Source organism: Tenrec ecaudatus, chromosome 1 (assembly GCF_050624435.1).
Source record: "Tenrec ecaudatus isolate mTenEca1 chromosome 1, mTenEca1.hap1, whole genome shotgun sequence".
NCBI lineage: Eukaryota > Metazoa > Chordata > Mammalia > Afrosoricida > Tenrecidae > Tenrec > Tenrec ecaudatus.
The window spans coordinates 32,079,526-33,232,958 of record NC_134530.1 but is presented as its reverse complement, the minus strand read 5'-3'; the positions used below and the strand labels follow the sequence as shown (position 1 = coordinate 33,232,958).

The following is a 1,153,433-nucleotide window of genomic DNA, read 5'->3' as shown; positions in this document are numbered from 1 at the left end:
CGGGCTCATCATCCAGGTGCTGGAGCAGACAATGGTCCACTGCTCCCCGTAAGGTTTTCAGTGGCTAGTTCCTCCAAACCAGACCCCTTACTCCTTCTTCCCAGTCTGGACGCCCCACCGAAAGGTGTTCACCATTGGTGACCCTGCGGACGTTTGAATCACTGGGGACATAGGTTCCCGCATCACAGCAACACGCAAGCCACCATTAGGACAAACTGACAGACAAGTGGTGGCTATAGGCCAAGGAAACCTTATGGAACCGTTGTTGCCAAAAGTCCGAAGCTACCTCCAGAGCACCTAACAACACAAAGGGCAGATTGTTGTCAGAGCGACTCTTTCTTTTTCTCATATGCAAAAGGTCTCACATTAGGGTAGCATTTATGGCTGAGGAAACCAGAGAGAGGCTGGAGTGGAGCAGCGTGGCTTTAATTGAGGACACCACCTGGTTCTCCTGCCTGCTCCATTTAGGATGGGCCCAGCCAGGAGTGGGCTAGCCTTTCATTGTTTGTATCTGTTTCGGTAGCAAAGTACACACACTAGAGGTTTTAACAACAGTGGATCATCTTGCAGTGCTGGAAATGTGGATTCAGCCAGGACAGATAAACCCCCTCAGGACCAATCGTGAGAACAGCCATACCAGGAGGGGAAGGGGAAAGTGGGGGGAGAAAAGAGGAACCAATCACAATGCTCAACATATAACATCAGCACCACCACTACCCCCTGCCCAAGGGGATGGACAACAGAAAAGTGGGTGAAGGGAGACAGTGGTCACTGAAGACATGGGGAAAAATTATAAATTATCAAGGGATCATGGCGGGGGGTGAGGGGGAATGAGCTGATACCAAGAGCTCAAGTAGAAAGAAAATCTTTTGAAAATGATGATGGCAACATATGTACAAATGTGCTCGACACTATAGAAGAATGTATGGACTGTGATAAGAGCGGTAAGAGCTCCCAATAAAATGATTTTTTAAATGTGGATTCAGGGTGTCTGAGCTCATAATGTGGAAGCCACTGTGAAGACAGTGGTGCTCAGTGCTGCTCCTGGCTTCTGGAGGACCAGGCAATCCTAGATGAGCAGTGGCCATTTCCATGGCCACCTTCTCCTGGTTGTATCTGCCTCGGACTGTCTCCCCTCCTTTCAAAAGCACCCACGCAGCTTGAGCAGGACCCACCCTGCAGGCCCTCATGTTGGCAGATAACGTCTTCAAAGACCCGTCTTCCAACAAGGTCTCATGAACATGTTGGAGATTGGACTTTAGCTATCTTTTTTGGGGGGGAGGGCAGAGGTTGGGGTAGCACATTCAACCCATGACACAACTAGGGGGGAAGGGCTGCCAATGTGGTTGAGCCCCTGTGGGCATGGGGAGAGAAGTTGGCTTCATCTGTTATCTGATCTACTTCTGTCTTTCTCAAAACACCTCAACAATGGCCGCCCCTTCTGCCATTTTAGCATGAAGAGTCATTCTGGGTCAGCCCAAGTCAGGCATGTTGCCTCCCTCACAATCTCAGGAGGACCGCAGGGTCTGAGCAGTTGTTGCAAAATAAAAGGCTTAACAAAATTTAAGCATACCCCAAACTTGAATTCCGAGAATCCACGCAATTGGGCAATGCAGTCGAGGCGCTGTTCTACCTCTTCTAGAAAGGAGCACTCCACGGATAAGGCCCGGAATGAGCTCACCTGTGCTGAGTTCCAGTGCGGTGCTTGGATAATGTTCCTTCGCAGGAAGCTCCCAGGCACTTGAAGAAATCCGAATTACAAATAGAACGCTAATGAGAGCTGCCATTAGAACCAACTCCAAATAAACACAGCTTCTTCGGAGGCGAGGCTGGAAGTGTAAACGGAGACCTCATTACAGCACTTGCTAATTGTACTGCTTAGCAATTGGGAGATGAACCCTGGCATGTTATTTTTAAAGCGTGTGTAACTGGTACGGTGAACAAGTGGAACTCTACTGGGTGCGATAAACAACTTCATCCCCACCCCACTGCTGGTTCCAACCTTCCTGCCTCCACCCCACGCCCCAGTAATCTGGAGCCACTGCGTGGCTTTCCTGCCCTCTCTCACCAGCCACTTCAAGTCAGGACTGAAAATGTCATAGTGTCATAGTCAAAACTCCCGTGTTGCCGCCTCAGCCGTCCACCAGCCCCTGTCGGGGAGCAGGAGGGGATCCCCCTGCTGCTTGTCCACCAGTGCGTTCTGCACAGCCGCTTGCAGCGTCTGCTCCTGCAGGATGGCCGCACGACCGGGCCTGGCGCCTGCTCTCCGGGGCTTGGCAGGCGTGTCAAGCTGCGCCTCTCCCAGGGGCCCCGGAATGGTGCCCGCGGTTGAGCACTCAGCTGCTCACAACACGTTGGAAATCCAGAGCCACCGACCGACCGACACTGCCTGGAAGACCAGCCAGTGGAGCCCCAGGACGCGCAGTTCTGCCCTGGCACACACGGGGGCGCCGTGGAGTCGACGGCCACGCTTCCGCTCGCTTCTCTCGGTGGAGGACCCCCGTGAGAACCCCGTTTTCCACCCTGAACCCCTGGAGAGCTCGTCCTCCTCGGAGTGGAAACCAGGACTCTCCCGGATATGCACTGACTTGGGGTTAGGCTGCCAGGGCGAAAGCACTGGAAAGCGCCCTGCGCTAGATTTCCCAGGCGGGGCGGGGCGGGGGGCGTGTGACCCCCAGGCCTCCGAGGTCCTGGACTGTCACGAGCGGCGCGATCAATATTTACTTAACGCTCTTTGACATTTTCAAATGCTCGCTTCATTCACTGCAAACACACATCCAACAATCTTAAAATTACCCTAACTGAATACGACGAGGGTAACACGTCATTAATTGAGTGTCATCGTCCCAATAAGCATGGCCTTCGTCGGTGTGCTCACCGGGGTAGAGCTGGAGAGAGCAGGAGTGGATGTCTCCCGAGTTCCTAACTCTCTGAATTCTCAGTCTCTTTACCGGGGTTTATTTAGGCAGTTCACCTGGCCGTTTGGCATCATTCTGGGTCTTTTCAGGGCCCCCCCCAGACTTTCTCCTCGTCCACTTGTGTACTTGTTTACTGTGACTCAGCATTTCTCCAGGGCTTGTAGGACTTTCTTGTTCTTTCAAGATGGAGTTGCTTGTGTTCATCGTTCATCGCTGTCTTGCAAAGTAGTTCTTCATTGCTCTCATCACTGGACCCGAGTCAGGCTCCTGTTCTCAGAACCCGAAGACCCTCTCGGGCAACTCAAGGGCAAGGGGAAGCAGCTCCGCAGCTCCACCAGGGGACGACCCTCACAGGCACACCATCTTCCTCCGCAGACGTTCTTCCTCTGGGGCCATTGGGACTTTTATCCTTACTCAAAGTCATCCTGGAATCCTTGTGTGGGGAAACTGCTGTGGATCCATCTGTGCCTCTCCCGTGCTGTCCATGCCTCACCTTGGACCTGAGGGCAAAGTAGCCGTCTAACCCATTCCGGTCGATTCACGGCCACCCCCAAGCAGGGCAGCACTCTGCTTCCTGGAGTCTCAAAGGCTAATGTTCTTTTTCAGAAGCACATCACCAAACCTTGCTCCCGAGGTGCCTCTAGTTGAACTTGAACTGCCAGCCTTTCAGCGAGCAGCTGTGTGTGCGTTCATCGTGCCTTAATGAACCACCCAGAAGGCCCAGCATGGGAGACGGCAGCCGTTAGAGACGTCGGTTTTCAACTCCATAGGACACACCATTGGCTTTCCTGATGACTGAAACGTGAAGTGCAAAGCAAGGATTTCATTGCGTTCTTTCATTTTTCTTTTTGAGAATCAAAGCATGTTGCTTACTATAAAACCTAATCGATGAAAAATTGTCAGCAGAACTTCAGGGACCCAGGTGAATCACCGAGTGGTTACAAAGGGCCACTGTTAAGAGCTCTGGTAGCCAGCGAAGATCTTTATGGCACCCAGGCACTCCCACGACTGGGCGGTGCCCTCCCGTGGCTGAACTTGGCCTCCTGCCCGCCGTCCTCTTCCCAGGTACTTCACCTTAACAGGTCAGGTCTGTGCCCTCCTCAGTCTCTCTGTCAAGGAGCCAGGCCTCTATGCAGGCCCTTTCAGCACCCACTCATTGCCTTTGTGCGTGAGCCTTGTGCTTTATACCCTGGTCCTAGTGCCGGGTTGGCCAGCAGCATGAATCAGGTGAAGGTCTAAGGATGAGGTGGGAGAGCCTCAGAGATCGGGGGTTGATTCTTCCAAGAGTTTACACTGCTCCTTAGAAACACTCTTTTTCATTGAACGATGTGGTTCGGTGCCGTCTAGCCCGTTCTGGCTCAGAGTGACCCTATGGACAACAGAACCAAGCATCCTCACAATTGTTCTTATGTCTAAGCCCACCGACGCAGCCACTGTGTCAGTCCATGGTCGAGGGCCTTCCTCTTTTTCACTGCCCCGCTACTGTCTCAAGCATGACATCCTCTCCTGACAACACATCCAGAGTCCGTGAGACGACGTCTCGGCGGCCTTGCCTCTAAGGGGCCATCTGGCCGGACTGTTCTAAGACAGATTGGTGGGCCTTTTTGGCAGTCCATGGTACTTTCAATATTCTCCTCCAGCTCCACAGGTCAAATGCACCCATTCTGCTTCTCACTGCCATCGAGTCAATGCCAATTCACAGCGAACCGCTGTGGGTTTCCACGACTGTAACTGTTTACGGGGTAGGGCCCTGTCTTTCCCCTGAGGGGCACCTGGTGGTTCCGAACTGCCGAACAGGCGAATTGCACAGGCCAACGAGTGACCACTATGCCATCAGCGCTCCTTTACCAATCCCCTGCGGTCTTCCTTATTCCGTGTCAAATTTCACATGCATACGAGGCAATTAAAAACGCCGTGTGTTGGGACAGGTGAACCTTAGTCTTCAAAGTAACCGCCTTGCTTTTCAAGACTCTAAAGCGATCTTGTGCGCAGATTTACCCAACATTAGTTCTTTGATCTCTTGACTGCTGCTTCCATGAGCATCGATCGTGGATCCAAACAAGACAAAACCCTTGACCATCAACTTTTTCTCCTTTTATCGAGATGCTACCTATTGATCCAGTTGTGAGGATTTGGGTCTTCTTGACATCGACCCCTAGTCCACACTGAAGTCTGCATCCTTGCTCTTCATCATTAAGTGCTCCAAGGCTTCACTTTTATCAAGCAAGCTGTGTCATCTGCATATTATAGGTTATCAATACGCCTTCCCCCAATCCTGATGCTGCATTCTTCTTCCTATAATTCAGCTTCTCTGGTGATTTGTTCAGCATGGATCTTAAACAAGTATGGATGCGACCCTGACGCTCACCTTTCCTGATTTTAAACCAGGCAGCATTCCCTTGTTCGGTTTGCACAACTGTCTAGAGCAGTGATTCTCAACCTGCGGGTCGCAACCCCTTTGGGGGTCGCACAGCCCTATCACAGGGGTTGCCCAAATCATAACAGTAGCAGAATGACAGTGATGAAGTAGCAATGAAAATAATGTTATGGTCGGGGGTCACCACCACACCAGGCACTGTATAAAAGGGTCGCAGCATTAGGAAGGTGGAGAACCACTGGTCTGAAGGTTCTGCATGAGCACAATCAAGTGTTCTAGGATTCCCATTCTTCTCAGAGCTATCCACAGTTTGTTATGATCCACACGGTCTCATGTCTTTGATTTCTGATATAGCCACACAACAAATCGATCTGCTGTTCACTTTCTCATTCTCCCGTGACATGAAATGTAGTCCCTGGTGGCCAGCGCGGTAATGGATGCAGCCTGTAAACCAGAGCGCAGGAAGCAGCGTGCGCGTCAGTGGACCCGCAGTGCTCCCACGTAGAATGCCCACCTTCCGCTTCCGAGACTGGTTTCCACTCCTGGCCAGTCTGCCTCGCCAGCAGCTACCACCTGTCTGTCAGGAGAGATCTGCATGTCACTGCTGTGGTGTTGACAGGTTTCAGAGAAGCTTCCAGATTAAGATGGAGTAGGAAGAAAGACCTAGTGATCTCTTTCTGAGAAATCAGCTCCTGAAAACCCTTTAGGACACAAAAGTTCTGATCTGTAACCTAGCATGGCGGGGTGGGGTGGGGTGGGGGATATTGCAGGACTCACTAGGTGATGTTCCATTTGCTGTGCAGGGGTCACGGTTACTGCGGCTAACAGTAACATATTTAAATGAAAGGGGCACCTGAATTCCTCCGGAAGAGTCCAGGTTTCCTAATCTACACAATAAGAAGATTGACTCTTCCCTCCAGGCTACTCACTATCCAGTTTTACTTCTTTTGTTGACCGGGGACACTTGGCTTTAGTCAGAGTGTACGTGTCACCCACTGCCTTTGCTAGCTTCCCTTGCAGCTAACTAGGTCCACCCAAGGAAATCCTGGCAAACGAGGCGTTGGCAAGATGTGCCCAGGTAGAATTTATAAGACTAGAACCCCACAGCTGCCGTGTGCTTTTTTTATTTGCTCCACTCCCTCCCCCTCCGTCCCCTCCCTCCCTGCCCAGCCCCCACTCCCTTGCTTCTTGCCTGGAATGAGGATGTGGTGGCCAGAACTCCAGCAGCTCTGGTCGTGGTTCCAATGGAAACTGCATGCTGGGAAGGGAAATGAGAAAGCGGGGAGGAGCCCCGATCTGAGGACACGTGGAGGTGGAGCCACCCTCGCAGCCCAGGGCTGCAGACCACTGGGGTCTTTTGATGTGAGAGAGAAACCTCAGTGTGTCTGGCTCTTCATTTCAGGCTTCAGTCATTTACACAGATCTGATCTCTGAACATCTGTTATGAGGATCATTTACACACTGATCTTTTTTTAAATTTTAACCTCATTGGGAAAGAACATGCTGACATTTCTTGCCTTCCTAAATCAAGAATAACAGAAGAGCTAGATAAACTATTTTATATATATATATATATATATATACATACATACATACATATATACGTATATATATATCTCCAGTTAGAGTTGTACTTGCAGATGATGAATAATTTGATTAATCAAAACGTGTCTCAACTATTGCGTTACAAGGGTGAGTCAAAAAGTATTGCTACTGGGTTTCTAGTTCATATATGTACGGATTTATTACAAGCGAAGCACGTCGGAGCATGTCTCTATGACCAGGGGATGCATGCAGACAAGTTCTCTCCAATATATGTTTGTCTGAGTTGCATTCCCAGTCCACAAACAAACCCCCCACCCCGCCATGGGGCTGATGCTGACTCATCACGACCCTACAGGACCACGTAGAGCCGCCCCCGTAGGTTTCAGAAACTGTAATTCACTAGGGGAGTAGAAAGCAAGGCCATTAGGGTATCTTAAATAAGAAGTCCAATCAAAACCTCGGGATCCTCTAGGTCAGTTAAATTCGAGTCAGAAAAATCCGCTCCGAAGGCTATAGCAACTGTTGCAGGGGGTGGGGTGGGGGGCTTGAGGGGTATTCTGTAGGAGTAATCTTGAATGGTTTTCTCAAAGGATGTAAAATTATCCCGGGAGCTTATTATTACAATGTTCCTAAGAACATTGAAAACCAAATGGGCAAGGAAAAGGCCAGGGAATTTTCCCCACCCTGACCGTACCTGCTCATTCACCCTACAGCCCTGACCTTCCCCTTTCAGACTTTGTGTTCCCCAGCTGCAAGATCATTCCAAAAGGAAGACAAGTGGAGTCCCTCAAGAATGCCTAACGTGCCGTTGGGACTTGGTGTAGATCTAAGCGTGAAGAACTCTTCAGGGACGCGTTAGAGATGGAAACAGCACGTATAGACCTGGGTGTTGTCAAGAAACAAGAGCTTCACAGTTTGATGTGTTTGTTTAATGAGGGTTTCAATGATCTTGTAGCAGTATTTTTTTTAACCCGTGTATGCTAAAAAAAATCATTGTGGCTTCTCTGCGTTGCAGCTTTAACTGTTTTTCCTGGTTAAATCTGGCAGCCCGGAATGAAGATTCTTTTCCAGCTGCTCATGACCATGCTACGTGGAGTGGAGTACTGGAGACCTATAGGGGCATGTGAGCCTGGGCTGCCATTTTCAAATTCTTACCCTCCTCTCGGTAATGGCTCTGTCTCTTCCTTAGCCCGGACAATTGGCTCCTTATTCTTGAGCTGCTGGGAGTGGGCCTGCTGGTTGTAAGCCCTCTCTTCTTACAGCGTGCCCCCAGCCACCATGGTCAGAACCCGTGCCCAGGAGCCAGGCAGCCTGGATCCAGCTCCAATGTTTTGCTCTGTGACCTAGGGAAAACTGTCTGATGGATCTGACCTTGAACCCTGCCTGCAGAACAGTGGGTACGCAGAGTTCCCTCGTGGGGTTGTGTGAAGATTCAATTGGTTGAATGTGTGGAGCGTTCTGGGGTGGCCCTGGCCTTTCGTGTACTCAGTGAATGGGACCAATTACCATGTGGTGGGTTCAGTCACCGGAAACACATGCTGGAGAAACCGGGATCTGAGGCGAGACCGGCTATGAGTAAAGCGTGAACAGCGGGGATGCTGAGGTGACTCAGAGGAGCTGGGAGGAAAGGGCAGAGGGCATCCTGCCATCATCTGGGAAGTGGGGTGTGTGTGTGGGGGGGGGGGGCGCTGAGTGGAACCATCCACGTCAAAGCAGACGGTTGTGGAAATATCACAGTGGAGTGAGAGCAGTCACCCGTCCAGATAAGTAGATGGATGGATGGACAGGTTCCTAGATAGACAGATAGCAAACTAAACCAAACCTATTGCCCTCATGCCAGTTCTAACTCACAGTGATTCTAGAGGACCGAGTTGAGCAGACCGGTGGGTTTGAACTGCAGACCTTGCGGTTAGCAATGGAGTGCTCAAACGCTGCAGCCTCAGGCTCCTTAGACAGCTAGAGAGGCCACTGCTGTTGAGTCGATGCCAGCTCCTGGCCACCCCTGCTGCCCTGTCCTGCAGCATCCTCAGATTTACCATCATGTTTGGGCCCAGCACTGCAGTCATTGTGTCACTGCATCTCACGGAGGGTCTCCCATGCCCTCGCTGGTTCCCTACGTCACCAAACAGATGTCCTCCTCCAGCAATTGATCCCTCTGGATCACACGTCCAAATCCAGCAAACTGGACAGGGCTCTGCTGTGGTCCACATCGTTTTCTCATGGCTATGTTTGGGAAGTAGGTTGCCAGGCCTTCCTTCCTAGTCTGTCTTAGTCTCAAAGTGCCGCCAATACCTGTCCACCATGGTAACCCTGTTGGTATTGGAAATAGGGGGGCACAGCTTCCAGCGTCACTGCATGCAGGTCACCACACCCTGGCTGACTTACAGATGAGCAGTGATTCAGCCCTCGGTCCAACAGGTGAGATCAACACCTGGGCCTGCTGGGTACAGTGGTGAGCCCAGTTGAGAAGCTCCTCCCAGTGCTCCAATTTTAGCAAGAGGAAACAGAACTACAGCAGCAGGAAATGCCAGGATCCAGGATTGTCTGAGGAAGAAAAAGGAGGAAAAGATGAGGGACCCCCTGGAGAGAAGATTGTCCACGGAGGCCTCTCCCAGGACAAAGCAGGAGAAGGGAAAGGGAGTTCGTGAGGAGCATTGATTTCTGATTGGGGTCGCTGTGTACACAGACACAACAAAGCATTTGGCACATCCGTATTTGATGCTTCTCGTGTTCAACCATCATCCTTATCCGCCTGTAGAGTTGGCTGTAATTCTTAACAGAGGCTCACTGTCTCCTCTTTCCCCCACCCTCCTGCCTCTGGTAACTACTAGCAAGCTTTGACATCCAGGTGTCTGCCTATTCTAGATGCTCCGTGTCAGTGAGATCCTGCCATCGCTGACCTGAGGTCTTCCGGGCTCATCGCTGTGGTGTGAATCAGGACTGCATGTCGTCTGAGGCTGAGTAATAGTCCATTGTAGTGATGTACCGTGTTTCATCCTGTGCATTCCTCTGGCTCTTCTTCAGACTATTCAGAACAGTGCTGCGGTGAACACTGGCATACAAGCATCTGTTTGAGTCTCTGCTTTCAACTCTTCAGGGCATTAGCTTAGGAGCAGAATTGCAGGATCGTGACCTAATTCTATGTTTAACTTGTTTTTTAAAGAACCGTTTCCATTTTATTTCCCTTCAGGCTTGTTTTGCTTCAGCCGCTAAACTTTTCATAGGCTTTGGAGGAGGTCGTGGGGCAGCACCTGCAGGTCTAAATCAGGGTGCAGACGTTCAGTCCTGCCAGGCATCACATGACCTGTTCCTGACCACCTGGCTGTGAATGACAGCCCTCGCACAACCATGGAGCTTGGGAAGCACATGTGCGTCAAAGACATTCGCTTCGGAAATGTCTCTGATGGCTGCGGCCTTCGCCATGTTTCTTATGGCGGACTTCTTCATGGCCTTGCCTTTGGGCACGCAGCCGACACAGTCCGTGCAGCGAAGAGGCTGCGCATGGCAGAGGCCTTCCTCGGCACGCCCACCGCGTGCCTTTTCTTTGTCATCTCGGACAGGGGATGTGAGAGAAGGCGATGTTTGACTTGGTGAGGTCCCATAGGAGCTTTGCCGTTTGACACCCGCACTGGCGGCAGTACGAGAGCTCCGCTTGTTTGACGCCCCAAGAGCGGCACCTGAAAGGCTCGAGGAATCTGCTCTCAGCCAGAAAGGAGAAGGTAGTCAAGGCCAAGGCCAGGGTGGGGAGACCCCGTATTTCCAATACCCACCAGGTTACACATGGTGGATGGGCAGGGGTTGGATCCCGGAGCCTCGGGCCTTTGGTGAGGTGTCTATGGTTCATGTACCACTGCCGAACATGATCTGCTCAAGTCAGCCCTTCCCCGCAGGCAGAGTGTCAGGAGAAGGCAGGGGTGTCTCCCACCAGCTGTGACTGAGGGCCACCTGTACTCACTCAGAGGGATGATTAGAAGTCCCCAAGGGCGGTTGCTGTAGGCTAACCTGGCACTGACAAGGAATGAATTCCACTGGGCACTACTGCAAACGCTCTCTGATGGGGAAGGCAGAGAATGACAAGTATTAATGGAGTACTTCCTGTGTGAGGACTCTGGGTGGTAGAGACCGCTAACCCTCTCACTGGTGAAGGTTGAAGTTCACCAAGGGCCCTCAGCAGAAAGGCCTGGCAATCCGGCCACTGGAAACCCCGGGGCATGCACGCGTGGGGTCTCCATGAGCAGGGGTCAACACGGCGGCATCTAGTTTTACTGTGCTGGGAGCTGGGGGCGCAGGGGCGCAGAAAGCAGTCAACTTTCTTCTGTGTCACGAAGCTTCACCCCTGGTGCCTGGAGAGAGGGGGCAAACCAGTAAGGATGCTCCGTCAGGTGCTGCTGACGTGCTGAAGGACGAGGACTGGCCGCGGAGGCTTGCTGGGTACTGATCTAAGGAGCATGGTCAAGGAAGAGCTCTCTAACAAGGGGCGTTTGAACCCAGAGCAGGAGCTGTGGCCTCCTTGGGCAGAGGGAACGGTGCTCACGAGCTAAGGCAGTAAGCACTTCAGAAGGGCTCCTTGCCCTACAAGTCTCTTTCGTTCCGCTGCAAAGGCCTGTGGGTAATGTACCTTTCTTGTGGCAAACACAGCCGTCTGTGGGCAGTCTCCTCTAAGCCAGTTAACCTGTGGCATCCAAGCAAAGGCACATTCACGTCCACGGCGGGCAAGCCAAGCCTTAGCTTCATTCAGGGTCCACCGCTCTAAGCACAGTAGGTGCGCGCTGAACACTTGGTGATTGAAGAAGCAAGAACGCCTGCGGCAGGAGGATGGGAAGTGGCCTCTGATTCTCCAGCACTCCGTATGCCACTGCCAGCTTGGAAGGGACGAGGCGGCCATGTGGTCATGGAGGGCGAAGAAGCAGAATCGGGGAAGAGGGGTCCTGTGTTGGGAGGAGGTTCTTTCTAACAATGGCCTGCAGGGTCACTCTGCTTGATCATCCCCCATACCTCCCTCAGGGTTACTTAGAGTAGAACAGACTCGGCCAGGGGTGGTCATCGACGCCAACAGGGGTGGTCATCGATGCCAACAATGTGAGAAATCCAAGGTGGGGTTGTCTTTATCTTCTGCCTCATGGAGGCAGAAGCCGCCTGCTCGGGCCCCTCCCTGGTTTGTGGCTTTTTGTTGGTGGCGGAAAGGCCAAGTGTGTTGAGGTCATCCCAGAGGCTTTACGCATCCGGAAAGAAAAGCCACTTGGATGCAGTCAACTCTCTCCAGATGTTTGGCTGTCCAAAGGCCGGGGCTTTTCCTGCTTTAAGATACGGGGACTCAGCGCAGCCTGGCAGTCATGATCTCATGCACACCAGACTCTGCCCCAGCAGCGCCACGCTCCATCATCCTTAACGTGAGCTCAGCCTTGTCCTAAAGGGCCTGGGATCCCAAAATCAACTCTACAGGCCCTATTTCACAACAACTTCCAGACAAAACACCGGCCGTGGAAAATGCTGCTTTGTTCCTGACAAGGACAGGTGCGGCTTGACCCACAAGAAGGCCGCTGAAGAAGGCCACTCGGCTATCCAGAACTGCCTTCTACACTTTATCTGCCACATGCTCGTGACGATGTAGGGCATCTACCTAGAAGAAGAGCAAGTGCAAGGGGTTCTTCTTCAAGGTTGAAGTTGTAAGGAGCCAGGGTGACACAGTGGACTCCACATTGAGCTGCCAGCCACCAGATGGTTTGAACACACCAGCTGCTCCCCCGGAGAAAGACGAGGCCATGTCCTCCTGGAGAGATTTAAAGTCTCAGAAACCCACCGGGGCGCGTCTCCTCTGTCCTGTACCGTCTCTGTGAGTCAGAATCAACTCAACGCCATTGAAAATTTGATCGGCTAAGAGGCACTAGTTCGGAGGGTAGAATCCTCAGTTTTAATGCACATGGGAGCAGTGGTCAAGAGATCTAACAACACACCATAGTGGGGAAATCTGCTGCACGATCTCTTTTAAAGTGTTGAAAAGCAAGGATTTCACTTTGAGGTCTAAGATGCACCTGATCCAAGCCATGGTATTTTCAACTGCCTCATGTGCAGGTGAAACTTGGATATTGAATCAGGTAGACCAAAGAAGAATGGATGCACTTGACAGTACCACAGACTGCCAAAAGAACAAAGAAGTCTGTCTTGGAAGAAGTACAGCCAGAATGCTCCTTAGATGCAAGGATGGTGAGCCTTGGTCTCATGCACCTTGGGCATGTTGTCCGGAGAGACCAGTCCCTGGAAAAGGACACCATCCTTGGTGAAACAGAAGAGCAGTAAAAATGAGGAAGGCTCTCAAGGAGATGGACCGACACAGTGGCTGCAACAAAAGGCTAAAGCACAGGAACGGTTGTGAGGATGGCGCAGGACCAGGCAGGGTTTTGTCCTGTTGTGCAGAGGGTCGCTATGGGTTGGAACTGACTTGTGTCCACAACCACCACCACCAACATGCAGGAGACCCAGGTTTGCCTCCTGGTCGGTGCACCTCATGTACAACCACCATCCATCCGTCAGTAGAGGCTTACTTGTTGTTAAGCTGCTGGACTAGTTTCAGCAGAGCTTCCAGACTAGGTGAACGAACCTGGCAGTGTGCTTCTGAAATCACATGCGGCCAAGGAAAAACCCTATGGATTACAGCGATCTGCTCCACAGCCAATCACGGGGCTGGTACAGGACCAGGGCATTGCATGCCATTGTATGTGAGTCGAGAGCAACTCACTGTTAATTAATGACTACAAGCGAACAGGGTCTTTTACATGGGAGAGCCACCAGGATAGGTGTGTGTGTTGGAGGGGAGTGGGAGAGGGGGCAGGCTAAAATCACTTGTATCAGAACATGCCCTTAAAGGAGGCAAAAGGATCACCAGATTAGTAAAAAACAAAACAAAACATGAGAGATTAGCGAGAACATGGACAGACCACAATATAGTGGTTGTCACTCTCAGGCGGCATCACGCTGATTCAGACTCACAGCGACCCCATGTAGAACAGAATCAACCTCCACCAACCTGGGCACGTCCTCACCAGACACCCAGACACACGCCTTGCCTTTGAGTTCACCTCAACTCATGGCAACCAAAGGGCAGGGCTCGAACGCCCATCCTCCTGAGTCCTCTCAACAGCCGGTACACGTGAGCCCACGGTGTCACGCTCTCTCACCAAGGGCCTTCTTTTTCAGTGACTCTCTACAAGTACGACGTCCTTTCCCAGGGACCGCTCCTTCCTGATAAACAGCCACGAGATTACAATCTCGCCACTTTTTCTTCTAAGGAATGTTCGGGCGACACTTCTTCCGAGACTGGCAGTCCCTGGCCTATTCGGCAGGTTTTGCCCATCCCATCAGTTAAATGCACTCATTTTGCTTCGGCCTTCCTTATTCACTGTCCGGCTTGCTTATGTCTCTGTGACGATTGAAAGTCCCCTGGCCTGGGGCAGGCACACCTGAATCCTCGTGGTGACTTCGTTGCTTGGCACTGAGTTCAAATGGCCACCGTGGTTCCTAAACATCTTCTTCTTTGCTGCTTTAAAAACAAACGTTTCCCCCAATAAAAGTATCGTAGATAGATAGGCAAACAAATAAATAAATACTGCTTGTTTTGTGCTCATGCTTGACCTGGTGGGCACTTTGTTCATTCTCAAGGACCGCACTGAGGATGCAGCCATCCTGCTCTTCCCTTCTTAGGATGGCGCTGTGCGCTGATCTGCACACATTCACTTTCCTGAGCCTCTCCTGTGTGCAGCAGAGGCCATCCTTGGTAGAGATGGCAAAGTTTGATGGCCCGCATTAGATCAGCCCAAAGCACATGCCTGAAAATGCCCAGTGAAATCGCCGTAAAAACAGCAAGTCGGAGATGTGGGTTGGGTCGAAACCAACAGCATCAAGTAAACAGCTTGGAGGCTGCAGCTACCACTCAGGAGTCACACTGAGGTGACTTCCACGTGGCTGTCATCTCGGAGGCCACGCCACCAGTGTTTCAAATGTCAGCAGCCACTCCCCCTCCCCCGAAGGTGGACAGGTTTCAGCAGGTTTCTTCCTGATTAAGGAAGAGTAAAAAGATCTAGAGATGCAGGTCCCCAACCCCGTTAATGGAAACCCTATGGATCTTGACAGTACCTTGTCTAATCCAGGAGACGCTTGAGTTGGAAGGCACTCACAGTACACAGCGGCCACTAGAATGGACCACAATTGTGCCCACTACACAGGACGGGCAGGTTTCATTCTGTGGGACCCGGCTCACCTTGAGTTGGAGCTGACTCAATGGTAACTAATCACTGCAACATGGGACCCTGGCGCCAAATGGTTTAAATCTTGCCAATGTGGGATTTGAACCTTTGTGCCTTTGTTTCTTTGGGCGCGATCAGAAGAATATCTACCTCATTGGGATAAGAGTTAAATGGATCACCACAAGTAGAGCACTTTGAACTATCCAGTGACATGTGGGTAGTCGTTCTGTCGAGGCAGCCCATGTCTGGGGATACCCAAAGGGGCCCAGGTCACCTACAGATTGGGGTGGTGTCAGTGGCCATCGCGTTGGGCTAATGATGGCTCTCATCTGAACACAACCCACAATGCAGCGGGCCGCAGGAAGGCCTCCCAAAGATATGGCCACCCAGAAGCTATGCGTGTGACCTCAGCTGGAAAAAGAAAGCAGTCTTGGTAGATGAAGTTAAGGATCTTGAGATGAGATCATTCTAGATTAGGGTGGACTCTGAACACACAAAAAAGATTTCTGTCTAGGAGGGAGGTAGCGGCATAGGAAGGAGAGGGAACTAGGAGCCAGATGTTGTTTAGGAGGCATTAGCTTCTGTTAAGGGTGCTGGCACAATTTAGAAATGGATCGTGGCGGCGGCTGTACACAGAATGGGCATAAGTAACATCAATGAAGTGCACGTGTGACCATGTTGACACGGCAAATACATGTCTGATTGCATGTTTGCTGTGGTTGGCTTCTGTGGAGCCCACCCTCACTGATGGAGCCCACCCTCACACAATGAAAGGAAACCGGAGCTACACCAGCCTCATCAGCAGCTGCAGATCCACATGGTCTCCATTGGCCAGTTTTCAGAAGTAGCTCACCAGGCCTCTTTTCCAAGTTTGTCTCAGTCTGGAAGCTCCCCTGAAACCTGATAAGGAGGCCTTCACTGACAGATAAGGGTGGTGGTTGAGTATGAGCTACTCAAGGCTCAGGAAAGGAGCCTGGGTCCCCTGCATCTCCAAAAGCAAACTCACTGCCATCAAGTCGGTTCCGACTCATAGCAATCGTGTAGATCAGGTCAGAACTGGCCCTGCTGGTTTCTGAGACTGTAACTCTTTACAGGAGTAGAAAGCCTTGTCTTTCTCCCGAGGAGCGGCTGGGGGTTTTGAACTGCTGACCCTTTGGTCAGCAGCCCATCATGTAATGCGATGCCACCAGGGCTCCCCTGCATGGAAGGGGAGAATTCTGAAACTGAACTACCACTGCCCCAGAATGAATGCCACTGTGAACATTGCTTGTGGACATGTGGAAGATGTTCAAATGGCCCAAACCCCAAACCTGTGACGGTTGAGTACAGTGTGACTCACAGTGACCCCATCTACACATTATGAGCCCTACATGACCACTCTTTTTAAAAATAATGCATGCTGCTAGAAAAGTGTGAGTCAGAGGGCGTCGAGACTGGAGAGATAGGAGCGATGGGTCTAGGAGCCCTGGAATGCCCACGTTGCTGACGTCCCCTGAAGCTGCGAGGGAGGCGCTCAGTGGACGCCCCTGCCCTCCATGCCGCAGAGGCTCTAGAAGGAACGGCTGACATCTTCATTGCGGACTTTCAGCCTCCCAGCTATTTGAGTACGCATGTCTGGCTGTCGTTCCGGGCCAGCCTGTCTGTGCTGCTTTGTTGGGACAGCCTGAGACAGGAATGGAACAAGGCCTGGTGGCATGCAAATTAGGACCCCAACTGGTAGGTGAAAGGTCAGCTATTTGGTCCCACCCAGGGGGTCCTCTAAAGCCTTCCTCTCCAGGCTAGAAACCCCTAAGGGGCAGCGCAGCTTTGTCACATGGGCTTGCTGGGAGCCGAAATCGCCTGGACCAAAGGACACCTAACACAAAGAAAGCAGGAGACTGATGCAGATGGCATTCTGGACTCAAGAGCTCAGTGGGCAGACAGACATCTTCACGTGGGATTCTCAGCATCAAGGGTGGTCCTACCTCTGACTGTCAAAGAACTGTCACGATTTGACCTAAGTCTGTGTATCACTCATGAAGGGGAAACTGAGCCACAGATGGTCTGGGGCAGTAGCTCTCAACCTTCCTAATGCCTTGACCCTTAATACAGTTCCTCATGTGGTGGTGATCCCCCCAACCATAAAATTATTTTCGTTGCTCCTTCATAACTGTCCTTTTGCTACTGTTATGAATCTTAATGTAAATATCTGGTATGCAGGATATATTTTCATTGTTACAAATTGAACATAATTAAAGCACGGTGATTAATCACAAAACAATTTATCATTATAAATTGTGAAATATTTATTTCTAATTAAAAAGAAATGAAATTTTGTCTAGAAGCATGTGTAGCATGGGTAACAGTCTTCATGCCCGGTACTCGGATGTGGGTGTATCTGCATGTGGGCAGACCCGCATGGAGACAGAGAGAGGAGTGGAGTCTTGGTTCCCGAGACCAACAGAACTTTGTGTTTTCCATGGTCTTAGGCGACCCCTGTGAAAGGGTTGTTTGACCCCCAAAGGGGTCTCGACCTACAGGTTGAGAACCCTGGTCTAGAGCCTGTGAGAAAGTGGCTCATCTGAGGAGCATAAAGGGAAAGAGGACTCGAAGGGGCTAAAAAGCCAGATCCCAGTTTGTTGTTGCTAGAGGCTGCTGAGTTGGCTGGGAGCTAGCGGGACAGATGGAATGCTGCCCAGCCATGCCTCATCTCTGCAGTCTTGCTGGTGTCTGAGCCCCTGGCTCTCCTGGCCGGCTACTTTTACTCACTATGATGTCCTACACCCAAACCATCCAGCTGCTGTCAATTCCATCTCATGGACACCACATGTGTGCAGAGGAGAGCCGCCCCATCCAGGAGTTCGAGGCTGTAACCCACCTCAGAGGCATATTGCCAGACTTTCTTCTGCAGCCTCTGGGTGAATCCTCACTGCGAACCAGTTGGTTAGTAGTCAGGAGCTTAACCACTAGCTCACCCTGGGACTCCTCAGTTCCTAAATTAGAAGCTCTCTGATCTGTAGACTCAACTCAGCGAGGGGGGTGGGGGGCTGTGGTGATTGTTGTTAGGTCCCATTGAGTCAGTGCTGACCCTTAGTGACCCTCTGCCCAGCAGAACCAAACACTGTCCGCCCCTGCACCACCGCACAATGATTCCTATGCTTGAGCGCCCGCGGCAGCCACGGTGTCAATCAAGGGCCTTCCTTTATTGTACTGTCCCTCTACTGTACCAAGCATGATGTCCTTCTCTGGGGACTGGTCTCTCCTGACAACATGTCCAAAGTCCGTGAGATAAAGTCCCACCACCCTTGCCTCTAAGGAGCTCTCTGGCCGTCCTTCTTCCAAGACAGATTGGTTTCTTTTGGCAGTCCTTGGCCCCTTCAAGAGTCTTTGCCAGCTCCTTAACGGTGGGTTTCTACACAGACTGAGAGAGAAGGCTTGGCTGCCCGCATCCTGCCTGGGACATGGTCACGCTGCTGCAGTGCACCATCGCCAGGCCCGGTGTCCTGCCTGCTGCCCTTGTCCCCACTCGACAGCACAGGCTTCTAGGGACAGAGCCAGCACGGGCACGACCGTCGTCGTCGTAGGCATGCTTCTCTATTGCAGCCTGGCTCCAGCCGGAGAGACCACAGAAGGTGAGTTTGGGGTAAGTTCTAATACAGGGCTAGGGGAGCCCGGTGGCATAGTGGTGGGGTGTTGGGCTGCTAACTTCAAGGTCAGCCATTTGAAAACATCAGCTGCTTCTGGTGTGTGGGGGGGCCTTCTACTCCCATAAAGAGTCACAGCCTCACAAACCCTGTGGGTGGTTCTACCCTGACCTAGAGGGGTGCTATGACTTGGCATTGTGGGTGGCAAGGGGTTTGGTTTGGAATCCCGGACTTGCTGGGGAGGCCCCGCCACTCCTTGACTCTCAGGGTTCTGCCTGTGAACTGAAAAGATCAGGCTTCCTGCTCTCTGGCTTCCCTTCAAGCCGGGGTACTCCACGCATCTGTCGTGTAAGGAGATTGTAATGAGGGGTGCAGCACAGAAGAGCATGCCTGAAACTCCATCACAGCGGAGTCCTGGCTCTGTGTCCCCAGAAGCGCATGCTGCCTCTTGGTTCAAGGGCAGCAGGCAGGGCGCTGGACCGTGTTGGCCGCGGTGTGTTCTGCAGCAGCGTGGTTGTGTCCCAGGCAGGGTATGGCAGTTGAGCCTTCCCTCTCAGTCGGTTTAGAAACCAGTCACACACACACACACACACACACACACACACACACACACACACACACACACATCTTACTTCCCTAGTGAAATGTGCATGGAATTGATGGGACTGGCCCTTTGAGCCACTGAGTTAGAGGAGAGAGTCTTAGGGGAACCTCTCACCCAGCTCCCCAGCTCCTTTATTGTCCTTGCCTTGACTTTCAGTTTGAAATAGAAGTAAAACCCGGCTGCAGCTACCTCTCCCCTCCCCTTCCGCCGCCTCTGGGTTTACCTGTTCTGCATCATCCCTTGTGAATTATATCAGAATGCGCTATTTTAGCCACGCCCGCATTTAAAGCACGTCTCTCTCCTTGAAAGCCCTGTCTGAATCTGAAAAGAGATTAACTTGGGGTGGGGGCGCGGAGCCAAAACTTTAAGAATCACAGACACATCTGGACAGGAATTTACACCTGGTGGTCATCTCATTTTTCACATTGTGCACACATTTAAAGGTGGGATTTGACTTAACGGAAACAAAAATTAGAGGTGCCCCCACCCCAATTGTTGAGAATTGGCCGTCAGATCGGAAGCCTACTTCCTCGGCTGCTGCTGTTTCTCAGGTCACCCCGGGGTTTACCTCTGCCCTTTCCCCTCAAAGTGATGGCGTTAACGCGTCCAAAGCAGAGTCAATGGCTCCGCTGCTGCTGCTGAGTCTCAAAGTTCGGAACAAGTTCTCCCTCCTCCAAAGGGTGGTCCCCGAAAGGAAGACATTGGTTCTGCAGACTGTCTGTCCGCCTCTTTTTTTCCTCCCTAAGAACCCCGTCTTCAGGTGCACCAGTCTGGGCGGTCTGGCGCGGAGGCGCGGGGAGGGCGGGCGGAGGCTCTTTGGGCGTCTTGCAGTGTCAGGGGTTTGGATCAAAGCGGGGGGAGGGGGGAGGAGGCGCCCTCCCGCCCGCCGCCTGCAGCGTGGACTCCCGGCAGCTTCTCGGAGCAGGGACCCGGCTGACACTTCTTCTTCTGGGACCGGCCGCGCCAGCCGCAGCCTTCAACTTGGCCGCTCCGCAGCCGGAGCGCAGCGGGCGCCGAGCGAGCGGAGGAGCGAGGTAACTTCCAGGGCGCGGGGCGCGGGTTCCCGGGGACTCGGGGGGCTGCTGGGCGTCCTCTGGCGAGAGCCGCCAGGGAGAGGCACTTTCCTCGGGGCTCTCGAACGACTCCCCGTGGCCGAAGCGGAGCCTTCTCTGCGTCCCCGCGGGCACTTTGCCGGAACTCCCGGGCTGGCCAACTCCCCGGCGTCCCTCTCCCGCAGGCTTCCCGCAGAGCCAGGTAGGGAACGCGCCGGCAGACGCCGGCGGGCGTCAATCTCCAAAAGAGAAAACGCAAATGCCTTCGGAACGCGTTCCTCTCCTCGAATGGTGTCGGGGCTTCTCTTCCGAGTCAGTTTCATAGATGCCCCTTGGGTGGTCGGGAGGCTACAAGGACTTGAAGTTTGGGCAGGGATTTTTCCTGTGTGTGTGTGCGGGGGGGAGGGGGTTATGATTTTTTAAATTCTACTCCATTGCGGTCCTGCTGCAGTCCCCCGCACCCGGGTTCGGCTACAGAGAGACATTCGCAGAGCGCCGGCCTCTCCTCTTTACCCTTGCCTGCGCCTGGAGCCTGAACAACCCCCCCCCGCGCCCCCCCCCCGGTCCGCCCCACCTCCTCCAAGCCCCCTGTGCCCAGCTCCTCGCCCACCCCTCTCTGTCAAGGACCCTGGGAGCCGAGCAGCGGTGGCCGTGGCAGCCGGGGTTTGGAGGAGAATGTGGACGCTGCGGCTTTAAGAATGCCGTACTGCGAAATCTTTCTCCTTCAAGTGACTGCAGACCTGCCTGCAGCGGCGGGCGGGCTGCGGGAGCCGGCGGCGCCGGGCTCGGAGCCCAGGAGGAGGAGGAAGAGGAGGAGGAGGAAGGAGCAGGGGATGCCCACGTTGCACAATCCCAGGGGTACCATCCTGGGGAACGCTCAACCCCCAGGCAACCCCAAGAGCACCCAGAGTACCTTCACTTTGGGTTGGGTGCTGGCGGGGGGGGGGGCGGCGGCGGGGGTGAGGGGTTGGAGTGGGGGTGGGGGTCGACAAGTGAGTTCAGGTACCAGGGAGTCCCTGACGGACTCTTGAAGGCCTTGGAGTGTGTGGCTCCATGCCGGCATCCCGGGCGGGTGCCGGGCCCTGTGGACCTGGGCTGGCAAGTGGCCTGCTGATTTCTATTGTGCTTGCTCCCCACCCGACTTGAACCTGGGACACAAAGCTACAGTCTCCTCTGTCTTATCCATTGGAGGTGGAAGTTTCAGTCTTTAGGGTTTACTGAGATGCGCTTTGGAGGGAAATTTGAAACGGAGTGCTTTATGCCCACCAGGGCAGTGGCTGCAGCCTTTAAGGACCCCTGTCTTGGGGGTAGTGGGTGCTGAGCCAGGGACCAGAGGGACGCCAGGCAGTGAGATAGGCTCCTAGGGGGTCCCTGTGATGGGGGTCCACACAATGAGCAGGAGGGTGCCCCTGGGGCAGTGGTGCTTTCTGGGAACATGCACAGCAGTGGATGGGGCCCAATCTCTGGTCTCTGGGATCCAGATTCCTCTGGACCCAGCAAAGGACTCTCCACAACCAGCTGCTGCCCCACAGGTGCTGCCAGAGGAATTCCAGGCTGGCAGTGCCTGTGCGGCATCCCTGGGTCTGCACTGGGGGAGTGGGGTGGGGAACGGGGGTGTCCTTCAGTGCCTAGGTGGTCCCAGCCATTGGCCATTCTTCCCAAAGCAAAACATACAGGAGGGTGTCATTATGCAGAAAAACATTAGATCTTACAATAGACCAGCTCAAAGGATGTGCGGTGAACCTCTCAGACATAAATCATCCGGGCAAGCCCCGAGACAGCCGCAGGGCAGTGACAGCCCAGGCTCCCAGGACGGTGTGACCTCTGTGAGCTCCCGCACTGGGTTCTGGGGCAACCAGGAATGAAGTTTGGGGGCTCGTCCTCCCGTAAACCCTGCCTGTGCTCTGGCAGGGGCACCTGAGGGGCTCATACCGAGGGGCTCATACCAAGGGCGTAGCCACAGCTGGGCACTCACAGGTCCCCTAGGGTCGCCATGAGTCTGCATTGATTCAATGGCAATGGGTTTCCTTGGGGGGAGGGCGGAGGCTCATAACCAATATTTTATAGCGTCTCAGACCACATCATTATTTGGGAAAAGTGTTTGTGTTAAACCTCAGTGTCCCCAGATGGAAGTCACAGCCCCCTGCCCAGTGAAAGGAATCTTTGCCCATGCCTAAGAAACCCTGGAGGCAAAGTAGGTTCCATGTTGGGCTGCTAACTGGGAGGTCAGCAGTTCAAAAGCCACCAGCCACTCTATGGGGGAAAGATGAGGCTCTGCTCTGGTAAAGGTACACCATCTTGGAAACCCACAGGGGCGATTCTACTCTGTCCTACAGACTCAGTGGCCGTGAGTTTTTCTGTCTGCTCACTCCCTTCACCATCCTGGCATCCTCCCTCATCAGTCTAACCATTTTTGAGACATCCCCCATCTATCTAAAATCACCTTTGGCCACTGTCCTTAAACCCATGGGATGTGCTCGCAGAAGCCCCTTCAACTGTAACTCTGCAGATGAACAGCCTGGCATGGGAATGGTGGCAAGCCCAGTACACCTGCAGGGAAGGGGGTGGGGTGTCAGTGGACTCCTGAGGTCAGCACTCTCTGTCACTGGGGATGGACCCTGTGTCAGGCAGAGAATGTCCCGCCCTCCGGAAGCAGCTAGAAGCCTCTGTGTGTGAACCTTGGGGTGGCAGTATCAGGAAGTAGGCGAAGGGAGCTGGGCGGCCCCCACCAACTTCTCTTCTGCTAACAGTGCCCCTGTGCTGTGGGACTAGCCGAGAAATACCCTTCCTCTCAGCACTGGCTGCCAAGCAGATGTCACTGCTGGCCCCTGCCATCTGTCCATGTGCATGAGTCTCTGGTTACCCATGCTGGGCAGTTGAGACAGGGATGCCACCAGTGTGGTCTGGGGGGAGCAGGTGACCTCGCTGGAGCTGTGGATGGAGTCATACCTTCTGCCGCAGGAGAGGGAGAAAGGCCATGTCACAGGGCTGTCCGATCCCCTCGGCCTCCTCAGGGTGAGAGGCCACCCAAATGGCCACATCCAGGGGCTGGGGGAAAGGAGGTGACAGGGAGACTCTCAGGAATGGATGGGGACAGGTGTTAAGTCCCTGGATATGTTCACCTACCAGAAAGCAGACAGGGGCGTCAACTGCTGTGGGGCTGGTCAAGGAAGAGCTGACCCAGGATAGTGAGGGGCCAATATTAGGGGCAAAAGACCCAGTGCAGTTGGTGACTGTCACCCCTGTGACCCCCCACTGCAAGCCTGCAGCAGTGGGGGTGGGGGAAGGATGAATAAAGGACCCCTATGCCTGCCCATGTGCCAGCTCCCCACAGCTGTGAGCTTGACAGGCCACTAACGTCTTTCTAGAGGGTTCTATGGGCCTGGGCTGGGCTTTAAGCACAGTCTTTGTCTTCCCACACCCCAGGATGCATCACAGTGCCCGCACCACCCAGGGGGACAATGAGGTGAGAGCTCATCCCCAAGATCAGTGAGGGGAGTGTGGAGGAAAGGGGTCTGAGGGCTGTGGACAGGGCTCCCCAGGCCAGCTCCCAATGCACCAGTGCTGACTCAGGAGCCTGCTCCCGCTCTGTCCTCTCCTACCTCCAGTGTCCTGCCCCAGCACAGGCCAGCCAAGCCAGTCTCCTTGCGCAGGGCCTGTTGGAACCCAGGCTGCTGCATGCCCTTCGCCCCGCCCCCACTGCTGCTGGCCAAGTCAGCAGTGCCAGAGCTGCTGGCTGCAGCAACAGCAGCAGCAAGCAATGCAGAGGCCCTGCACCACTGCTCTGGGCGGGCAGCAGCGCTGCCGCTGCTCCATCTCCAAGCCACCTCCTGGCGGCTGCGCGCAGAGCACTGTCTCTGATTGGTGCAGTGAGTGCGCCTGGCTTGATTTATGCCACCTTCTCCTGGCTCCGGCACTTCCCCAGAGTTGGGGACTGTGGGCAGAGGCAGCTGGCTCCGGGGGAAGGATGGCAGCTAGGGGATCCTGCCTCGGGGCTATCGGACATCCTCCGATGGCTGCACCCCTTTCACAGGTGCTTTGGGCTTGGGCACCCACCAAGGGCAGAAGGCTGTTGGGAAACTCCATGGAAGAAGACCTGCCTAGCCTCGGAGGGATGAGAAGAATTGAGGCTTTGCAATGAGCCGGGAAGCGGTAGGCACTGCCTCCTGTCTCCTGCTGTGCTCCAGACTCAAGTTTGGAATTCAAGGCTGCCTTTCCAGTTGTGGGGTAAGAAAGGGATCCCCAACCCAGCCAGCCTCTAGGGTGAGGGCGAGGGACCCTGCTCTGGCATTCTACTTGAATTCTCCCACTGGTGATTTCTGGATTGTTTATGGGGCAAAAGGAGGCATGAAGGCAGGGGGAAGGTTTGCTCTGGGTGTCTTGAGTTGGTCATGGGAAGATTGGCCTTAGACCAAATGGGCACCTGGGCAGAGAGGAGAGTCCAGCTTCCCCTGCAGAGGTGAGCTGAGCCAGAAACATGAGTGGGTTTCAGCAGCTGCTGCCCCTCTGGGCAGTTGCCTCCCGTTTCTGCTTTCTGTATCCAGGGGCTTTCGGGGGCTAAGGCACCCCACCCACCCATTCCCTGGGGGCTGTGCTGGGCTTGGGTGGCAGGAGCAGAGGGCCTGGGGAGAGAGTAGGCAGCCCCAATGGGTCCAGACAGCACTTTCTGCCCAGAATAGCAGCCTGGGTCAGGTTTTTGTTTATGCACGGAGATGCTGCCTGACTGGTCCCCAAAGACCATTTTTGGCACACACACACACACACACACACACACACACAAAACCCTGTCTCACAGCAAGATGGGAAGATGCTGCCCTGCTCCGCTGAGGAGCCTGACCTCCTTGGATGCTTGGGACAAGCAGTGAAACAGTTGGGAGACTGAGGACAGCCACCATAGTCCCTGAACTTCCACACACGGTGCTCCTGGGCCCCTAGCTTCTTTCGCTTGGCCCTGGGGTTCATCTGGGTGTCTCCACCTGGCGCCTGCCCTTGGAATCCTGCATTGCGCTGGGATGGGGGTGGGGCCTAGATGGGGGAGGGGAGGATATGGCCAGGCCATGGAGACCCGCAGACCCCTCTTGGTGCTGACATCATCAGTCTGGGGTCCTGCTCAAGGCCTGTGGCTGACCCAGAATGACCTCAGAATCCTGTTACTCAGCCTAGGGCAGGCGCAGCACTGCGGCTGCCAGCCTCCCTGCAAAGGACGCAGGACGAGGCAGCTCTCCAGAGGAACTCCTGCACCCTCCAGGCAGAGCCAACTAGCCAGTTGACCCATGCGCACAATTCCTCCCCTCTGCGCACAGAGACGTAAGGAAGAGGCAGGAGCCATGGGTTTTCTACTGGTGGTGAGATATTAGGGTGCAGGTCTCCCAAAGACGGAGGAGCAGAGAGGCAGGTAGGGACTGACATCAATGGCTGTGGTTCCTGCACCAGACTCTGGCCCACCCCCCACCCCGGGGGGGCCTCACCCCACCGCCCATCCCACTCTTGCCCAGTGCGCCGTCAGAACTTTCCACTCTTCTTCTCTGCAGATCCACGTGAAGGCGCAGAACCCGTCTTTGCCTTTACGCATTCACTGGCACCCTGGCAGCAGAGGCAATGGAAGCCTGGCAGACACTCCAGTCAAAGCCAGCTGACGCTTTGGAACCACCTGGTCTGAGCCCCCCACCATCTCAGTGAGGCCCCAAGAGTCCAACATACCGACCCAAGGACACCACCGACTGGCTGGGACTCCTCAGGGAATGTTCCTGCTTGGCATGTGGGGCAAGAATTAGATAATCGGTTCTGGACCCATCAGGCGCGGTTCCCGTCTCTGGAGGAAGGTAAGGAAATTGGGGACCTGGGGCCCTAAGAACTGTGGGCAAAATGTATTGCTTCTGCAGCCCTGAACCTGAACCTCGCTGCGCCTGTGGTGCTCAGCACTCACTGTGTGAGCGAGCGGGCAGGGGAGCAAACCCTGGGCTTCTCTTGGGAATTGGCCTTCTCAATGGGGAAGTCAGGGTACCAGCAGCCAGCCTGGCCGCTCCCTGTCTGTGCTGCAATTCGGACTTCTTCCAGCAGAGGTCTCCAGAGGGCGCCGGTAAGGATCCGGAGCTGCTGCTGCCCTGGCCCTGAGCAGCTAGGGGGTCCACCCCCCACCTCCCCACCCCCACCCCCGTGAGGCAGCAAAGTTTTCAGGGGTTTTGTTTCCCCTAATAAAAACAGAAGGTTTGCTTAGAAAGTCCCCTGGGCTCCTATTCACAATCTGTGTCATCCCCGGGGCCACCCACTCTCGTTTCCGCTTTACCAAGACTTAGATGAATACAGTACTGGTGGTGTGCACTATGGGGTTTCCCTGCTTGTATATCTCGTCTGGGACAGTGACAGTGATCCCAGGGAGGGGCAGCCAGCCTTGAGTGGGGCAGTAGGCGACAGGAACGTCTTGGTCCCACTGCTAGGTGCTTGTCTCTCTTGGGGAATGTTCCAGAAGGAAAGTTGCCAGAGTCCACATGAATCTAAGACCAGGGATGGTGCTCCTAGGCACCAGCCTCTCCCCTGATGACCTGCTTTTGTCCTGGGTGGGAGGGACGAAGATCCCGTAGATCTTGAGCATGGCTGTTTTATGCCCAGAGAGTCCCCTCTTTCCCAACGACAGTCCCACTGCGGTAGTGCGGTGAGTCAGCCCCATCCGAATATCCTTCAAACGAACATGCTGGGTGTGAGTGACCTTCACTCCTCCTCGGCGGTGAGCCGCTGCATCATCTAAAAGGCACTGGGTTTTCCGGTGTCATGAGACTGCCCCGCTGCCCCACAGTCAAAGATGTCTGTACAGAAACCTCCGGCTCTCCAGTGGAGGGCAAGCAGAAGACTTGGCTGTTGCAGGCGCTGACGTGGGGCCAGCCTCCCGCTCGCTCCGGGGAGTCCTGACAGAGCTGCAGAACCAGAAGCTTGCAGCCCCCTTGCTCAGATTGAAGCTGACTTGTGTTTCCCTGGGTGGTGCAAGCAGTTCATGCAGTCCCTTGTGCGAGGTTGAGGTTCACACTTAGCCAGAGGAGCCTGGGGAAAGCCGTGTGCAGGTCTACTTCTAGGGGGTGAGGTGGGGGGACTACCGAACACACCGTGGAATCCAGTGCTGCTTTGACGGACATGAGCTTGATGCGAGTCAGATGGACACAACAGCAACGGTTGACTTGAAGGAGGTGGAGAGAAGTCAAGAGAGTTGCCCGGGGCTGTCTCCCGAGGGAGAGACAGGCAAAATACACCCTAGCTCTCTTGTGTAAAATGATTCTAGCTATTGCAGTATTCCTGATAGAAGCTTCTCCATGATTCAGTTCAGCGGACAGGTCTTCCTTGAGCAGTCAACTGGCATTGGAATGGCGCCATGGGAGTAGATAACCAGATAGGCCCTGGTCTCTGCCCATAGGGAAGCCAGGCAGTAGAGTGGGAAAGCTCCCAGTCGCAGCGGGCCCCTTCTCAGGGATAGACTTGGCAGTTCAGCTTCTCCATTTCCTCCTTCCTTCTTGCCCCAAGCCCTGGGGGAGAAAGGAAACAGCCATCGCATCGGTGCGCTTGGTCATTCAAGTAAGAAGTCCTGTGAAGGCACCTTTCCATCCTGGGCGCGGCTTTCTGCTCCAGCACTTGCACCAAAGGCCTGGCTGGCTTTCCTGGGGCATCTCAGCAGGCTCTGTCCACTGGCAGTGGGGCATTTGGCCTGAGATTTGTGTTCAAGAAAGCGTCTTCAGGAAAGAGCACAAGTCAATGGTATCTGTGTTTTATCTGTCCAATTGAACTCACTACTCTGGTGGCAGAGTGGGTTCCACGCTGAGCTGCTAACCTCAAGGTCAGCAGTTTGAAACCACCAGCCGCTCCTCAGGAGAAAGATGAGGCTTTCTCTCGAAAACCCACAGGGACAGTTCTCCTCTGTCCCGAGGGGTCACTGTGAGTTATGTGTTTAAATCACTGTTTTAAAATTGTAAATGTTTAGAATGCACTTTCAAAATATCTGTTTGACATTTCCTCCTTTGGTAAAGCCCAGGCTCTCTACTATATGACAGGGGCCCGGGTGTCCCATGTCCTCGTTGCCCTTTGTGGCTTGCAGGCTACCTTGCCCTGAGTCTGCCCAGCATCAGGCATCTGGGAATGAACCAGGAACAAGGGGCTTCAAAGAGTCCTTGTGGGGATGCTAAGATGGGGCTAAAGGAAGTCCTAGTGGTGCAGTGGTCAAGCACTTGGCTGTTCCCCGAAAAGTCAGCAGTTCAAACCCCACAGCTGCTCCATAGGAGAAGGACAGCTGGGGTGGTCTGTGTCCTTGAACATTACAGTCTTGGAAACCCTGTGGGGCCTTTCGACCCTGTCCTATAGGGTCGCTCTGAGTCAGAATGGATTTGATAGCTGCAGGGTTGGGGGCTGGCCCTTTGGTAAAACTGTAGATCAGGCCAAGCTTATCTTTGAGGTTCCCTCACTGCCTACACCCCACTCGCCTCCCAGGCCTCTCCCTACATTCAAAGGTGGCCCAGGTCACCAACGGGCCGCTGCTCAGCACCTCCACTCCGCCTGGTGGCCTGAGTCATGCCCCTGCCCGAAGAGACCTGCCTTGCTCCCCTGCTTCAACGATCAGCACCGGGTGGAGAATGCCAGCACCCGCCCGCCAATCCTGGGAGTCCTGGGTGGTGTAGACGGTTAAGCACTTGGCTGCTTATGGAAAGGTGGGCGCTTTGAATCCTCCTGGAGGCATCTCAGAAGAAAGGCCTGGCAATCAACTGCCCCAAAGCCAGCCCTTGACAGCCCCCCAGAGCAGTTTTTTCCTGTTGACAGGCATAGGATCTGAGTCGACAGCAACTGGCTTACTTTCTCTGGTTTCATTCAAAGGAAGGGGGTCCTGAGAGCAAAATCACTCTTTGAAGGGATGGTGGAGGAGCGGGGGTCCTTGGTTTGAACCCACCTCTGATCACCCCCGCAAACTGCCTCCGTGTACACCTAGGCCTGGGATCAATTGGGCTCTCATAACTGCCTGGCTTCTTCGCTTCCTTAGGTCCCTGGTGGCTGACCGTGACTGCTTTCCCAAGACAGGGTCCTTCAAGGCACGCGGGCGGAATGCAGCCAGCGAAGAGGCCCGGAGTCCTGTAAGTGTCCTTCATCTCCTCCAGCCAGCAGCCCTTCTGAGGGCTGAGCTAAGCGTTCTTCCTATTTATAGACAGGCCTGGCTGATGCTCTCAGTCACAGCAAATAGGACAGTGAGAGCGGGATGCCGGCCCAGTACCTGCCAAAGGGTGTGCGGGCTCAGACGGAGTGGGCGGGCGTGGCTGGCAGAGAGGAAGGGGTTCGCTGGCATCACCAACAGGAGTCATCTCTAGACATATCCCCTGGAGTCTGGGCAGTCAGATGTTCAGCTCCCGGGGGCCTTCCTCCTGACTCACTCTTCGTCAGCCCTGACTGTCCTTTAGAGTCAGTTTCTCTTGGGTGAGTGGCCCATTCCACCAAGCACTGTGTTTCTTTTGCTTCAGCTCAATTTAACATGGGCTGGACCTGTGCTGAGGAGCCCTGGTGGCACAGTGGTTAAGTACTCGGCTGCTAATCACAGGGCCAGTGGTTCGAGCCCACTCGCTGCTCTGCAAAAAGCTGTGGGCGTCTGCTTCCATACGGCTTTGCAGCCTCAGAGATCTGATGGGGCGGCTCTACTCTGTCGTACGGGCTCACTGTGAGGCGGAATGACTTGACACTCGGCACGTTAGAACATCTCAGAAATAAAGCGACCGTGGCAAGTAGGAAGGGATAGTTAACGTTGTCCTTCTGCAGTGCCTGGGTGTGGCAGCAGTGGCCCTCAGTGATACGTCCAGCTCCATTACTCCCACCACCCCGGGTGTTTCGGAGGTGGAGGGGCCAGGACAGACGCTCAGTTCACTGTTAAATGGTGGTGATGGAGGGGGTGCTGACTAATGGCAGGGAACTGGTTTGGCCTCTGAGGGCCAACTTCTATTGGATTCCTTCCGTGAACCCAAGAGCCAAGGTGAATAGGGCCCATGAAGGGGGGAGCAGGCCTGTTAAACCTGAGGGCGTTCTGGGGCCATCCTCAGTCCCCCTACTTTCGTTCCACCGCCACTGGGGCTCGGCAGGCTTCCACGTTCATCTTCTCTTCTCGGTCCACTTACCTTCTGGCTCCTGGTCTCCCTACACCGCCTGCCCTTTCTCCACCCGCTAAGGCACCACCTGCGCTCAATGTCGGATGACCCTTCACTGTGGTCTAACGCAGGCCCGTAAGTCCCCTCCTCTTCCTCCTGACCCACACAGCTGGCTGCAGCACCACTGGTAGCAGCTGGGCTCCCTCGGTGTTTGTTGAGTCAAATGGGCCCAGCCCTTTGTGCACTAGGGCCACGTGACAGATCCCTGACAGTTCTAGAGACTGGCTGCTGCGGCCAATTGGAAGTAGCTGTAGGCAGGTGCAAGCACCTAGAGCGAGGTGTTGACTCTGAGCTAGTGAGATGGGATGGGATGGATTGTGTAGTAAACGTCAGAGAGAGAATCATTTCCTTAGAAGATACCCTTGACCTGGTAGGCACTGAGAACACCACACGAAGCCTGAATTCACTGTGGCTTTATGATGTGGACAAAGGATTTACCGAGCACTGACTAGCTCTGGGAGACATGGCTCTGCAGTAGGAGCCTTTCACGGGGAGGGATAAGATGCCCAGACTTGAGGTTGGGTAGCCTACGTTGGTTTATTCATTTCAATGTATATTTATTGAGCGTTTACTCTATACTGGACCCTATGTTAGATGCTGAGCTATAACTGTGAACAAAATAAAGTCCTTACCCATATGGAGCTTACCTTGGAAGTACACATGTAACTCTATAAAAGATATCTAGAATATAGTAAGGCGGAAGGGGGCAAGCCTGGGAAGGTCGGTCTGTGTTCTCAGTGAGAAATCAGTGCGAAATCAGTGAGGTGTATGCACAGATATATAGAAAGAGCTTCGTGTTGAGGAAATGGCTCAGGGAATCATAGGGGCTGGCAAGTCTGAAATCTGTAGGTCAGCTGGCGGGCTGGAACCTGTAGGTTTACAGCCAAGACCTGGAGGTCAGGCAATGAGTTAAGTACAAGAGCTTTGCCAGAATAGCCTCATATTCTGGAGGCAGGCCACCCCCTCCCACCCCCAAGGAAACACTCTTATCAGCTGATTGATCACTTCAAGAGAGATGATTACATTCTGTCACAACCACCGATACTCACCGTACACCCAGGGGGACACAACACTTATTGTTACACAGTAATATTGGATCTGAGACCTGTAGGAAGGGGGAAAGCCATGAGGGCCCGTGGAGAAGAACAGACGGAAGAGCAAGTGCAAATGCCCTGTGGTAGGAGCATGCCTGGTCTGTCCCAGGGTCACCAGGAGGGTTATATGGCTGGAAGGAAGGAAGGGAGAGACTAGGAAGGACTGAAGTCAGAGAGTTCATCGGGGGCCAGTTCCTGGTGAGCGTTTGGGGAGTCCTTGGTAGGCTTTGAGCAAGGAAGCAACGTGATCTGACTTCATTTGAAGTGGATCACTCGTGGCTGGCGTGACGAGAATGGACTCTGGGACACAAAGGGTGAGTGAAACCAGCCAGAAAGGTCCGACGGTAACACGGGCCCCAGACGATGGTGACTTTGACCCAAGCGGAACGACGAAGAGGATGGGGAAAGCAGACAGACCAGGGTTGGGACTCTGGGTGAATTCCGAGATGGAACCATCAGCTCTGCGGATGACTTGGACCTAGAATTAGCCAAACTGCAAGGTGAAGAGCACAGCATCCCAGACCCTCAGGTCTGCCCGAGACTTCTAAATCCAGCTACAGTCACAGGAAAGTATCTGCACAAGACCCCACCCCCCTCCCACAAGCTGCAAAGGCAGGAGCGGAGTGACGAAGGTCAAGAGCAGAGGGAGCTAGTTGGAGGCCAGTGACTGTGGAACCTTTTAAGAGCCACTGGAGAGTTTTTCCTGATGATCAAGGACAAAGGCCAGACCTCTCTTTACCGAAATCGCGGCCATTAGTCAATGCTGCCTCATAGCGACCCTATAGGATAAGCAAGAACTGCCCTTGTGAGTTTCTGAGGCTGTAACTCTTTACAAGAGTGGAAAACCTCAACTTTCTCCCTCAGAGTGGCCGGCGAGTTGACTGTTGACCTTGTGATTGGCAGCCCAAATGAGTAACCACTGCACCACCAGACCTCTGTTTGGGTAAAGCAAATTCTTCATCTCACAGATTAGATGGGCAGGGGAGAGAGGAGTCAAGGTTAACTGCGATTTTACTGGCTCAAGCTCTGGATGGAGAGTCACTATTTATGGAAGACTTCAGAGAAGCAGTTGTAGGTAGGGAGGGTGCAGTCGGGACTTCAGTTTCGGCCGTAGTACATTTAAGATTCCACGTCTACGTCTATGAGGCTTTAAACTGGCAGTTGGCTAATGGAGCCTGGAGTTACAGATATCCATTTGGGCCTCATCAGTATGCAAATATTAATTAAAGCATGAGGCTGGGTGAGATCATTCGGGAAGGTGGTTAAGTAGAGCAGGGATCCAAGGACCAAGTCATGGGGCTTCCGATCCAAAGAGGTTGGGGTGTAGAAGAGGAGCCAGCAAGAGAAGACCAAGCAGGTGTGAGTAATGAAGTCACTGAGCACTGGAAGAGCCTGGTGTCCTGGAATCCGTATTAAGAGAGAGAATGTCAACGATCAGGTGGTTTCAGCTGTGTCCAATGATGTTGCTGATCAAGCAAAAGGAGGTACTTGGGCTTGACCACTACGTTGAGCAGCATGGAGGTCATTGGTGTCCTTGACAAGGCATCATAGAACAAAATCAAGCTGTGAGGGTGCTCTCTGGCCCCGGTGAGCAAGAGGGGTGAGGGTCTCCTGGACACAGGCTCATGAGTGGGCACCGGCCAGGCAGCCTTCAGGTCTTGCTCAGGCAGTGCCATCCCCCAGGTTCTGCTAGAAGTCTCAGCAGATGCCACGCCAGCAGCATGAGCCATAGGCCCTGTTCCTTGTCTCGCGTCATTTCAGAGAGCTAGCCCCCAGACTGCCAAGTGACCAGATCTAGCTCTGGCCTCTCGGGCTGTTAGATGCCCAGGGTCAGGCTGTCCTCACAAGTGACCCATTTGACCTGGGTCAGGCACCCTCCTGTTTCCCAAAGCCTGCCCTTGTGTGCACATCCGGATGCCTTAGGTTCATTTTGAGGCCACTGCGTTATAATCTAAGCACATTAGCTGTGTTTAGATGGAAAGACTTTCGGCCTTCGAATGTCCTATTTCAAGGACATTCCATTTGTTCGGGGATCTCAGACCCCCACAGTAGGTTGTCATGAAAAGTCCTATCAAACCTTGATACACGCCACACAATGAGCCGTCTCACCAACAGTTGGAGAAGGCGTCGTAGGTGCGGAGAGATTCGAGTACATTCAGAGACGCTCAGAGGCCTGGAGCTCTCCTTCAGAAAGACCGGCCATTGAAAACCCAATGGCACACAGTCTTCCTGTGACGCACACGCTCTCGCTCTGAGCTGGAGTTGAGGCAGCAACATCCGGGCTTTTAAAAGTAACATCGATTCTATTGTTCTTGTTAAGTGCCATTCAGTTGGTGCCAGTTCATACAACCTGACAGGCAATGGAATGAAGCCTTGCCTGGAATCAGGCTGTCCTCATGAACGCTCCAGGCCTTTGTGGCCACCACTCTCCATCCATCTCATCGAGGGCCCTCCTCTTTGTTGCTGCCCCTCCACTTGACCAAGCATGATGTCCTTCTCTGAGGTCTGCTCCCTCCTCACAACCTGTCTGAAGTGCATGACATTAAGTCTTGCATCCTCGCTTCGAAGGAGCGCTCCAGCTATACTTCTTCCAAGACGTGTTCATGCTTCTTGCAGTCCTTGGGCTATTTAATATTTTCACCAATGCTATTATGCAAATGCATCAGTTTTTCTTCAGGGTTCTTTCTGTAGTGTCCCACTTTCATCTACTTATGAGGGAGTTGGAATACATGTATTAGATATCTATCTATAAATCATCTATGTAGCTGTCGATCCATCCATTCATCTAATCTCCTAAGTAAATATTGGTTTCTGTCCTCAATTAGGGTTTCCTGGTGGCATCGTGGTCAATATGTTGATTTGCTAACTGCAAGGTCAGTAGTTTGAAACCACCGCTCCAGGAAAGATGAGACTTTCTACTCCTTTAAAGAGTTACCATGTCAGAGACCCACAGAGGCAGTTCTACCCTGTCCTCCAGGGTCACTCTGAGTTGGAATTGACTACCTGGCAGTGAACTTTGGTTTGGCCCTCAATTAGGAAAAAGGTTGATCTTATGCCTAAGGATTTAGAATCTGTGAAATAATCAGGACCTTAAAATTATAACTCACTGCCATTGAATCAAATTTAACTGATAGGGACCCTATGGAACATAGAGGAAGAACTGCCCCTGTTGGTTTTCAAGGCTGTAAATCTCATATGAAATGTCTGGTGGGTTTGAACGGCTGACCTTGCGGTGAGCAGCACAGCACATAGCCCAGAACAACACCAGGCTCCTCCTTAAAACAACAGTCAACATGCCCAGGCAGCACAACAATGAGCAAGCACAGGCTCCTCCTTAAAACAACAGTCAAAATGCCCAGGCAGCACAACAATGAGCAAGCACTTTGAAGCGATTCTGCCCCTTGACTTCTTACGCTTACTCATGAGTCACATGACTGCAGGGCAGCTAACATCAAGAAGCAATTTCTTCATGGCCCAGCAAGTCATCTTGGGCTTCCTTTTCCAGAGATGGAGCATTGAATACAGGGCTCGCTAGCTCACTCACTCACTCACTCACTCACTCACTCACTCACTCACTCACTCTCTCATCACACCATACACACACTCCCTCACCATTGCCACACTGCACACACACACACTTGCCCACCTATCATCATGCATACACATATCTACCAGTTCACCACCATTATCAAAACACACGTGACTCCCGCTCATCTACCCAGCATTCACCGCCATTACCTGTCGTGGTTATCTAGTACTGGATAACAGAAGTTCCAGAAGTGCACCACTCTGACAAACAGACATTTAGTTTAAACGGCTGGAAGTCCAAGTTCAGGGCGGCAGCTCGAGGGGAAGATTTTTTTCTGTGTTGGTTTTAGGGGAAGGGCCTTGTCTCCTTTCAGCATCTGTCACTCCAGTGGTCCTTGGAGATCTACATGTGTCTTGACATCTGTCTTCCCCTGGGTCTAGGACAGAGGTTCTCAACCTTCCTAATGCTGCAACCCTTTAATAGAGTTCCTCATGTGGTGGTGACCCCCCAACCATAAAATTGCTGCTACTTCATCACTGTAATTTTGCTACTGTTATGAATCAGGTGATCCCTTGAAAGGGCCGTTTGCCCCCCAAAGGGGTCGTGACCCACAGGTTGAGAACCACTGGTCTAGGAAGTTCTCAGCACAGGGGCCCAAGATCCATAAGACTCACTCGGCCCCAGCTCTTCTTTCTCTGTGGTACTGACATCCCTCTCTACTCCTTCCCTCTCCTTTTGTCCCTTGCAAGATAAAAGGTGACCAGGCCACACACTGGGGGTGCTCCTCTCGCATTGAATCAGGCCTTTGACCTGAGTAAGGATGTTGCATCTCACTCTAATCCTCACCACTGCTGATCACATCGGGTCCCATCATGCGGGACCATTGCATGATTTCACTGTTATCAAATTATGTCATTATATGTCTGTTAAACCACTGAGAGTCATGACCCAGTTAAGTTGGCACATGGAGGAAAGTCCCTTTTACAAAGTTCCCCTTCGTCTGAAGGACCCGGGGCCTGTGGGCCTATCTTTGATGCATGACAGACCATCTGCCTCTTGACCTCAGCCAAGAACAGGTGCGTCCTTCGGAAACCGGGTCCTCTTAACACCCACATCCAAGATTACACCTTCTAAATTAGGGATGTTCACGTGTCTCCATTTATGGGGAATAACAAAGCAGGGACCTGGTTGGGCCTGTCTTGCATTCCTTGGCCAGTAAGGAAATGCGGTGGGTCCTTTTATTAAAAGGGTGATAGGACTCACGTACCGTAAATGCCACTGTTTGAAAGTGTAGAATTCAGTAGTGTCTTGTATATCCTCACGGTTATGGTGACACACAACTGTCACCACTGTTGAATTCCAGAACATTCCATCATCAATGATCCATTTTGAGTGAGATGGATCCATAGACAGACTGGAGGTTGGGATTGCTTGGATCCCAGGATGGGTTTTCAATGGACTTGAAGCTAGATGTTTCCCAAGTCCTTTATAAAATTGATTTTTGTCATCTGATGGGAAAAGATTATCTTCGAACAGGGAGGTGGACTAGGCAGTTACCAAAGGGCTCTCTGACCCTCTCTGGTTAAATTCGAGACCCAGCAGGCTTCCTAGGCAGGCTTTGCACCAATGGGTGTGGGTGTTGGTGCGGGTACGGGACACCAGGGAGCCTAGTTTAAGCCTGTCCACGCTGCCTCCTTTATCCTTGGCTGCCTTTTCCCTTCGTGGGAGGTTTCTGCTAGATGGCTAACACACCCAAAAGCTGGTGATTGGAACACATGCAGAAGTGACTCAGAAGAAAGGCCTGGTAATTTACTTCCCAAAAGATAGTCATTGAAAACTGCACGGAGCACAGTTAGCTCTACTGGGATGCACGTGGGATCTCCAGGAGTTGGAGACACTGGGTACTTCAGAGTCTCTGTTGTCTCTGAGCGCTGGCCGCTTTCTCGGAAGAGCTAGAGCTGAGCTCAGTGCCTACAGGGAGAAAGAACACCTTCCCCATGCCAGCCAGGACAAGGAAGAAGCAAGGCAGGATGTTTCCCATGGAGAGGTCTTCTTAAAACTGCCTGGATTGCCCCTAGACCGAAAACCAAATAAAAAATAAAGAGTCCTGGCTTTGTTGGCCTCTCTAGAGAGAAGAGTGAATTAGGAATCAGTTCATTTCAATTCTCTAGTCTGCAGACTCTGGTGTCTCCAGGGTGGAAAAATTCAACCACACGCTGCCTAAATCCAGGGCATTTCGAGGGTTCCAGCCAGATGGAGCACCCAGGCAGGAATTCCTACATCTCTGTACTCTGGAGGAGAGAAGGCAGCTTCCTCTGAGCCTAGTACCTCCTGGAGACTCCTAGAGACTGTAGGTGAGCAGTGAATGCCGAAGAATGCGGGTCCTGGCTCTACCTCTTGCAGTCCTGACAGCAGCCCAATACACTCATCCCCTCACGCCACCGCCTGTGCCGAATCTGTACACTGAGCCTGGTCTTGGCCACGCAGAGGCTGCAGGGGAGAGCAGTGTGCTGAGTGGAGGCTAGGTGGCAGGGGCTAAAGGAGGGAGGGCTTGGGGCCCATTCTCTACTCCATGGTGGTGGCCAAGCTTTACCCTGCTCACCCTCAGTGTTCTCCCCTGTAAACAGCGTGCTGTTGTTAGCTGCTGCCGAGTCCGCTTCCACTCGCGGGCATGCAGAAGAGGGTGCGTTCCATTGGGCTTTCAGGAGTGCCAGGCCTTTCTTCCGACAAAGGGGGTTGTAGTTGTCTCTTCTTGGGATGGTTGAGAAGACTGAAGGAAGTTACCTGCGGGAGGGTGTAGGATAATGCCTGGTACGTTGTAAGTTTGCGATGCTTGCTATTCTTGTTTATTTGGTTTTGTTGTTGTTCTAGCTGATTCTGATTACCCCCTAAAGTCACACAGCACTAGGGCGCACAGGATTAGAATCTACAGTTGTTGCCTGGCCTCCAAAGCAGGTCTTCCTATTGACAGATGCTGCCTCCCAGGCAGTCAGCTTCATCACAGCCTCCTGAACCTTTGAGGATGGGGAAGGCCTTTTTTTTTCTAAATCATTTTATTGGGGCTCGTATAACTCTTATCCAAATCCATACATCCATCCATTGTGTCAGCACATTTTTACATGTGTTGCCCTCATCATTCTCAAAACATTTGCTTTCTACTTCAGCCCTTGGTATCAGTTGCTCATTTTCCCCCTCTCTCTCCACTCTTTTCTCCCTCATGAACCCTTGATAATTTATAATTATTATTTTGTCACATCTTACACTGTCCGACTTCTCCCTTCGCCCACATTTCTGTTGTCCATCTCCCAGGGAGGAGGTTATATGTAGATCCTTATAATCGGTTCCCCCCTTTTAAGCCTACCCTCCCTCTACCCTCCCAGTATCACCACTCAGCACTGGTCCTGAAGGGATCATCTGTCCTGGATTCCCTGTGTTTCCATTTCCTATCTGTACCAGTGTACATCCTCTGGTCTAGCCATATTTATAAGGTAGAATTGGGATCATGATAGTGGGATGGGGTGGGGTGGGAAGCATTTAAGAACTAGAGGAAAGTTGTATATTTCATTGGTGCTATCCTGCACCGACTGGCTCGTCTCCTCTCCACGCCCCTTCTGTAAGGGGTTGTCCAGTTGCCTACAGGTGGGCCTTGGGTTCCCAATCTGCACTCCCCCTCATTCACAATGATATGATTTTTTGTTCTTTGATGCCTGATACTTGAACCCTTCAACACCTCGTGATCACAAAGGCTGGTGTGCTTCTTCCATGTGGGATTTGTTGCTTCTGAGCTAGATGGTCGCTTGTTTCCCTTCAAGCCTTTAGGACCCCAGATGCTATATCTTTTGATAGCTGGGTACCATCAGCTTTCTTCACCACATTTGCTTATGTACCCGTTTTGTCTTCAGCAATCGTGTCGGGAAGGTGAACATCATGGAATGCCAGTTTAATAGAACAAAGTATTCTTACATTGAGGGCGTACTTAAGTGGAGGCCCAATGTCCATCTGCTACGTTAATACTAAACCTATAAATAGATGCACATAGATCTATTTCTGCATCCTCATATATAAATATGTTTACATATGTACATGCCTGTATTTAGACCTCTATAAATGCCTGTTGCCTCCTAGCTCTTTCCTCTATTTCCTTTGACTTTCCTCTTGTCCACCATCATGCTCAGCCTGGGGAAGGCCTTCTTCACTGTATGGTTTCCCAGGGCAGGCCAGGTTCAGGGAGGAATCACCCCTCCCTTGCAGAGGAAGGAGTTTGTAGTACTTGGGATGGGCAGTGCCTTGGTGGGCAAAGGTAGGCCTGTCTGCTGCCCTCCACAGGCCCAAGGATTGCTCACCTGCCAGCCGAACCCCTCCTTCTCCAGCACTGTTCTAGAATCCCAGAAGTGGGACACACAGGCTCCACTCAGACTTGTCCCACTGAGCTTAGCTTCTCCTGTCAAAAGAGGGCAGCTCCTACTCCATCTCCACTTGCTGCCCCTGGTGTACCCAAGGGTGGTTACACACCTGTCTTCTTCAGTCAGGGGGACACATCAGGGAGTGATGTCTCCTAAAGCCAAGGAGACCTTTGCCCTCCAGGTGTCTCCAGGTTTGTCCCTGTGGGGGATTCGCTTCAACCTGGAACCATGCACCCTGTGGGCAGCTCTGGGCAGGGCTGCTGGAAACCAACAACCACCAGGGCTGTGAATGCGCATGTGTGTGAGTCTGTGGGGAGGTCTGCTCTGACTGATCTCTGCCCTGCAAGAAGAGCCAGGAAGTGGGGTTGGGGAAGAGGAAGGGTCTTTTTGGTTGATGGGCATGGCCAGCCACAGGGCAGCTAGCCCCTGAAGGCTCCTGGGATCCAACTGGGTCCTACAGGCTGAGGATATAGGTGGTTGTGGGAGGGTGGCTGGATAGCGCCTTTTCCTCAGCGGTGGGGGGAGGGGTAAAGGGTCTTCAGGACCACCTGCACGTGTCTACTCGCCCTAGGGCAGCTGGACAGGGTGAGGAATGGGGTCCTGAGGCCCAGCCTGCGTAGCAGGGAGTCGAACCCCGCTGAGCGGAGCTATGTCCTTGGAAGCGCCCGCTGGTCAAGCAGGCCCCGGCGGCGTCCCGGGAACTCAGTGCCTGGGCAGCGCTCCCGTCTTCGGGGACTCAGTGAAGGGGGCGGGGCGGGGCGGGGCGGGAGCGAATGGACGCCGGTTCCGGGTTCTGGAAGACCTTTCCCGAGTGCTGCAGCCTGGGGCTACGCGGTAGCTGGTGTGGGTCCCCGCACGTCTACGTCCCGCAACCGGGCCGAGGGGTACGTGACCCCTCCTCTGAGGGAGGCCCTGGGGCCCGGCCGCCGCGAGCCCGTGGTCCCGTCCGCGCTTTCCTCCAGGACCCCCGTGCCCGCCGCAGAGGGGCGCTCCGGAGCCCCCGGAAGGGTGGTGATGTTCGTGGGGGGCGGGGGCGAGGGGCTCTCCCAGACTCGGCCCGGCTCTGTCGCTGGGAAGACTCTGAGCCGAGCGAGCAGGGCTGGAAGGCCGGGCTCGCGGCTCCGGCCCGGGCTGACCGGTCCCCGGCGGCTGCGCGCCTTCCCCGCCGCGCGCCCCGCGCGCCCCCTCGGGCCACCGGCGCCGCCAAGCCAAAGCCCGACGTGCGCGCGGCCCGAGCCCAGCGCCCGCCGGCCCCGCCCTGGCCTTCCCCACCTGGCCGTCCCCACCTGGTCGCTTTCTCTTCCAGGTGGCCTGGGGTCGCCGTGTCGCCGCCGGAGCCCGGGGCGAGCCCGGCGCCGGGAGCAGCCGCCTGGGGAGGCGCGTGCGTCCCCGCCCGGGCCCCGCGGGGCGCGCAGGACCGAGGCTCGGCGGGGCGGCGGGCTCTGCCCGGGCTTGCCTGGGCTTGTTCCGGCCGGGCCGCTTCCCTCGTCGTCCAGGCCGACGGGGGCATTTCCAAATTTCTCTGTAGCCCTGGGGCCGGAGAGGACAGGACACCGGCGCGCCCTCGCCCCATCCAAGAGGGAGCTCAGGTAAACGTTTGTCTTCCCCCCTCTGTCCGAAAGTTCGTTAAGGAAGGAGGCAGGAACAAAACCAACGACTTTAGTGATAATAATTAATACTAATAATGAAAACTGTTGAACGGTGTAGCCTGGGAGCCCTAAGGGGGGAAGAATGTCCCCCCCAATGCTCGTTGCTTTCAGCATCTCTGGAGAGAATGGGTTCCTTTTGGGGGCTTTGCCCAGCTGGTTCCTTCTTTCTCCCTCAGCCTCTGGAGGCCACTGGTCTGGGAGTGGGAGCGTGTTGCCAGGGACCAGTACGTCCACCTTCCCTCCGGGGTGCCCATCTGGGAGTGGGGTCCTCGATTCCCGCTTCCAGGGTTGTGGGGAGATTCAGGAGGTAAAGTACTTAGATTCTGCAGTAGGGCTCTGTAAAGCGTGGGGCCTTCTGCCAACTTGTGTTTTAAAGATTGGGAAGAGAGAAAGGTTTTTAAAAGCCTTCCTGCCTCTGTAGGCCCCTTCCCCAGCACTGTGCAGCCTCGGGCTGTGGTCAGAACGGGGTGGAACCGAAAAGGGGGTACTTGGGGCTCAGAGTCCTAGCTGGAACGGCATGTGTGGGTCCCTCCCTCACTCAGGTGTGGTGGAATGTGGTGTCAGCTCGGAGCAGCTGCCGCTGCAGGGCCAGTGGGGCACAGAGGGCGAGGGGGTGCCATGGCCCCATGCCTTCCCCTGGTGCCTCCACCCCAATAAATTCCCTTTCTCTCACTGCCCTGGAGTCATCGCTGACTCATAGCAGCCGCCTGTGAGTTTCCAAGACTGTAACTGTGGGAGTAGAAAGCCCCGTCTTTCTCCCAAAAAGCTGGTGGTGGTTTTGAACTGCCAGTCATGTGGATCATAGCCCAAAGCATAACCACTACACCACCAGGTCTCCTAAATACCCTTTAGCAGATGCCACACTCAGTTTTCACTGCTGTCAAGTGGATGCCAACTCATAGTGATCCCATAGAACAGGGTAGAACAGCCCCTGTGGGTTTCTGAGACTGTCACTTGCTCTCTCACCTTTAATGTAAAGAGAACATTGATCAAGTCTGTCAATAGATGAAGGCAACACAAAGACACAGACAGATCCTCCAGATGAGGGAGGCCACCACCAATAGGAGGTTCATGATTGAGACTCGCGATAAATCGGGTACGGGGAGGGGCAAAGGATACTGTCACAAAAGCCTGATTGGTGGCAGATCAGTACTTCTCAGTTAGAGGAAGGACAACAGAAGGAGGAAGCAGCCTGTGATCTGTACATTGTAGATTCAAGGGCTTTAACAAGCTTGGTCTGGGACCTTCTGAGCCAGTGAAGGTGGAACTGATAGGGCATGACTCATGACTATGCAACCCCTTATACGACCCTAGTATGTAACTGTCATCCAGGGCACACTTGGGCAAGCCCCCAAGAGCCAGACTGCCCCTCCCTGGGCTGGCCAAGGGGTGAAGGCATTCTGCCTGCGGGCAAGAGTCTGTTCATCAGATTCTCTCTTACAGAAAGCATTCAGTGGAAGCCCAGTCGGTGTGGGGACTCTGCAGATGGATTTGGAGATGTCACTGCCATCCAAAGCTTTATGCAAACCAGGGTGCTGGAGATTTAAGCTGTAATACAGTCCCCCCAATCATAAATTATTATTATTCTGAATTATTTGATAGCACAGACTAGTGTGCTTCTGTGTGTGTGAACCAACCCAACACAGCACTTAGAAGGCTGCTTGTTTAAAGATCAGTCTTTAAGACCCCAGACACCACCTGGGCATCATCTGATTTCTTCACCACCCTTTGCTGTGCGCCCGTGTCTTCAGCGATCACTTCCTGAGGGTTCGTGTGGAGCAGGGCCAATCACAAGAACAAATTTGTTTTTTGATTAGGACTCTGATTAAGTGAGAGCTCAAAAGCCATTCACAGGGAAGGTCTATGTGTTTCTATGGTCTACATTATCAGCCTCCTGAGAAGAAATAACAAATAACTGCCAGGGCTCCTTTGATAATTCTAAGATTAATATCATTAATGTAGCCAATGGTATAGCATTGCAAATACTAGTTTAAAAAATAAGCGGGTCTATACACACATATATATAAGTGCATATATATACATAGAGATGAAAACCTTTTAGATAAAAAATACATGGATGGTATACAGCTTAAAGTTTAAGTGACAGAATACTAGGGAAACCTTAGGGGCTAACTATGGGAGAAGAACGCCTCATCTTCCTCCCAGGCAGAATAGCCCACTGGACGTAGGTGGGTCCCAATTCTGCTTCGACGTCCCCAGCCCAGTCCTGAGAGATCTTTGGGGCACATGGCCTCTCTCCCCTCAAGCTTCTGCTTCCTCCTGCCTGACACAAGTGCTGGCAGGCATCGTCTAGAGCAGCGGTTCTCAACCTGTGGGTCTCGACCCCTTTGAGGATCAAATGACCCTTTCACAGTGGTTGGCCGACTCATCATTGTAGCAAAATGACAGTGATGAGGTAGCAGCGAAAATAGTGCTATGGTTGGGGAGTTATCACCACATGAGGAACTGCATGAAAGGGCCGTGGCATTAGGAAGGTTGAGAACCGCTGCTCTAGCTGGTGGACTGAGGCAGAGGAGAGGGCTTGCACTTGGGGACATACCTTCTGAAGAATGACCCAGGAGCTGCTGGGTGCAGCATCCACAGGTACCCTGGGGCACACTGGCTTCTACCACTATGTGAGTAAGTGGCAGATCTGCGCTTTTCAATCCTGGCACATAGCCAGCTCTGCCCTGCCAATCCAACGCCGTTCCCCCCCCCCCCCCGCCCCACACCCTTGTATCTCCTGGTTAACCACCTTGGAAGCTATAAAGGCTCTGTGTTTACTCCCCATCCTGGGCCTTTGACCCCCATTGCAAATCACTAATGCTAACTTCCTGTAAGCAAGCCTCCAGTCCTCCTCATCCCAGCTGACCAGGCAGCCCCATCCCTTGACCCTCGTGAGACTGCACGTGCTACCTGAGGGCTACTGCACCTTTTATCTGGCCCCGCTTTGTAAGTAGCCCCTGGTACAGGAGGCACAGCAGGACGAAAGGATGGGTAAGATGCAGCCCCAGTTTGTAAGAGGTTCACCCTCTGGTCGGAGGAGATCAGACACAACCACATACGAAAATCACCAGGGAGGACTCATGCCTGCATTCATTCAGCATGTATTTATTTATTGAGTCTTTGCTGTGTGCTAATACTCTTCCAGCATTGGGTAGACAGCAGCTAGCCAACTAGACAAAAATTCTTATTGCTGTAGGGTACTTCTGGAGAGGGAGACAGGCAGTACCCAAGACAATGGTGGGGAATGCTATGAAAGGGCAGGGGAGGAAGAGTCCCAGTTTGTGTGTGTGGGGTGTGTGTGTGTGTGTGTGTGTGTGTGTGTGTGCGCTAAGTCACTGAGGAGAACCCTGAATGACAATGAGGAGAGAGATTTTCAGGCAGAAGCTTAAATGCAAAGACCCTGTGTTGGTGCATTTGAGAGATTGCCAGATAGCCACTGAGAACGAAGAGCTGAAAGTAGTCCTCTTGGAGAATGGGAGGAGGAATGGACACAGGAAGCGACAGAATAGTCCCTGGCATGTGGCAGGCCTTTGATGTTGGTTGGTTGGTTGGCTGGTTGGTTGGTTGGTTGGTTGGCTGGTTGGCTGGTTGGATAGAGGGAAGGAAGGGAAAGTGCATGGACAGATGTGTGGGTGGCTGGATGACATGTTGCACACTGGGCAGCACTGGGTGGTTAAAACCCAAGTGGGAAATGTCATAGGCTTGTAAACTCTGGATTTCTTGGGGTTCATAGGGCTGGGGAGAGGCCAAAAGCCCAAGATAGTTTTGTGGAAGCTGAAGGGACTCCTTCTGAGCCTGGGAAAACCGCCAAGATTCGGAGGCAGTTGAAGGAAAGGGGAACGTAAGTTGAAGGGAAATGGCATTAGCAATACGAGGCGTCACCAAGCATCAGATGAGGCGTCTCCTGCGAGCAGAGCAGGACCGGTGAAGGCTCCTTCCCGTGCGGGGGAGTACAATGTATGCGGTGTACACCCCTCAAGGAGGAGAGGGAGAGGTGGGCAGTGAGGGAGGCTGCCCACGGACTTGCCCTCATGCCCTGGCCTCCCCACGTCAGGTCTAGGGAGACGCCTCTGAGTCAGAGCGCACCAAGCCGCTAAGGCTGAGCCCCCCGGGAAAGCCATCAGCCTGGTCTCTGGGACACAGAGCCTGGGCAGGATGACGTCTCCATTTTTGGATAAATCAAACAAACCATTTTTATTGAGATATAATTCATGTACCATCCAGTTCACCCACGTAAAGTATACAATCCAGGGTGTTTGGGTATGGTCACAGAGTTGCAACCCCATTACCATTTACGGACCATCTTCGTGACCCCAATAGGACACCCCAGGCCCATTAGCAGTTCGTCTTCATTGCCCCCCACCCACCGTCCCCAGCAACCTGTAATGTACTTTCTGTCTCTCTGGATTTGTTTGGGACAGCTCACAGAGGTGGAATCATATAAGGCATGGGCCTTCATGACTGGCTTCTTTCCCCTTAGCAGTATGTTTTCAAGGTTCATCTATGTGATAGCAGGACATCCTTCCTATTTGTGGCCGTATAGTAGTCCATGGTGCGGCTGTTCCAGCCTGTTTGAGCTGTTTATTGGGTTTGGGAGTTGTTTCCACTTTGAGCTAGGGTGAGTAGTGCCGCCACAGAAATGGGTGTCCGAGTTTTCGGCGTGGACACGTTTTCATATCTATGAGCATAGACTTTCTTTAAAAAAATTTTTTTTGAGCTTAGAAAATGTATACATTGCATAGGAATTTGACATAAAAATCAGAAATTGGAAAATATCCTTCTGATCTTTGTGTTGAAAATAGAGCATCATTAAAAACACAAACAAGAAAACCCAACTTTTCTTTTTGATTGTTTCTGTTTTTATCATAAAAAAACAACTTTTCATTGCAAATTGGGGGAAACGTTAGAGAGGAAGTCAGTTTTCCATTCAACAAGTATATACATTTTGCTTCACTTAATTGTTGCAATCCCAAGAGCACAGCCTTACTCATCTACTTCCTGTGTTCTCCATGTCCCTTTCTTCTCCCCTAACCTTTCCTGCTATTGGAATTTTATCCTTGAGCAAATGCTGCCCTTTTGAACTTGAGTGGTTGGTTGTCCTAAGAAGGGCCAGATTTCCTAGTGCTTCCACCGACCTGCACACAGGTGAGGAGATGAGCTCAGTTCAAGGCCAAAAGGGTCATTAAAAACCAGAGTCCTGGCGATTCTGCCAGTCTCCATCAGACCAGAACGTCCAGACTTTTTTTTTTTTTTAATGATTCTAAGCTTTGCTCTGTGTTTTTATCCCACTTTAGCCAGAACCGTCTATTGTGATCTTGTCCCGAGCCATCCGTAGTGGTATCTGGGCACCATCTAGTTCTTCTGGTTTCAGAGTGGTAGAGGCTGACGTGTATATGGTCCATTTGTCCTGTAGACGAATTGTTTCTATCCATCTTAACTCTTCTTTGTGCTTTCTTACGGAGTGATTGGATGCTGCAGGCAAGTAATGTGGCAGATGACGTTTGAGATGAATCTTTTAATTTTCTGGTCTGGCAGCAGAAGCTCCGGGTGGGTAAATCTAACTGGATGCCGTCTTCTTCCTCCTTCGGGCATAGACTTTCCATGGGCCGATTGCACTGGAAGTGGTAAATTCTACAGTAACTTTAACCTTTGGAGGATCTGCCCCATTTTACATTCCTACCAGCAGTGTAGGCGGGACCTACTCCCCCAAACCCTCAGCACTATTTGTTGTAAACTGTCTTTCTGATTAAGGATCCCTAGTGGTACAGTGGTTATGCATCAGGCTGCTAACAGAAAGATCAGCTGTTTGAAACCACCATCTGCTCCAAGGGAGAAAGACGGGGCTTTATTGGTCCGCGAAGAGTTACCGTTTCGGAAACTCACAGGGGCAGTTCTACCCTGCCCTATAGGGTCCCTATGAGCCCGCGTGGTCTCAGTGGCAATGGGCGTGGATTGGGCCTGTCTTCTGAAGATGGCCATCCCTGGGGGTGTGGTACTCCCAGTGTGGTACTCACTGAGGTCTTGGTTTGCGTTTCCCTCGTGACGAATGGTCCCGAGTCTCTTTTCTTGAGCGCCTTGGCTGTTGGTATGTCTCCAAGACCCTTGTGAGATGGGTCTGAATTTGTGACAGCGGAAAAGCCAGGTGCAGGAGACCGGCACGTTCCTACTGAAGTCATGATGGTGCCGGCTGCCCAGGGTGGAGTGGCCGGTAAGCCAGATATGTCGACCTTGTGGCGAAGGACATTTGAGACCTTTCACCACAGATGAGTAAGTAAGCATATGTAACCCTGTGCTTACCTTGCTTTCTGGGTACTCTGGCCCTGCCAGGGATTGCGAATTTGAAAAAGGACCTGGCTTCTGTAGGAAGCTGGACTTGGGAGCGAGGCAGATGCCAGTCAGGCCTGAAAGCAGAATCTTCGATGTGGCAGAGACATGTGGTACTGTCCACTACAGATTAATAAGTAAGCACAAGCAAGCCCATGCCTATTGTGATGCGGCAGCACTGGGGTGAGGCTGGGGCTTCCGCGGCTCGTTACCCGGCATGGCCTTCTGATCCCCGTGTTACTTGTCCTCTGAGGCCACTCAATGAGCTCACGACAGAACCCATGAAGCACCTGAAACAGGAACAGGTACGAACTCTGTTGGCGCCAACCCCCTTCCATGATGACGTGCTCGCAGCGCTGGGTGACTGATGGAACCACTGCCCGCAGTCCTGCCTCTGCGATCGCCACCAGGAAGATGGGGGTCCTCCGAATGACCTGCCCAAACCCCAAAGGCCTCGTCTCCAGCCCCAAGAGATAGAGAAGGTATTCTTATTCAACTTTGCAGAAACAGAGCTGCTCAGGGACCGGAAGTGACTTTATGGCACCTGAGGTACCCCAACCCCCTCACCCCCATCACGTGGACCAGGTGAGGGTGAGACCCTGCTGGTGGAGCAGACAGCAGCACTGGCTTTTAGCAGGGAGGTCACAGAGCGCAAGCTCAGAGAAGGGCGAATTCAGGGTTGGCCCTTACCCTTTGGCCTTGGGCATGCCCGCCTCTTGCCCCTTGTCCCACTCCAAGCCTGCAGGATGGACCCTGGTAGCCCACAGCCTCCCACTTGGGCATCTACTGAAGACTGCCCTCTCCTCCGACAGCGATTTAGTCCCCAAATACTAACTTAGTCCCTTGTTGGTGTGGGTGGGAGCCCCTGTGGCGTGTGGGCCCAGCTCTCTGCAGCCTCACGAGCAGCAGATGGAAACACTGCCTCATCTGGACCATCCCCCGAGATGGCTGCAGTTGGGCCTTGGTGAGCCATAGGGTCTTCATGGGCTGATTTTGGGAAAGAGATCATCAGGCCTTTCTTCCTGGTCTTTTTTTTTTCTTCCTGGTCTTTTAGCCTGCAAGCCCCACTGAAATCTTTTCAACAGTGTAACAGCCTGCAAGTCTCAGCTGACAGCCAGGGCTGGGGTGGCTGTGCTTGAGGGGCCTGGGCTAGGAATCCATCCGGTGTCTTGCCCAGAAGGGCAGAAGCCCACCGCTCCCTATCCCCCCACACGAGTGAGTGAATGAAAGACCTGAGCCCAGTGTTGCAGCCACTGTGCCAGTCCATCTCCTGGAGGGCTTCGCCTTTTTCACTGCCCTCTGTCTTAGCGAGGACAAAGTGCTTTCCTAGGGCTGCCCCTCCTGACAGCATGTCCAAAGTATATGCAATGAGCTCTCACTGCTGAGCCACGTCCTGGCTGAGCTCCCTCTGTTCCCTTAGCCCCACACAGACGGCAACATTCCACACTGCGTATCAAGCCGACCAACCACCAAAGGCCGGCAGGCAAACACTTCCACCTGTCTCCCCCGCTCCTGCCCCAAAGAATCACACCTTCTTCCAAATGCTTCCAGAAATGCGTGCTTTGGCTGTGTACACACAGTGCTAATTATGTTAGCTTATGTGAATTGTTTCCATTTAAGCCTAATTACTGTACCGGAGGCTGACACTTAGGCGCATCCTGAAACATGTGTCAGATGAACTTTCTTCGAAGTTGGGTCGAAGGCTGTGGGGCAAGACAAGAAAGAGCCCTGGGCCAGATGACCTCATTTCCTCCGCGGTAATGGGCACAAATTCAACGTCTCTCCACGTATTTTTTTCTCTGGGACTAACTCATGCCAGCTCTGCCTGGGAGCATCGTGGATTACACGTTCAAACCCACCAGCAGCTCCGAGAAACACGAGGCGTTCTGTTGCCGCAAAGGTTTACAACCTTGACACCCCCAGGGGCGGTTCTGTCAGCCCGATGGGGTTGCTGTGGGTCGGAGTAAAGTGGCGGTGAGTTTGGGGTTTGGCTTGGTTTTAGTTCTGGTGCTCCCCACACTCGAAGGAACACCCAAGGCAGATCATTCTCCGAAGTCCACTCGTGTTTGACTCTGGACAGTCCCTGGTACCGGAGAGGGCAGGGGAGACCACCCCTCTCCCTCAGGGGCCTCATGGTCCGTCAGACAGCAGAGATCAAGGGAAGGCTGGTGCTGAGGCTCTGGGCAGTTGTCATCGAGTGGGGTCCTTGTCTGGAAGTGCTGCTGAAACCTCACCACCACAGGCGACCCCAAAATACGGGTGGCATGGCTTCTAGTGTCCCAAGACACCACCGTGTGACCAACTGACAGGCGTGTGGTGGGCGGGATGTAGAAACAGCGATGGCTGTGCTCTTGTACGTGCTGAGGAGTGTGCTAAGCCCTCTCCAAACATGACCTGATTTCATGCTTACATTAGCGTCATGAGGCACCTGCTCGCCTCCCTCCCTGTTTCCACACACAGAAACCGAGGCTCCGAGGCGCATGTACGCACGCCAGGGTGCTCGGCACACGGGTGTCGATGGCAGCACCTGGGCTTGAGGGTGCGCCTGCTATCAAGTCTCAGACTGGGCTCAGGCACACCCACAACGGGGAGGAGGGAGCAGGCCTGGGAGGCGTTTCATTCTGTTGCACATAGACAGGGTCGTCCGGCGATATATCTCTATCTGTCTGTCTGTCTGTCTGTCTGTCTATGGCACAGAGACACTGTCTGCAGTGTGGCTCCGAGTCCCCATGGAGGACCCTCTGCTGCCATCGAGGAGGGGTGTAACCTGTACTGTGAGGAACTTGGGAGTTGAAAGTAGCATGGCGGCACTTTGAGAACTGTATACCTTTTTTTTTTAAAACATTTTATTGGGGGCACTTACAGCTCTTGTAATAATCCGTACATCAATTGTATCAAGAACATTTATACCTATGTTGCCATCATTATTTTCTAGACATTTTAAAAATCACTTTATTGGGGGCTCGTACAGCATTCATCACAATCCATCCATTGTGTCAAGCACATTTGTACACATGTTGCCATCATCATTCTCAAAACATTTTCTTTCTACTTGTGCCCTTGATATCAGCTCCTCATTTCCCTCCCTCCCCCACGAGCACGGTACACATCTGTGCATATCCAGGGCCCTGTATCATCATCGTTATCATATTAGGTTTTCATTGCTACATAACAAATGAGCACAAACTTAATGTCTTAAAGCAACACCCTTTTTTGTTTTTGCTTTGAATCTCTCAGTGTCTCTGAGCCAGGGCTGTGGGCATAGTCTTTTGCAAGGCTGCTGGGGCTGGGGTCTCATCAGGAGGCTCAAAGGGGGGCAGCTCTGTTTCTAGGCCACTCAGTGTTTGTAGGACTGAAATCTTTGGCTCTTTGCTTGCTGTTGGCTGCTCTCAGATTCTAGTGGCCCCCTCCCCGGGCCTCTGTCAATGAGGGACAGCCTAATTCAAAGCCACCAGGGGAGACTAGCTCCAGTCCTCTGTAGCAGTGCAGTGTCTTGTGTAGGGTAATGTCCTCAGGGAGTGACAGCCCATTGTCCTTGGTGTTTCCTACTGGTTAGAAGTTAGTCACAGGTCCCACCCACACATAGAGGGTCAGGCTCACATACAGCTGAACTTCTGGAGGTGGGGACCACGGAGAGTCACCTCAGTCTATCCACCACAGATTGCTACTTATGGATCTTTTTGCCTTTATAGATTCTTGTCAGGTCCACAACTTACAATGTAGAGAAGGAGAGTGGGGTTTCTGACATTTTTTCCTGACCGCCTCCCCCCCCCCCCCCCGCCTGGGAGGCTCTGCCCATGGGGGGATTGATGCAGCCACGGTTGTGGCTGTAATGATCTCCGGAATTTTCCAGAAGGGAAGTGGAGTCCCAGCGTCTCGAGGCTCAGTCAGCAGAGAGGGGAGAGCGAGCTCTGCCCAGCGAAGCATGTGGGCATTTGATCAGAACTTGAGAAACACGCTTGGTTGTTGATCACCGTTTGTCCCTGCATCCAGCACACTCGGGTGAGCTCCCTCTGGTTGTGCGCCACACTAAAGGGGCACCGTGGTCAGTGAGGATGGCAGGTAATACCCAGCAGTGTGGTCTGTGCCCAGGGCAGGGTGGACAGAGAGAAGGGTGCATCCCCCTGCCTGGGACGGCATGGGGAGCCTCACTCCGTGTGTGTGTGTGTGTGTGTGTGTGTGTGTGTGTGTGCGCGCGCGCACTGTGGCATCACTGCAGGGGCCAGCAGGCAAAGGGCACAGCACATCCGTGTCCAGAGGCAGTGGAGAGAGCAGGTATGCAGAGGTACCCTAAGGCCTTTGGGGACCTTGAGCTGAGTCCCCCGCCCCGCTAGGAAAGGAGCCCGGAGGAGATTGCTCCCCCAGACATCGTTTACCTTTTGGGTTCCAGATTCACCTGTGGGAGAGGAGTCTCTTCCCTGCAAACCGTTTCCTGGGGACACTGGAGAGCTTTAGACAGTCAGCGAAGCGTCACGGAAGGACCAGAACCCCGACACTGCATCATTGTGGGGTGGGAATCTTTCTGGACGGTAGCAGATACTCCCCTTGTCTTTGAACACAACAGGCGCATCATTTCTCCTTTGCCTGTGGGCTGGACAGCCACTTGAACCGCCTTTGCTACCTGGTGAGGAGAGCACGCGGCCCGGCACCACCGCACGTGTTAAGTGGCGGTGAGTGATCTGTATCGTACCCCCCCTTCTTCCCTTGCTCTTGACCTCCAACCTGTTGCTGAAGCTGATCTTATCAAATACCTCTGTGAGCTGCTTCTTCTAAATGACTGGGACCAAACGCTCCCCATCCTGAAGTCGGGTGACCATTGTGTATCAAGGGTGAGCTGGGGTCTGGACTCCAAGGGCAGGATTGTCCTGTCCCAGCATCAGAATCAGGGCGTGATGAGCCCTGGCGGCAGAGTGGATTATTCCCTGGGATGCTAAACACAAGGCCAGCAGTTTGAAACCACCAGGTCCTTCTCAGAAGAAAGACGAGGCTTCCTACTCCTTAAAGAGTGACAGTCCCAGAAACCCATAGGGACAGTCCTGCCCTGTCCTGGAGGGTTGTTGGGAGTCGGCAGTGCCTCCTAAGCAGGGAGTTTGGTTTGTTTGAGTCTTGAAAAGAGTCCCTGGAGGGTTCACATGGGTTCTGAGTTCACTGTTATCCCAAAGGGTGCCACTTGGAGGGGTCCTGGTGGCCTGGTGACGATGCATGAGCCTGCTAGCCCCTGGGTCAGCAGGCCCGAGCCACCTGGTTGGGGAGGGGTGGCATGGCGGGTCATGGAGGAATGACCAGGTTGTCTATAGACAGCGGTTCTCAACCTGGGGGTGAGCCCCCATTGGGGGGTCAAACGACCCTTTCACAGGGGTCGTCTAAGACCATGGGAAACCACATAAATATTTCACAATGTATAATTACATATTGTTTTGTGATTAATCACTATATTTTAATTATGTTCAATTTGTAACAATGAAAATGCATCCTACATATCAGACGATTCATCACAGTAGCAAAATGACAGTGATGAAGTAGCAACGAAAATAATGTTATGGTTGGAGGTCACCGCCAAATGAGGAACTGTATGAAAGGGCCACGGCCTGAGGACGGTTGGGAACCCCTGTAAAGAGTTACAGTCTCGGAAGCCCACAGGGTCAGGTGTACCCTGTCTTACAGGGTTTTGCTGTGAGTTGGAATTGACTCTCAAGGGCAGTGAGTTTTGTCTGGGGCTTCCCATCCAACCTTTCCAGTAGCTTCCCATGGGTGATTATTTAGAAGAATACAGCTTGGCCGAGGCGCTCCGCAGCCCAGAGAAGAGCCCAACGGAAAGCAGACTTAACTTCGCCAATCCAAATAAGGGCACGCTTCTGTCTCCCGGCCGTGTTGTTGGGTGCCATCCCGTAGGGATGCGATGCACATCCTCACAACTGTCCCTGTGTCTGAGCCCATTGTTGCGGCCACGGTGTCCGTCCAGCTCCTCGAGGGCCTGCCTCTCCTTCCCTGCCTCTCTTCTCTACCAAGCATGGTGTCCTTCTCCAGGGGCTGGTCTCACCTGACAGTATGTCCAACATAGGCAAGATGAAATCTCGCCATCCTTGCCTCTAAGGCGTGCTCTGTCCTTAAGCTTCTTCCAACACAGACCAGTTTGTCTTTTTAGCAGTCTGTTGTACTTTCAATGTTCTTCACCAACACCACAATCCAAAGGCCGAGCTTTTTCTTTGGTCTTCCTTACTCAGTGGCAACTTTCACATGCCTTTGAGGCAGTGGAAACTAACACGGCTTGGTCAGCCATGCCTTAATCCTCATAGTAGCTTCCTTGTTTTGCAACATGAAGCAATCTTGTGCAGCAGATTGACCTAAGGCAGGCGTGTCAAATTGGCGGGACACAGGCCGCATGCGGCCCCCGAGTTAAATTTTTGTGGCCCACAATGCTCTGAAATAAAATGAAAATAGAAAACATTTGTTAGGAAGAAAATAGTGCTTAGGGGAGATGGAGGCAATACCGTACACACAATTCCCTCATTACATTTTATTTCAGAGCATCATGGGCCACTAAAAATTACCTCGGGGGCCGCATGCGGCCCGTGACCCACCAGTTTGACACCCCTGACCTCAGGCAACAGGTCTTTGGAGATCTCTTGGCTGCTGCTTCCATGAGCGTCGACTGTGGATCCCTTTAGACAACATCCTCGGAAACTTCAACTTTTTCTCCATTTCTCATGATGTCACCTCTTGGTCCCATCATGGGGGTTTGCGCTTTCTCTACATTAAGATGTGGTCCTCGATCTTCATCAGCAAGGGCTGCAAGCCCTCCTCGCTTTCAGCAAGCAAGGTGGTGTCATCTGTACATCGCAGATCGCTAACAAGCCTTCCTCCGATCCTGGTGCTTCATTCTTCACCCAGCCCAGCTTCTCTGAGGATTTGCTCAGCATAGAGATTGAACAAGAACGGGGAGAGCCTACGACCCTGACACACACCCTTCCTGATTTTGAACCATGCAGTGTGCCCTTGCTCTGGCCACACGGCTGCCTCCTGATCCGTGGACGAGTTCTACAATAGCACAGTGAAGGGCTCTGGAATGCCCGTTCTTCTCAGTGTTGGCCACAGTTGGTGATGATCTACACGGTCGAATGCCTTGGCACAGTCAGCGAAGTACAATAAACATCTTTCTGGTCGTCTGTGCTTTAAGCCAAGAGCCATCCATCGGACACAAGCAATAATAGACTGGTGTTTTTGAAGGCCGTTTGAAGGTGCTGCCAGTCCAGAGAGTCCCTGTACCCTCCCTCCTTCCTGTGGGCTGGTGCCCCTGTGAGGCACATTGCATTCCTGGGGCTCATTTGTTACAGAGCCTGAACGGACATGGATACGTTATTATGAACTAAAGTCTGGCTGTTTATATCCGGGGTCACGCTTTGGTGTACAGTTCTGTCCGGTTTGGACAAATGCACCTGTCCTCCATTAGGGTACCATACAGTGTCATTCTACTTCCTCCTCTAACATACCCTGAGGCCCACCTACTGCCTCGACCCCATGCCCCCAGCCCCCCAACCACTATCTTTTCAGGAGCTCCGTAACTTTGCCCTTCCCCGAAGGACATCCAGTTGGAGTCACACAGTCTCCTCCCTTTTTAACCCCCCTAGGCTTCCAAAGGCATCCAGGGTCAGCCCCTTGCATGGGGTTTGGTGAATCGCTGGCGTCTCCCACGCAAGCCTTCTTTGCTGCTGAAAAGCCTTGTCGACAAGAACTTGGCTGCAGTGATGACCCAGGGGTGCGTCTGGCCTGACGGCTGCCCTTGGTGAGACCCGGCTCTGGCTTGGTGAGTAGGCTGGTTTTTCTCATTTTCTGGGGCTTGCTCGGGACAGGAGCCCCCTCTCCACCCTGTGTCCTCTCTCTGGTCTTCTTTGCGTCTCCCTTGGGGCCAGTTCCTGGGGTCTAAGGACAGAGCTTGACAGTCCATTGCGGCCACTAAGACTGTGCTTTTCCTGTGGGTGTGGAAACCACCCGTTTCTACCCCAGTGCTTTCTGCTTTCTCTTTTAAAGAATATTCTTTTGAAGGCATGAAGGCAGTAATAATGGGGGTGTAAAGTTAAACAGGTCAGATGAGCTGATGGGCTGGGTCCATTTCTGTCCTCTCATCTCCACAGGCCGGCCTGTTGGCCCTGGGTGTGTATGCTCAGGCCACACAGCTCCCTGTGGTTTCTGTTGACAGAGGGGGGCAGGCGGGCGGGCGGGCGGGACTCCAGGCAGTACTGGCGCTCTTCCACATCTGGCTTCTGGCTCAGCAGGGTGCCAGTCAGGGGCCAGACCCTCTATTTGGGACTTTGGGGAGTGATCAGGACTAGCTTCTCCCTAGGGCCCCCAGACAGACGGCCATCTCTGGTCTGCTCTGGAGACTAGAGGGAGGAGGGGTGTCTAGCTGATGTGACTGTTACTCAGGTCCCCTAGGCTCTCAGCATGCATTAGGGGGGTCCTGGACTGGCATCTCTTGGACTGAGGTCTCCATGGACCCTGAGCCTGGGGGGTCAGGAGGCTGCTTTCTGGGGCGCAGCTCTGTTGATGGGAGTATGTGCATGTGCCTGGCTTCCTCACTCTGCAACATGCCGGTCACACATGGGCTCTGGAATGCTCCCCTCTTTCCTGATACTTCCCAGGAAGCCTTCAGAGACAGAGCAGTAAGGGGGTGCATTTCAAGATTGCAGAGCCTGGTTTGGGGGTGGACGGCAAGTGGGGCCCAGCAGCCCAGGGGACTGGCCCTGCACATCTGCAAAGAGCTGGCATTTCCTCCCAAGATGTTGAGCCCCTGACAGGCTGGCCATGCTACTGAAAGGGGTCAGCACTGAGGGGCATGGCCAGGACGTACTTGCCTGGGATTTCCAAGGAAGAGGGGACCTGTTTTTCATTGTATCTGAGCAGGTTTGGCTGCATAATTATTTGAGTGGGGGGTAATTTAATAGCACTGCAGGTCATTTAATAGCTACCCTGGCCTTACTCCCTAGAGGCCAGCAGCAGACCATCCCTCCCTGACTGGTAACCACCAGAAATGCCTCCAGACCTTGCCAGCTGTCCCCTAGGGTACAACACTGCCCGACTGCGACTGCCACCCTAGAGGGCTCTGCGGAGGGGGGGGTGCTGCGCCTCTTCAGCAGCATCATTTGCATCGCCCCCTGCACAGGCATCTTCGTTCCCCTTCCAGAAGTTGACCTCATCAGCCTCGCTTGTTGGTTGGGTCGACTCGCCCAGCTATAGCCACAGCCAAACTTCCTTCTTTGGGGGATCCCGGACGACCTGTCATCTGACTCAAAAACGTAAAATTGAAAAGTGTCTTTCTCGCTCAACTTCCGTGTTAGCTGCCTGAGCTGAGCGGGGAGCACTGGGCAGTTGGGGCGTCTGCGTTTGGTGGGTCTCAGCCCAGTGACTGGGGGGTGAGCTGGGGACCAGGGTGCCAGCTGTTGCTGGGAGGCGTTCTGTGAGGTGGCAGACCCAGGGCATGGCTGTTGGGCGCTTGGAGGAGTGCTTAGGATGGCCCTGTCACGCCCTGGCCTGTGCCGCAGGCCCCTGGAGTCAGGCCCAGCCGGCTTGCTGATCCCTCTGGGGACATCAGAGTCACACTGGCTGGGGTAGAGGCACAACGACAGTGCTTCTTCTTTGGGGAACCCCGTGGGGCTGTAACCAGGAGCCCAGGAGGGGGAGGGTGGCCACATCTGGATTCACGCCTGGTTTTTCCCCAGCCCCTCCTCTGACCCACTGTCTCCTCAGGAAGGTGACCCCGGTTTCCCAGCTGCCCATTGGCGTCCAGTCGCCTCTGTCCCCCTGGCTCTCAGAGGAAACACTGCCGGCCTGTGCCATCTTCACAGCTCCAGTCTGATCCGGGCCACTGTTGCTGCCATTGTGTGGGCGGTGTGCCCTGGCGCAGGGACCCTCAGCACCGAGACCCACAGCATTGCCACCGGCTGGCTTGTAGAAATAGCTGTCAGGCCCTCAGTAGGTTTTCTTGTTGGACTTTCCACTTCAGCACAGGCCCTGCCCTGGGAGAGCCACATCGAGATGCCTGGTCCAGTGTGTACCCAGGTCTCCTCTGCGGCCTTGTGCAGATGAGTTGGCAGTGGGGCAGAGCAGAAACACCCAAGCAGGTGGCTTTAGCAAACAAATAGATTCTCTCCCAGTGCAGGGGCTAGAAGTTCACGTTCAGGGCACCGGCCTCGGGGGAGGCTTGCTCTCTGAGTCAGCGCTGAAGGAAGGACTTTGTCTGAACTTCTGCTCCTGGGAGAGCACCTAGTGACTTGGCATGTCTCTTCCCCCAGTTCTGCTTCTTCACGTGGCTGTTGAATCCCTCTTCCGTCTCCAAAGAGATTGACTGAGAACACACCCCACACTAACACTGATCGTGCCTTAGCAGCAAGGATGGGGAGACCTTGTCTCGCGTACTCCGGTGCATCTTGTCAGGAGAGCCCAGGCCCTGGAAAAGGGCACTTGGCAAAGCAGAGGGGCAGCAGACAAGAAGTAGGCCCTCGGTGAGACGGGTGGACACAGTGGCTGCCACATGGACTCAAACAGAATGACAATGGTGAGGCTGCTGCGGGACCGGCAGTGTCCCCTGCTGTTGTGCAGAGGGCCACCGAGTGAACGGCACCTGCTGGTCACTCGTATGGCCAAAACCCCATTCCCTGATAACCACGGGTCTGAAATCCAATCCAAACCCACTGCCATCCGGGGTCTGTCGGTCAGAGTTGAGGTGCTCTTAGGCTTTGACTGTAAATTTTTAGGGGAACTGGAGCCTCATCTTCATCTCCAGGAGTAGCTGGTGGGTTTGAACCACTGACCTTAAGGTTTAGCAACCCAACATTTAGGGCTCCTTTTCACAGGTTTGGGCTTGGAACTTATGATACCTATATTGGGGGGGGCACCATTCAAGCTGTCAGAGGTGGCTAAAGGTCCTTAGTTCTGGAGGATGGGAAAGGAGCTGGCGAGGCTGTCAGAGCCCAGCTGGGGCTCCCAAGTGGGCCCACCAGCCCCCAGTACCCAGTATGTGCCTAGGTTCAAGCCTCCTCTGCTGAAACCAGGTTGCATCCCCAGGACTCAGGGACCCTGGATGAAGGACTGGGGGTCTAGAGGGGCAGCTGGTGGGCTGTGTGCCCAGAGCAGAGTTTGGGAGATGCCCAAGCAGCAGCTTGCTGGGCCGCCCCCTGCCTGGGGCTGGGCAGTGCTTGCTCAGAGCTTTCCAGATTCCTGCACCCCTGGGAGCTGTCTGCCAGCTGGAGCAGAGCTGCCCCCCACATTGGCACTGGGGCAAGGGCAGCCTGAAATCTGACCCTGTGACCACGAGGCTGTGCCTCGCCCTGTCCAGACTCCCCTACAGCCCCAGCCCCCCACCATCCCATGTGTGGGCTGGGGCTTTTCCTCTCTCTCCTTCCGGTCTTTCTCTTCCCTTTTGTTCTTGCCCTTCACCCCGCTTCAGGCTTTGAGTCTGAGTGACTCAGAGAAGTTCCCGTGCCTGAGTGCCTGACCAGCTGCAGGGTGGAGCACGCGGGAGCAGAGTGGGGGAAGGGACCATGTGCAGGTAAGTGCATACCACGGATGGAGGGAGGGGCCAGGTGCTGGCCTAGGGGTGGTAGGAGCCCCACTGGTCAGACAGGGTTCTGGAATGCCCATTCTTCTCAAGGCCCTCCACAGTTTATTACGGTCAAATGCCTTTGCATAATCAATGGAACACAAGTAAACTTCTTTCTGATCCTGTGCTTTGAGCCAAGATCCCCCTGACATCAGCCATGAGACCCCTTGCTCACGTCCTCTTCTGAATCCGGCCTGAACCGCTGGCAGCTCCCTGTGAGTGTGCCTTGCTACAATGTAGTTGTTAGGTGATTGTCAGCAGCGTTTTACTTGCATGTGATACCCATGATATCGTTCCATGTCTGAGCGATCTGTTGGCTCAGCTGTCTTTGGAGTGAGCATGAGTCAGTTGGCCAAGTAGCTAAAAATCAAAGTGCTTAGATTATGAGCTGTATCTGTTCAAACTGCTTAGATTATGAGCTATATCTGTTAGCGTTCCTTCGGCTGCGTCAGTGGAAATTCGACTCAAAATGACTTCACTGGTCGAGACCGTTACTTTGTGGCAGGTTAAATTCATTGGCTGTGGGGTCTCGGGTGTTAGATTCTGTCTGTTTTCCTGCTCAGTGGTGGCGGAGGGGGGACAGCATGTCTCAGCACCACCAGCAACCCGCCTGCCCATCTGGCTCTGGCTGAGGTTCTCCTCAGTTTTAATTTTATTTCTTCTTGTTGAGAATATGCACAAGAGGAACGCAGACCAGTGTCACAATTCCTTCATGTAAAGTTCAGTGACGTGGACGACTTTCTTCAGGTTGGACAACCATCCTTACCCTCCTTGGCCAAATGGCTCCTCCCCAGTTTTCATAAACGTGCTGGCCGCCTGCTTCCTGTCTAGTCCCCCTGTTCCTGTCGTCCATTGAGATCCTATCTGGATAGTGCTTTCAGAGAGCAGTGCCCAAGGCAGGCATTCTCTACTCATTAAGCTAAATTGTAGTTTGATTCTTTTAAAAAATTAATTTATTAAAAGATCATTTTACTGGGAACTCTTACAACTCTTGTCACAATCCATACATCGATTGCATCAGGCGTGTGTGTACATATGCTGCCTTCATTCTTTTCTAGACATTTACTTTCTATTGAACCCTTGGTATCAGCTCCTCTTTTTTCCCCTTCCCCCCACCCTCATACTCCCTAATAGATTATTAGCATATAGATTATTAGATTATAGAATGATAACTATTATTATTTTCATATCTTACACTGACTACTGTCTCCCTTTCCCCATGTTTTCTGTTGTTCTTCCCCCTGGAGAGGGGAGTATGGTGATGTGTCGATCACTGTGATCGCCTCCCCCTTTCTCCCTTTCTCTCCCCGCTTTCTCCCTACCCTTCTGGTATTGCCATTCCCACTCCTGTTCCTAGATTCTGTGTATTGTGAACTTCCATCTCTTATCTGTACCTGGGTCCATGTTCTGGTCTAGTCTGAATTGAGAAGCAGCACTGGGGTCATGGTAGTGGGGGGTGAGGAAGCCTCAAGGAACCAGAGGAATATTGTGTTTCATTGATGCTTCACTGCACCCTGGTGACTCATCCCTTCCCTGTGGCCCCTCTGTGGGGGAATTGTTCCATTGTCTACAGATGGGCTTTGGATCTCTGCTTCACCCCCACTCATTCTCAAAAATATGTTTTTGTTTGTTATGTATCTTCTGATGCCCATTACCCGGTCCGATGACTCCTGATCGTACCTGCAGTGTGCTTCTTCCATGTGGGCTTGTTGCTTCGCTGCTGATTGGCCGCTTGTTTAAGCTCAAGCTTTTAAGACCCCAGATGCTTCCGGGGATATCTTTAGTTTAAGTTTTAAAAAATAATCTCAGGGTGGTACTTTGGGGGGTTTAATCAGCCTCCGGGGCTCCAGGAAGTCTAGATTCCGTGAGCATTTGAAATTCCATTCTTCATTTTCCCCTTGCTGCTGATTGGGGTGGAGCGGAGGGTGGCTCTCTTCAGGAGCTAAGAAACCTTTCCCAGTACTTGCCAGTGGCTTCGCCCCTTGTCTCTTGACCAACCCCAAAGCTCTGCTGGGTTCGAATCACCGACCCATGGGTTAGTTAGCATCTGCACACTTTGACGGCTGCCATGATGCATCACCCTAGCAGGCCAAGAGCTCAGCATTATGTCAGGGCCCTTGCTCTGTGATCTGCTATAAGGGCAGTTTCCTTGGCAAGGGGATCTGCCTCTAATAAATACACATTGCGCCCTGGCACAGCCAAGATCCCTGGTGGGCCAGCTGGGCACGGAGTTGCCAATAGCAAGTTTCGAACCCACTAGCCAGTCCACCGCTGAAGATGGAGCCAGTCTCCCTCGGTAAAGATTCGGCCCCAGCTCACATCGACCCTGTAGGGCAGAGTTGAATTGCCCCTGTGTTTGCCCAGGACTGTAACTCTTTCAGGGAGTAGAAAGCCTCATCTGTCTCCCAAAGAACAGCTGGTGCCTTTGAACTGCCGACCTTATGATTAGGAGCTCACCCATAATCCACTGTGCCTCCAGGGCTCCTCTCCGTAAAGATTTACAGGCCTGGATACCCCAGGGGGTGGGGGGTGGTGATTCTACTCTGTTGCTGCTGAGTCAGATGCTTTGGTTTAGTTTGGTTTTTTTTTTTGCAAGCTCATCCTGCATCTGACTCCTCTTCCTCTGATGTCTGATTCTTGGGATATGAGCCAGCAGCCTGCCGACTGAGGGGTCTTCAGCCACTAGACCCACGTGAGTCACAAAAAGCCTCCAACCTGATGCCTGACCCAGAACTGGGACTTGACATCCTCTCCAACTCCATGAGCTATTTCCTTGAAACAATTCTGTGTGTGCAAGTGGACTTCAAACAGTTCGTGTGAGAATGGGATTTTCCCATGAACTTTATGAAGGCCACTTGTGCATCCTTATCTGTACGCATATACCCTTCACTCGTAAGTACACAGAGAAGCAGCCTGAAGCAGCACTTCACCACTACTCCTCAATTTTCCTTCACCTTGTGTGGAAATTCAGTGGGGATAATTGTCGAAACTCAAAACATCACAGCCCATTTTTCTTGGCCCGTTCCCAAGGCAACCACTCTCCAGACAGGCTTCTCTCCACACCAGCTCCTACCTGGACGGACTCATCGGGAGGTGTCCCAGTCAGCCTCAGCGCACGGTGACCCCACGCACAGGGAACCGGCCCGTCTGGTCCTGAGGCCTTCTGCGATGGGTTGTGGTCAGGCACTTGTGGCCCATAGTTTTCAGTGGCTGGTTTCCAGAAGGAGATCACCAGGCCTTCCTTCCAAGGCACCTCTGAGTGGATTTGCACCACCAACGTCTTGGTTACCAGCCAAGTGGGCTAACCAGCTGCACCTGCCCAGGGGCTTTCACAGTGGACTAGTTACCATGTGGGTGAACCCTGGGGCATGCTGCTAGGTGAAAGAGCGGTCACCCAAGGTCTCAGTATTGCATGAGTCCATTCATGTCGAGTGTCCAGAATGGGCAGGCCCCTGGAGACAGAGAGCAGGGTGGGGGCTGCCAGGAGCTGGGAGTGACTGTGTCACAGGGCTGGGTTTCCACCTGGGGTGGGAGGAAGCGTTCTGGAACTAGAGAAAGGAGATAGTTGCACAGTATTGTGGACAACGTATGTATATGGTAAATATTACATGCATTTAACCATAACAATAATTGAAATTTTTCTTAGAAAGATTCAGTTGCTGGATCCTAATGCCTCCCCCCTCCCTGGTGCCTGGGATGGGGTGGACCATTCATGCAGTGATGCGGTTTGAAATGCTGAGGTTTTCTCCGAGGGCTGGTTTCTTCTCCTGCTCCACCAGCACTGAGCCAGCACTGTCCGAGCTCCTTGCTGGTCTCAGCATTCAACCCCAGCCCCTTCCCCCCCCCCCCTCCCCGGTTCCCTTTCTTCCAGCCAGTCCTGGTCCTGAGAAGAGGCGCGTGTCCCCTCCTCGGCAGCGGCGGGCCAGCTGTGAGTGTTTCTTTGGCAGTGTCTTAGCTGGTTGTTGTGATCAATGGTGAAGGAAGCAATCAGCAAGTACACTGCCCTAGAAGTGCTGCACGTTGGGGGCCCAGAGCGGACACGCGAGGGCGGGACACCAGGATGTGGACATGCCGCGGCGCAGGGACACTGGTGGTAAGTGTGGCGTGGGGAGGGGAGGCCCAGGGGCTGGGTGGGAGGCTGTGGCTAGGAGGCGATCCAGAGTCTTTCCTGTATGTGCTGCGTGCCGGCACTGGCGGCCACTGTGCTTGTGAGGACCCTAGGAGAGTCCTTGCCTATTCGGGAGATTCCTGGTCAGTGCATCTCACGCCTAGGCCCCCAACCCAGGGCCAGGGCAGGCTTGTGTGTGGCTATGACATTGAATAGGTTTCCGCGGAGCTTCCAAACACAGATGGGCTCAGAAGAAAAGCCTGGGGATCTATGTCTATCAGCTCCTGAAAACGCCAGGGATCAGAAGAGTCCAACGTGCAGGCAGCCGTGGGCGGTCCAGGAGGGTCATTGCCAGGAGGCAAGAGCTGGCTCCTCAGCAGGACCACCACCACCACGCACACTGTGTGAGGGTCTGAGTGAGCCAGCGTCTGTGAGAAGAAGACAGTACAGACCGAAAAAGGAACTTTCCAGACTCTGCTTGGTGGGGAAGAGAGCCGGGGTTTGAGCCCAAACAACTCACCACCATCCTCTATCCTTGGAGCTGAGTCTGAGTTGATAACACACACACACACACACACACACACACACACACACACACACACACACACCCTCCCTCCCTCCCTCCTTCCCTCCCTCCCTCCTCTCAGTCTCTTGGGGAGGCTGATACCCAGTGTAACCGTTCGGGTTGGGGAAGGTGCCTGTGTGGATCCTGGGAGATGGACCCAGCCCCGGGGGGTAAGTTTGCCTTTCAGCTCCAGCCCGACTGGACATTGAGGGCGCTGAGAAGTGGGTGCCGTTTCTGCTCCGCTGGCCACTAAGGAAAAGGGTGCTCCAAGGGGACTCAGCTGAAAAGACAGTCACATTCTCGGGGTCCCACCACTTCGCCTCCAGGTGCCAACTTTTGGGTCCACTGAACGTGAGGTCACCTGGGTTGCCATGGTAACAGGAACTGGGGCCACGTTCCCAGAGGTCGGCTGTGAGGACCAACCGTGGTGGCTGATCCAGGTCTTGGGCCGAAAGGCACGGCTGGAGCCTCCAGGAGGCCTGGGGCGGCCGCTGGTGGGCCCTGGGCTTCAGCACGCCGTGAGGCCTGCCTCTATCCTCCTCAGCCGGCTCCGTGGGCTCCCTGAGTGCGGCGGGGGCCACTCTAGGTCATGCTCCCACGGCCTCTTCTCATCGTCCTCCAGGGTAGCACTTCAGAACCTGCTCTCAGCCTCAGCATGGAGGCAAGGCCAGCCATTTCCTCCTATGATCCTGGTGACCACGGCCGTGCCGCTGACAGTCCTGGTCAAGACGAGTGCCAGGCGTCCATGTGGCACCGCAGCTGACGGGACCCCTCCAATGCCCTGGACAAAGGGCAAGCCTAGCCCGTGCCGTCCTCCCCTTGTTACACCCTCCCCTGCTCATGCTCCCCGGCCTGGACCCTCCAGGGCTTTGGTCCATCTTGTCACCGTCCTCCCTAGCCTTGTCCATCCAGTCATCCTCGGTAGCAGAGGGCCCTGGGCGAGGCATCCCGGCTGGGCGCTGTCCTGGTTTCCTGGGGCTGCTCTAACGAAGAACCGCGAAGCAAACGCTCCCTGCCGACTCAGACCAACCCTGTAGGTCGGAATAGAACTGCTCCCGCGAGGCTCAGTGACTCTACCTCTTTGGGGGAGTCCAACGCTCTGTCTTCTCTCCCGCAGAGTGGCTGGTATTTTCGAACTGCCGACCCTGCAGTTAGTGACCCAATGGGAAAGTTACAGAGCCCACCCTCCTTCTGAAGGCTCCGGGGAAGAATCTGGACTCTGTTGTACGGCTGGCTCTCCCTCGTTTCTGGTGATGCCCAGAAATCCTTTCTGTCCTTGGGTTCATCCCATACAATGTCCCCCTCTGTCATCACAGGACTGTTTCCCTCTGTCTGTTGGTCTCTGTGTCGCCATTCTTTTTAGTGGGACGCCAGTCATGTAGGGTCAAGCTCTCCTGCCCCCCCCCCACCCCCAGCGTGACCTCGTGCTGATGGCCTCTTCTGAGGCCCTGTTTCCGAACAAGGCCACGGGCACAGGTAGGTGAGACCTGCAGCTTATCTCTTGGCACACCACAAGTCAGCCCACAGCAGGAGTCTAAGCTGGGCCTTGGTGTGCCCCAGCCGGGGGGGTCCCCCAATGTGTCATTGTTTGATTCCAACTCGTCACGACCCCATGGGACATGGTCGAACTTTCAGGGCCATAGTCTCTACAGAATCAGACAGCCACATCTTTCTTCTGCGGAGCAGCTGGTGGGCTCAAACTGTCGACCTTGTGGTGAACGGCCCGTTGCTTAACCACTGGCCACCAGGATGCCTTTCCCGCGACCCGAAGCAGTTGGGCTCACTGCAGCGCACGAAGCCCAGGCCTTGTGGCTGTTCTGGTTTTCCTTCATAGCTGGAGCTCAGATGGCCTCTGTCAGAGAGGGTCCCTCTGCAGCCCGTGCCCACTCGGCGTGGGCTGGAGTGTGGCTGGTGCAATGCCTGGAATGCCACCCGCGCCACAGACCGACATGTGGGGCCTCTTGGGAGTGTTGACCAGCGCAGCCTTCAGGGCTGCTGGAGAGCCAAAGTCTTCACATTCTTCGCAGTGTTAGACCCAAGTCAAGAATTTCTTCCTCCCCACCCCGCCACGGTTGGTACAGGCGGCTGAGCCTGTCCATTAAAGGGGCCACACTGCCTTCCGGGGGTATCCCTCACCAGCAGCCTCCTCTGGGTCCTAGCTGAACTTGCAGCCATGCCAACCTATAAACAAAAGACGCTCTCGCTGGTGCTGCTTGCCCCGGGGTGGCTCCCAGGTCGTGAAGCAGGAAATGGGCAGCCTTCTTTGCTTCTGCTCAGCTTTTTGGTAAAGCCGATGCCATGCGTTGATCTCACGATGCTCTCAGACTGGAGCGCAGGTAGGGCAATGCCACAAGGGAAGAAGTAGAGTCCGATATGCGTTTGCCATGGTAACGTGCCCGGCTGCGGGTAGAAAGGGCGGTGAGTGGTTTGGACCCATCTAGATCTGGTCCCGTGAAGACTGTTGTGTGTCATCAGGTTGATTCCAGCTCACTGTGACCCCCACGGGACAGCCTGGAACTGCCCCATGGGGCAGTTCGATCCTGTCACATGGGCTGGTGTGGGCCCCTAATCGACTCCCCAACACCTAACAAAAAACCTTCCAACGAGTCTGAGAAGGGGGAGCTTAGTTGACTTTTGGGGTTGTTTTTTTTTAGAATGGATTAGGACAGAGTGGCTGTCTCCCGGCCCCCGAGACCCCCACAGCCCCCCTCCCCCACACACATGGTCCATGAGTTCAGAGGCTCAAGTAATTTGAGGATATTCAGATCCACAGCAGAGTCCACTTCTGCTCTTACAAATGCCATAATTTAGAGACATGGATCGAGCACTTGCTGGTCGACTTTAACATTAGAGGCAGGTGGGGTTTGATGGAAATGCCTGACCCTTGTGATGAGGTAGGAGGAGGCGCAGAAGTGCCCGCCTGAGTGCTCGCTCGCAGGCAAGGCCAAGTGGGCAGTGGGCACTGACGGAACCGGCTTTATTGAACTATACACACAGAAAATGTTGAAATGGTGCATGCTTTGCTACAGAGGTATTTACCCTGTGACAAAGAGTGTGTATATCTATATACACACGAGTAAGTAAAAAATTTTGCCACAAAGCCCCCAAACCCTTTATTGAATAAAAGTGCCCAACTTTGAAGCTGTTGTTTCTCAACACATCCTGCATGTAGGTCATTTCGATTACTGCACGATGGTAACTAACGCTGACAACTGTGAGGATGCTCTGTACGGTCTGCTGCTCTCCTGTCAATCTAACATATCTCCAAATAAAGTGTATTCAAAAGAAAACTTTTCTGTATCTATCTATGCATATTTGTACTTTTTATGGCTCTTTCTATTTGAACACATCTACGGGCCTAATGGAGCTCTGGTGTCGTAGTGGTTACGTGTTGGGCTCCTAACCACAAAGTTCAAAGTCACCAGCCTCTCCTAGCCTAGTCCCATAAAGAGACGCCCGGGGCAGTTCTACCCTGTCCCGTGGGGTCACTGTGAGTCTGTGTGGGCTCAATAGCAGTGAGTGCGGTGTTTGAGGAGGAACTAACCGCCCCCCCCCCCACTGTGGTATGAAAGAACAGCCGGGTGATCTACTTCAGGAAGATCCCAGCCACTGAAAACTCGAAGGGGCTGTCTGCTCTGACATCGTGGGGCCACCATGAGAGGGGATCAACTAAAGCAGTGAGTTCAGGTGTTTGCTTTGACTGGGCCTTCTTGATTTCGGGGGGATGGGGGCACAGCCCCTAAGTTTCAAGGAGGATTCTGGAGTGTGAGACAGCTGCTTAGGTGTGCCAGGGCAAGGGGGCATTACCCAAAGCTGAGGAGCAGGTCTGCCATGCCTAATGGGCAGAAGAATGGGCCTGCTGGGACCCAGGCGTGGGGTCATTGGGATGGACTAGGAGAATGAGCCCACCCCGACTGCTTGCCATCCTGTGGAGGCTGAAACCAAGGGGGTCTCCGCCTAGAACCCACAGAGCATGCCTCCCACCTCGACTGAGCGGGGATCATTGCCAGAGGGTGTTGAGGCTCCCCAATTTAGGAGTGCCTACACCGCCCGGCTGGGTTTGGGACTGGCTTGGTGCTGGTTACTCCTTTCCCTCCCACCTCTGGTGCCTGTCCAGCCACTGTGCTGTGAACCTCGGTAACGTGGAGTCTGAGTTTCACAGGTGCAGAGATGAGCAAACATTCGGTCCCAGTGTGGAAATCTGAACCCTACCCCATACTGGATTTAGTGGATTCGGGAGATGAGATTTTGACCTGGGAGTTGATGTAAGACTTGGTTGGGGATGATGTGATGGACTGAATGCATGATGTTTATGGCGGGACATGAACTTGCCGGGGAGCCAAAGGCTTGCTCTTAATGGATTGAATTGTGTCCCTCCCCAAATAAAAAGAGATTTTAAAAGCGTGAGAGATGCTGAGCTTGGGAGAGAGATGCCAAGCCACATGAAGACCATCCAGGAGCAGAAACTCAACGAGCCAGGGACCTCCCTCTGAATCCCCAGAACAAGCCTCCCTCTAGAGCAGAGCTTCCCAAAGTGGGCAATACCACCTCCAGGGGGCAGAGGGCGCGAGAGTGATTGGGAGGAAGGGGAGGGGCAGCAAAAAGCAGATGCCTACACTTTATCCCGGGTCATGGGCTCCAGCCCAAAGCTTTTCCCTGTGGTGTATGGGGGTGGGGAGGGTGCGCAGTGGCACCGAGTAATTTTTTTTTTTCTGAAAAGAGCATGGTATGAGACCTACACAGAGCCAAAGCTCTGAATTCAGACTTCTAGGCTGTGAGAATAAATCCATGTCTGCTAAAGCCACACGTTGGCGGCGTTTGTCATGGCGCCTAACAAATAGCCAAAGTGGTCACTTGGAGGAGCCCTCTTTGTCCGCCCTGCTGGAGGTCACTGACCGCTGAGCAATAGTCTAGAGAGGAGAGGAAGCCATTCCCACGGTAAGCTGCCCCCTCGTAATGCTCTGGAAGCCTCCAGATGTGCCCATGAGAGGCCCTCCTGGTGAAGCAGGAGTCCCTGGGGGCGGGGGGCAAATGGCTGACACACTGGACAGGGAACCAAACAGTGAGAGGCTCAGGCCCCGACAGAGGTGCCTCAGCAGAAAGACCTGGAGATCGACTTCTGAAAAGGCAGCTATTGAAAGCCCAAATGGAGCACAGTCTTGCCCTTGACCCATGCGGAGTGACCACGAGTCAGGTCAGCTCCAGGGAAACAGGACCCTGTGCCTGGGGACGCCTCTGGTGCTATCCTGTCAGCAAGCTGCAAAGCACAAGGAGTCTGTTATTCCACATCCGATCTGAGACACAGTGTGGGATCGGGATTCAAATGACCACCTCCCAGGAGGGCCTGACCTAGAGCAGGCTTATGGAGAAGAGATGACACACCCCAAGAGAGGGTCAGGGGTGAGTGACGCTTCATGGGATGGAATCCTCCCACCACTTGAGCCCAGAACCGCAGCTTGGGGCCCACCTACGGGGAGCCCAGGGCCCTGTGCATGGGTGGTCCCTCGGAATTCAGAAAGGGTTTTATTCCGTTTTATGAACAGTGTCAATTTGGAGATATTTTTCTGAACCGCCCCCAAATCAAGTCTTGACACCTTAAACGATGATGCCCTGTCCGGTCTGGAAAGCAGAGGAATTCTCTTAGGAATTGTTTGGCCTGCTCTCACGGGCAGGAAGAGGCCAAGTTGCAGCCGGAGCTGCCTGCAGAATGCAGCTGTGGGTGGCATGAAGCTGGCACGAAGCCGAGTTACTTCACAGGGCCTTTCCGATGGACACAGGAAGAGTGAGTGCGCCGAGAACGGAGTCAGCTGTGCCCTGACCCCTGTGGGGCCTGAGCAAGAGGAAATGAGTGTGAGTAGACAGGTCTGGGCAAGCTGCGGAGGCTGCCCCAGCTGGCCAGGGCGCGGGCCAGGGGCCTGAGAACTGGGAGGGCCCAGAGCAGACGTGAGCTCACTCACACCGAGACTGCCCAGGGCCAGGTATACCAGCAGTTCCAAGCGGCTAGACGGGCATTGGAAATGCCTGGATGTTTGGGTTGTTGTTTGTTTGTTTCAAATGGTGCCATGCAGGTGTTGGTAGCCAGGTACATTTTGAGAGATGCAAAACATGCTTCTCTGGTACAGTTTCTACCCAGATGTACCGTGACACTCATTACATTCTTCTGTGTAGCCACGGTCTCGGTATTTCTGCTCTAGGTGTTTCACCTCGTTGATTTAGACACGCCGCCCCCAGAGCTGCTCATTTGTGCCGTAGAGTTACACTGGCCCTTTGGTCTCACTCAGGTAACTTTTTGAAAAAGGGAGTACTTAGCGAAGGGGGACATCTTCACTTTTTGAGCTAAACTTTTCATTCATTATTATTTCTTCTTTTTCTTTCTTTTCTTTTTTTCTTTCTCCTCCTCCTCCTCCTCCTCCTCCTCCTCCTCCTCCTCCTCCTCCTCCTCCTCCTCCTCCTCCTCCTCCTCCTCCTCCTCCTCCTCCTCCTCCTCCTCCTCCTCCTCCTCCTCCTCCTCCTCCTCCTCCTCCTCCTCCTCCTCCTCCTCCTCCTCCTCCTCCTCCTCCTCCTCCTCTTCAACAAGATGACATCAGAGGATAGTGTCAGCCCGTTTGAAGAGTAGCCCAGGGAAGAAGCTTAACTCTGCGATTCGGATCGCCTAGAACAGAAATGAGAAAGCCACACAACGTGGAGAAGGGGAACACTGTCGCTGGCCAGATGTCCAGAAACTGGGATGGGAGCCTGTTTTGCTGCCTAGCTTTTCATCAGAAACACACGCACACCCTACGCTGGTGACTCCATGAAGTCTGAGTACTTGTAACCGCGTTTTCAATGTTCCACAATCAAAAATTTTTATTTTAAAATCGCCCGGGGAGAGTCTGTTGCCCAGCCCTGGTGAAGACAATCGGAACTAAACCAGCTGCTGTGGAATTAACGGAAGCGTGAAAATTCTGCAGCAGCCCCTGCCGCCGCCTCTGATGTGAAGAAACAGCGCCGTCTAGTGGTGGGCACGCAGCACTAGTGCCTTGCACAAACCAGGGGTCACGGACTGGAATCTGGGACCAGGGCATCTTGTGTCTTGGGTGGTCCCTTTGAGGAAAGCAAGCAAGCTCTTGGAATGAGCTCTTAGTCTCAGTTATGCCAAGGATCCTTCTGCCAGCCTAGCGAAGCCCACGTACCCTCAGGTTAAAACACACAATAAAGTACATGGCATTACAAAGTCAGGGATTACCCTATAAGGCTGTATGGTTACCAATGACACTTTAAAGGACCATACCTGCTACAGCACGATGCACATGCTTCTCTTTAGCATACAAAATGGGCCTAAAGGGACATCACTGGAAGTTGTCAGTGTCCGGGCTATGTGGTGCAATCTGCCCATCAGCAGGCCCCGCTCTTACTGGGCTCGGCCTTACTGCTCTGCCGCATGCACTGCGCGTCTCTCAGTGCACAGCCGTGTGTCGTGTACTTGCAAATACGACGGTTTCGTAGCACCTGCATCAGTCAAGTCTATCGGGAGCCATCTTCCCAAGAGACTCTGCCACACCTGTGCCACATTTTGGTCATTTTCATAACGCTCCAAACTTTTCCATAGACCGCAGCATACAGTCAATACAACGTGTGTGGGCACTCCCACGGCCATCGAGTCAACTGACTCAAAGCGACTCCACATAGGCTTTCCACCACTTCCACATCTTTCCAGGAGCAGGCAGCCTCCTCGGCCTCCTAGGGAGTCGCTGGGGGGTTTGAACCACCGACCTTGCCCTTGGCAGCCCAACGCCTACCCCACAGCTCCATCGGGGCTCCAGGAAACAAACCCAAATGCATGTGACTCATTCATTCTCTGGCCATGGTCTCGAGCCCCGAGGTAGACCTGGGCCTGAGGTTTCTGTTGGGGGCAGCATCACAGGTACTGCTCACGACAACTCCCAGGGCTTGTGGGCCTCAGTCTGGAGCAGAGTGCTCCATTCCCGAAAGAAGGGAGACAGGACAATCTCCCTCCATCCCTCCATCCCTCCCGCGTGCTCCAGCCCCAGTCCTCATCCCGCGGTCCACACATCCTGGCTGAGAACTTCCTTGCGGCAGACACCAGGAGTGATACAGACCAGGTCTCCCCGCGTCAAGCGTGCGCTCTACCAAGAAGCAGATAGGTCAGGGTGGACCATTCCACCCTCCCGTGGCCTCCCCCGCGTGGCACAAGTGGTTCCCACCATCGGCTTCTAGCTGGGCGCTTGGAGGTTTGAGTCCACCTGGTGCCTGGCGATCAGCTTTTGAGAATGCAGCTAGGAACAACTGTACGGAGCCCAGTTCTCCTCTGACAGACATCGGGTCACCTTGAGTGCGTGCGAGCCAACTTGGCAACTGGTTTGGCAACATTTGTTCACTCCCTGAAGGCGTCTTTCCGGTTTCCCTGCTGTGCCATGCCCTGGCACCCTCTGAAAACTCTCCTCTTAACTTCCCTCGGAGCCTCAGCAGTCTCCTGGCACTAAACACCCCCTTTTTTTTTGCTGATAACAACCAAATCCATCTCTACCTAGGACCTCTCCTGAACCTCGCCGCCCCCCCCCCACCCCCCCCCCCCCACACACACAGTCACTTGCTTCTTTGGCTACTGGCAATGTTGACAGCTCCAGAGACTGACCGTACTGAGTTCTCCTACTAAACCAGCCCCTCCAACCGGCTTCCTCCTCTCAGGGCAGAGCAATTCCACCAGTCCTTCTACTGCAAGGAGTCTACTGTCTTCCTTCCCACCCCCTTTCTCCCCTCCATCTGAAGGTAAGTCCTGCTGGGCAGAGTGGTCCGCGTTCTCATCGCACAGAATCAATCTCCGAAACTCGCAGGCGGTTCTGCCCTGTGGGTCGGCAGCCTCACACTGGCCGTGAGTTGGTTTGGCTTGGGGTTTGCTTTGGTTATTATTCCACTTTTGGAGGGAGTTCTTGGCTGCGCTAGTGGCCAGGATTAAGTCTCCACCTTAGTAGAAGACGTGACTTAGGTCGCCGCCTTCGTGTTCCCTTGGGAGTGATGGTGTGGGGAAAGAGACAAACCACACCTTCGTGGTGCGTTTGTGCGTAAGAGCCATCTCAGAAGCAGGACAGGGAGCTAGCCCAGCACCATCTGAAGGGGAGCCTGTTTGAGATCCCTGTCTGAACTGGCAGGGGCTGCGTCACGGAGACCGTGGGACGGTGCAAAGGAGCCAGGCTGAGACCAGAGGCAAGGCTCGGAGACCAGGAGACCCGACAGAGGAGCTGCGAGGAGACCAGGAGACTGAGGCAGAGCAGCTGGCTGGCTTCCCGGCTCACGGAGTCAGAGACCCAGACTCCACGTGGCTCAGAGGCTGGGGAGTGGAGAGAGACGTGGCTGCTGGCTGCGGAGAGGCGCTGCTGTGGACTAATGACTCGATCTGTAATGTGATCCTGGCTTGTGGTAACCTGTTAGCGTCTCTACTAAAGCCCCTTAATCATAAGTATTGTCTGTGAGTGCCACGTGGTCATCGCAGCACATTCTCACACACAGCAGAGAGGTAGCGCTGTGCTGTGGGAGGAGCGGGTAGTGCAGAATAAAGGGGAAAGGACGGAGGTGGGGACATGTCTGACTTCTGTCCCCTGGCAGGAGGGAAGTCAGAAGAAATCAGAGTGGGCCCCCTCCACACCATTTTCACACGCCCTTCACAACCTATCATCTCTGCCTCCAAAACGTGCTCCTTCTCCGCGTTGGACTCCCAGCTTTAAACCTTGCACCCACCAACTCCCACCCTGCCTCTGCTCCAACCTCTGATGGCTCTCCTCCCAGCACAAGGCAAAGCCTCACCTTGACCCCCAACCTTGTGTGAGCTCCACCTTGCCTTTAGAACAGTGGTTCTCAACCTGTGGGTCGTGACCCCTTTGGGGGGTCAAATGACCCTTTCACAGGGGTAACCATCAGAAAACATAACTGGAACAAAATGATAGTGATGAAGTAGCAATGAAAATAACATTATGGTTGGGGGTCACCACCACATGAGGGACTGTATTAAAGGGCGGCGGCATCAGGAAGGTTGAGAACCACTGCTTCAGAAGCCTTTCCCTGCACGCTGAAGGTTGCTGCTGGCACCTCACGATTCCAATCTAGAAAGGGGCAAACACCCGATTTCAAGGCCCATGACTACAATACACTCCGTACATTCCATTGGCTAGATCATGGTCACATGACCATGCTTGGGTACAAGAAATGCTGGGAAATGTAGTTTCTAGCTGTGTGGCTGTGTCTCCAAACTCAAAAAACCTCAATGCCACAGAGCCCATGCTGACTCAGTGGCCTTACAGGACAGGGTAGCAGTTTCAAGACTAACTCTACAGGAATAGAAAGCCTCATCCTTTCGCAAGGAGTGGCTGCTGGTTTTGAACTGCAGACTTTGCAGTTAGCAGCCCAGCTCATGCCACCAGAGCCACGCCTGGATGATGAGGTGTTATCTCCTTCTTAAGGAGCCCTCCTGGAACAAGACGTAAGCGCTTCGTGGCTAATGAAAGGTCGGGGATTTGAACCCACCAAGGCCCTCTGGGGGAAAAAGGCCAGACCATCTGCTTCTGCACCGGTCACAGAAAACTGGTGGGGTCTCCCCACCCTGTCACTTGAGGCACTGTGAGTCAGGGACGACTTGTCGGTGCCTGACCACACGCAGCCTCCATCTCAGAGTCGCTGGATGGGGCAAACAGAGAGGCCCTCCCCCCAGAAGCCCCTCCCAAGACAGGCCCGTCAGCCAGCGCCTGCAAAGTCATACAGCCTTGTAAACCCGTGGTGTGCAGTTAATTCTGCACAGTAGGGCCACCGTGAGCCCGGATCAACTTGAAGGTGACTGAGGTAGTTTATTGTGCCACCCTGGCTGATAAACACACGTGGAATTAATTGAAGGGTGGAGGGTTAAATGGCTCCATGAGCCTCACCTTTCTAGTTCTCCGGTCTCTTGCTTTCTGATGGTCAGACCAGGTGCAGCTACCTTAGCCAGTTCCCTGCTTTAGCTGGCAAGGCTTACTTCCTGCAAGACATCCCCGAGGCGAAGCCACATGGACCTACCCCGATGCAGCCCTGGGTGCTGGAGCAGCTGTGTGGAGACCCCTGCCAGTGCTGAGACGCTTACACATTCACTGACGCGATTTTCCTCCTGCAGTCGGCATCATTGTGTCTGTTTTGTGAGGACTTTGTGGATTGGTGTCGGACATAAGGATTAATGGGTTAATGTTGGATGTGTGGGCTTGGGCAGCACTGGATTGGGATGTTTTCTTGATGTGCACTTACCCTTTAAATAAAACTCTCTCTTATACATGAGTTTCTGTGGGGTTTTTTCTCTAAAGTACTGAGATTAATACAGTGACAAACCACACCTTCCAACTGAGAGTTGAGGAAATTTAGCCTCACAGCTTAAGTAACTTGCTAAAGATCATGCAATGGACAGATGGCAACATTCAAACTTTCACCCCAGTGCATCCAAGTCCAGGGTTCTGCCTATCGGCCCAGCAGCCCCTAGCTCACAACACAATTATGCTGTTATCTGTCTTCATTTTCTGGGTGGGGCACAGGGCCTTCAGAAGGGCTCATTCACAGTTCATTGCCATTGGGTTAGTATCAACTCATATCTACCCTACAGGACAGAGTGAACCTGGCCCCGAGGGTTTCCAAGGCTGTAAATCTTTATGTGAGCAGAGCGCCTCGACCTTCTCCCGGGGAGTGGTTGGTGGTTTCAAACGGCTGACCTTGCCATTAGCAACCCAAGTCACAACCCATACCAATACCACCAGGGCTCCGTTAGAAGGGCTGAGTGGTCCCTTTTCAGTACTGCTGCCCATTACACCACACAGACTTGGTGGCTTGAAGCAACATCAAGAGAAGACGAGGCTTTCTACTCCCATAAAAATTCACCATCTCAGAAACCCAGAGGGGGAGTTCTTCTCTGTCCTATAGGGTTGCTGCGAATGGGCATCAACTCGCTGGCAGTGAGTTTGGGGTTGGGTTCTGCAGAGCAGATGTCTGTCCTCTTGCTCCTGGGGTTGGTGGATGGCGCTCTCAGCTGAGGTCCCCGGGGAAGAGTGCTTGCAGACGCACTTGGCTTGTTGGCAGAGCTCCCGTCCCTCCTCTGGTAGAACTCAGGCTCCCGCTTGCTGGTTGTTGGCAGTGGCCCTTTCCATCTCCTGGAGGAGTCTCCTATGTAGTTCCTTCTCAAAGACCGCACCCACTGGGTCATCAAACCTCGCTTGCAACAAAGCTCACGTGGAAGAAGCACACCAGCCTGTGCGATCACGAGGTGACAAGGGGATCAGGGATAAGGCATCATCCAAAAAAAAAAAAATCTTACCATAGTGAATGAAGGGAGAAGTGCAGAGTGGAGACCCAAAGCCCATTTGTCGGCCACTGGAGATCCCCTCATAGAGGGGTCTAGGGGAGGAGATGAGTCAGTCAGGGTGCGATGTAGCACCGATGAAGAATACAGCTTTCCTCCAGTTCCTAAATGCTTCCTCCCCACCCCCCCCCAACTACCATGATCCGAATTCTACCTTGCAAATCTGGATAGAGCAGAAGTTGTACACTGGTGCAGATAGGAGCTGGAGGCACGGGGAATCCAGGGTGGATGATACCTTCAGGACCAGGGGTGTGAGGGGCGATACTGGGAGGGTAGAGGGTGAGTGGGTTGGAAAGAGGGAACCGATTACAAGGATCTATATGTGACCTCCTCCCTGGGGGACAGACAACAGAAAAGGGGGTGAAGGGAGATGCCGGATAGGGCAAGATATGACAAAATAATAATTTATAAATTATCAAGGGCTCATGAGCGGGGAGGGAGGGGAAAAAAGACTTGATGCAAAGGGCTTAAGTGGAGAGCAAATGCTTTGAAAATGATTAGGGCAAAGAATGTACAGATGTGCTTTATACAATTGATGTATTTATATGTATGGATTGTGATAAGAGTTGTATGAGTCCCTAGTAAAATGTTAAACAAAAGCAAAAACTCCCTCGCTTGTGCTTCTTCTGTGCATTTTAAGGCAGCCCTAGGTGCAGAGCAAGGTCCTGAGCTGAGAGACACAGGGGACCGTGTCCTTTCCCTCCCTGCCCATGGAAGGACCGAGACCGCTGGGCTCTGTGGTGCATGGCCACTGCACTTGGCTGGGCAGGGCCAAGTCTACTCAACATGGGGACAGGGGAGCAGGGGCAGAGCAAGCAGAAACTACAGCCTATAGTTTGGGGTGGAGATGTAGAACGCTCAAGGTGAAGGGGCAAATTTAAACAGAGTGCCATTATGAGGGGGTACCCCCGCCAAAAAAAATAGGAATTGTACTGGGTGGAGTGGAGCTTTCGTCCCGATAGGCAAGCATCGAGCAACTGGCTCTGAGTTAGTGCGCCCAGTGGTTCTCTCTGGTCACAGTGAATTTTTCATAAAAGCAATCTTACTCAAACCTCATTAAAAATACTATTATTAGTGGAGGGTGAGTGGGTTGGAAAGGGGGAACTGATTACAAGGATCCACATGTGACCTCTTCCCTGGGAGAGGGACAGCAGAGAAGGGGGGAAGGGAGACTCCGGATAGGGCAAGATATGACAAAACAACGATGTATAAATTACCAAGGGCATATGAGGGAGGGGGGAATGGGGAGGGAGGGGGGGAAAAAAAAGAGGACCTGATGCAAGGGGCTTAAGTGGAGAGCAAATGCCTTGAGAATGATTGGGGCAGGGAATGTATGGATGTGCTTTATACAATTGATGTATGTATATGTATGGATTGTGGTAAGAGTTGTATGAGTCCCTAATAAAATGTAAAAGAAGAAAAGAGAAAAAAATGATTAGGGCAAAGACTGTACAGATGTGCTTTATACAATTGATGTATGTATATATATGAACTGTGAAAAGAATTGTATGAGCCCCAATAAATTGTTAAAATTAAAAAACAAAACAAAACAAAAAAAGAATTTCAGAAGAAGAGTAAATAGAAAACCTCTTACTACCTGACCTCAAAGCCTACTTCATAGCCATGGTAGTTAAAACAATCTGGTACCTGTGCAATGATAGACCCAAGGGATAGAATAGAAAACCCAGAAATAACTTCATCCACTTAAAGATAACTTATCTTTAACAAAGGACAAAAAAAAAAAAACCACCAAAGAGGAAAGAGATAAGTCTCTTCGACATATAGTGCTTGTACTATTGGATTTGCAGAAGAATAAAACAGGACCTACCAAGACAGAGTAAAGACCTAAATGTAAATCCTAAAGCTATAAAAATCATCAGCGAGAGCATAAGGACAAACTTAAAGGCCCCATTGCTGTACATAGTTCCTACCACACATAACAAAGGAAGCACATGCAGTAGAAAAGAAGAAAATAGTTGACAGACCTACTAAAAATAAGGCACTTGGTCCAGATAAGAGCTCATGACACACAGAATCCTGGACTAGTGAAACCAGGAGGGTAAGGAGAAGGTGGTGGTGGGGGGAGAGGCAGGGGGAACTGATCACAATGATCAATGCATATCCCCACCTTCCTACCCCCACAAGTGGGATGAACAACAGAAACGTGGATGGAGGGAGACAGCAGTCTGTGTAAGACATGAAAACTATAATAATTTATAAGTTACCAAGGAGTCACGAAGGGAAGAGGGAGGGGAAAAAGAGGAGCTGATACCAAGGGTTCAAATAAAAAGTAAATGTTTAGAAAATGATGATGGCAATATATGTACCAATATGCTTGAAACAAATGATATATGGATTGTTATAAGAGCTATAAGAGTCCCCAATAAAATGATTTAAAAAGACAAAAAAAATACTATTATTAGGGACTCAAACCTCATTTTTTTTTAGGTTGGCCAGTTTAAGAGAACAGCGTGCAGCTTTGAAATTTTGTTTCCTGCTTGGAAAAATGCCAGAGAAGCCTTTGCGATGTTGCCCGCACCTCACAAGGACAGCGCTAGGGGAAACTCAAGTGCAGAAATGGTTTCTCATTTCAAAAAAAGGTGAAATGAGAGGAGCTGATACCAAAGGCTCAATAGAAAGTAAATGTCCAGAAAAGAATGATGGCAACATATGTACAAATATGCTTGATACAACTGATGTATGGATGGTTATAAGAGTTGCAAGAACCCCCAATAAAATGATCTTTTAATAAAAATTTGTTTTAAAAGGTGAAATATCATTAATGACAAACCTCATTCTGGACATCTGTCAACTTCCCAAACAGACAAAAATGTCAACTCATAGTATATTTGGAGTTCATTCCACATTCCACCAGGTCAGACTGTTAATCAAGTTTTTGATTTAGAGGTTCTGAAAAGATTAAAAGTGTGTGACCCAAAAAAAGGACTTGATTTGTGGCAGACAGGGACTGATTTTGCTACCCAACGATGCACCTGCCCATCCAGCCATCTCAGTGTGCCAGTTTTGGGCAAAACACCATGTCTCTCCTGTCCCACCCACCTTACTCATCTGACCTCACTCCATGTAACTTCTTTTTGCTTCTGAAAATGAAGAGGGGCATGAAAGGACACCGATTTGACGATATGGAAAAGGTGAAGAAAACAACGAGGGAGATGCTGTCAGCATCCAAACAGATGAGTTTGAAAAATGTTTCCAAGAATGGAATCGCAGATTTGACGAATGTATTAAGCGTCATGGAGAGTACTTTGAAGGTGATGTTTGTTTTGTAAAAAAAAAAAAAAAAAATACATAGCTTTGAAAAAGTTCTGGTTTTTTGGGGGGCGGGGGGTACCCTCTCGTGTATTCATTTCCTGGGCTGCTCTAGGAGTAGCGCGCCTCGGATGGCTCAGAACAACCGCATTACAGCCTCACCGTTCAGGCGGCACCCAGGGGTTCATCGGGGTGCCCCCTCCTGAAGTCTCAGGGGAGGTCCTTCCTTGGCCCTTTCCCATCCCCCAGTGGTCCCTGCGCTAATGCATGAATGGATGCCTCGCTTCAGCCTCTCTCTGTGCTCACGCGCTGTCCTCTTTGTGCCTGGCGGCGCCTCTGTCCTTTTTCCCTCTTCTTGCAAGGACCCCAGTCAGCTTCACTTGGTTACAGCGTCCAAGACCCAATGTCTCAACAAAGTCACATTTGCGTGTAGAAGAGGGGACATAGGGCTTCAACCTATCTTTTGGGGGAAGATAAAATTCAACCCCGAACACAGAGGTGAATCTGGAAGACAGCATGTATGCAGGCAGTTAGTTTTACCTGGCTGAAGGATCTCCCACAGCTGGCCATAGAAACTGCTCAGGGACACCCCCATCCCCACCCTGCCAAGTGTCGCCCAGGGCACACACGGCACCTGCTATACTTTAGACTCATTTCTGACAATATATGCGGGTGGTGACGGTGCCCCTTTAAGAGGAAGGCCTGGGACCCAGCAATGTGGTGCCCAGCATTTCCTGCCCATCATCAGGATGGCCACACGGTGACAAGCACAGACCTGGGGCTTGCTCAACTTCCCTTGGGGGGTCTGGGGGTGGAGGAGTCTGGGGGGGGTTGTCCACGTGGGCTGGGTTCCTCTTGACTTGGAAGCTGGGGTGAGGGTGGGGTGGGTGGAGCCAGAAGAGCCCTGTATTATGACTTGGGCAGGACCCAATACAGGACCTAGGCCATCCTCATGTTCAAACAGGGAACCGGGAAGATGGCGAGCCCAGGTTCCTGCCCTTAACCTGGGGAACGTTTGTTCACCATTCTGAAAATCCCATGGCTTGTTAAGGTAGGTCAGAGCTGAAATCAGAGTCCAGGCTTCGCCAGGGCAGAGACGCCGCATGTCAGCCGTTCGTGGGTGGCTTAGAAGGCATCTCGTGTCAGCCTTCCCAGGGGTTAGTGGAGGCTGGGAGCACCGCGAGACTGGCCTGCTCCCGGCCGCTGCCCCAAGCAAGGACACCTTTCTGGGTCTGGGCCTCTGACTCGACGGCCAGATGATGGGCTGCAGGGGGGCCCAGGATGTGTCTGCACACTGGGCACGGAGCAGCAGGCAGCTGCCAGCGGGCTTGGCACAGCTGCAAGGGAGACTGCATTGGCTCAGAAGAGGAATCCGCATGTGTGTTCCTTACCAGGCGTTCCCCCACCCCCGGCCAAGGAAGGAGGGTAGGCTGGGCCAGCTAGAGGGCTGGAAATAAAAAATGAGCTCATAGGGGAACACATTTGATCTGGGGTGGGGCCCACTGGTGGCAGCTGCGAGCCCGGAGTTTCACTTGGCCAGCCTCCTCAGACGACCAGCAGCCACTGGGGTAGGAGACGGCAGCGCCCAGGAACCCTGCTGCGATGCCTGGAGCGGAGAGTCCCTGACTCCCTTTGGTGGGAGTCACTCTGAGCCAGTTTCATGTCACCCAGCAACTTGCCTCCTGGGCGCATCGGAGCTACATCCGAGGAGCTCACACCATAGGATTCGGTTGTCGCTAGGTGCTACTGAGTCGATTCTGCCTCACGGCCACCCAGAAGGAAACACCCCCGGTCCCGCACCATCCTCGCAATGCCCAGTGTGGCAGTCACTGCGTCCGTGCATCTCCTTGAGAACCTTCCTCTTTTTTTGCTGCCCCTCAATTTTACCAACCAGGATGTCCTCCTCCAGGGACGGCTCTCTCCCTGTAATATGCCCCAAGTATTAGCTATCATCAATTGCTTACCAACAAATAAAACCGTCTACTATCAGGTCCACTCTGACCTGCAGCGCCTTCTTGTGCGTCAGCGTGGAACTGGGCATCACAGGGTTTGCCGTGGTTGATTTTTCAGAAGTTGATCACCAGGCCTTTCTTCCGTGGTGCCGCTGGGAGGACTCCAACCTCTATCCCTTCAGTTGGCAGCTAAGTGATAAGCTAGGTGCACCAATAGCCAGGGAACTGCTTAAATCTAAGTCACTTGAGGCTGTAGCTGTGCGTGTTTCTCCCGGGTGTGTCGTGTTTGGTCCCCCCTCCCCCTTTAGTTGTGGGAAATATGAAGGTGCTTTGAATGCTGCTTTCTAGGGCAAAGGAAATCCAGCGATCGCTTGGTCTCAACTCCCTGTAGAGCAGCCACCTGCTCACCTGGGGAGGTAGACAAAACACTTTTATCTCAATAAGGCAGGAGAGAGAGCGTGCATCAGACTTGATCCAATCACAAAGTAGGCTACCAGAGGATCTAGCCCCGCACCCTTCCTCTGCAAATACCCCCGAGGATTTACTGATGGGCCATCTGGGTGGCCAGTCCAATCCAGGCTCACACCGGCACAGGCAAACACCCAGGATGAGCCACAAAAGCCAAGCTTAGGACTCTTCACACCAGGAAGAAGCTGCGAGGTTTCACTGACAGACTTCTCAGCCACAGTCCTTTTATGGGCTGAAGTTCTTGCAGGTCAGGGGGCTTTTGAAGGCGCAGAAGTAGCCATCGGAAGGATATCAGTTCTTTGTCCCTCTGCAGAGCAAACTCCGTGAATATATTTGCTCACGGTGCTGAGAACTGTTTGCAGTAACTTCTGTTCTGATTAAAATCATGAGACTTGATGGCTGCACCACATTGTCAGTATAAAGAATGCCACTGACGGGTGCATTTACAAAGGGGTAAAGTGACCAAGTTGATGTTATAGATATTTTTTACTACCCATTGAGTCCATTCCAACTCCAAGCGACTTTCTAGGATGGAAAGAACCATCCCATGGGGTTACCAAAGCTACAACTTGATGGAAGCAGGTGGCCACATCTTTTTCCTACAAAGCAGAGGGTGGGTTCCTATTGGCAACCCTTTGGTAAGCAACTAAACCACCAGGCTACCTGGGCTTATATATTACCCCTTGAAAAGTAATACATGCTCATTCCAGTATTGTTTGTAATAGCCAAAATCTTCAAACAACCCCACTGCCTCAAAACAGTAAGACGGATACATGGGCCAGTGACATGTGCATCATTTTAACAAGGGAATACTACATAGCAGTGAAAACACATGAACTACAGGAACATGCCTGAACATGGCTGAATCTTGCAAAACTAATGTTGGGCACCAAATAGAAGACGTGACAGCAAACATAAAACATGACACCAGTACACAGACCTCAATAACAGGCCAGCCAGACCTCTTTGGTTTAGGGGTGCATATATGGGCTGAAATGAGAAGCAGGAAAATTGCTAGAGGAAAGAAAGGGATTTAGGAGAAACTTTTGGTGGGTTGTCAGTGTTGTATTTCTTGCTCAGATATGGGTGTTTGCTTTATAATTCTACATTAAAGTGTACATTTTCGTGTACACTCTTTTCAGTATGCATATTTCCTTACATGGTGTTTTTTTAAAGGTGGATACACAAAGAGCTTTTGTAAATCAAATCTAATGTAGGCTGAAAAGTACAAAGCATCATTGAAAGACAGCTGAACAATGAAAAAAGAAGACTGAAAAAGAGGGAGACATATTTGAGTTATGATGTTGGGGAAGAATATTGAACATACTGTGGGTTGTCAGCCAGAATGCCACTGTTCGTAGCGATTAAATGAAATGGAATGAGACCTTCTGAAATAAACCCCCACTTGTATGGTCAGCTGACTTTTATTAAGAATGCCGAGATATCTGCCCTGAACAGTTAACGTGTTGTCAGTAGACACCACCCCCCACCCCCATGATGCGTGACCTGATCTAGTTTTTTGGTTTGTATTGCTTGGTTGGGTTTTTGTTCTTTCATAGTAGAGTGTATCTCAGAGGGGTTATATCAATGGAGGTCACGCTCTTGAAATTGTGTTGTATGGCTTTCTGATTTTTGGTATATGAAACCCAGGGATGGTGAGCCTAGAGGAACAGCAAGTAGAATAAGGTTAAGTGGTGGTGGTGGGGTGAAAGAGAGACAACGTCAAAGAGTTCATGTGAAAAAAGAATGGTTGGAAACTGATTGTGGTCGCAATTATACAATTCTACTTGACATAATTGAAATGTGGAATGATGTTATACAAGAGGGCACCCCCACCCAACACCCCCCGCCCCCCAAAACAGAAAAAAAAAATCACTGGGCGGAGCTTCCCTAGCACAAATTTTTCCCGCTAGGCTAGCATCAAGCAACTGGCTCTGAGACAGTGCACCCAGTGGCATCGCCTGGGAAGGTCCTCTCTACTCACAGTGAATTTTTTTGGTAAAAGCAGTTTCGCTTGCACCTAATTTTTTTGTGATGGCTGATAAAAGGGAACAACATGCAGCTGTGAAGTGTTGTTTCCTGCTTGGGAAAAATGCTGCAGAAACTGTTGTGATGTTGAACACAGCTTACAAGGAACACACTATGGGGGAAAAAACTCAAGTGTACGAGTGGCTATTTCATTTCAAAAAAGGTGAAATGTTGATTGATGACAAACCTCATTCTGGATGTCTGTCAACTTCATGAACAAGGAAAATGTTGACTCCTAGTACATTCAGAGTTCATTCCACCAGGTCAGACTGTTAATCAACCTTTCAATTTAGAGGTTTAAAGATTGCGTAACAGTGTATGACAAAATGGCCTGATTCGTGGCAGATGGGAGACTGGTTTTACCATCACGATAATGCACCTGCTAGGTGCCAGTTTTAGGCAAAAACAAGCATGGCTCTCTTGCTCCTCTCACCTTACTCACCTGACTTCATTGCGTGGGACTTCTTTTTGTCGATCTGGATGCAGAGGGACATGAAAGGACAGAGATCTGACGATATGGAAAAGGTGAAGAAAAAAATGAGGGAGGTGCTGTCAGTCATCCAAACAGATGAGTTTGAAAAATGTTTCCAAAAATGGAATTGCAGATTTGACAAATATATAAAATGTCATGGAAAGTACTTTGAAGGTGAAAAGGTTGTTTTGTAAAAAAAAATGTAAACATGTAGCTTTGAAAAAAATCCATTTTGGGGGGCACCCCCTCACATGTATTAAATCCCAATTAATTTTTTTAAAGAATGCCACGATAATTCAATGAGGAAAAGAACAGTCTTTTAAACAAATGGTGTTGGGACAACTGGGTTGTGGGAAACAGAAAGATTTCTCCCAAGTCTCCTCCCCCAAATATTTGTTAGACTTAGAACACTGCTTGCAGCGAATGGTAAATGATTGTCAAGTTACCTCCCTGAAGGCAGTCAGTTGCCAGACGACTGTCAGGGCCCACCACAGGTAGGACCCACTCCCTGCTGTTGAGGACAATGGGCTACTTCTCCCTAAAGGCTTGCTGCCATTAGTCTGGTCCCTGTGGGTGGGTTTACACCCTACTGATAATGGCTTCTTTTTTTTTAGTTTGCCTTTTTTTATTAATAAATCTTTTTATTGGGGCTCATACAACTCTTATCACAATCCATACATACATCAATTGAGCAAAGCACACTTATACATTCCTTGCACTCATTCTCAAAATTCACCTTCCACTTGGGTTCCTGGAATCAGCTCGGTTTCCCTTTTTTTCCCCTCCCCCTCTCTCCCCGATAATGGTTCCTATAGTGAGCCAGAGAACAGGTTCAGTGACATCCAAAGTTAGACTGCCATCCTGAATCTAGGGTCTGCCCATCCTGTCACATGTGCAATCCCTCTTCTTCCTATTATGTGACACCCCTAGATCATCCCCCTCCCATTACTGTATTACCTATAGCACAACCCTTTCTTGTGACGTATGTCTTCACCTGTAACTAGGGGACTTGCACATCCCCAGAGAATATAAAAGCCTTGGTTAACAATAAATCTCTCTCTCTTTTCCTCTCTCTCTCTTTCTCTCTCTCTCTCCCTGTGGAACACCAAGCAGGACTGAGTTGAACATGCTACCATGAAATGTATCTTCATTATTTCAATCTCTCTTCTATCTCTCATGCTCTCTATGACTTTACTATAATCTTTACTTATTGTCGCTGTACAATTGCGCCTACCAGACCCACAATGATGTGTTAGGGCGGGTACCCTGACACTGGATAGTCACATGCCAAAGAAGTCAGACCTCTAACTCACACTGCATAGAAAATAAACTGAAAATGGATAAAAAAACAAACCTCGGTATGAGTGCTAAAAATCATAAACACTATTTGAAACACCTACTCTCCACTCTCAAAACCAAGCTCGTGTCACTGAGTCCATTCTGGCTTACAGCAATGCTACAGGGCAGAGTAGACCTCACCTTTGGGTTTCCATGATTTTAAATCTTCTCAGAAGCAGAAACCTCATCTTTCTCAAATGGAACAAGGGGTGAATTCGAACCGAAGACCTTGTAATTGTCAGCTCAAGAACAACGGAACCTTCACACACTTCCGCAGCTCCTGTGGAAACGGGTAGTGGCTAACAACAGTCAAATCTAGAGTGACCAGATGAGCCAGCAACCCACTCCCAGGTATAGTTCAAAAACACTGGAAGTAAGTAAATGTTCAAAACAGGATTATTCATAACAGCCCCCCAAAGTGAAAGTGACCCAAATCTCCATCAACTGGTGACGAGCCCTTGGTTACTCAGTGGTCCATGTTCAGCTATTAACCCAAAAAGGTCCATGGTCCAAACCTACCAGCTGCTTGGCGGGACAAAAAAGTGGCAGTCTGCTTTCAGAGATAATGGTCTTAGAAACGTTATCGACCCAGTTCTATTCTGTCCTACAGGGCTACGAGGAGTCCGCTCCACAGCAGTGGCCTTTTTGGTTGGTGAATAACTATGTGCAATGTGGCCTAGACATCCCACGGGGTGTTGCTCAACCCTGCAAAGGAACAAACCACTGGTGCTTGCTACAGATACGCAAAGTACAAGAAGCTAGTCACAAAGGACCAGGTAGTTTATCATTTCATTGCTCAACAATGTGCAGAGTAAAGAATCAGAGGCAGAAAATAGATGGGCGGTCCCAGGGGGTGGGGGAAAGGTGGACTGAGGAGTGGCTGCCCCCCCCCCAATGGCTACAGGATTTTCTTTCTTTCTTTTTTTTGCAGTAATGAACCTGTCCTAAGGAGGCCTGTGGTCTGCACGGTTGACAGCTCAAACTCACCAACAGCTCCAAGGGAAAAAGACTTTCTATTCCCATAAACAGTTACAGTCTTGGAAACCCGTGTGTGTGTGTGTGTGTGTGTGTGTGTGTGTGTGTACACGGATGCAGTGCGGTGTTCTGGAACACGTTCTAGAATTAGTGACGATGTTTGCACACCTTGCAAATATACTCAAACCCACTAAATTGTAGCATCCGTTACAACAGTTTGATGGCAGGCAACTTCCACTCGTGGCTCAACACAAAATACAAAACAACGATGAGCTGTGAATTGATAACTAGTAAGTGTTTAATTCCCCAAACAGGATCTAATAATAAGTAGGTCTACGCGGGTGTGATGGCTCATTGTGGGGGTTTGCAATCAATGAGATGAAACAAACTGTGTCTCAGTGGCTGAGTGGAAAACTGACCTGCTCTGGAAACTTTCACCCGGATTCACAATAAAAAGTTTATTCTTAAAAAGAAAGAAACAGAAGTCCCCGTTCCTGAAGCCGGAGCTGCAGCGCCCTGGTTGAAGGCGTGAGAATGGGCCTCTAGAGGAGCCTTGGGTATGGACGGAAGTGAGATCCCTGCTGCTACCCATGCGACACACAGACGCTGACTTGGGCAGTCCGTTGGGGACGCGAGCGGGGGCGTGGAGGACGTTGGGACACAGAGACCTGGAGTGAAACCGAAGGGCCAGGAAGGGATCGGGTGCGGGTCGAGGATGGGCGGCGCCGCGAAGATCACGGGCGGGGCACCTCCTCTGAGGCCAGGGTCACGAAGTGGGGTGCGCGGGACCCGGGGTGGGGTTCCAGAGCAGGGCGTAGGGGGACGAGGGGCACGGAGGACGCAGAGGCGGGCCCTGGGGACGCAGAGGTGGGGCGTGAGGCGCGAGGGCGGGGTGAGGGCGGGACGCAGGCGGGGCTTGGGGACGCGGGCGGGGCAGGCGCGGGGACGCGAGCCGCGGGCGCCGGGGTGCCCAGACGGCGGGCGACGGTGGCGGTGACGGCCCCTCCAGCGACTCGGTCCTCCGTGCTCTCGGCGCCGCGGGCCCTGCGGGCTGGGCGCTCCCCGGCCCGGGCATGCCGCCGCCGGTGCCGCCCACGGTGCTGGTGCCGTCGGAGCGGGCCGTGGTGCTGCTGTCCTGCGCGCTCTCCGCGCTCGGCTCCGGCCTGCTGGTGGCCACGCACGCCCTGTGGCCCGACCTGCGCAGCCCGGCGCGGCGCCTCTTGCTCTTCCTGTCGCTGGCGGACCTGCTCTCGGCCGCCTCCTACTTCTACGGGGTGCTGCAGGACTTTTCGGGGCCCTCGTGGGACTGCGTGCTGCAGGGCGCGCTCTCCACCTTCGCCAACACCAGCTCCTTCTTCTGGACCGTGGCCATCGCCCTCTACCTGTACTTCAGCATCGTGCGCGGCGCGCACGGGCCTCGCGCCGGCCGCCTACTCTGGGCTTTTCACCTGGTCAGGTGGGTGGCGCCGGTGCTGCGTGTCCGCGGGTCCCCCACTCCTGGGAGGGGGACCCCACGTCTTTCCTGGACCAGAGATGGCCCAGCCGAGGTTGGGCGCCGGGTGGCAATCCCTGCGCCGTGGCTGGAGGGCGCAGTGACGGGCTTAGCCCCAGGGTCTCCCCAGCCCCAAGTTTCCTGGAGTGAGGTGCCGGACCCCCCAACTCAGGCCAAGGCTGGGCCTAGCCCAGCCAGAGGAGTTGGCAGGGACACTTGGGGCCCGTCCAGCCTGGTTTCACCGCACTCTGGCTACCTCTGCCGCTCGATGGTCCCCAGGTTGGAAAATGAGTAGGTGGCTGCCCCAGGACGCCGAGTCAGGCTGCTCCCTGCCACAGCGTGCGCACGCCGAGAGCTGCAAGAGCAGCGCCTACGTTGTGAAATGCCCACGTGGCTCTCCCCGGGTTGGTCCTGTCTAGACTAAAGGCCGTGGGGTCTCTCTAGTCCTGTTGTCGGTGATTCTGGAGTCCGTCACTCTGAGGCTGACGTGAGTCGCTGAGGGCTGCGAACTGCCTGGCGCCTCGCCAAGCTTTCAAGAAAAACTGGGCCCCTGCCCTGCCCTCGGGGGTAGGTAAGGCACCTCATTGGAGAGAAAAAGATACTACATTTCCTGCAAAGCTTCCGGGTGATGATTGTACATTATTAATGTAATTGATATTCTTAAATTATACATGTGAAATTGGCAAACATTATATATATATATATACACAATTTTCCAAAAAGCCAAGGATGCCAAGTTCTAAGATGCCCAAACTCCGTGGTGTCTGGGCTAAGCTTCGGGCAGGACTCCCAGCACTGGCTTCCCCCACTGAGAGCTCCGGTTGCTGCCCACACCAGAGGTTGCTACTGTTAAGAACTTGAATACTTTCCAAAGGACTTAGGACAGTCAGCACTTTGGTAGAGACAGGTCGCCTGGTTGTCCCAACAATGGGGTCACAAGCTCACAGAGTCATCTGACCTCCAGTTCTCGGAGCTGTTGCGTGGAGACCAGCTGTTCCCCGGGGCACCAGGCGCCACGGCAGTGTTGTGGCTTCAATGCTGCTGGGTCCACAGGAAGGCTAACTCTCCCCTCCTCGCTGCGGCCCACCCTACCAGCTGCCCTCGGAGACCCGCCCTTGGGGAAGCTGGGGCTGGGGGTCCACCTGTGTGCACATGCACTCCAGTCTTGACCTTTTTGGCCAAGCATGTCTTTGCTCATTCCCCTTTTTAAAACTCTGGGACACAATGAGCTGTGTCGATGGCCGAGAGCCTGGTGCAGCCGCTTCCTACCAAAGACAAGAAGCAAACCCGGGCTGGGAGCCCCGTTCACTCCGCCTCAGGGACTCTGGGGATATTCTAGGTTGTGTTTAGGAGAGGCTTCCTCCCGGGACATTCTGGGCCTCTTCCTGGCCACGAAAAAGAATTAGCCATCTTGTCTATTGTATGTGACCCATCCAACTGCTTTGCAAAAAGGAAACGACCCCTGTCCCAGCTGGAATGAAGGACAGTTCGCTCCTGAGGGGTCTCTCTCAGCGCGTACTGCTCAGACCTGGCGGTGGTTGTGCTGTATTCGGTGCCATCTGCCATCGAGTCGAGTTTTGATTCACAGTGAGCCCCTCTGACAGAACAGCACTGCACCCCCAAGTTTCCTGGGTCGGTGGGGCTTTCTCTTGTGGGCCCACTAGGTTTGAGCGACGGCTGAGCGCGTACCCCAGACTTTGCTAGACAAAGGGAATTGCGTAGAACCTGTCAATCACGTGCGTTGATTGAGCTCATTTGGAGTTGATCATCCGGCTCACGATGACTGTGTGTGTGTTGTGTTGTGTTGGAACTGCCACCCCATAGGATTTCCAGGGCGGTGACCTGCCGGCAACAGGCTACCAGCATGTCTGGGGTGTTTTTTTAATTAGTTCCTCCAGCGGTTAGCCATTTACACCACCCTCCCAAATGAATCTCAAAATCCTTGCAAAGCGCTCTCCGAAGCTTTCCTGGGAGGGTTCGCGTATTGTTGCTAACGTATTGGGCTGTTGGTGTGGGGAGCTGAGTCTTCAAACACAATGACTTGATCTCTCTGTGCTCTCTTCTTTAAACCTGCCAGGATTGGAAAGCTTCTCAACACAGGATGAATGCAAGATCGATAGCTCTCTTCCAGGGCTTTTCAGAATTGACAGAAGTACTCCTCAAATATTCCTGGTAAATGAGCAAAGGGCACAGGCAGACGAGAGTCGAAGCTCCCGCTAAGTATACACAGGGAGGGGGCTTCAAAAAGTCCATGGAAAAACGGGCTTTTGCAGAGCCCCCTCATATATGGACAAACATATGAGACCCTTGCCTACTGAGTCTGTTGTAACTCATAGCAACCCCGTAAGGTTGGCTTTCCAAGCCCATGGGGTTTGCAAGGCTGTAATCTTGACGGAAGTGCGCTGCCCCCTCTGTCTCCCTTGGGGCAGCTGGTAGCTTCAAACACCTTTCGGTTAGCAGCAGCGTGCTTCATCTCTATGCGGCCAGGCTCCTTGGGGAAAAGCTTAGTCCCATTTTAAGAATTCTAAGCTATAGCAACAAAGTATCGTTTCCCCACTAAATCAGAAGGAAAGCAAATTAGGCAGAATACAAACATGAAAAATGCTAGTGAAACGGGAATGTTCTTTTGTTATTATGGACGACGGAATAAGCCTTCTGGAAAGTATTTGGCTTGATCCAGTCATCCTATTTCTGGGGATCATGTCTAAGGAGATCATCCAAACTGTGTCCAAAGCTGCGTGGACAGAGAGACATTGGTGCTGGCTTCCTTAGACTCTTGAGCGTTTGGGAACAGCCGAATGCCCAGCCACAGGGAAACAGCGAGTGAAATATAAATATCCCACTGCCTAGAGATCTTAGGAACTTACAGGGGGCTTCCAAAAGTTCATGGAGGAATTTTCTTTCCATTTTCCACTCGCTTCATGAAGCCCCTTTGGCTTATATATTGATTGTGAATATAAGTCATATACATTTTTTAATGCCACAGTAGGTTAGGTGACAAAAAGCCATCTATAAAACGGGTTACAGCGGTGGTGCGACAGATGGATTTGATACAGCTTTTTCAGTGTGGTCAGAAGTTCGAAACCACCACGGCTTCTTGGAAGACAGACAGACGGGGCTTTCTGTTCCCCTACAGTGACAGGCTCTAAAAGTCGCCGGGGCAGTTCTCCCCTAGCCTGTAGAGTTGCAGGCAAACTTGGTCTTGAAACTTCCAGCAAATGACAAGCTGGGATTATGAACATGAGGTGCTTATGGCCCATAAAGGGGATTGGATGGCTTGCTAATCATGTGATTAAGTGCATGTAACTCCCAAGGAGTGGGATCGTACAGATAAGGTTTATGGCACTCTAATGAGGGGGTTGGTCAGTTTGGCCAGCCTGCTAGGCTTAGGTGACCAATCCAAGAGCAGGAGGTGGGGAAGCAAGAAATCACCACCACCAAGATGAGGTGAGTCTGGGTCCCTGCACAAGAGACAGGGAGCTGTCACACCAGAGACAGTGACAGGCAGCAACAGGAAGAAAGAACGGTGGAGAAAGCAGAACCAGACAGGCACACGAGGGTGCAGTGGCTTCCTGGACCATGGAAACGAAGAAGCTGAGCTGCTGGTGGAACGGGGTGCCTCTGGGCACTTCCCTGTGGCACTCAACGACTTTGTAGCACTCGCCCAGGCAAAGCAGAACTTGGTCCAGTCCAAGAGGCCTGAGGGGCCAAGGGCCAAGAGGCTGAGCGCTAGGAAGAGGCCTGCCTGTGGACGGGTTAAGGTGACGGCTCCACTGTAGTGACTACATTTCCTTTTGCACTGAGTGGACGCCTTGTGGTGAGATAGTTGAGACTGGATCCGTGCCCTGTGGTTAGGGGCTGTCCTGTAGACCTGGGCTCCTAGGGACCCCAGGTGACAGAGCAGAACCACCCAGAAGGGGTTTCTTGTCTGTAATCTTTGTGTAAACAGCTCCTCGTCACACTTCTTCTCCCAGGGGGTTTTGGCACAAACTGATTTTGCCAGTGTGCTTTGTTGTTGTTGTTGTTGCTTAGCTTGAATTGCCTTTTGAGATTGTGCTGTAGTAGTTACCCATTGAGCTGCTCACTGTGAGGTCAGCAGTTTGAAACCATTGGCCACTTGGTGGGCAAGAGGGGGCTTTTTACTCCCATAAAAAGTTGCAGTCTTGGAAACTCACAGGGGCATTTCTGTCCTGCCCTACAGGGTCCCTCGCGTCAGCTTGATGGCAGTGGGGAGAAGGTTGTGTGGAGGCACCCTGGTGACACAGTGGTTGAGTCACCTGCTTTGTCCCCAAAGGTCAGGTCTTGGAACCTGCTCACCACTCTGAGAAAAAGATATGTCAGTCTGCAGCTCCCAATCACAGCCTTGAAAGTCTTATGGACGGTCTTAGCGGATCACTGTACATCAGAATGAACTGGACAGCAACAGGCTTGGCTTAGGAAAGTTGTGTGAAAATATTCCAGTTCAAGGGAAAACACTATCAGCTCGTCCTCACTTATCATTGATCTCGTCATCCAAGAGATCCAAGTGCACTCAGGACAGTAGTGAAGGCAGCTTCCATCTGCATGTAAACGATGTATGCCTGGAAATGATGTACGCTAAGGTGTGTGGTGTAAGCGGGGAGGATGCTGGCTGGAATGGTTAAGGTTGTGTGCCAATTTTGCTGGGCCATGGTTCTCCATGGGCTAGCAGTTATGGAATGATGTCTGTGGTCTGATGTGGTCATTTTCACATACTGAGTGTTGCATGATGGCCCGTTCTTTGGAACCCACCCCTGTGATCAGTGAGGAGAGGGGGTACTACGGAAGTCCTGTTGTCCCACAAGATTGCTAGAGATAGCGTAACGTTGCTCTGCATGGCGCCCTGGTAGCACAAGCAGTAAGCACTCCCTGCTGAGACGTTGGTGAGTGGAAGAAAGACTTGTTGACCTGCTTCCATAAAGATTATTGTTGTTGTCGTTGCTAGGTGATATCGAGTTGGTTCACACTCAGCGACCCTACGTACAACAGAGGGAAACACTGCCCGGTCCTGGGCCATCCTCACCTTTGGTCCTGTGCTGGATCCCATTGTTACAGCCACTTTTTGTTGAGGGCCTTCATCTGTCCCTTCGCTTTACCTAGCATGATGTCCTTCTCCTGACAACGTGTCTAAAAGATACAGGACAAAGTCTCACCATCCTTGTCTCGAAGGAACATTCTGGCCCTACTTCTCCCAAGACAGATCTGCTTGTCCTTTTAGCAGTCCATCTTCTTGTCTGGCGCCCAATTCAAACACATCGATTCTTCTCGGGCCTTCCTTTTTCAGTGTCCAACTGTCACATGCACATGAGGCCATTGAGAATACCATAGCTTTGGGCCGGGTGCACTGTAGCCCTTAATGTAATCTTACGTCTTGCCTTTGAATACTCTAAAAGAGGTCTTGCTCAGCAGGCTTACCTAATGCCAATGTGTCTTTTGATCTGATCCCTTGACGCTGCTTCCATGAGCGTCGACTGTGGATCCAAGACAGACAAAATTCTAGACAACTTCACCATATTCATTGATCATGATGGTGCAGTTGTGAGGGTTCGGGGCTTCTTGACATTGAGTTGCAATCCACACTGAAGGCTGGGATCCTTGATCATCAGCAGCAAGTGCTTCAGGTCCTCCTCACTGCGGAATACCAACGGAAAGGTTTTCAACAGGCTGATGAAGCGCAGAAGCACTTACTGGTCTATGACTGGACATTTGAAAGACAGCTGCTTGGCCACCTGCCTGGAAGAGATCCATAAAGATTACAGCCAGGAAACCCCTGTCTGCTCTGTCCCAGGTGGTTGCTATGAATGGACATCAGCTCATTAGCTCCTAACACAATCAATACACACACACACACACACACACACCCCATGGCAGCGAGTTCTTGTTATTGTTCTCACCGTTTACATTCACTGGAAATACAGTTTAGCCATCTATTTGTAATTCCCACCCAAGAAGGTCTTGAGAGAAGGCCTGGACCGTGGGCAGGGTAATATTCTTCCAGATAAGATAAGCAGAAACCACGTGAAGCCACACCCACCTCTTGGAAAGGTGTCCTGGCCCAGTGGCCCGCATGAAGGGCTTGCATGACCTCCAGCAGGCATGGCCTGTGCCCCTCGCCAATATGTCAACCCGCCCCCCAGGATTCTCTTGGGGCTTCTGGAGGAAGGAGGAGATAGTGCAAATGCTGTAGCCATACCCATGCCAGACAGGGGGGGGCGGGGGCGGGAGGGGGGAGTTCCCAGGCAGAGAAAAGGGGAAGCGTGACCTCTGAAAGGGAAGGTTCTCTAAGCCAAGACCAAAGTGGCCCTGGGGCCGGCCACAAGACCACGAGGCAAAGCTGGGCCATCCTGACATCGGGGGCAGCACCCATGGTTGTCAGTGCCCTCCTTGCTCTCAGCAGCCAGCGAGTCAGCCTGGACCCGTGGTGAGCACATGGACTCCGAAGGAAATGCTGCCTGGTCCTCTGTCCTGGGGACCCGATGTGGCTCAGCCTCGGTGAGCCATCGAGTTTTCAGCAGCTGTTTCCTGGAAGTAGATCTCCAGGCCCTTTCCTCCCCCGTCTAGTTCTGCCTGTTCATCATCCAGCCACACTCCAGCCTCCACCGGCAGCTGTGCAGGAGGCATGCTCTTTATTGGGGGCTGTACCCCATCTTTTGCTACTGGCCAGACCCTGCTCCAAGGGCAAACTTAGACACTGCCAGTCCCAGCTGGCGGAAAGCGCCAGGCCACAGGAACAGGTGCCAGGTGTGAGCGTGTCTTCCAAAGGTCCTTGGGACCCCTCTCTTCTGCAGCTGAGGCCGAGCTCTACGCCCAGGGCCGGCCTGACTTTCTCCCCTATAGCCCATCCCTTTGCCAGCCATGCTTGACAATGTGCAGCCAGTGTTCCCGAGGACCGCCCGGGCTGTGCTGTGCCTGGTGATCGCTTACAGATTGCAGCTGGACCCTTCTGCTCCCTGAAGGGTTTGCTCAATCTCCGCATTGTTGCCTGAGCCTATTGTGTTGTGTTTGGAGCTGTTAACATTCCAGACTCTGAATAGCCCACAGCCTGGATGACTGCACTAAGAGGGGCTCCCTGTGTTTTGCTGCCCAGCAGGTGCCAACCCCAAAGGATCTGGAGTCAGGGCAAGGGAAAAGTACAGGAAGCCAGGGCTGGCACAAATGGCCAGTCGCCCCATGCCTCCAGTCCCTTCCCGTCTCTGTCTACGCAGGTAATGTCTGGTGGCAGAGCGATTTGAGAATCCATCGACAGCTGTATAGCAAATCTCTCTAGTCTGCGTGTCATGTGCAGTGATCCTCACAGTAAAGTTGGCAAGGTTCGGGGACACCGGATGGAAGATCCCTGGCTGGGCAGAGCTGCAGGCTCCCAGGGTGCATCTCGGTGGGCCATGCTGGGTAAACCGGGGTGGCGGGGGAGCACTGTCCTGGGGCCAGGTCAGCGGACAGGTGCCGAGTGGCTGAGGCCTGCAGCAGCTGTGCTCACTGACTGAACCCCGTGCGTGACTTCTAGTTTCAGTTCTAGGGAGAACAGCAAGCCCCAGGATCAGAGTTCCGAGAAGCGTGGGCTCCAGACCGAGCTGAAGGCTCTTGGTCAGCTCCCCATCCCCAAAGCTTACCAATGCTCCGCTCCAGTCTGTCACACTGCAGGGGCCAGGAGGCCTCTGGGAGCACCTCCCCCATTATTTGCGAGAAGCCCCCACCAAGAGGCCTGGGCATCTCTGGGCAGATAAACATCCAGCTGGGCCCAAGGCAGCTCCAGGAGATACGAGGGGACCCTCCTCCCGGGCTGTGATGTCCCCACTCGCCATCAAGGCAGCCCCTCGTGGCTTCCCCCTGGTCTCTGAGTCACAGGCTTGGCGAGGAGGAACCTCCTGCCTCACCTGCTTTAGCCCCTGCTCCTGCCCCCTGCCCACCCCTCTCAGAGTCCCCTTGCTGGCAGTCCTGAGGATTTAAAAATCAAGCAGGGCTCCTCCAAGGCCCTACCCACACCACCAAACCCACAGCCATTGCGTCCGTCCCAACTCACCGAGACATTATGGGACAGAGGAGAACTGCCCCCTAGGGTCGCTGAGGCTGTAAATCTTTACAAGCGTAGACTGCCTCATCTTTCTCCCAAGAAGCAGTTGGTAGATTTGAATCGCCAACCTTGCTGTTAGCAGCCCAGTCCTAATGCACTCTGCCATCAGGGCTCCTTCCAAGGCCCCCTAGGTGGCAGGGCAAATGATTTACACTCGATTACTAACGGCTAACCCAACAAGGGTTGGTGGTTCAAATGTCCGCCCCTGCCCCCAACAATTCTGTGGGGCAGTTGTGCGCTGGACCAAGTGGAGTGAGAATCACAATGAGTAAGAGTCGTCTCAGTGGGGCTCCTCCGCCCTTGCTTCCAGCCACCCTCCTCTAGAGTGGGCCCTTGAAGACGGCTCCCCAGGCGACCCCCCTGGGGCCATTTGCCAGCCTCAGGGGGAGCGTGCTTTCCACGGCGTCCAGCGGGAGGTAGGCAGGCCTGTGGATGGTTCTGAACTGCCCACACCTGGGCACTGTGGCCCACTCAGATCGCATTAGCGTCTACGGCAGTGGTTCTCAACCTTCCTCATGCCGCGGCCCTTTCATACAGTTCCTCATGTGGTGATGACCCCCACCATAAAATTATTTTCGTTGCTACTTCCTAACTGTCATTTTGTTATGGATCAGGCCGCCCCTGTGAAAGGGTCATTCTGCTCCCAAAGGGGTCGTGACCCACAGGTTGAGAACCGCTGGTCTAGGGCATCATCAACTAAATACCTTTTCCCAAGAGCTTTCTCTTCTTTGGTCTCATTTTAGTTTTCATTTGGTGAGTTGTTCTTGGGATGGGGAGGGAACCCTGTGAGGTGGCCTAGGGCAGAAAGCCCAAGTGTCCATCTGTTTCTGGAAGCAGGAATTGTGTCATGTGTGTCTTTGTGGAGGACTGTTTAACACAGTCACACCATTAGCCCCCAGGAGAGTCCCTGGTTGGTGCAAATGGCTACATGCTCGGCTAGTAACCGAAGTGTTGGCAGTTCAGATCCACCCAGAAGAAAGATTTGGCCCAGGGTGCAGTATAGCACTGACGAAACACACATCATTCCTGTAGTTCCCGAATGCTTCCTCCCCTGCCACTACCACGACACAGTTCTCCCTTACAAATCCGGCTAGACCGGAGTAAACACATTGGCACAGGTAAGAGCTCTCGACACGCGGAATCCAGGAAGGTTAAACCCCTCAGGTATAGTAGTGGGAGTAGGGGTATCATGAGGTTAGGGAGAAAGGGGGGTAAGAAAGGGGGAACCCATCACAAGGTTGGATATATAGCCCACCTCCCAGGGACATGAGTAGCAGAAAAGTGGGTGAAGGGAGACAATGGACAGTGTAAGACACGAAATGGCAACAGCAATATGTAATTGATCAAGGAATCACAAGGGAGGAAGGGGATAAAAGAGGAGCTGATTACACAAGGGCTCAAGTAGAAAGAAAATGTTTTGGAAATGATGATGGTAACATATGTACAAATGTGCTTGTTACAATTGATGTATAGAATGTTATAAGAGCTGTAAGAGCCCCCAATAAAATTATTTATTAAGGTTTTTCTTAAAGAAAGAAATTGTTTTGGAATGATGATGGCAAAGTTTGCTTAATGCAAATGAATGATGGATTGTCATAAGATTGTAAGAGCCCCCCAATAAAATGATTAATAAAGAGGAAACAGACAGGGTTGGCTTCCTAAAGGTCACAGCCATGAAGACCCTGTGGAGCCCCATCGGCTCTGTCACACAGGGCGCCATGAGTTGGACTTGTCCCCACAGCTCGGGCTCCTTTTGTTTTCCAGCGTGTTTGGCTCCTGGGCAGTGTCCCCATGCCCCGCTACCGCCCGTCCGCTGTAAGAGGGGGCACGTATGTCGCAGAACAAAGTTACCGTGGGACTTCCAGATTAAGAGGAGGGGACAGGCCAGGTGATGAATTTCTGAGAACTAGCCAATGAAAGCTCTACGGATCATAACTCTGTCTAGAACTGGTCACCACGGTGACGCAGGACTGGGCCCACTTTGTTCCGCAGCACACAGGATTGTGCCGCGTCAGGGACTGACTTTATGGCAGTTAACAGCCACCACCCCTTGGGGCGTGGCCTGGCCAGAGATCAGGTTCTGTTTATTCGCCCGCGCCTCCCCCCATACTGCCTTTCTCTCCAGTCTGCAGCTTCAGAACGGGACACTTTTACTCCTTATCCTGGTCTTTCCCTGGGGGTGGAAGCTGGAACTAACTTGCAAGACTGGATTGTTAAAGGTACAGGCATTTTGTGAGGTGGCTATTAATCACAGTCATTAAAATTAAATTTAGATGATTTCTTTATCCATTGATGTCACATTGGTTCTAACTCATAGTGATCTTCTAGGATGGAGAACTGTCCTGTCCTGTGGGATTTCCAAGGCTGTGAAGTTTATGGAAGCAGATGGCCATGTCTTCCTCCTATGGAGCAGCTGATACAGCCTTGTCACATCATAAGCATTTTACTGTTATCTAGCCACTTGCAGTTACTTATATCTCCTAAATCTATATGGTGGAAATACTATCTCTTCCCAGCTGTGTATGGGCTTGAAACCAGCTATGGTGGGGGTGCTTACACCATGGAAATTGGCAGGCACTACCAATCAGGGCTTGATAGACTGCTTTATAGACCAGGGGTCAGCAAACGTTTCCTATAAAGGCCCAGATAGTAAATAGTTTCAGCTTTGACGCTATACCACCTGTCACAGCCGCTGAGTTCCTCTGTTGTAGCTCAAAAGCAACTATGTGGTCGTTCTAGCTGCTTTTGAGTTCCACGGGAGAGCGGCTCCGTGGGCTTTTCTTGGCTGTAAACTCAACGGAAGCAATCACCAGGCAACCTTTTCCCTCAAGCCACCAACCTCTTGGAAAGTAGCCAGTCACAATCCACTTGCACCACCTCAAGCCCAACTGCCATTGAGTCAGTGGTCTCATAGCGACCCTATAACAGAGTAGAACTGCCCCTTTAGGTTTGTGAGGCTGTTCATGAGGGCAGAAAGCCTCATCTTTCTCCCACAGAGTGGCTGATAGTTTCAAACTGCTGACCTCAGCCTGCCTTCAAAGCCATAAGGTAACCCAAACCTGTTGCTATTGAATAGAGTCATGTACCCTTCTCCCACCAAGGGGCTAGTGGGTTCAACGGCTGACCTCCCAGCTGAGTGCTTAACCACTGTGCCATGAGGGCTCCTAACTAACCGGTAAATGAACGAATGTGCCTATGTTCCGGTAACACTTTTATACACACACACACACACACACACACCTTGGGCCAGATTTGGCCTGAGGGCCATAGTTTGCCAGACTTCTTGGTCTAGACTACCGGTCAGAAAACTATTGGGATAGAAGAGCCAATCCTGTCCCTCAGAACAATCTAAAAATTACCGGCGAGGCATCAATATATTTTTACAAACAAATGAAATCACTATTATCTGAATAATAGCTTTTAACATTTTTTCAATTTGACTTCAGAGCCACACATAGGCACTAAAAAAGCCAGTTTCCTGACCCTTAAGAAAGTGAGGATAATGAGATCAAAATACAGATTTGTTGAAAAGCAGTCTCGTAAACCAGAGGAAAGAACTAGGAGGCAAAGGGCATCTATACAGACCTAAATGCAGGCATGTACATATGTAAATCTATTTATAGATGATGATGGGGAAATAGATCTATGCACATATATTTGTAGGTTTAGTAGTTAGGTAGCAGATAGACATTGGGCCTCAAGTACTCCCTCAACACAAGAACACTTTGTTCTATTAACCTGGCATTCTATGATGCTTACCTTCCCGACACGATCACTGAACACAAAGCAGGTGCATAAGCAAATGTGGTGAAGAAAGCTGATGGTGCCCGGCTACCAAAAGATATAGAGTCTGGGGTCTTAAAGGCTTGAAGGTAAACAAGCGGCCATCTAGCTTAGAAGCAACAAAGCCCACATGGACGAAGCACACCAGCCTGTGTGATCACAAGGTGTTGATGGGATCAGGTATCAAAGAACAAAAAAATCATATCATTGTGAATGAGGGGGAGTACACAGAGTGGGGACCCAAAGCCCATCTGTAGGCAACTGGACATCTCCTTACAGAAGAGTCATGGGGAAGAGACGAGCTAGTCAGAGTGCAGTGTAGCAATGATAAAACATACAACTTTCCTCTAGTTCTTAAATGCCCCCCCCCCACTATCATGATTCCAATTCCACCTTACAAATCTGGCTAGACCAGAGGATGTACACTGATACAGATAGGAACTGGAAACACAGGGAATCCAGGGCAGATGAACCCCTCAGGATCCATGGTGAGAGTGGTGATACCGGGGGGGGGTTGAGGGAAAGTGGGGTAGAAAGGGGGAATCAATTACAAGGATCTACATATAACCCCCCTCCCTGGGGGATAGACAATAGAAAAGTGGGTGAAGGGAGACATCAGTCAGTGTAAGACATGAAAAAGTAATAATAATTTATAAATGTTCAAGGGTTGGTGAGGGAGGGAGGGGGGGAAATGAGGAGCTGATACCAAGGGCTCAAGTAGAAAGAAAATGTTTTGAAAATGATGATGGCAACAAATGTACAAATGTGCTTGACACCATGGATGGATGGATGGATGGATGGATGGATGGATGGATGGATGGATGGATGGTGTTGAGTTGTACAAGCCCCCAATAAAAATGATTTAAAAAGAAAGAAAGAAAAGCAGTCCTGTAAAGTCACATCTGTGAATTTAAGGAAGGATTTTGCCAGTGGTGGGCAGGATACTGGGTGAAAAGGCTTTGAGTGGGAGGAGGTGAGAGAGCAGCTCGCACAGAGGGCAGAGAACATTGGAGGAATGTTCTTCCAGTCTGAACACTAGTAGCAGTTCCAGGACAGAAGTTGCCCTTGCCACTGATGACCCAGGGAGGCTCCTACAGACATCCAGCCCGCTGCTCTCACTTATCTCCCTTTCAGCTTTCCTGCTCAAGTACACAAAAATAGCAACCAACAATCGTTTGTAGACTCAGGTCCAAGTGCTTATGTCAGCCCTAGTTTGACTTTGGATACCAAAGATGGGTGAAAGCCAAGGGAGCAGCCAATGAGAATCAGACGGCTACATGGAATTTACAGTAGGAGGATTGTATGGCTTCATATTATTGGTAAATTGTGGGCTATATATCCTTTCTATCAATAAAATATGAGAGAAACTTCTTTCGTATGTATCTGTGCACATATGCACTGACACCCAGACCTGCGTACACACATATGCTTTCAGGAAAGCCCATAGTGAACGCATACATTACTGTTTGTATTTGTAAACCTTGCGTCTGGGCCATCTTGCTTCTCAGGATTATTAGGTCAGGCCTCCCACTCCATTCCCATCAGCTTTCCGGTACTAGCTCTTCTCAGCCCCTCCCACCTGGCCTCCAGCCCAACCTGGCTGCTATCTGGACTCAAGTTCATACACCAACTCCCGCTGCGCAAGCCCACAGGTTTTTGGTCTTTCTCTCCCCCCCCCCCCCCCAATCTCCTGTAAGGTGCTCACTCCACAAGATAATCTGACAACTTTGTCTCTTTTTTCCCCTCAATTGGTGGTGAAAATATTGCGTAATGAAACCTTCACGGACTCAGCACTCCCCACAGGAAAACTCAGTGACACTGAGAACATTCTACGTGTTGTCACTGTCCTTTTCCAAATCATTCCACCCTGTTCACAGGCCCTCATAGCCTCTGTCGTAGTTACCCAGGGCTCTTTACCAGAAATACCACACCAAACAGCAGTGCATTCCTCCAGTCAAGAAGCTAGACGTCTGCAGTCAGTGGGCTTGCTCCAGGGGAGCTCTGGAGGAAATCTTTGTTCTCCTCTATCTTCAGTGGCTTGCCATATACCTATCCCCATCTCTGCTTTTATATCTCATAAAAGATCGATTTAAGACACAGTCTACACTAATCAGCCTCATTAACATAACAAAGAACCCCATCCCCAAATGGAGTCATAACCACCAGATATGAAGGGCAAGATTTAAAACATATACATGTTTTGGTGGCAGTGGTGTGGAGAACACAATTCAGTCCATCATACTCCCTAAGCAAAAACTCTCACATCTCTGGTACCTAGCACTTTTTTACCTCTGTTTTACCTCTCTGGGTTCTAATATCCATTGCAAGGGCTACACAGAACCCATGGACAACATTCATAGTTAAGGGATGAATTAAGGAAATTAATAAGTTATAATGCTAGTGAGAAATGCCCAGGGTTGAGTTGTTTATCAGGACATGTTATGAAGCTCTGTCAAGTCCACTAATAAATGTCCAAAGGGGCATACCACCCTAACTGGAAGCCTCAACCCAAAGGCTCTGCGGGTAAACAAACCAAACTCCCTAAATTAAGTGCCCAGAGGCACTCCACTCCAATAAGTCTCAATCTGAATGCACTCAGCTCCACCTCTGCCGACCCCGTGGTTGGGTGCACAGCAGAGTGTGGTGACCCGTAGATTGTCATTGGGTGGCTTTCAGGAGTAAATGGCCAGGCCTTTCTTCCCAGTTCATTTCCATTTAGAGGCTCCCACAGAACCCTGTGCAGCCTCAGAGCAACACACAAGCCTCCACTGACAGTGGGCTGCTGTCTGTCCATCAGATGCGTTGGCTGGGATTGAAACCTGGGCCTTCCACATGGAAGGCTAAGAGCACTCTATCCAGGAATCATTCCCATTGTGGGAAGGAGTCACTGGGTGGGGCAAGCAGTTAATATACTCAGCGGCTAACTGAAAGGTGGGAGGCTTGAGTCCACCCAGAGGTGCCTCAGAAGAAAGGCCTGGTGATGCTCTTCTCAAAGATCAGCCATGAAGATCCTTGTGGAGCCCAGTTCTACTCAATGCACATTCGGTCTCGGTGAGTCAGAGCAGACTCGACAGCAACTGACCCTGGGTGAGAAGGGCGGTAAGAACCATTGAGACCAGTCCTGGGCTCAACCTCGGGCCTAATCCCAACTGTGGGGGCATTGGGGCAGGAGCACCAGAGGTTGAGCGCAGCACTGCCCTTGGAGGAAGCCTGAAAGCCCTGCCCTGAGCTTCATGCTCTCTTTTGGTCTCTTCCAGCATCCCTATAGCATGAAGGGTCCTATGGATGAGGGTGGGGGATAATTCCCATATGATCTCCCTTCTAGTTCTTTCCTCAGGTTCCTGGGACCCCAGAGCCCCCCTTCCCCCCCCCCACCATGTACATCCTTCGATCCAGGGCTGGCAGGAGGTGGGGAGAGGGAGGGCTTGTGGGGAGCTGGCTCTCTATAGGATGTGGAGTGGGCTATACACAGCCCCTGCAGTTTGGGCTGTAGCCAGCTGTTCTCATGTAACAGGGGCCGGAAATAGCCTCCTGGGGGCTGAGAGGTGGGAGACCAGGCCTCCTCAGTGCAGAGCTGAGCTGGGATCAGGTGACATGGGTCTCGTGAGGTGTCCTCTCCTGCGGCCTGTGTCGTGGGTGGAGGACACTGCCCCTTGTTAACTTTCCAGGGAGGTTGTCCGACCTGGACTTTGGAGGGCTTGGCTCAGCCTCTCGGAAGAGCATCCCTGGTCATTTCTGCCATGGCTGCTGTTGGCAAGGTCTCTGTATGGCAGAAAGGCTGCTGGCTTCACCATGGAAGAGAGGCCTGGTGGTCCCCTTCCATAGAGAGCCCAGGACTGAAACCCTGCCAAACACAGCGCTACTCTGACACGAGGCCACCGTGAGCCGGAATCCACTGGTGAAGAGTTTGGTTTGGGCTGTTAGTTTTCCCGGAAGCCTCGGCCTGGCCTCAGTGCCCGCTTTCCTGTTATTCTTCAGCTGGGGTGTCCCTCTGGCCATCACCGTGGCAGCTGTCTTGCTAAAGAAGATTGGCTACGATGCCTCAGATGTGTCTGTGGGCTGGTGCTGGATCGACCTGGAGGCTGAGGACCGTGCGCTGTGGATGCTGCTGACTGGGAAGCTGTGGGAGATACTGGCTTACATCACTCTCCCCGTGATCTACATCCTCATCAGGAAGCACATTAGCAGGGCGGTAGGTGTGCCCCTGAGGTGGTTATGCATTGAGCTCCTAACCACAAGGTCAGCAGTTCAAAACCACTGACTGCTCTGCAGGAGAACGGGCTTTCTACTGTTGTAGAGTTCCAGTCTCGGAAATGCACAGGGGCAGTTCTACCCTGTCCTGTCGAGTCGGGTTTTGGGGGGGGGTGTACCCTGAGGAACCTACAGAGGTGCTGGCTGGCCGGCCAACCTGAAGGCTGGTTGTGTCTCTGAGGCCAGGGCTTGGAACAGGCCATAGTGACCACACACTTCATCACCTGAGCTGCCTCACTTGTTAATGACGTAGCTCTTTCCAGAGCTGGGTCTTGTTCCCCCTTTGTGGTTGGGAAACAAATCTGCAGGGATTATGGGCCCTCTGGCTCAGGCACCAGCAGCTCCAGGGAGTGAGCTGCCCTCAGAACCTGTGGGCTGAACCACAGCCCTCTGCTGCCCCCTGTTGGACAGGTAGGGAGTGCTTTAAACTTGAGAGGAATTTAGATGAAAGGCGAGAGAGAATGTTTCCAACTTAAGAATCAACCTCATAGGATGCCCCTGGGAAGGGAGGGCTGTGGACTGTCATTATCAGTAAACAACCCACCTAATTAGCCTCAGTCCCTAAAACTACGCAATCCTGGCGCCTTAGGTGGTCCCAACTGCTACTGAGCGGTGAATTGGAAGACTGGAGGTTTGAGTCCACCCAGAGGCACCTCAGAAGAAAGGCCTGGTGGTGTACTTTTGAGAAATCAGCCCGTGAGAGCCCTGCAGAGCACTGTTCTGCTTTGACACCATGGGGTCACCTCGGGCGGCAATCAACTTGATAGCAACTGGTTTTTAATCAAAGGTAGACTTTTCAGGCGCCCGGAAATTCAGAAGTCCGTAGGTCGGGCTGCCAGATAGTACAGCAAAGAAGAGCTTTCCTCTGAAAAACTCATTCCGGTGGTTTCTTGGCCTAACTACTAGCTCTGCAAGTGTCACCTGGCTGCCTTCTAGTGACAAGCCAACTCCTACCAACCAAGGCCTTGATTAATCTGCCAGGCCATTCAGCGAAGACACTTGTACTGAGCAGTGTGTGCACGATGTGGGAGAGATGAGGCATTCTACTCCCGTGAAGAGTTACAGCCTTGGAAACCCACAGGGACAAGGTCGACCTTGCCCTAGACTGCAGCGGCTCTCAACCTTCCTGATGCTACGCCCCTGTCATACAGTTCCTCGTGTGGTGGGGACCCTCAACCATAACATTATGTTCGTTGCTACTTTATCACTGTCATTCTGCTACTGTGATGAATCGGGCAACCCCTGTGAAAGGGTCGTTCAATCCTCAAAGGGGTCGTGACCCACAGGTTGAGACCCGCTGCCCTAGAGGATTGCCAGGAGTAGACCTGGCGCAGTGGCAGTACGTTAGGTTTGGCATGCACACAAAGGTGCAGAGTGAATTTATGTTGGGCTTAGTCCCGCCCTCTTAGAGAGAGGCAGCAGTAGTGAGTGAGCAGGGCATCACAGGTGCAGGTGGCTGCTGTGTTCGGCTTGTTCAGTTGCTGGGGGGCTGATGAGCACCTGTCTGTGTGTCTGTTGTCATCTGAGTTTGCAGAGGCTGTGCTTGCAGGTGGGCATGTCTTCCTATAGGGGGTGCTCTTGGCTCTGCAACCTCCCTGAGCTCAGAGCATGTCCCCTCTGGCAGCTCTCTTTGATGTCGGGACACCTATTTTCCTCCCAGGGCTCCTAACTCTGGTGACCAGTCAAGCTAGGCTCTGGGTCTCTGCCAGCCCTGCAGCCAGACTTAGGGATTGATCTGAAACCCCTTTTGTCTCCATGAAAGTTTGTCCTGATGGCCTGGGCCAGAGTGCCCAGTCCGCTGTTGCACTGGCCCTGGGAGCTCTGTCTCCTGTGTCCTTCCAGGGGGTCTTCTTTTTCACTCCAAGAGGCGAGAAGCCAGGGCTTCGAGGCTGTGCCTCTGAGGCTGACCCCTGCAAGTGAGAGTGACCCCGTTACACAATGCTTAAGCACTCGCTACTAATCAGAGGTTGGCGATGGGAGGCCACCAGCTGCTGGCACTTAGGGCTGTAGGCGTCCCTAAAAAGGACCACCTGGGAAACCTTACGGGGCAGTTCTACTTGCCAACACAGGGTCCCTGTGGGTCAGCCTGGACGAGCAGCACCTACCGACCACCATAGGGGGCAAGAGGGGTGAGTGCATGCGGTTCCTGCCCCTTCCCTCCCTGGACAGCTACACACAGATGAGCTGGGAGCACACGGACTTTTCCCTAAAGAGCAGCCCAGCCGATCCTAGCTGGGCAGCCCTGTCCGCAGCCCGGGAGGGAACCACGGAAGACAGGCAGCAGTTGTCTGGGTTGCCGCTAAATGCCCCGGAGGAGAAGGGGACGGCATGTCACTGAAGCCCTGGGCTCAGGGATGCCTGGGTGTCTGCTTCATTGGCAGAGAAAGCGTGCACTAACCAGGACCTCAGTGTGGACCAGGCTCAGAAACACGTCTTTATTATGACTCGTTTCATCTGTTGGTGAAGTTACAGGGGGAGGCCAGGGCTGATGGGTCCTTGTTTTGGACTAGAATTCTCCTTGTAGCCATATGCACGCATGTGCACGTGCACCTTTGCCAGGGGAGAGTGGCGTGGCGGTAATCCAGGAGAGTCACTCAAAACCTCACAGCCATGGAGCAGAGTCTGACTGACATCGAGCCTATAGGACAGGGAGGGTGGCCCCGTAGGCTCTGAGACTCTTTTTGGAGCAGACAGAGCGCCTCGGCTGTCTCCCTCCGTCAAGGTTGGTCTGCAATGTGAACAGACCAACACAGGCACAGGCCTTCGCAATTGAAGCCGGGCAGCAGGGGGGGGTGGGGTGGGAGGGAAGGTGGGGCAGTGAGCTGTGCACGGGAATGTGGCCAAGCATCGCAGGTACACAGAACTGTCCGTGCAAAAACCTAGAGGTTGACGGGGCCGTGCCTGGCCTGTTTGTGGGGGTCTCAGAGCAGATGTCTAGAATAAAGACAAGGCGAGAGGTAGGAATGAGCTCAGAGCTAGAGTGGGGTGGCGCTGCCGGGGTACTGTAAGGAGTGAATGTGGACAAGGGGGTGCCTCTGATGGGGCCTCTGGGGAGGAATGGTGTGACAGGACTGGGTTAGTGGTCCCGTGCTGCTTTGGGGCTGAGAACAGGTGTGCGGAGAGAAGCCAAGCCCAATGGCAATGTGGGTGGGCTTAGGTGTGTTGAGTTGGGAATCACCCGTGTGCAGATGGGAAAGGCCTGGGTGTACCCACGAGGGTCTGGGCCTCCCCCTTGCGGGCATGTCAAGGGCCAGAGACGATTCGGGGGCCACCGCTGGTCTGCTAAGGTGGGCCTGTGTCCCCGCACAGCATGCGGCTCTCTCCGAGTACCGGCCCATCCTCTCGGACGCCCACCGGCAGCAACACTACACCTCCGTGGCCGACCGGAAGCTGGTCCTCATCCCGCTTATCTTCATCTGCCTGCGTGTCTGGAGCACCGTGCGCTTTGTGCTGACGCTCTGCGGCTCCCCGGCCGTGCACACGCCCGTGCTCGTGGTCCTGCACGTAGGTACCCCGTTGCCCGGCTGCTTGATCCCACTGTGCGGGTGGCTGCGGTGCTGCCAGGCCTCTGCCCCAGGTGGACTGCAGGCCTGTCCATCCCCTGCTGCGTGCCCTGAGGGAGAGAGGTGGGGAGATTCCCGGGGTTCACACAGCCTGGTTCTGAGCTCGCACCAGTGATCTAGTATTAGCCTTTGGTGAGAGGTCGACACTGGGGCTAAGGCCTGTCCAGAGCTCCAGTGGTCTCAGTCTTCACAGGCCGCCCTGGGTGGGAGTAAAGTTCTGGGCAGTGGTGCTTCCTGGTCCCGCGGTCTGGGGTTCAGGCCTCTGCTTCCTCCTTCCAGGGGATCGGAAACACGTTCCAGGGGGGAGCTAACTGCATCATGTTTGTCCTCTGCACCCACACGGTCCGGACGAGGCTCCTTGCTCTCTGCTGCTGCTGCTGCTCCCTGCCCCACACCGAGAGCCCGGCTGCCCCTCCCAGGAGGCCCACAGCCTCCAAGGCAGGAGCCACTGAGGAATCCCCGCGGCCACCACTGGAACTGCCAAGCACCTGAGCGGCTGTCCTGCCCAGTTCTGGACTGAACTGTGTGGCTGGTGCCCCTACAGGCCCTGTCCCAGGGAGTTGGTGTGGGTATCTGCCCTGCAAGCTCCTGACTCAGGGAGCAGCTGCAAACTAGCTTCTTCTACCTCCTAGGCCTCTGGTGGCCGTGTCCCCTCACAATGTGCCCTGGCACATGTGGGGGGTCCGTCTGCTTGAGAGTTAACAGTGATATTCAGGGAGACCAGTTACTGCCACAGTGCCTCGTGCCCAGTGACTGTCAGCTTTGTGCTGCCTACCAGCACTGTTTACAATGCGGGGACTGCAGCTGGGTGCCCTTCCTGCCTGACTCAGTAAACTTAATAAAGATTCAGAGCCCAGAGGTGCCCCTGGCACTGTGGAGCAGAATCCTGGTTTGTCAGTGACCCTGGAGCCTGGTGGGCAGAAAAGAGCCTGTAACCAGGCAGAGGGGTCCCTGAGGTTTCTTGATGACCACATCCCATGCCCACTGCTCTCTCGGCCTGGGCCAACCCTGGATGTAGATTGTGTTTACATTTCAAGCACAGGTCAGAATTCAGACGCCTGCCTCTACCAAGCAGCTACTTGAAATACAGGTTTCCACCTTTCTAGGGAAGGGGTCCTGAGAGGCACCACAAGCCCCAACCACATTGTTGCTACATCTTGTTTGCAATACTCCTGCCTTTAGGCGAGCCTGGTGGCAGTCAGGTGAGCCAACTGCAAGACTAGTTCAAGCATACTAGCTACTCCCTGGAGAGACACGAGGCTGCCTGCTCCCATAAAGATTTACATTAAAAGCCTCTAGGGATGCTGAGTCAGAATTGACTGGATGCGACGGGATGGATGGGGGTCTACTCGTAAGTAGATGATGGGGGCAGGGGCACAGTGGGTGAGTGGTGCTTGGGAGGCACTCTGCCTTATTCACTTGCTACCTGAGGTTTTGTAGGAAAGGCACCAGAGTGAACATCCCAATACAAATGCCTCCCCCAAGGGGAAGGTTTCACTCAGCTCCTTGGAGGGTGGACATGGATCCTGGGGTGAGTATTTATCTGGAGATTAAAAGATTTAAATAAGCTTCTCTGCAGTCATTGATTCTTCCACCAACACTTTCTGTTAACTGCAGAAAACACTGTGTCTGCTGACTGCCAAGCCTTGAGTCACAGCAGCCACTGGCCACCCCAGTGCTTCCACGCCAGGGGTATTTTGAGAGGTGTCACCATCAGTGGAAGGGGCAGGACACTGCTGCACCTTCTGGATGTCTTTCACTCAGTTCTGTCCCATCTCTGCACAACAGAAAAGCTGTTCTGAACCTAGCACAATTTTCCTGAATCCAAACCAAAACCACCCTGTGGTGTCAGTTCCTGTTTCACTCTGAGAAGCAAAATCTCTGTCAGGAAGGGAATCTGAAAGCAATAGGCACCCTGAGAATACGTCCAAAAGGGTGGGGTTTGGGTTTCTTGTAAGAACATGCTTTCAACAAAAAAAATCTTATCATTGGGTGCACACTTCCATGATATGATCGCCGAGGACTAATGGGTGCATAGGCAAATGTGGCAAAGAAAGCTGATGGTGCCCAGCTATCAAAAGAGATAGTGTCTGGGGTCTTAAAGGATTGAAGGTGAACAAGCGGCCATCTAGCTCAGAAGCAACAAAGCCCACATGGAAGAAGCACACCAGCCTGTGTGATCACGAGGTGTCAAAGGGATCAGGGATAAGGCATCATCAGAAAAAAAAAAACTTACCATAGTGAATGAAGGGGGAAGTGCAGAGTGGAGACCCAAGGCCCATTTGTTGGCCACTGGAGATCCCCTCACAGAGGGGTCTAGGGGAGGAGATGAGTCAGTCAGGGTGCGATGTAGCACCGATGAAGAATACAGCTTTCCTCCAGTTCCTAAATGCTTCCTCCCCCCCAACTACCATGATCTGAATTCTACCTTGCAGGACTGGATGGGGCAGAGGTTGTACACTGGTGCATATGGGAGCTGGAGGCACAGGGAATACAGGGCGGATGATACCTTCAGGACCAGGGGTGTGAGGGACGATACTGGAAGGGTAGAGGGTGAGTGAGTTGGAAAGAGGGAACCGATTACAAGGATCTACACATGACCTCCTCCCTGGGGGACAGACAACAGAAAAGGAGATGAAGGGAGATGCTGGACAGGGCATGACAAAATAATTTATAAATTATCAAGAGCTCATGAGGGAAGGGGGGAGCGGGGAGGAAGAGGGAAAAAAGAGGACTTGATGCAAAGGGCTTAAATGGAGAGCAAATGCTTTGAAAATGATTAGGGAAAAGAATGTACAGATGTGCTTTATATAATTGATGTATGTATGGATTGTGATAAGAGTTGCATGAGTCCCTAATAAAATGTTAAAAAAAATAGACGTAAGCCTATCATCAATCCCATCACTTAACTGATATACAGCACAGCCAATCAGATGCAATTTTAGGTGTCAAACGCATGCACAAACAACTGCGCTAAGTGTAGCAAAACTGACAAGCTAAGGTATCACCAATTTTTAGACCTTGGTTTTTTTCTCTTAAACATAAGAAATGGTATTAAAAGGGTATTAAAATGAGTCAGGCATGGGAGATACATAATGTACAAAAATGTATCCCTGTCCTATGGAATGGGAGATTCTGACCCTACAAGCGGACGTTCAGCTGAAGCCCAGAGTGGCATGAACAGTTCTGGAAGTTACTCGCAAAGGAAAGTACCCAAACATGAGAAAATGTGCTACCTCTTTGACTGCATTAATCGGCTCTACTTATTGATGTGAGTCATCCTTTTCCCACATAAAGATCATTAATCCAAGTCCCGTTCCACCACAACTGATGATCATTTGGAAGTGAGCTTGAGGCTGGCTGTCAGAGCTACTGTCCGGACTATGCATCCCTGGCTCATTCCATTCAGTGCAAGTCATCAGAGTAAACTCAAGTCATGACAAAAAATGTACATAGTTAATTGTTGTGTAATATAAACTCGTGGTTATGCAAGGTACATAAACATACATTGTACATATAAAGAATTCTCAATGCATTTATGAAAAAGTGTAATAAATAAAATATGTTTTGCATTAAAAAAAAAGAACATGCTTTCAATGAAAATCAGTAAGTGGAGAGCCAGCGTGCTGTTGAGCAGATTCCAACTCAGCCGACCTGTGTGTGACTCAACCTCAGGGTCTCTCTGGCTGTGATCCCTAAGGAGGCATCCCGCCAGGACTTTCTTCCATGGAGCCACATTACGGGGTGGGGTGGGTGGAGTTTGAGCTGCCAACCTTAAATTTAGACGCTGATTTTAAACGGCTTACTCCAACCCAAACTCATTGCCATCAGGTCGATTCCAACACATAAGAACCCAAAGGCCAGGGTAAGGCTGCCTGTGAGTCACAAGACTTAATTCTTTGAGAGGAATAGAAAGCTTCATCTTTTTCCCGAGGAGGGGCTGGTGGTTTTGAACCGCTGACCATGCGGTTAGTAGCCCAATTCATAACCACTGCACCACCAGGGCTCCTGATCTTATACCACCGAGCCCCTAAGAAGTCAGAGATTCAAGCTGCCCTAGGGAATATGAGGATCCCAGGTGGTGCAATGGGTTGTGTTAGGCTGCTACCCACAGGATTAAGCTTTCAAAGCCACCAGGAATATTCTTGGATTGTCAGAATGATTAAGACCTGGAAATAAGGAGTGTCAGTACGAACACGCTGTGTGCCTGTGTTTGGCAGAAGAGCCACTGCAGATGTTATTACTGGGTTGGGCTGTGTGCGCAACCACCATAGGCTTGGTCCCTCAGAATGAGCCATCCTCCCATGAATACTCTGCTTTTTATACCACTGAGAAAGCGGTACTTCTGAGGCTTGGTTGTGGGAAATAGATTTCTCCCAAGTCGTCTCCCCCAAATATATGGTAGACTTAGGTAAACACTTCTTGCAACTAATGGTAAATGATAGTCAAATTAACTCCGTGAAGGCAGTCAGTTGCCAGACAACTGTCTGGGCCCACCACAGGTGGGGTCCACTCACAACTGTTAAAAACAATGGGCTACTTCTCCCTAAAGGCTTACAGTCATCAGTTTGGTTCCTGTAGGTGGGGTTTACACCGTACTGATAATGGTTTCTATAGTGAGCCAGAGAACAGGTTAAACTGGCTCAGTGATATCCACAATTAAGCTGCATCCCTGAATCTAGGACCTGCCCATCTTGTTACATGTGTACCCCCATTACCTCCCCTTCTATTATATGGATACCCCTAGATCACCTCCTCCCATTACTGTATTAACTATAGCACAACCCTTTCCTGTGATGTATGTCTTCACCTGTAATTAGGGGGCTTGCATGTCCCAGAGAATATAAAAGCCTTGGTTAGCAATACAAATCATCCTCTCTCCCCCCACATGGACCACCAAGTGAGGCTGAGGTGAGCATGCTACCATGAGATGTGTCTTACTCCATTATTTCAATCTCTCTTCTATCTCTCATGCTCTCTATGACTTTACTATAATCTTTACTTTAGTTGCACCCACCGGACCTGTGATGACGTGTTAGGGGCTGGTTTCCCTCACACTTGGTTTTGGGTTGCAAGTACCTGTGCAGTCTCCTCGTAAGTAAATCAGGGATTCATGATAGCAACAGGGAGAATAAATGATATGGAACAGGAAACTTGTCCACTACAACAAAAATATAAGGTCTAATCCAGATTCTGTTTAAAAAAATTGGTTTTCTTGAGGAAGGATAAAAGGTTAAAAAAATCATTTTTACTTTCCCATACACTTTGGAATTAAAAATAGAATTTCTACAATGAGAACACATAGCTTTATGCTTAGGGGGGGGATGAAATATAGTAGATAAAAACACCCATGTATTCATGAGACTACCTAATGAAAAGAATTCTTATATAAATGAACCAAAATACAAATACTATTTCTATAGATTCATGCCCTAGAATTTAAAGGGTATTAAGTGCCATTTGTGACATTGATTCTAGTACAAAATGCAAACCTGACATTTATACACATGGGAATAAAGCAGTGGTAAATCACACATGTAGTGTTTTAAATGTTTTCCCTTTGTATGAATTTCCCTGTGAACTCATGCTTGTGCACACACAAGATTTTCTCACATATGTTTACAGTCACAGGATCTCACCAATGTTTCTCATGGTGTTCCTACAATGAGAAACACTGAAGCTTTCCAACACCTTTTACATTAGAAGTGTCAGTCCACATTTTAATCTCTCACATGAGGTTTAAGAATGGTAAAAGATGTGCTGATGCTTATAAGAAGTCTTCCATTTACATGACGCTCCAGTGAGACTTTTCACAAATTCTCAAGATTAACCGAGAAAGCTTTTCATTGAAATGTCTTTGGAAATTGTGTTAGTCTGGGGTTCACTAGAGAAAAAAAAATTCATGGGAGACTCAAATGTATAGGAAAAAAACGTTATATCAAAGAGCAATTGTATATTACGGAAACATCCCAGCCCAGTCCAGATCAAGTCCTTAAGTCTGATATTAACCCATATGTCCTATACCAGTCTGTAAATTCCTCCAGACTCATGGAACACATGCAATGGCACTGAATGCAGGAAGATCACAGGCTAGTGGGTGAAAAGTCTTATGGATCCAGTGGAGATGGAAGCATCTTACCACTGGCGGGCTTCTCCACATGGCTCTTCCAGCTCCAGGACTCTGGCTCCATCAGCTTAGCTCCATGTATCTTGTCATCAGGAAGGTCAAGTAGAGTATGGGTCAGGCCTCCAGTGAGCGATTTATCTCCATAGTACCTCCAAATGAGGTCATGAAGCTGTGACCTGATTGACAGGCTAAACTCCACCTCTTCACTCTTAATAATCTGAAGTTGACACCAGATTATGTAACTACCACAGAAGTATAGGGAGAAAAATAACCCCCCACATTCTTTATATTAACATGAGGTTTCTGCTATATGTATGCTCTTGGGTTTATAAAAAAGATGAATGAAACCCATTCAAAAGACCGCTTTGATGTATACTGTTACTCTCCAGTGTACCTACTCATATATGTTCCAAACGATGAGGAACATCTGAAAAATTTCCCTATATCCCTTATATTCATAAGGACTCCACTATGGGGCTTGAGCAGAGGCATTGCGGGGTGACTTGTGTGTTGCATAAGCCGCTCCGGGAGGTGGTTTTTGGCTTGCCTGCTCTGGGTTGGTGGTCTTCCTACTAGGATTTCATAGAGCTGAGCCTCCGGCTCCCGAGGGCCTCGGAAGGCATTGACAGGCCAACGATATGAGTTTCAGGAAAGCCACCAGCCCCTGCTCAGCCAACAGGTGGAAGCAGATGAGAACCAGGGCCCAAGAAGGAAGGTGGGTGCCAAGGGGCTAGCACCGCACCTAATGATTGATGACTTTGAGATTGGGCATCCGCTGGGCAAGGGGAAATTTGGCAATGTGTACCTGGCTCGGCTCAGGAAGAATGGCTTCATCATGGCCCTCGAGGTCCTCTTTAAGTCACAGATAGAGAAGGAAGGGCTGGAGCATCAGCTGCGCTGGGAAATTGAAATCCAGGCCCATCTACAATATCCCAATATCCTGCGCCTCTACAACTATTTCCATGATGATTGGTGGGTGTACATGATTCTGGAATACTCCCCAAGGGGCGAGCTCTGTAAGGAGCTGAAACAGATGCAGATTCGATGAACAGCGCACAGCCACGGAGAAAGACAGTGCGTGGGACTCTGGACTACTTGCCCCCAGAGATATCAAGGGGTGCACCTGACGAGAGAGTGGATCTGTGGTGCATCAGGATGCTGTGCTATGCGCTGCTGGGCAGTCCTCCTTTTGAGAGCCCCACCCCCGCCAAGATCTATGAGTGCATCCTCAAGGTGGACATGCGTTTCCCCACCTCCATGCCTGCTGGGGCCCAGGACCTAATCTCCAAGCTGCTCAAATATCATCCTTTGGAGCGAATGACCCTGGCCCAGATTCTGACGCACCCTTGGGTCCAGGCCCACTCCCAGAGGGTGTTGCCTCCCACCACTCATGGTTTCCTGAGCCCGGTCAACCCTGTTTCTTCGTTTGAAAGGCTACCTGGCTCTGCTACCTCACCTGTCTTTTGTGTTTTATGCTGTAAGATACTAATTAATAAAAGTGGACTCATTTTGCACCAGGAAAAAAAAAGGAGTCCACTATGAATTGGTATGTTTACAGGAGAATAATAAATATTTCCAGATTATTTGCATTCATAAGTTCTCTCTACACTGAGTTCTGAAAGGAGAGCAAGTAGAGCCACACGATCCTTATGTTTATCAGGTGCCTAAACATCCTAAGTACTGTGTGTAGAGAGTTTTGAAGACTGATGAAAGTCTTTCCCAAATTGCCTATTCTCACTAGGCCTTTCTACAATGTGAATTGTTAAATGGTGAGATGTACCATCTGATTAAATGGTTTCCCACATTTTTGACATTCATAAGATTCTCTCTACTGTGAATTCTTTTTCTAGTTAGGGAGGTTTAAGAAGTGACGAAAGGCTGGTCCATATGGTTTACATTTAGGCCTGCTCTCTACTGTGCTTTATTTTTCTCCCTAGAGTTTATCTTGTTGTTGAGAATATATACAGCAAAACATACATCAATTCAACAGTGTTTGGATTTATAATACATTGGTATGGATTACATTTTGTCAGTGTGCAACCACGCCCACTCTCATTTCTGAAGTTTACTCACTCATTAACATGAACTCACTGCCCTCTACATTGACTGGATGGCAATGAGTTTAGAGTGGGGGTGCAGGGAGATTGCATTGTTTTGTTTTTGGAAGGTTTCAGGAAAATTTTTAGTTTAAGGTATAAAGACTATCTCAGGGCCATAGTTTCATGGCTTCATCTTTCCTACATGGTTCTATGTTTATAGTCATAAAGATTGAGAGTGTGAGGCCATGAGAATTTGAAGTTTTATTCTACCTTTTGATCAGGATTTTCCCTTTTGAAAGCAGTATTCTTCGATGGAATCTCATGAAAATGTTCAGCAGTGGTACCCAGGCACTATGCAGTCCTTGTGTTCTCATAACAAGGATGCAATTGTTCTTAGAGAAAATTAGGTACATATTACACATCATCTGTATTTCCTTATTTCTGACCCTACTTCCTCTGTTGCTCCAGGTGACTAGATCAATTGTCATGCCTTGGAGGGCTGCTTGCAAGTGTTTCAAAACACAATGAATTCAAAGATTGAGCAGAAATATTAAACACATTATTAGACCACTTAACTTCGATGGCTGGTGAAGCTACAACCCTAACACTACAAACCAAGGAATTGATTTCATCAAGTATTTGGTTGTATATAAACAGTCTCAGGTATTCTTTTTTGTTTTATTCCTCCTAAATCCACTGTGAATCCTCCTATGTGTGCTAAGAGGAATAAGAAAAGCGTTTCCCACATTCTCTGAATTCATACGGCTTCTCTCCAGTATGAATTCTTAAATGTTTAGTGAGGGATGTGGAGCAAGTAAATGTTCTCCCCCATTCTTTACACTGATAAGGCTTCTTTCCAGTGTGAGTCCTAATATGTTTGGTGAGGTTTGAAGATCGAGTAAAGGCTTTCCCACATTCCTTACATTCATAAGGCCTCTCTCCACTATGAGTTCTTATATGTACAGTGAGTGATGCAGAACAGTTAAAGACATTCCCACATTCCTTACATTCAAATGGCATCTCTCCACTGTGGATTCTTTTATGTTTATTGAAGGATGAGGAGTGACTGAAGGATTTCCCACATTCCTTACATTCGTAAGGTTTCTCTCCTATGTGAATTCTTAAATGTGTAGCGAGGTGTGAATACTGATGAAAGACTCTCACATTGTTGACATGCATATGACCTCTTTCTACTGTGACATCTTATATGTTTCTTGAGTCTTGGGGAATGACTTGATTTAGCAAATTCTATATGTTTCAAAGGTGTCTCTACATAGTAATTTCTTATGTGCTCAGTGAGGTATGCAGCACAACTAAAGACTTTCAAACATTCTTTACATTCATAAGACCGCTTTCCACTTTGAGGTTTCTGATGTAAACTGATGGATGAAGGGTCAGTTTTCCTTTTTTATACTTGTACTTATGAGTGCTTATATGTCTCCTAAACGACGATGAATTAGAGAAATCTTCACCACATTCATAGAGTTTTTCTGCAGTGAGTTTTGTCATAGGATTTTCAGCAGTTGAGATACAAATGAAACTTTTCCCACATTCCTTGCGTTTGCAGGGCTTCTCTCCAGTAAGAGTTCTCACATAACTGCTTTAGAAGTAGGGACAATTACAGGCTTCTCCACAGTTCTTAGCATGATAGGCACTGTATCCAGTATGAGATCTGAATTGACGCTTATGTGATGAAGGATCGATGGTGGCTTTTCCATACACACAGCATTCAGAAAGATTCAATTCAGGAATAGTTTTGAGCCTGATATGAGCTGAATTCTGGCGGAAGGTTTCCCCTAACTGACTGCCTTCGTTATTTTCACAAGAGTTCTTGCCAATAGGCCTCCTGTTAAAAAAAAAGGGGGGGGGAACATGCTGTTTAGAATACATTTGCTACCATCTCGCCATTACAAACACAATGAAAATGTCTACTTATTTAGCTCTGAGTTGTACCATACTTTACGGGAGAAATTATGTAGTAGAGATGCTACCCTTACTGACAATATTTCTGAAATATGAGCCTGATAATTGTGCACAATGAGTGCAATGTTTTAAATATCGCCTCTGATTCATATTTCTGAAACTATATTGTAAAAATCATCTAAGCTCCCAATTCTAGACATAGTTCAAAATCTCTATATCTACCTACATACCTACCTACCTACCTACCTATCTATCTATACACAGTGACACCTGTGAGAGGTGTTACTTGGGAGGACGACCTAGTGTTTCTGTCTTGCAAGTTTTCTACCTTTGACATAATGAAGTCTTATATTCATTAGGCTACTCCAGTGGTTCTCAACCTGTGGGTCGCGACACGCTTGGGGAGCAAATGACCCTTTCACAGGGGTCACCGATTCATAACAGTAGCAAAATTACAGTTATGAAGTAACAACAAAATAATTTTATGGTTGGGGGGGTCACCACAACATGAGGAACTGTATGAAAGGGTTGCACTCACCTCAAATGTCTCCTCTGGGTTTTACATTGATCTTCAATGCCATGCAATTCACAGATTTCTCCTAATGTAGAAAACCAGGTATTTTTCTTCATGATTTCCAATGTGATATGTTCACAAGATATTCTGTTTTCTTCATTAAGGTTTTGAGAAAGTGACCCAATGAAATAAATTGAGATTACTTATGTGGGAGGGGGGCAAGGAGGAAATTTTTAGGAAATAGATAACTGACCCAAAAATCATTTAAGGTATCCGGGTATCTAGCCATGGTCAAAAAACAAACTACTATCAAACACATCCAAGAAGATATGTAACATGAAAAATGTACAATGGAAATGTGAGTGGAAAAAGAGGTGTATCTTCATCAGATCTGGTGTTAAGAAGATTAAAGAAAATCATAAAAGGAAGCACAAATGTTTGATGTTCATGCACCTGAACCCAAAAGAAACCTATTCTGATTTGTTTTAGCCTAATTCCTTCTACACAAGGCTGATTCTCCAGAATTTTCCCTTTCCTGCTTTGGGGGCACTGTCAGGGAAGCATTGGACTGCTAACCCAAGGTCAACAGTTCAAAACCACCAGTTGCTCTGCAGGAGAAAGATAAGGCTGACTGCCATAAAAATTTGAAGCCCAATATGGCCTGTTATGAATCAGATTTAACTCTATAGCAGTGGGTTTTTTAAATTGTTCTGCATACATTGACCCTGAATGAGTCCTATCATGACTCTTCTCAGATCTTTCTCTTGTTTATCTGGGAGCAAATGTGTGTAGCTGATAAGGTGCTCTATGAGAAAGTCATATTATGGGAAAAGACAATAAAGCACGAGAAACATTTCATTTACACCAAGTCAATACTTTACTCCTCAATAGGTGTTTATTTGCAGTAAAATAATCATGTCAATTTTTTTTATAAACATAGTAAAAACTAAGTATAATTTCCCTAACCACAAACTTTCTTTCTGTGCCTAAGTGTTCCACATAAAACACCTAAAAGTGCATCAAGGATTTTAAGCACAAGAGAAAGAAAAAGTCATTATAATATAGTTTTATATTTATGGAGAAGACAGAACATGTAAGCTACACACAGCAAATCACCATGCTCGCTATATTTAATGATGTGTTTTCATTCCTCAGCCAAATGCTGGCACAGATTAATGACTAGTATCTATTTGTGCACTATAGGAGTAAATAGATGGTGCCATTCCTACCTATGAAGGTCAGGTTTCTGAAGGTTTCCATCATCACATCTCTGTAGAGTTTCCTCTGAGCAAGATCCAGCAAAGCCCACTGTTCCTGAGTAAACTCCACAGCTATATCCTCAATAGCAATGGTGTCCTAAAAACAGCCACAGCATTTGAATCAATAAGGTAACATGTACTACAATGTGTATGGTACATGACAGGGAAAAACTAGATAAATCAGACTTCAAGAAAATTCAAAATTTTGGTCTGAAAAAATTATTAGACTAGAAAGATGAACCACTACATAGAAGAAAATCATTGCAAAACATGAGTCTAGGGACTTCTAGGAGGATGGCAACTGAGTAACACATACCGAGGAACTCCGCAGAAATCAGCACAAGAGAGTTACTAAGAGGGAAATTCTACATTGTTGGATCGCAGGAGGCGCATCATAAAGATAAGTAGACACAGATGTACTAGGTTTTGAGAGGCTGGGGGCTTTTGGATTACAGTAGAGTCAGCTAGGGTTTGACTTTAGTGACACCACTGTCTTTGCTGGAGCCGGGATCTTTTGGAGCCAGCACAGGGGCTATATCTCAACACAGCCACAGCTTGCTGTGGCCTCAGGGCAGGGATTAAACCACTCCAGCCCCACACTAAGGGACCAAGGCTCAGCTATATTGTTACCTTTGTTTCCTTCTCTCTATCCCCACAGCCTCAGTAGGCTTAGTTTTTTTTCCTTTTTCTCTTCCCTTTTCTCTCACATGCCACTGCTGAATTCCAGACCACTCCCCTTAGCCTAGGGCATTTACACCTGCCCTCCACCAAGCTGGGAGTGCTCCACCCTCTGCAGAATAACTGAGGCTGGGGAAAGTCCACCCCCCACTAGGGGATATCCCGCCCAACTTCTTCCCAGGGAAATTCCACCCACCCAACCTCTGCTGTGCTTAACATTTGGCTGGGGAAAATCACTCCCACCTTCTTTGGGGGAAATTCTGCCTGCATGGATGGGGGAGCTCCTGTCTGTCCTCTGTGGTCCCATATGACTAAGGGAACTTCCTCCCACCTGCCGTAGTACTTCACACAGCCTAAGGCAGCTAGGCCAACATTCACCAACATTCCACGCTGCTGAGGGAACTTCTGCCCACCATTCTCAGTGCTCTACACCAAATCAGGCAACCCAGCAGCCTTCTGTGGCACTCCCATTTCAGTGGGCACCCCTGTACACCCTCTGTGGCATCCTAAGCTGCTGTGAGCCACACCATCACGGCTTCTGTGAGAGCACCCAGTACAGCACCATCCTTGTGGGTCTACAACAACCCAACCAGCATTCCCTGAGATGACCATCCAACTTGTCCTTCAAATAACAGAATACTGGTTGACTAGGGAAAGAGTGAAGCAATGGGAGGATAAAGTAGTAGGCTAATTCCATAGTGAAATTACTCGCAGGCAGTTTGAAGAAGCATTCCTATGAGTCTCCCAAAGAGAGCCAGTGCTCTGCGACTCCCTGAAAAATGGCACCTAACTCCTCTAAAACAAAGCAACACAAAGAGCAATCAGCCCCAATGACCTAAATGGGGGGAAAAAAACAACAGGAGAAAAAAAGGCAATGGCAGAAGATGGTCCTGAACCTAATGATGTGCATAGAAGAAGCAGACATTGATCTGCCATGGAAAGAAATTTTCAGAATGCTGCTTGGAGTCATACAGAATATAAAGGAAACAATACATAAAAATGATGAAATGATAGAAGAAATAAGAGGAATACAAGACCCTAGGGACAAGATAACTAAAACCAGTAGCAGACTCACGGACTTCGCCAATTGGCTGGAGAAGACAGAGAACTATACCAAGCAGACTTTAACAAATGTGAACTAAAATCTAATAAGATCATCAGAGAAGCTGAAGAAAACCTAAGAGCTATGTCTGACACTATGAGGAGGAACAACATCAGAATAATTGGATTACCAGAGGAAGACACAACAAAGAAGTCATCTGCAACAATAGTGAAAATTCTTGGAGGAAAATTTTCCCAGCTTAATGAATGAAAACCAGACAACCATTCAGGAGGCTGAAAGAACACCAGTTAGACAGAATCCCAAGAAGAAGTCACCATGGCACATAATAATTAAATTATCCAACTTTGAGGAAAAGGAGAAAATTATGAGAGCAGCTAGGGAAAAACAAGTAATCACATATAAAGGTTCACGAATAAGAATATAAAGGTTCACGAATAAGAATATGCTCAGATCTATCAGTGGACACTATGAAGAAGAGGAGAGAGTGGAGTAACATATTCCAAAAATTGAAGGGAAGTATCACAACAAACCCAAGAATACTCTACCCAGCTAAATGATAGATGGAGGATTAAGAGTCTTCCCAGACAAGGAAAAACTCAAAGAATACATTAGAAGAAATCGAACCCTACAAAAGATCCTTGCCGACCCAATATGGACAGAAGAACAGCACTCACCAAGCATAAAACAGAGACTGCCACATAGAACAACCTCACCCAGAGGGCAACAAAGAGAAAACAGACCCCAAGGTAGCATTGGCTTAAGGGTGGAAAGAAGTCAAGAATGAAACACACACACACACACACACACACACACACACACACACACACACACACACAGAGAGAGAGAGAGAGAGAGAGAGAGAGAGAGAGAGAGAGAGAGAGAGAGAGAGAGAGAGGGATAAGAAAGGGAGGTAGGAAAACACCCAACACAAAAAGTATAAGATGACATCACAGAGCTCACAGATGAAGATAATAACCCTGAATATCAATGGACTGAACTCAGGCATTAAAAGACTGAGGGTAGCATACTTGCTTAGAAAACACAACCCATCAATCTGCTATCTACAGGATATATATCTGCTATCTCAAGGCTACAGACAAAAATAGGCTGAGAATAAAAGGCTGGAGAAAAGCATATCAAGCAAACAGCAATTCAAAAAAAGCAGAGATTGCCATCCTAATCTCAGATAACATTGAGTTCAAAGTGTAAACCATAAAAAGAGATAAGGAGGGACACTATATAATGCTCAAGGGAACTATAGACAAATAACCAATAAGCATTTTAAACATATATACCCTGAACGAGAGACCTGCTGAATACATCAACCAAATGCTCCAAAAGATGAAAAACAATCACAGCAATTATAGTAGGTGACTTGAATACACCACTCTCTGAGAAAGATAGATCACAGGGAAAGAAACTACAAGGAGACTAGAGAGCTAAACACCACAATTAGACAATTTGACCTGATAGATATTTACAGAACTTTTCATCCAAATACAAAAAAACTCACATTCCTTTCAAGGCCACATGGCACATGTTTGAAGATAGACCACATACTGGGGCATAAAGTGAATCTACATAAATTTAAGCACATATATATCATACAGACCTCTCTGACCACTGTGTCATAAGGCTGGAAATCAATAAAATGAAGATAAAAAAACAAGAGCAAACAACTGGAGGATGAATAACTCTCTATTGCAAAAGAAGTGTGTACTGGCCCAGATCAGCGATGAAATTAGGAAATTTCTAGAAACCAATGAGAATGAGAACATGACGTACCAAAACTTATGGGACACAGCAAAGGCATTTATCAGAGGAAGTTTCATAGCAATACATGCACACATGAAAAAGGAAGAAAGACATGATTGATATGCTGGCACAAAATTTACAGCAACTAGAGCAGAGTCAAGAGGACAATCCTACTAACAGCAAAAGAAAAGATGTAATAAAAATCAGGGCTGAGATTCAGGAAAGGGAAACTAAGAAAACTATGGAAAAATTAATGCTGCTGGGTGCGAGGTAGTACCGATGAAGAACACAGCTTCCTCCCCCCAACTACCATGATCCAAATTCTACCTTGCAGGGCTGGATAGGACAGAGGCTGTACACTGATACATATGAGGGCTGGAGGTACAGGGAATCCAGGGTGGATGATACCTTCAGGACCAAGGGTGTGAGGGACGATGCTGGGAGAGTGGAGGGTGAGTGGGTTGGAAAGGGGGAACTGATTACAAGGATCCACATGTGACCTCTTCCCTGGGAGAGGGACAGCAGAGAAGGGGGGAAGGGAGACTCCGGATAGGGCAAGATATGACAAAATAACGAGGTATAAATTACCAAGGGCACATGAGGGAGGGGGGAAAGGGGAGGGAGGGGAAAAAAAAAAGAGGACCTGATGCAAGGGGTTTAAGTGGAGAGCAAATGCCTTGAGAATGATTGGGGCAGGGAATGTATGGATGTGCTTTATACAATTGATGTATGTATATGTATGGATGGTGATAAGAGTTGTATGAGTCCCTAATAAAATGTAAAAAAAGAAAAGAGGAGAAAAAAATGATTAGGGCAAAGACTGTACAGATGTGCTTTATACAATTGATGTATGTACATGTATGAACTGTGATAATTGTATGAGCCCCTAATAAATTGTTAAAATTAAAAAAAAAAAGAAAAAACATTAATGCTGCTAAAAGTTGGTTCTTTGAAAGGATAAACAGAATCGACAGACTGCTAGCACACCTAACCAAAGAAAGGAGGGAACAAATTTCAATAGTAAGGATGAACGAAACAGGGGACATTGCAACGGACCTTAATGAAATCAAAAGGATAATTACACAGTACTACAAAGAACTATGCTCCAGTGAATTTGACAACTTGGAAGACATGGACAAATTTTTAGAAAAACAGTCCCTTCCTAGACTATCCCCAATGGACGTCACGAATCTCAACAGACCCATAGCAATAGAAGAAATAGACAAAGTTATCAAAGGATTACCAACAAAAAAATCCCCACAACAAGATAGTTTCACAGGAGAATTCTACCAAGCATTCAGTGAAGAACTGACACCAATCCTATACAAACTCTTCCAGAACATAGAAAAAGACAGCAAACTCCTTCTATGAAGCTAGTATAACTCTGATATGGAAAGCCAGGCAGAGATCCCACAAGAATCGAGAACTACAGACCAATATCCTTAAGGAACATTAATGCAAAAATCCTTAACAAAATACTGGCCAATAGAATACAAAAGTAATTTACCATGATCAAGTGAGATTCATACCAGGGATGCAGGGATGGTACAACATACGAAAGACCATTGGTATCATTCATCACATTGACATGAAACCTTATAAGAACCACATGATAATATCAATAGATGCAGAAACAGCATTCGACAACATCCAACACCAATTCCTGTTTGAGACACTCAAGAAGATAGGAATGGAAGGAAAATTCCTCAAGATAACACAAGCTATATATGAGAAACCAACAGCCAACATGGTAGTCAATGGAGAAAAAAATAACAATCCCACTGAAAAAGGGGACCAGACAATATCATGCTGGAGGTTTTAGCTAACAGCATAAGGCAAAGAGGAGACATCAAAGGTACTCGCCTGGGGAAGGAAGATGTGAAACTATCATTATGACAGATGATATGATTTTATATATGTAAAATCCCAAAAGCTCCACAAGGGGAGTACTGGAAGCAATAGAGGAGTATGATAGAGTGGCAGGATACAAGATCAACAAACAGAAGTCTATCACACTGCTGTACACATCAGCTAAGACCACAGAAGAGATTAAAAATGTGGCACCCTTCACAATAGCCAAGGAAAAATTAAAATATCTAGGGATATATTTGGCTAAAAGAACAAAAGATTTATATGAGGAAAATTACAGAACACTATTACAAGAAACCAAGAGTGACCTCAACAAATGGAAGAATATCCCATGATTGTGGATTGGAAGACTCAATATAATAAATATTCCAGCTCTGCAAAAGGCACTATATAAATTTAATGAAATCCCAATAAAATTATCCTCACTTTTCTTCAATGAAATGGAAAAACTGATTACCAAAATCATATGGAAAGGGAAGAAGCCCCGAATTAGCAGAGAACTCAAGAAGGACAAAGTGGGAGGGCTTGCTTTACCTGACTTTAGCACATATTATATAGCCACAGTGGTCAACAGTGCATAGTTTTGGTATAATGACAGATACTCAGACCAATGGAAAAGAACTGAAAACCCAGAAATAAAATTATCAGCATACAGACAACTGATCTTTGATAAGGGACAAAAAATATATGCAATGGAAAGCAGATGCCCTCTTCAACAAATGGTGCTGGAAAAAATTGAAATCTGCCTGTCAAAAAATAAAGCAAGACCCTTATCTCACTCCATGCACAAGAATAATCTCAAGGTGGATCACATACATCAAGATAAAACCCCAAACTATTAGGGCCATCAATGAGGGAATTGGGATCAACCTGAGAACTTTGGCACAGGGAATGCATAGGCTATCAGAAATAGGGAAGGACACAAACACAGAGGAGTCACAAATTGACAAATGAGATATACTGATGATAAAACACCTGTGTACATGGAAAGAATTCACCAAGAGGGTAAGAAGAGAGTCCATGGACTGGGAAAATATCTTTAGCAATGACACATCAGACAAAGGCCTTACTACTAAAATCTACAACACTCTGCTAGCTTCCAAAAAGAAAGAAACTAATTGCCCAATGAGGAGGTGGACAAAGGACCTGAACAGAAGTTTCACGGGGGTAGAAATCCAAATGGCCAATAAACATATGAGGAAATGTTCCCAATCATTAGCCATAAGAGAAATGCAAATTAAAACAACAATGAGATACCCAATTCAAAAAATCAGAAAGCAATAAGTGTTGGAGGGGCTGTGGTGAGATAGGAACTCTCATCCACTGCTAGTGGACCTGCAGGTATGTACAGCCACTATGGAAATTGATTTGGCAATATCTAAAACAATGGAAATTGAGTTACCATATGACCCAGCAATCCCCCTACTGGGCATATACCCAGAAGAGGAAAGAAACAAACCACAGACAGACATCAGTGCACCAATGCTTATTGTGGCACAGTTCACAAACGCAAAGAGTTGGAAACAACCCAAATTTCCATCAACAAATGAATGGATTAAAAAACTGTGGTATGTACATACAATGGAGTACTATGCATCAAGCACATTGCTGTAAGGGAAGAACTGGAGGAAATCATGCTAAGCAAAGCAAGCCAAGCACAAAAGGACAAGTACATGAGTTCACTGAGGTAAGCTTTAAAAAAAATGCAAAAAGGGTATAGGGAAAAAGCTACTGTACACAAACACTCCTTAGGGGAGATTCAGTTAGTATGGCAGGGGCCAGACAAAATCCAGGGATACATATAGTATCCAACTAAAAAGGAGGGGGGGGAAGAAAAGAAAAAAAGAGAAAAAGAAATGGGTAGCGAGGGAACAGGGCACTAACTCACCCAAGGGGAGAGTATTGTTTATATCTCCAAAGGGAAATAGGGACCAGACTCCAACCCAGTGCTCCAAGATGTGAATGTAACATACCAGCATGAAACAGGGAACTAGTAGAGAGATCTGAGCGGCCAGCCCCACCCCAACTACATGGACAGCCACCCCGCCCGCAGAAGAATTTACTTCAGAGGACAGCACTGAAGCTACAATTCAGGGAGAGGGACATGTCTGATCAGAGCAAACGGGAGCAAATGAAGGGGAAGGAAGAGAAAGTGGAGTACATCCTGGTCCAACAAGCCTTGAGGATGATATCCCTGCTCAGAGCAGCCAATGCACAGAGAGGACCATATGGCCAGCCCCACTATGAGACATGACATCCCTCACTGACCATAGCCCTAGAGGGGACAACACTGGAGACACAGTGTGGGAACTGTACCTGATCTGATCCCACCACACCGAGACAAAACACTAAGGGCGTGCAACAGAACAGCAAGGGGAGCAGAGGAAGGAAGTCCCGAGGGAGTACCAAAAATAGACTTTGGGGCCAGGGCTCAACTGGAAAACACTCGAAAAGGTCAACAAATAGACCTTGAACTATTTACAGGCTGGTTTTTTTGTCATTGTCTTTGTTGTTGTTGTTTTGTTTTCTTTTGTTGTTCTGTTTTTCTGTCTTGTTTTTGTGCATATTATTATCTCTGTAGGTCTATCTAGATTAGATAGGCTGGATGAACAATCTGGAGGAGAAAACAATGTGACCCACAGTTCCATGGGGACATGGGAGAGGGGGAGGAGGGGGGAAAGGAAGTGGTGTTAACACTCCCAGGGACAAGGGAACAACAAGTGATCCAAAATCGGTGGCGAGGAGGGTGTAAGAGGCCTGGTAGGGCTTGATCAAGGGCAATGTAACCAAGAGGAATTACTGAAACCCAAATGAAGGCTTAGCATGATAGTGGGACAAGAGGAAAGTAAAAGGAAATAGAGGAAAGAAGTAGGAAGCAAAGGGCATTTATAGAGGTCTAAATACAGGCCTGTACATGTGTAAATGTATTTATATATGAGGATGGGGAAATATATCCATGTGCATATATTTATAAGTTTAGTACTAAGGTAGCAGATTGACATTGGGCTTCCACTCAAGTATTCCCTCAATGTAAGAACAATTTGTTCTATTAAACTGGCATTCCATGATGCTCACCTTCTTGACACAATCACTGAAGTGGGTGCATAAGCAAATATGAAAAAAGCTGATGGTGCCTGGCTATCAAAAGATATAGCACCTGGGGTCTTAAAGGCTTGAAGGTAAACAAGCGTCCATCTAGCTCACATGGAAGAAGCACACCAGCCTGTGTGATCACGAGGTGTCGAAGGGATCAGGCATCAAAGAACAAAAAAATCATATCATTGTGAATGAGGGGGAGTGTGGAGTAGAGACCCAAAGCCCATCTGTAAGCAACTAGACATCCCCTTATGGAAGGTTCTCAGGGAGGAGACAAGTCAGTCAGGGTGCAGGGTAGCAATGAGGAAACATACAACTTTTCTCTAGTTCTTATATGCTTCCTCTCCCCCCAACTATCATGATCCCAATTCTACCTTACAAACATGGCTAGACCAGAGAACGTACACTGGTACAGATAGGAATTGGAAACATACGGAATCCAGGACAGATGAACTCTTCAGGACCAGTGGTAAGAGTGGCAATACCAGGAGGGTGAGGGAAGGTGGAGTAGAAAGGGGGAACTGATCACAAGGATCTACATATAACCCCCTCCCTGGGGGACGGACAACAGAAAAATGAGTGAAGGGAGACATTGTAATGACAAAATAATAATAATTTATAAATTATCAAGGGTTCATAAGAGAGAGGAGGGCAGGGAGGGAGGAGAAAATGAGGAGCCAATACCAAGTGCTCAAGTAGAAAGAAAATGTTTTGAGAATGATAAGGGTAATAAATGTATTTGACACAATGGATTATGTATGGATTGTGCTAAGAGTCATACAATCTCCCAATAAAATGATTTTAAAAAACACATGTGTCTGATAAAGAACTGTATTCTAAATACATAAAGAACTTTTTTAGCTCAAAAATAAGAAAACAAAAACCCAATTGCAAAATGGGAATAAAATAGATGTGTGCATGACAAATAAGTATATGGAAATATCCTCAACATTATGTGTCATTAATAAATTGTAAAATAAAACATCAAAAATAAAATACTACCTCTTTATTAGGTACTGGTATCTTACAAAATGTTCAACAATATACAAGGAGACTATACACCTAGACCTAAGTAAAAGGAATACACCGGGATGAAATTGACTACATCTAGGGGAGGAGATTACAAAAAAATTCAATACCATCAGCCAAAATAAGACCAGGGGCTGACTGCAGTAGACTAGCAATTGCTCATATGTGAGAAAACAAAAACAAGCCCATGTGAGTCAATATACCCCTGAGTATATCCCACCACAATTAGAGACCATCTCAAGAATATATTTGATGCTAATAGTCAAAGACCTGACAAATTGAAGGAATAATACCAAAAACATCATATGGAAAAGAACATCATATATAAAAAACATAAATGGTCATTAAGAAGACAAGAAAAAATGAACCAAAAAGAATATCAGAAGAGACTCTGAAACAAGCACACAGGAGCAAACGAAGAGGGAAGGAGAGAGTGGAGCACATCCTGGCCCACCACGCCCTGAGCTTGGTGCTCAGAGCAGCCAATGCACAGAGAGGACCATAGGGCCGTCCCCACCACGAGACACAATACCCCTCTCTGACCCATAGCACTTCGAGGAACAACATTGGAAGAACATTGTGAGAACTGTGCCCAATCTGACCCCACCACACCGGGGCAAAACATGAAAGGCGAGCAACAGAGCAGCAAAGAGAGCAAAGCAGTGATGTCCACCAGGAATAAAAAAAATAGACTTTGGGGCCAGGGCGTGGCACCCAATCAGCCTCTACTGGAAAACACTCCTAGAGTCAATAAGCAGACCTGGAACTATTTATAGGCTTTTCTCTTTTTTTGTCGGTGGTTTTTGTTGCTTTGTTTTGCTCTGTCTGTATCTAGATAATATAGGAGGGATAAACCATCTGGAGGAGAAAACAACGGGACCATTGGTTCCAGGTAACACAGGTGAGGGGAAGGCAGGGGAAAGGAAGTGGGTATTAACAAACCCAGGGACAAGTGATCTAAAATCAAAGGTGAGGAGGGCACAGGATGCCTGGTAGGGCTTGATCAAGGGCAATGTAACCAAAAGGAATTACTGAAACTTGAATGAAGGCCGAACATGATAGTGGGAGAAGAGGAAAGTAAAAGGAAATAGAGGAAAGAACTAGGAGACAAAGGACACTTATAGAGGTCTAAATTCAGGCACGTACATGTGTAAATATATTTATATATAAGGATAGGGAAATAGATCAATGAGTATATGTGTGTGTGTGTGTGTTAAGTATTAAGATAGCTGAGGGACATTGGGTCTCTGCTCAAGTATTCCCTCAACACAAGAACAATTGTCCTAATAGCCTGGCATTCCGTGATGCTCACCTTCTCGACACAATCCCTGAAGACTAATGGGTACATAAGAAAATGTGGTGAAGAAAGTCAATGGTGCCTGGCTATCAAATCTGGGATCTTAAAGGCTTGAGATAAACAAGCAGCCATCTAGCTGAGAAGCAACAAAGTCCACATGGAAGAAGCATACCAGCCAGTGTGACCATGAGGTGTCGATGGGATCAGGTAGGTATCAGGCATCTAAGACCCAGAACAAAAAATCTTATCAATGTGAATGAGGGGAGTGGGGAGGGAAAGGAGTGCAGATTGGAGACCTAAAGCCCATCTTTAGACAATTGGACATCCTCTTACAGAAGGGTGACAAGGAAAAAATGAGCCAGTTAAGATGTAGTATAGCACCGATGAAACATACAACTTTCCTCTAGTTCTTTAATGCTTCCTTCCCCCGACTACCATGACCCCAATACTACATTAGAAATCCGGTTAGATCAGAGCATGTACACTGATACAGATAAGAGATGGAAACACAGGGAATCCAGGACAGATAAAACCCTCAAGACCAATAATGAGAGTAGCAATACCAAGAGGGGAAGGGGAAGGTTGAGGGGTGGAGGGGGAACCAATCAAGATGACCTATATATAAAACTCCTCCCAGGGGGAAAGACAGCAGAAATATGGGTGAAGGGAGATATCGGTCATTTTAAGACATGAAAAAATAATAATAATATATAAGTGATCAAGGGCTCATTTGGAAGGGAGGGTGGGGGAGGGACGGAAAAATGAGCTGATACCCAGGGATCAAATAAAAAATGTTTTGAAAATAATGATAACATATGTACAAATGTGCTTGACACAATGGATGGATTGTGATAAGAGCTGTACGAATCCCCAATAAAATGATTTAAAAAGAGAGAGAGAGACATTCTGAAACTTGCTCTGGAACACAAAGAAGTTAAAGAGAATAGAAAAAAAGTATGAAAGAGATATGCAGAGAAGAAGACACAGTAAAGCATTATAATGAAATATTCAGAGCTAGAAAACAAAACCGGAAGAACACACACACACACACACACACACACAGCCTATCTCAACCTAAAAGAACTGAAGAAATCATTCAAAAGTCAAGGTGCAATATCGAGGGATCCTCAGGACCAATGACTGAATGATTTGGGGAGCAACAGAAGATAGGACTGCACAAGTTGTTACACCAAAACACAAAAACAACAAAACCGGACAGCATTCAACATTTCAAGAAGCAGCGTAAGATCAAGAACCAATGGGACTGAAGGCATTACTGAAAAACAAGGCTCCTAGAACTGATGGGAGAGCAACGGAAATGTTTCAAGAGACGGGTGCCGCGCTAGTCTGTGTAAAGCACCTGGCCATGGGCTGGAAGAGATCATTATCTGTGCCATTACAATAAAAGGTGGCCCAACAGAATGTAGAAAGGGCAGGACAGTACCATGAATATTGTGCGCAAGCACAATTTTGCTGAAGATAACGGAAAACTACTTGTAGCAGTACAATGACAAGGAGCTGCCAGAAACTCCAGGTAAATTCAGAAGAAAATGTGGGAGGGATATTACTGTTGAGGTCAGATGGATGGTGATTAAAAGCAAACAGTACTTGCATGTTATTGACTACACAAAGGCATTTGATTGTATGGAGGCATACACAGTATAGATGACATAAAAATTAATTATTAATTAATTAAAAATATAGATAACATTCAGGAGATTGGGAGTTCCAGGACAATGAATTATGCTCATGAGAAGTCTAAACACAGACCAAGAGAGTTAGTCGTTCAAATGGAACAGGGGGATACTGCTCAGTTTAAATCGGGAAAGGGGCGTGTCCGGGAGGCGTCCTCTCACACTTACTCAATCGTATGCTGAGCAAATCATCTGGAAGCTGGACTATGTGACAAAGAATGTATGCCACCAAGTATGCAAATGATGCACCTTTGCTGCTGAAGCCAACACTCACAGATCTGTGTGCTGAAGCCACGTCCGCACTGATGAATATCGAGGACTAATGCCTACGGTATGGATTACAAATCAGTGTAACTCGCTGCCAGAGAGTCGATTCGGACTCATAGGGACCCTCTATAGGTGTAAAGAAAACATAAACACAACAGAACCTATAGATAACAGCTTGAGAATCAGATTACAGGGTCATCTTTATTCCAGTTACATGAGGTCACTGCAAAGGAATGCACAGCAAAAGCAGTGGGGGGGGGGGGATAAATAGTTCTAGAAAAAGATACAATAAGCACCATAAGGCAGAGACAGAAAGCACCCAACTAAACTGAACCAAACTCAATGCCACAGTCAATCCTGACTCCTGGTGACCCTATAGGAAAGCCTGGAGCTGCCCCTGTGGGTTTCTGAGACCAGAACTCTTTACAGAAGAGCCCTAGTGGTGCAGTGGTTATGCACTGGGCTGATAACCACAAGGTCAGCAGTTTGAACCCACCAGCCATTCATTCGGTGAGCAAAAGACTTGGCTTTCTACTCCTGTAAAGAATTACAGAAAGCATGCTCTCTTTAATATAAAGGGAACAACAACAACAAAAAAAACCCCAAAGCCACAAAACCTCCATCAGTGTGGAATCAATTCTGACACACAGGGAGCCTACAGAATGGGCTATAACTGCCCCTTAGGGGTTCTAAGTTTGTAAATCTTAACAGGAATGGACAGTCTCATCTCGTTCCCATGAAGCAGCTGGTGAGTTTGAACCTTGTCAAGGTTAGCAGTTCACTGTTTAGTTCACAGCACTGCCAGGGATCTATACCGGTACGGTTCAAAAAATGTAAAGTAGCGAAAACACTGACCACCTCAGTGGGAGTCTTTCAGAACCCTCAAGATTTTAGTGAGAGTCACAGTACCGTCACACCAGTTGAAACAAGCATAGTTCTGCAGTTGGGAAGTTTTATATTCACTATATTGAAAAATTCCCACCAGGCTTGAAAAACCATATTACAGATGAAGGACCCACTAACAGTAGAGCAGGGCCTCAGGATGCCTTCCATAACTCACAGGGAAGAACTCCAGAGCCCCCAGCACGCAGCTGGTCCCCAAGCCGTTCATCTTTAACCTCGTCCCCACGTGGCCGGTCACAGCACTCTGGAGTGCTCACCATTTCCTTGCTTCAGCTTCTGGCAAGCTAACTGAATGTCCTCTGTAAGCCCAGGAAGCCCTGCAGCAAGAGGGATGAGAGTGCAAATGGAGCCACTGGGCAGTTGAGAGGAGGAACAGTATCCGGTCCTTGAAATTCTGTTTGTCATTTACACACGCACAGGATGGGGGCCTTAGCTGCCAGCTGCCTACTGGATTCGTCCTCCCTGAGACACACCTGGGAGGATGGGAATAGAACATGTTGGATCAAGAGGCAGTTCTTGCCCGTCCGCTCTTTCCCTGGGCAGGGAGGGCTTCCCCCAGGCTAAAGGGCATGCTCCTCTCAGGAGCATCTGCATGGAAGGCTGTATGGGCTCCCACCTTGCAGTAGAGGTAAACCCTGGGCACAACATTGACATTCAAGGTTTAGCAATAGGGGACATTTACTAGGAAATAACACTCAGCCCCCCAAAAAACGCATAGCAGGGCATGCTCCCAGCCCCTTGAACAGAGCACAGGAAATAGCCTTCTGATGCATAGGAAATGCTACCAGTCCTCAGTCTGATGCCGGCTCCTCCCAACACCAATCAAGTATATGGCTCTCCTCTACCAGTAGGGGGACTCCTCGCTAGATTTAACTAATCAGGAGGCCGTCCAGCTTTTACCAGCTAGAGAACCTACTGCCTTTGGAGCAGGAATTCCGGGTCCATTGCCTGAAGGCACAATCGGGCTTTTGTTAGGGAAATCAAATTGGAATGCTTTCAGTTTGCCAACTATCACAGATGTCATTAATCAGGAGTATGAAGAAGAAATTAAGGCGATGGTTAGATCCAGTGTGCCCTGGACCATAAAAAAGGGAGACAGCTTAGGGCAACTGTTGCTACTCCCATAAATAAAAATGATGCCATTGAGGAAAAAGCAGCAGGAGAGGCAGGCCTATCCAGGAGTCATGGGATATTCTGGAGTGAGATTCGAGACACACAGGAGCATCCATTTATGGAGCTGACAATTGAGGGAAAGAAATTCTCAGGACTCCTAGATTCAGGGGCTAATCTCTCTGTCATGAGCTATCAACAGTGGCCCAAAGCGTGGCAGCTGGCCTCTCCAGATTTTATCTTGGGCGGAATAAGAGAGGTAGGTCAGGAGAATGTATGGCAGAGCAGGAAAATCTTGCAGTTCACAGGCCCTGAGGGACAATCCGGACTCATAAAACTTGTGGTAACTCTTACCCCATTAGTCTATGGGGAAGAGATCTATTATAGCAATGGGGGTATAGGTCAGTCAGTAGAACATGAGACTCTTAATTGCAGCCGAGGGTTTGTGCCCCACATGGGGCATGATTTGTTGGGGGCTGGCTCCCCCCACCCAACCTCCTAGAACACACACCTATATAGGGATCTGCAATGATTGGTTATTAATATGGGGGAAGTCACAAGCCTACATCTATAACACATATTTTGGTGCCTTGTGGATTTAAATACTCATTTTTTTAAAGGAGATGATGCTACTGGCATTAGACTTATGACTTCTCAAACAGAATATTAAATTTGGAGCGCTCATTACTTGACCTTTGGCAGGGAGTTTGGTTTTCTGTGAAAGTTTATAAATTGTGCTGTCTGACGTTTTAGTATTGATATAGTCTTCCAACATTTTGTTCTATAGAAAATGAGTAAGTATCCCTTTACGGCTCTTACATTCAATAGATTTGATATACATATAACACAGCCCACTGCCAGCAAGTAGCTGCTGACTCACAGTGACCCTATAGGACAGGGTAGAAACTGCCCTGGTGAATTCACCAAACTGTAATTCTCTACAGAGTAGAAAGCACTATCTTTTTCCCTCGCAAAGGCCAGTGGCTTTGAACTGCTGGCTTTATAGTTAGCAGGCTAATGCATAACCACAGTGCCGCCAGGCCTCCTGATACACACATGCCACCCTCACTGTCACGTCTGGTTTAAAAAGGAACGTTCGCGAATCCCGTCACAGATGCTACTCATTACTCGACAGAGTCCCTCTCACCACAACGTTTTATAGTCAAAGTGATGTACAATAGACCGTGCTATCGTCCTGCCTTCCACATTTAAGTAATACTTCGTACAACCACCATTACAAAGGATGTAACACTGTAGTGTGGTAGATTCTCTGATTTGTTTCAGTATTTTGGTTACTTTTCATGTGTCAAGCCTAGAAATACATGTGGAAAATGTAGCCAAGTCTGAGAACATGACAAAACCTGGTCTTATGGGAGATAACATACATCGTAAGCGATAAAAAGCCGTTTTCTCTTTAAGTTTCTGTGTAGTGAACCCTAAGAACAGCCTATATTGCAGACACGAAGATTGCAGCAGGTGATGACCACCACCACCACCTCCACCTCCCCCAGGCCTGCGTGCAAAGAAAGCCTTTCAGGAGACACTTTGATGGACTCCTGGACACTACTTGGATGTCTCTTGGGCTAGAACTACATAGTCACCCACGTGTGTTGTCTCATGTGTGAACTGCACACTTGACTAATAAATGTGCTTGAACTATTTTCATGTTGAATCACAGTCCTCAGTACACAACTTGCTTGTCTGCCCTCATTCTTAATATTTCCTGTTCAGACGCTGGAAATGCGACCGGGCTTTGCTACAAGAAACCAACTTATGAAGTATGATGTTCGGTTCCTAGAAACTGTGGTTCAATCACCAGAGTGTAATCCTGCACAAATCTTGTCTCAGGCAATGTTTAAGATCCCAGAGCAGAAGTGCTCAATACATGAATTGCAATCTACTAGTCGATTGTAAATGTAGTGTGGGAAGATAGCATGGCATTTAAAAAAAGAGGTATGCCTATCATCAATCAGTTGCAAGCTTAGGTGTCAAACGCATGCGCAAACAACTGCGCTAAGTGCAGCAAAACCGTCAAGCTAAGTTATCACCAATTTTTAGACCTTGGTTGTTTTTTTCTCTTCAACGTAAGAAAGGGTTTAAAAATGAGTGGGGAGCTGGACCAAGCAAGAAGACAAAAATGTATCACTTTCATACGGAATGGGAGATTCTGACCCTACAAGCCGACATTCAGCTGAAGCCCAGAGTGGCATGAACAGTTCTGGAAGTTACTCCCAGAGGGAAAGTACCCAAACATGAGAAGATGTGCTGCCTCCTTGACTGTATTATTCGGCTCTACTTATTCATGTGAGTCAGCCTTTTCCCACATAAAGACCATTAAGTCCAAGTACCGTTCCACCACAACTGATGATCATTTGGAAGTGAGCTTGAGGCTGGCTGTCAGAGCTACTGTCCAGACTAGGCATCCCTGGCTCATTCCATTCAGTGCAAGTCCTCAGAGTAAACTCAGGTAATGACAAAAAATGTAGTTAATTGTGTTGTGGTGTGCAATATGGACTCATGCGGTTATGCACAGCACATAAACATACATTGTACATATAAAGAATTCTCAGTGCATTTCTGAATAAATGTAATAAATAAAAATATTTTGCCTTTTTGTCGTTGGGAGACCATTTGACTTGATCATTTTATAAGTAGCGCGCATGCTGAAAAAGTGTGAGCACCCTGCCCCAGAGAGCCACACTGGCCATGGGAGTCCTACGCTTGGGTCAATGCCTGCAGTAAGCTTGGTCAGCCACACCACAGTTCGCCTTGCCTCTCACCCAATCGTGACCACAATGTCCGCCTTGCAGCCTAAAAAAGTCCTTCGCAGCGTGGCTTTTCCTGGGTCTTTTTCCTTCTGAGGTGGGGGTAAGGATGGTCCTGAGTAGAGGGCCCTGGTGGCGCGGTGGGATCGGCCGTTCAAACACCCCGGCCACTCCCAGGGGAAAAGGTGCCAAGGGCTGTAGCCTGGGAAACCACTCAATGGCAGTGGTGGGTGGGGGCTTCAAGGAAGCCTATCACTCGTGTTTTCCAAGATGCCAAGTGGAGGCGACTCGTGCTTGGCGATTTACCCGGTTTTACCTGGTAAGGGAAAGACACGAGTCCAGCCCGTCTACTCTGCCGTCGGGTCGGGAACTCGGCCGCGCAGAAGGGAGCCGCGGCGGCGGCGGGAGGGCAGACAGGCCAGGACCGAGCACTGGGCCGGGGACCGGCCGACAAACCTCGGCACCGCCCCTTCCTCAGGTACTGCGGCGGCGGGGGCGGGACCGGGAGACGCACTTCCGCTTCCGGGTTCCGGGCACTCCGGCGGAAGGGGCGGGGCCGGAGCGTCGCGCGTGGGAGGCGGCCGCGCGAGTCCACGGCTTCTGTGTGGCTTCGGACTGTATTTATTTTTTTAAAAAAACATTTTATTAGGGGCTCATACAATTCTTATCACAATCCATACATATACTTACATCAATTGTATAAGGCACATCCGTACATTCTTTGCTTCTTCGGGGGTTTCAGAGACGCTGCTGCCGTCATCCACAGAGGCAGGTGTCAAGGTTTCCGAGCAGACTGCGGTTTGTTAGAGGCCCCGGCCCACTCATCGCTGCGAGACAGGCCCTCGGGAGAGGGGGACGCAAAGGCACACAGTAACAGAACTACAGCAACCCCATCTTTCCCCAAGCGAGCCCTGGAAGTGAGCCGGCTAAACTCCGAGGAGGGGCACGTCGCGGGGCGCCATCTCGGGCACCCTGGAACCCGCGGCTTAGTCCCCGGGCCGCCCACTTTCCAGGAAGCTAGAGACCCGACGCGGCCCCTGCGTCCCGCTTTAGAGGTGAAGGCAAGGCAACTGGTGTTCTCACATTGTCTTCCTTCACCTTGTTCCGGACGTCCGATCATGTGATTGGGCGAATTGGTGAACTTCGAAAAGCAATTCTAGGAAAACAAGTCTTGCCTAATTGCTACATGCTTATAAGTTTGGCAAGTGAAAGCCTATCACTTGTTAGAGCAAATAAATATCGCAAAACAAAATATTTCAAGTAATGCCGTGAGCAGCGTGATCAATAACGCTCTTAGACATTTTCGAATGCTCGGTTTATTTACTGCAAACACACATCAAACAAGCTAATAATCTTAAAAAATAACTCAAACTATTAAGTGTAAGAATATCGGGGCAAGTATAAAGGCAGCATCGTAGTCCCAATAAGCATTGGCTTCATCGGTGTACTCACCCCGGGTAGAGTTGGACAGGGCAGGAGTTTATGTCTCCTTGGTTCCTAGCTCTCTGAATTCTCAGTCTCTCTACCCGGGTTTAAATAGGCAGTTTGGCTGGCTCTTTGCCATCATCCACGTCTTATCAGGATCCCCCAAACTTTTGAGGGTGGCTCTCCTGACTGTTGGTTCTTGGCAATGGTCCAATTTTGGGTTAGGCCTGAGTGTTGCTTTATTTCTTCTTGAGAATGGAGTTTCTTAATGTTGCTTTTTGTAATGTGGCTCAATGTCTTACAAGGAAGTTCTATAATGCTCTCATCAAATAAGCAAATAAAAAAAACAACTTGCCACCACACATTCATACTCCTAGCAATGTCCCCAACAGAGAAAAAGTCTAAAGAAAACCCCAGACTCGTTGCACTGAGAGGAAGCTTGTAGGACAGAGTAGAACTGCCGCTTTGGGTTCTGAGGAGTTAGAGCACCCAGTTTGTAGAAGGCTGGGTAACTGTGGGCCCCTGTCGGGTCAATGGGTTATGTGGGCGCAAGATCAGCAGTTCAAAACTACCAGCTGCTCCTCAAGAAAAAGATGTTTTTTTTATTTTAATTAACTACTTGTATTGGGGGTTCCTACAGCTCTTATCGCAATCCATTCATTCATCAATGTGTCAAGCACATTTGTAGAGATGTTGCCTGCATCAGTAGCATTGCCTGAGGTAGATGCCTTACAAGATATTGCTGAGAGCACCCAGGAAACACCTTCACCACCCATTATTTCCGCTAGACCTGTCACTAAAATTGTCTCAGAAAGCTCTTAAAGGTGAGGTTGAGATGATTATCCAAGAAGAAGCACGTTATACTCATAAAGACCTGCTCAAATTTTCAAATACGTAGAAGCCTGGGGAATATCCCTGGAAATGGTTACTAAGGGTGTGGGATACTGGTAAACAAAATGTAACATTAGACCAGTCTGAGTTTCTAGATATGGGACCCCTAAGCACAGACTCTTCTTTCAATATCTCTGCGAGACAGGCTAAAAAGGATCTAATTCTTTATTTGGTTGGTTGGTTCAATGAAGCATGGACTGCCAGATGGACTAGACTGGACCAACTTGAAGTACCTGACCTACCTTGGTACACTGTAGAGGAAGGTATCCAAATGCTTAGAGAAATTGGTATGTTGGAATGGATCTATCAAGATATTCCCAAAGACCCAAAAAGGAGGTGTCCTGAGGACATACCCTTTACCACAACCATAAGGAACAAGTTTGTGAAGTGGGCCCCAGCATCTCTTAAGACTCCTATAATTGCTATTTTGTGTGCACCAGGATTAACAGTGGGCACTGCCCTAAGCGAACTCTGACATTTGCCCACAATGGGGCTGATTGGTCCCCGTAGTAGAGGGCAGGTGTCAGCACTGAATCAACAGAGAGACAGTGGGTGTGATTATGATAGACAACAAGGTTTCCATGGTAATCAAAGCAACCTGTTTCGTGTGGAATTATGGCATTGGCTACTTAGCCACGGTGTCCCTAGGAATGAAATAGGTGGGGAACCTACTAAATATTTACGTGATCTGTACAGGTGAAAGAATGGTAGATCAGGTGAACAGCAGAATAGACAGTCACGATTGCTCAATCAATTCCCAGACCTGAGCCAGTTTACAGACCCACAATCTTTGAATGAGGGGGAGGCCGGGTCCCTTGTAAGGAGGATCCTGCTATATCACTGAAGGTTTATATTGTTAGTCTTTCTTCTAGCCTTCCCCAAAGGGACCTGCGGCCTTTCACAAGAGTGACTGTTCATTGGAAGAAAGGAAATAATCAAACTTTTCAGGGATTACTGGACACTGGCTCAGAACTGACACTAATTCCAGGAGACCCAAAGTGTTTCGAAGGCCCACCAGTCAGAGTGGGGGCTTATGGAGGTCAAGTTATCAATGGAGTTTTAGCTCAAGTACGCCTCACTGTGGGTCCAGTGGGCCCCCGGACCCATCCTGTGGTTATTTCCCCAGTTCCAGAATGCATCATTGGAATAGACATACTTAGTAACTGGCAGAACCCCCATTTTGGATCCCTGAAATGTGGAATAAGGGCTATCATGGTAGGAAAGGCCAAGTGGACACCATTAGAATTGCCATTACCTAGGAAAATAGTAAACCAAAAGCAGTACCGCATTCCTGGAGGGATTGCAGAGATCAGTACCGCCAAGAAAGACTTGAAAGATGCAGGGGTGGTGATTTCTACTACATCCCCACTTAACTCACCTATTTGGCCTGTAAAGAAGACAGATGGATCCTGGAGAATGACAGTGGATTATCGTAAACTTAACCAGGTGGTGACTCCAATTGCAGCTGCTGTCCCAGATGTGATTATATTGCTTGAGCAAATTAATACTTCTCCTGGAACTTGGTATGCAGCTATTGATCTGGCTAATGCCTTCTTCTCCATACCAGTCTCAAAGGACCACCAGAAGCAGTTTGCCTTCACCTGGCAGGGGCAACAATATACTTTCACAACTCTCCCCCAGGGGTATACATCAACTCTTCTGCCCTGTGCCATAATTTAGTCCAAAGGGACCTTGACCACCTGTCTATTCCACAAAATGTCACACTGGTCCATTATATTGATGACATTATGCTGATTGGATCCACTAAGGAGGATGTATCAAAGACTCTAGATTCATTGGTACAATATCTGCGTACAAAGGGTTGGGAAATTAACCCAACAAATATTCAGGTACCCTCAACATCAGTAAAATTTCTAGGGGTCCAGTGGTGTGTGGCATGTAAAAATATTTGACTAAAAAGGCACAACGCCTCATGGGCCTCTTTGGATTTTGGAGGCAACATATCCCTTACTTGAGTGTTCTACTCCGACCTATTTATCAATTGATATGAAAAGCCTCCATTTTTGAGTGGAGAACAAGAAAATTCTCTTCAACAGGTTCAGGCTGCCGTGCAAGTGGCTTTCCCACTAGGACCATATGATCCAGCTGACCCAATGGTGCTAGAGGTGTCAGTTGTAGATAAATATGCAGTGTGGAATCTTTGGCAGACCCCTATTGGTGAATCACAGCGTAGACCATTGGGATTTTGGAGTAAAGTCTTGCCATCCTCTGCAAACAACTACTCCCCCTTTGAAAAACAGCTGTTGGCCTGTTACTGGGCCTTGGTGGAGACTGAACGCCTCACCATGGGCCACCAAGTTACCATGAGGCCTGAATTACCTATTATGAACTTGGTATTGTCTGACCCACGTAATCATAAAGATGGACGTGCGCAGCAACACTCCCTTGTTAAATGGAAGTGGTATATACGAGATCGGGCCAAAGCAGGACCTGAAGGGATAAGTCAGCTGCATGAAGAAGTGGCCCAAATGCCCATAGTCTCCACTTCTGTCATATTACCTCCTTTCTCCCAGTCTGCACCTATGACCGCCTGGGGAGTTCCTTACCATACTTTAACTGAGGACCAAAAGAGTCATGCTTGGTTTACGGATGGCTCTGCACGATATGCAGGTGCCACTCGTAAGTGGACAGCAGCAGCACTACAGCCCCTTTCTGGGATCTCCCTAAAGGACAGTGGTGAAGGGAAATCTTCCCAATGGGCAGAACTTCGAGCAGTGTACCTGGCCGTTCAGTTTGCATATAAGGAAAAATGGCCAGATGTGAGATTATATACTGATTCATGGGCTGTGGCTAATGGCTTGGCTGGATGGTCAGGGAATTGGAAGGACCATGATTGGAAAATTGGTGACAAAGAGGTGTGGGGAAGAGGTATGTGGATAGACCTCTCTGAATGGGTCAAGAAAGTAAAGGTAATTGTATCTCACATGAACGCTCACCAAAGGATTCCCTCTGAAGAGGAGGACTTTAATAATCAAGTGGATAAGATGACACGCGCTGTGGAGACATCCTCCTCTTTCCTCTGCCACTCCTGTTATCGCCCAATGGGCACATGAACAAGGTGGACATGGTGGCAGGGATGGAGGTCATGCATGGGTGCAGCAACATGGACTTCCACTCACCAAGGCTGACTTGGCCACTGCCACTGCTGAGTGCCCCATTTGCCAGCCGCAGAAACCAACATTAAGTCCAAGATATGTGACCATTCCTCAGGGAGATCAACCAGCAATTTGGTGACAGGTTGATTACATAGGACCACTTCCATCATGAAGGGGACAGCATTTTGTTCATACTGGAATAGACACCTACTCTGGATATGGATTTGCCTTCCCTGCACGTGAGGCTTCTGCCGAAACTACTATTCGTGGACTTACAGAATACCTCATCTGCCGGCATGGCATCCCACATAGCATTGCTTCAGATCAAGGGACTCACTTCACAGCAAATGCAGTGTGGCAGTGGGCCCATGCCCATGGAATCCACTGGTCATATCATGTTCCTCATCATCCTGAAGCTGCCGGCTTGATAGAACAATGGAATGGGCTCCTAAAGACACAATTACGGCGCCAACTAGGTGGCAACCACTTGCGGGGCTGGGGCAATGTTCTCCAGGAAGCTGTATACACTCTAAACCAGCGGCCAATATATGCTGCTGTGTCTCCAATAGCCAGAATTCATGGGTCCAGGAACCAAGGGGTGGAAGCTGGAGTGGCACCACTCACTATTACTCCTAGTGATCCCCTTGCAGCATTTTTGCTTTCTGTCCCAGCAATCCTGTGTTCCTAAGGCCTGGAGGTCCTGGTCCCAAAGGAAGGAACTCTCACACCTGGAAACACAGCACGGATTCCACCGAACTGGCAGCTGAGAATGCCCCCTGGCCACTTTGGGCTTCTCATGCCTTTGGATCAATAGGTCAGGAAGGGTGTCACTGTACTAAGTCGTGTGATTGATCTTAATTACCAAGGAGAATTTGGACTGGTACTACATAATGGAGGTAAAGAATATGTCTGTAATCCAGGAGATCCCATAGGCCGACTCTTAGTGTTACCATGCCCTGTGATTAAAGTAAATGGTAAGTTACAGCAACCTAATCCTGACAGGACTTATAATGTCCCAGACCCCTCAGGAATGAAGGTCTGGGTCACCCCACCAGGCCAAAAACCACAGCCAGCTGAGGTGCTTGCTGAGGGCAAAGGTAATACAGAATGGGTAGTAGAAGAAGGTAGTTCTACCTATCAATTACGACCACATGATCAATTGCAAAAGCAAGTTTTGTAATTGTCAGTGTATTTTCTTTGTATGTGATTATTGCATATATTTCCTTTGTTCAAGTATGATATATCAGATATAATTTGACTCAGTGTGTTTTCATTATATGTATGATAGTTGATTGGTGATAAGTATAAGTGTGATTTCCTCAATGTCTGGAAATTATATAAGTATATATGGCTAAAGTATTGTGTACATGTGCCAGGTTGGCAAGGGGTGGATTGCGATAGTTTATTGTGCCAGCCTGGCCGATAAATACAAGTGGAATTAATTGAAGGGCGGAGAGCTAAATGGCTCGGTGTCTCGCCTTTCTTGTCGCTCGCTCTTTAATCATCGGACCAGTGTGCAGCTGCCTTGCTTGTTCTGTGCCTCAATTTAAAGGATACACTACCTGTGGAACGCCTAGCCTGTGGACTGTGTCACTGTAAGTTGAGGTCCCTTTAAGCCCACACGATTGGAATATACATCTCTGGAGCTGGGGACTGACAGTTGGTGACAGTTGGTGACCTGCCTTGCTGTTTGCTGCCTGGGTATATGCAGCCCAGCTCTCTCTACAGAGGAGGAACTGGTGGCCCTCAGGACTGCTAGTGTCTCACTGCTTTATAATTTTTACTATTCATTTCTTGTATTATATATCTACCTATCTGTATATAATTTAACGATTCATTTCTTGTGTTATATATCTATCTTTATAAATATATATACATATAATTACTAGCAATCTGGTTTTGTCTCTCCAGAGAACCCTGTCTAACACATTGCCATCTTCATTTTCAAAGCATTTTCTTTCTACTTGAGCCCTTGATATCAGCTCCTCCTTTTTTTGCTAACTCCCCCACCCTCCCTCCCTCATGAACTCTTGATAAATTATAAATTATTATTTTCATATCTTATATCACCTGCTGTCTCCCTTCACCCAGTTTTTTGTTTGTCCTCCTGGGAGGGGCTTCTGTGTCCATCCTTGTGGTCTGTTCCCCCTTTCTCCCAAGATGGAGATTTTTACTCCTGTAAAGAGTTACATCCTCTAAAACTCACAGAGGCAGTTCTATCCACCCTACAGGGTCTCTGTGAGTCAGAATTGACTGGGCAGCAGTGAGTTTGAGCTCTTATGAATAGCTGGGAAAGCCCAACACCCTTATGCCGAGGCCCCGAATGCATTAAACTTCCTCTGAAGGAGCCTTGGTGTGTTAGGTCTTTCAGAGACAAGAGACAGAGTGAGACCTTTTAGTCGTAGATTTATTGAGGGAGGTGAAGTTTGTAGGGAACAGGAAATCAAAGGAAATGAAATCAAAGGAAATGTTTAGAACAGCCAGACAAAGAAAGGTTAGCGCTGTCCCTGTGTCTAAAGCCTGTGTCTAAAGCCACGAGAGCCACATTACATAAAGGATGAGAAAATTAGGTCTAATACGGACCCACCACCAAACTACAATAGCTTGGCAAGGCAAGAGTTAAGCGTCTGTGGTGCCACACCCATGGCAGTTGAAGGGTTCTGCTGCCACACCAGCCCTTGACCGCACCCGCTTCTGCTACAGAAACCAGCCAAGAAAAGGCATGGCAGGAAAAGTCTAAGCAAGCGAGAGGGAAAGCCAGCGTTTCAGGTAGTGAGCTGGGGTGAGAGGCAAGAGGTGCAGGAGAGCCAACTAAGAATAGCCCGAACAGTCAGTGTGCAGTAAGAGAACAAAGGATCATTTCTGTCTCGAGCATGCAAAAAGCCCAAGTCCTGAGACATGACATGATGCTGAACTCACACGGTTACTCATCAAAGGGATCACACGTTTTATAATCAGGATGTATTCTAACTTAAAATTTGGCATCCACAGTCTCACATCAGGCCATACATCATCAGTGGCTGACCTTAGAGGTGAGAGCTCAGAGAGGCGTGTCGAAGAGGCTCTGAAGCTCATCTGCCGGGAATAGGGCTTTTCTGCATTAAGGTAAACCACTTTGCTTAGTCACTCACACATTGCATCGATGGTCCTGTCTGGTAGTTTTGATAAGTTTCTGCCAGTGGGCATCTGGAGTTGGTTTACTTGTACGAATAGCACCACTCTGCTCTCCTAACCTTGTACTTGTTTTCACTGCTCTTGCTCATCTTCAAAACAAAGTTTAAAGCCAAAATAGCTACAAGTTTAGAGTGAAATAAAATGGAGCTTGTCTTGCTCATGTCAATTTGGCGTATTTTAAGTCTTTGGGACGTCTGGAACTCTTTTAGACAGGAGGGTTCCCAAGCATCTTTCCGGTTGGTATAGATAACTCCAATGGGCCGGGCACCAGCTTTGGCAGGCTGGGGTCACTTAATCTGGCAGGAAGATGGGCAGAGTAAGCTTTGTAAACAGAAGAAATGTCTGCTGCTGTCCTTGGTAATGCTGCCACCAGACCCTAGATGGTGGCATAGTGGTTATGTGTTGGGCTGAGATTCACAAGGTCAGCGGTTTAAAAACACCAGCGGTTCCTGGGGAGAAAGACAGAGCTTCCTACTCCTGTACAGTTGCAGTCTCTGAAACTCACAAGGGCAGTTCTATCCTGTCCTGTAGCGTTGCTATGGGTTGGCATCTACTGCTCAAGGCAGTGAGGTTTTGATTGACCAGTGTGCTAGTCCGGGTAGACTACAGAAACAAATCTATAGAAACACATAGGTGGATCAGAGAGAGTTTTATATAAAGGGTAATTGTACATTCAGAAAGCATCCCAACCCAGTCCAGTCTAAGCCCATAAGTCCAATATTAGCCCATATCCCTAATACCAATCTATAAATTCCTCTTCAGACTCACGAAACACAGGCAATGACGCTGAATGCAGGACGATCAAAGGCCCATAGGTAGAAAGTCTTTGGATCCAGTGGCGTTGTAAGCATCTCACTGCTGGAAGGGGTCTCTACGTAGTTTCTCCAGCTTCAGAGGTGTGGTTGCATCAGGGTAGGCCCCTGTGGCTTCTCCAGCTCAGGGCACTAAAGTAGTTCCATGTGTCTTGTCATCTGCAATGTCTCAAGGGAGTGAGCAGAGAGTCCTAGAAGTCTCACGAGAAGGCCATACCCACACAAGGCCTCATTGGTTATATCTTGATTGACAGACCAGACTCCACCCCTTCACTCATAATCCTCTGAAATTGACACCAGATTATGTAACTACCATACCAGGGTTGCGAACAGTCTTGCCTTCAGAATGCATTGGAAAGTGGATTCCCTCCACCCCTTTGACCAGCCTAGGGAAGGGCAGCCTCCTCGGGGGCTTGCCTAGGTGTCTCCTTAATGGAGATCACCGTACTGAGGTCACACAGTCATGAGCCATGCCTTTCCCAAAGCTGACTGTGGTAAAAAAGACTAGAAGTCAGAGTTGAAGTAAGGCATGTATTAAAGAATAGAGACCTGCAGGAAAGACCTACAGGGAAGATGCCGTAGGCATCTCCATGATTTATTTCTCTAGTACCCCACTCCCAAGGTACCATAATGTGTTAGGCTGGGCTGAATAGAGAGCAAATCCAGTGACACTCGTATGTGTATAAGGAAGAGTTTTATATAAAAGCATTGTATATTGAGAACACATCCCAGCCCAGTCCAGATCAAGTTCATAAATCCAGTATTAGCCCATATGTCCGATACCAATCTATAAATTCCTCTTCAGATTCACAGAACACATGCAATGAAACTGAATGCAGGAAGATCACAGGCCAGTGGGTGAAAAGTCTTGTGGATCCAGTGGCAGTGGAAGCATCTCAGTGCTGGCATGGGTCTCCATGTGGCTCCTCTAGTTCCAGGGCTCTAGTGTAACTCCATGTGTCTGGTCATCAGGAATACCAAGCAGAAAGTAGGTGTGTATCTGGCCTCCAGTGAGCTATTTATCTCCGTGGCACCTCCAAATGAGGTCCTCAAGCTGCAACCTGATTGACAGGCTAGACCCCACCCCTTTGCAAGTTGACATCAGATTATGTAACTGCCATAATGTCCCAGTCATGGTCGGTTCCTGCACCTGTCACTGTGACATATTGATCTGCTGTCAATCATGCTTTTGTGACTGTTTTTTTAACCCTCCCATATCCTTTTAAAATGTCAATGGCAACCCCTTTGATGTCATTATGACCTCATGCTAATGGTTTTCCATATTGGGATAATATGTCTTTGTCTTTGACCTGTTTAAGACTTAATGAATTATCTCCTTAACTTAGATTTGATATTTGGGGTTTCCTTGTATCCTAAAATCAGTGGCATAGTTGGCCAAATTCCAAAGCTGTCTTTCCTGGAGGGGTGTCTACGGTGTTTCTTTCTTTCGTTGGTTATGTTTTTGATATTATATCCAAAAAAATCTTCTGTCGAATCCAAGTTCATGAAGATTTTCTCCTCTAAGATTTGTCCATGTTTTTCAGCTATCTTCAGTTTATCATTTTTGAAAACACAATTTGCTAGTTTAGTTTTTAATCATGGCTGTGTTTAACAACCTGCTCACAAAAATCTCAGAAATTTTCACCACTGACTGTTGAGTCCAAGCAAGCTGCCTCTTACACACTACCAGACATTCGTCCTGGCCTTCTTTGTCCCTTTCTGGGATCAAAGACAGTTGTTCTCCCAGAGTAAGCTGTCCCTCGGTGGTTCCAGCAGGTTGGAAGTTCGAGTCCACCAGAAGCTACTTGGAAGAAGAGGTCTAGCAACGATTTCTAAAAATCCAGCTGCTGACCACCTTAAGCAGCACAGTTCTCTTCTGAGCCACATGGGGCGGTCATGAGTCAGAAATCAACTCAATGGCAACTTTAATCCAGTGTAATACGTAATCAAGCCACCTAGGTTCCCAAGGAGACTTTTTTTTAAAAATCATTTTATTAGGGGCACATACAACTCTTATCACAATCCATACATACATCAATTTCGAAAAGCACATTTGTACATTCATTGCCCTCATCATTCTCAAAACATTTGCTCTCCACTTAAGCCCCTGGCATCAGCTCCTCGTTTTCCCCCTCCCTCTCCGCTCCCTCTCCCTCATAAACACTTGATAATTTATAAATTACTATTTTGTCATATCTTACATTGTCCGACATCTCCTTTAACCCACTTTTCTGTTGTCCATCCCCCAGGGAGGAGGTTATATGTAGATCCTTATAATCGGTTCCCCCTCTCTACCCCACCCTCCATCCACCCTCCTGGCATCACCACCCTCACCACTGGTCCTGAAGGGATCATCCTCCCTGGATTCCCTGTGTTTCCAGTTCCTATCTATACCAGTGCACATCCCCTGGGAGACTTCTGACCCTTGCCTTCATGCTTCTTGCTCGTGATCCCCCAGTCCCACACCCTTCCCATGCACATGGCTCATGCACTCTCTGATAACTGAGGTCAAACTCTGTTCTGGGTAAGAAGAAATATGGGTACCTTAGGTACCGTGTCATGTCATTAAAGTGTGCATGCCAGGCATGTAAGGGTGTGATCAGCAGCCTCCTTGCCTTGGGAGCAACTGATAAAATCTTGAACTCAAGTGATCACAGAACAGAGAATTGGTTCATGATCCAAGAAAAGTAATTTAGATCAGGCACGCTTTTCCCCCTCCTCCTCCTGCCTGTCCACCCCGTGGAACTGGGTTCTGATAACTAGGTGGCATGCCTGGGTGGGGTGTGCCGGCCTCAGAGAGCACAGCATGTTCAGGAAGCTACCCTCTGGAGGCAGTGGACATTGGAGGTCCTATGTCAACCAAGTGGATTGCCACCCACCAGTTCTCCCATCCCACCCACCCACCCACTTCTTCAGGAACATAGCCCATGCAAAAGAAGACCGTGATTAGATCCACTTGGAGAACATAGTAAACCAGACCTTTGCCGGCTAATCAATCCCGGCTCAAGGTAACCCATGTGTCACAAGGAGAACTTCCACGGGGTTTTCTGGGCGCTCATCTCACAGAAGCAAATCCTCAGGTCTTTCTCCCATGGGGTCACTGGATGGGTTTGAACCACTGACCCTTAGATTAGTTGGTGATGGTGGGTGCCATGGAGTGGATTCCAACTCACAGTGACCCCATGTGAGAGGGCAACTGCCCCAGAGGATTTTCTTGGCCATATCTCTCTGGAAGCCAATGACCAGATCTTCCTTCTGCAGAGCTTCTGGGTGGCTTGAAGGCACTGACCTTTCTCTTAGTAGCCAAGTGCCACCCTGTGGGAAACAAAGATTTCTTCCAAGTTGTCTCCCCCAAATATATGTCTAATTAGCTGCTTGCTACACATGGTAAATGACTACACTTGGAGGCCAACAGAAGTAAGTCAGGGGTTATTCTCCCTAAGGGTTATTAGCCATTCAGAGCAAGCAGACACCACTGTTTATCCTACAAGTAGGGGCCACTCCCTTCTAATAAGGAGAGTAGTTAACTGTTTTCCTGAAGGAGAGCCCAGGGAGGTCAAGCCCACCCAAGGGTGACCAAGGTTAGGGTGCCATCATGAATCTAGGGTCCGCCCTTCGTGTCACATGTATGCATCTAGTTCCACCCCTTCCTATCATGTGTACACCCCTAGCTCATCCCCTTCCTTTTACGCCTATGCCCACTGTGTATCCCCTCCTATTGCTTGTATTGCCTACTGTACAGCCCCTTCCTGTGACATGTGTGGTTACCTGTAATCACGCCCCCTAAAGAAATATAAGCCTTGGTTATCAATAAATGTCTCTCTCTGGCTCTCCTGTCCTCGGCTCACACTGTGCATGGACCTGGCTGGTAAGATCATGGTCATCCAGGAGGTGAGCATGCTACTATGAAATGTGTCTGACTCCTTTATTTTACTCTCTCTCATTCTCTATGACTTTATTATAATCTTTATATATATCAACTGTACAGTTGTGCCTACAGAACCTGCGATTAGTGGGGTGGGGTGCTGTCTTCCCCCCACACCACCCGGGTTCTTCCTTTATGTGAGTAGTCAAGACCCAGTCCCTTGTGTCACCCAGGGACCGTAGGTCTACCCGGAGTCCTGTTAATGACTCTTTCCTTATCTAAACCTGGGGTGGCCCTGTGCCTTCACTTCCTGCCACTCCCTCCAATCAAGCAACCTCTCTTTTAAAGCATACCCTCCTGTGTGCCTTACGAGGCATTTATGCTACAACACCATACATGTGCTCTCAAAGAACCCCGCCTTGGTCAGGTTGGTAACAAAAACAGGAGGATTTCAGGGAAATATAAGGCTAGGCCAGGACACGGGGGTCCTGTGCAGCTTTGTAATCAGAATGCAGGCGAGAGCATGTAGTCTTATTAAAATAGTCTCCATGGGGTTGTGCACCCGGTGTCTCCATACCACAGGGATTCCTGAGCTCTCCCTTGTGCAAGAGCCCTTAGGCTTGTCACTCCCATTGGAGAATGGTTTCATCAACATTTAGAATCTGACTTAGGCTATAGTCATCATGCAATTTATTATACTTATTGTTATATACTTGTATGCATCGGGTTAAACAAAAGACATGATCGCCATTAGGGTTCTAGTTTGAACATGTCGGGTTTATTCCAAACCACATGTGTTGAAACGTGTCTTTGTGATCAGGGTGTGACTGCAGAAAGCACTTGGTTTTTTCGGGTTCGGGTGCCTTCGAACACAAGGGCCCATCAAACCCGTGGCTTCTGAGGGGTCAGCTGGGCTCAGAGGGTTCTAACCGCTGTCTTTTAAGATCCCAAAGGGATCCTCTTGATCGATGATATCAAAAGACACAGGATGATCACATTTCCATATTTAAAAAAACTCGAGGACATTGAAAACTGCATCGTGAGACAGGAAAAGGGACAGGAAAGTTGGGCCAAGGAGTCTCTTTCCATCAGGGCCACGCACCCCCTCATCCTTCAGAGGTAGCCAGGGTCGTCCTATAAGAATCTCACGGGAAAGCGTACCACATCTACCGTGCGGCCCTCATAGTCTCCTTTCACGCTTCTTTCTGCGCCCCAGACATGGAAAGGGAGCATGAGCTGAGTCCCTTGAGGTTGCCAAAGCTGTCGTTCTGATGTGATATAGACCCAAGTGCGCAGGACTCTTTAGAGAAGGCTTAGAGAGACGGGGAGGCCGCCTTCAGAAATGTGTAGGCCTAGATGGAGGTTATAAAGAGAACCAATTGCTTCACCTTTTGACATTTTTGTTTAGTTAAGGTTTCAATTGAAAAAAAAATTCTTTTTTCCTTGTTCTCATATACAGGTGTAGGGTCTTGGGTGGCGCAGAAAGTTAAGTGCTAGGGTACTAACCAGAAGGTTGCAAGTTGGACTCCCTGCCAGGCTATTTTGGAAGAGAGGCAGGCAATTTGCTTCCAACGGACCATGAAAACCCAATGGAGCACCGTTCCATCCAGTTGATTCCAATTCATGGTGACTCCGTGAGATTCTGGTGACACTGTGGACTGGGCATTTGGCTGCTAACCCCAAGGTGGATGGTCAGATACACCAGCAACTCCCTGGGGAAAGATGATGGCGTCTGCTCTCACAGAGAGTCAGCTAAGAGAATCGATTTAGGGCAATGGGCTTGGGTTTTGTTTGGGCCCTTTTATATCCTCCTAATTGGGCCAATAAACAACCTGATGTAAATGGAGAAAATAGTAACGTTGTCAAGAATTTCATTTTGCTGAGATCCACAATCAACATCCACGGAAGCAGCAGTTAAGAAATCAAAGCTACTGCACACAACCTCTTTTAAAGCATTAAGAAGCACAATGTCACTTAAGGACAAAGGTGGCCCAGGCGAGGATGCTTTCAATGGCCTCGTGTGCATGTAGAAGCTGTGCAAGGAAGAAGGAGGACCAAAGGGGAACTGGTGCATTTCAACTACGGTATTGTTGAAGCAAATGGAATAACTACCCGAATTATTCATTAATAAATGTGTCTTGGAAGAAAGACAGTCAGGATGCTTCTTAGGACATCATGCTTGGGGATCGCTTCTCGGCCTTTTGGCTAAGATCAAGTGTAGGACATCATGCTTGGTAGCATAAAGAGTCACTGAAAAAGAGGAAGACTTTCAAAGAGATGGATCGACACAGTGGCTGCAACAATGGGGCTCACACATAAGGACAGCGAGGCTGGTACAAGACTGGGCAGTGTTCCGTTCCGTTGCACACAGGGTCGCTATGAGCCCAAACCTCCTTGAACAGCACCCCAACAGCAAAGCCCCCTGGTGGTGCAGTGAGGAAAACACAGAAAAGCTGCTGGTTTAGCCCCAACTTTTTGGGAGAAAGACGCTTTGTGGGAGAAAGATGTGGCAGCATGCTTCTGGAAAGACGAGCGCCTTGGAACCCACGGGCAGTTCTACTCCCATCTGTAGGGTTGCTATGAGTCAGAATTAACTTGATGGTATATCATTGAGTCAATAGATAGAGAATGTCTGTGAAAACCAAACCTGTCAAAGAAGCAACAATCAAACACTTTCCACTAACTGAGAACCATAGAAAAGTTGCCAGACTGCACCCTGTCAAAGACAGAGAACTTGTGAGACTCAGAAAAACAAAGCAGGTTCTGCTGGGTCCTGGATCTGACAGGTTTCATTATCTATCTATCTATCTATCTATCTATCTATCTATCTATCTATGGTAGTTACATAATTTCCTGTCAACATAATATATAAAAGTACAGAGGTGGAGTCCAACTGCCAATCAGGTCACAGCCTGATGGTGACTCCTTGTGGGGATGTCCTTCTCATAAAGAGGGTCCTGGTAACCTTCCCTCTCTCTCTATGCCTTGACAAGCCATGCTGAGAGCTGCCAGAGCCTCTACCATTGGATCCACAAGACTTTGCACCCACCAGCCTGTGATCTTCCTGCATTGTGCATCATTGCATATGAACGTATGAGCCTGAAGAGGGATTTATGGACTTGAGTTGAACTGGGCTGGGATGGTTTACTGATACACAATTACTTCTTACTATAAAGCTCTTTCTCATACACATATGAGTGTCACTGGATTTGTTTCTCTGTTTAACCTGGCCTAACCCATTATAGTCCCAGGAGTGGGGCACTAGAGAAACAAATCATGCAGATGGAGAGTGGATGCTTGTCTGACCTCTGCCTTGTGGTAGTTTTTCTTCTTTGGCTAGCCAGAGGTCAGTCAGGTCACACTATTTACTCAATTGTTTTCTGGAGAGGACATGGGAAGTTAAAGTTTTGATTCCTTTCTTTGGTTGTTGTCTTTGGTTATTCCTCTCTGAAATGACCCAAGTGAATGTGCTAAATGCAAATTTTGAGCTCAGAGGGAGAAACCTCCCTTTAAACATCTCTGAGGTTATGCTGCTTAGTCAAAATGTCTGACTGAAGACCTGACCCTGGTTCCTTATAGCCAGAGGTCTAGGGCCATTTTGCATATGAATGAGATAGCTTAGCTAAGAAAGGATTGAATTTGATGGTTTTAGGATTGAGTTTAGGATCTGGCTCTACTAGGTTTATACTGATTTCTTCTACCTTTGTTACTGATATAACATGTGATAGAAAAGATTATTGGCAAGTATGAAAAAAGAGTTTATAAGCCCTCCTTCAATTGGATTTTTAAATGGATATGCAAAGTAGGCTCTGAAGAGATAAGCCCCACCCAGTGCCTTGAATGCTCAGTACATTTGCATTAGCAAAGACCTGCCGAGGGAGCTGTTGGCAGACTGAAGGAAAAAAGGAGCAATTTTGGCTCCAGCCAGCCATTTCACAGCATTACCATGAGGCTCCACTGTGGCCTGCTTTGCCACCTTGTGCTACTTACTGGCCTCTGCTACACCTCCCCACTTCATCTTCCTTCATCTGCTTCCTTGGCCTTGTGCTAGTGGAGTGCCTTGGAAGGGCCTTCAGTATATTAACTTATGAATATAGATATTCCTCAGGGTCTTGATTTTACTTCTCTAGAGATTCCTGCCTAACACACTATCTATCTATCTATCTATCTATCTATCTATCTATCTATCTATCTATCTAAAAACCCACTGCAGTTGAGTCAATCCCTACTCATAGCAAACCGATAGGACAGAGTAGATCTGCGCACAAAGGATTTCAGAGCTTGTGCATCCCATGGAGCTTCTGGTGGATTTGAACCATAGACCTGTTGGTTAGTAGTCCAATGCTTAACCCACTGTACCACGAGGATTGCAAAAGAATAAATAAATCCATGTTAGAAGAAACAAACCAGAATGTTCCTTAGAAGAAAGGATGTGCGACTTTGGCTGGCTTGGTCATCAGAAACAGGAGATTGTTTTTGATACAATAAAAGATCCTTAAGAACAAGAGATGGATTGACACAATAGTCACACAATGGACTTAAACCATACCAACGTGAGTATGGAGATAGTGGGCGCTCTACTGGATGATGCTTTACTCTGTTCTACATATGAGGGGGTACGAAAAGAAACTGTTTTTTTTCCCAAAAAAAGCTATGTATGTATATATATATATATATTTATATATATCTATTACAAAATAACTTTATAACCCTTGAAGTATTCTCCATTACACTTAATACAGGGGTCCTCAAACTATAGCCCGCGAGCCACATGCGACCCACTGAAGACATTTATCCAGCCCACTGAGTGTTTTTGCCGCTGCTGCCTCTCCTGCTTAGCAGCCGACTGGTCCAGTGTGCATAGGAATTTGTTCATAGGTTTTTTAAACTATAGTCTGGCCCTCCAATGATCTGAGGGACAGTGAACTGCCCCTGTTTAAAAAGTTTGAGAACCCCTGACTTAATACATTGGTAAAATCTGCAATTCCCTTCTTGGAAACATTGTTCAACCACATCTGTTTGGGTGCCTGACAGCACCCTCGTTTTTGTCTTCACCTCTTCTATGTCATCAAATGGCAGTCTTTTCATGTCCCTCTGCATTTGTGGAAACAAAAAGAAGTCACATGGAGTGAGGTCAGGTGAGTAAGGTGTGTCGAGCAAGAGAGGCATACTGTTTTTTTTGCCAAAATCTGGCGAACTAAGAAGACTAAAGCAAGCAGGTACATTATCATAGTGGCAAAACCAGTTGCCCATCTGCCATGAATCAGGCCTTTTTTGGTTGCACATTGTTACACAATCTTTGCGGAACCTCTAAATCAGCGGTTCTCAACCTGTGGGTCACAACCCCTTTGGGGAGTCAAAAGGACTCTTTCACAAGAGTTGCCCGATTCATAACACTAGCAAAATTACAGTCATGAAGTAGCAACAAAAATAATTTTATTGTTGGGGGGGTCACCACAATATGAGAAACTGTATTAAAGGGTCGTGCATTAGGAAGGTTGAGAACCACTGCTCTAAATAGAAAGTTTGATTAATAGTCTGACCTGGTGGAATGAACTCCAAATGAACCACACATTGCCATTTACATCCATTCAGGAAGTTGCAAATGAGGTTCCAGAATGAGGTTTGTCATCAATCAACATTTCACCTTTTTGAAATGAGAAAACCACTCCTACACTTGAGTTTTTCTATAGCACTGTCCTTGTAAGCTATGTTCAGCCTCACAACAGTTTCTGTGGCATTTTTCCTGAGCAGGAAACAAAATTTCACAGCTGCACATTGTCCTCTTAAATCAGCCATCACAATAAATAAGGTTTGAGAGAAGCTGCTTTTACAGAAAACACTCACTGTGACCAGAGAGAACCTTCCCAGGCGATGCCACTGGGTGCACTAACTCTGAGTGAGCTGCTCCATGCTCGCCTAGTGGGGAAAATGTGTATTACGAAAGCTCTGCTGGGTGGAGGTACCCCTATTCTATGGAATCACCATGAGTCAGAACGGACTTGACAGCAGCTACCAACAATACGCATATATCTAAATGTCTTTGCAGCTTCTTCAATTGTCCTTGAAGTGCCACCAGTCCATAGAGTGGAAATCAAAGTGCTTCCTGAACCCTCTGAACCGGCCCCATAGCTCGTCTGCTGGATTTTTTGCTTTTTGTCTTTGAAGTCTTTATATGTTGCCAAGACATGCTCTTTGTGGGAGTGCTTGCCCTGACCACCGTAAACCATTATATTAACATGCTGTTAAGCATGGCTCATGAACAAACATGGCCTCTGTGTCACACTGATAGAATTCCCTTATTCAGCAACTGCATCTGAGCAGATTCACGTTACAGAAGCATGTTCTGAGACTGAACACTGTCTGCTTTGCCCAGAATAGAATATTTGCTAGAATATCTTCCTGTTTTCTGACCCAAGCAGCTTTGGGGCATGTGTTCAGTGGCTATAGCAGTGAGAATTAAGCAAGTGCCACAAAACAAGATTGCTGTTGTTGTTAGGTTCTGACTCATAAGTGACTCTATGTTCAACAGAAAAATTCTGCTCCATGCTGTGTCAACCTCACAATTGTTAAGCTTGGACGCATTGGTGCAGCCGCTGTGTCAGCCCATGTCCTTGAGGACGTAGGAAGAATTTAAGATGAGCTTGAGCTGGGAACAATGTGGCCCATGCATATAAAACCATGGAGACAGGTGCATGATGCTCTGACATTTTTATAGAGTTTAGACAAAGAACTGGGGGTGGCGGGTGGGGTTCTGCAAGATTCAGATTCGTTTCTAGGCAATCAGGAACGTTAGTTAGGGACAGGCTTTCTAGAAACGGGGCTTGCAGGTAGTGTGGGTGGATAACAGCTGTGGGGTTGCATGGTGGATTATGGGTTCATAGGGAGCCCTGGTGGTACAGTGGGTTAAACGTGGAGCTGTGACCCTCAAGATCAGCAGTTTGAAACCACCAGCTACTCCTCAGGAGAAGGATGAGGCCTCCTATTCCCATAAAGAGGTATAGTTTCAGAGATGCACAGGGGGCAGTTCTAGACTGTCTGAGAGAGGAGCTATGAGTCTTGCTTTGTGTTGAGAATTGCAAACCTTGCTCTTTTCACAGGACTATAAGATTGTAGCAAGACACACACAAGGAGCCCTTTTCCTGGGAGCATGTTCTTAAAATAGCTTTCTTAATTGCGTCTTTTCCTAGGGGTCCAGTATAAAAAAGATTTATTGATAGATAATACTGTGGGCCAAGACCCCTCCGGCCGAGGCTGTCGTGTTCAGCATCTGCTTGACCACAAAGGAAAGCCCCGTGAGAGCAGGCTGTGGCACGCTGCCTGGGCCTGACCACAGAGGGAACTGTTTCCTGAGGAGGCCGTGGCTGTGTCAGCATCGGAGAGAAAGGCAGGTGTTAAAAAAGGCAGCCTGAACATTCCACGTGGATTCCAGACTCATGCCAAGATGTAAGTTCATCTGAGGCACTTTGGACAGGTGAGGAGTTCCTGAGAAGGACGTCATCCTCGATAGAATGACAGGTCACTGAAGAAGCAGAAGTGATGGCTGGACTCCGTGGCTGCAGCAGGGGCTCAGTACTCACCATGGTGAGGACGGCGCAGTACACTTTTCTGAAAACATGTTCTTAAAGCAGTTTTCCTTCTACTGTACTGAGGTAGCACTGACTCCAGCGCAGCACCCAGTCTCCTCTGTCCAGCGGCTCTCGTCACCCTCACTGAGCGCCGTATTCTTTGAAGGAGAGGGCCAAGGATCGATGTGTTTGAAGTGCGGTGCTGTCAGATATATGGAAAGTGCCATGGGCTGCCCAAAGAACAAGCATCTGTCTTGGAAGAAGTGCAGCCAGAATGCTGTAGTGAGAGCCAAAGATGGCGAGACTGCACCTCACGTCCTTGGGACGCTATCAGCAGAGACCATTCCCTGGAGAAGGACATCATGCTTGGTGAAGCAGAGGGGCAGGGAAAGCGAGGGACGCCCTCGGCAAGCTGGACGGACCCAATCTCTGCGGTAATGGGCTCAGACAAGGACAATGTGAGGACAGCACAAGGCTGGATGGTGTTTAGTCCTGTTGTCCATCGGGTCACTCTTGGTTGGAACTGACTCGACAAAATCTAACAACAACCAACCACCAGCTGCTCTTGAGTGGCTTGCAAAGCACAGCGTCCCCTATGTGCAGCAGAAGGAAATACCTCCCAGTGCTGCCCCATCCTCGCTATTACTGTGAGGATCGAACCCAATGTCGCAACCACTGTGGTGACACATCTCTTCAAGGGCCTTCCTCTTTTCTGCTGCCCCTCTACTTTACCAAACATGTCGTCCTTTTTCCAGGACCTTGTCTCTCTTGATAACATGTCCAACGCATGTGAGACAAAGTCTCAGCATCTCCTTCTGTCGTCTTCCGGCGATACTTCCAAGACACATCTGTTGGTTCTTTTGGCAGTCCATGGTACTTTCAACAGTCTTCTCCAGCATCATAATTCAACCCCATCGAGTCTTCTTTGGTCTTCCCTACTCAGTGTCCAACTTTCATATGCATGTGAGTTGACTGAAGATACCGAGGCTTGGGTCAGGCACATGTTAGTCCTTAACGTAACACCGTTGCTCTCCAGCACTTTAAAGACAGCAAGGTTAATGCAAGATGTCATTTGATCTCTTAACTGCTGCTTCCAAGAACATTGACTGTGGAGCCAAGCAAGATAAAATCCTTGACAACTTCCATCTTTTCTCTTTTGATCATGAAGTTTCCTAATAGTCCAGTTGTAAGGATTTTGGTTCCTTACATGGAATTATAATCCATACTGAAGGCTACAGTCCTTGAACTTCACCAGCAAGTGCTTCCAGCCTTCTTCTTCACTTTCAGTAAATAAGATTGTGTCATCTGCATATGTTATTGCTGTTGGCAGCTGGTGAGTAGGTTCCGACCCATAGCAACCCTATGAAGTGCTGCCCGGTCCTGTGCCACATCGTTCCTATGCTTGAGCCCATTGTAGCAGCCACCGTGCCAACCCACCGCGCAGAGGCCCGCCTCGATTTCACTGCCCCTCCACACCTGCAGATGGAAGGTTATTAATGAGCCTCTTCCAACCCTGTGCTGCTTCCTGCTTCATACAGTCCAGCTGCTCGGAAGATTTGCTCAGTGTGCAGATTGAATGAGGGCGGTGAGAGGATGCGACTCTGATGCCTACCTGTCCTGATGGTAAGCCATGCACTTTGTTCTATTCAAAGGAGTGCTTGCTGACCTCTGTGCAGGGTCTTCGTGAGCCCAGGAAGCTCTGGAACCCCCATTCATCTCAGGGTCATCCGTCGGTGGTTATGAGCCACACAGTCAGATGCCCCTGCCGAATAGCAGAGATTGGGAGTCTGGGAAATTCACAGGGGACAGTCCTACCCAGTCCCATATGGTCGCGATGAGCCGGAACCCACTCGATGGTAGTGAGTTCTTGGGGTTCTTACTAGCCCAGAGACAGTGCAGCTCTGAGAGTGGGGCCAGGACCCACCCCAACAGCTGAGCCTGAGCAGGAGACTGCAGAAGGCAGGTATCAACTGGTTTCGAGGGATAATGGCGGAGGCTGAGAAAACCACAAAGAAAGACCAAGCGAAGTTGATCTTACTTCATTTGGCCTGAGGGAAGGGGCCACGGGGTTCTTCCCTCCAGGGATGGCCCTGCCCCAACCCTTTTCAAGCCCCAACCCATTCGCCAACTCCCAGGCTAGCTCTGAGCTCCCAGGTCCCTGGTGCCCAAAGGACGCTGGTCAGCCTAATGGGCCAGTCCCCAGTCTTGGGACCCAGAGCCAACCCTCCTTGGCCTGCCCAGAGCTTCAAGCGCTCAGAGCCCACAAGCCCTGGGGTTCCTCTTAATGGTGGGCTGCAACCCCAGACTAGAAGGGTGTGTGGGGTGTGGGCTCTTCCGGCCAGAAAGGCAGGCCCCGAGCAAGGACAGCGCCTACCCAGGGCCAAAGGACTGACCTGGACGGCCAAGTCCAAGCCACACCAGTCCTTCGATCAGGGTGGACATCACGGTGGCCTCCAACCTCACTCTGCCCGCACCCCCACACCCCGCTTCCGCAATCGCTCTAGCGCTTTTCCCAGCTCGCTGCAGGCCTGAGGCACCCGCCTAGGGAGCGTTAGTGTGGCCAAGGCTATGATCCCGTGATGCTCTGCGACCAGCAGGAAACTGGTACTCAGACCCACCTCCCCAAGGAAGACCCCTCAGAGCCTGTGTGCTGGGCCCACAGCCCTGCCCACTAAGTGGGGAAGTCGGGGCAATGGTGGGGGTGGGGGACCCCAAAGACATGAAGAAAGGGGAGTGGAGATGCTGGGCCAAGCAAAGGGTCCCCCAATTCTGTGAGCTGGGCCTCACTGTGATGTGCCATATGCAAACTTGACTTTGAATTTCAGCGCAGTGCATAACCACTAGTCCATCCCAGCTTGACAAACTTGACTTTGTTTGTTTGGGTTGTACACCTCTGCCTTTTTTTTTTTTGTAACCCCTTTCAGTTGATTTTTTCCCCCACTCCCTCAGATTTTAAAATACTTTGTCTTGAGGGAAAATTTCAAAACTCTTTGAACTAACTGAAAACCTTTGGTCTTGCTCAACCTTGGAAATCACAATATGCATTAGGGCTGCAACACAGACGAAGAAAGTGAAATTGTTGTAAAGGAAGTAATAGGATCTGCTCCCCTGAGACACACACACACACACAGAGTCACTGCCCCAGCCTCCCTCACGTAGCAGCCTGGCTCGTCATTCCTGAGTGAACTGTTGACATTTGGAACAATTCTTTCCCACTAACTGCTTAAAGGTGGTTGAGGGGAGAAAGGACTATCGTGTAACTGGATGTGTGCCACGGGAAATAAAATAGGGAATAGGTCCTATAAAGATGAACCCTTGCCAGGCTGAGGGGACTTTGCTCGGGATTTTGGCCACTGGCTCCAGCCTGCCCAAGGGCAGCTGCACACGCTGGGAGCACGGGGTCCCGCAATGGCCCAGCTGGGCGATGGAAAGAGCTAGAGCAGCATTTGTCAGTCACGTGCCCTGCCCTCCAATAAAGGGTATTAACTGCCCTCCGAATGGTGACCAATATCTCCAAGGCAGGAAGGAAATCACGGAAGATTCCCAGAAGTCTTGTCATTTTCCTTGAATTGATTTGCTTTCATGTGGGCAAGTATAAATCGTTTGTACTAGGCCCAAACGCCAGCTCTGTGGGGGTCTCGTCCAGCGAGACCCTCAAAGCAGCCAAGTTTCTGCTACGTGGCTGAGGCCAGGGCCTTAATGGTCATCGGCTCCCAACACAGCTCCTCCCAGAAGGACGCGGGTGCTGGCTGTGTGGCAGGGACTGTTTCTGCGAAGCCTTTAGTGAGCCTCTGTGTAGTGGGGGGCGGGTGACAGCTGATGCTTTCCCTGTGTTTGTGGCAGAAAGAATTCTCCTAATCACTCGCCGCCAGCATGACCAACAGAAGCTTTGGTCGTGAAGAAATAGCCCAGACCGGAGGCTCAGGCCTTGGCTAAACCCCAGACAGTTCACTTAGAAGAAGAAGTGGAAGGGAGATGAACCTTTGCGCTCCGGAAAGGGTTATTCTGACAGAGAGTGGCTATAAAAATGCGATTGGCTATCCCCTGGCAGGGCCAAAGTGCAGCCAGAGTAGAATGTCTTCTCTCTTGGTCTGGTGCATTTAGTATTTGGGCCCAGAGGAGGTGACTGGCACGCTGTACTTCCTGAGGAAAGATGGAGTCTCAGGAGAAGTCCAAAAAAGAAGGGGTAAGTCCACCGAAAAGAGGAACAAACCGAGCCACTCTGGCTGCCAAGGCCTGTTGAGCCTTCCTGGGGTGTCCCTGGGGGCAGGGGTGGGGGACATGGTCACTGGCTTGGCTGTGGGAACTCGGTGCTAGTCAGGATGATTTTTGAGGGTCTGATCTCCAGAATCCACCCAGTAACGCAAGGGGTTCGGGAGTCCGGTGACACAGTGGTGACACGCTAAGCTGTGGGTTTGAGTCCCCTCACGGCTCCATGGGAGACTTCGAGATATGCCCGGGGCAAAAATTATAGCCTAGAAAGCCCTCGGGCCGCTCCAAGGTGTGCTGTGGGTCACCACGATTCAACAAGCAGCGGCGTGCACCATCAGCGAGGAACTGGCTTGGGTCTGATGCTCTTTGGGAATCACTGTCCTGGACACGTGTCCTTTAAAGGCACTTGTGATGGAACTGGATTGAGGTCAGAACTCGAGGCGGCGGCGGCATTCTGAAACCAAGTGTGCCGGTCACCCATTCTTGTACCCGGTGCGATGGTTGTCATCTTGGCTACAGAACAGGGCAAATGCTACCATTTTAGTGAACCTCGTCAGCCACAGGCTGCATGGGGAAAAAAAAAATAAGACCCAGAAAGAGGTTTCCGGTTGCAGGGGCCTCAGGACTTGCACTTTGTCCAAACCCGTAACAGAGGTTTCCTATGAGGCTTTCGTTTCTAAGACATTAGACATGTGGGTTTGTTGGTCGCTTGAACATGTGCTTGCCCTTCTGTGCCTCTGTGTCCTCACTAACGTTATGAGAACAGCAAGCCCATATGTACAGAGATTTTTTGTGAGTGGGCACCCTCTCACCTTCCTGCGCGCCCTCCCCCCACCCCCACTCGCCATATAATTGTGGCTATACCTTTTAAATTGGGGGAAATACATAAGGAAGGAAAGCTACTCTGAAATGATTAAGCCCTTTGAAGTCCCGGGAAGGTCAAAAAGTTCACTCGTAACGACTAAGAAAGGCCTGGCAATGTCTGTCCATGGAGATGACAGCCGAAGAAACCTTCGGGGACTGAAGTGTTGGGTGGGTGAGAAGGGGACCCGCCTTCCTCCAGCTTAACAGCCCCGCACCTCCCTCTCCCCCCCCCCCCCCCGCCCGTCCCAGCCTGGCTCTCGAGCTATGGTTGCAGTGGGCACAGAAATGTCCCTGAAAACCAGCATCACCGTTTGAAAGGGAGTGATTAAAACAGGCGCATGTAAAAGGAGACAGTGGAGAAGGTGCTCTGCCCACGGAAGACGGCTCCCCTTCCCGGGCAGCCCACATGCTGTTCCTCTGGAAGACCGAGTGGGCGCTGGCTGGACTCGGCGAGACACATCCCAACGAAACAGCCAGCAGCAGCACCACGGTCAGGTGTTTGTCGGAATCCGGGCAATCATTAAGTGAAGTGGAGACGGGAGGGCTGCCCAGGGGGGTGGCGAGGGCAGCAGCGAGCGTGCCCAGGCTTGCCAAAGCTTCGGGTCAGACAGGGAGGGCACCAGGCAGTGGGCACAGCTAGTCTGTTGGGTGAGGGGGTGGTGGTAGGCAGTAGGAGGGCCCAGCTCTGGGTTCCTCAGTGGCTGCCTGGCCTGGGACAGGTCCCTTGGGCTCCCTCGCCTCTAGTTTCCTCATCTGTAAGAGGAAAAGCCAGGGTCTGATCACTGTGCTTTGAGGACTTTCTACCAGCAAAATGGCTCTTTGTCAAAAAAGAAAAGAACACAGATTTTCTTTACCTTTTGTTATTGTTTTTTTAAATGCCAAAGTGTTCGGTTTCTCGGATGGTTTGCCTTTGTTCTTGCTTCTTGACGCTGAAAGAATTCACGCCGCAGAAGCACTTTTATAAATCCATGAACCTTTTCTGCGGGACACGGAGACTTCGGGGACTAGCCTCAGATAGTTAGTACACACTGTCTGGCAAGCGTGGGAGACGGTGCAAGAGTTTACCCTGAAGATGGCCCTTCAGGGGAGCACGAGCCACCACCTGGGGAAATGGGCATTAAGACGAGTCCACAGAACCAAGTGAGGAGTCCCAGCACAAAAAAAAAAGAGCGAGCACTACCCCTGAGAGGGCGTTCATGGGCACCGCAGCGCATGGGAGAGATCTTCTCTCCAACCTGCAAAGAGAGGGACGGGAGCGAGGGGAGTCCTGCGCTGTTAATCCCGTCCTCTCCCCGCTCGGGGAAGGGCGTGGGTGGGGGAATTATTGGCCCATCTTCGTGGCTGAGTTCAGGAGCATGTGTGATGTCATGTTGCTGGGGCCTAGCGTTGGGCCCAGGCTGAGCTTCTCCTGAGCCTAGATGACCGTAGTCTGAGCACTCCCAGCTTTGGATTGTCCCCGGAGGTGTCTAACGGTGCCTGATTTCTTTCCAACCCCTTTGTGGTGGCATGGTCAGCTAAGTTGTGTTTAATGTCAGCATTCAGTGGAGGCAACCCCTTTGTCCCTAATCTGTCTGCCTTTCAAAAGTACGTTGGAAAGTGAAAAAAATGTTTCAATCATTTTATTGGGTGCTCATACAACACTTCTCACAATCCATTGCATCCATCCATGTGTCCAGCACATTTGTACATTTGTTTCCATCATCATGCTCAAAACATTTGCTTTCTACTTGAGCTGTTGGTATCAGCTCCTCATTTGGACAAGAGGAAAGTAAAAGGAAATCGAGGAAAGAACTAGGATGTAAAGGGCATTTATAGAGGTCTAAATACAGATATGTACATATGTAAATATACTTATTTATGATGATGGGGAAATAGATCTATGTGCATATATTTATAGGTTCAGTATTAAGGTAGCAGATGGGCCTCCACTCTGGTACTCCCTCAATGCAAGAACACTTTATTCTATTAAACCGGCATTCCATGATGCTCACCTTCTCAACCTGATTGCTAAAGACAAAGCAGGTGCATAAGCAAATGTGGTGAAGAAAGCTGATGGTGCCCAGCTATCAAAAGATATAGCGTCTGGGGTCTTAAAGGCCTGAAGGTAAACAAGCGGCCAGCTAGCTGAGAAGTGAAACATTCTGTGCCGTGGCTTCGCCCCACACTAGTCCTTTGAAGGAGCCCCTCTCCTGTGCCCCGTGGGTCCTCATTGCTGTTAGTAACAAGAAAACCCCAAGGTGAAGTCCACCACATGCTAACTGCAGAGCTAAGCATTTACATACGAAAGCCCACTCCTTCCTCCCAGTCAAGAGGAAGGTAAACGCACTCTCCTCATTCTACAGGTGAAGGTGGCAAGACCCAGAGATGGTCAGCAAGTTGCCTGAGGCCACAAAGTGTGCAGTGTGAGAGCCAGGGTCTGATCCCAGAGCACATGACCACAGCCACGAGACAAAGACGGGTTATCCCCTGCATGGCACAGCAAACTCTGGGAACCTTCCTTTACCTCGCCCCGCTCCTCTCACCATGTAAGCCTCACATTAGTGTGTGAGACAGAGCTCAGTGACTTATTTCAAGGATTAATTACGTAGAAGAGTTGCCTCGGGGGTGCAGTGGTAGATTGTTGCCTTCTTTGCCAAAGACTCAGGTTCGATTCCTGGCCAATGCACCTTAAGGATAGCCACCATGCATCTGTCTGTGAAGGCTTGGTGTGGGGCTATGATGCTGAATAGGCTTCAGTACAGCATCTGGACTGAGGAATAGGAAGAAAGGGCTGGCAATCTACTTCTGAAAATTGTCCGGAGAAAACCACGTGAGTCATAGCAGTCTGGTGCCTTGTCACGTGGGGTCCTTAAAGCACTTCTGTGGCAGCTGACAATTTTTAACTTCTCCAGGGATGTTTGCCTGCCCGCTGGAGACGAATGCAGAGAAGTCTGACCCTGAAAGAAACAGTCCCCCTACTGGTGAAAATGGGAATGGAGAAACAGATCCCCCCCACCCCCACCCCACCACTGTATGGGTAGCAGACTGTATTAAAGCTTTGTGTCAGAGAGAGGATGTTTACAGCCAAGAAAGCAGATCATTTACACTTGATTTCATCCTAATTATGCTTAAAAGTCTCTTGCGTTTTCTGCTTCGTGATTTCCCCGCTGGCCACCTTTTCCCGAGGAGTCCAGCCTTCCACCATGGCACCCAGTCTTTCTCCTCGCCCATCGTCTCAGCAGCTCCTCTCTCTTCCCCAGCCCTCATGTTCTCCGGCAGAAGAACTTTCCCCCGATAGTTCCTTGGTTTGATAAAACAGTAACACAACGTGTCCAGATGTTTCCAGAGGCAGATGTTAGTATTTTCTTCTCCCATCACACATGCCCCAAACCCCAAACACACTGCCGCTGAGTTGATGTTGACTCACAGCGACCCTGTCAAACAGGACAGAACTGCCCCTGTGGGTTTCCAAGACTGTGACTCTTTACAAGAGTAGAAAGTCCTGTCTTTCTCCTGTGGAGCAGCCAGTGGTTTTGAACTGCTGACCTTGCAGTTAGCAGCCCAGCATACAGCCCACTTTGCCACCAGGGCTCCCTCAAATGTGCAATGCCACATTACAAAGAAGAAAAGATGGCATGGCTTTAAGGCAAAAGCAGGTGTTCTTCAGAACTGCTGGGACTGCGAGGAGACAGATGAGTCTAAGCATCAAGAATCCCAGAGCAGACATCCCCAGCCTGGAAAGACGGATTCGTCAGGGAGATGGTTTGGGCAGGCTTCATGGCAGCGTCCTGAAGTACACCCCTGTCAGAAGGCCACGGCTCCGGGTGGTTCTTATCTGGCCGAAGTCTCAAGATGCCTGAGGCATTGTGAAAACTAAGGAGTCGATTTATTGGTTTCTCCAAAATGCCTACTCCAGAGTCCTGGCTCCCCTAGCCTCTAAGGCAGTGGTTCTCAACCTTCCTAATTTCATGCCCCTTTAGTACAGTTCCTCATGTGGCAGTGACCCCTCAACCATAAAATTATTTTCGTTGCTACTTCATCACTGTAGTGTTGCTACCGTTATGAATCATCATGTAAATATCTGATAAGCAGGATGTATTTTTATTTTTACAAATTGAGCACAGTTAAACATAATTAATACATAGTGATAAATCGCAAAACAATCTGTAATTACATATTGTGAACTATGCATGTGTTTTCCAAAGGGGTTGTCACCCACAGGTCGAGAAGTGCTGCTCTAAGGAGAGACTGCCTTGCTCATTTGCCAAGAGCCGCTGGGACCTCTTTGTCACAAGTGGGCATGAGACCTGGTATCCCTTTGACCCCTCTCTCTTCCTCACCTCACGACTTTTTGTTTGGTTTCCTGCAAAGTGAAAAACACAGCCAAGAAAGAAAGATAGAAAGCCTGAGCCTTGTCTCCCTCTTACGTGCACTTTTTATATAATGAGTTTGTGGGGATATAATTCCCCTACCCATTGGAAGGGCACACTCAGTGGTCCTGCACACAGCTGTGCCGCCCTGGCTGCGATCGCTGTTGGAACATTCATTGTCCTTCAAAAAACCTTCTCTCCGCTAACAGCCACTCCCCACTGCGTCCCCTCCCCTCCCCCAGCCCTGGGCCAAAAGGAACCTACTTTCTGTCTCTAGGAGTTCTCATGTCCTGGATGTTTTATATAAGTGATAGCAAATATAATGTACATAAATGCCATCTTTAAAACATGTGGCCTTTCTGACGGCCTTCTTCCACTTCTTATGTTGTCAAGGTCCGTCCATGTTGTAACATGCATCGGTACGTCATCCATGTCTATAGCCTAAAGAGTCGCCGTCTCGGAGACCCCCGGGGGCAAGTCTACCCTGTCCTGTAGGAGTGCTGTGAGCCAGAATGGGCTCCGTGGCGGGGCTGATGGTGGATGCAAGCAAGCTAACGCCAAACGCATTGCCATTGAGTTGGTCTGACTCCTGGTGACCCTACGGGACAGAGCAGAACTGCTCCCTACAGTGTCCAAAGCCGTCACCCAGGCAGACACCACAGCTTTCCCCAGTGGAACTGCGTCCAGTTGGCAGACACGCACTGAACCGCTGCCCCTCAAGGCTTATAGAGCTAGTCCGCATCTGACTTAGTTCATGAGGTGATGGGCATTTGGGGTGTTTCCACTTTGGGGCGATTATGAACATGGCTGTTCTGAGCATTTGTGTCCAAGTTTTTGTGCGGACCTGTATTTTATTTATTTATATTTCTCTGGAATGAAGAGTGGAATTGTGGGTCATATGGTAATTCTAGAGAGCTTTGGTGGCACCATGGAAGAGAAATGGCCTGGCCACCTGCTCCCATAAAAATGACAGCCCGGGGAACCCTCTGGGAAGTTCTACTCTGCTGTGCAGTGGCTCCCAGAAATAAGAATACAGTTAGTCCACTGGGCAGCCAGCCGTTTAAACCCACCAGCTACTTGAAGGGAGAAAGAAAGGGGCTTTCTGCTCCCGTAGGTTGACAGCCTCAGAAACCCTAAGTGGGGTCACTACGGGTCGGGATTGACCCAATGGGCAGTGGATGGGGTTTGTTTTTGGCATATTTAACCTGCTAGGAACTGCCAGACTATATTATATTCCCACCAGCAATGTATAATGTACCAATTTATCTCTAATCCTACTAATGCTTAATAGCCAAAGCTCACTGCCATTGAGTCAATGCTGACTCATAGCAAGCCCATGCAGGTTTCTGAGATTTTGACTACTTATGGGAGTAGAAAGTGCAGTTTTTCTCTCATGAAAGTGCTGATGGTTTCGAACTGCCAACCATGCGGATCACAGCCTGATTCGGAACCACTATACTAGCAGGACTCTTTAATCGTTCTCTTTTTTATTTGAGCCACCCTAGTGGATGAGAGAGGAGCCTTCGTGAGTATGCATGGGGCTGCGATCTGCGAGGTAGGCAGTTCAAAACTACCAGCAGCTTGTTGGGAGAAATGGGGGACTTTCTACTCCCACAGACCATTAAACAGTCTTGGAAACTCCTGGGGTTAGTTCCAGCCTGTTTTGTAGGGTCCCTCTCTTCAGCACTGACTCGATGGCAGTGAGTTTGGTTTGGGTTTGAGGGATCGAGAAAGGCGCCTGGTGGGGTTGTGAGCTAGCTACATCCAGCTGTTGGATAAAACTGCCTAAAGCCTTTTTTTTTCCTGAGTCAGAATTGACCTGATGACAAAGAGTTTAGGAGCCCTGGTGGCATTGTGCTTACCCGCTGGGCTGCTAACTACAAGATCAGCAGTTTGAAACCACCAGCCGCTCCGTGGGCGAAAGATGAGGCTCTTCACTCGTGTAAACAGTTACCATCTCAGACCCCCTGGGCAACTAGTTCTACTCTGTCCTATAGGGTCGCCGTGACTCAGAGTGGACTCTCTGACAGCGAGTTTGGTTTGGGGGAGAGTGGGGGAGAACGGTGCCCTGGTGATGCTGTGGATAAGCCCTCAAGTGCTCCCCCAAAGATCAGCAGTTTGAACCCACCAGCTGCACGGTGGAAGAAAGATGTGGCAGCCTTAGAAACCCAACAAGACTGCTCCACTCAGTCCTGGATGGCCACCGGGTCAGAACCTACTCGAGTGGCTGGTTTGGCTTTTGTCTAGTTGGTGGGTAGTTCATGGTGGCTCTAGTTTGCATTTTCCTGATGGGGTACCAACTCCATGGATTTTACTCCGAAGTAGTCCTTAGAGCCGGCACTTCTCATTCAAGCCCCTGCCCTCTCTCCACGCCCCTCTGCGGTCGGTCACCTTCTCCTTGGGCCCCTCACATCGGTGGAACTGGACTGTTAGTGTTTGTGGGCTCTGTGTTTCGAGGCTCCCCGACCTGGGGTCTCGCTGGTCATTTTGCTGCGGCCTACTTGAAGAGACCATGACAGCCATCAGGGGCTGCTGTTCCCTGCCTGAGCAAACCCCCATGCCCTGTTCTGGGGGTACCAGTCTCCCCTCAAGCTGTGCTGTGCTCTTTGAGTTGTCATGGGTCAGATTGCCACCCCTGACCCAAGGGACTTCACACCTGCAGGCCTTGACAGAACTGCCCACGTGGAAAGGGGTGGCACTGGTCAGCCTACAGCCAGCTCTCTCACTGGGACAAGGTCGTGAAGGGGAGACAGTCTGGTCAAAATTGTCTTTCAAAGCAGCAAAACCAAGCAATAGACTAGCTCCGTAGGCGGGATCCTGATATTGTTCACGACCCTAGACCCACTGTACCTAGAACAGTGCTTGCTCACAGGAGGTGCTCAGTAGGTTGAAGGAATGCCTCTCTCGGACCCTGCAGATGGGAGGTGAGCTCAGCCTGCCAGGCTCCACATCTCCCGGGTGGTGGCAGGGCGTGCACAGGTGTGCGTGTGGGGCTGTACATGAGCGTGGGCGTGTACACGGCCTGCCTTTAGAGAACACCGGGCAGCTCTGGAATGCCCCCTGCCCACCTCTGCCCCGCTTCATGCCTCTCCTCGCTGTCCACCCTCACTGCCCCCACCCCCTTCCTGCCTCTCCTCACTGCCATGCCAGCGCCAGGGCAGGGTTCTGCTGTTCAGTTAGACTGCCTCCCCAGAAGCCCATCTCTCACCAGAATCCTCCTGCTGAGTTAACTACTTGTCACGGGGGGGGGGGGGGGGGAGGGGGGAAGGGGGGAAGAGCAGAGGTGGGGGGAGGGGAATAAAAGATTGCAGGGAACAGGAAGACTCAGGGCAATCAGCCCGCTCTGGAAGGGGACTCCTTGCTCATGCTTGCCCTGAGGTGTTAAATCTGCCCTCTCCAGGCACCTGTTTTTCACCTTCCTTGACTTGCCTCCTCCCTCCACTCTTTCTCAGAGTCAGTCTTGGTGCAGCAGGGACCAGAAGAGACAAGAAGCCCCCCGCCCCTGCTTCCCACTGGAGCCTCCCAGAAGGGCCAAGTATGGGCGGGAGAGCATCTCATGTGCAAGGGGGACATTCCATCAGAGAAAAAGGAAGTCTTCCGAGGAGAACGTGGGGGGCAGTGTCCTGCACTCACCCCTGCAGATTGGCCTCCACAGTCACCATTTAACACCCCAGGGGGATACTTTCAACTTGGATCTCAGCGGTCACCCTACCCAAGGACTACTCGCCTCTGGCTTTCGAGAGGAAACAGAAGATCAACATGAGCACTGTCGATGCGCTGTCTCTCTGTTTCTCTTCTATCTCCCCTTCTGGGCGTCACTAAAGAATTTCCTCTTGTCACTAAAGATTGCCTTAAATGAGTGCCGAGCCTCCTCCTGAATTTAAGGGGGGGCGGGATATAGCCACAGAGTGCTTGCAGTTCAGAGCCCACAGCAATCTACATTAAACAGAGGTCGAATGTGTGTTTCTACCCTTGGCTTTCTGCTGGCTACTGGGGCTGAAGGAACTTCATTGGTGGGCCTAAATAATGCCATTTTTCTCATGCCCTGGTGAGTTCATGTGTGACTAAGCACTGGAATTCTTGGCCCATGTACCGCCGTGGCAGGAACACACACGTGGTTCACACTTTAGAGGGAGCAGGGGGACAGTGACTTTTCAGGGTCTTTCAGACCCAGAAATCCTCAACCGGGAGCATCCCTGGCCCAGTCCAGGGACCTTTGGCAATGTCTAAAGGCAGGCGTCCTGGTGGTTATTGCTTATGCCTTGGACTGCTAACCACAGGTCAGCAGTTTGAAATCACCAGCTGCTCCCCGGGAGATAGATGAGGCTTTCTACTTTCATGAAAAGTTAAGTGTCTCAGAAACCTCCAGGGGCAGGTCTACGCTGTGCTATGGGGTCACTGGGAGTCAGAGCAGACTCGAAGGCAGTGAGCTTGGTTTGCGTTCAAGACGGTCTGGAGCAGCTGACTGCTGCCTGGGAGGTGGGAGGCTCGAGCCCACCCAGAGGTACCTGGGAAGGAAGGCCTGGGGATCTACAGCGGGAAAACCACCCATCGCAAACCCTGTGGAGGCAGCAAGGATCAGAGTGGACTTGGCAGCACCTGGTTGGTCAGAGACACCTGGGCTTGTCATGCATCGGGTGGGTGTAAGGGGCAAAGCGGTCTTTGGAAAAGGGCTTCATGCTTGGTGACACGAAAAGGAGGAAGCCCCTCAGCGAGACGGTCTGACGAGGCGGTGACGACCACGGTGGGCTCAAAGAGAACAACCCTTGGGAGGGTTTGCGCCAGGACCAGGCCTGCTTCCTTCTGTTGCACACGGGATTGCTGTGCTGGAAGGGACCCGATGGCTCCTAACCTCAGCAGCACGGGTAGAGGCCAGGCATGCCAGAAGCATCCTGCTATAGGCAGGGCCAGCAACCCCCACAACCAAGAATTAACCTAACTTAAATGTCCCCGTGTTGCGAAGTCCTGTTCTAGCCCCGGACAGATGAAAGGGCATGCGTCAAGGTTGAAGCAGTTCAAAGGTGGCACTTTCGGCTTTGTGTCTTTCTATAAGATGTGGGGCCTTTGGAGTAAAGCGGGAGACCTCTTGGACGCCGGGGGCTGCTCCCTGACTCAGTCATGTCTCTCGGCAGTCGCTGACGCTGGTGCTGGCCCTGGCCACGCTGATCGCAGCCTTTGGGTCCTCCTTCCAGTACGGATACAATGTGGCCGTGATCAACTCCCCTTCTGAGGTAGGTCTCTGCAGTGGACGAGACACCACTCCCGAAGGATGCCATCTGCGTGAGACTGTATGCACAGTGCAGCGGGTCCCCCAGTGAAGAGAGAGGACGCACGGGGCAGCCCCAGGGAAAATTGGTACATTGGATCGAACCAGACCCCCGACCCCCAGCTTCTCGGGAAGAACGCACATGAGCCAGGCCCAGCTAGAGGCTCAAGAGGGAGTTCAGATTTCTGTGACCTTGCAGACTGAGCACCGTGACTCAGGGCTTCTGGGTGGTTGGCATGTCCGAGACCTTGCACGCTTCCCCAGGAGAGCCTCGGACGGAGTCGTCGCAGGGATCACATGGATATCCATGTGCCCAGGTTATTCCCTGGGTGTGACCTAACAGCACCCCTTGTTCTTTCTTTAATCCGGGCCAGGTCATATGGGTGTTTTGTTTTGTTTTGCCTGGCAGATCATGCAGCAGTTTTACAATGTCACCTACACGGAACGAACTGGTGAATACATGAGCGATTTCTCCCTGACTCTGCTGTGGGCGGTCTCTGTGTCCATGTTCCCATTCGGAGGCTTTATTGGATCTCTCCTGGTCGGTCCCTTGGTGTCTAGATTTGGCAGGTAAGGAAAGGGGGATTTCTGACTCCCAGAAACTCATAGATGACCTCAGGCCTGAAACAGACCTCTTTAGCGTGTTGAAGAGCAAGGATGCTATTCTGAGGACTAAAGTGTGCCCGACCCAAGCCCTGGTATTCTTTGTTGTACCCTATGCATGGAAAAGTTGGACATTGAGTAAGGAAGACCTTAGAAAAATAGATGAACTTGAATTATGGGACTGTAGAAGAATATTGGAAGTGCCACGGACTGCTAAGATCAAGCAATCTGTGTTGGGAGAAGTACAGTCAGAGGGCTCCTCCCAGGCAAGATGGCAAGACTTCATCTTACACACTTTGGACTTGTTGTCCGGAAAGACCAGCCCTTACCTGTTTGGTAAAGTGGAGGGGCAGCAAAAGAGGAAGGTCCTCAGTGAAATGGATTGGCACAGTGGCTGCCGCCATGGGCTCAGTGTGAGGATGATGAGGGACCATATTGTGTTTGGTTCTGTTGTGCCCTGGGTGGCTATGGGTCAGAGCCGACCCACAAGAACCGAACGGAACAATTGTGGGACATAGGAATGGGTGTGAGGACGGCACAGGACAGTGCAGGGTTTCTTTCCTTTGTGCATCGGGTTGCTATGAGTCAGACCTGATTCAGGGGCACCTAATAACAACAAAACAGATGTCCCCATTGTCAGACTAGGGCGTCCGCTGCTGTGGGAACTGTGATTTTCCGAAGGGACCAGAAGAAGAAAGTCAAAGTGGTTTGGAGCTCAGCCATGGTCTTCGGGTTCAAGGTGGGGTAGGTAGGGATCTCCGGGCTCTTGATTCAGTGTGTAATGAGCAGAGTTCACCCACAAAGGTCCAAGCGTCTCCCTCGCTATGTCTTTCCTGGTTGGTATTTTCCTTAACATCATCAAGAGCAGTGTCTCCCTCAATTCTCCTGCCTTTAGCAGGATCCGACACCAAAACATGGCCAAGAGATCAGTCACAATCCAGGTCACAGCATCACAGTGTTTGCATCCTGAACTCGCCCAAGCACCTCTGCTTTTACTTTAAAACAAGCTGCCGTTGAATTGGTTTGGCACGCACGATGACTGCACGCGTCTGAGTAAATGCATGCCGTAGGGGTGACTGTGGCTGATTGCTCACAAAGTAGTTGCTAGGGCTTTCTTTTTTTTTTTTTAATCATTTTATTGGGGGCTCATATAACTCATCACAATCCACACATCCGTTGATTGTACTCAGAACTCCCGCCCTCGGTGTTAGCAAATGTCCGTGCATCCAGGAACCTTCCAGAGCAAACTCACTGCTATCCAGTCAGCTCTGACTCTCCGTGACACTACAGGACGTAGAGAACTGCCCTTGTAGGTGTCTGAGACCGTAACTCTTTTCTGTTTTATTCGCACTTCAGCCACGTATCCTACAACTCAGTACTTCAGTCATCTCCGGAAGAGTTTTACAGCCTTTTCCAGAATTGATGTCAGAACATTTGCCTCTTCCCTGCACTCATTGTTATTCACGTAACCTTTTCAATTTTGGCAAAAATATACATAGCAGAACATTCTCCGACAACTTGTACATGTACAACTCAGTGCCACTGATTATATTCCTTGCGTTGTACACTGTTGCTGCCAGCCCTCTGCAAATTGTTCCAACACCATTAAAATGAACCCCCTAAGCGAGGGTCAAGTTCAGTTTCTTTGTTTTCATTTTTCAATAGTTTTCATCATATATTATTCACATATCATACACTTTCATAGTTAAATCACTTTTTAAAATAGTTGCCGCCCCTCACTGCCCCATAGCTCTACAGAGGACAACACCAGAGACACAGTGTGGAAATTGCACCCGATCTGATCCCGCCACACCGAGGCAAAACACTAAGGGGGTGCAACAGAATAGCAAGGGAACAGAGCAGCGAGGTCCCCAGGGAATGCTGAAGGTGGACTTTGGGGCCAGGGTGTGATGCCCCAACATACTGGACTGGAAAACACTCCTAAAGACCAACAAACAATCCTTGAACTAACTACAAAAAAATAAAATAGCTGCATACACATCATCACAATTGCTTCCTCCCCAGTAACTGTTTATGGGAGTAAAAAAACCTCATCTTCCCTCCCTCCCCTGAGAGTAGTTGGTGGTTTAGAAGCACTGGTTTTGTTGTTTTCAGCCCAGCACATACCCTATGACACCACCAAGGCTCCTTCTTTTACCTTAGGAAGAGGGAAAATGCAAAGTTTAGCTCAATTTTCATGAAACAACGGTAAAGCTTTGAAATGACCTGGGTGGGTGTGAGGCCTTGTCATCCAAGATCCACAGAAGCAGGAGGACTGTGACCCCAAGTATGAAAATATTAGATACTCTGATTCCAAATCAAATTTCCTGGTAAACTTGGAAAGGAGAGTCCATTGGCATTAGAGAGCAGCCCAGCTATGCATAGTACTTTGGCATCATCACATCTAGCCCCTTCTCTTCCCAAATGAGCCCCGGAGGCTGAGTGATGGAAAGTCATCAGTCTACTTAGCTCAGGTGTCAAGACCGGTACCCAGACTTTGGGAACTTCCCCAGTATTAAATTTTTTTTAAAAATCTAGAATAGAAATCCACAACCTCTGTCTGGTTTGGGATCCAAGAGCCCAAGATTATTGTTGAGCTCACAATTCCAAAAGGGCTTCTCCAAAATAATTGAAGCAAAGATGCAAATGGAAATCTGTACCCGGCACAGTAGTCAAAAAGTGGAAACCGCCGAAAGGCTCATCTCCAAAGGAATGGACCAAGGAAGTGTGGGGTGTCCCTACAATACAATTTCAGCATCAGGAGAAAGGTATCCCTGGTCTATGTCACAACATGAATGCACCTGGACAATACTATACTGAGCGAAATAAGTGAGACACAAAAGCACAGATATTGTGATCTCACACATATAAAATAGTTCAAGTGTGCACACCACCAAAGTTTATTCGTGGTTACCAGGGACGGCCACCACTTTGCCATACTTTGGTGGCTTTGCTGTGATGTTGGAAGCTATGCCAGAGGTATTTTGAATATCGCCAGGCTCACTCACAATGAGCAGGTTCAGTGGAGCTTCCAGACGAAGAATAGACTGGGAAGGAGTAAATTATCCCCTTGTGCGGGATTAACCACTGAAAACCCTATGAATCGCAGCAGTATGTTATCTGATACTGCACAGAGGCGAGCCCCTGGGGCTGGAAGGCGCTCGGATACAACTGTGGAATAGCTGCCTCCTCACGGTAGAGCTGACCTTAATGACGCGGCTAGACCAAAGGACCTTCATTGCTGACGGCGCACAACCCCAAATCAGAAGAAGCACCTTCAAACTCCATTAAGAGCTGGACCGTGGAGTGTGCAGATTATGAATCTAGGAAAATGAGAATTTGTTTTAAAAAATGACATGGAAGGCATAAACATGGATCTCTTGGGCATTTGTAAGCTGAAATGGACTTTTATTGGCCATTTTGAATTGCCAGGAATTACAGATTCAAAAGAAATTGCGTGGTATTCGTCATCAAAAAGAACCTCTCAAGGTCTATCGTGAAGTGCAATGCTGTGTGTAACAGGAGATCCACACACCTACAAAGAAGACTAGTCAATACACCACTATAAGAATTTACACGCCAACCGCTAAAGGCGGGGATGAAGGAGGTGATGAAGTCTACCAATGTCTTCAGTCTGAGATTGTTCAAACATGCAGTTAAGATGTGTTGATAATTATTGGTGATTGGAATGGAAATTTGGCATAAAAAAAAGGGTAACAGTAATTGAAAGCTATGACTATAGTGATAAGAAATTGAGCTGGAGATGGCATGATAGAATTTTTGCAATACCAAGGACTTATTAGTTGAAGACAACATTTTCAATATCATAAACAGCACATATACACGTGGGCCTTATCATATGGAATACGCAGGAACCAAATTAACTATATCTATGGGAAGAGAGAATGGAGAAGCTCAATATCATCTGTCAAAAGAAGCCAACTCATATGTAAGTTCAAGTTGAAGCTGCATAAAATTAAAACAATCCATGAGTATACCCCACCTGAATTTAGAGACCCGCTCACGAATATATTTGACTCATTGAACATGACCAAAAACAAAATGAGTTGTGAGATGACACCAAGAATGTTACACATGGAGAAAGCAAGAGATCATTAAAAGGACAGGAAATAAAAGAAGAAACTAACATGTTACGTCAGAAGAGTCCCTAAAACTTGCTCTAGAAAATGATAAGCTAAAGCAGGTAGAAGAAACAATAAAGTCAAAGAGCTGAAGAGAACACTTGAAGGGAAATTCTGGAATCAAAAGTAAAGAAGTGTATGAAGTGGGCAGACTTGGAATAAAAAGCCAAACGGCAAGAACACACTCAGCATTCCCAACGCTAAAAGAGCCGAAGAAAACAGGTGAAGCTTTGCCTTGCAGTGTTGAAGGATTCTATGGGCTGAAGACTGACTGACGCAGGAAGCGCCCGAGGAAGAGAGAGTCACTGGACCGAAAACAACTGGTCAATATGCAACCATTTCCTTTCAAGAGGTAGCATACGATCAGAGCTGATGGCATCGAAGGAAGGCGTATAAGCTGCACAGGAAGTGGTCACGAGTCTATGCCGAGAAAGGTGGCCGAGTAGGGTAGCCAAGACGCGACCTGCCATTGGAGCAGCTTTTCCCCACTACCACCAGTTGATTCCAACTCAGAGCGCCCCTTACAGCGTTTACCCAGGGGTGTCAGTCCTTCCTAGCAGCAGTCTCGGGCTCCCCGGTAGGCCTGGAGGTTGGCAGTCCACCATTGAACCGACAGTTGGGGTGCCAACTACCGGAAGAGTGCCATTATTTGTGCCCATTTCAAAGAAAGTGGCCCAGCGCCACGCAGAACAACCTCGTTAACATCACAGACAAGGGAGAGTTTAATCTTGTTAAATAACAGCACTCCATCGACGGAGCTGCCAGAAATGCAAGCTGGGTTCAGAAGATGTGAAATGAGGGCTAGCATTGCTGGACTTGGCTCTGGGCTGGAAGCAGGACGTTGATTTCTCCTTTATACCTAGCGTGTTGGGCAAATCTGCTGAACAAAGCCTTTAAAATATTAAAAAGCCAAGACTAAGGAGCCCCTGACCCAAGCCATGGTATTTTCGTTCACATTTTGTTTTGTGCTGCGGCCCCGCGCTGGCCCTGACTCACAGAGAGCGGGTGAACAGCCCGCCTTCTCCGCAGGGTTCCCGAGGCTGTGGTTTGGATGGAGCACATCACAGGGTCTTTTCTCCTGGGGAGTAGCTGAGCTTCAAACCTCTGACCTCACGGTCTAAGTGCGATGGTTAGTCATGGAACTTAACCACTGTACCACCGGGACTTCTTTTTTATCAGACAATTAGTAGGTAGGAAATATTATTTACTTCTTTTGCTGTTCCTTTTAAAATAATTCTCTATTCCCCTCCCCCGTGTGTGTGTGTTGAAAATATCCATAACAAGACACACGCCATCTCAATTTCTGCATGTTGAAATCAGGGAGATTGTGATACTTTACACCTGGTGCAGCCATTCTCACGGGCCTGGTCCAAATGGTTTCATCCTCATGAACAGAACCTCCGTGCTGCCCAAACAAAATGCCCTCTTCCCCTCCCTCCCTCCCTCCCTCCCTCCCTCCCTCACTCACTCACTCACTGCCTTCAGGTCCATTCTGACGCACAGAGACCCTCTGGGGGAGGATAGATCTGCCCCCCTGTGCATTTCTGAGACTGTGACTGTTTATGGGAATAGAAAGCCCAGTCTTTCTCTTGAGGAGCAGCCGGTAGCTTCGAACTGCTGACCATGAGAATCGCAGCCCAATGTGTAACCACTACACCCCTAGGACTCCTTTCCCATCTCTAGTAAGCACTAATAATCTTGTTTCTATATACGTGCTTCCTTGGTAGAAGTTAGAGTGTGCACTATTTTTTCCATTTGGGCCTGGCTTATTTCCGTCGGCATGATGGATCCATGCATCAGGACCTCCCCTCTGTCTCTGGCCGAGTAGTGGCCAGTGGTGTGGACAGCCCATTTTGCTTATCCATTCGTCTAATCAGTTGGGTCACCTTTGGTGCTGACGGGTGCCGTTGAGTTGATTGTGATTCTAGTGACCCAATGTAACGGAGCAGAACTGTCCCACAGCATTTCCTAGGCTGGAATCTTCACGGGAGCACAGGGCTTGGTCTTTGCGTTATCAGCTAAGTGCTCAGCCATCGCCCCCAGGGCTCCTGTGTAAGGTTGGTGGTGCTGTTATTGGGTGCTGTCGAATTAGGGCCATCTCATAGAGAGCTTGCACAACAGAACCAACGCTGCCCAGTCCTGGCCATCCTCACAATGGTTCTTCGTCTTGAGCCCTTTCTTGTAGCCCCTGTGTCAGTGCATCATGTCGAGGGTCTTCCTCTGTTTCACTGCCCCTCTACTTTACCGGGCGTGATGTCCTCTTCCAGGCCTGGGAGCTCCCGGCACGTCCAAAGTACACGAGCTAAAATCTTGCCATTCTTGCTTCTAAGGAGCATCCTGGCTGTACTTTTTCCAAGAGAGATCTGTCTGTCCTTTGGGTAGTCCGTGGTGTCCCGTCACTTTCAGCACCGTAATTCAAGCACATCGATCTTTCTTCAGTCTTCCTTAGTCAGCGTCCCAACTTTCACACGCATACGCGGCGATGGAAACACTCATGGCTTGAGTGAGGCTCACCTTTGTCCTCAAAGTGACAGCCTTGCTGTTCAGCACTGTCGAGAGGTCTTGCGCAGCCCATTCACCCAGGGCATGGTGCTGTTTGCTCTCGTGACGGCTGCTCCCATGAGCATTGACGGTGGAGCCAAGCAAGACAAAATCCTTGACAACGTCGATCTTCTCTGTTCATCATGATGTTACCAATTGTCCAGTTGTGAGGAGTTTGGGTTTGTGTTTTTTTTTTTACATTGAGTTGTAGTCCATACTGAAGGCTGCAATCTTTATATCGTGAAACACATTGCAAGATTTTAAAATACACTATTGAATTTAACTTGTTTGTATTTCACTTATGCTTTCTGCACCTAACTGATAAGTGGGCGCCATAGTGAGCTAAGTGTTGGGCCACTAACTGCAAGGTGGGCCCACAGGGGGACGATGAGGCAGTCTTTGCAGTTTGCAAAGCGCCCAGGAGCAGGGCTGCTCTGTTTCATAGGGTCACTGTGAGTTGCAATCAACTCAAGGACATTGGGTCTGGTTGAGAATCGAGCTGAGCCTATAACTTGCTTTCCTTGCAATGATGCCCTGGTCCAATCAGGATTTCAAAATTATACTAAAACCATCAGCTAGTTTATGACTTCCATAACTGTTTCCTATATTTATAACGACACCCCTTTTCCTCCATTCTCACCACGACACCCTCTGAACTTGGGTTCGTTCCATTTGCTGCAGCGCAGGGAACAGGCACACACAAGGCAGTGTCTTTGAGTTATGTAGACCTTCAGTCATGGAGGGTTGACATCACACCAGCCAAACACTCGGCTGTGACTCGGGGAGCCTGCACAGAGCAGGCGGTCGGTGAGTGTTGGTTGAATCAGTGAACAGATCCTTTAGCCACGCCTCCTGGTGCTGTGTCCTCTGCAGAAAAGGGACCCTGCTGTTCAACAACATCTTTTCCATCGTGCCCGCGATCCTCATGGTCTGCAGCAAAGTCGCCCGGTCGTTTGAGATGATCATTTTGTCCAGGCTTCTGGTGGGAATATGTGCAGGTAACAAATGGCTCACTCTTCTGCTAATCTGTTGTTGGGGGTGATCAGGAGGCAGGGGAACAGGCTCCTGGGGATCTGAGTGGATCTGGGGGTACCTGCAGCCACGCTGTTCCTTTGTCTTGGGGAGAAGTTGATGCTCGTGTCTGAGTGTTATTCTTGTGCGCACACAGCACTGCTGTGGTCCCCTGTGTGCTGCCGCAAGGGTTCAGCAGGGTTCTTGCTTTCCAGACACCTGTCTTTTGATGTTTTCTAAACTACAGGCCGTGGCCAGTTAGTGGGCGGGAAAATCTGTTTAGTGGGCAGCATTCTGATTCTTCAAAAGAGGAAATAGAGCAGACATCATCCTATGTGGCAAGGGTAAGTATGGCCTTTTAAAACTTGATTTTCAGTTACTTGCCAAAGTAGACACGCGTGAATCAGGACGCCATGTAAAGTTGATCTCTGTATGTTTTTCCCCACTGGGACTTACGCTTAAACAAAGAGTGAGAAATGACGTAATGTACGAATTCCTTTGCCAGAACGGTCAAGGGTAGCAACCTTTCACTTTTCTGGTGGCGGAGGTGGAGGTGGTGGTTGCTGTCACGTTGGCGGCCTCCTGGTCACCCACATACAACAGAAGAAAGTATTGCCCCGTCCTGTGTCATCATCACAATTTTTGGTATGCTCAGATCCTCCATTGGTAGGGTTGCTGTATATTTTGAGTGCCTTCCAACCTAACAGGTTTATCTTCCAGAACCCCAGCGGCTCATTTTCAGGAGCAAATCTAAGCCCTTCTTCCTATTGCCTTAGTCTGGAAGCTCTGCTGAAATCATGGGTTAGCCTGTTAGTATTTGAAATACCGGTGGCACATTAGCCTAACAGGCACTTCAAAGTCTGCGAGTGATTTCTCACCGATACTATTTCACATCCTCCTTCACACCTACCAGCTGAGAGAAGGGAAGAACTCACCTGTGCTCTCTCACCCAATAAACCAGAGACCCCCCTGCCCCAGAACCCCAAACTCACTGACACTGAGTTGATTCCAACTTGGGTTTGCTAAGAGGGCCTGTTGCCTCCAGGTCAGGTCACAGTAGAGACAGGTGCTGCGATCGCTGTGCTGTGTCCTTTGTCCCCTGTCCTCAGGTGGCATCCTTTTGCCAGGAGTTGCTCTCAGGGAGAGGAGAGCCAGGCCAAGTTTAGGAGGTGCTCGCTCTCAGGGCTGTGTAAGTGGAGGTTGGGCCTGGTTGGGGAGGCCTCTGGGCTGTTTCCTCCCTAGCTCTGGCCCTGGGCTTGCCACGTGACTCTGGTGTTCTTTTGAAGACGGGGGAATGGTGCGGCCTGAGGTTAGCACTCGCAGCCAGAGCTGACTGACCAGAGCAGTAGTCATTGATAGATGCCATCGAGTCGCTGCAACCCACAGTGACCCCATAGTGCACCACAGAGCGAAACACTGCCCGGTCTGGTCCCTCCTCACCTTTGTCTCCATGCTTGAGCTCATTGATGCAGCCACCCCAGGTCTGCGGAGTAGAAGCGCCTCCATCGGGTTTTCAAGGCCGGGGCCTCCTAGAAGCAGATTGCCAGGCCTTACCTCCACATGCCTCCAACTGTGAGCCGTTTGGTTCACCATCAGTGCTGCCCCCTTGGCACCGCTCAGGGAATCCTACACTCTGGAAATCTCCACTGCTTGCTAAGGAAAGAGTGGCAGTAAAAAGGATGAATCCCACCCGCCTCAGCGCTGCTCTGGGAAGAGCCCCGTCCTGCAGATCCCCTGACAGGTGCTCCAAGAACACGGCGCTGGTGTAGCCCACTCACAGTTAAATCTCTCCTGTGCCTGCTGGCAGTCAGCGGACTGTCACCGAGCTCCGTGTCAATTAGAAACTCGCTGCAAGGCACTCTGAGTAACCCTAACCCCACAGTTCACTCCAGCCGGGCAGTAACACCCACTCTGATCAAGATAAAGACCACCCGGGCTTCCTGGGGCACAACTGGTTCGGGCTCAGCTCCTAAGGGAAAGGTTGATGGATTGAACCTCCCCAGCAGAGCTGCAGAAGAAAGGTCTGGTGATCTGCTTACATAAAGATGGCATTCTGGGGTAGATCTCAAGAGGCTCATAGTTTGCTGATTTGTTCATTGTTAAGTTCTTGGCAAAGGCAAGAACACTGAGCACTTTAATGGCTGGGAGGAATTCCAACCTCAAAAGCTACTTAGCTCAGCTCCGGCACTGTCCTGGCCTCTCCCCTCCCTTCTCCTCCCCTCTCCTCCCCTCCCCTCCCCAGTTTTACTGAGACCTAACTCACCATATCTCCAGGGGTTCGGTCAGTTAGGGTGTGGTCCTTAGAGGCCATATAGCCAACCTTGTGATCGGTTCCCCCTTTCTCCCCCTCCCCCCCCTGTCCCCCTACCCTCCTGATATTGATACACCTGAGGTTTTTGGTTTTTTTGTTCTAGTTTTTATTCTTTTCTGTTAGCTTTTCTTTTTTTTTTTCCTTTTTAATCAGTTTATTGCAGGCTCTTACAGCTCTTATCACAATCCAGCCACACACCCATTGTGTCAAGCACATTTGTACATAGGTTGCCATCATTTTCAAAACATTTTGTTTCTACTTGAGTCCTTGGTATCAGCTCCTCAATTTTTTCCTCCCTCCCTTATGAACCCCTTGATAATTTACAAATTGTTATTTTTTTTCATGTCTTATACTGATCACTGTCTCTTCACTCACTTTTCTGTTGTCTGTCCCCCTGGGAGGGGGTTGTGTTAGTCCTGGTAGACTAGAGAAACAAATCCATAGAAACACATATATGTATAGAAGAGAGTTTGATATAAAGAGTAATTGTACATTAAGAAAGCATCCCCACCCAGTCCAATCCAAGCCCATAAGTCCAATATTAGCCCATCTGTCCGATACCAATCTATAAAGTCCTCTTCAGACTCACAAAACACATGCAATGACTCTGAATGCAGGACGATCACAGGCCAGTGGGTGGAAAGTCTTTGAATCCAGTGGTGTTGTAAGCATCTCAGCGCTGGCAGGGGTCTAATGTGGCTCCTCCAGTTCCCAAGGTTGCACCAGGGAAGGTCTATGTGGCTTCTCCTCAGGGATGTCTTGCATGAAGTGAGCAGAAAGAGAGTGTCTCCCACCCCCAAGGAGGAAATACTGGAATTCCCAGAATCCTTAGAGGGAGGCCATGCCCACACAGAAGCCTCATTGGCTATGACTTGATTGACAGAGTAGACTCCACCTCTTTACTCTTATTCCTCTTAAGTCCCAAATTGACACCAGATTATGTAACTACCACAGGGGTTATATATAGCTCATTGTGATTGGTTCCCCTTTTCTCCCTGCACCTTCCCTTTCCCCTCCTGGTATTGCTACTTTCGTTATTGGTGCTAAGGGGTTTATCTGTCCTGGATTCCCCATGTTGTGAGCTCTTATCTGTACATCCTCTGGTCTAGCCGGATTTGTAGAGTAGAATTGGGATCATGATAGTGGGGGAGGGGGGAGTTCCTGAGGGTTTTATCTGTCCTGAATTCCATGTGTCAAGAGGTATTATCTGAACCAATATGGGTACTCCAGTCTAGCCGGATTTGTAAGGCAGAACTGGGTCATGACAGTGTGTGTGTGTGGGGGGGGGTGGTAGGATGTGTGTTTTAACGGTGCTATATTACACCCTGGTTGAATTATCCCTTCCTTGTAACCCTTCTGGGGGGGGGGGTGTCCAATTGTCTACAGATGAGTTTTGGGTCTCCATTTCGACTCCCCTCTTTTGCATTGATATAATCATTTGTTTTTGCATCTTTTGATACGTGATACCTGATCCCATCAAACCTCATGATCAACAGAAGCTGGTGTGCTTCTTCCATGTGGGGTTATTGGCTTCCCTGCTAGATGGCTGCTTGCTTAACTTCAAGCTTTTAAGACCCCATATCCTATATCTTTTGATAATAAGGCACCATCCACTTTCTTCACCATATTAGCTTACACACCCCTTTTGTCTTTAGTGATAGTGTTGGGAAGGGGAGCATCAACGAGTGCCAGGTTATTAGAACAAAGTGTTCTTGTGTTCAGGGAGGCCTTGAGTAGAAGCCCAAAGTTCATCTGCTATCTTGATACTTAACATATCAATATATGTACTTTGGCCTCTATACCTTTCATTATAAATGAATATATTTACATATATGCATGCCTGTAGCTATGCCTCTATAAGTAGCTTCTGCTTCCTGCATCTTTCCTCTATTTCCCTCCACCTTCCTCCTGTCCCACTATCATGCTCACCCTCCATTCAGCTCTCAGTAAGTCCTCTCGGATACATTGCACTTGATCAAGCCCCACCAGGCATTATATGCCCTCCTCGCCATTCATTTTAGATTTCTTGTTGTTCTCTTATCCATGAGTTTGTTGGCTCCCCACTCCCCTGCCCCGCCCCCTCCAGCCCCCACCCTCACCCACACCGCCCCCCGGACCACTGGTCTGTTTTTTTTCCCTCAGTATTGTTTGTCTTGTCTATCTTCTATAGATAGACATAGAGCAGTGGTTCTCAACCTTCTTAATGCCATGACCCTTTAATACAGTCCCTCATGTTGTGGTGACCCCCCAACCATACAATTATTTTTGTTGCTACTTCATTGCTGTAATTTTGCTACTGTTATAAATTGGGTGACCCCTGTGAAAGGGTAGTTGTATCCCAAAGGGGTCATGACCCACAGGTTGAGAACCGCTGACGTAGATCTAAAGATACTTGAGTTCTGTCTGATGAACCGTGTGAGGATTTTCCAATCGGGTCTGATCTGAAAAGCCCTGTGCCCGGAGTCAGAAGTCTAATTGCAGGACTCCTCAGGGACTTGGGGACTTTACGCCCCTTACTGCCCTGTTGCCCTCCCTTCACATTCTGCCCCACAGTGTGTGGGGCAGACAAGGCACACTTCCGCCCAGTGTCTCCGGTGCTGTCCCCCATAGTGCTATGGGTCGTGAAAGTCTTTTGAAGGCAGAATAGGGATTGCTTCCACTCACTGTGAACCCAAAGACTGGTAGTTCCGACTCACCAACAGCGGAATGAGAGAAAGGCATGGCACTTTGTTTCCATAAAGATTACAGCCTTGGAAGGCTTTGGGGGCCAACTTGGGGCTTTCCATGGATGTAGATTGCCAGGCCTTTCTTCCAAAGTGCCTCTGGGTGGACTTGAACCCCACCCATTGCCATTGAGTTCATTCTCCCCCTAGATTCCCAGTGCTCTAAATCTTTATAGGAGCAGAAAAAATCTTCTTTCTCCCAAAGAGCCACCATTGCAGCGGAACTGCTGACTCACGACACCACTAGGGCCCCTTTTCCAAACCAGAAACCAAACCCACTGCCACTGAGCTAATTCTGACTCAGAGTGGCCCTAGAGGACAAACTGAAACTGCCCCCGTGGGATTCCAAGACTGGAAATCTTCACTGGAGTAGAAACCCTCCACTTTCTCCCGCACAATAGCTGGCGGTTTCGAACTGCTGACCTTGAAGTTAGCAGCCAAACTCAGAACCCACTACACCATCAGGGCTCCCCTCCATAGGTATGTTGTTGTTGTTGTTGTTAGGTGCCAGTGAGTCACTTCTGAACCATAGTGGCCCTATGCACAGCAGAACAAAACACGATGTTCTTCTCTGGGGACTGGTCTCTCCTGGCAATGTGTGCAAAGTAAGACAGACGAAGTCTCCCCATGCTTGTCTCTAAGGAGCTCTTTGGCTGCTTCTGTATGCTGACTCCCCTACCTGTGAACAGACAGCCACTGCTTGACTGTCCACAGGTACAGAAGCCAGCATAGCAATTCATATGGGGCGAGGGACACAATTCAATCCACAGCAGAGCCCCTCATCTTTCTGAACTTGGCATTGACTAAGAGTCGAATCTTCCTCTGAGCTCTCTTGGGGGTTTCTGGCCTCTTACTGAGCCTTTGGGGGAATTAAATGGGGTATCAGGTATGCAAACACTTGGAGACCTGTACATTTTTGTTCCACTTAATTTTAAGGGATGGGAAACCTTGCGTGTTTAACTATGGGGTTCCAGATGTACTAGATGTATAATGAGGGCAGCTTGGTGGTGCAGTAAGTGAAGTTCTCGGCTGCTAACAGAAAGGTCAGTGGTTTGAAGCCACCTGCAGCTCAGTGGGAGCCAGTGCTGGCCTCCTGCTCCCCTGGATGGCAGCCTAGGGAACACTGTGGACAGTCCTCCAGTTTGGCAGGAGTTGCTCTGAGTCAGACTGAGTCAGTAGTGCACATGTACAGTGAGACGCGTCCGGGCTGGCACGCAGCAGGACTGCCTTGCTTTTCTAGGTCTCCCATATTTTCCATCTTTGGACCAACCAACCAACCAAACTCACTGCCCTCGAGGTCATGGGGACTCATAGCGACCTTCGAGGACAGGGTAGACCAGCCCCTGTGGGTTTCTGTGACTCTAACTCTTTACAGTAGTAAAAAGTCCCCCGTCCCTCCCTCCGAGGGGGCTGGTGGTTTCAAACTGCTGACCTTGCAGGGAGGTGCCCAACACTACACCTCCAGGGCTCCTTGATGTGATCATACCACCTTTCTGCCACGGGTTTGCAGTGGAAGCTAATGGAGTGTTGCTTCCCTGACGGGATTTTACATTACACAGGTTCCTGCTTCTATGGGTTTTACGGTATTATATAAATCCCAGAAAGGCAGAGAATCCATGATATGTATATTTGCATGTTTTGTGTCTTGGGAGAACTATCTACAGCTTGTGTGTACATGTGTGCACAAGCACCTGTGTCTGGGGGCATCATCCAATAGATGCTCTTCTCAGCAGGCAAAGCTGCAGGAAGGATCCTTGGCTTTTATTCGCAGAGCCTCCCCAAGGAGCAAGCATGAGACTGGGCTTCTTTGGGCAGCAGTTAGGAGGGACGCCTGGGTTCCCCTGGGGACACCAGTCAAGAAGCAAGGGTGCCTGCTCGTGAACTTCTGTGGCCTGTTCCTCCCCCCTCCTCAAATTTAAAGAACTAAGAGCTGCTTAGTTGCCTGCTTCCTCTTGTGTCGTTTTGGGAAAGTTCTGGACCAAATTTGGTGATGCTAAATTAGGAGACACATTATTGTTCTGATAGATTCATCGTCCCTGATCATGCTTCTGTTTGAACCCCCTCGCAGGTCTGTCTTCCAATGTGGTCCCTATGTACTTAGGGGAACTGGCCCCCAAGAACCTGAGGGGGGCCCTCGGGGTGGTGCCCCAGGTCTTCATCACTGTGGGCATCCTCGTGGCACAGATCTTCGGGCTCCGAAGTCTCCTCGCAACTGAAGAAGGTGAGTTCGGGGGCTCGGGGCCCCCAGTCCTCCCTCGGACCCCCTCAGTCCCAGAGCCATGGGCCTGGCCTTTCTACAGCTGGTCTTACAACAAAGGATAACTTATGTGGTGTTTGTGGTGGGGCACTGGCTCGTGCTCTCAGTCCCTCCTGTGGAGACTGGCCAGTGGCTCTGAGTGAGCAGGAGGTGTCATGGCCTGCCATCTGAGGGGTCAGCTTCTCTCGGCCTGCTGGGTGGCAGTGGGTACCAGGGCCTGTGGCTCAGGAGTGATGGGCACTGGTGGGCCAGGCTCTGCGCTCTGAGCCACTGGGCTCTGTTCCTCAGAGCCTCGCAGAGTCGCTGCTGCCAAGGCGGTGACAACAGGGAAGCCCAGTGTCAGGGGTTTGTCCCGACAGGAGAGGCCGTGCACTGTAGGGCCGGATCCCACCAGGAACCCGACGCTGGAGCCTACAGGACCCCGCTGAGATCCCAGAGCCTGGCCGGGGTGGGTGCGCCGGGACTGTGGCCGTGCTCATTTTCATGTTCCCTTTCCTTTATCTCAGGTGTGGGGTCTCTAACGGGGAAATGCCTTTCTGAAGGGCACCGGTCCAAATAGAGAAAGCGTTGTCTCAGGGAAGGGTCTTTGAGGAGGTCAAGCCGCCCCCCAAAGTATGTAAAGGCATTAGTCCCGGGACCTCAGACATTATCCTTAAGATCCAGGTGACAGTGGGGGTCGCTGAGTCTCTGAGAGAAACAACCCGAAGGCTTTGATGAGTCAACCGAGACTATGCGGCTCATTCTCTACCCTGTCGCTCCTGGTGACTTTTAGGACAAGGCAAGGTACAGCAGCAGTCAGTCAGAACCAATACCACATGTCCTCTCCGCAAGAGCTGAGTGATTTGGAGGCGACGGTGGGCGGCAGGGGCCAGGAAGGGCCCTCCGGGCGCAGAGCCAGGCCTCAGGCGAGGACGCCCTCTTCCGCAGGCTGGCCATACCTCCTGGGGCTGACCGGGCTCCCCGCCGCCCTGCAGCTTGCCATCCTGCCGTTCTTCCCCGAGAGCCCCCGGTACCTGCTGGTTCAGAAGAAGGATGAGGAGGCCGCCAGGAAGGGTAACCACTGGGGGCCTGCGAGTGACAGGGCGGGGCGGGCGAGGTCCCTCAGCTCCGTGTCCTCACATGCTCCCCCCTCCCCCACCTGTACCCCATTCCCACCCCCGCCCAGCTCTGCAGAGCCTCCGGGGCTGGCCCAACGTGAGCCAGGAGATGGAGGAGATCCGGCAGGAGGACGAGGCGGAGCGCGCCGCCGGCACCATGTCTGTGCTGAAGCTCTTCCGCATGCGCTCCCTGCGGTGGCAGCTCATCACCATCGTCATCCTCATGGGCGGTCAGCAGCTGTCGGGCGTCAACGCGGTACGGGAGGGGCCAGAGGCCCAGCGTCGCGAACACTCAAGGCAATACTCGATCAGACATTTGATAATGCCTGACGCCCTCTCTTCAAACAGGGGAACCACCCAGCCACGTTTCCTTTCAATAAATGTAGTATTCATCTATCTAAGCATACGCTAGTGTCCTCAAATGCACTTCAAAGACACAGGACGGCCACATCACGGGGGCTCCCACTCTGCCAAGCGGGGGCCTGCGTCGGAGGAGGGCTGAGCTCTGTGGCCTTTGGGGGGGCGACTTTTACATCATTTATTGACGTCACTGTGAGCATCATCATGATTTGGCCAGTTTCCTTTCTCAAGTAAGCAAGTTAGTGGTGAACAAATTAAGTGGAAAATTTCGTGATCCAGCCAGTTTCCTTTCTAAGGTAAACAGGTTGTTATAAATAACATGGTTCAGCACGGTTCCTTTCTATCATACACAAATAATAGTAAACAGCAAGTGCTCTAGTCACCCAGGGAGGCCAGGCTGCAGGGACACAAATCTCAGGCAGAGGCAGGTGGTCAAGTCCACTGGAGTCCCCCCCCCCCTATCAACCAGCCCTCCTGTGGCCAGCCCCTCATCCATTGCACAACCCATTCCAGATCTACTACTATGCAGACCAGATCTACTCCAAGGCCGGAGTGAAGGCCACTGATGTCCAGTATGTGACGGCAGGCACAGGGGCTGTCAACGTGGTGATGACCGTCTGCGCAGTGAGTGTCCCTAGCTCTCTCCTGGCTGCTGCTGACAGAGGGCTGTTGGGGGGCGGGGGGTGGGGCTGCCCACTGAGGAGTGAGGAGTCTGGCCTCTGAGAGATGGAGGCGGACCCTCAGTCCTTCCTCTCCAGCCTCTGAATGCTATTCAGGGTCTAGCCTGTCTCATGGGGCAGGAGCCCCCACCGCCCAGGGGGAGGTCCCTCCTCCCACCCCGTGAAAAGCCCTCTCAGCTTCCCACCCTCCAGGCTGCCAGGCTGTCCAGGGCACATGATACCTGCAGCAAGTTCTGAGTGTGACAGAAGCGTTGAGGCCCTCCAGAGCAGTGGGCCACCGCAGACTGGCTCCATGCCTGGGTGACCCATGGCTGGAGCACCGTGGCCATCTTTGGAAAGCACTCTCCCGAAATTGTCCAGACACCTGGCACCAGCCATGGACGGGGTTCCTGATTCAGGAGTGTCCAATCAGAAGGCCCTAAGGGATGGAGCCCAGTGACAGCACCCAGGCTTTCCTCTTGGCCATGTATGGGCACATTCTTGTGCACATGAGCATGTGTGCACACACATAGTGTACATTATATGTAGACACACACACGTACACACACAAGTGGCCAGGGGGGCAAGAGCACAGCCCATACACAGCTGTCCCTTCAGAGGCTTGGAGGGAGGAGGGAAGGCAATTCTGAGAAGCCACTGCTCTGGGCAGGTGTGCTGCTGACCCTTCTGGCCAGGGCGCAGGTCCCTGGGCCTCCCTCCATACCGCCTCCCTTCTCATGCAGGTGTTCGTGGTGGAGCTGCTGGGCAGGAGACTTCTGATCCTCCTCGGCTTCTCCATCTGCTTCACGGCCTGCGTCGTGCTGACCATCGCCCTCGTGCTGCAGGTGAGAAAGGGGGAGAACCCGTGTCAGGAGGTGGGGGGAGTGAGAGTAGCAGGCATTCCTGGGAAGGGGAATACCCCACTCTCATCCTGGGCCCCAACTGGCATGAGGACCAAAGACCCAAATGCATTTGTTTCAATGAGTGCCATCATCAGTCTGACCATGTGCCCCTGCCCAATAGCCCACCGCCCACTTCCAGCTGATGGTGGTTCATTTAGATGGAAGGGGTGGGGGTGGGGGGGTCGGTAAGGGGGCTGTCTCTCCCGGCTGGCCAAAGAGGCCATCCCTCTGACCACTCCAGTTTGACCACTGGGCCCAAGATACTGACGCCCCCTGCCCAGGCTGTCCTGGTTTGCCACATGTGACCCGACTGTTTCCTCCTGCAGGAGACAGTATCCTGGATGCCTTACCTCAGCATCGTCTGTGTCATTGCCTATGTCATAGGGCATGCCATCGGGCCCAGTACGTACCCAGAGCTGGTCTCACCATGCCAGTTCCTCTTTCCTGGGCCCCCTACCAACTCCAGCTAGAGCTCCTTCAAGGAAGTAGACCTGGGATCTCTTCTCCACCCCCTCCTCCTATTTCATCAAGTCTCTGGTTAGCGAGTTTGTGACATCATAGACTGGAACAAATGGCTGCCTGGTCCTGTGTCAGCCCCCAGTTAGTTTCAGATCAGACTGCAGTGAACCACAGGGTCGTCACTGGCTGATTTGGGGAAATAGACCACGCCTTTCTTAAGGCTGGGTGGAGCAGAGGCAAAATGAAACTGTACAGGAACTGGCTTGGGGAGATGAAAGCTTGCTTCCTACGGAACTAGTTTGGTGAGACTATAGGGAGTCGAAGGAGCACTGGTGGCATAGTGGTTAGGCTGTGATCCACAAGGTTGGTAGTTCAAACCCACCAGCCTCTCTGACAGGGAAAGGCAGGGCTTACTACTCCAGTAAGCAGTTACAGTCTTGGAAACCCACACAGGGGCAGTTCTACCCTGTCCTATAGGGTCACTATGAGTCAGGATTAACTTGATGGCAGCGAGTTTTGTACAGGGAGTGCTAGGGACATCACACCTGGGTGGCATCGTGGTTATAGGTGGGGCTGCGATCCGCACGGTCAACAGTTCAAAACCACCAGCAGCTCCTAGGGAGAAAGACTGGGCCTTCTACTTCCATAAACAGTTAGAGTCTCTGAAACCCACAGGGGTTGCCATGAGTCAGCACTGACTCGATGGCGCGGAGTTTGCTGTTGGAGGGACGTCCCAAGGCTGTCAGAAACCCTGGTCCTGTGCATTCTCGCCCTGCTTCTCTGCTAGCCCTGGCAGCCCTACTCTGGATAAGAGCCCCTGGGGGCTGAGAACACCTTTCAGGAGCAGAAGCTCACAGGTCTCTACCCCGCAGGCCCTCAGGGAAGAACGCTTTCCCTCAATTTCCCCCCAGGTCCCATTCCTGCTCTGCTCATCACGGAGGTGTTCCTGCAGTCCTCTCGGCCGGCCGCCTTCATGGTTGGGGGCAGCGTGCACTGGCTCTCCAACTTCACCGTGGGCTTGATCTTCCCCTTCATTCAGGTACACAGGGGTTCCCGACATGTCAAACCCTCAAGCAGTCCTAGAACCATTTGCCATCAGCTCTGATTCCGACTCACGGTCACCCAGCGAGGGTCACAGGGATGTGTGGTCCATCTGGTCTTCAGTCACTGATTTTTCCAGAGTGTATCATCTGGGATCTCTCCCAAAGCACTTCTGGGTGACCTTGAACCTCTACCCTCGTGGTTAGCAGGTGAATGCATGAGTCATTTGGCCACTGGGAGTCCCAAGCCACACAGGGTGACCCTATTCGTCAGGGCTCGCCCCTTTAGCCACAGGGCTGGCAACTGCATGCCTCTCACCTGCTCTCTCCCCACAGGCTGGCCTCGGGGCTTACAGCTTCATCATTTTTGCAGTGATATGTCTTCTCACCACCATTTACACCTTCTTTATTGTCCCTGAGACGAAGGCCAAGACATTTATGGAGATCAATCAGATTTTCTCCAAGATGAACAAGATATCAGAGGTGCACCCTGAAAAGGAGGAACTGAAGGATCTCCCACCTTCCGCTTTGGAGCAGTAACTTGGGGGGAGGAGGGGGCAGCACCTGGGTCTGCAGGACTCCCCTCCTCCACTTTTCTGTCCAGGAATAGGACAAGGGACGTGTGGAATGCGGGCCTCATCCAGGCGGGGTGCCCAAGGACTTCTGTGCTGGCCTTCGGCCGCCCATCTCTCTACAGACCGTTCAGTTGCCAACCTTGCGTTACAAAGGACAGCTAGCTGCCCCTCCACTCTGCCGCGGCAGTCATTTTGTGACTCCTTTTAACGCCAATTATCATCAAAATAATTGATGGAGTAAAGAGATGGAAGGAATCGACTTTTACCAAAGAAACCTGCTCTTCTCCAGTTCCCTGGATCTTCCAGAACCCCGGTCATTCGTTCAACATTCTTTCACAAAGCCTTCTCCATGCGGGGCGGGGGTGGGGGGAACTTGCCTGGGAAAGTGTGAGATGTCTACAAAGATATCTAGAAAACTGAAGATACCGAGTCCCTATGGAGACACTAAGTCAGAGATGATTTGTCCTAAATTCTATTGATAGAGGAATTTTATTTTGGAATTGCTTCAATAAAACACATCGGATCACCTTGAAATGTGCTTCTTTTCCTATGAGCAGATGAAAAGCTGGAGTTTCCATCTCGCTTCTCCTTCAAGTCATTTGACTGCATGGGGAGGGCAGCTCCTTGAGCAGGGTGCTGTTGATTTTGTTTATTCTGAATCCACAGTGCCTAGACCAGTGCCTCGTATGGAGGAGGCACTCAGACATTATTTGCTGGGGAAGGAAGGAAGGAAGGAAGGAAGGAAGGAAGGAAGGAAGGAAGGAAGGAAGGAAGGAAGGAAGGAAGGGAAAGGTGGTATCCAAGTTCAGAGCTTCATAGTGTAAGACCAGGGAAGCCTCTGCGTGTCTTCAGGTGTGCAGAAAAAACCAAGGAGTTCTAAATGTGAGATGGGGTGAGGGAGGAGAGAGTGTCCCCACCACCTGACAGCAGAGCTAGAGATGGGGATAAAGGCGGAATTGTGTGGAGAAGGTGGGCGCTTATAAAAATATGGAGAAGCCTTGAGGTATGGAAAGGGAAAGTGCAGACAGCCTGCTGCCTGGCTCTGGCAGAATGGGAAGACTTTCCCTGAGAAGTCAGAGATGAGCAGGACAGCAGTGGGAGTTGGAAATCTCTTGGTGAAGATAGAATGTGGATTCAATAGCCATGGAGTCCCACAGCTCACAGAAGTGAGGGACGAGACGAGGTCAATAGGGTAAAGTCGTGGTTGAACCATCCTTGATGGGCAGCAGGGAGTGACAATGTGCAAGGGGGCACAGAGCAGCCCAAAATGAAAACGCTGAATACTAGAGAGTGGCAAGGTTGAAATGTCTGAGGTCAAGGGCAGTTATCCATTCATTTAACATTCATTGCAACCCCTCTATTATGGAGTGGAGAAATGAGAGGCTTAGTCATAAGTCCACAGGTCTGCCCCCTGGGTTCAAAGGTTGGTTTTGCCTCTTAATTGTGCAATTTGGGCAACTTGCTTGACTTTCTTGTGCCTTGATTTCCTCTTACATTCAACAAAACTAATAAATGCCTCATAAAAGTGATAATTAAATGAATGAATATTATAGCTTTCGAATCCGATTCTGACATGTATTATGTACTCTTAGCTATTAGTAGTGCTTGGGAATGAACAATGAATGACCTTGAAGACCAGTAAACCCACAAGTGAGAGACTACTGTGCATGTCTCCTGGGATTGAAGGAGACAAGCAAATGGCTGGTGGGTGGTGAGAATGAGGTATCTCGTTGGGGGGAGAGGGAACCTATCACCAAAAGGAGGAGTCTGGATAAGCCAGAATGTCACATGGCAAAAGTGAATTGAAATTACAGATGGAATTATAGTCACCAGGAAACTGATCTTGAGGTGAAAATGGTCCTAGATTATGTGGGAGGGTCCAATGGAATCAGAAGGAAAGGAGGTGGCATTGACCAACCCAGGGACAAGGGAACAACAAGTGATCCAAAATCAGTGACATGGAAAGTGTAAAAGGCCTGGTAGGGATTGATCAAGGGCAACATAACCAAGAGAAATTACTGAAACCCAAATGAAGGCTGAGCATGATAGTGGGATGAGAAGAAAGTAAAAGGAAATAGAGGAAAGAACTAGGAGGCATAGGGCATTTATAGAGGTCTAAATACAGGCATGTACATATGTAAATATACTTACATATCACAATGGAGAAATAGATCTGTGTGCATATATTTATAGGTTTAGTGTTAAGGTAGCAGATGGACATTGGGCCTCCACTCAAGTACTCCCTCAATGCAAGAACACTTTGTTCTATTAAATTGGTATTCCATAGCTCTTTCTCGGCTTCATCTTCACCATATCCGGAGCAGGCGCTACCTATCAGCCGCCATTATGCAGCTCTTCGTTCGAGCCCAGGAGGTACACACACTCGAGGTGACCAGGCAGGAGACTGTCGATCTGATCAAGGCCCATGTAGCGTCGCTGGAGGGCATCTCCCCCGAAGACCAGGTGGTGCTTCTGGTAGGCTCGCCTCTGGAGGATGGGGCGACCCTGAACCAGCTTGGGCTGGAGGCCCCGGCTACTCTAGAAGGAACTGGCCGCGTGCTTGGAGGCAAAGTTCACGGTTCCCTGACTCGTGCTGGGAAAGTGAGAGACCAGCCTCCCAAGGTGGCTAAACAGGAGAAGAAGAAGAAGACGGGCCGGGCCAAGTGGTGGATGCAGTACAACTGGCATTTTGTCAATGTTGTGCCCACTTTGGGCAAGAAGAAGGGACTGAATGCCAACTCCTAAAGCCTTTGAAACCCTGGCTTGCTCTCATAATAAAGCCATGTCGTCCCAGGCAAAAATAAATAAATAAATTGTTATTCCATCTCACCTTCCAGATATGATCACTGAAGACAAAGCGAATGCATAAGCAAATGTGGTGAAGTAAGATGATGGAGCCTGGCTATCAAAAGATATAGTGTCTGGGGTCTTAAAGGTTTGAGGTAAACAAGTGGCCATCTAGCTCAGAAGCAACAAAACCCACACTGAAGAAGCACACCAGCCTGTGTGACCACGAGGTCTCGAAGGGATCAGGTATCAGGCATCAAAGAACAAAAATATCATATCATTGTGAATGAGAGGGAGTGCAGATTGGGGACCCAATGCCCATTTGTAGGCAACTGGACATCCCCTTACAGAAGGGTTGCGGGGAGGAGACAAGCCAGTCAGGGTGCAGTGTAGCAATGAGGAAACATACAACTTTCCTCTAGTTCTTAAATGCTTTATTGCCCTCCCCTCCCCCCCAACTACCAAGATCCCAATTCTACCTTACAAATCCGGCTAGACCAGAGGATGTACAGTGGTACAGATAGGAACTGGAAACACAGGGAATCTAGGACAGATGGTCCCTTCAGGACCAGTGGTGCGAGTGGCGATACCAGAAGAGTGGGGTAGAGAGGGGAAACTGATTATAAGGACCTATACATTACCTCCTCCCTGGGGGGACAGACAACAGAAAAGTGGGTGAAGGGAGACGTTGGACAGTGTAAGACATGACAAAATAATAATAAATTATCAAGAGTGCATAAGGGAGGGGGAACGTGGAAGGAGGGGGAAAATGAGGAACTGATACCAAGGGCTTAAGTGGAGAGCAAATGTTTTGAGAATGATGAGGGCAACAACTGTACAAATGTGCTTGACACAATTGATGTATGGATGGATTGTGATAAGAGTTGCATGAGCCCCCCCCAAAAATGATTTTTTTTTAAATACCCTGACTTGGGTCAGGTGCACTTTAGTCCTCAAAGTAACAGACATGGGGTGGACCACACAACTAGACCTATGCATATCCATGCTCACCACGGCACTCTTCACAATAGCAAACAGGTGGAAGCAATCTCAATGCGTATCAGTGGAAGAATGGATAAGTAAACATTGGTCCATACATGCAGTGCTGACAAGTAAAAAGGAATCTGTGAGCCCAGCCCCCTACCATTGAGTCCATTCTGACTCATGGCCACCCTGTGCTGAGCGAAATGAGTTCACCTCAGGGGGACAGACATGTATGCGACCACTGTTGTGACAAGTAGAGAAATGTTTTCATGAGAAAAAAACAAACGGATGGCTTCCAAGGGTAGAAGGGGAAGGGCCCTGGGTAAGTCACTGGACCCAGAGTAGCTGTGTTAACTTGGGGTAAAGCGGAGGCAATGCACAAGAGGGGGAGCAGAAAACAACAATCGCACTGGTGGCGTGGGAAGACACTGGGAGGAGTGCAGGGATGAACGGCAACAGAACACGCCGTGTCCATCTGTCTGCAGAGGGTCTCCATCATTTTTCACGAACCCTCTGCTTTATAAACCATGACCTCCTTTCCTAGCGACTGACCTTCCCTGATGGCAGTTTGTAATGGTTGTGGTAGCTACATCATCTGGTGTCAATTTGGGACTTGAGAGGATTAAGAGTGAAGGGGTGGAGTCTAGTCTGTCAATCAGGTTATAGCCAATGAGGCCTCTGTGTGGGCCTGACCTTCTCCTGAGAATTCTGGGAATTCCTGTATTTCCTCCTTGGAGGCGGAAGAGACTCTCTATGCTCAGTCCCTTCACGCCATTTCTGAGAAGAAGCCGCATGAAGCTAGCCTGAGGCAGTGAAGAGGTTAGCTGAAGAAACCGCATGGAGACAACTGCCAGCTCTGAGATGTTCCCAATGCCACTGGATCCTCAAGATGTCCAACCCACTGGCCTGTGATCTACCTGCATTCAGTGTCATTGCATGTGTTTCCTGAGTCTGAAGAGGACTTTATAGATTGGTATTGGACATTTGGGCTAATATCGGACTTATGGACTTGATCTGGACTGGGCTAGGATGCTTTCTCAATATTCACTTGCTCTTGTATATAAAGCTCTTTCTTATACACATTGATTGTCTATGAATTTGTTTTACTAGTCAACCCAGACTAACACAATGGTTAATGTTGTATATCAACTTAACTAAGCTGAGATTCTCAATGACTTGGCAGGCACAGGGTTGGGTGATGTGATATGATGTGGTGATGTGATGTGATCAGCCAATCAGTTGAGAGTTTGCTTGGGACTGCCATGACAAAGCTCCTCTCTCTTTGTCCTGTCCTCTGTTCATCACTTCACCTCTGGTTTGTGGGAGAGTAAGCCTGCAGAGGCCACTAGCCACCCACCTAACCTGCAGGTTTTGGATTCTCCAGCTCCTGAAGCCCATGAGCCAGCAAAAGTCTCCAGCCTGCTACCTGATCCTCATATCTGGGAATCTGCAGTATGACCATCTTGCTAGGCTTCAAATTAATCATCCCAGAAACAGAAAGGGAACCACACAAACACGAAACAAAGAGCCAGGTGTGTTTCTGAGGTCCATGTGCTGAGAGACCCCCTTGCCTTAGGAGACTGAGAGAGAGAAAGGGTTATTCTAGAGCTCGTGGGGTGCAGGAGAGCAGAGCCAGGTAGCCAGCAGGAGCCTGGCTGGAGATGATGGCCTGCCATATGTACAACACTGTTAAGAGACATAGGGCCTCAAAATCTCTTATCCTTAGGTGTCCCTTCATGCGATGTGCGATGGTCCACGTATTGTTGCAGCTAGGTACTGGAGTCCGTTCCACCTTATAGTGTCCCTGTGTACAATAGAACACCTCTTCCTGTACCTGAGCCCCTCGTCCACAGACAACTATCGGTTTTCCCCAGGTGCCATAATGGAGTGTTCTTTGGTCAGTGTTCTGAGTTGGATTGTGTGCTGCACGAAGAGAGTTGAAATTCTCACCTCCACTCACCTGAGAAGGTAACAGTCGGGGTCTTGGCAGATGCCATTAGCTAACACAGGGGTCATAGGAGTCCCAGTACTGGTCGGGCAGTGGGTTCCTCGTTGGCCTGCTGACCATTGGGAGCTTTCGGCTTCTCTAAGAGTTACCGCCTCAAAAACCCACAGGCCGTTCTGCTCTCTTCCGGCCCCCAGGAGTTGGAACTGACTCAGTGGCAGTGAGAGAACACAGGCTGACGTAGAGTGAGCACTGAACGGTCATTATAAAAATGGGAATGCGAGACCCGGAGAGACAGGTGTAGATGGAAGGATCTCAAATGAGCACGGAGGAGGAGCCCGGAGGGATGCACCGCTAAGCCAAGGCACACTTGAGACCACCAGAAGCAAAGAAAAGTTCTTCTCGGGGGTTTACAAATGGAACAGGTCCTACAAACACCTTCATTTCAAACTAGTGCCCTCAAGAGCTGGGAAAAAAATAATTTCTGCTTTTTTTAAGCCAACGTACCACCGGTCTGCCAGTTTGTCATACTGTGGTGGTTTGTGTTGCTGTGGTTTGTGTCACTGTGAGGCTGGAAGCTGTGTCACTGGCATTTCAAATGCCAGCAGGGTCACCCAAAGTGGACAGGTTTCAGCAGAGCTTCCAGACTAAGAACAGACTATGAAGAAGGACTAGGCTGTCCACTATTGAGGAATTCGCCACTGAAAACCTTAATGGAAGAGTCAAAACATTGTCAGACTCTGAACACCTCATGACAAGAAGCAGAACATTGGCAGAGACCGAGCCAGGAGGTGACTGAGAAAGAGCTGCCTTCTCAGAGAAGAGTCGACCACCATGACACGGATGCAGTGAAGCCTGCAGGAGTGGGCCTGCCCTAAGCCATGGCACTTTCAATCACATCATATGCGTGTGAAAGTTGGGCACTGAATCAGGTAAACCAAAGAAGAACCGATGCATCTGAATTATGGTGCTGGTAACAAATATTGAAACTTTTGGACTGCCAAAAGAGCAAATAAATCTGTCTTGGAAAAAGTACCGTGCTGCTTAGAGGCAAGGATGGCAAGACTTCATCTCATGGACTCTGGACATGTTGGCAGGATAAACCAGTCTCTGGAGGAGAGCATCATGCTTGGAAAAGTAGAGGGGCAAAAAAGAGAACTCTCGCCAAGATGGACTGACACAGTGGCTGCAAGAATGGGCTCAAACCATGAGCACAATTGTGAGGATGGCACCGGACCGGGCAGTGTTTTGTTGTTGGGCACAGGGTCTCTGTGAGCTGGAACTAACTCGGGCACCTAACAGCAGTGCTGTAAGCCACCCACTTTATGGTTTCAATTTGCTACTGCAGCCTGGACACAGAGTGTATAACCTGAGGCGCCCTGGTGGCATAGTGGTTACAAGTTGAGCTGCTAACCACACAGCCAGCAGTTCAAAACCACCAGCTGCTCATGAGAGAAAGACAAGATTTTGGTACTCCCATAAAGAGTTACAGTCTCAGAAACTCAAGAAACAGGGGCAATGCTACCCTGTCTTGTAAGGTCACCATGTGTCGGAATCAACTTGTTGGCGATGAGTTTGGTTTGCGGTTTCCACATTTCTCCATAATTTTCACAGTTACTCTTTAAAGGGGCAGTCCAGTATTCCGAACAATCTGTCATAATTTATTTGGTCACTTCCCTGCTTTTTGTTTTACTAGTAATAGTAAGTCTGAACTGAATATCAGTATTTGATTGTTGTAGCTTCCTGTTTATTACTGCTATTGCAATTTGAAATAATAAAGTTACATTTCTCTTCCAATCTTTACTCTGTGCAGAGCCTATGGGGTACTGTCTCCTCATCTGGCCCAACAATATGAGACTGTGAGACAGAGCGACAGGCAGGCTGGTTTCCTGGCCCAAGGAGGCAAAGGCCAAGAGACCATGCGACTCAGAGAGACCCCATTGGACAGAGTAGAACTCCGCTTGTAGATTTAGAGACTGTAACTCTTTATGGAAGTAGACAGCCTTGCCTTTTTCCCAGTGGGCCGTGTAATCCCTGAGAAGTCATGCCGACCAGCTAACATCACACGCCTCACCAAAGAGAAGCAGCTCCAGCCACCCCATTAGGGGTAAGTTAGTTCATGGCTGACCAAATCTGTACTTGGTATACACGCCAAGGAAGCAAAGAATCAATCATGAGCAGATTTATGCACACCCATGGTAATGGAAGTAGTGCCCACAAAAACAAAACAACCAAAATACCCATTGCTGGGTCTACTCGTAGGTCTTTAAAGACACGCTATACTGTTTTCCATGGTCACTGTGCAATTCTGCAATCCCAGCAGCAGTGTGTGAGTAGTCCAATCGCTCCACAGCCTCTCCAGCATCTGTTACTTTCTGGTTTTGTTTTTGTTTAATGCTGCTCTCGGTGCTGGTGTGAAGTGGTAGTTCATCATTATCTTAATTAGCAGGTCCCTTATAGTGAACAATCATGAGCATTTATTTCCTCAAGTCATTAGTGTCTGCCTAGATGCAATCTTTGGTGAATTGTCTATTCATGTCTTCTGCCCATTTTAAATGGGATTATTTCTGTTTTTCTTATTGAAGTAATATAGTTTTTCAAGATTAGCCCTTTATCCAATACTTCATTGCCAATTCCCACCCCCGCCCCCAATATGTGGGTTCTCTTTTTACTTCTTTGTTGAAGTCTTTTGATGTACATCAATGTTATACTTTTAGGAAGGCCCAGTCCTCTGTGTTGTCTTCTGTAGTGGGTGTTTTTCATGATGTTTGGTAGTATGCCTTGCATTAGGCCTAGTTTGTCCCTATTTTTTTATTGATGATCTTTTTGGCTATAGGGTTTATATATTTAAGTCTTTAATCCATCTTGAGTTCATTTTTTATATGATGTGAGGTGTGGGTCCTGTTTCATTATTTTGCAAGTAGAGGTCAAATTTTTCCAGCACCATTTGTTGAAAATACTCTATTTAAGCATTTTGGTCCTTTATCAAAACTCAGGGGTCTGTAAGTGCTCAGTTTTATTTCTGGGTTCTCTTCTGTGATCCACTATTGTTTTATGAATACCGAGCTGTTTTGATTGTCCTGGCTCTGAAATAAGCTTTGAGAGCATGGAGTGAGAAGCCTCCTATTTTGCTTATGTTTTTTAGTAGTGTTTGGCTTATCCTGGATTCCTTTCACAGACATATCAATTTTGTGATGAGTTTTTCCATTTCTTTCATAAATTTCACTGAGATTTGGATTAGAATTGCATTGTATTTATAGATTGATGTAGGTGATACTGATATTTTCACCATATGAAATTTTCCTATCCATGAGCATAGAACAGTCTTCCATTGACAGAAGGCTGTAAATCTATCTCACTTTTCTCTCTTGAAGCAGGTGGCTCAAAGTGCTGACCTTTTGGTTAGCAGCCCAACCCCCAACCTACTTGTGCTCCCAGGGTTCCTTCCATACAGATAATCATCAAGAAAACCGGTGTAAAAAGTTCTCTGTAACATACGGGTTGCTATAAGTTGAAATTGACCCAAGGGCAACAAGTTTGGTGCAACTGGGGAACTTCAGTTTGGGGATAGATGAACTCCAAGCTGTGCATTTGTCACCAGTAAAACACCGCTGCTTATCTTATCAACCCATCCAAGGAAAATGTGCTCCTGGAGAAAGTCTCCCTGGTTCAGAGGCCACAGGGCAATAAATTCAGGCAGCCCAGAAGAGAGCAAACCGGTTCTGCCATGGTCAGCGCCCACTGAGCAGGACTGAGGTGCCACCTGGGAACTGGCGTCCTACCTGAACAAGGATGGAGAACAAAGAGACGGGGCCTCCACAGCCTGCCTCGCCCAAGGAGGGGGTGAGTGCCAGCACATAGTCACGGCCACGGTTGCTGTCCCATCCGATGGGAGAGCTCCGTGGAAAGAGCAGTGGGCTCCTGGAGGAGCGGGGCAGGAGGGGAGTGTCCACTCCACCCCCTCACAGCTAGAACACAGGTGGGAGGGGAGGGTCCTATGAAGGGCTTGGAGGTGGGGGACCCTGGAGAAAGTCTGCTCTCCTACCTCACTCCACCCCCACCCGTGGGAGAGAATGCCTCTGAAAGTGCCCAAAGCCTGCCCTTCTCGGTGTGGTAACCGGGTCTGCCACATAGTGCTGTAGGCAGTCAGACAGTTGCTGAACTCCTGGCAGCCGAGGGTACTTGAGGGGGATGTGGGGCCTGGGTGAGGGTGTTGGTGGGAGTGTAGGGATAGGTTGAGGGCCTGGGTGAGGGGGCTGGTGAAGGTGTGGGTGAGGATATGATGAGGATGGGGGTGGGGATTAAGTCTAGTTGGAGGTCTAGGCATGAGGGGCTGGGGGAGGGTCATGATGAATCTGATGAAATGAGGGTGAGGGTGTGGGTTGGAATGATGCTACAGTAGGGTTGGTGGGATGAGGAGGGAGATGGTCGTGGCAGGATGTGGGTGGGGCTCTGAGTGGGGTTGACGGGGAAGGAAGGGACAAGAGTTTGGTATCCGATGGGACAAAGGTGGGGTGAGGGTGTAGTGGGGGTTAGGATATGGCTGGGACATGATAAGGTATGGAGAGGGGAGGGTCTGGGTGGGCAGGGCCGAAGGTGGGGCAAGGGTGTGGTGGGGGCTAGAAGGGTAGTGGACCTGAGGGTACAGGTTATCATCAGCAAGCCGAGAGGTGGGGCAGAAAGAGGTGGGCCAGTGGCTCTGGACCCACTCACCAATGGCCCCTGTGGTCAGGGAGCTCCTGGACGGCTTTGATAGGTGTCCCAGGGGGCCTGTTGTGAGGGCAAAGCGAGCTGTGTGTGTCAGGACCACTGTCTGTTGTTCTCTCGAACATTCTTTCCCCACACCCTCCCCACAGCCACCTTCTTCTAATCACGCAGACTGCAGCTCAAAGGGCACCTCCTCAGAGAGGCCAACCCGGCCTCCCCGCTGCAAAGGCCTCAGAAGGCCTCTCCTCCCCCATGGGCTGCCATTCCATTACCGGGTGACGGTCTCCACAGTACCGTCACTGTCACGGCAGGGATGGCTGTTGGTGGTGCTTGGCTTCCCTGTCTGCAATGTCAGGGAGCTCAATGGAACTCACGGCCACGGAGGCCAGCCACGGAGGCTCTCCGACGCCCAGCCACCCTGTGGGTTTCCGAGATTCTAACTCTTTATGGAATTATAAAGCCCCAGATTTCCTCCCTCTGAGCAGCTGGTGGTTTGAACTGCTGACCTTGCGGTTGGTAGCGCAATGCATTAGCCTCTCTGCCACCAGGGCTCCTCGAGCTCAGTGAGGACAGTGCTCTCCTGGGCCTCATCCTGTGGGCCCGACACATAGACTAACAAACTTATTTGGCCTACCTCCCACTTTTCAGGGGGAAAAAATACTGAGCACTTCCCCCCACTCTCGACAATTAAAAACTTTTGTGCTCTAGCGCGTCGTCCTGGAGAAAGTGCAGGTGTTGGCTTTTGCAGCCCCCCTGGATCATTCCAGGGCCCCCTGGGATCGGTATCACCCACAGGGGGGGGGTCTAGGGAAACACTTCTCTCACTCAAGGCTGGGAACACAGTCGTCCATCTCCAAAGAAGGAAGAAACACACCTGCAGAGACACAGGAAACACTGCCACCCACCCACCCAGCCCCCTTAGATCTGGAGGACTCCCAGCCTTGGGGCATCTTCTCTGCCCCGCCACCTCCTCCGCCCTCCCTGGGCATGGCCTGGGTTCCTCTTCTCCCTGTTTACAGTCTGAGCGGGAGACCCAGCCTCGGCTTCATCCTGGGATTCTGGAGCTGGGTTTGGCCAGGGTCATCCGCGCAGAGTTCCTGAACACGGCCTTCGACTCCGCAGAGACTCCAGGCCACGCTGGTGCTGGCCACACTGAGCGCAGCCTTTGGCTCGGCCTTCCAGTACGGCTACAACATCGCCGTGGTCAACACGCCACACAAGGTGGGCACAAGGTGGGCTGACGGGCAGCTGCCGGCCTTCTTCTGGAGGCTTCTATTTCCCACGCTCAGCCCCTCTGGTCAATCCTCTTCTGGAGACTGGAGGGGGGGGGGTAACTGGACATGTTCCCGCAGAAAATGCCATCCTCTTCAAGCACAATCGGATGCCAGTGGATCGGGGTTCACTGCCCAGGCACTCTGGCCCTCTCAGGCCTGCGGCTCCTCCCTGGAATGTTCAATGGTAGAGGGCAAAGAGAAGGGGACCGGTGGGCCTTGAACCCCGGGACACGTAGCTCAGTCATTGAGGTGGGAGAGCAGGGAAGCCAAGGAAACCACAAGATGGGCCCCGCCGATACAAGAATCAAGGGGCTCCAAGGAGTTCCTGGACATTTCTCATTATGTTTTAATCCCATTTTCCCACAAGCTTGTTGGAACCCCCTCCTGCCTAAGGTTCACTCAGCAACAGCAAATAACAAGGGCTAGAAGCTGGAGCAAGCCGAGGGGGCCGTTCACATTTTGTGGGGAAGAGCCGTGCTCATGTGGTGATTGTAAGAATGGGGTGGTGAGAAAAGGGTCCATGGTGCAGGACAGAGAGGGACAATTACAGGCAGGATGCCCCTGAAAGGGCCGAAGGGGATGGGACTCGATGTTTGGTGGCTGGGAGGGGAGGCAGGTACAATTGCTATTCATTTGCTTATGTGGATTCTACTGTGTTTTTTAAAAATCAATGTCATTCAACAGGTGAGTAAACTGAGGCACAAAAAAGACATGATGCACTTCATATGACTAGTGTGCAGCGGATCTGAATTGATGGCACAACTCCACCCAACCCTTAGATCCAGCCACTCAGGAGGTGAGGTGTGAGGAAGCAAGCATGCGAAAGGCAGACCATGTGTGTCAGTCTGGGTGGACTAGACCATGTGTGTCAGTCTGGGTGGACTAGACCATGTGTGTCAGTCTGGGTGGACTAGACCATGTGTGTTAGTCTGGGTGGACTAGACCATGTGTGTTAGTCTGGGTAGACTAGAGAAACAAATCCAAGGACACACATGTGTATAAGAAAGAGATTTAGATACAAGAGCAATTGAACATTGAGAAAGTATCCCAGTCCAGTCCAGTCCAAGTCCATAAGTCCGATACTAGCTCATATGTCCGATAGCTATCTAGAAAGTCCTCTTCAGACTCACGAAACACATGCAATGACGCTGAATGTAGAAGATCACAGGCCAGTGGGTAGAAAGTCCTTGGATTCAGTGGCATTGGAAAGATCTCAGAGCTGGCAGGGGTCTCTGCATCAGGGTAGGTCCACGTGTCTTGTCAGCTGCTGTGTCTCCCAGGGTGTGTGCAGAGCCTCCCGCTTCCAAGGAGGAAGTACCAGATTTCCCAGAATTCTCAGGAGAAGGCCATGCAGACTAGACTCCACCCCTTCACTCATAAGTTTCTCAAATTAACAGTTATATGACTACTACATCATGCATCAGAAAGGCTTGTCCGTGGAAGAAAGGAGTGCTGGGTATGAAAGAGAAAATGAATTGCCAGGGGACATTGAATCTGAAATGTTCTTTTTTCCCCTTTAAATTAAAAAAAAAGTTTTTTTTAAAGATGAGTGAGGGTCTTGCACATGATTACAAGCTAAGGAGAAACCCAGAAAAGAAAGAGAGGGAGAAGGATTTAGATTTACATATAATTCTACTTCTGTGGTTAAGTCACAGTAAGTCTATAGGAAATTATCCATCTGAACTACCAAAGCGACATGATACTGTATGTGTTTGTTTTATGAAGAAGAAGAAAAGTCACATATAATAAATGACCATCCAGTCTTTTCTCACGTTGGAACACATTCATGGAATTGATTCATATGAAGCAGGCTGCAGGGCAGCTCAGGACTACAATTGCTCTATCAACCTAGAATCCGTCTAGGTTCAAAACTGGAATCAGCAGCCTGGGGAGAAGTCCCATTTCCCCTTTTTCCTTCATGTGTTCAGACTGTACCGGCTGCTGGGTGGCAGTGGGATGCCCGGAGTCCATTCTTTGCCAGAGAAAAACTGATGAAGCACTCTTAGCTGGTCTTCCTGTGCTTCTAGAAATTGTTCAGCTCTGTTGCCTCTGGTCTATTTACGAAAACACACAAACACACCAAGTGTGGCTACAGGTGAAATTGAGCTTTGCATCTACTGGGAAAGACCATGTGCTCTGTAAAACCCATCCCCAGAGCACAGCAAGGCAGAGCGTAATTCTTACAGGGGGCTTCAGAAAAGCTGGTGGGGGAAGATGATTCAAAATCATGGAATTGTCCACAGATGTCTTGAAGTGCCTCTAAGACGGTGGTTCTCAACCTGTGGGTCACGACCCCTTTGGGGATCGAACGACCCTTTCACAGGGGTCCCCCGATTCATAACAGTAGCAAAATGACAGTGATAAAGTAGCAACGAAAATAATTTTATGGTTGGGGGTCACCACCACATGAACTGTATTAAAGGGTCAAGCCATTAGGAAGGTTGAGAACCACTGCTCTAAGACCTTTCAAATTCCTTAGAAGAGATTAGACTATGGCAATAGAAATTGCTAGAATTCAGAGTAGGAACGTGTCAATATAACGATAAGATGATGTTTAACCAGAAAAGGAAAAGCAAGCCCATTGCCCTCAAGGAGAAGAGGGGGAAAGTCAGTGTCCTTCGTGTACACGAAAACCGAACTCGCTGCCATCAAGTCAATTCTTGCTCAAGGCAACGCGATAGGACAGCGTAGAGTTGCCCCTGTGAGTTCCTGAGACTGTAACTCTGTACAGGAGCAGAAAGCCTCCTCTTTCCCTCAAGGAGAGGCTGGTGGTTTGGAGCTGCCGACCTCGAGATTAGCAGCCCAGCTTGGCATCCCTGCACCAGCAGGGCTCCTTTAGAACACCTGATTCAGCGAGTTGTTATAGGAGGCATATAGTGATTGCTCGCGGTGTAGATCCATGTGTATATAATTGTTGCCATCGATGGAAATTCTTTTCTTCAGCAAGCAACGGGCCATCACATTATCATATCAAATACCCACTCATTCTCTCGGAATAGACGTCTGTCAAGGACACGAAGACTTGTGGAGACTGTATACATTGCCCAAAGTCACACAATTAGAAAGAATATACTTTATGGATTGCCTCTGGCAAGGTAAGAGCCCTGGTGTCTTTGTGGTTATGCATTGGGCTGCTAGCCTCAAGTCCGTCAGTTCGAAACCACAAGCCATTCCTTAGGAGAAAGATGAGACTTTCTACACCCCAAGAGTTACGGTCTCTGGAAAACCGCCAGGCCCAGTTCTACTCTGTCCTATAGGATTGCCTTGAGTAAGAACTGACCCAGCGGCAGTGAGTTGTGTGTTTTCTGGCAAGGTAAGGCTCTAGAAAAGGTATTTGTACAGCCAGGAAAGGGTTTTGTGCAAGCTGGTTGCTTATCTCAAGCACAGGGCAGGTGTTCACTTGGATGACAGCAGAGTAACTGCAGTTTGCTGGTGTGGGATGGAGGGGCAGGTATTGGCAGACTGGCCCTGGGAACAATGAGAACATTTTGGTCTTTGTTTCTCATGACAACACCCCCCCCCCCCAGTGCTCTTTGATGAGGACAAGGCAATGTTTTCCAGGTCCTGAAGGCATTTTACAATGAAACCTACTTCGAACGGTACGGGGCGTCCATGGATGAGAATGTCATGCTGCTCCTGTGGGCTTGCACCGTGTCCATGTTTCCCCTGGGCGGCCTGCTGGGCTCGCTGGTTGTCGGCTTGCTGGTCGATAAGTGTGGGAGGTAAGCCAGCAGGAGGCGTGCTGCTCCTAAACAATTCAGATTTATAAACCACACTGTCTCCGGGTGACCGGCACACTCGGTCTACAGCCTGGTCCTCTCACCTTCGGGTTGTACCCTTTTGGCCTCCAAGCGAGTGCCTGCCTGCTTCTTTCCCTGGTCAGTTGCATGAGGGCGGTGGTGGGTCTGTCGTAGAACCCTCACCTCCCCTGTAGGAGACCTGGGTTCAATTCCTGGCCTAGACACCTCCTGGGTAGCCACCCGTGTCCACCAGTGGCGGCTTGTGTGCTGCTGTGTTGGCTGTGATGCCTTCCAGATTTAAACAGACAAGGAAGAAAGGCCTGGCAATCTGCTTTGGAAAATCAGCCGATGAAAACCTTACAGAGCCCAACAGTCTGACCCCACTGTGCTCGGGGTCCTCGGGAGTCAGGGACACTAAAGGCAGCTGGTAATAACAGGAGTCAGGTGCGTGACCATGGCGTTCTCTCCCACCATCGAAATGGCACAGCCCCTGAGAGCAAGGTTCTTGCCAGTGCTCAGCATAGGGTCTTATAAGCACTTCTAGCAGGTGTTCAAGAACTGCTTGTTGATCTGGACAGACTCGAGGTCATGTGTGCCTGACTCCAGGCTGTGACAGCAGCAGCCTCTCCCCGGGTGGTCTCGTCAGAGTTTTGTCATCCTGAAGTCTGGGGATCAGGTGACGTCACTCCACGTGCCAGTGCTCCGTGTCTTGTTTGGAAAGGCAGAGCAGTCCTTGCATTCTGCTCAGTCTCCATGGGTCCACCGCCCTTCCGCTTCAGCCCGGGGCCTCCAAAGCTGAGACTCCACAGATGTGAATAATGCTCAGGTCAAGGTTCCCGGGAAGGACGTGTGTGTGCGTCCAGGTAGCAGGGCTCAGCCTGGGATTTCCTGAGTGCAGGCCCCAGTCCTGTAAAATCACTCACTGGCCTTGCCAGTGTTAAGCCAGGCCATCTGTAGGAGGGAGTGGAAAACTCTCCAAGGAAAACCAACTTCTAGAGAACCTTAGTACCTTCGTCTTCAAGCACAAAAGAAGCGGTTGCAGGTGAAGATGCTCTGATTGTGAAAGCAAACACTGAAGTCCAAAGACTAATCACTTACGTTGCCATCCGGTGTGCACTGCGCACTTGAGTGAAGAACACATTCCATCTATTGGAATGATTTCATCATTCACGCTTTTAATCATCTGGACTGTGCTTCTCTCAGTGGATCATTTGAGACACCAGAAGGTTCTAGAAAAGCGTTGCCATTCACTTTCCTGCTGGAACTGTACAGAGGTGCCGCCGAGACGGGTCTCATACCGCCCTTCATTTCACTCAGGCCCAGGAGGCAGAGTGGAGCCAGTTCTGTCCATGAAAGCTGATTGGCTAAGCTTCCTTGAGGCTCACTGGGTTCTTGGACATCAGGGAGGCTGGGGTCTGGTGTGATCCCTGCTGCCAACTCCTTCGGGGGTTCAGCAGCCCCAGGAAGTGCAAAAGGACCCACGGAAGCCCAGCTGCTTCTCTTCACCCTGTTAAGGCCACACAGCAGGAGCAGTTTCTGTCTACAGACCCCTCCGACCCAGCTCCTGGCATGGCTGACTCAGTGCACCTGTATCAGCCCAGCCCACGCGGCACTCACGGGTCTCCGTAGGTGGGGATATGCCAAGGTATGGCACAGTGAACCAGGCTGCTGACAGCTTCACCACCTCCAACCTGGAGGGGCCGAGGGAGAAGCCACTCCCAGCTCCCAGGGGCTGAGAGAGCACTGGGAAGGCCGGCCAGCCACCACCACCCAAGTCCTGACCCCTGCTGATCTTCTTTGGCAAAAACCCAAAAGGGGAGGAGAACGGCAAAGGAGCCACTGGGGCAGAGAGGGCTCCTCCAGCTTGGAGATATTTTTCAGACACCCACACCCTCACCTTCATTTCCACCTGGGAAGGAACCTTAGAAACTTTCACCCAATGTAGGAATCCCTCTCCGACATTCCTGGCTCCGGTCTTCTAGTCCAGCCTCTGCTTGAATGCCACCAAGAACAGGAAGCTCTCTACTTCCTGTTGTTACTGGAACAAGCATCCAGTGGAAGGTCCTTTCCCTGCTCAGGAAGAATAACAAAGCAGGGAGCTTACCGCTCAAGCAAAAAGGTGTATTAGAGAGAAAGAAGCGCCTCCAAGTCACTTCAGCACGGCCCCGACCCGTGGGCAGCCTGTACGGACAGCAGAAGGACACACTGCCATCCTCACAATCGCTCTGAGGTTCCAACCCTTCGCTGCACCCACTGCGTTCGTCCATCCCATGGGAGAGCTTGCTCCTTTTCACTGCCCCTCCGCTTTCCCAAGCATGATGTCCTTCTGTGCCTCCTGACGACATGTCCAAAGTGTGTGTGACCAAGTCTCGCCAGCCTTGCTGCTAAGCAAGGAGCATTCTGGCCTTCCTTCTTCTGAGACAGCTGTGTTTGTTCTCTTGACACTTTCAATCTTCTACCAGCATCCTAACTCGAATCATGCCAGGGGAGATGCGGAAAAAGGTTTATTGGCTAGAAAAGCCTCTTTAAAGGGGAGACCTGGAGGGTGTCTCCCAGAACAAGAAAGATTTTTAAGAGAGTTTAGATGCAAAGGACATTGTATTTACTCATGAAAGGAGGTGAAGAATTCTGGGCATTGAGCTCACGTGGGTGGGGCTATGGTAGAGGAGTGTGGGACCTCCTCCGGAAGGGCTTCTGGGTGGGGTTTCATCACTTATTATGTGATGGTGCCCATGCTCAGCACAGCTGGTGCCTCACGTTTGAGTCCTACCTATTCCCAGGTAGTCTTTGCTCCGGGGCTCCACGTGAGGTCACCGGTGTCTGGTCTAGTCCTGCTCTTGTGTTCAGTATGAGCTGGCCCAGCTCTGACTGCTGCAGATCAGGGAGTGGAGCGAACACACATTATTCTCAGAGGAAAAAAGAAACATCCTTTTTTAAAATCATTTTATTGGGGGTTCGTGCAACTTTTATCACAATCCACACATACATCCATTGTGTCAAGCACATTTGTAATTTGTTGCCATCATCATTCTGAAAACATTTTCTTTCTACTTGAGCCCTTGGTATCAGTTCTTCATTTTCCCCCCTTCCTCCCTCATGAGCCATTGATAATTTATAAATTATTATTATTTTGTCATGTCTTACACTGACCGATGTCTCCCTTCACCCATTTTTCTGTTGTCCGTTCCCTGGGGAGGGGGTTATATGTGGATTATTGTGATCAGTTCCCTCTTTCCCGCCCCCACCGTCCCCCTTCACCTCCTATTATAGCTCCTCTCATTATTGGTCCTGAGGGGTTTATCTGTCCTGGATTCCAGTGTACATCCTCTGGTCTAGCCAGATTTGTAAGGTAGAATTGGGATCATGATAGTGGGGGGAAGGAAGCATTAAAGAACTAAAAGAAAGTTGTATGTTTCATCAGTGTTGTACTACACCCTGACTGGCTCGTCTCCTTCCTGCCACACTTCTGTAGAGGGATGTCCAGTTGCCTAGAGATGGGCTTTGGCTCTCCACTCTGCACTCCCCCTCATTCACATGATATGATTTTTTTGTTCTTTGATGCCTGATACCTGATTCCTTCGACACCTCATGGTCACACAGGCTGGTGTGCTTCTTCCATGGAGGCTTTGTTGCTTCTGAGCTAGATGGCCACTTGTTTATCTTCAAGCCTTTAAGACCCCAGACACGCTATCTTTTAATAGCCAGGCACCATTAGCTTTCTTCACCACATTTGCTTATGCACCCACTTTGTCTTCAGTGATTGTGTCAGGAAGGTGAGCATCATGGAATGCCAGGTTAATAGAAAAAAGTGTTCTTGTATTGAGGGAGTACTTGAGTGATGGCCCAATGTCTGCCTGCTACCTTAGTACTAAACTTATAAATGGATGCACATAGATTTTCCCCGTCCTCATATCTAAATATATTTACATGTGAACATGCCTTTATTTGGACCTCTATAAATGCCCTTTGCCTCCTAGTCTTTTCCTCTATTTCCTTTTACTTTCCTCTTGTCCCACTATCATGCTCATCCTTCATTTGAGTTTCAGTCATTCCTCTCAGTTACATTACCGTTGATCAAGCCCTACCAGGCCTCCTACACCCCCCTCGCCATTGATTTTGGGTCGTTTGTTGTTCCCTTGTCCCTGGGTTTGTTAATACTCACTTCCTTTCTGCCGCCTCTCCCTTTTTCGGGGGGAGGGGAAGAAATTGGAAACAGCTATTTTAATATGCCACAAGTCTACCCATTTGTTAGCTGGGTGCCGCTGTGATGGAGCCCATAGGTGTGGGCCTGAGGAAATTCCTCAAAGTCATTCGAACCTGCAATGTAGGTACGGAAGAACCCAGCCTATTCCCTAACCTGTCTTCACTCTTTGCTTTGATGGTTTGAATGCTAGTCCCCATCTCCACCTCCCAAAGCGTCTGGAACTCCTGCCCATTGGTCTTTACTTTCCCATTCCTCCAACCCATCGCCCCTTTCCCAGGCACCCTCTTGTTGTTGTGATTGTTGCTGTTGTTAGGTGCCATCTGGTCGGTTCTGATCCAGAGTGTGACCCTCTGCACAACAGTACAAAACCCTGCCTGGTCCTGCATCATCCTCACAATCGTTCCTGTGCTTTAGCCCTTTGTTGCAGCCTCTGCATCAATCCACCTCCTATGGCCTTCCTCTTGTTCTCACCTCTACTCTACCGAGCACGAGGTCCTTCTCCAGGGACTGGTCTCTCCTGACAACCTGTCTAAAGTACGTGAGAGAGGAAGTCTCGCCGCCATCCTCGCGTCTCAGGAGCACTCTCGTTGTTCTTCTTCCAAGACAGAAGGGTTGTCATGGTACTTTCACTGTTCTTCTTCAGCCCCACAATTCAAATGCATCTTTGTTTTTCTTTATTCAGTGTCTAACGTTCACATTCGTACAAGGCGATGGAGAACGCCAGGGCTGGGTCGGGCACACCCTGGTCCTCAAAGGAGCATCTACACTTTTCAATACTCTGAAGAGGTCTTGTGGGAGCCCTGATAGTATAGTGGTTACTCACTGGGCTGAGGTCCACGTGGTCAGCAGTTTGAAACCACCAGCAGCTCCTCAGAAGAAAAACTGGGCTTTCTACTCACATACATAGTTACAGGCTCAGAAACCCAGAGATCCCTGTGAGTCAGCAGTGACTCGATGGCAGTGAGTTTGGTCTGAGCTAAAGAGGTCTGTGCAGCAGACTTGCCTCAGACAACTTGTCTTTGGATCCCTTGACCGCTGCTTCATGAGCTCTGATTGTGGATCCAAACAAGCCAAAATCCTTGACAACGTCCACCTTGCCTCCATTTTTCATGATGTTACCTATCGGTCCAGGTGTGAGAAACTTGATCTTGTTTACATCGCGGGCGCCATCCACACTGAGGGCTGCGATCCTTGATCGTCATCAGCCAGTGCTTCAATTCCTCCTCACTCGCAGCGACCAAGGCCGGGGCACCTGCGTATCACAGGTGTTAATCGGCCTGCCTCCAGTCCTGGTGCCCGGTTCTGCTTCATATAAGTCCCCCTCAATGGCCGGCCTGGAGACTATGGGGTGCTGTCAGAGGCGCTCCTGCCACCTCCGCCCCCTGCCCTGGGGACTCTGCTGCTGTTGCAGAAAGGGGACCCTCCTGATTAACAACGTATTCGCCATCGTCCCTGCCATCCTCATGGGAGTCAGCAAAGTGGCCAAGGCTTGGGAGCTGATCATCTTTTCCAGAGTGGTGCTGGGCATCTGTGCAGGTACCTGGGAGCAAGCGGGGGGTTGGGGGCGGGGGTGGGGGTGGGGGGGCAGCTGGTGCCAGGCTGTGCTCACGTTCAGCTTGGCTAGGCATCTAGATGGACACCCTGCGCCCATTGGCCGTGGCTGAAACCCGGACTGGCAGGAGGTGGGATCAGTCTTCTCACTCCCTGTGTCTGAACTCAGATCTGAACTCAGGTGTGCCCTTCCTTTTACTTAAAACGAACGGTCAGTTAGCAATCTTCAGAACCGCCCTTCAGGCCCTTAGGACCTTGACCTTAGACAGCCTAGGGAGGAAGCTGGTCTAGCTCACTAGAGGATGAGAGGGGACACGACCTGAGGTAGCCAGTGACGTTGAGGCCTTCCCACGCAGCCACCCCTTCAGCTGACTAAGGCTGTGAGCTCAAAGGAAGTCTCAGGGCTAAAGCCTCTCGGCAAATTCACTCAGGAAGGATCGAACCCAAAGCACATCACTGCCATCGAGGCCAGTCCAGCTCACGGCCACCCTACTGGGCAGGGTAGAACGGCCCCATGCGTTCCCAAGACTGTGACTCTTTGCGGGAGTAGAAAACCCCCATCTTGGAGTGACTGGTGGTTTCAAACGGCCGACCTCACAGCTGGCAGCCCAGCTCCTAACTACGTCACCAGGCCTCCCTCGGGAAGGAGAGTGCTGTCATTATGGGTTTGTGCCGGCAAGTGGATCCATGCTCCACGGGCTACCGCCTTTACAGAAGCAGACAGCCAGGTGGCTTCTCCTGCTGTGGGTGCTTCTGGGTGCCTTTGACCCCACCCCACCCCCCAACCCTTTGGTGACCAGATGAGGGAAAACCATTCATGACCTCCAGGGACTAGAAGAAATGGTATTGCTCGCCGAACTACTTTCACGGTCTCGCAGTGGTGCCAATGGTTTGCACTTGCCCACTAACCACAAGGCTGACTATCTGAGCCTACTGGGCAGGGCTGAGGAAGAAAGGCCTGGTGATCTTCTGTAAAGATCACAACCACAACACTCCTGTGTTCTACTCTGTAAGCCTTGGGGTTGCCATGAGTTGGAATCGACTTCCTGGAAACAAGTTTGGGGGCTTTGTTAGTTTCAGTCCACGAAAATCATAAAAATGCCCCTTTACCTCAGTTAAATGATTAGTTTAAAGGCTGACAAGGTTTCTGCTAAGAAGGGGATAGCCTGCTCCTTTTATAGCTCAGAAGCGATTAGGTTTAGGACCCGTCCTATGGGAGCACAAGTCCTTAAGACTGCCAGTGAGGACTAACCCCACTAAGAAGCTCAGGGATTCTGAAAGGAATTTGAATTAAATTTCAGGCTCTGGGGTCACAGGAAGTGGGGGCTGCTCTTTCCTTTTCTGATACTGTTTTGCTTAAACTAGGCATCTCCTACAGTGCCCTTCCCATGTACCTGGGAGAGCTGGCTCCCAAGAACCTGAGGGGCACCTTGGGGACAATGACCGAAGTCTTTGTCATCGTTGGAGTCTTCCTAGCACAGATCTTCAGCCTGCAGGCCATCCTGGGGAATCCCACAGGTGACTAGCCAGCAGGAACAGAGGCCGGGGGTGGGGGGAAGTTCAGAGGTCAAGGAACTACGCCAGAATCACAGGCCTGTGAGAAGGTAGGCCCTCCTCCAGCTATGCCAGATGCAGCAGATGCGTCAGACCAGATGAGGGCTAAGAGTCGGCCTTGGGACCAGACATGTGGATGTGGTGCACCCTGGGAAGAAAGGCCTGCTGAAAATGCAGCCACTGAACACCTTGTGGAGTCCCTGGGGGGCACACACAGTTGAGCCCTAGCTGAGAAGTTAGTGGTTCAAACCCACCCAGAGGCTCCATGGAAGACCAAACCCAAACCAAACTCACTCAGCGTGTCTGAGACTAACCATTGATGGGAGTAGAGAACCCAGTCTTTCGCCCACAGAGCTGCTGGGGTTTCACAATGCCCACCATGAGGAATGCCACCCAGCGTGCACCCACGACACCCCCAGAGACTTGTCCCTTTCCTTTTGGAAGCCCCAGGAGCACTTCCATGTGCGGCAGTACACGTGGGGACGCCAGGAGTGGGAAGCGACTCAACAGCAACTAACAACACACATAAACACATGGATGCATATGTACAGATACATACCATGTACATATATGTGTGCATTTGTGTGTATGCAGACATGAAGGAGCCCTGGTGGTGGAGGGGCTTACATGTTGCACTGGTAGTGAGTACATAAACACGAGTGTGTGTGTGGGGGGGGGGTGTGCGCGCACGCGCGCACACAGGGGGCGAGGGACTTCACTAAGTTCATGGGGAAATTCCGTTATGTTTTGTTTCCGTCTTTCCATAAACTTTTTGAAGGCCCCTGAGCCCTGGTGGCACAGTGATTCAGTGCAAGGTCAATGATGCAAACCTACCAGTCATGCCAGGAACTGCAGCTGTCTGCATCTGGAGAGATTTGCAGTCTCAAAAACCCAAAGCAACAGCTCTGTTCTGTCGTAGAGGGTGTGTTAGGCGGGGTTGGCGACAGAAAATCCAGAAAGAGCTTTAGATCAGGAAGTCATTGTGCATCAATCAAACACCCCAGCCCAGTCCAACTCAAGTCCGTAGGTCTGATACTAGTCCCTAAGTCCCTCTTCATACTCGCACAGGCACATGCAATGTATGAACACAGGCTGGTGGCTGCAGAGTGGCGTGGATCCGATGCCAATGGCCGCAGCACGGCTTGTGCAGGTCTCAGCGTGGCTGCTCGTGGTATAGAGAGGGGCCCACCTCCAGCAAGCCATTACCAAAGGCAGTCATCAAGTTGCGACCTGATTAATGGGCTAAACTCCACCCAGCTCTTCTTACAGGTCCCTTGGTCCCTTCCAGGCTGGCCTGTGCTCTTGGCCATCACAGGGATCCCCGCGCTGCTGCAACTCCTGTCCCTGCCCCTCTTTCCCGAGAGCCCCCGCTACACCCTGATTCAGAGGAAGGATGAGGAGACAGCGCGACAAGGTATTTCCAATGCAGGCTGCTCTGCCGAGACCCCTGTGCCATCCATCTCCCTCCTGAGCCTCCCATCCTGCTTAGTGTGGGCGGGGGCGGGGGTATAGGGCCATGGAGGGTAGAAGGGTGGGTGTGGGGAAGGGTATGAGGGGGTGCTCTGCAGCCCGGGGTTGGGGTCTGGCTGGAGCTCAGCCAAGAGTTAGAGTCGAGATCAGAGTTGGTGGGCATGCTGAGAGCCAAGGGATTGGTCAGGGTGGGCACAGTGCCACTGGGGACATGGGCCCCAGCCGGGCCCTGGTTAGGATCAGGAGAGCCCTTAGCACTGGGATGTTGTCTAGCTGTGGCCAGAGTGAGGAGGCAGCAGACACAAGAGGGTGTGTCGAACCTGCTTGGGGAGTCTGGGCCCCAGGGGGACACGCTCTGCTCTCCCACAGCTCTGAGGGCCCTGCGAGGCAGGACCAACGTGGACGATGAGATAGAGGAGATGCGTCTGGAGGCCCAGGCCGAGCAGGCCGAGGGCCAGCTGTCCGTGCTCCACCTCTTTACCTTCCGGCCTCTGCGGTGGCAGCTCGTCTCCATCATTGTGCTCATGGCCGGACAGCAGCTCTCCGGGATCAATGCGGTATGTGGGCCCCGGGGTGGCCACTGAGCCCAGAGCAGCAGGCCATTGTGGGCGAGGAGGAGCATAGTCCTCGCTGCCCAGCTGCTTTGCCCTGAGCCACTAGGGAAGTAGTTCTCAACCTGTGGGTCGCGACCCCTTTGGGGGTCGAATGACCCTTTCACAGGGGTTGCCCGATTCATACCAGTAGCAAAATGACAGTGATGAAGTAGCAACCCCCAAAAAATGTTATGGTTCGGGGGTCATCACCACATGAGGAAGCATCACGGCATTAGGAAGGTTGAGAACCAGAAGGTGGTTTTGATTTAATTAAATGTGAGAAACTATTTTGAACTATTATGGATAGCATCTAAGGAGCACTGGTTTCAGGGTTAAGCATGCAGTTGCCAACAGAGAAGCTGGTGGTTTGAATCCACCCCGCAGCAACTCTGTGGGAGGGAGAGCGGGCTCTCTGCTCTTGCTGAGCCTAGAAAACTCCGCAGGGCAGTTTGCTTTGTCACATGGGGCTACCAGGGGTTGAAATCGCCTCAATGCCACCTAACAACGACAGCACCAAGAGTAGTCGTGATCAGGTTGTTTTTAGCTGCCGTAGAATCAACACCTAATTTATAGTGACCCTGTGCACCGCCGAACCACATCCTGCCCAAGGCTCCACCATCAGACAGTTATGACCCACTGGCTGATGGGTCTTCAGAGAGAGAGATGGCCAGGCCTTTCTTCCTTGTCCGTGCATCTGGAAACTGCTGAAACCTGATCAGCAGCACAGCAACTGATGGATGCCTTGGGAGGCACGTGTGTGTGCATGAACTTCATCGACTAGGAATCTAACCCAGGTCTCTAGCATGGAACACAAGAAGTCTGTCCCTGGGTCATCTTGGCCAGCCTCTCGCCTTATTTCGGTGTGCGAAGTTCAGTTCTGCATCCAGAACAGGATCGAGGAGGAGTGGAGGTCGCGAGGATTCTAAAGAGGGGTCTGTGATGGGTGGTCACCCTTCACGGCCCAACTCTCTTTCAAATGAATGAACTTGTGAATGGTGTGATAGATGAGTCAGGTCAATAAAAATGCTAAAGATATAACAATAAAGGTTGGTGGTTGGAACTTCCCCAGCAGCTCTGCAGAAGATAGGCCAGGAGCACTGCTTCCATAAAGATGGTTGGCGGCTGTAGAACGGTGTCCGACTCATAGCCGCCCCTATGGGACAGAGTCGAATTGCCCTGTGGATTTTCCGGAGTGTAATGTCGATGGACATGGAGAGCCAGGTCTTTCTCTCTGAACCATGACTCAACTCACTACCATCAAGTCCAAGCTGGCTCCCAGCGACGCCCTGTGGGTTTCTAAGACTGAAACTGTTTACCTGAGGAGACAGTCCGGGTTTTCTCCCTCAGAGCTGCTGGTGGTTTCGAACTGAGGACCATGCAGATCGCAGCCCAACTCATAACCTCTACACCACCCTCGGGAGCAATCCTACCATTTAACACATGGGGTTGCCGGGGGCAAGGGAACAGAGGTGGTCTAGTTCAGCTCCCCATTGCATAGAAACAGACACTGAGGCTCAGCAGGGGAAGAGGCCAGACCCGGCCCCAGGTCTCCTGCCCCCAGATCAGGGCCTTGTCCCTAAAACCTACCTCCTCCTCCTCCTCCTCCTCCTCCCTCCTGAGCAAGGGCCTCCCACCTGCTTCCAGGGCTGCTTCCGGTTGGTTCCCTGGGTCTCTCCTCACAGCCTCTGGGCTTCCATTCCAGATCAACTACTACGCAGACACGATCTATGCCTCGGCAGGCGTGCAGGCTGGACACTCCCAGTATGTCACGGTGGGGGCCGGCGTGGTCAACATAGTGATGACAGTCATTTCAGTGAGTGACTGGGGGACCCTGAGTGCTCACGGGAGCCCCCACAGAGCCGCGTTTAGATGGGGCCCTGCGGTGGCCTGAGAGACAGGCACCCTGGGCTGTGCACCCCCTTCCTGGCTGTGAGACCTCGAGCAGGTCACGCCAGCACCTTCCCATCCCGCTGCGTCCTTTGTGGAATGGTGGCGACGACTGCAGTCCCGGGATTCTGGTGCGGCCATTCTCTTTGGTTGGCGTGACAGTTATTTCAGACACTGAGTTGCTTATGCCATGGTGCCCTGGCTGCGTGAATGAGGCAAACGGATGGGGGTGCCCTCAGATGCCTGTGCCCACGAAGGGCCTTCCTTTAGGGCTTCCCCAGCTCCATCACTCCTTTAATTCCTGCCTCCTGGGTTCCCTGGGAGGGTAAGCTTCTAAGCTTGCTTTCCTTACTCCTTCTTTGTAAGAGCTGGCCTATGCTCTAGTTGAGGGCCCGAGGGTTGAGGATTCAGCGCGCGGGGCAGTAAGGGGTGGGGAATTCTAAAGCAGCAGTGAAGGATGGAGGGAAGGCAGAAAGGGCAAGTCCAGACCCAGTTCTAAGATCCCTCCTCTGGCTGGATGCCTGACCTCTCCCCACCCCTCACCCCTTTCCCCTCTGGGCTGGGGCCAGTCTAGCTCATCATAAGCCCTCCACTCCTAGCTTTCTGTTAAACTAGAACCCTTCCCCCACCCCCTAGCTGCAAAACTCAAGTCAGAAGGACAGAGGGAGCCTGACTCTCCCTGAGGAGGAAGTGAAGCTTCAACCTCCCTTGGGCCTCAACCACGAGGACTTCCCAAAATCAAACCTGGAATTTTCTCACAAGCTTTCTGAATCCCTTGCTCTGAGTGGCCCTCATTGCTAGGCACCTCCTTTGGGGTTGCTGGAGAGCTGGGGGTGGTCAGGTGAGAGCCCCTGCAGAGGGGGCTGGGGGCTGGAGCCAGATGGGTAGAGACGTAGAAGTAAAGGCAGGAGGCCCGGTGGCATGTTTTGCCAGGACCTACCTGCTGGGCAAGAGATGGGAAGTGCCTGCCTGGGAGAGCCCTGGGGAAGGGATGGCGAGGCGGGCGGGGCGGGAGAGGGGGGAGTGGAGGCCTGGGGAGGAAGATTTCTAAGAAGATTGGGACAGAGATGGGCAGATGGTGCGTCTGAACGCATGCCCATCAACTTTGGGTCCAAGCTATTGGAAGCAGGCTTCCCAAAGGGATGCTTGAGAAGCGGCGGGAGAAGGGAGGGGCCCCAGAACGGTGGGGCCAGTGCTAACCCCTGCTTCCCGCCACTGCAGGCCCTGACCGTGGAGCTGCTGGGACGGCGCTGTCTCCTGCTGGCCGGCTACGGTGTCTGCGGCTCCGCCTGCCTCGGGCTGACGCTGGTGCTGCTCTTCCAGGTCAGAACCACCCCGGGGCCCCTGGGGAACTGGTGGGGAGGTGGGGGGGGCCTCATCGTCACCAGCGCCCTAGATCCCGTGGCTGGTCCCCAACCTGTTGGCCCCCTGCCTCTTTACACACGAGGGAGATTCCAAAAAGCTTGTGGAAATTGTGCGGGATCTATTTGTTCATTCTGCCTTTGTGGGAGCCCCTTGTACCCCAGTGTTCAGTATGGCGCAAGGGCCCCTTTACTAGCCCTTGTGCCCTGAAGCTCAGAGATGACTGACCTGCCTGCTCACAGCACTTTGTCGGTGAATAAATAGGATGCCCTGACGGTAGGGGGGGGGGGCGATGTTAAGCCTTGACTGCAACTCAAACGTTGGTCGTTCAGACCCACCCAGTGGCTCTGCGGGAGAAAAGGCCTGGTGATCTGTGCTGGTAAAAACCCAATTCAGACCCACTGTCGCGCAGCCATTCCAGCTCACGAAAACCCTTTAAACGGCCTGCCTCACCTTAACCCCAAGAAGCACGGGTGGATTTGAACCATCCACCTTTGGGTGAGCGGCTCCCCCATTTAACCCACTGCACCACTAAGCCTCCTTTTGGAAAAAACTGCCATCAGGAAAACCCTGGGGGATAGCTCTTCTCTGTCACACGGGGTCACTATGAGTCCAAATGAGCTCTGTGCCCCCTCCCCCCACCACAACAACATAAGGTCAAGGAGAACAAAGAAAACAATTACAATAAGATATGCATTTTAATAGGGAAGTGTTTGGGTGCTGCCACACTAGAAACCCCTGTGTCTAACCAGTAGGTGTGGGTTTACCAGAAATCGAACCATTTGAGAGATGCAAGCACATTGTGACGGGGTGCAGGGGGCGCTGGGGGTAGACTAGGACCGTGTGCTGCCCAATAGATGAAAACTCACGGCGACCCTCCCCCCACCCCCTGTGCCCCAGGGTAGAGCTGCCACGCAGGGTCTCCTAGACAATAAATCTTTCCTCTCTTTAAACTTCGTACTGTGAAGGTGAGCAGAGTGAAGCCACAAGTCGTACACATTTTTTGTCTCAGCTCATTCGTTGCCATCTCCTTAGGTACCATCGCTGATTCCACAGGCTCCCAGCGCTTCCCGTCTCCCTCCCTCTTCCTTCCCTAACCCTCTGAGTGCTGTCTTGGGTAAATGCCACCCTTCCGGTCTTAAATGGCTGATTACGCTACCACAGGGTGAGCTCCGTTCCAGACTGGAAGTGTGACTGGGGCCATAGTCCCAGGAGTCCCACCTGGTTTTATCATCGGCCTGGGCTCCTTTTGTTCCACATTTTCCCCAGCTCTGTCTAGGACCTTCCAGTGGGATCCTATTCAGAGCAGTCGGTGTAGGAGCGGCTAGGCATCATCTAGTTCTCCTGGTCTCGGATCTATGGAGATGGAAGCTTGCCTGCTTCCTTAGTTCATCGGACTAATTCTTTCCATCTGCCTCGTGATTTACATCACTCTCTTTCCTCCGCATCCGGCAGAGACCAGTGGCTCACCTTCAGTGGCTGCTTATGAGCTTTTAAGACCCCAGTCGAGGCTGTATCTTCACCCTAGCAGACTGCCAGCTCTTTTGTCTCATGGAGCTTCTGGGCAAGTTCAAACCACCAACCTTTCCATTAGCAACCAGGCATTAACCATTGTGCTGCCACGCGGTTGGCCACGTAGCTGTATGTGACCGGAGGAAGCAGAAAATGCCTTTCACTGAAGCAGCTTCCCCAGTCAAGTGAAGAGGGTTGGGATGAAGGAAGTGAGGGGAGAATGGAATATTCTCACAAAGGAGCTTGGTCTGGTTGATAAGCATGTTGTACATCACTCCCTAGGTTATAACTTGAGCAGGACTCTTACCTTGAAATCCTGCCTGCCACTTGTCCGGGTGTCAGTCTCTACGATGAACACCATCTTGGAGACTAGAGCAGGATGACTTGGAAGAATGTTGTCAGAATGAGATTAAAACCAGGTCCCTTGAGGCACAATGGTTAGCCATTGAGCGGCCAGCTGGAAGGTTGGTGGTTGCAACCCCACCCCCTCCGTGGGTCAGGATGTCAGAAAAGTCCACGGGGTGGGAGATGGAGGAGCCTCTCTGGGAAGAACTCAAAAGACCTGCAATCTTCTCTGGTCAAGACTGTGTTCGCTGCTGTCCGGGGCCTCCAGTCCTGAGTCATCGTGACCCTATGAGACACTGACTTGTCCTGGGCCAGCCTCACAACCGTTCCTGTTGTGGCCTATTATCACAACAGCTGTGTCCTCCCTTTGTCAGGGACCTCCCACGTCACCAAGCAAGATGTCCTTCTCCAGGGGCCCAGCCCTCTTGATTACGTGTCCGAAGTATGTAAGACGAAGGCTCACTCCCTTCACTCTCAAGGGACACTCCAGTTGGTTGGTTGGTTTTTTTCAAGCCAGACCTCTTTGTTCTTCTGACAGTCCTGGTCTAGTTAATATTCTAGGTCAAAGGCACCAGATTAAAACTACAACGGCTTGGGTCTGATCCACCTTAGTCCTCAGAGTGGCACCTTGGCGTCCTTACATTTAGAGAGCTTTCCCTCCATCCGAGATGCCATCTGTTGCATTGACTGCTGCTTCCAGGGGTGTTCATTGTAGATACAAGTAAAATGAAATCCTCGGCCACCTCAATATTGCCTGTACGTATCATGATGGTGATAAGTGGCCCAATTGTGAGTACTTTTGTTTTCTTCACATCAAGTGGGATTCATATTGAAGGCTGCAGACTTCGATGGTCAGTAGTAAGTGACTCCAGGCTTCTTCGCTTTCAGCCAGGAGGGTTGGGTCATCCGCATATTACAAGGTGTGGATGAGCTTGCCTCCAACCCTGCGCTGTATTCTTCTTCATACAATGCCGCTTCGTGGGTGGTTTGCTCAGCATACAGACGGAGTAAGTATGGTGAAAGGATGCAGCCCTGCTGCACACGTTTCTTAATCCTAAGCCATGCAGTATCCCCTTGTCCAGATGCAGTGATGTTAGTATAGGAACAGGTTCTGCACGATCGCAATGAAGTATTCTGAAATCCCCGTTCTTCGAAATCCTATCCACCATGTGTCTTGATACATACAGTCAATAAAACAGCCTCAGTCCACTTCAGAGGCCTAGGATGAGGTGAGGGGGAAATACGGTGTCCTCATCCTTGACAACATCAATGTTTGGTTGTGGTTGTCATTTATCTAAATGTTGATTATTGGTCTGGCTGTAAGGCTTTTTGTTGTACGGCACGGAGTTCTAATCTAGTCTGAAAGCTGCTGGCTTTGATCTTCAACAGGGCTTCAAGTTCCCTGCCCTTTCCGCAGGCACGGCTGTGTCATCTGCAGATTGCAGTGTGTCAGTAAGCCTTCCTCCAGTCCTGATGCCATGACCTTCATCCAACAGATTGAATCAGTACGTCGAGAAGATCCAGCCCTGCTGCATATCTTTCCTCACTTTACACCACGCAGGATCTTTTGTTCTTTTCCAACAACTGCCTCTAGGTACGCAAGCACAATGAAGGGGTCTGGAATTCCCCTTCTTCTCAATGTTATCCGTAGTTAGTTATGATCCAAATGGTCAAATGCCTTGGCACCACCGTTAAACCATAAGTCAACATATTTCTGGTATTCTCTACTTTCAGCCAAAATCCTTGTGAAATCAGCATCTGATATCCATGGCACTCCCCATCAATGTACTGCTACAGCCATTGTTGGAAAGGTTGCGTGCATGTGATGTTAATGATATTGTTTGGGCATTTGCGCATCTCATTCAGCCAGCTGACCAGCTCACTGCCTTTCACATTGCTTAGCGTAGACTGGTGAGTGCTTCCAGGGTGGCATCCGTGTCCCTTGCTATGACCTCTACTCCTGGAGCCTTAGTTCCCTGCTGGGCCTTCCACCCAGTTTGTACTTTTCCTTCAATATCAGTTCTTGACCACCTCCTGAAATAATTGCTCATCAACCAATTATTTTTGATACAGTGATTACCCCTTCCAGCTTCTTGCGATGATTCCTACATCACTCGATATTTTGTCCACTGAATTTTTCAATATAGAAACTTGTTTTCCCTTTGGCTTTTCCCGCTTTGTTCCAGGCTCTGTGGGTTTTCTAACTCCGGGTCGTTGCACATTCCGTGAGAGCGCGTTGTGCTCTTGAGCTGCCTTTTGAAATTTTCTAGTCAGCTCTTCCTTCCTCCTGTCTTCCATTTGCTTTCGATCTTCTATATCCAAGAGTAAGTTTCAGAGTCTCTCCTGACATCCACTTTGGCGTTTTCTTTCTTTTTTGTCTTTTTCATGACCTTTTGCTCTCCTTGTGATGAATGTTCTCGATATGGTCCCACAGCTCATCACTCTTTAGTGTTCAGTGCTTCCCATCTGTTCTTGAGATGGTCTAAATTCACGTAAGGCCATAGTTTGGATTACGAGGCTTGTTTAAAATTTTTTCAACTCTAACCTGAATTTGCATTTTATGGTCTGCATTTCACAGTCAGATCCTGCCTTTGTTTTTGCCTGCTGCTATTAAGTCTCTCCATCATCTCTTCCCATGGATGCAATCAATTTGATGCCTATGTGTTCTGCCTGGCAAAGTCCATGTGTACAGTCGCCATTTAGATTGTAAAATGGTATTTGCAGTGAAGCCGTTGGTCTTGCAAAATGAATGTGCTTTCCAGCATCATTTCTATCACCAAGGCCGTGTATTCAAACTACTGACTTCTCCTCTTTGCTTCCAGCTTTTGACTCTTCTGTTCAGTCCTTTGACTTCACCCTTGGATCCTTTTGCTCCAGCTTCTCTGCCCTCGGCAGCAAGTCTCGGAGCCTCTTCTGAGAGTCGTTTTGGCCGGGTCTTTCTTTCTTGTCACTTGAATGATTCTTTGGCTTCTTCAAGGTTGATGTCCTTGACGTCATCCCACAACTCATCTGATCTTTGGTCATTCGATTTCAGTGTATCAAATCTGTCCTTGAGAGGGTCTCTGAATTCAGGTGGGATGTACTAGAGGTTCTATTTTACTCCTCGTTGTTGTGGGGTACCATCAAGTCGGTTCTGACCCATAGCCACCCTCAGGACAACAGCAAGAAGCACCCTACCAGGTTCTGCGCCAGCCTCTTGAGCCCGTCGTTGCAGCCACGGTGTCAGTCCACCTCCTTGGGGGGCCTTCCTCTCTTTCTCTGCCCTCCACTTTACCAAGCATAAGGTCCTTCTCCAGGGACTAGTTTCTCCTGACAACACGTTCAAAGTATGCAAGATAAAGTCTCGCCATCCTTGCCTCAAAGAAGCCCTCTGGTTGTACTTCTTCCAATAGAGATCAGCTTATCCCTTCAGCAGTCCATGATACGGTCAGAATTCTTCAAGGGCACCACAGTTCAAATGCATCCATTCTTCTTCGGTCTTCCTTATTCAATGTCCAACTTTCACGTGCATAGGCGGCGACTGAAAATCCCCTGGCTTGGGTCAGGAGCACCTTAGTCCTCAAAGTAACATCCGTGCTTTTCAATCCTCTAAAGAGGTCTGTACAGAAGCTATCCCTAAGGCAACCCATCTTTTGATCTCTTGACTGCTGCTTCCATGAGTATTGATTTGTGTCTCATGGTTTCTCCATATAGGTCATTTGACTTCTGTGATTTTCATATAGCGCTATTTATGTGGCTGGAAAAAAAAAGTCTTTCCGATGAAGAAGTTGTTGGTCTCACAAAGTTCTATCAGGCATCATTTCTATCACCAAGGTCATATTTTCCAACTGGTAATCCTTTTTTCTTTGTTAATTATCCATGCATATGCATGTTTGATCAATTCCAGATGTATAAAACTCTCCCTGCCATTGAGCCAATTCCCACTCAGAGTGACCCTATAGGACAGAGTGGAACTGCCCCTGTGGGTTTCTCAGACTAACATTTTTACTGAAGTAGGAAGCCTCATCTTTCTCCCATGGAGCAGCTTGGTGGTTTTGAACTGCTGGCCTTGTGATCAGCAGTTCAACATATAATCACTGTGCCACCAGATCTCCTAATCCGATGCCTAAGTAGGCACAAATATTTGATTACCTCATCTTTTATAGGACTGGGTGGTACATAAATCTGAATGTCAGTCATGTTAGCTGGGTTTGTTTGTAGGCATAGGGATATGACCCTGGCAGTGACAGCGTTGTACTTCAGGATAGGTCTTAACATGTTCCTTTTCATCAGGAATGTAGCAGCATCTCTCTAAGACTGGTCATTCCGGCATAGTAGACCATATGACTGTCCGGTGCAAGATGACCAGTATAGCTCGATCGTTATGCATTCTCTCTCATTTTACACACCTTTCTCCTTTCCTAGATCGTCCTCATAAATATTGCAGCCTGGAAAACCCATGGGACAGTTCCACTCTGTCACATGATGTCGCTATACGTTGAAAATGAACTGGTTGGCAGCTAGCTAGATTAAAACACAACCAATAAACACCACCACCACCATCCCCAAAAATACATATTTTACACTGTGATTTCCTCAACATACAGAACTGTTACTGGCAGGCCAGATAACTTTGGTCAGGTACCAGGAGCCCTTCCATTGAGGGCTCCCCACATGTCAACAAGGTGGCCTGGGTCACCCCAACTTTCAGCGACTGCACGTCTTCTCTCCCTGAACCTGAAATGGCCATGGCCTGAAATGCTCATGTGGCCCTGGCCGCATGCCGGGTGCTGTTCTCAGTACTGCGCCGGCCTCGACGCAAATAATCCTGAAGACAACCCATGTGAAGAGGACCGTCATCCTCGACCTTGCTTCCCACACACAGAACCGACCCACAGAGAGGCTACTCAACCCCCAAAGGCTAAGCAGAGAATAGGGGGCGGACCTGGGTGGGACCATGTAATCCGGCCCCATGGGCAGACGACGTGCCACACTTCCCTGGTGTCTGACACTTGTCTCCTCTGTCCCCGCTCCAGCTCACTTAGACACTTAGCCCCAACTGTTGCCCTGGCGTTTTGCCAGCCACTCTCTTTGGCGCCCCGATGTTTACCAGTTCTCCTGGCGTGTGGTTCCTACAAAGGTTTTCCAGAGAGTGGTATAGGGAGTTCAGACCTGAACTCCATCCCCAGCTGAGTGTGTGGTTAGGAGGCCACCCCTGCTCCGGGGCAGGCTGGATAGTCTCTCAGGATCTGTCCAGGGTTCTCTGGGAAGGGTCTCCATGGTCACATAAGATAGAAACAATGCACCCAGAGGGGCACCGGAAAGATGTGTGAGAGAGTGGACGCCAGGGACACCGAGCTGCAACTCGCACTTTCCCACCAACCATCAAAGACCGTCTTTCAATCGCCCTTCTCGTCTGCTCTTGCCCGCTGAGCCCGGGGGGCCATGGACATAGTCCAGCACCGGCTGGGAAACCTAGGTGGGGCTCCTTCAGCACGTGGCAGGAAGGTGGACCTGTAGGTGGGCTCCTGGCCTCCACTCTCCAGGCCCAGAGCAAGCCCCTCCTGCAGCCCCAGACAGCCCTGCCTGTCCTCACAGAGCACAGTCCCTGAGCTGTCTTACCTCGGAGTCATCTGTGTCTTCACCTACATCGCGGGACATTCCATTGGGCCCAGTAAGTACCTGTCACCCTCCCCCATCCAACCAGCCCCAAGAAAGTGAGGCTCAGGCTAGTGCCCAGTGAACTTCTTCGGAGCCAGGCGCCACAAGTGCCTAGACTCGGACGTGGGGCCCCAGAAGACGGGGATGCCCGGGTTCATCTGGAAACCCTCGACTTGCTTGGTTTGCCCGCTGAGCCTTGGGTCCCCCTCGCCCACAGCACATTCCCGTGTGGCTTCATTCCGGGTGCACACAGCTTGGGGCCCACCTCGGAGCAGCACCCCGACTCCAGGCCAGGTCCCCTGCCCCGCTGCAGCCAGCTGAGAAGCAGCTGTTGTGGGGGCCGTGCCAACAGAGTTGCCTTCAGCTCGTGGACCCCATGTGAATGGCCGCGCAGGGCTTTGGAGGCTTTCACGTGCACAGGAGCCGCAGGGTGTGTTTGCACCTCTGACCTTTGGATTAACAGCTAAGTGCTTGACCTTGGCACCACCACGCCTCCTGGCTTTGACTCCTACTGCTCTCCTGCCAACATTCCCTGCCAAACCTCAGTGTTTAAAAGAGCTGCTCACCCACTAGGAGAAAGGCACCGGCCCAGGGGAGGGCATCGGTGAACAGCTGCTGTGTCCGTAGCTGTGCTCCGCCAAGGAGCAGAGCACCACAGTCCTGTCAGAGGCTGGTGGAGAAACAGAAAGCTTCCCTGGCTCGCCCCAGATGGCAGTAGTGGCAGGAGGGCCTGTGGGGGAGTGGGCTGGAAGGCAGGTAAAGGCTTGCGTTCGACCCCTGCCTGACGGTAGGGCTGTTTGGGACAAACCACTGCCCGCCTCCAGGCCCCGAGCTCATCCTGGGGAAGGTGGGTGATCTGGTGCCGGATGGGGCGGCAGGGACACAGGATCCAGGTCCTACTGTTAGTACACAGCGGCTGTTCCGTCACAGAGAAGGAGACAGCAAGTACCCCTCATGGTTGTCCCCTCGCCGCGGAGATGTTCCTGCAAATAGTTTACCTTCCAGCACACCCAGACTCCTGAGGGCACGTTCCTGGGGGGCTCTGCAGTCCCCCCCCTTCTCCATCCATCCGGCCATGCCCTTGCAGTAGGCTGTGCCAGCTCCAAACAGCAGCAAAGACTGAGACCGGCTGACTGGGACTCACAGTGAGCCCAGCGTTGGAAGAGTAAGATGGCCCTAGTCGCCAGGTCTTGCCAAACTCATTTCCAGCTCCCAACCGACCCGGTGCAGGGTAGAGCTGCGCCTGTGAGTTTTGGAGTAGAAAGTGCTGTCTCCCAGATTGTGGTTTTGAACTGCTGACCTTGTGGACTGCAGCCCAGTGCGTAGCCACAGCGCCACCAGAGGGCCTATGTCACCCTGAAGGGAATGAAAATAGATTCTTGGGGAGGTGGGATCATAGAAAGCCACAGAGAAAGCATACAGTGCACAAGCAGATACACTTAGATCCGTGGCATGAACATCCTATTGCAGGGGGTGACGACCCACGGGGGGCGTGTATGCAGATATTTTAGACAAGGCGAAATGGTTGAAGAAATCTTTGACTTAGTGGTTCTCAGCCTTCCTCGCCATGTAGTTCCTATAATGCAGTTCCTCATGTTGTGGGGACCCCCAACCATAAAATTATTTTCGTTACTATGCCATCACTGTAATTTGGCTACTGTTGTGAATCAGGTGACCCTGTGAAAGGGTCGTTTGCCAAACCCCCTGGGGTCGCGACCCACAGGTTGAGAACCACTGATTAGACCCAAGGGTATGTGGCTAGGAGATGTGTACTGTTCTTTAAATCTTCCACGCGAGGGCAGCATTGCCCTAGCACAAGCACTTTAAGACGCTCTGCCTCCCTCCAAGGTCGCCCTAAAGATCTGGAGGGGCGTGCACTCCCACAGAACAGGCCTTGGTGAAACGTGTGGCTCCTGGAATGAAGGGAACCAGATGCCCCTGCGTGTCACAGCAGAACGGCTCTCTGCAGTGCCACAGAAGGGGCTTGCTGGGCAATTCTTTGGCGATGCCCCTGGTGCACTGGGACCTCCTGCAGGTCAGCCTTTTCACCCAGGAGGCTCTGAGAGCTGGGGGAGAAGGGCCGCCCATTCATGCCATGGACCTAGCTACTTCTCAGCCACCTTTGTGGCAGGGAGAAGCCCTGGTGGAGTAGTGGTTACGTGTTGGGCTACTAGCCACACGGTCAGCGGTTCAAAGCCACTGTTTTCTAATCCCACGAAGAGTTGGTCTCTGAAATTCACAGGGACAGTTCTACTCTGCTGGTCCCAGCAGGGCTGACCACACAGATCAGGGTCTGGCCTTGGTGACCCGTGGCAGGGTTTTGTGCCCACCGCCATGCTCAGCTCTGGGTGTGCCCAGGAGAGGTGGGAGGGAAGAGCACGCAGACCGTCTGGAATAATAGACAGTCGCGCATAAGGGTCTAGATATGTTCAGTGAAACAGGACGCTTATGCAATCTGTGAAGTCGCCAACTCAGCCCAGTCCTGGCATTGCCACCCGCCTACCCGCATGGCCTAAGACCCCAGAAGCAAGCTGCTGTCCTGGGACTTGGCACCCTCTGCAGGCGCGAGGAGGGGGCAGTGCACTGGGGGAGGGGACCACAGAATGGGCGGGCAGTGGCGACCCAGGCTTCCAGTTCACAAGCCCTGAGCCAGCCCACACCCTGCCAGCAACCACAACTGCCCTAGTGAAAGGCCACTGGGCTGCGGAGTGAGTCTGTGAGGAGGAAGATCAGGGACCTCAAGGGGTGCTGCAGGGGGTGCGATGTGTCCATAGGGGAGGGGAGTCGCGGGGGAGGGTCTTTAAAATCATAGAGAGAACTTCATCCCAATTTCCCATCAAAACCCCAAACCAAACTCACCACCAACAAATTGATTCCTACCCACAGCAGATGTAGAGCTATCTGTCTCCAGTGGATCTCCAAGGCTGCAAATCTTTACAGTAGCGGAAAGCCGCATCTTTTTCTACCTTGGAGAGGCTGGTGGTTTCGAACTGTCAACCTTGTGGTTAGCAGCCCAACTCCTAACCCACTACGCCACTAGGATGCCTCCCACTCAATACAAATTAAAACAAAGCTGATGGAAGCAGGATGTGTGGGTGAGTGTGGTCGAATATTGCCTGAACAGACATTATTCAGTGCTCACTGTACTTAAGGTGTGTATGTGTGTGTGTATGCTCGCACGGACCATTAGCAAACGATACTCCCCCGATCCCGTCTCTGACCACTCATGCTTCGGGTTCTGTCCCAGGCCCTGTCCCCTCCGTGGTGAGGACCGAGATCTTCCTGCAGTCCTCCCGGCCGGCCGCGTTCATGGTGGATGGCGCCGTGCACTGGCTCACCAACTTCATCATCGGTTTCGTGTTTCCCTCCATCCAGGTGAGGGGGACGTGTCCGCTGCCCCACCGGCAAGGCAGAAGGGGCTCTGGGCAAGGAACAGTATCCCACCCCGTCTTCCACTAAGAGTGGCGACTAGAGCCACTGAAACACAGCCACAGCTCCAGAAAACACTTGTGATGGCCATGCCCGGCTACTCATGAAATAGGCTTGTGTCCCAGTCTCACCGGGAGTTCAGACACTCTTGCCAGCTGTAAGGGGACCGAGGAGAGCCTGTCAGTGCAGAGCCAAAAACAGAAACCAGATTGATTCGAGGAATTTTTCATTTATTCCTGAAAGCTCCAACAGAAGTCGGGTTTCTACCTCTGAACCGGTCCAGAGTTCGGTGCCAAACCAGCAAGTTATAGACTTTAAACTACGTAGCAAGGAACAGGCTTTGCCACGGCTGTGGGGGGTGATTAACAGGTTTTACAACGATCAGAGGACATAAGGGAGCGAGGTTCACGGCAAACAGTTACATTTCCCCAAGCTCATCGCTTGGTATCTTTCTTGCTCCGGGGTCTGTCAGACTGGCACTCCCTAAGGTGTCCTTGATTATCTAAATGGCCTGCGTCCACTTCATAAAGCACCCTTGAATAATTTTCCAAAGCCCTGGTGGTGTAGTGTGGTTAAATGTTCAGCTTCAATCCATAAGGTTGGCAGCTCGACTCCACTAACTGCTCCATGAGAGAAAGCCAGGGCTTTCTACTCCAGTAGTTACAGTCTTGGAAATTCACAAGGATCGTTCTACCCTGTTCTATAGGATCTCTCTGAGTCACCATTGACTCAGTGGAAGGGAGTTTTTTGAGTTGACTAGTTAACAGATTTTCAACAGGTCCAGGCTTTAAATAATTAACAGGTTCAAAGGGATTTTTTACTTTAGGGAAGGGGGCTGTGATATCCTGGGTCCCTTCTAACAAACTAGGGTCCATTTCCAGTAACAGCAGGCTAACCCTCCCACCGTGCTCCATCAACACAGTGACTGCGCAGGGCTGGTGGCCACCAACTGAGTGCTCTCTACATGCGAAGAGCTCAGGGCATAAGAGGTCCCTGGTGTCTAAAGGTGGCTGCTGCGGAGTCAGTTTCGCTCGCTGTTGAGCCCAGTCTGACTCACTGGCCCTGTCACACGAGTACCACTGCCCGCAGAGGGGTCCCTAGACTCTAATCTTCATGGGGCCAGATCACAACGTCTTGTCTCCCATTGGGTTGCTGGTTTGAACCCACCACCTAAGGACCACTGTGCCACCCAGAGGTGTGTCCCAGCTATGGCCCATGCCAGGGCACCATTGAGCAGTTTCTATTCACAGCCAGCTGAGAGAGATCATTCGCCAAGTTCAAATGGATGCCATGGCTTTCAAGCTGGCATTGGGGCAGGTGTTTGGCACTGCCCCTGGCCTGGCCTTCCCCTCTCGCCCTGCTTTCTCTCTCGGCCCAGGCACTCATTGGCCCCTACAGTTTCCTCATCTTTGCCGGAATCTGCCTCCTCACCGCGGTGTACGTCTACCTGGTTATTCCTGAGACCAAGGGCAAAACGTTTGTGGAAATCAACCAGATTTTTGCCAAGAGAAACAGGGTGGAGATGACGGAGAAGAAAGAAGAGAGAACGGAAGTTGCGCCTCACGGACCCCCAACACCTGCCAGAGAGACTGCCTTTTAATGAGCCTGAGTCTGTGCGCCCACCACAGGCTCCCCTTCAGGGGACACCCTCCACCCCCCCAACCCGGGCTATGCTTCTTCGGTTCTCTGTCACCACAGGGAGGCCACTAGCGCTGCAGTTTGGGGGCCCTCCGAGACAATAGAAGGCTTTGGAAAGGTTAGTCCCTGAGTTCGTTTGTTGAAAAGTGGGTCATTTCCATGGTGAACCACTGGGAGGGTTGGCCTAGCAACCGGCAAGTAGATAGATTGTTTTCAACTCTCTGACTCGACATGAGCACCCAACCTTGAATGCTGTACGAATATACTGTTTTAAAGTAAAATGTTTCAAGTTCCGTGTTTGGCGTGCAGCCTGACTACTGACCACAGCAACTCAAGCCCGTGGCTCTGAACCCTTCCCTTTCTACTCTGTGGCTGCAAACAACCCCGTCGGTGCTGGTCACAGGGGCAGTGGGCCGAGAGGTTAAGGCCTCCAGTTTGAGCAAAGCAATCCCAAGCCCATCCCTTCCCGGGAGCCAGTCCGTTGGTGTTTCCCCAGGAGGTAAGGAGGGCGTTCTATCACCTGTCGATACAGCCTTGGGCTGGTTCTCTCTCACCTAAGCTTTTGGAAGGCCCCTGACGTATCCTGGATTTCCTGCCGCCACCCACTGTCCAGAACTTTGGGATCTCCTCTCCCCCAAACTGCCCACACCCTGCTTGGCCTTCCAAACTCTGATGAAATGTGCCATTGTCACGGTCTCGGCTCTACCCAGACTCAAGGGTCCGGACGATGCTCAGCACAGTGCCTGTAAGCACTTGTAGCAGGTGCTCAAGAACTGCTTGTTGATCCGGATAGACTTCAAGGTCACGTGCTCCTGACTCCAGGCTGTGACAGCAGCAGCCTCTCCCCGGGTGGTCTCGTCAGAGTTTTGTCGTCCTGAAGTCTGGGGATCAGGTGACCTCACTCCACATGCCAGTGCTCCGTGTCTTGTTTGGAAAGGCAGACCAGTCTCTGCACTCTGCTGGGTCTCCATGGGTCCACTGCCCTTCCCACTTCAGCCCGGGGCCTCCAAAGCTGAGACTCCACAGATAGGAGCAATGCTCAGGTCAAGGTTCCCGGGAAGGACGTGTGTGTGCGTCCAGGTCGCAGGGCTCAGCCCGGGATTTCCTGCTTGCAGGCCCCAGTCCTGTAAATTCACTCACTGGCCTTGCCAGTGCCAAGCTAGGCTATTTTTAGGAGGGAGTGGAAAACTCTCTAAAGAAATTCCTTCCATTTTTGTGCACAAAAGAAACAGTTGCCACCTGGAGTTTAATTATTTATGAAATCCAGACCCACAGAACCCCTTCTTCTAGAGCAGGAGTTCTCAATCTTCCTAATGCCCCGCGGGACCCTTTCATACAGTTGCTCATATTGTGGTGACCCTCCAACCTCCATTGCTGCTTCATCACTGTCACTTGGCTACTGTTCTGAATCGGGCGACCCCTGTGAAAGGGTCGGTCAACCCCCAAAGGGGTCGCAACCCACAGGTTGAGAACCACTGTTCTAGAGACGAAATGACCACATAACTGGCATTCAAGACATCCGTGCACTCTACTGGAAGAAGAATATGTTCACTGTGTTTTAAGTATTCTGTAATTCAGGTCGTTTAATGTCAGGGTAGCCAGCCCCTAACAAACCATCACAGGTCCAGCAGGTGCAATGGTACAGCTATGATACAGAAAGATTACAGTAAAGCCATAGAGAATAAGGGAGATAGGAGAGAAAAAATGAAGGAGTCAGACACATTTCACAGTAGCATGCTCACCTCAACCCCGCTTGATGGTCCACGTGGAGATCCAGAGACCAGAGAGGAGCAGGAGGGAGATGGCGAGGGAGCAGGGAATGAGGACAGGAGGAGAGGGGACAGGGCTCAAGAGAGGACCAGAGGAGAGGGGACGGGAGGGAGAGAGGATGGGAGGAGAAGAGACAGGACTGGAGAGGAGACAGGGCTCAAGAGAAGGGGACCATAGGAGAGCGTGTCTTTATTGTTTGGGGCTCTTTGTAGGTAGCTACAAGTCATGCATATTCAGGAGTCACATACCTCACAAGGTGGATGGTAATCCCAGTAAAGTCTCTGAGCTCACAGGTGAGGAAACCCAATACCTGCAGTGGGGAAAGACCTGAGGGGGATGGGTGCCTCTGCAGGAGGAGATAATCAGGAATGTCTGCCTCTACAGGGAGACAGAATCAACCATGAGCTCACTTTAAGGCAGCACAGCTGTTGGGGGAGAATCTGCGGGAATGACATTTGTTAGTTTCCCACAATTTAACCATTCAGGCTGTGCTGCTCTCAGGAATAGCGAGAGATGGAATGTTCTGGAAGCCCTGACTCAGCCTCCGCCCCTGCCTCAGTCCCACAGTCACAGGACTTCTAGGGTGGAGGAACCTCAGAGACCAGTCTTGTTCTCTGTTTTGCAGGTGATGAGCCTGGGGCCCAGGAGGGGCAGTGGAGGCAGCCTTGTCTGAGAGGATCTGACAGTCTGGCCTTCCCTGAGGTTCCCAGGGAATCTGGGGTCAGGACGGCTGGCAGCTGTGCCTACAGCCTGGTGGCAGGGCCCCAGGGCTGGCTCTATTAGGCAACTCACTCAGGGGTGGACACTGAACATCCAGGCAGAAGACATGTGCAGGGTGGGTCCAGGAGCATATGCCCCGGGCAGGCACTCCCTGCCTTCTTGAAAGCAGCTTACTGCCCACACAGTAAGCCAGACTCTACTGTCAGTTTATTGCCTGGAGAGGAGAGGTTATATTGGAGCCCGCTCAGGAGATGTGGCTCTGAGGGTCCCCTGCTTCCTCCCACCATCTTCTGGCGTCAGAGCCCATCCCCCCTGGGTGGGTGACAGGATTTGTTTTTTCCATGCCCTCCTCTCCTCTTCAGAAGATCCTGGGTTTCAACATTGGAAAGGACCTCAGCCATCTTCCCAGTCTGTTCTTAGTAGGAATTCCGCCTCCAACATTCTTCACACTGTTAACAAGCTTCTGTTTTTTTGTTTTGTTTTGTTTTTGTCATCCAAGTGGGGTTTCTTTTTTGTTTGTTTGTTTAGTCATTTTATTGGGGGCTCTTACAACTCTTATCATAATCCATCCATCCATCCATTGTGTCAAGCACATTTGTACATTTGTTGCCCTAATCATTCTCAAAACATTTGCTTTCTGCTTGAGTCCTTGGTATCAGCTCCTCATTTTTTCCCCTCACTCCCCACAAACCTGTTTTTGAACACTTCCACGGACAGGAAGCTCATTACCTCTCAAGAGTATGGACTGTGGGGCCAGGCTGCCTGGGTTCAAATCCAGGACCTGTCCTTTGGACAGGTTACTTAACTGCATGGTTTCATTTTCCACATCTGAACGATGGAACTAACACTAGGGTCTACCTTGTCAGGTGCTTGAGAGTATCAAATGTACCTTATCCAAATGTATCAACAACCCATGTCCTTCAAGTGTGACCCTAGCAGTGTATTCTCCCTAAGCCACTGGTCATCAACATTGGACCCACAGGAGCTCTGTGTGTACCAGAGAAGAATGACTGGCTTTTCAGAAGCAGATCACCAAGTCTCCAACCTCTTTTCAAGGTCTCAAGCCTCCAGGCATACTAATCACTCGCACCTCCAAGGGACAGGCCCACATTTTAGAGAAGTCTTTAATTCCAATTATCCTTGATTGCTGAGTTATGAAAGAATCCTGATGCCGCTGGGCCCCACCACCAGGGACACCTTCCTGAAACAAAGGCCAGAAAGAAGAGAGGAGAGAGTGCTAAGGCCAGGGAAGTGACTGCCATTCATTATGATGTGGTTTGAAAATGGTGTCTCCTGGGTTTTGCAGGTAGGTGAGCCAGTAGCATGTTGCTAAACCCTGTTGGATCTGGGTTTCTGTGTCTGCAAACAATCTTGAATAAAACAGTTCCTTAAAGAACAAAGCAAGTCAGAGCAACATTGCACTAGTAGATTAGGGATTTAGACCCATACCCCAATGCAGAGAAGTAACTGGACCACAGGACTGTCATCAGGAACCTCTGCCTCTTTTACCTGGAGACCAGCACTAGAGTGTGTCTGGATACCGCTACAGAACATTCTGCCCAGGGACAAAAAATAAAGTGGATCCTGGTAGAAAAGAACAACAATATGAAACAAAACTTCAAATTCCATTTTTTTTAAAAATTTTTTCCAAATGCTTAAAGAATTCAGACTGGACCTATGGGAACCAGAAGAAGCCTTGAGGCTATTGCCTGGAATTATGCTTCAAACCTTGAACTCAAAAGTATGCTCCAAAGTCACCTTAAAATTAAGAGTTTAACTCCCAAAGGAAAGCTTATCACGCTTGAGATTTGTGCTTTTAAAAAAATTCTATAATGACAAATGGATGATGCTATTTGAGTGAAATGAAGAGCAATTTTTTTAAGCAGAGGAAGAAACAGCTGGCTCTTAAAAAATAAGATAAAACCTTCGTGGAGGGACAAATGTAGACACTGGCAGATCTGTTAGGAGGTCACACTCATGATCATGTAAGAAAGACTGCGACGTGAGTGGTGCTGAGCGTACATGGATGGACACTTGATACCATCAAGGCAGACCCAACAAAAGTGCCTGTTGCCTGGGGTGTCAGAGAAAAACATGGCAAAGATGAGTCTAGGTTTTTACCCATAAAAACTGAAAAGGCGGAGTGCCATCAACATAGATGTGGAAACAGTCCGGGTGGGAGCAGATTTTATGGGAAAGGAGGTCACATGGGCTTGCCAACATTAAAATGAGGCATAGACAACCTAATCGGGTGCATACAGAAAAAAGAAAAGTGTGTAATGGGGAAATAATTGTTTCTACAACTGCTGGTCCTAGAGCAATTGGATTTCTATATGCAAAAGAATGAACTTGGATCTCCACATTATATCCTAGACAAAGACTAATGCCAATTAGATCAACAGCCTAAATATAAAAGCCAGAGTCATAAAATCACTGCTTATACCAATTGTGAATGGAAGCATCCCAAATATCCTAAGAAAATGGAGTTGTTAAACTATTGCAACTTATTTTATTCAGAGAACACTATAGATCAATTAGGAACCTGGTGGCATAGTGGTTATGCATTGGGTTGCTAACCACAAGGTCAGCAGTTTGAAACCACCAGCCAATCTGCAGGAAGAAAATGAGGCTTTTTACTCCCATCAAGAATTACAGCCTGAGGAGTCAAAGGGCATTCATGGAGGTCTAGACAAAGACATGTACATGCAAATATATATAGGAGGATGGGGAAATAGATCTATGTGTCTATATTTATAGGTCAAGTATTAAGGTGGTGGAAGGACCTTGGGCCTCTACTCAAACACTCCCTCAATGCATAAATACCTTCTTTTATTAAATTGGAACTCTATGATGCTCACTCTCCCGACACAACGGCTGGAGCCAAAGTGGGTGAACAAGTAAATGTGGTGAAGAAAGCTGATGGTGCCCGGCTATCAAAAGAGATAGTGACTGGGGTCTTAAAGGCTTGAAGATAAACAAGCGGCCATCTAGCTCAGAAGCAACAAAGTCCACATGGAAGAACACACCAGCCTGTGTGATCGAGTGGTCCCAAAGGGATCAGTTACCAGGCATCAAAGAACAAAAAATCATATCATTGACTGCACACCTCCATGATAGGATCGCTGAAGACAAATGGGTGCATAAGCAAATGTGGTGAAGAAAGCTGATGGTGCCCGGCTATCAAAAGAGATAGTGTCTGGGGTCTTAAAGGCTTGAAGGTGAACAAGCAGCCATCTAGCTCAGAAGCAAAAAAGCCCACATGGAAGAAGCACACCGGCCAGTGCAATCACGAGGTGCCAAGGGACCAGCTATAAGGCATCATGCAAAAAAAAAAAAACCAACGATATAAGTGTGTGTATGTATGTGTATATATGTGTATATGTATATGTATATATATATACCATATTAAATGAAGGGGGAAGTGCAGAGTGGAGACCCAAGGCCCAAGTGTCGGCCAATGGAGATCCCCTCATAGAGGCGTTTAGGAGAGGAGATGGGTTAATTAGGGTGCGAGGTAGTACCGATGAAGAACACAGCTTTCCCCCAGATCCTGGATGCTTCTCCCCCCAACTACCATGATCCGAATTCTACCTTGCAGGGCTGGATAGGACAGAGGCTGTACACTGGTACATATGAGGGCTGGAGGTACAGGGAATCCAGGGTGGATGATACCTTCAGGACCAAGGGTGTGAGGGACGATGCTGGGAGAGTGGAGGGTGAGTGGGTTGGAAAGGGGGAACTGATTACAAGGATCCACATGTGACCTCTTCCCTGGGAGAGGGACAGCAGAGAAGGGGGGAAGGGAGACTCCGGATAGGGCAAGATATGACAAAATAACGAGGTATAAATTACCAAGGGCACATGAGGGAGGGGGGAAAGGGGAGGGAGGGGGGAAAAAAAGAGGACCTGATGCAAGGGGCTTAAGTGGAGAGCAAATGCCTTGAGAATGATTGGGGCAGGGAATGTGCAGATGTGCTTTATACAATTGATGTATGTATATGTATGGATGGTGATAAGAGTTGTATGAGTCCCTAATAAAATGTAAAAAAAGAAAAGAGGAGAAAAAAATGATTAGGGCATAGACTGTACAGATGTGCTTTATACAATTGATGTATGTATATGTATGAACTGTGATAAGAATTGTATGAGCCCCTAATAAATTGTTAAAAAAAATGAAGATAGTAAAAACACAGGAAGAAAATGGGAGGAATGTGTTACATTGTGGGGATTGAAATCATTTTCATGAAGCAAAGCATGTATGAACTGTTGAGTGGAAAGCACATTTGCTCTGTAAACTTTCACTCAACTACAATAAACAAGTTTAAGTGGGAAAAAAAAAAAGAATTACAGCCTGAGGAACCCACAGGGGTTCCTTGCTTTGAATCAGAATTGATTCAGGGGCAGTGAAGGTGTGCGTGAGAGAGATCGATGAATAACCTACCTTCAGTGAGGGTGAGCATAGAGCGGGGCCATCCATGTCAGAATAACGCATTGTTCTCAGTGACTAGAATTCAGTGGGAACCCCATATCTGTCCTTATATCTATGATTTATGTGTCTCTGATTCACTTTAGAGACATCATTATAATTTTATGATACGAGAACATGATAAAAAATCTCCCTGGGGAAGAACAACAGAAAACACAGGGGAAGGGAGACAGCAGTTGGTGCGAGATGTGAAAATAATAATTTATAATCTACCAAGAGGTTATGGGGGGGAGGAAGGGAAAAAAAGGAGGAGTTGATACCAAGAGTTCCGTAGAAAGTAAATGTCTAGAAAAGAATGAAGACAACATATGTACAAACATGCCTGATGCAATTGATGTGTGGATTGTAACAAGAGTTGTAAGAGTCCCCAATAAAATGATCTTTTAAAAATATTTTTTTAAATCTCCCTGGGGCATAAAGTAATTTCATGGATAGTGACATTAATTTAGCCAGTGGTATAGAATTTACACTGTTCAGAAAGGACCAGGTAGTGTTTCCTTCTGCTGTGCGTAAGGTCTCTATGGGTCAGAATTGACTCAGTGGCACCTAATAATAACAACCTTCACACGTCTCAGGGTGTGCAGGTCCAACCATATCAGGAGGTGTTTCATGGCCTCATGGTTGCTTTGTAAGATCATAATATTCCATTGTGAGCTATTCCAGCCTTTTGCTTTATGGAACATATTGCAATCCATGGGGAGCATGTGTCTGTTCGTGTTCTGACTCCTTTGGGGTGTATTCCCAGTGTGGTATTGCTGAGTCACATGGTATTTCTGCTCCCAGTTGTGTTCGGAAGCACCATATTGTTTTCCACAATGGTTGTGCATGTTTACAAGTCCACCACTATCTATAAATAGAGTTCCAATCTCTGTACCATCTCCAGAATTTTTTTAAATTTGAACTATTGTTGTAGGTATAAGGTGGTATCATTGTTTTAATTTGCACCTCACAGATGGCTAGTAATCTTGGGCATTTCCTCATGTTGATTAGCCATTCGAGTGTCATTCCTGGTGAATTGTCTATTCATATACTTTTCCCACTTTTATAAATTTATTTTGTATGGTTTCTTTTTTAAATTTTACTCATTTTATTAGGGCCTCATACAACTCTTATCACAATCCATACATACATCAATTGTGTAAAGTACATCTGTACATTCATTGCCCTCATCATTCTCAAAACATTTGCTCTCCCCTTAAGCCCCTGGTATCAGCTCCTCATTTTTTACCCTTCCTCCCCGCCCCCCGATCCCTCATGGACCCTTGGATCATGTGTTCTATTTCTTATTGAGGTGTGGCAGAATACTATAGATTATAGTAATTCGTCCCTTGTCCATTGGGTCATTGCTGAAGTTTTCCCCAGTAGGCAAGATCTCATTTTGCCCTCTTTATGAGGTATTTTGATGTCTATAGTGTTTTATTTTAATAGATCCCAGTGATCTATTTTGTCTTCCACTGTGTGTGCTTCCTTTATCATATTTGGTAGTCCGTGTATGTCCTCAAATAGGGCCCTTAAATTTGTCCCAATTTTCTTACTGCTGATCTTTAGAGCTCTGCTGTTTCAATTCAGGTTTCTAATCCAGTTTCGGTTTGTTTTTGTGCATGGGACAAGTTATGGATCCTGTTTCATTTTTCTACTGATGGAGATCCAATTTTTCCAGCACCATGTATTGAAGAGGGTGTCCCTTTCCCATTTAATGTTTTTTGGTCCTTTGTTGAAAACCAGTTGCCTATCAGTGGATGCTTTTATTTCTGAGTTTTCTGCCTTGTTCCATTAGCCTATGTCTCTATCACTGCCAGTACCCGGATGTTTGACTACTGTGACTGTGCAGTAGTTTGAGGTCGGGCAGCGCAAGACCTCTTACTTAGCGCTTCTTTTTGAGGTCTTATTTGATTATCTTGAGCCTCTTTCTGCTCCATATGAAGTTGGTAGTTTTGCCATTTCTTTAAAGAATGAACTTGAGGTTTTAATCAGAATTGCATTGTATTTGTACATTGCTTTAAGTAGTATTGACATGGTCACAATATTAAGTCTTCCTTTCCATGAACAGGTCTCTTCTGATTTCTTGTAATAATGTTCTATAATAGAAGGGTCACAAGGAAGGGAAGAATCAACCAGGGCGCTATATAGCACCAATGAAACACACAATATTCCTCTGGTTCTCATCCCCAACTATCTTGACCCCAGTCCTGCCTTTCACTTCAGGCTAGACCGAAGTGTGTACATTGGTACAGATAAGAGCTCACAACATATGGAATCCAGATCAGATAACCCCTCAGAAACAGAAATGTGAGTAAATACCAGGTGGGTAGAGGGAAGGTAGAGGGAGGAAGGGAGGAGTGGGAACTGGTCATAATGATCAATGTATAACTCCCCCATACTACCACCAGGGGGTTGAGCAATAGAAATGTGGGTGAACCATGATCCGAATTCTACCTTGCAGGACTGGATAGGGCAGAGGTTGTACACTGGTGCATATGGGGGCTGAAGGCACAGGGAATCCAGGGTGGATGATACCTTCAGGACCAAGGGTGTGAGGGACGATGCTGGGAGAGTGGAGGGTGAGTGGGTTGGAAAGGGGGAACTGATTACAAGGATCCACATGTGACCTCCTCCCTGGGAGATGGACAGCAGAGAAGGGGGGGAAGGGAGACTCCGGATAGGGCAAGATATGACAAAATAACAATGTATAAATTACCAAGGGCACATAAGGGAGGGGGGAGCGGGGAGGGAGGGGGAAAAAGAGAACCTGATGCAAAGGACTTAAGTGGAGAGCAAATGCTTTGAGAGTGATTGGGGCAGGGAATGTGCAGATGTGCTTTATACAATTGATGTATGTATATGTATGGATTATGATAAGAGTTGTAAGAACCCCTAATAAAATGTTTTTTAAAAAAAAGAAAGAAAAGAAATGTGGGTGAAGGGAGACAGTGGTCGGTGTAAGATATGAAAACAATAATCATTTATCATTTATCGAGGGGTCATGAGTGTGGGTGGAGGGAGGAGAGGGACGGAAAAAGAGAAGCTAATAACAAAGACTCAAATAGAAAGTAAATGTTTAGAAAATGATAATGGCAACAGATGTATGGAATGTTCTAAGAGCTGTAGGAGTCCCCAATAAAATGATATTTTTAAAAATGAATGATAATGTTGTGCAGTTTTCTTTGTACAGGTCTCTTGTTTGTTCGGTTAGATGTATTCCTAAGTAGTTCGTCTTTTGTGTGGCTGTTGTAAAGGGTATTAATTTCTTGATGTCCTTTTTGGAGCCATCTTTGCTCATAGCTAGGAATCTAATTGAGCTGCTTCTCAATCTTGCATCCTGCTACTGGACCGCATCCCTCAGTTGTTTCCTACAGTCTTCTTGTGGAGTCTTTGGGTTTCTCTTTCTATAAAATCACATATGCAAACACTAAGATCTTCTCTTAATCCGTTTTTGTTGTCTAATGATTCTGGCTAAGATAATAAGATATTGAATAAGAGTGGTGGTGAGGGACACCCTCATCCAGTGCCCATTTCAGGGGAAATGTTTACAGTATTTCCCCATTAAGTGTGATATTGCCACTGGATTTTTGTATTTGGCTTTTATTATGTTGAGGGTTTTCCCTTCTATTCCTTTTGTTTGTTTGTTTGTTTCTTTCTTTCTTTTTTGTTTTGGTTTGGGGTTTTTTGTTTTGTTTTTTAAACATTTTATTAGGGGCTCATAGAACTCTTATCACAATCCATACATACATCTATTGTATAAAGCACATCCGTACATTCTTTGCCCTAATCATTTTTGAAGCATTTGCTCTCCACTTAAACCCTTGGCATCAGGTCCTCTTTTTTCCCCTCCCTCCCCGCTCTCCCCTCCTTCCTGAGCCCTTGATAATTTATAAATCATTATTTTGTCATATCTTTCCCTGTCCAATTTTTCCCTTCACCTCCTTTTCTGGTGACCATCCCCCAGGGAGGAGGTCACTCGTAGATCCTTGTAATCGGTTCCCTCTTTCCAACTCCCTCTCCCTCTATCCTTCCAGTATTGCCACTCACACCCCTGGTCCTGAAGGGATCATCCGCCCTGGATTCCCTATGCCTCCAGCTCCTATCTGCACCAGTGTACAACCTCTGCTCTATCCAGACTTGCAAGGTAGAATTCGGATCATGGTAGTTGGCGGGTTGGGGTGGGGGGAGGAAGCATTTAGGAACTGGACGAAAGCTGTATTCTTCATCGGTGCTACATCACACCCTGACTGACTCATCTCCTCCCCTAGACCCCTCTGCAAGGGGATCTCCTGCGGCTGACAAATGGGCTTTGGGTCTCCACTCTGCACTCCCCGCTTCATTAACTCTGGTAAGATTTTTTGTTGTTCTGATGATGCCTTATACCTGATCCCTTTGATACCTCGTGATCGCACAGGCTGGTGTGCTTTCTTCCATGTGGGCTTTGTTGCTTCTGAGCTAGATGGCCGCTTGTTTACCTTCAAGCATTTAAGACCCCAGATGCTATATCTTTTGATAGCTGGACACCATCAGCTTTCTTCACCACATTTGCTTGTTCACCCACTTTGTCTTCAGTGGTTGTGTCAGGATGGTGAGCATCATAGAATGACAATTTAATAGAAGAAAATATTCTTGGATTTAGGGAGTACTTGAGTGGAGGCCCAATGTCCTTCCACCACCTTAATACTAAACCTAAAAATGTAGGCACATAGATCTATTTCCCCAACCTCATATATGTATTTGCATGTACATGTCTTTGTCTAGACCTCTACAAATGCCCTTGGCCTCCCAGCTCTTTCCTCTATTTCCCTTGACTTTCCTCCTGACCCACTATCATGCTCCATCTCCACCTGGGTTTCAGCTATACCTCTTAGTTACATTACCCTTGATCATGCCCTACCATGCCTGCCACCCCCACCTCACCACCAATTTGGATCACTTGTTGTTCCCTTGTCCCTGGGCTTGTTAACACCATTCCCTTTTCCCCCACCTCCCCCTATCCCATGTCCCCCTGGAACTCTCAGTCCTGTTGTTTTTCTCCACATAGTTCATCCAGCCTATCTTATTTAGACAGACCTGCAGAAATAATAATATGCACAAAAACAAGACAGAGCAAAACCAAGCAACAATATACAACAAAACAACAACCACTGACAAAGAACAAAACAAAACACAACAAGAAAGAAAAGCTTGCAGTTAGTTCAAGCATCGTTTGTTGGCCTTTAGGAGTGTTTTCCAGTCCAGTCTGTTGGGGCACCACGCCCTGGCCCCAAAGTCCACTTTCAGCATTCCCTAGGGACCGACCTTGCCGCTCCATTCCCTTGCTGTTCCGCTGCACTCACCCAGTGCTTTGCCTGAGTGTGGCAGGATCAGATCGGGCGCAATTCCCACACTGTGTCTCCAGTGCTGTCCCCTGCAGGGCCATGGGTCAGTGAGGGACCTCATGTCTCATATTGGGGCTGGCCATGTGGTCTTCTCTGTGGACTGGCTGCTCTAATGGGGTCATCAGCCTCAGGGCCTGGTGGGCCAGGATGTGCTCCACTCCCTCCTACTCTCCCTCCATCTGCTCCCGTGTGCTCAGATCAGACATGTCCCTCTCCCGGAGCTGCAGATTCAATGCTGTCCTTTGAAATAAATTCTTCAGGGGGGAGGCACAGGCATCCACTTAGTATTAGGTACTGGAGCCAGCCTCCCAGACCTCTCCGCTGGTCCCCTACTCCACGCCGGAATTTTGCATTCACACCTTGCAGCACTGGGTTGAAGTCTGGTCCCCCTTTCCCTGTGGAGATATAATAATACCCTCCCCTTGGGTGGGTTAGCGCCCCATGCCCCCATTCCCCTTTTCTTCCTTATATTCCTCCTTTTTTTTTTACCTTTCCCCACCTCCTCCCCAGTTGTCTACCATGTGTATCTCTGCATTTGATCTGGTCTCTACCATACTACACGGTCCTCACCCCAAGAATGTTTGTATACAGTGGCTTTTTACCCTATGCCTCTTTTACATTTTTTTTAATACTTACCTCAGCGGGCTCATGTTGTACTTGTCCTTTTGTGCCTGACTTACTTCACTTAGCATGATTTCCTCCAGTTCTTCCCATGCTGCTATGTGTTTCATACATTCATCACTGCATTTTAATGATGCATAGTACTTCATTGTATGTATATACCACAGTTTTTTAATCCAATCGTCAATTGATAGAAATTTGAGTTGCTTCCAACTCCTTGCAATTGTGAACTGTGCAATTGTGAACTGTGCTGCAATGAACATTGGAGCACAGATGTCTGGTCTTGGTTTGTTTCTTGCCTCTTCTGGGTATATGCCCAGTAGGGGGATTGCTGGGTCATATGGTAACTCTATTTCCATCTGTTTTAGATATCGCCAGATCGATTTCCATAGTGGTTGTACATACTTACAGGTCCACCAGCAGTGGATGAGAGTTCCTGTCTCCCCATAGCCCCTCCAACACTTGTTGCTTTCTGATTTTTTGAATTGGGCTACCTTTGAGGGTGTTGACTGGTACCTCATTGTTGTTTTAATTTGCGTTTCTCTTATGGCTAAAGATTGGGAACATTTTCTCATATATTTGTTGGCCATTCGGATTTCTGCCCCTCTGAAACTTCTGTTCAAGTCCTTTGCCCACCTCTCAAGTGGGCAGTTAGTTTTTTTCTTTTTGGAAGCTAGCAGAGTATTGTAGATTTTAGTAATAAGGCCTTTGTCTGATGTGTCATAACTAAAGATGTTTTCCCAGGCCATGGACTCTCTTATTACTCTCTTGGTGAATTTTTTTATGTGCACAGGTGTTTTATCTTCAGTATATCCCATTTGTCAATTTGTGTCTCCTCTGTGTTTGTGTCCTTTCCTATTTCTGATAGCCTATGTATTCCTTGTGCCAAAGTTCTCAGGTTGGTCCCATTTCCCTCATTGATGGTCCTAATAGTTTGGGGTTTATCTTCAAGGTCTGTGATCCACCTTGAGTTTATTCTTGTGCATGGAGTGAGATAAGGGTCTTGATTCATTTTTCTCCAGGTAAATATCCATTTTTTCCAGCACCACTTGTTAAAGAGGGCATCTGCTTCCCATTTGATATTTTTGGGGCCCTTATCAAAGATCAGTTGTCTATATGCTGATGATCTTATTTCTGGGTTTTCAGTTCTTTTCCATTGGTCTGAGTATCTGTCATTGTACCAATACCATGCAGTTTTGACCACTGTGGCTGTATAGTATGCGCTAAAGTCAGGTAAAACAAGCCCTCCCACAGTGCCCTTCTTCTTGAGGAGTTCTCTGCTAATTCTGGGCTTCTTCCCTCTCCATATGAAGTTGGTAATCAGATTTGCCAAATCTTTGAACAAAGATGATGGTACTTGTATCAGGATAGCATTAAACTTATATAGTGCCTTGGGCAGAACTGACATCTTAACTATATTGAGTCTTCCAATCCACGAGCATGGGATATTCTTCCATTTGTTGAGGTTGCTCTTGGTTTCTTGTAATAGTGTTCTATAGTTTTTCCCATAGAGATCTTTTGGTTTTTTAGTCAGGTATATCCCTAGATATTTCAATTTGTATTTGGCTATTGTGAAGGGTGCCGCCTTTTTTTATCTCTTCTTCTGTGGTCTTATCCAATGTGTATAACAGTCTGATGGACTTCTGTTTGTTGATCTTGTATCCTGCCACTCTGCCAAACTTCTCTATTGCTTCCAGTTCTCCCCTTGTGGAGCTTTTGGGATTTTCCATATATAAAATCATATCATCTGCAAATAACTATAGTTTCACCTCTTCCTTCCCCAGACGAATACCTTTGATGTCTCTTCTTTGCCTAATGCTGTTAGCTAAAACATCCAACACGATATTAAATAAGAGTGGGGGGCCGCCGTCCCGCCTCCGGTGTGCAGTCCCTTTCAATACTCTGTGCAACCAAGAGATCCAAATGCGCTCTCTCCAGATTATTCCTGGAAGACTGATTTCTCAGCTGTATTGCCGACTGCAGTCACCAGCTTCTGCGCGAGCCAAATTCTGCCCAGCCATGGCTCATCCAAGTTCAAATATGGCCGATTTCCGGAAGATTTTTGCAAAAGCAAAGCACATAGTCATCCTGAGGAGGGCTGGTGTGAGCGCAGAGAGCGGAGTCCCCATGTTCAGAGGGGCTGAGGCTACTGGAGAAAATGGCAAACTCAGGACCTGGCTACTCCTCAGGCCTTTGCCCGAAACCCATCCCGGGTGTGGGAGTTCTACCACTACCGGCACGAGGTCATGCAGAGCAAGGACCCAAACCCGGGCACCTGGCCATTGCCCAGTGGGAGGCCTGCCTGCACAGCAGGGCCGGAGGGTGAAGGTCATCACCCAGAACATCGACAAGCTGCACAGCAAGGCCGGCACCAAGAACCTTCTGGAAATCCACGGTAGTTTATTTAAAACTTAGTGCACCTCTTGTGGAAACGTGGCCGAGAATTATAACAGTCCAATTTGTCCATCTTTATTGGGAAAAGGTGCAGTAGAACCTGAAACGGAAGATGCCAGGATCCCGGTTGAAAAACTTCCCCGGTTTCACTTCCATGGACCCTGCGGAACTACGCTTCCAGAAGCCCTTGCCCCTCATGAAGCGGAAACACTTTCTTAATTGTCTTGGGGAGGGAAGAACAGACCATGCATCTATCTTCTGGGACACAAATGGAGGCAAAACAATCTTGTGAATGGTGAAAATATTAGAAGATCTCAAAATATCCTGTGATTCCACTGCTGGAGCCCAGCCTGTGGACAAGTGATAGAGGCTGAGAAGCAACAAGAGCAAAATGTGTAGGAGTCAGAGATGGGTAAAGTTAGAGCTTGTTTTATTTGCTTTGAACTCAAATAAGGGATACTCTGAAGCTGGGTTGGTTACTGGGGGTGGGGAGAATGTAATTAGACTTTCTTTTAAAAAAAACACTTCATCTGAATGATATAGTTGCCCTTTGGGGTGTTTGCTATTTGGGCAAAGAAAGTATGTATAGAAGGTAAATATTGCTATTCTTCAATCTGACTTTTGCACAAGGTTTGGGGGGAAATTAAATACCATTTGGTGCAGTTAAAAAAATAGTGGGGACAAGGGGCATCCTTGTCTGGTCCCTTTTCTCAGTGGGATAGTGTTAGTCTTTTCTCCATTGACTGCCACATTGACTGTTGGTTTTTTCATATATATCTTGTATTATCTTGAGGAACTTTCCTTCCATTCCTATCTTCTCAAGTGTCTTAAACAGGAATTGATGTTGGATGTTGTCGAATGCTTTTTCTGCATCTATCAACATTATCATGTGGTTCTTATAGTTTTTTGTGTCAATGTGACAAATAATACTAATGGTCTTTCGTATGTGGAACCATCCCTGCATCCCTGGTATGAATCCCACTTGGTCATGGTGAATTATTTGTTTTATATACTTTTGTATTCTGTTGGCTAGTATTTTGTTAAGGATTTTTGCATCAATGTTCATTAGGGATATTTGTCTGTAGTTCTCGATTCTTGTGGGATCCTTGGCCGGTTTTGGTATCAGAGTTACACTAGCTTCATAGAAGGAGTTCGGGAGCTTGCCATCTTTCTCTATGCTCTGGAAGAGTTTGTGTAGGATTGGTGTCAGTTCTTCCCTAAATGCTTGGTAGAATTCTCCAGTGAAGCCATCTGGTCCAGGGGATTTTTTTGTTGTTGGTAATCCCTTGATAACTTTTTCTGTTTCTTCTATTGCTATGGGTCTGTTGAGATTCTTGATGTCCACCGAGGATAGTCTAGGGCGGGATTGTTTTTCCAAGAATTTGTCCATGCCTTCCAAATTGTTGAATTCATTGGAGCACAGTCCTTCATAGTACTGTGTAACTATCCTTTTGATTTCATTAGGGTCTGTTGTAATGACCCCTCTTTCATCCCTTCTTCTTGCTATTGAAATTTGTTCCCTCCTTTCTTTGGTTAGGTTTGCCAGTGGTCATTAATTCTGTTTATCCTTTCAAAGAACCAACTTTTAGCAGTATTAATTTTTTCCATAGTTTTCTTATTTTCCCTCTCCTGGATCTCAGCCCTGATTTTTATAATTTCTTTTCTTTTGCTATTAGTAGGATTGTCCTGCTGACTCTGCTCTGGTTGTTGTAGATTTTGTGCCAGCGTATCAAGCATGAGTCTCTCTTCCTTTCTCAGGTGTGCATGTATTGCTATGAAACTCCCTCTGATAACTGCCTTTGCTGTGTCCCATAAGTTTTGGTACGTCGTGTGCTCATTTTAATTGGTTTCTAGAAATTTCCTCATTTCATCTCTGATCTGTGCCAGTATGCACTCCTTTTACAGTGGAGAGTTATTCATCCTCCAATTGTTTGCTTTTGTTTCCCTTTTGTTGATTTCCAGCCTTATGGCACAGTGGTCAGAGAGAGAGGTCTGTATTATTTCAATGTGCTTAAATTTATGTAGATTTGCCTTATGCCCCAGCATGTGGTCTATCTTTGAACATGTGCCATATGGACTCAAAAAGAATGTGAAATTTTTTGTATTTGGATGAAAAGCTCTGTAAATATCTACCAGGTCAAATTGTCTAATTGTGGTATTTAGCTCTCTAGCCTCCTTGTTGAGTTTCTTTCCCTGTGATCTATCTTTCTCAGAGAGTGTTGTGTTGAAGTCACCCACTATAATTGTGGAGTCTGTGATTTCTTTTTTAATCTTTTGGAATGTTTGGTTGATGTATTCAGCTGGTCTCTCATTTGGGGAATATATGTTTACAATGCTTACTGGTTCTTCACCTACCTTTCCCTTGAGCATTATATAGTGTCCCTCCTTATCTCTTTTTATGGTTTGCACTTTGAGGTCTGTTTTATCCGACATTAGGATCGCAACCCCTGCTTTTTTTGTATTGCTGTTTCCTTGGTAGGACCTTTTACAGCCTTTGATTCTCAGCCTATTTTTGTCTGTAGCCTTGAAATGTGTCTCCTGTAGGCAGCAGATTGATGGGTTGTGTTTTCTAAGCCAGTCTGCTAGTCTCAGTCTTTTAATGCCTGAGTTCAGTCCATTGATATTCAGGGTTATTATCGCCATCTGCAGACTCTGTGATGTCATCTTATACCTTTTGTGTTGGGAGTTTTCCTACTTTCCTTTCTCATTAGTGTGTTGTGCATGTATGTGTGTATCATTCTTGACTTCTTTCCATCCTTAAGCCAATGCTATCTTGGTGTCTGTTTTCTCTTTGTTGCCCTCTGGGTGAGGTTGTTCTATGTGTTGGTCTCTTATTTGTGCTTGGTGAGTGTTGTTCTCCTTCCCATACTGGGACAGCAAGGGTCTTTTGTAAGGCTGGGTTTCTTCTAACGTATTCTTTGAGTTTTTCCTTGTCTAGGGAGACTCTTACTTCTCCATCTATCTTGATTGATAACTTGGCTGGGTAGAGTATTCTTGGATTTGCGTTGTTTTCCTTCAATTTTTGGAATATGTTACTCCACTCTCTCCTCTTCTTCATAGTTTCTGCTGATAGGTCTGAGCATATTCATATGTGGGAAACTTTATATGTGATTGCTTGTTTTTCCCTAGATGCTCTCATGATTTTTTCCTTTTCCTCAAAGTCTGATAGTTTAACTATTATGTGCTTTGGTGACTTCTTTGGGGTTCAGTCTTGCTGACATTATTTCAGCCTCCTAAATGGTTGCCTGGTTTTCATTCATTAAACTGGGGAAGCTTTCCTCCAAGAATTTTCTCACTATTGTTGCAGATGACTTCTTTGCTATGTCTTCCTCCAGTAAGTCAGTGATTCTAATGCTGTTCTGCTTCATAGCATCAGACATAGCTCTTAGGTTTTCTTCAGCTTCTCTGATGATTTTATTAGATTTTTGTTCACGTTTGTTAAAGTCTGCTTGGCTGTCCTCCAATTCACTGATGCAGTTCTCTGATTCCTCCAATCGATTCTCAAGGCCCGTGATTCTGCTACTGGTTTTTGTTATCTCCTCCCTAAGCTCCTGTATTTCCCTTTGGTGTATGGCCTTTATCTCCTCTATCATTTCATCCTTTTTCTTTATCTTTCCCCTCATATCCTGTATGACTCCAAGCAGCATTCTGAACATTTCTTTCTGTGGCAGCTCAATGTCTGCTTCTTCTATGTATGTTGTTATGTTCGGGACATCTTCTGCCATTGCCTTTTGTTTCTCCTGTTTTTTTCGTTGAGGTCATTGGGGCTGATGGCTGTTTGTGTTGCGTTGTTTTAGAGGGACCAGGTGCCATTTTCCAGGGAGTTGAAGAGCACTGGCTCTCTCTGGGAAATTTATAGGAATGCTTCTTCGAACTGCCTACAGCTGATTTTACTATGGGATTAACCTACCTCTTTATCCTCCTGTGGCTTCCCTATCAGAGGAGTGCCCCAGAAGGCTGGTGGGTTGCCTGCTTTGGTGTTGCAGAGATTAGGCAAAGGTACCTGCAACAGCTTGGAATGTTGATGAGTGTTGGCTGAGCTGCTTTAGGCCCCCAGGTACACAGGCAGGAATTCCCTGGTGAGAAGTTGGGCAGAGTATCCCCTAGAGAGAAAGCAGGCCTTTCCCTAGCCACGGGCTAGCTACACAGGGTGGAGCTCACGTAGCTGGGTGTGGTACAGGCGTAAATGCCCTAGGGCAAAGGGAGTGTTCTGGAGGTCAGCAGTGGAGTAGGAGAGAACAGGAAGGAGACAAAGAGGAGGAGAAAAATTTTAAAGTAAGACCATTTAGACTGTGCAGGAATATAGGGAAGCAAGGGAAGTAAAAGCAACTATGTAGCTGAGTCCCACTCCCTGCCCGTGGAGCTGCAAGGGTTTAGACCCTGCCAAAGGCAGGCAGCGGGGTAAGCCGCAGCTGAGCTGCGAGAAAGCCGCTGATACCGTGCTGGGGCCAAGGTCAAGCCCCAGCCGGCTTCCACTGAGGTAAGCCAAAAGTCCCCAGCCCCTCAAAACCCCATGGGTCTGTACCTACTTATTATCTTTATGATGCTCTTCCTGCATTCCAGCAGTGTTGAATTTCCCTCTAAGCAACTCTCCTGGGCTGGATTCTGTGGGTTCCCTCTGTTATGTGTCACTCCGTTGCCATCTTCCCCAGATCTATTCCTGTTTTAGTGAGTGTTTTTTATTAGTGTTGGATATTGTCAAATGCTTTTTATGCATCTGTTGATATGATTGTGTGGTTTTAATTTTTTGTCTTGTTTATGTGGTGCATTCTATTGATTGTTTTGGAAGGGTGAACTATCCCTGCATCCCTGGTATGAATCCCATTTGATCACAAGGAAGTATTTTTCTGATATGTAGTTGGATTCATTTGGACAGAGTTTTGTTGAGAAATTTTGCATCTATGTTCATGAGGGCTATTGGCCTGTGGTTTGTTGGGACTCTTGGAAACACCTGAGGTTCTGTCACATCAGTTCCAACTCAGAGCGATCTATGTACCGCAGAACCAACACCGCCGGTCCTGCATCATCCTAACAATTGTTCTTATGTTTGAGCCTGTTGTTATACTCTCCGTTTATCAAGGTATTTGTTTTGTCACTGCTGTAGTTCCTTTGTCAACACAAGGTAGACTGGATTAGTAGTACCCAAATCAGCTGTAATAAACTTGGATAAAAGGCAGATCTTGAGAATGATTGGGGCAGTGAATGTGCAGATGTGCTTTATACAATTGATGTATGTATATGTGTGGATTGTGATAAGAGTTGTATGAGCACCTAATAAAATGTAAAAAAAGAAAAGAGGAGGGGGAAAAAGAAAATGATTAGGACAAAGAATGTACAGATGTGCTTTATACAATTGATGTATGTATATGTATGGATTGTGATAAGAGTTGTATGAACCCCTAATAAAATGTTTCCCAAAAAAGGCAGATCTTCTTTGGGGCTTCCATTTAATTCTAGCCCCCATCTAAGAACAATTAGTTCACAGAACATGGCCCTGAGTGATGCTGGTCCTCATGAAGAGATCACTGAAGATATGGGTGCTAGAGCAAAATGTGGTGAAGAAACCAAATTGTGCCTGGCTACCAGAAAGAATGGCATCTCGGGTCTTAAAGGCTTGTTTTCAAACAAGCAGCCAGTTTAGTGAGGCATCAACTAAGTCCACATGAAAGAAGCACACCTCCCTGTGTGCTCCAAGGATCATAGATAATAGAATCCAAATCTGAGTAAGGGAATGATACCAGAGCTGAAACTGTGAGCACTTTGTTTGCAGAAGGCTGTGCATGACAAAGAAAGCCCCAAGTCAAAAAAAAAAAAAGAAAAGAAAGCCCCAAGTCCTTTGTAGCAACCACACGTGGATTGAGTCTCCAGTGACTCCTCTCTGGACATAGTAGATGATGTGGTTAGCCTTGTCCCGCAGCACGCACGATGACGTCCATTGTGGTAGATAGTTAGGTTAAAATTCAATATCTCATCATTTGATCTCCCTTTTGACCTATTTAAATGTTGTTTCAGGTTTTTTTTGTTTTTTAAAGTGAAGGGTAAATACACATAGACTAAATTCTGACCATAGATCAAGGATTTGAATAGCCTTGCTATCATGCAGAGTGAATTGAAAGTGTATTGTTGCAGATGTAATTAGGTCAAAATGTATCACCTTATTGATTTTTTGCTTGTTTTCACCTTATCGTTTGATCTCCCTTATGACCCATTTAAAATGTGTTCTCAGTTTTAATACCTTTAACTTTCCTTTTGATTGAGGTTTTTCTATTTTACTTGGTTATTGTTGTTAGCTTTTGTTGGTGGTGGTGTTGGTGGTTTTTTTATATGTTCTTCTGTACATGAAATCTGGGATCAGTAAATCTACAGAGATAGTAACTCAATGAATGGTTTCTTGGGTGTGGCAGAGGAAGCTGGGGGGAACTGGGGAGCTTAGAACAATGATTTCAAGAAAGAAGAAAATGCTCTAAGATGGATCATAATGATGATGGTGCAGCTCTTCTTGATATGATTGGACGATTGAATCATATGATATGTGGATTATGTGCCAGTAAAACTTTTTTTTAAAGCTCAATCCTGGATCAGTGAGCACATGATCAGAGCACAGGACTTGGGGGTCAAGTTCCCACTTAGCCCCCAACACTTCCCATTGTGAATTGAAATGTCTTCTCAAAAAGATAAGTTCAAGTCCTAACGCCTGTGCCTGTGCCCTTGTTTGGAAATAAGGTCTTTCTTCGAAGGTGCTATCAGTGAATGAGATCTCTCAAAATAGGGGCAAAGACCCCTGGTAGCATGCTGACTCGGCCTATCGCTACTAGTGAGGGTCTGTTAATGGTTAAGCACGTGGCTGCTCGCAAGAGTCTGACAGTTTCCAACTGCCGCACAGGGCTTTCTAGGCTGACATCTTTATGGGAAGACCAGGTCTTTGTTCCTCAGAGTATTTGGTGGGTGTCAACTGTCAACCATGTTGGGTCCTGGGATGCCCAGGACAGTCCTGGACCCTTGCACACCCCAGATGTCAGCAGGATGCTTCACATACCCCAGATGTCAGCAGGGCCCAAGTCCTGAACTCAGGTCTAAAAAGGAAAATCCGCATGGCCACTGACTAGCAGTCCATTCAGCTGTGAGTGGGAATGGATTGTGTGGGAGGAAGAGGCCCAGTTGGGAAGGAAGGGTTGAAAAGCTGGACATGCAGACAAGAGTGACCATTATTCCAAACAGCCCCTAATACATCATCACAGGTCCGGTAGGCTCAATTATACAGTGATAATAAGTAAAGATTATAGTAAAGTCATAGAGAGCATAAGAGATAGAGAGAGATTGAAATAATGGAGTCAGACACATTTCATGAGAGCATACTCACCTCAGCCTCACTTGGTGGTCCACATGGAGAGAGAAAGCGAGGTTGTTAACCAAGGCTTATATATTCTCTGAGGATGTGCAAGCCCCCCAATTACAGGTCAAGACATATGTCACAGGAAGGGGTTGCACTACAGGTAATACAGTATTGGGTGGGGGACAACCTAGGGGTACACACGCTGTAGGAAGAGGAGGAATTAAAGGTACATATGTGACAAGATGGGTGGACCCTAGATTCATGATGGTGGCCTAACCTTGATTGCTTTAGAGCTGGAGACTTTATTGAGCCTAAGCTTTCAGGGGAAGCGATCCACTGTCCCTAACAGCAGGGAGTGAGCCCAGCCTATTGAGAGAGGAACAGTGGTGTCTGCTTACTCTGGATGGCTGGAGTCTTCAGGGAGATAACTCGACAATCCTTTACCATTAGTTGCAAGCAGTGTTCTTAGTCTTTATATATTTGGGGGAGACGACTTGGCAGAAATCTTTCTGTTTCCCACACCTCCCCTCTCACTGAGGAAGAACTTCCATCCAGGGAACTTTATTGTTGGCCCCTGATATGTTCGTAACTTACTATGAAACTTTTTGGGGTTCTTTTTAACTCAGTTTACTGAACTGAAAGGTGGGAGCGAGTAAACTAGAAGGCCTTCTTGGGCCCTGACTCCTCCATTCTCAGTATCGCCCAAGTCCTGACCAGCCTCATCTTTGCGTGAGGAGCTGCCCTAGGTCAATACCTCCTGGTGGTTCAGGCTGGTTGCAGGGTATATGGGGCATCCAGCCCAGCAATCCATGGGTAGGTGTGGTGAGATTCCTTGGGTGGGGAAATACCACGGTCCTTGGCTTCGCTCAAGAAAGAAATTCATACCAAAGCCTGGTTTGTAATCCAAGTGGGGTTTTTTTTATAAAAGAAAGGAGTCTCAGGTTTTATAGTCACAAACCTGGGCACCCTCATGTGGCACCCCTGAGGCCAGAGAGATGAAAAGAGATCGCAGCACCGCAGAGTGAAAGGTATGTATAGTGGGTGGAGGTGGAGGTGGAGGTGGGGGGCAGTGGTCTCCAAGTTCCAGTTGTTAGGGCCTTCCCCTGGGAGGCGTGGTTGATGGCACTGGTTGAACACATTGGCTGCATTAAGCCCACCTGGCCTATATTGGGCCAATCCAGGTGTACCGCCCACCTAGGTGTACCACCCCTTCCTGGCTTGAGGCCTGAGTTGGCGCATGCCCGGTGAACACCCTGAGGCCTTGTTCTGCTACCTAACAATTTCTGCCGACCCCAAGGATGCTCTTTGGTGGCAGTCTCGCCTTTCTACATGGCACAGCTGCTGTGGTGCCCTTCTTCAGCCCTTGCCCCCAGTCCACGAATGGGCCCACATCACAATACATCATGGACCCAGCAGCAGGGTGTCATTTGGGAGAGCCAGTCACATCAACTTCTGTGGTGAAACAAAAGGTTCCCTGGTGATGAAATGGGTTAAGCACTAGGTTGCTAACTGAAAGGCCAGCAAATTGAACCCATCAGACATTCTGCTGGGGGGCGGGGGTGGGAGTGGGGATGAGGCACTCTGCTTCCAAAAGATGTATAACTTTAGAAACCCTGTGGGATTGCTGTGAGTTGGAATCGACAACAGCAGGGGTTGTGGATGAGGGGACATAGAAGGTGGCCTGCTAGCCTTTAGGGTCGATGTGGGTTGAGAAACATAGCAAGAACGAGAAGAGGACTGTCCGTGCAGGACACAGCTTTTGCAAAGGCCCTGAGACCAGAACGTACAAGGGGACTTCAAAAAGTTTGTGGAAAAGTGGAATGGAAAGATTGTGGAATTTTTCCAGGGATCATTTGAATCCCACTCACTTTTGGTTTGTTTGCAGAACACTAGAGCTAGAGCTCAGAGATAGAGAGTGACACCAGATGATGTGCAGGAAGCAGCCAGGAGCCAAATCAGGAGCATGATTGGGGCCTTGGGATTTATTAAAAATGTAATAGGGAGCCATTAGAATTTTTTTAGTATAAAAATGCGATCAAGTCTGTCTCCTAAAGGGAATAAAGAATAATAAAAGGAATACGAAGCGATGAATACCCATGTATCTACCACCCCACCTTAAGTAACAAATCGTGACAGACACTTCCAAGACCCTTGGTGCCTCCCTCCCAGTGCTGAGCACCTGTCCTGACAGGAGTGTGACAAACACTTACTGAATGAGTGAGAAGGAAGGCTTCTGAAGTTTAAAGAACTGGGAATTTGAATAAGAAAGACATGGATTCAAATCCTGACTTTGATACCTTGGGCAACTCACAGAACATTCTCCAAATGTAAAATGATAGTACCTGAAGTCCTCTCATTTCAGGGGGATGAAGTCCTCTAACTTCAGGAAAAGTCAAGGAAGGAATATATGAAGCAGTACAAAGGACTGGAAAAGAGAATATTTGAAATGACAAATTTCCAAAATTAATTTATTCCATCTAAAGTCTAAAGGAAGGGTCAAGCTGGTTTTTAATTGAGGCAGATTAAAATGAATCATTTAGTAGAAGGACAATTAAGTTTCCTTTCCGATCGGTTCCATCGATGTTGTCTAACTCAAGTCTCTTCGCATATATTTGAAGCATCTCACTTCCTTTTAGCGATGACATTGTCCAGTGTTTCAATCGGAAGTTCAACAGGTGGCTGGGAGAGAGATTATCCAGACTGCAGGATTTCTTGGAAACCAGGCAAGGGGGGCAGGGCACGCCTCACTTCCTGGACTAGCATATATTTCAGGCTGATTAATCTTTGCTCTTTCTCTTAAGGTGCTTCTTTTTGTGAAATTTTTCCCGGTGATTAGGTTCAATAGAGAAATGCTCTCGTCCATGGTTGGCCATGGCATCTAGAATATATCCGTAGAGAGAAGCGTTAGGAGTAACAAACGGCCCAACTTAGAAGAGAATAGAATGCAGGGCAGCAGCTCCCACTCCCCATCCCCATATTTAAAGACAGTGTTTCTGGTTCCTTAGAATGCCTTCCACGTTCTCTTGCCATTAACTCTACGCAGTGTCACTGTGTCTGAATGTGAGCTTGTCGGCTTCCAGGACGCAAGGGGTACCATTCTGAAGATGGTTCTTAAGAGACCATGGTTCCTCATGGGATGGTCAACGGCCCTCATCCTAGGTGCTCTCTCGTAAGTCAATGGAAGAGGTTTGCATTGCTGCTGTCTGATCCTTATAACTGGCTTGGTTTATCAGGTAATTACTCGTTAACAGACTGCATTAACCTCTCTGGGATGGAATATGCAATATCATAGGGTCACACGCTGGACTGACTGGAGCCAGTCACTGCTGAAACGAAATATCGACCTGGGTGGACTTGGAGCAAAATGATGCCCAGTTCTCTATGCTGTTAGCAGCAAAGAGAGGGCATAACTCAGAGTCCTTAGTTGTCACAGCTAGAGGACGGGAAGAAGTCCTCTTCCTATCTGTCAAGAGTAATCTTAAACAGTGAACATCAGGATACAAGGATACAATGAATATACATACAAGTGGGAACCTGGAGCGTCTTGTTTAGTAGGTAAGTGTCTTCAATATGTGAGCTCCTTTCTAAGGGCTAATTGGAGGACCCCCTGTTAGAAAGATCATTTGAGATGTGGCATATGGTATGTGGTTTATTGGTCCTCATTGCAAGGATAGTGTACAATTATAATTAGAGGAACAGGTGATCATAGCAAAACTTAGAACAAGGAGACACACCAGTCAGTATAAGTTCTCTTTTGCTTCTGGCAATTGGACTTGTGTAAGACAAGGTGACACTTTAGAGAAGAGGATTGTTGGTATTAATATTTGATATAACATGGTATGGAAAAATTTTTTACCTACACCTGGTGGTCTTTTCCCCTCTATTAGTCTTCTTTGGGGAAAACAAACTGAAATTAGGGGAAATGATAACTGAACCAGGAAGGAGAGACATGGGTCTTTGGGGAAGGTATGTTTTAAACTTTTGAAATATATATATATTAAGTGGTCAATATTGATTGGAGATGGATTCTATTTATTAGAGGATGTAAACAGCAATACCCCAGTTGTTGAACTCAATTTCTTTCAAAATCATGCCCGAACACTAAAAAGTTTGAAAACAACGTATTTCTCCCATAAGAAATCCTGGGAACCACATAATTGGGCCTGAGGCCCCCAAGTTACACTATAAGTTATTTTTTTTCAGAACTTTTCCACAAAGGTTGTGGAAATACCACCTAAAACCTCCAAACACAATAAACACGGTACATTAAATATAAAAACACAACATAGTAAATAAATACATTAAATATCAAAACAGTACACATCCAGTTCAGTCAGAGATTTATCGCCTTCATCTTTATTTGTACTCACAAATGCCTGGTCTCTCGTTGAATTTTTCAAACCAGCCCCGGCTGGCTTTGAACACAGAGGGGGCGGGGGCGATGCTCAGTGCAGGTTCGCGCAACATTTTTCATTCAAGCATTTAGCTTTCTCACCTATCACTACCTCAGATGCGCTATTGCCATCGAGTGGTTTCTGATTTATCCAAGTTAACCGTCACTTTTCAACCTCTTCCATGGTTTGGGTTCTTCGTTCCACAGTTAACAATACTCCTTTCACTACATTAGACATTTTAATCCCGTCCCCCCACCAAAAAATGTGGATAAGGTCGATTCAGCCATGTTTTATTCAGTCGCCAAATCAGACAAGCGGCACCTGATTCAAATTTCCCAAACCCTGTGCAAGCAGTCCTTTTTGAGCCTCTTGGTGCTTACTACTGCCAGAGGACACTGATCCACGCCTAAAAGAGGAGACGCAAGAAATGCAGAAGGTTCCTAAGGCATGATCTCACTCACCGTGGTTGTAAGAAAAAGACTTGAAGCTCGCTTGTACCACTCTGCCGTTCAAGGGCTGGCTCGCGCGGTAATTGTTCTGGAGGGTCTTGTTCTGGTCATTAAGCAAGGAGGTCTCTAACAGCAAAATCTGCAGGGGGAGAGGCACTTGGTAATTAAAAAGTTAGCAAACCCCAACATAGTAGCCGTGCATGCGTCTCAGGCGCAGAGGTGGTATTCCACACCCACCCCTGCATTCATTCTTCCAAGTCTTTATAAGAAATATCTTTTAATTTTTTCCCTGTGAGTATTTGGTTCAATACTAGAAAGGAGAAAAAGAAGTGAAGAGAACTATAATTGGTAAGCTTGATTTTTGTTGTGAAAATGTCTGTATTCTGTCGACGTTCTTGATGTATTTTTCCAGCAAATGTGGTTCTAGGCTAGGTAGTCATTTCTGTCAGCCCTTTGAAAAAAAAGAAAATGATGATGGAAATGTATGTACAAATATGCTCGAAACAATTGATGTATGACATGTTATGAGCTGTAAGAGCCCCCAATAAAATGATTTTTTTAATTAAAAAAAAAGAAAACATGAATCCACTGCTTTCTGAATGTTATCATTGCTGTATTAAATCGGCTCTTGGTCTAACTGTACTTCTTTTGTGGTAATCTGTCTTTTCTCTCTGGTTGATATTTAAATTTTCTCTTTGTCTTTGATGTTTGGTGATTTTATTTATTTAGGTGTGGATTTCTTTTCATTTATCCTTGCTCACGGGCTTCCTGAATGTATGGCTTGGTGTCTTTCAATTCATCTGAGAAATTCTCAGGTCTTCAGGCTTTGACACCAGGGTGTCAAGACTTACAAGTCTATGAAACCAAACCATAATTTCCTAACATTCAGCAAATATCTTCAAGCAAGAACTGGCTTAAGTGCTCAGCTTGTTTCTATGGGTTCCCACTTTCATGCGGGTTTTGAAGAATATTCTTGAATAATTTATAAGTTTACTGAGACATTTTCCAAAGATATCCTAAAAACGATGGTACAAAATAACATTTAACCAGAAACCTTAGTCTGCCATACTAGCTATGCTGTTCTTAATTTCAACTCTCAGCTCCGTTTCCATGCAAGAGCCATATAGGGAAATAGGTTGTTGTTGCTATTATCACACATTTGGTGTTGACTTCCAGTTATTTTGCATTATAGTGAGAATGTGACTAATAGGATTTCTTTTCTTTTTTTTAGGATTTCTATGTTTTGAGAATTTATTGCAATTTTCTGATATAATAGCAGTTGGCTAAATTTTTACCCATTGCATGGCTATTTATATAGATAGATATGTGCTTTGGGGTATGAAATTTTTGATGTGTTTATGAAATCAAATTTGTTATTTGTGTTGTTCAAATCATTTACATTCTTAGTTATTTTTACTGTTTCCTTATTTGACAAATTTCTTAGTATGTAAATATACCTGATTATTCTAACTTCTTGGTAGAAAACTTTTTTTCTGAAGTTTATTTTATGACATCCTTGATATCTGTATATTTACATTTGTTAGATATTTTATATATATATACTTTCATTCATTGTTATTTTATCTTATGATTGTCCTTTTTCTTTATGATTGTCTTTCAAAAAATAAAATAAACACTGCTCAAAATTTTTCTATCAGTGTAAAAAATGAGATGTTGCCTGGTACCTCAGTGAGAAATCAGTCAATAATTGTGTGTGTGTGTGTGTGTGTGTGTGTGTGTGACAGACAGAGAGAACCTGATTTGAGATTCTTTATCTTTTTGTATTAAAACAATTTGCTACTTTCAAGGAAACTGACAACATTTTCTTGTGTGGGTATCTTTGTGTAGGGGTCTTTTCTACATCTTTCTGGAATCAGAAAATGAAAACTTTAGACACAGGGAACAAATATTTGTTTCCAAAGAACATTACCCAGAAGAGAAGTGACACCTTTGCCTTGAAACCTCAGTCACATTTGTCCCTTTACATTCTGTGCCAGCAAACAAGGTGAGGGATACAACTCCTCTCCTCAAAGGACCACATGGCAAAGAACCGAATGTGACATTATCCTGCTTCCATCAAGCCATTTAAGAAGCAAAATATATACCCCGTGAGGACAGGGATTTGGGCACATTAAGGGTCTAGAATGATACCTGGAAACAACAGCTTGGAATACATACTTTCCTTCACCGTGTAGTTCTTTGACTTCATGACTTAGATCAGGGTCCCGTCGTGCAGCTTGCGTCTGCTCTTAAGTTGCAAGGATTCCTCAATGCCTGTTTTCCCATCTATGCCTATGACTAATAAGACCATCCCATGGTAATACAGGCAAGGCACAAGTATCTCTTTGGTGGACAGATGTTGGAGGAGCCCTGGGTGTGGATGCCACGTGAGATTTCAGGGAGCATCTTATTAAGCAGATGGTTCCAAGGAGAGACTTTGGCAAACCAATACCACAAGTTACCTGTTTCTTAGAGAGTTTGATAGGCTCTGCCAGCAGAAACCAGAGGACATTCTCAGTACAAGGAGGAGTGGTGAGTGAGCCATGGTAGGTGTAGTAGTCTTGGAGATTTCTGGGCAGCATGTGCTTAATATCAAAACCACTCAGAGTTGTGTTTTGTCCTGACCAAAGGAGGGAAGGAAAAGGAATATTAGAAGTCACTGCTGCCTCTCCTCCAGGAAGCTCAGTTCAGATTTCACCATGTGTGAATCTCTGGATTGAATCAGTACAGCCAAACAATTGATCATTGGGAGACATTTCCCTAGGCGGCTGCTGCCCAGAAGGGATTCAGAGCAAAGATTTTGGAGACAGGCCTGTTCAGACTCTTCCCCCTGGTTGAATGGCAGTGACGAGGCTTATCTGGTCTGTAGAATGGTGAGACTGAATAGGATTGCTGGGAGGGCCAAAGGGAATAATATTCACAATTGTTATTCTCATGCCAAAGTGGCTGGCATGAAAGACAGGGAAGCAGTCATAAATATAACTGTCACCATCGTCATCCTTGTAAAAGACAAAGATCTCTTATGATCAATGAAATAAATGGATTACGGAGCTTCAGGGTGGGTGCCAGAAATTCTCAGTTTGAGGTGATTTAGAAGTGGGTGATTAGAGAGAGTCAGCTCCAAGCCAGTCCTTCCTGCCCTGTCCCCCGAGGTTGGCCACCAGAGGGCGATCGGGAGAAGGTACTTTCACAGGGTGTAGGAAGAGGGCCTGGTGCAGGGTTTCCAAAGCCCAGGCATTCCCTGTAGACGAAGAGCTCTATTCCTGCAGATGGTGTTTACTCCTGACATCACAAGAGCTCAAAGCAACATGACATTGAGTTGGATTTTGCTTCATCTTCTTTGAGCACATTTGCACTTCTCAATGGCAAAGAAGGTGTTGTTTTATATAGAGAGACATCTATAGACTTCTGTAACCAAGTCTCTGAACGCTACGAGTAGGCAAGATTTCGCAACTGTATTGTTATTAGAAGGATTTTAAACCATGGGATTGTATGAGGTGGCCAAGCAAGGGCAGAACTGTGCCAGCAGGCAACAAACAGCTGGGGTGGGGTGGGGGAAAGACCTAGAAACCAGAGTTAGGGGTGTGTGGCCAGGATGAAAGCTGAGGTGTGTGATGTGATGGAGGTTGTTGTGAGTGGCCAACAGGGCAACCTCACAGGCTCAATGGATTAGGGCCAGAGCAGGGTGGCATAGGGTGAGGAAGCACACATCCTTTCCAGAGGAGAAGAATGTGGTGAATGCTGGGGGTTTTGGTGGGGGTTAAGAGATAGTTCTATTGATAATTTGAGATTGGAGAATTTGACTGTTGTGCTTAGGGGTGGATGACAGAATAAAATTTTAAAATGAGTGATACAGGAGACAGTGGGGATCAGAGGCGGAGGAAAGGCTTGGAGACTAAGAGACTAGTCCTGCCCTGTGTTCGCATGGAAGGAAGGGGTGGTGGTTGACAAGACCAGACATTTTTCATCCACTGTGATAGAAGAGGAAAGAGGCTGCTAACTGAAAGCTTGGAGGTGGGAGTCTACCCAGTGGTGCCTTCGGAGTAAAGGCCTGGTGATCTACTTCTGGAAAAATCAGCCATTGAAAACCCTGCTCTGAAAACACATTGGGTTGCCATGAGTTAGAGGCAACTGGATGGCAATTTGGGTTGAGAACAGAGCTCTAGCCATTCAGAAGTTCCAATCATGGGCATCTATAGGTAGAGTTTATAAACAAGAGGCCTTGTGCAGAGATGGGTGATTCCCCTGGCAGGTCATCAGCTTTACGTTTCTCCTCCCCCGCCCCAACCTTAACCCTATCCCTCCCAGCCCTCCTACCCATTCTTCTCCTCTCTTGCAGCCATCTGGACGTCCCTTACCTGGATACTTTATGTTCTTCAAGTGGGAGAAGAACTCAGTGTAATGAAGGTTTTCATCATCGTCATGAGACTGGAAGAAAAATACAGAGCAGTTCACATACATGGGGAGAGACCCCGGGCTCAGCCCAGAAGCTTTGTCTTCTCACCGGTTGGGGAGAGCCTGGAAAGTAAGGGGGAGGCAGCACATGTGTCAGTTGTGTTGCAAGGTGACCAGCTAGTTACGATTTGGCTCCTAAGTCTCTTTAAGAGAGGCATTAACCAAAAATTCTAGGGAAAGAAGTTTATCGGTGACTGGTGATGTCCTCAACTGCCATTGGGTTGATTCCAACTTACAGTGACATTCTATGGAATTTCAGAGGCTGTACATGTCTATGGGAACAGCTGCCTCATCTTTCTCCAATGGAACGGCTGATGGGTGTAAACTGCTGATCTGGAGGTTAAAGATACGACTGTCCTGTAAAGATTTACAGTCTCAAAACCCAAAAGGGATAGTTCTACTCTATTCTAGAGGGCCAGTATGGGTCAGAATTGACAGTGTTTGGGGTTTGGGTGATGCTCTCTAAGAATGGTCAAAAGTCACTGCTAATATATATGTATATATATTTTTTTTAATCCAAGTGAGTTTTTAATGAAAGAACAGAAAAGTCTCAGGTTTTACAGTCTCAAAAGACTACATGCTATTTCTGGAAAGCATGCCAAGCCGTGCAGAAACCACACTGGTGTTCAAAACTGGGCACCAAAAAAACATGTGGAAAAGCACACCCACACGTGCAGAACTGGGGATTCCCCAGGTCCAAGAGGTCAAGAGAGCAAGATCCCAAGCGCACATGTGCCCACCCCCTGACCCCAGTAGGTCCCAAGGGCCCTGAGGGCACACTCCTGGGCAGCCTGGGCACCCCAGCTTTCTGACCTGCTGCAGGACCAGAGCTAAAGAAATAAAGAGAAATTGGCTTTCCCAGAAGCCAGCTTTTAACACATCTGGCTGGGGAGGCGTGGTTGAAGGTCCTGGTGACCCCATTAGCTGAGTTAGGTAAAAAGTTCTTTTTTAATCTCCAACTTGTTTGAGATCGTGTCAGTCACAGTCAGGTTCATTGTGATGAAGGAAGCTGAATTTCATGAGCTCTCTTGCAACTTTTGTATGGGGAAAAGACAGATAGTCAAGGCAAATCTGCCCTAGTGCCACCAACTGCCATATTGTTCTTTAATTTCTTTTGCTTGAATATGTATTTTTTAGAAATACTTTTGGTGAAAAGGTGTATTTTCCATGTTTTTTTAGTCAGTGGTATTGATCTCAGGTTCTAGTTATTTTTCCACTGTGCATTCTTGCTGCTTTCTGGGTCATTTTGCTGTGTGTTTTCTGTTTTACAACCTTTCTGTTGTCGTATTTCTGCCTCCTTTTTTAGTCTTACCATTTGGTCTTAAATTATTTTCTCAATGGTACCCTTGTGATTATAATATAAAGCTTGTGTTTAACTTAATCTACATCAGTTAGATACTAGTAAAATATGGTAACTTTATTATGGCTCAATTTTTGTCTTCCCATTCTTCCATTTTTGTTATATACTACACTACACTTACATGTTTTAATAGTTCAACAATGTATTATTTGTTTTAAGAAATCATGTTTAAGAAAAAGAAAAATATTAGATTTAAAAATATATATTTACCCACATATTTATGATTTCCAACACTTTTCATTTCATTCTGTAGACTTAAGTTACTGTCTGGTGTAATTTCCTTTCAGCCAGGACTTCTTTCAGTATTTCTTATAAAACAGATCTGCTAGCAATCTTTATCTGGTTTTTAAAATCTGGAAATATTTTTAGTTTGCTTTCATCTTTGTTTTGAAGGACAGTTTCGCTGAGTATAGAATTCTTGGTTGACAGGTATTTTCTCCAGCAATTTGCATATGTTAGTCCATTGCTTTCTGATGACTAGCTTCTGGTGGGAAGCCATTAATTAACATTTAAGATCGCACTTTGTCTTTGGATTTCTTAAAATGCACTGATTCTTCTGCCCTCACAAATCTGCTTTTTTTATCATCTAGGTACTTTTTATTGCTTTATTATACTTTTCAACTCTAAAATTCTCATCTGGCTCATTTTTATGGTTTGTTTCTCTAGTAAGATTCCATATATCCTTGTTAAGATTCTATGACTGTCATCATAGTGGTGACCTATGGTAAGCCATCATCGCGACCTCATGGTGAGCCAGATGTTGTGCTGAAACCCCTCAAGCCTACAATACCTCCACTCTTGGCTGAGGAATCTGTGTGTGGAATGAAAAACCCATTCAAAGTTCAGACAGTTCTCAAGTCACCCTCTAGATTTACTTTTCACCAGCCTTGTAAACATTACAAGGTTCTCTCATTTCCAGGATCTCTCCATGAAATTTCTGTCTGATCTGCCACTCACTCCAGCTGGGTTCACAGTCTCTGATGAGTAGAACTACAAGTTTTCTCTGCTCTTTTTCTGCCTTTTATAAGTTTGTTTGTTGGAGATTTTTTTAACTGACAATACCTTGGGGTTATTGTCAACTTCTACCCAAATTCAATCATCCTTTTCTGGAAATGAAGCTGCTAGTCTTGTGATCCGCCCTGACCTGATAAAACGACCTTACTGACCAAGCTAGGGATAGGGATAGGTACAGCCTCAGGCAAGAAGGTCATAGCCTCCCGATGCTCTTGCTCAAAACTTGAGCCATTTTTTCCACAAAGTAAAACTGCTCAATTGGTTGTTTGCCTTTGGTCAATTTCCTGAGTGCTAGAATGGTTTTTTTTTTTTTTTACAATTTTAGTAGCTTGAAGCTTATTTGGGGAGGATTGGACTCACCAATGAGTTCTTACTAACATGGATAGAAATCCCTTTGCCATATTTTCTTAGAAATGCAGACATGGTGTTGTCTGATCAAACTATGGGTCTTCCCCCTTGCCCTTCCGACGAGGTATATCCAGTCAATCCTTCTGTAATTCCAACTCTTTTTAAGTCTGCTTCTCCTGAGATTGATAACCAAGGACCCAGAGACTGTGAACAATGCCCAGTCTTCCATCAGGTCAGGATGGCCAAGAACTGTGCATGCAGGGAAGAATGATGAGGATTAGGAAGGAAGACCTTTAGTCAAAAAGCCATGTTTGTACATCAACTGATAACTCCAAATGCACACACACACACACACACACATATTCAGCCTACCTCCACGAAGAAAACTGTAAGTACAGCCAACCCATTGGGGTGCTCTTTGGCTACATCGTAGCTCTTGTATGTAGAGTTATAGTGAACAACATGAGCCTAGGGGATGGGGTCAAGAAAGAATGCATAAATAATAGTTAATATAGACTTCATGAAAGGAGAGAGAGGAAAGCACTATTCTAACACCCCAGACTGCCCCACACAAACAACTTCCTCCATCTCCCTTCATCTGGCCTATCAACTGCATCCATCGAGACCAAGCAATTCCCAAATAATGGAACACGCCTGAGTGGGATCTTAGGAAGATGGTAACCTCTCTTAAAATAAGCAGTCCCTTAATGACCACAACCTCTGGCAACTTTATCCTGAGATCCTTGTCCCCTAACACACCCCTGCTCCAGGAGGCCACTGCAGACTCACAGTCCTCCTAAGGCAGAATTCAAGCAAGAGAGGGTACCCAGAAAATCCAACACATGGAAATCCAGCTGAAACCACAGAGATGGCCCCACCCTGTGGCTGTGAGAAGCTACCATGTGAATTCCATTGGAGATGAGGAGTCCTGCCTTTACTCCCCCACACAGAACATCCATCAACCAATAGTTGTTGAATAAATGAAATCTAAACATGATCTCAGGTTGACTTGTCTATTATTACAAAACACTTTTTGGAATGTTTTAATAAGGGAAATGATTTGGGAGTCTGAAAGAGAAAAGAAGTAGTTGGGGTCCCCATGTTACCTCAATCACAAATCTTTCCTTATCGATGGTATGCTCAGAGCCTCTCATCTCCGAGGACCCACCGCCCCAGTGGAAGTGCATCTGTTGAGCCACGTACACTGTACCATCAGCTGTTGTCATGAGCATGGTCTGGGGCAGGGAAATCTGCACTGGAAAGAGGGAGTGGGAATTATGTAGGGTGAGAATGGGGTAGAGTTGTGTTACCTCCCACCTGTATGATCTCAGGACAAGTCAGTACTATAGCCTGGTTAAAAATGCCATGAGCAGGGTACCAATGGGATGGAGGCAACTGGCACTCAGCATAAGGTGAAATCAGTGCAAGGAGTGATCATTGAACTAGGTATGAATTGGTATACCTGGGTATACACCTTCCTGCCCATGATCAGAAAGTCAGTGGCAGGACCATGGAATGACAAGTCCTATCCTGTTGGCCTTGAAAAATAAGGTCAATGGGTATGGCATTCAGAACTCTACTCTCTACCCCTAGCCAGTTTTGGAATTTGTGCAAAGTGTAGGAATAAGGAAATTATCCCAGGAAGATGGGAAGACTTCCCACAGTCTTCAGTCAGGGCAGAGCTGGGTCGAGAAATGTGTGTCTCAACACAGTCCAGGATTTTCCCCACTTCTTTATTTGTCTTCCAAAGAAGAAACTGAACTGTAAAGCAAGGCAGGGGGGACACTCAGACTCTTGGTTTTGGATTGATCCACAATTACTGTGATTAGTAATAGGTGGATCACAACAATAAGCTCTCGCTATCAGGGAAAAATGGATCATTCTCCCAGCTTGACATCTGCAGGGTCTTGCAAGTAGCAATATTGAGCTTGTCAGTTTATCTTTGCTATCAGTCCTCAAATATCAACTTGCTGAATTCCCTTAAGGATTCTCAAACTTACTTGAACACTGCTCCCCCCCGTCATGGATAATCAACTTAGACAATATCTCCTCAGACCAGATAAACCATGTGGTCTGAGCTTTTTTTTTTTTTTATGTTCAAGATACAGGCAACCAAGTGTTAGGTCACAAAAGTCAAAGAAAGACTGGGGACTAGCACAGATTGGTAGACTTGGGAAATGGGACAATGAAACACAATGTGCAATCCTAGACTCAATCCAGAAAAGAGCCGTAAGTGGGGAACGTGATGAAATACAAATGCTCTGTGGACTAGTCAATAGTCTTGTATCTGTGTTAACCTGAGTTTAATATTAATTAAACAGTGGCTATAAAATATTGTTATTAGAGGATATCCTGATATGGGAACCCTGTACTATGTTTTCAACCTGTCTCTAAGTCAAAAACTATTCTAAAATGAACATTTTTATTTTATTTGTTTTTAAGGGCCCTCTGGCCTCCCTTGTAACTTTCAAATATCAAAATCTGTTCAGAGCCCTCTGGCCCTCATAGTGGGTGATTTGGAGATTTATCCTCTTATGTGCAGGATTTTTTTCCTTTCAAATGTAATGGACATTTTCTAAGCATCTACTCTATGACAGGCTCTGGGCCAGGGATTATGAGACAAAGGATGGGAGTGTCCCCACTCTTAAGGAGCTTGTCCCTGCTCGTGTCCCTTTAAGGAAAGGCAGGTAGTATATGTTCAGAGAAAAATGTTCCCCAACTACCATTACAATCTAAAATTTTATTAAAAGAATCTTGATCAAAAGAAGGAGAATGAAGAACAAAATTTCAAATTCTCATGAATCCAGACTTTCTGGAGCCATTGAGGTTGGAGGAGCACCTAAAACTTTTGCCTTTTAAAAATCATCTTTAAACCAAAAATAGCCTCTGAAGTCTGGCTGGATGTTCCTACCCACCCACTGCCATCAAGTTAATTCTGACTCAAGGGACCGGATGGGACAGAAGAGAACTGCTCTTTAGGGTTTACAAGACTGTCAGTCTTTACGGGGACAGACAACCTCAGCTCTCTCCAGCAGAGTCGCTGGTGGATTTAAACAACCGACTTGGTGGTTGGCTGCCCAACTCGTAACCAGCTGCAATGCCAGGGCACCTAATCAAGCAATAATTGTGCTTCATTAGTAAAGACTCTGCCTTGAGGAGCGTGGTGGTTAAAAGGTGGGCTGTGATCTGCAAGATTGAAGTTCAAAACCACCAGCTGCTCCTTGGGAGAAAATGGAAGCTGTCTACTCCCATAAAAAGGTACCGTCTCAGAAACCCACAGGGACCGTCCTGTCCTTTTAGGGTCATTATGAGTCAGAGTGGACTGGATGGCAGTGTGTTTTTGTGGTTTGGGCTGCCTTGAGCATTGTGGTGTTTTCAGAACTATCTATATGGATGCAAACAGACAACAGCAACTTGAAAAGTTACATAGGAGTCTTAGGGGACAGGGAGTTCATGCTGATGGGTCAGGGAGAAAGATGAGAACAGTTGCCCAACTTGAAGAGTGTCGTCCATGCTTGTACATGTAGAAATGTTTGAGTTATTGTCTGTCCTGTTATGTATATTTTCATCAATGATACTGAGCCATAGGGACCCAGGGTGCCTTTCAGTTTTATGGGGCCTATGAAAATGTATTCTGGGATTTTATTTTTAAGGGGGGGACCCACAGCTCCTGTCAGCCCTCCTGTGTGAGGCCTGGGGCTCCTGGCAGGACATGGCAGCTCTCCCAGGCTGCTCCTGGTGACCATCACCTCCCACCCCTCTGACCATCGGTATTTGCCAGCAGGGGGCTCTCAGACCCGGGAGCCTCTTGCCCAGTCCTTACCTGTGTGGCCGTTGTTGATCATAGAGAACTTCAGGCCCTGGGCCTCGTAGCCCACCAGGTTCAGCTTCTTCAACGTGGGGTCGTACTCCACCAGATGCTTCTGCAAGTTGATAGGTGACTGTCTCTTCCCACCACAGGTTGGGTACTGCTCCGCCCACTGTTCCTGGTCCAGCACCCCCCCTGAGACAGGAGAGAGTCAAGCAGGGCACAGGTGGGTGGGCTGCCCAGCTAAGACCTTCCTAAAGACAGCGGTGCACCCACTGGCCACCTCCAGAACTTGGCTTAGTGCACAAACCAACCAACAAACACAAACTCACTGCCACTGAGTCAGTGTCAACTCTTGTGACTAGTGACCCAGTCAGGCCAGGGTAGAGCTGGGTCCATGAGCTTCTGAGACTGGGACTCCCTATGGGAGTAGAAAGCCAGAGACTAACTGCTTATGGGAATAGAAAGCCCCGCCTTTATCCCTCAGAAGGGCAGGTGCTTTCAAACTGCAGACCCTGTAGACCACACCCTAACATATAACCGCTCGGTCACCAGGGGCCCAAACCATAGAAGTCTTTAATGCAGTTTTGTTCGCCCTTGGCCTGATTTTCCGTTGAAGGCCATGCTGGGCTGCCGTTCCACCACTTTGCTTTCAGTCTTTCCCTCATTTGCACACAATGCTTTTCCTTCCAGCAGCAGCACGGGCGCGTCCACCCAGGCTGCAGGGCCGCCCTCGCTGGCCTGTTTTCTTGCCCACAGCCCTTGAAGGAGTTCCCAGCCGAGCAATGACCACCTGGATTGACAGCTGCACCTATGGACGGAGAGCATCGAAGCCACGGCCACAATCTGAGCAACTCTGCAGGACAGACTCGACTTGCCACTTGGTGTTTCTGTACGGGAGCAGACAGCCCCGTCGTTCTCCTGAGGGACCGGTGGTGGGGTCCCACTGATGGCTTTCTGTTAGCAGGCCAAGAGCTCACGACACCTCCAGAACTCCTCGAGGGCGACTAAAAGCCAAACTCCCCGACTCAGACCTACCCTTTAGAACAAGGTAGAACTGCCCCTACTGAGTTCCTCAGATTGTCATTTTTCATAGGAGTGGAAAGCCCCATCTTTCTTCCTCAGAGAAGCTGGTGGTTTTGAACTGCTGACCTTTCAGTTCGTAGCCCAACCATAACCACTATGCCACCGAGGCTCCGTGGAGGCAACTAGAGAGTCCTGGGGCGCAACAGGTATGCACTTGGCTGCTAACCCAAAGGCCAGTGGTTCAAGACCACAGACCCACAGGCCATTTCTCAGGAGAAAGACAGTCTTGGGAACTATGGGTTTGGGGTTAAGGAAGCATTCATTTTGAGTGACAAACTAGTACAGATGTTTTTGAATTTCAAAAGGGCAGTTTCTCTACCCCTCCCCCCCAGAAGAATTCACTTCAGAGGACAGCACTGAAGCTGCCGCTAGGGGAGAGGGACCTGTCTGATCAGAGCACATGGGAGCAAATGAATGGGGAGAAAGAGAGAGTGTAGCACATCCTGGCCCACCTGGAGGATGATATCCCCGCTCTGAACAGCCAATGCACAGAGTGGACCATGTGGCTGATCCCACTATGAGACATGATGTCCCTTGCTGACCCTTGGCCCTACGGAGTACAACACTGGAGACTCAGTGTCAGGATTGGCCCCATCTGACTCCGCAACACCGAGGCAAAACACTAAAGGCGTGCAGCAGAGCGACAGGGAGAGCAGAGCAGGGAGCGCTTGAGGGAGTGTAAAGGATAGACTCGGGGGGCCAGAGCGTGGCACCCCATTGGACTTGACTGGAGGACACACCTAGAGATCAAAAATCTGACCTTGATCTGTTTACAGGGTTTTCTTTCTTTTTGAAATTTTAGAAAAAATTTGTTTCTTTTTTAAAAAAATTAATTTATTCTTCTCTGGGTCGTTGGTTTTCTTTTTTTGTTGTCATCATTGTGTTCTCTTTTGTCACTTTGTCTTGCTATGCCTTGTTTTTGGGGTGCATAGTATTATCTCTGCAGATCTATCTAGATAAGATAGGCTGGATGAACAGTCTGGAGGAGAAAACAATGGGGGACATGGGAGAGGGAGAGGAGAGGGTAAGGAGGTGCTGTTGACCAACCCAGGGACAAGAGAGCAACAAGTGATCCAAAATTAGTGGCAAAGAGGGTGTGAGAGGCCTGGTCATGACAATGTAACTGAGAGAAATTACTGAAACCCAAATGAAGGCTGAGCATGATAGTGGGACAAGAGGAAAGTAAAAGGAAATAGAGGAAAGAACTAGGAGGCAAAGGGCATTTATAGAGGTCTAAATACAGGCATGTACATATTTAAATATGTTTATATAGGATGGTGGGGAAATAGATTTTTTTAATTTAATTTTATTTTATTTTTTTAACAATTTATTGGGGCTCATACAATTCTTATCACAGTTCATACATATACATACAACAGTTGTATAAAGCACATCTGTACAGTCTTTGCCCTAATCATTTTTTTCTCCTCTTTTCTTTTTTTACATTTTATTAGGGACTCATACAACTCTTATCAAAATCCATACAGATACATACATCAATTGTATAAAGCACATCCATACATTCCCTGCCCCAATCATTCTCAAAGCATTTGCTCTCCACTTAAGCCCCTTGCATCAGGTCCTCTTTTTTTTTTTTTCCCTCCCTCCCCTTTCCCCCCTCCCTCATGTGCCCTTGGTAATTTATACATCGTTATTTTGTCAGATCTTGCCCTATCCGGAGTCTCCCTTCCCCCCCTTCTCTGCTGTCCCTCTCCCAGGGAAGAGGTCACATGTGGATCCTTGTAATCAGTTCCCCTTTCCAACCCACTCACCCTCCACCCTCCCAGCATCGTCCCTCACACCCTTGGCCCTGAAGGTATCATCCACCCTGGACTTCCTGTACCTCCAGCCCTCATATGTACCAGTGTACAGCCTCTGCCCTATCCAGCCCTGCAAGGTAGAATTCGGATCATGGTAGTTGGGAGGAGGAAGCATCCAGGATCTGGGGGAAAGCTGTGTTCTTCATCGGTACTACCTCGCACCCTAATTAACCCATCTCCTCTCCTAAACCCCTCTATGAGGGGATCTCCATTGGCCGACAGTGGGGAAATAGATTTACTTGCATATATTTATAAGTTTAGTATTAAGGCAGCAGATGGACATTGTATCTCCACTCAAGTACTTACTCAATGCAAGAACACTTTGTCCTATTAAATTGGCATTCCATGATGCACACCTTCCCAACACGATCACTAAGACAAATGTGTGCATAAGCAAATGTGATGAAGAAAGCTGATATAGTGTCTGAGGTCTTAAAGGCTTGAAGGTAAACAAGCAGCCATCTAGCTCAGAAGCATCAAAGCTCACATGGAAGAAGCACACCAGCCTGTCTGACCACGAGGTGTAGAAGGGACCAGGTATCAGACATCAAATAACAAAAATCCTCTCAGCGGTGCCCACCTTCCCAATATAATCACTAAAGACAAATGTGTGCATAAGCAAATGTGGTGAAGAAAGCTGATAGTGCCCAGCTATCAAAAGATATAGTGTCTGGGATCTTAAAGGCTTGAAGATAAACAAGCAGTCATCTAACTCCGAAGCAATGAAGCCCACATGGAAGAAGCACACCAGCCTGTGTGATCACGAGGTGTCAAAGGGATCAGGTATCAGACATCAAAGAACAAAAAATCATATCATTTTAAATGAGGGTAGTGCAGAGTGGAGACCCAAAGTCCATCTCTAGGCAACTGGACACCCCCTTACAGAAGGGTCTCAGGGAGGAGACGAGCCAGTCAGGTTGCAGGGTAGCAATGATGAAACATACAACTTTCCTCTAGTTCTTAAATGCTTCCTCCCCACCACTATCATGATCCCAATTCTACCTTACAAATCTGGCTATACCAGAGGATATACACCGGTACAGATAGGAACTGGAAACACAGGGAATCTAGGACAGATGACCCCTGCAGGACCAGTGGTAAGAATGGAGATACCTGGAGCGGGGAGGGAAGGTGGGGTAGAAAGAGGGAACCGATTAAAAGAATCTACATATAACCTCCTCCCTGGAGGATGGACAACAGAAAAGTGGGTGACGAGAGACATCGGACAGTGAAAGATATGACAAAATAATAATAATTTATAAATTATCAAGGGTTCAAGAAGGAAGGGGGAGTGGAGAGGGAGGGGGGAAATGAGGAGCTGATTTTAAGGGCTCAAGTAGAAAGCAAATATTCTGAAAGTGGTGAGAGCAACAAATGTACAAATGTGCTTGACACGATGGTTGTATGGATCGTGATAAGAATTGCACAAGCCCCCAATAAAATGATTTTTTTTTAAAGGCAGTTTCTCTCTTTATAGAGGATGAGTCACCACAGCTGACTGGGCCTCCAAACTGTGGGTCCTGGCACCCTCGGGAGCAGCCGTGCGGTGAGTGCCTCGTCTGTTTTAAGGAAGGGGTTTATGGCTGGGCCCGCCATTGCTTTCTGGTTTTGTAGCCAAGAAAAACGGTTATGATTTCGATGCTGGTCTCTTCACTTAAAGAACGGATTTTAAACAAAACAAACGACAGTTACAGTCAAGTCAGATCTGATTCCTGGCAACTGCCTCAGGCTTTAGACGGATCCTCTTTCTGAAGCGGATCTCCGAAGAGCCCACCTTCCCTTCCAGGCACTTCTCAGACTCCCAACCTCTGTGATGGCAGTCAGGGGGGCTAGCCCTATCATATCCCACCAAAGACTGCCGTCGCTCATGTAGACCAGGGCTCTGTAAACTGTGGCTCCAGAGCCCGAGGCTGCTCTCAGTACATACATGCGGCTCTGAAGTAAAAGCGGGAAATGCTCCGAAATCTGATTCAGATCATGGTGATTTCACTTGTTTGTAAAGTCTATTTATGGCTCTCTCGAATGACTTTTAAATTCTTGTGAGGGACAGGGTTGACCCTTCTGTCTCAAAAGTTTGCTGACCCCTGGTCTAGACCAATGTTTAAACAATTCTTTACCCAGAGGCACGTTACCAGAACCAAGGCAAGCCCTGTCTCAGTTACTTCTGGGCCCATAACAGAACTACCGTCTGCGTATGCTCTCACAGTTGAGGAGTCTGGAAGTGTGGGTTCAAGGCGCTGGTTCTAGGGAGAGACCTTGTCTCTCCATCAGCTCTGGAGGAAGAGCCTGTCTCTTAGCTTCTGCTTCCTGGCTCCCTGGGGTTTTGCCAGGTGTCCTGGCATCTACCTTCCAGTCTCCACTCCCTAGCTTGCTTGTTTCCTCTCTTTTGATTAAAAATTCATGCTGGCGGAGCTGCAGGTTAGATGTTGGGCTACTTACCATAGGTTAGGCAGTTCAAACTCATCAGCTGATTTGAGGGAAAGAAATGAGGCTGTCTGCTTCCATACAGATTTAGACTTAGAAACCCAGGATCAGTCACTATGAATCAGAATCAACTTGACAATTTGGTTTGGTGGTTTGGGAGGGTTTTGTGTGCGTGTGCGTGTGCGTGTTGGTCTGCTTCATAGCTTGCTTGTTTAATCTCTTTTAATTAACTCAAAATATACCCTACCCTAATCCTGCCTCATTGACACAACAAGCCCACTCCCCAAAGGGCAAGACAGCCCACCTCCCAAAGGGCTAATAACCCCGGGCGTAGAGGGAAGATTTACAACACAGATTTGGCAGGGAACACAAATGAATCTCTAACAACCATACATCAAATGGCCTTGGCCCATGCCCCTACCAATACTGAGATGTCTCAAAAATAATTCCTGAAGGTACTTGTGGTCGTTTCCAGAAAGTTCTCTGGGGCTGGTAGTGGCTTCCCAGGAGACACAGTCTCAGAGGCTAGGCTGAGGCTGGAAAGGACAAGACTTCTCACTGTTGTAATCCTCTCTCTCCCTTAAACTCTGAGGCACCCCCAGTCCAAGGGGAGCCAGGTGAAGGGGAAAGTCCCGGGGTCTTTGTGTCAGCAAGCGGCTGTGTGGGGCCCTTCTGCTTGCACTGAGTGATTGATCAGGGGGCGCAATCCTACCCTCTGAAGCTGGACTGTCCACCCCTAGCATCATGTCCATTGGCTTCACACCTGCGCTAACGCTTGGCCGAGTGTCTGTGTCAAAGGCAGGTTCTGTCCGAAGCAAGCTCAGAAATCCTGTATTGGCCTCTCGCCTCTGTCAGTGGTCAAAATTCTCCTCTCAAGCTCCCATCCCAAGTGTATCCCCAGTCCAGGAAAAAAAAAAGAGGCAGGAACTCTCTGGGTGCCTCCGGAGAGCCTCGCTCTTCTTGGGTCACCTGTGGTCTGGAACCCATGCTAAAAGCCAGTGGTTTCCATATCACTTTTGGAAATGGAGTTTCAGAAAGCATGCAAGTTCAGTGATCTGCAGGGTCATTTCCAACAAGAGAGGGCAGTGGCTGGCGACCTAAAGGAAGGGCACTGCCCAGAAGGAAGGCTCTCCGCAACCTGCAGCCCCTCTGAGAGACGAGAAGGCCTCCTTTTCCCCTTGCATGGGCCAGTCACAAGGGGTGAGGAGGTTCCTGAAACAGCCACTACTGGGGCTGCAGAAGGGCCTCGAGCAAATCTTCCGCAAGGAAGGAAGGGACTACAGATGCAGGAAGATGCTTTTCTCGTCTCCTTCCTGGAGCCCCAGGCTGGCTTATCCTCCATGTCTTCCAGGACCCGAGAAGGTCTCTGAACCTCCGATGCACAGCAGAGGGAGCCAACATCGGGAGCACGGACAAAGACCACGCTCTCCTTCCTGCCCGGAGAAGGAGCATATCGCCCTTCCTTTGGAGGGCAGGGGCGGACGCTTACCTGCGTAGGACCACTGCGACCCATGCTGGGCGGAGACGCTGAGGAACAGGGACAGCAGGATTGCCAGTGCCCTCATGGTCTTGGGAGCTGGAATCAGAACCAATGCCAGGGAGACTCTTCTTTTAAAAGCTCAGAAACTAAATAACAAATGACAAAGCCCAGTTGGCTGAGCCACCCTTTACTGCGCCCACTAAAACAATAACATCCTCCTGACAAGGCCCTCTGACGTGATTCCATTGGCCAGGTGGCCCACACACTCATCAGGCCTCCTCCTGAGTCATGGCCAGGGCCAATTAGCGTTGGTTTGGTTATTAAAGGTCTTCCCTTAGGAAAACTCACTTACAAGACCACATAGTGCCGCCTTTGTGGCCCCGGGTCCATGGGAGAGGGGAAATGCCAAAGGCAGAGAGAAGCAGGTGGCCAGCCCTCCCCACCAGTGGTATATCCAGCCCCTCACTGCTGGCAAACAGAACCTTGGGAGCTAGTGAGGGGCACCTCCGGGGCACTGACAGTCCTGGTTCCCTTGGGATGTCCTGCTTGTCTCGGGCACCAACCACCCCTGCAGATGCCTGCTGACATCAGATGTCACAGCGGGTTACTTTCATTGCTAATGGCCATCCAGTCAGCTCTATCATGGCGCCCGTGTGTACAGACAGAACTTTGCCCCACAGGGTTTTCAAGGCTGTGATCGTTTACGAGGATGGCCGGTATTATCTTCCAGGTGGCCCAAGGTGGGTTTGAACCACCAGTCTTTTAGATGAGACTTTAACTTCCGTGACAGCCAGGGACTTTGAACAACAACCGGACACCTGGGGACGTGGCTGGCGCTGCACATTCTCGCCTGGCATAGAGGGTCTCATCTGGACGTGCTTCTCCTCTGGTGATTGACCTTGAGCCCCCGCATACGACCCAGGAGCCACAACCCAGCACACGCCTTTGGGCCAACCCAGCAAGTGTGGGAGTCCATGCTTCCTCCTGGAATGTCAGTTCTGACAGTAGCATTGCCCTCGGGCACACCCAAGCCAATGAAACCCAGCTCATCAATGGGTTGCCTAATCCCCGTGCAGCCACTTGGGTAAACAGTCCTTGACGTTAACTGAGGGGGGAACGTCGGGGTTTATGCTAGTTGACAGGTCAGTGTTTCCCCGACCTTCAGAGAGAGAGAAGCAGGCAAAGGGCAGGAGAGTTCCTGCAGGGCCCCTGCCACCCAGGCCGGACACAAAGACACATCTTGTTCCGGCAAACCCAGCTAATCCTCTCCCTGCTCCCGTGAGCACGCTTTCCCCGGAGTCGAGGGGACATGGGAAAGGCAAGAAGGCACCGCAGGAAGAGTTCCAACAAGGACATGGAAGGTGGACACAGGAGCTCTTGGATAGTTTCCAAAGACTCCCTGTTGTCATGTTACTACGGGGCACTTGGGTGGGACAGCAAAGATCCCACTAAAAAACGCAGAACCACAATGTCCAGCAGCTGAAAAAAATCTCCAAAAAAGCAAAGTGCCCTTTTGAGTTCGGGCCCAGCTCTGCCATCTACGAGCTGTCTGACCTCAACCTCTCTGTGCCTCGGTTTCCCCATCCTTAGGAAGGGTTAGTGATCGTGCCTTCCTCTTGGGTTTCAGCAGTAAGCCTGTGTGGAGTACTGAGGGAAGTGCTTACAAATGACACGTGTCCACCATCGTGATCTCCTCGGTCCTTCACCCTCTGGGGAAGAGAAGAGCCCGGCCAGGGTCATCCAGAGAGTTCGTGGGGAGACACAGGAGCACAGGCAAGGACTCCTGGACGCCAGATCCAGGGGAGCCGCCTCTGGTCACCACTGCCATTTCGCATTCAAGGTGGGGTTTATTTATTCAAAATCTATGAGCGAAGACATGGAACATCCACAGGAGTTATGCTTAGGAACCTGTGGTTCCAGCCGGAGGGCGGCCAGCAAGGGAGAATGAGCCGAGAGAAAGACCAATAGCCTTGCAGGTGGCTGGGCCTCGGGGTTCTTTAGGCTTTTGGGAACCATCTTTGGCATTGCAGCCGTCTCTAGGTCAACGGAGGGAGCAATCAGCAGGAAGAGGCCGGTGTTCCTCTTCCCTATTATTCTAGTAGGCTTGTCCTGACCTACCAGCAGGGCTTAGCTGTGAAACCCTCACACACACACACACACACACGCACACACACACACATGTACACATGACACTGAGAACATTCTGGAAATAGAAAAGAGTACAGTGTCACTATCAAGAAGAATGATCACTTTTGAAAGCCTTGAAGAGCCAGAAGTGATCAGAATAAATCCTTCACAAACAAATGAATTCACTGAACCACAAAGCACAAGATGGTGGGGCTGGGTCGTGATGTTCACCGTCTCAGTAATGCACGAGATTTTGAGATAGACTGGATTTTATTTGAAGCATTAAGAAAATACTTGCTACATGATTGTTAAATGAAACACATAACCCAGCATAAACTCATGGAAGTGCTCTAAGAATCTTTCAAATTGCCTAGAGGTGTGTGTGTGGTATCTAAGTGGAAAATTAACAAATTATATTGTTTTGAATTCCTGAGGGGAAGAAATCAAGGAATCTTAATCACCAACTCGAAAATCTTTCCATTTTTTTTCTTTTTCATAACAACCAGAAGGTTTAATTCTTTTTTGTGTGAATATTTTCAATTCCAACACAAATAATTCCCATTGATTCCTTTATCCAACTTCTCTAATTGCTCACATTTGTCCATGTTTACATTTCCTCATGTGTGCATACAAAGACTTTTTAATAACTTATTTGTGTTGTTGAAATATAGACAGCAGAACTGTGCAACCATAACACATGCACGCGCGCACACACTGATGACGTCCCTCAGGTTAGGCAACCATCTCACGACCCTCCTTTCTAAAGTATTTCTCCTCCGCATGCATAAACTTGCTCCTCTTTATGCTTCCTGTGTAACCTTTCAATTTGATATGTCCACACAGATAGTTCTTTCAAAGATCACAATTTCTCTAGGCAGACAGCCTAACTAAGCTCAGCTATTCCTTGGTTTCTCGGGGGAAAGACGGAGCTTTCTATACCCATAAAGAATTACAGTCTGGGAAACCCAGAGGGGCCGTTCTACCCCGTCCTATCGGGTTGCTATGAGTCAGCATCAACTCAGTGGCAGTGAGAGAGATAAGAGTGTGAGATCACTTGGTTTAAGGAGCCCTGATGGCATAGGGGGTTAAACATCGGGCTGCTAAATGCAAAGTCAGCAGTTCAAAACCACCAGTCACTTCACAGGAGAAAGATGAGGCCTTCTGGTCCTCTGCAGCCAATGGAGGCAGTTCTGCCCTGTCCCATAGAGTCACTTGGAGTCCAAATCAACTGCATGGCAATGAGTCTGGTTTGGGCATGATTTGACCTAGGCATCCCTGGTGGCACAGTGGCACAGTGGCGAAGTACTCAACTGTGCGGCAAACTCCACAAGTTTCACAGCCTTGGAAACCCGATGGGACACTCCTACTCTGTTCTACAGGGTCAGTACAAGTTGGAATCATTTCTATGCCGATGGCTATTATTTGCTTTATAGAAGACTTTAGAGGATATTGAGATGTGTGGCTTAAAGATTCTCATAGGGCAATTATAGGGGCTGAGGGTGGGGCCTCATCCAGCCTCGGTGGCTCCAAGAAGTCTAGATTGCAGAATATGAAATTCTGCATGAATCTTTGCACATTTTCAGGAACTCGAATGCTTTCTCCAGCCTTGCCTGCCTGTGCCCACAGCCCTGCAGGAAGCGGCACCTTGGAGATGGACTAATGCATGCCCTTTAAGCCCTCTGAGAACCTCAGATGTCAATCCAGCGAGAAAACATGAGCAGCAAAGCCCATCTGGGTTGTTGGGAAAGCTGAATTGGGAAACACAGAAAGCAATACTCAGCAACAGCCAGAACTGATGCTGAAAAGTGACACGGCCACAGATACGGTCCCACCCCATCCTGACAAGGTTTGCACTCCGTATAAATGTCAAACACATGATTACTGGCGAAGACACTTGTTATTCTACTTACCTGATTGTTTTTCCAATATTAGTCGTTTTGAGGTGCCCGTGAAGCTTCTGTCTGATTTCAAAGTTGTTCTCGCTTCATAAAATGTTCAGTCTGAACATGCCAAAAGAGAATGGGCCTGCTCTAACAGAGGGCTGCTCTATTTATTTTCCTTTTTAATTTGAACACTCACATAGCATACAGATCAATGGTTTAATATATTAAAAAGAGTGCTGTAATTATCACCATCATCACTTCGAGATCAGTTTCTCCTTTCTGGCACTCATTAGTATTAGTCCCCCATCTCCTCCTAACCTCCCGGCCATGCTCCCAAGGAACTATTCATTCAATTACTGTCTCTGTAGATTTACCTACTCCGGATTTCATATAAAGAAAAACATGCCACAACAAAGAGAGCAACAATAATGAAATACATCAGAGAAAAACCTCAATAGAAAAGAGGGCAGAAAAATAGAAACCAGAGCAAGTTTAAGATAAGTCAAAGGGAGGACAAATAATAAGGTGTTGAATTGGAGCCTAACTGTATCTGCATTGGTCCACTCTCCAATGTGACAGCAAGTCACATCCTTGATCAATGCTGAGGGGATTCACCAGAGGCTTAATAGCCATGGGGACAACAGAGGCTCCTCTTACTTTATGTTCCTTATTGTGATTATAGGAGCCCTAGCAGCTCAGTGGTTACTCCTTAGGCTCCTAACCATCAGGTCAGCAGTTCAAAACCACCAGCCGCTCACAGGAGAAAGATGGGATCCTACTCCTGTAAGAACTTACAGTCTGAGACCCACAGGGGCAGTTCTTCCCTGTCCTGTAGAGTCGCCATGGGTCAGAGTCAACTCCAAGGCAGTGAGTCTGGTTTTGGTTTCAACGTGATTAAAGAGCTGGGGAAGACCTCTTTTGGCAAGCATCTGATTTTACCCTTGCATTTAAACTTGACATCTGCGAGCAGAATGCAGCAGTCAGTTAAAATCAGACATGACAAATGTACTTTAGTAGCCTGTTTCACCATAGCAATAAAACGACCGAGCACGATGACTTGATTTAATCAAATCACATTTTCAAAGTTGCTTTTGAGCCACAGATTTGGACCCTTGTCTTCGGGCTTCCCTTAGTAGTGGATGTGTCATACAGCTGATGTGGTGGTTGGTTATACATTCCAAAAGAGAGCATGGAGACTCGCCGAGGTGGACTTCACTGACTTGGTGCCAGGGGTTGCAAACATGCATGCTTCGCTCGCAAACGAAAAGTCAATAACACAGTATGGTATTACCTAAAAATAATAGTACTAGTAATAATTGCACTTTACAGTCCTGAGTCTAATTTTAGCGACCCCTCTGCAAACCAAATCCAGTGATCCATGCAGCTGGCTAATGCGGAGAAGAGGTGGCACAAGTGAGAGAGCGCCAAGCACACGAGTTGCTGTGGAGGAACTCGCCCCCGGCAACCCCACTTGTGTCTGAGTAGATCTGTCCTCCCTAGGGTTTTCCAACGGATGATGCTTCGGATGTGAGTCACCAGGCCTTTCTTCTGAGCCACCTCTGGGTGAACTTGCACCTCCGACCTTTCGGTTAGCAGCTGAGAGCTTACCATTTGCACCCCCAGTGGTTCCAGAAGAAGTCGATAGATGGGTCAGATTAGACAAGCTCTTGGAGAGCTGGGGTCATGTGCCAATGAGAGCATGCTCTTAGAGAGAGCGGTCCCTCCCTGCTTCTCTGTGCCATCCCCCTCACCCCCCGCCCCCCGTGATAGAACAGACACCCAATCAGCCAAGTTAACCTGGTCACTTGTGTTACCTCATTTCTAACTATATTTTCTGACCCTAAAGGTCCCCATTAACCTTGAACATGACTTTCCTCCTTCTTGTATTGGGAGGGGTGTGGTGTTTCTCTTTTCTCGTTAAGCCCGGAACTTCCTTCTGCTTCCATTCAACCCCATCTCCTGCTCCTCAGCATTGTTTTCTATTCTAAACCTCTTTTCTTCCAGGACTGACAGCTCGAGTGGCCTGAGTTGAGTTGCCAAGTACGCCGTTTCCACCACCACATGATGTCAAAGGGAGAAAGAAGCTTTTGTTCTTGCTTGGTGCCGTCCCAACACCATGCGGGAGATGCAGAGACAGAGACAGCAGAGAGGGAAGGGAGGCATGGCCAGGACAGGTGGGCAGAGAGGGACCACCAGCCTAGGTGAGCAGGGAGGCATCAGACCATGTGGGCCGAGAGACATGGTTAGTTCTGATGAACAGGGAGGGACCATCAGCCCAGGTGGTCCAATACTCAGGTTGCCCAGGACTGGAACAGAAGAAGAATGAAAATAGAGACTCAGGAGTGTGCCCATCTTGACTGTAGATGATACAGACAGGCCTTTGTTCTGTTTTAGTTCAGTTCCAAATGCTGGCTCTCTGGAGTCCTGGAGAAGAGAGTGTTCTAAATGGTTCGAGGCTCAACTCTGCATTTTGAAAGGTCATCATTGTGTATCAATATCTAGCCAATGTCCACCCCGTGTGATGGCGCAGACCTGCCCCCGTGGGGTGCTCTGGGCTGTGACCTTTCTGGGGACAGATTGCTAGGTCTTTCGCCAGCAGAGCCCTGGAGGGCTCCAGCCACCAGCCTCGTGACTAGCAGCCGACAGCTTGCTTAGCCACTACACCATGGGGACTCCTCATCCTCGGGATTGAAACTTCCAAAATGTATCACACTTTTGTCTGCTTTCTTAAATAAATTAAGATCACTATAATTAAACCTTTCTAATGACTGAGGCCCACTCGTAGGAATATCAATTTTTATTCTGCATTGCAATTCAGTGGTGCCCACTGGACCTACGACTGTATCCGACATGAACTGACCCCTGGTTTCAGTTGCCCTGGTGGCATAGTGGTTACAAGTTGAGTTCTTAACCATAAGGTCAGCAGTTCAAAACCACCAGCCCCTCCACAGGAGAAAGATGGAACTTTCTACTCCCAGAAAGAGTTATAATCTACCCTGTCCTGTAGGGTTGCCATAAACTGGTATTATCTCAGTGACAGTGCGTGTTTAGGTCGTCGGAGTTCTTCTGCCAGATATTGAGTAAAGAAAGCCAGAGAAGTTACTCACCTGTTAAAAATAATGTGCATCCCTGTTCATGGAGGATATTCAAATCCTATTTATACAGCCAGGACAAGCGCGAGCTGAAGATAAGTCACTACTGGGGCTGCAGCACGGCCCACAGAAGCCTGTGGGCTGAGCACCGTCAGTTGGTGGACCAGGAGGTCTGGGGAAGGGCTGCACAGTAGGGGCAGCGTGAGGTGTCCATGGATAGGTATTGGGTTTTAATTAACAGGCTTTATTATTATATGAATGCATCAATAAAATTAAATATATCGGCAAAAGTTGGCATAGATCCCAGAGCACCCGTCTCCAGGCCTTCCTTACCCCAGACAATCCACCACTGAAAGGGTTCACTGAAAACCCTCGCCATTGGGAAGTCTTGGAGCAAGTTCTCCCGACACCCGAGGGGGAGCCACGACTCAGACCAAGTCAAAGTAAAAGCAAAATCGGAACCAGATCTTCTTTACACTGAGTTGTAATCCATCCTGAAGGGTGAAATTGTTCATTCATAATGAAAGGGATAAAGGCCAACATACATATATTTGTATGTTAAGTATGAAGATAGCAGACAAGCTAAAACTCTTTTCAGTCTGCCATCGACATCAGAGTCCCTTTTTCGGGAAACTCACCTCCGAGCGGCAGCTGGAGTTGGGTGCCCCGTTTTTGCACCTCTTGCTGACTGTTCATGCTGCCTCTTGGAGCAGGCCAGTGTCTTGCTTATATTGCTTCAAGGTACTCTGCCCCCAGTTTATTTCTGTAAGGCAGGTTTGTGTGTCTTTCAACTCCACCCTGACCTAGTCGATAAGCAATTCCAAATCTGTGTGGAGTCCTAGCCTTCCCCCATCATTCCCAATAGACTGGTTATGCAAGTAGAACCTTTCGTCGTTTCGTTGTCATGTTGCTGGGTGCCATCGAGTGGAATCTGACTCGTGGCAACTCTCTAAGACAGACGCCCCAGTCCTTACAGCCTGGCCTGTAACCTTCACGCGAGTAGATCACCAGGTCTTTTCCTCCATGAAGCGGCTAGCGGGTTTTGAACGAGCCACCTTTCATTTAGCAGCCAAGCACGTAACTACTGTACGACCAGGGTTCCCTCTTAGCTTTTCGGGGCTTCTGCAACAATACTACCACAAGTAGGTGGGATTTTTTTTTGTGTTTATTTTTAAACGTTTTCTTGAGAATTGGGAAAGGTTTAGAGAGCAGATCAGATGTGTTACATCTGATCATTCGTACACATTCTTGTCATCTCATCCCCTCACTGTGCCTTCACTCACCCCTCTTCCTCCCTCTTTTCTGTTCCCATTCCTGCTTTCCTGGCCCTTCTGAACATTGTCCTTGGTACAGGTGAGTGGTTTTAAAGAACAGAAAGACATTTCTCACAGTTTGAAGTCCCCATTTAGGGTACTGGCTCTAGGGAAAAACTGTCTCTCTGCCACCTCTATTGGAAGATCTCTTTCCATTTCTGCAGACCCAAAGTCCTTGATGGTTTAATGATTGTCATGTGACATCTTCCTTCCTCCTGATATCTAATCAACTCTTTGCTTATCTTAAAAGTAATCCCATTTAAGATGTGCATGACCCGGATATGGCCTCATTAAATGAACAAAGAAAGCCTTATTCCCAAATGGGATTAGATCCACAGGTACAAACCAGACAATCTACCTCACTGCCATCGAGTCGATTCCAACTCATAGTGACCCTGTAAGGCAGGATGAAGCTGCCCTGTGTGTTTCCAAGACTGTACGTCCTTATGAGGGAAGAAAGCCTTGTCTTTCTCCCCACCACAGGTACAGGGGTTAGGAATTCCAACACATATTTTGGGAGGATACAACTCAATCCATAATGTTCCTGGATCAGAGTCCTGTTGCTGCTACAACAAACCACCTCAAACTTCAAAACCCCAAACCAAACTCACTGCCATTGAGCTGACTCACAGCCACCCTCTAGGACAGAGTAGAACTGCCCCTATGGGTTTCTCCCATAAAGATACCATAACTCTTTATGGGAGTAGAAAGCCATAGAGGGACTGATGGTCTTGAACTATTGACCTTATAATTAGCAGCCCAAGGTGTAATCACTGTGCCACCACAAACTTAGAACTTTAAAAAATACCAATATTCTCTTGTAGTTCTGGCAGTCAGAACTCTGACATTTGTTTCACTGGGCTATAAGTCTTTCTGGGGGCTCTACAGAGAGTCTGTTGCCCCACATTTGTCAGCTTCTAGTGGACCCCTGCCTTCCTTGGCTCATGACATTTTCCTGGAATCAATCCATAGCCTGCTGACATTGTCACATCTATTTTCTCCTTTGCCCTTCTTGTTTCTCTCTTATTAGGACCTGTGTTTATATTTGATTAGTTTTATTTCGATCCTGGTTACATTTAGGGCCTACCCAGATGGCCCAAGATAATCTCCCCTGTCAAAAGCTTCACTTAATCACGTCTGCAAAGCCCCTTGCCATAGAAGGAAACATTACAAAGTCTGGGGATGGCCATGCCATCCTTTGAAGCTGTCCTTCAGCCCACCGCAAGGGCATAGGAAACCACCTCACTAAGCCAGGATGTGATCCAAGTTGGCTGAGACTTGAGAGAACAGTCACAAGCCAACAGTGTTGACAAACACACCGGGAATGAGGGTGAGGATGGAGAAACGAGGTGAGCAACAATGGGCACATGGGCACCTGGGTGCGTACACCATTGCCAGGCACTTCGCTAAGCTCTTATGGGTCACAATGGTATGGCCAGGGTTGGCTGAGGAGACTGGAACAATCATCTTGAACCCTAAGGAGAGGGGTCAAAGGTCCAGTGGGTTTGTCTGCTAGGTACAGGCATAACCAAAGCTCTTGCAATGTGACCTTCACAGAGAGGCAGATGGGTCAATCAGTCTAGCATGCTGTGGAGCCACTGCATCAGAAATACAAAACACTCTACTTTGTGTCCCACATACACTTCTGCAATGGTGACCTAGAAGTGAAAAGGAGTAGATGACAGATGTGACAGAGAAACTTTATTTTTTTACAATTGTTTCACTTGCGCAAAAGCAAACTAGCTTCTTTTAGACCACACCCCTAACCAAGGAAAACTAGAAATGTTGGACATACAAAATATTTCTGAGCCTCTTTGAAGGTATAAGAACTGAGGCCATGATAGAGAAAAAAAGATTATACCAGGGGCTACCCCAAAAAAACAGGATATATTTTCAAAACTATGTATTTAAATTTTTTTTAGAAAACAACCTTATCACCCTCAAGGTACTCTCTATTACACTTAATACATCTGACAAATCTGCGATTCCACTCTTGAAAACATTTTTCAAACTCATCTGTTTGGATGGCTGTTTCACCTTCCTCGTTTTTTCTTCAGCTCTTCAAAGTCATCACATCACTGTCTTTTCACTTCCTTCTTCATTCACAGAAACAAAAAGAAGTCTCATGGGGCAAGGTCAGGTGAGTAAGGAGCATGGGGGAAAAGAGGCATGCTGGTTTTTGCCAAAAACTGGCGCACTGAGATGGCTGCGTGAGAAGGTGCATTGTCGTCAGAGCAAAACCAGTCCCCCATCTGCCACAAATAAGGCCTTTTTTGTCACACACTGTTATGTAATCTTTTCAGAATCTCTAAATCGAAAGCTTGATTAACTGTCTGAGCTGGTGGAACGAATACCAACTGCACTACAAGTTGACATTTTCATTCATTCGGGAAGTTGATAGACATCCAGTACAAGCTTTACATCAACTGACATTTCATCTATTTTGAAATGAGAAAACCACTCATACACGTGAGTTTTCCCCAGAGGGCTGTCCTTGTAAGCAGTGGTCAACATCACAACAGTTTCTGTGGCATTTTTCCTGAGCAGGAAACAAAATTTCACAGCAGCACACAGTTCTCTTAAATCTGCCATCACAAAATATGAGGTTTGAGTGAAACTGCTTTTACAAAATAATTCACTGTAACCAGAGAGAACCTTCCCAGGCAATGCCACTGGGTGCACTAACTCAGAGCAAATTGCTGGATGCTCGCAGAGTGGGGAAAATGCATATTACGAATGCTCCACCCAGCGGAACTTTTTTCCCATTTGGGGGGTGGGAGGAACCCCCACATATATCATAGAGGTTGGGCTTGTCTCAGGAATGCAAGGCTGGTTTAATACTTAAAAATCAACATAAAAAATGGAAAAGGAAAGAATTTCAACTTGTGCAGAAAACTCCATTGACAGATTTCACCATCCAAGAAAGAAAACAAAAATCTACCTATGATTTTAAAAAAAAATTCCTAGGAAACAAGGAGAAAAGGGGGAATTTTGTTCATCTTATTAGTCTGATAAAGATAGCTACAGCAAATATCATACTAAATGGTGAAATATTGAAATGTCCACTTGAGATTAACAAGATACTAGGCTGCCTGCTACCACAGATTGTATTAACATTTTCCAGGAAGTCTTGCAATAAAATGGGGAGAGGTTTAGAGATGCAAAAGGACTGAAACCATCTTATTCATAGGTGACATCATTGATTTTTGGAAATCCAAAAAGATTGATAAATAAGGTATTATAATTAAAATTGAGTAGCCACAGTTGATAGATACAAGGTAATCTACAATAATAATTCTATTTCTAGAACAATCGCATTTAAAATAAAATTTAATAAATTTACTTTTAAGGTATTATTGCAAAGAACTCTATACTATCTTTGTAACTTTTCTGTAATTTAGAACTAAAAGTCTATTTAAAATATGTATAGATACCACTTTACAAAGCTAGATGACAAGATCAAAAGAATAGCTCTAATCAAAGGTGATTGAGGGAGCTAAAGACTTCAATAAATGAAATTGGCAAGATATTCTTGCACAAGATGTTGAGATGTTGAAACTCCTAGGAATAAATGCCTCTACTTCGCCATTGGTCCTACTTCCCAAGAGCTAGGCCACGCCTGAGGTTAATGAGTGGGAGTCCATCAGGCATCAAGAGGCCTCATTGTCAAACAAGAGTCAGATCCTAGCAACCTTGCTCAAAGTCATCCAGTGCCTCCCCTCCCACACAGAGCAAGCTTGACTCTTGGACCTGGCCTTGAGCACGACACCATCTGCTCCAATTATTCCCCACCAACGCTGCACCTTCATCTCCCTGGGGCCTGCTGGTGCTGACCTCCTGCTAGTCCTTAAACTAACCGTTCTCAACCTGGGGGTCAAATAACCCTTTCACAGGGGTCACCTGATTCATCACAGCAGCAAAATGACAGTGATGAAGTAGCAATGAAAATAATGTTATGGCTGGGGAGTCCCCACCACATGAGGCACCGTATGAAAGGGTCAAGCGTTAGGAAGGTCGAGAACTAGCTCCCTCCACTCTAGGCCTTTATACCTACCCTTCCTCTCACTTGGCATGTCTTCCCTCCCATATGCACATAGCTCTCCCTCCTCCCATACGCCTTTGAGGGAAGTTTTCTCGGACCACTCATCTCGAGCAGCCGCCTATCACTCTTGGCCCTGCCTAGTTCTTCCTGAGCTGTAGACTTGGGTGCGCTCAAAGTAAAAGCATTTCCTCTCTTGACTCCTGACTATTCAAATCAGTGTTTCCCACAGTGGGCTGTACTGCTCCTTCGGGGCCACTGGAATGGTCCAGGTGAGATGCAAAAGTAATACACGTTATCATAGATTGTGGGCTATAGTACAAATGTTTTTAACTGCCAGGGGGCTGCTGAGTGGTTTTTCCCCCCTTTTTTCCTGAAAAGGAAGTGGCAGGCAAAGTGGCTGCTGCTTTACACCTCCTAGTGTTCAATCTCCCTCAGAAATAAACACACCGCGTGTGAAGGTCCTATTTCAATCGTGGACATTTTCTCCTTTTTTATCCCCTTACCTTCATTGTTTCCATAGACCCAGAGTTTTACAGTCCCGCCTATATAACTAACAATAGCCGTCTTTAAAAACAATCAAGTGCAGATAAATTGCTAAAGGCTTTATTCAGATGTCAGCTCAAGTTCCTCTGCTTCTGGTGGTAGAGACAGTGTCATGAATATATATGTGGGCTTTAGACTCCCAGCTACAAGTCTCTAAGCTGTTAGGGCCTCTTATCTACTTTGAGGAATAGCAAATTGCTACATTGCTTCCATGGGTCATTGCAGTGTTAGTTTATAACTATTGCCATTTTCCTTTTGATTCTCAAGAGATTAAAAAAATAAATTTAAAGGTCAGCTACAAATTTTAAAAATTTGTTATCATTAAAAAAAATGGAAACCCTTTGACCCCTCAAGAGCTCAGTCTACTCTCTCCATAATGTATACATAACCTCCCCTTTCATTAAAAAAAATTTAGCAATGTTATTTTCACAAACAATTCCCATAGCCAAGAAGAATATTCAACAGTATTGACTTACACATTCGGGCTTCTCTGAGCCAACCCATTTTGGGAAGGGAAGCAACAGTATTTTTATCAATGAAAAAAGTAGTGATCTCAAAACAGTAAGGCTGATAATTCCATCATCATACTGAATTCTGAAGTGTGGTCAACTATATTCTGTTAACAAGAAAGTTGTTCTCTGGGGAAAAAAAACACCATCTGTCGGGCAGCTTGTCACTTTATAGTGACTCGCATGTGGCTGTGATGCTGGAAGGTGTGCTGGTTGTCACCCCTGGTGGACAGGTCTCAGCAAAGCTTCCAGACTAAGACAGACTCGGAAGAAAAGTCGTTGGCTTCCAGAACTTGCTGCTGCTGTTGTTGTTGTTGTTGTTAGGTGCTGTATTAGACAGGGTTCTCTAGAGAGACAAACCAGATTGCTAGTAATTATATATAAATATATTTATAAAGATAAATATATAATTCAAGAAATGAACCGTTAAATTATATACAGATAGATAATACAAGAAATTAACAGTTAAATTATAAAGCAGTGAGACACTAGCAGTCCTTTAAGGCTTGAGAGCCGCCAGTTGCCAGTCCCCTTCTGTAGAGAGAGCTGGGCTATATATACCCAGGCAGCAAACAGCAAGGCAGGTCCCCAACTGTCATCAACTGTCGGTCCCCAGCTCCAGAGATGAACATTCCAATCGTGTGGGCTTGAAGGGACCTCACCTTACAGTGACACAGTCCACAGGCTAGGCATCCCACAGGTAGTGTACCCCTTTAAACTGAGGCACAGAACAAGCAAGGTGAGGCTCACCGAGCCATTTATCCCTCTGCCCTTCAGTTAATCCTACTTGTGTTTATCGGCCAGGCTGGCACAATAAACTATAGCAATTCATCCCTTGCCAACCTGGCACCTGTACATAATTCTTTACCCATACATACTTATATAATTTCCAGGTACTAATGAAATCACACTTATACTTATTATCAATCATCTATCACACATGTAAATGAAAACACACTGAGTCAAATTATATCTGATATAACATACTTGAACAAAGGAAATATATGCAGTAATCACATACAAAGAAAATACATTGACAATTACAAGCCTCGCTTTTGCAATTGATCACGTGGTCGTAATTGATAGGTAGAACTACCTTCTACTGCTACCCATTCTGTATTACCTTTGCCCTCAGCAAGCACCTCAGCTGGCTGTGGTTTTTGGCCTGACGGGGTGACCCAGACCTTCATTCCTGAGGGGTCTGGGTCATTATAAGTCCTGTCAGGATTGGGTTGCTGCAACTTACCATTTACTTTAATCACAGGGCATGGTAACACTAAGAGTCGGCCTATGGGATCTCCTGGATTCCAGACATATTCTTCTTTACCTCCATTATGTAGTACCAGTCCAATTTCTCCTTGGTAATCAGGATCAATCACACCACTTAGTACAGTGACACTCTTCCTGACCTGTTGATCCAAAGGCATGAGAAGTCCAAAGTGCCCAGGGGGCATTCTCAGCTGCCAGTTCAGTGGAATCATGCTGTGTTTCCAGGTGGGAGAGTTCCTTTCTTCGGGACCAGGACCTCCAGGCCTGAGGAACACAGAGTTGCTGGGACAGGAAGCAAAAATGCTGCAAGGGGATCACTAGGAGTAATAGTGAGTGGTGCCACTCCAGCTTCCACCCCTTGGTTCCTGGACCCATGAATTCTGGCTATTGGAGACACAGCAGCATATATTGGCCACTGGTTTAGAGCGTATACAGCTTCCTGGAGAACATTGCCCCAGCCCCGCAAGTGGTTGCCACCTAGTTGGCACCGTAATTGTGTCTTCAGGAGCCCATTCCATCATTCTATCAAGCTGGCAGCTTCAGGATGATGAGCAACATGATACGACCAGTGGATTCCATGGGAATGGGCCCATCGCCGCACTGTATTTGCTGTGAAGTGAGTTCCTTGATCTGAAGCAATGCTATGTGGGATGCCATGCCGGTGGATGAGGCATTCTGTAAGTGCACGAATAGTAGTTTTGGCAGAAGCCTCACGTGCAGGGAAGGCAAATCCATATCCAGAGTAGGTGTCTATTCCAGTAAGAACAAAACGCTGTCCCCTCCATGATGGAACTGGTCCTATGTAGTCAACCTGCCACCAAGTTGCTGGTTGATCTCCCCGAGGAATTGTCCCATATCTTGGACTTAATGTTGGTTTCTGTTGCTGGCAAATGGGACACTCAGCAGTGGCAGTGGCCAAGTCAGCCTTGGTGAGTGGAAGTCCATGTTGCTGTGCCCATGCATAACCTCCATCCCTGCTGCCATGTCCACTTTGTTCATGTGCCAATTGGGCGGTAACAGGAGTGGCAGAGGAATCAATTCTGACTCCCAGTGACCTTACACGCAACAGAGTGAAACACTGCCCGGTCCTTCATCGTGCTCACAGTGGTCCCTGTGCTTGAGCCCACTGTTTCCGCCAATGTGTCAGTCCATGTCTTTGAGTAAATTTAGCAATTGAAACACAGCCATTGAACACCTTATTGTTCATAACAAACCACTGTCTGATGTACTTCTTTTGGCAACATCACCAGAAGAGCCCCTCTCTAGAGAAGAACATTGTGCTTGGTGAAATCGAGGACTAACGAGACTCCATGAGATGGATTTATCATCGTAGCCCCAGTGATGGACTGCAAGCTGCCAATCAGCATGGAAATGACTGTGAAGACTGGGAAACACTTCTGTTCTCCACAGATGGCCATGAGCTGGAATATGGTCAATAGCAGTGAGTTGATCTATTCATCTCATCTACTTATGTGGTTCTTTGGCGCCGTCAAGTTGGTCCTGATTCATCATGACAGTAGACACACTGGCAAATCCTGCATGATTTTCCCAATCGTATGGACCTGTGTTTGAGCGCATCGTTACAGCCCCTGTGTCAGTCTAGACTCTTGAAGCTCTTCTTTTTCACGGACCCTCTATCTACCATGATGTCCTTCTCCAGGATCTGGTCTGCGGAGTAACACGTCCAAAGTCCATGAGACAAGGTCTCTTCATCATCATTCCCAAGAAGCTGTCGACTATACTGCTTCCAACACTGATTTGTTCATTCACTCTGTGACACAGCCAGTATTCTTCACTGACAGTGTCACCCAAAGAAATCACCTATTTGGTCTTCCTGATTCCCTGAGCGCATTCCCATGCATATAAGGCAACCGAAAGTGCCCTGGCTTGGGTCAGGCAGACGTGAATCTTCAGTAGGACACCGTCCTTTTCACACTTGGACGAGATCTTTTGCAGCAAATTTGCTGCAGGCAATACATCATTTGGCTTCCTGACCGCTGCTTCCCTGGTGGTTGATCACAGGTGCAAGCAAAGTGAAATCCTGGACAGCTTCCATTTTTCCCCTGCTTGTTGTGATGTTGTCTTTTGGTCCGCTTGTGAGATTTTTTGTTTTGTTTGTGTTCAGATGTAGTCCACCCTGAAGAGCATAATCTTTAAAAAATAGTTTTATTGGCATATACTTCACATATAATACAATTCAATCATTCAATCACATGAAGCAGAGCTGTACAATCATCACCATAATCAATTTTCAAACATTTTTTTCTTTCTTATACTCACTGTTGTTACATCTCTTCTTAACCTTCCCCGTCATTCCCCTAGGTGTTTATTGATCTACCCTGGATTTCAGATACAGAAAAGCATGCAAAGAAATAATGACAAAGCAAAACAGAGAAAAACCTCAATCAAAAGAAAGCAGAAGATATCTCAAACTGAAACAATTTTTAAATGGGACCAAAGGGAGATCAACTGATAAGGTGTTCAATTTTAACCTAACTGCATCTGCCAACATTGACCTGACCATGATCTCTGTCCAATGGCCAGGCCATTCACATCCTTGGTCTGTGGTCAGAGGGAATTTGCCAGAGGGTTATTCCATGTGCGGACCCTGCAAATGGATCTTGGCCTTCCATTTTCAGCCATAGCTTTGTGCAAACCAAGTACTCGGAAATTAAGCTCCAATACCATTCCCTCCTTTAGGTTTTGACTTTATTATTTATAATTCTGGGGTCACGCAGGCTGGTGTGCTTCTTCTGAATGGACACCACACTTCGATGACTGCTTGTTTTACACTACCCCTTGGGACCCCAGATTCTAGTCTTGCTGATAGCCAGGCACCATCTGAATCCTTCACCACAGTTTGCTATAACACTCATATCTTGAGTGATCTCTTCATGAGGGTGACTATTAAGTAGGGTTATGTCATAAGAGCTAATTGTTCTTAGAATAGGGAATGATTAAGTGTGAGCCCAAAATCCATTCATATATCTATGATATATATGATCATATATATGATTTACATTAGAGACATAACTATCATTTTATAATAGAGAATCCTACAAATCATCCCCATGTGGCATAGGCAAGTCTATTGATAGTGTCATTAATGTAGAAAATGCTGTAGACTTTAAAACACTGGTGAGAAAAGGAAATTATACATGCGTAGGCCAGCTTTTCCGACTGCAACACATGAGTTGTTGGCATGTACAGATTAAAAGCTTAAGTGACTGGACATTATGTGAACATGGAGGGGGGGTTGCAGATAGGGCAAACTTTAAATAAACATCATTAGAACCATGCCTGCCAAACTAGCCTTTATCATTTAAACAGTAAGGAGGGTATGAAAATAGTAAATATATGGTAGCCCCAGGTCACCATTCACTGGGCACCCTCAAAGCGGGAGATCCAAACCAAAAATCCAACTACCACCAATTCTATTACCTTGGGATCGTGGTCATCATAGGCGTTTCAAACTTAAGTCCAAGAGAGGATATCAGTTTCTTAAATCTGCTACAGGTGAGTTTAAGGTAAGCCCAGTTCGCTTAGTGGACTTTCCAAATTGCATCCCTTTGGTGTGGCCTATGAAAAATGTTGTGCACCTCAAAATTCCAGAGTCTAAATTCCCAGTTGTCTATAGTACTTGGTCCTGGGTCACCAAGGGCTGGATAGAGATTATGTCAAAAGTGTCCAATTAGGAACATAATACTGGGCATATTCTTCCCCTTGAAGTCTATATAAATACTGCTTAGAATTTGTTTGTTTTTTACCAATGACAGGTTGCCTCACACAGTTTACCCTCCAACGGAAGTTTAATTTCCTTCTCTGAGACAGAAAGGCCGCCCTCACCACCTTTAACTTGAATCTCCAGTGAGGTTCACTAATCAGTCTGGCAGGTATGTCTGCTGATTTGGTTGGCCTTAGAGCAATGCTGTATGGCAGCAGGTGACTGGTCTTCTCCCTCTCCCCATCTTGGGAAATGGACCCCAGCTGGGGTGAGACCTCCTCTGTCGATGCATAAATAAATGGAGTGATGCACATGATTCCTGGGCACTAGGCAGCGCCACTACCTCATTGCTTCAGAGGCCTCATTGATTGGAAGATTACATGACTTGAGAGCACAGGCCTGTCCTTGCCTTGGTGTCTATCCTTGTAGTAATGGACTTGTGTTCGCCTGGGTTGACTAGTTAAATGAATTCAGAGACACCCATATGTGTGTGAGAAAAAAGGCTTTATATCAAAGAGTAATTGTGTATTAAGCAAACATTCCAGGTCAGCCCAAATCAAATCCATAAGTCCGACATTAGCCCACATGTCTGATATCTGTCTATAAATTCCTCTTCAGACTCAAGCAACGCATGCAATTACACCAAATGCAGGAAGACCACAGGCCAGTGGATGGAAAGTTTTGTGGATCTAGTGGTGGTGGAAGCATCTCAGCACTAGCATGGGTCTCTACATGACTCCTCCAGCTCCAGGGCTCTGGTTACATCTGTGTAGTTCCATGTGTCTTATCTACAGGAAGACAAAGCAGAGAGTGTGTGTGTCCTGCCTCCAGGAAGGAAGACAGGAGTTCCCAGAATCCTCAGGAGAAGGCCATCTCCACACAGAGGTCTCATTGCCTATGACCTGATTGACAGGCTAGACTCCACCCCTTCGCAAGTTGTCAGGGGATTATGTAACTGCCACAAGACTCAGACAATATTTGTTCTTTTGTGATTGGTTAACTTCACTCAGCATAATAGTTTCCAGGTTCATTCAAGTCATAAGGTGGTTTATGGTTTCATCCCTGTTTTTTTTGTTTTTTTTTAATTTTAACAATTTATTAGGGGCTCATACAATTCTTATCACAGTTCATACATATACATACATCAATTGTATAAAGCACATCTGTACAGTCTTTGCCCTAATCATTTTTTCTCCTCTTTTCTTTTTTTACATTTTATTAGGGACTCATACAACTCTTATCACCATCCATACATATACATACATCAATTGTATAAAGCACATCCATACATTCCCTGCCCCAATCATTCTCAAGGCATTTGCTCTCCACTTAAGCCCCTTGCATCAGGTCCTCTTTTTTTTTCCCCTCCCTCCCCTTTCCCCCCTCCTTCATGTGCCCTTGGTAATTTATACATCGTTATTTTGTCATATCTTGCCCTATCCGGAGTCTCCCAGGGAAGAGGTCACATGTGGATCCTTGTAATCAGTTCCCCCTTTCCAACCCACTCACCCTCCACTCTCCCAGCATCGTCCCTCACACCCTTGGTCCTGAAGGTATCATCCACCCTGGATTCCCTGTACCTCCAGCCCTCATATGTACCAGTGTACAGCCTCTGTCCTATCCAGCCCTGCAAGGTAGAATTCGGATCATGGTAGTTGGGGGGAGGAAGCATCCAGGATCTGGGGGAAAGCTGTGTTCTTCATCGATACTAACTCACACCCTAATTAACCCATCTCCTCTCCTAGACCCCTCTATGAGGGGTCATCCCTGTTTTTTGTGGTTTTTTTTCATCCCTGTTTTTTAGGGATGTATAGTATTCTGTTGTGTGTATCTACCAGAGTTTCTTTATCCATTCTTCTACTGATGAGCATTTGGGCTGTTTCCAGCTTCTTGGTATTGTGAACTGTGCTGCAATGAACATGGGAGAGCATACATCTGCTTGTGTTCTCTCTCTGATTTCTTTGGGGCATATGCCCTCAGAGGTATTGGGTCATATGGTATTTCTGTTGCCAGTTGTTTTGGGTAGCACCATATTACTTTCCACAATGGGGCACATGCTTTCAATTCCACTAGCAATGGATAAGTGTTTCAATCTCTGTGAACCTTCTCCAGCATTTGTTGTTCTGTTGTTGTTGTTGTTGTTGTTGTTTTTAATTGAGCTGTTGTGGGTTTTGATTTGCACCTCCCAAATGGCTAGTGTTCATGACTATTTCTTCATGTGCTTGTTAGCCGAGTGTCATCCCTCGTAAACTGTCTATTCATGTCCTTTGCCCACCTTTTAATTAGATTATTTGTTGTTTCTTATTGAGGTGTGGCAGAATTCTATAGAGGTTAGTCATTAGTCCCTTGTTCATTGTGTCATTGCTAAAGATTTTTTCATACTCCATGGACTCTCACCTTACTCTTTTGATGAAATGTTTTGATATCCACAAGTGTTTTTAATAGTTTCAATTTTGGATAGATCCTAGTCACCTAGTCTGTCTTCCGTTGTGTATGCTTCTTTTATTATATGTGGTTGTATGTGTATGCCTTTCAGCAGGGCCCTTAAGTTTGTCCAACTTTCTCACTGATGATCTTTATCACTCGGGGGTTTATATGTAGGCCTCCAAACCATCTTGAGTTTGCTTTTGTGCGTGGTGTAAGTTATGGACCTTGTTTCGTTCTTCTGCAGTTGGAGATCCGGCTTTTCCAGCACCATCTGGTAAAGAGGATGTCTCTTTCCTATTTAATATTTTTCAGTCCTTTGTTGAAAAATGAGTTGCCTGTGGGTGAGTGCTTTTATTTCTGTTTTTTCTCGAAGATTGTGGTCTTTGACCTTTATCAGTAAATTCTTAAAATCCTTCTGGTTTTCAGTAAGCAAAGTTGGGTCATATATCTATAACATCATATATCTATTAAAGATTGTTTCTAAACCTTCTTCCAATCCACATGCTTTATTCTTCTTTGGATAGTCCAGTTTCATAGATTATTTGCTTAATACACAGCTCGAATAAGTGTGGTGGAGAAACGCAAACCCGATGCACATTTTTCCTGCTTTGAAACCACACAGTATCCCCTGGCTCTGTTCCCAATGGTCTACATACACATAGGCATAATTAAGTGTCTGAAACTCCTGTTCTTGGCCATGTTTTACACAACTTGTTGTGATACACACAATTCAATGTCTTTTTTTTTATGAAACTGTTTTATTGACACTTCATCTACCTACAATTCATGCAATTCCATAGTTCAGTCATATCAAGAAGAGATGCACAATCATCACTGCAATAGATTTTAGAACATTTTCTTCTTCCTTGTACTCATTGTTATTTGTGTAATTTTTTTTTTCAATTTGGGCAAAAAACACACACAACAAAACATTCTCCAATTCAACAACTTCTATATGTATAATTCAGTGCCATTGATTTTACTTTTTGCATTGTACAACCATTCTTGATGGCCCTCTCGAAATTGTTCCACCGCCATTAACATGAACTCCATGCCCCCTGAGCAAAAACACGTTCTCCTTCACTCCTGGTAACCGCAGGTCAAGAACATTACATTACTAGAACACCTCAAGCATATTAACTGTTTTCTTGGTATTATAGCTGCTATTTTTATGAAAAGGACACAAGATTGTGAAGCAGCACCACCCACAGAGATTGGTTTGACATCACTTCAAATTTGGTTCCTTATCATTTATAATTTGGTCACAAATTCCCTTTTTGTGCCCCCACCCCAGATGTAAGTGCTATTTCTCCTGTGAGGAAGAAGTTTCCACTTGCCAATGTGGAAAGACAATTGCCAGGATCTTCACGGGCAGGTCAGTCCAGACACCAGACCTGTTGTTGGGGTGGGGCGGGTCAATGTCTATTGTTAATAAACCACAGATAAACATCTTTCTGGTATTATCTACTTACAGCAAGACTCAGCTGATGCAGATGTCCTATTTTAAATCCAGCTTGAACTCATGGCAGGGTTTTTTGTTTGGTTGGTTTTTTTGCTGCAGTTTTTAAGTAATCCAAGAGGAATTACCAAGAGCCAAATGGAGGGTCAGGATGATAGCGGGACATGAGGAAGGTGAAAGGAAATAGAGGAAAGGAGTAGGAGGCAAAAGCTATTTTTAGAACTATAGATAAAGGTATGTTTATATGTATTTTATAATGAAAGGGATAGAGGCCAATGTACATACATTTATGTTAAGTATTAAGATTGCAGACAGACTTTAGGCCTCTACTCAAGGCCTCCTTAAACACAAGAACAAAGCACTCTTTGACACCTTCCCAAAACAATCACTGAAGATAAAATGGGTGCATAAGTAAATGTGGTGAAGAAAGCTGATGGTGCCCAGCTATCAAAAGACATAGTGTCTGGGGTCTTAAAGGTCTGAAGTTAAACAAGCAGCCGTCTGGCAGAGAAGCAACAAAGACCACATGGAAAAAACACACCAGCCTGCATGATCATGAGGTGTTGACGGTATCAGGTATCAGGTAGTAAAAGATCCAAAACAAACAATTATATTAATGTGAATGAGGAGGGTTGGAGTGGAGACCCAAAGCCCATCTGTAGACAATTGGACATCCCCCACAGAAGGGTTACAAGGAAGGGATGATTCAGTCAGGGTGTGGTATAACATCAATGAAACACACATCATTCCTCTAGTTCCTGAATGCTTCCTCCCCGCACTATAATGACCCAGTTCTACCTTACAAATCTGGCTGGACTGGAGTATACACATTGGTATAGATAAGAGCTTTTGACACATGGAATTCAGGAGGGATAAAGCCCTCAGGAACAGTAGTGGGAGTAGTAATATCATGAGGGTAGGGAATAGGAGGAGGGAAGGGGGAGAAAGGGAGAACCTAGCACAAGGTTGGATATATAGCCTACACCCCAAGGGGATGAATTATGGGATATAAAAAGGCATTTGCCCAGGTTGTCTCCCCAAATATATGTCAGACCTAGGACACTGCTTGCAACACATGGTAAATGATTGTAGCACACTTGGAAGCAAGCTGCTTAGAAGTTATCTCCCTGAAGGCATCAGTCATCCAGAGCAATCAGATAATTGTCTGTCGTTCACTCCCTGCTGATAAGGAGAGGGGATTGCTTTCCTAAGGAGAGCTCAGAGTAAGTCAAACCAGCTCAAGGACAACTGAGGTTAGGCTGCCATCTTGAATCTAGGATCCGCCCATCTTGTCACATGTGTACTCCATTCCCTCCTCTTCCTATTGCATGTACACCCCTAGATTGTCCACCTCACATTACTGTATTGCCTATGGTACAACTCCTTCCTGTGACGTATGTGGTTACCTGGAATCAGGGGGGCTTGTACACCCCTAAGTATATATAAGCCTTGGTCAGAAATATATTCTCTCTCTCTTCCTCTTATCTCCCACCTCCACATGGACCACCAAAACGGGCTGAGGTGAGCATGCTACCATAAAATGTGTCTGACTCCTTTATTTTTTCTTTTCTCTTGTCTCCTGCCTTCCCTATTCTCTATGACTTTACTATAATCTTTATATATTATCACCATACAATTGCATCTATGGACCCCCCATGATTGTCAGAGGCTGGTTATACTGACAATGAATAGTAGAAATGTGGGTAAAGGGAGACAACGGACAGTGTAAGAGACAAAATAACAACAATAATATATAATTGATCAAGGGTCATGGGGAATGGGGTGGGTAGCATCTGAAACCAAGGGCTCACGTAGAAAGAACATGTTTAGAAATGTTGGTGGCAGCATATGTACAAGTGTGCTTCATAGAAAAAAAAAACAAGTGTGCTTCATACAATTGAATGATGGATTGTTGTAAGATTTGTAAGAGCCCCCAATAAAATGAGTAATAAAATAAAATAACAAAAAAATCAGTTTTTAAATTATCTTCAGCAAAATGTTACTTGTAGATGATGTTAATGACATGGATTGATGAGTTCTGCTTTCTGTTGTATCATCTCTCTTTGGCGTGGACAAGAACGTGGATCTTTCTAGAGTGTTTGCCAGACAGCTTTCCTCAAATTTCATAGCATAAATGAGTCATCACCCCCAGTGCTGCGTTCATTTGTTGAAGCATTTCAGTTGGTATCATTCAATTCCCGGAGCCTGTTTTTCACTCATGCCTTCAGTGCCCTTGGACTTCCTCCTTCAATACCATTGATTCTTATCATATGCTACTTCCTGAAATTATTAAATGTCGACCATTTCTTTTTGGTACAAGGATCTTGTGCACCCCTTTCATCTGTTTTTGATACCTCCTGAAATGTCCAATATTTTACCCATCACTCACTCACTCACTGAGTCAACTCCAACTCATGTAATCCTATAGGACAAAAGAAAATTGCTCCCATGAGTTTCTGAGACGATAACTCTTTACAGCAACAGAAAGCCTTATCTCTCTCCCAAGGAGTGGTGGGTGGTTTTGAACTGCTGACATTGAAGTTAGCAGCCCAATGCATAACCCAGTACACCACCATGGCACCTATAAAGTCCTTCAATATTGCACTTTGAGACGTGGATTCTTTTCTTCAGTTCTTTCAGTTTGAGAAATGTCGAATATGTTCTTTCTTTTGATTTGCTAATTCAAGGTCTTTGCACATTTCATTATAGGACTTTACTATGGCTTCTCAAGCTGCCCTTTGCCATCTTCTGTTTAGCTCTTTGACTTCATTGTTTCTTCCGGTCACTTTGGTGTCTCTATGTCCTGCAGCAAGTCTCAGAGACTCTCTGACCTCCATTTGGTCTTTTCTTTCTTTCTTGTATGTTGATGAACTTCTGCTTTCTTTGCATATAATCTCTTTAAGGTAATTCTTGTCTGCTCTTTGGCATTCCTTTCAATGTGTCAGATTTATTCTTGAGGTGATCGTCTCTAAATTCAGGTCGGAGTACTCATGTTTGTATTTTGACTTTAACTTCTTTAATTTTATTCAGCTTCCACTTGAACTTGCATGTGGGCAACTGATGTTCTGCTCTGCCATCAGCCTCTGGTCTTGTTCTGAATTATGAGACTGAGCTCCCTCATTGTCTCTTTCTATTGATATAGTACATTCAAATCCTGTGCATTCTATCTGGTGAGGCCCATGTGTACAGTCACCATTTGTGTTATTGAAAAACGTATTTGCAAAGAATAGGTCATTGGTCTTGCAAAATTCTGTCATGTGATCATTGGTATCATTTCCATGACCAAAATCATAGTTTCAATTGGCATCATTTTAATTACCATATTTTCTAATTTTTTAAATTATTGTTTCTTCCATTACCATCATGGGCATTGTTTCAATTGCCATATTTTCTTACTGCTCCCCCTTCTCCTTTGTTAATGAGTTTCATGTTACAATAGCCAGCAATTATCCGTGCTGCATTTCTGCATGTTTGACCAGTTTCCAAATGTAGAAGTTGGTAAAAATAGTCACCTCTGGCAATAGTGGTCCACGCATACATTTGCAGTGAATTGAAAAGACAAAAAAAGTCATGGAGAAATAAGACAGCGAGAGCTTATTTTGTTTGTATTGTGGGGGAAATATTCCAAGCAAAGTATGCACCAATTTAGCAATTTTTATATGTGCGATTCGGTAGCATTGCCTATATGCATCCTGTTGTATAACCATCACCACTATTCTTTTCCAATTATTCTAACACCATTAATATAACCTCGGTGCGCTCTGGGCAAAAACGCCATTTGCTCATCCTTTCCTCCCTGGTACCCACTGAGAATCTGGTATCTATCTGTCTGTATGCTTGTTTCTTAAAAGTGAGGTCATCTCGTGTTTTTCTTCTTACTCTGATTTTCATTTTCCAGATTTCTAGATCCCTGTACTCTCTGAGGATACAGGATGCCAGGTCACTCACCTTTCTTGGCCAAGAGCACTACCTTCCGATCACTGTTGCTCCATTGAAATGATCTGGACAGCACCAAGAAGTCGGTGTTGTGTGATTGCTAAGCTTCACTTGCCTGCATTGTTGCTTCTCCACGTCAGGCTTGCACAAGCAAAACCACTGCTGAGCTGCTAGTTCCTTGCCTCCTGCCCTCTGCACAGGCAGAAGGAGAACCATTGCCAGACTAAATGAGCTACTTTCCTCCAAGTGGCTCCCTTTGGGTTTTGGTTTTTCTCAGCTGAAACATATATTGTGCGCTCATGACATCCAGTGGCCAGAAAAAGCACTGTGCAGATTTCTTGTTGCTTTAGTTTCACACCAGCTCTTACAAGGTGTAATCAGAGAGCTGGTCGGTAGAGGGCAGAGGGGTGGGAAAGCAAGGGAGTCACAGGAGAGAAGAATGAATGACCTTGGTGAATTCCCGTGACAATGTCAAGAGTCATGCATGCTGACCTAAAGACATGCAATTAATAGATGAAGAAAAGGAGAAAAAAACTCCCTGCCATGGAGTCGTTTCTGACCCTATAGCACAGGGTAGAACATCTGTGGATTTCCAAGACTGTAAGTAACTCTCCATGGGAAGAGAAAGCCTCCTCTTTCTCCTTTGGAGCCACTAGTGGTTTCAAATGGCCGACCTTTGGTTAGCAGCTCAATTCATAGCCACAGGGCTCCCTGGTGGATGAGAAGATGCCCATTAAAAAAAAAAAAAGGTGCTTGGGCATTTCGAAAATTCATTTATCAGGCCATTGAATACTGTTTAAGAGAAAATGAAAAAATTTACATGAGCTCTGATTCATGGCAATTCCATGTCTGACAAACTGCTCCCCGGGGTTTTCAAGGGCTGATTTTTTAAAGAACAGATTGCTGGGCCTTTTTTCCAAGACACTTCTGGGTGGACTCAAGCTGCCACCCTTTGGGTTCAGAACCAGGTACATAGTTTGCACCCAGGAACTCTGATAGGTTTTTAAACTCCTTGAACTTGATAATGTTTATTTTTATATAGGCCAGAAATAAATTTTCGCAAGTGAACAGCTGATTGTCCCCCTGGCCCCCCAAGCAATTTCCACCATTTGTTTGCACCTGACTTGCTAGCCCAGGGTCCATGGGAATGAATGCAAAGAATGGGATCAGAGCACCCACTGGGGGGGGAGAAGCATTTGCCCAGGGATTTCCGATTGACTTGTTTAGCCTGCAATGTCCACTCAGCAAACTGGAATCCCTGTGCTAGGCTGCTGCGGCGAGCGCTGTCATAACATTTTACTTGAACATGCCCTGCAGACCGAGAATGAATTTGGACTGCCGGTATGAGTTCATTAAGCTGAAAAGAACGCTCCAAACAGCGGTTTCTCTGGTGCATTTTTATTCCAATCTTCCAGGTCACTACTCTGGAGTACTTTCATCAGAGGGAGAAAACCGTGAGGGGTGGATTTGTGGTGGGGCTCTTCTGCCCTAAAATGCCCTTGGTTTGACATTGGTGAGAAATTGCTTGGCATGAATGGATGTTTCTGAAAACTGGAGCTGACGACTTTAAACCCCCATTACAAGTATGTGAACCATTGTGGAGGAAAAGCTTGCGAAAGAGGAGCGTTCTGTTTCCGGTCATCTTACACAGAAGTTGCCGAATGTGGTTGCGAACATTCTGTGTTGGACTGAGTTTGGGCTCACGAGGCCCCAAGAGCTAAGAGGTGGGACCCAGTGCTACTGTTGTTAGGCGCCATCAGATCACTTCCGACCCATAGGCACCCTGTGCCACCAAACGAGAACCCTGCCCAGTCCCATGCCAGGCTCACAATTGTCCTTGTAGTTCAGCTCATTGCTGCAGCCACTGTATCACCCCTATCACCTCAAAGGCCTTCCTCGTCTTTGCCTCCTCTCCACTTTACCAAACTTGACATCCTTCTCCAGAGACTGTTCTCTCCTGACAAGTCCAAGTGTAGGAAACATCTGGCTGATCAAGGTGTTTACTAATGGGTGACTATTTAGTCCCCTGAGTCTCTGTGTCTCTGCAGACAAAAGCATTGCAAAATGACTGTTATTTGTGACTTTGCTGCTAAAAACATTGAGGGATAACTCAGTTATTTATGATCTCTTTGAGGCTCTCTTAAACCTTGCATATCCGTGTGATTGTCCTTAACCTAGTACTTTTGTTATTCTAAAGTTAAGAAACTGTGACTAGTTAAGTAACATTTGCATAGATAAGAGTTTGGGAATGTTTAAGTTCTTTGATGTTTGTTTTTGTGACCAATTCCCTTATGTAAGAAAAATATAAAATCCAAGCTTCAAATATACTTGGGACTTCAGTCCATGAGATTGGAGTCCTCCCGATCCCATGCTTTGTACATAGCTCTTTCTTTTCCTTTCATCCGCACGTCTCAGTTCGAACCCAGCTTGATGCGGGAGAGCTGGTCTAATCCCCCCCCCCCCCATCCAAGGGACGGGAAAGGAAGTCTTGTCCTCCTAGTTGAGCTGCAAATTGAGGTTTTGCTCTGATGTGTTTTGTTATTGTTTCGGGGTTTTCTTTTAATTTCTATGAAATCCAGGATAGCTAAACCTCTAGAGAGTAACTGGATTAATATTTTTCTCAGGGTTATGGCAGGGGAGGCTGGGGGGGATAAGGAGCTAATGTAATGAATACAAGAAAGAAGAGAATTTCTAAAACGTTAGCGATGGTTGCACAACCCTTTGAAGATGTTGAAGCCACTGAACTGTCTGAAATGCGAATTATATGTCAAGAAAACTTTAAAGAGACTGCCAGAAAGAAATGATGAGTGGGGTGTCAAGTTAACTGATAAGGGATGCAAAATTTTAAAAGAGGCATCTGATCTAACATTGAATATGGCTGAATTCTTCAAAGCACAGAATTAACCTTTCACATAAATTCAAACATGTTGCTTGGAAACCAACCCTAATATTCAGGTTTTTTAGTTAGACCAAGACTGCCTATCGGTAGCCAGACTGCATGAAATTCAGAATGAGATCACCAAGAGCAGATGTGCCTTATAGAGGTCATCGCATCATCATCACACCTTTGTTCGGAGATAATCATGAGACCCCTCCAAAATGAAAAATAGTTCTAATTTGGGTCTTTTAGCCAATCAGCATGTCCAGTAGTGTCAATGTGACCAATCATGTTAAAGGTTACACTTTACTTTGCCCTTCCTTTGATTGATCTTAATCACTGCACCTGTCAGAATATCATGCTGGGGTTCCCCCTCTGGCACCCTCATTGACTCTGGGTTACAACCCTCAGGGGGGTTTGTGAGCCTCAGATCCGAGGGTTTCATCTTCCCCCAATCAAATGACATCCTTCATCTTCCCCCAATCAAATGACATCCTTCATCTTCCTCCAATCAAATGACATCCTTCATCTTCCTCCAATCAAATGACATCCTTCATCTTCCCCCAATCAAATGACATCCTTCATCTTCCTCCAATCAAATGACATCCTTCATCTTCCTCCAATCAAATGACATCCTTCATCTTCCCCCAATCAAATGACATCCTTCATCTTCCCCCAATCAAATGACATCCTTCATCTTCCTCCAATCAAATGACATCCGGCCTCCAGAACTCTCGTTCTTCTCTTTTTTCTGCACAGCACACTTGTGACAGCAGCAATACTGTGTGTCAGAGGAAGCAAGCTACAGAACAGTTAGCCCATTTCACTTTTTTAAAAAACATTTTATTGGGAGCTCTTACCGATCTTATAACAATCCATAATCCAACTAGATCAAGCATAATTGTACAATTGCTACCACCATCATTTTCAAAACATTTTCTTTCTTCTTGATCTCTTTGATAGCAGCTCCCCTTTATCCCCTCCCTCCCCCACCCAACCCCCAAGGAATGCCAAAGGTGGACTTGGGGGACAGGACGTAGCACCCTAGCAGACTTGACTGTAAAACACTCATAAAGGTCAATGGACAGACCTGGAACCACTTGAGGGCTTTTCAGTTTTTGCTGTTTGTTTTTCTTTTTCTCTTTATTTATTTTTTCTTTTGTTGTGTTAGCTGCTGGTTTTTTTTGTCTTCCTTTTTTGTTATGTTTTGCTCTGCTTTGTTTTTGCACGTATTATTGTCTATGCAAACAAACCCAGAGACAAGGGAAGAATAAGTGATCTAAAATTGATGGCAAGAAGAGCATAGGATGCTTGTGGGGAGCTCGATCAAGGGCAATGTAGCCGAGAGAAATTAACAAAACCCAAATAAAGACCGAACATGATGGTGGGGTGGGAGGAAAGTAAAAGGAAATAGAGGAAAGAACTGGGAGGTATAGGACAGTTATAGAGGTCTAAATACAGGCATGTATATGTGTAAATACATTTATATACAATGACAGGGGAATAGAGCTATGTACATATATTTATTTATAAATTATTACAGTAGTAGATGGACATTGGGCCTCTATTCAAGTACTCCTTCAATGCAAGAACAATTTGTTCTACTAACACAGCACTCTATGATGCTTACCTTCCCTGACCCGATCACAGAAGACAAAGCGGGTGCATAAGCAAATGTGGTGAAGAAAGCGGATGGTGCCTGGCTGTCAAAAGATATAGTGTCTGGGGTCTTAAAGGCTAAGAAACAACAAAGTCCACATGGAAGAAGCACGCCAGCCTGTATGATCATGAGGTGTTGATAGGATCAGGTATCAGACATCAAAGACCCAAAACAAAACAAATCAAAAGCATATCAATGGGAATGAGGGGGAGAGCAGAGTGGAGACACAAAGCCCATCAGTGGTCAACTGGACACCCCCCTGTCAGAACGGCCACAAGGAAGAGAAGAGCCAGTCAGGGTACAGTTTTAGCAACAATGAAACATACAACCTTCCTCTAGTTCTTTAATGTTTCCTATCTCCCCCCACTACCATGACCCCAATTCTATCTTACCAATCTGACTAGACCAGAATATGTACACTGGTACAAATAAGAGCTTGAAACTCAGGGAATCCAGGACCAATAAGGGGAGCAGTGATACTAGGAGGATAAGGGTAGCAGGAAGGGGGAACCGATCACAATGATCGACATATGGCCCCCATCCCAGGGGGAGGGACAGCAGAATTCTGTCAGATCTGCATTCAGGGCAGCATCAAATCTGAGGGAAGCTGTGATGGAGGACACAATCTGGCCAGTCAGGCAGTTAAAGGTGGGCACTCAAAATCGAAGTTTCTGCAGCAATGTCATTGATGCCTCATTGTCCACCATGAAGGCACAATCTGAGTGCTCCAGCATAGGGTGGGTGGTGAGGATGGAGTTGTGGGTCTCAACTACAGCTGTGGACACCTGGTGGGTGGGGATAGATAGATAGATAGATAGATAGATAGATAGATAGATAGATAGATAGATAGAGATATACATTTGCCATATCTTATATCATACAATGTATTGGTTCCCCTCAAGTAGGACTATACAGTCTTCATTACTATTGGTCCCCCCCCACCCCATACCCTCAGGCATCATTACTCCCATTACGATTTCTGAAGGGTTTCTCTATCTTGGATTTCATGCATCAAACAACCTTAATTATACAAGTGAACATGCACAGGTCTCACAAGATTAATGAGATGAAACTAAGACCATAATAGTAGGAGGAGGAAATGTTAAAGAACTAGAGGACATTTGTGTTTCATCAGTGCTATACTGCACCCTGGATATATTATCTGTAGCCCATGTCACTTTTTATTTATTTATTTTTCCATGTCACTTTTAAAAGAATAATGTATCCATCGTTATACAAGGACCCACACCAGTCTGTTAGTTTTGCCGAGTGAAATAGGGAGGACTGTGGCAGGAGTTTGTTTCTATTCTGTTTGAATTTTGATAAACAAGCATACAGTACTTCTGATTTTCTTTTTTTACTTCTGAATTTTTAAACTGCAAGCAATAAGAAAACTTCAATTGTTTATTTTAGGCTCTATTTTTCCTTAAAACAAAAAAAAACCACTAAGGGTCTCTAAAAATATATAAACTCAATATTTCCTATTGAATAATTATTTCCCAAGCATCACATAACATCCTGTGTCTATGTACCATGCCTACCAGCTTGTCCTCGTGTGTACCAGACTAGGCCTGGTCCACCAGAGTTTGGTTGCTGATTTTTCCAGTGTCGATCACCATGCTTTTCTTCTGCAGCACCGCTGGGACCACTCAGACCTCCCACCTCTCAGTGGGCAGCCGTGGGCACATACTGTTTGTACCACCCATGGGCTCTGCTCCCCTTCCATCCCCTTACCAGGTCCTGTTTCATCAGTCTCTGTCGATTAACCTCTAGCCTGATGAAACTTTCTACTCCCATCAGGAGTTTGTCTCAGAAGCTCACAGGGTCAGTTCTCCCCTGTCCTCTGGAGTCGCTGTGAGTTGGCATCGACTCAAGGGCAGTGGGCTTGGGGCTGTTGGACAACCGATACCTTTTCGGGTCTGTCTCCTGCACCAGCACGTGAGCCCTCGCAGGCTGGACACTGTCCTGCTCCCTGTTCTAGCCCCAGCTCTCGAAAAAGCCCGTCATAGAATGGGCACCCAGTATATATTTGTTGATTGGATGGATAATCTTCGACCATCGGGGGAATGGCAAAGTAACTTGAGACTAGGTCTCCAGAGTTATTTTCAAACACAAATCAGAACTCAGTGGTGGCGTGTCATTGAACATCATGAGCTGTTTTAGACCAACGCTGCTGCACAGGTAGCTTTTCTGAACAGCTGACACACAAAACAACAACCAGAAGGGGGCACACAAGATGCCTTTTCCCCATGTGAGAGAATACCAACTTCAGAAAGGGCGTGTAACCCTCTGGAAACAGTGGAAACTACCATCGGGGCAAGTGGAAATGGACAGCTTATTTCCTTTTGTTTGTCCTTTCCTGGCGCGTTCAGTGTCTGCCCAAGACATGGCTCCAAGCTAAACTGGCAGCAGATGGGTTCCGCCTGCTAGGAGAGTGCCCTTCCCCTGCCTCCCTCCCAAATTTCTTTCTTCAGAGAGTAAAATCCCCAAATCAAAGGGGCTTTCGGTCAAGGGAGAGTCCTCGGCGCAGCAAACAAATGGACCGTTCAACTCCTACTGTAAAGGTGAAGCTGAGGTGGAGAGGTCTGGGAGGCTGGCCCCAGCACCATATATTAAGTGGAATCCTGCCCCTCCCCCGAAAAGAATTTGTTCCAAAGGACGACATTGACTCTGCAGCTCTGGGAGATGGACATATTTGATCAGAGCACACGGGAGCAGATGAAGGGGCAGGAGGAGAGAGTGGAGCACAGCCTGGCCCACCAGGCCGTGATGATGATGTTCCTGAGTAGAGCAGCCAGTCCACAGAGAGAACAACATGGCTGGCCCCACTATGAGACATGATGCCCCTCAGTGACTAAGGGCGATACAGGGGACAGCACCGGAGACACAGTGTGGGAATTGCACCTGACCTGATCCCACCACACCGAGGCAAAGCACTGGGGGAGTGCAGCGGAACAGCAAGGGAATGGAGTGGCAAGGTCCCCAGGGAATGCTGAAAGTGGACTTTGGGGCCAGGGCGTGGTGCCCCAACAGACTGGACTGGAAAACGCTCCTAAGGGCCAGCAAATGATCCCTGAACTAACTACAAAAAAAAAAAAAGGTGAAGCTGAGGTACAGGGAGACAGACAGATATAACTGACAGGACAAGGGAGGGCAGAAACAGAAATGGTTTTATTAGGGGGAGCTCCTGGAAGAAGTTCCCATGGCCTAGGCAAACAGATCAGGGAAGTCTTGCTCAGCAGCTGGGGGTGTGGGATTTTAAAGGGGTGGTGAGGAATGTATGGCAAGTATGACAATTAGCATATGGGGTCCAAAAACTCCGAGAATTGCTTGTCCACTCCTTCGAACCCAGAACACCTGGTGTCACTGGTTATCTTCTCTGGAGGTTAACTCCCAGAGAATTGCTTGTCCACTCCTTGTGACTTTCTTCAAACCCAGGACATCTGGTTTCACTGGTTATCTATTGGGCGGTTATCTTATCTGGCGCTGTCTGCTGCTGACTTTTGGGATGTGCAGGGAAGCACATCCCAAAGCAAGGCCCTGTGACCTGCTTCAGCTTAGTCCAAACACCTACCTGAAAGGTAGCAGGTTCACGTCCCTCCAGGTGTACCTCAGAAGAAAGGCTGGGTGTGGAGGAAACCAGCCCAAACTAATCTCAGCTTCAGTCGGTGCAATTTTATGGTTAATATATAATATATTAAAATATATAATGCAATAAAATAATATATAAGATATATAATAATATATAAAAGATATATATAATCGTAAAGTCATAGAGAGATAGGAGAGTAAAATGAAGGAGTCAGACACATTTCATAGTAGCATGCTCACCTCCTGGACGGCCATGATCTCAACAGCCAGAGCCAATCATTGCGAGGGCAGAGAGAGCAGGAGAAAGAGAAACTTATTTCTACCCAAGGTTTATATACCTTTCGGGGCATGCAAGCCCACTGATTACAGATAAAGACGTAAGTCACAGGAAGGGGAGGGATTGGGGATACACATGTGACAAGATGGGCAGATCCTACATTCATAATGGCGGCCTGACCTTGATTGCCCTTAAGCTGGAGATTTGATTTAGTCTAAGCTTTCAGGGAAGCAATCCGCTGTCCCTAACAGCAGGGAGTGAGCCTGGTCTAAGGTGGGAGAAACAATAGCATCTGATTGCTCTGGGTGGCTGAATGCCTACAGTGAGAATATCTCTAAGCTTCTGACATCCCACCTTGAGCTGGCAAACAGCCTCTTAGGTTAGGCATATATTTGGGGGAGACAAAGCTGGGGAAAGGTCTGTTTATATCCTACAGTTGGGGAATCTACTTCTGAAAAGATCAGCCATTGAACATCCAAAGGTGGTGGGGGTGGGGGTGGGGTGGGGTGGGGTGGGGTGGGGATGGGGGTGGGTGGGGCACTATGAGTTGGAATGAACAGCCAGTGATTGCAGGTAAAGGAGGTGGAGGGGTAGGGACTTCTGGAAAACAAGATGAACAGGAATCTGACCCTTCAACCTTGACAGACCCTATAACAACTATCCAACGCAGGAGAGGCACTATCTAGGGCAGGTCTTGGCAAGGAAGGGCTGGGGCCCACGTGAGAGGGCCTGGAACGCCCTGGGTCCCTGGGCCCATCCACAAGGACAGAGAGGACAGGCGAAAGGTGGAGCCGTTCCTTTCTGTGAGCTATGTGAAGCGTTCCTGAGCGTAAACCGCAGAGTCTGTGGAAGCGTCTCGGAGTCTCGAGCATGGCCTCGGAGAGGCTTCTGCCCCTTTTGCGTTGTGCGGAGATTGGGAAAATAAGAGGCGTTCTGGCCATGCTCGCAGTCGTGGGTAATCTGCACTGACTCGGGGAGGATGGGGAGCAGAGGTAGAACTGCAACTGCTCCCAGATGCACAAACTTGAAAGATGAGTGAAACCTTCTTCACACGATGCTTGCAATCCCGGTCCGGGCCAGGATGTGTGCAGATGAGCCGTGTCTGACTTAGAGTCACTGCTGTATGTCACCGCTTCCCTCAACGGCTCCTACAGACAAGTCCTTTTATTTCCTGTCCTTCAGCGAAAACGTCATCTAGCCAGCTGTTGGCCATCTACTGTCAGCGTGTCCTCCAATGAAGCTCTTCACTGTCATTTTAACAGAGTACACATACTTGGATAAATTTTAGGTCAGAAAATCCAAATACAGCAGCTTCCTACAGAATTTAGAGAAAAACTTGATCTTTTTCTTTACCTGAGGATCACTGATGAGCAAAGATCAAATTCCTCGGGGTGAGCCCTGGAGCAATGGTTCTTCATCTTTTGGGGGCCCCAGACTCCCTCAGGAAATACACACAACAAGGCATGGGTGGGAGTTTCTTTGGATCCCTCAAAGTTCCTTTGTGGGGCCCGGGGCCAGATTAAGAAAGGGTATTTTGTTGGCAGTAGGACATCGCGTATCCATTCTTCCAAAAACAGGAACAATGAAACCCATAGCACAGGGCCGCTGGCACACACTCCACTCCTCCCGGGAGAGCTGGTGCCTGCAGCCTTGGCCAGAGGAGCAAGAACGTCTGTCTTGAATGAGCCCCGGGATGTCATTAGGGTAGGACCCAGGGAGAGCCCTGGGCACTGACCCAGGAAGCCACTCTCTTGCCAGGACTCAGTGCAGAAGCACCACATCGATGAAGCTGGGAGGGTGCCAATTGGGGAGATGTTAATGGGAAGATAACAAATGCACTTTTCTTTGATGAATGCCTGGATCCCACACTTTATTTGTGTTACATAAAATAAGAGGCAGGAGCCTGGCATGTTAATGTTCAGTCTATTGGGATTTTGTTTGTTGTTTGTTTGTGTGTGTTATGTGTGTCTGTGTTAGATTGTTTTATTAATCCCCAAGATTTCAGAAACAACCTTAAACCACTTTGGTTAAAACCCAGATGAATTAGAAGTAAAGTAATTGTATTTGCTTTAGGTATACATGGAATCCCTGGGTGGGTGGTGTAGACAGTTAAGCTGCTAGGTCACATGGCTGCTGGCCAAAAGATCGGAGGTTCAAGTCCATCCGGAAGTGCCTAAGAAGAAAGGCCTGGGCACCTGCTTCCAAAAAATCGATGGTTGAAAACCCTCTGGAGCAGTCCTGACACACCTAGGGTCACTCCATGGTTAACTGGTGAACTGGACCACGAAGGCCTTTTGATAGAGAGGGACCACCACAGCCTTCAGACACAGACAGCCAGGCCCCCAGCAACAGGCCCCAGCCTCTCCAGAACAGCTCCCAGCAACTGCGTCCTGAAAGGTTGATCCTCTGTGTATCTCTTAGCAGAGCCTCCATGGGGCCTCCCTCTCTAGTATTTGTCCTGCTCCTCCCTGCACCACGGTCCTGGGCCCTCCCCAGCGTGCTCTCCCCTGCAGGCCAGTGTGGGCTTGGACTCAGACCTGGCCACCCATCTCCTAAAGCAGCCTTCACATTGGAAGTTATTCTTCTATTCATGCTGCCTCCCCACCAGTTGCCACAGCATCCTGGGCCCGGGTTAGGGTTAGGGTTAGGGTTAGGGTTAGGGTTAGGGTTAGGGTTAGGGTTAGGGTTAGGGTTAGGGTTAGGGTTAGGGTTAGGGTTAGGGTTAGGGTTAGGATTAGGTGAGGCAAGTGAGGGGCCCACCTGGGGTATGAGATGGGAGGGAGCATCACAATATTCAGAGTCAACAGGAAGCATACTTCACTTCATTGTTTACTGCAAAGTCAAAATCAATGCCAACCCCACCCCACCCCACCCCCAACCCTCAGGGAGACAAACAACAGAAATGTGGGTGAAGGGGAGAGAGCAATTGGTGGAAGATATGAAAAATGATAATAATTTATCAAGCATTCATGAGGATGGGAGGGCAGGGCAAGGAGGGGGGAAAGTGGAGCTGATACTAAGGGCTCAAATAGAAAGTAAATGTTTAGAAAACAATGATGGCAACCTATGTACAAATATGCTTGATACAATTGATGTGTGGATTGTTATAAAAGCTGTCAGAGCGCCCCAATAAAATCATCTTTAAAAAAATCAATGCCGTGCTTGCTTCGGCAGCACATATACTAAAATTGGAACGATACAGAGAAGATTAGATGGCCCCTGCGCAAGGATGACACACAAATTCGTGAAGCATTCCATATTTTTTAAAAAATCAATGCCAAAAATCATGGTGAGGAAATATGAAAATATCAACTAGGAGCACTCAGACTATTAGAGGCTGAGACAGAAGGGGAATGTGCGCCAAACAAACGGCTTCCTGTAGTTTCCATGGTTCGTTCATTAAAGTGCCTTAGAAAGTACTGCAAGTGTGGGCATAGCAAAACTCACCTGATTTAGGTTGGAATATTTCATTTCCCTAGAGCATAAGCTCACACAGCCAGAAAGAGAAATGAAGCCTTGTTACACATAACAACAGGGATAAAGCTGAAAACTACCGCTCAGTCAAACGATGGCAAATACTGCGTGATCCCAAGTATCACCTGAAAGCTCTAGATTAGGCAAATGTATATAGATTTACATAAGGTTACTGGGTGGAAATGAGACTGTTTGCTGCTATAAAAATTCACAGTCTAGAATATCCTCGGGAGCAATTCTACTCTGTCCTGTAGGGTCACTGTGATAAGTAAGGTGTCTATCAGGATCCTCAGAGATTGCCAGTGAAGATCTAGTGCCCCTCAAGGTGAGCTCTCCTTAAGGGGTGTCCTGCTTCCAATATAAGCTGATACTGTATCAAAGCTATTTTGGTTTTTAATGGGTCTAGATCCATCATCTGTCTTGTCATCTGACCTCTGGTTCTTTGGAATGTATTGAGGAGCGTGCATGTCACTTTGAGAACTAAGGTGCATCTGATCGAAGCCATGGTATTGCCAATAGCCTCGTATCCTTGCAAAAGTTGGACGATGATAAGGGAGCCCAGAGAAGAAGTAATGATGGTGCCGGTGAAGAATACTGACAGGACCGTGGGCTGCCAGAGGATAAACAAATCTGTCTTGGGAAAAGCCCAGCCAGAATGCCCCTCAGAAGCAAGAATAACGAGACTTGGTCTCCTGTCCTTGGAATATATTATCAGAAGAGACTTTTTTTTGGAAAAGGACATAATGCTCGATATAGCATACTGAAGCCCACTGGGAAGGTGTCCCAGTCCTTTGCCCTTGAGATTCTTGATTGGAATGTCCTCCCTTCCCAGTGACTGGCCTCCTCAAGTTTCTATTCACATGTGACCTCTGACACAGCACGTGTATGTTCCCGGTCTGGTTTGATTTCAATTGGCCTCCTCTGGAGGAAGCTCATAGAGGTTTGAGTCCACCCAGAAATACTTTGGAAAAAAGGCCTGGCAATCTATTTCCGAAATAATTCAACCACCTGAAGCCCAATGGAGCACAACTCTAAGCTAGCACCCACGAGGTTGCCATGAGTCACAATCAATTTGGTGGCGATTGACTTATTGGTCTTCCTCCTCCGACTCTGTTAGAATGTTGGTTTCCTTACGGTGAGGCTTGATTTATCTTCCTGGCTTTGACCCCAGTGTCTGCCACAAAGTAGGGGTTCAAAAACAATGATTGCATCGACCGATTTAAACCACTTCCTGCCATATGTGAACGCTGTCATTCCTCTTGTAATATCGTGGAGTCAGATTCAGATGTACAGTCAGCTGGTCAAAATGAATTTGTTTGGGGGCTCTTTCAAATGGTGAGCACAAGACTCACACAGGTTCCTCCCTGTAGAGGCTTCTGGGAGAGGGTCACAAGGTGGTAGAGAGGACAGGGATCCAAGCAGCGGGCCTCTGAAGGGCTAAAATGCCACCACAACTCTGGCTACGGCAGCTCGGTGCCAACATCAACTTGGCTGGGCCATCACCTAGTTCTTACATCACCACCCAACCAGCTGACTCTGCTGTTCGCCACCTCATGGACTTTGTTTTCTCCTGAATTGCCCACGTTTCTTAGCGGCTATGTCAGCAGCCCTGGTGGCAAAGCCAGTTGGTTACACATAAGGCTGCTAACTGCAAGGACAAAGGTTCAAGCACACCAGCTGCTGCGTGAGAGAAAGAGGAGGACTGGCTCCTCTGAAGGTTCACGGCCACACTGTCCCATGGGGTCACTCTGAGTCAGAATCAATGCGATGGCAGTGTGTTTGGGTTTTTGTCTTTAAGCTGCTCTATGTCTCTATAATATTTTTTTCCATCATGGGCTCATTCTCTAGGTCAAGTTCAACTCAGCTAATAGTTCAGTTCAACTCAACTGAAAGGGTGGTGCTTCCAACCCACTCAAGTGCGCAGAGGGAGAAAAGCAAGGTAGTGCCATCATGGACCCAGACTTTTCAAGGGAGAGGCCAATAACTACAGTCTAGCATCAGGATGTGACTCTCCCGGGCAGAGCTCAGGCCAGGTCACCTTTCATGGTGATAGAATCAGCTATATTCACATGGAGAAGACCTATTTAGTCCGAGAAAGCTTTCCAAAGGAGCTGTGGAGGTGGCAGGCACCCAGAAGTCCTTCAAAAGGCTTTTTGTTGGGCTCTTGCTAGGGCAGCTTCCAGTGCAGTCAGGCATGCCCAGTGCAGCTGTCCCGCCAGCTCGAAAGGCCTGTGGAATCTTAGCAGCATGCCATCACCTCTTTCAGGATGGGGCTGGCCACCTGCCCATCCCCAGGCCCAGGCAGCCAGTTACAAATCTATCCAACCACTGTCCCCTCCATCACCATTGCTTTTGCAGCTCTGATCACGGCTGTGTTGAAATCCAGGTCCCCTTCGACATCTTCCTGACCTCCAGGAAACAGAAGCAAACCAACAAAAGGCAAGATCACTTGGGGAGTTGCAGTGAAGGAGACCCAGGGGCCTCGCTTCAAGGACGCTGTAAGCTGCTTAGGGACAATCAGGGAGTTTATCTGGAAAATGTCCTGGCCAGGGTGAGATGGAGTGTAACTGGAATTTGGTGCTACAGTGTATCTGTTCTCTGCCTTCCTACTGTCGACTTGTTCTAGAGATGATACTGTATCCAGGGGAGATGAAGGCCTGGTGACCAATGCACCTCAAATCCTGCCGTTGTTGCTCTGAGCAGCCAGTGGATTTTGAGTCATTGTGACGCTATCTCTATGGGGCAAATTAGAACTGCCCCATAAAGTTTCCCCCAAAACTTAATGTGAGTCAGAATCTACTCCACAGTATCTATCAAGGAACAACTGTCGTCATGGGAGCAGATTGTCAGGGTTTGTTTATTTGTTTGCTTGTTTGTTTGCTTGCTTTCCCATTTTACGGGTAAGTTTGAACTGCCTACCTTTTGGTTAAGCAATTAGCACTTAACTGTTGCTCTAAACCAGCGCTTCTCAACCTGTGGGTCGAGACCCCTTTGGGGATCGAACTACCATTTCACAGGGGTCAATCGATTCTTAACAGTAGCAAAATGGCAGTGATGAAGTAGCAATGAAAATAATTTTATGGTTGGGGGTCATCACACATGAGGAACTATGAAAGGGTCGCAGCATGTGGAAGGTGAGAACCACTGCTCTAACCGAATTCTATTGATGCCTATATTCGTAGTGTAGCTGTGGGAAGTAAGGAAAGGCTCCTTGGACTTGGACTAAGGTTAGTGTGTAGTCTCTTATTCAAATCCAGGAAAGAATCAAACCTCCTTTTGGAAGAGCAGATTTGGGGAGCAGGCTGGAGAGTTTGACTGGGAAGCCAGGCTTCCTGGGTTTTTTACTTACTAGCTGGGGACTCTGGTACATCAGTAGAATTCTCTGGGCTTCAGTTTCCTTATTTGAAAAGCAGAGATGATCTATTTGAGCCTCGCTGACAAAAGAAATTAACCACACATGTAAGCAACATGGTGCCTGACATGAAATAAGGGAGACATGGATCATGTAATCTATTTCCGGTAGATGGCAGGACTCTCTTCCCATATTCGGTCCCTGTGAAGTCTTGGTGCAACCCTGCCTCCCAGGGACTCACAAGGAGTTACCATATATACTAGAGTGTAAGCCAACCCGAATATCAGCTAAGGCACCTAATTTTACCACAAAAACTACATTACCACTATGCTGAAACATACGGGCACAAAGCAGGAAACCAGTAGAGAAGTCTGACAGGCCAGCCCCAATCCCAACTACATGGACAGCCACCCCTCCCCACAGAAGAACTTAATATGACTATTTAAAACCCATACTGTGTTCTCCCACCTGTCTCCCCAAATTGTATGTTGGATCCTAGGGTAACCTTACCCCAGGTCTACTTCCTACATGTGACTTTATCAGTTCTGAAAGCACAAGAGGGGCTTTTGACAGCGTTGGCCTAAAAGACCTGAAAGCATCACACCTCTGATGGGAAGAGCATGTATGTTGTTTTTGTTTTAAGGACTTAGAAAAGATGGATGATGGCGAATCAGAGGGGATTTAATGTGCAGAACAGATGTCAAGGGAAGAGCTGAGCTTGATTCTCCCCCAAACTCGGTCAGGACGCATGCTGTCCTGGTGGAAGTACAGAGAGATACAACACTTCGAAACAGTGGTTCTCGACCTTCCTAATGCCGCGACCCTTTCATGCAGTTCCTCATGTTATGGTGACCCCCAACCATAAATTATTTTCATTGTTACTTCATAACTGTCATTTTGCTACTCTTATGAACCGTAATGTAAATATCTGATAAGCAGGATGTATTTTCATTGTTAGAAATTGAACATAATTAAAGCATAGTGATTAATCACAAAACAACATGTAATTATATATTGAAAGGGTCCTTCGACCCCCAAAGGGGTCTAGACCCACAGGTTGAGAACCACTGCTTTAGAAGATAAAGGTGAAGATTCGGAGCTCTATGACTCAGTACTTCCATGTCTAGGTAGGGACCCTAGAGAACCACTTCAATCTGCACTCAGGAGACATTTGCAAACAAGTTCATAGCACCCTTATTCAGGTTAGAAAGGGGGGGGGGGTGCAGGGCCCACACTGGCAGCAACCCATATGCACCTAGGTAGGAGAAAGTGCGATATTCACACAACTGACCCCTGTGCAATCCTGACAAGGAACCACTGGCGTCTCTGCACCTACAGGGACCAACACAGCTAGATCCCACGAGCAGCAGGCTGAGAAAATAACTGTAGCAAAAGACTACACACAGTCTGATGCCACTTACATAAAGCTCAATCACAGAGTTGAAAGCCCTAAAGAAAAGCAAGGGAAGAATAAGTACACAATGTAGGGTCACAGTTACCCCTGGGACCTAAATAAGATGGCTGATGTTCCCTCTCTTAAGCTGGCATTTCCCACCAATGGAATCAGTAAGCCAAGTGGGTCGTTGTTGTTGGGTGCAGAGAACTGCTCTACAGGGTCTTCAAGGTCAACCTTTGGGAACCAGGTCACCAGCCTGTCTTCCAGGGCATCTCTGGATGGATTCACACCTGCAACCTTTCAGCATCTCTACTAATCATTAACATTTGAACGACAATGTCCAGTCAAAGTGCTGGCTCTGATCGCTGTGCTGTGGCCTCCACAAATCTTGCAACAGCATCTGTCTGAGATCATGTTGTTCCGCATTTGGCTCTCTGCTAAACTCCCTGGCTCTGGCCAGCAAGTGGTTACAAGAGCCTCATCTATCTTAATCTCTAACGATACTGGTGTAAAATAAAGGGGACTCTTTGGAGCCCTTTCAGAGCCACCTTAAGCACTGCTCTGAACTTTAGACCACTAATTGTCTGCTTTCCTGGGAGTACTTACGAGGCTTGAGAGATGCTGGCTGTGGTGTAGCTGCTGAGTCATGGGGCTCAGATATTGGTTTGGAGCAGTCAGAAATGGAAGTGGTGAAATCACTAACTCGGCTTGCAAAATTCATATATATGTTAGTGAAAAATATTTTTATAATCTCATTGCATTTTTGAATTTAATATTAAGATTTTTGTTTCTTTGTCAATGTTTTGTGTTTTTTTTAAATACTGTGAACTTAATAGGCCACCACCTTTCCAATGCTTTGGAAACCTAAAGTAAGAAAGAAAGAAGCTAGGAAGTAGTTGGTTGTAGAACTGACCAGCCCCAGGGCCTCATTCAAATTCAAATGAAGATTTGCATATCTGTATGCAAGGCAATATGGGAAATATAAAGATGTATGACATTCTTAAAGTTCTCACACTCGGAAACAGAGAAAATATAAAAAATGGAACAGGAAGTGATCATCTCAGCCCTCCCCTCAGGTGGGGAACCTGTTACAGGGCTGCCATGGGAGATGAGACTGTCTGCCCCTGGAAAGATTTAGTCTTAGAAACCTTCTATAAGGTCACTGTAAAACTTCCCTATGAGTCTCAAAAGAGCCCTGGTGGCAACGTGGGTTAGGCATTGGGCTGCTACTGTCAGTGGTTCAAATCTTCCAGCCACTCCCCAGGAGAATGAGGCAATCTGCTCCTATAAGATTTACAGTCTCAGAAACACTAAAGAGCATTCAACTCTAAGAGTGGAAGTCCCCTCGGTGACACTGGGTTAATCAGTTCTTTCTAGATCACAAAACCAAGGCCGCGCCACCCACTACTTGTTTACCATTTGCTGGATCACGAGGGATGTCTCCTGTTTTGAACTCTGGGATACATCCCCTTCCCAATCACTATATTCATAGTTCACAGGAACCCATTGCGTCCCTGAGGTGAGCGGGGAAGAGTCTGCAGTTGAAGATGAAGTAATGGCAAGATTCAAGGAGTTATGGTGGTGTGTTTGTTTTTATTGGTTAAGCCTTTGGCAAATCGGTGGTGCAAATCCACTAGCTGTTCCAAGAGAAAAGAGGAGGCAGTCTGCTTCCTTAAGGATTTACAGATTCAGAAACCCTAAGAGACCGTTCTAGCTGTACTTGAGGTTCCCTGCGAATCTGAATGGCTCAATGACAGTGCTTTCTAATTTAAAAAAAAATCATTTTATTTGGGGCTCGTACAATTCTTAATCACAATCGACAGTGCTTTCTAATTTTATTCTTTTAGCTGAAGAATGAATACTTGGACATGTGCCTAGCACGGAGGAAGAATGCCGATTTAGCGGATTGTTGGCTGTAATTTAAGGATGAGGGTTTCTGTAGGACCCTCAATGTCAGGCCAATGCAAAAAGGTCAGAGAGGCAGGGTCACCTTGGCGCTGGGCAAGCGGGCACCTTGTCCCGTTGGGCGCTGGCGGGCGCAGAGCGCAGGCGCGCGCACGTGGGCTCCGGCACGCAGCGCTGCGGCCTGCGCCGCGGCCCGTTCCCTGAGCCGGGGTCCTGCTGGGTGCGCGGCCGCTCAACGCCTCGACGCCGACGAGCCTCCCGGGCGCCCCGTTTTGAGGCCGCGGAGGCCTAGCGGCCAGGCCGGAAAGGGGTGAGCCACGAAGGTCGTCCCCAAGGTCGTGGCCGGACGTGCGGCGCGGAGCCGCGCCGAGTGCGTGCGGGACTCGTCGTACGTGCCGGAGCCCCGAGCCCTCATGCCCGCCGCGCACCCCGCCCCTCCGGGGCCCGCCTCCCCAGACTCCAGCTCCCCCCCGGGGTCCCCGCGGGGGCGCGACTCGCCGGAACCCGGGAGCGCCGCTGGGGGCTCAGGTCGCCGGGGGTCCCGCGCCCTCAAGTCACCCCGCCCCCCAGCATTTCGGTCTCTGTGGTGGCTGCAGTCCCGCCCCCTCCCGAGGGGAGGGTTTGAGTGACGGCGCGTTGAGCCAATGACGAGCCGGGAGGCGGGTGGTGGGCGGGGCCTCCCGGGGCTGGGCAGGAAACCGGGAGAGGTAGTGCGGAGAGCTTCTCGGGCAGTCGCAGCATCCGCCCTCTGCTGACCCAACACCCGTCTCGGTGTCTGCAGCCTCCTCCACTTCCTTCCTGGGCAACGAGAACCTGCGGCCAGGTAAAGACTCCTACCTAGGCAACCGAGGCTTCCCCCGGCCAAACTTGTCGGGCGCCCTCCGCGCGGAGACCGCGTGCCCGAAGGCTTGGGCGGACTCCCGCGCGAGGGTCTGGGCGCGCTGGGCAGGTGGGGCTCCGCCCGCTCCCTAAGCGCTCGGAGCCCACGCCCTGCCCTGTTAGGTGCCCGAAGCCTAGAGGCGCGGCCCCGGCGCCGGAAGCACCTGTAGAAGCCCTGATTTCTTTGGTGGGGGGGGGGGTGCTGATCAACACGTGATTACGGGTCCAAGGGCCACAAATCTACTCCAGGGTCAGGAGTGAAACATGCAAGCCAGTCATGCCAGCTGCCGCCGGGGGCGGAACGTGCCCCTCCATCAGTAGCCGGGGACGAAACGGTTTGGGAGGAGGGATACAGACTTAGCCCTTGGGGGAAATTAAAGCCAGGCCGTTCCTAAAATGGAGGACGGGACTGGGGAAGGGGTGGGGGGAGGGCGGAAGATGGCCAGGAAGCTGCAGTCCCCCTCTCCCCCCACCCGTACCCCCTGCGCCCCACTGGTGGCTCAGAGCCTGCAGCTCGGCGTGGGGCCAGCCTTCGCCGCTCGGGAATAAGCTGCGGCTTACAGAACTTTTTAAAGGTGTCTTTTAACATTTTCCTTGAACATCATGAAATGACTAACCTCGTTAAAATTCGGTTTTGTGTGCTGAAATACTTTATTAAAGACCCAGGATGAAAGAAAAAAAAAGACCCAGGATGATTGTGTTTTTATACCATGTGCTTAAAATCTGCGGGTGCCAACACACATCAAATCCCAAATTTTGACTTAAGGTGTGTGTGCCTTTTCCTGTATGTAAATGAATCCTCAAAGTCCACTAAAATCGTACTCAAAAAGTGGGCTTCAAGAAATCTGCATTTTCCGAGAGTGAAGTATAGAAGCTAGATACTGTTTTACTGCCCGATAAATAAGTAAATAAAAACGCCATTGTTAACATAGAAGCGACTTCGGTGTCTAATTTGAAGCATAAGGGGGAAATGATACCATTTGCTGCTTGAGGACATTCCAGAGATGCTGGAGGGAAGCCCAGCTAGATAATAGTTTCTGAATACTAATTCATTTCGTCTCCACTGCAGGTCTTTCATTTGTTGAGTTTCTTCCTTAGAGAGCTGGGATGGCCATAAGAAAGGGCTTTAACTTTCTGAGCACATGGGTTGGCTCTGTAATTCCAGTTCCCTTTGGCTGTGTCATTTCCTGTGGGCCTCCCACCTTCTTAAATTTGGTTTAAAGAAAGCCCCTTACCTTGGGGAATCCTGGTGTTCAAAGATGACACTTCTAAGGACTGATAACATTTCAGAACTGGTTTTTTTTTTTGTTTTCAAAAAGATGAGATGCTCGGTGTCATTAGTAATGTGCCCTCTCTCTAAAAACCCAGAAAACAGGGGGGGGGGGGACAAAGAGCAGCCAAGGGCTCTCACCATCCTGAGGCTCAAACACAGCGCCTCTGGCTGTGGGGGTCAGTAAACCATTCTTAGGTGGCTGCAAACATTTCGCTTTAATCAAGTTTTAATTCACTCTGCCACTTAAGTCAGGTTTTCCTTATCTGCCCCCACTTTTTTTTCTTTTTTAATGAGGAGGCCATCCTAGGTGTTTTTTCCTTGGGAGCAGCGTCTCCCTTTTCCATTGTTTTTTGCTCTCTCCGCTCTGAACATCCATGCTTATCCTCCTTACTGACCATCGACAGTAATCAGTTTCAAACTCGACCTCAGCCGTCTTGCACCCACCACCACGTTCATCTTCCAGGTGGGTTTGGTTGCTCATTGGGGTGCACATCTAGCTTTCTTGACTGCAGGATGAGACCTGAACTTCTGGGGTCCGGCCCTTCGTTTCCACTGCAGCGGCCTTCCAACCCTGGAACCTTGTGATAACCACTCCTGAATGAATGATTAATGGGTGCACTCTGGTTTATGGGAACTCATCCGTGTGTCTCCCCTACAGAAATCCGTCATGTCTATCCTCAAGGTTCACGCCAGAGAGATCTTCGACTCCCGTGGAAATCCCACCGTTGAGGTCGATCTTTACACCGCCAAAGGTATGGGCCCTGGTTTCTCTCGTTCCTTCCCTTTGCTCCATTACCAGAGTGCTCTTCAAATAAAGGAGCCGTAAGCCACCACATCTGGTGTGGTTGCTTTCCTTTCTGGTCTGCCCATGTGGTGCACAGAGTCTTGACTCTTGGCTGGCATGTTGGTTCCTGAGGTAGGGAGGTCAGGTAGGGTCTTGTCTCTTAAAAAGCTCCGTTACTAGTTTGTAACTCCGCCCACTGTGATCAAACATCAGTGAGGCGACAGGAGAATCTTTTCCCCTTGAGTGCAAGTTAATACATAGTACTCAAATCATCCCTTCTAGAAATCACTCTTAACCCAAGGATGAAAATAAGTTTTTATTTTTGAGCCTAGGGAGAACATTGGGGCTCCTACCTTGACTGGGCTGTAAATCCCCCTCAAGGAGTCCTGTTAGAACAGTGTGTGAATGTTCAGCTGCTAACCAAAAAAGTGGGCAGTTCTTGTCTAGGGCCCCTGGGATTGGAATGGACTCAACAACCGTAGGTTCATGTGTGTTCTATCTCAGTTCATAAGGAGGGCCTCCCGCCATGTGAGAAGAGAACAGAATGGAAACTTTTACTTTCAGAAGATGGAGCCCTTCAGCAGACAGCCCCGAGGCCGCCTCAGCAGGATCTGGTGTATAACTGGATGTGGTGGAGGGAGGTTGCGAAGGAGCTTTGGGCAGACTCACCCAGTGGTGCTGAGCTCACTGTGGTCTGCCAGTCAGGCTGAGTCACTGTGAGTCACACGCCTGCCAGCCCTCCCCACCCATCCTACAGAACAGGGAGGGGTTCTGAGGCTGGATCCATTGGCACTAGAAGACTACCTGGGGACACTCACCAGGCCACACACATGCTGTGAGGCTCCTTAGGAGTCCCTGCCCTGTGACTGGTGCTGTGGGTCCTCCAAGGGGCTGAGAATGTTCCTTGGCTGGTGAGAGTGCCTTGCTTAGTCAGGGGCGAGATTCCTCTGTGAAATAAAAGGACTTTAAACAAGCAAACAGAAAAGGCCTAGGTCATTGGAAGATTGGAAAGAGCCGCCTACTTAACCATGAAATTGAATAAATGTATATATATTTCCCTTTGAAACACTGTGAAGTTAGAATATTTTAACAGTTTTGGTAAATGATACTCTGTCGCTCATTTCAACAAACAACTTGGAGGGTGGATTTGTCAAGAGCCTTTCATCACTGGCTTTAGGCCTGGTGAGTGCATGGGCAGTGGGAGCAGGTCCCAAGAAATGTGTGTCCTTGTCATGGACTAGCACACAAGGGATGCAGGCAACATCTGATTCAGTTCCCTGGTTGGTTTTTGCGGGGCCTCGCCCTCATTTGCCTGAACATCCCTCCAACTCTTTTTCTTGTACCTTCTTTAGTCCTTTTCTGATGCTTCTGTTTTGTTTTTCTTTTAAACTTTGTGAATAAGGCGAAAGTTTAGGTCATCAGTTTGCATTCACAGTTTGCTTCAACTCCTGCGTTGAGTTGTCCTTACTTAGCCCGCTCCCTCCGTTTCCATCCTCCTCCCCCTAACCCTCTGAGCTTGGGTGAATGCTGCACTTTTGAGTTGAAGAAAACAAACTTAGTGCCATCCAGTCCATTCTGCCTCCTTAGAGATCCTGTAGGCAAGGGTAGAACGCCCCTGTGGTTTCCAAGACTTCACTGCTCTGCAGGAGAAAATGTTGCCTTTCCCTGAGGAGCCGCGTGATGGCTTCAAACGACTGACCTTGTAGGTAGCAGCCCACTCTTAACCCACTCCGCCACCAGGCTCCTCTTGAGCTTTCACACGTGATGGGAGTGCCGCTCCAGACCTGAAGGATGACTGAGGGCCCTCTGTCCCATCCAAGCAGTAAGCCTGCTCTCTTGTATGATTGTCTACTCACCAATTTTCACATGGCTCAAATGAGGCAATTCCTTACCCCGAAGAGTAATTGCAGGCGATTACCCACACTTCCTGTTCCCGTCCCCTCAACAGGTCTGCTTCCTGTAACCTCCTCTCTGCAATACTCCACTCCCTTCTCCAAGGTTTGCCAGTTTATGGTCCTTAGTGGAGCTGTAGCCAGATGGCTGCTTTATACCTGTTAGATGGCACGATTCAGGGCTTAATGGGGTCTTCATGCAATCAGACCTGACACGTCTTTACACACACTTGATTCACCCTGATTTTGAAGTTCCTGTCGTGCAGGGAGCCCCCAGAATAGCAATTCCCACTGTCCAGACTGAAACCGATGAGGAGTGGCTGTGAGCTCCGGAGCCAGCACTTTGGACAATCAAATCCTGGCAGCAGCTGGCCACACGTGGTCACTGTTGTATGAAGTGTTGTTTGCATTTTATTGTGAACTGGGTGATGATGTACAAAGTAGGTCCGTTTTCCATTCAGCAGTTCACACATACCTTGATTCACACCACTGATGACAATCCCCACCATGTAACGTCGCTCGCTTACCCCGCTGCCTCGCTGTGTTTTCCGCTTTCCATTTCCCCTGACCCTCCTGAAACTGAGTGATACACATTGGATTTTGAGGATTTGGTATGAAAAATAGACTGTCAAATAGTGTTTGAAATGATGGTTTGGATATATTTTATTAGTCAATACAAGGAATTCATTTTAACAAAGCTACTAGGACATCTTACGTGAAAGCCCCACAAGATTCTCACAGTGCACTTCTGTGTCATTAAGTCGTGGTCTGCAGCGCCAGGACTGGGCTCTGGGACCTCCCCATTCGGGGCCTGCGGTCACTGGTTTGAGCAGCCTGCTTGGAATCATTTCTGTTAAATTCAGGAAACATGTCTGCTTTGCAGTGGGGTCCGTGTTGTAGAGTCAGAGCAGTGTGGTATGTGGGAAGAAGAGGCCGCTTGGTAGGAGGACGTGACCTTGTTTCCTGCGGGTAGGTGCCATGTGTGAGTGGGAGGGAGCTTGGCGAGGTGCTCTGACTTTCTTCATCCAGACTGTTCCTTCTCTCCCCCTCGCAGGGCTCTTCAGAGCGGCCGTGCCCAGTGGGGCCTCGACTGGGATCTATGAGGCCCTGGAGCTCCGGGACAATGACAAGACCCGGTATCTGGGCAAAGGTAAGAACTGGAGGCCGGCTGCTGTGCTGCTTCCACACCTCCATGCCCTTCCTCTTCGGGCCTTTGCAGACAGCCTGTGGCCTGTGCTGGCTCCTGGTGCCGCGGGCTGTCTAGCATCTCCATCCTCATGGGGCCAGGGCCCTCGGGGTGAGAAGACAGCCTGTTTGAAACTAAGGGAATGCTTCCCCTTCTCTCCAGGGGGCTTGGGAGCTTTCCAGGCCCTCTTCAAGGGTCCATCCTGGAAAGGGAGGTGTGGTAACCCACTGTTAAAACTGGTGGGTTACACAGGTCAACTCTGTTAACTGGGTCTGTTGACTGGCAACTTTGTGGCAAAGCCAGCCACTGGCTTTTAACTTTCACCATCCTGTAGGTGGAACCTGTGTGGGTACAGGCTAAAGCATGCATGCTCACCAAGGACAAAGACCTTGGCAGTGACAGCATTTTGTAGCCCCCCCAAGAGGTCCCAGTGTTGGTGGTAAAACGTTTCACGATGAGGTGGCAATCTAAAGAGCTCACCCTGAGGAAGGCTGTAAAAGGAGGCCTTCTGTATAGACTAGAGACAGAGACCACGATCCCATCTGTTACCATTGCTTGTTCCCTTCAGGAGTCTTTGTCTAAGTCACAGGGACTTGTGCCTTGATGGTAATAAGTGCTCGTAAATAAATACTTACCAAGAGGTGAACTCACGGTCCCTGAACTATTCTCACCTGCCTTCCTGTTTTCTCTCCCTCTCACTCAGATTCCTTCATACCCTGTTCTCTTCTGAGCTTTTCTTTTTTTCCTTCTCTTGTCAATCTACTGGTCAGGTGTCTCCAGACCCGTTAAGTATATTAATGAGTTCCTGGCACCCGCCTTGTGCACCCAGGTAATCAGGGGCATCCTCGCTGTCTGGCTCCGCAGCTGGTGTGTCCAGTGCATGGTCTTGCAAACTAACTACCTGCAGACGGTCTGAGGTGATTGCTCTGTGATTGGTTCTAACCCATTGGGGTCCTAGGTCAGAGCCCTCAGACTGGGCCAGATAGCCCTCTGATCCTGAGGGGGGTGGAAAATGGGGTCTTTTAGGAGGGGCCATTGAAAATCTGGTGGCTTCTGAATATCTGGGTTAACATCTTCAATGGCCCGTTCCAGCAATGTTGCTCAAGCCTGGTTTTTTAATTAATGTCAGTAATTTGATGTGGTTGTTCCTTCTAGGTGTCTCAAAGGCTGTTGAGCACATCAATAAAACAATTGCGCCTGCCCTGGTTAGCAAGGTAGGAGCCCTACCTCCCGATCAGTAATACCCATTCATGTCCTTCGAGCATTTCCCAGGGCAGTGGGCTTCCTGTTTATTGACGAGCTTACTCTGAGAGCTAAAGCAGCCAGTGGAATTCCCTGTCTGGCCGTTTCTCACCTGCCACGGCTTGTGCGCCCATGTCTAATGTGCATGGTATTGGGAATTGGGCCCTGACATGACCCTCGGCTTCCGTGACTTTGAAGAAATGATCCTGAAGTTTCTAGAGTACTTTTGTCAGGAGCCGGGGACCCATGACAGGGGTTTCATTCTTGATGAACTGGAGAGTTCTATTTGGAGCCCTGGTGGGGGTGTCGGGGATGTTAGCTGAATTGCTAACTGCAAAGTCAGCTGTTCAACCCCACCAGGGAAAAGATGGGGTTCCCTCCTCATGAAGGTCCCAAAGACCCTCCTTATGTAGGGTTGCTATGAGTCAGAACTGACTCAACGGCAGACTTTATAAAGTTATTTACCCTGTTTTACTAAGAGTTGGGTTGTTTGGGTTTGGGTTTTATTTTATTTTTTTAACACATTTAGCGTTTTACTTGGAACTCAGTGTAGTAGACAGAGGTGGGAAGGATACTCTGCACCCTGACACAAATCTCATCAAGTTTGTGTGTCCTGTCCCCCTCTGTAACTCCTGCGAGGGAATGATGTGAAAGACTTTGTCTGGAGGAGTTCTCTCAAGTTCAAACACAGCCAAGCCTGGTTCCTCCTTGGAGGATTCAGTCCTCCTGTAACCACAGGCAAATGGGTCCTCGTTAAGCGGCTCCCTCCCTGCTGATTTCTCTGAGCCTGGTCTTGGTGGCACTCTAATTGATCCCTGCCCACCTCATCCCCAGGCTAATTCCTCACTACTGCTCTGGGCTGTGCTCTTCATCACAGCCTCCTGGGCACCTGCACACAGCCAAGCAGGGGAGGCTCTCAGCAGACAGAAGGCCCTCTGGGGGGCTTTTTCCCTGGGGGGGGGGTGCATGCAGTTAGACTGCTCGGACGCCATCTGCTGGTGTGTCTTTTCCAGCAATGCCTTATCAAGAGAGCAAAGCACTCCACATCATCATCCCTCTCACAATTTGCAGAGGGGATGGGTATATATTTTCATATTTTAGTTTAAGAGTTAATTATATGGTTCCTCTGTGACACATTTCTCTTTTTGAGACTTCAAAGAATATCAGATTTATTAGTTTTACTGAAAATACTCCTTTTGATCAGTCCTCAAACATTTTGCTTAAGCGCTAATGGGGCTGCTAGTGGCCGTGTGGCATCAGCAAGTAACATGCTCATGCACGGCAAACTAAACGCACGAGGAGGTGTGTGGTTTGTACATAAAGTGCAATGCCTGTGTAATGAGAGTAAAAACAACAGTACCTGATAGTAGTGCCGTATGTAGCATGTGCTAGAGAGTTTTGCTTTGTTTAAAATGTAGCTTTGGGTTCTCAGGTGACTAACCTTCATGACACAAGGCTCTTGTCAAAGTTGTACTTGTGTATGTCATTGCCCCCACCCCCGTTAGGTGATGCCTTACACCCTTGAAGTAGGCAAAAGGCAGTTTCCCGCCTGCTGATTTCTCATTTGGGGCTTTTGTTGTGAATAACGTGACCCTGGGTCGCTCCCCCTGAAAGCTCACCCTCTCACCTTTTGTAGAAGCTGAACGTTACGGAACAGGAAAAGATCGACAAGCTGATGATTGAGATGGATGGAACTGAGAATAAATGTGAGTGACCCAAGAGGATTTTGGCCAAGGAAGAGTGTAGAATCTCTAGGATCTTAAAAAAAAATCTTTTAGGAAGAGAGCTGGGCAGTCCATATCTCCCACTTCTGTGACTCACCCCAGCAAATGGGGTTTTTAAATATCAGGAGCATTAACAGGTTACTCGGGAGCCGTTTGCCCTTAATTACCAACCATTTTGTAGAGTTTACAATCATTCTGTGAACCACCAAGGGCGGGGGTGGGGCATCCCATCGGGCCTGCTTAATTGCATATCTAATGTGGCTGCTTTAAGCTCTGCGGAATAGGGGTGCAGAGGGGTCGGGATGCCCTCTGAGGTGGATGAGTGAGTACTGTCAGTCATTGATCCTGTTCTCTTACAGCAAAATTTGGTGCAAATGCCATTCTGGGCGTGTCCCTCGCTGTGTGCAAGGCCGGAGCTGTTGAGAAGGGAGTCCCCCTATACCGTCACATTGCTGACTTGGCCGGCAATTCCGAAGTTATCCTGCCCGTTCCTGTGAGTTGCTTGTTTGAACTTTGCAGGTGGGGACTAGGGTGTTGGCAGGGTCCCCAACATGCCTCCCACATCCAGACCCATCTTTTGCGGTGATGGTTGAGAGCAAACACAATCACAGTGCTTCCAACACTGGGTGACCCTGGTGGCAGCAGGATTGCTGTATCCAGAAGCCATGGGGGCCTTTTTTGGCCACAGCAGGCCCATCTCAGGCTCACCTTGGAACCTTGTCATTGGACCAAAGGGGCTCCTATTCTTTGGAGGTCCTGTGGGCTGAATGCCAAACTCCTTTCTCCCTCCCAGGCTTTCAATGTGATCAACGGCGGCTCCCACGCCGGCAACAAGCTGGCCATGCAGGAGTTCATGATCCTCCCCGTCGGAGCAGCCAACTTCAAGGAGGCCATGCGCATCGGGGCCGAGGTGTACCACAACCTGAAGAACGTCATCAAGGAGAAGTACGGCAAGGATGCCACCAATGTTGGCGATGAAGGCGGGTTTGCCCCCAACATCTTGGAGAACAAAGAAGGTATGGGTCCGGGTGGGCCTTTGGGGGCGATGGTCTTTCCAGCCTCTATTGAAGTTAGGCTAGCAGGGTTGTAGCGTGGGCATCTGGAGCTGCTGCTTCACTTTGTCCAAGGAATTTCTTGCCCCTGGAAGGAGTAAAGCTTGTTCTGTCTGCTTGCAGTTGGTGGCTGCAGCCCGTAAAGCTGCAGTCAGGCTCACGCAGACATGTGCTGTTTTTGCCCTCTGCTTTGACTCCTTTGAGAGAAAGTGCAATGGAAGGACCGCCATTTGTGTTGTAGGGGGAGAGTGCGTGCTCAGCTGGATTTGTATTGTATCAAAGGACAGTCTCCATTCCTTGACGGGTTTACATGCGTGAAGTGCTGGAGCTGAGCTGCATGTGGCTGGTGGTGGTAATAGTACTTTGACGTGATTTCACCCAGCCACTTAGGATCTTTGAGGGACAGAGGTCCAGTGTCTAGCGCCGCCTGATCAGAGCCACACTGCCACGTAAGGTGAGCCCGAGGCTGTCACCAGAGATCAGAGCTGTGCGCCTGGGGCTCCCGCCACGGGCTTGCTCTGCGCTTCTGACCTCAGCTATTTAAGGCGTGATCTTCGGGACAGCTGATCTCAGCTGGTCACTAGAACTGTCTCTTGGCCAACAACTTCATCCTGAATGCTAAATTTAGGAGCATTTGTCACTAAGGATTTCCAAGATACTGAATTCTCCACCTAGTGGTACATTGAGGACTGACCAATGGTTCCTTGCCCCAAAGCATAAAAGGTATTCAAAATCAATGACATGAAGTCAATTCCGACTCATAACTTTTTACAGGAATTGAAAACCTCGTCTCTCCCCCCCCCCCCTCCCGAGTAGTTGATGGTTTCAAACTGCTGGCCTGGCTCCTCTAGAGAGCAGGGGCAAGCATCTTACGTGAGCGACTCTCTGACTGCAACTACCATCTCTTTCCAGCCCTGGAGCTGCTGAAGAACGCTATTGGGAAAGCTGGTTACACCGACAAGGTGGTGATCGGCATGGATGTTGCTGCCTCCGAGTTCTTCAGGTCTGGGAAATACGACCTAGATTTTAAGTCTCCTGATGACCCCAGCAGGTACATCTCACCTGACCAACTGGCAGACCTGTACAAGTCCTTCATCACGAACTACCCAGGTAAGTGCTCCAGCCCACTGACTCAAGGCCCCATAGCTGAAGCTAGTGGCGAAGCGGGGGTGGGAGGAGGGAGCCTAGGGTGCTGGTGCACATAGGGCCTACTGAGATGCAGCCAAGGATTCAGGCGGGTGCTCTTTGAGTGCCAGCAGGGCCATCACTTGTGAAATACTTGAGAGCAGGTGCACTCTGCGCGCCAGTGGACGGTGAGGGAACTGAACTTGAACAGTCAGCTGAAGGTATTATGTAATGTGCACAGAGGAGCAAATTGAGGCCAGAGACGTTTTAATAATTTGCAAAGAGCACTCAGCAAATGCCAGGCAAGGTTACAGGCAGCAAGAGTGATCTCAGAGCCCCCCTGCGTTTAACCCCTGTGGCAGGAAGTTGCTCAAGATTGACCACCCCGCAAGACAAGCTCAGTCTAGTCTAGTAAGTTTGTAGCTCTTCTTAACTCTGGCAATAGTCTGAAACCACTATGGAGATGTACAAAGTTAGAGTACCACAGTTGTGGGTGAGTCATGGGAGCAGGTTGGCACAATGAAGGTTTCCAGGAGATGTGTAAGGAGGCCAGGTGGGTAGCACATCAGAAAGGAAACCAGGGCAGAGATGTGGGGTGGGTCCTTCCCTCATGGAGGGCCACACTGATGAGACTGCCTCCTTTGCTCAGTGGTGTCTATCGAAGACCCCTTCGACCAGGATGACTGGGACGCTTGGGCAAAGTTCACTGCCAGTTCAGGGATCCAGGTGGTAGGGGACGATCTCACAGTGACCAACCCGAAGCGAATCGCCAAGGCCGTGGACGAGAAGTCGTGCAACTGCCTCCTGCTCAAAGTGAACCAGATCGGCTCCGTGACCGAGTCTCTGCAGGCGTGAGTACCCGCGCCCTCTCAAGAGCAGCGTCACGAGGAACGACAGGGCTTCCCGGGTTGGAGGCCTTCCCATTTAAGCTTCATGTGGCTTTTAAATAAAGTGCCACACACTAAGGTGACACAGTATCCAGCTTCCTAGCCCTGGCTCTTCATGCTTGGGAAGAAATAGGTGTCTACTTTCATTCACCTGGAGCCTTTTAACCACTGTGCGGCGTAGTGGGGGGGGTGTCAGGAGGCTGAACCTCGTTACTCAGGGCTGGATGCTCAAGGGTCTTCCTTGTATCGTTTGGCCCTCTCCCAAGTAGTCCTCTGCTCCTCTCCTGCAAAGACTGGGAGTGGACAGCTCAGCCCTCCCTCATGTCCCGCCAGGCTCAGACTGACCCTCAAGGCTGATGAATCATGGCACCAGGGGCCTTCCTCGGGCATCTGTATTACCAGCCTGGTTTTGGCACGCTTGCTGAAAGAGGCTGTTTGTTGTCTCTGGGCAGTAGAGCCAATGCCCCCTGGGCTTTTCTTCTGGCGTCTAGGTGCAAGCTGGCCCAGTCCAACGGGTGGGGCGTCATGGTGTCTCATCGTTCTGGAGAGACCGAGGATACTTTCATTGCTGACCTGGTGGTGGGACTCTGCACTGGGCAGGTAAGAACTACGTGTCCCGCATTGTCTCTGATTGCCACTTGCTGGGAATACTCCGAACCTTCAAGGTGGACACCACAAATCCCCTACCCTCTGCCCTCCTTTAAAAAAAACAACTGTATGGTCCTGGTGAAGGTTTACAACGCAGGCTTGACGTTGAACAATTCATACACATTCTGTTTTCTCTCTGCAATCCCCTCAGTGCAACAGTGCTCAGCCTTCCTCCGCTCCCGGCCCGCCTCAGCCTTGTTCCTTCGACCCAGATGGTTACATCTGCTAAGCTGGGCACACATCCTTACTGTCGTTGCCGCCCTCTCAGCCTCTATTGGGCTGAAAATTGATTCTTTGGGGTAGTGAGTTGTGTTCCAGACCCAAAAGGTGACCAAGAGCCACAGTGTGGCGGACTCCATCGGCCTGCACCCTCCCTACACGTGTGGTCTTTCTCGTGATTGGGAGCTGTGTTCCACACTCTAATCTAGGACCTTCTGATGGGATCCCTTGCTGGCGACTGGCCCAGTAGTCCTCTAGGGAATCGTTTCCATGTGCCTTTGACTTCTTTCCTCCGGCAAGGAAAGCCCACGAGTTTCCCCTGAGGTGGCTATGCAGAAGCACTTAACTCATTCACTGTCCTGCAAAGTAGGATGGGGGCGATGTAGTGGGCGACATGCCAGTTAACTGTCCCCTGAGACTCTAGCTCAGTGACTCCCTTCTTCAAGGTGTTGGGTTGGACACCCATGACCGTCCCATAACTTTGACACACAACACCACCACCACCCCTTCTTTTCCACCACGGCCACTTCTCCCTGCCCCAGAACACCCATGAAGGTTGACGCTCCAACCAGAAGCAGCTGTGACCCTGTGGTTTCCTTGCAGATCAAGACTGGTGCGCCTTGCCGATCTGAGCGCCTGGCCAAGTACAACCAGATCCTCAGGTAAAGAAGTGTCCTCGGTAACCTCTGGCTGTGACTCAGCAGGGTCCCACCCTGAGGGTGACACTGCCTTCCCCACATGGGCTCCTGATTTTGCGAAGCAGTCACAGGCGGGTGCTGCAGAGTGCAGGGAGCCCAAGCTGGGCACAGAACCTTTGCCACCCGCAGGCCCTGGCAACACCACAAGTCCTCTGGGGCCCTGAACGCAAAGCCAGCGCCTTCTCTGTACAGTGCTGCCATCCAGTGGCGCACAACAGCAGAGGGGTCTCTTCTGGACAATTTAAACTAAACCTTTTAGAACTTGGAAGAGCTCTTAGTGGTGATCCAGTTTGTGTCCTGGCTTATTACAGATGAAAAAATAAAGGCTCAGAAATTAACACTTGCCCAAGAGCAAACAGCTGGGTCCTCGTGTGCCCTGACTCCCCCTTCCTGTCTGGGAACACCCTAATGCACAGTCATGGCCCGCGGGAAACCTGCTGTGGCCCAGACTAGTACTGCCCCATCGTTTCCAAGGCCTCGTAGACCTGTGCGGAAGTCTGCTGCCTTCTCTCCCACATGGGGACTCGGGGTTCAAACCCCACTGACCTATCCACTGCACTGCCAAGGCTCTAATGTCCACATCAGCCCTTTATCCTGGGATTTTCGAGCATGAAGGAATCTCCTCTAGTGTACCTGTCACCTGACTGCCATCTCCTCTGCTATTGCTGTTGGCTTAAATTGTCTGGTGTCGGGATCCCAGCAAGGGCCTCCACAGTCCATCTTGAATAAGGTCCTGCTCCTTTCTGCCTCAGCCATGTATTTGATTTGCCCCCTGGAAATACTGAGGGATATGGGGTTGCTAGGAGACAGATGGTAGCTTGCAGGGTGGTTTGGAGCATCAGGGAGCTGAAGGCTCTTCTGTCCCTAGTGTCCTAGAAACGAGGGCAGCATGGATCGGGTGCTTTGGGGGGGGGGCGGTCCCTGGAGGCCTTCGGGTTGCTAAGCCTTTGACCTGATTGAGAGGTGGGAACACTTACTGCGCTGAGGTGTAATCTTTTTCTCCCCTTTTCTCCCTGCTTTCGCTTCCCAAGAATTGAAGAGGAGCTGGGCAGCAAGGCCAAGTTTGCTGGCCAGAAGTTCAGAAATCCCCTCGCCAAATAAGCTGGGCAGGCAGACTCTGGTAGCCCCTCCCTGAGCTTGTAGGCGTTCTCTCCGCTTCACTAGAGCTGCCCTGCAGCCAAGCCAGAGCAGCTGACACCTGTTGGAACCCCAGCTTTGTGACCCTGTGACTCAACTCCTTGCCCTTGAGAGCTTCCCACCAAGTGTCCCAGTGTCATCCCGAGGTGTCAACAGGCAACATCCCCAGTGGTTTTGTTTGCAAAATAAACATCAGTGACCCCTAGGAGTGGTTGGTCTCGTATATCTGTGTGCAGCCAGTGATGACCTGGGTTCATCAATGTCCATTTAGTGCTCACAGCATCGTAACTGCATGTGTTGTGACGGGGAGGTGGGCAGAAAGGTAGCTTGAGGACACTCACAGAGGCTGGAGCAGAACGAGTTCTGACCTAGAAGACCGAGCCTAGCTCAGATTCTGGCATCTTCCCTGGACAAAAATAAAAAATGTGCTATTCCAGATAGTTTCCTAGCCAGGTCTCCAGGTTTGGGGGCCTGAAATTCAGTCTGTTCCTAGAGGAAGCAGGCATCTAAAGGCCCTTGGGACCCTGTTGAACTAAACTTTAGATGCTACTTTCCACTGGTCAGCAGACCGAAACGGGGGAAAGATGAGCATTTCCATTTGCACAGTCTTGGCAGCCCACAGGGCCTACTCTACACTACTGTCAGGAAGAGTCAGAGTGGAAGAGTCGGAATCCACTCGATGGCCATGAGCACAGATGACTCCTGGTGGCAGAGTGACTTGTAGACTCGCTCAGAGCTGCATGAGACAAGCATTACTTCAAGGATTTGTGGAGCGGATTGATAGTGTTGGTCTAACCGCCTAGCAGACAGCATGGTTCTAGTGATGCAGTACATTTCTTTAAAAGAGTGGTTCCCTGCCACTGATATTTTTCTTCCCCTAAGTCTTAAAAGCCAGGATCTGTGGTGGTATAGAGTAGGCTGCAGTCTGTAAGGTCAGCAGTTCAAGGCCATCAGCTGCTGCTCAGAGCAAGGGTCTTTTGTAAACAGCCTTGGAAAAGGGTCACGAATCACCTTTGAATGTACACCTATGTGTACACATAGTTGGGACTATGAGGCCCTCTTGTGGAAATATGTTCATTGCTTTATTTCTGTATCAAGATCCACAGAAGCAAAAGGAAACACCTGTTGACACTGTTGGTGACCTAGACCAGTAGAGCCGCCCCACTGGCCATAAACCTTGACAGAAGCCAACAGAGCAGCTGGGAGGGACCGCTCAGCTTTGCTAACAGCCCCCTAGGCACTTTCCCTAAGGATTGATACTGCCAGCAGCCATAGCAGGAGGGGAAGGGAAACCAATCACAAGGATCCACATAAGACCTCCTCCCAGGGGGGGTGGACAACAGGAAAGTGGGTGAAGGGAGACTGCTCAGTGTAAGACATGAAAAAATGATATATAAATTATCCAGGGTTCGTGAGGAAGGGGGAAAATGAGCCGATACCAAGAGCTCAAGTAGAAATGTTTTGGAAATGATAGCAAATGTACAGATGTGCTTGACCTGATGACTGGCTGAATCCATTTTGATATGAGTCCCCAGGAAAATGTTTAAACAGGTTTGTTATAAGGAAGAAGCCTGTGGTTGTAGGGGCTGGTGAAGTAAGTGTAGTCTGCAGAGCAGCCGGTCAGGAAGGAGGGAGGGTGGACTTCCTGTCTCCAGCATTTTGTTTTTAGATAAAAGTTTACAGTGAGCTAGTTTCCCACATAACAGTTTAGCTACAAATTGTTCATGACGATTACATCAGCCCTGCTTTCAAGGTGTTTCAACTGATTGAACCAGGCCCACTTAGATTATCCAGGAAAAAACTCCAAAGGCAACTGAGTGGCTTTAATTACACCTACTGAATACCTTCATGGTAACCTAGATCACTATTTGATCCCATAACGAGGTTGTAAGTCAACATGTCACAAAGGCACCTTGGCCGCCTCTTGTCAGTCTGATGCCCATACACATCTGAAGCCATACTTCCCTCCACATACAGACAAAACAGCCCTGCCTCCACCAGCTGCGCTTGCCAACACTGCTGGGTAGACCAGTGGGCCATTTCCTGGGACCCTTTTGCCAGAGATGGATTTGTAGCGAAACAAGGAGGGTTGATGGCGCTATGGGATAAGGGCTGCACAGCTAAATGCAAGGTCAGTGGTTTGAACCCACCAGCTTCTCAAAGTGTTTTTAGAGATCAGCTTTGTTAGCACCAAAAAAACCCTCACTACCTCAAGTCAATGTCAACTCAGTGACCCAACAGGACAGTGAGTCTCCAAGACTATAATTCCTTATTGGAGTAGAAAGCCCCATATTTCTCCAGAAGAGCAGCTGGTGGCCTTGAACTGCTAAGCTTTGGCATTGCATTCCAATGCATTACCACTACACCACCAGGGGTCTTCACATGCTAGTCCAGTTAGTTCCACACTGGCTGAACGTAAACTGAGAACTTGTGGAAAGTATTCAACATTTCTATGCTTGCAACCATGGGCATAGAAAACGAGCCCTATTTTTAGAAAGAATCTCCATTGTTCTGAGATAGAAATGTTTTCAAATACTCTTTCTCAAGGCTGAATCATGTGGCCCCTACCCATTCACATACACCGCAATAGCCCTCCACTAAGGAGCCATGTGAAAGGAGCTACCATAGTAGATGAATCATTTCTGTGTCTGACTACTTCACTATGCCTGAAGGCTAGCTGTGGGTAAGAGCAATCCTGCTCTAAAGCCGTGGTTCTCAGCCTCCCTAATGTCGTGAACCTTTAATACGGCTCCTCGTGGTGGTGACCCCCAACCATAGAATTCTTTTTCATTGCCACTTCATAACTATAATTTTGCTACTGTTATGAATCAGGCGAGCCCTGAGAAATGGTCATTTGACTCTCAAAGGGGTTGCAAGCCACAGGTTGAGAACCTCTGTTCTTAAGCCAACCCTCCATAAAATGTAGCAAACTGTTTTGACACCTCTTGGTGATACTGATCCGAAATTACTACCACAGGGGAGGGCTCAGGGGGCTTCCAGGTCAACTAGCACTAGGTCAAGAGGATGACTCACCTCGTTGCTTGTTTATTATTTTATTTGCTTATGAATAAGGTGACCAGATTTTAACATTGATAAAGCGGGACACCACTGACCTGGGGTGGGGGGGTGGAGTTCTTGATTAAAAATTTGGTCTATATGGAGCAACAAAAATTTTCATAGAATGCAAAAATAGTATTGTAATATATTTTTTAATTTCAACAGGAACAATTTACAAATATAATACATTAAAATATAGTATTTTATTCTTTGACATATTTCTCATTTGAGTGAGTTTGTTTTAGTAGATTGCTGTCGTTTAAAAGGTCATGGAATTTTTCACAAGGATTTATTAAATTATATTTCACACATAAAATGGCTTTCAAAGTCTCAACACCTAATTGTGATTTTTCTGATGGCCACACTTTATTTACTGTAGGAAAAACACGTTCAGTCGCAGCGTTAGTTCCTGGTAAGGACAGCGCGTATTCCACAATTTTTAGTGCGTTATTGTATGGAACATGGTTTGTTTCAAAATGATGAAATATTTCTAACCATTTGTTCTATTGTGATACCCAAGATTTAACCTTTTCCTTATCAATATATTTTTAATAATGATACTTCATTAAAAAGATCATTCTCAGAAATATTACTATATGGGAAATTTTGAGTAATATGATCAAATGATGTTTGCACATCATTCCAATTCAGTTCTTGTTTTAATGTAACCCAGTGAAGATGTTCAATATCATTGTAGTGTACCGTCCACTCTTCTAAATAATCTATACAGTTACTATAGAACTTTTTAATGTGATTCATGATATCTGCATGATTTATTGTACCTTGTTCTTCTAGCTGGCTTATCCTATTACGGATAGTTAACGGAAGAAAATTATTTTCTAACCACTCTTGACACTGAAATTTTAAATTATTAACTTCATTTGCTACTTCGATTACTGAAATTTTGTCACCTTCAATAAGTTTTATAGCATTTTGAAAAAGAGCTGCTTGATTGTGTACAAACTCTAGCCAAATTTTTGAAGAGTTTTTTTTCAAAAAACTCTTCTAAAATTCTAGGACATTTATCCTGTGATAGAAAGTAGGATTTCAAAGGATCGTATATTTTCAAAATTCTTTCGACAGCTGGCAAAAGAGCTAACCAGCGCGTTTTACTGTATCCAAGTATTTTCTGATATTCGACTTGCACAGTTTCACAAAATTCTTTAAGCATTTCAACGCGCACAGTGTATAGAAATAAGAATATATTTTAATAATATTTTCCACATCTATGGGCAACAAATCAGCAGCTGTTTGAATGGCGTTATGTATTATGTATATTCCCTTCCCGTTCTCTCGTCTTTCCCTAGCTTGTCATGCATTCTTTCCAAAAATCAGGACAAATTGTTAAAATTAGGGACTGTCCCGCCAAAAGCGGGGCGTCTGGTCACCTTACTTATGTCACCCACTGATTTTGTAATGTGTTAGCGGTATGATGTGCACCTTATGAAAGATCTGTAAGCCCCATTATAAACACCCATTGGAAAATACATTCTCCAAGTCCTGACGTGGGATGAGGAGCCCTGTGGCCCTCTGTCTGTCTGTCTTTAATATGTTTCCACAATCGCAAAGTCTCTCCTTTGCGATTCAAGTGTTTGGGGCCCCCTCACCCCAATACTGGCTTTGTATGATTTTTATATATTCTCTTTATTTTTAATTTCCTATTAGCAGTGCTTTCTTGTAGAGTATGGGTCTCCTCTGTGGTTTTCCACCTTCCAAATTTCTGGACCTTTGGCCAGAGGACCAACATCACATGGCCACATTAGCCTCACTGGGAAGCCTTTTAGAACCCTTTGCCCGGGCCTCGCTCCAGACCAGTGAAGTCGTACTCTTGGGGTGCAACCGGCGCAGCAAAAGGTCCGCAGCCCTCGGATGACTCTGCAGCCGGGCTTGAGAACCACTGGTGGGAAAGAAACAGATTGGAGGCTCATCAATGGCCACGCGGGGGCTGGAACGCAGCTTTTCAAGGAGACAATGGGAAGCAGCCAGGTTGCGCGGGAAAAGACCCAGTCCCTGGTAATTGTCTTTTTAATGAATGCACAGGACTGCACCACGTCGCTGCCGGGGACAGGGGTGTTATGAGCCTGCTGCTGGCTAGGAATTCCCATGCTGGGCCCCCCAGGCTAGTGGATGCAGCCAAGTCAGCTCGCCTCAAAGCAGTGGGATTCCAACACTGCTTGCCACGCCCCCACCCCTTCCGAGCCTCGCTTCCCAGCCTGCGGACAGGCGCTGAAGGCAAGGCGTTGAATTCTGCTCCTTCCACTTACCCAGGGTGCTTCAATCTCCCCATCTCTACTTCGGGTTAATGATATGCTGGTACCCCCCTTGGGTTACACAGAATGAGTACTACAAATGATCCCATCAACAGGGACGCTGAACAATTCAAATTACACTGAACAGCTCAGAGGCTGGCCTAGGGACTGAGCTAGTAAGAGGCTGGTCTGGACAGAGAAAAAGGGGAGGGCGGTCTGGAGGGGTGGTGGCGCACTTGTGAGCATGCACGTGGATTCAGCAGGTCCCTCTGTTTCCCTGAGGCCCCGGGACCTCTCCACATTCCCACTGCTGCCCTTTACTGTGGTATCAAACGTTTGGAGGTGTCCTTGAAATTCAATAGCAGGCATCCATGTCAAGTACACAGCTTGATATGTTTTCGTAAAGGAATAAATAAATATAAAACCAAAGGGCCCTGGTAGCGTAGTGGTTATGCATTGGGCTGGGATCCAGAAGGTGAGCAGTTCAAAACCATCAGCTGTTCCTTGGGAGAAAAGCAGGCCTTTTTATTTCCATAAAGAGCTACAGTCTGTCCCAGGAACCCACAGGGGCAGTGCTACCCTGCCCTGTATATTGCTGCTATAAGTCAGCATCGACTGGATGGCAGTGAGTTATAGAAAACCAGATTCCCTAATGTCTTTGGCCTACCACCCCTTTTACAGAAAACAAGTTACTCAGCGTCTCCCTGGCAATTAGACTCTTCCATATCATGGCCCGTAATTCAGGAAAAGTGCAGGTGTTTGCTTTTTCAGGCCCCTTTGGTTGTTCCAGCTTGCCCCCAGGGGGCAGTATGGCCCACTTTTAAAAACACTCAAAACAAATGTATCCATATCCCTGTGTAGCCAACTCCGCAGTCATTCCCTATGCCCATTCCCAGCCAATCCCTGCCCCACCCCTGGCCTAGACAACCTACAGGGTTGTTATTTTGGGGGTTTGGCGGGAAGGGGGCTCCCATTTGTTTGTTTTCATTCTAATTAGTTACCAGCATCAGAACAACAAATTTCATGTAAAAATTCCAGGATCTGGGTGGGACAAATAGTTACCCTGCTTGGCTGTTAACCAATGTTGGAGGTTCGTGTTCACTCAGAGGCGCCTTGGAAGTAAGGCCTGGCAATTTCCTTCTAAGAGTCAGCCACTGAAGCACCGTTCTCCTCTGACACACAGGGCCCTTAGATCAGAATCACCCTGACAGCAGCTGGTTGTAATGGACTGGGAAATAGCACTCATGGGCCTGCCTTCCCGGAAGGTAGCAGTTGGCCACTCCGGACAAAGGCTGCTCCGCTCCACAATCCCACCTGCCTGCGTCACCCACTTTTGTGCATGCCTGGCCCTCCAAAGCGTGCTCTCTTCCTCTGCAAAACTCCTCCCAGCCCAAGGATCCCATAGGAGTCCAGGCCCTCCAGTGCGATTCCGACATCCACTACAGGTCTCCCACATGCCCTACAGCAGCAAGGCCTCCCCTGGTGCAAACTGGAACTCCCCTGCCCCTTAGGCCCAGGCCCTGGACAGCACCACTGGCCCTCTCCTCCGGGAGGCTGGTCTGGCCAGGGCACCTGGCTCCACCCTGCCGGTCTGGCTGCACCATGGCAGGGCTTTGTAATCAGGGCTGCTGCCCACTGGGACCAAGAATGAGAGCAGACTCATTTGCATACGTGACCTAAGACAGTAATTAAACCGAGGCGCCTCAGGGGTGAGAAGTAAGCACATTAATTCAGGAGCAATTAAAAAACCCTCCAGTGCCACCCGTCACGCCAGCACCACTTCTGAGATGGGTCCTGTCGCCATCAGGGTTCCCTCTTGACCATCGCCATGGCTGTGTGATTTTGAGGAACATTTCCCCAGGGACCGTCAGGACATTCCAGGGAGCTGCTGTGCAAAGAGGAGGTCCCAGTCCTCCTTACCAACTCGCTCTCCCTCGCTGAAGTAGGCATTCTTTATTTTTATGGACATGTGTTTATTTGGAAGTAGGCATTACAACCATCCCTGTCGGGCCTCTAGAGAAAGGAAGAGAGTAGTGGCTAAGCAACAGAACAGTGGACATTTCAACTCATGCCTCAGCCCCATGGAAGAAAGGCCTGGTGATCTACTCCTGTGACCATGACAAGCTTCAAAACCCAACGGGGCAGTGCTACTCTGTCAAACGGGGTCACTGAGTCACTGCTTGTGGCATTAACTCATGCTCCTTGTTGTCAGGTGCTGTCGAACTGGTTCCCACTTAGAGCGACCTGATGTAAGACAGGAGGAGACATGGCCTTGAGGATGGACTCCAATTGTTCTTATGTCTGAGCCCATCGTTGAAGCCACTGTGTCCGTCCATCTCGAGGTCCCTGCTAGGAAGTCCTTAGGAGAAAATTTCCTTTTTACCTGTCCTACAGAGTCAGGGCAGATTGTCTTTGTTAACCAGTTCCTGCATATTCGGGTGCTGGGGCCCCCAATGTTTTGAGAAATACTTTCAAGAAAGGGATGCTGCTATTTATTTGAAATGCTATGCTCTTGAATGAGCATGCTGTGTGTGCACGCGCGCACACACACACACACACACCCTAACCACACACGCACATACTGCAGTCCTTGCTCCTCCTGACACTCTAGCCCGCTACCCTATTTTTAATCAAAGCACATCACATTGTGTCAATTATCATCTACCTGCTGCTCATTAGTCTACCTTCACAGAATTCAAGCCCCAGGAGAACAGAGATTTCTTTAGTTTAATATATGGTGTCCTTTGCCAGGTCTTTGATCGACTTTGAATTAATTTCTATATAAGGTGTGAGGTAGGGATCTAATTTCACTCTTGCATGCATATATCCAGTTTTATCAGCACCGTTTGTTAAAAAGATTCTCTTTTTCATTGATGTTTAACAATTGGCACCAGATTGCCTTAATATCTGTTGAAAAATTACTGAATGAGCCCAGACTGTGGCCATGCCCAGCACGCACCCACCCCAGCTATGCTTTGTCCTTATGGTGCGGTCAGGGCCATCAAAATTATTGCTTACCTGAGCTGAAGCCCCAGCTAGGTTTGGGTGGAAAAGCCCCAAGTCAGCTTTGAACGTCCCATCAATCTGCTAATGTGGGCCCAGGATTCATCCTCAGAACGTACCATGCCGGAAGGCTATGGGCTAAAAAAGATACCACTCGTCCCATCGTTCCTCGTCTAGCCTGAGTGTAGCTTCTGCCCCCATTGAGTGACAGTGTCCCTCATCTTCCATTCTAGAGTCAAAGTCTGGGCCAGGGCAACAGGCAGGCAAGAGGGGCCCTGGGGAATGTCCAAGGGCTCATTCTCACTAGCCCTGTCCGTGCTTACGGCACCATTTCATGTGTCTTTGCTTTGAATCAGTTGGGTGTTCTCTCACCCACCATCAGCTTGTCACATGGCAGTGGCTTTCGTGTTACTAGGATGCTGGTCACTGTGCTAGCCCACTGATGTTTAAAATACCAGCACTCATGGTGGATACGTGTCAGCAGAGTTTCCAGAGTAAGAGTCTAAGAAGAAAGGCCTGAAGTATCATTATTTATTAAAATTAAGCAATGAAGACACATGGGTCAAGAGAGAACACTGTCCAGCTTTCTTGCTTTGGATTGTCAACAAGAGGGGTCAGTCGTTGCCAGAGACATCGTGAAATGACTTGACATAATTGCCCAGTGCTGGACTCACACGTGCTGGAGATTGTGAGGATGACACAGGTCAGGACAACATTTTGTTGTGCACACAATCACCGTAAGTCCCCACTGACTCAAGGAAAGTACCTAACTAATTGGGCAATAGGTAAACTAAGTCTGGGGACCTAGGCGTCGGCATTTGCGCAGAAGCGTGCCTCTAGCAGCAGGGGGCGCTGTGGGCGTCACCCAGAACCCTTGGCCATGGCCTTAGAGGGCCTCATCCAGACTGCTGGCCTGGCCTGGTTGGCTTTGCCTGCTGACTGGCCTCTCAGTTCTCTCCAGCCCCAGGAACAGCTGGTTGGCAGGGCTTGGCCTCAAGCTGCCTGTGCCCTGTCACTTAGAGGGGCCATGAAGGGGACTGTCATTGGATAAAGGGAAATCCCTGAACAGGAGTCCTTCCTTGTCAACACCTCTTCCTGCTGTCACTGCTGACACTGCAGCAAGATGCAAAGAGGACTTGGGGGGGCGGTCAGGGTGGGGGGAAAGGCTGCCTCCTGCAGGCAGGGGACAAAGGAGGACTACCACCCTGACCCACTGGCTGTAGATCTCTTAGGAAGCACCTCTGTCCATCAATCCGGCTGAGAGCAAGGAACAAAGGGTAAAAGAAGGCCACTGAGTGGAAGGCGCCCTCCCCATCCCTCCATCTTTTCCGGTCTGACCCTAAGACCAAGCTCTGGGGTCTTAAAGCCGGAGGTCTCGTCTGGCCTCCCCGGCTTGGAAACAGAGCAGCTGGCAGGTGCTGAGCCGGCCTGCCCTCCAGCACAGCTGTGTTGGCGGTGTGCTTATGGCTGGGCCAACAGAGGGCTCAGATTTGGGTTTCCTCGGACCAGGCAGGCAGGCAATCGGAAAACAAGCAGGGAGTGCACAAAGGCCCATGCATCAGCAGGCTCTGCAGAATCACCGGCCCAGAGGTTGTGGTGGTGAGACCAGAGCCCCTAGCTGGCCAGAGTAGTTTGCGCTCAACTGCTAACATTAAGGCTGGCTGTTCGAGCCCACCTAGCATCTCCATCGAAGAAAGGCCTGACGATATGTTTCTGTACAGATCCCCATCAGGAAACCCCAAATTCACTGCCACTGAGTCGATGGGCACCAATTCACAGCGACCCTGTACAACAGGGTAAAGCTGCCCCTCCCTGTGCGCTTCCAAGACTGTAACTGTTCACAGGGGTGGCTGTAACCTCAAACTCCTGACCTTGCTCTTAGTAGCCCAACTTTGGGTCTTGTTTTTTAGGTGTGCCACATCATGGAGTCCCTGGATGGTACAAAATGTTAAGGGGCTTGGCTACTAGCCAAAAGACTGGCGGTTCAAATCCCCTCTGACGGGCCTTGGACAAAAGGTCTGGCAATCACCCGAGGAATCAACCATGAAACCTGCATGGGGCAGTTTTACTCCAAGGCAGAGGCCGGCCATGGCAGCTGGTTTTACTGGTCATTACACTGAGACTTCAGTTCTCAGGTTCTCACAGACTCCCTGTGCCAGCTCCGGCCTGACCCAAGTGACAGGCCTGGCTCCAGAAGTGCTCCATGGTCAGGTTTCTGGGCTTGTTGGCCAGGTCTGCCCCAGTGCTACTCTGGATTCTTGTCCCCATCAGAGCCCCCTGATCTTTGTGCCCAGCTGTCTGGGGAAGGATGGCAGAGAAGAGGGCAAGGAGGGAAACAGGATCTTTCTCTTGATTATTCTGTTTCTGCCGTTTCCCAGCTTTTGGGGCTGTTTGGCCTCATCTTCTCTGCCAGCAGCAAATCAACCCTGTTGGCCCCCAGGGAAAAGAGGCCAAAGGGCTTGCAGGAAGAAGCTGTGATGCTCAAAGGCCCTTGTCACCTCTCGTCTTTGCTGTGTGCTGTCGAGCAGATTCCAACTAGTAGATTCGACCCCGTGTGGCAGAGCAAAAACGCTCCCCTGGGCTTCCCGGGCAACGGTCTTTGCGTGGGCAGATCTCCAGGCCTTTGGCGTGGCTGGTAGACTTGAACCATTGATGGTTTGTTTAGCAGCCAAGCACTCCATCAGTGTGCCCCATGGCCCCTGAGGATCTTATCGGCTCTAGAAAGATCAGTACCGCAGCAATAGAGACAAAGACCGAAGAGCAAAGGCTTGGCTGACACTTCTCTGGTTTCAGGAAGATTTGTATTGGGGCTCTTAGTTTGGAAAGAGGATCCTTTCATCAAGAGTGGATCACACCCAACATGATCGCTGAAGACAACATGTGTGCATAAGCAAATGTGGTGAAGAGAGCAGATGGTGACCAGCTATCAAAAGATATAGTGTCTGGGGTCTTTAAAGGCAAGCAGCCATCTAGCAGGGAAGCAGCAAAGCCCATATGGAAGAAGCACACTAGCCTGTGGGATCATGAGGTGTCAACAGGATCATGTATCAGGTATCAAAAGATGCAAAACAAACAACTATATTGATGTGATTGAGGGGGCTTGGAGTGGAGACCCAAAGCCCATCTGTAGACAATTAGATATCCCCCCAGAGAATGGTTATAAGGAAGGGATGATTCATCCAAGATGTAGTATAGCACCAATGAATCACACATCATTCCTCTGGTTCAGGGCTTCTCAACCTGTGGGCTGCAGCCCCTTTGGGGGTTGAATGACCCTTTCACAGGGGTCACCTATGACCATCAAAGAAACCCATAAATATTTCACAATATATAATTACGTATTGTTTTGTGATTAATCACTATGCTTTAATTATGTTTACTTCCGTTCAATTTGTAACTGAAAATATATCCTGCATATCAGGTATTTATTATGACTCATAACAGTAGCAAAATTACAGTTATGAAGTAGCAGTGAAAATAATTTTATGGTTGGGGGTCACTCCAACATGAGGAACTGTATTAAAGGGTCACAGGTTGAGGTTAGGAAAGTTGAGAACCACTTCTTTAGTACTTGAGTGCTCCCCTCCCCGCCACTACCATGACCCAGTTCTATCTTACAAACCTGGCTAGACCAGAGAACATACATTGGTACAGATAAGAGGTCCCAACACATGGAATTCAGGACAGATAAACCCCTCAGGAACAGTAGTGAGAGTAGCGATATCATGAGGGAATGGTTGGGGAGGATGAAGGGGAGAAAGAGGGAGCCCATCACAAGGTTGGATGTTTAGCCTCCCCCATGAAGGGGACAAATAGCAGCAGAAATGTGGGTGAAGGGAGACAACAGACAGTGTAAGATACAAAATAATAACAACAATATATAATTGATCAAGGACTCACAAGGGTGGGAGTGTTGAGGAGGAAGGGGGATAAAGAGGAGCTTATACCAAGGGCTCAAGTAGAATCTGTTTTAGAAATGATGATGGCAACATATGCACAAATATGCTTGATACAATTGATGGATGGAATGTTCTGCGAGCTGTAAGAGCCCCCAGTAAAATGACTTTTACAAAGAGAGTGCATCACGTTGACAGACAGACAACTGGCGTCTCCACACTCGAGTCAGCTGATCAAGTGACTCTGCAGTAGGAAGTGATGGTATCGAAATTGACCACGGTCTGAGGTGGTGTTTGAGTCACCAACATTGCGCCTTTGCCTGGCTGGGCACGCTTTCCCCTCACGCTTTCCTGCAAAGCAACCATGTGTGAAGTGCACTGGCTTGCCAGATCCTGGGGCTGCAGCGGGGCTCCCTAAGGTTGCTGGCATCTGAGACTTGGGAACTCCCTCAGGAGCTCTCTGGCGAGTCGCTGCTTTTGAGCAGCCATCTAAGATGCAACGATCGGTGTTCTCACCCGAAGCAGAGAAGACTGAAGAAAATCAGACTCCAGGGAACCAGGAGTCCAACGGGCCAATGGGCCACACGAACCTTAACCTCCACGACTCTTGGACCATATCATATCCCTATCATAATCAGAGCCTAGACTCGTGTTTCTCAACCTGTGGGTCATGACCCCTGTGGAAATCAAATGACCCTTTCACAGGGGTCGCCCGATTCATCACAGGAGCAAAATGACAGTGATGAAGTAGCAACAAAAATAATTTTATGGTTGGGGGCGGGGGGTCACCACAACATGAGAGACTGTGTGAACGGGTCGCGGCACGAGGAAGGTGGAGAACTGCTGGTCTAAACAAACGAGGATGGTGCCCAGCGACCAGTACTGATCTCTGATCAGGATCACAGTAGAAGGTGCTGAGCAGACTGGGAGAAAGACAGAGAAAAAAGTCAGAATCATAGAAAAGATTAGGCATACTGATCTGGTAAAGATTGAGGGAACCATGAAGACCATGGCCCGTAGACCACCTTCAAACGGAATGACACCCACACCCACAGACTCCACTCTCAGCCAAACATAGACAGACTTCCAAACAATAGCCCCTGTGAGAAACCAGCCACCACTGGAGGACAAAAGAGCAACATCTGCCCCCAAACAAAGCCCAGAAGACAGGAGGGGGCAGGAAAGGTGGATGGAAACCAGGGACCCCACCAGGGCAGAAGGACAAAGAGTGATGTTACAGCGAAAGGCTTACAAGCAAAGTCATGGGACAAAGTGCGTATAAATGGTTCAAGGGAAAAGGAATTTGCCCTGTCAGTTTTCACCAGAACCACAATACAACGTTCACACACACACAGTCCCTCAGAACGGACATGCAGGCCGGAGGTGAAGGAGGACAGGAGGGAGAGCAGTCAGTGAGGGGCGGTCCTCAGACAGACAGACAGTGCGGGGACCTCTGGCTATACCTCTTGCCATCAATGTCAGTCAGCAGCTGCGTTCTTCAAATCAACAGGACTGCCCGTAATTCATACAGAGACAGGCACGGGAAACCCCTACTTAACTTTGGTACAGGATTTCTTGTCTGTTTAAACATCTTTGATGACCTGACCCACGCCCCATATACCTCGCATGTGTGTGAAAGCCGGAAACGAGTACAGTGGCCCTAAGAAGGATCAATGACCTTGAACCATGATGTGGGCACAGAATGGGGGCCCTCCCACAAGCTGCCAGAAGACAGAACAGATCTGTCTGGGAGAATGCTCTTGGAAGGCTCCTCTCTCTACTTTGGGCATGTCACCAGGAAGGAGTCCCCCTGGGGAAAGACACCCTGCTTGGTAGAGTAGAGGGCCAGGGAAAGAGGGAGACCCCCAGCAGAGTGCACTGACCAGTGGCTGCCGCAGTGGCACCAGGTGCTCCCTATGGTGAGGATGACAAGGGTGGCGGGGGGGGGGGGGGGCGGGGCGGGGGGGGGCGGATTCTGGTAAACAAGTACATCAGGACACTAGAGTAGGAGCTGACTCTGTGGTACCTAACAGCAGGAGGGGCCATCCAGGGAAGAACAATAGAGATGTTTCTGCATGCACACAAAAGCATGTCCTTGGTTGTTAAGAGAAAGGAAGTTGTGATCCTTTGAACCAAACAAACAAAATCCCCTCTAGCTTTGACTGACTTCTGCCCCATGGTGGCCCCACTTGTACCACAGTAGAAATGTGCTCCGTGGGGTCTCTGTGGGTTTAGAAAGTACGTGGCCAGGTCTACACCATACATAAACCTGGAAGGTATTAGGCTGAGTGAGACCAGTAAGTCCCAGAAGGGCAGATCTAGTGTGATGGTCCCTATCTAAAACAGGTAGCACTTCACTTTCATGGAGGATTGGTTGAAGGAATTCTATGTGGCAGAGAGGGAAGGACAAGAGAACTGGACATGGTAGGGTAGTAATAAGTAGACAGAAAAGGGAAAGGGGGGCTGAGGATTAAACCAGGTGTTCTAACACTTGGAGGTTAGAAGACAGAGAAGGTAGCAGTCATCGAATTTTCCCTAAGCATAAAACATTAGTTATATTGAACTTTGGAGATGTTGGGTGGTAAAACCCAGTAAGCACGAAATGAGTTGTTCTGAAAGGCTCGTGATTCACACTCACTCCAAGGCACCGCAGAAGACAGGACTGGTGATCTTCCACAAGCTCATTACCTTGAAAGCCTTTTTTTTAAAAATCATTTTACTGGGGGCTCCTACAACACTTATCACAATCCATCTATCCATCAATTGTGTCAAGCACATTTGTTTGTTTCTTGCCATTATCATTCTGAAAACATTTGCTTTCTACTTGAACTCTTTGTATCAGCTTATCATTTTTTCTTCTCCCTCCCTGCCCTCCTCCCTCACGAACCCTTGATAATTTATAAATTATTATTATTTTGTCATATCTTACACTGTCCTACGTCCTTCACCCACTTTTCTGTTGTCCATCCCCCAGGGAGGGGGTTATATGCAGATCCTTGTCATTGGTTCCCCCTTTCTACCCCACCTTCCCTCAACCCTCCTGGTATTGCCACTCTCACCACTGGTCCTGAGGAGTTCATCTGTTCTGGATTCCCTATGTTTCCAGTTCCTATCTGTACCAGTGTACATGCTCTGGTCTAGCCAGATTTGTAAGGTAGATTTGGGACCATAATAGTGGGGGGGGGTTAAGGAGAAGTCCAATTGTCTACAGATGGACTTTGAGTCCCCACTCCACACTCCCCCTCAATCACTGATATGATTTCTTTGTTCTTTGATGCTTGACACCTGATCCCATTGACACTTTGTGATCACACAGGCTGGTGTGCTTCTTCCAAGGGGGCTTTGTTGCTTCTGAGCTAGGTGGCCGCTTGTTTATCATCAAGTCTTTAAGACCCCAGACGCTCTATCTTTTGATAGCCGGGCACCATCAGGTTTCTTCATCACATTTGCTTATAACCCAGCTTTGTCTTCATTGATTGTGTTGGGAAGGTGAGCATCATAGAATGCCAGGTTAATAGAACAAACTGTTCTTGCATTGAGGGAGTACTTGAGTGATGGCCCAATGTCTGCCTGCTACCTTAGTACTAAACTTATAAAAAGATGCACATAGATCTATTTACCCATCATATATAAATATATTTACTATGTACATGCATTTATTTAGACCTCTATAAATGCCCTTTACCTCCTAGTTCTTTCCTCTATTTCCTTTTCCTTTCCTCTTGTCCCACTATCATGCGCAGCCTTCATTTGGGTTTCAGTAATTCCTCTCAGTTACATTGCCCTTGATCAAGCCCTAGCAGGCCTCTTACACCCTCCTTGCCACCGATTTTGGATCACTTGTTGTTCCCTTGTCCCTGGGAGTGTTAACACCACTTCCTTTCCCCACCTCCCTGTCTCCCATGTCTCCCCCAGAACAGTCAGTCCTGTTGCTTTCTCCTCCAGATTGTTTATCCTGCCTATCTTATCTAGATAGATCTGAGAGGTAATAATATGCACAAAAACAAGACAGAGCAAAACAAAGTAACAAAAGAAAACAAAGAACAATAAACATAAAAACAATGACACACAAAAAAGAAAAGCCTGTAGTTAGTTCAAGGACTGTTTGTTGACCTTTAGGAGTGTTTTCTGCTTGAGTCTGATGGGGTGCCACACCTTGGCCCCAAAGTCTATTTTTGGTATTCCCTGAGGACTCCCTTGCTCTGCTCCCCTTGCTGTTCTGTTGCACGCCCTTAGTGTTTTGTTTCCGTGTGGTGGTGTCATATTGGGCACAATTCCCACATTATCTCCAGTGTTGTCCCCTGTAGGGCTATGGGGTCCCTGAGGGATGTCAGGTCTTTTAGTGGGGCCGGCCATATTATACTCTCTGTGCATTGGCTGCTCTGAGCAGGGATATCATCCTCAAGGCTTGATGGGCCAGGATGTGCTCCACTCTCTCCTCCTCCCCCTTCATTTGTTCTCATGTGCTCTGATCAGACATGTCCCTCTCCATGAGCTGTAGCTTCAGTGCTGTCCTCTGAAGTAAATTTTTCTGTGGGGAGGGGAGGCTATCCACGTAGTTGAGATTGGGACTGGCCCGTCAGCCCTTCCAACTGTTTCTCTGCTTCACCTCCCATCCCTCCCTATTCTGCCTCCCTCATGAACTCTTGATAACTTATAAATTATTATTATTTTTTTGTCTTACACTGACCAATGTCTCCCTTCGCCCACTTTTCTATTATCCGTCCCCCTGGAAGGACGTTATATGTAGATCATTGTGATCAGTTCCCTTTCTCCCCACCACTTTCCCTTACCCTCTTAGTATCACTACTGAGGGGTTTATTTGTCCTGGATTCCCTGTGTTACCAGCTCTTATCTGTACCCGGGTACATGATCTGGTCTAGCTGGATTTGTAAGATAGAATTGGGATCATGATAGTGGGGGGAGGAAGCATTAAAGAACTAGAGGAAAGTTGTATGTTTCAATGGTGCTATACCAACAGCAACTATTAACAATATTTAACTCCCTAAGTAAATGAAAATTTCTATTCCGTGCCATGAGATTGTGAAGCCTTGGTGGCAGTGAGACCCCAGAGGACCCCAGTGTGTCACAGTAGTCAGCTATTTTCTATGGAAAGACTCATCCTGTCCTGATCCAACTCCTGGCTAGGTAATTATTGATTGAGCATTCTGCCAAGCATCTGTGTCCTTGTTAGCAAAACATTGTTGTGGAATTTGAGGTGATCCATTCAATTCTGTTCTCAGACACTGAGTGTTTCTTACTTACCAATCAGAAAGGAATGCTATGTGAATAGTGAAATGCAAAGAATGATGGGTCCTTCCAAGCTGCTTGCTAAACCCAAAATGATACTCTACTCCCCAAGGCAGGAGGTGGGGCTTGATTTCATATAAAGGGAATCAAAATGAATGTGGTGTCTTAATGTGTGTGATAGCTTTGACAGTTTTATCACTTTTTAGGAAATTGGCTTTGATGTTAAGATGTGAATGCATAAAGGAATAACCTTATTCCTTTGGATGAGCTTTAAAAATTTCCCTGTGCCCTTGTCTCAGGGACAGCTTGACAGAGGGTCTATTGGCCAGAATCTCAATGTCATAGCTAACAATATTCCTAGTACACACCCTAATGAGGGAACTGTTCCATAATCAGATGCCCTTTAATTTTTTGAATGATTGATTTCATTTATATTATCCATTCAACATTGTGTTTCTAGTTATTTTTATTAGGAACATAAAATAGTTTACTGTGAAAAAATATTTTTAAAGTTTTTTTTTCCCCATTTTTTCAGATGAAGATGCTTATCAATTAATGGCAGGGAGATATCACTTAGATGACTGAGTCATCTAAGTTTTACATGGAAGTTTCTGAGTTGTACATGGAAGTTTCTGAGTTTTAAATGGAAGGCAAAATGAGTTAAAAATCAGTTCACTAAGATCCCTGGAGGGCACAAATGGTTTGCTCACAGCAGATCACCCAAAGATTGATGGTTGAAACCTTCCCCATGTCCCTGGAAGAGAAGTCTAGGGATCTGCTCTCACACAGGTTACAGCGAAGTCCGCCCAATGAAGCTCATCTATTCGCTGAAGGATTCAGGGTCTTCTCAGTCACAAACCAGCAATAACAACCAAAAATCAGTTGACCATATTACAAGTGCTCATCATTGTATTTGGAGGCTGTGATAATTATTTGGTGTTAGGAAAGGATATCTAGTTAAAGCAGTGAATATTTACCATGTAAAAATCTCTATACCTTCCATCAGGTCATTGCAGACAAATGGTGGTGACAAAAAGATAGTTGTGAATGGTTCGTAAGTTAGCCAAAATTAGAATCAACCACATTCTCCCATTAAGACTTTAACCTTTCAGATAATCAAAGTTAAATAATGAACTGTAGAATGGGGATGAACATAATATATAGGTGTTTAATGATCGTAATATACGGTCTTAATAGTCTTGGCACCCATCAGGAAACCTGTAACTCCTAGTGGCTGTTTTGGACTCAGATCAACATTACTTAATTAAACTGTGATATTTTACTTGATAGAAACCAAGAATGGAGTTATTTTGCTCCTTGGGGTATAAACAGAATACTTAAGTGGTACTCTGGGACACATGCAATTAAATCCCACCCACCCAGGGGCAAAGATCTTCTTTGGCCAGAAGCAAGTTTCAGCATTTGTGAACTTGAAGGTGAGCAGATACATCACTTGGAAGATGAATTTTCTTTTCTGAAACGGCTTTTCACTGAGCAACGAAATACACAAAAACAAGTGAAGAGTTATTGCAAACATCGGCTCAGTTGAAGTTATTGCTGTGCTGTTTTCACGCTGCCCAGTTTGGGGTTTAGATGAGAAATCAATCTATTAATTTTCTCTACTCAGAGTCCTTCAAAATTAATGTGATTTGGAAAGTGCAGCTGAGAAATGAACATAAACATGCAGAGACAGACTGAAGTGCTTGATTTTCAGGAAATTGAACTTTAGCTAGTTGGTGGAATAGAAAGACCAGCTTCCCTTTTTCTTAAACTTAATTTAAAAAAATGTATTATTTATTTCCAATCAGACAAAAATGTCCTTTAATTTACTGGTGCTGAATTTGGTCCATCAAGATTCACCCAATATATGTCTGAGTATTAACATATTTAGAATTTTAAGTGTTATTGTTACAGTTATTGTTATGTGCAGTTGAGTTGATTTCAACTCATAGGGATAGAGCTGCCCCATCGGAATTTCTAGGCGTCTTTTAAAAAAAATCATTTTATTGGGAGTTCTTACAGATATTATAACAATCCATAATTCAATCAGCCCAAGCACAAGTATACAATTACTTCCACCATGATTTTCAAAACATTATCTTTCTTCTTGAACTCTTTGATATCAGCCCCTCCTTATCCCTCCCCTCCCCTCCCCCAAGGAACCATTATTATTTTATTATTATTTTGCTATATCTTATCCCATCCAATGTATCCGTTCACCTACAATTCTGTTATTTGTCCCTCCAAGCAATAATACAGTCATTTTTGCCATCAGTTCCCCCTCTCCCTCCCTCCATCCCATTCTCTTCCCCTACCCTCAGGGAATCCTTGGGACCATTACATTTCTGAGGGGGTTGTCTATCTTGGTAGGCTGCAGTCTTTATGGTAGCAGATTGGCGCTTTTTCCTCCCACAGAGTAACCTTGTAGTTAGCAGTCAAGTGCTTAACCATTGTGCCACCAGGTCCTTAATGTCATGTTAAAGGGTTTGTATTGATTGGAACATTTGGTCTTTCTAGCTAAAGTAAAAAGTATAAAAGAACAAATAAATGCTATGTGACTTGGTATCCTCTCCCTGACCTTTGGACCCTGAATAATTCTGTTATTTGAGGACTCCCATAGCCAAAGGCCATTCTCGCGTGACCATAATGAGTTGATGGCTACATGCCCACCTGTCTTCATGTCATCAGGCTGTGGAACCAAAGATTCAAGTTGAAGGTGGCCTCTTCAACTCTTCCATGAACGGAAAGAGCCCTACGGAAAGGCTCATTCAATGGGCAGGAACTCCCAATTGCAAAATCCTCACCCCATGGAGAAAGCTCTTCTGTTGGCTACCTGCCAGTGACTTTCCCCTTACAGCACGGGTGCAGAACCTTCCTCTGAGTTATGGACTCACTTTGAAAGCCTGATTAGAGAGCGAGAGACCCTCCTCACCCCCCCCAAAAAAGTGTGACCAATAATTGAGCCTGCATTCCCAACTGGGCGTGCACACAGCACGCTTAAGTTCTCTTCATATAATTTCAGACCACGTGTGGGAGCCCTAGGAGTCCATAAAATTAAAATAATAGTCCTCATTTTAGAAGTTGAGGAAAAGGCATTATTCCTTTCTCTTAAAATACGGACCACACTTTTCACAACAATGCTTGGCACGAGCAGCAACTCTCTCTTGGAAGCAGTACAGCCAGAGTTGCTCTTAGAAGTGAAGAGATTGCTCAAGCCCTCCTTCAATACAAGAACATTGTGTTCTAACAACCTGACATTCTGTGATGCTCACTCTCCTGGCACAATCACTGAAGACAAAATGGGTGCACAAGCAAATGTGGTGAAGAAAGCTGATGGTGCCTGGCTATCAAAAGATACAGCAACTAGGGTCTTAAAGGCTTGAAGATAAACAAGTGGCCATCTAGCGGAGAAACAACAAAGCTCACATGGAGGAAGCACACCATATGGGCTTGTTGCTTCTCTGCTAGATAGGAACAGGTAAAGGGCATCAGAAGACCCCAAACAAACAAACAAACAAACAAAAGCATATTATTGAGAACAAGGGGGGCCACAGCAGAGACCCAAAACCCATCTGTAGACAATGGGACATCCCCTCACAGAAGGTCACAAGGAAGGGATGAGTTAAACGGGGTGAAGTATAACATCAATGAAACATAATATTCCTCTGGTTCCTTGAGGCTTCTTTATCCCCCACTATCATGACCCCAGTCTTACCTTTCACTTTGGTCTAGACCAGAGCGTGTACAGATGAGAGCACTGGTACAGCACTGGTGCTCACAAAACATGGAATCCAGGTCAGGCAAACCCCTCAGGAACAGAAATGGGAGTAGTAAAAGCAGGAGGGTAGGGGAAGGTGGGGAGAGAAGGGAAGGAAGAGGAAACTGATCACAACGATCAACACATAACCACAGACACACACACACACACACAGACACACACACAGACACACACACACACAGACACACACACACAGACACAGACACACAGACACACACACACACACAGACACACAGACACACAGACACACACACACACACACACAGACACACACACACACAGACACACACACACAGACACACACACACAGACACACACATAACCACACAGACACACAGACACACACACAGACACACACACACAGACACACAGACACACACACAGACACACAGACACACAGACACACACACAGATAACCACACACACACAGACACAGACACACACACACACAGACACACACACACACAGACACACACACAGACACACACACACACAGACACACACATAAGCACACACAGACACACACAGACACACAGACACACAGACACACAGACACACACAGACACACACAGACACATAACCACACAGACACACACACACACACACACAGACACACACACAGACACACACACACATAACCACACAGACACACAGACACACACACAGACACACACACAGACACACACAGACACACACACACAGACACACACACACAGACACACAGGCACACACACACAGACACACACACACAGACACACACACACACAGACACACAGACACACACACACAGACACACACACACACAGACACACACACACACAGACACACACAGTGGGAGGAACAGTAGAAGCATGGGGGAAGGGACACAGCAGTGGGTTAAGATAAGAAAATAATAATAATTTGAGAGGGGGATGTGGGGAGGGAGGGAAAAAAATGAGGAGCTCATGCCAGGGGTTTAGGTGGAGAGCAAATGTTTTGCGAATGATGAGGGCAATGAATGTACAAATGTGCTTTACACAATTGATGTATGAATGGATTGTGGTAAGAGTTGTATGACCCCCAAATAAAATGATATATAAAAAAGAAAATAATAATAATTTATAATTTATCAAGGGTCAGGAGGGTGGAAGTGGCGATGGAGGGAAAAGAAAGGAGCTGACACCATGAGTTCAAATAGAAAGTAAATGTTTAGAAAATAATGATGGCAACATTTGTAAAATATGCTTGATACAACTGATGTATGGATTGTTATAATATCTGTAAGAGTCCCTAATAAAATGACCTTAAAAAAAAAAGAGGAAGACTTGAAGGGACAATGGGACTTTTCCATGCATACTTGGAATGTGCTACCAGAAGGGACCAGTCTCTGGAGAAGGACATCTTGCTTGGCCAAGTAGAGGGTCAGGAGACAAGACGCTCCTTAAGGTGACCGACACAAAGGCTGCAGCAATGGGCTAGGGCAGCGATGGCTGGGAGGACGGCGTCAAACGAGGCGGTGTTTGCTGTGCTACGCAATGCGCTGCTGTGCTACGCAATGCGGTGGCGTGAGTTACAATTTACTGGACAACGCCGAACGGCAGCAATGCAGAAAGAAATGTAAGGAAAGCGCTTGATGGTTGATGGTGTAACAAACTCTAGAGCCAATAGCCAGTCTCAAGTAACTAGCTGGTTCACATTAGTTACTTGATTGTAAAACCAGTTCCCATACATAAAGTCTGTTCTGAGTCGACACAACCCCAAGTGTGTCAGATTAGAACTATGCTACGTGTGCTTGGCTCCAGCCCTCCGGTAAGTATTCACCCTGTGCCTTTTTGACTCCAGGAAAGCTCACAACAGGGCCAGGAAGCTGGCAAGCTACTTGGGCCATATAGCCCCACCGAGCCTCAGGGTTCCCATCTGCAGGAAAACAGAGATTTGAATTAGCAGTTGTCAAAGTGCGGGTTCAGGAGCCTTGTTTTCAGCAGGTCAAAATCTCTGAGGTCAAAATAATGCTAAGTGCCTTCGTTTCCTAATGCACCTATAACAGAAATGCCTCAAGTAGGTAGTTTTAAAGAACAGCAATGTATTTTCTCACCATTTAGGAAGTTAGAAGTATGAATTCAGGGCCGTGGCTCTAGGGCAGCGGTTCTCAACCTGAGGGTTGCGACCCCTTTGGAGGGCAAAGGACACTTTCACAGAGGTTGCCGATTCATAACAGTAGGAAAATTATAGTTATGAAGTAGCAAGGAAAATAATTTTATGGTTGGGGGTCACCACAACAGGAGGAACTGTATTAAAGGGTCTCAGCATGAGGAAGGTTGAGAACCATTGCTCTAGGGGAAGGCACTCTCTGTGTCTGCTCAGGGGACAACGTCTCTTTTAAGTTCTGTTCTTTGGTTCCTGGAGACCTCCAGATGGCATCTATCTTTCCCCAAGTGTGCTTGCTTGCTTCTGTGGCCCATCTGCTCTTTTCTATCTCCAAAGCAATTATGTTTAAGGCACACACTACAGGGGTACAGCCTCCTTAACTGAATAGAGAAAACCTTATTCCCAAATGGAATTACTTCCATACATACAGGGTTAGGATTCAACAGACTTGAGGGTGGGGAGACAGGACACAAATCAGTGCATAACAATGAGGTTTTATTTGCTCTCATGGCTGTCATCATCTCATGAGTGTAAAATGGAATTTACCAGAAGCTACATAACCCAGGAGGGCACATTGCCCTGACAGCTCATGGGATGTGTGTACTTGCATATTTCTGTGTTTCCAAGATGCCTACTAAGATAAGTATCAGAATATGTGTCAGTCTGGGTAGACTAAAGAAGCAAATCCACAGAAACTCATGTGAATATAAGAGAGAGTTTTATATAAAGGGTAAGTGTACATTAAGAAATCATCCCAAGCCAGGGCTGCCCAAGCCCATAAGTCCAACATTAGCCCATCTGTCCAACACCACGCTACAAAGTCCTCCTCCAGCTCACAAAACACACACGCAATGATGCCGACTGCAGGAGGAAAGCCGAATCAGTGAGCGTGTAAGCATCTCATTGCTGGCAGGGGTCTCCACACGGCTGCTCCAGCACCCAGGGCTGCATCGGGGTAGGTCCATGTGGCTTCTCCTCAGGGATGTCTTCCAGGAAGTGAGCCTTGCCAGCTGAAGCAGGGAACTGGCTAAGGCAGCTGCACCCTGGTCCGACCATCAGAGATCAAGAGACAAGAGAACTGGAAAGGCGAGGCTCACCGAGCCATTTATCTCTCCACCCTTCAATTACCCCCCACATGTGTTTATTTGCCAGGTTGGCACAATAAACCATACCAATCTCAGAAGATAGCACCCATCCAAACCGAAGCTTTTTGTGCCATCAGCACTATTGGGGAAGGGAAAGTTATCCTGAAATAAACAAGTTTGACCAGATGACTTCATTTGGGTTCTACCCAACCGAAACATTCCAAGATTTTAAAGGAGCTCTGATGGCACTTCACTGTCAGGGAAGCATTGGACTGCTAACCACAGGTCAGTGGTTCAAACCCACCTAGAGAGAAAGTCACGGCTATCTGCTCTCCTGGAAATTACTGAGTCAGAAAGGACTCAGTCGCAGTAGGTGGGCAAGATAAGTTTTAACGAGTTTCAAATTCTTCGCTTTTGTTTATTTTGAATTTTTGTCCCCTTTCTATTTATTTGTATGTTGACCCCATCCTGTGGGTTTTGAACAGGACTTGACCAAATGGAAGAAAGTGTTATTTACACGAATAATCTAGGTCTTCCCAGAATCAATCTTCTCTCCTTCGGGGATATGCCTTTGAGTGACAAGAAGCCGAAGTATTATGCCTCTCTGAACAAGTGCTGTCTTATATTTTGTTTAGTTAACAGAGTGCCATTTTATTGATTTTCCCATATTTATACAGTATTTGCAGATATTTATATTTATGTCACCAGAGGCTCAATTATATTGAACAGACCATGGACTGCCAGAAGGATGAAAAATCAGTCTTAGTTGAAAGGCAAACCGAATGCTTCTTAGAAGCCCGAATGATGAGGCTTTCTCTCGCCTACTTTGGATACGTCACCAGGAAAGACCTTTTTTCTTCATTCCTTTTTAAAACTTTTTATTGTGAATTGTGTGAAGGTTTACAGAGACCACTTGTCCACTGAACAATTCATACACATCTTCTTTCATCCCATTGACTGCAATCTCCACTTCTTTCCTGTGTTTCTGTTTCCAGCCCTCCTTCCCCCTAACCCTCTGAACTCTGTCCTTGAAAAAATCCTGCTCTTTTGATCTCAAATGGTTGATTATTCACAGGAATGTGTAGCTCCCTGGTGTTATTGTTTCCTTGTAGACCTGTTTGTAGTTTGGCTGAAAACTGAACCATGAGATTGAGCTCATTTCCAGACTTGAAGGATGACTAAGGGCCAAAGTCTCAGATCCCGATGGTCTCCATTCGATCAATAAGCCTCGTCTCTTCTATGATTTTGAGGTATGCTTTACATACCCCCCCCTCTACCACCACCACCCCCACACACACTCTGTCCACCCCAGACATTCTAATGGAATCCTTCTCACAGCTGTTGGTAGTGGGAGCCAGGCCCCATGTAGTCCTTCTGGTCTCAGAGTCTTGTAGACATTTGTTTGTGTGGTTCATTAGTCCATTGAACTAATGTTGTCATGTGTCTTCAATTTGAAAGACCGATGTCTTAAAGAGGACATTGTGTTTGATAAAATAGAGGGTCAGTAAGATGGAGTGACACACACACAATAGGCAGCCACAAGATTGTGCTGATATACCAAGATTGTGAAGATGGTACAGGATCAGGCTATGCTGTACTTACGGTTGCCATGAGTCAGAGCTAACTCAATGACAACTCATCTAGAAGGATTTTTTTTTTTAATGTGCTGTAAGGTCACACTGTAGGATTGTAACAAGTTGGAATTGACTTTATGGTGGTGGGTTTGGGGTTGGGTATATCCTCTGTACTTAGATCATCCTCTGCTGGTCTAAACTACTGATCCCAAGGCCTTTCCACGGAGATTGAAGGCACATACAAAGGTTCTGCACTCTGAGAAGGAGTACATTTCAAAGAGCTATTTCTTAAACTGAGTCTTAAATCCTATTCAGCTTTGAGAATATGAGCTTCTATGCAAAAAAAGGGAACATTTGTTTACTTGGTCACTGGTCATTTCTCGAATCCTGCTGAGCTTATCTTAACTGGTGAAAATGTCCTTGTAAATTGAGTGTCAGGGATTTGTCTAAAGACATGAGAAGAAAAAGAAAGTTTTCTTTGTAATATTTTAAGAATCCTATTTCTAGTATTTGCTTTCTTGAATTTTTTTTAACTCATCACTAACAAGTATAGAATATACAAATAGACTTTTTTGGGGAAAGTATTCTTTTTTTTCATGTTTGCTGCAGACAGAAAACAACAGCAACCAAAGTGGGAAACAAACAAACAAACAACTATAGCTAAGATATTTGCCCCAAATTCCTGCCTCTCACCCCAGAAGTAACTACTCTGAAATCAGTGTGGCATTTCTATTTATTTATTTATTTTCTAGGTTCAACCTACTGCCAATAAATGATGTCTTGTTTTCAGTGAAAACTGTACCATGAGTAACACAGGAGAATGCTTGACTGGCAGTAGGTTCAAGGCCAGAGGTCATTTGAAACCAGCGTGCACGTGTGTACAAAAACAACTTACGTAGACCTTGATGACTTGATTGAACACTTTCTTATTGCACACAAAACGTTCTGTGTAGTTGATTTCAGCTTTGTGCACACCAATTTCAGTGAGTTTGGGTTTTCTCTCTGCTCAAGGACTGCTTAATTGCTGCTATTACTGTAGCTTGTTGTCTTTCAGGATCAAGGTGGGTGCGTTCATGTAAAATGTCATTTTTAATTCCTTCTCCAGAAATTCATTCCTGGATTCTTTGCATAATTATACCTACCATAGAATCAACATCCTAAAGTCACCAAAATAAACCCTCCGACTCCAACATCACAAGATCATCTAAGTCTACCTCCCCCCTGACCGAGCTCACCAGGCTCCATCTCTGCACCTCCTTCCCTGTCGGCTACACCGAAGGGCTGATGTGACTGTTTTTAGTGAATATTTTTAGATATTTTACTATCTATAGGTGTATCCAAATCATAGCGACCTTATAGGAGAGAGTCGAACTGCCCCCTGTGGGTTTTCAAGTCTCTAACTCTTTATAGGAGGAGAAAGCCTCATCTTTCTTCCACGGAGCAGCTGCTGATTTCCAACTGCTGCTCTTGTGGTTAGTAGACCAATTCTTAATCCACTGTGCCACGGTGCTCTGCTGTGGGTTGGAATCGACTTGATGGCAGTGAGTCTGGTTTTCATTTCAGAGATGTGTCCATAAACCACACATGGCATTATTCAGCATGTTTTAGAGGTGGCACACATGGTAGCATCCTTTTCAAAACTTCCTTTCCTTAACTACATTTTGTAGGTTTAAAAAAATACCGATGCATAGAGATTAAACTAATTCATTTGAAAGGTTTTAGAGTACTGTTCCTGATCCATTGTACTGCTGCTGGGTCCTCCAGTTCTTTCCAGTGTTTACCAGTTATCTGCATACATATGTGTCTCCCCAGGCATCTGTGGGAAATCTCTTGAGAAAGTACTAAGAAGTGGAATTGCCGAACTGTAACTGTTCATGCTTATCTTAGACTTGACTACTGAATGTCAAGTTGCTCTCCAGAGAGACAATACCGATGTACACTCCCCTGAGCAGTGCAGGAACCACGGTGGCACAGTCGGTATGCATCAGCCTACTAAAGCCCCCAGCCCCTCATCAGGAGAACGACGGGGCTTTCTCCGGCCTGGAACAGTTACAGTCTCAGAAACGCACAGGGGCCACTCTACCGTGTCCGAAAGGGTCTCTGTGAGATGACATCCCCTCAATAGCAGTGTGGTAGTTACATAATCTGGTGTCAATTTGAGAATTGAGAGTATAGGGGTGGAGTCTAGGCTGTCAATTGGATCAGAGTCAATGAGGCCTCTGTGTGGACATGGCCTTCCCCTGAGAATTCTGGGAACTCCTATTTTTCCTTATTGGAGGCAGGAGACACATTCTCTCTCTGCACACTCCCTGGGAGACATTGCAGCTGACAACACACATGGAACTGCCTAGTGCCCTGAGCCAGAGAAGCCATGTGGAGACCCCTGCCAGCGCTGAGATGTTCACAACACCACTGAACCCAAAGACTTTCTACCCACTGGCTTGTGATTGTCCTGCATCCAGCGTCATTGCATATGTTTCATGAGCCTGAAGAGGACTTCATAGATTGGTGTCAGACATATGGGCTAATATTGGACTTATGAGCTTGGACCGGACTGGGTTGGGCTGCTTTCTGAATGTACAATTACCCTTTATATCAAACTCTCTCTTCTACACTTCGGAGTTTCTATGGATTTTTTTTCTCTAGTCTACCCAGACTGACACAAGCAGCGAGGGCTTTGTTTGTTTGCTTAGTGGGTCAAGGCAGACTGTGATCCTGCTGTGCAGAGTGTAGAAAGGGAAGACATTCGGGGGTGAGGGGCGGTGACTTTAAACACATCACAGAGCAATTTTTATCAGTGCCAAGGCAAGGGAGGTGATGCTGTAATTTTCATGCAGTGTCAAAACATGTTAAGTAAAAGATTAACAAGCTTGACTTGTATTTTTGAGCTGAAATCACGGTGAAGCTCTCTGAAAGAAGGTGTCAGATATTTGGATGGTGGAGAAATGTCAGTGCTTGCCGGGGGCAAGGTGTCCCCTGGAAGAAGCTAAGGTGTGAAGTGTGGTCAAGAGAAGGCTGAAGGTGGAAGAACCCCGCCCCCACTTTGTGTCTATTTGAATGGAATGACTCAACAGAGCAGAAATTAGCTCTAGTTGACTGAGCGGAGAATTGTCAAGGATATCATGAACGATAAGAGGCGTGGGGTCTAGTGCACACTCAGAGCTGGGCTTTTGATAGAAGCAGAAATTATTCACTGAGATCAGCAGGTGGGAAACCTGCTTTGAGAAGGGGGTCCTTAGAAATGGTTGGCTAGATATGTGTGTGGGGGTAGGGGGATCTCCATGGGATTTTTCTGATTTCATCCCTCTTCTCAGTAAACTCCCAAAACATCCATCATCTGAGAGGGAGGGTGGGGAGGAGGGGTTGGTGATCTGAGAAGGGAGGAGAGAATGTGAAATATGAGGGGCTTCCGAAAATTGAGAGTAGGGAATGAAAAGATAATAAACTAAAAAAGAAATTGTTCAGTGTACAACTAGGGCTATGTAATAAAATCATTGTTTCATTGGCGAAAAAAAAGAAAAGAAAAGATAGTAAAGTTACCATGAACAGTTTGAAGTCCCCCTCACGATGGCTGGACAATTGGGTCGGGAGGGGAAAGCATTAACCTGAGTAAGTGGTGTGTGATCGCGAAGCAGTACTTGGGGGTTGTGGTCCTGAGTTCAGAGTGGAACTTGTCAGGGTGATTCCAGGTTCATAGCAGGCAGCGAGGTGGGTCTACCACCAGGTGCGTGGTTTTGCCGAGAGAGTATTAGGATGTGTGTGTGTGTGTGTGTGTGTGTGTGAGAGAGAGAGAGAGAAAGAGAGAGAGAGAGAGAGAGAGAGAGAGAGAGAGAGAGAGAGAGAGAGAGAGAGAGAGAGAGAGACTTGCTGTAACATATACAGAAGGAGAGACTACAATGATTGACTGTGGGCTGGAAGCAGGGAAGGAAGGGAGAGAACATCAAATCATTGCTTAACTGGGTGTTAGCATGGACTCAGATGTGTCTAAAGAAGACAAGAATCTGACCCTAAGTGAATTCTTTACACACACAGAGATAGGAACAGTGGCGTATATATGAGGGAAGTTCCCATTATGTAATTTCACTTTCCCACAAACTTTTCGAAGCCCGTTTGCACATGTAGAAAATGTTCAATTGGTGTAAAGTTTGCTGTGTAGACAAACAATTATTTTAGATGCAGTGAAAGAAGTTGATGTGGGGTATTTAGTGACTTATGTAAGTAGTTTGTTGTTGTTCTGTTGTCTTAATTCAAGTCATTGAATATGTTATGAAGAATAGACTTCATAACATATAGAGATCAGCATCTCAGAGTCACAAAGAACAAGTGTACCTGAAGTTTAGAGCTGAGACAGTTCTTAGAAAAGGGGCAGGATCAATGCATTGGAAGCCCTTGGTGTCAAAGTATTGTTGGAATTGGGATACAGGAGGAGTGATTTTTTTAAGAGTTTAAAAAAACATGTAACATTAAAACCATGTTGAGGTTAAGTTTTTGGAAATATAAGGTTTAGAGTAAAGACAGAGGCTAACATCCTTGGAGGAAAGACATTCAAGGAGCTGCAAAGCTAGGTTGTTAGAAGGATCATTTGTGTATATGAAAATTACCAAGAATTATGACTGCTAGGCTCAGTCTCTTTGTACTTAACAAACATACTGATTCTTGTTCTATGGGTCTCTTCTTTATAGATTTTTCAGCTTTCTATGTATATTTGGATCAGCAACCATTTCATAGTTATGGGAATTACAACAATTTTTCCTCAATCTGTGTTTTTCACTTATTATGACATAACTCATCATAAGAAGTCTTCTACGGTTTTTTTAGTCAAATGTGTCTTTGGACAACTTGTGTGGAGTCTTGTTCAACAACTATTCATATATTTTACTCTAAAGTCTTTTGAGTTTTGTATTTCTTATTTGAGTCTTTAATCCATACTCTGCTTCCTATATGGAGTCCTGGTGGTGTAGTGGGGAAGCACTGGGCTGCAATCTACATGGTCAGCAGTTCAAAACCAGCAGCGACTCTGTGGTTAATTCCAAGTAAAATGTGTTTAAATATGCCTCTGACATCAGTGGATGGTCACCGATACATTCTCTTACTACTATACCTGTCAGTCTCTTTACAGTGCCTTTTAAAAAAAGAGGATACGTTTTGTGCCACAGAAGAATATGATTTTAAGGTCAGAGTTAATATCAAAATTTTAACAGAATTCAACCTGGACATCTTCCCAAATCATGGGAGCTATGCAACAAGATTATAGGAATACTATTATTGTTTGTTTGTTTTTTAACCCAAAATGGGTTTATGGATTAATCCAAAATGGGTTTATAATGGCTTCCCACTCATCTCGACTCAGGGTCTTCTAGTGCTGCTTCCGTCTGAAGGAGCATCCCTCTGTAAGCCTTGTTTTTCCTCCTGTAGGCTGAGAGAGGGCAGGAGAGCAGCCAACACACAAAAGTACTGTTTGTGCATGGCTGAAGACTGGTGATTTTATAGCAGCCTGGGCATTTGACATCCATGAAGTAGGAATTGGGGCTCTGCACCAGGCGCTTCTTCCTGTGTTTTCTCTTCTCCTCTTCTGGAGAGAGGGGAAGGAGATCCTTTGCGAGAGGCATGATCCCTGGGGAGGTCGTCACCACTGAAAACGGAATACTATTATTGTTAGACACCATCTAGTCAGTTGCAACCCATAGTGACATTATACACAACAGCAAAAAACCCTGCCCGGTCCTGCGCCAGCCTCACAATTGTTTCCATGCGTGAGCCCACCGTTGCAGCCACGGTGTTAAGCCATCTCCTGAGGGCCTGTTTTTTTCCGCATCCTATTTATCAAATGTGACAGGAATACTACCCCACTGTGCTAGTTACATAATCTGGTGTCAATTTGGGACTTGAGAGCATTAATTGTGAAGGGGTGGGATCTAGTCTGTCAATCAGATCATAGCCAATGAGGCCTCTGTGTGGACATGGCCCTCTCCTGAGAATTCTGGGAATTCCTGGGTTTCCTCCTTGGAGGCAGGCGAGACTCTCTCTGTCTCTCTCTCTGCTCACTCCCTGAGAGATGCTCTACTGACAACCACCCTGGGAGCTTGAGAAGCCACCCACATGGACCCACCCTGATGAAACCAGAGCTCTGAAGCCAGAGAAGGCACATAGAGACCCCTGCCAGCACTGAGATGCTCACAATGCCACTGGATCCACAAGACTTCCCACCCACTGGCCTGTGATCCTCCTGCATTCGGCATCATTGCATGTATTTCATGGGTCTGAAAAGGACTTTATAGATGAGCCAAGAGAGAGAAGACCCTCAGCCTGTATGCTGAAAGTCCAGAAATAGGTGGAAGAAGATTGTAAAATTCCCATTGCTGTGAGGGTAGTTGAAGCTGGAATCTCACGTGGTTCAGCACTTTCAATTTTAAGCAATCACCTTGGTCTCAGCAAACTTTCCACAGGATGGGTGCCAAAAAATGTTTTGGAAAAAATCTAAGCACTACCTCAAAGAGCTGGTCTTTCACCGTCTTTTCAGCAAGATCAAAGCCAATGAAGATGATTTTATGGAATGAATTGTAACTGGAGAAGAATCTTGGATTTACCAATGTGATCCAGAGAGCAAGGTCCAATAAAAACAATGGCTTGTGAGATCAACTCTAAACACATTGGCCAAAATCAAGGCTCTGGGAATTGATGGAATACCAATTGAAATATTTCATTAAGTTGATGAAGCACTGGGAGCACACATTCATCTATGCCGGGAAATTTGGAAGACAGCTGCTTGACCAACTGACTGGAAGAGATCCATATTTATGTTCATTCCAAAAAAAAAGGCCCAACAGAAAATGTTTAAACTTTAGAACAAAGAGAGCAGTATCACATGCAAGTAAAATTTTGCTGAAGATCACTCAACAAAGATTGCAGCAGTACATTTACAGGGAACTGCCAGAAGTTCAGGCTGGATTCAGAAGAGGATGTAGGACAAGGGATATCACTGTTGATGTCAGATGGATCTTTGCTGAAAGTAGAGAATACCAGAAAGACGTTTACGTGTGTTTTATTGGTGATGCAAAGGCATTCGACTGTGTGGACCATAATCAATTATGGATAGCCTGGAAAGAATGGGAAGTCCACACGGCATTGTGCTCATGAGGAACTTGTATATGGATTAAGAGGCAGTTATGCAAACAGAACAAGGGAATATTACATGGTTTAAAATCAAGAAAAGTATGTATCAAGGTTTCCATGCTTGTTCAATCTGTATGCTGAGCGAATCATCAGAGAAACTGGATTATGTGAAGAAGAATGTGGCAGTAGGATTGGTAGAAGGCTTATCAACATCCTGAGATGACCGATGCAGACAACACAATCATGTTTGCTGAAAGGATGGAGAACTTGATGCTGGTGAAGATCAAGGACTGCAGCCTTCAATAGGGGTTACAACTCAATGTCAAGAAGAACCAAATCCTCACAATTGGATCGATAGGTAACTTCATGAAAACCAGAAAACCAGGTGTCTTGCTTGGATCCACAATCAATGCTCATGGAAGCAGCAAGCAAGAGATCAAAAGACTGGTTGCATTAGGTAAATCTGCTGTACAAGAACCATTTAAGAGTATTGAACAGCAAGGATGTTACTTTGAGGACTAAGGTGTGCCTAGCCCAAGCCATGGTGTTTTCCAAAGCGTCCTATGGATGTGAAAGTTGGGACTTTGAATAAGGAAGACCGAAAGAGAGTTGACGGATTTGAATTATGGTGCTGGAGAAGAATATTGAAAGTACCATGGACTGCTAAAAAGACAAACCAACCTGTCTTGTAAGAAGTACAGCTAGAGTGATCCTTAGAGGCAAGGATGGTCAGACTTCATTTTACATACGTTGGACAAGTTCTCAGGAGAGACCAGTCCCTGGAGAAGGACACCATGCTTGGTAACGTGGATGGGCAGTGACAAAGAGGAAGGCGCTCGGCGAGAAGGATGGGCACTGTGACGAAAACAAGGGGCTCAAGCACACAGGCACCTGCGAGGCTGGAGCAGGACTGCACAGTGTGTGTGTTTATCATCATATGGGATAGAACGGACTGGATGGCACCTCACCACAACCGCTACCCCCATCTCAACTAACCCAAAACCAAACCCACCCCCGTCCAGCTGATTCCGACTTCCAGTGATCCCATGGGGCAAGGTGGATCTGTCCCTGTGGGTTTCTGAGGCTGTAAATTTTTGTGGAAGTAGAAAGCCTCATCTGTGGAGTAGCTGGTAGTCTCCCCCTGCCGCTCTTGGGGTTAGCAACCCACCAGGGCTCTTTCCTGCCTCACTAGTTAATTGCTACTCCTCCCCCCGCCCCCCAACTCTTAGACTAAGACTAGGGCCACATATGTTTAGTTTAGAAAAGGTTTCAGTATAAAGTAAATATTCATCATCATTTTTCTTGGTGTCTTATCTTTCTTCTCCTTATATGTAGAGAGGACTTGCTAATTTTGAAGGACTCTTTCAAAGATTATTTGGGAGGCTTTATTTTTGGTGAGGGAGATTGTGTTTCAGGGATTATTTTTGTGGAATTCCTACTGACAAAAAGAAATTGATGTAAGTGTAATTTTTTAATATAAGAAAGAACAAATATTTTTAAGTGTGTTGAATTAGTAAACCAACTATGCTGCATCCATAGAACAAAATATTACTCTGTGGTTAAAAAGAAATGAATTATCAAGTTATGAAAAACATGGAGGAATTCCAAATGCCTATTTGTAGTAAAAAGAAGTCAGTCCCACAAAGCTACATCTACCTGAGTTCAGCTATAAGATATTTTCAGAAAGGTAAAATTGCATATGCCATGGAAAGATCAGTAGTTGGCAAGGGCTGGAGAGAGTCAGGGAAGAGTCGGTGGAAAACTAGTCAGTCTTAAGGCTGTGAAACTATTCTAGGTTATAGAACTAAACTATGAGATCCTGTGATGGTGGACACCTGGCATGAAGCATTCGCCCAAATCCACAGGACTGGACAAGAGTGAGCCTACCTGTAAACAACCTACTTTAGTAACTAATATGTGTCCAGTCCTCATTAATGTGAGACGTTAACAACAGGAGAAGCATGCCCTACTCTTTTTATTATAGTCAAACTACTGAATTGTATAATATGTGAATTATCTGACAACAAAACTGTTAAAAAAAACAAAACTGTTAAAAAAACAAACTTAAAAAACTTAAAAAGCAACAGGAGAAGCTATGGTAGGGGAAGGGATGTGTATCTATAAGAATTGTATTCTTTCTCCATGATTTTCCCCCCTGTAAATCTAAAGCTGTTCTTAAAAAGCTTATTCATTTTTTCCAAAGTAAAGCATATTTTAAAATAGCATTTTGAAAAATCTGTTTGCTAAGGTTCACTTTTATTCCCAGCATCTGTTGATGTATGAAGATGACCATATGAAGATCCATTTGTACCCCAGTGCCCACGGCAACACTGTTCATACTAGCTAAAAGCCGGGTCGAAACACTAAGGGCGTGCACCAGAGCAGCAAGGGAAGGCGAGTGCATGCGGGTGCTGGAGGTGTGAGCAAGCAGAAACTCTAATGTATACACAAGTATTGTGCGCCAGGTGAGCAGTTCAGTTGGTGGAAAGACGCAGAGACCTGGAGGTTCTAGACTCTTCTCCTCCTGAGATCAGGTTGTTCAGCTTTGCCTGGGTTTCTGTAGAATAGCAGCTTCCTTTTAAATCTCCTGCTATTTAAGGTGTTGAGTGAATCTCTGTTCTTTACAACATAAAGATCGGAATGAAAAATGTGATAGTAGCAGAATTTATTCTGGGAGTTTGAGTATGTGGAGGGGGCATTTGAGGTTGAGAAGAGAAGAAAATGAATAATTTGAAGTGAAACAATGGATAATTTAAAATGAAGGTGACTTAAGGGTTGCAATTGGAGCCATGGTGTTGAAGTAGTTACAAATTAGGCTGCTAGCCATGAGGTCCACAGTTCAAAACCACTAGTCGCTCCTTGGAAAGAAGATGAGGCTTTCTATTCCAGTCTTGGAAATTCTGCACTACCCTGTCCTGTAGGGTCACTATGAGTCGGAATCAACTAGATGGCAGTGAGTATTAAGGGCTAAAGGGGAGCTTCTGGGCGGTGCAAATGATTAATGGGCTCAGCTGCCAACTTTTAGTTGGTGGTTCTAATCTAGCAGGAGGTACCTCAAAAGAAAGACCTGGTGATCTCCTTCTGATCAACCATCCATCAACAAACCTGTGGAGCACAGTTCTACTCTGACACCTGTGGGGTTGCCGTGCCCTGTGTGTCAGAACTGACTTCACAGCCAACCGTGGTTGTCAGCAGACTGAGTGAGAGGGAGGGACTCATTAAGGCACATGCCTCAGGCATGTTCATCTCAGAGACGTTAACTTGGCTAGTGGAGAATCTCGCGTTTTCTTCTGGGTTAGTGTCACCTGTCTGCTGTTTGTAAAGATGCTTTGGATTACATGAATGAATTTTGGTGGGAAACAGCACCACCATAATCAATAGTATGACATTTTCAACCCCCCAGGTAAAATTTTAGAATCTCAAATCTATGTTCTTTGGTGAAGAGACTCTCCTTTTGAAGCCCCTCTGCAAGCAATGCGCATTTTGTTTGTTCGCTGTCTAGACAAAACAGGGTTTGGGGAAAAATTTAAGTCCCATTATTATGCTCTCAGTATCCCTAGGATACACCACCTTGCCTCCAAGGTAAACCTAAGTCATTTACCAACAGATGCAGAGGAAATGCTTATCTTGAAGTGCAGCTTTCTCCAGGGTGGAACTTGCTAGCTCTCTGGCTTTGCTCAGTGAACGTTGGACAGCTGTTTATAACAGGAACTGTGGAATAGCAAGTCTGTCTTGGGGAAATGGCAGGGCGACAGGGGGAGGAGGACTGCTAATTATCACGCTTGGAACTGGGCCAGGACCAGGGAAGTCAGCACCTCCTCCCCGTGATTCTTTCACAAGGCCCTCAGAGGCTGCAATAACCACAAGTGGTCAGGAGTCAGATGTTGGCTTTAGATCTCATCCAAAAGGCATCCAGTGCCCTCAGACACCAAACATGCTGTGACATGAGCTAGGTGTGACTCCAGGGGAAGACCATTCACCCGCCCGGATCAAGGATATTGGCTTGGGTAGGATTTCCTTGGCAAGCAGACCCTCCTACTGGGGGTGGAATAAAACTCAGAGAGCCTGGACTTAATCACAAGCCTTACCCAAGGCCCGCAATTAGTCAGGCCCAAACAAAGAAAGCGGGTTTCTGATTTGGTGCTTTGGGGAAAGCGGGTTCACCTTTGGATGAACCTGCAAACGCATATTTTGTGCCCTCTGCAAGAAGCCCAAGAATCATCCATTTTTCCGTTCCAAGCACAGGAACTTCCGGGGGAAACCTGGGATCCTGACCCAAGGGAAGAAGCTGGAGAGGGAGCATTTCTGATTTACAACCAATTGTGAAGCGAATAACTACTGGGAGTAAATGCGGGACCTGGGAAAACTTTCCGTGGGAACATTGCTCAGCCTGGAAAAGTGCAATGGAAGGGAGGTGGCGCTCATTACGGGGCTGCATGTGCAGTACATAGCTTGGAAGCCAATTTCAAAGAAACTGCACAGAAGCAAGCTTCAGGCTGTTACAGGCTTGCTAGAGTACCCTAGGTCTGCTTCAGGCATTTTAGGAGAAAATAATTTACTTGTTTTAAAGCCTGAGTACTTCTAGAGCAGCAGTTCTCAACCTGGGGGTCGCGACCCCTTTGGGGGGTGGGACAACCATTTCACAGGGGTCGCCCGATTCATAACAGTAGCAAAATGACAGTGACGAAGTAGCAACAAAAATAATGTTATGGTTGGGCGGGCTCCCAACAACATGAGGAGCTGTATTTTATGGGTTGTGGCATTAGGGAGGTTGAGAACCACTGTTGTAGAGCGTTCTAAAGGCTAGTTAGTTACCCGCCACATGTTCAAAGAACTTAGTTGTTGCCCCCCCCCCCGATTATAAAAATTATACATGCTTGATATGAAAAGAAAAAAACCTAACAGGAATGTGAATGAAGTCAAAAGTCAATGTTGTGTTCCCTGGCCACTCTCCATTCTACAGGTGGACTTGGCAGACAGTTTGATGTATATATTACTAGACATTTAAAACGTATATATAAATTTGTGAGCTTTTAAATATAAATATACTTTACATAATTGTTGTGTGATGCGCTTCTCTCATTTAACTCTGAGTCACAGCTATCATTCCAGGTCAGGACTGAGTTCTTCCATGGTATATTAGCACCATAATTTATATGAATGTTCTTTATTGGTGAACTGTAGGTTCCTATAGGCTTCTCTATTCTAAATAATGCTGCAGACCATTTTAAGCATCTTTATGCACTTGTGGGAGAACAGTTGTAGAATTGGCTATCTAGAAGCAGGCTGCTGGGTCAAAGGGGATGGCTGCTTGACATTTGAACAGTATGGCTAAACGCATTCTAAAAAATGATCTGATTACACGCCTACAGAGTACAAAAATTCCTCTTTCACCACATCTTTCTCAATACTGGATATTACAAAGTAAAAAACTTAATTTCCTAATCAGAGTGTGGTTGGAATGGGGGGTGCCAGCCCCCCACCACTAATCGGGTTCAGTAAGCATAATTGTACGGTTGATCTATATAAAGATTATATTAAAGTCATAGAGAGCATGAGAGATGGAAGAGAGATTGAATTAATAGAGTCAAACACAATTCATGGTAGCATGCTCACCACAGGCCCGCTTGGTGGTCATCGTGCTGCAAGAGCAGGAGAGAGCCTCAACTTTATTGTTAACCAAGGGGTATATCTCCTTTGGGGGGCATGGTTACAGGTACCCACATGTCACAGGAAGGGGCAGTACAATAGGCACACACATCTTAGGAAGGGGATGTATGATAGGCATAAGCGTGACAGGAAGGGGATGAACTAGGGGTGTGCCCATAGGAATGGGAGGGTCTAGTGGTATACATGTGACAAGATGGTTGGACTCTAGATTCATGATGGCGGACTAACCTTGGTCACCTTTGGGTGGGTTTGACCTCTCTGGGGTCTCCTACAAGGAAACAACTACTATCCTTATCAGAAAGGAGTGGGCCCTGCTTGTTGTGGGATAAACAGTGGTGACTGCTGGCTCTGGATGGCTGATAACCCTTAGGGAGAATAACTCTGACTTACTTCTGATGACTTCCAAGTGTACAGTCAGTCATTTGCAAGCAGCTAAGTTTGGCACATATTTTGGAGAGACAACTTGGGAGAAATCCTTCTGTTTCCCACAAGAGAGACGATTCTAATATGTATTTATTTCATTATGTTTGTGTAAGTCTGGGTTGACCAGAAAAACAAATTCATTGACATTCATATGTGTATAAGAAAGAGTTTTATATAAAAGAGCAATTGTATATTGAGAAAACATACCAGCCCAGTCCAGATCAAATCCTTAAGTCTGATATTAGCCCATATGTCTGATACCAACTCTAAATTCCTCTTTAGAATTCATGCAGCACATGAAATGATGCCGAATTCAGGAAGGTCACAGGCCAGTGGGTAGAAGGTCTTGTAGATCCAGTGGCAGTGGAAGCATCTCAATGCTGGTGCAGGTCTCCATGTGTCTCCAACTCTCTGAGTCTCTCAACAGCAGAAAGGGAAGGCAGATAGCATGTGTGTCCTGCCTCCAGGGAGGAAGACAGGAGTTCCTAGAATCCTCAGGAGAAGGCCATGCCCACACAGAGGCCTCATTGGCTGTGACCTGATTGACAGGCTAGACTCCACCCCTTCGCTCAACTTAACAGGAGATTATATAACTGCCACAATGTTCTTGTGAACTTTCTCCAACACAAATTTAGTCCATTTCTTATTTTTAAAATTTAATTTTAATTAAAAATGACTTTATTGGGTTTCTTACAGCTCTTACAACATTCCACACATCAATTGTATCAAACATACTTGTACATATGTTGCCATCATTTTCTAAACAATTACTTTCTATTTGAGCCCTTGGTATCAGCTCCTCTTTTTTCCCTCTTCACCCCCTCCCACCCTCGTGACCCCTTGATGTTATAAATTATTATTGCTTTCATATCTTACACTGACTGCTGTCTCCCTTCACCCATGATTCTGTTGTTCATCCTCCTGGGGGTGGGTTGGGTTTATGTGAGCTTCCTTGCAATGGATTTCCCCTTTCTCTCCTCCTCCCTCTCTTCCTCCTATCCTCCTGGTATCCCTACTCCCACTTCTGTTCCTGAGGGATTTATCTGACCTGGATTCCATGTGTCGTGATCTCTTATCCGAGTTCATTTCTTATTGATTCTTCTGTTTACAAATCTGCAAGTGCTCTTTGTATTAAATAAGTTAATCCTTTATCACAGGTGTTAAAAATATCCCCTCTACTAGTTTGCCTGTTTCTTGCATTGTTCTGGTGTTTTCATAACATAGAGATGTAAAATCTTTATGCTGTGAAATTTATTATTTCCTTTAATGGCTTATGGGTCTCCTATCATGCTTAGAAAGAGCTTCTTCATCCTATAATTTTAGAAAGCTTTAGTACTGTTAATTTTTATGGTTCTGTTTTTACATCATTCAATATCTGACGTATCTACAGATGATGTTGTTGTTCCTAGGTGCCATGCAGGTGGTTCTGACTCATAGCAATCCTATGTCCAATGTCTGGTCCTGCGTCATCCTCACAGTTACACCTGTGCTTGGACCCATTGTTGCAACCACGGTGGAATCCATCTCCTTGAAGATCTTCCGCTTTTTCGCTGCTCCTCTACTTTATCAAGCATGACGTTCTTCTCTAGAGACTGGTCTTTCTTGACAACATGTCCAAAGCACTTGAGATAGAGTACTTGTCTCTAAGGAGCAGCATTCTGGCCATACTTTTTCCAAGACAGATCTGTTTGTCCTTCTAGCAGTCAGTGGTTCTTTCCACATTCTTCTCCAGCACCACAATTCAAGCGCATCGATTCATCTTTGGTTTTCCTTATTCAATACCCAACTTTCTCATGCCTATGAGGCCATTGAACATACCATGGTTTGGGTCAGGTGCACCTCAGCCCTCAAAGTAGCATTCTTGCTTTGCAACACTCTGAACAGTCCTGTGCAGATTTATCCAAAGTAGTGTGTCCTCTCATCTCTTGACTGCTGCTTCCATGAGCATTGATTGTGGAGGCAAGCGAGACAAAATCCCGGACAAGTTCAGCATTTTCTCCATTGATCATGATGTGACTTATTGGTCCCGTTGTGAGGATTTTGGTCTTCTTTACATTGAGTTGTAATCCATACTGGAAAAAAAAAGTGCCGCAGGTTGTTAATAAACCTTCTTCCAATCTTTTTCTTTCTCTCTCTCTTTTTTGCTTTCTTCCAATCTTGATGCCACACTCTTCTTCATATAATCCAGCTTCTTTGATGATTTGCTCAACATACAGATTGAATAAGTATGGTGAGAGAATGCAACTTTTTTTCCCGGAATCCAACTGGAATTTTATTTGACACAGAACATGATATGGTAGCATGAACATGACAAACTGAAAAGACAAGGCAGCGAAGACATGGTTCTATCTAATTATAATTAAGTAACAGGAGGGCAAGGCAGTAAATGAATAACCAAACATTGAAGCTTGATAGAAGAATTCATCTTTTCTAATGCCCATACTTTTGGACTTCCCACTCTGTTGTCCAATGTGGACACACCTGCTGTGTTTTGAGCCAGCAGAGATGCAGTGTAAATGAAAAGCCTGGTTACAGACGCCCCAGGCAATGGTACACGCTTCCGACGTGGCAGATGCCTGGTTAGCTTGACCTTCTATGCAGAGATCCATGATGTGGCCCCTGCAGATGGCACAGTTATCAACCACAAGCTCCCAAGCCCAGAGGGCAACTGTATCCCACTTTTTCACTTCAAAGCGCTTCTTGCCCGCGCCGCTGTTGGTGCCGCTCGCTCGGGGCATTCACATCCATCGCTGCCGCCATTGTTGAAACACAGCAAGAGAATGCAACCTCAATGCACCTTCCTTAAGGCAGCGTTCCCTTGTTCTGTTCACACAACCTCCCATTCATCCACGACCAAGTTCTGCATGAGCACAATGAAGTGTTTTGGATTTCTCATTCTTCTCAAAGCCATCCATAGATTGTTATGATCCACACAGTCAAATCCCTGGGCATAGGCAATAAAATACATATAAACATCTTTCTGGTATTTTCTGTTTTGAGCCAAGATCCATCTGACATCAGCAATACCTTGTCTCATGGTCTCTTCTGTTTTCAGCCTGAATCTCTGTCAGCTCCATGTCAATGAACTGATGTAATCATTGTTGGATTATAAACCCAAACTCACTGATATGGAGTAATTTCTGACTCACAGCAACCCGATAGGATAGGGTAGCCCCACCCTTGTCGGTTTCTGTATCTCTTTTTTGGGAGTAGAAAGCCTCCTTTTTCTCCCTCGGAGCAGCTGGTGGTTTTGAACTGCTAACTTGGAGGTTAGAGTAAACCACTACGCTATGATGGCTACAAGGTCAATTATAGAGGAGAACAATAAAGTACACACCAGTCAATTTAAAACCCAATCTACAAAAAACATTTTAAAATTAAATTTATCCGTATGTAATTTTTAACTTACTTGCCTAAGCATAGCTGGGATTCAGGTTTTGTTAGTTTGCTTTGCTTTCTTTTTTTTTCCTTTTTCTCATGTAGCTATCTGGTCGTTTTAGAATGACTTATTCTATAACACTCTTTCGCCCTGCTTATTTTAAATAATGTTAGACCCCTGTTGTTAACTTTGTAACCTACAAAAAGATACTTTTTGTATCTTTTGTATTTTTTTTAGTTATTTTATTTTTAAACAATTTATTAGGGGCTCATACAACTCTTATCATAGCTTTTGTACTTTTTTAACCTGCATAAACATACTTAAATAACTAATAAAAATCTCAGAAGTCTCATCTGATTCAATAGCCAAAGTATTCCTTATTTTCTAAAACTTGAAGAAAAGAGAATAAGGAAACCCTTTTAAATTTCATAGGGAAAAAATAAGCCCACTAGATACTTAACTCTTTAACCTTAAGGAAACAATTTAACTTTCCTAAACTCCAGTTTACTCACCTTTCAAAAGGAGATAGTAAGACACTTTGTGGGCTGTCCTGTGTGAGGCCCACATGGGCCAAGGAATGTTAGTGGGCTTAGCATCATGCTTGGGATATAAGAAGCTTTTACTCAATGGTTTCATAACTATTTTATGATCATTGTTATTACATTGTCAATTTCTCAGATCCTTGGAATCCTACAATGATTCTGTGGTGGGACCATATTCTTACCTGGGTTATTAAGATGAACTAAATCAAGTTTGCTAAGTTTGTGGCCCAGATAACATGTTATATCTATAATATGAAATTTCTGGGCTTTTAAGCTTCTTCATCTTGAGACCTTATCTCATTCCTGTTGAAAAGTAGTGCAATATCCATAGGCACTTCCTAGGGATGGAGTCTACTTATTCACCACAACAGTGTGGAGCCTTGCATGGGAATAGCACTTCTACAAATGTAGTTTTGATGGAAACTGAAGCCATCTGATTAATGTATTTGACTCTTTTTTCCCCCAAACAGATGTCAAGTAGTTCCATTCATACCAAGGATGTTGGAAGCAGCTTATTGAATTTATGTTTTCAAATTCAGCTCTCACATTATTAGATATACAGAACCATTTAACTCGTTTCCTCATTTCATAGCTGAAGGAATTATAGAAGACTTTTATTTCTTTTTTTTTTTGTAGAAGGCTTTTCTTGGTGAAAGTTACTCAGAAAGCTAATGACAGGACTCTTTTGGATCATAGTCCAATAATATCTGCTAATATAAATTATTCTTAAAAGAGTACGTTATGTGGAAAATATAATCTGAAATGAGAATTGAGAGAGAAAACTCACTTTACTTGAAACATGAGTGAATTATTTTGACCTGTATCACTTATTCTAATATCCACAGCTCTTAGCTTCTCCAGGAAGAGTGCATAGTGTAAGAATCATGACACCAATAAGCATTTACAGTATATTAACGAACCAACAATAGGTTGATGGTTCACCCTGATCAACCTGGATTCATGCCAGTTTCTGTGTAGGAAAAATCAATGTACACAATATGCATTTCAAAAATGGCTAATCATAACTAAAATTTCCAAGCCCTTAAATTGTATTACATAGACTATGAGGATTTTTGTATTTTTTTTCCTTAGAGGATTTTTGTATTTTATGGGCCCCTTGGGTATGCAATTATTAGCCTTTTTGAGAGTGGCATATAATAATACATTCTCCAACGGAAGATTCACCTCCCCTCCCCCGACTCCCCAGATTTTTTTATAATACACGGCATGTAGCTGGAGCTCTAGCTTTCTAAATAACCCTTCTGAATCTGAAGTGATGGTACCTTAAGGAGACTGTTCAGGCTTTCCAACTTCATTTTCCCCCTTCCTCAAATAAATTTTAATATAAATATCATTTTATTCTTCCTCAAATACATTGCTTAATCAATTTTGCGTTCCTATTTCTCACCATCTTTTGTCATATACATATTTCCTTAATTTTAACAAACTTTATTGGGATTGCCCAACACAACCTACGCCATCTCAACCATTCCTACATTCTATGTTGTGTGTGCCATTCATTAGTCAGTTCGTGCTATAAAGAGGCTCATGAGGATTTCCAAGAAATCTTTAAGCGAAACGTTCAAAATCATTCTATGTTTACACACCCCCATCCCACCCCTGCCCCACGAGCCTCCTGGGTTAGGAATCCGAGTCTGAAGCGACTGAAAAGGCGAATTGTGATCCAGGCAAACACGACGAGAGCAACTGGACTCCGCACAATCCTGCCCCTGCGGAGCCCCCAGCCCCGCCCCGCCCCGCCGGCCGCTCCGGATTCAGCTGCCGGGCCGGGTCCCTGTGCGTGCGTGCGTGCGTGCGTGCGTGCGTGTCGGGGGCGGGGGTGCAGGGAAAGCGACGTCGGTCCGGGTCGCGACCTGAGGCGGGTTTGAAGGAGCGGATGGGCACGCACAAAGACACATCCCTCCGCGGGGAACCCAGCTTGTGCTCCTAGAGCCCGGGGCCACAGCCACGGGGACACTTCGCCTTCCCCCAACCACCGCCTAGGCTCATTTTATTAAAAAGAGAAAGGGGGGAAAAAAACCCCAAAAAACCACCTCTTCTCTCAGCCCGCCTACCGCCCCTCATTGGCCCGGCCCCCTCGCAGGTCACGCCGAGCTGAGCCAATGAGGAGGCGCGATACTGCGAGGTGGGCCGGACCCGAGCGCAGAGTGGGCGGTGGGTCGGTGCAGCAGCCCCGCCGCGGCTCCGCCACCATCGCGGAGGCGCCGCTGCTCCCACAGACGCTCGCGAGTCGCCCCCCGCGCTCTTTCACTCCTCTTCCTCCCGCACTCTCTCAGACGCTCCTCTCGCCCGGGTTTCTGTACCCGTCTCCTCCTACCCCTTTCTCTCTCCCCCTTTCGCCTCCCACATTGTCTGCCTCATTTTCTCCCCTCGTTGAGGGTGGGGGGTGGTGGGAATCACCATCATCCTCAGGGAGACCCCTCGCCCTCAGGAAAAAAAAAAAGCAACAACAACAAAAAACCAGACATGAGCCTGGGCGCTTGTTTCTGAAGGCTTTGCCCGACGGAGGAGGAGAGAGGGTAGTTTAAAATCGCATTAAAGGTCACGGCAGGGAAGCTCCCCCACCCCCCACAGCCCTGCTCCTCCCGTCCCAGCGGGCCGCCCTCCTCGGCCCTGAGCCCGGCCGCCCGCAGCCCTGCCAGCGGCCCTCCCGCCCCGTGCCCTCCACTTCCGAGGAGCTGGGCCACAAACACCCCTATATTGATGGTGTAGCGCATTAGGGGAAGGTAAGTCTCTCACTTGCCTGCGCCGTGTTGGGAGGTATTTTTTGCCTCCCCAACCTGGTTTTGGGGCGTTGGGTGGGGGGAGAGGGTCGGTGGTGAAACCCCTCTTCCAATGGGATCTGGAAAGAAAAAGGCTGGAAAGAAGCAGCCCAGGTCGAGTGAGGCCAGGGCAGGTTAGACGGGTGTGTTAGGAAAGGGAAGAAAGGATCTGGGATATCTTTGGTCCTGCCCGGAGCAGGTCACTGCCCTACTTGCCTTCTGACCCCTGTTGTTTTCTTTGCTGCCTATTCATGCTCTGGATGTGCTTGCTTGAGGTTCAACTGTTTTATGGGACTAAATTACTGACTGAACTGGGGGAGGAAGGAAAGTCAAGGATTGCAACTGCAAATATCTTGGAATGTTTCTGGATTTCAGGGTTCTTTTGGGGAGGATTTTTAAAGTCTTAATTTTTACACGAGGGGAAGATTACCTCCTGGCATTCTATTTCCAGTTCTCTGTCCTGTTAGATTAGAAAATAGTGAAACCCCGGATCAATAGAATTCTTACAATTATTTCTTAATTCACCTTTCTGGAGGAGAGTGACTTTTTTTTTTTAAGTTTATGGTTATGGAAAGAAGATGAGAGGTGTGTGTGGTGGTGAGGGGCAGAGTTTTGCAGGTTCCTTCTAAAGTGGTTGTCTAAGAAGTTGCTGAAAGGAAAACAAAATGATTCATTGTTGAATTGTCATTTCCCTCTGTCTCCTTTCCAAGATGTACTTCTAATTTTTTTCTGGATTCCAGACTTCAAACATTGATTTACGCTATATGTGTCCTTGAGAGAGTCAGGGTCTAAATGTTTCAGTATGTCTTGCTATTTTAAGGTACCTTTAGAAAGTAGTTTTGTATGATTCCTGAAATAGCTTTCACTAAAGCAGTTTTTTTTTGAAACACAAAAAGGTAACTAGTCAAAAGGAAACTTTATGAATCACAAAATAGACATTTTAATGTAACAAATTAGTGCATCTTATCTTTGGACTTGAAACAGTTTTAATTATTGTTTTCCATTTAAAGAGAAACCTTTTTGTCTGAAGTACACTGATAATTCTTTTCTGAGGCTTTTGGGGGAGGGGAAAGAGGATAGATTTGTACAATAATACAATCATCTTTGGGTAGCTGTCTCCTTTCATGTATTTGGCTTGTTGAGTTAATTTCACTGTAAATTACCAGCCAGTTTTGATTTTGATGGCGTAGGGTGGGTTGAACGCTGGTTTCCACCTCTCCCTGTTGTTGAGGTCGAAGGGAAAAGAGGCAGACACACACACACACACACACACACACACACACACAATACCAGGCTGAGGGCTCATTGTTCTTCCATACACACATTCATTCTTCCCCATATTTGGGACTAGGTTTGCACAGAAAAACACATCTCTTTTTGGGAGAGAGGAAAGAAGATGGGGGAAGGGAAGGTGCTTTTCTTTTTCAGCTTGCTATCACCCATCTCTTGTCTGGTCTTTTTTGCAACCTTGCAAGAGGCAGAAGATTACATCGGAAACTATAGGACACTCAAAAACATGTTCAGAGTCTCCTCTTCCCCACCTCTCGTTCTTCCCTCTGCAGCCCTGGTGTCTGCTGCTCTTGTGTTTTGTGTCTGTAAAGATAAAACCCCACATTGTATGTTGTGTGGCCTGACACTCAGCTTTCCTTTTGCTCATTGACCCTTACTTGGTTGGGCACAGTGATTTGTTCACTTGGCTCCTATTGTCAAACATGTGACCGGGGTTTTCTTTTCTAGGTAGAAATAGATTATCTCAGTTATCTTGGAGTTCAAGACTATAAAGATCATTTATATTTCAGGTTATTATTTGGCAAAATGATATGTATGTGTGTTTTCTCAGTTCTTCGTGGTTTGATGATTTGATGGTGAGGTATTTTGGTTATTGAGCTGTCAATGTCCTTTTTGTTTGTTTTATAAATAAAGAGTTAGAAGAAAAGCTTTGGTTTTCTGTTTTGGGGGCTTGTATGTAGAGGTGTCTTTGAAAACTGGACAGGGAATGGGCTGAGAGTACCCACATGGGTTAGCCCTTCACCCTGGGCCCAGGGTGGAGGCTTGGGGCGTGGGGGATAGGATGGGTTATGGAATAGCACCTTCTACTGGTTAATTGCTGTGAAGGATGGGGGAAGGGCTTAACGGCTGAGGCTTAATGATTTTCTTTTGAAGGCAGTGGTAGTGCCTTTTTGCAAATGCCACTTTCCCTAGCTGCTAACACAGATGCCCTTTGACAGTTACGGTTGCATCAGGGCTTTATTGCATTATTGACTGTGCCTGACATTAATTTGTTCTATTATCAGAAGCATTTATACATTGTGACTTCCCAGGTCTCCTTTGAATTAATACTCTTTCCATCTTACAAGAGAAATATAATTTGTTTTCAAAACCAAACCAAACCAAAGTAAGGGGTTCATTTGCATTCTGGCTTTGAGAAGTCTTTTTTTTTTTTTTTAAGTGTTTGCTAGGCTAGTAATAAAACCTAGACATCTATCCGATGGAAAAGAAAATGCTGGCTCTGGATAGTGTTTTTCATAGGGGTTGAATACCCAGCCTAAGAATTGTGGGTATGGTGGTGTTTCAGTAATTTTGCAAATGTGATGGTATTGTTTTCATTAGTTGTAAAAACCTAAAATTAAGCTTGATAGAATGTCTCATTCTACAGACTTACAACCCCCCCACCCCCACTCCCAAATGACTATCAGAAGGAAGTATGTATGATGCAGACCAGCAGTTCTCAACCTGTGGGTTGTGATTCTTTTGGGGGTCGAACAACACTCTCACAGGGGTCGCCCGATTTATAACAGTAGCAAAATTACAGTTATGAAGTAGCAACGAAAATAATTTTATGGTTGGGGAGTCACCACAACATGAGGAACCTGTATTAAAGGGTTATGACATTAGGAAGGTTGAGAACCACTGATAGAAGAGGGCCAAATTCATACCCAGAGGCTTCAAAACTAGGGCAGTTTCAGAGACAATCACTGGACAATTGCCTCCGAGGATTTTTATGATCACATATCCTGACCCATCTCAATTGTTTTTATGAAATGATCTATCAGAGAGGAATTGGAGTGCTAAGAGGGACTCAGGATGTATGATAAACATCTGTTCCAGACTGGCTACTGCTCCTAGAAGTGTGGCTTCTGACTCATTTCCCCAACTTAAAATGTAATCTCTGAAGTTGAGTATTTTTCACAATGAGATGTGAACAATTAAAGTAGGAATAGAGTCAGGTAATTTCAGTCCAGTATATTATCTGCCAGTGTTTTGTTGAAAGGAAACTGGGGTTACAGAACCTATTCACAATAAAAAGGTATCCAAATCAAGAAATAAAATACACCTATTAACTTTTTCAACTTTGATTTATTAGCCAACGTTTTAAAGCAGTAATCACTGTCAGGTTCTGCAGTAATTGTGCATAATCGTGAACAGATATTTTACAGAATTGTGCCAGGTTCTGTAACACACACACACACACACACACACACACGATTTATGCCCTCCTAAAAGGTTATGTAGTGGAGGCCTGGTGGTATAGTGGTTATGCTTTTGAGTTGTGATCCACAAGGTCTGAAGTTCAGACCCATCAGCCACCTTTGTATGCCGCTTGTAAACAGTTCCAGTCTCAGAAACTCACAGGGGCAGTTCTACTCTGTTCTATAGGGTCCACATTGATTCAGTGGCTATGAGTTTGGTTTTTTTAAGAAAAGGTTATGTATGTTGAATATTATTATAGATTTAGTAAGCATCCATTACTTTTAAAGTTAGTTTAAAACCTTTAACATCCAGTTCAAATCTCAGTAATAAAAAACAAAACATTTAAGTAATAAAATAAATTGTATATACCAAGTTCTTTTGGGAAAAGCATGCTTTCCTACTAACTGCTTTTGGCAGCTTCTTTTGCAGATAATTTAAAGGTTAAGATAGAAAATTCAGCTATTTAAGTGAGTGTAATCTAGTGTGAACTTCATTATACACACCCACTTGGAAAAATATACTATTGTCTTACATAATCAATATCTGCTGCTATTCTACTCTAGTTGATCAGAGACTGTTAACAGCCAGCAATTCAGCTTGAGTTGTATTTAAATATTGTTAATTCTATGTATACATAATTATTCCAAAGATACACCTTGTCTTATTTAAATGTGAATTTGTGGGTGAGCTTGTTGGCTTATGTTTGGTTTTTTTTTTTTAAAGCTCTTTCTTTTTTGTTTTATTTTCATTTTATTTATTTATTTTTAAACATTTTATTAGGGACTCATACAACTCTTATCACAATCCATACATACATCAATTGTGTAAAGCACATCTGTACATTCTTTGCCCTCATCGTTTGGTTTGTTTTTTAATAGTTCTAGGATTTTATTTTATTTTTTTAATGTATGAGAAATGAACATTTAAATAGGTGTTAGATAATTGTTAAGATTGTTAGCCTTTTATTTTTTCCAGACTTAGCTTTTTTATAAACACCTGACCACAAATAAGCCATGCCAAATAAAAAATATATTTATTAACTGGAGTTTGAATTTGAATTGTGATATATAAATAATTTGGTGTGCCAAATAGTGTAAGGTAAGCTAGGTCACTAGCCCAGATACCCACTGCCTTTGAGTCAATTTCTACTCATAGGAATCATATAGGATAGAGTAGTACGGCCTCTGGTTTTCCAAGATTTTAAGTCTATATGGGAGCAGACAGCTTCATCTTTCTCCTGGTGTAGTGACTGGTGAGTTAGCAGTGGGTGACCTTGTGGTTAGCAGTCAAATGCTTAGCCCAGGCAGATAGTACTGCTAACATAATATTTATGTTTTGAAAATAACTTGTTTTTGCCAGTATAACATAGTTTCCCATTTACAATTTAAGTGTGATTCCCCACCCCCTCATATGATTACATTACAATGATGTAATTGATCTCTAATTCATAGACCACTTGGCATTTAAGGAATGTTCATAGCTTATTTGCCTTGGGCTTTTTCATCAGAAGCTGAAATCATGCCCTAATTTTAAACTAGTTATACATGTGATTTCTTAGGGTTTAGTTAGCCCTATTTGTGAGTCATTAATGTAATCTAGCTGTGAACTTTATTATACATAGTGGGTTATGCTCTGTGCCATGGGAAAAAGATAAAGGTTTTCTACTTCCATAGATTTACAGTTTAGCAAACCAACAGGGGCAGTCCTACTCTCTCCTATAGGGTCACTGTGTTAGTCTGGGTAGACTAGAGAAACAAATTCATAGACACTCAGGTGTAAAGAGACTTTTATATAAAAGGGTAATTGTACATTAAGAAAACAACCCAGCCAGTCCCAAGTCCATAAGTCCAATGTTAGCCCATATGTCCGATACCAACCTATAAAGTTCTCTTCAGACTCACGAAACACATGCAATGAGGCTGAATGTACAAAGATCACAAGTTAGTGGGTTGGAAGACTTATAGATCCAGAGACATTGTAAGCTTCTCAGCGCTGGCAGGGGTCTCCACCAGGTCCAGGGTTCTGGCTGCATCAGGGTCAGTCCATTGGGCTTCTCCACAGGGATGGCTCGCAGGGAGTGAGTCCTGAGTTGTCAGTAGAGGGTCTCAAAGGGAGTCAATTGAGAGAGAGAGAGAAGTGTCTCATCTTCAAGGAGGAAAATACAGCAGTTCCCAGAATTCTCAGGAGAAGGCCAGGCCCACACAGAGGTCTTATTGACTATCTCCGGATTGACAGACTAGACTCCACCCCTACACTCTTAATCCTCAAATTGACACCAGATTATGTAACTACCACAGTCACTATAATTTGGAATTAACAGATGCCAATGAGTTTGAGTGAGTTATCTTCCAAGTAATTTTCCAGTGGAACAGAAATTTAAACCTTAGTGTCAAACCTCCCAAACAGTAGAAAAATACCAGGCCCATCCTGGCCCCAGGGAACTAGAATATTGTTAGAAGTAGATTATTCTATTGCTTCCTCACAAATAGGGCTTTGTGGAACATACACTATTACCAAGCCTGCTCATGGCTATCCAGGCTGTGTATAGAAAAAGGATACCACATCTAACAGGGAAAGTTTACATTGTGGACCTAGACCAGGGGTCCTCAAACTTTTTAAACAGGGGGCCAGTTCATTGTCCCTCAGACCCATTGGAGGGCCGGACTATAGTTTAAAAAAAAACTATGAACAAATTCCTATGTACACTGTGCACATATCTTATTTTGAAGTAAAAAAACAAATGGGGCAAAAACACCCAGCGGGCCAGATAAATGTCCCCGGCGGGCCGCATGTGGCCCACGGGCCGGGCCGCAGTTTGAGGATGCCTGACTAGACTAACCCGCAAGTGAGCTTACAAAAAAGCTTGGCCATGCAATATCTCTCTGCAGCATCTTGGAGCAGCAGGGGAGACCACCTTCTTACAAAACTCCTTTCTAGCATACACGGTCATGCAGATGTACTGCCTCAAGTTCTTAGAGGTCTGATGCTGACACGTAAATTCTTTGGGGTTAGTGAGGTGGGGTGGCAGTGACACTTTACGTGTATTGAGTGATCAGTGTCATGGGATAGTGTGAGCAGGTGGGAATGTGTGCATGTGTTTACATGTGGAAACCCAGATACGGGGCTCTTGAAAACACTCCTGCCTCTGGCAGAATCCAGTCACACTGGGTGATAAGATCCACAGTTCAGAGAAGCTTCTTGATTTTTACTGGGATGCATAGACTGGAGTCACTGATACACAAAGAACTGTGATTTATGAAAACTCCATTCAGGTGAATTTCATCTGGATGCTCTTTGTTAAACTCAGAGCTAGCGTTCTATATGTGCGGCTCACTGAATATGACCCAAAGAGGTGTCAGTCTAATATCCTACACTCCCTGTTGGCTCACCACGTAAGGTAGTTCAGGATGAACAATAATTACATAATTTTTCTTAAACAGAAGGGTGTGACTTTCCCTCACAAAGGTGCTGAACCCTCTAGAAGTGCTGGCCCATCTAATCCTCCACAGGGAGCTCAGCTGTTCGAGGTCCAGTTTCTTTGTTTTATTACTATATTTCTCCCACTTCTATTAAAACCTTTGCATCTTTATTAACTGAGAATAAGTGAGAGAATGAACATATCTGTAGTTAGTAATCTTCACTGTTGGGTAAGGCTTTGGAGTTAGGTCCTCTCATAAACTACAAATCATCCTTCCAGATGAGCTAACCCTTGACTAGATGTCACCTCTTCAAGCCGGTTTGGTGGCGGTCACAGAGAGCTGAGGGCATGGGAGGCACTCTGAACCTTGGCATTTGGGAAGGGAGTTATTTTTTTTCTGTTATGTCCTAGCATGTTTTTGCCTCTCATTTTCTCTGACATCTCTTGGTATGATTGTTGTTGCTTTTCCTAACTTATTCTAACAATTTATTTGCATAAAGAAACCATAGAGATCAGAGTCAGTTATGAATCCTGTTTAGTTGAGATCATTTTTTGCATTTTTCTTTTTCTACTTCTCTGTCTGCCTATCTGCCTACCCAAGTCAATGTTTCCCAAACTATATTCATAGCATACTTATGCAATGCAAGTATTTATTATATACTGCAAGTGTTCTGAGGTTAGATAAATTTATAATGTATATTAGTGTCTTAAGGGCTCAGAAATACCCTGTAATATAGGAACTCACTTCACCCACTCATACCTAGACCTTTCTACCTATGTCTTGCTCATGGGATAATAATGTTCTGTAAACCACAGTTTGATAAACACAATCCTTTCTTACCAATGGTTTGAATTTTTAAATACTGGTGAAGTAAGTTCCTAGTGTTATTACCATAGTGCTGTGTGCCAAACTGCCAAAATAACTGCTTTGCCTGCCTGGTACATATGTCATTCTTTATCTTTGATTGTGGCCTCAATTAGCCTCCCTTCCAGCTCTCAATTAAATCACTGTACCTCTGCCCTTTTTCAAGCACTGGCAACAATCTTTCAGCAAATAAACATTAAGCTAAACTTTAGTTATGTAAAGATGGACAGTTTTCTAGAAGGCTAAGTTCTATAATGACTGTCACCCAAAACTACTACCATCGAGTCAATTCCAAGACATAGTGTGACCGTGGGGCAAAGTAGAACTGCTTCCTGTGCTGTAGAATGCCTCATCTTTTCCCCATCGGGTCCCTGTTGGGTTTGAATTGCTGATCTTTTGGTTAGCAGTCCAGTGTATAATCTTCTATGCCACCAGTCTCCATATCAGTATGGTGGGAACTATTAAAAGATAAAGGTAGGTAAGTATTTTAGAGACATAAAATACCATAATGGCTATTTTAGATGTTTACAAAATTTAGTCACTTAATACAGCAAACATAATCCTGTAAGTGTTTAGGAGTGGCTTAACTGGGTGATTTTGGTTCAGGGTCTCTCGAGGTTGTAATGAAGCTAGGGCTGTAGTACCCTAAAGGCTTAACTGGGGTTGGAGGATTTGCTTCTTAAGATGGCTCACTCACAAGACTGTGTGCAAAAAGCCATGCTTGCTATTGAATGAAGGCCTCCGGTTCCTCCCACATGGAGCTTTCCATAGAGTTAGTTGAGTGGCCTAAAGACTTGGCGTTTTGTTTCCCATACTGAGTGATAAGAGGAGGTAAAGCTAGGAGGAAGCCTCAATGTTCTTTGTGACTTAGTCTCAGAAGTCACACCCCATCACCAAATCAAGTCACTAAGCCCAACTCATTCTCAAGGGGAAGAGGCGTATTTAGAAAAAAAAAAAATTGTGGACTCACCACAGAGGTTCCAAGGACAGACACATAGCAATTATGGGAAAAACAAACCAACCCTTGCTTCTTGCTTAGTTATCTTGCTTTTCATTGGTACTTAGAGGAAAATACAGGAGCTCTGGTGATGTAGGCGTAGTGGTTACCAGTCCACAGGGACAGCAATTTGAAGCCACCAGCTACTCTGAGGGAGAAAGATCAGGCTTTCTACTCCTGGATGGACAACCAAAAAATGGATGAAGGGAGACATCTGATAGTGTAAGACACATACTTCCATTAAAGTCATTTCTCTGTAGGAAACAGAATACCTGGGACCATCAAGGAAGAAGAGTCACAGTGGAACATGTTTGAAATCCTCTCTGTAGCCGAGGCCAAGACCAAAGACACTAGAGACTGCAGCTGGAGACCATAAAAAACAAACAAAAACCACAGCAACAATACTCACTGCCATTGAATTGATTCTGACTCCTAGGAGGGATAGAACTGCCCTGGTGGGTACCGAGACGAAATCTTTACAGGAGTAAATAGCCTCATTTCTGCAGAGTGGCCGGCGGGTTTGTAATGTTAACATTGTAGGTGGTTAGTGATGCCAACAGAGTTTACGCTTACAGAGCAAAGGAGCTAGAGTAAATGAGCCACGCTGAGACAGAGTGGAGGGGCAATGCTTCTAAAGACCATGAGACACCGAGGTAGAGTGTCAAGCATACACAGTGGCCCCTGAGGCAGAATCCAAGGAACTATGTGGTTGAGAGGCTGAGGACCACAAAATTTGGCTGCTGGTTTAGGAGAGGTGCTGCTTTAACCAGTGACTTTATCCTTACTGCTTACTAATCCTGAATTGTGGTATCCTTTTACCTTCCCTAATAAACCAAACTCAGTAGAGTGATGGAATGTCATGGGAGGAATGGTTGGTGTCTGGATAGGTAAAAGAAGGGTGAAGAGTTGTCTGACCTCTGCCTCTAGGCAATAGGCCATGGGCTGGTGAGGAGTTGGATTTTTTTTCTCCCCTGTGAAGCCAGAGGAGGTCATATCTGGCCTCCAGTTGTTTATTTAGTTGACCTCATTCCATAGTTTCCTTTAACTTCTGTTAGCTTTCAACTGCCAGATTGACAAACATCCCTGATGTCCTTTCTCAATACAGACCCATGTCAGCTTCTGCTGTGGAGCCATTGCTGCTTGTCTGTCTTTCAGGCATTAAGCATCAAAATATCTCAAACTAGATTTGTTCACTCTTAAGTCATTTGCTTCTGAAAATCATCCATTTGAAATCCAATGGATCAGAACCTTGCAGCTTTTCTTTGCATTGTGCATTGGATCACCATGAGTTGGAGGCAGATTTGACAGCAGTTACCACCCACCACCACCACCATTACTCTATTGTAGCAAGGTACTTATGAGCTCTCTAGACTTGGTCCCAGCCTGTTGATTTATTATTGACTCCCTAACTTTAGGTAAGTCATTGACTTTTCTGTGTCTTGGTTTTCTCTTTATAAAATGAGAATAATAGTAGTAGTAACCTCATAGGCTTATAAGGACCAGAGTAATGAATGTGTATAAAGTGCTTCAATGTATCTATTCAATAAACATTAGCCTTTATTATTATTACTGATTTTTATCATCATTTTCTAGACATCTATCCTTCCATGTTTTCCTGTCTGTGAGTCAGATTCAACTTGATAGCAACTAACAACAACAATTGTAACAACTCTAAAAATTTGCTTTTCTTTAAATATGAAACATGCTGCATAAGAGCGCATGATGTCAAGTGAATGACATGCAGTAGGAGTCAGCAAACTTTTAAGATGGAAAAGCCAATTCTGTCCCCTGACAACAATTTAATTCTGGAGCCAGATATATGTTTTTTACAAACATGCAATCATCACTGTCTGAATAATATCCTTACATTTTTTTCAATTTTATTTCAAAGCCATATGTATGTACCCCAAAGAGCTGCATATGGCTTAATAGCTGTAGTTCACCGACCCCTGACATACTATATAGAGAAATGGTAAGGTTTGAGATTTTAATAAATGTTCAGTATAGCAGCATGGTTTAGCTGATGTTATTTGTTATGATCTGAAAGAGACTTACATAAGTAGAACATTAATTGACTGTTGGCTAAATACCATTGCAGAGCTGTCTACTCAACTGGCTTGGAGCATATTCTTTAAACTCAAGGCTTAGATTAGGAATCTTTTTTCCTTTTAAATATATCTTTCAGGCTGGTTGCTTTAAAAAATCCACTTAATAGGTTTTTTTTAGTATGTATGTGTGTGTGAAAGAAACAAGGACAAGATAGAAAACCCTAATACAGAGGTGCGACAGTTTTAATATGTATAGTATAACCAGAGTCCAAACCCATAATGTTAGTAATACCTTCTTTAAGGGAGTTCAGGAGGGCAGAAAATGAAAGAGAGTAGTGTCTTGTTGGTTCAGCTGTGCCTCTAGTAAGCTCGGTATACTGGCCTGTGACTAGTAACAAAAGCAGTCTGTATTCTGACTTTTTTCTCCAGGATAGTACCTAGGGCTTGGGAGGACTGGGACATCTCTTTTTATGTTCAAATTGAGGATAAGGCTATCCTTTAAGAATACAATTAAGAAAAAATGACGTGCTGAATTAAGATTTGCCATTTGGAAAAGCCACCTACCATTAGTGATGGCTACTATGGCTTTTGATAATATGCTATTTCTAATTTTGGTAACGAGTGTAATCTTTGGAGAGTATGATTCTCTGATTCTCTTAGCAGAGCAAAGCTGAAGCCAAATAATACTAGACCCAATCTGAAGCAAGAATGTGAAAACAAAAAAAAGGGATGATTAATTTTGGAACCTAGAGAAGGGGTATCTGAAGTGTTGCACCTAGCATCTGCAGCAGCGGATATATTGGCTGGCTTGAAAACACCGGGCGTTGGTGGGGTGGGCTGTGTGCATGTCGTTTCAGTGTGCCTTGGGCACACTGAGGAATGTAGTAGTTATTTTTTTTACATGCAATTATTTTATTAGAGACAAATAATTTGATTCAACTTCTTTTATAGGTGTTTTTTAACCTTTATCATATATACTACATTTTTTTACCTTTATCATGTTTACTACTTCCATTTTAGTCAAGTAATGAATGACTAATATTGTCATGTGATATTGTTGAGGTAGATTCTAATGAAGATTTGTCCCAAGACATGCTCAAGCAGTTTTTGTCAAATTCTTAAAAATAATTTTTTAATAAATATCTTATTGGGGGCTCTTATAGCCCTTATAACAATCCATACATTGATTGTATCAAGTACCGTATATACTCGTGTATAGCCGAGTTTTTCAGGACAAAAAATGTGCTGAAAAACTGGGGTTCGGCTTATACACAGGTCAGTGGCATGAATGGATGTCACCTGGTCAAGCCTGACTAACAAAAGGAGGAAATCTCATGAAGCCTGACATAGAGTTAATAGCAAAGTGGGTTCGAGATGCATGGGAAGATATTCCAGAAGACATGGTGCGACGTGCCTTCCAGAAATGTAGTATTAGTAATGCTATGGATGGCAGTGAAGACTGCACTTTGTATGAAAATGACAGCAGAGATGGTGATGACAGCGATCTCAGTGAGGACAGCGTCTCTGATGACCTCACACCAGCTGAATGAAGCTCTGCATTGGGATATGATGACGAGGAATCCAGTTTTGAAGGATTTTAACTCTACATTTTAGCTTGGTTGCTGATTGAGCTCAGGGAATAGTACTCTTTAAAAAAAATTAAAAAACTTTATTGAACGTCAGTATTTTGAAATACAGACTATCTTTGTGAAACTAAAATATGAAATATGTAAATAGCAAAACACTAGGTGACCCACTGGTTAAGCTCTTGACTGCTAGCTGTAAGGTTAGTGGTTTGAACCACGTAGCAGCTCTGCAGGAGGGAGACTGCTACAGAAGGCAGTTTGTTTCTGTGAGCTACAGCCAAGAAAACCCTGGGAAACTCTTGTGTCACATAGTGTTACTTTGAATTGAAAATCATCTTGGTGACTCCTCACAACTAAACTTAAACTGAGGTAAAATAAATTAATCATGCAAATTTTTTTGAGAAAGGTATATTTGAAATATAATTAAAATTTTTGAATGTCAGGGATTTTTGTTATTGTGGTAATTAGAGATGTTGTCTATAGCAGTTCCTTGAAGTTTGTTGAAAAATGACCAGTTTTCCAATAATTATGTTTTGTGTTTATTAGATTATACTTATTAATGGTATATTTTAATTTTCTGTATCCTTTAAATTTTTTATTACTTGGTCTTTTTTTCCCCAATCATTTTATTGGGGGCTCGTACAACTCTTATCACAATCTATATATACATCCATGTATCAAGCACATTTGTACATTTGTTGTATCATCATTCTCAAAACATTTGCTTTCTACTTGAGCCCTTGGTTTCAGCTCATTTAAAAAAATCATTTTATTAGGGGCTCATACAATTCCTATCAAAATTCATACATACATCAGTTGTGTAAAGCACATTTGTATATTCGTTGCCCACATCATTTTCAAAACTTTTGCTCTCCACACAAGCCCCTGGCATCAGGTCCTCATTAATTCCCCTCCCTCTCCACTCCCCCCTCCCTCATGAACCCTTGATAATTTATAAATCATTATTTTGTCATAACTTGCTCTGTTCCATGTCTCCCTTCCACCACTTTACTGTTGTATGTCCCCCAGGGAGGAGGTCACATGTAGATCCTTGAAATAGGTTCCCCCTTTCCCACCCACCCTCCCTATTCCCTCCCAGTATCGCCACTCACACCACTGGTCCTGAGGTGATCATCCGCCCTGGCTTCCCTGTGTTTCCAGTTCCCATCTGTACCAGTGTACATCCTGTGGTCTAGTCAGACTTGCAAGGTAGGATTTGGATCATGACAGTGGGGGAGGGGGGAAGCATTTAGTAACTAGAGGAAAGTTGTATTTTTCATCGTGCTACATCGCACCCTGTCTCTTCTCCTCCCCAAGACTCTTATGTAAGGGCATGTCCAGTGGCCTACAAATGGGCTTTGGGTCTCCATTCCGCATTTCCTGCTCATTCACTATGGTGAGATTTTTTGTTCCGATGATGCCTGATACCTGATCCCTTGACACCTTGTGATCGCACAGGTTGGTGTGCTTCTTCCATGTGGGCTTTGTTGCTTCTGAGCTAGATGGCCACTTGTTTACCTTCAAACCTTTAAGACCCCAGACGCTATATCTTTTGATAGTCGGGCACCATCAGCTTTCTTCACCACATTTGCTTATGCACCCATTTGTCTTCAGCGATCATATCATGGAAATGAGCTTGTATTGTAATGTTTTTTTGTTCTTTGGTGCCTAATAACTGATCCCTTCAGCACCTCGTGGGTCACATAGGCTGGTGTGCTTCTTCCATGTTGGCCTATTGCTTCTGAGCCAGATGACCGCTAATTTACCTTCAAACCTTTTAAGACCGCAGGCGCCATCAGCTTTCTTCATCACATTTAGTTGTTCACCTACTTTGTCTTCAGCAGTTGTGATGGGAAGGTGAGCATCATAGAATGCCAATGTAATAGAAGAAAATGTTCTTGCATTGAGAGAGTACTTAAGTGGCGGTACAATGTCCCTCTGCTACCTTAATACTAACCTTATAAATATAAACACATAGATCTATTTCCCCATCGTCTTGTATAAATATATTTTCATATGTACATGTCTTTATCTAGACCTTTATAAATGCCCTCTGTCTCCCAGCTCTTTCCTCTGTTTCCTTTGTCTTCCCTCCTGTCCCACTATCCTGCTCAGTCCCCACCAGGGTTTCAGCAATTCCTCTTAGTTACATTACCCTTGATCATGCCCAACCGGGCCTCCCACACCCTCCTCCCCACAGATTTGGATCACTTATTGTTCTCTACTCCCTGGGTTTATTGACACCACTACATTTCCCCCAACCTCCCCATCTTCCATGTCCCCACAGAACTATTGGTCTCGTTGTTTTCTCCTGCAATTGTTCATCCAGCCTATTTTATTTAGACAGACCTGCGGAGATAATAACATGCACAAAAAACAAGACAGAGCACAACCAAGCAACAATGTACAACAAGACAACAACAAACCAATGAGAAAAGCAAAACAAAACAAAGCAAAACACAACAAGAAAGAAAAGCTTGCAGTTAGTTCCAGAATTGTTTGTTGGCCTTTAGGAGTGATTTCCAGTCCAGTCTGTTGGGGCACCACGCCCTGGCCCCAAAATCCACCTTCAGCATTCCCTGGTGACCTCAGCACTCCATCCCATTGCTGTTCTGTTGCACCCCATAATGTTTTGCCTCTGTGTGGCGGGATCCGATTGGGTGCAATTTTCTTACTGTGTCTCTGGTGTTGTCGCCTGTAGGGCTATGGATCAGTGAGGGCTGTTATGTCTCATAGTGGGTCCGGCCATGTGGTCCTCTCTGTCGACTGGCTGTTCTAATTGGGAACATCGACTTCCTGGCCTGGTGGGCCATGATGTGCTCCACTCTCTCCTCCTCCCCCCTTCATCTGCTCCCGTGTGCTCCGATCAGATATGTCCCTCTCCCGGAGCTGTAGATTCAGTGCCGTCCATTGAAATACATTCTTCTTAGGGGAGTGGCAGATGTCCCCTTAGTAGTTGGGGTTGAGGCCGGCCACCCCCCCGACCTCTCCACTGGTTCCCTACTCCACGCTGGCATGTTGCATTCACATCTTGGAGCATCAGGTTGAAGTCTGGTCCCTCTCTCCCTGAGGAGACACAAACAATACCTCCTCCTTGGGTGCTCTGTGCCCCCGCTACCCTTTTCTTTATTATTATTATTTTTTTCCTTTCCCCACCTCCTTTTTAGTTGTCTACCATGTATATCCCTGTATTTGGTCTGGTCCCTGCCATATTACCTGGTTCTCACCTCAGGAATATTTGTATACTGTAGTTTTTTCCCTATGCCCCTTTTGCCTTTTTTTTTTTTTTAACTTACCTCAGCAGCCTTTCAAGTCTTTCTATATTTAAACCAATGCTATCTTTAGGTCTATTTTCTCTTTTTTGCCCTCTGGGTGAGGTGGTTCTATGTGGTGGTCTCTTATTTATGCTTGGTGAGCGTTGTTCTTCTGCCCATATTGAGTCGGCAAGGATCTTTCGTAGGGCTGGGTTTCTTCTAATGTATTTTTTGAGTTTTTCCTTGTCTGGGAAGACTTACTTTTCCATCTATTTGGATAGATAATTTGGCTGGGTTGAGTATTCTTGGGTTTGCATTGTTTTCCTTCACTTTTTGGAATATGTTACTCCACTCTCTCCTCGTCTTCATAGTTTCTGCTGATAGGTGTGAGCATTTTCTTATGTGAGCATCTTTATATGTGATTGCTTGGTTTTCCCTAGATGCTCTCATGAGTTTTTCCCTTTCCTCAAAGTTGGATAATTCAACTATTATGTACTTTGGTGACTTCTTCTTGGGATCCTGTCTAGCTGGGGTTCTTTCAGCCTCCTGAATGGTTGCCTGGTTTTCATTTACTAAGCTGGGGAAGCTTTCCTCCAAGAATTCTCTCACTATTGTTGCAGATGACTTCTTTGTTGTGTCTTCCTCTGGTAAGCCAATAATTCTAATGTCGTTCCATTTCATAGCATCAGACATAGTTTTCTTCAGCTTCTCTGATGCTCTTATTAGATTTTTGTTCTCGTTTGCTAAAGTCTGCTTGGCTGTCCTCCAATTCACTTATGCATTTCTCTTATTCCTCCAGTCGCTTCTCCAGGTCCATGAATGTGCTACTGGTTTTTGTTATCTCCTCCCTAAGCTCCTGCATTTCTCTTTGATTTATGGCTTTTAGCTCTTATATCATTTCATCTTTTTTCTGTATTGTTTCCCTCATATCCTCTGTCTCCAACTAGCACTCTGAAATTTTCTTTCTGTGGTAGCTCAATGTCTGCTTCTTCTACGCATGTGATTATGTTCAGGACATCTTCTGGGATTGCCTTTTGTTCCTCCCATTTTTTCGTTGAGGTTGTTGGGGCTGAAGGCTGTTTGTGTTGCGTTGTTTTAGATGAGCCAGGTGCCATTTTCCAGGGAGTCGAAAAGCACTGGCTCTCTCTGGTAGACTTGTAGGAGTGCTTCTTCGAATTGCCCATAGCTTATTTCACTATGGAATTAACCTACCACTCTATCCTCCTGTGGCTTCCCTCTCAGAGGTTCCTGCCGCAGCGTTGAGGAGTGTTGGTGGAGCTGCCTTATGTGCCCAGGCACACAGGCAGGAATTCCCCAGTAAGAAGTTGAGCAGAGTTTTCACTAGTGGGGGTCAGCAGGGCTTTTCCCAGCCTCACTAGCTATACAGGGTGGAGCTCACCTAGCTGGGTGTGGCACAGGCCTAAATGAATGCTCTAGGCTAAGGGGAGTGATCTGGAGGTTAGCAGTAGTGTGTGAGAGACCAAGAAAGAGGCAAAGGGGAGAAAAAAAATTTAAAAAGCAAGTCTAATGAGCCTGTGGGGGGTGGGATATCTAGTGAAGAGGTAGAAACAAAGCAACAATGTAGCTGAGTCCCAATCCCTGCCAGTGGAGCTGCAAGGGTTTAGTCCCTGCTCCGAGGTGAGGCGGCAGTGGCAAGCTGTGGCTGTGTTGAGAAAAGGCCCTTGCGCAGCCCTCCAAGACCTAGGGGTGGACAGAGAAGAGATGCAAAGGTATAGTCCCAGTCCAGAGGTGGGTGGTGGCAAACTGTGGCTGAGTTGCGACCAAGCCACCCTATGGGCTCCAGATGGTCTAAAGCTTACACTTGCTACAGTGGGTCTTTGTTATGCTAAAAGCCGCCAGGTCCTGTAGCTGAGTTCTGGCATTCCTTAGCTAGGTTTCTTCTTATGCTGATTTATGTTAAGGGCTTCTGCCCTGGAGCTGAGCAACCTTACCTGAGTTTGCGTTTTAAACCAATAATATATATTTCACCCTTTTTATTTTGTATGCTTGTGATTGTTCCGATTTGGGGGCTGTCAGGCTGACCCCCAGAGGGGGAGGTCCAGCTTATTAAGGGGGTTGTTTTGTCCTCGGCCAATTGGAACTAAATTTGCTCCCTGGACTCTCGACTTTCCGCCTAGTTTCTCCCACACCACGATCTTCCTAAGGTAATAATATATATATTTATATTTATATTTTTTCTTTTACTCTAAATTATGGCTACCCGCCACCACTCCCCTGGCCGTGAGCTCAAGGTAGCCAACAGCACAGAGAGCTCCGGAGTGGGGTTCCCCTCGTGTCCGGGATCCTGTCCCCTCTAGGTCGCCTGCCTCCAGAAATCGCTACTGCAGGCTAGGGCACAGCTGGCGCCTGCGGGGTCGCCAAAGCTAGAGCGCTTTAAAGCATTCTTGGTTTGCTTTGTGAGTGGAAATCCCAAACAAAAAGGGGTTCAGGAGAAATCCTGGTACCCTAGTTCTAATTTCAGGACTCTAACTCCCCGTTTCGTTCGCCTTACCTCCCAATTTTCTGGTCTGGCAGCAGGAGCTCTGGATGGATGAGTCCTATCTGGTCGCCATTTTCTACGACCTCTGAATAGTACTCTTAAGGTATCATTGTTGAACCTATTTTCCACTTACTGTGCTGGTTTACTAATGTTAAATGAATTGTTGTCCTTTTATTTATGTTTTTTATTTAAAATAAATATTTAAATACATTAACCCACTGATGTCTCAATTTTTAGTAATTTTATTTTCATTTGTTTTGATTATTGAAACTCACCAATAGCTTCTGCATTTTCCACCCTAGACTTATACTCTAATCAATTGGTTTTTCTGGTTTCCCAGGTAATAATTAGGTACTTCGGCTTATACTCAGGTCAGCTTATATTCAGGTATATATGGTACATTTGTATATATGCCATCATCATTTCCAAAACATTTTCTTTCTATTTTTTTAAATTAAAAATTATTTTTCAAAACATTTTCTTTTAACTCGAGCCCTGGTATCAGCTCCTCTTTTTGCCTTGTCCTCCCCTCCCCTCCCATCCCTGTGAACCTTGATAATTTATAAATTATTTTCATTTTCATATTAAACAGTCTGGTGTCTCCCTTCAGCCATGTTTCCGTTGTTTGTCCTCTTAACGTGGGGTGGGGTGGGGGGTTGTTGTACGTCCATTGTGATTGGTTCCCCATTTCTCTGCCTTTGTCCCTCACATTCCTCCTACCCTCATAAGTATCACTACTCTTACTATTGGTCCTGAGGGGTTTTTCTGTCCTGGATTCTGTGTGTCCAGAAGTCTTATCTGTACCCGTGTACATGCTCTGGCTTAGCCCTCAGTGAAACGCAGGATTGGGGTCATGATAGTGGAGGGTGAGGAAGCCTCAAGGATCCAGAGGAATATTGTGTGTTTCATCCGTGCTATACTTCACCCTGGTTAATTCATCCCTTCCTTGCAACCCTTCTGGGAGGGGATGTCCCATTGTCTCCAGATGGGTTTTGGGTTTTAGTTCTCTGCTCCAACCTTCCTCTTAACAATATGTTTGTTTGTTAATTTTGGGTCTTTTGATGCTTGTTCCAGGATCCTATCAACACCTCATGATCGCACAGGCTGGTGTGCTTCTTCCATGTTGTTGCTTCTCTGCTAGATGGCCACTTGTTTATCTTCAGTTGTGCATACTTAACAGCAGGAAAGGAAACAGACAAAAGTTAGGTTAATCCTCATCCTGTGATGCCATTTACTAAAAGCTGCACACATCACTTCTGCTTTGTAACTAAATTACAGTACCATAAATAGATGCAAGAGAAACCAGAAAATGATGTCTTTCCTGGAGATGGCTAAGTTACACTTAGTCAAAAACCAGACATTCTATTCCTTGGAAGAAAGGAAGGATCAGTATTGCATGACATCTAACACTCTGTGCCACACATTGAGTGGGTAATATAATATTGCACATTTGGTAGTTTACCCTTCAATATTATTTATAAAGTTGCCCTATTACAGTGACCATGGTGGGGTGGCAGTGGTTGTTTAGAATTCTAGTCATCTGTGCTAGAGATGGCTTCAGTTCTTGGTCAGTATGCCATCTATCAGCCAGGAGAGGCTTTTGTGTTGCTTTCATGCTGTTCCGGTTTCTGCAGAGTTTCCAAACTAAGATGGACCAGCAAGAAAGACCTGGCAATGTACTCCCAAAAATGAGCCATTGAAAATCCTGTGTACCCCATAGTTTGATTCCCCCAACTGATTATGGGAATGGGGCCCCTTAGGGCAGTTATTTTATTCCTTTGTGTATGACCTCACCGTGATGAGTCAGTCACTGACAACTAACAATGACAACAGTGAATTCAGTGTATCCAGTATAGGATTTTTACTAACATTTGTCTGGATTTAGTGATGTACTAGATTTTTATTGCTAGATATATTTCCTAACATTGCTACATAAGTTCCTAGATACATTGGTAGATAAATTTATAAGATAGTCTAATAGCTTTCTGATGTAAACAATCTGATCATTAATAGCATAATTTGTCTTGTATATATTTCTTATTTTCTTTTAAAAATATATATTTTTTCATGTGATTCATTATTGTAGGAATTAACTACTGAAATCTCCTAAGTTTATACCCTCTTAGGGGAACACATTTTTACCATATGTAAACTAGAAAAATGTTTATCTTATTGTTATTAATGATAATGAGAATTGCTTTAACACTTTATTAACATTAATATTCCTTGAAAAATCGAATTTGGTTAACCATCTATTTAATATTTTGTTTTTAACTAGCTTATCACTTTCATTTGCATACCTTAGTGAAAGATTTTTAGTCTTCATGGAATTCTTAGCAGTTTTGACACTGTAAAGAATTATAATAACTTGGACTACAGGTATGCTAAAGGGTTCTGGTGGCACAATGGTGTAGTGTTTAGCTGTGGACCGAAAGGTTGGTGGTTTGAATGCACCAGTGCTCTACAGGAGAAAAGGCTTGCTCAACTGTTCTCCCTTAAAAGATTAAAGGCCGGGAAACCTTATAGAGCAGTTCTCTGTGCTATAGAGTCATTAATGTGTCAGAATCAACTCACTGGCACAATAACAACATAAGTATGCTTGAAAGAACCTGTCATTTTTCTAATAATGAATGAGTCTCCTCACAGCTCAGATAGACTTTAGTTTTACAAGTCATAAAGCTAACTCAATGTTACTGAGTCATTACTGGCTCCCAGTAACCCTTGTGGGTTTCTGAGACTGTAACTGCTCTGGGAGTAGAAAGCCCAGTCTTTCTCCCGAGGAGCTGCTGGTGGTTTCAAACTGCTGACCAGCAGATTGCAGCCCAACTCGTAACCATATACCACCAGGGCTCCTTTGGAAGTCATGTTGTTAGGTGCCATTGAGTCGTCAAGTCATAGAACAGTTTATCTTCCCATGTACTGATTGTCATATTTTGTTTACCCTAGTATACAAATACATTGTGTGTTAACTATATAATTGTCTTTAGGAAATTTCCTTTAACATTTTATTATTTTAATTTAAATTTTTAAAAATTATTTAATTGGCTCATACAACTCCCATCACAATCCATACATACATCCATTGTGTCAAGCATATTTGTACATTTGTTGCCCTCATCATTCTCAAAGCATTTGCTCTCCACTTAAGCCCTTGGTATCAGCTCCTTATTTCCCCACCTCCCTCCCCACTACCCCCTCCCTCATGGACCCTGATAACGTATAAATTATTATTATTTTGTAGGATATTTACTTTTAAACACCATTTATAAATATTTCTGTGAGAAACCTCAAGTTATAAATCATTATAAAGTCTTAGTGCCCAAGGACAGTAATAGGAAATTGGTCTTGGTGATTACCTTTAAGGAGGCATGGTAGGGGTTAAAGAAGCAAAGGCACAGTATGATACTGGGGAGGGGACAGAATGAGAGGATCCTTAGGGTTAACTGTCTTACATACTGTTTGTCATCTGTAATTAGGTACCTTAGTGAGAGAAAAAATGCTAGCCTCGTTTTCACTTTTAGTCTTAAACTCCTTCCCTGTCTCATTACATACTTCTTTTTAAAATCATTTAATTGGCGGCTCGTACAGCTCTTACCACAATCTATACATACATCCATTGTATCAAGTACAGATTACATATTTTTTGTAATAAATGTAGTATAAGAAATGACCATGGCAGAGATTGTGCCCTTGATGAATTTTGACATGTTCTGTCTGCATCTGAGTAGTTAAGTGCCTGGAGATGATGGTACTGTGCTTTAAGAAAGAGAATTATCACTGGCTGGAGGCATTAGAGATTTCATAATGGAGGTGGTGTTTAGCCAGGGTTTGAAGGATTGGCAGGATCGGACATGTGATAAGTAGCTAAGAGGATTTCAGGCAGGAAATTGCAGAGATCAAAGGCACATAGGATCGGAAGCATGGGAAATAGTGAGCTCATTGGTTGCTTCTATGATGAGGTATATTAAATTGTGTTTCAATTCCCTCCCTCATCCCCCATTTAATTACTTAAAAATACTCTTTATCATATACAGGCCAGCATAGTTCTTTTCACCTCAGGTAATTTTACATTTCGAACCTTTCCTGGGAGCCCTTTTAACCATATTGTGTGAATAGTTTGGAGAAGAGTCATTCTCAAAAGAGGAATAGGCTGATTTGTTGTGGAAACATGAAGTGCCGGAAAGGAAGGTTGGGGGCACAACAAGGGAAGATTTTATACAAAGGCAAGATTTTATTTGACAGAGAGAGAAGGGATCCCTGTCTTTAATTTCTATATTAAATGGGCCTAAAAAATGTCAAAGACATGATTGTGTACTTGATGAATTTTTTTTTCAGTAATGGGAACGATAAGGTATGTATACATCTGAGAAGGTAGAAAAAGTGTTAAGGGCCTCGAGAGATGAAAATACAATGGTTTAAGCAAGAACTCGGGGGACGAACTACAAACGTGGGTGAAGGGAGACAGCAGATGGTGCAAGATATGAAAATAATAATTATAATTTATCAAGTATTCACAAGGGGAGGAGAATGGGGGAGGGAGGGAAAAAGTAGGAGCTCATACCGAGGGCTCAAGTAGAATGAGAATGTTTTGAAAATGTTGATGGCAACATATGTACAAATATGTTTGATAAAATTGATAATATGGATTGTCATGAGAGCTGTAAGAGCCCCCAATAAAATGATTTATAAAAAAAGAAAGAACTGAAAGCCTCATTTTAAAATTAAATATAAATTGTAATTATTAAATTAATATATACTCACTGTAATCACATTCATACAGCTAAAAAAGATAAGGGCCCCTACGCCCCCATTATTCTTCCAGATTTTTGTATATATGTAAATATGTATGCGCACACTATACTTACTGTTCTGAATTTTCCTTTTTCATTTAATATAGGTCAGTACCTATGATTATACTGGTTGTTTTTTAATTTAATTTAATTTAATTTTTTATTTTAACAATTTATTGGGGCTCATACAATTCTTTTCACAGTTCATACATATACATACATCAATTGTATAAAGCACATCTGTACAGTCTTTGCCCTAATCATTTTTTTCTCTTTTCTTCTTTTACATTTTATTAGGGACTCATACAACTCTTACCACAATCCATACATATACATACATCAATTGTATAAAGCACATCCATACATTCCCTGCCCCAATCATTCTCATGGTTGTTGTTTTTTTTAAAGAACTGCATGGTGGGACATTATGTGGATATAGCTGAGTACTTTTACTTCCTATTGATGGATACATGAATCTGTTTTGAATAAAATATATTTTCATTCTTGACTACTTTCATACACTTATACCTGTCACGTAAATTCTTAGAAATAGAATTGCTTACTCACTAGGTATATGTGTTTCATTATGAAAGCTATGAACTGCGCCCTTAAGTTTTACCAGTGTACACCAAGCATGTCCTGGGGTGATTTCTTTACCTTCTCGCCAACCCTACATCTTATGAAATGTCCTATCTTTGTTAATCAGGTGAAAAAGTGTACGGTATCTTAGTTGACATTTCTTTGACCCTGAGTGAAATAGAGGCTTTTTCATAATTTTAAAATACAAATTTGTGGTCTCTATGTAATGGAGCTAGGTGGTTTCCTTCATATTCCTTCCTGTGAAATACCTATTTTTCATTTTAAAATAATATATATTTTTAATAACTGCTAGGGTCACTTTGAGTAGAAATTTACTTGGTGGCATCAAACAACAGCAACAATATCAAATTTAGATAAAATGTACCATACAATTTACCATCTTAATCAGGATGGATTTAAAATTGCATGATATAATGGATTTTAGTAATTAATTTTAAAATTGCATGCCAACCATTGCTTTTTAAATTTGTTGCAAATGAACAGTGAAGCTGAACTTGAGGACTTGTCTTTCTTTTAAAATTCATGAGCATATTTGGCTGAAAATATAAAATGGGACAGTGTAGTTTTTCCTGATATTTTTCTAGTCTATAGTCCTCTTTACTTGAGAGTTGCAATCAGGTCTGAAATGGAATTATACATGACAACTGATTTGGAATCCCAGTGCTTTGGTACCGGATGGGGGAGTGATTTAAAAAAAAATAACTTGTAGTTGAAACTGATTTTCAGCTACTAAGGGTGATACACAATTTTCTTTTTCTAAAATGTTTTCTGAAATGAAATCTGAAGTGAAAAAAGGTTTCTGAGGTAAAAAGCTCTGTTAAATATAGCAAGTGTTTAGAATTAGAAGTCTTTTTGGTGGGTGATTGACTTTTTCACTACTATTGCTATTTATTTTTCATGTCAGATATTTTTAAATAGATACTAAAGTGTGTGTTTAAAGGAGTGTATTAGAATAAGATGAATAAATTCCTTCACTTTCAAAACAGTAGAGATCTGGCTGATGTATGTTTCTGTTGTGATTCACACAGATACAGGGCTTCTAAAATTCATGGAAAAGTGGAATTAAAAGATAATGGGTTTTTCCCTACAAACCTTTTGAAGAAGCCCTCTTGTATTTTAGTATGGGGAAACCATACTGGTGATTTTTAATGTAATATACTGTCTATCCTGTGGCATTGGCTCTCAGCTAATAGGTGCTCAGGTAGCTATTGTCAGTGAGCTGCCCAAGGACAGTTTACAGAAAAGGAACTCTTATTACTGGCTAAGTTTGGGTTCTGTGTTTCACTTGGGAAAAGATACTGACAGAGCCCCATAGTAGGTGGCCTTCTGTTGATTTTGGTAGAACCAAGTATATTGTTTCCTTTCCTTTTGATTTAGTAAAGTATATTACTTTATTACATAATAATTATGTAGTTTTTCTATTTTCTTTAAACTATCCTGAAAATTGTGGTTACCTCCAGTGGCAGTGATGGTCGGTTTTTGTTTATCTTCCATTATTTCTCTATCTTTATGCCTTTTGTTTGGAAAATTGTTTTTTGTTGGTTTGATTTTAGCCCTTTAAATGTCTCCTGTTTTTCACTTTGACAGCCCCTCCTCTTGTTTTTTAGTTTATTGTTTTAAAAATGTCTTAAGGATTTTTTAGTGTCCTTTAATGAGCCATGATGGTGTGGTGGGTTTTGAGTTGGGCTGCTAACTGCATGGTCAGTACTTTGAAACCACAAGGTGCTCCTCAGGAGAAAGATGAGTTTTCACTCCTGTAAAGAGTTACAGTTTGGGAAATCCCAAGGCAGGCAGGGCAGTTCTATCCGGTCCTGTACGGTCACTATTGAGTTAGAATTGACTCAGTGGCAGTGAGCTTGGGTTGGTGGTTGTGTGCTTTTGCTGTTGGCTGCTAACTGAAAGATTGGCAGTTTGAACCCTCCACCTCGGGGGAGGGGGAGGGAAGGAGGATAGTGGGGATGGTGTTGTGGTCTGTTTCAGTAAAGATTATACCTTTAGAAGCCTTGTGAGGCAGTTTACCTGGAATTGACTTGAGAGGTTTAATGCTTTTTTCATCTTCTATTTGTAATTTTGAATCAAGTGTTTTTCCCCCTTGATCTTTCAGTTATTATTATTATTATTATTATTATTATTATTATTATTTTTGTCTCCATTGGGAGGTTGAAGATGACTGACAGACATGGATCACTGGCATGATTACTTAGGACAGTGGTTCTCAACCTTCCTCATGTTGTGGTGACCCCCAACCACAAAATTATTTTTGTTGCTACTTCATCGTTGTAATTTTGCTACTGTTATGAATTTGGCGACCCCTGTGAAAGGGTTATTCAAGCCCCCAAAGGGGTCACGACCCACAGGTTGAGAACTGCTGACTTAGGACAAGATCGGCTAGGATGTAGAGTGGCTCACATGTGGCATTTAGCTTAACTAGTTTGTGGTTGTTTCCTTTTTCACTCCAAGAATGTTTACTGACTTAGTAGCATTGTCCTAGCTATAATAAGATAAGATTTTTGTGTAATGTGCAGTCCAGTTAAGGTGAGACAAAACCACAGTGACCTATTGGGGGAACAAATTTAAAACTCTCATATTGTGCTGAGATGTAATGTTGATCAAGGAGAATAACTTTTAAATATATATGCTCTATGTAACTCGTTTATTTTTTGCGTTGATGAAAATGTCCTGAATTATGCCTGTATGCATTTTAATAGGCTTGATTTTCCTCCTCATCAGCATAAGACCTGAATTCTGGTTTCACCTCTACCAGGGGTTTAAAGTATGACTAAGTGACTAGTGTTCTTTTCTTTTTCCTTCCTTCCTTCCTTCCTTCCTTCCTTCCTTCCTTCCTTCCTTCCTTCCTTCCTTCTTAAATGCATTATTTTATAATATGTATTTCTTATTTTATAAGTAACCTTGTGGGAAATAAAAAAATGTAAAATAAGAAGAAGCAAATAGCAAGTTTACAATCCTACTGAAATATAACAACTATGCAAATTATTTTTAGGAGTTTATTCATATTCCTTTTGTTAATCATTGATGACCTCCTTTTCTTTGGCTAAATTTCTGATATAGGATACTGCTCCACGGTTTGTACCCAAGTGCATTTTAAAAGCATTTTGAGACACGTTGACAAATTGCTTTCCAAAAGAGATAGTACAAACTCTTAGATTTCCTCCTGCAGGTCATGGGAATACATACCTCAGCTCACCAAAATTACTTAGAAAACCTTTTAATTGTCGTTGCTCTTCAGTTGACTCCAACTCACAGTGATCTGTGGGCAGAACTAAATGTTGCACAGTCCTGAAGTATTTTCACAATTGTTGGTGTGCTTGATTTTGGGTACCTACCAACGGGGGTGGGGTGGGGTGGCAGCTTATCCTTCAGCACTATATTGTGATCCATAGACCATTCATTGAATCTTTCAGGAGTAGCTCCCCTGGCCTTTTTTCCTAGTAGCTTTCTTATCTGTTACATGAAAACAGTAATAAATAAACTATAGAATCTAGAGTCTAGATGAATGCATAAGAATAGATATGGGGATCTTTGAAATTATGAACTTGAAGATAAATAAGCGGCCATCTAGCTGAGAAGCAACAAAGCCCACATGGAAGAAGCACACCAACCTGTGTGACCACAAGTGTTGAAGGGATCAGGTATCGGGCCTCATCAGAACAAAAAAAAATCATATCATTGTAAATGAGGGTGAGTGCAGAGTGGAGACCCAAAGCCCATCTGTAGGTCACTAGACACCCCTTTAAGAAGGGTCTCGGGGAGAAGAGCCAGTCAGGGTACAGGGTAGCAACGATGAAGCATACAACTTTCCTCTGGTTCTTAAATGCTTCCTCCCCACCACTATGATGATCCTAATTCTTCCTTACAAATCTGGCTTGACCAGAGGATGTACACTGGTACAGATAGGAACTGGAAACACAGGGAATCCAGGACGGATGATGCCATCAGGGCCAGTGGTGAGAGTGGCAATACCGGGAGGGTGGAGGGAAGGAGAGGTAGAAAGGTGGAACCAATTACAAGAATCTATATATAACTTCCTCCCTGGGGGATGGACAATAGAAAATTGGGTGAAGGGAGACATCGGACCGTGTGAGATATGACATAATTTATAAATTATCAAGGGTTCATTACGGAGGGGGACGGGGAGGGAGGTGGAAAAATGAGCTGATATGAAGTGTTCAAGTTGAAAGCAAATGTTTTGCGAACGATGATAACAAATGTACAAATGTGCTTGACACAATGGATGTATGTATGGATTGTGATGAGAGTTTATGAGTCCCTAATAAAATGAATTACAAAAAAATAAAATATGAACTCATGCTAAAATTTGAACTATTTTGGTTATCTTATTTCTGTGCAGAAAGGCAAGGCTTTTGCCGTCCTTAATATAGCAATATTTATCATCTGTAATGTTGTCTAGGAAAAAAATCCATCATTTTCTTGATATGTTTCCTATTCCAGCACTGCATCTAGAAATATTTATGCTTACCATTTTAATGTAGGTGCTTGCAGTTTTCAGAGAACTAAATTGTTAAATTCTGATGTGTTTTCTTTTTAAGACTTTTATTTTATTTCAAGAGACATCACAAAAGCACTTTATGAACGTGATAATGCATTGGCATTTTCTTCTCTTTTAACAATTTTGGCAATTGTTCATTCCCAGAAATCTGTGAAAATACAGTTTGTAGAAAAATACTATGGGAATGATATCGATGGGTTGTTGTTAGAATTAAGGCTAGGAGCAGGTAGCAGTTTGTCATGTGCCTTCAATTATAGGCCCAGGGACCTTTAGGATAAAATATTGAGAGAACTAAAGTTAGCTTGTAGTCTCTGAAATGATTGAAGATATTCCCCAACCCCACTCCCAATAGTTTATTTCATTCTCATCATTTAGGAAGGAAACTGAAGATTTAAACATTTATTTCTTGAAATCAAAGATTAATTTGTGATGAAAAACAGTTAATAATGGATCCTTTTTTGGTTAAAGAACACTTCCTATGAGATACTAATATTGTGGGAAACTAACACTGAGGATAATATGACCAGGACTATATTCTTAATTTATAACAGAGGGAATCTGGAAAGCTAAATTAGAGATAAAGTCCAAGCACATTATCATGCTTTAATTGTCATTCCCACAGATTCTCTCCTAACAACTATGCTGCCTTAAAGTGAGCACATGGTTGATTTTGTCTCCCTGAAGCAGACATTCTTTGATTGTCTCCTCCCGCTGAGGCACCCATCCCTCCTCTTGCCTTCCCCCAATGCAGGTATTGTTTCCTCACCTGTGAGCTCAGGGACTTTACTGTGATTACCATCATCTTGTGACATATGTGACTCCTGAATATGCATGTCTAATGGATACCTATAAAAGCGCCCAAACAGTAAAGACTCTCCTCCTACTCTCTTTGTGGTCTGGGTGACTGTTGAGATCATGGCCGTCTAGGAGGTGAGCATACTAACATGAAATGTGTCTGACTCCTTTATTTTACTCTTTCTTATCTCCTATTCTCTGTGAGTTTACTATAATCTTTATATATTAGCACCGTACAGTTGTGCCTATGGACCCCGATATTGTCAGAGGCTGGTTACTCTGACACTAATATAATTTGTTTTCTCGTCTTTGGTTTGAATATTGGTAGTTCCTCCTCTTAAGAACAAAATTCTACAAGAAATGGCTATATATTAATGCCTCCCTAGAGAATACAGGTGATATGACACATTTCTTGTATATCCAAAGTTCATTCTGCTTGAGACTTAGCCTTCTTGCAATTTTCTAATATGCCGATTGTCAGCCTTGTTGATGTGGGGTTGCCTTTGAAATCCAAAGCATCTTTTGAGGATATTAAAGTACTGCAGAGGATGGAAATGTTAGGTTGCAAACTGCTTGCTGAGTACGACATGCTGTTGATATGCTTACTATAGTGATTTATGATCCTTGGAAATCTAGTCTTTGATGCAGCTGTCATCAAGATGGGCCTCAGCTCTGCCTATGCATCTCTCCAAAATGATTAATTTTAAGTCCCCAATAGAAAAGTAAACTCCTGCTTCTTTGATGCTCCTCCCTCTTCCTGCCCTTCACACCTTCTTTAAACCTTCTTAAAATTGGAGGGGAAATACTTGTTATAAGCCACCACTAAAAGGCATCTAACATTTGGGGGAAGTGTTAGAGAATTAAATGTGGCTAAAGCACCAAGGATAGAGAAATTCGGTTTAATTTGAGCTCATCTGTGACACCTGTTTAATTTGGAAAACTAATGACATCAAGTTGATGTAGCTCATTTTTGAGGTTCCATTTCATTTTAGATACAATCACATTTGTCTTCTTTTAGGAGGCCAATTTCTCGGAGTAACTATATGTACCTCCTATTCTAGTACTGTGCCATGTCTCATGCTCATAGTGAAAAAGGAAATAAGATAATTGGATGTGACCCAGGACAGAAGATCTGTTTGTGTTGAAAATTGTGGTTTCAGTAAATATGATAAGGGGGTCCTGTAGGAGTAATGAGTGACTGTGAAATTAGTCAAATAGTTAAAATTATATTACAGAGATTTGGTAAACAGGTCATACTTTTGTCTGCCTGGCTTCTGTTCTGAATTCCTGAATTGCTATTTGTTTTTATTTGTATAGAAAATTTTATATATTTCTGTAGTCTTTCAGTTGTAAAGATATTAGTGAAGAGTGCACCTTCTATTTTGTCTTCCTTCATGAAATATTTTTCTGTTGATGATAATTTCTGGGAAAGGATTTAAAATTTTAATGTTATTAAATAGTTTCTGATAATTTTCATATTGTATGTTTTACTTGATTTTTTTTGATAATTATAGGCTTGAAAGTATTAACTTTTTAACCTTATCTGATGGCTCCTATGAGTGTCCACGAGTGGTGTTCTTAATTTTCAAAAAGGGAGGGAAAATCATATTCTTAATGGGTTTATATAATTTATGAAAAACAAAACTCAATTCTGTTTTTCTAAAAGGCTAGACAAGATGATTAACAAGTGAAACGTGTACCTGTTGTTATAGAAATGATCTAGCTAAGGTCATAGCTTCTAGATTTCTTTCATTTCAATTTTTCCTCCCTTCGGGCCATTGGCTGCTAATAAACATGCGCGTGATTCATTGGGTTTATTTAGCAATAATTTATTTGTGTGTCTTGCAGGGCACAATGGTAAGTATTGGGCATACAAAGATGAGTAAGACAGCATCCTTGTCCTCACGCTGTAGGGGTAGGGCAGCAAGGAGACAGACGTGAAGGAAACTCACTATAATATGAAAAGAACAATCATAAAAGTAGAAGCATCATGATCTGATAGCCTAGAGCCAGAGGGGAGTGCACTCCCCAGACACAGATGAGGCATGCCCCCACCCTCCTTTCCTTTTGGCTTTCTGCTTACAGGTGACTCCTCCTGTGATACTCTACTTACCCTGCACTTAGATTTCCTGCTGGTTTCCATCCTCCATGTGGGAGCCACACAGAACTCACAGATGGTTATGTGATTATGTGTTTATTAGGGACGTTAGGTAGAAGAAAAATGAGGCTTCTACTCTGTCAAAAGGCTTTCTGTGAGTCAGAATCGACTCGATGACAGTGAGTTTAGTTTGGTTTTGAGTAAGGTAACCAGATTTTAACATTGGTAAAGCGGGACACTATTGACTGGGTTGGGGGTGGGGTGGGGAGGGGGGGGAAGGTTTCCTCGAGTAAAAATTTGGTCTGTATGGAGCCACAAAAATTTTCATAGACCAGAAACATAGTATTGTAATATATTATGTATAGTATTTTATTCTTTGGCATATTTCTCATTTGAGTCAATTTTTTTAGTAGATTGCTGTTGTTGTTTAAAAGGTCATGAAAAATTTCACAAGAATTTGCTAAATTATATTTCACACATAAAATGGCTTTCAAAGTCTCAACACTTAATTGTGATTTTTCTGATGTCCACACTTTATTTACCGTAGGAAAAACGCGTTCAGTCGCAGCGTTAGTTCCTGGTAAGGACAGTATGTATTCCACAATTTTTAGTGTATTATTGTATGGAACATGGTTTGTTTCAAAATGATGAAATATTTCTAACCATTTGTTCTATTGTGATATTTGTGATACCCAAGATTTAACCTTTTCCTTATCAATATATTTTTTAATAATGATCATTAAAAAGATCATTTTCAGAAATATTACTATATGGGAAATTTTGAGTAATATGATCAAATGATGTTTGCACATCATTCCAATTCAGTTCTTGTTTTAATGTAACCCAATGAAGATGTTCAATATCATTGTAGTGTACCGTCCACTCTTCTAAATAATCTATACAGTTACTATAGAACTTTTTAATGTGATTCATGATATCTGCATGATTTATTGTACCTTGTTCTTCTAGCTGGCTTATCCTATTACGGATAGTTAACGGAAGAAAATTATTTTCTAACCGCTCTTGACACTGAAATTTTAAATTATTAACTTCATTTGCTACCGAAATTTACCGAAATTGTCACCTTCAATAAGTTTTATAGCATTTTGAAAAAGAGCTGCTTGATTGTGTACAAACTCTAGTCAAAGTTTTGAAGATTCTTTTTCAAAAAACTCTTCTAAAATTCTAGGACATTTATCCTGTGATAGAAAGTAGGATTTCAAAGGATCGTATATTTTCAAAATTCTTTCGACAGCTGGCAAAAGAGCCAACCGGTGCGTTTTACTGTATCCACGTATTTTCTGATATTTGACTTGCGCAGTTTCACAAAATTCTTTAAGCATTTCACTGCGTACAGTGTATCTATAGAAATAAGAATATATTTTAATAACAATATTTTCCACATCTATGGGCAACAAATCAACAGCTGTTTGAATGGCGTTATGTATTATGTGCACTGCACAACCAACACCCACAATGTTTGGTTAAGGTTTTTGTTTAATTTATAAAAAATATTATTTGTACCTCTTCTTGTTTTTCCTCCAAAATTTGCATTCGTGTTTTCTGCACGATATGTAATCATTTTATGTTTAAATTGTTTTTTCAAAATATTAATTATGGAACTGAAAAATATTTCAGAAGTTTCCTCGGGCACAGAAACAAAATCTAAAATTCTAATTTTTATTCCAGTTTCCAAATCAATAACTCTAATGATGGTTGGAAATAACTTTATATCCTTATGAGTAGATGTGTCAGAATATATAGATATAAAATTAATTTTTTTCTAGATTTTTGTTTAATTCTGAAAATGCATATGGGTAAAGCACATTATACACAATTGCCTCTGATTTTGTTCTAGCACAGGCAAATTTTTGGTTGAATAACTTTTTGACAACTTGTGATGTACAGTCCACAGATCTGAAGGAATGATTGTGATTAATAGCATGGAAAGACATAAGTCCTTCTGCTAATGCTAATTTCTTTTCGTCTTCAAAAGTTGTTTTCCGAAAAAATTCCTGTACTTTGGAGGAATTTGTTTCTGTGTTTCTAAGTGCTTTGAAATATCATTCTTCTTGCCGTGCGAAATAGAAAATTCACCATTACTTTTCTCACATTTTACCATGTAATCGCTTTTTTTAATAAAATGAAATTCACTTCTTAGATCATCGTTGAATTTGCATCCTCTTTTCTTACTCATTATATTAAAAATCTAAAAAAATTAAAATTATATAATAAATTATTATATACATACTCATTAAAAACAGCAAGTAGGTACATAATTACATGAACATATTTTATTGTTCGTTTATAAATTAAGTTAATTTGATTCTTAAAAAGTAACCATATTAAAAAATTATTTTAATTTTAATCCTATATTTCTTTCTAAATAATAACAATACTAACTTGTATTATTTTTTTCTCTGGATTTGCCGTAACGTAAGTCATAAGTGTCACTTTCAAGGCAGGTGCTAGACTTTTTGCTGCCACTATAAAATATAAATAATATGAGTACTCTCTGCTAAATTCAAGAAAATTTATGTATTTATGAAATAAATAAATCACTTACCTAAATTATCTGAGTAGCTGATTTGTTGACATCACTTGTTTAACTAGCACTAGCATACAGTACCATGTGTATTTTCTGAGAGACAGTTACAAAATGATTTCATTGTTGCCAGTGCCAAAAAATGCCATTGTTCATTAAGTCCAAACAATGGTGGTGGAATTCTAACAACTGATCAACAATGGGAACTTTGATAAGCAGTTCTTGATAATCAGTTCTCAACAATTATTTGTTATTAAAGTTTAACATTATAAAATTAACAAAAATAATATAAAACTCATATCCTGGCGAAATAGCCACATGGCAGCCGAAAGCCATGTATTCCCTTCCCATTCTACTGCCGTTCCCTAGCTTTTCGTGCATTCTTTCCAAAAATCGGGACTTTAAAAAAACGCCGCGGGACAAATTGTTAAAAATTGGGACTGTCCCGCCAAAAGTGGGAAGGACATCTGGTCACCTTAATTTTGAGGGAAGTTAGCAGGTTAAAATGCTATCAGGCAACTTCTGTTGTGTCCACAGGCAGACCTCTCTCCAGTTCTCAGCCTCATGCTGTACCTGTGCCTTACTTGGGAAATGTTATAAAGCTGGTTTAGGCTGTCAATACATGTCCAAAAGGCACAAACCATGCTGCTGTAAATGCTCGCCTCAGTCTGAGGACATTCAGCTCCCAATTAAGTGCCCATAGGCATCTTACTTCGTAAGCCATCTTCCTCCTCCGAAGCTGGGAAGTTCTTGCTCTGTGGGCTGGGAAGTTCACAGCTCTGACTCCAGGTGCTGTTGCTGCTGCTGATTCTCTGCCACTCATCTGATGTAAACAGTCTCATTGATCAAGCGTCTCGGTGGTCAGAGATCATGGAGTACAGAGGAGGACCCGATCCATTTCTGACTGCTCTTTTGCTGGTAGCAAGGTTCCCTGCTTCCCACTTCTCAGGTTGCTCATTGTATAACTTAGCATTATGGCAATCACAGTTTACTTGGTTAACAATCACTCACACCTGAATCATAGCATTCAATTATTATCTTCCTTCTCCTAACACACACCCATTGGAAAAATGAAAGTTGTTTGGTGGGAGTAGCAAAGACTGTGGCTAGAAGAGCCAGCTTAAATAAGTCAGATGCATTGCACATGTGGTTAAAAAGCAGCCTTGGTGGTGCTGTTAGTTAAGTAAGTGTTGGGTATTTCAAAGCACAAGATAGGCAGTTCAAAACCATCAGCTGTCCCTCAGAAAGACACAGCCTTAGAAAACCTGCGTAGGGTCAATGTGAGCTGAAATCGACTTGACGACAGTGGATTGGTGGGATGACAACATCACTCTTAACAAAAGCCCTTCTTTTTCTATTCCCAAATTGACTGAAGCCTACTTCAGGAGGCACATTTATGGTGGCTGTGTGTCCCGAGTGTATTACGATTGGAGAAAATAAACAGGGTTCTCAGTGTCACTAATAGCTTGTAGGAAGTAGTAAATCTCTTGGAAGAGCATAGACAACTTTACCCTGTAGTCTACGGAAGCTGAATTACCTTTTTATATATTTTGTTGGCTTTTAAGAACATTCTGTTGGATCTTAAATAGAAATAATTTTGTCATTTTCCTGGTGTCCTTTCTTTCAAAGTAAAGGGAATCCTACCCCAGAAAGACTTGGTTTGCCCTTGATAGTGTGGGGATTTTCAGTTCATTCACTCGTGCCAACCTTCTTTCTTTTACTCCCGCCTCCGAAGTAAAGCCCAGCCTGGTTTCTTCTTGAAAAATGGATTTGTGTAAGAAAAATTAAGGTATGTCTGTATATAGGATTTGAAAAATCCTTTAAAATTAAATTGATTTTCATTTCAACAACACAGGATCACCTTAGGACTTTATTAATTGAACTCTAAGCTATTAGCCTTTCCTATTACTTCCATATATCTGTTCTGGCATTAAATCTATTCATTCACCAGATTTATTTGATATTTATTTGTCAATATAGAAGTGCTGAGGAGACTTGCAATATGTTTGTGTTTTCCTTCATTAGGAATAAAGCTTATCCTTTTTATCCCCTGTTTATTCAATCATTTATTTATCCTTTGGCTATTTTCCTAAAGGGATAATGATGCATAAAACTGGTTCCCATTTTGGTGCTTAAACCTATTGTTCCAGAGAGGAACAGGTGACACCCAGTACTGCCAGGTTTAACCTTCTAGCCAGAATTTGTTAGCAACCATTAGTTACTGAGTGTGTGTTCTTGAGGTAAAATATTCATGGTAAATGGGATATAAGAGAAACAAAAATTTCTACTTTTGGCTTTGCAACCTAGGAGGCAAGTCATGTAAGAATACACATTAAAAGGTGTAGAAGAAAAAAGGAATGTAACCAGTACTTAATTGCTTAGCATAAAAATGCAGTTGGAATTCATGTTAACTACAGGTTTTTGAGTTAAATTTAATTCAGGATTCATAGAGAAAGTAAAAATGGGCCCTTGAAAGGTTCTTTTTGGACTAGGAGACTAGGAGAGCAGGTCAGGACAGTCCACACAGGAGCCAACCTAAGTCAGAACAAATACCGTGTCTACACAAGTAAAGAGAGCCCAGTTGGAATTAAAGATTTTGTGGGGAGAGCTCACCACACCAACAGGGCTCTTAGAGACCAATGAATAGAAGCTGGGAATGTTAAGTTCAAGTATGCCAGCACTTGAACGACATGAGGGTGGATGGGGGTGTTGGGATTGTTTAGGTAAAAAAGTAGTCAGAGGCTGTGGAGCTTAGGTTTGCTTGAGTACTTCTAGCCCCAGATTGGTATTGTGGCTATAGGTAGTATTGGTAGTATGCTGGTTAGTCCTAGTAAAAAAGGATGTGTGTGTGTGTGCGCGTGTGTGTCTGTGTGTGTGTGTTACATTAAATGTATTCTCTGGTCAAGACAGCAGAGTAGACCAAAGGAAAGAGACAAATGGGCTTTTAAAAGTCTAAGTAAATGGTGGGAAAGTCTTCTGTTTGTTTTTATATAGTGTCCTATTGTATATAAGAATATTTTCCCCAAAACTCTACCATCCAAATAAAGAAGTTATTTTAGATTTTAAAAATCAATATTTTACTTTGTTATTCTTGTTTTTGTTTGTATTTTAACTGGATTTGTGGTTCCTTGGGGGTATGGCAGGGGAGGTTAGGTGAAAACGGGGAGCTAATAATAATGAGTACAAGAATGAAGAAAATGCTAAAACTGATTATGGTGATGATAGTACAACTCTTCTTGGTGTGCTTGAACTATTGAATTGTATGATATGTGAATTATATTTTTCAGTAACGTTGGGAAAAATGTCATAAATCATACTTTATGTATGACTCCTTTTCATACCTTTTCTTTCCTCTCACCCCAAACATCCTTGTCTATCTCTTCTCTTGCTTCTTTATCCTTCCCCTCCTGCTTTGTTTATTCTTTAGGTCTCCATTTAGGCAAGCATTTCCTTGGTTAGGGCCACAAACCCAGCTGTGCTTTCACAAGGCACCTGTACTTCCCTGTGACATTTCTTTTTCCTCCCCCTGCCCCCCCTGCCCCCCGTGACATTTCTTATTGCTGCATTGTAATTACGTGTTCACTGGTCTGTGGCTTCTACTCCATGAACTCAAAGAGCACAGGGGCAAGTTCTATTTGCTATTGATTCTTCACTGCCAGGGTATATCGGCAGCATGCTCTGTGGTCAGTAAATACTAGTATTTGTTCATTGTCAATGTTTGTTTATATTTTCTGTTATTATTAAGTATAGGATTTTAAACTTATTTCCTAAGCACTTTTCTACTTCTATGCACTTATTACGTGTGTGTGTGTGTATTCCTTAATTCCCTATTATTGGGGGTTTAGGTTATTCCCACTATGTGTTCTATCGATTATGTCTAATATTACTACCATAAATATTCTGGTACATTCATCAGTAATTTTTAGTACCTTAAAATTACAAAGAAGTCATAAAACAAAGCACATGTTTATATTTCCAAAAGGTGTTTTTGTGTGTTTATGTTTAACGTGTGATTTCATAATGAGTGACCTGTAATAGCATTTGTTTTTGCCCATGTCTCATTTGACTGAGAAAATATATATCTATTTTCATTTAGATTGATTTGATTAGTGTATTGGACTGAAGAAGGAGAAACTGTTGTAAGTAGTATATTCAGGGAAGACTTCTTTGATGAAATTGATAATTTGAGCAAGGCCTTGAACAGGTTAAGGACCTAGCCATGTAGAGATCTAAGAGCAGTCCAAACAAAGGGTATACCAAGTGTGAAAAGTCCAGTGGTGGTGGGGGGGAGCATGCTGACGTGGTTCAGGAACACTGGAACAGCTTGGGGGCTATGGTGGGAAGGAAGCCAGGTCTACAAGAGATTCAGAGTCTCATGGTAGGCTTTTAGTCTACGTATAATAAATGGCATTGGTTGGTTTTGATCAGGGATGTGACAAGATCTGATCCCCCCCCCCCCCTTTAAATCCATTGGCTGCAATGTAAAAGTTAAACTTGACAGAGTGGAAGTAGAGAGAGAGTCTGGTTAGGAGGCTAGGTAATCTAGGTGAGAGATGCTGGAGGCTTGAATTAGGTTAGTGGTGTTGTAGGTAAGAAATGATCAGGTTTACGTTAAGACTCAGTGAAATGGCATCTCCTGAAAGACCAGTATTTACCATTAGTTAAAAAGCAACTTTTGGCAAACACTGCATGGGTATGAATTAGTTGGGTTAAAGATGTCTGTCTCTTCAAAGTATTTGGTAGGTTCCTCATCCTTGAAGGCATATACTGTATATACTCATGTATAAGCAGAATTCTCCAGCACATTTTTAATGCAGTTTTTGCAGTAAAATTAGGTGCCTCGACTGATATTCAGGTAGGCTTTATACTCGAGTATGTAGGTAGTTGAGGTGTGGGGAAAGGGACCTGGGAGGTAAGGGCAGAGCTTGTTCAGATTGTTGATAGAATGAAAAATTGCATAGCAGAAGTACAAATCCTCATCATAATAAACATTTAATAGAAGAGCTACGTCTGAAGCATGTATTCTTGGATAAATAATATGCTAAATTCTGGTGTTTAGTGTGATTGTGTTCAAGTAGACCTGTTTAGTATTAACTGTGAAGTATGTTGCAGCAATAATAAGGAATGCAGTGTGTGCCATTTTCTGTTATCAAAATCCATTAACATGTTTTACTGTGCTTGAATGCCTTTTGTTGTTCATACTAAAGCTGTAGATGTAAATGGCATCTATTTTACAAGTTTCTCAAGGACTTATACACAGTTTTGTTGTATTTTGAGTGAACATCTGTTTATTTCATAGTAATAAAAGATACTAGACGAGTTATGTTTTACATGGGTTTGACCGTCATTTTGGATAGGATTTTAGCTAGGTATTGAGCGCTTCATACTGATGGCCACTTTTTATGCTTTAGCAGTATCGAGCCATTAGTCTCACACAGCCCTCCATGTAGGTGCCCTGTGAAAAGTAGGTGAAAGTGTTTTTCAAGTCACTTAAATTGAAGTTGAGAGTGTTTTGCAAAATTGCTTACGGGAATATGAAATTTAAACTTAAGGGAATCTGCTATTTGAATATTGTCATGTACTTGCTGGCCTTTTGCTTTGCAGTTTTTTTGTGCTTTGCATTTTTAAGGGATGGCATCTTTTAAGATAGAATTGTAGAATCATTTTAAAAAATGGGTGGGGGTAGAATCATTTTCTTTGACTACTTAAAGATTTAGAAACTCAACTAATTTTGGACAGTAGATCCTTCTGTTAATTTGAAAATGTGCACTCTCTTACTAGGAAGAAGACTTGCATACATTCATTCAATGAATTTATTCAGCACATATTTATAGAATAGCTCTGACAGCTACAGTTATATGATGCCTGTATGTGCATGTACAAAAATAGGAAAACAAAAACAATAATCCCTTCACTGTAGAACTTATATTCTATTGGAATCAGCATGCTGCAAGCAAATTTCTGCTTCCAGCAGCAGAAATTTATTATTTCAGTTTTGGAAGCCAGAAGTCCAAATCATTAAAGGAGTATAGGGAAATCGAAAAGGTCCCCAAACTACTAAACCTTGGGGATATTACAAAGATCACTATGCAACAAAAACTGAGATGAGATCAGTGGAAATTTAGGGGAAAAACCAAGAGACATTCTAGAAATCAAGTGAGAAAAAAAATGTATCAAGCAGGAGAGGGGGATGAACTGTGTCAAATCTGCTAAATCCAGTCAGATTAGGACTGAGAATTGATCATTGGTTTTAGTAATGTGTAGGTCAGAGGTTATCTGCAGTAAATTAGTTTCAGTGGAGTCATTAGGTCAAAGGCCGTGTTTTAAGAGAAAATGAAAAGAATTTGATAAAGTGAGTACAGCACCATATTTGAGAATGTTAGCTGTAAAGAATTAGAATATAGGCCTATCATCTGTGTAAACTTAGTGGCGACTGGAGACATAGCAGTATAAAAGTATCATATTTTATATGATTTAATGGGATTAATGGGGCACCCCTTTGTTCCTCCATGAACCTGAATTTAAAAGCTCCTGGCCGATTTCTAATAAAAATGGAGAAAATATAGAACAGCATTTCCATGGACTCCTGAATTTTTGGAGGTATAGGGCTGAATGAATCCCTGAACTATTGCTCTGATATACTATCTTTAAACCTTAAGTGAAAAATAATCCCTGAGGTCTTCTTAAAACCAAATAGTAGTTCTTAAAACCAAATAGTAGTTTAGCTAAGCTAATAAAGAATGTCTGCCTTGAGCATTGTGTTCTTTCAAGATCATTCTCTCAACCCAAACTGGACTCACTGCCATTGAGTTAATTTCAATTCATAGTGACCCTATAGGACAAAGCATTACTGGTCCCTTGGGCTTCCAAGCCTGTAAATCTCTATTGGGACAGAAAACTTCATTTTTCTTCCCTGTGAGTTCAAACTGTTAACATTGTGGCTAGCAGACCAAATGGGATCAAATTGACAAGAGCAGTTGGAAAAATGGAAGGAGTAAGTTTATATTAATGGGGGCAAACTATTTAGAAAAGGAGAGTGAGATTTGTTGTATAACTTGTAGATTATAATTCATTTGGTATAAGTGTTGGTGTATATAGTGTCAACGTCTTAATTATCTAACAGAAATATCAGAAATGGATGACTTTAGTGAAAAGAAATTTATTTTCAAAGATTAGGATGCTAGAGGTCTGAAGCCCCTGAAAGCCTTCTAGAAGGCTTTCTTTCCTCTACTTCAGTGGTTCTCAACCTTGCTAATGCTGCGGCCCTTTAATACAGTTCATGTTGTGGTGAACCCCCCCCCCCCCCAACCATAACATTTTATTCGTTGCTACTTCATAACTAATTTTGCTACTGTTACGAATTGGGTGACCCCTGTGAAAGGGTTAACCTCCAAAGGGGTCGCGACCCACAGGTTGAGAACCACTGCTCTACTTGCTCTAGGGAGAAGTTCTTATCACCTCTTACTGGGTCTAGTTTTCTAGCGTTTGAGTCCTTGGATCTAATCTCTCTCCCTCTTTTTTCTGCTTCCTTCTCTTTTTCATCTCTTGTAAGTTAAAAGGTGACGCAGGCCTCACCAGAGGGAAAGGGGCCCTTTCATCAGATCAGACCTGTGATTTGATTAAGGATGAATCACAGAGTAAAGGTGTTGTGTGGTTCCAATTCCTGGTGATCTCATTTATGTACAGCAGAAGGAAACACTGCCCAGTCCTGCACCGCCCTTGTGGTGGTTCTTAACGCTTTAGCCCTTGGTAGCCCATCCTCATTCTTCTACAGTTGATTGTCTGTTCACATCACAGATCACATCATAGGGGAATGATTACATCGTTATAAAACTGGCATATCATTACATAATTTCCAAACCCCTGTGAATCATGACCCAGCCAGGTTAGTACACATTTAGTGGGGAAGGGGACAGTTCAGTCCATGATACTCAACAACAAAATAAAAAATAAAACAAAAAATTATAAACTTGATTTGTAATTTATCATTAAAATCATGGGGCAGTAACCTCACTTCTTCCCTTAAGATTTCTCTTTTATATTAAGAGGCTGCATGGTCTGGTAATTAGACCACAGGAACGAGAATTCCTAAGTGCCTTCTCTTTTCCTTTTAAGCAGTAAACTTGGTACAAATCACCTGCTTTATATTTTAAAATTTTATTTTACACTTGGTATTACTGAGGCACTGCTCTACATTAATTTAATCTTTATCCTCATTTTATAGTGGTGAGGAAATGGAGAAATAGCTTAAGTAGCTTGTCCAAAGTCATCTACCCAGTAAGTGTCTCAGCCATCTTTTGAACCCAAGCCCTCTGACTTCCATCTGTGTTCTTAGCCACAGCACTATATCCTCTCTCATGATTGCTTAGTTTTGGGTATTAATAGACATGTGAGTGTGGTGGAGAAAGTAGAGTGGCAGAAAGTATTAGAAGACAAAATGATATTTTTGAGAGGTCTCTGAGGTTTTCATTTGAAATGTTCCTTGATGTATAAATTACCAGGGGCACATGAGGGAGGGGGGAAAGGGGAGGGAGGGGAAAAAAAAAAGGACCTGATGCAGGGGGCTTAAGTGGAGAGCAAATGCTTTCAGAATGATTGTGGCAGGGAATGTATGGATGTGCTTTATACAATTGATGTATGTATATGTATGGATTGTGATAAGAGTTGTATGAGCCCCTAATAAAATGTAAAAAAAGAAAAGATAAAAAAAGAAATGTTCCTTGAAAGGAATGGGTTTGTCCATTTGTCCAGGTGATGTGATAGGTAATGAATATAGTACTTTTTAATTCTGAGGACTTGTGATAGCTACTTTTCCCCAGGAGGGGCTAGCATACTATTCTGTTTGTATGGGTTGTGGGCTGGCACACAGATCTACATTTTCTATTTCCAGCAGGTGAAACTGCTCCCTCTCTACCTGTTCTTTATTTTCTTGTTCCTTTGACACTTAGAGCTTGATATTTCGGTGTACTCTAGATGGCGTTGTTCTCTGGTCAGATGAGCTAAATACTGGCTGTGTTTATTGCACAGTGGTTCAAGTATGCCTTTGGGGCTTTAGAGTTAAAATGGATGATTCTGAGTCAGTGTGGCTTCAAGAGCATATCACTGAGGATTGATTGCCTCATCTGACTGGATCACACAGATTTCATTTGATTTGATAACAGTAGGCATGACCCACTTACCCTTCATGTGGTCAGTTGCTTGTTTTCCCAAGTAACTCAGGCATGTTCTTTACCCTGTAATTTCTACTTGAATATGGCCACATCTTTTCCTTTGTTCCGTTATTACATTATTTGGTGTCAACTTCTGCCCCCTTAAAATACTGGAGGTCTGTGATGGAATTTTTTTTCTTTTCATATTATTGCTCTGAAAGCTTCCTAGTTCTACACACACACACACACACACACACACACACACAATTCATTTATTTGAACAGTTTTGTTTTGATGAACTTTTGAATAGTTTTAGTCTTTAAAAATTACCAGTAGTACTGCAATTAATCTTATATATCAGTTGTTAAGAGCTATTAAAATAACTAATTAAAAATAACATATTGAGGAGACTGAATATATTGAATCTCTAGGAGACAGAGCTTTCTTGATACAGTTCTCTCCACCAACTCATCCTACCAGTCGAATAGCTTTAAATATTCTTTTGAACATGCTACGCCTCTGGTAGAGAACCTGCAATGACTTCTTGCTTAGCCTCTCCTGCCAACATTCACTTTTTAAAATTTTAGTGCATTAAAAATTCTATACATTAAGAACAACTTTTTAGAAATGAACAATTTAGAAGCATTGATTATATTCAGCTTCATATACAATTACCTCTACTGTTTGTTTCTAAATTATTCAACCACAATTACAACCACAAATCAACCACAATTAACAAAAACTCACTCTCCCCAAACATAGACTTCCCCATTCCCCCTCTTTCCCATCCCTGATAACTTAATAAACTTTGGTCATACTATACATTTACCTATGTATATTGTAACTCAATACTGGTTCTTTCATAGTTGACTTTTTTATTCAGCATAATGTTTTCAAGATTCTTACGTGTTGTACTTATAGAATGCATCAGGACTTTGTCTCTCATTGGCTGAATAATATACTCCTGTATGGATGCACATTTTGTTAACTGTTCGCCTGTTGATGGGCATTTAGTGTTTCCCCTCATCTTTTGACTATTGTGAACAGTACTGTGGTGAATATTGATGTACAGGCTTCTGTTTGCATTTCTGCTTTCCGTTCTTTTGTATATATACCAGCAATTGGAATTATTTATTTGAACTTTGGTAACTGGTCTTATTTTCCTTTCTTTTTTTTTTGTGCACCTGGTTGGGGTTCTCTTTCTAGGATTCTCATCTTGACTTGCAGCCTTGTGGCTTCAGCCACCTGACTATAGTCTTCTCTTTTCTGTTAAAATTTTACCACATTGTCAAGATTCAACTTGCTCAACCGTAGGCAATAAATTCTTCTGTAATTTATTTTGTTGTTGTTGGTGGTAGTGGGGGTATTGTGTTAATTTTTTCTGGGAACTGCTACCCTTAAGCATGATGGAACTATATATTCTTATTGGTGGATAAAGAGCATTGAGCAACATAGAGCCACACTGTCTCTGACCTAGGTATTGTTTCTCCTTTATATTTCATAGCCAGATTATTTTTATCTGCAATTTTTCGTGACATCTTCATATATAAGACCTGCAAGCAGGACCTATGAGGAATTCTTTGTGTTATTCAGACTTTGCTTTAGGAAATAATGATACAGGAGATTAGCATTTGATAGAAAGGCAAAGGCTTAGATAACATCACGCAACATTTCTGTATTTTAAAAAATTTTTCAGTTTGATTTCAGATTTTGCAACAACCCTGTGCAATAGGTAGGAGAAGAAGCAGTCCACATGAGGAAACTGGGAGTTCAGGTAGTCGTCATGTACTCCACTGCACAAATCAGAGTCAGAGAGGATTAGAACTGAACTCTCTCCCCTCCTCTCTGTTACGTTGAACTCTTTTGGCCTTGGTGGAACACAAGGTTCCATTAGTTTTCAAAATACCAATTGAAATGTCACAATCTGATGCAGCACTGTAGATGCTCACTCATCTATGCCAAGAAATTTGGAAGAAAGCTTCTTGGAAAAGATTTATATTTGTGCCCATTTCAAAGAAAGGGGACAACAATTTGAAATTATCAAACGAGATAATTTCGATTATAAGCAAGGAAAATTTTTTTTCATAACCCCCTCCCCATGAACTCTTTAAAGCCACCTCATAATTGAAAAAAAAAAAAAAAGGCCACAGCCGTGTATTCATAGAGAACTGCCAGAAATTCAGGCTGGATTCAGAAGAGGATTTAGGATGAAGAATATCACTGCTGATAGCAGATGGATTTTGGCTGAAAGCAAAGAATACCAGAAAGATGTTTGACTGCTTTATTGACTATGCAAAGGTATTTTTGTGGATCAATACTTATACATAGTCCAAGACAGTAATTAGAACAGAATAAGTTACTGCATAGTTTAAAATCAGGAAAGGTGTATACCAGGGTTTGTGTCCCATCATATTTAATTTAATTTGTGTGCTTAGCAAATAATCTGAGAAGCTAGACTATAAAGAAGAAAGTAGCACAGGCTTGAAGCAAGAGCCTTTAACCTGTGGTTTGCAGGTGACACAAACTTGATTGATGAAAGCGAAAGAATTTGATTCACTTACTGATCAAAGACTACTATTCCTCTATGGGGTTCACACCTCAGCATAAAAACAAATACGTAAGTCCTTATCACTGACCAGCAGTCAGCAACATCACATAAACAGAGATACAATTGAAGTTGTCAAGGATTTAATTTTACTTGGATTCACAAGTTGTTATGGAAGCAGTAACCAGGGAATCAAACCATGTATTAATACACTTGGACAAATCTGCTTGCACATCTCTTTAAAGTGTTAAAAACATGTTACTTTGAAGACATGTGTGCTTAACCAAGCCATGCTTTTTGTCTCATGTGCATGCCAGGGAATAAGGAAGAGTAAAGAATTGATTCCTTAAAAAAACAACAAAAAAAGAATTGATTCCTTTGAATCATGGTGTTGGCAATGAATATTTAATATATCAAGGATTGCCAAAACAAACAACTCTGTGTTTGTAGTAGTACAGCCAGAATACTCTTTAGAAGGGAGGATGGCAAGCCTTTATCTTACATATTCCAGACATGTTATCAGGAGGGGCCAATCTCTGGAGAAGGGCATCATGTTTAGTCAGGATGAAGAAAGAGATCTTCACCAAGATGTATTGACACAGTAGCTACAGCAGTGAGTGTAGCTACAGTTGTGAGGGTGGTGCAGGACTGGGCAGTGTCTTTTTTTCTTTTAACTAAAACTAAAAAATACGTTTTTGCCATGTATTTTTCGCATCATGTAATTGTTCAGTCATAGGAAGAAGAGTTGTGCAGTCATCATCACAATCCATTTCAGAACATTTTCTTCTACTCATTAGCTCTCCATATCCCCCAACATCGCCTGCTATATTCCTAGGCAATTATTAATCCAGGTACTGCCTATAGCTATACCTATCCTGGATTTCATATACAGAAAATGATACAAAACAACAGGAGTTAAGCAAACAAACAATAACAACAAGAAACAGACAATCAAAAAGCACCTAACAATTATAAGACAAAAGAGAAGAACTTCAATTAAAGAAACCAGAAAATATTAAAAACTGAAACAACTATAAAATAGATCAAAAGAGTAATCAAATGATAAGGTGTGTTATATTTTAACCTAACTACATCTTCCATAATAGACAATGTTCTGTCTGATACCAAAAGCTGTTCATAGCCTTGGAATATAGCCTTAAGATTTTTTTAATTGACCTAGGTGATGGTTTACATGGCAGACCATCTGTTTTACCCTTAACATTTACACATTTTTGTTTCAGCTCATCCTTAGCAGTCCTTTCAGTGTTTCAACACTTACCTCACTTCCTTCCTGTGTTTCCTGTTCATCCTTCTTTATTTCCTATCCCTCTATACTTTGCCTTTGGGTAAATACTGCTCTTTTGATCTTCAGTGTTTAACTATTCTAACATGGGCGTGAGTTCAGTTCCAGACTTGAAGGGTGACTAAGAGCCATAGTCTTGAGGTTCCATCTTTTTTATGATTTTCAGTTTTGTTCCATATATTTCTCCCACTCTATCCAGGATCTTCTAATATGATACTTTTCAGAGCAGTTGGTATTACTAGACAGACACCATCTAGCTCTGATGTCAGAGTTGTGAAGACTGATGTTTGCATGATCCATTGTTGTCCTTTGCCTTTCTGTTTTCATCACTCTTCTTTCCTCGATGGGGACAAACCTGTGATTGTATCATAGATGGCTACTTGAGAGTTTTTAAGACCCCAGTCTCTACTCACCAAAGTAGGATGTAGACTCTGTATTTTAGAGCATTGTCTTTGGAAATATTGTTAGGCCCATTGACCTTAGTATCTCTTGAGAGCTAATTGCTTTTTTTCACTATACAGCTAGAATGTATAAATAAGCTTTGTGATTTCAGACTGAATTTAATTGATAAGATCTATATCACAGTTTCAGGTTATAAAATTGACTAGTAATTTCTAAACATTTTCTCATATACAGTCAGTCCTCTTACCTTCCTGCTTTTGTTTTTAGATTCACTGGGACATGCGAACATTTTAAATAAAATTAGATGACTTGGTTGGATGGCATTAGATTTTAACATTGGTAAAGCTCATATCCTGGTGAAATAGCCACATGGCAGCCAAAAACTGTATACCTTAACTTGTCATGCATTCTTTAAAAAAATTGGGACGTTTTTTTAAAACGCTGGGAGACACGGGACAAATTGTTCAAAAGTGGGACGTCTGGACACCTTACATTAGATGTGATCCAGTCTGCTCTGAGCCAAGTGTGAACTTTACTCAAAGTGGAACTCTCTTATCAAGCACATTTGTACGTTTGTTGTCATCATCATTCTCAAAACATTTTCTTTCTACTTGAGCCCTTAATATCAGCTCCTCATTTTCCCCTCCCTACCTACCCCTCCTCTCTCATGATCCTTGGTAATTTATAAATTATCATTATTTTTTCATGTCTTACACTGACCAATGTCTCCCTTCACCAACCTTTCTGTTGTCCGTCCCCCAGACAGGGGGTTATATTTAGATCATTGTGTTTCCCCATGAGAAATGACATTTTATAACTGAATATAGTAGTTTTATTCAGATAACAGTTTATCTGTTCAGATAACAGTTTGTGTAGAATGAAGTCAATGAGGATGATTTGAATTCCCAGTAATACATACTTTGTGTGAAATTTTTCATAGTGGCTCATGCTTGAGGTATGAGCTATTTCCTACTGTTAGTGTGATGAATATAAGAGAGGCATTGAACATTTAAAAAATTTCTTAACTCTGCCACATGTTGTTTGTTGTCCGTTTTGACCCATAGACCTCATGTGTTACACAGAAATGCTTGTATGACATTTTAGGCTGTAATCTTTTTTTTTCCTCCAAGAGTTTGAGTGATAATAATTCACATATCGTATAATTGAACAGTTCAGTCACATCCAGAAGACTTGTGCAATAATCACCACAATCAGTTTTAGATAATTTCCTTTGTTCTTGCACTCATCATAATTAGCTCCTTATTTCCCCCAGCTTCCCTGCCATACACACAAGGGTATGATTGATGTTTTTTAACATAGAATGACAATGATGTCTCTAAGGTAAACCATAGGCATATATACATCATTGATGCATGAATGGACTTGGGGTTTGAACTTGATTTTAGCACCAACATAAAAACTATTAGTTTTTATGACATGGCCACGCTTGATGTTTACCCTCATGAAGAGATCACTAAAGATATAGGTGCTGTAGCAAAGTGTGGTGAAGAATTGTATTTTCACGTGCCTTATATGCATGTGAAAATTGGATACTGAATAAGGAAGTCTGAAGAAGAATTGATCTATTTGAATAATGAAGCGACCATGGACTGCCAAAAGAATTAGCAGATATGCTTGGAAGAAGGACAGCCAGAATGTTTCTTAGAGTCAAGGATGGTCAGACTTCGTACATATTCGGACATGCTATCAAGAGACACTATCTCTGGAGAAGGACATCATGTTTGGGAAAGTAGAGTCCAGCTGTCAGAAAGAATAGCATCTGGGGTCTTCAAGGCATTAACTTAAGTCCACAGGAAAGAAGTACACCATTCTGTAGGATCTAAGGATTGTAAGTAATATAATCCAAATTTAAAGGAGGGAATGATAATCAGAGCTTAAATTGTGAACAGACTTGCTTTACTGAAGGCTATGGATGACAGTGGAAGCCCAAAATCCATTTGTAGGGTCCAGACATACATTAAGCATCTGACGAATTCCTTCTGATCATAGTTGAAGTATGGAATAGCCCTGTTATCATTCAGAGAACATTGTAAGGTTGATTATGGCAAAATAATTAGGTTAAAATGTAATATACTATCATTTGCTTTCCCTTTTGACCATTAAAAAAAAATGAAGGGGAAATACGTGTGGATTAAGCCCCTAATAAACCCCTCTGACCATGAACCAGGGATGTGAATAGGCTGTAATCTAATGGAAGCAGATTATCCGGCCTTTTTTTCCCTTTGAAACTGTTGGATCCGTTGAGTTCAGACTGTTTGTGTCACTTCCTCTGCCACATTGCTGTTAGGTACCATCAAGTGGGTTCCAACTCATAGCAATCCTACGTATAACAAGACGAAACACCACCCTGTCCAGGGCCATCTTCCCGTTTGTGTTTTGAGTTCATTGTTGTAGCCACTGTGTCATCCATCTTGTTGAGAGCCTTCCTTATTTTTGCTGCCTCTATACCAAGCTTGATGTTCTTCTCCAGGGATTGTTGTCTCTTGTGAACATGTCCAAAATATGTAAGATGAAGTATGGCCATCCTTGCCTCTAAGGAGGATTCTGGCTATACTTCTTCCAAGACATAATTGTCTGTCCTTTTGACAGACTATGGTAGTTTCATCTTTCAAATAGATTGAGTCTTCTTAATCACTGTCCAACTTTCACATGCATATGAGGTAATTGCAGATACCATGGCTTGGGTTAGAAATACCTTTGTTCTCAAAGTAACTGGGCTTTTCAACACTTTAAAGAGACCTTGTGCAGAAGATTTATCCAGTACAATGCTCTGCCACATAGTAACTTTATATTAAATAAGAGGTTACTTAATTTCTCTGAACCTTAGTTTGCTCATTTATAAAATAGAGATTATAGTATCTACTATATAAGATTGTTGTGATAGAGTTAATATATAAAGATAACCGATAGAGAGGTAAAACATTAGATCTACCATGTGTATTTCACATTAGGGATAAATATGGGAAAGAAGAGAAAAGATGAGAGGAGATAAGAGGGGATTGACCACATGATTGAATTCTTCTCTGGTGGGGTTATTCAAAATATTTTGAGGAAAGGAAGAGATGAGGACTGGATCATTCAAGAGTTAAAATATGTGCTAGTGAATGAACAATTGGATGATTATCATCACCTTGGGAGAATGAGATAAAGCATAATTCTCTTATAGATGTTTTTAAACCATCAAAGTAAAGTAGTTTGGTATAGATTTTAAATAATTGATGAAAATGAAGGGGGAAATAGGAGATTTTGTCGAGTCATTATTGTTGTGCCAGAGTCACTGGAAGTGAAATCTGAAAACAGTGAAGAGAAGACAAGGGGGCAATGGGAAATGTGACTGGGGGGTTCAGAATTTCTGAGGGTTGTGCTTGGGGAATAGAATAATGTAAATAAATGACTGAAGAGATGTGGAACACACTGTAGCTGTGCAATTAGGTAGATTTGAAGATTAAAGGTAGGGTCATTGGAAAAGAGTTAACCCAACGCCTGCTGGCCTTTCCATGGCTGTTCATTTGTTGCTATCGCCCTGGCTTATAGCAGGACCTGGATGAGAAGGAAAACAATGAATAGGTGTCAGACGTCAGTGAATCAGGGCAGGAACCATCCAAAGATAACGATGTAACGCTGGGCATTTCTTTGCCTAATTTCCCTTTGCTTATTCAGTGCTTGGCTACCAACCAAAAGGATGGTACTTTGAATCCATTAACTCCTCTGAGGGAGAAAGACAGGGCTTTCCATTCTTGTAAAGATTTAGTTTCAGAAAACCCACAGGGAAGTTCTACTTTGTCTAACTATGAATCAGAATCAGCTTGATGATAGGGAGTTTTGAGTTTTAATTTCCATTTCTATCTTATTGTCTATGATATCATTAGTATTACAGTCTATACTTTTAAAAAACTTGTTTTGAACATTTTTTCCTTAATGTATAAAGTCGTAGTAATGTTTATTGTGAAAAAAAATCAGAAAATGGAGTTAAAAAAGAAGAAACGAAAAAGCATCCATAGATAACTAGTACATACTTTCATTTTCCTATCTGATAATTTAGGCTTTATTCTACATAAGCCATTACAGGTAAGTCAATTTCAACTCCGTGACAGAGTAGAACTGCCTCATCAGGTTTCCATGATGGTACTTTACTGAAGCAGACTGTCGCGTCTTCTCCAGGAGAGCAGTGGGTGAGTTTGAACCCCCACCAACCTTTTGGTTACCATCTGAGCTCTTTTTCTACATAGGCTACATTTCAACAATGGTATCACATTAGATATATGTTTGCAATTATTTCATGGTCTGTAAAAATGAGAGAATTTCCATGTGTCTGTCAATGTCAATAAATATGCTTTCAGATCTAGGAAGCAAAGCTATGGATTGAGGTATAAACATAGGTGTGCACATATGTAAATATATTAATTCATAAAAATAGAGGCATTGGCCTATGTACATATATTTATATGGCAATACACTGAGGTAGTGGACAGACTTGGGGACTCTTCTCATGCCTTCTCTCAATGCAAGAACACTTTGTTCTAACAAACTGCCATTCTGTGATGCTCACCCACACGACACAATCACTGAAGACAAAATGGGTATATAAGCAAATGTGGTGAAGAAAGTGAATGGTTTCCTCCAGGCTGTCAAATGATATAGCGTCTGGGGTCTTGATGAAGTTAAGCAAGTGGCCATGTAGTAGAGAAAAAACAGCCCCATGGAAGAAACACACCAGCCTGTGTAATCATGAGGTGTCTTTGAGACCGGTAACGCGCATCAGAAGACCCATAACTACAAACAAAAAATCATATTGTCGGACAAGTGACCCAAAGCCCATCTGTAGACAATGGAATAGCCCCTCACAGAGTAGTCACAAGAAAGGGATGAGTCAACCAGGACACAGTAAACACACAATATTCCTCTAGTTCCTTGAGACTTCCTCACTATCATGACCCCAGTGCTGCCTCTCACTTTGGACTAGACCAGAGCAGGTATACAGGTACAGATAAGAGCTCACAACACATGGACTCCAAGGACAGGAATGGAAGATCCCAGAAAGGTAGAGGGAACCAATTGCAATGATCGATACATAGCCACACTCCCCAACCCCCTCCAGGGGAATGAATAACAGAAACCATGGGGTTCGGTGTCAGATGTGAAATAATAATTTACAAAATAATAATTTATGAATTATGAAGGGTACATGAGGGAGGGGGGAAGTGGGGAGGGAGGGGGCAAAATGAGGAGCTGATATTAAGAGCTCAAGTAGAAGGCAAATGTTTTGAGAATGATGAGGGCAACACATGTAAAAATGTGTTGACACAATGGATGGCTCTATGGATTGTGATAAGAATTATATGAGCCCCTAATAAAATGATTAAAAAAACGAGAAAACAATAATTTATCATTTATCAAGGGCTTATGAAGGTGGGGGAGGGAGGGAAAACAGGAGCTGATACCAGGGACTCAATAGAAAGTACTGTATATACTCGTGTATAAGCACTTGTTTTTCAGCACTTTATGCAGTTTTTGTGGTAAAATTTGGTGCCTCTGCTGATATTCTGGTTGACTTATACTCGAGTATATACGGTACATGTCTAGAAAATGATGGCAACATACGTACAAATATGCTTGATACAGCTGATGTATGGATTGTTAGAGTTGTAAGAGTCCCAAATAAATTGATCTCTTAACAAAAATAAATATGCCTTCAGGGTTCTTAAAATTATTGAATGATTTTCTTTTATCATAATTTGCTAACTTCCTAAAGAGTTGTGATTATTATTGAACATTAAAAAAATCTGCTTTCCTCTTATAATTATATATTGCATATTTAATATGGTGTATTGATAATGATCACATAGTATATTGCTGCATGGATTCACTGAAAAATCAGCTACTGTTGTGTTTGTAGTTGTAGTGAAGAGATTTTATTTTTAATTGAATTGTGCAATATGTTAATTAGATGTCCATAAAACTGTAAAAACAATCATCCAAAATATCATGGTTTGGGTTAAGCACATCTTAGTCCTTAAAAATAATTTTTTAAACCATTTTTTGTTTGACAGAGTTAATTTAATGGCTTATTTAATGGCCACACAAATAATATTTGATAAGCGATGGTAAGTCAGTGAGTAATTCTAAGTGAGCAAATACTTTGATATCTATAAACCTAAATAAGAAGAATGTTTTGACACAGACATTAGGGAAGATTTTAATGTTTTGCTTTATGTTTAAAACAGGCTTGCTGTAAAATGGTGCATTATTTCACATTAATAACAATTACATAGAAACATATTGAATGAAATATTAAAATATGAAGCTATTGTTTCTTGGTATATCCTCCATGTAATTCTATACACTTCTGAAGGTAGTTTTTCCATCTAACTCTTCCCCCAAGAATTCTATGTTCTTCAATTTGCATCATGTCAAAATGACAGTTTTGACATCCTTTGGGGACTCGTGTCATGTTCCTTTCAAATGTTCTTGGAGTTTGGGGAACAGAATGATGTCTGAAGAGGCAAGATAAGGGCTGTAGGGTGGATGGGGTAAGGTTTCCCAGTAAAATTCTGTTAGGCCAGCCTTTGCTGTATTGTCCTGATAGAAAACAGTTAAATCCTGGGTACAACCTATGTTACCAATGGAGTTTTCAGTGTTCTGAAACATACAGATATAGAAGATATATTGCCTAGAAATATATACTGAACAAAATATATATAGATTATCTATAGGTCATCCTGTATTCGATGAGAAAATCTTTCAAACTTTATGAGCTGACCTCTCTGCCTGGAATTTAACTGCCCCAACAGATGCCCTCAGAAATCACCATTTTGAGAATATTCTTTTTTTAAAGCACTTTAATGAGGTAAGGACAACTATTCTGTGAGAATTTGTCAGCCACTGACCTCAAGAGACTTGCTCAACACACATTTTGTGTGAAATAAACTTGTAGATGTATGAACCCATACATTAATATATATATGAATACTTTTTGACTTATCCTTGTGTAATAGTGTGGGGGAAGCCAGCCCCTCACAACTATATCACAGGTCCGATAAGCGCAATTGTACCGTTATATAAAGATTATAGTAAAGTCACAGAGAATAAGTGAGACGAGAAGGTAAAATGAAAGAGTCAGACACATTTCATAGTAGCATGCTCACCTCATGGATGGCCATGATCTCAACAGCAAGGTCCGTGCACAGCTTGGACAGAGAGGGCAGGAGAAGTTCTCTCTCTATTTCTGGCCAAGGTATCATTACAGGTAACTACACACGTCACAGGAAGGGGCTGTGCAATAGGCATAAGCGTGACAGGAAGGGGATGAGCTAGGGGTAAACATGTGATAAGATGGGCAGACCCTAGACCCAATATGGCAGCCTAATCTTGGTCACCCTTGAGTGGGCTTGACCTTTCTGGGCTCTCCTTCAGGGAAACAATCTATCCTTATCAGAAGGTACTTAGGGTGGGACAGACTATACAGTCTGATTGCTCTAGATGCACTAACCCTTATGGAGAATAACCTTTGATCTGCTTTCATTGACTTCCAAATGTATAGTCATTTACCATATGTAGTAATCAATGTCTTAGGTTTGGCCTATATTTGGGGGAGTCAACTTGGAGAGAAATGTCACATAATAGGAACTTTGTAAATTTTCCTTTCTGAGGGGCAGAGGAGGACTAGGGAGAGGGATGCAGAAGTTGACCATGTCATACAACATCTTTGCCCCACTTCTTGGATGAAAATGCTTGGATACTTAAGAATTTGGAATTTATTTTGCCATGTTTTTAGCAAGACATTTTTTACTTGCCTTTCTTCAGTGAAAAAGAATAATCACTGGCTTTTTCCTTAAGTAAGCATTAAAAGCCACATTGTGCATTTTAGTGTTAGATGAGAATCATGACAATTGACACATAAATTGCCTTGCATTTTTCCTGCATGATTCCCTAGAATGTATGTTTTTTGCAGAATGCTTTAATTGAAAATATTTACCAAGAAAATTTTGCAGTATGAACACATTAAAATAACTAATTTGTCACCCCCTAAAATAAATCTCAGTGCCTACAGCATTCCAAAACTTAGCTGATTCTGAAAGCTGATTCTAAAGATAGGATTGGACTTGAAAGACCATTTACTGGCTTTTTTCACATGACGTCTTTAAAGCACTTTTCTGAGTGAATATTTTCATTTGTTAACTTGCTTATTATTTACATATGACCTTCATGACTTACAGAAAATAAAAACTTGACTCTTTTTTCCAGAGAATAACTTGCCAGATACGCATGAGTAACACATAGATGCAAATAGGGTTCGCTGAGGATGTTTTATGTTGCATTGTAATCTGACAGCTTTTTCTTAAATAGTATTTTCTTGAAACTGGCAAGGTGACAATCTCAACTCCACCATTTTGATCATCTTATACTTGTACCTTCAGTTGTGAGAATTTGTCATCTTTACATTGTGTTGTGATCCATATTGAAGGCTGCAGTTCTTGATCTTCATCAGCAAGTGCTTCAAGTCCTCCTCACTTTCAGCCAGCAAGGTGTGTTATCTGCCTGTCATAGGTTGTTAATAATCCTTCCTCCAATCCTGATGTCACATTCTTCTTCATATAATCCAACTTCCCTGATTGTTTACTCCGTATACAGATTGATACAAGCTTCATGAACACCTTTTTTGGTTTTAAATCATGCATCATTCCCTTCTTCTGTTCACAAAACTGCATATGTATGGATTGTGATAAGAATTGTAAGAGCCCCCCAATAAAATGATTAAAAAAATCAAATCTCTTGAGTGATAAAAATTTTGAATCAGAAAATTGTTTTATTATACATTTTAGAAATTATGCTGTGCTTATAAGTTTTTCTATTGACAGTATTCTTCCCCCCCTTCTCAGTTAATGTGAATTACAAAAAAATGGCAAATTGTTTTCAGTAATTGCTTTCTTTGGATGAGACTAGTTATGAAAGACATACCATCTGGATATGATATAATGTAATTTTGTCTTATTGCTGTAGCATTTCAAAGAATGACTATATCTTAGACATCCCTGTTTACGCAGATGTTTAACTTGTAAATCTTTAAATGGAGATTTTAAATAGTGGTGACGTTTTTGGAATTTAAATTTAAAAAGATTTTTTGAGGGTTAGTTTAGTCAGGAAATTTGATAATACTTTTTATTTATTTGATTATAAAAGTTACAGGCTATATGTTATGTTCACTTATTCAGTGGAAACAGGTCGTAATATATTTATTGAAAACAAAGAAATGCTCTTCTTTCTCTTGGAAATATTATGGACTTTTGTCTGTGGGTTTGTCGTACCAGACCCATAAAGGTTTTATGGAGCTCCACTTTGTTTTGGCAGAACTCCAAGTTTCCTTTATAAAATTTTATTTGGCATGATCTTTAGGAGAATACATTAAAATACTATATCAAGAATAAAATATATGAAGTGCTAATAAGTTGTTAGATGCCATCATGTGTTTCTGCCTCATAGCAATCATGTACACAACAGAAGGAAACAGCTTGTCTCTGCCGTCCTCAGTATTGTTGGGTTTGAGCCTATCATGTGAGTCATATATAGAAATAGGTTATTTTTTAAATATCTTATTAGGGACTCATACAACTCTTATCACAATCCATACATATACATACATCAATTGTACAAAGCACATCCGTACATTCTTTGCCCTTACTATTTTTGAAGCATTTGCTTTGCACTGAAGCCCTTTGCATCAAGTCCTCTTTTTCTCCCTCCCTCCCCGGTCCCCCCTCCCTCATGAGCCCTTGATAATTATTTTGCCATATCTTGCCCTATCCGGCTTCTCCCTTCACCCCCTTTTCTGTTGTCAGTCCCCCAGGGAGGAGGTCACATGTAGATCCTTGTAATCGGTTCCCCCTTTCCAACCCACTCACTCTCTACCCTCCCGGTATCGCCCTTCACACTCCTGGTCCTGAAGTTATCATCCACCCTGGATTCCCTGTGCCTCCAGCTCCTGAAATAGGTTATTTTTAGTAATGTATATTCATTAAGAAATATTTGTTACCTAGTATACTTTTCAATAAATATAAAACAGTTGAAGCTCCAACCTTCGTGGAGTTTACAGAGGTAACAGCTATTTGTTTTTTGTCCGGACTTTTTTCTGGTTAGATTTATTACAAAATTGGGATTGTAGAAGAAGGCTTCTAAAAGTTTGTATAAAAATTTTACTGTCTTAAATTTTCCTCTAAGATTTTGATGCCCTCCTGTATTATTATCTAAGAAGCCCATGTGGTAATGTTGGTAAGTGTTACATTGCCAACTCAAACCCACCAACTGCTCCGACTGAGATGAAGCTGTCTGCTCTTGTAAAGAATCTTGGAAACTGTGAAAGGTTTATGTGAGTTGGGATTGACTCAAATGCAGTGGGTTATATATGTAGCATTTTACATCTTTTCATAAACAAATTTATATTAAAGAATTTCTCACAATAATATTGTTTTTAAAGATTTCATTTAGGAGAGGTTATTTTTTTAATCATTTTATTGGGGTCTCGTACAACTCTTATCACAATCCATATATCCATCGATTATATCAAGCACATTTGCCATCATCATTCTCAAAACATTTGCTTTCTACTTGAGCCCTTGGTATCAGCTCCTCATTTTTTCCCTCCCTCCCCCACTCCCCCATCCCCTTGAACCCTTGATAAATTTATAAATTATTATTTTGTCAGGTCTTACAACATCTGATGTCTGACTTCACCCATTTCTCCATTGTCTGCCCCCCAGGGAGGAAGTTATATGTAGATCCTTGTAATCTGTTCCCCCTTTCTCCCTTACCTTTCCTCTACCCTTCCGGTATTGCCACTCTCACCACTGCTCCTGAGGGGTTCATCTGTCCTGGATTCCCTGTGTTTCCAGTTCCCATCTGCACCAGTGTACATCCTCTGGTCCAGCCGGATTTGTAAGGTAGAATTAGCATCATGATAGTGTGGGGGGAGGAAGCATTCAAGAACTAGAGGAAATTGTATGTTTCATCATTGATATACTGCACCCTGACTGGCTCATCTCCTCCCCACAGCCCTTCTGCAAGGGGATGTCCAGTTTCCCACACATGGGCCGTGGGTCCCCACTTTGCACTCCCACTCATTCACAAAGCTATGATTTTTTTTTTTTGTCTTCGACGCCTTGTGATCTCACAGGCTACTGGTGTGCTTCTTGCTGTGTGGGCTTTGTTGTTTCTCATTTAGATGCTCCGTTGCTTATCTTCCAGCCTACAGGACCCCAGATTCTATCTTTTGACAGCCAGGCACAATCAGGTTTCTTTACCATTTTTGCTTATGCACCCGCTTTGTCCTCCGTGATCGAGTCAGGATAGGCTGGTGTGCTTCTTCTATGTGGGTTTTGCTGTTTCTCAGCTAGATGGCCACTTGTTTATCTTCAGGCCTTTAAAACCTCAGATGCGATATCATTTGGTAGCCGGGCACCATTAGCTTTCTTCCCCACATTTGCTTGTGCACCTGTTGTCTTCAGCGATTGTGCCAGGAAGGTGAACATATCAGACTGCCGAATTGTTAGAACAAAGTGTTCTTGTGTTGAGGGAGTACTTGAGTAGGGACCTGCTGTCCATCTGTTTCCTTAATAATAAGCCTGTAAATGTATGTACATAGATCTATTTCCCCCTTGTCGTATATAAATATATTTACATCTGTATATGCCTGTATTTAGATCTTTGCCTCCTAGTTCTTTGTACTTTCCTCTTGTCCCACTATCATCGTCAGCCTTTATTAGGGTTTCAGAAATTCCTCTCAGTTACATTGCCCTTGATCTAGCCCTGCCAGACCTCCTACACCCTCCTTGCCAGTGATTTTGGATCACTTGTTGTTCCCTTATTCCTGGGTTTGTTAACACCACTTCCTTTCCTCCACCTCCTCCTCTCCCATGTCCCCCCCCCCCACTGTCATCCCATTGTTCTCTCTTCCGGCTTGTTTATTCCGCCTATCCCTTCCATGTAAACATGCAGCAACAACAATATGTTCCATCACAAGACTGAGTACAATGAAGCAACAATAGAAAGTGGAACAATAGCTACAACTACAACAACACACAGAAAACCTCTAAATAGTTCAGGGTGTATTTGTTGTCCTTCACAAGTGTGTCGAGGTCGAGTCTGATGGGGTGCCATGCCCTGGCCCCACATCTATCCCTGAGGACTTCACTGCTCTGCTCCCCCTGCTGCTCTGCTGCATGCCCCCAGAGGCTGGCTTCCATGTAGCGGGCTCAGGGCGGGCACAATTCCTGCCTTGTCTCTCCAGTGTCCCCAATGGTGCTTTGGGTCAATGAGGAATGCTGTATCCTGTGGTGAGGCCGGCCCTGTGGTTGTCTCTGTGCCTTGCTGCTCTGAGCAGAAACATTGTCTAGGAGAGGTTTTTTTTTTGTTGTTGTTGTTGCTATTATCCCCTTAATTATAAAAGTACCCTATCCCAATTTTATAGTTTTCATGATAGAGAAATTAATAATTAGGCAAATAAAACTCCTGGTCTTCTCTTTGCTGCATCTGAAGGAGGGCACAGTCATTGTGAATGGCCATAGAGAAACCCTGCGGAGGACCTTCAACCACATCAACATAGTACTCCTTCCTTGGAAAGAAAAAGAAGAGGCTTCGAGTTGGCTAATGGTGGGGAAATAGAAAGGAGTGCGTACAGAACATTATCAAGGGTGTGACTCTGGGCTTCCTATACAAGACGAAGTCTGTGTCTGCCCACTTCTTTATCCATGTGGCTATTCAGGAGAACGGGTAATTGAAATTTGTAACTTCTTGGGTGAAAAATACATCTGGAGGGTTCGCATGAGGACGGTTGTTGTTCCCTTTCTGACACCCAGAAAGATGAATTAATTTTTGAAGGAAACAAAATTGAGCTTGTATAAAATACAGCTGCTTTAATTCAGCAAGCCACAGCAGTTAAAAACAAGGATATCCGAAAGTTTTTGGATGGTATCTATGTATCTGAAAAAGGAACAGTTCAGCAGGCTGATGAGTGAGATTGAAGAAGTGTCCAGCTACAGTCAAGATGACTTCTTTGGACTTAATCTGTGATGCTTTGATCCAGTGAAGTAATGAAAAAAAATATTCTGGCTTCTTAAATTATAACTTAATAGCACATATATATTTTCTATAAATAGCATATATACTATAAACCATTCTGTTTTTGTTAACCATATTTCCCCTGTATTTTTCTATATCAGTCATATAGTCATTCTAGTTAATGATTTCATGCTATTCCATAGTAAGGTATATTAGTGTTGTAATTTATCCTATTTCCTATTGATAAGTGCTTAGGTTTTGTCCAGAGTTTGAACAGTGACGTAGTTAATACCCTTGTCAATATTATTACATAAGGCAAAAAATAAATAAAATAAAATAAAATACAAAAAAATATTATTACATAAAGCTGTGAATATATTTGTGGGTAATTTCTTAAAAGTGGAATTACTGAGTCAAAAGTTTTCAATTTTAATGGGAAAGGCTGTATTGATTTATATTTCTACCACCAAATGCACTAGCTTTAGTTTTTAAATTGTATAAAAGTACTGCTTTTATTGAATGCTCACACTGTGCTGGTACTGTTTTCCATCGCTGTAATCTTCAGTTTCTTCGTGAAGTATAATTACTGTTACTTCCATGATGTTTTCCATCGCTGTAATCTTCAGTTTCTTCGTGAAATATAAATACTGTTACTTCCTTGAAGAGTCAACTGAGGAACACAGCTTTTATGTTCTTGGGCTACATGGAAGTTGAGAAAAACTCATACTAGGTGACATTTCCTCTTCCATGTGGGTTTGACCTAAACATTTGATGCCAATGCAATGTTGAAACTGTAGTTTTACATAACCAAGGATGGGTAACCTTAATACCCATTCCAGTCCCTTACTATATGAGGATAAGTAACATAGTATTACTAATAGGGTTCTAATTCATACACACACAGGTTTATTGTAAACGAAATAAGTATGTTTAACATGTCTCTGTGATCAGTAGATAGTTGTACTTGCCTTAGTTGCAGTAGAGTGCCTTTAAAGTAGGAGATCGGTCCAATAAAAACAATAGTTTCTGAGGGTATATGCTGGGCCAGTTAAGTTCTGAGTATATGGGTCAGCTCACAAAGTTATGACTGTTCTTAAGAATTCAAAGGGGTGGGGAATGATGGGAGAGGCTCATTGTGATAGATTTTCTTGAAGGACATTGGACAATTAAAAGGACTTTTTAAAGTGAAAGGCCCTCCACAAGATGGATTGACAGAGTGTCTGCAACACAAAGGCTTCAATATCAGAACAATTGTGAGACTGCTGCTGGGCTGGTCAGCGTTTTATTCTGTTGTACATAGGGTGGCTCTGACTTGGAATTGACTTGAACACAAAATAATTATTAAAAAGTTTTAAGAAAACAGAAAACGGTATTTATGAGGAAAATCCAGGAAAGTTTAACTGAGGATTTTTTGCCCCTCCATCTAGACAATGCACCATCTTGATGGGCAGTTAAGGGTTGGCCTACCGGAGTTTAGTGAGAACCGTTACCTTATCCATCATAAAGCCAGGTTTGTGCTCTGGACTTCTTTTTGTTCCTTAAACTCAGAGCACATTTCCAAGGAACATCATTTGAGTCCTTTGAGGAAGTTAGAATTGCCATTTTGTTGTGATGGAAACTGAAGATGTAGAATTCTCGGGGGAAGTATTAGAGAGATAGATACTTTGTCTTCAGAAATGTGTAGCCCTAGATGGGGAGGGAGCATATGCTGAGAAACAATAGCTTTTCATGTGGATATGTTTTACTTAATAAACGTTACCTAGACAGATCTCCTGCATAATTTCTCTTTAACAAAGGTGTGAGAAAAAACTTGGAACACTGAATCCATGAAGAAAAAATAAAATCAAAGTGAGTTGAACACTAACAACATGGGACACTGCATTAGGGAGGATTGAATAACCATTTGTAGTTCTTCATGGATCCCTGGTATATGGAGGGGTTTTGGGCCCAAAATTTCATACTTGGCAGCAACTGCAAAACCATGCTCAGCACAGGTGGAACTTGTGCCTTGTGCCTGGCTAAACCTAATTGAGACTATTTTTTAAACATGCAGAGCCATGGGTCCACACATTGATGGGATATGTGACCCTGGGGCCCACAGTGCCTCCTTAGGGTTGTTTTTAACTGGCAGAGCTGCAGAGCATACTCATTGTGGGCGTCAAGGCCCTCCAACCTGGCTGGACCCGCTTAAGGCTGTGTATGAAGTCAGAAGAGCAGTGATGCAGAAGCACTAATGGGCTCCATGGCATGGGCGTTTCTCAACCATCAAAGTGGTGAGGTGCACTTGTGCTGGTACAGGTCACCACTCCCACTCTCACACGTTAGAGGGTGCACTCCTATAGGACCAGGGCCGGGCCTTGATCAGCTCATACTGGTGACTGAAAAAGGGAAGCTGCTGGCTCTGGCTTGAATCTTCTTTTTCAAATTAATTTTACCTCTATTGATTTTTTTCTTTTTGTGTTGATTTGCCTGGTTTTTTTTGCTGTTAATTTATTTTAAAAAAAACTTTCATTACTTTACACAACTGAAACAAATGACCCCATTCCCACCTAAAACACACACACACACACACACACACACACAAACTACCACAATGTCTCAGAGACCACAGGCAATCACAGCTCATACAAAGAAACAAAATAGAATGGTATAAATAAGTGACCAATATACAGTATCAAAATACTTTACTGAGGAAGATAAGTCATTGGAATTATTAGAAAATTAATAAATTCAGGAGAATTTTGAGTGAGTGGAAAAAATGATCAGCAGTACTATGGAAAATACAAAAAATTGTAAGAACTCAGGAAAGCACTACAAGAGCAATCTGTCAAAATAGATGAAAAAAATGAGTCATACAAAAGTAGCAAATAGAAATCCAGATGATCCTCTGAGATATGACAACTAGGTAATACCTAAAGAACAAAGCAATAGAACTGAAGCTGTAGGGGACAGATTAATGAACTTGAAGACATGCCTCTCAATACCAAAACTATGAGAGAGATCTATAAAAATACAAATAAACAAAAGAAAGACTTATGTGCGAAATTATTAAAAGGAATAACATGCACGATGAGGAAGATAACAGAATACGAAGAAATGTTGAAATGCAGAGAAAGGAGATTGTTCCAAAGCTGCTAGACAAAGGCTTCCCAAACACAATGGAGAGGAGAAAATATCCATACAAGAAGCCAAAAGAATCCCAAACAGGATAGACTCCCAAAAGAAAATAAAGGTTTACCTGATTCTGTAGCAGTACTTTTAAAATTAATTAATGCTCTTGCTCTTGCTTTTGCTCTCATTAAAAACAAACAAAACCAAACTTCTGTTTCAGGTACTACCCCTTAGAAATGCCTTAGTCTTTAAAATAAACCTGTGAGGGTGAGAATTTCTCCCCATTACAGATGAAGACACTGTACTTACTGATACACCAACTTTTGTACTATGCTATAAAAAATCAGTCTCATAGTGATTCTCTAAGAGACAGTAGCATATATGGAAGATTTATTTAAAATACTCACGGGACATTTAATCTTTATGAGAGCAGATAGCTTCATTGTTCTCCTACAGAGCAAGCAACCTTATGGTTGGCAGCACAGTGCATAACTCGCTGTATCACCAGGGCACCATTTTTGTATAATAGAACACAAGATTTTTGGAGGTAGTTGTTTTACACTTTGTTTAAAAAAATCTTTGATATATTTTATACTTCAAAAAATAATATATTTTACAATCTTTAAAATGACCTTTTTCATTAATAGGGCTTTAAAGATATCTAACCTAGAATGAGAGGCTACAGAGTTGTTTTTGGTCAAGGGCCAGATAGTACTTATATAAGGCTTTATAGTTGCAGTTACTTTACTTTGCTGTTGTAGTCCCAAGACAGCCCTGGGCAATATATAAAAAAAGTGAGTGTGACTGGGTTCCAAGTAAACTTTATTTATAAGAACCAAAGTGCTCATCTGAATAAAACCAAACCAAACCAAATAAAACAAACAACAAATCCCTGCTGTCATTGAGTCAGTTGAGACTTGTAGTGATTCTATGTAAGGTTTCCAAGACTGAATCTTTACAGGAGTAGGTAACTGCATCATGTCTCCATGTAGTAGCTGATATGTTTGAACTGCCGACGTTGCAGTGAGCAGTCCAGTGCTAAACCAACAGCACCCCCAGGGTTAGTTTTGGAACTTGGTTTTGAAATAGGCTCCTTTGTCCACCATACTTTTTCTTTTATTAAGAGTTTGAATTCATTTAAGGCTCTTCATGGGCAAGAGTCATTGTTATAATGCATTCATAAATGAGCAGGTAGGTAGATTTGCTATTTATTCTGTTTATTTAATAAACTTGAAACTATAGAGCATATTAGTTATTTTATACATTAAAATTTTTTGGTAGAAAATTCTGTGCTGTTGTATATAGTATCCATTAACATGTGACTGTTTAAATTTAATTAAAAATAGAATCAAATTTAAAATTAAGTTCCTCAATTCCACTAGCCATGTTTCAAATGGCCATATTTGACTGATGATGGCTAGTGTATTTGAAAAAAGATGCCAAAGTAAGTCAGAACATATTTCTACAAAATCAAGACCTTTGCTAAACACATATATCAAATGGGAAACTATTGTTTCTGGACTGTTCTTTCATCTAGGCTTATACATTTTGCTAACCCTTCACTGAACAATGCTGTGCTCTTCAACTTACTCTATGTCAAAGACGCAGCTTTGGCATCCTCAAGGAACTCAAAAATTATTCCTTTTAAATGTGCTTAGAAGCTTGGGAACTAAAAGGAAGTCAGAAGAGGCAAGATCAGGGCTGGGGGTAGATGGGTAAGTTTTCCCAATGAAATTCTGGTAGGACAGTCTTTGCTACCCTTGAAAAATGAGCCAGGTACATTGCTGTGATAAGAATGTTTTAAATTTTCTTAAAATTATTTTCAGAAGGAGTCCCTATGATAATCTCATCTGTGAGAAAATCTTATCAAAATCACTCCTTGGGAATCTTGTAAAACAGTCACTGTAACCTTATGGGGAGACTTCTCTGCCTTGAATTTTGCTGACCCAGAGGATTCTTTGAGAAGCCACTCTTTTGATTGGTCCTTTTTGGGTTTTTTTTTTTTTTTGTGTGGGATGTGTGGGGGTGATGGCTTCCTAACAAAACTAAGACAAATGCTTTATTGAGAGGACTTGTCTGTAGCCCCCCATTGATTGCAAAGACATATTTAACAGATTTTGTTTGGAGTAAATTTGGTGATGTATGAACTCTCAGCAACAATTTTGGCTTACCCACTCTTAAACTATTTCTCTCATTACCAAAAGTTTTACTAGACAGCACTGCAGTCCTGGTTTAGGTATTAGCAGAATAAAAAAACATGGGAATGATAAAGTGTAAGGTAACTGATATTTTTAATTTCTGGAAGAGATACTTTATATATTTTTGATACTTTATATTTTTTATGGGAAATTTTTATTTTGCCAAGGTCAGGACTAGAAAGCAGAAATATTCCTCTTTAAATACATTATGTAAGTGGATTTTCTTATTTCTATTTTCCCATTTCTATCTTTAAGTTTAGGGCCACTTTGTGTCATCATTGGCTTGAAAACAGAGAGCAGTAGTATGTACTCCCTTAAAAGAAAAGCTGGATTTTTTTTCAAAGCCATGTATTTGTTTTACAAAACAACCTTACCACCTCCATTTCACCATATACATTTACTTGTTTATTTTCCTTTATCGAATCCTTTGAAACAAGATGGAGGTTGTGGTTGAAGCAGTGCTGTTATTATGTTTGGAACCTCTTTTGCAATCCTAGTGCTCATTATTTTAAAATAATGAGCTATTTTAAAAACAAGTTCACCAAATTCAACGAAAAATTAACTACCGGTTCTGCCGAACCAGAGCGAACTGACTGAATCTCACCACAGGTTCTTCTGTGGTGTAGCATGCACTGATGTTTCATCCCTATTTTATTTATTCTGTTTATTTTATCTCTTTTTTCATGTTTTCTGTTCTTTATTCCTTCTTATTGCTGAATAATACTCTTGTGTGTGTATACCACATTTTATTTATTCAATAGTTAATGGACATTTGGGATTTTTGCATGTTTTAGCTATTTATACATAATGCTACTTTAAGAATTTGTGTACAGAGTTTTTGTGTAGATGTTTTTAGTTATAATGAGGAATATAATTGGGAGTAAATTTGTTGGTAAATATGATAACTATGTGTAATCGTTTAGGAAATTACCAAGCTATTTTTAAAATGGCCAAACAACTTTATAATACTACTAAATGTATGACAGCTCCAACTTCTCCACATTCTCACCTACAATGATTACTTATGACTATAGTTATCGTGGTGGGTGTGAAGTTTTTTTGTGGTTTTGATTTGTATTTCCTTGATACCCAGTGTTGCTGAGTATCTTTTCTTGTGCTTATTGGCTCTTATGTTTTTGGAAAAATTTTTATCTTTACAAAAACTGAAAAACAAATCTGATTGCATTAGTTCCCTAGATAAAACTCTCCAGTACTCCCTTATCTTGTAATATTTCCCCCTTCTTTGCCTGATCAACTCCTATACATAGAACTTCTGGGCTTCAGATTTTGATCTAATTTTCTTCAAGAAGTCTTTTCCTGGAAACTGTTCTTTTTAGCCAGCACGTTGTAATTGTTTATCTAGACCAGTGGTTCTCAACCTTCCTAATGCTGTGACCTTTTAATAGAGTTCCTCATGTTGTGGTGAGCCCCAAACCATAAAATTAATTTTGTTTCTACTTCATGACTGTAATTTTGCTACTGCTATGAATCAGGTGACCCCTGTGAAAGGGTTGCTCGACCCCAAAGGGATCATGATCTAAAGGTGGAGAACTGCTGATCTAGATGTCTTTTCCCAACCAAGCAGCAGTGATGATGCCTGTTAGATAGTTGGTTGAGTGACTGAATAAATGGATTAGTGTAGCATTCTTTTTTTTCCTACATGAAGGTGTTTTTTTAATTTAAAAAATCTGCCCTATTATTTTTATTGGATTTAAGGCAGTAGATTTTGTACAATCTTTGTGACTACATTGCTGTCTTTTTACAGAGTGCCCCTCCAGGAGCCATTGATGGCAAAGGTCTTATAACACTTACGCATTTTCCACAGTGTGTTGCTTCTGCCTCTGAGCCAGTCCTGAATGCATACAGTTCAGACACACTTGTTTGAGGATGGTCTTTCACATGGAACAAGCAGAGATAACGAAAATCCTTTAAAAAAAATAAATAAAAGGCAAAATCCTAGACCAAGAATAGAAGCCACAGTGTTAGCAAACCAACTAGGATTTGTGGGTTGCAGATAGTGACAGAGACCTATTTGACCTTGGGTTATCATTTTTTATTAGCGTAAGTATACTGCCATCTAATAACCCAGTTTTTCCTTTCCTTCTTGAACTATTGCGAGATAGACATTGTTAATACCGCTGAAAAATCTGATTGTGCGGATAGATTTTTTTCAAGACTCACTCAAAACTCACTGCCATTGAGTTGATTCTAACTCCTAGGGATTCTATAGGGCAGGGCAGAACTTCCCATGTGGGCTTCCAAGACTAGCTCTTCACTGGAGTAGACAACTTCACCTTTTCTCCCCCAGAGCAGCTGGTGGTTTTGAGCTGCTGACCTTGCTGTTAGAAGCCCAACTCATAACCTCTATACTACCAGAGCTCCTCTGAACTGAAATGTGGAATACAACCCCATGATCAGAGTTGTACAAAGCAAAACAGAATCTGGCTTTATTTTTATGGTCATGCCTTTCCTGAGTAAATATAATTTTCCATCAGGATAATCAGAACTAGTTTTCTGTTTTCTTTTTTGTCCTCCAAACCTACTGTAGTTAGTAGATAAGAAATTTTATAGAATATTTCCTTTAACTTATTAGGACCTGCTTCCTGCCTCTTCCATGCCTAGATTTTTGCTGACTGCAGGCTGTGGTAATAAATTTCATTTTTGCCCTTGCCCAAGTTCACAACTATACTGTGGAGGGCAACATTTCTCTTTCCCATAACCCCCACCTACCCAAGTTTTTAACATTCCTTATTCTTCATTTATGTGGCTTGATTTCTCCATGTTTCTAGGACAACCTAGCCATAAAACTGGTGGTGTAGTGGTTACTTACTGGGCTGGGATTTCAAGGTCAGCAGTTAAAACCATCAACCACTCCCTGGTAAAGAAAGACGGGGTTTTCTACCCTTGGAAAGAGTTACCGTCTTGGAGACATGCAGGGGCAGTTCTATCTTGTCCTATAGGAGTGGTTCTCAACCTGTGGGTTGCGACCCCTTTGGGGGGGTGGTGCAAGGTGTCGAACAAACCTTTCACATGGGTCGCTTGAGTCATAACAGCAAATTACAGTTATGAAGTAGCAACAAAAATAATTTTATGGTTGGGGGGTCACCACCACATGAGGAACTGTATTAAAGGGTCACGGCATTAGGAAGGTTGAGAACCACTGATCTAGAGTGATTGAGATAGTTAGGGTTTATTGTGCTAACCCGGGTGATAAACACATGTGGGATTAATTGTAGAGTGGAGAGATAAATGGCTTGGTGAGCCTTGCCTTTCTTGTTCTTGGGTCGACTGGGTGAAGCTGCCTTAGCTAGTTCCCTGCTTCAGCTCGCAAGACTCACTTCCTGCATGACATCCCTGAGGAGAATCCACATGGACCTACCCTGAAGCTGCCCCGGGTAATGGAGCAGCCTTGTGGAGACACCTCCTCTTCCCCAGTGCTGAGATGATTACCCTTTTACTGACATGGGCTCACCCCCCACACCACCCGCAGTCAGTGTCATTGAGTGCGTTTTGTGAGAGGAGGACTTTGTAGATTGGTGTCGGACATGTGGGCTAATGTTGGACTTATGGGCTTTAGACAGTACATGTGGGATAATGTTGGACTTAATGGGTTTGAACAATACTGGGTTAGGATGCTTTCTTAATGTATACTTACCCTTCATATAAAACTCTCTTATATACATATGTGTTTCTGTGGATTTGTTTCCCTAGTTTATCCAGACTAACACAGTGATGCTACTCTTTTCTAAGTCTTCAAATAAAATAAATACCTTTCCTGACATTTATTGGAACTACATAAGAAATTGTAAAAGCTGATTCCCTAGAAATTATTTTTATTTAATTTTGTTTGATGTTTTGTTAATAGGTATATGTTCTATTGATTAAAAACAAAACAAGCAAAGAACAACAAAAAGCTTTTATTTCACCCAGAAAGTTGATTTAGAGTTTTTCATTCTTCTGTTCAAATATTTGAGTACCTACCTTTGCACTGTATTCTTGCCAGAATCTGTAGGAGACAACTAAGAAGCTTATCCCCTGGGAGGGAAATGGTGTATGCATCTGTGAAGTAGGAGGATGAAACTGGTAAGGGCCAAGTGAGGTACTACTGAAATGCTATACTGAATTTCAAGGGAGAAAGCAGAGACCTTTCTGGAATGATGGTGGGGTGAAGACATTAGAAAACATTGGATCCTGGAGATGTTGAATTAGGCTTTTAAAGATTTGAGGAATTACATATTATAGGTAATAGACTTTTGAAGGTTTGTTTCTAGTAAAGGAGGTCATGCTTTGTGTTGTGCATTTAGCATGACACAACTTTGCTTGCTGAAAGTGAAGATAATTTGAAGTGTACGGTGCTGATGGAGAGCAAAACCAGAAAATCTTTACAGCTAGACCAGTAATACTTTCTTGATAAATGGGAAAAGTATTAAAGTTTCAGGGTTTAATTTTACTTGGATCGATAGTCAACACCATGGAAGCAACAATTCAGAAAACAAGTGATGTATTGCATTGGGGAGATCGACTGTAAAAGACTACTTTAAAATCTTAAAAAGCAGTTGTGTAACTTTAGCTAATAACTTTAGCATTATTAGTTGTTTAGCCTGTATGTGAATTACATACTGGTGAAGATTACTGAATATATTGTGTACTGACAAGAACAAGCACATCTGTTTTGGAGGAACTGCAGGCAGAGCGCTCTTGTAGCAAGGTTGATGAGACTTAGGTACTAATCCTTCGTGAAGGATGTCACTGATCACCTTTACCGAGCATGATGTTCCTTTCCACGGACTAGTCTTCTCCTGATAACATGACTGGAGTGTGTGAGAGTATCTCTCATCTTTTAATTTCTAATAAGCATTCTGGCTGTACTAATTCCAAGACAGATGTGTTTGTTCTTTTGACAGTTCATGGCACTTTCAGTATTATTTGCTAGCACCATAATTCAAATGTATCTATTTTTCTTTGGTCTTCTATATTATTCTATGTGCAACTTTCACATGTATGTCAGGCAGTTGAAAATACCATGGTCAGATGCACCTTAGTCCTCAAAGTGACCTTTGTCTATACAACACTTTAAAGCAGTCTCGCACAGCAGACCTCTTAACTGTTGTTTCCATGAGCACTGATTGTGGGTCTAGGCAATATAAAATAATTGAAAACGTCAATCTTCTGTTCATCGTGATGTGTTTCTTGTTGATCCATTTTTAAGGATTTTGGTCTTAATCCACATTGAAGGCTGTAGTCTTTGATCTTTATCAGCAAGTGCTTTAAGTCTCATTTTCAGCAAGCAAGCATGTGGCAGATAGTTAATAAGCCTTCCTCCAATTCTAATGCCACCTTCTTCAGTTAAGTCAGCTCTTTGGATTATTTGCTTAGCATACATACTGAATGTGTATGGTGATAAGATACAAACCTGACACACATCTTTTCTCCCTTGTTTTGTTTGAACAACTTTCTCTCGATACGTGTGCAGTTTCTGAATGAGCCCAGTGAAGTGTTCTGCAGTTCTCATTCATCTCAGTGCTCTCCATAGTTGACTATAATTCACATAACTTAATGCCTTTGCATTATCAGTAAAACAAGTGAATATTTTTCTAGTAGAGCCACTATCTATCTGACACCAGCAATGATATCCCTAATTCCCTGTCCTCTTCTAAATCTAGCCTGAATTTCTGGCCGTTCCCATTAGCTTCGATAATTATCTTCAGCAACATTTTATTTGATATTAATGAAATTGTTAGGTAATTTCCACATTCTGCGAGATCACCTTTCTTTGGACTTGGTACAAATATGAGTGAATCTCTTCCATTCAGTTGGCCAAGTAGCTGTCTTTCAAATTTCTTGGCTTAAATGAGTGAGTGATTGCTTCCAGTGCATCAGTGTATTGAAACACTTCAGTTGGTGTTCTGACAAATCTGGAAGCCTTTTTGGCTAATGACTAAGTGCAGTTTGCACTTCTTCAGTACCATCAGTTCTTGATCATGTGCCACCTCTTGAACTAGTTGAATGTTGATTAGTACTTTGATAGAGTGCCTCTGTGTATTTCTTCTGGCTTCTTTTCAAGCTTTTTCCATTATTCAGTGTTTTGCCCTTAGAATCTTTTAGTGCAACTTGAGGCGCGAACTTTTTCTTCAGTTCTTTCAGATTGTGATACACTTTCTTTTTGTTTCTCTAACTCCAGGTTTTTGCACATTTCAATACTTTGTCTTAACAAGCTGCCCTGTGAAATTTTCTGTTCAACTTTTACTTTTTCATTTCTTCCACTTTTTCAGCTGCTCTATGATTAAGAGCAAGTCTCAGAGTTTCTTTTGACTTGTACTTTGATATTTTCTTTTTTTATGTCCTTTTAATTATCTTTTGTTTTCTTCATGTATTATGTTCTTGATGTCATCCCCACAGCTTGTCAGATCTTATGTCATTGGTGTTCAATGACACAAATCTTTACTTTTAGTATTTTATTTTTCTTTGAAGTGAAAATAAAATCACATTATGCATTTAAAAAAATTACCCTTTTTAATGGGTACAGTGACATTTAGTACATTCATAGTGTTTGACATCTGTCACTGCTACTGCATTGTATAATTCCCTTAACATCAAAAGAAAACCCATCAAGCCATTTGTATCCCTTCTGCCCGCAGCCTCTGCTCACCACCATTGCTTTCTTGTCTCTATGGATTTTTCTAATCTGGACATTTTATATGAATGGAATCATTTAATATGAGACCTTTGGGGGAACTGTTGAGTGAATAAGATCTGCTCAAGGTCGTATTTTGACTCTCATGGACTTGTTCTAATTTTGTTAAGCTTCAACTTGAACATAGATATGAGCAGTTGGTGGTCTGTCTGTTCCACAGTGAGTCCCTGGCCTCTTTTGGCTGATGATATTGGGCTTCCCTAATAAACCCCTTAATTATGAGTATTGTCTGTGAGTTCTATATGGCCATTCCTAGGGCATGGATCTAGCATAGATGTAGAGTGCCGTGGGAGTAATAGTTGTTGTCAGAGAAGATAAAGAAGTAAGAAGGGTAGAGACATGTCTGTCTTCTGCCTTGGGGTAGTAGAGAAAAGAGGGGAGGTCAGACATGGTCCTTTCAGTGATTTGTTAATCTTAAGTTAGATGACTTAATGGAAGTGAGTGAGATTTATGTTCTTTGAAAATCCATCTTAATATCTTTATAGTCAGTATCTTGAAGTGAGAGAATAACTCCATTTTGCATCATTAGGCACTTACTGAATATTCTTATGATAGGGAAGTTTAGTGTCTTTGGTGAAAAGGCTTAAAATATGATTTTGTGGGGGGTTGAACTAATATTATAGAATGCAATAAAAAACTTCAAGTCTAATTTTGAAAAATATTAGTGAAGTATATTGTATCAATTCTCTAACTACCTACTATGTGCAGTTGAGAAAACCTTGAATCCACAAACTAACAAGAGTGAACTTACCCTGTTTTTTTATATATATATATATTCCTTTGTTAAAATTGTGGGGAAATCTGTAAACTCTTGGTTCCTTTTGTCAAGCTTCATATTTAGTAATAGATTAATGATGCAGAAGAGACATGGGTAGAGAATGAGAGTTGTTAGTGATATATCTTCAGTGTTCACTTAAGAAAAATGGATTATTTAGTGAAGAAAATATTGAATTATAAATTGCTAACTACAAGAAGTTGATACAAAACAGTAGATATTAGAAATAAAATTTATTTAACAAGAAAATCTATAATTGTGACATTTACCAGACTTCGAGATTTTGTGTTTATTTGGTTGTGTGTTTATCAGCAGAAAAGCATGAAGAAAAATAAGTGACTTTTTTTTAATAAGTGGGATGTTGCTTCTGTCAAAGCCATGTTCTTATGGGCCACTTGGGCGCAGTCAAAGTCATATCCATTTGTATGCACATATTACTATGTCAGCAGGTCCACCTAGACAAGATAGGCTGGACAAATAATGAGAGAAGAAAACAACAGGACCAACGGTCCTGGAGGGACATGAGAGCGTGGGAGGTAGGGGAAGGGAGGAGGTGTCGCCCAACACAGGGACAAGGGAACAGTGAGTGGTTCAAAACCAGAGGAGGGAGGGGAGGGGAGGACTGGAAGGGAGTGACCAAGAGCAAGGTAACTGAGAGGAACTACTGAATCCAGAATGAAGGCTAAACATGGTAATGGGTCGGGAGGAAAGCGAAAGGAAATAGAGGAAAGGAGTAGGAGGCAAAGTGCATACAGAGAAGCCTAAATACAGACATGTACATATGTAAATATATTTATGATTATGGGGGCAATAGAGTTATATGCATATATTTATAGGTTCAATAGTAGGGTAACAGATGGACATTGGGCCTCCTCATGCATAATCCCCCAATACAATAGCACCTCGCCCTGCTAAACAGCCATTGCAGGATACCCATCTTCCCGACATGATCACTGAAGACAGCCGTGTGTGTAAGCAAATGTGGTGAAGAAAGCTGATGGTGCCCGGCTATCAAAAAAAGATATAGCGTCTGGGGTCTTAAAGGCTTGAAGGCAAATAAGCGGCCATCTAGCTCAGAAGCAACAAAGCCCACAGAGAAGAAGCACACGGCCTAAGCAATACAAGGTGTTGAACGGACCATGTAGCAGATACAAAGGAACAAAAACGATTATTGTGTGATCACCTTCCTCACATAATTGCTGAAGACGAAAGTGTGCATAAGCTGATGGTGAAGAAGGCTGATGGTGAAGAAGGCTGATGGTGCCCGGCTACTGAGAGATTATAGCGTCTGGGAACTTAAAGGCTTGAAAGCAAACAAGCGGCCATCTAGCCCAGAAGCAACCGAGCCCACACGGAAGCAGCACACCAACATAGGTGACCATGAAGGACAGAGGAGACCAGGTCTCCAACAACAAAGGTGGGGTGGTGGTGAGAATCACATCACCGTGAAAGGGGGAGTGCATGATGGGGACCCAATGCTCACCTGTAGACAGCTGGACACCCTTTCCAGAGGGGTAGTGAGGAGGAGATGGGCCACTCACGGTTCAGTGTAGCAACAATGAAACTCAAAACCTTCCTCTAGTTCCTGAACGCTTCCTCCCCTCCCAATCATCATGACCCCAATCCTACCTTGCCTTGCGGACCTGGTTATACCAGAGGATGTACAGCGGTGCAGTGGGGATCTGGAGTCACAGGGAATCTAGGACAGATGAACCCCTCAACACCAGCGGTGGGAGTGGCGACACCAGGAGGGAAGGGCATGTAGAAAGGGAGAACCGATCTTGGAGATCTATGTGTAACCTCCTCTCTGGGAGATGGTCAAGGGGGAGGCGGGTGAGGGGAGACGCCGGGGAGTGTAAGATAAGATATAATAATTATTTATAAACTATCAAGGGACCAGGGGTGGGATTGGGGAGGGAGAGGGATGGGGGGAAAAAAGGGAAACTGAGCTGATTCCAGGAACCCAAGTGGAAGGTGAATTATGAGAGTGACGAGTGCAACGAATGTATAAGGGTGCTTTGCTCAATTGATGTATGTACAGATTGTGATAAGAGCCTTATGAGCCCCAATAAAAAGATTAAAAAAAAAGACTAAATAAAAAAAAAGTGGCTTTCTAATGAAGGAATGCTTTTCAAAGTTTCATACCTGATAAAATGAAACAGATTTTTTTCAGTGCCAAATTACTTCCCTGTTTCTCTCCTTAAAAAAAAAAAGCATTTTATTGGGGGCTCATATAACTCTTACCACAATCCATATATACATCAGTTGTGTAAAGCACATTTGTACATTCGTTGCCCTCATCATTCTCCAAACATTTGCTCTTCACTTAACTCTGGCATCAGCTCCTAATTTTTTTCCACCTCCCTCCCCTTTCCCCCTCCCGCATGAACCCTTGATAACTTATAGATTTTTATTATTATGCCATATCTTACACTGTCTGACTTCTCCCTTCACCTACTTTTCTGTTGTCTGACCCCCAGGGAGGAGGTTATATGTAGATGCTTGTAATCAGTTCCCCCTTTCCAACCCCACCCTCCTTCTTACCCTCCTTGTATCACCACTCTCACTGGTCCTGAAGGGATTATCCATCCTGCATTCCCTGTGTTTCCAGTTCCTATCTGTACCAGTGTATGTCCTCTGGTCTAGCCATCTTTGTAAGGTAGAATTTGGGATCATGATTGTGTGTGTGTGTGTGTGTGTGTGTGTGTGTGTGTGTGTGTGTGTGTAGGACGCATTTAGGAACTAGAGGAAAGTTGTATGTTTCATCATTGCTATACTGTACCCTGACTGACTTATCTCCTCCCTGCGACCCTTTTGTAAGGGGATGTCCAGTTGCCTACAGATGGGCTTTAAGTCTCCAATCTGCGTTCCCCCTTATTGTCAATCATTCGATTTTTTTGTTCTTTGATGCCTGATATCTGATCCCTTCAACACCTCGTGATCACATAGGTTGGTGTGCTTCTTCCATGTGGACTCTGTTGTTTCTGAGCTAGATGGCCGCTTGTTTACCTTCAAGTCTTTAAGATCCTGGACGCTATATCTTTTTTTAGCCGGCCACTATCAGCTTTCTTCACCACATTTGCTTATGCACCGCTTTGTCTTCAGTGCTCATGTCGAGAAGGTGAGCATCATGGAAAGGCAGTTTAATGGAACAAAGTATTCTTGCATTGAGAGAATACATCTGTTTTTCTTTTAATGTTTAAAGCAATCTTGATTTTTAAAGATAACTTTCAAAAAGATGTACTAGCACAGCAAAGGAAATGAATATTTTAGAAAGAATATTACCAGTATTAAAACAGACAGAATTATGAGTTACTACATAAATTTTAATAACTTAAAAAAAAACGAATCTACAGTCAGAATGAGAAAAATTAACAGAATATGGTTCTTATTTTGATATGGAGTCATATCCTCCCTTCAGATGCAGAATCAGGATTTGGATTGTTTTTGTTTGAGTGTGGGTGAAGTTAATTTTCTATAGCATTAGAGAAAGACAAGGCTTTCTATTCCCTGAAAGAGTTACAGCCTCGGAAACCCACAGGGATGGTTCTTCTCTATCCTACAGGGTCGATATGACTCAAAATTGACTTGATTGCAGTGAACTTGGTTTTTGGTTTATTCACTGTCAGTCGAAGCAATTTAATTAAAATGCAATAATTTGAATATGCTAGTCTAATAATTATTTCATTTACAAATGGTTTGCCTTTTTATTTGACAAATGTTATAGATGAGCTAATCCTGTTTTATTAGATAGTTGCATGTGGACTTAACACTTTTTCCTGTCTGTGGCTTTTGTAAAATTATTAATTTAGCTTTCTTTGAGTTTTCTGCCATTATAATAATAATTTTGTTCTAGTCTTCTGCAATGTATTAGGCGTTTTGAATTTAAGAAACATGTTATGGATCTATTCTTAGAGTGTAATAGTTTGCTGATTTTTGCTGATGTGTATGCCTAGTTTTTTGGTCATTTTTAGGTTGTCAGTAAAACCATCTGGTTTTTTTTGCATGCCTGTGTCACTTCCACGTATCCCTTCCACGTAATCTTGTCTTTTATACTGCCTCTCTCCTCCCATGAGTTCATGAAACACAAATTATAGGGCACCTTCCTCTGTGTGTCTCTTCTGAAACTCTTTAGAGGGCACATCTGATCTTTAAAAGTACACTCCACCGCTTTTATATAAAGAAGGTAAATTTTATAGAACACTCCAAAGTGAAAAATACAGATTTTTTTAGCTTTAAGATAAAAAAGGGTATCAATAGCGGGTTTGTGGGTGATGGCAGATTTAATTTATCATGATAACTATCAGCAGAGCACCAGCTGTTTTGACTGTATTTAGCCTCCTGTTAAATTCAGCCTGGCTAGTGCCCTCCAATGTCCATCTGGACTTCTGCCAAAGGTAGTGCTGAAGACAGCCACCTTTCATGTCTGTTGTTACTGCTAGCTGCAATTTCCCTCTTGCCAGGATATTTAGACTTTGGAATTACTTATGAAAAGTGAGCCTTTGTGTTGAATTGAAATTTGCATTCTGTAAATCTTCTGTACTGAAGGAAGAGATTTACATTTCCTTTTCACTACAATAGGTAGTCAGTTTTTATTTTTGTTTACCTAAAAACTGGTGGAAATAAATCACATAAGATTAGTTCGGGGAGTATTGAGGCCTAAAGCTTGGTGGAAAGTAGACCTTTATACAAGCGTCAGTTTAACACATATGCATCCCTTAAAATTTTTTTCTATACCTGCTAGTAATCGTGGGTAGGCAGATGGAAACCATAGAATTTAGTGGCTTTGTCATATAAACAACGTATGAGATCTGAAAATCCCAGTATTTAGTTTTATTTATACCTCAAGACAAGTAATAAGATCTCTCAAACCTTCATAAGCATTTAAGTGTATACCTTGACTTTGCCTTGATTCCTGCTTTATCAGCACAATCAGAGAACACATGCATTCTTTCCCGAGTGAGGGTGAAACCTACATCCTAAGTGCTCTTAGCATGAGGATCATTAAGATGGCAGACCTTGTAGAGCAAACCAGTCCCTCCTGTACGTGTGCTTACTCTTTCCTATAAGATCATTTCAACATCTCTAAAATTAGACTTGTAAAAATCAGAACAAATATCCTGAAATTGTTATAATATGTTGCTTTTAAAGCTTTAAATGTCCTCTCTTTAAAATGATATTCCTTTCATATGCTAGCTTTCACCAGGCTGTGTAGAACTGCCTGATTTGACTTTGTAATGTAACTGTAATGAATCTTCTGGGAAGTCAAACGATTGAACACGCGCACGCTGACTCCATAGTAAAAATTTCAGTCAAGACTGTCGATGTTGCTGATTAAACAACAACAACAAAAAGGGATGGGAGTGGAGAGAAAAAGGAAAAACTCCCTAACACACATTGAGATGTAAAAGCAAATATATCCTCTCAGGAATTTCAACTTTTTCTAGACATCATGATGTGCAGTAATACCTTGATTAAATGTATTCAGTAACATGTTAATAAAAACACCAAATTTGGTGTAGAGCTTTGTAAAGCTGGAATTAGGGCATATGATTACATTTATTTTTGACACTTTTTTCTGAAAAGGCTCCTGGAAAAACCTGGCCCATTTGCACAAGCAGACAAATGACACTGCATTGTGCTTGAGTACCCAGCAGAGTTAAATATTTGTTAGCCAATAAATGCTGCACCTACATACAGCAGAGTACAGCAGAGTACCAATGTTTAATAGTGGTATTTCAAACATGTCTCTCATTTGTATTTGGATTTTTATTTCAAAGCTGGAGAATCAAGAGGAAGAGTTTTTCTTAATGTACTATTGTAACTAATTCATATCAGGTAATTTTAGCAGTTGTAGCAATCTGTGTTTGGCTTATCCACGTGTAAGAAATTGAACATTGGAGTTTAATAATTAAGGATTTATTAGTTAAAACTGAGTGTTATAATGAGCCAGATGCTGCTGCATCACAACAGACATTTTCATTAGCATTTTTAAATTGAAGAGAATTGAATTTAAATTTGGAGTGCCTTGATTTTGATGAGTTAACATTCCAAAAATTTTTAAATCTATCAAATTACAAGGTAAATTTCCTTTAATTTCAAGTCACAAGGACCCGCAATGAAATATCTGGAAAGCTCTGACTTTTAAACAGATAATGATTTCCTTGTGTTGGAATACTATATAAAATAATAGTATTTAAAATACTTGCTAAAGGATCTGATTGCAAAATGTGGAATGTGAAAAATCTTACTTTTGACTGAAAAATATGTAAATCTCAACAGCTTAGAGAGATAGTGTTGAATGGAAATGGGAAAGTATATTTTTATTTATTATCTTTTATCTCTGGGAAGCAGTTTTAATAATAGCGTGAGTGGTTTGATGGAGCATCCAAGGAAACTCCCAGGAGAGGAAGATTATACTAGAGAGACCTCTCTATGAATCATTTACATTAACCTCTTGCTGAAGCACAGCTTGCATTTTTAATGAAGGATGATTGCATTTCATAAACAGACCTTTAAAAATTAAAATAATATTGATCCTCATTTAAGCCTATTACGTCAACATACTATACAGCTCTTTCTAATGGCTCTGGACAGATTATTATTTTTGACATGCTTTTTAGTTTAATAAATTCTAGTCAAAAGTTTATTTAAGTAGAACTTTGATTAAAATATATTTGGAAAATCTTTTCTTTGGAAAGTATTATTTGTGAAAGCAAACACTGTATCATGACTTGGTTTGAAGCTTGGGACTTCATTTTTTGTTTTCCCAACACAAACGCACTCTGGTTAGTTTCATATTTTTTTCATTTGACTCTTTCAGTTTCCTACAAAGGAAACAAGCTTATTACTTGAAATATTGAATAGTAAAGGGGACTGGCTAGCTGTCCAAAAATCTTGATTCATTTATAGTTTTGTGAATGAAGGCAAGTCATATTCAGTATCCAGTGCCATCTTATTTTTAAAAATATATCCTTCAATGAGATAAAATATGCATTATTTGAAAATTTTCCAAATTGTCACTTTATAGTTGTTTATCATCATGATAGATTCTTCTTTGTACTTGCATTATTTCCTTCAAGAATCATGGGTATCATATAGTTTTGGGCTTCTATATCTCAGAATGGGATGATGATATTAATAGTATTGCTTTGTCTTCTTTTTAATGAAAACATTTTTTCAGCTAAAGATTTTGTTTAAGAATATAAAACTGCAAAGGAGGTGCATCTGTTAAGTGGAAAGCTTAAAATTTCCGAATGGAATAAAATCTCAGCATCATGTGACATTCTCTTAGAAGAGCACCACTACCCATCCCCCATCCCACCCCTCTTTGAAAGACAGCACAATGCAGGGCATGGCAGCTCAGACTCAGAAGGCAGTTAACCTGGGTTCAAATTTTGACTGCCTATTAGCTTGTGACACATGGGCAAGGTACTTGACCACTGTATCTCATAGTTATCTCTAAAATGAGGAAAAATAACTCTTTAAAGATTTATTATGAAGAAATCGCTTATTTAAGTTTTAGAAGTTTTTGTATTTTCTTTTTTAAAATGCTTTTGCAATCTTTAATGAAAACAGTTGTGTTTTAGTTGTGGAGTGCTTCTATATAGTACAATCAAGTGGCGATTTGTATAAGAAAATACAGCTGTAAAGGAAGTGCTTCTTGGAGGTAGCATGGAGTTAATACTGGGCCCCTCTGTTTTAGTAGTTGCTGTGATGAGTTGGCATCAACTCGATGAGTGAGAGCTGTTTTATTTCGTTAAAAGGGAATAAGCATAGTATTTTGGCTTTTCAGAATAAAAACAAAACAAAAATCACATGCTTATTCTACATCTCCTTTCACCTGATATCCTAGGAGGAGATCTGCAGAGCACAGCTAGCCAGGCTTGCATGTGTTTGACTTTGGGATAGGTTAAGACCCTGTCAGAAACACGACATCTGCTTACCTCCACACTCCTCTTTAAATGATCACATCAGAGAGGTTTTCAAGTAGGTGCCGAGTCATGAAAACATGCTTCGGAATATCACCTTTATATTATATTATAGTTTGCTTTTGTATTTGGAGATAAAAAACTCCTCCCCCACTTTCTTGTTCCTAATTCTACCTTACAAACCTGCTTAGAACAGAGGTTGCACAGCGGTGCGGATAGGAACTGGAAACACAGGGAATCCAGGACAGGGAACCCCTCAATACCAGTGGTGAGAGTGGCGATCCCAGGCGGGAGGAGGGAAGTGGGGGGTGGTAATAAGGGGGAACCAATTTCAAGGATCTACATATAACCTCCTCCCTGGGGGGATGGACAACAGAAAAGTGGGTGTAGGGAGATATCAGACAGTGTAAGATGTGATAAAATAATAATTTATAAATTATCAAGGGTTCATGAGGGAGGAGGGAGCAGGGAGGGAGGGGGAAAAATAGGAGAATGAGGAGTTGATTCCAGAAGCCCAAGCAGAAAGCGAGTGTTTTGAGAATGATGAGGGCAACGAATGTGTAAGTGTGCTTTACACAATTGATGTATGTGTGGATTGTGATGAGTTGGTTTTTTTAAATCGTTTTATTAGGGGCTCATACAACTCTTATCACATACATCAGTTGTGTAAAGCACATCTGTACATTCATTGTCCTCATCATTCTCAAAACATTAGCTCTCCACTTAAGCCCCTGGCATCAGTTCCACAGTTTTTCCTCTCCCTCCCCACTTACCCCTTCCTCATGAATCTTTGATAATTTATAAATTATTATTTTCTCATATCTTGCTCTGTCTGACGTCTCGCTTCACCTACTTTTCTGTTGTCCCCCAGGGAGGAGGGATTCCCTGTGCCTCCAGCTCCTATCTGCACCTTTGTACATCCTCTGGTCTAGTCAGACTTGCAAAGTAGAATTGGGATCATGATAGTGGGGGGAGGCGGAAGCATTTAGGAACTAGAGGAAAGTTGTATTTTTCGTTGTTGCTACATCGCACCTTGACTGGCTTGTCTCCACCCCGAGACCCCTCTGCAAGGGGATCGCCAGTGACCAACAAATGGGCTTTGGGTCTCCGCTCTGCACTCCCACCTCATTCACTGTAGTAAGATGAGAGTTGTATGAGCCCCCAATAAAATGATTTAAAAAAAACCAAAAACAAAAAAAACTCCAGCATTTTATAATAAAAAAGAAACAGCATCACACTTGATGCAACCAGGGTATGTTTGCTTGATTTTCTCTGAAGTGTTGGGCTTTTAGTTTGTGGTGACACTGGTTTGTGGCTGCAGTGCTTTGGAAGACCCTCTTGCCCTGTAAAGCTACTAACATGCTACTTGCCAAGCCTGCCAGGGGCATGTGGTTTCCATGTAGAATCCTAGGTAAGACAATTACTTGTTCTTAATGTTTTTCCTTTTCACAGTGGCTGCAGGAGAGGGTGCTATAGAAAATCAAAGAATACATAACTTTCCAGTTAATACTATATTATTTTATTAATATCCCCCCCTGCATCTATTTGGTAACCTTTTGTCTTAAAAGTATCACAGAAGAGTGTCATCTTTGGAAAAGTACAGTCCTTAAACATAATTAGGAAAGGGACAAAATTTGGTTTTGGGAGCTCCCAACCCCCCTTGATACCATCTTTCTACCTCCTTCACAAGTCCTAAGACTCCTTTTTGGTACCAGTAGTTTATTGCCTTCAGCTCATGCCGCCTTTCAGGTGCTCCTCCATCCCCTTCACCTACTCCTGTGTCTGGATTGAGCCTTCTGATACTCCGTGTCTGTGCTGCCAGTCATTGCACTGAAGTTATTCTCCCTCTCCCCCCCAAAAATGCAATTTGATTTGGGGCCCTCATCCCATTTTAAATGGTTAGTTTTCCAATTCTTAACTATGATCTTTCTACCTTTTCCTACTATATATGACCACAGTATTTTTAGTGTTACAAACCTTTTCACACACAATTTTCAGCCAGAGCCAGAAGACCTTAATACAGCATTTGTATCATATATGATGTGTATGCTAGGAATGGAAATACACATACATGCATATATTAATCAGAAGCATTTAAATGCATTTTTGAAAAATACTGATTAAATTATTATTCCTTTTTATCCTTTCCCCCAGAAGAAAAAGTCCTTAGAGGGGGAGAACCTTGTTGGTTATTGGCATGATTTTTTTTGAAGCATTTTTTTCTTTTTGTCTCACCACGTACAGCTTTTGACAGTTACAGAGGATGTCCACAGAATCCAGTAGTCCCAGGGAATTCCCTGGGATGTCTGACTTTGATGGATTCTGGTTGCTGCCGTTGTTATACCAATCTGCTTTTAGAGCGAGCTGTGCATGAAGCTGGGAGGATTCTGTACTCACCACTGTGTCTTCAGCTTCAAACATATCTCTACTCTTTCCCATGGCAGTTTATTAAAGGGAAAACTTGCTACAATTACTGTCTATTTGGTACCTACATAGCTTCAGGTATCAACATAGAGGAAAATATTATCCTATTTTTCTGCCTAACGGTATTTACTTAGAGCACCTTAAGACTTGATATCTGAGGTGTCATGACTTTAATAGGAGACTAATGGAACTCAGAAGCCCCGGTGTTGCAGTGATTAAAGCACGTGTAAGATTTTTTCAGCTTGCATATCCTATGGGTTGGAATTGATAGCTTTGTGTGGATTTGGCATGGTTTGGTTTGTATTTAGATATGTTCTAGATGCTGTTTTGTGTGTTTTGCTTCAATTATCTCATTTGGATCTTCCCACAACCAGATTACTTGGTTATATTTAGCCCACTGAGGCACAGGGAAGGGAAACATTTTACTAGAAAAGGGCTAAACCAAGATCTGGATGTAGGCAGTTTGACTCCAGAGTCTTTAAGCTTTTAACTGCAACTTTAGTAGGCAAGGGATTGCTGAAAGAGCCTGGACTCTCCTGCTCAGTTAAAAAAAAGAAAGTGCTGATACTTAGAAGAATACAAGGTTTCTGACACCAAATATTGTCACAAGTGTTCAGGAAGGAGAGACAGATAGAGACAGTTGCTGTTGTTCACAGTGAATCATACCTCCCCCCCATTCCTCTATCAACGATGCCAGTGGGGTGTAGCAAGGTGGGGATGGGAGACCCTGGGGGCTTGCTTACCCTCACTAAGTCTCTTGGTATCATTTAGCAAACCATCATGATGACTACTGACTGTATATATGTGCCAGGCCTCGCTCTAACTTGTAGCAGTATACAGGCAGGGATCTGTCAGATATTCAGGCCAGTTTCAAAAGATTGTGTGGAACAAAAGCTCATTGCTGATGTCAAATGTATTTGGGCTAAAAGCAGAGAAGAAAGTGTCTATGATCTTTTAAAAAAATTATCATTTTACTGGGGACTCTTACATCTCTTATTACAATCCATACATTGATTGCATCAGACATGTTTGTACATACGTTGCTTTCATTCATTTCTAGACATTTACTTTTTTTCCTGCAAGTTAGTTTCATCCATTTGTCCCTGCCATGACCTTTTTAACCCTGCATAGCTTTTCTTTAATGGTTATGTGCTAGACGGCTAACTGCAAGGTCATCACTTCAAAACCACCCACTTGAGAGACTGTGCTTTCTATTCCTCTGAAGAGTTCCTGTATCAGAAACTCACAGGGGCACTCTGCCCTGCCCTATAGACTTGCTATGAGTTGGCATCAACTTCATGGCAGTGAGGGTGTGTGTGTGTGTGTGTGTGTGTATGTTTACCATCTAGGAGACCTACAGCAAACAGTTACGAGGTGTCTCCTAACTAAAGAATAGCAGTTCAAGTCTGTTTAGAGGAGACTTAACGGCTAGGTGATTTGCTGCTGTAAGGTGGCCAGCACAACAGCCAGATGCTGTGCGGTCATACTCTGCACATAGGGCATTGTCAAGCGTCGGACTAACATAATAGCAGTTGTTTTTACTTTTATCACCTAACAAAAGTGTTTGAAGTCAAGTCTAGATGAAACACTGCGCCATCTTCACTTGAGTTCATTGTTGCTGCCCTTCTACCAAGGATGATGTCCTTTTCCAGGGACTGTTTTCTCCTGAGAACATGTCCAAAGTATGTGAAACAGCCTTGCCATGCTCACTTCTAACGCGTATTCTGGCCATACTTCTTTCAAGACAGACATCTGTGTACTTCTGGGAGTTCAGGATACTTTCAGTATTCTTGGCAAAGAGTTGTTTCTGACTCATCGTGATCCTATAGGACAGAGTAGAGCTGCTAAATCTCTGTGAGAGTAGATAACCTCATCTTTCTCTCATGAAGTAGCTGTTGAGCTTGAATCACTTACCTTGTGGTTAGCAGTCCAGACCTTAACTAAGCCACTGAGCCATTTGACTATCTAATGATTCTTAATCTCTTGATGAAAAATAATTATTGAATGGAATGATCATTAATGATCATCAGTTACTTTCATGCAAGTTCAAGATGAAGCTGAAGAAAACTAAGACAAGTCAAAATAAGACCTTAAGTATATTTTACTAATATGTAAAGACCATATCAAGTCTAACTTTGGCATGTTGAGCATTACTGCCCTTCCCATGTGCAACCATTTCAAAAGGTGGGTAGCATGTGATCAAGGACCATGATACTGAAGGAAGAAGCTAAGCTGCATGGGAGGTATTAGAAAAAAAAAAAAAAACAAGGCTCCAGTAATTTGACAGTATAACAATTGAAATACTTCAACAAATGGATGCAATACTACACTTATGTATGCCAAGAAATTTGAGAGATAGCTACTTGGCCAACTGATTGGAAAAAATTCACATTTGTGCTCACTCCAGTAAAAGATAATCCAGTGTGCAGAACTTACTAAACAGATTCATTAGTACCATATGCAAGTAAAATTTTGCTGAAAAGAGTTAAAAACTGATTGCATAACTATATTCTGAGACCTGTCAGAAATTCAAACTGAATTCAGAAGAGAGGGATATTATTTGGATCTTGTCTGAATGTAGAGAATGCTAGAAAGTTACTTATTTATGTATTATTGACTATGCAAAGACATTTAATATTGTAAAGAATGGCGATTTTGGAACATTTCATTGTACTCAATAGGAATCTGTACATAGACCAAGAGGCAATCATTGAAACATAGCAAGGGAATAAGACATGGTTTAAAATCAGGAAAGGTACATGTCTAGGCTGTGTCTTTCATCATTCTTATTAAATTTGTATACCAATCAAATAATCTCAGAGGATGGTTTGTCTATATGAAAGAGAATGTGGCTCCAGGATTAGAAGAAGACTCAGTAACAACCTGTGATATACCTTGCTTCCTGAAAGCTAAGAGAAGAAGTAATATATTGATGAAGATAAAAAAACTACAACCTTCACTATGGACCCCACCTCAATAGAGTAAACAAAATCTTCACAACTGGATCAATAAGCAAAGTTATGACAAATGGAGAAAAGATTGAGGTTGTCAAGGATTTCACTTTCTTTGGATCCATGCTCAGTCCCCTTGGAAGCAGCAGTCAAGAAATGAAAGACATCTGCTACCTGAATGTGTATTATTGCATTGGACAAATTTTCTTTAGAAGACTTCTGTAAAATGATTTTTTTGGTAAAATGATTTTTAAAAGAACTCAAAAGATGTTATTTTGAAGACTGAAGTTTGCCTGACCAAACCATGTTTTTTTTTAAATTGCTTCATATGCATGAGAAAGTTTTACAATGAAAAGGAACTTCGAGATTAATTGATAGCTTTGAATTATTGTTGATTTTAAAAATTGAATATAACATGGCTAGAAAATAATTAAAAAACAGTCTTAGAAATACAGCCACAATGCTCCTTAAAATTGAGGCTAGTGAGACTTTGTCTCATGTATTTTGAATGTATTATCAGGAGGGAATAGTTCTTGAAGGATATCATGCTTGGTAAAGTAGAGGGTCAGTAGAAAGAAAGAAAAAAAAACCTCAAGGGAATGAATTGACACATTGACTACAGCCATGCATTCAAACATAGGAAAGATTGTGCGGCTGATACATGTCTGGAGTTTGTTCTGGTGTACACACATTGCTATTAGAACCAACAGTTAATAATAAAAACCAGCACCATCTAGTCAGAGTGATTGGCAGTGGTAGCTGGGCACCATTTCTTATGGTCTCAGGTTGGAGGAGACTGGTTCATGTGATACATAAATACTTTGGGCTAATTGCATCTTTGAGCTTTTGTTTCCTCTTGTTTTCTCATGGTTTAGGTGACCATCTAAGAAGGGACGTGTAGTTGCTCCTTAGTTGTTGGCCCCATGCTACTCACCTGACTGGGATGTAAAACATCTTTGTGAATGGTGTTTTGTCAGTTTACCTTGATATCCTCCAGGTCCATGGTTGCGCATCTGTGTGTCTAGTGGTCTGAGTAGTTGCATGATTTCCCCATGTTGCTGTTAGGTGCCATGCAATCAGCCCTGACCTGTAGTGACCCTGTGCACAACTGAATGAAACGCTGCACGGTCCTGTGCCGCCCTCATAGTCTTCCCTGTGCCTGAGCTCATTGGTGTCCGTCTTTTCTCGCCACCCCTCTGACTTTACCAAACATGATGTTATGCTCCCGGGATTAGTCTCTCCTGACAATTTGTCCGAAGTATGTGAAACAAAGTCTTGCTATCCTTGCTCTAAGGAGCACCTTGGCCTTAATTCTTCAAAGACAGCTGGGTTTGTCCTTTTAGAATTCCATGGTACTTTCAATATTCCTCTCCAGCATCACAGTTAAATGATCTGTGGTATTCCTATTCACCTTTCACCATGCATATGATGCAATAGAGAACACCAGGGCTTGGGTCAGGCGCACCTTAGTCCTCAAAGTAGCATCCTTAATCTTCAGTACTCTAAAGAGGTCTGTGCAGCAGATTCACCTAATGCAATACAATATGTCTTTTGCTTTCTTGACTGATGCTTCCATGAGCTTTGGTAGTGGATCCAAGCAAGACAAAATTCTTGACAATTTCTAACTTTTCCCTATTTATCATGATGTTAACCTAGTTATCTTCCTTACATTGACTTATAATCTATATTGAAGGCTATAATCCTTGATATCTATCAGCAATTCCTCCTCACTTTCAGCAAGCAAGGTTGTGTCATCTGCATACCACAGATTGTTAATCAGCTTTCCTCCAAGCTGATGTAGCACTCTTATTCATATAATCCAGCTTCTCTGACGATTTGCTCAGCAGACAGATTGACAATTATGATGAGAGGATACAACCCTGACTCACACCTTTCCTGATTTTAAACCATGCAGCATTCCCTTGTTCTGTTTACGGAACTGTTTCTTGATACATGTACAGTTCTGAATGAGTACAATGAAGTATCCTAGAATTCCCATTCTTCAGAAGGTTATCTACAGTTTATTATGGTCCACATCGTTGAATGACTTCATATCGTCCATGTAACACAAGTAAATATCTTCTGGTATTTGCTGCTTTGAGCCAAGATCCATCTGGCTTCAGCAATGATATTCCTTCTTCTACATCCTCTTCTGAATTCAGCCTGAGCTTCTCTGGCAGTTCCCCTTTCAATGTATTTCTGCAACCGTTGATGGATAATCTTAAGTAAAATTTTACTTGTGTGATATCAATGATAATCGCCCTATAGTTTGAAGATTCTGATCGGTCACCTCTCTTTGGAATGGGTACAGATAAGGATCTCTTCCAGTCAGTTAGCCAAGTAGCTGTCTTCCAAATATTCTGGCATAGACTAGGGAGTGACTATGTCCCATATATGTTCTCAATTTATATAAATGAGTATATGTGTAGCACTTGGAAATATATATGTAGAATTGTTCACCATATTTATATTTGAGGACTTCATAAATTAGAATTTTCAGTTGTACTCTTGTATAGTTTCCCATACCAGCTGATACATATTTATCAGCCTACTAAAAATTCGTGTTATTCCGGCTGTTTTAGGATTGTATATGCTATTTACAAAACTTTCCTTTTGTTTTTGCATATATTTCAATATTTCCCGTTGTCTTGGTCACATTGTGCTGATTCCCCATATTGTGCATTGTCTTTCCCTTCACCAAAGAGTATTGATTTTAGATCTTCTTTTATAATATACCTAACCAGTGACATTCATTTCTTAGCACTGTTTTTGCTGCATTTCACAAGTTTTATTAAGTTGTATTTTCGTTTTTATTTCGCTCAAGGTATTTTTGAACATCATAATTTTTTGATCAATGTGTTATTTAGAAATATTGTTCACAAGCACTTTGTTAATGATTGCTGCCTTCATTTCATTGTGGTGTGTGATGGGCACACTCTGTATAGTTTCTGTCTCTTACATTTGTGACAGGGTCGTCATGGAAGAATGTGTACTATCTTAGTGAATGGTCCATGTGAGCTTGAGCATAATGTGAATTCTGCTCTTTTGGGATGAATTATTTTGTAAATGTCAATTATATTCAGTTGATTGATAGTGCTGTTCAGGTCAACTGTATCCTTACTGATTTTCTGCCTGCTACACCTGTCAGTTACTGACAGAGGAGTATTGAAGTCTCTAACTGTAATAGTGGATTTGTCTATTTCCTTGGGGTTGTATCATTTTTTTGCTTCTTGTATTTTGACTTTTGTTATTACAAACAACAATGAAAGGATTGTTATGTTTCTTTTGAGAATTGACCCCATTAGCATTTTTATAATGACTCTTTATCCTGATAATTTCCCTTATTCTGAAATTAATTGCTATTCCAGACTTCTTTTGATTAATGTTAGCAGAGAATATTTTTGCTATTCTTTTAGTGTCTTTATATCAGCAACATATTTAGACCTTGCTTTAAATTTTTTTAATCTAGTCTAATTTCAGTGTATTTTAATTGACATATTTAGCTAATTAATATTTACATAATTATATGTTGGACCCATACCTATATTGGGTGTAACTGTTTCTCTTTATTGTATTTGTTCTTTAAAAAATATTTCATTTTCTGCCTTTGGATTTAGTTGAGCAGTTTATATGGTGTTATTTTCTCTCTTCAACATAGTATCAATTATAATTCTTAAAAGTTTAAGTGGTTGACTTAGAATATGCAGTACACATTTACAGCTAATCTAAAACCACTATCAATAATGCTGTTCTGCTTTATGAGTAGCATCTTGAATAGTGTATATGAATAGTGTACCGTAAAGTATTTTCTGTTCATCTCTCCCATGTCTTGTAACACTTCATCTATATATATATGTCATAACTACCCCGTACATTATTGCTATGATTACTTTGCAAAAACAGTTGTCATTCAATAGGAATAAGAGACATTAAAATTTTATTTTAATTAATAATATTTTTTCTTTTGCACTTATAGAGATCTGACTTTTTGAGGTATATAATTTTTCTTCTCTGATGAAAAGCTTCTTTTAGTGCCAATTTCCTCAGGTTTTGTGTTTCTGAGAAAATGTTGATTTCTTTTCAGTTTTTGAAGGATATCTTAACAGGACACAAATTTCTAGATTGGCTTCCCCTTAATCCCCGTTTAATAGAAATATTTGACTCCATTCTCTTCTGTTTTTGATGAGAAATTTGTAACTCTTTCTTCTCTATACGTAGGGTTTCTCTCCTGCCTTTGACTTTTTCTCCCCAGGAATATTACTGTTATACTGGTTAAACTATTTGGCAGGTAACCAAAAGGTGATCATTTGAGCCTATCAGTCAGTCTCTGGGAGAAAGATGTGGCAGCCTACTTTTATAAAACATTGACAGTCTTAGAAATAATATGTGGCCGCTCTATACTGTCCTATAGAGTTGAGCCTGCATTGACATGACATGGTGGGCTTTTTGTGTTTCGACTTCTTCCAAGATTTTCTGTTTGTCATTGATTTTCTGCAGTTTGAAAAATGTATGTATAGATGTCACTACTTGTTTGTCAGTTTGTAATACTGTGGTGGTTTGTGTATTGCTGTGATGCTGAAAGCACTGTCCTATTGTTTCAAATACTAGGAAAATCACCCTAAGTAAACAGGTTTCAGCAAAGCTTCAAGATTAAGAACAAAGAAGAAACTGGCTGTTCACCTCAGAGGAATTGGCCACTGAATAAATACTGTGTGGATAGTTTTGTTAATTACTGAACGCCTGAAAAGCAGTCGCCTTTTCTGCAGATCAGGCAAGGTTGGCAAAGAATTTTTTTCCTTAAAAGACAGATCTTTATTATAGAGAATGCTCTGAGCTAATTCAATATGGTTACTTTCCCCCTCTCCTGTTTAATTGGAGGGATTTTTTTTTCTGATATTCACATGAGAATCTGGTGGGATTTTTGGAGATAAAACCCATAAAAGTGTTTGGTCGTCCATCTGTATCTTCTCCCACCCCCCAGGACTCCAGTTTTTAATTCCCAACATGGTCCATACCTGATCTCCCGACAGTTTGTGAATATTACCATTTACGTGTACCTATGTACATCTTATTAGTTACTGGTCCAGCTGCTGCTGCTTCAGATTAGTTGGTCTTAGTTGTGAGCCCTTGAGTTGTTTTTCCACTCCATATTTGGTGGTGGTGATATTGGCTTGCCCTGTTCCTTCAATTCTCTGAGCAACCCAAGAAGAGTCATTAGTTTTTTTTCCCCTCCCCCAGATTCCCCCCGCCTAGCTTTATATTTCTTGTGATGTTGGGAGTGACAACTTGAAAGATCTTTATGTAGCAGAGCTAGGTTGAAGTTGAGCAACTTGGCAAATTTTTTTTGTTTGTTTGCTTGTTTTTTAGCTTCTTTTATTTTTTTATTAATTTAAAAAATATTTTATTAGGGGCTCATACAACTCTTATCACAATCCATACATATACATACATCAATTGTATAAAGCACATCCGTACATTCTTTGCCCTAATCATTTTCAAAGCATTTGCTCTCCACTTAAGCGGCAATCTTTGTTATAATACATCACTGCAGGTGATTTGATGCACCTAAAGATACCTAACCCAACTAACACGACCCCATTTTACAGATGAGAACTCTAAAGTCTAACGAGGGCAAGTGACTTTTTAAGATAACATACTGATATTTAAAACCTAAACTAGAATCAGGGTGTGAGTACATTTTCTTCAAATTGTTTGTTCCACTTCCATGGAAGTACTAAAGCAGGGATTAATTGTATTTCACATTTCAAATTGTAGAAAGTATCTTTACTTTGATAGTTTACTGATTTAAATCCTTAGTTTTTACTACAAATTTATACTGAAACTGCTTATATTTAATAATAGGCTTATGGATATTTCTTATATACCTATCTTTATGGACATGTACAAATTGTTACTTGTACAAAACTATGCATTTTCTTCAAAAACCAACAAAGCAACAACTTATTTTTAAAACAGCATAAGTATACACTATTCACTTATAAGTGAAACTGTGATACTATGCATTTATATAAAATGTATAATATTTAGCATTATACAAAATTTGAGATATTAGGTTTGATGTAAGGGTCCCTTGCATCAGTCATTGTGACAATCTCAGTTGCATTGTTTATCTTTACATTTGATGTTACTTTCTAAGAGCTTTTTGACGATGTTTATATTTATGACTGAATTAATGCTTTCATGAATGAAATGAACTTTCTAGGATTAATACTCTGTTAATGTTTGTGTCAAATTGACATATATCTATAGAGATAGTAATACCACAAAGAAAATTTTGAGGATAGAAGGCTTAGAAGAAAATTAATTTGGATATATATTTACCTCATTAAATGGATAAAATTCAGCATTAATGTAGGAGATAAATATAAACCATTTCTGTAATTTTCTTCGAGGAAATAGAAATTCGTCAAAATGACATGTTCTGGAAACCTAGTGTTTACAGAGCTCACTGTTGTGGCTAATTTGGAAGATATCCTCAGGCATGAGTGCTTTTAATGTTAACATCACTATGGGTTTAATAGTATGTTATGTAGACAATTTTAGTTTCTCCTTTTATTTCTTAGAGAATTTAGAAAAGTGCCTAAAGTAAAACTTTAGTGTTTTTCATTCTTTTAGAACTCCTAGCATGGATCATAATGTAGTAGCAATCAGCCCTGCCTTTCATTTCTTCTTTCCCACGAGTTCCTATTACTTCATTTCTTTAATTTTTGATATAGAGCCTGAATAGCAGCTCTCTTCCTCTTTACTCTTTTGAAATAATCCCCTCATCCAGTTTGCACATGTGACATAGCTCTAAATTTCTTTCTGGAAAAGCCTGGGAATGGTTGTTAAGGAGCAGAGGTTGACAAACTTTTGGTAAAGGACCAAAACCAACAAAAGCCCCCAAAAGTCACTGCGACCAAATCGATTCCGACCATGACAACCCTATGCCCTCCTGTAGGCTTCCAAGGTTATAACTATTTATGAGACTAGAAAGCCTGTAGTCTTTCACCCATGGAGGGGCTGGTGGTTTCACATTGCTGGCCTTACAGTTAGCCCTCCAACACGACTCACTATGGTATCAGGACTCCTGGTAAACGACCAGATTGAAAATAATTTAGATATTTTTGGCCATATGGTCTGTATTCAACTACCAAACTTTGCTGTTGTAATGGAAGTCAAGCAACAGTAGACCAAATGTACATGACTAGCTGTAACCCAGCGTCACTGAGTCGATTCTGACGGATAGCACTTTCCTATCGGGTTTCTGACGCTGCAAATCCTTTTGGGAGCAGTTAGCCTCATCTTTCTACTGCAGAATAGAGGGTGTGTTTGAACTGTTGATCTTATGATTCGCTGTCCAGAAGGGTTCCTTATAATGAAAAGTTATGATTGTTTAAGGGGGTACCCCCCCAAAAATAACCCAGCATTTTTACAAAGCTATGTCTTTAGATTTTTTTTAACAAAACAACCGTCAAAGTACTCTGTGTTTCACTTTATACATTTATCAAATCTGTGGTTCCACTTTTGTAAACAGTTTTCAAATTCACCTGTTTGGATGGCTGATAGCACCTCCCTAATTTTTTTTAACCTCTTCTGAATCATCAGTATCTGTCCTTTCATGTCCCTCTTCATTTGCAGAAACAAAATGAAGTCTCACAGAGTGAGGTCAGGTGAGTCAGGTGTTGTTTTTTGCCAAAAACTGGCACACTGAGATAGATGGCTGTGGGAGCAGGTGCTTTGTCATTGTGGCAAAACCAGCCTCCCTTTTCTGTCACATATCAGGCTTTTTTGTCACATTGTTATGCAATCTTTTCAGAATCTCTAAATAGAAAGCTTGATTAATATTCAGACCTGGTGGAAAGAACTCCAAAGGCACTCCGAGTAGACATTGTCATCCGTTTGGAAAGTTGACGGGCATCCAGAATGAGGTTTATCATCATTTTACACTTCACATTTTTTGAAATGAGAAAACCACTCGTACACTTGCATTTTTCCTATAGCGCTGTCCTTGTAAGCTGTGTTGAGTATCACAACAGTTTCTGTGGCATATTTCCCGAACAGGATAGAAAATTTCACAGCTACACATTGTTCTCGTAAATCAGTCATCACAAAACACGATGTTTGAGCAAAACTGCTTTTTTGAAAAAATTCACTGTAACCAGAGAAAACCTTCCCATGAGATGCCACTGGGAGCACTAACTTAGAACGAGTTGCTTGATGCTCTCCTCGAAGCTCCTCTCCACCAATGTAGTCTGTTTTTTTGGTTCCCCCTGGATATTCTAATAAAAGTTTAGTTATAAAACTAGGGACTGGCCCTTAGCCTGTGGGCCTTCCTTTACTAGTTCCTATCTAGAGCATGTGGAAATCCTACTTACTTGAATGCACCAAAGGACGCTACTACTATTATTTACTGGACTGGAGTTCCAAGATTGCTATCATTAGGTTATTTTCAAAAGTACTGATAGATGTGTGGACATAACATCCTAGTTGATATTTTAAAAAAATTAATGAAGTATGTTGAAAAAATGTTTTCCTTTTTAAATTTTTTTCCCAATTTGCAATAATCGTGCTTCTGGTAAACCTCATTGGCTATGATATCACCACTGCGTAAAACTTTTTTTTTTTCCCTTTTCTAAAGAAGATTCAAGTTGGGATAATTACTCAGTCACATGTGAATCTAGATTAAAACAAACAAGAGGAAAACGCCCAATAATTTACTATAGGAACTGAAGCCAGCTATACTACTGGTACTGCACAGTGAAGCTTGTCTTTTATATTCTGTACCGTTACCATTTTTAAAAAACCCCATCAAATTATAGTGCATTGTAAGTGTTAACAGAGTTTTGGGGTTAGAGGGATACAAATTTATTTCGAGTCGTTGATAAGTTTCTAACTGTATGGTTATTAAAAAATGGATATTGGTGGTTTGTACTTTGCAGCCCACACAGGTCTTGTTGCTGGGGCATCTCATTTGGTTACTTCAGTTAGGGTCCTGGTTGCCTTGCAAGACAATAGGTTTCGTCAGAGACATGCTCAAAGCTGAGAAAACAGATTACAAGCTTTACATTTAGTTCCCGGGGGTGTCCCTAGTGTTGTGTATGTGTTCATATGTATGAATTTGGGTATTTGCTAGACTGAACTTGTGGTTACATGGGCTAATTAATATATGTTGCAAGTAATTTTTGTTTTAATTTTTGTACTACACATTGAGCTATTTTAAAACTTAATTTTAAAAATGCAAATTAGATTATTCTGTTTTGGATACTTTACTGGCCTTTAATAATGGTGAGTAATTGAAATATAGGTTTTAATATCAACAGCTAATAATTTGTTCGAAAAAAACTGTCATTCCACAATTTAGAAATCTGAAAGATTTGTTAGTTAGAAGGACCTATGATTAAAACTTAATTTTTTTTGTAGTTAAAAGATTATCAGATGGCAACTCTTAGTACAATGTAACTCAGCATGTTTATGTTTCTTTTGGCATTAGGTTTTGCTGTGCTAAAAATAAATCCAGGTTTTCTGAACTTTATCCGAAGCTGTGAACTCACGATTTGGTAGAAATTTGAGTGTGAAAAGTAGTTCTCTGGTTTTGTTTGGAAAGACTTTTGGTAGTGGATTATTGTTACTTAGTTTTGGAGATGTCCTTGCTGAGTTTAAAACATACTGTCTTAAAAAGTAGAATTCTCTTATTGATCCTACAAAATTGACTTGCATTTGTTTTTTAGGCATTTGTGGAACATTAAACAAATTAATGGCATAGCTGTGTTTTTAAAAATCTTTTTGGTAGGAATTTAATGTATTCTCAATTAGAGAATTCAAACAGATGGGAATAATTTGGGTTATCTTGACATATTTTAAAACATCTCTTTTAAGTAGAAAGGTTGAAACCAGAGGCATGATTTGTGAATGTCTGTCAATGTTGAGCTTTTCAAAACTTGTCAAATGTTCCTGTTCAGCAAAACCCGAAGCATATTATACCAATCCCCTTTCCCTATAATTTTTTAACTTAAATGTGTTGGTGGTGGAGGGTGGGGAGGAATCTAATCTGTACATTTTTTACTCATTTGAACATGAGTCATCAAATGTGGTTTGGAATTGGTGCCTTTAAATTTTTTCCTTTTAAAGCAGAAAGTAAGCTACTGACTTCCCCCCCAAGAAATACGATAGAAGGTCCCAGATAGAATAGGAGAAAAACGAAGAACAAAATTCAAATTCTGAAACAACTTGACAGAGAGGCTGTATTAGTTTGGGTTATCTAGAGAAACAAAACTAGTGACACTCATATGCATAAGACAGAACTTTATATCAATAAGTAATTTTTTATATCAAGAAAGCATCCCAGCACATTCCAGTTCAAGTCCATGGGTGTAATGTTACTCCCTGGAACCCTCTACATACCCATGTAGCTGCAGGCCCATGATACAGAAAAGTGAAGTGGGCTGCAGGGGAATCAACAGCTGGTAGGTAGAGTTGAGTGGACCCAAGGTCATTGGGAACAGAGTAGGGCAGTGACAGCTTGGAGTATGGCTCCTAAGATCAGCAGCCCACATGGGGCCCATCCCTGGAGGCAAACAGTTCCAGCAAGCAGGAAGGTGAAGGGGCAAGAGAGTGGAGAGATGTTCTCACTGTCTCTGTTATAAAATGGCCACACCTGTTTGGATTCCATTGTACACTTTCACGCAGGTGCAGTTGGATTTAAAATCTAACTTCCATGTAGAGGCTATCAACCTGTTACTCTTTGATCTTGGAACTGAAGGGATTTCTGAAGGTCACCTGTCAATCAAGTAATAGCTTGGCATATAAAACAAATACTATAACCTATGAGTAATGTACTCTATTAAACAATCAATTCTGAGCACTCAAATGATCAACATTTCCCCCCCAAAAAAACACACTTTTAAGCTGGGTTCTCATGGAAGTTGATGACCAAGAAGCAGAATGACTAATCTGGTACAGCAAGGGAGCCACAGGCTGGCTGATCCAGAGGTCTGAAGTTGGCTGAATGAAACCACCCTCTGTAGTCTAGACTGCTGAAGGCTCCTGGGATTTGCAGGCAACTTAACAGATTTAGAAAGCAGCCACAGATCCAGTTTTTTTGGGGGAAAGTAAAGGACCAATGATTTGATTCCGCCACCCCACCCCACCCCAACCCCCACACCTTTTCCCAGGAATGTCTGCTTGAAGTAATCCCTAACTATCATACACACCATTATGGGGATTCTCTTTTTTGGTGTATGTTACCATCTGTTTGTAGAAAACAACTAAAGTGAATGAGGCATATCTTTCTGTTTGTTTGTTTTTTTTTTCTATTTATATGTTGCCCCATACTCCTAGGAATTCCTAACTCAATCTGGATAAAATAGTCATTTTCACCTAGGCATAACTATTTCTTCTTTGGAAATAAACAGATAGAAAGAAAAAAAATTAAACACATTTTTCCAGAATTGCTCCAACTGAAAGGCGTTTAGAATACAGGAATGAATTGTATGTATGTATGTAATGAATAAATGTAATGGAAGAAATTAATACCCAATCTTAAAGATTGGTATACATTTACTCCATATATCATATAACATTTGATATATTTTCTCATACTTTTGAAAAATTAGCTGTCTGGAAGACCTCAATCTCAATCCTTAGCAAATTTTAGTGTTATTATTTTTCCTCTATTTTAAGGATTAGATTATGTGTTTTAAATACTAACCTTATGTCTGTAGTTATAATATCATTTGGGGACCAAATGGTCCATGTTAGGTAATGAAGCAGGATTACTGACAAGGACAACAACAAACCCTCCCCCCCCAAAAAAAACCCCAAACCCAAACTGACTCCTATCCAGTCATATCTCCCCCAGCGACCTGCTGTGCATTTATGAAAACTGTGACTGTTTAAGGAAATAGAAAGCCAAGTCTTTCTCCCAGCGAGTGGCTGGCTGGTGGTGTAGAACTTCCCACCATATGGATCGCAGTCTAATGGGTAACCTGACTACACCACCAGGGTTCCTGCAGTAGGATAAGTGCAGGGTGTATTTTGAACAGATCTTTGTTGAAGTAGAAAAGATATTAACTGTAAATACAGTGAACACTGCTTCTGGATTTAAGAGCAGTTCTTCTCAAATTGAGTGACAGCGCAGCCTGCAGGGAGTTGAAACAATTCACCGAGGTACAAAGGCAGATACCTACAGTTTATCCTAGATTATAAACTGTATTTCAAAAGATTTTAAATTGCGGGATGGGGGGGGGGAGTAATAACTTTTCTTTAAAAGGGGGCCAGTAGACCAGTTAAGTTTGGGAATCTATGGTTTAGGAAGCTTTTATCCCATCTCTAGTTCTTGCTGCCATCCGGCAGGGGGACTTGTATGACTGAATCTGGAGAAATGGCCTTGTCCAATTAATTGTACCAAATACAATTTACCTTAAAATATTGAACACAGAAAATAATTTGGTCCTGAAAGGATTTAGACAAGTGAGCCGAGCAAAGATGGCGATCACTTGGGAACAGAAGTTCAGACAAGACAAAGACCTTCCTGGAGAGAAAGGTTCCCCTAGAGCTGGTGCCCTGAATTCCACCCTCTAGCTTCCTAAACTGTGAGAGGACTTGTTGACTTTTCTGTTCCTAATCATTGGTGACAGTAGTACCTTTTGTTTTAGAAAACAATTTTTTCTTGAGTTTTGATTATAAAAAATGGATTGTCTTTCTTATAAAGTCTTGTTTTATATGGGTACTGCTATAGTTTATTGTGCCAGCCTGGCTGATAAACACAAGTAGGATTAACTGAAGGGCAGAGGGATAAATGGCTTGCTTGTTCTGTGCCTCAGTTTAAAGGAGTACACTACCTGTGGGATGCCTAGCCTGTGGACTGTGTCACTGTAAGGTGAGGTCCCTTCAAGCCTACATGATTGGAATGTTCATCTCTGGAGCTGGGGACCGACAGTTGATGACAGTTGGGGACCTGCCTTGCTGTTTGCTGCCTGGATATATAGCCCAGCTCTCTCTACAGAAGGGGACTGGCAACTGGCGGCTCTCAAGCCTTAAAGGACTGCTAGTGTCTCACTGCTTTATAATTTAACTGTCAATTTCTTGTATTATCTATCTGTATATAATTTAACGGTTCATTTCTTGAATTATATATCTATCTTTATAAACATATTTATATATAATTACTAGCAATCTGGTTTGCCTCTCTAGAGAACCCTGTCCAATACAGGTACATACTTTAGACACTACTTCAGAGGATCGCATACATGGCAGTTCAGAGCTCAGAAGTGATGAAACAGGAACCAGTTGATCAACACTTGCAGGAGTTTACTTTGTAATGCCACATTTGCCTGTTAGAACACATTTTTTTTAAGTCATTATACCCCATGGTCCTGTTGCTGTCCATTTCTCCTTATAGCATGTTTTGTAACTAACTTGGAGTAAGTAGCTAGAACAGAGGTCAGAAAGCTTTGGTAGTAAGGCCAGCTTAAATTTTAGGCCACACAGTCCCAAGTAAATACGTTTTTAGGCCACACAGTTTCTGTCCCAACTATTCAGCGCTGCAGTAAGTAGCCAGAGGCACTGTGCAAATAAATGAAGATGGATATTTCTAATAAAACTATAATTAAGGGCCCTGAATGTGTCATGAAATAATCTTTTGATTTTTCTTAAAACCACTCATTAACAATATACAATAACATTCTTTGCTTGTGGGTAGTACAAAGACAGGCAGTGGGCAGGGTTTGGCCTATGGGTCATATTTTGCCACTCCTGAGCTAGAAAACTCAAGAGTTACAGAAAGGGACTACTTAGTGGCCATTTTTTATTTATGCAAATAACTACTTAGGGTTTTTGTTGTTAGTATTAAGTACAAATACACTCCTATTTCTAAATCTGATAGGCAGTGTAAATGATATGAATTTTAATAGCAACTTGAGGGTCTAGGGATAGACTAGACTAGCTTTGGCAGATGGAAGTTTAAAATGATTTTTCATGGTCAGATATTAAATGTGGAAAATTGCCACGATCTGTGGAAGAAAATCTTCGATTAACAATTTGGTGAAAGGCAGAACTGTACAGATATGTTTGCTATAAAGGCTTCATTTAAGGGCAAGAGCTGCCTTCAAGGCTAGTTCAGTTTATGACTTCTATTTTGGTGTATTCTGTCCCCACCTGGTGATTTGTGTAATGTAATGATGGTAATTCAGAGTTAGAGAGCCAGTTGTCTCTAATTTTGATCCTTTCTTAGCCACACAGCTTTTCATCTGCAGTATTGACAGAGTCAAACTGTCTTTGGGCAGGTAGGGATTACTTTCCTCCTTCTCCTTAAAGCTAGAAATATAGTCTATTTGTTTGCTTCTGTTGGCATTCAATGGTACAGCGGTTCTCAACCTTCCTCATGCCTCGACCCTTTAACACAGTTCCTCATGTTGTGGTGACCCCCAACCATAACATTATTTTCGTGGCTACTTCATAACTATCATTTTGCTACTGGGTCATGACCCACAGGTTGAGAACATCTGGAATAGTGCTTGGATATTATATATTGCTGAAAAGACATTTTTGATAGCTGAGAGGAAGATGGATGGGGGCTGGGTGAACAAAGCTAGAGGCCAGAGTCCAGATGACCAGCTGAGACATTGGACTGTGAGCTAACGAGGTGATAGCAGTGGTATTAAAGTAGGCAAGAGAGGTGCTTAACATGAAGAATCATTAATTCTTACTAATTGGATGTAAGAAGGAGAGAGGAATGATGACAAGATTTTTTCTTTTTGCTTGAATGAATGGTGGTGTTAATACTTGATGCTAAAAATACATGAGGGGAGAAAGTACACAGGTACATGTAGGCTATTCAGAGAAGGGTATAGGCAACAGGTAGTTGGATAATTAGGGTACTTCAAAAAGTTAGTGGGAAAATTCTGTTATTTTTTTATCCTATTTTTTGCCACAGACTTTTTGAAATGTCTCTTGAGGCTCAGGAGGAAGGATGCGATTTGGTAATTTTCAGAACACTTGGAGGGTGAAATTGCTCAGAGTGAGTGAATGGCCTGTCCATAAAGTGGCCACTCATATTTAAAAGTGGTGGGCACAAGAGGGCAGTTGTGTAACAGAAGAATTTGCTCATCGGAGACAAGCATTAAGATAGCTGAGAACTGCTAAAACTGGAAGATGTAAATCAGAGGCGTCTCTGTCTTCACGTTCAGTGGATTTTGAAACAGTGGCCAGCATATTTAGTGCTAAGCGTCTGGCCTTGTGCCAAGATTTTACCCTCCCTAGCTCATTTGACCTTCATTACAACTCTAATTGCGGTATTGTTATTATTCACACATAGAGAAACTGAGGCTTGCAAAAATTAAGCAATTTACCTCAGATTTTGAATCCCAAAAGACTTGACTCTGGAGTTCAAACTCTTGTCTGCTCTCTCAGGAAGCCTCCTGTTCCAGAAGATTTTCTGGGTAGGTGTGAGGAATGAAGGAAATAGAGGGGTGAGAATGATTGAAATGAAAATGGAATAGTTCATCTTTGACAGGAGTGATAGTTGTTGGGGGGGTGGGGAATTGGGACAGCTCAATGAAATGGAATTCTCTGGGAATTTGGGCAGGTAAGAAGATTGCTGTCAAAAGGGAACATATGAACCAAGTGTTTCTTTTACTGAGATAATTGATTCTTGAAGCCCACAGTTAGACTTCTGAGAACTTAAAAAAAAACTTTGCCAGCACCCTCCCCGTTTCCAAGAGCAAACAAAAATGTAGTGAAATATTAATGGAAATGTTTTTAGTTGCTGTTGTGTTGCTTCCGACTTGTGACCTGCACAACTTCTGCATCAGTCCCATAAATGCTGGCTCATTTGAGTCCATCATATGCTAGAAGTACTGCTGACTCTGTCCACCTTCAGTGAGCACACTGGTGTTTGAAATACTGGTGGCATGGTTTCTAGTATCATAGCAACAGGAAAGCCATGATAGTAGGACAAACTGTCGGGTCATGGTGAATGGAAATCTCATTAGTAAACTTGAAGAGTGAGCACAGGATTTGTCCTTGTAGGAACACTGTATGTTTCTTTGTTCAGGTCCTCAGTAAAGTTTTGAGTTTGAGTTTTATATATGTGAGTCACATGTTTCCTCACTTGGTTTAGTCTAAGGGATACGAGCATGTTGTTACGAGCATGTTGTTAACATTGTGAATCATTTCCCTCATAATTTTTAACAAGTTATTGCTAATATGTAGGAAAACTTATTTTTATCTATTTTTGTTAGTCAATTTGTATTTCTACAGATAAGAGTCCTCTTATTTTTTTTAACCTTTTGTTTCTTTTTCCTATCTTATCACAATTAAACTAAAAACAAAACAAAACAACAGACCAAACACAAGTTCATCAGGTTGATTCCAACTTGTAGTAACCCTGTGTAGAACATGGTACACCTGTCTCTGAGGGTTTCCGAAGTTGTAAATTTTTACAGGAGTAGAAAGCCTAGCAGTTTCTGATTGCTAACCTGGAGGCTAGCAGCCCAACTGGTAACCACTAGAGTTTCTCTACGATTAATTAGAACTACCAAAATAATATTAAATAAAAGTGGCTTGTGGGTGGGGAGGGAGGGAGAAAATGAGCTGATGCCAGGGCCTTACGTGGAGAGCAAATGTTTTGAGAATGATGAGGTTAACGAATGTACAAATGTGCTTTATACAACTGATGTGTGTATTGTGATAAGAGTTGTATGAACCGCCAATGATTAAAAATAATGAAAACTAAAAAAATCGAAAACTTTTGTGTACCAAAGAACATTATTAAGAAGGCAAAAAGGCATAGTACAGGATGGGAGAATGTATTTGCAAATTATATATCTGATGAGGTGCCATTATCCAAAATTATATTTAAAAAGTCCACAATGAAAAGGTAATTCAATTTAAAAATTGTGCAAAGGACTTTAAGAGACATTTCCCCAAAGAATTTAAATGTGATGGGTCTTGAAAAAGTTTGTGGTAGAATAGAATCAAAAGATAATTCCATTTTCCCACAAACATTTGAAACCTTTGTACACATGCCCAATAAGCATATGAAAAGATGTCCAGCATCATTAGATTTCATCATTGTTAGGTGCCTTCCAGTAGGTTTCAACTCACTGTCACCCTGTGTAAAACAGAGGGAAACATTGTCCAGTCCTGCTTCATCTCACAGTTGTTACATTTAAGATCATTGTTGCAGCCACTGCTGCAATCGCATCTTATTGAGGCCTTCCACATTTTCACTGTCATTCTACTTTACCAAGCATTACGTTCTTTTCCAGGGCCTGATCTCTGCTGATCACATGTTCAAGGTACATGAAACCAAATCTGGCCATCCTCACTTCAAAAGAGCATTCTTGATGGCTATACTTCTTCCAAGGCAGAATTTGTTTGTGCTTTAAGGAGATCAGTACCTTCAGTATTCTTTTCCAATACCATAGTTGAGATCTCAATTCTTCTCTGGTCAGAGTGTGTACAGGTTTCTATCTTTCTTTTTATTTTCTTTTATAAAAATAGTATTTTGGAAAATAGGTTGCTTAGTTCATGAGAATATTTGAGAAAACAAAGCTCTACCATCTTTTGAAGATAAATATGCAAATAGCTAGCATGTTTTACTAGTTTCTCAGCTATTGATGTTTTGACTGTAAGAATGATGTGGATTTGGAAAGAAGCAGAAAGAGGGTAGAAATTTCCCTTTATTACTCAATTATGATAAAAACACATAGTAAATATTAGGTAAATTTTTAGCATAACTGGGTGCATATTATAGGACATAATTTTGACATTCATAGAGCAAATTGATCTTTTCTTTTTTTAAGTTTTTAAAAAAATGTATCAAGCACATTGTATATATGTTGCCATCATAACTTTTAAAACATTTTCTTTCTATTTGAACCCTTGGTATCAGCTCCTTTTTTTTACCCCTCCCTTCCCCACCCTCCTGCCCTCATGAACCCTTGATAATTTATGAATTATTTTTATTTTCATATTTCGCACCTTCTGCTGTCGCCCTTCATCCTGGGGGGTGGGGGAGGTTGTACATTGGAAATTACGATTAGTTCCCCTTCTCCTCCCACCTTACCCTACCCTACCCTACCCTCATAGTATCACTACTCTCATAATTGGTCCTGAGGGGTTTAACTGCCTTGGATTCTGTGTGTTGTGGGGTCTTATCTGTACCAGTATACTAGCTCTGGTCGAGCCAGATTTATAAAATAGAATTGGGGTCATGATGGTGTGGGGGAGGGAGAGGAGGGAGGAAGCATTAAAGAATTAGAGGAATATTGTGTGTTTTGTCTGCCCTATACTGCACCCTTCCTGGTTTGTCCCTTCTTTGTGACCCTTCTGTGAGGGATGTCCAATTGTTTACAGATGTGCTTTGGCTCACCATTCCTACTCCCCTCTTTCACATTGAAATGGTTGTTTGTCTGGGGGGCCTGCCCCAATCCCAACTACTAAGTGGACACCTGCCCCTCCCCCCAGAAGAATTTATTTCAAAGGACTGCATTGAATCTGCAGCTCCAGGAGAGGGACATATCTGATCTGAGCACAGGGGAGCAGATGAAGGGGGAGGAGGAGAGAGTGGAGCACATACTGGCCTACCAGGCCGTGAGGATGATGTTTCCAATTAGAGCAGCCAGTCCACAGAGAGGACCACAAGGCCAGCCCCACTATGAGACATGATGCCCCTTACTGACCCATAGCCAGTGAAGCCAGGGGACAACACTGGAAGCACACTGTGGGAATTGCACCCGATTTGATCCTGCCACACCGAGGCAAAACACTAAGGGGGTGCAACAGAACAGCAAGGGAATGGCGTGGCAAGGTCCCCAGGGGATGCTGAAGATGGACTTTGGGGCCAGGGCGTGATGCCCCAACAGAATGGACTGGAAAACACTCCTAAAGGCCAACAAACAATCTTTGAACTAACTACAAGCTTTTCTTTCTTGTGTTTTGTTTTGATTTTTTTGTCATTGGTTTGTTGTTGTTGTTTTGTTGTACATTGTTGCTTGGTTTTGTTCTGTCTTGTTTTTGTGCATGTTATTATCTCCGCAGGTCTAGCTAAATAAGATAGGCTGGATGAGCAATCTGGAGGAGAAAACAATGGGACCAACAGTTCCGGAGGGACATGGGAGAGGGGCAGGTGGGGAGAAAGGTAGTGGTGTTAACAAACCCAGGGACAAGGGAAGAACTAGTGATCCAAATTGGTGGTGAGGAGGGTGTGGAAGGCCTGGTAGGGTATGATCAAGGGTAATGTAACCAAGAGGAATTGCTGAAACCCTGGTGGGGACTGAGCATGATAATGGGACAAAAGGAAAATCAAGGGAAATAGAGGAAAGAACTGGGAGGTAAAGGGCATTTATAGAGGTCTAGATAAAGACGTGTACATATGCAAATATATTTATATATTAGGATGGGGAAATAGATCTATGTGCATATATTTATAGGTTTAGTATTAAGGTATCCGAAGGACATTGGGCCTCCACTCAAGTACTCCCTCAATGCAATTTGAGAAATTTCTTCTATTAAATTGGCATTCGATGATGATGATGCTCACCTTCCCGATGTGATCGCTGAAGACAAATGGGTGCATAAGCAAATGTGGTGAAGAAAGCTGATGGTGTCCCGCTGTCAATAGAGATAGCGTCTTGGGTCTTAAAGGCTTGAAAGTAAACAAGCGGCCATCTAGCTCAGAAGCAACAAAACCCTCATGGAAGAAGCACACCAGCCTATGCGATCACGAGGTGTTGAAGGGATCAGGTATCAGGCATCATCAGAACAAAAAATCTTATCGTAGTGAATGTGGGGGGGGGGAGTGCAGAGTGGAGACCCAAAGCCCATTTGTAGGCCACTGGACATCCCCTTACAAAAGGGTCTCAGGGAGGAGACGAGCCAGTCAGGGTGCCATGTAGCAATGATAAAAAATACAACTTTCTTTTAGTTCCTAAATGCTTCCCCCCTCCCACCCCATCCCCACTATCATGATCCCAATTCTACCTTGCAAGTCTGGCTAGACCAGAGGATATACACTGGTACAGATAGGAACTGGAAACACAGGGAATCCAGGGTGGATGATCTCTTCAGTACCAGTGGTGTGAGTGGCGATACTGGGAGGGTAGAGCGAGGGTGGGTTGGAAAGAGGGAACCCATTACAAGGATCTACATGTGACCTCCTCCCTGGGGGACGGACAACAGAAAAGTGGGTAAAGTGAGATGTCGGACAGGGCAGGATCTGACAAAATAATAATTTGTAAATTATCAGGGGTTCATGAGGGAGGGGGGAGTGGGGAGGGAGGGGAAAAATGAGGACCTGATGCCAGGCGCTTAAGTGGAGAACAAATGTTTTGAGAATGATGAGGGCAGTGAATGTACAAATGTGCTTTACACAATTGATGTATGTATGGATTATGGTAGAGTTGTATGAGCCCCTAATGAAAGAATTTTAAAAAATGGTTATTTTGGGTCTTCTGATGCCTAATACCTGATCCCATCTACATCTTGTGAGCACATGGGTTTGTGTGCTTCTTTATATAGGCTTTGTTGCTTCCTTGCTAGATGGCCGCTTTTTTAGCTTCAAACTTTTAAGACCCCATACTCTAGATCTAGTAATAGCCAGGTACCATCAACTTTCTTCACCACATTTGCTTATGTACCCATTTTGTCTTCAGCAATCATGGTGGGAAGGTGAACATCACAGAATGCCAAGGTTTTAGAACAAAGTGATCTTGCACTGAGGGAGGATGTGAATAGAGGTCCAATTTCTGTTTGCTACCTTAATACTTAACCTATAAATATGTATACATAGACCTATATCCCTAGTGTTATATATTAATATGTTTACATATGTACATGCCTATGTTTATACCTCTATAAATGTCTTTTGCCTCCTAATTCTTTTCTCTATTTACTTTTACTTTCTTTTTGATCCTCTGTCAAGAACACATGGATCGTAATTGTAATTTTTTCCTTTTGCGTGGCAGTCTTGTATTTAAAAACCAGAGATGATGTTGTATTTAATTATTTATAAATTATTAAAGTTAAAAAATAAATTAAAATTTCAAGGTTTCTGTTGGTTATAAAAGTCCTTGGTTATAAGATAATTGACTGATCTTTAAACCCAGTGGGAAGTGGCATTTAAATATATATATATTCCATTGACTAATTATACAGTAGATCAGAGCCTTATTATCTATAATTCAAACATGATAGTAAAAAACTTATTCTTAATTAATCAACTTCTATTTTTTTCCCAGAGCTGTCTCTTCATTATATTAGGTCATGCTAGATACTCTAAACGTAAGACCACACATCTCATTTATTATCTGTCATGATTTTGGTGGCTCAGGACTTAAGTAGTAGCTTCACTGGTTCTTTCTCGCTTAAGGTTTCTCTTGAGGCTACTTTCACATGTTAGACAAAGATGGAAATAGATGATTTTGGACATTTTAAAAACAAATTATTAATTTGGAATTAATACATAAATCACATTATTCCATAGTTCAGTCATGTCAAGCAGAAATTGTACAATTGCTACCAGTCAGTTTCCAAACTATCTTTTTCTTCTTGGACTCCTTGCCATTGTCTCCTTTTAGTTCCCCCCACTCTTCCCCTTCAAAACCCTTATTCTACTTGCTGTCTCTATAGGCTCACGAATCCTGGGTTTCTTATGCCAGAACACAGAAAAACATAAAACACAACTTCAAGAGGGTGACCTCCAGTGACATAACACCTCTGAGACACACCCTAATCTAAACAAACCAGAAACACAGGAGATGTTGAAAACCAAAGCAGGTCCAGCATGCATCAGAGGGGGGAATCAATTCACAAGATTTTAACTATTCAAGTTAGATGTATGCCATTTCTGTTCTATATATACTCAGCGTCTCCAATGATCTCGGTTTGGTAAGTACTACCCTCTCATCCCTCAATTTTGCATAGAGGTAATTTACTGGTGGCTTATTTCTTATGTAGTTCCCACAAATGAATATTGGCCTCCCACTGTCATCCATTGCTCCCTACAATCCAGATTCTTACAATTTAGGCTCTGATACGAATTCCTCCTTTGATTTCAGATTACCATATTTATTTGAGTATAAGCTCACCCTAATATCAGTCTAGGCACCCAATTTTCCCACAAAAACTGCGTTAAAAATGTGCTGGAAAACTCAGCTTATACTCGAGTCTATATGGTATATGGTGTGCTTCTTCCATGTGGACTTAGTTGACTTTTCACTTTGATGACTGTGGTTTTGTCTTTTAGCAAAGTAGGAGGTGATAAAATATAGCAGAGAGAAAAAAGTGAGGTTGATGGTTAAATATGAAATGGTATCAGAAAAAACTTTGAGTAAACAGTGAGAAAATGATACATATTCAGTTGGAGATGACTAAAAAGGATCACGTTGGATTAAATGACTTTGGAATTAAACCAGTTGACCTACTTTCTTGACTTTATTTAGGAAATACTGCAGCTTGGGGGGATATGAATGGAGAAAAGAGTGTTTTTAATTTTATTTGTATAGGGTTTCTGTTATTGTTAATTGCCATCCATTTGATTCTTTTTCATGCTGACCTTTTGGAAGCAAATCTCCAGACCTTTCTTCTGAGGTGTCTCCTGTTGAGTTCTGACTGCCACCTTTCTGCTACTGGTAGTCGACCAATTAATTAATGGTGGCACCCAGGACTCTGGCATTGAGATTTGTGTTGTTGTTTGGTGCCCTTGAGTTGGTTTTTACTTTGATAGATACCTTGGAGAATTGTTCCCAGGAAGATAACTATAGAAGGACCAGGAAGGTAGACAGTTGATTGTACTGGTGAAAGCATTTTTGTAAATGACTGACCTTTGCTGGGTATGGATTTAGCTGAGGTTAGTAGACTCCACGCCGTTGGAGAAGACCTGGTGGTTCAGCGATTAAATGCTCAGCTGCTAACTCAAATGTAACTACCTGAATTCACCAGCCTTTCTCCATAGGAAGCTGATGGTGATGGTCCACTTTTGTAAAGATTTACAACCTTGAGAACTCTACAGGGTTCATTCTGGGCTGTCCTATTATAAGGTTTCTTTTCTTTGGTTTTGAGGCAATTAGGATTGATGGGATGGGAGTCTAGAAAAAAGAGTTACAGAAAGGCTAATGTGTTATTGCTTAGTAGGAGTAAATGGGAAAATGCTCAGAGAAAGGGATGGACATTAAAAAAGTCATTGAGACTTAGAATGTGTTGGTCTCAGGCGGTATTCCTGCTGGCTGCACACAGTTGATCAATATCTGTAGCATGTTCTTCCTCTTACCCTTGAGTTAATGTTCTAGACTCTAGGAAGCTACTAGGTAATTACCTTCTGCTTCCTTTTTGTCCTTACTGGATTTGACACAGTATTTTGCTTCATTTTTCTCAGTGGTTTCATTTTTATGTCAGGTAATATTTAATGTCCAGATTTTCTATTTTTATTCTTCCTAGATTTTTTGATTGCCTCAGGAGGTATTTTCTTTCCAAAGCTGACCCTGATTACAAGTGGCTAAGCGTAGAAAGTGGACCAGTAGTAGTATTTAGCAAGAGATAGCTGTACAATTTTAAAGTAAAAGCGAATATTGTAAAGAACCTCTCCCCGGCCCTTGAAAATATCCTGAAGACCCATTTAAATTCTTTACAACATTTTCATCTTCAGCTTTTAAATCTGATTTTGTCTCCAGTGACAGCATATATTTCCAATGAAAAATTATAGAAAACAACATTGTTGAAACATTTAAAAATGTCTTCTGTAATTTTTTACTTGAAATACAAGTTAGACTCTTAGTGGATTTAGTAAATTTGTGATTTAGGCAGGAATTGCAAATAATTTATAAAATTATTTCTGATTGGAAATGTGAATTTTAAATAACAAAACCACAATGAACTTTGAGAACTTTTAGCTTACCTACTGAAGTTGTAAGCTAGGAAGAACCTATGTTTTAAAAGTTATGTCTACTTAATTTCCAGTTCTGACTTACCCCATGTTTAATTATTATCTTGGGAGAAAGATGAGACTCTGGTCCTGTAATGATGTACAGCCTGGGATATGCCAGTGAACAGTGCATTCAAATCCTCTTGATTGCAGTGAGTGAGTTTGACAGTCAAAAGTAATCTTATTTAAGAAAATCTGATTCTCTCTTCCTTTGTTTGCTTACCCACATTAAAATGGAAAGATAACGCAAATTGATAGGAGCATTAGCATGTCCTAGTGATACTGCCTTGTAAAAAGAAAATGTGTCAGAGGGAGTGAGTTCCTTGTAAATAACTAATGATCTTCCTTCCCATTGGTGAAGGTTGAGTAATCAAGATGTTTGAATCTGACTGATACATTAAAAAATCACTTTTCTTGGCCAGGGTATATGCTGCATGATAGAACCACCAACTTCCCCTTGCAAGTCCTGAGTCCCTTTAGTGCTGGAAAGCCGTACACTTGCTTACCCTAGGGGGAGAGCTAGAAGGAAAGTCAGTTCTTGAATTCACCATGCAGCCTTTCATCTCCAGGCCTTTGCACATACCTATCCTCTCTGCCTAGAATACAGTTTGGCTAATTTCGTCTGTCTTTCATGTCTCAGTTAATTGTCTCTAGGGCTTTTAGACTAGGCAATGTTGCCTGACTAGTTTGGTAGTTGCCCTGCATTATGCTGCTCACACATGACTGTGATTACTTCTTTAATTAGGAAGGTAGTGTGGCATGGTGCAGTGGTGTGCAACCATGGTGCACATTAGAATCACCTGGGGGAGCTTTTTAATTACCAAGAGACCCTGTCCTCAATCCCTAGGCAGTATTATTTTTGAAAAGCTTACCAGAGATGCTCTGTGTAGCCATGATTGAGCCCCACTGGTAGGCAAGATAGGATGGGAACTTGAGTTAGATCTTAGTTTAAGTTCTGGCTTTATCTGTGTACTTACTCTACAAATATTTGCAGAAGTACTGTGTGCCAGTCTCTGCACTTTGATTTGGAAAAGAAGGCAGATGGCCCGCGCTAGCATGCCTCATCCCTCTAACACTGTATTGCTTTCTACGACCTCATTGTAACCTCATTCACTTACTATATACACCCTTGTGATCTCTGCTCATTTGATAAGTACCACCAGCACTTGTATTTTAATATATATAATTTTTAATTTTCAGCTTTTGCATTTAAATATCATTTATTTTGAAATGAAAGTTTGTATCACCAGTAAAATTTAAAAGCCATTGCCAATATAAATATAGATGTTTACTATAAAAATACAATAGAAATTAAGCTGTAGACTTTAAAAATAGACTTTTGCAAAATGCATTTATAAATGTAAATTATTCAATTAAAAAATAGATCTGTTGGTGATCATTTAGTAATAGTTCACGCCCATGTCACGGATGTTGTTGTTAGGTGCCATCTAGTCTAAGGTGACCAGATTTTAACATTGGTAAAGCAGGACACCAGCAGGACACCATTGATAAAACTCATTTCCTGGTGAAATAGCCACATGGCAGCTGAAAACCGTATACCCTAGCTTGCCGTGTAGTCTTTACAAAAACTGGGACTTTTTAAAAATGCCGCAGGATGTGGGGCAAATTGTTAAAAATGGGGACTCTCCCGCCAGAAGTGGTCACCTTAATCTAGTTGGTTTCAGTCCATAGTGATCCTGTGTACAACAGAACTTTGTGTAGGGCCTCTGATACAGACGTTTACATTTATAAGATGATTTAGGGGTTTTTTTGTTGTTTTTTTTAATGCTTAAGTTTTAAATTTTGTTGTTAGCTACCATTCAGAGCCCCATTTCACATGTTTCAATGCCTGTGACATTGCTTAATATACTTATGTGACAATAAGTATCAGAAAAGGACAACATATTTGCTAGATTGTAATTCTGTTAGAGACTAGCAGTCCTTCCCGCAGAAAGAGAGCCACATGTGAGGTAGGAAGCCAAGTGGCCAAATCCCCTTGGCCCATTCATCCACACTTTCATTCTCACCTGGAGAAGAGGTTTTTAAGAAACTCCTTCCTGGTTCAACTCCTTCCGTAGCCTAGGATCTTCTATGAAGGCGTAGGAGGGACTTCAGAAAGCAAACTCCTGCTCTGTTTCTAGCTGTTTCCCATCCAAGTTAGACTGCACAGAGCAGTGGCTTTCACAGTGGTGTGCCGCCACTTTTAGAAACATGGTGAGCAACATCATCCGTTGAGGTGAAAGAAATATGAGGACTTCTGCTTCTAACCTTAGTATGTTCTGCTTATATTTTATGCACAGATTGAACATATCAGGGGTGCTCACACTTTTTCAGCATGTGAGCTACTTATAAAATGATCAAGTCAAATGATCTACCAACTACACCAAGGCAAAACATATATTTATTTTTATTCATTACATTTATTCATAAATGCAGATAATTCTTTATATGTACAATGTATGTTTATGCACCTTGCATAACCGCACGAGTCCATATTGCACAACACAACACAATTAAGTACATGTTTTTGTCTCTGAGGACTTGCACTGAATGGAATGAGCCAGGGATGCCTAGTCTGGACAGTAGCTCTGACAGCCAGCCTCAAGCTCACTTCCAAATAATCATCAGTTGTGGTGGAACGGTACTTGGACTTAATGGTCTTTATGTGGGAAAAGGCTGACTCACATGAATAAGTAGAGCCGAATAATACAGTCAAGGAGGCAGCACATCTTCTCATGTTTGGGTACTTTCCCTCTGGGAGTAACTTGCAGAACTGTTCATGCCACTCTGGGCTTCAGCTGAATGTCGGCTTGTAGGGTCAGAATCTCCCATTCCGTATTGTATGAAAGTGATATGTTTTTGTCTTCTTGCTTGGTCCAGCTCCCCACTCATTTTAACACCCTTTCTTACATTGAAGAGAAAAAAAAACCAAGGTCTAAAAATTGGTGATAACAGCTTGTCAGTTTTGCGGCACTTAGCGCAATTGTTGCCTCATGCTTGTGACACCTAAAATTGCATCTGATTGGCTGTGTTATATATCAGGGATTGGTGATAGACTTACGTCACGCAATCTACCCACACTACATTTGCTATCGACTAGTAGATCACGATCGACGTATTGAGCACCTCTGGTTTATGTATTTTGAGGTTTGTGGATCTTGAAAAGGAGCCCTGGCAATGCAATGTGCTGGGCTGTTAACAGTAAAGTCAGCAGTTGGAGACTACCAGCCACCCCACTGGAGAAAGACTAGGCTTTCTTGGAGTCGGAATCGACTTGATGGCACCTGGAAGTTTATAGGATACATAGTTAAGACGCAGATGTCTCTGACTTCATCCCCTATTACTACTCCTCCACTCCCCAGTTCTATGCCAACTCATCTTTCTTTCAAAAAGACAAGTTAATTCCCACCTTGGAACCTTTGTTTGTCCCTGTGGTTCCCTGTGTTTAAATGCTCCTAAGAGATTGTGCTCTTGTGAGACTTCCTGACCTCTTGAAAAAAATATACTCCTCAATCATTTCTTAATTTGTTCTGTTTTGACCACCTAATTCACAACTGCTGTTGATGCCTTGCCCAGTTGGTAGACACTGTTAATCTTCATCTTGCTTTTTAACCCATTCTCTTTAGCAAATGCCACCTTGGGGCATATTGTATATGAACTTATTTTATCTGTTGATTATTGCTTCTTTCGTTCTGCTTAATGTAAGCTACACATGGCCAAGAATCTTCTACTTTGTTCATAGTTATATTCCAAATTCTGAAAGCAGTGCCTGTCTAATGCATTCACTTTGCGTGAGTAACATATGTGGCTCATAGTAGGTTCAGTATACCTTTTTAATGATGTAAGAAAATTTGAGAAAGTGATAGAAACATGCTCAGTGCCTTGAAGCAGTTCTTTTTAGCAGTGGAGATCAATTTGTAAGAAAATAGTTTTAAATTATATATATGGCAGGTAGTTTTCTGGGGTGGTATTAAGCATGGTAAACATTTAAGTTATTCTAAGTGTTTTGAAAAAATGTGACAGCTTTTAATCTGTTTAGGGTAGGTAGGCCTACTTTTACTTTTCCAAGGAAAATAGAATGAGGAAAATTATTTTTAATGTAGTGCTCTGGATGATTGAAACCCTGACTTTAATGGACATAGCTTTCCTTAATTTGAAGTGAAGCAATGGGAAAATCTCTCAATTACTTCTTTGACTGTGTCTCTCCTTTTTTCTTGTTGCCATGAGTACACCTTGGGCCTTTGGGGATATTTAATAATATCTTATGGATATAAAAAGAAATTAGATCATTTTATCAAATTCTGTGGCCAGACTGCTTAGACAGGAGCATTCTTACTGTGGGGCCACTTTGTGGCTCCCCTATACTCTCTCCTTGGTCAGGACAAGTGGTGAAGCAGGGGAGGAGGTGTGAAGAAATTTGCTGCTGAGAGACTGGCATTAGGAATTGGCTCCCACTAGAGATGCTGTGCCTACAGGACCCAGGCAAGCATCTGCCACACTTCTGCCCCTTTGATGTAAATAATGCATCAGGAGTTGTAGCAATAATGAGAAGCAGAATACCGATTTTTGTGGCATCCTCCTCCACTCCTCCCAAGTATAGTGATGTGCTATGGAAACACATAATGAATCACTAACACCACTGAGGAGATGATGGGGCTCCTGGCTGCTTATTGTAATCAGGTGCTTACAGTGAATCTATGACACAGTCCATGATCACAATACTAATCATACCTAACAGGCATTACTTGAATTATTTCATCTTCATGATAACCCTTAGGTAGTACATAACTATCACTAATCAATTTTTACAGATGAGCATATGGAGGCTTGCCTGAGGTTGCAGAATTAGCAAATTGTAGAAGTTAAAGCTAACCCTAGCTAAGTGACACAAGAGACAGAGCAACTCTTCTCTGTTGGAAAAATCCATCAAAGCTTGGGTTGAAATGGTGCTGCCATTGACCAGATCAGGGACGCATCACTCACCCTTTAAAAATCACCTGGAAAATACCTAGGACAAAACTTCACTGTTGGTGAATGATTAAAAGCTTTATTCTCAGAATTAAAGCAAAACAAAACAAAAAAACTTCAATTGACTAATGAATGACTTGTTTTGGGTCATCTCACTGGTCTGCAGTGTGTGTCATTTTCTTTTACCCATGGAAAGTAAGACGTGACTGCCTTTGCCTGTCTAGTATGCATGATTGTCTTAATTTTGTCACCCTTCATTGTGGAAGTGGGCTCACTGCCTCAACTGGCCAGGTATTAAATACAGCAGGGGTGAGAGGTCTAGATTCTCATCCAACTTTCTTTTTAAAGAAATTGTGTAAAGTTCTAGAAATCACACAGGTTTAGGATTTATGATTTTAGGGATTGATAGAAAAGACTCAATCTTTTCTAAGATAAAATATCTCTTTTGTGTGTCATTCTTGTTACTCTCACATTCTCTCAGAGCAAAGAACTGGAAGATAGAACAGTGATACTATTGATAAAACAGTTGTTTCTTACTTGAAATTGCATGCACTTATGACTTTGTGTGTTAACTACTCTTAACAAGTGTGTTTACTATTGAAACTGGAAACACAGGCTTTGATTATAGTTTAGCCAGCTTTTCTTGTTCTCTGATTTAGCAAATGGATTATTTTTACTTTAAATTTTTGCTGCAAGCCCTTTCCCATTACTTAACTATTGACCCTTCAAACACAACCTATTGGTACACGTGAACATTCTCATGGATGCAAAACACACAATGTGGTTGGCACAATGGTGGTTGCTGTGTGAATGATTGGACTCTCTTGATTGCTTTTATGGGAATCAATCAATGAGATCCATTCTGGTTACCTTTCAGTCTTCTAATGGAACTAGGGAATGTGTGTCTATCTCCTTTGAAAGTTTATCTTAACTGCTCTTGGTGATTACTGTAAAATTATCCATCAGAAACCTAACAGATTACAAATGAAATAGATGTCTCAGTATTTGCTTTGCTGTTGCCTAGTGATGCTTTCCTTTCAGTCATTGAATACCTTCAAAGCTTAACCTTTAAGCGTATATCCACATCTTGATTGACCACTTGGCACACATTTAGTTCTAACAAATCACAAGCAAATTTTGTTTCAAGAGAAACAGCTTGCCAAACTTTAAGTCTGCAGAGAATTATTAATGAACTTGTGAAGTGTACATGAGCACTTTTTATTGACAAAACAGTGGCATTAAAATTCTGCAGTATTCTTAGTCAAACACAAGGCATTGTGTTTGAGATACGGAGAAATACCACTGTTACTATAGTGATGTTTTTCCTCTAACTAATATTTGAAATCATCCTAGATTTTTAAATTTTCACCTATTTTTCTTTTAATAATTATCTTGAGCTGATGATGGCATATAACTATGAATAAACATGGGTAAAGTGGTAAATTTTATTTTAAAAAATACATGTTAAGTTCTTTGAAACTAGATGATATATTTCTACTTTTGCATGAAACTTTTGTTTTCATAGCAGTCATCTTTTACTAGAAGTTACTTTGTTTAGTAATATGTTAGTCAGGCATACTAGGGGACTTCAAGAAGTTCATGGAGAAATCCATCTTATTTATTTAATCGTTTTATTGGACACTCTTAAACAGCTCTTATAACATTCCATACATCAGTTGTATCAAGCATGTTTGTACGTATGTTGCCATCATCATTTTCTAAGCATTTACTTTCTATTTGAGCCCTTGGTATCAGCTCCCCCAACCCCGGTGAAAATCCATCTTTTAAATTGAATTTTTCCATGACCCTTTGGAAGCCACCTTGTTTGTACTAAAATTGTAGTGATTGAGTTTGGTTGATATATAACTTATTTTCTGATTTCTTGTACTTGTTTCTGTCAAGCCTCTCCTCCCTCCTTCCCCTTTTCCTTTGGGTAGAGATCATTTTAACTGTAGAGTAGCTATACATCAGGAGTTTGCCACTAAGTAGAGCCCTGGTGGTACAGTTCTTATGAGTTGGGTTGCTAACCATGAGGTTAGCAGTTGGAAACCACCAGTCATTTCCGTGTGGAAAGACAAGGCTTTCTAATCCTGTAAAGAAGAGTTGCTGGCTCTTAAACCCACACTTCTGCCCTGCCCTATAGGGTCACCAGGAGTCAAAATTGACTCCATGGCAGTGAGTTTGGGTTTCTGTTAGTTTGTTTTTGCCAGCAGGTAGCAAAATGTACTACATCCTGTCTTGTGAAGCAACAGAAATTTCAGTTCTGGTACCTGCAGCCTAAATGATTGATTTTTTTTATAAGACTAGATTTTATGAAATTTAATAACTCCGTACTGAACGACTAAAGCATACAATATAATGCTAATGGTATGTGTCACAGAATTTTACAAAATGAAGTAAGAAGTCTCAGCAACTTTTTATTCTCTATTTAGGTAATATATGTGCGTGAATTAAAATTAAATAAAGTTGCAAGGTTTACTTTTGTAATTTGTCTCAATATTGCCAAAGAATATACTAGTGCTTTTATATTTTATCTTAGACATTATTTGCTGACGTTGCACAATGAGAGGTGATGATTTAGGTGTTTGTGTGTATGTGTGTGTGTGTGTGTGTGTGTGTGTGTGTGTCACTGGGTTTCTCTTCCTCCATCTTCTCAAATGCAGTTTCATTCAGTGTTGAATGTTTGTGTTATTATGACAACTTAAGAGAATCAGGGAAAAAAGAGAACTTCAATGAGGTGGATTGACAAAATAGCTGCATCAATGAGCTCAAACAGTTCTAAGGATGGTGAGGGACTAGGTAGTGTTTGATTGTGTTGTACATTAGGCTTATTGCTTTGAGTCAGAGGAACTTAACACCACCAATATATCTTCATGATTAAATTACTTATATGCTATTATTTAATCTCCTGTCTTAGAAAACTTTTTTATTTCTTATTTTCTTACCTGGAGTTAACAATTCTCTCATTTTTTTGGTGATGTTTGTATAGTTTTTAATGTTTCTGTCTCTAAATCAGCCTGGAATTTTCCAATAAAACAACGTAACTCCTCCCATTTTAGTGGAAAATATAAAGTAATCTGTGCATTACTCCTGGTGGTATCCCTTCTATAATCTCTGATCCCTAGTTAATGACTAGTCTTGTATCCCTGTTTCCCCTCATTTTCTCTTGTGTTAGAGATAATTTTTCTTGGGTTCTTGTTAGCTTTCTTATTTGTGGGGTAATTCTTGTGAAATGGTTCCATGGTAGATGTATTGAGTCTCTGTATGTCTGAAAATGTCTTTATTTTACAGTTATATATGTTACTTGATTTATAGTTTGTATGGGTATAGAATTTTAGGTTGGAAATAAATATTCCCTCCAAAAATGGAAGGCACTGCTCTATTGTCTTTCAACATTAATAGAAAATTACTTCAGTTTACTTCCATTCTTTTTAAAATTAAAAAAAATTATTTTATTAGGGGCTCATACAACACTTATCACAATCCATACATATACGTACATCAGTTGTATAAAGCACATCCGTACATTCTTTGCCCTAATCAAATTTGAAGCATTTGCTCTCCACTTAAGCCCGTTGCATCAGGTCCTCTTTTGTCCCTCCCTCCCCGCTCGCCCCTCCCTCATGAGCCCTTGATAATTTATAAATTATTATTTTGTCATATCTTGCCCTCTCCGGCGTCTCCCTTCACCCCCTTCTCTGTTGTCCGTCCCCCAGGGAGGAGGTCACATGTAGATCCTTGTAATCAGTTCCCCCTTCCCAACCCACTCACCCTCTACTCTCCCAGTATCGCTCCTCACACCCCTGGTCCTGAAGTTATCATCCACTCTGGATTCCCTGTACCTCCAGCTCCTATATGTACCAGTGTACAACCTCTGCTCGATCCAGACTTGCAAGGTAGAATGTGGATCATGGTCGTGGGGGGTGGGTGGGTGGGGGGGGGGGAAGCATCCAGGTACTGGAGGAAAGCTGTATTCTTCATCGGTGCTACGTTTGCACCCTGACTGACTCATCGCCTCCTCTTGACCCCTCTGTGAGGGGATCTCCAGTGGCTGACAAATGGGCTTTGGGTCTCCACTCTGCATTTCCCTCTTCATTCACTATGGTAAGGTTTTATTTTATTTTTTTTTGATGATGCCTTATACCTGATCCCTTTGACACCTCGTGATCACACAGGCTGGTATGCTTCTTCCATGTGGGCTTTGTTGCTTCTGAGCTAGATGGCCGCTTGTTCATCTTCATGCCTTTAAAACCCCAGACACTATCTCTTTTGATAGCCGGGCACCATCAGCTTTCTTCGCTACATTTGCTTATGCACCCGTTTGTCCTCGGCGATCGTATCATGGAGGTGTGCAGCCAATGGTATGATTTTTTGTTCTTTGATGCCTGCCTGATAACTGATCCCTTCGGAACAATGTGATCACACAGGCTGGGGTGTTCATCCATGTGGGCTTTGTTGTTTCTGAGCTAGATGGCCTCTTGTTTATCGTATGTACATATCAATATTTATACCAATATGTAAAACATTTTTACTTCTGTGTTATTTACTCTTTTTCATTTTACTGTCCTCCCGCCCCACTATAATGTTTACCCATTGCTCACGTCTTAGTAATTCCTCTCGGTTCCCTTTCAGTTGATTAAACATGACTAGGAATGGTACACCCACCTCACCATCAAATTTAGAACCCTGACTATTCACCTGTTCTGTCATTTATTGGCCTTATCACTGTCATTATCACTCTGCCTCCCCTCCCAAGCACCACCGGAAGCCAGAAGCTTTAGTCTGTTGCTGTCTAGGTCAGTGGTTCTCAACCTTCCTAATGCCAAGATCCTTTAAGACAGTTCCAAATGTTGTGGTGATCCCAGACCTTCAAATTACTTTTGTTGCTACTTCATAACTGTAATTTTGCTACTGTTATGAATCATAATGTAAATATCTGATAGGATGTATTTTCATTGTTACAAATTGAACATAATGAAAGCATAGTGATTAACACAAACAATATGTAATTATATAGTGTGAAATATTTATTTTTAATGACAAATGACATTTTCTCTTCAAGCATGGTGTAGCATGGGTAACAGTTTTAATATAACAACAGTAAAATACATTGCTACAATTTTCAACAGTATGCGTACAAGGCCAACGTCAGTGAGAAGGTTGAGATAATTTCTTTCTCATCAGCTCAGAAATTCTCAGGGCAGTCTTTGCAAGAGCACAACGAAGATCATCTTCCACAACAAGCCTACTTCTGTATTTAGACTTGATAACCAACAAGCTGGAAAACAAATGTATGTTGTTGGAAATGGAAGAAGAAGGCGCAACACAGTCTCAGACAGAACAGGATATGACTGCAAACACTTGATCCAGAATTCCATAACTGGCATTGTAGAGAAATCAGTTCTCGCTGCATCGGTGTTAATAAGTTCAATGAACTTCTGTGCTGTCTTAGGAACATCTTCAACTTTGACTGTGAATGGGCTTCTGGCAAGTGCAAATGGGGTGTCAGGTAGATTTGGAAAGTATGATGAAATTTCATCTGCAAGCACGTGCAAGTGTTCTTGCACACACAAATTATCATAATCCTTTTGTCTGGTTCGATGTCATGTTCCTCAAGGATAGCAGATAAGGTAGGCAACATATAAATTTTATTTTCATCTTTTTTTTTTTTTTGCCAAAGCTGAAGTTTCATTTGGAATAATAGGATCTTTTCAGATAAATCAAGGCATGTTGCATTTAGTCATTGCAGTGATAAATTTAACTCAATGCTGACAAAGATGTCAACCAAGTAAGCTATTTTCTGAAGTTCACTTTTATTACTGAAAATTGCTTAGAACTGTGGTCTTGCTTTCTGACTAAAAAACGTTTTGAGTTCATCATGAAGCTCAAAAATACATTTTGAAACTTTTCCTCTCGACAGCCATCTCACTTCAGTGTGAAATAGCAGAGCATTATTCATCGCATCCAAGTCATTGCACAGTTGTGAAAACTGTCGACTGTTTAAAGTGCTCAACTTTACAAAATCGACAGTACTTATGACGCTTTTTATTACTTCTTGTTGTTCTCGTGGCAGCGTCTTTGTTGCTAATATTTGTCGATGAATCATGCAGTGAGTTCTGATGACTTTTGGTGACTCATTCAGTACCAAATGTTGAAATGCAGATCAACATCCTAGCATAGCTCTGGAGCACCATCTGTGCAAACACCACAAACCTTTTTCCAAAAGATCTTATGCTCTTTCAGAAAAGAACCAACGGTTTCAAATACATCATGTGCAGTGGTTGTCATTTCAAGAGGTTTGCAAAAGAGAAATTCATCTTTCAAGTTGCCAACATTAAAATACCTCACGTAAACCAGTAACTAAATAGTTTACAATGTCTGTAGATTCATCAAGCTGGATGCTAAATACTGGAAGTAGAGCAGATTTACTTTCCTGGATTACCTGATCAAGAATATTAGCATACATGTTATCTATTCTTCTGAGGATAGTGTCATTAGATAAGGAAATTGCATGTCCTTAGATAAGGAAATTTGTCTCAGATCATAACTCGAACAATGTCTTTGGCTGCTGGCAACAGTAAATCCTCAGCAATGGTGTGAGGTTTCATAGCTCTGGCCATTCTGAGTGCCATCAAATATGAAGCTTCAACGGCTGCTACATTTTTTTCCTGGTACTTGCCACCAGTGTCAAATCTTGCTTTCTTGAGTCCATCAGCTTTGCTTCTAAAATAGTTGGTATCCTTGACAGCAAAGCTTGATGCTTGCTAGGCAAAATGACGGTTTAGTTTGTTTGACATCACAGATTCGGCTGATAGAAATTCTCACTATATTTTCTTAACTTCTTCTCTACATGATCCTTTGTTATGGGATGTATTGCTAACGAAAATAATATATAACAGTAGCTTTAATAATACAAAAGATGATACATAGCATAGTTCAGTCAATACAGTTCATTAAAGTTTCCCATGATTTACCATTCTTGTTACTATCACAAGGGGGCAGTATTCACAAAAACCACAACTGAATACAAAAAGATCAGTCAGCATCCAGATTAAGTTTCCATGGTACAGATATTTTTTTTGGCAGTAGTTGATGTATTTACTGTATAGGATTTTACATTTACTCAGTAATTATAATTCATGAAGTGTTATTTTACCTCTAATACTTTAGCTTTCAACACAGTACCTGCTTTTAACAGAATAGCTGCTTTCAATACCACAGCTGCTCTCACACATGTGTGAATGGTCCACCTAAGTATATTATGGCGCTGAACCTGTCACATAAACCTGTATTTGTACGGAGTGTGGGGTGTATGTGATGAGGTTGGCGCAATGATGCCATTACGCCAAGTACTCGTATGTGGGTGTATCTGCTTGTGGGCGGACTGCCTGGAGACCGATAGAAGAGCCGTGTCTCGGTTCCTAAGACCATTGGAAATACATGTTTTCTGATGGTCTTAGGCAACCCTGTGAAAATAAGACATCCCCCTAAAATTAGACCTAGTTACAGTTTTGCCTCTCGCTGAAATATAAGGCATTCCCCTCGAAAATAAGGTCCCCGAAGCTACCGTAACTTTGGACCCTGGACCGTAGTGGCAGGCGCCACTGAGCAGCTCACTGTTGGCCGCAGCGCAGCCGTAGCAGACAGGAAGTGCGAGGTCTCTCTTAATAAAACAATAAACAACGTGTACTGTATTCTTCATGGAAAAATAAAACATACCCTGAAAATAACCTAGCACATCTTTGGGAGCAAAAATTAATATGACACTATTTTATTTTCAGGGAAACAGGGCAGTTCCTAGTCTAACTGTAGATGAGTATACCTCTGTTAAACAGAGACCAGGCCCTGCTATAGCCCATTAGTTCAGTCCCTTTTCTTTCAGGGATCCATATCCCAGGACCTGTTTACCTAATAGCACTTACAGCCTTTTAGTCCTCAGCATTCCTGTCTGAGGGGCGTGCCTTCTACAAAACCCTATTGCTCTTCCTAGAGTCAAAGATGGAGATGTCTAGTGCCCCAGCCCCGACCCCATTACACCTTTAGACTTTCATGTGACCTCCTTTTGAATATCCCCGCCAGTTCAGATGTCTATACTTGTCCTCTGTGACGCTGTCATCTAGGGAGGGGATGACATGTCTCAAGCTGAGGCCTGCCCTGCAGTCTTTTATAGCTGCTCTGAGAAGGAATTAAGGTTTTCATAACATAACATTTAATTCTATTTAAAATAGAATTATATTTAAAATAGAATCCATAATGATAAAGCCTTTTTTGTTGTTGTTGCATATATAAACAAAAGATAGTTAAAATATTATAGTAATTGGATTGTATTTTTTCAAAGAAAATATATTTGGTGTGGGATATAATATGAATCTTTTACACAGAAGCAGATTTTAAAAATTTAATATCTTTAAAAGTAGACATCAACCATTTTGTTGGATAAAAATATTGTTAGCTAATCTGCATTGACTTAGTCTTTAGCAAAATTTTGCCTTCATGATAATCTTTCTATTTGATTATATTGATTAGTATATAATGATTTGAAATGAGTTCATTGAAAACAAAATGGCAGTTATCAATTTTTAGATGGTAAGTTGCAGAATTAACTTTCATAATTTATCATAAAAGATAAACTTGCCCCATTGTCTCCTATATAATGTTGAAAGATATCTTGGAAAATTGATAAGTTCCCATCTTATTGCAAGTCTTTATTTTAGTACAATTTGCTTTTCTTGTTGTTTGGACACCTCTTTTGACCTCTTCCTTAGGGACATTAATCCTTGGCTGGAAAAATGAAACTCCAGTCTGTCATAGCACCTAACTGCAAAATGCAACCATAAACCCCTGGTCCTTTAAAGCAAACATTTATCAACCTTATAGCACACACTTCCTGTTTTTAAAGCTTTTCTGACCTTCATGGGAAAAAGACCAATATAGCTATAGTCATTACATCCTGTGGTTATTGTCATGCAAGAGAAAATCTATTATATTTCACTAAAGCCCTTGTGATTAATATGCCCCCAAAATGTAAATAGCACTGGATTCATGTGTGATCTTGGCTGGTTCTATTATTTTTCAATACAAGATAATAGAACCAGGTCAACTTTTAGCTTGTCTCTGTTTGCTCAGTGTCTGCTACAATTGGAATGTAGGAAAATCTCACATGAAAGGAGCTGCCCTACTCTGGAGAGATTGTAAAGGAAGCATTTGGCAGTCATTTCCTTTCACTTGTGAGAATGAACATGCTTTACATTATAATCATTTAAACATGCCAGACCTTGCTGACAGGGCTCTCATATTTTTCATTGTGTAGCTAGCTTGCTCTGAAGATTGGAGGGGTGATCAGTGTTTAGATTTTATTGTTAGAATTAATCAAGTAATGTAAACATTAGAAGTTAGCTTGAGTCTTCCTTTGTACGAAGTTGTATTTCCTGAAGTCCAAATATTTGCTTTGTTTCCTCTGTTAAAATTAAACTCCACAATGGATGTTTAGCATTTGTCTTCATTACAGTCTCTCTTACCTCTGACTTCTCCTTACCAAAGAGAAACAACCCTGAATTGTTTAGGTTGAACATTCCAGAAACCGTACCTTTGATTTTTGTTTTAGCCATTGTATCCCATGTTTGAGTATATATTTTGTACCAGTGTCCTAAAATAACAGCATTTTATTCTTGATAGCTGATTGGTTTGGGGACTAGAAATGATGAGATGAGTAATGCTACCTGTGATGTAGAACCTAGCAGTACTTATTGTTCATAAACTTGCTACTAATTTAATTTTTCAAGGCATTTAAATGGATACTTTTCCTGAAACAGATGGGTATAATTATTTTGAGGAGTTTAGTTTGCTGGAGACATATATGGAAAAATTCCAGCATCTTTTAATTCCAGTTTTCCACATACTTTTGAAGCCTAAGCTCTCTTGTATTATCAGTGGGAACATATCAGAATATAAAATAAAGGACAAAAACCAGTATTTTGGGTTTGTATGCATTATTTTATTTTATCTGGCTGGCTAATATTTTGAATTCTTGCTAAAGTGTTATATGGGTTTGAGTTGGGCTACTGGTTTCCCCCACCAATTTGTCATAAACACTCAACTCAGAGTACATATGGGACCTCATTCTCTGTATTGAAAAAGTTTATATTTAGCATTAGCCAGCTGGGCTCAGTTTAGATGATTCCAATTTTGTTGGCAACATCTAAAGCATCGTAGTCAGGAGCCAGTCAAACAATATGCCTTCTTACCATCAGTCCTGATCAAGGTGTTGACCTTGGCTACATCAATGTCATAGAGTTTCTTCACATCCTGTTTGATCTGGTGCTTGGTGGCTTTGACATCCACAATCAACACAAGTGTGTTGTTATCTTCAATCTTCATGGCAGATTCTGTGGTCAAGGAGAACTTGATGATGGCATACTGGTCCAGTTTATTTCTCCTGGGGGCTCTCTTCCAAACGTATTTGGGCTTAGTCTTAGGATCTTGGGCCGCAGGAACGTGGGTGAGTTTGGATCTTTTGGGGGGAGGCTGTGGACGCCTTTTAGCACAGCCTTCTTGGCTTTTAAAGCCTTTGCTTTGGCTTCTGTTTTGGGAGGAGGACAGTAGTTTACTTCTTTGCTTTTGGTGCCATCTTCATAAAAAGGGGGACCTTATTCTAAATACCCCTTCAAGATGATGAGTCTTTGCTTCATAAAATTGTCTTTATTTCTTACCAATAACTCTTTAAAAAAAAATCCCCCCCCCCCCCCAGTAACTCTTTACCAAATGACAAGTCAAGTCTTTTTTAGCTGTGTTTTTGCTCTGTCCAAGTATTATTTCATTGTAACTTTTCTAGCTTTATCAATCAGTACTATCTGAGATCGTGAATAAATTTTGGTAAGATAATGTCTTGAAAAATGTTTAGAGGTCTCTTTCTATTTCTCTTAAGTTGCTCCAAGGGTTCTTTCACACCCTTACACCCACACCTACTTCCAAAAACAAAAACCTGAGTTCTGACTGGCTTACTTTATGAGAGGAGTTGGTTGTGTACATGGGCCCTTAAGAGCTTCTGTTGTTTTTTCTTGTAAAAGTATAGTTGATGCTGCAAGTTGTGTTTTTCCCCTGAGGTCTATTTTAATAATATTGATAATTTTGTACTTCATGAAAATAATACTTTGAATATTTATTAGCTGTTTATTATTCTTAAATATATGTTTAAGACTGTTTCAAAGTATAAACGACAAAAGAAAACTATAATTAATATCTAGCCTTAATGTAACCTTTATCTTTTTGGTGTGTGCTGCTTATCATTTTACTAAGGATTAGCCTGTTTTGATTGTTAGACTCAGGAGAAAGACAAAGCTTCCTATACTCCATAAAGAATTATAGTCTCGGAAACTCATAGGGGCAATTCTGCCCTGCCCTAAGGTCGCTATGAGTCAGCATCAACTCTTTGCAAGTGAGTTTAGTTTGGTTTGGAGTCCTGTAGCTTGAAAGTAAATCTTTCTCACTCATGAGAAGATAGCAGAGTCTAACAATGACTATGATTACCTGTGTCAAGAAGGGTTTTATCAAGGGGAATAGAAAATGTCGAGAAATGTAGGAGATCCTGACAGATGCATGATCCAAAACCAAACAAAAAGCTGAGCATCAGAGTATGGGAACAGGACCAATTACTGGTAAGAATGCTCAGTCCAACTTTTTGTAGCATATTTTGACTGTATCTCTGACTAAAAAGTTTGTTTTCTGAGCTAGAAATTCCTACCCACCTCTCATTTATCAATTTGTCAAGCTGTGATGGACAGGTTTCTGTGGAGTTTCTATACTAAGAAAGAATAGAGAGAAATACCTAGTGCTCTACTTCTTTATAAAATATTGGCCACTGTGAATCTTATGAATACCAGCAGAACATTTTCATGGAAGAAATACCAACAAAATGCTTTTTAGAATCAAAGATGGAAAGACTATGTCTCTTGTACTTTGACCATTATTGTCTTGTGGGACCAGTCACTGGAGAAAGAATATCATGCTTGGTAAAGCAGAGAGGATCAGTGAAGGTGGATGACCCACAAATAGGTGAATTGACACAGTGGCTGCAGCAACAGACCAAGCATAATAACAGTTGTGAGGAGCCATAGGACTAGGACAGCGCTTTGTTCTAGTGCAGTGGTTCTCAACCTTCCTCAGGCCGAGTTCCTCATGTTGTGGTGACTTCCCAACCACCAAATCTTTTTTTGTTGCTACTTCATAACTGTAATTTTGCTGCTGTTATGAATCATAATGTAAATACCTGGTATGCAGGATATATTTTCATTGTCATAAATTGAACATAGTGATGAATCACTAAACCTATATGTAATTTATATAGTGAAATATTTATTTTTAATGACAAATGAAATTTTGTCTTGAAGCATGGTGTAGCATGGGTAACAGTCTCCACGCTGGGTGTACTCGTATGTGGGCATATCTGCATGTGGGTGGACCCACCTGGAGATGGATAGAGGAGTGTTGTCTCGGTTCCTAAGACCAACAGAAATAAGTGTTTTCTGATGGTCTTAGGCAACCCCTGTGAAAGGGTCATTAAGACCCCCCCTAGGTGTCAGGATCCACAGGTTGGGAATCGCTGTTCTGGTATCTACAGGGCCACTGTGAGTCAGAACCAGTTCAATGGCACCTAAAACAACCACCACAACCAGAGATTCCTCCACTGTGTAGAAATACATATTATAGAACATATAATAGCACTTCCTTTTTGTGAAATAAAAATTTAAAAAAATGTGCCCTTAGACAAATGGATATATATATATTCTTTTGTGTGTATTTGTAAAAAGGCATTCTAGAAGAATCTGGAGAAATAAAGGGAGATTTAAGATTTTATATTTGTTGTTCAGCACTTTTACCTGCAAATTCACACTTGTGAGTAGATCATTAAATGTTAACCCAGTGGACAATGATATAATAAATGAAAATAAGGTAGTAAGGAAAATTATTCTTAAAATTCATGTTAGTAAATACTTGATCTTTGTTTGCACTTGAAGTTTGATTCTTACCTGTTGGAATCTTTTGGAGGATGTACGTTACTTTAATCATGATAAAAGTTCAACCCATTCACTGTTAAGTTTATCGATTCTGATTGTATGGGCAGAGTAGAACGATTTCACTGGTTTTCTGGGGTTGTAATCCTAATGGACGCCGACTGCCTCATCTTTCTTCAACCTTTCAGTTAGCAGCTGTGTGCTTACCTCACTGCACCACTAGTGTTCCTTAAAAAACAAAACAAAAGGTGTTTAAAAAAACAAGAGCATATATTTTTCTTTTTTAATTAGAAAATTCTAGAATTTTGGTTGTGAAGTACCATTTTTGTGGGTTTGGAAAAGGAACAGAAGCTTATACGTACAACTCCACATTTTCTGTAGTAGTACAAACCAGACTTCCCCACCCTAACATCTTAGGCAAACATAGCTAACTAGTAGTAACATCAACCCCTTGATTCACTCATTCAGTTGCTTAATTGACTATTATTCTTTTGGCATGTTGACCTTGGGTGTCCGATCTAAGTTATTTGAGTTGAATGATTGAATTTTGATGGTCTACACTTGGTAGTTATAATTTTTGTGAATCTCACAAGTTATTGGATGAATATTACTATTTAAACTTTCATGTATAAATGCAGTCCTGTCTACTTTGGTGATCTTGGGGAGTAGTCCTATCCTGCCAACTTTAGAAGATGTGGCAGGACATCTTGAGGTCTTCCTTGTCAAGGTGAGTCTTCTTGATGTGACAGGACAGAGTGGTGAAGAGAGGAAATGCTGTGTACTTAGTTGAAGTTGAGAGTCTGGAATAATGTGGGTCCTGTTCAACTAGTGTTAAGGTTATAAACTCCTCCTTTCCCCTGGGTACTGTTCCTGGCTGTAGCTCTAATGCTACCTTAACTAGACTGTCTGTTTAGTTATAACTGCTAGGGTAAAGTCAGATGTCAGCTCATGTGGTTGCATGTTTAGGCCTGTAGAATATAGAGTGCTCTGCTCCTAATCACATCTGTTGTCTCCTCTCATTATCTGTTAATGGTACTCAATTTGACAGGGCTGTTTTGATAAATGAAGGGTGCTATGAAACCAGGAGCTGGAATGTATATGGAATGGAGCATAGAACAAAAGGAAGCAGTACCACAGACAGGCAAGACTAGGGAAAGATCATGTTAGGGACTAATGTGGGAATGCTTATGATAAGAATACAGATTTTTAAAAATTGTAATTGACAAATTCACAAATAGGTCTTGAAAGAAACTTCTCTTTGAGGGGGATTGAGAAAGGTACTGGTTTGAATGATTTGCTACCACTGATGGGGAGTGTCCTCAGGTCAGAAGAGCTCTTCTTCAGGCTTCCATGTCAGGTAAACAGGTCATTTGCTTAGAGAAGAAAAATGAAAAATCAAAAGCTCAATATATAAGAGAAATGAAGATAAGCTCTCCCCCAGCTCCTCAGTTTGAATTTGGTTGTACTTTTGCATTTAGAAGGGGCCCTGGTGAGTTAGTGGAGTATGCAGTGGTTGAATTTTTATCTGTACCATCAGCAGTTCAAAGATACCAGCTGCTCCTCTGGAGAAAGATGTGCTTTCTGTTCCTGTAAAAGGTACAGTCTGCTTCAGCCTTGGAAACCCACAAGGGCAGTTCTCCCTGCCCTCTCTAGTTGCTCTGAGTTGGAATTGATTCAATGGCAGGAAGAGAGTTTGCATTTAGAGAAATGATTCACCAGAGGATCTTGTTAAACCGTTGGTTTTGATTTACTATCTCTGGGGTGGGGGACTTTCAGCAGGGTCTTGAGCCAGAGGAACTGGTTTGAAGATTTGGAATAATTTAAGGTCTCTTTATGTCACTAGGGTTAAAAAAAAAGTACTATTTTCGAATTGGACCCTTGTAAAGGTTCCTGTTTTCATGAATTACCCCAGACACAATCATTTACATCTTGTTATAGAGATTAAAAAATAACTTCCCTTTTCTAGGCTTCTTAATAGTTAATGAACATATGCTACTTAATTACATGCATGATATTGAGGGAGACTTATTTGTGCCTAGAATGTGAACATGGTATCCAAAGATGAGAAAAACCAAGTTGTTGCCCTAATTCACAATGAGCAAATCTTTCTAATGGAAATCACTGACTGAGGGGACTATGGTCATTAATTAGAACATCATACCCTTGAGTTACAAACTGAGATAAATGCTTTTAAGGAAAGGAACAACCTTCTATGAAGACTTTACAAAGGAACTTGACCTAGAATGGGAGGCTTTTTAGAAGGTATTTTACCAGCTGGCTTGATTCTTTGTATATGTATTGTTAGATTACTCCTACTCTAGTGGGAATAAGCCGTGTAAAAGGTCCATATTAGGAATCCTGGATGCATAGGAGAATTGAAAGACTGGCGGAACTGGAAGATGGTGAGGGCTGTGGTGTGTGTTGTGTGTATGTTGATTAGCAGAGGATGTAACAAAAGAAACAATGTATATGTGTCATAAAGGAATTATATTAAAAAAGTGCTGTCAATGCATTTAGAGCCCTTGAGAGTCTAGGTGCAGCATGAATTCAAAACCAAGCTGTTCCGCTTTCCTTATCTGCCCTCTGCAACTCAGTGCATGCAGTCACTTTTTAAATGGTCTGGGAGTGGGGAAGATCCCCTCTGGCTCTGCCAGATGCATGCAGTATCTGGTTAGAAAATGGAAAGTGTCCAAGCACAGGAGTCATTTTTGTAACTAAGTTTTAAAATGGATTTAATCTCTGACATACTTGGAATGATCTCAGAGCCAGGTGATTACGGAACAGATTTCCAAATAGCAGCTCCCCTCAGGTTGGTTTCATCGAAAGATGACATTTAGTAGAGCTTGTGGGGAGAGCTATGTTGATTATTATAGAATACCTCAAATTTGTATTGATCAGATTGCCTTGTAGGCCAGCAAAAGCACTGTGCTCCATCAGCTCCAGCTCTCAGTGCCTCATGTGCTGTGCTAGTAGTTTTAAATAGATGTTTCCATCTCTTGTAGAATAACACGCTTTCTTTTCCAAGAGACCAGCAGCTTCATCTTTAAGAGCAGTTTGTATTTTATTTAGATTATCTATGTCAGTAAGGCAAGGCCCTCAGGTTCCATTCTGGGTTTGGATCCCTTGTTGAGGGACTGTGAACAGTCACTTAACTGTCAAATCTTAGAAGTCGATTGATAAAAAGGGCACCTGGTAATTCAACCTTTTGGGACCTTGAAAGTTCTGATGAATATTTATAAAGCTGTTTGAGAGTTCCATGAAACTTCTGTAGAAAATAAGAGCTGTAATAGTAAAGATACCTGAAGTCATTAAGTTTTGAGATGATAATTTTCTATTTTGGGTTGACACTGGATGAGGTTATGACAATGTTTTCATATTCTTTAGGAGCATTTAAAAAACTCCTATGAAGTATCTTATTTACTAGTACAAATTTATCTAGCTGTTACCACTAGGAAATGCCTGGCATAAATATAGTTTAAACTAATCTTTTTTTTTTTTTTAAACTAATCTTGAGACATTTTAGTAAATTGATATTTTTTGACCAGACATCATTGGGAGTGGGAAAGAAGCTAATTTGAAATTAACAGTAGGTAATTTTGTTTAGATTAACGAGGAGTCTGTATGTTACTTAGAATTTGGTAGTGGGTGTATTACATGTTTATTTAAAGCCACATGGTAAATAATGTGCATTTATTTTGCTTCCTTATTAGATGAATTTCAATCAAGCCAAATTTAAGCTTTGCCAGATCTAACAGATGGATTTTTATTTTCTTGTAGAAAGGGATTGGAGAGTAAGATTTTTAAACAATTGACTTTTATAGAGTGTTCTTAAACAGTAAATAAAATTGGGGTCAGAAATATTGCTTGACACCAAACAAAGTTGCTTTCTCCTGTGTGTCACTGAAACAAATGTTCAGCGTGTGTTAACTGTTTTTCATCTGCATTTGTTAGACATCAGAGGTGGTTGGCGTTAATATTCCTGGCAGCAGCAGAGGCAGCTCTAGGATGTGTGAACTGCTGATCACTCTTGGGGATGCGCTGCTTCTTTAATATCTTGCTTGCAGATGCATTTTCTAGCTGACCAGGCTATTAAGAGCTGCCATCAATCACGCAGCCACCCCTTGTAGGCTGTTGGAATCAGAGGAGACTAGCCTAGCAAGGAAGGAGATAAAACTGAAGCTGGTATTGTGTGCTCTCGCGCGCACGCGGCCGAAGGGACGCGCACGGAGCGGGCCGGGTTCCAGCCCGGGTTTTGCCGGCTGCCTTCTCGGAGAGGCTGCTCATTCTCTCTCGGCGTCTGGGTCATAGGCGTGTGGCACTGTCGGCCCGGCCTCCCGGGCTGAAGGAGCGAGAGAGCCGAGTGCGGAGGCCACGGGCAGCTAGTGCGGCCCGGAGCAACCGCACTCGCTGGCACGGGGCGGCTCCGCACAGCCACCACCTCCGGGCGTCACCAAGCATTGAGATGCGCCCGAGCAGTCTTGGCCTGCGGCCGCCCGGGCCTCCTTTTGTTTAGCAAGTGATTTCACGCCCTGAGCTCCGCCCGCTCACCCTCAGGCGCAGCCCCGCCCCTGCCTGCGGACCCGAGTTTGCAGAGGGGTGCCCAACGAGTCGGGCGACCTGGTTCTTGAAGAGGAGGACAAGTCTCGCGGGGGCAGCTCTTGAATCCCACTGGCTGCAGGCAAGTGGCCGGGGACCTTGGCCGGCGGCCTCGTGCTGCGAGTGGGTCGCGGGCCAAGAAGTTAGGCAAGTGTGGGCACAGGGCCTTGGGGACTGGGGGTGGGGAGCCGGGGGAGGTAGCTGAACCTAGGAAGATAAACTTAGGTAGTATTAAGAATGATGACTGATGGCTTTCCAGGAATAAGGACTATGGAGTCTGTGCTCTGTGTCCCATTGCATTTTTGCTGGACATAATATAATGGCTAAAGCTCTGGAAATTAATATACCGAAAAGGAAACACCTTTGGGATAGAGGAAACACTATTTTTATGAAAGTTAAGTTATTGAAGATGAGCAGTGCCTACACGATGGTCACTATTTCTTCAGGAAATTCATTGTTTACGGTGTAGTACATTTAAATGTTAAAATATAATGCATTTGATACCGCTTCTCAGCCTTTGGCTAAGATCAAGTGTAAAAATATAATACATTTTATAGGCTTGGTTTGAAGGTAACTTGGAGCTACATAAATTGATGAATATAATTTTAATTTGCTTGTTGGACAAAAATACTCTTGTTTGTTTTTTTGTCTCTTTGGTCAAAGAATCCATAGCTTTGAAAAGCATTGTTTCAAGTTTAAATTTCTGTGTATGAGAGAGTGGCTTCCCCACACCCCTTTTCTTGTTTCCTTAAATCTTGTTCTCTTGAAGCACTGGGAGACCTGCTTGTCCACTTTCTGTTTGATGAGGAAGAAACTCTTGTAATGGGTTACTTTGTTTGACTCCCTCAGCTTGTAAGCTTCTCCTGCGCACGTGTGCCGCCTTGCTCCTTGGGGGCATTGTTTGGCTGAAGGTGTCCTATCAGCCATATGGAAATGAGAGAGAGAGAGAGAGAGAGAGAGAGAGAGAGAAACTCAGCAGTTAACTGATTAGAACAGTCCCTTTGAAATTGTGTGTGTGCACTGTAAATAGAATAAAAGTTGAAGAAATGGCAGAGTCTTTAAAAACTGTTACGGAAAAAGCCACTTTGTTTCAAAATTGACTTATGTATTGAGTTCTGCGGGGTTTTTTTTTTCCATTTAAAAAAACTAGAACTATAACTTTAAAGTAGACATGATTTAAAACTTCACAGACGGGAACAATATCCTACGTCAGCCCGTTGATGTGTGGGCAATTATTTCCAGAGGCACAACTGGCTCTGCATCTTTATGCCTGGGTTAGATGTAGCCTCTGAGAGGCAGTTTGCCCTTCTGACTGTTCACATTGCCTAGTAGAGTCACAGGAGGCCAACGTTGCTGAACTGTGTGAGAGCTGCAGTTAAGAGCTTGTGTCTGTTTTTATTTCCAACACTGTAATTTAGTAGTGTTTAAACTATTTTAGCAAAGATCTCTGGGGCCAGTGAAAAGGTGCTGTTGGGTCTAGAGCACTTGAATGCTTATTGTACTCTGGTAGCTCCTGGTGCTAGGCAAACTGAACTGAAAATGTTACTCGATGTAGGTGTATGATAGAATGGACTAAGATTACACTTTTTCTTTCGTGAGGGCTAGTGAGAAGGATGGATGCATCAGTGAGTACTGTTCAGTAATAATCTATTTAAGGACAGCCTGCAATTCACTTACTCAGAAGGTTTCCAGAAAAAGGCAGTTTAGCCTTTTGTCATGTTTTGTGGTTTTACATTTGTGAATTGAGGCAACAGCTGACGTAATGTAGCTGTACCACTTCCTTTGTGTGTGCATGTGTTTTTATAGCTTATAGGATATATTCCAGTCTGTGTGGTTGTGTTTATTTCTGAAATGCTTCAATGTCTGTTTTTAAACCCAGATACCCATGCTAGGTTTGGGGAGGGAAGAGCGTGTGACGATGAACAGTTAGCTTGTCTGTAAGGTCAGGGAATTGCTTGTAGACTAGCTTTCCATTTTAATTAGTGCAACTGTGTACAGCTGTTAGGTCCGAATGCATTGGCTGCTCCTGCAGGCGTGTTTTATCTTAAACTGGAGGTTTTATGGACTTGACTCTGTTCTACTTAATCCTTCTCTCACCACCACCATGCTTGCTTTTAAGCAAATAATAGAACAAGATAAGCTTTGTTTACTCATGTAATTGTTTACTTGTGCTGAGATATATTTTTGGTCTTGAGGAAATTGGTAAACCATATAATGTATTGATAGGTATTAACAGGAAATTGGTAAACCATATACTGTATTAATAAGTATTACATTTAAAAAGGAAAACGAGCTGATTCCAGGAACCCAAGTGGAAGGCGAATTTTGAGAATGACGAAGGCAACGAATGTATAACGGTGCTTTACTCAATTGATGTATGTATGGATTGTGATAAGAGTTGTATGAGCTCCAATACAATGATTTATTAAAAAAGTAAGTATTGCATGTACTATGCTTTTCTTAGGTCGTGTGCTTTTTGCTGGCTATTTTGTAGATTGACTAGCCAAAGGAATCAACTGTTTTAAAACGACAGGAGAAGCCAATGTGTCCTTAACCACAACAACAAGAAGAAAACATGGGCCCCTGGTTCATGTTCTAGGGTTATTGGTTAAATTAAACAGCAGTGTTAGTGGAGATAACAAGGCCTGCTGGCATGCTGGGGCAAATACCCAACAAGCTAGGTGAGCACAGGTTTCATAAGTAAGTACAAGTAAACTGGTGTTCCCGGGTAATAATCAGAGAATGTTGCTGGGATAAGTATCCCTCTTGCCTCTGTTAATTACGCTGACGCTGACGTACTGTACCAAATGGGCTGAGCAAGTCATTGCCCAGCAGTTTTGCCTAAAGCTGCTGGATGGATAGTAGGATTAAAATGTCTTTATTCAGGTCTCTGTGTGACTAACTTTAAAGTTTAAAACGTGGCGATTGAGGCGATCTGAACCTTTGGATAAAGTTGAGCAGATAATCTGAACTGTAAACTTGGTTGCAAGGTTGATGGCATGTTTTCTCAATGGTTTGATCTCCTTACAGTTGGCTTTTGTGCGGAGGAAATACTACTGTCCAGAACTATTATCACCACCAACACAGGTTTCTAAGCTTGTCTACCACATTTTTTAAAAAGAGTAAAAAACATTTTTTTTGAGCAAATTGTTTGAAATCTGCTTACACATAAAGCTAGTGTGGGGGTCGGCATTGGTGGGCATGGTATAGGGATCTTGGGTATAGGGAAAGACATTGGCCCAACTTGGGGGTGGTGTGTGGGTGGGTATTATGACTAGGCGGCCTGGTAACAGTGATTATACTTTGAGCTGCTAATTACAAGGTCAGCAGTGCAAAACCACCAGCTAGTCTAAAGAGAAAGGTGAGGCTTTCTATTTTCATGAAGAGTTACGGTCTCAGAATCCCAAATTATATAAGGTGGCTGAGTCGGAATGGACTAGATGGGCTATTGTTTCTAGTTGCTACTGAATCAGCCCCCAACTCATGGCTACTCCTGTGTATAAAGAATGAAACATTGCTCAGTCGTATACCATCCTACATCAGTCCTGCTGAGGGAACTGATCTGTCAATATTCTGTCAATTGTAATCTGTAGGATTTTTACTGGTAGATTACAATCTGTCAATTGTAATCTATAGGGTTTTTACTGCGCTCTTTGACAAATATATAATGTTATGCACCCCCTTATTACTATGTAATTCAAAATAGTTTGCTGAAAAACACCTGTGCTTCTCCTTTTCTTGCCCCTCCCACTCCAGGTCATGAATGTGTGAATTTTTAACTCATAGGAGAGATGCATTCTTCTTAAAACAATTTCAAGAGAGAGAGTGCACCATTTTCTAGAATGTGATAATTTCCAAGTAACTAATCTTGGTGATGTTTCCTCTAACTAAAAGAAATGAAAGCATCTGACTGGCAGCAGAGATGGCTGAATCCATGGAAAGACAGCATGATAGCATAGATCCATATATTTTAAATCCAGACTGTATCTTCAGATTTTAATGGCAATCAAGATCTTAAACATGCCTTCAAACAGATTTAATTCATGATAATAGTTGATAATAACAAAGGTAGTAATGAGAAGCAGTAATACACTAATGCTGACATTTAATTAGTAGGAAAAGCCAATGTACTCTTGCCCATTTTTTAATGTTATAATGTGCTGTGCTGGTTTAATCAATTTATTCATTATAGGATGGTAGTTTATTAATAGATAACTGCCTGAGTTCTAATCTTAGTTCCACCATGTAATCACTTTGAGACTAGTTTTCCGATATTGTTTTATGGCAGTAGAAAGCCATCTCTTTCTTCCAAGGAACAGTTGGTAGATAGAACTGCTGGTCTTGTGGTTAGCAACGCAACGTGCAACCCAATATGCTACCAGAGCTCTTCTGACAATATCTTCGGGCACAGCTTCATATGTATGGTTCCAGAAAGTTTGGCTTTGAGGAAAACTTGAATATTTCTTCTACTTTTCCCTCCTTTTGATCACAACTCTTCTGTATGTAGAATGATGCCCTGTTTTTAACTATGATATCTGACTACCTCTCATCCTTATAAAGTGCCAACCTTTTTAAAAAAAATTTTTTTTTTTATTTTAACAATTTATTAGGGGCTCATACAATTCTTATCACAGTTCATACATATACATACATCAATTGTATAAAGCACATCTGTACAGTCCCTGCCCTAATCATTTTTTTCTCCTCTTTTTTTACATTTTATTAGGGACCCATACAACTCTTATCACCATCCATACATATACATACATCAATTGTATAAAGCCCATACATTCCCTGCCCCAATCATTCTCAAGGCATTTGCTCTCCACTTAAGCCCCTTGCATCAGGTCCTCTTTTTTTTCCCCCTCCCTCCCCTTTCCCCCCTCCCTCATGTGCCCTTGGTAATTTATACCTCATTATTTTGTCATATCTTGCCCTATCTGGAGTCTCCCTTCCCCACTTCTCTGCTGTCCCTCTCCCAGGGAAGAGGTCACATGTGGATCCTTGTAATCAGTTCCCCCTTTCCAACCCACTCACCCTCCACTCTCCCAGCATCGCCCCTCACACCCTTGGTCCTGAAGGTATCATCCACCCTGGATTCCCTGTACCTCCAGCCCTCATATGTCCCAGTGTACAGCCTCTGCCCTATCCAGTCCTGCAAGGTAGAATTCGGATCATGGTAGTTGGGGGGAGGAAGCATCCAGGATCTGGGGGAAAGCTGTGTTCTTCATTGGTACTACCTCGCACCCTAATTAACCCATCTCCTCTCCTAAACCCCTCTATGAGGGGATCTCCATTGGCCGACACTTGGGCCTTGGGTCTCCACTCTGCACTTCCCCCTTCATTTAATATGGTATATATATACATATACACATATATACACACACTTACATCGTTGTTGTTTTTTTTTGCATGATGCCTTATACCTGGTCCCTTGGGCACCTCGTGATCGCACTGGCCGGTGTGCTTCTTCCATGTGGGCTTTTTTGCTTCTGAGCTAGATGGCTGCTTGTTCACCTTCAAGCCTTTAAGACCCCAGACACTATCTCTTTTGATAGCCGGGCACCATCAGCTTTCTTCACCACATTTGCTTATGCACCCATTTGTCTTCAGCGATCCTATCATGGAGGTGTGCAGTCAATGATATGATTTTTTGTTCTTTGATGCCTGGTGACTGATCCCTTTGGGACCACTCGATCACACAGGCTGGTGTGTTCTTCCATGTGGGCTTTGTTGCTTCTGAGCTAGATGGCCGCTTGTTTTTCTTCAAGCCTTTAAGACCCCAGTCACTATCTCTTTTGATAGCCGGGCACCATCAGCTTTCTTCACCACATTTACTTGTTCACCCACTTTGGCTCCAGCCGTTGTGTCGGGAGAGTGAGCATCATAGAGTTCCAATTTAATAAAAGAAGGTATTCATGCATTGAGGGAGTGTTTGAGTAGAGGCCCAAGGTCCTTCCGCCACCTTAATACTTGACCTATAAATATAGACACATAGATCTATTTCCCCATCTTCCTATATATATTTGCATGTACATGTCTTTGTCTAGACCTCCATGAATGCCCTTTGACTCCTAGCTCTTTCCTCCATCTCCCTTGACTTTCCTCCTGCCCTACTACCATGCTTCATTGCCACCTGGGCTAGAGTATACCTCTTCTCTAAGCAACCTTACCCTTGATCATTTCCCACCATGCCTGCCACTCCCCCTTCTCTACCATTTGGGGTCCCATATTTTTCCCTTGTCCCTGGGTTTGTTAACACCGCTTCCTTACCCCCCCCCCCCCCCAAGTCCCCACGGAACTGTCGGTCCCGTTGTTTTTCCTCCAGATAGTTCATCCAGCCTGTCCTATTCGTGCCAACCTTTTTAAAAGATTTATTTATACTACTTCTAACTCTGTGGCTAACACCATTTTCCAATGTTTATTCTTTCAAGGTATGATCACTATGTGAAATAGATGGCACTAATGTTGAGGTACACATAATACTTAGAAAAGAAAAACCAGTACTCTAACTAATCCATGTAATCTAAAGGTAATTGTTTTGCTCAGTGATCCTTAGATGCTGAAGAGAGTTTCTGAGTATAGTTACATCTTTTCTCCTTTTTTCTGCTAGTGATCTGTACTGTACATTTCTCTCTCAAGCCTTCAAGTCACTGCTGACTCATAGTGATCCCATATGGGTTTCTGAGACTGTAATTGTTCACTGGAGTAGAAAGCCAGGTTTTTTCACCTATAGAGCTGCTCGTGGTTTTGAACTGCCAATCATGTGGATCACAGCCCAACTCGTATCACCAGGGCTTCTATAGGTTTCTAATGTGGAATTTTACAACCTTATGTTGCTTCTATTTAAAGTTTTGTTAATGCGGTAAGGTAATTAGGTAAAAAAAGATTTCTTGAAGATGGTTGAAGTCTTAGGAAAGAACAAATGCTTTTTTTCTTTAAAACATTTAAAACATTCAAATACAGAGTAGACTATTCTTTTAAAGTTTTCACTTTTTTAAAGCTTATGTTAGTTTTGAAATGTTTATAGCTTATAGCAAGAGAACTTGAGTTAAGAATCTGTTAACATTTAAGGATTATGGATTCAGAACAATTATTAAGACCAAGTAATTCCAGACCAATTCTTTTTGATAGAGATATAAAAAGAAATGTTAGCTGAAGGGAACACTTAGATATTGTTATTTGTTCTTTATTAGAACATCACCAAATATGGCATTCTATGAAATATTTCCTCATGAAAATGGCCTAATCATTCAACAAATACTTGACATTGTGTTTTGAGCTGGGCCTGGGGATATGGAAATAAACACGGCAGATGTTGTGTCAATGTGTATGGATAAGAGATACACTTGTGTATGAGAGAAGGCATTGAAGGTAGAAGCTTGGCTTTTGAGAAAGAGGTCTGAAAGGCAATGCAGTATAAAATGGATTAAGAGAGAAGAGAGTTTCAAAGAGTGGGATTTTTTCCCCCTCAATATGTATGAGACCAAGCATCCCTGGGCTGCTACAATTAACTAGCAGACAGGGATAGATAAGAAACAACTTTACTTTGAGCAGGGGGAACGACAAAATAGCACTTAACAGCTATACTGTAGTCTAAATCCTGCTGAGCGGGATGTTATAGAATCACATATCCTAGATTTGGGATTACAGAGAGAAAACCAAGAAAACGCTCAAACATTGTTTAGGTTAGTGGGAGTCAATGAAACTTCTGAGCACTCTCCAGTGTTGTAGAAACTAGTCCGAAGGTACTTATGAATATTTTGGTAAATTTGTCAACGAGAGAAGGAATAGCAGAAAAACTCCACAAATTTGTAGAGTTATTGGGAATGATATTCTGCCAGCAGGATTTAGTGTTAATTAATCTGATGTGTGTTTATGATTCTGGGATTATATTGAGGTAATGGATGTGAATCCTTTTTGAAGTAGAAAACATTTACACTTAAGGATACTAATCAAAAGGTAATGTGATTTTAAAAAGAGTCTAGATAGGTAAATGAAGGAAATTCTTTATAAAATGCAAGTATTTCTGTCACTAAAGATGGAGAAAAATATCATGGTTCCAAAAGTGAACGATTAGACCTTTTTCATGTCTTGTTTTCACAAAATGAATTAGTTTTTATAGTTGTGGCTTTAAAAAGGGTCAGTTTATATGTGACTATCGAGCTTCAAAGGATTGACAGAGTGAATATACTGTGCATTTGAAAATTGCTTAAATCAAAAGCCTCCAGATGGTGTGTGCTGCTGCGTGCACAGCTGTATTTACCACTAGCTCACCAGAGTATCTACTAATAATTTAAAAATAGCTGGTTAGAAACAGTGGTGTCTTCAGATTAATGCTGGTTTTGAACCTTAGCAGCGGTAACAGTTTTACTTGTATGCCTTTTTGTAAAATGCCAGTTGAAATTACTTCCCTTTGGCTGCATTGCCAGTGTTTCTTAGTTGGCCCAAGGTGTAGTTTACACAACCAGTCAGAAGGTTTACATACAGAAACAGATAGCTAGGTTTATAAGTTTAGTAGTATCTCATAGCAGTAAAATGATTTAGTGTTTAAGTCACTAAACTTTTATTATTTAAAATTATTATGGCTACCATGTTAAAAAAATTTTAAAGGTAAATCTTGTATAATTTTTTAACCTTACCCAAACAATAAAACCAAAAATCCCTTCAAGAACTAATTGAGTAAGCGGGAATAATGAGTTGATACCAAGGGTTCAAGTAGAAAAAAATGTTTTGAAAATGATTATGACAACTTATGTACAAATGTGCTTGACACAATGGATAGGTGTATTGATTGTGATAAGAGTTGTGAGAGATCTTTTAAATTTTGTATGTTAGTGGCTTGTTTGTTAGCTTGTCGTTGTTGCTCCTGTCGTCGCCATGTTCTCATGTGCCACTTTGGTGCCATCAAAGCCCTTCCCAGTTTTATGCACATATTAAATATCTGCAGGTCCTCAATGTGAGAAGAACATTGCAGGACAAACAATGTGAGGAGAAAATAACACATGAGAGTGTGGGAGGTAGGAGAAGGGAAGAGATGTTGGCCAACCCAGGGACAAGGAAACGAGTGGTTCAAAACCAGTGGCAGGGAGGAGATGGGAGGACTGGTAGGGAGTGACCAAGGACAAGGTAACTGAGAGGAATTACTGAAACCAGAATGAAGCCTGAACATGGTAGTGGGACAGGAGGAAAGTGTAAGGAAATAGAGGAAAGGAGTAGGAGGCAAAGGGCATATATGGAAGCCTAAATACAGACATGTATATACGTAAATATATTTGTGATTAGGGGGGAAATAGACCTATATGCATATATTTATAAGTTTAGTAGTAGGGTAGCAGGTGGACACCGGGCCTCCTCGTATGCATTCCCTTAATACAAGAGTACCTTGTTCAGCTAAATGGTCATTTCATGATACCCACCTTCCTGACATGATCGCTGAAGACAGACGTGTGCATAAGCAAACGTGGCGAGGAAAACTGATGGTGCCCAGCTATCAAAAGATATAGCATCTGGGATCTTAAAGGCTTTAAGGCAAACAAGCGGCCATCTAGCTCAGAAGCAACAAAGCCCACAGAGATGAAGCACACAAGCCTGTGTGAACACGAGGTGTTGAAGGGATCAGGTAGCAGACACCAAAGGACAAAACCATCATTATGTGATCACCTTCCCCACATAAACGCTGAAGACGAATGTGTGCATAAGTAAGTGTGACGAAGAAGGCTGATGGTGCCCGGCTATCGGAAGATATAGTGTCTGGGGTCTTAAAGGCTTGAAAGTAAACAAGCGGCCATCTGGCCCAGAAGCAACAAAGCCCACATGGAAGCAGCACACCAACCTGTGTGATCATGAAGGGCCAAGGGCTCCAGGTTTCAAGCACCAAAGGCTGGGGGGCGGAGGGGGGAATCATCATCGGGAATGAGGGGAGCGTGTGATGGGGACCCAATGCCCATCTGTAGACAACTGGACATTCCTTGCAGAGGGGTAGTGGGGAGTGTAGCAACAATGAAACTCACAACCTTCTTCTAGTTCTAAATGCTTCCTTCCCCAACTATCATGGTACCAAGTCTACCTTGCAAACCTGGTTAGACCACAGGCTGTACAGCAGTACAGACGGGAACTGGAAACACAGGGAATCCAGGACAGATGAACCCCACAGGACCAGTGGTGAGAGTGGTGATACCAGGAGGGAACAGGGAGTAGGGGTAGAAAGGGGGAACCGATCACAAGGATCTACATATAACCTCCTGTCTGGGGATAGGCAGCAGAAAAGTGGGTGAAGGGAGATGCCTGGCAGTGTAAGATAAGATAAAATAATAATTTATAAATTATTAAGGGTATATGAGGGAGGGGGGAGTGGGGAAAGAGGGGGAAGGGAAAAAGGAAAATGAGCTGATTGCAGGAACCTAAGAGGAAAGGAAATTTTGAGAATGACGAGGGCAACGAATGTATAAGTGTGCTTTACACAATTGATTTATGTATGGATTGTGATAAGAGTTGTATGAGCCCCAATAACATGATTTAAAAAAGTTGTAAGAGCCCCCAATAAAATTATTTTTAAAAAAGCAAACCAAAATTGTATGAGCCCCCAATAAAATTATTTTTTAATAAAAACCCTAATTACATTCACTAGTATAAATGCTTTGTTTCTATTGGAGAGCTTTAATTAAAAGTTTTTTTGAAAGACTCAAATTATTAAACCTATTTAAATTTGTTTTGTTACATATATGACTTTATATTTGCTTAGTGAAATGAGCACATTGTTTAAATAAAGAGTAATTGGAACGTATCCACATGTTTAAATGTGAGAGAGATGTGTTCTCTTTAATTGATTAAAATGCTTTAGACATAATGTTTACAACAATTTTCTTTTGGTTTTAGTCACTTCATACTACTCTCCCTCTCCCTCTTACATTTTTTAATTTGGAAAAATCTTGTGTATCTTTGGCCACCTATCTAGGCAGACTCTTTTCTTTCATATACTGTACTCTTTCCACAGAATGTGATTGAAAAGTCAGGGGCAGTGTTCAGTAATGTTCATCTTCCCCAAGATACACTGAATAATAATAATAATAATAAATACTATATGTTCATGGGAGGAACAGTAGCAAATAATACTCTTCAAAAAATAATAAAACTCTTCAGCATATTTTGGCTGAGCAGTTTGAGTTTTTAATCTTTGAGTGGATGGGAAAACAAAGAGTGCTGAAATGTGGAAGTGAGTGAAACTACTGTGGAAAATGGTCTGGCACTTATTCAAAAGGCTGGGCGAATTATCAAACACCGTATGATACTTCCGTCCCACTCCTAGGTCTGTACCCAAGGGATAGGAGCAGTGTCAACGCTATTTATTGCTGCATTATTTACAGTAGCAAAAAGATGGAAGCAGCTTAAATGCTCATCAAAAAGAATTTTTAAAAGCTGAAAACTTTAGCAAAGTAGTCTGGCTTTGTGGGAGAGCCTTTTTGTGTTTTTTTCTTTAATTTTTGCAAACAGGTTTATGTTGATTGCATAAATATTTTATTGGATAAATATATTTTATATCAGCATTTCTGTTTTAGAAATAAATGCTTATTTCTTGTCGGCTATGTTGCAATTTTCATTTTCCCTTACTCTTTTTCATAGCCTGAGAAATGAAGACCACACGTTTGCATGTTATGTATACTCCACCCATTTTAAGTGGGCATACTTCTGGTACATTAATACTAGCTTATGCTTCATGTGAAATGTGGTGGTATTAATTTTTAGCAGGTAGATGTTGCAATAAACAGCACAAGGACCGTATCTGACCCCTGCTGGCTTCCCCATTGCCACAAGGAAGAGTTCACACATGCCTGCATGCTCCTTTTTTTAAGCCTGTTTTGACACCTACCATTCCTCCTGTGGTACTCTCCTTTTATGCTGGGTTTGATAATTTGTTGCAATGGGCACTTGGTAAGGGGGTTCACGTTTAAGAGGGTTTATAAGAGATATGCCGATGATACAACCTTGCTTTCAGAATGTGAGGAAGACCTGAGACACTTGTTGATGAAGATCAAGGATTGCAACCTTCACTGTGAATTACAGCGTAATATAAAGAAAATCAAATTCCTCACAACTGGACCAGATGGTAACGTGATAAATAGAAAAAAGATCGAGTTACCAAGGATTTTATTTTGCTTGGATCTACAGTTAATACTTAATGGAAGCAGTAGTCAAGAGATCAAAGGACACACTGCACTGGGTAAATATGATGCACAAGCATGCTGAAAAACAAGGATGTCAGTTTGAGGCCTGACCCAATCCATGGAATTTTCAGTAGCCTCATATACATGTGAAAGTTGGACATTGAATACAGAAGACCAAAGAAGAATTGATGCCTTTCGAATAATGGTGCTGGCCCAGAATATCGAAAGTAGCATGAACTGCCTAAAGAACCAGCAAATCTGTGGTAGTTACATAGTCTATTGTCAACTTGAGACTTAAGAGTGAAGGGGTGGAGTTTAGCCTGTCAGTCAGCTCGCAGCTTGATGACCTCATTTGGAGGCACTAGGGCGATAAGTAGCTCACTGGGGACGGAACACAAAAACACTCTCTGGGAGACGTTCCTGTTGACATGACACATGGAGCTACCCTGATGGAGCCAGAAGCCTGGCGCTGGAGAAGACACATGGAGACCCACGCCAGTGCTGAGATGAGTTGCTTCCATTGCCAGTGGAGCCACAAGACTTTCCACCCATTGGCCTGTGATCTTCCTGCATTCAGCGTCATTGCATGTGTTTGAAGAGGAATATATAGACTTGTATCAGACATATGGGCTAATATCGGACTAATGGACTTGATCTGAACTGGATGGGATCTTTGTTCAGTTATATGGATTGGGATGGTATATTTTCTTAATGTATAATTACTCTTTATATAAATTTCTGTTATTTTTAAGCATTTTATTTGGGGCTCGTACAACTCTTATCACAATCCATACATGCATCCATTGTGTCAAGCAAGCACACTTGTACAGTTGTTACCATTATCATCTCAAAACATATGCTTTCTGCTTGAACCCTTTGTATCAGCTCCTCAAAGCTCTTTCTTATACAAAAATGTCTCTGAATTTGTTTCTCTAGTCAAACCCAGACTAACCCAAAATCTGTCTTTGAAAAAGTACAGTCAGAAGACTCCCAGAGGCAAAGATAGTGAAACTTTGCTTCACATACTATGGGCATTTTATTACAGGAGACCAGTCCCTGGGAATGGATATCATGCTTGCTAGAAAGTAGATGAAGAAGAGGATGACCTTTAATCTGATTGATTCGAAGGCTGCAGCAGTGGGCTCAAAAGAAGAGAGCAATTAGAGCAGTGGTTCTCAACCTTCCTAATGCTGCGACCCTTTCATACAGTTCCTTGTGGTGGTGACCCCCCCACACACCATAAATTTATTTTCGTTGCTAGTTCATCACTGTAATTTTGCTAGTTATGAATTGGGAAACCCTTGTGAAAGGGTTGTTTGACCCTGGAAAGGGGTCGCGACCCACAGGTTGAGAACCGCTGAATTAGAGGCTGGAGCAGAACTGAGAGATGTATCATTCAGTTGTACATGGGCTCGCTATGAGTGGGAACTTACTAGCTAACAACAAGAAAGATGCGCCCAAGGAAACAAAAAATGTGGCCTTGGTCCCACCTTAATCCGTAGCGCAGAACTTCCAAAATAGAATAATAGCCACAGTCACAGAGTCCAGAATTATAATATATAACTTAAGGAATTATGGTGAGTAGGACTGTTTTAATTTGACTGCATTTCAGATGCAAATGATATTTCCCCCTCAGTTTTCCTGTTTATTTTACAAATATGTGAGGGATGGAAATACTTTGAATTTGTAGAAATGTACTAATATCTACTAAGATCCTTATTTGCCTTATAGTTGTACTTATTTACTGAACAGCCATTCAGAATTTAGTAACATTTAATCCTGCCTTTGGAGTTTATTCCAGCCCACTGCCATCAATTTGATTTTGATTCATGGCGACCCTGTTAGGCAGTTTAGAATTGACCTTTTGTGTTTCAAAGACATTAAATCTTTCTGTGAGCAGACAGCCTCTGAGCAGCAGGTAGGTTCAGATTTCTGACCTTGTGGTTAGTAGTTTGAGTTTATAGTATCGAATGATAATTACAATAGCAAATATTCGAGTGCATATAAGACCAGGTTAGAACTCCTTTCATCTGCACTTATTTAGATCATTTAGATCATAGTACTAGTTACTGGTCATGAAAAATTGAGGAAACATTGAAGTTATCAAGGGTCTCAAATTAAGTTAGTTCTACAATCAACCTCAGGAATTCAAATGACATTACACTGGGAAAATATGCTACAAGGTGTCTATCTCTTTAAAGTGTTAGGAAGCAAAAGTGTCACTTTAAAGACTAAGGTGCCAAAAAAAAAAAAAAGAGTAAGGTGCCCCTGACTCAACTCAGTTGGCTTTATGCGCATGTGAAAACTGGCCAGTGAATAAGGAACACTGAATAATATTTATTGCCTTTGAATTAATAGTGTTGGGGAAGACTATTAAAGTGTATTAATATATACCATGGCTCAAGTAGAAAGCAAATGTTTTGGGAATGATGAGGGCAATAAATGTACAAATGTGCTTGACACAATGGATATATGTATGGATTGTAATGAGTTGTCCCAGCACCAAATTGTTTTGCATAAGGTTGGTATGAGTTGCAACCAACTGGAACAGCACTGAGCAATATTTACTTAATATTAGAGTTTACCATCGGCTTAAGTGTTGCTCAGTATCTATACAAAGCCTTAATCATGCAGGTTATGATGGTTATATGGTTTCTTATTTTCTCTGCCAGAAGTTCTTAACTTTATTAGAGATTTGTTTGCATATTGATGCAAACTGTGGTACAGTACATTTCTTGATAGGGCTCTTCTAATCCCACCCGTTGTAATGCCCACCAAATTACTGAGTCTGTGCAAATGAGGTCTGTGGCTCCCCAAGGGGTTTATTTGACTTGCTAATTAATGTAGATAAGATACGTGGCACCCAAATAGGATAAGGACTAAACAAATATTGATCATTGGAATTCAAACCTAGTGATAGGGTCAGTTTTCCCTTTCTGCTAGGTTTAAATGAGCCATCTTAGAAGCTGAAAGGGACCAGGGACATCTCACTGCTATCAAGAAATAAGAGCAAGAAGCAGAGGTTGTCATTTGTATCGGGATCCCTGTGCTAAACCGCCCCAATCCTGGAGACTGGTGTAACACCAAGATGTGGTAGAGAAGGGGTGGCAGCAAAAATAGTAGCATTAAGAGAAAGACAATAATAGGCCTCACTCTCAAGTGAGAAAGTTGAATGCTGTTGTGGAGTAGACAGACAATCTATCCGAGTGTGGTACCTTCTGGGCATTTGTCTGTGAAGTTAGGTTTACTAACCTACAGAGCTAGGGCTGAGCACCTTTGGCTAATGCTTACTTAAGGCAAAGTGGGGTGTCTTTGGGCACTTACCAGCATAGCTAAAAGAACTTTGTAACATTTGTCTCTACAAGAAAAGGGCCAGGGAGCCATTTGACTGAGGCTGAGAGACTGAGAACCACAAAGAGATGTGCCTGTGGGCATGACTGAGAAACTGCTCTCCTGACTGAAGAACTGTGTCCTTAGCTTTTCCAATCCTGACTTATAACCTGTTGTTAATTTTCTTTTCTTTTTTTAAAAATCATTTTATTAGGGACTCATACAACTCCTATTACATCATCCATCCATCCATTGTGTTAAGCCCATTTGTACATTCGTTGCCCTCATCATTCTCAAAACATTTACTCTCCACCCAAGTCCCTGGTATCAGGTCCTCATTTTTTCCCCTTGCCTCCTCACTCCCCCTTCCCTCATGAACCCTTAATAATTTATAAATTATTATTTTGTCACATTTTGTTCTGTCCCACGTCTCCCTTCCCCCACTTTTCTGTTGTATGTCCCCCAGGGAGGAGGTCACATGTAGATCCTTGAAATAGGGTCCCCCTTTCCAACCTATCCTCCCTATCCCTTCCCAGTATCACCACTCAGACCACTGGTCCTGAAGGGATCATCTTCCCTGGCTTCCCTGTGTTTCCAGTTCCCATTGGTACCAGTGTACCATCCTCTGGTCTAGTCAGACTTGCAAGGTAGGATTCAGATCATGACAGTGGGAGGGGAAGGGAGGAGAGGAGGAAGCATTTAGGAATTAGAGGAAAGTTGTATTTTTCATTGTTGCTACATCGCACCCTGACTGTCTTGTCCCCTTCTCTAAGGGGATGTCCAGTGGCCTACAAATGGGCTTTGGGTCTCTACTCTGCACTCTTCCGCTCATTCACTATGGTGAGATTTTTTGTTCTGATGATGCCTGATACCTGATCCCTTGACACCTTGTGATCGCACAGGTTGGTGTGCTTCTTCCATGTGGGCTTTGTTGCTTCTGAGCTAGATGGCCGCTTGTTTACCTTCAAACCTTTAAGACCCCAGACGCTATATCTTTTGATAGTCTGGCACCATCGGCTTTCTTCACCACATTTGCTTATGCACCCATTTGTCTTCAGCGATCATATCATGGAGATGAGCATGTATTGTAGTGATTTTTTGTTCTTTGGTGCCTAATAACTGATCCCTTCAGCACCTTGTGGGTCACATAGGCTGGTGTGCTTCTTCCTTGTTGGCCTATTGCTTCTGAGCCAGATGACCGCTAATTTACCTTCAAACCTTTTAAGACCGCAGGCGCCATCAGCTTTCTTCACCACATTTAGTTGTTCACCCACTTTGTCTTCAGCAGTTGGGTTGGGAAGGTGAGCATCATAGAATGCCAATGTAATAGAAAAAAGTGTTCTTGCATTGAGTGGAGGTACAATGTCCTTCTGCTACCTTAATACTAACATATATATATATATATATATATATATATATATATATATATATATATATATATATATAGCTATTTCCCCATCCTTGTGTATAAATATATTTGCATATGTACATGTCTTTATCTAGACCTCTGTAAATGCCCTTTGTCTCCCAGCTCTTTCCTCTATTTCCTTTGACTTCCCTCCTGTCCCACTATCCTGCTCAGTCCCCCACCAGGGTTTCAGCAATTCCTCTTAGTTACATTACCCTTGATCATGCCCAACTGGGCCTCCCACACCCTCCTCCCCACAGATTTGGATCACTTATTGTTCTCTACTCCCTGGGTTTATTGACACCACTACATTTCCCCCAACCTCCCCATCTTCCATGTCCCCACAGAACTATTGGTCCTGTTGTTTTCTCCTGCAATTGTTCATCCAGCCTATTTTATTAAGACAGACCTGCGGAGATAATAACATGCACAAAAACAAGACAGAGCACAACCAAGCAAAAATATACAACAAAACAACAAACCAATGACAAAAGTAAAACAAAACACAACAAGAAAGAAAAGGCTTGTAGTTAGTTCAAGGATTGTTTGTTGGCCTCTAGGAGTGTTTTCCAGTCAAGTCTATTGGGGCACCACGCCCTGGCCCCAAAGTCCACCATCAGCATTCCCTGGTGACCTCGCCGCTCCATTTCCTTGCTGTTTTGTTGCACCCCCCCCATAATGTTTTGCCTCGGTGTGGCGGGATCCGATTGGGTGGGTGCAATTCCCTCACTGTGTCTCTGTTGTTGTCGCCTGTATGGTTATGGGTCAGTGAGGGTCGTCATGTCTCAATAGTGGGGCCGTCCATGTGGTCGTCTCTGTCGACTGGCTGTTCTAATTGGGAACATCGACCTCCTGACCTGGTGGGCCATGATGTGCTCCACTCTCTCCTCCCCCTTCATCTGCTCCCGTGTGCTCCGATTAGATAGGTCCCTCTCCTGGAGCTGTAGATTCAGTGCCGTCCATTGAAATGAATTCTTCTGAGGGGAGGGGCAGATGTCCCCTTAGTAGTTGGGGTTGGGGTGGCCCCCAGAGCTCTCCACTCGTTCCCTATTCCATGCTTGCATGTAGCATTCACATCTTGGAGCATCAGGTTGAAGTCTGGTCTCTTTCCCTGAGGAGACACAAACAATACCCTCCCCTTGGGTGATTTAGTTTCCTGTGCCCCTGCTACCCTTTTCTTTATTATTATTTTTTTCCTTTCCCCACCTCCTTTTTAGTTGTCTACCATGTGTATCCCTGTATTTGGTCTGGTCCCTGCCATATTACCTGGTCCTCATCCCAGGAATATTTGTATACCGTAGCTTTTTCCCTATGCCCCATTTGCCTTTTTTAAAAAAAGCTTATCTCAGCAGCCTTTCAAGTCTTTCTATATTTAAATCAATGCTATCTTTAGGTCTGTTTTCTCTTTTTTGCCCTCTTGGTGAGATTGTTCTATGTGGTGGTCTCTTATTTATGCTTTGTGAGCATTGTTCTTTTGCCCATACTGGCTCAATTTTTTTCAGTAAGCCCTATAATCGTGAATATTGTCCATGAGTTATAAGTGGCCATTGAACCAAATTATTGAACCCACAAAGAATACCAGGAAGAGATTTATGGTTGGTATTAGAATTGGTAAAGAAGGTTGCAAGGTGTTGAACTCATCCTCAGGAATTGACCTTGGCTGATGTTGAGTTTGATTCTACACTCCACTTTTGAAGTCAAGAGGAGGTCAGATACTATCCTGCACTGTTTTTACACAAACTATAGTCCTTCCTAGGGCAGTTTGTCAGCATTTGGGCACATATCTATCTGACACCAGCATGTACACTCCTGAATCCAGCTCAAATGTCTGACAAGATTATGGTCTCCCAAAGAAGCCTGTTCTTAGACCTCTCATTGACTACATGCCATAATAAACCTACATTACATTTATATTTGTCTTTCTTTCTTTTGGCAGATTTTACTTGAATTATGTCCCTTTGAGGCTATTGACCTGTATGGAGGCTTATAGAATGCAGTGTTAGGTATACTGAATGGCCTTTGAAAGTGTTTTCTGAGGAATCTGTTAGGCATGCCTTTATGAGGACCCAGAGGAGACACTTTCTTTAAGTCTTAGTATCAGAACTGACCTGCCCTGAAGCATGTGGTTTGTGTTAATATAAAGACTTAGAATCCTTTAATGGAGAAAGTTTCCTTTATAAAATGTTTGCTGTCTCTAATCAAAGGTGCAAAACAAACAAAGATGTCATTTTTATGTACCAAATCACTTGTGGATTCATTTCATTCAAACCATCTTCTTAATCCTCATAATGTTCTGTGTCCTGTGGAGAAGCAAGACAATATGGTAAAGTTAGAGAACAGGCTCTGATGCCAGTTTATCTCTGGGCCCCAAGGAAACTTCTCCCCTGTGCACTCAGGTCGTCTTCTGTAAATCCATTTCAGGAGCTCTTCAAGGGTAAAGCAGCAGTGCCAGTCATAGGGACATGGGGACATGCTTAGTAAATCTTAGTTGTTATTATCTCACTTACCTCATCTGTTTCTAGTTTATTTTCTTTTATAAGGTATGTTGTAATAAGGTACCATAGGACATCACCTGTCAGTTTTTATTTTTTTAATAGTTTGTTTTCTACTTGGAGATAGTCATTACAGGGAGAGAATGTAAAAGAATAGTTTATATATGTAGTCTAGAGGTGGGTGATAGCTTATCAGAGTACTCTACCTTATTCACAATAAAAAAATTCTTTTTTTAAAAAAAGCTTATCCGAGAGACTGAGCTTTTTAGAGTTAAGTGGTGATCATGCTTCTGTTTTCAGAGGCCTTACTCCTACCTATCAAACAGCCTCTTTCCTCACTTTTGGTCCTCACAGCAACCTTATTGTGGACGTACAGTAGATGATAACATCTTAGGTTATAAAATAAAGTGATGCTAGAGAAGATAATCCACTTGTCTATTTTTCAGTGCTTCCATTTTAGAAGTGCTCTGGTGGTGCAGTACTAAAGTGATTGGATATTAACTAGAATGTGGTTGGTTTGAACTCACTAGCCGAAAGATGTGGAAGGCTTCTTTCATAAAGATTTACAGCCTTGGAAACTATGATGTTGTTGTTATATGCCATCAAGTCTATTCTGATTCATTGAAATGCTGTGCACAACCAAAGAAAACTCTGCCCAATCCTGCACCTTGCTGACAGTTGTTGCTATTCTTGAGCCCTCTGTGGGGCCGTTGTACTCTGCCCTACAGGGTCATGGACCAGGTGGCCCTGGGTTTTCTTTAATGGGTTAAGCGATGTTTTCTATCTTTTACATCAATTTACTTGAAGGCCTTGATTTTATGAGTTCAGTCTTCAGACTCCTTGTTTAGATGTATGTAACCTTTCTTTTTTAGTTTTTATTCTATTATCGCTTTCAAGGTAGAAATATTTTCCACTTCTTTACATTTTAGCCTAGGTGTTGAAACTTCAGTGTAAGGAAATCATTGGCTTTAGCTTTCCAGCCTCAATGGGAAAAAAAGCAGAGCTTATGAATTCCTTGGGTTGCTGATTAGATTAGAAATACAAAATTTCAGTGATGGATGGCAACTCTAAGGCATATATTACCTGAATTTTAGTACTTGTGACATTTTATCTTTTTATTATGATCCCAAGTATTGGCTTGCCATTCAGTTGTGCTGCTTAACATCTGTGATAAAATAGGAGTTATATATAACTATCTGCAGCCAAAAGATTGCCTCTCATTTTTAATTAGGTTGACTTTAGTATGTCTTCATCAAAGAGATGAAAGAGAATGTTGCCAAGGTATAAATTTTAGCTTTCCTCCCACAAACTGCCTTTCTTTTTGAAAGACATCCAGATCCATTATACAGTGTATAATTTGTCAAAGCACATGGTATCTGCCCTATTTCACATTGGGATTTTAATCAGGAAATTAATAAAAACTTAGATTTTATAACGTGATAATAAAAACTATTCCTTTGAGACACAGAGTGGAGAATACATATATATTTAAAACATTATCAAGATATAATTTATATGCCCACAAATCCATCCATTTAAAGTGTGCAAATCAATGGCTTTTAGTATATTTAAAGTTGTGCAACCATCACAATATAATTAGAATAGATTTTTATATGGCAGGTCTTACTGATTGAGTACTCCTAAAGCTGATGGAGCCCGGCTATCAAAAGAGATAGCACCTGAGGTCTTCAAGGCTTGAAGATAAACAAGTGGCCATCTAACTCAGAAGCAACAAAGCCCACATGGAAGAACACACCAGACTGTGTGATCACGAGGTTCCAAAGAGATCAGTTATCAGGCATCAAAGAACAAAAATCCTATCGTTGGGTGCACACCTCCATGATATGATCACTGAGGACAAACGGGTGCATAAGCAAATGTGGGGAAGGAGCTGATGGTGCCCAACTATTAAAAGATACAGCATCTGGGGTCTTAAAGGCTTGAAGGTAAAGAAGCGACCATCTAGCTCAGAAGCAAAAAAGTCCACATGGAAGAAGCACGCCAGCCTGTGCAATCACGAGGTGTGGAAGGGATAAGGTATCAGGCATCATCAGAACAAAAAAATCTTACCGTAGTGAATGAAGGGGGAAGTGCAGAATGGAGACCCAAAGCCCATGTGTCGGCCACTGGAGATCCCCTTGCAGAGGGGTCTTGGGGAGATGAGTCAGTCAAGGTGTGATATAACACTGATGAAAAATACATCTTTCCTCTAGTTCCTAAATACTTCCCCTCCCCCTCCTTCCCTCTACTATCATGATCCAAATTCTACCTTGCAAGTCTCACTAGACCAGAGGAGGTACACTGGTACAGATAGGAATTGGAAACATAGGGAATCCAGAGCGGATGATCCCTTCAGGACCAGTGATATGAGTGGTGATACTGGGAGGGTGGGCTGGAAAGGGGGAACCGACTATATAGGATGCTGACTTTCTTCCATTTTAAAACAAATACAAAATCATGGGGGTGTGTGTGTCTGTGTGTGTGTGTGTGTGTGTGTGTGTGTGTGTGTGGTGTGTGTGGTGTGTGTGTGTGTGTTTTTTTCCCCCTGCCAGTTTCTGGTCAGTTTTTCTGCAACCTTTTGCAGCAGAACTTCTCAGTAAGTTTTTATTGTTCTTACGAGCTCCTTCCCTTCTTCTCTTGTTTGCAGTCTATCCCATCATAGCGCTTTGCTGCTGTCACTTCAGGGAACCTGCTCTTGGAAGACTATTAAGGGCCTGTGCACTGGTTGCGCCTTCTACCTTGAATATGTTTCCCCAGATAACTTTTGTGACCTACAGCTTCATTTTCAAGTTCCTCTCATGCTTACGTTGACCTTCAGTCCCTGCTTTGATTCCCCTTCCTTTGCTTTTTTCTTTAGTGTAATTATCTCACATAACAACATGCATTTTTTATTGCTTATTGTCTTATACCTTCCATTAGGATGTAATCTCCTGAAGGGCAAAGTGTTATAACGATTTCACAAACATTTGTTTAGCATGGAGAAAGCCCTGTCACATAATTTAACAAACAAAACTCTTTGTTGACCCTACTAATTTCCTAGTATTCATAGCTTTAACATTTAAGTGAATATTACTAAAATTTTTCGCTCATGTCCTGATCAATCCAACTGTCATCTTCATATCTTCTCTTGGATATCTTATAAGCATCTAAAAATGAACATATCTAAAACAGAATTTCTGATCATTTCCTTAATCACAGACACTTGTGAGAATTTTGTTTTTAACTTCCTCAGTTGCTCAAATTATACTTGGCAGCCTTTCCTTTCCTTTATAAATTATACAACCTGGAATATCATAGAAACAAGATTAGATTGTTCAAATTAGTTTCATTTAAAACTTTAAATACCATATATACTCGAGTATAAGCCTACCTGAATATCTGCTGAGGCACCTAATTTTACCCCAAAAACTGCATTAAAAATGTGCTGAAAACCCATCTTATAATTGAGTATGTATGGTAGTACCTTACCATTGAAAAATGGCAGTGTCCCTTATTTGGGTCATTTGGATAACTTTTTTAATGAATTCCTTAGGGCCATTAGTTATTGCTTCATTTGTTGATTATTGGGAATATAGTTTTAGCTTTCAAAGTTGAAAAATCATTTTTTTTATTGAAACATTGGTTGAAAAAATCTTACTAGCCATGCACTTGGGAAATACAAAATACTTCTAAATACTTTGTTAATCATCTTCAGTAAACGATATTGCTAAGGAGCCCTGGTGGTGCAGTGACTAAGTTCTTTTTTTGTTTTGTTTTAAATAAATTATTTGGGGGCTGTTAACAAGTCTTATAACAATCCATCATTCAATCGTATTAAGCACACTTGTACATATATTGCCATCCACATTTCTCAAACATTTTTCTTTCTATACTTGAGCCCTTGGTAGCAGCTCCTCTTTTCCCCTCCTCCCTCTGCCACCCAGTGGCTAAGGTCTTCTAGCTCACCAAAAAGTGGGGGATTCTAGTTCATCAGTTGCTCCGTGGCAGTTGGCTTCTGTATAGATTTACAGCCTTCTGAACTCTAGGGAGAAGTTCTACTCTGTCATCTAGTGTCCTCTGACCTGGCCACCCAGCTTCATAAGGGTTGAGGTAGATTTAGATTGAGCTTAAGCTGGCAATTATCTACCAGTAAATGTTTAGATTTACCGTACTTCATTTGAAACTCATTCAACGAATAGTGTGCCCTGGTACATGAATGTGTATTGATTACTTTGAAGGAGAATTCTCACTCAGGCACTGAAGGTATACTTGTTCAGTTGAAATACTAGTACTGATTTGGCTGTGAAATGACATAGTGATGATTCAGTTGAAACTACTGGATTCTCCTCAGAACTTTTTACTCCTGTAGAAAGTCCAGTGGGATTTCTACTTCCATAAAGAGTTACAGTTTCAGAAACCTGGGGGCAGTTTTATCATGTCCTACAGGGTCCCTATGAGTTGGCATCAATGTGATAGCAATGAGTTTGGTTTCTTAGGGAGTTTGTTTAAGGAACCCTGGTGGCATCAGCTGTTTGTAACCAACAACTGCCCTGTGTGAGAAAGCTGAGGCAGTAAAGAGTGCCTCAACTTCCATAAAGACGTTCTACTTCCATAAAGAGTGCAGGGGCAGTAAATTATTTAATGTGGCTTTTCTAGCCAAAGGATTAATAAATCCCATCAAAAGACATGTTCTGTGCATGGGTCTTAATTAAGAAGGAGGTGAAAGATACCAGTAGGATTCATCTGTGAATAATTGTGTACAGGATTTAAAGAACCTTTGTACCTGCATGTGGTGGGGTGGGAAGTAATCACTTAGCTTTTGAGAGCCAAGAAAATGGAATTCAGCATGTTTCAACCATGTACTTTTTAAAGTTAAAATGTTTAATTTGATTTTACATAATGTTTTCCAGGAGATGCTTAATTTGGTTTACTGAGGGTTGAGTTTTTAAAATAAGGGGCCCTGGAAGGATGTGCATAGTCTGCCTTAAACAAGAAAACAAACCCAAAAAAGAATATAGCATTTAGTACCAAGAAACAAAGACGCTAGAGCGTTGGTTAGTGGTAGAGTGAGGATTACTATTTGAAATTAATGTTCTCTTTATAAATAAGTAATTTTCAGGTTCATAATAAATGAATATGATTTAACAAAAATAGTTTATTTGTTGTTAATATCAATTCATCTGGCTTGTGATAAATCTGAAACTATAGGAAAAAATTAGCTTGCTTTTTTAAATGTTTGTAGACGACCTGGTTTGTTATGTAGGGCTTTTTCCATCTCCTTTTCATGTTCTAATTCCTCCTCATCTAAGATTTGTTTTAGGGTGCAAGAGGGACTCTAATTTCAAAATGTAATTTGAGAACATATATTAAGTCTTAAGAGACAGCACAAAGAAAGAAACAGACACATCATCTGGACTAGGGAGGCCATCAGCATGAGGTCAAATGGCACCTGAGGATTTAGCCAGGAAGCTAGATAAATAGGGTGTGGAACAAAAGGAACTGTCATAAATTCATGATGGGTGGCAGATTAATACATCATAGTTACAGGTGGGAGGGGGGACTGACTACAGTACCCTGGAAGAGGACCATGATGGGCACATTATGTTAGATAGAAAGTCTTACAAAATTGGTCCAGGACCCTCCAACTAAAGTATTCAGGGCTGATAGGGCATGAGTAATGCCTGTGACCCCTGTACTTTCCCTACTAAGGGGACCTCCATCAATGATACACCCAGGCAAGCCCCCTAATAGAGACTGTCCCCCTCTGGACCTTGGACTGGCTGGAGAGGAGTGAAGGTACCATATATACTCACTTATAAGCCGACCTGAATATCAACCAAGGCACCTAATTTTACCATAAAAGCTGCATTAAAAATGTGCTCAAATGTTTTGAGAATGATGATGGCAACAAATGTGCTTGACACAATGGATGGAAGCATGGTGATAAGAGTTGTACGAGCCCCCAATAAAAGGATTTAAGAAAAGAAAGAAAAAACACCCCAACCCCTAAAACAGCAACCAAAAAATGTGCTTAATGTGCTGAAAAACTCAGCTTACACAAGAGTATATATGGTAATTACTTTCCAAGACACTCTACCTGAGTGCAAGACTATCTCCATCAGTGGTTTTGAACCTTCCTAATGCCGCAATCCTTTAATACAGTCTGTGTTGTGGTGACCACCCCCAACCATACAATTATTTTCGTTGTTATCTCAAAACTGTAATTTTGCTACTGTTATGAATCAGGTGACCCCTTGAAAGGGTCATTTGACACCCCCCCCAAAGGGGTCGAAACCCACAGGTTGAGAACCACGGATCTACATCCTTTGTTAAGCGATCAGAAGTAATTCATTGGAGGCTTGATCTATTTGGGGAGCCTACAGGTGGACTTTGAGCTGTCATTGCCATCCATACCCTTTTGCAAACAAAGGCACTCAGAATTTAAGCTCTAATACAAATGAAAATATTATGTATTGTTATACGGTGCTCAGGTTACCAATACCTTTTAGCTTCTGTAACACTTGATTTGAAAAAAAAAGATGGACGCTTTATCTATCTATCTATCTATCTATCTATCTATCTATCTATCTATCTATTTATTTATTTTTTATCAGTTTATTGGGGCTCATACAATTCTTATCACAGTTCATACATATACATACATCAATTGTATAACGCACATCTGTACAGTATTTGCCCTAATCATTTTTTTCTCTTTTCTTTTTTTACATTTTATTAGGGATTCATACAACTCTTATCACCATCCATACATATACATACATCAGTTGTATAAAGCACATCCATACTTTCCCTGCCCCAATCATTCTCAAGGCATTTGCTCTCCACTTAAGCCCCTTGCATCAGGTCCTTTTTTTTTTCCCCTCTCTCCCCTTTTCCCCCTCCCTCATGTGCCCTTGGTAATTTGTACATCGTTATTTTGTCATATCTTGCCCTATCCGGAGTCTCCCTTCCCCCCTTCTCTGCTGTCCCTCTCCCAGGGAAGAGGTCACATGTGGATCCTTGTAATCAGTTCCCCCTTTCCAACCCACTCACCCACCACTCTCCCATCATCGTCCCTCACACCCTTGGTCCTGAAGGTATCATCCACCCTGGATTCCCTGTACCTCCAGCCCTCATATGTAGCAGTGTACAGCCTCTGTCCTATCCAGCCCTGCAAGGTAGAATTCGGATCATGGTAGTTGGGGGGAGGAAGCATCCAGGATCTGGGGGAAAGCTGTGTCTCATCGGTACTACCTCGCACCCTAATTAACCCATCTCCTCTCCTAAACGCCTCTATGAGGGGATCTCCATTGGCCGACACTTGGGCTTTGGGTCTCCACTCTGCACTTCCCCCTTCATTTAATATGGTATATATACACATATATACATATACATATATACATATACACATACATACACACACTTATATCTTTTTTTTTTTTTTTTTTTGCATGATGCCTTATACCTGGTCCCTTGGCACCTCGTGATCGCACTGGCCGGTGTGCTTCTTCCATGTGGGCTTTATTGCTTCTGAGCTAGATGGCCGCTTGTTCACCTTCAAGCCTTTAAGACCGCAGACACTATCTCTTTTGATAGCCGGGCACCATCAGCTTTCTTCACCACATTTGCTTATGCACCCATTTGTCTTCAGCGATCCTATCATGGAGGTGTGCAGTCAATGATAGGATTTTTTGTTTTTTGATGCCTGGTAGATGGACGCTTTATTATGGTGATTTTCAGAGTGGTAGAAATTGTAGACTAAAGTTTATCAGAAACTAATAAGCTAGATTGTTCTCCATTAGTTAACATCTGAAGATGATTACTGAGAAAAAAACAGGGACCAATATAGTCTTTAATTGGAAACAGTACATAAATTGAAAACGTGTGGGGAAAAAAAGAAAGCGTGTGGATTAAGTGGAACTCAGGCTAATTCTAAATATCTGAACTATAAGAGATTCTTTTGTGACATTTAGCCAATTTATGAGATAGCATGTGATCAAGAACTAATGGTATTGGGGGAGGGTGGGAAAACAGAAGAGCTGATACCAAGGGCTTAATAGAAAGTATATGTCAAAAAAAGTATATGTCTAGTAAATAATGGTGGCAACATATATACAAATATGCTCAATACTACTGTGTTAGTCTGGTTACATTAGAGAAACAAATCCACAGAAACTCATATGTCTAAGAGAGCATTTGATATAAAGGGTAAGTGCACATCAAGAAAACTTCCCAATCCAGTGCTACCAAAACCCACAAGTCCCAACATTAGCCCCTATGTCTGACACCAATCCACAAAGTCCTCCTCCATTTCACAAAACACACCCAATGATGACTACTGCAGGAGGAAAGCTGAGTCAGTGAGTGTGTAAGTATCTCAGCACTGGCAGGGGTCGCCAGGACTGCTTCAGCAACCAGGACTGCATCAGGGTCTTTCCATATGGTTTCTCCTCCGGGATGTCTTGCAGGAAGTGAGCCTTGCCAGCTGAAGCAGCGAACTGGCTAAGGCAGCTGCACCATGGTGTGACCATCACAACGCAAGAGACTGGAGAACTGGAAAGGCGAGGTTCACTGAGCCATTTATCTCTCTGCCCTTCAATAACCCCACATGTTTATCTGCCAGGTTGGCACAATAAACTAACTATATCAACAACTAATGTATGGATTGCTATAAGAACTGTAAGAACCCCAATAAAATGATCTTTTATTAAAAAAAAACAACTAACAACCCAAAACTTAATTGTATTGAAGAAAGAAGTCCAAGCTGCTCTGAAGGCATTGGCAAAAACAAGGCTCCAGAAATTGATGTTTGTGAGACCAATTGAAATGTTTCAACAAACTGAAGCAAGGTTAGAGAAGATCATGAAACTATGCCAAGAGATTTAGAAGACTGGAGGTCTGGATGGTATGTTTTTTGGGGGGTGGGAGGAGGGCAGGCAGGGGCAGAGGATGGTCAGGCTGAGTGGAGTGAGTATTGATAAGTGTATCTTGTGTTATATACACAATAATCTCAGTCCTTTTGATTTCTTTTTTTTTTTTTTTTGAAAATTCTACCTCTAACCCTAAATCTAAAACCATGATTAATTGTCAGGGGAAGCCAGCCCCTAACACATCATTATGGGTCCGGTAGCGATAATAAGTAAAGAGCATATTTAAGTTATAGAGAGCAAGAGAGATAGAAGTATTGAAATAAATGGAGTCAGATACTTTTCATGGTAGCATGCTCACCTCTGACCCACTTGATGGTCCACATGGAGGGCCAGAGAGAGAGATTGAATGCTAGCCCAGGCCCCTTTTATATTTTCTGGGGACGTGGAAGCCCCCTAATTACAGGTGAGGACACACATCACTGGAAGGGGCTATCCTATAGGTAATACAGTAATGAGAAGGGGTGGTCTAGGGACATACATACAATAGGAAGAGGGATTGGGGGTATACATGTGACAAGATGGGCGGACCCTAGATTCCAGATGGCGGCCTAACCTTGGTCATTCTTGGGCAGGTTCGACCCTTTCTGGAGTCTCCTACAAGGAAACAGACAACTATTATCCTTATCAGAAGGGAGTGGGCCCTATTTGTTGTGGGATAAACAGTGGTGACTACTTGCTCTAGATGGCTGATAGCTCTCATGGGGAATAACCCCTGATCTACTTCTGATGACCTCCAAGTGTAGTCATTTCCAAGCACCTGTCTGGCATGTATTTGGGGAGACAGCTTGGGAGAAGTCCTTCTGTATCCCACACTTAATCCTAACCCTTACGCTAACTGTAACCCTAACTTTACATCTAACCATAGTCTAACACCAATTCTAAAACCCACCCTAACTCTCAACCTAACACTATCACTAACCCTAAGTCTAACAACAAACCTAACACTAACCTGAACTTAACCCTAAGTCTAACAACAACTCTAATCCTAACACTAGTCCTCATGCTAACCCTAAATCCACCACCAACCCTCTCCCTAAACGTAATCCTAAATCTAACCCTAGCCCTAAATCTAATACCAACCCTAGCCCTAATATAAAACTAACACTAACAAAGTCTAATCCTAAACTTAACCCTAATTGTAAATCTAGTCCTAACCCTTACCTTTTTTTAAAATCATTTGATTAGGGGCTCATACAACTTTTACCACAATCCATACACACATCAATTGTGTCAAACACATTTGTACATATGTTGCCATCATCATTCTCATTCTGAAAACACCTGCTTTGAGCCCTTGGTATCTATCAACTCCTCAGTTTTTTTCCCCTCCCTCCCTGTTCCTCCGTCCCCGCTGAACCCTTGATAATTTATAAATTATTATTATTTTGTAATATCTTACACCATCTGACGTCTCCCTCACCCACTTCTCCGCTGTCCTTCCCCCAGGGAGGAGGTTATATGTAGACCTTGTAATTTGTTCTCCCTTTTTTCTCTCACCTTTCCCTCCACCCTCCAGATACCACCACTCTCACCACTGGTCCTGAGGGGTTGGTTCATCTGTCCTTTTGATTTCTTAATTCAAGATTCTTATTTTTTCAAACCCATAGTTGGAAAATGTTGATTTTTTTAAGTTAGATTTATTTTTGCTATAAATCTGATACTTAGTGATAGCTTTGTAAGCTAGGTTTCATCATTAAATCCAGAATGCGAACTAAGGTGGAGCTTTGCCCAAGAGGTTTTTAAATGAGAAATTTTACCTTCTTTTATGACATTGGATTCCATGATACTGGTTTTCTTAGGAAAATCAGCCTACAATTAAAATGAAGTTTTAATATCCTAGTATGTTATCTGGTAGGTTGATTCCTTTCAAAGGCATTTGATCAAGACAGTATTTTATAAAATGAAAACTTTACTTTGAACCATGAAAAAAAAAGTGGTACCATTACTAGAATCCTTTGATGTTTTCAAGTCAAAGGTAGCAAAATGAGGTTAGCTTTTCTCATGTCAAATACAAGAGTGCTTTAAAAATTGTGGAAAAATTATATTATCTATTAATTACCTTTACTCACAAACCTTTTAAAAAAATTTCATCGCCACTTCATCCATGTTCATACACTTCAATAGTCCATTCATTTCAAGGAAAGTTGTATAATCATTACCACAATCAACTTTAGAACATTCTTCTTATACTCATTATTAGTGCAATAATTATTATTTTTAATTGTGGCAAAATATATACAACAAAACATTCTCCAGTTAAACAACTTCTTCATGTATAATTCACTGCCACTGATTGTGCTCTTTCCATGAACCCTTTGAAGTCTCCTTATATAATTTTTAGCCTAGTTTTAATGGAGGCCCTGTGGAGTATAACTTTTAGTTTGCATCATCCCAGTGAATTTGTTGTGGGCAGGACTTCAGGAGTCGGAATGGAACATGACTGGGCCATTTTCATTTTGCTAGATAATGAGTTTACAAGACTGGTCCTGAGCCTTCTGAACTCAATGTTAGGGTATGTATGACTCATGACTGCACAAACTTAGTATCCCAATTTCCATCAAAGACATACCCAAACATGTCCCTAAAGGGTAGGGTAGGCAGCCCCTCCCTGGGCTGGCTGAGGGAGTGGTAGTAATCCACTTTCTAATGCATTCTGCCTAAGGACAAAGTTGTCTTGCTGGTTGAATGGTCAGAAATAATTCAGTTGAGGTAGGGTTTTCAATGTAAACCTTAGCTACCAGTAAACTTGGTGCTAGGAATTTAAACTCTAATACAGTTGGTAATTGCGTGTGTATGTGCTTCAAAATTTATTTAAAGTCAGGTAGTTTGTTTATAGCTTCTGCTACAAATGAATGTCTTGTTTTTATATGTTTATTGATATTCTGTCAACAAACATGACCATTAATTGTTGGTGGATGATTTTCCTGTGAGACAATGGTCTAGAATGGATAGTTTCTGCAGTTTCTTTGTGGAAGAGGTGTGGAAAGGCCACCCCTGTTGTTGGTTATGGAGTAAATTGTAGTTGTCTTCCCTCCCCCAAATATGTATTGTAAATCTTGATCCTTATTCCTGTGAGCACAATCTCAACGGGGATAGTTTTATTTGTTACGTTAATGGGGTCTTATAAGTGTTGGGTGTATTTTGAGCCAATCATTTGAGATATAAAAAAGCAGATTAGGCGTAGAAGAAATCGACACTTTTGAGAATGTTAAAGAGGCCATCCAGTCTACAAGTGCAGGAAGTACTAGGAGTGAGAGTGCATGCGTGGTAGACAGCCTGTGAGGACGTCTAGCCTCCTAAATGATGAGAAGAGATTTCTGTTCGTTTAAGTCACCCACCAAGAAATAAAGACACTGTTCTGGAGTGGAGTCCAGCAGTTTGATTTTTTTATTTTAGAAACCTTGTTGGTGTTGTCCAGTGAGCTTTGGAACATGAAGTGGGAGGAAGATCTGGCCAGCTGAACAGAGTCTGGTTGTATGACTTTAGAAAGTTCAAAAATTTTGCTATTGATAGCACAATTTAAATTGAAATATGAAGAATTTATTGTATCTTTCTATAAATCCTTAGAAGGATGTAAGATATAATTTAGTTGCAGCTGTTAGTCATGAAAACTCTGAGGAATACAGAGCCTTACTTTGTTCTAGGGAGCCTACAGTGTAAGGAAAAGACCAAGTCTTCATTTTACCCCTGAATAAACAATCTTAATTTCATAGTGACAAAACTACAGTATGGGGAAGAGCCTGAGGGTGAGGGAGCCAGAAATCTTTGACACTTAGCCAAAACAGATTCAAGATAAAAGGACCTTGTGATGATCCAAATAGCTTTAAGCCTCATTTGTTGCTTTTTGTTGCTGCTACTTGCTTTCCATTGGCTCAGACTCATAGTTAGCCTGTGTTCAGCAGAACATGTTGGCTGGTCTTGTGTCATCTTCAGGATGGTTTGTATGCTTGAATTAATTATTGTGGTCACTGTGTCTTTTGAGTGCTCTCCAACTTTATATTGGACTATTCTATGTGATGTATAGAGTTTTCATTGGCTAATTTCCCAAAGTAGATCTCCAGACACTCTTTACTTGTTAGTCTGTTGTAGTCTATTGCCATTGCTGAAGCTTGCCCATCCTGCGTGATCCTGATGATAATTGAAATATTAGTGACTTTCCAGCATCATAGTAATGTCTAAGTTACCGTAGTACTAAGAACTGACAGACCAGTACCAGAAGTCTTTGGTAATGTTAAAATGAAACTATACAAAATTACTTTGGGGTTTGCATTGTTATTGTACTTAACTGACAACTTCTGAAATCTGAAGTGTAAATTGAATTTTTCTTTGTTCAAATCTTTAAGGTATAAAAGAATCAGCAAGTTTCTCTTTCCATTCCTATCCTACTTATTTGAATCAGCCATTAAAAAGTCTAAGTAAAGATTACACTGGTTTGTTTTTACTAGGATCTAAGAATGTCAGTAGTGAGGTTATGAGTACTTTGAAATGACAATAACAAAAAGACCCCAGATTCACTGCCCTGGAGTTGATTCCAACTCCTAGCAATCCTACAGGAGTAAGTAGAAGTGCACCTGTGGGTTTCTGAAATGGCAACTCTTTATGAGAGTTGAAAGCCTTATCTTTCTTCCATGGAGCTGCTGTTGATTTTGAACTGCCAATCTTGGTGTTAGCAGCCCAACTTGTGTCCACTAAACTATCAGTTCCTGTGGCCCATATTAATAGGAAACTTTTTTTGCATGTCCTTTTATGTCCCTATCTCTCTTTTCTAATCATTTTATTGGGGGCTCATACAGCTCTTATCACTAGCCATACATACATTGTGTCAAGCACATTTGTACATTTGTGGTCATCCTCATTCTCAAAACATTTGCTTTCCACCTGAGCACCTAGTATCAGCTCATTTTTCCCCCTCCCTCATGAACCTTTGATAACTATCATCATTTTCAAAACATTTTCTTAATACTTGAGCTTTTTGTATCATCTCATTTTTTCTATCCCTCCAGAACTCTTGATAATTTATAAATTATTATTTTTCATGTCTTACACTGATTGATGTCTCTCTTCACCCACTTTTCTGTTGTCTGCCCCACACGGAGTGGGTTAGATGTAGATCCTTGTGATCAGTTCCCCCTGTCTCCCCCCACCCTTAGCCTCCTAGTATTTCTACTCTCATTATTTGGTCCTGAGGGCTTTATCTGTCCTGGATTCCCTGTGTTTCCAGCTCTTATCTTGAGATAATGATGGTGCAGGGGAGGAAGCATTAAACAACTAGAGGAAAGTTGTATATTTCATCGGTGCTATACTGCACCCTGACTGGCTCGCCTCTTCTTTGTGATCCTTTTGTAAGGGGATGTCCACTTGTCTAAGATGGACTTTGGGTCTTCATTCTGACCTCCCCTTCATTCACTTTGATACGATTTTTTATTCTGGGTCTTTGTTGCCTGATATCTGATCCCATTGGCACTTCATGATCAAACAGGCAGATGTGCTTCTTCCATGTGGACTTTGTTGCTTCTCAGCTAGATGGCCGCTTGTTTATCCTCAAACCTTAAAGACCCCAGACACTATATCTTTTGATAGCCAGGCACCATCAGCTTTCTTCACTGTATTTTCATAAGACCCATTTTGTCTTCAGTGATCTTGTCAGGAAGATGAACATCATGGAATGCCACATTATTAGAACAGTGATCTTGTGTTGAGGGAGTACTTAAGTAGAGGCCCAATGTCCGTCTGCTACCTTGATACTTAACATGTAAATATATGTACACAGATCGATTTCCTATTGTTATATAGAAATATATTTATATATGTGCATGTCTGTATTTAGACGTTTATAAATGTCATTTGCCTCCTAGTTCTTTTCTGAATTTCTTTTTTCTTCTCTAAAATTTATTATCTATCTATCTATCTATCTATCTATCTATCTATCTATCTATCTATCTATCTATCTATCTATCTATCTATTTCCCCTTTTCTGTATTTCCATTCCTCTTAGTTACATTGTCCTTGATCAAACTCTGCCAGACATCCAACGCCTGCCTTGCCATCTATTTAGATCACATGTTGTTCCCTTGTCCTTGGGTTTGTTAACACTCACTGCCCCCACTGGTCCCATTGTTTACTCCTCCAGATTGAAAAGCGTATAAATAGTTCCAGGTCTGTTTGTTGACCTTTAGGAGTGTTTTCCAGTCCAGTCTGATGGGGTGCCACACCTGGCCTCAAAGTCATTTTTGGTATTCCCCGGGGATTTCATTGTTCCCATTGCTGCTCTGTTGTATGCCCTTAGCGTTTCACCTGGTGTGGTAGGGTCAGATCAGGCACAATTCCTGCACTGTGTCTCAGTGTTGTCTTGCAAAGCGATATGGCTCAGTGAGGGATGTCTTGTCTCATGGTGAGGCTAGTCCTATTCTGTGCATTGGTTGCTCTGAGCAACAATATCGTCCCGGGGGCTTGGTGGGCCAGGGTGTGTTCTACTGTCTCTTCACTCTTCCTTTGCCTGTGTGTGCTCTGATCAGACTCCCTCTTCTCCCTGAGCTTTAGCTTCAGTGCTGTCTTCTGAAGTGAATTCTTCTGGGGGGAAGGGAGAGGTCCAAGTAGTTGGGATTGGGGCCAGCCCTGCAGACCTCTCTTGGTTCCCTGCTTCATGCCAGTATGTTGCATTCATGTCTTGGTTAACTGGGTTGAAGTCTGGTGCCTCTCTCCCTCTCCTGTGGACATATAAACAACACCCTCCCTTTGAGGGGATTAGTGCCCTGTCTCCCTGCTACTCATGTCTTTTTTCCCTTTCTTTTCCCCTCCGTTTTAGTTGACTGCCATATGTCTCCCTGGGTTGGGGCTTGCCTCTTTTTCTTGGGCTAGCATGTTGTCAGTTGGTAATTCCTGGTCGGTTCTGTGTATGATCAGCTAAAGTACACCCTTTGACTTCTATATTAGTAACAGTTTACACCCCAATAGAAAACTAAAGTAGCTTATTTCTTTAGTTTCCTTTTATTCTAGGACCTATGCATAAGGTGACCAGATGTCCCGCTTTTGAACAATTTTTCCTGTGTCCCGCGGTGTTTTGGCTGCCATGTGGCTATTTCGCCAGGATATGAGTTTTATCAATGGTGTCCCGCTTTACCGATGTTAAAATCTGGCCATCTTACCTATGCAGCGATATGTATTTTGTAATATTTTTATATGAGATTTATATTTCTTATTTTCATACCACAAGATCTTAAACACCCCCCCCCCCCCATTCCCCATTTCCTTCTGGAAATATTTTTGTTTATACCTTTGCAATGAAGCCAGAATTTCATAGGGAGAGTTTGCTTTATAGAACACTGTTACTTGCTTTATAGAACTACTTTTGCTTGCTTTCTCAGATTTGGATACTCTTCTGATGTAAAAGAATAGTTGCTCATATTTGGTTTTCTCATGGCTGAGGGAGGCCACTGGTAAGAAATGTAATGTGCATACACTCAAGATTGTTTTGTTTCTGTGTTGTGCCCCTCTCCCTTCTCCCCAGTTCTTGTAATGGAACAATAACTAGAATAGGAAGTCAGAATAGTAATTACTAAATAAGTTTATCTGGTCTTACCCAATTACCCCCAGGTATGTATGAAAGGGGTTATGGGAGTGATGTAACAACTCCAGATCATCTAGTCCCTGCCTATGTACCCCTGTGATGACACCCCATTAATAGCACATAGAAAAGCAGGCTGTGCCCAGTATTGTCATAGAACCAGCACTGTGTTTAATGCCAATGTTGTGGTATTACAGGGAAAAAATGGTTTCAAGTTTGAATGGGAATTAATTTATTGTTTTTTTGAAGGGGGAATTTAAAAAATAATATATCTGCCAAAGCTGTGAGTTTTCCCACCAGTTTGCCTCTTTTCCTGTGTGTGAGTACACTATGATAATCAGCACAAGTGGCAGATAAAACTGGTGAAGTGCTTTGGGAATGCTTTGAGATGTTTCAATCATTCTTGAGATATAAATGATTGAAAACGTGCCTCTAAAAGCTCTAGCTTTGCAGAAAAACAGAATTCTGCCTGTCATCTTGTGTTATAAATACAGAGGTAGCTTATGAACTTTACAGAAAGTGGAGTTTTGTTTTTATTATGAAGAAAAATGTGCAGCCTCCTACATACCTACGCAGTAATCGCATGGATTGGAACAATCCTGCCTGTCATTGCATAGAGCGTGCCTGCCTGAGACTCTGGCCCTGATTTTAGAGTGATGGCATAATACACTGAAGGAGCCAGAGACGGTCTGTGCGGAAAGGGAATTTACAGAGGAGAAGAATGCCGACAGTGTAAAATAATGGAGTATGTGATTTTAAATCTTGGCAGGTGGGACTATGTTGGAGGAAAATGCTTTCTTGTGCTTTTTTCTTCAGGTCAATTTGGGTAAATTGTTGAAAGAATGGAAGAGTAAAGCCTTATATTGCTATGGGACTCTCTCACACGGTCAGTTCTAAGAATTGTAATCTGTTATCTGTGAGAATGAAGTACAAAGTCCCTGGGTTTATAAATATGCATATTTTTGTGCTTGAAGCTTTTGGAATTGATTAAAAGGGAGTAGCTTATTGATGGCAGGAGAAAAATGGAATTTTAACATTTTTATTTACCGAATATACTCAAGTATAAGCTGGGTTTTTCAGTACATTTTTAATGCAGTTTTTGTGGTAAAATTAGGTGCTTCAGCTGATATTCGGGTTGGCTTATATTCGAGTATATACAGTACATGCATGTAGCTTTAGATCAACAATGTGAAGATGGAACTGCTCTTTGATCTCCACTGGCCAATAGTAGTCACATTTTGCTTTTGAACATTTGAAATAAGGCTAATGTGACTGAGGAATTGGATTAAAATAATTTGTAAAAATAATTTTATTGGTACTTTCTCCACATAGCACACAATTCAATAGTTCAATTATACCAAGTAGCGCTTTGCAGTCATTACCACAATTAATTTTATAACATTTCTTCTTCCTTTTACTAATTTTTATTAGTGTAATTATTATTACCATTTTTAATTGTGGCAAAAATAGACACAATGAAATATTCCCCAATTCAACAATTTCTACATGTATAATTCAGTGCCATTGAGTATCCACTTCATGCTGTGCTTCCAAATTATTCCATTGACATAAATTCAATGCTCTCCCCTAAGCAAAACTCATCCTCCTTCTCCCATGGTAACCATTGTTTAACTTGGGTACCTACCCTTTTTTTCTCCCCCTTAAGTAGTTTTCTTAATATAAAATTAACGTAACCATTCACTTCCATAGTTAAGTCACCTTTAAAAAGAATTGTCTATCCGTCATCACAACCCTTGGTCTTCCCCCATTCATTGCTTTCTCCCCAGCACTCCTCAACCTCACCTCCCCATGAACCATTCCATCATTCATTGTCTCTATCCAGTCCTTGTGTGTTTCATAAACCCAGAAACCTAACAGAAACAATTAACAAAAACAAAATGAAACAATATGGTAACATAAACATAAAAATAAAGATCAAGAAAGAAAAGATTACCGGCAATATTACAAAAGCCAGAGAAGATTTTAATATTTAACTTTGATAAATTTAAATAGCCACATGATTAATGACTACCATATTGGCTACCATAATCAAATTAAATGTCTGATGCTTATAAACCATAATATACCTATAAGTTGAAAAATACCTGATGACATTTTCTCATACAGATTTATTTAAAGTTGTACAACACAATTACTTTTTCCCCCCATGTATTTTTTTCCACGATTACTTTTATTGCCCTTTAAAAGAGAAAACTGGAATGAAAAATGAAATATAAATACAGTATTAGTATGTGAGATGGAGAGTTATGATTTAATTAAAAACCCCAAAGTTAAGCCTGTTTTAAGGTATTTAAGAAATCATTAGTGAGAACCTTATCATTCTACTTTAAAAATCTGTGTTTGATTATAAATGAGGAATGTTTATTAGTGGACAATGAAAGATGAAGCCTAATAGATTATGTTCATTCTTCAAATGTTTGATTGTTCTCAAAGGTAAACATGGCACATTTCCTGTGTCGGGTTCTAAACTAAAGCTATGAGATTGTGTTTATTTAGTTTATTAATGTTTCATGATGGCCCCAACTCCCCAGTGGGTTATGGACCCTTTAGAGTGGTATGAAGACTCAAGAAGCACTTCCCATAGAACTGACTACTCTTCTTATTAATCAGTAAAAATTAAAGAACTTTTCCTAGGATCAGCAGGCTTAAAAAGCATTCTTTTTTTGCAGTGTTTATATAGTACTTTTGTCCTCTGGGGGAGGGGGGTAGTGGCGGCAGTGAGGTGTCTCTAAGAAGTGTAGTACATGGTCTGTTTGTTATTGGGGTTAACTAATACTAATTGAGTATCTTGGACTTCTTAGGCATTGTACAAATTCGAGTATTTAACTTAATCTTCACAGTCAGTCCATGGAGTACATCATAATAGTATCTTCATTTTATGGATGAAGAAACTAAATCTTAGGGAAATTGACCTGTCCAAGTTTGTAACATTAGCAAGGAGAAGGGTATATTTCTTTTTCTTTTTTAAATCATTTTTTTGGGGCTCATACAGCTCTTATCACAATCCATACATACATACATCAATTGATTAAAGCACCCTTATACATTCATTGCCCTCATTATTCTCAAAATTCGCCTTCTGCTTGGGTTCCTGGAATCAGCTTGTTTGTCTTTTTTCCCCTCCCTCTCTCTCCCCGCTCCCCTCTCCCTCATGAACCCTTAATAATTTATAAATTATTATTTTATCATATCTTAGAAGGGTATATTTCTTTAACCTTTGGAGGGTGTGGAGAGACAATATATAAAATATGAGTTAGTAAATAATAAAAACTCAAAAGAATAATGTGTTCTGTAGTAATAATATGTGTTAAAATAAGAAAAAAATGAAAAACTATAGTAGCAATGGTAATTAAAGAGAGGCAAGAATGAGTCGGCTTGAGGTTTCAGAAGCAATTTCTCAGTGAATGTGTACTTAAGTGATAGGCACTTATTCAGCAATTGTTTATTGAGCTAGCAGTAAAGGCTGAACAAGTCCGTATGCTCAAGTGTAGGGGAAACAGTTGGGAGACTTGTACTGGAGAATTCTGAGGAAATAAGGTTGTGTAGGGAGAACCGAAGGAGTAGTTTCTTGAATGAGAAAATTGGCTCTGAGAAGATTTTTTCCTTGCAAATTCTTGAATGAAATACCCAAACCTATACAAATGTTCTTGACACAATGATGTATGTATAGATTGTGATAAGAGTTGTACAAGGCCCCAATAAAATTATTTTTTTAAAAGGTCATGGAATTTTCCCCATCAACTTCTAGAAACCTCCTCGTACATGAGAAAATTCCTGGTGTGAGATATTCATAATCTCACAGGCTCCACGAGCAAAAAGTTCAAGTTAGTTCAAGAGCCACTGATGGTCAGAAGCCTCTGAATAACTATCTACAGCCACTCTAGGGCCATGAGTTTGCTTTGGGGGGGAATATGTCTGAGATAAATAATAATAAAAAAAATCCATTAAAAAAAACCCCCGAAACCTAAACAAGCCCACTGCCCTTGAGTTTTCTCTGATTCACAGTGACTCTGTAGGACAGAGTGGAACTGCTCCAGAGTTTCCAAGACTAAATCTGTCCAAGAAGAGATGACCTTGATTTTTCTGGCAGGGTGGCTGGAGTCTTTGAATCATTTGCCAATGGTTAATAGCCCAACTTAACCCATTGTGCCACCATCAAACTCACTACCGTTTAGCTGATTCTGACTCATAACAAACCTTAAATAGGGTTTCTGGGAGAGTAAATCTTTATAGGAGGCAGACAGCCTTACTTTATGTCAAGGAGCAGCTATTGTTTTGAACCAACACCTGGTTTTGAACCAGGGCTCCTTCTGTATGAGAATGCTCAAAGCCAGACTCCCTGTCATTGAGTTAGTGCTGACTGATAGCCATCCTGTAGGACAGGGTCGAATTGCTCCTGTGAGTTAAGAAACTCTACCTTTTGATGGGAACAGAAAGCCCCACCTTGTAGCCAGTATGTCACCAGGGCTCCTAGATAGGTAGAATTTGTGTTTCTTGAGAGAGTAAGAAATTAGTTCTAGGGTAAGTGGAGACCTGAAAATGGAAGGGGGAAGTTCAGTATGCTCCCTTGCTTCTTGTCATTCAAGGTAGTGATTGGTAATAGCCACGTTCTTGCCATTTTCTCCACCTATGTGGTGCTCATCCACTTGATTGAGTGGAAGGCTCTGGTGCCCACAGGAAAGTTCTTTTCCTTGTGCATGGCACAAGTACTCTCCTAAGGAAGAGTAAGATGTGACATTAATCATTTATAAGTTTTGAATGTGAGAGGATTTTCACTTGCAAATATGTTGTGGGTATTTGATGCTGGTGAGAGAAACTTGAACAGTTTTCACACCACAGACTTTTTAGACCCTGTAATGTGACAGTAAAGAAGCATCTTTATAAGTAAGGTGTCTTGCACTTTATAGACTTTTTATTGATGTGTGCTTGTTGAGTTTGGACTGCCTATCCTAGGGCCTTCGGATAGTCTTTGTGCCACTGGCTTTGTTCTACTATGTCTGATGGCATAGTGTCTGTCTTTAAATCTCTCAGTGCCATCTAGTTGATTAGGACAGGTTAGAACTGTCACTACAGAATTTTGAGGATGTGAATCTTCATGAGACCAGAAAGCCTTCTCTCTTTCCTTCCAGTGGCTGGTGGTTTGGAATTGTTGACCTTTCGTTAGCAGCCTAGTTCATAACTCACAACACCACTAGAGCTTCATATTTTCCCTCATACTTTAGCTTTGTACTTTTAACTCATCTAATATTCTAATATTTTGCATTTGAATTGTGCTGGAGAAGAATATTGCAAGTATAATGAACTGCTAAACGGACAAACCGATCTGTATAGGAAGACCAGAGTGCTCCTTAGAGGCAAAGATGTCAAGTTTGTCTTACATACTTCGGACATATTGTCAGGAGAAAGCAGTCTCTGAAGAAAGGATATCATGTTTGGTAAAGTGGAGGGGCAGCAAAAATGAGGAAGGCCCTCTCTAAGCTGTACTGACATAGTAGGTATGTCAGCGGGTTCGGGCATAGGAACAATTGTGAGTGTGGTGCAGGATGCGCAGTGTGTCCTTTTGCTGTGCAAAGGGTTCCTGTGGGTCAGAGCCAACTTGATGGCACCCAATAACTATTTTTTTCCGGAGTCATTCATTCCAGAGAAATTATGTATCATGTGGTGATGGTTTCCAAACCCTGACTTTATCTTGGTCTTTCTCCGGAGACCTTGCTACCTAGTAGATACTGTGATGGTCCTACAATAGGCAGCTCAGACCTGACACTTGGCATGTTCAGAGTCTTCTTTATTCACCACCCACCCAAGCTTCTGCTTTCCATCTCTTATGCAGGGCTCTGGACTATTTTTTTCTGGTTGAGTGATGTCCAATGCAATCAATTCACAATGGACACATTTTTAAAATTGGGGTAAAGATTGGTAACCAGATCAGTAAAAATTATGGGTTGACGCTCTGAAAAAGGTCCAGTAGAGGTATAGTGATCCTTTTCAGGACCTTGGTGCTGGAGATTAAACTCTTGGCAGAAGTGTGGAGAGTAATGCACATTAAAAGCTACAGGGTTGGCCTCCATTTTTGAGTTGTTGCAAATTCTACTTGTCAAAAGTATGGTCGCTATGCAATGTACATGCTGCCCTTGGTTTCTTAGAGGGATATCAAGTTTCTAGATGACTGAATCTGGAAGAATCTCTTTGAAGTCTGGTTCTCAGTTTAGTTCACTTATTCCTAATTGTCAAAACTAGAAATAAAAATTCTGATTTCCTTTTAGTTCTGTCTTTGATCTCCATCTGATTGAGATATAATAAAATGCACCCCCTTTGCTGTCAAGGTGATTCTGACTCTCCTGTTTTTAAGCTACAGACAGAAGAACTGAACTCCAGGGTTTTTTCTTGCTTCTGAGTTTTATGGAAAGAGGTTGCTGATCATTTCTTCTACAGCACAAAATGGGTGGTCTTGAACCATGAATTGTTGTGTTACTTGAGCACAAACTGTCCCACTTTGGGACCTAGTTGATCCAAGCTTAAATTTTGTAGGAAGCTTAATTTCATTACTACCAAATATGAATCCTAGTGTTTTTGATCCTGGTAGATTTGGCTTTGTGTTGTCAATGTGCTTGTGGGACCTTTTGGGATGCTTAAACATTTCTACTATTGAGAGCTTCTTGAGGCTTTTAAAAATGCTTCTTGGAGTTTTAAAAAATGGTGACCAAAGAGCACCTTTTTAAAAAAATTAAACCTTTTTATTGGGGCTCACACAGCACACCACAATTCATCTAACCATCTATCCATTGTGTCTAGTGCATTTGTACATATGGTGCCATCATCATTTTCAAAACAGTTTGTTTCTACTTGAGCCCTTGGTATCAGCTCCTCACTTTTCCCCCCTCCTCCTTGCCTCCCTCATGAACCCTTGATAATTTATAAATTATGATTATCTTTTCATGTCTTGCACTGACCGATGGCTTCCTTCACCCACTTTTCTGTTGTCCATTACCCTGGGAGGAGGGAGGGGGTTATATGTAGATCATTGTGATTGGTTCCCCCTACCCCTTCCCCTCCTGGTATGGCTTCTCTCATTATTGGTCCTCGGGGTTTACCTGGCCTGGATTCCCTGTGTTTCCAGCTCAAAAAACTAGTTTTAAAAACAAAATCCTCAAATTCTGTTAATGTTCTAAAAATGCTTCCCACTTGTTTCATGTCATTTGTTTGAAAGATATAAAAAGTATCAGACCTATAGGGAAGAATAACACATACTGGTATATCCAACCGTTTTCAAAATACTGTAAATTCACAGTTGCTGAAAATGGCACACATGTCTCTAGATAGTTAGTCAATTTGCAAGTTGCAAAGTAAATCTGGGAGGAGAGTAAAGAAAGGAATCTATGTATTTCCCCAAGTCCCTTGTATTTGATCAAATTAACTTCAATCAGAAGTGGCAGTTTTCCATTGAAAGCTTTTGAGAAGAAATTTCCCTGCTTGCTGAAGTGAAAAAAAGGATTTCTTTTGAAAATGCTGTTCTAACCCTCTGCTGTATTTACATTTCAGCTCTCTAGGTTGTATTTGTCAGTTGCCTTGGGAATTTATGTTCTGTGTTGAATATTTCCATGCTTACATTTTCCTGAGTAATCTTAAAGGCCACTAGAGACCAGAGCTCTTCGTATACATTTACGTTGTATAATAAATTGAGCTTCTGATGGTTTTCTTGCTATGGGGTATGGAATGAGTATTTACTTGTAGATTTAACTTTTCCTTCACAATAAAATTGAGGAAGTTAGGGGAACCTAACTTGACTTTGAAAAGTTGGGGTACATACCTTACTTAATATGGCAACTGTTCTTCTGCCTTTTTATCTTGCACTGTGAGATGAAAGCTTAGAATGAAATAACTATGGTCAGGCCTGTCAGCTCATGACCAATACAGGTCTAGCTAGAAGATGGACTTGCAGAAGAGATGTATAGGCCAGTCTCCTGTTCCCCTGCACAGTTAGCAGTTATTATTTTAGGTGTGATCCTGTTTATTGGTTTCATATTTAGAGACTTGGTCGGATAAATAAATAAATGTATGAAGGAATGAATGAAAGCAAGCTTGTTTGGGAAAGCTCTGAAAACTCTGCAATATTGCTCTGGGGGAAAATTCTCCATTTTCTTCTGATGATAATGATCAGATCTGTATATCAAAAAAGTATTTTTTAACCTAGTCATACTTACATTATTAGTAAATCTGTAGCTGTCAGGGGTCCTCAAACATTTTAAACAAGGGGCCAGTTCACTGTCCCTCAGACCCGTTGGAGGGCCACAGTATAGTTAAAAAAAAAACTATGAACAAATTCCTATGCACATTGCACATATCTTATTTTGAAGTAAAAAACAAAACGGGGCGAAGACACCCAGCAGGCTGGATAAATGTCCTAGGCAGACCACATGTGGCCCGCGGGCCGTAGTTTGAGGACCCCTGGTCTAGATTATCTACAGAAAAATAGGCATCTTTGCATTTATTAACGGAAGTTTGCATTTTTAAATTTTGCTGTTATAAGTTTAACATGGGTAATCTTTCACATAAGAATACAGTATTTTTCCATTCATTCTTTGAACAAATATAATGCTTAGTGGTACTTGTCTTTCAGGGCCATTTGTTTCACAAATTCATGTAGTAGTGACTTTCTTTCCAAGATCTCCATGGGCACTGGCTTTAGAGAGAACTGTTGCTGTTAGTTCAGTTCCATCTTAAGACTTGTTTTTTGTTTGAAAACTAAACATACAGTGGGTTGACATTAGGACCGGAAGCCCCTACCTCCAAGGCTGAAGAGGAACTAAAGAGGGACTTGTGAGAGGTCTTTCGGTGGGATGTGTATGTGGCATGATACCGGCTTGTGCTGTCCTGTACTTCCTTTTATGATTTCCTTTTTTTCCAGTTGTAGCCCTTTTCTCATTTTCAGTTTCCAAAATGGAAAGTGCTTGCTTCACTTCACAGATTGCCATTGGTGCTTTTCAGCTTCTTGCTGTATGTGGTATATATCACTGATCACTCTGGGTTATCTTAGTATATCGGTACTTCGCCTGGAAAGACCTTCATTACTGGTGATGACAGTGACTACATCAGAATCTTTATTTAGAAATCATAACTTTACTGGGCAGCAACCTCCATTCTACAGCTTTTCTGACTGCTTTTTAATATAATTAGCTTTTAAATAGAGGCTCTGTGGTAGTTACCTAATCTGATGTCAGTTTAAGGATTAAGAGTGTAGGGGTGGAGTCTGGTCTGTCAATCTGGAGATAGCCAAGAGACTTCTGTGGGCATGGCCTTCTCCTGAGAATTCTGGGAAATCTGGTACTTCCTCCTTGGAGGCAGAAGACACCTCTCTCTCTGCTATGCCCTGGGAGACATTTCAGAAGACAAGCCACATGGATGCAACCAGACCTCAGAAGCCTGAGAAGCCACAGAGAGACCCCTGCCAGCACTGAGATGTTTCCAATAACACTGCATCCAAAGACTTTCTGCCCACTGGCATGTGATATTCTACATTGGGCGTTATTGCATGGGTTTCGTGAGTCTGAAGAGGAGTTTCTAGATTGATAATGGAAATATGGGCTAATATTGGACTTATGGACTTGATCTGGACTGGGCTGGCATATTTTCTCAATGTCCAATTGCTCTTGTATACAAACCTCTCCCTTACATACATATGTGTGTTTATGAATTTGTTTCTCTAGCCTACCCAGACTAACACAGGCTCCATTGTGCCAACAAATACTGAGAATGGTCTATAGTCAATTATAGAATAGTGCTTGTACTACCAAGATTATCTGAAGTTGCTGGAAACATCTTTATTAATACTAACTAGAATTTGTTAATTTGATGTCTTTAAATGATTTACGATTTTTTAAATAATTTTTTTAAATTTAGCAGCTTCCCCCCTTTTAGATAAATGTAATCTTCCTGTGGTAATGCACATAGCTTTTTGAATGCAGCAAACCATTTCTAATCACTTCTTTTAAAATAATAAAGTGTATTGATTTGGCTGCTGCTCTAGTGGATATCATATTTATTTATTAATTAAACTATCACCACTGAGCCTTTTAAATCTTAACCTCTTGAGTTGAATTTTTGAATGCATACATGTAGTAACACTTAAAAATCTCAGTCTAGTTAATTCAGACACTCAACAATGTTAGATAAGAAAGCTATTAAAAAATTAGTGCGTGACCTTTAATACTGATGTCAGGCCATGGGGGGTGGGAGACAGCAGCCAGTGTAAGTTATGAAAATAATCATTTATAATTTGTCAAGGGGTCACAAAGGCGGGGAGGGCAAAAAAGATAAGCTGATATCAAGCGTTCAATAGAAAGTAAATCTAGGATATAATGATGGCAACATATGTACAAATATACTTGATAAAATGGACGTGTGGGGTATAAGAGCTGTAAGAACGCCCAGTAAAATGAGTTTTCAATTAAAATAAAACAATGTGTCAGGTGAAAAAGTTTCACCACCCTACTTCCCACACTCCCACATTCCAGAACCCTGTATTTGGACAGCCTGTTTATACTCCTGGTAGACAGCAGGGGGATGTATTCACATCCTGTGTCTCCTAAAGCAGAAATCAGCCAGGACCGTAGTAGTTTGGATTTTCTTTGATGTACGTTTGATGATAGCGTTATTAAGATGGAATTTATCCACAGGCATCTTTTACGTATGTAAAGGGCTTGTCTATGAATAAAGCAGTGTGTTGCTTTCATCTGAGGATTATTAGAACATGGTCTTGTTATAAAGTTTTCTCACCATCCTGTTGTTGCAACTTTACTGGCAGTTTGACCTACTTGGCTTGTCCATAATATCATGGTGTTTCTGGTATTCTTTTGCAGCCTTGACTATTTCATCCACAGGAATTTGTTGTGAAATAATGTATTCTCATATTTAAAGAGACTTGATGTTCACAATGGTTGCAGCTGCTCTGCCAAAGAAAAGACCTGGTGGTCTGCTCCTGTAAAGGTCACAGACTAGAAAGCCCTGTAGGGGGCAGCCTTACCCTGTCTCATACAAGGTCAACAACAGTCTCATATTTATCACTCGTGCCTGTGTGCCGAGGACTCCTAGATTTACATATCGAGGCTGGAGCTTTCTGACTTCTGGATCCATACACAGTCATTCATATATCTTGGCTTAGATATCTACTAGACATCTCAAATCCAGTATACCCCAAACAGAACCCCACATTGCTTTTCCTTCCTTCCCCATATCAGTAAATGACAACTCTTCTCCTATTTGTTTAGCCCCAAACCTTGATTCTATTTCCTACCCTACATCCAATCTGCCAACAAATTCTGATGGCTCTACTTTCAAAATATAGTCTGAATTTATAATCAAAATATAATCTGAATTTATTAGCACCTTCATTATCATAATATTATGTGGAATTGATAGTTGCCTAATTGACTAACTAGTAACTGCTTATATTGTAACCCTCCAGCAGACAGAGGAGTCTGAAAATTTGACTTAGATCTCATGCCACTATACAAAACTTTTGAAATAGCTTTTCTTTTACAGGACTAGCAGCTAACCAGTTACTTCTCGGCCATCACCTTCTACTTTGCCCTCTTGGCTTCTGCTTTAGGCCTTTGAAATTTGTTTTTCTGTTGGGTTACTATGAGCTGGAATCAACTTGATGACAGTGAGCTTTATTTTTGTTTTTCCGTTTCTTCTGTGCCTGGAACACTTTTGCTCCATGATAAGTAGATGGCTTGCTCTCTTCCTTTAGAACTTTGCCCACATGACCCATTATATTCAGTGCTCACCTTAATAAAACTCCCATCCCCTTTACCTAAGTTTAGCATAGCACTAACACTGATCCATTATGTTTGTTGTCTGCCTCTCCCCGACCTAGTAACTGTAGTAAACATTGCTGTGGCCCAAAGAAAGTTCTTCCTAGCATTGCATGAAATGAAAAGTCACACTGTTTTTGCAGTTTTAAAAGCAGCTCTTTCTCAAATGCAGAGGTAGCGCTCATTTTTGTGAATTTTATATTCAGAGTCATCTTCTATGTGGCTGTATAATAAATCTGCGCTCTTTCTTATTAGGGTATAATGTTCTTGCCTTTTTTCTTTCTAAATAGTTTTATTGAGACATACTTCATTTGTCATGCAATTCTTTCATGTAAAATGTGTAATTTAATGACTTTCCATGTATATACAGATTTGTGTAACCATTACCATATGAGAACATTTTATAAATTTAGAAAGAAACCCTGAATCCCTTTGCTGCTCCCTCAATTCCCTGTACCTCCTAGCCAGAGGCAAAGAATGATCTACTTTTATCTATGGGTTTGCCTGTTTTGAATATTTACTGTAAGTGAAGTCACATAACATGTCTTTTGTGACTGGCTCCCCTAAACTAGCCTGTGATCCAGATTCATTGGTGTTATCTCTTTACTTCATTTTTTAAAATTGCTAAATAAAATACCATTTTATGTATTTGGTTATTTATTTTTTAAATTTACCTCTTCTATTCATGGTTCACTCTCTGCAGTCTCTGTTTTGGAAAAATGGGTTATGAAAATTCCCTCTTAGAGATCAGAACATGGTTTCACAGACCATTGGTTTCCCTTGTCCTTATAGCCAGCGGGTTTTCTGTTATCTGGGTGACAGCAGAGTCACTTGGCCCACGAGAAGAGTTGGTCACCATTGAGCACAATTACTCTTCACTAATCCTCAGAGTTTACAGGATAATACTTCTGCCTTCCTAATTCAGCTTCACACATCGGCATACTGACTGTGCAGGGCTGTGCTTTGAATCAGTCAGGTTACTTCAGAGGACAAAGAGCGTGGTATATAGATCTTGTAATGCTGCTAACTTTATGCATTCCTTATTAGTCAAGTGCTGTTTTGCATAAACCAGCACAAATGCCCGACTCTTTGAAATATGTGCAATAATGTTCTCAACTGGGGGCGATTTTGCTTTCCCAGGGAACATTGGCAATGGAGATATTTTTCGTTGTCTGGATTGGGAGAGTCAGTTGTGCTGCTGGAATTGGAATCTGCATGGGTAGACCCAGGTATGCTGCTAAATAATCTGCAGCACACAGGGATAATCTGTACCAAACTGTCAACGAGGCCACAACGGAGAAGCCCTGGCATAGAGTGAATTGTGACTGCCTTAACCTATGAAGTCGGAGAGACCACTTCAGTCCGTGAGTGGGAATCCTGTGTGTAATTTGCAAAAGACTTCACAGGGATTGTTGGCATGTTTGGATTTGCATGCTTTTTAAAGAAGGGAGGAGTTTTATCAGAAACCTTCTAGAGCACCTTATCTTTGACAATTCTTTGGCCCTGCTTAAAATTTAATAAAGCTTAGTATATATTGTTTGTGACTTAAGTTGAAATGGGTTATTAATTGCTCTACTGGATACTTTCTTATATCCTCTGCTGTGATTTTTTGTTTTGTCTTGGGAAGAGAATTGAGATCTTTTATTTGTCAGTCCACCAATCTTAGTTCTTTCCATTTTTTCCTGAAAAACACTGTAGGAAATAATGAACTGTTGCTCTAAGCATAGGAGCCCTGCTGGTGTAGTGTTTAAGGGGTGAACAAGGTCAGCAGCTTGAAAACTCTAGCTGCTCCTCAGGAGAAAGAGGAAGCTTTCTATCCACGGAAACAGTTACAGCCTGAGAAGCCTACGAGAGCATTCTCCTCTGTCCATTAGGATCACTGTGAATCAGAATTGACTTGGTGGCAGTGAGTAAGTTTCCAACCTGCCTCTAGTAAGGGGGATTCATTCCAGTTTTCTATCTAGTTTGACACCATGGAGGCCACTTTCTGAACCTTAATAGTGTATCCTATTGCCATTAATTAGATTCCTTCAAGAAACCCACACGAGGAGAATGAGCACCTGTAGAACCTAATCACAGTTAGAAGCAAGTCATTTGCTTATATAGTTGAGTTTGGTCAGGTGGAAGAAATGCAGGACTCATTAAATTTTACAAGAAGTACTGCTTTTAATTCCACATCATTTTCAGATGTAAAATAGTCTTACTTTTGCATGAATTTGTACCAACTGTTGACTCCATATTTCAATGTCACCTCACAGGTTCTTTTTTGTTGTTGTTACTGATGTTTTCTTTCTTTTTTAAAGATCATTTTATTGAGGGCTTATACAACTTTGATCATAATCCATCCATTGTGTTAAGCACATTTGTACATTTTTTGCCCTCATCATTCTCAAAACATTTTCTTTCTATTTGAGCCCTTGGTATCAGCTCCTCATTTCCCCCCTCCCTCTCTGTTCCTCCCCCCTCCCTCATGAACCCTTGATAATTCATAAGTTGTTATGAATTACACTGTCTGATGTCTCTCTTCACCCACTTTTCTGTTGTCTGTCCTACAGGGAGGAGGTTATATCCAGATCCTTGTAATCGGTTTCCCCTTTCTACTCCACCCTCCCAAGTATCTCCACTCTCACCACTGATCCTGAAGGGATCATCTGTCCTGGATTCCCTGTGTTTCCAGTTCCTATCTGTACCAGTGTACATCCTCTGGTCTAGCTGGATTTGTAAGGTAGAATTGGGTCATGATAGTCCGGGGGAGGGGGGCTGAGCAAGCATTTCAGAACTAGAGGAAAGTTGTATGTTTCATCCTTGCTCCACTGCATTCTGACTGGCTTGTCTCCTCCTTGTGACCCATCTGTAAGAGAATGTCCAGTTACCTGCAGATGGGCTTTGGATCCCCAATCTGCATTCCCCCTCATTCACAATGATATGATTTTTTTTGTTCATTGATATCTGAAACCTGTTGACCCCTCGTAATCATACAGTCTGGTGTGCTTCTTTCATGTGGGCTTTGTTGCTTCTGAACTAGATGACTGCTTGTTTACCTTCAAGCCTTTAAGATGCTGTATCTCTTGATAGCCGGGCACCATCAGCTTTCTTCACCACATTTGCTTATTCACCCATTTGTCTTATTGGGAAGGTGAGTGATCTTATTGGGAAGGTGAGCACACAATGATTATGATTTTTTTGTTTTTTGATGCTTGGTATCTGATCACACCTTGTGATCACACAGGCTGGTGTGCTTCTTCCATGTGGACTTTGTTGCTTCTGAGCTAGATGGCTGCTTATTTACCTTAAAGCCTTTAAGAACCCAGACACTGTATCTTTTTATAACCGGGTACCATCAGCTTTCTTCACCACATTTGCTTATGCACACATTTGCCTTCAGCGATCGAATCGGGTAGGTGAGCATTATGGAATGCCAGTTTAATAAAAAAAAGTGTTCTTGCATTGAGGGAGTCCTTGAGTGGAGGCCCAAGGTCCATCTGCTGCTACCTTAATAATAAACCTATAAATATATGTATATAGATCTATATCCCTATCACTATATATAAGTATATTTACATGTGTACATGCCTGTATTTAGACTTCTCTAAATGCCCTTTGCCTCCTAGTTCTTTTCTCTATTTCCTTTTACTTTCTTCTTGTCATACTATCATGCTCAGCCTTCATTTGGATTTCAGAACTTCCTCTCGGTTACATTGCCCTTGATCAATCCCTATCAGGCCTCTTACACCTTCCTTGCCACTGATTTAGGATCATTTGTTGTTACCTTGTCCCTGGGTTGGTTAACACCACTTCCTTTTCCCCATCTCCATGCTCATCCCCCCACCCCCTGCCGGAACCACGGGACCTCATAGGTTCTTCAGCAGTTCTCTGGCATATTTTGAGCTAATAACTGTAGCATGCTGATTTTATAAAAATGCTTTCTTTCTTAGCCATTCAGTATGTGTGTTACAGTAACATTTTCCTTCCCAGAGAAAAAGTCCTTATATTTTCTTTCCAGTCATGTTGATATGAAAGGAAACAGGAAAATAAAATTGAAAGCTGTTTGCCAAGCTATAAGTAATGGGTCTCACTTGGTTGTGTAGTTAATGAGGAGTTGGGCTGGAACCACCAGGTCAGCAGTTTGTAACCACCCCAGCTGCTACATGGAAGAAAGTTAAGGCTTTCTGCACTCACAAAGATTGACAGCCTCAGAAACCCCAAGGGGCAGTTCTGCTCTGGCCTAGAGGTTCTCTATGACAGGGTGGTGGAGCTGGCTGCAGGTGCTGCCATTGGAGGTCCAGCCAGCAGAGCTGGAGTTTCCTGAGGTCTTCCATGCTTGGGCCATCTGTTGTGTTCCTACAGTTCAGAATGCTTAAAACATTTGTTGAGACCCTAGAATTGCAGAAATTGCAAAGGCAGAAGTACTTGAACTACATGAGGTGTGTGGTTTCTTATTTAGGCTTCCAGAGAGAAGAATTTGAAAATGAGCTTGTTTGAATGGCACTAGTAACTTTTGCTGGCAAATCTTTCCTACTACCAGACAAGATGTTTCTAAAATGGCATTTTAATCTCCAGTACCTACAACAGTCCCCTGTAGCTTAGTGTGTTATTGATTAGATAACTTTGCTTTTAAGGCAGGGTTGTGTAATTTTAGCTACTTGGTACCTTGGTGGTGGGTGCAGTGGTTAAGTGCTCAGTTAGTTGAAATGCAGGCTTTTCGAACTCACCAATTGCTCTGAGGGAGAATCATGTAGCAGCCTACTTCTGTAAAGATTATCACCTTGGATAATAACATTTTAGGACAGTTTTCCTGTATTTTGAATTAGAATTGGCTCAATTGCCATAAGTTGCTTTTCCTTCTCTTTATTTTGATTTAATTTTAGACAGAATAGTGCTATGGTTAAGAATGTTGACTCTGGGCCATTGAGGATGTATAGTATAGCACCAATGAAACATACAACTTTCCTCTAGTTTATTTAATGCTCTTCCACCCCACCCCACCCCATACTATCATGACTCCCAGTTCTACCTTACAAATCCGGCTAGACTAGAGAATGTACACTGGTACAGGATAAGAGCTGGAAACACAGGGACTCCAGGACAGATAAACCCCTCAGGACAAATATTGAGAGTAGCCGTACAAGGAGGGTAAGGGAAAGGTAGGGTAGAAAGGGGGAACTGATCACAATGATCTCTTATCTTGAACCCCCTTCCAGGGCGATGGACAAAAGAAAAGTGGGTGAAGAGATACATTCATTGGTCAGTGGTAAGACATGAAAAAAACATTAGGAATTATCAAGGGTTCATGAGGGAGGGAGGGAAGGAGGGAGGGAAAAAAATGAAGAGCTGATACGAAGGGTTTAAGTAGAAAGAAAATGTTTGGAAATTGATGATGGCATCAAATGTGCTGACACAGTAGATGGATGTACAGATTGTGGTAAGAGTAGTATGAGCCCCCAATCAAATGAATTAAAAAAGAAAAAGATTGTTGGCTCTGGAGTCTCTGTCGGATGTTAATCCTAAGTCTAAAACTTAGTTATGAGACCTTGGTTAACTTGTTTAGCTTGTCTGTGCTTAATTTTGCATGAAGTAAAATGTACCTAACCAAAAGTACCTATTGAATACGATTATATTTGGTGTGACTATATGAGTTGCTTGTATTTTTTTACATATTTATTGTGCCTTCTTTCATTCTCAGATGGGCTAGTACAATTAATTATGAGTGGCCCTTGATGGAGTCAGATGGCATGCATCATTAAGCTGTATCAAATGCTCAGTGCACATTCAGCGCTTAGTCACTGCTAGCTGCTGTGGTACCGCATGCTCTAATACTATGTACTCAGTCCCTCTGCTTTTCCCTCGCAACTGCCAACAAGGCAGACCAGGTAGTTGAATATTCTCTTGAATGAGGTTTTTCCTTCTCTTTTTCTTTTATCCTTTTCATAGTTTAAGAGCATGTGTAAGTACCACTTCAGTTATTTATTCATAAAATATTTTATGCCCTAAATAAAAGTCTCATCGTATTGTCCTTTTGATGGACTCGGTTTATATGTGAGGAGGGATGAAAGGAAAACTGAAAACCCGCTTTATGTGTCACTAAATTTGGATCTGGTAATACCACAAAAGGCCCAATGAGCAGTGTCCCAATGGAGCTTCTAGCTTGTATGTGGTGACAGATGACAATCAAATCGCACAAAGATAAAATTACAGTTGTGGAAAGTACTGTGAAGGGGATTTGACTTGTACAAGAGAGGCTGATGACCTGTGACCTGATTACAGAGTAGGAGATACTTAGGCAAAGGATAGAGAAACTCATCTTAGAACTGAGGGAGGAGCCTGAGCAAAGGGCTCTTGGTGAGAGGTATTGTTCTGGATGTTCAGGGAACTGACGGGAAGGCTGGTGTGGTTGGGCTTAGAGTGCAGGAAAGTAGTGTGAGATAAGCTGAGACTAAAAAAAAGGTTAAAACTTTGTAGATCTTTTTAAGGATCTAGATTTTATCTAGCAAAAATGGGAACTCATTGAAGTATTTGAAAATAGAGATTGACATGATCATACTTGTTTTTCGAAAGAATTATCCTAGCTTCTATGTATAAAAGGAACTGTGGAGGTTCAAAAGAGTACACTTGAAGAAGCCAATTAAGAAGACTTGATATGGTGCAGAATTCATACTAGTATCTCGAACTAATGGAGGCATGAAATTTCACAGAATTCTCACTTTCCATCAAAGAGATTCTGGGTTAATTCCAACCACTGCTTTTCATGTGTAACTACCACCTGCCTGTTACTGGAGACATGCAGGTTTTTATGATGCTGGAGAGTTCTGAGGAGCTTCCAGAGTAAGATGGACAATGAAGACCCTTTGGGGCCAGTGGTGGTCTGCAGCCAATCATGGGGATGGCACAGGCCTGGACAGCATTCTAGTCCTTAGTGCTTGGGCTTGCTATGCCTTGTGCCCAAATAAAAGACAAGTAATAATAACAAGAAATTTGAAGTATGATTGTGATATTAGACATGTTAGAAATAGGTACATTTGAGAGCAATGTATAAGATAATAACAGGATTATAGGATATGAGGATATATTACAGGATGTCGCATAAAGCTGCTGCCTAGGTGTCTGATGTTAACAGGCTTGGAGATAGGTTCTAGTCACCCAGTGAGACCATCTAGATGACGAGCTGGTTTGGGCCCCAGCATGTACTTGGTTTGAATATTTGAGGTGCCTTGAAGACATCCATGAGGAGACCTCAGGTAGGGAGTTGTTCATGCATCTGAAGCTGAAGGAGAGTCTCATTAGGTACATTTGTGCATGGATCACCTATGTACATGATGGTACCTGAGGATTAAAAGGCATGGATGAGATTGACTAGGGAGAAAGTGGAGGATAAGAGGACGCCAGGAAGCACCTGAGGAAATCCTACTCTGGTTGGCGCAGAAAAGATTAGAGAGCAGTTAGAGAGGCTCAATAGTGCCTAATGCCAAGAAAGCCAAAGAAAAAGAACTTCCCAGAAGGAAGGTCTCAGATGGGGCTGAATGGTCAAATGAGCGAGAAGATTCTCTAGTAGAGGTAATGCGGAGAATTGGCTCTAGTGGGATTGTTTCAGTGAATATGATAGACAAGGCCCTTTTCATGGACTTTTCAGATAGGGGAGAATTGACACAAGGTAACATTTGATCCTATAGAAAGATTGATGAAAACCACAGGCAGGGTGGACACAATGAGAGGGCAGATTTCTAGTTGGTTGGGGAGGGCTTCCATGATTGAGAGCATAAACGCTTGAGACACTAAAGGTGTGAAGTTAGGAAGACATTGGGGAAGAAAAAGAATTTGAAGCAGATAGGCTCCGGGGTCTGAAGGAGTACCTTGGTGGCTGGACCACAGTGGAAGAACAGAGGTGGGAGCAGTTATAGGGGAGATGAAGCTAGAGAAGTGAAGGGGCATAAGAGTCTTTGGGACCTTTGAACATGAATGATGGGCATTGAACTGTATACTTTAAATAGACAATTTGTATGCATTGTGAATTTTATCTTAATAAAGCTGTGAACAGAGGAAAGGAGAAGTAGTGGTGTGTCTGATATATTGGCTGACTGCACTGGAAGAAGGATGAGAAGGAAGGCAAAAGCAAATAAAAATTTGCAGTCAGAGAGACCAGTTAGGAGGCAGTTGTATTAATCTGCGTGAGAGATGATGATGACTTGAAATAGGCAAGGTTACATTTCAGTTTGAGCAATGGCTGAATTACACAGGCATTAAGCGTATGTTTGGTAGGCTATAAGAGCTCAAAGTACATGGTATGTGGTTGGACATTTATAAAAATGTTCTTACTGTGATTGTATAAGAAGAGTTAATTGAATTTCATGGCCTGCATTTGATGTGTGAGTCCTGTCTTACAAAGACATTGGTTTTAGACTGAGAAGAGAACTCCAGGATTGAGAACTCAAGTGGCAGTGACCTTCCATTGGCAAGTTTTACATGATCTAAGAGGAGATATTTTTAAGTTTATTTGCAGTAACTTCTGCACCATTTAATTTTATTTGTACAATAAATAGATCCAAGCCCATTCCACAATACCTAATAAGTTTGCTTGTTTCTCACTGTCTCCCTCTTTTTCTTTTTGCTAATATGTTTCTTGAGTGATTGCTATTCTTTATTGTGGTCAAGTTGTCTCTGACTCAGTGTCAACCCCTTTCTCAACAGAATGAAATGCTGCCAAACCCTATTCTGTACCATCTCCGTGATCTTCGGTATGCACAAGTCCATAGTTCTAGCCACTGTGTATTTTGAATGCCTTCTAAACTAGGCAGCTCCTCGTCTTGCACTGTGTTGGATAGTATTGTTTTCGTTTATGGGGTTTTTCATTGGAAAATTTTAAGAAGTGGATCACCAAGACCTTTTTCCTACTCTTAGTCCAGAAACGGTGCTAAAATCTGTTCAAAACGAATGATCCTGCTGACATTTGAGATTCCAGTGGCGTTAGATAGCATTATGGAGACATACGAACTACCAAGGTAAGACAAACTGCCAGGTGTCTTGAGGAGTAGGAATCGTATTTTTGCTACCCTTCAACCTCACATAGGAATGCTGGTGGTGCAGTGGTGCTGTACTTGGTCTCTAACTGAAAGGTTGGTGGTTTAGAGGAAGGATGTGGCAATTAGCATCCTTGAAAGACTTACAATCTTGGAAACCCTATGTGGCTATTCTACTCTGACTTATAAGGTTGCTATGATTAAGAATTGGCTTGACAAGTTTGTCTTTTATTCACACGTCTCACAAGCTTGCGAAGTTTTGTCCCCATTTTATAGAGATAAAACTCTGACTCAGAGAAGTAGAGTGGTTTGCATGAAGAGGTGCCAGTTGTGGCACAGCCAGGAACCTAGATTTTGGCATTATCAATCCAATATCCTTAATGGGGATGGGGAGTGGGTTTCTTTTCTTTTATTAAAATACTTCTACTGGAGGATCTTTCTGATCACAATCCATACATTCATCCAGTGTGTCAAGCACATTTGCACATATGCCACCATCATCATTTTCAAAACATTCTCATCCCACTTGAGCCCCTTATATTTGCTCTTTATTTCTTCCCCCTCCCTCCCATACCCATCTTCCCTAGGAACTCTTGATAATTTATAGATTATTTTTTCCATATCTTATATTGTCTTGCATCGCCCCTCACCCACTTTTCTGTTATTCGTCCCCCAGGGGGGGAGTTCTAGATTGAGCCCTGTGATTGGTTTCCCCTTCCCCCCCCCCCACCCTCACCTAATCCTCCTGGTATCTCTACTCTCTTTGTTGGCCCTGAGGGGTTTATCTATCCTGCGTGCCCGGTGTTTCGGACTCTCATACGGAGCAGTGTGCATGTTCTGGTCTAACAGATCTGTAAGGTAGAATTGAGGTCATGATAGTGGGTGGGTGAAGGAAGCACCAAAGAGCTAGAGGAAAGTTGTGTGTTTTCATTGGTGCTGTGCTGCACCCTGACTGGCTCATCTCTTCCCTGTGACCCCTCTGTGAGGAGATGTCCAATTGTCTAGAGATGGGCATTGGGTCTTTACTTCATGCCGCGCCCCCAATTCACCTTAGGTATGGCTTTATTCTGGGTCTTAGATGCCTGATACCTCATCTCATTGACACCTCATGATTACACAGGCTGGTGTGCTTCTTCCATTTGGGCTTTGTTGCTTCTGAGCTAGATGGCTGCTTGTTTATCTTCAAGTCTTTAAGACACCAGACACTATATCTTTAGATAGCTGGACACCATCAGCTTTCTTCACTGCATTTACTTATGCACCCATTTTGTCTTTAGGGATCATGAGGGAAATTGAGCATCACAGAATGCTGGATTGTTAGAACAAAGTGTTCTTGTGTTAGGGGAGTGCTTGAGTAGAGGCCCAATGTCCATCTGTAACCTGAATTCTTAACATAGAGATGTGAGTACATTGTTCAGTTCCCCTCTCATTCTATGTATTTACATATGTAAATGCCTGTATTTAGGCCTCTATAAATGTCCTTTGCTTCCTGGTTCTTTCCTCTATTTCCTTTTTATTTCCATCTTGTCCCACCATCGTGTTCAGCCTTCATTTGGGTTTAGTAATTCCTCGCTGCTGCATTGCCCTTGATGGAGCCCCACTAGGCATCCTAAGACCTTCCTTTCATTGATTTTAGTTCACTCATTGTTCCTTTGTCTCTGGGTTGGTTCACCCTCTCTTCCTTTTCTCCCACCCCACCTTCTCCCATTACCCCCCCCCAACCATTTGTCCCATTCTTTTCATCTCTGAATTATTTATCCTGCCTATCTTATCTAGCTAGATATGCAAATACATGATTAAGTACAAAGACCAGGTAAAGCCAAATAAAACAACAAAGGAGGCCAACACCAACAAAACAATAACAACAGCACAAAATAACAATAAAAAGAAAACCACTCACAAAACTGGAAAAGCCTATAAATAGCTCAAGGTCTGTTTGTTGGCCTTTACCAGTGTTTTGCAGTCAAGTCTGATGAGGTGCCACACTCTCTCCCAAGTGTACTTTCAGTCTGCTTCTCCTGCTGCATGCCCTCAGTGCCTCCCCGCAGCGTGATGGGGCCAGACCACGCACTATTCCCATACTGTGTCTCCAGTGTTGTCCCCTGCAGCGTCGCGTCGTGGTTCAGTGCAGAATGCGGTGTCCTGTGGTGGGGCAGGCCCTACAGTCCTCCACGTGAGTTGTCTGCTCCAAGCAGGAACATTGTCCTTGGGGTTTAGTGGGCCAGGATGCCCTTTCCATCCCTTTGCATTTCTCCTGTGTGCTCTAATCAGGTGCACCCCTCTTCCCAAACTGTTGTTCCAGTGCTGTCCTTTGAAGTGCATTCTTCTGAAGGGGTTAGGGGGTGTCCACATATTTGAGATTGGGGCCAGCCCCGCAGACCTCTCTATTGGTTATATTGTATTCATGTCTTGGCCCATCTGGTTGAAGCTGGTCTCTCTCTCCCTCTCCTGTGGAGATATAAACAATACCCTCCTCTTGGGTGGATTAGTGCTCCCCCTACCCGTGTTTGTTTGTTTCTTTCTTTCTCTCTCTCTTCTTTCTTTCTCTCTCTCTTCCTTCCTTCCTTTCCTTCCTTCCTTCCTTCCTTCCTTCCTTCCTTCCTTCCTTCCTTCCTTCCTTCCTTCCTTCCTTCCTTCCTTCCTTCCTTCCCCCCTCTTTAGTTGGCTACCACATGTATCCCTGGATTGGGTTTGGCCCCTGCCATAGTTGCTGGACCTCACCCCAGGGATGTATGTATATAGTAACTTTTCCCTTATGCCCATTTTTAGAAGCTTATCTCAGTGGACTCATGTTATATTTGTCCTTTTGTGCTTGACTTACAGCACTTATGATTCTCTCCAGTTCTTTCCATGCGGCAATGCGTTTCATGCATTCATTGCTGCTTTTTAGGGATGTGCAGTACTATATTCTATGTACGTACCAGTTTTTTGATCCAGATCCATTCGTCTATTGATGGAAATTTGGCTTGTTTCCAACTCCTTGCAATTGTGAACTGTCCACGATGAACATTGGAGCACAGATGTCTGACTGGTTTTTTTCTTGCCTCTTCTAGGTATATGGCCAGTAGGGGGGGTTGCTGGGTCATATAATAGCTCAGTCTCCATGTGTTTTAGATATCTCCAAATTTTATTTTCACAATGACTACAGATCCACCAGCAGTGGACAAGTGTTCATATCTCCCCACAGCCCCTCCAACACTTGTTACTTTCTGATTTTTTGAATCGGGCTATCTTTGAGGGTGTTAGGTGGTATCTCATGGTGGTTTTAATTTGCATTTCTCTTGTGGCTAATGATAGGGAACATTTTCTTGTATGTTTATTGGCCATTCGTATTTCTGTCCCTGTGAAACTTCTGTTCAGGTCCTTTGCTCACTTCCTTAGTGGGCCTTTATTTTTTTCTTATTGTAAGCTTGCAAAGTATCATAGATTTTAGTAATGAGGCCTGTGTCTGATGTGTCATTGCTAAAGATGTTTACCAGCCTGTGGGCTCTCTTATTACTCTCTTGGTGAATTCTTTCTATGTACTCAGGTGATTTATCTTCAGTATATCCCACTTGTCAATTTGTGACTCCTCTGTATTTGTATCCTTCCCTATTTCCGAGTGGTTTTCTTATAAAAGGTTTGGACCCAAAAGGATGACCAAAGTTTTTGTCCTTTATCTGAATTGATTCTAATAAGTAGTACGAGGTGTCAGTAGGTGATTTGTGGCTTGAAAAGGCAAATGATGTTTGTATAGAGATTGAAGTAAATTGAAGTTTGATAGCTCTGTATCATTAACTCTGTTGAAGGTGTTTTATCCTGATTAGATTAAAACTAAATGACCAAATTTCTTGCGCTCTCGCTCTCTCTCCTGTGTGTGTGTGTTTCTTTGCTGGTGACTTACTCCTCTTATTGATTAATTAAGGTAAAATGTTGAAATACAATTTGATAATCAGGAATATTTTTTTCACCATGCCTTAGTAATGCTTTCCTCTGTGGGTTTTACATTGTACTTAAAAAAATATTCTCATCTGGTCAAATGACTAAAAATAAAATAAAAACTAAATTTTTAATCTGCAGCTTGGACCTCTTCTTTTGACCTCCCTTTTCAGATAAACCGAAAGAAAGTTTTTTTATTTTAAAAATAATTTTATTGGGTGCTTGTACAACTCTTATCACAATCCATACATCCATCCATTGTGTCAAGCACATTTGTACATTTGTTGCCATCATCATTTTCAAAACATTTACTTTGTATTTGAGTCCTTGATATTGGCTCCTAATTTTTCCCTCCCTTTCCCCTCCCCTCTTCATGGCCTGTTGATAAATTATTATAATTTGTAATAATGCCTCTCATCCTCCATGGTTTCTGTTGTTTGTCCTCCTCGGGGTATGGGTGTGTGTGGTTATGTGTCAATCATTGCAATCGGTTCCACCTTCCTCCCCTCCAGCTCCCACTCTTCCTTGGCTTATTGCCTAAGGCTTCTTCCCAAGGTCTTCTTACTGCAATGCCAGTACCCCTGCAGCTTTGTTATTGCTACTTGGATCCCTGTTCTGCCTGAAGTTTCACTCCACTCTCCCATTACCTGTGCAAAAAACAAAGCCTTTATGTTGCCTTACAAGGCCCAGCAGAACCCAGTCCTTCTCCTCCCTTTTCACCTCTGATCACCCTCCTTCCTCCTGCTGCCCCAGCTCTATTGAGTGTGCCAGGTTGCTCATGCCCCTGGACATTACATTTGTTTTTCCCACTGCTGGGTCGGTCACCTGTCAGCTTCCTGGTGGCTTCTTTTGTAACACTGGTACTCAGGATGAACACCACTGCAGTGCGCCCTTCTTTGATCATTCTGTTTAAATTCACAATTCTTCCACATACCTGTCCTATTGGATATACCATTTGAAATATTTTGAAATACCATATGCCTTATCTTTTTATTTATTGTCTTCGTTTTTAGAACATAAGCTCAATGAGGACAGAGTTTGACTGCTATTTTCCCAGTGCCAAGAGCAATGCCTATTGCGTAGTAGACACTAAGGAAACTTTTGTTCTGGAATAGATGAAGGCTGTTAGGAATTTGAGATGTAGTCTAGCTTTTATAGTCCAATTCATTTTTCTTCCTTTTGTTATTGTTCAAGTATCTTCTGTGTTTCCTGCTTCATTGAGTTGTGCAGGGATTAGCTGGAGTATTTTCAGTATTTTGGCTTTTCAATTGGGGAAAAATGTCTTTTGTTAGTGGAGGTGGAGGAGGGGTAAGGTACAGAGGGAGGACAAGGGTGAGTGTGCTTTTAAAAATCTGTAAGTGTGGACCCAGAACAAAAACATACCAATGTTAAGGGGTGGGGGTTGGGGAGTGGAGTGGAGACCCAAAGTCCATCTGTAGACATTTGGACATCCTCTTACTTAAGTGTCACAAGGAAGAGATGAGCCAGTCTTTAATGCTTCTCTTCCCCCTCCCCATTATGACCTCAATTCTACCTTATAAATCTGACTAGACCAGAACATGTACACTGCTACAGATAAAAGCCTACAACACAGGGAATCCAGGATAGGTAAACCCCTCAGGACTAACAATGAGAATAGAGATACCAGGAGGATAAGGGGAAGGTGGGAAGAGAAAGGGGGAATTGATCACAAGGATCGACATATAACCCCCTCCCAGAGGGACAAACAACAGAAAAGTGGGTTAAGGGTGACAGAGGGCGATGTAAGATATGAAAATAATCTATAATTTATCAAGGGTTCATGAGGGAGGACTGGGGTGGGAGAGGGGGGAAATGAAGAGCTCATATCAATGAAGTAGAAAGAAAATGCTTTAAAGTGATGATGGCTGCATATGTACAAATGTGCTTGACATAATGGATGGATAGCTGGATTGTGATGAGATGTAAGAGCCCCCAATAAAAATATTTAATTAAAAAATCTACCTATGTGAATTGTCAGCATAGATAGATAATGTGTAGGAAAACATCAAGAGCTTTTCAAGGACTGCTGTAGAGTCCCAGTCCCAGCCTTTACTAATTGGCTGTGTAGGCTTGGGCAGATTATCTGTTCGTAGCTTCAGTTATATATTCTGAAAAGTGGGATAACCATATCCGTGTGGCTTACTTTTCAGACCTGTAAAGAGAAGGAATTGAACTAGATAAAGGCAGGGGATTGCTTTATAAACCCTTTGTTGCTGTAAAGATGTTCCTGCATTGTCTACTTTAGTGTTCATCTCTAGGAAATTTCATTGACAATTTCCCATCTCCGCACTATCTGGTTCCTTTCTAGGACTCTTTTCCTCAAATACCATATTATTAGTGTATGTTGGTCACTGGCTAATGAGGCTTAGAAAAATAATGGTTTGTACACAGGGGAAAAATAAAAATATCCTTATGGAACTATATTTTAGAGCCAAATGTAAGTAGTAAATGGATTTAGTTTTGCATTGGATTACCAGTGTTCTTAATTATCTGGAACTTGGTCATATCTAACACTCAATTTTATTTTATAGATGTTGTATTGTCTTGTTTCTTGAATTTTTCTTACTTGCTCACTCTTGGTAGAAGCAACTCTTTATTTCTTTGTAGTATTGAATATATAATTTGGACATGGTAGTTTTTTCCTCGTTGGATACTAAATAATACTTTTACCTAATTTTCTGGAGCAGGTATTTGTCAGTCATCTTTTTTTTTTTTAAGTTCCTTGTTCTTTTCAGACTCCCATTAGACTCACTCCCAATTGTTTTCAGTATCAGGGGAGGCATGTTTTTAACAGCTTTATGATTTGATTCCCCCCTACCTTACCCCCACCTTCTTGTATGATTGGCTTGTTCAGGGTCCAAATTTAAGCCTAGTGCAGTTGCTAACAATTATGGTCTGTGGGGACTTAGGAGATTATGACTTAATTTCTGTTTAGCAGATGGTTCATCTAAACTAAACTTTTATAAGCACTAGAATAATTTTTCCTTTTCTTGAAATGTTTAGAAAGTTGAAATCCTATCTGAAAAAATTTTTTTGAAGAAAATGATCCAGGTTTGTGCTACATACTTTGCTTATATATCTTTAGTGCTATTGCTTCTTTGTTAACATAAAAAAAATCCCCCCCAAAATGCCCAAGAATGTTTGAAATGCATGTGGAAAGGTTTGTTCCTGGTATCAGATTTGACCTAATTGCTTTTGGGGAGGGAGTGTAATTTCTCTGCCTTTTGCCATGACCAATATCTGAGGCATAAAATTGATAAACTGATTATTGTTTGCTTTCTTAAATAAAGAGATTCAATTCGTTTATTTATGTTCTTTTCTATCTAGCACTAATAACCTGAGAAATTAATCAGTTGCTTCCTAATTTTGCATCAGAACACTGAGAACAGGGACCATGGGCATAGCTTCATTGTGTCAGTTCCTAAGAGAAAGTGTTTATTGTAGATTGTGAGATGATTGAAGTTGAGATTAGGTTTTTCTAAGTTATTTCCTGTAGTCTATGAGAAAAGTTTTAGAACTAAAATACAAGTAATTAAGGGATTTATTTAACACAAATGTAAGTGTCAGAAATAAATGAGAAAATAAGATAAAAATTAATTAATTTTTTTATTCTCTCCTAACTAGCACTTTTGAAACGTTGGGGTTGTTGGAGTGGTTGGATTTTTCCTGGGATTGAGTGAGAAATTCAGAAGACTGAAGCCCAGGCTTACTGTCTACCTTTCACGGAGGCCTAGCCGTGAGAGGACAGAAGAAGGCACGTGGCGAATCATGACTGCTGACAAAGACAAAGATAAAGACAAAGAGAAGGACCGAGACCGAGATCGGGACCGAGAGAGAGAAAAAAGAGACAAAGCCAGAGAAAATGAGAATTCAAGACCACGGAGGAGCTGTACCTTGGAAGGGGGAGCAAAAAATTATGCTGAAAGTGACCATAGTGAAGATGAAGACAATGACAACAATAGTGCCACCACAGAGGAGTCTACAAAAAAGAACAAAAAGAAACCGCCAAAAAAAAAATCTCGTTATGAAAGAACAGACACTGGCGAGATAACCTCCTACATCACAGAGGATGACGTTGTCTACAAACCAGGAGGTAAGGAACATTGCACTGGCTGTGGTGGAGAAAGGCGAACAGCATTTAGGTCAAATAAATATTGAGGAGAGAGACTTGAAACCCAGAAAATAAGTGATAATTTGGGATTGGCAAACATGAGATAGTAAATACTTGACTGATGTCCGTTTAATTGGGTTTACCAGTTTCTTCTGGTATATGTGTTACCTTGCTCTTCTTTCTTGGGTTTGTGCATTCATACTTCTTTCCCCATGCTACTTGTTCTCTTACCATCAGCCCAGTGCTTTTCATTTTTTCCATCTTCACTCTTACTGTTCCATCAGAAATTAGTGTAATAACCATGAAAACTGCATATATGGTAGTGACAAGTAAACCTAGAGATTTATGGAAACAGGAAAATTTACATTGCCTACAATATTGACCAGAATCTAGAGAGGCATTTTCATTGCTTCAGACCAAGGTTAATTGTTCCGGCTAACTTTCTTTTCCAAGTACTGAGCATCAGGCTGTCTAATCAAGGTAATACATGAGACTAGGTAATCTAATTGCTTTTCCAGAAAATAGACTGTTGTATAAATTTTATAATATTGGTCAAAGACAGACAAGCTCAGATGAGATGCAAGGAAACAAGTTATTAAAAACTGGTCAGATCACAGCAAAACCTTTTTATAAAATTCAGTGTATTAAGATACTCTTTATATAAAAGCCAGTAAAAGTAAGATAATCTTGTTTGAATTACTTATATTGCTAAGGAGTGACATGAATTTCTTATAAAATATAATTAGCAGATTAAAAGTCACCCTATTTGATGTTTTTCCAGGGAAGGGAGATTAAAGAACCTTCATTATGTCATATCATTAACTTGGCACAGCCATTTCACTCAGAAAAACTCTATCTGAATTATATATATCTATAATGTTCGACACTGCTCCCAGCCCCCCATAGGAGTGGAGTTTGAACTTGAAAAAATAAGCAGCATGAAAGTTTAGAAGAAACTTCTCTATTCATACCTGCAGTGTCTTAGTTGATGATTACTGTAAAGATATTTATGTGATGTAAAACACTCACAGTTGAGGTTCTTTAGAAGTTAGACCACTGCTGTAGAAATATAATGGTGTGTAGACTACAGTACCATTAGTACCTATCTTTGATTGATATTTTGATATTGGGTCAGAAAGAAAGGTCTTTTTAAAAAAATCATTTTGGGGGAGGGTTCTTACAAATCTTATAACAATACATCATTCCATTGTATTCAGCACACTTGTACATATGTTGCCACCAACATTTCCAAAGCATTTTTTCTACATGAGCCCTTGATATTAGCTCGCCTTTCCCCCCTCCTTCCCTCACCCTCATGAATCCTTGATCATTTATATATTATTATTTCATATTTTTCACTGTTTGTTGTCTCCCTTCACTCACAGTTGTGTTACTCGTCTGCCTCAGGAAAGGGGCAGAGGCTGGCTATATCACCAACCTTGTAATCTTGGTACTCCCTTTCTTTGCCTTTCACACCCTCCCCCTACCTTCATGGTATTGCTATGCCCACTACTATTCTTGAGGGGTTTATCTGTCCTGGATTCCATGTGTAGAGAGCTCTTATCTGAACCAATATGTGTCCTCTGGTCTAGCTGGATTTGTAAGGTAGAACTGAATCATGATGGTGGTGGTGGTGGTGGGGTGACTTTCAGGAACTAGAGGAATGTTGTGTGTTTCTTCAGGAGAATAGGCCTATTTTGACAGCACCTAACAGTTACATTTAGTTGTGGATCATAAGAAAGAAACAACGTACCAAGCTTTGAGGACGATATTCCTGCTCAGAGAAGCTAGTCCACAGAGAAGACCACATGGCTGGCCCCACTGAGACACAATACCCCTCACTGACCCATAGCCCTACAGGGGACAACCCTGGGGACACAGTGTGGGAATTCTGCCCGATGTGACCCTACCACACCGAGGCAAAACACTAAGGGGGTGCAACAGAACAGCAAGGGGAAAAGAGCAACGAAGTCCCCTGGGAATATAAAAAATAGACTTTGGTGCCAGGGCTTGGCGCCCCAACAGACTTGACTGGAAAGCACTCCTAAAGGCCAACAAACAATCCATGTACTACAAGCTTTTCTTTCTTGTTGTGTTTTGCTTTGGGTTTTGTCATGGGCTACTTGTAGTTTAGTTTTATTTTGTTGTTAGGTTTTGCTCTGTCTTATTTTTGTACATGTTATTATCTCCACAGGTTTGGCTAAATAAGATAGGCTGGATGAACAATCTAGAGGAGGAAACAACGGGACCCACAGTTCTGGGAGGATGTGGGAGAGCGGGGAGATGAGGGGAAAGATAGTGGTGTTAACAATCCTAGGTACAAGGGAACAACAAGTGATCCAAATTGGTGGTGAGGATGGTGTAGGTGGCCTGGTGGGGCGTCATCAAGGGTAATGTAACCAAGAGGAATTACTGAAACCCTAATGAAGGCTGAACATGATAGTGGGATAAGAGGAAAGTCACAGGAAATAGAAGAAAGAGCTAAGAGGCAAAGGCCATTTGTAGAGGTCTAAAGAAAGGCATGTACATATGTAAACATGTTTATATATGAGGATGGCGAACTAGATCTATGTGTATCTATTTATAGGTTTAGTATTAAGGTAGCAGGTGGACTTTGGGCCTCCACTCAAGTACTCCCTCAATGCATGAATACTTTTCTTAATTAAATTGGCATTCTATGATGCTCACCTTCCCAACACAACTGCTGAAGACAAAGCAGGTGAATAAGCAAATGTGGTGAAGAAAGCTGATGGTGCCCAGCTATCAAAAGATACAGTGTCTGGAGTCTTAAGCCTTAAAGGTAAACAAGCAGCCATCTCGCTCAGAAGCAACAAAGCCCACATGGAAGAAGCACACCAGACTGCATGATCACAAGGTGCCAAAGGAATCAGGTATCAGGCATCAAAGAACAAAAATCATATCATTGTGTGCTCACCTCCCTGATATGATCGCTAAAGACAAATGGATGCATAAGCTAATGTGAGATAGAAAGCTGATGGTGCCCAGCTATTAAAAGATACAGCATCTGGGGTCTGAAAGGCTTGAAGGTAAACAAGCGGCATCTAGCTCAGATGCAATAAAGCCCACATGGAAGAAGCACACCAGCCTGTGCGATCACGAGGTGTCGAAGGGATCAGGCATCATTAGAACAAAAAAATCATCATTGTGAATAAGGTGGTGTGGGGAGTGGAGATCCAAAGCCCCTCTAGGTAATTGCACATCCACTTACAGAAGGATCATGGGGAGAGACAAACCAGTCAGGGTGCCATGTAGCAACGATGAAAAATACAACTTTTCTCCTGTTCCTAAATGCTTCCTCCCTTCCCCCCACTATCATGATCCCAATTCTACCTTACAAATCTGGCTAGATCAGAGGATGTACACTGGTACCGGTAGAAACTAGAAACACAGGGACTCCAGGACGGATGATCCCTGGTATGGGTGGCTATACCGGGAGGGTGGGTTGGAAAGGGGGAACCGATTACAAGGATCTGCATATGGCCTCTTCCCTGAGAGACAGACAACAGAAAAGTGGGTGAAGGGAGACGTTGGACAGTGCAAGATAAGAGAAAGCAATAATTTGTAAATTATCAAGGGTTCATGAGGGAGTGGTGAGCGGGGAGGGAGCTGATGGGAGGGACTTAAGTGGAGAGCAAATGTTTTGAGAATGATTAGGGCAATGAATGTACAAATGTACTTTACATGATGTATGTATGAATTGTGGTAAGACTTGGACAAGCACCTAATAAAATGATGTAAAAAAAAAGAAACAACGTGTTACTTCTTTTAGGTATAGATCTACTTGTGTAGATTTCCTCTTGATAGCTAGCAGTTCTTTAACTTTATCAATGGTAATGTAATTGTTTTGATCATGGACAGGTACCTTATGTAAAATTTACTGTTACCCTGTCTCAAAATGTATACAGTATTCTGCCTTAAGTCAGCATACTCCTTGAAATGTGTATAGTCAAATATGTGAGGAAATACTGCATATACACTTCTCATCCTGAAAGAGTCATAATTAATGACCGAGAATACTTCTAACGTAAAACAGAAAAGCAAAGTTTGCCTTTTTAACATTTGTCGAACTATGGTACTCTGCTTCTCCTGAGTTACCTTCTGAGAAAAGTCCATTTTGAGTAAACCATTTTGGAAAAGGTACCTTCCTCTTTCATCTCCATACAGCATAATAGGGCATTCTGTGTGATACTTAGAAATGGGGAGCGTTCTCAGGGCTCATATACAAAACAATAAAAAACCAGATCACCTGCTCTGGAGTTGATTTGAACTCATTGTGATCCTATATGTGCAGAGTCCAATGCTCCAGTGTGTTTCTAAGGCTTTCAGAATAAAACAACAAGCCATTTTCTTTTCATTGGACTCTGAGTGGGTTTGAACTTCCAACCCCTCACCTAGCAGTCTAGCACTTAACTAGATGTACCATCCAGGCAACCTTTGGAAATATGTCATCAAGTATTTTTGAAGAACTATATACTTAGGACATCATCACTTTTCTGAATTGTGAAATGCTGTTTCTGGAAGTTAAATATATTAGAAAGGATATTTGAAGGCCAGATTGTTGTTTGTCTTTTTTTTGGGGGGGGGGAGGCGCAGAAATGTTTTCAGAGTTCTTGTGTAACACCCAAAGCAAAACCACTTGATGTAAGATCCTCTTTGCTTAGGGTTGACAATGTTGTGGCCTGTGATTTGCACCTGGCAAAGTCCAGTGGGTGTTTGGCCCTTTAGTTTAGAAGAGATATGCTTAGTGGTATCTTTTCCCTTGTGGAGGATATATTTTCACCCTTCACTAAATTTTAGATTTTTATTGTCTTCTACAGATAATGACTACTTTAAAATGGAGACTTGTTAAATATAGCCTATTCTTTAGATTTACTTAAAACTGAAAAATCAGAGGTTATGGTCCTGTGATACCCAGATTGAGTTTGATTTTTTAATTTCTTGGTGTATAGTGGCTAGGTGCTGTTGAATCCATTTGGATTCATACTAACCTATGTGGCAGATGAGGCCGGTTGCATGTTTTCTCAGGAGAAGCCCTGGTGGTGTGGTGTGGGTTCTGTGCTATGCCAGGCAGCAGCAGTTGGTACCCACTAAACTACTCTGGAGTAGAAAGACGAAGCTTTCTTTTCCTTTAAAGATAGCAGTTTGGTAATCTACAGGAAAAGTTCCATTTTGTCCTGTGAAGTGGGAACGAGTCAGCATCTCCTTGATGATGGCAGTGAGATTTTGTTTTGTTTTTTTTAAATCTTTACAGGGAGCAGATCATCAAGTCTTTATCCATAGAAATGGTTGGATGAGTTCCAACTGCCAACTTTTTGGTAGCAGCGGAGTGCTTAACTGTTGTACCACCAGACTCCTTTTCATGGCTCAGATCACTATAACATCATTCTTTGTAGTGACTGAAGCATGTAGTTTTCACTCAGTTGTTGATAATTCTACATAAAAGCAGTCCTTGAGATCTGAATAAGATTAGTTCCTGAATGAGAGACAAAACCAAATTTGTAGGTAAATCAGAACAAGTGCCTAAGGTCCTCATTTAACCTTATTTTTTACTAAGCTACACATGTAGTGAAGGTGATTGAGATGAATCATTTGTTGCTATAGGTGTTGGTTCAATCACTTCCAAGTGAGGGGAAATTTACGTTACATGTTAAAGGGTCAAATATAAGTTGACACTTAAGACTTTCTTAATTGCAGGCTGCCAGTAAATAGGTATGTTTAGCAACTCTCTTCAGGATGCTTGTTATAAAGGAGTATTTTCAATGGATTGATAGTTTTTGAATGGGAGATTTTGAATTATCATTAGTTTCTTTAGGTTATAAAGCTCACATCAAATTTATTTTTGTTTTGCTTCCTAATTGCTTTTATTACTCAGATTAAATATAATTATAGAACCCCCCAAGTGTATCTTCAAGGTATCACAGACTTTGAAGGTAACAATAGGCTAAGTATCTAACTAGACTTCTTCATTTGGTGGGATGCATAGACAGGTAGATAAATTTTTAAAAATCACATACTACCTGGAATTGGCAGTACTTTTAGCGCATGCACTGTTACACAGTTTTTTTTGTTGTTGTTGTTGCTTCTGCACCTCATTTCTGGTGCTCATTTTGTTCTTAGATGCTCAGCATAGTGGATTTCTGGTACACCTGTACTGCAGCAGCTCCTGCCTGCTTCAGGGCCTTTACATTTGTTTTTGCCAGAGACATTGCCATCCTATTGTGTCTCTTTCCTTTAAGCAGTTAAAAGAGTAACAATTTTCAATGATTACATTAATAGTATATTCCTTATTTGCATATTAATTTCATTTTGTTTCTATTAATATTTTGTCTTCCAAGAAGGTAGAAATTCTGTTGCCACATACCATTCTTTCTTTTCCTGGCACTTACCACTATAATATACATACTTTAATATTTGTTGAACAAATTTCCTAAAAGCATTAAAAATTTATTGACTGATTAATGATGTTTGAATCAGAATAATACCTTTGGAAATATTATACTTGAATCTGTTGCTAATGAGTAATAGACTTGTTAAAAAATAATCAAAATCAAACCCCAAAACCTATGGATTCCTGTTGTATCCTGATTGTTTCATGTGTAGTCTGGCTTCTTTGTTATTGTCTATTATCCATTACTCTACTTTTGAGATGACTGTCACGGTTACAAATTGATTTATTACACAGCTCTGTGAAGCCAGGTTTCTTTGATGGGCTTCTTTAGTATAATAATATACTGATTTCAAAAATTTGCTTTGGTAGCATGCTAATATTTCTATTTCAACTAGCTGCTAGGGGATTTGATTTCTTTATTTGTTATCCAGATATAACAGGTTTTTAAGTAAAACAAAATTATTTGGAGATTTATTCGTTCTCAAATTTTTCATATAATTGCTAGCTGTTTTGAAGAAATAAATTCTTTAGAAAGTGTATTTTAAGCTGATTCGTTATTTACATGTCTGTCATTCAAGCTGGTAATTTTGACTTTCCTATTTAGCCTAGATGTATTTCCCGGATTATAGAAGTCTTTGTTACATTTTGGTAGGGGGATGGGTGAGGGGTGGGTATTAAGATTCAGGGTTTCCAAGTCCATTGTTAAATCTAGATTCCTTCTGTTTTCATGAATTAAGTGCAATATAAAGTTTCCCTGAGGATAAATTTTTTATATAAAAGGACTTTTTAAGTTTATGGTTCATGAAGTCTTAGATGAAATAAAGCCTTTCCTTTATTTACATATTTATTTTCAATATTATTTGGAACTTGATCTGTAAAGTTTTGGAAACCAAACTAATTATACTGTGAATATTGAAGCATACACTTGTTGATGCAAATGGAATTTTATTTGTTAAAAATAGGCAAACGTGTTCTTTCGTATTCAACCTGAGGATGGTAGCAGGAAGAAGGCAATACAGGTGCGTGTGGTTCTGGTAACATTTCATGCTGGTGGTGCTCATTATGTGTCGACCATGTGAAAATGGATCACTCTTTACTCTTTTCTGTATATTTGTTACACTTCAGTTGAAGAGTGCACTTATAAAAACTAAAGCATTAAGGTATTTTCTTTTTTATTTTCTTCAGTCATTTTATTAGGGACTCATACAACTCATCACAATCCATACATGCATCAATTGTGTAACACACATTTGCACATTCATTGCCCTGGTCAGTCTCAAAACATTTGCACTCCACCTAAGACCCTGGCATCAGCTGCTCATTTTTCCCCTCCCTCCCTGCTCCACCCTCCCTATGAGCCATAGATACTTCATAAATTATTATTTTGTTGTATCTTACACTGTCCGAAGTCTCCCTTCACCCACTTTTATATTGTCCGTCCCCCAGAGAGGAGGATCCCTTGTAATCTGCTCCCCCTTTCCACTCCTACCCCTCCCCCTCCCAGTATTGCTACTCTCACCAGTGGTCTTGAAGGGATCATTTGTCGTGGATTCCCTGTGTTTCCAGTTCCTATCTGTACCTGTGTACATCTTCTGGTCTAGCCAGATTTGAAAGGTAGAATTGCAATCATGATGGGAGTGGCGTGAAGGAAGCACTTAGGAACTAGAGGAAAGTTGTATGTTTCATCGTTGCTACACTGCACCCTGACTGGCTCATCTCCTCCCCTTGACCCTTCCGTAAGGGGATGTACACAGGTGCCTACAGATGGGCTTTGGATTTCCGCTCCACATTCCCCCTTGTTTCACAGTGATAAGATTTTTTTGTTCTGATTATGCCTGATACCTGATCCCATTGACACCTTGTGATCGCACAGGCTGGTGTGCTTCTTCCATGTGGGCTTTGTTGTTTCTGAGCTTGATCGCCGCTTGTTTACCTTCAAGCCTTTCAGACCCCAGATGCTGTATCTTTTGATAGCTGGCCATCATCAGCTTTCTTTGCCATGTTTGCTTATGCATCCATTTGTCTTCAATGATCATATCAGGGAGGTGAGCACACAATGATATGATTTTTGTTCTTTGATGCCTGTTAACTGATCCCTTTGGCATTTCGTGATCACGCAGTCTGATGTGCTACTTCCATGTGGGCTTTGTTGCTTCTGAGCTAGATGACTGCTTGTTTACCTTCAAGCCTACTTCATAACTGTAATTTTGCTACTGTTCTGAATTGCAATGTAAATATCTGATAGGATGTATTTTCATTGTTACAAATTGAACATAATGAAAGCATAGTGATGAATCACTAAAACAACATGTAATTATATATTGTGAAATATTTATTTCTAGTGACAAATAAATGAAATTTTGTCTTGTGGTGTGGTGTAGCATGGGTCTTCATGCTGGGTACTCATGTGGGCTTATCTGCCTGTGGGCAGACCCACCAGGAGGCAGGTAGAGGAGAGGAGTTTAGGTTCCTAAGACCATCAGAAATATGTGCTTTCCAATGGTCTTAGGCGACCCCTGTGAAAGGGTTGTTCGACCCAAAAGGGGTCGCAACCCACAGGTTAGAACCACTAATCCAGAAGCCTAGTCTGCAGTTTAATAAGATTTCCATGTTATTTAAATACAATACTGTTAGCAAGTCACAGCATTGGACCACTGCTTCTCAGTCTTTTTCAAGTTGGGGCACAAAAAAAGCAGTGAGCACATTACTTCCCTGACGACTGAGCAGATCATTACCCTCACCCCACCTATCACTCATTTGTGGCAGCCTGTTTAGAATTTAGGCAGATCAAAAAATATTTTATCTCGAATTGGATGTGGTGATAACCATACAACTTTTTGATATGATGGTATTATTGAATTGTATGTCATGTGGATGACGTGCTAATAAAACTGTTAAAATGTTTTATTAAAAGGAACAGGAAGATGTGATTCCATGGCCTAATATTTTGAAGTGAAATGTAATACAGTTCAAGATAAACAGGATTGAGACTGATGATAGCAACACATGTACATATGTTCTTGACACAATGGATGTATGTATGGATTGTGATAAGAATTGTACGAGCCCCCAATAAAATGATTTTAAGCAAACAAACAAAGATAAACAGGATTTAAATTAAATTTTGACCCATTGATTGGTGGGAACAAATGGTGTCTTTTAAAATGTAATGTCCCCAGGATGGTGACAACACATGATGGGGGCACTGGGATGATCAGAGTCATTGCAAAAGCAGATACTGTATCCTGTATTAATAGTGTGAAAGTTTTAGTTGCCAAAAGGTCACTGACTAATTTTTTTCTGCAAAGAGGGTGTTAGGCCAAATAATCTTGGGAATCTATCTGTAGAGATAAAAGTTTGATTACATAGAGGTATGGACTGTGAGCTTGACTGAAAGTAGACATAAGATGAATTAGAGGAGCTGTAAACATGGGTAATAAGTAATGTTTCTTAAGCACCCACAATTTTTAGTACTGGACTTATTTTACACATGTTGTTTCTAGACCTTTAAAATATCCGCATGTAGCCCAGGCACTATTTCACTGGGTGATCACTAATTTGCAAGACTGGCATGGACATCTAAGAAGTATTTAAAGCCAAGAATGACTAGATGTTTGTGTTAGATTCTCATGGTAATACAATAAACCCGTGAAAGGAGGGAGGTACTTGTATAAGGCAGACTCTTGTCAAAGAAGGAAAATTCGAATATTTCCCACGAATAGAGAGTGGGTGACTTGTGAGACCTGCTAAATAAGCTAGCCCTACTGCGTTCTGTTTTTCACTCTGCAAAACCATCTGAACAATGAATGTTAGTCACTACTTTTTTCTTTTTTCTCTCATTCTCCAAACTAGTTTTATCTCATTTGCTTTCTAAACTGTTTATTCTCTCAATTGCTACACACACACACACACACACACACACACACACACACACACACACACGGGATCATTAGTATTATTTTGATATTGTGATTTGGATGAAAGTTTATGGAGCATTCTGCTTTCCCTTAAGTGACTCACAACAATAATCCATGACATTGATTGCAATCCCACAATGTAATAGCACTCTTCCCACTTCCTCCAGTGTTTACTGTTTTCATTTGCCCTTCTTTCTCTTCCCCTTTCTACTGGGAAAATGTTGTCCCTGGGGAAATGCTGCTTTTTTGCTCATGTGTGGTTGATTTTTTTTTTTAAGGGAGCCGGGTACCTTTCTGGTGAGTTTTGTTTCATGCTTTAAGGGTGTATCTGTGGGCTATACGTTTCGGGGCTCCAACCATCTTTATTACACCGGTAAGCCTGGTCCATTTTTTTAATTGTTCTGTGTTTTCTACACTTTTTAACCACTGCAACCAAGTCCTTTGATTCTTTTTTTTTTTTTTTTAAGAATAAACACCTTTAATACATATGTTAGGATGGGAAGATTTATGTACCTTTTAGAGCTTTGATCTTCCACAGTTAAAACTCCAGCTCCTTTCCCTCTGGATATTGTGATTCTTTAGAACTATATTGAAAGGTTAATGCATAACAATTGTATAATTAGCAGAGAAATATGTGGAAAGTGGAGAGGTAAATTGTTCCAGTATGTTTAGGCTAATGCTCAGAGTAGAGGTAACTTGTACCAGGATATTTAACTTAGTGCTGATTATTAGATTTGACCCCTACCTTACCAACTGAAAGGGAAATAAATAATTTCTATGACCTAGTAATAGGATGCATATTGTTTGTGATAAAAATCTAAAATGCAATCTGAATTTTCAAAAACCCAAAATTCAGTGTATTTTCCTGCAAGAAAACATTGGTGAAATAGCTCACAGAACAGGTCAGCAGCTGGAGAAGAGCCATAGATGGTCTGGTTTTGGGTCAATGGGAACAACTGACGATCCCTTTTTGGTGCTCCATCAGAATAGGAGCCCTCGGCATTGTCATTTAGCTGTCTCTCAACTTGAGTCAGTCCCAGAGAGTAAGGTGCAGGGAGTCATTCTTGAAGAGCAGGTTATCGTTTGTATTATCTCTAGTATTTTATGCAAGTATCAATTCTTTTCAAAAATAATTTTATTGACATATAACTCATGCACTATGCGCGTCAGTTGTTTGAGTATATTAAAAAGAGCTGTGTAATTATCACCATAGCCAATTTTAGAACATTCTCTTCATGTTTGTATGCATTTTTATTAGCTATCATTTTCTCCCAACCTACTCTGCCATAACCCTGAGAAATTTGCTGATCTAGTTTATTATCTCTTATAGATTTAATCTATCCTGGATTTCATTTAAAGAAAATGCAATTCTTTAATCATTCTTGACTAAATTACTTCCTGTAGACTTAATACCACTCTTGGAAACTAGCGGAAACCTTTATTTATTGTTTGACACTCTCATGAACACACCCCCACCCCACCCCCACACACCAAACTGCACACACCAGGGCTAAGGCAATTCCCACAATAAATGTAGAGAGCTGGTTGTTGTTAGGTGCTGTCCAGTTGGCTTCCATCCATAGCTCCCTATGCAGAATAGACCAAAGGCTGCACAATCGGTGCCATCTTTACAGTCTTGTCTGTGTCTGAACTCAATGAAACCACTTTTGTCAGTCTGTCTTGTGAAGGACCTTCTCTTTTTCTACCTTTGCAATTTACCAAATATGATGTATTTCTCTAGGGACTGGTCTCTCCTGACATTGTGTCCAAAGTATATAAGATGAAGTCTTGCCATCCTTGCTCTAAGGAGTCACGCTGGTCTTATTTCTTCCAAGGCGGATGGGTTTGTCCATGGCTTGGGTCAGGCTAACCTTAATCTTCAATGTAACCTCCTTGTTCTTTAATACCTTGTGCAGCAGATTTATCTAATGCAGTACATCTTTTGTTCTCTTGACTGCTGCTTCCATGAACATTGATTGTGGATCCAAACAAGACAAAATTCTTGATAATTTCAGCCTTTTCTTCATTTATCATGACGTTACCTAGTAGTCTTCTGCACTTTGTGCTGTAATCCAACCTGACGGCTACAATCCTTGATCCTTATCAGCACATGCTTCAAACTTTCTTGAGTACTCTTCTATAAGTTGAGTAAATTAAATAACATAAGTGAGGTGAACCCACATTTGTCTTAGTTATTGCTTTGCATACATTTACTAAATTTTAATTTTACTGTATGTCAGCATCAGTTAAAAAAAGGCAGTTCTCATTTCCAACATTGCTCTCAGAGTTACTTGAAGCAAGAGACAACCTCTGTGCCTTGATTTCTTTTCAGTACAGTGGGAATAAGAATGCACTTCAAAGGGATGGGGATTAAATGAGGATGCACCCAAACACATAGTTTTTTAGAAACAGACTTTAGAGAAGACCTAAGCCATGCACTCCGGAGTTGGCTGACTCTGATTTATGGGGACCATCAGTGCTTCCAAGTAAAACTGGTGTTTGATAGGGATTTCATTGGATGACTTCAGAAGTAAGTTACCAGGCCTTTTTTCGTGGGCATTTCTGGTTAGACACCAACCTTTAACCCTTTTGTTAGCAGTTAAGTATTTGCATTATCCAGAGACTCTTAGAAAGGGCCTAGGTGGGGCCAGAGGGTGGGGGATTAGGGGGAGAAATGGCCTAGTATACAACAAAGCACTAATTATATAATTTTTTTAATTACATAATTTTAAATAGGGAGTATAAGGCTGTTGTGCTAACAGATCAAATTGGTTTTGCTACAACATGAATAAAATTTCAGATATTGTGATTGCTTGTTAGAAAGTGGATCACTGGTTGCTCAGTGGGTTATGTGTTGGACTGCTAACCAGAAAATCAACAATAAAAAACTTCTAGCAAGCTGCTCTGCAGGAGAGACAAGGCTTTCTACTCCTGTAAAGATTTGAAATCTCTCAGATTCACTGAGGCAGTTCTCTGCCCGGTAGGGTTGCTATGAGTTAGTTGTAATGGGCTTGATGGCAGTGAGTTTTGTATGTTTGTTTGGTGCTTATTAAACACTATCTCCCAACACTGGGAGGGTCGAAAGGGGAAACTGATTACAGAGATCTCTGTATAACCTCCCTGGGGAAGGGACAACAGAAAAGTGGGTGAAGGGCGACGTCGGACTGTATAAGATATGACAAAACAATAATTTATAAATTATCAAGGGTTCATGAGGGAGGGGGAGCAGGGAGGGAGGGGGAGAAAACGAGGAGCTGATGCCAAGGGCTTAAGTGGGGAGCAAATGTTTTGAGAATGATGAGGGCAGTAAATGTACAGATGTGCTTTACACAATTGATGTACGAATGGATTGTGATAAGATTTGTATGAGCCCCCAATAAAATGATTAAAAACAACAACAAAACCACCATCTCCGCTTTAATTCATAGCAACTCTGTACAACAAAAGGAACACTAACCAGTCCTGCACCATGCATACAATCCTCACAATATGTTTGAGCTCATTGTTGAAGCCATTGTTTCAAATTATGTTGTGGAAAGTTTTGCAGTTTGCTATAGTTTATTGTGCCAGCCTGGCCGATAAACACAAGTAGGATTAACTGAAAGGCAGAGGGATAAATGGCTCGGTGAGCCTCACCTTGGTTGTTCTGTGCCTCAGTTTAAAGGGGTACGCTACCGTGGGATGCCTAGCCTGTGGACTGTGTCGCTGTAAGTTGAGGTCCCTTTAAGCCTACACGATTGGAATGTTCATCTCTGGAGCTGGGGACTGACAGTTGGGGACCTGCCTTGCTGTTTGCTGCCTGGGTATATGTAGCCCAGCTCTCTCTACAGAAGGGGACTGGCAACTGGCAGCTCTCAAAACTTGAAGGACTGCTAGTGTCTCACTGCTTTATAATTTAACTCTTAATTTCTTATATTTTCTATCTGTATATTATTTAACGGTTTATTTCTTGAATTATATATCTATCTTTATAAATATATTTATATATAATTACTAGCAATCTGGTTTGTCTCTCTAGAGAACCCTGTCCAATACACAGTTCTTTATCTGCCGGCTAATGTGTTCATTCTTCTGGTAGTCTGTAGTGCATTTAATGTTCTTTGCCAACACCATAATTGAAAGTAATCAATTATGTAGTCTTCCTGATTCAGTGTCCAGCTTATGCATACATATTCAACAATTGAAAATATCATGGGTTAGGCGAGAGATATACCTTAGTCTTCCAAGTGAATCTCTGCTTTTTAACACTTACGAGAGTCTTTTGCAGCAGATTTGCCTAATGCAATACGTTGTTTTATTTCTTGACTATTGGTTCCACAAGTGTTGATTGTAGATCTAAGTAAAATAAAATCCTTCAGTCTCTTTCCTGTTTGTTGGATTGTTTACTGGTCATTTGAGGACTTGTTTCTTTACATTGAGGTGTAATTCTTACATACTCTAGTCTTCCAGCTTTATCCATAAGTGCTTCAAGTCCTCTTCACGTACAGCAAGCAAAGTTGTGTCATAAACATACTGCAAGTTGTTAATGAGTGTTTCTCCCTTCCACATTCTCAAATTATTTGCCCAGCATACAGATTGAATAAGTTTAATGAAAGAATATAACTGTGATGCATACCTTTCTCGATTTTAACCCCCTCAGTAACCCCGTGTTCTTTTCAAATGACCCCTCTTGGTCTGTGTAGGTGTTCTGCAAGAACACAATTAAATGTTCTGAAATTCCCATTATTTGCAGTGCTATCCAAAATTTAGGGTCCACATACTTGAATTCGTTTGCATTGGCAATTAGTAACAAATACACCAAACATATGCTTTTAGCCAAGATCAATTTGACTTTAGCAATAATTTGACATTCTTGTTCCGTGTTCACTTCTGAATCTGTCTTGGACTTTTTGGAATTTCCTGTTGATAGATTGCTGTAACCATTTAAAAATTATTTTCAGCAAAATTTTATTTACAAGGTTTTTAGCAGCCAGTTATTTTCAGAAGTGTATCCTTTAATTAAAAAAAAGCGGCCGGCTACAAGCCTTATCAGGAGCCCCTCTGCTACCGAGACTTGGGAGCCCAATGTTTCATTGGAATGCCCGCATGGTGTCTTAAATGCCGTTTTCACAAGCATCATAGAGAAAATACTCTTGTTCTACTTTTCATTTGACTTTTGTCCTCTTTATCAAGGAACATGGATTTCGTACAACAAAATGTAGAGAAACGACAAGAGCTCATTTGGTGAGTACAGCAGGTACATTTCAGCTCTTGGTCCAAGTGTTCTTTTGGAAGGCCTCTTAGACATCTGCACTCTTGAACTCAGGTATGCGGATTGTCTGCCATCCCATATCAGGAATCATAAAATGATAAAAGTTTTCAGCCCAAGTAAAGTATAGAAAAGGAACATGGAAATGTGATGTTAGAGGCACTCTCTTTTATTTCTGTAAAGGCATGAGTTAAAAGACATGGTTCTATATTCCAGGACAGTATATTAGATCCTAGCCTCTAGACTAATACTTCAGTAGTTCATGAACCTTGAGCTGCTTTGTCCAGGGAACACCTCTAGACCAATGGTCAGCAAACTCTGTAAAGTGCCAGATAATAGATAATTTTTGCTTGGCAAGTCATGCAGTCCTTTGTAACTTCTCAACTCTTCTGTTAAAGCATAAATATACACTATAAAAATATTGCATAAAAACATAAAGCAGCAATGTACACTATGCAAACAAACAGATATGTTTCAATGAAACTTTACTACTTTATTTGCTTTCATAAAATTTTCATCCACAAAGAAATCCGATTTTTTAACATTTTTTACAACCACTGAAAAAAATGTAAAAAACATCCTTTTCCTTACAAAAAGAGGCATCTGGTCAGATAGTTTGCCAAACTCTGTTCTGTGGGTTTCCTGTCTCTGTGCCTGTGGGTTTATCTATCTCATTTGAATTGCTCTATCTCTGTCTTTATGTCTGTTTGAATCATTGCAGCTGGTCAAGATCCAGCTTGAATTTTTCCTTTATGAAGTCTTCTTTAACCTTTAGTTCAGACTGCTCTTTTAGTTCTTAAAATTCTCTCATCACTTAGTTTTTTATGTTATATTGTGAAATATGATTTGCTTGAGCTGTTCAGGAACTTAAAAATAATTTTTATTTGCATTGTTGCATTTATATATTAATTATTTTTTAATTCTTCCAAATTCTACCAGGCATAGAATGATGTGTTATAAATAAAGTAGATATTAGGATTCCCTCAACCTCTTCACCCACCATGATTATTTCAGAGTAAACTCTTCTCTAGAAGCTTGCAGTGAAGATATCTCTGAAGTCATCATGACCCTATCCTCAAATGATGTGCCTTTGATGCTCCATGTACTTATTTCTGTTCTGGTTTTTAAATGTGAAAAATAGGCCCAGTGACTGAATAGAGAAAGAAAATGAATTACTTAAGATGTAATCATTGTTAACAAGACTTTGTCTTGTTTGTTGGAGACCTGTAGCATGGAGGGAGGGAAGGAGAGAGGGAGGGAAGGCACTGGATTAATAACAATGTGGGGTGAGACAGCAAAGGGGGGCTGGGGTTCTTTTTTTTGCATCTGAAAGCTAGTTTCTGAAATCAGCCTGATCAACTGTGACAAATAGAGTCCCAAACACAGTGAAAAAAGATTTATATATACCTAGAGCCTAATTGAACTGAGGTTTCCTGCAGTTATGTTAAAAATCCTCTGCCCTTTTGCTTAAGCTCTGGAGGTTTAGCTTTTGCTGGCTCAATTAATTGTTAAATGTTCCCTTTATTAGAATTATACATTGATTCCTTGCTTTGTGGTAGCTGAGGAAATTGCTGAAAGAGTTGTTTAATCTGTTATACTCTATCAGTTTTGTGAAAAGCTCTTTTAAAAAGGAAACAATTTTGATTTAAAGTGGCATGATATTTGAGTAGGGTAGCATCATTTAAATTGAAATGCAGTAATTTGGGTCTGTTCTTGATAGGGATTGGCTTGCATTTGACATTGACCCATGTGTTTGACAGTTTTACTAGCTGAGAAAACCAGACTTGCCAAAATTAAACACATTGTTTGGTAATTTAAAGGTGAAGCAGTTTGTTTTATTTGTTTTAATTATCTTAAAACATACACGGTGGTTTCAAAAAGTTCGTGGAGAATTGAATTGAAAAGAGTGTAGTTTTCCACAGTCTCTTTGAACCCCCTTATGTGCATATGAGCGATTTATTTTTCTACTAGTTCCCCCTTTGTAACACGTAAGTACTGTAGCTCCATGGGTGACAGTGTGCGCATGAGTTTGTTCTGGAGAGATCTGAATACCCTTAATTTTGGAAATGTAAAAGTATTTCCTTCTCTATATTTGTTTCTTCATGTATTTGTGTTAGTATAAGTTTTGCAGTGGATCTTTAAGTACCATGAAAATAGATGGGGGAGATAAGTAGGTTACTTGATTTTTAAAGTTAGTGCTTAAAATGCCTGAAAACAAGTAAATTTACCAAGTCTATTAAATTCATGTGCAAAACTATCATGTATATTAAACACTCAAAACCTTTAAATCCTTTTCATTTTTACCACTGAAAATGTACTCAAACTAATTAGGCAACAAAGTATATGTTACATGAAAGATCACTTATTTTACCTGATATTTTTATTCCTCCTAAGAGATTTTGTCAGCTGATATGTTGTGTGTGGCATTGTCTGGAGCAGTTTCATTTGGGCATAAAGGAATAGTGAAGGTTTAATTGCCACTGTTTCCTGCAGAAGTCCACCCAAGGGTGAATATGATAGTTAATTCTCGCAGCACTTAGACCTGGGGTGAAGGTGATCTGATTTCCAGTTTCCTCTGTGTAGAAGCTGAAGATGGTTTGAGGGAGAATAATGGTGGGCTATCTCCAGGGTCATAAGTGAAAGGATTTTGAAAGTTTGCAGTATGTATACCAAAAAATGATGCTTGGCATTGGGGAATGGGGTCTTAAAAAATTGCATTTGGCATTCAAGTCATGATTAGTGGAAGCTAGCTGTTTAGAGAAACCATTAGTTTTGCCATGTTTGACTTCAGTGATTTCCCAGATGTTAGGATTCTGAGTGTTATGGCAGCTGATACATCTCCATTGGATTTCCAAACCCTCTTTCAGTTTTGTTTCCTAACTTGTATAATTAAGGATTTTCAATTTTTATATTATCTCCCCAGAGCTCATCTACTGCCTTTTGTCATTAGCCCCTCCCTTCTTCATGAATTATTGCTTGTTTTTTTCTTTTGGCTAAATAGACATTTAAAGAAAAAACTGAGGTAGAAATCAGATAAACAAAAGCAAATTATAACTACCAAACTGCTGTTAACATTTTATTGTATGGTCAGTTTCTTAAGTAAATATATATAGGCTTATGATATTCAGAGTTTTGTAATATGACTTTTAACATACACATATTAGAACATTTATTGCTATGTTGGTAATAAATCAATAAAGAAGCACCTTATTGGACTTTAGGAGCCCTGGTGGCCTAATGGGTTATGCATTGTGCTGCTAAGTAACTGCAGGATCAGCCTTTCGAAATTATAAGCTACCCTGTGAGAGAAAGATTTTTCTATTGCCCTAAAGAGTTACAAACTCAAAAACTCACAGGATAGTTGTTCTCTGCCCTACAGGGTCAAAATTGATTTGATGATAGTGAAGTTTGTTTTGTTTTTAATAGTGTTGGGTTTTAAGTTATTTCTAAGTATTCTTCAGTATAAATAATAACACTGAATAAATATTTTTATTATATTCTTTAGGATTGGAATTGCTGAGTCAGAGTGTATGTCTGGAACTTTAAAAAATTTCTTTTAGTGCAATGGTTCTCAACCTTCCTCATGCCGCGACCCTTTAATACAGTTCTTCAAGTTGTGGTGACCCCAAAACATCAAATTATTTTTGTTGCTACTTCATAACTAATTTTGCCACTGTTATGAATCGTATTGTTAATATTTTCATTGTTACAAATTGAACATAATGAAAGCATAGTGATTAATCACAAAAATAATATGTAATTATATATTGTGAAATATTTATTTAGAAATTCCAAATAAATGGAATTTTGTCTGGAAGTGTGGTGTAGTATAGATAACAGTCTTCATGTCGGGTACCCGTATGTGGGCGTATCTGCATGTGGATGGACCCGCCGGGAGACAGAGGAGCAGCGTCTTGGTTCTTAAAACCATCAGAAATAGGTGTTTTCTGATGGTCTTAGGCGACCCCTGTGAAAGGACCGCTGGATCCCCAAAGGGGTCTAGACCCACAGGCTGAGACTGCTATTTGGATGTATTGCCATTGTAATTCCAGTAGCCCTTTGTGTAAAGGTGACAGAATTTTTGGTTTTGAAATTGCGGTAGCATTAGCTACGTAGAGAATGAAACTTGGTCTTTTTTTTTAATTTGATCTTTCACTAGTAAGCATCTTTATCTTCTTGAATGGATGAGACACATTTGTGTACTCTAAGCTGTGACAATAGAGAGAGTGCCTTCTTTCCTGTATAAAGTAGACTATGGAGTATATTCTAAGAAGTTAATATTATTATGAACTAGGCTCACCTTTAAATTTATAAGCTATAATGCTAAAAATAAACCTGGTTTTCAATGGCCCTATTATTTTTGTTAAAGGAGCTGAAGTCCTGAAATCAACACAACAGAAGAGAAAGAAAGGGGGAGCCAAGCGATGCCAAGTGATAGTAGCATGACCGTCAGTCAGTTTGCAGAAGTTATTGTACTTTTTCTCTACTCGTGAAACCTTGGAGCCAGGAGCTTGGCTTATCTGGAAAACATCTGAGAGAGGAAGTTGTAGACTTTGCTTTCCCTTTTGCCTCTAGACTTCCTAATCAGAAAATATTTGTGTTAGGCAGGTTGTCTCAAGAAACAAATCTAGTGACACTCATGTATAAGAAAAAGCTTTATATCAACAAATAATCTTATATCAAAAGAAGGTGTCTCAGTCCACACCAACTCAATTAAGTCCACAACTCTGATGCAAGCAGGAAAATAAAGTGGGAGAGAGAAAGAGACAGAGAGACTGACCAACCGACCCAGACCCAGACCAAGCCCAAGCCCATCTCACACCCCAACCCCTTAAGAAGGCCATACTGCCAAGAAGGTATCGTCATGTTATTACCCGATTGACAGGTTGGACTCCAACCCTACACTTTCATAAAATTTCAAGTTCACATAAAATCATCTAACTACCACAATGTTAGTTTAGTCTATCTAATCAAGTTGTTTTAGGCATTTTCAATCAAGAGATTTAGGTTCTATTATATATATGTGTAGATATACACATACATATACATACACACACTGTGAATCAGAATGGACTCAATGGTTATGGGGTTTTGATGTACATATACACACAATGTGTTTGCTAGGGTATCTCTTTTGAATGCCATTCTGTTTATGAATGTAGTTTTAATATTTGCCCTATTTGACTTTAAATATATTTGAATACAGTAGCTAAAAATGTGAATTGGAATTCAAGAGATGAGAATTTTTAGCTTAATTCATTTGCTACAGTAGTAGAAGGTATTGTTAGGCATTGTGTGTGACCTCCATGTTTACTGTCATCTTATAGTCCACCCCATTCTTCAAGTTTCGCCAATACATTTGCCTTTAGACTTTGAAAGGGGAAAAATGTAAGTGTGTCTCTTTAAGCATTTAATTCCTAGAAGTTGGACTACTATTGAAAACAATAACAATAGCAAACATTGCTATTAAGTAGATTCAGATTCATGGTGACCCCATTTTTCTCAGAGTAGAACTGCGTTCCATAGGATTGTCACTAGCTGATTTTCTTTGTCAAAAATAAGTCACCAGACCTTTCTTTTGAGGCACCTCTGGGTGAACTGGCACTTAGCCTTTTGGTCAGCAGTCAAGGGTGTTAGTTGCTCGAGGACTCCTGAAATACTATAAACCCCAAAATCCAAACCAGTTCTTGTCAAGTTGATTCCAGTTAAGGCAAGTCATGTGTTACAGAGTAGAACTGAGCTTCATAGTGTTTTCTTGGCTATAATCTTTATGGAAGCAGAATAGTAGCTTTCTTCTAGGACGCTGCTGGGTAGGTTTGACCTGCTAATCTTTTGTTTATTGGTTGAGAGTAAGCTATGTCAACAGTGCTTTTAAAATAGTATTGTTTTTGTGTCATCTCAAGTTGATTTGTAACACTTGGTGAGCTTGCTTATACAACGGAGCCAGATTGTAATCACATGACTGAACAAGCTTTAGAGGCAATTGGGAAATGTGGTCTTTATCCTGAGGGACAGGTGTCCAGTTACAAATCAGATGTTCTCATACTAAGGAAGAAGGGAAGAATGAATATTGGGCTCAGCTAGCAGTATGATTGAATACAGACAGTAAATTAGTTGATTCTGTGTCTAGCTCTTAGGCTGTGACCTTGGTAAGGGGAAAGGTGGTGTTTTCATTCACTACAATCTCTCTCTCCAGCACTTAATGACACATAGGGTAATGGTGTACCGTAAGTGAATATGGATTTTTAAATGTATTTATGAGTTGTTGTTGCCTTTTAGAATCCATTTACTTTCATCTTTATTTAATGTTATCTTAACAAGACTTTCCTGTTACTGCTTTGTTTAAAACAGAAAAGTCTCATCCCTCCCACCTACTCCCACCCTCACCAGTTTGATTAATTTTGCCTGAGCAGATGTTCAAAACATGATTTTTTTAAAGGTACAAATTACAAAAAAAAACACTAAAGTGTGATTTTCATCAAATGTTGCATTGGGCCAGAGCAGCTGCACTCATTTGTTGAAGTGTGTTGAGTACAGTTTGCATGGAAAACATCCAGAGTCTCTTATGAATCAAACAATGTGAAAAATTGTTCATCTCAGTTTAGGAAACGCGAGACATGTAAATACTTCAAATACTACTACCTTGTTGAGATCTGTGCTAATTTTTATTATAACAGTGACAGGTAGATGACAGATTATCAGACAAGCATCCTTCCATTCCTTCTCTTCTGCCATGGAGACTTTTTCATCTTAAATCATAAAGCAGAATTACTACATGTACAATCATAAAGGCATAGATCATTGGGATTACAGTGTATCCAGGATTATTATTGTTTTTTTGAATAGTTAAAAATTTTAATGGAAAATAGTATGTCCCAGTATTTATTCAGTCATGTGAAACTGACTAGATGCTCTAAATTAAAACAAATAAATAAAAAAACAAACACAGAAAACACTTGACCAGACAGTAGCAACTGCTACAACAACTCAAATATGACATACTGTAGAGGTGGTGGCATTGGTTTCAGTATAGACAAATGAACCCCCAATCAGCAGATCACACTTGTGACTGGAGAGGTGAATGAATGAATCCAAGGTGAATGAATCCAGTCCTTTTAGGATCAGCAGGTATAAATATAGCAGGCTGTTGGATCAAGTCCAGAGAACAGGAGGTTGAATAGATGTAGGATCCAGACTCTGCAAAAGACAAAACAGGAGGTTTTCCCACCAAGTAAAAATCACTCACTGCCACCATGTTGATGCCAATTCACAGCAACCCTGTAGGACAAGGCAGTACTGTCCCCTTGATTCTCTGAGATGGACCTATTTACAGGAGTAGAAAGCCCCTGTCTTTGTTTGAGGACCCTCTGGTGATATTGACATTACTGATCACAGTCCATTGTATAACTGCTATGTCACTAGGGCTTTCCCATAGCATCCACTGAATTAGGAAAATGGGCCACCCCCCCAAGGAAACCCTTTTTCAACTTAATCAAAGCTTTGACTTGAGTAAGGGGGTTGTAATCCACCCTCTTAAAATTGCATTGTTGCTCTCAGCAGTTCACATCATGGAGTCGATTATATTGTATCAGGTCATATTGTGGATGATTACTAGACCTCAAGTATCACATCACAGAATCCAGGCCCATCAAGTTAGCACAAAACCTAACTATACACATGGACTCCATAGATGGAATGTACAGGCATCAAATAGATTACATTTAGGAAAAGAGAGATGGTAGAAAAGCCCAATACTAATATTACCAATCAAAACAAGGCCCTGGGGTTCTGTGGTTAAACAGATCATCCACGGATAGTATGCAAGGTCAAGGTTACAGCAGAAGAAAATTTAAACGTTCACAAGAGCCAACATAGGATTTTGTGTATATCCATCTAAATTAGAGCATCTCAAAAGATTTGGTGCCTTGAACACTAATTAAAAGACCATTAAAAAAACAGGGAAGAAGAAAAGACCAAAATGGATGTCAGAAAAGACTCATTTACTAAAGCAAGTGGAAGAAATGTTTACAATAAAGAATTGAATAAAAGATTTCAAAAGGCAATGTGAGCAGGTGAAATGAAATGTATAGATGTGGAGTTAGAAAACCAAAAGAGAAGAATATGCATGGCATTTCTTGAGCAGAAATTCATTTTAAAAATTTAAGCTTTGACTTTACATATTGAAGGATTCTATAGGCAAATGATTGAATGGTGCAGGAAGTATCAAAAGAAGATGGAAGAAATGCATTGGCACTGTACCAGAAAGAATTGATCAATATTCAACTATTTCAACAAGGGTCATATAATCAAAATGGTATTATGCAGAAGAGGTTCACTCTTCCCTGAAGACATTGGTGAAAAACAAATCTTCAGGAATTGATAGAATACCAATCAAGATGCTCCAACAACTGATGCAATGCTGGGGACACTCATTTTTCTGTCCAAGCCAGTTGAACAGAGTCAAATTTCTGCCTATTTCAAAGGAATGTTATCCAGCAGAATATCAAATGAACAGATGAATTATAGCATGAACAAATGTGATTTATATCATGTAGAAGTAAAGTTTTGCTGAAGATAATTTAAAAGGAAAAGCCACCACTATTGTATCTATTAAAAGGCAAGCAACTGCCAGAAGTTCAAGCTAGATTCAGAAGAGCACAAGGAACAAGGGCTATCACTGTTGGTGTTACATGTTACTGAGAGCACAGAATACCAGAATTATTGTGACGGTTAAGTCCATTTAGATACCCCTGGGTAAGGCTAAGGGTAGGGCCCATCCTATCAATTGCCTCTCAGCCTGAAAACACCTCCTTGTATAAGAGTGAGGCACTGGGAACTCACTCTCTGCCCCTTTGCCTTTCTGTTGCCGAGCTGCCTGCCTCCAGTGGTTGTCTGCTTTGGACCTTATCCTGAGAGTTGTCAGCCCTTGCTGTGCTTTCACCAACCCTAGATTCATGCAACTCTGTACCCAATGGCTTGTGATCTTCCCGCATCCCACTTCAGCTTTCTCCATCATTGACTTGCAGCTATGTGAGCCTGAAGAGGGCCCTGGCTTACATAAGAATATGGACTTGGGTTGAACTGGGTTGGGATGCCTTCTTATACATAATTCTTGATGTAAGACTCTTTCTACACATATGTGAATACTACTGGTTTGTTTCTCTAGACAACCCAGCCTAATACAGATGTGTACCTATGTTTTATGAGCTATGCCAAGATAGTCAACTGCTTGGATTGCAACAAATTATGGATAATGTTGGGAAGAATGGGTATTCCAGAACACTTGATTGTGCTCATGTGGCACTTGTACCGGAGGCAGTTGTTGAAACAAAAAGGAATACTTGGTGGTTTCAAATGTAGAAAAGTGTCTGTTAGAGTAGTATGTTTTACCATACTTTTCCAATTTGTAATATGAACAGATAATCCAAGAAGCTGGCTCTATGATGAAACCATACTGTCCAGATGGAGGCCGACTCATTAGTGCCCTACGGTGTACAAGTGTCACACAGCCTTGCTTGCTGAAAGTGAAAAGGTCCTGAGGCACTTACTGATGAAAATCAAAGCCTGTAGATAGCTGTAGTATGGATTATACTTCAGTACAAAGGAAATGGAATTCCTTACAACTGGACCAGTAAGCAAAACTGAGTAAAGTCAGAGTGTGTCAAGGGTTTCATTTTACTTGAATCCATAATCAACACTCATGGAAACAGCAGCCAAGAAATCAAGTGACAAGTTGCATTGAGAAAAAGCTGCTGCAAAGACTTTTAAAAAATCATTTTATTGGGGGCTTGTACAACTCTCTCACCATCCATCCATCCATTGAATACACGTTTCATAATAACTGTTAAATGGTGGACACTCTGTACATAGTGCCACTCCCTGATCAGATTTTCAATCCTTTATGCTTTATTAATTAATAATTTTTTCACAAGACACCCTTAATCTAGCCATGTTTAACTGTGTTAGATTGTGTGAGAAGAAAATAAGATGTAGTTTCTGCCCTCTAGACTGCCGACTTGGTGCCAGCAACAGCAAGACTTTTCTTTCTTTCTTTCTTTCCTTCTTTCTTTCTTTCTTTCTCTTTCTTCCTTCCTTCCTTCCTTCCCTCCCTCCTTCCTTCCTTCCTTCCTTCCTTCCTTCCTTCCTTCCTTCCTTCCTTTCTTGAAAACAAAATAATTTATTGGGAGCTTTTGCAGATAAGGCATTCCATAGTTCAATCACATCAAGCAGCATTGTACAATCAAGTTCAAAATATTTTCTTCTTTAATTACTTGATAACAGCTTCCTTTTGTCACCTTCCTCCCCAACCATACCACCTAGGAACCGTTACTCTTTTTTAAAAAAAATAGTTTTATTGGGGCTCATACAACTGATCACAATCCATCCATCCATCCATTGTGTCAAGCACAGTTGTACATTTGTTGCCATCATCATTCTCAAAACATTTACTTTTTACTTGAGCCCCTAATATCAGCTCATTCCCCCCTTCCCTCCCCATTATCCTCTCCCTCATGAACGCTTCATGATTCATGAATTATTATTATTTTGTCATATCTTGCACTGTCCGACATCTCCCTTCACCCACTTTTCTCTTGTCCATCCCTCAAGGAGGAGACTATGTATAGATCATTGTAATCAGTTCCCCCTTTGTACCCACCTTCCTTCCAACCTCCAGGTATCACCATTCTCACCACTGGTGCTGAGGGGTCATCTATCCTGGATTCCCTTTGTTTCTAGTTCCTATGTGTACCGGTGTACATCCTCTGGTCTAGCCAGATTTGTAAGGTAGAATTGGGATCATGATAGTGGGCAGGGGTGAGTGGATGGGATGGAAGAAGCATTTAGCAACTAGCGGAAAGTTGTATGTTCATCATTGATATGCTGCACCCTGACAGGCCCGTCTCCTCCCGGAGACCCTTCTGTAAGGGGATATCCAGTTGCCTAAGATGGGCTTTGGGTCCCCACCCTGCACTCTTCCTCATTCACAATGATAAGATTTTTGTTCCTTGATGCCTGATAACTATTGATACCTGGTGATCACACAGGCTGGTGCGCTTCTTCCTTGAGGGCTTTGTTGCTTCTGAGCTAAATGGCCGCTTGTTTACTTTCAAGCCTTTTAAGACCCCAGGCTCTGTACCTTGATAGCCAGGCACCATATGCTTTCTTCACCACATTTGCTAATGCACACGTGTCTTCAGTGATTGGGCCCGGAAGGTGAGCTTCATGGAATGCCCGTTTAATAGAACAAAGTGTTATTGCATTGAGGGATTATTTTAGTGGAGGCCCAAGGTCCATATGCTACCGTAATACTAAACCTGTAAATATATGCACATAGATCTATTTCCCCATCATATATAAATATATTTACATATGTACATGCTTGTATTTTGACCTCTATAAATGCCCTTTGCCTCCTAGTTCTTTCCTCTTGTCCCACTATCATGCTCAGCCTTCATTTGGGTTTCAGTAATTCCCCTCGGTTACATTGCCCTTGATCAATCCCTACTAGTTCTCTTACACCCTCCTTGCCACTGATTTTGGATCACTTGTTGTTCCCTTGCTCCTTGGTTGGTTAACACCACTTCCTTTGCCTCACCTCAACATCTCCTATGTCCTCCTGGAATCAGTGGTCCTGTTGTTTTCTCCTCCATATTGTTTATCCAGCCTATCTTATCTAGATAGACATGTAGAGATAATAATATGCACAAAAATACCAGACAGAGCAAAACAAAGCAACAAAGAAAACAACAACAAAAACCAATGACAGTTTCTATTAAACTGGCATTCCATGATGCTCACCTTCCCAACACAATCACTGAAGACAAATGTGTGCACAAGCAAATGTGGTGAAGAAAGCTGATGGAGCCCAGCTATCAAAAGATATAGCATCTAGGGTCTTAAAGTCTTGAAGAGAAACAAGCGACCATCTAGCTGAGAAGCAACAAAGCTCTCATGGAAGAAGCACACCAGCCTGTGTGATCACAAGGTGCTGAAGGGATCAGTTATCAGGCATCAAAGAACAAATCATATCATTGTGAATGAGAGGGAGTCGGGGGTCGGGATCCAAAGCCATTTGTAGGCAGGTGGACATCCCCTTACAGACAGGTCGCAGGGAGGAGACGAGCTAGTCAGGGTGCAGTGTAGCAATGATGCAACATACAACTTTCTTCTAGTTCCTAAATGCTTCCTCCTCACCCACTATCATCCCGTTTCTACCTTATAAATCTGCACTAGACAAGAGGATGTACACTGGTATAGATAGGAAATGGAAAATACAGGGAATCTAGGATGGATGATCCCTTCAGGACCAATGGTGAGAGTGGCGATACTGGGAGGGTCCAGGGAGGGTGGGGTAGGGAAGGGGAACAGATGATAAGGATCTACATAAAACTTCCTCCCTGGGGAATGTACAACAGAAAAGTGGGTGACTGGAGATGTCAGACAGTGCAAGATATGAGAAAATCATAATTTATAAATTATCAAGGGCTCATGAGGGATGGGGGAGCAGGGAGGGAGGAGCAAAATGAGGAACTGATGCCAGGGACTTCATGTGGAGAGCAAATTTTTTGAGAATGATGGTAACGAATGCACAAATGTGATTTATACAATTGATGTATGTATGGATTGTGATGAGTTGTATGAGCCGCCAGTAAAATGATTCAAAAAACAAAGAAAACAGTGACAAAAAATACAAGCTTATAAATCAATTTCTGTTTGTTGACCTTAAGGAGTGTATTCTGGTGGAGTCTGGTGGGGTACCACGCCCTTGCCCCAAAGTGTATTTTTGGTACTCCTTTGGGACTTCCTTGCTCTGCTCGCAAAAGACTTCTTTAAGGAAAGCTTTTTTTTTTTTTTTAAGCAGAGAAGTCACTTTGAGGCTTAAAAGTGTGCTTGACCCAGTGCTTAGTTTTTCAACTAGCTCATTTGCATGGGACAGCTGGATGCTGAATAAGGGAAATCAAAGAAAAATTTATGCCTTTGAATTGAGGTATTGGTAAGGACTATTGAATAAACCCTGGACTGCCAGATAAGGGAACAAACTTATTTTGAAGGTTGAACATAGTCAAATGTTCCATCTGATCTACTTTGGACATATTTACAGGAGGGGTCAAAGGGACTTCCTACTTGGTACACAAGGAGGCACACAAGGAGGAACAGTCTGAAGAAGATTGACTGCAACAATAGAATCAAACAGCAAGGATGTGAGGCTGATATAGTACCATTCGGTGTTTTGTTCCATTGTTATATAGGGTTACCATATATGCTCATGTATAAACCAATCCGGATATCAGCCGAGGCACCTAATTTTACCATAAAAACTGCATTAAAAATGTGCTGGAAAACTCAGCTTATACCTGAGTGTATATGGTACTAGTAGTCAGAACTAACTCGACAAAACAGTAATTCTAGCTTTTTGTTTTACTATCTTTAAAATACTTGCCCACGATCATAGTGCATCTCTGTTCAGATGAATGATAAAATTTTATTTTGCTTATTTATGGTTTCTGGGAAGTTGGTAGTAAATAATTGAGAAAAAAAGGAATGGAAAACATACATTAGCCTTACTAGGAAGACTTAGGAGATGTGAGTGCTCATACATAGTATAGAAGAAAATGGATGTGGGAAACTTTGTAGTTGCTGCTTGAGCTGTAGAATTGTTGCTTTTGTAAGATCGAGAACTGCAGACTACAATTAACTGTAATTTCATTGAACAGAAATATGTTCCATTTACTGTACAACCAGGAGGTAGGCTTGAATGACTTTAAATAGATGAAATGTAAATTATACTGACAGTCCATTAAACGTTAGCAGAAAACCCATAAATGAAATGAATTCACTATGATACTAGTTTATAATTGCCAAATAAGAATTATAGCCCAGGCATTGTGAATTTCAAGCAGAGCACTGCAAATTTGTTGAAGCATTTACTGTAAAAACCCTCCTCCCAGTGCATTGTTTGCTGAAAAGGAGTAAGCAATGTTGCTTGAAATTTACTCTGCAGGGTGTGACACCAGAAGGTCCGACTAGCAATTTGTTTGTTGTCAGCCCTGTAGGGGGAAGAGAAGCTTCAAGCCAGCTTATCTGTCACTGGCTGTCTCTTCCTCTGAAAACTGAGCGTAATGTTCCCAGACATGTTTGACTCTCTTCAGTCACATTATTTCAACCATCTTCCAGCTATTATCTTTGTGCTAAGGGTCTGTCAGCCTTACTATCAGCACTTCATTTTTAATAGGGTTTTATAGCAGAACTCTTTTTTGTAGATGGGATGGGAGTGGACTTGTTTGTTAGCCACCCCTGAGTCTGTACCAGTTAGAATGGTAGGTGCAACCAACCTGTGTGATAACGAGGTGTCGAAGGGATCAGGTACAAGGCATCATCAGAAAAAAAAAATCTTAACATAGCGAATGAAGGGGAAAGTGCAGAGTGGAGACCCAAGGCCCATTTGTCAGCCATTGGAGATCCCCTCACAGAGGGGTCTAGGGGAGGAGATGAGTCTGTCAGGGTGCGATGTAGGACCGATGAAGAATACAGCTTTCCTCCAGTTCTTAAATGCTTCCTCCCCCACAACTATCATGATCCGAATTCTACCTTGCAAGTCTGGATAGAGCAGAGGATGTACACTGGTGCAGATAGGAGCTGGAGACACGGGGAATCCAGGGCAGATAATCCCTTCAGGACCAGGGGTGTGAGTGGCGATACTGGGAGAGGATAGGGAGGGTGGGTTGGAAAGAGGGAACCGATTACAAGGATCTACATGTGACCTCCTCCCTGGGGGACAGACAACAGAAAAGGGGTGAAGGGAGATGTCGGACAGGGCAAGATATGACAAGATAATAATTTATAAATTACCAAGGGCTCATGAGGGAGGGGGGAGCAGGGAGGGAGGGGTAAAAAAGAGGACATGATGCAAAGGGCTTAGGTGGAGAGCAAATGCTTTGAAAATGATGAGGGCAAAGATTGTAAAGATGTGCTTTACACAATTGATGTATGTATGGATTGTGATAAGAGTTGTATGAGTCCCTAATAAAATGATTTTTAAAAAAAGAATGGTAGGTACAATAGGACAGCCAGGGTGCCCAAGGATTAGAGCAGTCTCCAAATGTTCTTCCCTTACTTGGCTTCTCTGGAGTCTATGCTAATTATCACAGACTTTTAAAATAGAGCAGTTCCTTCCCCCAAACAGTATTCTTTCTTTATGATACCTACATGCTACACATAGTAATTTTAATCTGTGGAAGAAATCGTTGTCACTTGATTTTGAGTGTGAGTGTGTTACACTGGCTAGAATCCTTTTCATAATTGAGATTCTTTGTAGGTTGCCAGCAGACTATTTGCAGAACACCCTCAGCATAAAGTGCAGTGATGAGTATACTTAGAATGGTCTTTGCTTGAGTAATGCGGTGTCAAGCCATGCCTAATGTTTAGCATATCTGTGGAACTAATAAGATCTCTGTTGCTAGTAAGATGACCTTGCCTTGGAGGAAAGTCAAGGGAGATGGAGGAAAGAGCTAGGAGTCAAGAAGCATTTATGGAGGTCTAGACAAAGACATGTACATGCAAAAAAAATATATATATATATATATATATATGGATGGGGAAATAGATCTATGTGTCTAAATTTTAGGTTTAGTATTAAGGTGGCGGAAGGACCTTGGGCCTCCACTCAAGCACTCCCTCAATGCATGAATACTTTCTTTTATTAAATTGGCACTCTATGATGCTCACCCTCCCGACACAACTGCTGAAGCCAAAGCGGGTGAACAAGTAAATGTGGTGAAGAAAGCTGATGGTGCCCGGCTGTCGAAAGAGATAGTGTCTGGGGTCTTAAAGACTTGAAGGTGAACAAGCGGCCATCTAGCTCAGAAGCAATAAAGCCCACATGGAAGAAGCACACCAGCCTGTGAGATCACAAGGTGCCGAAGGGACCAGGTATAAGGCATCATGCAAAACATATATATATGTGTGTGTGTGCATATATGTATATGTGTGTGTGTGTGTGTGTGTGTGTGTGTGTATACCATAATGAATGAAGGGGGAAGTGCAGAGTGGAGACCCAAGGCTCAAGTGTCGGCCACTGGAGATCCCCTCATAGAGGGGTTTAGGAGAGGAGATGGGTCAGTCAGGGTGCGAGGTAGTACCGATGAAGGACACAGCTTTCCCCCAGATCCTGAATGCTTCCTCCCCCCAACTACCATGATCCGAATTCTACCTTGCAGGGCTGGATAGGACAGAGGCTGTACACTGGTGCATATGGGAGCTGGAGGCACAGGGAATTCAGGGTGGACGATAACTTCAGGATCAAGGGTGTGAGGGGCGATGCTGGGAGAGTGGAGGGTGAGTGGGTTCAAAAGGGGGAACTGATTGCAAGGATCCACATGTGACCTCCTCCCTGGGAGATGGACGGCAGAGAAAGGGGGGAAGGGAGACTCCGGATAGGGCAAGATATGACAAAATAACAATCTATAAATTATCAAGGGCTTTTGAGGGAGGGGGAGTGGGGAGCGAAGTGGGAAAAAAGAGGACCTGATGCAAAGGGCTTAAGTGGAGAGCAAATGCTTTGAAAATGATTAGGGCAAAGAATGTACAGATGTGCTTTATACAATTGATGTATGTATGTGCATGGATTGTGATAAGAGTTGTATGAGCCCCTTATAAAATGTTTAAAAAAAAAAGACGACCTTACCTTTTCTTGTTTTACCAAATTCATGATGCTTTGTAGCATATGACTGATTGGGGAAGGCGAGTCATGCTGCAATCATTATTCTAAAACTTTTTTTTATCACTTCTTAAAGTTCCAGTGATTTTAGATCATTATTTTTTTAATTTCATGCATTGGAAGATTTTCTAATGGAACCAAAAAATGTAAGCGATTTCAGTAAATATCTTAATTTGCTGTGACCTCATTTATTTCCCGTCTTGGTTTTTCCACAATTTTTATTTCCCTATTAGCCATTAGGAATTCCTGGGTAGTGCAAATGGTTAATGCACCTGGTGCTGATAGATTGAAGATTTGAGTAGAAAAATTAGCTATTAAAAATCCTTTGTATCTCAGTTCTACTGTTAACATGCATGGAATCACCATGAGTCAGGGTTGACTGTAAAGCAGCTGCTATTAGTACTGGTTAGCAGTGGGGATAAATATGGTTAAATGTTTGCTACAAAGTAAATAGTGTTGTATTTTAGAAAAAGGATAATCCAGTGTCACGTGCGGTTGGAAATTTCATAGGTATGTGACTTCATGGAATTTAATGGTCCTGAGGTTAAAAAGAAGGAACCATGTATCCATGTTACCTGAGATCTTTTCTCCAGAGTTCAGTCTTTAAAATGATGCTACCCTCTGATGTTGGCGACTATCTTTGAAGTTCGGCATGGGCCCTATAGACAAGGTGAGAGAGGAAGGAAGGAGTATAAGATTTCATTTACTCATGTCCCAATTTTTGTCTTTCCAAATGAGTCCCACTCCCCCACCCAACAAAAGAGTGTAACACCAAATTAAAAGTAGACTATCCTTAAACTGACTGACTTCTTGAAGAAATATTTATTAGAACTATTTTTGTGGTGGTGGTTGTGTATGTGAGCTATCATAGTAGCTTTCTTGCTAGAGTCTTGTTTTTATACTATCTTCATTCAAGTTGGAGCCTGGTGTTGGTAGTGGTTATAAATTGGGCTGGTAACCACAAGGTCAGCAGTTTGAAGCCAACAGCTGCTCCAAGGGAGAAAAATGAGGCTTTCTTTTTCCATAAGAGTAAGGGAGAAGTCAGAAAGTGTAAGATATGACAAAATAATAACTTATAAATTATCTAGGGCTCATGAGGGAGTGGGGAGCGGAGATGGAGAGAAAAATGAGGAGTTGATGCCAGGGGCTTAAGTGGAGAGCAAATGTTTTGAGAATGATGAGGGCAATGAATGTACATACATGCTTTATACAATTGTTGTATGTATGGATTATGATGAGTTGTATGAACCCCTAATAAAATGATTTTTAAAAAAGAGTAATAACTCCCTTAACCCTCTGGGGCTGTTTGTACCCTGTTCTGTAGGGTCACTGTAAGCCGGCATCGATTCAAAGGCAGTGAGGTTCCTTTATTTAGTTTTTGAGTGCACTTGGTACATCATGTAGTGTTTATGAGTGTTTAGCATTGAGAGGCCTGGTTAGAGGCCAGTGAAATGCCAGTGTCTCTGCATTGGAATTGGGATATCAAGATTTCAGTGCTGTTCACAGCATGTGTGTGCACATGCATACACAGCCTTTCTGTATTTGGCGGTGGAGGGGTGTTTCAGAAACATCTTTATGAACTAGATGGATGCCTGTAAAGTTTTAATTCTGCAGTATCAGTGGTTGGCAATGTTGTGAATGGAGGAATACTGTATGTGAAAAAGGAAAGTGATGTACATGGGGTCTTGTGCTCACTTCTGTGTTTCCCAGCTCTGCCTCTGGGAGCAAGGCTTCAGTTTTCTCAGGGTTTTCTTTCTTAAAAAAACTAAAAAGCAAAAAGAAACAAACAAAATACCCACCAAAATTATTTTGAATTAAATCAAAGTTTACAGAGCAGATCATAGTATTGGATTCAACAATTCATACACATTCGGATTCAACTCACTCCTTGCAATCCCTCCAGTACCATTGCTTGCCCCTCACTATTTCCTGTTTTTCATTACCTGCTGAAATAGACAGTTTTCTATGAGAGATTTTATTAGAACGGTACCATGCTGGGCTGGGAAAGAGAGAGTGGTATTTCAAGGGTCATTAAAAACTCCAAACCAGACACACTGCTATCTTTACGTTAACCCTATAAGACAGGGTAGAACTGACCCTTTAGGTTTCTGAGCATGTAGATTTTTATGGAAGCAGAAAGCCTCATTTTTTTCCCCTCTGACAAGTAAAGTTTTGAACTGCCGACCTTTTGGTTAGCAGCTATAACCCATTATGCCTACTGTGCTAGCCAGGCTCCTCTCAAAGGCTAATCAGAGCCATTCATTAACGGAGAGGAAAGTCTTCTAGGGGCTGAGCATTGCCTGTGTGTTGTGCCCACAGCTTTTAGGCTCCCAGAGCTACTTGTGAGTGGGAGAATGAGTGTCCTTTGTGTTATGTTGTGCTGTTAGCTGGAGGGAAGATGCTGACAGGTTCCTTGTTTTTCCTGATGACACATTGCTTCATGCTTTTGGCTCTGCATTTTCGCCCTTCTGAGGAACTTGCTCTCCCTCCATTATATAAGCCTGCTGATATGGAAGCTTGATAAAGCAGAAAGAGAATCACCCTTCACTTTGGGACTGGATTCCTTCCCCATCGTATTAACAAGTGCTCTGCTAGTTGCAGATGACACAGTAGGTTCTTACACATAAAGATATGTTGACACTGAGAGAAATAGCCCACAGTACCTATGTTCAATATAATTTCCCAAGTCACATTTTGTTGCCTCCCTCCACAAGGATTTGGGACTTGCCAACCAGGTGACTAGTTCCCAGACAGGGTTTCGGTGTGAGAGAAAAAAAAACTCAGCATAAACTTGCAATTTCATTTCCAGATATCCCTGGTAGAGAAAAAATAGTTAGCAAGTGTTGTTTAGAATAAGTGATATCAATGGTAATACCCTCATTTATTTTTTCTGGCCCATTTCAGGCATGCTGATTTTAAAGTTTAAAACCTATATATTTGGTCTGCTGCAACCATTTACTCAATCTTGTAAATACACATTTTCATACGGGTAATTTTATGCATTACACATTTAATGAATCGCATCAGCATTGCTTAATTATTTCAGAACTACTGGCTTTCTTTAGGGAAAAGTGTCAGTAGTGCTCTTGATGGGCAAGGTGGGGACAGGGAGAGGTGAGGTGCTTCAGTGTCATTGATCCTACTGACTAAAATCAGTTTTACAGCCAGATACAGACCACCCTATGCACTCATAAATTGAATGGAAGGTCTTGGCAAACTTAAAAAAAACCCCAGTAATTTGTTTATTTTTAACAGATTTTCTTGGCAAAATCACTCTGGCAATAGATGATTACTGGGCATATATTCCCACTAGGGTTTTACCCATGCTTACAACTCACTCATCCCATTATCCTTCCCTTTCTAAATCAACTAGTAATTTTGTGTTACCTATAGACATTTATATAAAATATTTTTGCTTATAGTTTTTCAGTTAATGAGATGAGGGAAAATACTTCAAATATGGTGTTTGATTTTAATCATGTGAAAGTCATTATTAAGATTAGTATAATTTTAATTTTTCCCGCCTGTGAGATTTGAAGTCCAAATGTTTTCCTAGAATAAGTTCTCTTCTAGCTGGCTCACGCTAATATTATGGGAGGTTTTGTTTTTTTTTTTACTTTTTAACAATTTTTTAAAACAATTTATTGGGGCTCATACAGTTCTTATCACAGTTCATACATATACATACATCAATTGTATAAAGCACATCTGTACAGTCTTTGCCCTAATCATTTTTTCTCCTCTTTTCTTTTTTTATATTTTATTAGGGACTCATACAACTCTTATCAACATCCATACATTCCCTGCCCCAATCATTCTCAAGGCATTTGCTCTCCACTTAAGCCCCGTGCATCAGGTCCTCTTTTTTTTTCCCCTCCCTCCCCTTTCCCCCCTCCCTCATGTGCCCTTGGAAATTTATACATCCTTATTTTGTCATATCTTGCCCTATCCGGAGTCTCCCTTCCTCCCTTCTCTGCTGTCCCTCTCCCAGGGAAGAGGTCACATGTGGATCCTTGTAATCAGTTCCCCCTTTCCAACCCACTCACCCTCCACTCTCCCAGCATCGTCCCTCACACCCTTGGTCCTGAAGGTATCATCCACCCTGGAGTCCCTGTACCTCCAGGCCTCATATGTACCAGTGTACAGCCTCTGTCCTATCCAGCCCTGCAAGGTAGAATTCGGATCATGGTAGTTGGGGGAGGAAGCATCCAGGATCTGGGGGAAAGCTGTGTTTTTCATCGATACCACCTCACACCCTAATTAACCCATCTCCTCTCCTAAACCCCTCTATGAGGGGATCTCATTATGGGAGGTTTTTAAAGAAAAGTTTTGACTCTTAAATTAATTATTTTTCATAGTTTAATAATTAAAAGAACTAGAAAGTCAGGAAAGCATTGTATTCCTATTCCTTTTATAGGTAAATATTTTAACTTACATTATGATCTTAGTAACTTTGTTTTATGACTGTTACTGAGTTTTACATTTTGTCACTTATTTTTACAGTGAGTTTATTCAACTTTTTAAAGTCTAACTATTGAAATACTAATAGAAATCACGTGGTATACTAATTATTTCCCAAATTACAGTTAGTAAATGCCATCAAGTTTTTTCAAAAGGTATAACGTCTGGGGTCTTAAAGGCTTGAAGATAAACAAGTGCCCATCTAGCTCAGAAGCAACAAAGCCCACATGGAAGAAGCACACCAGCCTGTGTGATCACAAGGTGTCGAAGAGATCAGGTGTAAGGCATCATCAGGACAAAAAAATCTTACCATAGTGAATGAGGGGGGGAATGCAGAGTGGAGATCCAAAGCCCATTCATTGGCCACTGGAGCTCCTTTTGCAGAGAGGTCTAAGGGAGGAGACGTGCCAGTCAGGTATCAAGCATCATCAGAACAACAAATCTTATAGTGAATGAGTTGGGGAGTGCGGAGTGGAGAGCCAAAGCCTATTTGCAGACCGCTGGACATCCCCTTACAGAAGGATTTGGGGAGGAGACAAGCCAGTCAAGGTGCCATGTAGCAATGATGAAAAATACAACTTTCCTCTAGTTCCTAAATGCTTCCCCCCCCACTATTGTGCTTTGAATTCTACCTTGCAAGTCTGGCTGGACCAGAGGATGTACACTGGTACAGATAGGAACTGGAAACAGGGAATCCAGGGTGGATGATCCCTTCAGAACCAGTGGTGTGAATGGCGATACTGGGAGGGTTGAGGGAGGGTGAGCTGGAAAGGGGGAACCGATTACAAGGATCTACATGTGATCTCCTCCCTGGGGGGACAGACAACAGAAGAGTGAGTGAGGGGAGACGTCGAACACAGCAAGATATGACCAAATAATGATTTATAAATTTTCAAAGGTTCATGAGGAAGTGGGGAGCTGGAAGGGAGGGGGAAAATGAGGAGCTAATGCCAAGGGCTTCGGTAGAGAGCGAATGTTTTGGGAGTGATGGGGGCGATGAGTGTACGGATGTGCTTTACACAATTGATGTGTGTGTGGATTGTGATAAGAGTTGTATGAGCCCTAATAAAACAATTTTAAAAATAAAAAATTGGAAAAAAAGTTCTGACTCATAGTGAACCCTGTGTGCAACAGAATGAGACATTGCCCACTCCTTCATCATCTTCACAATCACCTGTATGTTTATGAGATCACTATTGCTGCCACTGTGTCAGTCTATCACTGATGGACTTCCTGTTTACTTTTGTATGTTCTACTTGACACCTAGCTTGATGTTCTTCTCCAGTGACTGGTCCCTATATCACCATGACCAAAGTACGGGATGACCAAAACCAAACCAAACTTACTGCCATTGAGTTGATTCTGATTCAGAGCGAATCTATAGGATAAAGTAGAACTGCCCCTGTTGGCTTTTGAGACTGTTTGTGGGCATAGATAACCTTGTCTTTCTTCCACAGAGCAGCTGGTGGGTTTGAATTGCTGACCTTGGAGGTTAACAGCCCAGTGCATAACCTGCTAGGTTCTGAAGGCTTCTTACATGGGGCAAAGTATACCATTTTCTCTTTTAAAGAACATCCTGGCTGTACTTCTGGCAGTCTGTGGCATATTCGTATTCTTCTCCAATACTATAATTCAGCATCTCTTCTTCTCTGGTATTCTTTGTTGTGCTTAAGCATGCACGTGAAAATACTATGACTTGAGTCAAAGCACCTGAATCCTCCAAGTGATCTCTTCACTTGATAACACTTTGAAGAGCTTTTTGCAGCAGCCTTTCCCCATGAAGTATGGCGTCTTATTTCTTAACGGCTGCTCCCATGAGCATTGATTGTGGATCCAAGTCAACAGTTTTTTCTGTGTGGGAAGTTGATGGAAATCCAGAGAGATGATTATCATCAATTAAATCAGCTATCACAGATAAAGAGGTTCTAGTCAAACTGCTTTTATGAAGAAATTCACTGTGACCAGGAAGAACCTTCCCAGGCAATGCTACTGGGTGCACTAACTCCAAGTGAGTTGCTTGTGCTGTCAAGCAAACCAAGGTGCTTGTAGTTAGATCTGCAGTTTTAATCTAGGCAATAGGTTTCTTGCTGTTTTATTTGAATAACAAAATACTGCATCTTTGTTGTTAGCTGCCATTGAGTCAGTTCTAACTCATCGCCACCCTATATACACCAGAATGCAACTCTGCCCAATTCCAAGCCATCCTTAACTTTTGACTCTGTTGTTTCAGCCATTGTATCAATTCATCTTGTTGAGGGTTGTCTTCTTTTTTGTCACTATTTAGGAAGATGGAAATAGTTCTTTTGCTTGTTTGTGAAGATGATGAACATGTTAAATAGATGTTGCCTATATGTTGAAGCAGAGTTTTCAACATTTGGAACCCTGGAACTAAATAAAAACCTCAATCAATAGTTCATGCCTGATCTGCTGTTTTGCATGGATTGAATCTCTATTGTTGAGTCTTGTCTAAGTGAAAAAAGAATCTTTTGGATGTTTCTGGATGTCAAATGATTGGCATTTTAATTTCTTCCCCTTTTTTCCTCCCTGGAATAACTTGTGGCTACAAACTCCTGCATTCTTGAAGAAAAGTTCTTTTGGCAGGAAGTGCCCTTTAATAAAGGCTGTCTCTATGACCTCATTTTACTGGCTATGCTAGTGCTCTTGGCGGGGGTGGTACTAGGTGGTTTACTGATGATGGTGCTTTGCTTCTGACTGTATGACAAATGAGGGCGCAGAGGAACCTTCCTATGTTCATAAGCATCTGCTTTATTGATCTTAATATGCACTCTTTCTGAAAGGCCATTCAATGAGTGCCATTTAAAATATGGGTATCACCCTACAAGAGCTGAATGACTGCATAGATGCCTTTGCTTCTCAGTATATAGTATATACTTACTTCTAGCACTAAGCTTTGGACGACCTTGGTTGTAATTGTAGAGTTTGTTTTTTCCCTCTCAATTTAGCCATTACTTTCCTTAAATTTATTGCTCTTGTTTTAATAAATCATTTTATTGGAGGCTCATACAACTCTTATCACCATCTATCCATCCATCCATCCATTGTGTCAAAGCACATTTGTACATTTGTTGTCATTATTTTCAAAACATTTTCTTTCTACTTGAGCCCTTGGTATCAGCTCCTCATTCCCCCCTCCCCCACCCTTCCTCCCTAATGAACCTTTGATAATTTATAAATTCTTTTTCATGTCTTACACTGACTGATGTCGCCCTTTACCCACTTTTCTGTTGTCTGTCCCCCTGGGAGAAGGTTATAGGTAGATCATTGTGATCAGTTCCCCCTTTGTTCCCCTACCTTCCCCTAAAAATTATTGCTACTTAAAAATGTATGCTAAGAGGCCACTAAAAAAACACACACCTTAGATTCTAGTTGTTGAAAGCAAAAATAATCCCTAACCATTGCAGGGTCAGGTATAATTTTAAACGCATTCTTCTTCCCTAAGGGAAATATAGTTCAGTTTTACTCTATTCCAGCTCTGATTGGGTGCTTTGGGTTTTTAACAGTTTGAAAATAAAATGTGTTTAGATTAAATCTTAATAGCAAAATGTCCATTAAAAATTAGATTAGTTAGCTTGTTCTTGGTTTAGGTGGTTAGGTAATTGTAATAATAGCTTCTTCAAAATAGTGCATACTTAATTTATTTTTTACAAGGTATTGATAATGAAGTTGTACTCAACAAAATCATTTTCTTTTTAAAAATAATTTTATTGGGGGCTCATACAACTCATCACAATCCATACATACATCAATTATGTAAAGCACATTTGTACATTTGTTTCCCTCATCATTCTCAAAACATTTGCTTTCTACTTAAGTCCTTGGCATCAGCGTGTCATTTTCTCTCCCCTCCCTCATGAACCCTTGATAATTTATAAATTATTATTTTGTCATATCTTACACTGTTTGATGTCTTCCTTCACCCACTTTACTGTTTTCCATCCCTAGGGAGGAAGTTATATGTAGATCCTTGTAATCAGTTCCCACTTTCTACCCTACCCTCCCAGTATCACCACTGGTCCTGAAGGAATCATCTGTCCTGGATTCCCTGTGTTTTCCAGTTCCTATCTGTACCAGTGTACATCCTCTGGTCTAGCAGGGGGTTGGGGGAGAGAGGGAGGAAGCATTTAGGAACTAGAGGAACGTTGTATGTTTCATCATTGCCTCACTGCGCCCTGACTGGCTCATCTCCTCCTCCTCGTGACCTGTCTGTAAGGGGATCAACAATTGCGTATAGATGGGCTTTTGGTCTCCACTCTGCACTTCCCCTCAGTGACAATGATATGATTATTTGTTCTTTGATGCCTGATACCTGATCCCTTCATTTTTACTTGTAAAGGCACAGAACAGCTATCTGAGGAAAACTCTCACAATTTTGTCATTATGGGTAATTGTGAACAAATGATTTCTTCTTCTCTAAATTTCTTCCTCAAAATTTATTAATTCTATGTGTTGTTTATCTTCTTAAAGACACCTGAAACAAACAGTTGAAACTTCCTCAGTTCTTTAAATTACCTGGAAAATGGCCCAAAAAGAACTAAGAATGTTTCCTTTAGTTTAAAGTTATTTGGGTAGAGTGGAGTGGGGAGGGAGGGGGAAAATGAGCAGCTGATATTACGAGCTCAAGTGGAAGGCAAACGTTTTGAGAATGATGATGGCAGCAAATGTACATGTGTGCTTGACACAGTGGATGGATGTATAGATAGTGATAAGAATTGTACGAGCCCCTTATAAAATGATTTTTTAAGTTATTTGAAATTTAATATCACCCCCCCAAAATACCTTGTTTGTTTATGCATTGACATTATGGACCCTGACTGTGTTTGCTTAAAGGTAAATGTCATTGTTTAAATTTTTTTTTCTTTTAAAGACTGTGTGTATATCGAGAGTCGGAGGCCAAACACACCATACTTCATTTGTAGCATTCAAGACTTCAAACTGGTAAGCATTTTTCATAATACGGTGCCGATTCTGCTCTACACCCTTCTCCCCTCAATTCTGTGGCTGTCTGTGTTGATTACTTCTCCATCACTTGCTATGATGGACCACTCGAGTTCTGTGGATGGCCTCATGGCTTCCACCCCTCAAATAAAGACGTTACTAGCTTTGCCATTTCAGTTTCTAACCCTTGATGTTGTCATCCTTACATGTGAACGCTTCTGATCTCCTTATTCTTTAAGTAACTCTTTGAATTTACTAATTTCAGATTCTCTTGAGTTTCTGAGGTAGTTTGTTTCTTCTTCTCAGCCACTGTTAACATCCTGAACTAGATAAACATAGAATTGAAGATGTGTATGGGGGAAAAAAGGGTTAGGTCTCAAGTGAGTAGTATAATTTACTTCATATTTTTGTAGAAATTGAATATTTTGAGCCTCTTTGAGGCCTCTAAGTGGTCACAGGGTTGGGGGGGGGAAGGAAGTCTGGCTTCAAGAGGTACAGGTATTATACCTTTTCTGGGTGCATTAATGTTGATAGCTCCCATTATGAAATTTTATGTCAGTGATTTTCATACTTTAGTGGTTGGAGTCTGGGATATCTGTGAACATTTTGCAAGTAATTATTCTAAGTCTTAAATATGATGGCTTCAGGAAGTTTGTGGGAAAGTGGAATTAAAAGATAATGAAAATTTTCCATGAACCTTCTGAAACCATGTTGTATATTTTGGACATGTCTGTACAATTTTTTTCAAATATATAACTTGTTATTTTTAAAATACATTCACTTAAAAATTGTATGTACTTAATAACCACTATTGCATGATCTTTATGTGTATTTTTAACCTGTTGATACTTGAAATACTATAGTGCTATTATTTGGGGATTTAAAAAATACCTTGATGTTATAAAGCAATTTTCCTACTTAAAGACTTAATCACTGTTCTACATTATTGGGTGTAGTTAAGTTAAAATTCTTTAGCATTGTGTAGTTGTTTATATTTATCTTTGCTCTTATTCAAGAACACACTGTAATTTTCAATAATACAGGTATGTGTAGCTTAACATCTGCTCTCTGTCATACAACACACGCTACATTTTCAGATAGGTTCAAAAATTCATTGCAATGGCCACACCGAACCCAAAGAGAATACTCAAGTTTATGGGGTTCATATGATATTCTACAGGTTACAATTCATATAAGAAATATTTAGGAAACAGTTTTTCAGTCAGGACATGTTACAGAGTTCTTCTAGGGCTGCCAATAAGTGCTCCAGTGGCATGCCACTCTGCCACAAGCCTCAACCTATCCCTAAGGCACTCAGCTCCAGCTCTGTTGCCAGCAAACCCAGCTCTACCTGCTTGAACCCAGAGGTCCCACATACCACAAACTACCCTCCTTCTACCTTAAAACACTATCTTTACCTAGTCTGTGCACTGGGAAGGTCTACCACTCTGACTCATACTCTGGCTACTGGTTCTGTTTCTTCTCCGTCATGCATGTGTGTCAAAGCTGTGTCTTGGATGAAGGCGATATACTGTTCAGGTCCATTCTTAGCTCTTGCTGGTAGTGAGATTCCCCTTCTGGGATAGCTCACCATACATCCAGCAGGATGTCAGTGACTTACAGTGGTATCATATAATCTAATCAGTATTTTTCCTACTTTGTAGCCCAGGCTCATCAAGGAAAAGTTATTTGGTGGGAATTTTGGAGACTTTGACTAGAAAAGCTACATTAAATAATTCACTGCCCTGCAATATCCCTGGTACATTTTACGAAATAGGATGTTGTCTGATTTGGCCATTTTGTGAACACCATGTTAAAAATGACTGCAGCCTGGCGTAGCTGCCAGCAGTGGTGGAGGACCAGGGAGCACAAAAGTGGCTGAGGGGATATCAGTGAGAGGAAGTGAGGAAGGATCAGAATCTGTCAAGCCCAGAACCTGCAGCTAGCCACTCCTGCCTACCAGGGAAATTTTCTGCACCCAGAATATGCCCTCTCCCTCACCTGCTTTTATCTCATTCATGGTACTGTTCTGCAAGAGTCTGGGTTTAGGGACTTGAGTGGGTTTTGACTCTTAGCAACCCATGTAGAACAGAACAAAACACTGCTTGGTCCTGCACCCTCCTCACAAACATTGCTTGCTTTGTTTGAACCCATTGTTAGAGACAATATCAGTTCATCTCATTAAGGATCTTCCTCTTTTTCCCTGAACCTTTATTTACCAAGTCCAATGTTCTTCTTTTAGACTGGCCCCTTCTGATAACATGACCCAAGTACGTGAGACAAGGTCTTGCCATCATTGTTTATAAGGAGCCATGTCTTCCAGAACAGTTAGGTTGGATCTTCTGGCATTCCATGCATGGTTCTTTCAATATTCTTGACCAACACCATAATTAAAATGCATCAATTCCAGTATTATTTAGTAATTGTCCAGCTTTTGCATATATATAAAGCATTTGAAAAAACCCTGGTTTGCTTAAGTCAGGAACACTTTAGTCCTCAAAGGTGACATCTTTGCTTTGAAGATGTCTTTTGCAACACAATGTATCCAATCAAAATGCTGTTTGATTTGTTTGTTTGATTTCTTGACTGCTGTTTTCATGGGTGCTGATTGTGGATCCAAGTAAAAAGAAATCTGTGGCAGTTTCAATCTTTTCTCCATTTATCAGAAGACACTGGTTCAGCTGTGAAGTCATACTATTTGATCATCGATTCACCCATAGCAAGCAAGGTTATGATGCCATCTGTATATTGTAGGTTGTTAAAATCATAGTGTTTGTTGGGGGGTGGGGTGGGGGGCAAAATGAACAAAAGGAGAGATACTTTCTATTTAAAAACACAAAGAAACTAGGAGACCACAGCTGGACGTTAAGCAATGCATACCTGTATTTGTGTTCTGACACACACTATGTGTAATATTGCAGTCTGAAGAAAAGTAAAAGGTAGTTTTGAAAAGGTCTTTGACTCTGTATCTCCTTTGTTTCTTCTTATAATTTGTAATGATCCTACCAATATATCCAATTAATATAGGAGTACATTCTGATTTAGCTAGTTAACAAAATTACATGCCATTTAATTTTATTACATAGTAATACATTATTGTCTAAAAAATAATTCACCTTTTACTTTTAAGGTGTATTTTTTCTTTATAGTCTGCTTTAACTTCCCTGATTTCTAAGTTGGCCTTGCAGTTTAGTCTTGTCACATCAAATGCCTTTTACTCATTTTTAATGTCAGTATATAATTTCCCTGTTTCTAGAGGTCTTTGCTACTTATTATATTTTTCCTCCCAAAGATGCTTTACAGATGCTGTGCTGACATCTGAAAATTTTGTGCGGTGGCCTTGTTTCCTGAAGAGTTTTATTTTAGTTGTGACTGCTACCACAAATCTTACCCTGCCCATTGTATCTGTGTGGGATTTTTACTAACCCTAATACCAGTGCTCTATGGAAAATATATAGTTATAAAGTCAAGCTACAAAGACTTTTTTTCTATCTATTCAGTACTGACCCTCTTTTGTACTCTTTTTGTACATTAGGGGGTGTCTTCATGTTTGAACCAGCATCTCATGAAAAGCTGATTACAATGTGGGAGTTGCTGATCTGGGCAGAGGTTCCTGCTGAGTTACAGTAATTGCTCAGGGCGTTAACAGCAATAAAAATGGATGTTTCTGTTGTCAGTATTGGTCTCATACAACACCAACAAGCTGTCTGCAAAAACAATGTGCGAAATAGGCTGCACCGTGTTCCCATATACCTTTTTCTAAACCACACAGTGCTATGTCTTTTGTTCAAAGTTCTGTATTCAGCACAGACTCACAGCTGTGGTGTTAGAACAGCAGACTTGATGGAATGTTTGTTCCTGGAAGGAAGGTGGTTTTTCTTTGTATGCCGCTGTCTTTGTGTCTATATGCTACACATAACCAGATAGATGATAACAGTAATTTTTTAACCCTCCGCATTACCCAGGCTATTAGGGGAAAGAAAGGGCAGAAGGAAATTTCCTTTGTTTCTCAGCGAGACTGAAAAGTAAAGAAATTAAGTTGTTCTTTCCCACAGCATTTAGTGTGGCAAGGGACACCATCAAAAACCAAACCCCATAGTTTTGAAATATCATTGATTAATTATGTTTTCAATATCTTTCTATTTAAAATTTTAAAAGTGGTTTGGAATTTTTACTGAGAGGTATTTTGGTGTATTGTTTATGTTTGAAGTTTGAAAGCTGTATCAAGCAAGATTGCAACGGGAAGCACGACAAAAGCTGACACATTTGCAAGTGGGAATAAGAAGTTACCAACCAGGCACCAACAGCCAGGCGCTGAAATCATTCATTGAATTTAGGATCCTGGGTCCTATTTCATGAGCTAATTGTGTATGAGAGGAGGATTTGGATTTTTGTGGGACCTGGGTTGTCTTAGGGGTTCTTCAGTTGCATACCCCTAGACTCTTGAGTCTGTGGTGAGAGAACATAGCTGCCTCCATGTCGTTTCCAATATTGCCCCCTTTTTACTTCCAAGCATGTTCTGCTTAGTACATAGTCATTGTGCTTTTAATGGTGAGAACCTCTGGTTTCAGCTTTATCAACATTTTGCTATCACTACCCAAAGCCATTCCACATTCACTTTTACTAGGGTAGGTGGCAGCTTTGGTGGTGCAGAGTAATTAATTTCCTAACTAAGCTGAGTATTTTAAAAATAGAATTTTCAAGGTAAGTGAATTACATGTCCCAGTAGCTTTTTAAGGAAGTTTTCAATTGGTTAAATGTTTTTTACAAACTGGGAAATAGGTTTCTTTGATTACAGTGACAAAAGTATCTAGGAAAGAAGCAGGAGAGGCCAAGTGGAGTTAGGGGCAGGAAGAAAGGGGAATCCTCAGGCTCATAGGCAGTCTTATAGCCTTAGCTAAACAACAAAGTAGCTGGCAAAATCTCTAGCTTACCTCTTTGCTGCCAAAATTCTCTAGATTTGGAAAATGGAGGGGTGATGCTGAAAGGATGAATCAAGAATTTCCCACTGACCTTTCAGGCTGAATGAACCTATGAAACAATTCCCCTGAGATAATCTTAAAACACCAAAAAATATCCCTTGAAGTCATCGGAACAATAGATTAGCTTACCTAGTGCAAAAAGTCTGCCTTGAGCATTATGTTCTTTTGAGAACTCTCTGTGTGGGATCAAGTTGACAGCTGCAATCTTTGAAAGATTAGAAGGAACCTTAGGGGACAGTGAGTTGATGTTAAGGAGGGGAAGAAATGTGAGAATGATTGCAAAGTTGGAGGAATGTAAATCTTTGTCACTAAATTGTACATGTAGAAACTGTTGAATTGGTGCATCTTTTGCTGAGAAACTGTTGGATTGGTGTATTTTTTCTGTGTACATTCTCAACAACAAAATAAATAAAATTTAGTAAAGTGGGTAAAAGGAAGTTTTCATGGAAGAGATGGCTGATTAGCTAGTTAAACAAAAAACAAAACAAAGTCCTTGCCCCAAATCCTAAGCAAGCTGAACTGAGAGGTGGGAGATAGGCCCAGCAGAGGAATGTAGCTGCATGTGCAGACAGCCACTGCTCCCTCAGGTCTGCTGGGTGCATACTTCTCTTTGGAGTCTTAAACAGGCCATGTTTTTTCTTAGTAGAGGTCCCTTTACTTGGGTTAGCTTGAATGGGTCTCCATTGATTGAAACTGAGCATGCTAAACCATCTTCCACCTATTCTTTTGCCCTCGTACAGTTTTTCTGTATCAATTTGTGATGTGTCTGCTTTGAGAGTTTTGCTCCTGAATGAGTCATCAGTGTCAAGGAGCATTATTTCCCAGAGTGCAGTTAGGAATGGTTTGGGCTGCCTTGCTTAGATATTTATTGGATGCTCTTGCTGTGTGTCTTTGGTTGAACTCAGTCCTATAAAGGGGACTGAAGGAAGTGTCAGTTTCAGTTCCTTCCCTCAGAAGTCTTCTAAGATGAGAATTGTACAGGCAAACTCCAGCAAGGCATTATTGGATGTCAGCCTCCTTTGGAGAACACTGAAGAGGAAGCCAGCCATTCCACCCTAAAAAGAAGCTTGCTTTCTTGCTTATATATGAAAAATGATCAAACCTGATTTTTATTAAAATCCAGGCTCTATCTAGACATGCTCATGGAGTCTGAGAATGCTGTCACAAGTTCATCGCTGAGGTTAGTCTCTTTCTTTCAGTGTATAACATCCAGGTGTTCTTGTCTCTTGAATAGCTCTACTTCATACCTTTTCTGTGCTTCACAGATCAGTAATCTATACCACTCCTTTAATAGTTTATAGGACTCCTAATAAGCTATCATTCATATGATAAAGTTTGATTTGGATTCTTTAGAATTATGCATTTATAAGTTCTTCAGTTGTTTCTTATGCCACATGTATTTCCATGTAAAATGTAAAGATTATTACAGATTTTATTTTGGGGTAAATACTAGTTATTTAATTTGTTTGCTATTTGGTTTACTAAATCTGAGACCATTATAAAGTTAAAAGTTACTTTGAGTTTTCTTAGAGTCCCTTAGGTCACTAGGGATATTTTGGTGTTTCAGTTGAGGGTTAGCTGAGCTAAGCATATTGTTACAGCTCGGCATTGTTGAAGGAGAGCGTTGTGTATAATTATGTCCCTACTGGCACACATTCTAAGTGTTGATTGTGAATGAGGCCTGGCTAAGAATACATACAACTAGTACCTTGGAGAAGGCACGTCTTCATTACCACAATGAAATTGGTTACCAAGTTATTTGTAATATAGCCCTCTCTTTGTCAAAAATTGAGTAGCTAGAAGACGAATGTTTGGAACCTCTCTGTCCTTATAACTTTACTAAATAAGCCAATTCTCAACTCTTATTCATGCCCTTCCCTGAAAGCGCAAAGAACAGGGATTGCGGAGAAATTAGCTTTAGCTTTTTCTCAACCAAATTTATTTTCTCAGAAATGGATTAAAAGCAAAAAAAAAAAAAGAAGCTGTTTTTCTTTTTTCAAAATGAAAACTCTCTGTTTTTTTTGCTAGAGACCATCATATAAACCATAGGATCTCCTTTTCAGGTGGAAAAACAAACAAAAAAAACCCCTCAACATCAGCAATGCCACCTTCCCTCCCTCCCCTGCAATTAAAATCTTAAACCATAATCCATGAACCAGGATAAAATGGAGGTATCTGCTTTTTCAGCGCCACTCCCATTCCCTCAGTGCTGCTTGGGGGACATGATGTCCCACTTTAGGAAATGCTGTTATAAATAATGCTGGGAGAGAGAGAGCGCATCATGTAGAGTCTTCATTGACATGCCCTTTTGGTGCACATACATGCATCCCCCTCACCTCAGTGGCACCCAGTCATTAGTGACCCTGCAGGGCAAATTAGAACTGACTCTATGGGTTTTTATGGGAATAGGAAACCTCATTTTTTCCCCATGGTATGGCTGGTATTTTCTAACTTGCTGACATTGTAGTTGGCAGCCCAGAATGTAACCATTACTCCGCCAGGGTTTCTACAATCATTGGCATGAACACACACAGTGAATGAGTTCTATCACCTGTGTATAGTACCCACCACATGTAATTCCAGATGCTCAATTGTAACCTTCTCTCTACAGTAGGCATTTATTGCATTACTAGGCTAATCAAAGCATGATTTGTTAAGTCTTGTATTAACAACTCTTGGGTGGGAACCAGGAAAGCCACATTCCTTTGAACATAGCCACTTCAGAACTTAACATATGCTGTATTGGAGCAGATAGGAACGAGCAATAGAATACTTGGGCTGAGAACTTGGACTTAAGCATTACACTATCTTTATTCATACTCCTGCTCCATCTCAGTTTTCTTCACTTTGTTTTTAAATCTTTGAAGTTGGGAAATAAGCTACCTATTTTATAAGTGATTATTTCTAGATTAGTCCTTTCAAGACATTATTTTTTCTTTTTTTGGTAGGGGGGCCGTGTATTTTCAGGAATGAAAGGCATTTAAAGGATTTTGATACAATTACTGGGACACATGTGTCCCAAGGGATCTTTGGGGCTGGGATTGATGAGATAAGGTCCATTTTTTGAGATTAATGCAGTTATGCAGGGCGTATCAGATGGTAGCATGCACGAAACGTGGGATAACAACTTTCCACTACAACTGAGACAGAAAACATACAGAGACTGATTATCTGTCCCATGCGTCATGAAAGGGTGAAACTTTTATCACATAAACCAAAAGTATTTGCATACATGTCTTTGGTTAGCCTGAAGTATGCATCATATTAAAGTATTTAACTAATAAACCACTTATTATAAATGTAATATTAATCTGTGTGCCCCCCCATGTGTTCTGAGTGAATGTAGTCGAAGTTAAATAAATTAAAGAAATTGTAGGTCTTAACTATCTTGTACTTGGTACTTGGCTTTTCCATATCATTTTCCCTAAGGAATTATGTGAACATCCCAAGGAAGGCCTACTTTTAAGGAAAATGCCTGATGGTATGGTAATGATTTCTGTATGCAACAGTGATCTGCCCCACCCACACTTAACTGATAATCCCTTAAATTATCCGCCCCCAGTTGTTTCTGTACTTCTGTCTTCCCTTACCCTCTTGGTTCCTTCTGTATAAGAAGCTCAGTGCCACCCAGCCACAGCTTTGTGACTTGTTGTACAATGGAATTAACACCTTAAGGTTTTTATCAAATGCTTTTAAAAAGTAGAATGACTTCAACAGAATAACTTAATAACAGACACTTCTTTCAAGGTATTCTGTTAATCTATGCTCTCATTTGGCATGAGACTATCTCACACCATCAATTTCTAAGTGAAGAAATGCTACAGCTTACTGATTGGGTATTTTTCTGGAGGCCATGTCCTTTGTTTGTTTTAATAAAGGCAGCTATCTAAAAGCATTAAAACTGTAAATAGGATATTGGATTTATTAAATGTTCTTTACTCATGTGCATTTGAAGTTGACAATTTTCATTAATCCCTCCTGGACCGAGACAGGAGTGTTGTCTGGTGCCCAGGGCCCCTTAATTGTGGAACAGTGATGTTGGCATTCTGTTCGAACCCCCACACCAGTTTTGTTTGACAGGACAGTAGAATTCAAACCATAGGTGGGGGTGGGGGAAGAGAGAGGGATATTCCTGTCAGTGGAACTCAAAATGAGGCAGGATGTAAGACACCTCAGCACCTCTTCCCAGCCTCACCATTCAACAGTTTGCTTTCACCCTTGGCTGGCATTCCTGATGGGCGGGGCCTGGTGGTATTTAGAGCCCTACGTATTCACAATCTCTCATTCAAATGGATTTTAGGATCCTGCACTTAAGAAATAATTGAAACTGTTTAGTGTATTCTATTTATTTCCATAAAAATAATTTTCTTAACATGCTATTTACTAAGCCTGTTTTCATTATGTTAACTTTTTTCAATGCAGAAAAAGTAGGCGTTCTATTTTTGAAGCAGAGCTTAAAATGAATTTTGAGACAGTCTGATACTTGCAGAGATCTGCTGTGTGAGAGTGTTGGTAAAATCTAATTGCTTAAACTTGATTTATTAGAACTGGGAGTATGGAATTTGTTTGTATATGTGGTTATCTTTGTTAAGAACCCAACAGTAAGTTAAAATAGCCCAAGAAAACCCACTAAAAAGAATGTAAAAAAATATGTAAACTGGGATATTGCAAAATATTATCTGACATTTTCAAGTGAGAACAATGAGATTCTTTGAAATGCCTTTTAAAAATGTTTAAAACATTTTAATTTACTTAAATTAGCTAAAAATATATATAACAATCCCTTGGGGTTTGAAAGTGTTTTAGTTGTGGTTTTTGTTTTAAACACGACTAAAGAATTTAAGAGGTCTGATTAATTGGATTCTTAGTGCAATAGGTTGATTTGAAATTCATTCTTATTTTGATGTTTATAGAAATTGCAAATCCCCTGTACCACAGCGGGACCTTTCCTTTGGCATTGGAGGTGGGGTGGGAGGAGGAGAAGCAAAGTCTTTGGTAGGGACAATGAAGGCTGTCATTGATGTCATCATCTGCTGTCATTGAACCATGGAAGGCAGAGACAACGACCCAGAAAACCCACTGTGGATGTGCTCTAAAAGGTGATCTCTAGAGAAAGAACACAGTTAAGTGAAAGACATTCTCAGTATTAGCTTATTTTCTTGTGACTTGTGTTTTTTAGGGATGTCAAAAGAGACATACAAAAATAAATTGTGAGTTAATGGAGTGTATATGAAAGTTTTGTTTATAGAAAGTTGTTTGGAGTGATTGTCTCTCAAAGGAATTTTCTGTAACTGGGCTCCTAAATGTGATTTAATATTAATATTTCAAAGTTTGTTTCTTTGTAATCTTAAAACAACTTTAAGAACAAAGTTATATAAGCATTTCAATTTTATGGTCTTTTCAGTTTATATTAAAATATAAGATTGGATTGGTTAGGTAATTTTTAAATGTTATGCCTGCCATTTAGAATTTTGGAAGAGGAACATACTCAGATGCTCTTATCTGAGTTTTCTTTTTTGTGCTTCAAAGGATTGTGGTGGCTTTCAGAAGTTGCTCTGGAATCTTTCTTGTTGTTGATGCTCAATGTTTACAAAGTTTCTTTAAAAGAAGACTTATGGCACCTACAAAAATGGTTTCCTACTCTGAAAGGAAAGAGTATCTTTTTGAACTTTATGCTCTGTGCCCTGTTCTATATACTTAGTTTGTAAGGCATTATAAGAAAATGAGAACCCATCTGATTGGTATCTTTTGTTCTCTGGTGTTAAGCTCTATCTGTTTACTCCACTTTCACCTTTGCAGAGTTATCATAGGGTTTGGTGCTGCCTGGGGCCACCCTGGTGCCTGGAATATTTACCGTCCTTAGTGTATACCTACCTTACCTCTCCATCACCTCTCCTTAGAAACTCTTTTGAAAGCTCACTTTGTCCACCTGCAGTTCATTTTACAGTTGTGTTTATCTGACACCATTGAATTTTTGTTACTTATAAGCAACGCATGCCACTGTTGTTGTGCTTTGGCCTTGTGTCACGTCTTAACTTGGTTATTTCGAGGGGCACACACCATACTGCTCTTTGCCAGAACCCAAATTAAAGTGTGGCCCTAAGAAGGGCTACATCCTTGTTCACACTGAAACAAAGACATAAATACTTTGATTGATTTGGAAAGGTTAACTTTAGTTGTAGAAGAAGTCAGTTACCTGACATTTCAGAGGCCATCTCTAAAGGAGTTTTGCAGATACCTACTTGTGTGCTGCGTGCCCCTAATAACCAGGGTATGAGGGGACATTGGGCACGTTAACTTAAAACTTTTTTCTTTTTTAGGTCCACAACTCCCAGGCCTGTTGCAGATCTCCAACTCCTGCTCTGTGTGACCCCCCAGCATGCTCTCTGCCGGTGGCATCACAGCCACCACAGCATCTTTCTGAAGCCGGGAGAGGGCCTGTAGGGGTAAGGAGAATCCCGTTTTTAAAAGCTATCAGTATTTTATATCCATAGGGTATAAAATAGGAATATTACCTCCCTCCCCAGAGCCCCTTAAAAATGTGCTGTATTGTATGTGTTTTTAAGGAGTAACAAGTACATGCACAGAGGAAGCACAATACGGGACTTACCTTACCCCTCTAGGACAGTTCCAGAAGTTAGCGGGGTTGGTGGTAGGGTATTTTGGCACCAGCAGAGAGCATGCTGGGCTGCTGCAAGGAGCAGGAGCTGGCAATCAGCAGCGAGTATGGATGTTTGCAACTGAAATGAGGGAAAAAGGGGGTAAGTTTGAGGTCATATGTGGCGTGTGCATTTCCCTAGCTCATTGGGACTCATGACCCATGCATCTAAGTGATTTTGGTTGCTGCCCTCTCAGGTAACATTCTTTCAGTAGAGTATTGCTCAGAAGTAGTGTGCAGCTCTTTTGTAAAGCTAGCTGTAGGAAAAACACTTCAAGTTGGGGTGTAGTCACACTTCTCTCACAGCTTTACCCTGTTCCTCTTGCCTGGTGGTCACATGGGAGGCGGGCTGTGGGTGACACAGCAGGATGAATCGGCTGTAGCTTTTCTCTTTAGAACTCAGGGGCTGAGCACTGATGAACATGCAGGCAGTTTGTATGTAGTGTACCTCACCTTTTATGAAACCTGTGTTTATACTTCTCTTTCTTTCCCGGTCTTCACGAGGATCTAATGGTAAAATTTTAAAAGAACAAGTGCATGTTGTTCTGACTGCTAGGTACCCAGCCTTGTCCTTAATCAAAAGAGATATTAATCCTTAGAGGTAACCCTTTCCTAGCCATATAATTGTCTGCTTTGACTTTTTTTTTTTTTTGGTTGATACCATCTGTTTTCAGTAATGGAAGGCATGCAGAAATCAAGATAGATTTTTTTGGAGGTAATGTGGATTTTGATACAATTATATTATACACACATGGCTGGCCTTGATGGTAGGAGCAGTGAAGTGAGGCCCCTTTCTTTAGTGTGATGCTGTTATATAAGTGCCCATCAGGCTGGAGATATATTACAACTGGGATAGCAGCAGCTTACTTAAGGGAAACCTAAGAGGCTAAAGTGGAGGTACAAATGCATCCCTGGGTCACAAAAAGATTCAGACCTATCTTGGTCTCAGACATAGTCTCAAAAAACAATTTTAAAATAATACAAGGTCATAGCCATAACATTATCACCACAATGCAAGATACTGTCAACATATAATGGATAATTAAATTGGAGTGTGAAATAGGTGGATTTTGAGAAGTTGGTGCATTTTGACATATCGATGAGAGATGTATATAGAGACTTCCAGGTATATGTTTCTACCTGTCCATATGAGCAGCCTAGACCCTGAGCCTGTGGGGTCCGAGAGTTGTTAAGACGAGAGCCTGCACTATGTTTGGGAACAGCACAGGTTAGTGGATCTGCGGAGGGGGAAAGTGGGGAAGTAAATGGGACTAACTCACAGAGCAACTCCATAGCAGGCCAAGCACACGTTTTATGTGTTAGGTGGTAGGAAGCCTGGTAGACTTTTATTTTCTTGCCTTCTCCCAGACAAGCAGATTCCCATACTTAGAAGGAGGACCATGGAGCTATGGGGAAAGACCAGGAATGCTCCAGGTAGGAGATACGGCCAAGGTATTAGATGAAAAGGACTATGACCATGCAACTGTGATATTAATAATTGGGTAACAAAATCAGGAAAAATGGTTGCAGCAAAACAATATTATATTTGGATAGTTGCCTGTTTTATTTACCATTGATTAAACCAGGAAATGGGTTCACATTATGGAAGCCTTTATATTCTTGAAATAGCTATTCACAATGGAACATTAGAAAGCCAGTACAGGCAATAAAAGCCTAGTTGAAATCTCAGGAGGGAGATTGACAGATTAGCAGAGTTCTGATTTAAATAGGGCTACCTCCTAAAAGTCCAGCCTTTAACCATTGCCATTTTGTTTCTATTTATGTAGAAAATGTGGCATTCGTTTTGGAGCTGGTGCTTTCTTGCTTTATTCTCTAATCAGTGTAGATGTCATTGTCAGGCTGTTAGTTTAGAGTTCCCACGCACCAGGAATTGCTGGATAGATTTCAACATTTTCTCATAATTACATTGATTTTGAGTGAACTTTTTATATTTGCATTGGTGATGACCAGTATTTATTGTTTTACCAGTAAAAATATTTGTGCACTAGAGATTTAAAAGTACATGGCTGATGGAACACTCAGATATCATCATATGTTGCTTTGTATAGATTCTTTAGTGAAATGATGAATATTTCAGTCAAGGTGGTGTTGCAGAAAGCTAACTTTATTGATTCTGCTTTAAAGGCACTTCATGCTGCCGAAGTCACTGTAGCTGGATCTGAATCAGATCCAGTTGGCACAGCTCTCCATGTGTGGGATGCTCATAAATTCTGCAGGCACCCAGATTTAATACAGTGTAATGAGGGAGCTGTTAGGGGAAAAGACTGATGACTGGGTTGCAGACAGTATCATTAGCATTTCTTGCTACGGTACACCAGATGTCTATCCTAATAGACTTGTTTTGTTAATTTAGGTTTTATAGGAAAGCACTGATTGCATCATAATTTAGCTTCCTTTGTATAGTCAGGTGTATATTTGTGCTGTGTTTCCATATTAATGATGTCATAAATTTGTGAGACTATGTTTTATGATTTTTTAACATTAATTTTTTAAGTCTGTGCTAGAAAGGCAACACTTTTGTGTGATCTGCTTGCTGGGATGATTTCTGGCAGAAAGTCTTGTGTCCACTTGTGATGGAGGGAAGAGGCGAAGGAAACTCTGCCGGGCTCCTCCCCAGATGGGTCTGAGTTCATTTCATCTCAGCTACTGGCAGATTTGGGTGGTTTCAGAAGAAACTAAAATGAACATTTTCCCACAGTGAACAGCACCTGTGGCTCTGCTGGGCCCATTCATGTTAGCCGCCATTCTCCTCTTCCTTAAAGTAGTCAAGGGGCTCAGAAGACAAATTCGCTACCAAGAGTCAAATCTGACTCTTAACCACGCTATAGGACAGGGTAGAACTATCCTGTTGGATTTCCAGAAATAGAAAGCCTTATTTTTCCTATGGAATTGTTGATGACTTAACTGTTGACCTTGAGGTTAGCAGCCCAAGGTTTAACCATTATTCCACCGGGGCTCTTCCAGTAAGGGGCTAGATAGTGGTATTTAGTTTTTTTAGGGCCATTTACTTTTACCTACTTTCTCCCTCCCATCCCCCTTTTAACCACTATCTTTTCATGTGTCTAGAGTTTAGACCTTCATTGAGTAACTGACCTACATAAATAAGACAGCACTTTAATAATAGGTTGAGTTATTTTATTTCAGTAGATTTATCTTAAAAACCACTAGTTATAATTTGTCACTGTGAGATGATAAGCATTGGCTGCTACTCACAAGATCAGCTGTTCAAACTCACCTGCTGTGCTGTGGGAGAAAGAAAAGACTGGTTTCACAGAGATTTGACAGTCTCGGAAACCCTACATAGGGTTCGCTGTGAGTTGTTTTAATTTTTGTTCATTATTCTTTAGAGAACCTTTTTGCTTTGATATTTTCTTGTGTAGCATAATTTAACCCTGTTTAGCTCTTCATTTTCTCACTTCAAAATGCTATCATCTACTTCAAAGAGTTGTTGCAAAAAGTGAACTTGAGTGTGCTTAACACGTAGCAAATTGTAAGCACTATCTTTTGAATGGTATAAATGTTTTTAAATGTTTAGACATTGTTAATCTGAGGTATATAGGTGCTTAAGGAGTATTTTGAAATTCCTTTATTTGCAAAGTCATATGTGCTTTTTTTTTTTCTGAAGCAAGGATCTGTTTTTCAACCATGATGCTAATCAGTCACTAGAGATGTTAGAAGTATTTTAAAAATGAAGACAGAAAACTGCTGTTTGTTTAAAGCAAACTAACACCGAGCGTTTATGTTGTATCAGATAATTCACTACTACTTTCATAATCACTTCTCATTTATTGATTCTTGTTATCCAACTTTTCATATTCATGATTACAGTAAAAAAATCCAGCCTGCCTGTTGTTTGCACCAATGGTTTATTGACTGTCATGGACATCAGAGTGCAAGGCAAAAGCAAATGCTGCTCTTGTTATGTGTCGGCTTGGCTGGACCAAGTTGAATCATGTCAACCTGATTCTCAGTGACTTGGCAGTTACATAATGTTGTATACTGTCAAGTTATGTAATGATAGCATCATTGTCCATTTGTGGTTTCATGTGATCAGCCTCCATATTTTGCATAGCATCCTGGTCTTTGGACTCTAAATTTGTCAGTGCATGTGCGGAGTGGATATAGTTTAACCCATTTAATCTGTGTGAGATTATCTCTGACATTTATTTCTTTTTGTAGAAAAGGAAACTTCATGCACATGTTTGTATAATACAAGATCTTGCTTTTTTGTGAGTGGTGGAACTGAGGCTTGAACACAGAGAATCGTCATTGCATTCCTGTTGGTCCCCACTGGGGCCGCCCGCAGCATCACTGCCTTTGCTTCCACTCTACTAGAGAGCTTCCTGTGGGCAGATGACTTTTGCTACTGAAGCGCTGTACAGGTTGGCCCTCGTCTTGAGTATATGGACAGTGGCATTAGTAGAGTACACTGGAACCATTTTCGAGTGTCACTAAATTCACGGTCCATGATGGGGTGCATGATTCAGCACTTGGCTGGTAAATAAAAGAGGAGCAGTTTTAGTCTCTTGCAAGAAAGACTTGGAGAATTATTTTGAAAGACAATTTATAAATACACTATGAAATCGTTCTATTCTGACATACAAGGTGTCGACAGCAAGATTTGTTGTTTGTTTTAAAGTCATATCTTGAATTTTCTTTCGTTCAGGAAAGGGGTGATGGCTGACAGGAAATACTATAGAATTCCTTTTCATTCATCTTAGCCTCATCAGTAAATATCTGAAAAGTATTCCTGTCGTCCTTTTGTTGTTGCTCAGCTAGACCATTCTGCATTTAAGATTGGGCTGACCAACCAACTCCTATTTATTACAGAGCTCAGGAAGCTGACGGCCAGGCTGAGAGCTGACTTTCCTCAAGTGCATGTCTTCTGAGGGTCCATTTTAGGCCCAGAAACCAGGTGTCCTGGGACTCAGGCCAGTGCTCTAGTCTCATGCTACTGCTGCCTCCCTAGATCATTAACTTCTTTAAACACCTAACATATTTACACTTTTGTCACTGTGCCTCAAACCATGGTTAAAACAGAATGGTTTTTTCCTTATAATAAGTCATTTTAACATAGGCTCTTTTCAAAGAAGCACGAGGAGCCCCATGTGTTTGGGCTGATAACTGAATGGTTGGCGACTTGAATCTCTTGGGAGCCCTTCAGGAAAAAGATGAGGTATTCTACTTCTATAAAGACTTACATACTCAGAAGGTTGGATAGGAAGAAAAAATGGAAACAGGAAACATAGGTATGAAGTAGGATAAGTGATGGTACATAGAAGGGATTGCAGTGGATGAGTTGAAACAAAAAGCATATGTTATTAGGAATTATTGATTGTCAAACTAAAGATCTGCTCTGTAAACTCTCACTAGAAAGAGAAGACCCCTGCGTCATTGGAGTTGTTTGGCTATGACTCACAGGGTCGCTGTGCGCTGCAACCACTTGATGGCAGTGCTCTTCATACAGGGGGTCTTGTACCATTTAAAAGAATTAAAAGCAAAGCTTACTATGACTCACTGTTTTTAGAAATGAGGTTAATTGTTTTTCTTACCTACTTGTCATTTTTAAAAGAACTATCATTTGGTTTGTTGTTTAGCTGGGCAGTAGTTTCTGGTTTTTCAGTTTCCCCTGACATTTAGATTTAAAACAAAAAGACTTGAATTACTATGATTTTATTACTATACATTCTCTTTATTATTACATTTTTATGCCAAATTTAATGATCCTCTAAAAATCTCTGAGCTTTCTTCCTTTCAGGGGTAGTTTATAGCCCTCTCACCCTTACTCATTCACTCACTGACTCACTCACTCATTCGCATTGTTTTGCCTTTTCACCTGCATTCTTTTTTGGATGCTTCATACAGTTGAATTGAAAGATATATAAGCAGATATGTAGAACTTTCAGGATTTGCAGGCTCTCCTATATTAGTTTTACATAGAAGCAATAACACTCTTTGTGAGCAAGTTTATCTCAGAAGCTAGTGGAAGTTTAAGTAATGTAACTAAAATTAATATGAGTCTTTTTAGTCTATAGAAATTATGCCCCAGGCCTGGATAGTGGCATTTTCTGTTAACTTTGGCCTCATGTCACACAGTTCAATTGGCATAGGATGTTTTCCACTGCCTCCACCCCCCCCTAAATTTTAGTTTGATGTTGCTTTGAGACTATACATTACGAATACACACCTGTTCAACAGTTTCTACATTTACAATTGATTGGTATTGGTGACATTCTGGGGGATGTACTACCCCTTCCCTTTTCTTCATGGTTCTTCCTCTACTTCCATACATTCACTGCCCCCTACGGTTCCTATTTAATCTTTTAAGTTGTTGCTGTTAGACATGAGGGGGCCTTAAAAACTTAGTGGAAGATTTTCACAATTGTTCAATTGCCTTTTGCATGGACCTCTGAAGCCTCCCACATCAATTTCCCATGTCATTTTAATGATCTTTGACCTGGAACAGTTCCTCAGTCTGTCTTTGTCATGGGTCTTTTAAAAGAATATAGGCCAGATTTATTTTGAAGTTTGTTTCCTGTTTCCTCATGATTAGAGTTAGCTTGTGCAGGTGGACACGAGTATATTCGTTGTATTCTGACTTACGTACATCACATTAGTGGTGCATAATGTCGATTGATCACATTATTAGTGGTGATAACTTGGTAATAGGAGTATCTACCAGATCTCAACTATAAAGTTACTGTATTTTCCCTGGTAAGTCATTTACTGCCAGAAACTTTGTGATTAAAGAAATATCCTGTTTTTAAATAAACTTTTATTCAACTAATATTAGTATCCATTGCCTTTTTTTTTTTTCATCTGACTCATGATGGTGATTGTGAAGTATCACCCACTTTTTACCCAACCTAGATTGCTCCAACTCTGGAAAATAGAGGTTAACCTAATTTAACTGTAAGTTTTTTGTTTTGTTTTCCCCTTGCCTTCCTGAGTAAACCAAACACCACACACTACTGTTGAGTGGGTTGTGATATGAAGCAACGTATAATGGGCAGAAGATGGAAGAGAGGTTTTGAATCCTGTATTTCTAGTCATTCACAGAACAGAATAAGGACTTCATGAATTTTCAGATTTTTGGCAAAAAAAGAGGAAAAACTTATAGTGGTGTATTGTTTCATTTTAGATATAAGATTTGTTTCGTTTTGGTATTGATAACATTTATTTGAAATCATGGTATTGATTTGAATCATGTTGATGACGTTTATTAGTTGTAGGTTCAAATTAATTAATCTCTCTGGGTCTTAATTTTTTTAGTTGTTAAACCAGAGTACTGATCCACTATTTGTAAAGCAAAACCCATGTGTTCGCGGTATGTTTTTTTGTTTTGTTTTTTCCAAAGCTTTCCAGGAAATTTTGATGGGCAGTGGGCAGATTTAGCATAGCATGTGCAGGTCTGGAATGTTCCAAGCGCCAGTCTGAACTTGAATTGGGTATTTTATACATTTAGTTTTTTTTAATTTTGTGGTTCTCCCCAATTAATGCCATTTTCTACTTTCTCAACACACATATAAGATACAATCTATGCATTTATCTCAACTTTTTTTAAACACAACTATGACAGTTTAAAAAATAATTTCAATCTGTATTACAAAACCGATAAAATACTCCCTTGTTGTTCGGTGCTGTTCAGTTGATTGTGACTTACAGTGATGGCCCCTCTGTGCACAGAACACTGCCAGGCTCTGCACCCGGCTCACAGTCACTGTAGCGTTGAACTCTGGTTTTACAGCAACTGTGTCTGTCTATCTCGTCAAGGCTCTTTTTCCTCCCTGACATAAATTCTAAGTGGCCACATTAATTTAATAAGGTGGTTGGTTGATAATGTTTTCCTGAAATAAACCTAGAATAGCTCCCTACTCAGCGAAGTTGCTTTTTAATCACTGACTTAATAGCTTGCTTCATTTACAAAGCAGGAAAAAAAGCACATTGATTTTTTTTTAAAAACTGTTGGAAGATTTTCTTTTTAAAGGAATACATTAAGTGTGACTGAATGGGGCCAACTATACAAAGTATAGCATTGGTTAGATTGGCCAGTACTATCCAGAAAAGTCGATTTTTAAATAAAGGAAATGACGCGTGTTTCTCTACCTTGCCTTTCAAACAGGAGAGGTATGTGGAATCAGAATCTTCCTGTGTATAGTTTTGGTAAGTAGGCCTGGTGGAACGGTGTTAAGGATTTGACTGGTGACTGAAAGCTTAGTTTTGCTCCATGTGAGAAAGATGTGGCAGTCTGATTCCATAAAGAATGACAGCTTGAGAAGTCCTCAGCTTTTTCTGTTCTCTGCTGTGGGGTGGCTGTGAGTCTAAGTCAGGTTTGCCTTCCGTGTTACAGCTTGAATGATGACAGACCAGGATGTGGCTCAGGTTTCATCCCCTCCCCAACTTTTGGAATTCTTAGGGTTTGGGGTAACATACATCAGATACAAATAAACTTTCTGCTAATTAGAGGTGGTTTTATTATGTTTTCATTTTTGTCTATCTTATGTCTGGACAGTAATGCTAATTCTCGACATTTGGAATTGTTATCTGAGAGAGAGGAATGCACTATCATTGGGAAGCTGTTCCCCTTTATTTTAGTCTTATGGCTGAAGGCTGATTGCAATGGGGTATGCTAACAATTTCTGTTTGGGCTGAAAAAGGCCTTTTAAAAAAGCATTTTGCAGCAGCCTCTTTAGATCCCATTGTAAGATGCTTTAGGTGACCTCTAAGAGAAGATAGATGTGTGTGTGTGAGTGAGTGAGTGAGTGAGTGAGTGAGTGAGTGAGTGAGTGAGTGAGTGCTACCTAAGATGAGCTTTGGGACCAAAGGATCATTCATAGAAGAATGAGTTGGGAGAACCTTACCTAAGGGCAACTTTAATAAAACAGAAATGCCTGCCCCCAATACTCCAATGATTCATAACAACAAAGTGAAAGTCAAATGACACTATTATTTTTAGGTTTGGAAAGGTGCAAACAGTTTGCTAACCTAAAGGTTGGTGGTTTGCACCCACCTAGCATCTCTGAAGAAGAAAAGTCTGCCAAACTGCTTCTGTAAAGATTAAACCTATAGAGCAATTCAGCTTAGGAACATATAGGGCTGCCATGAGGGAAAATTGATCTAACATCAATAGGTTTGCTTTGTTTTTTGTTTTTAATGAGAGCAGAACATTCTTTTAGGAATGAGAGCAGTTTGATTTAAATTGCTAAATCAGAACTATTTGGCTTGGTTTTCATATAAATTAATATACATATGTATTTGCTAGAATTAAAAAATGCAGGAATATAGTTGATTTAGAATTACTGTTAATTTTAACATTTGGCTAATTTTCCCTGGAAGTTGGAGGACTTTCTGGTCTTCCCATGTTGGAATGGGAAAATAGTGATTGATTGCTGTTGCTTCTCCCTGGTTTTTCCTGTTGTTATTAGCATTTTCTTGGGTACATTAAAAATATCCACAGATGTTCTAGTGTTTGGCATACTGTCATGATGGTTGAGAATAAGCCATAATGAACTAACAGCAATATGTTTACTTTGTTTTTAAAATCTGCTTTTAAGACACGGAGCAGATTTGTAATGAACAAGGTGGAATGCACAAAGATATCTGATGCATTGCTACATTATTCAAAGGAGAATTTAGCTAGTAAGGGATAATTGGCAGAGCTATGTGTAATCTACAGAATTGGAAAGGCTGCTATGGTTACCCTTAAATAAGGAAGACACATCTTTGAGACCAAGGATTCTCTGGAAATGGTTGAGGAATGACAAACAACCCAAGGTGATAGTGTAAGCAGTGTGCTTCAGGAAAGGCACTGTGATTAAATCCCTTGATGGCACTGAGCTGTGAGGCTGACAATAACACTTGCCCACTGCTGAAAACAAGAATCAGTACGCACTCCTTGATAGGCTAAGTGATTAAAAAGAACCCTTTTTACAATGCTTCATTATCTGGGATAGGCCGCAGCTGCTGATTTGTCTGCAGCACAGGGAAATTTGCTAGGCATTTTGTGTTAAAATTATTGTCTGCTGTGAATCCCTTTGGATAATTCCATTCAATTTTACAATGCTCTTGAATAGATGAGAGATTTACTTTTGCCTAAGTGATTTTGCATGATCATTATTTATTTATTTTTGCCGTTAATAAACCAGAGGTTAGGCACATGTACGCATATCTCTCCTCCCCCCCCCCCCCCCCCCCCCCCCCGGTTTTCTTTCTCTCTCATCGTTGTGAGTGGGCGGGCAGTTAACAGATTCGTGGCAGCCTGAGAAAACATCGACTGTGTTTGGCATGTTACATTGACCTGACACATTGATTAACACATTCTGAGCGTTCTCTGCCTCCTTTTTAAGGAAAATGGCAAGAAGTTGGACCTGGCTCTGTTTGACAGCTTTTAATCAGAGGTTATTTTGTTAGGTGCCTGGTAGGGTTTCAGTGAGCTATTGAAAAAGAAAGCAGCACCATCTTGTGAGCTTTGGGGAGTGAAAATAAACTCCCACCAGTGCTGCTCTCCCGTTTATCCAAAGCCTCCGTGGGTAAGCCTTAGTCATTATCTACCAGGCTGCCAGAAGTTATGCAAGAGGCATGGTGGGGAGACAGAATTGGCCTTGTAAGTTTGGGCCAGCACAATTGAAATCTTGTGGGTAAAGTTTGAAGCTTTCTTCCCTGTACAGTCTGTCTGAGGGGAAGTTAGACTCCCTACTTTGGTGTTTCTTAATTAGTGGTATAAATATACGTATTATCATTACTTTTGGTGCAACCAGAGCTGCGGATAAAAAGTTTTTACTCAACTGCAGGGAGACAGCTGAGCATGATGGACAAATCTATGCTAAGAGGTCTTTCTAGCGGAATCATGACGTGAAACCGAAGAAAAGTATAAAATCAGATTACTGCTACACTAGAAAAATGAACAGATTAAAAAAATTCCGTTCTCTAGTGTGTGCAGCAGCAGATGATAAAGAGAAAGGGTGGATGCCAAGCAGTACGGGTAGGGGACCTAGGGGGACGTGGGCCAAATTGTATATTCCTGGGTAGACACTATGAATATGTTTCTACCCAACCCTTGGTGAGCCAGACCATGGACAAAGCACCACAATGCCCTTGGCCGCCAACCGTACAGCAGGATGGCATAACCCAGAGGCTACACCAGAAGAACTGCTGAATGAACTGAGCTTGAAGCTGTCTGCACCCTTGGACTGAAGACCAGGGTATTCAGATGGGAGAGGAAACCTATGTGGCCACCCACCACTGCACAAGTGGCTGTCATTGAACCTTGGGGGAGGCCCAGGCTTAGTGGATGTCCTGTGGAAGGCAACCCAGAACCACCATATATTTAGTACTGTATCCCCCCCCCCCCTTGTAGTGATATGACAGGTTTTGAACTGTAGGGCACTAGTAAGAATTGATGCAGGAAGTTTTCCCCTGGCACCAACCCCCATGCTTAGGGCAAACAGAGCTCCATCAAATGGGAGATTGAACTGTGTAGGGCAACAACTCATGGGTGGAACTGTACTCACCTTGACTGTGCATATTGACAGTGTCAAGAGTGCTTTGTCATTGAAAAATATTCAATGTTACAAGTGCAATGGCCTTATACACCAGGAACATGATTGACAATGTTTTTCTTTTTGCTTCTCTGGGTTTTGTTTTCCTGCCTCTAGCACATTTGTTTGCTGGTTGGTTTGTTGCTGTTCTTGGTGTAGTTGGTCTTAAGGGGTTTTTGATTTTGTCATAATACGACTGCCAAAGTAAACTTGAGTCATGCATATCCCAGGGACAAGCAGATAGATTCTGTGCTCCCTCAACTCTAGCCCCAATCTAAGAAGTTATTTCTGATAACATGGCCCTGTTCAAAACGCACCGTCATGAAACGATTAGGGTGCTACAGCAAAATGTGGTGAAGAAAGCAGATGGTGCCAGGTACTAAGCAGAATAGTGTCTGGGGTCTTAAAGGCTTGTATTTTAAAAAAGCAGCCATCTAAGTGAGGAGTCAGCTAGAAGAAGCACACCAGTTTATGTAATCCAAAGATGTCAATAACAAAATCCACATTTGACAGCGGAAAATATAAGGACTTCAATTGCGAACACCCAATTTATAGAAGGCTGTGAAAGACCTTGCAAGCCCAAAACTCATCTGCAGAGTATTCAGTCAGATTAAACTGCTTACAGATCCCCTCTAGCCACCCGCGAAGGTCTTTCCTATCAGCTGTACAACAGCTTTACTATCAGGTAGAGATGGACATTGAGTAAAAAAGACCACAGAAGAAGTAATAAAAAGAAGAAAGGAAGGAAGGGTGGAAATGGAAGTCTTTAAAAGATGTGTGGTTAGCTTCCAATACCCAGTGTTAGGAGAGGTTTCTGAACATGGAATCCAGCCACCTTGGACACTCAGCTGGCACACAGAAGTTGTGGAGTTTGTGGTAGTTCGCCCACGAGACTGCAGCTACAAACCTTTTCCAGAGGCCGCTTCTGATCATCACAGAACCCATGCCCCAGGGCCAGTTTCATGAGTTAACATGTGCTGAGGGGGGTGGGCGTGCCCTCAATCTACCCTGTCATCTGAAGGTCGTCTTTGCATAAGCCATGGGTTACTTGATTCTTTGTGCTGCCTTTCCACCTGGTCTGGGCAGTTGTTTACTGTTGGATTATTGGGGGAACAATATCAAGAGTCCCTTGCTTCTTTTTTCCCCTACCACAATCCCAGCTCTTTTGTTACCATCTGTTCATAATGGTTGAAAGAGAAACTGAAGGACACGGGTGTTTGTTTCTCTAGGAGCAAAAGAGAGGCAAGGCTAGGTCACTATAGTTTAGCTCAAGAGAGACTTTTTAGAGTATACACTTGTGTCTTGTCATAATAATTTATTAAGTTTTCTTGGAATTCTGAACATACGGCTGTATTTGAAAAAGAAGATGTACACCCATTTGGATTTGAGGGAGGAAGGCAGAAGGACTGAGGAGCGGGCAGCCTTTGTTCTGCTTGGGTGAAATGATAAAGTTTGAGGAAATGTAATTACCCTCACAGTGACAATCACTAGTTGAGCAGAGGAATTAGTGGTTCTGGGAGATGGACTTCAACAGGATTGATGATTTTAAAACAACAAACCAGTGAAATACTTATTTTGAGAAATCACAGTGAAAATTATCTTGCTTTATGGGCTCGATTATTGCCTAGATCAAATAATGTCTCCTGTATGTACACTTTAACATATAACTTGGCTCGGAATCCGATCGAAGGCTGCCTGTGTTGCTGAGAGACTTGCTTTCTTGTCACAAAGAACATTGACAGGGTTTTCCCTAGCTGGGCTGCAAGGTCTGTTCCTTTGTATCAAAGTCTTTCAGGCATGGAATTCTAACATGCTGACTTTTATTTTCACCCAGGTTCCCAGTCCCTTATATATTTTTTCAGATGGGTTTATTTAGATCATAATTTTAGAGACCTGGTTTAACATGATGCAGTGTGATTTTTTTTTTTCTTTCTTAGAATTCAAATATCTCTCTGAAAATCAGCATCAGCACAAATGACATGGTCAGGGACTTGCTATTTTAACTACCAGTAGAAGAACTAAGAGGTGAACATCAGTTAACTTCCCTTTATTAGTATTCATGCTAGGGGCATCTGTCATGTTTAATAAATGCTAGGTGACAGATAACTTCCAAGCTTTGTGTTCTCTGTTGCTACTGCTCAGCTCTACTGTTGACATAAAAGCGCCATAGGCAGTATCTAAATGAGGGACTGTGACTGTGTGTATGTGGTCTGCTGGCTATGTGCTAGTGAAACTTCACAAAAATACGGTGTGGGCTTCGAATGGCCAACAGACTTATTATTTGCTGAGCTGGTAGAAACTGTTAGGAGGACTTCAAAAAGTTCATAGTGGGACAAAATGGAATTAAGAGATGATGCTATTTGCCCAGGGACTTTCTGAAACTCCAACTTGTTTATCCCTCTTATTCACCAAGGCATGCAGTTAGTGGAGAATCACTACCCACCCCTTCCTTTAAAAAAAAACGAACTAAAACAGAAAACAATTTTTTTTCAAATAGATAACGATTTATTCTTGCCATTTTGTTTTCTTTCTTTTTAATCGTTTTATTAGGGGTTCATACAACTCATCACAATCCATACATACATCAATTGATAAAGCACATTTGTACATTCATTGCCCTCATCATTCTCAAAACATTTGCTCTTCACCTAAGCCCCTGGCATCAGCTCCTCATTTTTTCACTCCCTACCCACATCCCCCTCCCCCATGAACCCTTGAAAATTTATAAATCATTATTTTGTCATATCTTGCCCTCTTCGACGTCTCCCCTCACCCACTCTTCTGTTGTCTGTCCCCCAGGGAGGAGGTCACATGTAGATCCTTCTAATCGGTTCCCCCTTTCCAGCCAACCCTCCCTCAACTCTCCCAGTATCACCACTCACACCACTGGTCCTGAAGGGATCATCCGCCCTGAGTTCCCTGTGTTTCCAGTTCCTATCTCTACCCGTGTACATCCTCTGGTCTAGCCAGATTTGTAAAGTAGAATTGGGATCATGATAGTGGGGGAGGAGGAAGCATTTAGGAAGTAGCGGAAAGTTATATACAGAAAACAATTTTTCTATGAGCTAATAAATTCCTATTTTATCTGTCTGCTGTCTGTCTACCCACCTTTCAACTTTCCTAGCTGTATTCATGTTGCTGTTTTGTGAGTTGAGTGGTATTTTAAAAAATGCCATGAGAGAGGCATCCGGCCTCCTCTGACTTCACAAAGAGGAATGAGAAACTCGCCATCATTCTACTGCTTATTCCTGTGAGGCCACAGTAGACAGGCCCCCACCTCCAACTTCATTACCAGTTCACACTCTAACCATCCCAAGGCACACTGCATCTCTGCTATATTTGATAATTTCATTGTCCAGTGCCACACAGAACTCAGGATAGTATTCACAATTATGGGGTTTATTAGTCACTTATCAAATTACAATCCAGGACTAGAAATGCTGAAGATGTAATTCTTAGTCAAGACAGCCTATGCCTAAAGGCAGGGCCCTCTCTGACACTGGACCTCCGGGCTCCTCTGGCTCCTTGTCTTTGTCAGTGTTATAAAGCTTTAAGTAGTCCCCAAAGGCACTGCATCCCATCATAAGCCTCCCCTGGAGGTGCTTGGTTCTAGCTCCTAGGCACCGCAGTATGGCTGAAGCCAGTCAGTCATGCCTTCTCGCCCTTGGTTCTGCTACTCTTCAGCTGTCTCCTTGATTATAGGAGATCTTCACTCATGGATCTTGGGTCCAAAGGTTGCATCCCACTCCTGTTGTTCTTCCTCCATGGTAGTAAGGCTGTGTGTTTTGTTGGACCTCCCTCTGTGTGTTGGGGGGGGGGCTCTGGCCCCCACTGCTGGAACGACTCATACCCAGCAGGATGGTAAATTTAACCAATCTCCATTTTAGAGTTCAAAGCTTTTCTAATCACAAGTAGCTTTATTAGTCATTTAAAGCAGGATCATATAATCTTATCAACCTCTTTCCCAACCTTCTCTTATTCAGACACCCTTCAGGAAAAGTACTTTGGTGGGAGTTAGTAAGTTATGGCTAGAAAAGCTCTATCAAATAGTTCACTGCATCACAAGTTGATTCGAACGCATGGTGACCTTAATATACCCAGTAGAATTGTTTCAAGTAGGCTGTAATCTTTATGGAAACAGGTCTTTTCTCCTGTAGAGTTGGCTGGTGGGTTCAAATTGTGGAACCAAGGCTTTTTATCTGTCTCCATAGGTATGCCTGTAACACTGTTAGTAACTCCCCCATCTTGTTCCATGTAATTTTTTCATAGTCAGGTAGTCCTTGAAAGGACTCATCTCTACTAAATGTATCCCCTGCTCAGATCCTTTGTTGTTGTAAGATGCCATCACGTCACTTCCACCTTATAACAGCTCTGTGTTCAAGGGAAGGGCACACTGCCAGGTCTCACTTCATCCTCACAATTACTGCTACATTTTGAGCCCATTGTTACAGTCACTGTATCAATCCATCTTGTCAAGAATTTTCCTTTTTCTCTGACCCTCCACTTTACCAAGCAAGATGTCATTTTCCAGGGACTGATCTCTTCTGATAACATGTTCAAAGTGCATGGGACAACTCTTTATCAACTTCCCCCCTAAGTATTCTGGCGGTACATTTTCCAACACAGATATGTTTGTATTTCTGGCAGTCCATGGGGCTTTCAGTATTCTTTCTCAATACCATAATTCAGATGTTTCCATTCTCCTATAGTCTTTCTTATTCACTGTCCAAATTTCGTTTGCATATCATATCCCTTGTTCGTTTATTCCTAGACACACAAGTTGAAAGGCTAAATTGAAAGAATAAAACAAAAATGTGTGTGTGCCTGTTGATGTTAAAGCAGAAATTCAGGACTAGAGAAAACCTTTTGTAAGAGCTTGTTGCTCATGAAACAACATTTACTATCATATAAGTACAGAAAAATTGCCCAAGGGAAAATGAGTCCACAGTCTCAGAAGACAGAGCTTATCCTAACTAGCAGTGTTTTAATAACTTTGCTCTTTGCTCACAGAACATAATGGGAAGTGAGAGGGGGATGGCTTCATATCAACCTGTCATCACCAGTAAAGAACAATTCCGAACTAATTGGGCTGAAAATCATTCACTGTCTTGTTCATGCTGAAGAACACTACAATATCCTCATTATTATAATATTATCCAAAGTATTTTTAAAATCATTTTATTGGGGGCTCGTAAAACTCTTATTTCAATCCATACATACGTCCTTTTTGTCCAGCACATTTGTATATTTGTTGCCAGCTTCATTTTCAAAACATTTTCTATTTGAGCCCTCGGTAACAGCTTCTTATTTCTCCCCACTCCTTCCCTTCCCTACTCTCCCTCCCTCATGAAACCCTTGATAATTTATTTTAAAAATTGTTTTGCATGTCTTACACTGACGAATGTCTCCCTTCACTCACTTTTTTGTGGTCTGTCCCCCTGGGAGGGGGCTATATGTAGATCATTGTACCCGCGTACATGCTCTGGTCTAGCCGGATTTGTAAGGTAGAATTGGGGTCATGATATTGGGTAGAGGTGAGGGGGGAGGGAAAGTATTAAAGAACTAGGAAATTGTATGTTTCATTAGTGCTATACAGCACCCTAACTGGCTCATCTTTTCCTTGTGACCCTTCTATATAGGGATGTCCCAGTGGTCTACAGATGGGTTTTGGGTCTCCACTCCACACGCCCCCTCATTCACAGTGATACAATTTTTCAGTTCTGGGTATTTGATGCTTGAGACCTGATCCCATTTACACCTCATGATCACACAGGCTGGTGTGCTTCTTTCATGTGGACTTTGTTGCTTCTCCAAACTGTTGTTTTTTTATAAAAAACTAGATGCTATGTATCCATATTGGTTGACTTGGTGACCCCATGTGCTGCAGTTTGATATGGCAGCAAATGGCCAGGTCTGTCTTTCAGCAGCTGAACATTGAACAATTGTGCCACAAGAACTCCTTGGTCCATTTTTAGTGGCTCTGGTTTTATGTGACTTGGTTTGAGGGTTTGTACTATTACACTAATGTGAGCTTATATTATTCTTTTCGATCATAGCTGACTTGCTGTATTCCTGGCTAACTTATTAATAAAAGTCACCTAAGAGTTCTACCTTTTCCATTCTCCTTTTCACATATGGCCTGTTATTACTCTAAAAAATGCAGTACACTATTTCTATAGTCATGAAATCTGATTTTGTAATAACTTGTTGACTGAGGCATTTTTTGGGTGTCTTTCTAACCAGGGGCGGGCACACTTTATGTGATTTGTTGTTTACGCGCACCCCTGATCATTTATATTGTATTTTGTGTCATCATGATGAAGTAATTTCACCTCACTGAAAGGTAGATAACTCTTATGGGAAGAGTACCCAGACGGCTTCTGTTTTCAGTGCTGGCTGTTTTACTTATGACCAGGTTTAAACTTTTTAGGATATTCATTTTCCATATTTGTCAAATGGAGATACAGTAACTTGCCCTGCTTACTTCACAGGGCTCTTCTCACGTGACAATAAAAAGAAGAAATACACTGCCTTGAGATTGTTACAGTGGTATACAAAATTAGGAGTATTAGTTATTATAACTGGTTGTATGGCAACAAATGTACAAATGGATTGTGATAAGAGCTTTAAGAGCCCCCCCCCCCCATAAAATGATTTTTTTTAAAGAAACTCATCACAAATTTCAAAGTAAAAAAGTAATAACTGGTTATGTATAATAAAAAGTTTAATAATAGTGATTTAAAGTAAAAGTTTGTCTTGTACACTTTTTTATTTTTAGTTAAAAAACTCATTTTATTAGGGGCTCATACCTGTGTTTCCATCTCTTATCTGTTCCCGTGTACATGCTCGGGTCTAGCCAGATTTGTAAGGTAGAACTGAATTTATGGTAGTGGATGGGGAGGAAGCATTTAAGAACTAGAGGAAATTGTATGTTTCATCTTGCTATATCGCACCCTGACTAGCTTATCTCCTCCCCGAGACCCTTCTGTAAGGGGATGTCCAGTGGTCTGCAAATGGGCTTTCGGTCTCCATTCCGCACAACCCCCTCATCCCTGCCCCCCCCCCCACATACACATTCACTATGGTAAGATTTTTTTGTTTTGATGATGCCTGATACCTGATCCCTTCAACACCTCGTGATCACACAGGCTTGCGTGCTTCTTCCATGCGGGCTTTGTTGCTTCTGAGCTAGATGGCTGCTTGTTTACTTCAAGCCTTTAAGATCCCAGACACTATATCTTTTGATAGCTGGGCACCATCAGCTTTCTTCGCCACATTTGAGTATATACCCATTTGCCTTCAGCATTCGTATCGGGGGTGATCATACAATGATATTATTTTTTATTTGTTGATGCCTGATACCTGATCCTTTGGCACCTTGTGAGCACACAGGCAGGTGTGCTTCTTCCATGTGGGCTTTGTTGCTTCTGAGCTAGATGGCCACTTGTTTACCTTCAAGCCTTTAAGACTCCAGATGCTATATCTTTTGATAGCTGGGCACCATCAGCTTTCTTCATCACATTTGCTTATGCACCGCTTTGTCTTCAGAGATTGTGTCGGGAAGGTGAGCATCATTGAATACCAGTTTCATAGAACCAAGTATTCTTACATTGAGGAATTACTTGAGTGGAAGCCCAATGTCCATCTGCTACATTAATACTAAATCTGTACTACATATATGCACATAGATCTATTTCCACATCCTCATATATAAATATATTTACATATGTACATGCCTTTATTTAGACCTCTATAAATGCCCTTTTCTTTCTAGCTCTTTCCTCTATTTTCCTTGACTTTCCTCTTGTCCCACTATCATGCCAAGCCGTCATGTGGGTTACAGTAATTCCTCTCGGTTACATTACCCTTGGTCATGCCCTACCAGGCATTATACACCCACCTGACCACCAATTTGGATCACTTGTTGTTCCCTTGTCCCTGGGTTTGTTAACACCACTCCCTTAACCCTCACCTTCCCACCTCTCCCCCGGAACTGTTGGTCCCGTTGTTTTCTCCTCCAAATTGCTCATCCAGCCTATCTTATTTAGATAGACCTGTGGATATAATAACATGCTCAAAAAAAAGACCCAGCAAAACCAAGCAACAAAATAAAACAACACCACCACCAACAAGCCAATGACAAGAAGCAAAACAAAACACAACAAGAAAGAAAGACTTGTAGTTAGTTCACGGACTGTTTGTTGGCCTTTAGGAGTGTTTTCCATCGAGTCTGTTGGAGCACCAAGCCCTGCCTCCAAAGTCTATTTTTGGTATTGCCTGGGGACTTCTTTGCTCTGTTCCCCTTGTTCTTCTGTTTCACGCCCTTTGTGTTTTCCCTTGGTGTGGTGGGATCAGATTGGGATGAATTCCTACACTGTGTCTCCAGTGTTGTCCCCTGTAGGTATGGGTTAGTGAGGGATGTCATGTCATATAGTTGGGCCGGCCATATGGTCCTCTCTGTGGATTGGCTGCTCTGAGTGGGAATATTGTCCTCAAGGGTTGGTGGGCCAGGATGTTGCACAAAGTTTAAAGACAGACTTTTACTTTATTTTTTTTTAATGTTTTTAATTTTACTTTAAACAATCATTATTTGGGTTTTTATTAAATGCAAGTCTCCTTGAATTGATATATTGCATTGGAAATGTTTCAACAAACTGATTTTAAGTACCAGAAGCACTATGCCAAGTAATTTGGAAGATAGCTACCTGGTCATCCTGCTTGAAGAATACCATATTTATATCTAATTCAAAGAAAGATGACCTGACAGAATGTGGATATTATCTAACAATATCATCAATATTACATAGAAGTAATATTTTTCTGAAGATAATTTACATTGACAGGGAACTAACAAATTTTAGCTAGAGTCAGAAGAGGACATGGAATGAGAAATATCAATGTTGATGTCATGGATCTTGGCTGAAAGGAGAGAATACTAGAAATATAATTATTTGTGTTTCATTGACTGTGGAGAGGCATGTGGCTATGTGGACCATAACAAACGATGGATAGCTTGAGAAGAATCAGAATTCTAAAACATACAGAACCTGTGCTCATGCAGAACCTATCCACAGATCAAGAAGCAGTTGTTAGAACAGAACAAGGTAATATTGCCTGGTTTAAAATCAGGAAAAATTTGTATCAGCACTGTGTCCTTTCACCATAGTAGTCTATATGCTAAGCAGATAATTAAAGATGCTGTTCTATATGAAGTACTTGGCATTAGGATTGGAGCAAAGCTCCATGCTGTATGTAGGGAACACATCTTTTTGCTAAAACTGTGAGAATGTGAGACATTTGCTGATGAAAATCAAATACTGCAACCTTCGGTGTGGATTGTAACTCAATGTGTAGAAAAAACCAAAACCCTCACAGCTGGACTAGTAGACAACATCAGGATAAATGGAGAAAAGATAGAAGTCAAGAATTTCGTTTTGGGGAACTGATTACAAGGATCCACATGTGACCTCTTCCCTGGGAGAGGGACAGCAGAGAAGGGGGGGAAGGGAGACTCCGGATAGGGCAAGATATGACAAAATAATGATGTATAAATTACCAAGGGCACATGAGGGAGGGGGGAGAGGGGAGGAAGGGGAAAAAAAAAAGAGGACCTGATGCAAAGGTCTTAAGTGGAGAGCAAATGCTTTGAGAATGATTGGGGCAGGGAATGTATGGATGTGCTTTTTACAATTGATGTATGTATAGGTATGGATTGTGATAAGAGTTGTATGAGTCCCTAATAAAATGTAAAAAAAGAAAAGAGGAGAAAAAAATGATTAGGGCAAAGAATTTACAGATGTGCTTTATACAATTGATGCATGTATATGTATGAACTGTGATAAGAGTTGTATGAGCCCCAGTAAATTGTTAAAAATATATATTTCATTTTATTTGGATCCACAACCAACTCTTGTGGAAGTAATAATCAAGTAATCAAATGACACATTTCACTGGGAAAATCTGCATAAGATATTTTTTAAAGTGTTAAATTAATGCCACATGGAAAACGGTGGTGCATTGAATCCAAGCCATGGTATTTTCAATTGCTTCATATGCATGTGAAGCTACAGCAATAAGTAAAGAGGACACAGAAGTATTGATGCATATGAATTACAGTGTTGGCAAAGAATATTGAAGATACCATGGGTCATCAAAAGAAGCAGCAAATCTGTATTGGAAGAAGTACACCTTCCCCCCCCCCCCCAAAGAAAACAAAACAAAAAAAGTCAAAATGTTGCTTATGAGCGAGAATGGTAAATCAAACTGCTCACATACATTGTACTTGTTATTAGGAGAGACCAGTCTTTGGTCAAGATAGAGGGTCAGAGCTAGAGGAAGACCCCTGCTGAGATGATTGGACGCAGTGACTGCAATGATGGGTTCTAACACAGGACTGAGCAGTAGTTTGTTCTGTTTTACCACAGGGTTGCTGTGAGTTAGAACTAACTCAATGGCAGGATAGTAGCTAATAAAAGCAACAAAGTAACAATTCTGATTTCTGATGTAAAATAAATTCCAAACTATTGCCATTCATATTTGTAATTTTTATAGCTCCTTGTATTATAAAAGGATTGGTCTTTAGTGAACTGTGGGAAAATGTGGTCTGCCTTCAGTTTTATTTTCTGTTATCAGAATTCAGGTTCTTACCTTATCCCAAGAGAATGATTTACTTTTGGAAGGCCTATGTTGTCGCAAGATAATTTTCTTAATAAACTTCACTGTCAAGGGTTCCTCAGGGAGGTGGGGCAGGAAGGGAGAGCAAAAAAATGAGAAGCCGATACCAAGGGCTCAAGTAGAAAGAGAATGCTTGAGGATGATGGCAATAAATGTACAAATGTACTTGACACAATCGATGTATATATGGATTATGATAAGAGGTATAAGAGCCCCCAATAAATCATTTAAAAGGGGGGAAAATAAAAAGTAACTGATAACAAGGGCTCAATAGAAAGCAAATATCTACAAAAGAATGATGACAGTATATGTAAAAATATGATTGATTTAATTGATGTATGGGTTGTTATAAGTTGTAAGAGCCCTCGATAAAATGATCTTTTAATAAATAAAAGGAACTCTTCTGAAGAGGAAGAAAGGAGCCCTAGTTGTGTAGTGGTTATGTGTGGGGTTGCTAACAGTGTGGGCAGCATTTCAAACCTACGTCCCCTCTGCAGGAGAAAGATGATGCTTTCTATTCCCATAAAAAGTTAACAGTCTAGAAAACTCACTGGGGCAGTTCACCTATAGGCTCACCTTGAATCAGAATTGACTCCATAGTAATGAGCTAAAGTTTGATTTAAAGAGGATAAAATCTTTCCGATACAGCATGACACATTTCATTATTCTTTTGTCTTCCCAGTGCATACCCACAAGGTTTTAGAATTGAGGGGAACATTCTCCAGGGGTACCTAAGGGTTTTGGGCAATGTAGCTCAAGATATTGTCACAGACTCTCCACACATGCTCTGTCCAAATCTCTACCTTCACTCCCTTGCCTAGTCTCATTTCCCAGTTATTTTTAGGCTGCTTAATGAACTGGTGAATTTGGAGCTGACTTCATCAGATATGGGGTAGTGGAAGGATGAGGAAAATGGAGTCTATGTGGGGAAATTTGCTCCGTTATTTAATTGTTTTAGGGTAGCATTGTGCTCTGTAATTCTTACCATGTGGATAATAATTTTTTGTGTGGTAAGTTATCCGGCATCAAAGAACAAGAAAATCATATCATTGTGTGCTCACCTCCATGATGCAATCGCTGAAGACAAATGGCTGCATAAGCAAATGTGGTGAAGAAAGCTGATGGTGCCCTGTTGTCAAAAGATACAGCATCTGGGGTCTTAAAGGCTTGAAAGTAAACAAGCAGCGATCTAGCTCAGAAGCAACAAAGCCCACATGGAAGAAGCCCACCAGCCTGTGTGATCATGAAGTGTCGAAGGGATCAGGTATCAGGCATCATCAGAACAAAAAATCTTATTATAGTGAATGAGTTGGGGAGTGCGGAGTGGAGAACCAAAGCCCATTTGCAGACCACTGGACATCCCATTACAGAAGGGTCTTGGGGAGGAGATAAGCCAGTCAGGGTGCCATGTAGCAACGATGAAAAATACAACTTTCTTCTAGTTCCTAAATGCTTTCTCTCCCACTATCAGGATCCAAACTCTGCCTTACAAATCAGGCTAGACCAGAGGATGTACACTGGTACAGATAGGAACTAGAAACACAGGGAATCCAGGGCAGATGATCCCTTCAGGACCAGTGGTGTGAGTGGCGATACTGGGAGGGTGGAGGGACTGTGGGTTGGAAAGGGGGAACTGATTATAAGGAGGATCTACATGTGACCTCCTCCCTAGGGGATGGACAACAGAAAAGTGGGTGGAGGAAGACGTCCAATAGGGCAAGATATGACAAAATAATAATTTTTAAATTATCAAGGGTTCAATAGGGAGGGGGGATTTTGGCAATCTTTTATATGCTTAATATTTTTCACTAGCATCATAATTCAGATGCATTAATTCTTCTGTGGTTTTTGTCCTCAAAGTGACATAACGCTCTTTAACACTTTAAAAGAGCTTTCATGCATCAGATATGTCCAATTCAATATGTCATTTGACTGGTGCTTCTATAGACATTGGTAGATTCGGGTAAAAATAAAATTCTCAACAATTCCAGTCTTTTCTCTTTTCATCATGATATCCTACATAGGTTCAGTTGGGAGCATTGAGGTGTGATCCATAATGTTAAATAACAATGTTAATTAACTGCTTTCATGTTTTTCAAGTGAGAGCTTTGAGTACCTTGGCAAACCAGGGTTAAGTTAACTGCATAGAATTTGTTAGTAAATGAACTTTCGCTATTTAAGATTACTGAGTACAAAATGCAGTGTAAGTCCATTGGCAGGGGAAAAGATACAGGAACTGGTCTCCTTTTCAGTAGGGCAGATTTACCCAACGAGGCTGGGTTTTTTTTCCCTAATTTGTTTACTGCGTTGTCTCCAGATCTTGGAATAGTGATTGCCATGACAAAGCAATATCATATGAAAGTAAAATTTTGCTTAAAACCATCCAACAGTGGTTGCAGTGGTATATTGACAGGAAACTTCCAAAAGTTCATACTATATTCAGAAGAGGATGTGGAACAAGGGATATCATTAATGTCAGTTGGGTCTTAACTCAAAGCAGAGAATACCAGAAAAACATTTACTTGTCTTTCATTGACCCTACACAGACATTCAGTTGTGTGAATCATAATAAAGTATGGGTAAACTTGGGGAAATGATAATTCCAGAGCACTTCATAATGTGCTCATTTGGAACTTGTACCTGGACCAAGGGGCAATTGTGAGAACAGAACAAGGGCATCCTGAATAGTTTGAAATCAGGAAACGTGTGCATTACAGTTTGCTCTTGCCATACTTACTTAATCTGTATCCGGAGCAAATCATCAAAGGAGCTGGATTATGTGAAGAATATGACATCAGGATTGGAGGAAGGTTTATTAACGTCCCATGATATGCCAATGACTTAATCTTGCTTGCTGAAAGTCAGGAGGATTTGCAGCATATGCTGATGAGGATCAGTTAGCCTTCAGTATGCATTACAATTCAAAGTAAACCAAAATCCTCACAGCTGGACCAACAGGTAATACAGTACATGGAGAAAAGGTTGAAGTTGTCAAGGATTGTGTCTTTCTTGGAGTCACAGTCAGTGCTCACTGAAGCAGCCGTTGAGATCAAAAGACATAACTGCATTGGGTAAATCTGCCGCACAAGATCTCTTTAGAGTATTGAAGAGCAAGGATGTTACTTGGAGGACTAAAGTTCTGCTGAGCCAAGCCATGGTATTTTCTGTTGCCTCATGTGGATGTGAAAGTTCGTCATTGAATAAGGAAGACCAAAGAAGCATGGATGCATTTGAACTGTGGGGCTGGAGAAGAATGTTGAATGTACTATGGACTGCTAAAAGGACCAACCCATATGTCTTAGAAGAAATAAGGCAGAGTGCTCCTTAGAGACAAGGATGGCAAGATTTGGCCTAACATACTTTGGACATAAGGAAGAACTAGTTCCTGGGGAAGGATATCATGCTTGGTAAAATGAAGGGGGAGCCAAGGAAGGGAAGATCCTTAATGAAAAGGATCGATACAGTGGTGTTATCAGTAGTGGGCTCAGGCATAGGAACTATTGTGGGGATGGCTCAGGACCAGGCAGTGTTTTGTTCTTTTGTGCATAAGTTTGCTATGGGTCAGTGCCTACTCGGTGGTACCAAACAGTAACAGCATGACAGACAAACCTCACTGCTGTCAATTTGATTCTGATTAGTAACCCTGTAAGAATAGATTTCAACAGCTCCGTAGGGCTTCCTGGGCTGTAAATCTTTATGAGAGCAGACTGTCCCATATTTTCTGCCAGAGAGCACTGCTGGTTCGAAACTTTTGGTTAATTGCCGAATGATTAACCCTTGCATGTGAGTTAGATAGTTGTTGGTGCTTGAAGTTTTTCAAGATGAGCCTTTTATATCAGGGACTGACACATAGGGTGGGAAATCTAGAAGTCCAGGAATGCTGTTCCTGTGTGATCGTTGGGCAAAGGTACCCAGAAGAAGGGACAGTTTCGGTGAACAGAAGAGTTTTTAGGCAAAAGGTGGAGGCAGAGAATTTTTATTAAATGCTGGATTCTAACATAGCTTTGTGAAGGGAGTGGACAAACTTCAATCTGCACAGGCTTGTTGGACTCTGAAAACTGCATTTTTATTATTTTATTGTGGTCCGTATTTATGCAAGTCAGTGGTGACCATTGTGATTTTCTTCACATGTTCATTAGCTTTTGTTTAACCTATTGTTCAACCTTAATCACCCTTATAGGTTCTAAAACTAGATTTTATTTGTGAATTGATGAGGAATCATGGATTTTCCTCTAGATGGACACACAATGATAGAACTAAACTTTTAAAAGGTTAAGTGAGAAATGGAGAGAACTAATTATGAAACTTCTAAAATAACATAAATGTACCTGAAGAAGACCTGATTTCCAGAATGCAGAGGGAGTGGGCTGGGAAGGGATGGTTTATAGTTATTGAGCAAAATGTATTGGTGCTGTGGCCAAAAGAGAGCACTTTGCTACCAATGAATTTGCATTCTAAATAGAGAAGAGATGCAGTCCAATGGTGTAATTGAAGTTAAGAATTGGATATACTTTGGTTAGAAGAACTCTTTTTTTTTTTTTAATGTTGTAAGCTCTTTTATTGTTACTGAGTCCCACCCCCCACCGAGCCCACATGGGGCCAGGCTCCATTCTTTCACGCTCCCTGTAAAGGTGCTACCTCCTTCAGTGAAAGCTGAGGGAGGGTGCTGGGTGAGTGGTCCTGGGCTCTCCCTCCCCCAGCCCAGAGCCAGGGAAGGGAGGTGACAGATGGTGATTGATGGGTGGATGGACAGACGGACAGAGGGCAGAGAGAAGATGGGACAGAACAGGGCTGCTGCTAGGACAAGCCCAGCCAGTTCCTTTCAGCCTTGCGCCTTGGGGGTGGGGGAGGGGAAAGCCAAGACAGACCGGCCTCCAGGGACAGTCAGATCTGGACCCAGCTTGGCTGCCACCCTTTAGGGGGCAAGGGGTGTCATCCAATAAATGTGGGCTCAAAATGGTTGTCACTGGTGACTTGAGGCTGCAGATTCCCTCTTACACAGCAGGGCCGGGGAGCGTGTCACAGGCCATACCAGGAGAGCAGCCAGCCTGGGGCTGGGACAGCCAGGTCCCGAGGGTGGCTCACCCACACGTCGTAGATGCTCTTGTTCGGAGGCACGCCCTCTTGTGGGTCCAGGGAGTGAGCAGAAGGGCCACAGGGGTCTTTCAGAGGGCTGGGGTGGCATGGGCACCCTCTCCTGCACGCTGCACCCCATGCTGCCTGGAGCTGAACTTTTCTTTGGAGGCAGATGGGGCCAGTGTGATCCCTCCCCTGGGTCTCCCAGCAGGGACTTGATACTGAAGCCTTCGTGGGGTGCTGGTGGGGGGCTGGGAGGCTGGTAGGGCCTGCCCTGTAGGACATAGGGGCCCAGGTCCTTGGTGAAGGCCCCTCGAGCGCCCCTGCTTAGCCAGCGCCGACACAGAGCTGTGTTCTGCAGCCGCAGGGCCTCAGCTGGGATCAGGCCCACGTCTACCACCCAGAAGTTGCCCTTGGCTTGAGGCTTTGAAGGGTCCTTGGGCACCTTTCGGAAACATGGGTTGGAGGAGAGGTTGTGTCGGATGGAGTCCTTCCAGCCCTCGTAGTCGTCCCTGAAGAAGGGGAACATGGCCTGGACCTGCCGGATGATCTGGGCTAGTTTCAGCTTCTGGGATGGCGCAGCCTGGATCACCAGGGCGATCATGGCCAGGTAGGTGTAGGGAGGCTTGTCATGTCGCAGGTATCTTTTTTTCCTCCTCTTGGGAAGCTGGGAGGGGGACCCCACCCTCGGGGGGCCCAGGTGAAGGTCTCTGCTGGGCCCCATAAGGGCAGCAGGCAGCCCGGGCTGGGGCCCGGCCGGTGGAAGTGCTGGTTAGAAGAACTCTTGTGACAAGTTACAAATGGTAATTGAGAGAAACTAAGTAATTTGCCCGAGACCAGGTAGTATGGAAAGGAATACTTTGAAACCAGGTCTCTGTCATTTTAAAACCTGTGCTTGGTCCTGATGTAATAATCTGTATAGGACAGCGGTTCTCAACCTGAGGGTTGCAACCCCTTTAGGGGTGTAGGAACCCTTTCACAGGGGTTGCCTAAAACCATCAGAAAACACTTCCGATGGGCTTAGGAACCGAGAGAGACACCACTCCTTTAGCTATCTCCAGGCAGGCCCGCCCACGTGCAAATGCGCCCACATATTAGTACCCGGCGTGAAGACTATTACCCAAGCTACACCAGCTTCAAGACAAAATTTCATTTATTTCTCATTAGAAATAACTATTTCAAAATATATAATGACACAGTTTTTGTGATTCATCACTGTGCTTTCATTATGTTCAATTTGTAACGATGAAAATACATCCTATCAGATATTTGTATTATGATTCATAACAGTAGCAAAATTACAGTTATGAAGTATCAACAAAAATAATTTTATGTTTAGGGGTCACCACAGCATGAGGAACTGAATTACAGGGTCGCGGCATTAGGACGGTCAAGAGCACTGGTATAGGAGAAATGAGGAAGATCTGGAATTTACAGTGTCCAGCACTTTTTGACACTGACTCTTGGTGGATGAGTGAGAGGGAAGAGATAAGGAAATTTGTCAGGTTTTACAGGCTTGCAGCCTCGTCTGTTCCTTCAGAAACTTTATGCCCATAGCAATTACTATGCATTTGAGATATAAAAATATTAATACTTTATATTGTTATATATTACTACTCTTAGACGTTTTGCTTTTCTTGTTTATATTTTTAAATTGCCTTTATATTTTGGTGTCCTAGGTCTTAAGATGATCACTTTGATAAGCCCAGATCAGCAAGAGCTTGTTTATTATGTGCCAAGCAGCTGTCCATTCTTTTTGCAGAGTGCTGTGATAATTCCAGCTGCTTTCTTATGTTGCGTCTCTATTGTCTCACACACATTGTCTAATTTAGTTCTTTTGGAGGAGGTGCTGTTTTGACATTAGGGAGAAGCCACATAATTATATGTGTACATTTGTGAGCATGGTAAAGTACATCTTTTGTCTGCTGCAGTGCATCTAGTGTGCATCCATTTCCCAGCTGAAATCTGGGTGTGCCATGAAGTTCTCCTTTATATCTCTGTGATGTGCCCTTCCTGTAGGGGTGCCCCTTTTGCCATATTTCCTGCCCTGGGGATGCGGAGCCTTAGCTGATGCCTTTTTTCCTCACAGAAAGTGTAAGGTGAGGGATGATAGGAGTGGGCTCTTGTTGCTGTCAAATCTCATTATAAAGTACAGATAAGGATGACGCAAACACATACATCCCTCAATGAGCTGTGCTAATGCGCACTCACTCACCAGGCCAAGGAATGGACTGTGGCAGCTATCTCAAGTCTCCTTTTGTACCTATTCCTTCCTTTCCTACCAAATTAACTTAATTTTTACAGCAGTCATACTCATTTCTTTACACTTCTATATAAATTTATTATGGATATGTGGATTCCCAGAACATTGTAGCTTAATCTTGCCATAATGTGCCTTTCAAATGAACAGAGTCTCTCCCTCACTTCCCTTTCTTTTCTAATACTTTATTGAAGTCCCATGCCATTTGACTTTTAGAGTTTCCCCAAATCTGGATTTACTGATAGTATCATGAAATTTAAAAATAGTTCTTTACCTTTGTATATGGGTTTTTCAAAAGAGTTGTAGAAAAATTACATCACCTTACTTCAAATTTTCCATGAATCTTTTAAAGCTCCCTCACATTTCTGGTGATTTAGTATTTGTGGATCCAGAGGCTTGATCAGATTTAGTTCTAACCCCTTGGGCCAGTGTTATTCTGTGCTTTCCTCAGGAGATACAAAGTGTCTAGTGGTGGTCCTGGTTGCTGCAGCTCTTTTAATGCTATTAGGTTCTATCTGTTGATTCTTCAGGAGTTACAAAGTTTTGATAGTCTATCATTTCATTTTCATTTATTGTTGTATGTCTTTGATCTGACTAACTAGAATAATTGCACATAGAAATGCAGGGCTGGATTCTTTTCCTTTATGAACCCAAACTCATAAAGAATTTTTTAATAATGCGTTGTTGCTGTTAGGCGTCTTAGCAACCGTATGTGCAACAGACTGAAACACTGCTTGGCCTTGGACCGTCTCCACAATTGTTCTTATGTTTTTGTTGCCCCTCTACTTTACCAAGTACCATGTCTTTCTCCACAGATTGTTCTCTCCTATAACACGTCGAAATACATGAGTTGAAATCTTGCTGCTAAGACGCAGGTTCTGTCTGTACTTCTTTTCTAAGACAGATTTGTTTATATTGAAACCAATTTAACCTCAGAAGGTGACCAGTAGTTCACTTGAAAACATCCTTATAAATTCATGAAGTATATTTGATAGACTTAGATTAGTTGCAGTATTAGAGATCAGGTTAGCCTGCTGTTGCTTGGCCTCTGGGGCCTTTTGATGATATGACCTTAAGCAACCTCAGGTTGTTTCCTTATTTGTATGTTCCAGTCTCATCTCATAGGCCAACAAGGCTATAATCTGCATTTCTTCTAGAATCCCTGTTTCTTTGAGTAGAAAATTAAGTTCCAAAAGCATAATCTGAACTTTTTGAGTCTCACTGCTACTGGTATGCCTTGACAATGTCTACTATATTGTTACAGCTCAATTGTCTGCTACTCTTGGCAACCTTGTATATTTAAGAATTAAATGTTACCCAGTCCTGTACAGTCTTCATGATTGTTGGTGGCATTGCAGCTCTGTGCCAGCCCATCTCATTGATGGGTTTCCTTGTTTTCTTTTGGCCTTCAGATTTATCAAATATGATATACCTATTTTAGTAAGTAGTCTTTCCTATTGCCATGTACAAAGTATTAGAGCTCATGTCTTGCCCTCTTTACTTTTTTTTCCTCCCACTTTTAAAGACCTTATAGTTGTATTTCTTTTAAGGTCATTGTGTTTATTCTTCTGACCATCAAAGGCTTATTCATTAATTTTTGCCAACACCACAGTTTGAATAGCTAATTCTTTCGATTTCATTTTCCAGTTTTTGAACGTATGTGAGGTGATTGAAAAGACTTGGGTTAAGCACACATTAGTCATTAAAGCAACATACCTGCTTTTTAGAATTTCATTAGATGTCTTTTGTAGCAGATTTCTGCAGTGCTGTATACACTGTTTGATTTCTTTACAGCTTCCATGGGCATTGAGTGTGGATTCAAATAGATCAGTCATTTAGTTTGTTGGTCCAGTAGTGAGTATTTTAATTTTCTGTGTTCAGGCATACGTGAAGGCTGCATTTTGTCTTGGGCCTTTGTCACATAAGTCAGCCCTTCATGAGTGCTTCAAGGCACCATTATTTTTCACAAGTAAAAAAGTTGTATCATCTTAATATTGCAGATTGTTAGTGAATCTTCTTCAGTTTTGATGCTGTGTTCTTCATAGAGTTCTGCTTCTTGGTTTATTTGTTCAGCATACAGATTGAACAAGTAACGTGAAAGGACATAACACAGCTACATACCTTCCCTTTGTTGATTATGCAGTATTTCCTGATTCTGTTTGAATGCCTGTGTACAGATCCCACACGAGCACAATTTAGTGCTTAGAATTCCTATTCTTTGTTATTTTATTCATTGTTTGTTATAATCCATACATTTGGATGCTTTTGAGTAGTACATGAAATACAGATAATAGTAGTGTTTTCATGTAACTTGCTTACCCTTCTTGGGGCAGGTGGTGGCAGGATTCTATTTACAGAAGGGTCCCAGGATGGGATGACAAACTTCAAAGGGAAGGTCCCTGCCAAATTACTTATCGCTTACATTGCCAATTCATTTAGGAAATGTCTCTCCCTTTTACTGTGTTTACTTATCTAGTTTTAACCTCCTTCATTTTATTTTATTTGCGTTTTGTTTTGTTCTCTAATGTTGATCTGGAGGGTGTTATTTTTTAATCGTTTTATTAGGTACTCATATCTTATCACAATCCATACATACATCAATTGTGTAAAGCACATTTGTACATTCACTGCCCTTATCATTCTCAAAACATTTACTCTCCACTTAAGCCCCTGGTATCAAGTCCTCATTTTTCCCCCTCCATCCCCCCTCCCCCCTCCCTAATGAACCCTTGATAATTTAAAAGTTATTATATTGTCATATCTTGCCCTGTCCGACGTCTCCCTTCACCCACTTTTCTGTTGTCTGTCCCCTAGGGAGGAGGTCACATGTAGATCCTCCTTATAATCAGTCCCCCCTTTCCAACCCACAGTCCCTCTAACCTCCCAGTATCGCCACTCACACCACTGGTCCTGAAGGGATCATCTGTCCTGGATTCCCTGTGTTTCTAGTTCCTATCTGTGCCAGTGTGCATCCTCTGGTCTAGCCAGATTTGTAAGGTAGAGTTTTTATCATGATGGGGGGTGGCATTTACGAACGAGAGGAAAGTTGTATTTTTCATCGTTGCTACATCACACCCTGTCTGGCTTGTCTCCTCCCTGAGACCCCTCTGCAAGGGGATCTCCATGGCGTATAAATGGGCTTTGGGTCTCTACTTCACACTTCGCACCTTATTCACTATGGTAAGATTTTTTTGTTCTGATGATGCCTGATACCTGATCCCTTTAACATCTCGTGATCGCAGACTGGTGTGCTTCTTCCATGTGGGCTTTGTTGCTTCTGAGCTAGATAGCCGCTTGTTTATTTTCAAGCCTTTAAGACCCCAGATGCTGTATCTTTTGACAACAGGGCACCATCAGCTTTCTTCACCACATTTGCCTATGCACCCATTTGTCTTCAGCGATTGCACCATGGAGGTGAGCACACAATGATAGGGGTTTTTGTTCTTTAATGCGTGACAACTGATCCCTTCGGCACCTCGTGATCACACAGGCTGGTGTGCATCTTCCATGTGGGCTTTGTTGCTTCTGAGCTAGATGGCCGCTTGTTTACCCTCAAGCCTTTTCGACCCCAGACACTATATCTTTTGTTAGCCCAGCACCATCAGCTTTCTTCACCACATTTGCTTATTCACCTGCTTTGTCTTCAGCAGTTGTGTCGGGAAGGTGAGGATCATAGAATGCCAATTTAATAGAATAAAGTATTTTTGCATTAAGGGAGTACTTGAGTGGAGGCTCAATGTCCTTCTACTACCTTAATACTAAACCTATAAACGTACACACATAAATCTATTTCCTCATCCTCATATATACATGTATTTGCATATATACATGTCTTTATGTAGACCTCTATAAATGCCCTTAGCCTCCCAGCTCTTTCCTCTATTTCCCTTGACTTTTCTCCTGTCCCACTTTTTATGGAGAATTTTCTGAATTCATGCTTTAGTACCAAATTTTTCTTTTTGCTTTTTGGTGGGAAAACTTAGAAATTAGCTCTTAGGAGTCTATTCAGATATACTTACCTGAAAATGGTAGGTAGTGTTTATTTTGTCAGGTGCTGTGAGTTGGGAACTATAAAAGATATACCCTGGCATATTTCCCATTTACTGTTCCTTTCTTCACCTTTTTCCCCTACCCCTCCTGGAAAATGAAGGATAATGTGGCCATATATTCTCTGATGTATGAAGCTTCCATTTCTACTTGATTTGAATATAAAGTAATAATTTTAAAACTCTTATTAAAATATGCATCCTACAATCTTTTTGTTTATTTATTTGTTTTCAATCTTTTTCTTTTTACATCTTTTACCTTTGTTATCTAATAGATGGATATGTTCTATGTAATATGAAGGCATATCTAGATGTAGACTGTACATTGTAATCTCTTGACTAGATTAACTAAAATGTACTAGATTCCATATATATAACATTCTTTTAAAAGATATGATCATCATAGCGATCTGATTAGAATGAGAGAATATTACTCTATCACATAGTACCAACCAACCAACTCATTGTCATTGAGTTGATGCCAACTCATGGTGACCCTGTAGGACAGGGCAGAACTGCCCCTTTTAGTTTCTGAGACTAACTATAGAATAGAAAGCCTTGACTTTCTCCCTTTTAATAGCTACTGGTGTTGAACTGCTGCTGACCTTGTGGTTAGCAGCCTAAAATATAATCCACCACAGCATCCTAATCTATTATGATACCAGAGCTCCTCTAGAGGCACAATAATGAATGGTTTCATGGTAGCTGAATATGGGATTATTGTATTATGGAGACACAATGCACACAAATGGAAAACCTAAAATAGAACACTTTTGTTTCTACCCTTTGGTTTAGAAACAATTTATTGCAAAAGTTAGCTGCTTATTTAAAACTTGGTAAAATTGAATCTAGAACTAGCATGTAGTTAATGAATTTCATAGGGTCACCTGCTATAAGCATTTGTAGAGGGATTAGTTAGGACCTCATGTCCAGTTATTACCAAGTGGACGAAAAGCTGGGTTTAGTTAGCATGTATGAGTATCAAGCATCTATTAATTCACTGGTTTGTGATCAAGTAAAGGTTTTGGGGTTTTTTTTTATTGTTCTGTTTTTAACTTTAAGTTGTGAGTAAATCTGTTAGACTACATTGGTATTTGGGGACAGTTAAATCTTTGTGTTTTATTGTCAGTCAACTATTCACTAATTCATTATTTGTTTGAGTGTCTCCTATGAACAAGACATGATTTTAGCTTCTTGAAATACTGGGACATAAAATTGGTGTTACACTATTGCCCTTTGGTTCTCTTGATATAGTTGATGGTTGGGATGTGGACATTAAAACAAAACACATCAATGCATGGTTGTGGACGGTGCCATTGAGTTGTTTCCAGCTCATAGAGACCCTGTCTGTGCGCAGCAAAAGGAAACACAGTCGGGTATGCACCGTCCTCACAATGGCTCCTATGCTTGAGCCCATTGTTGCAGCCCCTGGGTCAGTTCATGGTATTTGAATGTATGAGTTATCGAGTATATAGTAGTTGGTGCTAAGTGAGTAGTTCTTGAACTGGTTGCCCCCGAAAGTACGGACAGTTTTTAAATAATTTACATGGCATGTTCATTTTCTTGAGAAAGGAAGTCTTAACAAAAGTTAAGAACCATTCATTGTCCCAGAGCTTGATTTGAGGTATTATTGATTTCTGCATAAATGCAAAGAGGCCTGTATAAATTCCCTAGGGAGCTGGTTTAACTATGTGTTCAGATTAAATTTCCTTGGGCATTGTTTGCTTTTATGTCCCAGTGATTATTTACTGCCAATTAAAATTCTTGACAGTTTCTTTTCTTAGCCTATCTGACATAACATTGATGGTAGAGTTAGAAAATTATTTCATATAATTCCCTTGCTAGATATTTTCACCTTCAAATTGTAGAATATGGTAATATTGTTAATAAGTGGTTACTGTGTTATCTCTTAATTGCCAAGAGTCGGGTTAGTAAGGTTTTCTTTTGACAGTAAAAGCTTTTCTAAAGATAGAGGACTTAGGGGAGTTATCTTGATCTTGTTTTAAAGGTCATTTGGTGAGGGTACGCAGCAAGCTGGAATTTGTATTTCTATTCATCTGTGGGCTTGAGTTTACCTGCGTGAATCACAGTGATGCAGACTCCAGTTTAGCTCAAACAGTAGCACCCAGAGGGACATGGCCTTGTGTCTGGTGGCAGATCAATTCTGGGCTCCAAGCAAGGGCTGAAGGAGGGTTTTCTTCTGTTCCTCACCACTGGGAAATTAATAGACCTTTTGAGTAGGGAGGGCTCTTTATTTCCGTAAGACGCACTCGTGTCCCTCAACAACTACTCTTGGCTACTAACATAACTGTGCCTCTTTGCTAGTAGACTTAGGGGGGGAAAAGCTCCCTTTTATGTGTATTTATTTTTCATATAAAAGATCCTTAACGATTTTGTATTTTAACACGAGGCAGATGTCTCCCTCTCTGAGCTGAGCTTTGCAGCATAACCTGCCTTTTGAATGTTTCTTTCAACTTGGCTCGCTCTGTTTGTTAAAAGGCCAACCCCCTTAGTGAGATGTTCTGCAAAAGGGACTGCTTGATATTTGAAATGTGAGAAATCCATTTAAGCCATGTGGTGCGACCGACAGGCCCCTCTGCTGGGTTCTGCTTGTTTTAATGTAAAAAATAGATACTCTAACTGATTGTGTTCAGTAATTGGATGTGAACTATATAAGTGACATTTCATGGCCAACATAAGGGCACTGTGGATGGCTTTTAATTTCAGTGTTGCTTGTCTGCAGGTTTAAAGGTAGAAACCATGATGGAATTTAATTATCAGAGCATATATTCAAAGATTCGTTCAATGCATGCGTAGTCTTTGTTTGTTAGGTAACTGGTGACTGTGCTCACCACGGAGCGCGCGTGATTTATAAAGCCGGCGTGTGCAGTGCCGCTCTAGAAATGCTAATAAGGCTGTGTGCAAAGAGGAAGGCCATCAATACTTTGCTGGCATCTTGCTGCCAAATTGTCTTGGAAAGACCTAATCTGTAATCAAAGAGGAGTTTGTGGGAAGTAGCAAATACAGTAAAGAAATGGTGTAAAAATTGTGCTCATTGCTTTCTTTCAGGGGAGATTTCTATTATATCTTATTAATGACTCACACCCTCCTTTATTTAAACATGTGAATAATATTTGACAAAATTGAATTTTCATTATAGAGCTAGTTTTAGAAGGTAGCACTGACTGGAATATTTATATTCAATAAGAGACTCTTTAAATTCCTTATTTAAAGGCTCATTAGCTGCGGTAAAATTTGGATAATTTGGGGGGTAAGGTTGTCTGTATAAGGATGGCATATATGGAGGGCAAAGGAAGAGGTGTATTTATTCCACAAGCGATTTAAAATGGGTTTGATTCCTTTGTATTTATTTGCCTTAGTATTCTTAGAACTTTTAAGTGTAAACGATTTTATTGCTGACTATTGGCATAGACAGATGTAATTATTTAGTCTTGTTTTACTTGACTGCATTTTTTTTAACAGCTTCGTTATGGCTATTAGTGAAGTACTGTTAGTGAAATACTGCTTTCCATTCACTGGAAGGCTAACAATAAGTAAATAATAGAAATATACCAAGATGGAAAAAAAGGAACAGAAAGCCAATACTCATTATATATAAAGCAACATGTGGTTGTTTTTGAATAGTTAAATGGTTAAAAAGGCAAAAAGTATGAAAAGGTTGTTGACAAGTTGACTGCCCTTTCTTGTGCTCTTATTTTATCCAAATTCTTTCTCTTCACTCTCTGCCCCATTGGGCGTCTTTTTTATATTAGCACATAGAATGGTTCTTTATCTCCTCTCACTTAAAAAAACATCTTTTTATCCACATGGTATTCCATTGTGTAGGTAATTGTCATGAACTAGATGAGTTAGTTTTTCAATGCCTGGACAGAGAAATAAGCCCTGGACCCTCAGATTTTTCACTCTTAAAGAATATTGGGTTGCAATGATGAGTAAATGTGTTCATGCTATTGTGTGTATATGCAAACATATCTTTTGAATAAAAGTGCTATAGATAGTACTTCTGGGGAAAATAGTAAATATATATTTGATAGTGCTAATTTTGACCGATATTGCCAAATCGTCCTTTATTAGTGTTTTACCAGTTTATATTTTGAAGGAGGGGGAAGTGGGAATGAGTGAGTATATGAGAATGTTTCTCCAGCAGACCATGGGGCTTTCTGCCAATCTGTGTAATAATATATTCTTGGTGTTATTTTAATTTTTCTCTGGATTTTCATGTTTTAAAAATTCATATGATTTAATTTTTACCTGTTTATTTAGAATTTATATTGCTATAAAATAAGAAGCATGGAAACAATTTTCTTTCAAGATAACTTCCCAGTAAGCCCAACAAAATTTATTTAAAAATTCCTCTTTCCCACCAGTATAAAATGCCATCTTTATCATAAACTAAATTCACCAAAGTAATGTAAACTCACCGACAAGTGCATGTTCTTATCTTTTACAATGGTCACTTCTATCTAATTTGTTTTAATATCATTTTACTAGGTGTTCATACAACTCTTATCACAATCCATACATACATCAATTGTGTAGAGCATATTTGTACATTCATTGCCCTTGTATCCAGCTTAATTTAAATCCAATTATTTTATCTGAATGGTTTTTAGGGATCAATATCTGTGCAAATATACCTTTTTTTTTTAAATAAAAAAATCCCAAACCTACCGAAAAGTACCTAGTAGAGTACAAAGAACTTTTTATCATAACTCATCAGTGAGCAAATGCCCTATTATCAAATCAGCCTTTGAAATAAAGTGTGCATTTCTTCCAAAGGACATTTTCTTATAAAATCTGCAGTTCAGCGATCACGCTTCAAAATTTGTCTTAATAATGTCTTTTTTAAAGAAGAGTCCAGTGCAAGATTATATTTTCCATTTAGTTGACATATTAATACTTAGTCCTCTTCTGTCTGTAGTGGTTCTCCAATCTTTCCTTAATTTTTCATAACCTTGATATTTTAAAAATATGTACAGCAATTGTAGACTACCTCTCAGTTTACATTTGCATAGTGTCTCTTCATTTTCTCATGACTTTATGGATTTTGGGAAAGAAGATCAAAGAAGGGAAGTGTTCTTCTCATCATAACCTGTCAGGGTGTACGCAACTTTTGTTGGACATTGGTGACGCACACATTGGTCAACCTGAGTACAATTGAGTCTCCTAGGCTTCTGTCATAAATTTACTTTTTTATCTTTTGTAAATTAATGAGTATTTAGTGGAATGGTGCTGTGTGTGATTATTAAAATACCCGATTCCTCAGCAAATGTGCAATTTATTCATTTACTTATATTACGATGAGCACATTTTTATTACCATATATACTTGAGTATAAGCCACCCAGAATATCAGCTAGGGCACCTAATTTACCACAAAAACGGCTTTCAAAAATGTGCTGGAAAAGTTGGCTTATACTTGTATATATACGGTATTTTGTGAGTTGTAATCTATTTCTGTCCATATTGATTTTCATTCTTAAACTGCCCCAGAGGAGTGGAAAGTAAAAGGAAACAGAGAAAAGATCTAGGAAGCAAAACTATGAAGAGAGGTATAAACATAGGTGTATTCTTATATGTAAATATATTAATTTGTAAAAGTAGAGGTATTAGCATATGCACATATATTTATATGGCCATACATTGAAGAAGTGGATGGACTTTGGACGTCTGCTCAAGCCCTCCCTCAATGCAAGCACACTTTGTTCTAACAACCTGGCATTCTGTGATGCTCACCCTCCAGGTTCTATTATTGAAGACGAAATGGGTACACAAGTAAATGTGGTGAAGAAAGCTGATGTTGCCTGGCTATCAAAAGATTACAGCAAAAAACAAACAAACAAAAAAGATACAGCAAAAGATATGGGATCTTAAAGGCTTGAAGTTAAATAAGCGGCCGTGTAGCAGAGAAACAATACAACAAGCCCACATGCAAGAAGGCGCGATCATGAAGTGTCATGGGATCAGGTTAACAGTCAACCTGAAGATCCAAAACAAACAAGCAAACAAACAAAAAGCTGTATTGTTAAGAACAAAAGGGGTAGCAACAGACAACCCAAACCCATCTGGAGACAATGGGACATTCCCTCCCAGAATGGTTGCAAGGAAGGGATGAATTAACCAGGGTGAAGTACAGCACGGATGAAACACACAATATTCCTCTGGATCCTTGAGGCTTCCTCACCCCGTACCATCATGACCCCAATCCTGTGTTTAACTGAGGGCTAGACCAGAGCATGTACACAGGTACAGATAAGAGTTCTGGGCACACAGAATCCAGCTCAGACAACCTCTCAGGAACAGAAATGGCAGTAGCAATACCTGGAGGGGAGAGGGGAGAAGAAGGTGCAGAAGAGGAGTGGGGAAGAAGCCACGGGGTGAAGGGGGACAGTGGTGGATGTAAGATATTAAAATAATAATTTATAATTTATCAAGGTGTCACAAGGTGGGATGAAGGGGGAGGGGATAAAAAGAGCTGATGCTAAGGGCTCAAATAGAAAACAAATGTTTAGGAAATAATGATGGCAACATATGTACAAATATGCTCGATATAACTGATGTATGGGTTGTTATAAGAGATGTTAGAGTCTCCAATAAAATGATCTTTTAAAAATTGCCCCAGATTTGGTCAATGGGAGTTCTTTCAAGCTGGTTTCATTGTGTCTTTGACATGTTGCTATTATTCTTTGAACACATTATCACTTACTGTCAAAACAAGTTGTTTCAGGTTCCACTTGTACTTTCTTTCCCCTAGATCTAGAACCAGCTGTTTCTCCAAGGAGCCCTATTTCCTTTCCACGTAGAATAGTATTTGGAAACCAAAATCTTTGCATTTTGAAGTCAATTATTAATAGAAATAGGACAGAACACGTAGGCTAATTTTTCAGCCTTAAATGTTTATATGAAGTCCTTGGGTGGAGCATATGGTTAACATACTTCACTATTACCCCCAATGGCTTAGGTTCAGGTCTACCTAGATGTGCTTAGAAAGACAGACCTGGCTTTATCTCCCTCTAAAATAGCAGGCATGGAGAGCCTTATTGGCCACAGTTTCTACACATTCCAAATGCTTTAGATAATTTAAATAGAAAAAGTTTCATGTACCTCAGATAGATTTGCGCAAAGAAGCACAATAGGAAAGTCCATAGCAGCCTTCATTGAAAGGGTGACAAACTGAAAATGACTTACGGCTACAAGGAGGAAATTTTATTAGCAAGCTTTGGTTCCTTGTAAATTGCAGTATGTATAATTCAAAATGAGTGAATTAGAGCCTGATGAAAGCAAATCGCAGAAGAACTTGAATAGTTTGCTGTCTTTTATAAAAGAGCGCAAAGGCATGCAAAATATACTATCATATCTTTTTAGCCATATGTGCATAGAAAGTAAAAGTATAGGTGAGAATGAGAACTCTAAATTCAAGATAGTGAATTATCTCTGAGGGAATAAGAGTGATTGTGTGTGGGGAGTGTATAGGCAGTTTCCGTTTTGGTGATGTTTTTATTTATTGAAGTATATATGCTACTTTTTATACTATTTTGCACTTTTATATGTGCCAGCTATTTCATAACTTAAAATTTAAATAATAGAAAAAATTTTAAATTCAAAATGAGGATACGATAAGAAATAAGATAAAAAGAACCTTAGGAAATATTCATGAATAAGTATAACTGTAGCTAAATGAGATGTGTGTGGGTTCATCTAGGTCTAGGTCTTTCTTTGCCTTCATGAAGTAGCTAAGTCCCAATAGACTTTCCTTAGAAGACTGCTTTAAAGGACTACAAATACCCTAAGAGAATAAGTATCAGTGTAAATAAATGCTCCTTGTTTTAGGATTATACTGTTATATCTTGTTCTTTATTATCTCCTCTCCCTTTAAAAGTACTTACATGATCTGAAATTATGGGGTGGGGGCAGAATGAGGGAGTGGAGGATTGGAAAGGATCTGCCCCTCCATTGGAATATAAGCTCTACAGGACTTGGACTATTTTGTCTTTGTCTCCCCGCCCCTCCTTTTATCACCATTGTACTAGAATAATGTCTGATAATACTCCCAGTTTAAGAGACACCTAGTAGATGTCCAAGATTTCAAGAAAGCATGCTTTAAAACGGATTTGAAAATATTTGTGTTCATTTATATTTATTACTATTGCTGCTGTTGAAACAGTTTTGCTCTGTAGTGACTTCCAGGAATAGATAGAAAGCATCTACTGAGCATCACTGCTCGCTCCGTTATTTTTCTCCCCAGCCCTATTTCTGTATTGAAATATAGGAAGGGATTTACATTAGAATGTTTTTCTAGCAACCACTGCCACCATAGCTTGTACAGCTGAGCAGATTCCTCTAAAGAAGCTCTGCTTTTTGTGGTAAAGAAAATGTTTGCTATCTTGATTGTGGTGGTGGTGGTTACACAACTACGCACATTTGATCAAAAGTGTAAATAGATGATTTTTAAAATTTTGTTTAAATTATGTCAGCAACGCTGATTTAAAAACAAACTACAAAAAACCCAAAGATAAAACTTGTATCTGAAGAAGATATACACAAAAGTTTGTTTAAAGAAAAAAAATCTTATTTCCAAAGATTAACATTATGTATATTGATGTTGGTCCTGGAACCTGATGGGGAATCTTTTTGACAAAAATTACACTGTTTTTAAAGACATGTGGTTTTCATCATAAGCTCTTTGGTTTCCTCTCTCTTTTTTTTCAAAGCAGCATTTTTCCAGCTCAGCTCACACTTGACTGAACACACTGGTGGATGATCTGGGGGTTAGCTAAGCTTCTCATTTCCTGCTTCCCATCCCCTCTCCTGCAGCCACTGCCTTTGTTGTCTGGCCCATGGGCTCAGATAGCTTATCACGGCATGTCTGTATTCCTAAACCGGTTGTAGGTGGAGCAGTTAGACACACATTAACAGGCATTACTGATCGTATAGCCCTTGGTTTGGTTTGGTTAAAAGGAGAGACGAAAAAATAAGACATTTAAAACAAGATCGGTTATTTTCCATAAATTACAGAAAACGAAAATTGCAACTTTTTAGTGTTCCTAATGATTTTCCCATTCCTACCCAACCATTTAAATTTGTTTATTGGCTAGGTGAGAATGTTTGTTAGCTGTGCTTGAGTTCCTATTACTGTGCAGACTAACTTTATTTAGATCAATAATAATCTCTATGGGTCTGTCTCTAGTTCACCATAAAAGTGCACACAGTCAGTTCTAAAAGTCTTTGTGCTGCTAACAGGTAATTTTATTTTACTTTGTTACCAGCTGTACAGTGTTGCAGTTTAATTCAGAAAGCAATTGTACCAAAAGGTTATCATCTAGAGAGGATGATCCATTGAAAATAGGTCTGTACCTCTTTATAAAAGATGATGATTCTGTATACTATATATTCTCGAGTGTAAGCCAACCCAAATATCAGCCAAGACACCTAATTTTACCACAAAAACTGTATTAAAAATGTGCTCTAGTGGAGGGAGGGTAGGGTGGAAAGGGGGAACCGATTACAAAGATCTACATGTAACCTCCTCCCTGGGGGCCGGACAACAGAAACGTGGGTGAAGGGAGACATCGGACAGTGCACGATATGACAAAATAATAATTTATAAATTATCTATGGTTCATGAGGTCGGTAGGAGCTGGGAGGGAGGGGGAAAATGAGGAGCTGATGCCAAGGGCTTAAGTGGAGAGCAAATGTTTTGAGAATGATGAGGGCAATGAATGTGCAAATGTGCTTTAACATAATTGATGTATGTATATGTATGGATTGTGATAAGAGTTGTATGAGCCCCTAATAAAATGATTGGGGAAAAAATGTGCTCGAAAACTCGGCTTATACACGAGTATGTACGGTATATAGTATTGTAAGCTAAATGCCTTTTGTACTTAAGAGTTGATTTTGTTTAATTTTACCAGTTTTCACTGACTGGAGCAGTACTATTTTTGAAATAATCATCAAGTTATCTGGAATTGTCTACTGCTAAATTCAGTTGCTCACATTATTTTTTTTCCCCGGCGTGCTTTTATAGCTTAATAGATTCACCATTATTTCAGAATATAACTGTTTCTGCAACTTAATGTTTACTTATTTCATTGAAACTCTAGATATTTCTTGATATCACAAACTCTGATTTTTTTAAAAGGAAAATACTTTAAATTTGAAACGAGAGATTTCTTGTCAAAAATCTCTTCCTTTACTTGATTAACTTGCTGCTCACCAGTGGAGCATTTGATTATGGATGCACACAAATAAAATAATTCTTTTAAAAATAATGTCACCTTCATATGAATTTGTGCTTTAAAATCTCTATTTAGGGAGCCTACTTGTTGAATTTCCATGTGTTCAAGGGTGGTGGAAGGCTGTGTGTGGCTTACTGCTTTTATCCTTTGAACCATGGTACTCAAGTGTAGACTTGGGGTCTGCATGGTTAGATTATGTCATAATATCAAGATGTTATTTTCTTTGTCACTCCTTCTTTCAAGAATGTATAGTGGAGGTTACCGGAAGCCAGTGATGTCTGATAAATGTCAACAGGTGGACAACAGAAACTGAAAGGCATTTTCTTAAAAGAGAGCAAAGCCATTGGACCTCCACTCAAGTACTCCCTCAATACAAGAACACTTTGCTTGATTAAACAGACATTCCATGATACCCACCTTGCCGACATGATTGCTGAAGACAAATGTGTGCATAAGCAAATGTGGTGAAGAAAGCTGATGGTGCCTGGCTATCAAAAGATATAGCAACTAGGGTCTTAAAGGCTTGAAGGTAAACAAATGGCCATCTAGCCCAGAAGCAACAAAGCCCACATGGAAGAAGCACACTAGCCCATGTGATCACTAGGTGATGAAGGGATTAGGTATCAGGCACCAAAGAACAAAAAAAATCATATCATTGTGAATGAGGGGAAGTGCAGGATGGGGCTCCTAGGCCCATCTGTAGACAACTGGACATCCCTTTGCAGAGGGGTAGCTTGGAAGGAGGTGAGTCACAGAGGGTGTAGTGTAGCATCAATGAAATACGCAACTTTCCTCTCATTCTTAAATGCTTCCCCACCCTTATTTTCATGATCCCAATTCTACCTTAGAAACCTGGCTAGACCAGAGGAATTATACTGGTGCAGATGGGAACTGGAAACACAGGGAATCCAGGACAAATGAACCCCTCAGGACCAGTGCTGGGAGGGTGGAGGAAAGGTGGGGTTGAAAGGGGGAGCTGATTACAAGGATCTACATCTAACCTCCTCCTCCCTGGGGGATGGAAAACAGTAAAGTGGGAGACGTCGGTAGTGTAAGATATGATAAAGTAATAATTTATAAATTATCAAGGGTTCATTAGGGACGGGGGAGCAGGGAGGGAGGGGGAAAATGAGCTGATTCCAAGGGCTCAAGTCGAAAAGCAAATATTTTGAGAATGATGGGGGCAACAAATGTACAAATGTGCTTGAGGCAATGGACGTCTATTTGGATTGCGACGAGTTGTATGAGCCCTCAATAAAATGATTGAATTATATTTTTAAAAAGCAATGATATCTTACTCAGTTTCTGTATTTGTTTTAAAAATTGTATTCATTTATAACCACTGTGATACCATACTGTTGTTGGTTGCCATTGTTCTGACTCCTGGTGACTGACTTACGTGCAGAGTAGAACTGCTTTGTTCGGTCCCTAATCTAAAGCCTGTCTTCTGAGTCATCTGCAAGGTAGGTTTGAACTGCCAACCTTTTGACTCTTAATGATTTGTGGCATTTGTGTAGTAGGTTTTACTGTTGTTATTAAGTTAGCAAAAAGCATCTGTTTTTTTTCCCCTTCTATTTTTGAATGCAGTAAATACTGAGAACTATAAACCAGATAGACAAAAGTACTTTGAATTACTCCATTATTTGTGAGAATGTAACTTATCCTTAGGGTCAGAAGTTTGAGAACCTGTTCTAGAAAACATATACTGATCAGTTTTAAAATAGCAAAATCTGTGATGTATCATTAATCATTATTAGTAGTTTTATTTTTTAAATACTATAATGGTTAAGTTAAATTTCTGAAATATTTTAGAGAAATTTAGTCCTACAGCCCAGGACACTGTTTCTCATTTCTTAAACTTGCTGGTCTTTTCGGCAACAACTGAGCTGGGTCGTCGAGCACTATTCAGCTTCTGTCAGGGTCATGTGTAAAATTGCATGTACACCTTCAAAAGAAGAGAAAACCCTTGCAGGTGCTGCTCCTGTCGCCCTCGTCATCAGGAAAAGCCAAAAGGACTAACAAGGCATCGCATTCTAGAGTATTCAGCCTTGAGTTTTTTTTAAAATCGTTTTATTAGGGGCTCATACAACTCTTACCACAATCCATACATGCATCAATTGTGTAAAGCACATTTGCACATTCATTGCCCTCATTATTCTCTAAACATTTACTCTCCACTTAAGGCTTGATTTTTAAAAAGAAATTCAAAAGATTTTTTAATATGGTGATGATGAAGAGTGTGGCAGTTTTCTATAGTGATGTCCATGAAGAGCGATTTTCTCTTCCTGTGGATCCTCTCGTAAAACTACATTCTTTGAAGAAAAGGTGGACTAGGACAGTAGAGGTTACTGAGTTTTCAGCCTCTTGAGGTAGGCGATTCCTCAAGACACTACACCTGTACTTGTTTTTTTATTTCTCCATTGCAAATCAATATAGGCATCACTCTGAAAATTGTTATGTTCATAAAGAACATATATTTGGATTGACATTCGCTTGCGTTGACTCTATAGTTAGCAATTAAGAGGATTTAGTTTGCATGCACCTTTTTGTTCTTACCCATCTGTTCAGATTGATTTTAGTCTAGATTATACTGCAAACACAGTTAAGCAACAGAAGTTCATTTGGCAAAAATCAAGAAACAGTGACTTTGAAAATAATTTCGGGTCATTAGAGCCTCTTTTCAGCACACTTACAGTTATGTCATCTTTCTGGGGATTTGCATATAACCAGTTGCTTGAACTTCTTGCCTGTAAATAGTGTAAAACATCATCTGCATCTCCCATGGTTCCTCTTTCATACCTCACCATTGGGTACCACGTGATTTAAATCTTCTTACATGAGTTCAGGTGTTGGTGAGTCTCTTGGAAATAGTATTTTAGATAGAATGCTACTCATAGGTTTTGAAAATTAATTTGCAATTGTGATTCTAGCTAGAGTCAATAAGCAGCTTGCCAAATAGATGTGGTGATTTGTGTCTGTTTTCTTTTGTCCATTTACCTTTTAAAAATGGTTCATTATACAGATGCTTGGATAACCGTTCCTCGGATAAGGGTGTACCCATTTGGAAACGCCAACAGATGTTAAGTAGCCGCTAAATAGGGTCCACGTCCCTTTTAGTCTATTTTAAGGAATTTAAATTAAAAGTAGTGAGGTGAGCCATAAAAGGGAGATGTTTCTGGTTCCACCCCAGTCACAGAGCAGGTCCATTCACTCAGCATGGGCAGTGCCTCTGCTGGATACCTTCTGAAAGGGTTTTAAACTTTTCAGGCTCACGTGCACACACAGAGGTGATACCAGGGGGAGCTGGAAGGTGTGTTTTAGGACAACACAAGTTTTGATACTCAATGTCAATAGGACATTTCCTTATCCATGGATCTTCTTTCACCTTAAAGGTAACAAACAAAATATGTAGTTCAAATACATTTAAGAGAGAATGCATGATAACGGTGCTTATTTCTAGGGGGCTTGATCAAAGCTCTTCTCTTTGAAGAGCAGGAATATGGGTTGGAATGTTGGCTTTCTGATCCTTGGTCAGAACAGAACTATCAGACACACACCTTGATGACCTGAGCTCTGGTGGCACTATTTTTTTTTTTGAGTGGTAATGGCAGCAATTCTATATAGATGGAAAAAGCACCTGGTGCTGTGAGTTGATTCCAATCTGTGGTAAACCCCTATGTGTTAGAACATAGACATGCACCATAGGGTTTTCTTGGCTGTAATCTTTACTGAAGCACATCTCCGAGCTTTCCTTCCCTGGCATTTCTGGGTGGATTTGAACTGCCAACCTTTAGGGTAGTAGTTGAGCAGGAACTCTTTGTACCATCGAAGACAGACAGTGGGTAAAGAGAATTCTCTAACTGATATGGAAAGCTTACCTTTAGATTTGATTGGCCTATTGTGGTAGTGACCCCTTCATCTGTTTCTTCCCTTCCCCTCCTAGAGTTAATTATGACTGAATCCTCTAACACTGGGCCCTAAAGGACTTAACTGAACTCTCCAAACTCACTACCATCTAGTTGATTCCAACTCATAGGGACCTTATAAGATAAAGGTCAACTGCCTCTGTGGTGGTATGCACACTTTCAGTGAATTACATTTTTCCAGATGATAAAATTAAGACTGACCTTGAGAAAGACTCAAAAGAACTCTTTAAATCTATGAAACTGAAACCCAGAACTCAAACCCACTGCCATTAAGTGGCTGAGTCATAGCAACCTTATAGGACAGGCTAGGATTGCCCCTGTGGGTTTTCTTAGTAATACTCAGTGAAAATCTTTAGAAAGGGCATTCTATTGACTTTGGATCTTCTATTTCTATTGGGGTGGCTGGGTTCTATAGTGTTGAGATGATGAATATCAATAATTATCACCAATTTGTCATTCTGTCTCGATTGTTTTGTGATTCCTTAGTCTATCTACCCTTCTCAGTTATCCAATTCTCAATAGTATCAGTTCTGCCTTTTAAATTAATTTTAAACACTGTTGTCTAGCATTCACGGATCCCTTGGAAACCTCTCTAGTTCTCCCAAATACCTGAGCTCGGGCAGTTTATTTTTTTCCTAGGCCCAAATAGCAGCAGGTGTTGCCCTCTGTTGAACTCATCACGTGTGTCAGTTTACACATTTCCTTCATTTCAAAAACCAAAAAACACCCTAGGCCAGGCATGTGGAAGAATCAGTACTTGAACACAATAAGAGTTCCTCCCTTTTAGTGCAGAACCTCACCCGGGAAGCAGACCTGACATGAATGTGATGTGTGCACTGTGTGTGGGTTTTTGCTTCGCTCTGCTAGGTCTCTTCACCATAATCTTTACTTTTTCAGAAATAAAATTATTTACTTCTCAGTGGTGTCACTCTATATTCTTGAGGCTTCTGCCATGGTTCCACATACTGTTTAAAATCTGTCATTTATGTACACTCTGACCTTTGTACAACTAAACAGTTATATCACTAGTAAATAATGAGACACATTTGTTAGAAATACTTAACATGCTCCCGGAACTGTGGTAAAGTTAAATCCTTCTCGCTAATTTGCTCCATGATTTATTTGTTTGTATTGCTATTAATACAATATTAATTTTGTTTTTGTTCTTTTGATTCTAATAAAGAACTTTATTTTGGCCTATTGCAGCTCTTCTAACAATCCATACATCACTTGCATCAAGCACATTTATACATATATTGCCATCATCCTTTCCAAGACGTTTTATTTCTACTTGAGCCCTTGGTATCAGCTCCTCTTTTTTTCCCCTCCCTCCACCACCCTTCCACCCTTGTGAACTCTTGATAATTTATAAATTATTTTTATTTTCATATTTTTCACTGTCCACCGTCTGTCTCCTTTCACCCATGTTTCTGTTGTTAGTGTCCCTGCCCGGGGGAGGGGGGAGGCATGTTGTATGTCAATCATTGTGATCAGTTACCCCTTTCTCCTCTTTCCCCCCAACTCTCATGGTTTTGCTGCTCTCATAATTGTTCCTGAGGAGTGTATTTGTCCTGCATTCTGTGTGTTGAGAGGTCTTACCTGTACTAGTGTACATGCTCTGGTCTAGCCAGATTTGTAAGCTAGAACTGGGGTCTTGGTGTGTGTGTGTGTGTGTGTGTGTATGAGTGTGTGAGTGTGTGTGTGTGTGGTGTGTGTGTGTGTGTGTATGAGTGTGTGAGTGTGTGTGTGAGAGTGTGGTGTGTGTGTGTGTGTGTGTGTAAAAACTAGAGGGATGTTGTGGGTTTCATAGTGCTCTACTGTACCCTGGCTGGCTCTCCCTTCCTTGTGACCCTTCTATGAGGAGGGGATATCCAACTGAGCATAATTTTGAATCTGGGAAAAGCAAAACCTGTAGGATGCTACTAAATCTGTATCACATAGTAATAGCCAACATTTGTTCAGAGTGAATTCACTCTGCATATATAAATTGATTTATTCCTCATATCATAATTGAGAATTAGTTGATATCATGTCCCATCCTTCGTTTTTATATGAGAGAATTTAGGTTTGAAGAAGGTAAATAATTTGTCAACACCTGAGTAAATTGCCAGGCAGGATCCAGTTCGGGTAGTTTAGGTTGAATGGAATGATCCTTAAAGGACCTTTCTGGTGCTTTCTGTGGTGATTGTATGTTAGGGAAGAAGATTTCTCATGTTTGAGGAGAACTCCGCATCTCAGGTTGATTGCCTTGCTAACTGAGAGAGGGTATCCTGTGTTCCTGTCAGCTACTGCTCAGTCAGTGCAGCCTCACTCCATGGAAGCCGCTTTTTCCCTTCTCTCTCCGAGAAGATGAAATATGAGTATTTTAGATGTTAGGGTGGTAATGTTAGCTCGTGTTGTTGTGTTAATTTAGAGAAAGAACCCGTACCCATTTTATCAATATAATTTTACAAGAATAGAAAAGAACCTACACTATCCATCTTTTCATATTTCATTATTAGGTGTCTTGAATAGCTCAAGGTCCCAGCAAAAGTGTTGTTTATCGGACTAGAATCCTATAGATGACCTGAATTTGTCTTGCACCCAAACAAGCAGTGCACTTCTTTTTTTTCACAGATGTTTAGCTTCTGTTTACTGCTGCTTATATAGGCAGCTTGTGTGTATTCGAGCTGCTGAAATTTGTTTAAAAATTTTGTTTGCTTTGTGTGTTGCTTCTGGAGGCTTTTTTGACACAATGCTGCCACTCAATGGTTATTGGTTAGTACTACATTCGGAAATCCAATAGTCCTTCAACTGCCTTTGTAAAGTCTAATATGAAGAGCCATAAATATAGGTACAAATAAATCAGAGCAGTAATTGCATTGTGTACAATCAATAAGTACCTGGGTCATAAAGTAGCAGATATGCTATAATTCAGTCAGTTGCAAGTTTACTGACTTGATTCTAAAAAATAGGCATTGTGTAATTGCTGGTTATTGCATCTAAAAGGCATTTCTCTTGCCCTTTGGGGATTTAGACATCTTAATTGTGTTTCTGAAATAAATTTTAGATGTTAGAACATTACTAATAGAACTGCAAAGAGGTCTGAATTTGTGTGTGCCCCAGCAAGTAATTCATTATTGTGAGCATTCACGTGGAAGCGTAATGAGTAGAGATTGCTATCATCTCCTAAGAGAAACCATGTTCTGGTTTAAAAACCAACAAACTCCTTCATTTCCCTGACACACTGCTTACAATCACCTAGTAACAGGGAAACTTATCGATATTCTCCTAAGTATCTGTGCAGTTTCGGATGCTTTTCCCTCTTTCAGTAGTAGTTTTAGGTGTGTTTCAGTATCCTCATTTTACAGAAAATGAGCCCGAGGCTTAATGAAGCTAGTCACAGAACTAGAAGGTGGTGCTGGGTTTTCCAACGGGGCCAGTTTTATCCCACAGGGGACATTTGAAAAAGGTTTGAAGCTATTTCTGATTGTTAAGCTGAGGGAGATGTGTGCCACTGATGCTTAGTGGTAGAATATGGGCATGCTCTTAAACACTCCACGGTGCACGGGGTGGCTCCTGACAGCCGAGAATTATGTTGTGGAAACATCCCCAAACAGGCTCTGCCTCCTCCATGTTTCTATTTTTCTGTGGTGAGTGTTGATGTCCTGGTCTTGGCTTTTATTATCTTACCTAGAAAAGAAATGGTGGCTTCTAGCTGCTACCCCCTGTCCACTCCTAGTTGTTGTTGCTCCTTGGATGGCCTGTGTATTGCATTAGCACGGCAATTAAAAGGTCCTTTAAGCTCAGCATCGGCCAAACCACAGGTGGGATGCAGGTTCTTCCTACTCTCACCTAGTGCAGCTGAACCAGACAGCTCTCTGGATCCATCAGATACTTTGTTTTTAGCAGTAGCTTTCCTTCATCTCCTTTCCCTTTCATCTTTCCCACTGTTTTCAAAGCCTCCTCAAGTGTTGCTTCCTCCATAATCCCCAGAGGGGAAGCATTTGTTCCTTTCATAGAGCGTTTTTGCTGTTCATACTGTTTAATCCTCTTTTTTTCCATGTACAGTGTAAACTGTGTAGAATAACTTTTGTCATGAAAACCTTTGAATATGAAAGTACATAGTAAATAAAAATTAGAATACCACCAGTTATATAGGATTGATTTTTGATATGCTCCATTTTAGTAAAACTAGTGACAGTACTCGATTTTTGTAGACCTACCTATTTGATGCTTTTATTGCAAACTCAGAATTGATGTGTACCATATTTAACTTGGATTAGAATTTTAATTTAGTCAAGAATTTTGAGGGGGAAAAGAATTTTGACAGTAACTCCTTTCTAGTTCATTAAATGGTGTAAATATTTTAGTTTGCACAGCCCTTTTGAATTCTCATTGAAGACTATATTTATGATCTCATTAAGTAGGTAGTGACTTCCGTCAGTAGCTATAGACTTGCATATATTTTGGGGTTTAGCCTTCATAAAAATGATTTTTTCCTTTGTTTTAGCTATTATACTTTTCTCCCCATTGACCTGTGATGAAAAGGTGGAGGTTACTATGAAGAATGATCATGGGTTTGCCGTAGGGACATCAATAAAGACACCCACCAGAACTGGAAATGTATTTGAAGTCCAAGGACATGTTAGTGCACTGCCATGCTACAATGTTTCGTGACCAGGTGCACAAACCTGATCTGCCTGAAGCTGTAGCCCCAAAGCCTTCTAGTAGAAGGGCTTTTTATCATCACTTAAATCTCTGAATGTGCTAGTGACTGGCTTAACTTCTATGTGGAGAAAATGATTTAATACCTAATTATCATGGAACTTTTCATTCACAAACATTATTGTGGAAGTGGTCTTATTCTTTGGACATTCCAGTTTAATAAGACTGGGTTCCCTGTTCTATGAATTTACGTCATGGCTACCCATTGTTTTAAGTTATGCTAGACTTCCAGAATAGCGGTAACTAGCAGGTTCTGTGGTAGTAACACAGGGCGAGCCTCTAGTCCAATAAGGGTGGTTGGTTGACAAACCTTGGATGACTTTTTGGCAGGCCTTACTTGGTTAAGTCCTTTCTAACTCATTATTCTTAAAAATCTTTAAGGGTGTGTTCACAGTTTTTAAAAAAAATAAATACATACTTAACAGAATTATTAAGATAAAAGGATACATTCATGAATTTTTTATGTGGTTTATATCAAATTTAAGAAATACAGTGTTGAATGAATCAGCTACTCAAACTAGGGAGATGTACAGACTTAAGAATGGCCTTTGCTTTCTGAAAGATAAGCAGCTTTGAGGGGAGGGTCAAAGGGTGCTCTGGTTAGTAGGATTTTTGTTTTAATAAATATTTGACCTCATAGTTAACTTAGATATTTTTGTGTTCCTGGTGGTAGCTGTGTGTCACCTTCTCTGCCTATCTACCTGTTTCCAGGGGCTTTTGGTCATGGGTATGATATGCACCAGTGGGCATCTCAAATCCTGTTCCTAATGCTGTTAGATTTTCCTTTTCAGAGTAAGAGGGACCATCTACTCATGAACGTCAAATGGTACTACCGCCAATCTGAAGTTCCAGATTCTGTGTATCAGCATTTGGTTCAGGATCGACATAATGAAAATGGTAAGCATTTCCTTCTGATTTTTATTCTCTTTTAACTTGGCAAAAATTTGCCAATAAAAAGACATTTACTACAAGGAAATACACCAAGTGATAAAATTTCTATGACAAAAGCTTTTTATAACGAAGGCATAATTGGCCTGGTCATTTCCAGAAGTTTCCTCTTTTCAGTCTTGAACATGTACCTTCTTACACTTGGAATATCAATATCAGTAGTGACACACATACCTTTTCTCACCTAGGAATGTGTAAGTATTTTCAATCCTACCTGTAAGATTATATTTTATTTTCATTTTTCATATTTAGTCATCTGAATTATAGACCCTCTCCATAGCCAGAGTCATGAACATGTTTCTAAAGCAAATCTTTCTGGATCATGTTTAGTAATTTATTGAGGCTCACGATTCTGTACAATAGGAAGATAGGTCCTTTGGAACAATATTTTTCTTCCGCTCACATTGTAATTTTACGTCAGTAACCTCATTGACAGGTGTGTATATAAATGCATATTACATTTGTTCATATGTACAGTAGTTCTGTTTTATTGATTTCCTCATGCTAGACAATTCTCACTTAGTCCCACCCATTAATGATAGAAGGTTTGTCCCTTCCAAGTTTTAGCTGAAGAAATTAAAACTTACGGGGGCCTAAGGGGCCATCCTAAGGCTGCTCCTTTCCTTCCTAAGTGGGGGTTGGGAATCCCACACAGCTGGATTAGGTTGGGAATTCCGCACTGTTGGGCCTAAAGTCAGTCTCTTTCTACTATCCCACATGGCTTTTGGTGATGTGTTTGAAATCAATACACCAGGAATCAAAACAATTTTGAAGAATGATGTCATTTTGTATCCTACCAACTTTTATTCTTTTCTGAAATTATAAAGCTTTGTGTTACAGTAGTTAAATTTTGGGTCTATATTGTACGTATTAATATGGTTATGCTTTTCAATGGAACTTGTAACCAATGCGTGGTTTACTCCATTATGGGATATTTAGCAAGAAAACGTGAGATAGACAAAACCTCTATGTATTTGAGTATTTGGTGTTGTTTCTGTGTGATGGATTTTTCTTTTCTCTTTTTACTTTATTAATATCGTACTTATTGCACTTCATCAAACTGGTTTGGTCCTATTAAGATCCTATTTTAAGCGCTCTTCAAGTATCCCAAGATACTTGAGGGAAAGCAATTATTTGAAAGCATCTATTTTTATTTATCTGTTGACATCTAGGCCAAATACATGATTACAATAAAGAAATAATGGTGTCTTTTAAAATGATGCATTTCTTGTCCCCCTTACACTCACTCACTTTTCCCTGCACATTAGTCAGCAAAGGGCATAGTTAGACTAGAAGTCACACCCAACAAGGTGCTGCCACCTTGACCAGGGTACACACTTTTTTGTTTTCACTGTTCTTCCTATATATGAGTCCATCTTTTTCTTTTGAACACGGAAGCTGTTAGAGAGGCCTAGTTCTTTATTGTGTTCTTCAGAAGGAGGTGGATACGAAAGACAAGCTTTGCAAAAGCGTCCTAATGGTTTTGAGCTCAATTTTAATGTCCTCTTTATTCATTTTTTGGCAGATTCTGGAAGAGAACTTGTCATTACAGACCCAGTCATCAAGAACCGAGAGCTCTTCATATCGGATTACGTGGACACCTACCATGCTGCTGCCCTTAGGTAAGTGCCGGGAGGAAGTGACTGTGTGAAAGGGAGGCTAAGGCCTTGTTTTCCTTTGATCATCACTGTATTAATCAGATACTTTCATTGTTTGAGTAAAATGATAGCCCAGAGTTACTGTGATTTTCGAGATTACCCAATACCTTGACGAATCTCTGTGGTTGTAACACCTTTCTATGTTCTTGTATCTGTATCTCCTTCAACATTATTGTCAAAGAATTGTTTGCTGAAGTTTTCAGGGTACAGTGTTGCAGGGGTCTTTAATTTGCTCTCCAAACAGGCAGCAGCTGTGAGCTAGAGAGACAAGGAAATGGAAGAAGCATACATGACAGCATAAACACAGTGGAGAGAACCTAGACAGTTCATAAGACTTCTCACTGGTTTTTAAAAATTTTTTAACAGTGATAACGTTGCCTCCAGAATTCAGTTTGTTCCAAATTCCTGTTTCAACACTGAAAAGTTCAAGAACTTAACATATTTTTCCCCGTAAGAAATAACTGGGGGGCGGAGGGAGAGAAAAGGGGAGAAAAAGTTAAAAAATGGATTGTGGTAATGATTGCACGACTCTTCTTGATATGATTAAACGATTGAATTCTGTGATATCTGGATTAAGTGCCAGTAACATTGTTTAAAAAAAACAACAAGAAAAACAGACATGAGAAGTAAAAAAAGATAGAGAGAATGGAAAAGCAAATAAGTTGTTCTGGGACCCAAAACTTACACTTGTAAATTCACTGTGGGAGCATTCAGCCTTTCCACATTATCACTCTCTCAGATGACACTATCTCCATCAAGGTACTTCTGATTTATCCAAATTCACAATAGCTTTTCATCCTCTTCGGTGGTCTACATTAGCCACTTTAATCACTTTATTTTAATGTTCATAATGTCAACTTATGTTGTATTCAGCCACAAAGTCAGACAAGGGACGACCTGATTGAAATTTCGCAATGATTTCTTTCTTTAACTCTATTGTGATTTTCACAGTTTTCTTCTTTACTTTATTGTTGGTGTCACGAACTTTCTTTGGAGCCATGGTTATGACATTTTATATAAACAGAGTGCAAAAGCACGATGATGCAGGTTTTAACACACCACTACAAGCACTGGGTGAGAGCAGCGCTTAGATAAGGGTGTGTCTTTGGGGTGAGGCAAGACTCAGCATGACACTCGATGCACAATCGCTCTTGACTTGGGGCAGGTTTTTTCAACTTGGATTTTTGGTTTGACTACTGAGTAAAGTTACAAACATTGAGCAGAATTCTTATCAAACCTGGCTGTTTTGAGTAGTTTGAGTTTGGAACTGTTTACCCATCAGGGTTTTACTGTAGGTATATATGAAGAGTTCCTATAAAGAAAGAAGAGGAGAGATGTAAGATTTTATTCTGAGACAGAGAGTACAATTCTAGCTAGTTTTATGGGCTTAGATAATTATGCCATAAAATAGAAGTTCCATGACTACTTGCTTGATTTGTACCTTCTGGGTTTTTTGTCTTTCAGATGAAAAAAGATAGCCATATGTTCTGAGAGTGTTTTAGGTAAAAATGGTAGACTTTGGGTAAGGGAACGAAGACAAATAATGCTTCTTTAAGCGTTTTTCTTCTGAAATAATTAAAGTGTAAATAACTGCTTTCTTTGGTTAAAGAGTATGATTTTTTAAAAAGTCTTTGGAGTTTGCTTCCTTTTAGCTTACCAACAATGTAAAATACATTTTCTGTTATAATCTTCATATGATATTCAGTCAAACCATCGGGAGTCTCTTGTGCAAAGCTAAATAGCTAAAGCCATTTAATTATTTCAAGGCAAACTAGTAGCAACTTCTATAGGACAGGCTTTGACAGACTTTTTAGGCCATGTAGTAAATATTTTCAGCACCATAGGCTGTATGGTCTGTCTCAACACCTTCAGCTCAGTCAGCAAAGGTAGCATAGACCACATGTAAGTAAGTGAAGCTTCCAATAAAGCTAGGTTTATGGACACTGCATTTTTCATGGGTCACAAGATAATCTTGTTTTGGTTTTTCTTTTCAATGACTTAAAAAATCTATAAACCATTCTTCCTGTATGGCTCATATGGAAAAGATAGTTGGCCACATTTGGCTTTAGGACAGTTATTTTGTCCCCTGCTTTGGAGAAAGGCGCGTGTATGATTGAATTTGACTTCTATACAGGACTTGAAACTTTTTTTTAGAGAATTACTGTTCTGTCAGCTTCCTACAAAGTGCTCTAGCTTGTTGTATTTTGTGCAAGTGGCTTTCTTGTCTTGAGTCGGCAATGTGGGACGACGAAAGTTGAAGGGAGTGCTGCTGGATTGATGGCTGTGAGGCTGAGGGATAAGAATGTGAACTGATCCTGGGACGTGCTCTTATCTTGCTGTGTATTCTTTCCCCCCATCTGTGTTCCCTGTTTCTCTCGGAGTGTGCCAAATACATTCTAAACAATGTATAGAGTTTCACTTTTACCAATAACGAGAGCAAAAATTGACTATTCAACTTGTTTTTACATAATTGTTTAAAATAGGCATATTTTCCAGGAGCTTTTCAGATTCATGGTGGCACAGTGACGAAGAGCTTGGTTGCTAACCTATAGGTTGGTAGATCAAACTCACCAGCTGCTGCATTCCAGAAGGATGTGGCAGTGGGCTTCCATACAAATTACAAACTTGGAAACCCCAGCTTTACTCTTTGAGGGTTGCTGTTATTCAGAAATTGGCTTGACGGTGAGAGATATGCCATTTCAGACCTGTGAATCATTTTTTCTCCATTAAGTATTTTAAAGGAAGAACCAGTTATCCCAAATACTGGAAAAAGTACCTACCGTATATATTCGAATATAAGCCGACCTGAGTAGAAGTCAAGGTACCTAATTATTACCTGGGAAACCAGAAAAACTGATTGACTCGAGTATAAGCCCAGGGTGGAAAATGCAGAAGCTCTTGGTGAGTTTCAATAATCAAAACAAATGAAATAAAATTACTAAAAATTGAGACACCGGTGGGGTAATGTATTTAAATATTTATTTTAAACAAAAGGACAACAAGTCATTTAACATTAGTAACCAGCACAGTAAGTAGAAAATAGGTTCAACAAAAACAATAAGGTATCAACAATGATACCTTAAGAGTACTATTCCCTAAGCTCAATCAGCAACCAAGTTAACATGTAAAGAGTTAAAATCCTTCAAAACTGGGTTTCTCATCATCATCCGTATCCCAATGCAGAGCTTCATTCAGCTGGTGTGAGGTCATCGTAGACGCTGTCTTCACTGAGATCGCCGTCATCACCATCTCTGCTGTCATTTTCATACAAAGCGCAGTCTTCACTGCCATCCATAGCATTGCTAACACTGCATTTCTGGAAGGCACGTCGCACCATGTCTTCTGGAATGTCTCCCCATGCATCTCGAACCGACTTTGCTATTAACTCTAGGTCAGGCTTCATGAGATTTCCTCCTTTTGTTAGTCGGGCTTGACCAGATGACATTCATGTCACATTCTTCGCAGATGGGCTTTAAAAGGCTTATTCAAAGATACACGTCATAGGACGGCTCTGATTGGTTAGATGTGAGTAAACAAACATTCAGAGCCCTGGGTTACCTCTGACCTGTGTATAAGCCAAACCCCAGATTTTCAGCACTGTTTTTGTGCTGAAAAACTCAGCTTATAAACGAGTATATTCGGTAGATGAATTTATTGCGACTGTTTATAAACAGATAGTTTCTCATGGTGTTTAATTTGCATAGATCACTGTACCTTTTCTTGCAACCTAGGAGCAGAAGTAAGGGGCTCTGGTGATGTAGTGGTTTATGCATTGAGCTGCTAATCTCAGGGTCACCGGTTCAAACTCACCAGCTGCTTCTTGGGAAAAAGATGAATCTCTCTTCTCCTGTAAAGTTTCTGAATCCCACAGAGGACAGTTCTATGTGATAATGGGTCGCTAAGTCAGAATCAACTCAATGGTAGTGAATTGAGTTAGTTAAGGGTGGAATCCATTCTAATAACATATTATTGTATTTTCACTATTTTATGGCTAAATACTTTTATGGCTAAATTGTTTTGTCATTGTTATTTTCATTAAAGAGAAAGGTAACTGTTTTATAAAACTTCTTCCATTTTCTTTTGTTAGCTCTGAATGAGTTGTCAGCTGGATTATTTTCAAAGGCACCGATGATAAGTCGTCATTTTGTTAGATAAAAGCTGGTTTAGAAAGTGCTCAATAAATGCTTGGTGGACTGACATTTGTACACCTGATTCCTGTTGCTCAGGAATCCACCCTTATTCTGAGCATCGTGTGCCCATTATTATTTTTTTTACTGTGTCCATTATTAAAGGGAGTTTGTATTGCCTGCAGGAGCACCTCCAGTAACAACAGAAATGAATTGCAGTGCCCTCCTACCCCCAGGAACTTATTTCTTTTTTCTTCACTCAAACTAATTTAAAAATCTTTGGTGGGTAGTGGGGGAGGACGGGGTGGCCAGGGATGTTAAGCTAAGCTTTGCATTTTTCCTCTAATTTTTCTTTTCAACTTTTATCCATATGAAGAGTTTATTCCTTTCCACCAAAAATACTAGGGGTCCAGTTCTTATGTGCACAGGATCATTCCAAACAAAGGTGTTTAAGCATGCTTGTGCAATCAGTGGATGGCTGCAGGTGAGTTCTCTCAGTAATACACATAGCTATTTGGTGCGTGCCTTATGAAAGAGGATACTACCAAACCAAAACATCATTGCAAAGATCAGCAAGCTGAAAGACTGATTGTTCCATCTATCTTTTAAGAAGTTTGAAGGTAATGAAGTCAATTGTATGAAACAAATTATAACCAGAGGTAAATCTTGGATTTAACAATATGACCCAGAGAGCAAGGTCCCATTAAAACAAATGTCTTCTATGGGGTTTTATTGATCCATTAAATATAATGCAGAGAGGTTAGCTCAGAAGGGTATGGTAACTTCTGGCGAATCCAAAGGGGAAATCTTGATAGATTTTTGTTCTCCAAGGACATGGAATGATCGGTCATAGAGGTTTATCATGAAGAAGTTATAAGAAAATAGAAAAGTGCATTGGTTAGAAAAGTCCAGGGAAGTTGCATGGGGTTTTCTTTTCCAACTAGACAGTGGACTTACTCTTTTGCTGAAGGTGGCAAGGCTACTGGGTAGCAAGAATTTCATTGGGAAAATGTACTCGTTTATCCTAGAGCCCTGGTTTTTGCCTTTTCAGATTTCTTTTTGTTCTCAAATCTAAAGCAACATTGAGAAAAAGAACATGGTTTTTAGTTGCTTGAGGATGCCCAAATTGCTGTTTTGACATGGTCTAAGTCAAAGAGTGCAGTACATTTTCTGTAGGACTTAGAGAGATGCAAACAGTACCTTCAGAAGTCTCTAGAGCTCAGTAGAGGTTCTGTCAAGAAACAAGAGCTTCACTTTTTGATATTTTTATTTAAAGAAGGTTCTTTTATTTTGTAGCAATCCTTTTTGACCCAGCTTTGTAAAATAATCCCTGGGCACATGAAAGGGGATCAAATAAATGTAATGATAAAGCATGGAGGACAAAAGAGAGAAAAACAATACTAATAACGGTAGCGCTTAGCAATCTTCCCACAGATCAAAGGCTGCTCAGCTAGGTGAATTCATTTTGTTTCCAGGAACTCTGAGCGACTCTTATCCATTTCATTCACTAAGGAACACACTGATGTATAAATTTGTCTTTCAAGCTGATTCTTGTGTTTAACAGGAGGTCAGAAAGCTTTTTGTCCCTTAGCCACCATGAATCAAAAGGGAAACCAAGTTCCTTTGTTGCGGCTTTTGTGTAAATTGTAGTATTGTAGCATTTCCTTCCCAACGTTTATTCCCAGAAAATGAAGCACTTCTACAGTTGTGAAATCTATAGTAATGTCCAGTCTTCCTGCTTTGTTGTCACCTTGACCGGCAAGCCTCTCTGCCTACCATATAAGCCACGGTCCTTTCTTTTATTTTTTTCATTACGTGTGTCAATGACTATGTGACAGTATTAGTGAGTGGGATGTGTTGGGTTTTAATTTCTAGGTAAGTATTTTGAGCCAGTACTCTGGCATACCTGAAAGAGCTCTGGATTGAAATGAGAGGATTTCTGTTTTCAACCTGGCTCTGTGACATAGCTTTGTGACTTCACCTTGAAGTGGCAGAACTCTGTTTGTTGCAAACAATAATCATCTGACATCCAGAAAGAAAAGGGGCACAAAATTGACAGCGTCTTCCTTAGTGTAAGTAGAAGTTTTTCAGAGTAAAACTTTTCTCAATGAATCTGAATTGAGTTTTTCAGATTATAAAAGGAAGCTCAAACATGCAATTAAATATAAGTGTGTACATGCTTATTTCTTTTTCTCTGGTTTATTGGATGGATTGATTGGGTTCTCAGATTACTTTCAAGTATTAGGGAGAGAATCAAAGAGCCGTCTCTAGGCACACTAGCAAGGAAGGAACTGTTTGCTCTGTACATGTCTCCTGCAAAGGGTAATGTTGGTTGGTGATGAAGGGATAGGGCCGGCTGCTGTGTGACTGTGCTGGCACACAATGACCTGGGCAAACCTTTCCAGGTTGCTGTGGCCCCTGGCCCAAGGAATGGTCATGTATTGATTCATGAGAAATTTGTATTGATTAAGGATCTTTGGAGAGGGGGGATAATACATGATATCTTAAAAACCTCAACTGTTGGAAAGGTGATTTTTAACTTTCCTATCACATATTTTCCTCTTCGAGGGAACATATATATTAGGATAGCTTAGGTTTTATGAGGGGCTTTAAAAGGTTTGTGAAAAACTTCTGTCATCTCTTAATCCCATTTTATAAAAAAATCTATGAAGCCCCTTCACAGGCATTCATATGTTTTGAGTTGAATTTTCTGTAAGCCCAGGTTCAAAAATCTTTAAGGTAACTTTTTAAGGTTTCTAATTACTTTCTTTTCATGCTGAATTACTTTTTCTTCTTTTCCTGGGCAGCAGCCAGAATCCTAAGTTCAGAAATTGAAATGGAGTGATGATGTCTATATACAATTCTCCAGCTATTTTTAGTATTTAAAAATTCCTTTACCTCTTTTAAGTTCCCCAAGGAATTCCTTAATGTCACAGAATCCTTCAGACTTATTTCCTGGCTTTCACTTACTGTTACTTTTTATGTGTGGAATAACTAACCTGTAGCATTGTTTGGGTTTTGTCTCTACATGTGTCATACTTCTTTAAACACTGTAAATTGTTAACTTACTTACTTGGACATAGAGTTTTAATACATTATTGACCCAGTATGTGGGAAAGAGTTTCCAACAGTAAGTTCTGTAACCCCAGAGTAAGATATTCTCTGAACCCTAGAATACTCATTTTAAAACCATTTTTCTTTGGAGCTAATTTGTGACTTACAAAAATTTAGAGAACTAGCACAGTTTCATCTATGGATACACCAGAGCTCCCTCATGAACCTTGTATGTGACTAGCTCTATGGTTGTGAGGCTGGCTGAGGCCAGGCAGTGTGACATTCTGTTGTTATACATAAAGTGTCGGTGACTTAGAGCTGGCTCTGCAACACCAAACAACTAATAGTACCAATTATCAGAGGAAATTAGCATTGGGACTATAACCAGTGAACTAAGGGGACCTTACTTGAATTTTACATTTGTAGGGGCTCTCTGAGTTGGAATTGGCTAAATTTCAGTGAATTATTTTTATCACCCTTATTTTTCGGTTATTGTTGTTCCAGGATCCCATCTGGGACTTCACATTGTATTTAATTGCTGTTTCACCTTAGTGTCATGCCATCTAGGATGATTGCTTAGTTTTTTCTTGTTTGTCATGACTTGGACGTTTGAAAAGAATATGGATCACTTTAAAAGTATTTTTGTTTTGTTTTAACTCAAATTCTTCCCCCCACCCCCCCCCCAAAAAATCCCTGAACTATTCCTTAATTTACTTTTAACTGGAGTTTCCACATGATTGGACTGAAGTATTTGGGCAGGAATATCACAGAAGTTATGTATGTCTGAGTGCTTCTTTGACATGGTTCATGATGTTGCTGTGTTTTGATACCGGTGATGTTGGCTTTGACTATTTGGTTAACGTGATTTCTGCTAGATATCTCCATTGTATAGCCTCTTCATTCCTAGGGTTAACAATGAATTCTGGGGAGTTATTTGCAGACTGTGCAAATTGTGTTGCTCCTTCAACCTACTGAGTTAGCATCCATGAGTAGATTTCTTCTGTAACAGCTAGTTTTGCTGGTACTTGACTGCTAGTGCGTGCTCACACACACAACCCCCTCTAAAATAATTATCGATTGTGCGTTATGTTAGACTGGCTTCTCTAGAGAAACAAAGCCAGTAATGCACACACAAATGGGCAGTGGGGGTGAGAATGGAATCTGTGTATACCTCACTATCAAACCACTGAAAATCCTTGGCAAACCAAGTTGTCATACAACCCCAGCTATCACAGTTCTAGGGAAGAATTCTCCTTTTTCTTCCTCCAATCCCTTCAATTAATAAGATTATATCACAGAAAATTTACAGATTTTTATTTTATTCTGTCGGCTATAATTTAATGCTGTCATTGTTTTGTTGCTCAAATGATGTCATCTTTAGCCACTAGAAACTACTTTGGGTTGGCCCCCTCATTCTTTTCGACACACCTTCATCTTTTTTTAAGATCTTATCTCTGGCTCTACAAATTCTTCCAGGCTCATCTTTAATTTTTCCTGCTCTGGGTTGAAATCAGCCATTCTCCAAGGAGCCCTAGGTCCTTCTGTTGGATAATGATATTTGGAAACTAGCTTTTTTTTCTCTGTGGATAGGGATAGAAAATAAATGTGTATCTACTAACCCACACATGTATTCAGCCACCCGTGCAACTATTCATCACGAGGCTCTGTTGATCATTTGATTGGATCCAGTGAAATACCACAAGGTTCATTTTATTCTTGCTTCTTATTTCTAATTAGTCAAAACTGCCCGTGTGAATTATATCGTACAACTGGAGTTGGTTGTATTACTGCTAGGTTTGTTTGTTATTTGTTAGTGTATTCGTTATATTCTTGCTCCCTCTGTATGTGTGTGTGTCTTCAGAAGCAGGAATGGAGAATCTGTTGTCAGTGTTTCCAGTAGAAATCTTTGCTGCGCTTATAATGGTCAGGTTGATTTCAAAAGAGAGAGCCTTCAATCCTGTCACCATGTTCCGATTCCCCATTTCTGTTGTTCTCTCTCCCATTCACTTCCTATTGGTAATTGATCTCTTTATTTTCTATTTTATCCTAACTATATTTTATTTATTGCTAGCCTCATTTCAAATTTTATTGTCATAGACTGATTTACATAGTACATGTTTAGGACATAATGTTTGACTAACTTGTGGTTTCCATCTCTTTTTTAAAATAGTTTTATTGGCACTTAATCTATACAGCACACATTTCTGTAGTTAAGTCATATCAAGAAAAGCTGTACTATCATCACCAGAATCAATTGTAGAATATTCCCCACCCCCCATGGTTAAATAATTTTTAATATGAATTGTGTAATCACTATCAGTTCTAGTGAGTGCTCCCTTTCACAAACATTATTTGTTTTCACCACCCCCTCACTCTCCCTGTCACGCAACTCCACCCCACCACCCCTATAAACCCTGTATCAGTTCTTATCTCTATGTCTCTACTCCTAGTTTGCTTTGCAAACTGGAAAACCCAACAGAAACAATAAGAAAGCCAAACAGAATTATCAGTGTCTCCTTAGAAATGGAGGTGCGCCTCTCCCCTTGTCTTGGCTTGATTTTTCAGTCCTTAATAGTAGTGGACTCATTCAGTCCTTTTGCAATGGACTTTTTTCAGTCAGTATAATGGCTTCCAGGTTCTTTCATGCCATGTGGTGTATCATGCTTTCATCACTGTTTCTTTTAGGGATGCATATTATTCTGTTGTGTGTATATACCATCATTTATCTATTCTTCCACTGTTGGGGCATTTGGGCTGCTTCCAGTTTCTTGGTATTGTTAACTGTACTTCTGTGAACATGGGTGAGCATACCCCAACTTGGGTTGTGTCTTTTATTTCCTACGGGTATATGCCTAGTAGGTATTGCTGGATCATAGGAGATTTCAATTCTCAGTTGCTTTAAGTATCTTACTTAAAGCACTGTGGAAAACAATGCTTTAAGTATTGTTTTCCACAGTGACTATCTGTATTTACAAGTCCACCAAAAGTGTATACGAATTTCAATCTTTCCACATCCTCTCCAGGATTTGGTTGCTGTTCTTTAAAATTTGGGTTAGCATTGTAGATGTAAAGCTGTATCTTGCAGTGATTTTAATTGTATCTCCCTGGTGGCTAGTGATTGTGGGCATTTTTTCATGTGTTTGTTAGCCATTTGCACTTCATTTTTGGTGAACTGTCTGTTCATATCTTTTTCCCATTTATTGGGTCCCTTGTTATTTTCTTATTGAGCTGTTTTAGAGTTCTGTATATTTTGGTAATTAGCCCTTTGTCCAGTGTGTTGTTGGTAAATTTTCCCCCCAATCGGTGTGCTTTCATTTCACTCTCGTGGTGTAGACCTTTGATGTGCATAAGTGATCTCATTTCAGCATGTTCTTATCATCTAACCATCTATCTTGTCTTCTGCTGTGTGTATACATGGTAGTCTATGTATGCCCTGTAACAGAGCCCTTAAGTTTGTCCCAGCCTTCTTGATGATCGCGAGAGCTTTGGGGTTTGCATTTAGGTCTTTACTCCATCTTGAGTTCATTTTTGTTCATGGGAAAGGTATGGATTGTATGAAGAAGGATGCAGCATCAAGATCAGTGGAAGGCTTAGTAACAAACTACAATATGCAGATGACACAACTTTGCTTGCTGAAACTGAGCAGAACTTGAAGCACTAGCTGAAGATCAAGGATTGTAGCCTTCAGTGTGGATTGTGACTCAATGTAAAGAAGACCCAAATCTTCACAACTGAACCATCATGATCAATGGAGAAAAGGTTGAAGTTGTCGTGGACTGGGTTTTGTTTTACTTTGATCCATAATCAGTACTCACAGAAGCAGCAGTCAAGAGCTCAAGAAACATTGCATTAGGTAAATATGCTGCACAAGATCTCTTTAAAGTATTGAGAAGCAAGGAAATTAACTTTGAGCACTAAGGTGTGCCTTACCCAAGCTATGCTAGTTTCCATTGCTTCATATGTATGAGAAATTTGGTTATTGAGTAAGGAAGACTAAAAATTCGTGCATTTTCATTTCAGTTGTAGTGCTGGCAAAGAATCTTGAATGTACAGATGAACAAACATCTGTCTTTGAAGACGTATAGGTGAAATGATTTTTAGAGGCAAGGAAGGAGAAACGTCTCATGTTCTTTGGGCATGTTTCAAGAGAGACTCTTCTTTGGAAAAGGACATCATGTTTCCTAAAGAATGGGACAGTGCAAATGAGAAACACTATCAGTAAGATCGATCAACACTGTGGTTGCAACATAAGAATAATTAATTGTGAGGACAGCACAGGCTGGGCAGTATTTTGTTTTGATGTACGTAGGATCACGGTGAGTTGGAGCTGACTTGATGGCACCACCACCACTAAGATTAGGCAAGTCCTATTATTTGGGGAAATACAAACTAACATGTTTTTAAAACAATAAATTGACATGTTTTTAAAGCAATAACCAATGGCATGCATTTAAAACAATTAACCGCACTAAAACACAGCAATAGAAACAATAGTTTTAAAAGAAAAGACAAATAAAACAGTTACAAATAAAACAGTTAGATCCCCAGTTTAAACTTGAAAAATAACTACAAATTAAAATAAAGCAGAAGAAAAAAGTAAAGATAAAAGCAGACACTAATATATGAAAATCATTATATAGTATTAATTAAAATATTTTCATTTATGAAAAATGGCACCACATTTAAAATCTATACAATGGCTTTGACAGGTTTTAGGCAAAATTCTGTTTTTTCTTTTTAAAATTTTTTTATTTTTTTAAATCATTTTATTGGGGGCTTTTATAACTCTTATCACAATCCATACATGCATCCATTGTGTCAAGAACATTTATACATTTGTTGCCGTCATCATTATCAAAACATTTGCTTTCTACTTGACCACTTGGTATCAGCTCCTCATTCCCCGCCGCCCCCCCACTTCCCCCTGGACCCTGGATAGTTATAAATATTATTATTTTGTCATGTCTTACTCTGCCCGACGTCTCCCTTCACCCACTTTTCTGATGTCCGTCCCCCAGCGAGGAGCTTATATATAGGTCCTTGTAATCGGTTCCCCCTTTCCACTCCATCCTCCTAGAATCTCCACTCTCAGCACTGGTCCTGAAGGGATCATCTGTCCTGGATCCCCTGTGTTTCCAGTTCCTATCTGTATCAGTGTACATCCTCTGGTCTAGCCAGATTTGTAAGGTAGAATTGAATCCCGTTATCTCCTAATTACAATTTTTCAGGATCCCCTATGTATATTATGACCAAGTGAAATTTATTTCAGGAATATTATTAGGAGCTGTCAAGTTGGTTCTGACTCACATCGACCCTAAGCACAACAGAAAAAAATACAGCCCAGTTCTGTACTGTTTGTTTAGTTTTTATGCTTGATCCCATGTTGTAGCCACTGTATCAATACATCTTGTCAGAGATGTTTTGTTTTTCACTGCTCCCGCACTTTAGCAATGTGTTTCACCTCATTAATATCTAGGATATTGATCCTTTGTGTAGCTTTTCATTTCTGATAACTTTTGTCCACTTTGAATATTCTCTATTCTGATTATTCATGGATGTGTGCACCTCTTGTCTTCTCATTTTGAGTTCTGCTCCGTTAGCAAGGGAAAGTCCCAGTGTTTGACTGCTTCTGTCTCATGAAGTTGACTTGCCTCTGAGGAGGCAGCTTTCCTCTAGCCATGTTTCGAGTGCCTTCTAACCTGCGGGACTCATTCATTTTCCGTCCCTATGTCAGTAAATATTTCTCTACTCATCATAAGATTTTCAGTTGATAATTTTTGAAAAGTTGACTGCCAAGACAGGAGGGCATACTGACAGATGGATGGGACACAATAGTGTTGGGGCAAGGACACTGGGTTGAAGCCAGGGATGCTACAATACACTGGACAACTCCTCATAATAATTCTTTCTTGTGGTCAAGTCAAATTCTTAAATATGGCTTTTCTATCCATATCTTTGTAAGTCCCACTAATTGATTGTATGATACCATGAAAATAGTGCGTATGAAGTCCTAATAGAAGGGATTAGTTTGTATTGCCATTCCTCGTGGAATCCTTTGACCATCATGAAAGAAGAGCCACCACACAAAGCATGCACGAGATTCCTATGTGACATTGCAGAGGCAGCAGTGGCTCTGAGACCATGAGACAGAGAAGGAGCTACACCAAAACTTTGAGGCAAAATGGCTGACCTCCTGGTCCTTGGACCTTGGCAGAGGCCAAGGCAGCACCCAGATGAGAGGCACCGATGGAAGACATGCCTGTAAACTTCACTAAGAAGAGGCACTCTGGAGAACAGACCTGTAGAGTTAACATTCTGTAATTTGCTAGCTTGCCTGATAAAAATCCTTAATCGTGACTGTGTATATGGGTTTTGTGTGGCCACTGCAATGAATTTTCAAACCAGGCAGAGAAGGGACAACTGGTGTCAGAACAGGGTGAAGAAGGATGGCAGGTAGAGAGAGAGAGACATATCAAGCCTTGCTATTGAGCTGGAATGGATTTGGATTTTCTTTCACCTTAGTGTAGCTTGAGGGGGTCAGACATGGTCCCCAAGCTATTTTCTCACGTCCTGTCATCAGTACTGAAATTGAGACCTACTGCTTCATGTTTTGCATTAAGGAACTCTTGAATTTGTGTGTTGCTAAGGCTTCTGTACTTTCAATTAATATGAGTTAATCACCTAAGCTTAAGAATAAGAAAACAAAAAAGAATGTTGTTACCATGTTCCCCTGGAATGGACAGTGGCAGACACTGTGTATGTATACATCTATGCTTATCTATGTTCATTTACATATTTCTATAGAGGTTCATCCTGGGTTCTATAGAATATCTTTGCTCTTCATAATACCCTTTTGTGGTGACTGCTACAAGTACAATGGGACTTGTAGGAAAATTCCATTACCCTTTTTTTTAAACACTTTACCTTTCAATCTCATTTTTTATGAACACCTTGATGTTCAAGGGACATTTTGCTTGGCTGATTTAGAAAGATTTTAGAATGATTTTTTTCTTTGAAACTTTAGTATAGTTTTAATTTTTTCCTTTTTATTTGCAGGTTAACTATCTTTCATCACATTCCTGCCCCTGGTTTAATTAATATTACTTTATGTCTAAAATAGAGTTAAGCTTAATAGGAGTTCATTTTAAAGTTGTATAATTTAGCAGCATTGGGAGGACAATATAAGTTATTTTACATTATTTTGCTAGTTTGGGTCCCAGTTGTTTTTTTTTTAATATGTCCTCAAATACAGTTTATCACTTCATGCTCGTTGGGTGCCATGGATTCTATTTGGTGTTTCCTGTACCCTCCTCTAGTCGTGTGCTGATTTGTGAAGTCAGTAAGGATATCATTAATGTATTTTATTTCTTATTGTTCATTTTCAGAGGGAAATGCAACATCTCCCATTTTTCAGATATATTTGCTGCTAGAGAATTCAAAGCCCGAGTGGATTCATTTTTCTACATATTAGGCTACAACCCTGAGACAAGGTAAGCGACTCACTTTGGCCCACTTATAAAGAAATTTTTTTTTGACGTGTGTGTGTGTGTGTTTTTACTTGTACATCTAATAATAGCCTACTAGGATTTGTATTAAAACTCTCTGGGAAGAGTTATAAATAAGATCTTTTCCATCTAAAGTAGCTTGCTTTTTATCCTTTATATTCTGTTGATGACAAAAAGTGAGAAATTTGGGGTCCAAATTGGTGAGGAGAGAAACATAATTTTAGCTGACTTGTGTATTTTGTTTTAAGAATTGGTAGATTATTACCCTGCTGTCTAGCCCTTTAAGCCTTCTGTGATCACATTGAGAAGACTAGGGCACTGTGGAAAATTTGGTAGTTACTTTTTCTCTTGTTCACATTTAGTAATAAGACACAGGTTACTAGTATGAGATGGAGATACTCCATCTCAACCATTTGCTGAGGTATGTATAGCAGTTTGAATTATTATTTTAATGAAAAACAATGAAGTCAAAATAATAGCACCAGACTTGGAAGAACTCTCCAAAGACTATTCTCATCTACTGTGTATTAATCATGGGACTACCTATTTTATTAAGGACTGGAAAAACTGACTATTTATAAGTGATCAAGTAATCTGTGCTGTGAATCCCCGGTACCTATTTAGAAATGTGCAGATTTGTAAAGAAGTGAGACACTTGACTCAAGGAAGTTAGTGTAAAGAATCACATTGAGTGTCAGATGGCTATTGGTTTAGTGAACCTTTTTTCTTAGTGGATACAGAGAGAGTGTGTGTAAGATTTATGGCATCATTGTTTGGATAATCAATGTAAGCCTAATAAAAGGAAACATTCCTCATTGTGATGTGCGAGATGACATTTGGGTTTTGTTTTGGAAGACACATATAATTCAGTCGATCCGTCTCTGTCCCAGCAGATACTAGACTACTAAAAGAGTTACAGTATAATTAGCACTTTTTTTCTTTAGCTAATGGTCAAACTCGAACTTTTCTCTTTCAAAAGTATGGCAGGGTCTCACAGCGAAGGAACTGGTGGTCAATGGTAGTATTTCAAAAGCATCTTCACCTTCAACATGTTTATTTTGCATATGCATTTGTTAATTGCCTTGTCTTAGTTCACACAGGTGAAATGTGGTTTTGTATATTATTTCAATGTTGTCAGGTTTTAAATTTTTTTTTTTTAGGTTTTAAATTTTTTAAAACTAATCAATAGTTGTACAGTCATTGTATTAGTGAATTGGCTAAGTAGCTTTTGTGTTTTAAATGTTCAGCTCTCAGGTTCATAACAGCCAACCAAATTTATTGTACGTCTGGTTGTATATCTGTGTTAGCTGAATGCTTATTAAAGGTGATATATAACTTAGGTAAGCTAGAAACAGAAATTTCTGTCTTTGTTTTTCATTGTGTGTTGCTGGAAGCCATCCATGGTGATCCTTCCCTCCAGTTTTGTTTTAAAATGTGGCTTAGGTGTGCATGTGAAGGATATTGTGTGTCTCCAACTTGACAGATGGAAAGCAGCACACAGCCCATTTACAAGGCTGTGCCCTGACCTTTTTAGTGCCGTGCATTCTTTTACACTTGTATTTCTGTTCCCAGCTTGTGTCTAGTATGGTGTAAGTGCTTGAGGGGGGTGGATGACTTGGGAATATGTCTTTGACTATCTACTGTACATACTTGCGTATAAGCTGTTTCCAGCACATTTTTAATGCAGTTTTATGGTAAAGTTAGGTGCCTCGGCTGATATCTGGGTCAGTTTATACTCGAGTATATACGGTACATTTTACTTAAAAGTTGAAGGCAAATGCAGAGGCCCTTGCAACCATGAAACTAGTGACAACTCTCAAGTTGAACAGAGTTGTGCATTGTTCTGCTGCCCAACGTCACTGGTCTCATCTGCAAGCCCCTGTAGTTCCCTGGAGTATGGGGATGGATGTGTGGTTCTCACAGCTGCCCCAATGATTGAAAGACAATGCATGTGACTTAATAGAGCAGAGAAAAATGGTTTATGCTTTTGCCATCTGGTGTGCAGGGGTCATACCCTTGCAGAATTCACCTCTGTTACAATCTTTGTTTCTTCTTTGTAAAAGATGGGGCTGTAATCTTAGCTGGTTTCTGGACTATTCTCCCCCATTTTAGTGAGTGGACTAGTATGCAGTCTTGGTTGATTAATTCAGTATGCTGATGCTTAGGACCCTGAGCCATTTCAGGTAAATACAAATTAATGTGAAAGACAATGTCGAAATGTTCATCCAGAGGCGTGATATACTTAAGAGACACTGGATACTTCAGTAAGACCACTGGGAATTCCGGAGTACTGATTCTGTGACTGTAAACACTGATGGCTGTTCCCTCCCCTTAAAAAAGGCAGGACCTTTACTCTAAGTGGGTAAGATTGTTTAACTTCTTGTAGCCGAGTTTGTGAAAATAGTTGAAGAAAACGGATATATATAATTGTTCCTAATTTATTTTGCAAACCAACTAGCCCTGAAAGTGAGAGTGCTCCCCCCAGATGTGTTTGTATTAAGTCATTTTTAAAGCTCAGTTTTCTATTACTTTTTAAAATGTCTTTCCATTCTTTTTCTAAATGTCATTTTGCCAAAAGCTTGGTTATCTACTTTGCTTCTTGCAGCATTACTGCTGTATTAAGCATAGTGGACATTAGTTTTTCTACACTCTGGTTCATTGCCTTTAAATTTTTAAGAAGGTGGTTGTCATGGAATTACTTTGGTATTATTTGGCATAAATTTATATAAATTTTTCTACTTATGCTTTTAATCATTTGTGCTAGAAAAGCATCCATGGTAATACAGATCCATTTTAAATAGCTCATATAACTCCATAATATCTTATCTTCAATTCTGAAACCCTAACTCTAGAAATTTAAACAAATAAAACTAGTTTTTTTGCCAAAATTAATTTGATAACCAAAAGTGTCCTAAACTGGTATCAGATTATTTATGTTCTTAATTTAGTTCACTTAGTGTGAATTTGTGCACATTTTACTGGAAAAGTACTAACACGATAGAATGTGGGTGAGGCTGCTGGGACTATTCAATATGTAAACCAAACCACATAATAAGTAAGCCATCCCCAGAAAGTCAGTTCCCATGCAACCTGATCCCTTAGAGGGTTTCCAAGATTAAATCTTTACAGGCGCAAATAGCCTCATCTCTCTTGGAGTGACTGATGGCTCTGAACCATCACCCTTGCAGTTAGAAGCCTCTCAGGGCTTTTTTATATTCAGCATAGTATCTTTTCTAAAAAGTACTGAAAAGTACTCTGACCCAGAGAATCTTAGATCTAAATGATTGTATGCCTATAGTGGCATAGTGTAAGGAACAAACAGCTTTTTCTAGCTACACGTGAAAAGAGCCTTCAGATCTAACTATTGCTAAATCTTGGAGCCTTTAGGTAATTGGGTTTTGCTTCTGGAGAGCGTGTGACATTTCTGCACGTAGGAGTCGTCCATGTGTGTGAAGAGCACTGTACTCATGTGAGCAGCATCCCCTGCAGGAGACACTTGATAAATTAAACAGGTTCTAACTTAGAACTTTAATTCATTAGCTAGTTGGACCTTATCATTTATCAAAACACTAATGTCCTAATTGAAATAAAATAGAATGGTTGTAACTCCTGTCTCAAATGACTAGTGTAGGGGTATGGTTGCATGTATCTCTTTACCACCCTTGGATGCTTTCATGTTTGTCCCTACTTCATAGCCATTCCCTCTGACTGCGCCCTCCTTTTGGATTTGGGCAAACTCCCTGCCTTCAATATGATGCTGACTCATACTGCCCTTGTGAGTTTCTGAGACTGTTTTGGGGAGCAGAAAGTCCAATCTTCGTCTGAGGAGGTTGTTTCAACTACCGTCCTTGCAGATCACAGCCTGATACTTAACCACTGTGCCGCCAGGACTCTTGCATCTGAACAGCCTGCATCTAATCCACTTTTTTTTTTCTAATGGGTGAGACATACATATTATTTTTAATTTCATGTCTACTTCACAGAATTGAAATGGTAAGGCTTACCCTGCATGAAGGTTTTATAAATTGTCAAGATCTTTATTACTGCTTGAGAATTGCAAGCATATTTGTTAATTTTATTTTCTGAAGAAAGGTTGAAGAATATAAAAATTCAATCTCATAGAAACCCAATAGCAACACTCAAACTTATTTCCCGTGATGCCATAATTTTCTGCCAAGTAGACCCTCTGCTCTATGATCATGCTGACATTGGGCCTGAACACTTGAAGTTGCTTAGATTACTATGAAATTCCTTGTTAACTGTGTAGTATCTACTAAAACTACAAGATAACATAGTGAGCTGGATCCCACAATATTTGTGAATGAGTAAGTGGTTTTAATGGGATATATATAGCATTTATATAGTCATAGTATTCAAATGAAAGATCTAGGGAACCAAAATAGCAAAATTACACGTTTGTACATGTTGATCTGAGCCTTTCCCCCCCCAATATAGGTCTGTGGTTATAGCAATTAGATTTCCTTCCACTCTCTTCCTACTTCTTCAAGTTCAGTTGATTGTCCAGTGACTTTTTAAATACCCTTGTCCTGTCTATGTTTGTCTCCTATCCTTTCAGATCTCTTCACCTTCCTGCATGAGGCTAGTGAGTGAAAAGGGCCTGGAGTAATGGATCCCAGCAAGGAGAAAAGATTGGATATTAGCCATTTGAAAGGACATGGCTTTATCTTTCTGGGACAAAAAGAACAGATTTCCCTGCCAAAGGAATAGTTGTTTCATAGATCCCTGATGTGAATTCAGGACTCTGGGGAAAACATGCTGTTTAAACTGTAGCATTTTCTGTTGATGATTATTTAAAGATACTTTAAAAAGTCTTGGTCATCTTTTCAGAGACTTGTTTGGAACCATGAAAACAACCAATGCTATTCTAATTCTTTGTTTGTATACCCCTCCATCTAAGAGACCAAATCAAACCAGTTGCTGTTGATTCCAGCTCCTGCTGACCCCAAACATTGTAGCGAAGAACTAACTGCACTTCATATTCAAGGCTGTCATCATTTGGAGACAGATCGCCAAGCCTTTCTTACAGGGTGCCTCAGTGGGTTTGAAATGCCAACCTTTTGATTCGTAGTTGATCACATAGCTCTGCATTGGGCTGCTGACTGCAAGGCCTGCAGTGTGAAGCCACCAGTCACTCCTTGGGAGAAAGGCAGGGCTGCTTACTCTTAAAAGGGCTACAGTCTCTGAAAGCCACAGTGACCGTTTTACCCTGTCCTAGAGGGTTGCTATGAGTCAGCATCAACTTCATGTCAGTGAGGGGTTTTGTTTTGTTTTGCTGGTCTGCTCGGGAGTCCTAGAATCTTTTTCAAGCTGTGCACAGGAAAATGAGGTTTTAGCTCGTACAGTCTCACCCCACTCCTGCAGAAAACAGTATGAGTCATCCAGGAGAGTTTTTAGGGATACTGACACTTGCTTCCGTACATTCAGTAGCAATCATAAACTTAAGGTGCATGGAAAGACTTTGAGTTTACTTCTTGCAGAGTAATAATGGCAATAATGCTTAAAATAAAAGGGTTGCATATGTTTCCACCAAGAATAACTAAAATACTAAACAAACAGTAACTTCTACAAAACCTTTGTTAAGTGCTTTACGATAAAGACATTCAGGAGAGGTCTTTTGTTCCATCAGGCCAGAATTGGGGAGGGCAAAGATAGGTGGCTCTCGCCTGTCTTCATATCTAGGTCTTGAGGAAGAACTTCCTGAAGTCTATCCTTACCCTTATTCATGTTTATGTTCCCATCTATTCAGTAAGTGTGTTCCTTCTTCGCCTGTCTTTCCCCTTCTCCACCAGGCCTTCTTGGATTACGAAGGAGATTGCTCCAAGGCTACTGTCCTTTCCTATCTCTCTGAATTTCCTTTGGTAGCTTGGTGGTCAGGAAATGAATGTGGGGTACTCTAGATGGCATTTGGACTAATTGTAAGACTTAGGAGAAACCAGGCCTCTGGAAAAGTGCCTTTAGGTGGGTGTGAACCTCCAGCCTTTCAGTTAGCAGCTGATCACATCAACTGTTTGTACCACCCAGGGACATCTGTAACGGAATTAACACCTTCCGTATGCGGACATTATCATCAGTGATTCCTCAGACCCCTTAATGATTTTAGAGTAAATGGATTCATTTCAGCATTGTGGATTGAGTTGTCTTGTCTTTTTCCTTAGTCTCTTTCATTTGGGATTCCCAAACCAAATCCACTGTCATTGAGTCCATCCTGACTTAATCACAGCCCTCTAGGAGGGACTGTAACTGCCTCATAGGTTCTCAAGGCTGTAAATCTTTTTAGAAGCAGATTGCCACGTCTTTCTTCCTGGAAGCAGCTAGTTGGTTGGAACCATTGACTTTTTTGTTTAGCAGCTGAGAGCTTTAACTACTGCAGCTGAAGGGTTCTTTTTTGTGTGTCTGTAGATTGCTGTCCCGTAGTTTGCTTTTTTTATGTTTAATTTTATTAGAGGCAGGTTGCAAAATAACACAAAACTTGTGTGTTCTTTTCTTTGTATCTTGTCAAGGTGATACATAATTCTTCTCTGCTTCATTGCTGGTGACCTGCACTGTGAACAGTTGAATGCAATAGTGTCTGCTAAGCTTCTCCATTGTGAAGTTTCTCTTTCCTTCTGTAATTAACGATTATTTTGTGGGAAGGTACTATTTTCAAACTATGTAGATAGCTTCTTCACCAAATTTTAAATTTATTCAATAGCTTATCATTTGTTAACATCATTATTCATTTGATGTCATATTGTTTCAAGAACAATATTTGAAAACCATGATCTGATGCTAAGTATGCTCATTACTTTGTGTCTTTCTTCTCAGGTCCTCTGAGTAAACAGGGGTGTGTGTGTGTGTTTACATATGTCTGTATTGCTCCTTGTGTGTGTCCGCAGTTCATACCATATTCTCTAATTTTAATAAAGTACCACAGAATGCTTCTAGATTTTTCCTTTTTCTTATTTGTAATTCCATTCTTTACTAGCTGGAGGAATGGATTCAGACAGCTCTGAGGATGGCATAGGACCAGGTAGTGTTGGGTTCCATTGTGCATGGGGTGACTGTCAGAGCGGATTCAATGACACCTAATAACAGCATTTTTAGAAGTGGAAAATCTTGTTCCATTATCCTCAAGACCATCCAAACGTACATTGCCGAGTCTCTTCTCCCGCCCACGTGGTGCTCTGTCTGCAGACTGTGTCTGTGATAGACATTCTCCATTTCCTGCTTGGATTTCATTGCCCCTTCCCTGGCCACATTCCTGCAGGTAAGTCCTTTTCACACAGCTTGAACTGTGCCACACTCACTGTGCTTAGAAGGCCTGGATGGCAGCAAAACTGTGACTCCGGAGTGACCAGGCAGCACTCTTGGAGAACTTGAAGAGCTGGGACCCAGAGGAGCTAGAATTCTGGAAGATCTAGGCCCAGAATGGTGGGTAGGCATAGCTTTTACACTTTTATCTGCACAAGCAAGGTCACAGAAATGAATAGGTGAGGATTTCCAGTGTAGGTATGGTTCTTAGTAAAGGAGGAAGGGGGGGATCAGACGATGGGTACTTTCCAGGAATGAGGAAGTACATGGAGTGAGGCAGTTTGTTGTTAGGTTTCTTTTCCAAAGGTTGAAATTTCCAATTAGAATTTTCCTTACAGCTGAATGCCCTCCCCGTCCTTCTCAGACTTTGACACACTTTTGCCTCTCATGGGCGTCTGTCTTCTCATCCTGCTTAGACTTTGATGTTTTACGTTGGGTCATATTCCCGCATATGTACCCACGTGCTGGTGTGCCATCCCATGTGGCACACTCCTCACTCTGGTCCCAGCTTTACTTCTTGTAATAGCTTCAGGACTGAGTTGCTCAAGGGTGGAAGGTGGAGGCGGAGCAGGGCTTTGTCGTTTATCTTCCACAGAGATCCACTGAGTTTGGCACTCTTCTTCTAGTTTCCAAGATGTGGAATATCAGAGAAGTTCCATAACTTGCTTATGATCATACAGTTGGACATAGTTCAAACTCTTATCTATCTTAATTCCAGAACACAAGCTTTTTCACCTGCTAATACAGGGCATCCAAAGTAGATTTAAAAGGAGATTTTGCATTTGTTACTTTCAAGTGTTACTTCAGAGACTGAAACCTGTAATGCACCTGTTATAGGTGCATATGATAGCAATACCATCTACTAGCTATTAAATATTTTGTTTATGTTAAGGAGTCTTGGTGGTGCAGTGGTTATCCATTGGGCTGCTAACCAGCTGCTCCATGGGTGAAAGATAAGGCTTTCTACTTCCAGTTGGAGTTATTCTAGAGTAGAAAGGTTTAGGTTGGGCCAAGCACTAGGCCCAGGAATGGGGGCCAGGACCAAGAACTCGGGACTGACTTGCTGCCCAACTTTGGACTCTTCCTGGCTTGTGTGGGATCCCGAGTCTGAATTCATGTGAGGAGAGCTGCTGGTGCTGCATACTTCCGGCCAGGAACCTGATGGTACCGAAGAGGAGCGCGAACAAATCAGATGCAAGCTCCTGCTTCCTTTAACTGGCCCGGACCCTAATGGAGGTAGAAAAATAGTTTCTGTAGGTATTTTAAGTTCAGCACAAAATAGGGATATGTACTTAGGAGGTAAGTGCAGTGGAACCAGCAGGGGCAGGAATATTTGTACTGTCCTGGATCACCAGTTCCTGAGATTATTTTGTGTAAAAAATAGTTAACAGTTGAAGGCTCCATACTTGCCTGTATAGTTGTGGTACACACCGGCTGGCTTCAGCAAGGACTTAGACAAGCTGTCCCCTCCTAACAGTGAGAAAGAGAGCTAGAAGGGTTCAATCAAACCATGGAGGAGTCTGTGGGGCCAAAGTTATTGCCTGGAGCTCAACAGTTGAGGAGATGGTTAGGTTTCAGCAGCAGTTACCTAGAAATGGATTTCTTACTAGAAGTTATTATAAACATCAAAAACAAGTTGTTTATAATAAAAATATAGTAAGTGACTGGGGAGGGAGTTACAGTCTTGGAAACCCACAGAGGCAGTTATACTCTGTCATCGCTCTGAGTCGAAATGGACTTGGTGCCAGTGAGTTTGGTTTTTTGTTTGGGTTAGTCTATGCTAAATTCTTTAATTTATTCAACTTCTTTAAAAACCTCCAGGAAGTTGGTAATGCCTTTCTGTTTCAAATGAGCACATTCATATGAAGGGATTAAATAGCTGCATAAGCCATGCAGTTAATAAGTAGGACCCAGAACCTATTGGATACCCCAACTTGTGGTCCTCACTTCTATGATCTCATTGTAGGTTGAGTCATAACATTCAACTCAATATTTTTGACTCCACTGGAAGTTTAGTTTGTCCAGGAAGAAAACATGAGTTTAATGAGGAATAACCTGAGAAATATAAAAGAAAGATAAGAAGCAAACAGAAATAATACATAATTATATAGCCCATATTGGTATATATTTCCTAGAAACCATCTATCTCTTTGTATGTAGTTGTATGTGTGTTATTAACACTGTAAATAGAATATTATATGTATTAAAATGCATTGTATTTTGTTATTTACTTTCTGTCTACTGAGAACATATTAACATGCCATTAAAAGTTTTACAGAAATGTGTAATGAGTACCTCTGTATAGCACCATATGCATGCCCCATAATGATCAGTCCTCTTATTTTTGGACATTGATGGTTTGCCAATGTTTGGTTGTTCTTAAAAATGACTGTTACCACCTTTTTTTCAACATAAATATTCTAGGTTGAACTTTATTTCAATTAACTTGGATTTGAGACATTTTAAAATCTCTTTTAGTGGAGTTCTTTTCTGCTCTGTACAGCTCATGTGGTCTTTTTATAGCTTTTGAGCATATTTCTTGTTTGCTTTTCCCCTGCCATCCTTCTCTGAAAACTCATGACATTTGCCTGAGATATCAAGTACTTGAGACAGCTGAGAGAATGTATGCATATTTGGAAATACTGCTACTAAAGTTATAAGAACTTAAAAAAAGGTCAGAAAGCCAGATTTGCCAGGAAACATCTACACATGTTGACTAAAATACTACAAAGCTCCTTTTAAATGCAGAGATAAGCTGGTGAAAATAAGAAAAACAAAATCAAAGTAGCCCATGGAAAAGAGAGTGTGTTGAGCTGGTTGCTGGTCTCTGTAATGAAGGGGAGCTCCCTCTTGTTTTGAACACTCAGATACTGGAGATGAGGCCTTCATCTCAAGGAGTTCAGGACTTGGAACTGAGCTGTGAAAGGTTTATACCATCAAAGAGTAGGCTAGTCCCTTGGTGAAAGTGCAGGAGATACCGTGTCCCTAACTAGAAGTAAGTGACAGCAACACCTGCTTCTCTGAGTGTGAGATTGTGGGTCTGAAAAGAAGAAAGGAGGGGGATTCCTCTTATAATTGTTGTGTGGGGCATGCTCCCATGACAACTGGGGTTTAGGAAATAAAACTAACTCTAAATGAGAAGATAAAATGTAGTCTCATGGCAATCAGACCCCAAAACACTTGGTATCAGTGAGTTTGTTTTCTTTTGGTTTTTGAGTAAAACTTTCATACCAGATATGGATAATATGAAAAGTAAACTTTGTAGGTCATTCTTACTTTTGAACATGAAGTTTAAATTAAAAAAAAACAAAGTTTAAATAAGTGTTATCAAATGAAATCTACCAAAATGTTTTTAAAGCATGTTGTCCAGGCTGGCTTTGTGCACAATGATAGTTTAATGTTAATATATCTGTTGATATTTGCATACTGTACCTCTGTGATCTACTGAAAAATATGCCCTTACCTGGATGTGGATAAAGCAGTCAGTAACGTTCAATACCAACATTTTGTAGGCAGGGAGGAGGATGTCTTTAGCAAACTGACTGTAGAATTAAATTTCTTTAACAGAACGCTTACCAAAAATGCCTTCCATGTTCAACAATTAAATGCTGATGCTGAAATTATTTCCTCTAAAATTAGAAACAGTAGAAGAGTATCGTGCCTGATGTAGGAAAAAGAAAATATGTGCATATTGAGATGGGAAAAGCCAAATTCTATTAGTGAAGCATTTTTTTCTGGAATTTTCTGAGTGCTGAGTTTTATTGCTGTTTTGGTTTTAAAGTTTTCTTTTTAGTAAATAAGCTATTTTGCATGGTTTTTCTATTTCCAGTTAATGGAAAACCCTTTAAAACAAAATCCAGGAAGCATTTATGTTAGCTTTTATTTTACCCTTGAGTTGATGTAAATTTTCTGAAATTTAAATTTTAGAAATAATCTATTAGTGTTGTATATCTCATTTGCCCAGCTTTCCTTTACCTTATTCAGAAATGCTTGTTTTTCATTTGCTGGTCACGAGGCTCAAATTTTAGTCACCCCTACACCAAAAAAGAAAAGAGTTGCTCTAGAAGAAGTAAGGAGTCCCTGAGTTTGGGGATTAACAGGAGAGCTGGGACCCAGAGAGTATAATGATGGGGCAGACCATTGCAGTAGGGCAGCCAGTGTGCCTGTTGTCTGGGCCTGTCAGCATAGAGGCAGAGGGAGGGGTTAAGGAAAAGTGGCAGCATGGTGCTCAGGTGGGTAGTGAGCCATCAGCAAGCAGGCATCTAATGTTGAGAAAGTAAGTCTCAGATCTTTAGAAGCTCTTAAGAACTGAGAAGACCAAGGTGTGCTCAATGTGAGGAAGCTCTTGGTCAGTGGAAACAGCTCATTTATAGATTCAGAATTTATGGTTAAAAGGAATCTGTGGCTTAATTACCAAACCACTTAGCTTCTGGGCACCTTGATTTTCTCTGACTACACACTGGGCTGATTCCATATTCTGTAGTTGTGTTGAATTTGGAGCTGAGTGCTAAATGACCCCGGGTTTGGGCATTTCTAATGAAAGAAGCTCAACCTACTCATTGCACAATCATCTTGCTTGATTCTGGAGAAGTGATGGTTGAATACCTTATTTTTGTGGGCTTTCAAAAACTCCATTTGGAATTGTGTGTGTTTCAGGGCGTGCGTACATGAGTATGTATACAGTACATATTGATATATAGGGAGGAGTTATGGTGCTGTAGGAGAGTGCTGCCAGCATTCTGAGGGAGGAGAGACATCACTTCTGCTAAGGAGGCAAAGATAGCTGCTGCAGAGGGAGGATATTGGACTTGTGATTGTTAGTTGCCATCATGTTGGATCCTGAGTCGTAGTTGGTCACCCACAGTGGAATGAAATGCTTCCTAGCAATGTACCATCACTGTGATCCGAATTCATAGTGTTATTAACTTTGGCTAATTATCAGAAAAAGGTAGCCAATCCTTCCTTCCTAGTACAGCTTTCTTAAGTTTCCCTGAAACATGTTCAGGATCATAACAGGCAAGCTTGCCCTGGCAGGTGGATGGATAGTGATTGCACATGAGAGGTACATAGATGGACTGGGGATCTAACATGGATCTCCCACATGGAAGGCACCAATTCTACTGACCCGCTGCTGCCCTCTGGAACTGTGGCTACAGGTGAATCCCCGGAAGGAGAGAGTGTAAAACAGAAGAGGTCTTGTGAGCCACTCTGGGCATGCTGGGTGGAGGAAGCAATGGGAAAGAGAAGTCTGTCAAAGTGTCATTTAAATGAGGAGCTGATGCCAGGGGCTTAGGTGGAGAGCAAATGTTTTGAGAATGATGAGGGCAATCAATATACAAATGTGCCTGACACAATTGATGTATGGATAGATTGTGATCAGAGTTGTGTGAGCCCCTAATAAAGCAATTTAAAAACAAGTGTCATTTAAAGGATGAAATTGAGATTACAGTATCAGAAAAGCCAGGTGAAGATTTTGAAATAGAGTAGAGGTATGACAGATCCAGTTTTACATTAAAATTATTTGTGTGTGTGTGTGTGTGTGTGTGTGTGAGAGAGAGAGAGAGAGAGAGGGAGGGAGGGAGGGAGGGGAGGGGGGACCGCTCACACGGGGCAGACAACAGTGAAATCCCCTACCACTAACATTTATAGCAGCGGTTCTCAACCTGTGGGTCGCAACCCCTTTGGGGCTCGAACGACCCTTTCACAGGGGTCTCCCGATTCATAATAATAGCAAAATTACAGTTATGAAGTAGCAGTGAAAATGATTTTATGGTTGAGGGGTCACCACAACGTGAGGAACTGTATTAAAGGGTCGCGGAATTAGGAAGATTGTGAACCAGTGATTTATAGGAATGTTGACCCTTTTGATTGTAAGTTTCTTTGCTGTGCTAATGTGACCATGTCAGTTTAAGGTAAATCCTAAGCCTAATCACTTCTGAGTTATAAGAAACAGATTAGACAGAGCACAAGCAGGAAATGTTAGATATCAGAAGATCTCAAAGGAATCCAATAACAGAAGCAGACACAGAAAATGGTCTTCCCTTCGAGCCCGGGAAAGAGAGTGAGGAACTTTACCTACAGCTAGTACCCTAAATTCTGACTTAAAGTCAGTAAAACAGACCCTGCAAAACTGCCCTGGTGACACCATGGTTAGACACATGTTCTTAATTGGAAAGTTAGCACTTTAAGTCTACCAGCCTCTCCAGTGGAGAAAGCTTCTCTGCTTCTAGGGCAGCTCTGTTCTGTCCTAGCGCATTGCTGTGAGCAGGAATTGATGGCCACAGGTAGCTTCCTAAACACGAGAAATTAAAGTTCTCCTCCAAAAGCCACCATTTGCTTTATTTCCATTAGAGCAGCATTGGGGAAGGAAGACACAGAGGCAAGGACCCTGAGTTGTGGAAACTTGCTATTTAGTGTCTTGACAAATGTTGGTAGGTGCCATTGAGTGTATTCCAACTCATAGAGACTGTTGTGTGCAACAGGAACAAACATTGCCTGTCTTCTGCATCATCTTCACCATTGTTCTTAAATTGGAACCTATTGTTGCAGCTACAGTGTCAGTCTGTCTTGTCGAGGGTTTTCTTTTCTTTCTTCTCTTTCTTCTACTTTACTAAGCTTGATGTCTTTCCCCAGGGACTGGGTCTCTCCTGAAAACATGTCCAAAATATGTTAGATGAATCTGATCATCCATTGCCTTTAAGGCAGTGGTTCTCAACCTTCCTTAATGCCGTGACCCTTTAATACAGTTCCTCATGTTGTGGTGATCGTCTACCCCCACCCCCTCCAACCATAAAATTATTTTCATTGCTACTTCATCACTGTAATTTTGCTACTGTTATGAATCGGGCTACCACTGTAAAAGGGTCATTCGACCCCCAAAGGGGTTGCAACCCACAGGTTGAGAACCGCTCTAAGGAACATTCCAGTTGTATTTCTTCCGAGACAAATGTGTTTGTTCTTTTGGTAGTCCATGATACTTTCAGTATTCTTTACTAACACCATAATTCAAACGCATTGGTTCTTCTTCAGTCTTCTTTGTTCTGTGTCCAACTTTCACATGCATATGAAAATACCATGGCTTGCTATTTACATCTTCGTTCTCAAAGTAACCTCCTTGCCTTTTCAACATACTAGAGATCTTGTGCAGCAAATTTACTCAAGGCAATGCATTGTTTGGTCTTGTAACTGTTGCTTCCTTGAGTATTGATTGTGGGTTCAAGCTAAATTAAATAAATCCTCGACAACTTCAGTCCTTTTTCCATTTATTTTATTACCTAATTGGTCCACTTGTGAGGATTTTGATCTTGTTTACATTGAGTTATCATCCTGAGTGAAGGCTGTAATCCGTGATCTTCATCAGCAAGTGCTTCAAGTCCTCCTCACTTTCAGCAAGCAAACATGTCCCTGTGTATCATAGGTTGCTAATACGCTTTCCTCCTATCCTGATGCTGCATTCTTCATATAATCTAGCTTCTCTAATTATTTGCCCAGACTGAATAAGTATGATGAGAAGAAACAATCCTGACACACACTTTTCCTGATTTTAAATGATGCAGTATTCCCTTATTCAGTTGGCACAACTTCTTGATCCATGTTAAAAGTTCCACGTAAACAAAATGAAGTATTCTGGAATTCCCATGCCAACTTCTCTGATTATTTTCTCAAGCTACAGATTGAATGAGTATGGTGAGATGGTACACACTTTTTCTTATTTTAAAATCATGAAGTGTTCCCTTGGTCGGTTTCTCAACTGCTTCTGATCCAAGTACAGTTTCCACATGAGCACAGTGGCATGTTCTGGAATTCCCATTCTTCCCAAGATTAACCCTAGTTTGTTATGATCCATATAGTCGAATGCCATGACCTAGCTAATGAAACACAAATAACCATTTTTCTGGTATTCTCTGCTTTCAGTACAGATCCATCTGACCCATCAGTGATAACCTTTGTGCCATGTCCTCTTCTGAGTTCCACCGGAACCTCTAGCAGCTCCTTGTCAGTTTACTGTTAACAGCTGTTATTAGATGATCTTCAGCAAAGTTTTATTTGCATGTGATATTAATGATAGTGTTTTATAATTTATGCATTTTCTTGGGTCACTTTTCTTTGGAATGGATACAAATATGGATCTCTTCCAGTCTGCTGGTCATATGTAATGTCAGTGCTTCTTCCGCTTGTTGCAACATTGCAAATGGTATCCCATCAGTTCCTGCTGCCTTGTTTTTTTGGCTGATGCTTTCAGAGCAGTTTGAACATCTTCCTTTAGTACCATTGATTCTTGCTCATATGCTACCTCTGTAAAGGGTGGTCGAAATTCAGGAGAGATATATTTAAAGTTGTATTTTGGTTCTGGTGGACTTGTTTTAATTTTCTTCAGCTTTAACCTGAACTTGTATCTGAGCAATTGGTGGTCTGTTCCACAGTTACCCTGGCCTTGTTTTAGCAAATGCCGTTGAATCAATTTGACTTATGTGTTCCATCTGGAGAAGTTTATGTGTGTGCTGTTGCCATTTGTGTTGTTGAAAAAGATGTCTATGGTGAAGTTGTTGATCTAAAAATTTCTATCATGCTGTACTCAGCTTTGTTTCTATTAACAAGATCATATTTTCTAACTACCTCTTCTTTTTTGTTTCCATCTTTGAATTCCAATCACCAGTAATTACCAATGCATCTTGATTGCGTGTTTGATCAGTTTTCAACTGAAGACATTGATAGGAGTCTTCAAATTTTCCTTCAATAGTTTTTGTGGTTGATGCATGAATTTTGAATAATAATTGTATTTCAAGACAGGTCTTAAAATGTTTTTTACAATGAATGAAATACCATTCCTCTTGATTGTGCTATTCCCCATTATAGTAAACCATATGATTTCCCAGTTGAAAATGACCAATAACAGTCGTTTCCAGCTTACTAAAGCCTAGGATGTCAATCTTTATGCATTTCATTTTTGGCAATTTCCAATTTGCTTAGATTCATACTTTGAACATTTCAAGTTCCAGTTGCTAGTCCATTTCTGCAGTCGATTCTTCTCCTCTTGTGTGCCCTACTAGCCAATGAAGGTCCGGAAGCCTCTATCCTTACAGGCTTTACTTGCGTCATATCATTATGGTCAACTCTACTTTGAGAAGGCTGCACTTCAGTCATTCTTTGAGTGCCTTCTGGCCCGAGGGGTTCATCTGGCACTATTGAAATGGCTAGTAGTTTGTTTTTCTTACTTGCTATTGCTAGTACAATGACCATTTTAATTCTGTGTCCATGTTCCTATGGTTTACTGAGCACTGATAAATTCACTAAAATTACTATTTTATATAGATTGCTTTTTCAAATGAACAATTTCTATGCAAAAGAAAAGAAGGAAATATTTTGAAAGGAAACATTTAGTAATATAATTTTATTTGGCTATGTTCTAAAATTCAGTTGCTTTTTTTTTTTTTTTAATTTTAAACAAAGTATTTGCCTCTGGATTGTTTTCTAGTCATAACAGTTCTGGGAAACATATCATCTTATATGCCAATAAGGGACAACATTTTTTTTGGGTGTTGGGTCAAATGTAAAGCTATTTAGAGTATATTTGACATTTTATGTGTTTTATAAATTATGTTTTCAATAATATAAGAGCTATTTTATTTTGAATCTCAACATTTAGATCATTTGATAACATAGACAAGTGTATGAAGGAAATGGGTGACCTCTGGAGTTAGCTAGGATTTTGTAGGGTACTTGAGTATTCTTTTAAACAAGTTTTAAACTTTTTGCACACCATTACGTATCTGGGACAGAGATTTGACACTGCTCTTTTCCTATTTTATGTTCGTTTTTCTACTTCTCAGAGACTCATAATTCTTCCTTTTCCTTTTAAATTATAGCTAAGTAATAATAAAGAACATTGCCTGTAGAAACTTGCAAATAGAAACTATGTGTACAGATCCCAAACTAGGGTTTCTAAGATATCTGACAGTCTAGTCAGTTTGCCTTTTGTTGGTTAGGTGGAAGTCGTGAGAAGGTATAGAATGTGTTGTTAAGGATATTAGTAGAAAATGTCTTCGTTGATGCTCTGTGGACAGTGTAAACATTTACTAGTGCTGAGTATGGCTGTGATGGTGTGTCATTATATACCTGACCTTAGACATCTTTTCAGAGTATACTTTCAATGTGTTTAGTTTTCAGAGTAAATAAACCCAAGGATCCGACTGGTGGTTACGTGCTTGGCTGCTGACCAAAAGGTCAGTTTGAACCCACCAGTCGCGTTGCAGGAGAAAATGTGGCAGTGTGCTTCTGTCAAGACTTGCAACTTTAGACGCCCCACAGGACAATCATCTGTCCTGTGATTCAGAATCAGCTAGATTGCAGTGGGTTGGGTCCTTTGATTGGAACTTCTTACAGATTATTAGAAGTACACCCTTCACATTAGACATACCTCTTGGCTACTGTTACTTTAAGAAGTATGTGCTTATTATTTTTGGGGAGACATTAGCACTTTTTTCCACCGGCTGTTTGTCTAAAACACAGTGTTCTGTCTTTGGGTACCCTGCACACCGTATCCTCTGTGCTAACTTTGTCCTGTGTGAAAATACAGTGCACTCGAGAGCTTTGCCAGGATGGGTTGCATGATCTTTTAAAAGTTTTCAGAAACAATTGAACAGTTAGCCCTATTAAGTTCCTTTTAATTAGTGTTTAACTGTCTTTTATTTCTGTTAATTAATTGCATTGTGGTCATTCCTATCACTGTCTTTTCATTAAATTCTTTCTCTGAGAACTTGCCATTTAAAACCACCATTTATTTGGAACAAAAGAAGGAAACTTGCTGTGGTCTTGACAGAGCAGGGCATGTAGCTGTGGCCTGGCCTGCAGACTTGCCCGTGTTGGCCGTCTGGGATCCCCTTGTGAAGGCCCCACTTCCCTGCACACTAGCTTGGTATGCAGGGAGAAGCTGCAGAGTCTGTTGGCTGGGCTTTATTTACGGAAACAGCAGGGTTGAGATTGATTGCGTTGTGAGACAGTGTATGGATGAGGGAGGGTCACAGCACATGCTCAGTCCTGTCAGTGTGAGGGGGAAGTTTCTGCGTTCTGCGTGAAGGCTTAGGTCATAGCACAAGCTCCGTGCAAGCTCTATGAGGTCTCTCAGACTGCATGTGCCTCCATTTTGAGGTGTTAGAGTGGAAAAAGGGCAGAGTTGTAGCAGTAAGTATAGGTACAGCAATACATCTAGATTCACGAGAGCCTCTGCTAGTCATGGATGATCCATTCAGCCCCTGCAGGTAGGCACTCTCTCTCCAGCCTCTCTGAAACAGTGACTTGGGTGACGGTTCTTGCTGCTCTTTCTCACTTCTGAAAATGTTTATGGATCGTTTCATCATTCATAGTGCATGTTCCTAAAACCTTTCATTCATCCCTGGCTGGCGGCATAGGTGATGTTGGGAAGCATGAAAGCAGAGCCAAAAAAAGGGGAACCTAAGAGACGCATGAAGCCAAACATAGACTGCAAAGCTTTGCTCTTCCCTCACCTCATCCTTTCCTGGTGGTGTTTTAACCTGAGGTGTGCTGGAGGCATACTGCCGAGCTTGCAGGGAAACCTGCAGGTTGCCCATCACCTGTGCAGCAGGCAGGGACTGCTTAGACCTGTGAGCAGCTCTGTTTGGATGTTTAGGAAGGGTGGTAGGTGGGCAGCTATTGGTTGCTTTGAAGGTGGGTGGAACTTGTGATTGAGAGCCTGTTTGCTAGAGCAAATTATAATTCTTGTGATTTTTTTTCTTCCTGAAGTCTGAAGAGGAAATAGTGTGCATGATATGACATATGCAGAGAGCTGATGTAGATTTTAGTTAGAACAATGTCATCTTAAAATGGATTAAATAAAAAGTAAAATATATGTCCCATCAGTTCGTTCTGTCTGCTGCTTCAGAAGGACGATATCCCTTCTTCTTTTTGGAGTTTACTGTAAAATTTCCAAACAATCAAAAATGTTTGTTATTATGCCCTGACTTTGATGTTTTTAAAGTTGAGGTTGAGGTTCCAGGTTTTGGGGGAGTTATTTATTTGTTTTTGTTGTGGTTTGAACAGAACACATTTGCTATGTAGCTTGTGGATTCTGAAGGAGAGGGATGAAAGAGTAGTTGATGCCTGGGAAGCCAGAGACTTCCTTGCCAGGACCAAGTCTGGTACCCGAGCTCTATTTGATGGGCCTGGCACTGGTCTTTTCAAAGAAGGGGAATTGATTGGAAGTTAACATTTTGTGAGTCATGTTTACAGAGAGGCTCAAACTATGGCCATGGCTAACTTCAGGAGACTGAACAAGCAGATTCAGGACAAGGGAAATTTTTGAAATGATATTAATTACTTTTTTATTTTATGTCCCCACTTTTCTTTTGACAAAGGTTTTTGAAGTGGCAGTCGAGTTTTGTGCCTTTGGGATAGTGAAAGCATATTTAGACAAATATGCAACTGGGAAAACCCTCATAAGAGAAGGAAGAAATGTACTGTGTTGATGATATAAGAAGAATGGTTCATATAAGCTTCTAGTTGTATAAAGCTGCTCATTGCCAGCTTTTGTCTGAGGAGACTCCTCGTTTTGTGGAAAGCTTTTAGAAAAGATCTAGAACCCAAACCAAACCCACTGCCTTTGAGTCAGTTTTCTGACTCATAGCACTACATAGGACAGGGTAAAACTGCCCCTCTGGGTTTCTGAGACTGTAAATCTTTCCCAGAAAGCTTCATCTTCCCCCCCATGAGCAGCTAGTGGTTTTGAACTGCTGACCTTGCGGTTAAGCAGCTCAACACATAACCCACTATGCCACCAGGGTTACTTGAGCCATATTTTCTGTGAACAGAATCCACCAAGGTTATCCTTCCTGTCCTTAGAAAGGATAACCTTGGTGGATTCTATTCACAGAAAATAGTGCTGAACTATAATCTTAACTTCTAAGAAGATACCTTTGGGGTTGTGATAAGGACATAAATTATACGGGCATAATTTTGGATGAGTTAAATTTATTATTGTGTTGTATGTGTGTATTGTTCCAGTTCACTTTTTCATTCACATGAGATCTCTGTTTCCTTGACGACTATTTTGACAGTTTGGGGTAAGTATTCTCTTTGCCCATATCACATAGTGTCTTATCCTACTCCAGTTAGAAGCAGTATATACTTTTACTTTGTGCTTCTTTCACGTAGTCTAAAACTAGCCTTTCTCTAGAAAGCTCGAAAGAACTGGGTGCTGAAGCACCTTCACGTGTGGGATCAGTGCAGGACTCGGTTGCTGGCTCCAGGGGAAAACCTAGTGCTTGAATAAACAGGACATCTGTTAGGAAAATTGTTATGAAAGTGGCTTTCTGTTGTAGAATCAGTACAACTCCTTGAACTTAAGTTGTTCTCTTGAACATAGTGGGACTATGGGTCAGAACCAACTCCACAGCACCTAACAACAAACTTGTCTCATTTGACCCAGAGTACAGGAAGCTGTGGGCATAGCTGAGTCTCCCCCCTAGATCAGGTTCTCCCTGCAGACTTGGTGGTCTGGGCCTGGTGTAGTAGAAATCTGGGTTGATGGTGCTTTGGTTCAGCTGTCTGTTTTGATGGTGAGGACTTGTGCTTATTGACTGATTTGAGGGGGATCTTCGATCAGGAGTGGGAGTCTGTTGATTTGCAAATCCAATGAAGTCAGACACTAGAACTATTTTGGGGGGTGATTGCGTTTGTATTTTCCTGTGTTGAGAAAATATATTTCGATTGTTGTTTGCTGACCAACCATCTTCTGCTCTGAAGATAAATTAACAGCCAGCAAGAACCTGTTCTCTTGGTTGGTGAAGTTATTAGAATCTTTGTAGCTTGGATACTGTTGGTGGTGTTGGGGTGGGGTGGGGTGGGGTAGGGTGGTGGGGACGACCGTAAAACGTAATTGCCATTTTGACTCATATGGATCCCATCGGGCATCGTAGAGCTGCCCCTTTGAGTTTCCTGTAAACCTTTACAGGAGCAGAAAGTCTAATCTTTCTCCTGTGTAGAATGGCTGGCTGATTTTAATTGCTGACCTTGCAGTTAGCAGACCAACATAAGACTCACTACCTCTTCATTGCTAATTGCTCCCCTCCTATTCTGCTTCAGAGGATTAGGGATGTTGATGATTATGGAAAGTATATTTGAAATCATAAAGCTAGAGCACATTCTTAATTATATCATTGTTAGGTGCTATTGAGTAGGTTCTGACTCAAAGCAACCCTGTGTAGTGTAAAACGGAACACTGCCTGGTCCAGCTCCATCATCTCAGCTATATTATTTGAGCTCATTGTTACAACCACTGTGTTAGTCTATCTCATTGAGGATTTCCCTCTTTATTTCTTACCCTCTACTAAGCAAGGTGTCTTTCTCTAGGAACTGGTCTCTTGAAAACATGTCCAATGTACATGATACTTTGTTTATAAGTAGCCATCTGGTTGTACTTGGCTTCCAAGACAGATTTGTTCTTCTGGCAGTTCATGGTACTTCACAGTATTCTTCATGAGGACGAATTCATATGCATCAATTCTTGTGTGGTTTTCCTTAACCACTATCCTACTTTCATGTGTTTATGAAGCAATTGAAAACACCATGGCATGGGTCAGTGACATTCTTACTTCTCAGTGTTTTAAAGAGGTGTGGTGCAACACATCTGCCAGTGCAGTGCATCATTTGATTTCTTTGTTTCTTTTATTAAAAAATCATTTTATTGGGGCCTCTTACAACTCATACATTCCAGACATCAATTGTATCAAGCCTATTTGTATATAAGTTCATTTGATTTCTTGACTGTTGTGTGGCAGTAGGTTTGACTTCCATGTTGATTTTGGATCCAAGAAAAATGATCCTTGGCAACTTTAGTCTTTATGTCATTTATCATAAAGTCTATTGTTCCACTTGTAAAAATTTTAAATTTTTTTTACTTGGAGTTGCATCCATACTGAAAGCTTCATTGCTTTGTAATAGATATGGCCCTTTTCTTTCTCAGCTGCGTATAAAAGGTTAAACCATAGCCCAGTTCTTTTTGGTTACAATGGGGTCCTTTTAACCCAGCATTCTCCCTAAAATTAATAGTGCTGACTGAAAAACAGAAACAACCAAATAGAAAATAAAAGTTCTACAATCATTACCCTCTATTGCATTTTCATTATCATTGTATTTCAAATTTTGAATCAGACTGAAGTTGAATTTTACATTTAAAATGTGCCTTTTTCAACATAAAGTTTGCCGGGTCTGTCATTGATCGAAAGTGTCGAGATGACCCAGTTTTGTTCAGTTGACCCTGCATTAATAATTACCTTATAGCCTAGCTCTGCGTTTGATGACTTCCTAAACTTTGGTCTCTGGTGTGATAACTTATGTATGGGAAGACTCATGCACCTAAGCTTCAGTTTTCCTTTTCAGGTTTACTTTTTGGTCATTATTGAACTGAATCTGTTTCCCACCAGTGATGCATACTAAAGCTATTTTTTAAAGGAACTGATAGCAAGAATAAGAAGGCAGAAATTACTGGTGAAAGGCATGTACTTATGTAAATGTATTTATATATGATGATGGGGAAATAGATCTATGTGAAGATGTTTTTAGGTTTAATATTAAGGTAGTGGATGTACATTGGGCCTCCACTCAAGTACTCCTTCAATGCAAGAATATTTTGTTCTATTAAACTGGCATTCCATGATGCTCACCTTCTCAACACAGTCACTGAAGAAAAAGCAGGTGCATAAGCAAATGTGATGAAGAAAACTGATGGAGCCCAGCTATCAAAAGATATAGTGTCTAGGTTCTTAAAAACTTGAAGGCAAACAAGCGGCCATCTACCTCAAAGCAACAAAGCCCACATGGAAGAAGCACACCAGCCTGTGTAATCATGAGGTGTTGAAGGGATCAGGTATCAGGCATCAAAGAACAAAAAAATCATATCATTGTGAATGGGGGAGAGTGTGGAGTGGGGACCCAAAGCCCATCTGTAGGCAACTGGATATCCCCTTATGGAGTGGTTGTGGGGAAGAGCCTAGCCAGTCAGGGTGCAGTGTAGCAACGATGAAACATACAACTTTCTTCTAGTTCTTAAATACTTCCTTCTCCCCTCCCCCCACTATCATAATCCCAATTCTACCGTATAAATCTAGCTAGACCAGAGGATGTACAGTGGGTACAGATAGGAACTGGAAACACAGGGAATCCAGGACCATGGTGAGAGTGGCAATACCGGAGGGTGCAAGGAGAGTCGGGTAGAAAGGGGGAACTGATTACAGGGATCTACATATATCCTCCTCCCTAGGGGACGGACAACAGAAAAGTGAGTGAGTGGAGACATCGGACAGTGCAAGATATAACAAAATAATAATTTATAGATTATCAAGGGTTCATGAGGGAGGGGGTAGCGGAGAGGGAGGGGGAAAATGAGGAGCTGATGCCAGAGGCTTAAATGGAGAGCAATTTTTTTGAGACTGATGAGAGCAATGAATGTACAAGTGTGCTGTACACAATTGATATATGTATGCATTATGATAAGAGTTGTATGAGCCCCAGTAAAATGATTAAAGAAAAAAAGAAATGCTAAATAAGAATCAGGACTGTTTAAAAAATGCATGATAAAAAAAGAAATTACTGGTGAAATTTAAAGCTGTATATACACTCATGGGTCTCCTTCTAAATAAGCACAGATAATTGATAATTGCCTTTATTTAGAAGTTTCTCGTATAGGGGAGGGTTCAGGTACTTGAACATATGCTTTAAGCAAATCTGTATACTCTATGGTACTTTGGGTCTAGTTTAATTCAACTGGGATATTTAGACATTATTTCTACCAAGATTTTTTGAAGTATGCATTTCCTTGTCATTGTTTGATTTATTGTTTGTCTGTATTAGGTTTTAAGTTTCTGGGGTGGGGAAGATATCTTTCCTGGGAGCCATAGTTTCCGCCAAATAGGCATGTGGTATATATAAGAATTAGTCAAAAAGTATTGCTGCCGGGGGATTTTCAGTTTATACACGCACAGATTTACTGCAATAAAATGTGTTTAAGTATGTCTCTGTAACCTGTAGAAGGCTGCAGGCAAAGTTCCCTCACAAGTATCCTTGCCTTAGTCTCATTAGAGTGCCTTAGAATCGATTACAAGAATTTACATATAACCTCCTCCCTAGGGGATGGACAACAGGACAGTGGGTGAAGGGAGACATCTAAGATATGACAAAATAACAATGATTTATAAATTATCAAGGGTTCATGAGGGAGGAGAGAGATGGGAGGGAGGGAGAAATGAGCTGATAGAAAGCAAATGTTTTGAGAATGATGATGGCAACAAATGTACAAATTGCTTGAAACAATGGAAGTATGTATGGATTGTGATAAGAATTGTATGAGGCCCCAATAAAATGATTTTTTAAACATCCAATCATGACATTGACTTAAAGACAAGACAGTTTGCACCAAAGATTTTTTAAATTGTGTCGATATACAAGCTCATTCTTCAAAGTTAGAAAAATCTGTCCTATGACAATTTCATTGGGACCCCATCCATGCTCCAGCCCTTTTCTTACCCCTGTAGATTTCATTTTGTTCCCCTATTCAAAGAATATATTAAATAAACATGCCAAAACTGCCAGTGTCAATCACGAGTACAGAGATGGAAACACTGGCTTCAGAACTGTATAGATCTAGATCATAGATGGAGGCTATGTTTATGTTTTTGTGTAATAACTGTTTCTGTGACTTTTACTTGCTTTTGTACCTGCTCAATAAGTGTATTGGCCATCTTTTCCCAAGGCAATAGAAAAGACTAGATTTGGGGACAGATGATGTGATTGGATTCAAAGTAAGATGCTGCATTGAACAAACTGTGACATTGGAAAAGTTGCCATCTTCCTAAGAACCTCAGATTACTCATCAGTCACACTGAAGACAAATAGTTGTTATAACGATTACATGAAAACAATGTGAAGGTGCTTGACATATAATTCCTCCGTACATTCTTGTCATTAATTCAAAGGCCACGTCTTCAGTCTCATGTAGATATGACAGTACACAAAGCATCAGCATTTTTATGGTGTATCTCAACCTAAGACAATAATTAGAAAACAAACAAAAACAACTAATGAATGAAATAGAGGAGAATGTTAATTTAATGTAATAAGGATACTCAAATGTGATTATGAAATAAAAATAATTACTCAAACAAAAAAGATAATTGGAATTATTTTAAGAATAAAGATAATTAAGTTAGTGACCATATGCTTAACTACCATTTATTGATCTTATGGTTTGGGATGTTTTGTTTTTCTTTAAATTTCTTAAAATAGTTTTTAAAAAGTTCTTCCACAAACTGTGTTGAGCATTAGATGCTGAGTTTTTCTGCCACTTAGAAGAGGGGGTCTCCCCCCCATGTCTTGCCTTCTAATTCACACCATTACTGTGAATAGGAGTAAGGTGATGATTATATTTTTAATAGCATTTCCCAGAGACTTCCCGGTGGGAACAAAGAGACTTCTTTACTAGTATGTTGTAGACCTGCTTACTTGGTCCAAAGCGTTTTCTGTCAGGGCATGCTTCATTCCTGTTCCTTGTGTATTTTGAATTCATTGTGCAGAAAGCCAGCAACATTTTAGTGAGCTTAATCATCAAAGACTGCTGCTGCTTTATAGATTGTTTTCATTCATAGTGGAATTTTTATAAGTTTTATATTCGTGTGTCCATTCTTGTATAAGACCTGGTGGTGAGAGCTCTTTCCTTCTCTGCCTCACGTGATTACATATGAGGAGCCCTGGTAGAATGTATATATTGGCAAATGTATTTTATGTTATTATGTAATAAAGAAAAATAAAGCATAAATTTAGACAATAGAACAAGGTCATTTATTGTAGCAATTTTGAAATTAGAGCTTTCTCACCAGTTAAAACATCTTTTAATCCTTTTTTCCTCCTCCTGAAACAAGACAGAATGTACACCTATTGCAGTTTAGTTAGTTCCAATTTATATATGTGTGTGTGTCAGAGAAGAATTGTACTCCATAGACTTTTCCAGTGGCTTTTTCGGAAGTATATCCCCAGACTTTTGTTTCAAGGGGCTTCTGGGTGGATTCCAACCACAAACCTTTTGGTTTGTACTACCACAGGGATCCTTTTTTCACATTCTCTCTTATGGAGGCCATATTTACAGACCATATTTACTGCATCTTAGTGTAACCATGGAAATATTTACTGGTTTTAAGTCAGTATCTAAATTTTTATTTGTAGACTCAAATTATACTTAAGGGGATCCACTGGCAGGACAGTTATTTCTGTAGAGGGAAAATTTTCTCTGTAATTAATTAACTGTGACCCTTTAGAAAGAATCTCTTTATTGCCTCAGGCCTTGGCTTCTTCCACTAAGTTAGTCCATCTTACATCAGAGAAAATTTAGGCTTTCATGATTCTCAATTTGGGGCAAGTTTCTGAGTTGACTGACGTGTCTGTATATGAAGCTGGAACATTAACTCTTTTGGTTGTTGATGGATTTTGTTTGTCCTTGGATTTTGTTGAAAGAATTTTGAATTTTGTTCCTGTTAGGCAGTTTCTCAAGCCTGTTTCAAATCCATTTTGCTTGAAGCTCTGGCCTTTGTTTTAGTAATCTTAATTTTGTAAGAAAGCCTTAAGTTGCTGTCTCTTGCTAAGCAATAGTTGAGTCTGAATATTGGAATTATTTATTCATTTAAAATATATTTGAGCTCTAGTATGTAGGGTTGAACTAAAAACCAGACTTGGACTCTACTTGTAAGATGCTTTCATTTGGAAGGCAAGCGAGTCACTGAAGGAAATCATATAAATAACTATAAAATGATGACTGTGATAAGGGTGGAAGGAAAGAAGAATGTTCCCCTGTTCTCACCTAGTGCTCACAGCTAGTAATAGTCTTGGCTGCTATGCAACAGGCACTGGGCTCATCGTTTCCACAGGTGCTCTTTCTTTTTAATCACTTTATTAGGGGCTCGTACAACTCTCATCACAACGCATGCATACATCCATTGTGTCAAGCACATTTGTACATTTGTTGCCATCATCATTCTTAAAACATTTGCTCTCCACTTAAGCCCCTGGCACCAGCTCCTCATTTTACCCCTTCCTCTCGGCTCCCTTCTCCTTCATGAGCCCTTGATAATTTTTAAATTATTGTGATATCTTACACTGTCTGGCGTCTCCCAGATGATCTTTTATTTTTGTAGTAACCCTACAAAGTAGTCGCCATAAACTCCGTTTTATAAATGAGAACACAGAAGCTCAGAGAAGTTAAAACAGTATTCCATACCATCATAATTACAACTAACAGAATCTTGGTAGTGAAATTTTTATCTAGGTTCAGTTGGCTCTGAAGTGCCTTTCCCTGAAAATCTGGATTCTCGTACACAGCAGCTCCTGCAGCCAGCAGCGGGTACCTACTTCATGGGGCATGCAGTGCTGAAGCCTGCTTCAGGAGCATCTGTTTGTACTGGATATGTGGGAGAACAGCCCATGTATACCTGTCATTTTACCAACCATGCTTTCAGTTGTGCCTCACAAGCCTTCATAAAAGAAATAATTCTGATAAATTGCTTTTTGATTTTTCTGACCATATAATGTGTTGGGTTTGGGACCCAGAGACTCTTACTTCTTTACAAATGAGCTAGTAACAGTATCATCTTTCTACTGATAATATGTTGGGCTTACTATTCAGCTTAGCACCCCTGGAAAAGATAAGAATTATTTACTGCCTGAGTTAGGGCCAGGAAGTCAGAGGGCCAGGAAAGAGGAAGTTTGCACAGTGAGCGGATTCATACATGACACCAACTACAGAGGTAGGGGTGGTGGTAGTGGTGGTGCTGACCTGAGAGTTGTCAGACTGAGCCCTTTGGAATTAGGAATTGGGCCACACACACACTGATGCTCTGCTGCTGGCGTGGGGGAAGGGCCCTACTCGGTCTGTCAGTGGTGGGCCCGTGGTCTCCTGTGTGCAGTAGTGTGTGTGTCTTCAGAAGCCCCCAGGTTTGACCAGTGTACTTCCTCATCTCCTTTGCATAGATACTGCTTTTCCCCTTTTGGTATTCAGTTGTAGCCTGCCTTCTCCTTTCTGTCCAGTCCCTATTTACTTCTTAGACTAAAACAGTTTCCATGGTAACGGGTTACTTTTCAAAGGGAACATCTTGTCATTTTATTTAATCCACTGCAGCTGAAGAGGATGAAATATTAAGTTGTAGTTGCTATGGATACTGCTTTGTTACATGTATATCAGATTTCATATACAATGAATTTCCTTAAAGTGTGTGTGTGTGTGCGTGTGTGTGTGTGTGTGTGTGTAAGTACTCAAGAAATAAACAGTGATTTACTAACTTTTCCCCCCCCCCCCATTTGGCTTCTGGGACTATTTTCTAAATTCTAAAGCAAAGATTTGTACTAGGGACTGAACCTAAGCTATTTTAAGAAACATTTATTTACACTTGGTTCAGAGAAATCCATTCTTTGCTTGGAAAAATGTTGACACATCTCAATTTGTGTGTGTGGTATACTTCAGAGTATAAGGATATTTCCAGAATCATGAGCCCATACCAGAAATTCTTACTACACACGGAAAAAGAAGCATACGACTTGGTGTTTAATGCTTTGAATCTCATTGCTTATCATCTGGGAAATGTTTGTTATTTAATCAGCTCTCTTTCTTTAACATCAGTTTGCCTGTAATATAACCTCAATTAACCTTGCACTTTGACTTTCAAACAAAAACAACTTTATTTTGGAATAATTATAGATTCACAGGGAGTTGCAAAAATATTAGAGATGTCCCATGTACTGTTGACTCACTCCGTCTTACTGGTTTCATCTTACATTAATTATAAGATCAGATCAGGATATTGTCATTGGCACATTGTGTATGTGTGCAGTTGTATGGGGTTTAATCACATGTAGAGATTTGTGTAACCATCACTGCAGTCAAGATACAGAACTGTTCTACCTTCACCAACCTCTGGCAACAATTAGTCTGTTCTCCCAACAAGTTGCTTCTGGATCTGTTCTGACTCATAGTGACCCCATGTGTTCATAGCAGAACTGCGCTCCATAGAGCTTCAGTGCCTGTGACCGTGTAGCAGTAGATTGCCAGGCCTCACTTATAGTGTCCTGAGTTGGACTTGATCCCCCAGTCTCTCTGTTTGTAGTCAGTGTTAACCAAATGCACCATCGAGGGAATTTCAATCTGATCTCCATCTCTATAATTGTGTCATTTCCCTAATGCTATGTAAACTAGCCTTTAACTTTTTAAAACAGTTTTATTGGCACTTTATCCACATACCATACAATTCAGTAGTTTAATCATATCAAGAAGAATTGCTTACAAAAAAGAGTTGTACAATCTTTACCACAATCATTTTTAGATGTTCTTTCCTTAATTCATGGCTTTTCTGTCTTTACTCAGACATAATATGTTAATTAAGCAGCACTGTCATAGTGGCACTGTGAGCTAAGCATTGGACTACTAACCACAAGGTCAGTGGTTGAAATCCACCAATCTCTCTGAGGGAGGAAGATACAATTGTCTATGTCTGTAAAGATGTACAGTCTCTGAACCCTAACTAGCAATTTTATTCTGTTAAATATATGATCACTATGAATCCGAATCAATTTGATGCCCACTGGGTTTAGTGGATTTTGCATTGGTAACAAAAATATTAATGGAATAGATAACGTACCTGGAAAATGAGATAATGCTGTAGTCAGCAGGAGCAGATAAACCTAGCATCACCTAGAATCAGATCTGTTTGAATTTTAGCCTGCAGTGGTAAAGTCTGGGATGCACAATAATAAGTGGTTCTTAAAATGGGGCTTGTAAACCCCATCAGTAATTTTGTTAAACCTCAACCTATGAGTTATATCTTTTGAATGTTCTGTGTGGCTCAGGGGAAGCGACATAAAAGACTTGTAGCGCATGCAGTAATGGTCTAAGGGGGGGCCTCTGCTTAATTGAAATATCACTTTTTCCCTTGAAACACTTCTCATTTGAAAATGTAACTGATAACTATTGTGATCTACTTGTTTTTTAATCCTCCCCTACCCCACCCCACCCCAAGACCAATGCATGATGATTCAAAATAATGCCTGGGAAGAAGACCCATTCAAGGGCGAGGCAGACGAGTGGATTTAAATACACCAGAGTGCAAAAAACCCGTTGACATATTGTAGATCACACTTCACAACATCTTTAAAAACCAAAACAACACCTTTTATGAATTGGATGTAGCAGATAGTCAATTTTACTTTCAACAAGTTTTTTCCACTCTTCCTTTGCAATACTCTCAGTGTACTATCATTTGTTTCCATCTTCCCTTGTTTTCATTTCTCCTTCATTCTCTCCTCTCTGAACTTTGTCCTTGGGTAAGCGCTATACTTACGATCTGCAGTGGTTACTTATTCTAACATGGGGTAAATTCACTTCCAGACCTAAAGGGATTCTATCAACAGCCATTTGAGCAGTAGGCCTGGTTTCTCATTTTTCCTCCCACTCTATCTAGGATCTTATGTGATGTTTTTCGGAGCAGTTGATGGAGTTCTTCTGGTCCATTGGTCCATTGAAGTGATTGTTTTCATGGGTCTTTTGATTGTCCTTATCCTCCCTTCCTCCTTCTAGTGAAAGACCTTGGATGACTGCTCAGGTTTTAGGACCCTAAGTTGCTCTTCACCAGGGTGGGATATAGTACATTATCTTTGTAAACTACTGTGTGTTATGTCAGTCGACCCTGATGTTCCCTAAGACTATGGCCCTTACCCTCTACACCAGTCAAACGACCCTTTCACAGGGCTCGCCTGTTTCATCACAGTAGCAAAATTACAGTGATGAAGTAGCAACAAAAATAGTTTTATGGTTGGGGGTGGGGGTCATCACACATGAGGAACTGTATTAAAGGGTCGTGGCATTAGGAAGGCTGAGAACCACTGCTCAGCAACTCATTCCCTCAAGGTGTTTGGTTGTATCAAAGTTGGTTTTTTTTTAATCATTTTATTGGGGGCTTGTACAATTCTTATCACAATCCATACATACATCGATTGTGTCAAGAACATATGTACATTTGTTACCCTCATCATTCTCAAAACATTTGCCTTCTACTTGAGCCCTTAATATCTGCTGCTCATTTCCCCCTCCCTCTCCACTCCCCCCACCCCATGAACCCTTCATCATTCATATATTATTATTATTTTGTCATATATGACACTGTCTGACATCTCCCCCTGCCCTCTTCTCTGCTGTCCCTCCCCCAGGGAGGATGCTATACGTAGATTACTGTAATCAATTCCCCCTTTCTACCCCACATTCTCTCTACCCTCCAGGCATCGCCATTCTCATCACTGGTCCTGGAGGAGTCCTCTGTCCTGGATTCCCTATGTTTCCAGTTGCTATCTGTACCAATGTACATCCTCTGGTCTAGCCAGATTGGTAAGGTAGAATTGCGATCATGATGGGGGGGGAGAAGTATTTAAGAACTAGAGGAAAATTATATATTTCATCGTTGCTACCCTGCACCCTGCCTGGTTCATCTCCTCCCCACAACCCCTCAGCAAGGGGTGTCCGGTTGGCTATCATTGGGCTTTGAGTCTCCACTCTGCACTCACCCACATTTTCAATGATATGATTTTTTTGTTCCTTGATGCTTAATACCTGATCCCTTCGATAGCTCGTGGTCACACAGGCTGGTGTGTTTCTTCCATGTGGGCTTTGTTGCTTCTGAGCTGTCTGCCCACTTGTTTATCTTCGAGCCTTTAAGACCCTAGATAGCTGGGCACCATCAGCTTTCTTCACCACTTTCGCTTATGCTCAGGTTTGTCTTCATTGATCCTATCAGGGAGGTGGGCACCCACTGATACGGTTTTTAGCTCTTTGATGTCTGATAACTGGTCCCTTCTGCACCTCGTGATCAGACCGGCTTGTTTGCTTCTTCCATGTGGGCTTTGATGCTTCTCAACTAGATGGCTGCTTGTATCAAAGTTTTTATCACTTTTCCCCTTTTAACGCATTAATGGATATGTCTTTAGTGAAGGAAAAGACACATACACATATATCCCCTATGAAACCTGCATATGTTCATGGGTACACTCCCAGTCTTCCCTCCATACCTGTTTAGCCTACCTACATCTACTTGTATATCACCACTATTGCAGGGTTTTGTGTATAGCATTCTTGGCCTCCGTTGCCTTTAACTCTTTGCAAACTTTCCAGTTCCCCTGCCTCCATCATTTTTTGCCATGCTCCCTCTTATTATATATTATAAATCATTTAAAAGAAACTTGTCTTTTGGTGTAGTATTAAAAAAATCTGTGATCATTAAAAGGCTATTAAAATATTCCTACCTTTCCCAATTATAGATCCGTGTGAGGCTGAATTGTCTTCATATACTTTAACAAAACTTCTTAAATGCAGCAGATTGAATGCTGAAACAGATAAGAGAATTCAAAGGAGACATAGACAAAATACACATGCAAAAATGGGAAACAAAGGGGCAGGAGGAGAGAGTGGAGCACAGCCTGGCCCACCAGGCCGTGATGATGATGTTCCTGAGTAGAGCAGCCAGTCCACAGAGAGAACAACATGGCTGGCCCTACTATGAGACATGATGCCCCTCAGTGACTAAGGGCGATACAGGGGACAGCACCGGAGACACAGTGTGGGAATTGCACCTGACCTGATCCCACCACACCGAGGCAAATCACTGGGGGAGTGCAGCGGAACAACAAGGGAATGGAGTGGCAAGGTCCCCAGGGAATGCTGAAAGTGGACTTTGGGGCCAGGGCGTGGTGCCCCAACAGACTGGACTGGAAAACGCTCCTAAGGGCCAGCAAACGATCCCTGAACTAACTACAAGCTTTTCTCTTGTGAACTGTTTTGTTCTGTTCTTTGTCAGTGGTTTGTTTTTGTTGTCTGGTTGTATACTGTTGCTTTGTTTTCCTCTGTCTTGTTTTCGTGCATGTTAGTGACTCCACAGGTCTGTCTGAATAGGACAGGCTGGATGAACTATCTGGAGGAAAAACAACGGGACCGACAGTTCCGGGGGGACTTGGGGTGGGGGAGTAGGGGGGGTAAGGAAGTGGTGTTAACAAACCCAGGGACAAGGGAAAAACATGGGACCCCAAATGGTAGAGAAGGGGGAGTGGCAGGCCTGGTGGGAAATGATCAAGGGTAAGGTTGCTTAGAGAAGAGGTATACTCTAGCCCAGGTGGCGATGAAGCATGGTAGTAGGGCAGGAGGAAGGTCAAGGGAGATGGAGGAAAGAGCTAGGAGTCAAAGGGCATTCATGGAGGTCTAGACAAAGACATGTACATGCAAATATATATAGGAGGATGGGGAAATAGATCTATGTGTCTATATTTATAGGTCAAGTATTAAGGTGGCGGAAGGACCTTGGGCCTCTACTCAAACACTCCCTCAATGCATGAATACCTTCTTTTATTAAATTGGAACTCTATGATGCTCACTCTCCCGACACAACGGCTGGAGCCAAAGTGGGTGAACAAGTAAATGTGGTGAAGAAAGCTGATGGTGCCCGGCTATCAAAAGAGATAGTGACTGGGGTCTTAAAGGCTTGAAGATAAACAAGCGGCCATCTAGCTCAGAAGCAACAAAGTCCACATGGAAGAACACACCAGCCTGTGTGATCGAGTGGTCCCAAAGGGATCAGTTACCAGGCATCAAAGAACAAAAAATCATATCATTGACTGCACACCTCCATGATAGGATCGCTGAAGACAAATGGGTGCATAAGCAAATGTGGTGAAGAAAGCTGATGGTGCCCGGCTATCAAAAGAGATAGTGTCTGGGGTCTTAAAGGCTTGAAGGTGAACAAGCAGCCATCTAGCTCAGAAGCAAATAAGCCTACATGGAAGAAGCACACCGGCCAGTGCGATCACGAGGTGCCAAGGGACCAGGTATAAGGCATCATGCAAAAAAAAAAAAAAAGATGTGTGTGTATGTGTGTGTATATATATATGTATGTGTATATATGTATATATATATATCATATTAAATGAAGGGGGAAGTGCAGAGTGGAGACCCAAGGCCCAAGTGTCGGCCAATGGAGATCCCCTCATAGAGGCGTTTAGGAGAGGAGATGGGTTAATTAGGGTGCGAGGTAGTACCGATGAAGAACACAGCTTTCCCCCAGATCCTGGATGCTTCCTCCCCCCAACTACCATGATCCGAATTCTACCTTGCAGGGCTGGATAGGACAGAGGCTGTACACTGGTACATATGAGGGTTGGAGGTACAGGGAATCCAGGGTGGATGATACCTTCAGGACCAAGGGTGTGAGGGACGATGCTGGGAGAGTGGAGGGTGAGTGGGTTGGAAAGGGGGAACTGATTACAAGGATCCACATGTGACCTCTTCCCTGGGAGAGGGACAGCAGAGAAGGGGGGAAGGGAGACTCCGGATAGGGCAAGATATGACAAAATAACGATGTATAAATAACCAAGGGCACATGAGGGAGGGGGGAAAGGAGAGGGAGGGGAAAAAAAAAGAGGACCTGATGCAAGGGGCTTAAGTGGAGAGCAAATGCCTTGAGAATGATTGGGGCAGGGAATGTATGGATGTGCTTTATAAAACTGATATATGTATGGATGGTGATAAGAGTTGTATGAGTCCCTAATAAAATGTAAAAAAAGAAAAGAGAAAAAAATGATTAGGGCAAAGACTGTACAGATGTGCTTTATACAATTGATGTATGCATATGTATGAACTGTGATAAGAATTGTATGAGCCCCTAATAAATTGTTAAAATTAAAAAAACAAAAGGGAAACAATGCCCCTATTTTTCAGAGTTTTTTTATTCAAAAATAGTTTCATAAAAACGTACATTATCCCTCTTCCGGAGACGCTGTATGGAGGCATTCAAAATGGTTCAGCGTCTGACCTACGGGCGTAGGCAGTCCTACAATACAGCCTCTAACAAAACTTGGCTGCCCCGAACTCCTGGTAACAGAATCGTTTACCTGTATACAAAGAAGGTTGGGAAAGCGCCGAAATCTGCATGTGGCATGTGCCCGGGCCGACTTCAATGATTCTGTGCTGTGAGACCCAAAGTTCTCATGAGGTTGTCCAAAAACAAAAAACATGTCAGTAGGTCTAATGGTGAGTTCATGTGCACTAAATGTGCCCGAGACAGGATCAAGATCAAGCGTGCTTTCCTTATTGAGGAGCGGACAATCATTGTGAAAGTGTTGAAGGCACAAGCAGAGTTAGAAAGCTAAATAAACACAAATGAAGCTTGTTTGAATTAAAAAAAACAAACATACATTTTGATGCCAGGGGCTTAAGTGGAGAGCATATGTTTTGAGAATGATGATGGCAATGAATGTACAAATGAGCTTTACACAATGGATGGATGTATAGATTATGATGAGTTGTATGTGCCCCAACAAAATGATTTTTTAAATGGGAAAAATACATTATCATGTAATGTGTTTTACTGCTTTTTTATTAATATCTACCTTGACATTTTTCATAAACATAACTTCTTATATTCTGAGTTCAGGAAGTTTGAGAATTGCTGTGTTAAGTAAAAGAAAAATATATCTTCATCATATGATTATTAAAAGTGTTTTCTAGAAGCTGTTGGTATTACATTTAAATAGTCATTTCTGGTGATTTTATCACTTCCTACCTCTTAGTAGGAATCACCGGAGGGTACAAATGGTTAACATGTTCAGCTGTAAACAAAAGGCTTGTTGGAAGAAAGGCCTGCTGATCTCCTTGTAGAAAATCAGTCCTTCACAACTGCATGGAGCACAGCTGTCCTTCACTGTGAATTGGAATGAACTTTGCACCAACTGGAGCTGGTAGAGTAGAGCTGGTCTAGAAATACTCATTTGACCACGTGACGACATGGCAGGAATGCTACCTGTGCCCTTCTCTGGCTGTACAAGGAAGACCGAGAAAGAACTCCACTCCAGCTGCAGGCTGATTGCCTCCAGGCAGAGGTCAGGCAAGCCCCCGTCCCCCTTCCTTCTTTACTCCAATCGGCTACCAGCCACCCCTCCTGTGGCGCTCCGCTTTTGATTATCTCTTGCCACAGAACTCACAGATGATGCTCATGATTACCAAGGACCCTTTGTTAGGAAAGCTACTATAGGTCAGGACGAGAAACCATTAAGGACACAGTCTTATCCATAGCACTGCTTCTTCTCAGCCAGCTTCACTCCCCTCCCACCTTCCTTCCCAGCGCCCTCCCTCTCTTACCTCTTCCTCAGCCTGTCAGCCCTGTGTCATTGCGCCACCAGTGGATCGGGCTCTGATGCTTCACAGAGGCTCCTCTTTCTTGGTGATTTTGGTATTCCTCTTTCTGCTCCTGAGATGCTGCACTCTGACACTCCGAGGAACAACAGAGCCGAGCTCCCATACCCCATTGGCTTGATGTGCTCAGTTAATTGGTGGGAGTAACAAAGACATAGAAGAGCCATTCCAAATAATTTCACTTCATCACACCAGGAAACTTTCATTTTGAGCTAAATATTTAACTGATAATGATGTAAAAATGAACTAGGATGCTTACTTTGTCCAAGAACGGAGTCAGAATTGTCCTGGCCGCAGTTTGATTGTGAATGCGACCAGTGTATGTTGCAGAGACTGGAGTGATTTGGTAACCAGTCTTTTGAGAGTTCTGGAATAATATATACCTTCTGAAAAGAGCTTAAAAGCTCAAAGGTAGCACAGGTAGCAATAGAAAAACTATGGCTGGAACTTTCTGAGGTGATCTATTTTGGCCAGAGTTCAGCGGTTCTTAACCTAGAGGTTGAATGACCCTTTCACAGGGGTGGCCTGATTCATAACAGTAGCAAAATTTCAGTTACGAAGTAGCAACGAAAATAAATTGATGGGGGAGGAGGTTGTCACCACCACATGAGGAACTGTATTGAAGGGTCACTGCCTGCTTTAGGAAGGTTGAGAACCCCTGGGCTAGACCTATTTATAGTTAGGAAAGCATTTTGAAATAAACACGAGCATTTAACAGTTTTTTGCTCATGGCTAGTTCTCTAACAGAAAGGGGCAAATTGGAAGGAAAAGGGTGGTAGCCCTGCTTGTTTTTAAGGAAGCTCTGATTATTAAAGTAGTCTTCCCTGGCCAGCTGAAATCTTTGCCACTGCTTCTAACTTCTACATAAACCTTCTAGGAAAATCCATCTCTATCTAGCTTCTTTTTTTTTTTTAATTTGAACATGCCATTTCCTTCCTAAAAGAATAAAGATGACTTGCATATTAAATTCAGTACTTTGAACCTGTTTGTTTTTATTGCCGCTTAACAAGTCTCTCTCTGCTTTCTCTGGGCTGCTGTAACTGTCATCCCTGTGTCTCTTTAGAACAGAACCACTCAGGGAACACTTCCTTCCCAAACCTCCTAATTTTCATCCCTCCCTTAGCATTTACTGCTGTTTCCCCTGCAGTGTTCTGTGTTTGCCCAGGTAATATTGGATCTGTTCTTTGGTTTGGGTGTTTGGGGATGGTGCTATAAGGCCTGTAGATTGCATATTGTCATTCTTTTTGCTTGTTTTTGTCTTTCTCTTTCTCACATTTACTGCCCACTGTTGATAAAACAGGACTCTTCATGAGAGAAAAAAAGCTGAATTTAAAAGAACAAAGTACGGAAACCAAGGACCCTAAAAAACTAATACATATACCAAAATTCGCTTTCACAGGTTCATATGTGACAGGAATATTGGCGTCATGGGGGAATAGCAATAGACTGTGTCCCTCTGAGCCTTCTGTTACTTGAATGTGTTCTCCAGTTCAGGTCAGGTCAGCAGATAATTAATTACAAGCTGCAACTGTTGAAATTTCAGAGGTGACCATGAGATACAAAAAAAGACTGTTGTCACTTGGCATGGAAAGGACTTTGATTCATAACTATAGGGAAGGGGAAGACATTGGAATGGCATAGACCAGAATGGGATGACTTTTCCCTGGTGGGCTCATTCCCTTACCTGCTATGCCTCTGTTTAAGTTAACTTTCCTGATGAGCTCTTTTGACTATCCTCCATAAAGGTTTTAAAAATACTTTATTATTCGCCTTTTATTTGACTCTTTGACATCTTTATCTGCTGACTTATTGCTTGTTTCTGTGGTGTCTCTGCCCTCACAGTTTGAATGTAAGTTCCAAAAAGACATGGACATTGTTTTGTTTATTAGTTCACAATGCCTAGAAAAAATCTTGGCTAATGTTATTGTTGCCATATGTCAATCAATTGATTCTGACTCATAGTGACCCTATAGGACAGGGTAGACCTGCTCTATATGGTTCACTAGCTGTAATATTAAGAAACTTCATAGGGGGAAAAAGACTCATGGAAAAATGAAATAAAAAGATAATAAATTTTTTCTTTTTAAATCATTTTATTAGGGGTTCATACAACCCTTACTACAATCCATGAACACATCAATTGTGTAAAGGCACATTTGTACATTCATCGCCCTCATCATTCTCAAAACATTTGCTCTCCACTTAAGCCCTTGGCATCAGCTCCTCATTTTTCCTCTCTCTCCCCGCTCTCCCCTCCCTCATGAACCCTTGATGGTTTATAAATTAATATTTTGTCATAGCTTGCCCTGTCCAACATCTCTCTTCACCCACTTTTCTGTTGTCCATTCCCCCAGGGAGGAGGTCACATGTAGATCCTTGTAATCTGTTCCCCCTTTCCAACCTACTCTTCCTTTACATTCCTAGTATTGCCACCACTGTCACCAGTGGTCCTGAAGGGATCATCCACCCTGGATTCCCTGTGTTTCCAGTTCCCATCTGTACCAGTGTACATCCTCTGGTCTAGCCAGATTTGTAAAGTAGAATTGGGATCATGATAGGGGGTGGGGGGAAGATCCAGGAACCAGAGTAAAGTTGTATGTTTTATGTTACACTGCACCCTGACTGGCTCGTCTCCTCCCCGAGACCCTTCAGTAGGGGGATGTCCAATTGCCTACAGATGGGCTTTGGGACCCCACCCCGCACTCCCCCCCCCCCGCCAATTAACAATGATACGATTTTTTTGTTCTTTGATGCCTGATACCTGATCCCTTCGACACCTCGTGATCATGCAGGCTGGTGTGCTTCTTCCATGTGGGCTTGGTTGCTTCTGAGCTAGATGGCCACTTATTTACCCTCAAGCCTTTAAGACCCCAGATGCTATCTATATCTTTTGATAGCCGGGCACCATTAGCTTTCTTCACATTTGCTTATTCACGTGCTTTGTCTTCAGTGATTGTGTCGGTAAGTTGAGCATCATGGAATGCCAGTTTAATAGAAGAAAGTATTCTTGCATTGAGGAAGTACTTGAGTGGCGGCCCATTATTGATCTGCTACCTTAATAGTAAACATATATATATATATATATATATATATATATATGCACATAGATCTATTTCCCCATCCTCATATATAAATATATTTATATACGTACATGCCATTATTTAGACCTCTATAAATGCCCTTTGCCTCCTAGCTCTTTCCTCTTGTCCCACTATAATTTTCAGCCTGCATTTGGGTTTTTGTAATTCTTCTTGGTTACATTACCCTTGGTCACGCCCTACCAGGCTTCCTACATTCTCCTCACCACTGATTTGGATCACTTGTTGTTCCCTTGTCCCTGGGTTTGTTAACACCATTTCCTTCCCCCCACCGCCCCCTATCCCATGTCCCCGTGGAACTGTTGCTCCCATTGTTTTCTCCTTCAGATTGTTCATCCAGCCTATTTTATTTAGACAGACCTGCTGAGATAATAACATACACAAAAACAAGACAGAGCAAAACCAAGCAACAAAATAAAACAAAACAACAAGCCAATTACAAAAAGCAAAAACAAAATACAACAACAAGAAAGAAAAGCTTGCGAAGAATGCTGAGGGTGCCTGGCTATCAAAAAAGATAGTGTCTGGGGTCTTAAAGGCTTGAACGTAAATAAGCGGCCATCTAGCTCAGAAGCAACAAAGCCCACATGGAAGAAGCACACCAGCCTGTGCGATCACGAGGTGTCAAAGGGATCAGGTATAAGGCATCATAAAAAGATTCTTTTAAAAAATCTTACCATAGTGAATGAAAGAGGAAGTGCAGAGTAGAGACTCAAAGCCCATTTGTCGGCCACTGGAGATCCCCTCACAGAGGGGTCTAGCACCGATGAAGAATACAGCTTTCCTCTGGTCCCTAAATGCTTCCTCCCTCCCCCCCGCCCCCCCCCCCCACACACACACACACTACCATGATCCAAATTCTACCTTGCCGGTCTGGATGGAGCAGAGGTTGTACACTGGTGCATATGGGAGCTGGAGGCACAGGGAATCCAGGATGGATGATACCTTCAGGACCAGGGGTGTAAGGGGCGATACTGGGAGAGTAGAGGGTGAGTGGGTTGGAAAGGGGGAACCGATTACAAGGATCTACATGTGACATCCTCCCTGGACATTGGAAAAGGGGCTGAAAGGAGATGCCAGATAGGGCAAGATATGACAAAGTAATAATATTTAAATTATCAAGGGCTCATGAGGGAGGGGGCAGCTGGGGAGGGAGGGGAAAAAAGAGGACCTGATGCAAAGGGCTTAAGTGGAGAGCAAATGCTTCGAAAATGATTAGGGCAAAGAATGTGCGGCTGTGCTTTATACAATTGATGTATGTATATATATGGATTGTGATAAGAGTTGTATGAGCCCCTAATAAAATGTTAAAAAAGAAAGAAAGAAAGAAAGAAAAGCTTGTAGTTAGTTCAAGGACTGTTTTTGGCCTACAGGAGTATTTTCTAGTGGAGTCTGTTCGGGTGCCAAGTCCTGGCCCCAAAATCTATTTTTGGTTTTCCCTGGGGACTTCATTGTTCTTTTTTCCTTGTTGTTCTATCCCATGCCCTTAGTGTTTTGCCTTGGTGTGGTGGGATCAGATTGAGTGGAATTTTTACACTGTGTCTCTAGTGTTGTCCCCTGTAGGGCGATGGGTCAGTGAGGGATGTTGTGTCTCATAGTGGGGCCAGCCAAGTGATTGTCTCTGTGGATTGGCTGCTCTCAGTGGGAATATCATCCTCAAGGCTTGGTGGGCCAAGATGTGCTCAACTCTCTCTTCCTCCCCTTTCATTTGCTCCCATGTGCTCTGATCAGACATGTCCCTCTCCCTGAGCTGCTGCTTCAGTGCTGTCCTCTGAAATAAATTCTTCTGAGGGGAAGGGCGGGTGTCCACGTAGTTGGGATTGGGGCCAGTCCCTCAGACATCTCCACTAGTTCCCTACTCCATGCCGGCATGTTGCATTCACATCTTGGAGCACTGGGTTGAAGTCTTGGCCCTCTTTCCCTGTGGAGATATAAACTGTACCCTCCCCTTGGGTGGTTTAGTGCCCTGTGCCCCTACTACCCATTTTTTTCCCTTTCCCTCCCTCCTTTTTAGTTGGCTACCATATGTATCCCTGGATTTGGTCTGGCCCATGCCATACTACCTGGTCCTCCCCCCAGGAATGATTGTATACAGTAACTTTTTCCCTATGCCCCTTTTGCATTTATTCTTTTTTTTTTTTTTGCATTCATTCTTTTTTAAAGCTTTCCTTAGCGGACTCATGTTGTACTTGTCCGTTTGTGCTTGGCTTAATTCACTTAGCTTGATTTCCCTCAGTTCTTCCCATGCAGTGATGTGCTTCATGTGTTCATTACTGCTTTTTAAAATGGGTAGTAACAATGGGCATGTATGTACCACAGTTTTTTAATATATTCATCAGTTGTTGGAAATTTGGGTTGTTTCCAACTCCTTGCCAATTGTGAACTGTGTCACAATGAACATTGGAGCACAGATGTCTGGCCTTGGTTTGTTTCTTGCCTCTTCTGGGTATATGCCCAGTAGGGGGATTGCTGGGTCGTATGGTAACTCGATTTCCATCTGTTTTAGGTATCGCCAGATCGATTTCCATAGTGGCTGTACATACTTACAGGTCTACCAGCAGTGGATGAGAGTTCCTGTCTCCCCACAGCCCCTCCAACACTTGTTGCTTTCTGATTTTTTGAATTGGGCTATTTTTGAGGGTGTTAGGTGGTACCTCATTGTTGTTTTAATTTGCATTTCTCTTATGGCTAAAGATTGGGAACACTTCCTCATATGTTTATTGGCTGTTTGGATTTCTGCCCCTGTGAAACTTCTGTTCAGGTCCTTTGTCCACCTCCTCAGTGGGTAATTTTTTCTTTTGGGAAGCTAGCAGAGTGTTGTAGATTTTAGGACTAAGGCCTTGGTTTGATGTGTCATTGCTAAAGATGTTTTCCCAGTCCGTGGAATCTCTTACTACTCTCTTGGTGACGTCTTCGATATACACAGGTGTTTTATCTTCATTATATCCCATTTATCAATTTGTGCCTCCTCTATGTTTGTGTCCTTCCCTTTTTCTCAGTCTCTGTATTCCCTGTGCCAAAGTTCTCAAGTTGATCCCAATTCCCTCATTGATGGCCCTAATAGTTTGGGGGCTAATTAAATTTTTCTACAAACTTCTTTAACCCTTGAATTTATGGTTCCCATGGAGCTACTAGTGAGTTTGAACCACTAATCTTTTGGTTAACATCTGAGCACTTAGCCATTGTACCACTAGGACTCCATCCTGACTTGTAGTAGGTACTTAATAAATTAGTTGAATGAATGAGTGAGTAAATGATAGAATGCATGACCTAGAAACTTTACGTTTATCCCACTGATATCAAATAGCACATCTTGAAATGTTTTGAAAGAAGAAACATCTTTCTGGGATTATACTGGAGAAAAAGGTACAACTCACTGAGGCTGAAGTAGTGATGATGTAGGAAGGTGTTCAAGATACAATCTGTATAATCAGGTTTTTAGAGGTAAATTATTTTAGATATATGTTTTGGGGAGCTGGGTACTATATGTACTATGTGTGCCAATTTAGAAATATGGAAGTTATTAATTCTGAGTTTCCCATTTTTATGAAGTGAATTCTTTTCCTAGAAGAATGTATGAATGCTTATGTCAAAAAAGGAATGTTTACTGAGGCAAAGCCCTGGGGGAGTGCAGCAGAATTGCATGGAGCCACAAAGTCCCCAGGGAATGCTGAAGGTGGACTTTGGGGCCAGGGCATAGTGCCCCAACAGACTGTACAGGAAAACACTCCTAAAGGCCAACAAACTATCCTTGAACTAACTACCCCCCCCCAAAAAAAAAAGAATCTTCATGTCAAAACTCTATTTGCTAACTTCATCTACTCTTTTATAACAGGAGGCTGAACAGTACCCAGGGAGAAATTCGTGTTGGCCCTAGTCATCAGGTAAAGGAAATTTTAGTAGCTTTTTAAAACTAAGTTTTCATTTCTTATTATTCTGCCAAACTCTATTATATAGAGCAGCATCTTCAAATTGTTGCCATTGTGTACATTGTTTTAGGGAATTTAATTTAAATATAGAGGGTTGTTGTCTTTTTGTCCTCTCTTAAGGTTACCGCATGCATTTATTTTTTAAAAACTTAGAAAATCCTTCAGAAGTGTCTACATGGTTAAGGTACCATGTATACTCATGTATAAGCCAAGTTTTTCGAGCATATTTTTAATGCAGTTTTTTGTGATAAAATTGGGTGCATTGGCTGATAGTCGGGTCGGTTTACACTCTAGTATATACAGTGTTTTTTTTATTGGAAGCCTGTTCTCAGGACCTGTGCCCTCTTATGTTAGAAGGCTTTGTGTTATCCTTCTCTTCTTAGGAGCAAAGAGAATTTTCTCACAAGGTCCCAAGAGTGTGTACACATTTCTGCCATGGATGGGTCATGTGTTTATTTCTAAATCATGTGTTTATTTCTAAAGGATTTAGGTTTTGCATGCCTGACATGGACTATTATTGGAGTTGGAATGGATGTTGAGTTATTGGCCACTGTGACCATCATGGACATAAGAGTTGATATAGCAGGCAATTCCATAGAGTGACAACACAATTTTAGTAGTCTGTCTCATTATACATTTCTTTGTCCATAGTTTTGAGCGCTTATGCAAGATGTGTCTGTTAAGTTCTCTGTTTTCTTTTCTTTCTTTTGTTTAAAACAATTTATTAGGGGCTCACACAACTCTTATCACAGTCTATACATACACATACATCAATTGTATAAAGCACATCTGTACATTCTCTGCCCTAATCATTTTCTTTTTTTCTCTCCTCTTTTCTTTTTTTACATTTTACTAGGGACTCATACAACTCTTATCACAATCCATACATATACATACATCAATTGTATAGAGCACATCCATACATTCCCTGCCCCAATCATTCTCAAAGCATTTGCTCTCCACTTAAGCCCTTTGCATCAGGTCCTCTTTTTTTTTCCCCTCCCTCCAAGTTCTCTGTTTTCATTCACTTACAAAACATGGTATGTGGTTAAAATATGTATAACAAATCTTTTATAATTTTAGCCACACCCAAATGTATGATTCAGTGGCACTAATTATTTCATCAGGTTTTGTGATTATCACCATTGTCTATTTCTAGATGTTTTTCATCACCCTAAGTAGAAACTCATTACCCCTTAAGTCATACCTTCCTAAGTCCACTCCTCACAGCCTCTGGTGTAACTACTTTTGCCTCTATGCATTTGCCTATTATTGTAGGCATTTCACACATGGGGGGTCATACAATATTTACCCTTCTGTCTCTGAGCATATCTTTTATCCACATTATAACATGTATCAGAACTTTGTTTTTCTGCATGGTTAAGTACTATTTCATTATATGGATAATACAACATTTTGTGTATCCATTCATCTTTTGATGTGCGTTTGGGTTATGTCCACTTTTTGCCTGTTGTAAATAATATGAACATTCATGTACAAGCATCTGTTTTGAATTCATTTGGATATATACCCAGGAGTGAAATATTTGGGTGGCTTTAACTAGTGAGAAAGAACTTTAGAAATGAGTAGATATTAAAACTCAGCTACTAGAACCATCAAGAGCATTTTTAGAAGACAACTTTTTATTTCAGGACTTGGATTATAATTCATACTGGGGGAAAAAATTGTGAGGACATGCCCCTGGTGCCTCCTTGCTCATGTACACTCTTTTCTGGTGTGGCCTATTAAAGGACTTGACTGCTACCTGAGGACTGTGTCATTTACCTTGCCTCTTCATTTCTTGAACCTAGACAGTTTAATCTAGAGATTCAATGAATTCTTACTTGGTCTTTCCCCTGACAAGGCTGCTTCATAGATGGTGTTTATGCTTCCAACAGGAGATAAGTTTGTTTCACTTTATCATGCTTAACATTATTGACATGGTTAGGTTGGCAGTATACAAAACTGAAGGATGACCACATCATATTGTAAGATGGAAGATGCCCTTTATGTTATTGTTACATAACAAATCAAATTAACAATAACTTGTGGGCGAAAGGCCAGCCCCCACAACTAATCGCCAGTTTGACAGGTGCAATTGTACGGTTAAAATATATATAAGGATTATAGTAAAGTTAGAGAGAGCATAAGAGATAGAAGAGAGATCTAAATAATGGAGACTTTAAAGCACTAGGTTTTAAACCAGTATAAGAGTTCATTGTTATGTAAATGTTGGCTCCCAGCTCCCAGAGAATCTAGAGAGCTGACTAATTGTGAGAACTTGGATGATTTCAATGACTGACTCTGGATGATTTCTGGATGATGTGAATGACTCTGGATGATTTGAGCGACTGACAAAATTCTTAATAAATTTGTCCAGCTGTTCTTAAAGTAACTTAACCAAGCAGACATTTTTTCTCTTTAAGTTTACCAATAAGGTTCCAGGCTCAATTAAGCCATATTGCTGCTCTTCAGGCATATTACACTGTATGCTTTTACCCTTTTGCAATATTTTGTCATGGTTAAGTAAACTTATTCCTTCCATGCTAGATTTAGAGGAAGTTAATGGGTGAGTCTTAGGCCCTTGTGAATGCCCTGAAGAAATGACCCAATATCCAGATCTGAAAAATCTTTTCCCATCAATTTCTAATTCCATTTAGGGGTGCTATTTTTATCCCCATAACAGCATTCCAAAAGACCCCCGGTTTTAAAGGGTGTCAGACATCCCAAGTATTCTTTCCTGATAGGTATAAATTTTTACTCTAGAAATGCAAGGAAACAAAAATTGACTTAAGCAATCTTCCTTTTTTAATAAATTATGCTATATCAGATTTTATCACTGCCTTAATTTCTCCTTTATAACCCTGATCAATAATTCCAGCAACAATCTGAGTACTTTGAGAATTTAGGTTGAACTTTCTTAATAAGCATCCCATATTTCCTTTAGGTAGGGGACCCCAATTGCAGCTCTTAATAATTTCTGATTTAATCACAGCTTTTGGCTTTTCCTCACAATTCTGATCAACTCCTGTATTGATTTGAATTCCTTGAGTACTTAGGTTCAATATTCCTGATAGAAACTACATTACTCTTTCAATAGGAGACTCCTGCTTTTTACCTTTTCGTGGTGAGTCACACTTAGGGCATTGAGAAGAGGAGCTGGGAGTTTATGAGTTTGGCTAGGTCTGGTCTCCTGCTGTGAGATTGGGGGATACCTGTGATTGCTGCCATTCAAAGATTCTTTTGCTGCATTAGGCAGAGGCTTTACCTTCTGAGCTCTGCTGGGCAGGGCTTAGATCAAGCTTTCTCTATTTTCCAGCCAGGAAGCCTTTGCTAGAGGCCATCCTGTACTGTTGAATCGTGAATGACATTGACTCACCCAATGAGTTCCCTTCCTACAGAGGGGCAAAGTTCATTCAGGTTCTTTTAAACCCAATCTCGATGTCCTTGGCTCATGCTCTAGACAAGCAGGCCACAGCATACTCTCGGTGGCCTGGCTGATTGGCTTGCGATGCCTACACTCTCTTGGAAGATGACCTGTCTTCCCACAACTACAGCACTTTCTTCTAGGTCTGGTGTAATTTGCCAAAGTAGCTGCCATGAGGTTGGCCTTGTATTCATCTGTCTCCCCATTCCTGCTTATTCTGAGATAATCTAACAGTGTGCCCTGTACCCTGTAGGGAACACTGTGAATTCCTTGTGTGGATGTTGCCCTTAATGCTGTCTGTTAATAACTCTTAACGGGATAGGACATTCTCAATTCTCAATCTCCTTCTGCAATCCCTCTTTCTACCCTTGAAAGTAAACGTGCTTTCCTGTACTTTGCCTCCTTGCTTCTATTTTCTGGGCTGGCCTTCTCCACCAGTGCCTCTAAAGCTCCACCTCCCAAACTTCATCTTCTAGGTTCACTCTCTTAGTTTGCATTGCTTTGGAGCTAATCTCTATTTCCAGCACTGGCTTGCTTGCTTGTTTCACAATCTCTAGTCTTCCTTACACTGAATTCCTGCAGGGGAGCAGATGCTTTTACTATGATGTCCCTTTCTGACTCTGGCTTAGTTTTCTCAGCTCTGCCTAAAATCTTCTCATCTGCCTGATACCCATTCTGCCTGCCTCTCACCAGATTTAAGTTTGGGTATCTTAGATGCTTCTTACTACTTTGCTGGTCTTGGGTTTTGTTTTTGTTTTGTTTTTTTGCTTTCTCTACCTTTGAAAGCAAGGGAGCTGCCTGGGATTTTTTAATAGCCTCACTTTGGATTTTGGAATTCTCTTCCTCTAGTGCTTTATCACCTTTAGACCTTTGGAGGCTGCAGTCCCCTGAGGGCATATAGACTTTGGCCACGAGGTTTGTTCTCTTCCTCCTGCAAAGGCACTAAGACCATCTTAACTTGAACCCACAGTGACCACGTCTCCATGGGGATACTCTCCCCGTCTCGGCATGCTTCAATGACTCCCCCTCATCCCCCAGGTCTCTAGATCAAAAGTTCCTTCCTCAGGAAACCATGGATTACATCTTTTTACTACTTTTAGAAAACTTTGCATCTTTTTCTTCTTTCACTTTTTCACCCTAGCTTTTCAGTAAGTGGCTGCGCATAGTACTATAAGTTTCAGGTTTACTTTTACCTTGCCCGATTGTCCTCTTTAAAATACTCATTCACTGTTTCCACTACTTATCTGCTAGTCCCCACACGGATCCTCACTTCATACAATTTTCCATTCACTCTACATTCCTGTGGGGCTGTACAATTGTTACATAGGGTGTAACTCAAAAGAGTACTTTTCCTGCTGCCACGTGGTGGGTGCCATATGTGGGGGGAAATGGCCTTTCCTCCACAACAACTGTTACACCCTGATAATCATGGACAGCCAAGTTAATGTTAGAGCTCTTGGGGGAGAGATGAGATATACCTCGGTCCTTGGTTCCACATGAGAAAGAATTCACACTGAAGCCTGGTTTGTGATAAAGTGAGTTTTATGAGTGTTAGAAGAAGTTTCAGGTTTACATATACACAGGGCCCCTTCCGGCTTGCGGCTTGCCTGGAAGCTGCTCAGAAAGTCACACGGTCACTCCGGGCTTCTGCCTTTTTCAATTATTCCATGGGGAAGAGTGTTGGACAACTCTGGTCTACCCCATTGGCTGAATTGAATTGACCTGACCTAGGTGGGCCAATCCAGGTGCAGTGCCCACCCAGGTGTGCCTCCCTTCCTGGCCTGAAGCCTGAACCTCTGAGCATGCGCAGTGTACCACTCCTGCTTGGCAAGTAGCTCAGACCTCTGAACATGCATAATGGACACCCTAGTCCCTAAGCTAAACTACCTAACATTAACATAAAAACTCAGCCATCACAGCCAGTGTTACTCTTCCTCATACCTCAGCATTCATTACTCTCAAACATTGAAGCACAAAATCTGTTAGATAGTAAATAAACTGAATATTATAAATGTAAAATGTTGGATAACTAGATAGTCACTAAAAGAAGAATTATGTGCTTTAGGGTTATTGAAGGTATAGACCACATAGGAAAGACAAGGTTCTTTATAGCTTTACCTGTTTCCCAAATACCAAAATCTGAAGTAATTGCCAGTAGTAATATCTAGAACAATGAGGTGCTTTTCTTTTGTCTGTTTGTTTTTAGGTGTTGATAATTCATTAATTTCTAAATGATTAACCATGTGTACTTATGTCTAAGCCGAGTTTTTCAGCACATTTTTAATGCAGTTTTTGTGGTAAAATTAGGTGCCTCGCCAATATTTGGGTCGGCATATACTCGGTTATATACGGTACCTTTTAATCCATTGAAATTTATTGATGCTTAAATCATCCCATTTTGGTGCTTCTACTTTTTCTGGCAGATCTTTTGTTGTTCTGGCATCATTTTTATGCCTCTTTTTGTATCTTCACTGCCCTAGATCTGCAGTTCAACTTTCAGGTGCGCTCATTTGTTTTAGTGGGAATTTAGAAGCTGGATTTTAGAGTATTCCTTGCTGCTGGCTGCTTTTTCTATTCTTTCTTGAGTCAGACTTGGGAAACATGCCTTTCTTTGTTTTCTTCAATGATAAATTGCATAGTGAGTTCATAATGGTTCTTTAATTCAAAATTTTATTTAACTATTCTGCTGATCTTTGTTCATTCAGATCTGTCTTTATCGTATGCTTCAAACCCCATTTTTAATGTCACTAACATAATTGCTCATTTGTTTTATCCATTATACATATACAGTAGCGCAGAATAATAACACAACACTGGTCCAAACAATATGAGAATCAAAAGGTTTTTTGTGTGTGCAACCACTTTGTCAAAGGTTTGTTCTTAATTGTTTTGGGCTTTGAATATTCCCCATTTAAGGCTAACTAGAATGGACTTTAAAGTTAATTGGAAAAAGTTCCCTAGAGAGGAATCAGTGGAATACATACACAGAACGTCTATATCCATTGTTTTTTTTACTGAATTTCAACATACAGTACAACAATAAGACAGAGTAAACCTACCTCATATAATTTTCAAGGCTGTACATTTTTCTTCCATCTGGTAGATTAGAATTGCTGATATTTCTTGGTTCGCAGATGAGCCCTTTAAGCATTGCATCACCAAGGAGCCTTAATACTCAACTTAATTTGTTGTTGTTGTTGTTGTCAAATAGATTTTGATACCCAGTGCTACTATTTTACAAAATAGAACTGTCCCATCCGGTTTCCATGACTTTGATCTTTACAGAAGCAAACTGTCACATATTTCTCAGAGCAGTAGTTGGTAGGTTTGAACTGCCAACCTTAAAGTGTTAGCCACCACACCTCATGGGCACCTTACTCAGTATTTGTTGTTGGTGTTAGGTGCCGTTGAGTTGGTTCTGACTCACAGCGGACCTCTGTACAACAGTGAACACTGCCCAGTCCAGTGCCATTCTTACAGTCCTTGTTCTACTCCACTGGTTTATCTTCTCTGTGCTGATGCCATCCACTTTCCACGTAGTGCAATGTTCGTACTTTCTGTATACTATTTACTCATTTGTGATATTTATTTATCAAGATAAAAATTTTTGAAACATTCCAGATAGTCCTTATTCCTTAACCGAAGCAACCCTATGTTTGATCATCAAAAGCTAATTCGACTACTTAATTTTAATTTCAGTACTCAAAGGCTGTTACCCCAAAGTGGTTTTTTTGATGGTGCACATAAGTCATATTTTTAATTAACTTTCTTGAAAGTAACATTCATGTATAGAGGAGTTTATTTAATTTTTCAGCAAATAATTTTAGGTAATAGGCTCCCTAACTTACTTGGCCTACTGACCTCTTTTCAGGGGGAAAAAGGTTAAGGGCCCCCTGGTAATTAAAAACAATTTGTACTGTATAACCCAAAATTCAAGATAAGGTATAGGTATATGCTTTTGCAGGCACCCTCCCTCCCCCCCACACACACACACACCCACCCTGAATGATTCCAGCATCCCCCTAGGGAGCAATATCACCCACTTTGGGAAACACTGTCTTAGATGAAGATTCATTATTTGCATGTTTCTTTGCTAACTTTATTCTGTTGGAAATGTGTATTTTTTTTCTTTATCAAAGAAATACGATGTCCTGAGACTTTTGGATTTTGAATTATTTATGCACATATGCTGTGTTTTACTTTGACACGGCTTGCTCCTCATTGTGTAGAGATTAAGTAGTGTACTGTGCAGTTTTCTCTGGTGGAGTGATCCTCATAGTGTCAGGACAGGTGAAAACAAGTCATGGTTTATTCTGTTATTTCTCTGCTGCCTAAAGATTCTCAGCTCTTTCTGCATGCCTTGTTGTGACTTCTTCATCCATGTCTTACAGGCCAAACTTCCAGATTTGCAGCCGTTTCCTTCTCCAGATGGTGACGCTGTGACCCAGCATGAGGAACTGGTTTGGATGCCCGGTGTGAATGACTGTGACCTCCTTATGTACTTGAGGGCAGCAAGGTAAAGGGGATCTGCTCTCTTACTTTCTGGATTAGGTCAGCTGCATTGATTCATAGGCAATAAGCTTTCTCTTTTCTCCTGAAAATTATGTACACATTGGGCATTTTCTGGTATTAAATTGTGTTAACACCCTTTCCAACCAGACACCTGGTCCTTCTTACCAGAGAAAAAATTTTCACTGTGATTAATTCACTTTTTTCCATTGTTAATTCTTATTGACATTTATTTGGAAATCTTCATCAGAATAAACACATCTTAAAGCTATGAATGCAATTATCACCACCATCTCCAATCCAGTTGAGTAATTGGATCACTCAGTCTACCTTAAAATTCCATTACAGATTGCATGTCATTGCCATACTCTGAGACTATTTTCTGTAGTGCTTGACCGAACATGACATTTTTATGGCTTATCTATCAGAGAACATATATCTGTGATTACACTGTGGAATGTACTTGCTCACATATAAATGCCTAATCTACAAAAGAGAAGTTTAAATCTATTCATAATACCCAGAACAGCAGAGACTTTTGCTCTGAAATAATTTCTGAGAATAACTTGCCATGCACTCTCAACCATGTACACCAAGTGACTCCGTCAAATCAGAACTTTAAGCGTCATGTTTGGGCTGAAGCCATTCTCCTGTCTCCAGTACCATACCTGATGACACACAGTAGGATAAGGGTGTTTCAGGAATGAGAAACGTTCGCTTTTCACCCTTGATTCATCTGAAGATAATAGATGCATTATGGGAGAAGAATTAAGTTGGGTTTCAGAGAATTTCATTACATAAATTTATGGAACTTTTCTTCCCAAAGATTGTAATTTACATTACTGTTGTTGCAATTAGATGTAGATTACTCACCTGTTGAAAACTAAAATCTTATTACTAATAAAGCATATGAAGAAAACACAAAGAGACCTGACTAAAAGTGATCTTTCTCCTTCTGCATGGGTTACCTGAGAAGAATTATTGTTTTTAATTTTTGCCCAAACAAAAAACTCATATCTCAACAATGCTGACTCACAGTTACCTTACTGGACAGGGTAGAAATATCCCTGTGAGTTTCTGAGCCCGTAACTCTTTAAAGGAGTAGAAATCCCTTTCTCCCATGGAGCGGCTGGTGGCTTTGAATTGCCAGCCAATCTTTCCGATCAGAGCCCAATTCGTAACTACTATATTACCTGTGTTCTTTTTGCAAAAGAAGAGACAGAATTAAAAATCTGCTTATCACATATGTGGTAATGGAATTTGAGCAGGATTACAACTGTGCTCTGGAAGTAGAGGGTAAAAGCCTCTGCATTGATGTGTTTCTCTCCGTCCCTGAAGGAGCATGGCAGCATTTGCAGGGATGTGTGATGGAGGTTCCACAGAAGATGGCTGTGTTGCAGCATCTCGAGATGACACCACTTTGAATGCACTGAACACAGTAAGTCTCTTGCCATCAGCCTGAAAAAAGTTCCTTTTATCCTGTGATGGCTGTAGGTATGTGTGGGGGAAGCCAACCTCCACAACTAATCATGGGTTCAATGAACAGTGATAATAAGTAAAGATTATAGTAAAGTGATAGAGTAATAGGGAGAGATGGGAGAGTGAAATAAAAGGAGTTGGACACATTTCATAGTAGCATGCTCACCTCCTAGATGGCCATGATCTCAACAGCCAGGTCCACGCACAGTGTGGGCAGAGAGGGCAGGAGAGAGAGGAGAGAATGATTTATTGCTAACCAAGACATATATTTTTGGTGGCGTACATGCCCCCTAATTACAGGTAAAGACATACATCACAGGAAAGGGTTGTACAGTAGGCATACACATCACAGGAAGGGTATGAGGTAGAGGTATACACAGAATAGGAAGGGGAGGGACTAGGGGGTGTACACGTGACAAGAAGGGCAGCCCCTAGACTCAACATGCCAGGCTAACTGTGGTCACCCTTGAGTAGGCTTGAGCTCTCCTTCAGGGAAACAATCTACTACTCTCCTTATCAGAAGGGAGTGGGCCCTACTTAGGATGGACAGACTATACAGTCTGGTTGTTCTCCGTGACTGATAATCTTTAGGGAGAATACCTCTGACCTACTTGCCTTGATCTCCAAGTGTATAGTTATTTACCAAGCAGCTAAGTTTAGCATATATTTCGGGGAGACAGCACATGTGGTGATATGTAATGAATAGCATATGTGAAGTAGGCTGGAATCGTAGGAGTGAGTACCATAAACAATGGTGCTAGCCTGAAAGATGGGCTGTATCCTTTGTCATAGAGCTCCCTGACCTCAGTCCAGTGATGTGGCACCTCATGGTTCATTTCCTAATCTGTATGGATTACAGGATTGTCATGAGTTTTAAATAAGGTCCTAATAATAGTGGTGAACATTTATTGAGATCTCGCGAGCCTGAATACTGTGCACAGATGATCTTATTTAATCCTCTCAATAATCCTATGAAGTAGGATCTATTATCATCACCATTTTAGAGATAAAGAAATTAAATTTAGTGAGTTTAAGTCACAATCCAAGGTCATACACATAAGATTAAAATCCAGTGGCCATGTGTTTAACCTTCTCTATGTTGTCTGAGACTAGGTGTCTGAAAGCCCATGGAGGAACAAGAATATAGGCTAGAGTCTTTTGAACAAATCTGTTTTTTATAAATTTGACATTGGAACTGTGTAAACTTTTCACATAATTATAAAAACATTAGGGATAAAAAACAGTCTCTATTAAAAGCAAAACCCAAATAGAACAAGTGAAGCTAACTTGATTGAACTTGTTGCTTAACATGCCACCATAATTACTCATTTATGTGAATCCCATAACACATAGCAGCTCAGTATAGCAACACTCACTACTACACACAATATTACTGAGACCACTATTTTCCCCCTGATATTTATTTTTGGAATTAGAATTTATTTCGAAAGACTGCATAGGATCACATATGTATTCTGAAGTTATATAAAATAATTTCTCTTTAGATGGTTGTTATGTTAAATCATCAGTCTAAAGAAATAAAGTATAGTAAGGAGTCCATTTCTGATCATTTATTGTAGATTTTGAATGTTTTATATCTTAATAGCTTTTGAGCCTCCAAGACAGTAACTGTTTTTGATGCTTAAGTAAATTCATTTAAATATCCTACCTTTTCGTGAGAGATCAGTATAGTTAGAAGGTACTTTGGAAATTATTTATTTCAATCTCATTAAGTAGATAAGAATCTACTTCTACCACTCAGAAAGGCCCCAATGACTGTTGAATGCCAGCAAATAAGCCTCCCTTGTTATGTATTGAGCTGGGTGTTAACCACAAGGCCAGCAGTTCAAAACAACCAGAGGTCCCCAGGAGAGAGAGGAGAATTTCTGCTCCTGTGAAAATGTAGTCTCAGAAACCACAGGGCAATTCTGCTGACCTGTAAGGGTCACTGATTGGATCAGAATCAATTTAATAGCAGAGAGTTTGAGTTTTTGAGTTTCTCCTGCCTAGCTTATCTTTTAAGAAATGTACAGAGATCTGAAAGGTAGTGACAGAAGTGTGAACTAGCTTTCATTCGAGGTTTTTATATTCAAGTATTACAAATAAGATCTACTTTCATGATATTTCTATTAGTTAAATTTTGAAGAGGGAAGATTTTACCCTATTTCATTTTCATTTTTGTCACTTTCCTAAAGGTATATGACTTATTTCCCTTATTTTTTAAATCGTTTTATTAGGGACTCATACAACTCTTATCACAATCTGTACATAAACACCCATTGTATAAAGCACATTTTACATTCATTGCCCTCATCATCCTCAAATCATTTGCTCCCCACCTAAGCCCCTGGCATCAACTCCTCATTTTTCCCCTCCCTCCCCGCTCCCCTCTCCCTCATGAACACTTGATAATTTATAAATTATTGTTTTGTCATATCTTGCTCTGTCTGACGTCTCCCTTCAGCCATTTTTCTGTTGCCCATCCCCCAGGGAGGAGGTCACATGTAGATCCTTGTAATCAGTTCCCCCTTTCCAACTAGCCCTCCCTCCACCCTTCCAATATTGCCACTCACACCACTGGCCCTGAAGGGATCATCCACCCTGGATTCCCTGTGTTTCTAGTTCCTATCTATACCAGTGTACATCCTCTGGTCTAGCCAGATTTGTAAGGTAGAATTGGGATCATGATAATGGGGGCGGGAGGAAGCATTTAGGAACTAGAGGAAAGTTGTATTTTTTATCGTTGCTACATTTTACCCTGACTGGCTCGTCTCCTCCCTGAGACCCTTCTGTAATGGAATGTCCAGTGGCCTACAAATAGGCTTTGACTCTCCACTCCACACTCCCCACTTCATTCACTGTGATAAGATTTTTTGTTCTGATGATGCCTGATACCTGACAGCTGAGCACCATCAGCTTTCTTCGCCACATTTGCTTATGCACCCATTTGTCTTCAGTGATTGTATCAGGGAGGTGACATACAATGATAGTATTTTTTTTTTTGTTCTTGGATACCTGATAAGTGATCCCTTTGGTACCTCATGATCACACAAGCTGGTGTGCTTCTTCCCTGTGGGTTTTGTTGCTTCTGCGCCAGATGGCCACTTGTTTATCTTCAAGCCTTTAAGACTCCAGACACTGTATCTTTTGATAGCTGGGCACATCCGCTTTCTTCACCACATTTGCTTATTCACCCGCTTTGTCTCCAGTGGTTGTGTCCGGAAGGTGAGCATCATAGAATGCCAATCTAATAGACAAAAGTATTCTTGCATTGAGGGAGTAATTGAGTGGGGAGGTCCAATGTCCTTCTGCTACCTTAATACTAAACTTATACATATATGCACATCGATCTATCTCCCCATCCTCATATAGAAATATATTTGCATATGTACATACCTTTGTTTAGACCTCTGTAAATGCACTTTGCCTCCTAGTTCTTTCCTCTATTTCCTTTGACTTTCCTCTTGTCCTGCTATCATACTCAGTCTTCATTTGGGTTTCAGTAATTCCTCTTGATTACATTACCCTTGATCACACCCTACCACACTTCCTACACACCCTCCTCGCCATCGATTTGGATTTGGATCACTTGTTGTTCCCTTGGCCCTGGGTTTGTTAGCACCACTAACTTTCCCCCCACCTCCCCCTGTCCTATGTTTCCCTGGAACTGTTGATCCCACTGTTTATCTCCTCCACATTATTCATCCAGCCTGTCTTATTTAGACAGACCTGTGGAGATAATAACATGCACAAAAACAAAACAGAGCAAAACCAAGCAACAATATACAGCAAAACTACTACAACAGCAAACCAATGACAAAAACAAAACATAACAAGAAAGAAAAGCTTGTAGTTAGTTAAAGGACTGTTTGTTGGCTTTTAGGAGTGTTTTCCAGTCCATTCTGTTGGGGGGGCACCACGCCCTGGCTCCAAAGCCCACCTTCAGCATTTCCTCAGGACCTCACCGCTCTGTTTCCTTGCTATTCTGTTGCACCTCTTTAGTGTTTTGCCTGGGTGTGACGGGATCAGATCGGGTGCAGTTCCCACACTGTGTCTCCAATGTTGCCCCTTGTAGGGCTATGGATCAGTGAGGGATGTCGTGCCTCATAATGGGGCCGGCCATGTGGTTCTCTCTGTGGGCTGGCTGCCCTAATCAGGAACATCTTCCTTTTTTTTTTCTTAACATCATCCTTATAATAACCTGGACTGTTTATACATCTGGTCTTTTGTGGCAAGTTTCTTGTGACGTTTTCTTTAGCATTGATGGAGGGCTGTGGGTTTTATGAGTTTTTATTTCTTTGAAGCTGCCTTCTGTCACTTGAAATTCAGCCTGCCTAGGCTGGCCCAAGATGTAGTACAGGTATATAAATCCTCTGAGGAGCGCTGCCTTGTGTAGCCCTTTTGGGGTGATTGGGAAAGTTTCGTGGGTGTCTGAACTTTGTGCTTCTCAGAAGTGTGACTCAAAAGAAGGTTTCAGTCTGACACTTAATGAAAAATAATGTGAGTGAAGAGAATTTTGTGAGAATTTTGTTTATTTTGACTTCATAGAACAATTGAGGATTTTAGTTGTGTTAGTTGTTGTTAGGTCCTGTGTTAGGCAGGGTTCTCTAGAAAACAAAACCAGGACACTTACGAATACATACTTATATATAGAAGAGTTTAGGTTTATTCATTGAGCACGAATATAACAGCTGTTAGTCCACACAACAGTCACAGGGGTCAGTTCAACTCACTTTCATGGAAGAGTTAATATACTAGAATGGAAGTCCTTCAACTTAGGTGGGCTGCTGGGTCCAAGGTCAAGGAAGCAGACCAGCTGAGTCTTCCCTCAGACAAGGCAGGCAGAGTCTGCCTGAAGGCAGTACACATCAGGGTGGGTCAGCAACAGTCAGTAGCTCTGGAGCTTAGCTAGGCAGGCCCTGATTGTATCTGAGGGATCTGGACCAGGATCCACCAGACTCAAGCTCAAGCAATGCATGCACCAGCAGTGTGGAGAAGCATGTCTTGAAAGAGCCTCAAGCTCTAGTTACATGATCCATGGGTTGGCTTGGTCCACAGGTAGCACACAGGCTGTGGCAGAGAACTAGCTAAAGCAGCATCACTGATCTGATCACTGGGGACAGGCCTTGCAGAGCAGCCTGCGACCTGATTAAACTCCACCCACACATTCTTATTGGCCTAGTTGGCATGATAAAGGTAACTGTCTTAGGTGCCATCAAGTCAGTTCTGACCCATGGTAACCCTATGCACAACAGAACAAAACATTGCCTGTCCCTACACGCTCCTCACAATTGTCCCTTATGCCTATGCTAAGTACATTAAAATCTGCGTGACCTCATCAAAGTATGTTGAACATCTTGTAAACAACAAAATCCACCCAGCCCATTGACACCAAGTGGATTCTACCTCTTAGTTACCCTACAGGGAACAGTAAAATGGCACCCCTCTTTTTTTAAATGGATAAGGGACCATCAAAAAGTTGGTGGAACAATTTTATTATTTTTCTATTCCATTTTTCTTTCTTTTTTCCGCTTTTCCTAATCCATTTTTCCATGAGTTTTTTAAAATCCTGATAATCTTTACAGGAGGAGATGAATAGCTTTCTTCTCCCATCAAGTACGTTATAGCCTTCTTAATCTTTCCGTTAGCAGCCACGCACTTGACCGCTGTACTACCAAGCCTCCTCAGCATCCTGGTGCCAAAATCAAATCCAAATCCACTGATGTTGAGTCATAGCCAAACCAGTTGCTGTAACGTTGACTCCTATGTCTGGTGACCCATGTGTTACAGAGTAGAGCTGCACTGGATTAGCTACTTTTTTGACTTTTCAGAAGTTGATCACCATGCCTTTCTTCCAAAGTGCCTTTGGGTTCAAACTGAGAAGCTTTAAGTTAGTAGACAAGGCTTTAACTGTGTCCTCCACACTGAAACTCCCACTTTCTCTTTAGGGTCTTGATAAATAGTACAGAATAAATATAAGTATGTTTAGACAGATGGTTCACTTCTTCAAAAGCATTTATTGTGCTTTAGCTAAAACTTTCCACTGCATATGAGTTTTCCAAGTTAGTAGTTTATACAGAAATTGTCCCATGACGTTGATTGTAATCACTGTAGTGTGTCAGTACTCATGTTGTCTTTCTGGATTCCCTGAAGTCCAGTCAGGATGCCCTCCTGTCTTCTTAGCTTTGGTTTGGGGCAAATGTGCACTTTTGGTCCTTATAGTTGATTATTTTGAGGAGCAGATTCTTCACGTTATTTCTTTTATAATCTTGTCTATTATTGAGCTGGGAGGTGGCCTCCTGGAGTTTCTTTTTTTTTAATCGTTTTATTAGGGACTAAAACTTTGAAAACAATCCATACATACATCAATTGTGCAAAGCACATCTGTCTATTCATTGCCCTCATCAATCTCAAAACATTTGCTCTCCACTTAAGTCCCTGGCATCAGCTCCTCATTTTTGCCCCTCCCTCCCCTCTCCTCCCTCCCAAGTGTCTTCAGTTTTAAGTCAGGTTTTCTCAAGGGCATTCTTCTGGGGGAAGGGAGGGATTCTTTAGTCGCTTTCTGATCAGTATGTCTGGTTTTTTATTTTTCACTTGGAATTTTTACACCGCGCACCCCCCCCCCTTCTTTTCTTTTTTAAATAACTTGAACTTTTTGGTGTGTTCTTGGTTACAGTGAGTATTCATAGTAGGTAGGCACTAATTTTTCTGGTCTCAAGTTAGAGGAGGTTGTGATTTATGTGGGTCATTAGTCCTTTGAACTAATGCTTCATTGAGTTTTTGTTTCTCTTCTTTCTTCTGCATTCCTGTTCCAGGTGAGAAGAGGCCAGTACTTGCTTCCCAGATGATTGCTGGCAAGCTTTTAAGACCTTAGACATTATTTTTATGAATTGTGTTTTGGCAATTGATCTAGACGTCCCCTGAGGCTGTGGTTCAATGCCTCCTTTTATTTTTTTCCACCCTTTATGGAGATTGTATTGTTACTTCTCTTTTTTAAAAATTTTATTGGGGGCTCTTACAGATCTTATAACAATCCATAAATCAATTGTATCAAGCACACTTGTACATATATTGCCATCAATGTTTTCAAAACATTTTCTATTTGAGCCCTTGCTGTCAGGTCCTTTTTCCCCCTCCCTCTCTTCCCCTCCCACCCTCGTGAATTCTTTACCAATTATATATTATTTTGTTATTTTTGTATCTTACACCATCCACTGTCTTCCTTCACCCCTGTTAGTGGTTCAATCTTGATGTCTGAATATGCCCCCATCTGTTCAATTACATATGATGGATTCACCTCAAAATCTGAATTTTTTTCAAAGCTGTGTATTTAATTTTTTTTTTTTTTTTTACAACACAACCTTATCACCTTCAAAGTACTCTCCATTACACTTAATGCCTAACGCCTTTGTCAACTCTATGATTCCATTCTTGGCAACATTTTTCTAACTCTTCTGTTTGGATGGCTGATAGTATCTCTCTCATTTTTTCTTCACCTCTTCTAAGTCAGCAAATCGCTGTTGTTTCACGTCCCTGCTCATTTGCAGGAAAAAAAAAGAAGTCACATGAAGTGAGATAAAATGAATAAGGTGTGTGGGACAAGAGAGGCCTGCTGGGTTTTGCCCCAAGCTGGCGCACTGTAATGGCTATATGAGTGGGCGCATTGTCACGGTGGGAAAACCAGTCCCCTGTCTACCACAATCAATAAGATGTCATCATGTAAGATCCACAAGCATTGTTCATGGAAGCAATAATTAGGAGTACAAATGACTTTCTGCATGGGGCACAAGACCTGTTTAAAGTCTTAAAGATGAAATATATCACTTTGTGCACTAAGATGTACCTGACCAAGCCATGGTATTTTCATTTTCCTCATATGCATATGGACATTGAATAATGGATAAGGTAAACTGAAGAAAAATAAATGCATTGGAAGTAAGGTGCTGCAGAAGGATATTAAAAGTATCTCACACTGCCAGAAGAGCAAACAAATCTGTCTCAGTAAAAATACAGCTAAAAATGCTCCTTAAACCAAGTATGGCGGGGAGATGGGGAGGGTGGGGGGGGGGGAGAGAACCTGATGCAAAGGGCTTAAGTGGAGAGCAAATGCTTTGAAAATGATTAGGGCAGGGAATGTACAGATGTGCTTTATACAATTGATATATGTATATGTATGGATTGTGATAAGAGTTGTCTGAGCCCCTAATAAAATGTTAAATAAATAAATAAATAAAATGAAATTAAAAAACACAAGAATGATGAGCCTTGGTCTCATGTACTGTGGACACGCTATCAGGAGAGACCAGTCCCTGGCAAAGGACATCATGCTTGTAAAGTTGGAGGACAGTGAGGCACAGGGTTAACAATGGGCTTGAACCTCACAATAATTGTGAGGGCAGTGCTGTGCTTTGTTGCACTTCGGGTCACCACATATAAGAATCAGCTCTGTGATGCCTACATGCAGCTAAGACTGCTATTGGGCATTTTGGCTAAGATCAAGTATAGAACAACTAATATCAGTGTGATTTTACTATTATCTTTAGGGTTAACTAAAATTAAAAGTTTCTGTAATTTTTATTGTTACTCTATATCTCTTACTATAATTTACAAATGATTTAGCTATCAGCACAAACTTCTGATACTGAAAATCTAAAAATGTCTTTAATAATGAAGTGATGTTCTATAACATCTGAGTACATTTGAGTTGTAAACTAATTTAACGAATGTCTTTGTCTAAGATCAGGCTTTTTAGATAACAAAATTGTCACATGACTGCTGTATTAATTAAGTATACTTGTTCATTAATTGATGCCAACCTACCAGGTTCCTAAGTTTTCCTTCATCAGCCTGTGCTCAGAGTCCGTGCAGCTCCAGGTACAGTCTGCTGCTCGTCCTAACTTGAATGGAGCACGGGGAGCATTTGCCCTGCAGCAGCACACATTGGCAAGATCCCTTGGGTCTTTGTTGGCTTGCTATTTGAGGTGGCTTGGGATAAGCCAATCCTGCCCTTGAAGCTTAAAGTTTTCTGAAGCCCTGCTCTCTACCCAGCCCTGCTTGCACGTGATAGCCTGTCATGTCACTCAGACCAGTTTTTGCTTTGGGAGGCCAGAAGTTTTTCCATATTTACTCACAGAGTCCTCAGATAACAATTCTGGACTGCCCCTCCCTTACCTTCCCTGCTGCCCTGCCTGCCTTCACCCCACCACAATATTTGCTGGGCTTTACATTCCATCTCACCACAGTGCCTTGAACCATTTGTTATGCAAACATTAAAAAAATTTTAATTTGTATGATTATTTTTAATATTTTATTAGGGGCTCATACAACTCTTACCACAGTCCATGCATACATCAGTTACGTAAAGCACATTTGTACATTCATTGCCCTCATCATTTTCAAAACATTTGCCCTCCACCCAAGCTCCTGGCATCAGCTCCTCATTTTTTTCACCTCTCTCCCCACTCCCCCCTCCCTTATGAACCCTTGATAATTTATAAAATATTATTTTGTCAGATCCTGCCCTGTCTGACATCTCCCTTCACCCACTTTTCTGTTGTCCGTCCAACAGGGAGGAGGTGACATGTAGATCCTTGTAATCAGTTCACCCTTTCCAACCCACCGTCCCTCCACCCTCCCAGTATCACCACTCACACCACTGGTCCTGAAGGGATCATCCTCCCTGTGTTTCCAGTTCTTATCTGTACCAGTATACATCCTCTGGTCCAGCTAGATTTGTAAGGTAGAATTGGGCTCATGATTAGGGGGATGGGGATTTGGGAACTAGAGGGAAATTGTATATTTCATTGTTGCTACATAGCACCCTGACTGGCTCATCTCCTCCCCGAGACCCTTCTGTAAGGGGATGGATGTCCAGTAGCCTACAAATGGGCTTTGGGCCTCCATTCCACATTCCCCCCCTCATTTATAATGATAGGATTTTTTGTTCTGATGATGCCCAATACCTGATCCCTTCAACACCTGGTTTTCACACAGGCTGGTGTACTTCTTCCACGCAGTCTTTGTTGCTTCTGAGCTAGATGGCTGCTTGTTTATCTTCAAGCCCTTTAAACCCCAGACGTTATATCTTTTGATATCTGGGCACCATCAGCTTTCTTCGCCACATTTGCTTATAGCATCCGTTTCTCTTCAGTAATTGTATCATGGACGTGAGCATACAATGATAGGATTTTTTGTTTTTTTAATGCCTGATAACTTATCCCTTTGGCGCCTGGTGAGCATGCAGGCTGGTGTGTCATCAGTGGTTGTGTCAGGAAGGTGATCGTCATATCATAGAATGCCAATTTAATAGAAGAAAGTATTCTTGTATTGACGGAGTTCTTGAGTGGAGGCCCAATGTCCTCCTGCTACCTTAATACTAAACCTATAAATAAAAGCACATAGATCTATTTCCCCATCCTCATATATAAATATATTTGCATATGTACATGCCTTTGTTTAGACCTCTATAAGTGCCCTTGGCCTCTTAGTTCTTTCCTCTAGTTCCTTTGACTTTCCTCTTGTCCCAGTAACATGCTCAGTCTTCATTTGGTTTTCAGTAATTCCTCTTGGATACATCACCCTTGATCACGCCTTACCACGCCTCCTATGCACCCTCCTCGCCATCGATTTGGATCACTTGTTGTTCCCTTGGCCCTGGGTTTGTTAACACTACTACCTTTTCCCCCACCTCCCCCTCTCTCATGTTCCCCTGGAACTGTTGGTCCTGTTGTTTTCTCCTCCAGATTGTTCATCCAGCCTATCTTATTTATACAAACCCGTGTTGATAATAACGTGCACAAAAACAAAACAGAGCAAAACCAAGCAACAATATATAACAAAACAACAAGAAGCCAATGACAAAAGATTAAACAAAACACAACAAGAAAGAAAAGCTTGTAGTTAGTTCAAGGACTGTTTGTTGCTCTTTAGAAGTGTTAGCGTGTTTCATTCCAGCAGTCTTTTCATATCTTTGCTTGATTCTTGTGTGTGTCCACTGTCAGTGGCTATTACCCAAGAACATGTGATATTATTTCAGTTGGACATGCTGCTTGGCATATTTTGTGTCAAGTTATCTATGTATGACTCTGTCTTGAAATTACCGTCTTTCTGGCTTATTCTGTTGCATTGGGAATCCAAACTTGGGAGATACTAAGTTTCTGAGGCTCTGAGTACTGCTGGAGGTGCTCTTTTGTTTGCTTGCCAAGACGCTTTTCGTTTTGATTTACTTATTTGCTCTGTTTTTGGTTAAGATCCCTACCCACCAAAAAAAAGAGAAAAAAAATTTTTTCTTTAGAAGGCAAAAAATCTCCAAGCTCTGGAGTACCACATGCTTTATTAGTCACTGAGTTCTTGTTTTCTAATTTTATCATTTTTACCAAAAAGAATTGTAGAAAGTATAGAATTGTTTATAGAACCTCAAAAGTACTTATCAGAAACCACTGACGTTAAGGTTGTTAAGCCTCACGAGTTGGGAGCCAAGATTTCTTTACCTCAATCCTACTGGTTGCAGTTAGGGTAGTGTTTGCTTTGTGCCAGCAAGTTGATTATGGCTCATCGCAACTCTGCAGCACCGGGATAGAACTCCCCATACGGTTTGCTTGGCAGTGATCTTGATGGGAGCAGATCATCAGGTCTTACTTCCTCACAGCAACTGCCAACCTTTCGGTTGCTTTATTGTGCTACCAGAGCTCCTTCACACGAAAGTAAATTGAACAAAGAAAACCCAAACACACTGCCATCCGGTTAATTTTTGAGCTAAGATAGTTTTCTGATATGTTTTCCTCTTCATATTGGTACTGCTAGCCTTCAGCTTATTTTTGCTTTTTATTAACTGTCTTGAAGAAATCTGGTGAAATTTGAACTATTGTTGACCTTTCTGTATGTTTTAGAGGTTGATTTGGCGTTTGTAAATGGGATCACTAGTGCCACTAGAGATGGATACCACCATATGCTTTCTGCCTGTCGCTTGCAGCCACCTGCCCAGTTTCATGTTAGAGCCTTCCCCGCTGTCCCTGCTTCATGCTGTGAAGATGCTGGAGTAAGTGCAGTCATGTAGGAGTTGCTGCTCAAGGCCTGAACCCTTTCCTCCACTTATTGTCACACTAGCTCTTCCCTAATTGATAAATAACTATCCTCAGGAAAAGCATTATAGCAGACTGAGTTGATAGTTGTGCAGGTTCTTTTTCTCTCTCTGGTCAGAGTTACAATCATTCTGAATCATTAAGAGTCTTATCATTAGTAGATTTATTTGCTGAGTTGGAAGGAGTCATCTTCCCCATAGGAACAGTTGGCCAGCAGCCTAGATCCTCAGTACCCTGGAGTTTCTTCATGCTCTGTGGCCATACTCACCTTCAACAATCTGGCAGAGGGCTTTTTGTTCCTAAGAAGTAATTAAATGCATGTTAATTGTATAAGTAATTAATTATGCATAGTTCTATTTAAACATATTAAACTTTTCTCCAAACAAATCTTACAAGAAGTACAGCCAGAATGTTCCTTGGAGGCAAGGATGCTGAGAGTTTTGTCTCAAATACTTGGGACAACTTGTCAGGAGAGACCAGTCCCTGGAAAAAGGTCATCATGCCTGGTAAAGTAGAGGGGCAGTGAGAAAGAGAAAGGGCCTCAACAAGAAGGACTGACACAGTGGCCACGACAATTGAGTTCAAACATAGGAACAGTGGTGAGGGTGGTGCAAGACTGGATGGTGTTCTGTTCTGTTGTGCCTAGAGTAGTCAAGAGCCGGAAACAACGCAACAGCACCTAACAACATTACATTTAATCCTATTCACTGGCTTCCACAAATGAGTAAAGTGGGCCCCTCAGCATCGACGCTTGGTGACCTGCTTCTGAAAGGTCAATGTCGTAGAAACTCTATGCAGCAGATCTACTTCTTTTGCCATAAGTTGACATGCTTTCAATGTGCAACTCTCCAAAACAAGCACCTTAATCCTGGAGGTATAAATGAATCCTGTGCAGTAATTACTTAAATTGGTGAATTCGGCATAGTTCAAGTGGTTATATTGTGATTTTTCTTTTTAAATTAATATGTTAATACCATTTGTTATTCATTTTTTCTTATTCATTTCTTATTCATATTTTTCCTTATTTTAGATGAGTCTTTCTAAAGTGACAGTATGTTTAAAGTTAAGAAATTCCAAATATTTTCCCAAGCTAAGCAAGGAAGAGCCCCTTTGTTGATGCCCCGGATTAAAACCCCACTCTCTCTGGACTGTGCTGACCCTTCCAATACAGACAGTCTTGGGTTATGAAGGTCCCATTTAGGGACAATTCTTACTTGCCCTTTAATACAGGGCTTCAAATAGATTCTGTCATAGCTGAGCAAAAAAACCCCAGGAAGACTGGAATTTTTACAATTTGGGTGCTTTGTTGTGGTGACCAGAATAGAGAATGTTAGGGGTGGCAGCCTTGGACTGAGAGACCTCAAAGAGGCATAGGGAGCCCTTCCAGGAGCTGAAGAGTGACATTGAATTACTGATTGGCAGGTGGAGGACCACAAATATTGAGAGCAGCATATCACCTTCAAAGGTCCTTGTCTTCTTAGAAGCCTTGCTTCATTTGATGTTCTGTAAAATCTCCCTCACTGTAAAACAACTTGGGGAATGAGGGCACCCTGGTTGTATAGTGATTATGTGTTGGGTTCTTAACTCTAAGGTTGCTAGTTTGAACCTACCAGCCCACTCCACAGGAGACAGAAGAGGTAATCTGCTTCTGTAAAGACTTAAAGTGTTGGAAACCCAAAGGGTAGTTTTTTCTATCTATGTAGGACTACTGTGGATTGCAGTCTACTTGATGATAAGTTGAGTTTTGGTCAAAACCATTGAACCAACTTGACTTACAACTATTTCTTCATTGCTCCTAACCCAGGGACTGCCCTTTTTTGCTTATTAATTCTCTAAGTCAGGCGTCCTCAAACTAGGGCTCGCGGGCCACATGTGGCTCACCAAGGACATTTATCCGGCCCGCTGGGTGTTTTTGCCCCATTTGTTTTTTTACTTCAAAATAAGATATGTACAGTTTGCACAGGAATTTGTTCATAGTTTTTAAAAAAACTATAGTCCAGCCCTCCAACGGGTCTGAGGGACAGTGGAACTGGCCACATGTTTAAAAAGTTTGAGGACCCTGCTCTTAAGTTTTTTGGTTCCTGTGGGTTTTTCAGAGTCCCTAACAAGTTATCAGATTCTCTGTGGTTTCCCTCCAATCCCATCTTTCCTCCTCTTGTAAGTATTGTATAGGATGGCTTAAAAAGGAGGGTGATTGGGTTGGAAACAGGGAACCGATTACAGGGATCTGCATGTGACCTCCTCCCTGGGGGATGGACAACAGAAAAAGGGGGTGAAGGGAGACGTCATACAGGGAAAGATATGACAAAATAATTTATAAATTATCAATGGCGCATGAGGGAGGGGGGTTCGGGGAGGGAGGGGAAAAAAGGAGGACTTGATGCAAAGGGCTTAAGTGGAGAGCAAATGCTTTGAAAATGATGAGGGCAAAGAATGTAAAAATGTGCTTTATACAATTGATGTATGTATGGATTGTGATAAGAGTTGTATGAGTCCCTAATAAAATGTTTTTTTTTAAATTTCATTGTACAAAAACTGTAGTTTTTTTTTTAAAAAAAAAGAAGGCTTAAAACGTTATGGGGAAGTTTCACTATCTTTCCATTCCATTTTTTTACATGAACTTTTTTTCTTTGTTTGTTTTTTAGATCATTTTATTAGGGGCTCGTACAACTCATCACAATCCATATATCAATTAAATCAGGCATATTTGTACATATGTTGCCTTCATTCTTTTCTAGGATGTTTACTTTCTATTGAACCCATGGTATCAGCTCTTGCTGTTCCCCCTCCCTCCCCTTCCACAAACTTTTTGAAACCTCCTTGGGCAATAAAATGTCATAGGGGTGCCATCTGAACTTCTCTAACATCACCAGGAAGAAGTAAGAGCATCGCCACCATTGGCATCAGCCCAAGGCCTCCAACTTCCAACTCTTTCACCAACTCATCCTCCTGCCCCACCCCCAGCACTCTCCACTTCTCTTCTGAGTTCAATAGTTTTTTGCAGTGGCTATACAGAATTCATAGTCATTACTCAAAATTGTGAGGATTTGGTCTAATTTATAGTGAATCATAATCCACACTGAAGGCTGCAATCCTTGATCTTCATCAGAAAGTGCTTCAAGTCCTCTCCCTTTAGCAAGCAGGGTTCTGTCATCTATATATTTCAGGTAAATAAGCCTTCCTCCAATCCTGATGCCACATTCTTCTTTATATAAGCTAACTTTTCTAATTGTTTACTCAGCATAGAGAGCATACAACCCTGATGCATGTATATATTTCCTGATTTTTAAACCATGCAATATTCTCTTGTTCTGTTCACACAACTGCATCTTGGTCCATGTACAAGTTCTGCATCAGTACAGTGAAGTGTTCTGAATTCCTCATTTTTCTTAAGATTTTCCATAGATTATTATGATCCACATACTTGAATGCTTTTTTATAGTCAATAAAACACAAAGGAAAACCAAATCCTCACAACTGGACCAATAGGTAACATCATGACAATGGGGAAAAGGTTGAAATTGTCAAGGATTTTGTCTTGCTTGGATCCACACTGGAAGCAGCAGTCAAGAAATCAAAAAGATGCATTGCATTTGGATAAATCTGCAGCACAAGACCCCTTTAGAGTATTGGAAAAGCAAGAATGTTATTTTGAGGCCTGAGGTTTGCCTGACCCAAGCCATGGTATTTAACATTGTCTTAGATGCATATGAAAGTTGTACATTGAACAAGGAAGACTGAAGAAAAATCAACACATTTGAATTGTGCTGGAGAAGAATATTGAAAATGCTACAGACTGCTGAAAGGACACACCGACCATTCTTGGAAAAAGTGCTCCACAGAGGTACTTCAAAGTGCTCCTTGGAGGCACGATGGCAAGATTTCATCTTACATATTTTTGACATGTTGTCAGGAGAGACCGGTCCCTGGAGAAGGCTATCATACTTGGTCAAGTGGAAGGGCATTGAATAAAAGGAAACTCATCAATGACATGGATTGACACAGTAACTGCAATAATGGGTTCAGGCCTAGGAACCAGTTGTGAGGATGGAGCAGGCCCAGGCAGTGTTTTGTTCCGCACATAGTGCTGATTTGGGTCGAAACTGACTCGATGACACCTCTAACAACAACTCAAAATTGTGAGTTTTATGAAAGAAGCAACAGGTCCCAATTTTCAGCATCAGGAATCCTCGGGATATGTATTCCGTAAGGATTACCTCATCCTCACCATCCCAAAGCTGCTGTCTCAGACCCTCTACATCTCTTGGCCTCTGCTTTTCTTTCAGTTCTGCTGATTGTGTAGCAGGAACACTGCCTCACCAGTAACCTTGGCCCGAAGGCTTAAGTGGAGCTCCCCCCCTTCTGTGGGTTAGCAACCCAACTCTCCAGAAAAAGTGCCTGGAAACTCAGCACTCCACTAGCATCCTCCTGCCTCACTGCAACGCACAGGCTCTGCTTCTTGCCGGCCTCCCGGTTCTCCTACTTGTCTGACACCTTTCCATGGCTTCGCCAAGTCTCCTGAATGGAGATGGTTCGGTAAAGGAATCTTCGAGCCAGAGGGTGCACTTCCCTCCTGACTTTTTTCCCCCATAATTTTGTTGATGTGTCTCCTTTTTGAGCTGCTGGTTCCCTCTGTCCTGTCCCCTTCCTTCCCGCCCTCCCACCCACTCCTGTTTCAAGCCTTAACAACCCCCCCCCCCTAAGAGAAGATGGTGCCCCTGCTGAGCGCTTGCAGCTGGAAAACCGGTCCTCATACCACCCATCATCCCCACAGAATCCCAGGGAGGACCCTTGGTCTTACTCGTAGAACACAGCTTTAGCGCATAACCTGAGCTTTGCCACCTTTGGGGCGTGACTGTGAACAAAATCCTGAGCCTCTTGGTTTTCTCTTGCCACGTCAGTGGTGTGAGGAATAATGAAATCCTCGTCGGAAAGCCCCACTGCAGTCACTAGTGTGCTGTGTGAGGCTTTCAAAGATTGTACCCCTTCCCATCTCTTGTGGGGCTCGGGTCACTCAGAGAGGGCCATCGTGGGGTGGAGGTGTGTCGGCGCAGTAGCTCTGTATTTCCTTCTGAAAGTGAATTGGAGCCTACTCTCACCATGTCAGTTTTGTGCCTGTGCTATTATCTCAAAGAGAAGCTCCTGGCAGAATGTTTAGGCAAATTTTGTTTGCCTCCATAGTGGGTTAATGATGGGGCTGTAGTGGCACCGTGGTTAAGCACTCGGCTGCTAGCTAAAGACCTGCGAATTTTTACCCAAGCCTTGAAAGATAGGTGGCAGTGTGCTTCTCTAGAGACCGGTGGTCCTCAACGTGTGTATCGTAACCCCTTTGGGGGTTCAAACAACCCTTTCACAGGGGTCCCCTATTGTTTTGTGACTAATTGAAATTACCTATTAATTAAAATTACCTATTGTTTGTGATTAATCACTATACTTTGTTGAATTATGTTCAGTTTGTAACGATGAAAATACATCCTGCATATCAGATATTTACATGATGATTCCTAACAGGAGTCAAATTACAGTGATGAAGTAGCAACGCAAATAATTTTATGGTTGGGGGTCACCACCACATGAGGAGTTTTATTAAAGGGTTGCGACTGATATGTAGACTATAGTCTTGGAAACCCTTCAGAGCAATTTTGCTCTGTCCTGTAGGGTAAAATGACAATAGTCAAACAAAAATATTGTGCCCGTAGTTTAGATTCTAGTTTTTAATGTACAAGAACGCTTAAAGGGGTTCACAGAAAAAAATAGGATTAAAAAATAATGGAATTTTTTTATGAGTTCTTTGAAGCCCCCTCATATGTGAGTATACACTGTATTATTAACTAGGTCATTGGTGATGCAGTGAAATGTACTATGACACCTGTGAATTATGGTTTGTGAGAAATTTTTCTCCCCCCCCCATCATTTTATTGGGGGCTCTTACAGCTTCCATAATACTCCATACATCAACTGTATCAAGCGCGTTTGTGCATATGTTGCCATCATCATTTCCAAGATATTTTCTGCTTGAACCCTTGATATAGCCTCCTTTTTCCTCCTCCCGTGAAGAATTTTTCTTTTCAGTTATTTTCTTGGGAAGATTTCAGCAAGATCATTGCCATTTAGGTTAATAGCTGAGAAAATTAAAACTGCATGAATAATTTTACAATGCATCCCACCTTTTTTCTCTCTAAGTCATCCTGGCACTTTTCTTGCCCGGGATAAACAGCATGTTTTGCATAGAGCAAAACACTGAAATGTAATATCATTCATTCTCAAAGAACTGCAATTACTTAATATGTAGCCTGAATGCAACCTAATTCATAGAGGCTTTCTCTACTTTTAATAAATGGCTATAATTGCAAAAGGAAGCTTTGATGTAGCAGAAACTGCCAGATGCAATGCCATTGGATCTAAAAAGGTCACAGTAAAAGGGACATTTAGATTAAGTTATAAATTACAATTGAAGAACAATATTTTGATGTGTGAAACCAGAGATGTCAGAGCAGGGAGATGTAATTCATGGGTTCATTATAGAACAGAGGTGCCTGACAGCTGAGCCATGCCAGAAAGAAAATTTATGTGCAACATCACGCAGACAGAAAATGGCAGCTAAGATGAGGAGCCAGAGTAGAAACTTGAAACCTTGTAGTCATACATGGAATGTATGCTAATCAGCCTGCCCGAGATCTAGAGATGTTTAATGACGGCTGTAATATAAATGAGGTTCTTCGGACTTGTGCACATTCTCAATCTTATTTGAATTAAACCTTGCCCTTGCTTTATAAAACCTCATCTCTCTCTGTCTAATGTACAGATTTGCTGAAATTTCAGAATTGTGTTTAGGTTAGCGAGTTGAAGCTTAAAACAAGATTTCCATCCATGGCAGTCTTGAGGAAGGACATAATTTAATGATTATAGCAATCCATGAGAAGTTCAATCATGAGTTAATTAAACTGTAGGCAGTCATTAAGTATTATTTATTTTTTGAGAAGCTTGCCAGTAAAGCACTTATATACATTAAATTATAGAAAGTAATAAGCAGGAATTATTTGTTGGGCAGAGTGAGGGGAGCAGATTTAACTCGGGCAATTACGTAGAAATGTGTTTGCTTCTTGTAGCGCCATCCTTTTCCCCCTGTTAATCACGGGGAGGTCAGAGGCTGTACCCAGCCCTCTGGGAGTGCAGTCCCTGCCATATATTCTCTGCTGGCCCTCTGTTATTTGAGTATAGGTGGGGAGAACCATGCAAGAACACCCCATAATGATACCAGGAGCCAGTGTTATTAAGTATCACTTATTATTTGAAGGAGCTTGCCAGTAAATAGCTACTTTGATGCTTTCATTTAATGCTTTCTATTGTTCTGTGAAACAGGTGAGGGCTGATGTTATTATTCCCATTTGACAAATGAAACAATCTGATTTGTGACCAAGTTGGAAATAAGAATCTGTATCCTGCCTCAAGTCAGGGACTAGGCTCTTTCTCCTGGGCTGCAGAAGGCATTTGAAATAGTGTGTACAAGCGACTGGCATATATGGCACACTGTCTTTGGCTCTGAGTCAGCCAGTGTAGTGGGTGCCTTCATCACAGGGGAACCAATCCAGGACTCTGTTACAGCTGCTCTCATTTTACCACCATAGCTTCCTTCCACATCCATCTCATGCAGTTCTTTCATGCCTGTCTTGGGCCACCATTGTATCTACATTGGACCTTGGCTAGGTTCCTGGAATGGCATACAGGAGGTATATAGCACAGGAGGCTGAAGACCTCCTGGGGGAAGAATTCCCTTTGTTCCTTCACAGAGACCATACCAGTAAGGAAGGGAAGAACACAGAGTTGGGGGTTTTGTGGGGCAAGAGCCTGGTGCCCAAAGGACAAGTTAGTGAAAAACAGCCACAGGGGGGCAAATTGCATGATGGAGGGACTCAAGTAGATTTTGCTGTTAAATTCCCCAGCTGAACCCGCAGATCTTCTTACTTGGGATTTGTGGAGAAACAGGTTTTACTTGTGCACAAGTGCAAGTTGTGTTGTTACTGGATGCCAAGTGGGTTGTAAGAAAGGGAAAACTTCATTGTTGTGCCAACACATGACTCAGTGGAATCATATCCAAAGACACAGTCCTGACCTCAGGGAGGACCCCTCCTATATAGCGGTGGGACCATTGGGACATTTCATGAGGGATGGAGGGAGATGTGCAGGGTTATGATTGGCTGGCTCATATGTGTGGCCGGAAAGGGTGCACGGGTAAGTAATTGGGCAGTTTGTAGAAACAGGAGCATTAAATGCTAACCCTATGGTTTTGTTCTCTCTTAGACATGAGGTCGTAGCAGGAGGTTGGCTGTAACAATAGCTTGAGATCAAGGTGGTCTTTGCGCTCTTGTCCCTGGAATGGGAAGCAGTTCCCATTTCTGTGGTTGATGGTGATAAGGAGAAGAGGCAGATTTCTAAGTAAATGCTCCCTAGACTATTAGGTATTTTAAAATTAGTGGTGAATTTGATCACAATGGTTTCTGCTCAATGACAGACACTATGTTCTAGCCACTTGTGAGGTGGCAAGAACCACGTAAGATATAAGTGCACAGCTTGCCAAGGTGGGAAGCTTCTTGGCTCGGCCTCTGTGTTTGCCAGGGGCCTTCCACACTGCAGGGGCAGTAGTCCCACACTCTACATTAAAATTGCATTAATTCCAGATTTTGCCAGCTCAATATTGTTGTAGAATGGACAGAGAGATATAATTATCTTGCTTTAATTGCTTTCCTGTGGCTACAAAGTGAAGCTAAGAGGCATTTAAGGTGCTCCTGCCCTCATTGTAATTTTTCTGAACAACCTTCTCTAGGGCGATGGTAGAAAATCTTATTCACATTAGGGTACCTTTTACCTTAGCAATTTGGGGAAACCTTCACTCCATATGACAAACTTATACAGGGATAGGTTTCTCCCACTGTCTGAAAGTAGAGCATTTCTGTGAAACCCTTTTACATCAAAATGGCATAAAATGAAAAAGCAATTACCGTTAATTTTTACAAGAAAATCGTTTGCATGTTCCCAAACCCCCCAAAATAATTTTCCAAACCAAATAAAAGAGCAGATAACATATAACAAACCTAAAATGACGCTAGCATAACTGTTCACAGACATGATTCCAAACCAAAGCAGCTTGGTGCGTTGAGCTGCGGAGTGGCTCTGTCCTTGGGGTACTGGCTGCCTCTTCCATGACTTGCAACAAAGCAAGCACATTGCTCATTGTGCGTTTCACCTGTTTTCATAAAGTGAAAGCCCCTTTCAGATTTCTTTCCATTAGCAAAAAAGGGACTAAGATAGGTTTTTGTAAAAGCAGAGTGACATAAAGCAAACTTTCAAAAAAAGCTAGAGATACCTTATCTGCGTGGTCATGGTCAAGCACTTAAAATTTGAAACTCATGTAACACTTAACATGAAATTCATTTTATCCATGAGAAATCAATAGTGTATTAGAAGGGAGTCTTTTTAGTGACATTTTTCAGAGACGTATGATAGCTAGTATTTTGGTGAACTTAAATATATCTTCTTAACACAAGAAATGAAGTCAGAATACCCAGTTTAGCTCTTCCTTAAACATTATGATTTCTCCATCTGAAGAAAGAAAATGCTCAGGTGCATATTTGATCTTTATAAAGAAAGAAGGGTAAATGCCAGACCCTTAGGACTCTAGAGATTGGGTGGGACATGTAGAACAGAGCTTCTATCCATTCTGACTGTCTGGCACAGTCAGACATTCCTAATGTTAGTTATCTATCTCTAGTACCTAGAACAGTGTCTGGCACGGTTCAGCACTCAATAGATATGAGAGGCTTCCATAAGTTCATGGGAAATTGCATTATGCTTATTTACATTTTTCCATGAATTTTTTTGAAGCCTCATATTTGTTGAATGAATAATGAATGGAACTCCACTGGATGTCCAGAACTGCTCTAAAGGTAATCTTACGGTCCTAAAGCTCTATAGACCATAACAACTTTTACTATATGAAAAGTATATTTCAATGAAATACTTTAATAAAGTATAGCTAAAGTACTTATAGCTGTCTCAGAATTTTCCCAGTAAAATCGCTAAAAAGGCGGGAATAAATATAGCAACAAGAAGAGAGTGCGCCTTGGCCCACATTTCATCTTAGGAGAGACTTGACTCTCGTGCTTGCAGTAGGGGAGGTCGGAGTTCAGAGCGAAGTTCTCAGGCCAGAGGAGGAAGATGGTGGTGGAATTGCCTCTCCCACCTCCCAAGAGGAAATTAAGAAGGAATGGAGGAAGATCATCCTAGAGAAGACCAGCCTGCTTCTGCTGCTGCGGCGAGCCTTCACCAGTAATGGCCACCACCACCAAATGGTCATGTTCTCCCACAGCAACATGCCCACCAGCAAACTGCAGAGCTTCACTGGGATGGATGCGACCCTGAATGAACTGATGAGTTTATTAAAGGAAGTTTACCCAGAAGCTAGAAAGAAGGACACACACTTCAATTTTGCTATCGTGTTTACGCATTGGAAACAGCTGGCTGTCAAGTAAAGTAAATTGGCAGTACCATGTAGGGCAGGAAGAGGACCAACAGTTCCATGACTCTACAGACATAGAAGTTCCAAATAGGGCATTATCTGGACATAGCAATCACCCTTCCCATTGGGCACCCCTTCCATCTGGGCTCATGAGACCATATTCAAGTTTATTTGCTATGATTTTAATGTATTTTTCCAATCGTTTATGCAAAGTAAACCTAACTCTGCCTCCTTTGATTATTGCCATTAAGCCTTTAAACTCTATACAAATTGTAATGTATCTATTTAGGCTAGGCTTGGCTGTATTCTGGGATTACCATTGATTCAAAGTACATTGTTTGATGCTTGTCTGTAAAATATGAAGAAAGGTGTTCTTAGCATTCTCTGTAAAACTGCATTGCAAAATAAATGTGTACAATTAAAAAAAGAAAAGAGTATATCCCTTTAGAAAGATGCTTTCTGATTTTGTCATAAGAGGACTTTCCAGAACAGCCACTTGTCCAAGTTTGTACTTTAAAACCAAATATTGTCATTGAGCCAGTTATTACTCATAGCAATGTATAGGACAGAGTAAAACTCCCCTGGAAGTTTCTGAAATTATAACTCTTTATGGTTGTAGAAAGCCCTGTCTTTCTCCCTAAGACTTTGCAGTTAACAGCCCAGTGTATAACACACATTTTTTAGACCTAGACAGAATCAATTATTGACAACAGCACAATAGTACCATATGTCCGTGAGTTGTTTGTTTAAAACATTTTATTTGGGACTCATACAACATAAGCCGAGTTTTCAACACATTTTTTTTAAATCATTGGGGGCTCATACAACTCATCACAGTCCATCCATCCATCCATTGTGTCAAGCATATTTGTGCATTTATTGCCATCATCCTTCTCAAAGCATTTGCTTTCTACTTGAGCCCTTGGTATCAGCTCCTTGTTTTCCCCTCCCTCCTCACACCCCCCATGAACCCTTGATAATTTATATATTATTTTGTCATGTCTTACACTATCCGACATCTCCCTTCACCCACTTTTCTGTTGTCCATCTCCCAGGGAGGAGGTTATATGCAGATCCTTGTAATTAGTTCCTCCTTTCTATCCCACCTTACCTCCACAGTCCCGGTATCGCCACTCTCACCACTGGTCCTGAAGGGATCATCTCTCCTGGATTCCCTATGTTTCCAGTTCCTATCTGTACCGGTGTACATCCTCTGGTCTAGCCAGATTTGTAAGCTGAATTGGGATCATGATAGTGGGGATGGGAGAGCAGGGGGGAAGCATTTAAGAACTAGAGGAAAGTTATATGTTTCATCGTTGCTACACTGCATCTGACTGACTCACCCACCTCCTCCCCACGACCCTTCTGTAAGGAGATGTCCAGTGGACTACAATGGGCTTTGGATTCCCAATCTGCAATCTCCCTCATTCACAGTGGTAGGATTTTTTGTTCTTTGATACCTCATCGCTTTGCGATCTTGTGATCGCACAGGCTGGTGTGCTTCTTCCGTGTGGGCTTTGTTGACTCAGAACTAGATGGCCACTTGTTTACATTCAAGCCTTTAAGACCCCAGATGCTATATCTTTTGATAGCCGGGAACCATCAGCTTTCTTCACCACATTTGCCTTTGCACCCATTTGTCTTCAGCGATTGTATCAGAAAGGTGAGCACACAATGATATGATTTTTTGTTCTTTGATGCCTGATAACTGATCCCTTTGACACCTCATGACCACACAGGCTGGTGTTAGCATATATATATTTTTTTGGTGTCAGCATATTTTTAATGTAGTTTTTGTGGTAAAATTAGGTGCCTCAGTTGATACTCAGGTTGGCTTATACTTGAGCATATACACAGTATTCTAATTTTGGTGTGTGTGTGTGTGTGTGTGTGTGTGTATGTTTATTAAATTGCTGTTGGTATACTTTTATTTGTCTAGGGATAGAAAGGATAGATGCTCTAAATATTTATTTGGCTTGTATATTGAAAGGTCAGGAGTTGGAATATTTGAAGTAGATAGTCCGGGAATTACTGAAAGAGAGAAATTACCCTCTAGTGGGAGGAATCTCAGCTTACAGCATAAATTGCATCAGCACCCTGAGATGTTTTGAAATAAAAATTTGTAAAGGAAGTGTAAAATCTGGGATATGTTTAGGGGAAAATGCCACTTCTAATAAGGACTGCATTCTAATATTAGCTAAGGGGCATTGTGTAGTCAGTAGCCATCCTATATCTAAACCATCAACAAGTTCATCAAATTATTTGAGAGATGTCTTTCACTTATAGTTAAAGGGTTTTCGTGGTTCAGGATCATCATGATGTCTTGATTTAAATCATCGACCCAGCAATTCACTTTTAAGAATGGAGCTTATAGTTTTATAAGTCACCTGTTAACATCGAAGATTTAAAATTAAGATTTATTTTTGCTGTGCACTACCCCAGATTTGAATTAAATTTCATAATGTACTAGCATTATTGTTTGATATATCTTCTTGTATTTTTGAAAAGGCACCATACAGAGACCTCTAAAATTGTGAACACACTACTAACTTGTCTTTTTTAAGAAAAACAATATACATCTAGTATTCATTAACATGTATTGTGCCTATAAAGTTCTAAGCAATCATTATTATATTTTCTAATGTTACCGACACTCATTTTCAAAGATGATAAAGTTGAAGCATCCAGAGGAAAAAGTAACTTTGCCAAGGTTCACACATTTAGTAACTGACTCCAAACTCCCTGGTTTTTAATTATTCTCATAATGATTATCCAGATACTATAATGACCTTTTAAAATGATGGGTTTGCCATAAGCTTTGTAAGAATTTATTATGTGATTAATTTGAAATTGTTTCAAGTATCACCAAAACAGTGTGTGTGAGTGTGTGTGAGTGCGTGTGTGCTTAAATAGGATTGCTTTTGAAGAAAAATCCGTGTAATCCATAATTTAAGGCTGCTATTTAAGACCTTATTACAGCATCATAGACCTTCATCATAATATAACTTATTTGTCCGGGATATAAGTTATTGCCTCTAAACTGTTAGAATGCCCTGGAAATTTTAATCTTTAGTACTCTCAGTTTCACTAAATGAACAATTTTAAAAGCTATTGGTAATGTTCTTTGAAATAGCAGGTGAATCGTTAAAAAGATAAGGATCTGTTAGGTATGCCGCAGGCATTTGTTTATTCATTTCATTCGACAAACAATAAGACAAGCTTACTGTATGCCCAGTCCTGTGGCCACCACAGTTTCTGAGATAGTAGTTAAAGGATAAACACATCAGGCGCTCTCCACTTCTTTTTTTTTTTTTAATTTTTTTTAATTTTAACAATTTATTGGGGCTCATACAATTCTTTTCACAGTTCATATATATACATACATCAATTGTATAAAGCACATCTGTACAGTCTTTGCCCTAATCATTTTTTTCTCTTTTCTTCTTTTACATTTTATTAGGGACTCATACAACTCTTACCACAATCCATACATATACATACATCAATTGTATAAAGCACATCCATACATTCCCTGCCCCAATAATTCTCAAGGCATTTGCTCTCCACTTAAGCCCCTTGCATCAGGTCCTCTTTTTTTTCCCCTCCTCCCTCCCCCTTCCCCCCTCCCTCATATGCCCTTGGTAATTTATACATCGTTGTTTTGTCATATCTTGCCCTATCCGGAGTCTCCACTTCTAATTGCATAGCTCTTTGTCTACAACTAGATGATCGTAGTTATTACAACCTCCTGTCATTGTGACAGTAATATCCCTACAAAACATCCCCACCTGTTTTTCAGTTTCCTGGGAACTAGAACTTAGCAAGATTGAGTCCTTCTAGCAAAGGGCCTTTTTTGGGCTGTGTGTTCAGTGAATGCTTCTGACTGGATTAAATAAGGGATGTATGCCCAGGTGAAAATATTAGAATGTCTCCACCATGAGGGCTCCACCATGTCTCTGCTTCTTTTGTTATGATCAGTGCTATATTTCCAGGTGCCTGGTCTATTTCCTGGAACAAAATAGTCAATAAAGGAATCCAAGTATAAGATTAAGTCCGAGATATTACTTTCATATATAGGTTTATTCCAAACAAAACCTGTTTAAGCATCTCTGCAATCAGTAGATAACGCATCCGACAAGGTCTCTTAGTAATGTACTTGCCTTGTTAGGGCACTTTTTTTTTTACATTTTATTAGGGGCTCATACAACTCTTATCACAATCCATACATATACATACATCAATCGTATAAAGCACATCCGTATAGGGCACCTTTTAAAAAGCAAAAATTAAAACTCCAATGAAAATAGTATTTTCCCAAGGGGTCTTCTGCACTGGTTCAATTTCAGATGTGCATCTTAGAAGGTAACAGAGTTTGGGGTACTCCAAAGGGATAATATGGGTAGATTTTCTGGAAGGACACCCGGTGATAAAAATACCTTATTATAAAGAAGTTTTAAGAAAATTGAAAACTACATTGGTATTAAAAAAGCTGGGAATATTGTGCTGAGGAGTTGTTTTTTATCTTGACAGTGCAGCTGCTCCCTTGGGGGTAGTAAGAATTTTGTTGGGAAGCCTCACAAAGTCTACCCTACAACCCTAATCTTGTCCCTTTAGATTTCTTTTTGGTATCCGTAGTCAAAGAACATTTCAAGAAAGTCTCTCAAAGATGCCAAAACGGCATTTTTGATGTAATGTAAACCAAAGCATGCAGAATTTGGGGGAGGGTTAAAGATATGCAAACACAGACTTCAGAAGGTTATAGACCTTAGAGGATATATTGAGAAGCAGTAGCATCACATTTTGGTATTTTTGTTCAATAAAGGTTTCCATGGTTTTGTCCATTTTTTTGGTACAATATTTTTTAGTTACCTTTGTAAATGGGTTTAAACCTGGGGGTTGAATAACAGCAGATGCCTTATTTATTTAGCAAGTGTTTCTTGCCATATGTTACCTGAAAAGCATTATTAGGCACTGGCGATTCAAGTTTTAGCTAAAGCAAACTGCCCTTGTGCTCCAGCGTCGTCCTCTCCTGCTGCTTCTCTTCTGCATCTGCATGCTGGGACTCAGGAACAAGGGATGGGTGGGGTCACAGAAGCCAGTGCAAGACAGCTTTGCAAGGTGACATGGAGTGACAATAGAAAGTTTCCTAGATTTAATGAAGAAATCATGTCTTAAAGGGAATATATAGATGAACAATATCTACATTCTGTGTATTCGTAAGTACTGAAAAATTAATATTGTGGAATTATTTTCTTTAAAACTCCTGTACTTGAGGTAATTTAATTTTTTCCAATGAAATTATTGCACTGAAAGACTTAAATACTAAGGGGGAAATGCGCATTATGTCTTTAGATTCTCTGAGGGGGTCTAGAACAAGAGTGGCATTCAACTTGTCTAAGTTTTAGTCCTGGCTTCACCACCTGCTAGCCCACTGTGGTGAGCAGCTTTATTTGATTGTTCTGTGCCTCACTTTCTTCATCTGTAAACTAGGCTGATGATCATTCCTATTCCATGGGGTTAAACGAGAGACTATCTTACTCAGAGGGTTAAGTGAGTCAATGAGTACAAGAAAGAATGTTCTTAGCACTGTGACACACCAGATACTCTAATTACCTTGTTATTCTTCTGAATCCTGTTCCTCTTACAGTGTAAGTGCTGCTCCCCCCCCCCCCTCCCAGAGCAGTTGCAACTGCGGGACAGCTGAGTTGAGAACAAATTACCACTCTAACTAAAATGATGTCTGCCTGTTTTTCTTGATTTTTCTTCTTCCTACCTATTTGTCTAGGGTCAATTCTGGTTGCTTATACGTTTATTGAAACACTTTTTAAAAAATCATCTTATTGGAGGCTCTTACAGCTCTTATAATAATCCATACATTAATTGTAGGAAACACATTTGTACGTATGTTGCCATCATCATTTTCAAAACATTTTCTTTCCATCTGATAAATTACAAATTATTCTTATTTTCCTATCTTAGACCATCTGCTGTCTGCCTTAGCCATGTTTCTGTTCTTTGTCTACTCAGTGGGGGCCAGGTGGGACAAGAGGAGGGCTTGATTATTTTTTTTGTGAAAGTAAATGCAAAGATTTCTTTGTATTGATTTGCTTGCTATTTTTTTCCTGCAGTTAACATAGTTTGTGTCTTGTTTCAGCTGCATGAAAGCGGTTATGATGCTGGCAAAGCTCTACAGCGCCTCGTGAAGAAGCCTGTACCCAAGCTGATTGAAAAATGCTGGACTGAGGATGAAGTGGTGAGTGCTGACAGCATTGGCTCTGTTGTCTGAGTCATTGGAGTGTTATTGCATCCGTGTGTAACCTTCCTGCTATGTGGGGACCAAGATTCATTCAAAAGAGTGAGCTGTTTTTATGGTAGGCCACCCACCACACCCATCAGCCAGCTAAAGAAGCAGCCTTTGCAGCTGTAGAGAATGGATTATTCGAGCTTAGTTTCCATAACTAGGGGAAATGTGTCCCTCACATTTCTTAGGAGATAGAGACATTGATGGTTGCTCTTAAAAGTGTGAATTATCACTAGTTTATTTGTTTTGGTTATAAGCCAGCTTTTTACACCTTACTAGTGTCCAGACATAAGAATGTTAAAACCAATTGATACATAGCTTAGAAGACATCTAGTAACTTATTTTTATTTTGAGGGCTCTCAAGACCCCTTAACACACTACTGAAGAATATTCATCAAAACCAGGAAGCAGAGTTTGATTAAACACAGTGAATTTTACGTACCCATTCTATTGCTTTGACCCATTACAGGAGGTGGGAAAGGAAAAGAAATATTTTCACAGATTCATGTTTACAAGCAGATTCCCATACCAGCACACTCTTCATAAAGCTACATCTCCATCTTGTGACTCTTAAAAGGTATTGCTGTAAAAGGCTTACAGGTTTTTTTGTTCTCTTACAAATGCAGACTTCAATAGAGAAATCATTTGGCATTTGCTCTTCAGGTTGAATGAAATGAAAATGAAAGCTGGCATTGATTCACGTTTATTGCAGGTTCGTCATCTACATATTAAAATGTGAAAGAAGCAATTAGAATTATCATGTTTTCCTCATCTGCTTTCTCTCTATTCAACAGTATTTATTGAGTACCTACTATGTGCTGAGTGATACACTAGGTGCCATATTGAGAGCACAAACACCTTCTCCCTTCTTGTGAGGCTTACACGTTGAGAGGAGACCTTTGCTTGTTCAGTGTGTTAAAGTGGTGGTAGTGATGAGAAAAAAGAGTAAGGTAATGAGGCTGGGGCTTAAGTGGAATTGGGTGGTATTTTATGTAAAGGGGTTAGGGAAGGCCTCATAAATTATATTTGAAAGGAGACTTTAGCAAAATGTGGAAATGAGCTTTTTAGATATCAGACAAAAGGGAGTTCTGGGACTTAGTATGTAGACTGACAAGCTTGCATGTTACCATGTTTCCACAATGCATTTGAATGATGGTGCTGGAAAATATTATTGAAAGTACTATGGACTGTCAAAAAACCACAGAAATCTGTTTGGGAAGAAGTACAACCAGAATGCTCCTTAGAAGTAAGGATGGTGGTGAGATTTGGTCTCGCCTACCTGGGGCATGTTATTAGGAGAGACCAGTCTCTGAAAAGGACATCATGCTAGTTAAATTAGAAGAGGAAGGCCCACAACAAGTTGGGTTGACGCAGTGGTTGCAACAACAGGCTCAAATGTTCGGAAAATTGCAAGGATGACACAGGATTAGGCTGTTTCGTTTTGTTGTACATAAGGCAGCTGTGGGTTGAAACTGACTCAATGGTACCTATCAACAACAACAAACATATAGGCATGCTTCGCATGGTCAAAAATGGCCAGGGATGTACTTGGAGCTTGATGAGTAGGGCGAGTGGTAGAAGATATGAATGGTGGGCAGGGAGGAGGTGGATCAGGTGTGGCTTCCTACAGACCTGGACAAGAATAGAATCACAGATTGACAAATATATTAAGTGTAATGGAGAGTTTTTGAAGGTACCCCCTCGTATTATACTTTGTTATTTTGAAATCATCTTGGTGGTGTTTTTTACTACAAACTTATTTATATCAGAAAATAAATGGCACAGATTAATTTTTTAAAATTCTATATAATGTTTTTGGAAATAAGACATCAGATATGAAGTGGATGGAATAAATGTGTTAAATATGACTCTCTTCCTAGACTTTCCAAGATTTTGTTCTTCTTGTACTACATTGCTACTACCCACCTCCTCATATGCTTCAGGTCCTGGTTGTTACACAACAATTACTTCTAGTCCTTACTCTCCTTTAGGTCTTGAAAATAATTATTTTCTTCTCCATTTCATGTTGGTATGCCTGCCAGGGTTCCACAGAGAAATAGAGCTAACAGTTTAAAGGAGGTTGGGCTGAAAAGTGCTACTACAAAATCATGATAAGCATTGTTAAACAAAAATATCAAAATGTAAAGTTACCGTGTCTTGACATTTCCTGCATGTAGGTCTATACACTCCGATGATAGGAACCGTGGTGGCGCAGTGATTATGCTGTTAACTGAGGGATGTGCAGTTTGAAACCATCAGCTGCTCCTTGGAGAAAGATAAGGCTTTTCTACCCCACAGGGAAAGTTCTATCCTGCCCTGACTCAATGACAGTGAATTGGGGATTGGTTTTGTTGGTTTGTTTTGTTTTGTTTTTAGCCCTGCCCCCAACGAAATCTGTACTCTTTTGTTTACACCATTTCAAAACAGTTTCAGCATACTTCAGGAACACAAACTATGTATGATCCTTTTAAAATGTTTTTTTTTTTAGTTTCAAGAGCAATAATAACCAAAGGGACAAAACTAGACTTGTAAGGTGATAGAGTTATGTTTCCCAGTGAAATTCTTCAACATGAGCAGTTATATTGTTGTGATGAAAAAGAAAATCCTCAGTACAGCTTTCCTGGTCTTTTTCTCACCTATGCAGTTTTAAGTTTTCTTAAAATTTGTTACAGTACGCCCCTATCATTGTCCTATGTCCTTTGAGAAAAATCTATCAAGACAACCCCAGTGGGGCTGTGGGGGGAGGGTAGGGGACCTGATACCAAGGGCTCAGTAGAAAATACATGTCTAGAAAAGAAAAATGGCAACATATGTACAAATATGCTTGATACAGTTGCTGTGAGGATTGTTATAAGAGTTGTAAGAGCCCCCAATAAAATGATCTTTAAGAAAACAAACAAAAAAAGATTACCTCTTGAGGGGTGGAGGAAAGTCCCCATAATCTTTTGATCTGACTGCTTTGCACTGAATTGAACTGGCCTAGCAGATTGCTTCAGAAACCATTCTGGATTGGACCTTTTAAAACTAGCTCTCTAACAAGAAAAATACAAATTACTGAGACTTTGTTGCAGTTATCCACTGATTTAAGAGGCATGTTTAATAAATAGATAATGTCATGCTAAATGAGAAAGAGTTGAAGTTGTCAAGGATATTTTCTTGCTTGGATCCACAATCAATGTTCGTGGAAGCAGCAGTCAAGAGATCGAAAGACATATTGCATTAGGTAAATCTGCTGAACAAGACCTCTTTAGAGAATTTAAAAACAAGGATCTTACTTTGAGGACTAAGGTGTGCCTGACCCAAGCCATGGCATTCTCCATTGCCTCATGTGCATGTAGAAGTTGAACACTGAATAAGGAACACTGAAGAAAAATCAGTGCACTTGAGTGCTCGTGCTGGAAAGAATATTGCTAATGCCATAGACTGCTCAAAGGACAAACCCATGTACCTTAGGAGAAGTACTGCCAAAGTGCTCCTTCAGAGATAGGGATGGCAGCACTCTGTCTTACAGACTGTGGACTTATTGTCAGGAGAGGCCAGTCCCTGGAAAAGGACACTGTGCTTGGTAAAGTGGGGGGAGGGGGAGGGGAGTAAAGGAAGGGAAGGCCCTCAGTGAGATGGATTGATGCCGTGGCCGCATCAGTAGGCTCAGGCATAGGAACAATTGTGAAATGGCACAGGACTATACAGTGTTGCTTTCTGTTGTGTTTAGGGTCCCAGTGGTTTAGCACCAACTAGATGGCACCTAATAACAAAAAGCTATAATAAGTCCATGTTCGTATGAACTGGGACCTTAAGAGTTAGCCTCATAAATATCTAGTTGTTATTGCTGTCGTTCCTGACTTACAGTGACCATACATACTGCAGAACAAAATGTTGTCCAATCCTGTGCCATTGTCACAATCTGCATTAAACTCGGTTCTCTTGAGAAGCAAATCCAGTAGTATCTATAGATTTATATCAAGAAAGTGGCTCAGACAAAGGCAGAAGTAGGCAGGTCCATTCTGTGTTTGGACATAGAAAATCCAAACTGGAGACTTTTCCTTTTTCAAGCAGCTACTGGGGCTGATGAATCAGAATGCAAGAAGACAAACCTGAAAGACCATGGCCGTTGGATGCAGAGGTGGATGAATCCCAATTCAACAGGTCAGATAGCAGGCTCTGATGTCTCCCGGGCTGAGCAGGCAATATGGGGGGAGATGAGCGGGTCATTGGCTTAAGTCCAAAGAACCAGAGGTCTATGAGCTACATGCCGGATCCAGATCAGCAAGACTTGTAGAACCTCCACCGCATTTACTTATCTGTGAAGTGGGCCACACTTCCAAGGAAACATCACTAGAGCTGTGACCTGAGTCAAGGTTTGCACTGCACCCTAATCTTCCTGTCACTGCCTCCCACTGACTACTCACAGAGATCTATCGTGGGTTTGATTATGTGATGTCAAATCACATCATGAGAGAAGTCTCAACTGCCAAACTGAGAATCCTGGTCCAGCCAAATTAATATAAAACCTAATTTACCACTGTGTCACTCTATCTTATTATGGTTCTTTCTATTTTTCACTGACTCTATTTTAATAATAATGATAATCTTCTTCAGGGACTGATTCCTTGTGAAAACTTTTTCTGTGTTTGTGAGACAAAGTCTTCAGTGCTCCTAAGGAGTTTTCTGATTGCGCTTGTTCCAAGACAGTAAGATTGTTATTCGTTGTTCTGGCATTCATGATGTATTACATATCTCCAGCCACACCATAACTCAACAGCGTTAATTCTTCCACCATCTTCCTTATTCACTGTCCAGCTTTCACATGCATATTTGGTGACTGAAAATAACATGCCTTAGGTCAGGTGTGTGTATCTTAGTCCTTAAAGTGACAGTCTTGCTCTTTAACACTGCAAAGAAGTCTTTTGCAGAATATTTGCCCAGTACAATTTGTGTGTGTATGTGTGTATTTTTTTTTAGTGCCGCTTCCTTGAGAGTTGATTGTACATCCAATTAAATAAGATTCTTGGAAACTTCAGTCTTTCCTCTGTTTATATTGATGTTGCTTATTGATCGGGCTGGGAAAGTTTTTCTACATGTTGAAATGTAATCCATAGTGAAGGCTATGTTTGATTTTCATCAGTAAGTGCTTTCACCATTCATCTGTGCGAGGAATGACAAATCGAAGAGGAATGAGTTTGCATTCATCATCAGAGGGAACATTTCAAAATCTGTTTGTTTTTTTTTTATCAAAATCTGTTTTGAAGAATAGGGCTGTTAGTGATTGGGCAATGTCTGTACTCCTATAAGGAAGTGATGCATCAACCACTAATTCCAAAAATGAACAAGTTAAGATTATTTTTAATAATAACTTTTGTTTGAATTGATCAAACATGTACAAGATGCATTGCTAACTACTAGTGATAGGCATGCAAAAGTTAGAAACAAAAATGGATTAGTATGGCCCTGTTGAAAAATTGTGTGGGAGATCACATGATTAACATATCTATAATTATAAAAAGGTTTGTTTTAAGGAATTGGCTTGTGCTATTGTGAGAGCTGACAAGTCTGAAATTCATAAGGCAGCCAAGCCCCCTGAAATTGCAGCAGGATTTATAGATAACCAACCGTCTTGAAGCAGAATTCCTTCCCTGATTAGCCTCAGTGTTGGCTCTTAAGGCCTTTAAATGATTGCTTGAGATCCACCCACATTATCAAGAATCATCTCCTCTAGATAAAGTTAATGAATTATAGATTCTAATCATATCTATAAGGATTGCCTTCCCTATTGCCTGTTCAAAACCTCGGCACTCTCCCCTGGCCAAGTGGACACAAAATTGACAATCCGTATTTTGCAACCCCTCCATTTTCAGTTGTGTTGCCCAGCTCCTCTGTAACCAGGGATTTTCCCCTTTTCAATTTCTCCTTTGCGGTATTCCCTCTGGCATGTCTACAATTATAGCACCAAGTCATTTCTTCCTGTTGAAAAGAACGTGTTTCATTTTCTTGCAACAGTTGCTTCTGTCAGGGAAGATGCTGACTGTATCCTCTTGCTGCTGCCCAGGGATTTTCAGCAGCTGAGCCGTACACTTCAGAGAGAGCTCAGCTTCATTTTGAAACTCCAAAGTAGTCACCATTTTTGGGGGGACAGAACAGTAATCCCTAGCTGCACAAATCTTTGTCAATTAGGCTCATTTTTATTGTGTTTGCTGCTTGTTTTCAGTTTTGAGAAGTGTTTTAGGAGTCATCCAGCCCTGGCAATGCCTCAGGATGAATCTGAGCCCTTTGATTACACAGTTAAGCTTCACTTTCTAAAACCTCCAAAGAGAGTGATTGAATAATTGATACGCTAAAGGAAATTTCCAACAAATGTATCCAAATCAAATCTTTGAATAATTTTATATGTTATCAAGGATTTGACTGTGTAACACATGTACATGTGTATGCCTGTGCCCAGGACTCCTTTGTGTGGTACTCACATTTTCTTATCCTAGGAAATCAGAAGAATGAGCAAAACACTTGTGTTCCAGCTTACAGAGGAAGTATATGATCCTACCTTCCCTTTTCCTGTTCCTAATCTTCTATATACTGTGAGCATGTTATTTTTAAACTTTGTTTCTTCCAGTTTATTACTGTATATACTCGTGTATATGCCAAGTTTTTCAGCACATTTTTAATGCAGTTTTTGTGATAAAACTAGGTGCCTTGGCTGTTAATCAATCGGTCAGCTTATACTGGAGTATATACCGTGATTAGATCTAACTCCCTAACTCCCATATAAAATTGACGTTGCTGTTTTCCATTTCATGTATGTGAATACTTTGAAGCCACTGCCACCTGCTCCTGTGAGAGTGCTAGCAGACTGAGCCCTTGATGGTGTGACTTTCAGCTGTGCTGTGGACAAGCAAGGCCCAGGCACTTCTCACTCCTGGTCCCTGCCCTGTGAACAGACCACCCTCTCCTGCCAGTCCAGTTCCTAACCGTCCTTTAATCAGAACGTCATCTCCTATTTGCATAATGTATTTGCCTTTTGTGATGTGGTCAGCAGCTCTTTGTTTTTTGCCATCTCTATTTCTGAATTGATTGTCTTGTCTTCCTTCTGGTTTATAAAATTCTAAAGAGTGTGACAATGCTGCTCTCTCTGAGGGTTTTGAAGAATATTGATAAATCTTTATTCAAGGTTATAGTTTGACATTATTCACCATAGTTTATCCAACTTTTAAAAACTTTCAATGGATAAGAATTTTGAATCAGCACTTGAGACCCAAAGCTGACCTCCCAAATTACTGCTACTACTTTTAATAGTAAGAATAATATTGCCCTGCCTTTGATAATTGGTGTACAGAGGATAGCATTCCTTATTCAGTTTGACTGAGATACTTTAAATCTTCTGGAACGGAAGCCAAGTTTGTGCCAGTTCTGTCAAATTCTGGACCAAGAAGCTGACAGATGCCCTCTGCTTTAATAGAGGTATGGTGAGAAACACCTTAGTAGCTAACCCAGGAAAAGATGATCAGGTTAAATAAACAGGGTCAGATCATAGGAACATTTGTGAAGAATTAGTAGGCACATTCATGAAGCTTGTTAAATCCAGGGTTATGGACAATGGTAGGCAGCTGTGTCTGAAAACTGTAGTGGTGATTCCCAATATCATTTACATTATTGCTAAAAATATTGTTCCTTTTTGAGAAGCCGTCCAAGTTACAGCATGTGAAGAGAAAGAGAAGAAAATACAGATCAGAACTTGAAAAGAAAGGGAACCCTAGATTATTAGTTTTTTAATTAAACATGATGAACACATTTAAATATAACACCAGGTTCCCAGGCTGAAGTACACCTAAGAAACAGATTAAGTCGCCCTCTGTGCTTGGGTAGTTATTAATTCTGTTTATTTATGCATACAAGCTGAAGATAGCATTTGCTGCAATTGTGTTGTTGCTTATTGCACTGGGATTCCATTGCTGCTTGATGCTGTGCTCTTAATTAGCATTCAGCTGTTGATTATGGAAATACTGAAGATGCTAATTGAATTCTTTTAAAATTCAGGGCTTGCTTTTGCCTTGTGGAATCAGGGGGTTTGGCCTGATTTGCAAGGGTTGTGAGATTGGGTGCTCTACTGGGCTGTGTGTTCCACGCTTTACCTTCACATCACCTTGGCCATATTTGTTTTTTGAAATTTTCCTATTGAATTAGCTGTCAGCAAACATTCAGGTGTTGGACAGAGTGAAGGTTTGCTGCTTCCTATATCACTGCAGGGTGTTTCCATTAAATCCTGGGTACCTGTAGGTTTTATCTCAAGATACACCACTCTCTAAATATTTTACGTCAGTTTTGATGTAATGCATTGTTGTGAGCAAACTAGATACACACAACTTTTGAAATTTTTATCCAGAGAAAGTTCATTCTTGGTGGTGATAAGCCTTAATTGGCCATGTACATGGATTCATTAGTTCATAAATTTTACAGCATCTAAAACTTCCTTCATGTAAGGCACAGCTTTTTATCATAAATATGAAGGCTTCAAAAATTATTGGAAAATTCCATTGTATTTTGATTCCATTCTTCCACCAGCCCTTGACATTTTCTCATATAGATGAAAATCCTTTTCTTAATGTTTACATGACACGGTAAACTACTTTCCTGAATATGTATAATCCAGCGAACTCAGGCTGTATGCTGCTGGCGAAGGGGTTGCTCACCGAAAGTACCCATGGCAGTTGCGTGGCGTCCGTCCCCAGCATCATCTTCGTTTATGCCTCTTTTGGACTTCTGACTGGGAAAACATTGTTTTTGTTGTTCACTCTTTTCAAGCTATGCTTTGGGTGTGGGGAAAAGTACAATGAACTTTATTCACTGTTTGTGTGGCAAACTCAGGAAATGGAATGTTCTACAGAATCAAAGTTTAAGGTTCTCAGAAGGTTGTGGAAGTAACAACAGAGGGAATGGTGACAAAAAGGGAAGCTAGGTATCCACAAACCACAGGTAGCACTACTTAGATTTTTTTAAAGATATCTGTGTGATTAGTCTTTAATTTTTTATTTACCTGAAATGTAAGTGAAGACTTAATTGTACCACAGTAATTTTAGGAATGGTAGCATTTCCAGGATTGTTGGAAATTTTATGTAGTTGTTCAAAAAAAGATGTTGTTAAGATCCTGTAAATCATCTGAGTCCATTTAGTTCCTTCTTTTAAAATTTGTATGTCATGTTTTCCTACTGTCAGAGTATCATTATATAAGCATTCAAAGGGATTTTAAAACTTCACTAACCGAAACAAACAAACAAAAAAACCTTGACTAACATATCACTCAAAATACTTTGCACTTCTTGGTCTTGGTTTTTGTGCACAATGGCTTTATATAATTATGATCTTAATATATGTACACTTTTTCATGCATACTAGTTGAAATTCTGAATTCCTAGAGAAATTTTATTTAAAGAAAAATTAAAACTTATTTAGAAACTTTCCTTTTAAGATGAAATTATATTTTGTTTCTAATAAATATATACTAGAAACATGATAATTTTTTAATTGTTCTGAAGTCTTTTTCTCTATTAAGTACCTGTTGCACTTTTAAACAAAGTGGTATTGTTTCTAATTCTTTGAGATGAGACTAAGAAGAGTAAGATGAATGTAAATGTTGGCATATTTCTTACTCAAATGTTTATCTCACTGTGTATTAAGTATTACTGTAATCCATGAAAAATATCAGTCACTAACATTAAAAGTGAAAAAATGTAAATTCAATTAAAATCTACCTAATGTCTCAACTGTTTTTTCAATACTTAATTCCCATCTTCCTTTGGACCAAACCTTTGTTTAAAGAAGTCAGTACTATAGATAGAGTGGAGTTCATTGTCAAGTCCTTTTGGAAATGAAATAGCAAATTAACAATCAATGACCAGATATACGCGAGTATAAGTCGACCGGAATATCGTCAAGGCACATAATTTTACCACAAAACTGCATTAAAAATGTGCTGAAAACTCAGCTTATTCATAAGTATATACAGTATATGTGCAGAAAGAATGGTATACAGCAGTCAATTTTTGTCAGTTGTGAAAAGATTGTACTATTTAACAAGCTTTACAGAGAAGTGTGTTTTAAAACCCTTCAATAAATGACAAGCATTGGGAATGGGAAAGATATTTCAAAATTGTATTTCAGTATTTTATGTTGTAGACGCTGCCTCTGGGTTACATCTTCAAGACCAGCTGTAACCTTGCCTCTCATATATATGGCTTTATTGTTTTGTAGGCTTCCTCTTTGACTGTGATCAGATAAGTTCATTTGCCTATTTCTCTTTTATATAAGGTCATCCTTTCTCATACTTTATTTAACTAGTGAAATTTTCTAGCTCATAATCCCTCAGGTCTATTTTTATTTATTAATTGAATTTGAATAAATCATTTTATTGGGGTCTCTTACACCTCTTTTAACAATCCATGCATCGATTGTATTGAGCATATTTATATATATGTTGCTGTCATCATTTCCAAGCCTGGGTCTATTTTTATATCATTTCCTTTAAGACAGAAATAAAATATTTGTACTGCTTTTCAAGATTGCATGTATATGTATGTGTGCATGCAGGGACATGTTTCTGCATGTGTATGTGCATAGGCCTTGGGGTTGTGGAGAACCTTGAGCCTGAACTGTAACCCCACATTGAATTCAAGAATACTTTAAATTAGTCTTTTCTGCTTGGGATAATGTTTTTCAATCAGAATACTTTTATGGGACATTTTTCATTTTTGCTTAGGGATAGCACTAGGGGAAATCTTCAACTTGGAAGATTAATACACACTGGAGCAGTTGGTTATTGAAACCATGTTTTCATCTCATTTTCAAGGGCGTGTAAAAAATGAAGCTAGCATACACTTTCAGCCACTCTCGATCATCCTTCTCTGTTCATTTAAAAAATGAGAACAAGACACAGAGGACTTGAGAGATTGCATTTGTTCTCCCATAGACAAAGTGGTTTTTTATAAATGAAGATTCTGGAAAGCCCCTTTTCTTTGGTAGTTTCTTAGCAACAGAGCTAGAGTCAATTTTTATGTGAATGCATGTAACATTTTATGTATGGTGACACTGGAGCCTTACATTTCACAGGTGAAACATTAACTTGCTAACTGGGATTCAGGGTCGGAAGAAGGAAACCGACGTTAAAAATGGAAACCCTGCAATGAGAGGAAAAGCACCTCACATAAAGCTGTCTCCTCACTGTTTAATAATAGTCCCAGCAGCCCCTCATTGCTACAGTCAATAGAGTGCTCATCAGATTTTTAATATTTCCTTGTAGTGTTTTGACATTCTTTGTTCCCTAATATCCTGCATGCTGCTAAATAACACCACAACTGATGATTTGCATGGGTGGATTCTAATGTGTTTCCAAAATGTATAAAATACTCAAGCACTAAGGTGTTTGAGGTTATCGAGAAACTGAATAATTTGATGATTATATAGGAAGAGACAGAATTAAGTCCTTGAAGTTGGCCTCACCAACTTAGCCTACAGGACCATTGTCTTTCTAGCTCTGCATTGTTTGTGTTTGGTATTGGAGTTTGGTGGACAGCCAGAGTACCCATTTTCCATTGTTGAAGCCATCTGAACATGAATGCAGGACTCCTTCATGTCGTTTACCTAGTTAATTTACTCAGTTTCTATTTCACATGTCTGAATGAAATTTATCTCACGAATTTATGGAGTACTGACACGCTGCCTTGTATTTTGTGTACTGGAGCCACAGCAGTGAACAAAACAAAAATCTCTGTCCTGATGAGCTGACCTTCAGGTAGGGAACACAGGTAATAAACACTGAGATTGGAGCATATTAACTAAGTGCTAAAGAAAGAAAATATAGAGAAAAGATATGAAATGCAGAGACAAGAGCATTATGCTTTAAGTAGAGCAGCAGGGGAAGATCACTTGGAGTAAAGTCCTGAAAAAGATGAGGGAGCTGGCACTGTAAAGCATATAGGCCTAGGAAAACTTAGCAAATGCAAAGGCCCTGCAGTGGAAGCATCCTTGGTAGAGTTTTCCAGGACACAGTGTAGATGGAAAAGAGAGAGTAGGAGGTGATGCGGTCCACAAGGTAATGAGAATACTGATTCTGGGGACTCGGGCAGGTGTCATTCACACTACTTTGAATATTTTTTCATGATTTCAGCATTGGGAGTCAGGCATTCCAGACTCCTGTACCTGTGTCGATTGGAGTCTTTTACCTTGTGTAACAGGATTTGTGCCTGTCTTCCTGCAGCTCCTTTTCTCTGAAGGTGGCATTGTGATCTCATTTTCCTCCCCATTTCTGATGATTTTGGTGAAGTGAAATTCTGAGTGGAAGCGCATGCAGGGTGGTCAGCTCTGCCAGATATTTGCTGCCATTTTCTCTCTTCATTACCACCACTGCTCCATGCGGTGTATGTTATTCCTGTTGTAGGACTAGGAGGCTGTGCAAGTTAGCTACTGAAAAGTAGAGAGGACTTCGAGCTAGATCTCTGTGCCCTTTTCTTTTGCACATCTTGTAAGATTGGGACAAGGAGGGCCGTAGAGCATAGTAGTTGGTGGAAGTGATAAGAAAACTGGGTATAAAGTTTTTCTTCTAAGAGCTTGAATAATTTTTGTAGCCCCCACCCCATCACCCCCTGCCATTTAAACTTACAGGAAAGCGGTATTTGTTCAAATTTAATACATAAATGAGTGCAAATGGGTCTTTGTGGTGTTTCTGTACCAGGCTGTGTTGTCACCTGCCCAACTGTGTCAACAGACAACATGGTCATCAGCACTAAACTGCTAGCCTGCTTAATGCAGGTTTAGAGAACATTTCCTGCAAATCTTAGGAGTTTAGTATTTGTGACAAGAGTTCTCTTTTCCTGAATAGGCAGCAAGAACAAAACCTAGGAAGTAGAAAAAGGCACTGATTGTACCTCTATTGGAGTAGCTTGTGTTCATGTAACCATTTCCTAATTAGTTTTGTTCAGGAAGTACTGAACACACCATCCCCTCTGATTTCTCCCTGTCCTTCCAGCCCCTGGTAACTACCAAATTCTGTTTCTTTCACTGGGAAAATATTTTCTGGACTTTATATTATAGTGGTTTCAGATTTATTTGTTGTTTTGTGATTGACTAATTTCAGTCATACCATCGTCCAGGTTCATTCACATTAAGAGGTATTTTGCAGATTCGTCGTTATTCTTTTTTTTTTTTTTTCGTCGTTATTCTTTATTGTTGCATAGTATTTGGTGAACTGATATGTCCTCTGCCTATTTTATGAATTTGGTTATTTTTCTTTTTCTTGGAGTTTTCTGTGGTTTTTTAGATTGGCCCCTTGCCTGATAAGTCACTGCCAAAAAATTGAACAGTTGCCTATTCCCTCGTTGATTCTGTTAAGAGTTTTCTTTGTGTATTTTGATGTTCTTTTCTTGGGTGCATAGATATTTATTTTGGCTGTGTCTTATTGTTTAAGTGACTCTTATTCATTTCTTGTACTGGATTTTTCCTTAAAGTGTATTTTATCTGAAATTAATATTACTGTTACTGCTCTTATTTGATTGCTACTAGCTGGTTTCATTTTCAATCTATTTATTTATTTGGTCTGTTTTTGGCACTGTTTCTCGGGTGTTTGTTTTTTATGCACAACATATTGATGGGTCCTGTTTTCTTATCCATTCTGTTACTCGGTTTCTTGACTACTGCCTTTTAATCCCTTCATATCTAATGTATTTTTTTCAGTGAAATTACTGATAGATATTCATTTATTGCTGTCCTTGTAATTTGGTTGTTTTCAATGTGCATTAGGTTTTTGATACACATAGTTTTCTGTGCTAAACTCATTTTGTTTGTATATTTTCTTGTCATTTTCCTCATTGCTGCTGTTTTATTGTTTCTGAATTTTCACCTTATTATTTGATGAGGTTTATCCATTTTCCTTGAGGTGATTCTGTAACATATTATTTTTTACCCAAGTTTAAAATCCTGTTCTATTGTGAAATCTGTTTTATTTCCTCCTGATTTGAAAGTTTGGTATTTGTCCTTTTCCCACTCTATACCTAGTGTGTTAGTCTGGATAGACTAGAGAAACAAATTCTTATACACTCATGTGTATAAGAAATAGCTTTATATACAAGAGCAATTGAATATTGAGAAAATATCCCAGCCCAGTCCAGATCAAGTGCATAAATCTGATACTAGCTCATATGTTTGATACCAATCTATAAAGTCCTCTTCAGACTCGTGAAACACATGAATGACGCTGAATACAAAATTACAGGCCAGTGGGTGGAAAGTGTTGTGGATCCAGTGGTGGTCTAAGCATCTCAGCGCTGGCAAGGGTCTCTAAGTGGCTCCTCCAGCTCTAGGCATAGCATGGCTCCACTTGTCTTGTCAGCTGGAATGTCTCCCAGGGAGGGAGGGAGAGAGAGAATGTGTGAGTGTGTGTGTGTGTGTTTGTGTTCGACCTCCAGTGAGCTATTTATCTTCCTAGCGCCTCCAAATGAGGACATCAAGCTGCAACCTGATTTACAGGCTAAACCCTACCCCTTCACTCTTAAGTCTCAAATTAACAACGTATTAAGTAACTACTACACTTAGGAATGATCTCCATTATGAATTGATAATCTTGGGTTTTGTATTTCTTTTTTTTTATCGTTTTATTAAGGGGCTCATACAACTCTTACCACAATCCATACAAACATCAATTGTATAAAAAACATCTGTACATTCATTGCCCTCATCATCCTCCTGTCATCAGGTCCTCATTTTTCCCCTCCCTCCCCGCTCCCCCTAGCTTCTTGAGCCCTTGATAATTTATAAATTATTGATTTATCATATCTTGCCCTGTCCGATGTCTCACTTCACCCCTTTTTCTGTTGTTCATCCCCCAGGGAGGAGGTCACATATAGATCCTTGTAATCGGTTCCCTGGATTCCCTATTTCTTGTGAATTTATTTTACTTTGGATTCTTTTATATTTAGGTTACTTTCTGGGTGATAAGAACATGTACATTATTTGTCCACTGTTGTCAGAGTATTGCCCACTATTGCTGATTCTCTTTCCAAAGAAGTACTATTCGTTTTTGTCTCATTTTACCCATTCTTTTGTTGCTCGGTGGCTTCAGTTCCAACCCATTCTGACCCTTTGCATGTCTGGTAAAGTAAAGGAGCAGTAAAAAAAGAGGAAGGCCCTTAAGGAGATGGCTTGACACTGGCTGTAACAATAGGCAAAAGCATCGGAGCACTTGTGAAGCTGGGACAGCGCCAGGCCTAATGTTGTTCTGTTGCTATAGATTGGAACCATCTTGCTGGCACCTAGCAATAACAACGACAACAACAATATACACCTCTAGTGAGAGAGAGTTCTTTGTACCTTATGCTGAATTTAGTTAAACTACACTAAGTCTGCAGCATTTTATAAAACCCCTTTCAAACACATGTTCACTGTTGTGAGTCTTCCTTTAAGTCTGTGAATCTCTTACTGCCATCATTGTTAGTTTCTTCTTTTCTAGGTTGTGCAAGTGATATGTTTTATATTAAGTTCAGTCTTTTTAGAAGCAAGATTTAAACCTATTGATTTTCATGCACAATAGGAAAGAAAATTTTTCACAGGCTTTAAAGTAGTGAGCTGCATTTGATTATTTAACTGCTGAAGTCTTGGGATGTGTCAGCACTCACTTCATTGTCCGGCACTGTAGCAGGCATGTGCTGCTCATCCCACTGGGGTGGGTGTTAGTCTCAGTGCCTCACATCGTTACTATAGACAAACCAGAGAGGAGATAGCAACCACATAATGTCAAACTATCTTGAACACCTGCTCCATTCCTGACATTGCAGTAGAAACCAAAAAGAATGCACAGATGAACATGATGTGCTTCATTCTTGAAGAGGAGGAGGTATTAATGGAGAGAAACCTTGAAGGATAGATTTCACTCGGTAGAGCTTGCAGAGTGAATGGAAGAACAAAGGCACAGAAGAATAAGGGGTTTGTAGCAGGTTACTAAGTTTGAATGAAGCCTATTGAATGCGTAGAAGAGGAAGAGTGTATTGAAGTGGGAAGGTTTTGGTATGTGAGCATTTTGAGAACCAAAAGCAAAAGATGATAGGTCTTAGGAACCATGGCATGAGAAACCAGGTGAGAAGTTGCTAGGGTGAAATGTTTGGTCAGAAGTATTTCAGAGTGAGAATAAGGTTTTTATGGGCTGATCCATTTATTAGAGGCCCTTACTCTTTAATGAAGTTATTAATCTTCAAATGCTAAATTGAATTTAGTTGAATTAACATGTAGAGGAGAATGGTGGAGGGCAGATATTTTTGAATGGAAGAATATGTAGAATTAAGTTTGTAGATTGTAGTGCTAGTTTCAGAATATATTCCTGCTGTTATTTCCATAAGTCACCAAACAGGTATTTGACAGGCATTAAGCTCTGGTGATGGATAGGTACAACGGTGGACATAAAGTACCCATGGAACTTGTATTCTCATGGAGGTTCGGCAGCAAAAACCTATGAATTAAACATAAGTCAGTTGAATTCAGTAAGTGCTCTGAAGATTTAACCAATTATGCTACAGAAACACTGTGGAGTACAGTGGCAGCAACATCTCATTCCATGTTATACTTCTAAGGAAAATCTGCCTCATTGACCCAATTGGTAATCGGAGTCAGTCCAAAATGGTGGCATATCCTTTTTAATCAAATTATTTTGGCCTTTATCTGATGACCTTTAAGATAAGCTTATAATAGCCTATAAGCTGCTCATTGGACTCAAGAACTTTTGAGAGCTTCTAAGACCAAATTTGACTGAACGGAGAGATGGGAATTTGGTACAGAAGGTAGTTTTTATTGTTTTATTTTATTTAGGTGAAAGTTCACAGAGCAAATTAGTTTCTGTTCAACAAGTCATACACATTTTGTCTTATGCCTGGGCAAATGCTACCTTTTTCATCTCCCGTGGCTAATTGTTCCAAGGAGTGTGTTTCTCCTGCCCTTGTTAATCATGTTATCTTTGGATGGGTATTCTCTCTGGCTAGAAGCCAATAAAGAAACAATCTGGAAAAGTTGTGGTTAAACCCAAATTGTGGGCCTGCCAAGCCCATGGGTTTCCCTTTAAATGTCACTACAGTTTGTTTTTTTAATGCCTCCGTAGAAGACTGTGTTCTATCAAACAGCCCTAAAGGACCTAATGTGAAACAAGACATGAAGGAGCTTGATGATGGATGATTCATTTCCTTGTTGTAAAGATCATTTCTTTCATCCTTTGTTTGGTCACAAGACTTCCCTGCTCGCCAACCCCCAGTTAGCCATCCTGGATTGTGTTGATCCTGCCAACCCAGCCTGCCTCAGTCAGAACAACCTGGGTGTTCTGCCAACTTGTAGAGAGAGCTGCAGGCTGATCTGATTTCTAGTTGAAGCTGTGCCTTGTACTAACTGCTGTACATTGGGGAATTCATTGGCCCTCTGTATGATATGAGAGAATGAGACTGCTACTTAAATATATCCCAACTAGCCCCCTTTTGTTTCTAAAAATCTTAAGTACTGGTAAAGGTAACTTCATTGAAGAAGCCTTTACTAAAGTCCCATAGTCAATGAAAGACCTTGCATTTCAGGTGGCCTAGGACAAGACCCAACCTTGAACAGATAATATGCTAAGGGATTAATGAGCTTGAATGACAACAGCCCAGTAGTGGGTAGGAAGTGAGAAATACTGTGGTAGAATGCACAGAAGGTTGGAAGCACAGAAGAGAATGATAGTGTTGGCCATGAGATAGTTAACTTGCTGTAGATCACAAACTCAAAGCTGGATAGTCTAGCCTAAGAAAGGCTCCATTGCTGTGCTATACATTGTTCCCAGGCAAAAGTATCACCTAGGTGCCAAACTCAGTGAAAACGCGGGCCGTTTGGTCCAACAGGCAAGATTCACACAGGCCACATCACATTTACAAATTTTTTAAAATTTATATTTTGAAGTGAAGATTCAGGAATATAGATAGGATGATTAAAACACTATCTAATTGCTTTTATTTAAGCATTTGGTTTATTTAATGTATTTATAAAACTAAAATCATTCTTTTTTACCCAAAACTTGCCAGCACTTTCCTCCTACTAGTTTTCACTTATCTCTTATATTGTGACTGGAAAATATAACAAAATAACTAATAAAAAACATAAAATGTTGGACAGCTGACAAATGTGATACACAATCATAATGGCTTCCCTCTAAAAATGTTAACTAGTACTGTCGCTAGGTATTATTCTTAACAGCACAACCCAGAGTGCTCTTTTTAACCTTTTCGCTCTTGGGATCTGTTTACATTACATGACACTGAGAGTGGCAGCCATATCGCTTCCAAGTGTCGCCAGAACCGAGTCACATCCAAAGGCCCCCAGGAAAGGCACTGGGCCACGTGTATACTCATATCAGTAGTTACAGGGTTAACGAAGGAATTGTGTGTACGGTATTGCCTTGATCTCTCCTAAGTGCAATTTTCTTCATAACAATTTTTTTTGCTATTTTCGTTTTATTTCAGAGCATCACAGGCCACAAAAAAATTGCCTCAGGGGCCCCATGCAGCCCTTGGTCCACCAGTTTGACACCCCTGACCTAAGAGACAATAGAGAGGCAACAGAGTACAGGACTTGTTCTAGGTCCAGAAGTGGTGTAGTGTGAGTGAAATCTAGATGGAGGTGGCAAATACGCAGTATAAGCACCACTCCCTCCTCAGTGTTTATTGTAGACACTTGACACTGCACTGCCTCCCACTAAACTGAGCTGAAACCTCAGAGTCCTTTTTGACAGCATTACATTCCAACTAACTGGGTATGTTGAGAGTTGAAGCTGGAGTGGTAGAATAGAGAACACTGAACACCATAATTAACATACTAAGGGGGTGAGCTCCTTGTCATGCTCTTGAACAAAGTAGTGGCATCATTAGTTTTGGAATTCAAATAACTAATGGTTTATACCTGGTGGAACAAGAGAAGCATGCCCTGTTGTAATTCTAGAGTGCAACTTGTGTTACACTAATAACGCTAATTTGGATAGACACAAGAACTGCAAAAATGAGCTCAAACATAGCAACAATCAATGGTGAAGATGACACGGGACTGGGCAGTGTTTTATTCTGTTATATATAGGGTCACTATGAGTCATAACTGTCTAGTGACACTAAAAACAATGTGCTTATGTTGAGTAGAGCCACATCTAATAAACCTAGCTAATATATGGAAGCTTCTGGGTACTCTAAAGAATTTCTGGGTATCCCTTCAGTACATACAAAGTTTGCACAGTTTTTCCATTATGTCATTGAAGGATGTAATTTCAGTTACACATACTGACATTTAAAATGTAAAACTATCCTTTTAATCTTACTAGGCCCTTATGAGTAAAAATCAACTCAATAACAATGGCAACAAGTTTGGTGGGTTTTATTTGTGTATGGTTTGTTTTGGCTTTTTCAGCCTTTCATGTATATGCAAAACATAAAACCCAAACCCACTGCCATCAAGCCAGTGAAGACTCCTAGCAGGCAATTCAATATATAGATTTCCGGGTTTATAGAAATGTATGGGAACAGATAGCCCCAACAGTCTGCAGGATAACTAGCAGGTAGGTTTGAACTACTGACTGGTGGTTAGCATTCCAACACTTACCAACAGTGCCTTTAAATCTATCCAGTCTTACTTAAATACCACAGTGATTTTGTATACCTTCCAACATCTATTTGGGGGCAGTGGTAGATTTCTCACTTGGAATCTGAAGACACAAGGTGCCCTGGTGACACCGCGTTAAGCAATTGACTACTAACCTGGTAGTGATTTGAACCCACTTTATGGCACTTTTCCCATAAATATTTGTGGCGTAGGAAGCCCAAAGGAACAGTTCTACTCTGCCCTAAAGGGTTGCTAAGAATCAGTATTTACTTACCATATATACTCGAGTATAAACTGACCCGAATATCTGCCGAGGCCTACCTAATTTTACCACTATAACTGCATTTTAAAGTGTGCTGAAAAACTTGGCTTATACTCAAGTATGTACGATAATTGGCAGGGAGTTTGGGTTGGTTTCATTGACATCCACTCCTGAAAAGATTACATCTTAGAAAAGCATTTGGGTTTCAACTCGGTCACATGGGGTCAAAAGTAGAGAAACAGCAGTAGAAATCAACTCAAGATGGCAATTGGCAACAGCAACAACATGCAGAAGACCTGAGTGTGATTCCTAGTCAGTGCATTACAAGGGCAACCACTCTTTTCAGTCAAGGTTTGGTACTGCTATGATGCTGAACAGAGTTCAGCAAGTTTCTAGATCAAGAAGAAAGGCCTTTTAAAAATCAATCAGTGAAATCCCTGTGGCTTGGCCATCGACAATAAAGACACTAGAAACCAGAGGAAACAGATATAGGTGAATATCTTGGAATCCTGAATCTCAGAGGAAAAGGATAAGAGAAGTACACTGAATATCAACTGAGAGAAGCAACAAAACAAATACATCCGTAGTACTGGCTTAATGGAGTACCGTCATGCTCAGCCCCACTTCCTCAGGACCAGCAACTCTCCATTCTAGAAGCAGGTGAACTCCACCTCATCAGAACAGCAGCCAACACAACGCCCTACAATTGACCTGCTACCAGTCCCTAGGAGTGGACAACAGCTCCTTCCAGAAACAACTGCCTTGGCCCCAGATTCCCTCTGGGCCCGAAACAATACCCTTTGAGTACTTTGACAAACGTTCTGATTCAACTGTCATCTAAACCTACATAAACTTCTTCTAGATCAAGCCACTGACCCCAGCTAGGCCAGTAGGATTATAGACAAGCTTTCCTTCTGTCCCCTAAGCCCCATGAGCTCCTGGGTTGACGGAAGAAGCCCTAGTGGGTATCCAACTCTTCCATGGTTCTCTCCTCTCTGGGTCCTGCCCCAGCTTTCTCTTTTCTCTCTTTTCTCTCCCCTTGTTATGTATCCTTTCTTTCTCTGCTTTACCTTTTCTTTTTCCCTTGCCTTTCTCTCTTTCTTTCCTATTCTTTGTCACATCTCTGTTTTCTCCTTCCAGGATCTGTTGATTGTTATTTTTCCTTCTCTTTTCTTTTCCTCTGCCCTTGTTCTTATTTTTAATTATTATTTTTCCCTGCTGTTTGCTCCCTTCCCTGCTTTTGTTTTAATAATGCACTTTCTTTTTCTACTGTTGCTTGTTTTTGCTTTCTTCTCATGTTTTTTTTTTGCTTGATGTTATTTCTGTGTTTGTTAGGGTTTTTTTTGTTTTTTTCCCTGTTCCCCACCCTCTACCCCCCACCCTTCCACCATAGACAGTAACGATATCCAAACAGCTCAGCCACATTCATAATTCCTATAATCACACTTCCTGGGCAAGGGGTACTACTCACTCCTGTACCACCTGACCTTCATTAGATAGCCCAACCACCAGCCAAACCTGACTTCTGTGCTATATGAATAGCAGAGAACTACACAGACACATCTCTCTCACACCCACCAGGAAACAGGTTGGTGAGGACAGGTCTCACCAATATACAGTTAATCGAGGGCATATACAAAACCACCACAATGTCTCAGAGAAAACAGATAATTTTAGTTCATAGAAATAGAGCCACAATAGAGTGCTTCAAACAAGTGACCAATATACAGAACCAGAAGACATTTTTTAGGAAGCGAAGGCATCGGAATGGCTAGGTCCCACTATAAGAAACCTATGTTAACGGCAGAATATACCAAGTTTATGGATAGACAATATTTTTTAAATGAGCTATCCCAAATATCTATAGATATAATGTACTCCAAATACAGATCTGGCATCATTCTTTAATGAGATGGAAAAATGAATCACCAACTTTATTTGGAAAGGAAAGAGACTCCAGATAAGCCACTACTAAACAAGAAGAACAAAGTAGGAAGCCCCTCACTTTCCCAATCTCAAAAACTTCTATACAGCCACAGTAGTCAAGAAAGCCTGGTAATGGTACAGTGTCAGTTAGAGACACCAAAGAAATAGAATTGAGAACTCAGAACTAAAGCCATCCACCTACAGACTGCTGACCTTTGACAGTGAGCTGAAACCTACAGAGTGGAGGTGAGATGGCCTCTTTAACAAATGGTACTGTCAAAACTGGCTATCAGCTTGCAGAAGAATGAAACAGGACCCATTATCTCACACCATGTACCACAAGGAACTCAAGGTGGATTAAAGACCTAAATGTAAAATGCAGATCATCAATGAAAAAATAGGGACAAACGTAGGGACCGCAATACATTGCATAAACAATGAAAAGTAGATAAATAGCAGAACACAAAGCAGTTAATTTAGACCTCAAGAAAGACAATCCCATTTTAAAATGATATCGAATATGAACAGATACCTCACTAAAGAAGACAAAAACATTCAGGCAGCCAACAAACAGAAGAAATGCTCACCATCATTAGCAATTTGAGAGATGCAAATCAACCCAGAATTCATAGTAGAGTTTACTAAAACAATATGACAAATGTTCTGAATGGTACAGAGAGACTTGAACCCAGAACCCTCATATACTGCTGGTGGAGTTGTAAGGCCGTGCAACCACTCTGTCAAGGTGTTTCCTCAGAGAATTGAGAGTAGAAGCACCATATGACCCAGAAATTCCTCTACTGGATATATATCCTAGATAAATAAGAATCAGGGCTCAAAAAAAAAATGCTCTTGGTTCAAAACCAGAGGGGGGAGGGGAGGGGAGGACTGGTAGGGAGTGACCAAGGTCAAGGTAACTGAGAGGAATTACTAAAACCAGAATGAAGGCTGAACATGGTAGTGGGACGGGAGGAAAGCGAAAGGAAAAATTTTTTTTAAAGAAGAAAAAAAGTGCTCATCCGTGTTCATCACAGCATTATTCATGGTAGCAAAACCAAAGAAACAACCAAAATGCCCATCAGTGATGAGTGGATAAATAAACATTGGTACATACACATAATGGAATACTTCCAGTAATGAGTACTTGAAATACTCATAACATAGAAGAACCTGAAGGACCCTATGTTGGGTGAAACTAATTGATCACAAAAGAACAAGTATTGTAAAAAGTCAATAAATGATTTTTCACATTAAAAGACACATTCTTTGATGTTTGACAGGAGTAGGAGAGGTGAGTGAGATAGTTAAAGTTTATTGTGCCAACCTGGCCGATAAACACAAATGGGGTTAATTGAAGGGCTGAGAGAAAAATGGCTCAGTGAGCCTCGCCTTTCTAATTCTCAGGTCTCTTGCTTTCTAATGGTTGGGCCAGGATGCAGCTGCCTTAGCCAGTTCCTTGCTTCACTTGGTAAGGCTCACTTCCTGCAAGACATCCCTGAAGAGAAGCCACATGGACTTACCTTGATGCAGCCCTGGGTGCTGGAGCAGCCGTGTGGAGACCCCTTCCAGCGCTGAGATGCTTACACGCTCACTGATTCAGCTTTCCTCCTGTAGTTGGCATCATTGCGTGTGTTTTGTGAGATGGAGGAGGACTTTGTGGATTGGTGCTGGACATATGGGCTAATGTTGGACTTGTGGGTTTGGGCAGCACTAGGTTGGGATATTTTCTTGATGTGCACTTACCATTTATATAAAACTCTTTTCGTACACATATGAGTTTCTAATGTACCCAGATTAACACAGGGAGAAAGGGGAAAGCAGGAAAGTATTAACTTGGGTGAAAGGGAAGACAATATACAGTAGGAGCAAGGTTGGCCAAAACACCCACCAAAAAATGAGATGCTAGGAGATTTACCAAAGTTAAAAGCAACAGAGACAAATATAGTTATATATACAATTTTGCAATAGTATTGATCTATGAGTAGATTATTGGATAGACTTGGCAAGTTGAAGCGATGTGGGAAGGAGAGTAGAAATACACTCATGAATATACAGAGATTTAACAGGGTATTTGTAAGCACATGTTTACTTTGCTCCAAATATAACCATGAATGTGGTAGAGTATACTAGGGACAAAGTTATGAAATCTTTTTGTAGATGCCATTAAGTTGATTCTGACCCATAGCAACTCTGTGCACAACAGAACAAAACAGTGCATGGTCCTGTACCATCCTCACACATTTCCAGAATTAGTTACTTACTGGGCTTTTAGGATTCAGGACCATGGCGGTGTGGGGGGAGGTAGATACTAAAATCAATGAGCATAAGCTAGCTTACAAAGATAATGTTTACATTTTACTTTGGTGAGTAGCCAGGGGTTGGGGGTGTCTTAAAAGTTTGCAGTCTCCATATAAGGTTCATCTCATTGGTTTCTCCCTGTCTGGAGGAATGATGACAGTTGAGGCATGAGAACAATTAGTCCTGTGGACTAACGGAACAAGAAACATCAGCTTCCACAGCCTTGGCACCAGAACAACGTGGTCGTGGTGCTTGGCTACCACTTTCAACTGTGCTGGAAAGATTTGCATTAAAAGGTCCTAGATAGAGTGGGAGAAAAATGCAGACAAAACTTCATATCATAAAAGATTCAAGGCTCATTGGTTTAATAAAGGCTGGTGGAACTACCAAGACTTTGGCCCTTAGTCACCCTGAAGGACTAGAAGGGAACTTGTGCAGAACCCCCCACCACCCCCCCCACACACCATACCCGGCATTAGAATAAGCAACTATGTAAGATAAAAAGGGGAGCAGTTACCTAAGGACAAAGTTACAAAGGGTTAGAAGAGGAAGAGGAAGGAAAGTAAATACTAGGAGGGAATGAGTAAGTGATGGTGCTTTAAGGGGATTGCAATGAGTGAATTCAAGTAAAATTTGTACAAATTGGTGCATGTGAAACTGTTGATTTGCTCTGTAAGCCTTCACCTAATTTACAATGAAAAGTTAAAAAGAAAAAGGAAAACCCTCAAGGAGATGGGCGGATACAATGGCTGCAACATTGTGCTTAAACTTGGCAATGGGCTGGGTTTGCCCTAAGGGAGCCCCCCCCACCCCCACCCCCTGCAGTGGTGGTGGGCCTGTCTTACAATGTGTTCTCTGTGAGTAGGAACCTAACAATGTCTAGCCATTTGGGGAGTTCCTCTGGAGGTTTACCTTGTTATCCTCAGAAACCTCAATTATGTAAATAGTAAACCTTTCCATTCCAAAATAAATCCGTGGATCAAAAGGACATTTGTTTAAAATATAGAGGAATGACCTCTTTTTTGAATACTCAAATATCACATCTTGCCTCTTCCTTTTAACCTTTATTGTCATTCTTCTCCGTGAACTTTATTTCTAATGTAATTAATTGTGTGCTTCAGAGGCTTTTATTAGATTATCCTTTCATACTTTATCCTAACAAAAATTGTGTAGTAAAACATTTGTACTTATTATTTGCTTGAGCCATAAAAAGCTCTAAATACTAAAATTAAAATTCTTTTTTTTCACAAATGTACTCCCATTAAAATTCTTTTATATTGTGCTATAATAATTATCAGTCTATAGTTACTCAGAATAAAATAAATGTTTCAAATACTGTTGTTTTAAAACTTTGTTATTTGTGTAATAAGTCATTGTTAGAAATAAAATTGGTGAGGCTTTAAAAATAACATTAATTCCTGGATGAACATTACATACTGTTAGAATGAGGCCCTGCTCTGCATCAGTTTTATTCTTCTCCTTCATTTGTTCGTAGCTGTTTCGCATGAAGAAATCCAGTTTCCTTGAATGAATGGGAATGAGTTTTGTTATAGTGTCATTCATTTATTTGCTTTTCTTTTTTAATCTCAGACTATCACAATTTGTCAGTGGACATAATTTTCAACAATCTCTCAGATGACATCTCTATTACTAGGACTCTTTCAATTTTGTTGTGACAGCAAATGGCTTTGTTATTTCATCTGAGAGTTACTTACCAGTCAACACCAACAGCTTGCTGTATTTCCCATTGACCCTTTGTTTTGGGCGCTGGAGATTTCATATCCTCTTAGGCAGTGCTTTGGTGGCACTGCAGGTGGGTGAGAGGTGAATCTTTCTCAGTAAAATAGAGCTATTCAGGAAGGAGAGGTGGAAGAGAAGCTGCAGTTCTTCACAGGGGGAGCAGATGAATTTTAGGAAAGGAGAACATATAAAAGTTAAGGATCTCGAGATAAATCCCGCCAAACCTTAGACTCTTAAGAAGCTCATGTCTGCACACCTCTGTTCGCAGACTTTGACACTACCAAGCATTGGGAAAAACCCTGGTAAAGTCAGTAGTCAGCTCCAGGCTGAAGGAAGGTGTGGAATGGCCCAGAGGGAAGCCCGGTAGACTTTTTCCACGATTCAGCTAACAGGCTGCAGATTGCTTTGGTGCTTAGGTGTTAATTAAAATGCTTACCCTTCAGGAGTTTATAAAGCAAACACACACACCTCCACCCCACCCCACCCCAAAAGAAAATTACGGAAACCACCTTCTCTGCTAGATGTTACTAAATTAAATGTATACATTATTCTAGCACACATCTTTTAATATTTTGATAACAATTTTAATATAACAAATTTCCTGTGTTTTATTTCATACATTTAAAATCTGCTATTGAGATTTTGTGAGATTTGACCAAACTGCCAAAGTGTGTGTAGGGGGAAAGAGGGTTGTCTGTGGCATTGGAAAGATTAAATAAGAACTCTGCTGTCAGTGCTAGCCATCTCCAAACCTCACAGAGAGTCAGTCTCCAAAGCACCCACAATGACAGTTTCAATAAAGTAGTTTCATGCTGCATAAAGCACATGCTCTGCGTGACCATGGCACAGTGTTAATGGCTTGGGGTATCCAGAGTAGGAGTTTGAAATGGCACGTTAGATGATTTCAGACTGCAAGGAACATGCATGATGCATTGCAGTGTGCAAATTTGTTGCCCAAGACCTCTTTAAAGAGTGTAGAAAAGCAAGGATGTTACTTTGAGGACTAAGGTATGCCTGCCCAAGCCCTGGTATTTTCAATTGCTTCATGTGCATGTGAAAGTTGGACATGGAATCCAAGGAATACTGAATAAGAATCAATGCATTTGAATTGTGATGCTGGCGAAGAGTTTTGAAAAAGTACCATAGACTGCCAAAAGGACAAACGATCTGTCTTCAAAGAATTACTGCTACCAGAGTGCTCCTTAGAAGCAAATATGGTGAGACTTCCTGGAGCAAACTTTGGACACGGTATCAGGAAAGTCCCTGGAGAAGGGCATCCTGCTCAGTAAAGTGGAGGGGCAGCAAAAAGAGGAAGGCCCTCAATGAGATGGAGTGACCCTGTGGCTGATACAATGGGCTCCGGCAGAGGAACAATTGTGAGGGTGCTGCCGCACCCAGTAGTGTTTAGTTCTGTTGGCAGAGGGTTGCTGAGGGCTGGCACTGACTCCATAGGAGCTAAGCTAATCACAAAAACAATTAGCATGCATTCTCCTTAGGGTGCTAGTATCTCCCTTTCTTCTGTAATCTACATTACAGTACAGCATTAAGAAAACCCAGAAGCCTAGTGGTGGAATGATTAACACTTGGCTGTTAATCAAAAGGTGTTTTGAACCCACCAGCTACTTTCAAGGACAAAGATGTGACGATCTAACTCAGTAAAGACAGCCTGGGAAAACATAAGGGGCAGCAGCTCTGTTCTGTCCTATAGCGTCACTGTGAGTTAGAATGGCAATGGGTTTGGTTTGATTATTGGGGGGTGTGGGAGTTTGATTAGGGACTCTACCAGAGGAACCACCAGTGGATGTGGTTCCCAAGGGTCATTGGCCTTTCTTACCCTTATGCTACCACAGGAAGTAGATCCCTGAGGAGAAAATAGTCATTATCTTTATATTGTGCTTCTCAATGGTAAGTTTCTTGGTTTTGTTATTAAGTAATCTTAACTTGCAGCTTCTTTAGTATCTTACAATCCATTCTTTCTTGTGCTTTCCTAGGCAGCCGATTGCTCCACACTCCAGTCCCCAGGCTTGCGGCTGTAGAGCTGCATTAGGATCAGGCTTGTTGCACGCTGCTGACTTCATCTCATTTACAGTATCCCGTTTCTGTTGCCATACCCTGTGTCATCTGGGCCTCCCCACAGCTTCTTAGCAATTAGTAATTGAGCAGGAAGTGTGTTTTTATTACAGTGGCCTTTTGATTTTGATTTTACAATCATGTAGTGTTTAGCAGAGAGCAGAGGTGGGGAAGTGGCTCTCTGAAACACATTTTTGACAGAGAGAAGTCTGTTGTTTCAGCCACTTGGCTATCTGTCAGCAGTTCTCAGACTTCCCCCTTGTGTTGGTTGCCTGGCAACCTGGGGCTGAAGCAATCAAACCCTGGCCAGTGCTTTTCCAAGCCCAGATTGGGAGATGATTTATTGGTGGAGCTGTAAGCACAGTAAACTCAAGCCTCAGAAATGGACTTTTTTTTTTTTTTCTTCAACCAGGTGTTTGTACAAACCACATCAAAGAAAGGAAAGGAGTGCCCTTCTGAGGGCTTTGTTGCAAACAATTTAGACTAAAGTCAGGACCTACAGTGAGTGAGCTTATTGCTATTGCTGTCTCTACCCACATATGGATAGGGTCATCTTTGCTTAGCTGAATTATTGCCTTTTTGTTTTTTTAACTTGCTTACTGAAACACTCAGTATTTTAAAAGTACTTTCTGTGGTGAATGAAGTTACGTGACAAGCCATCTTTCCTGAGGAACTCGGGCCCAGGGAGCTGAGTGGCTGCCTGAGGTCACTTGGACACCCTTACTAGAATCAGGTGTAGAGCCAGCTTCCCTCCCGCCTGTGAGCACTGCCACCTCGAGGTGGCAGTGTGTGTGCCAGAACCATGGTCTGCACACTGGTTTTCCACATTGGCTGAAAATCCAAGGGCCTTTGTTGTTATTTATATGTTATTTTGGCAGGTGTTTAAATCGGCCTTCCCCTTTGTCTATACATGCACCCGTGTGAGAAGGGAGAGCTGTCACTGTAGGACTGTGGAATCCTAAGATCCCGAGTGCAGCCTCTTCCTTCTTTCTGCTTCCCCTGTAATGGATGCTGTCTCTTGCCTCCCTTCACCCTCAGAGTTAATAATTACAGCCTTTAACTATGAAAATTGCCCCATATTGATTTATTTTTAACTATGAAAGGTGAGGTTTTCTCCTTTATAGATAGAGTCTCTAATTGCTCCAAGATTGCAAATGAGGATTTCTGGTGTTTTCTGCAGAGTCCCAGCCTCAGTTACCAGCAAACTGAGCATTTGTTTTTGAAAAATTTTAAGGAATCATGTTAGAATTCACACTCCATTCTGCTTGCAACCCAATGTATCCAACTGTGTATGTAAATGTACCAATGGCATGTTTGTATTCCTCATAACTGCACAGATTGAATCTGTATGTGAAATTTACATACAGCTGTGTGCATGCTCCCTTAATACCAATATTTTCTGCAAGAGTAAGGTATCCTGGGAATGCTTTTGTTCCAAACAAAAGCCAGCAGAGGAGGCTCATGGTGAGGCCTACTTGCATCTCTTGAGACTTTTCCTTAAGAAACATTCTTAAATGTGATAGCTATCCTGCATGAGGACAGTGTGAGACTTAACCAGGTGTTCACAATACATGCTCATAATAACAGGTTTGCCTTTTGTAATTGAACACACCACCACACCTTTTCTAATGATTAAAAATGGATTTTCTTCCTTTTTTGAGGGTCCTGTTATTTACATGAACCAGGTCTGTGTGTCCTGTTGTAATGAAATCAACCATGTCAGGAGCTGTTAGGACTAGTGCGTGTTAGGATTTATGTTTTCCGCATTTCATAACAACTTCTGGATTTAGTTAAGTTCTTCTGAAAACTTTGCTCAAATGTAAAATAAGTATGGATAGCAGAAGAAGAATGCTGGAAGAGGAGCCCCTCAGGTTATAAGACGCTCCAAATACAACTGGGGAAGCGCCACCTTCTCAAGAGTAGAGTTGACCTTAATGATACAGGTAGAGCTAAGCTTTTAGGACCTATGTTTTCTGATGGGGCACACTCAAAAATGAGAAGAAACACAGCTGCAAGCTTCCATTACTAATTGTAATGTGGTGGGAACTTGGGAAAATTTGAAGTCATAAAATATTAAATGTTTAAAGATTGACATCGTAGGCATTAGGGAGTGAAATCGATAGTAACTAGTCATTGTGAGTCAGCAATCATAATGGTCTATTATTACCAGGAATGACAAACTGAAGACGAACAGTGTCACATCCATTATCAAAGGAAGTTATCCTGAAGAACGCTGTCAGTGATAGATTAGTATCTATACCACAAGGAAGATCAGTTAGCCCAACTATTTTTCAAATTTACACAGAAACCTCACATGCTAAAGGTGAAATTGAAGATTTTTCCAACTTCTGTAGCCAAAAATTGATGCAATCAAGAGGCATTCATTGATAAATTTTAGTGATTAGAATGTGAAAGTTGGAAACAGAACAAAGGATCAATAAGTGGAAAATATGGCCATGGTAATAGAAATGAAGTTTTAGATGTAATAATAGAATTTTTTGAGGCCAATCACTTTTTTCATTGCAAATATAATTTGTCACCAACTTAAACTATAAACGTGGACCTCACTAGAGAGAACACATAGAAATCAAATCAACTACATCATGGAGAAGTTCAATGTCACCATCTCACAACAAGACCACGGCCTGAGATCAAGCAGGTTATCAATTGTTCACTTATAAATTCAAATTGAAGCTGAAGAACATTAAAACTAGTTCAGGGGAAACAAAAAAAAAACTAGTTCACAGGACTTTGAATATACAATCAAAATCAAACCCACTGCCTCAAATTGATTACAACGTATAATAACACAACAGGACAGAATCGATTGTAAATCTTTGTAGAGCCTATACCCCATATTTCTCTTGTAGTCTGACTGATGGGTTTAAACTACCAGCCTTGTGGTTAGCAGATCAACACCTAGCCCACTATGCCACCAGGGCTCTTAAGACTTTGAGCATATAAAACCCCTGAATGGAGAGACAGTCTTAAGGTTCTATATGATGCATTGAAACTAATGACCAAAGACCAAGTGAGTTGTGAGGTGACATAAAGATCATGAAAAGGAAAAAAAATGTCAAAAGAAAGTCTTGAAACTTGCTCTTGAATATAGAGTAGCTAAGGCGAACAGAAGAACTTCAAAGAACTAAACAGGAAATATCAAAGAGCAGCTAAAAAATACAAAGTAGAATATTAAAATTAAATGTGCAAAGACCTGAAGTTAGGAAAGCAGAGGGGAACAATATATACCTCAGCATTGCTCAAGCTGAAAGAACTGAAGAAAAACTCCGAGCGCTAAGTTGCATATTGAAAGATTGTATGGCACAATATTAAACAATGCAGGAAGCCTCAAGAGTGGGTAGGATAGAATGCCCAGGCACTTTACCAGAAAGAATTGTCAGTGTTCAGTGTGTCAGGATGTGGCATCTGATCAAGAACTGATGATCTTGAAGGATGAAAACTAAATTGTACTGAGGCAAAAAAACAGGACTCCATAAATTGATGGGATCTGAATAGAGGGAATTTGGAACACTGTTGCCTGACTGACTGACTGATTGGAAGAAATTCGTATTTGTTCCTTGTCCAAAGACAGGTGATCCAACAGAACATGGAAATTATCAGATAATATCTTTAGTATCACACACTAATTTTAGTGAATATATTAAAAATACAGCAGTCCATGGAAATGGACCTGCTAGAAATTAAAGCTAGTTCAGAAGTGGACATGGAACATAGCTCTTGCCTAAAAGCAGTGTGCACATAGTCATAACAAACAATGGATACCATTGCAAAGAATGGGAATTTCAGAACTCCACTGTGCTGATGTGGAACTTGGCCATAGACCAAAAAAACAGTCATTTAAACAGAACTAGAGGATGCAGATGGTTTAGAAATCAGGAAAATTGTGTGTTGTATCTTTTCACCAGACCAACTCAGTTTGTACACTTGTACACTGAACAAATAACCCAAAAAGCTAAATAGACTGTATGAAGACCATGGCATCAGGCCTGCAGGAAGACTAATTAAAACCTGCAGGATGCTTGCTAACAGTGGTAAGGACAGGAAGCACTTATTGATGAAGTGCCTCAGTATCAATTGCACTTGAACATGAAGAAAACACAACTCATAACTGAATCAAAATATTGAAGTTGTCAAGGATTTACTTGGATCCACAATCAATGCCCGTGGAAGCAGCAGTCAAGAAATCAAAGGATGTATCGCATTGGGCAAATGTGCCTATTTGAAGTGTTTAGGAATAAAGATATCCACACTTTGAGGACCAAAGTGTGCCTGATTTAAGCCACGGTATTTTTATTTGCCTCATATTCAGGGGAAAACTGGGCAGTAACTAAGGAAAATTGAATAAGAACTGTTGGATTTCAATCAGGATGTCAGCAAAGAATATCGAAAGCACCAAGAAGAGTGAACAAATCTGTCTTGAAAGGAGTCCATCCAGAATATTCCTTAGAAGTGAGGATGGTAAGGGTTTGTCACACGTTAAGTACTTTAGACATGTTATCAGAGCAAGCAAACCCTGGAAAAAAGGGCATTATGCTTGGTAGGATAGAGAGTTAGCAAAATAAAATAACCTTAGCAAGATAGATTCACACGGTGGCAGCAGTGGCCTCATCCATAACAATGAGAGTAAAGAGAGCGTGCGGCAGGCAGTGTTTGGTTCTGTTGTACATAGGGCTCTCCTGAGTCGGAACTGATGGAGTAGCATCTCACATTAAAAACATGATTGTATCTCTTTAATGAATAGATTATATCATTACCCATAATTTTAACAATATTAGGGGGCTCCAGAAATTCATGAGAAATGGAACTAAAAGGTAATAGATTTCTTCCTTGTACTTTCTGAAATTCCCTCATTTAGTTATTTCTCCTCCCTAATGGAAAACTTTCAGTACTTTGAATGTTTTAATATTTTACAAAAATAAAAATCTTTCCAGACCTGCTTTGTCCAAAATGGTAGCCGCCTATGTGTTTTGAATATGAAAAACACACAAATTTGAAGACTGGGTATGAAAAAGTAAAACACTGTGTGATAGGTTTGCTATGCTAACCTGGCCAATAGGAACATGTGGGATTAATCAGGTCACAGTTTGATTGGAGGGCAAAGAGATAAATGGCTCTGCAAGGTTCGTGCCTCCCCCCCCCCCCCCCCATGAGCCGAGGAGCTTGCATGCTGTTGCTGCAGCTAGTTCTCTGCCTCAACCTGTGAGCTACACTACCAGTGGGCCAGGCCAACTCGTGGATCCTGTTGTTAGAGCAGTGGTTCTCAAGCTTTCCTAATGCCACGACCCTTGAATACAGTTCCTCATGTTATGGTGACCCCTCCAACCATAATTATTTTCATTGCTACTTATTGACTGTAATTTTGCTACTAGTATGAATCAGGTGACTCCTTGAAAGGGTCGTTTGACACCCCCCCCAAGGGGTCATCACCCACAGGTTGAGAACCGCTGTGCTAGAGTTTGAGGCTCCTTCAAGATCTGCTTTGCCACACAGTTGCTGGTGCCTACATCACTTGAACTTGAAGCTACTGGATTCTGTCACCTTACATTGCTTGTGTTTTATAGCCCATGGGGCCTGATTCCCTAAGCTCCTGAGTTACTGACTGGTGGTGACCCACCCTGCTGCTTGCTGCCTATGGGCAGACTTCTGTTTGCCTTGCCCCAGGGGGGACACTGCTGTCTGCTTCCTTGACCTTGGACCAGGAAGACTTGAGTTGAAGGACTTCCAGTATATTAACTGTTCACGGAAGTGAGTTGAACTGAACCCTCGCTGTGTGGACTAATTAGCTGTTATATTCCAACTCGTTGTATAAACCTGTGTGTGTGTGTGTATTATAAAATCATAAGTGTCCTGGTTTCGTTTCTCTAGAGAACCCTGCCTAACACACACTGAATACCGTATATACTTGTGTATAAGCCAAGTTTTTCAGTACATTTTTAAGGCGGTTTTGTGGTAAAATTAGGTGCCTCAGCTGATATTTGGGTTGACTTAAACTCGAGTATGTAGGTAATATTTTTTATATAGGTTACATGTTGAAGTGATATTTTAGATATATTGAGCCTAATGTGTATCAAAATTAATTCACTCATTTCTTTTTACTTTTTAGAATAAGGCTGCTAGGAAATTGACAGTCGTATCTTGTCCTTATTTGTGCCTCTATTTCTATTTTTATTGGACATTGACTATTCTAGCCTCTTTTGCAAAAGTCTAATAAGCATTTATATGCCTTTTAAATTTTTCTGTAACTTATAAATTTACATTTATTTTTTCAGTTTGTGCCTCTCTGTCATGAAAGGCACTTTTTAATGACTCATACAGGGTAGACTACAATGACATCACAGGGAGAGTCGAAGCCGCTAATGCTGTTTGGGTTCTGTGATGAGCACTGGGTTATTTTTAAGTGGGTGTAGCCTTGTAACCATACTGGCAGCACATACTTAGCTGGCAGTATTTCTACATCTGTTAATGCTGCTGCTTACCTCACCAGCTCTCATTCGACGTGAATATACTTTTGGGTGCTCACCCAGTAGCATTACTTTTTGCTCATTGTACAATAATGAAGAACATTTGTGTGTTCAACGTAATCATCTAAATTCAGAGGCACATTGACAAAGGTATATAGGATGGCGCAGTGGCCTTTGCTAGTGGGCCCAGTTGCTATGTAAACCATCTAACATGAGGTCATTTTCCCATTGGGCCTGTGGTCTTTGAATGAAAAATGAAGTAAGTTTTATTTGACATTTGAGACTGCCTGGGAAGGGTTTAGCACACAGGTGTGTTGCAAAGGAAATTACTGGCTTTATCCTGGATGTGGTGCTGACATTATGGAGTGGCTAGATTTGTCCTGTAGGACTTAAGTTTAAATTAAGAGTAAATTTGGGCATCTAATTATTTTATAGGACCTCTGGTGGCATAGTGGGTTATGTTGGGCTGTTAACCAAAAGGTCAGCAGTTCAGAATCACCAGCTGCTCCACCAGAGAAAGACGAGTCTTTCTACTCCCTTAAAGATTTATAGTCTGTAACCCACCAGGGCAGTTCTGCTCTGTCCTGTATGGCTGTAATGAGTCAGAATTGACTCAGTGGCAGTGAGGAATTATTTTATAGGTAGAGGTTGGCAAGTCAGAAACTTGCCAGTTAAATCCCTGTCAGGAGATGGTGAGTCTAGCTGGAAAGATTAAACAGCATTGTGGGATGATTAAGCCCCTTTGCCTCCATTCATCTGGTCACACAGCCAGTGGTGGTTGATCGCCTGCCATGTGTACTAGGGGCTGGGAATATGGTAGTGGACATAACAAAGCCTAGTTCTTCAAGTGTTCAGCATGTTATCAAATAGAATAAAACCTATGTGTTTAAGTAAAGTTAGAGAGTGGTGAAGCTTATAATTGAGGAAATCAAATTGTAAAATTAATGATGGTTCATTTAACTGTGTGTGTGTGAGAGAGAGAAATGAGTGATAGAGCAGATTATCAATTTTACCTTGAACAATTCATAAACATTTTGTTTCATCTCATTCATCGCAGTTCTCTCGGTGTAACATCATGTATCCCACTTCCTCTCTGGTTTCCATCCCTCCTCTGCTGGAGACACTTTAGCATAAATGTGTAGCATACATTCTCTAACACTGTTTTTGGTTGAAGAATTTAGTGTGTTTTTGTATATTATTGTTCTTCTACAAGAGAATGTTTCCTGCACCTAGTATCCAATCAGTCAGTCAGTCTTTTTATTTTTCATTTAATCATTTTATTTGGGGCTCGTACAACTTTTATCACAATCCATACATACATCCATGTGTCAAGCACATTTGTACATTTTTTGCCATCATCATTCTAAAAATATTTGCTTTCTACTTGAGCTCTTGGTGTCAGCTCCTTGTTTTTCCCCCTCCCTCCCCATTCCCCCTTCCCTCATGAACACTTGATAATTTATAAAATATTATTATTATTATTATTGTCATGTCTTACACTTTTCAATGTCTCCCTTTACTCACTTTTCTGTTGTCCATCCCCCAGGGAGGAGGTTATATGTAGATCCCTGTAATCAGTTCCCCCTTTCCACCCCACCCTCCCTCGACCCTCCCGGTATCACCACTCTCAGCACTGGTCCTGCAGGGATCATCTGTCCTGGATTCCTTGTGTTTCCAGTTCCTATCTGTACCAGTGTACATCCTCTGGTCTAGTCAGATTTGTATGGTAGAATTGGGATCATGACAGTAGGTGGGGAGGGAGGAAGCATTTAGGAACTAGAGGAAAGTTATATGTTTCATCATTGCTACACTGCACCCTGACTGGCTCGTGTCCTCCCCTAGACCCTTCTCAGTCTGTCTTTTTATTTGACATAATACTTGAGTCCTATTTGCTAGGTACTCTGTGAGGATGACAATAGATGTAAAATACTCAGCTCTTGCTAGAAAGGCCTCCACTTTAATTGCAGGAGTGTTATTGATTCTCGTAGTATACACGATGTTTTCTAGGGAAGGGAGAGCAAATTAGACCTCATGGTGGGAATGAAATTTAAACTGAATAACTTTTAGCTCAGTGCCTGTGCTCTTATTCCAGTGTCTTAGGTGTAAGTAGTACCCAATAAATATTAGTTGAAGTATTAAAATGGGCAGGAGGGAGAAGGAAATTCTAGATCCTGTAACAGAGAAAAGGAATTTGTTGCAAACACCCAGAGAATGGAATCAAGGGGGAGTACTGCAGTAATTACTTGACTATAAGATTGAATAAATAGGTGACTGTGAACCCAATTGTGAGGGTTCTTAACTACCAGATAAGAGTTTGGATCTGCTCTCCATAGTTTCAGGTTTCAGAAAAGAAGGTATGTTAATACACAGAATGAGGGGGAGTAAAGAGACCCTGGGCCAGAGGAGACTATGCAGTAAAGCATGTATGGAGCCTATGCAGTGGCATGGACCTGCAGTCAGTGCAGTCCTCACAAAACCATAAAGGAGCTCCATCCCCCCAAACAGGAATGAATCTGGAGGTCAAGGGGCCCGATCAATGTTGTGGGGCATTGGGAACATGGGAACAGGAACAAAGCAAAAGCCAGGTGTTTGTTCGTTTCTTTTTTTGCCAGGTGTTTCTTTTAGGAGAATTCTGCTGTTTCTGAGAGCTGTAGGGACCCAGAGATTCTAAGAGGATGTGAATTACCTCAATGAGAGAGAAGTTGAGGAGTTTTGAAGTCTTGACATCTGTGTGGGAGGGAGAAATTATAGATGGAACTTGAATGCAAACAAACTTGATTCTGTGACAGATTCTGATGGGAAGTGGTACAAGGACAGGTGTCTCATTGTTGGACCCAAGTCCTGCAAAGTTACTGAAGTGCTGAGCCTTGGGTCCTGTGGCTTTGGGGTAGATGGGACACTTGCTGGAGAATTTTGAGGTAGAGCTTTCTAGTTAAAGGTTGTGGAAGAATTGTGCTGGGAGATGTTAAGGTACACACAGGAAGTAAACATAGCAAGAACTTAGCAATAGTGAACATTGTAAGATGAGGTGGTATAACCAACCTGTCCAGTTGCAGTCCAAGTGGGTTCCAGCTTTTGGCAATTGGACTTTCCAAAAGTATTTGGAGAAAAGGATACCTGGAGGGACCTGCACTGTGTAACCTTGGGTCACCTTAGGGGCTGTTGAATGTTTTGAGGAGTTAGCACGTCAAAGCACTTAGCATCTCACATTGACTTGCTGGGACAGCCCTATTGTCATTTCCATGGTTTGAATCCTGCCCTGAGGATGTTAGTGTAGACTGGTTAGAACATATTGGGTCCAGTGACATCTGCCTTGGGGAGTATATTTTGGCAAGTATGGCACTTGTGTTACTGCCAACACCACTTCTTTTCAGCACAGAGGCCAACGTGAGGCCTGGGGCTGTGCAGAACGTGGCAAACACAGATATTTTCAGTCAGTTTTCTGAATCATAATTGAGCTGCCTTGTGAATGTTGCTTTGGACCCAGCTGTGTGTGTCCTTGTTGAGATGTTGATGCCCTGAGATCAGGAAAGACATAATTCTGAACAGAAACTACAGGTTTCAATCTGAGCTTGTATGAAACATCAGATCAAGAGAGAGATTTGAAAATCATCAATGAAAGTAAGTTATGAGAGGACTGCAAAAAGTTCATGAGAAAATGGAATTAAAAGATAATGTAGTTTTTACGTGAACTCTTTGAAGCCTCCTTGTATTACTTCATTTGCTCCCTGTGACTGTAACTAGATTCTGAGATAGCGCCAATAAATTATTGTTCAGCAAGTGAAGTCGGAAATCAGGAGCGAAACACACAAATTGGAGAAACGCCCACACAGCTTGCTGAAGATGCACTTTGGTACAGCCCCTCCTGTTGAATTGGTTCTGGCGCTAGTTGTTGAAAGTCAGTGCCTTCATCATATTAAATATCACACCTAAAAAATAAATTATCAGTATCAACCGTAAGCTTCCAGAAGGAGATGTGTGTTAGAAATGGGGTGATGGGAATCCATAATAAACAGAATTACATGGCTGAAGTTGCAGGTTTTCACCTAGAGTTCATTAGTTAGAGTTACTGATGAAAAGGTACTCAATGGCATCCAATCAATTCTCACTCATCGCCACCACAGGGTTTCCGAAGCTGTAATCTTTAAGAGAGCACATAGCCTCAGTTTAGGCCTGTGGAGCAGCTGGTGGTTTCTCAATTCCAACATTCTGGATAGCAGTCCAGTGCCTGTCCCGCAGCACCACCATGTCATACACATGTTTGGAGAGACATCGATTCATCTGGCTTGCATCAGTAGTTTCTGTTTCACCTTACCCCATCACTGATAGGGGACCTATTTGGAACAGCCTTTGATTTTCCTCTCAGTCTCTCTACTTCAGAAGAGCAGCGGCTCTACTCCCCTCCGTCACTGCTTGCCATGCAGGTTGTACACTTGATCTCTGTCGAGGGCACTGTGGTTTGCTTACATGGAAATCTGCTTGCTCTTTAGCCCCCTGAGAACCAATAAGTTATTAGCATTAAACTTTGTGCAGAAAAACAGGGTAGAGGAGAGGGAGCCATTGTCACAGTGGGAATGATTTTAATACCTGCAGTGTTTTCTAAACAGTTATGTAAGAGGACTGAGGAGAAGTCACTTTTCAGAAGTCATGGTGTGTTTCTGACTGTGATGCGCTAGTTAAGATTCACCAGAGGGAGTTAATTTTGAAAGCTCTCAGCCAGGGGCTAATGCAGAGTTATCTCTCAGCCATTTCTGTAGCTTAGCCTCTCCAGCTTCTCTTCCCTGCTGGAGACACAGTCAGACTCAGTGCCGGAGGTGACACAGAGATGAACTTTGCTGGGAGTGTCTTACACAATGAGGTGATACCACACTTGGTCTTTGAGGATTTATCTCAGCCCAGGACTTTTTGTGTACGCTATCCAGCTTTATATTCTGTAATGGTTTGCAGATAGATAAGTTTGTTTGTTTACTGCCCATTTAAAAGTTGGACAAGCTGAGACAATAAGGAATATATAGCCTTTATGTGTCCATTTGTAGATTTATTTATTGGTTCATGTGGTATGGCACTGGAGGCATTTTGGGACTAGCTTTAAAATATTTTTGAAACCTTGAAATGTAATCACTGGTAACAGACACCCATCACCTCCCTGATCTTCACCTTCACTTCCATCTTACTCCTGAGACTCTCTGATTGTTATCACTGGTCATCCGGGAACACCCCCCTCCCTGTGTCAAGGATTTGGTGACTATGATTAGTATTTGTGAGTTGGAGAGATTAAGGTTTCTATACTTGGTAAAGGAGGTGCCAGGTGGCATAGTAGGCTAGTGTTGGGCTTTTGTTGTTAGGTGCCATTGGGTCTTATCTGAACCACAGCGGAATGAAACACTGCACGGTCCTGCGCCATCTTCACCATTGTTCCTATGCCTGAGCCCATTGGTGCAGCCACTGTGTAAGTATATCTCATTAAGGGCTTTCCTCTTTTTGGGGCGGGGGGCTGCCCTTCAACTTTACCAAACATGATGTCCTTCTCAGGGACTGATCTCTCCTGACAATATGTCCAACATCTGTCAGATGAAGACTTTTCCTTCTTGCCTCTAAGGTGCGCTCTGGCAAAATAGACCTGTTTGCCCTGTTAGTAGCCCTTGGTGCTTTCTGTACTCTTCTCCATCACCGTGCAGATGCATCGATTCTTCGTCGGTCTTCCTTATTCACTGCCCAACTTTCATATGCGTAGAGGCAATGGACAGTATCATGGCTTAGGCCAGGTGCACCTTGGTCCTCAAAGTAACATCTTTGCTCTTTAATGCTCCACAGAAATTTTGTGTAGCAGATCGGGCTGCTAACCACAAAATGAGCAATTCAAACCCACTCACTCTTCCTTGAGAGAAAAATGAGGCTTTCTGCCCTTGTAAAGCATTACAGCCTCAGAAACGCACAGGGCAGTTCTACTCTGCCTAATGGGGATTGACTTGTTGCAATGAGTTGGTCAGTCTGGACTCATTAGTTGTTGTGATGATTACTACACACAGGAGTCACTCTGTCGGTGACAGCCATTTGTTGTTGGATCTAGAGGGGCTTCCTTTCTCCATATTGTGGCGCATGTAAAAATATGTAGTATCTGTGCTCAGTACTAGGATTAATGATGAAGCTGCTTGCCTGAGGCCCTCACTGCCACCAGGAGATTGGCACAGAGGCAGGCCAGGAGTCGTTGCACGAGAGAATTTTTTGAAAAGCCCCTACTTTACAGTAACCAATAATGTTGTTGCCTATTGACCCAATGATTTTTCTTACTGTTAGGATCTCCCATTTCAAAAACGGCGATTTCCTTTTTGGGCCACAGCAGCAGATTAGATCCCAGGACTTCCGAGTTTGGAGTTTATGTTCTTTCTCTTCTATCAGAAATGAGAAATGGAGATTTCAGATTCTATTAAAACTTATATTTAACAATACTATATTCAAGTAATGCTTTTTAAAAGGTAGGAGTTATATTAGATAAGTCCTTATAGTTATATGTATAAGTTGTTTCAGCTCAATAATGGGAAGCTGTAATAATTTCTCTAAAAATTGGAGCAAAGTCATAAAGTTTCAAAATAAAGCAAAGAAAAATCTCCTAGCCATAAATTAATAACATCATTAGGATCTCATCTGTGGGAATTCAGAATTAGAAAAGGACTTGTTCTTTTTTCCAACGAGCATGCAGTCATACTGGTTAGACAAGAGCAGGGCCAAAGAAACGTAGTCCAGCACCCCAAGACAGCTCCAGATCCTGCATGTCTGAGGCGGCCTGGCTACGTGCCATGCTGGAGCGTAAGCAAATAGGGCTGCTGAGCTCAAGGGATGGTGACTGAGCTCAGGTTAAAACACTGCCTTTTATTTACTTATTTAAAAAAAATCATTTCATTGGGCACTCTTACGGCTCTTAGAACACTCCATACATCAATTGTATCAAGCATATTTATACATATGTTGCCACCATCATTTTCTAAACATTTACTTTCTATTTGAACCTTTGATATCAGCTCCTCTTTTTCCCCCCTCTCCCGTCTCGTGCTCGTGACCAGCTTGAATAAATTATAAATTATTATTGTTTTTATATCTTACACCAACTGCTGTCTGCCTTCATCCACGTTTCTCTTGTTCATCCTCCTGGGGGTGGGGTGGGGTGGGGAATATGTATCCGTTATTGCAATCGGTCCCCCTCCCGCCCTTTTCCCTACCTCCTGGTGTCGTTACTCCCATTTCTGTTTCTGAGGGCATTATCCGACTTGGATTCCATGTGTCTTGAGCTCTTATCTGTACCAGTGTACATGTTCTGGTCTAGCCAGACTGCAAGGCAGGACTGGGGTCATGATCATGGGGGGAGGGGGGTGAGGAAGCCTCAAAAAACAAACAAGCAGAGGAATGTTGTGTGTTTCATAAGTGCTATACTGCACCCCGAATGACTCATCCCTTCCTTGTGACACTTACGTAAGGAGATGTCCTATTGTCTACAGATGGGTTTTGGTTCTCTGCTCCAACTCCACTTGTTCTCAACAATATGTTTTTTGGTTTTGTTTTGTTTTGGGTCTTCTGGTGCCTGTTACCTGATTCCATGGGTACCTCATGATCATACAGGCTGGTGTGTTTCTTCTTCCATGCGAACTTGTTGCTACTTTGTTAGATGGCCACTTGTTTAACTTCAAGCCTTTAAGAGCCCAGATACTATGTATATCTTTTGATAGCTGAACATCATCCGCTTTCACCACATTTGCTTATGCACCCATTTTGTCTTTAGTGATTGTGTTTGGAAGGTGAGCATCACAGAATGCCAGGTTGTTAGAATAAAGTGTTCTTGCATTGAGGGAGGGCTTGAGCAGAGGGCCAAAGTCCATTCACTTCCCCAATGTATTTCCATATAAATATATGTATATATATATATGTATATAGGCCAATACTTCCATTTTTATGAATTAATATATGAATATAGGTGCACACCTATATTTATACCTCTATCCATAACTTTGCTTATTCGATCTTTCCCCTTTCCTTTGACCTTCCTCCTGACCTACCAGCATGCTCATTCAAATGCTGCCTTTTAAATGAGGGCATTCTTCTCCTTCATTCTTAGTTTTCTGATAATATAATATCTATCTATACACTGTCAGGGATAGAAAAATTAGTGGCGGTAGAACTAATTATCAGTGCCTTGAAATTCAGCACTGGAATGTTAAATTCAGCTCAACTAACCCAGGGCTCTTGGATCCCTAATTAATGCTAATGGAGACAGCAGTCAGAGGTCAAAAGACATACTGCATTAAGTGAACCCGTGGCACAAGACCTCTTTAAAGTATTGAAAGTCAAGGATGTTACTTTGAGGATTCAGGTGCACATCACCCAAGCTATGGTATTTTCCATTGCCTCGTATACAAGTGAAATTTGGACATTAAATACGGAAGACTGAAGAAGAGCCGTTGCATTTAAATTGTGGCAGCGGGGAAGAGTATTGAAAGTACTATACACTGCTAGAAGAACAGACTGAACTGTGCAGAAGTGTGGCTCCTTAGAGTCAATGATCGAAAGACTTCCTCTTACACACTTTGCACATGTTGTCAGGAGAGACCCATCCCTGGAGACGGACATCATGCTTGTGACAAAGTGGAAGACTCTCAACAAAGTGGATTGACACTGTGGCGGCAACAGTGGGCGTGGGCGTGCGAGCAATTGTGAGGATAGGTCACTGTGGGTTGGAAATGACTCGATGACATCTAAAGAGAGAAGGGCTCCACTACTGGTCTATCCGTTTGTCAAACTGTGGTGACTTGTGTGTTACTGTGATGCTGAAGTGTCACTGGTATTTCAAATCTCAGCGGGGTGACCCCCGAAGTAAACAGGTTTCAGCAAAGCTCTCAGACCAAGAACAGACAACAAAGAAGGCTGTCCACTTCAGAAGAATTGGCCACTGAAAAACCTGTAGATAGCATCAGAACATTGCAGTTACTAGAAACAGAACATTTTCAGAAATAGTACCGGAAGATGAGCCGCTCAGGTCTGAGGGTACTCAAAATGTGTCTGTGGAATTCGATATCATGCCATGAAAAAGAGGAATGACCTAGCTAAAATTGATTGACACAGTGGCTGCAACAATGGGCTCAAATATAAGAATAGTTATTTCGTTCTCTTGTACCTAGGATCACTATGGGTCCAAACCGACTTAATGGCACTTAACAACAATAATAATAGAGGGCTATTAAGAAATAGATCATGTCCATGGGCTTTCATGTAAAAGCTTATTTATAAAACAAAGCAAAATACTACTGCTGGTCAGTTGATTCTGACTCCCTGTGACCCTGTAGGATATAGTAACACGGCTTCAAAGGATTCCCAAGACTGCAGTCACAGACTCACATCTTTCTTCCATGGAGCAACTGATGTGCTTGACCTCCAACCTTTTGGTTAGCAGCTGAGTGCTTCACCACTGCACCACACGGGCCCCTTTAGAAGTTTGTAGTACCTGTCTCTTTAGAAGTGGATAAGGGGCCCTGATGATAAGTGGTTACCTGCGTAGCTACAACCAAAGTGAGTGGTGTGAACATGCCAGCCGCTCCATGGGAAAGAGATTGGCATACATACAGCCTGAGAAACCCAATGGACTAGTCCTACTTTGCCCTTTTGGGTTGGCAGGAATTGGAAGGGATTGGATGGCAATCACTCCTTGTAAGTTGATAGTGTAAATGATTAACGTAAGGCTTTAAGATCCTCAAGGTCTTCATTTGAAGAAAGGTGAGTTCTATAAAGAGGAAGGAGATGATGCTTCAGAAACCTATTTAACATATTGACCTGTTCCAGCATTGGCTGCTCTGAATGGTTTGGCTTTATTTCATTTTTAACATCTACTCTGTATTTCTGGTAAACCACAGGTAAAGGCTGGTCTCTGAGAAGCAGATGTTTTGCCAGTTTTGAGGCCTTGTGGCTTTTCATAGAGAAGTAACAGTATAGACCACACAAAGCTTTTACTTCCTCTTTCATTTTGGTTTGTTTGTTTTGTTAAGAAGGACCAGTGAAACTCTTGGTCTCAGTAGCATAACTTTGATATTCATTAAGAGCGGTGGTATGTCTGTCCGTGTTCACTACCACATAACAGGTTCATATTTCTGGAAGTAGTTAGTTTGAAATGTCTCTGAGACATTCTAGGGAGTATTCTCAATGGATTTAGAGCATAGTTTGTTTGGTTTTTTGTTTTGTTTTTAACTTAGAAATACTGATGACATTTTGAGCCAAGAGGATCGTAGCAATCATCTTGAAGAGAGAGTTTGGAGTTGAGAAAGCCTAGAAGGAAACCTTGGGACTCCCCATACTTTGAACATTGCTTCCCCAAGTATGTGATATCGCCCCTTGTGGAGGAGGGCACTAGAACCACTCAAGAGGGTTGTAAAAGCAGAAACCTATACTTTGTCCTGGATTATGGGCTCTAGTATAGGAGTTTTTAATTGCCAGCGTGTTGCTAAGTAAAAACTTTTTCCCCTTAAAAGAGGACAGTAGGGCCAATACATTTGGGAACTTTTGGTATGAGGGAAATCAGGAGAGATTTATATCATGGAGCCAAGGTCTATGTTGTCATCAGTTCAAAGCTAGCCCATTTCCACTGGGGCCAGGTATGTTCTCCCAGGCCCTCATCATCTCATGGCTTGTTCTACTTATATATCAAATGCTTGTTGAACACCAAATGCCTGATGGTTAAGGAAGGCAAAGTAGTAAAAGATATAGTTCTTGCCCTCTCAGAATTTACAGATGTTTTGGGCAAGAAAGTATTTACAAATAAATTAACAAATCCCTGGTGAAAGGGAATGATTGTTTTGGTGCAGGAAGGGTTTGAACTTTGGTTTGAAGTTGACATGCAGGAGGTGTCTTGGTATGCTGTGGGCAGAAGTAGAAAAAATATCCTGAATTTAGATTTCAAACAGAGGTCACAACATGAGTCAGTTATCATTACTAGATGCCTGGAAAGTTAGGCGGGGACAGGATCTTGGAGGGCCTTCAATTCAGGCCCTTCTTGTGCTATTCTTAGGTGTGAGTTTGGGGCAAGATGATATGAGAGCCATATGCTGAAATCTGTAGTTTTGGAAAAGTCCCTAGGTGAGGCTTAAAGGGCAGCTGGGTGGGGGTCAGCGAGTTATCAAGCTAGCTAGTTGGACCGTGAAATTAAGTACCTGGCCTGGACTCTTGAGGGCTGAGAGAGACCTTTCTTAGGAAGAATACTGAGAACTTGGTGATTTGATGTTGGCTAGGGAAAAGGAGAGGGTCACAATAGTGGTACCATGACAAAAATGACTAGACTCTTATCTCCATTCATAGAGAGTATTGGTGTTAAGAATGTAGAATTAGGGGCCAGACTTTGCCTGGGTTTGAAGCATTTCCTCTGAAGAATTGGATGACCTTGATCTGCTTATATAACCACCTGTGTCTCAGCGTCCTTGTCTGTATAATAAAAGCCATACTAGTGCCTCCTCCTTAGATTGTACAGTTTGGGATACTATGGGGACCCTGGCATATAGTAAGTATTTAATTAGTTGAATGAGTGATGTTCAGAAGATTACATAATAATAAGTACATGAATCAATTTGAACTCAGGTTTGTCCAACTGTACCAATTACCCAGAATCAGCCAATCTCAGGTACTGGCTTTATTGTACTAGCCCCTCTTCATGAGCCTGTGTGGTCACTTGGCACCAAGCTCATCAAGATTTGATGGTCCCGCCATTCCATCATCTGATTCATGATAGATTGCCATGTAGACTCACCTCCTATTCTCCACCTGGGCCCTTTATTGGAGGGACTACTAGCCTTTCCTTCACCTCCGCAAATGTCCACCTATCACCATCTGGCCCTTGTCTCACCACCTGGGTGAATGCATTCCAGACTACTATAGACTATGTGACCCCATCCTTGTTCTTGGCAGTCTTGCTGCATCTCACTGCACTGTGCTTGGCTGAACAGTGTTTTGGTTTGTTCTGTAATTTCTCACACATTGGTCGTACCTATGAAAAACAACTCAGTTTTGTAATGGTTCATGCCCACCCCCCTGCCACCACCCCCGCTCCCCCACCACAGATCCTTCCCAGTGTTAAGTAGTGTGAGGTAAATACTGAGGAACTGAAAGGATGGGTTAAGAAGCATAAATTGTGATGACTGAAGTTGAATGCGCTAGTAGGTGAGATCTTCCTCACTTTCCACCTGCACTATGTCAGCAGCCTCGTTAAGTGGTTTGTGCATTGTAGCCAGACTGTTTGCTTCCCCTGCTGGATGCAACACTGCCACTGGAGGAGTCCTTCTGCAGACTTTCCATGTGTGGTTTGTGCTTCACCAACTCTGCTGGCCCATAGTTAGAACCCTCACTCTTCCTGTGACCACAGAGGCTCTCTGCAGCCTGCTCCTGACTTGCCTCTTCAATGTTACCTGCTGGCATGCCATTCTGCACATCCCATCCTCCTGGCATTTCCTTGAATATCCTGTTTGCCCTTCCTCTGCTTGAAGCCTTGCCCTTTTCTCTAAGACAGGGGTTCTCAAACATTTTTTTTATTTTCCAAGCGATTTAATAAAAATACAAAAGAGAAGTAACAAATGCACAATTTTATTTATTTACTTTTAAGTTTAAATTCTTGAGGGGTACAGCATCACACGGATTCTGTGTCCAATAGCCTTAGCAGGCAGGTTGCTCCGGAATTTGGCCCGAACCATGCCACTGTTTCCATGGGCACGAGTTTCCTTTCCCCAGATAACTCTGGTTTTGTTGGGTTTGCCGCCAGGAGTCACTGTGTTGTTCTTTGCTTTGTACCCATAAGCACATCTCTTGCCTAAATAAAATTCCGTTTCATCTCGGGCGTAAACACCTTCAATTTTAAGAAGAGCCGTGTGCTCCCTCTGGTTCCGTAGACCCCGTTTATAGCCAGCAAAGATGGCCTTGGACCACAGCCTTCCAGACATATTTGCCGTTTAGAAGTCCTGTTCCCAGCAGGCCTCCACAGGCTCCAATATGGCGAAAAAAGCCCTCAAACATTTTAAACATGGCCAGTTCATTGTCCCTCAGACCAGTTGGAGGACCGGACTATAATAAAAAAAAAAGTATGAACAAATTCCTATGCACACTGCACATAATCTTATTTTGAAGTAAAAAACAAACAGGGCAAAAACACCCATTGGGCCAGGTAAATGTCCTCGGTGAGCCTCATGTGGCCTGCGGGCCATAGTTTAAGTCCGCCTGCTCAAAGACCTCAACAAGCAGAGAAAGTTGTCCCCTCCTTTCGCTCTTTGTTCCTTGGCTGCTCTTCTATTGACTGGCCTAGAGCTCCTTGAGGGCAGGCCTGATCCGTAAACAGAGCCCAGAATGTGTTGGTCATCGCAACGGCCATTTTTCAGATAATAAAAGGTCATTCTTCTTCAGACTAGAGGAGAATGGACTGTTTGGTTTTTCTTTAAAAAAATAATTTTATTAGGGGCTCATACAACTCTTATCACAATCCATAAATACATCAATTGTGTAAAGCACATTTGTATATTCATTGCCCTCATCATTCTCAAAACATTTTTTTCTCCACTTAAGCCCCTAGCATCAGCTCACTTTTCCCCTCCCTCCCCGCTCCCCCTCCCTCATGAACCCTTGATAATTTATAAATTATTATTTTGTCATATCTTGCACTGTCCGACATTTCCCTGCACCCACTTTTCTGTTGTCTGTCCCCCAGGGAGGAGTTTATATGTAGATCCTTGTGATTAGTTTCGTGGTTGCTACACTGCACCCTGACTGACTTGTCTCCTACCCAAGACCCTTCTGTAAGGGGATGTCCAGAGGCCTACAAATGAGCTTTGGGCCTCCACTCTGCACTCCCCCCATCAATCACAATGATATGATTTTTTTTGTTCTGATGATGCCTGATACCTAATCCCTTTGGCACCTTATGCTCTCACAGGCTGATGTGTTCTTCCATGTGGTCTTTGTTACTTCTGAGCTAGATGGCCACTTGTTTACCTTCAAGCCTTTAAGACCCCAGATGCTATATCTTTTGATAGCCGGGCACCATTAGCTTTCTTCACCATATTTGCTTATTCACCCGCTTTGTCTTCAGCAGTTGTGTCAGGAAGGTGAGCATCATAGAATGCCAGTTTAATAGAACAAAGTATTCTTGCATTGAGGGAGTACTTGAGTGGAGGCCCAATGTCTATCTGCTACGTTAATACTAAACCTATAAATAGATGCACATAGATCTATTTTCCCATCCTCATATATAAATATGTTTGCATATGTACATGCCTGTATTTAGACCTCTGTAAATGTCCTTTGTCTCCTAGTTCTTTCCTCTATTTCCTTTGACTTTCCTCTTGTCCCACTATCATGCTCAGACTTCATTTGGGTTAGACAGCAATTCCTCTTGGCCACATTACCTTGATAACACCCTACCAGGCCTCCTACACCCTCCTCACCACTGATTTGGATCACTTGTTCCCTTGTCCTGGGTTTGTTAACACCACTTCCTTCTGCCCCCTCCCCCTATCCCATGTTTGGTTTTTCTTCTGAGCTATATGAAAATTAGCAGTAATGAGCCATATCTTAGAAAGGAGTGAAATCCCAAAATGTAGAGCTTCCAGATGGGGTAGTAGCCTGCAGATGCATCTTGCAGGCCCCTCACTGAATTGACCCTGCTGGTTGAGCTGGTGAAGTGTCTTCTTAAGGAGTTGGGAGGGAGGTGTGTTACCAGTGGGTAAGTGACTTATTGACTGGGAAGCTCTGCAGTGATTTAGTTGTGAAAGAGCACCCGGAGTTGTGCGGCTAGCCAATGACCTGGGCTGGGCAAGAGAGTGGACAAGAGGCACCACATCCCAGCATTACTGGGCTGGAAGGGACTGCGGGAGCAGGTCGGTGGGAGTGGAGGGGCTTTCATCGGGTCAGACCCTCACTCACTTCAATGTGGCAGAGATGGCGGCTAGCGCCTTGCCACTGCTGTTGTCCTGCTAGACGCCCCCAGGAAGGTGGAGGGTGGAACGGCGGGGGCCAAGTCCAGTGGGCAAGGCCCCGAGTGTTGCACTGAGCACCCAGAGGCCAGAAGGCGGGTCCACACCACGGTAGAGGGAAGTTTGGGGGCTCTGCTGCTCGCCTTTTAGTCGATTCCGGAGAGGGGAAACTGAGACTGGTGTCCCGAGGGACTGGAGCCCTGGGCGGGGGCGGGCAGGCTGCGCCCGGATCCAGGCCGCCTTTTGCAGCCGCCCGCGGCCGCGCCGGCACTGCGCCGCTCCAGCCTCCTCCCCCGGCGGCAGCGGCGGCGGCCCCAGCCTCGCGCCCCGTGCCCGCCGCGCGGCCCCGTCGCGGTCACCCGCGATCCTGCTCGGCCGCCGCCTTCCTACGCTTTGTAGTACGGAAGCTGAGTGACAGGCGGAGGCCTCCGAGGCTTCTCGCCGCCCGGATTGCGCTGCGGGCCGGCGCCGTGTACCTGTGGCTGCCGGGGCCCCCGGGAAGTGCTCCGAGGGATCAGGCTCCGAGCCCGAGGTGTGGGGGTCGGGCTTTGGGAACTGCCGCCAGCGGACTGGGAGGGAGCGCCCCAGAAGGAATGGGACAAAGTGAAAGTCTCCTGGCTGGGCTCGGGGACGGAGTCTGAGACTGCTAAGGAAATGGGGGTGGGGGGAAGGAAGGGTGCCGTGCATTCTTTATTTGGTGACTCCGGAGTGGCTTATAATGACAGGGGTGGTAAGCAAACCAGCTGGGATTGGAGCTCTCTGGGAGCTTCCTGTTGAATTCTTTGGATTAAGGATGGGGGCTTTTTTTTCTAGAGAAAAGTCACCACCAGGTTTGCTATAACCCCCCCCGCCCTCTCCCCCGCACGCCCCGTCTTGTTCGGCATTTCTGAGAAGCTTCGTTCTCGCTGAAAAGCAGTTGTGCAGTTTTAAGGAAACACGGAGCCTGTTTGCTGTTTATACCTTCGGGAACCAATGCAGAGACTGGTGTCACAGGGGGGAGACGCTGCTGCTGAGGGTCCGACACAGCCTTTCTTTCTTTTCCAGAGATCCCTGACCTGGATGGTTGGTTGGGGGTCTGCCCAGGCTGGCCCTGGCCGGTGGGTCCCTGGGGTGCTCCTGGGTTATTTCTCCTGGTGGATTCAGTATTCCCTAGCTAAGACTTTCCTGTGGTGGTTATTCTGCTGATTGCAGACATCTTTGCCTTGCTGACATCCTGTGTTGCTTTGGGTTTTTACATCACATTTGTTGTTTGTTTTATCACAGAAACGCTTCGTTAAGGGGCTGAGGCAGTACGGCAAGAACTTCTTCAGAATTAGAAAGGAGCTGCTTCCCAATAAGGAAACAGTGAGTACAATTGGACTTTATGTAACTTGATTTTTTTTTTCCTTCTTTGCTCCTGCTGCTTCTCAGCATTTGATCTTATGAAATGGTTCCCTTTAACTCTGAGCTGTGCTCAGTCAGGCCGGCCTCTGGGATTCTATTTGCTTTACTTCCTTTGCGTGTCGTTTCGGCTCATGGTTTTTATAGTCAATAGACAGATTATGCTTATCCTTCTGGGAAAAGCAGATTTCTGTCATAAATGTAAGGACAGAAAAGTGTTTGAGAACAGAGGGTTAGGTGGAGCTGTGGAATTAACACCTAATTTTAAAGACAGTAGCCGAAATAGGGAATGTCATTTATCAGCAGTTTGCATTTGGTAATTGATAAAAACTATCAACCAATTGAAACAGAATTAAAAGATATGGTATTTTTCTCTAATGTTGCTATGCTTTGAAAAGTAGTTTTAACTCATTACTATTCTGGCCTTTTCGTTAGACCAAATACATAGGGTTCTAATAAGTTGTTAAAATGGGGTTCTGAAAATTCCTTTGATACGCTACAAAGCTGGGATTCAGATCTGAAGAAACTCAAAGCGAAGGTAAATGAAGAGAATGTTGTCTTTGGAATTCCACCTTGCTGACCTCTTATTGCCTGCTCTCCAGATCTGCTGCAGATGATAGAGGACGAGGGTGGTGGAGAGCCTTGCTACAGGGAAGAATTCAGGTGGAGCTGGGACAGCCACTCCCCTGTGTTTAGTGAGAGGGCCCAGGAATGGATGGACTATGGATGGGCTCACTTCTCCTGCACTTGGGTGATGGGGGATATTTAATCTGTTTAAACAGCAAGCAGCTTTTCTTAGGGAGTATACATTAAAGAGGATATGGATATCCATTAAAGGCCGATTTTGTGTGTGTTTGTGTTTTGTAATTGTATGTTAGTTTTCTATATCCTCTTAATTTTAATTCTCTTTTTAAAGACAAACTGTTTCTGGATACTTTATATTAAATACCTTAAGAACCAGTGATAGCTCATAGCAGGGGAGAGAAGAGTTCTGAGATTGCAAATATAAACCCCAAATCAAACCCATTACCATTGAGTCAAGGATTTGAGTTTCCGAGGCTGTAAATCTTTACTGGAGCAGATAGCCTCATTTTTCTCCCAAGGAGCAGCTGGTGGGTTTGAACTACTGACTTTATAGTTTGTAGCCCAATTTACCTGACAGTGGTACAAGGGATTGCAAATCGATATATATATATATATATATATATATATATATATATATATATATATATATATATATATATATATTTCACTCAGTCCCATCTGAGGAAGTTGAAGTGGCTCATTTTGAGAATATTAACAAAAAGGAGAACTTTAGAAATATTGAACCACGTAAAAATATCTACCACTTTGTAGCTATCAGAAGGAGTCAAAGTTGGTATTGTGGTTGTGCATTGGGACGTAATCTGCAAGGTTTGCCGTTCTAAGCCACCAGCAGGACTCCTTAGAAGAAAAATAAGGCTTTTTATTCCTGTAAACAGTTACAGCCTCAGAAACTCAAAGGTGCACAGTTCTGCCCTCTCTTATAGAGTCACTATGAGTCAACATCGGCTCCCATCGTAGTGATTATGTAGCTCTGTATAAGCCATTCATATTTTGCTTTTGACAGAACAGATTAGAAAAAAGGTATTTAATATAGATTAGTAAAAGCTATACGTTAAATTTTCCTGTATTTCACTCATTTGAAGTTTGAGATACACTTTAAAACAGCATGCCTTCATCTTAAGTGTAGGAATTTTGGTTTGGCTGAATGAAAATGAGAGCGATCCATCAGTAGATTTGTTCTATAGATTGTACCAACTTGTCAGAGTTCTGTTTAACTCAGCGTTTAACTAAAAATGTCAGGCCATAAAGAATTGGATATAACCATTCTCTCAACAATTGTTTTAAAAGATAAATTATAACAAGATTAAGCACCAAATCTGAAAACTGCTATCTGTCATTTGTAAACACTAGACAGTTTAGTATAGTATCTTTAGCTCTTTGTTAGAAAAAGTACCCTTTAACCTAGGCAAGACCCTTGTAATTTTTTCTAAGTAAGTATGGTTTTTATTTTTTTGCTTTACTTTCCTTCCTGCTTATTCTTACTGATGATGTCAGACTCAATAGCCTTTTCTTCTTAAACTGGTTCTCTGGTCTTCTTTGCCAGACTCCATTTCCTTGAGACTTTGAGACCCTTCCCCATCAGTCCTTTACTATCCCGGTTTCCCAAGCATGTGACTCCCTTCCTCATTTCTCCACGGGCACCCAACCATCTTCTTACTTCCAGCAACTTCCTCAGGCCAAAACTTTTGAAAGTAGTGATGGGAGAGTTATCTCCGGCAGTGGGGCAGGGGTGTCATGGTCTGACATTTGCTAGACATTCCTAGTGTCCTACTGTCTTTTGTATTGAATTGGAGGGAGTTGGTGAGTGATAGGGGAAATCTATGAATACTCTGAAATCACATGAGAGATACTCATTTTGCTAAATCTTCAACGGAGGCCTTCTAATCATTCAACATCTATGGGGAGGACAACATTTATTTGCAGGTACCAGTGTTTTTGGATCTAAACCTCCTTGGTAGAAATCTTAAAACCATGTTCCTTTTTATTGTCAATACCTCTTCTATTTTTTTTCTACCAGAATTATTAACAGATTTCTTTGCTGTTCTCAAGTGACTTGAAATATCAGAAGGGTGTTGCATCCAAAGAGAGCATGCCTGATTGGGCATCCGAATGAGGGTCAGCAGACCTGTGTTCTATTCTTGGCCCTACCCGTAACTATAGTACTTGATGATCTCGTTTAACTTTGTGGCTGTTAACTGGAAAGTTCAGGTCAAATCCTGACAAGGACTGTGCAGTTGTTTTCTCTGTAATCATGTTTCTTTGCATGAGAATTTTGTCAGTACCACAGTCATTTTCTAAAATGTCTGTTCGTTGGCTGTCTCTGTCACTTGCCTGCAGAGACTGGAGGCAGGGTAGTCAGCCTTTCTGTGTCTATAAAATGGTGAGGGTGCTTATCCCCTACATTTTCTGTGAGAATTCAAATAAAATAATGTTTTAAAACTTCCATTAAACCATTTACACATGGTTTTTTTCTTCCCAGATACCCTCATTATAAAGCAGAGTGTATTTCTAGGAAAAGGAGTTTCTTTCCATTTATAAATACATTGAACCTGGTTTCGCTTTGTTTTGTATTTATGTTACCTGTTGTTCATTAATGTATCCTGCTGAAAATACATTAATTGGGAAAACTGTAGGGAAGGGAAGATAGTACCTAGTTTAAAGACTATTTCTTGAGCTTGGAACTTTGTTGAAGAGATTTCCAGTCTTAGAGTTCATTCAGTGCAGTGATGATCTGTCAGAGGAAGGTGGACACGGACATAAACAGCTTTCCAAACTCTCTTGGTTTCAGGTTATTGTTATTGCAGGAACTAAGTCTCAGAATCCTGCTGTCCACTGAAGTGGGAATTGTGCTTCTGGTTGTGAAAAACCAACATGTTGATGGAGGTTTATATTCCTTGTTAATCTCATGGTACCCACGAGAATAAGGGCAAGCCACGTGTTCGTAGTGTCTAGGTCCACAAATAGCCTGTGGTTTATTATCTTTACCCCTGTTCTCTGGGACCACGGCAGTCCCTCCGTGTGCTTCTGAGATGTGTAGTTAGTTGGTAAATTGTGATAAGAAGTCTTGGCAGAGTGTCTCAGATTCACCTTGGCCAAGTTACCTTCCAGACACTGTTTGATCTAAACCACATCAGAGTCTTGGTGTTAGCATATTTGTGTAAATAACAGTGAGCTGGGCTTCTGAGAGGCCTCTTAGGTTTTGCTTTGATCACAAAGCATTGTCATTTTATCTTTAGGAAGATGAGCTATATGACCTTTGATGATGTTAGCACCTGATTAGGCTCACTGCCATCAAGTCATTTCAGATTCATAGCAACCCTGTAGGACCAAGTGGAAGAACTAGCCCTGTGAGTTTCTGAGATGGTAACTCTTTGCAGGAGTAGAAGGTCTCAATGTTCTCTGTGGCTGGTGGCTTCAAACTGCTGACCATGTGGTTTGCAGAGCAATACACTATGCACTACACCACCAGGGCTCCTTAAAAATTTAAGCAGCCTAATGTAAATACATGGATGGGTAGCTAGCTATAGGTATAGGAAAGTAAGCATATATATTATCTAATGTAGATCTGTGTATAATGTTGTATACAGAGAATCACCAATAGATGAAGTCAAATCGTAATTCTCTTGTTATGAATAATCCAAAGTAATAGATGGTTTAAAATAACATTTTGTTTGAATTTTACGTATACAACCATTTTCTTCAAGACCATGAGATGATTACTCAGTTGGCAGTACGGTTTATCTTCTCCCAGGCTCAGAACTTAGGTTATTTGAACCGCTGACTTCCATGTCTAGCACCTAGATGACTGGCCCTTGAATCCTGGCCTCTTTGTACAGCTTTAGCTGCTTTCACTCAGACAAATTCAGCTAGCATCTGATAGTCAACAGGGAGCACTTCCTCAGTGGCCTGGCACTGATGTTCCTGTCTCAAATGCAACACAGGTTTATGAGAGGACGATTTGATCTCCGGAGGAAGTTGTAGCCTCCAGAGATAGACAGAGAGCAAAAAGGTGCAGTCCCCCCCCCCCTCATTGCTTTATTCTCTGAACACCTATAGATGGGCGGAAGATGAGACATTCCACTCCTGTCAAGAGTGACAGCCTCAGAAACCCACAGGGGCCCTTCTTCCCTGTCCTGTAGGCTCGCTGTGACTCAGAATTGGCACAATGGCAGTGAGTTTGGTTTTCCTCTCAAGACCAATAAAGGCAAGGCTCATGTTACTCGTAAGTCCATTTGTGGAGCATGAATATTTACTAGAAACTCAGTTTTACTCACTTCTCATTTCAAAAGTTAAACCATTTTTTGATGGTTAGATTTTTAAAAAATATTTGGGCACCTACTGAGCACTATAGTGGGTGGAAGCAAGGCACCATCACTGCCCCCCAGAGAGGTGGCATTACAGCCAGGAATATGAACCACTTGGCCTGTCATGCATGGTTGTTGGTTATTGTTGGTTCTCGACTCATAGAGAAATTATGTATAACAGAATGAACTTGATCCTGCACCAGCCTTACAATCACTGTGGTGTTTGAACCCACTGTGTAGACCCCATTATTATATGTTAAAAGCCCTCGTGGGAGGTTCAGGCTCCACAGCATCAACACAGAGGCTGGCCGCTTCAAACTGAACCTTGAAATAAATGTACCATTTTTGACAACTCATGTTTGAGAGGGTACAGGAAAAGCTGCTTTCCAGCCAGAGGAAATAGCCATGAGCAAAGACATGAAAACAGGAAATTGTGAAATGCACCCAGCAACAGGAACAACATAGCATGACTGGAGAGAAGGCCGCGTGAGTTGATGCAGTGGGACTTAGGTCTGTGGCTTGACAGAGACTGTAGGGGCCTAGAACTAACTCCAAAGAGCATGCGTGGGTAGAATTGAAACGAGATCAAAGTTACAGGAGCATCTTCTCCTGAGCAGCAAGGTGTAAGATGGAAACCAGAGAGGAGACCCTGGTTGTAGCAAAATCTTTAGGAAGGCAGACAATAGTTGAAAATGAATTTATAAACATGGAATTCTGCCTTTCATCTTGATTTTCTATATCGCATGCATGTCACTGTCATCTTAATGGGACCAAAGCCCACGGAAGGGCTGCTGCTGTTGTGGGGGCCTCGAGCAGGGTCCAGCTCATAGCCACCCTGTCTAAACAACAGAGCCAATCAGTGTGGCTCCTGCGTCTCACCTTTCAATACGCGTGTGTGAGCCCGCGTATTCATGCAGCCGCTGGGTCAAGCCCTCTTGTCCAAGGCCTGCCTCTTTTTCACTGTCCCCACCCACACTCTCACCACGCCAGTGCAAATTTGGTTTGGGCTTTCTTTTTTTTTTTAAGAGTCCTACGATAAAAAATATTAGAGATTTAAAATTTTAATTTGGAAAATAACATGCAAATCAACCACCTTTCTCAGCTCCATTTCTGGGAATGAGTCTATTGAATATGTGCATAACCACTGAGTGTTAATTATTCTTTCTTCAGGCAAAATATATTTTACATCGAGCACATTCTCCCAGAAAAGAATAAATACTGTTAAGAAAGGGTTTCAGGACTGAGTAATCAAGATCCTGTTGATATTAGGTGGTTAAAAATGACTCTAGCATTTCAGCATGAGGTTTTATTTAACTTCAGATTACAACGTTAGATAAACAATTTTCTATCCTCAGTAATGCCTAATCTGATGTTATATAACAAAGTATGGACTTCCTGAATAGGTTGGTACCATTGAGAGCAAACAAATACGTTACTATATGAATTTTACAAAGTCTTGGGCTTTAAACCTAGTACCTCTGTCCCAGATACTATATGCCCATCTACTTACAGGGTGTTCCTCTGGCCAGCATTTAGCGCCATCAACTGGGAGCGACTTAAAAGGGTAAAATGAGGGTGGAGGGGGAGGGCATTCCTGTTGAACCAGAGTCTGCATTTTAATAAACACCTTTAAAGGCTAGGAGTCACTGCTCTTTATAATAATGCAAGCTTGTGGTATATTCATTCTTAAAATGTTATCTTTATTCTGTTAAAGCTATAAATGATGGAGCAATTAAAACATGATTTTCTTTTCAAGTTACCATAAAATATTTTTGATATTTAGAAAAGTCTTTGGGCTTATCTTCACTGTGTAATTTCCTAATATAGTTTCTGTAGTGCCCCAAATTACTTCTAGCCATAGTCCTAAATTGACTGGGTGGGTCTGTGTAAATGAAGCACTTGTGGTTCACCAAGGGGATTGAACTGCTTGCTAATAATGCAAATAAAGTTAGGGCACCCTTGTGGGGGGCTATGCAAATAAAGTAACATAGGATTGGAGTAAAGGGATGGGTCTGTTTTGCCTTCCTAGTAGGCTTAGCATGAGCCATCCTAGAGGCAGATGGGAAACTCATTATCACTAAGAAGAAATGGAAGCTGAGCTTGCTCTTTGGAACATGGGTCCCTGCACTGGGAATCAGCTAGAAAGAGAGCTGCACCACAGAAGACAGCCGAAGATAGGCCAGAAGCTGTGACCGGAGGAAGGGCAGCAGAAATGATGCTAGCAGGAGATAGAGCCCTAGAGCAGGAAAGCTACTTGCAGGATAATGCAGTGCTTCTTGGAGTCCAAGGAGTTAAGAGTTGTAACACTTGCCCAATAACAGCAGAAAGCCCAGCAGCAGAATACCAGAAGTTGTCCTAATTTAAAACTATAGTTTAAGTTGTATCTTCTTACGTCCTTAAAACCCCATAATCATGAGTATAGTCTGTATGAGGTGTGTGTGGCCATTGCAGTGAATTAGCAAACCCAGCAGAGGGAGGGATGGTTCCTCTTAGGATGGTTTAAAAGGCTGGAGGGTGGAGGTATGTCTGAGTTCTGCCTCATTGCCTTCAGCCTGGAGCAGTGATGCTAATGTCGATTTTCCTTCCCCCAGGTCCCCCACCCTCAACCCTTTGTGAAGTTAGAAAAGTTCAGATACCTTTGCTGCTGCTGCTGCCACAATGTTGTTAGTTTTCCTCCTTTTTTCACTTATACTTTTTCCAAAAACATAATTGTAACTCTTGCCTCATTTCATATAAAACACTAGTCATTCTTCCCTCTTGACAGCCACTCATAGTGTGTGAGTTAGCTAGGTTATACCTTATTTGGGTTTCAAACAGTAACCTTTTTAGTTGGAAGGATGACTGTATCTTATTGATATGGAATTTATATACCAGGTTAATAGTATTTTCAGGTTTTGCGTCCCTTCTCTGGTGCCCCTTTTATATGAAAAATATAAGTACTTTGAAGAATTGGCAAGATAGACACAAGGAGAGACTTTTATATGCCATACCTTTTCTCTTAATAACTTGTCCTCGCATAGATGCAGGCAGCTGGAATTTTCCATTCAAGGCAGAAATGATTGCCAATATAAACAGGCACTGCAATTTGGCAGCAAGTACTGTGATACTATAGTGATTTTAGTGCAGAGGGTTTGTTCCTATTAAAATGGAGTAGAGGCTTTAATCTATTACTTCTGATAGCTTGAACTGTGTGGGTATTTGACTGGGCAGTGGTCCAGTTTTGACGAGAGTTAACTGAAGAAAGATTGGATGATTCTCTGGGTAAGGAAAGCACTTAAGTAATTTGCATATAAGAAACTTTTGGTGTAGATGTTGAGGGAAAAAGGAGACCCACTCGACTTTTTTTTAAAGCCAAGAGCGTTGGATATTTCTGCCTTTCAATATAACCTACTTAGGCCTGTTCATGGCTTTATCTTATGCATCAGAACTAGTGGGAATGGCCTGAAAGTGCTTTAATTATAGAAAACATGTAGAAACTGCACTCAAATGAAAAACACCTTAGATTTTCAAAGTATTATTGAACAAAAAGTGCTGCTTTCAAAGATCAGAGTTATTTATTTGCTGTTGTTATTGGCTGGCTAACCTTCATTTCTCAGGCTCTGACAGGGTCTTGGGTATCAGAATGACGAAGACGTTTATGACGTCTAAGCCTAAATAGACTCAGCTGTTTTTATAAGGTAGTAAAACAAATGGAAGTTTTGAAATGGTCTTTAAACAGACTTACACTATTGTGATTACCATGGTTATGTTCAATGTGTTTATCCACTCAGGACTCACATTTTATATCATAATAAATATCTTTTAGCCATATAAGACCTGTGAGCCCATTCGGACTTTGCAGACCCACTTTGCCAATGTTTGTAAAATATGTCTGTTAGATAACTAACATGAAAATGTATCTGAAGTTATAGTTGGTTCCTTTTTATATTATTTGTGTTATATCTTTGAGTAATTCGTCTAAGCAAGTGAAAGTGAAAATTAATAGTTGTTTTGAAAAGTAAAGTAAAACATGACCTGCTGTCTTACATTATTCACAGCTGCTAGCCAGTGGGATAACCCTCTTCCCCCACCCTGTTTTTATACATGTGTCATGTAATTCAGAAACTATTCATTATGGTTATGAAGCAAGCACAAACTTTTTCTAGAGACACTTGAATTCCGTTAAGCTAAGTTTTCTTTTTGAGATATTTAATTTTTGAATTTTCAAAATTTATTGGCCTTTGGAAATAGGATTCTTTGCTTTCTGCTTGCATACATTTTAAATTCTTTTTCTAAAACTCTAAGTTATGTCATTGCAATCCCCAGGATTTGGCCTTTGAGAGGTCTGAACCATCAGAACTGATAAAGTTGGAAGAGTTGGGGACCCTTGGATAACCCATAGAACCCAAGGTCTGTGCCCTGTAGGATGAGATGTCTGGATCGAATGTGCCTTAGTCCCTTGGTTGCCACTGGGACATAAGTATCACTAGTGGGAGGCTTTAGAGAACAATTTATTTTCTCAAAAGTTCTAGAAAAGTTTCTAAAAAATCCAAATCAGGGTTTCATTAATGACTCCTTCCCATGGTACCTGCCTTCTTTTCTGTGTATCTGCTTGTCTCTGTGTCCATGCTGCTCTTGATAACCCAGAGGTGTCTTGCACTGTTATGACCGCTGTGTTACTCCAGGTAGCCTAGAGAAAAAAATTCATAGACACTCATGTGTATAAGAGTGAGTTTTATATAAAGGGTAATTGTGCATCAGTGGTTTTCAATCTTCTTAATTCCGGGACCCTTTAATACAGTTCCTCGTGTTGTGGTGACCACCCGATCATCAGATTATTTTCGTTGCTACTTCATAACTATAATTTTATTACTTTTATGAATCATAATATAAATACCTGATGTGCAGGATGTATTTTCATTGTTACAAATTGAACACAATTAAAGCATGGTGATTAATCACAAAACAATATGAATTATATATTGTGAAATATTTATGTGTTTTCCGATGGTCTTAAGCGACCCTTGTGAAAGGGTCATTTGACCCTCAAAGGGGTCGTGACCCACAGGTTGAGAACCGCTGTTTTACATTAAGAAAGCGACCCAACCCAGTCCAGATCCAGTCCAATATTAGCCCATGTATCTGATACCAATCTAGAAAATTCTTTTCCGACTCACAAATGCAGGAGGATCACAGGCCAGTGGGTTGGAAGTCTTCTGGAACCTGTGGGGTTGTAAGCATCTCAGTGCTGGCAGGGGTCTCTCCGGGGCTTCTCTGGCTCCAGAGTCCTGGTTCCATCAGGGTAGGTCCATGTAGCTTGTCAGCTTCAATGTCTCCCAGGGAGTAAACAGAGAGAGAGAGAGAAAGATGTCTCCCGCTTCCATAAAAGGAATAATATAGGAATTCCCAGAATTCTCAGGGGAAGGCCATGCCCACAGAGAGACCTCATTGGCTATAATCCGATTGACAGACTAGACCCAAACTATTCACTCTAAATCCTCTCAAATTTACACCAGATTATGTAACTACCACAGCCACATTAACATTAAAAGAAATCTCTTATTTCCAATCAGGATTACAATCCATAGATAGAGGGATTAGAATCCCAACATATAGGGTCACACACAATTGACATTAGAGTACTTACTCTCATGGAATTCCCAGTCAAATGATGGGTCGGTCCCCTGGGCTTGTGTCCTTCTCTGGACACGCATGGCCACTGTATTACGAGTATCCAAACTAGAGTATAGAGCAGTGGTTCTCAACCTTTCTAATGCCACGACCCTTTAATAAAGTTCCTCATGTGGTGGTGACCCCCTCGCCCCGCCCCCCCCCCCACCCAACCATAAAATTATTTTCGTACTACTTCATCACTGTAATTTTGCTTCTGCTGTGAATTGGGCAGCCCCTGTGAAAGGGTCGTTCGACCCCCCCAAAGGGGTTGCAACCCACAGGTTGAGAACTGCTGCTCTAGGGGAACTGCTCATTGCTTGCCATTGGAGGTCAGGTATCCCTTTTCTCTATGGGCCAATTGCTTTAACACAGGCTCATCTCTAGGCTTAGTTTTGTTTTAGTCTTGGATGTGAATTCTTCTTTCCTTCTTTGATGTGTTTCTAGGCTCCATGCACATAGAGGTACATATATTTGTGTAATTTTATAAAATGTAAGGTCTTCGGGGCAAGGACCTCATTTTAATACTGCTGTATCACATTTTGTGCCTTACAGCAGGGTTTTACTTAATGTTTGTTCAAATAAGTGTGTGTGCACATGTGTTAATACTGGGATATAACTACATTGTAACCACAGATACATAATTATTGATCAGAAAAGTAGATTAAAACGTTTTAGCATTTTAAAGGAATGGTTTGCCCTATCTTTTGCCCTCTGTGTTCTCATGCTCCACTTTAATGCTGTTTTTAAGACGAGTTGAAACCTGGACATCCCAGCTTTGGACTTTGTATAATGGGCGTAAGAGTCCTTATTAACTCTAGCATCCAAAGTGACTAGGATTTGGGTTCACTGTGCCACACTGAACCTTCCTGTTTCTGTTTGTCACAGGTAGTAAATCAACTTACTGTTTGTACTTTGGTTCTGTTCTCTAGATTATAAGGCTGAAACCCATTGTTTATTTTTCTCAGCAGGTTTATTGAGCGAGTCAAGAACAAAATATTGTCTTAAGCAATTGAGTAAGTCATTAGCCAGTTGTAGCGTAGCTTCAGAATGACGTGTGTGTGCGCGTGCGCGCATGTGAGCATACTGGAGATGAGAGCCCAGGAGCTGGAGGAGTTTGGTGTTGCCAGGTTTCTGAAGCTTTAAAGGTTCCAATAACTGGAGTTGGTTTTTTTCCCCCCTTTTCAGACTGTTAGTGAGTCACCATCATATGCTATTTTGTTATCTTGAAGACAGTCTCTGGAAGTTTTATCCTGTCTTTGCTGTACAAGTGAAGCATTTCTGAGGATACTGTGAGCAATAGTAAGAGAGAGCACGATATCCTACCCTGGTGCTTTAGTTACGCATTTTCAGCTGCTGCCAATGTCTCTTTGTTCCCGTATGCGGAAGTGGTATTTTTTCTGAAACTTATGGGACAGTTCTACTCAGTCCTATCAGGTGGTATCAGATGAAAATGATTTCGTGGTAGTGTGGGGTTTCTCTGGGCGACTGGAGCAGCATGGTAATTACTGGTTGGACTGCTATGCCCAAGGTGAGCAGTTCGAAAACCCCAGCCAGGACTTTCTACTTCAGTAAGTAGTTACAGTCTCGGAAACTCCTAAAGGGTTGCTGTGAGTTGATGGCAGTGAGCTTTTTGGTTTGGGAACAGCACAAGTGTTCAGGGCCCCTGGGATTTGGCATTTACTGGTCTAGATACATGCCACCAGAGATGAAAACTAGCTTCTCCTAACCATAAAAACTGTTGTGAAAATGTGCTAATAAAGTACATTGAATCAAGCCAGAGGTTTGTGGCCTTAGGTTGTCAAGGGAGGTTTAGTTTTGAAGAGAGAATCTGTCAGAACATGTGAAAGGAAATAGGCCTGGTTTTGACAGTGGCTATTTTCAACAGAGCAAAGCAGGCAGACAGTGAGTTGGGGGCAAACTCTATAGACATTCTGAGACTGTGAGTTTTAAAAGAAAGCCTCCCTTCATTTTTGTAGTTATAAAAAATGGGTCTGTAATATATTTTAAAAGCCCAAAGCCCTATTTCTTTTGACCATATAAACCTACCAAGCGACTCAGAAGAAAAGTCCATGCCTCTCTTTGCCCTTTGATCTCCACAAGATGATTAGACAAAGAAGACAGCTGAAGAAGAAACAATGCTGTTTTTTGTTGGTGGTTTGTGCTTATATGAAGAGCTGCAAGTTTGCAATTAGTGTATTTGTCTTAATATGCAAACTACAGCAAGCCAGCTTTTCTTTTGCACTGTATTCTGGTCTAAATAGTAATTTCTAATTACTGTTTTCCCTTAAGCTAAGTATCTTCCCAGGTATGTCTATAAATACTTATATTTGATGTACTTTTTTTTAAAGAAATCCGTGATTTAGCTTATTTAACTTGATAATGTGAGGGTTAAATTTTTATAGTTCATTTCTAATACCAATTGTTCAGCAAGACCTTGTTGAGCATATTGTACCTGGTGGAAAGAAGGAGACATGGGATCTCTCTAACTCTTTGGTTACCACACTGCTAGCTGGAGAGAAATGTGGGGCTCCAGTGTGTGGCGTCATGTCCACTACGTGTGTTGGTAGGAGTCAGAGCTGAAGGTAAGGGCTTGGGGAATCACAGAAAACTGGAATCAGAGCTTGAAGCTCTTTGTGGGATCGGCTGCTGCTCTTTAGCACCGAGTAACATGGAACTCCTTAAATGTAACCGTGGTAGTTTGGGACAGTTTCATGATTGGAAATGCCTTCCTTCTGTTGAATTGAAATCTGAATCATTTCACCTGCTACATGGTCCTGATCTTGCCCTTTGAAGATGCTGGTACCCCTAATGGAGGCTGTTTAGCCATGCCAGGGTAGTTTGCATGCCCCTGTCCGGTTGCTGGCTCTGTGCTGTCCAAGCATGCTTCTGCATACTCCACCATCCACCCAGGGACATTCCTCTCCATCTTTGTAGTTTGTATCTCTGTAATAAAATCTACCACCTCAAAAAAGAAGGAATAGTCTCAGCAGGTTGGAGGAGCAGGCAGGTGGTTCTCAGCCCCTGCCCTCTCGTGCAGAATGACAGCCACGGGGTCAACTCAGTGCAGCCTCAGTCATGTTACATAGTCTATACACTTAGTGCATTGTAACACCCGGAGCAAACCCAAACTGCAGTGTGATGGTGCGCAAACCAGTGGACTCTTTGCTCATGGGATAGACCGTTAGCTTTCATTGCTACCCCCAACCCAGGCACTCTCAAGGAACCATGTCCACATTGATCATACTGGCACCCCTTCAATCCCTCAACCCATCCTATTGTATTTTCGTAAATCATGACTGAAGAATAAGAGGATAGCCATTTAGCAGATAACTTTCATTTCAAACCAGCTGTTGAAGGAAAACTGGACTGACAGGTCTCTCCTCCTACCCAACCACCCCAACCTCCAAATAAAATTCTAGAATATGCAGCTCGCAGTCTCAACTGGGAGCCCTGGATTTCCAAGTGCAATCAGGAATTTTAAGTTTTCCAAATGTGCTCGACACGATGGATGTATGTGTGGATCGTGATAAGGGTTGCACGAGCTCCCAATAAAATGATTTTTTTTAAGTGAAGGGGTGGAGTTTAGCCTTTCAATCAGGTTGCAACTTGATGGCCTCAGTTGCTGGTGCTAAGGAGATAAATAGCCGTAAGCAGGACACAGGCACACTCCCTGCAAGACATTCTGCTTGGGAAGACACATGGAGCTACGCTAGAGCCCTGAAGCTGAGCAGTCACATGGAGACCCGTGCCAGCGCTGAGATGCTTCCACCACTGGATCCACAGACTTTCTACCCACTGGTCTGTGATCTTCCTGCATTCAGCGTCATTGCATGTGTTGCGTGAGACTGAAGAAGAATTTATAGACTGGTAGTTGACATATGAACTAATATTGGGTTTATGGATATTCAATTGCTCTTGCATATAAAGCTCTTTTTTTTTTTTTTTTTTTTTGCGGGCGGGCTGGCGGCCGGTGGGCGGGCGGGCTGCCTACGCGGAAGGGGTCAGAGGGGAGGGGAGGGCATAAAGCTCTTTCTTATACACACACACATACATACATACATACATACAATTTTAAGTTTTCAGTCAGGAGAATTTTCTTCCTTTTAACTCAGCTTTTCTGCTCCCTGGATCTCTCCCAGCCCTTCAAGAATGGCTATTTTAATATGTATGTTCTGGCACAAGAGTGAGTGAGCCGCTTCATTTGTGTTCTTCTCCCGGTGGTGTAAGATGCTCATCAGGCCCGACTATCTACTGTTGCGGGATAACAGTAGAGTTAGGTCCACCCATTGCTTTTAAGGCCATTCCAACTCATTGCATCCCTGTATGAGGAGAGGCCACCTCTCTCTCCCAGGCTTTAACCACTGTGGCGCCAGGGCTCCCGAGAGCAAGGTCCTAATGTTGCCTAACTCTGCTTCACAACCACTGCCTGGCATAAACCCAAGGCCTTGGGTATTAGGTTGTCCATTTCCTGGTCTCAAATTCCCTCCTGTTCTCAAGCTCCTTCTGCGGGCTTTGAAACACCTACTGTCTCCTTAATAAAAGTGCAAGTTCTGTGTTTAGGGTAAATGATCTGTTTCCCTGTCTTCTACTCTGTGTGTTGCACCAGAAAGGCAAGGGAAACCTTTCTGACCTGTAGAAGAAATATTTCAACACTGAGGCAAGAATGTCAAGGCATAAATGTGGTAGAAACGTTGTTTCTCACTAAGCTGCTACAAGGCCCCAGTCAAGCGTTTCTCTTTGAGCTTACATTCCCTTATTCCCCTTTTCTTTCACCCCCACCCCTGCCCCAGCCCGCATGCTCGCCTCTGCCGGACCTCACAGCCTTTATAGCCAAACAAGACAGTGCTTTGCTTATGACAAAGTGCATCCCTTTGCCATTCTACTTTAAAAAGTCATCCTCTTGTTTAACGTAGAGGATATTTGTGCTGAAAGCCTGCTCCAAGTAGGCATTTGTGCATCCCAGAGGAACTTTTGATTTATTTCCTTAACTCTGCCCTTCATGTTCTGTGGTTCAGAAACCTTTAATGGTCTGTGAAGTGCTGCAAACTTCAGTGCAAAACAGTAGTCACTCTTAAGAACTCCTCCCACTATATAAAAGAGCTGACACTTTCCAGTGCTGGGGTTTTGACTCCATGGAAGGAGAACGCTCACATATTTAGGTTGTACAGCAGGGCATCCAAGTTGGGGCCTTCATAATGTTTTTATGAAATGTTGTTTCTCCGTCTCTCCCTGTCTTTGAAAAGTTGTAATGAAAATTCCGGGCTCTTGGCCAACCTGTGGGATGTGATACAGTAGAAATGTTTCTGCTGCCCTTTGTTACTGTTCAGCTTTGATTAGGTTTATTTCCCGTAAGCTTGATTTTGTTTTCCGCTCCCCCTCCCCCTTTTTATGGCTAAAGAGGTTAACATAGCCAAAGTCAAGCCTTTTGTTACGCAAGCAGCTGCGCCTAGTAGAGGCCTGTGCCAGGCTTTTGTGGCAATAAGAGGCAAGAAACAGCTCTTTCTCGGCGTATTTGCATTTCTTTCTCCCGAGATGGCCTTCTATTTTTTTAATTTTTAACTTCTTAGGTTTTATGTGAAAGTTTGTGGCAAATTAGGTTCACTTTAAACAATTTTTATACTGTTCTTTGCCATTGGTTACAGTCTCTACAGTGTATCAGCATCGACGTCGTCACCGTGGTGTGTGTTCTGTTTCCGTCAATCTAGCTGCCCTGCCCTTCTTTGCCTTCTCGTTTTTGCTTTTGGGTAAATCGTTGGCTGTTGCTGAGCTCGTGAAATTATGATTGTTTACGGAGTGAACTTATGCTGTTTATTTTATAAGCAATCTCTTATTTGACTGAAGGTAACTTCACTTCCAACTTAAAAGGATATCTTAGGGTGATAGTCTTGAGTTCCTCTGGTCTTTATTGGTCCAGTTGGTCTGGCCTTTAAAGGAATTGGAATTGTCCTCTACATTATACTCATTCTGTCTTGGATCTTCTATTGTTGTCCAGGTCAGAACAATTAATAGCGGTGGCCAGCCACTGTCTTCTGGAGGCGGTTCGAGGAAGCTGTGGTTCATGTAGGCTCTTAATCCGGTAGACTAATTTTTTTTTTAAGCCTTTGATTTTCTTCATTCTCTGTAGCTCCATACGAGCAGAAACCAATAGCTGTTTCTTAGGTGGCCTCTCACAAGCTTTTCAGACCTGAAATGCTATTCCCCAGAGTAGGATGCTGTAGAACATTATCTTTATGAACTCTATGCTGCCAACTGACTGTAAGTTGTCCCCCAAGAATCTGGTCCTCAGCCTTTTAACTCAATAAGCTAATTCATTAACTTGCTTAAATAGGTCTAGGACATCAGCCTTCTACTTTTCTAGGAAGAACTTGACAAGTTCTGCAAGCTGTGCCTGTTTCCCCCATGTCTACCAAAAGTGTTCAAGGAAACCATTGTGCAACTTGAGAGTTTGCTAGGCAAGTTAAAATCAGAGGTGCAGGGAAGGGGCCTCTAGGGCAGCAGTCAACAAGCAGTGACACCCCTTTGACCTGCCCGTGGTTCCTCATATCAAAGAAAGGAATGGAAAGTTGCAGCTTTAAAAATGTTTTAAATACTGCTTTGTCTTTATAGCTCTTTTCATCTTTGCAAGTGATAACCCTTTTCCAGTTAGGGTTTTAGCAGATCTCCCAATCGGCCTGTGAGGAAAGCCCATGTGACTTTGTGTGCACTGGAGAAGCTGAGTTCCAGTGTCAGGAAAAGGGGGTCCCCCTCACAGACACCATCCAGGTCAAGGGGTGGAGATGAGCCAAGAACCACGGGCTGGCCTCAAAGAAAGGGGTGCCCGCAGGACCTCTGTGGTAAGCGCTTAGGTTTGGGGCAAGGCTTGCTTTTTGTAGGAGGAAAGTGAGTTTTTCTTATCATAGACATTCTTTATTCACAGCAGGATTCCTTGGCTAACTTGTAGTGCTGGCATGTAAGGCTGTGTCATCCCTTTATGTCCAAGAGCTGTTCTTCTCAGGGCCAGCAAAGGGCACAGGGATGAAAACTTCTATTTGACTGGTGTCCCAGAATCTGCTCATGCTTTTCTCTCAGGCAAATTGTGGCCCTGCTTCCCTTCTGGGTCAGGTTTGAGAGCCTGTCACTTTCAAAATGACAGAGTTCTGTAATGACCAGAGCATCTTGCTTCACCTTTTTAAGTTCTGTACTTAAATGCTCAGTTCAACAAACAAATACGGGCAGCTGAAATAGCATGTGCTAGCTGGACTCCTAGGCTAACTCTGGCCCACTCCAACTGCAAGCAGACTTTTCAGTCTTTGACCCTCAGTATTCATGATCTTTTCATCAATGTAAGAGTTCTGAATGATGTTATCTTTACGGGATTTGGTATGGTTTTTACTCCCTTGTGAAGAAAATAAAGGGGTCTGTACAACATTTGTAGCATGATTCTTTACACCCTTTCTGATCCACAGGCTCATTTGAGCTCTTACATTTTGCCTGAGCTGAATATTGGTCTCAAATGATAAATAGAAGAAATATCACTTTCGTTTCTGAAAGTTCAAGTTGGACTAAATGGAATAGAAATTAACCCAAACAGTTCTAATTTTTATGCACTCCTAGTGGGAGCATATATTGATGCATCTGTTTCTTTCTGATACATTAAGTAAAAAAATCACAGCTCAATATAGTAATAACTAGTTATTCAGAGTGTAGAAACGCTCTGGAACAGTGGATCCCATACTCAGCTGGTTGCTTACTAAAATCTGTTTTTAAACTTCTCATATTTTCTAGTGATCATACAGATTCCCACCCACCACCCATCCCACCCCACCGCACACACTCAAGCTTACTGTTATAAAGAGCATCTTACTGGGCAGTCAACATATTAATTTATTTGTTGAATAATCAGAAGAGCAGCAAAGTCTAATTAAAACATGTAGAAGCACTACATTTTTGTCAGTTTAGTGTGAAGGTGGTATTTGCTATGGGAGTTAAAAATCGGGTCCCATTTTAGGTTGAAACAGTTGAGAGCTACTTCAGGGGACAGGTTGGACTGGAGCTAGGTCTTGAGTGTGTAGTCTCCTGGGGAGATAAAGCTGCAGTGGGGCAGAGATGGAGCACCATTCCTGAGCAGAGTCCACAGGGCCAGAAGTGAGAGCTTTGTGTTTGAAGGGGATGGCTGTGGGTGCCGAGCACGGTAATGTGGTAATGTTGGGTGTTAAATAGAAGCCAAATTGAATGTCTAGTTAAATGTCCTTGTATGTACCAAGCTGTGGAGCTTTACCTGCCAAGTTAAATACTATTTAGCCTCGTAGTCAAGGCCTTTTGTGTCTCTCAAGCCCTAGCCAAACACTTGCGCTACCTGCGCTCTCCTGGTTTCCTGCCCAGAAGGCCTGTCCTTAGTTACTACACATAGAAAATCCCACTCATTTTCTTTCATTCTTTTTTTTTGTGTATAAAATGGCATCTTCTTTATTTTGCATACTTTAATAGAACAAAATAAACAAAAAAGAAACCTCACAGATACACATTAACCCCATTCCCAAATAAAGGAGGGGGCAACAGGGCGTGAGGGCCTTAGATCCTGCTTTACACACAAGAATGGGGGAGGGGGAGCCACTAGTTAACAGTAGTTACAGAGCCCCGGTGGGCTAGGGTCACTCAAGTCATGGGGACACTACACAGAGGGCACAAGGTCTGAGGAGAATGGCCTAATCTACTTCCTCCATGCGAGATACATCTTCATCGCCCTCAAGAGGGGGAATCTCATCAGGAACAGCAGTGCTGGGCTCCTCGGCTGTCACCTCATCTTCATCAATGCCTAAGCCAAGCTTGATCATGCGGTAGATGCCGTTGGAGACCCCACTCATTTTCAATGTTAATTTCCTGCAGCAATCTTTCCTCATCTATAGGGGCTGCAGTACCTATGATTGCTTCGACCTTTGAAACCCAGTAGAACTGTGTGCCTCTTAGACAACATTTAGATACAAAATGGTCCCTGCTTACTGTATTGCATTTTATGCCTATTTTTTTGGACAGAGTTCCTGAAGGCAGGGACAGTCTTGCTATCTTTATCTGTCATAATGCTTTGCACATTGGGGCACAGGGATATTTGTAATACTGAGCTAAAGGTGAAAGTTGAACTCAACCTTTTGGAAGTTAATTCTTACTCTGGCTGTAGTGTTTATTGGGGAACAAAGAACCTGGAACCAGAAAGGACAAATGTCAGCAGGTTGTAATAGCCAGGCTCCGTAGCGCTTAGATGATGCTCCAAAGTTAAAGACTAGTGCTCAGGGAGAAGGGACAGGACCCGAAGAATGAGCGGCTGTTTGCAGGTGGAAGACAAAGGGGATGAAGGTCAAAGGATCAAGAGTCAGGAGAAGAAGAGCAAAACTGGCTAGCTGACATTTGGGTTCACAAAATTGTAGACTTGTTTGAGAATTTTACATTTTGAAACATAATTTTGCTTAATTTGATCAATTATCACAAGACAGGTTTTGTTTATTGGTAGATTTTTACATTAAAATTGCCAAACAAACAGAGCTCACCATTACTGTATATACTCGTGTATACGCAGTTTTTCAGCACATTTTTAATGCAGTTTTTGTGGTAAAATTAGGTGCCTCTGCTGATATTCGGGTCAACTTATACTTGAAGTATATATGGTAAATTCAAAGCCCAGCTCTTTGGTAAGTAACATGGTAAAATAGAGGCTTCTCACTAGGTAAAGGGACCATAAGTAGCACCTACCTGGAAAAAGTTAAGTGAAAATTAAGCACAGTGGCAATGATTACAGGTAAAGAATTGCTTGTTTTCTGTTTTGCACCAGGCACTGTTCAAAGCACTACAAATTCATTTAATCTTCATAGCAACTCCATGAAACATAAGTCCTGCTCTTATCTCCATGCTAGGAATATGAGGAAACTGAAGTTACACTGCCTTGTCGGAAGGAACAGACAGTGCACCCTGAATCTGAACTCAAATTTGGCAGTGTGCCTCCGAGTGGCTATGTTGAGTCACGGTTTTTGAAGGAGTGCCTGCCACATAGTCAGCGTTCAGTGAGTGTTGGCTACTGGTGTCACTTACTCCCCGGGGAACACCTAGTTTGCTTTCTGAGCTGTCTTCCTGTTGAATGACAGGCTGGGAAGACTTTATGTTGTGTATTGATCCCCACTACTCTTGAGTTTTTATGTACCTTAACGTGAGAAGATGATTGAAAGTGAATTGACACTTGGTGGAGAAAGCATGATATATAAGAATGAGTATTAGTAGCTTTAAAGGAAACAAACCACTGACTTTGGACTACTCCGTGGGTCCAGGGTCTCCTTGGATGTGATGAAAATGATTTGGAATTGGATCAAGGTGATGATGACTACACAGCAAGGAGGAAGCGCCAAATATCATTGACTTGTACACTTTAAAATGGTTCCCTCTGTGCTCCCCAATAAACAGATGAGGACACACACACACACATACAAGGGTTCACTTTATGTTACATGAATTTTATCTTCTTTTTTTTTAAACTCAGTTTGAGTTTGTTTTTAACCTTTGGGTGTATAATTATAAGGAGGAGTTAGGACAATACTTAATACTTTTAAAAATTAAACTAGATTTACTAGACTGCTGCCTGCTTTAATTGTTATCAACCAAAAGAGATGAAAATCCTACTCATAGCTCAGCAATCTTTAGAATTCTGTTTCATACTCCCAAATTTCATCATTTCAGTTTAGAGGGTTAAGGACCTCATTCCAAAAGGAGAGACTCTTTTTATGTAAAGTTTTTCTATCTCTCAAGTCTTGTTTGTATCACATTATTATTCAACTTTATCAGCTTTTGAATTTTGGCACAGACAAGAAACATTACATTGAATTCAGATCTTTGAAGCTGTGGTTCGAGTTTGGGCCATGCAAAAACATCGTCCTCGGAGTGGATTCTAAATATTACCGTAGTCATCCTTCAGAGGCTCCACCTTTCCCTCCACTTGTTCCTACTGCTCTCCTGGGAGTCCAGCCTGTGTCCTTGTAGTAGTATGACAATTATTATATGTTGCTTGGAGGTTATCTCGGCCTAGCTTGTGTGTGTGTGTGTGTGTGTGTGTGTGTGTGTGTGTTTGTGTGTGTGTACACATTTTCCTTAATTAATGTTCTTTGCACTGTCTGCAGGTTTTTTTGTTCATGTTCTTTGGGAAGCACTCCGTGTTGGTGGCTAATGGAATGCTGGCAGAGCCAGGTTGCTGCCCCCTGATGCCTTGTAAGAGGAGATTACTAAGGGCTAGAAATGATATCGTCTGGATACGTCTTCTCAAATGTTTATCCCTGTGTTCTTGGGCTCTCTCTGTTTCGGTTTTTTCAAGATTTCTCATCAGCTCAACTACTTGTACTAACACCTAGAGTCAGAATGTTCCTTTGCATTAAGGATGGTCAGACTTTATCTCACCTCTGGAAAAAGACAACATGCGTGGTAAAGCAGTGGGGCAGAAAAAAAGAGGAAGACCCCTGACGAGGGCCTCTAGTACTTCCTGTTATACCTTTATTTCATTCATTCCTTTGAGGGTTGTCTTTCCTCCTACCCTCGCTTATTTAAATGCAGATATCTTCCATCCCCACAAAAGGAATTTAGGAAACTAATCTGTTCAGACAAAGATCCAGACAAGGTTTCCTCCAAGCACCTCATCCAAAGTCATCAGCAGACACACTATTCTTCTATGTCAAAGATTACCTGTACCTTTCTTCTTTCTCCTCCTTCCCTCCATCCTCAGTGTCCTCAGATCTCTGCACAGCTGAACAGGAAATAATGCTCCATTTTCCCCAAACTGGTCATACAAACAAGGCTAAAGAGGAAATTCTTCTTTCTTTGGTATTGCTAAGTTTATTTTTAGCTCCCTAGTACTTGATTGATTCAGAGGAGGGGGATAGAATAAAATACCTTATTAGGGAAAATACTGAGCACCTTATCTGAAGGTTTAGTATTAAATAACATTAACACTTCTTGACCCTTAAAAAGCATTTTCTTCTTTTCCCTTCTATTTTGACATTTATTTAGTCAGTGAGTCAGTTACTCACCACACATTTGAGTTCTTATGTGGATGACTTTTTGGTAGATGCCAAGATAGGTGTGACCGTTTGAGTTTTCGTCTACATTTTCCTTCCATTCTATCCAGGGCAGAATGATTGATATTGGTAGGTGGGCACCATCTGGTTCTTTGGATCTCAGGTCTGAAGCCATTGTTGTTCATGTAGGCCCTTAGTCCTGTGGATTAATTTAATCGTTGATCTTTCTATTTCCGTTAATTATCTTTTGCTCCATACGAGTGATGTTCTTGTTGTCATCTTCGTCATCATTGTCGTTAGGTGCCATCAAGTTGGTTCTGACTCATAGCAACCCTTTGAACCACGAAACACCGTCTGGTCCTATGGCGTCCTCACAATTGTTCTAATGTTTGGGCCCATCGTTGCAGCCACTGTGCCAGTTCCTCTTGTCAGGGGTCTTCCTCTTTTTTTCTGACCCACTGCTTTACCACGCATGTTGTCTTTTTCCAGAGGTGAGATAAAGTCTGACCATCCTTAATGCAAAGGAACATTCTGACTCTAGGTGTTAGTTTGTGGGTACTGTAGAGAAACAAATCCACAGAAACTCATGTATAAGACAGAGTTTTATATAAAGGTTAAGTGTGTATCAAGAAAACATTCCAACCCAGGAACCAGTAGTCTTTGTCAGAAGGTGGAAAAAATCTGAAACCATGAAGAAAACTCCTCTCTGGGCCTGCATGTTAAAGGGAGCCTGTGAGCAGGCTGAAATGATTGCTAGGTGACCACCTGGATCCACTTGTTGAGTAGAAGTGGGAGAAATGCAGCAATAAAGAGAAAGGTTGGGTTTGGCCACTGACACCTGTGGACTTGGTTTACAGGAAAAAAGGGAGACGACAAGAGTGGATTGACTGGTCTAAAGTTCATGACCTAGCATGAGGGGGCTAGGCTTGTTGAGTATTTGTGAGAGCCCATGGTCTGTTTAAAGGCAAAATGACCAATGGGCACTCTGTGGAGGCTGAGTGAGTTGACCAGAACCCGACCAGATGGAGATTTTTGAGCCTGTGAACTGGTGCATATTGTTGGTGACTTCATGGATTTGACTTTGCTGTCTGGATTTGACTTTGCTTATGGATGCAGACTTCACAAGGTTCCAACTGGAATGAAGGCTCTTCATGTAGAAAAATATGATTGTCTTCTCAGAGCACTGGGGAGTATATAAATTGGATACTCAAAATTGGGGGGATAAAGGCATAAAGTGGTTGGCTTACAAAGTTTCATAGATGGGGGAATATATTCACAGGTTTATAAGATTAAGGTGTAGGTGTTACTTAATTGCTTTCATGAAGTTAAAGAATTATGTACAGGTGCCAGATTGGCAAGGGGTGGATTGAGGTAGTTTATTGTGCCAACCTGGCCGATAAACACATGTGGGGTTAATTGAAGGACGGAGGATAAATGGCTAAGTGAGCCTTGCCTTTCTAGTTCTCGGGTCTCTTGCTTTCTGATGGTCGGACCAGGGTACAGCTGCCAAGGCTGACTTCCTGCAAGACATCCCAAAGGAGAACCTGCATGAACTTACCCCAACGCAGCCTGAGTGCTAGAGCAGCCGTGTGGAGACCCCTGCCAGCGCTGAGATGCTTACATGTTCACTGACTGGGCTTTCCTCCTCCAGTTGGCATCATTGCGTGTGTTTTGTGAGATGGAGGAGGACTTTGTGGATTGGTGTTGGACATAAGGGTTAATAGGTTAATGTGTGATTTGTGGGTTTGGGCAGCACTTGATTGGGATGTTTTCTTTTTCTGTGGGGGGGGTGTTTTCTTGATACGCAGTTAACCTTTATATAAAACTCTCTCTTATACGTGAGTTTTTGTGGATTTATTTCTCTAGTGTACCAAGACAAGCACACTCTATTTCTTCCAAGACATATTTGTTGTTTTGACAGTCCATGGTACTTTCAATATTTTAACAGCACCATCCTTCAAATGCATTGAATCTTCTTCGATCATCCTTATTCAATGCCCAACTTCCACATATGAGTTGAGACCAACAGTTGTTTCCCCAGTTGGCCACTTGCAAACCTTCAAGACCTACTCACCTACTCACCAACCTAATGTGTAGAATGTTATTTTTGTGAGTTATGTTATGCTAATTGATTAGGTTGACCCCTAAAACTACGGTCCCAATAAACCTTTCAACTCCGTAAACCAACCCTTCAGGTTCTTTGCATGTGTCTAGGAAGCTTCTATAACTGCCCCCTATGCAATTTGTGATATGAAACTCAGGAAAGGTGTGGGTCAGACTTGTATCTTCTCACCATTCTTATTCTGTCTGTATGCGGAGCAGCTAATCCAAGAAACTGGATGATATGAGGAAGAATCTGGCATCAGGGATTGGAGGAAGGTGGCTTAACAAACTTGCCATGTACAGACGGCACCACCTTGCTTGCTAAAAACAAGGAAGACTTGAGGTACTTGCTGGTGAAGCTAAGATTTAAGACAGCAGCCCTCAGTATGGGATGCAACCCAATGTGCAGAAAACAGAAGTCCTCAAAACTGGACCCAGTAGATGAACACCATGATATGCAAAGAAAAGATGGAAGTTTTGAGGGGGTTATTGACTTGGATCTACAACCAACATTCTCGGAAGCAGCAGTCAAGTAATCATGATTGCATTGGGCACATGTGCTTCCAAAGACCTTTTTCGGGTGTTAAAGAGCATAGGTGTCACTTTGAGGAAGTAAGTATGCCAGATCCAAGCCATCGTGTATTTAATTGCTGCATGCATGTGAAAACTGGACAGTGAATAAGGAAGGTGAAATAAGAATTGATGCATTTGAATTATGATGTTAGCAAAGGATATTAAGAGTACTGTAGACTGCCAGAAGAGAGAGCCAGTCAATTTTGTAGAAGTACAGCCAGATGCTCAGAAGTGAGGATGGCCATGCTTGGTTAAGTAGAGGTTCATCTGAAACAAGAAGCCCCTCAACAAGATGAATTGACACCGTGGCCTAAACATAGCCATTATAAGGATGGTGTAGGACTGGGCATTGTTTCATTCTGTGGTAAACAGAGTCACTGAGTCAGAACCAACCCAGTGGCACCTAACAATGGCAGTAAGTGTACATGCTACACCAGTAGCACATCTAACCTCCCTTTTGAACTTTTTAATGCTTTCTTTGACCTTGTAGTTGCTTTCTAGGAGCCTTTCTCCTCACATAAAGAAACAAGAGTTCACACCAGTAGCAAAGGAAGGAGGTAACACTGCTCTCAGGCACCATGTGCTAGAGAGATGCGAGGATGTGGGACAGGACGAGAGGCCACAGCAGGCATGCCTTCAGGTGCTTGCACCCAGCAGACTCAAAATTTGCTCTCTGGAGCTTTCTGGAATCCCCCATTTCCTTCAAATAATTTCACTCTGTAGTTGGTTGAAATCTTTGGATGCAGGACTCACAGAGAGCTGGTTGTACTTGTATTTGTTGATGCACCACGCGTGCACTTGTTTTATGGTGTTTCAAGTAGGTGGCCTCTGGTATGCCGGGTCTTCCCGTGGGCACTGCCTGCTCTGCAATTGTTGCAGGCAGTGCAAGGGCTGTAACCCAGTGCACCCCCCTTCCCACAGCACAATGCAGAGATGCACTAGTGGCAGCTAGAAGGCCGTTATCTGCCAGGCACCTTTGTGCAGCAGCCACCATGGCAGCCTTCATGGTATGTCCACCTCACCACTACACACAGTTGTGGAACTACCTGCAGCGCAGTAGTGCAGTGTCTGACCGGCACCCATGTGAACCCTCTTAACAACTTCAGCCATAGCAGACAGTGCCAGCCATGTACCCTGGTCACCTTCTTGGCCCACAACTACACTGCTGTGGACCTGGGCCTTCCTCCTCCATGATGCCCTGCGCATCAGCACTCTGGGGCCAGATGAGCCAGGGCAGGAGTGAAAATACGCCCCTTTGCGCTTGGTGGCCTTCTAGAACATCTTCGAATGGTTTCCGGAGTTGCCGCAGGCTGGGGGGTGAGGGGGTGGGGGGTAATGGAAGACAGAGGCAGCTGCCACCAGAGGAGTGTCTTGCTGCCTTGAGGGGAAACAGGTGGCAGTTGGGAGTGTCAGTCACTGGTGGTGCATCTGAAGCACAGCGTCCACACATTCAGCTTCTGACATGCAGCTGGCGGCTGCATCCAAGGTGAAAGTTGACAAGGACAGCCCAAACCTAGCCCAGCTGCAGCAGGCCTCCCAGGGAGTGAACCAGTCCACTGCCAGAGTCATGGTCTCAACCATTTCTGGCAATCACAGATTGAGGTGACAGACAATATGGACTTCTCCAGCCTGACACTGACCCAGATCAAGTGCCAAGAGATGGATTCCCAGGTTAGGGTGCTGAAATTAGAAACAAAATGGCAAAAGGAGAGTCAAAAACTGGGAGAGTTTCAGAAACAGCACTATGAGCTTGCTGGTGTCGCAGAGGGCTGGGAAGAAGGAACAGAAGCCCCCCCCTCTACACTGCAAGCAGCGGTAGCGGACAAAGAGTAGAGCCAACCAACACCCCCATGTGTCCAAGTCTTTTCAGTTTCGTTTGCACAAACTCATGAGCATTAGAGGACTGGTGGATTCCAAGCTAAGGCATGCCCCTGAAACGTGCACTGGCTCAAGGACAAGAGGCAGGCCCTGGCTGAGAAGGCCACGGTGGATCTCCCCCTTTTACCACTCAGGCCCATGGTTTCTCACTGCTGCTTTATGGTGATGGGTTGGGATATTTCTTGTTTGGATTTTGAGAACTATGTCCACATAGCCGACTCTTCCCCAAAAAGCATTCCCCTGGAACACCAAGTTTTCAGAGACCCCTGTACCCAGCAGTTAACAGTTCTGACCTTAGCTTGATGCTCCACATTGATCTCCATGCTGTGCATCCTGCTGAGGGGTCAGGGCCGGCCAAGAGCATTCCCCAGGGGTGGATGGAGCTACCGTGTGGGACAAAAGGCAGAGGCCTGGTAGATACCTTTTCCTGCTAAGGCTTGACCATGGTTGAGAACCTTTGTCTGCCTTCACCAGTGTGGGGGGAGGCAGGGAGGCTACAGAAATAGAAGGGAGTTTGCATGACCCGGGTCCCAGGAATTCCTTGGGACCAGGCTGAAAAGCTAGCGGCCACTTGAAAGGAGCGGTTGAGAATAGCAACACTACTTACCTGGCCGTTTCCTGTTGGCCTCTTCCCGTCACACCTGGCCAGGGTCCTATAAAAGGGAGCATGTCTGGGATTGGTTTCCACGTCCTTTCTCCAAATGCTTCTGCATGCCACCACCCCAACAATACCCCGTCCTCTTGAACCAGAAGAAGACCAGTTCCACATTCTAATGAACACACCTAGAAGGTCAGGCTGACCTTGCAACCTCTCCCCCAGGGGGGTAGGTGGAGACTTCTCTGTTTGGCTTGGTCCTGGTTGGGTTTCTTACTAATGCTTTCCAGGGGGAGATGCTCTGACCACTGGGGACTTGAGGGATGCTGTGGCCAAGCTTGTCTTGGTGCTGTAGTTTGGTTGCTTCAAGGCCAAGATCCCTGGGTCTCTGGATTTTTACAACCTGGTCCCCTAAGCAAGCATGTCAGGGCAAATGAGCAGAGGGCAACCCCGGGCGCAGGCTCCTTTTAGCACAAGCTTCGGCTGTTTCTCCCTGGGATGAGAACCGAGGACGAGATGAGTACAAGCCGTCTCGAGATGGGCAGACGACAGACTGTACGTCTGTCTCCCCCACCCAGGTTTAAGTGACCTTGCGATCTTGAGACAGCCCTGTCTTCCTTTTTCAGTGGTAGCAGCCTGCAGGGGCCCAGCAAGCACCTCCCTGGCAGGACCCATCCCCTTGGGCCGCATCCACCATGTTTTGCTACGCAACAGGTGGTGAGCTGCCTATCCGATCAATCACTGTGAACCACACACACAAATATACACCCTCCCTTCCTCTCCCGAAACCAGCCTGATCCTTGCCCCGTGCAGTTCTCAAAAGCGTGCTCCCAACACAGTCTCCCAGACACACAAAAGACGACTCTGAAGGGAGGTGTCTCTTCGGAGACTCAGAAAGAGGTGGGCCTCTCTCTGGTCCTGGCCTTACCCCATTGGCTCGGGGCTCAGAGGTACAGCGTGTATGTCTCTGGCCTGGTGGTGCCGGTGAAATCCACTGGTTTGTTCTCAGTGTGGGTTCACTCTCACAAAGGTGGTCCATTCTCCTGTCTGGAGTCTCAGCCTTTCCAAGGACTATGCTTCAGACTGCCAGTAGGTCGAGAAAGCTCATCTTTCTAGGTGGGATTAGGATCCCTCGCTGGGCCACTCACTTCAAAATGAGGCCTCCATCTCCTCTAAAACCCTTCCAGGGCTTGGTACCTGCACCAGCACCCCCTAGAGCAGCAGGGACAGAGCCCCATCTTCCAAGGACATACCTGCTGGTGCACAGTAGCTCCCGTGAGCAGCCAGTCCACGCTCCAGCCCAAGCGGAATGACCACCCTTGCTCATTTCCCCTGAGTGAGCATATGCCATGAGCGGGTGATGTAAACTTGAATGGCCCCCCCCAGGCTCCACAGAGCATCTCCACCATGAGCCCACCAGCCGTTGGCCGCCCCAGGTCCACAGCAAACAGGCTCTGCCCAGCCCCCTCGTTTATTCTTCTCCCCCCCCACCCCCCACCCCCACTCCATGCCTGGGTACTCTTCATGGGTTGTCTTTAGCTCCAAGACAACCATTCTTGGTAACAAAGTTTATTTTAATGAGGGGTGGGGGTGAGGGGAGGCAGCAAACTCAGGCCTTTCGATGTGTCTTTAAAATAGAGCCAACTTAGTTGGGCTATCAGCAGAAAAAGAATGTTCTAGGGAAGGATTCACCCCTGCTTGGTGCCAAGTGAGGGAGACCTTGTTGTGGGCTCTGTCCCCACAACATAGCATGAAGTCAACCACCTATTGGCCTGGGCTCCTGGGCACATGCAACATCTGTGAGCTCCTTGGGCCCTTTCCACCTGGCCCTCTGAACTTCACGTGGACCCCATCAGGTTGAATGGGAACAAGTGATAGTCCTTGGTGGTATAGAGAAGTAGACTGATTATGCAATTGTCACATGGACAGCTTAGCCCCAGCTCTGTTTAAAGTCCAGCAACTGCCCCCTGAAGCTAAAGTTGGGAAAGATGTTGCACTTTTTCCTCTTGGGGATGTTAATGAGCATCGTTGAATGGCAGGACACCACACACAGGTCTTGAAGAAGAACTGGGAGGGGTTCTGATTCTAGTAGTCACAGATAGGAAGAATTGCTTAGAGGTGAGCTTGTCATCATGCTCAAAGGCATTGGGCAGGTTGGGCATAACATTAAGGATATACTTGAGAGCTCTTGTCTAGGTTGATGAAGGCTTTGGCACAGCAGTATCTGGTCATTTTAATCCAGGTTTCTGTTAAAGTTCTCAAATAGCAATGAGGAAACCTTTCCTCACAGTTTTGTCCCTAAGGTGAATTGTGAGTTTGCATTGGATTTGACTGTGCTGTATGTGTGCAGTTACAGTATCTGACGTAGGTATTGAAATTTGGGATTATAGATTTAACAGTTGGTTTGGCCTTCCTAAATTATTAGTCTCCAATGTCCATCTCATTATTCCTTCAGCGCTCAGGGGCCCTTACTAGAAAAACCAAAGGTTGTCTTTGGACATCACTGCAGAGACGTTACGATATTACACGTCACCAGGGGAAACTGGTTGGAAAATAGGGGCTTGAGCTCTTGTTACATGACTTTTCTAATTGCCCTTCAAGTTATACAAAGAGAAAATGAAGAATTTAAATTTTTTAAATGTTTTCATGATTTTTATATTAGAACGCTACTAAATCCATAATTAGTTTGATGTAAATTCCCTTTGATTTTTGTACCTCTGGTTTAGTTACCTAGTTGGTACCTCAGGAGTAGAGATGGTTGTTTTTATCTGGTTTATGCTATTTGACAGAAGTTAATAACAGAGATAATGCCTTACTTGTTGGGAATAGTCCAATATACTTTCCAAACATTCCATACTGTTAAAACATCTAGTCAGAAACCAACTATTTTATAAATAAAATTTAGCAACACCTGGGAAAACGGAGTAATCACCCAGAATTGCTCAGGTTTTAGGCTTAACAAGAAAATGCTATCCCCTGGGGTACTGCTGGCTGTCTGTCTAGCTGTTGCTCCTCCGCAAGATTCCCAAAGATGCAACTGTTGTGACCCCAGCTGTGAGCCCGTGTGTCACACTGAACTCACAGCTGAGATCCTCACCGAGAGCTACCATCTTTAGTTCCTTTTAAAGCAATTGGGTGGAACCCTGGTGGTGTGGTGTGTGTTACATGTTCAACTGCTAATTTCAAGGTCACCAGCTACTGGGGGAGGGGGGGCCGGGAAGGAGTGAGGCTTTGTACTCCTGTTAATTTACAGTCTTGGAAACCCACGGGGGCAGGTCTGTCTGTCCTGCAGGGTGGCTGTGAGTTGAAATTGACTTAATGGCAGTAAGTATGAGTTTGAGGGCAGTTGGTAAACTTAATGCTAACAAACAAACCAGAAATATCTGGACATATAAGAACTTATAGTAATACACAGCTGTATCTCAAGTAGATTGAGTATTTGGGAATTTAGGGACTAGTCCCTATAAAAGTCCTAATTGAGCACTTTCTTGTTCCTCCCTAAGACTAACCCATCACATACTCCTCAGAACTTCATGATAAATTATCTTACTATAGATACTCATTAGGTAGTACTAGGCGTTTTTCTTCTTTCTTTTTACCGTTTTCTATGTAGTTTAGAAATCATGTATCACTTTCTATAAAGTAGAAACCTTGAAAATGACCAGTGGGGTGGCACAGTCATGATTACTGCAATTGTGTCCTTCTATGACTTGTGTCAGTCATTGTGCTGTTTCAGCAGTGATTGGAAATTCTATTACAAGTGTCCTTCCTGGGTTGGTAATTTCCAAACAAGATATGAATGTCCTACTTGATAGAAAAGTTTTTACCGTAATCTTGCCGCAGATATTTGCTTTGGTTGTACTGGCTTAACAAGTGCTGGGCGTGACTCATCCGGACTCTAGCAGTGAGCATGAGGAATATGTTAACGCCATAATGACAACTCCTTGCCGGAACTCCTAGAAGGGTGAGGTATAGGTTATGTTCAAAGCAAATAGGAAAGAGTAAATATTTTATCCTTTCAGGAATTTAGGAATGTAGATATGAAGAATGAGACAGCAGAATGAAAATATAATGTTTTCATAGCTTTTGCATACATTCCGTATCCAGGTTAGGTAAAAATATTAGACTAAAAGGACTTGGTTACATTTGGCCTTTAAAATTATTTTTCAGTTGTATAATATTTTGTTGGTTTCTGTTTCTTTAAAGGTCCACTGTGGGGGGTTTGATATTCTACGAATGAGGCATTATGCTTAATTTATAACTTCTGGAGATGGAATTTTTTAGGTTATTGCTTCAAAATATAAAGTTGCTATTGTTGTTAATGCCACCTGAGTTGGTCATGGCAACTCCATGCACAGGGGAATGAGTTAATGCCGAATTCTGTGCCACCCTAATGATTGGCTGTGAATCAAATGTTTCAGTCCATAGGGTTTTCACTGGCTAATTCTCACAAGTAGATCACCCACCAGGCCTTTCTTCCTACTCCTTCTTAGTGTGGAAGCTCCACTGAAAGTTAATTCAATTGCCTACCAATACATAAGTCTCTATTGACAAATAAGCAGTAGCTGCACATGAGGTGCATTGGCAGAATCAAACCTGGATCCTCCAGCAAGGAAGGCAAGAATTCTGCTACTGAACCACTACTGCCCCAAGTTGAATTTAGAGTACCTTGTGCTCATTCACTTTGCCAATATATATTGAAGATACACAGAATGCTGACTATCATGTGAGTTGCTAGAAATATAACATAAACAAAAACATGTTCTCTGGATCATGGAATTTTATATCTTTGAAGAAGACAGATTAAGTGAATAGGGCCATAAGTATATAATTATAAGTCCTGGTAACATGCTGTAAAGGGAAATGACTGGGTGTTATGAGAAGTGGTTACAGAGGTACTCAAGAAAGGTACCACTATAGTACATAGCATGTTTACCTGGAAGGGATAGGTGGAATAAACAAGCCAGAAGAGAGAACAACGGGATGACAGTTCCCGGGGGACATGGGGGTAGGGGTGGTGGGGGAAAGGAAGAGGGTGTTAAAAAGCCTAGGGACAAGGAAATAAGTGATCCAAAATCAGAGTCATGGAGGAAGTGGGAGGTCTGGCAGGGCTGGATCAAAGGCAATGTAACCGAGAGGAATTCCTAAAACCCAAATGAAGGCAGAACATGATAGTGGGACAAGAGGAAAGTACAAAAAAAAGGAGGAAAGAACTCGGAGGCAAAAGGTAGTCATAGAGATTTAAATACAGACATATAAAGATGCAAATATATTTATATACGATGAGGGGGAAATAGATCTATGTACATATATTTATAGGTTTAGTATTAAGGAAACAGATGGACAGTGGGCCCCTGCTCAAGTACTCCCTCTCAACACAAGAACACTTTGTTCTAACAATTCGGCAGTCTGAGATGCTCACCTGCCTGGCATGATCGCTGATGACAATGGGTGCACAGGCAAATGTGGTGAAGAAAGCTGATGGTGCCCGGATACCAAAAGATATAGCACCTGAAGTCGCTGAAGACAATGGGTGCACAAGCAAATGTGGTGAAGAAAGCTGATAGTGCCCAGCTACCAAAAGATATAGCACCTGAAGTCTTACAGACCTGAAGATAAACAAGCAGCCATCTAGCTGAGAGACAACAAAACCCACATGGAAGAAGCACTCCGGCCTGTCCCGACTAGATCACTGAGGACAAAGTGGGTGCATAAGCAAAAGTTATGAACAAAGCTGATGGTGCCCAGCTATCAAATGATATAGCATCAGGGCTCTTAAAGGCTCAAAGACAATCAGGCGGCCATCTAGCTAAGAAATAACAAAGCCCACAAGGAAGAAGCACACCAGCCTACCCTGACACGTATGCTGAAGACAAAGCGGGTACATAGGCAAATGCGGTGAAGAAAGCTGATGGTGCCCAGTTGTCAAAATATATAGAATCTTGGGTTCCATAGGCTAGAAGATAAAACAAGGGGCCATCTAACTGAAAAACAATAAAGCCCACATGGAAAATGAACACCAGCCTGTGAGATGGTATCAGGCATCAAAGACTCAAAAAAAAAAATCATAGCATTGTGAATGAGGGGGAGTGCAGAGTGGGGACCCAGGGCCCATCTGGGGGGATTTGGACTTCCCCTTGCAGAAGGGCTGTGGGGAGGTGATGAACCAGTCAGAGTTCAGTGTAGCAAGGATGAAACATACAATTTTCCTCTAGTTCTTGAATGCTTCCATCCCCCCACTATCATGGCACGGACAGGAACTGGAAATATGGGGAATCCGGACAGACAAGCCCCTCAGGAACAGTGGTGAGAGTGGCAATATCGGGAAGGTGATGGAGAAAGGGGGAACAGATGACAAGTTCTGCATGTAACCTCCTCCCTGGAGGACAGCCAGCGGAGAACTGGGTGAGGAAGACATCGGATGGTGTAAGATATGATAAAATAATAATTATTTATAAATTATCAAAGGTTCAGGGGAGCGGGGAGGGAGGGGAAATGAGCTGATACCAAGGGCTTAAGTAGAAAGCAGGTGTTTTGAGAATGATGATGGCAACATATGTACAAATGTGCTGGACACAAATGATGTATTTACAGATTATAAAAAGAGTTATATGAGCCCCAATAAAATGGTTTTTTAAAAAAGAAATTTTTCTGAAAAAGAAAAGAAAGGTACCTCCGAATGTTTCATTTAGAGAAACACTCCTCTAGTGAGGAGAGAAGGTGGAATTATGAAAGTGAGCCAGACCGAGGGAGCAGCCTGGTCAAAGGCTCTAGAAGTAGTTGGAATTCAGGTGTGACTGAAGCAAATGATTGTAGCGAGAGTGCATCAAGCAGAAGGAGAACTGGGAGGGGCAAGGTGGAAGTCATGGATAGGTTCTGGTTAGGTCGAAGTGACCTTGCAGGCTCCAGTAACAGTAATAGCAAACCTGCCCCGAGGGTCTGTGATGCTGCCAGGGCCATCACACATTTAATGTGTGACCAAGGACAAAGGGGATAGGTCCTACACATTAAGGAAACTGAACTCGAAAGAGCTGAACTTTCCTTTTGTAATAGGAAGTGGTGTTGGTGTTGGGTGCCCTCGAGTGGGTTCTGACCCATAGCACCCTGTGCCCAGCCAAATCAAACACTGACCAGCCCTGCTCCCCCCTCACGATTGTTTCTGTGTTTGAGCCCATTGTTGCAGCCACATTGTCAATCCTGAAGCAGTGTAGCCAGAGTTTAATCTCAGTAGCCTGGTTTCAGAATTTTCTCTTGAATACCTTGCTGTGTTTTTATTACAAAAATAGGCTTAAGCCATTAAAGAATTTCAAATAAGGAAGTAGTGTCATGTTTGCCTTTTTTTGTTATTTACTTTTTAAAGACAGTACGGAAAAAGTTGTGGATCAAGAATGGAAGAAGCAGGTGAGAGACCATTGGAGGGGGCGGTTGGGGTGGGGGTGGACCATGAGACAGAGATTGGATGAGGATGGCAGGGTGAGTAGAGACATATTTAAGAAATATTCTGGAAGTGAAACCAGTGGGATTTGGTGTTAGGTTGGGTTCTGTTGGGGAAGAGGGTAGTGGACGATTCGTATGTTTATGGGTGCTCCAGGTAGGTAGAAGTACTATTTATTAAGAGGGGAATAAGTTTGGTGGTCATTTTTGAACAGGTTAATTATGAAATGTTACTTGTTTTGTTTTTTTTCATTGTGAATTAGGTAAAAAGTTTACAGATCTGATTACAGAGCAGATCATCAGTTAACACTTTGTACACATTTGTTTCAATTCATCCATTGATTTCCCTCTGCATACCATCACTTCCTCCTTTCTCCTTGATTCCTGTTTCCTCTTCTCCTTTCCAAACCCTCTGAACTTTGTCAAAGGGTAAATGCGTTTAGTTTTTGCAAGAGTAGATGACTTTCCTAAGAAACCAGAACCAGTTGTAATAGTTTGGTTTAGTAAATATTTTATTTACTAAGTAAAGATTACTTAGTAGATATTGAGTTTTTTTGTTTTATTATTTACAAGGCAAGTGGAATTAGGAGAAATCTGGATGTGAGTGTTAATTTGCTAGCTTCTTAATTGTTTTGATCTCTCATAGAGCCAATCAGTGGCTCCACTTCTCTGAATTCTGCATCAGTAGTGGCAGGTGGGGGCCCAAACACTGCCTCTTGTATTGATGACGCTCAGATTGAGGGACATAACTTAATGGCCAGGGCGAGAGCCTGTTCCCAAAAAGGGGGGGGGGATGGGGGTGGGGGGAGGTTCATAGGTCACATACTTCTATGGGTTTGAACTAAGTTTTAACCAGGTTTCTTTGCCATTCACCAGAGAAGCAGTTCCCCAACCTGGTGCAAGAGGGAGGTGATGAAGGGCCAAGACCGCCTTCTCCAGGCAAAAAGTGGTCTGGAGTAGGGATAGCAGTTAACTTTGTGTGTTTACTGCTGGTCGTGCTTCTGCAGAGCAATCGCAAGAAACCTCTGGGTGTGTGGGGTGGAGGGGTGGGGGGTTTGTTTTAGATCACAGGTCCACATTGGATATCTGATAGTCCCTTTCTGTGCATACCTGCAACCCTTTCCACCTAACTTCTCTTGCCCGTAACTCTTGCTATATTTTCACTACCACTAAAGAAGTTCAGTTTGATTTGGCTCTAAATCTTGACAGGTCTCGAAATGGGTGAACAAGATCTTGAGCAAGGAGGTGAAGGAAGGTCAGACACCCCTCTGCCATCTGTTTGAACTCATAGTGACCTTGTAGGACAGAGTAGAACTGTCCCTGTAAATTTCTGAAACTGTAAGTAGATGGGAGTGGAAAGCCTCACCTTTCCTCCGTGGAATGGCTGGTGGTTTGGGATTGCTGATGTTGCATTGTAGATGGATTTAAAAGCTGGGGCTATCATTACTGTTATTTGCTCCTCACTAAGGCACCCTGGTGGTGCTATTGGGTAAGCATTGGAGTACTAAATGCAAGGTCAGTGGTTCAAACCCATCCTCCTCAGAACAATGAAGCCTTCTGTTGCCCTAAAGATTTTCAAAACGTCAGAAACCCTATGTAGGATCACTGTGGGTCAGAATCGACTTGATGACGGTGGGCTCTTGGAAACCTGTAGACAGCATTCTTTGCTTATGGGTGTTACATCTGGAATATGCAGTGAGGTTTTGCAAAGAGAAAAGTAGTAGGATCATTTGTGTTCCCCTCTGGTGGCTCCTCCACTTCTCTCATCCTTAAGGGGAGTCCCTAGCTGTATCTCAATTCCTATGCTTGTTTTAGTTTTGCTTTTTAAAAAACATCTTACTTATTTATAAATTAGTTTTATTGGCATGTACTTCACATATCATGCAATTTAATTGTTCAGTCATATTCAGAATTGTGCAGTTATCCCTACAGTCGATTTCAGAACATTTTTCCTCATATTCTTTGTTAGCACCCCATTTACCCCGCACCTCCCCTGCCATGTCCCTAGGTACTTATTAACCCACTTACTCTCTATATAGATTCACCTATCCTAGATTTCATATACAGGGAATCATATAAAACACAAACATAAAACCAACAATCACTAGACAAAATCTCAATCTAAAAGAAAGTAGAAAATATTAAAAACTGAAACAACTTTAAAATGGGTCAAAAGGGAGATCAAATGATAAGGTATTAACATTGTAACCTAATGACATTTGCTAGAATCGACTTTCTCGTGCTCTCTGTATGGTAGCAGGACTACTCACATCCTAGGGCTATGGTCAGAGGGGATTCACCAGAGGCTTAATTCTACAGGGACCCTGCAAATGGACTTTGGCCTTCCACTGCCCTCCAAAGCCTTCTGCTAACCAGGTGTTCATAATTTTTTTTTCTAAATACTTTTATTGGGGGCTCTTACATCTCTTATCACAATTCATGCATTCCTCCGGTGTGTCAAGCACATCTGCACATGTGCCGCTGTCATCAGAGTGTTCGTAATTTAAGGTCTGACGCCATTCCCTCCTTTGGATTTGCCTTATTCCTGAACTTGTTGGGCAAGCTCTGTCTTTCTGCCTGGAGTATAATGTTAGCTGTGGATGTCTCCTATGTGCCCATTATCACTTGAGGAATCACCCTTCTATTGCTAGCTTATTTTTATCAAAGGGTGTTAGATTTTGTTAGATGCCATCTTTATGTTGGTTGTCCTGCTAATGGACCATTGCATAGTTTCCTAACGCTGAACTACCTTTGCATTCCTAGAATAAACTTCACTTGATCATTATGCATAATCCCATTAATATGCTCTGGAATTCAGTTTGCTCGTTTTGGGGGTTTTTTTGTCTTTTTTTTGGAGGACTTTGGCATTTATATACATTAGGCATATTGGTCTGTAGCTTTCTTTGGTGGTGTCTTTGGCTCTCTCAGGATGATGATAGCCTTGTAGAATGACTTAGGAAGTGTTTCTTCCTCATCTATGTTTTTGGAAAGGTTTCAGAACAATTGAACTTCTATCAATATTTAGTAGAATTTCCTAGTGAAGCCACCTGGTCTAGGGCTATATTTTTTGTCTTAAGAGGTTTTTTCTTTCTTTCTTTTTTACAGAGAGGTTTATGATTACATAGAAATGGTCTGTACCACGTGAGCAACCCATCTATTCGTCCTTTATATTAATTTGGGAAGTGTTGGTATATACTGGGTAGTCATATATAAAAGTCTCTCTTACACATATGGGAGTCTCTGTGGATTTGTTTCTCTGGTTTACCTAGACTAACACTTGGGTTAGGTGTACTCTACTTCTTCCTCAAAGCAACACTTTAGAAAGTGGTCTTGTACAGTAGATTTGCTCAATGCAGTACATCTTTAAGGTAGTGTTCAGATACTGTCTTTAATTTTAATATAGTTAAAATTATCTGCTTTTCCATTTTTTGAATTGAGATTTAAAAAATTGCAGCCCCCCCTCCCCCAAATTGCTTAAGAAGTCTTTCCTCTTGGTTTTAAAGGACAAAAAAAAAAAAAATACATGCCTGTCAAATTGATTCTAACTCATAACGACTCCATGTGTGTCAGGGTAGAATTGCACCCCCATAGGCTTTTCATTGGTTGTGATTTTAGTAAATCAGATTGCCAGGCCTTGCTTCTGTATTTATTGCCTTTTTTTATGGAGTCCTTGGGTGGCGTAAATGGTCATTTCCTGAATTACTGGCCCAAAGGTTGGCTTTTTCAATCTCGCCAGATAGACCTCACAAGGAAGGCCTGCTGATCTGCTTCTGAAAAATGGGAGCCTTAAAATCTTAAGAAGTACATTCCGAGGTCTGGATGAGTCAGTATTAACTCCATAACAACTAATAACAAAAAGACATTTTTAAAAGTTTGTGTATTTTGTTCTTTAATTCCCTGTGTTTGAGTCCCTATTGTGTATGATCCATGTTTTCTGTACACATAACCTGGTGTCCCAGTACCACCTGTTGAAAAGCCCATTTCCTTCACTGATTTGTATTGCCTGTGATATAAAAAAAATTGACATCTTTCTATATCCAAGGTGCAGTATACCCCTGATGAAACATGTATCTATCCTCTAGTTCTTTAATATTTCTCCCCCTTACTATTATGGTCCCAGTTTTACCTCATTAAGCTTGTTAGATCTGTGACTATTCATTTTGTATAATGAAGATCATTCGATGCATGAAATCCAAGATAGATAAACTCATCAGAAATAGTAATGGGAGCGTTCTTTTCTGTGGTGCCGTGGAGGTGATCGGCTGCTTCATCCTGAAGTGAACATCTCCTTTCCCAGCCACCGGCTGCCAGAAACTCATTGAAGTGGACGATGAACGCAAACTTTGCACCTTTTATGAGATGGGAATGGCGCCTCCAAGGCCCTGAGCGATGAATGGAAGGGGCTTTGTTGTCCGCATCAGTGGTGGGAATGACGAGCAAGGTTTTCCCATGAAGCAAGGTGCCTTATCTGCCTGCTGCTGGGGAAGGGGCACTCCTGTTACAGACCAAGGAGAACTGGGGAGAGGAAGTGCAAATCTGTCTGGGCTGCAATGTGGATGCCAACCTGAGCGTTCTCAACTTGGTTATTGTTTTTTTTTTATGTATAGTATTATTTTATTCTTTGGCATATTTCTCATTTGAGTTAATTTCTTTTTTTAACAATTTATTGGGCTCATACAATTCTTATCACAGTTCATACATATACATACATCAGTTGTATAAAGCACATCTGTACAGTCTTTGCCCTAATCATTTTTTTCTCCTCTTTTCTTTTTTTACATTTTATTAGGGACTCATACAACTCTTATCACCATCCATACATATACATACATCAATTGTATAAAGCACATCCATACATTCCCTGCCCCAATCATTCTCAAGGCATTTGCTCTCCACTTAAGCCCCTTGCATCAGGTCCTCTTTTTTTTTTTCCCCTCCCTCCCTCAACTTGGTTATTGTAAAGAAAGGGGAGAAAGAGATCCCAGGACAGACTGTTACAATTGTGCCTCATCGCCTCGGGCCCAAAAGAGCCAGCAGAATCTGCAAACCCTTCCATCTCTCTAAAGAAGATGATGTCCGCCAGTATGTTGTGAGAAAGCCCTTGAACAAGGAAGGCAAGAAACCCATGATTCAGCATCTTGTGACTCCGCATTGCCCTGGAGCAGCAACGCACCAAGAAAACCGAGGAGGAGGCCGCCAAGTCTGCCAAGCTTTTGGCCAAGAGAATGAAGGAGGCCAAATAAAAACGTCAGGCACAGATTGCCAAGAGATGGAGGCTGTCCTGGCCTAGGGCTTCGACCTCTCAGTCTCAGTCCAGTCAAAAATAAAATAGAGCCTTGAATAAATAATCTCATCTATTTAAAAAGAAAGAAAGAAAAAGAAATAGTAATTGGAGCAATGATTCCCTGGGGCTATGGAAAGAGGGGGGATGTGCGGGGAGCTGATAGCAAAGATGACTTCGTTCCACTTGAGGGGAATGAAAAACAGAATTGTAGGGGAAGGGGTACCATGGATGGTATAAGGTATGGCAAAAAAAATAATGATGATTATATTTGTAATATGAGAATAAAGGGGGGAGGGAGAAGGAAGAAATGGGGAGCTGATATCGAGCTCAAGTGGGAAGAGAATGCTTTGAAAATGATGATGGCGGCAGCATATGTGCTTGACAACTGGAGGAATGTATGGATTGTGGTAAGAGATGTAAGAGCCCCCAATAAAAGTAAGGAAAAGAAAAAAAGAATAAGCGTACCCGAGGGCTAGGGTGGGGGGGGAGGGGATAAAGGGGAGCTGTTATCAAAGAGTTCAAGAAGAAAGAAAGTGTTTTGAAAGTGACGGTGACAGTAATTGTACAATTATGCTCGATCTGATTAAATTAGGGATTGTTATAGTATCTGTAAGAGCTCCCAATAAAATGGCATCTTTCGAGTGCATAAAATCGGTTTCTGGATTCTATTTTGTCCAAGTACTACACAGTCTAGCTTCAGAATGATTCTTAATGTTTACTATGGCAAAACCCCTGTTTTTCTTGTGGCAGTCCTTGGGACGTTGAGTGCTCTTCACCAGCACCATAAATCGAACGCATCAGTTCTTGATTGGTCTTCCTTAGTTAGTGCCCAACTTTCACCTGTATGTGGGATGATTGTAAACACCGTGGCGTGACTCAGGTGCACCTTAGTCCTCAAAGTAGCATCCTTGTTTTCCAGCACTTTAAAAGAGGTCTTGTCTCATACAATGGATTTACCCAGTGTAATGCAGTTGTTCGATCCCTTGACTGCCACTTCCAGTGACCATTGATTGTAGATGCAGGCAAAATGAAATCCTTGGCATTTCAATATTTTCTCCATTTATCATGCTGTTACCTATTGGTCGTGAAGATTTTGGATTTCTTTACATCGAGTTGTAATCCATACTGAAGGCTGCAATCCTTGATCTTCATCAACAAGTGCTTGGAGTCCTCGCTTTCAGCACACAAGGTTGTGTTATCTGCATATCAAGGTAGTGGTTAATAAACCTTCCCCAATCCTGATGCCACCTTATTCATAAAACCTAGCTTCTTTGATTATTGCTCAGCATACAGATTCTAAAATATGGTGAGAAGACACAACCCTGATACACACCCTTCCTGATTTCAAACCATGCAGTGTTCCTACAACTACCTCTTGATCCACATACAGGAAGTGTTCTAGAATTCCCATTCTTCTCAAGGTTAGCCATAGTTTGTTATGATCCTCACAGTCGAATGCCTTGGCATAGATGATAAAACACAAGAAAACATCTCTCTAGTAGTCTCCGCTTTGAGCTAAGGTCCATCTGACATCAGTAATAATATCCCGTGTTCCCTATCCTCTTCCATATCTTGCCCAGACCTCTGGCAGCTCCCTGTCAGTGTACTGCTGCAACCATTGTATGATTTTCAGCAAAATTTTGCTTGCATGAGATATTAATGAGATTGTAATTTGAGCGTTATATTGGGTCACCTTTATTTAGATGGGTATGTATATGGATCTCTTCCAGTCATCTGTCTTTCAAATTTCCTGCCATAGCTCAGTGAGTGCTTTCCTGCTCAGCCAGCTTTTTGAAACATTTCAAGTGGCATCCCGTCAATTCTTGGAGCTTTGTTTTTGGCTAGTGTGCTTTTCAGTGCAGCTGGAACTTCTTCCTTCAGAATCATTAGTTCTTGCTCAAATGCTGCCACCTGACATGGTTGAATGTAGACTAATTCTTTTTGGTACTGTGATTTTGTGTATCCTTACCATTATCTTTCAATGCTTTCTGCACCATTCAACATTTTGTCCATAGAGCCTTTCGGTATTGCCACGCGGGGCTTGAGTTTGGTTTTTTTTTTTCCTGGAGGTCTTTCAGCTTTGCTGAACACATTCTTCCTTTCTGGTTTTTTAGCTCTAGGGCTATACACCTTTCATTATAATATTTGTCTTCTCGAGCTGCTCTTTGACATTTGCTTTTCAGCTTTGACCGCTTCATTTCTTCCATTTGCTTTAGCTGCTCTATGATGAAGAACAGATTTCAGAGTTTCTTCTTGGAAGAAATTAGATCTTTTCTTTCTTTCCTGTATTTTAACGACCTTTTGCTTTCTTCATGAATGATAGTCTTGATATCAATCATCCCACAGCTCATCATATCTTCTCTCATAACTTTCAGTTCACATATCTGTTCTTAAGATGTTCTTGAAATTCAGGTGGGATAGTCAGGGTCATATTTTGACTCTTGTGCACTTGCAAACTCCAGCTTTGTTTCGTATCAACAAGATTATATTTTCAAACTACTATTCTTTTCTCTCTGTTTCTTACTTTTACATTCCAGTCACCAGAAATTCTCAATGCATCTTTTGATTGCACATTTGACCAATTGCATGGAAAATATTGGTAAAATTATTCAATTTCTTCACCCAGCTTTAGTGGTTGGTGCATCGTTTTGAATAATAGTTATATTGACTGGATTTCCTTGTATGTAGATAAATACTATCCTATTGTATTGTACTTTAAGATAGATCTTGAAATGAAATTTTTGATGATGAGTGCAGAACCATTCCTCTTGATTGTGTCATTTTCAGCATATAAATAAACCATACAACTGCTCAGTTCAAAATGACCAACACCAGTCCACTTCAGCTCACTAGCACCTACGATATTGATCTTCATATGTTCTGTTTCATTTTGATGAGTTCTGAGTTTCTTAAATTCATATTTAGTCCATTCCAAGTTCCAATTATCAATAGATGTTTGCAACTGTTTCATCTCAATTTGAGGAGTACCCATCAACAAATGAGGATCCTGGAGTCTGCTCTCACAGGCGTTAATTCCTTCCATGTCATGTGGCCGACTCCACCGTGAGAAGGCATTTCTGCTTCCAGCGGAGGGGCTATCTTCTAACACTCTCTTGGACAGCATTCCACATTTATTCATGAGGTTTTCAGTATCTGGCAATGTTTTACTATCCGAAAGGTTTTCAGTGGCTAATTCCTCTGAAGTGGGGCAGTCTATTCCACCTTCATAATCTGTTCTTATTCTGGAAGTTCTGCTAAACCTGTTTTCTTGGGTGATCCTGCTGGGATTTGAAGGAACAGTGACATAGGATCCAGCAACACACAAGCCACCACAGTATGACAAATGGACAGATAAGTGGTGGGACAGAGTAGCGACCTATTTAAAGTATTGGAGAGCAGAGATGTCACTTTGAAGTCTGGGATGCACCTGAATCAAAGTGTAGTGTTTTCATTCCCCTCATATGCGTTTGAAAGCTGGACAATGAATAAGGAAGACTATCGAATACTTGATGATTTTGAATTATGGTGTTGGTGGAAACTATATTGAAAGTACCATGCGTGTGAGAAGAACGAATTTGTCTTGAAGGAAGTACAACCAAAGATAAGTGAGGCTATGAGACTGGGTCTTACATACTTTGGGTATGTTATCAGGAGAGACTAGTCCATGGATAACGGACATTATGCTTGGTATATTATCAGGAAAAAACCAACAGGTAGACCCTCAATGAGATGGGTTGACACAGTGGCTGTCACCGTGGGCTCAAACATAACCACAGTTGTGATGGTGGCAGAGGACAGGGAAGTTGGTGTTTTGTTGGTCTTTTGTCCATAGGGTTGCTATGAGTCAGAATCGATGTGACCACTTAACAACAACAGAAGCAGCCAATGGGATTATGCCTTTACTCTTCTCCAAGCTCTTTCCAGTGGAGGTGGAAACCTGTGAGTGTGCCTTTCGCATCTGTATGGGACACTGATACACAAGCTAATGAGACCTAGTGAATTTAAAACTTTTCCACAATTCTGAACAGGCTCAGAGGACCCTTATTTACATAGGATGTAATTAACAAAGTTTTGGTCTTTTTTCTCTTCTGATGAGTGATGAGTAATTATTAAAGAGTGATTAGTTAGCTAACCAAAGCACCACATCTTTTATTAAATATACTGATATTCACACCCACTGGGACAGACTTGTGCCTTTGGGTAAATTCCTTTTTTACCAGCTAGAAACCAGTGTTTCTTTACATTCCTTTGATTTATTTCAGCAATTTAGTTTAGTGTGGAAATATCTCTTCATGAGATAAAAGCTCACAAAGTACCTTATTAAGACTGTTGGGACTGGTTTTTGTTTTGCCACCAGGAACTAGAAGTACTTCATTATCTGAAATTCTTCAGCGTCCTTTGTGTGCACCCAGGAATTCCTGCGTTTCCTTTGGGCAGTGAGTAAACAGGCTCTGGAGAGCAGAGTGTGGGTTAGAGCAAAGACTTGTCAGATACTACCTTTGGTTCATATTTTCAAATTGTGGTAGAAGTGATTACAGTGGCTTTATTATTGTGAAATATGCTCATGATTGGCATATTGACGGCCATTTGTCATCTTCGTGTAGTGTGTGTGTGTGTGTGTGTATACTTGCCCTTGGGGAGCTTCCTACAACTTCAAGTAGCCTGGCCCATTGATTTTGGAATGTTGTGTACATGGAACTGTGCTGACTGTTTTTGGTATTATTCATTATCACCTAAGGACTCAACAGTACAGTAACCCCAGTAACAATATCCAGTAATTGTCAAAGTTGTACGTACCACTTTTCCTTCATCAGCCCTTTTTATTTGTAACTTTAGTTTAAGTATTTAAAATCTTTCAGTTACCCTACCATTTCTCTCTCTCATTTTCTCCCTCTCCATCCCCACCCCTCTGTCTCACACACAATCCCCACATTGCCATTATACCCACAAAATTTACTGCTGATCATACTTTGGTGTTACAATGGTTCATAATCACTTTTATCCAAATGTCCTTACCTTTCATTTTAATAGTTATTAGCTTGAATCAGGATCCTAACAAAGACCCACACAGTAATTAATCTTAACATCTCAGTCGAGATCAGTCCCCTCCTTCCTCTGTTTGGTCTCTTTGGCTGTTGCAAACAGTTGTCCTGAGAAGGAACCCTGTTCTAGATTTTTGTCCATTTCCTTGTGGTATCACTTGTTCTTTTACCTACTTCTTGAAAGGTTTCTGCAGGGACTCTCATTCCTACCCTTGTTATAATTTAAGTCATGGAACTGAATTGCAGTGTCTGAGTTCTTTCTGAGCAGCCTTTCAGGTGCAGTGGAAGAGGCAGAGGGACCTGAAAAATGCCTTCAGAGCAGCTGGCTGTGTTATCAGAGCCTTCCTGATCCAGAGCCTCTGTGACAAGACGTTTTAAATGATACTCATCAGGCCAGTTTTCCTCTTATCGGGGGTCACTATACAACCTCTTATCTCTGCTGTTATCTTAAGCCACGCACACTTGCTTCTTTATTTGCTGCCATATGGGAGTTGCTGGTGAAGTGATTGCTTGAGCCCCCAGGAGAGAATCCCTCCCTCTTCTGATTAACTGTATTCAGGATGTAGTTGCTTTAAGACCCCAGTGCATCTAGAGATGCACATTAATTTTCTGGGCACATCAGCATACTCCCTTTACCCGTGGTGTGGGGAACATTGCAGAATTGACTCTGAGTCCTGAGGGGAAGAAGTGGAGCAGCCAGAGGAAAATGCACTTCACTCAGAGAGAGGCTGGGCTTCACCCACCCACCCCCCACCCCTGATTATGCAGCACAGTGGTGGAGAGACACCCTGCAATGTCTAATAGATTTTGTTCAGCATCAGCTCAGCATCAGAAATGTGATTCTTAATGGCATACATTCTGAGACAGTCTTTCAGACCTCCTCTACTTGAAGACCGCATCATGGAAGCTAGCAGGGTTTTTTGTTTTTAATTAAAGGATCATTTTATAGGGACACTCACAACTCTTGTTACAATCCATACATTGATTACATCAGGCATGTTTGTACATATGTTGCCCTTCATTCTTTTTTTTTAAATCATGTTATGGGCGGCTTGTACAACTCTTTTCACAATCAATATATTCATCCATTGTATACCTTCATTGTTTTCTAGACATTTACTTTCTGTTGAGCCCTTGGCATCAGCTCCTCCTTTTTTTCCTCCCTCATACTCCCTTGATAGATTATAAATTATTTTCATGTCTTACATGAACCGCCGTCTCCCTTCCCCCATGTTTTCTGTTGTTCTTCCCCCTGGAGAGGGGTATATGGTTATGTGTTGATCATTGGCATCAGTTCCCCCTTTTTCCCTCCCTCTCCCCACTTACCCACTACCCTCTGGTATCGATATTCCCACTCCTGTTCCTGGATTCCATGTATTGTGAGCTCCCATCTCTATATCTGTGTATGTGCTCTGGTTTAGTCTGACTTGAGAAGCAGCACTGGGCTTATGATAGTGGGGGGGAGGGTGTGAGGAAGCCTCAAGGAACCACAGGAATATTGTGTGTTTAATAATGCTTTACTGCACCCTGGTTGACTCATCCCTTCCCTGTGGCCCCACTGTGAGGGGATTGTTCCATTGTCTACAGATGGGCTTTGAGTCTCTGGTCCACCCACCACCCTCCTCTCATTCTCAACAATATGTTTTCATTTATGTGTCTTCTGATGCCTGTTACCTGGTCCGATGGCTCCTCATGATCATACCAGTAGTGTGCTTCTTCCATGTGGGCTTGTTGCTTCACTGCTGAATTGCTATTTATTTAACTTCAAGCCTTTAAGATCCCAGATGCTATATCTTTTTTTTTTTTTTTGCTATATCTTTTTATAGTTGGGTACCATCCACCTTCTTCACCACATTTGCTTATCCACCTGTTTAGTCTTACAGCGATTGTGTCAGGAGGGTGAGCATCTCATCATGCCGATTTGTTAGAACAAAGTGTCCTTGTGTTGAGGGAAGGTATGAGTAGAGGTATAAGCATAGGTATATACTTCAGGCCTCTAAAGTCCGTCCACTACCTCAATTTATTGCTATATAAATAAATGTACCTAGGCCAATACCTTGATTTTTGTTGTTTAATGCATTTACTCTGTATACACCTATGCTTATACCTCTATCCATTGCTTTGCTTCCTAGGTCCTTCCGCTGTTTCCTTTTACCTTCCTCCTCCACCATCACTTTCCCCCCATTTCCGCCTCTTAGTACTTCCTCTTAGCTAGTTTGCTGTTGCTTTGACACCCCAGGATCTGTTTCCTCCTTGTTGTTGACAGAAGCTAGCAGTTTGGGGTCTGGACTCGTTGCTGTGCAGAGGTTCGAACCATGGCTGGGAGCGGCCGGAGTCGCCGCTGCCCAGTGGGTGGAGGTAATGTGGCTCTGGCGCAGTGAGAGCGGTTCTTCCACCTTTTCTCGGTTCAGAAAGGGTTAGTGGTCTACGTGTGCTTTTTCAAGGGAGCTGATAAAGAACTTCTTCCCAAAATGGTTAATACACTGCTAAATGTGAAATTAAGTGAGACAGAAAATGGTAAGCGTGTCTCTATCTTGGATCTACCTGGCAACATTCTTATTGTTCCTCAAGCCACTCTGGGAGGGAAAGTGAAAGGAAGAAACATGCAGTATCACACTAACTCTGAAAAAGAAGAGGGGCTAGAACTGTATTCCCAGTTTGACTCTGTGTGAACAAGAGCTAGCTACAAACAGCAAGTGTGCAGAAGCTGGGGTCGTGGTGGAACACGGCACTTACGGAAACAAGCAGGTGTTGAAGCTGGATACAGATGGACCATACACACACCTCATTGAATTTTGAACCATTGAAGTTGGTTTCTGCAACTGTTTTCTGGAATATAATTGTCTATACTGTTACCAGATTTTCACCCTTTATCTTGAACACAGCAATTTTTTCATATTTTGCAGCATTAAAAATGTTTTTTAAATTTTGCAGCATTTTTACATAAAACATTTGGGTCTCGCCTATAACTGCAATCTGCTAATTGGGTGAGCTTGCTAGGTCACCCAAACTGTGAACCTTAGCAATCGTTCATCCTTTTCTCCTGCCATTCAGAATTTAGGAAAATGTCCTATTCATTCCATAGACATTATGATTATGCTCTTTGGGAATTACAATTGAAAAATGACATACATTCGAAGTATTTTTCAGTGAAGAACTTTATGTATTCAAGAAAATACCATTTGCTATACCCTAAAAGTTAATTAGCATGTGAAAAAAGTAACATATTAAAATCAGATAAAATCCAATAAAAACTGACCATAACTTTGTAAAAAAAAAAAAGAAGAAGCTATCAGTTTTTAACCTAGTATTTCTGAACTCTTCTAGGGCATTCCACATTATCATAAAGGTTTGCTTATAAAATGTATTATCAATAGGTATAGTTTTTATGTTTGAGAGGGAGTTGTGGAGTTTATCAGTTGTGACATTAAAGATTGAGATGTTGCCAGTCCACCACCTTGGACCTTCCCGATCTGTGCATCAAAATAATGTTCGTTGACTTGAAGTTGGAGGACAGCTGGTCACCTCAGATTAGCTTGCTCTCCATTGACAAGTACATTGTCAAAGTTTTGTTCTTAGTTCTGCTGAAATGTGTAATGAGAGTACAAGTTCTCATTCTCTAGCTGTTACCTAAGAATGAAAGTTGAAATGGCTTGTGCTGTACATTGTGGCCTCTCCCCTATGAGGCTACAGGTGTTCTGGCCTGTGCCAGCTATAGGGGATAACAGGACAGAGATAATGACTGAGAAACGGGCCCTTGCTGCAGAAGGTGCTGGCATTGGACATGTTTGATCTTGTTGGCCACACTGGGGAGACATCTGGCATTAGCACAGTGAGTCGCAGGCAGCGTGATTAAAAGCCCACCCCAAAATACAATCCACTCAGCCTTTAGGTCCATGTTAGCATATAAACCATCCCCAGCCTTGTTTCTCTGTGAATATAATTCTTCTTTCACCCATTCACACCAATTCGGCTCTTTTGAATTAGAACTCCTAAAATATGTAATGTTTCCAGATTGAGTTTCTTTGCTTTCTCTTGATGAGAACCCTGTCGTGTATATGAGGGTGATGCAGTTATTTTCTAGTGAGGCAGATAATAAGTCTTATAGCCAGTTCCCACCACTGAGGACTTTCTCACTCACACACACACCCTCACCCCCCCCCCCCGCCGTCACCCCTCCCCATCCCCAGTTATCATAGGGCTTTCTACTCCTGTAAAGAGTTACAGTCTCGCCCAGTGGCTGTCAGCTACCCAGGCTAACACGATGCTAGTGATGGTGTTACACTGTTGGAAGGGCACGTGCTGCCCAGTGGGGTCTGGCTCCAAGTGCTCTTTCCGTGTTGTAGTCACGTACCTTTGGGCAGCATTTTGCACCTATGAGAGTAGAATGACTCTTCCTGTAGAGTTGGTCCCAGTCTGGATGCAAACATTAAGAAACAAAACAAAACAGAGTTACAATCTTAGAAACCCACAGGGCAGTCCTTTTTCTATAGGGTCATTATGAGTTGCCATCAACTCGATGGCAGTGAGTTTTGGTTTTCTTTGTTTGAGTATCATATAATGAATAGTAGTTTAAAATGCTCACATTTAGGGATCTTTTGAATATGTTAAGCACTGTACTGTTTTATAACATCAGCTTTTTGAGTATCCCAAATCTATGAATGTGTAAGTTATGTTCCAGTCGTAGAAATGGGATGGGGGGGAAATCACTGCACTTTTTAGTTGTTGTTTTTCTCCCCATTTTTTAATTCTGTAGTTGAGATAAAGAAGCCCATTTGATAAAAGCTTGACTTTCCATCTGTCTTTTTAACTCCCTCTTTCACTTCCTATCGCTTTCTCCCTCTTCCCCATCTTCTCCCAATTTTGCCAAATTACCAAACCAGAGCCTAATCTGGAAAGTGAATTTCTCATTCAGATGTTTTGAGTACCATCTGGTTCTATTGATTAGAGTACTTGGGACACAGAGGTTGACCTAAGGACATTTCAGCAGAACTAGCGTGGGCAATGCCACAAGGTGGTATGTCAGGCCATAACAAGACAACGAGCCTCAGCCTCAGCCTCTGACTACCTGCCCCCAGAACACCTGTGTGAACCCAGTAACACCTGAAAGGAGTCTGTGTTCACTGTCTCCTATTTCTTAGCTTTGGGTCAGTTTTTCTACCCATCTCTCTCAAAAGATTGAGTTATAACCCCCTTCTTGGACCTACTCCCGACAGGTTTAGAAGATTCTCAGAGCACAAAAAGAGGAACCATGATCCATCCTCAGAGAAATGCAAGGTTTTCTGTGGTGCCACAGTATCTCTGGGCCAAAGTGTGCCGCCTCATGGACTCAGGTCTGGGGTGGTTCATCATCAAGTCATGAGAACAACAAAAGACGTCTGGCCTGGTGGCTTCAGTGTGCCATCAGGCACACATGCCCCGGCACTGTCATTGCCTGTCCTCACCTTACACTCAAGCCTCCCTCAGCACGGGAAGGTTGTTTTTTTTTTTTTTTGGAGGGTTACCCTGACTAATTAGATGTATCAAAAGACTTTTTTTTTACTTTAATGCACAAATAAAGTCCTGTGGAAATACTTAGTAATATTGAAGAGTTTGATGTTCTTAGCTAATTTCCCATCTACTAATATTTATCTCAAATTTGAAAACCTCTCAGAGCTTTCTATCACCAAAATGGAAATATTTCATTTTTATGAATATTGATGACATCTCTATTTTGTATATGCCCTAAACCCATAAAAATCCAAATGCACTGCTACCAAATCGGTACTGATTCATAACAACTCTATAGGGTTGTTATGTCACTGTCCCTGTGAGTTTCTGAGAAAGCCCCATTTTTCCCCCTTAAAGTGACTGGTGGGTTCAAGCTGCCCACCTTGTGGATCACAGCCACCAGGGCTCCTCCTGTATATGCCTTTGTAAAGTATTATTTTCGTGAATCCTTGTGTCTAGGATGTACATCTCTGAGCTCGTATTTATTGCCAGATACTCTGCTCAACTTGGAGCTCACGCACAGTGGGGGTGGGGGGGAGGCAAATCAAGTCGTAGTTGTAATTTACTTCCACTAGATTTTCTAACGTGCAAACCATGAAAGGAAGAGTCACAACTAAAGTGGGAGTAAATTGATTAGCGTGGAAGCAGGCTCTAAAGAGCTCACAATTCACCCCCTGTGGGTTAGGAAAAAGAGTGTACAAGGCGGTGTTCATAACTGAAACCAAAAATCAAAAGCCAGTGCGACCGAGTCGTTTCTAACACAGCAGTCTTACAGGACAGAGTAGAGCTGCCCCTTTGGGTTCTGTGAGACTTCATCTTTATAGGAGCAGATGGCCTCAGCCTTTCCTCATGGCACTCTGGCTGCTGGGTGTGAACTGCTTACATTGTGGTTCGCAGCTTCATGTGTAAACCGCTGTGCAACCAGGCCTCCTTTGTATATAACTGCGGTTGTTAATTGCCAACGAATCAGTTCCCACTCAGAGCGACCCTGTGTCCAGTAGATAGAAACGCTGCCCGGCCATGCCCATCCTCACAGTTGGTAGGTTGGAGCCCATTGTTGCAGCCACTGTGTCAGGCCATCTCATTAAGAGTCTTCCTCTTTCACGGCCCTTCTACTTCACACAGCATGATGTCCTTTCTAGGGACTGGTCTCTCCTGATGACATATGTATGACTAGAAGCCCCTAAAGTTGTCTAGGATTACAAAAAATGAAGTTGGGGAGTGGGCTGCTCAGAGGGTGTAGGGCCAAAGTCAGGATTCCAAACGAAGCTCACTGTCATAGTAAATTTCCATTTAGTGTCCCTCTTATCCTGAGGGCAGGAACCACAAAGCCAAGTGTCAGAGAAGGGACTAGCTGGAAGAACCCTAGTAAACCCTAGGCCTTGAAGGGAATCTGGGAGAGATCCTGCCTTCTATCCCCAGTTTGGCTGCTCCTTCAGCAGAGTGAGGCTCTGAGGTCACCCCATAGGACAGCAATTCCTTTTCTGTTCTCAGGGCAAAGAGTTTTCACTTCTCTTGCTTATGTTCTCAGCAACTAGAAAACTTTGCAGCTTCTAGAGCTTTGAATTAATGAAAAGGGTGTTGACTTGCTGGAATTGTTTCTGGGATCTAGGCTCAGCAATAAGAATGCAGAGTAATGTGTGGCTTTTTGTTGCAGTGGTTAATGCCCAAGAGTGGCCTTTAACCACATGGTGCACAAAGGACTTCTCAAGAGCAGGTCAAGAACACCATCATGTCCAACCATTTCTTGTCCAGAGGATAGTCACCTGGGATGTCCACATTGATATTTTGTCTCCAGAACAGGATATGCTCACTCTACCTTCCTGGACCTCTTCGAGGTGGAGCAGCTGACTTCTGTCTCAAGCGGTTTTCATAAGAGCAAGACTGTCATAGTGAATCAGTTCCCACTCGTAGCCACCCTGCAGGATAGAGTGGAAACGCTCGGGAGGGTTTCCAAGGCTGTAATCTCGGCACAATCAGACCTCCCCATGTTTCTTTAACAACCCTGAGTTTAATTACTTCACCAAGACGCCTTCGTTTTTATAAACTGTAGCCCAAATCCACAGTGATGTAGAAGGTGCATGTTTTCTAAATGTCAGATAAGCAACCTGGAATAATATGGAGCCCCAAAGACCAAAGCATTTTTTCTGGTCCCTGAAATAGATGCTGTGCGTCCTCCCCTACCTCGGGTGACAGGTCACCAGGAATGCGGTGCTTCAGGGTGGGCAGGGGGTGGGGGAGCAGGCATGGAGGAGTTCAGCCCTTCCCTGTTTGAACTTTTGAACTGACCTGAAGAACACTGGCCTGCAGGAACTTGGTGTGGGGAGAGGGGCTACTTCCTTTGTGTTCTAGTCCATCTCCTGGTCTCCCTGTGCCCCTCCAGGCAAGCCACCTGCCTTAGATGTGTCTGCAGATGTGTGTGCCCCTGTATCTAAGAGGGGCCCCTGAGTTGGGCTGGTTGGCTGGGTTGCTGTTGTGATGAAGCCTTGGGGGGAAGATCTGGCCCCAGAGCAACCACTGCCAGCCGGTCGGTCCTGACGCATCTCTCTCATGATGGATGGTTTTGAAGACCCAAGACTGCCCGCCTGTATGGGAGCAGACAGATAGCCTCCCGTTTCTCCACAGAGCAACTGGTGGACTTGAACCTTGCGGAGATGCTTAACCCATAGTGCCCCCAGAGTCCATCCCATACTGAGTGGACTAAGTTGTATTTCCTCTTTTCCCATACCCTTCTCCCTCAGGCAAGCTTGAGCTCAGTTCCATGAGCCCCTCCTCCCAGCCACAGGACTTTCTAGTCCTCACCTGCTGATCTTCACAATCCAGTTCTGTTCCCAGAATCCAGTCCTCAGCCCTGTGGTTGGTTTGTGTGAGGAAGGCTGAGGCCAGTCTCTGCTCATAGGCTTTGAGCACAACAGCACAGGCTCAGTTCACAAGCCAGTCTGGATTTTCCTAAGATTTTTACCTTAGGTTAAACCCAGGATTCTGATGAAGGACATGAGATATTTCACATCTAAAGAGAGTAGGTACTGTAATTGTGTGGTTGGGCTTGAAGAACAATCTTCTGTGCTATTCCTTTTATTAAACAAATGTGATGCAACAACAAAATTAAATACCCTTTCCCCTCCTTTTTTTTTTTGTAATGAAGGAAGTCTGTCCTTTATTTTAAAATTCAACTTGGGTTGTACTTGATAATTCGTGTGCATCCGTAAAAGCCATAAAGGAGAAGCTGCAGTGTTGCTAGAATGACTGTGCTCATTTCCTGGCAGGCATTATTACATGCTTCCAATACAAAAACATTTTTCTCCTAACCATCTTTTCTGAGCTCAAAAATGGATTTCCCTGCATCCCCTGTCATTCAATTATCACCTTGGGAAATGCACAGATATAACTGATGATCCCTCTAACACGGCCCGCAGCATGCCACCTCCCTCATCCCTCATCCTGCTTCCATCATTAAATGTTACACTGCCAATGTATATTTTATAGGGTGACCCTGACGGATGTCACTTTGATGCTGTGCAGGGATAATAAGATTGCACACATAATGCAGGGCCGATAAATAGAAAAATGTTTACGAGATGGAGAATGGCACTTTTAACAGTTTTATGGCTTTCTTTTCCCTGTTCCATCCCCACCCCCTTGGTTGGGAGCATTGTGGTTTTGTCACAGGAACTAGGAAACACTGAGAAAGGTGATGTGGCAATTGAAGCCACTGGCAGTGAAATCCCACTTGCCCTGTTGCTGAACTCAAATGAAATGAATTCAGGAAATAATGAAGTACTCAGCTTGTGGGAAAGAGAATGACTTCAATGAATGAATTCTTGAAGTTTAGGAGGTTCTACTGAGAAAAGGTGATTCCGGGCTTGGTAGTATTACATTAAAAATGTTTAAAGAGTCTTTATATAAGCCAATTGCTTAGTAAAACCAAAAATAACTGCCCCCAAGTGACCCTTGTGTGCTATGCTAAATGAAGGCCAGTCTTGTGGCTGTGCCAGGACTGCCAAGGGCTTCTGTGCCCGCAGTGGGTGGTGACCCATAACTCAGGGTAGGCTTCAGACCATTTTTATTGGCCTCTATCTGTATCTTACAGGGAGTCTTCTCCAAATCTGTTTGCTTGCTTGTTTTGACTAAGTGAAAGAATCTGATTAAGTGGAATTCTTTGGTCAGTTATTCCCTCGTTTGTTTTTAATGGAGCTGCTTGGAGGAGAGGGGTGGTGGGAAGGGGTCAAAGAGCTTCAGAAGAGCTATCTCATTGGCCCTCCAGCTCCTTCCCTGCTGTGAAGGTCCTTTGCCAAGAGGCCTGTGGAGGACCCTCTAGTGTGGGCAGAGACCTCCTTTACACTTTAGGAGCTGCGCGTTGTCTAAGCTCAGCCTTTCTGGGGAAGCATGCCTGATGCTTTTGAACAGAGGCAGGGCCCACTGACTGGAATCCATCTCTGTAAAAGGTAAGTCTAGAGCCAGAAGTAGGCATGCTAGAGGGCTTGTTCCTGTTTCATTAGGCCAGCTGAGCAGATTGAGGACTGACCTCTCTTGGTTGTGGGTTCCCAGTGTCCATCTGACATAGTCCATGGATCTGTTGTTTGTATGACAGTAGAAAATATTTCTGATAATTCCCACCAGAGTACTGGAAATAATTCCCATTATACACTTGTGCCTGCCAAGTGTGTTTCTGGTCTTGATACCCCAGAAGTTGCTTCAAACAAGCACAGCTCTGTAATTTAAGGGTTGCCTAGGAAGGGGGTGGGTAGTGGTTTCACTTAAAGGCAGGAAGGCCGGCAGCCCATCGGCGTGTTGGATGCTCAGGGATCACTTGTGTTCTTCAGCCACGACTCGTAGGGCATACTTAAGAGATTTTATAAAAATGCTTTTTGTTGAACTTTGGAGGTCAAAGATAATCCAAATCAGAGCCTTTGGTTTAAAGAAATATAGAGCGTTGTTTCCCTTAGTTGGTTAAGCCCTTAGTTCTTAAGCTTTTCCTGCTCGAGACCCCTTTTCCCTCACAAAGTTTGCAACATGGGCAGGCACTCCCAGAAACACCTTCATTCGTTTACTTATTTGCTTTAGACCTTTTGGTTATGGTACGTACAAAACACTTCACTGTTGCCACACTTTTGGGGAGCCTCACATTTAGGACCCACAGTTTAAGGAGCTTTGCAACCCTGTGAGTGTTAATCTTTTAGAGAAGCCACGTGACTGCATGGTTAGAGCTTCTACTCCAGAATGAGCCTCCTGGGCTGCTATGGAAATGTGAGAACAGATTGTGATGCCTTCACTCTGTGCCTCAGTTGCTTCCTAGATAAATGTAGTTACCGATTAGGGTAACTAGGAGAATGAGATGTATTACAATATGGAGAGTGCATATTTCATATTTAGTGCTTCCCTATCCTCATTTTAGATTTTGTGACACAGCAAAAGCTTGTTGGCTTGTTTGCAAGTCAAGTTGCCAAGTGAGGAAGTGGTAGTGTTAGACACCAGGCTCACCCTCCAGCCAGCTCACATGCCCACCTTTAGCACAGCTGCTTGCCAACTCTAGGCCTGAATTAAGCCTTTGTAAGAAATGAAACAAAAATAAGAAGAATGTAGTAACACTACATAACACTAAATATAATCAAAGGACTCTTCTGATTCAGATATGAAGTATCTGTTTTTCACTATTGTGAATTAGGTGGGGATTTTCATTTCAGATTTTTGTATTCAACAACTTAAAATGTTTATCAAACCTCCTAATGGAATGCCCTGCCCCGGCTCTAATTTTTCTTACTCTCTGTGGGCTACTCTCTTCCCTTCCACCCACGTTAGCACCTGCTTACCCTCCAGCTTAGTGCTTCCAGTAATTAGAGATTAAGTATCTTTTTGGAGATAAAATGCCATTCCTCTCATGAAATAATGGTGAGATTGGAAAGCAGCTATTTTAATGACCTTACTTGGCAAAAGGAAAACGTTGGCAGCCCCTATCCTCTAATAGTTTTATCATTATAGAGTTAGCTTCAGTTAACATTTCAGGTAAATTTTAATTCTCAGAAAGTATTCATTCTATCACATTTGTTGAATATATTCAAGATGTCCTGGACCTAGAGGGTACTCAGAGATGAGCTGAATATAGACTTTGGACAATCGTGTAGCATAATTCATGGTTACAGCCTAAGACATGGACATGCCAGCAGAGAGGCAGAAATGAAAAGTTACAGGAATGGAAAAGACAGCATAGTAGTGGAGCGGGAGGACGTGTCTTTAAGAAAAATGGCATCTGCGCTGAGTGGAGCCTTGAGTGGTGGTGGGGACTTGGTCATGGAAATCAGGGTGTAGTAGTGGTGGTAAGGGGTCGATGGGGTGCTGTCATGCAGGCAGAAGAAACGCATGGAAGAGCAGCCAACTGCTAGTGTGTTTGGCATAAAGCAAAGGCCATGAGAGGTGGGGAGGATGTTAGAAAAGTCTTCAGGGGCCGAGGGGAAGGCAGCGGACCCTTAGGAACCACTGCTGATTCGGACAGGATGGGAATAGGCTTGCTCTTTGCTTTCAATCTGGGAGAAAAAGTGTCTTGTTTCTGTAGACCTCTGGTATTCCTTGATTCCTTGTTGATTTCCATGTGACACGTATCCCTCCATATATCCATAGGCTACTCTTTTTATCTCTCAAAAGTGAGTATACTTAGACCCACCTACACTGATAAGGCCTCATTACTGTAACAGAAAACCCTACTCCAAATCAGAGCACACCCACAGGTGGGGGGGTGTGGGTATCGGGATTTCTGCACAGATGTGGGACACACAAGTAATCAATCGATAACAGCAACTAAAGCAGCACTGAGTTTAGAAGATCTCATTACTGTTTTTGTAAGAGAACCAGATTCAGTCTGTTCTAATTCCTTGCACTGAAGAAATTTAATAGTAATTTTTATAGGCAGAAAACTTTTTTTTAATAACTTTTTTTAAACTGGGCTTTTAAAAAAAGTGCCTGGTTCCAGAATACCTGATCATTTAGTAAGGTTTTGTCATGACAATAGGTTAAATCCAGGAGATCTCCATATACTGAGTGTTCATCCCTCCCTCTGCCCCACTCCCACCCCTAACCCCCCATTTCCTCAGGAGGCACTGGCTACAGATGAGGCAGGACAGTTTGCCACCCAGTGCCCTACATTATTTTTGCAGCCCGGGCTTCCTCTTGACTAGGAGGTCCGATCCGTTGTCCAGTCCTGTCTGGCGTGTGCTCTCAAGCAGCCCCTGTGTCTCCCAAATGCACTCTGAGACCACAGAGGTGATATTTAATGATTAGCCCCAGAGCCATCCTGTGGGGTGGGGTGGGGTGCTACTTTAGGGATTAGGGGATTGGGATGGTTAACAAAAGCAGCAGCCCAGGAGAACACTGCTTTTTAAAAAATATTCAAAGTCCTTGCTGGAAGTCAGTTGTATGGGTGATGGTTCTCCCCAGTCCCAGCCTTCTCAGCTCAGGTGTCAGATCTGGATCATCAAGGAGTGAAAGGAAAGAATGACTTGTTTAGGATTCCTTGCCAGGAAATTTTGCTCACTTGCTTCACTGCCCTCAGATTAGTCCGGTTTGTTTGTTTGTTTGTTTGTTTGTTTTTAAAGAAGAAAGAATGCAGCTGTAATGCCATCAGTTGCTTTCTCCTCAAGCTTGTTTCCCATGCGTATCTTATATAAGTAGGGAAACCAACAATAACCGAGACCAAACAAAAAGAAAACAAACGATTTAATAAAAAGAGAAAAGAAAAAAAAAAACAGTAAACATGTGGATTGCTTCACATTGAAGTGCCTGTAAGCCGGGCTCGCCTCTGAGTCGTTCCGATTTTAGTGGATGTGCTGCTGAAGGAAGCACCCTCTTCTCCTTTGGGAGGCTTGCTTCAAAACTATAACTGCTTCTCGATGTTTTCCCCGGAACAAAGCACACCGTGAAAGAGAAGTTTTAGACCCTCCTCCATTCACTCAGTAGTTGGGTTTCTTCATTCCCTTTACCTGGCTTTTTTTTTTCTCCCAAATAAAAATTTTAGCAGGGAGTGAAGAAAATAAAAAATTTATGGAAACAATTAGTCCCAAAGACTAATGGACCACGAGAGTCTGCCTCTACAACCCTAAGACAAGAAGAACTAGGTGGTACCCAGCTGCCACTTCTTACTGCTCTGAAAGGAAGAAGGATCACATTAGAAGATTCTGGATAGAATGAAGAAGAATGTGAAGCCAAACCCAAAATCTCAAAAAGAAGACCAGACTTACTGGTTGGATAAAGACTGGTGAGAAAAACAAACAAACAAAAAAACTGGTGGAACACTTTAAACTATGATCCTTTTCCAAAACAAAACAAAAAACTCACTGTTATCTAATTGGTTTGGGTTCATGGTGACTATAGGGCAGGGCAGAACTGGCCCTGTGGGTTTCCAAACCTGTATATCTTTATACGAATAGAAAGCCTCCTCGATACCTCAGACCAGCTGCTGGTTTTGAACTTGCCTACCCTAACCAAAGGTTAGCAAACCAACACGTAACCACTACACCACAGTAGACTCGCTTTAGTCCTAGAACTGACGTAACTTGGTCTGGTGGCTCAACTTTCACCTTAGGTTTATTTATTTATTTTTTATAAATCATTTTATTGGGGTCTCCTACCGCTCTTATAACAACCCATACATCAATTATATCAAGCACGTTGTATAAAAGTTGCCATCATTGTTTTCAAACATTTTCTTTCTTCTTGAGCCCTTGGTATCAGCTCCTCTTTTCCCCCACCCTCATGACCCCTTGATAAATTATAAATAATTTTCATATCTTACACCATCCACTGCCTCCCTTCACCCATAATTCTATTGTCATCCCCCTCTGGGGGGGTGTTACTATTGGGGGGGGTCCCCCTTTCTCCCCCCTCACCTTTGGTTTATTTGAATAATAACAGGAGGCAGGTACACACACACTCCTTTGCACAATCAACCATTTAAATTAAAAAGGACCAAGTTCAGAAGACAAGATTGGTTCAGAAAGAAAGAAGAATAGACATGGGAAACAGGAGAGGAGGTGAGATGGGTGATGTTGCATTGTGAGGATTGCAGGCAATGAAATGAAACAATGTGTGTGAATTGTTGAGTGGAAAATTGATTTGCTCTGTAAATCTTCACCCAAATCACAGTTAAAGCTTCAGCAGGCGGACAAGTCCTTGATTCTAACGCGTTCCACAAAAGCACTCTAAGATGTATAGTTCACCATGAGCCGGAATCAACTTCGTTTGTTTTATGGAAATGTTATACTCGCTCTTTCTTTACATGTTCATATTGGAGTATTTATTTAGCATCTAGGCCGCACCTCCTGCCATCAATCAACTCTGACTCATAACAATCTCACAGGACAGCGTAGAACTTGCCCTTTAGGTTTTCGAGACTATAAATCTTTACAGAAACAGAAAGCCTCAACTCTTTCTTGGTGTGGCTGATGGGCTCAAACTGCTAATAACTTTGCGGTTAGCGTCCTAGTACACCACAGTTGCTGCTGGTGACTCAGTGTGTGTCGAGTCGCCCCGTGGGTTTTCAGTGGTTGATTTTTTTCCGTAATACATTGAAGTGTCTTCTTTACAAGATGCCTCAGAGTGGACTTGAACCTCCAGCTTTTCAGTTAGCAGCCAAGGTTGTTAACTATTTGTACTACTGAGGGACACCATAGAATAATGTCTTAAAGAATATAGTTTCTTAAAATGAGCTGATACCAGGGGCACAAGAGGAAAGTGAATATTTTGATAACGATGATGGCAACAAATGCACTAGACAAAATGGATGGATGTATAAATTGTGATAAGAGTTGTACAAGTCCCCAATAAGATGATTTTTATATAGTTTCTTATAAATGTTTAAGTTATTATCCCTGCAGAGAGAGAGAGAGAGAGAGAGAGAGAGAGTGTGTGTGTGTGTGTGTGTGTGTGTGCGCGCGCGCGCGCGCGCGCATTTGCACGCAAAGATGTGTCTTCATCAGCTTGGCCACAGTTCAGGTCCTATCCCATCACATAATTACAGGAAGCTCAGACTGCCGTCAGTGCTGACAGTAGTAGATAGCCTTGGGAGCAGAAGAGCAAATTGCTAAAAGTTAGTGAAATGTTCTATAAAGTAGTTTCAGGAGGAAACTGCATGAGCCGCTTCCAAGCCTACCTCCCTATCGTCTCCGTGCTGTCTTTGCTGTCCCTTGTTGCAGTAAACAGTTCTTGGCCCTGAAAGGATTCCTTTTGAAACTTTGTGGCAAAGACAAAATTAACTACCACCTGCCCTCAGCAGTGGAGCAGACATGGGAGGGTGGCTGCTGGTGATGGTAGGTTTCTGGAACGATTTGCCTCAGCTCTTGCTTCACCACGCTGAAAGTATTTACATAGCAGAAGCACATTTGTAATCCAAGTAACTTTTTTTTCCACATCTCTGCCTTTATTGTGAGCATAGGGGTAACTCTTTTAGAAAGGGTAAAAAAAGACCCAAAGTGTAATTTACAAAAGGAGGGATCCAGTGAAGCTGCTGGTTGGTGCCCCGAGGGGCTGGGGGTTGTCATACGTAGATGCCGACCCAGAGCAGCAGGAAGAGGACCCCAAAGCCCATAAAGAGCGAGGCCACCAGAGAGATGATGTCCCAAATGTACTTGGTGGAGGTCACCTCGTAAACGAAGAACCAGGCGGTGAAGAACATGCCAATGGCCAGGAGCACCACAGTCAGATGGGGGAAGACAGGCGGGTTCACCGGGCTGGTATGCCTGCTCATGGCCTCGAGCTCCATTTTGCCTGGCACTGGATCCGCCGTCGCTTCGCCACCGGAAGCAATCCAATTAACTTTTATGAGGGACAGGGAAGATTCGGGTAGTGCATTCTCAAAAAAGTACACACTCTCTCAGGAAGGCGTTCAAGGCAGCATGGTGGTGGCTGTGGGAAAGTTCACAGTGAAGGTGTCTGTTCCAGTGGAGCATGGAAAGACACATGGAAGGAACACTGGAACAGGAGCAGGAAATCCCAAGAGGGGTCACGTGTGCGCCCGCGTGCAGCAGGAATCTCACCCTCCGCCCGCAGCGTGCCTCTAACCCAGAGCAGAGAGAGAGCAAACTGCCTTCGCCCTGCTTTCATCCCCTCCTGCCCCCACTGGCTAGGGTGGCATGGTTGAGGGTATTGGCCTATCTTATTGGTTAAGTTTAAGCGCACCTGTGTTATTTCATGTCTCTCTCTGGTGCTTAGTCTGTGTGCCCAAGTGAACCTCCTACCTGGGCCTAGGTGACTTGGGTCAAAGCATGCTCAGTTCTCAGTCCTGGATGTTCCTATAGGTGTCTAATTAGTGTGCCTGATTTCTTTCCAACCCCTTCATTGTGGCATGGGCAGATAATTTTCTTTTAGGGTAGGCATTTGATGGAGACGACTCCCATTATCCCTAATCTGGCTACCTTTCAGTGGATGCCTTCGGCAGTGGGAGCCTGGCACTTGCTCAAGCACAGGGACAAGGGTCAGAGCCTGCCTTCATTCAAGTTTGCTTGTATTCATTCTCTCTCTTTCTCTGGGTGTGAAAGGTGGCACCGGTGTCCTCATCATTCTTCTTTGACAGTTGTAGAACCATGTTTGTGAGGATGGAAGTGAAAGGAGCACTACTCTATGAACTGAACAAAGTGTGTGTGTGTGTGTGTGTGTGTGTGCACGCGCACACGCACACACACACAAGGGTCTGCCTTCCCTGGCCCCTAAAGAAAGTAGACAGTAGATGGCCAACTGCAAGCACCCTAGACTCCATGGTTGGGCCCCAGGCCTTCATCTGCCACTGCTACCCCAAACCGTCACAGCGCAGTGGACCCGATCTTGGGGGTGTGATTTCTGCTTCTAGTGTGGGTAAAAAGAATGGACTCCTTTTCATGCTTCCTCTCCCACCTTCCTGAGGGCTGCTGTCTGAGAAGTTGGGGAGCTCCTAGGGTGAAGGCCCTCTTGGTCATCATGTTCCATGATGGGGTGGATGCACAGGCGTGCTAAGAATGAGCTTTTGGCACTTGGAATACTTACCATACCTTTCCTCCCAGCATCTATGCTACACCTCACTCCCTGAAAGCTTCTTGTACAAGGGAAAACCATGGTTTGGGGGTTATTTTAATCATTTTATTGAGAGTTCTCACAGATATTATAGCAATCCATAATTCAATTCGATCAAGCATAATTGTACAGTTACTACCATGAGTTTCAAACACCTGTAGTTTTTCTTACTTAGAAAAAAGTAACCTCTTAATTGGTCAGGGTAGGTTACAGCTTTCCTCCCTTGGCATAGCTTTGCAGGTAATGTGGCCTTTGTTCCACAGGGGGTGCCCACTCTGCCCCTGGAACATGCTATTCATCAGACCTGGGTCCCCCTGTACTCACAGAACTTACCCCTATAGTGGATTTTCTACCCGAAAACTGCCTTTAAGCAGCGAGCCAGCAGAACTGAGCGGCCCGGCCCCGTGGCTCGGGTGCCCTGCCCTGAACAGCATGTGTTGTGTGTAAGTGAGCCTACTGGACCGGAAACATCATGCAGAAGGGCACAGCCTTTCTAACTGTTACAAGTGGCCGACCCAGGAGGCCTCTGGGTTACAGGGCACAGGTGCCTGGAACCTTTGTCACCCAGCTCTGCTCTTCGTGCTCCTGTGCTTGGTTCCTCTCACCCACCCCATTCAGTCAAGCACTGCCCTGATCCACTTCTTCCTCACTTCTACTCCCATAGCTCTTGTTGTCCTTTCTGTGGAAAATGCAAGAAACCTGTGGTGCTTATTTTGCCAGGCCTGGCTGAGTGTGAACCCAGGGAAAAGCTGTGCTGGGTGGAGAGCCCAGCCTGCCCAGAGAGGGCAGCTGCACCTCAGACCAAGGAACCCAAACCCTGCCATTGTCAGTGACTTCTTACATGTGACCTTTTGGAAAAATCCACTTCACCCCCTGCCCCCACCTCAAGGAAATGAGCCAGGTAACAGGGAGCAAGTCCTAGACAGACACACACACACACACACACACACACACACACGCACGCACGCACGCACGCATCAAGCTGTCAGCTAGAGATGCCTTCGCCCCTTTCCTGTTCCTCTTTGCCCAGGCTAGAAACCAATTTAGTTCATGCTGAGTGCATTTACAGCCCCAAGATGTAAGACGTGTTGACTGTGAGACCTTGTTGTGAGCTGAGGTGAGATCACCAGGAACAAAATCATCATTATAGGCCATTCGTGTCCACAACATTTATACCTTGGCCGTTTACTTGTAAGCAAAAGCAGGAGGTAATTTGCAAGGCTGCCTTTGTGGAGCTGCCTTTTGATCAACGATTGCCTGTGTTAATGTTTCAGTAAGCTATTGATTTCTACAACAGCTTTTGTTCCCTGAATTTATGTGCAGCGGGTCTGCAGCACGCACTGTGCATGTTTGATTAAAGTTCAGTTGACTTCGTTCCTGGTGAGGCCGAGCCTTACTTCACTCCCTATCTGTGGAACCAAAGCCTTTCCTAACATGTTCTTTTGTTTGTGTTCAAGACCTAGCCACCCATGCAGTCACCAATATGCTGCTTCTAATCCGCCTTGATTCGCTCCATTCCAATGCTTAATCCCTTAGTAGACATTACACTGGTTGCAAGGCAGCTAATAAAACCTGGCCTGGATTTCTTTCTTTTTTTTTTTTTTTTTAAATCAAAGTTTATTGAGGTATAAGCTACATCCCACGTAATGGGTCCCACATAGTTCAATGAGAGTTTTACATTGATAAAAGCAAAAAATAAATGAATTAGTTGTTGTTGGAACACCCCATGTGTTTCACAGTAGAACTGTGCCTTATCAATAAGGCTTTTAATGGCTGTGGTTTTTCAGAAATAGATCACTGGGCCTTGCTTTCAAGGAAGGTGTCACCTGAGTGGATTCGAGCTGCCATCCTTTCAGTTAGTAGCTGATGGCATAGCCGTTTGTGCCAACCGAGCTCCTTGGCTGCACATCACACAGGTACTATCACCACTGGTTTCTAGAACATTTTCATTGCCTCAGAAAATGGCCTCTTCTCCTCTTGCAGGTAGTCCCACCCCTCCCAGCCCTGCCTTGGCCCTAGGCAAGCACTGTGTGCTTTCTGTGACCCCTGGCAGACAGGAACATGCAGTCTGCAGTCTTTCGGTGTGGCTTCTTTCATTCAACGGGACGGCTTTGAGGTTCATTGTTGCTGTATCAGTAGGCAGTGCCTTTTTATTGCCAGGTGGTATTCTGTTTATGGATAAGCCACAATTTGTTCACCCTCTTAATTGGTGTTTGGGCTATTCCTGGTTTGGGGCTATAAAGAATAAAGTTTCCATAGCCACTTGTCTTCAAGTCTTTGTATGAGTGTATGCTTTTTATTGAACTACCAAGCAGTCTTACCTTGTACACTTACTCCCACTAGCAGTGGTTCAGAGCCCCAGGCTCCTTACCTACCTGGCCAGGATATTTAAGTGTGTATTCTTCCATTTGGGTATCAAAATAACTTTATACCTGCAGAGGAGGGTCTTCCTTGCTTGGTCATTTTGAACTTTGGCCCTCACATGACAAGATCTATTCTTGGCTCCTTGTTTTCGTTTAAAGCTGTTACTTTGCGTATGGACACAGTTGGTAGAGATTTTAGTATTAGGTTTCTTTCTTTTGTGTTCTGATTTTTGCACATGCTGACAGGATAAGGCGCAGCAGTAAAGGGCTTAGTTTCGAACCTGAACTTTCCCTAAGGTGCGAGTGTGCGCGCGCGGGCTCACACACGCTCACCTGCCTATGTCTGGGTCCCGCTGTGCTAGTCTCTCCACCTCACTGAGAACTTTGACCTCCGCTTTTTTAATTTGTGAATTTTGCGAGCTTATGAAATCATGTGAGACTCTGAAAGCATTGGTCTTTGAGAAGCAGAAGTGATCGATTGTAACTCTGTGGGGCAGTATTGTGTTACAGTCTAATGCTGCTTAGAAATGTCAAGGCGGCTTTTTAACAGCCTTCAAGGAAGGCGGATTTGACAGCTCCCCACCCCCATCTTCTCACCTGTCTGTCCTCCCCTAGTGGTTCCTTCCCCACTCCTAGCTGCACAGTTCCTTTGATACTGGGCCTCTGACCTCGAGAATGAGTCAGGCTAGAGGAAGGGGTGGAGGAACCACTTAAAAAAAACCACCTCAACCTTTTATTTAAATGTATCGTTTTGTTTCTTATTCTTTCAAGCCTTGGAACATGGGCCCTGATTGATTGCACTAGTTGACCCTTCGAACTGGTGAAGCATGCTACCCTGACAAAGCGTTTGAAGGGGAACTGGGGCCTGCCTTGGCTTCTGTTCCATATTTCCTCATATGAAAACTAGAGCCAGGTCACTTTTATTTCCACAACTTTATGATTTTGTTCCCTCTAGCCAGCACCAGAGGATTAGAACAGAGAAGTGAATATCCAAGATAGGACCTAAAGTGGCAGGAGCCTAAATGAGCCTAAATGTTCTCAAATCATGACATTTGGCCCCAGTATGCTTTGGTCACCACAGAGACAGCAGGAGCAGATCAGAACCAAATCAGGTCACTTTTCCATTTCTGTTTAGTCACTATCTCATGGAACAGAGAATTGATGCAGGTATGTGGTTCCTGGTGATCAGCTACCTGGCCTTGTTGGCGTCAGAGGGCCAGCTCCAGAGTGTGGTCCTCAGAGACCTGTGACCTAGTGCTCTAATCACTGGTACAATATTGAATGACTCCCATGAGAAAGAGGTTTAATGATTTCCTAGGATGAGAGTGGACTATTGCCTCAGGAACCCAGTCAAACCCAAATTTTCTCTAGCTTTGGCATCTTTGTCGGCCAAGCATTTTTGCAGGGCCAGGCTTTCCAAACTTGGCTGTGCATCAGAATCACATAGAGACCTTGTTGAAAGCAAATTCTCCACCACACTCCCTCAGAAACCTGATTTCATGTGGGGCCCTGAGAATCTGCATTACAGAGCCTCTTCAGATTGATTGGGAGGGCCAGTCAGCCATTGGGCCTTTGAGGTCTCCAGCAGACTGTGACCAAGTTACAGGAAGTAGTGGCTTAAGTGGGAGGAAAGTAGAATGTTGGACACATCTCATGGTCTTAGGAGGCTGAAGGGGAGACCTCCCTCACACTTCAGTGTCTAAAACCAAGCTCTTGATCTCTTTCCCCAAAGCCCGCTCAGCTGACTCCTTCCATTCTATTACTTAGACCAGAACCTCGGGGTCACCCTTGACTCCTCCTTTATTCACAGCCCACATTTAATCTACCAGTAATTCCTGGCTTTACATTGAAAACATGCCCACTTCTAGCATTCCCTCCGTTTTCAGCAGCTGGACTAAGCCATCATCATCATCTGTTGCCTGGTGTGTTTCAGTAGCTGTTTAGCTGATCTGCTCCTAACCCAGCAGCAAGGGTAGACCTTTGAAAAGGAAGTCAGGTGCTGCCTCCTGCTTGGAAGGGATGGCAGGGCTAGGCCCTCTCTTTCCCTTTGCTGCAGGAGGAGAAATCTGGGTTGACTGCTGGTTCCTTTGCTCATTTGCTGAGCAGCGAGATAGACTGACTGCTGGGGCAGGAGGTGCAGTGGGATATTTGGTGGTTTGTGTCTAAGGAGCTTCCAGTCGTCCAGTCAGCCTGAAATGGATGGTGGGCAGCTGCAGCTCACACAGAAATCTCCAGATTACAAGCCAGTATTTGAATGGATCTAGAGATGAGAGCGCTCACCCTGAACTCGAAGGAGGTTAGGCTTATTAAATTACAGGATCTTTCATTGACAGCTAACAGTTACTAGTGTGCTGAGTGGTTGTGTTTGTCAAGAAAGAGCCCTATCCCAAGCCCGTGGGTCGTTGGAGAACAAAGTCTTTGCCTTTTTTTATCTTGGCTTCTCCATTCGCCCTCACTAAGGCACATTTAGACTCTAGTAGTCAGTTGGACACACTGAGTGGAGGTAGAAACTATGCCAGAGAGTGCATGGTAGACTTGTTCAAGACCAACAGTCTATTCATTAGAAATACCTTCTTGTGGCAACATAAATAATGATTATATGCCTGGGCCTTGCTAGATGGAACACACAGGATTTAAATTGCCTACATCAGTGAAAAGAGATAATGGAGAAGCTCAGTATCATCAATTAGAAGTAAATTAGGGGAACTGTAGAAAAGACCATCTATTGCTCCTACACAAGTTCAAGGTGAAGCTGAAGAAAATTCAAACCATCCATGAGAGCCAAAGAATAAATTAGATGTATTGAACACTAATGACTGAAGACCAGACACATTATAGAAACACATCAAAAACATCTACATGAAAACAGCAAAATTTCATTAAAAAAGACAAGGACTGAAGGACCAAAATGGAGGTCAGAAAAGACTGAAACTTGTTGAATGTGAACCGTGTAAACAAAATTGAAGAAACAATAAAAGAACTCAGCAGAAAATTTCAAAGGGCAGCTCATGAATACAAAGAAAAGTATAAGAGGACTTCATAAATTTGTGGACAAATTTGTATTATCTTTTCATTCAATTTTCCCACCAACTTTTTGCCACCTAAATACACCAACCTTGTATTATTATGAAATATATAAGGACCTGGTGTTTTATTTTTTTTGGGGGGGGGAGATAAGCCTGGTATTGCTGAAGTTGAAGGAACGGAAGAAAAAAAATTAAGCAACAAATTGCAATATTGAAGGGTTATATGGGCAAAATATCAAACAACACAAACACTGAGAGTGGAAGAAATTTATGGGATCACTGCACCAACAGGATTGGTCAGATTTCAGCCATTTCCGGAGGTGTAGCAGATGGATACATTGATTAAAATGAACAGAATACCAATTGAGATCCTTCAGCAAACATGCAATATTGGAAATGCTCATTCATCTATGCTGAGAAATTTGGGAGAAAACTACTTGACCATTCCAAAGAAGATGATCCAACAGAATGTGGAAATTATCAAACGATGTCATTAATGTCACAGACTAGAAAAATTTTGCTTCAAACTCGGAAATGAACCCACCCTTGGAAGATCAGTTGCCTTTCAGCTAAACAGAAGGCAGGCCTATAACGTGAGTGAACGCTAACACCTGTGAGGAACATGCTCCGCAGGGAAAGCAGCTGCGTGTGACCCAAGGGGCAGCCTTTGCCCAACAACAAAGCTCACGAGATAGGAAGGGACAGAAAAACAGGACAAACAGAAATGAGGGACCCGAGAGGAAGTGGGAAAATTACTGTTGGCATTGAAAAGTAATTAATGTCGTGAAGTAGAATGTGTATCAATCATTAAGTGGAAACTAGTTTTCTCTGTAAACTGTAAACCACAGTATTTTTAAAATTTATTCAAGGTAATTCAAAATGGCATCGAGAGAGGTGCCAGAAATTTAGCCTGGACTGAGGAAGAGGACATGGAACGTGGTTGTATCGTTGCAGATGCCCGCCGGGTCTTGGCTAAAAGCAGAGAATATCAGAAAGAGAGCATCAGGTGCTTACCTGTACTTTATTGACTACACAAAAGCATGTGTGTGTTTAACATTTTGAAGAAAGAGAATTTCACACAGTTCATTGTGTTTGTGTACACAGATCAAGAACCAGTCTGGGACACAACAAGAGAACATGCATGATTTTAAAACAGGAAAGGTGTAGGTCAGGGTTGTATCCTTTTACCATATTTACTCAAATCATCTGATACGATGGGCACTGTAAGCATCCGGACTGGAGTGTAGACGCTAACAAACTGTGATTGGCATATGACAGCTGTGCTGGCTGACAGGGAAGGGGAAGGACTTGAAGTACTTCCTGATCAAAGACTGCAGCCTTCACTGTGGATTACACTTCACCATAAAGCAGAAGCCTCACAATTGACCCAGTAAGCAACATCACGACAAACAGAAAAGATCGAACTTTTGTGGAGGATTTCAGTTTTCTTAAATCACAGTCAGTCCCCATGGAAAAACAGTAGTCAAGAAATCAAATGACAAATTGGACAAATCTGTTGCCAAAATCTAATTAAAGTGTCAGAAAGCAAAAATGTCCTTTTGAAGACCCAACCCAAGCCATGATATTTCAGTTGCCTCACCAAAACTGGACCACAAGGAAGTAAGACAGAAGAACTGATGCCTTTGAATTATGGTGTTGGCAAAGAATATTAAATATGCCTTGGACTTCAGAACACAAATGCATTGTCTTTCAAGAAGTAGAACCAGAATGTTCCTTAGGAGGGAGGGTGATGAGATTTTATCTCAGTACTTTGCATCAAGAGGGACCTGGAGAAGGACATCACTGGGTATAAGGTCGGCAGGAGAAAAAAAAAAGACCTTCATCAAGATGGAGTGATAAAGGGTGCTCACACCTAGCAAAGGTTGTGAGGCTGGCCCGGGGGAGCTGCCGGTTCTGCTGTACACAGGATTACTAAGAGCTCCTAACAATAGCAACACGACAGGGGGACCTGGTCAAGTCATCCCCACGCAGGTGCAGATAGCTTTCTCAGGAGATGCTGTTACCACGGGCTGGGGCGTTGGCTTCCTTTCAAAGTAGCCTGATCCTGCTCTGTCCTCGCAATTGTTGGTGTTTCTGAGCCTTTCTACAACACTGATTTCACTGGGACAAGGGTGGGAGAGCATGATTTGATCTAATCTGTCTCACTGCTTTAGCAGATGCCTTAACTTTTTTAGGTACTTTATCTCAAAGCTTATTTTAATAGATTCCACCAGGGTGCCCCTTTTGCCATTTGGGAATACAGTGTAATGGGAACCAGAGTACTGAGCCATTGGTGGTCGGTCTTCCAAGCTTTCACACCCTCAGTTGCTGGGTGCCCATCCCCAGTGTATTTTCATTAAGAGGGCTCACCTTCTTTCTGCTGGATCCTGCAAAGAACTCCTTGGGCCTACACGGTTAACCCTAGTGACAAGTGACATTTCATTTTGTACTAGCAGCACCTTCCTAGTCTTTCTCTGTCGAACCCCAGTCTGGGGATCGGATGGGGGTTGGGGTAGGGGCGGTTAGACAAAGAGTGGGGGTCACACTCTAGGGCATTTTCCTGACCTGCTTGGTCTGACACACACACACACACCTTATTTTTCTGTGTTTGTTTCTGGGTGGTCTGAGGAACCAGATCTTTCCTTCCCCAGTGTGACTTTGCTGCATGCCGTGAAAGACCACATTCTGTGGACTTAGACACCCACACTGGAACGTAAGCTCCTTGAGGACAGGGCCACTCCTCTTCCTGTTGACGGTTTGTGATGAGCCTCCGTGTTATTGGACAATGGTGGTGTCTGGCACTTAGCAGGCAGTGAGCAGACTAGTCTGTATGCTCACCCTGTTGCTCCTGGAAGAAGTCTCTGCAGGAGAGACTTGAGCTCACAGCCAGCCTTCCTTCCCACAGGGGGAACTGATCACCTTCTACTACTACTGGAAGAAGACCCCGGAAGCAGCCAGCTCCCGGGCTCATCGTCGGCACCGCCGGCAGGCTGTGTTCAGGAGAATTAAGACTCGGACAGCATCCACACCTGTCAACACGCCCTCCAGGCCCCCCTCAAGTGAATTCTGTAAGTAGAGGCAAGGCGGGGATCAGAGCCTCACTGCACACAGCCACACTTCCAGGGGCCCACCGTGTGAGCAGTGTGGACCTGGCAGTAGAGTTGGGTTTGGAGTGGATGGTCCAGGGAACCAGTGCATGTCTGTACCTGTGTGCATGAAGCATGACACAGGACTGGTAGGGACAGTTTAGTTGAAGTCTCTACATTGTAACTTTTCTGATAAATTGCAACAGCATTTTAATTTTTTTATAGAAGTATACATCTTCACTTTGGCCTAAGGTACTTCTGATACATAAAGAGGGCTTTTACCCTCTAGGAGGTCGTATAGGCATTGTTCTTATTTTATATTTATTTTGGTAGTAATAAGGTCAGTTTAATATTTTTGCCTTTCCTCTGAGAAAAAGTAGTGTTTTCTGTGATCCTCTTATTGGTCCTGATTTTGGTCTGACATTCAATCCAGGATGACAGTGAAGCCCACCTCTACTCCCCAACCCCCCTAGAAAACGAGACTATACAGGCGCAGTGGCTGCAGGGTTGCTGGCACCCACATCTAAACAGCAAGAGATCATGGCCCTGGGGAGAGGCTCTGTGGAGAGGCAGAAAGGCATCATGAGGGCCCTTTCCCAGGTCAGGTTCAGCCAGCTGTGGGCATCCAGACCACTGCTCTAAGATGCAAGAGAGAGGGTCCATAGTCGCCCTCCAAGTCTGCCAGGGCAGGCCCTGGAGTTGCACCCTCACACACCACATATGCTCCATTCTGCTGACTGACCCGTGGGTCAGAGTGGGCCTCCCTGAGTCTGGCATGTCTCAGCCTGCGGAGCCACTCAGGATGGCCCCAGATCTGGACCAAGCCTGACGCCCCACTCCTGCTTGTTCCTTTGCCCAGTGGACCTGAGCTCAGCCAGCGAGGATGACTTCGACAGTGAGGACAGTGAGCAGGAGCTGAAGGGGTACGCCTGCCGCCACTGCTTCACCACCAGTGAGTGCCCCCCTACCCCTGGAGGAACAGAGGGAGGGAGGAAGGGCCCCCACTGTAGCAGGAGTTGAGTTGAGAAAGGTGAAAAGCTTTAGCAGTCAGCAGCAGCGACGGAGCGGAGGGTCCGGTGGCAGGAAGTCTGCTGCCAGTCCCTCCTGGGTATCCAGTGATGGGGTGGGCAGGGGTAGGCGGGAGGGGCGGGCTGCGCAGCATGCGTGCCATTTGTGTGCCAGTTGCCTCTCTCAGCTCAGTGCTACCCAGTGCTTGTAGCAGTGTCCTTGGGCTGAGCTTCCCACCAGAGGGCCCTGCTTAGGCATTCCCAAGGAGACTGCCGTCTTCTAAGGTTGGCATCCAACACCCCCTCTTGCTTTTCTCACACAGCTTCCAAAGACTGGCACCACGGGGGCCGAGAGAACATCCTGCTCTGCACGGACTGTCGGATCCACTTCAAGAAATACGGGGAGCTGCCCCCCATAGAGAAGCCAGTGGACCCCCCACCATTTATGTTCAAACCGGTCAAAGAGGAAGATGATGGGCTCAGCGGGAAACATAGCATGAGGACGAGGCGGAGTCGGGGCTCGGTGAGAACCCCCTCCCTTCAGCACGCCCTCACCCACCCCGAATGGCTCCAGAGAGGAGCTGGGAATGTTTGGTTTTAGGTTGAGAATTGGGCCCCTTGAAGGGATGGTACTTGCCCACAGTATTGCCAAGGGTGGAGCCAGGAAGTGTGTTCATCCCCACCCTCCCTGGGCTGCTATGGGGGCTGGACGTGGAGGTGCAGGCCTGGGTTGGGGTTCAGGGAAGATCCTGGTGGCCATGGGGCTCTGCCTGAGCCGAGCGCCAGCATCCTCCAGTGGGTATGCCTTTAAATTTGGGGTACTCCTGGGACATACCCCCCATAAAGAGACTTTCCCAGGTCACAAATGTGACAGACTTTGGGTGGGTTCTTCTTCGGGTGGAGTTCTCCCCAGGTGTGCTGGTAGGTGGGTGAAACATTCTCCTTCCGGGACCATGCTGTCCCATCATGGCTCCTGACATCCAGGAAGGGGCTGGTGGGCACTCAGCATTGTACCACAGGGGGCATAGGCCAATCTAGGGGATCCAACAGGAAGGGGGAGGTGACGCAGTGATGGCTGTGTGCACGTCAGTGTGAGAGCTGTGGGGCAGCCTCCTGCCCTTCAGGAAAGTCTCCTGAAGTGAACGCTGTGGAGCTGAGAACTCTCTGCTATGTGAGCCCCTCATCCACTCGAGCAGGGCCTGCATTGGCTACTCGGGGAGGGGGGCGGTACCTGCGGGAGGGCGGGAGTCGCTCTCAACAGACATCTGTTTGCGGGATAGATGTCTACACTACGCAGTGGTCGGAAGAAGCAGCCAGCCAGCCCTGATGGTCGAACCTCACCCATCAACGAAGACATCCGCTCCAGCGGCCGGAACTCGCCCAGCGCCGCCAGCACTTCCAGCAATGACAGTAAATCAGAGACAGTGAAGAAGTCGGCCAAGGTGAGGTGCCGGAGGTGGCAGCTGGGGCTGCTCAGTCTCCTTAAGGCCTGGGTGGCCGGAGTTGGGGTTCAGCTTCTTCAGACTTGGACCCCAGTACCTTAGTGGACCCTAACTGGGCTACTGATTGGAGGCCTGGGGCCCAGAAAAGGTGTCCAGTGAGCTCCTTGCATGACCTTTGGTCCTTCCCTGTTCAGAAAGACTCCCTGCCCCCACTGGCCCCTTCCCGGGCAGCCTTGCTTCCAGAGATGAGCTCAGCAGGAGGGAGCGTTCCCATCTCCTCACGTGCCCTGTGGGCTTCCCCATTGCAGAAGGTTAAGGAGGAAGCCTCATCGCCTCTTAAGAGCACCAAGCGCCAGCGGGAGAAGGTGGCCTCAGACACAGAGGAGGCAGATAGGACCAACTCCAAGAAAACCAAGACCCAGGTGTGTTTGGCAGCTTCCCCCTGTACAGTACAGCCAGCAACTCTTGCCTGTGGAGAAGCCCCAGCCTGGGTCCTCACTAGGAATGGAACACCCAACACTCCCAGGACAGGGGACCCAGGCACTACACAGGCTTTACTGTGTGCCTGGCACCCACATGCTGGCCAGAGCGCCCTGCTCTCCTGCAGCTCCCCTCCCTCCTCTCTCTGCCCTAGGAGATTAGCCGACCCAACTCACCATCCGAGGGCGAGGGAGAGAGCTCTGACAGCCGCAGCGTCAATGATGAGGGCAGCAGTGACCCCAAAGACATCGACCAGGACAATCGCAGCACGTCCCCCAGCATCCCCAGCCCCCAGGACAACGAGAGTGACTCAGACTCCTCAGCCCAGCAGCAGATGCTGCAGGCCCAGCCCCCAGCCCTGCAGGTTCCCAATGGGGCAGCTGGTGTACCTTCTGCAGCCACGCCAGGAGCCACCCAGCTCCCTGCTCCAGGGCCCCTGCCCTCTGCCCCCGCAGGCCCTCCCCAGGGCTCCCCCTCAGCCTCCCAGCCCCCGAGCCAGCCACAGGCCCCCACGGCCCCTGCTCCCCACACACTCATCCAGCAGGCACCCGCCCTGCACCCACAACGGCCACCCTCACCACACCCCCCACTACAGCCTCTAACAGGGCCAGTTGGCCAGGCCCCAGCCCAGCCTCGTCCCCAGCCCCCCCTGCATAGCCAGGGCCCACCTGGCCCTCATAGCCTGCAGACCGGGTCCCTACTGCAGCACCCAGGCCCCCCTCAGCCCTTCGGTCTCCCTCCCCAGACTACCCAAGGCCAGGCCCCACTAGGGGCCTCTCAGGCGGCAGCTCACCCCCACAACACCCTGCAGCTCCCCGCCTCTCAGGCAGTGCTGCAATCACAGCAGCCCCCACGTGAGCAGCCTCTACCACCAGCCCCCCTGGCCATGCCTCACATCAAGCCCCCACCCACCACACCCATCCCCCAACTGCCTGCCCCACAGGCTCACAAACACCCACCTCACCTCTCAGGGCCCTCCCCCTTTTCCATGAATGCCAACCTTCCACCCCCACCAGCCCTGAAGCCCCTGAGCTCCCTGTCCACACACCATCCACCCTCAGCTCACCCGCCACCCCTGCAGCTCATGCCACAGAGCCAACCTCTGCCCTCTTCCCCTGCCCAACCTCCTGTGTTGACCCAGAGCCAGAGCCTGCCCTCCACTGCTGCCCCCCACCCCCCAGCAGGGCTTCACCAGGTGCCCCCACAGCCACCCTTCACTCAGCACCCCTTTGTCCCTGGGGGTCCTCCTCCCGTCACCCCTCCAGCCTGTCCCTCCACCTCCACTCCACCTGCGGGACCTGGAGCCTCAGCCCAGCCACCGTGCTCCGCTGCTGTTTCTTCAGGGGGCAGCATCCCTGGGGGTGCGTCTTGCCCTCTCCCCACTGTCCAGATCAAAGAAGAGGCTCTGGATGAGGCTGAAGAGCCTGAGAGTCCCCCGCCCCCACCGAGGAGCCCGTCCCCAGAGCCCACTGTGGTGGATACCCCCAGTCATGCCAGCCAGTCAGCCAGGTAAGGCTCCTAGGTCTCAGCCTGGGCTAGTGGGCAAGCGAACATGCAGGGCACAGCCAGTGAGGCATGGGCAGGGTCCCCAGTGAAAGGTGTGGTCTTTCTCAGGTTCTATAAACACCTGGACCGGGGCTACAACTCATGCGCACGGACAGACCTGTACTTCATGCCACTGGCGGGGTCCAAGCTGGCCAAGAAGCGGGAGGAGGCCATCGAGAAGGCCAAGCGGGAGGCTGAGCAGAAAGCCCGGGAGGAGCGTGAGCGTGAGAAGGAGAAGGAGAAAGAGCGGGAGCGTGAACGTGAACGGGAGCGAGAAGCTGAGCGCGCAGCCGTGAGTCCTGGTTTCGGGAACCCCACTTCCTGTGTGAGAAGAAGCAGGCTGGCCAGGCCCACAGGGGCATCAGGCACCACTTGGTTTGTCTCCGTAGCAGTCAGAGGGTCTGCTGTTTGAAGCCCTGATCCCTGGGCTGCTTCTAGGATGGAGAGCCAAGCCTGCAGGGCTAGGACCAGGCCCTGCTCACACCCCCAGCAGCGCTGCATGGTGCTGCTGTCCCAGGCTGGGTTACCAGGTGCCAGCAGGGTGGGCGGGACCCTGGGGAGTCACCAAGCATGTTGTTGCCTAGTCAGTGTTCACTCTCCTCACGCGGTCTCCCATCTTTCCCCACCCCACCTCTTGCTCTTACTGGGACCCTGCCTGCTCCCTAGGGCAGGGGAAGGGACTGGCCTGGCAGGGACCTTGGGGCTCAGACTAGGACCCAGGGTGGGACCATCTCCTGCACTTGGAGCCTTATCTACTTGGCACACACCCCTCATGTCCTCCTCTTCCACGGCAGAAGGCGTCCAGCTCAGCACATGAAGGCCGCCTCAGCGACCCCCAGCTCAGTGGTCCCGGCCACATGCGGCCATCCTTTGAGCCCCCGCCCACCACCATTGCTGCTGTGCCCCCTTACATCGGGCCTGACACTCCTGCCCTCCGGACTCTGAGCGAGTACGCGCGACCACACGTCATGTCGCCCACCAACCGCAACCACCCCTTCTACATGCCCCTCAACCCCACCGACCCCTTGCTGGCCTACCACATGCCCGGCCTCTACAACGTCGACCCCACCATCCGAGAACGTGAGCTCCGGGAGCGCGAGATCCGGGAGCGGGAGATCCGGGAGCGGGAGCTGCGGGAGAGGATGAAGCCGGGCTTTGAGGTGAAGCCCCCGGAGCTGGACCCCCTGCACCCAGCCACCAACCCCATGGAGCACTTCGCCCGGCACAGCGCCCTCACCATCCCCCCCACAGCTGGCCCCCACCCTTTTGCTTCGTTCCACCCGGGCCTGAACCCCTTGGAGAGGGAGAGACTGGCCCTGGCCGGCCCCCAGCTGCGGCCTGAAATGAGCTACCCTGATAGACTGGCAGCCGAGCGTATCCACGCCGAGCGCATGGCCTCACTGACCAGCGACCCCCTGGCCCGGCTGCAGATGTTCAATGTGACGCCGCACCACCACCAGCACTCCCACATTCACTCCCACCTCCACCTCCACCAGCAGGACCCCCTCCATCAAGGTGGGTGGCCTGTGGGGGACAGATGTGTCCACCACTAGTCCCATTTCTGCTTGCCTTTGTCTATCTTCCCCCAGAGCTGCCTCTTGGGGCCTCTGGCTGCAGGTCCCCAGCTAGGCCTTGAGTGGGATGGGGAGGGGGAAAGTAGGGGTGGGGTGTGTGTGTGTGTGCTACAGCACAGCTGTGGAGTACTCGAGGACTCCAGCCTCATACCCAGTGCGACGTAGAAGTCTTCCCAGGGCTGTGTCTGGAGTGGAGAGTGCTGGAAGGAGAGACCCGGGATTCCGCACGCAGACAGCCTTCTTGGAGCCCAGACTGAAGGGCACAGGGGCAACAAGTCTGTGATTTTGGGGAAAGAGCTCTTGGTAGAGTGTGGCAAGCAGGCCAGAGAACAGTGCTGGGCCAAGGGGAGGGGACACTGCCAGGAGAACCACCTGCTGTGCTGCCCCTTGAGTACCACACAGTGGTTTGGCCGGCATGGGGGCGGGGGGGTGAAGTTGCCATGGGGAAGAGGGATAGTAGCCAGGTGTGGGCTACAACTGGGTGCAACCAGGAAGCAGTGTGCCCAATGGAGTGGAAGGAATGTGAGTTTACATAGTCCTAATGAACTGGTGGCTGCTACATCTAGGACCTTGTTCTTCCATAGGTTCTGCAGGCCCTGTTCACCCACTGGTTGATCCCCTGACCGCCGGCCCGCACCTGGCCCGCTTCCCCTATCCTCCGGGCACCCTGCCCAACCCTCTGCTTGGACAGCCACCCCATGAGCACGAGATGCTGCGTCACCCAGTGTTTGGTAAGAGTTCAGGTAGGGGGCAAGGTCTGCTCCTAGACCCAGTCACTCACGTTCTCACACACGTTCCTGAGTGCACAGGGCAGGCCGACTCTCAGAGAGCCGCACTGTGGCAGTGATGGAGCCTCCTGTGGAGAGGTGGGCATGCGCCCTGGGAGGACTACAGAGATGCCTGGTTTCCATGAGGGTGGTGTGCAGGGAGCCTGGAAAGGGCAGGCCAGAGTGTCTTCTGCCCTCAGTGGACTGACCCTTTCCGGGCCTCAGCAGTCATCATGCCCGCCTGCCCTTGCCATTGCTGTAACAGTCTGCTGTATTTTGGCAGGTACCCCATACCCCCGAGACCTGCCCGGGGCCATCCCACCCCCGATGTCCGCGGCGCACCAGCTGCAGGCCATGCACGCGCAGTCTGCTGAGCTGCAGAGGTTGGCCATGGAGCAGCAGTGGCTGCACGGCCACCCCCACATGCACGGCGGCCACCTGCCAAGTCAGGAGGACTACTACAGGTGAGGGCGGGCAGCTGGGGAAGGCCTCCGTCTGCTTGTGCTATAGGCCACAGCACATGGGGTGGGGCAGTGCATGCACATGAGGGGAGGGGGCAGTCAGCTGTGCAGGCCGTGGTTTGGGACTACTTAGGACCTTTGAGCCGCCTGACACCTGCCCAGACGTGATGCGTAACCAGCCTTTCCTCTCCTTCCTTTCCAGTCGGCTGAAGAAAGAAGGCGACAAGCAGTTATAAGTTATTTATTTGTTAACGCTGGCTGTGGAAACCCCAATTCTTGGGTGGGGGGAGAAACAGGACTTTTTACGTACAGTAGGAGCTGCAAAAGCAAAAGGAGTATGTTCTAAAGAGTTCTTTATATATTTAAAAGCCCCACAACTAAACTGTATCCGCTTCCTAGTGTTTGTTTGTAGAGAGGGTTCCTCGAGACCGGCTGGGGTCTCCATGCATGACAGTCCCCAGAAACTTGGTGAGTCCTGGACGACGGGACTGACCAGAAACTTGCCCTGCGATCTGGGGTGTGGGCCTTCGTTCTGTTTCCTTCCTTAGTTGCTCAGTAGGTGCTAGAACCCACCTCACACCCTTCACTGTGCAGACACACTCGGTTACGTGGGCTCCCAAACCCACAAGGTTTGTAGACAGGCGGCAGAGGAGTTTGGAGTCCAAGAACTATAATTTTTAAGAAATCTTTTATTTTAATACATTGTAGGAAATCTTCATAATTTGAGAAAGTTCTGCAGCATGGCTTTTTAAGTCTGTAAATAAATAATTTTAGAACAGCCTCTCCCTCTCCCCCCACCTTCCACAAACTACTATTTTGATCTATTTTTTTTCCAGCCATGTCACTAATTGTGAATTCCTACCAGCTATTGACAGAATACAGAGTTGATTTTTTAATAAAAAGTTATATATAATTATCCCTTTAATTAAAGGGAGCCAATGGGTGTTACTAAATACAGCGGGCAGGAGCTCGAGGCTAGATGCGGGCACAGCAATGAGCGTCCAGGGGTTTGCAGGGACAGTGTCACAAGCTATGTCTTTGTTTGGCTGCCTTGGTTGTCATTTGTGTCTGGTCCTGCATGTGTTTTGCCGGTGGTGCAGACGGCTGAAGCCCCCTCATTCTGCTCTGGGCGTGCGTGTGTGTGCTCCCCACCACCCTTTCTCTGCGGGCTCCAAAAGCACGTGTGTCTACCTGTAGATTTCCTTACAGATGTGTGTACACACGTTGGTGGTTCTGGATGAATTTGCTTTTACTACTATGAAAATTTCATAGACATTCTAGAAAATTTTAGAAAAATGCATACAAGTAACTCAGCACATGAAAGACACATGGGGCCCATACTTGCAAACACATCTGCTCGCGGTCGGCCTCTGGGGCAGTACTAGGACTACTGCCCGGGGTCCTCTGGCTCTTCTTGCGGTGAGGACTGGCCCCGGCATTCTTGCTGCAGACAGAGAGAGACTGCTTTTGAGTGAGTTGAGCCCTTGAGGTTGACACATGAGGGTGGCAGCTCACATTTCTACCCTTGGAGCAGGTGGCCCACATCAGACTGGGAACCAATTGAGGCCCAGCCCTGGATTGTGGAGTCAGGAAGCAGTCCCCACCCCCACCAGCGGTTCCACTTTGGATGGAGTGGGCCCTAGAGCAAGCGGTCCTGGCCGGGGGGCTGCCCCATGCCCAGCAGTTAGCATATGCACTTTCACCCAAGCCGGGGGCGTTGTGAGGTCCGCTTCCATGTCCCGCTGCTGCCGGACACGCCTTTCCGTTGTTCCTTTCCTCTCGGATTCTCAAGGCTAGTTCTGCCATGGTAGACTCTCTTCTGTGGTGGCCGCTTCAGACCCTTGCCCAGAGAGGGCGCTCAGGTCGGTCAGCAGGAAGGGCCAGGGCCGGAGGCAATCCACAGACTCAACTGCATCAGGGCCATTGCCAGGACTGAGTGTCGGGCTGCTTCAGTTGGGACAGAGAGGGGCATGTTCTGTTTGTTGAAATGTTTGTAGTAATTTTTCCCTCATTTTCGCTCATTCCATTTCTGCCTTAACGTTAGCTCCTTAAGGGAGGTAAGCTCCCATGAAAGTGTGGTCATCACAGGAAGGGCCATCACACTCTTTCCCACCCCCCACCCCCATCCTGCTTGTTCCGGTCAAACATCAGCGTCCACTGAGCCCCTCACAGCCGCCACCGCACACCAGCAGCGTCTCTCCACAGGAGAGAGAAAGGGCTCTGCAGGCTCTTGGAAAGCTCTGGTCTTCTCCCCTGATCCAAGGTGAAGCGCTGAGATTCCTCTAGCATCAAATCCAACCCTGTCCTCCCCGAGCCACCACGGTTGCGTAGGACAGCCCCAGACCTCACGGTGTCTTTCAGCCCAACAGTTGTTTCCTTTTGGATGTTCCTTTGGTTGTAGATTTGGGTTGACTTTCCTGTGTTCATATGTACCTTGTTCCACGTCGTCCGGGTGTAGCTTGGTGTCGCTGCGGCAGCAGTGCGGAGCACACACTCGGCCCTCTGTGTTATATATATCTGAAGCTAACTGTACATATGAGTAGTTTGCCATGAGATGACACAGTGTAAACAGTAGACACCCAGAAATCGTGACTTCTGTGTTCTCTCCATTTGAGTATTTTGTAATTTTTTTGAACTATTTGTGGACATAAATAAAACCAAGCTACACTACAGCACTTGGGTGTTGAGCAGTAACTGTGTCTCATTCCTGAAGAGTGAGTGGGAGGAGCATCTCAGGGCCCATCTCCTCTCTCTCCCCTCTCCCAGCCACTGTCCTGCCTGGCTGGTGGTGGTTGTGGGCACCCTCCTGTGTTGGGAAGAACTTGAAGCTGTTGAGCCATTTGGGGACCTGTTTTCCATGAGCAGTCACCACTTGCCATTCCCAGTCCTGTCTACTCCTGAGTCATTGGAAGGGGCAGCAAAACGGATATAAATCACTTCTCCTAGTCCCGGCCACCAGATGGCAGTGGTTACAAAAGTAAACCAGGCCTAATCAAGGGCCCTCAGATGGCGGGGGCTGGTAGGGGTGGAGGTGTTCTGTACCTCTTAAATTTGTGGAAGGTCTAGTCAGAAGCTGTGTGAAGAACAAAGGTAGGAGCAGGGGTGGGGTGGGAAGTGAAGGTTGTGGGTGCCTAGTAATCAGAGGAGTGGGTATGCCAGAGAGCTGGAGTTGGGTGGGTAGGCAGGACCCTGGCACAGGAGTTCCTGTGGTTGGGGGATCTTTCTGCTCTGCAGGTGCCCAGGGCATACACAGTAGGTGCTCAGTAAATGTTCATGGTAGATGACTTCCAAAAACTATCCCCAAAGCCCCCCACCCCTGAGGAGCTGTGATGGAGCCCGTGGTAGCCCTCCTGTGCCCCGCTGCTTTCCTGCTCCGTCCTCCCAGAAGCCAGGCGTCCCCTCAGACCTGCGCACAACCAGCTATGATGGGACACACTGCCACCGGATGATCTTTGAGGGAAATCACCGCCGTTCCTAGAAAAGAAGCCAAGTAGGAGCAGTGCTAGGGCTGTCCCCTACCCCATTCCCAGCATCCCAGGGGAGGTCCTGGGTTAGGCCACCTGATGAGACTGCGATATCTTGATAGGTTCCCGCTGCCCCACCTCCAGTGTTGGTGCTGCCTCAGAGGCAGAGGCCCAAGTGTTGGTATCTGGGGGGCACCCATGAGCGATTTCCAGATCTGCCAAAGGACAGTCAGCTCCAGTTGCAGAATTGGGCTCTGAGGTGCTGTCTCGTAGCTGCTGGACCACACGCAACAGGCTGTCCCATGGCGGTTGGTTTGGGGTGAGGGGGTGCATCGCAGACCCTTATACATGGGTGAGGTCTGGAGTCTGAGTCCCAGGTTCACACCCCAGCCCCAGCATTTACGGCCTGGGCCAGGGCCTTGTGCTCTCTCAGGGTGACTGACCCACCTTCACGGGTGGTTGGCAAGACGCCCTGGCGACAACCAATGAGCACTCAACCACCAGCTGAAAAGTCGGTGGTTCCGGCTTGTCCGTTCCTCCGTGGGAGAAAAGACTTGGTGGTCTATTTCCCACCAAGATAACAGCCCAGGACACCCTGAGGGGCTACAGGGAGCTGCTGGGCTCCTCATGGTGACCACTTCCTCCACAAGAAGTAGCTGTGGCCAGTCCATCAGCAGGGCCTGGGGTAAAATCCGTCAGACTCCAAGAGGTGCTCCGCGCTGTGGACCAGACGGCTGTGGTTCGCTGGACCTGTGGCCTGGAGCTTGTACTCTGTGGCTTGGCTCCCACTGCCACCTGGTGGAAACAGCCCTGAAGTTCAAGGCAGCTGTGGGGAGGCAGAGGGGGAAACCTCAGCCACCCAAGGGTGGCTTGCTCTGCAAGGTGCCTGGCGAAGGCCAAGTCTTCGAAAAGAGAAGTACAGCACAAATAACCCCCATGGGTAAAAGCAGCTTTGTTGGCTTAGAAAGTTCTAGGAAGATGACCCAGGCCCACAAGCCAAAGCCACAAAGAGGGAACCTCCCTTCTCTCGCAGATCTGAGCAATTCTGGGCAAACCCAGCAGACCAGAGAACGGCTACCAGCGCTGCATATTTAGGGAGACTTCCCTAAGACCTCCATGTGGTGAGACCGGGGCCAGGGGACACCCCAGGAACATGGGACTAAGGACCCAGGCTGGGTTCTGGTCCGAGGAGAGCGTAGCGGAGCCTCTACTTCACCTGCGATGCGGCTGCCCCACTGACTGCAGAACCCCCTCTGCCGCAGCTACTCCAAAGCGGGAGGTAGGGGAGACTGGGCTGAAGTTATGGAAGGTGTCGGGGGGAGGGACAGGTTCAGACCCATGACTTTAGTTCCCTCCATGGCCAGAGGTGGCCACAGACAAGCTGGAGGCACAGGTGGAGTTGATGGGGGAAGTGGGGAGGTATTCGCAGAGAGACTGAGCTTAAGTGGAGGTGGGGATAGGAGTGCCCACAGGGCATGGTTTCCCTGCCATCCTGGTCACAGATGATGGGACATGCTCCCTGCCCTGAACCCTGACTCCTCCCACACCGTGATGGCCCAGGGCTCTGTTGCTTGTTTCGGGCGTCTTGTATTTTCCCTAAATTCAGGGACAGGAATTAAAGGTCCTGGGAGCAGCACCACGTCTGCTAGTCCCAGTCCTAGAGCAGCAACACCCCGTGACCTGGCCACAGCTCGCCCAGACACACCAGGACGGTTGTCAGCACGACAGGCAGGGGCTTCCTGGGGCTTTGAGAAGTCTGAGTTCCATCCAAGTCCACTGATGGGTGCTGGGGACCGGCCCACAAGGTTGCTGCACCTGTTCATAGTCGGGGCTGGAAAGCAGTGCAGGTCTGTATCTCCCCCTGCCAACAGTTGATACTTGGGTGTCTGAATGAGGAGGTAGGGGTTCCAGCCTCTGACCTGGCCGCACTCCTGAACTGTCAAGTCTCTGACCACCGTCAAGTCAAAAGGACAGGATGGGGTTCACACAGGTGCCATTCCTACCTAATGGGGCATTTTATGATCCAAGCATCTTTGTCCCTGTCACACCTCAAAAAGACATCAAGTACTTCCCACCTCAGACACTGCTCTCTGCCGTCACACTCCGTGGGAGAGCCCTAGTCCCAGCGCTCTTGTTACGTTCACAGCCTTGACTGCCACCTTCAGTCAAAGAGCCATCAATGTAGCAGCTGCCTCTCCAGTTCCCGTGTCAGCTCCATGAGGACAAAGCCCAGTACCTGGGCACACCTGGTGGATATCTGTAGTGTGGAAAGACGGATGAATAGATGGAAGGATGATGGCTGGATGGCAGGTGGCTGGCTGAATGGATGGATAGGAAAAAGAAAGAATTCTCTTGAGGTGTCTTAGTTTTTAGGCTTGTTCCTGGGGTTACTGGAGGCCCTGAACATTGCAATGGAGAGACCGCATCAGTTCTAGTGTCTTAGATACAGCGCTCGCTCTCTGCAGCTATGAAATCAGACTAATTTGCCACCCTATTTTTAAATACATAGCAATTCAGACCCACAGATTAGGACAGAAAAAAATGGTGAGAAATATTTGAAAAAGAGTTGGGCATGAAGGTACTTCCAGGGGAAGCTGTTTAAGGCCTCGTGGTGGCTGTGAGTACCCACTGAGCTGCCAATCCTAACAGCGGTTTGAAGCCCCCAGTCACTTGGCAGCCTTTAGAAGACTGATAAAGGTGTGGAATCCCAAGGGCGTTTCTTCTCTGTGCTTTACGGTCCCTATGAGTTAGGGTCGATTAGATGCAGCGGTGGGTTTTCCTTTGGGTAAGTTGGGTGTGCAAAACCAGAACACAGTGGAGCGGGGGTGGGGTGGAGCGGGGCCTGGAAAGGGCACCTTTATGGGAGATGTGATGACAATTTAGAGTGTTGAACATGTAAGCATTCTTGGCAGCCGTAAGTGTTTTCAAGATCTACAATTTGCTTCAAGTTTTACAGTAAATGTTTCAGCGGTGAGGTTGACTCCAACCTTTCTAAGAAAAATTCTAACTTTTTAAAGTTTCAGGGCAATAAGGAGAAGTTGTGTCATTTTATAACAAGACTGGCACATTGTAATTTTAATAAAGGCCTTTGAACTCCAGAAAACCCATTTTATGTTTCAGAACATTTGCGTGTCTATTTCGTGTACCAAACCCACCACCACGTACTCTGCTATGACTCCCAGGGAGCCCATAGGGCGGCGTGCAGCTTCTCCTGTGGATTTCCTCATGGGAGCAGAGCCGCTGGTGGGCTCCAACAGCGGTCATAACCCGCTCACTACACTGTCAGGGCTCCTTACTTCTCACTCCCCCTTTAAGGTAACAGACTGAAATGACCTGCTATTCGGTTCCTAATGAAGGTGAAGTGATACTTGGACATTCCAAGTTCCTATAATTTGTACTGTTCAAATCTATCATTGGGTCAAAGGACGCTTTGTGCAGTATAACTTGACCTAAATATCTAGTAGGACACAAAACTACCTTAAATAAAGCCCGCATGCACTTCCTCTATCTCAGGCTAGCTAACACTTCATTGAGATATCCTGAATCTTTTCCTAGACGATCAGGATCAGAGTAAAGAGTCGTGGATGGCTGATGGGGGAAAAAACGTGCATTTGGGAAGCAGCAGGTCAACTATACCATCTTACACTTGAGACACCAAAGTGAGAGCCAGTGTTGCAGGTGGAAGTGTAGACGGGTGGGTGGGTGGGTGGGTGGGTGGCAAGAAGGCTGGTAAAAGTAGGTCTGCGGATGAGTGAGTGGTGCGCCTGAAAGCAGGAATCCCTTGACCTGCTCCCAGAGGTGATGTGCCAGTTCCCTCCACTGCAGCATCACCAGCATCTGTCTGCCTGTGCCCAGAAGGTGTGTAAGCCCCGCCCCCCGGCTGTCAGCCCCCTCTGGGCTCCCACAGCTTAATACTGCCAAAGTCTTCTAGGGGCAAAGCTGCCCCATTTGAGAACCGCTGATATAAATGATTGTTACAGTCCCCACCGCCCGCTCCCCAGGGCCCTCCCCCTGTTCAGGACAGTCACGGCAGGACACCACAAGCTTTGCTGCTGTCTTTTATTGTTTTACCACAATATTTATATCCGACGGGAAAGACAGTCACGGCGGGACACCACAAGCTTTGCTGCTGTCTTTTATTGTTTTACCACAATATTTATATCCGACGGGAAACCTGGCCCCTGCCCCACCGGGGCCCCTCCGATCCCTGCCCCACCTGGCCTGTCCCTGACAGGGCACAGGCCCGAGTCCAGAGGGGGGGTGGGTGGGTGGGGGCGGCTAGTAGTGTGTCACACATTCAGTAGGAGGGGCCGGTGCTCCTCTTCTGCAGACTCGCCCGGTGGGATTTCGTAAATGACAAACAGGGAGGAGTAGAGGCAGCCCAGGAAAGACACGAGGCTGGAGAAGTACATCACGCCGTTGGCGCTGCCCACCGCCGAGGTCAGGGGCCCCAGGACCAGAGAGACCAGAATCTGGGCCAGGAAGTACTGGCAGCTCAGCAGAGAGATGTCCACGCCCATGCCCCGCTTGGTGCCGTCAGCACTAGACCCTGCAAACTGAGTCACAAGAGACAGTCAGCCTACCTCGGCCCGCACTGCACCCGCGCGCTGTGTCAGGCCCGCGCCTCCCACGCACGGGCGGCGGGGTGGAGGGGGCTGCAGTGTTCAGGCTGGTGCGCACAGCCAAGAGTTTAATAATATTTGTGTTCGGAAGGGATGACGACCATCAAAAGAATCTATGACTAACGGGGCGTGAGGCGGGATCTGGCAGGAAGGAGGCCGCTAGACGCCCCACTGCTCCGAGCTTGTGTGTGTGTGTGTGGGGGGGGGTGTCCTTCACAAGGAAGCCAGCACTGCCCTGGGTTCCGCACGGATGTTGCTGTCCCCACCCCGCCTCCTTTAGCCTGTAACCGACTCCCGGCGAGCCCTGTGTGTGCTAGGATCCGTTTTCAGCGGCTGATTACTGGCAACAGATTGCCAGGCCTTTCTCCCGAGGTGCCTGAGGTGGGGGCGGGGGTATGGACCTCAAACCTCCAGCCTTCAGGTTATCAGCTGGGTGTGTTAACTCTCCGCTGATTTCGCTCTCCAAAGTAAGGCGTTCTGGGGAAGCCGGCGACGCCGCATCTGCACGCTCCGCAGGCCAGGGCGGGCTGCAGCATAGAAGGGGCGCGGCGGGTGGGCCACCGGAAGGGACCTACGATCTGATGCCCGTCTGGGCACGGATGGACCGCGGAAACCAGATGGCGAATGGGCACCGTCAGAGTGTGGGTCCCTTCGTGGGAACGACCCAGGGCAGTAGGGAGCCCGAGGTGCGCCGCCGCTCTGCTGCTAACTAGAAGGTTGGCGAGTCAAACCCCACCAGCAGCTCCTGGGAGGTCCGCAGCCTAGGAAAGGTCTGGGGCAGCTCTACTTTGGGAGGTGGGGGGGGGGGGTGTCACTATGTGTCCAGCCGGCAGCGGCATCCAGAACAGGCGAGACCCTTGGCCAAAGCAGGGCGGGGCGAGGGAGGGGGTGGAGAGGGGGCGTGGCCTCCCGTGAACACACCTTGTGTGTGTCTAAAGTGGTGTGCCGTGAGGTTCACGTCTTGAGGGACCTACTCAACCTTTGCGCTGCACGCTCCCAGCGGGGGGCGTCGTGGCTGTGTGATTGTGAAGCATCCGCAAGGGGTCCCCCAGATCCACTTGGTCACTGAAGACCAAGTCCAAGGCCCTGCCCAGGGCTCCACAGGCCTGGCGCTGCATGACAGCGCCTTCTCGACTTCTAAAACCTCACTCGCACGTGGCTTGTCGCGACTGCCGGGTTTTGTGCCCGAGGTGCCCCTCACCCCAAGACACTGAGGGGCTTGGACCTGCCTGCGCAATCAGGTGGCCCCAAAGTCAGTAGAGGGGCATGGGTCAAGGATACCTGGTGTAGGGAGACACCAGGTTGGTCCCTGAGCTGGATGTGGTCGCCATCTTGAATTCCTCATACTTTGGGCACACGAGAACCGCCCCCACCCCACCTTTTCACCTCCCCAGGCCCGTTGGATTGAGTTCTGCCTGCCTCGGGGCCACTGTAGGGCTGAGTCCTACCTTCTTGCTCTGGTAGTAGTCGCAGAGAAGCGAGTAGGGCAGGGTGCACAGGGTGGAGAAGAGCACCCCGTAGGTGACGCACAGGGACAAGACCACGTAGAGGTTCCGCGAGAGCGTGGCCAGCCCGGTGCCCAGCCCGAAGGCCAGGTAGGCGATGAAGTAGAGCGTGCGCACGCTCAGGTGCTCCTCCAGCTTCTCCAGGGCAGCTTTAAGGCGGGGAGAGGGGGACGGTGAGACTAGACCCGTGGCCTCGGAGGGAGGAAGTGGGGGACAAACCCCGGTGCCTGCTGGCGGGCACGGGAGGGAGGGGCCAGAGTGCACACTGCTCAGGGACTCCCAGCTCCGGGAGCTCGGCAGGAATGGGGTGTCCCAGTCCACCCTGCCCCCAGCCAGGTCCCCAGTGGCTCAGAGATTTGAAGGCATGAGCTTGCGTGCGCTGTGCAGGTGCGAAAGCCCTTTGTGTCTTAACCAAAGTGCACACCACGGCTCAACCCGTGGTCGGCCACCGGGCCTGGGACCACTGTGACGCCCAAACAAGCTGTTTACTAAGCATCTGCCTACCCAGGCGCAATGGGGGATGATTCCAGCTCCCCGGACCCGCAGTGGTCAGAGTAGAACTGTGCTCCACAGGGCTTCCGGTAGCTGATTTTGGGGGGAAATAGATTACCATAACTCTTTCTTCTGAGGGAGCTCAAAGTGAATTCCATTCGAACCTCTAACCTTAAGGGTAGACTGCGAAGCACACCCACCATGTGCACACCCAACTCCAATATTTAAGAATGGAATGCAACGGAATGCCTTCAGGTGCCAACCCACAGAGCTCAGTGAGACCCAACAAAGCCTTCTTTCTACCCTCCCCAGTCCCCTTCTCCAGCCCCCCACATGCACTCAGTCTGCTTCCCTCCCCTGGGGCAAGAATCGATGTGAATGAGCTCAGGTGACCATGCCGGCAGGCCCATGCCGGGCCCAGGAGCTCAGAAAAGGCCTCCCAATTTCGAAGCCAAAGAGATGTTGATGGCATGTGAGACTCAGAGTCCAGAACAGCTGCACCTCTTGGCAGAACGAAGCCACCCCACTCCTCTAGCCGCGCTGTGATGGGCTGAACTGAGGCTGAGACCCGGTGGCTCACAAAACCGATCATCTGCACTTACTCTTGACACTTGACAGAAAAGGGGAGTGAGCCTGTTTTGTCTCCCAGCCAGGTTCCCTGCTTGGGTGGTACCCCCTCTTGGGTCCCTGATATTGGTAGAGCCCCATCCATACATGGGCACCCCAACTCAGGGTCAGCTCAGCCCAGCCAGCTCCCTAACTCTCACCCTCACACCCCACCAGTCTCTAGATTGGCCATTCTATGAGATGGGCGTGGGGGGAACTTGTGGGTCATTCCCTCAGCCCTCATTGTGTCCCCTCTCCCTCAGGCCCAACTTTACCTGCTCAGGGATCTGGACCCCTTCTGACCCCACAGCCTCCCTGCAGGGCCTCAGTTCTTTGGAGACTGATATCCAAAGGATCCAGCCCCGCCCACATGCACCCAGCACCTGCCATGGAATGTGGACCCTGCAGGCTCAGCTACAGAAAGGGCAGCAGCATCATCACACCAGTCATGACTTTGTGTCTGCTACGGTAGCAGGAGCCTTGGTGGCGTAGCTCTGTGCTGGAAGGTCAACAGTTCGAAACCACCAGCTTCTCGGGAGAAAAATAAAGCTTTCTACTCCAGTCGAGGGTTACAGGCTTGGAAACCCACAGGGGCAGTTCTACTTGGCCCTTTAGGGTATCAACTAGCTGGCAGAGGCTGCGGGGGTAGGAGGGTGTTGACTATAGCAGGAGGCCTTGGTGATACAACAATGGAGCAGAAAGGTTGACCGTTCAAGTCTCCCCAGAGAGAGCTCTGCACACTGCGAGTTGCCGCAGATCCATCATCTGATGGTGACTAACAATCCAAACCAAACGTACTGCCACGGAGCTGAGGCAGACTCCTAGTGACCTGCGGGTTTTTGAGGCTGTAAATCTTTACCGCTGCAGGCAGCCTCCCTCCTCTCCTGCTGAACCGCCCACCTTGCAGTAGCAGTGAGCCCCTTAACGGGTTCTGTAAGGCGTGGACACACTCCATCCACCCCCTAGTGGGCGGCACTGGAGAGGTGGAGACGCAGGCTCAGTGTACCTGAGTAGAAGGCGGCGCTGAAGGCGTAGATGCACATCCCCCAGCAGCCCATGGTGACGCCGCTGTTGTACTTTTGGTATTCTTCCGATGTGTGGGGGGCCTTGGGGTCCCCCTGAAACACCACCTCGCCCATGAAGTCCGTGTAGAAGAGCAGCATCCCCTCAAACGACAGCCACCCTGGGGGAGGGGCGAGCAGTGAATGGCTTGGCCCTTCCTTACTCTCATGCTACGTGGTGCGGTGGGTTTGGCCTCAGGGAGACCCTCGGGAGTAGCTTGCAATGGCTGCAGGGGGGTTCAGGGCTGAGACCGCTTGCCAGCGGGCTGCCAGGCCTTTCTTCCGAGCTGCGGCCAGGCGAGTTTGAAGCTCCAACTGTTGGGCTAGTCCTTGAGAACACGAGCTGTGCCACTCAGCAACCACTGGCATCTTTAAACCCATTTTAAAAAGTAATGAGTAGTTTTTGTAGTTACAAAAGTTTAAATCGCCGAGAGCAGCAACGCTACCTCCACCCACCCACCCCCACCCCCCAACTCTGTTACTCTGTCTGCAGGTTTCCGTTGAGTCTTTTAAAAGCAAATATTTTTATAAGCAAAGGCTCATTGCAAGCTGGCTTTGCACTCTGCACTTTCCCCAGTGACCCTGCTAGGAAAGCTGACCCACACCGCTCCCCCCTCCCCCTCCTGCCAAACGCCCCACTCTCACGGCTGGGTACTCTCGCCTGGCAAGGAACTGAGGCCTGGGGCACTCCTGCTCTGGGGATGGGCTCTATTTATTGGGAGAGAGATATTAGGAAGCCCGAGGGTTGATAGCCACTGTCCATCTGTTTTCTCATACGATGGTGGCTATGCTACTGATATTTCAGATACCCGTGTGGTCACGGCTAGGAAGAAAGGCCTGGTGACTGACTTTAGAAAACTAGGCAATTGGAACCCTCTGGATGACGACAATGTGATCTGATAGAGTGCTAGAAGATAAGGCCCCACAAGCCAGTCATTGTGAAGATGGCCTAGATCCATGGCTGGAGTCTGCCACCAAGAAAGACTGACCAGCTCGTGTCCGGCCAGGGCAACGTTGTCCTCTCGTTGGTGGCACCTGGGTTCATTTGGAGCTGTGCTTTCTTGGAGAAAGGACTCACAGGGCTCACTTCGAGGGTGAGCACCCCACCCCCACCCCTCACCCCACCCCACGCTTTGCAAGCCTACCTAGGGGGTATGGTTGCACCCCCACAGCGCTCAGTAACCGCCCCCTGCGAAGGGAGGCTCTGGGGCGGGTGGGGAGGGGCAGAGGCGGGGTGGGGCGGCCCCACCCTGGCAGGCTGCGCTGGGCAGGCCGTGTGGGGAGACGTGGCCAGCAGCTCACCCAGGAAGTGGTTGACACAGAGGTTGCGCAGAGCCTTAGGCATGTTGCAGATGGTGGCGCAGAGGCGCCGCACCGACAGCGGCTGCTCAGACTGCTCCCCGGAGCCCGTCAGCTCGCTCTCGTACTTGACGCCGTTCAGCAGGATGTTTGCGACCTGCAAGGAAGCCCACAGACCCCATCAGAGCTTCGAATGCCGGTCTTCCCTGGAAAGCTCCGCATCCGCGGGTGGCTGGGGGGGGGGAAAGGGCACGCCCAGGAAGCTTGGGACCCTTGTGTGAAAAAGGCTATGGAATTTGCCTTTGAGCATCCGTCCATGTACTTGAAATCATCTCTGGATGACTCACAGCCCGAACACAGTGCAAGAGCGCGCCCTTCGCCTTTGAGGGAGCTCAGGCTACTGAATTGCTTTCGAGGAGCCATTTCTTCGCAGGCGCACAGGCTGCATGGAACCGAGGGCGAAGGAAAGATGGAACCTCAGTGAGCAGCGGCCGGTGCCCGGCTGAGCCGGGAGGAGACGGCTCCGCAAGCCACAGCCGTGGCACGCAGGCACAGGCTCGCCTAGCCATGCAAGTTTTACTTTTGGGGGGCTTTCTGGACTCTACCCGTCCCACCCCCACCCTACCCCCCATATTTCTATCAGCATTTTCTTGAATCCAGGGCTGAGGAACCCACAGACCCGGAGGGCCGACTACACTGTGAGGAATATCACAATCCTAATCAGAACAAGCCGGGGATTACAAGGGGGGTGATGGAGCTCCCAGGCCCACCCTGGCTTGGTAGACTGGGAGCAGTCAGGGCTAGAAGTTCATCTGGTGTGGCTGCCTTCCAGAGCCTGTGAGATCTGTGTCCAAACTGAGTTACAATAAAAACAAAAAAACTCGCTGCCATCAAGAGGATGCCGACTCATATTGACCTTGAAGGACAGGGCGGAACTGCCTGTGTGAGTTTCTGAGCCTGAACCTCCACTGGGGAGTCAAAAGGCCTCTCTTTCGCCTGAGGAGTGGCTGGTGGTTTGGAACGGTTGGCCCTGCTGATCGCAGCCAAACCCTAACAACCACATGTCACCACGTTATAGCAGATAAAGTGCAAAACACATGCTTGTTGTTTTTAAAGGGTCAACTCAACTTTACACATTGTGAAGTCTTTTCCATAAGAGAGGGTTGTAAACGACGTAATTCAAGGTGAATGGGGGTGTCTGTACAGACAAGCAGAACTCCTGTCCCCCCAGAGGGCCCGGCGGCCAAGCTGACATGTCCAAGAACAGCCCTCACGCGGGGCGGCCTGCATCCACGACACTCCCACCCTCTCAGAACAGAAACCGCAGCGAGCGAGGGGTGGATTGTAGCCGTGTGACACCGCGATAGTTAGTAGGCAAACTCTCACTGAGATGATCAGCCTCATCATCCTCGGATGGCCAGTGAACGCCTGACTCTTTACTGTGAGTCTACTGTCCTGCGGTGGCATGTGTGGTACTCTGATGGTGGCGGTGATGCCAGGGGCATTGGAAATACCAGCAGGGTCGCTCTTGGTGGACAATTGTCGACAGAGCTTCCAGAAGAAGATAGACTCGGAAGAAAATCTAGCAATCTACTTCCAAACGTTAGCCAGCAAAAGCTTCACGGATCACCATGTCCAGCCCACTTGCTTCGGACGTGTCTTCAGGAGGGATCAGCTCTGCAGGACGGCATAGTGTTTGGAGAAGCAGAGGGCCAGCGAGGGTAGCGCCCACTGAGCTGGACGGCACAGTAGCTTCAAGGGTGGTCTCAGATGCGCTGGTGAGTGTGAGGGCACAGGGCCAAGGGCCCGGTCATCCAGTGATACAGCAGTTTGCCACGAATCAGAGCCAACTCAATGGCAGCTAGCTAACACGAGCACACACATACACACTCTTTCTCTCTCCTCTCAGTCTCCTTTCTGCCTCTCTCCCATCCATCCACCCGTCTGTCCATCCTGGGATGAGGAGGTCTCAATCCACAATAGCTCTTTTCCTAGTTTATAGTACAAACTCCAGTCAGGTGACCAGATCCTTAAGGACGTTTAAAGGTTTTGAGCATAACTATGAAAGGCTGCTCAATTAGGGGGAGAAGAGGGGGGAAGGTGTGGGGGGCTTATGATGAAATGAGAGTAAATAAAATGTTACACCACATGGAGTTTGTCACCCCTGCCTGCTGGGAGAGAGACGGCTAACCACATGGACGTCTGCATCTGAGCCGGTGCCTGTGTAAAAACTCAAATCCAAGCTCATTGTCATCAAGTAGAATTGCCTCTCTGTATTTCTGAGACTCGAAATCTTTACAGAAGTGCAGTCTTACCTTTCTCCTGCGGAGCAGCTGGGGGGCTGGAACTGCTGACGTGTTGGTTAGCACCTCAGTGCGTAACCCATTACGCCTCTAGAGCTCCTAATACCAAGATACATTGTGATCTCTACTTTCCTCGGAGAACTGTGAATCTGACAACAGGACCAAGAAAGTTCTATTGCGGCAGTTACATCATCTCCTGTCAACTTGAGGGAAGGGGTGGAGTCTAGCCTGTCAATTAGGTCATAGCCATGAGGCCTCTGTGTGGGCATGGTCTTCTCCAAAGGTATCTGGGAACTCCTGTCTTCCTCCCTGGAGGCAGGACCCTCTCTCTCTGCTGTTGCTGATGGCAGCCAGAGCCCTGTTGCTGGAGGAGCCACGTGGAGAGATGAGCCAGCGCTGAGATGCTTCCACAAGACTTTTCACCCACTTGGCCTGTGATCTTCCTACTCTTGGCACCATTGCATGTGCTGCGTGAGTCTGAAGAGGAATTTATCATCTAGTATCGGACATGGGGGCTAATATTGGTCTGGACTGGGCCGGATGTTTTCTTAATACACCATTACTCTTGGATATGTCTGGATTTGCTTCTCTAGTCCACACAGACGGACATAATTACATTCGATCCAGAATGAAAATAGAAAGAAAGAAAAAAGAATAAGGTGGAAGGAGATTCCAACACAGTTTTCATTGAAACTTGAAGAATGACTGAGTCTAGAGTCAGGATGAGTCAGTATTAACAGAGTCAGTATTAACAAGGAAAAACAAACCCCAAACTCAGTGCCAGTGACTGGGTTCTGACTCATACTTTCTCCCTATCCCCCCGCCGTCAGACAGCTTCTGAGACTGAATCTTCACAAGAGCAGACAGCTTCCTCTTTCTCCCACTGAACAGCTGGTGGGTTTGAACCCCCGGTTTGGCAGGAAGCAGTTCAGTAAGGACAGGAGACCAGGGGAATGGCTCTGGTCAGGACCAATCATGCCCTGGACCACCCCTTCTCTTTGATGACCAGCAGCGGGGCTCAGCTCCCTGTGGGGGTCACTGCTTCACTCCGTCCAGACCTGAGCTGTCACGGGTTGCCCACACTGCCACCGCCACCACCATTGCCCAGTGGTTTCCTGACACAGGACCCCACGGGGACAGAACAGAGCTGCGCCTGCGGGTTTCCTTGGCCGTCACCCTTAATGAAGCAGATCCCCAGGCCTTCCCCCAACAGAGCCACCACGTGGGTTTGAACCGCCAACCTTTAGTTTAGCAGCTGGCTGCAACCCCATGGGATGCCCATTGAGAGCTCAGTCCCCTCTGCCGTGGCTCCGAGGTGCGTACCCAGAGTCCTTCCTCAGGAGGAGGTGGGTGAAAGAACCCGAGGGGAAGTGGCTAAGGGTCTAGCTACTAACAGATCTACCCTGAGTTGATGGCCAGCCCACCTTGAATGCCTGTCTCGTCTGCTCTGAAACCCACTCGAGGCCCCTCAGGAGAAAGGCCTGGTGATCACCGAGCTGGAAACCCGTGGGCTCTTCTACTCTGACACACGGCATCGTGGCGACTGGGAGTTGCCCGGACAGCCAGTGGTAACTAGTATATTAGACCCTAACCAGATTTGCATTCTTGAACAAGAAAAATGCCCTCTGGACTCAAAGGGCCATGAATAATAAGCTCATGACGCTAGGGCGAGACTCAGCTCATGGCGCCAGCCCAGGAGCCAGACAGCCCTGAGGAGAAAACAGTCACCCCAGCTGTCCCATGACATCAGAGGTGGCGTCATGGGGAAGCCTTCCCAGGCTCTGAGGAGGGCACCTGCGCCCTGCAGCGAAGCAGAGCCGGGCGATGGGCTCAGCCGGGGCCATTGCACGGAGCCTTCCAGAAGGTTCCTTGCCTTTAGAGGAGCATAAGCCACTGCCATTCAGGCTCCAGGTTTCTGCCACCTCTAGGGGACTCACTGGGCAGTGCCAGAGAGCAAGTGGACCTATCTCAGGAAACGCAGTCGGAATGCTCTTGAGAAGCGAGGAGAGCAAGACTTGGACGTGTCATCGTGAGGGATCCGGCCCTCGGGAAGGGCATCATGCTTGGTGTGAAGTGGAGGGTGGGCGACAAAGAGGAAGGTTCTCAGTTGAGCTGAGCCCCCATGGTGGGCTCAAATAGAGGAAAGATTGTGAGGTGGTGGGGAGGTGTTGGGGGCAGTGTCGCTCGTGGCTGCAATGAGCCAGAGCTGGCTGACGGGACCTCACCGCAGCAGCCACCTCCTCAGGAGCGGGCAGAGTTTGCCGTTAGGACACCGAAGAAACGACACCTGAGGGGACGGGAAGCCCAGAGGTGCTGACCCCATCCTATTTCTGCCTTTTGGGGAAGACAGATTCTTGGCACTCAGCCAAGGTGGGCTGCAGACGTTGGTAAGAAATACTAAGTAGTTAGGTGCCATCGAGTTGGCTCACAGCCCACAGTGGCCTTTGCACATCAGCGCAAAGCCCTGCCCGGACCTGCACCCTCCGCACAATGTGTGTCTGGCCGTCAGTGCTGCCGCGGCGTCAGTCCATCTCATCGCGGGCCTTCCTCTTTGTCACTGCCCTTCCTCTTCACCGGACATGCTGTCCTTCTCCAGGGACTGGTCTCTCCTGAGAGCATGTCCCATCCAGTGCACGCCATCCTTGCCTCTCGGGGCACGCTGGCTGTTCTTCCAGACAGGTCTGCGGAATGCTGTCAGCATTCATCAGCAGCAGCATCATTCCAAAGCACCGATTCTTCTTTGAGCGTCCTCACGCAACGTCCACCCTTCGCATGCGAGACTAGAACGGTGGACGATTGAAATGCAGTGCAGGAAACTGAATGGCCTGTGCGTGTATGCAGCAGCAGTAGAGACAAGGGCCAGCGTAGCGAGCAGCCACTGGACTGCGGCTGGGTGCGGCCGAGTCTGTCCTCCCCTGGGGGACCTGCCCGCCAGAGCGGAGCTCAGCTGCTGGTTTTTGAGCCTGGGACCCTTGGAGCTCTGACCAGCAGGTCCTTGCTCCCACGGAGCTATGGAATGGGTTCCAGCCACTGACCCGCCTGGCAGCCGGGCACTTAGCTGCTGCCCCACGCGGGTGGGACACTCAGCAGCTTGTGTTCACCGTGGCACAGAACCTGCTGACTGATGTGCCACGAACTTCTCAGTGCCTCTCGCCTGGCTCATGGCTGGTTCCTAACCCCCTTCTCTCTCCTCACCCCCCCCTCTCGGTACCCAGTTCCCCCAGAGCCTGGCTCTTACCTGTTGGCTGAAGGTCACGTTCCTTCTCCTGCTGGTTTCCGGACAGCTTCCCCCGGCTGCTTCGGGAATGGCCAAGGTCTGGGGTCTCTTCAGAATTCCCGCCGATCGAGGCTTCGAGGTGTCCAGGGAGCCCACCCTCAAGATGCCCCCATCCCCGCCGGCGGCCAGGGCGGCCTCCCTGCGCTCCAGGAGCCCGTGGTCCTGGTGGTAGAAGCCCTCGGGGGCCCGCGGGAAGCTGGCGCTGATGACTTGTCTGGGGAAGCTGCCCGGCAGGGCCAGGTAGCCGTCCTGGGCGCCCGTGAAGCAGTCGATGAGGACGCTGTCGATGTTGGAGGTGCCGAAGGAGGAGGCGAACTCGCTGAGCCCCGTCAGGGAGCTGTCCCTGCTGATGAAGCTGCCGTACTTGGGCGTCAGGGGGCTCAGCGGGGAGATGGGACTGGAGAAGCTGGCGTACAAGCTGGAGGCCGGGCGAGCCGGGAGGCTCTCGCCAGCACCTTCCTGGAACAGCACGGGCGGGGACGGGGGCAGGGGTAGGCTGGGACTCTTCATGGCCGCCCTCTTCTCGCCCAGCGGCCGCAGGGGGCGCTCGGGGATGCTGACCAGGGTCAGGACCGTGGTGACGCTCAGGGTGACTGCGGTGAAGATGTAGATAACACGGAGCTGCCCCCCAAGGGCTCTCCCAAAGCTGGTCTTGTCCCAGTGGATCCCCCCGACGACATAGCCAAAACCCCCTCCAAGGCCTGCGGAGAGAAGCAGAAGTCAGCCCCCTGGCAGGCAGAGAAGACCCGGAGCGCGGGGGTCCCACACACCCGCACCCACACCCAGCCCAGCCCAACCCCTCGGATCTGGTGATCCAACTTGGTGACCCCGTGACCTCAGAGCACAGCTCTAGTGCACAGGGTTTCCAGAATCCCACAGAAGTAGATGGTCGGGCCTCTCTTCCATGTTGCCCAAGGCTGGACTTGAACCACCAACCTTTTGATCCGTAGAGAGAGCAAACTGACCACTCACCCAAGGACCTGCATGGCCATGGTTCTTGGCACCACTGCCCCCAATGGCCCGACGGTGGATACACACACAACGGAGCACTAGTCCGTCAGGAAGACGGCGGTGTTCTTTGCGCACGCGACAGCCTGGGAAGCCCTCGCAAACACGATGCTGAGTGAGGTAAGTCAGGCCCAGGAGGAGAAGTACACACTCCCACTCTCGGGAAATATCGAGGATCGGCTCATGAATAGTTACGAGCGGCTGTCGGGGACCGAGGGCGGGGACAACAGGGACGTGTGTGTGAGAGCTGAGCTTCTGTGAAGGGTGAGAAGAACTTTGGAACGGACAGTGGAAACGGTCACATAATGTGGGGACACCGCTGATGTCACTGAACATTGCACATGTGACTCGGTTAACCCGCGACCCGCAGAGCTAGCGGGTGCCCATCTGACGACTTTAAAGGGGTCACAATCGAGGAGGTCTTGGGTCAAGTGGTGGTGGTTGTGGTGGGGGAATGTGGCCCCCAACTCAAGATCATTAAAATGGAAGGGAAGAAAGAAGGCCAGTCTGACTGGTTTGATACAGATGGGGGAACCCCTACACCATGCCTCTTAGTCGCACTTCAGGTCTGCAACTGAACTCACCCCCAAGGCCCCACCTCCAGCCGAACAATAGGCATGTCTGTGAAGCGAAGAGTAAGAATACCAGGAGGCAGGGCTGAGGGGCGGAGAGGATGGTGAATGGGAGAGTCGGTGCAGGGAGGCGGTGGGAAGAGCTATGTTCCACGCGGGGGCTGCGCGCATTGTTGAATGGGGAACCAAGATGTTCCCCTAAATCACCACAAAAAATTGTCAGAATGGTGAATGTTTTCCATCTATCCACAGTAAAAGGGCGGATATTCAGAACAATAGTAAAAATAAAACCGCTGCAGCCGTTAACCGCCCAGGGCTCTCGCAGTAGACTGTGCTCCCGGGGTTTCCTGGGCACACCGTGGCACGGTGGCTAATCCCTCAGCTGCTCCCCAGAAGGTCACGGGTTTGAAGTCACTGGCCCCTCTGCAGGAGAAAGACGGGCTGGTCAGCCTCTGCCAAGGTTGGCCGCCTTGGGCCTTTACTGGGGCAGCTCGACTCCACCCTCCAGGGGATGCTGGCATTAGAATGGACCCAAGGTCAGGGAAGGGGCTTTTCTGTTTTGCTTTGTTTTCAATCTTTTAAAAAATAAATCATTTTATTTGGGGCTTGTACAACTCTTTTCACAACCCATCCATCCATCCATCCATCCATTGTGTCAAGCACATGTGTACATCTGTTGCCATCATCATTTTCAAAACATCTTGTTTCTACTTGAGCCCTTGGTATCAGCTCCTCATTTTCCCCTCCCTCCCTTGGAACCCTTGATAATTCATGAATCATTATTTTGTCGTGTCTTACACTGACTGCTGTCTCCCTTCACCCACTGTTCTGCCGTCCATCTCCCTGGCAGCAGGTGACAGGTAGATCCTTGGGATCGGTCCCCTGTGGTTTCAAGCTTTATGGGAGGAGATCACCAGGCCTTTTCCCTTGGAGACACTCGGCAGGTTCAAGCTGCCAGCTGAGCCATAGCCACCGCGAAGCAACTGAGGCCTGGAGAGGCTGAGCCGACTGCCCCCGCCTGCCCTGAGTGCCTTTGAGATCCCTGGGCTGGGCCTCGTGCCTGGGCCGCCAGACTCTTCCGCCAGGTCTCGCCCGAATCTTAAGTCTTTTCCTTGATGAAAAAAATATTTTTAATTGCTATTTTATATAGGGTTGTTTTTTTTTAACTCCTATGGTATTTTGTGACAGGTAAGTGTCTTATTCCGGAAAGCTAGAGAGAAAGCTTGTCACATGATACTTGAGGAACCAGACACTGTGCTGAATTCCTTTACCTCCTGTGGGGAGCTCCTGGAAGTTTCCATCGGCACAGTCACGGGCGCCTCTGCTGCGATCTTTGCCCCCACCCCAACACCTGTATAGATCTAGGGTCTAATGCAGGTCTCCTCAAACCACGGCCCACGGGCCACATGCAGCCCGCCGGGTGTTTTTGCCCCGTTTGTTTTTTTACTTCAAAATAAGATATGTGTAGTGTGCATAGGAATTTGTTCATAGTTTTTTTTTTAAACTATAGTCCGGCCCTCCAACGGGTCTGAGGGACAGTGAACTGGCCCCTGTTTAAAAAGTGTGAGGACCCCTGGTCTCTCTTTTGAGCTCATTCTTGATGTTACCAGGACGCTTTCTATTGCTTCATCCGCGCGGCACGGATACATATGCAGACGTCGGCACAATCATTAACATTAACAGCCTGCAGTGTGCAGAGGCCGCCACCTCGCCGGCTGAAAGTGAGGAGGACCTGAAGCCCTTGCTGACGAAGGTCAAATGTTTCAGCCTTGAGGATGAACTCAGTGTCAACTCAGTGTCAAGAAGATGACAACTCAGTGTCAAGAAGATGACCATCCTCACAACTGGACTAATAGGTAAGAGCATCATTAGAAAAGATCGAAGCTGTCCAGGATTTGGTCTTTCTTGGATCCACAATCAGTGGTCACGGGCACAGCGGTCCAGAGCTGTGTAAATCCGGTGCACAAGCCCGTGTATTGACGAGCAAAGGTGTTATTTTGAGGGCTAAGGGGCGCGTGATATGTTCCATGGCCTCATCGGCATGGGAAAGGTGGATGCTGAATAAGGAAGACCGAAGACGAGTCGACACATTGAATGGTGGTGCCGGAGAAGAATGTGGGGCGCACCATGGACTGCTAATAGGACGCACCCATCCGGGTTGGAAGAAGTACGGCCAGAGTGCTCCTTGGAGGCCAGGCTGGCCAGACCTGCTCTCCCAGACTTTGGACGTGTTGTCAGGGGAGACCAGTCCCCGGAGAAGGACGTCCTGCTGGGCAGCGGACGAGGAGGACTGGCACCATGGCTGCAACAATGGGCTCTAACCCCGGAACCACTGGGGGACGGAGCAGGGTGGGGTTGGGCTGATTCGACGGCACCTAACGAGAGCACACACACAAGCCAGGGCGGCTGAGGGCAGAAGTCCCAGCTGCCACGCAGGAGACACAAGTCCGATTCCAGCCCACACCCCACACTGGCAGCCACCATTCGCCTGCCAGTGGGCATCTGCGTGCTGCGGTGGGCTGGACAGATTTCAGCTCCCAGAGTACGGCGAGCGAGGCAGGAAGCCCTGGCAACTCCTAGACACCAGCCCCCCAAAGCCCACGGCCCACCACCACCAGCTCTCACCGGTACCCACTCATGGGGGCAGCCCGGCGTTTCCAATGGGCACTTTTCATTTCATCGCCAGGCCGGGTTTGACGAGGGGAGGCACCCCCGAGCTTTGCAGCCCTGCCTGCCTCCAGCCCTCCTCCGGCCCTGCCCTTGGGGGGTGGGGTGGGGTGGCACAGTGGGTACCTGCCAGGAGGGCGTGGATGTTGAGGCCACGGTCCTGGTCGGCGGCACTGCACACGTCCATCATGTAGGCGTGGCTGGGGTTGTCGGCCGAGTCTGCGCTGAAGTCCATCAGCGCCACCCCGCACACCGTCAGCAGGATGCCCCACTGGTGGTTCTTGGCCGTGTCAGCCAGGGCCATCCCGATGTCCCTGCCGTTGAGCAAGAGCGAGAGACCCAGCAAGGCCCCTGGAGACACAGAAGCCCAAGCTCACCCCGGGAACATCAGCCTCACCAGAGACTCACTGTACCTGCAGGGCCCACCCCAGGAACCTGGAGACCCCGCTTCATCCCCCCCCCACCCCACCCCCGAGCCCACTGTTTTGCTCTTGGGCCCACTTAAACAAACAAAACAGAGCAAAGAACTACATTGGCCCAGTGGACTCAGGCTGGGCCACGGGCCTCAGCCTCCGCTCCAGGGAGGCCGGGGGTCGGGAGTGGGGGGCTGTCTACACGGCCAAGATGCTTTAAGACTCTTGGACTATTCCCCAAAAGGATGCCAGTGGGATGTTTATTTTTCCGTTTTATCTCAATGCCAAAACAACAGACCTATCGCCAGGACAAGAATGAAAGGGCGTCTCCTTCCGAACCTTGAGGTACACTGGTCACTCCAGGCTCCCAACAGGGGCTGCAGCAGGAATCCTGAAAGAGAGCATGCCGGGGGTCATCGCGTGGGCGTGGGCAGTGCAGGGGGCCCCACACTGGCATGGGCCTGCCACACTGTGGGCACCCCTGCCCCCCCCCCCCCGGCTTCTCAGCGCCAGTGAAGGGCAAATGGAATCGCAAAGCCCAGAGCATGAGAACAAAAGCCACTCCCTCTTTCCTGCCCGGTTCTCCTGCCAACCCGAATCATTCCTACTCCTCTTTGGGGTCCCAAGAAATGACAGAGCCTCCCAGACCCCGAGCCACCTCGGTCTGGTCTGGATGCTAATGCCCGGGGTGTGCTCAATGCCTATCCCACCCTCCGACTGCCTAAGGACCCGATCACTTGGGTTGTAAGCAGCACCCCTGGGTTCGTCTACAACCCCCTGCTACTGAGGGCGCGCCAACACTTGCTCCACCTGGGTCCCCCCATGACCCTCGAGCTCCTTCGTCGGAAGCTTCCTTCGGGAGGCTCCTGGAAGTTTCTGGAGCCCCCGCGGCGGGGCCCACGGCGGCGCTCACCGAGGATGGGGCTGATGAACCACACCAGGCTGTAGAGCTGGTCGGGCAGGCCCATCTGCAGGAGCACCGGGGTGACGTAGGCTGTCTCCATGGCGTAGCTGAACTCAATGCCAAACAGAATGCAGCCGTTGAAGAGCAGCTCCCGGAAGGACCGTGGGGGGCGCAGGTCCCCAAAGTCCACCAGCTCGATCGGACAGGGGGTGTTGGGCGGCGGAGGGGGAGAGGGGCGGATGCGCTTCCTCCTCTTGGGGTGTCGTTTGAAGTTGTTGGCCCGGTGGCTGATGTGCCGGGTCACAGATCCCGAGTAGCTGGACACTTGAGACCTCCAGAAGTCCTGAGGGGCCAACGTGGGGAAGTGGGCCTCTCCCGGAGAGGTGCTGCTGGCCGGGGGGATCATCGTAGGCAGGGCGCCAGGGCGTGCCTGTGAGGAGAGGCCCCGAGGGCAACAGTTACTCGGGCCATCTTTGCTCCCCCTTCTCACCTGGGGAAGGCCAGGGTCACGCTGGAAGACCTTTCGAGTCAAGGCGGGATTCCCCCAAAGGGCAAGCTGGGGCCCATGGGTGAGTGACAGCCTCCCCCACCACATGCAGGCAGCCCACTGGCCCACAGAGACCACGGCCGACATGCTCTCCATGCTCACACGGAGACCCCCGTCCTCCGGCTCCCCGCTGGGGGGCTCTGCCAGGAGGGGCTGGCCAAGGACTTGCTTCTAAGGACCTGAGAGCAGCCTTGGAAGCCTCGCAGGCCCACAGGACGACAGCCTGCTCGGGATGCGTGGCCCATTTCCAGGGTGATTCTCCCCTTCCCGAAGATCCCAGGAGAAATGGGACAGGCCTAACCCCTAAACCTTTGACTAGGACCCTGCTTGTAAATAGAGGTCTCATTTTGTGATGTTTCCTGAGGCCAGACCAAAGTAAGATGGGTCCCCACTAGAATCTCTTCAGAGTGGAGTCTGCTATACAGAGCAGTGTAGATACACACACACACACACACACACACACACACACACACACACACCACACACCCCCTGTGCCAGACGAAATTGCCACCCGAGGACCCGGCTAAGCAAAGCAACACCACTGACCAAGGATCACCGTCAGACGCTAGAAGCCAGGCGAGAGGCCACCAGGCAGAGGGCCGCTTGGACTTCTGTCCGCACTGCGATGGGAGGAAACAGATGGCTCTTTACCACCACCCGGTGTGACTTCACTTGATTTCTTATCCTCACGGAAGCCAGGGGCAGGAGGAGACTGAGATGGGGAGGGGGCTGGGATGCCCAAGGGCACCTTATGGGTGCCTTTCTTGGGGGGGGGGGCGGTGAGACCCAAAGTCACAGCAGGGTGCCTCTGCTCCCCACCATGCGCGTTTAAGCCTCGCCTAAAACCCTCGGAAGGAGCTTCGCAAAAGTCCACCCAATTGAGCACCAGCTAAAGGCGTGGGCTTTCAGTGCGGTCAGGCAGACGGAGCTCTCGCTAGAGAAGTAAATCAGCGCGCCCCGCCCCCTCCATCTGGTCCACACTGGAGGGGACACAATTTTACAAACACAGGGGGCAGAAGAGCCAGGTCGGGGTGATACATAGATGCCGGCCACCCCCCACCCCCAGCCTGCACGTTACTTCGTGAGTGCTCTCCGTCGTGCCAGAGAAGTCGGGGTTTGTAAATAAGCAGACCCCACAACCCCTCCCACCCGGAACCCCCTACACCCCGGCCCCTGTGCTGCCCAGGGGCCTGCTCCTGGGAATCCAACTGTCTTCTGTGGTTTGGAATTAACATCTAGATCAGAAATATTGAAGAAATAGATTTAACCTTCAAATCCATTTTACTGAGCACAGAGCAGGGACTACGGAGATCAAAGAGGCAGAGGCAGATCCAAACCCAGGGAGGGAGACTCTTCGGCCCCTTGGCCACCCACCTCCCACACACAAAAGCAATCGTCTTTTGAAGTCTTTCCTGAGCCCCAACAACACTCAAGACGCTCCTGACTGGGACCTTTGTCATTGACAATAGGAATATTATATGCTTTCTTTCGAAGTTGGTTTTGGGCTTAAGAAATGATGTCCTTGTTTCGGTAGCACATCCCCTCTCACTACGGGGAACTGAGACCGTTCTCAGGATCCACTGTGGAATTCCTCAGAGCAGCCTGCAGACTTCCACCCCACCTAGAACTGCTTTCCTCTGGGGCAGATGAATCAGTAGAGAGGCCCCCCGGGGGGCACTGTTGGTGTTGGCTTGCTTTGCCTGGCTAACTGGACAGTCAGCTGTTTGAAACCACCAGCTGCTCCCAGAGTGAGGCCTTCTACTCCCGGAAAGAGTAACAGCCCCAGGAGACCAACTGGGGCCGTTCTCCTGTGCTTAGAGTGTTGGAATCGACTCAATGAGAGAGAGCAGAATATTGAGCTAAGTCAGTCAACCACCCACACATTCTCCCATCAGCCCATCCCACTTCCGTTCACCTTTCCTTCTTTATACTTCCTTCCCTCCTCCTTTTCTTCCCTATATTCACTATCTATCCATCCTTCCATCTGTGGTATTCATTCAGCAACCGTCACGTACCCATCTCCCCACATCTCCCCATCTACTCCTCTGATAACCATCCATCCAGCCAGCCAGCCACTGACCAAACTGACCCCCACCCATCTGTCAAACTGTCAAACTGGGATGGCTTGGTTTTGTGGTGATGCTGAAAGCTAGGCCACCGGTCACTCGTGACGGACAGGTTTCAGCAGAGCTTCCAGACTAAGACGAGACTAGCAAGAAGGACTAGGCAATCTACTTCTGAGGGGTTAGCTACTGAAGCTTTGTGAATTGGCCGATACAGTGCAGGGAGATGACACCACCACCCCCCCGCCGGGGGTGGAAGGCACATGAAATAGGACTGGGGAAGACCTGCGTCCCTCAGGTAAAGTCACCTGTGAAGCTGTGGATGGAGCAGAGCTTTCAGGTGCTGCCCTTGCTGGTGGAGCACAATTCAAAAAGAGGAGAAACAGCTGCACATGTAGATCAATAATCAGTAAATGGAACGCATGAAGTACGTATCTAGGAAAACTTGATGTTGTCAAAAATGAAATGAGACAAATAGCAATCAGTATCATTTCAGTATTAATGAGCTGAAATGAACTGGTGTTGGCTATTTTGAATCAGATAATCTTGTGGCTTACTATGTTGTAAATTACAAATTCAAGAGGAATAGTGTCATATTTCCAATCAAAAAGGACATTTCCCGATCAATCTTAAAGTACAATGCTGTAAGATGTGATAGGAATAATATCTATACTCCAATTAGGAAGTTATTGTCTACAAAATAGTTAACACAAATATTCAAACCACTGAAATCAATGATGAAGAAATTGAAGAATTCTACCAACTCTTCAATCTGAAATTGATCAAGCATGCAATTATGATGCATTGATAAAATGGGTGCATAAGCAAATGTGGGGAAGAAAACTGATGGTGTCCGGCTATTAAAAGATATAGCATCTGGGGTCTTAAAGGCTTGTAGTTAAACAAGTGGCCATTAAGCAGGGAAGCAACAAAGCCCACATGGAAGAAGCCCCCCAGCCTGTGTGATCATGAGGCATCAATGGGAAAAGGTATCAGAAGTTCAAAAAACAAGCAACCAAATCAATATGAAGGGGTGGAATGTAGTGGAGACCCAAAACCCACCTGCAAGTTAATTGGACAGTCCCTTTCAGAAGAGCCACATGAAAGAGACTATCCTGAATTTAGAGACTATCTGAGACCAGATTGGGTTCATTGAACAGGTGAGTGGCACTAATAGCCTGATGAGTTACAGGTGACATTAAGATAAATGAGCAAAGCAAAGGGTCTCCAAAAATAAAGGGAAGAGAGAAAAGATGAAAACGGATGCAAAGAGACTCTGGAACTTGCTCTTGACTGTACAGTAGTTAAAGCAAATGGAAGAAAGGATGAAGTCAAAGAGTTGAACAGGAATTCCAAAGGGTAGCTGAGAGAACAAAGGCCAGCATTGAAATATGCAAAGATCTAGAGTTAGAAACCCCAAAGGGAACAAACTCAGGATATTTCACGCTGAAAAAACCCACAAAAACCTTTGAGATGAAATACTGAAGGATTCGATGGGCAAAATATTGAACGATGCTCGAAGCATCAAAGAAGATGGAAGAACTACACGGAGTCACCCTGCCTAAGAGAACTGGTTGACATGCAACCATGTCCAGAGGTAGCATATGATCAAGAACTGATGAGCGTGAAGAGAGAAGTCCAAGCTACACTGAAGGCGTTAGTGAGAACCAAGGCTCCGGGAATGGATGGCATTCCAATAGAAGTGTTTCAACAAGCTGATGCAGCACTGGAAACACTTACTTAGGAGCGGATGCCACAAAATTCGGAAGACAACCCCCTGGCCAACAGACTGGAAGAGATTCTTATTTTTACCCATTGCCAAATGAGGTGCTCCAAAAGAATGTAGAAATTATCAGACGATTAGTAATAGGACACACAAATAAAATTTTGCTGAACATATTTTGTAAATGGTTGCAGCAATACATAAGCAGGGAGCTGCCTGAAATCTAAGGCAGATTCAAGGAGAATAAACCTGGCTCTATGTTTCTGAGTGGACGCTTTTGAATACGTTCCTAGCGAACCTTCGGTGAACCACGCCATGGACTAAGCACGATGATGACCTGAAGTGCTGCCCCTAAGGATTTGATGTGGAAGCCCCACTGAATAAACTAGGCCCTGCCTCGAAATTATCTGTAGCCCTTGGACTTGGGACTGAAATTTTCTGATGAAGAGGAAGCAAATTAGATTAGGCAACTGGCAGTCTTTAGACCTTGGGGGGACGTGTGGCTTAGTGGGTGTCCAATGAAAGGGGACCCAGAATCACCATATATTGACTACCTTGAGGTAGTCAGTTTATTGTGCCAACCTGGCCGATAAACACATGTGGGGTTAATTGAATGGTGGAGGGGTAAATGGCTCGGTGAGCCTCGCCTTTCTAGTTCTCAGGTCTCTTGCTTTCTGATGGTCGGACCAGGGTGCAGTTGCCTTAGCCAGTTTCCTGCTTTAGCTGGCAAGGCTCACTTCCTTGCAAGACATCTCTGAGAAGCCACATGGACCTACCTTGATGCAGCCCTGGGTGCTGGAGCAGCCGTGTGGAGACCCCTGCCAGCGCTGAGATGCTTACACATTCACTGACTCGGTTTTCCTCCTGCAGTCGGCATCATTGTGTGTGTTTTGTGAGATGAAGGAGGACTTTGTGGATTGATGTCGGACATATAGGTTAATGTTGGACTTGTGGGCTTGGGCAGCGCTGGGTTGGGATGTTTTCTTCATGTGCACATAACCTTTATATCATCTCTCTCTTCTACACGAGTTTCTGTGGATTTGTTTCTCTAAAGTACCCAGACTAACACATACCTCAATATTCCCCTTGCATGAATATGACAGGTATTAATCTGATAGGCAAGAATCTGCCCATGTAAGGAATGTTACAGGAAAATTTCCCCTAGCACCACCCCCCACGTTCAATGCAACAGCACTCAATCATTTAAGAACTCAAAGCAATAACTCATGGATTAAAGTTTGCAGCTGGATGATACTCCCATAAACTCCTCGTCTCAACAGCACCTTAAATTCTATGCAATTGGATAAATTGTTGATGTTCTCAATGCAATTACCTTATACCCCAGGGGGATGACTGACAATATTTTTCCTTTATTTTTTGGGGGGGTTGTTTGTTTTATTGTTGTTGTTGTTTCATAACATGATAATATGACCACCAAAGTAAACCAGAGTAATCCATAACCTGTGGACAAACAGATGGACTCTGGGCTCCCACTTAATTCTAGCCCCAATCCAAGAACAGTTAGTTCGTATAACATGGCCCTGCTCGATACTAATGTTCCTAGAGCGATCACTGAACCTAAGGGTGCTACCGCAAAGTGTGGTGAAGAAAGCAGATGGTGCCTGGCTATCAATTTAAATAGTGTCTGGGGTCTTAAAGGCAAGCAGCTATCTAAGTGAGGCGTCAACTAAGTCAACATGGAAGAAGCACACCAGCCTGTGTGTTCCAAAGATGACAACAACAAAATCCAAATATGATTAAGGGAAACGTATCAGAGTTTAAATTGTGAACACCCCATTAGTAGAAAGCAGTGGAGGGCAGTGGGAGCCCAAAGTCCATCTGCAGAGCATCTAGTCAGATAATGTCTCGGCAGATCCTCTTGGACCACAGGTGAGGGACTCGAACAGCTCTGTTATCAGACAGAGATGATTGTAAACTTGATGATGGTGGATGGAACGACAGTATAAAGTGATACCTGGTCAGATGACCTTCCTCTTGATTTTGCTCTAGGTTTAAACATTTCTCACTTGTTCCATGACAGAAATTTCCTCTCTGGCTTTCCCCCCCAATATTGCCAGGGGTCTCTTTATCTTACTGCTTATTTTTATCTTTACATTATTATTTCTTTGTTTAATTTTATTTTTTATTGTGTCTGTTAGATTTCCCAGTTTATGACGCACAGAGGAGTGGATGTTAGAGAGAATAACTGATGCCCTGGTTTAATAGGGATGAGGGTGGAGAATTGAGGAAGAATGAGTGCCGGGGGGAGGGAGCACTAGGACTGATTGTGATGAAGGACCTACAACTCTTTCAAAAAGTGGCTGAAAAGGTGGAAAGAGGACGGGCGGAAGGGGGAACTGATTACAATGATCGACACATTACCCCCACCACCCTCTAAGGGGACGAACAACAGAAATTATGGGGGAAGGAAGACAGCGGTTGGTGTAAGATATGAAAATAACTTATAATTTATCAAGGGGTCACAAGGCGGGGAGGGAAAAATGTTGCTGATACCAAGGACTCAATAGAAAATAAATGTCTAGAAAAGAATGATGGCAACATATGTACAAATATGCTTGATACAATTGATGTATGGATTATTATAAGAGTTCTAAGAGCTCCCAATAAAATGATCTTTAAAAGAATGATTTTTTTAAAAAGCCCAAAGGTTTTGAGAGTAAAGGGAAGTTGATATCAAGGAGTTCAAGAAGGAAGAGAACATTTTTGAAACTGACTGGGATAGCAATTGTACAATCCTGCTTGACGTGATTAAACAATGGAATGATACGATATCTATATTAGCTCCCAATAAAATGGTTTCGGGAAAAAATGTGGGGCCAGTCCCAATCCCAATTACATGAACCCCCGCCCCACTCCCTGCAGAAGAGTTCGCTTCAGAGGGCAGCACTGAAGCTACAGCCCAGGGAGAGGGGCATGTCTGATCAGAGCACACAGAAGCAAACAAAGAGGGAAAGAGAGAGAGTGGAGCACATCCTGGCCCACCAATCCCCGAGGACGATATTCCTGCTTGGATCAGCCAATGCCCAGAGAGGACCATAGTACCGGCCCCACACAAGACAAGACATCCTTCACTGACCCATAGTGCTACAGGGGACAACACTGGAGACACAGTGCGGGAATTGCGCCCGATCTGACCCCAAACACTGGAGCAAAATGCTAAGGGCATACAACAGAACAGTAAGGGGAACAAAGCAACGGAGTCTCCAAGGAATACCAAAAATAGACTTTGGGGCCAGGGGGTGGCACCCAATCAGACTTGACTGGAAAACACGCCTAAAGGTCAACAAACAGACCTGGAACTACTTATAGGCTTTTCCTTTTTGTCATTTGTTTTTTTGTTTTCTTTTGTCCCTTTATTTTGCTCTGTCATGCTTTTGTGCTTATTATTGTCTCTGCATATCTAGCTACATAAGATAGGTGGGATAAAAATCTAGAGGAGAAAACAACAGGACCGACGATTCTGGGGGGACATGGGAGAGGGGGAGGCAGGGGAAAGGAAGGAGTGTCCACCAACCCAGGGACAAGGGAACAACAAGTGATCTAAAATTGATAGCAAGGAGGGTATAGGATGCTTGGTGGGGCTTGATCGGGTAATGTGGCTGAGAAGAATTATTGGAACCCAAATGAAGATTGAACATGATGGTGGGACAAGAGGAAAGTAAAAGGAAATAGAGGAAAGAACTAGGAGACAAAGTACATTTATAGAGGTTGAAAGAAAGGCATGTATATATGTAAATACATTTATATATAGTGATGGGGAAATAGAGCTATGTACATATATTTATATGTTAAGTATTAAGGTATCAAACGGACATTGGGCCTCTACTCAAGTCCTCCCTCAACACAAAAACACTTTGTTTTAAACACCGGGCATTCTGTGAGGCTCCCTTCCCAACAAGACTGCTGAAGACAAAGCAGGTGCATAAGCAAATGTGGTAAAGAAAGCTGATGGTGCCCGGCTATCAAAAGATATAGCATCTGGGGTCTTAAAGGCTTGAAGATAAGCAAGTGGCCAGCTAGCTCAGAAGCAACAAAGCCCATATGGAAGAAGCACACCAGCCTGGGTGATCATGAGGTGTCAATTGGATCAGGGCTCAGGCATCAAAGACCCAGAACAAAAAATCATATCAATGTGAATGAGGGGAAGTACGGACTAGAGACCCAAAGCCCATAAACAATTGGATATCCCCTTACAGAAAGAAGGGTCACAAAGAAGAGATGAACCAGTCAGGGTACAGTATAGCACCAATGAACATACGACTTTCCTCTAGTTCCTAAATGCTTCCCCCCACCACAATCATGACCCCAATTCTGCCTTGCAAATCCAGCTAGACCAGAGCATGTTCGTGGGTACAGATAAGAGCTGGAAATACAGGGAATCCAGGAAATACAGGGAATCTAGGACAGATAAACCCCCCAGGGGACCAATAAGGAGAGTAGCAATACCAGGAGGGTAAGGGTAAGGTGGGGGGAGAAAAGGGGACGGACAACAGAAAAGTGGGTGAAGGGAGACATTGGTCAGTGTAAGACATGAAAAAACTATAATTTATATATAATCAAGGATTCATGAGGGAGGAAGGGGGAAAATGAGGAGCTAATACCAGGGGTTCAAGTAGAAAGAAAATGTTTTGAAAATGATGATGGCAACATATGTATAAATGTGCTTGACACAATGGATGGATATATGAATTGTGATAAGAGCTGTATGAGCCCCTAATAAAATTATTTTAAAAAATAAGAGTGGTTTGACTATGCAAATGTGTGATATATGAATTTCAATAAAACTTTTTTTATAAAATGTAAGCCAAATTCAGAAGAGGATATGGACTAAGGGGTATCATTGTTGACATCAAATGGATGTTGGCTGAAAGTAGAGAATATCTGAGAAAGGTCGACTAGTGTTTTATTGACTATGCAAACACATTTGATTATGGATTACATTTCGAAGAATGAGAATTCCAGAACACTTCCTTGTGTTCCTGCGGAACCTGGACCTGGACCAAGAGGAAATCATTCGAACAGAACAAGGGGATATTGTATGATTTCAAATCAGAAAAACCCTGTGTCGCCAAACACACTCAATCCTTGAGCTGAGCCAACAGTCTGAGAAACTGGACTAGAAGAAAAACAATATGGCGGCAGGACTGAGGGAAACCTCATGATCAATCTGCAATACGCAGACGACACGAGCTTTCTTGTTATAAGTGAAGAGGCCTTGCAGCAGTTTATAATGAATACCAAAGAATATAGCCTTTACGATGGATTACAGCTCAATGTAAAGAAAACAGAATCTCAGACAACATCAGGACAAACAGAAAAGATTGAAGTTGTTCAAGGTTTCATTTTCCTTGACTCCACAGTCATTTTAGAAGCCATCAAAAATGGAATGGACTGCATAAAGATCAATAGTCTATGCATTAGTGAGCTGAAACGGACTGTTATTGGGCATTTTGAGCGAGACAGTCATATGACTTACAATGCTGGCGATGGCATTATCAAGAGGAAGGACACTGCATTCATTGTCAAAAAGGACATATCAAAATCAATCTTGACGAGCAGTGCTGTCTATGATACAATTATATCTATCTGCCTTCAATGAAATGTAATCAATACAACTATTACTTGGATTTATGCACCAACTACGAGAGCTAGTGATGAAGAAACTGAAGAATTCTACCAATGTCTTCCATCTGAAATTGATCAAGTGTACAGTCAAGATTCATGGATAGTTATTGGCAGGTGGATTGCAAACGATGGAAACAAAGAAAGAGCTGTAGTTGGAAGCAGTCTTGGTGAGAGAAATGAAAGTGGAGATTACATGACAGAACTTCGCAAGACTAATGACTGGTTCATATCAAATGCCTTTTTCGACAACACCAAAGGCCACTCTACCTGTGGCCTTCTCCAGAAATCAAAGAGACAACATCTGTAGGAAGAAATGATGGAGAAGCCCAATAGTAGCAGCTAAAACCAGTCCAGAGATGACGGTGCAACAGACCATCGATTGCTCATATGCAGGTCCAGGGTGAAGCTGAAGAAGATGAAAACAAGTCCATGGCACCCCAAAAGAGTTTGAGTCTATCCCACCTGAATTTTGAGGACATTTGAAGAACAGATTTGACGCACTGAACACTAACGACGGTAGGCTTGATGATCAGTGGGGGGGACATCAAGACTGTCGTTCATGAATCAAGCACAAGGTCATGGAAAAGACAGGAAACAATGAAAAGATCAATGTCAATGTCAGAAGAGACTATAAAACCTGTTCTTAGTCACAGAGCAGTGAAAGCTAATGGAAGAAACGATAAAGGCACAGAAATGAATAGAAAATTTCAAAGGGCAGCTTGAGAAAACAACGTGAACTATATAATGGAATGCACAAAGACCGCCTCACAGGAAGAGCATACTTGAGAAACAATTCAAGTCTCAAGTGCAAATACTGAAGATCCTATGGGCAAAATATTGAATGATGTAGGAAGCATCATAGAAGATGGTACAGAGTCACTGTATCAAAATCAACTAGTCACTGCACCTGACAACAACAAACAACACGCAGGGAAGTAGTAGTCAAGAAATCAAGAAATCAAATTATATATTGCAGTGGGCAGATTTTCTGCAAAAGATCTCTTTAAAGGGTTAATGGTTAAGGCACAGCGATATCACTTGAGGACTAAGATGTGCCTAATCCAAGCCATGGTATTGTCAACCACCTCATATGCATGTGAAAGTTGGACAATGAATACGAATGAGTGGAGAAGACTTGATACACTTTGAATTATGCGACTGGGGAAGAATAGTGAAAGTAACAGACTATCAGAATGTCAAACATATCTGAGGTAGTTTATTGTGCCAACCTGGCTGATAAACACACGTGGGATTAATTGAAGGGCGGAGGGATAAATGGCTCTGTAAGCCTCGCCTTTCTAGTTCTCAGGTCTCTTGCTTTGTGATGGTCAGACCAGGATTCAGCTGCCTTAGCCAGTTCCCCAGTTCAGCTTGCAAGGCTCACTTCCTGCAAGATATCCCCAAGGATAAGCCGCATGGACCTACCCCGATGCAGCCCTGAGTGCTGGAGCAGCCGTGTGGAGACCCCTGCCAGCGCTGAGATGTTTACACATTCACTGATTCGGCTTTCCTCCTGCAGTCAGTGTCATAGTGTGTGTTTTGTGAGATGGAGGAGGACTTTGTGGATTGGTGCTGGACATATGGGTTAATGTTGGACTTGTGGGCTTGGGTAGTACTGGGTTGGGATGTTTTCTTGATGTGCACTTAACCTTTATATAAAACTCTCTCTTATACATGAATTTCTGTGGATTTGTTTCTCTAAAGTATCCAGACTAACACAACATCTGTCTTAGAGGAAATACAATCATAATGGTCCTTAGAAGCAAGCATGGCAAAACTTGGTCTTATTTACTTGTGACATGGTATCAGGAGAAATCCATCCCTGAAAAAGTACATCATGATTGGAAAGTAGAGGGTCAGAGAACAAGAGAGACTCTCAATAGAAATAGGTTGAAATAGCTACAACAATGGGTCCAAACCAACAATTGTGAGTATGGCACAGGACCATGCAGTGTTTCCTTCTGTTGTCTTTAGCATCATGGTGCGTTGAAGTCAATTCAATGATACTTAACAACAAAAACCCCAACTTCAATAGATTCTCTCATCCACCATCCATTGACCTATTCACCATTCCAAACAGCCACCTACCACCAATCCTCCCATCCTCCCATCAACAACCTCTGCTCTTTTTCCTTCCTTCCATTTACTCATTCATATCTACTCACACACTCAGTTTCCCATCTACACATCTACTCTTTCAAATATCCATCCATCCATCCACTCTTCCGAATATCTACCTACCCAGCCATCATCCCATCAGGCTAAGTAATGGGTACCACAGCAGGTAGAGAAGGCAGCATCCTTGCCCTGTGCCAGGTGAAGAAGCGGCACAATGGGGTGCTAAGTAGTAGCAATCATCATGTAAAAGGAGCTGTGGTGAGAAATGAAGCAAGCCACCAGTAGGGATTAGCCAGAGGGAGGGATTTTACACTGAGGTGACAGGGGGTGACCTAAGCAGAAACTCCATGTCTCTCGCTTTTATAAATGATTATTATGTGACCTTAGGAAAACACCACATTCTCCTCTAAAATAAGAACAGGTGTACCTAAGAACTAAGTAAACCTCCAAAGACAAAACCAGAAAAGCCTCACCGCCATCGAGTCCATTCCAACTCATGGCAGCCCGATAGGCCGGAGCAGAACTGCCCTGCGGCTGTACATTTTCACGGGAGCAGAAAGCCTCGTCCTTTTCCTGAGCAAAGGCAGTGGGTTCCAATTGCTGACTTGCAGTCAGCAGCCCAATGTAGACCCACTACACCCTTTAGGTGAGACAGGTCATATTTCATCAGACACGTGATTCCCTTAGGAAGAGTAAGTCAAAAAATTGAAAAATTAAACTTAAGCTCCTTGCTCATGTAGTTTACTGGGTCTCACTCAGACCCTATACATAGTAAATAAAAAATTTAAAGCTGGTGATTGGCAGGTCTTGGGTTCAGACACCCAGGTAGCTGTTAGCAACTCCTGGAGGTTCCTTGATTCCAATCCCAGGCTTGCCTCTCCGAACACTGCATGTGCGACCTTTGCGGGAAGTGTGCAGAGAGCTGGATCCAGCTGGACCTGCAGGCCACAGCCTCACACTCCTCTCCAGGGACAGCTCCCTCCCCACCTGTGCCCTCAGACAACAGCACCTCTCCTCCTCTTCTCAGCTTTTACCTCAGCCTGGAGGAAGTTCACAGGCATCAACACCTTACCTATAATCTTGGAATGAAGAACCAGTTTGGAGTTTGGAGCTGGCCATGTTTTGAAGGCTTTAAACGCCATGGGAAGGAAGTCTATTTCTTTAAAGGCGGACTCGTTCTACTGAAAGTGAGCTACGCCCAGGGCTGGCTTCTCTTCCTGTGATATGACCATCTCAGCCCCACCGTCAGCTTCAGAGCATCACTGCAGCTGGCTTCAGCAACTGAGACCCTCCTATCCCCAACTTAAGCCCCCTTTTAGCATCGAATCCAGAACTAAACCCAAGCTTGAAAAAAAAAGAAATCTTCATTAGCCCCTTCTCTTTCAAAAAAAGTTATCCAGGAAGCTTTATTCTAAGAAACATTTTCAAAAGTTCATTTCTGAAGAGACAACATGTAGCTTGGGAACCACGGATAAGCGTTTGATACCCAGAAAAGATAGCACATTCCTACAACTCTGGCAAAAGACAGAGCACCTGGTTAAACCGGAAACAGCCCAGCTGTCAGCGAAGAATACATGCAGGTAGCCCACAAGCTCAGCATCACAACCACCAGGAGATACCACCTCACACCACTCCCTGACTCTGGTTAAAAAAGTAAATTAATAAACGGGAAGGAAAGGAAAGCAACAGGTGGTGGCGGCGATGTGGAGACATGAGACGTCTCAGTCCTTGCCAGTGGGGATGAGACTGGTACTGCCACTGTAGAAAGTGTGGGTTTCCTCAGCAGTTACACAGCCTATGACCCAGTGACCGCAATCATGGGTGCATGGCCCAAAGAGCTGCGAGTGGAATGCAAGCAGATACCTGCTCACCGTCCCACTCCTCACCACAGCCAGAGGGTGGGAACGACCTAAGCGCTCACTAGCAGTGAATGGACCGTGCTTGTCGTGGAATATTACTCAGTCGTCAAGAGCAAGGCAGCCTAATGCCGAGTGAAAAACCTCAGTCCCCAAAGGTAAGCGGTGTCTGATCCCACCCGGATAGATGAGCCGCCAGGGAAAGGCCAACACCTGTTAGAGGTGGGAGGGCAGAGGGAGGGGAGTCCTTGCTCAGGGGGGTATACTGGGGAAAGAGGGCAGCCAAGGCGGCACAAAACATGTGGAGTCGACAAACGGTTCGGTTAGATACACTTTTACCACAATAAGAAATGTTTTACAATAAAAAAGGAGTGGAAGTGGGCTGTAAAATGATGAAGTCGGATTTTAATACCAAATGGCAGAGTCATTAGCTCGTCTTCATGACACGATAGGACCGTTTACTCGAAAACAAGTGGCCATGTACACCCGGGACCCCCTAAAGTCACCACCACACACACCGTGCTTCCAGAATGTGGAGGGTGCCAAGTGATAGCACCAAACATCCCTATGGACAATTTAGGTGGCCACTGGTAGCCACGAAAAAGCAGGAGCGTCCAGCTCATCAGCACGCTGAGCATGGGTGACGGTTCCGCTCCGGGGCAGAATCCTCCGTTCCGTTCGTTCTCTACTTTTCTAAATGAAAATGCCACTTCCCACGTGGAGTCGCCTGAGGTCACCTTCCCTTCGGAACGGGCCCAATTTCTCTCTGTGGGTCTCTGGTCATTTGGGGCCTGCCTGATGGCCCGTTTGTCCTGAGCGCTGCCTGGGCTTCCTAGGAAAGCAGAAAGGCCCGGGGCCACCTGAGAAATCCCTTCTCCTCGGGGCAAAGCCCGCTGATCCCGCCCCCCAGAGAGCAGGCACCCTGACGCGCTGCCGATGCTGCCCCCCTGGGTGCTGGGAGGGGCGCCACAGGCCCGGGCGGTCCAGAGGGTTTGCCTCGGGAGGGGGTGAAGCGGAAGCGATGACACCTGCCCAGGTGACCCGGGAGCGCCGGCGGAAGCCTGGGGCAGATTCGGGGGTTCTGAGCCGCTGCCCTCGGCCGAGCCTGGGGGTCTTGCACTCAGGGGTGGAGAAGGGGGTTCACTGACAGCTCAATTACTGTAAGTCGATATCCGACAAGAACAAAGGTCTAGGTGTCAGGTCCAGCCCGATCCGGGCGCTCTGATCCCCCGGGGCCTAAGGCCGCTCTCGGCGGCCGAGCCCGGGCAGCCGAGCGAGGTCCGGGGTGTAAGGGTGTTTGGTACCTGTGGGTCCAGACAGGAGGCATCCCTGGCCAGGCTGGGTCCCTGCCTGCCGCGTGCGCAGCTCGGCCCCGGCCCCGCCACCCCGGGCCCACCGCCGCCGCCGCTGCAGCATCACCCCGCGGGGCGGGGCCGTGACGTCACGCCCGCATCCCCGCCGCCCGCGGGCTGGTACCCGCAGAGCATCCTTAAAGCGGCACCGCCAGGCGGTGGCCGGGTGGGGCGCGGCGGGTCTCCCACCCTCCCCAGCCTCTACTCCTCCAGACCCGGGAGAGGAGGCTGGATCGCTCAGAAAAACCCAGCCAGACGCAGGGCCGCACTTCCCTGTACCTTGGACGTTTTTTTTGCCTGGGGCGGGGAGAAGCCTTCCTCCATGAAAGACGTCAACGTATTCATAACTAAAAATACGATTGTCACCGCCGCTTCCATCTAAAGATAAATGTGCTTGTTAGGTGCAATGAAGTTGATTGAGACTGGGAACACCCTCGTGGGACAGACAGACTGCCCCATAGGGATCACCAGGGAGGCCAGAGGAACAAACAGCAGCCTAGGGAGAAGTAAGTACAACCAGCATGCTCCTTAGGAGAGAAGGGTGCGCAGGCTTTGTCAGGGGGGCCAGTCCCTGAAGAAGGACACCGTGCTTGGCCGGAAGAAGAGGGCCAGTCAACAGTTGAGCACTGGGCTATTGGGCCATCTGCAGTCACATGACTGGCAAGCAAGGCAAACACCGGCTGAGTTGTGCTTACTTACAAATCTGTAGGGGACAATTTCACCCATTTCCATTGTCTCCGAGGGCTGGCTGTCTCTCCCAACCCTACAGCACCTTCCTACAGAATCCAAACCACTCTTCAAATCCCGGACATGTAAAGCACACGAAACTGTTTAGTACAGAGTAGTGACGAAGCACAGGTAACCAGTGCTTACCTTGTTTACTGAGACATCCATCCCTACTGTCCCCGAGGGTCTCTATGAACATGTAAGGATTAAACATGAAAGCATTTTCTTTAACTCAGAAGGTTTTGACCTCTTTTCAGAATTTAAAAGACAATAGCACATTTTTATAGGGCCCCCAAAGCCTTGGCCTGGGGCTGGGCCTGCTGAACCCAATGGCCAAGTCAGCCCCACTAGGAATTTCGTCCGGCTCCACTTCAAACTCAGAGACCCAAACTCATTGCCATCGAGTCAATGCCGACTCCTAGGGACCCCACAGGGCAGGCTAGAACTGCCCCAGTGAGTTTCTGGAACTTCATGGAAGTAGAAAGCCCTGTCTTTCTCCCAGTGGCTGGTCGTTTTGAGCGGCAGACCTGGCAGATCCCAGCCGAACGGAAATTCACTAAACCACCAGGGCTCAGTTCACTCATGCAATAAATCCTTCAGGGGCCAGTGAGGTACTGGGAGCCCCCCCCCCTCCCCATGAAGCAAAGAGCAGTCTTTAACCGCACGAAGCGACCTTTTCGGAGAAGCATGCATCAACAAGTTAACTAGAGCAGGTGACTGTCGAGAGATGGGAACCCTGGTGGAACCGTGGGTGAAGCGTTGGCTGCTCTCAGAAAGGCTGGCATTTGATCGCACAGGCCTCTCGGTGGGATAAAAGTGTGGCAGTCCACTTCCCGAAAGATCTGGAACGTGGGACACCCTCAGGGACACCTTTCCTCTGTCCCATAGGCCATCACGAGTCGTCATGAATTTGATGGCTGGGAGTGTGACCTGCTAGGAGAGAGTCAAGGTTCTTGGAGGTGACCTGACAAATGGCATTTGAGCGGAGAACTGGGGACTGTGGGGGAGGGGGGCCCAGCCTGTCCAGGCCCAGCAGCGCCTTGGCCAAAAGAGGAGGGATGGGCCTGGGGCAGGGTGGGCCCAGCTCACTGCCATGAGTTGCTGTCCTTTTCTAAGACAATGAGAAGCCTAGAAGGGGGTGCCTTACATCATATCCAGAGTTTGAAGAGACCATAAGGCTCGTGGTGGACAGTGGATTGGAGGGGACCAAGAGGAACTGCGGGTGTGCCAGGTGGGGGCAGGGCTCAGGTGAGAGAGGATGATGGTGGAGATGGAGGGCAGAGAGGGTTGGTTGGTGGAGGAGTGAGGGTGGGAGGTGGGGGTGGAATGTTGGGGAGCTTCCAGCTTTTCTCTTCTGAGAGAAAAGCCGGGGTTTGTGAGAGAAAAGTGGGGTGACCATCCAGGTTTAGTTTGAAATGTGCTGATGTTGAGAGGCCTTTGAGGCAGCCGCAAAGAATGTGGGCCAGGCTGTTAGAGGTGAGTCCCTGGAGGGGGCTTATTGAGAATGGCCCACACATGGGAGCTAATAGAAGCCGCCACTGTGGACAATGGGATCAAGGAGAGGTGTAGCCGAGAGGACCCCCGTGAGTCCCGTGCAGGAGAATGTGAATGGTCTCTGTGGCCTGGGGGACGGCAGGAGCAGTTCAATGGTAGACTTTTCATCTTCTCTGATGAAGACTATTGCTGATGGGAACTCGGCAGGGTGGCCCTTTATCACCACTTTTATTTAATACAGCCCTGGGAACTTTAGCTAGAGCTGTAAGACATCAAAGGGCTAAAGGTATCCATGTAGGCATGGAAGAAATAAAACTCTCTTTATCCACAGGTGATATAATTCTCTATATAGAACACCTCAAAGACTCAAAAAATTGCAGGAGCCAGTTGGAAAATTTGGCAGTATAGAAGGCGATAAGATCAGCATACAGAAATCAGTTGGATCCTTGTATACTACAGCGGATGATACCCCCAACAAAGACATTAAAAGAACAATGCCATCGACACAAAAGATAAAATATTTAGGAATAAATCTTATCAGAGAAACAAGAGACTTATAGCAGGAAAACAAAATATTTCCACATGAAAACAAAGAACGTTATGCAAACGGAACAAGCTACGGTGGTTTTGGATAGACAGATTAAACATTGTGATAATGTCAACATTATCAAAAAATACTTTACAAGAAAAATGCAATTCCGGTTCAACTCCCACCACAGTTCTTTAAAGAAATAGGAACACCAATCGCCAGCTGAATATGGAACGAAAAGAAACACAGGATGAACAAAACACTACTAAAAAATAAAAGGAAAGTTGGAGAGCTTTTATTCTAAGACTTTAAAGCCTGCTATATGGCCTGTATTGGTGCAGCGGAAGATATGGAGACCAATGGATTAGAATTGAGAACCCAGAAAAAACCAAGTACCTATAGACACCTGATATTGGAATAAGGACTACAACACAGTATGTGGGGAAGAGGTAGCCTTTTCAATAAGTGGTGTTTGGAAAACTGGACAGTCACCTGCGAAGAAAGAAGCAGGACCCACACGCCACACACCGTGTACAAAAACAAACTCAAGATGAATCAAAGAGCTATGTGTCAGCCACACAACCATAAAGACCGTCAATGAAAAAGAGGGACAAACTCGAGGATCCTAATACAAGGCATAAACTGCACATAATGAAAACTATCCACTCTACAGAAGACAAAGTAAAGGACCCAAATCTGCTTTAAAACAAAAGTATGAAGCAAAACAAACAAAAGTATGACATTTCTGCACATCAGAAGACTTCATCAAAAGAGTTAAAGGAGAGCCCAGAGATTGGGGAAAATATATTTAGTAACAGTACATTAGAAAAAGGGTTCGCCTCCAAAATCTATAGACAACTACAACATCTTAAGAAAAATACTAATAACCCCATTCAAAAAATGGACATAAGACATGAAAGCACAATCAAAGACAACTTGCAGGCAGCCAACAACCCGACGAAGAAATGTTTGCATTCATCAGCAAAAAGAGAATGACAAATGAAAACAACGAGATACCACTTCACACAAAAACTGCTAGCAAAATCCAGGAAAGCAGAAAATAAGAAATGTGGAGAGGATGCAGAGAGATGGGAACGCTTTTCCATCACGGGGAGACGGCCCAGTTGTACAGCACTGTGGAAATCGCTGTGCCACTTCCTTAGACAGATGCAGATACTAGTCCCTTATGGTCCAGCAATCTCTCTACTGAGTATGCGTAAGAAATAAAGACTGCAACAGCCGTTTCCATCGTGCCAAAAAACATGGAAACAACCAAAAGCTCTGATTATAGAGGATTGGATCAATAAACTCTGTGCATACATACAATGGAATATTATGCATCAATTAAAAAACAATGACAATTCTCTTTTATTAACAATCTCTTAAACATCTCGAGGTGGACCAAACTAGAGAACATAATGCTTAGCAAACTTAGCCAATCTTACAAAGATAAATAATTATAACACCATTATTAAATAGGGAGAAAAAAAACAAAGAAAAAGAAACATGGTTTTTACACAAAAGATAAGACTTTGGCAATTATGAGGAGGCCAGGGCCAGGGGCAGGATCAGGGAGACGAAGGGGTAGGATATTGAAGGGGGCCTGGAGAGAAAGAGAATCACATTTATGGGGGTTGAAGGGATATTGTTTCTGATTTCATTTGTTAGGACGGTGTGTAACCTTATACAGTGTGCTGCTGTTGCTTCCCCCTCTTCTTTTTTCTCTACAGTGTGCTTCTTTAAAAACCAAAAGAAAAGGGGAAAAAAAGCAAGCGTGAAGGCTCACAGAGTGGAAAAAATCCTCCAGATTTCTTACCCCTCAGACCGAAACATTGGTCTGAGTGACTAAAAAAGGGGGGAAAGTAAGACTGCCATGGACTTGGAGTCGTTAGTGACATACAAGTTCATTTCAAATATCTGAAAAATAACAGATTGCTGTGATGGTGGCAGGGTTTCAGTGGACTTTCTAGGCTAAGGAAGACTAGGAAGAAAGGCCTGGTGATCTACACCTGAAATTCACAATCGTTCTGTTCTGTTGTGCATGGGCTTTCCACTTGACAGAAGATAATAGTGACAGGAAAAGGAAAATACTAACAGGCATTTCTATTTGTCAGTCACACACGAAATGACCTGCAGTGAAGTAAGTAGTTATAACTGAGAAACCTTAACCTCTCAGGGACTTGGTCAGATGTCAAGTTCAAAGTGGGGACTCCACAGTTATCCAGGGACCGTGGGATCTTCCAGCCTATCTCTGAGCTGATTGATGGGAAGTAGCTCAGAAAAGGCCTGTGGGTGGGGCCAGGTGTGCAAGAGGCTCCTCCCACTCACATTCCATTGGCTGATCCTCAGCAACATGGCCTTGCCCAACCATGTGGCCAGTGGGAAGCATGGTTCTGGTCTCCCCTGCCCCCAGCCCACCCAGACTCCCTGAGAAGAAGCAAGGGTCGTGGGAGTGACTGGTTCTTTGTCCTGGGGGAGATGAGGGGTGGGAAGGTGAAGCTCACTGCCCACCAGTGAATGCCAATGCCAAGTGACCCTCTGTTGTGGTTAGGGGCCATCGAATGGGTTCCATAGCGACCTTATGCACAACAGAACATCCTCCCAATGTTTCCAGGCTGGAGCCCGTTGTGCAGTCACTGTGTTAAGCGTCTCGTGGGGGCTTTTCTTCACCTCTACCTTACCGAGCATGATGTCCTTCCTTCCCCAGGGCCTGGTCTCTCCTCACATGTCCAAAGAATGGAAGACCAAGTGTTGCCATCCTCGCCGCCAAGGAGCACTCTGACTGCCCCTTGCCCGAGGCAGATCTGTTTCCGGCAGTCATGGTACTTTCAATAGGGCTTCACCAACACCATAGTTCAAGTGCATCGATCCCTCGGTCATCTTTAGCCAGTGTCCAACTTTCACATACATCTGAGGCGATGGAAAATACCTCCATTCTCCAAGTCACCTCCTTGCTGTTCAGCCAGCTAAAGGAGTCTTGGGCAGCAGACAGACCCAGTGCAGTGCATCTTTGGATCTCTTCATGGCTGCTTCCGTGAGCAGTGACTGTGGATCTCAGCAACACGAAAATCCTCGACAACTTTCTACTGTTCAGTCTCGAACACCAATGGGGGCAGTTCTATACTGTCCTATAGGGCAGTCTAGGAAGAAAGGCCTGGTGATCTACTTTCTCCCCTGGAGCGGGCTGGTGACTTTGAATTCCCGACCTTGAGATTAGCGCACCAACTCGTGACCACCGAGCCACCAGGGCGCCTCTGAGGACAGCCAGGACAGCAGGAGCTGATCATTCGTTTCCATATTCAATTGCGAAGTTTACAGCAAGAGAAAGGGCTGGAAGGCTAGGCGTTGCTGAGCAGGTCCTTGGCCTTTCCTAACCCTTTGGGGTGGTGGAGACTGCCGAGGGGCAGGACGCTGTCCTACCTGAGAGTAGAGAAGGCAGACAGTCTTGACCCATCTGACCCACCTGTTATGAGGTACACGTGTACACACTGGAGACCAGCCCGCTCACGGCAGACAGAGCAGGAGCAGGGCCAGAGGACACAGCGCCCCTGGGTGCTAAGGGCAGGCGGCAGGGCCAGGAGGGAGGCTGGTCCTGGGCCCACATCCCCTCTCTCCCTGTGGGGGGCTGGCACTGCTTCTACCCTGGGGGAGCCTCTCCTGGGGTGGGGGTGACTGCAGGCAGAGGGGTTGCCAGAGCAGCAGGTAGGGTTCCTTTGCTGCCAGTCCCCCTGGGTTCCCAGTGGAAGGGTGCTCCCGGGTGGCCCTCAGCCTCCCTGTGAGAAGGCCATACCAGGAGGAGGTGGGAGCTGCAGCAGAGAGACCCCAAACCTCCTCCAGGGCCTGGCGTGGCCTCCATCAGCTTTACAGCAGAACCCCTAGAAGGGCAGGGGCTCACCAAATCCAGGACCCAAATCCCCAGGGGATCAAATGAACTCCTTTCCAGGTCCCCAAGATACAGGGACAAAGTCTCTGAAGGCCCTGTTATCCTCTCCAAGAGACTAAGCCAGACCCCACGGGGTGGTGGGAATGATCACATTGGACACCACTGGGATACGGTTTAGGTCCCGAATGGGAGGCCGGCGAGGTTAGCAGGGAGGCCCAGGTCTCCTGTCTCTTCTCTGGGAAGGAAGTGTCCCCCCGGGACTAGGATGGAGCCTACAGTTGGGCTCCCACGCCCAGCTTCCAAACCGGTGGGTGGTGTTTGGGGCAAGAGATCAGATCAGTGTTGTTGTTGTTGTTAGATACCATGGCGTCTGTTCTACTCCTCGCCACCCTGGGCGCAACCGCACGGGACCCCAGCTGGTCCTGGGCCGTCTACACGGGGCCGTCTACACCGTGCTTGAGTCCGTGTGGAGCCACTGTGTTAACCATGTTGCTCTGAGCGTCTCCAGAGGGACAGTTGCAGGTCCGAAACAGGACGCTCTTTCAGTGGTGCTACATTTGCCCCCTGACCTTCACACGGCCCAATACATGTCAAACAGATGTGAAATAGTCCGTAATAGAAAACCTTCACACATCACAAATGAAGAATTGAGAGTGCTTACCAGCAGCAAGCAGGAGCCCCCCCCCCACGCACTCAGGGGGGGGGGGGGGCGCGCAGTGGAGCGCTTACTGTGAAATGTATGTATCTCACCCAAGTCTGTCCTGTTTGCCACATCAGTCCTGTCTCGGCTACAGTCTTGTTTTTAACCTTTCCTATTTTGTTTACATTTCAATCTTGTTGTTATGCTTTGCATTTTGTTTATATTTAAATCTTATTATTATTAAAAATGATACTCTTATAACATTCCACACATCGGTTGTGTCAAGCATATTTGTACATATGCTGCCATCATCATTTTCTAAACATTTGCTTCTACTTGAGCCCTGGGTATCCGCTCCTCATTTGGTTCCCCTCCTCCCTTTACATCTTATTAGTTTTTATTTTTTTATGTTTGCATCTTATTTTTGTGTGTTGCATTTAAACCTTGCTCTAGACACTGGTCGAAGGTCTTCCCTGTTTTCACTGCCTCTCTGCTTCGTGCAGCATGCCGTCCTTCTCCAGAGAGTGGTCTCTGCCGACAGCATGTCTAAAGTGCTAGAAATGAAGTCTCACCATCCTTGCCTGTAAGGAGCACGCTGGACACATTTCTTCCCAAGACAGATGGGTCTGTTCTTCTGTCAGTCCATGGCACTTTCAATGTTCTTTGCCAGCCCCATCATTCAAATGCGTAGATTTTTCTTTCGTCTTCCTTATTCAATTTCCAACTTTCACATGTATGCGAGGCGTTAAAAATACCATGGCTTGGGTCAGGACCACCTGAGTCTTCAGAGTAAACTCTTTGTTTTTCAGCACTTTAAAGAAGTGTCGTGTAGTGAATTTCCCCAATGCAACACGTCCTTGGATCTCTTGATTGCTGCTTCCAGGAACACTGATCGTGAATCGAAGCAAGAGGAAATCCTTGACAACTTCAACCTTGCCTCCATTGATCATGATGGTACCTGTTAGTCCAGGTGTGAGGATTTGGGTCTGCTTTCATTGAGTTGTCATCTGTACAATCCTTGGTCTCTATCAGCAAGTGCTTGACGTATTTCTCACTTTCAGCAAGCAAAGTTGTGTCATCTCATATTGAAGGTTGTTCAACTTCCTCTAATCCGGATGCTGAATTCTTCTTCTCACTGTCCAGCTTCTCAGGTGATTTGCTAAGGATACGTATTGAATAAGTATGGCGTGGTAGTTACATCATCTGGTGTCAATTTGGAACTTAAGAGGATTAGGAGTGAAGGGGCGGAGTCTAGTCTGTCAGTCGGGTCACAGCCAATGAGGCCTCTGTGGGCATGGCCTTCTGAGAATTCTGGGAACTTCTGAATTTCCTCCTTGGAAGACTGGAAAGACTCTCTCTACTCACTCCCTGAGATGATGCTCTACTGACAAGACACATGGAGAAGCCACATGAAGCTACCCTGACGCAACCAGAGCCCTGGGAGCTGGAGGAGCCACGTGGAGACCCCTGCCAGCGCTGAAATGCTTACAATGCCACTGGATCCACAAGACTTTCCACCCACTTGCCTGTGAACTTCCTGCATTTGGCATCATTGCATGTATTGCGTGAGTCTGAAAAGGAATTTATAGACTGGTATTGGACATATGGGCTAATATAGGCTTATGGACTTGATCTGGACTGGGCTGGGATGTTTTCTCAGCTTTCAATTGCTCTTGTATATAAACCTCTTTCTCGTATATCTATGAGTGTCTATGAATTTGTTTCTCTAGTCTACCTAGACTTACTCGTGTATAAGCAGGGTTTTTCTTAGCACATTTTTAATGCCGTTTTTGTGGTAAAATTAGGTGCCTCGGCTGATATTCAGGTTGGCTTATACTCGAGTATATATGGTATACATATGGTGGGAGGACACACCCCTTTGCTGACTGTAAACCATGCAGCATGCCCGGCTCAGTTCGCACAGCTGCTTCTTGATCCATGTACACGTTCTGCGTGCTCACAATGAAGTGTTCTGAAATTCCCTTTTTTTTCAAGCCTCTCCAGGCTGATAGACAGCCAAGCGTTTCCTGGCACTTCCGGTTGTGGGGGAATCACTGTGCACAGCAGTGACAGCTCAGAGGCGAGAGAGCAGGGGAGAAACAGAGCATCACAGGGCATGTGGCAGCCGGACCCAGCTCACCTGAGCTGCCAGCCTTGCTTGTCCACCAGGTGGTGGAAGAGCCTCACCTTCTGTGGGTGCCCTGGCGTGCACTGGGGAGGAGCTGTCCATCCGCCCCAGAAGAGCCATCCACAGAGACCCTCTACTCTTCCCAAAGGGAAGGGTCCCTTTCTCAGCATTCTCTGGTGCAGGGAGCCTCACTTCCAAAACCTGGCTTTCTGATGTTGTGGGCACACGCCCTCCCCAAGCCGGCAGCCAAGTGGCTTTGTCCCCCTGTCCTTCCCCAGGCCCTTGCTCTGAGGAATAAGGTGTTCGTACCAGGGTTGTCTTCAGGTTCTATGTGTGTTAACCTCAGGGAGCCCTTACAGTTGAAGGGAGTGGGCTCCCCACTTCTCCTGGTCCGGATGTTTGGGAGGATGAGACCACACAGGATGGATGAGTCAGGAGTTGGGGCAGGTGTTCAATCCCAGCACTGGATGGCTCACAGGCCCACATCCTGCGCCGCTCCTGCAGCAGTGGAGTACGATGCATTCAGCCCTCTTCTGAGGTCATTCATTCATTCGCTCACTCATGCATTTATTCCATCAGCGCTGAGCAGAGCCCTGGGGACAGCTTGGACAAACCCAGGCTGGGACCTCTCTGTCGGGGCTTCTCTCACCTGGACCCTGGCTAGGCTGAGGCCCTCCCCCACGACCCCCCAGTCCCCGCCCCAGTTCCTGACTTAGAATGGCAGTTACCCATGAGGGGGCTTCCTCTGCCTTGCAGTTCAGAAGAAGATTGGGGCAGGTAGAGAGCCAGAGGGGTGTGCGTAAAGAGCATGTTCATGGAACTACAGTGAAAGGTGAATGAGTTACTGAAGTCCACCAATCAGCATCACTTCCCACTGTTCGGGGATGCTTCCAGGTTCTGACCTTCTCTGTCCACATGTGTGCACCTGCAGAGGTGCACACACACCTGCTCACACCCACACAGATGTGCCCTTGTGTCTCCATACATGCAAGTATTCCTGGTGCCATTAGAACTCTGCCAGTTGCGGGGGCAGCAGGCACCTTGGGACCTTGACTTTGCTTCCAGAGGATTTGTTTTCCTAAGAAGAGAGTCCCGAACAGCTGACCCTCTCCTTACAAGTCATTGCAAACTCTCTGAGGACCAGACCAACCCCTCATGTAGGTCTCCTTCTGCAGCACCGGGCAGAGGACTGAGCACACAGCAGACACGCAAGCTCACTGACTCACCCTCACTAGGCTGGGATCAGCAGTCAAAGACCCATGGTCATGAGGATGACTCTCTGTGGGGTCCCCTAGGGTCAGGGCCAAGGTCATGGCAACCCACAGCAATCAGAATGGGTTCGGTGAAGTGGAGCTGTCCTAGCACCCAGACTGACAGGTGGTCCAGCATGGTCATCAAACAGTGGTGCAAGAGAGTCCATTCTGATTTCCAAAGAGCTGTCTTTCTTATAACGAGCCTTTGGAACGAAGACCTGGACTCTGGACTGTCCTGAAGGGCTGAGGTTGAGTGGGATGGGTAGAACTCAGGGTGGGCTAGAGCCAGCCCCGCGGCAGGGGCTTCCTCCGGGACAGCAGCTCTTCCCTTTGGAGGGGGTGGGAGGGACATCATTTCCTGTTGACTTGAAGATATAGAAAAGTGTAGGGGTGGGATTCAACCTGTCAATCAGGCCACAGGCGGATGATGCCTCCTCCTCCATCTTCACCTTCCCGCTGGCTGATCCTGGCTGCTGCCAGAGCCCCTGTGATGCGCCCGCCGCCAGTGGATCCACGTGACTCTGTACCCAGCGGCCTGTGATCTTCCTGCACTCTGCATCGTGCTTGTGGCTGCGTGAGTCTGAAGAGGGACTGATGGACTAGTATTGAACTTAAGGATTTGAGTTGGACTTGGCTGGGATGTTTTCTTGTATATAATTACTTCTTGATAGAAAGCACTCTCTCATACATATATAAGTGTCTCTGGATTTGTTTCTCTGGTCAACCTGGCCTAACACAAAGGGGTTTTCTAAAGTGCTGTTTTCAATTCCCCAGAGTCTGGTTCTGAAGGTGGCTTAGCTTCCTAGGACTTCTGTAAGAATGCCACTAGCTGGGACACTTTAAAGTCATTTGTCTCTCAATGTGTGAGACTCCCTCTCGCTCACTCACTGCCATCACATCGATGCTGACTCACTGCGACCCTATAGGACAGAGCAGCAACTCTTTAGGGGAGTAGGAAGCCTCATCTTTCACTAAGGGGTGGTACTTCAACATGTATATACTTGAGGGGGTGGGAATGGGGGTGGTGGAGTGTCCAATCCCATTCATATAGTAGGTCTGACAAGGCAATTCCCAAACCATTGGGCAGATGGAACTGGGGCTCTCGTTTAAGTAATCAAGTTCTTAAGAGTTTGAGGGATTGGGACACGAAAGGCTTCTTGGGTCTTGGAACATCTTTGTACCCCCAGAGCCCTTCGTCCTTCCAATTTTAAATGGAATTACTGTACGAACTTCCCTTTTGAGTTTCCCTCGCAGATCGGCGAGCGCTTGGTTCGAAGCCAGCCCCTCGGGCTCACGGGCACCCCAGGGAGACAGTGTAGACCCTGCATCTCCACGGTGCCTCGAGATCACCTGCATGTCTCTCCAGTGGCTGGCTGAGCTTTGAGGTTCAGCCCAGCTTGGGATCTAAGGTTCTCTCGCCATGAAGGGCTGACTCTCGGGGTTGAAAGGAGGGAAAATGTGGCTTTGATCCGGCACTTGCCGAGGGAAAGCCCTCCGGCTTAGGTCATGGCTCAGAGAGCTCGAGAGAAGGAGGGGTTTACATGGTAATTTCACTTGTACACCTGTTATTGGGCACCATCACCACCGATGCCGACTCCTGGCCACCCGATAGGACAGCATAGACTGCCCCCTAGGGTGTCCTAGGCTGAAATCTTTCTAGGAGCAGAGACCTGGAAGCTTAGAGAGGAAAAGAGGTACACATCCATGCCGCTTGCATAAACAAAGAAAGGGTCTGGAAGGACATGCTATGAAAGGACTGAGTTAAAAAAAAAAACAAACCCAAATGTTTCTGGAAAGGGAACCCGGCTGGGATAGTGGGTTCTTGTGGGGCTGCTAACTGCAAGGTCAGCAGTTCAAACACACCAGCCGCTCCATGGGCGAAAGATGATGTTCTCTGCTCCCATAAAGGGTTCTGGTTCCAGAAACCCAGAGGGCCAGTCCTACCCTGTCCTATTGGTTTGCTCTGAGTCAGCATCGTCTTGATGGTAGTGCGTTTCAGGTTTGTTTTTATTTTTTTTTAATCTTTTAGAATCAGATATCCAACAGAAACACTCAGCGTTCTATGTAATAAAAACCAGTGAAATAGGGCATGAAGGTCTCTCTCCTGGAATTCAGTTCTTGCATTGACAAAAGGCGGGAAGGCGGGAACATAGAAAACACCCCTGCTGCCCTTGAGCTGCTTCCCTCTTGGTGCCCCCTGGGTGTCAGAGTCAAACTGAGCCCCCAGGGGTTTGAATGGCTGACCTGTAAGAAGGAGAGAGCCAGGCCTTTCTTCTGAGGCCCCCCTGGGTGGACTTGAACCCCCAACTAGTCAGGCAGTGATTGAGCACCTTATATCCTGACTCCATTCAAGGCACGCTTGATTAAGGAGCGAGACCCGAGTTTCCTAATAAGCGAAGTAAGATTGTTGAAGTCATTATGTTCTGAAAAGCATCTTATTAAATAATTTTTGTTGTGCCAGAAGGGACCCCCCCTGCCCCCTTTCCTTCCTTTGAGGGTGGTAGATGGTAGCATTGAGTGATGTACGGTAACTCTGGTCTCTGACATGTCTACTTTTGCTTGATGACCAAGCTTCTGACACTGTGGGGTGTCACCCCCTGTGGGGGTAACTGAGTGCGGAAGGGTCACAACAATTTCGACAAAGGTCCCAAAGTAATGAATCGATCAGGTCTGCTGGAGGTGCTTCTAGCAGCGTCTGCCCTCCTGCCCAGGTTGCAAACTTCTCAGGCGAACAGAAGGGGTCGGGCGTGAGAGCCGTTTGTTCAGCCCTGCATTATTTCAGAGCGTCATTTCCCGGCTTCTAAGTCCCCCACTCGCCCCACTGGGGTTCTTCCTGAATGTCGGAGACACCGGCTTCCACAGCTCTCTTGCCGCCCTCACGGAGCCCGGAGGCCCTGGAGTGGGGAGAGCTCAGCAGGCCTTGGCACTTGACCTACAAGGGCAGGCGGGCTGCAGCCCTCTCATTGCCACCCATCTCTGCTCTGCCCTCCCACCGCGGTGCCCCCCCTTTGTTCCCCTTCAGTGGGCTGGCCTCTTCCAGCCATTCAGCCTTGCTCACTTTCAGCTCCCCTTGGCCCCGACTTCCCACTTGCCACGGACAGACCGCTCATTCTTTACAGCAACTTGAATTGGGCCCATTCGTCTGTTTCTTGGACGCCTCCTTTAAGAGCGTTGTGATCCTCTCTGGGGTGAAAACAGTTGTCCCTGCACCAACACAGCCCGCGTTGTTCTCTCCCTTAAAGAGGTTTTTCCCCCTTCTACTCCATTTAACTTGTTTTTCAACTAAGCTCAATGAACTGGACTTAGCCATTCAGAAGACACCTGGCCAGCAGCGGTTGTCTCTTTCAAATCCAATCAGTCTCTGCTCAAGGGCCTGCATTCGGGAGGCCGCCAAGTGGCCCACCTTGAGGACACAGCCAGGCCGGCTATAGGATGCCGGTGGGACAGGCCGACGCCCCTCGGGTCCTGCCCCAAAGGGCTGGCCTAGATAGTTCAGCCCCAAAGCCACACAAGTGAGACCAGCCTGCCTCCTGCTGCTTCCTCTAAGAAATGTCGCTGGGATTTGTAAACGGAGTTGCGAGCACTTCTTCCGACAGAGAAGATGCCCGAGGCAGCGGAGGGAGGCCGCCTGTTCAGCACGGGGAGGACCCGGGGCAGGAGAGCACAGAGGACGTGTGGGCGGTTTGAATGGTCTTTGAGAGGTGTGATAGAATTGCTTACCTTCCATGAAGCAGACTTGGGTTCAACCCTGAGCCCATGCTGCCCCCACCTGTCTGCCAGTGGAAGTTTGTGGGTTAGTTTGACCACAAGCTCCGCAGTGAAGATTTACAGTCTCGGAGACCCACAGGGGCAATTCGACTCTGTTCTAGAAGGTGGTTATGCGTTGGGATCTAGTTGATGGCAGTGAGTTTCACCTTTTTAAAAATCATTTTATGGGGGGGCTCAGACAACTCTTATCACAATCCAGACATCCATCCATTGTGTCAAGCACATTTGTACATTCGTTGTCCTCATCATTCTCAAAACATTTGCTCTCCACTTAAGCCCTTGGCATCAGCTCCTCATTATTTCCTCCTCCCTCCCGGCTTCCTCCTCCCTCATGAACACTTGATAATTTATAAATTATTATTTTGTCATGTCTTACATTGTCTGATGTCTCCCATCACCCACTTTTCTGATGTCCAGCCCCCAGGGAGGAGGTGTCATGTAGATCCTTGTAATTGATTCGGCCTTCCTACCCTACCTTCCCTCCACCCTCCACCCTCCACCCTCCACCCTCCACCCTCCTGGTATCACCATTCTCAGCACTGGTCCTGAAGGGATCCTCTGTCCTGGATTCCCTGTGTTTCCGGTTCCTATCTGTACCAGTGGAGTTCTAACTTTTTATTTACTCATTAAACTTTTAATAACAGCTGTATTGGCCTAAAATTCACACAGTCAATAGTTCAATCATGCTAAAAATGTCTGCAAGCATCACCATGATCAATTTTAGAACAGTTTAGTTCTCGTAATCGCTATTAGTAGCTCCCCATTTCCTCCCCCATTTTCTTAATTTTTGTTCTCTTTGTTATACCTCCCCATTTCTCCCCAACCTCTCCTTCCATAATACTAAAAATCTAATATTGTAATTATTGTCTCTATAAATTCACCTGTCCTGGATTTCATACAAAGAAAAATCATACAACCCCCCGCCCCACAACCAATAAAAAACCCAAACACAGAAATGCTGAATTTGAGTTTTTTCTGTGATGCTTAACAGTTTCTAAGAGAGCTTTCAGACTGAGATAGATTAGGAAGAAAAGTCTGGCAATCCACTTCTGACAGTCAGTGTGCTAGTCCGGGTAGACTGGAGAAACAAATCCAGGGAGACTCATGTGTGTAGGAAAGAACTTTGTATATAAGAGCAATTGAATGTTAAGAAGGCATCCCAGCCCAGTCCAGATCAAGTCCATAAGTCTGATATTAGCCCATATGTTTGATACTAGTCTATAAAGTCCTCTTCAGACTCACACAACACATGCAATCACACCAAATGCAGGAAGATCACAAGTCAGCGGATGGACAGTCATGTGGATCCAGTGGCGGTACAAGCATCTCAGTGCTGGCAGGGGTCTGCACGTGGCTCCTCCAGCTCTATCAGGCTTGTTGTCCATAATGTGTCGCAGGGAGTGAGTGTGTGTCCTGCCTCCAGTGAGCTATTTATCTCCTTAGCGCCTACAAATGAGGTCATCAAGCTGCAAGCTGATTGACAGGTTAAACTCCACCCCTTCACTCTTAGGCCTCAAGTTGACAACAGACTACGTAAGGCTCACAGTCAGCTCAGGAAATCTCTGGGTTACAGCAGGATGGTTGCGACCTCTCATAGAGAAGACTCAGCAGCAGGTAGCATTTCGCGCCATTGTGCACGGGCCCCTGTGAGTTAGGGCTGGCCCAGCAGCAGCCCACAACAGTGGGCCTGGGAACACTGCGGAGGAATTGCAAAATGTGGCAGTAGCTCTATTTTTACAACAGAAAAATTCCGCTCCTTTATTGTTAGAAGTGTCTCTTGGGAAACACAGCATCCAAGGTATTTGGTGAAGAATTGTAAAGATAAAACTGTTCGTTTATTTCCCAGCAAGTCCAATGCATCATGCTTCATCTTTCAGCTTCTTTAAAAGATTGCTTATGCGTCAATTTTCAGTCATATTGAAACCACAATCAAGAGCTTTGGGGCTTGTTGGGAACCTCCCAGCCCCCTTCCCTCATGATATCATTACTCCCACTACTGTTCCTGAGGGTTTTATCTGTCCTGAAGTGTTGAGAGCTCTTATCTGTACCAATGTGTGTACTCTGGTCTAGCTGGATTTGTAGGGTCATGGTAGGGGGAGGAATCTTGTGGAGCATTTAGGAACTAGAGGAATGATGTGTGTTTCATCTGTGCTATACTGCACCCTGGTTGAATCATCCCTTCCTTGTAACCCTTCTGTGGGGGGATGTCCAATTGTCTACAGATGGGCTTTGGGTCTCCATTCCAACTCCCCTCTTTCACACTGATATAATTGTTTGTTTTGGATCTTTTAGCACCTCATACCTGATCCCCTTGACACCTCATGATCATACAAGCTGTTGTGCTTTTTCCATGTGGACTTATTTATTTCCCTGTTAGATGGCTGCTTGCTTAACTTTAAGCCTTTAAGACCCCAGACACTATATCTTTTGATAGCTGGGCACCATCTGCTTTCTTCAAGACATTTGCTTATACACTCATTTTGTCTTCAGTGATCATGTCAGGAAGGTGAGTATCAAAGAGTGCCAGATTATTGGAACAAAGTGTTCTTGTGTTTAGGGAGGTCTTGAGTCTTTGAGCCCAAAGTCCATCTGCTATTTCAATACTTAACATATGTACATTGGCCTCTATCCCTTATATTTTAAATTAATATATTGACATATATACATGCCTATAGCTATAACTATAAATTGTGTTTGCTTCCTACTTCTTTCCTCTATTTCCTTTCACCTTCCTCCTGTTCCACTATCAAGCTCACCCCCCATCCAGCTCTCAGTAATTCCTCTCGAATACATTGCACTCGATCAAACACCTAGATCTCTTGTTGTTCCCCTATCCCTGAGATTGTTGGCTCCCCATCCCCCCTCCCCACCCTCTATTCTCCTATGTCCCCACCAGGACCACTGGTCCCATTGTTTTCTCCTTGAGATTGTTTGTCCTGCCTCTCTTATATAGTTAGACATAGGGTGAAAACAAAAACAAACAAACAAAATGATAAATAGTTCCAGGTCTGTCTGCTGACCCCTATGAGTGTTTTCCAATGGGGTCTGACGAGGTGCCAAGCCCTGTCCCCCAAGTCAGAAGTCTATTTTCAGGATTCCTCGTGGACTTGGTTACTTTGCTCCCTTTGCCGCCCTGTTGCATTCCCTTCGCCTTTCACCCCGCTGTGCGTGGGGCAGACTGTGCACACTTTCCGCGCAGTTACTCCAGTGCTGTCCCCGTAGCGTGATGGGCCAGTGAGGGAACGTCATGTCTTGTGGTAGGACCAGTCCTATAGTCCTCTCTGTGCATTGGCTGCTCCGTCCTCAAATCCTGATGCCACATTCTTCTTCATACAATCCAATTTCTCTAATTATTTGCTCAGCATCCAGATGAAATCCGTATGGAGAAAGGATCCAGCCTTCACACTTTTCCTGATTTTAAACCAAGTGGGATTTCCTTGTTCTGTCCACACAGCTGCTTCTTGATCCACGCACAGATTCCACACAAGCACAATGAAGTGTTCTGAAGTTCCCATTCTTCTCAAGACTATCCATAGTTTGTTATGATCCACACAATCGAATGCCTTTGCTTAATCAATAAAGCACAAGTAAACATATTCCGGGGATCCTCTGCGTTCAGCCTAGATTTATCTGACATCAACAATATCCCTGTGCCACGTCCTCTTCTGAATCTGACCTGCATTTCTTGCAGCTCCCCGTCAATGCACTGCTGCAGTCATTGTTGGATGAATTTCAGCAATGTTTTACTTACATGTGAGATTAGTGATATTGTTCTATAATTTGTGTATTGACTGGTCACTTTCTTTGGGATAGGTACAAATATAGATCTCTTCCCAGGCAGTTGGTCAGGTAGCTGCCGTCCCATTTTTTTTTTTTTTTTGCCTTCACCAGTGAGTGCTTCCAGTGCTTCATCAGCTTGGTGAAACATTTCAATTGGTGTTCTACCAGTTCCTGGAGGCTTGTTTTTGGCAGGAGCCCTGGTGGCATAGGGGTTACAATTTAGGCTGGCATGTCACTCTTCCCGAGAAAGACAGGGCTTTCTCTTCCAGTAAGGAGTGACAGTCTCAGAAATTCATGAGTGCAGTTCTACCCTGTTCTATAGGGTTGCCATGAGTCAGCGTCATTGACTTCATGTCAGTGAGTTTGGTTTTGGGGGTAGGTTTTTGGTTAATGGTTTCAGTGAAGCTTTGACATCTTCCTTCAGTATCATTGATTCCTGATCATATGCTACCTCTTGAAATGATGAAATGTTAACTACTTCATTTGAGTACAATGACTCTGTGTATTCTTCCCACCTTCTTTTGATGGAAACATCAAATATCACTCACTATTTTGCCTACAGAATTTTTCAATATTGCAACTCCAGGCTTGAATTTTTTCTCGAGTTCTTTCAGTTTAAGATATGCTGAGCATAGTCTTCCTTTTTATTTTTCTAACTCTAAGTCACTGCACATTTCATTATATACTTGACTTTGTCTTCTCAAGCTTCCCTTTGAAATTTTGTGTTCAGCTCTCTGACTTCACCGTTTCTTTTACTTGTCTAGTCTACCCTCTGAGGAAGAGCCAGTGTCAGAGTCTCTCTGGCATTCCCTTTGATCTTTTCTTTCTTTCCTGTATTTTTTTTTCTCACGACAGCCATTCTAATTGTACATAAGTATATTGAAATATGAATCAGTCCCTCCATATCTTTCCATATGCATTTAAGTAGCTAATTATTGGTCATGATCAAAATCAAATATTTATGAAGTACATACAAAATTTAGAATACCTGCATTAGATTATGCATTGTTTGTAAAAATATCAGGTTATTAAATAGTCACAATAATATAAATTGTAATTCATGAATGAAAAAGCTTCTCATAATATCATGTCTTTTCTGAATTTTTAATGAGCTGCTCTCTTCATGTATGAAGTTCTTGATGTCTTCCCACAGCTCATCAGGACATCCCTCCTTCCTCTGGCCACAGCCTTCATCTGGTTTGAGGAGGTTTCAGAGTGTGGCCTCCTCATAGTACAAACGGGCAGTCTGTGGAGCCTAGCTCACGTCCACTGCTACATCTGGTTCGTTGACTTCCTGTTATGGTGCCTGTCGATCCCAGGATCCACCAGTGGGCTGCCGACCTTGGATCCAGTCAGCCAATCTCAGCATCACTGGCTGCGCTTCTCTAGGGAGCCCGTCCTAACACGGGTCGCTGTGAGTTAGAATTGACTCAATGGCAGGGGGCTTTCTTTTTCGGAACTAAACTTCCATGGTCGGAGGTCAGGACTAACATCTATCCATTCTGGTATGTCTGGGTCACACCTCCAGCCCTCATCTTCCCCTAGGTATATACCTGAAATTCCTGGTTGTACAGTAAAAAAGAAAACCATATTTTTTTTTGTTAAAGAAACTCTTTGGCTTGGTATGCACAAAGCTGCTGCTTCGTCACTTGGCTGTTGATTTACTCCCATCAGCTGTGCCCGGAGCTAAAATAGTGAACTTCAATCCCATGGTCACTCTAGGCTTCCCAAGGGCGCCCTAACCTCTTGCTGTCGAATCCATTCCATTCCAGCTCCTAGAGAACTGTCCTGGTGGGCTCCAAGGTTGTGCTTGGGGCATGCTTTCAGGGGAGACCGGTCCTGGGGGAAGGACATCACGTTTGGTACAGTAGAGGGGCAGCGTAAAAGAAGAGAGCTGTGGGCAAGATGGATTGTTACAGTACATGGGGTTACTTTGCCTCAGCACCAACTCAGTGGCACCGAAGACAACGCTGTTCACAGCAGCAGACTGCCACAACTGGTGGGTTCGCATTGCCAACCTTTTGGCTCCATGCTGTGCGTTTCAGGGCTGTACCATTCGGCTCCTTATAAACGCGCTGCCCTTTGGCGTCAAGTGCTTCTGTAGAGCAGGGGACGCTGGTCTCCTCGGGGCTCGCAGGACATGCTGTGAAAAGAGTCTATTCAATAAAAAAGAAAAGAAAGGAGCTGATGTACCTGTCTTATGCTCAGGGCTCTCTGAAACGCCACGTGGCCCAGGTTCCTGCTCGTCCTCTGCTGGGACACACCAGCCGGTGTCGCAACACAGAGCGCACACCGCTCTCCGGGCAGGATGACGAGTGTGTCACCAGCACCGCCGGCCAAGGCCCAAATGGCTCTGCCGCGGGCGGTGTTTTTACCAGCACAGGCTTTTATTGCGGGCACGTCTAGGCCTTTGTAATAATTATGAACATATCAAGAACCTTCTTTTTTAAATTTTTTCGCTTTTCACAATTTCCCGCTTTCATGGGGTGAATCATGACTACGAACGTTTTGCTCGTTCAGGTGCCGGCCCCACGGATTCCCATTTCCAGAACCGCCCAGACATTTCCACAGGATGCTGCACCCCGGTTTGCTTGTGCTTCCTTGAAGCGCAACCTTGAGTGACTCATTTCTACTCGGGCATGAGGCAGACACTTGGAGCTTTGGATCGGACCTAGCAATAAGCAATCATCTGATAGAGAATTGGCGAGAGGAACAGTTTTATCCACCAAGCAGTCAGATTTCTCAGTGAGCACTTTCAACAGTTAGCTGATTTGGAGAAGCTTGGCAGGTCCGCCGGGAGAAGGAGACCTGCCACGGCATGACAATAAGGTTCTCTGCGGACCTGGACCCAGAGACCACTTTCTAGTCACTCCATCATCGCCTCGGCTTGGGCACCCACGAAAACGACATTTCCCGGTCTCCTTTGGATCCGCTGGGGCATGTGACCTTGTTCCTGCCGGTGGGAACGTTAGTGGATGGGACGGGTTTCTGTGAACTCAAAGCAGTTTTTTTTTTTTTTAAGTGTGAGCTCCGCTCTTGCTTTCTCATTCAGAGGCTGTGAGCGAAGACTTCCTGGCTGGCAGAGCTGCAAGATGGAAGTGGGCTGGGTCCCTGAGCCACTGCTAGCAGAAAGCCATCTCAAAGCCAAACCCATTGTCATGGAGTTGATTCGAACTCGCAGCAACAGAGGACAGAGTAGGAGTGCCCGGAGGGTCCCTCGGTGGCAGTCGTATGGGCAGACTGTCCCATGTTTCTCTCGTGGAGCCGCCGGTGGGTTCGAACCAACCACCCTTTGGCTCTCAGCTCGGTGTGTGTGTGTGTGTGACCATGGCTTCACCAGGGCTCCTCCCGGGACGGAAGCAGGGGAACAAGAGTCCTTTGTCGGGTTGAGTCCCTGAGCTATGGGGATGATTTGTGGCATTGGCCTCTCCCCTCCTCCCTACTACAACCCACAATGAAGACAATACGTCCTTGGAAAGTTAGGGGATCTCAGCTGTCTGAGCCATGTGTCATGTGTCTACAGGTCTCCCGGGCGGCCATGGAGCTTGTCATCAATAATCCATGTAGGTGACCATCCCTGGGACATCTCATTCACCTGGTTGGTTAGGCCCTGTTGCTTGGGAGGTGGCGCACTCTCCTGTGGGACTCAGCTAGGAAGCGGTGTCCTTCCCCGGCCATCTCGCAGCGTTTACCGCAGGACCGGAGGGGAGTTAGAGGGGAGATCAGGAAAACTTTCCCACATTTCCAATTAGGAAGTCCACGAAGACGCCGCATTTTCAACTAGTGTTGTTCATTGTTGTCAACTATGAATAATTATAACACCCAGCTGTCATTGTCGCCCTGTGGTGGCGTGCATGCCGCTGTGACGCTGGCAGCCATGCCGCTGGTATGTCATGTACCAGCAGGGCCACGGTGACTAAAGAAGACCGAAGAATGGATGCATTTGAATGATGGTGTTGGCGAAGAATATCGAAAGCAGTTGGGAAAAAAATTATAAATCATCACGGGTGCGTGAGGGAGGGAGGGGGGAAGGGGGAACATGAGCTGATACCAAGGGCTCAAGTAGAAAGAAAATGTTTAGAAAATCATGATGGCAACAGATGTACAAATGTGCTTGACGCAATGGGTGGATGGATGGATTGTGATAAGAGCTTCATGAGCCCCCAGTAAAATGATTTTTTTTTAATTTAAGCAGCTTAAACTCACCAGCCACTTGTGGGAGAAGGATGTGGCCGGGAATCTTGTTGCCATAGGGATTTCGGGCATTGGAAAACCTGGGGGCAGATCTACTTTTCCTACAGGGTGGCAATGAATAAAATTTGACTCAGCAGCAGCAAGTTTGGGATTTTACCACATGGTTAATGTAGGTCAGGAAAGAGCAGTGCCTATTTTACTGTGATTCTCCAAGGGTGTGCAAAAATGAAGATTCCTCATTTAAAAAAAAAAAAGAAAGAAAGAAAGTACTATGGAATGCCCAAGAACAAACAAATCTGTCTTTGAAGAAGTACAGCCAGATTGCTCCCTAGAGGCAAGGATGGGGAGGCTGTGGACTTGGTGTCCGGAGAGCCCAGTCCCAGGAGAAGGACATCATGCTGGGTAAAGTAGAGGACCAGCGAGAAAGAGGAAGGCCTTCAACAAGATGGACTGACGCGGTGGCTGCATCGACGGGCTCAGACTTAAGGACAATCGTGAGCATGGCGCAGGACTGGGCAGTGTTTTTGTTCTGTTGGGCATCGGGTCGCTGAGTCAGAACCCACTCAACAGCACCCAAGAACAACAATCGTGCTGGAAGAGGCGCCCTGAGTTGGAAGGCTCTCAAAACACACACTCACCACAGCCGTGAACTCAAGTAGACCAGCGATGAGATGTCCATGCTCAGGCAACACTTGGTTTTCTTGCACATAGATGGCCGTGAACCAACTGCACGTCACCTAACAGTGACAATAGCTCATTGTCTTATTTCTGGAGCATCATCCAAATGCAAAGACTAAATTCCCTTGCAAACTAAAGTAAAAAGGGACCAGAGTCTCTGAAACCACATTTTCTTGCCCGTCGAGTTAGGAGTTTGAAGGTAAGAGTGTACACATTCACCCTGAACTTTCTGACTCCCGCTGAGTCTCCACCAGGGATCCTGAGCCTGGGAGGAGCCGGGGTCCTGCAGCTGTCGGAGTGGGCATGATTCCTGCAGATGGTGTTGGGGAAAGTCTTTCTCTGCTGTACCCCACTTCTCACTTCCGAGTCTGAAGATAGACTCAAGGTGGCCCAACACTGGCCCTGTACCCACTCCACGTACAAAGCTAACTCTTAAAGGTGTTTTCTTAGTGAAAGCACATCCCTAGAACCCAGACCAGGGCAGAGACCCAGGGCGGGTGAGGAAGGAAAGCAGACAGACAGCCTTGCTGTCTCCCGCCTCCTTGCCAGAAGCCCCACCAGTTTCTGGACCCTGTGCCCTTGGCCTGCAACCTTGAATCCAAGTGAAAGACGTTTCTCAGCAGAAGGGTAATAATGGTGTTGGCAATCTGTGAGCGCTGCATTGGGCCACCCGGTCGATTAGCAACTGTGATGGTTAGGTTAGACACCAACTTGGCTGGGCCAGGGTTCTCAGTAGTTTACCCGTAATTCTCCATGATGCGATCTAACACAATGTAATCAACTCCCTGATGAGCTCTAACCTCACACAATCAACTCTGCGAGCAGCCAGCAGCTGTGGTGGAACGGACCCCCGCCGCCCACCTTCAGATGAGGTCACATTCTTGATGCAATTGGAATAAAGACCTTTCAGGGGTGTGGCCTGCACCTTTTAAAGGAGACTCTGTGTGAAGGCTTCATCTCTATTGGCTCTGGATCCTGCATCTGGTTCACAGGCCTCCTGCTATGTTGCCAGCCGATGCTATGCACCATCATCAGACTGATAGCCTTCAATTCATTCAACATCTACCAGCCTGTGGTCATCCTGGTCCCTGAACCCCTGAAATTTCAACCCAAGTCAGGAGAACCCCTCAGTTTACCATCTGACCCACAGACTTGAACCGAACGGGACTTACCCGTGTCTGCAACTGTGCGAGCCATTTATCTGTCTATCTATCTATCTATCTATCTATCTATCTATCTATCTATCTATCTATCTATCTACCTACCTACCTACCTACCTATCTAGCTACACACCCACCCAGCCACATATAAGCGCACTGACTTTGCTTCTCTGAAGAACTCAGCCTAATACATTTACAACCCCAGGTGTGACAGATTCCAAGTACTCCCAGGGGTTCCTTGGCTGTGATGAGTGTGCAGTCGGCGCACGAGCAGGGAGAGTTTTGGTCTGCTGTCCCTGGAGCCATTGGGCTGTGCTGACTCAGTAGCACCCAACATCAACAGCGATCTTCAAGGAGGCGGTTGGCCAGGCTTCTCCCCAGGTTGGTTAGTAGACAAGCACACAACCTTTGTGTCACCTGGGGACAGGCATGCCTGACCACCGGGGCAGGAACGGACCCCTGAACTCTCCCTCCTCAGGCAGCAAGTGCCAGTGTAGACATGCTTGCCTTCCTGTCCAGTGCGGACACTGCAAAGGCAGCCCCCACGACACACAGTTTGAAAGTCCTTTCTCCATCATGGTCCACCATTTGGTTTCTGGGCTTTATAGGGACACCCCTCCTCTTTCCCCTCCCCGGCTCCCTGGAGCACAGCAGGCTGAAACCCAGCTCCCCGGCTCCCCTCCTGAGTCTCCCCTGCCGCCCTCAGCCTTTGTGTCCCTGCCAGTCTTCCCGGGCCCATGGGGAGCTCCCAGAGGAGTGGGCTGTGCAGCTGGGGGGAGGTGTCACTGGGGCCCAGTAAGGGCTGCCCTGACATTGAGAGGTCTGTCAGCGAGCCAGTCTTGAACTGATTTGGTCCATTGTCTTTCAGCCTAGTTTTCCTGGCACCCAAATCCCAGCTCTAACGGGTGAGTGCTCCTCATTGCTGATGCCCCCTGGCCAGCTACCTTGGCACCCCTCGCTCCGTCTCCACTCTTCTGTGACCTACATTGGTCAAATGCATCTCACCTACGGACACAGCGGCCTGCTCGCTCACTGCTCCCCATTAGTGCGATGTTCTGAAGCGGATCTTTCTAGAAAGGGTCGTGTGTTTGGGGAGGTGGGGGAGGGTCATGAAGACCGTTAAGGAAGCGCCTTAGTCACCGTGCTGCTGCCGGGGGAGAAACACGTCCAGTGGGTGACTGTAAAGAACGGACACTGCATCCTCTCACCGCCGACACTCACAGGCCTGCCTGCAGGACACTAACTGAGGAAAGGAGCCTGGTGGCCGGCTGCCGGAACCCACGGGCTGCTCTGCCGGAGAAAGGAGCCGTTCAGCCACGGAAAGGGGAATCGTCTTGTGAGCTCACAGGGGCAGTTCTGCTCTGTCCTGCAGGGTCGCCCTGGGTCCCAGTGGACTCCACAGCCCGGAGGAAGAGTGTGAGGAGGCTCTCCAGGGGGACTCTCTCTGTGTTGGCTCCGGGGGAAGATCTTTCTGGTAGCTTCTCTAGCCCGGGGTCTCTTGGCAATTCCCAGCTGGCATCTGAGCCATTTGTGCTTCATTGTTTCTGCGCCCTGGCAGGACAGTGGGTAAGAGAGTCGCCTGCTGACTAAGCAGTTGAGTGATTTGGACCCACTAGCTGACCCACGGCAGAAAGATGTGGCTGTCTGCGTTGGTCCAGATGCCAGCCTTGAAAACCCTGAGGGGCAGCTCTGTTCTGACCCACAGCACCCCTGGGGACGGAGATCCACCGTTCACTGGAATCCCCTTTCCGAACCAGGCTAGTGAGGTCGTGTGCGTCTCACACCTAACCATCTTGAGCTTTTTCAAAAAGGGACAGATGAGGCGTAAAAGCAAAACCCATTTCCTGGGCGTTGACTTCGAGGGGCGCTCTGGGACCCAGTGGAGCGGCCCCACAGGGGTCAGGATGAACAGCACATCGCTTTGGGGCCACAACCCCTAACAGAGTCACCAAGGCCTGATGGAAACGGTCAGGCCACGCTGGGGTGCGGATGACCTCGCGGAACTTCATTCCTGCCCACTCTCCGGGCCCTGCCCTGCCGGGAGATCCAGGCAGCGCCTTTGGCGGCCAGATGGCAGCAAGTGCCGTCCAAGGTCCCGAGCGCAGCCAAGGGAACACAACCCAGCCCCCACTCCGCCTTTCTGTAAACGAAGTCGTCAAAGGTCCTCATCTGCAGAAGGGTGACGACGACGTCGTCACGTCGTCGCAAGCGTGGCACAGACTTTCCGACTCCCTTCGAGACCGCCCCCAGCCCCACCCCCTGCTGCCAAGTTTCCAGTCTACACAGAGGGGACCTTCATCCAAGGCCGCGCTTCCATGCGGCCCGGTGGGGGTGGATGGAACACACGGGGCATGGGAAGCGATGAATAACACCTGTTTATAGGAATTTCAGGGAAAGCGGCACCGCCGACGGATGGCGGCCAGGCGGATGGGCCAGAGTCATCCAGGGGCCAGCAGGAGAGACCCGGGGACAGCTGTCCTGCGCAGCAAAACCCCGCTCCTCCGAGTGAATGATGAAATCAGGAGGGACGTCTCAGCCCCCCCACCCCCACCCCGACAGACATGTCATGGAGCCCCCGGAAGCTTGGGGCCACCGCAGGTCAGCAGTAAGGACAAGCCCCAATCCACCCTCTTTGGGCTCCTGGGCAGACACCGCATGCGCTGCCTGTGTGGGCGCCATGGAATCGTCAAGGCCTGCTTTTACAGAAGCGAGGCGCCAGGCCTTTCTTCCACGGTGCCTCTGCGTCGACTTGAACTGCCAGTCTTCCGCTCGGTATCCAAGTGGCACCAGGTGGCACCACACAGGGACTCCCACATCACAACATGAGGTACCAAGCCCCTTAGCCCAGGCCCCAGGGGGAACGTGGGGACAGCTGAGGTCTGGCCGGAGGATGAGCAGGCTTTGCGGGAAGGAGCATTGGGGGGCTGTAAGGGAGTGATTTTGAGCAGCAGAATGGCGAAGGGCTGTCCAGATGGCACCCCCTAGTGTGGGCCAATTTTACTGGAGACTTCCAATTTTGAATGGGTGGGGACCTTCCCAGCCAAGTTCCATCCCAAACAGACACAGAAGTCAGGAAGCTGGTCTCTGCACCCGGTTTAGGATGGACACAGTCTACAGGAGGACCTCCCAGATCTATGGTCGACGGGCTCCCTCTCCTGCCCGGTCCGGCTGGGAGTACTTCTAGTCCCGGGCCAGGCAGACATCGAACCCAAGGGGGCTACGTGTCTAGGGTCGCCTGAATCAAAGTACATTGCTGGGGAATATTTAGTTGACTCTTCTTCTTTTGAAGGGTGAGTAAAAAAGTATTGCTACCAAATGGTGACACCTTTATCAAGCACCCATCTTAAAATGTGGAGCTATCGGGTCTCAGCACATGGCATAGGGTACGTCCAGGTCTACGCAGTTCTCAGGGTGCTTCAACTCTGTGCCCCGTCTCTGAAAAAGGCCGCACTCGCCCACGTCACACTGACGCCTTGGGCATCCTCAAGGGGCTCCAATTGGGTTCCTTTCCAAGGTGTCCATCCACTGGCATGAGGAAGAACATGCCTCAGAGTTTCCCGGCGCTTTCCCACCAACACGGTTTTTAATTTTAAAAGAAAAAAAAAGTCTTCATGCTGTGCCCTTGGAGAAAATCCTATCAAGTTCACCGGTCTCTTTACAATCCTCAACACAGTCACCAGAACCTTCTCAGCTGACCGCGCTGCCTCAAAGTGGACCCCTCAGAAGCCACTCTCTTGACTGGGCCTTTGGGGAAGACACGGGACGGAGGCTAAGGCACGGGCATTGCTTAGGGAACTTGGCTGCAGTCCTCCATGGGCACAGAGACGTGTTCAAACTCGTTTGTTTGGACTCAGCCGAGGCGGGTCTGAAGGGGAACCGGGAGCAATCCTTTTTGACTCCCCCCTTGTACTTGAGTGGCCAGAGAGGGAAAGGGAGGTCATAGCGATTTCTAGACCATGTGCTCTGAGTTCTCATGGGTGGGTGAGTCCTCCTCTGGTCTATGGGTTCACACTCTGAATTGCTCACCCCAACGTTAAACATTCAAGTCCACTCCAAGGCAGCGGATATTTGTGAGCATGACCTTGTTTGGAAAGAAAGTCTTTTAGGCGCTGTCAGTGATGCCAGCATGAGACCATACGGGAGGAGGGGACAGTGAGGGTCCGATCTTCCAACTCAATCAGCGTCCAGCTTTCATAGGCATTTAAGGCAAATGAAACACCATGGCTTACGTCAGGTACGCTTTAGTCCACAAAGTGACATCTTTGCTTTAAACACATCTTGTGCAGCAAGATGCCACTAGCTGCTCCCACAAAGAGTAACGGTCTTAGAGACCCACAGGGACAGCTCTACCCTGTCCTGAAGCGTTGCTATGAGTCGGAATTGACTAAATGACAGGGTTTGTTTGGGCAGCATATTTGCCCAATGCAATATGTTATTTTTTTATGTATCATGGCTGTTGCTTGTTGGTCCAGTTGTGAAGATTTTTGTTTTCTGTACATTGAGTTGTAATGCACACTGAAGGCTAAAGCCTTTGACCTTCCTCAGTAAGTGCTTCAAGCCCTCCTTGCTTTCACCCAGCAAGGTCCTGTCACCTGCTTATCAAAGATGGTTAATGATCCAATCCTGATGCCACCTTCTTTGTCATACAGTTCGGCTTTTGTGGATGATTGATCAGCATACAGGGAGAATAATTTACTGATTTTAAACCCCACCGTTCTCTTCAATGACTATCTCTTGGTCTCTGTTCAGGTTCCCCCTCAACACTGAAATGTCCTGGAGTTCCCATTCTTTGCAATGTGACTCATCCTTGGTTCTGACCCACACAGCCCAACGCTTCTGCGGAGTCTATAAAAGACGGCAAACACCTTTCTGGTAGACTCCACTTTCAGCCAAGAGCCATCTGACATTAGAAAGGATGTCCGCCTTTCTACGTCTTCTGAACCCGCCTCGAACTTCCCTGCAGCTCCCTGTTCATGCGCTGTTGCAATCGGCTTTGAATTGTCCTCAGCAACATTGTGCTGATCTACCAAAATATGTACAAGACTTCTACATAGAAAACGACAAAACATTGAGGCGAGTGTCAAAGACCCACGGATTAGAATACCCACATTTTTTAGACACATCCGTTCTCCTAAAATTGATCGACAGATTGGATGAAATATGCCAACACAAATTCCAGCAGCAGTATGTGTGTGTGAATGAAAACAACTGATTTAAATGCACACACCTGGAAGCACAAAGATCTCAGTGTCCAGATCATCCTGAAGTCGAACACGGTTGCTGGACCTACCCTATTAGACAGCAGGCATTTGGGCTGCTTTCTCTAACAACATTCTATACTGGCTTGTCTTTTGTGTAGACATCTGTTGGGCATTTTTGTAGTGCATCTTTGGGAGACATTTCTATGAATATGGTTCATCAGAGCTTCATAGGCTTAGAATCCATTTGTGTTTATATTATGAAACGGTGAATTCTTATCTCTAGTCCATCCTCCTATGAGAGTATTGCCTCATTTTATTTATGCTAGAAACTTTTTTCTCCATTAATTTTTGAACTGAATTGTGTATGATTGGCATTATGTTAGGGGACAATCTTTTCAAATACTACAAGTTTCAAGTGGTTTCACCTAATATCATAATCCTGTTGTCCACAGTAAATTTATCAATATTTCCCCTCTTCGTCCTTTGTCTTTTTAGTTAGCTTAACGTATGTCTGGCCAAGTAAGCACCCCATTTATTAATCCCACGTACTGCTTCTGGAGGGTGGACCATTGTTACGAGCATTTCTTCTCGTATAGACCGTAGAGGAGCTTCCCGGGCTTGCTTGCTTTCATTCCATAGTTCAGTCACGTCAAGCAGTCTTGTACAGTTGCCCCCACAATCAGTTTCCAGACATTCTTTTTCTTCCTGGACTCCTTGACGGTATCTCCCTTTACTCCCACACCCCCTGTAAGCCCCCCTACCCCCAAATCTCCATTCTACTTGCTGTCCCTATGGGTTCCTCAATCCTGGGTTTCATATTACTGAAAAGCATATAGCACAACTTCAGGAGGATGACAACCCCCAGTGACATGCCATCTCGGAGATAAACCCTAAGATGACCAAAGAAAACAAAAATACAGATAATGTTGAAAGCCAGAACAGGTGCAGCGGCATCAGAGGGGCATCACCTGACACAGTTTGACTGTTCATCCCTGTGCTCTTCTGTACCCAGCTCTGCAATCCCTCTGCTTAGGAACCGCTTCCCCCATCATCTGTCATGGGGGAGGGAGTTCACCGAGGCTCATTTCCTATGCGGTTCCCACAAATGTATCTTGGACTCCCACTGTCACCCAAAGCCTCCTGCAAACCAGATTCTCACAAATTAGGCTCTGATACAAATCCCTCCTTTGACTTCAGATTATACGAGTTACAATCCTTTGGTCACTGATGGTGGTGTCCCCGGGCTGTCTCCACCTGGATTTTCTACATCTTGATGCTCTGTTCTGTCAGATTTGTCTGTCTAGCATGTAACCTTCCTGGTTTAACTCTAGAGGCTTTATAATGCCATAGCCACCCCCACCATTACGTTTATGATTTTGCTTCGCGTTCCTAGCTGTTCTTTGCTTATTTTTCCATATGACCTTTATAGTAAACTTGTCTAGCTCTAGAAAAAAAAAAGCCTAATGATATTCGCGTTGGAAATGTGCTATATTTACAGGTTAACTTGAGGAGAACTGGGCTTTCTTTTCCCGTCGTGTATATTCATAGAAATGCGGCCACTGCAGCGTTGCTCTGCACGGGCACGACAGTGGCGAGAAGCAACCTTCCTGTACTTTCCGACTCTCCTCATGGTGCAAAAGCTTGCTTCCTTTCCAGTCGCAACCTTTTTGTGTGTTCACTTGGTTTCGGGAGCACTCTTTCCAGACTGTGGTCTTTTTGTTTTTAAGTTTCAAAATTACTTCCTCTCTTAGAGTTCCTGCCTCCTATTTTGTATCGGCTGCTCAACTCATTCCTTTTCATTTTTAGTGACGTGGGTAACGGTCTCACTTTCCTTCTGTGGATCGCTCTCGTGCCAGCACAAAGGTTTTGATATGCTATTTTTTCCTCGCTGTTATTTGCAAGGCACCCTGCCGTGCTGTTTAAACATCTTCACGGATCTGCGAGTTGGGTGAGGTTCTAAAGTTTCCAGATGGTAGGGTCAGTTTGCTCTGTCACTAGTTTCTAGTTTGGTGGCAGGAGAATCTGCTCACAAAGGAGGTGGCTGGGGCACAGAGAGGGTAAGTGGCTTGCTCAAGGAAACCCTTGTAGCCAGGGGCAGGGCTGGCGGTAAACATAGGCAATTGAACTCCAAAGTCCGCTTCCCTCCCACTGCCCTACCCTGCCTCAGGAGGCTGATAGGGAGATACATTCTGCAGACCGGACAGGCAACATTCCAGCAGATGTCATTGTGAGACCCTGGGACTCAATGGATCACCTTTCTTGTCAGGTCTTGCAAAAAGTTGAGTGGGGCCATGCAGGTGAAGTGCTCGTGGCCCAGCAAGGGGATTGGAAAGCTTGCCCCCGCCTGTCTTACTTCAGGAAGTTCCAGTCCCCAGGGGTCAGGAGCAGGCCCTGGGCTCTTTCTCCCTTCCCACTGGCCTGAGCAGGATTGAATGATGAGCTGTCCCTGCCTTGTCTGTGATGTTAGAGCGACATGGACACAAGAAGCAAGAAGGGCTGCCAGGGGCTCCAGGCAGGTGCAGTGGGCACAGCCGGGGTTCACGTCCACTGGAGGATGTGCAAAGGCTCAAAGGGTCAGCTAGAGCGTTGCTGTCCTTGGGGTTGTCCAGTCCATTTGGGTGGGATATAAAAAGACTTCCCCAGCTTTGTCTCCCCCAAAGATATGCCAAACATTAGAGGCTGTTTGCCAGCACATGGTGGGAGGTCAGATACTTAGAGATATTCTGCCTGAAGGCATTCAGCCTTCAGACTACTGTCTGGACCCACCCCAGGTGGGACTCACTCCCTGCTGGTAGGGACAATGGATTGCTTCCCCTGAAAGCTTGGAGCACCCAGCTCAAGGGCAATCAAGGTTAGGCCATCATGAATCTAGGGTTCGCCCATCTTGTCATATGTGTACCCCCAATACCTCCCCTTCCTATTGTGTGTATATACCTAGATTGTCCCCTTCTCATTACTGTATTACCTACAGTACAACCCCTTCCTGTGACATATGTCTTTACCTGTAATTAGGGGACTTGCCTGTTCCCAAAAGATATACAAGCCTCCGTTAGCAATAAATCTTTCTCACCCTCTCGCTCTCTCCTGCCCTCTCTGCCGTGCTGTGCAGGGACCTGGCTGTTGAGATCATGGCCGTCCAGGAGGTGAGCATGGTACTATGAAATGTGTCTGACTCCTTCATGTTACTCTCTCTCTCCCATCTCTTTCCTATTATTCTCTATGACTTCACTATAATCTTTATATATCTTAACGTACAATTGCACTTACTGAACCCGTGATTAGTTGTGGGGGGCTGGCCTTACCCTGACAGGCTCGGACTCATGGCAGTCATGTGATAGAGTGGATTTATGCTGGGGGTAGGGAGTGTGTGTGCTGAGGCCGTCATTTTTACCAGAGCTGCTGGGTGGGTTTGACTCACCTTTTTGTTAGCAGCAGCGGGCCTGACTGCTCGTTAGCAGACAGGGCTCCTCTGACCTATAGGCAGATGCTTTTTTAAAGACATACTTTGATTTAACATTTGAAACCCAATGGAAAAGGACGGGCCTGCTTTGTCCGGCGATCCACTATCATCAAAGGGTTCGAACAAAGCAGACTTGCATCCAGGTGGATCCTGGCTGTGTTTTTTCTTGTCTTGTGGGCACCCGCCTTTGTGTGTGTCCAGCTTTCGGCGGAAGGAAGTCCAGGCTGTCAGCAAAGGCCAGCTTACAGAGGAAGGAAGGATCACCTGCGCGCGACTTCTGGGTGGCCCTCCCCCCTCCCCCTCTCCCCTCTCCCCCCTCCCCCTCCCCACTCTCCCCCCTCCCCCGTCCTCTAGCAACCAGACGTGGAGCCATTTCTGCCACCAGGGTTCCTTGAGACCCACTGGCGAGGGGGCACTCATTTGTGTGCCGCCTCCTCTCCTTCTGCAGGAGTTCCTGCCTTCACGAGGGCCTGGGCATGGCCATCGCATGCACACAGGACTGCGGGACACGACGGGCACATTTGACAAAGGACCACCCCCTGTACAAGTTTATCCCACGTCCGTGGTTGTGCTAACCTTTGAATTTCGGTTAATGTTTAAGAAGCTCCACATATCTTTATGGTATTGATGACTCACCTGCAGTTATGGAGGTCAGTGGAACGAAGCATATTCGGCAAATGGCTTAATTCACCCTCCACTGACACACACTTTCCCTGCTCTGCCCGGAGGCAGTCTGCCTGCGTCACCCCACAAAATACGGGACAGGCGGGCGGGGGGTGAGTGGGTGGGTGGGTATTTCATCATCACTGGTCACCAACACCCAACACTGTGGAGGCATCGTGGTGAGAGTTCATTACTGTCCCCGTGCGGGCGCTATTCTTGTGGACAAGGGGCCCTACTAAGAAGAAAGGGGGGCTTGTGGACAGAGGATAAAGGCCCGTGCGATTCTCCCCAACAGCCGTTTACAACTGCTGAGGGCACCTGTAAGGGACCGGGCCATCAGGCTCCACACTGCTGGGTGAAGGATCATCCCCCAGCTCAATGTAAACTCTTGTGATTTTTCGTCTCTCACGGTTCTTCCAGTTAGTTAGGCTACTAACCTCAAGGACCATGGTCCAAAGCCACCTGGCTCTCCGGGGAGGAAGGCGAGGCTGTCAGTTTGCTCTTGGAAAGATTTGTCCTCTTGGGACCCTGACAGGGGCAAGTGAGATGCAATCATGGCTGCCAACATGGGCACAGCACAGGGACTATAGTGAGCATAGGGCTGGGGGGCGGGGGGGGGGTGTCCTTCTGTTGTATATCCAGTCCCTGTGAGTCAGAACTGACTCGACAGCTCCCAACCCCCACAACCCTATTTTCAAAAGTCCCAAGCTTTCATGGAAAACTCACAGGCTCTAAGATACTGAACTTAAGTGGCTAAATTCATTAGACTCACATGTGAACTTCAGCATGCATGTAAAAACAGCAGGAAATGGTCTTCTCTCTCGTTGGTCTTCCTGGTGAACGTTGCTGCTAATTGTGACCAGGCCAGTCCCCAACTGTGGAGCCTTCCTGCGCCCAAGAGCAAAACACCAGGGAGACCTGCACCTTCTCCAGGACTGGCTGGGGATGGACAGTCATGGTTTTCATTGGCTGGTTTGGGGGGACTCTATCGACGGCTCCTCCTTCCAAGTCCAACTTAGTGTGGAGGCTCTGCTCAGCAGCTCCGAAGGAGGACAAGTGGTGTCCAGGCACAGGGTACATAGTTCAGAAATCACACCGGCCTCTCCAAGGGAAGGGGTGAATTCTCCCACAGAACCACCATGCCCCCACTTGGGGAACACGACACATGACCTTATCAGGGACCACCCTTTGAGGGGAAGAAAGGTAATTATAATTATCACTCATCACTTCTCAGGAACTTGTTTCTACGTGGAAATGGAATGCGACTGAATGAGATGCTAATGGGGAACATGAAAGTCTTGTGGCCACGCTTGGCCTGCAGTTGATGAACTTGGGAGGAAGAGCCGATGGGAGACCCTCTTCCCTCTAGCCTACCACCAGTTACCCTCCTGACTTTGGACACCGTCAAGACCGAGCACAAATGACTTCACGGCACCAGCCACTGGAGTGACCTCCCCAGACCTATAAGGACAAGGGTGCTTTCTTCGTCTGTGGGTGATGCCTACTGGCTGACTCATGCATGTCTTAGTGGGGATGAATAAGACTTTCCCGGATTAACTCGGATATAACTAAATGGCCCAACAAGGAGGAGCAATTTTCATTTACAGAAAACTATTACAGACCATAAAACTCGCAGCCGTGACACTCGCTAATTACGATGACCCAGGCCTGGTGACTGTGTCCTTCCTGTGTTGCCCCCACACTGCTGGGGTGACCAGTGGCGTCACTAAGGGGGTGTAAGAGGTGTGAGCCACACCAGGTGACGCTGTCAGAGAGGGTGATGCCGGAATGGCCGCCTGTAAAGTTATTATGCAGCATTTCAACAGAAATTGATTTCTTAAATAAAATATCCCTGGAGGAGGTATAACAACAGAAACATCACACACACACACACACACATACACACACCCCATAAGCCCAGCTTATGTCTACCAATATACTTAGAAGGCTAAAACTCCATGATGCCAATTTACTTTTTGAGATTTGTGATGATCTCCGTCAGGGCTGTCGCTATTACCCAATGATGACTGTGCGTCTCATTGATTCTGCTAGTGGTTTGCATCCCTACTGTGGTTACTGCATTGCTGCTGAGAGGAGTTCCACTTTATGAGTGAGATTAAGACGAAAAAGGAGGCACCACGAAGGAGTTGGTCTGATCCGGGTTGGAGGAGGCCTATGGGGCAGGGTGACACTGGGCATTACTGCACTGAGTGACGTCAACGTTAGCGGATGCTACTGGCCGCCGTGTGGTGCAGGCTGCCCTCCTGCCCGGCGTGGACCGGGCCAGGTTGTGATTGCTCACCTCTTCCTATCGTCCCGAACACGACAAGAGATGCCTGTGTTTGCTCTGCCTGAATGAAGGATTCTTCCTGTCCAGACAAAGGCAGGCCTCTGTTGAAAATGTACACAGGTTGGACTTTATGGAATTTCAATCGCTCTTTCCCATCGGTCTATTCTTGCCAAACCAAGGGTTCTTTTTGTCTGGACCTCACTCTCTAACATGCATTCAAATGTCTGCATCATCATTCCAACCCTAGTCTCCTGATTTCTTGGCTCCCACGGACACGGTGGTAGTTACATAATCTGAGGTCAAATTGCAAAGGGGTGGGACAGCTTGAGGACCTCATTTAGAGGCACCACAGAGGTAAATAGCTCTCTGGAGGCCAGATTCACTCTCTCTCTGCTTCCTCTCCTTGGGAGACACTCCTGTTGACAAGCCACATGGAGACACACGAGAGAGCCAGAGCCTCGGAGCTGGAGGAGCCATGTGGAGACTCACGCCAGCTCTGAGATGCTTCCACCGCCACTGGATCCACAAGACTTTCCACCCTCTGGTCTGTGATCTTCCTGCACTCAGCGTCATTGCATGTGCTGTGTGAGTCTGAAGAGGAACTTACAGACTGCTACTGGACATATGGGCTAATATCAGACTTATGGACTTCATCTGGACTGAGGTGGGATGTTTCCTTAATGTACAATGACCGTTTATATAAAGCTCTTTCCTATACACATAGGAGTGTCTATGAACTTGTTTCTCTAGCCTATGCAGACTAATAAAACCAACTGCTAGGAGTTGCATTGTGCCCCTCGCCCCGCACCCCCGCAAACAAAACAAAAACTAGTATATCCCTGTGCGTGAACTGATTTGCGTTGTTGCAGATATCATTAGTTCAGCGACGTCATTAGCATGGACCTGAATATCATTAGAAGAAGAAGTGCAGAGACAGGTATGGAGCGAAGGGACCCATTTGAAATTGCAGGCAGACATTGAATGATGCTTCCACAAGCCAAGAGCACCTGGGGCCACCGATGCTGGAAGAGACAAAGAAGCTACCTCTAGAGCCTCCGGAGCGGAATGGTCCTGCCAACACCTTCATTTCTGATTTCCAGCTTCCGGTACCATCTCTGGTTTACTAGGCTTGGGACCGCAAATGACTGCACCGGTTGTCTGCTGCTCAGAACCCGCCCCTGCACTGCCTGGGCCCAGTGACAAAGTCCCAGTCCCTAAGACCGGGCTACCAGTTATAGGGCCACCAGCTTCACCTGCGCCCTCAATCCTGCCAAGTCCTCCCCCACACCCCCGCTTTTGTTTGGACATAGCCCTTCTCAGCGGGGGTGATGACATGACTTCCCCCCAACCTCAGACACCAGGCCACCCACTTTCTCATTCCGTCTCAGCAGGGGACTGCATTTCCTGTTTCACAGAGACAGTGGCGGTCACTGAATGCCCTCCACTTCCTGCCACTGGACCAGCAAATTTTCATGCATTTTCTCCCAAGCTGCCCTCCTGTGACAGCACAAAGGGGCCCTTCCTCCTACCCAGCCTGGTGTACACACACACACACACACACTCTCACACACTCTGGTGCACCCTCCTCCTCTGAGCTGTCCTGCTGTTGAGAATCTCTCAACCCATTGACTCTCTTTGGTCTCCACCCCCCCCCCCCAAATTCTGACCCTCCAGCACACGCCTGCCACTAACCCCCCATCTCTTTCCTTCGCAGCTCAATCAAGCTGTCTGAGAGGAGAGGCCACTCTGGGTTCCCCCTTGTCCACTCCTTTTTGTTTTGGAAACAAGTGGCGTCTGGCTGACCACCTGCTGGCCACCTCATTGCCAGCCTCTCTGGCGAGTGGGCATGGGTGCCCCGAAGTTCTGTTAGGTAGTTTAGCCTAGGGACTGGGATATCCATTGACGCATGCCCAGGAGAGCCAGCATAGGACAAAGCTGGATTTTCCCGCCGGTGGGCACAGATGGGCATTAAACCTGGATCAGCTCTTGGGCCAGGTGATTGCAATTCAGCCAATGGGATCGACCTGGGGTCATTCACCACGCCTCCCCCGGGAATCCTAGAAAAGACAGGAACTGAGAGGGAGAGGCTCTTGTTTGGTTGTCTTTGTGGGAGGAAAACTTGGAAGAGAGATCTTTGCGTGACCCTGAACAGTCTCTGCCAGGCTGCATGGTCAAAGGAATCCTATGGGTGCCGCGTAAAACCTGAAGCTTCTTTTAACTCTCATTAAATTCACTTGGATCACGAGCCAGGCTTCGGCGTGAATTCTTTCTCGTGCGGAGCCAAGGACTGAGGTTAAAATCTAGCCCGGAGAGAAAGACCTTACAGTTCCAGCCTGTGGATCCGCAGAGGGGAGCTGTGAGCAGCCCTGGGGAAATCTCGCTCACGGAAGCTTTGCCCTCAGCTTCTCTTTATCCCTTCTTGATGACCGACCATGGGTGTGAGAGTGTGAGCTCGTTCTGGTCTTGTGGCCAAGCACCACACTTTCAAGGGCCTAAGAACAGTTTGCAAGATAAGCTGGAGTGGGCAGGATGACTTCATGGGTCAGAGAGCCATGACCCAATATATGCTTGGACTGTAGGGGAGAGAAGGGGCCTTCCATCTTGTGAAAACCACTGTTAGCTGATCCAGGTGAGTGCAGCCCAACGGGTATCTTAAGAGGTCTGCGTTTCTGTCGATTCACTTCCAAGGGCTCCCCAGCCCACGGCCATCAAGCTTGCCCCACCCCGATGTTGACACTTCGTGCTCTCACCCAGGTCAACAATGACATCCCAACCCGTAAACATCACGAGCACATAGTAAGTAGCCCTTGACCTCTGGCAGGGTCTGACCTTGCCGCCCAGCGGTTCCTGTGCATAATCACGTCTCTGGCTTCCAGCTCACTGACTCTCCACCCTTCCTTCAGCCTCTGGCTGCACCTTAGGAGTTTACCACAGTGGCTGCCTCCTGCTCTGTTGTCTCTCCCTTTCCACACTCAGAGTGCACACTCCTGGGCTGGTTCTAGCTGCGACCTTGGGCTCAACCTCCGTCGACCAAGGAGTTTTTGGTTGCAAGAAGAGACCATGACTAGCTAATTTCAGCTCAAATGGAATTCACTGGGAAATGGAATGACTTATCCTCAAAAGGGAAAGGGAAGAGCCAGACTTGGAAAGTAAAACCAGGATCTAGGTCACAGGAACAAAGCCATCTCGTTAGCACGTTCTCCCAGGGAGGATCCACCTCTGATTATTTTAAGCTTCTGTGAAGGAATCCAGTTTCAGGGAGAGAGCATCTGATGGCATTCACCTGAAATGCAGGAGAGTGAGGATTTTTTTTTTAACCTACTGTGAATGGGGCGAAGGTTTACAGAGTAGCTGCTCTGTTTCCCATTCGACAACTCATGCACATTTTATCTCCATTCATTGCAATTCCGTCAATGTCCCATTGTTCATCCCACTGCCTTCCCAAGTTTCCTGTCTCCATGCCTCCTTCTTTCTAAACCATTCTGAACTTTATACTTGGGGGACTACTGCCCTTTGGATCTCAGGGGATTGATCACTCAGAGGTGTGTGTGTGTGCCTCACTCATGTCAGTGTCCTCCTTGTAGACCTGTCTGTAGTTCGCTGCAAACTGAGTCCTGAGCATGAGTTCCATTCGGGACCTGAAGGGTGACTAAGGGCTACCATGTGGGGGCCCCACTGCTCTCTACCCAACAGGTCAGCCTGCTTTCTTGTATGATTTTGAGTTCTAGTCCACATCTTCCTTCCATTTTCTCCAGGTCCTTCCGATGCCATCTCTTCCTGAGTAGTGGGTTGTGGTAGCCGGGCACCATCTAGTTCTTCTGGTCTCAGGCTTGAGGAGATTGCAGTTGCTACTCACAAAATGGGATGCCTTTATTGGTGGTATCAATAGGTGTCCCCGAGACTCTGGTCCTGGGCCCCTAGGCCCAGAACCTTATCCCTTCAAAGTGAAGGTTATGTCTAAGAAGGTTTTGCTCTCTGGATGCTTCACCTCATTCAGACACATTTGCAGCAAAGGCGAATATACACATCCTAATATCTGACGAGGAGAAAACAAGGCTCTCTGCTGCCATGGAGATGTGAAATCCTGGGACCCCAAAGGGGGCAGTTCTACTGGGTCTTATAGGGTCGCCATGAGTCAGAATCAACTGCATGGCATTGAGTTTTGGTTTCGGTCTTCTTTTTTTTTTGTATACATATAATACATTCGTTTATCTATTCATCTGTGGAGACACTTCCATTGTTTCCTTTCTTTACTATTGTGAATGATATGGAGCTCTAGTGGCATAGTGTTTATGTGTTGGGCTGTGATCAGCTAGGTTGGTAGTTCAAAACCACCAGCTGCTCCTCGGGAAGAAAGACTGAGCTTTCTACTCCTGTAAGCAGTTACTGTCTCAGTCTTTTGCAAGGACAGTTCTACCCTGTCCTGTGGGTCACTGTGAGTTGGCTTTGGCTTGATGGCAGTGAGGGAGTGATGATGAATGATATACAATGAACATCAGTATAGAAGTGTCTGTATCGAGTCTCCAGAGCATCAACCTAGGCATCAAGTTTCTGGATCGTATGATATTCTTTTGGGAGAATCCCAAACGGTTCCACACTGGCGAGATCGTTTTGCATTTCCACCAGTAACACACACGCTTCCCGGTTGCTTCCCGTCTTCAATAACACCAGTTCCTGTTAAGTTTGTTGCCATTTTTAACTTTCTGGGGCTGAAATGGTATTTCCTCATGGGTTTGATTGGCATCTCCCTTATGACTGATGATGGTGAGCATATCTTTGTGCCCTAACTGGCCGTTTCCATGGGTTTCTCTTTGGAGAGATGCCTACCCAAGTCATTAGCCCATTTTAAAACGAGATCCCTAGTCTTTTCAAAAGGCGGTACATCATAGTAGTCCTTTATAAATTTCAACTCTATTTGTTTCATCTTTTTTTTGCGTGTGTTTTTTTAATTGATCATTTTATTGGGGGGCTCTTAAAAATCTTACAACAATCCATCATTTGGTAGCTTTGTTGCCACCAACATTTCCAAAACATCTTTTTCTACTTGAGCCCTTGGTATGAGCATCTCTTTCCCCCCTCCTTCTCCCACCCTCCCACTGGTGAACCCTTGATCAATTATATATTATATTGTTATTTCATCAGGGACGGGGTCTACATAGCCAGCCTTGTGATGGCTGCCCCTATGTTTCTGCTATTGAGAAAGATAAGTCAGAGGGTCAGAGTCACATGCATCGTACTTGGTCCAGCTGAGGGGCCTCCTGTGACCATTCGGTCCTCCCTGACTGATGGGCTTGGGGATCACCCAGGATATCTTCTTCTTAGGTGTCATTGAGTTGATTCTGACTCACAAGGATGTCACATGGCAGAGCTGTCCCATAGGGCTCTCTAGGCTGTAGTCTTTTTGTCCCCCAATTTTCCTTATTATTGTCTTTTACTGTCAGTATCTTTATAAGTTTGATCTCTGACCATCTGAGCGGTCATCTGAGAATCACGTGCTGCAGCGTCGACTGTCGTACAGCTGACCAGCAGTAGGGGGTGTCACCCCACCCACCCACGAAGTGGTCACGAAGTCTGGCTGTCGTTGCAACTCGAATAGGACATAAATCGGAGACCAGCTGTGATTCCGGCCGGCTCCTGGATGGAGTCTCAGAACAGTCTTTCCCCAGCCTTCTCTTTGACTCTCGTCCTCAGAGTGACTTCCATCCCGGCCCTCCTCCTCCTCCTCCTCACTTGTGTAGCTTCCCTGTCCCTGTTTTCTTACGCGCACAGGGAGACAGGGACAATGGAACTTCTGGAGAAGCTGAAGCCGTCCCACCGCTGCTGCTCGGTGGCAGGCAGTGGCTGTGAATTCCTGTCTGAAGGCAGGCAGCCTCCGTGTCGCTGGGCTGAGGGCTCCGATTTCCCAGAAGGGCCAGTGCACCCCCGGTATTGCTCTTCTCACCACTGTTCGTACCAACGGTTTCTCTGGGTCTGGCCCTCACACATCCTCGATTGCCTTCTTCAGAATTCCTCTCTTTCATCAGTCGAAGACCAGGCCTCATAAAGCCAGCTGATGCTCATAGGGTTGTCACTTTGGGCCCCAGATTAGCATTTGGATTCTGTCCTTGCGTTTTACAAAACATCACAGCTTAAAAAAAAAATCATAGGTACTTGCTCTTAAAGGTGGAACTAAGAGTGTGGACTTGGACTTGACCGGCTTGCCTTCCTCACTGACTGCTCCTGCTCACTCACCTCTTCACATCCCAGGCTCTCTCTGGCCCCTGCTGTCCCCGGCCGGGCTCACCCAGGCTTGGGGCTTTTAGAGACCAGAGCTTGGCCTTCCTTTTGCTTAACTTGGGAAAGTCTGTGGAAGAAACGAGATGAGATCTTCATTTTCAAGGATGAGAATATAGAGGTTTGACAGCTGGGGGCAGCGGGGCGAGGGCCAGGGAGACCACTTTCACAAGAGAAAGCAATGTAGGATCCTTCCTGACACTTCAGTCCTTGGTGTATGCTGAGGCCGCATGACTGAGTGAGGCAGCCCTGAGACGCACATCTTAATGAGTTGAGCCATATTTAATGGAAAAGGGATATGGCCTAGGCGAGACCCAGTGTTTATTTAGGCTGTCGTCTTGATGTGAGTGGGTTCAAACGACCAGTCTTTCGGCTAGCAGCCAAGTGTCAAACCATTGCCCCCCCAGGAAATGGGTTGCCTCCCAAATCTAGCTGTCTCCTAAGCGTATGCCTGTTTCTCGCTTCAGGAAGGGACTCTGTTTCCCAGGGCTGCTGTGGCAAATTGCCACAAATTGCTGCTATTGCTGTTGTTGTTGTTAGTGCCACGGAGTCAGTTCCAACCCTTAAGTTCAACACCAAGGACATCGAGGCTGCTCTGTCTGAAGGTGCTTCCGGCCTCTTCTGGCTCCTGGGGGTTCCCAGCAGCCCTCGAAGTGCCTTGGCTTATAGAGGCGTCACCCCAGTCCAGGCCTCTGTGTTTCCAAGTGTTCACCCTGGGCCTGTGTTTATGAGCGCACCGGTCATGTAGACTTCTGGGACATGCTGTCTAGTAGGACTGCCTCTTAACTAATTACATCTACAGAGAGCCTGTCTCTGAACAAAGTCACATTCACGGGAGTCGGGGTTAGACGTCAGCATGCATAACGGGTGCTGGGTGCAGCATTTTGTCCTTTCCTTTGGAGAAGTCCTGACATAGCCAGACTCTCAGGCTCCTGGGAATTTCTCTGAAGTGGAGGGTATTGTGCCTTTATAGGAGGTCATCTTCCACCAGCTGGCATTCATATTTCTCATCAAGTTATCTGTTAATGCCTGCTACTCCCTACATCCTAAACCCAAACCCAGCCCTCTGCCATCGAGTCAAATCTGACTCCTAACAACCCTCTCCAGGGCTTCTGAGACTGTAGTACATGCTCACTAGAGCAGACAGCTTCATCTTTCTCCTGCAGAGAGGCTGGTGGATTCGAGCCAATGGCCTTGCAGTTATGCTTAACCCACAGCGCTACCATGGCTCCTTGCTACATGGTATCACTACTGTCTACACCAGAAAAGTTTTGGTTACCTGTGGTCATCCCCAACCCCAAATCGTCAACGAGTGCAAGACAAGCAGCATTTTCGAAGGCAGAGATTCAGGTCCACTGTCACGGGAGCTGGCCTGCTAACTGCAAGGCTGCTAATCAGAACCACTAGTCACTCCAAGGGATAAAGACGAGGCTTTGAACCTTCCGGAAGATTTCCAGTCTTGGAACCCCCAGGGTCAGTCTCCTCTGTCCCAGAGAGTCCTTGACTTGGAATCGGTGTGATGTGGTGAGCGGGGGTGGTAGCTATATTCTTTCATGTCCACTGGCTAAAGAAGGGTAGGGGTGCAATCCAGCCTGTCAATCAGGTCACAGCCCGATGCTGCTACCTTGTGGGCGTGTCCTTCTCAGGAGGATTTTGGGACCTTCCTCGCTCTCTTCCTGGAGGTGGGCTCCACTCTCTCTTTGCTCCACCTTCCTGTGGATAAGCCATGTGGAGCCACGCTGTGACCTGAGAATGCCAGGCGGTGATCTACACCAGTGCTGTGCCGTCTCTGCCGGCATTGGATCCACAAGACTTTTCATCCACCGATCCGCGATCTTCCTGCATGATTACATGGATGGGTGAGTCAGCAGAGAGTTTTATGGACTGGTATCAGACTTATGGGCTAATATCAGACTCATGGACTTGATCTAGACTGGGCTGGGATGTTTTCTTGATATGCAATTACTCTTTGATATAAAGTTCTTTCTTATACATACATATAGGTCTGTCTCTCAATTTGTTTCTCTAGTTAACCCTGTCTAGTCAACGCTGTCTAGTCAAACCAGCTGGGTTTTGAGGTTTCTTTCTCCTCGGTGGTGCAAGGGGTGCTAACGGAAATGTTGGGGGTTCAAGTCCACCTATAGACACCTCTGAAGAAAGATGAGGTGATCTCCATCCAAGAACGCAGCTGTGGGGCCCCGAGGAACTCCGTGGTCCTCGGATGTCCGGGGGTTGCCAGGAGCTGGAACGGCCCCAACCAGAACTGATCAACCGGTGTCAGCAGGCGCTGTGTTCAGAAGAGCGAGCGAGAGCGAGACAGGAACACGCACGGTGGCTAGAAGGACAGTGGGCTTCGCAGCGGCGTCCTGTGAGGCTCCGAAGCAGACATGCCGCACGCAGAGGAGTCTTTGGAGAAGCCGTTTTGTGTTTTGTCCAGTTGGCTTCAGTTGCCGAGGGTAATGAACTTGGGAACTGGAAGGAATGACCGCCTGGGCAGCTCTTCCAGGCTCCCGAAGCTTCTTTTCTTGTGGCTTCTAGTGGCCCTGACATTTGTTTACCTTGAAAATAAGCAGAGACACTTTTATGGCCTCAGGTCTCCATGGTGCTCCGGGGCCTCGTTCACGAAGCTCCGAACATCTCCTTCCTGCGCCGGCCGGCCTGCCGGCGGGGAAGGCAGCTGACCCCACACAGGAGCCGGGCTCAGTGAGATTTATTCCCGTTCTGCTTGTCCTCCAGGACGCTTGTGTCCTCAGAATGCCAAGGCCAATCGCCTCAGAAGAGAAGGGTTTCTGCCACCTTGAGTATTTTGTCTGGTTTCTGAGGTTCACGGTTGGGGAACATTAACTCTTCCTGTGCTGTGCCAGCAGCCAGACACCTGCCCTGCCAGCCTCCAATTTGAACCTGAGAATCTCTGAGACTCTCTCCCTCTTTGGAGAAATCCAGGATCTTACCAGTGATCGCGTGCTGCCAGTTGCCCTGGGCGGCACACCCCTCCCCCACAGGTCAAAGTAGAACCACTGCAGAGGGTTTTGTTTGTTTGTTTGTTTATTTGTTCCCCCAGTGGCTGATCTTTCAGAAGGAAGCGGCCAGGTCTGTTTTTCCGGAGTTTCTTGTAGGTGGACTGGAAGCTGAGGCTCGTTGGTTCACAGAGAAGTGTACGAGCTATACCCCCCAGGGACTCTGCTCATCTGGAAAACATTCTGAGATCTTCACAATGAAGCGCTTCCTATCACACACAACAAATAATCATGTTCTCAAGAGCGAACGGGATACACTTCAAATTTAGGTTCTGTTTGGAGAACCATGGTACTAACATACACCACCACCAGCTGAATTCCTTCCCAAGAGAAATAGAACCATCACCCAAAGTTCAAACAAACAAACAGGCCACGGAGTTGATTCTGACTCAGCGACCCTACGGGACAGAGTAGACCCGTCCCAGTGGGTTTCCCAGACCATAAGTCTTTATGGGAGGAGAAAGACTCATTTTTCACCCTGAGTGGCTGGTGGTTTTGAACTGCTGACCTTAAACTTGGCAGTCCAAAGTGCAGCCCCTCAGCCACCAGGACTCCTCACTCACAGTAGCCTAAATGGTCATGGGTGTGGGGCGAGTGTCTGGTTCCTCTTTCACGTGCAGGTTATCCTGGGAAGAGTCCTGAGATAGTCACCTCCACCCCGGATATTTTTTTAGAGATTTGATAAAAACATTAAATGCCAAGTTGATCCGTGGTTATCAGGGGCAGGCGGGAGGGAGGAAGAAGGAGGGTGATTTGGGGCTCCTGGTAAAGGCCATGGAAACTTTGGGGACCACTTGGGGTGACGGCGGAACAACACAATAAGCCTAATGGCATTGGGGTGTTCAAGTGGGACTGGCTGAAGTGGTGAATGTTCGGTCACATGCATTGACCTCAAGTCCACACATGCCCCTGTGGTTCCCTGCTGCAGTGGGATGCCGTGTGCTGACAGGAGACAGGCCCCTCAGGGTGCAAGGACACAGTCTGTGTGGAGACGCAGTCTCTGAAAGAAACAGCAGAGGGTCCCTAAGGGGACGGCTGTCAGGGGGCCAGCAGGAGAGGACCTTTGTCCCAGGAGGGCGTGGCCTCTCTTTGAAGACTGGGAAAGGCCAGGCCCCTTGCCTGGAGAGACACTATAATTCTTCTCATTTTGGGCATCTTCTTCACGTGGGAGAGGGGAGGAGGGCAAGGAGGGATAGAAAAGTAAACCAATGCCTCTTCTCGACAAGTTGGGCAACTTGAAAAGAATATTGTTCCTGGCAGAGAAAGGCTGCTGGCAGATTAAAGACACTGGACAGGAAGCCAGGTCGCAGCAATCAGAGTCCCTCGACCCGTCCTGGGGAGGGGCGGTGGGGTGAGCGCAGGACTGGGTCACGGTGTGGGGTGGGCGTGAGCGAGCCACAGTGAACAGCTGTTTCTAAATAATTAGAAATGCTAAAAATGCTTCCTTCTGGATCATTTCAAATAAATAAAAATGGGAAAAGGGTGCCATGATCCCCCAAGGACCCATTACCCACCTTCAACAATACCCTGCCCCCCCACCCCATCCCAGCAATACTCCACAGTAAATTCTAGGTGCTATACCCTTTCATCTGCACATGGTCCAGTGTATATCTCTATCAGAGAGGAGCCCTGGTGGTGCAGTGGTTACTTGTTGGGCTGCTAACCTCAAGGTCAGCAGTTCAAAACCACCAGCTGCTCCGTGGGAGAGAGACAAGGCTTTCTACTCCTGGAAAGAGTTACAGCCTTGGAAAACCTACAGGGGCAGTTCTATGAGTCAGACTCACTGACGGCAGTGAGCGGATCTTTAGAGACAAGGATTCTTTCTAGCACCTGCGTGCGCGCACGCACACACACACACACACACACAGAGTCCCATCAAAATAACTGAACATAATCCCTGCTATTACCAGTGTTCAAAAATGTTTTTAATCATTTTATTGGGGGGGGGTCATGCAACTCTTATCACAATCCATGCATTCATCCATTGTGTCAAGCACATTTGTACATTTGTTGCCATCATCATTCTCAAAACATTTTCTTTCTGTTTGAGCCCTTGGTATCAGCTCCTCATTTCCCCGCCCTCCCTCCCACTCCCCTCTCTCTCATGAATCCTTGATAATTTATAAATGGCTATTTTGTCAAATCTTACACTGTCCGACGTCTCCCTTCACCCACTTTTCTGTTGTGCATCCCCCAGGGAGGGGGTTGTATGTAGACAGTGGATTTATTGAATCCAGACTTTCAAACAGGGGAGACACATTGCCATTGGGCTGTTAAACAGGAGTGGGTCTTTTTGAGGGTAGCAAGACGATGAGGGATGGAGTTGCTTGTAAAATGAATTGGAAGCAGCCAAGATGCTCTTCAATAAGTGAGTGGGTCAACAACAATGGTGGATTACCCAGTGATACCAAGAAATGAACCCGTCAAGCCGCAACAGGGCAGGAATGAACATTAAGCGCACATGGCTACCCGAAAGACGACAGTCTGAAACATCCACGTCCTGGATGATTTTACTCCCAGGGCATTCTGGAAAGAGCTGTGGTGGCCGGGGGCTGGACAGGCAGGGCAGGGCAGGGCAGGGCAGAGAGCCCGGGCATTTTCAGGGTGGGGAAATGCTTCCGCATGAGCAGGTGTCTCCTGTGATGCACACGACTACGTAGTTGTCAAAACCCATGGGACTGTACGACACAGAGAGTGAGCCTTCACGCAAATGACGCATCAAAATGAGTTCATCAAAATTTTCCAGAGAAATTCTGAGAGCAAATATGCCACAGGAATGTAAAGATGTTAGTTAATCGGAGAAACTCTGTCTGTGTGTGTGTGATAATACTGGAACTCTTGGTAAACTTAAAACTGCTCTAAGAACTAAAGGCTATTAAAACATGCCATCATTACCACCCCCACCACATGTAGCCATCATAGGATCCTGGTTCTGGAATATTGGTGAAGACCGTCAGTCATCAGGGCTCAGAGGTGGCAGAGAGGGTACAGCGTTGCCGGGCAGCCAGGCCCAGGATGGAGTAGTTCTCAGTATCAGCTAGTGGCAGATGCTTCAGGGGCAGATGCGGACATGATGCCTGAGCCCCAGGCACTGGGCAGATGCAGCACCCAGCACCCAGGTCCGTGAGAAGACACCAGTACCCCGTACAGGACAGATAGACCAGCATGGCGCCTAGTAACGAGGAGCAGCATGGCACCCCCATAGGGTACCCCAAGACACACTTCCCTCAGGAGCACTGGGCAGCTTGACTGGGAGAATGGTGCCAGGCATGGCAAAGGCTGCTTATTCCAAGTCCTTGACCGCCTTCATCCCAAAGCGCCACACACGGCTGTACCTTGTTTACTGAGCCATCTGATCCCCTTCTTCGTTGGAATCATCTTCAGGACCTCTTCCTGGGAGGACTGCTGGGCAGCGTCAATGGCCTCTGACTTCTGGGTTTGTCTCTCTAACCTGCACCTCCATGCCCTTGACCAAGTGGGCTGGGCTGGTGACTCAGCCCCCTACCTCCATGTCCCTCAAAGCCTCTGGCTCCTCCCGAAGCACCAGTCTCCCCTTCCATTGGATGTTTGTTTGTTTGTTGAAAACACAAACAAAAACAGCCCACGCGCATTTTAGAACGTTCCACTGAGGGATGGGTTATGTGTGTAATGCTGAGTCAGCCTGGTCGCGCTCACTATCTGGCGGTGCACGTGTGAGCAGACTCCAGGGCTGAGCAAAGCCCCTGAGACCTCGTCCTCAGTTTTCCTCTCAGGGATTTTGTGAGGATGGACTGAGTTTGTGCAGATGCTAAGCAGACAGGATGCCAGATGCTAAGATGGGCTGGACGTACCTAGCCAGGGGTGGCCCGGGGTCTCACTATTTCCTTTCTGTTGACAAGTCCTCTTTTAGTTTCCTTGAAGAGGCTCTCTGTCCCTGCCTTTTCTCTGACTGCCCGTTGTAGCCTGCTCTTACCTCGGCCTCTCTCTTGACTGCATCGACAATCCACAAACTCTCAGATTCCAAAGTGGTCAGTAGAGGAAGGTGTCCTATACCTTTGACCTTCATGCCCTTGACCGGGCAGCTGGCTGACATGGGCACTTAACCTCTACTGTCATGGCCCCAAGTGCCTTTGACTTCTTCGGATTATCACCTAAAGGGGAGAAAATGCAGAACTGGATTTCAAATTTTCCAGGATTCCAGACTTTCTGGAGCCAGGCAGAATGGATGAACTTCTGAAACTCCTGCCTGTAGATAAACCTCAAATCTTGAGCCAATAATATTTCCTGAAATCTTCCAACCAAATAATAGCTTAGCAAGTGAAGGATGTCCACCTTGATAACGTGCTTTCTTGAGAACTATTCATATGGGGGGGGGACAAACCAAGGACAGCAATGTGAAAGATTAGATGGGACCTTAGGGGACGGTTAAACTGTGTGTCACTGTGACAGTGGGACAGTGACATGCAGTTCCACCATTCTTGACTCTAAGGGGCTGTGTTATATAATCTGGTTTAACTTGAGCTGATTAAGAGTGAAGGGGTGGAGGTTAGCCCGTCAATCAGGTCTCAGATGGTGACCTCATTTGGAGGTGCCATGGAGATAAATAGCTCACTGGAGGCCAGACCCACACTCTCTGCTTCATCTTCCTGATGATAAGACACATGGAGCTACACTGATGGAGCTAGAGCCCTAGAGCTGGAGGAGCCGCATGGAGACCCAGTCCAGCACTCAGATGCTTCCACTGCCACTGGATCCACAAGACCTTCCACCCGCTGGCCTGGGATCTTCCTGCATTCAGTGTTATTGCATGTGTTGCGTGAGTCTGAAGAGGAATTTATGACTGGTATCGGATATGTGGGCTAATATCGGATTTAGGACTTGATCTGGACTAGGCTGGGATGTCTCTTAATATACACTTACACTTTGATATAAAGTTTTCTCTTATACACAGACGAGTGTCTCTGGATTTGTTTCTCTAGTCGACCCAGACTAACACAGGGGCATTCGGGTTGGACTCCACTCGAGACAGATTTGTTTCTTCTCCTGGAAGTCCACGACGCTTTCACTATTCGTCACCAGCTCCACAATTGAAATGCATCCATTTTTCGGGGGCCTTACTCGTCGTCTAGCACTCTCATTCCTATGCGGTGACTGGGGACCCCATGACTTGGGTCAGGTCGACCTTCATCCTCAAAGTGACCTCATTGCTTGTTCCACTTGTGCAGCAGACATGCCCGCGGCAACAGGACACTGCGTTCTTCACTGCTGCTCGGGGAGAGCCCACTGTGGATCCAAGTAAAGGAGGCCCTGGCCACTTCAGTCTCTCTGTGTGTCACGATGTTGCTTACTGGTTCACTTGCGAAGAGTTTGTTTTCTTTACAAAGAAAAGACTGTGACCTGCACCCTCTGCTGCTGTTGGGACCTAGGAGTGCCTTCCAAACCACCGTGACCTCCTGAGACAAAGTGGAGCTGCCCCAGGTGGTTTCCAAACTGCAACGTGGACGGGAGCCGATGACCAGGCCTCTCCCGATGGGATGGCTGGTTGGGTTCAAGACACCAAGTTTCTGTTAGCAGCTGAGCCCTTGACCATCGATCGAGCCGCCAAGGCTGCTACGTGGGGTCTGCACAGACACTCAGCAAGACAGACAGTCACCTGATTTTGGACCGTTCCCTTCAGCCTTTGCTTCAGGAACCTCAAGCCGTGCCCTGGGTTGGCACCTGGCATTGAGTTATTTCTCAGAGATGGCGAGGTCTCTTTAGTGCCCTCGTTTCATGGGGAAGAATCCAGGATCAACATTCACCCAAGTAAGATGGGACATGAGGGCTCCCGAGAGTCAGTGCTGGCAGGAATGCTGTGGGGCATCGGGGCCGGACTGCTCGCTTCACGAATGAGACAACGGGACCATAGAAGTGACATAGTCCAGTCATACTGTCTGAGCTGCTTAATGCCAGAGCTGGAGTTAGAGTCTAAATCCTTTAACTTCCCACAAGTACTTTCAAGCATGTTTGTGGAGAACACAGGATGGATGTTGTATCAGTCTGAGTAGACTAGAGAAATAAATCCAGGGAAACTCAGAGATGTATGGGAAAGAGCTTTATATACAAGAGCAATTGAGTATTGAGAAAACATCCCAGCCCGGTCCAGATCAAGTCCATAAATCCAATATTAACCCATATGTCCGATACCAATCTATGAATTCCTCCTCAGACTCATGAAACATACGCAATGACGTCAAATGCAGGAATATCACAGGCCAGTGGGTGGGAAGTCGTGTGGATCCAGTGGCGTTGTAAGCATCTCAGTGCTGGCAGGGGTCTCCATGTGGCTTCTCCGGCTCCAGAGGTGGGACTGAGCAGAGAGACAGAGTACATCCTTTGCCTCCAAGAAGGAATACAAGAATTCCCAGAATCCTCAGGAGAAAGCCATGCCCACACAGAGGCCTCATTGGGTATGACCTGATTGACAGCCTAGACTCCACCCCTTTACTTATAATCCTCTCAAATGACAACAGGCTGTATAACTACCACAGGCATAGGAGGTGAGTGACCTGTTCCCATCTGCCCAATAAGAATCCTGCTTCCATGAAGGGGGAGGAGGAGTGGAGCACATCCTGGCCCACCAGGCCATGAGGACAATGTTCCCAATTAGAGCAGTCAATCCATAGAGAGGACCACATGACCAGCCCCACTATAAGACATGATGCCCCTCAGTGACCCTTTACAGGGGACAACACCAGAGACACGGTGTGGGAATTGCACCCGATCTGATCCCGCCACACCGAGGCAAAACACTAAAGGGGTGCAACAGAACAGAAAGGGAATGGAGTGGCGAGGTCCCCAGGGAATGCTCAAGGTGGACTTTGGGGCCAGGGCGTGGTGTCCCAACAGACTGGACTGGAAAACACTCCTAAAGGCTAACAAACAATCCTTGAACAAACTACAAGCTTTTCTTTCTTGTGTTTTGCTTGTTTTGTCATTGGTTTGTTGTTTTGTTGTATATTGTTGCTTGGTTTTGCTCTGTCTTGTTTTTGTGCAGGTCTGTCTAAATAAGATAGGCTGGATGAACAATCTGGAGGAGAAAACAATGGGACTGACAGTTCCGGGGGGACATCGGAGAAGGGGAGGTGGAGGGAGAGGTAGTGGTGTTAACAAACCCAGGGACAAAGGAACAACAAGTGATCCAAATCAGTGGTGAGGATAATGTGGGAGGCCTGGTAGGGCATGATCAAGGGTAATGTAACCAAGAGGAATTGCTGAAACCCTGGTGGGGACTGAGCATGATAGTGGGACAGGAGGAAAGTCAAAGGAAATAGAGGAAAGAGCTGGGAGGCAAAGGGCATTTATAGAGTTCTAGATAAAGACATGTGCATCTGTAAATACATTTATATATGAGGATGGGGAATTAGATCTATGTGCATATATTTATAGGTTTAGTATTAAGGTAGCAGAAAGACATTGGACCCCCACTCAAGTACTCCCTCAATGCAAGAATACTTTCTTCTATTAAATTGGCATTCCATGATGCTCACCTTCCCAACACAATTGCTGAAGACAAAGTGGGTGAATAAGAAAATGTGGTGAAGAAAGCTGATGGTGCCCGGCTATCAAAAGATATAGCATCTGGGGTCTTAAAGGTTTGACGGTAAACAAGTGGCCATCTAGCTCAGAAGCAACAAAGCCCATGTAGAAGAAGCACACCAGCCTGTGTGATCACGAGGTGCTGAAGGGATCAGTTATCAGGCATCAAAGAACAAAATATCATATCATTGTGTGCTCACCTCCATGATACGATTGCTGAAGACAAATGGGTGCATAAGCAAATGTGGTGAAGAAAGCTGATGGTGCCCGGCTATCAAAAGATATAGCATCTGGAGTCTTAAAGGCTTGAAGGTAAACAAGCGGCCATCTAGCTCAGAAGCAACAAAGCCCACATGGATGAAGCACACCAGCCTGTGTGATCATGAGGTGTCAAAGGAATCAGGTATCAGGCATCATCAGAACAAAAAATCTTACCATAGTGAATGAGGCAGGGAGTGGGGAGTGGAGACCCAAAGCCCATTTGTAGGTGACTGGACATCTCCTTACATAAGGGTTTTGGGGAGAAGACGAGTCAGTCAGGGTGCAGATGTAGCAACGATGAAAAAATACATCTTTTCTCTAGTTCCTAAATGCTTCCTCCTTCCCCCACTATCATGATCCCAATTCTACCTTGCAAGTCTGGCTAGACCAGAGGATGGACACTGGTACCGATAGGAACTGGAAACACAGGGACTCCAGGACGGATGATCTCTTCAGGACCAATGATGTGAGTGGTGATACTAGGAGGGTGGGTTGGAAAGGGGGAACCAATTACAAGGATCTACATGTGACTTCCTCCCTGGGGGACGGACAACAGAAAAGGGGGTGAAGGGAGACGTCGGACAGGGCAAGATATGACAAAACAATAATTTATAAATTATCAAGGGTTCAGGGGGGGTGAGCAGGGAGAGAGGGTAAAAAAAATGAGGAGCTGATGCCAGGGGCTTAAGTGGAGAGCAAATGCTTTGAAAATGATGAGGGCAATGAATGTACAGATGTGCTTTACACAATTGATGTATGTATGGATTGTGATAAGAGTTGTATGAGCCCCTAATAAAACATTTAAAAAACTATTTAAAAAAAAGAATCCTGCTTCTTCTCCTCTTTGGCAATTTCATAAGCCAGTTCGCATCAACTCTTAAAGTGATGTTACATGCATTTATTCCCGTAGAAAGGAGCCCTGGTGGACTAATGGGTAAGGGTGTGCACACCAGCACGGAGCCCAGTGCCCTATGAGAAGACCTGTTTCCTGAGGAGCAGGGCAGAAGCTCATGCATGGAGCCCACAGCACAGAACGGTCACCTTACTGGGAACATCATGGACCCACAGATATACTTCCTCCAGGCTGCCCAGTGAGAACCTCAAGTCCTTTCCTCCCAAGCATTCTCATTAGGCAGTTCCCAGCAAGACGTCAGGCGACTTACTGTCAACTTACTCCAGTCGAAAGTAGTCCTGTGGAGCAATCATGCATGACAGACACACAGCATGGAGCCTCGTGTTCTGCGAGGAGACTCCCCTGCCTCCCAGGAGCAAGGCAGAGGCACCTGCACGGACCTACCCCCTGTAAGAAGATATTTACCCCCCACCCCTGCCGCCAAGAGCAGGGTAGATGCACCCACATGGAGAGCATCCCCTATGAAATGACACCCACCCTTCTCCCCTGCGGCAGGACAAAAACACTAGCAGGGAGCTCAGGACCCCGTGAGAAGACATCTACCCCCGAAGGTGCAGGACAGTGATTCAACGAGCCCCCATGTTCTCCTCCTCTGCTGTCACCTGACATGCAGCAGTTTGTTCCCCAGGAACACTGCCCCCCAGGACCCCCAAAGAGCGTGCTCACAGTAATGCACGGAGCTTCTTCCTTGGAGCCTTGGACTGCTAGTTGAACCTGACCACTGCACCCCTGACTTGCACCTGTTTTGCTGACCAGCCAGGTCTCCTCTGTTTCAGGAATCATCTTTAGAACTTCCTCCTGGAAGGGCTGTTGGGCAGCAAGCCATGGCCTCGACCTCCTGGGGGAGTGGGAGAGGAGGGCTTCCTCCACGCCCTTGACCAAGTGCACAGCCCTGGTGACTCACCTCCCCCACCAAGGGCCTCAGTCTCCTCCCAAAGCACCAGTCTCCCCTGCCATTGGGTGTTTTTCTTGCAAAGGGACCCCAATGCACTTTGTAAAGTTCTAGCCGGGTATTTTTAGGCGTGTCGTTCTGAGTCAGCTGACTTTGCTGAAACTTCAACACTGGATGGTGGTGAGTGTGCGGGGAGGGAGCAGACTCCAGGCCAGAGCACAGCTCCTGAGAACTTGTCCTCCGGATCCCGGAGGAGCCACTTAGCTTCTTGGGCCTCAGTTTTCCCTCAGAGGGATTTTTCGAGGAGGGAATGAATGTGTGCAGTTTCTAGCAGACAGGAGGCCATATCCCAGGATGTTCTGGATCTATCTGCCTGGGTGTGGCCTGGGGTCTCACTCTTTACCCTCATCTCTTCTTTAAGACTTACCCTGCCCCTGCCCTTCCCCTAGACAGACTCCTTCCTCGGCTTCTGTCTCAGCCTCTCCCTTCCCTCCATTGTCACGCCCCAACATTGTCAGACTCAGGGTGGGCCCAAGAGGAAGGTGTCTCATACACCCCGACTCCCTGTCCTGCTCAGGGAGGCAGCTGGCCTGGAGACCCAGCCACCGCTTTCATGGCCCCCGGTGCCTCTGCCTGCTGCGGCAGCAGCTGGACGTTCCCACTGAGCACTATTGCCCAAGGGTGGAAAAAGGCAAAATCAGATTTCAGGTGTTCCAGGAATCCAGACTTTCTGGATCCATCCAGGATGGAGGGACCTTTGAAACTATTACCTGGAGGTACTCTTCAAAGGTGAAGCCAAACACATTCCCTGAAGTCTTCCAACCAGGTAACAGCGTAGTGAATGAAGAATCCACACCTTGGGAAAGGTGCTCTCTTGCGAGCTATCCGTGTGGGATCAAGCTGAGGACAGCAATGTGAAAGGCTGAATGGGCCTTCGGGGGCAGCGACGTGCACTGTCACCATCCTTGATTCTAGGTGGTGTGCTGGTTGGACTCCATTCCAGACAGCTTTGTTTCATCTTCGGGCAGGTCATGATAGGTGCAGTATTCTTCACCAACCCCATGCGTCAAATGCACCCGTTCACCTGTGGCCGTACTTCCTGCTCAACACTCACCTGCAAAATGGCCATCGAAAACACCATGGCTTGGGGTCAGGTGCACCTGAGTCCTCAACGTGACACTTTGAATCGGCAGTGGGTAGCAGATCACCCCACTGCCACACGTCATTCGATTTTTCGCCTACAGCTTCCGTGAGTGTTGATTGTGGATTCAAGTACAGGGAAATGCTTGACAACGTCCATCTTTCCTCTGCTTAGCATGATATTGTTTATTGGTGTTGTCTTCTTTACACTGAACGGCTACTTCATCAAGTTGTAAGACTACAACCTACGTCTTCTGTTGTTGTTGGAAACATCTGAGTGGATTCCAGCCCACAGTGACCTTGTGTGGCAGAGCGGACCTGCCCCAGAGGGGTTCTAAACGGTAATGTTTATGAGGGCAGACTGCCAGGTCTTACTCTCTTGGAACTGTTCGGTGGAGCCAAACTGCTCGCCTTATGCTGTTGAGTGCTTTATCATTGTGCCACCTGAGGCTCCTTACGTGCCTCTATTTTCAATGTCTTCTTTTCTTAAATAATCATTTAATTGGGGGCTCGTACAACTCTTATCACAATCCATCCATCCATCCATCCATTGTGTCAAGCACATTTGCACATTTGTTGCGATCATCATTTTCAAAACATTTTCCCCCTCCTTCCCTCATGAACCCTTGATTATTTATAAATTATTATAACTATTTCATGTCTTACACCAACTGATGTCTCCCTTCACTCACTTTTCTGTTAACCCCCTGGGAGGGGGTTATAGATAGATCCTTGTGATTGGTTACCCCTTCCTCCCCACCACCTTTTCCTTCCCCTCCTGATTTTCAGTGTCTTCAAGGTCATTTTTCAAGGTCATCAAATGATCCGGCAGGTGGTTTCCCCCAGCCTTCACTCTAGGAATCTCAAACTCAGTCCAGTGTTGGCATGTTGCATGGAGCTATTTTTTCAGAAGATGCTGAGGTCTCTTACAATGGCCGCCTGTTATAAAGCACATCGAACCCAGGCTTAAGAGACCTGCAGGTGCATGTGGTTAAGACGGGACCGTGGGGGACTACGGAGGGTTAGGGTTGGCGGGAGTGTTGTCTGACATTGAGTCTGGTCTCTTCAGTTTACAAAGGAGACGACTGGGATCTAACAATGACACGCTCCACTTACACTCTCAGAGCTGCTGGCTGCCAGAGCTGGAGTTAAATTCTAAGTCCTTGAACTGCCCAGAGGTCACTCCAAGCATCTGTGTGGGGATGGTGAGGATGGATTTTGTAGGTAGATGATGCAGTTCATGTGCCCAGACTGCTCAGTAGGAACCCCGATTTCTCTCTTCCTTGGCAATTTCAGAAGCCAGTCCACAGGCGACGTAAGGTGACAGTATGGATGGATCTCAGGGGAGAGACGCCTTGTGGAGAACAGTGAAGGGCACCCGCCCCAGCATGGAGCCCCGTGCCCTATGAGCGGACAGTCGTCACCCCAGCAGCGGAGTGGAAGCTCTAGGATGGAGGGCAGCACCTGTGAGAAGCTGCTCAGCATCCAAGGAACAAGGCAAATGCAACAGCCTGGAGGCGCCTGGACCCTCATCCCCACTGTCCCGGAGGAGTTGCTTTGCTTCTTGGAACTCCGTTTCCCTTCACGGGGCTTCTGGGACGATGGAATGAGCTTCACCAGGCACCGAGCACACGGGCTGCCAGGATGCACTGGGTCTAACTGCCTCTTTATCCTCTGTTGGAGATGCACTCCCTTTCTTTAAGACAGCCTGGGCCTGGCTTCCTGACCTTCCCCTGCTTCTAGCGGCATCCCACAGACATCCCTCAGTACTCTTCAGACTCCGGGAGGCACAGGAGAGGAAGGTGACCTATACCTTTGTCTCTACATCCTTGAGCAGGCAGCCCAGCTGAACAGGGGACTCCACCTCCGCCTCCACCGTCACAGCCCCCGGCATTTCTGAGCTTCCTGCGCTGATCTTCCCCTCTGGGTGATATGGACAAAGGGGGGTGGAGGTGGGGAATCGGATTTCAAATGATCCAGGAATCCAGACTTTCTGGAGCCATCCAGGATGGAGGAACCTCTGAGACTATTGCCTGGAGATAATCTTTACTGAACCCGGCCAAGCAAATCATAGCTTAGCTAGGAAAGAATGCCCACCTTGAATAGCGCGTGCTATCTAGATGGGATCAAACGGTGAGCCAGAACCTTGGGGCAGTGACGTGCAGTTTCACGTCCTCCATCCCGAAGTGCAGGGTGCTTCCAGGCTGCTGGCTACCGGGATGTGCTGAGTCTACCTGCCTAGGTGGGGCCTGGGGTCTCACTCTTTATCTTCTGTTGGACATACACACCATTTCTTCACCAACACCATAACCCAAAGGCATCCATTCAGTTGTGGCCTCATTTCCTGGTCAACGTTCCCATGCATTTGGGGCCCTGAAAACACGATGGCTTGGGTCAGGTGCCCCATCATCCTCAAAGAGTCGGAATTTCCTTGAGTCCCTTCAAAGAGGTTCTTAGGCAGCAGACCTGCCCTGTGATAGGATGTGGATTCCTCCCCTTCTGCCCCCCGTGCGTGCTGACGATGGGTCAGTGCAAGGAAACCCTTGACAACGTCCATCTTTCCGTTTGTCCCGATGTTGCTGACTGGTCTAGTCGGCAGGATTTTTGTTTTCTTTGTTGCACCGTGATCTCATAAAGATACCAGACCACCACCCACACCCCTCGGCTGACGTTGCTGGGACTGAGAACCTTCGCATGGATTGCACCGCACGCAGCTCTCCTCCGCCCGATAGTGCAGAGCTGCCCCAGAGGGCTTCGAAAGCATGGTCTTGATGGGATCCGCTCGCCAGGTCTTTCTTCCATGGAACTACTGGGCAATGGAAACTACTAGCTTTTCTTCTTCTTCTTTTTAAAATCATTGTATTGGGGGGACGCACATTTGTTACCATCATCATTCTCAAAGCATTTGCTTTCTACTTGAGCCCCTGGTATCAGCTCCTCATTTTCGCCCCCTCTTTCCCCGCCCCCCTTCCTCAGGAACCCTTGATAATTTATAAATCATTATTTTGTCATGTCTTACACTGTCCAATGTCTCCCTTCACCCACTTTTCTGTTGTCCGTCCCAGGAGGGGGTGATAGGTAGATCCTGTGATCGGCTCAGTCTTTCTTCTTGAAGTCGATTGAGCACTTAACCAGTGTGCCACCAGGGCGCCTTGCATGAATCCAGTGCTATGTGGCTTCCAGGTTTCGGGGTCCAGCTCTCGCTGGGTGTGCACCAAGACAGCAAGAGCGCCCAGTCAACTGATTTCTAAGCATGGCTCCCAGCCTCCGCTTACACACTATTTCATTTTCATTAAACAATTGTATAAGCAGGAATCTCAAATTCAGCCGAGGGTTTGCATATGGCATTGGTCATTTTTTAAAAACATTTTATTAGGGGCTCATACAACTCTTATCACAATCCATACATATACATACATCAATTGTATAAAGCACATCTGCACATTCCCTGCCCCAATCATTCTCAAAGCATTTGCTCTCCACTTAAGCCCTCTGCATCAGGTCCTCTTTTTTTTCCCCTCCCTCCCCGCTCCCCCTCCCTCATGTGCCCTTGGTAATTTATACATTGTTATTTTGTCATATCTTGTCCTATCCGGAGTCTCCCTTCCCCCCCTTCTCTGCCGTCCATCTCCCAGGGAGGAGGTCACATGTGGATCCTTGTAATCAGTTCCCCCTTTCCAACCCACTCACCCTCCACTCTCCCAGCATCGCCCCTCACACCCTTGGTCCTGAAGGTATCATCCACCCTGGATTCCCTGTGTCACCAGCCCTCATATGCACCAGTGTACAGCCTCTGTCCTATCCAGCCCTGCATTTTATCAGAGGATGCTAAGCTCTGGTAAGTGCCCTCTTTTACCGAGAACAACAACAGAATCCAGGATCAAAATACACACGGGTGCTGTGGCGAAGGCAGGAACTAATGGGCCACAGAAGGTTCGGGCTGGGGGAGTGTTGTATGGCGTGGGGTCTGGTCTCTTCATTTTACTCAAGAGGCATCTGGGCCCATAGAAGTGATCGAGTTCAGTTACGGTATCTGAGCTGCTTACTGCAGAGCTGGAGTTAGATTCTAAGCCTCCTAATTTCCCAGAAGTGATTCCAAGCATGTTTGTGGGGATGTCAGGATGGGGATGGTAGGCGAATGATGCAGTTCATGTCCCCCAGATTGTTCAATAGGAACCCGGATTCTTCTCCTTGGCAATCTCAGCCCTAAGGGGACTTAATGTGTGCTCATCCAGTAGCAAGGAGCCTGTGGGTCAACGGTTAGGGACTATCCACCCAAATGGAACTCAGGCTCCATGTAAGAAGAAGTCCTTGTTCCAGGAGCAGAGTACACACACCAGCATGGCGGCCAGTATCCAGAGCTGTCACCGTACAGGGAGCAGCATGACGCCCATAGATCTTGTTCCCACGGGATCACTGCTCCTTGGGATCCCTGGAGAGCATGCTTGGGAGAAAGGCACCCGGCGTGGCCTTGGTTACTTCCTCGGAGCACTTGACTGTTGGGTGGACGTGACCGCTATGATCCCAGAGGGCAAACATACTTTGCACCTTGTTTGCAGACCCGCCAGGTCTCCTTCACGGGAATCATCCTCAGAACCTCACCTTTAGAAGACGGTTGAGCAGCTGTCAATGACCTCCGACTCCTGGGTGTGTTTGGAAGGAGGGTTTCCTCCATGCCTCTGGCCAAGTGGACAGGCCAGGTGACTCTGCCTCCCAGTCCATGTTCCACCAGGGCCTCTGACTGGTCCTGAAGCACTGGTCTCCCCTTCCCATGAGATGTTTGCTAGGAAGAAAACCTAAATGCTTCTAAAAAAGGTCTATTCGGGTGTAGTTCAGGTGTGTAGTTTTGAGTCAGCTGACTTTGCTGAGCCCGCAGCACTGTCTGGGGGTGAGTGTGCGGGGAGGGCAGCAGACTCCAGGCCAGGCACAGCAAAGCTCCTGAGAACTTGTCCTCTGGGTCCCGGAAGAGCTACCCAGCCTCTTGGGCCTTGGTTTCCCTCAGGGGGATTTTGTGAGTGTGGAGGGAGTTTGTGCAGGTACCAAGCCAGGTTCCAGGTGTACTGAACCTAACTGCCAGGTGTGGCCTGTGGTCTCATTCATTACCGTGTGTAGTCAACACATTAAGATTCACCCTGTCCCTGCCTTTCCTTTAAATCTGTTCGTCCTCCCTCTGCGTCTGTCTCAGCCTCTAGCTTGGCAGCCCTCAAAGCTCTCAGACTAGTGGACAGGAGAGGACGGTGTCCCAGACCTGTGACTTCACAGTGTTGGCCAGGCAGCCAGCTGGGTGGTGTCTCAGGCACCCCGCCCCCATGGTTCCCCATGCCTCTGATCCCTGCTGTAACACTACTCCTTCCGCTTAGAATTATCCCCAAAGGGGGGGATTGTAGAACCAGATTTCAAATTTAATGGAATTCAGACTTTCTGGAGCCACCCAGGATGGCATAACCTGAAACGGATTTTATTTTCTTTCTGAACAATTTTTTAACTATAAATTAGGTTGGGGTTTGACATTTGAGTCCATCAACTTTGTATTCCGCAGTTTAAATTACTAATCACCCCACCCCCCTAGTTTATGCTTCTCCCTGCTCTTGGATTTCTCTCTTGTGAACCTCTATATTCCACTTTGCCCATCTAATCTAGCTCATTATCCCCACCCCCTTGACAAACTCCAAAGTCTGCGTTCCCTTTGGTACGATAGTCTTTCTTGTTCCCCCCACCCTCCCAACCTGTAACATTGGTTTCATATGTTCCCGTTTGTGACTGGCTGATTTCACTCAGCAAATGTTCTCCAGGTCCATACCATCCATGAGGTGCTTCATGGGCTCATCACTGGATTTCATTGTGTCTATGCACCGAAGTTTCTTTATCCGTTCTTTTGCTGATGGCATTTAAGTTGTTTTCAGTTTCTTGCTATTGTGAGCAGTATGATGCTGAACATGGGTGTGTATGCGAGGGGTTACCCCCCCAAAAAAAAATGGAAAAAAGCTTCAGTGGGCAGAGCTTTCATAGTATGCATCCGCCCCCCCCATCCCCATGCTAAGTGAGCATCCAGCAACTCGCTCTGAGTTAGTGCACCCAGTGGCATCCCCTGGAAAGGTTCTCTCTGGTCACAGTGAATTTTTTTGTAAAAGAAGTTTCGCTCGAACCTCATTTTTTTTGTGATGGCCGATCTAAGAGAACAGCATGTGGCTGTGAAATCTTGTTTCCTGCTTGGGAAAACACCACAGAAACTGTTGTGATGTTGAATACCGCTTACAAGGACAGTGCTATGGGAAAAAACTCAAATGTATGAATGGTTTTCTCATTTCAAAAAAGGTGAAATGTTGACTGATGACAAACCTCATTCTGGATGTCTGTCAACTTCCTGAACAGACGAAAATGTCAACTCGTCATAGTGCATTTGGAGTCTGTTCCACCAGGTCAGACTGCTCATCAAGCTTTCTATTTAGAGATTCTGAAAAGATTGCATAACAGTGTGTGACAAAAAAGGCCTGATTTGTGGCAGGCGGGGGACTGGTTTTGCCATCACGCCAATGCACCCGCTCATGGAGCCATCTCAGTGCACCAGTTTTTGGCAAAAAACAGCATGCCTCCCTTGCCCCACGCATCTGACTCACCCGACCTCGCTCCTTGACACTTCTTTTTGTTTCCTCAAACGAAGAGGACATGAAAGGACCATGACTTGAAGACATAGAAGAGGTGAAGAGAAAAACAAGAGAGGTGCCCTCAGCCATCCAAACAGATGAGTTTGGAAAATGTTTCCAAGAATGGAATCGCAGATTTGACAAATGTACTAAGTGTAATGGAGAGGTCTTCAAAGATGATAAGGTTGTCTTGTAAACAAAGCTTTGAAAATAAATAAATGAATCCAGGTTTGATGGGGGGGGGTACTCCTTGTATGTCTGCTAGTGAAATGACGTACTTCTTCTACAGGGTAAACACTCAGCAGAGGGTTTGCCAGGTTGTATGAAATTTCTGTTGTCAGTTGTTTGAAGTAGTGCCTTATGGCTTTCCACAGTGGTTGTACATATTGACCGTCCTAAGAGCAGTGTGTGAGGGTTCTAATCTCTCTACAGCCTCTCCAGCATTTGCCATTTTATCTTTTTTTGTATTTCACAGTCATTGTTGATATAAGGTGGCACCTCATAATTGCTTCAATTTTCATCTCTCAGATGAAAGTGATTGTGAGCATTTCTTTATGTGTCTGTTGGTCACTTGGATGTCATTTTTGGTGAACTGTCTGTTCATGTCCTTTGCCATTTTTTATTGGGTTATTCGTCTGTTTCTTATTGAGGTGTAGTTTTCTATAGATTTTGGATATTGTGTCATTGCCAATATTTTTCCTACTCCGTGGGTTCTGTTTTTACTTTTTAAAAAATGCTTTAAAGATGTTTTATAGGAACATTGTTTCTGTTACATAAATAAGTATCTAAATGAATATTGGCAAATTTACAGAAATTCTCGTATCATTAGAGAAGAATTAGTGGGAGACCTGTGCTTTACATTCAGGAGCAAATGATACCATCTCTCTGGACCAAAGTCTGGAAATGTGTATTAAAGATTCTAAAGACATTCATACATTCTAGGAATTTAATGGAAACAAATATTTTTAAAATTGCAAATATTTATCCAGGAATTTGCAATTATAGCATAAGTTTTTTGATGCACATAATTGTCTTAGTTTTAGTAAGTTCTGGCCATCAATTTTGTCTTCTAATGTGTGTGTGTGTGTGTGTCTCCTCCATTCCATTTGATAGTGTGTCTATGCCTTAAAACAGAGCCTTTAAGGTTGTCCCTATTTTCTTAGTGAGGACCTTGAATTTATTTATTTAACAGTTTTCATCTATGATGGACTTTGGAGAGAACGTATTTTTCCACGACACCAACACTGCAGTTTTCAGAGTCGCAGCTAGAGAGAATTATATCCATGCCATAACTAATGCGAATGCCATCTCTAGCTGTTCAAGAAAGCACCCCTCACCCAGAAGAGCCCCAGAGCTTCTGACAAGGTGAATCCAGGATGGCGTATGAGCTTCGTGTAACCCCTGAAGAGGCTGCCAAAGACGGCTCCAATACCAACACCAGAACCAGCACGCCTACTGGTGCAGTACTTGCACCACGGAATTTGGCAGCAGTATCAATGTCCCTGCTGATGGCACTGGCCTGAAGCTCCCTTCAGATTCGCAGAGACACACCAGCCCAGGTCCCCTTAAATACCAAACCCTCTCCAGTCCTAGCCTCTGGTCGAGCTGACACCGATGCGGTATCTGTATGCAACTGTGGATCCAGCTCAGAGCAGAGCAAGGGTGCAGGCAAGCTTGGCACAGGCGAACGTCTTAGAGCAGCGGTTCTCAACCTGTGGGTCACAACCCCTTTGGAATGACCCTTTCACAGGGGTCACCTAATTCATAACAGTAGCAAAATGACAGTGATGAAGTAGCAATGAAAATAATTTTATGGTTAGGGGGTCACCACCACATGAGGAACTGTATGAAAGGGCTGCGGCATTAAGAGGGTTGAGAACCGCTGTTTAGAGTCTTTGGGGAGGTGCCACTGGAGGATTGGGGTGACAGGTAGTGTGGGATCCTCTCCCACTTTCTTGCTTCCCCATTGAAGGCTCTGGCAGCAGAGGTGGAAAGAGTGGGGCTGACACTCTATAGATCTGAGATTAACAAGTAGTAGGTCTTTGATCTATCTTGAGTTTGGGTTTGTATATGGGGTGAGGGGTGGGTCTTGCTCCACTCTTTTGCAGACGGAGAGCCAATTCCACCAGCACTGTTTGTTGAAGAGGCTGTGTCTGTTGCTTTAGATGTGTTTTGATCCTTTGCCAAGATTCAGTTGTCTGTAGGTGGGTGACTGTTTCTTGGTTTTGATTCTGTTTCACTGGTCTTTGTATCGCTCAATGGGCCAGGGCCAGGGTCAGGGTCAGGGCCAGGGCCAGGGCCAGGGCCAGGGCCAGGCTTTGTTTTTTTTTAAAACCTATTTTGGTTGTGCTATAGGTTTTGAAGTCTGGAAGTGCGCGGCTTACTATTTTATTCTTTTAAGGAGTTCTTTGTTAATCCTGAGTCACTTACATCTCCATATACAATTAGTAATTAGTTTTTCCATTTTTTTAAAGAATGAATTTGGAATCTGGACTGGAATTGCACTGAATTTATAGATTGTGTTGGGTAACATTGGCATTTTCACAATATTAAGCCTTCCAGTACATGAATATGGAAATATTATTCCATTTATGGAGGTCTCTTTTGGTTTCTAATAGCAGTGTTCTGGAGTTTTCTTTATGCCGGTCTTTTGTTTCTCTGATTAGGTTTATTGGCAAATAGTTCACTTTTTTGTGTAGTGATTGTCAATGGCATTGCTTTCTTGGTTTGTTTTTGAGAGCACTCTTGTTGTTGTTGTGTGCCATCAGGTTGGTTCCACCCGATAGCGTCCCTGTGCATGGCAGGTCCTGTACCAGCCTCACAATTGTTCTTTTTCAAAAAATCATTTTACTGGGGGCTCATAACCTCTTATCACAATCCATCCATCCATCCATCTCACAACTGTTCTTATGTTTGAGCCCATTGCTGCAGCCACTGTGTCAGTCCATCTCATCAAGGGCCGTCCTCTTTCTCGCTGCCCCCCTACTTGACCAAGCATGAGGTCCTTCTCCAGGGTCTGGTCTCTCCTGACCACATGTCCAAAGGATGTAAGAAGAGGTCTCACCATTCTGGCCTCTAAGGAGCACCCTGGCCTTACTTCTTCCAACAAAGATGTGTTTGTCCTTTTGGCAGCCCATGCTACTTTCAGTAGTATTTGCTGCATCATAATTCAAATGCATTGGTTCGTCTCCAGTGTTCCCTATTCAGTGTCCATCTTTCACGTGCATATGAGGCAAGAGAAAATACCATGGCTTGGGTCAGGCACACCTTAGTCCTCAGAGTAGCATACTTGCTTTTCATACACGCTCTAAAGAGGTCTTGTGCAGCAGATTTACCGAATGCAATGCATCTTTTGATCTCTTGACTGCTGCTTCCATGAGCATTGATTGTGGATCCAAGCAAAACAAAACCTTTGAAATTTTTGACTCAATTCTTTGACTGCATCATTAATTGCATTTGCCTAGCTAAGATTAAGTTCCAGAGTCTCTTCTGACGTCCACTCTGATCTTTTCTTTCTTTCCTGTCCTTTAAATAACCTTTCGCTGTCTCCACGAATGCTGCTCTTGACGTCCTTCCACAGCTCATCAGGTCTTCGTCATGAGTGTTCAAGGCGCCAGGGTTCTTGAGATGGTCTCCAAATGCAGGTGGGACAGACTCCAGGCTCTGTTTTGGCTCGCATGGACTCATTTTCATTTTCTTTGCCTTAAACCTGAACTTTGAGGAATGGATGGTCTGTTCTGTTGTTTTTTAATTTTCTTCAGCTTCAACTTGAACTTACATACAAGCAATTGATGGTCAGTCCCTGGCCTAATTTTAGCTGCTATTGAGCTTTTCCATCATGTTCTCCTACAGATGTGGTCAATTTTATTCTGTGTATTCCACCTGGAGAAGTCCATGAGTATCGCCACTATTTTGTTATTAAAAAAAGCATCTGCTATTAAGAAGTCGTTTGGTCTTGCAAAATCCTGTCATACAATCTCCAGCTTTATTTCTATCACCAAGGTCATATTTTCCAACTATTGTCCCCACCAATAATTATCAATGCATCTTGATTACATATTTAATCAATTTCTGACTGACGTTGCTGGTAGAATTCTTCAGTTTCCTCTCCACTGGCTTTAGCGGTTAGTACCTCAGTCTGAATAGTAGTTGTATTGGCTGGGTTTCCTGGAAGGTGAATAGATATCATCCTATCACGGACAGAACTGTACTTCAAGATAGACCTCGAAATGTCCTTTTTGATAATGAACGCAACCCCATTCCTTTCGAGTGTGTCAGCGCCAGCAAAGTAATCCACAGGTGGTCAGGACCAGCCCATTCCAGCTCGCTAACACCTGGGCTTTCTATCTTCAAGTGCATCATTTCATTTTTGATGACTTCCAATTTCCCTAGATTCATTTTTTCTCTGTACATTCCACGTTCTGATGACTAGTAGGTGTTCGCAATTGTTGCTTCTCACCTGGGCTTGTGCTCCATCAGCAAATGCAGATCCCAAGTCTCCACTCCCTCGGGCTTTACTCCACTCTGGTGGCCATGGTCAGCACTGCTTCGAGAAAGCAGCTCCCTTACAGCCACATTTTGAGAGCCTCCAGCCCCAGGAGCCCGACCTCTGTCACTATCGCTGATGACGTTCTGCTTCCATTCATGAGGCCTTCAGCATCTGGCAGTGTTCAGAAGCCATGCGTAGCGATATGGTGTGTGGTTCTAAGCTTCTGTTCTGCTTATGTGGTGTATTGCATTGGGTTTTTCTTTCTAATGTTGACCCATCCTTGAGAGCTTGGTATGAATCCCACTTGATCATATGTATTCTATTTTTGATAAATTGTTGGATTTTATTAACCAGTATTTTTGGAAAATATTTACGTCTATATTTAAGCGTGAACAATATTGATCTATAGTTTTCTATCTCGGTGACGTTTTTGCCTATTTTTTGGTATCAGGGTCATGTTTGCTTTATAAAATGGGTTTGGGAGTTTGTTGTTCTCTCCTAGACTCTGGGATAATTTGTATAGAATTAGTGTCAACTTGTCTCTGAATGCTTGGTAGAATTCTCTGGCGAATCCATCTGGCCCTGGACTTTTTCTGTTGAAAGTTTTAAAATGACCCAATTGTTGTGGATTTGTTGAGGTTTTCTATGCCAGTCTGTGTTACTTTTTCATAGACAGTGCATTTCTGGACATTTGTGTTTCCTCTAGATTTTGTTGAGTACAGTTTTTGTAGTCATGTGCCATTTTAAAATTTTTCATTTGGATTTGTAGTGATGTCTCCCCTTTCATTTATTATTCTTGTCTTTATTTCTTTATTCTTGTCTTGTCTGCATCTTGTCTTTATTTTTCTTCGTCTCTCATGATGGATTTTACCTTTGTCTCTCATGATGGATTTTGCCTTGAAGTCTATTTTGTCAGAGATTAATGTAACTTTTGCTTTTCTGGCTGCCATTGGCTTGAAATATTTTTCCAAACTTTAGATTTTAGTCTACTTTTGCCTTTGTGTCTAATGTGTATTTCTTTCTTTCTTTTTAAAAATAATCATTTTATTGGGGGCTCATACAACTCTTATCACAATCCATACATCCATCCATCGTGTCAAGCACATGTGTACATTTATTACCATCATCATTCTCAAAACTTTTGCTTTAATGTGTAGTTCTTATGAGCAGTGTACTGATGCGTCTTGTTTTCATATCCAATCTGCTACTTTTTGTCTCCTGACTATTGCATTTAATCCATTAACACTCAGTGTCATTATTGATTTATGTGGGTTTGTTGCTGTCATTTTGCATTTTGTTGTGTGTGGGGTTTTCATTAGTGTGTGTGTGGTATTATTATTATTTTTTTAATTAAATACTTCTATTGGAGGCTTTTACATCTCTTATCACAATCCATACATTCCTCCAGTGTGTCAAGCACATTTGCACATGTGCTGCCATCATCATTTTCAAAGCATTTTCTTCCCACTTGAGCCCCTGATATCAGCTCCCCATTTCTTCCCCCTCCTTGCCCAACCCACGCATTCTCCCTCACAAACCCGTGATAAATTATAGATTATTATTTTCATCTTACATCGTCCTCCGTCACCCCTCACCCACTTTTCCATTGTTCATTCCCTTGGGAGGGGGTTCTAGGTTGATCCGTGTGATCGATTCCCCCTTTCTCCCCCTCCCCTCCCCTAATCCTCCTGGTATCTCTACTCTTGTTGTTGGCCCTGAGGAGTTTATCTATCCTGGATTCCCTGTGTTTCGGGCACTTATCTGTAGCAGGGTGCATGCTCTGGTCAAATCAGATTTGTAAGGTAGAATTGAGGTCATGATAGTGGCTGAAGGAAGCACCAAAGAACTAGAGGAAAGTTGTGTGCTTCATCGGTGCTATATTTCACCCTGACTGGCTCATTCTTCCCTGTGACCCCTCAGTAGGGGGATGTCCAATTATCTACATATGGGCATTAGGTCTCCACTCCATGCCCCTTCCCCCATTTACCTTGGTTATGATTTTGTGCTGGGTCTTAGATGCCTGGTACCTGATCCCATCAACACCTCATGATCACACAGGCTGGTGTGCTTCTTCCATGTGGGCTTTGTTGCTTATCAGCTAGATGACCACTTGTTTATCTTCAAGCCTTTTAGGCCCGGCACTATTTGATAACTGGGCACTGTCAGCTTTCTTCATCACATTTGCTTATGCACCCATTTTGTCTTCAGCGATCGTGTTGGGAAGGTGAGCATCACGGAATGCCAGATTACTAGAACAAAGTGTTCTTGTGTTGAGGGAGTGTTTGAATTGAGGCCCAATGTCCATCTGCAACCTTAATTCTTAACATATAGATATGAGTACATAGTTCTATTCCCCCTCTTTTTACATATATATTTATATATGTACATGCTTGTATTTAGACTTCTATAAATGTCCTTTGCTTTCTAATTCTTTCCTCTATTTCCTTTTACTTTCCTCTTGTCCCACCATTATGTTCGGCCTTCACTCAAGTTTAGTAATTCCTCACTGCTACATTGCCTTTGATTAAGTCTCACTAAGCACCCTCCACCCTTTTCTCCATTGATTTTAGTTCACTTGTTGTCCCTGGATTAACTCCCCACCCTTGCGTCCTTTCTCCCATCTCCTCTTCTCCCGTATCCCCCCATAATGGTCCCATTCTTTTCATCTCTGAATTATTTATCCCGCCTATCTTATCTAGGTAGACATGCAGATACATTCATAAGCACAAAAACCCGGCAAAGCCAACTAAAACAACAAAGGAAGTCAAGACCAACAAAACAACAACAACAACAACAAAAAGAAAGTCACTGACAACAATAGAAAGGCATATAAATAGTTCAAGGTCTGTTTGTTGGCCGTTAGGAGTGTTTTCCAGTCGGGTCTGATGGGGCGCCACACTCTGGCTCCACAGTCTATTTTTGGTGTTCCCCGGGGATTTCATCACTCTGCTCCCCTTGCTGCTCTGCTGCGTGTCCTTAGTGTTTCGCCCCACGGTGATGGGGTCAGGTTGAGCACAATTCCTGCACCGTGTCTCCAGCAATGTCCCCTGCAGCGCTGTGGTTTCGTGAGGGATATCTCATGCTAGGGCCGGCTCTATGGTTCTCTCTGTGCATTGTCTGCTCCGAGCAGGAATATTGTCCTCGGGGCTTGGTGAGCCAGGATGTCCTCCCCTCCTCCTTCTCCATCCCTTTTCATTTCTCCGTGTGCTCTAATCAGATGTGTCCCTCTCCCCAAGCTGTAGCCCCAGTGCTGTCCTCTGAAGTGCATTCTTCTGGGGTGGGGGGTGTCCACATAGTTGGGATTGGGACCAGCCCCACAGACCTCTCTATTGGCTCCCTGGTACATGCTGGTATGTACTAGGGTATGTTGTGTTCACACCTTGGCGCATTGGGTTGAAGCCTGGTCTCTTTCTTCCTGTCCTGTGGAGATATAAACAATACCCTCCCCTTGGGTGGGTTAGTGCCCTGCGCACCCCCTGCCCATGTCTTCTCTCTCAATCAATATCTCTCTCTCTCTCTCTCTCTCTCTCTCTCTCTCTCTCTCTCTCTCTCTCTCTCTCTCTCTCTCTCTTTCCCCCTCTTATATAGCTGGCTGCCACATGTATCCCTGGATTGGGTTTGGCCCCTGCCATAGTAGCTGGACCTCACCTCAGGGATGTGGTATTATTTTTTTGATGTTGTTGCTGCTGTTTTTGTCCCTATATTTATATGCCGAGTTCCTTTTGTTTGTGGATTTTCTTGTCATTTTTTCCTTTGTTGGTATTTTATTTTTTACTTTTTGTGATTTTCTCATTTTCTGTTTTGATGCATCATTCCCATTTCCTTTGAGGTTACTCTGTTATTTTCTTCCCATATTTAAAGTGGTCTTCTCTCTCTTTTTTTTTCCACTGAATATTCTGTGTCTACAGTTTTCCCTTCTATTTTCTTTGTATTTATCTTTATTGATAACTGAAATGGCTGGTTTTCAATTTTTGGTCTTGTAATTTTGCTTTATTTTTGCATATTATTTTTAGTAGGTTGGGTTCTGGGTGATGCTGTTTTGTATGCTGATCTCACGTTTGTCTGCTATGATTGATTCTTTATCCAAAGTGTTCCCCTTATTTATTTGTAATAGTGGTTTTCTTTTTATGAATTTCTCCTTGTCTGAAAACAACCTTATTTGTCCTTCATATTTGAGGGATAATTTTGTTGGCTATAAGATGCTTGGTTGACAGTTTTTGTTTTTCAATTTGGGTGATTTTTTGTTTGTTTTAAAAAACACCTCTCATTCCATTGCCTGGTTTTCCTTTGTAGCTGACTGTTATTTTTTCACTAGCTGCTCGCAGGATGCATTCCATGTCCTTGATATTGGAGACTTTGACTATGATATATGATTATTTTCATTTGCAATTTACCCTGTTTGGAGTTCTGTCAGTTTTTAGAATAGTTGTTTTGTCTCTCTTTGATGCTATTAGAAATCTCCCAGGATTTCTTGTGCCATTTCCTCTGTCAATTTTTTTCCCTATTTTTTTTCTCACCGCAGAATTCCAATGAAATGTAAGTTAGTCCTCTCGATAGTGTCCCATATACCTTTTAGGATTTCTTCTGATTATTGTGCTCTTTTGTTGATTGTTCCTCTTGCCAGATGTAGTCAAGAGATGTGTCTTCAAGCTCACTAATTCAGCCTTCTATTTCTTTGATTTTAAAGGGTTTTCTAATTCTGTTATCTTAATATTCATCTTCTGGCTTTCTATTTGATGTTTCTTGTTATAAGGGTTATAGCGTTCCCATTTTTTCCCCCTGTAGTTTTCTCAATTTCTTTCTCCATTAATTGGCAGTCTCTGAACATCCTTTGAGGTCTTTTCCTGGTAATTCCAGAACTTTTTCTTCCTCGGAAATTTTCTTTAAATTTGGGCATTATTTACTTGCTTCTGCCTGTTTTCCCCCCATGTACATGGATATTGACAGCTGTCTCCAGACACTGTGATGCACCTATTAGGGGTTGGAGGGAGGCTGGGTCATGCGGGGCAAGCTGACTCCATCAAATGGTGCAGGAGAAGATAAGTAGGAGCCACACGCAGAGAGAGGAAGAAAAGGTAATAAAGAGAAAAATAAAAAGAAATAGAAGACAGAAATCAGTGAATAAGAATTATATTAAAATTAAAAACTGGGGGGCCAATACAAGGGGGAAAACACTGTTTCACTGGGCTCTTCCTGAGCCAAGGGGCCTTGCAGCTGTGGTAGGTGTGAGCAGCACCAGCACACCTGCTTGATAAGGGCTCAGGGCCAAAGTGGGTGCCTGGTGCGTCCTGGTGGAATATACACACACACGCCCAGGACCAGAGAGTGGGCATGGGTAGGCCAAAGGCTAGCGGGGGGAGGGCATATATAGCACTGAGAAATCACATGTTGCTGTAAAGGGTTTTGAATCATCTTCAGTAAAATTCTATTTACATGTGATATTAATTATATTGCTTAATAATTTCTGTACTCTGTGGAGTCACTTTTCTTTGGAATGGGCACACTATGGATCTCTTCTGTTTAGTTGGCCCAAACTTCTTGGGAGAGGGTAGCGAGAACTTCTCATGCTTCACCAGCTTGTTGAACCATCTCTGCTGCGACCCCATCAATTCCTGGAGCCTTGTTGTTGGCTTGACTGCACTGCCTTTAGTGCAGCTTGAGTTTCTTTCTTCAGGGCCTTCTTCTTGGTCATCTGCTACCTCTGGAAATAGTTGAATGCGGACCAAATCTCCTTCAAACAGCAACTCTGTATACCCCTTCCATCCTCTTTTAATGCTTACTGCATCCTTCAGTATTTTGAATTCTTCAAGATTGCGGCCAAGACTTGACTTCTTTCAGCTTGAGAATGCGGAATGCGTTAGCTCCCTTTTGGTTTCCTCATCCCAGCCATTGCACATCTCATTAAAATACTTTGCCTTCTGGTGCAGACCTTTGAAGATTTCTGTTCAGCTATTTTACTTCATCATTTCTTTAGCTACTCTACATTCAAGATTAAACTCCAGAGTCTCTTCTGACATCCATTCTGATCTGTTCGTTCTTTCTTGTCTTTTTAATTACTTCATTCTTTCTTCAGATAGGATGTTCCAGATAGCATCCCATGAATCACCAGGACTGCAGTAATTAATGTTCAGCGTCTTAAATCCGTTCTTGAAATAGGTTTAACATTCAGGTGGAATATATTTAAGGTCATATTCTGGCACCCGTGGGCCTCTTAAATGTTTGGATCTTCAACCAGAATTTACCTATGAGCATTTCATGGTCTTTTCCACATTAGTCTTTGGGCTTGTTTTGAGTAATGAGATTGAGCTTCTCCATGGTCTCTGCCCACAGATGTAGTCAATTTCATTCCAGTGTATTTCATCTGGCAAGGTCCATGTAGATGACCTCTGTTTTTTGTTGTTGTTGAGAAAGGATATTTGCAATGAATAGGTCATTGGTCTTGCAAAATTCTATTATGAAACCTCAGCTTCATTTCTATCGCCATGGCCAAGTTTTCCAAATACTGATTTTTCTTCTTTGTTTCCAACTTTCTCATTCCAATTGTCAGTATTATCAGCGCATCTTGATTACATGCTTGATCAATTTCAGACTGAAGAAGTTGCTAGAGTTCTTCATTTTGTTCATCACTTGTTTTCATGATTTGTGTGTTAATTTGAATAATAGTTGGTCTTCTCTGCAGCTTTATAAATATTATCCTACAAAACACAGCACTGTGTTTCAAGATAGAGCTTGAAATGTTCTCTTAGATGCTATATGCAATCCCATTTATCTTAAGTTTGTCAATCCCAGCATAGTAAATCACGATTATCTGACTCAAATTGGGCAGTACCAGTCCATTCCAGCTCGCAATCGCTTGGATATTGATTTTATGTGTTCCATTTCATTTTTGACATCTCCCAATCTTCCCAGATTCAAACTTTGTACATTCCATGCTCTGATTATTAATGGATGTTCGCAGCTGCTTCTTTTCATTTGTGTCAGACAATATACAGATACATAAACACAAGGCTATTTTAAGGAGTGACATGAACCGCAAAGAAAAAAGACAGGATGATGTGACACAGAGTGGCTGCAGGCTGTTGGGAGATCGTTCTCTGGAGGCACTAATTGTCTTTTCTCTGGAATTTCGTGTCAAGGGTGTTTGTTTGGTTAACCATCTTGGAAGCTAGGGACAACATCTTCCTCTGGAGCAAGGGGTCAGTTTGGTTACTGTTCAGTATACTAAAGATCATGTCTTCCTCGAGAGCAAAGGTCAGGTACGCTTTCTTGTGGCTCATTATTAAAGATTCATGTTCCTTAAGAGTGAGGTTCTTCAGGTGTGATGCAAGCCCACGAATGCACAGTGTCCTCCTAGGCTGCTCCACACGTCGCAGGAGAACTTGGGAACTAGGGGAACCCCTATGAGCATGAAGTTTACTCTGACTTCTTTGTTCTGGGCAACAAAGTCTTTGGCCTCTTACTCAGGTGAATGTCAGTTTAGCAAATGGGGCTAAATCTCAACCTCATCAGTCACTTGTTGCTTTTTGGGTTGTACCATTGAGTCATAGTTGTTAGGCATTTATGAGTTGCTTCCAATTCAAAGCAAGCACAACAGAATGAATGAAACACTGTGCTATATTCACAAATGTTGCTGTGTTTGAGCCCATTGTGGCCTCTGTGGAAATGCGTCTTGTTGAGGGTCTTGCTCTTTTTCATTGACCTCTTACTTCACCAAGCACGTCTCTTTCCAGGGACTAGTCCTTCCGGCGAACATGTCCACAGTACACGAGACAGTCTCACCACCCTCACTCTTAAAGAGCGTTCTGACTGCATTCTTCCAAGCCCGATGTATTCACTGGTCTGGCAGTGATGGCAGTTCCATCAACAGCATAATAGAATATATGAATTATTTTTCAATCTTTTGAATTTGTTCTCTACTTTTCACATGCGTATGAAGCAATTGAAAATATAACCTGGGCTCAGACACATCATGGTCGTCAAAGTAGCATCTTTGCTTTTGCTACTTTAAACAGATCTTTTGTAGTAGATGTGTTCAGTGCGCTACATCATTTAATTTCCTGACTGCTGTTTCCATGGACATTGATTGGGGATCCAAGTCAAAGGAAGTCCTTGATAACGTTTCTATTTATTGTGATGTTGCTTATTGGTCCGGATGGAGTTGTGCTCAGCCCAATCCTTCCCCCAAACAAACAAACAACCAAACTCACTGGTATTGAGTTGATTTCATTTCAAAGCAACACTAGGACAGGGCAGATCTGTCCCAGTGGGTTTCCAAGACGTCATTTTTCACCAGAGTGGAAAGCTTTGTGTTTCTCCCATGAAGCAGCTGATGGTTTCATACCACTGACCTTGCAGTGAGCAGGCAACTCGAAACCACCAGGCCACCAGGAGATATTAGGGAACTGCAAATAAAAACCACCATGAGATATCCGTTCACATCCACTAAGATAGCTAGAGTTTTTTTAAATGGAGAAACGAGAATCCTCATGCATTGCTTGTGGAATTGTGAAATAGTACACCTGCTGGGGAAAACAGCCTGGTTGTCCTTCAGCACATCAAGCATAGACTTTCTGCACAATTCAGTTTCCATTGCTAAGTACAAAGCCACTGAAAAGAAAATCTCAGGCAGGATGTTTACTGTCATACTACACAGCCCAAAAGAGCCAGCAACCTAAGTGTCCAGAGACAAATGAATGAGTAAACAAACTGTGGGAATACACACACAACTCAGCCATAAAAGGATTTCATTGCTGGTGGATCTTGACTGAAAGCAGAGAATATCAGAAAGGTGTTTATTTGTGCTTTATTGACTCCACAAATATACTTGACTGTGAGGATCAAAACAAACCATGGAGATCACATAGGAGCAAACACCAATCGCGCTGAAGGACGAAGTCCAAGCTTCTTTATTCAATGCCCAACTTTCACACACACATGAGGCAACTGTAAATACCACGGCTTGGGTCAGGTGCAACTTCATCCTCAAAGTAAGCTCCCTGCTTTTCAACACTCTGGAGGTCTTGTGTGGCAGACTTGCCCAGAGGAATGTTCATTTGATCTCTTGACTGCTCCTTCTACGTGGAGCCAAAGAAGGGTCAATCCTTGACAACGTTGATATTTTCTCCATTTATCATGATGTTACGCAATCCTTGATCTTCATCAGCAATTGCTTTCAGCCTTCCTCTCTTTCAGTAAGCAAGGTGGTCTCATCTGCATATCACAGGTGGTTAGCAAGCCTTCCTCCAATGCTGATGCGGCATCGTTCCTCACAGAATCAGATTCAGTTCAGCACACATGTTGAGTAAGTATGGTGACAGGATACAACTCTGACTCACACCTTTCCCAATCTTAAACCACACCAGTATTCCCGTATTGTTTGTACAACTGCTTCTTAATGCACATACAGGTTCCAGATGAGCACAATGAAGTGTTTTGGAATTCCCATTCTTCTCAAGGCTCTTCATAGTTTATCATCCACACAGTCTAATGCTTTTTAATCATCAGTGAAACACAAGTAACCATGTTTCTGATGTTGTCTGCTTTCAGCCAAGGTTCCTCTGGCATCAGCAATGGTATCCCTTGTCCCATCTCCTCTTGTGAATCTGACTCAAACGTCTGGAAGCTCCCTGCCTAGGTACTGCTGCAGCCTTTGTTGGATAATTTTCAGGAAAATTTTACTTACATGTGATATCAATGGTTTTGTTCTATAGTTTGAGCATTCTGTTGGGTCACCTTTCTTTGGAATGTGTAAAAATATGGATCTCTTCCAGTCAGTTGGCCAAGAAGCTGGTTTCCAAATTTCCTGGCGTAGGTGAGTGAGTGTTTCCCATGCTTCACCAGCTTGTTGAAACATTGCAATCGGTGTTCCATCAGTTCCTGGAGCCTTGTTTATAGCTAATGCTTTCAGGGCAGCATGGACTTTGTCCTTCAGCACCACTGGGCTTTGCTCATGCTGTCTCTTGAAATGATAGAATGTTGACTCGTGTTTTGGGTTTGGGTACAGTCACTCTGTTCTTGCCATCGTTTTTGGGTGCTTCCTGCATCCGTCAATATTTTGCCCATGCACTCATTCAGTATTGCAACTCAAGGCTTGACTTTTTCTTGAGTTCTGTCGGTTTAAGGCATGCTGAGCACGGTCTTCCTTTTGGTTTTTCACTCTGTCTTTGCACATTTCATTTTAAAGCTGCCCTTTGAAATTTTCTTTCTTCTTTTTAAAATTATTTTATTGGGGGTTCGAACAGCTCTTTTCACCATCCATCCATCCATCCATCAATTGTGTCAAGCCATTTGTACATATGTTGCCATCATCATTTTCAAAACATTTTCTTTCTACTTGAGCCCTTGGTATCAGCTCCTCATTTTCCCCTCCCTCCCCCACCCTCCCTGCCTCATGAACTCTTGATAATTTATATATTTTTTCATGTCTTCCACTGATCAACATCTCCCTCCACCCACTTTTCTGTTGCCCGTCCCCCTGGGAGGGGGTTATATGTAGATCATTGTATAAGTTCCTCCTTTTCACCCCCCCACCTTCCCATTACCCTCGTGGTATTGTTATTCTCAATATTGGTTCTGAGGGGTTTATCTTTCCTGGATTCCCTGTGTTTTCAGCTCTTAACTGTATCTGTGTACATGCTCTGGTCTAGCCAGATTTGTAAGGTAGAATTGGGGTCATGATAGTGGGGGTGGGGGAGGAAGCATTAAAGAACTAGAGGAAAGTTGTATGTTTTATTGGTGCTATACTGTACCCTGATTGGCTTGTCTCTTTCTTGTGACTCTTCTGTAAGGGGAATGCCCAATTGTCTACAGATGGGGATTGGGTCTCCACTCTGCACTCACCCTCATTCACATTGATATGATTTTTTTGTTCTGGGTCTTTGATGCCTGATCCCATTGACAGCGAATGATCACCCAGGCTGGTGTGCTTCTTCCAGGTGGGCTTTGTTGCTTCTGAGCTAGCTGGCCGCTTGTTTATCTTCAAGCCTTTAAGACCCCGGGTGCAATATCTTTTCATAGCTGGGCACCATCAGCTTTCTTCACCACATTTGCTTATGCACACATTTTGTCTTCAGTGATCATGTCTGGAAGGCGTGTATCATAGAATGTCAGATAACTAGAATAAAGTGTTCTTGTGTTGAGGGAGTGTTTGAGTAGAGGCCCAACGTCCCTCTGCTACCTTAATACTTAACATATAAATATATGTACATATATCTATATAAATATATTTACACATGTAAGTGCCTGTATTTAGATCTCTATAAGTGCCCTTTGCCTCCTGGTTCTTTCCTCTATTTCCTTTTACTTTCCTCTTGCCCCACTATCATTGATCAATCTTCATTCAGGTTTCAGTAATTCCTCTTGGTTACATTGCCTTTGATTAAGCCCTACCAGGTATCCTACACCCTCCTTGTCATCGATTTTACCTTTGAAATTCTCTACTCAGCTTTTTGACTTCATCTTTTCATCGGTTTGCCTTAGGTACTTGATGATGAAGACCAAGTTCAGAGTCTCTTCTGACATCCACTTAGATTTTTTTTAAGTCATTTTATTGGGGGCTCGTACAACTCTTATCACAATCCATGCATCCATCCATTGTGTCAAGCACATTTGTACATTTGTTGCCATCATCATTTCCAAATTATTTTTTCTTCTACTTGAGCCCTTGGTATCAACTCCTCACTTTTCCCTTCCTTATCACCTTCCCTCCCTCATTAACCCTTGATAATATATACTTTTTTCATGTCTTATACTGACTGATGTCTCCCTTTACCCACTTTTCTGATGTCCATCCACCTGGGAGAGGGTTATATGCAGATCAGTTTCCCCTAACTCCCCCCATCTTCCCCTCCTGGTATTACTACTCTCATTATTGGTCCTGAGGAGTTTATTCCTCCTGGATTTCCTGTGTTTCCAGCTCTGATCTATGCCTGTGTACCTGCTCCAGTTCAGCCAGATTTGTGAGGTATAATTGGGGTCATGATAGTGTGTGATAGGCTTTCCTATCTTTTTAATGACCATTTGCTTTTTACATTTTTGATGTCTTCTGTCTTCGTGTTTTTGCATCAAATCTATTCTTGAAACGTTTCTGAAACTTGGGGGGATATCCTTTAGGTCATATTTTGAGTCTGGTAGACTGTTTTCATTTTTTCCAGTTTCAACTTGAACTTACATATGAGCAGTTGGTGGTCCATGCCACAGTCAACCCCTGACCTGACTCTAGTTGCTGATATTGAGCTTCTCCGTCATCTTTTCCTACAGATGTAGTCAACTTGGTTTCTGTGTACTCTGTCTGGAGAAGTCCACATGTATAGCTGCTATTTGTGTTGGTGAAAAAAGGTATTTGCCATGAACAATTCATTCTAAACCAAAAAACAAACTCATAACCATCAAGTCGATTCTGATTCATAGAGGTCCTACAGGCAGGATAGAACGGCCCCTGTGAGTTTGCAGAGTGTAATTTCTTAATGGGAGTAGAAAGTCCTCTCTTTTGCCAGCAGAGTGACTGGTGGTTTTGAACCACTGACCTTGCAGGCCACAGGCCATCGTGTAGCCACCGTGCCACCACGGCTCCTTGAACAAGTTGTTAGTCTTGCAAAATGCTATCATGCGATCTCCAAACAAAAAATATCGAAAGCACCACAGACTTTCAGAAACGTAAATAAATCTCTAAGATAGTACAACCAGAACACTCCATAAGAGCAAGGACGGTGAGCGTCTGTCTCATGTACTTTGGACATTTTATCAGGAGAGACCATTCCCCAGGGAGAGATAGCGTGTTTGGTAAAGTAGAGGGTCAACCCCCAAAGAGGAAAACTTAATCAGATGGATTGACAGAATGACCCAACAGTGAGATCAAACGAAACAATTATCAAAGGGTGCCACAGGACTGAGCGTTGTCTTGTTCTGTTATGATTCTGAGTCAACTCAACAGCTCCTAATAACAAGAACCGCATTGTGCAATCTCACACACTTGGTAAATGGTGGAGACTGACAGTAACACAGTTGAATCATGTCTATAAATATGCAATTGAGTTTTGTTCAATGGAAGTGCTCCTGGCTATTTATTGCCCCGGGGAGATTGAACTGTTTTGCAAATTTATTTCACAACCTCTGAATTGCCATACATGTAAGTTCTTTGAATTCTCCTTTGAATGAATTGTACATTTTATTAATTACAAATTTAATAAAAATCTTTGAAATGTATTCCTTTTAATATTTGTATAAGAATTATGATTTTACTTTTTTCCTTAAGAAAAAAATTAGCAAGTGCAATTTCTTCCAAGGACAAAGGGTCTCTCCATGAAAGTGACAGTCATTAGGTTATGTATCATTTCTATAACTATAGATATTTTTCCTTAACATCAATGACATTGTTCAACGTGCTCAATTCTCTCTTAACTTCTACTGAACTAACAATTATATCAAAACATTTTTTCAGCTGAAGTACCGCTTTTTATTTTAATAAATTCAACATCTATAATTACCAATTAAGTCATAAAATTATCCACTGAGTGATTACATTTAAGTAAGTACCTTAATTCAATAAATTTCTCCATCTTTCACCTATAGCTTTTATTTTATTCAGTCAAGTTGCAGGATTTACCACATTTAAAAAATATATATTTCGTCTTCAAATACATTCTCATATAGCTTACTAAACAATTTAATAGTTTTAATTTTGAAATTGATAATTTCCCCCTCAAATTGGTGTATCCATTTTTGTTTCTTATAATATCTTTCTGCTCTCTCTCATCGTTCGCAAAAAAACAAACCCACTGTCACCAAGTCAATTCTGACCCATAGCATACATCTTCCAGGACTGTGATCTTTTTAGGTAACAGCCTCATCTTCTCCCTGCAGAGCAGCTGGCGGATTTGAACCACCAATATTGCAGTTAGGAGTCTACTGTCTAACTCCCACCACCATCAAATTATAGTACAATAATTCATCGAGTTAATGATGACTTTAATAACTGGAACATTTTTTCTTGTAATCGAAGAAAGACTTGAAGAGATAGTTGTGCCATTCCAAGGACAGGCGATCCACAAAAAGTGAAATCATCAAACAACCTCATTAATATCATGCACAAGTAAAATGAAGGTAATTAAAACATGATTGCAGCAATACATGACAGAGAACTACCGGAAAGTCCAGCTTGATTCAGGAGAGTGTGTAAAACGGGTTCCTGTTCTCAAGAGAAATGCTTCCAGTGTCTGTGCTGAGACCGACACTGGCAGTTGGATTTGTATAGTCTTCGTTATGTTGAGAATTGTCCCCCCTATTCTTAGTTTGTTGCACATTATCAGAGATGGATATTAGATTTTGTCAAATGCCTTTTCTGTGTCTATGGGTAGGATCATGTGGTTCTTTTGCTTTATTTGTGTCGTGGATTATGTCAACTGTTTTTCTAATGCTGAATTATTCCTGCATGGCTGATATGAATCCCACCTTATCATGATGCACTATTGTTGATACATTGTTGAACTGTGTCGGGTAGGATTTTGTTGGGAACTTTTGCATCTGTGTTACCGAGGGACATTGGTGTCTAATTTTCTTTTTTGGGGGGTGCCTTTGCCTGGTTCTGGTATCAGGGTTATAATCCTAAAAGGATTATGGGATAACCCGTCTTTGGCTCTCAGGGTTGCACTCCTACCATGATTTGGGATTGCCCCTCCTTGTCTGTTCTCTGGAGCAGCGGGGGGAGAGTTGGTGGCAGTACTTGTCCGCATGCTTGGTGGAATTCTCCAGTGAAGATGTCTGGGCATGGACACTTTTTGGGTGAGATTTTTTAAAAGGATCTGATCAATATTTTGCTTGTGTTACGAGTTTGTTGACATTTTCTACCTCAGATGCTGTTTATCTAGGTGGTATATTTCTGAAAAATTTGTCCATTTCTTGTAGGTTTTCAAATTTGTAGAAGTTCTTCACAACCTTCTGTTTTTAGCCTTTTCCGTGCAGTTGGTTCTGTTATGCCAGTGTCCGTTTCGTTTCTTCTCCACGCAGTTTGCATCCATTCATTTTGTTTGCTTAGATTTGTCGGGGGTGAGGGGTGTTTCAATTTTATTAACCTTTTCAAAGAACCAATGTCTGGTCTTGTTGATTCTTTATTTTTTTTCCTACTGCTTTCTATTTATTTCTGCTCTAATCTTGATGTATTTTTCTTCTGACGACTGTAGGCTTATGTTGGTGCCATTTTCTAATTGTTGGAGATGCTGGGGTAAGATGTTGGTCTTGGTTTCTCCTTCTTTTGTGCTGTGTGTGTTTACTGCTATACACTGACCTCCGAGGACTGCGTTTACTGTGTCCCAAAGCCTTCAGTTTGTTATGTTTTCATCGTTGTTTGATTTAAAGAATGAGAATTTCCCCCCCATTTTTTCTTTTATTACGCAGGAGTTTTTAAGCAGGGCAGCATATCCTTTTGAGGGATGGAATTAAATCCATAACACACATCCACTTTATCCTAGTCACATTTTTTTTTCTGACAACGTGTAGCCAGATCTTTCTTTATCCTCTCTTTCACTCCACTTCGCCTGGTCCAGTACAAGTGCCCCCCCAAGTCCCACCCTAGCCTCTGTTCAGTCCCTGCCCTCTCCATGGCCGCCGCACGGTCATCTTCTTATAGGGTGCGACACAAAGCAGTGGAAAATGCTGTTCTCCTCGAATACTCATGGGGCCAGGTCAGCGTGACAGGACCGGGTCTCCCGACAGCATTCCCTTCCTAACAAGTAGCACAGAGGAGGCAGCTTAACCCCAACAGAAACTTTCTAGCGATAGGCCAGAAGCACAAATTCAAGGTGTCTGCAGGGTTCCTCCTGCTGGAGACCCTTAGGGAAAATCTGCCCCATGCCTCTCTCCTAACTTCTGAGGGTCAGCTCTGGTGTTCCTTAGCATCGCTGCGATTCCTGTCTCTGTGTCTCTGTCACATTGCTTGAGCACGAGACGGTGAACTACCTTGCAAGACGAGGAACCATATAAAAACCTAGAACAACAGTAACTCCACATCGAAATGACTCGAAACAGAACATAAAAATGCTGATTCACTGTGTTGAAGTAAACAACCCAGAGAGCATGTGCGAAAACCATAGCAATAGGCACCCCAACAAGCCTGGCACACCCCATAAGACATTGGCCACGTGCCTCGGAATTTCCAAGATGACAGCGAAGAGCAAGGGAGTTGCCTATAAAAGACCCAGGGAGAGGGACTGAACTTACAGAGCTAGGAACCTCTCCATGGGGCCACCAGGCTTCTTCCATCCATCTGGCACTTTACAGTTTTCTATATTTCCAGAGTAATTCTCCTATGAAGCCTGCACAATGACTCAGCAAGACCAATCAAGCAAACGATTCCTAACCAGTCCCCTGGCCGTAGCTTACGTTGCGCTTCATTTTCAGTCAATAATGACAATTGAATAAGCAGGAATTTCAAACTCAGCCCTGGGTTTGCACATGGCATTGAGCTGTTTCACAGAGGAGCACGGGGTCTCTTCAATGCCCTCGTTTTATAGAGAAAGACCGTAGAATTCGGGATGAGGACACACAAGGGGGCCCGTGGGGAAGACGGGAACTTAAGACCACAGGGGTGGGAGAAGTCTTGTATGTCGTTCGGTCTAGTCTCTTCATTTTACACAGGAGACCATGGGTACCAGGGAAGCGGCCTCGTTTAGTTAGTTACAATAGCCGAGCTGCTTGACGACAGAGCTGGGGTTCGGTTCTAAGTCCTTTAACTTCTCGGCGCATTGCAAGAAGTCATCCACGCAGGTCTGTGGGGATGGTGGGATGGGTCTAGGAAATGAGCGAGGTAGGAGGAAGTACAGGTTCATTTATGCCACGAGCCACCAGACGCCCAATGGGAAGCCTGATTCCAACTTTCCTAGGCAGCCTCCTAATTTGGCTCACATCAAGACTTTGGGTGTACGCTAGAAGGGAACCTGGCGGTACAGTGGTGAAGTACTCAGCGACTTGTTGACATGCCACAGTTCAAATACCGAGCCACTCCACAGGAGGAAGACCTGGTGGTCTGCTTTCCTAAGGATTGCAACCTAGGAAACCCGATGACGTAGTTCTGCTCTGCTTCATGGGATCCACTTGAAGACATACCAAAACAAGAAGAACAACACACGTGGTTATCCAGAGAGTCTCGGTCGTGGCGCACGTAAGCCCTTGGCTGCTAACCAGTCGGTGGCACCATGGGAGAGAGGCCTGGTGTCATTTTCCATAAAAGTTACAAAGATTACAGCCCGGGAAGCCTTAGGGGGCAATCCCACTCTGTCACATGGTGCCGCTCTGAAGCAAAATCAACAAGATAGCACCTAGCAACAATCCTAGTGGAACACAGGTTTTCAAAAGAGACTGCCTGGAAATCTTTAGCCCCAGGCACAAATCTCTACTGCTGGTGCGCCCCACGTGACTGTGACACGGAGTAAGCCCTCAGTAAATACTGAATGCGTGAACACAGTAGAATTCCAGCACAGCTGAACTTGAACGTGGGGGAGGCCCTGGAGCAGGAGACCCTCCTGGGATGGTTCTGCCTGTTCCCCTTGGACGTGGGGCTTCGCAGAACTCTGCAGGATTCATTTCAGGATAGACGCATGTCAGCCAACAAATTAAGGGGATTTGGCTTGGATTTAAAAAAGTATAAGATTAAAAACACCAAACAAACCCCAAGCTAGTTATTGTCAAGCCTGTTTCAACTCACGACAACCCCATGCATGTAGGCTTGCTCCACAGAACTTTTATGGCTGTGACCTTCTGGAAGCTGAAAGCCAGACTTTTCTTCCAAGGTGTCTTTGGATGGGTTTGAACCCCAGTCCTGGTTGATAGTCAAGTGCTTTCCCGTTAGAGCCATCCCTAGAAAATAAGCCCATTTTATCGCAGGTCAGGAGAACAAAGACCCCAGCTGTTAGAGAGGCCATTCCAAGGAAGACATGAGCTTAATGGATCAGCACGCTGAAATGCCCATGAAATACACCACAAAGGGTTAGGAAGGAAACTACCGCTCTGCTTCCACCTTTGTTTTCAACCCAAGACATAGTATCTATTTCTTCTTATCATATGTCACAGAACTATTAAGATGCTCAGAGAACTGAGACTAACCTGGAGCCTAGAATTAAAAATACATATCTTGGCCCGGAAAGAGGAAGGCTCAGAAAGAAAAAAAAAAAGATAGAATCATTTCTGAATGGATTCTGTATTTATCAGGCAAAGATTTTTATCAAATGCCTGCTTTGCTTAGCTTGGGCCATTGGGATCCAACAATAGACAAGAAGGACCAAGATTCACCATCCTGGGGTCGCTGGACAATTATTATGATTTCTATCCCCCCTGAAGTTTTGAAATTTTGTTGGAAGAATTGGCTCGTGACACTTGGGAGGAGTAGATTTATAACAAATAAAAGAGCATAGGTACAGTGTGCCTGAACTGCACAGGTGCTGGAGGGAAAGAAGTGACTTTACCCAACGAATGTGGTCTTTGTTCTTGGTTCCTAAAAGGTAGCCTCTTAGTCCTTGGAAATTCCCAAGAGATTGGAGGTCTTGGGGCCACGTATGACTATGTCAATACCCAAACTAAACCCAACTCACTGCCACTGAGTGGATGCTGACTCACAGCAACCCCATCGGGCAGGATCGAACTGCCCTTGTGAGTTTCCGACAGTCACTGTTGAACGGGAGCTGAAAGCCTCATCTTTCTCCATCAGAGCAGCTGGAGGATTTGAACTACTGACCTTGCAGATTGCTGCCAAATGCATAACCACTACGCCACGAGGATTCCCTAATTTCCCAATTAGAAAATAGTGAAAAATATACCATCTATTATGCATATGAACAGACTTCAGATAATAACGAATACTTAAGTGCTAGATGAGAGTCAGGCTGGCTGTGATAGTCAAAGACTGTGCGTTGTGTCGACTTAGCAGGGCCGTGATTCTCGGTGGTTTGGCAGTTATGTAGTGATGTACTCATCCTCCATTTTGTGAAGTGAAGTGGTCATTTTTGCATCATGCTAATTTTCAGTTAACAACCTGGTCTTTGGAACCTAGTCCTGTCAATAAGTGAGGAGTGAGTGTAGATTCAAATATAGAGATCTAGGGTATTTAAGAGTAAGAAAACGAAGACTTGAACAATAGTTTGCTGACAGAGGTTCCCTGCATGTTAGCTTCACGAGGTCTAACCTGCCAGTTGTGTCAAGGAAGTACAGAAACCCACACCTTGAGACCCCTGTCAGAGAATGCTGAGTTGGATTTCTAGTACAGGGTTCAGTGGAGCTTTCTCATGTAAAAATTGTCTGAGTTGGTGAATGTGAGATCTTGCGAAACTCAAGGTAAGAATAGCCAAAATAAATATGGGGCCAGAGGAGAGCCAACTCAGCCAATGTTTCACTAACCTTCAAGTTTCATCAACAGAGGAAAATGTTAATAAAATAAAACTAAAATGCAAATCAAACCTGCTGCCATTGAGTCTGCTCTGACTCCTAGTGACCCCATCTCAGGTTTCCAAGGCTGTCAATCTTTACAAGAGCACCCAGCCTCCTCTTTCCCCCTCAAAGAGGCTACTGGCTTCCAACCCCCGACTTTGTGGTAAGCAGTCCAACACTGAACCAACAAGGCCACCAGAGCTCCTTAAGAGAGGGCTCTGTTTTGGCAAAAATCATGTTGATGCTCATCTGCCTGTACCACTGATGTCATTTGCGTTCTCAAAAGCATGAGCAGACACGCCAGGAAAACTCATGCAAGCACAAAGTCCTCCGTGGGGACTGTCTTGCTTCCGAGTCTCCTGTTCACGAAGCAGCCGCGTTCTCCTCTTTGGTTCCAGCCAACACCCGGAACCCTGCTCTGGTGCCGAAGTGCGGTGTTTGTGGACCAGGTGAAGTATGTGATTAGCATCCTGTGCCTTTATTCCCAGAAGCACGGGCTTGGGATGGAACACTCTGTCAGATAAACAATTGCCCAAGGTCTTGGGCAAGAGTAATTGGGACAGGAAGCAGATTTGGACTCTTTGCCCCAGGTAACCACCTGACAAGGTAAACAAGCCGTTGTACAATGAGTCCCTGTCCTCCGTGTGATACATATTTATGTGCTGAGCACTACGTTTGAAGGCACTAAACCATTCCTCAGTCTGAACGTTGACCTTTGGATGCAAAACAGAGGACTAATTTTGTAGGTGATGTAATGAATCCTTACGGCTCAAAGCCCCGTGTTGAGAACAAGGGAAATTATTGTTTTTGCGATGGTTTTAAAAGTGATTCAGCAGATGTGTACAGCGTTCAGGAAACAGTTTTCCCAGGTGGGGAGCGTGTGTCAAGTATTATCAAAAACGTTCCTTCGCTGTCCCTGGAATTCAGTCGTTTGAGTGTGCTGTGGGATTTCATCCTAAGCAAGCTCAGCTTGTGATGTTAGCAGTGAGGAGCTCAGCTTGACTTGGGGTTCTTTCTCAGAGGATACCATTGTCTAGGATATTGGCTGGGTGCGGCCCCGAATTCCTGGGACCCACATGTGTTTCGCGTTAATGCCGATACAACGTGCAGACCAACGACTCTGTCCCAGTGAACTCGCTCTTTCTCACCGGTCGCCACTGAGTCGGACTCCTGGTGGTCCCATGTGTGTGCATCAGAGTAGAGCCTGCTCCCTGAGCTGTTCAGTGGCTGATTTGGGAGGTGGGGGGGTGGGGTGGGGGTGGAAGCAGATTTCCAGACTTTTCTCCCAAGCCCCCCTCGCAGATTCCAACTTTCAACTTTTTTTGGCTGGCAGCTGAGGGCATCAGCTGTTTGCATCCTGCAGACACCCCCCCCAAAAAATAAAGTCAAAGGATAAGAACATAAGTAAACAGGCATCTGCCACCAAACAGTGCCTTCATCTCTTGCCATTGCCCTCTTCCTTGCCCCCAATGTCCAATGTAACCAAAAATCAAATTGTTTTCCTCTGGAAACATCTCAGACCCATATATTACACGCAACTCCCCCCACCCCACCCCACCCCACCCAGCTCTCCTCTGCCTTATCCATAGGTGCCCCGGGACACTAACTCTCCCAAACCAAAGATCCTCTCCCAAAGCTGGTCCTTCCCGGGTTCCATGCTCGTTAAATGGCACCCTCTGCAGAAAGAAATACCAGATACCTCCCGTGTGCTGAGTCTCCTGGCAGCCCCTGGGGCAGAGAAGAACCGGACTGCCAGACCTCTCTTATGAAGTGCCTCTAGGTGGATTCAAACTGCCAGCCTTTTGCTTAGTAGGCTCGTGCTTAATCGTTTACCCGAACCTGGGCCTCTTGTCTCCTTCTCTACTCCCCAGGAGCGCGAGCTTCCTCCCGGACGCCTTTCCCTCAGCCTCCCTGACCTACGCTTCATCGAGTCCGGCTGTGTTTAATTTCTGAACACCTCTTGGGCCCACTGCTTTCCCCCTGGCTCAGGACACGCTTCTCTCACACTCAGGCTGCCCAGACAGCCTCCTTCCATCTCTGAGGTCCACTCTTACTGCCTCCAGCCCACTGTCCTCAGCGAAGCCAAAGGGGCCTTTGCCAACCACAAGGGGCATCGATAGGGAAAAGTTGGGACCCTGAAACATGGGATGGGACCATATGGGCTGATGATCCAGAAGAGGAGGATATTGAGCCCCTAGAAACCACTGACCCACCTCAGTCAATAGATCTACCCGTCCCATCTGAAGGTATTCATCCACTATCAATAAAACAACGCACACCTGAGCAGATTAGCCAAACTGTTCAGGTTGATATGCCAGGTGGGCTGCATCTGTAGCATTGCCTGAGGGAGATGCCTCGCAAGATATTGCTGAGAGCACCCAGGAAACACCCTCATCACCCATTATTTCCTTTAGACCTGTCACTACAATTCACTTCCAAGCCCTTGCGACTATCTGAGGTTGGCTTGTGTGTCTACTGAACTGCACATGGGTTTACTGTCCGTCTTCCTCATCAAGGGCATGGAGCTGGTCGATCTTCTGCACGCCTGTAACCCTCGCACCTCGGGACAGAACCTGCGCCATCTCAACCATTTGCCTTGGAGTTGATTCCGTATGTGTCAGAGTAAAACTGCTCTAGGGAGTTTCCCATCCCTGTTTTTTTGGGAAGTAGATGGTCAGACTTTTCTTTCTATGCATCTCTGGTTGGACTTGAACCTCCAGCCTTTCACTGAGCAGCAGTGCAAGGTCACCAGGCTCTCATCGGCTCAAGCCAATGAGTCCTGACCATGCACTGTTCTACCTCTCCATCTCCCATGCCCACTTGGCTCACACGGACACTTGCAGAGGGTTCTGCCCCATCACCACCCATCCACTTGTCTCACAAGAGCCAAAGGATGCTTCAGAAGTGGGACGGCAGCTCTATCACACCCTTCAGACCCTTCTAAGGCTCTTGCTGGACTGGGATAAACTCACTCACCTTCTCGACCAACCTGGCAGCCTCTGGCCTCGTATCCCGTTGCCTCCCAGCGTAGGGCCTTCCAGCACGCTCCCCCTGTCCCAGTGCCTTTGTGGCTCTACCAGGACAGGCACTTCATCTCCACTTTGCAGGCTTCCTTTCATCCAGGGCTCAGTTCAAAGGGGTCTCCCTGAACCCCTGAGCTCCGTAATAGCACTGGCTCTGTGGACTTGCTGGTGTCCTGCAGCCCCTCTGCCTCCTACTAGATGCGCCCCAAAAGGAGCGGTGACAACAGCTGCGGTCATGAGATGAAAACCTGTGCTGAGCACACAGCTGATTTTAGGCGCCGTCAAGGCAGTTGCGACCCACGGTGACCCTAAGTACCACCGAATGGAACTCCGCCAGGTCCTGCACCATCCTTACAGTCGCTGTGGTGCACCCCACTGGTGCCGCCGCTGGGCCGACCCACGCCCTGAGGGTCTTCCTCTTGGAGACGCCTCTCCAATTTATCAAGCAAGTTGTCCTTTTCCACGGACTCGCTCCTCCTGACACTAGGTCCGGAGTACGTGAGACGAAGCCTCGCCATGCTCGCTTCTGAGGAGCACCGCTTAGACTTCTTCCAAGACAGATTTGCTTATTCTTCGGGCAGCCCATGGTATTTTCAATATTCCTCATCAACACCATGACCCCAAAGTTCTCCTTCAGTCTTCCTGATCCGTTAGCCAACTTTCCTATGCAATATGAGGCCCCGGGGAGCTCCGCCGCTCGGCTCAGGTCCACTTCAATCCTCACAGGGACAGCTTTGCTCTGCCACACTCTGAAGAGGTCTCTCGCAGCAGATTGGCTGAAGGCAACACGCCGCTTCATTTCTTGACTGCTGCCTCCAGGAGCACTGAGTGGGAAACCTTTGAGCACCTCAACCTTTCTCCATTTATCACGATGCCGTCCACTGGTCCAGTTATGCAGAGTTCTGTTTTCTTCACACTGAGATGTAACACGTACTGGAGGCTGCAGCACACGCTTCAAGTCCACCTCACTTTCACTTGAGTTCTCCTTTGAATTTTTTTCTTCAGCTCTTTTACTTCATCTTCTATTCACTTTCTTTCACCACTTGTCTGTCAGTTTGTGGGATGGTGGTGGCTTGTCTGCTACAGTGATGCTGGGCACTTCTCCTTTGAATACAGTGGACAGGTTCCAGCAATAGAATGGGAAGAAGGAAGAGGTGACCCAGTGAGAGATTAGCCACTGAAAACCTTATGAGTCATAGTGAAACATTATCGGATATAGTTTCAGAAGATGAGCCCCTTAGTCGGAAGGCACTCAAAATACAACTGGGGAGGAGCTGCCTCCTCCAATCAGAGTTAACCTTAATGAGTCAGAAGGACTAAAAAAAACTCTGTGGACTGTCATTTGCTGATGGGGCATGGCTCAAAATGAGAAGAAACAGACGCAAACACCCATGAACAATCAGAAGATGGAATGTGCAAGTTACGAATCTAAAAAAAAAAGGAAGTCATCCAAAATGAGATGGAAGGCATACAGATGAATAAGCTAGGCATTTGTCAGCTGCAGTGGGCTAGGACCGATCGTCCTGAGCCAGGCAATCAGACAGTTTGCTGTGCTGGGAATACCAGATTCAAGAAGAATGGCGTCACATTCATCGTAAAAAACCCAACCCCCTAACATTTCAAGATCTGAGGTATGCTGCGGCATGTGAAAGGATGCTACTTATATGCCTTTAAGGAAGTCTAATTAATACAATTAGTATTCAAATTTATAGACCAATAACTAAAGCTAGTGATGAAGAAAGTGAAGAATGATAAAACGGATCAAACATGCAATCCAGATGCATTGATAATTATTGGTGATTGGAATGCAAAAGTTGGGGACAGAGAGAAAGGGGCAGTAATCGGAAAATATAGACTTGGTGATAGAGCTGAAGCTGGGGAATGCATAATAGAATTTTGCAAGACCAATTCATGTTCAGTTATCAGTATATATTCCAGCACTATAAACAGTGACTGTACACATGGACCTTCCCAGATAGAAGACACAGGTATCAAACTGACTAAACCTGTGGGAACGGAGCTCCATATTAACAGTCAAAGTGAGGCCAGGGGCCGATGGTGGTAGAGATCATCAACTGATCATATGTAAGTTTAGGTTGAAATTTAAGAAAATGAAAATAAGTTCAGGAGAGCCCAATTATGGCCTCGAGTATATCCCACCTGAATTCTGAGAAAATCTTAAGAACAGATTTGACCCCCCCTGAGCCCTCATGACAGAAGACTTGATGAATTCGGAGATGACATCGAGGCCGTCAAACATGAAGGCGACAAAATTATCAAAAAGAGGAGATCCTGAAACTAAAGTGGATGTCAGAAGAAATTCTGAAACTTGCTTTTGAATATGGAGTAGCTAACATGACACACAGACGGTACTCCAGAAATGATTATTGGCTGACTGAGCAAATGGGCCGCATGGTCAAGTTAACTGCTGACTCAACTATGAGCGTTCTTCGGGAGTCCGGGTGGAGTGGGGGTCATTCTGGGGCTGCTAGCCCAAAGGCAGTGGTTCGGACACACCGGGACTCCTCAGGAGACATAAGTGCGTGTATGCACGCGTAAGGATTTACAATCTCAGAAACCCCTCTGAAGCAATTCTGCTCCCTAGAAGGCCACTCTGAGTTGGAATTGACTCCCGAGGCAGTGCGGGTGAGCAGCCTTGGACTTCAATGAATAGACTGACAATTCAAGCGTTCCTGTGTTAACTCTCCAGGGACCTGAATCTGATGACTTTGGGTAAGTCAGTCAACCTGATCTTGGGTTTCCTCTCTTATGATTGGGAAAAGTTGGAGGAGAGGACTTCTGAGGATCTTCCTAATTATAAATTTCTATAATTGTAGTAGAATAAGCAACAGCACAATAAACAGAGTCAGGACATCAAACAACACGTTGCACTGGGCAAATCTGCTGTACAAGACCTCTTGAAAGCATTAACCAGCAAGCTGCCCCTTTGACGGCTCAGGTGCACCTGACTCCAGCCATAGTATTCTCGGGGAACTCCAGTGCATGTGAAAGCCGGACAACGAATAAGGAAGAGCAGAGAAAAATGCATGCGTTCAAATTATGGGGTTGTGGGAGAATAGTGATTATACCGTGGGCTGCCAGAAGAAAGGTGTCATGGAAGAAACCAGTCATGGGGGAAACACAGCCAGAATGTTTCATGAGTGAGGATGGCAAGACTTTGTCTCCCTTCCCTTGGACATGTGATTTGGAGGGACCAGTCTGTAGAAGGACATTATGCTTGGTAGCGAGCAGAAGACCCGCAGGAGTCGACTGACACCGTGGCTGCGACCGTGGGCTCACGCGTAAGACAGTTGTGAGGCTGGCCAAGGACTAGGCGTGTTTTGTTCCGCGGTGCATACGGGCACTGTGAGCTGGAACTGACTCAATGGCGCCTTAACCCAGCAGCAGAACAGAACGAATTACAATCAACTTTCTCTTGCTAGCCCATTCGCATCCCACTGGGGCAAGAAGGATGTGGTTGCTGGGTTTAGAGACAGAGGTGAAACGTGAATGACTACAAGGAAAAGGTTGTTTTTCTGATTTATAGCCCAGCCCTGTTTTGAGAAAAGATAATGGAGCTTTCCAAAGTGGGCTATTTGGATGATAAAATAACCAACAACCACAACACCCACACAGATGCACACGAATGCCTTCAGGCTGGTCTGAGAGCTACAGTCAGCTCCCGGCTCATTGGAATCCTGGGGAGGAAACATGTAAGGATCCCTTTTCATGTGTGCAGTCTAGACTCTTTTAAAATGTCTGAAAGTGTACCCATAATCATTAACTTTTATTATGGACATATCGAACTTTATTGCTGAAAGAATGTAATTATTTGCCAGCTCCCCATCAGCTCTTGGGCCTGCATGTCGAAGGATCTATCTGGACACGTCTAGATTTCAGACAGAGATTTCTTCCAGCACTTTGCAGGGGAAAGGCCATAAAGTTGATACCGGGCACCAAATCACTTTTACAGTTGGAAGCAAACTCACTTGGTTGTGAAACAACCACGGCTACTGTATTCTTGTCCAAGGTCAAGAACGCAGTCATCGCAAATGTCACCACCCCATTTGCTGCTGGTGTTTCCATGCTGTTGTTTTGCTCTCTTGGTCACGCAGCCACCAGGCTGCTTTCTCTGCCCCCCCTCCCCCCCGCCCTTAGGTTGTAGCAGATGAGCCGTATGCCCTGAAACTAGCTGTTATGGTTGCTTTGTGCCAGGAAGTCGATTCCAAATCTTAGAGGCCCTAGAAGGCCCCGTAGAATGGCCACCCTCCGAATTTCCCAGGTGGTAATCTTTCTGGGAAAGGCACGTTGGTGGCCCGGTGGCTAAGACTCGGCCGCTAACTGAAAGGTCAGTGTTTCCAAGCCCTTGGCTGCTCCCCAAGAGAAAGAGGAGTCAGTCTACAGGCTTGGAGTGGAGGCGTTCTCCTCTGTCCTGTAAGGTCACTTATGCAATGGAGTGAACTTGACGGCAGGTTTTGGTTTTAATCTTTGTGGGAGCGGGTCACCTGGGCTTTTCTCCAACTGGGCTGCAGGTGAGTTCGAACCACTGACCTCTGTTTAGCAGCAGAGAGCTCAGCCACCCCTGTACCCAGGTTCTTCCAGTTGCTGTCCCCCCAGTACAAATGCCCAAGGGAAACCAAGGGTCCTTTCTTGTCTCCCATCTCCAAATCCATGCAATTGAAAAGATGGTCATTGGGTGTAGCAGAAGGTAATCCCCAGCATCTCGGTTTGTTTGTTTTTTTTCTGATAGGTTGTCCCTAACTTTTCTAAAAGGAGGCCTAAGGGTTAAGTGTGGCTGTTAATCAAACACTCTGACGGTTAAGCCTCTTCCTAGGGGGTACTGGGAGAATGGTCCAGTGATCAGCTTCCATGAGGATTACTTCCATGCAAACCCTGAAGGGCAGCCCTACTGTGTCCCAGGGAGTCCCACGGAGTCATTCTGACTGAAAGACAACAACTTTTCTAAAAAGTTAGTAGGATTTTGAAGTGCGTTCTAGCTACCCTGGACGCAGTTTGCAGGTGCTGCCGAGGAAATACGTCATGTGGCCGTGGGGTCATTGGAAAAAAATATTTTGAAGCTAAAACCTTTTTGAAAAACTTGGTTAAGATAATTCACATACCCAAACAGACATATGCATACCCAGGTTTACTGCAGAAATTTCTATAATACCCCGAAAAAGAGGAAACAACCCCAAACCTGTATTATAAAGGAATGGATAAATAAGTTCTGGAACATCCATACGATAGAATATCATAAATAAACATTTATCATCAATAAATAAACAATGACAACTCTCTTAAACACCCTAAGACGTGGAAGTATGCATAGCAAACAAATGCAATCTTACAAAGATAAATATGTAATAACACCATTATGATAAGGAAAAAGAAAGAAACCAAAATGTGGTTTATACATCAAAAGACAAAACTCTGCTGACTACGAGGAAGCCTGGGACTGGGGCAGGTACGGGGAGAGGGAGGGCGAGGCTTTTGAAGAGTGGGGAGAGGGTGGGGCGGTGAAAGAAAGAGAACCACAAATACAGGGGATTTCATTTCTTGAGATGCTCTGTGTAATTAAAAAAAATGAATCCGTCCAGATTCCTTGGGTGGCTAAAAAAGGGGGGGGGGTGGAGACGGCAGGAAAAGCAAAACTGAAATGGACATGGAGTCTTTAGTGACAAATTCCTTTCAAAGAAACGAAAAAAGATAATTCACACGCCATAAACAAAGTGGACCGTTCAATGGCCTTTCGAGCATTGCCACCATGTACAGACACCACCACAATGCACGTGAGGACACTCTGTGTCCCGTGTGGCTGTCAACCTCGCCAGCCCCTCACACCCCCCTCAGTCCTAGGCAACCACTTATCTACGTGCAGTCTCTCTGGATGGACTGTTCTCGGCATTTCAAGGAGATGGAATAAAAATACAGGGCCTTTTGTGACTGGTTTCTTTCACGTGCCCTCGTGTTTTCAAGGGGCATCCATGGGGGAGCCTGTTAGCACTTCATTTCTTTTCATGGCTAAGCAATACTCCAGTGTGTCCATAGACCACGTTGTGTGCATCCGCTCTCCAATTGATGGGCTGCTGACCTTGGGGGCCGGAAGAGACCAGGCAGATGCTCGAACTCAACCCTCCTTTCCACAGGGAGAAGACCTTGTGCAGAGAAGGGGCGGGGCTGGTCCAAGGCGACGACGGAGCCAGAGTAGGAGACTTGGCTTTTTACCACGATATCACGAAATATTGCTAATGTACCAAAAAGCATTGGAAAAACAACAACAACAACAATGTACACACCTACCACCCAACCTTGACACCAACCGTTTTGCTATATTCGTACCCCATGCCATTTACGGAAAGAGAGTAGTACAGGCACCATTGAAACCCTGTAGCTACCTCTTCCCTGATCCCTGATCTGGTTCCTCAACCCAGAGGGAACAACTGTCTTGAATGTTGCTATTTCCATGCACAGTTCAATTCCATGACCTCATATAAGCATATTCATAAACTGGCATAAATGCCCATATTTTAAAATCCGCATATCTGAATATACCTTTATTTTTAAAACACACAAATCAAAACCCACTGTTCCATTTGCTGCTTGGTTCAAGAGCACCTTGTTGAAGTTTGGCCATGCTGGTGGCTGTGGCTGCGGGTACCAGAGCTGTCACTGCTTCATATATCTCTTTAAGAGCGTATCAGGAGTCATCTAGATTCCCAGGAGAGTATGTGGATCAGGGGTCAGACAACTCTGTAACAGGTTCGATGGGAAATGGTGCAGGCCCTGTGGGCCTTACAGGAACCCTCTGTCGCAACTCGCACCTGTTGTCTGGTGAAAGCAGCTGGAGTCCACTCTGACTCATATGACCCCATGGGTCAAAGGAGAACTGCCCCACGGGGCTTCCTAGCCTGCCATCTTTCCTGAATTCAACCCTGCACCAACCCGGGGTGTAGCAATCCCAGCCCTGAGCCATGTGCAGCCAGAGCTTCCAAAAGCTCCCAGAGGCAAGCAAAAGGGGCGTGGCTGTGTGCCAGTGAAACGGTACCACCAGGCAGTGGGGTCCACAGCTGTATTGGTTGGCCTCTCATTTCGATTCTTGTCCACCTGTTGCTCGTATCGGTACATTTGCATTGAATACTTGTGAGCCAATCTCACTCTCCAGCATAAAAGACACGGCACAACGTGGCCTTTAGAGAGAATGCCCACGGTCCACTGCCTTGGGCTGCCCACGGCTATCACCTGGGCTCTGCGGGATTCTTAGCGGGGAGAGCTCTCGTGGCTTGTGGCCTTTACAACTTCTGCTGTTACCAGACCTTTCCGTGTTTTTCAGTCTGATGACTGCGAAATGAAACCTGTGGCTGTTCGGCTGTCTGGGCTCCTGCCTACCTGCCAGGACAGCCTGGGTCTTGAAGGTGGCTCCCCGGTATCTACTTGCTCTCCCTTGGGCAGATCCTTCAATCTAGTGTGGCTGCATTTGGGATATTAGCTGTCTCCCCTCTGCGCTGGCTGACCACTCGGATCCCCTGACCCTGCCCAGCGCCTGCTGGCTCGCGGCCCCTCACCCTCAGAGCTCCAGTCCCAGCCCCCCTCGGCCGCCTTCATACCCAGGGCTGCTGAGAGTCACCAAAGGCACTTGTTCTGAAAGGCCACCTCTCTGCTACAGCTTTTCAGAAGCGAGCCTGGATCCAGTTACTCTCTTGCTTTGAAATCCTTCTCTGGGACACGGAAAGACAATTCTCATCTTCCACAAGGAAAAATCCAACCCCGACTGCCCTGAGGCCATTTCCAAATGTGCTTATGGGACAGAGTTGAACTGCTTCTATAAGCGAGGCTGTCAGTCTGTACAGAAGAGTCTGTCATTTCTTTCTCTCCCAGTGGCTGGCAGGTTCGAACCAACAACTTTGCCCGTCAGCAGCCCCGTGCTTAACTCTCTGTGCCACCAGTGCGCCTTCTATGAGGGAGGCCCCGCGCAATGCACCTCGGGCCCTGCCATCACCGGTGTATTGGCAGAGGCTTGTGTGCTCTGCTATTGGTAGCAATGGGAAGCTAGGCAAAGACTCCTGAGACCCGCCAAAGTCTAGGAACCGTATTGTTCTGTTTGCTTGTTCCTGGTCAACAGCTGTGTCCTGTGGTTACCCCGAAACCCGCGTGAATGCAAAACATCTCTACATGACTCCCCGGAGTGTAAATTCCAAAGCAAAGGGATCTGCTCCCTGTGTGTTCTGATTGCAACAGGATCCCACAGACAGTCTGCTTTGCACGGAGGTGGACTCCTCGCTGGTTTATCTTTTACACACACACACACACACACACACACACACACACACACACACCCTCTCTTTCGTCCTCTGGCTTGGACTAGGCAAACTGGTTGCCCTGCTTCGGAGTAAAACACTTGCATGCTGGATGACACTCTGATGTTGGACAGGTTTCAGTGGGACTTCCACATTGAAACAGACCAGGAAGAAAGGCCAGATAATCTACTGCTGAAAATCTGCCAGTGAATCTGTGGGTTACAGGGGTCCGACCCACAACCGATTCTGGGAATGGCACGGGAGTTTCCAGTTTATTTCCCTTGTGCATGGAGACCTATGGCTTCCAAACAGCCGCTGGGGCCGACCTTTCCCTCCCCTTTGCCAACCCTCTCCAGCCAGGCAGCCCAGGCTGGCCTCCTCGGTATTTGCTGCTTCAGCTACCAAGAGCAAGGAGCCCTGGAAGTGAAGGAGTTAAAGCGCTCACCTGCTAACCAGAAAGGTGGGGGGTTTGAGCCATGAGAAACTGCACAGGGGAGAGACTTAGCCATCTGCTCCTGTAGAGATTACAGCCTAGAAAGTCCCATGGAGCAGCCCAGCTCTGTCACACGGGGCCGCCATGGGTCAAGGGCACGCAGCCACTACGCAAAGCATCCTCTTACAGGAGCACCCCCCGAACATCCCTTGGAATGGCAGCCTCAGTGGTCTTCTGGATCTTGGCGCCTGGGCTGTGTCCTCTGCAACCTTTACCAGGTGCTCCCTATACAACAGTGGTTCTCAACCTGTGGGTCGCGAGCCCCTTGGGGGGGGGTCAAACGACCCTTTCATAGGAGTCACCTAAGATATACGAAAACACCTATTTCCGATGGTTGGGAGTCATCACAACATGAGGAACTGTATTAGGAAGGTTGAGAACCACGGCCCTAGAACCTAATGGCTGTCCCTCGGTGGAATTCTCCGTCCCCCATTGTGTGGTGTCAGCCAATCTGCCCCACCTGCCCGACGGGTGTGGCAGAAGCTCAGCCAATCAGACCATCTCTGGAATTTGACCCTGAGCAAATGCGCAAAGACAACCACACAATCACAACGGACTCCTGTCTCTCTCCTCTAGTGGCTGCTCTGGACAGCCCTCCCCATCCTCGCCCTCTGGCCTGCTCAGCTTCCCTCAGTTCCCCAGTCTCCCTGTCCTTCCCCCAGGCCCTCTTCCCTTGTTGACTTCAGCCAGGCCGGCCCCTGTTGTTTGCTCTCAGAGAGCCCCGCCCGCCCGCTGCTCTCCATTCCCCGCGGGGGCTCCATCTGGCGGATGCACACCACGGCCGGCCTCACCAGTGGCTGTGGACTCAATGCCCCAGTGTGGGTCACGGGAGGACTTGCTCCGTGGGGTTCCAGTGCTACCTTTCCCGAAGACCAGCTGCCTCTCTCCCAGGGTTCCTCTCCCTGGGTGAATTCCAACCCCCAAAGTTTGCAGTTCAGGGCTGCACTGTTTGCTGCACCCCCCTCCCCTGCCCTGTCCCCGATACCCCTCTCCCCTCCCCGGCCAGTTCCTCACTGCATGTAAAAACCCACTGCTGTCCAGCGGGCTCCTGCTAACCGCGACCCCGTGGTAGGGGCCAGAACTGCTGCGTCGTCGTGTTTCCAAGGCTGGAATCTTTGTGGAAGCGGGCGGCCACATCTGTCTCCTGTGGCTAGAGAGTTAGTTCAAACTGCTGACTTTTCGGCTGGCATTTGTGTGCTTCACCCTGTGGCTCTTGGACTTCCCCTGTACACAAAAGCCTCCTAGAGTCATCAGACGAAGGAACAAAAGCGAAGGGCGAATATCGGGGCAGTGACCCATTCAACGTGGCTCTTCTAGCCCAAATCTCTAACTCCCGCCAAACGCCCTTTGCCTGCATGGGTCTGGTGGGAAGGTCGGGGACGACATTGACAGGATTCTCCAGGTGGGAAACTGCGAACATCCTGCTGTGCACAGCACAAGCCCTCTCACAAGCAGGAGGAGGGATTGCATCACCAGCAAGAGCCAGGAGTGGAGGGTGTCGTCTGGACCCAACTTCCCTGCGCAGTGAACCTCCTGGGTCCAGAAGACAGCGATACCATCAGAAGAACAGCAGTAGAACCAGGAGCCGGAGCAAGGAACAGAGGGATGGACTTCCAGCCACGGAGCAAGGAAAGCTGCGTGCTTTGTGGCTGGCTTACAAAGCAGGGTGCCTTTGGATAGTTAATTCAGGGCACTGGGTTTACTGATTCACAGGGCTTGAGTTGAATGCCTTCATGTTGAGGTTTCCAGTGGAGTGGTATGCCCCTTTGGGCATTTATTAGCAGACCTGACTGGATCTAGAAACAACTCTCCTGCGCCTTTCTCAGTGGTATCACAACCTGCTAGTTTCTTTCCTAGACCCTCTAATGATGAATTCTGTCTGTGGGTTCTGAGTAGCTGTTGCCATGACTTTTATATGTATTAGAAATTAGAGAGGCAAACTAGAGAACACCGATGGAAGTGACATTCAGGGCCCTCCCCAGGTGAACCTGAAAGGAGTGCCAGTGAGGTGTTTATAGAGAGGACAGACTTCAGGAGCTGTGACTTGGATCACATACTTAATGCTTGGATATGGCTCCTTTGGGATAGTCCTGCTGCTTGGAGGGGCTGTCAGGACGAAGCAACTGAGCCCAGGACAAGGAGGGACTGGAAAGATCCCATGGCGCACCTCCATCACGGTGATAAGCATGCGAGTTCCGTGTTCGCCAGAAGGGAGTTTCACTCGATAGAGTGGAACAAGTGCCTGCCGACTCAAACTGCCTAACCCCTTTCACATGCTGGGGACATCCCGATTTTGACCTCTTGATTTTATGTGTTGTTGAATGGATCCGGTCATTCGTCTTTCAACTTTCATCTTTTGCTACACTACAATTAAAAAAAAATCTGGGTCTAACAAACTGGCTTTCTGTGATGCTCGTCTTCCCAGCACAATCACTGAAGACAAATGGGTGCACAAGCAAATGTGGCGAAGAAAGCGGATGGTGCCTGACTATTAAAGGATATGGCATCTAGGGTCTTAAAGGCTTGAAGTTAAATAAGTGACCATCTAGCCGAGAAGCAACAAGCCCACCAGCCGGTGCGATCATAATGTGTCACCGGGACCGGGTAACAGGTTTCAGAAGACCCATAACAAAGAAAGAAGGAAGCAAAAAAAACCATATTGTTGAGAACGAGGTGGGTCGGAGCAGAGGCCCAAGACCATCTGTAGACAATGGGACATCCCCCCACAGAGAAGGGATGAGTCCACCAGGCCACAGTAAAGCACCGATGAAACACACAACATTCCTCTGGTTCCTTAAGGCTTCCTCTCCCCCAACTATCATGACCCCAGTGTTGTCTCTCACTTCGGACTAGACCGGAGCATGTACACAGATATAGATAAGAGATAAGAGCTCATGGCACATGGAATCCAGGAACAGGAATGGGAACAGCGATACCAGAAGGGTAGGGAGAAGTGGGGGAGGGGAGGAAGGGGGAACCAATCACAATGTGAACACATAAGCACACACCACCTCCCGGGGGAAGAACAACAGGAATCATGGGGGAAGAGAGACAACGGTCTGTGTGAGATATGAAAATAACAATAATTTACAATCTATCAAGGGGTCATGAGGCGGGGAGGGGAGGGAGGGAAGGGATACCAAGGGATCAATAGAAAGTAAATGTCTAGAAAAGAATGACGGCAACATATGTACAAACATGCCTGATACAGTTGATGTACGGATTATAATAAGAGTTGTAAGAGCCCCCACTAAAATGGTCTTTTAATCAGAAAAAAGACAAGAAAGAAACATGAAAGTGATTAAAGCTTTAAAAAAATCTGGAAATGATCGCTGACATGCAATTTCTAGTAAAAGGTCAATATGCTCACAAAGAGGGGACTGTCCATTCGTCAACTCCATACGGGCAGGAGGGGAGGGCAGCTTTCCCATGTGCATCCTCACGAGGCCCAGTGCCCACAGACTGTGTGTTGTGATTAGGTGCTGGTAAGTTACCCCGCAGTCACAGCAAATCCACACCGCCGGGTCCTGCGTCACCCTCACAAGTCTTGCTACGTCCGTGCCCATTGTCGCAGTCCGTGTCAGCCCATCATTCTGGGGTCTTCCTGTTTTGTTTTTGCCTAACCACCTACTTTGCCAAGCCTGGTGTCTTTCTCCAGGGACCGGTCCCTCCTGATAACATGTCCGAAGTACATGAAATGTGCCAAGTCCTGGGGTTAAAAAGCCAATAGGAAAAACTCTCCATATTTCTCGAGCTAAAAGAACTGAAGAAAAAAATGCAGCATTCAATCTGCATTATTGAAGGAGTCTATGAGAAAAATATTGAGGCATCAAAGGAAAATGGAAGGAGAAATATAGCTGGTCAATGTTGCATCACTTGTACCACATGATTGAGAACTGGACGTTTTGAAGGAAGAGCTACTGAAGGCACTGGTGAAAAGCACAGTTTTGGAATAGGAAGAATACCAATGGAAAGGTTTCAATCAACATATGAAATGCTGGAAGCATTCCCTCGCCTATGCCAAGGACCCTGGAAGATCGCTACTCGGTAAACCAACCGGAAGAGATCCATTCCAAAGAGAGCGGATCTGATAGAAGGGGGACATTATCAAACAGTAACATTGATATCGCACCCAAGAAAACTTTGCTTACGATAATTTAAAAAACCCCCAACTCAGTTGTAATTACATTAATAAGGAACTGCCAGAAATTCATGCTGGATTCAGAAAGGGGTGAGCAAGCTCAATAACTGTGTCCCCAATAACTGAATTTAGCTGCTTACATTTTTATCAGCAGCCTCTCTTGAACATAAAGCAAATGTTTAATTTCCTTTTGTAGGACTAAGCTGCTGCCAGCCGCCGTGGCTCCGACGCACGGTGTGCTCACATGCAGCCGAATGAAACACGGCCCAGTCCCAGCCCCGTCCTCACAGTCGTGGCTGTACCTGAGTCCACTGTCGCAGCCACACGGCATTTTGAGTACCTTCCAACTCAGGGAGATCCTCTCCTGGAACGCCACCAGCCAGTATATTCTGCTGTGATCCATAAGGCTTTCTATCATTGGCTAGGTTTCAGAAGTAGAGCACCAGACCTTTCTTCCTAGTCTCAGTCTGGAAGCTCCACTGAAACCTACCGATCACAGGTAACCCTGTTGGTATTTGAAATTCTGGTGGCAGAGCACCCTCCCCACCCCCGCATCACAGCGGCACACATGCCACCACTGAGACTGGCGGGCAGGCAACAGCTACAAGTAGAACAGTCACATCTCAGAGTTCATCGGAGGTCAAATTTCCTCGCGATCAGTTTTGCCATCTCTATACAGTTCTGGTTTGGGATAAAATTTCCCTCTGTGGAGTCAGCAACCATACTGTGAATATAGGGGGGCAATGAATTTGCATTCTTACGAGTGGTCACTCATCCAATATTCTGGGGGTCCTGTTATTTTCTCCAGGACAGGGATGGTTCGGGGCTAGAATTCTTGTCCTTCTCTGTGGGGGCCCTGGGCTTAATTCCTAGCCAATACAGCTCTTCTGTCAGTGGAGACTTGCTTGTTGCTGTGATGACGAGCAGATTCCAGCACAGCTTCCCGTCTAAGATGGGATAGGAAGTAGAGCCTGGTGATCAACTTCTGAAAGCCAGCCAGGGCAAATGATGAGGATGGCATGGGACTAGGAGGTAGGACGTGTCACTGTTCATGGGCACCTCAGTAGCAGCTAATCGCCATGTTTTCCCGCCGCAGAACCACTGCGCCCCCTAAACTCCTACCTTAGGACATCTCACCCACTCTCATCGCTTCTACGATCACCACCCCAAGGGTTTTACATCAGAGGTTTCTTTACCCACTCTAAAATATTGGGGTTCTCCAGGAGTGAGTCCTGAACGGTTTTATCTGATCCCTGTAGAAGTTGACTCTGACCACCCTCAATAAGCTGTTTGTCCCAATTTTTGAACTCTAGCCCTGACGCCTGATCCACGCTCCAGACTCATGTGCAGTCAGTTGTGGGCCATTGCCCCTTGGACGCCTTGTCTTGTGGCATCTCACACTTAAAGTTTACAGGGCTGAACTTGTCCGTCAGCTCCGCACCTGGCTCCTCTCGTAGGACGCAGTGAGCCCTTCAGTCGGGTCTCACAGAGAAATCCACGAGTCTTCCTGCACTCTTCTTCCTTCACGTTTACAAGCCAAGGCATCTCAAAGGGTTAGCAATCCTATCTCTAAAGCCTTTGTCAACTCCATCCCGTTTGTCTCACCCCACTGCCACCAGCCACCAGAATTTCTCACCAGACGACTAGAGGACCCTTTTCCTCTCCTTACATAAGACTCTTAGGTAGCTTCCTATGGGAACGAGAATGAACTTCCGGCACGATCTGCTCAGCATCCTCGCACACCGCTGTGCTCATGACACTGCCATGGTGGCCTTATTTCCGCTTCCAGAGCAGCCACACAACCTCTGCTCCGGGGTCTTGGCGTGTGATATTGAACTTCTCCATTGTCTCTTCCCCCGGTCAATTCTATTTCTGTGGGGTCCATCTGGAGAAGCATGTGTATCATCTGTTGCCTTTTGTGTTGTTGAAAAAAAGGTGTTTGCTAAGAGCAAGTCGTTGGTCTTGCAAAATTCTATCACGTGAGCTCCAACTTCATTCCTATCGAGACCGTATTTTCCAGCTAGTTGTCCTCTCTCCTTCCGACTTTTGCATTCTAATCACCACTAATTATTGATGCATCTTGAATGTGCGTTTAATCCATTTCAGGCTGAAGACATTGGTAGACGCCCTCAGTTTCTTCATCACTAGCTTTCACGGCTGGTGCATAAATGTGAGCAGCAGCTGTATTATTTCCTTGAAGGCGCAAAGATACAATCTTATCAGTCCCCAGACTGCCTGTCCTGAGCCTTCGAACCCGGGAACCCTCGCCTTCTTCTAAGGAGCCTGGCTGGAACCAATGATTTGTAATTGGAGGTTTCAATCCACCCCTTGGCTTTTTGAAGAAAGGCCTGAAAAACTGCAGCCAAGAAAACCCTGTGGAGCACGCAGTTTGATGAGATTTAGTAAGGAGAGCACCCCCGCACCCCCCAGTCTCCCCTAGCATTGCTGCCTTCTCCATGTCAGAAAAAACCCTGCTGCTAATCCCCCAGCAAGTGCCTTGGCCCTTTCTTGTCCCCAGCTGAGACAACATCTCCAAAGGGGACACTGTGCTGGAGCGACTCTGCCTCTCAACTCAGTTCTACTCCAAAAGGAGACAGTGTCCCTGATAGAGATGCAAGATACACGTGTGCTCAATGACTGCATATATATAAGGCAAAGGGTCAGTGTCCCCTTCCTCTCTGCATTGGCTTGGAGTGCGACAGGGATGGGTTCCTGGCCTTTGTCAAGGGCCACCAGCAACCTTCACTGGGTGCACCTTTTTAATTTGGGGGAAAAATAGCAAGTCCACTGGCCAGCAAACCTAGCAATCCCAAGCCATGTCCCCTCGATTCCCCCTTGTTCAGTAGTGAAGGGGACATTGGTTTCCATCTTCTGGCTCCTACATTCTCTCTTGTTTGCACTGGAAGAGAAAGACAATAAGAACACCTGCTTTCTGGAACAGAAGGGATCCAGCCAGAAATTCCCAGAGACATGGGATGGCCAGACTTCATCTCACTTACTTTGGATACGTCATCGGGAAAGAACCGTCCCTGGAAACGGGGATCATATTTAGTCAAAAGCAAACCAAAACAAGGGGAGCCCTCAGCGAGGTGGGTTGGCCCAGTAGCCACTAAGGGACTGAAACCTCTCAGTGGTCATGACCATGGTGCAGGCTTGAGTGAAGCTTCCTTTTCACAATCGAAAGGTCTCCGGGAGTCAGAGCCCCCTGCAAAGTATCAAGTAACAAAGTATCAAGTAATCGTTCCTAAAGCAACGCTTTCAAATATAAGTTCAAACACGTCCAGCAGTTAGAAACAGCTGGTTCATCTCAAGGAAGTTCTTGAAGCGTTAGATCGCCTCATCGCCATTCTTACAAACACCCGTGAGGAAGAGGGATTAAGGACCTGCCCCAGGAAATCTCAACTGTCCCCACCTAACCACCCCCAGCCGAGCTCCAGGGGCAGCACATCTGCATGGAGCCAGCATTGTGGGGCTGCTCCCGAGAAGGTCACATCCCATCCGTGGCAGAGCACAGTGTTTAATACCCAAGCCCAGCCCACTTCCTGACCTCTCCCTGCAAACCTGCCGGAAGGCCGGCTCTGGAGAACTGCTTCCCCATTTCCTTGTATTCAATCATTTACTCTGCAGCGAAGGGGAAAGCTGGAGAGATGATTCAGAGCCCTGTCATCTCCTCCTCCTTGGCCCTTCCTCCTCTTCCTCCTCCTCCCAACCGGCTCCACCAAGCACCACCTGCCTGCTCTGCATCTGAATCGTTCCTACCTGGTCTCCAGAGAATCGATTGTTAGTTCCATGGTGTCCACCCCATGCTGCATTCTGTGGACAGGGCCTTCTTGGAGACGCCGGATGTCATTCCTAGCTTAGAATCCCCCACATTGTAGACCCCCGTCTGCCCACTAGACACTTTCTCACTTCCAGGGCTCTCTGGCTCTCTGGCCCCTGCCACTCAAGCACCCCACACTAACCAAGCAGTTGCCCTTGATTCCACTCTGTTCATGGCGACCCCATGCGTTCCCACAGAGACCTGCGCCCCATGGGGTTTTTATGCCTTGTCAACGTTCACATTCACACACCTCATATACATGTGAAAGTTGGACACTGAACAAAGTCAGTCAAAGAACTGATGCATTTGAATTCTGGTGCTGGAGAAGACTATTGAAAGTGCCATGGACTGCCAAAGAACAAACAAATCTGTTCTGGAAGAAGTACAGTCAGAATGTTTCTTAGAAGCAGCAATGATGAGACTTCCACTTCGGACACGCTGTCAAGAGCGACGAGTTCCTGGAAAAGGACATCGTGTTGGGTCGAGTAGAGAGGCAGGGTCAAGCAGGACACAGTGGTTGCAGCAGTGGACTTGAACACAAGAACCATCCTGAGGATGGCCCAGGACGGGGCAGTGTTTCATTCTGTTGTACATCAGGTTGCTGTGAGTCTGAACTGACTCAGTGGCACCGAACAACAACAACGACGACAAAGACAACAACAACAACAACAACATCACGCTCTTTCAGTAGTAGATCACCAGGTCTTTCTTCCAAGGTTCCTCTGGGTGGATTCGAACCACAAACTTTCCAGTTAGTAGCCAGGTGCTTAACCAATTGTATCACTCCAGGACGCCATCAGGTAGCCTAGGTCCAGATAAAGAAACTTAGTTCCCACTCATCAAGCCTGCTGTAATGTCTCCAGCTGCCTGGAAATATCAGCTCTTTCAAAGGGACCAGTGGAGAGTCTTCGTTACAAATGGTGAAACGGGTTTGGGCTGCTTTAGGCTGCTGTTGAGGCTGGGTGTCCGTGAGTCAGTTCTGACTCACAGCGACCCTACGCACAGCCGAACGAATCACCGCCCGGTCCTGCACCATCCTCACCACTGTTACACACGGAGCCGACTCTTGTAGCCACCGTGTCAGTCTCTCACTGAGGGTCTTCCTCTTTTTCGCTGACCCTCTGCCAAGAATGATGTCCTCCTGCAGGGACTGGTCTCCCCTAATAACGCGTCCTCAGTACCGAGCCAAGGACGCACGGTCCTCCCTTCCCAGGCGCATCCTGGCCGCACTGCTGCCAAGGCGGAGGCGTTTGTTCACTGGACACAGTCCATGGTACCTTCCGTATTCTCCACCAACACCACAATTCAACTGCTTCCATTTGATTGATTTTGTATAATTACTACTTTTTGATTGTGGCCAAAAAAGACACAATAAAACATTCCCCAATTCAACTGCTTCTACATGTATAATGTAGGACCATTGAGTACACGTTTCATGCTGTATGACCATTATGGATATCATTCATGCCACTTAAAAAAGACACTGCATCACTCTACTTTGGTCTTCCTCATTTGTTGGCCAGCTTTCAAATGCATATGAGGCCATTAAAAATACCACATCTGTGGGCCTGAGTCCTCAAAGTGACCGCTTAGTGTTTTTCAACATTTTCTTTTGCAGAAAATCGGCCTGATGCAATACGATGTTGGCTTTGTTAACTGCTGCTCCCACCGGCATTGCTGGCCAAGCCCTAGTGGCGCAGGGGTTGATCAGTGGGCTGCCGAATTGGATCGTCAACCATGCCACGGGAGAGAGATGAGCCCGTCTGCTTCTGCCGATATCTACAGCCGAGGAGACCGTGGGCGCCTATAGCCCAGGCTGGCTAGGGGCCTCCCTGGCAAAGGGTTTGAGTTTTTCCAATGAGTCAGCATGACCTTGATGGCTTGTGTTTGGCTTTTGGTATGACCTGGAACGGAGGCTTCTGAGATACTTGCGGAAGACAGCAAAGCAGACGTGAAAGCCCTGCCCATGTGGCCTTTTAAGGCCCTGAGTGACCAGCTCCCTGATGACACTCCACCATCTGCCTAAAAATCCCCCTGGGTAAAAGTGCAGAGCGAGGGTGGGAGCTGAAGTCCCTCTGTCCCCTCACCACAGCGTACTTTGGGGCCAGTGCAGCCCCTGGGCTTCTTGCCATGAAAACATCCCTCAGAAACCTTCACTCCCAGTGGAATGACTCTGCCCCTGCATGTCCACAGTCCATATTTCTCTCACTGAGAAGGTCACTGCAATGTCACAGTCAGACGTTCAAGTCAGCTGACCTTGGTGAGCTGGTCTCACTTTTCTCCCATGGGAAAGATGAAAGAGTTCACCTAGCCCAGTCCCAGGATGCCTCTCAGGTATCAAAGCCCTACTATTCCAAGTCCTTGAGTCTTGCAGACAGGTCCTGTGCTCAGCTGCTAGCCAAAAGGTGGAGATTCAAGTCCACCCAGAGGTGCCTCAGAAGAAACACCTGGTGGCTGACTTCCAAGAAACCAGGCCTCAAAAACCTTGTGGCGCCCAGCTCTAAGCTGCCATGAGTCGGAATCCACTTGAGTTGCCTATTTCCAGGTCTCTATCGTTTCTATCTGCTTGGCTCAAATGTCAGTTTGAGAAGCATAAGGCTCAGTCTCCCTTGTTCACCACTGGGTCCCTGCCACCCATTGCCATGGCTGGCACATGGGTGAAGCTCGGAGTATCCTGGTTGCTGGGGGAATGGTTGCTGCCATTACGTTTTGGTGAATCGAGGTTTCTAGCCGATCCCCTCTGGCCTCGCTTCCCCTCTGCTGCTCTGCTCTCTGCCAAGTTGGGAGTCCCCTGCTGAGACAGGGTGGATTTTCCCCAACATCCCCAGTGGCTTAATCTATGGCACACCACGGAGGATGGGACATACATACTCTGAGTCTTGGTCTCATCCCACAAGTCTCTGGGGGCCGGTGAGATCCTGCTTCCAGGCCCAAAGTATTCTTTCTGGTCCCCTCTCTCAACTGCTTTTCCAATGAGTCATCACAGGACACTTCATGACCTCTTGCTTGTCTTTTTATATGACACATTCTTTCTAGTAGTCCTCTGACACCCGATGTCTTGCACTTCCTATGTTAGAGAACACATTAACCTATAGCCGTTTCTTATTTTATCACCTACGTTCTTTTGAATCTGGTCCTTCCACATCATTTGCTCTTTCTGTAGCGCACCACTTTCCCCAAAGCAACCCAGCTCCCCGCCTGCTCTCTCCCTGCTCAGTAGTCAGTTGGAAGGGTGCTCTGGTAGCAGCCAGTCCTTGGGCCGACATTCCTGTCCCTGGGCCACATGCGCCACTTCAAGCTAAGAGCCTCTTAACGCGTTATCTTAAAACATTCAAGATCCAGGAAGTCCAAATCCAAAGAGCCAGCCAGTCTTCTCCCCCCTCTTCTTTCTAGACTGTTCCACTGTCGACAGGCAGCCTTTAGAGAAAGCCCTTGGTTTTCAGGTCCTTCTGTGTGACCCCACCCCCACCCCCCCGGGATTCAGCAGGCTCCTGGTACTGCCACCGTGAAGGGTGTCAGGTGGGCCGGCCAGGTAACACCCAAGAAGACAGCCTATTTCCCTTGGCTCTGATAGAGCCTTGGCCCTGCCCTCCCTGGGCAGGGAGGGCCCAGCCCCCTGACTCATCCCTTTCTCCCGGAGACAGCAGCGTCCTTGGCCTGCTTCTCCAGAGCACATACGTGCACCCCATGGCTCCTCACTGGGTGCTGGGCCCCTCTGTCCTCTTTCCCTTGCAGATCCTCCCCCCTGGGGAGTCTGGCTCCAGCCCCCCCAACTTGACGCACAGGGCAAGTCTCGCCGCTTCCGTGAATGGTACTTGCCTTTCTTCGGTCCTCTGCTTGCCACATTCTGCACTTCCTTTGATCTTGTTCTTGGCTTAGAAAGAGCAGAATCTCAGAATGCTTATTGCCTTCTCTCTCAAGTTCACTTCTCTGATCCATTAAAGCCAGGCCAGAGAGCACGCATGTCTATCCGGTTCACCCCTGACCCCAGCATCTAGCACAGGGCCTGTTCATTGGAGGGGCTGGAGGACCATTGTTTCTGGCAATCCTTCATCACAAACCAGAGTGGCCTGAACAGGTGGGTCCCCTCTGTGGACCTGGGAGCCACTCATAGGGACAGGCTGGACTGCTCCTGAGAAGTGGGTGTTGGCTCCAACCTCCCTCGGGCACCTCAGAAGAGAAGCCGGCCACTGCTTCTGGAGGCTCACAGCCATGCAAACCACTCTGCACCCTGAGGGTCGCCAAGAGTCACAATCGGCTTGATGGCCGCCCGTTGGCTTTTGGATGGTTTGGCCTCTTTGGGCCTGGTGACCACCTTACAGGCAGCACCCCCCTGGCCCATGGCTGCCACGTCCTCTTGGTGGCGCTGGGGAGGAATGGGATCCCAGGAGGGATTGTGCCACCAGAGAACAGCTGCTTTGGCCCCGGCCAGGCCCTGGGCGGTCACTAAATAGGAAGTAAGAGGGGACCACAGTGAGGGCTGGGAGGAAGGTGAACAGCAGGAGGGTGACTGCCCACTTCTCCACTCCAACTCCTCCCTGCCCCCATCCCTAGAGAGCACGAGGTCACTTCCTTCTTGCCCTTTCCCCTTCTCCCTACCCAGGGATCAGGAAGGAAGGCTGGGCTGCTATCAGCAAATGGGGGCAGATGAACATGAACCAGCCGCACCGCCCAGGGGGTGACTCACCAGCAGAAGGGGAGAAACACTTCCGAGGAAGGAAGGAGCGGTTCACATTTGTTTCGCTTTGAACGTGTTAATCCTAACAAGTCAAGGGGGAGCGGCACATCTCTTATCGGCTTGCCTCCAGACGCAGGAAGTAGAGATTCTTGGAGATGCTGGGAAGACAAAGCAGCCCGGAAGGGTTCCAGCCTCCAGTGAGTGAGCCGTGCGAGCTGCTTGCTCCCAGTATTCATCATACGATAGGACCTCACACATCAGATGAATGAACGCTCACCACTTTAATTGTAGATGATTGCAACATACGTTTAGCTTTGTTCCATTCAAGAATCCAATTTTGAAGCTATCCAACCCAGATGTTAATACTTAGTACACAGAGAAGAGTCCTTTAAATCAACATGAAGTTACTCACATGCAAATAAGAGTTCTTGAAATTGTGCCGGACATCTATTTCTCCCACGCAGACAAAATGTGTCCCCTCTGATCTTTTCCAATGCGTCAATCAATGATCGCATATTCCCAAACGAGTGAGGAGGCTGAGGTGAAATCAGCTCAATCAGATTAATGGGACTCGCCGTTGTTTAGAAAAGGGTAAATCACTTAAGAAGAGCTTATTTCCAGGCTGCCTAACAAGTTCCGTTTCAGAGCGCTCAAGTTGTCAGAGATCTTATGCTGCGCAGGTCCATAATCAATGCTCGTGGAATCAGCAGCCAAGAAGCGAAACAATGTGTTGTGTTGGACACATCGGCTTCAACAGCAAAGGTAGAAAGGCCTCACCCGGAGGAGGAAGGGCTGCCGGACCCACACAAGGGTGTTTTCAATCGCCTCCAAGGCACGCAACAACTGGGAGACCTCCGAAGAACTGATGCATCTGGATCACGGTGTTGGCAAAGCATATTGAATTGATCAGACCGCCAGAAGACCCAACAAGCACATCTGTGTTGGCAGAAGTACAGCCAGAAGGCTGCTTAGAGACAAGGATGGAGAGACTTCTTCTCATGCACCTTGGCCACGTTACCAGGAAGGCCCCGTTCCTGGAGAAGGACCCCATGCTCGGTAAAATAGTCAGTGGAAAAGAGGACGCTCCAGCAGCTGGGCCCACAGAGGGCTGCCGAATGAACTCACACATAGAAATCATTGTGAGGATGGCGCCGGGCCCGGACCGGTTTCCTTCTGTTGTGCAGGGTCCTGATGAGTCAGAACTAATGGGATAGTTGTTCTGACACCAAGGGAGCCCTCGTGGCCCTGCCAGGGCAACTTTGGGCTAACTGCCAAGTCGGCAGTTCAAACCCACCAGCCCCTCAGAGGGAGACAGGTGAAGCGACGTGCTCTTGTAAAGATTTACAAAGCTTTACTTGCTGGTGATGGGTTGAGTTGGCTTGGGTTTTAAACGACAGAATGGTCGTGAGTGGAGGGAAGGAGACTCCCGGAGGACTTGGGTCACCTACGGCTTTCACTGGCTGATTTTCAGTCATTTGCAAGGCGTTTCTCCCTACTCGGCCTGCCCCACGGAAACACATTTCACACCACAGCAACCTCAGGGCCTCCGGACAGTTGGCTGGTAGCTGTGTAGGAGGTGCCTCCACTGGGAACTGATCCTGGGGCCCCAGTGGAAGGGGAGAGGCCTACCACAGCCCTCAGTGCAGTGTTACACGGAAAGTGTTCATTTGAGACCTGGCCATTTTGGAAGCACGGGTATTCTGAAGCCCCGACTCCGGATATTTGTCCATCTCAAGCTGCTGCCAAGACTGACCCTAGCAGGTGACCAATTGACAGAAAGAACCTTCCCCTCCTCACCCAGCAGCAGCTCCACGGGAGAGTGCCTGGGCTTTCTAGTTTCGTAAACAGTGCAGTCTCAGACACTCACTGGGCAGTTCACCCCTACCCTCTAGGGTCTCGAAGAGTTGGCCTCCACTCGATGGCCAGGAGTTTTGCTTTTGTTTTCTGAGTTTCCGAAACCTGAAAACCCCAAACCCAATTCAGTGTATTCCCACTCATAGCAAGGGTAGCAAGTGCCCTGGGACAATCTAGGATACATTTACAGGACTCCTCTCCCCTCCTGCAGCCCTGGTGTGAGTGTTTGGGGGGAGGGGGGAGGAGGGCTTGTTGATTTACCGGCCAGCCTTGGACCTGTGCCTGGGGACAAGTCTCCTTTGTCTCCCCCTCATGCACTTCTGACCATAGCAACTCTACAGGACAGAGCAGACTCGGCCGCAGGTTCCCAGGCTGCACATCCTTGCAGACGATCGCTGCTGTGTCTTCCTTCTGTGGAAGGCTGGGGCGTGTGAACCGCTGCGCTTCGGGTTGGCAGCCAAGCCCTTACCCATATACCATGAGGAGAGGGATGAAGACAGTAGGTAAGCACCTAATCCTAGCAGTCAGCCAACAGTGAATGGTCTCCCAGGCGGGGTCGTGGGAAGCTCCAGACCCGTACTGCAGTGTATTATGGGCTTCGGGGATGAGGTGGAGGGGGTTGGGAGGTGGGGGGGGTGGAGACAGGGACCTCAAAGGAAGCTCCCTGGCCTCTGGGAGGCCTCTAGGCAGTAAGTCTTTTCCGCCTCAACTGTCCCTTTTAATGATTCGCTTTCCCTTTTGCACTTCCTCCTTGCCCTGGGCCCATCCATCCATCTACCCACAAACAAAACACACACAAGCACCCACCCCCAGCCGGCCCCGGCATGCAGGGCCCAGTGAGAGACCCCCAAGGCGGAGGAATCTGCCCCGCACTGTGTCTGCTTGCCACCCACTGACCCATTTCTGGACAGAGTTAAAGCCAAAGCCAACAGAAAGAGCCATGATTCTAGGCAGTGGGGTTTGCAGTCAGCTCCTCTGCCCGCCTGCCCGCCCAGGCCTATAGCTGCATGAGGGAAGACGTCCATCAAATCTGAGGAGCTTCAGATAAATGCAGCCTCACTTCAAAAGGGCCTCGCTCATGAGAGCTAGTGTAACACAGTGCTTTTCAACCTTCCTCGGGCCGTGACCCTTCCAGACAATCCTCATGTGCTGGTGGCCCCAACCATAAAATGATGTGCGTTGCTACTTCATCACTGTCATTTTGCTACTGTAAAGAATCGGGTGACCCCTGTGAAAGGGTAGGTTGATCCACAAAGGGGTCATGACCCACAGGTTGCGAACCACTGGTGTAACAACTATTCTAAAATAAAACAAAACCATGCACACACAGACACGCACGCACAATTGCTGAGGGAACTGTGGCTCATGGTGACCCCATGTACATCAGGGTACAACTGTGGTCCAGAAGGTTTTCCGTGGCCGGGTGTTTTGGGAAGTGGACTGCCAGGCCTTTCTTCCGAGAACTCAAACCTCCAGCCCCCCAGTCAGTAGCCGTTACCCCTGTCACCACCAGAGATGCCCGAGCTGCTCTAGACAAATGTAAAAAAGAACCAAGAACTAAGATGGGGTTTATTCAGTGGCTGGTGGTGGCTGGCTGCTGGGAGTCCCCAAGGCGGCCCTTAAAGTGTTCCCTTAGGAAGCAGCAAGCAAGTTACATGGCAAAAGTGCATGAATATCAAAGTGAAAATCTAGGTGTGTGGGTTTTTGTTTGTTTGTTTGCTGAAGTATTTCTCAGGACCTTGTGTCCATACGCCCTCGGGGCGACCTCTGGGAATGAATGCTGCATGGGAGGGGACAGCCTGTGGCCGCTGTTTCTTTAGGTCACACCTTGCATTCCTTCCCGGCATCCATCTGTCAGTTTGTCATCCTGCAGTGGCTTGGGTGTCGCTGTGAGGCTGGAAGCTATGCCACTGATATTTCAAATGCCAGCAGGGTCACCCAGGGTGGACAGGTGTCAGCAGAGCTTCCAGTCTGGGACAGACTAAGAACAAAGGCCCGGGGAGCTACTTCGGATAATTAGCCAATGATAACCTCATGGATCACCCCAGAACACTGGCACTGCGTTTGCTTTGGACCAGTCATCAGGAGACTGCATTGCCAGAGGAGGACATCCGGTTCGGTGAAGGAGGACCATGAGGTCCTCAGTGAGATGGGCTGGCCATGTCATCAGACCAGTGGACTCCAGCAAGCTGCTGATGGGGACAGCAATTCACCTTCGTGCACTGAAAGGTCCCCATGAGTTGGAGCCAACTAGATGGCCTCCATTTCCAGAGGTCTCAAGTGCTCCTCTTGGGCAGCGAGCACATCCCATCCAAGGCTGGAGGGGGAGGAGCGGGTGGTGAGTCACCTGTGGGAACCTCCCCATGCTGCAGGCTACCTCCCTCAATGGGGCTCGCTCCTCACATTGTGTCCTATAGCGGCCAGGCAGGACTGCGTGCGTGCATGCGTGCGTGCGTGCACGTGCACGTGTGTCTGCCCTGGAGGGGGAACGAAAACCGAAACCTTCCATTTTCTCCAAAGCCCGACCTCAGTGGGGGAGAGGGGCTCAGGGACGTTGGAAAGCAGGCTTGCAAAATTCCATTTTCATAAATCCAAGAGTCTTCCTGGAAAAGGACTGTGGGTAAGCGGTTCCATAGAGGCCACGGAGAGCAGAGGTTCAGGGCAAGGAAGCGGGGCAGAGATGGGTTCCCTTTCCGAGGGACGGCCTTGGGGGTGGGCGACTCCGGGGGCTGGGCCCTGTTTTGCGTGAACATGTTTGTGTACATGAAAATCATTTCCTCCTGGATCTGCCTCAAAGGTTAGGGGATCAGGGGGCCCGGTACAGCCCCAGGTCCAGTCCTGTTAGCAGGCCCCGAGGTCCCCCTCATGCCCACCAAAGGGCAAGGCAACAGTGCCCAGTCCTGGTCCCTGGTACCAGCCAGCCCTGGCGAGGCCTCCCTGTGGGTTGGGTAGAGAGTGCAGCGTGGTATCCCGTCTGCTCCCTGCCCTGTGACCCTCTGTGAGTCTGCCGGTGCTATTACGATTTACAATATTGGGGTTGTGCTCATCACAAACTGCTTGCATTTTACCAATAGTGCATGAAACTGCTTATTAGATGGCGGAGTTTTGGGGTGCCCCTTCTTTTACTTTTTTTGCCCCCTGTCTCACCCCACCCAGTTGTCCCCTGCAACTCACCTGCCTATCTTGGGTCTCTGAGGTCACACCAGGAGTCAGGGGGTGGGCCAGGAGAGGGAGGCTGCTGAAACAAAAGCGCTCTGTATGGGTCACACAATCTTTCAGTTTGCCGCCGGTTGTCCCCTCATCAACAGGCTGAGCCCAGGACCTGAAAGTCACTTGGTGGGCTTCAAGGGCCCCCCAAGGACCCTCTCGGGTGGCAGAGGGCCCTGGGAGGTGAGGCTCACCACAGGAGCTATGACAAAATACACAGGGGTGATAAATTACCCCTTCAAGGTACCGCTGCCTAATTGTTCCCTTGGAAAGTTCTGTAAGATCTAAAGATCGGAGTTCGAGGATGCCCCGCTCAGGGCAACGGCTGGGCGACGCGCACCCACTTCCTGCACCCTGACCGCGATCGGCACCGGACACCCTGCCGCAGAGGGGGTGGGCACTTAGCACCCAGCACGTGGGCTGCGCCGTGCTGACCCACTGCCTGCTGCTGGGGCCTTAAAAGGACGATAGGCTTTCCTGGCTGCTCACCAGAGGCGGCGAGGCCCGGCGGGCGGGAGCCGCCCCACCTAGTGTTTCAAGAATCGAACTCAGGTCTGGCTCGAGCTGTCCCTGGCAGCGCTGACGGGAAGGATGGTCACAGCGGGGCATCATTCCCAACTGTGAGAAAGCCAGAAACCGAAACAGGTGGCTTCTTATTCAGGGTGACAACACCCCCGCCCCACCCCGTGTGTGCGGAACGGTGCACCACTGGGGTTTCTTAGCTGTGACCTTTCAAATGTGGACTTTCAAACCAGGCCTTTCTTCCTAGTACCTCTGGCGGATTCACACCACTAACGTGGGTAGTCGCCAAGCTGCTCCTGCTTTGTGCTACCCAGAGTCCCCACCGGTCCCAGGAGGAACCTCTTACGGTGCCCTCCCCTCCCTACAAATAAGAGTGCCTCCTGGCTCAGAAGAGAGGGGCCATTCCTCTTCAGCAGACCCCTGCTCTCCACCCTGCAGACAGATGGAGGGTTTCTCCACCTGATGGGGCTCTTCCAGCCCAGATCCCATCTCCCTGACACCCCTGTCCCTCCTGCTCCACCCCCCATTGCCACCTGCACCCTCTCTGAAGGAATGCTTTCAGCAGCAAGCCTGCTCACACACCCACTAGCTTCTCTGTCACCACCTTGGGGAAAACATCCCACACCCCAAAGCATCGCTCCCGCCTCCTCCTCCTCCTTTCCCTTTGTCACCAGAATGAGGGGACTCTTCATGTTGCTAAGGTTTCCAGCTGAAAGAAAAGGGGCAGGGAGGGGACAAAGCACTCTGCCAGGCCCTTGGCCCCGATCTTGTTGCCTTTTTGCCACCCTGCTTAACCTTTCTCTCTCGGTTCAGAGTGCACTTGCTTCCAAAATGGCATGTAAGCTGCAGGTGCCACAGCCTGGTGCCCCCAAGGCTTGGGTGCCTTCTCCCTAATGACCAGGACGTTCACTTTCATAAGCAAAGCCCCGCGGCCTGAGGAGAAAGGCTCTTTTCAGGTGCCCTAGTGCTCTCTGAGCAGCCCGGCCCAGTGGTGGCCAGGACTCCTATTTGTTGACTGTCCGCTCCTGGTCATTCTTTCCTTGATTATCTATCACCTTTCCTGAGCCCTCTGACACCTGATCCTCAAGGTCACCTTTCCTGAGCCCTCTGACACCTGATCCTCAAGGTCACCTTCCCTGAGCCCTCTGACACCTGATCCTCAAGGTCACCTTCCCTGAGCCCTCTGACACCTGATCCTCAAGGTCACCTTCCCTGAGCCCTCTGACACCTGATCCTCAAGGTCACCTTTCCTGAGCCCTCTGACACCTGATCCTCAAGGTCACCTTTCCTGAGCCCTCTGACACCTGATCCTCAAGGTCACCTTTCCTGAGCCCTCTGACACCTGACCCTCAAGGTCACCTTTCCTGAGCCCTCTGACACCTGACCCTCAAGGTCACCTTTCCTGAGCCCTCTGACACCTGATCCTCAAGGTCACCTTTCCTGAGCCCTCTGACACCTGATCCTCAAGGTCACCTTTCCTGAGCCCTCTGACACCTGACCCTCAAGGTCACCTTTCCTGAGCCCTCTGACACCTGACCCTCAAGGTCACCTTTCCTGAGCCCTCTGACACCTGATCCTCAAGGTCACCTTTCCTGAGCCCTCTGACACCTGACCCTCAAGGTCACCTTTCCTGAGCCCTCTGACACCTGACCCTCAAGGTCACCTTTCCTGAGCCCTCTGACACCTGATCCTCAAGGTCACCTTTCCTGAGCCCTCTGACACCTGATCCTCAAGGTCACCTTTCCTGAGCCCTCTGACACCTGATCCTCAAGGTCACCTTTCCTGAGCCCTCTGACACCTGACCCTCAAGGTCACCTTTCCTGAGCCCTCTGACACCTGATCCTCAAGGTCACCTTTCCTGAGCCCTCTGACACCTGATCCTCAAGGTCACCTTTCCTGAGCCCTCTGACACCTGATCCTCAAGGTCACCTTTCCTGAGCCCTCTGACACCTGATCCTCAAGGTCACCTTTCCTGAGCCCTCTGACACCTGATCCTCAAGGTCACCTTTCCTGAGCCCTCTGACACCTGATCCTCAAGGTCACCTTTCCTGAGCCCTCTGACACCTGATCCTCAAGGTCACCTTTCCTGAGCCCTCTGACACCTGATCCTCAAGGTCACTTTTCCTGGGCCTTCTGACACCTGACCCTAAGAGGTTCTGCCTTCTGTCCTTACTTTGCAGTGTCTCTCTCGGGAGAAAGCCATGGCCCCAGGGTCCTGGGGTCACCCATACTCAGAGCCCACCCTTTCCAACCTGGGCCCTCTACTAAATGAAAATTCAGCTTATGTGGAAGTTAAATGTAAGCCCATCAGTTTCCCGTCTCTTTCCAGCGCCTTCTATCTGCATGCTTCACAGCCCTTGGCTCATGGCTGTAAACCAGACACGTTGTCAAAGAATGACCCGAGTCCTCTCCCACCCGCTCTCCAAGCTGGAAGTCTCATCTTGGAATTCTGTCCCGTCAGACTCTTAACTGGTCCGTCGTCACCATGATCTGTCCTCCTTGCTAGCTCAGCTCTTTCCCCTTCCCTTCCCAGCAACTCTGTGGGCTTCAGTGGCCCATTCCCACTGACTTCCCGGACCTTGCTAACTGGCCTTCCTGTCTTTCCCAACTGGACGCTATCTGGTCAAGTGCCCTTTGCTCTGATCAAGTCTCTCTCTCCCTTCCTTAACTGCCTATGAGGTTCTTACTGGGGTCGGTCCACAGTGGATTCAACTATGGGGAGGGGCTGGGGAGCCTTTCAGTAAAGGGTTTCTACCTTTCCTCAATTTGCCAAAATAATGTGACACCCACACCCTCCCCTGCCCTCAAAGAAAAGAAGCAATTGGCCTATGTGATAAAGTTCAAATTCCTCATGGGATTCAAGACCCAGTTCTCTTGGCTCCATCCAGCTTTGCAGGACTGGTTCCTATTGATAGTTCCCTGGAGGCCTGCAACGTTAGCCCAGTGTTTCCGAAGCTTGCAGGTCATGAGCATGACCAGAGGCACTGGGTCAAAAGTCAGCTTCTTGGCCCCTGCCAAGTGGTGTCCACTTTGGAAGATCTGGGAGGGAGTCCAGGAACTTTCGTGTCAACCAGCAACGCATTCTGATGGGTTAACAGTGGCTGGAACCAGCAATGCATTCTGATGGGTCAACAGTGGCTAGAACCAGCAGTGCATTCTGATGGGTCAACAGTGGCTGGAACCAGCAGTGCATTCTGATGGGTCAACAGTGGCTGGAACCAGCTGGAGCCTTTCAGGCCTCCAGACTTTGGTAGAGAAGTTGCTGTTTTGGAATTTCCACCACCCACCCTTGACTGATACATTCCTACTTCCCCTTCAGTGGCCTGTTCCGGGTCAGCCCCTTGAAGCACACGAAGCTTTCCAGGGCCGTTTCTGTTTGAGGGAAGTGAAGGTTGGATTATTATAAACCAGTTGTTGTCCTGTGCCCTTCCGTTGATTCGGCCTCACAGGGACCCCGTGTGACAGAGCAAAACTGCCGCACAGTGCTTTCTAGGCTGTCACCTTTACAAAGGCTAGAGATCAAACGAGAAAGGCCACAGGAGAATGGATGCCCTTGACTTATGGTGTGGGCGAAGAACACGGACTCTATCATGGATGGCCAAAAGAACAGACACATCTGTCCTGGAAGAAGTACAGTCTTCAAAGCAAGGATGGTGAGCCTTCATCTTACTTACTTTGGGCAAGGTATTAGGAGAAGGACATCACACTTGGAGTCTGGAGTGTCTGGAGAAGGACATCACACTTGGTAGAAGATCAGGGAGAAAGGAGAAGACAGGGTGGATGGACACAGTGGTCACAACGGTGAACTCCAACATCGCAATGATGGTCGGGGGCGGCACAGCACCGGCAGGATTTCATTCTGTTGTACACTAGCGACCAACTCGCTGGCATCTAACCACGGCCACAACAGCCACCGTCATTGCTAGCTCAAATGACATATTGCACCAGGCAACTCTTCAGCAAAAGATCGCTTCAGAACCTGGAAAAACAAAGATGTCACTTTGATGACTCAGGTGTAGCTGACCCAAGTCACCACCCCTCATGCATGAGAAAACTGGAAAAATTTTTTAAAAGGGAAAAGCGGACACTTTTGCACCATGATGTTGTGAAGAATGTTGAGTTATACATGGACTGCCAAAAGAATCAACCACTCTGCCTTACAGGAAGCACATCCAGGAGCCTCCTTAGCAGCCAGGCTGCTGAGACTGGGTCTCACTTACTTTTGTTCTAGGGGAGGAAGGAGACCCCAAACTCAAATGTGATTTATAAATACACATTTATGACGCCTTAAACAGGACAAAGAGAGGATGAAAACAGGATGAGGGAAAAGGCACATCACCCGAGTGAGCATGAGACATAAGGGTGGACATGAACACGGCCACCCCAATGGGACACGGGAGAAGTCTAAGGGGAACTGTCACGAAGATGATTGGTAGCGGATCAGCAGATCACATTTGTAGACAGGACTACAACATCGGGAAAGGGGACTATGGGTGGGATGTGTACATTCTACATATGTACATTATTCTAGCTAGAAAGGCTTCCAAGATTGGCTTAGGACCCTCCAATCATGTGACTCTGGTACCCCAAATTCCATCAAGGGCTCCCAGGCAAGTCCTCAAGGGCTAGACTGCCTCTCTGTAGAAAGGGTAGGGGAGTGGTAGCAATTCACTTTCTCATATACTCTGCCCGAGGGCAAAGTTATTTATATTGTTGATTAATGGCCAGAAAGAATTCAGGAGACTGGATCTAGGTGAGACTTAAAAATGGGTCTAGAGCTTTCACTGTAAACTGCAGCATCACACAAGCCTAGTGCTCCAAACTCAAGTTCGAATGCCCTTTGGACCAGTTATCAGGAAAAGACCAGTCCCTAGAGAAAGACATCATGTTAGGTAAGGTAGAGGGTCAGTGACAAGTGACATGGATGGACACTGTGAGAGCAGGCCCTGGGGGCTCAGGACCGGCAGTCTCGGGGGGACACCAAAGTCAACTGACATGACTCAGTTCACACAGAAATGTTCTACACCCTACTCTGGTGAGTAGGGACTGGGGTCTTCACACCTTGTGAGTAGCCCTCGAAGGAATGACTATTGGTCTCTTCATATCCAGAGGAATGAAAAATGGTGAAAATCTAGTCATAGGGAATAATTAGTTCAATGGACGAATGGACCATACCATCATCAGGCTTCACAGCTCTGAAACCATAACAACGAGATTGGTTTCTATGGCTACCACGCTCAACTGCTTTGAAAGGGCTCCATTGGAAGACCCTGGGTAGAGTGGGAGAAAAAAGTGGAACAAAGCTCAGAATAATAGGAGAGCTGGCTAACTGGTTGGATAGAGACTAATGAACCCCCAAAGTCTATAGCCCTTCATCACTCTTCAGACCTGGAACTGACCTCATCCCTGTGGCCCCATTTTCAGCCAAACAAAGACACGCGTGTAAGGGAGCAATAACACGAGCGAGGGAGGCATCCTTTAGAATCACCAGCCATTTAAGACCCGAGGGCAGCATTTCCCCAAGGACAAAGTTCACTAGGGTCAGGAAAGGAGGAGGAATGGACACGGAAGCACAGGGAGGAAGTGGAACGGACGAGGGTGCGTTATGGGAGTCGCGTGAATGAGACGGAACACAGTGTGTGAGGCTTGTTGAATGCAAAACGGATGACCGACTTTGCCCAGCTTTAGCGGTTTAGAATAAAAATGAGACTTTTCACGAAAGTTAAAAAATGACCAGAGAAAAGCTGCTTCCTTAAAGTAGAGTCTACCTTAAAGATGGCAGGAAGACATTAAAAACCTGCCATCTAGCTCAGAAGCAACAAAGCCCACATGGAAGAAGCACACCAGCCTGTGCGATCACAAGGTGTCTAACGGATCAGGTATAAAGCATCATCAGAAAAAAAAATCTTACCATAGTGAATGAAGGGGGAAGTGCAGAGTGGAGACCCAAAGCCCATTTGTCGGCCATTGGAGATCCCCTTGCAGAGGGGTCTAGGGGAGGAGATGAGTCAGTCAGGTGCAATGTAGCACCGATGAAAAATACAGCTTTCCTCCAGTTCCTAAATGCTTCCTCCTCCCAACTACCATGATCCGAATTCTACCTTGTAAGTCTGGATGGGGCAGAGGTTGTACACTGGTGCAGATAGGAACTGGAGGCACAGGGAATCCAGGGTGGATTATACCTTCAGGACCAGGGGTGTGAGGGGCGATGTTGGGAGGGTAGAGGGAGAGTGGGCTGGAAAGAGGGAATCAATTACAAGGATCTACATGTGACCTCCTCCCTGGGGAATGGACAACAGAAAAGAGGATGAAGGGAGATGCCGGACAGGGCAAGATATAACAAAATAATAATTTATAAATTATCAAGGGCTCACGAGGGAGGGGGGAGCGGGGAGGGTGGGGAAAAAAGAGGACCTGATGCAAAGGGCTCAAGTGGAGAGCAAATGTTCTGAAATTGATGAGGGCAAAGAATGTACATATGTGCTTTACACAATTGATATATGTATGGATTGTGATAACAGTTGTATGAGTTCCTAATAAAATGTTTTAAAAAAAACCTGCCACGGGTGTGAGAGATGAAAATAATGATCATTGAAATCTATCATGGGGTCATGAGCGTGGGTGGGGAGGGCGGGGGAAAGAAAGGAGCTGATACCAAGGGCTCAGTAGAAAGTAAATGTCTAGAAAAGAATGATGGCAACATATGTACAAATAAGCTTGATACAATTGATGTATGGATTGAAATAAGAATTGTAAAAGCCCTCAATAAAATGGTCAACAAAACAAAACCCTGCTAGATATTTGCATGTTGAAGCCCTTCTCTCTCTCTCTCTCTCTCTCTCTCTCTCTCTCTCTCTCTCTCTCTCTCTCTCTCTCTTTTGGCGTCACAAAGAGACATTGATTTGATCTTGGACAAGATGTAGTTGACAGAAGCTTCGGCATGGATGTGAAAAGTTGTCAGCGGATTGTCTTGTTGTGGGATGGACTGGTCTTTTTTCAACATCTGTGTGCATTCCTTGGAGATTCCATGAGTGTTGGCATCCACGTTCCTCTGAGTCTTTAAGGTTCCTAGGCAGGGACCTTGGGTTCCAGGGACATGCTTTGCTCCTGTCTGTTGGCCTCGCTTTTCATGTCGTGTAGCAGAGATATGAAGCCAGCAAGGAATGACTGGGGTCAGGCTGTTAATGTCAGATGCTTCCTGTAATCTTCAACTCCAAATAAGCTCACTGGCCCAGCAAAGATAGCCTAATCCTCTTGAGCCTCATTCCAAAGAATCTTATTAGCATCGTAAACATGAATGCTTTACAAGCAAGACAGTAAACCAGAAGGAGAGCTCAGGATTGGTAAAGAGGGTAATCACATTCGTTTTCCACATGCATGATGATTTCGTCCCAAGTTCTGTTCCTTGTGCTGGTGGAGAAACTTACAGAGAGGGGAACGTAGGCCTGCAGGGTCGCCCTGAGCTCATGCAATGCCTGTAAAAGAGTGACCAGAGACCGAGGGCCTCCATGATCCCGAGAGCAATGCTGAAGAACAGGGAGCCCAGAAGGGAGATCTTGCACAGTGGCCAAGTGTGCTGAAGCAGGTCGTGCAGCACAGCCACGGAGACCGAGTTCCCACCCAACAGCAAGGTGGTGAGCCGGGAGCACTGGCGCAGAGCAGGCTGCAAGGCAGTGAGCTCAGAGTCTTCGATGTCACAATCAGCTAAGTTTAGGTGGGGGAGGGTGGCTGAGACCCTCTCTAGCAGACTTGGGAGGATTGAAGCCCTTCTTGATGAAGGTCAAAGAGTACAGCCTTCATCTGTACTGGAGTACGTCTGAGTGGGGTACATCTGGATTCCACTCAAAACAAAAAAAACAAAAACCTTCCCAAATGGACCCATAGCCAACCTCGCGCTAAACCGAGAAGAAAATGGAAGTAATCATAGATATGATTTTCTTTGAATCCACAATCAATGCCCATGGAAGCAGCAGTTAGGAAATCAAATAATATATTGCCTTTGGCAAATATGCTGAAAAAGATCTCTTTTACAGCATCAAGAAGCAAAGACCCCATTTTGAGGAGTAGGGTGTGTGCCTACCCCAAGCCATGGTATTGGCAATGACCTCCGGGTGCTAAAGCTCGGCTCGTCAGGAAGACCCAAGGGCTTTTAATTATGCATTGGCAAAGGATGCTGAAAGCACCCCGGGCTGTCAGAAAAATGAGCCAATCTATTGTGGAATACATACAGTCTGAATGCTCATTAGAAGCTGGGACGGAGGGACTTCAGCTCACGTATTTGAGACTCGGTACTAGGAGAGGCCACTCCATGAAGAGGGATGTTACACGCGGTAAAGCAGAGGGGCAGTGGAAAGAGAAAGACTCTCGAGGAGATGGCTTGGCACCACGGCCGCTACCGGGGGCCCAAGTGTCGCCACAAGGATGAAGCTGGCCCAGGACGAGGCAGTGCTGAGTTCTGGCAGACTGAGGGTCACTGTGTGGTGGAACCCATTCCGTGGCTCTCGTAACAACAACACATGTAACAGAAGGGGGTCCTTTGTTGTCAGGTCCAAGTTAGTTCCAACTCAGACCAACCCCCAGCTAGCAGAACAGAATGCCTCGTTGCCTGTGCTACCCGCCCAAGACGAGCATGGAGCTCATTGGGCCAGCCACTGTATCCATGCATCGCGGTGACGGCCTCACTCTTTTGGGCCAACTCTCTACTTGACCAAACGTGATGCTCTTTGCCAGGGATTTGTCTCCCCGTAACAGGTCCGAAGTGAGAGGAAGCCTGAACATCCTCTCACCTCCAAGGAACATTCTGGCTGTGATTTCCCTACACAAATGTAGGCGATGTTCTGACAGTCCTTGGTCTACTGAATGCTTTTCACCAACACCATCTTTCAAGTGCGTCAACTCTTCTTTAGTCTTTCTGTTTCCTGGTCCAACTTTCTCACGCAGACGAGGTGACGGAAACTATGCTGGCTTGCTGAAGCATACCTTTGCCCTTGAGGTGACATGGTTGCTTCTTACCACTTGAAAGAGGTTTTGTGCATATGGCAAACTGCTGCTTCCTTGGCACTGATGGTTGGCCTAAGTGAAGTGAAATCCCTGAGAACTCCATTCTTTTCTGTTTATTGTGATGTTGCTTGATTTTCCAATTGTGAGGGTTTTTTCCCCCTCATCAGTGGTTCTCAACCTTTCTAAGGCCACCACCCTTTAACACAGCTCCTCATGTAGTGGGGACCCCCCAACCATATGATGTTCGTGGCTACTTCATCACTGTCATTTTGCTACTGTGATGATTCGGGCGCCCCCTGTGCAAGGGTCGTTCGACACCCCCAAAGGGGTCTCGACCCACAGGTTGAGAACTGCTGCTTCCCATTAAGGTGTATTCCAGACTAAAGGCTACCTGGTCAATGACCATCGGTCAGTGCTTCAAGTCCTCTTGACTCTCCGCAGGCAAGGTTCGCTATTTGCATATGGCAGATTGTTCACAAGACTTTGTTGATTTCTCCGGATACCATGCTCTTCCGCACATGGCCCAGCACCTCTGTCAGAGCGCTGGTGGAGAGCAGTCCCTGGTGCAGTGGTTAGGTGCTTGGTTGTTGAGACCCACCTAGAGGGACCTCAGAAGAAAGGGCTGGCCGTTGGCTTTGGAAAAGTCTAAGTCATTGAAAACTATACGGGCCTGAGTGCTACTCTGCCACACAAGGGTTTGCGCAAGCTGGAGTTGGTGTCAGGACAACTGGTTTTGCTTTTTTGAGTATTAAAGGCACCCACGCCGCTGAGGTCCATGGGTAGGGTTCCTGAAACAATGCCACAGAGGAAGAGGAAGATATGCCAACCCGCATTCAATTGTCCTTTTATTCTGGTGAAACCCCCCCTATCCCCCCCCTACCTTAAAGTGCTGCAAAGTTCACCCAAAGAAGCCCCTTGGGCCTCAAGACTTAGGGGCCTTCTGCTAGTGAGGAGCAATTCTCCCCAGAACACAGAGAACACCCCTCTGGATTTGTTTTCTCTCTCTCTATTATCTTGGAACACCCAGAGGAAAAGGCCAGCCGGCTCACGGAGCCCCCTGGGGAGTCACTGCACATTGCAAAACCTGGGAAATGCCTGCCAACCAGGGAAAGGTGTGTGCAACCTGAGGCAGTAAGCCGCATGTGAGAGCAAAATGGAAAGTTCAAACAAATAAACCCAATCACTGGAGTGAGAGAGAGAGAGAGAGAGAGAGAGAATGTGTGTGTGTGTGTGTGTGTGTGTGTGTGTGTGTGTGTGTGTGTGTATATGTGTGTGTGTGTGTGTGTTTGTGGGGGTGCTCTACTGGCTTAAACGTATAATTCTTCGAATTAAAATAATCTTTCTTAATAAGGATAACTTGGACCTGATTTAGGAAGGGGAGAAATTATAGCAGGGTAAGAGTCAGGGCACAGACATTTAAGACTTCTTTTCTCCCTAAAGGCCCTGAAAAACATTTTTGTTGGAGAAGAATCGAGAACACGAAGGTGTGTCTGTGCTCGGTTTCAGAAGTGTGGAAGTGTGAACACATAAAGAGAGTCATGCCCTGTCACCCTGGAATTCCACCCCTGGGGATGTGTCCTGAGGGAATCATTCTCGGGGAACAAGCTGTGTCTGAGCAGATGCTTGTCACTGGCATATGTGCGGGAGTTTAAATGAATATTTTATCCCATAGGGGATGAGGGCAGGATTCTTTGTGTGTGTCAAGTATTCCGATGGCATTTAGAAGGGGGTGTGGAGAACCGCCTTGCCAAATTGGTCCAGAGGAGGAACAGGGAAGGCCTAACTAGGGCTGTAGCTAGCAGTTTACAAAGGAGAGAGTGTATTTAAAGGGCGAGCTAACTGCTAACTGCAAGGTCGGCTGTTCAAACCCACCAACCTCTTCATGAGTGAAGGGTGAAGCTGTCTGCTCCCTTCACGATCTAGAGCCTCTAATGCTTAGGGTCACTAAGCATCTTTTGAAGGTACATGGCTGGGGAGGTGAGGGGGGCGGTACAGTACAGAATACCGAGTGGTGCCAGCCATGGACACACTGGGAGGCTAACCACAAGGTTGGAAGTTTGAGTCTACCATGGTAGAAAGAGCTGAAGAAAAACCAGCCACCCAAACCTCTCTGAGGCCCAGTTCTATCCTGTCAGTGTGAGGTCGTCCGTCTGATGTCAGACAGCTGGAGCAGGAGAAGGGGGACTCTAGCTTCCTTCCCAGATGCCACACGGCGAACCAATTCGCTATCTGTTGGTCTGATTGTTCAGCGGCTGGAAGGAACTGCTTTCAGCATTTTTATCTACAGACTTCCATCAGCTCCTTTGATTATCTTCTAAAGACTGATTGTTGAGTCAAACACTGATCTAGCCTCTTCCCCAAAGTCTACTCGATTTGCAAATCCACTGTTTTGCTTTATCAAACCTTTTTGTGGTCATATGTTTCCCTGTTGGAATAGCAGAGTGTATTAACCAGAGAAGATCATTCAGAGATTACAGATTAACAGCGGAAATTGTTCTAGCTTTCTAACCGGTGTAGGAGGAATTCATTTCATCTATGCAAATTCCTTGGGGGTCAGTTTAGGGCTGGAATAGCAGCTTTGTCCTTTGCTGGCCAGTGGCCTTAGGCGAGTTCCTCCGTGTCCAAGCATCTGTTTCCTTTTCTAGTAAATGGAGATGACAATAGTACCTGTGTCACAAGGGGGTCACAAGACCACTTGTCATGCACTGAAAGTACTTTGCTGGTTGTTCTCTCAACTCTGCTCCTAGAAGTGGTGTTTGCACCTCAAATTCGTAGCCTGGTGACATCTCCCCTTTTACAAGTCCACACTTTACTGCCAGTCATTTACCTGCACCCGGGCCTGTAGCTCTGATCACAGGTGATCAACAGCACTAGTGGATATTTTGCTGGCATCAAATTTCTATTTGGTCTAAAGTGAACTACTTACAAGTCTTCTCCACTCCTCCACCTGCTGCCCCATCGTAGTTACTGTCATGCCAGGAGAAGCCTCCCTCTCTCTTCCACAGGTGACGAGTTTGAGCAATTCTGTTATTTCACTCGACAGGGAGGGGCTGGGGTTGAGCTCTGGCGCCAGGCAGACCTCGGTTTAAGTCCTGGCCCTGATGCTGGCACACGGTGTAACCACTAGCCCTTCTCTGAACCTCAGTTTCATAAGATGGGGTGATAACAGACCTGCCACTTAGGAGCAGATAACCAGGTGAGTGGTTAGTGTCATGGGATCACAAGGTTAGCTCTCAAAAAAGGAGCTGGAATGAGCTTTCATAACCATGAAGACTGCAGCCTCTGCCACCACAAAAGCCCAGTCCTGGCCCGCTTACAGCCCTGGGATGGCTTCCTTACGGGTCCCCAACTTCCGCCTTGTCCAGGCCACCTTGTTTTTCCATGCTGCAGCTGCGAGCACACCTCAGCTCAAGGATCTTGACAGCGTCCACTGCCAGTCCGTCCTTCCAGCCCAGCTCCTACCTGCGCCCCAGCCAGGCCTCCCCTCCAGTCTTCTCTGCCCTTTCCTTCCCCCACAGTCAGTGAAGCACTCTGCTGCTAACCGAAAAGGTGGAGGGTCGCACGGAGGTGCCTTGAGAGAAAGGCCTGGCGATCGACTTCCCCAGAATTGCTATTGCAAGCCCGGTGGAGGACAGCTGTACCCCAATACACCTTGGTGTCGCCAAAGTCTGAGTGGACTGGCTGGAAGCTGGTTTGTTTCTTCTTGGGGTTTCCCACCCCTGTGTAATATTTTTCTCACATACGTGCAGGTTTTCAGTACATCCCCACTCCAACTCAAACCCCTGTGGGACCGTCTTCTCTGATCTCCCCCCAAACCAGACCAAGCCTGTTGATGTTGGCTCCAATTTCTATGGACCCTGTGCTCACAATAACAGAGCCCTGGTGGTGTGGTGGCCGCTCATCAGAAGGTCAGCAGCTGGAATCTACCAGTTGGTCCTCAGGCAAGAGGCTTTCTGCTCCCGTGAAGGCTTACAGCCTGGGAAGCCCAAGGTGAAGAAGTCTCCCCTACAGGGTGGACAGGAGTTGGAGGAGTCCACTCAATGGCCCTGCATTTGTGTTTCTTTGTTTAATGGAGCAGAATAGAACTGCCCGGAGGTTTGCCAAGGTTGATGGATCCTTACAGAAGCAGAGGGCTGGAGTCATTGAACTCTTGAACACTTAACCAGGGCTCCTGGCTCCTCCCCATCCTCTCTTTGGGTTTCCCCTCCTGCTCACCACATGAGCGGCCCCCAGGGTTTAGTCTTCCCCTCTGAGACCCTCTTTGAGTTCCCCTTTGCATCAGTCACCTCAGCACTGCTTGCCCTTCACTAGCTCTCCCTGTTTGCTTGTTAATGCCACTGTTAATAAATAACACGTTTCTGGGACTCAGATGGACCCACATTTGCCCACTGGCCAAAGGTTTTCATGGGCATCGCTTACCTCTCCCGTGACTGCTTTAGAGATGACAAAGGCAAGCAGTGTCAGGCACCGCCCACCCCCCTGCCCCGTGGTCACCTTGTCAGCAAAACGGATTCAGGCACGTGTCTCATGCTCACTCGTGTGTTGTGAAAGGGGCCCGTCTTGCATGTCACACTGATTATGAGATCAGCACAGAATGATCCGCTGATGTCGCCTTACCAGTGGAAATGCCAGAGAAGGACAGCCAGCCGGGCCACCTCCCAGTCCTCTGGGCCAACATAATGGTGCTGTGCTCTAAAGGGTGGGGTGGGGCCCCCACGTACCCACCTTCTTGCCCACAGGCATCTAAGTTTCAAGCACATTTGTTTAGTCCTGTCCTGAGAGATGAGGCAACATGACTAGCAAGGAAGTGGCGAGTTGACTGACGACTTGAAGCTAAGGAATGTCACGTCGCTGGAGTCCTCTTCAGATTCCCAGAACCCGAAGGAGGAGGGTGAAAGCAGCAGGGATGACTCAGGGCTACTTGGCTTTCAACAGCTTAAACACTCAGCCAACCGGAGCTCCCAAGCCCCGGCTGGCAGGAAGTCTACTTATTGCAAGTTGCCCCCTCGACTCCCCACCCCGCAGCCCCTGCGCCCCTGCGTGACGGCTGTCCTGGCCTCTCACCCACGCACCCAACAAACACACCCATCATGGCGGTAGCATTGCACTGTGGGCGTGGACAGAGCTGGGTGACACTGTCTGAGGAGGGTGACAATGGTAGGACTGTGTCCAAAATGTGTGGGAGGCGTTTCCGCCCACTTGAACTATGTTTAATAAAAAGATCCCCGTGGTAAGTCATAACACCAACCCGGTTCCGGACGCCCAGCTCGCATGGGTCCCTGGAGCTGCAGGTGGTCCGCTCTGCCGACGGACGGACTGGGTGCGCTGGTCAGAGCTGCCACGGTGGACCGACCACGATGCTTCGAAGCGGGCACGGGGTTTCCATCTGCACACGTGCAGTGCCAGCTGTGGGCTTCCTTGTCCCCCCACCCCCATCCCCACGGCCCATTTGATAGCTGCCCATTGGGTCCGAGTTCTTGGCACTGCGGCGGCAACACTGTGGGCCTTGTCTCTGTGAACCTAGGTCTTGTTGGAGGATGAAGTCGCCATCGGAGGAAATGGAGAAGAAATTCAAAAAGAAAGACTTCTACTCAGTTGCTAATGATCTTATAACGAATCATGCAAGTCAATGTGGTACGAGGTCACCAGGCCGTTTCCGTTTGTCTGTGCGTGATCTGAGAAACAGGACACTTAAGCAGTTGGTCATTGTATTGATTAAATATTATCCTAGGATTCAGATGGGGAATCAAAGCCTCTGTAGGGTCTGGTTCTGAGAGGGCGATCGGCGGGGACAGAGGTGACACCAGGAGTTACTGTGCCCTAGGGCCATCTCTGCTATCTCCAGAGCACTCTGAGTCAGTCGTGGTCCACGGGGATTCCCAGCTGACCAGATGTCTGGAGGAGAACCCGCAGGTGGTGTTGAGCAGCACATGTGTCTGTGACTTTGCCCAGGGGCTGATCCTTTGCTCAGAGAGGTGGGAAGCCCTGTCCTGAGAAAGAATCACCGTCCCGCACTTTTTCCCAGAGATCCCAGAGCTTTATTCGAATCTGGTTGTTCCTTAGAGACCTTGATGTTTCTGGCCTCATCCTTTTTTTTTTTTTTTTGTCTAGTAGAAAGATCTGGAAATAATTTCCAGGACAAGAAGTTATTTCTGTTCTTGAAGACCAAGCAGATGCTCCGCAGGGGGTTGGGGATGTTCCAGAGAGTAGTCACCTGTTCCTTCCCACCCGCCTCGGGGCACTAGGCCAGGCCAGGGCTAATGAGCCGTGAGGCGGACCATCACCAGACTGCCTGGCAGAGACTCCCAGTTTTTCAGACACTTCCTTTAAACCACAGTCCCAGGCATCCCAGGGGAGGACCCCTTCCTGCCTTAGTTTACCCTTCAGCTTTGCTGGCCTGCCTGTAGCCCCCATTCGAGGACCAACAGCCCAGAGCACAGCAGAGCTGTGGGCACCCCCAGGCTCTATTTCCAACCACGAGGTCCCTGGGTAGTGCAAAGGGCTAATGCTCTAGGCTGCTCACTGAAAGGTCTGAAGAAGGAGATGGGCCAGTTGGGGTGTAGTGTGGCACGGACGAAACATCCAGTTTTCCTCTAGTTCTTTAATACTTCCTTCCCACAACTATCACGATACCAATTCTACCTTACAAATCCAGCTAGGCCAGAGCATGTACACTGGTACAGATCAGAGCTGGAAACACAGGGAATCCAGGGCAGATAACCCCCTCAGGACCAATAATAAGAGTAGAGATACCAGGAGGGGAATGGGAAAGTGGGGGAGAAAGGAGGAACCAATCACAGTGATTTACATATAACCCCCACCCTGGGGGATGGACAACAGAAAAGTGGGTGAAGGGAGACATTGGACAGTGTAAGACATGGAAAAATAATAATAACTTATAAATTATCAAGAGTTCACATGGGAGGGAGGAGAGGGAAAGAGGGGAAAATTGAGGAGCTGATACCAAGGACTCAAGTAGAAAGCAAATGCTTTGAGAATGATGATGGCAACAAATGTACAAATGTGCTTGACACATGGGTGGATGTGTGGATTGTGATAAGAGTTGTACGAGCCCCCAATAAAATTATTTATAAATACATAAACAAATAAAAAGATTGAAAGGGGAAAAAAGACAGGTCGAAGAAAGGCCTGGCAGTCTCCTTCTGAAATCCAGCCATTCACAGCCCCACTGAGCACAGGGCTGGTCCCAAGCCCACTCAATTGCATCTTGTGGTTGGTGGTACTTCCAAACTCAGGTGTACTCACATGCAAGAAACAAAAAGCCTGCTTCCCAAGGCTGCTAGTAAGAACTTCCTACCTGCCAGCCCACCAAGGGAGGGCCATACCAGCTCTGCTGAGAAGCCAAACCGAGAAGCCAGGAAGAAGGCAGGCAGGGACCTCTCCCACCCCACCCCCGACTTCCCTGCCCCATGCGACAGCCTAGCTCAGCATCTGCCACATGCACCAACCCTGGAACCCTCTCTTTCACGACTCAGTGCTATGTGTGTGTGTGTGCTTTTTTCAGAAACATAAGCTAACAATGAGTTTCTCTTCTTAGTGGTCCTATTATGTACCAATGGATTTAAAATACCTGGTGCCCACTGCGATGACTCTTCTTTGGGTAAAAAAAAGGGCTGTTTTCTTGTGCTCAAGGTGAACGTCGACACAGCAAGTTAGGTTTGATTATCCGCCCAGATCATCCCAGAGGATTGTTGGTGACATCTCCTGCACTGTCTCGTCGTTCTCACTCGCTCTGTTCTGGGGGTGCCATTTCCAGTGCTCTAGTGTCCTTCACCACGGGGCCAGCACACAGCACCATGACCGCCACCTGGAGAAGACATGGAAGCTGCCAAGGGTTGCCTTTCACGTGGGTCCTCAATCAAGAAACAAAACAGAGAACGTATTGCACTGGACAAACGTGCTGCACGGGGCCTCTTTAAGGGGATACAGTGCGAGAATGTCACTGAAGCCCAGAGGCCACAGGCCCCAAGCCACAGTGTTTCCAACGGTCTCGTGTGCGCATGAAACCTGGACAATGCATAAGCAAGACTACAGAAGAAGTGACGAGCTGGAATTGCAGGTCGTGTTTAAGGTTTAAGGAGTGTGTTAGGAGTCCTCTAGTCTAGTAAGTCTGGACTTTCAAAGAATTTCCCGAGTTCTGACCCACATTGGCCTTCCATTCTATTCCAAAGCCCAAACCAAACTCCCTGCCATCGAGTTGATGCTGATTTATAGCACACTCTATAGGACAGAGCAGAACTGTCCATGCGACTTTCTATTTATTTTTCTGATTGGTTGAGTTTCTGAGACTGTCACTATTTATGAGAGTGGAAAGCCTCATATTTCTCCCTTGGAGCCGCTGGTGGTTTAGAACTGCTGACCTTGAGGATTGCAGCCCAATGCATAACCACTATGCCACCAGGACTCGCTTCATTCTCGTAGGATCCATCTAGTGTGGCTTTGATTAGAATGGTTGGCTGTGGCCCAGTCCTTCTGGTACCAAGGTCCTGTGACTCAACACTTTTTGTCAATGAGGCTGTTGAGTCTATTCTGCCAAGAGACAACTTTGCCATGGTAGGCACCGACGAGCACCCAGCAAGCCAGAGGCTGCGGGCTCTTGAGCTGGACAAACTACGTGGGGCTTCCAATGGCTCCTTTTCTGGCTATGAGAGTTGGGGCAAGTTATTTAAGCTCTCTGAGCTTCTCTCTGTTACCTGGGGACTGGAGAAATGAGGACCACCCATCTTATCAGGTTATGATCGGGAAGAAATAAATCCCGGTGTCTGGCACATCATATTGGTCCATCAATGAATAAACACTAAGACCCCCCTCCCAGGAAGGGGATGCTTGCCACCAGGTGGTGCCTGTAAGATGCAGGAGTCACGGGGCTTGGGCTTGTCTGGGGTCATTCCCCGTGGTTGCTCTGATGGCCACATCTGGCAGCTCCATCAGGATGAAGCACTTAATCCTGACTGCATTCAGGAAAGCAGTGGGAGGTCAGAGTGAAGATTCACAGAGGGGAACCTTCATGCCCTCCGAGGATGCCATGTGAGATGGCACAGCTCACCCTCGCCACGAGAGAGGTGCCAGCAGCGAGGGAAAGGGCACTTCCCGGTTCCTGCCCCAATCCTCCCGGAAGAGTGGCTGGTCGACGGGTGAAGTCAGCTTTAAGAGATGCCATTATCCCTCTTCTCACTTGCGAGATCTTCCTGACACCAGCAGAGATGGAGGTCAACCCTGAATGCTCCCAGCGCCTACGGCTCACACGGCAGGGAGCTGGAGGGGTCTTAGAAAGGGTGTACTCCCACGCTTCACATTTCCTTCCTTGTCCTCCAAAGGAAATCCTTCTCTAGTAGAAAGATCCAGAAAGTAGCTTTCCACTCTCGTTGCTGAAGCGGATCCCACTGTCCCCTGGGGCTCTGTATCAAGTGGAGGCCCGTGGCCGATGGGGTTGCATGCCTCCCTTCTCTGCTTCCCCCTCTCTCCGGAACGGGCTCTGTCTGCCTGCTGTCCAGGCCTGGTGCTCTGGGGGCTCAGGCATCTCTGCTCTACCCCTTCAGCAACTGTGGACACCCTCTGCCTGCAGCAGGGGCCTGGGTGAAGGGGCATGGGGGATGGAGTTGGAAACATGCCCCTCGATGCCCCGGATTGCTGCAGGGTCTGCGCGTGCCACGTGTCCGGGGAGCACAGCCATAAGTGGCCACAGAAAACACCACAGCAGCCAAGACGGGCTGAGGAGGAGGAAAAGGCTGTTTCCCTGCTTTCTGAACAAAGGGCCCCCCTACAAAGTTTGGCCCACGGTGATAGTTAAGGCTTATTGTGCCAACCTGGCCGATAAACACATGTGGGATGCACTAAAGGGCGGAGAGATAAATGGCTCAAGGAACCTCACCTTTGTAGTTCTTGGGTGTCTTGTTCTCTGATGGTCGGACCAGAGTGCAGCTGCCTTAGCCAGTTCCCTGCTTCAGCTGGCAAGGCTCACTTCCTGTGAGACATCCCTGAGGAGAAGCCGCATGGACCTACCCCTATGCAGCCATGGGTGCTGGAGCAGCTGTGTGGGGATCCCTGCCAGCGCTGAGATGCTTACACACTCACTGACTCGTCTTCCCTCCTGCAGTCGGCATCATTGCGTGCGTTTTGCGAGATTGAGGAGGACTTTGTGGATTGGTGTCGGACATATGGGCTAATGTTGGACTTATGGGCTTGGACAGCACTGAGTTGGGATGCTTTCCGAATGTACGCGTACCCTTTATATAAAATGCTCTCTCGTAGCCATAAGAGTTTCTGTGGATTTGTGTCTCTAGTCTACCCAGACTGACACACCACCCTGCTTCCTTCCCATGAATGCCATCTCACCTCAGCTAGAGAAGCAGCCAGGCCCACGTGCTGGGATCTCACACTTGGGAGGATGTGTGTATTACAAAGGACAGGCCTCTGGTCCTCCAGAAGAAAGAAATACTTTGTTTGCAGCCAAACACAGGGTGGTGGAAGGAGCTGACCCCCACACTGAGCCTGGTTGTCAACTGACCCCCCACGTTGTCGCCTGCTGCCTGCGTTGGCCTGTGGGCAGAGTCAGCACATCCCCAGGCCAACCGCTCACCTGGGCCACCTTTAACTTCCTTGCCTACTGAAGGGGAGCGGGCAAGGTGAGCATCAAGATCACAGAGATGGTTCCATCAGGCCCTGAAGGAGCTCCTGGCTCCACATCCACGAGAAGACCGCGGTGTTTTCCTGCTTGTACAGGTGCCCAGCTGCAGGTCAACCAGCTGCCTTCCTGGGACCAGCCTTGAATGTACGGTAATGGAGAGCAGTGGGGACAGATCTGCATTTGCAGCCCTAGACCAGGATCCAGAGTTATGGTCCCAGCCTCTCAGATCCTTGTCCTGGGTGGGGGTGAGGGTGGGTTCAGGGCAGGACAGAATAAGGAAGGTGAAGATTAAATTCGGAGCTACCGGGCGGTTTCAAGAAGTTTATGGAAAAATGGAAGGGAAATCATGGAATTCCCCCATGTATTCATTGAAGTCTTTCTGTGGGTAAAATTACTACATCCACCTTTAAAACAAAGGCCACACTTTGTTCTTTTTTTTTTAAATGTTACTATCGGGGATTGAAAACAATACATTGAAAACATGAGGCCGCCTATCCTAAATCAGCTAATATCATCTTGGGATCTTCATTTGAATATTGGCTGGGAATTAAAAGTGAGTTCAAACTCACCAGCCACTCTTGTGGGAAAGAGACGTGGCTTCTTTAAGGATGTCAGTCTTGGAAACGTCTGGGGACAGTTCTGCTCTGTCCTATAGGGTCCCTCTGATTCGGAATCGGTTTGATGACAATGGTTTTGTTTCCAATGGTGCTGGGGAAGTATGCTTGTGATCGCCTAGGTGTCGGAGTAGACCGTGTCTTAGTGTGGACCTATGGAGCTCTAGTGGTGTAGTAACTACATGCTGGGCCATGATACATGATTGGCAGTTCGAAACCAGCAGTAGCCCTGGGTTAGAAAACTGGTAGACAGTTACAGTCTCAGAAATACCAGGAGCCGCTCTGAGTCAGCACGGACTTGAGGGCAGTGAGTTTGGTGTTGGTGTTGGTGTGGATTTGAACCACCCACCTTCCAATGAGCAGCCAAGCATGTTCTCACCCCTCAGAGTTGGAATCAACAGTACTTGGCTTTTTCTCTTTTCTTTAAACGTCTTTGGTTTTGTTTTGAGTGGGAGAAGGAACATTTTTGCTTTAACTCATTCTGGACTCGGGAAACATTTTTATTTGTAAAGTTGAGTTAGCAAGTCAAGGTACAGTGAAATGGGTATCGTTAAAGTTCTCACATTGAAATGTGATTGCACCTTCAACTAGGTGCCAATCAACAATCAATAAGGATGGCGGTTGGTGGCGTGCCTTGGGCTTACAAGGGCAGGAAAGAATCGCTTTGTGGCTCGTGTCATAGGAGGGTCTGTTCACCTAATACAAGTTCAGATCAAGGTGGTATCAGCAGGGCAAGCTCACTGGCAGGCCTGAGTCCTGAGGAGCCTCTTGGAAGACAGGCGGGATCAGAAGGCGGACGAAGAAGGGAGGCCTTTCCAGTTGAAAGGCGACATGAGCCTGATCCTACAGTGAGAGGGGACACCCTTTGTAGAGAACCAGGGCGCGGGGTGTGCTGCGGTTTGGGGGCAGACCGTTCAGGGGTAAAGGGGGATAAACTACAGCTTGGGAATCTGGGAGATTGCTTTGGGGCCCCCGATGCCTTAGCTCTGGATTGTGTCACTGGCAGTGAGAAGCAGGCTCCTGACATGGGGGCGGGGGGGGGGGGGACACGTAGGGTGGAGGGGAGAGCATCCACTGTCTTGGGAAGTGCCTCATTTTATGAGTTACCTGATACCTGCGTGTCAGCTCTCCCCTGTCCCTGAGGCCATCAGAGTTCTTTTTTCAAGCACACATTCCTCTAGAAGGGAGGATCTGCAGAGAGATAAAGGGGAAAAGGGCAAAGATCCTGCTCCCAACCCAGACCTCTGTGATTTTGCTGCTGGTTGACCCAGCACTATCACTAACATTGGTGTCAGCCAGGGCAGTGCTGGCACCACTTCTAACAGAGACACATGTGTGGGCTAACCCCCCCCCCCAAACCACCCAAGTGACACCCCCAGGTCCTCCTGATATTTTTTGTGCCTGCTTCTGGGAGCTGGGCTTTCCTTGGGCCATCAACGGGCAGGGTGCATACACACCGGGTCTTCCGCGGCCATTATTCTCCAGAGACCATGCGACTCTTCTATAGACGAGGTGTAAGTCACAGATTGGCAGGTGAAATCTCCTCTCCTGGATCCTACCTGAGTCTGAACTCCGAACCGGAAGAGAAAGCACCCATCATGCTCCTTTGGGCAAATCACCAGCAAGAAGCTCTTCAAATGACCCAGTAGTCCTATGCAAGTAAGTCCCCTTCGGGCTGAGAATCCACTCCTTGACCCTCCCAAGCAGACTCAAGAAGTCTAGGGTCGTGACCCGCCTGGCAGGCCCAAGATTTTTTTTTTTCTTTCCTACCCAAATAGGTAAGACTGTTCCACCCCAAAGGAGGAGATTCTTATTTAAAATATCCTAAAATTAAGAATGAAGACATCAGTCTTAGAAAAAAAAAAAGAATGTTTCTTATACATGAGGGTGGTTCGCCTTCAACTGCCTCCTGCTTTGGACGTGTTGCCAGGAGAGCTCAATTGCTAGGAGACCCCATTTGGGAGAGGGTCATGAAACTGTGGGAAGCTACCACAACAGCTGAGACGGACCCACAATGCGTGAGGATGGGGCAGGACCAGGCAGGCGTTGAAGTTGGTGAGAGGGCAACTAGCGCCAACGGCACCAACCGACTGCTTGGAAAACACAAGTATCGGTGAGCATGCCTCTCAGCACTTTTGCTTGAAGCTAAACGCCACAGAAACACTCAAGGTCTTCCAGAGAAGCCTGGATTGGGTAAAGTTACAGCCTTGAGGCCAGTTCTCCCGATTAGCATCTATTATCAAGGCATTAGTGAGTGCTCCATGCCCGGCTTTGTGAAAGAAGGAAACCAGAGCGAGTGTCTTCATGCCAGAGCCTGAACGGCTCAGCAGTGTGGGGGCAGGATGGTGAATTATTCATTCTGTCCTCTTGTTTGGCCCACTACAGAAGGGACCCTTCTAGATACACGCATGCTTTAAGTACTCAACCCCTAAGCAAAAGGTCAGCGGTTTGAATCCACCAGTCACTCTAGGAGAACAGCGTGGCTTCTGTAATAATTCGCAACACTGGAAACCCTATGGGGTATTTCTACTCTGTCCGAGAGTGTCACTGTGAGTCGGAATTGACTCAATCAACGGTAGTGGGTGGTTGTTTTTTTTTTTTAATTCATATTTTCCTCTTTGGTCATGAATCAGAACCCATCAGAATTTCAAGGAGTGTTGGGGATACTGCACTCATTTCTCATTGTACAAACATAGCAGGCCCTGGAGCTAAATGGTACCAGCATTTTCTGACTCAGAGCAGTGGTTCAGAGACAGAGTTCTGCTCACTCTTTCCATGACTTGGCAAATTCATATGCAAAGGAATTCCTCCTTCCTTAGACTCTGTGAAGCTGTGACTTTCTGGAGAAGGCACCTGCCTAGCCCGGCTTCCGCCTGATGGATTGAGTATCTCAGGGTTAGCACTTGATCCAGATGATGGCAGGAAAGGGTACAAAGTCTACGCAGTACGGTTGCCCTGCTCCCTAGGCACACACACTGAAACCTCCACCATAGTCTTATGCAATCGGCCCAGTACTCTGATTGACAGCCATGAAAAACAGGGGCCAGAGGGGCCAGCAACGTCTGCAGGAGGTGGTAGGTCCTGGCTTCCCGCCTACACTCCAAGGCCCACACTCTTGCCACTTCCCCGCAAGGCAGTATCAGAGACATCGTCCTCGTCCTGGGCAGATGACCAAGGCCCCAGGGAAAAGGCCGAGACGGCTTCCTGAAACTAGAGTGAAAGGTCAGGAATTCTTGGCAGGATCAGGCCTAGAGTTCAGTTCAGAGAACTGGGGTGCATGGTGGGTGGGGCAGAACTAACTCGAAGCCCAGGCTGTGAGCCGTGGGTCCTAGATTTTTGCATTCCACAGGCCCGCTCCCCTCGGCTGGGTGGACAGTTAGCCAGGACGACAGAGGCCTTGCCTTTCTGAGGTTCACACCCAGCCCCGGTGACGCCTCAATGGATGTCGCCTTGACCCTGGACTCTAGCCGCCCTCTCAACTTCCAGGCCAGCATCTCACGCCTTTTAGCCCAGAGGAGCTGGGCACTGTGCCCCTTCATGGGGCCCTCTGGAGTACAAGGCTCAAGGGAGACAGGTGTGGGGTCTAGAGTTAGACTGCCTGGGGTGTGGTCCCGGCTCCCTCTGACTCGGGCAGGTTACTGAACCTCTTTGTCTCAGTTTGCCTCGTCTTTAAAATGGAAGTAATAATAGACCCAAATGGTAGCCACCTCTTGGGGTTGTTTGATGAGCCGATGAGTTTATCCATATAGAAGTACAAGAACCCAAACAGAAAGCTCTTTCCAGTGTCCACCGGAGCATTAGTCCCACTAGCCAGACAAGGAGATGACCGCAATGTCCATCAGCAGATGAATGTGGAAGCAGCGTGTGGTATACAGAAAAAAGTTTTGCTACGAGGGCTTCAGTTCATACATATCAAAACCAAACCAAACTCACCGTCATGGAGTTGATGCTGTCTCATAGTGACCCCGAGCTTCCTCTGAGGGCTTCTGAGACTCTTAACTCTTTACGGGAGTAGAAAGTCCCATCTTTTTCATGAGGAGCCAGCTGGTGGCTTTGAACTGTTGACCTTGGGTTTATTCCCAGCAAAATATGTTTAAATATGTCTTGGCTTCCGGTGAATGGCTGCAGACAAGTTCTCTCTGTACCATATTTGTCTTAGCCTCATGAGGGTACCTTCAAAAACAAAACCAAAAAGATCGGGTAAAAATGGCGGCTTCCCAACTGGCTAGGCTAGTTAAATCCAAGGCAGAGAGGTTGGTTCAGAAAGTTTTCGTGACTGTTTTGGGGTCGGGAGGGGAATCCACAGAGGGTAATGTTGATAGATTTTTCTTGAAGGTCACAGGATGATCAAGGGGGCTAGTTAGGAAGCAGTTTCATAAAGACTGGAACTGCATTGGTGAAAAAAGGCCAGGAAAGCTGTGCTGAGGGCTGTTCTTCCACAGCCCAGCGATGCCCCTGTACATTCTCCAAGGGCACCAAGACTGGTATTAGGAAACCTTCCCCCCAACCCCCCTACACCTCTGAGCTTGCCCCTTCACACACCTTTTTATTCCCAGCATTCAAAGAACATTTCAAAGGAACACAAGTTGAGTCCCCCCAAGGATGCCCAAACTGCACATCCTACTGATGTGATCTCAATGGAAGAGTGCAGACTTTGTGGGGGAGGGTTATTGAGAGGGAGACATTGTCTTCAGACGTGTATAGGCCGAGATAGTAGATATGTGGACACATAGTAGCCTCACACGTTGAGATTTCTGCTCCATAAAGGCTTCCATAGCTTTGTAATAATCATGCTCACGTTGAAGTTGTACCTGGACCCAGAGGCCGTGGTGCGTACAGAAGGGCATACTGTCTGGTGTGCGGTCCAGAAAGGTGTGCATCAGGGTTTGGAGCAATACGTTTTAACTGACCCTCATACCTACAACAAAGCAGCATTCGACCATCAAGAGAAATAGAGTCTGGGTGCCTGCCATGACCCGATGCAATTTGAAAATAATATGCTAAGTGAAACAGCCAACCATATAAGGTTTGATCCCACGTACACAAAATAGGCAACTATACAGAAAACACAGCTTATTGGTGATTACCAAGAAGGAAAGGGAGGGCGGGAGAGGGAGTTACCGTTTAGGAGGCCAAGGGTTGATGTGAATGGTGAGGGAGTCATTCCGAAAAGAGCAATGGTCACCCAACGTGAAGAGCGCAATGTCCCAGCGCGCTCTCCGAGTATTGCCACCCTGAGAAAAAATGTAGCTGATGCTGCTGAATACTCTGTATTGAAATTATCAAATGGGAACATGATCTGCTGGGTAAACTCTTACCCAGAGCACAGTGCAGCTTGCTTTCTGAAAAAAAAATGTAATCAAGGTCATTCAGTTGCACAAACATGGTTGAGCTGGCAAAGGTTTCGCTGTGTGTCTCTGGAACTCCGTTTTTGAAAGTACTTCAAACCATGCCTTAGCACGTAGTAAGCGGTGGCCACAAAGTCAATTCTGGCTCTCAGTGACCAGCAACCCCGCGGACAAAACTGCCTGCGAGGGCCTCCACGGAGGCTGTCTCTGGACACAGACGTCACAGCTTTCTCCTTTGGGTGCTCGGCTGTTCCTACCACCGTGGCTTCAGGCACACAGCAAGTGGGTGCTTGGCTACAGACCTTTTCCCTTCATCTGCACAAACACCTCCCTCGGCCTGGGCAGGGTGCCCCTGGGAGGCCTGCAGAAGGGCCTTCTCCGAGCTGGGACATGCTTCCCAGTGAGTCAGGCCGTTCCATTTTCAGGCTGCTCTGACGAAGAAAATGCTTCCTTATGTTTCGCCAAACTTCACCTCCCCACAACTCCCACTCCTGGTCCCTGTTCTGCCGGAAGGGAAATGTCAAAAAAAAGTTCTTGAAAGAGAATACGGAGAGTGTAAATAGTTACGATCTAATGGGGCTGAGCGCAGCAGGCTTCACACAGAGAACCCCAAAGTGCTGAGCCCTGGGCTACATGGAGTGTGTGTGGGGGGTGTGGAGGGGGGAAGAGGCCAAAGAGCTTGGAATGAAATTTGCAAAACAACAACAATAAAACCCCCAAACAGTAAAAACTCTTAGTCCTGAAGTGCTCCCAGTGCGCTAAGAGTAGGTGTGTATGGGTGGTGGTGGTGTGTGTGTGTTTGGGGGTGATAGTCCGTGTATGTGTGTGTTTGGGGGTGATGGTCCGTGTATGTGTGTGTTTGGGGGTGATGGTCCGTGTGTGTGTGTTTGGGGGTGATGGTACGTGTGTGTGTTTGGGGGTAATGGTCCGTGTATGTGTGTGTTTGGGGGTGATGGTCCATGTGTGTGTTTGGGGGTGATGGTCCATGTGTGTGTTTGGGGGTGATGGTCCATGTGTGTGTGTGTGCTTGGGGGTGATGGTCCATGTGTGTGTGTTTGGGGGTGATGGTCTGTGTGTGTTTGGGGGTGATGGTCCGTGTATGTGTGTGTTTGGGGGTGATGGTCCGTGGGTATGTGTTTGGGGGTGATGGTCCATGTGTGTGTGTGTGTATGGGGTTGGCACCATGAGTTAGCTCGCTGGGTGGTACCAACCCTAGTGACACACGGGCATGCTACTGGGCTGTCAGGAAACTGAGTGAGAAGTCACCTGCTATGTGCAAAGGTGACAGTCACAAAGGGTGACCGAGTCAGAGCTTCACCTCCTTAAATATGTGCCATTGGCCTGTAATCGCTGAGCACCCAGGGAGGGAGCCGGTGGGGCAGCAGCACGTGCCTGCCTTCCCGCTGACAGAGCTGCCCTGGTGGCAGGGTGCTCCGGCCGGCCCCCTTGGCCTCTGGGCTTCCTTGTATAAAGTCAGTGCACACCCTAAGACATGAGAGGAAGCCCCAGCCCCTCTTTTGGGTAAAATACACGTAACAAATATCCAGCATTTTAACTATTAAAAAAGCTAAAGTTTACTTTTTAGAGCAGTTTTCGGTGTATAGAAAAGCCACGTAGAAAGTACAGAATTTGCAGCCCCGCCCTCTCCCCTCTGCACACCCATATGTCATCGGTGCCCTGTGTCCGCGTCACACAGAATAATCCCACTGCTCTTCAGATGCCCAGGCTCCCCCGAGTGACACCGCACCTCCCGCCCTCTGACCCCTCCCTGCCTCTATGGCTGGTCTTTTCCAGAACGTCACGGGGCTGGCACCGTACCAGCTTTCAGGCATGCTTCTTGACGGAGCCGTGTGCCTGGAAGCTTCCCTTCTTGTTAACCCTGGTCGACCCCCATGGTGCGGATTGCACCCCCCATTGTCTGCTGACCCATTCCACTATGGAAAGGCATCCTAGTGCTTCCAGTTTCCGGTCATTGTGAGTGCCCCTTCCAGGAACGCCGTGCGCGGATCTGCAGTTCAGCTGTCTTAAAGTGTGCATGTCAGTGGCATCAGTTGCACGCACCAGGCTGTGCCCCTGTCATGTCACCACTCCCTGTTTCCACATGTGGCTCAGCGCTCCGCAGAGCAACGGAGGACCCCTTATGCAGGAGCGCCCCATCTCTCCCTCTACCGCCCCAGGGAACCGCCAGGAAAACTGTAGCAGGAACGTGGGTGCTTGCATCCCACTATTTGTCTAAACCAGTGTAATCTGACTTTGAACTCCAAGTAGACAAGATAGGCAGCACTGATCTGGAACAGATGCCCGGACGCCCAGGGCCTCCTCTTCCAGGTCTGAGTCCCCGGAGACTCTTCCCAGCTCTCCTCTGGCCAAGAGCCCTCTGTCACGGTCATGGGTCTGTAGCCTCCCGCTCTTCCCCACAAGGTACTGTGCAGGTAGCACCAGCTCTTTACTCACCCTCAGGCCTCTCCCACACCCCTCCACCCCCAGGCTGACATAAGCTTTCTGCATTGGGTGGGAAGCAAACTCGCCTTTCTTTCGTTCACCCCTGCGTGAGTCTCACAAATCCTCTTCCATGGGACAATCTCACAAATCCTCTTCCATGGCCCTGAAATAAAAACAATGCTTTCCCTGTCCTCCACCAGGGGGTAGGAGCCCTGCGGGCACAGCTTAAGCAATTGGCTGCTAACTGAAAGGCCAAGGGTTCAAATCCACAGGATGTGACCGACTACTTCTGTAAAGAGATTTACAGCCGTGGAAAGTCTGTGGGGGCAGTTCTAATGTATCCTCTCTATGGCTACGAGAGGAATTGACTATAATGGACCAGGGGATACCTGTGAGCAGCTCGAATCTTTTCAAAGGCCCATCCTGTGAAAGTGGTGGGGAAAGAAGAGTCCATTCTTCCCTGCGGGATGTGGGGGGCCGGTGTGGGGGGAGGGTGGCAAGGCAGGCACAGCAACAGTAAAGCAAACTCCCTTGACCCAAGTCAGGGCCGTGCTTAGTTCTCACCCCGTGACAAGGTTTGTCCGCATTAGCCCAACACCTGAGACGCTCACAGGCCACCTTGTTAATTTGACCTCTAGGCCGCAGGGATGTTGAGACGAAGGGAGCCTGGAGGTTCCACAGAGCCAGACACAGCGTGCTCTGCAGCCAGGGCCCCCAGGAATGACCCCAGCTGCGCCCCGACGTGGCTTCTCTACAATAAGACAGGAGAGGATGGATAAGGTGGGGCTGGGGGCTCAGGGCTGGCATGGACTGACCTCAGTTTACTACACCCAAAGATAAAAAAGCCCCAAACGGGTTTGGGCTCAGAGAACTATGCTGATGACGTCTCTTCCCTTCTCGTTTTGCAACCAGGCACCTGGAGCAACTGAATCCCCTACGTCTCCCCATCACCGAAATGTCCTTGTCCTCCCAGGGCCGGCCTGTGTGGCTCTGCTGACTCCGCTGTATGGAGAGCAACCTTGTGCTGTGCACCCTCCCCCCCTCGGGCCGCTTTCCCCCTCCTCCCTGGACATATCCGCAGGTACTGGACTTGGGCGCCCCCTCCCTCGGCCACAGCCACGCCTCGTTTATGGAGTGCATGACTGACCTCCTGCGTCAACAGGGACAGTGACTCACTGCGGTGAGGCCTCCAGGCCATGCGGACGCTCTCCACCCCAGAGCCCTATCCCTGCAGCCTGTCCACAGAACCCTCTCACTGACCCCCTCCCCCAGGCACTTCCTCTAGTCCTGCTCCCAGGTCAGAGAAGACTCTGGGAGACCCAGGCCCTGCCGACTGGCCACGGCACACTCATGCAGCACATTTTAATGTAACTCCCTTCTTCTTAGAAACACCCCCACCCAAACACCCACTATAAAGCATTGCCCCAGCATTGACTCCAGCTCACGGTGGCCCACATGTGCCAGACGATGGTGCTGCGTCATGTTTTCCATGGCTGAGTTTGGGGGCAGATCACCAGGCCTTTATTCTGAGGTACCTCCGTGTGGACCTGAGCCCCCGGCCTTTTGGATAAGTCGTTAGTCGAGCAGGTTAATTGTTCGCCCCACCCAGGGACTCTAACACCTATGATACTAAAAACCCAACCCAAACTCACTGCCATTGAGTTCGGTTCCACCTCAGGGCAACACGGGACAGAGGACAGCATCCCCTGTGGGTTTCCCAGGCCACTCATCTCTGTGAGAGCAGAGGGGCTCCTCTTTGGCCGCCACCACCTCTCCCCGCCCTGACTCTCAGAAGCCGACTTACCTGACAGGGAACAGAGGACTCCTGGGTGGACTCCCAGGGTCCTGGCCCATTAATCTCCACGGATGACTGCTTTTCCACATGTCTTCTTGCTTCCAGTTTCAGGAGAAGTTGGTTACCACTTCCTCTCCTCTCCCTACATGCCCTGCCCACTAGCTTCCAAATCCTTCTCTGGTCCTTCCCACTGCGTGGCCCTCCTCTCTGTGCCTTGGATGTTTCATGCACAAAGTGGGGACAGGCACAGTGACCTCGCAGATGTGAAGGTTGGCATATAATCAGCACTCAAGCCACAGGGAGGGCAGGATTATGAGGGTTATTTTCTCAAGAATCTGTTCCCTGATACTCACGTGGGTCAGTACCGGCGGTCTCCCCTTCCCCCAGCGACGTGCACACACACACACACACACACACACAGTGCTGCACCAGTCTTGGCATACCCCCCTCAGCACCTTGTTTTGTCAGGTGCCATCGGCTCGGTTCTGACCCATAGCGACCTTATGCACAACAGATTGAAACCCTGCCCGCTCCTGCTCCACCTCTCCATCGTCTCACGCTTGAGCCTGTCGCTGCAGCCACAGTGTCAGTCCAGCTTCTTGAGGCCGTCCTCTCTTTCGCTGCCCCTCCACTTGACCAAGCACGATGTCCTTCTCCAGGGACTGCTCTCTCCAAAGTATGTGAGATGAAGACCTGCCAGCCTTGCCTCTAAGGGCCTTGACACATGGGGGATCAAGTGAGAGTGCTGAGTCCCCCCCCCCTCGATCAGGGGACTCTTCAGTCACTGCAGACCATGAATCTGCTCCTTAGCGCTTGCTTACTGTCAGGGTTCGCAGAATGAAGCGGCTTCAGAAGATGCCGCAGTGCAGTGAATCATGTATAGCTCTCCTAACCATAGTTAGTTTGTGTTGTCCCCACCAAATGATTTCCCCTGATGGGTTTGCGTAAGAGGGTGGGGGCGGGGAATACTGATGGGATTATAGGACTCATCTTGTGAGCCATGTGGGTGGGAAGTAGGATCTTACTACCAGCAAGAACCAGGACTGGGACGTGTCCTCTGGATCCTGAGATTCCCTACATGGTGAATCTCCTTGGTTGAAAAGATGACTTTGATATCGTTGGAGAAGTAAGACAAGCCGCTGCGGCAGACCCAGGAGCTGGAGCGTGAGACACAGTGGCCAACTTCCCAGACAAAGAGCAAGCTCAGCGGAATGCTGTTTGGCAGGAGGCTGGCTTGCGGAGTAGGCTGCCTCTGGGCTTGCGGAGTAGGCTGCCTCTGGGCCTTTAATTTGGGGTGCTGGGTTTGCTGACCCGTGGAGCTGGAGCAGAAGGGCTTTGGGTTGAAGCTCACAGCGGAGTAACATACCCTTTGGGCATTTATTGGCAGCCTTCAAAGAACTTTGTGACATGTCCTGACGGAATCCTGAGCATTTCGCCCCCTGAGTCGTAACCTGTTCACTTCCATAACCGCCACACTCACTCGTGAGCATTGCCTGGGAGTCTGTGCGGCCTTTGAGATGAGTTGGAGAAGCTAGCTAGCGTGGAAGGTGTCCCTGCGAGGGCGCCAGGCGCCTGGAAGCATGGCGCTTTGCATAAGAAAGAAGGAAGGGGGGGTGGGTAGGAAGTAGCCCTTGTGATTCCTAGACAATAACAATACCCATCAAGAAAGAATGCAAGTAATTATATGTGGCAGCGAGGGGAGGAAGGTTATTTTAAGTGGCCTGCAGAAGCTAGTCTGGTTGAGTAAATGGTTAGTGGGGGACTGAGGCCTAGTAATGCCCCCTGCCACAGGCTCTGGGTGACACACACACACGGAGACAGAGTTAAGGGGTGGAGAAGATTAAAAGGTTATGTGTTCTATTTAACTGCACTATGCATACTGAATATGCGCCTACATAGGATTCTAAATATGATTATATGTGTGATGGAAAGCCATATGATTATCATGATTACAGGGAGCTTGTGAGCTTGTTCAGCCTATACTTGATTGGATGAGCTAAAAGGGGAGTTAGAATTATCTAGAAGGAACAGGCTTTATTTTAAGTCAGGAGCCCATGTAGAGATGGGGGTTTAGGTGGAAACCTGAGTCCTACCCAGAACTGCTGAGAGACTAGGATATTTACACTTGAGAAGAACCGTGGATAAAAACGAGGCTGTGTCTTGAGTTTGGAGTAGGCAGTTTGCCATTGGATGCATCGATGCAGGAAAAGTCTGTGCTTATCAGAGACAGTCCCTTCCAGGACTGAAAGTTAAAGGGGGGGGGGGGTGTTGTGGGAAACAATGCTAACAATGAGAATGTGATTGGACTCAACTCCATCTCTCAAGGGGGAAGGCCTCCCTCCACCCCGGACACCCAGCCTGGCAGCCTTCTTAATATAGGAGGATAAAGAATTCGTCCATCCACACTCTCTTCCTGTTCTCTGCTTCCCACAAATTCCCCTTTTGTTTTACATATACAATTCAAAAGCGCCATTGAAGCTACACGATTTTCTTTCATACACCTGGTGCTCCTCAGCTACTACTCCTCTGCAGGTCTTCAGACAGTTTAGAAATGTGCCCTCTTCTCTGCATGGGTGGCACCTTGGCACTCGTGGGTAGTGTTATCAAAGGCTAACTTTGTTACCAGGCTATCCGCTGTTTGTGGATTTCTGACACTTTGGCGCACAGCATCCTCTAATCGGGACACAACATCTATGTAGGACTCATCACTCCACTACCATATAGCGATGTAGTGAGCAGACAGTCAGGCGTGTTGGCTATGATAACCACCTGGATTCATTTATTGGGCGGGAGGCAGGAGGCTGCGGCAGTGAAAAACCAATGTGGGATTGGACATGTTTCATTGGCCCCTGTGGACCTGGTCCACAGAGGCTAGAGGTGAGAGTGACAAGGAAGGGCTGGCTGGTCAGCTCCAGGGGCTAAGGCTGGCGAGAGTGAGAAGGGGCCAGCTGGTCTGAAGTGTAGGGAGGAGTCTTTTGACTCCCAAGCTTGCAGCTGGTGCCCAATTGACCAAGCATGATGGCTAGGGCTGAGATGCCCAGAACTCAACCAAACGAAGAGCGGAAGACGTTTGACACTGTGATCTGGGGTAAACCTGCTGAAGTTCGATGCGTGTCCTGGACTGGACTTTGTGTATGGATGCAGATGACTAAGGTTCCAATCAGAAAGGAAGAGTATGCATATTGAGAAACATTCTTGTCTCCTAACAGTACTGGGTTGTTGGGGATGGACAAATTAAAAATTAGATATTTAAACCAGAGAGGAGATAAAGACAGGAAGTGGCTGGCTTACATGCTTTTATGGGTGTGCTCACAGTAAAATAAAAAGGGAAATCAAGCCTTCATGCATGACAAGGACAATGGCTAGAAGAGCCAGGAGGTGGCATGAATTATTTATGGATCTTCTCCCCACAGTTTTTGTTGTTACCGCCAAAGGATGTTTCCTTGATGGGCCTGGGTGAGAAGGTCCGGGGGTGGGGTGGGAGGGTGTGGGGTGGGGATTCTGATTTTATTATGTGATTCAATTGGGAGTGATTGCCATCCTGCTGGGTTTAAAGGGAGCCCCTAAGAAGCCCAGGTGGGAGGAACCGCACTACCAGCAAGAGCCAGGAGTGGAGTGCATCTTCTGGACCCTGAGCTCCCTGCACAGGGAATCTCCAGTACCCAGGAGAGTTTGGACACCAGTGGAATCACAAAGGAACATCTGATCTTGGAGCCAGAACAAAAGACAGACCCACAGAGCAAGCAGAGCTGAGTACTTGGGGCAGGAGGCGGGCTGGTGGAGTGGGATGCCTCTGCACACTTCATTTGGGGTACTGGGCTTGCTGACCTGGGAAGCTGGAGCAAAATGTCTTTGGGGTGAGGCCTAAAGTGGAGTGGCACGCTTTGGGGACCTTTTTTAACAGCCTTAAGAGAGACTTTGTAACATGCTATGACTGAACTGTATCCTGAGCATTTCTCACCTGGATTGTAACCTGTTCCCTTTCCTAATACACCCCATGAAGGTGAGCATTGGGACCTTTGGGTTGGCCCCTGCAATGACTTGTAAGGCCACAGTAGACGGTGTCGTGTGAGGCAGGGGAGCAGGTGGCCAGCAGAGCTCTCAATGCTGTTGGCCCTCTTCCCTTTTCTGTGTCCTCAGTCTAACCGGAGTCAGCCGCCTGCATGCCAGGTGCCACCCTAGCCTCTGGGAACAATCGTGAAGCTGATGGTGCGGATGAAACTGAGGCAGGCACAGGAAGAGGAAGCAACTAAAGAAAGAAGAGAATCGAAAGGGGGAGGAAGAGTAGGACCAGATGAGGAGGAGGGATAGGAAGAGAAGGAGGGAGAAAAGTGGAGAGTCACTCATTTACTGAGCACCTACTATGTGCCACGAGCTGTTTTTAATAAAGAAACACACTCACTGCCATCAAGTGGACTCTGACTCATAGCAACCCTATAGGGCAGGAGAGGACCGCCCTTGTGGGTTTTCAAGACTGTAACTTTTTACTGGAGTAGAAACCCTCATCTTTGGCCCTTGGAGAAGCTGGTGGATTTGAACTGCTGACCAACAGTGAGCAGCCCAACGCGTAACCCACTACGCCACCAGGGCTCTGAGCTGTCCTCAGTGCCGTACACTAGTGCTGTACATAGACTGATGTGTTTCATTCTCACAACAGATCCATTTAGTTTCCAGAAAAGTCTGGCAAAGTGGATGCAGATGTCACTCTCGTTCCGCAGACGGATCGACGGGGGCTAAGCTTCCCAAGGTTACACAGCTCAGGAGTGGGGAGGCAGCATGTGATGCCATGGCAACCCGCAGTACCATACTCTCAGCTCCTCCGTGGTGACCACGAGGACCACATCCCTGGACATTGGCCTCCGTGTCGGAGGGGAAGAGAATAAACAAGGATGTGGATACGGAGCAAAACGTGAACGACCAAAGTGCCATGAGAAAGGGCCCCAGGACAAGTCGCCAGGGAGGTGTCCCTAAACTCAGATGGGAGAAAGACGAGGGGCCCACCTACGTAGAGAGGAGACAGAGGAGCCTCGGAGGAACACCATCAGCCTAGGTGAATGCATTCTGCCATCCCTGGGTTTGACTCTCCACACAGAGAAACAGCCGCAAGAGACGTTGTTGAGACAACTGATGACATTTGAAGTGATGACTGTGGGTTAGATAACCACTGATATTACATAATGTTAAACTTCCTGATTTTGATAGATGTACTGTGGTTGTATAATAGAATGCCTTAGTTCTGAAGAAATACACAATGAAGTATTTAGAAGTACAGTACTTCCTATATACTCTTAGATGGGCCAGGGGGAAAGTGTGTGTGTGTGTGTGTGTGTGTGTGTGTGTGTGTGTAGAGAAGGAGAGGGAGAGGGGGAGAGAGAGAGAGAGAGAGAGAGAGAGAGAGAGAGAGAGAGAGAGAGAGAGAGAGAGAGAGTGTGTGTGTGTGTGTGTGTAGAAGGAGGGGGGAGAGAGAGAGAAAGAGAGAGAGAGAGAGAGAGAGAGAGAGAGAGAGAGAGAGAGAGAGAGAATGATGCACAGTAGGGCAAAATAAACCACTGGTGAATCTGGGTAAAGGGTATGTGAGAATTCTTTGTACTGTGCTTGGAAACTTGCAACTAGGAGCCCTGGTAGCATAGTGGTTACACATCTGGCTGCTAACCACAAGGTCAGTAGTTTGAAACCACCAGCTCTTCCAGGGGACAAAGATGAGGCTGTCTACTCCTTTAAAAAATTACAATCTCTCTAAGGACAAATCAGCCCCTAAACGGTTGGTGGATTTCATATAGGAAACATTTTAGATTTTAATTTAATATACCATTTTCAGAATATGATAATGATATAGTTTTTTAATGCAACATTAAGGAAATTTTAAAACTTAAAAAATAGATAAGTGGAGAGCAAATGTTTTGAGAATGATGAGGGCAACGAATGTACTTTACATTATTGATGGATGTAAAGATTGTGACAAGAGTTGTATGAGCCCCCAATAGAATGATTTTTAAAAAAGAGTCTCAGAAGCGCACAGGGGCAATTCTATAGGTTAACTATGAGTAGACATTGACTTGATGGCAGTTAGTTTCATTTATGTAGTATTTCTTAGATTATAGGAATACTTATGTAGAAAATTGTTTCATAATATCTTTCTACACAGAATTACAGCATTATCAGTAAGAATATTATCAGTAATTTTACATTAAATTTTTAAATTTTTCTTCTCCTTTAATTATAACTTCATTCTAAAAAAGCTTTAAGTGCAGAAATACTAGTTACCAAAATACTGTAGCTAAAGCCAAAAAGTTTGGCAAAATAAGCTGCAACAAAAGGAATAATATGTGCTTGTAGGATGTGCAGATGAATTCATGTTGCACACAGCTTCATTATAATTGTGTAATAATGACCATTCTGTATTAGAAGTGTATTAGAATGTTTCAAACTAAATATGCAAAGAGTTTTAGCCTTGTAGGTATATTGATACATGTAAACTGGAATTATATAAAATATTTTATCTTATAACTAAATATATATATAAATTATTAAAAATTTAAAAAAAGAAAGTTACAGTCTCAGAAACTAGGAACAACTCAGCGCTGTCCTACTGACTCACTATGAGTCAGAATTGACTCGATGGCAGTGAGTTCTTACAACTTTCAGTAAATTTGAAATTACCCTAAAATAAAAGGTTGTGAAAATATGTAAATGCGCTTTAGCAACCTATCAATGGCAAGATCTTATCACATCAAATTATACCCACCAAAACATTAGAATGCCTGTGAGTGGAGAAGGGAGAGATAGAGCACAAAGCAGTGTGGAGGCATTGACAGGTAGGGGTGAGAAGCAAGGGAAGGGAAGAGGAAGAAGGATTGGCAGGAGGAACGAGAAGGGAAAGGACGGGAAGAGAGCTGGTGCACCAGGCCATGCCATCCTGCTGGACCCTGTGCAAGGCCCAGTCCCCCACGTCCCACAGGGTCTCCACTGGCCCAGTTTTGGAAGTAGCTTGCTGAGCCTTTCTTTCTAGTCTGTCTTAGTTTGGAAGCTCTGCTGAAATCTGTTCACTGTAGCAACCCACAGCCTCCACTGGCAGATGGGTGGTGGCTGCACATGAGCTGCATTGGCGAGGGACTGCGCCCTGCTTCCCTCCCTGGAAGGCTAGCATTCTACCACCACACCACCCATGCCCCCAGTAGATGAGAAGAAACGGACATAAGTGGTGCCCGGGGCTGGGTAGAATGTCCCGTCTGAGATGTGCCAGGCCAATAGCTGTACCCACAGTGTTCTGAGGAAAGAAGACCCAGAGGACCCACAGGCTGGTGCTGGGCTGCTTTTTGATCTACTGTTCCTCATAAGAGGGATTTTTACGACGATGTCCTTGCATCCAGAATATACATTTATTTCTGTAAGTGATCTAAAACAGTCTGGCTTTACAAGACTCCCTAATCATTTATAGCCTCTTCGTCTTCTCTCTTCTCAGCCCAAGACACATGCTTCTGAAATCATAGGAAAAGGCAATTGATTCTATTTCTAGTTGCTTCCAAAACAACTCTGATGGGCGAGTCACTGTCCAAACAAGGAAGAGTGTTTGGTGAATAAGCCGTCTTATGTCATTGTCTTGAGTAAGGCCATCATAGCTGGATGTCTCACAACCCCCAGCCCCGTATGTTTAACTTCTCTTAATATTTTACAATTCCAAGTTAGAGGGGATGATGTAATGCTTCCTAAATGCCAAAGTAGCCTTTTCGAGAAGCGACACCAAACACGGGCAGAACACTGAAGCCAAGTTTGCTTAGGCAAATATTCAGACGTCTGGCGTCACTGAGGTTTCCATCTAAAGATGCTGGCTCAGAAACAGGCTTCAAGGGGCTTTGGACTCCTGAACTTCAAAGCACTGTGCCTTAAGCCTCACAAAATGTACAAGCTGGGGTTTCTAGACTGGGGGGACATGCACCATATCTCACCATCATACAGTATTGTTAGCCAAGACCACAGACAGCAGGTGGATTTTGTGTAGTTGAGGGTTCGTTTTTTGTTGCTATCATGTAAACGTCCTGTTGTGCATTGAACCAATTTCCTCTTGTTCAGATCTCAGGGGACATAGTAAAGAGCTGGCCATAAATCTCTGGTTCATGCTTCTGCCCTTTCTATGAATGTGACCTTACTGACCCTTCTTATGGGCCATCTGCTTGATGCTGTTTGACCAGGTGCATTTCACTCAGCTGGTTAATTTGCAAGTTCTTCTCTGGTTCCTTGTGAAGCTAGGGTCTGGACTGGCTGCTAAGGGCCTACCGGAAAGAAGAGAGATGGGGCCAGAGGTTAGACACTGCGATTTAGGCTTTCCAGCTAAGAATCTCTTCCAAAGGGTTGTTCGTGGATGTCCAACTGTCCTTAGCTATCCTTAGCCAAGACTCCCAGGATCATGTCCACATATTTGACTCCCTCTTTCTACTTCTTGCGAAAATAACACGCCAGTGTAATTGGGACACGTCTAGGCCACTCTGACTTGCTATGCAGCCAGATGTACCTAGGGCCAGAGTTGACCGAGAAATAAGTCCCGGGAAGAGTCAGGCAGGAGCACGGTAGAGGTGGCTCAGAACTGAGCAACATTTTGTTCTGTTTTGTATAAAGCCATCGTGAGTCAGAACCAACTCAATGGCCAATGATAGCGATACCATACCTATCTGTAAATATGACCCTATTAGGGAAAAGGACTTTTTGTTATGCCAATCAAGCATTCTCTAGTAGGGTAAGTTCAAAACATAATCACTTCCAAGTTATTAAAGAATAGAGACATTGTCCTAGGCTGAGGTCACTAAAGAAACAAAACCAGTGATGCTTATAGATGTATTATATAAATTTGTATATAAAAAATTGGCTCACCCACTTGTGGAAGCAGCCTAACCCAAATTCACATGTGTTAGAGGTTAGGCCAGAGGCTTCTCCTTGCTTGAGAAGCTGCAAGGCCCGATGAACCCAAGACTAACAGTAAGACCATTATAGGCTGAGGGCTGCAGAGGCAAATGAATCCAAGGTCCATGATGACTCCCAGCATCAGCAGGCAATATGGCAGGCCCTTTACTCAAGTCCAAAGAACCAGAGGTGGATAAACCAAGTACAGAATCCAGATCCAGCAAACGGCAAGCCTATCCACTGTGTCCACTTAACACCGGAAGCAGGTCACAGCCGTCTTTTAAATTGCATCAGGACTGTGACCTAAGTAAGGATCGCCTTACAATTGACTCGCTGTGACTGTACTGTGATAGGTCAGGACCTGGGGGATTACTAAACCACTGAGAACTCCGGCCCAGCCAAGTTGACACAAAACCCAATGATTACAGGCAGACACAGGGAGAAGAGGAAGACAGATGACAATGAGAGACACTCCCTCAAGAGTTGCTGGCAGCTACTGGACGCTGGAAGAGACAAGGAGGGACCCCTTATGTTCCCATACCTTGAATGTAGACTTCTAGTCTGAACTGTTAAATAATATACATATTTCAAAATGATTCGTTTGTGTTGTCTTCGTTACAGCAGCTCTTGGTAATTAAGACAGGTCCCACTGTGTGGTGAATTATGTGATCCGGCCCTTCTGACAGGAGTCTTTGCAACTCCCACCAAATGACCGGGTGGGGCATGGCAAATATGACTTGCTTGTGGTCCACCCAGGGGATTAAATAGTGTGCTAATATTTATCCATAATGGATATGAGCCCCTTATGGGGCGGGATCATGCCAAACAGGGAGATGTAACCCTGACATGATTCTGACTCACTGGAAGCCTCTAGGATTGAGTAGAACTGCCCAGAGTGTTCCAGAGACTAAGTCTGTACAGGTGCAGACAACCTCATATTTTTCCCGTGGAGAGAATGAGGGAGAAAGTGGGGGTGACTGCTATTAGGGGAGGGTTTCATTTTGAGGGGACAAAAATGTTCTCAAGTGGACTTTGGTGAAGAGTGGCTCTCTCTGTGAAGTGTGAACTTTCAATTGTGAACTACAGAGTAGGGAGGCACACCCCTCAACAGAGCTGTTTTTTAAGAAAAAGAAAGGCAAGCATCTTTACCAAAATGTTACTGGCTGTCTCTAAGTGTGGACTTATCTTAAAATCCCATTGGTATGCCTTCTAGTATCTTTGAAAATATGCAAAGATTACACTTATATAATCAGAAAAGGCAACCAAAACAAACCTCTTGTCTATTTCTGTACTGGTTTGCAGTTTGAGGACTGCTACAGGTGGGCCTCCCCAACATCGTATCAAACTCGCTAAAATGCACCCAAGTCCCACAGGAAGCATGCTTCTTTACACAAATTATTTGAACAACTTTTTTTTAAACTTTTGCTTTTAAAGTTATTTGATTATAGACAACTAGTTTATGATTGGCCGTGACACTCTCAGCAAACATCATACAATCCTAGGAATTCATGTAAAGGGAAAAACATGTAACCTACTGGTAGCTTTCTGGTATAATGGGATATTTATATTTATAATCTTTAAGTGAGCAATGTTGGCCCAATGTTACATTTCATCAGTATGTAAATGTGAATTAACTTTATTTGTGGGGGTCTCTTCTCTGTATAGTAGCCAATAGAATATTTTAAGTCTCCCAACATCTTGTTTTGCCTGAGACAACTCAGCCCTGAGCTTACGGAGGGAGTGTGGTACCAGTCGCTGGGCTAGCAGGGCCACGGCTGCTCATCCTTTTGTCCCCAGTGCCTGACACAATGACTGGCAAATAATCTGGGCTTACTGAGTATCTTGGGACTAGTTGATTTACAGAGGCATCACATCTATCCTAGGAAGCTTGATTTTATTTGAACAATTTTGTATTTTTTCAGACTTCCCTAGACTTGGAAAACACAGTCTTGCATTCTTCTTTTAAAACCCTTCACATTCTTGAAAGGTAACCAAGATACCTCCGAGCCAACTGTTCTATTGAAACGATTCTGGCTCAGTTAACTCTTCATTAAAAAACTACTTTTGGGATTAGTTCTATTCTCCATCCACTGTCTTTATGCCATTGCTTTGTCCCATTGGGCTTAACATTTCATAAATGTCAAATGTAAAACACAGAGGCTGATTCATGCTTCCAAGTCATGCTAAGTTTTGGCGGGGAGGGGTTGTTTTTCAAAGCCAACTTTTACTCAGCTGTGGTCACCCCTAATCTCATGTTCTTTACCTTCTGATATTGGAACTTGTCCGTGAGTCCTGTCTTCGCTTCAATTATTCATTGTTCTCACAGCTATTGCTCCACAATGCTCTACTGAAATGTATCGTTCTTAAGGTAACTTTAAATTCGTTCTTATGTGCTAGAATTTACTATATTTTGACCAACCTTTCATTAAAGTCAAGATTTTGCCCCAAATGAATAGCTCTCATAGAACTGGCCTCTGAAATAGAGGAAAACATTTGAAATTGTATTTTAAACATTCAAATACTAGGATTTGAGATCGTGGGTAGCTCTAGTTTTATAAGGTTTAACATTGCAATGCAGAGGAAGGCCTTTCTCAGGATTGTCATCTGGACACCATTCCTGTGGGCGTGCTGGTGGGCGGGGGGCAGGTGACAGTGTGTGGGTTCTGAATCACCATGACCTGTGTCCCACAGAGAGAGCCACAGCCGGGTCCTGCGCCGGCCGCTCAATTGTCCTTATGTTGGGCCCATTGCTGTCATCACTGTCAGTCCATCGTGTCAAGGGCCTTCCTTTTTCGCTGTCCCTCTACTTCACCCAACATGATGAGCACTTGAGTGCGGTTCCACATTTACTTTCAATGGGGGAGGGGGAGGTGCTTCGTCCTTTTCTCTAACTCTGTCTTCATTTCTTCTTGTGTCCATTCTGTCTCACGTGTACATGAATGACTGTTGTTCTACCTGCTTTGGGAGTCTTTTCTCTTGGTGAAATTTGGAGGTGACAAAAGGACACTGCTTTTAACTCCTCGTACAAGGCCCAAAGACCCCCCAAACAGGGCTTTTTCTTAAAAGACTCATAATCTAAGTCTATTTATCTAGAAATTAAATAACTTACTTAATGCTATAAATATGACTCACTAGGCAATTTTGCAACAATCAGAATTATGGAATAATTGCTCATATTCTGATGTATATAATAATTTAACTGTTTACAAACTTTGTTTGGTATAATATTCTTCTTAAAGTTATCTAGGTAACATACCCTCACTATTCATATTAACTGTCAGTCTATTCTTCTATTTATTTAACCCTTTTGAATGTTCCTAATACTTTTTTTTACATAAAAATCAACAGCTTTCACATAATCAATTGCTATGGCATTTTTACAGAAAATAATAATTATGTATTATATTTTAATGATATATGCTTTCCCCCCCAAATACCTAAATATCTACACTTGAAAGGGACTATTTGTACATTAACACAGCGTCCTAATTCTCACTTAAACTGATTTTCTCTGGTGAGAACCTATGTAATCGAATACTCATTGACCTTTTGTTAGAATTTACTGACGAAGATCTGCGGATACAGCCTTCAGCATGGATTACACAGGAACACAAAACCAGCATTCTCACATCTGGATCAACAAACATCATGATAAAGCGGGGAAAACACTGACATTTTCAGGGATTTCATTGACTTGCATCCACAACACTCACGGAAGCAGCAGTCGTTGCATGCCGTATTACATTAGCCGTCACTCATGGGCTTTCCATCCCCTCGGCTGCGCGGGAAAGCTGGTCACTGAGCAGGGGAGCCCAGAGAGCAGGTGAGGCACTTGGATGATGGGGTTGGGAAAGACTGTTGAAGGGTCAGAAGAGTAAGCACACGGGGTGGAGGATGTGCATCCACCCTAGATGTGAGGGACGCGAAAACCTCTCAGCTCCTGTGGACAAGTCATTAGGAAGGACCAATCGTTGGAAAAGGACAACAGGCTTGGGAAAACGAGGGTCACACCGTGGCTGCACGAGGCGCGCAAACATAACGATGTGAGGGCGGCACACGGCTGGGCGATGGTTTTCTTCTGTAGTCTCCAGGGTGGCTATGAGTCAGAGGCGCTGGAGCTGACAACCCACCTGAAGTGTCAGAAAAGAGGGAACGCCAAGAAAGAGATAAGCGATTAGTACAGGTGAGCCTTCTGGATTATTTAGAAAAACATTTTAAGGACATAAATGATTCAATTACTTATAGGTCTATCATTTGTTATTCTAGATAAGATCAGAATAAAAATTTAAGACATTTTAACTATAGAAACTTCATCAAACATCACAAAAGTAGAACAATGGATCGAAGAGCCCCATGTGCCTGCCCTCCCCTTCCATGATGAGTGACATTCCACATCCCCACTGTGCGTATTCTGGGGCCCCTTCCATCTGAGTCCCTCAGCTCCCCTGGTCCTGAGGTGGCCAAGGCAGCAGAGGGCAGTCCCTCCCCCACACCACATTTTTACCATGTGATGGCTTTTATCACTGTTCACCGTTTTCCATTCAAATTGTATTTCAACTCTTGAAAACAGACGTGGCGTAGATCACATCAGTAGGTGCTTTTGCTGTGACCAGCGACGTGCGCTGCCAAAGGTTCAAACAAACTCAAAAGTCTCGGATGTCAAGAGACCAACAGCAAACTCTTGACCGTGGCCTTCTCTCAACTAGCAAGACGCCCGCACTCTTAGTCCTCAGGAACCAGACCTAGGGGTGCTGCCCATGCGTTGGCATGTTATGAATCTCAAAGAAATGCAATGTTGGAGGCACACAGGAGACACAAATGGGAGTGCTCACGGGCACATCCTCAGAATCCGTGTTACCTCGAATCTATTTGAAGTACATTCGGATGCCTTGGATGTTAGTTTGCAGCAAGAATTTTGTCTACAGCACATCAATTCATTCAATCTTTACAACTGTCTTCCAACAGAGGTACCATCCTTCTCCATTCCTGGTACAGGAAACAGCGCCCATGTGCCCACACAAAGACACAGAGAGTCCAAGCAACTTGCTCAAGACCACGCAGCCAGCAACGGGCAGTCGCCACGAGCGCACACAAGACTGTGTGTCTCACCTCTCTCGTGAACCTATCGACGGTGGTGAATACCTCTTTCCAACCCAGCCATGCCACGCCTTGCGTTTTCATACTCTACATCTCACGGTTGCATTGCTGCTAGATTTCAAATTTCTTAGGAGCATGAACATCATATAGAACACAAAATAGACACTCAAATCCTTTCTGGTCAGATGACCAATTACCGAAGCACAATTTAATTTGAACACTCACAGCGCTGAATGGGTTTGGGCAGAGCTTCCAGACAGAGGCCGACTAGTGAAAAGGGCCCGGTGACCCTAATGCTGAAAATCAGCTTAATGAAGGCTTTCCGGAACGAAAGCGGCCCAGTCTGGAACTGACCGTGGGGATGGATCTCATGAGCGGGTTGACTAAATGGCAGCTCTCAGCAATAATGGACATGTGCGAAATGTTTGATGGAGATGATGAAATGAGGGGAAAGTAGCAAGGAAATCTGAGAGAGATGATTGACACGATCCTCTTTTATTTGCATCTGATCAGAACCACGCAGAACATAGAAGAGTTCTAAGAGCTACCTCTCTACAACACGTGAACTTTGAATGTTTAGCTTCCTCGTGACTTTCTGCTCTTACACATTGTGAACTTCTTATTCTTCCTGGCGCTCTTTCAAACACTCAGATTTGTGTTTTGATCTCAGTGAATTCCTGAGAAGGAAATCATATTACCTAAGTCACACTCTGAGTGCCCTAAAACAAATATTGCAAACAAAAGGCTTCAGAAAGCTCAGACACGGGCAATTACCTGAAGTTGATATCAGAGTGGGCTGACATCACACCCACCACAGAACAGGCTGATGAAATGCAATGCCTATTGCTCTGCTGAGTTTTTATCAGCTGGAACAACAACAATTCTTTCCCCGGTGGTGATGATGCTCTTATTTACAAGGTCACATCTGATTTCTGATGTTTGCAGAATGTTCTTGACATCAAGTTCATGTTCTGGGTCGGAAGGGGAAAGGCACCATCATCCATTGAGCACCTGCGTTCGGAATTGTGTACTCCCGAAATATGTGTCCCCGTGATTGAGTCAATATTACGTCATCACCCTTCATTTTGTGTTCTGATGGAATTCTGTGCGTGCCGAACCCCAACGTCTGTGCTATTAACCACGGGGCCTCACGCTTGGGAAGGTCAAGGGCAGTGAGAACGAGGAAGCCCTTCAGCGAGAGAAATGGACACAGCGGCTGCAACGAGGGCTCCGATACAGCGAAGATTGTGAGAATGATGCAGCACCCAGGAGTGTTTTAGTTTTTATTTATTTTATTCTGTTTTTCATCAAACGTGGGGTTCTCCTCCAAGGACTAGTCCCTCCTGACAACACGGCCAAATTATGTGAGATGAAGTCTCTCCATCCTAGCCTCTAAGCACCATTCGGGGGGTACTTCCTCCAAGATAGATTTATTTATTTTGGCCGGTCATAGTATATTAAATATTCTTTGCCAACGCCACAGTTTAAATTAGAATTAATCTTCAGCAGAGTTTCACTTGTGTAAAATATTCATGTTTGTGTTAGACTGGGTGGGCCATTGAAACAGAACTAGTGACGCTTGTCTATGTACATATAGAAAGCCATTTATATCAGGAAAATGGCTCATGTGGTTGTAGAAGCGGGTTAAGTCCAGCCTGGTTTCAAGATCAGATGTTACGTTGAAGGCCTCTCCTGACTCATGTGGCTTTGGGGGAAGATGAACCCACGATGGGCAGAAATTCCACAAGCTGGAGAGGCAACTGAGTCCAACACCAGCACCTCAGGCTTCTGACTGGAGAGGTGAATAAATCTAAGGTCAGATGGCAGGATGCTGATGGCTCCTGGACTTGGCCGTGAATATGGCAGAACGAGAGGTCGACGAGCCAGATGCAGGATTCAGATCCAGCAAGATGTAAGCATCTCCATAGTGTCCACTTGTGTAAGAATTGGGCCACACCCCCGAGGAAACTTCCTTTCAATTATGTCAGGGCTGTGGGTGAGTAAGCAGGTTTACTCCACCCTAATCTTCTAACTAATTGGCTGCTTACAGCAGATCCCCTTATGGAGTTCCCTACCTTGTGTGATGTAACATTAAGGGGATTATTAGACCTTAACTGCCAAACCACTGAGAATCTTGACCCAGCCAAAGAACACAAAATCGATCTATCCCAGTGATATTTTTCAATAGCTTCTGCATTCTATTGTGTCACTTTTCTTTGAAATGGTTGCAAATACGGTTCTCTCCCGGTCAATCGATCAGGTCGCTGTCTTCCAAATATCTTGGCATAGACCAGTTGTGTTTCCAGTGCTTCGTCAATCCCTGGAGCCTTCAGTGCAGCCTGGACTTCTTCGGTACCATTGGTTCTTGATCATATGCCACCTCTTGAAATGTTTGATGACTGAGCAATGCTTTTTGGTACAGTGACTCTGCGAATTCCTCCGTCGTCTTTTGATACTCCCTGCAGAGTTCACTATGTTATCCAGAGGAACCTTCAACATTTCAACTCGAGGCTTGAATTTTTCCCTTTAGTTCTTTCGGCTCGAGCCCCTGTGCTAGTCCGGGTAGACTAGAGCAACAAATTCATAAATACGCATATGTGTATAAGAAAGAGTTTTGTATAAAGGGTAATTGTCCATTAAGAAAGCATCCCAACCCAGTCCAGTCCAAGTCCATAAGTCTGATACCAATCTATAAAGTCCTATTCAGACTCACAAAGCACGTGCAATGATGCCGAATACAGGATACTCACAGGCCAGTGGGTAGAAAGTCTTTGGATCCAGTGGCATTGTAAGCATCTCAGTGTTGACAGGGGTCTCCATGTGGCTTCTCCAGCTTCTAGGGCTGCATCAGGGTAGGTCCATGTGGCTTCTCCTCAGGGATGTCTCACAGGGAGTCAGCAGAGCTAGAGAGAGAGGGAATCTCTCTCTACTCCAAGGAGGAAATACACGCATTCTCAGAATCCTCCGGGAAAGTCCATGCCCATACAGAGACCTCAAGGCTATAATTCGACTGACAGACGAGACTCCACACCTTCACTCTTAATCCTCTCAAGTCCCAAATTGACACCAGATTATGTAACTACCACATCCCCTTTCCTGTCTTTTAACCTTTTGCTTTTTTCATGTATGATATCCTTAATGTCATCCCACAACTCATCTGGTGTTTAATTATTAGAGTTCCATATGTTAAATTCATTATTGAGATAGTCTCTAAATTAAAGTGGGATATATGCAAGGCTATACTCTGACTCCTGTGGACATGTTTTAATTTTCTTTAGCTTCAAAATGAACTTACATATGACAATTGATAGTGTGTTCTGCAGTTGGCTCCTGGCCTTATTCTGATGGATAGCATTGAGCTTCTCCATAGTATCTTATCACCATTACCGTATATTATAGTACATTACCATACATTACAGTACACTTGAGCCCTGTGTATTCCACCCAGTGAAGTCCATATGCTTTTATGCTATTGAAAAGAGATATTTGTTGTTGGGCTTGCAAAATTCTGTCATGAGAACTCTGGTGTTGTTTCTGTCTCTGTGGTCAATTACATAATCTGGTGTCAATTAGGGACTTTGGAGGATTAAGAGTGAAGGGGTGGCGTCTGTCAATCAGGTCATAGCCAATGAGGCCTCTGTGTGGGCATGGCCTTCTCCTGAGGATTCTGGGAACTCCCATATTTCCTCCTTGGAGGAGGGACACACACTCTCTCTCTGCTCCTTCCCTGAGAGACGCTCTACTGACAGGACACATGACACTACACTGATAGACCTCGTGCCCTGGGAGCTGGAGAAGCCACGTGGAGACCCCTGCCAGCGCTGAGATGTTCATAACGTCACTGGACCAAGACTTCGCACTCACTGCTCTGTGATCTTCCTGCATTCGGTGTCATTGCATGTGTTTTGTGACTTTATAGATTGTTGTTGGACATTTGGGCTAATATCGGACTTAAGGCCTTGATCTGGACTGAGGTAGGCTATTTCCTCAATGTTCAATTGCTCGTGTCTAGAAACCTCTTCCTTATACACATGAGTGTCCATGAATTTCTCTTGTCTACCCAGACGAACACAATCCCCAAGGTCATATTTCCCAACCACCTATTCTTCATCTCTAACTTTGATCTTGAAGTTGTCCGTGGTTATCACCTTGACAGCATGCTTGATGAACTCCAGACTGCTTTCTTCATTTTGGACATTAGCGGTTGGTGTGTACATTTAAATAATAGTCCAATCAACTGGTCTTTCTTTTAGCTATGTGGATAGTATTCTATCACCGACAGTGATGTGCTTGAGGATAGCTCTTGGAATATTTTGGGTGATGACCCTAACGCCGTTCTGTCATTGCTGGTATAGTAGGACCGTCTGACTGTTTGATTCAAAATGGCCAAGACCGGTTTATTTTAGCCCAGGAATGCTTACAAGATCAACCTTTATGTGTTCCATGTCATTTTTGACCACTTCTGATTTTCCTGGACTCATACTGCGTACATTTCACATTCTGATTATTAATGCATGTCTGCATTTGTTTATTCTCATCTTGATTTACGCCACAGTAGCAAACAAAGGTCCGGAAAGCTTCCTTCTGTGCCTCGCATTAAGGTCAACTCTAAGCAGGCAACGCCCCCTGGTTTTATTTTGAGTGCCTTTCAACCTGAGGAGCCCTGGTGGCACAGTGGTTAAGTGTTGGACTGCGATCTGAAAGGTCAGCAGTTCAGAACCAAGACAGAAAGGTGAGGCTTTCTGCTCCCGTGAAGAGGTACAGTCTCATAAACTCGCCTGCTACCCTGCTCTATAGGGTGCCTAGGCGTTGGAATCAACTCAATGGCAGTGAGTGTGTTTACCTTCAGAGTTCATCCACATCACAGCATGCATCAGACCTTCATTTCTATTTATGGATAGACTACATTTTATTTATCCATCCTTCTCCTCCTGGACACGTGGGTTGTTTCTACCTTTTGGCTACTATGGAAAGCGCTGTCACAAATATGGGCATATATGTATCTGTGTAAGTCCCTGCTTTCTGTCTACTTCCGTGTTCAACTTTTGAATGCTAGAATGCTTGCCACGTCACTCTTGGCCCTGACTCACATTCATAAGCATTCTCTCTCATGAACCCCCTTCCCGTCATGACCTTTCCTTCAAGATCTCCAACCTTAACATCCCCCAAGGTCTACATGCGCCAACTTGCTTTCTTAATCTTCCATGTGGACTTCTAATAAGTCTCTTAGACTCTACTTTTTCCAAATTTGCTCCTCGCCTAGTAGCCCCCTCTGACCATAAGCATCATTCATCACTTGGTTGCTTAAGGCTAAAATCTAAAATGTTTCCTCAATTAATTTTTCGAGCTTCTTTCTTCAGCAAGTCCTGTCTGCTCAAGACAAAGCCCTGGCCCCCACCCCTGTCCATTTGGGACAAGGTCATCTCATAGCTGGCTCCTGCAGGGGTCTTCTCCCTGCGGACACTACCACCACCCACATGCCATTCTCTACACAGCCTCAGGGTGCTCTCTAAAAAATACGAAGAACACAGCATTCGTCTGGCTACCCAAAACACCTGGAGCAAAAGGTAGGCTCCTCGGTCTGAGACTAAAAGCCATTTTTTATTTGGCCCTTGCCAACCTCTGCAACCTGCTGTATACCCTTGCTCCCTAAGCTCCAGCTCCACTGAGCTCCAGCTTCATGTTGGGTTCATGTCCACCTCAGGGCCTGTGCGCAAGCTGTTCCCTCTGCCTCACAGGATCATCCTCAAAACCAAATCATTGTATGGCTGGATCTTTCCTGCCATTCAGAGCAGCATTTTAAGCAAGAGAAATACCTTACTACTCAGGTAATCTAAAATAACGACCACCTGGCATGATCTAGTGATTTATTGGCTGATAGGACTTCCCCACACTAGTATGTTGGTTTTAGAGAGGAGAGACTTTGGGGTCTTGCTCACAGTCCCAGGTTCTGGAGTAGAGGATGTAGTAGGTGCTCAGTAACAAAGAAACCACAAGGTCATTGCCATCAAGTTGATTCTGACTCATAGTGACCCCGTAGGACTGGTTGGAACTGCCCCATAAGGTTGCCACGGCTATAATGTGTATGGGAGCAAACCACCACATCTTTCTTCTGGGAAGCTGCTGGTGTTTGAACTCCCAACCTTGTGGTCATCAAACAAGTGTTTAATCCCTGCACTGCTAGGGATCTTGGGTGCCGAGGAAGTACTAGAAAGTGGTGAATACGTGCTGAGAGAAGCAGTGGTACAGTCAAAGGCTTGTGGCATGCGTGGCATTGCATGATGCTCCTCTGCCAGCCTCTGGAGAAAGTCTTCAGTACAGACGTGCATCTGTCAAAGGCTTGACAGATGTGTGCCACCTTTTGATGCATCGCTGTGCGACGGACCTCCATGGGTGTTGACGTGCCAACAACTGCTCCCCGTTTTCATCGTTTCTTCTTTAGGTTGGAGCCCCTGAGAGGTACAGACGGTCAACACGCTCGGCTGCTAACTGAAAGGATGATGCGTTTCAGCGTCTACTCAGGTCTCACTGGGCACCGACTTCTAAAACAATCAGCCACTGAAATCTGAATGGACTTCACGGTAAGTGGTTTTAACAGATGTGGTCTGAAGACCATGACCAATCAAGCTCTCCTTCCTCACTGGTTTCTGTGCGCTTGCTAGCTCTCTCCAGCCCACCGTCTCAATGCTGCTCTTCGCTCTTCCATAGTCGCTCAGCGCAGCCCAGCTCGAACCCTTCACACGCCGGCAACAGAGCCTTCAGTTTTTATTGTGGATGAACAAGCACAGCCATTCCGAAGAAAGCTGATGGTGCCCGGCTATCAAAAGATAGAGTGTCTGCGGTCTTAAAGGCTTGAAGGTAAACAAGCGGCCATCTAGCTCAGAAGCAACAAAGCCCACATGGAGGAAGCACATCAGCCTGTGCGATCACAAGGTGTCAAGGGATCAGGTATCAGGCATCATCAGAACAAAAAATTTTACCATAGTGAATGAAGGGGGAGTGTGGAATGGAGACCCAAAGCCCATTTGTAGGCCACTGGACATCCCCTTACAGAAGGGTCTTGGGGAGGAGGCAAGACAGTCAAGGTGCGATGTAGCAACGATGAAAAATACAACTTTCCTCTAGCTCCTAAATGCTTTCTCCACCTCACCCCCACCCCCACTGTCATGATCAGAATCCTACCTTGCAAGTCTGACTAGACCAGAGCATGTACACTGGTACAGATGGGAACTGGAAACACAAGGAATCCAGGACAGATGATCCCTTCGGGACCAGTGGTGGGAGTGGCAAAACTGTGAGGGTAGAGGGAAGGTGGGTTGGAAAGGAGGTACTGATTACAAGGATCTACATGTGACCTCCTCCCTGGGGGGTGGACAACAGAAAAGTGGGTGAAGGGAGACATCGGATAGGGCAAGATATGACAAAATAATGACTTATAAATTATGAAGGGTTCATGAGGCAGGGGGGAGTGGAGAGGGAGGGGGAAAATGAGGAGCTGATGCCAGGGCCTTAAGTGGAGAGCAAATGTTTTGAGAATGATGAGGGCAATGAATGCACAAATGTGCTTTACACAATTGATGTATGTATGGATTGTGATAAGAGTTGTATGAGCCCCTAATAAAATGATTCTTTTTAAAACACACCTATTCAACAATTTCCACATTTACAGCTGCATGACACGGATTACATTTTTGAAGCTGTAAAACCGTTTTCACCCTGCTTTCTTTGATTGCACCCCCCTCTAACATACACTGTCCCCCAAGCTTCCTGTTTACCTTTCCAAGTTGTTGGTGTCAATTTGATCCCGTTCAGATAGTCCTTTAAAAAAAAGAACACCTAATCTTACTGACATACAGGAGGGAGGGAAAGACATGGGTAGCCGGGGGACAGGGCGCTAACCCACACAGGAGGCGGGTGTTGATTGTGTCTCCACAGGGAAAGAGCACTTCAACACGGAGCTCCGAGACAAGAATGCAACACACTGACATGAAGCAGGGAGCTGACAGAGAGGCCTGAAAACCACCCCCCCATTACCAACTAAGTGGACAGCACCACCACCACCCCCCCAGAAGAATTCACTCCAGAGGTGAGCACTGAAGTTACAGCTCAAGGAGAGGGACTTGTCTGATCAGAGCACACAGGAGCCAACGAGGGGACATAGAGGGGGGCGGGAAAGTGAAGCACATCCTGGCTCACCAAGCCCTAAGGACAATGTTCCTGCTCAGAGCAGCAATGCACAGAGACGACCACAGGGCCGGCCCCACCACGGGACACCTTGTTTCTCGCTGACCCATAGCACCATGGGGGACAACAGTAGAGCCACACGGTGGGAAATGTGCCCTCCCTGAGCTCACTACGCTGAAGCCAGCCTCTGGGGGCATACAGCAGAGCAGCGGGGGGAGCAGAGCAGTGAAGTCCCTAGGGATAGATGTGGGGCCAGGGCATGGCACCCCATCAGACTTGACTAGAAAGCACTTGTGAAGAACAACAAATAGACCCTGAACTATTTCTAGGGTTGTTGCATGTGTGCATGTGTGTGTTGTCATTCTTGTAGCTATTGTTTTACTTTCTATTGTTGCTTCGTTGTACTCAGTCTTGTGATGGTACATAGCATGTCTACCTGGAAGAGATAGGTGGGATAAACAAGCCGGAAGAGAGAACAACGGGATGGCAGTTCTGGGGGGACATGGGAGAAAGGGAGGCGGGGGGAAAGGAAGTGGGTGTTAACAAACCCAGGGGCAAGGGAACAAGTGATCCAAAATCAGTGGCAAGGAGGGTGTAAGAGGTCTGGCAGGGCTGGATCAAGGACAATGTAACCAAGAGGAATTCCTAAAACCCCAATGAAGGCTGAACATGATAGTGGAGCAAGAGGAAAGAACTAGGGGGCAAAGGGTAGTTATAAGATATCTAAATACAGGCACATACAGATGTGAATATATTTATATACAATGAGGGGGAACTAGATCTATGTACATATATTTATAAGTTCAGTACTAGGTGCCAAAGGGACCAGGTATAAGGCATCATGAAAAAAAAAAGAATATATATATGTGTGTGTATGTATGTATATGTGTGTGTGTGTGTGTGTGTGTGTGTATACCATAGTGAATGAAGGGGGAAGTGCAGAGTGGAGACCCGAGGCCCAAGTGTCGACCACTGGAGATCCCCTCATAGAGGGGTTTAGGAGAGGAGATGAGTCAGTCAAGGTGTGATGTAGTACCGATGAAGAACACAGGTTTCCCCCAGACCCTGGATGCTTCCTCCCCCCAACTACCATGATCCGAATTCTACCTTGCAGGACTGGACAGGGCAGAGGTTGTACACTGGTGCATATGGGAGCTGGAGGCACAGGGAACCCAGGGTGGATGATACCTTCAGGACCAGGGGTGTGAGGGGCGATGCTGGGAGAGTGGAGGGTGAGTGGGTTGGAAAGGGGGAACTGATTACAAGGATCCACATGTGACCTCCTCCCTGGGAGATGGACGGCAGAGAAGTGGGGGAAGGGAGACTCCAGATAGGGCAAGATATGACAAAATAACAATCTGTGGAATATCAAGGGCTCATGAGGGAGGGGGGAGCGGGGAGGGAGGGGAAAAAAAAAAAAGACCTGATGCAGAGGTCTTAAGTGGAGAGCAAATGCTTTGAGAGTGATTAGGGCAAAGAATGTACAGATGTACTTTATACAATTGATGTATGTATATGTGTGGATTGTGATAAGAGTTGTATGAGCCCCTAATAAAATGTTTAAAAAAAAAGAAAATGATTAGGTCAAAGAATGTACAGATGTGCTTTATACAATTGATGTACGTATATGTATGAATTGTGATAAGAGTTGTATGAGCCCCTAATAAAATATTTTAAAAAAAGAAAAAAAAACCTTCACTTAGTTCCCAATAAAAAGTCAAAAATTAAAAAAAAATGTTCAGTACTAAGGAAACAGATGGACAGTGGGCCCCTTCTCAAGTACTCCCTCAAAACAAGAACACTTTGTTCTAACAATTCGGCAGTCTGAGATGCTCACCTGCCTGGAACAATTGCTGATGACAATGGGTGCACAAGCAAATATGGTGAAGAAAGTTGATGGTGCCCGGCTACCAAAAGATATAGCACCTGAAGTCTTAAAGACCTGAAGATAAACAAATAGCCATCTAGCTAAGAAACAACAAAGCCCACATGGAAGAAGCACACCAGCCTACACCAACATGATCACTGAAGACAAAGCAGGTGCATAAGCAAATGCAGTGAAGAAAGCTGACGGTGCCCAGCTGTCAAAAGATATAGAATCTGGGGTCCTATAGGCTGGAAGATAAACAAGGGGCCATCTAACTGAGAAACAACAAAGCCTACATGGAAGAAGCACACAAGCCTGTGTGATCACAAGGCGTCGAAGGGATCAGGTATTAGGCATCAAAGACCAAAAAAAATCATAGTATTGTGAATGGGGGGGAGTACAGAGTGAGGATCCAGGGCCCATCTGTGGGAAATTGGACATCCCCTTGCAGAAGGGCTGTGGGGAGGAGATGAGCCAGTCAGGGTGCAGTGTAGCAACGATGAAACACACAATTTTCCTCGAGTTCTTGAATGTTTCCTCCCCCCCCCCCCAACTATCATGATCCCAATTCTACCTTACAAATCCTACTGGACCAGAGGATGTACACTGGTAAAGGTAGGAACTGGAAACACAGGGAATCCAGGAAAGATGTACCCCTGGAGACCAGTGGTGAGAGTGGCAATACCGTGAGGGTAGTGGGGAGGTGAGGGAGAAAGGAGGAACAGATTACAAGGATCTACATATAACCTCCTCCCTGGGGGATGGACAGTGGAGAAGTGGGTAAAGGGAGACGTAGGATGGTGTAAGAGATCACAAAATAATAATAATTTATAAATTATCAAGGGTTCATGGGGGAGGGACAAGCAGAGAGGGAGGGAAAAAATGAGGAGCTGATACGAAGGGCTCCAATCGAAGCAAATGTTTTGAGAATGATGATGGCAACAAATGTACAAAAGTGCTTGCTACAATGGATGGATGGATGGATTGTGATAAGAGTTTTATAAGCCCTCAGTAAAAGGGTTTTTAAAAAAAAAAGATGAGGGTGATCAAAGCAGACATTCTTTTTCGTTAAGCTAAACTATTGCTCAGTCTGAAGACTTCAGGGGGTATTTGGGGTTGAGGTTTAAAGATGATCTCAGGACAATCATTTTAGGAGCTCAGCCAACGTCGGTGTCAAATTCTGCCCTGCCTGATCTCCACTCCCCCCTCTCCCATACTCTCCCCCCCATACCTGCAGTCAAAGCAGTGGTGCAGCTGGCTCCCTTCCGACCGGGACTACAATCTGATGTGTGAGAGATTGTGCGCTGTGTGCTGCAAACACTGTCCTTGCTTCTGTCGGCCATGACGCAATCACTTTGAACTGGTTTGGAGGTCTGGCTTGAGTTCATTGTTGTGGCCACTGTGTGTGTGCATTTTCCTGCACTATGTTGGACAAGATTCTGTTGTGAGTCATAGAGTTTTCAATGGACAGCTCTCAGAGACAGATTGACAGCCTGCATCCCTAGTCTGTCTGAGGCTGGAGAGGCACTAAACCTGCCCTGGGTCAGAAATGCTGGTGGCATTGCTTCAGCATCCCAGCAACCTACACACCACCACAGTAGGATAAACAGACAAATGGGTGGTGGAATAATCTGATGGGTGTTCTTATATAAGAGAAGAGAGGCAGCCAGGGGAACTCGATGTGATGACGGAGTCATGCTGCAGTTGTAAGCCAGAGAACTCCTGTGAGAGCCCAGAAGGGCTCTTCCCCTTGTCATTTCAGAAAGCACATGCCCTGCTGACACCCTGAACTTGGGCTCCTGGCCCCCAGGACAGCAATATATTTCCATTCTCATATACTACCCACTGTGCATGCTTGGTGATGGTACCCTGGATACTCAGACAATGGTGGGGCAGGAATGTAGCTGGAAGACACTGAGCCCTGAGTCGTGTATCAGGTTGAGTTTGCTTAACAGCAGAGGCTCTGGGAGCACAGCAGCCTGGAGTCTGTGTTGACTGGGATTGGAGACCACATTCTGACCTGGGCTCCTGCTGGGACAGAAGCGTCTTCACTGGGCTCTGGGGGCCTCATTGCCCACCAGGACTCTGATCCTGGCCACCTCACTGGGCACAAGATCTGGACCTCCCTGCCTCCGAACACCTTGGACTTTCCACTCCATGGCTCCACTGTTCTCCTGTGCCTCCCCGGGGGTGAGAGGAGGGGAGCTGGCACTTCCCTGAGCTGCCCGCATTCAGCCCAGCAGTTCACCTGGCTCAGCAGGCTCCTCGCAGATGCCCATTAACCCCAGATCTGATGGCACTGCCAGCCTGCCATGGGTCACACTTGACTGAAGGACAGATATGAGGACCTTTCTTTTAAGGACAGGCCCTCTACTCTGGCCACAAGGTGGATTTTGAACAGGGCAAAACTTTGGCCTTGGTCACTTTTAAATATTTTTAAAATGTTTTTAATGAAATGGCCTGGGTCACTGACACCCTGGAGAGCCTGCAGAGCACAACCTTGCATTTTGTTAATGAGACACCATCTGTTTGTTCACACTGTGTAATCACATGATGTTTGCTCTGCAGAACATCCTGTCTCACTGGCCTAAACCAGTTTGTGGGTGAAATGTTCCGGATGAATGCCAGCCAGCACTTCGGTCTCCGGCTTTCTCTCTCCCCCCACTCACCTCCAGCTCGCTTGTGGGAGAGTCTGTGTTAACTAGTTAAGGCACACAATCACCCTGTTTGCAGTGCCCGGTGACTGTCCACCCTCTCACAGGGCACCACGGGACACCAGACTATTAGACTGGGCAGTCGCTCAGACAAAAGAGTGGGGAGGTAGGAGTCAGGAAAGCCTCAGCATTAGAGGGCAGCACCGGCCAACCGAGGCTCAGGGAGCCAGGGAGCCGTCAGCACTGGCATCCTGGGCCAGTGGAGGCTGAAAGTGACCTCCACGAGGCCGATCCTGACCGGGGCACTGAGTGCAGGCGGACTCATTTTCTTTAGAAAATTCACCATCATTGGTTCATCTCTCATGATTGAGTCCCTAGAGTTTTAAGTCTCAGGCGTCCTTAAATACTTCCCAGTTAATTCATTTGCCACCTCTGCCCCAAATTTTAAAAAATCAAGTGCTAGGTGGTGAGCTTCTGATGAAGACTTCTACCACGCATTTTGGGCGGCTTTCCACCACGGGCAGGTGTGGTGGGGTCTGCATGATGCGGTAGATACAGCGCAGCCCTCCCTCTGGGAGAAAATGCACCTCACGTGAGTGATTGTAACAGCCTGAGGATTCCAACAATTCTCCAGTCTTGAAAGTCCCTCAGTCATTCACCGTGGTCGCTTCCCTCTGAGGAGATCTTTCCTCTGCCCTTCCTTGGCTGCCACTGAGCCAGCCCCTGACTCATGGTGACTGCGTGACAAAGGCATGACAAGCTGCCTGCTCCTGTGCCACACCTCCCCCAGCTGTGGTGCATTGTGATCCCTGAGGTTTTAATCGGCTGCTCTTCTGAAGGAGGTTGCCAGGGCTTTCACCCTCGTCTTATCTGGGAGCCCCCTAACCCCTCTTCAGCATTGTAGCAGCACTCGGAGAAACGTGCACATTGGCCAGGAGTCTAATCCTGTGACCCTCTTGTTAGGTGAAACTTTGAACCTGGACCCACCTGCTGGTCCCATTTCTCAGTCACTGTGTCGCACCAGCTCCGTGGAGGCGCTCACCCTGAGACTGCACTTCTAAGGGCCCAGGTGGCTGGAGCCGTGGGGGAGGCTGTGGGTTGGGCAGACGGAGATAGCTCAATGCACTGGCATTCCCAAGCCTGAGATGCTCTAAGCCAGGGATCTTGACAGTGTGGGGACTGGCCACCCATCCACAATGACCCTGTGTTCACATCCCTTGGCTTCTTTCTTCCGACAACTGCTCACCCACAGCTGCCCTTTCCTTCCCACCAATCCAATTTCACTTTCTGCTGGTAACTGGGAGATGAGGGGAGTCCACACCTTATCTGTCCACTTCCCACAACTTCCTCAGAGGACCTGATTACAAGGATGAAAGTGCATGTGCGTGTGTGCGTGTGTGTGTGTGTGTGTGTTCATGAGTGTGTGCATGTGTTTACTCTAATAGCTCGTCTTCTTTTTTGAGAACATTACCTATGTGTGTGATTCATCTTTAGGTGTTTCACGCTCTGGGCTGACAAAATACTTCTCTAATCAACAAAAGGGCCAATGGCCCAGAACCTTGCTTATCAACGTCTGATAGGAGTTTGCAGCCCATAAAACCCGACTGCACACGCCCAGCGGAGACAACAGCTGCACCTGCGCTTCTTGGCCCGAGGACTGCTATTCAGCGCCTGACCAGTGACGCGGGCCCCTTGTCCGCCTCTCCTCTGGGGTTGAGACAAGCAGTCCTGCGTTTGGCAGGTCGGACCACCTGCGGGGCACCCGGGCAGGACATGTGTGTCCCCGGTTTACCCTGTGGCCCCAGTAAGCAGAAGAGCAGCTGCCGTTGTCCTTGCCCAGCAAGGAACCCCTGCCGACCACAATCTTCCCTGAAAGTCCCACCAGCACCTCAGTCCGGGCTCAGGGGTGGTGAATGAACTCGGAGTGGTGCTAAAGTAATGCAGGCCGTGGCTGCACGCCCGGGGCCAGGGGTGGCAAGGCGGGCCGGGCCAGGCCGGCTGCGGAGCCAGCTTCAGGGAGGAATCCCGTTGGGCTTCATCGACGGGCAGCACCTGTGTTTGCTGCCAGAGGTGCTATGGAAGGAAGGCTTGGGGATCTGGTTCCCTAAAGATGACAGCTGTGAAAACCCTGGGGGTTTTGGGGGAAGATCCCCTCTGACATGCAGGGGGTGCCGTGAGTCAGAATCTACTCCACAGCATAGGTGTGTGTGTGTGTGTGTGTGTGTGTGTGTGTGTGTGTGTGTGTGTGTGTGTCGGGGGTGGGGGGTCCTTTCCTCTGTGCACTGACACTGCATTGTGTGTGTGTGTGTGTGCGTGTGTGTGTGTCGGGGGTGGGGGGTCCTTTCTCTCCTCTATGCACTGACACTGCATTGTGTGTGTGTGTGTGTGTGTGTGTGTGTGTGATCCTCAGAGCAGGAAGTGCTTCCTGCTGGATCCACAACAAAGTGAACCGAGGTCGGAGTGGACGGTGGTTCCGGGCTCGGCCTTGAGCGGAGATAATGCAATCGCTGCCCAGGGAGGGAAAGCGGATCCCGCCTTTCTTGAAAGCAGTTTTACCCCAGGAAGGAAAACAGGGACCGGATGTGGTCTCTGAAAACAACTGACCCCAGCAGCCGTGTTCCAGGGGCGCCTTCTCCTGCGTGTCTTCTGACCCTCGACTTCCCCCCGCCCCGCCGGTCCTCCAGGCTGGGGCCAGCCCAGCCCCCAGCGGTCAGTCTCTCCAGATGCTCCGTAGGCTGCGGGCCCATGACCGGAGCGTGCTACTGCTGGACAGAACTGGCGGTGTGGCTGTCCCCCACACAGCGCCCCAGTCCCAAGAGCATGTGCAGCACGGCCCGGAGAAAATCATCCCCGGGAACCCGTTGTCCTTGAGTCGGTTCTGACTCGCGGTGGGTCTGCAGGGGGGCAGACTGCCCGATCCCTCTCCCTCCGTGGCTGGCTAAATGCTGTCCCACAAAGGGCCCAAAAAGGTTCTGCTCACACGTCCACCCACTTCTGCTCACATTTCCTAGACCGAGGCAGGTAAAAACGGCCACCGTCAACCACAAAGGGGAGGGAGGCAAACTCTTGCCAAGAATTTGGAGAGGGCTTGGCGGATCTGATAAACAACTCTACCCGAGCCCGGCTCCAGGCCATCACCTGCTAGGGCTGAACTGTTCCGTGCAGGGAGGGCTTCGTCCAATGCCACCCAGTACAGAGGAGGAGGGACGGACCTGCTTGGCCAGCCCAGGCAGTTGAGTCGACCTGGCAGTCACAAGGCTGGTACTGGAGAGAGCGCCAGAGCCTCCATCTGAGAGCGCGGACGCTCGCGCCTGGTTCTCAGGTGTGTCCCCGGCACGGAGCGCAGGTCTGAGCTCAGCAGTCCCCTCGGTAAACACTGTCACGTAATGAATTGTCTTCATAACTCACCACGCTCCTATGCTGTAGGCTGTGTCCGCCCGATGGCTCTATTTTGTCGTGTGATAAATGCGTAAGCACAAACCGCCCTCCATTTCGACTGTCTTCATGTAGACGGCTTCGTGACACGATGCTCATCACCTTCGCCACTCCCAATGTTTGCCATCACTCTGGGTACAAGGTCAGTGTCCCCTACTTGCCCCATTCCCACTCGCCTGCCGGTGACCACGAACACACTCGAGCTTCTGGCCACTTGCCGACCCTGGATTCTTGCTCTCAGGAGGGTCACGGACTAGTCCTTTTCAGGTGGACGTATTTCACCTGGCAGCATGGCTTTAAGGTTCCTTCGTGTCGCGGCGTGTATGAGGACGTCACTTCTCTTTGTGACTGAATAATATTTCGTCCAATCATAATTTAGGCTTTCTGAGTGCCAAGCGTGTGTCTTATTCTTCTGTGCTTGCATTCGTTCGAGCCACGTTTGCATACCCAGCGCTAACTTGGAAGAGAAAGAAGAAAGAAAAGAAAGACCTCAATCTCTGACCTCAGAATCCCCGGCTCCAGGGATTAAAAAAAAAAACCCACATGAATGCACTGATGAATGTTCTAGTTCTATATCATGGAAGTATTCACAACATGTTACAATGCTGGCAATATGATTGGGAATGTGCTAGAGCTCAGGAAAGCTTCCCTAAGGAAATGAGATGTTAAACTAGGCTTTAAAGGCTTTTAGTAGGTAGGAAACAGGAAAGGGATGCATTTACACTCGAGAGGCCAGGGAGAACAGTGCTTCATTCTCTGGACAGAGAGGTACGGGGTCACAGATTTGTTTGGTAGTGGGCCAGAAAATATTTTAGTCCTTGTGGGCCACAAATGACCCTTGTACATTGTTCATGTGCAGGTGAGTGTTTTATCAACTTACTTTTATTATAGCCTACTAGGATGGCTATAATTTTTTAAAAGACAGTCATTGTTAGGCAAGGATATGGAGAAATTGGGACCTTCATACATTGCTGGTGGGAATGCAATACGAATGGTACAGCTACTTTAAAAATTAGTTTGGCAATCTCTCCAAAAGTTCAACAGAGAGTTGCGATTGGGCAATACCGCTCTAAGGTATGGAAAGAACGGAAAACATATTGTCCACACCAAAATGTGCCTATGAATGCTCAGAGAAGCGAAATAACCCAAATGTCCATCACTGATAATGTTGCTGCTTGTGTTGCTAGGTGCTGTTGAGTGGGTTCTGGCGCGAAGCGCGCCGGGAGGAACAGAATGCAGCACCACGTGGTCCCACGCCATCCTCACACGCTTCTCATGCTTGAGTCCATTGTGACAGCCACGGGGCCAGCCCATCTTGTGCAGGGTCTTCCTCCTTTCTGCTGCCCCTTCACTTTACCAAGTAGGGTGCCTGTCGCCATCGACTGATAACACGTACATGCTGATAACATGCACAAAGAACATGAGACAAAGTCTCACCATCCTCACCTCTAAGGAGTATCCTGGATGGACTTCTTTCAAGGAAGACCTGTGGGTTCTTTTGGCAGTCCACGGTAGTGTCAATAGTCTTTGTCAGCACCGCAATGCAAGCCCATCGGTTCTTCCTTGGCCTTCCTTATTCAATGTCCAACTTTCACATGCATGTGAGGCAACAGGAAACACCATGGCTTGGGCCAGGCTCAGCTTAGTCTTCAAAGCCACATCCTTGTTTTTCAACAATCCTTGTTTGAAAGGGGTCTTGTGTGGATGTAATTAATGTGAGACAGCATTCGATCTCTTGACTGCTGCTTCCTTGAATATTGCATGTGGCTCCAAGCAAGATGAAATCTTTGACAATTTCAGTCTTTTCTCTGTTTATCATGGTGTTACCTATTGGCCCAGTTATGAGGAACTTTATTTCCGTACATTGAGTTCTAATACATATTGAAGACTGTGGGTTTTGTTAGGTGACCTCCAGGCTAACAAAATATGATCAATCTATACGATGGAATATTATTCAGCCACAAAAAAGAATCGAGCATACTGATAGATACCGCAATCTGGATGAATCTCGAAAGCATTGTCCTGCTGAAAGGAGCCGTGGTGACATCACAGTGAAGCGCCAGCTCAAGCAGCGGTCAAGAGATCAACTGATGCACTGCATTGATTAAATCTGCTGCACAAAGAAGCCAGACCAAAAAAACATGTATCACATGACTCCACTTACATGAATGCCCCATGTAGGCAAGTCTATGGAGGCAGAAAGTAGATTTGTGGTTAGTTTGGGCCGAAGGAGTTAGGGAAATGTGAATGACTAATGGGTTTAGGGTCCCCTTTTCAGATTATTAAGATGTGCTAGAATTGGTACTAAGGGTCGCGCAAGGAGAGCCCTGGTGGCGTAGGGGTTACGTGCTGGGCTGTCAACCACAAAGTCAGCAGTTTGAAACCATCAGCCCCTCCTCAGGAGAATGATGAGGCTTTCTAGCCCATAAAGAGGTACAGTGTCAGGAACCCACCCGGGAAATTCTGCCCTGACCTACAGAGTTGCCGCAAGTCAGACTCCGCGGCAGTGAGTTCATGATTGCACACTACACATATCCTGGCCTGTACCCTTAAAATGGTGACGTTCATGATATGTGGATTATATCTCAATGTAAAAAAATAAACACAGGAGGGTCCAAGGGTATTGTTTATCAAGTCTGGAGCTAATGCACCAAAGTGGAAAGGGAGCAACTACGGAATCCAAGCCTTGGAGGCCAGGCTCAGGAACTTGGCCTTGGTCCTCAAGCAATGGGGAGGGGAGGAGCTATCAAAGGTCTCAGCCTGGAAGAAATTCAATCAGAGCTAATTAGAAAAGTCTAGAGGCAGCCAACTAATGGAACATGCCAAGAGAGCTAAGACTGGACTTGGGCAAGGGTGGAGGAAGAGATAGGAAAATATGCCAGAAATGTTTACTGGAACAGCCAGTGGACTTGGTGCCTGGTTAGGTGGTCAATCAGAGAGAGAGGGAGCAAGCAAACATGGCCACTGTTACAGATTAGGATTGTTCCTAATGATGGCCAAGTCTAGGCACTGAGGAGCAGAGACAAGCTAATCCTCTAGTTCTTTAATATTCACCCCCCCCCCTGCGACTATCACTATCCCAATTCTACCTTACAAATCCAGTTAGACCAGAGGATATACACTGGTACAGATCAGAGCTGGAAACGCAGGGAATCCAGGGCAGATAAACCCCTCAGGGCCAATAATGAGAGTAGCGGCGATATCAGGAGGGGAAGGAGAAGGTAGGGGAGAAAGGGGAACTGGTCACAATGATCTACATATAACCTCCTCCCTGGGGGATGAACAACCAAAAAGTGGGTGAAGGGAGACATCGGACAGTGTAATACATGAAAAAATAATATTTTATAAATTATCAAGGGTTCATGAGGGATGGAGGGTGAGGGAGGGAGGGGGAAAATAAGGAGCTGATACCAAGGGCTCAAGTAGAAAGAAAATGTTTTGAGAATGATGATGGCAAATGCACAAATGTGCTTGACACAATGGATAGATGTATGGATTGTGATAAGAGTTGTATGTGCCTCCAATAAAATATTTTTTTTAAGAGGTGGATGAGAGCATTCCTTATTCCCCATGACTCTGAGGTCCTGCAGGGCATCCGGGTGCAGCACATTGTTATCAGAAAACTGGTAGAAAACTGTTGTTACCAGAAAACTCTAGGTTGTAGTCTTTATGGGCGCAGACCACCAGTCCTTTCTTTTGCAGAGCCGCTGGGTAGGTTTGAACTGCTAACCGTTTAGTTAGCAGATGAGCATTTCAGTGGGATGTCACCATGGCTCCTTTTAGCAGGACTAGACATAGAAAAAGAATGGAAGTGGTGAGGAATGGTTTCTAAAATAGGGAGGCCTTTCCAGGCAGAGAAATTTAAACCAAGATAGGTGAAACCGTGCCAGTCAAGCCAGGAATGAAGCCAGTGAAAGGGGGTCGAGAAGGCAGCCCGCAGAAAGACCTGGTGGCAATCAGGAACTTGGTGTATCAGCCAGGGAGCTGCACAGAAACACGCTAATGGGAGATGGCCTGAACTGGGGTGAACACGGGAGTATTTAAGATGCTGGGACTGGATGGACTGACACAGGGACAGAGTTCAGGTAGAGACTAGAAAGAGGCTCACATATGGCCCCAGAGTGAGTCGCGGGGGTGCCAGCAAGCAGAGGGCAGTGCAAAGAACAGGAGGCAGGATACTGTAGGAACTATACCACATCCCATGCCTCTTGTAGCTACTGGTGGGTTCTGGGGCTCGGGTTGGGCAGCATCATGTGAATCTCTGTCTCTGTCTTCACATGGACATCTCCCCCTGATGTCAGTCTCAGAGCTCCCTGTCATTTCTCTAACAAAGACACTGGCCACGGGATTTGGGTCCACCCTAAATCCAAGATGACCCAACCCCAAGATCCTTAATTTAATGACATCAGCAAAGACTCTATTTCCAAATAGGATCCCCTCCACAGGTACAAGAGTTAAGGATTTGAACATATCTTTCCCAAAAGCTCCAAGCTCACTGCCATCGAGTTGGGTCTGACTCATAGCAACACTATAGGACAGGGTAGAACTGCCCTTGTGGGTTTTCCAGGCTATAAATCTTTATGGGAGTAGAACACCTCATCTTTATCCCGGGGACATATCTTTAGCGGGGCACAGTTTAATCCAGTGCAGCAGTTAAGGGAAGAGGGAGTTTCGAAAAGAATGTTCAACTTGTTAAAATATTGTAGGAGAGACCCGAGAAGGTGATCGGCACTTGAATTTGGTAACAGGATGTGGTTTGGGGCAGATAAAAGTAAACTAACTTGGACCGAGGCCTGGGGGCAGTTGCAAGGGAAGAGAACAGAGCTTCAGTGAAACATGGTTTAGGCTTGAAAATACCAGGCTCTGACGGCCTGATATGCTTGCTCTCTGTCATGGGTCATGGGAGGATGTCTGGATTAGGTCCTACTAAAAATGTTTGAAAGCAAAAAAAACCAAAACAGACTCTGGCTGTAAGGTGTCAGGGGTCCTAGTGGTGCAGTGATGAAAGCACTAGGCTGCTACCCCACCAGGAGCTTCATGGGGAAAGAAGCACCAGGCTACATCTATTAGATGGACAGCCTCAGAGACCCTATGGAGCCATTCTCCTGTCCTGTAAGGTCGCCCTGTGTCAGAATGGGCTCATCCGCTCCTTAGCAACGGGTATGCATGGTGCACACCAGGCAGCGTTAACCACTAACCTGCTGTCGACTCAATGCTGACTCATATGCCATAGGGTTTTCCGTAGCTGGTTCTTCTGAAACATGGTCAGGCCTTTCTTTTGAGGCACCTCTGAGTGGTGGCACCTCTGAGTGGACTGAGAGCAGCGCTGATGGCATAATGAATTACATGTTGGGCTGATATCTAAAAGGTCGGGTGTTGGAACCCACCAGGCACAACCTGGAGAGAAAGATGAGGCTTTCTGCCACAGTGAAGATGAACGGCCTTGGACACTCACAGTGTCCGGTCTGCCCTGTTCTGTGGGCCTGCTAGGCGTCAGAATCGTTGCCATGGTGATGAGTTTGGTTTGGTTTGATGGGTGGATTCGAACTGCCGCACGTTAGCATCTTAACTGTCTGCACCACATGAGAACATTCTCATTTCCCCAAAGACCAAAGCTTCCTTGCTTCCTGCTTTCTTTCATGGCAGTCTTATTAAAAAGATTTGGGGATAGCTTCCTTAATCATCCTATGCCTGACTTTCCATGCCAATAAGAGTAAGGCACAAGGTCTGCTGTCGGCTGTGGCAGACTTGACCTCAGCTGGAGTACTTTAAGGGTTCACAGGCCCAGAGACTTTTGAAGATTAAGTCACAGTCATATACGCCCAGGAAACAAAGTATAAGTTAAAGCAGGTTAGATTTCGTAATCTAATTGCTCACACTACTGAATGTTGGCGCCAGTCAGTGTGGACAACAGTGAGGCTGCTGGGGTCATCCGAGAATGGCCTGGAGAGAGGGGCTCACACCGTCTTCATCAGCGGATTGATCAAGGGAACTGCCCTCCAGCAGAGGTCAGCCCGCCCTCTAGGTCCCGGAGCTAGATCCTCTATCCTCTGTGTCCAGACTTGGGTTCCTGGTGACCCTGTGGGAGCAGAGCGGAACTGAGCTCCGCAGAGTTCTCAAGGCTGTGCGTGACCTTTAAGAAGCAGATCGCCAGACCTGTCTTCCAACACAGCCTGGAGGGGGGGGGGAGTTCAAATCACCCACCTTTTGGACCAATAGTTGAGTGTTTAACTGTTAGTGCTACCCGGGAACCCTTTCCAATGCAGCTGCACAGGCTGTGATGCTCATGGGAGGCCGGGGGTGGATTTGGGCAGCAGCGGTGTGCAGGTGCGTGTGTGCGTGTGTGTGTGTGTGTGTGTGAACTATTGTTCTGATCAGCAGAACGGCTAGTACAGAGGAAGAGGAAGAAGAGGGGGCTGTTCAGGGCCACAGGAAGGAGGCAGTAGTGATGGGGCGGGAGCTTCCAGAGGATCCTTGGCACTTCAGAGCCCTAACTTGCTCAGCTGTGCTGAGCTCCACAGGCGCCTCCCTCCTCCCCCACCAAACCACATTCCAAGAGAGGCAGGGAGACTGAAACCAATTGTTCCAGTCCTGGCCTGGGCAAATGTGGGCCTTATACCTCCAGCTCCCCGTCTTCACAGACTTCCAGGAACCACAGAGGCCTGGCAAGGTACACAGAGTAGATGCAAAACGGACCACAAAAGAAGCTATTCATTTAGTGAGCATTCCATTTACGTTAATGAGGGTGGGATGGTTTGGGAGCAAATGGCAAGAATAGGTGTGTACTTGAAAGAATGTAATCAATGTCATTGGATTTTGCCGAGATGGCCTATGTGCTATTACAGAGATTTTCACCGTACACACCCACCCACACACCACCAGCTGTTTGCTAATTCACTGATTTTTAACTTTTTTATTGTTGTTGAAAATGTACACAGCAATGCAACAGTTTCTACACGTGCACCTCAGGGGCACTGACTACCTTCTGCGAGCTGGCCAACACCTTTCTCACCCTCTCGCTCTAAACGGTGCCTCCTGTGAACACAGTGGCTTCACCGTGCCCCGAGCTGCCCGCATCACGTTTTGAGTGGGCAGTGGCTAATTCGCACTGCACTTGTCTTATTGCAAACTTTACACTGCCTTAAACTTTTTTAAAAAATCCACTCCAGTCTAGACAATTCCATCCGAGACATCTGGGCAGGCTTTCGGAAGATGCAGTGAGGACATATTGATCCTGAGCAGAGCTGAGAATACAAATTTCTAAAACCATTGTTGGCATCCAATTAGTGTCAAAAAGATGAAAAGATGCCTCTTTTCCAAGAATCAAAGTTTTGCTATTTACCTCTTCCCCCCTATCTTAGACTATTAAATATATAAATATCCTTTACCAAGACATAGTACAAGAAAGTTCTTTCTTCGTCGTCTTATTTTAGGGAAAACGAGACTCCCAAATCCAAGACAGCGTATAGAGGTTCACTTCCCATTCATTAAATCTTTGCCAGGACATAGGCAAGACAAAAGCAACTCATCCAGACCAGGGGACCGTCAGCAAGAGGCCATAAAGGTGTCTAAGGACTCTCAGTCCTGTGAGAACAAGGGACATGGTCACACAATCATGCCCGGCAGCAGACCAATTTGTCACAATGCAGTCAGGACCACTGAAGTGGGCAAGGGTCCCTGATTAGGTACGTATCCTGTTCTAGATTAGAAAAGCTGACAAGATTGGTTCAGGGTCCTCTCCCCAAGCACGCAGTGTCTGGTTGGTGACTATGCAACCCTAGAGCCCCAATTTTCACTAAGGACACACCCAGGCACGTCCCTGGGGGGAGCCTGTTCCTCCCGGGCTGGGGTGGGCAGTGGTGGCAGCGGTGGGGGTAGTGGTAGTAATTCACTTCCAAACACACTTTGCCCGAGGGCAAAGCTTTCCACAGTTTGAATCAATGAATAGTAAGAACTCAATGGAGGTTGAGTGGCGGCCACTGTAAACTGTAGCCTTCAGCGAACCGAGTGTTCAGAACGTAAACTCTGATACAATCTACGGTGAGTGGTTTTGAGATCAGAAGGGCAGACGTCCATCTTTTGTTAAAAACAGAGATTTGTTTTTCCGCCTCAAACAGCAGAACCACTGAACACTTCGCACGGGTGTAGCCTCTGCCCGATGCGCTCGCGTCTACTGCAAGGTCTCCCTTCTGTGGGCGGCCTGTCCTCAGAGCCACCCCTTGGTTGGTGGCACTCTGGTGGCTTCCGTGTCGCTGATGCCAGAAGGGAGCTCTTCTACGGTTACTGCAAAACCACCAGGAGCATCCCTGGTGGCAGGGTTTCGGCAGAGCTCCCAGGCTGAGGCGGCCTAAGGAGAAAAGGATTAGTTCCCGGGGGGGGGGGGGGCACCAACAGCAGTAGCACCCTAAAGGCAGAGTCTGCTGCATAAGTCATCGCTCTCCCAGCATCGAATCCTTGCTTAGACAGTCATGTGCGTGCCGCTCACTGCCTTTGGGAACTGTGGGGGCAGCGGTTGCCCACCAGCACTCCTGGCAACTCAGCAACTGTAAGATGCCCACGAACCGTTGTCCTCAGGCGACGGAGAAAGTCTAGAAGTGGCTGGCTTGAGAGCTGCTGCCCAGGTGTTTGAGCATCTTGAGGTCAGCCACCTTCCCAGAGGGAGCTTCTCATCAGAAAGCTGCTTGCAGAAAAGGAAAGGCCTTTACAAGGCTTCAGTAGCCTCTTACCCTCAGCGTTAGTATCTTACCGTTTCCCACCTCTCACCAAAACAAAATAAAACGCAACCCCAAACACTTCAAACCACAAGTGCCCCATGCTCTGACCAACCAGGCAAAATAAACACCCACCCACTAGAAATGTCAGAGCTGGCCTGGGGGCGGAGGTAAGGGGTTGGAGAGACAACATTCATAACAGCCAGGAATCTGCTGACAGCTCTGCGGCTGTTCCCCTAAGTCCATTCTTGACACGAAGCTGTGTAGGCCAACGGGAAGTGTAACAAGACTTTCCTTTTAGACCGAGTTATAGAAAGCTTTGTTGTTGTTTTGTCTAGAGATGGGGTGGGGGATGGGTGAGGGGGCGGGGGGTGTCAAGACGGGCAGGGATCAGAAATTCGGAGTCCTTTTACTATTGACATGTAGTCCTGCCCACAGCTCTCCTCTCCCCGGGTGGTTGTGGTCACGCCAAATGGCAGCTTTCCACAAGCTAACCCTGCAGACCCCGACATCAGACACATTCCCAACAGGCAGGAAGGTTGCTTAAGTCAAGCTGATGGCAATCTGGGCAGCCTGTCCAGGCCAGTCACGTGGTCTCCTCCTTCTGGGCAGTGCCCCGCCCCCCACCTCCTACAGAATAATGAGTGCCCTAGAATTGGACCTGGCCCAGAGCAGTAATGTTGTTAGTGGATGGGTCAGGGATATCACTTAACTGATAGAGACCTGAGTCACAGAACCAGCTCTGGAGCTAACGAGCTGCATGACCACCATTGTTCTGGGTCCTGATCATGGGGTCCCTGCATGGTGCAACTGTTTAATGCACTCACTTGCCAACCCATGGGTTGGAGGTTTGAGCACCCCCCCCCCCCGCCACCAGGGGCCTCAGTAGAAAGGGCTGGCAATCTGCTTCCAAAACAAATCACCCACTGAAAACCCCATGGGGCAGCTCTATTCTACATGGGGTCAGCATAAGGCAGGGTCCACGTGACGGCAGCTGACCTCTTTTAGTCAGCGGGACAGGAAGGGGACCAGACCCTTCAATCTTAACCATTCGGGTATCAGATTTTCTCTGCCAATTCAAAGAAAGGAACAAAAAGGGTTCTATCTTACCCACCCCCAAATCTGCCATCATAAAAACACCGTATGTGTATTTATTTACTTACTTATAATCTTTTCTTGTTTGTTTTGTTTTATTTAGTTGTTTTTTAAAAGTTGGAGTTTAATACATATATCCTATTTCAATCACACCAAGTAGGATACTACATTTATTTTTAGAGGAGCTATTTTTTGTTTTTTAAATCGAGCAATTAAATGATGTATAAACATACAAAGCACATCTGGCCTAGTCTTGGGTCAGCTTTGAAGGGAAGGACAAATAGAAAGATGCCAATTTAAGGCACAGCGAGTCGTGTACTCATTCCAACGCAGGCCACTTCCCTGCTCCAATCCATTTCATGCGCCAGATCTGCTTTTGTTAATTAACCAAAATGCAGCAGCCACTCGGTCTGGTGTTTTCTTTCGAAGCAAATGTTGATAGAAAATGAAAATGTGTAGAATTTTTAGTAACGGTCTGGTTAACATTATCATGCATCATGCTGCTGGTCACTTAGGAATCAAAACGGCGGGACAAATTCTCCTGAAAGCTGGCCTGTCCCTCCTGACAAACTGGCCTTCTCTCTGATTTGAGTCAGCGTTTCTTTCTTTCTTTCTTTTTTTTTTTTTTTTGAGGTCTGTGTCATTCTTCTTTTTTTAAAAAACATTTTATTAGGGGCTCATACAACTCTTATCACAATCCACACATATACATACATCAACTGTATAAAGCACATCCATACATTCTTTGCCCTAATCACTGAGTCAGCGTTTCTATAGGAGCCCCCATCGTTCCTTCTCAGACCTGCATGTCCCAGATCTCAGACGAAAGACCTGTGTCCCATGGGGTGATTTTGCTTAACCTAAGTTCTCTACTACAAGTGACCCAGAGCAGTAATTGTGTCAAGTGACCTTGCATCAGCACAGCATGGTGACCTTACGTATAAGAGAATGAAATGCTGTCCAGGCTTGTGCCAGCTTCACGGCATTCGTCTGCTGGAGTTCACGGTCATGGCTCTTGATTGTATAGTTCCTCCCAGCCTAGGGGCTCATCCCCCAGCCCTTTACTGGACAATGGTCACAGGTTTCCCTTGGCCAATTTTCAGAAATGGATCACAAGGCATTCCCTCTTAGTCTGTCTCAGTCTGGAAGCTCCACGGAAATGTGTCTCCCAGGCGTGGCCCTGCTGGGATGGGAATGCTGGTAGCACAGCGTCCGCAGCACAGCGATGCACCAGCCACCCGGTGAGACCGAGTCAATGCTGCGCGGTGGCAGCAGAAGCTGCACGTGCATGAGTGCAACTGTTCAATTGCATTTCGCTGCGTTGAGCTTCACAAATGGAACATTTGTGGCAACCCCGTGTTGGGTCCTTGGGTTGGCATCTGTTTTCCAACCGCATGTGCATCTCTGTGTCGCATTTTGGTAATGCTCATAATAGTTCACTTTTTATAAGGCAATTGCACTTGATAGATCACTTCACCCAAAGCAAATCCAATGCCATCAATTCTGACTCATAAGCACCCCGTATTGGGTTTCTGGGACTATCTTCTCTCTCCCCTAAGAAGCAGCTGGAAAGTTTGAACTGCTGACTGTGAGGTTAGCAGCCCAACACCTGCCCCGCCTCCCACAGGTCCATTTGGGCTCCTACAGTGTAGTGTAAATATAGCTTCAATATGCACAGGGAAACAAAAACACCTTTGCGATTGGCTTTATGGAGATATGATTTTATTGTTGGGGTCTGGAACTGAACCCATACTATCGTTGGGGTATGCCTGCCTATACTCAGCACTTGATTAGTATTTTAATGTTTTTTGTTTTTTACTGAGGTACTGATGATTCACTGTTTTCCATTATTATTATTTTACCGTAAGCCACTTCAAAATCCCTTTGAAAATAAATTAGCCTTAAAATGTGGCTAAAGGATTGTTCACATTTTAGATACCATTTAAAAAAAATCTTGCTAGTTAGCTTCAAATGGACCAAGGATCTGATTCAAAGAAGTGCGAGGTGCCGTGACTCGGTTTCCTCCGGGACTGAGCGAGCAGCGTGGGCTTGGGGCCGGTTGTTGATTTCGCCTGCATCCTGGTGGAGTATATCCTATCGGAGCGTGTTGCTAGAGTCAGGCCCACGGCACAAGGGGCTGGAATGCTGCTTCCACCTGTGCCGTTCCCATGACGGAGAGCAGATCATTGGGATCCAGTGTTCATTGGCTGGGTTTCAGAAGTAAATCGTCAGGTCTTCCTTCCTAATTCCTCTTAGAAATCGAGCAGGCTTTGAGGCTATGTTGGGGAGCAAGCACCAGCTGTAGAAGGTAAATCTACCCGGTGGTGGTTCTTCAAGTTGCACCGCAATGACAGAAACCAGAAGAATTCTCCTGTTTCTTATGTAGGATTAAGCTTAAATTACTATTCTATCTGGAATGAGCTGACAGAATTAGCATATTCTGCTATTAATGACATGATGGAATTTTCAGTCTATTAATTATCATTTGTGTTATTAACAGTAAGTTCTATTTAGAAGCTTAGAATATGCACAGTTTGGTTATATGCCAGAAGTATAAAGGGGAAGAAGTTCTTTGTGGGGCTTATATCGGGTTAGACTTGCTTCTGAGAAAGCTTAGCTGGAGTTAGAAACCGACAATGCAAACTGCCTTTTCAATTCCTTCCTTCCTTCCTTCCTCTTCCTCCTCCCCCTCCTCCTCCTTCCTCTCTCTCTCTCTGTGTTGGCCAAGAAGGTCTCTGATGTTGAACAGGTTTTAGTGGCGCTTCCAGACTAAAATGAACTAGAAGAGGCCTGACGACCCACTTCTGAAACTTAGACTGAGAATCCCCTCTGAACCACAAGAAAACACTGCTCCACAACCACCCATGGGGTGTGGGGGGTATGCACAGGAGCAGAGGGCTGTGCATGGGGTCCCCGTGAGTCTGAGTTGATGGCAGCTCACAGCAGGTGTTGAAAGGTTGCTACAAAGGCAGAAGCAAAACAAGAGTGCATACCCTGCACTTAACTTCCTGTGCACTTACAACTCCTCTGGCACATTCTTCTGATACTGACCCCATATTCTTCAGCATAGCTATGCCATTCTGTCTTGAGTAATCCTTAGAGACGTCATTTACTATCTTCGCATTATGGCCACTGAGGATTCAGTCTCCTTACATGAGTACATCATTATTTTGGTTAGATCAGGATGCAGTATTTAACGATTAGGACCATGTAAGCATTGCTCACTGCTGAGTCAAGTAATCAACCGCACTTCCTTTCTGTGACCACTCTTTGTCTGTCCTAAAGCTGCCAGCTGTTTCATAGTTAGATCAAGTGCTATCTGTCCCGGTCCGGAGTCTTCCCACCCCCTCTCCCTCGCCAAGGTTAAATCCCTCTGGTCATCTGTCTGCTCTGGTGGTGGATGCAGAATCCCAGATGAATTCTGCCCCTTCACCTGCACGTATCATTCTCAATGGACCTCCCTTCGCCATCATCCTGGAAATTCCTTGTGGTCACTGCGGAAGCCCTTGGTTCTGGGACGTCCTGTCCCCGTCCTCCCCGATGGCTGGTTGCGCCTTCATTCTGATGGAGTACAGCAGCCGGTAGCGTCCTGAGGAAGTGGCGGTTGTCATCCGCTGGCACTGAGCGGAGTAGCCTCAGGTACAACAGAGGGCAACGCTGCCTGGACCCGCACCATCTCCATGGCTGGTTGCAAACTGGGCCACTGTGGCCCATAAGGTGGTCACGGGTTGATTGTCAGCCATCGATGCACAGACCGACCTTTCTTCCCAGTCTGCCCTCGTCTGGAAGAGGTGCTGAAATCTGCTCAGAACCATAGCAACATGCAAGCGTCCACGGATAGATGGGTAGGGCTGTGCGTGAGGGGCACTGCCAGGAACTGAGCCTGGGCCTTCAGCCCGGAAGGGGAGAATTCTTCCACCGAACCCCCGGGGACCTCTCCTGAGAAAGCACGAAGCACTGGGAGATGGAGGCTCTAGTCAGAGAGATGAAAACAAAGATACTCCTCCTTTCAACTCTCGGGGCTGTCTGGAGAAGGTGGCTTGTCTGCGGGCCCAGGCAGCATCCTTTGGTTGCGCCCTAGAATTAAGTTCACCCACTCAGCTCTGCCAGGGAATGGTCGCTTCCCCAAGTGGGTGAAAGGTGACGGGACACCTGTTTGCTGAAAGCCAGTAGATCCCAAAGTGCAGAAGGAGAGAGGCGGGGGTGAAGCCCTGTTTCTTCTCCCAAAGGCTCTAATTAGATAACCCACTGCTCTAAGGTGGGGGCCAGGCCTAGAGGAGTGAGATGGGCCAGGAGGCTCGGTCTACCTCAGTGGCTCTCTGCTCCGGCTACATCTTTGAGTCAACTTGGGAGAGTTTGGGATGAGGCCTGGGCATCAGCATTTTTTGAACCCCCTCAGGTACAGCCAGTAAGAACCCTGCTATGAGTCCAACTGAAGTAAGAAAAGGGGTAGGCAGAAACCAAGTGCTTCTTATAAAAGCCTAACTGTCCCTGCCCTTCTCTCCCCAGGGCCTGTTCACAGAAATGGCCCCTCCCTAAGTCTGCCCAGGTCTGTACGTGAAGTGGTACTCCTGCCTCTGTGCGTCCTCATGCCGATGTGTGCTGCTGCTCCATCAATCACGGTGTGGTGGTGCCCATGGAATCCACTCCAACTGGTGGCAACCTTCTGTGTAGTACATCGACATGTGTCTGTGCCGGGACATCTTCGCGGTCACTGCTAGGCTTGGGCTCCCTGTGCCTGTTGGACAATGCTCTGCTGAGCTCCGTGAGGTTTTCCTTGGCTGATTCCCAGACGTAACCTGCCAGGCACTGTCTGTCTTCACCTGGAAGTTCCACAGAAGTCTGTTCGCCGTCAGTGGCTCTGCTAGTGTTTGAAATACTTGATGCTTTTGCTTCCAACGCCACAGCAACGCATCAAGGCAACAACGTGCCAGAGGGGTGGCGCTCGTGAATCATAGTTCAGTGGAAATCCTCTCTCCTGGTTTTATCTGGGCTCAAGATGTTGGTGGTCCTTGCTGTCCCAGTTTGAGGAGAACCACCACCACGGGTATATGAGGGGGTACTCCCCCCAAAAAAACCCGATGCGTGTGTGCTTTTGATGTGAGGGGGATAGTGCATTTGGAGTTCATTTCACCAGGTCAGACTGTTAATCAGGCTTTCTACGTAGAGGTTCTGAAAAGAATGAGTAACGTGTGTGACAAAAAAGCCTGATTTGTGGCAGACAGGGCACTGGTTTTGCCACCACAACAATGCACCTGCTCACGCAGCCATCTCACTTCGCCAGTTTTTGGTAAAAAACAGTGTGCCTCTCTTGCCCACGCACCTTACTCACCTGACCTCACTCCATGTGACTTATTTTTGTTTCCGAGAATGAAGGGGGACATGGAAAGACAGCGATGTGACATCATAGAGGAGGTGAAGAACAAACCGAGGGAGGTGCTGTCAGTCATTCAAATAGAGGCGCTTGGAAAGTGTTCCCAAGAACGGAATCGCAGAGTTGACAAATGTATTAAGTGTGATGGAGAGTACTTTGAAGGTGATAAGGTTGTTTTGTAAAAAGAATAAATAAATACATAGCTTTTTAAAAGAATTCTCTTATGGGGGCCATACCTCCCATCCTCATATGCTGCCCTTCTGTCATCTCAAAACTAAATGATTGAGCAAAGCCAAACGGAATGGCTTCTTTTACCACGTGTTTTTCTCAAACTTTTTTGAAAATCACACAGAAAGGAAGTGAATGGATTGAGTTCTATGAAAATACCTGTTGTTTTGAAAGAGGAGGTGTACAAACTGTCATACTCATGAGTCAGGAGTGATGTTACAGGGGCACAGCCCCCAGCTCCAGTGACACGGAGCACAGACCTGGATGTGCTGTGGGGGGGGGGGGGGGGGGAAGGAGCCGGAACCAGGTGCTCTCTAGGGGAAACTTTTTAAGTTGTGCAGTATCATCTAGACACTGTAGGAATTGTCCCCAATTCCTCCTTCACACTGTACCGCTCAGAGCACTCGCCTCCTCTTCCCTTTGCGAGCCAGGGATCCTGACGCTGGCTCTCGCCAGCAGCTTATGTGATTTGGGGGAGCCTGTTTGGCCTCACTGAGGCTCAATCTTATCATCCCTAAAACAGACATGCTACTTTCCACACGACATGCCCTGGAGAGTTCATACGAAGCAGCAAATAATCACATATGATGTTTGTGAACTGGAAAGTGTTCAGCAGAGATGTTACCATGGTAACAGCTCACCCAATCCTATTCCCCTTTAAGTCAGACAGACAAGCTCAACTGCTTGCCAGTTGCCCCTCTGAGTATACCCCTCTCAATGCTCTTCCCACCCCAAATACCTTATTTCTAGTTTCACACTCATACACAGTTAACAGAGTAAGAAGAAAATGATCATAGAGCCAAATATGAAACAGCTTATAGCTTTTAACTAGCTAAATTGTTTAATTTAAATGTGAATAGCTATATTCCTATAAAGAATCTCCCAAGGAATTATTTGGTATTATAGTTCTCAGATGCCGTCAAGTTGGTTCCAACTCATAGCGACCCAATGCACAGCAGAGAGAAACATTGCCGTCCTGCGAATTGCTGACAGGTAAACATGACACAGTAGCACCTGACATCCTCATCTGACTTCACAAGGGGAAGGAGAGAGAACTGAGACCATCGTTAGTGCACGGCCAAGTTCTATGAAGTGGTGGTCAAGCATACTTCCACTCTCAAACATTTTGGCCAATTCTGATACTCGTTTCGTAGTCCCCTCTGGGGTCCTCTCTCCATCTCCGCTTGATAATTTGTTGTAATGGACACCCAGTTCTCACAGACAATACTCACAGTCGTGGGTGATTTAGGGAGGTAGCTACACCTTGGGAGCTGGATAAGAAAGCATGTAGGCAAAGACTCTTCTTCTGTGCAGGGCAAGTCCCTCAGCTCCTTTTAGCCCCCTTGAGAAAGGTCTCCTTTCTCAGCCCTTGGCCCCTACTCAGGCCTGGCCTTGGCCTTTGTGTTAGGGTGGGTTGACTAAAGAGCTTTAAATCAAGGAGTAATCGTGCATCATTAAAACATCCCAGCCCAGTCCAACTCAAGTCCATAAGTCTGATACGAGCCCATAAGGACCTCTCCCTACTCACGCAGCCACGTACGACCATGCAGGATGCGGGAAGATCACAGAGCAGTGAGTGTGGATCCAATGGTGGTGGCCACATCTCAGGGTTCACGCAGGCCTCGGCACGGCTCATCAACAGAAGGTGGAGGCAGAGAAGGGGTGGGTGGGTCCCCAGGACCCTCGTATGACAAGGCCACGAGGAGATACCATCAGGCTGTTAGCTGATCAACAGACTCCTACATTTCTATGTCTTCAAGTTGACACGAAATTATGTCACTACAACAGTCCTGCTTGGCCAAGTGCTACAAAGCTCTTCAGCTCTGCTGGCAAGTGCCCAGGGGCACCCCACTCCACTGATGAGCCTCTTGCCAGTCAGTGCTCAGTTCTCTTGCTCTATGGGATGTCATGTCCACTACAGCTGCCTCGTTCAGTATGCCTGGAAGCCCAGCACCAGTCTCTTGGTTCTGCCACCGCCATTTCTCTGCCATGCTGTTCTTTCTCTGCTTCCGGAATCAAAGAGGTCCCCATTCCTGGCTCATCTTTTGAAGTGGCAGTGAGGTCCCCTCTCCTAGCCTGGGATGGTCCACTTAAAGCCTCATGAGAAGGTAAGACTGATCCCCTAGTTAGAATTGTGTTTGCCTTATTTACATGGCCCCACTCCCACCTTATTTGCATTATTAGCAATGTTGTTCAATCCCCTTGGGGGTCCATAAGCACCTTATTTACATAGACCCACGCAACCATCTTGTGGAAGGCCTAAGACCATGCAGAGCTAAGAGGGCCATAGTAAGTAACTCACTGCACCCTAGGAGGCAGGCGCTAGCTTCTAGGTTCTAAGCATTTGGGTTCTAGAGTAATTAAGCTGGGTGAAGTCGCATCTTCCTCTCAACACAGACTGGGTCTGCATCAGCACACCATCTTCCAGTGCCTTCTGTGTGCACAGCAATGCCAGTATTGGGTGTGGCCAGGGCCAGGGCTTCTAGAGGGGAACCAAGATCAAAGAGGCATCTAGATGAAAGGAGGCAGAGGGTGAAAGAGAAATAGTGCAGTTAGAACTGAAGAGAAGACGGGTCCTTAAAGGAACAGAGACGTCTTCTAGCATCATGATGTAAACATCGGTGCTCTCGGGGGCTGTGGACAGAGCTTAGTCTGGTCCATAAGTAGCAATACATTGGAATTCGTGGTATTGAGTGTGGCCAGGCTGGAGTGCGGCTAGGCTGACAGCGCAGGCCTGGGAGCACTGTCTAGGCTCTGGGATATCAGAATCTCAACATCTGCTCCCCACGTGTCAATGGTCTGGGGTCTGTTTGAACCACTGTAAGCTTCCAACGACGCTTCTGAATCAGAGCTGTCCTCGTGAAGGCGATCCTGGAAGCTTGTTTCTGTGATAACTCATCCAAGGAGGGTTATGGAAAGAGTACATTTCTGAGTCTGAAACCACAAAAAAGATTTAAGTCTGATGCTGGCAGTGAGGTCAGGGAACCCGACACCACAAAATCCAACGTTCCTTGTGGTTTCACATAATAGCTACCTATTAACTCTGCCTTCTGCGTGACCTGGGCGATTGCTATTTAGAAAGGAAAAGCGCTCATCAATCATGGGTCTTTTAAAGAGCTCCTTTAACCGTTATCTGTTTTCATACTTATTCAGCTGAGCTTGGTTTCCAGAACACTGCACAAGATATACAACTCGAGTGAAACTGTAATCATCGAGAATCAAGCCAAAAATATATTAAAAACTAACAGGAATAAAAGGTTTCTTTGTCTGGAAATGGATATAAATTATAAGGAAACAAGTCCAAAATCAAGATTAACTTTAAAAATAAAATAAAACCTTGCAAGTTATACCGTGGGTTTGGTTTAGTTATCACTTAGACAGACTGCATCCAATGTTCTTATGTCCGCATCCCTCTGCACTGATAACTGAGGTTCAACATGCTAATTCCCGGGCATGATTAAGTCCTGAATCATCATCCACAATCACTCATTTTTGCTGGGGTACAGAAAAGCGTGCTAAAATATGTTCTTGTCTTCGTTTTGTTGCTTACTTTAAGGCATGTAAATGTCATAGCTTTATGCGCATTTTTAATTTGACATTACAAAGTGTAGTGGTCCAACAATTAAGCACTTGGCTATGACCTGAGAGGTTGGCGGCTTGAGCCCACGCAGCAGCTCCATAGGAGACAGAGTCGGTAATCTGCTTTTGCTGAGCTATAAAGAGAACCCGAGAACCCCCTGGGAGCAGTCCCACTCTGTCCGAGAAGGCCGCTACAAGTCAGAATTGACTCGCTAGCACCAAACAACAACCAGACGCCGGCCTGCAGGAGTCCTTGGCTGGCGAAAACAGTCAAGTGCTTCACTAAGTTGGCCAATAGAACTCACCCAGAGGCGCCTCCGAAGACAGGCCTGGTGGTCTACTTCTGAAAGCCTGGACAACGCTGTGGAGCACGGGTGTAATCTGCGCACCTGGGGCCACCAGGGATCAGCGTTGAGGAACACAAGTGTTAGAGGCAGGGAAGGTGAACGCACAATCCTGCACCAGCAGTAGGAACAATTACTGACAGATGGGGACATAGCACGTCGAACAGGTCAGGGAAGGTTTGACAGGGGACATGTCACCCATGAAAGGGATTTAGGGAGTTTGAGGGGGGCAGAATAGCCCATTATCTTTAATCCCATTTTCCACCAGCTTTTCGAAGCCCTTGGTATGTGCTTCTTATATGTGCTGTCAATGCATTCACAAACATAGTGCGGCATACAGGGGCAGCGTTATGCAAACTTCCTAGCCGGAAGCCAATTCCCTGAGGGAATGAGGCGCTGACCTGAACACAGGTTCAGGAGGCACGCAGGTTAAACACTGAGTTTCAATGATGGGGGTTTCATACAGCAATCAGTGTTGCGTTTTGCTTCTAAATGATGAGAAGAGAGGGTTCCAACGGCTAGCCGGAAGCCCTCGTTGGCAGATAACACGACGCAGGTGTCGGTGGCTGGAACTCCGAACAAGGGACAAGCACACTGGGATGCCGTCACAGTTTTCATTTTCAACATCAGACCAGCTTAACGTGGATCAGATGAGGACAACTGAGAAAATCTGGTGAGGATTATGTGTTGGCGGATTCCCCTCTCTCATTAGGCTTCATGTGCATGACTGGTGTCCCTTAGGTGTCCTTTGCCCAGAGACTCGCTGTGGGCATACATGAAACAGTGGAAATGCATTTAAACTGCATACTACCTGTTCCTATGCAACCCTAGGGGTGCAACGGTGCTCGGCTGCTAACTGGAAGGTTGGCAGTTTGCACCTACCCGTGACAGTAGGAGCAAAGACCTGGGAATCTGCTTCTGTCAAAGTCACCACCAAGAAAACCCTCTGGGGCAGTCCCACCCTGTCCTGTGTTCCATGGACTCGTCACAAGTGGGAATGGGCTGGATGGCACCTCACAGCCACAAGTGCTCGTAGGGATCAGAGGAAGATTCACCGACTGTGGGGTCGTTGGCACCATTGGCTGCTCACTAACCGCTGGGAAGGGGGGGGGTGTCTTCCGGACTGTTCTACTTGGAAGTTAAAATCATTTAAATCATTGTTTTGTTTTTAAAAATAGAAACGGAAGCAGACAATTTCTACCATCCTTGTGATGCGACCCTCTGGCACACCAAGGCAATCTTCATTTCCTCCCCAACCCCTTTATGACCAATATTTCACATCTCCAAATTGAGCAACATGTAACCAACTCCACCCTCTATGAGAGTC

The 1,153,433-nt window shown here is 44.9% G+C and overlaps 8 protein-coding genes, 3 non-coding genes and 7 pseudogenes across 18 annotated transcripts; 10 read left to right on the top strand and 8 right to left on the bottom strand.

Moving 5' to 3' along the window:
- The first annotated feature begins 87,677 nt into the window (after positions 1 to 87,677).
- GPR157 (G protein-coupled receptor 157) lies at positions 87,678 to 110,641 on the top strand. Its single transcript, XM_075550688.1, has 4 exons — positions 87,678 to 88,113; positions 104,000 to 104,213; positions 107,582 to 107,776; positions 108,115 to 110,641. The coding sequence occupies exons 1-4, from the start codon at positions 87,731 to 87,733 to the stop codon at positions 108,325 to 108,327; spliced, it is 1,005 nt and encodes a 334-aa protein (XP_075406803.1). The 5' UTR covers positions 87,678 to 87,730; the 3' UTR covers positions 108,328 to 110,641.
- A 238-nt stretch (positions 110,642 to 110,879) lies between these two features.
- Positions 110,880 to 137,701, bottom strand: LOC142448819 (zinc finger protein 26-like). The gene is given in 7 exon segments (XM_075550681.1): positions 110,880 to 117,163; positions 117,165 to 117,405; positions 117,408 to 117,847; positions 118,463 to 118,592; positions 119,668 to 119,794; positions 133,506 to 133,665; positions 137,540 to 137,701. Coding segments are annotated over 6 exon segments (1,434 nt in total). The 5' UTR covers positions 133,557 to 133,665; positions 137,540 to 137,701; the 3' UTR covers positions 110,880 to 116,718.
- Positions 114,708 to 115,833, top strand: LOC142458176 (aurora kinase C pseudogene; annotated as a pseudogene).
- A 50,486-nt stretch (positions 137,702 to 188,187) lies between the features above and the next one.
- On the top strand, positions 188,188 to 193,794 carry LOC142433121 (solute carrier family 2, facilitated glucose transporter member 5-like). Its single transcript, XM_075538257.1, has 8 exons — positions 188,188 to 188,317; positions 189,281 to 189,406; positions 189,519 to 189,706; positions 190,324 to 190,434; positions 191,213 to 191,314; positions 191,698 to 191,773; positions 192,742 to 192,869; positions 193,207 to 193,794. Exons 1-8 carry the CDS (start codon positions 188,188 to 188,190, stop codon positions 193,408 to 193,410), a joined length of 1,065 nt encoding a protein of 354 aa, XP_075394372.1. The 3' UTR covers positions 193,411 to 193,794.
- A 1,997-nt stretch (positions 193,795 to 195,791) lies between these two features.
- On the top strand, positions 195,792 to 196,190 carry LOC142433112 (ubiquitin-like FUBI-ribosomal protein eS30 fusion protein pseudogene; annotated as a pseudogene).
- A 6,763-nt stretch (positions 196,191 to 202,953) lies between these two features.
- Positions 202,954 to 234,029, top strand: SLC2A7 (solute carrier family 2 member 7). Its single transcript, XM_075538237.1, has 12 exons — positions 202,954 to 203,004; positions 204,991 to 205,089; positions 208,704 to 208,864; positions 214,498 to 214,622; positions 216,003 to 216,155; positions 217,480 to 217,605; positions 218,031 to 218,218; positions 219,957 to 220,067; positions 221,363 to 221,464; positions 228,938 to 229,013; positions 232,248 to 232,375; positions 233,808 to 234,029. The coding sequence occupies exons 1-12, from the start codon at positions 202,954 to 202,956 to the stop codon at positions 234,027 to 234,029; spliced, it is 1,542 nt and encodes a 513-aa protein (XP_075394352.1).
- Positions 234,030 to 248,950: 14,921 nt separating this feature from the next.
- LOC142458082 (NAD-dependent protein deacylase sirtuin-5, mitochondrial pseudogene) lies at positions 248,951 to 249,640 on the top strand (annotated as a pseudogene).
- An 11,834-nt stretch (positions 249,641 to 261,474) lies between these two features.
- CA6 (carbonic anhydrase 6) lies at positions 261,475 to 279,477 on the bottom strand. The gene is made up of 8 exons (XM_075559085.1): positions 279,402 to 279,477; positions 272,598 to 272,777; positions 269,881 to 270,029; positions 269,147 to 269,242; positions 265,956 to 266,025; positions 264,060 to 264,217; positions 261,610 to 261,736; positions 261,475 to 261,554 (listed from the first exon to the last, which is right to left on the bottom strand). The coding sequence occupies exons 1-8, from the start codon at positions 279,475 to 279,477 to the stop codon at positions 261,475 to 261,477; spliced, it is 936 nt and encodes a 311-aa protein (XP_075415200.1).
- A 37,803-nt stretch (positions 279,478 to 317,280) lies between these two features.
- On the top strand, positions 317,281 to 317,386 carry LOC142438177 (U6 spliceosomal RNA). Its single transcript, XR_012782605.1, has one exon. It is a non-coding gene; the product is annotated as a U6 spliceosomal RNA (small nuclear RNA).
- Positions 317,387 to 324,911: 7,525 nt separating this feature from the next.
- On the top strand, positions 324,912 to 339,218 carry ENO1 (enolase 1). Its single transcript, XM_075550676.1, has 12 exons — positions 324,912 to 325,072; positions 327,060 to 327,153; positions 330,132 to 330,227; positions 331,419 to 331,477; positions 333,142 to 333,211; positions 333,589 to 333,722; positions 334,023 to 334,245; positions 335,194 to 335,391; positions 336,056 to 336,257; positions 336,785 to 336,893; positions 337,764 to 337,822; positions 338,890 to 339,218. The coding sequence occupies exons 2-12, from the start codon at positions 327,069 to 327,071 to the stop codon at positions 338,957 to 338,959; spliced, it is 1,305 nt and encodes a 434-aa protein (XP_075406791.1). The 5' UTR covers positions 324,912 to 325,072; positions 327,060 to 327,068; the 3' UTR covers positions 338,960 to 339,218.
- Positions 339,219 to 380,650: 41,432 nt separating this feature from the next.
- Positions 380,651 to 380,986, bottom strand: LOC142433096 (E3 ubiquitin-protein ligase RBX1 pseudogene; annotated as a pseudogene).
- A 3,341-nt stretch (positions 380,987 to 384,327) lies between these two features.
- RERE (arginine-glutamic acid dipeptide repeats) lies at positions 384,328 to 919,495 on the top strand. Of its 8 annotated transcripts, none has more exons than XM_075550652.1 (23): positions 384,328 to 384,888; positions 581,746 to 582,214; positions 623,870 to 623,940; positions 635,243 to 635,368; positions 688,877 to 688,982; positions 690,559 to 690,655; positions 705,258 to 705,362; positions 748,891 to 748,939; positions 756,803 to 756,927; positions 758,259 to 758,358; positions 787,150 to 787,248; positions 837,942 to 838,022; positions 909,367 to 909,529; positions 910,407 to 910,499; positions 910,878 to 911,077; positions 911,835 to 911,996; positions 912,305 to 912,418; positions 912,631 to 913,985; positions 914,091 to 914,313; positions 914,819 to 915,536; positions 916,180 to 916,326; positions 916,646 to 916,826; positions 917,026 to 919,495. In XM_075550652.1, exons 2-23 carry the CDS (start codon positions 581,890 to 581,892, stop codon positions 917,057 to 917,059), a joined length of 4,674 nt encoding a protein of 1,557 aa, XP_075406767.1. In that variant the 5' UTR covers positions 384,328 to 384,888; positions 581,746 to 581,889; the 3' UTR covers positions 917,060 to 919,495. The 8 variants fall into 8 exon arrangements, with proteins under 8 accessions (XP_075406767.1, XP_075406760.1, XP_075406771.1 ...); XM_075550645.1 differs by having other exon boundaries at positions 914,816 to 915,536; XM_075550649.1 differs by lacking the exon at positions 384,328 to 384,888 and adding an exon at positions 517,226 to 517,552 and having other exon boundaries at positions 914,816 to 915,536.
- Positions 524,947 to 525,079, bottom strand: LOC142438360 (small nucleolar RNA SNORA63). The gene has a single exon (XR_012782745.1). It is a non-coding gene; the product is annotated as a small nucleolar RNA SNORA63 (small nucleolar RNA).
- LOC142433089 (forkhead box protein H1 pseudogene) lies at positions 662,832 to 663,612 on the bottom strand (annotated as a pseudogene).
- LOC142433082 (large ribosomal subunit protein eL33 pseudogene) lies at positions 834,283 to 834,712 on the bottom strand (annotated as a pseudogene).
- LOC142438355 (small nucleolar RNA SNORA74) lies at positions 887,785 to 887,983 on the top strand. The gene has a single exon (XR_012782743.1). It is a non-coding gene; the product is annotated as a small nucleolar RNA SNORA74 (small nucleolar RNA).
- Positions 899,500 to 899,789, bottom strand: LOC142433074 (dolichyl-diphosphooligosaccharide--protein glycosyltransferase subunit TMEM258 pseudogene; annotated as a pseudogene).
- A 4,854-nt stretch (positions 919,496 to 924,349) lies between the features above and the next one.
- Positions 924,350 to 956,428, bottom strand: SLC45A1 (solute carrier family 45 member 1). The gene is made up of 9 exons (XM_075550639.1): positions 956,274 to 956,428; positions 941,026 to 941,446; positions 940,411 to 940,503; positions 939,826 to 940,050; positions 935,414 to 936,153; positions 929,876 to 930,029; positions 928,519 to 928,695; positions 926,358 to 926,563; positions 924,350 to 924,843 (listed from the first exon to the last, which is right to left on the bottom strand). Exons 2-9 carry the CDS (start codon positions 941,420 to 941,422, stop codon positions 924,577 to 924,579), a joined length of 2,259 nt encoding a protein of 752 aa, XP_075406754.1. The 5' UTR covers positions 941,423 to 941,446; positions 956,274 to 956,428; the 3' UTR covers positions 924,350 to 924,576.
- Between the last annotated feature and the right edge of the window lie 197,005 nt (positions 956,429 to 1,153,433).

Bases quoted from the DNA above. Each gene is read 5' to 3' on its own strand.
- SLC2A7 (XM_075538237.1), top strand. From the start codon at position 202,954: ATGGAGAACAAAGAGACGGGGCCTCCACAGCCTGCCTCGCCCAAGGAG. The intron at 229,014-232,247 runs GTAAGTACCTGT...GTTCTGTCCCAG, and splicing joins GGGACATTCCATTGGGCCCA to GCCCTGTCCCCTCCGTGGTG. The intron at 232,376-233,807 runs GTGAGGGGGACG...CTCTCGGCCCAG, and splicing joins TCGTGTTTCCCTCCATCCAG to GCACTCATTGGCCCCTACAG.
- GPR157 (XM_075550688.1), top strand. From the start codon at position 87,731: ATGCCGCCGCCGGTGCCGCCCACGGTGCTGGTGCCGTCGGAGCGGGCC. The intron at 88,114-103,999 runs GTGGGTGGCGCC...GTTATTCTTCAG, and splicing joins TGGGCTTTTCACCTGGTCAG to CTGGGGTGTCCCTCTGGCCA. The intron at 104,214-107,581 runs GTAGGTGTGCCC...GTCCCCGCACAG, and splicing joins GGAAGCACATTAGCAGGGCG to CATGCGGCTCTCTCCGAGTA.
- ENO1 (XM_075550676.1), top strand. From the start codon at position 327,069: ATGTCTATCCTCAAGGTTCACGCCAGAGAGATCTTCGACTCCCGTGGA. The intron at 333,212-333,588 runs GTGAGTGACCCA...GTTCTCTTACAG, and splicing joins GGATGGAACTGAGAATAAAT to CAAAATTTGGTGCAAATGCC. The intron at 336,258-336,784 runs GTGAGTACCCGC...TCTGGCGTCTAG, and splicing joins GTGACCGAGTCTCTGCAGGC to GTGCAAGCTGGCCCAGTCCA.
- SLC45A1 (XM_075550639.1), bottom strand. From the start codon at position 941,422: ATGATCCCCCCGGCCAGCAGCACCTCTCCGGGAGAGGCCCACTTCCCC. The intron at 940,051-940,410 runs GTCTGTTGTTTT...CTGTGTCTCCAG, and splicing joins CATTCTTGTCCTGGCGATAG to GGGCCTTGCTGGGTCTCTCG. The intron at 936,154-939,825 runs GTACCCACTGTG...TTCTCTCCGCAG, and splicing joins CATCCACGCCCTCCTGGCAG to GCCTTGGAGGGGGTTTTGGC.
- RERE (XM_075550645.1), top strand. From the start codon at position 581,890: ATGACTGCTGACAAAGACAAAGATAAAGACAAAGAGAAGGACCGAGAC. The intron at 910,500-910,877 runs GTGAGTGCCCCC...TTTCTCACACAG, and splicing joins CCGCCACTGCTTCACCACCA to CTTCCAAAGACTGGCACCAC. The intron at 914,314-914,815 runs GTGAGTCCTGGT...CTTCCACGGCAG, and splicing joins GAGAAGCTGAGCGCGCAGCC to AAGGCGTCCAGCTCAGCACA.
- CA6 (XM_075559085.1), bottom strand. From the start codon at position 279,477: ATGAGGGCACTGGCAATCCTGCTGTCCCTGTTCCTCAGCGTCTCCGCC. The intron at 272,778-279,401 runs GTAAGCGTCCGC...CTCCTGTCTCAG, and splicing joins GTCGCAGTGGTCCTACGCAG to GGGGGGTGCTGGACCAGGAA. The intron at 261,555-261,609 runs GTGAGTGAGATC...CTCCTCTTTTAG, and splicing joins GTCTTTTTCTTACAACCACG to GCGTGGATCAGTGTCCTCTG.
- LOC142433121 (XM_075538257.1), top strand. From the start codon at position 188,188: ATGTACTTAGGGGAACTGGCCCCCAAGAACCTGAGGGGGGCCCTCGGG. The intron at 188,318-189,280 runs GTGAGTTCGGGG...CCTCTTCCGCAG, and splicing joins TCTCCTCGCAACTGAAGAAG to GCTGGCCATACCTCCTGGGG. The intron at 190,435-191,212 runs GTGAGTGTCCCT...CTTCTCATGCAG, and splicing joins TGGTGATGACCGTCTGCGCA to GTGTTCGTGGTGGAGCTGCT.